At 45.3% G+C, this 1153433-nt stretch overlaps 6 protein-coding genes across 7 annotated transcripts; 4 read left to right on the top strand and 2 right to left on the bottom strand.

The window, feature by feature from the left end:
- Positions 1-74675: 74675 nt before the first annotated feature.
- GLA (galactosidase alpha) lies at positions 74676-153888 on the top strand. Its single transcript, XM_086964645.1, has 7 exons — positions 74676-76036; positions 84119-84293; positions 93838-94015; positions 95561-95652; positions 126143-126304; positions 128713-128910; positions 151349-153888. The coding sequence occupies exons 1-7, from the start codon at positions 75882-75884 to the stop codon at positions 151619-151621; spliced, it is 1233 nt and encodes a 410-aa protein (XP_086820771.1). The 5' UTR covers positions 74676-75881; the 3' UTR covers positions 151622-153888.
- A 75854-nt stretch (positions 153889-229742) lies between these two features.
- Positions 229743-240495, bottom strand: RPL36A (ribosomal protein L36a). The gene is made up of 5 exons (XM_086964644.1): positions 240392-240495; positions 239162-239267; positions 238996-239063; positions 231120-231242; positions 229743-229805 (listed from the first exon to the last, which is right to left on the bottom strand). Exons 1-5 carry the CDS (start codon positions 240392-240394, stop codon positions 229785-229787), a joined length of 321 nt encoding a protein of 106 aa, XP_086820770.1. The 5' UTR covers positions 240395-240495; the 3' UTR covers positions 229743-229784.
- Positions 240496-337981: 97486 nt separating this feature from the next.
- On the top strand, positions 337982-825181 carry BTK (Bruton tyrosine kinase). Of its 2 annotated transcripts, none has more exons than XM_086964641.1 (19): positions 337982-338241; positions 554272-554433; positions 557640-557738; positions 561900-561965; positions 568244-568325; positions 593038-593166; positions 660860-660927; positions 661055-661233; positions 671882-671944; positions 682747-682801; positions 686709-686788; positions 689203-689330; positions 711263-711337; positions 736297-736468; positions 741492-741708; positions 750995-751059; positions 770941-771059; positions 800726-800883; positions 824611-825181. In XM_086964641.1, exons 1-19 carry the CDS (start codon positions 338038-338040, stop codon positions 824674-824676), a joined length of 2187 nt encoding a protein of 728 aa, XP_086820767.1. In that variant the 5' UTR covers positions 337982-338037; the 3' UTR covers positions 824677-825181. The 2 variants fall into 2 exon arrangements, with proteins under 2 accessions (XP_086820767.1, XP_086820768.1); XM_086964642.1 differs by lacking the exon at positions 337982-338241 and adding an exon at positions 529839-530012.
- A 22916-nt stretch (positions 825182-848097) lies between these two features.
- TIMM8A (translocase of inner mitochondrial membrane 8A) lies at positions 848098-868436 on the top strand. Its single transcript, XM_086964640.1, has 2 exons — positions 848098-848326; positions 868008-868436. Exons 1-2 carry the CDS (start codon positions 848210-848212, stop codon positions 868167-868169), a joined length of 279 nt encoding a protein of 92 aa, XP_086820766.1. The 5' UTR covers positions 848098-848209; the 3' UTR covers positions 868170-868436.
- A 33176-nt stretch (positions 868437-901612) lies between these two features.
- Positions 901613-1021352, bottom strand: LOC147718869 (magnesium transporter NIPA2-like). The gene is made up of 7 exons (XM_086964639.1): positions 1021242-1021352; positions 974942-975024; positions 962811-962963; positions 950054-950110; positions 949187-949277; positions 939256-939416; positions 901613-905097 (listed from the first exon to the last, which is right to left on the bottom strand). The coding sequence occupies exons 3-7, from the start codon at positions 962947-962949 to the stop codon at positions 904454-904456; spliced, it is 1092 nt and encodes a 363-aa protein (XP_086820765.1). The 5' UTR covers positions 962950-962963; positions 974942-975024; positions 1021242-1021352; the 3' UTR covers positions 901613-904453.
- Positions 1021353-1021421: 69 nt separating this feature from the next.
- TAF7L (TATA-box binding protein associated factor 7 like) lies at positions 1021422-1148987 on the top strand. The gene is made up of 13 exons (XM_086964638.1): positions 1021422-1021660; positions 1080834-1080899; positions 1081764-1081834; positions 1091055-1091133; positions 1098529-1098662; positions 1112691-1112817; positions 1118156-1118215; positions 1127370-1127447; positions 1127818-1127931; positions 1128981-1129175; positions 1130665-1130777; positions 1131160-1131219; positions 1148077-1148987. Exons 2-13 carry the CDS (start codon positions 1080887-1080889, stop codon positions 1148119-1148121), a joined length of 1089 nt encoding a protein of 362 aa, XP_086820764.1. The 5' UTR covers positions 1021422-1021660; positions 1080834-1080886; the 3' UTR covers positions 1148122-1148987.
- Positions 1148988-1153433: the final 4446 nt, after the last annotated feature.

Here is a 1153433-nt window from a genome sequence, read left to right as displayed (position 1 = left end):
AAGAGAGGTGGTCCAAGAGAGGGACCGTCAGGAGAAGCACACTTAGGATGACACCAGGAGGACCGCAGGGAGTAGAGACATACCCTTTGAGGGAAGTCGCAAATGGGACCTATGTCCACGTCCCTTGGAGTAGGGGGGATTTAGCTGCTTTTACCACCTCTTTCCCCAAACTGCGGGAAAACCCAGTGGAGTGGTATAAGCAAGTTGAGAGATTCGTAAAAATCTCAAAGGTCCTATGGATAGATTTGAACACGCTGTTTGACATAGTAGTGCCAGGAGATTTGTGGACCGCATGCAAGGTTAGCGCTGAGTGGCCCACCATAGAGCCCGAGAGAGATGCTAAGACTAATGGGCCGTCCGAGAGTGTGATGGCAAAGTTCGAGAGAGTAATGACTTGGCTGAAAGATAAAGTGCCAATGCAGGACATAGATTGGGTAAAAATTGACCGAACAAGACAGGAACCCAAAGAGACAGTTCACGAATACTATGAGAGATTGCTGAAGGCGTTTAAACAGTATAGCGGTCTGGATGTAATGGATCCAAAGGACATAGGGCAATTTGTGTCCAAGTTCGTCTTGGGCCTGAGACCGGATATTAGTTTAATGATACAGCAACACTTGATTTGTTGGCAAAATAAACCCCTAGACGAAATACTGAGGTATGCCAGGTACTGCTGTGATGAGATAGACTCCAAGGCTAAGAAACTAAAGGAGAAACTGATGGTGGTACAGATGCAGGCAGCTGGGAAGGGGGGACAGCAGCAACAGCAACCAGGAACCGGTACTGGAGGAAAGAAACAGTACAGTCAGAACAAGGGCAATGAGGAGAACTCCACCTTTAGACCCAGGATAGATATAGCTGCCTTGTAGAAAACAACTAGGTGCCACCAGTGTAACGAGGTGGGGCATTGGAAACGCGAGTGTCCCTATAATGTTGAGATAGGAGACCAAGAGGTAGAAGAGGAAGTGACCCAGAGTGCGCCTGCAAGAGGGGTAACGCAATACCAGGGAAAGGTGCTCAAAGGGGGGGGCCCACCTCCCCGAGCTCAGTTCCCGCAGCCACCCAGAGTAGGGTCTATGGGTAAGACCTATAGACAGATGCCACTGTTTGTCGGGGGAGAGGAATGCTATTATGTGGACCCACTAACTGGACAGAGGGTAGAAAGGGATGACTGCACCCTCGGGGCAGCTCTGGAGGTAGATCAGAGGGGACCCTATGTTGAGGCCGAAGTGGCAGGGTTCCCCACGACATTTCTAGTGGACACAGGAGCCACCCGATCCACGATCAGGTCACTCTGACAGTAGATGAGCTCCCCTGGGATCTGAGAGAGACAGTTGCTCCAGAAGTGTGGGATTTCACGGGGGAAGAGATTGGGTTGGTGAAAGGGGTGGACCCAGTGAAAATTGTAGTGAAACCGCATGCTGAGTTTCCAAGAACACCTCAATATAAATTGACTCCAGAAACGATTGCAGGCATCAAACCCGTGATCGAATCCATGATTAAGCAGGGAATACTGAAGGAAATCGTGGGTAGTCCATGTAACTCCCCGATTATGGGTTTGCAGAAACCAAATGGGAAATTCCGGATAGTGCAGGACCTCAGAAAGATTAATAACATAGTCGTTTCGGGTTGTCCAGTGGTACCGAATCCATCAGTGATACTGTTTCAGATACCGTTCCAAGCAGAATGGTTCACTGTAATTGATCTTTGTCAGGCTTTCTTCTCGATCCCTCTGGACGAGGAAAGCCATTTTCTTTTCGTATTTAAGCTGGAAGGTCGCGTCCTAACATGGTGTCGTATTCCTCAGGGGTATACAGAGAGCCCATCGATCTTCAACCAGCTTCTAAAGAAAAATCTTGAAAGTCTAGTGCTGCCCCAGAGGTCAGTTCTGGTCCAGTACATAGACGACCTCCTTGTGGCGTCAGAAACAGAGGAAGCTTGCAGGGAAGACTCTATTGCTTTGTTAAATCACCTAGCTGAGAATGGGCATAAGGTGTCCCCGGGAAAATTGCAGTACTGCTTGACAGAGGTGCAGTACTTGGGACACAGAATTGAGAAAGGGAAACGAAAAGTGTCACCAGATAGGATAGAGGCCATCATGAAGATGAATGCGCCTAAAACACAGAGAGAAGTCAGGATGTTCCTAGGAATGGTGGGATATTGCCGACAGTGGATTGCAAACTTTTCACTGAAAGCAAAGCCCTTGCAAAAACTGACGCACAAGGAGGTGAGTGATCCGGTACCATGGGACAAAGACTGTTTGATGGCGTTCCTGCAGCTGAGAGAGGACTTGTGTCGTGCTCCGGCTCTGGGAATGCCAGATTACGATAAACCATTCTTGCTCTACTGTTGCGAGAGAGAGGGATGCGCGCTGTCTGTGTTAGTCCAAATTCATGGGAATGCCCGTAGACCAGTCGCTTATTTCTCGGCTACTTTAGACCCAGTAGCCGCAGCGTTGCCCGGATGTCTCAAATCCGTTGCCGCAACAGGTGTCAGCATTGAGAGGTGTGAAAATATAGTCATGGGGCACCCGTTAGAGGTGCATGTGCCCCACTCTGTTGAATTGTTGATGACCAGGACCAAAACACAGCATCTGACGAACAGCAGGCTCACGCGCTATGAGCAAGTCATTCTTGCTGCAGAGAACGTGACCCTCAGGAGATGCTCTGTTTTAAATCCTGCTACCTTGATGCCACTTCCAAACGATATTGAGGATGATGATGATTGTACAGACCATGACTGCCTCGATGTGACTGAACTATGCACCAAACCAAGACCCGACATCGTAGATGAGCCACTGACTGACCCAGATGAAATTTTCTTTGTCGATGGCTCATGTGTAAGAGACGAAGTTGGGCAGTTGAGAGCAGCTTACGCTGTTTGCACAATTACTGGAGTAGTGGAAGCTGGATGCCTGGAAGGAGTACACTCCGCTCAGGTAGCCGAGATTATTGCTCTGACACGTGCCTGCCTGGCAAGCAACCAAATCCGAGTCACCATATACACCGACAGTCAATATGGTTACGGGGTAGTTCATGATTACGGGCAGTTGTGGTCTCAAAGAGGTTTCATGACCTCTTCAGGCTCTCCCATTCGCAATGGAGAGTTTGTACGCCTGTTGTTAGAGGCGTTGCAATGTCCAGCAGGTATCGCAGTTGTGAAGTGCACCGCACATACCAGAAATATGGACTTCGTGTCACAAGGCAATAGATATGCCGACGAAGTCGCGCGGTATTGCGCAGAAACAGGGTACTCTTTCACAGAGGTGGAAGTGGGTGGAATAAATGTAAGGACTGAATTAGCCATGATATTAGAAACTGTCGATACATGGGACGAACTAAAGGAAATGCAAGAAAATGCTCCTGATTGTGAAAAAGAAACATGGCAAAAGGCAGGATGTGTGATGGGTGAGGCCCATTTCTGGGTCTCAGCAGATGGCAGAGCAGTGTTGCCCAATGAGATGGTGAGCCCAATGGCCAGACACATACATGGTCCCGTCCACTTAGGAAGAGATGCTATGCTGAGAGTGTTTAGACAGACCTGGTACAACCCTAAGTTCAGAGTAGCAGCCGAAGCAGTGTGCCAGCGTTGTGTGACGTGTCAGCAGTTGAATGTAGGGAAAAAGACACCAGTTGCACTGAGCCACATTGGGAGGTCAGGAGGTCCATTCAATCGAATGCAGATAGATTTCATTGAAATGCCAAGGTGCAGCCGCCTCCGTTATATCCTGGTGGTTGTTTGCGTTTTCTCCAGATGGGTTGAGGCATATCCTACACGTAGGTGCGACACCCTCACAGTAGCCAAGTTACTGCTTAGGGAGCTTATCCCGCGCTTCGGGGTGCCGGCCTCTTTGGAATCAGATAGGGGAACGCATTTCAACAGTTCGCTTGTGAAAATGATTTGTGCAGCTTTGAGCATAGATCAGAAACTACATTGCAGTTATCGACCAGAGGCTTCAGGAATTGTGGAGCAAATAAATGGCACCATCAAGGCCAGAATTGCAAAGGTGTGTTCATCAACATCCTTGAGTTGGCCTGATGCGTTGCCACTGGTCCTTATGAGCCTCCGTAGTACCCCGGATAGGAGAACTGGTTTGTCTCCTCATGAGGTATTGATGGGAAGAGCAATGAGGTTACCTTCTGTCCCAACTGCTGCATTGATTAGCATCACAGATGATATGATCCTGGACTATTGTAAGGGGCTGTCTGACGCCATTCATTCTGTGTCCCTTAAGGTGCAGGCTGCCGAGGTACCATCGTGCCAGGACCCGTGTCATGACTTGCTTCCTGGGGACTGGGTCCTGGTGAAAAAACACGTGAGAAGAAGCTGTTTGGATGTTCGTTGGCGTGGGCCCTTTCAGATCATCCTGATCACGAACACGGCAGTGAAAGTGGGAGGCCTGCCCAACTGGATCCACGCGTCGCACACGCGGAGAGTACCAGCACCTCTGGAAGACACAGCTCCTCTCTCAGATAGACGTCCAGCTGCGGACCGAGAAGCCATAGAGGGGGCTAGCCAAGCTGTAGAGGTGCCAGCGGAAGAAAGGAACGAGTCTGACCAAGCTGAGGACGGTCAGTACAGCAGCGAAACAGACGACGCTACTGAAGGAGAAAGTAGCTGGGAGTACGAGTCAGACACTGACAGGTCTGACAGAGAGCGCGAACAGACGAGAAGGAGAAGGAGTAGAAGGGCACGTGGAGAAGCGGATTGGCCGCAGAGAAGAAGCTCTAGTCTGAGGTCAATTCCAGAGAGAACCCTTCCTCCGATATCAGAGGATTCAGACCCGGAAGAAGGTGCTCAGGGCGCTGAAGCACCGGCCTTGAGGAGGTCAAGAAGAGTGCGGGTACCTAGCAGAAGATACTCCACCCCTGAGTGGACATATCTGGCGACAGATGGCTTCGAAACCAGTGACAGGGAGGATCCGAGCGGTGGTGGTGTCCAGTTCTGAGCCCATCATAACCGTAGAGATACGACTGTTAGTGCCCGGTGTCGAACAAGAAGGGTCACTGACATTTATGGTTCCCCGACCTCCCCGCCTCAGCAAGTTAAAGCACATGTTTCTCACAGAATTGCAATTCCCCGATTTTGGTACAAAGATATCAGCCCAAGAAGAGCACAATCTTCGTATGGAGATATTGAACTTTGCTGTCGAAGCTGCAGGCGATCGCCTGATAGTGGATGCTTAAAAGACTTTGTAAATAAGCGAGAAGAAAAGAAGATTACCTAGCGTCCAGGAAGCAGAGAATCTTAGGGACCTTCTCTTGAGTTACTGGAGAAGGGCTAGGGTTGTCTGTATTGGACTGTAAAGAACTTTTGCGAAGAAGGTTGTCAGCTTCCAGTTGTGTGGTTCTAAGGACAAAAGGAGTAAGAGAGACTGTAAAGGAACGAAAGGAAAAGAACTTTGTGCCAAGATAAGAAAGAGCCATACAGTCTGACGAAATGGAGGCCGGCACCCAGAACCGCAGAGCGAAATGTATAATAGGTACACTAATAGTAGGAGTGATAGTATTAATAGCTTTAGTAGTAACAGTCTCTTATGTAAAGGGACGTGAGGAAGAGGCAAAGGTAACTGATGTGAAATCTGTAGAGGCGCTTACACCCACCGTTGCTGGTGAGAAAGGGGAAAACACTCAAGAAAAAGCGTTATTAGCTGCAGAAGCCCGCAGGTTACACGTAGATGAGTCCCAAGGAGACTTTAGGTCTAATGCTTATGCTAAACTTCTGTATGAATACGTGGATGCCATGGAGGTTAAGGACTGTTACGTCTGCATGCAGTTGCCGGCGTCTGTAGATGAAGGCATTCGATATCATCACCTCCCGCTGACGTATGGCATTACATGTAGCTTATTGCTTAGTATATTTTATGGGAGAGATAGTTTTGAATACTATTTCTCCAATTACGATGCAGTGTTACCAGAAGTCCCTAATTATAAACAAATGAATAAATGGGACTACTGGAAGAGTGAAGACAGGTTGGCAAAGTTTTTCATTCCTTGGATTACCTTAGATACTTCACATGCCCGCAGAAATAACCTGACATGCAAGGTGTCAGAAGTCGAGAAAAAGTTCATAGGGCAGGTGGATGATCGAAATAGGAGACAAAAGATTTTGAAAAAATCAGGACAATGGAAAACAGATTGGACCGAGGAAGAAAAGGCACACAAGAGAAAAGGTAGTAGTGGTCCAATAGCTTTAGATAGAACGCAGAGAGGAAAGTTATGTCTTCATAGAGCCAAAACGTATTATGAAAATGTATACGTGGGAGAAGTTAGCTGTGAACATGCTTTCAATTTAGAGTACTATACTAAAGACTTCCTGAAGGGAATGCAAGCGATTCCAAATGTATATTTTGTATGTGGGAGAAATGCCTACGTAAGACTACCTGACAACTGGTATGGATCATGTTACTTGGCAATTATCTTCCCTAAAATATATCATGCCCAAGACTTAGAGATCATCGAGGGCAAGACATCATCGAGGGGAAGGAGAGATGTAGGAGGGGTAGAAATGGTTGGAGATGTCTTTGGAGCTGTGTTCCCTCTTTTGGGATTAATCCTTAATGATGTTAAAATTAGACGACTGGCAACAGTCGTAGACAGGTTGTCTGCCAGCACTGCTCAGTCCTTAATGCTGGTAGAAGGAGAGATGCAATCGATAAGGGCTATGGTTCTTCAGAACCGTCTTGCCTTAGACGTCCTATTAGCAAAAGAGGGCGGAGTCTGTAAGGCTTTGAAGGTCCAGGAATGTTGTACTTACATTCCAGACAATTCGAAGCCCCTTGAGAAAGTTATTAGGAACATAACTGATATTCACAAAGAGATCGAAGACCTGAGCAGAGAAAATGTCTGGGAAAAGGTGGGCCATGGAATAAGTGAAGCAGGAGGTTGGCTCACCACCTTAGGCAAAAGCTTTGTGTGGAAAATACTAAAACCTATCATCATAATATTGATCTGTGGGATCGTGTTGTGGGGATTGGTGAGGGTATTCAAATGGTACAGATCAAGAAGGTCAGAGAGGGCTCGGAGAAAACAGCTGCAGAGATTGGCTGCCATACAAGATAGTCAGTACCGGAGTCTGAGGGCTCTGGAAACACAGAAACGAGTTATGCTAGCAATCACTGCAGTTTAAAGGTTAATGATGACCCCGAGAGGTCATCAAAGGGGGGAACTGAGAGAGCGTAAACTGACCAAAATGTAGAAGTGCGTCACACTTACACGTAGTAAGCACAAGTCATGAAGAGAAATGCCATGAGTGCTGATAGTACCTACAGTTATATTCTGAAATGTGTAGTTAATGTAGAGATTTAAGTAGAAGTGTAACTAATACAGAAGTGTGTGAAACAAATGATTTAATTAAACGTGATTATTCCTGAATCCATGTTGTGTAGCTGCTAAAATATAAGATGGCATACGGAAACGCTGAACGTGGTAGGCCTCAGGGCCAGAGCTAGAAGGGAGGGGGAAGGTGGTTCAATTTCACAACATGGATTGCACTAATGTTTTAGTAATAACAAATAGACCATGATTTATAGATGTGTTTACTGAATAGCAGAATAAGAGTACTAACATGCCATAATTAAAGAAAAAGTCGAAAGTTATAATCATTATGAGAAATGTTGTAGGCCTGAAAAGTTTAACGTTGATTTACACATATTAGTCTGGGCCGGGGAATGTTGCAACGCGGTTGGAAAACTATGAGAATTGGGATTTGGCTGCAAATGTCTGTCTGTAAGAGAAAAGGGGGTATTCAATTATACGAAATATGAATAGAAGGTTGTTCAAGAGACGGACTAGACATGGAGGAGGGTTCCGGAATGTTTGAGGGGTATCAGCGGGCCGGAGACGAGTCTGAGAAGCAAGGTCGACTCTAACCACAAGGCCTCATCATGGAAAAAGCCAGAAGCTACACCACGTGAGGGGCGTCTCACGAGGGGCGTCCTAAATGTTGTTGTATTTTTGTATTAGGGACAGCACCCCTGGGTGGAGTTAGAGCAGAAGCCTGAGGACCCTTAAGAGAGCGGATGGGTAGGCAGAGAGGGGTCATGATTGGAGAACTATAGGTTTTCACCAAGAGACTGAGAGTGGGTGACTTCCCTTGGGGGTCATTCACTGCTGACACCTTTTTGTTAGGTAGGGACCTGGTTAAGTAGGGATACCATCTAGATCAGGGTAGGGACAGCCTAACCTGTAATTTTCCCTCCGGCTGTAAATGTCTGAGAGATCTCAGTATGTGTCTATGCTAATAGCCCTATTATTTTTAGAATTGGTGCTGGTAGTTTCCGTTGCTCGTCTGAGGGCTTTCAGAGAGCACATGTATGTAGTTGGGCCCGTGTATCTTGTGAACCTCATCTTGAGATGCTTGTACCTGCAACTTATCTTGACTTTATAATAAATCCTTGAAAGCTAGAAGTTGTTTGTGATCCTTTGAAGCGGAGTCCTTTATTGGGTGAACTAACTTGGTAAGAGATGCACTTTCTTCCCTCAATGACAGGCAATAAAGATTCAGTCGACCAGATCGGGGTTTTAGATCAATAGTGATAAGATATCGATCAAAATCTCGCCCTTCCAGCAGGACCCCATTGAAAGCAAGGCCTGTGTGGTGTACATGTTCATTCCCAGTTGCAGTGACCGAACGACTACCGTAGCTCCTGTTGCTGCAATCATTCAAGGGCAACAGCCCAGAACTAGGTGCAATAGTTTGAGCTGCAAATGCAAAATTTCCTAGCTGTTTAGGGAAAGAAATGCCTCGTGTTATTAAAGTCACTTGACTAAGGTGAATATTGTGCCTTCTTATGTCTTGTTTTAATGCCCGCTGCCACAAACTACAGTAACCACAACTCCCTGCTTCAAGTAGAGGGAGAAAGACACCAAATAGCAAGCACCACAGACCTTAAAAAACTGCCATCAAATCATACCTCTTTTCTTGATGCAATGTATGCTGAAGTCCATGCAAAAATCAAAAAACACGAAAAGAGCAGAAAAACTGGCAATTGAAATAGGGCTACTTCCATCAGGGAAACCTCTTGCATGGCTGACTGTTGATATTTTGCAGGCTTCCTGTCCCAATCCACTCGAGTCCGTTCCTGAAGAAACCACTCAAGGCAGTGTAACGGAGGGAAAAAACATCCCACCTAACCCAAAATCATGAGAGGTGACGCATCAATGACAGCGCAGAGCATATCAGACACAAAACAGTAGAGCAATAAAATAGGGGAGGCAGATAATTCGTCTCCGTGCCTTTAATAAACAGCTAGGGAAATCTGCATTCATCGAAAAACCTGAGGCTCTATTACGGAGATTTAATTCCCCTCAACATCTTAAAATGAAGCATAAGTCCCCAGTTTAAAACAAAACATATGGAGAATATCCTCACACCTTGCTCAAGCCCCAAAAAACCGTAGAGGCCATCCAACCCGTGACTAACTGTTATGAGTTCAGCGGTGCGAAAGCGGTACCGCCCACTTCCGCACTCCCAAATCCATGAGTTTTCTCCTGTCTGGAAGGCGGTTCTTTGGCGTTCTCACAGCGGTGCCTATGAAATAATCACCGCAATGGGAACATCAGAGGCAGAACCTGTACGGCATGAACTGCTGCAGTCCATGCCGTGCAGGTACTGGTGTGCATACACACAGGGGAGCACATGTTGTGCCGTCCTGTGTGCATCCACATGGCGGGAGGCACAAGGGGGTGTCTGTAGGGCACCTTTTGTTTCCTCACCAACACACTTTTCATGGCAGTTGCACTGCCATGAAAAGTGTAGCAGTTTGGAAACCCGTAATATGCTTGACGGGGCCACACCGGCCCACCAAGCAAATTGCGGCCTCAAGACTACTGAACACCACCAGGGATCTCAAATCCCTGGAAGTTGCAGTGTTACCAGGGCGGCCAGACCGCCCTGGTCGTAATGGGGCCATCAGAAGACCGCCACCACGGCCTCCCCGTGAGTTTGACCGTCCAGGGACCACCAACTCATAATAAAGCCCTAAGTGCACGCAAAGGGCCTTATTATGAGTTTGGTGATACAGGAGCAGGACCACTCAACTCCACTCCCGCACCACCAAACCCATGTACAAACGGCCCGCCAGATGATGAGTTTTCTTCTGACTGGAGGGCAGTGCTCTGGCGTTCCCATGGCGGTGTCTATGAAATAGGCACCACCATGGGAACGTCAAAGGCAATAGATGCACGGCATGGACTGCTGCAGTCCATGCCATGCAGGTAGTGGTGTGCAAGCACACAGCGGTACACATGTTGTGCCCCCTATGTGCATCCACATGGCAGAAGGCCGAATTGGGCCATGTAAGGCCCCCTGTGTTTCCTGCTAGGGGTCCCCAAAGATACTTTCCAACAGCCTTTTCATGTCGGAAAGACCGACATGAAATGTCTGTCGGAAAGTGACATATAATCTCAACTGCGGTGCCGATCCTGGCTACGCCATCATTAGGGGATAATGGTGGCTTCCAATGCTCCGACAGGCTTCTTAAGCCCTTCGGAATCGCATCGAAATCCCACCCCTGGTTTCATTCCAACCAATATCATCCTTATACAGTGGTCAAAATTAAACCAACGATGTCAGGCGGAAAGCCTCCGACCAGTCCGCCCAACATTGTAATTGGGCCCTAAATATGTTAACATTAAACCGTAATATAATGTAAATTAAATATATTTTAACTAATTGAAAAATATTTATAATTATTATACTTATTTAAATACAAAAAATCAAATATATATGAATAAGTGTACGTTTATTTGTTTATTTAAACATATATAATTTAAAACTATTATTAAAATAATTTTAACTCTATAATTTACAAATCTTTCGTAAAGTTTTGCCTCAACACTGCCGCCAGACTCCTAACTGGCTCAAGGAAATTCGACCACATCACCTCCCATCTCAAAGCTCTGCACTGGCTTCCCCTAGGGGCCAGAATCCAATTTAAACTGACCTGCATTACTCACAAAGCCATTTTCTCTAATTCCCCTCCATTTCTCGCACAAAAACTCGCAGTATCCAGAGGAGCCAGAAACTCTCAATCTGCCAAAGACCTGCTGCTGCAACCTGAACGGTTCCAGAAGAACAAAACCTACAATCGAGCCTTTTCTGGGGCCGCGCCAAGAATTTGGAACTCTTTCCCACCTGCCATTAGAAGACTTCCGTCCTTGGCACACTTTAAGAAGGAAACCAAAACCTTCTTAATGGGAAAATACCTCGCCTAACGAATACTTTACAGTAACCCCACTCTCCACTTCGGCAATATCCATGGCCTCCACGGATGATACCTATTCTGCACTCCTGGGCTTCACCCCAAGAGCTGAGACTGTGTGCCTTCTTGTATAATGAATCTACCTGTTTTAATTTTTATATCACATGTAGCCGGTCTTTAAACATCCAGCGTGCTTTTCCTGTATAATGTATCTCCTACCTTCCATAATTTGATTCTTCCCGTCCCTACGCCCATATACCTCCCCTTAATCATGTAAAGCGATCTGATACCCTCACGGGTCTGGTTCGCGCTCTATAAAACTATAAAATAAATAAATAAATAAAATAATAACAAATACATTTATATCTTTGTATGTATATATACATATATGTATATATATTTATATACATCACTCCGGAGCTTGTATTTCAGCAGTTTTAAACCACAACCCACCACCAACCCATTTCAGCCTCACTCGGCCTTGATCACAGTTAGTGAGTCCTTCCTTTAATGCACTACATATATACAAACTCTGCTTTATGTGGCATTGTTGGATTTGTAGTGCTGTCAATGAAACTTTATTTACAATTATTTACAAGGATAGTGAATCTATCAAAATATACACTACCTGAAGAAGAAGCATCCCTACTTAATAAGGAACTTTCATTTTGCCCTGAGAACCATTTAATCTATATTCAAGTCAGGATTGACTTTTATAAGTACATACGTAAACTCAAATTGGCAAAAATATATCCAAATAAAAACATTCTAAAAAAACAACATAGAAGAATTCAATCCAAACAGTCAAGTAACAATAGAAATACGTATTGACCAAATCCCTGATTTAAAAACAATGTTCAATCTCATGTTCAATCAAGGAGATCAAGAAATGACCAAGGATCAAATTTTGGAGGATCTATCCATTGAAACAGATAGACAACTGGCAAGTGAGCTAAAAAGAAAATCAAGATATTGTCCAACATTGTCCCATGGAAACAAAATTGATATTTTCGCAGAAGCTGTAATTGGGGAACTAGATACATTACAAAAAGTGAGGAATTCTAATCAAAGGGAGAATTTAAGTCAAAAGGAAAGAGATGCCATCAAAAAGTTAGTAGAAAATGAAACGATTGTAATAAAACCCGCTGATAAAGGGGGAAACATTGTGCTACAGGATAAGGAAGACTATTTAAATGAGGCTCTAAGACAGCTAAATGATACTAACAACTGTTGTAAAATCTGAGTTAATTCAATGAATAAAATGATACTGGATTGGATCAAACAAACTACAGGAATGGCACATGTTAAACTTCATCAGTGACGAAGAACATAAATATTTAATGAATGAATTTCCAGTCATTCCCACAATATACTTTTTACCGAAGATCCATTAAATGCTCTACCATCCACCAGGAAGACCAATCGTTTCCTCATGCAACTCTTTTTTTGAAAATATATCACATTATTTCGATCAGCTCCTTACACCAATTGCCCAAAGTCTCAGCTGCCGTTCAGTGCTCATGCTTTTATCCCCAAACACTGTTCCCGTCTGATCTAGGTCCCACCCCTGCCCCTGTCTAAAGGACCGGAAGTGCAGCAGTGAGAGCGGTCCCCGTAACCTGTGCCTAGCCAGGAGAGCGGTAAACAACGAGGGTAGGCTACACGCTACCTGAATGTGCAAAAAGGCAGATTTGTGCAAAAACGCAGATTTAGTAATCACTTTCTATTTTTAAACAATTTCAAATTTAGTAGGCATAAATCAAAACATTAAAATTAATTGGGTACTATATGAGAATGGATAAACTGTAATTGCTGCCATGACCCCTATTGAGATACACACTGCATATATATATGAAATACCTGAATGTTGACAGTGATAAAAATTCCTTTGTAAACAATTGTAAATAAAGTTTCATTGAAAGCACTACAAATCCCACAATGCCAAATAAAGGCGGAGTGGGTATATATAGTGCATTAAAGGAAGGACTCACTAACCGTGATCAAGGCTGAGTGAGGCTGAAACACGTTAGTAGTGTGTTGTTGGATAAAAACTGCTGAAATACAAACTCCGGAGTGCTGCATCCTTTGTACAGAAAATTGACAATAGGCCTTGAATCCGGCCCATACTCGAGGCACCCGCTGTTGTGGGCATCGAACGATCCAGGATTCGTTTGTTTACATATATATATATATTTATTTTTTCCACCAAAGTGCCCTAAGCATCTGAGAGACACACGACAGTCCTCCGCCCTCCGGGCTTCAAGTTTACATGCCGTGCCGCTCCACACACAATCGTTTGCCCGACGCGTTTCGGGGGACACGCCCCCTTCCTCGTGGGCTGCTGCTAGAAATCACTCGAGGTGCACCTTTACCAATTAATGACCTTTTTATTCAAAACAAGCCCCCAGGAGGGTGTATGCTCAGTGCATCGTCCAGCTGTGAATTGTGGGACTTGTGGTCCGTAAAGATGCAGGTAAGTGTTTGTATCCTTTCAGTAAGGTCGAGTGTTCTGGCAATTTTACCGCACTGTCATATATATATATATATATATATATATACATATATACAATACATTAAAAAACAGTAACAAATAAACAGGAAAAGATTCTAAAATATAAAAATTACATTTTACTAAACATTTATTACATATTACAAACATTACTAAATAAAAGTAATTAAATATTAAAAACACAGAAACATCATCCTAATACAACTTTAAACAATATTAACAAAACTATAAAATTGTAGACTTAATAATAATGAATGAATATAACAAGATTTCTAAAGCGCCTGGTTACCCGTGGGCATTCCCGCGCTATTGCCTGCGTACACATTGAACTATGAACCGTAGTTTAAGGGAAGAGTAAGTTTTTAATATGTTTCCGGAAAATAAGGTAGTTAGGTTGGGCACGGATCTGCAAGGGCAGACTCTTCCAGATTTTAGCCACATTATAAGTGAAGAGGCGGCCACCTCTGCGTGCTCTCTTTATTCTTGTTGTTAACAGTAGGTGATTGGTTTCCGGCCTCAGAACCCTATTTGGGCAGTACAATTGGACAAGAGACTGAATATCCAAGGATCCCTTACCTGAGAGAGCCGTGTGTGCTATGCATAATGCTTTAAACTGAATACGCTCCCGGGTAGTAAGCCGGTGTAGAGATGCTAAAGCTGGTTTCGCCAAGGAGTGCTTTGGGATGTTCATAAGCATGCGCGCCACATAGTTTTGAAACATTTGTAGCTTCCTTATTGAGGCGCAGGGGGTTCCAAGATATAGGACATTAGCCTAGTCAAGATGGGACAGGATGAGGGCCTGGACTAAAACTCTTCTTGCAGGGAAAGGAAGTTGTGGAAGCCCTTTACGGATCATTTGAAGGATCCCATAGCAGCTTGCTGCTACATTATGCCCTTGCTCTTTAAAATCAAGGTTCCGGTCAAGCCAAACACCAAGACTTTTGATTTGGTCTTAAGGAACATGTGTAGGACCAAGAAACCTAGGCTGGAATGGTCCAATATTAGCCATTTCTTTATTCCATAAGAGCATTAGCTCAGTTTTTGACCCATTAAGTTTCAAAAATGAGTCTTCCGTCCATCTTGATACTTTGTCCAAACAGAGGGTGAGACCAGTGCTGGTGGAGTTCCGTTGGGTAAAGGAAACAACCATCTGGGTGTCATCCGCATACGTGATGATCTGGATTCCAAAGGGTAATACCACCTCTGCCAAAGGCCTCAGATAAACGTTAAAAGTGTGGGGTTCAGGGAAGATCCCTGGGGAACCCCACAGTTAAGAGATATAGACTTAGAGGAAGTTCCATCTTCAAAAACTTCCAAGAATCGATCTTCTAAAAATGACTGCATCCAGTTAAGCATGGCCCCGGCAATTCCCACCTCGCTTAGCCTTTTTATCAGCAACTGGTAGTTGACTGTGTCAAAGGCCGCACTCAGGTCCAAAAGGATAATGGGCACGCAGCCTCCAGGGTCTAAAATTTTTCTAGCCTCTTCCACTACCACCAGGAGAGCCGTCTCAGTACCCTGTTGAGGTGGAGACAACTATTCTTCTCCAAGAAAGAGGACAGTACAGAGTTCACATGTTTCTCAGCAATCTTACTGATCACTGGCAGCAGGGAGATAGGGCGATAATTGCTCCACACCTCCGGTTCCAGGGCTGTTTTTTTCAAAAGGGCTTTAACCATAGCCCTTTTCCACAGTGGGGGAACGGTCCCTGAGGAGGAGGCATTAATCAAGCTGAGAATTACTGGTGATAGGGTTTCAGAGGCCAAATGTAAGATATTGGGAGGCGCAGAGTCAATGGGGGAACCATATTTCAGTTTGCTCAAGCCCCCGAGCAAAGCGGACGGGTTAAGTGGAGGAATTTCTTCCATAATGCCAACTCCCACTTTGTCCACGTTCGCCTGTTACCCAATATTTTATTGACTTATTATTTGAGGGAAAGAGGAATACATGGTTTTGATTTTACTGGAGAAGAATTCTGCCAGGGCATTACAGTGAGCTAAAGTGTTTTCAGAAACAATGGGGGGGTGAGGGGATGGTAAGCAATCCCTTGGCTATGCGGAAAATTTTGCGTGGGGAGTTGGCAGCTGCTAAAATGTTCTCTTCGTAGAATAGAGTTTGGGCCGCTTGTATTTCGGATTTGTATATTTTCATGGCCTTTCTATAGATTAGTTTATGATTAACAGAAAAATCCTTCCTCCATTTCCTTTCAGCTCTCTTACAGATCTTGAGTTCACGGAGTTTCGAAGAGTACCACAGGTTTCACTTGGTTCCTGCCTTATTGTATTTCATTTTATTGGGAAGGATGGTATCCAGTGATGATTCCACCCAGTTGTTAAATATGTTGAAGGCTTTGATAGGATCAGGGTCAGAGGTAGGTCTGGAATTTTCCAGAACTGTAACCCATGGCTCAATTAGTAATTTAGACCATGTGCATGAATATTCCCTATTTCCCATGATTGCTGTGGAGAAAGTCTGCAGAGCCCAGGTGAAAGGAATTAAAAAATGGTCGGACCAAGGCAGCCTAATGGGGACTTTAGCTGAGAGGTTCTCCAAGTTGGAGAAAATGGGGTCCAGTAAGTGGCCTTTGGTGTGGGTGGAGCCACCTACTTTTTGCAAGAGTTGGAACGCACCTAGACTGTCCATTAAATTACATACATCTGTTAGTAGGAGGTCCTCAAAATGGAGGTTAAGGTCCCCTAGCAGCGTGAAGTTAGCGCTGGCACTAGCCAGATTGGTTGCTGACTCAAGGAGTGTTTTATTAAATTGATTAAGGGGTCCTGGGGTTGATATATCAGAATCCCCGAAAAAGTGCAGACCGAAAAAAACGGATTGCTAAAACCAGGGTTTCACAATCCGTTAGCGGACTTGCTGAGGTGCAGCAAACAAATTCATTTTTATGAATAATCACTAGATCACCACCCCTTCCTGTGCCCCTGTCAAGCCTCTGAACAGCATAGCCAGATTGGAGGATGTGAACAATAGCCTTGTTGTTAAGCCAGGTCTCTGTTAGAAACAGCCCCTCCTGGCTTTCTTCCTCAAGAAGAAGGTGAATTTCTAGGGCATGCTTCAGCATAGACCGACAATTAATTAAAAACATTTTTAGTCATGTGTTGTGATTTATAACTGTGGGAGGCCTAATCCTCGGGCAGAATTTGAATGAGCAATGAGGACAGTGACTAACATTGCTATCAGGGAACATATGATGTAGGCACTTACTCTGGGGTGCGCCCATCCAATTTTTTAGCTGCTCTGAGGTGTAGTAGGGTGAATCTTTATCAGAACCAACAGAGTTGCTGGCCCTTGGCGCCGTTCGGGTGCGGACGGGCTTGCCTTTGGCGTGCCCTCTGCGTGGCCGTTCAGTGCCCATGCTTTTTTAATTTGCATGCCGATGTATTAGATGACCCGTTGGTCATAAAACTCAATGACACGCTTATGGGCCTCAATCTCCATCAGAAGGTTCTAGCAGCCACGCACATAGGTGGCCATATGCTAGATCTTGTTTTTTCTAACCATCAGACCTTAACCATTGACTCTAATCAGCAGGTAACTTGGTCCGACCATTTCTTGATTGCTTTTAGTATCGGTAGGGTTCCTAAGATAAAGGAAGGGCTACCCTCCACTAAAGAGACCAGGAATTGGAGAAATATCACCCTTGCCAACTTCGGTAGAGAGTGGGAAAAATCCCCTTTTGTGCCGACCGGAGACCCCTTACTGGAAGTTAATAAATTTGAAACATCTATAGTGGCCATCTCGGATAAGCTGGCCCGATTGAAAATAGGACCTCGGTTAGAAAAACCCCTTCTGCCCCTTGGTTCACGGAGGAGCTCCAAAAATTGAAGAGTGCCTGCAAAAAATTGGAGAGAGCCTGGCGACGGGGTTATACGCCTAAAGCCAAGCTCATCTATAGAAACTCTATCAGAATTTTTCGTCAGAGGAAATGTAACAGTATGAAAGAGTACTATTCTAATCAGATCAAGGCCTCTAACAACTCCATGAAATACATTTTTAGGATAGTGGAATGCTTCACAAATCCTCAGGTATCAAGGGGAATTGTTCCTCCCTCTAAAGCCTTGTATGATAGTCTGGCGACTTTCTTTCACGATAAAATCTCAGAAATCTATGCTTCATTTCCCCGACCAAAAGATGCGGAATCCTTCTCTCCCATGTTGGGTAACGTACAAAGAGGGTCCTTTTTTGAGCCATTTGATGTACAACGCTCATTAGTTGATCTAACTCAGGTTAAATCTGGGTCCCCTGAAGATTCCTTGCCGGCAAGGTTTTATAGGACCTTGGCCTCAGTACTGAACCCAGCTCTTAATTTAATCTGGAACCAGTCACTGGAGTCTGGCTTCTACCCCTTTGATTGGAAAAAAGCCGTGGTGAGACCCATATTAAAAAAACAAAATGCAGACCATTTGGTCTTGAAAAATTACCGACCCATCTTGCTACTCTCAGCCCCTGCAATAATCTTGGAGAAAGAAGTGCAGTTGCAGCTCTCTGACTTTCTAGAATTGAACAATCTGTTGCATGACTCGCAGTCTGGCTTCAGAAAGGATTTCAGCACTGAAACTGCACTGCTGAAAGTTACAGAAACACTGCGGGAATATGTGGATCAGGGACACTGTGCAATGCTTGTGTTGTTAGACCTTTCCGCAGCATTTGACACAGTGTCCCCCAGATCCTACTGCACAGGTTAGAAAGTCTAGGTGCCTCTGGCTCGGTCCTCTCCTGGTTTCAGACCTTTCTGAAGGGGCGTTCTCAGCAAGTGACTCTCCACCCTTTTACCTCAACAATGAAGGGGCTATCATGTGGAGTCCCGCAGGGCTCTGCTTTGGGCCCCACTCTTTTCAATGTTTATCTCACTCCACTAGTTCAATAATTAAAAGTTGGGGGATGAGAGTGGTCACCTATGCTGACGACACCCAACTGCTTTTTTCTTTTAAGGAAATAGACGGTGGGGACTTGAGTTGCTTTAAAGAGTATCTGTTAAACATCGTGGCATGGATGTCAGACAACTGCCTGAGGATTAATACCGAAAAGACTGGAGGAGCCTAGCATGGGACCAAGATGGCCGCGTGATTGTGTAGCTCCGTAAGACACGTTCCTCCGATTGTCTATCCTATCAACTATCCTGTGACCTGAGGACCACATTCAATGGGAGAATAGTATTGCTATGCCTTGGTGAAATTGCGGCTCGAAAGGTGCAATTCTACCCTCCCGGATCGTCGTCTGAAGTTTTGGGCCTTCCCGTCGCCTGAGCCGCGGATTGTGGTGACAGTCGTGGCCGGACACTAATGCGACAACAACGGCTGTGTCGACCGGAAGTGGTGCCCCCTCCTGGAACTGCTACCAGGAATCATCCCTAACGACCAGGCGTTTTAAGGGGGCCCTCTCTGTACTAACTGACTGCTTTTGGTTTTGATCTCGGAGAGAGGAGGAGGTGGGAAGTGTTGTCGGTGGTGTGAATTTGTGCGACATCGCCCAGTTGCTTGAGACCTCCCCGATCACCCTCCATGGCGGCGAGATCTGAGATTGAGAAACCTCCCTCTAAAGGTGGGAGAGCAGAGAGAGCGGTTCAGTCCACTAAACTGGACAGATATACGCTGCCCAAAGCATCTCCGAGTGACCAGAGGCAGCACCCCGCGACCGTCCTCCCTCCCCAAGTGGCGGCTCCGAGCCTTCTCTGAAAGACATAATGGATGTCGTCACTAGGATTGAGGCTTCACTGGGGACTAGGATGGGTGCGCTTGATACTAAATTGGACTCGGTTAAGATTGACATTAACCTTTTACGCACGGATCATGCCAAGACTAGTGAAAAAGTGAAGTCCCTAAACATCAAAACAACTAGCCTGGTAGACGACGTCGCTGAAGTACAGAGAGAGGTTCCGGCCTTGCAAGCGGCACGAGAGGAGAACCGACGGCTGCTCGATGACTATGAGGGCCGTAATCGGCGCAACAACGTTCGCATCCTAGGTGTTCCGGAAAAGGCGGAAGATCGTGCACCTGATCTATTTGTGGAAGACTTGATTCTTAACCACCTGAAGCCTAAGGGACTCAGCAAGTTTTTCATGGTGGAGAGGGCGCATAGGGTCCCGGGCGGGCCGCCGAAAATGGGGGCGCCAGCTAGACCCATGATTGCGAGGGTCCTAAATTATCGGGACCGGGATGTCATACGGTAGGAAAATACCACTGTGTCCTTCTTTCCGGACTTTACGCAAGCTGTACAGAGGATGCGTCAGAGTTTCCTCCAAGTCAAGCGGAGTATGAGAGACAAAGAAATGAAATACTCTATGCTATATCCAGCTATGCTGCTGGTTGAAGCGAATGGGAAGACCTGATTCTTTGATAATGCAGAGGTGGAATCGGACTGGTTGGACACTGTGATGGCAGATGGTGCTGCAGACCGTTGACAAGATGCAGGGGTGCAGGGTGGGGGGAGGGAGTTATGAGTGTGGGGGGGTAGTTGTGGTTTCAGTTTTGTTTTGAAATGCATTGGGTGTTAGCAGATGTGAATGTGCACGCATGGAGTGGAGGGAATGTCTTGCTCTAATCATGGATCGGGGATCCGGGTGTTGAGTTGGAACGTGAATGGTTTGGGAGACAAGATCAAGAGAGGTATGGTTAGTCTGCTTATCAGGCGTCATTCACCAGATGTGGTACTTCTCCAGGAGACGCATCTTGTGGGTAACCGTTGTATGGCCCTTCACAGAGGGGGATATAAACTGATCGCGCACGCGGGGTTCATGACAGGCTCTGGGGGAGTTGGAATCTTGGTGAAAAAGGCCTTTCCATTAGAAGTTCAGGCTACATGGTCCGATCAGCGGGGCAGATATGTGGGTGTCTCTGGGAGGATGGGGGGTAAAGTCGTCACCTTTCTCTCTATCTATGTTCCCCCGGGCCTCCAATCTGACACCTTTAATAATCTTGCCAAGGTTTTTCTCACGCTCCCATTTGGTCCCTTAGTTCTGGGTGGTGATTTTAACGCCGTTGTTGATGGTAGTTTAGATCGTGCCCCGCCGAAATCGCTTCCTCCATCGCGTCAGTGGCTCCCCGAATTCTTGGATTCTTTGGGTTTGGTCGATGTGTGGCGTCTTTTGAATCCTGTCTTACGGAGCTATACTCATCTTTCGGCAGCACAGGGCTCTATGTCGTGGCTCAACTATGTTCTGTTGCCTGCGGCGATGGCAGACACCATTAGGGAGGCGCGTAATTTGGGTAGGGGTGTCTACGATCACTCCCCGGTTTGGGTCCGAGTTGAGGTGGGGCAGCCCACGGTGGGTAGAGTTGTGCCTATTAACGCCTGGTACTTTCGAGACCCCGTCATTAGAAAGGAGATATGCATGGCTTCGGAACAGTATTTCCAGCATAATCAGGGCACTGTGGACTCCGCGCAGACGCTGTGGGAGGCTTATAAAGTTGTTCTACGTGGTGAGGCATTGTCTCTCATTGAGGGTAAGAAAAGGAGACGTTGGGCGGAGGTTAATACTGTTGAAGCGGAGGTTGTCGATTTGGAAGAGCAGGTTGCCAGTGGTGCTTCTGTTGAGAATCAGTTATTGAAAGTTGGTGACCCAATAAACCCTTGCGAGCTTGGGCTGAAATGTGTTATAGAAAAAGGTGCTTACAAGGGAATTTTTTTGTAAATTATTAATTTTCACTGTTTTTAAGAAACTGTACCCTAAAAATTGAAAATTTGATATAAAAAGATATTCTCATACAATCTACTTTCCCGTGTAGCTTTTTCTATTGCGAGTTGTTACCGCTTATATGAATAATGTGTTGAATCAGATGAATAACAGGCTTTAATTGATTTAAGTTGGTCCTAATTTCTTTTTCAGTTAAGATTGATCAACCTCCTGTTATATTAATAATTTACAAAAAAAATTCCCTTGTAAGCACATTTTTCTGTTGAGAATCAGCATCAGTTACACCTCAAGCAGACGAGTACCATAGGCTTTCTAGGGAATCGGCGGTGACGCAACACAATGATGTCCAGAGTAGGATTTATGAACATAGTGATAGGGCTGGCAAGCTCATAGCGCGACTGGAGCGTGGAGAGCGTGCCTCTCGGCTGGTGCCGGAGCTTGAGAGTGACGGTCCTGAGGCTCTCACGGACCCTCAGATGATCGCGGATTCCTTTGGTTGCCACTATAAGGGTGTTTATGCGTCCTCGGACGGATATACGGGCGCAGAACAGGCTGAGATGATCAGAGATATTATTATGCCTAGTTTGTCGGAGGAAGATCGGAAAATTATGGATTCCGATATTACTGATGACGAAATAGCGGGAGCCATTAAGAGCATTAACTCTGGGAAGGCGACGGGCCCCAATGGCATTCCGATTGAGCTTTATGAATTGAATGCTTATAAAATTGCGCCCTACATTAAAGCCATGTTTATTGAAAGTAAAGAGTCTGGTAGCCTCCCCTATGGTCAGCGGATTGTGAATATCGTCATTATCCACAAGCCAGGTAAGCCCCGAACCTCCCCCTCTTCCTATAGACCCATCTCTTTGCTCAACGCGGAACCTAAGATTTTGGCCAAAATACTGGTGATCAGGTTGGTCAAGGTGATCTCCACATTGATACACCTAGATCAGTCGGGCTTTATGCCGCGCTGCAACACTGCGTTGAATCTTTGGCCTTTACACGGAGTGCTGGGTAGGGCCCGTGATTTGTTGCAACCTGCTGTGTTGGTATCCTTAGACGCCACCATGGCCTTTGATCGGGTCGAATGGTCATACCTTTTTGCGGTGTTGGAGAAACTGGGTTTCGGGCCTGAGTTTATAGGATGGGTGCGCCTGCTATACTCTGCCCCATTGGCTCGCGTCGTTGTGAACAATAGTCAATCTGATGATTTTGCTTTGGAGAGAGGGACGCGGCAGGGATGTCCTCTGTCGCCCCTCCTGTTTGCGTTGGCGCTGGAGCCGTTGGCGGCTTGGGTCAGATGGGATAGGTCGGTACGTGGGCTGCGATGGTCCCCAGATTGGGAAGATAAGATCTCGCTTTATGCCGATGATGTGTTTCTCTATCTTACTTCACCTAGGTCCTCGTTGCTTGTCTTCCTCGACATTCTTAGAGTGTTTGGTGAATATTCGGGCTTTGCTATTAACTGGGCGAAGTCCGTTTTGTTAGTTTTGTCGGGAGACCCGCCGGTGATTCCACAGACCTGCCCTCTTCAGATTACTACTACTGGTTTTGTGTATTTGGGAATTTATGCTGTCTTGGACGCCAGGTCAAGGTACGAAGAGAACTTGTTGCCTCCGCTGGTTAGACTGCGTACTGATATTGAGCGTTGGAAAGCTTTGCCTCTGTCTCTCCTGGGCAGAGCGGTATTATTTAAAATGTTGGCGCTTCCTCGGTTTCTATATGCTCTCCAAAATGCTATAGACCCAGTGCCCGCTAAATACTTCAAGGAGATAGAGGCGCTTCAGAGGCGGCTTCTATGGGATGGTAGACCCTGCATCGCCTATACTAAACTAACCCTGGCCTGGTATGATGGAGGTATTGGGCTTCCCGATTTGAAGAAATATTACTGGGCCTCCCAGCTAGCGGCTATTAACCAGATAGTGTATGGCTTGCCTGGTGACCCTGGGTACGCCATGGATCGTAGTCAGTCGCCCGGGGGAGATTTCCTTCCGGCCTTGTATAATCGGCCGGGGCGATTCTCGCTTGCGGGTCCCACTTCGCATGCGGTGAAGATTTGGCATGCGGTTAACAGGAGTCTGGGATGGGAAGGGAGATTGACTCTCGCGACCCCTCTCTTTAGCTCCGCCAAATTGGGCAATTTGTGGACCACCAAAGGTTTTGACAAGTGGGAGTTGATCGGTATTGGTCAGATTAAGGATGTTTGGGGGAAAGGGGAACGACTGTCCTTTGAGGCGCTCCATCAGCGACATCACCGCCATAGTACTAAGCGGTTTTGCTACCTACAGGTCAGGCATGCCCTCCTCTCCCATGTGTTACCGGGAGACACCCTCCCCGAGGCCTCCCCCCTTGAAGATCGAGTAATGGATGGGCATATACCAGAGAAAACTATTTCCTTGATTTATCGAAAGTTGATCAATCACATGGAAGACCCCTAGGGGTCTCTTAGGGTGGCGTGGGTTGCTGATGGATTGGAGATGGATGATGAGTACTTGGTTGAGGCTATGTCCTCCCCTAGGGTGGTGGCGATACAGATGAGGTTTCGCCTGGTGCAATTAAAGATTCTACATAGATTGTATGTTACTGGTCCAGGCCTGGTGAAGATGGGATGGAGTACGAATGGTGAATGCAAGAGAGGCTGTGGAGAGATTGCGACGTTTATGCACATACTGTGGCACTGCGATAGTGTCCAGAGTTACTGGCGCGCCACTCATGATACGCTGAAGGAGGTCCTGGGCTGTGAAGTGCGACTGGAAGCGTGCAGATGTCTTTTGAATATCTGGGAACCCACAGATCTTAACCAATACTTAAAACAATGGGTTACACTGGCCTGTATAATCGCGAAGCGCAACATAGTACAGCTCTGGGCAGCGTACCAAATGGGCCCAAGATCTGGACTGGTGTATGTTCAGAGAGCATGCTGTCTATGTGGCAAGAGGCTGCCCTGAAAAGTGGATTAAGGTTTGGGGGCCGTGGAATGATTACCGTGGCGACATTTGTGCTCCCCCAGCCGGGCGGTCTGATTTGGACACTCAGGATTCCCCTTGATTCTAAATTCTATCTCATTCTGTGTACCATAGTCTGTTTGCAAGACTTCCTCTGCTCTGAGAACTGCAGAAATAATGTTGATGCCTTCCCAATGCATTTGTTATTGTTTGTTTCATTGTTTACTATATTTTAATAAAAAGAAATATTTAAAAAAAAAAATACCGAAAAGACTGAGGTCCTTTTCTTTAACAACACATTTCCTTTGCATTCCGCTCAGTGGTGGCCCACCTCCCTTAGCCCTCCCCCAATACCTGTTAAATCAGTACATAATCTAGGCTTCAAAATGGACAAAGAAATGTCAGGAAAAGACCATGTTGTGCAACTGTCGTCAAGCTGTTTTTGGAAACTTAAAACGTTACGTAGGTTTCTATACTATCTTCCTATGGACTGCCGTCAAGCGGTGGTACATGCCACCATTACTTCGCGTCTGGATTATGCAAACAGTCTCTTGATTGGTGCCCCTGAGTACCTGATCGCTAGACTCCAGCTTATCCGGAATGCGGCAACCAGAGTTATCAGAAACATTCCTGTAAGACACAGTTTGGCCCACCATTTGGTGAATATACACTGGTTGCCGGTGAAGGAAAGAGTGTTGTTTAAATCTATGGTATTGGTACACAGAGCCCTTCATGACACGGGCCCCAAGTATCTCAGAGTCAGGATCCAGAGATACCTTCAGACTAGAACCTTGAGATCGAATAGTCAAAACCTTCTGAAAATTCCTAGATTTTATGTTAAAAAATGTATACCGCGCAAGAATACCAGTGGTGTCTTGGGGCTATCAAAAGGAGAAGCAAACAGAAGCATTAGGCAAGGAATAGCCAAGTCTTGATGGCTTTTCTGAACAGAGTGAGGGACGGCAGATTTCTGATGTTGAACGGGAGGTAGTTCCAAAGCTTTGTGGCTCCCACCACAAATCTTCTACCATCCCAGCGTGCTTTGAGGAATCTCTGAGAGAGTATCACTTTTGCCTCTTGTAATCTCAAGCATCTATTTGGAGAGTACCAGTACAATGAGTGTTTCAGGAACTGAGGGAAAGTCCTGTGTAGTGTTTTGTAAGTAATACACAGAGTTTTAAAACTGATCTAACTTTTAATTGACAGCCAGTGTTGGTCCTGGAGGTGGGTTCCCACCGACTGGAATGTTGGAATTCCCAGGAGAAGTCTTGCGCCACGTTTTGGATCATCTGGAGCCTATGTATTTGCTTCATGGGCGTACCAAGGTATAATCCAGTACAGTAGTCCAGTTTAGAAAGGACTAGGGAAGTGACTACCATTTTCCTGCTTTCTGTTGGGATCAGAGGCAGGATTTTCCTAATTGCTTTAAGCTGAAAAAAACATGATGACAAAACTGCCTTAACTTCAGAATGACACTCCAGTATTCCACTCTGGGGATTACTAGAGCTTGAACTGCCAGTTTGAAGGTGAACATCTGAAAATGTGCTCCTTTTGTAGAGGTGCTGATGTGTTTCTGAATGTTTAGGTTTCTTTCCAGAGTCACTCCCAGCAATTTTGCTGAGTCGATAATGAGAGGTTGACCTTTGAGTGCTGTTAGGTGGTTCATCCAATCGAGGATGGTGGTTGATTGGTTGGGGGGAGCGATTAAGAGGAATTCAGTTATGAGGGTATTTAGTTTCAAATGGTTTTTGGCTAACTAGGTCTGCATTTTTTGAAGCGTTGAATTGAGAGATTTTATGTCCTCAAGTGAGTGGCTCTTTATGTAGAGTTGTGTGTCATCCGCTTACATGTGATACTGGACTTTCGATGAGCTGAGACGTTCGGTGAGTGGTTCCATCAACCGGCTGAAAAGTGTAGGTGAAAGGGATGATCAGGGCCGTGAGCGTTTTTAAGATAGATTCTTCACTGTAGGTGAAGAAGGAAGACCAGGATGCTTGTTTTTAGGTCGAACTTTGCAGGACATATGAGTGGGGCACCTAGCGGGGGTAATGAAGTGTCCATGTGGGAGTCGGTAAGGGATATTAAGTCGTTGAGTAGGTCCATCTTTATGTTTTCTATCTTTATAGTAAAGAAGGAGGCAAATTCCTCGCAATTGGGTAGTGTGTCTGGGTTAGCTTGGGGGCGGTGGGGTACATCCTTAGATTGAGATTTGATTCGTTCACATTGCTTTTTGGGATGGTTCTTGGCTTGGTCTAATTGCTTTCTAAAGAAGTCTGCTTTTGATTGTCTGATCTTTCTGTAGTAGGAGTTTCTTGTGCTCCTTAGTAGCTTGAGGTGGTCAGAGGATGGTGCTGCTCTCCATCGTCGTTCGATTAATTTTGGGGAACGTCTGTCTTCGTTTAACCTACCATCATACCAGAGTTTTGAGTCTTTTTTGGCTTATATTCAATCTCTTCAATATTTAAACATTTTATACAATTTTTTTTTAATGTGATTTGCCTTCTGTATATTTACAAATTTCATGGCAAAAGCTCAGTTATCGCACACTATTGTGGCTTTGATTCAATCTCTTCAAGGTGAATTTCGGCATATGGCGCCGTCTTTAGGAAAGCAACAAACACCAACTATTTATTTATCTAACATCACCAAGAACAATATGTCACTACCAACTACCAACGATATGTCACAACTCCCCTTCTGGAGAGGGGACCAGCAGAGGTACTTGCTGTGCAATTTTTCAAGTGCAGATGAAACTAATCTCCATATGTTTATTTACAGGAGCGATCAATCTCCAGAAAGTACAAAGAAGTCAAGAATACGTTCACTCAGATTGATCTACTTGGTAGAGAATTCAGCCAGCACCTGATAATGGAGCACGGGGAAAAGACCAGCAGAGGTGTGTGCTGCACAATGTTTCAAGTGCACATGAAACTAATCTTCAAAGGTTTCTCTACTGGGGAGTGAACAACCTCCAGAAAGTACAAAGGAGTCAAAAATATATTCACTCAGATTGCTTCCTTATCTTGCCGCAGCGCAATTTCTCTCTGGCCAAAGTAAACACCATCGTTCAGGACCCTCCCCTGCCCCAAGCTGCAAGTAGTCTGAGACTCTGCTGAGCCCTTCTGGCCAGTTTCAACTGGATGTGCCTTGGACCCTACTGTTGGCTACTGGGAGACTGTGTCCTAACCACCAAACAATGCCCAAAAGGTCCTTGGTCCTTATGTGGCGAAGATTGGACTCTCTCACCATCAATAACTGCAAGGCTGGACACTTAGAAACGTTTTCCAAACTTTTAACCCCAAAAAACCTGAGGCTACCACCAGACCACCACTGAGCCGCAGCCACCAAGTTGCATGGCGGTCAGATTCAACTTGCTGGTGTGCCCTGCAGTAAAGTTTCTAAGTTCAAACTTAGAAATATTTCAACAAAACCAACATCAAGGAGTAGCTGACCAGGGCCGGACTGGGAACACAAAGCAGCCCTGGCAATTTACTAGGACCAGCCCCTGGGTAATCACTGCCTGACCCCGGGAGGCTGGAAATGCTTGCTGGTTGCTTTTGTTCCTGGGCCAATTTTGGAGCACCGCTGCAAAACCGGCCTCAGTAACAAAACCGTCTCGAACCCTTCCAGCCTCCCGGGAAAACGCCTAATGCCCAGTCCAGCCAGTCCAACCCTGGTTCTCCTGGAGAAAAAAATAGAAATTAAGAAAATGTGCAGCTGGACAGGAGGTGCGTTTTCTCAGTGGAGAATTGTGCACTTTTTAAAATTCTGTCTTTAGATAAAGGGCACGCAGGTAAAAATTCCCAAGATATTCCCAGTAGTACGCCTAGAAACCAGCAACTGGTGCAACTTTCCAGACTTCCTACTGGGAATCTTTATGAATTCCCAACAGTAGAAAACTTGCACATCTTCCTTGGAGTACTACATCTGTTGCAGATTTACTACTTTAGTATGTGAATTGCACAGAATTTTGAGCCAATTGTATAATTCCTTTAAAACGGCAAGCCTGCCTAGGAAATAACATAGTACAGTACACAGGGCACAAGTCCCAAAAAAAGAAGTGGGGGGACGTTGACCTCACAACAGGAAGTGACGTCACGAAAGGTGGCTTGCACCCAGTTGTAGTTTATAGTTATCGAGCTCCCGGAAAAATAAGTGGGGGGACGCCGTCGACCCGCGTGGTACCCCGACTTGAGCCGTGACAGTACACAAGGGGGGTACAGGAAGATAGACAAGTGTGCTTGCCAGTGGCAGGCTGAGTAGAGGCTGCATACATAATAAAGATGGGTGAGTCACTGAAGGCTCCAGACAGGCTCAAGCTGAAGCCTAGCACTGACAAGGCTCAAGGTACTGTTGGAACCTCGAGCCCATAGCCAGCTGAGGTTTCGTGTGGCTTCTCACTGGTTAGAGGCGGCAGACCGAGAGCAGAGGACGGCCCGGGACCAGGGTTCGATTCCCGGCGCGGCAGGTTTCTGGACCAGGGTCAGCGGACTCGATAATTCTCTCGCCTCGGTGCCCACTCTGATCAGCGATCACACTCGGCAACTCTGGGCATTAGCTTGCCTCATCTTCACTAACGGCCCCACCAGACCGCCGGGGATGCCTGGTCTCACCCTGGAGATACCCATTAAGGGACCATCTCTCAGGGAAGCCAGGAAGGGTTTCGCAGCGGTCGAAGCGCCTTGGGACCCTCCGGGTAAGTAGTGCGCTATATAAATGCCTATACATACATACATACATACCCTCCTTATACTCAGGATATAGCTTTACGGCCAGAGGCTCAACAACATCCTGTGATTCTGGGAAAATCACTTATCTGCCCCTGTCTAAAAACATTGAATGTGACCTTGTGGAATGTATCTTGTGCTTACCTAAAACCCTTTTATACCTTAGAGCAGAGTTTGTGCAATATAAACACTGCAGAAAATGGACAAAGAAGTAAAAACAAATCCTTAAAATAAGGAATAAACATAGATACTCTTTTACTGGCTGATTTGTACAAAATGAAATCAGGAAACCTACATAAATGGTGGCTTCCCCACTTAAATTGTGTGATCTTCGGCAAACATTTTAGTTCACCAAAACTCCTTTTTCTTGACTATCATGTATGAAAACCCTCTCAAATATGTGAGTACAAAGTACCAGATGTACTAATAATTATTGTGTTGGATTTAATAGACTATAATGCTGCTCTATGATAATCTGGGCCATATAAACGGTTTACATGACAAATGTCTTGCCTCTTAGTTCACTAATGGCTCGTGTTTAAAAATGATTTACAAGCTCCTTGCGCCACTTTTGCGTCACTTTTCCCATGTTAAAAGTGACGCAAGGGGCTTGTAAATCTGCCCCTATCACTTTTAAAAAGTACCCCTGAGTGTAGCGCAATCATTTCACGTAGTAATGTTAATGCGTCCACGTGTTAAAGAACTACACTTTTTTTTATTTTGTAGAGATTTTATCGCATTTTACATGGTGTTTGTGGGATGAATTATGTAGCAAACGTTGTCAGGACTCAGCTCGTGCACCGCGGACTCTAAAAGCCGAATCTGGCCCTTGGCTCGCCCACCTCTGATACACAAGCGAGTTGGAGGGGGGGATAGACTTTATTGTTATGCTCAGGTGCTCCTTGAAGGGATGCGTTATCAGCTTTTTATTCTGGACAGCAGGAGTGACAGCGCAAGGGTGCTGTTTGAGGGTTATGATTCCATATCCTATGTGCATAGTTTGAGGCTTGTCTACTCTTTTTTTTCTTTTTGCAGATCTTGATTTGAAGTCTGAGAGTGACGCAGGTACTTGAAATCAGACTGACGTCCACGTCCGGATACACGACGAGTGACATCACAGGGGACTGGGTGTCAGAGTGGGAGTAACTGCATTAGCATGAGGTTAAGCAAAGTAACTTTAGATTTACCATCATGTATTTATTTCAGTTGGGTTGGAAATATGTTTTGAATTAAGAGCACATCACTTGTAAAATATTTGACTTCCAAATGATGAGCTAATGCTATATTTTAGTAAATAAAAAATTCTCTACGCTTTGCAGAAATTAAGCAGAACATACGTAAGGAAAACAAACCGGGGAAAGGCGCAATTTGAAAAGAAGCCCGATCTAGACTGCCATTTTAAGTGCAAAGTGTATTTTCGTGTATGGCTATTTAAGAACATGGCCAATGGTGTATGGATATTTAAGAATATGGCCAATACGTTGGGAATCCACCTTGAGGTCATAGGTCAGGTGTGAGATATCCGCAGACCTACTGCAGCGCGACCTCACCCGACCCAACCCACCTCCTGAAATGGACCTGAGACTGCTGCTGCATTATTTATCCATACAGAGGGGGGTTTACCCAGATAAGTCACAGGGACCTGGTTGCTCATGGGTACATAGAGAAGGGGTCCCTGTACATAACAAACAATATTACAAAGATAAAAATGCGTATATACAACTGAGTTGTCACACTGTTATTTAATCACAATGTGCTTTTCAATACAGTAAATTCATCACAGTCAAATAATTGCGATAGTGCCCCAAGGTTGGGAAGGGTGAGTGAGGGGAACGTGAATATAAGGGAGGGATGTGCAAAGTAGATCGTTAGTACAAAAAATAAGCAATTCATGTATCATAAGATATATATATATATAACAGGTCGATCAGGCTTAAAGGATTAGCCAGTAGTACAGTCAAAAACACTCAATGCTCAATGTAATGTCCAGAACGCCATGCCAGCGACATAGGTATTAGTCAATGTGTTGATGGAAGCGCAAGCTGGTTCGGGTAGGTATCGTCGACGTTTCGACCCTTAGTTTAGGGTTAGGTACACGTAAAACCTTAAGGGCGGGGTCTTCATCAGGACGTAGTGGGTGACGCGGGGTAAGTGATTCTGTTAAAAAGGAATTGGGTGAGTGAATAAGAAATACCAAAAGTTAAAACACGCACTCAGGGGTGCAGAAAAAGACATTAATCAAAAGCCATGGACATGGGGAGAATGGTAGGTGAAATAAATGCACCACAACGACTGATTTATCAACTTATCAGTAGGTGAAATCAGTGAAAACATTTCTTGCGTCTTGGGAAAATGAACGTAGGGTTTCAGACATTAATCTAGCTGAAACAATGATGCCATTGCAGTCATCATACTAATATAGGACTACTATATACACATGGAGGGTCAGAGATTGCATGCACTTAAAAAGAACGTACGTTTCATGGATCAAGTTGGTTGCATAATTTCAGAACAGGCCGAAGCAGCGATCCCTTTATTCAGTGAATACAATAATAGAGGATGTAGCGCTATTGGCGCTATCTATCTAGCCAACATAGTACACAGAACAAAGGTATCAAGTATCAAGTATCACGCCGTCATACCTTGAAGCAAACGGCGAATATGTTGTACCAGTGTTCTTGGGGTGTGGTATAGTCACAGCAATTCAAATTAAGGACGAATGGCAAACAGCCGCATCAGCGGTCTTTGACACCTACAACAGTGGACAGTGAATTCATAGGATTAACTTACGTGAAATTACAAGTATCCTTGGCTAAAAACTTATTCACCGTGAAAGCCGAATCTGCTTTCCTAGAGCCAGAAGCCTACCTTATGGGAGCGTCTCTAAAGAATAGCAATCTTGCTATATGTTAATGAAATCCCTTGAGCCACATCTGCTGTCTCCTAAAACTGAATAGAAAAAGCGGCTTTTAGGCTCACTGTACGGAATAATCATCAAACCGCATATACACGCGATCTCAAAGCGTTTAAGGGCTTAACTTGAAGACGGTACACCGTCGAAGGAAATAAATCTCTTCTGACAACAGTGGTGGAGCGCGCGCAGACAGGACGTATTTCATAACCGTCGGCGCTCCACCGCGTACTGACGCATGATGCGTGAGAAAATAGAAGGCAGACTATGCCGTGGGGGCCTGCGTTCGACAGAGAATATTAAAGCGTTGGGTGTTACATTATTAATGGCCACAAACCCAAAGTAATGCACGAAAGAGTTGCAAATTTGGAACACAGTCTATAGTTCCTCAACATTGTAAATTCTACTTCGGTGAATGACCATGATAACCAAAATAAGTGAGTTCATCGCGCACCTTTCAAAACAGGAAGGTGTAGGCGGGAATATATTAGTGATATATATAAAATACACATTTACAAATAAACAATGTAGAAGAGGCAGCTTAATGTTGTTTCATAACAAAGCGAATCATAATCAGATATGGCTGTGGTAGCGCACCTCTCAGACACGAGGGTGAAAGAGGCCACATACAGATCAGGTCCCATAAACACATACCCCTGATATTCCATAAATGAATGTTTAGATCACTACTTGGATTTTGCTACCGTCCTAGTGTGGCCATTTGTGCGTGGCTTCTATCAGATTCGTTCAGGCCATTATTAATGGAGTCAAAAATAGACATCCATTTAGATTCATGAGTGTTGAGAATTTGGGATATGTTGCCACCCCTTGGACCCAGTACCACTTTTTCTAGTACAATCCATTTCATGACATCTGGAGTATGTCTATGGTTTTTACAGTGTTCAACCAAAAGTGCTCCTGGTACCTCACAACGGATCCTGCTGCCATGCTGCAGGATCCTTCCTTTAACTTTTTGTTGTGTCTGTCCAATATACACCTGGTCACAAGGGCAACGTATTAAATAAATGACATTGTTAGTATTGCAATTCGTGTAAGATTTCAAATTGAAAGTGAGTTCTTTATAGATACAACTCCTTCGATTGAATTGTGGTGGCACAGACGGCACAAAACCCACATCTGTGGTGTCCTAAAATCGGAGGGATATTCCACATCGATAAAATTGTTGGAGGTTTCACGGAATTCAAAAAGGAATGCACCACCCTGTCTCTGATGTTCTTAGCTCTTCTGAATGAATGTAGTGGGAGTGAGTTCTGGTTAATTTCATCTGCTACAAGTGACCAATGTTTATTATTTATCTTCTTGATATCGTTGCTCCTCGTTGAGAAAGTGGTGACGCCAATCATGCGTTCATTTTGTTCCTTATTCCTTTCACCTGGTTGCAGCAGATTTTCCCGATGGTTGAACCAGGCTCTTTTGCAAGCGCGTTTGACCAATCTGCTGGGGTATCCACGTTGTAAAAGGCGATTTGATAAATCTTCTGATTCAGTCATATAGTCTTGTTTTTTGGAGCAATTCCAACGAATCCGGAGAAATTGCCCTATAGGTAGGTTGTCCCTCAGTCCCCTAGGGTGATGGCTCTCGTATTGTAAAAGGGAATTCCTCTCCACTGCTTTCCTATACAGGGTGGCCTGTAATATGTTGTTATCTGCATAAATCTTAATGTCCAGGAAAGCAATTTCTTTCTCACTTGACTGAAGAGTGAATTGTATATCTGGATTCCTTTGATTGAGCCATGCATGGAAAGCTATTAGTTCAGTGATGTTCCCGTTCCAAATGCTAAATACATCGTCGATGTATCAGACCCATAGATCCAAATTGCCACTAAAGGGATTGCATTCATTGAAGATGAAACTATTTTCAAAATCGTCCATGAAGATTATTGCCAAATCTGGGGCGAAGGTAGCCCCCATCGCTATACCCTTAGTTTGAAGGAAGAATTCATCCTGAAACATAAAGAAATTCTTCATCATTGCAATCCTTAAAAGATCTATAATGAAAGTAGTTGCCACACGTACTGGTGCCGTCCTTTTGTCCAGGGCCCTCTCAATGACTCTCAATGCATCCTCTTGAGGGATGCTCGTGTAGAGTGACACTATGTCACATGATACCAACAGTTGTCTTTCGCAATCAAAGGGTCTTTCATCAACCAGATTTATTGTTTGAGTTGTGTCCCTTAGGTATGCCTTGGTGTTCTCAGCAATTGGCTTCAGAAAAAAGTCTATATATTTACATAGAGGTTCGAGCATCGATCCACAACCTGATACGATCGGTCGTCCGGGTGGGTTATCTTTATGAACCTTCGGGAGAGTGTATATCGTCGGAAGGCGTGAATGGTTTTCGTTAAGGAATTTGAATTCTTGATCAGAAATGAATCCTTCTTCCAAACCATTCTGGGTGATTTGGAGGATTTCTTGGGCTAATGCTTTCGATGGGTCACTTCTGAGTTTCTGATAGCTCACCCCATCCATCAATTGTCTATAGATTTCTCCCTTGTAGTTCTGTAGATCCTGTACGACAATAGCACCGCCTTTGTCTGCGGACTTTATAACCACCTCCTTGTTGGTTTGGTAGGCAATCAGAGCCGTCTTCTCATCTCTATTAGCTTGAACCTGGTGTATTTAGGTTGGTTCACCATTCTTTCCACGTCACGTATCACCACATTTTCAAATGCTAAGACTTTATTGCTCATCGCATATGTAGGAGGGAAGAAGGTTGAGGGTTCCCTCAAACCCGTCACTGATGTTCGTTGTTGAATAGTAGAATTTCTGAAATAGTATCGTAGTCTTATTTTCCTAAAGAAACTGTATAGTTCTGTCTTCAAAGCAAACTTATCGGGTGGGGCTGTCGGGACATAGGATAGACCTTTGCTCAGGACCTTGACCGGATTGGTGGGGGACATTAAGGTTCCCGTGGTTGCTATCAAAGCATCCTCATTAGTTGAGAGTATGGTCATCCTGTTTTTCACCAGCGGTATACTTTCCATTAATTGCTTATTTTTTGTACTAACGATCTACTTTGCACATCCCTCCCTTATATTCACGTTCCCCGCATTATTTATCCAGCACTGAGATTTTTTCCCCACGCAGCGGGGAGACAGTGAGAAAGAGCAGATGCAGCCGTACAGCTCACTAGTGAGTAAGTGACTAGTGACTACTGTACTGAGTCCAGTTCAAAAAATCGCCCCCCCCCCTTGCCCCACCCAGCAACAAAACCGGTCCCCGGCCCAAAAACCGGCCCCCACCTCTGGCAGCCTACCGGGGCCCGGCAGTGCCAGTCCTGGCCTGTAGCTGACCACAGACGAGACCTCCCCTGGTAAGGACACTGGGACTTCGCCTGCTCTGAACTCTCCTTCCATCAACACTGAGAGTCTCGAACTTCCTATCAAAAGTTGAGGCTCCTGCTGAAGTTCCCACTGTGGTCCCACACTCTGGACAGCCGCTGACGACGTGCCTTTCTTCAGATCCAGCTGTCACTCCATCCTGTTGACAGCTTCGTTGATGAGGATTTTCTCCAAGAAAAAGACTAAGGGCCTGATTTAGATCTTGGCGGGTGGGTCCGTATGCCGAAATCTAAATCCCATAGGATATAATGGGTTATAGATTTTGGCAAATGGGATGTCCCTCACCGTTGTAAAAGAGTAACTCATGTGCTGAGATCTAAATCAGACCCTAAATCAGAAAGTAAACTTTCCACCGGTCCATGTATCTGATCTGCACTCCATTGAGGTTGATTTATCTTTTGACTTTGATCCAGTCTAGCCTAACCAGATACCGATGGTTGGTGCTTTGTGCTATTTGGTACTAGAAACATCTAAAAGGTTTGAAAAGCATATCTCCTCTTTTCCTACATCCAATTGTTGTTGTTTTGGTATCTAGTTGATAATTAGAATTTTCACTATTTTTATAAATTGGAGTGGAATTGTTGGGTGGTCTGTTTTCAATGTATGCACTGTTTGGTACTGATAAATGTTCTACCATTGTTTCTCCTAGGCTAGGCTTGTCTGCTCTGTACTACAGCTACCCAGGGTTGAGTTCAGGTTTAAATTACTGAAACCTAACTGGACTCAGTTAAAGATTGTGCCATGGTTAGTTGAAGAAGACTATAGTTTACTTGAACTAATAATCCACTTCCTCACAAAATATATTTTTTTTATATCCTTGAACTGTTTGTAGCACCCAACGGTATTTCGATGTTCTTGCCCAAATGTGAAAAAATGTGCAACCCCCCCCCCCCCCCCCACCCCAATAGCAAGGGGAAAGGGGAAAAAGTATCCCTCCTCACCTTACTGTGGACACCTTAATTTCTCCTTTGACTTCTGTTAAGGGGCAAATGACCTCCCCTACTCAGCTGAGGGAATAGCCAAGGAAGCTGGTATTCAGGAGTTAGTGCCCCATTGGACCCTGTTGTTAAAGGAGAATTTATTGGCACAAAGGCCCCTGAATATGCAAAAAGACATCCTCCATAGACTCGAGAGAGATAGGAGCTTGAGCCTTATTCAGCGGGGTGAAAACCTGGACATGATTACCCCTTTTGTTGATAAACTAGACTTCAAAAGTAGAACCTTTCCTTATGAAACCAAGTTTGAAAGTGGCCATTCTCCCAAATGTAGGTCAGTTTGTATCAACAGACCCTTCTGTCTTTCAGCTACTACAGCTGAATGTGAATTTCCCAAAAAATGAAAGGCCCCTTTTCACCCAGTTAGAAACGATATTAGGATCTACTAGCATCCTATACGCTTCCTCAGCAAAGCTCAAGATCCTCTCCAAGAACCAACCACATCTAACAACTTATCCTGACTTGCTGACCGTGATCTGTCTATTCTTTTTTCTAGGGTCGTGACCATTGCTAGCCAACTATGTAACTATCTATTGGTACAAAACAGAAGTAGATGCTAACTGGCCTGAAATAGTAGGTTTTGGACATTCAGCCTTCCTCTTAGATCTAAAGGGCTTGTCCAAAGGTTGTCTCAGATTAGTTCTAATACATTCGATCACATGGTCTAATGGTACTCATTCAGGAGAGTTAGGGTAGGTTGACCAACAGCATAAAAAAATACTGTCATTAATCCTCATTTTTTCCATTCTTAGCTTCAGGTTTTGGTTGCTTCCTTCTTGTAGGGCTATCAACCCGATCAAAATCATTGTCATCAACAACATAGCCCTCAGAATCATAGCAATAAATGTCCTGAAGATCATCACCCTCCATATCCAACAAGTCAGGGGTCCTCAAAACCATATTAAGAAGTTGTATAGATTGTATTCTACCTCTAATCCAGCGAGGCTCACTTTTGGATGCAAGTCCGATTTAGTAGGGGGTTAAGGACAAATCAAAATCACCAATCCTAGAGAATGTACAAAGGGCATTTATTTTGATTTGGAAGTGCACTTACCACCACCAACCTCAACATTAGAACCCTTGTCAACTAATACTGTTTCTCCCACAAACCTTAAATCATCAAATGCCATGCCTGGCCTACATCTACCAGTAGGCGGGGTCACATTCTCTTGAAAGGAGTGATACGCAGAATTATCTAGAGCATTATAAAAATTTCTCTTGACCAATTCCTCCTCCTCTCCCAAATCCACATTTTACTCATTATCCTTAAAATTAATATTCTCCATTCTGAATAAAGAAATGTGAGAGTTTATGAAATCCCAGACATGTGTGACACTACTTCATAAAATTAAACTGACATCTGCTCATTATTAGAGCCTTGCAAGCAGGTTTAAAAATTAAGCACAATGAGAAGCACAAGAACAACCTCCCAATTTGTTACAAACCCTCAGGGAAGGAACTAACAGAGTGCCCAATTAGCACACATTAAACAATGGTTTGATAAAGAAACAAGGTGCTTCAGAAAGTTAAACAGATACTCAGCTGAGTGTTCATCCTGCATGGAGTGCAAAGAAAAGCTTCAGGCACTTGAAAGAAGTAAAGTAGAATCTTGCCAATGCAAGCTTTCAACAAGATGCCTCTAGGCATAAGAAACAATCCCTCTGAAGTTCAGGGCAGACAAACAATGCTGAAGGAAAGCAAACCATCCTAAGGGCTTAGGCAAGAGCACAGAAAAATGTGAGTAGAATGCAGGCAGCATGACTCAAACAACCCACGAACCAGGTGTGAAATGAAACAATGGAGTGGTCTGATAGAATATTGAAGCTAAAAACATTATGTGGAAAGAATATTCTTGTTTTTAATTTGATTTCTGGTTGGCAGAGGTATGCACCTTGTCCAAGCAGACACCACAATCTTAGGCACGGTAAGTCAGATGCACACCCTAAACTAACCTGTGCTCACGCTCTGGCAGCTTGGCATAGAGCAGTCAGGCTTAGCTTAAGAGGCAATGTGTAAAGTATTTGTGCAACACTTCAAACTGTAAAACAGTGGAAACACCAAACAAAAAGATACCACACCTGGTTAGAAAAATAGAGCTTATTTTAATGAACAAAACAAGCCAAAACAACAAAAATCTGATAATTAGAACCAGAGTTATGAATATTTGAAGAATAAAATGAAATGTAGTGCCTAAAAGCATAAAGCGCTAACTGGGGAGCATTTGCCCCATGAAATGTGAAGCAAACTCTAAAATGCGATTTATTAAGCCACACAAGGCCACTTTGCGTGGCCCTGATTGGCTTGATAAATCAAAAAAACGCAACACAGCTGAAATCATTGCATTGCGTTACTCTGCCCCAGGGAGACGTTCCTGGGCGTTGTGTGGGTGTTCCCAAGCAACGCTCATGAATTTTGATGCATTCCCAGATTTACCATTACTGGTAGACCTGGGAAAGCCCCAAAATGCTGCGCCTTACCAGGGGAGATGTAAGAAGGAGAAATAGCTTTATTTCTCTGTATTACTTCCTTTTTTGTGTGTGCTGCATTTTGCACAACACATTGAAAGAGGAATAAGCTCAGGAGATTGTTTTTGTGCAGGAAGGTACCCCCTTCCTCCACAAACCCAATCCTGAATACAACAAAGGCACCCTTGTACTATGGTGCAAGGGTGCCTGCCTTGGCACTAAGTAGCCGTTGTGAACCAGCGCTGGAGAAAAGACAGGATTGAGCAGTATTGTGTTAAATGACTAGCTGCATTGTGCTGCATTACTTTTTAATAAATAGGACACAATTGGGCCAGATGTAGGTAATTTCCATTTACCGATTCTGAAATACCGACTCATACCGAATCAGTATTTCGGAATCAGAAAACGGTATGTAGCAAAAAAATTCGGTAAAACTTACCGATTCGGAATGACTCGGTATTTCATTTCGGAATATACCGAATCGGTCAATTCCGATTCGGTGAAACCCATGCATTCCTAAAAATACCCCTATACCCCATAACCCTTAAAATACCCCTGTACCCCAAAACCCAAACCTACCCCTGAACCCTAAAAATACCCCAGTACCCCAGAACCCAAACCTAGCACTGAACCCTAAAAATACCCTGTACCCCAAAACCCAAACCTACCCCTGAAACCTAGAATACCCCTGTACCCCAAATCCCAAACCTAGCCCTGAACCCTAAAAATACCCCTGTACCCCCAAACCTACCTCTGAACCCTTAAAATACCCCTGTACCCCAAAACTCAAACCTACCCCTGAACCCTAAAAATACTCATATACCCCAAAACCCAAACCTAGCCCTGAACCCTAAAAATACCCCTGTACCCCAAACCCCAAACCTATCCCTAAACCCTAAAACGACCCCTGTACCCCATAACCCAAAACTATATCTGAACCCTTAAAATACCCAAACACCCCAAAACATATACCTCAGTACCCCAAAACATATACCCTTATATCCATACTTACCTTATCCAAACATTAAAAAAACATGCTTTTACCATTCATGCATTTACAACGAATTTCGTTGTAAATATATGCATGGTAAAAGCATATAAAATGTAATGCCATGCGTTATAATGGCATTGCGGAGTCATGGTACTTTCGTAATGAAAGTATGCGGAGTGATGGTATGCGGAAAGAAAGTTGCGGAATTATGGGTGTTTACCCTCTCCAGCAACACACTCATATTTTTTCACCACCCATTTGAAAAATGCACCGGTCTCTCTCATTGATGGCCAGCACCGACATACACTTTTAGACACACCTCCCGCCACAAGTTCTAGAATTGCGAACTTTAGAGTTGGGGAACTACTTTCGAATCTCTGCATCAGCTCAACATCCTGTCATTCCAGGCAAATCGCTTTGTCTCCCTGTGCCTACCACAAATGAATGTGTTCTTCTGTAATGTGAATGGTGCTCATGCCATGTTGTCGAGTTCGCGCTATATAATATTGCAAGGAAAAATAAAGTAGGGAAACTCGAGTTCACACACTACTGAACGAGCACTCTTAAGTGCATCAGCAGTGCACTGTGAATCGGAGCGTTTCACAGGCCTGTCACAGATAAGAAATGCTATCAAAATGAAATCCTACAAAACAATATGCTACTGGCCGGCAGCAATTCATACCCAGACAACGTCGGGACGGGCTGCTAGTAGTAAATAAACTGGGGAAAAAGGCGGCCACACAGCCTTTTTTTAGGTTGAGCCTAGACAGCGCATGCGCTGTGCAAGACCTGTAGTAAACAAAATATGGAGCGTAATTTCTTTTGACGCTTGCCATTGGTTAACACTGGCATTGCTTTTCTTATCTGGGTTATTGTTGGCTGGCGATCCGATACGTCACTTCAGTTTTTTAGGAAACAGCACCGACCAACTACAGTTTAGTTACGCTGCTGGGCTGTTCTTTTTTTATTTAGGGACTACTTCCTTGTTATCATTAGGATAAACAAGCGGCTGCCTTTGCGCAGTTACGACTAGCACACTTATAGCTTTAATGTTCCTTTCTCTCAGCTCGGCTCCCATTTCACAGCCGCCGTGCTGGTCAGCAACTTTTTTCCCACCTTTCAGGCGTTCGTCTCACCAGCGCAGCACCCATCTAACCGCCGCCACGCTGGACAGTAATATTCATTTTCCAGATTTCAAGTGTTTATTTCTCTCAGCGCTGCTCCCATCTCACAGTCGCTGTGCTGTTCAGTAACTTTTCCCCCACATTTCATGCATGTATTTTTCTTTCAGCCTGGCACCCATCTCACGGCCGCCGCACTGTTCAGTAACTTTTCCCCCACATTTCATGCATGTATTTTTCTTTCTATGTGTAAGAACAGGAGAAAGACCCATAAACCTCGTTGGGATGGGTGTGTCGTGTAAGCAAAAACAATTCCCAACAGGTATCATGTAAAGGCAATTTCAATCATGTATGCAATATGCATTACAAAGAAGGAAGAAACAAGGAGTCATTAGAATTTTTTGAAAAAGGCAGTATTATTCACCAAGAAGCAAAGGGAATGGTCTTTCACATGACAATACAGTTAAAACAGCACTGTACAGAGCAGATCATGTGACAACCCAGTGGCACTTGGTGCAAGGTGCTATATACAATTGGTGATAGTGAAGGTGCAAGTGCTAAAGTGATTACAACTTGTTTCTTTGGAGCCATTATTTGATGTAAATACTTTAGTTCATGCGTCGATCACGCTGTTCACTTTAGCACTTGCCCCTTCACTATCACCAATTGTATATAGCACCTTGCACCAAGTGCAACTGGGTTGTCACATGATCTGCTCTGTACAGTGCTGTTTTAACTGTATTGTCATGTGAAAGACCATTCCCTTTGCTTCTTGGTGAATAATACTGCCTTTTTCAAAAAATTCTAATGACTCCTTGTTTCTTCCTTCTTTGTAATGCATATTGCATACATGATTGAACTTGCCTTTACATGATACCTGTTGGGAATTGTTTTTGCTTACATGTATTTTTCTTTCAGCGTGGCACCCATCTCACGGCCGCCGCGTGAGATGGTATAATGGTATAAGAGCACTTTACATGAGCACCAGTTGCGTTACAGACAGACACATTAATTTCGTTAGGCAGAGGGAAATTAAATAATTTGTACAGAATCACAGGATGTTGAGCATCCCTGCCAAGACTCGAAGGTGGCTCCCCAGCTTCAAAGTCGACCGCTCTAGTATATGCATTGCAATGTGTACTATTTGCGTGCAGACTTACAGGCACATGGATACAGGGGCATAGGAGACACTAAAATTCGGGGGGGGGGGGACGGGGACAACCTTGTGGACTTTCCATTGACCCTCTACAAATCACAGCCCATTAAACAAATACAGTCGCATAGTTTTGAAGTGAAATATTGAGAAAAGCGGGCATGTAGTCACAGTTTGCATGTATGCTTTATTGTTATTTACATTCACATAGTAATCAGACCAAATGTTAAAAAAAAACTTATATATGAATCTTGCATCTTCATGCACCAAGCAAAAAAGGTCGCTGACTTCAGGTGAGGGCGTCATGTTTGTAAGTGCATTATGGTTTGAAAAGTACCTGCTGCTGCATTCCTGGTCTCCAGCAATTTTCAGGCAACAGTAAAAATGTAAAGATAACTTTGGTGATTAATGATCTTTATTGAGAGAGATCAAAGGTCTGACTATTGGAAGTTTTGACTCATGGTTTTAGAAGCCACAATGTGTTAATATGCCTGCTGCAAAGAACGTGTACCAGGCAGATCACAAAATGCATATAATGTAAGTAGGTCAGTGAGTTACTGCTTTTGTCTGAGAGATTCTTTTGCTATTTGCAGTTTAATAAGTTAAAATCCTAACATTGAACAGTGAGCTATTAACCATAATCAAAGAGCTGCATGAAAACTGCAAGGTATAAATTAGAACGTTATGATTTTTACACAGTCTTTCATTATCCTAAGGTTGGAAAATGGGTTCATTAGGATGAAAATCAATTCTGATTAATAAAGAGAACCCCCAAATATGGTGTTATATTTTAAATTCTGAGTTTGTGCTTCTCCAGTGTTGCAAAGCCATCTGTGCCTTGGGCAGTCCCCAACTTTTTACTGACTTGTACTGGTGGTACCTCACTCTGACTGACCCTGGCCTCTGACTAACCAGGCCCAGGGCCAGTGCTATGTTGAAAGCGACACTTACAAATACAGTAAAAACACCTACATACAATAGGGTGCACTATGGGTTAGGGTACCTCCATGATTTACCTGACCTCTCCTATACGGCCCTAGTACATAATAGGGCATGGGGATTAAAACTACCTTTAAGTCCCTAGTATATATTAGGGCATGGTGGTTTAGAGGACAGCAGCCCTTGCTGCACTTGCATGTGTGCACTGCTGTAGCCTGAGGTCAGTTTAAAAGCAGGCCCATGTTGGAGGACTGCTTTTAAAAGCATTGATAAACTCCAATGCTGGGGCATATTAGGTATCCCCAGGGGTTCCCCTAGGTGTCCCAGGGGTTAGAGGTCAGGTATCTACAAGGAGGACCCTTATAAAATGAGTGTTATATGCCCTCGGTTTACTGAAATTTCACATTTCACTGCCTACATTGTAGTATAGTGCTTCCCAAAATCGGCTTTTGTGCTAGGAGCACTGTAAAGTGCGGATCTGCAATATTTTGATATAATCAGAACCCCTAAAGTGTTTCCTATGTATTCTGGGGTGGGGGGTCCTGTTGGTATAAGGAGGATCCTTATATACGCCCTGGTATTGCAGAAATTGGACAGTTAATTTTTCTATTGCAGATCCCCAGCCCATAGGTTAACATTGCAAGAGGTGATTAATTAATAACTCGAGAGAGGAAAGCCATACAACTAGGATTAAAGGACTCTGAAGAATGTTAATGATAAATGCAACAATGAGGTATTGTTGAATTTATTCTAAAATGTACAGATAAGAAGTTATAAGACTTTCTTGTCTGCAAGCCACAATTCAGCCCTCCAGTGCCCTGCCTTGATTTGTCAGAGGTAAGTAGATTGGACTGGCTGTTTGAAGAGGTTATAAATGAACCCTTTAGTTAGGAGGCCTGTCTGGGAGTAGAGGTTGCTGGGCATAGGAATGCCTGAGTCAGGGGGAGGGGTAGTAAACAATGCTCTTCAAGAGAAGGAGACAAGCTGGAAAAATCACTTTCATTTACACCTCTCCCACAGCCAGATGGGGGGATTAATGAGGAATTCCCAGATGTAAGGGAAGTGGACCTAGGTAGATGAAGCCATCCTGTAGGCTGGTTTAGTTAGTTCTGCTCCCTCTGCTGGAAAATCAGCCATGATGAATTTTGGAGAAATTGTGCTCTCTTTGGAAAAATAATGCCACACTTTAGAGGATGTAGTCATACCCTGGAGCATTGCCCTGCACCTCATTGGACAGGAGTGTCCTCTTTCTTGACCCAGAGAACTTGGAATAAGTATCTGAAATGGACAAAGCCTCTCAGATGATGCTGCTTCAAACTTGGGAGAGGAAAGGTCCCTGCTGAGGAATTTGATTTGAACCAACCAGGCCCTGGACTGAAGATTGTGCCTGTTGCACAGTCTGGAGCTACAGCCCTGTTGATTAACTTGCTTCAAAAGGACTAAAGAGTGGACTCCCTGCAAGCTGAAGGTTAACAGAGCCCTCCTGGACCACCAAACATCCCCAGCCTGGAGAACTACCAGTGCATTTGAAAGGGTTTTGTCCAAGTGGATTGTGGTAACTGAAGTCCATATCAAGCATTGAGGGACCCTGCAAGAAAAAGCTCTGCAAACATTTCCAATTCCGAACTTAGAAAAGCTGACCGAGGCCAACCATGTGAGCCAAGCCACCCACCATCAACTGTGTGCCAGCCTGCATCCCTAGCTCGTACCGCTGGAAAGCTCCAGAGGTTGGACTTCCATAAGTTTGATCAGGAGTTCATTGCAAGGTAAGCGGGTGAACCCTCTCCGAATCAGGGCTGGCTGAGAGCTTCGATGAACCCCGTGAAGAAAAGCTCCAGAAAAGTTTCTAAGTCAGTAGGTAAAAACTTTGAACGAGACCTACCGCAAGGAGTAGCCACACAGGACTTCATCGTGGTCGGTCTGAAACTTTGACTTTGAGCAGGTCCAGCGTGACCAGATGTACCAAAAGGGGCTATAAGTTTCTATGTGCTATAGCGTGCTAAATCTTTAAAAAGTCATAATCCCGGTTCCCTACATTGGATTTTTTTCATTTTAAAGAGAAAACTATTTTGTATTTTTATAAATTGGTGTTGGATTTTTATTGTGTGTTGTGTCTTAATTGGTTAATTGGTGTTTTTAAATGCTTTACATACCTGCTCACAGCCAAGCTACCAAGGGTTGAGCATTAGAATAATTTTCGAAGACCGGTACAGAGCTATATATTGAGGTAGTGTCCTTATTGCCGGAGACAGATATACATTTTCCCCTACTATTAACCCACTTTCCAACATCCAGACCAAGCACTCTTAAACAATACTGTCTACAAGTTTGGATGACATGTGACTCCTACACCCTGTAGTTTTATTTAACATTTCCTATACACAGATTTACACACCTATGATTGACTGCCTCTGTGTAGTGTGAATGATGTAAAGTGCTGACACCCTACACTGGTATGAGTGCCGCTATATAACTAATTAAATGCATCTGTGAGAGTGGTTATGGAGACTTGAGCAGTACTATTAAAGGGTGGTAGTGAGGGAATCAGTGGTGGAGCTGGGTTGTTGAATAGCAAGGCTGTCTATCTGATTTCATCTCCTGCCTCCTTTATCCACCAACATACTCTCCCTCCACATTATCTCACTCTTCCGGGTTCTTTCTTATCTTTGCTTTCTACTTTTTCTCTGTTTTCCATATTTCCTTTCCTCCTTCTGCCAACAACTCTTGAGGCTTTTTTCTTGTTCGGTTTTACAGTCTGATGGTTTAAATAATGTACCGGTCTCTAACAAAGAATACAGTTACGCCTCACCTGCAGACACCAACTTAAATTAAGCATCATTAGCTTGCAGCCCATAAAGGAAATGCCAGAGTGGCTATTCTGGCCCTTTCTGCATTGTATATCCTTCCTGAAGAGCAGATACACCCTTTTCTCTCCTTTCTGCAAGACACAAGGATTCCAGCCATCTCCCTTCTCTATGGAAGGGAGAAGTGTGTGTGGTGATTGGTCTCTCCGACTGCCAGGGAACTGCCCGCCATTGTAATATGGCGGGCAGTAATGCAGTCACCGATGGCAGTGGGACTGTCAACGACGCAGTGATGTGGCAGTCCCACCACCATTATAATCACCCCCTAAGTTTAATGTGCATGCAAATCCAACATTACCAACCCCTGGTAATTTGCACTACTAGTGCTGATAAAGTCCAATGGAGGTACCAATGGACGAGGTGGACTGGCCTCAAGGGTCTTGTGACCTCAGTGACAGAGTCACTTTCGCTCTAGTGTGTGCTTCTTCGTATGCCTGCTCGCAAGACTGGAGGTGAACTGCATGGATTGTGGTGGACAGGCCTTCAAGGTTAACTCACACTTGCCACCGTTAGGGTCCACCTGCTGGTGTTAAGACACCAGGGTTTCTAAGGTCTATTGGGCCTTCTAAGGTGTAGCATCGAATGAGCTCTGTCAGGAGTGGGGTCTGGTGGACTGGTCATGAAGACTGAAAATGGTGCTCCAGTTCCAAATTTGGCAGCTCTGGCCAGAGTGCCACATCCTCTCCCCTACTGAATACCATACTGCCCCGCTGGGAGAAACTGGTACTGCCTTCAGCTACAACCCAATTGTGCTGAGACTCAATTCAAATTATGCATTGGACAAAAGTAAAATGCTTCCTGAAAAAAAGTAACATCACCCTGTAAAAAGCAAATACTGAATGCAAGGATGAGCAAAGCATGTGAAATGTAAGCAGGAACAACATGGTTACCTTAACGGTTTTAATCTCATTATTCAGAAATCAGTAAGTGATGTTGCCTGAAAAGTTCAGGACATTACTACAGAACCAGGAAGGGACCCGTTTCAATGTCCATTGCTTATATCCTTACAAAATGGAAGCAGTTTGGTTTAAAAAAGACCAAATCCCTCAACACAGAGCTGCGGTACACATTTTATAGGCTAAAATAATTAAAACAGTTGAAAACGCTCATATTAAACGTTTTCCACTCCACCCCTCAACCAGGTATTGCAGTCTCTTTATGAATGGTGCACTTCCCCACCCTGGGAAAACAATGTTGTTCAAAGAAAGAAGATAAAAAGAAAGTAGCGCTTCACTGGAAAACTCTGTAAAGCAGCGCTAAGGTTCATGGGTGTAAATAATCTGGCCTGTCTGCTGACCACTCTGTTTTGCTTCATTTGGTTATTTAATTATTTTTCTTTTTTTGATACTTTTTTGTCTCCGTCCTGAGGTTGTACTTTGGAATAAAACCCTGTCAGAAAAGGAGGACATTTCCAGCCAAAGTGTTCTGCTCGTTTTTGGATCCATTTCACTGGGGAACAAATAAAGAAAAGGAGTGGCAAGAGAGAGTATGTAACCGCTGTGTTTTGAAATCAGCACTTAAGGATAAGCGAGACAGAGACAGAAAGAGATGGAGGAATAAAGAGAGAGAGAGGGGGAGGAGGGAAGCTACCAGAGCAGAGCAGGAGAAGCGGACACTGGCTTTGCCTTCTCGGGGCATGACAGAAAAGAGACGAGTTTTTATGTCAAGCCTTCGCAGCGCATGCGCGCTGCAAAGGAAAACAACCTTTTCTTAGGGCTTAGGCTTTTTAGCCAAGCACAAGCACGCATTCCATTGCCTTCAATGGCAACGCGTGCTCGTCAGGAGATTCACTCGTGGGAGCGCGCACTCCATCTTGTCACAATTATGCTCCCGTGAGTGAATACCTCCCCCCTGCTGCCGCGAGAGCGCTTTTCTTGTTTGATGTGTCAGTAAGCAAACAAGCTTCGGGTTGTGATGTATGGAGCATTAATAAGTTAAACGTGAGGGTGAATTCCTAACCTCTGGGACACCTGCCTGGGGAAAAGAATGTATGTATTTTAACGAGCGCTAAAATAGGCGGTGTCAGTAAGCGAACAAGCTTCGGGTTGTGATGTATGGCAGCATTAATAAGTTAACCGTGAGGGTAATTTCCTAACCGCTGGGACACCTGCTGGGGGAAAATAATGTATGTATTTTAAGAAGCACTAAAAATAGGCGCAGTTGCAGCCTCTTGTAAGTCCCCAGTGCCACGACGGCTCTGTATTTCTATAGAAATGTTTCACATATGTGCATGTGTGAGTAGGTCTAATGAGTGCTGTGTTCCCTGCACGTGTGCAGACATGGGACAATTAGCCCTCGTGTGTACAGCTCACGGCAGCTGGGAGGATAGCCACTATGTTCCCCTATCAAATGGGCTAGCCTCTTTGAGGCTCTCTGAGCGCTCGTAGACAGGCTAGACACTTTCTTGGCAGGGAAGGAACACTTTCAACTTTTGCTTTTACCTGATATTAAAAGTGGCTGGCCAAAATCTCTCCACCAGGGATGAACATTCAGGCTTCACTTCGAAATGCCTTGTTATAGTGCACGCGTTCGATCTCGGCGACGAGAGGATCAGATGCGTCGTGTGAATCACGACAGCTACATGTTTTTAGGAGGAAAAATTCCAGTGGATCAATACGTAATCATACTTGTGACATCTACTGTGCTACTTTTATTTATAGGTCATGCTTAGAAAAACTACCATTATTTATTTCATCTATTGTTTAATGCAGCGGTTCCCAAACTGTGCGCCGCGACGCCCCAGTGCGCCGTTAGAACTTGCCTGGGGCGCCACGCACATCTTGGGAACGTGGAAAAGGTAATGTGCAAAGTGTGTAAATTAACTGAACGTCTTCTATTAGGGCCGGGGTTTAACAGTGTCTTGTTTATTCCGCTATGTAAAGAGGTTGTGCTGCCGTGGATGAGTGTTTTTGAGGGGGCACGCATGGTCCTGTGAATGTCACTACTTAATTACTGTCTGTCTCTTGGCCCGCAGAAACCGGATGATTAACATTTCCCATTCGAGGAGAGATCACACTGCCTGGGACTCGCCAGAGTCAGCTAAGGGCAGAAAGACATTAGGCCCAGGCACGAAAATAAAAGTGCGTCACTAAGTGACATGCTTACAAATTGTACAAGGTTTCACGCAGACAAGTCGTACACATTTTGCAAGAAATAGAAAACGTAATGAATGAGCATTGCTATGTTTGTTTCAATGACAGGCAAATCAACAGAGAAAACCATGGCTCAGACACACTTCAATTCCTGCATGCTCTCCGACACACTTCAATTCCTTCATGCTTCTGCAGCCCGTGACCCTCCTTCCCAGCCTGGCCAAACAAAACATAGCTCAAGTGTTGAATAGCTGACCTGGCAAACTAAATTAGAAAAGCATCCTTTGCATTAATCTCATTACATTTTCGATTGGTCAATACAATCTCTACATTTTGTCCTTTCTAGCACAGGGTGGATAGCAACTTTTGTATTCTACTGTTCCAATGTTCCTTATGTGACTGCAAGCACTAAAATATGTACATTGCAAGTCTGGCGCAGGTAATAATTAGAGCCTTTAAAGGTCTGATACTGAGGAGTGTATGGTTGAGAGGAGCAAGGACCAAGGCCATTTTCACATCTTTATTGCTTGATTTTGCTGGGGAGAAAGTAAGTGTCACTCAGTCGTTGAATGTCACTCATAATTACTCAGAAATTAGGAAAATGTCACATGTAGGAAAGTGGATATCTGACTATGGTTGCCCCCAACTTTTTGCCTAATGTTTTGCTGGTTTTCGACATAGTTGGCCTGGGATCCTGCTATCCAGGACCCCAGGCTTCCTGATCTCTCTGTTAAAATGGACTCCATGTACCTTAGGTACATATCTAATTGGTATTGGGTGACTCTTGTAAGTCCTTGTACAGTGTACCATAGGTACCCAGGGCATGAGTGCACCCAAGGCCTACCAGGGGCTTCAGCATGTATTATGCCACCCCTGGCTGGCCATCCAAAACTGACACAACTGGCTGGCAACACAGCTGGGGCAAGGTGGTGTAATCACCCTTTGCTTTAGAGACGCCAAAGAGAAGCCAGTCTGCGCCAGTCCGCGTCCAGACGCTTCCAGCTTCCTGCTTCTTACTTGGCCTGACACCATGGTAGGAAACCGCCTCATTTATAGTTCTTCTTCCCTTCATTCGCTACGTCCCCTCACTAACTCTATGTGCCTTCACTCGATCCTCCCTTTCAATACAAGGTCCCACTGTAAATCATGTGACTGGAGTCTGTCTCCCGCATACACCGAGAAACCTCAATCCTCACACAAATGGAGAATGTTTCTCCTCAACTGTCGGTCTCTACCTAAACACCACACAGAACTATCCATGTTGATAGAAGAGCTCAAACCTGAGGTTCTCTTCTTGACAGAAACATGGCTTCAGCTAGAAAGTGATCCAACCACTGTGTGGGCGACCCCTCAAGGCTACACCCTGAAACGCCTCGACCGCCAGACAGGCAGAGGTGGCGGACTGGCCATCATTTATAGAGACATTTATAAATGACGCATCCCCTCTTCCACCACACCAGCCTGTGAGAGCCTTCATTTTACCCTAGAATTCTCTCCTACTACCACTTTCTCCGGCATGTTAGCCTATCGTCCTCCTGGCGCCCTTAGCAATTTTGTTTCTAATATGACAGATACTGTCGCTAGCGCCTTGCTCACCTCAGCAAATTTTACTTTGCTGGGTGATCTCAATCTGCACCTGGACGACCCGTGTGACACATCAGCCAACAACCTCCGATCTAACCTTCGGGCTATTGATCTTTGCCAAAAGGGCTTTCTCGCGACACACAACAAGGGACACCTCCTAGACCACATCTATAGCAACTTAGACAATCTAAAGGTTGAGACTCCCATTCCACTTCCTTGGACTGACCATTTTTTAATACCTTTCACTTGGTCCATAAGCCCCCCCCTATCTCTCATAATCTTAATAAGCACCGGGGAAGGAAATGGTCTTCACTTCCGCTACCTGACTGAGAACTGGCCCTCACTGAATATCCACCTCAGAGGTCCACTAACCCCAACACTGCCACGACCAACTTCGATAACTGGATCTCCAGCACCCTTGATCAAGTTCTCCTATGATCCCTTTAAAATCAATAACAAGATCCAAAGTTGCTCCGTGGTACACATCCGCCCTCAGAACAATGAAGCAAACATGCCGCAAACTTGAGAGAGCTTGGAGGCAAGACTAATCACAACAGAGGAAGGCCGAATACAGAGCCGCCATAAAGCTCTATAAAAAGGAAATACATGTTACACAATCCCGCTTTTATGATTTGAAAATCAATATGGCTGCTAATGCACCTAAGGAAATTTTTTAAATAGCCAAATCTTTAATTTCTCCCCCCCCCTGAGCGTCCATCATCAGACGGCGCACAAACCCGCTGCAACAATCTTACTACTTCTTTTTCCCAGAAAATCCAGGCTATCTACTCCTCATTCACCACTGGTGATGATAACACAGAACTCATCTCCCCTCCAGTCTCCGATCACCCCACCCCCTGTCTGCTCGACAAAATCCCACTTCTCGACCCCTCCGCATTAGATAGGCTGATCCCTAAGATCACCTCGGGATCCCCTAATGACCAAGCACCCCCTCAGACTCTCATTAAGGTCATCGACGTTATTCGTCCGGTCATCCTAGATGTCCTTAATGCCTCCATTGCTTCCAAAACCGTTCCGCCTCCATGGAAGTGTGCGATGGTTAAAGCTTTGTTGAAAAAGCCTACTTTGGACCAGAACAACTTGGCCAACTATCGCCCCATCTCCTTACTTCCATGGATGAACAAACTGCTTGAGAGGCACGTTAACAACATCTTAGTGTACTATTTTGAGTCCAATAGTCTGCTCCGTGCCTCTCAGACAGGGTTCCGCCCTCAGCACGGAACCGAAACCGCTCTTTTGGCGGTGACGGAAGAAGCTAGAGCTGTGCTAGATCAGGGAGGCAAGGCTGCCATCATACTACTTGACCTCAGTGCCGGGTTCAACACGGTCAACCACTACACATTATTACAACGACTGAGTGGTTTGGGCGTGTCGGGCGCGGCCCTAGAATGGCTAACCTCCTTCCTGGATGATAGATTCTTCCAGGTGTTTGAGGGCGAGTCTGTCTCCCCTAAGCATCCACTTAGTTGTGGGGTACCCCAGGGCTCCTCCCTGAGCCCCACTCTTTTTAATGCCTATATGGAACCCCTAGAGAGGATAGTCCATCCCTTTGGTGTGCGTATTGTTACCTACGCAGACGACACCCAACTGGTGGTCTCTCTTGACCACTCCGAGAGATCGTCTTCCACCTTAGGTCCCTGTCTAGAGGCTGTTGCCAGATGGATGCAATCCTCATATCTTAAGCTCAATGGGGTGAACACAGATATCATGCTGCTGGGCAACCCCTCTCCATCTGCCCTAGCATCCATCTGGCCTCCATCTTTTGGCCCGCCTCCTTCTCCCAAACCCCAGATTAAGAGCCTTGGAATCTGGCTGGATAAAGCGCTTGATTTTTCAGCCCAAGCCACCAAAACCGCTTCCACCTGCATCGGGATGATGAAAATACTTTGTAAGGTGCTTCCTCTGGTCCCATTCCAGGCCAGGAGGATCATGGTCCAGGCCCTGATCCTCTCCCGCCTGGATTATGGGAATGCCCTTTATATGGGAGCCCCGGCAGCAGTGACCCACAGGCTTCAAGTCACACAAAACTGTGCTGCCCGTCTACTGTATAACATCCCCCGCTGGCAGTCAGCTAAGAAAGCTCTGAAAGAACTTCATTGGCTCCCAGTAGCGGCCAGAGTACAGTTCAAGGCCATGTGCATTGTGCACAAATCATTTCACCGCACTGGCCCGGCAATTCTGCACCCTATAGCTACACCCTACGCACCGTCCAGAGCCTTGCGCTCTAGTTCTCTATAGCTTGTAACCACCACCAAAATTAACAAAGCTTGCTGGGGTGGTCGTTCCTTTTCTCATACCGCGGCCAAACTCTGGAACTCCCTCCGTGAGAACAATAACCGCATGTCCTTCAGAAAGGTTTTAAAAACGCACTTGTTTGCAAAAGCGTGTTGATCTACCCTGAGCCCGCCACTAGCAATCAGTCTAAAGCGCTGCGAGGCCTCCGGGTAGTTACGCGCTATATAAGTGCAATTTTTCATTTCATTTCATTTCATATAGTATACCTATATTTAACCCTAAAATGTACACATGTACTCCTATAAGTCACTCCTATGGCAGGCCTTAACAATCCTGAAGGCAGAGTGCTTGGAATTATGTGAGATGGTGCTCTAGCATGAGCTGAGCCTGTCTGCAGCTTTCGGAACCAAGTCCTTTAGCTGTTTCCATGAGAACGCTATACCATATACTCTTAAGTGCATTATAATCCTCGCGGTTATTGCTAACTTTGGCATAGCATTATCAAAACATGTCGAGTAAGGTGTCATACGAATTGGAATACTACCCCCTCGCCAGTTCTGGCAACGGGGGTAGCATTCCACCCTTTTAGAGGGACACGACATGTATGTAACTGTGAACCCCGGTTAAAGTTAACTCGAGCTTCAGCATCACAAAATGGATGCTACCACCACAGATACGAGTCTGACCTCCTGCTGCTGGGAGTCCTTCCAGCAAGGGAGGCCTGGACAAAGGGTTTCCTGCCTTGGGAGGTTCTAGCACCTCCCCAGACAGGATTTTGTGTATTGAGGTAGGACAGGCTGAAATGAATGAGACATGCCTGGGGCACACAAGGTGTCCCTGTGCATACCCCAGTTCTAACTCCAGCCCCAGCTCTGGCGCGAAACATGACAAAGGAAAGGGGGTGTAACCACCCCCCTTCCTGGTCCCACCCATAGGAGGGACCTAGTCACAGTACAGCCCCTTTAGGAGAATAAAGGTAGGAGCTGGTCCCATTCCAAATTAGATTAATCCTGATTTGAAACTACAAGAAGAAACTCTGGACTTCGACGTTCTGCTCCACAGAAGACTGAAGAAATCTCCCTTGTGGCAAGGAGTGACCACCCTGCACAAGCAGGCACCATAAAGCATTCTAGCGGTTCACTTTGTCATCCTTCCTGCCGGAACCAGACTTCAGAGCCCGACGAGATCCGGACTTCCAGACCTCTCCGACCTCTACCTACATCTGCAGCACAGCTGAGATCCGTGGGTGAGACGAGACATGTGGGACCGGCCATCTTGGAGAAACTGCACTTCGCTTCCAGCACGACTTCAGAGGCATCCTCGAGAAAGTGCATTGGGGACTGAGAAGCCCCAGCCCCGAGCAGCTCCTGCACAGAAGATCCGCCCTCCAGCATCCACGAGATCTGCGTGGGGCCCTTTTGCTTGATTGCTGCTCGACGCGTTGTCTGGTCACTTGCCGGCTGGCTAGTGGCCTCCTAGACAACTATCCATGAAATCTACACCTCTGGTCTGGTTGCTCCAGACTGGCCCTTGCTTTCCTGCAAAGGAGAAGCACCCCGGACCCTCCTAGTCCGCACCAGACGCCTTTTCCACTCACCGCGTGGGTTGCCTTTGCCAAGGCCTGTTGACTCGGAATCCGGATCCGAAACCGCCAACAGCGAGAGCCTGCTTGGGACAGCTCGTGCCTCCATCCTGGTCGTTGAAGACACCTCCTGGTCCACGTGGCTGCAGAGTCAAGCATCCACTCTTCACCTGATCGCGACGACAGCATCTGGTTCCTTCCTGGTTCCACTCCAGTCACTGGTTAGTGACTGTGAACATTGTCCCCTCTGCTTTCAGGTCTTCATCTTCCTCGATCCACCCTTGGATCGCTCCGGACATCTTCCTCCTGGTCGCCTGCAGCATCTTTTCTTCAAGGCTCCATTGACTTCAACGCAGAAACCCGACACACTTTCACACCTATGCACCCGCAGCCCGTGGGTGAGGTAACAAGAGCATTTCGGTGCTCAAGGGTAGATTGACTCTCCTAGTGTCCAGGTATCCTGTCGCTTTAGTCCTAATCAGTCGGAACTGTCTTTTCGTAGTTTATAGTGTCCATTGACTTTGTTATGCATTTCGCGTGTGAGTTCACACTCTGCACACGCGTCTCGTGGGCCTCCTGCCCCTTACCTAAGGTTAGGGTAGTGTAGTCCCAGCGATCCTACAGCCTCTGGACAGCTCCATTCCTTCTATCGATTTCCTTATACCATTTACTTAGTATATGGTTTGTCGTGCCCCTAGGGCAACAAATAACAAGAAAGGTGGGGGAAGGTCTAGGGGGCAATGTTTAGAGACCAGTTGTACTTCGTACCCCTAAATCAGAACCTTACCAACTCAAGGAAGAACAACGGTCTAGAGAAGTGTGACAGAAAGTGCCTATGTTTGAGCAAATACAGTTCACCAGTTATACATTGCTTGTCCCATCACAGGCTAGAGTGAGGTTTCCATCAGCCCACCCATTTGACGGAGCTTCGTCATTTGGAAAACCAAGAGAGAAGGGTCACATGTAGCCAAGATAGTACACGGACTACATGTACAAAGGTACTGGGCCTCTTGCTCTCTAGATGACTCAGCCTCTAAGTTTATCCAAGGTGTAAGGACTGGTGGAGTGCAGTGCAAGTGCAGGGTGCAAGTGTGATAAAAATGACTATAGGGACAAAAAATATGTTTATTGGGGATTGTCCAACTGCCATGTATTAAAAACCGCCTGATAGTTTTGAAATTTCTTTTACTATCATTTGGCTAAGAGTGAGGTCAACATGTTTCAGCCGAGAGGGTTACTAACCCGGCTTTCTTCAGGACCTAAAAATATGTTGTGTGCTACTGCAAATGGATCAATTTATATCAAAACAAACAATAGTAAATTAGTACGAAGAAAATGGATCAGTGGTTATTCACCACCCTATCAGACATATGTCTCATATGTGTGTGGTTTCCAGAGTTAATTCTTCATCCCTGTGAGAAAAGAAATATTTGTCAAGGTTAGTGTTACTCACTGTGAGGAAGTGAACTGTATACAGTGCTCAAAAAACAGGGAGGTTTAATCAGTCACATTATCGTGCAGTCATTGTACACGACCAGTCCCTTAAGCCATAACGTGCTAAAGATGGGAAAATAGCAAAAATAGAAAAATAGCATTAAAAGTACTCACCCAGCTTTGTGTGGGGGTAAGCCTCACCTCACCCGGCGATTGCTCGGTATGTGAGGCCCCGCTCTAGTGGAACAACAGAGATCATGGGGGAACAACAAGTGATTGTATATACTTGCTTGCATACCCCTGAAAAAACTCACTACAAAAACCTCTATCTTGCATGCCCACATGCCGCATTGCTACAGTGGCCGGCCCCGCTAGCCCCACTGGGGAAATTGACAAAACTCTGACCATAACTTATTATGCCAGACTCTATGGTTATAACCAGGGGTGAACTACAACAGGAGGGCCAGAGAATGGGTACACAGTAAGGAATTATGCAATTTAGCTAACTAAGACGGCACCTAATAGATATTGCTGGTGGTAGTTGTTTCAATAACAATGTTGTGAAGAGTGGGGGGACTATGGCCCCGATGTAGGTAAAAGTCATTTACCGAATTTAAAATACCGATTTTTACCGAATCGGTATTTTGAATTCGGAAAATGAGATGTAGTGAAAAAAAATCGGTAAAATATCGATTCGGAAACAATCGGTATCGTGTTTCGATACTTACCGAATCGGTATTCACCGAATCGGTATTTACCGAATCGGTAAATACAGAATCGGTAAATACCGAATCGGTAATGGCAATACAATACAAAAGGCCCATAGGAATACATTGTAAATACCGAATCGGTAATTACCGATTCGGTAAATACCGATTCGGCAAATACGGAATCGGCGAGCAAGTATAAGTGAAACTAATGACAACAGCCAATGAGGTGGAACCACCCTCCCCCACCCTAGCAGGGAGTGGCTACCCAGGCAGGTGCAACTCATTAGAACTTTCTGGAGAGGCAGCCAGAGCTGAGCTTTCAGAGTGAGCAGCAGAGAGAGTGGTAGCACAATCCTGATCACAGTGGAAATGGCAAGCAGCTCTGAGAGCCAGAAGGCTAAGCGCAAGGTCAAGTTCAGCAGCATGGAGCTGCAAGTATTGGTGGAGGAGGTGGTGAGGGTCCACAGGCAGCTGTTTGGGAGGCTGTCCCTCACAGTCCCTGAGTCCACCAAGAGGAAGCTGTGGAGTGGCATCGGTGAGAGGGTGAATGCAGTCGGTGTCACCCCCAGGAGCCTTGGCGACCTCAAGAAGAGGTTTTATGACATACGCAGCCTCACCAAGAGGAAATTGGCGGAGCTGCACAAGCTGGCAGGTCTGACTGGTGGAGGCAGGAACCCCGCGCCACCCCTCACTGAACTGGAGGAACTGGTGTCCACAACGATTGAGACCGAGAGTGTGGTGGGAGTTGGGGACCTGGACAGCTCAGCCAGAGCTACATCAAAAGGTAAGAAGCATGCACAGCATGACACACCCTACCAGACACCTCCCCTTTAGCCCCAATGCACAGCCAAACCCCAGCCCAGTACTGCTAGCAACATACATGAGCAATGCATCATGGTAAATGTAGTCAGCTAATGTAGTAACAAATGCCAGTGCACATTAAACTGCAATGCACTTAAAAATTGAATCAGAGAATTGAAAATGATATGTGCAATGCTTTTATTGTAGTGACTGTAAGACATTTGCACTCAGTTCACAAATGCTTCTTTATACCTAGGGGCACCATCAGGCACTGGAGCAGCAGCTCCACAAGCAACAGCTCCAGCATCAGCGGACAGTGCGGTGGCAGGGCCAAGCAGCATGGTTCCTTCACAGGAGGAGGAGGAGGACAGCAGTGCCATGGCCAATGAGGATGACCCAGGACATACCCTCTCATTTCCCCACTCCCCCCTACTGTCACTATCTCTCCCATTGCAGTTCTCACCAGAGAACTCACCCACACGGAGCCAGCCAGCACCTGCCACATCTCCTGCCAGGAGGATCATTGTGGCCCCATTGACCATCATGGAGGGAGCTGCGGGTCAGGCACCAGCACCCACACCTGCAACACCTGTGGCACAGCAGGCCACCCAGCAGGGCAGCACCAATCGGCGCCGGACACGCACTTCCAGCAGTGCTTTACCAGCACGGGAGGGCACCGTCTTCCAAGGGCTGGAGGGGAGCATGGTGCGGATCCAGCGGATGCAGGCCAAGTCCATCCTGGCTTGCCAGCGCCAATTGCGGGAACACAACCTGCAGATGGGGGAGATGTCAAAGGGATTTGTGAATTTCGTGGCAAGTAACAGGGAAATAGCAACAGGACTGGGGCGCATGACAACCGCCATAACACAGCTGTGTGCCAAGATGGAGGAGCATGAGCACACTAGGCGCAGGGATGCCCGCGTACAAAACCGGGCAAGCAACCGACTTGCCGCAGGAACGGCCCTGCTATGCCGCCGAGGGGCAAATATGGAAGACTGCCTCACTCAGAACACTGCAGAGGTGACCAGGGGCATGGCCCGCATCACCACTGCCATGGAGGTCCTCATCATCTCCAACACGGTGGTGAATCCTGCCCTGGACGTGGCCGAGGCTGGGGACAGCAGCAGCCGCAGCAGCCCGGCCAGTGCTGTGTCTGAGCCGCGCCGGAGCACCAGGCGCTCCGCTGAGGCAGCCGGACATGCAGAAGGGGGGGAGCCACATCCCAGTGGTTCAGCAAAGCGCAGCAGGAAGTGAGACTGCCAGGGTGGGTGAGGCAACCCGGCCCATTTCCATTCCCCACCTTTACTGTACTTATTTAATTTGTTGCACATCAGTGCTGTAACGTTGTGCCAACATTATTAAATTTCTTTTTGTTCACATCCATGACCTGTCTGTGCATCTGTACTCACTCAGAAATAGTTTTCTGTTATCTCCTCACGTCTGTATCTGCCATCACTTGGTGTAGACACCCCAGCAGGTTGTGTTTGTGGCACAGCAACGTCGTCGTCATGGTCCTCGTAGTCTGACAACTCCACCTCAGTGCCCTTCTTCACCGCAAGGTTGTGCAACATTGCACAGACAGCTATGATCTTGCAGCAGGTGATGGGGGTATACTGCCTTGCACCTCAACTCTTGTGCAAGCATCTGAACCTGCTTTTCCAGATGCCAAAGGTTCGTTCTACTACATTCCTTGTGCTTTTGTGGGCCCGGTTATACCTCCTTTGGCTGGGTGTAGAGGGGTTGAGGTAGGGGGTGAGTATGAATGAGCAGAGGGCATATGCACTGTCGCCTAGAAGGAAAAGGGGTAACATTACTCACATGCATACATGTACTTTACAGTGCTACATTTTGTTATGGGGGTCTGATGATGTGTCTCACCTAGGAGGTATTCTTCACCAAATTCCCCAGCCGTCAGCCGTGCATAGATGCCGCTGTTTTGGAACATGTACGAGTCGTGGGTACTCCCTGGGAATTTTGCTACCATGTCTGTGATGGTGCACTTAGCATTGCAGATCACCTGCACATTGATGGTGTGCGTAGACTTCCTATTGCGGTATATGTCTTCTGTGTCAGCAGGGGGGCAAATCGGAATGTGCGTGCCATAAATGCAGCCGATGATGTGGAGGGAATCGTGCCATCTGGTAAAAGTCTGCTTTTGTTTGTACCAGTTCCGCATGGGTTGCAGGGAAAGAAATGTATTGGTCCATCCTCTGTATCATGGCGTCAAGGAATTTGTTGAAAAACCTTGACAGGCTGCTCTGGGTCACCCCTCCTACCGCAGCAACTCCACTTTGATAGCTGCCAGACGCAAGCAGGTGTAGGCTGCATAGCACCTGCACGTGCGTTGGGATGGCGTGTGCCCTTGGGGTGGGGTGGTCCAACAGTGGTTTAAGGTCCCTGATGAGCTCCAGAATGGTGTCTGAGTCCAGCCTGTACCTCTGTAGGATCTCTGCCTCTGTGAGCATGAACAGGGTGATACTCTGTCTGTAGACCTGTTCCTCTCTTTGCCATTCCCTCTATCCTTCCTGCTGTAGCCGTAGCCGCCTTGCAATGACATAAAATGCTGCCATCCTGCAAGTTGCATTGCATTTTGGGTCTCATTTTATAGGTTGCAGTTGGTTATCACCTGATTCAAATACATGGTAAATACCGAATTTGAAATACCGATTTTGAGGCAAAATCGGTATTTCTGTGCTTCCCTACATCTCTATCAGACTTTTTGCCTGTCCGATTCGGTAATTTACCAATTCGGTATCTCTACCGAATCGGTAGATGGTCCGATTCGGACTATTTACCGAATCGGTATATCTACCGATTCGGTACATGGTCCGATTCGGTATATATACCGATTCGGTATGTTAGCGATTCGTTCTTTTACCGAATCTGTGTATTTCCGATTCGGTTTATTACCGATTCGGTATCTATACCGATTCGGTACCGAAATCGGACGGATTTCAGCCTCCTACATCCCGATGGTTGGATACCGCTCGGTAAGGGCCGAAAATCAGTATTTTCGGCCGTTACCGATCGGTATTGGGCCACCTACATCGGGCCCATAGTTCTCTAGTAGCCATAGTAATGCTATTATTAGACTTCTTCACCAACAGTTCCAAGTCAAGAGTGATAAAAATAGGTCAGCGCTAAGCTATACTGACTGAAGGAAAGTTACACAACAATAGCCCAGTTTGAAAATACCTTACGAATACTATAGCTCTGGACTTACCTATCCGTCGGTACCTCGGGGCAGTCTGCAAGCAATCTGGGAGGTACCGAGGAAGGTAAGGAGTCTGTTCTTATACTCGCGCTGATTGGGTAATGTGCACCAATTAATTTGTGCAACTTAACGTATTTTTCTTAAGAGTCTTGTCATGTGCTTAGCCCTCTGATCTCATAAAGAGTTCAGAGGTGTTTTGTTAGTAATAAATATCTTGTTTATTTTCATAACAACCTGTGTGGTGTCCTTTCATTTGGTATTCAAGGGGTTATATGTGGTAAAACAGCTGGCTTCACATGCCAAATGAGTTTAGCCTAAGACTGCTTTGTCCATGCTACCATTAGGATAGCTGGTCTATAAGGTTGACTTACAACCAATCACCATAAGGGTTGCTTGGACTGATACAAGGTGATCACTAGAACTAGTGAGCATCATATATCAGGCCAACTTCTCACATCACACATAAGCAATCAAACCTTGGCAGCTATGTAACTGTCTGCAGCCCGAGAACCAGTGCAACATATCTGCGGAACCCTGCTCCCTTCTCCCACTGGCTGAATACAATCACACTTAGGCGGGACCACTGGCGCTGCGGCGAGAACGGGCTTGAATTGGGACTTTAAAGCTGATCGACGGAGGTTCATCAGCCATATCTTTGCAGGACTTAGAATTGTTGCAGAGAACGGCTCATGCCCCTGAGTGCCTCTGTGTAGGCTGTGCGTGAAGGGCATGTGCAGGAGCAAAGAAGGCTGCAACGCAGGACCGAGCACAGAAGAGGCACTCCTTGAGGTGTGAACCCCCCTCGAGCCAGCGACCTACCGACTAGGTGAGTGCCCTCAGATGCCCTGAACACTTTACCCATTTCGAATAACTGCCAGGTGCACATAACTCACTTCTTTGTGCCAGTGTTTTATACTCCTGCTTGAAGCCAGCATCGTTGCTAACTGCTTCTAGGTACTGAGCCGAGGCTGGGCTTACATTCCCCCACCCGAATAAAAAAGTGACATAATGGGGAGCCGAGGCCAACAGCCAATGGGTCAAGGGAGCCGTGGGTCAAAAAAGTTTGGGAACCACTGGTTTAATGGTTGCGTCTAACTCATTTGAGGGCATTCTCAATGTAGATACATAGGGAAAAGGAGACAGAAGGACATAAAGTGATTTGCCCAGGATTACACAATGTGATAGAAATGGAGCCAGGATTATAACTAATTTCTTCCAGTTATACTACCTACAACTGCCAGAGGCTGACCCTTAGCAGCAGGACGATATACTCGGGAGAATCTAGGTTTATTTCAAACCTCTTGAGTGATACTCAGCTTGATCTTGAGCAAGTGCGTGTGTCTGCACTTTGTATTTGGTTATTGCTGAGCATCTCGAACAGAAATGCTGTGCTGTTACACTGGAAAGGCACACCGACTTTTCAAATGTTTGGTTGAAAAAAAGCAAAGATTTGTTTCTGTTCAACGCACAAGCTTAATATTAATAAATTATTTTTATGTAGTGCTTCATACTGCACTTCTAAGCACTATGTATCACGTGTGTGGGCGATCCAACAAATGAACATGGAGAACCGAATCAGAGCAGAGCCATGGGTCAACTCTGGCTCCGAGAGACCTTGCATGAGCCAAGCCCTGAAAATATTTGGCACGTACATTATGCCTGAAACATTATATTACAATAGGATAAGGTGACTTCAAAATTCAAAAAAGTACATTTATTGAACCCTTGGAATCGTTTCACCCTAGTACATCATAGTATAGATCTTTTAAATATGCACTTCAGCCCCGCCCTGATAACAATGCTATAAGTAAGCTAAGAGGCAGGTCAGTTGTCATGTGTGCCCTATATGTGCCATAGATTCCTATTATAGATAGAGCACACCATAGCATTTTAAGTCAATTACAAGAGAGGTTTCTGTACAGCGCACATCCTGAACTCACATATTTGAAGATGCTCTCAAATGTGATAATGAACAAAAAGGTGGCACAGTGAGCTAAAAAACTGACTAGGATCACACAATTCTTCAAGAAAGGAAGCAGAGAATGATTTTAAAATGTACAGCGTGCAATTCAGCCACTAGTCGGGTATCTCTTTCTAACATCAAAGGCTAATGCTATGTCTTTAATTCTTGGATGATGAGAATATGGTGCTGGTGACAGGAATAGTCTATGATATATTTTTGGCAGTTTGGCAGGCGCAAACTTTTCGCAAGGGCATGAGAGCGCTTCATAGACAAAGATTATATTGCACCTTTTTTTCAGTACAGGGACATTTGCCAGGATGCGGAGAATGCTGGGATTTGAAGCTGGTTCCCCATGTTGTGTGTTCAGCAGCTGTAGCCACGAGGCCACCTTCCCACCTGTGGAAGCTTGGCTCGTTTTGGGTTTTAGGTTGTAAGAGGACCTTGAGCTGAGGCAGAGCCAGGCTTCTGTCTCGAGCCCGACTCGAGCTTTCAGTGCCCTCCCACCTCTATGTGTGTGAGTATTACACAATTTAATGGAACTCAATTTATTGACATTGGAAGGGTGGAAGGATCAGCTAGCCTAGCCAGGATTTAATCTTGTGGCCTACCTATCGGTATTCAACTCACTGAGCTATTAATCTGATGCACACTGCTGATGCTCAGCTGCTCCTAATTTCGGAAGACAAGGAACTGTGGCATGAAGAGAAGAAGTGGTTTGCCTAGGATCACATACATTTGGTCCAAATGAAAGAGAGAGGAGTTGGTCTGCTTCTAGAGTCACAATGTAGGAGCTGTACCAGTCTTTCCAAACATATTCAGATATGTCAGAGAATAATTAGATAGCTGAATATATTCTCAGATGCCTTGTCACAGGTAACTATTCATTATGATCCAAAGTTAATGTCTGCTTTGCTTTAATGAGATTCTCGTATGGAAATAAGATGTGTAGTTTTATACCACATCTTTTGTGTCTAGGCGAGCTGAATGTTTAGCGTATCAGCACTGAGTAGCCTAGACAATGAGCGGTAGGTTAGACTCACATTCTTTTCCAAAGTTCATCATCTATCCATACGTTCCTCCTCCTAAATCCATAAGGTCAGCCATACTCCCTCCATCCATGCCTGCCATCCATATACCTACCCATCCATGCACCCATATATCTATTCTGCTTGTTTTACATCCATCCTGCCAGCCAATCAGCATGCCTCCTTAAACCAGTCCGTCCGACCGTCCGATCGTCCGTCCGTCCGTCCATCCATCCATCCATCCTTCATTTCAGCCAATCTGCCTGCCTCCTTGACCCAGCCCGTTCACTCATTCCCATGGGTCCGTCCATCCATCCATCCATCCATCCATCCATCCATCCGTCTGCTCCTTATATGGCCATTACCACCAGGCAAGCTCTGCCTTTATCCTCTTGAAGTTACATCATGTAATGTTAAACTTTTTAATATGGGATATTTCCACCCATGACTGGACTCTGGAGCCCTTTTCCTTCTGAGAAGTGCCAGGACTCTTTAAGTAAAACTATTGCACCTCTGCTGAGAAGAGCAGGTACCCCATACCAGCGCACCTGCATGCTTCTGAGTAGTGCCGGCACTGTCCAATTAAAAGTATTGCACCTCTGCTGAGAAGTGCAGGTACCCCATACCAGCACACCTGAATGCTTCTGAGAAGTAACGGCACGCTCCAAGGAAACTATTGCACCTCTGCTAAGAAGTACAGGTACCCTATCCCCGAGCACCTGCATGTTTCTGAGAAGTGCCGGCACTCTCCAAGTAAAACTATTGCACCTCTGATAAGCTGTGTAGGTACCCCATCCCAGAGCACCTGCATGCTTCTGAGAAGTGCCAGCACTCTCCAATTAAAACTATCGCACCTCTGCTAAGAAGTGCAGGAACCCTTTACCAGAGCACCTGCATGTTTCCGAGAAGTGCAGGCACTCTCCAATTAAAACTATTGCACCTCTGCTAAGAAGTGCAGGTACCCTATCCCAGAGCATCTGCATGCTTCTGTGCAGTGCAGGCACTCTCTAAGTAAAACTATCGCATCTCTGCTAAGAAGTGCGGGTACCCTATCCCAGAGCACCTGCATTCTTCTGAGAAGTGCCAACACTCTCCAAGTAAAACTATTGCACCTCTGCTAAGAAGTGCAGGTACCCTATCCCAGAGCACCTGCATGCTTCTGAGAAGTGCCGGGACTCTCCAATTAAAAGTATTGCACCTCTGCTGAGAAGGGAAGGTACTCTCCCTCTCAAAATAAAGAAGTGAGATTACTCAGTGCCTGACAGTCCCGACCCATTTAAAGCACTGGTTTTATCTCATGATGGTGGTTAGTAGGGCAGGGCCACATCTTGCAACCTCCAGCCTACCCCAAGTGAGTCAGATGTAGGTAGTGGTTTAATTCCGTGGGGGTGCTCTGCATTGGGTTTTAGGGTATCTTGCTCTCCACTTGACTGTTGTGAGCAATAGCAGTGCTGTGCAGGAGGCTCACAGATGGGAACTGTGACATAGAGAGATGGAAACAGTGCTTAATTTGTAAAATAATTACATAAAAAGAGGTATCAGTGTTCAATTTGTAAAATAATTAATTAGAGAGAGAGAAGCATTGCTTGATTAAACATTAGTTTACAGAGAGAGAGAGAGAGAGGGATGCAGTGCTTAATTTGTAAAATAATTACGTAGAAAGAGCAATGCAGTGCTTAATGTGTAAATTAATTACACAGAGAGGGGGATGCAGTGTGTAATTTGTAAAATAGTTACACAGAGCGAGAGATGCAGTGCTTAGTTTGTAAAAGAATTACACTGAGAGAGGGGTGCAGCGCTTAATTTGTAAAATAATTACAGAAAGAGAGAGATGCAGTACTCAATTTGTAAAAGAATAAGTTCCGCAGACCAAAGTTTTTCTCAGAAACCCACGTCCTGCACTATTGAAGATTGTGGTGATGAATACCAAGGCTGCACAATCTTGATTTCACCTCATGGCGCTTTAATCCACCACCAGACAGATCGTGACTCGTTAGCTCTCTGTCCTACACTTTTTTCCTCCCTGTTTCTCCTTTTGTCACTGTTTTTCTGTCTTTCTCTTCCTCCTTCTTACCCCATTTTTAGGTCTCGGCTGGGCAGCGCGCATGAGCTGTCTGTTCGCGAGATGCTGTAAACAGTATTGTGGGGAAAGCTTCGCCCACTTTCTGCCCATCATTGTCATTGGCTGCAATCATAAATGCAGCCTTCTGATTGGTTATTAGCTTCTTAGTTTCGCCTCCTGACCATTAATTTAAAAATCGTTTTGTTCCCTTAATCGTCCTCGTTTCCTCCAGCAATCCGTATTTTTTTTTATCACAACCACCCCCCTACCCCCTCCCATTCATCCTTTGTTTAATGACCGCACTTCTGTTTCAAATGCAATAGGGCTCGCGTAAATACGAGTCCTATTGCATTTTGAGTGCTTGTTTGGTTTCCGATTGGTGGCTGCATTTGCACTCTTTGTCTCGCATACATGCAATGCCTTACATCGTACGCATGCGGGACAAAACAGTGATGATCCACTGTGGGAGGCAGAGACAGCACAAGCAGCGAAGTGGCAGCCGGCCTGGTCAGTCACTGATCGAGGCTGCTTGTTTACTCTCCCTCCCGTTGCTCGTGCCTTCCGGCTTGTTTTGTATACTTTTTTTTTATTAGGTCACCACCGGACCCCACGTTGGAGCTTCCAGTTCGACTGCTCTCATGCTATACTTTATTGCTTTCACCCTCATGGTTCGCGCGAACGCAGCTTTTCTCTCCCCCCACCCTTTCCTTGTGCATCGAATCAGTGGCGTAACGAACCTTGAGGGGGTTCCTCTGCAAGGTAAGTGAAGGGCCCCCTCCGAACTCAATCTAGAGCTCCCCAGCAGAAGTGCGGTGCTGACGGGCCCCCTGGAGGGTGAGGGACCCCCGCACTGCGGGGGCTGCAGGGGCCTGTGTTACGCCCCTGCATCGAATGAGGCACCATGGGTGTCATTATGTGGAAGAGGGGGAACATTTAGGCTGTGTTCTGCAGGTCACTGGCCTGCTGTGGAAGAACACCACGGTATCCTGGAGGTAAGACTGGAAGCGAGAAGGAGGAAATATTAACGGCAGAGGAGTACACTGACTGAAACTTAGAGCCCATAGGGGCAAGAGCGGGAACTGCAACAGACAGTCACGGGACGAGGCACTATGGGGGCCTCAGGGGAGCGGAGCGTGAGCGGTCTCCCCCTGGGGTCATTCGTCCAGTGGACCAGCACGAGGGCAGCGTCAGGCGGGGAGAAAGGCGTGAGCTGTGGAATGTTCACAGTGCGCGCTGAGGGAGGCTACGAGGCGGCAGCTGGGCGGCGGGTTGGTCGTTTTTTGTAAGTGCTTTAGGGATTTTTCCTCGGGTTTATTTTCGGAGCCCTCTGCATATTTCGAGTGCCTTCTATTACCTTGTGCTGTGTACCGGGCGTATATTATTGAATTAGCATGTCATTGAAAGAGGAGCTGCTCGAGGCGCTCCGTATCATCCAAGAGGAGGGCAGGGACGATTTATTGTCGGCGGAGGCTTGCAGAGTGTCACAGCATTCCCCTAGAACAACAAGGCAGGGGCAACGGGGGTTCAACGTGCTGTGGAGGCATGTTTATCGCCAACAGCGGAGAGAGGGCGGGGAGCGCGCCGTGTGGCAAGAAAAAGGCCTGCCAGCGTTTGTGGAGCCAGGGGAACAGTGTGAACAGCGCTGAAGAGACAGGCTCACTCCCTGTCACCAGTTGGGGTTCACTTGGAAGGAATTTTGGCGATTACATAGCCGGTGGAATGGCTGCCAAAGGTTGAAGGTAGGGGCCAGTTGGCGGGAGTTGAAAGCAGTTTTAAGGTGCGCAAAGCTCCTTTTAAAGTTTATAGTAGGCGGGGAGGGATGCATGGTGAGGGTTACGCAGGCCAGTTGGTAGATACCCTGAGGGGATTAGCGCAGCAGCTTTTGACTGAGGATTCAGAAATGTCTGGCAATGTTGCCCTTGTTTTACTAAGTCTGCCACTCCATAGCAGACCCCCTCTTTGGTACTGTATTCTAGGATTCCGAGGATGAACAGGAGGGGTTGGAGCCTGCGATAAATACAGAGAATTTTACTTTGGCAATGGCACCTGGTGGTGTCCTGACGCAGGTCAATAGTAATTGTGTGACGATGGACCAGTTTACAGGGCATGCAGGCAAGCTGCTTTCTTATGTTGAACCTGAAACGGGGAATCCGACGGACGGAGATTCCCTAAGCCAGGTAGATGAGTGTGAAGTCGAGGTAGAGGAGGTGAGAGCACACAGGAAGTCAGTTCCACAGAGGCCTGAAAGTCAGGAGTATACTGGGTATGAGCAGCTGAGCCGTTATAACACTGAAGATATTTTTCCTCGTGCTAGCCCCCCCCCCCCAGAACAGAAGGGACATAGACCAGCTAAGGTCATGGGGGAAGAGGAAGGCCAGTGGGTGTGGGTGTCGCACGACAAGTCTCAGCTTGGCGACAAGGAGAATGTTTTGCATGGCTTATATCCAGGGACAGGCTCGTCCCTTTCTCCTCAATTTTTTTCAGGTATTAGGACCCAGAAAAATATTTTGGCAGCTGCCACGTATGACAAACGTATGGTGGAGAAGTCTCGGCCAGCGGCACAGTGTGCGGGTGTCAACAGTACTAGGGGGGCAACTTTTTGTGCTCACTCATTACAGAAGTCAAGAGCGGAAACGACGAATCCAGAGAAGACGACATGTCAGAAGCAGCTGAACGTCATGCAAGAGTTCCGAGACAGCAAAAAAAAAAAAAAAAAGCTAATTCCTAGAGGTAAGCAACAATGGTGGTCAGTTTGGGATGCAACTTGTCTCGCGTTAGACAGAGGGGTGGGGGGAGCAGTACGGGATCAGGACAAACAGGTAAGGTCAAGGGCTAGCAAGAAGCGTAATTTGTCCCTTAGCGCCGGGAAAGACCGTAGGAACTACTACAAGGTTAACTTTTCTTGGCATTGAGATTGACACGGTTGCAATGATAGCAAAACTGCCACACGACAAAATGCAGGAGATTAAGGATTGTATAACAAGTGCTTTGAGACAAACAAAACTGGAGCTTAGACAGATACAGCGTTTATTGGGCTACCTGAATTTTGCATGCAGAGTCATCAGAGCAGGCCGGACTTTTTGTAGAACACTGTTCATGGCTATGTCTGGCACCTGGCTTCCACATCCTAGGGTTTGCATGCCCCGAACAGTGAAAGAAGATTTGAAGGTTTGGTTGGCATTCTTGCAGGATTTTAACGGGGCCCATTGCATTTTGTAGATGAGCAGTTGGTATGGCAGGTGCAACTATATTCGGATGCAGCGGGCTCTAAAGGTCTCGGCATATTTTGGGAAGGTCGATGGTGCGCCGAGGAGTGGCCTGAGAATTGGAAGTCACAAGGGAGGAGTATAGCCTTTTTAGAACTATTCCCCCTCATAGCAGCACTGATGGTATGGGATGTTGAATTTCAAAACAGGTCGGTCCTTTTCCATGTAGACAACATGGCTGTAGTGTATCTTATCAATCATCAAAAAGCAAAGGATTTGAGGGTTTTGCGTCTACTCAGGGAGTTTATGTTGATCAGTTTGAGCTTTAACATTGTTTTTAAAGCACAGTACATCCCTGGGGTTGATACCTGCATTGCTTCCGCCTTGTCTCGTTTCAATTGGCAGCGTTTTTGTACTTTGGCGCCAGGGGCAGAGGCCAGCAAAACCCCCATCCCAGACAGGATTTGGGCCCTAGGGGTCTGAATATTACGCAACTGATAGAGGACTCCTTGGCTGACACTACTAAAAGGAATTACAGACAAGCATGGGTGGAGTTCATCAGTTATGTTACATTTTTGCAGATCAGTAGCAAGGCAATCATAACGGTCCCATTATGTTGGAATACATCCCTTTTCTGTCTACCAAAGGTTTTATTGCCTAACACAATCAGAGGGAAGTTAGCTGGGGTTTCCTTTTATAGCTGTTTACTTTGGGGCATCGACCCTGTAGATAGCTTTCTGGTCACAAGGATGTTGGAAGTTTTGAGTAAAAAGGCAACTATAGCCCCCAAGCCTTGAGCGCCCATATTTTGTCAATTGTTACAAAAGATTTTAGTTAAGCTACCCAGTTGCTGTTACAATTCACATGACATGGCTTCATTCAGACTTTGCATGATTTGGTTAATTTTTGGAGCCTTCCGAGTTTCAGATTTGTTGGGAGGGAGGGGGTAAAGAAGGCCTCAGGTCAGAGGATGTGGTATTGGAGGGCAATAGGATCAGGATATGGTTGAAATGCTCCAAAACGGACCAGTTGGGCAGGGGAGTTTGGGTTTTTCTCAGTAAGACTGTTTTTTTGAGTTGTTGCCCAGTTTTAGAGTGGGAGGAATTTCAGTTGCTCTGAGATTTTAAAAGGGGGGAGGTTTTTGTACATAAGTCTGGTGCACATATATCAAGCGCCCATTTGTTGGCGGTTTTAAGGAAGGTGTTGTGCTTCCTTGGAGAAAAGCCTGCAGCATACGGGACGCATTAATTCAGGATAGGAGTAGCCACAGAGGCAGCAAGGTTGGGCTTGGGATGGGAGGCTATAAAAAAAATAGGGAGATGGAAATCAGGTTGCTGTGCACGTTAAGTGAGAAAATAATGTTTGGGTTTGCTGTGTTTTTTATTGTTTGCTAATTGTTTTCTCTATATAGGTGATATTCGTGGGGTTACAGGAAAGAAACAAATCTGGATTGTCGGACATTCGTTCGTCAAATGGGCGGCCATCTTTGCTGAGCGGCACATTTATGGAAGGAGCCTTGGCATTCCCAGCGATGGACACGAATTACTGTGGCGCGAGAAAGGTGGTATGCCATGGGAGGAACTATTCCCTACTTTAGCCAAGGTGAGGTATGATAGAGGTTTGCCAGCAGTGTTAGCAATACATCTTGGCGAAAAGGACTTGGTGCCCCTATCTGGATTAACATTCATAAAACGTATGCAGCTTGATTCAGCAGTTTCAAAAGACAATTGGTTAGGCACTCGTATTGTGTGGACTGAATTCATCTACAGACGTCACTGGAGGAATGCTAGGGACCATTCTGCGATGGACAAGGCTCGAAGGAAACTGAACAGGGCTATGAAGGTTTTTGTGCAGGAATGGATATAAATTACATTTGCTATGAACACATTGGTAGCAGAGAAGGCCACCTGTTTAGGGAAGATAGGGTGCACTTGACGGATCTGGGTTTAGCGTATTATTTGCTTGAGCTGCGAGATTTGTTAGCAAAGGAACTGCAAGTCAATTTGTGGTGCACAGGAATGGCGTAAAAATGTTGAAACATGACAAGGGTGGGGTCCAGGAAAACTCTTCGGTTTTCCTAGGTGGCGGTGTTTTGGGGGGGGTAAGTCTGGAGCGGGTTTGCCCACCCCGGATTTAAAGAAAAAGAAAGGTGAAAAGAATAAAGGTAAACAACGAAGGGTAATGAAACACAAGGTTTTGAAAGATTGTGATAACATAATATTGGATGGTTTTGGTCTGAAAATGCTAATATTTTATACCCAAGGAAATAGTAATGGTTTTGGCATATTTTACTAAATTGTGGATCTTATTAAAGTATTTGCCTGAATTCTGGAGTTACCTGATCTAAAATAAAGGTGGCCTTTTCTGCTATTAAAGAAACATGTGTCCGAGTCTGGTCATTTTGGGCGATGGGGGCCTGAGGGGGAGCGGAGCGCGAGCGGTCTCCGCCTGGGGTCATTCGCCCAGTGGACCAGCACGAGGGCAGCGTCTGGCAGGGAAAAAGGCGCGCGCTGTGGAATGTTCACAGTGCGCGCTGAGGGAGGCTGCGAGGCGGCAGCTGGGCGGCAGGTTGGTCATTTTTTGTAAGTCCCACCCTCCCATCCCCCCCCCAAAAAAAAATACATGTATTTATATATAGTTTGCAATATAGAGTGTCACTTTTAGATAGGTAGGTCCCAGGCTGGAAAAAAATTATGGTGGTGTTTTGGGGGGGGGGTTAAGTCTGGAGCAGGCTTGCCCACTCCGGATTTAAAGAAAAAGAAAGGTGAAAAGAAAAAAAAGTTACACAACGAAGGGTAATGAAACACAAGGTTTTGAAAGATTGTGATAACATAATTTTGGATGGTTTTGGTCTGAAAATGCTAATATTTTATACCCAAGGAAATAGTAATGGTTTTGGCATATTTTACTAAATTGTGGATCTTATTAAAGTATTTGCCTGAATTCTGGAGTTACCTGATCTAAAATAAAGGTGGCCTTTTCTGCTATTAAAGAAACATGTGTCCTAGTCTGGTCATTTTGGGCGATTGGAATTAGTGTCCTGTGTGCCGCAACGCAGTCTACAACCCTCCTCATAAACCTCATTATTACTTTTACACCCTAGTGTTGTGTTATTTTCCCCTCTGTATCCCATTCCCCAAGCCTTATCTCATCATACACCCACCCAGTCGTTCCTTCGAGTTCTGCGCTCAGTGTGCCCTTCATGTGCACCCTAATTCCTCAATAGTTTCAGACCATTTGCTGTCTTTGTGAGGGGCAATTAACACAACACTGTGCCTTTCATAGTAAAGCGTGGTGGCACTCAACGTTAAAATCAAAGAGCCTTGTGTGCACTGAGCAGCTTTCACTGACCAGGCTATATCTCTGCAGTCAGTGACAGCGGCTCGATGCACGGATGCCACCGTGCATTGCTAGATGTAAAGCAGGGTTACTAGAGATGTAAGGCGGCTGAGTACATGTAGCTCATTGCAAGTAGCTCAGTGCAAGCATTACTAGATGTAAAGCGAAGTGGCAGCTGATTTTAAAATCAAAGGGCCTTGCCTGCACGGAGCCGCTGTCACTAACTACACTGCGCTTTTTATCTGCCTTCAAATAGTAGTCATTGAAAGTGGGCTCCGTGCATACAAGGCCCTTTGATTTTAACTTCAGCCTCCATCACGGTTTACTAAATGTAAAGCAGTGTTTACTACTCTCCCTTCCAATTTTAGGAATAGTGAGTGCACTAAAGCTGGGCCTGTCAAATCTGCTTCATTTGTGAGATTTAAACGAGCGGGAGAAACTCTTCTAAAAGTGCTGACTGACCAAGTGCAAGACACAGAAAAATGTGTTTTCTATTTTTTAAAGAATTCATTTATCTGTGGGGGTGGGTGGGAATGTACTTAGAAATACTTTTGATACTTTTACTAAAAGTGCCAGATGAATTTTAGCAGATTGTTTTCTTTCATCAAAAAGGTGTCTCAGTGCTTGTTTTTTAAAGGAGATGCTGACAATGCCTTTTATCATTGTTTTTGATTTTGAAACTTAAATAAAAGGCAATGCCATTTGCAATGCCAGTATCTTAAACTCGTTTGGAGTTTATCACTGCTATCCTCTTAGCTCTGCAGTCACTTCTGTGATTACTCTGTTGCTTCTCATACTACTAACACTAATGTTATGTTACTGCTCTTACTACTTTTTTACAAATTATATTGTTACTACTAATGTACAAATGCTGCTGTCACAAAGCTACTCACGCCTCTATTACTGCTCTCCTGCTGCTATTCTGTTCTTCTCCTTTATTACTGTTACTACTATCCTGTTGACTGCTAATACTGCTGTGAGTGCCTACTGCTGTGTTTGCTATTCCTGGCACTTCTGTTACTGCTGTCCTACTCAAACTTCAGTTACTGTTGTACTCCTCACAGTATTATCACTGCTGTTTTACTAACACTACTATTAATGCTCTCTTGCTAACTTTTATCACGGCTCTCCTGGTAACTTAACTGCTATCACTACTCTATTGCTCATGCTTACTGCTTCACTAGTAAAACTGCTGCATTACTATTCTTCTGCTTCTGAAGTCCTTGCTAACCTGCTAACTTATTCATCTGATACTAAACACAGTATATCAATATATTTATAATAGCAACTACACCACTAAGCTCATTAATGCCGAGACCAATTGGCATGGCCAATGCTTGTTGTTTTTCTGTCTCTTGCCCTGGATGAAAGACTGTTAGGAAAAATGAGTGCTGGTCCTCAAAGATGAGTACTGATGGGTGGGTCCCACCTGCAAACACCAGTTCAAATTGAGCAGGCAATGGATGTAGAGAGACGAATAGAAAGGTAATCAGATAGACAGGCATATGAATTTCCTGAAAAGACCAGCAGGAGATGGCCTAGCTCTGCTGGCATTAAACAACGGGCCAGATGAGTATTAGCTCTGCTGTCTGTAACAGGCGAGGAGCAGCTATGTTGTCTGTACTGATCAGAAGATTAGACAGCTGAGCAATGGAATGAAATAGAGATTTCATTGGGATTCAGTAGGCCCTTTAACTCCTTAAACTTGGTGCCACTGAACTTGCTGCACTATTGATATGTACGCCTCATAATTTTCTTTCAATAGCAAATTGAGGCAAATTAGTAAACAGTTCCGTCATGTAGCTGGGTAGATCAATGCACATACTGCATACCTGCAGGGCTGACTCCCACAGTAATACTTGGGAGCTCGTTGATGAAGGTGCGATTAAAAAGGATGGAAAGGAAAATGTGTAGCTTGTTATATATATCACTACAAGGTGGCATGAATGTGGCAGCAATCCCTGTATAATAAACTTAGAGTGTGAGCGAAAGTCAAGTCTTGGGATAACGTGATGATGTCTGACACCACCCTCCGCACTTTCAAAAGTCACTGCTTCTTCACCACCTTTCCTCCTTTGCTAATTTCTCTTACTGGACACACATTTTCCCATACTCAAGATGTCTTAATCTGCTGATCTCAATTCATTTTTGTCAATTCTGTGCTGATATGTTACATAACATTTTTTGTACTTGCATGCCAGGCTTGAAAGCCGAAAAATCTCACATTAACCAAACTCCATTATGTTGGTTGTTTACAAATATATTCAGAGCATTGATGCCTCATCTGTTATTTGTCCGCTCTATGACGTGGATTGTATCTGGGAATGTCTCTCCTGTTGCGTCATTGATATTCGTGTCGGCAGATGGCACAATCTGCCATTAGGATGACATTACACCAGTGCTTGAAATGGAAAAAAGTATTATGTCTCTCTTAATAAGTGCAGGTTCTCTCCCTCTCAAAATAAACAAGCATTGGCATAGCTAATAGGTCTAGCTTTTGGGACCTTATAAGTATTTAGTTATGCAGCCCAATATCCTTAGTGCAACAACATCAACTGTTGCATGGCTCAACACTTATAAGGTCCCAAAGGCGAGACCTATTGGCTATGCCAATGCTTGTTTTTCCTTCTCTGCCCTTCCCAGACTGGCCAAGCCTTACTGCAGAATAACAAAGGGCAGAGGGCGGGTGGCCTCTTTGACTGCAGGCAGGTGAGGTCACAGGTCAAGTACAGGGCCATTGGGTAGGCTTTCGCGCGCTAATGGCCCTGCGAATAACAGAAAGGAGAGGGGAAATTATTTTGTCCCCTCGTCCCCCCCATCCTTGTCCCCCGTGTCCCCCCACTCCAAAATCTGGGGGGGATATGTCCCAAGCGTCCCCTACACTTCCTACGCCCATGTCAGTGGTAGCTGTAGAGTGCCTCGCTTCAGTCCCGAAAGATATTTTAATATTGGTTCAGTCGCCAATAGGTCTAACTTTCACAAACTGGAGAGCGATTACATTGCAAATGCTTGTTTTATTCTACTTCCTGTTAATGGGGCAAATAGTACTCCATGGATTACCTTGTCCGCTTGTTTACCTACACAATTGTGCTTACAATCAATTCTAATACTCCGCCTCCGAGAAGGGCTCGGCTCTTGTTTTAACGTTGGCCATCCTGTGCCCTGCTGCTCTTGTGAAGGTTTCTACCGAACGTGAAGAGAGACAAAAGACCATGACGAAATCGTACGGTGTTTTGATCGAAAAAGGAAAGAGACATTGAACAAAAACTGAAGGAAAAAAAAGGGTGAACAGTTCTGAATGCTCCACAACGTTTACAGTAGGTAGTCGAATTACCGTAATTCCTGAATGTATAACATTGGAAATTACATTTCGGGATTATATCCGGTTTGGAGTCTACAGAGGTTCCCGTCGATGCTTACAACCTTATATACCGAACAAAGTCTAATATGGCGGCTTCGTTGCTGATATTTTAGGAGACGCTTGAACCAATTCAGTCCCCCCACAGCGGCTGCGTCACGGGTCACATTGTGTGATATGATCAGGTGTCTCATCACACTCAAATCATATGACTTCGCTTCCCCTGAAACCGGCACTTGAGCCCGCAGTGTCTTGAAAAACTTTGTCCAACCTTCAGCGCGGATCCGATTGGACAACGATTCTGAGCTTTCACGCCATTGGCTGTGGAGTTTGGGCTTGGGGGAGAAGCCGGAAGATAAAGCAAGACTTTTGGAAGCCGTGTTTTATATAGTCTTCTGCTGTTGCCGAAGGAAGAATTGCTTGATCATGTTTTCTGTGCCGTTAGCGCTGCTGTTGTTCTGCTTGGGCAGAAGTGGGGCGCTGGAAAACGGCCTGGCACGGACTCCCACCATGGGATGGCTTCACTGGCAGAGGTTCATGTGCAACATCGACTGCAGCTCTGACCCGCACAACTGCATCAGGTGACCTCTTGGCTGTTCCTGTTTCTCGCCGGTCCAAAACCCTTGTTTTGAAATAGAGTTTTGAAATAGATTGAGCTTATGCCTTCATTACTTTTTTTTTTCCACAAATTGTATTTATGACCAGTGTTTGTGCTCCACCCCCTCGAATTCTAATGAGTAGGGCTGAGGCACATATTACTGTGGCTGACATTCAGGTGTTACCCTCTAATCATTCCAAACAATGGTGAGGCTCACACGTGTGGATACATTAATAATGTACTCTTTTTGATGGTGCTGGTTGGTAAATCCTCCGTATGAGGTGTAAGTAAACTGACCAAATGAAATATCCTCAACACGTGAGGAACGTTCCCAATCTGCACTCAGATTAACGCTTTTTAAATAATTTAGAAGGTTATCTATGTAGTTCCAAGACATTTCTCTTATTTTCTCTCTGGTATCTTTTTTCATTTCAACTCAAAATGTCCATCTTCTACTATTTCATTTTAACAATTCTTGCCAACGTAAATTAGCCCAATGCATTTCGGGGTGTGCACTTCATCAGGGGCTAAGTCTTCACTGGTATGATTATATAGAATGCCATTTAAAACAATTACATCTGTATATTTGGGGCTTGTGAGCAGTTTCCGTAACTGATTCCAGCGTGTCTATTTCGGTGACAGTAAGAGAATCGAAGTGGTGCGGGTCGTGTGTTTGAGTTTTCCCATAGTTTGTGTTGTAGGCTATCGGATTTGGAGTCTGTCCTTCTGCGACTAACTGTTTTCGAGAACAATGGGAGAGGGAATTTCAAAAGAAAGCGGACCCCCCTATATAAACTCTGACCCTAAATCACATTTGGTGTCTGGAAATAAACTATGAGAAGGGGAGCAGGAGGCCCCCAAATTGTCAAGCAGCCAGCATCGCTGTGCAAGGAATAGAAGCTCTGCAAGACTACTGCTTCTGACTGGAACTGGGGACCAAGGCTTGTCAGCCTCCAAGTTGGGTGAGGGCATGTCACCCAGGGAATACTAGACCTACTTCCCCTTGAGCACTAGTGCCTGCTTGCTCATCAAGACCAGTGTGTCCTGTGAAGAATAGGAGCGTTGGAGGGAGTGCATTCCAGTCAGGGTTTGGATCCCTGTTGTGTGGTGCAAGAAGGCTGCTGCACCAATTGGGTTGTTGCCCATGTGTAGGTTAAAATCTGTGACTGCGATGCCATGTAGGGCAACCATGCTGAGTGAGGACAGTAACACTGTGTCTTTGAGGTCCACTGGGAAAAGGCAAGGAGCATGGTCTGGTCAAGGCTCATTGATAGGCGGGGGATGCCATTAGGGCCAAAGCCCTGATTGAGTATGAGCACGGGGAGTGTCATCCTGTCCCCTCATACCTGTGGGGAGGATACAGGATGCTAGCATCGAAGGAGCCCCAGCCTCTGCCTCCGCAGCACAGTGTGTGAGGGACTCCAGTACACCTCCCAGTACAGTGTGTGAAGGAGTCACCAGAGACAGCTGCTTTAACTTCAGCGCCCATAGGGGGAGAGTGCTTGGATAATCCAGTTGTGCAGGTCTGGTGAGGGTAAGACTGATGTACAGACCAGGCAGCCCAAGTTTATCTCACTTCTGTTGGAACACTTGACTTAAAGTGTCAGACTTCTAGTGGGGCTTAACCTGAATGTCGCTTATAATTAGGGCTCCCGGTTTTATGGGTTTTTTTTTTTTTTTTTGCCATTTCTGTCTGTATTTATCCATATTTATTTTTGAGACATTTTTTTCTGTATTTATCCACATTTATTTTTGCCACAAGCAAAATACGACGGTACAGCTAGTATTTTTCCACATTTATTTAAAGTGACACTGCACACATGCTCTCTGTTATTGGTCAACCCTATACATTCATCTGAAAACTTTGCCATCTGTTGCACCAGTTTGCCAGAGTCAGACCTATTGACTTTGCCAGTGCTTGTTTTCCTTCAACGTTATATGTTGCAGTAAATAGCTGGACTGCAAGTGAAGTGACAGAATCGTAGTCTGGCCAGGTGTGGATTTGAACTGTGGATGACCGGATGACCGATGCAGTCAGTAGGACCTAGCCAGGTGTGATCTTGTTCACTTTCTATCCTGCCCAGCCTGTTCTGGGGATTGAGAACGTTGTGGTGAAAAATGGCTGCATTCTTCAGCTGCCTTGCGGATATCTGCGGCCAAGGATAATACATTCTTCAAATACCCTCTGATTCCCTAACGTCCTTGCTGCTGAAGAAATCTATGTTCACACTGCTATTATGGGTTCTATCCTGGCTGGTCCACTCAGCCTTTCATCCGTGTGAAGTCGATACAAGCCATTGAGTTTAACAACAAAGCATCTATTACAGTGCAGATGCCTGTATGTTATGGTATCTGCTGCCCCAGCTGGAGGTTGGTCTTATTGCCTGTGGACCAGGTGCTGCTTAGTATGGCACATGCCATGTGTGATCTTGTTGTCTGACTGCCATGTGTACATAGCTGTCAAGGTTTCAAACTGCTATGTGTGACATTTTAATAATTTCAGTGCAAATATGGGTGGCATTTCAACGACTTAGAGTGACACTTTTTCGTGATCAAAATAAAGCAACGGAGACGAGGAAACATATAAATTATCAGAAATTACATCCATTGGGGCACTGAGAAAGTTTAAGAAGATTTTAAAACTGCTGCAAAGCACCAGAATTGGAAAGGCACTTAGATGGGCATGTGCAAAGCACTCTGCTTCTAAGCACCTCATGCCACTGACCCCCCCAGCCCTCCCCAAGTCCTGGGGCGCACCTTCCGCCCTATCATGCCACTCGCACTCCTAAGAGGACACCCAGGCTGCAGGCACAGAGAGCAGGTGCAGTTCGTGCTATTGGTGTAAATTTGCGAAGCGCTCTGCTTCTATGCACGTCATGGCACTGACCCATGGTATCTTCATCTTCAGCCCTTCCTGAGTTCTGAGGCGCTCCCTTTATCCTGTTATGAGTTTCACACTCTTAAGGGGACTCTGAGGCTGCAGACACTCAGAAAGATCTCGTGTAAGGTCTAGCTACATGTATGAAAGTGAGTGCCGCCCTGCGTCTTAAACATACCACTGCCAACCTGTATCTCTAGCCCTCCTTGGGTTCTGTGGCGCTCTCTCTGCCTTACTGTGCCTCTCGCACCCCTAAGTGGACATCCAGGCTGCAGGCACAGAGAGCATGTGACAGATGAGCGGCCTAGATTTAAAATTAAGAGTCTGGGAACACAGTGGACTAGTGGACACCGCCGCACACAGGCATCAGTATTTATTTGGCAAGAAGTAGCACTAAGCAACTGAGGCACACATGTCACTGACAGCCAACCGCATTATTTCAAAAATTACCCCTCCGCTCACTGACACCAAAAATATTTATATCACTGGTGTGGCCTCTAATTAAAATGAGTTCGTAAATGCTGTCTGACTTAACTTATGTCACGAGGATGCAGGCTCTCTCCACTCCGGGACTCCTGAATAGTACTGTGTACAGAGCAGCACATTCTGTGCTCAACGTGAAGCATGGCTGCCAGTGTTCACAGGGTGGGGGCAGAGATTAATGATCCCTCGGACTCTGAAGCTGCCTTCTCAAGGGAAAGCCGTGTGAGTACGTGAGATAGTTATGTATGGGCAGGGAGACAGCGTGACTGCCGTCGGGGACTGCAAGGGTGCCAAGCAGACTGCCAGTGGTCCCCCCTTTCCCCGCTGCAATTGCCTGCGCATTTTCTAATTCAGCCTACATTTCCAGGCACAAACAAGATAATGAGCTAAAGAAACAGAAAAGAATCGGTCCTATTTTTTTTTGTTCAGAACACAGCTCGCCTTAGTCCACGTGGCTGACTCAGGCTTTCCATGCGGCAACCATCAGGGTGTTCATGGTGCCCCAGGGTTTAACGCCCTCCCTCCAAGACACTCCCTGGAGCAAGCTGTGTTTGTTCAGTCTCGCAACAATGGTGTGAATAGAGGCGCCTAATTTGACTCTGGCAGGACCTCTTAGAAGGGGTGAAAGAACAACAAGGACTCCTCAACAAGTAAATGGTCTTTTATAGACCTGTGAAGTACTCTGGTGCGGCTGGCAGCTCTGTGTGACCGCAGCTGTCCCAGCCCGGGTTGACACCTCTTCCACTAGTATTTTCCCGTTTTTTTATATATAAATACAGATAAAGGAAAACTTGTTTTCCGTCTGTATTTATATGTAAAAACGGAAAACCAGGAGCCCTACTTATAATGAATGGAGATTAACCCCCTACTGCTAGCATAAGTGGGACTCTGAAACCTGCCTGTTAAAGCGCTAGAGCCCTGACCTCCAAGGTCTGTGTGGTATTTGTGTGCCATATTTTACTTGTGTCTGTATATAAATACTCCTTTTTAGGTCTCGCGCCTAGCGTTGCATTGCGCAGCAGAGCTCGCGCAGTGCTAGAGCTCTTGTAAGGGGTTTTGAAAGCTGACCACAAGCTTGTGCGTGTGATCAGGCTTTCGCAGGTAGGCATTGGCTTTCGCTTTTATTTTTTTTACAGAAAAAGGCACGCGATTGGGCAAAGGCCGGCAAATGTCACGTATTTGCCCTGCCAATTCCTGTCCGTGACTAGGACTTGCATCAGCGCGCGGCACAGGTGGCAGGCTCCCTCACCGCCCGTTCCTCTGTGGGGTGCGCGCACCACTGCTTTCGATTCCCGCGTTCGGCTCCTCTGTGGTGCGCGTGCACCAGTTTTTGTTTTTGTTTTTATTTTATTTTTATTTTATTTTTTTTCCTCCTTACATCCTGTAGCATTTAGTGTTTCCAGTGAACAGGCTTTTTTGTTTTTTGTTTTTTGTAACTCATTGAAAGCTGGTCAACAGCTGCCTTTACTTTTAATGTCCCGGATCACCACTTCAGTAAATATCTACACACGCTAACCAATCGGCACTTGGATGATGTCATGACATGGAACTCAACATGCTTATCGTGCAATTGGCATTCTTCGCTTGGTGAGCTGGGGACAGAGACAACGGAGCCATTGACAGCGAATTTGCAGATTAAACGCGCACTGTCAATTCTTTTTCGTTTGCAGTCCACACAGGTTAAAAAAAAAAACAGGACGTACTACATTAACCCTTTTGAAATACCTGGTGTGTGGTGTGCTTCGTACCCTTATGGAGGCAAATTTAGTCAGACTCCTTATCTGCCCCCTCCGGGGCATAAACACGGTTGCCATTTTGGGTCTTTAGAGGGGGTCCAGTGCCTACTGTAAAATCCCTGGTGTGTAATTTGATTTCTACTCCCTGGAGCCATATTGCAGGCGAACACCCTATCAGCGCAAACTTCATATTTCTGTTGCTCTTTCTGGAGTCAGCTGGGAAAAGTCAGGTGTCTAGTGACCTTTCACCCCTCCTATTTGGGGAACCCCTAATCTGGTTGTGGGAAGGGGGCATAAAGACTGTTGCTCCTTCAAAGTATATGGCCTAAAATCCCTGGTGTCAAGAGGGCTTGAGATAAACATCCTAATCTGCCTGAAAGGGTTGAGACGCTGTTGTCCTCTTTGGGGTTAGGGAATGGCTTTGACTGGGTGGGCTGCCCCCCACCTCCTTCGTTTCTAATCCCTTCTTTTCAGACTCACCCCTACAAGTGGTCAGATTGGGGGGCAGAGCCCGGATCTCTTTGCCCCTCCCCCCCCCCCCCCCCCCCCCCTCAAGCCAAACCCCAATGAGACCTAAACTTTTGGGGGGGGGGGTGGGGGGGTGTTGTTGACCCATGCCCAAGAGACGGCTCCCAGTCATCTGTCTTTTACAGTAATTGACCTCCACGGTCAATTAGTCGAAGCGAAAAAAAACTGCTGTGGAAGCCCCCCCCACCCAGCAGACGGAACTGAAAATAAAAAAGAAACATTGAATCCCTATGGTACTAGAAGCCTTGTCATTTTGACATGGCCTGCTCGTTTATGGCACCTGGCTTGGAGCAGTTTTAAGATGGAGGTCAATAGCCTCCAAAAGGTCACCCTGTATCTCAACACGTGCATGCTTTTAGTTATTTCTTTTAATTGAAGGAAGGCAAAGGGGTGACACGTTATATGTATGCATTTGCCTATGATACTTTATCATGTAAAGTATTTCTAATATGGCTGTAAAACCTCATTGATTGACATCACATTTGAAACTGTTAGAGCAGTCATGGACTGTTATGAGGGTAACGTGCAGGGGGTTTCTACAGCTCAGAGTGGTATGCCTTGTAGATGATTTAAAGGCAACGTTATGATTTCTAGGTGCTAGCAAATATGGAATTCAGCTACCTACTGCAAATGCTGCACTGAAGTCGATAAAATACCATAAGTCACACAATTCCATCAAACCGTTTCTTAATTGGAAATATAATTATTTTTATGTCACTGCAGTGAGATCAAATTATAAAGTTAACGCTTTTTTGAGGCATGGCACAGCAGTTCCTTTGAATCTCACAGAAAAACAAATGTATGCACTTTTATTTTTGTGAGACTTATTGGAGAAGGGGACGTGCCTTGTACAAAACTCAATTTGACAGGGAATGTGAGAATTTGTACTACAATCTCACTACTGTGTTCCAGCTTGCTTCTTTGTGCTGCCTGAGAGCATTAACTTAGGACACTGGTTTAACTAATAGCGGTCTCTGACTGGCACACTTATTGGGCTGTGGCTGAGCCAAATGTGTGTGCGTGCGTCTAAAAAAAAAAATAAGTAACCGATCTAGCATTACCTGCATACATTTCCTCACACATGAAGTCTTTCCACCCACCACTTATCCTCGATAACACATTTTCAGCCACTGGCAGGAACTCTGGAGAAATACCTAGGTAGGTAAAGCAGAGATTGTCCATCTGGTAACAGCAGCAGCAAGCCCAGTTTTCATGAGGCATCTACTGACTTGGTGTTCAGGCCTCACCTGTGCCCACATGACAGTCCTTAGCACAACTCTTCCACTCTGCAGAAGAATTTCATCCCAAAAGAGCTATGCATTGATCAGTGTCCAACATTCAGTAGCAAATAAAGTATGAACTTCAAAATGTTTATAAATATAGTTTAAAAGGGTTGCTAGCACACCACTTCAAAGGTGACATGTTCCTCAGCAGTTCTACATTCAACTATTTTTAATCTGTGCTTAGTACAGTTTGAGTAGCCACCACATATTTTATTACAAGCATGGGAGACGCGGCAGTACACTTTTGAGACCATAACATTTGTGTGGAGTACTGCTGGCTCTAACAGACTTGTAGTCATACTGACACGACATATAACAAACCAACATGGATGAAATTAAGTAAAAAAAAAAAAAATACATATATTACTCGACATGAGTTTCATTGGTAACACCTGCTTTGACGAAACACATGTTGGCTGCAGTATTTAATTTGTGCCGGTGCACCAACACTTATTTTCCCTCCTCACATAATGAGCAAAAAAAAAGAAAAACACCCAGACGGGAAAGGAGAAAGCGGGACAGGCTAACTATCACAATGGGAACCTTCAAGAGTGAGCAAGGGGCAAGCAGTGAGTCCTGAGGTGAATTGGAGGGCGGGCATCTTGGTAGAGCTTTGGGCACCAGCCCTCGTTTATTTACAAACTAAGCACTGGTTGGCAGGAACTGTACTGAAAGCACAGAATAAAAGGAATGAGGAACTATTGAGACTTGTTGTCTGGAGTGGTGTGCCAGCAACCCTTTTAAAATCACTTTTCAGACCCTAGTTTACTTCCTTGAGAGCATGGTAGTGGCTGCTCTCTGCCTGCTGAGCAACCAAGGGAAACCGTTTTGAAAATTGGCTCCTACTTGTATTGGATTATTAGACTTGTGCCAACAATTCTGTAGCCATCTTCCTGTTTTAGGATTGTAAATGTAGTTGTATGTCTTGTGGTGGCAAGTGTAGTGTAAAGTTATGTCCAGTAAAATATGAAGGTGAAGAAACGGACTAATCTAATTTCTGACTGGTGTGTTTGGCTTAAGTGCATTAATGAAAACCTTCTTGCTTGCCAACATTATCTTGCTGTTTATGGTATATTTGCTGATTGAATTCTCTAACTGTAACGTTTGTTATGCTCCACTTACCCTTCTCTCTTCTCCACTCCCCTTCTCTCCCCCAGTGAGCACCTGTTCATGCAGATGGCGGATGTGATGGCGGCAGAAGGCTGGAAGGAGGCTGGCTATGAGTTTGTCTGCATCGATGACTGCTGGCTAGATAGCTCTCGAGATTCCAAGGGCCGTCTCCAGCCACATCCAACCCGTTTCCCAAGCGGAATCCGTAAACTGGCTGATTATGTGAGTAGTGGGTAATCTCCTTTTCAAAGCCTTTAGGAAAAGAAAGTTGAAATAAAAGTTTTGAGAAATAAAGACTCAATGGGCCACTATCTCAGGACAACATTTTCTATTGGAGAATGTAAAAGCCAAGTTGCTAAACCGCATTAAGTCATGTAATCATCTAGTGTATAGATTCGGGTGAGGCCATCCGACTAATATTTTGAAATATGATCTGATGCCTTTTTTCCCCAGTTGGTACAGAAAATGTCTCTTCTCTCGTCTTTGGAAACTGATTGCTTAGGTAGCGGTAATTAGAAAGTAAGGTAACTAATGTGATTGCTGCAACTCTTGACAAAATACAATTCTAAATGAAGGGTCTATTTTGAATCCCAGTGGCTTAATTTCCAGGTTTATAAATTTGGTTGGTAATTGTAGGAAACTGGGTTTTTGTTACAGTAGTCGCCGCATTTCTTGCCTGGTATTTGACGCAACGTTGACTGAAATGCACTGTATTCCTGCTAACCTGGTCCCCAGTGCCAGTGTACTTCCCCAAAACAAGAAGACTGTTCAGTTTATCTCCCAATTGACCTCACCATTTGCACCTCTAAGTCCTTAGAAAGTGGTACCTCTGGTTCGATTACTGACTGTACAAGTGAACAGGGAAGCCATCAAGTTATGTACTGGTCAAAATGAGTTTCCCAACTATATAATTGCTTCATTTAAACCTATGGTGTTTTGTATCAACATCTCGTAATAATAAACCCACACTGATTCCAGTGATGAATGTGTTACTACATGCACCTTAGAGGTACCCTTTGAACCAAACTAGCCTTCTGGTGTGCTGGCTGACTGGCCAGTACAGCCTGCCCCCACAGACGAGTTTCTGACCCATCAGCCCCCCCGCCCCCTATGATATGAGAGCCCTACTCTCAGAGGACAAACCATACCTGTTCTGTAGAGGAGTTTTTACTTCCTCCAGGAAGGCTGGTAAATCAGCATATCCAGGCAGGAGGCTACCTTTTGATATGTGACCCAGGTTGCCCCAGACGGTAGGTTCATCCCCTGCCCCGGGACCATCTGGCACCAGTACAGGCAGGAAAAATAGCTATGCAGGTGTGTTGCACTGCCAGGGTGGACACTTCTAGGGTCAACAGCCTGAAGTATATACCAATTTTGGAATCCCATAATCTTGTGTGTGGTGTAACTATGAACTCTGGGACAGGGTGAGGCGCACTTCTAAAAGAAGTGTTCATTTAGTGGGTTTAGTAACCCCATGGATAAGTAGCCCATTGGCTACTACCCTTCACTCCCCTTAGTGCGCCAAAATTGAATATTAAGTGGACCCCTTAAAACTAAGACAGGAGATTTCAATGGCAACAAAAGGAGTGTATAAAGAATACTGCTGACACGATAACTGAGGACCATGACTGACTTGGCACCTGCTTGTCCTGACCCTTTTAGAGCAACTGACTCGTCCTACCACTGTGCAGATTCCAAGAAACCTAAAGGTCTACCATTGCTTTGCAATGTGCCAAAGAAACTTTCTTGGAGCAGAGGGGCTAGTCCCCTGCAGCAATAGGCACGAAGGAAGCAATGCCTGGTACACCAGCCTGCCACCTATGGGGACATCCGATGCTGAAGCCTTTCAGTAAGAGGGAGCCATGCTTCTGCAGGTCTGATCAGTCCTCCCTCCTGGTGTGGGGATGCCGGGACTGACCGAAGGTGCACACCTATACCTGGGGTACTGAACATCTTGCAGCTACCAAGGCTTGTTGTGTCCAGTCTCCAACGCTGAGGAAAACCAACCGGCACTTCAGGAACAGTCTGACCCACAGACAAGTGTGTCCCAGCTGTCCTGTTTGCCCCGTTCTGCAGAAACCAAAAACAAGAAATTAGTATTTGGCTGACTCCTCGAAGTACCTGTGCGCCCATGCTACACAGCCAGAGTCCAAGGGAGGTGACTGTGCCAACAGGACCTAGCTCACCCCTGCGTTTGCCCAGACTAGACTGCCAGTTGCTACCTGCAGCCTCTGTCTGCAGGCCCCTTCCAACTGCACCTGAGCTCCACAGCCTGAGGAAAAGTGGACCAACATTGTCCCTACGTGCCCAATCTCAAGGTTCGAGCCCCCCTGTGGGTTCCCCATACTGGTCCGCCAGTCCCAGCCTCTTTGCGACTAGACCTTTCTCCCATTGAAGTGAATGGGACATCAGGCGCTGTAACACATCTGCTCCCAGAGTCTCCTGAGGTGACCTGTTGGTGTGGCCTTGGACCTTGCCCCATACTCGCCTTAAGTCCAGAAGAAAAATCCTGTAAGTCCCCGAGTGCCCAAATGCAGTGCATGTTTTTCCCCTTAGGATGACGTTACTGCACCCTAGAATTTCAGTGTCCACTTCTGAAAACTGTATAAATTCAGAACTTAAATTCTGATCTTGGTATCTGAATTCACTTAAAAATGTGTTCTTTTTTTTTTTATAAATTGGTGTCGGATTTCTTTGAGTGTATGCAATAAATGCTTAGCACTAGCCTCCGATAGGCCTAACTTCTCACCCACACTGTGACAAAAAAGAATTTGGGGTGTCATTTGTGCCTCTAATTCCCTTGCGGTCTTCCTGGAATTTTTGTATTGTGTACCTCTTTCTGGTCCACTATATAAAGAGGCAGCTTCCTTCAGTAATAAGTCATTCTTTAGTGTGCTCCTGCTAGGCTGAATTGCAGTAGCACATGCTATATCAGCAGACCCGTTCGTGTTATATTCATAATGCCCTTCCTACTTAGCAAGTTTCTAGGGAGGAATTGACTGCATATGGTTTAATGAATAAATGGAAGTTACATTTATGGTAGCTGTGAAACAAACTGTAATGAAGCATAAATCACACAACATTTACTTAAATGTAAGTGATGTCAAGAGCTATTTATTAAAGCGACTCACCCATCGAATGTGGGGCAACTGCCGCCCAGCTCCTGAGGTAAGCATAACATTTGAAGTTCCAAATTCTGACCAGACATTCCATGGGCCATCTAAGATGCCTGAAACCAGATATTGCAAAAGCCAGAGCTATTGAGACCATCTTTTATCTAAATATCATGAATCAAGCAAGTGAATGCTCTGATTAGTAACCGAATGAGGCATTACCTGAAAAGAATATTGTAGTAAATCTGCTAGTAAAAATGTAACAGTCGTTTTGTAAATGGTCTCTAGTTTTAATACTAGACCACTCCGACTGTAGCCCCATCTGCTGACATGTTCAAAATAGACCCCTTCACCAAATAAAAAAGGTACCACACCAGTAGAGTACACAAGCCTCAAGTCTAGAGTCGGAGGCTTCTGGCATCCAGTAATAATGGTCTACAAGTACATAGATTATTTAAGGTTCCTACTAGTTGCAGTCATCCCTTTGAATGGTGTTAGATGCAGGAGACACGATCGTCATGAGCGTCAAATTTTCGCACCCCATTTTTCACATAGCACAATATTCTTGTGGCGACACAACAAAGAAATCTTGCTATGAATGGCTGAGAAATGGGTTCCTAAAATCCCTCATTTACCCATTGGAGCAGCAGTGCTCCAAAGCATCACCTATTCCAACAGGGAACTAGTGGTTAGGGTTAGGAATTTTAAACCATAGGATTTTTGGGACTGCAAGAGTTGATTCGTGTAGTTTAGATCCAACATTCCCCCAAAAGCTATACAAAACTGCATTCCTCAGTTGGGTACTCTGGCTCCAAATCCTAGTTGCCACATTTTTATAAAAGTTTCTAAACTTGGGCAACCAAAGCATAAAGAAGGGGAGGATGTGTTAAATGAAACCATCCATTGGATCCGTCTGGTATGGGGCTGTCATTCATTTGAGAGGAAACACCCGCAAAATGGCACTAGCTTTGATGGCATCGAGTTAACCCTCTCTAAAAGAGCTAGTTGACAATCTAGTGGCCTTTGTTTGAACTTCCTCCATGTTTAATCCAATTTCCAATTTAAATCGAGGCGGCTTGATAACAGACACCCCAACAACTTGTTTTTTTCATCTTCCCACTTCCCTGAAGATTCTCCAACTTGGGATGTAGACTGACAATCCTTGTCCTCTGATAATCAAATTCGGATTGGTTCTGTCACCCAGACAATCCCAAGGTGCACAGGGTCAGTGCCCCTTTTATTGTCTGGAGTGCCCCTCTGTGACCTTGCTGCAGGTGAATTCATAGGTCGATCGATAGCCCTATACTTTTGGGACCTTTATCCGCAGTCCCTCATTCTAATGGTAGCTACAATTGTGGTTCTTTGGGGTCCGGCAGTTTTTTTCAAAACTCGATTGCTCAGACCAAAGCGGTGATATCCATAATTTTTGCGGAATGTGACTGGCCTTAAATCAAAGGCTGTACTCTGATTGGAACATCATTGAATCGTATGGCATCTGCTTGTTCCAGAAAATCTGCTGTATCGAATCTGTTTTCAAACCTGTTTAAACTTTTCAATCCCTGCGATACGTGGCCCAGCTTGGCGACTGTCCGGAGGGCTAGTAACATGGATCCAACCACATTTAGATTGTAACTTCTGAGGACTCCACATTGATTGTCCTGACATTCTGGCTATTAGTTTAGTGGTAATAACTGGTCTGTAATATCTACGCGAGAGTGGTCAAGGTAGTCTTTAGGCCCAAAACTGTTTCACTCTTAGAGGAGCACTTGGAAAAATATCGTAGACATTCACTTTTGATAATAGCAGGGGACTTCAATACTATATTTGAGCTGCTAAATGACCATGTCAACTTTGCTATGGAGGAGGATGAGGCATGGGGCATCCTGTAATTTGATCTGCCTCCCATAAAAAGATCGACCGAAGCTGCCTTGCAGCTCAAGGCACTGTAGTTTGGGCTTAGAGCAATAAATGGTATGTCCAAATCTGACAGGAAGGAGGTTAGCATTTCTAACCATCTCCTCCATTCCAGTTGTATAAATTGTATCCTATGTGTAACACTTAAATCCACGAAGTGGATCATGAGACCCTAGCCAAGGAGAAAAATTATAGCACGACAGCCCAGATTTGGGCAGTGTTGTCTTGGAAAAGAAAATTCTTTCTTGAGTCCCCTCACTCACCCAAGGTTACCCTTAGGTGACATGCTTTATCATTGGGGCCATCCCAAGCATCTACTGCTTGGGGCGTGCTACGACTTGCGAGGGATACGTAGGAGCACTTATTTTGACGCTATGTGTAGTGCAGTGTGTTGTGCGTGGTGGTGAGTGATCATTAAATACCTAGCTAGTAAGCCAACATTTTATTCTTGCCTCTAGTTGGTATCATAAGGGGTTGGATAAAGGAAAAATAACTTGTGGTCACAGTCCCTAATATCCTGTCAACCTGTTTCAAGGTGTCCCCTACACCTTTTCTTCAGGACAACATGAGGGCCAGCCCCATGTATGCCACTCCTCTGATTCAGCCTAAATATTAAGGCAATATCTTATAGACACATCTAATGTGTGTATCAGATTAAAATACATACGGTTAGCGTTGTACCACTAGTATTTTTTAAAGAGCAATAATAGGCCCCATGGTCAGCCTTGGTGGAGGGAGCAATAATAGGCCCCATGGTCAGCCTGGGTGGAGGGGCCTGTTGACTGTCTTAGGCAGCTCTCCGGTAGTTGCACCAATAGTTACACCTGCTGGTTCCCTGGCTTGAGCGATGCGGTAAAGCCAGGGAACCAGCAGGTGTAACTACCGCCTGTGAGAACTGGGTTGCAGTGTAAAGTGGGGCAGTGCTTGTTGCATTGCTATAAGGTCACGATGCGGGCAGTGGCAGTGTCTGCGTCGTTGCTGAAGCGTCGTCTGCTGACTAACTGAAGTCTGTCGTCAGTAGGCCACGGCTGCGGTGGGGGACGGGTCGGTGCATCGTAACTTAAGAGCAGTGCTCCAAAACCACAGTCTAAGCAGTAGCGTCCATATCTGCGTGGAGCGTCGTCTGGGATACCAGGGCGGCGGTCTGAATTGCGGTGCTCATGTGTTACGGTGCAATCGCCAGCTCGGTCAGGTGTACCCATCAGTGAGACCAGGGTTGTAGTGCGAAGTGCAGCGGTTCCTTCAGCACAGAGCTGTCGGTGGCATCGTTGACTGCATCAGGTTACCTTTTCTCCTCTGTGGCAGCGGAAACGTGCAGTTCCAGAAGATGTTGAAGTCTTTGATTTCCTTCAGACTTCCAAAGGAGGCCAGCTCTACATAAAGCCTATGGAGATACTTAGGATGCTGAAAGCACAGTCCAGTCCTTTCCCAAGACAGAAGCAGCAACTGCGGGCCAACCCAGCAAAGCGCACAGCAAGGTGGTGGTGGTCTTTCCTTACAGCTCTTTCAGCTCTTCTTCCTGACTGGTCCCTTAGTCCATCAGCAATCTAATGTTCTGGGGTCAGGACCCAATATTTATACCACATTTCCCTTTGAAGTTGTTACTAAGTTCCACTAACACACATAAACCAGTTCAGCCTTGCTCAGGCCAGGTCCACCATAGGTGAAGACAGCTTTGAGAGGTAGCCAATCCATTCAGGTGCAAGCTGCAACTCCTTGCACTACTCTAAATGCGGCCAGGTCTATTCAGCCTGTTCATGAGCCACCCTGAAAAGGCATGACATACCTCAAACCCACTCTCCCCTTTTGTGTTTTTCTAGTGTGAATGCACATCACCAGCCCTGTCACTCCTAAGCCCAGGCAGCTAATACACAAAACAGGCACAGGCAGAGGCAGAGGCACTATATTCTGTTACTCAGGGGACCCTTTCCGTAATCTTGTGTGTCACTCGCAGACAACTGGAGAAAGGTGAGGTACATTTCATGCCTGGTTAATCTCCTGCCAAGTCTGGCTTTGTTCACATGAAACTTGGTGCCTCAATGTACTGTATTTCCCTTGCCCTCTTTCCCAGCGCCTGTGAGAATTGGTGGTAGAGGGTAAACAGCCGTTCAATAGTTTACAGTAGATTTGTTCCCATCCCATTTTCCTCTTCCAGCTCCCACAGAGGATGCTTAATTTGAAACACTGATATGCAGCCCACGAACCCACTGTAGCCAGTACAAATTGGTTTGGTGTATGATCTTTAGCTATAGAGTCCAGAAAAACTCAATAATAGAAATATGCTCTTCTCCTTAAAGATTAGAGGATTGTTTGGATATATAAATAAGGCAGACTTCCAATTAGCTCTAGAATCCCACCTTGGATACCAGAGCAAGATGAATGCTGGCCCCGGTGAGTTGGTATTTAGTCAAGTATCTGGACACCAGAGGAGGTGTCTGTCAGAGTGGCGAGAAATGCACAAAGACTAAATCAGCAATTCTGTTGCATTACTATTTGCTGTGCACGGGGCCTCGGTCTGGAAATCTTGTATGAAGCTTCGCTGCAGTGATCTCCTGCTATAAGGCTTGCTTCGCCAAAGCCCAGCTGACAGGACTGTGTGGAGGACATACAATTGGAGAGGAAGAGTTGTTGTCAACTCCACTGCCAAGGAGTGGAACACTTCTCTTTTCCATTAGGTCAATTCTAAACCTTTCTGATTGTAAAGAAACAAAAATCCTGGCTATTTACTTAGTAACCCATTTTACATGTGTCCTCTTTCCTCTACGTCTCAACTGTCAATGGCCCATATTCTTTCAGGGGTCATAAGTATTCCCCAGCCCTGCTGGTTATAAGGAAGAGCCCTGTCTTTAGAGAGCTGATGAGCTGGGACCATTCACCACACGTGCCTTCGCTACAGGGAGTCTGCTTCACCCCTTGCTCCCACCTGCCTCTCCAGCCTTAGTGTTTGAGGATGGACTACTACCTGCTCCTTCTGTCATTTGGGGTGGGAGGCAAGGTCTGGTTCATTTTGATTACAGATATTCTGATTCTGTAACCATTTGAAAAAAGAACCGTTGAGGGACAGAATGCAGAACAGTGTCATACATTCACCCCAGCACAGAGATCTGGGCCAAAATCCATCGGTTTTTGTTTTCTCACCATGCCATTCCAGTTTGAACCCAGCCACTGGATTCAAGCTAGCCTGGCTGATGAAGGGTAACCTACCCTGAAACCGGTCCCAGGATGCTGGTTTCCAGTCCAGGGAGGACCTGGCTTGGCAGTTCGGTCTGGACTGTTCCTATGAGGCACAGGGTCAAGACTGGTTTGCATATGGCTGGGCCCAAACTGGGGTGGCGTAGTGGGCAAAAGAATGATGGATTGAACCCAGATCTCTTGACTGGGGGAGAATGTTTGAATCATTCAGCATTCCGTCCATCATTTGTTGCAGTTACTCTGTAACCGTTTGAACCATCTCTGTAGTTGGCAATGTGCACTTTTGAAGTTGCTGTTTAACTTCTACTTGGGTCAAGTGACCTTTGGGAATGGGAGAAATCAATAATCTTTGAATAAAATTGTCCCCTTCCCTATGATTGATTTTTTTTCAATCACTAGCAGTGTGTTTTGAAATACGAGTGCGAGTATAAGTACTGTTTGAGAAACTATAGTGTGGGCTGGTGCACTATTGCATCTTCTCTGCTCTCTGCTGAAGACTGAAAGCTCTTGGATACCTGAGTGTTGTCATTGTAGGAGCTAGTTGAGGAAAATAGTTTGAAGGCGGTGATCATGGAAGCTAATTTCACCCAATGAAAAACTATTTCGCCCTCGAAATAGGCCCTTTTTTATGTGTGGCCTGTTTATTACAAAGGACTTGATAACTGGAGTTGCCGGGCCCATCTAGGTGTGGTCTGCCTAAATGAGTTTATAGCTGCTGCAAAACAGCCAGATACTTTGGCATTGTACCCCAACAGAGGGAGACTAGTGGATACTCGCTCTAGGGGAGAATGTGCATACTATCCTATTGGCAACTTTGCAGGCACGGCCCGTGCAGGGCGTAATACCGGGGCAGTGACGTCAGGCGGGGGAGGGTCAGGGTGGGGGGTTGTAAAATGCAGCATATGGACCATTACAGGTAAGTACCTGGGGGAAAAAAACGAATTTTGTTTCCCGCGCTGCATCACATTTGGTGATGCAGCGCAGGTAACGAAATTAGTTTTTTTTCTTTTTTCGGTACTCAAATGGTCCATATCCCACATTGTACAACCCCCCCCCCCCCCCACCCAGCCTGACGTCACCGCCCCGGTATAACACCCTGCACAGGCCGTAAGTTCTCTACCGATTTTCTAAACATCGCCCATTACTACTGTTGCCATTAGTACCAAAGGTAAGTGCCTTGTGTTTATGTATAGTATTTTTGCTGTATTTTCTTTTCATAAAGTAAAGTCTGCCGAATGATTTCATGCTTGAGTTCTGAGCCTCTAACCCCACATCCCCTCCTGGACAAAGGCTTGAACTCCTGAACTTGACCACCTTAAGGGTCAAGTACTAAAGGGTTATAGTTGGTGGGCTCTAAAGGAACACCAGTCTTAAAATGCAGATTGTTAGTCTGGGCCCAGAAACACCTGGCTGATTTGGACTACTTTGGGAACTATTTCTAAGGAGTGTCAAGAGTCAAAATCTGGTTTTATGAACTTCTAATTGCACTACTTATCTTATGACCCGTATAGCCTGCATATTCTTGTAATGGTATTTTGTCATTGCAGGTTCATTCCAAAGGACTGAAGCTGGGGATTTATCAGGATGTCGGAAATACAACGTGCGCTGGATTTCCTGGTAGCTTTGGTCACTATGAACAGGATGCTGAAACGTTTGCTGAGTGGGGAGTGGATCTGCTAAAATTTGATGGCTGTGGCTTTGGGACTTTGGAACTGTTGGCTGAAGGTACAACAAGAATACCTGGGACATGCAGGCATTGTAAGGCTAACAGGTCTCCTTTTCTGCAGATATGGCATTCCAGGGCAAAAGTATACTTCTGGCTAGTCGGGTAACTTGTGGAAATTAGGAGATAGTTCAAGCTCTGTATTGGTCTCTGAACAGACCATGAATTGCATCTTGTACTCTTACTCTTATGTGATAAAATTATGCATGCGATGTGCCTGCATTTCAGGACGTATCTCTGAATGTCACTCTGCAAGTGACAGTTACATGTCTCAACTGTAATCTAACTGGGTCTTTGAAAAATAACTTTCTCGGAGAAATCTGAAACTTCAAACGGTGGTTTCAGATTTGAAATGAGTAATGCGTTTAAAAAAAAAAAAATTGGGTGGGGGGGGGGGTTGGTGACCAACACAATGGCAGCAGTGATAAACTAGTTTCCCATCCTGTTGCAAGCGAGGCATTGGTAAAGAGAAACTGGAACCATGTCGTTAGATCTAAACTAATAAGCAATACTGCTGAACAAACACTCTACTACCTTGGATATTTTGATTCCCTAAAAATGAAGGGTCCAATCTAAGCCTGAGAGAGGTTGGAGCACACATCGAATCAGTACAAAAGTAATCAATACATCAAGTTCAATGTTTTCTTCATCGCAGGTGGTCCCACTGATGTTGTCATTGTGGAAGAACAGTTGATTACAAAAACGATCCAGGTAGCCGACACGTGTTTCATCCTGTCGGATTTTTTCAAGGCTAAGAATAAACGGTAGACTGAATACCAAGTTAAGTTAAATCACGTAGTACTGTTATAGCCACAATTTACATCATTTCATTAAATAGCTGGTCTGTATAGTATCCACATATATGGTTTGTGGTTCAGTAGCGCGCTATCTACTATGTTTCCACACAAGGCTGTTCACTCCTTAGCCGAAGGACACCATATGTTATGAACGCTTGTGGCCTGACACTGTACTTAGCTGCTATTTTCTGAACCTACGGGCTTTGAACTGAAGCCCTTTCACTCATACCCCAATCAAATTCTACCTTCCAAGCATACCATTCTGCTGAGTGGATACTTAATTTTTTTACCGTTCAATAAATAGACTATATGTAAAGGATGACTAGAACTGGGCTCTATAAGAACAAATAACCATTTGTTTGAACCCTACTTGGCATTAAGTCTACCGTTTGTTCTCCACCTTGATAAACTCTTCACAGAAAGAAATCTATTGGCTGCCCTGGTCGTTTTAGTTAACTGTTTTTCCACAACTACTACAATGTGACCACCCGCGATGAAGAGAACGTGAATTAAATCGATGTTCTGACCTACATGCCCATCATAGAATATATTGCAAAAGTAAGCATGAAGTCTAACCTTTTTCTAATCTATAACTAGCATTTATCACCCTGCCATGGGATTTGTTGAAACTGCCCTCCTCAGCCTCCAAAACCCACCCCCATCTCCCCCCGATTATGCCACCATGTTCTTGCATGCTTCTTTTATATTTGAACAGACTGATACAATAGTTCTTATATTTAACTCCTGCAGGATACAAGACCATGTCTATTGCATTGAACAAGACTGGCAGAAGCATTGTATATTCATGCGAGTGGCCTCTGTATGAAATCGAGTTTCAGAAGGTAGGTGATGCTAAAGGTTAACATACTTTCATGCCAGGACTACCAGCGTCTTGTCATCCACATGTGTCCTTACTTAGAATAAGAAAAGTACAAGCATTTTTTAATCAATGGAAATCTGTATTCAAAAGGCTCTAGCTAAAATACATTGGCATTGTTTGGAAAGCAAGACCGTGCTTTTATTCAACTTTCAGATCACATAAGTGTATGCTAATCCTAGAGCAATCTGAGATGCATTTTGGGAAAACTTGCCTGTCTTTTTCTGTAATTATCGAGCCCATTACTATGACCAGCAGGGATATTTTGTTAAATAAATGATCGGCAAATGGAGACCTAAGGCACAGAAAATATAGAGCTAGAAGATTAGGGCAATAAAAGAAACTAATTTGTTTGTTTACCTTTTAAATATGACTATGTAAAAAGAAACTCAATCTGAGATGGTTGAGAGACCGAGGAAACCGAAGCAAGAGATTTAAAAAAAATAATCTAATGGGCTAATAGACCAATCGTTGGAGAAGAGAAAACAGAAGTGGAAAAAACAATGGCCGCACTTCAGTCTCCAGCTACTAGAGGTTCCTTGTCGTTCTTTCTACAGAGGGGGCTCCAACTAATACCACAGATGCCACCTCATCTTCGTATAAAAGACTGTCTTCCCCCTCTAGAGGTGGATATAGAGGTAACCACCACTTCAAAGGAAGAGATAGAGGTACACCATCATGTACCATTAATAAACCGTGACTTAATATCCCTTCCCCCAAACATTCATCACCTGTCTTGGGAAGGTTACATCTGTTACTTCCCATTTGACTGACAATAACGGACAAATGAGTGTTGAACGTTATCCATCTTGGTTATTGCCTCAAACAAGAATTACAAGCTCTTCTAAAAAACTGAGCTATAGAACTCGTCCCATCACAGCACGGTTCAGGAGTATATTCACTATACTTTTTAATTCCCCAAAATGGATCGTTCCTTAAGACCAGTATTGGTTCTCGGAACTTTAAACCTCTACACATTATCAGAACACTTCTATATGATCACTTTACAACAAATACTTCCACTTTTGTAGCAGGGCGATTTTATGTAAACACTAGACCTAAAGCACACCTACTTTCACATACCCATTCACCCAGCACATCGCAAATACCTCAGATTTGTGATAGAAAAAAAATCATTATCAGTTCAAAGTACTTCCATTCAGAGTGACCACTGCACCCAGTGTTCACCAAATGCCTGGCAGTGGTAGGAGCACATGTACAAAGACCACAAATCCATGGGGGGGTGGGAGGACACACGCTCTACAACTGTCAGTCACGCCTCTCTCAGACCGTTTGGCATTGGGCAATTCATCACAAAATCCAACTCCTGGCAGAATACCTCATTCTGCTGATCTCCTCAGCAGAATGAAAACCAATACCAAAATGGCAACTTCATCCACAAGGTCTTCTTCTTTACTTTAAAAAAATAGGGGTTTCCACAAATAGACCTTTTTGCCACATCAGAACTCCATATACCCTGATTTCCCCTCCAGGTTCCCACACCTTCTATCCAAAGGCAATGCCATATGGATCAACTGGTCAGGGATATTTGCTTAAGCTTTTGACTCTTCCCCCCCCCCCCCCCCCCCCCTCCCATTTCTGGTTCGGAAACTCAGACAGCCATCTCTCACACTAATTCTGGTAGCTCCCAAATGGGCTTGACCGCCATGGTTCAACACAATTTTGCATCTATCATTTCCGTATCAGAAGCTTTACATAACATCAAACCTTCTCACAGAACCATGGAGAAATCAGATATCCAAATTACAAGGACCTCAACCTGGCGATTTGGCTCCTGAAGTCCTAGTTTGGTTATTTAAACCTACCACCAGATTGTATGACCATTCCTAAAGAAGCAACAAAACCTACCACTAGAGCATGCTATGTTGTAAAATAGAAAAGATTTGTCATATTTTGCCATAACTCTACTGATCCGCTAGATGCATCTGTGTGAAATATAATTTGTGATCCGTTGCAACTACAACAAGCAGGTTTAGCCTACACATCTATTAGACTACACCTTCCAGCAGTAGCTGCATATCTTCAAATTGGGCATAACGTATCTTTATTCAAAGTTTCAGTAATCAAAGCCTTTATGGAGGGCCTTAAAAGAATAATACCACCCAGAGTATCACCTGCACTTGTCTGGAACCTCAACATTGTTCTCACTAGGCTTATGGGTCCACCTTTTTGAACCATTACACAATTGTTCAGTACAATTTCTTTCATGGAAGGTTGCCTACTTAATTGCTATCACTTTGTTAAGACTGGTTGGTGAGTTACCCTTTCAACTTCATAAAGATGGGATAGTTTGTACAAATCCAAAAGTCTATGCTTTTCACATTAACTAGTCAGTTGCGTTACATGTGTTCTCCCTCAACCTGATTCTGTAGTGGAAAGAGCTCCCCACACACTTTGTCAAAAGAGCAATATTATACTATATTGATAGGACAAAAGATCTTCGCAAAATCATTTTTGTTACCTTTGCTCCACCTCATAAATGGAAACTTATCACTAAAACCGGTATTTCAAGGTGGCTTGTTAAATGTATTCAAACTAGTTATGTTAAAGCTAAGCGCTTTAACTGTACCTCCTAGAGGAGTATCTATGGCCTTGTTAGGTAACATTCCCATAGCGGGCATGTGTAAGACAGCTACACAGTCCACACCAGACATTCTCCAAACATTGTATGGATGTATTGGCACGCCAACTAGCTAATGTAGGACAAGCTGCGCTGAAAACATTTTCAAACTACCAACACCCACTGGTTAGCCATGCTTTGGGACAAGTACTCCTATGCAGTCTATCCAAAGCATGTGTATATACAGTACACATGCCTCAAACAGATTGTTAATTACCCTGTGAGCATCTGTTCCTGGCATGTAGAGCTGTAGATTAACATGCTCCCTCCCCACACCCCAGACACCTGTGGCAATATAGCGGGGTGACTGGACGGGATATGGACACTACTGTTATCCCGGAGTGGTGGATAACTGACATACCTGCAAACTCCTCTCTCCCACCGTTTCAGGACACTTGGGGGACTGGATACGAAGATTGGTGGACGCAACAACCTACGGAAAGAGAGGAGTGTTCCTTTTACGGTACCGGCATTACAGAAGAAGACACATCCACTGTGATGAGTTAATGTGTAGAAGGGATGGCTTCCAGGAAGGAGACACGCCCCCTGGTGACGCATGGATCCGGGGTGTGGACAAAAGACAGGAAGAGTCTGTGTGTTCCGACTCTACAGAGAGGAGAGCGAGAGGAGAGTGTGAGAGTCGGCGCGAGGAGGAGAACTGAGACCGTGGAGAAGGAGACTGGGGAAACTGTGCCTGGAGGCCAACAGTACTGCGCAGCGCCCAGCCACACTATGGGAGGAGTGTGGCTCAGCCAGAACCCTTCACTTGTATTGGACCATACCGATTGTAAATACACGTGCACCGGTGTCCTCACTCCCCCGATTTCCCCTGGGAGAACTGAGTCAGACCATCTGCTAAGACAGTTGTTCTTTTTTCCGCATGTGGCGCTTGGGACCGACTAGGGAGGAAGACTGGTTATCCCTAAAGACCGGACCAAGACTGAGCCCCCGGAGAGCACGTGCCCTACCCGCCACGTTGGACCCTGCCGCTGCATCAAGAGAGACTAACCCACAGAAAGAAAAAAACCTTTATAAAAATAAAACCCTATTTACCTCGCAGTCTCCGTGCCCCTTCTTCTGAACTGCCACAGGCTGTTTCAGTTCTGATCATTCAGATAACCTACGCATGGACCCCTCTAGACCACACTCATTTACTCCATTCTCAACCTCTTGCAGGAAATCAGTGGAGTCCGTGTGCAATCTCAGTCACCTTGCCTCATGACTGGAAAAGACTTATTCGAACAAACAACTTGCAAACATCCGGAGCCAACGCTAGATGGCAGGAGTATGCAAAGCATGTGAATCTTCAGCTCTACATGCTTACAGGGTTAGTAACCTAATCTCATATATATATATATATATATATATATATATATATATATATATATATATATATATATATATATATATATATATATATATTATACAGAAACTTTCTGTCCTTTCCCAAAGGCAACCCAAACAACTGTGGAATATAAGCAGGTCGATATAATTATCCCTCCTTTACCCAGCATGACGCGTTTCGGGTAACCAGTACCCTTGATCATATACATGCACATATATACATATATATATTTTAAACCAAGGTGCCCAAGCATTTCGAGGTTGCACTCTAACAGGAGAACACCACAATTGCTCAGCAGTGTTTTTTTTATTTGGAAACGCCGGCGCTGCATCCAGAGTATTGTGCAAAAAAGGCCCTACGCGTTTCAGAGTTGATTTCTCCTTGTTCACGGGCATATGCACATCATTAAGGCAGAGGTGGGAGACCGTCTCGAGTCGCTCTTTATTGCCCTCTGGTGGACCCCTTGTATCATCCAGCATTCTGGGACTCATAGTCAAACTCCTCATTAGTGAAAGCCATTAGTGGGTTCCACACTAATTAAGGCTCTTCCAGACACTTTGAGTTGTTAGGCACCAGTTAGCAAGAAAACCTGTTAACCCTTTGAGTTTAAACCTTTTTTTAGTCCTCCATATGGTCAGTTTGTTAATAAAATCCCAAGTGTTCTATTTCAGAAGATCTGATCTGGCAATTAACGTGCCTTTTGCGCTGCTTCCTCTCATGCTTTAAGGCTTCAAGATTGAAGTGAATCTGTTGGCATAACCCTATCCTTCATAGATTTTTGCTAATTTAATTCTTTGGAATCTCGTGGGTAGATATATACTTTTTTTTTTTTCGTGGTTAACATATTTAATATTTTGTCAACAAGATTGCAGAAGGGTCAAGTCTCTTGCAAGCCTCAGGCTACAAAATATTTTCTATGGTATCAAAGAACAAGGATACTCTGGAAAGTAAGGCAGCATTTTTCTTATGTGAATGCAAAGATATTTGAGCAGGCTCAGCATGCACTGTAAAAGCACACATATTACAGCGGTTAGACCTCCAGGTTCCTGCCATGGCTATTTTCCTTTGGTTGGCCAGTTATGCCACTAAAGTAACCTTAGATTGGTAGTTGTAATGTGCCTTGTTACATGACTTTAGGAGGGTACTCACTTTGTTACTTTCCACATACTTTAATCAAACGTACATATTCATTGATATTGGCAATTGATTGACCCCTTACCCCCGCCCCCTAAACATTTAAATCATCTGTTCGATGCACCTCTTTTTGAGATTGGACCCAAACTATCTGTCCGTTCTTTTCTTTGATCAAATTCAGTGGATTTTTATTAAAACATTAGAATGTCTTTTTTTTTTTTTTTTTTTCAAAAAATGTTCGATCCTAATGCAGCGCGCATGAGCTGCTCTATGGGAGGCTTCTTGTGAGCACCCTAAACTTCTCTGTGTGGGTCTGACTCCTCCCACACATTGGATTGACCTTTGCGTGTGTCTTTCAATAATAAAAGCACGCAAATGGCCAAAGGCGGGTGCATTTCCCACCTCCTTCCCAATGTGTCACTTCCACAGCCTTTTGCTCATGGAGCGAGCTGCGGCACACTGGGTGGCAGCTGCATTCCTGGTGGGTCAGGTTGCACGCAACACGCCATGCTTTTGCTTGGTTTGCTTGAAAGTAGCACCGCCTATTTACTGGTATCGTTGCACTTTGCGGCTTATGTGTTTGTTTTTGGGGGCAATTTTCCTTTTTTTCCTGCTTGTGTTTATGCAAGCTTTATTTTTTTAAAAGCTTCTACACAACCTTCTCCCTCCCGACAATGCTCGCTCCATCCATAAATCTTTCCCTCCCCATCACTGCTTTATACCCCCTGTCTCCTTTGTCTTGCTATTCGTTGCCATCAGTTTTTCAAACTTGCGGGTTCCTAGTCTCTGTGCAGACACATTCAGAGTAGGACCGGTTTGATGTTTTTCAGCCTTAAAATATATTGTGCTTTTCCTTTTTATATTGAAATATTTATTTATCCAGTATTAGGAGTATCTTTCATAGATTCACATGCCTGAATCATTCCCCGTCGTCTGGGTGGGAGTCCCCGGTACATAAAAAGAGTAATGTCCTAAAGACATATACATAGTAATAGGCCAGAGGCCTCTCATTAGTAACATATCCATGTCCTTTTGTAAAATGGACCAAACTTTGGCCAAGAGCCAATCAGATATCACCAACCTCTAGAAACTTCCTGGAAGGAGCCCTAGTCCCTCAGATTTTCTACGGCACGTCGTGCTAGGGAGTCTCCATTGAGCTCTGCTCAGCTTCTTTGAATTTATGGATTTTTTTTTCCACATTTTCTTTCTGTGAGGGATTTTCAGTTTACCCATGGCTGATACTCCAAAAAAGGGGCTCTTTAGATCTTGTGCCTCTTGTGGCAAGAGGCTTCATGTAGATGACGGGCATGAGGACTGCCTTTACTGTCTCTACCTGACCATTCAGAAAAAGATTGTAAAGTCTGCCGCACTTTCTCAGCCAAAACTCTCAAGGACAGAGCGGGCCGCCTGCTGATATGGCTTCAGAGACTCAAGGCCAAGGACCAGCCAGTCTCTTAAGGTGAGAGTGAGTGTTCCATTAGGATAGGAGTGTACACTCTTCTCCCTAAAGGCCTAGAACGTCATCCCCAGAACCATCTTTACAGCCACCTCAAAAGAAGACGCCCGAGTCTTCAGAGGTTCGTTCTAAGGCCGTGGCTGTGAAGGTTTCTTGACACGTCGACTAAGTCAAAATCGTCATCGTCTAAATCCTCGTCGACGGTTAAGGCTCCATCGATGACGGTTTCAGTGTCAATGAGATCATCGTCGTCGACACCAGCGTCGGTGAAGCCGTCGACGAAGCAATCGTCAACGACACTGCTGTCGACGACATCGTCATAGAAGACCCCGTCGACGACTGAATCTGGTCTGATTGTTGACGTTCCCCTGTCGACAACTACTCAGTCGACGGGCTCGACAACGGTAGTCGCCTCCCTTGAAGTGTACCTATACGCACTTCAAGATGACCACGCGTACTCACGCCGGAATTGACCTCTCCGAGCAGGGTCCAGCCATTCCCACCTGCTCATCTTCTAGATACTGAGGACTCTATGTTCCGAACAGCGACCAGCCCATCTCAACTACACGTAAAACTACATGAAAGTTCAGATTGTGAGGAACAAGAACAAGATTATGTGGAGTACCAGGAGGAATTCCAACCTCCTCCGTACTCTACAGCCTATGGTGTGCCTTCCAGCCTCCATAGTGACAGATCTGCAGTTTTTGATTGCGGACTACAAGCAAAGGTTTCTATCCACTCCTCCGCCAGTTGTGGCACCGCCACCTAGGCTTCGGCCTCCTCCTCTAGTCCTTCAACCAGATCCGGTGCCTTCGCGTCCTCCGCCATCCTCTGAGGAAGACTAAGAAGAGGAGCAACAGGAGGAAGCGGAGATTCAGGACACACAAGACGAATGGGATGACTACGTGATTCCAGGTCCAGCATCCCCTGTACAGACACAAGCGGATTCACCCCCGGAAGACATTGGGGGATTCCACAATATTCTAGAAAGGGCGGCGTTACGATTCACACTCGAGGTCACGTCGACACAACAGATTGCTTCCTTTATGATTTTAAGGAACCATTCCAAAAGACTGTACGGTCCATTCCCATCATTGATTACATCTGGGAACAAGGGAGAAAATAATGCAAAACCCTTCATCTCTGCCTCCAGTACTGCCCAGACTGGACAAAAAATATAAAGCTCCAGACACAGCTCCAGCTTGCCTTACTGGCCATCCGAAGCCGGACTCCATTATTACCCAGGCAGCGCAGCGCAAGTAGAAATCCATTGGCTGCGCCACCAGATAAGGAAGGTTGTAAACTAGACAACATAGGGAAGAGGTTTTCGTCGATGTCCGCTCTAACAGTGCGTGCAGCAAACTCTTTGGCACTGTTAGGCCGATACAACGTCAAATGTGGGCAGATACTGCTCCATATTTGAATTCGCTTCCAGAAGAGCAGAAAGAGGCGAAAAATTCTCCTTGAAGGCGAGCGTTCCGCTTCGGAGATGATGGATGATCGCATCCACGGGGTTCCGTCAGCTGGCAGGAGCTGCAGTCCTGAGGCGCCAAGGTTGGCTTAAAGCAACATCTTTCCGGCCTGAAGTTCAGACCAAGGTATTGGACATGCCGTATGACGGTCAACTTCTTTTTGGGCAACACATCGATGAGCTGCTCCAGGGGATCAAAAAAGATACGGATACCGCAAGGGCTCTAGGTACCCTCCAATACAAAAATCCTTCCTTTCGGGGCTCCAGAGGAAGAGGTCAGTCCTCGAGAGAAGACTATCAGGGGTACAAATCCACATACAGCTCAAATTGGCAGTACAAACCCCAGTACCAACAAAGACCGCAGCAAAACCAGTCGTCCTACAACAAGTCTTCCTTTCGCGGACGAAGAGGGAAGGACACAGCCAGAAGGCAATGACTTCTCTCTGCCACAGGTCTCCATTTCCTCTCCGCCTTGCAAAGTTGTCAGGAGAATTTCATCCTTCCTTCACAATTGGCAACAAATTACAACACATCGGTGGGTCCTCCAACTTGTTCAATTCGGACACTCTCTGGAGTTCGTGGAAACTCCCCCTCAAAAGCCGCCAATACCAATGTTGCACAAAAATCTGCATCTGCTGCAATTGGAACTCTCCCTCATGCTTAAAAAAGGAGCAATAAAAAGTGTCCCCCGGAATCAGAAAGGCAAGGAATTCTATTCCCGATTCTTCCTAATTCGAAAGAAGGAGAAAAAATGGAGACCTATATTGGACTTAAGAGCCCTCAACCAATACCTCAAAAAATATGGTGTCCATCCAGGAGGTGCTGCAACTCCTCAATGCGAACGACTTCATGGTGTCGTTAGACCTTCAAGACGCGTACTTTCATATACCAATCCACAGGAACCACAAGCAATTCCTCAGGTTCACGTTGGCGGGCAAGCACTACCAGTTTCGGGTATTGCCTTTTGACCTGAAGTCTGCACCAAGCATTTTTACCAAATGTCTATCTCCAGTAGGAGCGTACCTCCGTTAACATCACCAGGTCTTCCCGTACTTAATTGACTGGCTCGTCAAGGCACCTACTTTCGCAGGCGTGACCAAGTCCTCCAACGCCTTTCTTCAGCTTCTCAATGGTCTGGGACTTACTCTCAATGAAGGGAAATCCGTTATTTAGCTGTCCCAGTGTCTCACTTTTCTAGGAGCTGTCCTAGATACCACTCAGAGAAAGGCTTTTCCTTCACAGGAACGTCAATTGAAATTAAGGACTTGGGCCGCCCAGATTCAATCCAAAAAGTCCATCACGGTGCGCCTGTACAAATCCTTGTTAGGGATTATGTCCTCAAACATCCTGTTGGTTCCACACTACCGCCTTCGTATGCGTCCACTTCAGGAGGCACTATCCGCTCAGTGGACTCAGTTCAGGGGATCTTTCGACTACTTAATCCCGATAACTCCTACCATTGTCCGTGCTCTGAACTGGTGGCTTCACCCACAGAATCTGAAGCATGGTCTTTCGTTCATACTTCCAGTTTCGCCACATGTAATAACTACAGATGCGTCTTTGGAAGGATGGGGTGCGTTCCTTCAGGACCTTCAAATCAACGGGCAGTGGTCCCTTGCAGAGAAGCAACTGCACATAAACCTCCGAGTTGTGCAGTCTGCCTGGCATTAAGAGTGTTCCTGCCCAGGATCAAAGATTCCCCAGTGCTTGTGAGAATAGACAACACCACCACAATGCACTATCTAAACAAACAAGGGGGAACTCTCTCTCTGACGTTCTCAAGAATCTCAACGGATTTGGAAATTGTTACTTCAGCACAACATTTCCCTTCGGGCAGCGTACGTCCCAGGGACAGGCAATGTCCTGGCGGACTCTCTGAGCAGACAACGCTCGGTGTGTCACGAGTGGGAGATGGATCAGCAACTTCTCAACTCTGTATTCGCCCGATGGGGCAAGCCTCCTGGATCTGTTTGCTGCACAGCACAGCACAAAATGCCAACATTACGCAAGCTGGCATCCCCAGAAGGGATCGATAGTGAATGCATTTTCGATCGGATGGTGCAACGTCTTTGCATACCCATTTCTTCCATTTCCCCGAATTCCCAGGGTCCTCCGGAAACTGAAGGCAGAGCATTGCACCATGATCTTGATAGCCCCAGCGTGGCCGCACCAGCACTGGTTCACAGAGCTTCATCTCCTGTCGCTGCAGGTTCTATTCAAGCCTTGCCCGACTCTCCTCTCAATGAACCAGGGGCAAGTCCAGCATCCGGATCCAGCATCTCTCAGATTGTCGGCTCCTGAGTTCAGAGCGATTCAGAACCTATCAATTTACAATTTAGACATTCCTCAAGAATGCAGGGCAGTCTTAGCCCGGGCTCGGGCCGACAGTACCAACAAGACGTATTCTCTAAAGTGGAAAAGGTTCTGTGTATGTGTAAAGCAAACCAGATACACCCCTTTTCATCAACACCTAAGAAAATTCTACCTTACCTGCTCCAGTTGGCGCATTCAGGATTGGCCCATGCTTCTATTAAAGTCCACCTGGCGGCCATATCTCGCTTCAGGCGTTCGTCATCTGGTACTTCCATCTGGTCCAATAGACTGGTTAAGCAATTTCTAAAAGGCCTGTTCAGGACATTCCCTCCGGTGAGAGCTTTACCATCCACCTGGCAGCTAAACATTGTGCTTGCTCAACTGACGATAACCTCCCTTTGAACCAATATTCAGAGCTGACATCAAATACCTGTCTTGGAAAGCTGCTCTCTTACTAGCGCTCACATCGGCAAGGCGTGTAAGTGAGCTGCAAGCCTTCTCTGTCCTGTTTGAACTGCAGTAAAGGATCCTGAATAGAGTTATTCTACAGACTAACCCTAAATTCATCCCAAAGGTTCCGTCTAATTTTCACCTGAAAGAACCTATTGTCTTGCTGACTTTCTTGCCTAATCCACTTTCTGCAGCAGAGATGTCTCTCCACTCTTTAGACCTCAAACATTGTTTGAAATTCTACATCCACCGAACAGAACAGTTTCGGAAATCCAACCAGCTTTTTGTTGCCTTCAGCAGGCCCAGAAAGGGACTTCCATTGACTAAGCAGAGTATTTCTCGTTGGCTCTCGGCAGCCATTACTTTCTGCCATCAACAGGCAGGTCATCCTCTGCACTCTAAAGTTCGAGCTCATTCAACCAGAGCTGTCTCCACTTCAATGGCGCTCTTTGCAGGAGTGCCCATTATCGAACATATGCAGAGCGGCGACATGGAAGACACCACATACGTTCACCAGGCACTACTGCTTGGATTCTGAACTTATGAAAGATGCAGCAGTAGGACAAGCTGTGCTCCGTCATCTATTTCACTAGAGGTGAGCCTTCTCTTTCATCCCACCTTCCTACTGTCTACTCGCACATTTCTCTTTTATATGGTATTTTGGTACTTGATAAATTTCACAATTGTTGTTCTAATATCGAGTGATTTTACATGTTGTACCATACAAAATGTGCTGGTGATTGCTTGCTACTCTGATTCAGGCATGTGAATCTATGAAAGATACCCATAATACTGGATAAGAAATACGTTACTTACCTGTAACTGCAGTTATCCAGTATTGGTATCTTTCATAGATTCACATGCAACTCACCCACCTCCCCTGGAAGGGCTCACCTTGGTTCTCTCAGTAGGTACTACTTAGCACTGTGCTTACGAAAATCTGAGGGACTAGGGCTCCTTCCAGAAAGGTTCTAGAGGGTGGTGATATCTGATTGGCTCTTGGCCAAAGTTTGGTCCTTTTTACAAAAGGACATTGATATGTTACTAATGAGAGGCCTCTGGCCTATTACTATGTATGTCTTTATGACATTTCTCTTTTTATGTACCGGGGACTCTCACCCCGACGACTGGGAATGATTCAGGCATGTGAATCTATGAAAGATACCAATACTGGATAACTGCAGTTACAGGTAAGTAACGTATTTCTTATGTGTACGTGTTTAAAAGCTTTTCTGCCACCTCGTCCCTCCTATCTATGCATGCTCAGTCTACAAATGACCCCACCCTCCCAATCACTGCTTTAAATCCTCACTGGCCTCTGATGTCCTGCGATTCTTTATCATTGGTGTTCAGAACTACCCGGCCCCTGGGAATGTGCTCCACTCCAATCTCTGCACAGACACGTTCAAGGAGTGGGAGCGGTTTGTTTTTAATCCTCACTCTGGCTGCATTTCAAGACTCTGCTGTGGGCACCGGAAAAGGCTTCATGTCAAAGATCCTAACAGTGCATATTTCCAAGAGAGTGGGTTGCGCTACAAAGGCGTCCCAGATGCATGTTAACAGTGCTGGTACAACTGTTTTATAAAAACGTGCACCTCCTTCGGCAGATGGTTCCCTCTCGTGGAGAAGTGAATCCCAGTGGCATAGACCATACACAACTTGTAACTGCGTCAGATTCCTGGGGCATCCCCCGTGCCCATTAATTATACTGGGTGAGCGATGCCAGGGCACAGACAGACCCTGAATGCCTCTCCATTCTATTCCAGAGGTGCCAGATTGTGCCCTGGCACTTGGTGCCAAGGCGCGGACCTCCAGTTCTGGCATACGCTGCATACCAGACAGTGTTGCGTCAAAGCTGCTGCTTTTATTATTCAGGTTGTTCATTCACAGGAATGTGGCCCCCATGCCCCTCTGGATTGGGTGAGCCCCCTTTTGTCTGATTGGTTACATTCTAAGTTGAGTAGGGGCAGAGGCTTGGTACGTCTGCATCTCGTTTCCAAGCTCGAGGCTCTCACTTAGGGGCTCTAAATGACGCCTTTTTTTTATTTTATTTTTTTATTCCAAACCATTCATCATTTTAACAATTTAAGAATGTGCTAATATTTAATAGATGCATTTATTTGTGTGTCTTTTGCTTGTAGCTGGTTCCTCAGACTTCTGCTCACCAGCAACCTTTCCTGGAGTATGGAGTCCGCATTTGTAGACGCTTCTTTGCAGACACCATAAGCATGCCCTGCTGCCCCTTTGACGGTGTTTATGTTCCTTGAGAGGGTTGTGTTCACTTGTTGGCAAGAAACTGCTGGTGGCAGCGACTGGTCACACTTGGGTCACTGTAGAACATTCAAGCCCGGACTGATCCGATAAGCACATGTTTATTTTCTAAAGGGAGTGCAGCTGTAGGATAACTCGGTGGGTAAATGTATCTGTGGCCTTAATCGGCACGCAACCTACAAGACATTGCTTTAAATATGGCAGGTCCAGCAGTATTTTCACCCTTCTAGGTCAATACTATAAGGGTCGGGTTCACTTTTGACAGAAAGCATTGGCAAAGCCAAAAGGTCTCGCCTATGGGTGAGCCAGTGTCTTTGTCAGTGCCTTTTTTTTTTTTTTCTTCTTCAAAGATGCTGCCCAGTGTCTCCTGATGTTGTACAGTCCTGACAAAAGCAATTGCTAATGTCAAAGGGGACCAAAGGCTAGACCTATTGGCTTTGCCAATGCTTGGGTTTTTTTCTGTTTCAACCGATTTACAGAGGGAAAGCTCTAAATGTAAATGTGCTTCACGCATTTGCTTTGGCAGAGTGAGATTTTTACTGGACTAATATAACATTTATAACCTTGACTTTTAATGAAATTACAGAGTGTAGACGTCTGGCCCACCTGCATCTTTCTTCTATTTCCCTTTTCTTTTACTCTCAGCCCTTTAGTTATTGTACCATCTCAGTCAGACTGAAGTGGCATCCAGCCCTCTTGTAGTAGTCTCTGCATGTGTGGGTATTTAGTGCAAACTCTGGCTAGCTAAGAAAAGCTACTGGGTTCAAATTCTTCCCATGGAGCCATCTATATTCACAGCAAAGTAAATTTTCTGTCCCTCAAAATATAAATACGTTGGGTAATTTACCACATGCACACACTATACCTCAAAGATCTCGCTATGTACAAATCTCTGCACTTACCCCATGCCTCCCTGCGCATGTTACAAAGCATCCCTGTACAATCCCACATTCATGCCCTGTCGACTTCCTTCTTCCACCAACAAGAACTCCTCTGCACTGCCAACTTTTTTTTTCCCTTTTCTCTGCTGAAACCTGTCTCCTGTACTTCCACCCTTAAACTCATGCATCACTAGCATTTCACGCACAATCTTCCTTGTACTCTCCTCCCCTTCAAGGCAGTACCTCCGACTCTCTTCTCCACTTAACTGCGATGTCCCTACTTCCAGCAGGAACCCAGTGAGATGAAAAGGTTGTATTCCTTTTTGCTGTGCTTTATCCGAAATACTTAACCCATGTGCCATTCATTTATAGGTTTTGCATCAGCGATGACCTATTGTCTGAGTGGCTTTGGCAAATCCACCCATTGCTATTGGTGGTTTGCTGCAGCATTCTGAAGTGCTGGTTTCTTATTGGTGCATTCTGTAAAGTCTCTTCTTTGTGTGTTTAGCTCTCTACCCAGCGATTTCACTCGGAGCATTATGGTCGGCCATCACAAAGTACAGCGTGTGATGGTCTCTCTTCCCTCCTTCCACGGGAAGACGCACGCTTTATTTTATTTTCTATGCATCTGACTGTATTGAAGAGCCTGTCTTGGAGGACACAACTCCCCGGTACAGCTTTAAATCCGATGCCAGTCAGACACGCTTACAAGACTCTGTAATGGGCGTTGACAAATTATTGGGTGGGCGGCGAACTCTGACAGCCTGCTGAGCGATTTAATTCCGAGTGGGGCTCCGCAGAAGGCAAAATTGGTTGCTTGTTTTAAATGTTGGTGCACCCCTTTAAATTTTGATCCTCTCAGGACCCCATAGTCCCTTATCTGTTTCTTAATTCTTGTTTCTTCAGAGAAATTCATCTCCTCCCTACATGCTCAGCATTTCGCTAAGTGGGAGGTTCCCCTTTGTACATTTTCTTTTTCAGCACCCCTCACACAATGCAGCAGACCATCTGGTTTGTGATCTCCTGCAAGCTACTCCATTCAGTGCAATTGCCTGTTTTTTCTTCAATTGTTGCTGGCATAAAAGGTTAGTTAAATTTTTCAAATATAATTTTGTTGCAGATTAATATCCTTTTTTCTGTCACTGTCTTATTCTTGCAAAGCCTCTTTACCGTGTTTTGGTTCAAAGCCATCGCCGTCTTTTCTCTTTGCCTTTTCTTGGTTTGGTGGTAATATGCAGTTTTTATGTCTCTACCCCTCCGCTCTTCAGCTGTTTGAATAGTGTTTCCCTTTTAGAAATAATGTGGAAACTGCGTTCATTTACTAGTTTGAGGTTTTCTTAAGTGCGTAGAAGTCCAAGGTTGTCAGAGCGCTTTACATAAAAATTGTAGAAAACAGTACGCTAGAGAAGTAAAAAGCAATGTTTCGGACAAGAGGATTTGGGACAAAGGTGATCGAAGTATCCTTCCGTTCGAGGAGCCATTCTAGGGTCCGACCCCTGCTTGAGCACCGAGAGACTACATGGAACAAGTCCTTGTCAGATCTGTGAGATGTAGTTTTGCAAAGTTCATATCTGGGCATGCTATTCCAACCATGCTGAAAGAAACCTGGTTTAAGTAGTTTAAAAACAAATACCATTTGGATTTTAATAGAATAGCAATGGGCTTGCACACATGCCTTGCTAGAATATTTGGAATTAAGCCTGGGAATTTCAGGCCGTGACAGCGGTTTTACTAATTGTTGGCCTGGATACATCTGAGCAGCAGCGTTTACTAGCCAGGTTGCAGGCTCAGTCCAGTTGAGGTTCAAACTAAGTCTAGTGCACAGAATTCTATTGGTATAATATGATTGCATGTGTTTATCCACCCACAAAGTACATTGAAACGCTGACCTCAAATTAGCAAAAGTTCGTATAACAGGATTACCGTAGGAATCTGTTGGTAAGGAATAACTTTCTTACAAATCTCATTTATAAATCGTTGCTTTTCTGTTAATCCAGTTTAATTAACCTGAAGTGAGATTTCAACCCCACGAATGCATTCATTTGTTAATTTGAAGGTCAGGGCAGCAGACAAACTATCCCTGTGTGATGAGACTTCTGATAACTGGAAATTACTAGGACTTGAAGAAAGGGACGAGAGACCAAGGAGAAAAATGACCTGAAAATGGCAGGATTGGGCAAGTTTTATAATGTGAGATTGTGCGTTAACCTGAGCAACACAGGTGAATCGCTGCAGAAAGACATTGGCGAATAAATGGAATGCCAGGAGAGTAATCTAGAGTCACAGATAAATGGCTGGAGAAATTTGTGCAGAATTCAACGATGGAAATTCGGGATTTTACAGATTTTTATTATTGAAGTGTTAACACTATCTTACAGACAAATGTGTGCCATGGACAACTTTTTTTATTAATGTGTCATTCGCGTCAGACTGTAAGGACATGCCTCTGATAGGACCCTGATCCCTCAGCAGTTCCATATGTCTTCAATAAAATCAGGGACTAAAATGAGCCTTTAGCGACGCTTCAGGGAATAGGAAAATGCTTCAAGTACTTTTAACCCACCTGAACCAGCAATGCTCCACCCTATTTCTAGAATGAGTTCCATTTCAGTGCAGAGCCTTTTCCCAAAACCCAAGTGTATTTCTAAGCTAAATCATGGCTAATGGTGGCAAAAGTCAATTAGAAATCTAAGCGGCCCAACAGGCAAGCCACCCGAGCAAGTCACCCCTTATCCAACACGCTTTATTTATAGATTTATATAGCGCTGAATCGCCCCATGGGGTATTTCTGCACTTAGGACCGGGGGCCTCAGACGGTGGGCCTCAACCAGAACAAGATCAGAAGAGATGAGTTTTTAGAAGCTTCCTGAACTGAGAGAGGCTCTGACAATTGCGGAGCTGAAGGGGCAGCTCATTCCGGAAAGCCGGGGCAAGGTGAGAAAAAGCTCTGCCGCTGGAGCGTGCATTTTTTACTTCTAGTGGTGCAGAGGAGTAGCTTGGAGCCTGATCTTAGAGGTCGTGAGGGAGTATACTTGATACATTTAGCAGAATGGTAGAAAGGAACCTGTTCATTAAGTGCCTTGGAAACCGTGCAGCCTATCTTAAATTTTACCTACTTTCTCACAGGCAGCCAATGGAGTTTTTTGAGGAGGGGAATAGAAGCCGTTCTAGGTGGAGCATTTGCTACAAGGCGGGCAGCTGTGGTCTGCACAACTTGTAGCTTGTTTAAGGAGGTTTCGTTGGCCGATGCTGACAGAGCATCACAATAGTCTAGTCTACTTAGTACCAGAGCTTGCATCAATGTTTTTTGATGGAGGAAGGTAGCAGGGGGAAGATCCTTCTAAGTAGACTGAGAGTGTGGAAGCAGGCACCAGTAGTGGTATTGACATGAGCATCAAGAGTAAGGTTTTGATCGATCCTGATGCCTACGTTTTTGACCACCTCCTTAAGGAGACAGGGCATTTTCCAGCTCCTCGGGCCACCAACTGGGCGTCCAGCTTATAGCTGCTTCTCCAAACAGCATGATCTCTTATTTCTCTGCATTTAATTGGAGGAAGTTAGTCCTGCTCTAGGTGGCAATAGTCTTCATGCCTTCAAAGAAGAAGGGTTGTGTATCTGGTTTGTTTTTTTCAAAGGTGAGAAGGAGCTGGGTGTCCGCCTATGAAATGGGATTGAACCCTAGGTTCCTCATAGGTTTAGCCAAGGGGGTAAAACAGATGTTAAGAGTGGGGCTCAAACAAGAACCCTGCTGGACCTCCATACTACCTCCACTGCCTGGATAGCAGCTGGCGTGACACCTTAGTTTGAGCATAAGCATGACTGAAAGATGCTAAAACTTATTTTCCTAGAAATTTACCCCGCTTAATGTGAGTAGTGTTTTCAATGTCTGTCTGGTTTTGGGTGAGTTTGTTAAACAAAGGAAACACTTAACCATAATTGGAATATGAAGTAGAACATCAAGCCGACGGCTGAGAAGCTTGAGATTTGAAGCAGAGTAAAATCTGCTGCAGGTGTATATTGTGCCTGGTAGTAAGTGGGTTTCATGAATTGTTATGTAAAGTATTTTATTGCTTTATGTTCTTGCATAACATTGAGCTTTCCCCTACCGACTCCCCACCTGTACGCTCCAATCCAATGGAGACTCTTCCATTCACTTTTATACATACATTGACTGACTTGTGATTTTACCCTTTTTATATGCATGACCACCACATTTTTAGTTGCTCCTCGTTAGATTGTATTTGTTCCGGGTTTCTAATTGTCCATCTGTATCTGAATGCTGGTCCTCCTGTTCTGTTCTATAATCTTTATGTTCGAGGCATATGAGCTGCAGATCACACACTATGCATAGATGGCCACCTAGTGTTGACCCGGATGTTTGCAGTTTGTTTTGTTGTAGGAAAGTCTTTGGAAGTCACAGAATAGGTGACTCCTCCTTTGGATGATGCCGCACATGGGCATCGGCTCCATCCCCACGATTGTTTTTTCCCGCCACCAGGCTCTGATGTGTTTCCAGCGCTCCGTGTTGGAACCGTTTTCCTTCGGCACGCAATCCTCCCCAATTTACAGAAAATAAGTTTAGCACGCTTTTCCACTCTACGCTATTCTTAAACATCGAATATTTCGATTCAGTCGTCTAGCTAGACCTCCCTTCCAGCTCATGGAAAGGACGCCATTCAAGAGGTGTCCTCTGTCGGTCGAAGTTTCCCTTCGCCGACCTTCAAGAAGTGAACCTTTGCCTTTCCCCAGGGCACGAGGCCAGAGACTGTTCCGCTTGTGCCTCTTTCCGCTCCAAAGACTATCCCGGACGGAAGAGTGAGAAGAACAATGGCTCAATCATCAGCTTCCATTCCGGACGACCTCTTCAAGGAAGGAGTCAACGTCCCAGAACAACACTACGTCGACAACGGTCCAGAACAGGAAGAAGATTCGGAAATCGAGGACATCACTCCAGCGCAGCGGGTCATAAATAAGGCCGTCAACTCCTGACCCTTCCTCGACACACTCAAGAAGGCCCCGGTCACACCCTCTCCCTCTCCCTCGGGCGCGGGCGCACACTGACATTCTGCTTCTACAGCCCCACCTTCGGGCCCGGCTAAGAAGCCAATTAAGCCTTTAGGCGACTCTGGCTCGAGTCAGCTTTTCGCACGGTGCCGGCACACATTTACCAGCACTGAAAAAGACTACACCGGCTACGCTGACGTCCAAACAATCGGCGCCGAAACCCACCACTACTACTTCGGCACCGAAAGCAAGGTCTGAACCAAGCAAACCAGATTCGTATTAAAAAAAAAAACACCGGCACCGAAAAAACAATCGGTTCCCAAAAAACCATCGGATCCAAAAACCATACCGGAACCGAAAAGCTTCGGAGCCGAGAGACTCCTGCTTCCCCAGTAAAGGACATTGTCAAAAAACCAAAACAAGCCGCTTCAGTGCCGAAACCTTCCTCCGCACCAAAAGATCGGACCCCTGCTCAATAAACTCGATCCAAGGGCCCAATCACTAGACAGTTGATTTTGGCCTCAAAAGCGACCACTGGACACACCAGCTCCAGCTCCGCATTCAAAGAAGGACATGGCTACCTCTCCTTTAAGACTGCCTTCCCCTTCGCCACATCCTCCCATGCCACAGCATTCCCCAGCATCCTCTATTGCATCAGACGATGACAACAGGGATGATAGCTCTGATGACATAGGGGGGAGGGGGGGTGTAACCTACCTGATCCAGCCACCCCTACAGGATCACCTGACCCATGGGATGATTATACCACTCCAGATTTCCCAAATGTCCCTCAGGATGACTTGTACCTCTCAAGGCCTTCCCCACCAGAAGACACTGTAGGGTTTCACAAGTTAATACAAAGGGCTGCACAATATCATGGGGTAGACATACATACATACAGACCCTGCAGAGGAAGACTTCCTAATGGATACCTTTGATAATGCACAAAGGTCCTCATCCATCTTACCAATGCTTAAGGGAGTGATTGAGCACGCTCCTGAAGTCTTCAAGGTCAGAGGAAGACTTCCTAATGGATACCTTTGATAATGCACAAAGGTCCTCATCCATCTTACCAATGCTTAAGGGAGTGATTGAGCACGCTCCTGAAGTCTTCAAGGTCCCAGTCAGAACTCTGGTCATTAACCCTCATATAGAGAAATATATAGCTGCCCCCTCAGACCCAGCATATATTAAAGGTCCGGTACCACTAGACTCACTTGTAGTTTCCAACGCACTCAAGAGGGCAAACTCGCAAACATCAGGTGATGCTGCACCACCAGATAAACAGTCTAAGTTACTTGACGCATCAGGGAAAAGAACTGCGTCTCAAGCAGCAAACATGTGGTGTATCTGCAACACACTGGCATTATTAGCCAGATACGATAGGGTACATTGTGACGAGTTAGAGTCATTAATGAGACACCTCCCTGACAAGTACAAGGATAGAGCAAACTAGCTTATCCAAGAGGGTAAAAACATTACAAACCCCTCTATTCGATGTGCCCTCGATGCAGCAGATACTGCATCTAGGGCAGATAACACCAGCATTTTACTATACACACGCCTGGCTACGTATAGCAGGATTCAATCTTGAGGTACAAAGTGCCATTCTTAATCCACCCTTTGAGCAACACCTATTCGGACCCAACGTGGATGTATCTCTTGAGAAAATGAAAGGATACAGACCCCGCCAAATCTATGGGAGCCCTGCAGTCGCAGGCTCCCAGACGTTCATTTTGTTGCTCATCCTATAGAGGTGCCACCAGGGGATATTCCTCACACAGCTTCTACCTCTTACAAAGCCCCTACCTAGTCCATTTACAGCAAAGGCTACCAAAGGGGTGTTTACAGGGGTAACAATAACCAAGGCAGAGGTAAAAATAACAACTCCCGCTCTGCCTCTACCCCTGCCCAATGACTCCCTTCCCCTATCCCATTCTACTCCTGTCGGTGGAAGACTCCCAACAATACCTGCCAGCCTGGGAAAACATCACATCAGACAGGAGGGTGCTTCAAATAATTCAATCAGGGTATTGTCTGGAAGTAACATCTACCCCCTCCCCCCCCCACCCCCCAAACATACCACCCAAGCAGCGTCCAATGTCACAGGAACATTTAACATTGTTCAGACAGGAGGTAATATCCCTCCTGCAGAAAAATGCAATAGAAATAGAAAATCAATCAAGGCATTTATATAGCGCACTACTCACCCAGAGGGTCTCAAGGCGCTAGGGGAGGGGGGGGGTCCACTCCTGCTCGAACAGCCAGGTCTTGAGTTGTTTCCTGAAGGCGAGGTGGTCCTGGGTCTGGCGGAGGTGGGTCGGGAGGGAGTTCCATGTCTTGGCGGCGAGGTAGGAGAAGGACCGTCCCCCTGTGGTGGCTCTTCGGATGCGGGGAACGGTGGCGAGGGCGTAGCCGGTCGATCGAAGCTGGCGTGTGGGAGCGTAGAAGTTGAGGCGGCTGTTGAGGTATCCTGGGCCTTGGTTGTGTAGGGCTTTGTGTGCGTGGGTGAGGAGACGGAAGGTGATTCTCTTGTTGACCGGGAGCCAGTGCAGGTCTCTCAGGTGTTCGGAGATGTGGCTGCGACGGGGTATGTCCAGGATGTGTCTTGCTGAGGCGTTCTGGATCCGCTGGAGCCTCTTCTGGAGTTTGGCGGGGGTTCCGGCGTAGAGGGAGTTGGCCGTAGTCCAGCCGGCTGGTGACGAGGGCATGGGTGACCGTCTTCCTGGTCTCGGTGGGTATCCACCGGAAGATCTTGCGTAGCATGCGCAGGATGTTGAAGCACGATGAGGAGACGGCGTTGACTTGTCTGGTCATGGAGAGGGAAGAGTCCAGGATGAAGCCCAGGTTGCGTGCGTGGTCTGTTGGTTTGGGTGCGCTGCCTAGGGCGGGGGGCCACCAGGAGTCGTCCCAGGCGGAGGGTGAGGATCCCAGGATGAGGAATGGGAGCAGCGAGATGGCGGTAGTTCTTGAGGTCGGTGGGGTCGGCTGATGGCTTCTTTAGTAGAGCACTGAGTTTGGCGTGCTTCCAGCTCTCCGGGAAGGTCGCAGTGTCGAAGGAGGTGTTGATGTCCCGCAGGTGGGGTGCGATGACAGCGTCGGCCTTGTTGAAGACGTGGTGAGGGCAGGGGTCGGTCGGAGATCCGGAGTGGATGGAGTTCATCGTGCGGACGGTATCTTCGGTGCTGATCAGGGTCCAGGCGCGGAGGATGGTGGTGGGGGGCGATGGTTTGGTCGTGGCGTGCGTCGGTTGAGTGCTGAAGCTGTTGTGTATGTCCGCGATCTTGCTGTGGAAGTAGGAGGCGAGGGAGTTGCAGAGGTCTTGCGAAGGGGTGATGTCGTTGTTACCGGCGTTTGGGTTGGAGAGCTCTTTGACGATGTTGAAGAGTTCCTTGCTGTTGTGTGCGTTGTTGTCCAGTCGTTCCTTGAATGCAGTTTTCTTGGTTGCGTGGATGAGTTGGTGGTGTTTTCGGGTGGCGAGCTTGAGGGCGGTCATGTTGTCAGGTGTTGGGTCTCTGCGCCAGGTTCTCTCGCAGGCTCGGCAGTTCTCCTTGGAGCTCTTGAGTTCGTCGGTGAACCATGGGGCTTTCTTGCCGCCGGGTCTGCTAGGCGGGGTCCTCAGGGGGGGCGAGGTCGTCTGCGCAGTCGCTGATCTATTTTGTGAGGTTGGTGGCCGCTTGGCTGGGGTTCGTTGCGCTGGTGGGTGGGTTCTTGCTCAGGGAGGTCGCGAGCTGGTCGGCTGTGATCTTGTTCCAGCTTCTGCGTGCAACCTGTTGCTGGTGGTGGTGGATCGTGGTCCTTTTGAAGCTGAAGTGGACGCAGCTGTGGTCCGTCCAGTGGAGTCCGGTGGCGTGGCTGAAGGTGATGTCCTTGCTGGATGAGACGACTGGGTCGAGTGTGTGTCCGGCGTAGTGGGTGGGGGTGATCACCAGCTGTTTGAGTCCGAGGTTAGCGAGGTTGTCCAGCAGGGTGGTGGTGTTGCGGTCGTTGTTTGTCTCCAGGTGGAAGTTGAGGTCCCCGATGAGGATGTAGTCAGCGGAGGGAAGGGCGTGCGGGCTGATGAAGTCGGCGATGTCTTCGCTGAATTGTGTGCATGGTCCCGGGGGTCTGTAGACGAGGGTGCCTCTGAGGGTGGTCTTGGGGTTGATGTGGACCTGGAAGTGCAGGTGCTCGGCGGGTGCGAGGGTGTCGTCGGTGTTGGTCGTGATGCAGATGGTGTTCTTGTGGATGATTGCGATGCCTCCTCCAGTCTGGTTGATGCGGTCCCTTCGGATGATCTTATAGCCGTCTGGGATGGCGATGGCGATGTTGGGCGCTGAAGAGGCGTTCGTCCAGGTTTCAGTGAGGAAGGCGACGTCTGGTGAGGTTGTGTCGAGCAGGTTCCAGAGCTCGATGGCGTGTCTGTGGACGGAGCGGGTGTTGAGCAGGATGCACTTGAGGTGGCTGCTGCTGTTTCTCGTCTTGGTCTTGGTCGGTGCAGGAGTCGTGCAGGTCAGGATGCAGGTGAACTTGCAGGAGTGGCAGCAGAAGGGTCCGTGGGTGCGTCTCGGGGTGGCTCGGTAGCAACCCGGGGTTCGGCCGGCGTTGAGTGCGTAGAGTTCGGTGGCGTCGTAGGTCCGGCGGGAGGGCTGGGGTCTGCGGGGACCAGGGGTCCTGGCACTGGGCGCGGTCCAGGCGCGACTCCTGCACAGACCAAGACGAGCAACAGCACCATATGGTCACACTCCAGCAAGTCCTTCCACTGCTGGTACTAAACTACTTCCTTGTCACTAGATCTTGAGGACGCCTACTTTCATATTCCCATCCACACAGCGCACAGAAAATATCTCAGATTTGTGCTTGACAGGCAGCACTACCAGTTCAAGGTGCTCCCATTCGGAGTCAACTGCGCCAAGGGTGTTTACCAAATGCCTAGCAGTAGTAGCAGCACACTTAAGACAGCATATTCATGTCTTCCCGTATCTGGATGACTGGCTCATAAAAGCCAGCTCATACAGCCAGTATGTACAACACACTCAGGCTACTATTTAACTACTTCACGACTTAGGATTCACAGTAAATCATACCAAGTTGCAACTACAACCCTCGCACATACAACAGTAGCTCGGCGCTACATTAAACACCCAACTAACACTAGCTTATCCCTCTCCAGCCAGGATAACAAGCGTACAAACTCTCCTAACAAAATTCAAACCGCAACACTTGCTACCAGTTCGAGTGTTCATGCAGCTCATAGGAATGATGATTTCTTGCATATTTGTAGTACCTCATGCAAGATTACAAATGCGTCCACTTCAAGAGTGCCTAGCACGCCAATGGAACCAGGCTCAAGGTCAACTGACAGGCCTAGTTTTGGTAGACGGTCGGACTCCTCGTTCTCTGCAATGGTGGAACACCAAAAGCCTTTCCAAAGGGCGACCGTTTCTAGAGGCAGTTCCTCTAATAGTCATGACAGCGGACGCATCGCTCTCCGGCTGGGAAGCTCACCTACTACATCACACCATGCAAGGCAGGTGGACACCGCAACAAAAGCTACTCCACATCAAGTACTTAGAGTTGCTAGCTGTGTTTCTAACCCTAAAAGCTTTTCAAACTAAAGTATCAGGCAAAGCTGTCTTAGTCCGCACAGATAACATGACAGCTATGCACTACATAAACAAACAAGGAGGGACGCACTCTCTGCAGCTCTCTGTTAGCACAGCAAATATGGAGATGGGCTATACCACTAAAGATCTTCCTCTTAGCCCAACACGTCCCAGGAGTATAAAACACTATGGCAGATCTGCTAAGTCGACAAACACAGCAGATCCACGAGTGGGAACTTCATCTGCAAGTTCTTCATCCATTCTTCCAAATGTGGGGACAACCTCAAATAGACCTCTTTGCCACCCACAAAAGCCAAATGCCCAAACTTTGCCGCCAGATACCCAAACCCATTGTCCAAAGGCAATGCAATATGGATGAACTGGTCAAAACAATTTGCGTACGCTTTTCCTCCTCTCCCACTACGTCCGTTAGTGGTACGCAAACTACAGCAACACTCCCTAACGCTCATCCTAGTCGTTCCAACTTGGGCCAGACAACCGTTGTACACCACGCTGTTGCAAATGTCTGTAGTACCACACCAAAAACTAAACCTATCTCCACGCCTATTAAAGCAGAACCATGGAGAGATCAGACACCCGGTCCCAGCTCAGCTCAACCTAGCGATCTGGCTCCTGAGGTCATAGTTTGGTTACCTCAACCTTCCCCCAGAATGTATGAACGTCATCCAAGAAGCTAAACGCCCCACTACTAGAGCATGTTATGCTGCTAAGTGGAAACGGTTTGTCATATACTGCCAAAACAACCAAATCAATCCTTTAGACGTGACTATTCAACACATCATTGGATATTTATTACACCTTCAAAAGTGTAACTTAGCCTATACATCTATCAGGCTACACCTCGCAGCCATTGCAGCATACTTACAAAATAGACAACATCTATCTCTTTTTAGTACCAGCTATTGAAGCTTTCATGGTAGGACTCCAAAGAATTCCTCCCAGAACACCACCTGCACCAGTATGGAATGTAAATGTGGTCCTCACAAGGTTAATGGGACCTCCCTTTGAACCATTACACAAATGTGAATTGCAATTCCTAATCTGGAAAGTAGCTTTCCTAGTAGCAATTACTTCTCAGAAGGGTTAGTGAACTACAAGCACTTACCATTTAAGAACACGTTCTGCAAATACATCATAACAAGTGGTTTTTCATACTAATCTAAAATTCCTTCCTAAAGTCATTTCACCATTCCATCTAAATCAATCTGTTGAGCTGCCTGTATTTTTCTTGCAGCCTCAAACAGTCGCAGAAAGAGCTCTACACACCTTAGACGTCAAAAGAGCATTACTGTACTACATTGAAAGGACCCAAGTTTTTCGTAAAACTTTTTGTGTCGTTCTCACCCCCACATAAAAGCAATCCCATATCAAAATCAGGGATTGCTAGGTGGATTGTTAAATGCATACAAATGTTATCAAAAAGCCAAACCTACATTAACAATCCCTCCAAAAGCCCATTCTACAAGAAAGATAGAGGCTTCAATGGCATTCTTAGGGAACGTTCCCCTAGATAATATATGCAAAGCAGCTATGTGGTCTACACCGGACACATTCACAAAGCATTACTGTGTAGATGTGCAAGCTAAACAAGCCACTGTGGGCCAGGCTGTACTAAAAACTGTTTCAAACGACTTTAACAGATACTGCTGGTCGCCGCTAGGTGTGGGAACTGCTATATAATCTATGCATAGTGTGTGATCTGCAGCACATATGCCTCGAACGGAAAGTGCTACTTACCAGTATGCATATGTTCTTGGCATATAGAACTGCAGAGTCACACACGCCCACCAGCCTCCCCGGCTACCTTTTATCTGTTCCAGTGTTATATTAATTAGATACAAATCACATGGACATCACTACCTCTTGTACAGCTCCATCACTTCCTTAATGGCGAAAAACAATCTGGGGATGAAGCCGATGCCCATGCGCAGTATCATCCAAAGGAAGAGTCCACTATCCTGTGACTTCCAAAGACTTTTCTACAAGAAAACAAACTGCAAACATCCGGGCCCAACACTAGGTGGCCATCTATGCATAGTGTGACTCTGCAGGTCTATATGTCAAGAACAGATGCATACTGGTAAGTAGCATTTTCCTTTCTAGCTCCGTCAGTACGGTTTCCCACACTAGCACCCAGTTTGCATGCCCTTTTTGTATTGCAGGATCTTTTGTTCTCCACTTTCTACGTTTACCCACCTTATCGTATATCTGCTTCCAATATTTTAGAAGTTGGTGCTAGATGTACATTCCATTGAATCCCTATTCTACTATTGTGAATAGTAGCAATGAGAGAGAACTATTGGACCCCCATCCCCACCACCCCCTTTGTGGTAAAGGAACATATGCCCAACTTGGAATGACCCAGAAGATCTTAAACAAGCCTTCAAACTTTCATCCGAATGCTTTAATCTTCTCTATGCTTCTAAATGTCCACCAAGAGCTTTTGGTAGTACTAAATAGATGAATCCATCAGTATTGTATATAGCGTTGGCTGCTACATGCATAATGCATATACAAGACTGTATATTCTCACAAATGCGAAGCGGATGTGGCCTGACGGTCGACTTTGAAGCTGGGGAACTGGGATAGTCTCGGCAGGGACGCTCAACATCCTGTGATTCTGGGCAAATTTCTTAATCTCCCCCTGCCTAACAAAATGTTATGTATCTGAAAGACTATTAGTTATAGATTCCTTACCTTAGAGTTACCCCCAGGCGTCAGAATGGATACGTAGAATTTGTTTCGTAGCAGTACCCTTGCGTGTCGGGAGGTGGCGTTGGTCGACTCTGCTTCCGTGACCAGGATGACATTAAGGTATATACTTTGATGCCGCCCCTGCATGCTGAGTCAGTTCTTTCTTTTTCTGCGACAGTCTGTGCAGATGCGGAGAGAGCGGTACCTAAGTCACATTTTGACAACTGTTTTTTTTTCAAATTTTTGTCTACATTTAGAGTTGTTTGACGCCTGGTGCACGCAGGGATGTCGCACCGGTGGACTGGAAAACACACAAGATGATGGATGGAATGTTGCACAATGGCAAAACATTCACCCCCAGTAACATCTGGGTTTAATCCATCGTTATTTTGCTCACCAAGCCACCCCAGTTAAGACATGGCCATATGCAAATCAGTCTTGACCCTGTGCCTCATGGGAACAGTCCAGACCAAACTGCCAAGCCATCTCTTCCCTGGACCGGAATCAAGCTTCTAGGACCGGTTTCTGGCTATCAACCGTCTTCAGCCAGGATAGCTTGACTCCAGTGGCTTAGTGAGCACGGGACCCACGCCTGGGCATACCCTTCCCACATAGGGTGAACAGCAAAACACACAAGATGATGGACGGAATGTTGCACAATGGCAAAACATTCACCCCCAGTCACAGATCTGGGTTTAATCCATTGTTATTTACCGGCAGACTTGCTTCAAGCCTTGTGGCTCCTGCCACAAGCTGATGTTGGTGACTGACCCACATCTAGTGTGCCTCTGGTGCCTGGTGCACAACCCAAAGTCATGCTCAGACTGTCAGGCCATGGCCCTGAAGTCTTTGCGGGAGTGGTCCTGAAAGCTTCTGGAGGCCTGGCAGTTGGCTCTGCGCCACTCTAGGTCCCGGTTGAGAAGGAGGTCACTGGACCGGTCGGGAAACCACCACCACCACCACTGCTCCTCGTCAAAGTCTTCGGGTAAGTCCAAACACAAGAAGGCGAATAAGCACCGTCTCTCTGGGCCTTCTTCCCGTCCGTCTGCTTACTAGTTACAGAACCTGCTGGGTTGGCTCTGAGCTGCCCTCCCTTTTCGGGAGACAGAGCGTCCCTTACTCAACTTCCTACATTTTTCTGAAGATCTCCACTCCATCTTTGGGAAGCCAGACGCCTTTGGACCATGCGGACTCGACTGGGGGTTCTAGGCGTTTGCTGCCAGTGGCTCCAGCGCTGCAGGGCGACCAAGGGTCCAGGCCGGGTTCTGGATCTGCACTGGTCGACCTGACGACACCTCTGGCATTGAATCCATTGACTCATACGCCGGTTGCGTCCCCAGCCGGCATCTACCCCACTCCCTCATCGACTTCAATACGAGACCGGCACCGACCAGCAGTTTTCTATCCTAGCATTACCTTTTGCCCTTAGTGGCAGCCAGGTGAGGGTGAGGAGGGTTGGGAGCGGTCTCTGGAGTTTGGTGACGCCAGTGGTCTGGATACCTCCCCTTACCTTGGTATGCGCCTTCTACGCTGTGGTGTTGCGTAGGGTGGCTGAGGCCTTGAGCTTTCTACAGTGGCAGTCCGAACTTACCTCCTGACTCTATCTAATATATGTCCTTTACAGATATATCGTTACCGATCGGAAGTAACTTGTTAGTCCGTCTCTAACGCAACGCGTGCTCCTGTAAAGCAATCTGATACCTTCATGTCTCGTTCACACTATATAAAACAAAATAAATTTGCACCAAATTCTATCAAAGCATGATGTGTACAGCTAATAACCAGCTATTGATGGAAGTTGGAAGCATGATCTATTTATTATGACAAAGTATGACCAAGGCAGTATGCCTAACTTGTTTATTGTGAAAAGTATATGTTGAAGTCAATAAGCCTTTAAGTGTGGCTTTTTAATTCTGTGCTTATGATTGAAGGCATGTATTAGTTACAAAGGGTGTCGTGTATTGGCATAGTATGCTACGGTTTTGCTGTTGGTTACACCCTGTGACAAATCCTAAGTATAGAATATTTGCATTTTGCGAACCCATGTTATGTCATTTTAGGAAGGTTTAATGCTGTTTTGCCACCTTTGATTGTATGTATATTTGTAACTCTATACTGGAAGGCTGACTTATGTGAATACTTGTGCGGAATTCAGTAGGCCACCTCCACATCAGTGCACGATCAGCAGCGCAGCCCCACGTCCGCACCAACGCAGCCCCATCTCATCAGAAATTCAGCATCTCTGCACAGCACCTTCGAAACACCAGCACAGCATCACCTCCGCATCAGTACACCACCACCATCTCAGTCTGACTAGAAGACCTTTTTTTTATGTTCATTATTTATTTAATAGGGTCATTCAGTTCTACTTGCTGTCTTGGTTGCATACAAGGTAGCAACAATGCTTATAACACTTTGTTATTATAATTTATCAACATGCTGCACAGCAGCCACCGTGCTCTACAACATAGCTTAAAGATATTGGCAAAGTCAATAGCTCTGGCTAAACACTTATAAGGTCCTAAAGGCGAGACCTACTGGCTATACCCATGCTTATTCTTGGGTTGTATCCTATTGCATTTCCAAAGCTGTCATCTTAACCTCTGCATGGTTATTATCCTTTAGTATTTGCTTAGCGGCCCCTTGCTCTTTCGTTGCAATGTTGTACCCCAATGAGTGACTGCAGTAGCCAAAGCAGCCCAAATCTATAGCAGTGTTGACTTTATCCACCTATTAAGATAGCAGAATTCGTGAAAGAGGGGGAAAAAAATTCAAAACCTGTGAAACGCGAGCACTCCGTATATAATTCAAGTGGTATATTTGACCACTGTAAGATGGTAAAACCCAATTGTTAGGCTGGTTTACAAAATATGCCAGTTCAGCAGTAAGAAATAACTTTGATTTTTATGAAGCGTGTATTCTGGTCCGTGGCACAAAGCAGCTGCAGGGTCCTAATACAGTGTAGCAAACTAGCAATCATACTAGTCTATGCAGAGTAATTTTCTTTAGACCTAATTCATATCTCATGGGGATTACTTCACTTGCAGCATATTCAAATGAATTACACCACAGTTACATATATCAAAGCTATTGACTTGCTTTTTGAAGTGCATGTTCAGGATTGTTTTACTTGATCCCTTTTTGTGGACCAGCCATCACTTTGAAGTTTACTTTTGCATTTCATTACAGCCCAATTACACAGAGATCCGAAAGTATTGTAATCACTGGAGAAACTCAGGAGATATCGGTGACTCCTGGGACAGCGTCAAGAGCATTTTGGACTGGTCAGCAGGGCACCAGGATATGATTGTTGAGGCGGCGGGACCAGGAGGCTGGAATGATCCTGATATGGTATGAACATGCACTATTCTAAGAGGCTGAAATTAGTTTCTACATATTGGTCTGTTAAACTAGAAAATCGCTGAGTGTTGATGGTCTTTGTTAGAATAAATGTTACATCAGCAAGCATTTTGCTCTTTAACCCCATTTTCTTGTGGCTTTTCTTAGCATTAGAGGGAGGACTGTTGGTTGTCCGTTTTGGACGCAACCATCTGTAAATTGGTCTTAACCCTGCTCCCCATGGGACCAGCACGAACTGCCAGGCCCTCTCTGTACCGGAAAAATCCGCTGTGTTGCTATAGTTACCCTAAATGGGGAGTATGCCCAGCCGTGGGTTCCATGCACGCTATGCCACTGGATGCAAGGCCGCCTGGTTAATGCGGAGTGATACCCTGAAACCGGTCCCAGGATGCTTGTTTTCTGGTCCAGGGAGGGCCTGGCAGTTCAGGCTGGACTGTTCCCATGGGGAGCAGGGTCAAGACCGATTTGCATATGGCTGGGTGTAAACTGGGATGGATTGTGTGCAAATAAGCCATGGATTTAACCCAGATCTGTGACTGGAGGTGAATATTTGACCATATTTAGCATTCTGTCCATCATCTTTGTGTTGCTTTCATCTAGAGCTACCACATCTCCAAGCCTAGCACACATCTGAAACCCTTACCTGGAAAACTTTCAGCATGAAGATCAGACCCTGCAAGTTCTGTATATTCCTATATTGACCTGTGCACTGCTCCCTAGGATTACATTGACCCTGGAAATGAAAAATCTAGCACCTATTACTTGGATGTTGAAACTTCTTTGGTCTTTTCACCCCAAGAATTACTACCACATGGTTTCCCTTGTGTTCTGCTTGGAACTGTCTCATTTAGTTATAAACCTGCACAATGCAAATAATTCTGTAATGTAGCACTGAGTAGACACTGCAGCTATTAAGTGTTTAACTTGGATACAAAAATCACACAGTAACTAACACTTCTCTCTATTTAAGGATGCTTGTCGACACGTACTCTAGAGCAGTCTTGACATTGGGACCTGCTAACATTGGAGTCAAATACGCGACCGACTGAGTCCTTTGTTATTTGTAGTGCTATGGTTATGTAGCCCTGAAACTCATAGAAAGCCACAGTACTGTGGCTCGCACTACGGATCCCCATAGCTACAAAAGCTTTGTAACTGTGTACCCTAGTTCACATTATTTTCTCGATAGGTCTTCTACCCTGTTTCAGTCTCTGGTTGGTCGTTGTAAACTGGAACTAACCTGAAAATCTGTCTCCACTAAGGAAGCTAAGGTTGGCAGCCTTGGACCTGTTCAGGTCTGTCGGAGGGCGTTTCCGTCACAGCACTTCAAGTAATGTCAGTGCCGGGATCACTGATGCAAGAAGAGATGATCCTCCTTTTAGTGACCTGAATGGCTAACCACTAGCATTCCGAACTTTTATATCACTTTTGGGATTGATTGTTGAAACATAGCAGTTTGTATTTAAGGATTTGTTATGACTTAATCATTGAAGTGCTTTTCCAAAATTGTAGTTACAGCAATTTTTCTGAACGCTTCGACTGGCATGTGCCAGACCATATTGATTCTTTTACGGAAATCAAAAGAATAAGGTTGGCAACGCCTCCCCATTATATTTTCTTGTGGGGAAAAAAATCACGTAGAGGTGCTAACTGCATTTGGTATTATACTGCTGAAAAGCATGATTGTGCACTATGCTCACGCAGGTTTGGTCACTCGGACGGTAATGCCTGAACACTGCACTCACACATAGTTGATCCACGGTCCTGCATTTAGCCAAACTCAACCAGGCAATATGGGATTTCCCTCCTGAGCTTGTGCTAGCCCCTTTTTAATTGTAGTGGAACTTGTGGCAATGTTCGTTTTTGGGACTTATAAAATTGTCCCCCAATTAAACTGTGCCTATGCCCTTGAGTAACTTCTGCTAGTTTTATTTACCTATTGCTGCACTAGACATTACCATTTTTAACATGGTTTCCTTATTGGATTGTTGTCTAGAGGCTTTTGAAAACGAAACATTTTTATGAACATGTTTTTGACAGATCTGAGGAGTATTTTTAGTATTGGGTATAGCTTTCAACGGATATGATTAAATCAAGACTTCAATTTAACTTGAAAGTGTGTGTTTGTGTGTATTAGTGTGCACACATATACGGCCAGTTTTTACTGGTGTCCTTCAGTTTCTCTACATGCAGAGTAAAATCTGAAACCAAATCCAACTATTTCATTTTTAGATTGTCAAAACATTTCGTATCTGTGCATTGCTGCTTGATAAAGCAAATACTATTGACATTGATGGTTCGCTTATCTTAAAATAAAGATCATACTAAAGTAGCCTTTTAACTGTATGCCAGATTTTGAAGTCTTCTCTGCCTTTTTTCTTTTGATTTACTGGTCTTAGCTGGTGATTGGAAACTTTGGATTGAGCTGGGATCAGCAAATAACACATATGGCCCTTTGGGCCATCATGGCGGCACCACTTCTCATGTCGAATGACCTCCGAATGATAGAACCTAGGTCTAAGGCACTGCTGCAGAACAAAGATGTAATCGCCATCAATCAGGATCCAATGGGTGTTCAAGGACGGCAATTGCTTAAGGTAATCGGTTTTATCTGATTGAATTCTGTTCTGTTGAATTACCTACCAGTAAAGGAAGTTAAATTGCTGGATTGTTTTTTTTAAAAAAAATTTCAAACTACTACATTTACATCTGGTGTTTCCGTATGAATCTTGTAAATTGACATGCTAATTGTAAGCCTGCTACTTTTTGCTGAAGTGACTCCTTATGTTAATCACTACAGTTGGAGAAGTGTGGCTCAATGATTAGAGCGATTCAGAAAAGGGGGTGGTGATGAACAGTGTCTGAATTAAGCAGACCACTCTTACCCAGTCCAAAGATCAGGGCTTGATCCATCACCGTTATTTATCTCACTGCACCATCCCAGCTCAGAACCTGGCTATATGCAAATCAGTCTGTCCCTGGCCCAGTGCATCATGGGAACAGGGCAGACTAAACTACCAAGCCAATTCTTCACCAGAAAGGAGACAAGCTACCGGGGACCGGTTTCTGGCATTTCAGCCTTCTTCGGCCCGGCTTGCTTGAATCCTGATGGTGCAGTGAGAAAGGGACTCATGTCTGAGTATACCCTGCCACACCTATAGTGGCCAAAAACGATTCAGAAAAGGGGGTGGTGATGAACAGAGTGTCTGAAAATGCACTGGGACAGGAACAGACTAATTTGCATGTAGCCAGGTTCTGAGCTGGGATGGTGCAGTGAGCTAAAAAACGGTGATGGATCAAGCCCTGATCTTTGGACTGGGTAAGAGTGGTCTGCTTAATTCAGACACTCTGTTCATCACCACCCCCTTTCTGAATCATTTTGTCCACCATAAGCGTGGAAGGGTATACTCAGATGTGAGTCCCTTGCTCATTGCACCATCAGGATTCAAGCAAGCCGGGCCGACGACGGCTGAAATGCCAGAAACCGGTCCCCGGAAGCTTGTTTCCTTCCCAGTATAAGAATTGGCTTGGTAGTTTGGTTTGCCCTGTTCCCATCCTGCACTGGGACAGGAACAGACTAATTTGCATGTAGCCAGGTTCTGAGCTGGGATGGTGCAGTGAGCTAAAAACGGTGATGGATCAAGCCCTGATCTTTGGACTGGGTAAGAGTGGTCTGCTTAATTCAGACACTCTGTTCATCACCACCCCCTTTTCTGAATCAATGATTAGAGTGGCAGACCCTGATGCAGGGGTCTAGCCCGGGACCAGGGTTCAATTCTCTGCCTCGGCGGGTCTTGGGCTCAAAATTCCACGGACCTGATAATTCTCGCCTCTGTGCATATTCCAATCATGGAGTCCCACTCTACAACTCTGGGCAATAGCTTGCTTAATCTCCACAACGGCCCCCACAACGCTTAGGATGCCTGGCCTCCACCTTGGGGGTGCCCAGGAGTGAACGCCTCACAGGGAAAGCCAGGATGGGTTCCACAGCGGTATTCGTACGCGCGCCTTGAGACCCTTGCGGGTGAGTAGTGCGCTATACAAGTATCAATTTTACAGTTGTCTAAATTGCAAAATGGTTTATTATGGAGTTGGGAGCATGATGCCACCCTGTCTAAAACCTCCAATAAGTGGCATGCTCTTAAATAAGTAGCCACATTAAAGTGCTAGTGAACACTAACTTGAACAACCATCCTGTTATCTAAGGCCATTTATAACAGCGGGCTAATCAAATAGTCCTTTATTCGGCTTTCATCTGTTAGAAAAACCATAAAAGTACACTTAAAAATTTACACAGGTTGAATAGTTAAATTTTTTTTAAATGTGTTCATCTAGTAGAGTGCATGTAAAAGATTCATTTAAAACTATCACAATTTATAAAGTGCAAAGATAGAAACAGTTTAACAGTCTAAAACATCTTAAGCTATACCGCAAGTAGAGGAGAGTATAATCCTAGCATATAATCTTCACAGTTTAGTCTAAGTTTGGCCTGTGTCTGATGACAAACTTAAGAAATTTAGCTATGGCTTTAGCAGAACACTCTTCATCCAAAAATTGGAGAGAAAGAAATGCGGGGGGACACCTTCGAAAACCCATAGTTTTTAAAATCTGCATGAGCCAGAGTTTCCTTGGTAAAACTTACAGAATAGAATTGTGAGGATTGAAGATTGGGCAGAGGCACAATCACCGGGGCATGTTCTTTGCCCAATCGTTTGGGAAAGTGGAAAATATCCAGCCTGAACCGTGTTAATAAAATTATTTTGTATCTTGAGAAATTAAAAGTTAAATAAGGTTGAATGGTCAAAGTTGTTTGAATAATAACATATGTTGGACTGATGTTTTACTGGTCTCATTAGTCAGCCGCAGGTATTCTAGTTGCGTCAAGCAGAGTTTTTTGAACACTTTTCTATAGAGTTCTGAGATTAAGATGGGAGAATAATATTGTGCCATACCCAAATCATACAAGAATTTTTTAATGTAGGCTATCCATCCAATCTTGTGAGCATTCTCTAGAGAAATACAGTCCTGTATGAACCTTTGACAAAAAATAGTTTTATTTGATGACCAAATACGGTGCCATAGAAGGAGGGGTTGGATTTTAACTCTGTCTATCAGATAAGACAGACCCAAGTGGCACAAGTAGGTCGCAGTACCCTGTGGGACAGCGAGGAGAAACCTTAAACTATTTTCAACCTTTTGTAAGGCTTCAACCTTCCCATATTCCCACACGCCAGCCCTGTAAGTTGCGATGGCTACACATTTAGCCTTGTATATCTCAATGAGTTCGGTGGGGGGTCGCCTTCCCAATCTCCTTGAGAAATTAACTAACGCAACTGTTGCCCTCATAAAAAGCAATTTCCTCAACTCAATGGCCTGCCTCCAAGAACATTTGCAATCTATTACAATTCCCAGATACGGGTATGTGTTTGTGCTCAAGTTTTACATTGTCGATTTGAAAAAAAATAGCCTTAGTTTTCTTGGTTCTAGGACCTGAAGACATAACAAAGGTTTTTTTTAATAATTTTCAGGTCCAGATTGGCCAGGGTGGTGCTATCCAGCATTACGGAGTGATGTGAAAGAATGATCTGGTGTTTGGAACTGTGTGATCATGTAACAATGTATCAAAGGATTTCCTGGAGAGGAGGTGGGGATTAGGAGCTGCATGAGGAGTCTGTACCCGTGCTCTTTGTTTTATGTCCAAAACAAACATTAAGGCTACTGTTCCCAAAGAGCAAGCTGAGATATCGACCGGTTATGCAGGACTCTGGCACATGCACGATGGCAGTCAGCAGGACTGTTTCATGTTGCCTTCACACATACCAAAGGGATGTCCTGCTTCATCATAGGGCTGTTGCTCCTCGTTGGGCCAGCGCTGCAATGCCCAGCTGGTCCCCTAAAGGGTCACTTTGGCAGTGATCTCTTATTGGTATGCTGTATGATGAATGCAAGGTAGTCTAGGTGGGGTGGGGTCATTTGTGATGTCAGTTAAAACTGGCCAGGGAGGCCACCAACTACTTTTAGTAGCTGGACCCCCAGTCATATAAAGGTTTTTAATAGGTAAATGTTACCAATGGGGTCATAAAGTGCCCTGGTAGTCTGATATGAGTTCCCTCTTTAGGGTCCAACTGTAGTTAGTCAACCTGCTTCATGCCCCTAGTGGTTAGGAGGATCCAAGGTACTTCATGAGGACAGGCATAGTGAGTGAATCTTTCTACCCCACACATGTGTCAAAAGTGGTGCCGTTTGAGTGGTACCTACTTTTCTGATGTTGGCTTACCAACCTGTCTGGAGAGAAAAAAGAGCCCAAATTATCATGTTCTGGCATAAGAGCGTCGTATAGACCAGGATGCCCATTATTGTGGACCAAAATGTTTGTTGCTGGAGTGGCTTCCAGACATTAAAGACTATACCAGACACTAAGGACAGACATACTTCACCTGCACAAACACACACAGGCGCGCCAATTCTCAAATCCGCAAAGCTCTAATTCACCACAGCCTTAACCCACAATGCCTGCTGCTATTACATGTGGAGCTGCACTAAGATGCCCCAGACAACTCTGTAAAAGCATCTCTGATCTGTGCCACCCCCTGCTGTTCAGAGGCCGTAACACAGCTCTATCAATTCACATAACTGTTCACCCAGAGCACCAGGCTATTTCAGTAAGATTTTTACACCCAACTCAGTCATTGTACCTCAGTCCTGCACCCCTGAACGTTACAGTAGTAATGACCCCTCACCCCTACACGCTATGGCAGTATGCTCTAATTAGACTTTCAAGTTTTTCGTATACACCACGAAAACGTAATATGATGCAAGAGCGTACCGGCCTCCAACCAGAACAGACACGTCTCGCTCAAACAGGATTTGTTTTCTATGGGCTGGCTATGTAAGTCATCCATGAACTCAGTGGGCAAAACGCTCTGTTGGGAGGGGGGGACATCTATGCAAAGCATTGCAGACTTTCAACTTGGCAGCTGTGTTAAAGAAATGTCAGGCCAAGGACTCTCCTAAAAAAGTGGAGGGGAGACTAAACTTGCAGGGTGAAACTTGTATGGGAGGCATCCAACGCTGCACTCTACATGTGTGTCCAGTTTCCTCGTTTAAAAACAAGTGCTCCAGTATAGTTCCAACTTCCAGGTGAATCTTGAAGTGGGCCCGACACTCAGCACTGCTACAGTCCTTGTGCCCCCGCTTGCCCCCCACCCGCGATCACCATTCACCAATGCCTTTCTACTTGCAATGAGTCAACACTTCAGTGTCTGTGAGTTGTGTAGTGTCGCCGCGCCGCTGCCGGAAGAGGGGAGAAATGTAAGGTTTGAGCGGATGGTTTAGGTTGCCAGCTGTGTTGCTGAAAAGAAAAATGACTCCCGTTAAGCTTGCCCCCTCCAGTCTTTTCCTCTGCTCCCCACCCCCCAATCTCATTAGGAGAATTCCTGCTCTTTTCTGCGCCTACTACTGCACCAGACAATTGCCCTGCTGAGTAAAGTTTATGGTGTCACTGACTCGGCGAGTCCCCGCCGGTCGCTGGTCTGGCCCTGGCAGTGGCAACACGGGTAATATGCGGCGCTGCGCACAGAGCCTGCCACAAGATACTTCCTCTTCTGGTTTGACACTTGACAGGCCCTAATTGTATTTGTGTCCCTACTGACATATGTAACTACCGGGACCTCGGCAAAAGTCAACCCCATATATTTATTATCAATGACTGATCATCACATTCAGTATACAATACGAGGGCCGGTCAGAGGGTGTGCAGATGCCGGGTCACACAGAGGGGGTCCTCGCCCGTTTCTTACTTGTTTCCAACGGTCGATATGTGCACTCACGGCAGCAGATTTAGCCACTAGCAGTAGACTTCACTGTAGACACTACAGACCGTTATCCCCAACTTCCAAACAGGATTCAGGCAAGGCATGGGCACTCAATCGAACCTTGCAACCCTAGCTCTCTTGACGGAACAGGCGCAAAAAAGGAAAGTCCGCCTCCTAGCCTGTTTCGTGGATATCAAATCAGCATTTGACAGAGTGAGCAGGAATCATTTATGGAGCAAACTTAAAAGATGGGGCATACCAAATGCACTCCTCACCGCCATTGCAACCTTGCACACTGACACCTGGACAAGAGTCAAGCTGGGAAACAGGTCGAGCACCACTGGAAGTATCCCAACACAAAGTGGTCTGAAGCAAGGCTGCGTCTTGGCCCCATGTCTTTTTAATCTGTATTTATCGGACATTGCCCGACACTTTGAAAACCCAGACTGCCACCCCCCCCCCCCCCCGAAACTGGCCAACAAGCCAGTCTCAATCCTCCAATATGCAGACGATAGTCTTGTTAAGCCAAACCCCAGTGGGACTACAAAGATCAATAAACAACCTGTCATCCTACTTGGTTTCGAATCAGCTAGAGATAAACAAAGATAAAACAAAAATAGTTCGTCTGGTTGACAGTAGGAAATTAACGTTCAAATGGAGGGTTAAGGGGGTCCATGTGGAAGAAAAAAGTTCATACAAATATTTGGGCGTAATAATCTGGCAGGGCACAAGTCACAAGGAACACAAAATGTCCCTCAAAGCAAAGACCCAGTCCCTGATCTATGCCTACAGAGCCTTGCGCAGAAAATTGGGCTGCCCTAACCATTCGCATTTCTTAAGTTATGGCTGCTCAAATCCAACCAAGTTTGTCATATGGTCTTGTACCCTGGTGTGGCAAAGATTCGTATTTCAAGAACGAATTGCAGTCAAATCTATAAAGCAGTTTTTGATCTGCCAAAATGTGCCTCACCCGCCCAGGTTAGACTGGAATTCGGGCTTTAGGATATCAAATACAGGGCAATGAGCAACTTTATTAAATTCTGCCACACCCTCCGGTTATCCGAAATGGACACTCTAAATAGACTCTGCTTGAACGAAGTAAGGTCACAGAACGAGCAAGAAACCCCAAACTTGGAGCTACCTGAGTACATCTTTGGCCACTTTGGAACTCCAATCAGCATGGGACAACAAGATGGATCGAGCGTCCTTTAACAAAACTGAATGTCGCAAGTAAAAAATCTTTATTGGAAGATAAATTTGCGCTCACAAAGACTGCATGGATGGACAGTCATGAACTCCTATAAGTCTTCGAAGCCACAAGCCTACTTATCTGCCCATTTTAGTTCCTATTTGAAGATGTGCTTTCTAAAGTTCAGGATGGGGGTGCATGTCTCCAAGGATTTATCCCCTTCTTGGTTGACCGTTTTTAACTCTGAACGTTGCCGCTTATGCGGATTCCAAAAGGAAACCTTGGCCCATTTGCTCTGCGCATGTCCAGTCATGTTAACCCAAAGGAGACAATACCTAAAGGCGATTTTCATCAACCTGAACATTCGATCTAGCAGACAAGCAGTGATAAGTTGGCTGGAGGGTTCGTCCTGCATCTTGTCTTGCAGAGGAGTCAATTTTGAGATTAGTCAACAGCTGCTTATTGCAAGCGGATGATCTTTAATCATAATTGTATGTAACATATTCCCATACTTTTAATGTGGTTGGTACATAATTTTAACTTTTTGCTGCAACTTGATCTAAATATAGTTTTAGAATGATTTTATTATAAGACTTTTACACATTTGAAATGTATGGGAGCCAGAGCACAGATCTACGTTTGTATATATGACACTTCTAGCTGTTTAAGTAGATGAAACTTACTTATTTTATGTAGGGGGGGGTATTGTGGTGGTTTTAATTAATCAAGCAATAAACATTAAACTTGAAACTAAACTACAGACAGTTATACAAGGGCACGACTCACGAGGTCTGTGTGTGGCGCATTGACGTCACCCGGTCTGCTGCATGCGTGGCGAGGACACGAGCGTGAGAAATGGCCAATCACTACTGCCTGGCTTCACATAAGCCACAGTGATTGGCCATGTAAGGGCAGCAGTACCACCACCCACGCGCAGCACCCATACAGCAAAGCCTGCTCTCAGGCTGCGCGGTGTCTTAGCCAATCCTGGCGCTGCATTAGCAGCGCCACTGTGCCACAGCGCCAGGATTGGCTAAGAGCAGGGTTACTCCCTGCCCATTACAAGACCTGGGGCTGCGGTATGAAGCAGCACCCTCTGGTCCCTGGCAGGCTCGCACTTGACTCGCTGTCTGTAAAGGGGATTAGGGGGCAGTACTACTGTGTACATGTTCGGGCTGGCCATTAAATTGACCAGCCCGAAAACAGACATGCGCACTGCTGTGCACTAGTGTCTGCTGCGCTATAGTGCCGCCCGCGCTCACTTAATCAAGCTGCCGTAGCCCCGCCCCCCTGCACCGTCTGATAGATTGAGTCTGGCTTGTCCCGGTAGTGTGCAGCGAGAAGGCACTGCGTGAGAAGATTACTCTATATTGTAAATTTGTTTTACTTTACTAATACTGAATGTAATTTTAGACTGACAGTCGTCCATGTGGCTTAGTGGGGCAATGCCCCAACGCCCCCAATGTACGCACCGCCTCAGTCTACACCCTCTATACAACCACTTCCTGTGGACCCAGAGAACCTAGTTCTGCCAAATCTAAGCTGGTGGAATTCTAAAAGCTGTCTATATATCCGGTAGCCCACCTTAGGAGTGGTACTAGCCTGAGAGGGGAAACACTCCTCATCAGCTAATATTTCAACCTTTCCTGGTGCCAAATGGGGCAGGGAGTGGCATTTACTCTGCATGAGGTAGCCTTCGGATGCTTATCAAAGACAGCAGAGGCCTTTTGAAGCCCACTAGCTTAAAAAGCTGATCACTTAGCTGTCCTCCTTTTGAGGGGAATAACACTTCTGGCCAGAGCAGGAATTCTCCCCACCCGCCTCACCTGCAAGGGGGTAGTAACCTGTTTTGGGTGGCAGGCTGGTCTACACCAGTCGGCCAGCACACTAGTAATCGGTAGGCTTTCTGGGTGTATAGATTATTAAATCAATCACTGTAATCAATGTAGGTTTATTAATGCGAGCTGTTTGATACACCCCTCTATTTTCAGTGTACTGATCATGTAGCAAGGGAACTTGTAATCACCAGTGTACAATTCAGTTTTTCAAAATTGCTTCCTGGTTCTCTTGTTCTCTCTGATTTAACGGTTAAATTGAATGTCACTGGTGGAGTTTCAACTTTAGTTGCCCAAGGTTTCCAGGGTCTCTTTAACTAATGGCTTATCCTGCTTACAGCTTTCTGCCTGCCTGGTGAGATGTGTGAGACTCCCAGGAAAGGACAAAATCTGGGCCAGCATGGGAGAGAGGTGTTTCCTTCCTCCTGCAGAAATCCACACTGGTGTTAGCCCAAAAGCTAGGAGAAGCTGCCTTTAAAGGGAAAACGGGTAACTTAGGAAAAGTGCACCCTATTGTTTAGGCAGACAGGCCGGTGCTGGGGATAGGAGAGAAACCAGTTGCCAAACTGGTTTTTCCAGGGGGCATGTTGCCCCTTGGTAGCCACAATTCTGCGGGTGGGCCAAGGATCACGGAGTGAAAGAAACAGTCTTGCCATGTTGATAGTGGGACAAAATGGTGCATCAGTCATGCCACACTTCACAGGATGTGGACTTCAGGAGCAGGGAACCTAGTAGCCCATTTGCTATGAACTACATCCTACCCTGAGGGCATTTTCTGAAGATAAATAGAGCACCTTGGGAACCCAGAACTCTGATCTTGACCAACTATAAAAATATATTTTTATAAATTGGTGTTTCATTTTCTTGCTTTTTAAATGCTTAACACTTGTTTCTCTGTATAAAACTTGCTGCTCAGTGCCTTAGTTATCCAGGATGGAGCGGAGTGTTTTACAGACGAAACCAACTGGACCTAAAAGGGTTAGTATGTGTGTTACGCTGGGAGGTTGCACACCTACACCATATTATAAAACCCATTTCCTCACAATGCCCCTCTTAAATCCCCACACCCTGTCACAATCACATTTACTAGTGATTCAGGAGATGGAAACACATCTTTGGCCTTGTAAAAGGGCTCTTAACCCGTTACCTGCGCTGAACGTTCCGCGCTAGTGCAGAACGTTCTATTGCGCGGGCGGGCCGCGACGTCCAACGGACGTGCGCAGCACTACAGAGGTAGTGCACGCGACGTCCGTTGGACGTCACCAGCAGCAATGGGGTTTAAGAAAAACCCCTTTGTGAATGCTAACCCTGTGTTTTTGTGAATTGTAATTGCAAAAGGGCTTTTTACATCGGGTCCTAGATGGATTTATTTTTTTGTCTTCAATGCAACAACTAGGAGCCAGTGTTAGCAGAGCTAGATATACTTGTGTCAGTAATATTCTTGACGGTATGGTGCACAGTTGAACTGAGATTTCCTTCACAAGCTGGGGAAGACTTGTTATGTAAACTTGCATATTACTTTCGGAAGACATACCTGCTTTTCAAAGGCATGCACACTATTGATGTTGGTGCTTGTTTTTTAAAAGGCAAGTCTTGTTGGTTTTGCCAATGCCGATTTTCTTTAGTAATGATTATTTACACTAAATCAAAAAGATACATGGCATCACACACTAAAATCTCATATTTTATTTTTACTGTGCTACCCTTTCCATGCCACCAAATGTAAACTGCAACTTTTGGAAGTTTGTTTTGTGTGACAACGGACTAAGAAAAAGCATAAGAATTTTTCCTACAGATATAAACTTTAATTACCAATGCTACCACCATCATCCATGTAATGTCGCAGCCTGCATATCCTCAAGTAAGGTTTGATTGTTTGGACCCACTGCCAGGAGAATCGCATGACAAAGGGAGTAACTTGTATTGTAGGACCACAATACTATTGCATTAAACCTGTAAAGAACCTAGTAAATAGAACACGGTCCCAATAACTGTGTTGATACTGCTAACAAACACTAGAACTTCAACAAAACTTTGGCAGTAGGTCTGTCTACATTGCTATTATTATTGTCAATACTTGCTTGTAAAACACTTAAGATAAAAGGAAAAACAATCTAAATGGAAATGATATGAACACATATGGGTATCTCAAAACTGTACATGGAATTAAATATATATTGTTATAAAAGGCATGGTTTTATTTTTCAAATACTTTTCACTCAAACTCTGAACACAATTTACAAATCAAGAGTGTCCGAACTTAAAGGAAACCGCTTTCTGAGGCCCAGTTAATTATCCACATGAGCCAGAACTGAAGAAAATTCTCTAGCCATGTGGTTCTCTACAGTAGCCCAGGGTGCAGATTTATGGGCCTCCAGAAGAGACATTTCTTTTTCAGTCCTAAGTAAACCTTCATCCACAAACACCAACTGAGTTAGTGAAGCATCCCACCGCTACCCCAGTAACCTAATGTATGTGCCAATATCTGATTTCATGCAATATGTGTAATACAGGAGATGTAAAAGCAAACCTTAAAGTCTGCTGTCTAGTTATACCTGCAAAACTATACCGGTTCCTGTGCATTTACATACCGGTCAACTTGAAGCATAATCTGTGTGAGGAGGAGGGGGGCGGGCCTAGAAGGGATGGGGCATCACGCTGAGAAGTACCTAGGAGGTACGTTTGAACCCCACCCCGTCCCCAAGCCCCCTCCTCCCAAAAAAGCGTGTTTAGGCAGGTGCCATTTTCCTGGGGTCTTTTGTTACACCCCTTGATGGAAGTCGGCAGTTCAAAGTATCTCAAAGTAGCTAGAAAACAACTACTGTAAATCGTGTTCAGCTACTTTTCCCTGCCACAGTGTATGTGCTCCATACGGTCAATGGGAGCAAATCTAGTGTCACTGTTTCATGATGGGAGTTAACACAAGGAGATGATGGACTGTTGTGTTCGATTTTAGATTCCGATTGAATTTCCCCGATTCATGCCCTTATATAGGTACAATTGGCGTTGACCTTATTTAGGCATAGCCCATGCTGCCCAAATACAGGCATTGCTACTTCCATCCATTAATCTACATCACGATTTCTTGGAAAAACAGATTCTTAAGCCGTTGGGGGACTTCCCCTTGCTTGAATATTGATTTCTCCAAGAACTCAGTTATTATGCTTGAACATCTATTCCTTAGTGGTTTATTCATGACGGTCATATGCCAGACTTTTATTCAAAGCTGGCATTCCTAAACGCCTTCAAGGTATAAATATACCTTCACTTGGTATGGCAAAGCACGGTGTGGTTCGGTACTTGCACGACGCAGCTTGCTACAGCAAGTTCCGAAGGAAGCCAACTCTCCAGCTGACGCACTGATCAGAAGCTGTCCTCTGCCGAGAAATCCAGCTCCAGTGTTTCTGACTTCCCTTGCGGGGTGTTGGGAAATCGAGTCCGTGAAAAAGATACCAACCTCTCTCATTCTAAGGTATGGAGCTGATTAGAACCTAGAGAAACCTTTGGCAATTATTGGCAACACTAAACCTATGCTAAAGACAACACTTACTACTTCCCTCGTACAAGACCTAGGTTGGGTACATTGGGGTAGGCGTATTTTAGAAGCACCAGTAGAGTATTTTAGCCGGTGTTATTTATGTATGCGTTTTTGTCATTGCACCAGACAATGCTATTACAGTATTATTTTAGATTCCTGTTGACGCTGTTCTCATACTTTGCATTCTGTCTAACAATTGTAGCCGTTCATCTCTCTTGCATGAGAAAGAAGACTGTTCAATAAACCCCTTTTATTGAAACGCCAGTCTCTGTATTTTCTCTGAACCTCTGTAGAAACGAAGCATGCACGATTGACTAAGTGAAATAGTTATCTATTGTTTCCACGACTATGAAGATACGTTTTTATTGTTGAGGAAACAAAGAGGTCATGTTTATTCCGTTGTCAGAAACTAATCCCATGTGTATTTGAGGAAGCTTCTAGTGACCGCTGAGCTAGCTAGCACTCACAATTAAGTTTAGTATACTCGATCGAGACCTGAGTCCCATGTCAAATCTATATTGTATATTATTCCAATGCGCAGAGCCAATCTGGAATATAGGAACTACACTACAGGACAAAGTGCTAAAACTTTTAATACACTCCCCTAACCCCCCCCCCCCCCCCCCCCCCTCCATCACAGATCTGGGATGAATCCATCATCGTTTTTCCCTCACTTCGCCACCCTAGTTCAGACCTAGCTATATACAAATCAGTCTTGACCCTGTGCCTCATGGGAACAGACCCGCCCGAACTGCCAAGCCAGGTCTTCCCTGGACCAGAAACTAGCATCCTGGGCCCGGTTTCGGGGTAACAGCCCCCATCAGCCAGGCTAGCTTGAATCCAATGGCAAGCTGGGAGGGGTCTGGAGTAATACTGGCTGCACAGGGTGTATATTGGAGGGGGGATAGGCACACCTGGGAGAAAGTAAGAAAATGCACGCAAAGTAGGGATCTTGAGGGTCGAAATGACTCTGGGTCTGAGCCAATATCTGGGTCCTCTGGTTAAGTGATCTATCTGGTGGCTGTGGGGGTAGAAGTGTGACTTGGTGTAGCCAGGTGGTTATTTGGAGGGTTGAACCTCTTTATGATGGGATAAATCTAGAGCAAAATGCCCTCTTCAAAAAGGGGGGGGTGGTCTACTCTCGCGGAGGGTGCTAGGCTCTGGCTCCTGCTGTAGGGGTGTGAGCTAGAATCTTTCCTAAGCTTGGGTAGATGCAGAACTTGTGTGGTCTTACAACTGACACGTCTAGAAACTCAAAGACCATGGCTGTATTGTTCGACATCGGGAGTAGCGTAGCCTCATGGAGCTGGCTGCACACACTTTGAAGCCAATGCTGTAGGGTTGGTTCCTTACTGTCACAAAGGTCTCCATCCAACTCATGGTTGGGGGTGGAGGGGTATGGTAATCAAGCCTTCTCCTGAGTAGAGGTGGACTCTTGGCACAAGTGGGATTAAAGCCAATGCCAAAGGTAGATTGTCGGGCTGCCTTTTGGTCCCAATCTCAGTGCTCTGACAAGCTTCCACAGCAGAGTACTCCACCTCTGTGCAAGACTAGGTCAAACCCACGAGAATTGATCTCCATGTTGTGCAAGAAATGGGTGTCCTCTCTCACTTTTGCCCTGGATGCAGGGTGTTTTTGTTCGAGGGGTGGGGGATGGGGGAAGGGGTGGGTTAGTAGTGGCCCTGAAGTTCTTTTGTCCAAACCGAGGAGCCTCCTTAGGAGAATTGTCTAATTTCCCTGTCCTCTATTATGAAGATCAGCGTTGACTTTGTAGGTTCATATGTTGCATTTATAATTAAAGCTCCCATTTTTGCGTATAAAAAACATCTATTTTTCAGTTTGTATTTATGCATAATTAGCTATAAAACAGATTAATTTGTATTTGAGAGATTCTAAATGCATTTAGCCCTGATGGCCATTAGCTATACTAATTGACAGGCCAGGAAGAAACGTTTTTAATTTTATTTGTTTTAAATGAAGCATAATAGCTATAGATGTGCACTCGCACACATTGTTGAAACCTGTCGGGCATTCAAGTAGAGTGTACATTTATTAGTTAAATATACGCATACATCCTAGTTTCAGGGTCATTTTTTCCCCACAAAACCAAAATAAATATGAATAAACAGATAAAATCAGCAAAAAAGAAGTCCGTATAACTGACATTTAAAACAGAAAATAGAACTAGAAGCCCCATTCATAATTCATGTAGCACTTCTCTTCTGTAGCATGGGGGGGGGGGCACGAACGCCAGTGCTCTTGTAACCAGGGAACAAATTACAGCAGTGAGGCCTTTAGGTCACACATACAGACCGTGTTTAGAAGTCTGCTGTTGATAGACCTCTTGTGCAACTTACCAATAACTTACAGTAGGCTCTGTTGTAGCTCACTGCCTAATTTACAGTAGGCTCTGTTGTAGCTCACTGCCTACTGATGGTTGGCTTTCTTGTCACAAATTTGCTTACTACTTATTCAATGACATTCCTTCCCGATGCTATATGAAAAAAAATAATAATGGCACAGATACTGGAAATGCCATGAGCACACTGGAAATGCCATGAGCGCACTCGGGTGGCTCCTGCTAAGTCTGGGTTCCATGCGCGCACTCCAGGTGCTACCTGTTAAGTCTGGGTTTAAGCCTCCGCGAACGTGAGTGAATGCTGCAGCAAGAAAGCAGTATTCTGAGTACCGGTATTCTAGGTACCAGCAATAATAGTTCTTTCTGGAGGGACCGGCAAAGAAGTGCTACACTAGTAGTGGATTCTGGAGCAGCGATTGAAAGGAAAGCGGATCTGGAAACAGCACCTCCAAGCAATGCCTTACCAACAACCAAGACTCGCACCCGCATTCCTGCAATCACACTACCACTCTCAGGGTTGGAGCCAGAAGAATCTGGCGTTTCCCTACCCATGGGGAGCAAAACCTGTTCAAAGTACAGCCGGGGTACTGCTTGGAGTTTCACACCACCAAATACTTCACCTTGCCGTCCAACTAAGTCAGGAACATTAACAACTGGTGCAAGAGTGAGTCTAGCACTTCTCTGCAAAGGTGCGCTATTGACCTACTTAGTCTCCACCCCAAAAAAACGCATGTACTAATGGATGGGGCTAATGAGTTTACTTCAGTTCAATCTTGCAGCCTATCCTTATTTCTGAGCCATTAAAGTGCTACATTCTGTCTGCAGAAAATCATTCCACTGCTCTGTGGGAAGACTCATCTGACCCTAGGTCTCAAGGACGCCTACTTTCACCCCCCCCCCCCCCCCCCCTCCCCATCCCCATTCATCTGGCACATTACTACTTCAGACAACACTACCAGTTAAAAGTGTTACATTTTGGGGTTAAAATTGCTTCAATGGTCTGTACTAAAACGTTTGCGGTTGGTTGCGGCACATCTGTGCCACTGTTTAATTCATATCTTTCCATGTCCGGATAATTGGCTTGTGAAAAGCAACAGCCTTCAGCAATGCCTAGCACACAACCAGACCGTGTCACTACTCCACAAGCTAAAGTTTACTGTGACTCTAAAGTTTCACCTCTGCCCTCAGACGCAGGCCTTATTAGGGGCAGTCCTAACAGGCAAAGCCTATCCCAACCAAGAGTGATGGCTTTTCAGTTCCTGCTTCCTCTTTTTCAGACATTATGCCCTATAACTATGACAAAGTGTAGGAAAATACCCCTTTTTTTTGCATGGTTGCCTCACACTTTGTGCCTAGTGTTGGTGCTCCTGGTGTGCCCTGGGTTCCTGCCATTCAGGTGGACAGGGCCTATGTTTTTTCTAAAACTTAGAGTTGCCAATTGGGTTTGCAACAGTACAAAGATACCAAGGGCACTGTGACCAGGGAAGGCCTCTAAGGGCTGCAGCACTTGCTGTGCCACCCTTAAAGGCCCTGTACCCTGACACACACTGCCATTGCAGGCTGCATATTTTGGTTGAAAACAAAGTGAAGATTCGACATGGCACACAACCCTGTGTGCTATGCCTGCAACGCACTGCTATGGCATAGGTAAGCTATCCATCTAGCTGGGTGCACTTTACCACTGAGGGTACAGGTGCAAGAGCCCTGTTCCCCCTACAGTGTCCAAGTCCATTATTTAACACCAAGTATAGTAAAGCCATAAAGAGTATATGGTATGTGAGTTTGTCATTTAGAACGCCACAGCACCATAATGGCTTGACTGAACACTAGGATGTTTGATGGCAAACGTCTCGGCACGATAAACCCACACTAATGCGAGTATGGGATTTAATGAAAAATGCACTCTGAGGAAATCTTAGCGATGCCCCTTAAAAATGACCTGACTCGTGTCCTGGCTGAGTAGCTGTTCGCCATCTGCCACCGCCCATACATGTTTCTGACTCCTGGGTCCAGAGCGTGCTGTCTTCTGAAAAAAGCACATTTGGTCAAGGTGCCAAGCCTCCTCCCCCAAGATGGGCAGGGTCCACAAAGGGGAAGCGTCAAAGGCTTGCCGCCTTTGTAAGCTGACCCAGCCCTTTGCTCTTCCCAGCAACTTGCACCCACTGGATCTGACCCCAACTTTGGGTGGGAAAACAGATGGGTGGAGAGGGGTGCCCACCTTAGCCAACCCCACCACTCAGGTGGGGGAGGCAAGGTGAAGCACAACTGTCTCCCTGCCATCTTGAAGAGTGGTGTGGGGGGTGACCCAGCCAACCATAGTGAGACTCGTGCCCCCCCTTCTCATCACCCCCCCCCCCCCCCCCCCCGGGAGGGTGGTATAATGGGAGATGTATCCACCCCAAGGAAGGGGCCTGTTGGTCCCAACCTTTACATACCTGAAATGCCCCTAAAGTTAGAGCAGCCCTGAACCTTGCTGCATCAGACAAACCAGTAAGACCAAAAAGCTGTGCTGAAGAAAGAGGGCATCAACTGACTTGGTCCCTGCCCTAGTGGCCTTTCCTGACTTCGACCTGCTCCAGCGGAATCCAGGTGTCCTGCAGCCACCCAGAGCGTGGAGGTCTTACCCTGCCTTCCCAACCAGACTTAGTCACCTGTGAGCACCGGATTTGCTCACCCAACAGACTCTAGCTCCGGCCAAATCCACAAGTCTTCACCGATGACAACGGTCTGAGTTAGAGTGGCCCAAAACTGCAAGCTCCTGATCAGTTTAGGAGTCTTAAATTTACTACTACTAAACTGAAAAAAATCCCAATTTTAAGACTTTCGGTATTCAGAAGGCATTTAGGAGTCCTAAAGTAAGGACTCCTAACTTCTTCTGTGAATACCAAAATGAGTAAGCACCTTCTGTGAATACCAAAATGGTAGTAAATTTAGTATTTTGTCTTAAGTTAGTTCTGTGAATCGGGCCCATTGTCCCTGAGCCAGCAGTGTTTGTTGCAACTGGAGAATCCCCATTGAAAACGAGGCCAAATCCACAATCTGCTCCCGGCAGCTGCTTGGGTGAACCTTGGGTGCTAAATCTGCTTCCCCCCCCCTCCCCCTTGTCCTGAACCTAATTCCAGGCATTTTCCTCCCACAACCTTGTGGCCTGTTTGTGAGCAGCCACCTACCAAAGGCACCCTATTCCCCCATTGGAAAACATTGGGCCTCAACATTCTGCACGCTGCATTTGGCTGCAGTTTCTACTTGCATGCAGAACAGTCAACCAGTGCCTTTATTTGGTATCCTGGTCCTCCAGCACTGGCATCGACATGGGACTTCAGTGTATGGGGCCTACTTTTGAACCATTATAATGTCAGTCAAATGCAATACCGGGCCAGGAAGATAACGTTTTTTTCTGCTAATCACTTCTCTGTGCAGGGTTAGTGAACTGCAAACGTTAACAGTGGAGGAACCTTTCATCCAGGTTCACAAAGATCGGGTCGTCCTCAGGACGAATCCTTTCTACCTGCCAAAAGATTGACTCACCAATTGTCTTTAACTCTATGTTGCCTAAAGAGCTTCGCGCATTAAGATGCCTAATGTACTACATTGATGGAAGTAAATTCATTCACAAGAAGCAGTGTTTTCTTGTATTCACAATATGCCATTGTGGAAATTCATTTCAAAGTCTACTATTGCAATATAGATAGTCAAATGTATCCCAAGTATTTTTTTTTTTTTAATTTGCTTTACAGCAAAGTAAATTCTAGATTCCGTACCCAAGTATCTTCTACTAGAAAAGGGAGACATCATGGCATTCCTATGTAACATACCATTAGAAGTAAACCTTACTGAGTGGACTTGCATTTTGGGCCAGAAGCACAAGTCGGACAAAAAATACTTTATTTCAAACATCTGCTTCATGTGCTCCATAGCCACAGCAGAGGTGTGGCACAGCAGCTGGGGTGGTTTACTATGGAGCCGAGGGCTCACGGCTCGATCCCCGACACCACGGTAGATCAGTACCATTTGACTGAGCAATATCTCACTTAATCTTCCAGATTGCCCCCAGCGCCTTGACCCCCTAAGGGATATGTTCTTACTTTACAAATATGGATTTTTTTTCTTTTCTGTTGATTTGCAAAATTGTTTCTTGTTACAAGAGTCGAAGTAGGTCTAGAGGGTGGCTGTATTACTGTGTCTTTTGTATCAGGGTCAAATGTACTTCTTGAGCTCAGTCAGAGGTGGAAGAGTATCTGCACCTGTCTCCATTGCTGGCACGATATTTCTGTGTATTGTGCTGGGCAAATATCAACTGACATACTTGCACCGTTGCCGTGCAGTAGAAGGCCCTATGCAAAAGTTGACCAGCCAGCTTTCTGTTGCTTTTTACTATATTTGTATGTTAAAGTGATATACATTTGGTCAACCTTTTGGCCAGAAAGTGGTAACTTGTTAAATTACAATCATGAAGTAATATTACAATGTCAAATTACGTCAAGTAATTTGACTTTTCTTGCTGCATAATTCGGTCCTTCCATTCTGCATAACTTTAATGGCCCTGGTAAAAAAAAAAAATGTATTACTTGTTGAGGGGTTCACATTCAGTGCAAGAAAGTTACCTTTCCAGTGCATTTCCTTAGACTAAAATCGTCTGTCCCTACAGAACTCCTTAGTTTATTGCATATGCAGAGGATTACACACCTGCATATTTCAAACAGGGCTACTAAATTTAAGTCGGCCTATATGACATTTTGTTGTTTACAGCTGGTAATTTGACATTTTCAGGTCTCACACCTATGGCTATCAATGGCAAGTTTGAAATATCAGTTTTTTTCTTAGTTTTTCCTTATGTTTCTGATAATTTTATTCATTGTTTATGCATCCAATGAAGCGCCGTCGTCGTCAGCACAAATAGACACGCACTGTAAATATAACGGCACATCACAATTGTGTAGCTCACACCTGTCACTTGTACGCCACTACAGACGTAATCTATTCCCTCGCCCACCTTGGTATCCTTTCCAAACTGGATAAACCTGGTCACTTGGTCACTTGGTCACAGGTCCAAACCCCCCCCACCCCGCTAACTATTCTAAGATGGTGGACCTTTCCGCTGGAGAATAGATCCCAAAGAGTCCCAATCCAATATGGCGGCTGAAAAACCTTGTCCCTCCTTTCTTTCTATCATTACCGTGCACGGCACTTAAAGCGATCTGGTTCCTTGGGACAGGCGCATCTGCAATTTGGCAGCTCATGGATGGGACATCGCTCCCCCTGCTCACTCATCACAGATCGATGCCAAGTAGAGCAACTTCGCCTTTAAGGTAAGCGCTCACGAAGCTGCCCCTCATTCCCGCAGATAACTGTAGCAAATTAGCGCACGTGGAATTTTTAACCGCTAGTTAACCACTCTCCCCTTCCCAACAGCTACCGCCGCCCGGTGGAATTAAACCCGATCCCGCAGTTCCAACTGATACTGCCCGGACCCCAACCAGCCAATAGACGATACAATTTCGTCCCAACAGGTACAAACTCGTGAGTAGCGTAATATGAGACCCACAACCATTGAAAAGAACCCTTAACCCCTTCGACGCTGATGACGAGCTGGGCTCGTCATGGCGTAGCCTCCTCGCACGCTGATGACGAGCCCAGCTCATCACGTAAAGTGCGCTTTTAAAAAACCCAGCGTGCGAGCGGAATTCCGCTAGCGCGCATGCGGTTAACCAGTCTTGCATGCGTTGTCTTCCCTGCAGGCGAGTCACAGCAACTCAGCCACCTTTAACACCTGGGGTCTCAGCCCGTTCACTCGGGTAAGCTACATGCCCGATTATTATCCTAATCACGAGGGCACTCCTCCGCTCAGTTCCTAGTGAATCTAGCCAAAACACGCGTGATGAATGGACACGTATGCTTGTACAGTTGAAGGTGTTTGCGTTCTTGCTTAATGAGGTTTACATTACTGGAATTTCTTCTTGTTTACTGGGATTATATATATATATATATATATATAAACAAACCGGCCTAATCATGGAAATGAATCTAGCTTGTTACGATCCACCTTGAATTAACCCTTGCGGTCAAATACAATCGGATCAAACAGTTGAAATGATTCACCGCATGTTTATAGTGTTAAATTGTGATATCACCAGTCACACAGGCACCCAGTCATGAATGACCAGTCCTCTCACGATCAGTGCACAGTGAGTAGTGCACGCTATGTCGATTCCGAGTATGTTTGGTACACAAAGGATATGGACTATGTTGTTGCGCAGGACTATCAGGTTTTTAATTCAGCCACCGGCTGCTTTTCTTCTCTCCCCTTCTTCCACCCCATACAGGCGGTTGTATTTGATCATGCCAGGCAGGCAAATGTTGTTAATGTCAGTCCTGATGATGGTCCCATGTAATTAGAGCATAAGGGATCGAAACGTCTACTTCTCACAGTGCTTTCACAACCTAACTATTGTGTTTAATCCTGTTGTGTCTAGCACTTCTTTGGCGTTGTAAAAGTATGCGTGGTAAGGGAATATTCGTGGTAAAGGATATGCGAGGTAAGGGCATTCACGCTGTAACGCATGCGTGGTAAAGGCATGCGTTACACCGGAATGCGTTGTAATATCATAAATTCCTGTAGACAAGCGGGTTTCCTTCATTTCCTCTCGCAGGTCAACATGAAGGGAAAGGAAGAATGAATACATTGTCTCAGTAACACGTTTCAAAGGTTTTCAGCATAATTATGCAGTGCCCTATTCCAGTAGGATTACCAGACAGACTACATCATTTAGATGTGATGTTCTTTAAAACAAAATCCACTGTATACACAAAGGGGTACAGAGCAAATCACTCGTTTGAATGGGGCAGAGTCTTTAATTTCCCCGATTTTAAATAGGTTGTTAATGTCATGACACCCATGATATAGAACTATCCATAAAGGTATATAACTTTCCCAGACAAATTTACAAGACCTGTGTGGTGTGGTTTTTTTTTTATGTATGTACTGCGAAATATCTCCACCAAGTTTGCTTCCAAGAAAAGCTACGCTACAGTTTATAGACTCCTAGATCAGACCTCCTCGTGGCTCAGGCAGCTGTGACTTGTAGTATTTGGTCTTTTAGTTTGGATTATCTTCTAGTCTGAGTGATACTGGTCCCTGGGGGGGAGGGGGAGGGGGGTGAAGCGGGAAGAAGTGTATGCTTTTCCCTGTGTCCAATTTACAGCACATATTCAGATATAACCATGCAATCAACTCTAATACCAATTTGCCAGTCAATTCTGACAAAATCTGATTTCATCCTTCCAGCCAACACTTAGTAACAACGTTGTAAAAGTGTGAAATGTACATCCGGTCCACTTTGAGACCAGAGTGTACTGATCCTCTTGCAGATGTATTTTGTAGACGGATCATGAGGCTGTGTGCCCAACTCTTTGCTCAGAGTACTGCTTAAAATAGATACTATTTTAACTAACAAGTATCCCTACTTTGCTGATCCTGTTCAGGCAATGGTAACGCTCAGAGGCTGGCTTTAGCTCTAACAGTCATCCAGTTTCTTTAGGCAACCTTCTGCTGCGCTTTTCAGATTTCCCAGAGGTGTCCGACTTACTGAATCCTTCTTTCAAACTCTATGGGTAGTCCCATCACATGCTCATGTTACTACTTGCACCAGATCTGTACTGCTAGGATGCCCAGCATGTGACTACATAAAGCAATTGCATGATATTTTACATTGCAACATGTTGATTAATATGCGCTCTTCTACCATAGGCATAGGAACTGGTGCTTCCAACTAGTCGATACACACTTAATGATTCTGCAAGAACTTCTCTCATTTGTTTTTTTTTCCTGTTAAGCCGAAACCTCCAAGTTGGTTTCAATCTTCAGGCTGAAGGTCCACCGACTTGTTTCTTTTATAGGTGGTGTTCAAGTAACCTTCTAATCATTGGCTGAACTCTACTCTGTTGCCTTTTGGCAGTGGACAGAACAGAATTCCTAAACCTGCTAAGGTTCTGCCACTCCGTTTACACTGAGGAATTTATTTCTGTCATTCAAATAATGAATACATACTCTACTTTGCAGTCCTCAGACAGAGCTGCTCACTGTGGATAGCTGGAATATGTCATAAGAAAAAGTTTAAATGTTCCACTTCCATTTATTTAGTGTCTCAGCCCTCTGTCTTGCTAGGACCCAATTGTTTCCTTTTACAGGAAACCGTGACCTAATGAGTTATCTTGGTTGAGGTTTGTGACTGAATTGTAGTTTTTCGTGTATCTGACCTATTTCTCTTTTTTTTTTTTTATTTTTTATTTTTTTTTTGCAGGTGGACAACTTTGAACTGTGGGAGCGACCTTTAACAAATGCGTCATTTGCTGTTGCTATTTTCAACAGACTTGAAATTGGTGGGCCCAGAGCTTTCAAGCTTCCATTAGATCTCATTGGTAATGGGACCGCATTCCAAAAAGGTTGCATCGTTACCCAGATCCTGCCATGCAGATTAGACTTCGGATTGCAGAGATCCAACCATGCCTTAAAAATCAAAGTAAATCCAACAAGCACTGTGTTACTGAAAATAACAGTGCACAGGAAGCTTTAACTAAAGCTTACTTTTTGTGCATGAGCACAAGCACGGAAATGATATATTATGAGCACTAGACCAGATCTATATATATATATTTTTTTTTCTTTTGTGTGTTGCCAGGACCTAAAGCTGTGGATAAATGTGCAACTCTGAACTCATGTTTGGTAACATCTGCATTGATTAGAAAGTTCCCCAGCTGAAGCAATTCTGGTTGGAGTTATTCTCTAGAGCTAGTGTTCCTGCTACTCCCTTGTAATTTAATCAGACTGGGCGAAGCAAGACTACAACTTTCAAAAGTGCCTTATGTTTGTGGTAGTAACACTGCTGTTATAAAGGAATACAGTAAAGTGGTGTTGAGGCACCTAAGATCTATGATGCAGCTAGACCTAGCAGAGAAGCTACATTTAAAACAAACTTGTTACCTGCGAACAGATTGTGCAGTCCAGAAGTTATGGCGCATCCTCCAATGAAACATGTCTTACTCATAGACCAAGTAGTCCCTTGCTGAAATATCAAATCGTTATAAATGCTTTGTCTTCATGCACTGCTATTTAAATGGGGAATATGCTAGATGTGTACAATCAAATGGTTGTCTTTTGGTGGCTGCAATGAACGCAAAATAAGATGTTGAAAAACAACCATTGCTAATCTTTGTGTTAGGTGCTAATCTTTGTGTTAGGTGATTAAGATGTTATATTTCATGCTGTCTTATATTTATTTCATGTAATAGATGTCATAATACGTTTCGCATCGCTAATAATGAGTTTTGAAAATGCACTATCATTTAACTTGTTAAAAGTAGTGATTGATGTTAAAATTGAGTACGTTGTTTTGTAGCACCCCTTTCAGTTTATATAAAATTTTCAATGATTTTTATTTTTATTTTAAAAAGGGAAATAAGACCTGAAGTGCTGCTATAATGGGAATCATCTGCCCTCTTTTTCAGCCATCACTTTCATAGAAAGTATGCTTGGAATTTATCTGGCTACAAATGGCAACGTGTGTGTACTGGATGGCTCTTAAATTCGAATGGTTTCGATATAGTGAAATGTAACAGGCGAACTTATGCCTGTAATAGATTGTAATCTTGAGCTATGTCTGCTTAAAAACAAACTTATCCTGCACCTGCCTACCAAAACTCTGGTGATAGAATTATTTAGGTAGTGATTTGCTTGGTCTCTACACACTAAGAAGAGTAAGTTGGGAGCCGGTTAACAAAGGGAGGTTTACTTTTCTTTCTAAGCTTTTTAGCTCCGCAAGGAAATGCTTTTTCAAACACTGGTGCTTTGCTCTTCAGGAAGTTTCTTGCACCATTTTACACGTGAGAATGTTCTTTGAAGAAGGTGCATCCGATATAATGAACAAACATGTGAATCTTCCATCCAACGCAGCACAAAATTGACTAGTAAATATTTAGGGAATGCAATGGAAATACAGGAGTGCTGTAAGAACACAACATGTATGCACTTTCATCTGCTTTCTGATGTTTGAGCAGAATGAAATTGTTTTTACAATAACCTTGCTTCTCTAAACTTCCTCGCTCAATACAATCTATTTTGTTATACTAGTTTGCGTCTTCTCCATTCAGTAATTTCTCCATCGTAGAACCAGTTGTAACATATTGCCCCGATGGTACATTTAAGAACTAATTCTATTCTGTATGAATAACAGATTTAATAATCTCATTCTGCTTTTCTGTAAATTGCTGTTGGGTACTAGTGTTAAACTTCTTAGTAAGGCTGGTACAAATTATCCCTTTGAATATTTAGGTGAATGATTGACCTACAGTAGAAACCTAGTCATTCTAAATTGTTTAGAAAAAAGGGTTCTTGCCATTTTGCTTCCTCACCTTCACATTTATAACTAAACTAGAAAATCGCTCCATTGGATAGAACCTCCATTTAGATAATCACCAAAAGAACACTCCGGAAAAACATGTTCTGCTGCTGACCAGTCAATTTTCTAAACTGACCTAATCAATGTATTCCGCAAAGTCCCTTTAAAGGTTATAGGGGTCAACACAATATAAAACGAATTCTTGAACAGTTGGTGCTTTTAGCTTTTTCAAGCAATACATAGAAAGCGTTTGCAGAAAACATGGTTAAAAAAAAAAAAGAATTAACGCAAAGTGCACTTAAAACTTTAGGGCTGAAGGGAACACGACTTCTGACGCAATCTTAATCAAACTGAACACTTTTTGAAAAAAGATTGTTATTGACTGAAATTGATTTTGTGTATCAAGTTTTGAATTTTCATCGAAACTATTAAATGCTCACAAAGTTCATGCTTTAAAGTCGTTTTTTTTGTCCTCTTAATTTATTTTTGTAAAACAGTTTAATGTAAATTGGAGCTTCAGATGAAGGGTCAGTGGTTTTCCTGGATGTAAGAACTATGCAGCTTTTTGGTTTGACAGTTTTGCTTCATCCTTGAACTAGATTAAACAGCAAGCAGTTGGCCTATTAAGCCATTGCACATAGTTATATCACAATGATGAGTGAGAAGCTACAACATAAGGATACCCCCCCCCCCAGCCTTTCAAATGGTAGGAACTACAACAAATATTGCAGGCTTATCCTATCTTTTCTATACCCTGTATTCTAAAGGTGGTAGATATTGAGACCTAGAATTTATTTATTTTTGTGGATCCTCCCCCGACAGGTACTACCCATGGCATGCTTCATCATTGGATCCTCACCCACTACACCTAATGTGAGTGGGTAGGATTGACTTACTTTGTAAGTGCCGCACTTTCTAAACCAGGATTATGCTATTTCAAGACCAGAGTAACCTTCAGGCAATCTTAATGTGAGTACCTTTTTAGCAACGTTAAAAACAGAAGAAAAAAACTGGGGGTGTAGTGGGTAGTTCTCTATAGCAAGCTCCATCGCCTTCAAACCACTTGACTGAATGCCATGCACTAGCATTAATGAATCAGGGAAACCATCAAACTGCTGAATAGAACAGAATAGGTAAAAAGGGTAAGCTGGTACGGAGCAAACTCATCACATCCCAAATGGACAAACAAATAAAAGTAACATTCATTTCATGAATCCTCTGGCTCACTGACCTGAATCTTGGGGGGCCTAGTCTCATTTTGCTATTCTGCTCCTTCAGATCAGCACCCAGCTAGGACGTAAGGTTATTAATAGGATTGTTTCTGATGGAGGCTTCTAACCGCAGCTTTCTAGTCTTGTGAATTTCCCCTGGCTCCAGGCTGGATCCAGAAGATTTTCATAACTTTCGTGCTGGAGTTGTGAGAATGCTTGTGGCGTCCTTGCCCACTGAATTTGACGTTGGGGCCACTATATTGGCGACACCTCCATGTTCAGATGGCTTATCATTCCGCAGCTTCTGACTCTGATCCGAAGTTCACTCCTTGGCTCTGAGGAAAAAAAATGTTTTCCTTCAAATTGTACCTGTACTAGGAACAAATTGTACCTGTACTAGGTGCATGTTCCCACCTAAAATGACAGGGCTCAAGCCGTTTAAGGACTGCCTTCAGCAGATGTCGGTGACTGACCTTCACAAGGTTGGTCTCTGGTGTCTTGGCTCCAAGCACGAATCTGCACCTGGTGACTGAGGTGCAAAGATGAACCCACAAGTCACCAGTGACCGCAAAGCCAAGCTTTAGATCGTGTAAAATAAAAAGAAGTAAAAAAACATGACTTTTTGTTGAAGTCGTAGGTGTGGTCTGGATGCGCTTCTAAGACCAGTCTCGGTCAAAGTGGTGGCCTTCTGGTAACAGCCCATGCTTTTTCTGTGCCTACGTGTGGTGTGAATGCAGGCCCCCTAATTTGTTAGAGGGCCAGAACTTAGCCATGTTTTTACCAGAGTATATACAGGTCCTGGCAATTGAAACCTGCGTCCATCGCTATCCCCTGGACCTTAGTTTCCCAATGCCAATAAAAGGATGGGCGAAGTCCCTATCTCTCAGTAGGGATTGCACTTCTGTGCTTACTTTAACATACTAAGTTGTTGCCATCCTGAGCAAGTGTAAAACTACTGCTGTCCACAGTAGCCATATCACTGGCACAAAGCAGCACCCTTATCCCACTGATTTTTGGAGAGAGGTTTGTGGGTCCTTAATGAAGAAATTGTGCACATTTCACATGTTCATGCTTTTCAGGATCCATGTTGCATCGCAGGACGTGCTTTTGTAGCTACTTGTAGGTCTTTCAAGTCATGATGACCAGCCTGTCCAGTGGGATACAAGGTCCAGCACAGGCCTAGGTCCAGGGGCAGGGGAGGCGGAACGGGAATCATCTTCAAGGAGGAGCTAAATATCACCATATTGGACATAGATGAAGTCTCCTGTGCAGAGTTTTTAGGCTTTTCAATTAAGGATGAGTCTGGTCATGCCTTGTCGGGCATGATCTGTTATAGACCACCAGGGATAATTCATGTACACCAACAGGAATTGATTAATGCAATTAATAATATGGCACTTACACACCCTCGACTAATAGTTTTGGGGGATTTTAATCTATGGCAAAATGGAAGTATGGATACAGCGTTTCATAACCTAATTAAATCCTGTGCTAATCTGAGCCTGAAGCAATGGGTGACCGAACCAACACATATAGGGGGCCACATTCTAGATTTGATCTTCGCAGAGGAAGGCCTTGTCTATATGGGGGAAATCATGCCAGTGGGGTGGAAGGATCACCACCTAATCGTTTTTAGTATCCAAAGCCTGAATAGAATAAGGCCTGGGGATAGAAAGGCCAGGACGTTTTTCGGCCGAGACTGGAAAGGCCTTTTGAAAAAGGCAGAAGCTGATGGCCCCCGGTTTCATATAGAGGCTCTGTTTAACCCTGAGAAACAGGTTACAGAGAATTATACTACATTTAATGAACATTTAACCAAGAAACTGGATCAGCCTGCCCCACTTGAGGTTATCAATAAAAGAGGAAATCTGTCAGCACCTTGGTACACAGAGAGCTTGAGGAGCCTCAAGCTCTTGTGTAAAATGTCTGAAAGACAGTGGAGGGCGGAATATTTGGAAAAAGACAGAATAAGCTGGAGGTGCACAATAATATCTAAACAAGAAAGATCTACTGCCAAGGCAGAGTACTTTGCATCCACTATACTAAAAAGCTCCAATAAATCAAAGGATATATTTAGAATAGTGAAAGGTATGACGAACCCGGAGTGTACCAATAGTAAAATTAAACCCTCCCAGGAGTTGTACGATGGACTGGCACTTTTCTTTCAAGATAAAATAAATAAAATTGTGGAAAGAATAAAGGATTTAGCTCAATCCACTTCGCTAGCTCAAAGAAGGGGCAAGAGGCTTAAACGAAAAGGGCGCTGTCAAGCTGGCCGCATCTGGGGTCTCTCTGGATAATTTTCCGATTCCATTGGAGTTCACTAGAGTGGCCTTGGGAGTCTCCTCTGGCTCTCCACTGGATCCTCTGCCCCATAAGCTAATGAAGGAATTTGGGTCAGATCTTTCCCATCTTACGACAGCCATGTTGCCAGTCCCTCAATATAGGAATTGTGCCTATTAATTGGAAGCAGGTTGTTACTACGCCACTCTTGAAAAAACTTACCCTTGATCCATGTTACAAGAACTACCGAACAATTTCCCTCCTGCCCTACTCGATCAAGATTGTGGAACGTCTGGTCAGTAGGACCTTGTCCGACTTTTTGTAGACTAATAACATACAGGAAGAGGAGCAGTTTGGTTTTCGACCGGGTCATGGGACAGAATCAGCTCTGGTGGTGCTGGATGACCTTCGGATGCGGGTGGACAGGGGCCAGTCTGCAATTTTAATCCTGCTGGACCTGTCCTCCGCATTCGATACAGTGAACCATGACATTTTGCTTTCAAGGCTGGAGACTTTTGGGGTGAAAGTAGCGCTTGGGTGGCTGCGATCCTATCTGTCTGATAGATGGCAGGCGGTGGCACTTACCCCGTACCAATCTGAATTGGTGAAAGTCTTACATGGGGTTCCGCAGGGCTCGTCAATCAGGGGGGGGGGGGACTTCTGTCCTCTAACATCAGATGGCACATGACACCAGTGAACACGGTGTGTAATCTGAGGGTCACTTTTAATGAGAATCTCAATCTGGAGACCCACGTTAATAAACTGGTGGGAAGCTGTTTTTTCTTTATTTCGAGGTCTTAGGAAGGTGCTGCCACTCTTACCTGTACAGGTAAGAACAACGGTAGTTAAAAGTATCATCCTCAGCCGCCTGGACTACTGCAATGCCCTGCTTTTGGAATCTCCGGGATACCTGATTGCCAGATTACAGAGTATCCAGGCGGCAGCAGCCAATTTAGCACCCTCCTGACCCAGTCGGTCATCAAAAACACAAGCACTGGTGGATCTACATTGGCTCCCAGTAGTTCAAAGGATCCGGTTCAAATCATTGTGCATTGTGTTTAGAGCACTCCATGAACAGGGCCCTAAGCCACTCCAGGATATGTTTCAGTGGTACAAGCCTACCCGGAATCTTCGCTCCTCTACCGCCAATTGTGCCACAATCCCCAATATAAGGAGTGTGGCATATTTTACTTGCCAGTAAGCCTCTAGTATATGGTGTTGAAAAGTGCCACTTGTAATCAATTCATTGTTTTAGTTCAGTTCATTTGACTTCCACTGATAACTATATAAACAAAAAGGTGTAGTGGTGTCGACGTTTCAGTCTCCTATAAGGTCTATCAAATCCACGAGACCATCCTCGGGACGATAACGTTGCATCATGAATTGAAGCGCCGGATCCTTCTCAGCAACTTTACCCTTCAGTTAACTTCTCATGTAATAAATGAATTTGTGTCGCTCCGCAATTAGTTCTATTTTGGGGACTTGAATGAATCTGTCCAACACTCGACAGCAAGACCGGTCTTGCTGTCGAGTGTTGGACCTGCTGTCTGATCTGAGAGAAGCCCTGAAGGACTGGACCTGCTCCCCTTTCTTCCCAGGACATATAAAGTGGAGTACAAAGTTGACTTAAAACTCTAAGGTCCTAAATAAGAGTTGGTCGGTATATTCCAATCGGTGCATCAACTCTTGTTATGCTCTGAATTACGAGTTGGTAGATATTTTAACACATCCGATAATCAAATGCATTCAATACCTCAACCTTTGTTACATTTCGGCAGGCCAAACCTGTAGAAATTTTACTGCAGAAAAGCATACAGAATTTACCATATCATGCAGATTTTGGTGTCTTTCACCCTGAAATCTGCACGTTACTTCTCACCAACTTTTAATGGATGTTTATTGCACCCAATAAATAAAGTATCCCTAGGTATCGTTATTTATCATGTGAGATTACATAGCACCTATACTCTTGATCAGTGTCTTGGTCAGAAGGTCAAATCGGACCAGGACAAGCCTGGTTGGTGTATCTGACTTGCACTCCATCTTCAGCTGAAAATCGCGACTAGGTCCTGGTCTATGCAACCATATTTATTTAAAAAACTTTATATAGCGCTGCTGGACCCAGGAGTATCAGAGCTCTTTACATAGTGATGACACATGAACAGAGCAAGTACATATTAAGTAATATACACAATTAGAAATGAGCAGGAGAAATTAAAAGAAAAAAAAAAGAAAATGTACAAAGTGGTAGGTTAGAGAAAGGGGTCAGTAGAGCAGAGTAGAGGCGGTGCAGGGGGAGTTGCAGATAACGTTAAGGAAGAGGGTGAGGAGGGGGTGGGTGAGATGGAGGGGGGAGAATGTTGGGTGACCGAGAGAGAGTGATAGAAGGGTGATGAGGGAGTGCAAGATCAATAAAAAATTAAGAACCTCATTATTTATTGAGAAGAGTTTTGAGTCACTTTTTTGAAGAGAGGATAGGAGGGGTTGCAGCGAAGGTCTTTGGGTAGTGCATTCCAGACAGTGGGTGCATTACCAGAGAATGCACGAGATTGGATCTTTTTGCATTTAAGTTTGTGGGGATAAGGACAAGGGAGTTTGTACTTCTCAGTGATCAGCAGCTCCCTGCTTTTTGTAGTTTGCTTGATAGGTAAGAGGTGGTGTCTTGGTAAAGAACTTTATGGGTAATGCAAGCAATCTTGTAGGTGGAGCGACCTTCGATAGGGAGCCAGTTCAGGTTTTTGAGGACAGGGGAAATGTGGTCGAAATTAATTTACGACAGTCAGAAATAAGTCTGGCGGCTATGTTGAGGACCGATTTAATTGGTGCCAGGTGGACTTTGGGGGTGCCTGCCAGAGTGGCGTTCACATAGTCAATCCTGGATAGGACAAGGGATTGTACGACTATTTTGAAATAATCTGCTGGAATGAAAGGTTTAACTTTTTTGAGGTGGTGTAGGGTGGAGAGAGCGCTGCTTGCTGTATTTTTGATGTGGGGGATGAGAGTAAGGTTCTGATCAATGCTGATACCCAGGGATTTGACCGTATTGGAGGTGGAGAGGGCGCAATTAAGGGCTGTGATGTCTTTAGTCCAGAGTTGAATGGGTAGGGAGTTGAGTTTAGGGGTGAAAAGGATAATTTCGTTTTTTTAGGATTGAGTTTGTTGAAAGTCCAAGCCTGGTTCCACCTTAATCATCTCAGAGTGTCATTGAGGTGAAGGATGTCCTTGTGGGTTTTAATCTTGTTGTATAGTTGGGTATCATCGGCATATAGGTGGTAACTGATTTTGGCTTGTTTGAGAGTGAGGGGGTTCCATAAAGAGGTTGAAAAGGGTTGGAGAGAGGATAGACCCTTGGGGGACTCCGAGAGCGACCGGTTGAGGTTTAGAAAGGCAGTGACTGAGTTTAATTTGTTGGGATCTGTTCTGGAGGAAGGAGGTGAACCATTGTTGTACAATGTCTTTAAAACCAAATCAAATTTTTAGGGTGTTAAACAGGGTGGGATGGTGTACCGTATCAAATGCAGCCGAGAGATCCAGGAGGATTAGTAGGGAGGATTCGCCCTTGTCAAGAGAGCGATGAATGTCATCAGTAATATTGAACATGGCTGTTTCTGTGCTGCATCCCTTTCTAATCCCAGATTGGAAGATGTCAAGTAGTTTGAAGGAGGAGATATGGTTGTCTAGCTGTGACAGAACACATTTTTCAAGGGCTTTAGAGAGGAAGGGAAGGTTGGAGATAGGGCGTAGATTGTTCAGATCATTAGTGTCTGGAGTGGGTTTTTTTTGGAATAGGGGAGATTTGACCTAGCTGAAGCGAGGCAGGAACGCAGCCTGAAGAAAGAGGAGTTGATGATAGCGGTCCAGATTGGGGCAATGGTGTATTTGAGTTCTTGAAATACGTGGGCGGGTAGGGGGTCTTTAGAATGTGAGGACGGTTTGAGGGGGAAGAGAAGGATAGTTCAATGGAGTTGACTTTGTTCGAAAAGAAACTGGCAATTTCTTCGCATCTATCGACAGAGGCTGCAAGTTTAGGAGGGCCAGAGGAAGTTTATTTTTTAACAATGTTAAACAGTTCTCTGGGACGGTTTCTGGCTTGGTCAAGTTGGGACTCGAGGAAGCTGTTTTTTTCGTTAAAGATATGTTTTTTGTACTGTGCTCTATTGGATATCAGTAGGGCAAGGTTTTCAAGGGAGGGATGATTCCTCCAGGCGCGTTCTGATTGTCTAAGGGTCCGTCTTTCGTTATTGAGCTCAGTGTTGAACCAGGACTTTGGAGGGATGTTTTTTGTATTTATTGGGAGCAATTAAGTCAAGGGCGTCGAGAATGGAATTGTTATAATCAGTGAGATCGTTGGTGCTAAGAGAGGGTGGGGGGGAGGAGTAGGCTAGTTTTAATTGCTGATTCAAGTTCGTTAGGTGGGATGAGGTGAAGGTTACGAGTGGGTTTCAAGGGAAGAGTGCTGATGGGGGCGGGGGAATGGGGGGGGCAGTTCAGGGTGAAGAGGATGAGGTGGTGATCAGACCAATCAACAGGTGTTATATTCGAGAGAGAGGCCTTATCCTTTTTCGTCAGGATAGCATCTAGGGTGGTGCCTTTGATGTGAGTGGGGGCTAGGCAGAGTTGGGTCAGGTCAGTGATGTCAAGGGTTTCATTAAAAAGGGAGAACGCAGGGTCATCTTTTTTTGTTCCAGTGAATGCTGTAGTCACCCAGGAAGAGATTTTTGGGGTGAGAGATTGAAGCTTTAATAATATCAGTCATCTCTTCTGTGAATGGGAGGCAATTTCCTGGGGGGGGGGGGGGGGGGGGGGGGCGATAGATGGTGTGTAGCCGAGTGGTGGGAAAGCCAGGAAAAGAGGTTGGCGCAGAGGTATTCAAAAGACGTAGGGTCTTGGAGTAGGACAGGTGATATGTCAAGTTTCACCTTAAAGATAAGGGCAAGGCCTCCTCCTGGTTGTTTGATTCTGTCCTTCCTGATGATAGAAAAGCCTGGAGGGATAAGCAGGTCGAGGATAGGGGTGGAGTGGGCGGTGAGTCGGATTTCAGTAAGGAAGGCGATGTCCATGTTTTTACTGAGAATGGTTTCAGAAATTTCAGTTGCGTGGCAGGAGGCGGATCTACAGTTTTTATCAACATGCAGCAAAGGGGAGAGGGGACCGGAGGAGGGGAGGTTCGACAGCGGGGGATAGATCTAAGTAGTTGGGGGGGGTCTAGGAGACATCGGTTGAGGGGGGAGTCTGTTCATGTTTAAGAGAACAGGTATTGTGTATGAGCAGGGGATGATAGGCGAGGATGGTTAAGGGGAGTCATGGGAGTTAATAAGAGAGTTGGTTCCCAAGATTAAGTTGAAAGTATCCCAGTGAGGTGGAGAGGAAGTGTTACAGTTGCTGGGTGGGGTGCTTAAGGGGTAATCATTATGCTTAGAACGGGTTGTGAATTTGCAGGGGAGGAGAGGGGTGTCGGTAACGGTCGATACAATAGGAGGTATGTTAGTGGGTGGTTTGAGAAGTGTCATCTTGTGTCGGGACTGAGTAATTTGGCGTCATAGAGGTGTGGTTAGAAACAGACGGATGAGTTTTAAGGAGGAGAGAGATATCAGTTCTGAGTGAGGAGAGTTCTAAGACGAGGGATGAAAGTAAAAAAGTTCGACTTTAAGGAGTGACTGGGATGGAATTGAGGCGTAAAGTGTATCGGATAAATTAAAGAGATTGGTAGGATATGGGTTATCATGGTGGGGGGAAGCATGGGGCAGATGGGGTGGCGGGGGGTTGAATATAGTGAGGTGGTCGAACATTAATAGAGGTAGGGGATGTATAGAAAGTAGGCATAAGGGGGGGATTTCAATTTACTATGGTCGTTAATAGAGGTGGTGGGAATATTAGAGGTAGGCATAAGATGACCAGCTTTTAGATGACCGATAGGTGAGGGAGGTGGAAGGTCAGTAAGGGGTGGAGTGCATGGGGAAAATTGGGAAGAAGGAGGGGACAGAGGAGGGGGCATGGTGAGCGTCGATGGAGGAGGAGGTAGGGTGGTGAGGGAGGGCTTTGAGGTGGGGGATAGGAGATGAGGCGCATCAAAGGGTGAGGGAGAGTGGTGGTTGGAGGGAGGGCGTTAAGGGAGAGTGAAGTATTAGAAAAGGGGGATGAAAGAAGGTAGTTGGGTGAAACTGGGGGAGTAGATGCGGGGTTGGATAAGGTTGAGGATGTGGGGGGAATGGTTGAGAGGAGATAGTTAGGTGGAGCGTGAGTGGATAGGAAGTAAGGGATTAGGGAGAGAGCCTGAGTAGACGTGGTGGTATTAGTGGATATAAGTATGCTCGGGGGAGCAAGGGGTGAGTCGGGGTAGGGTAGAGGAGAGAGCATTGTTAGGGAAGGGGGGGTAAGAGGGGATCAGTAGGCGATGCTGGGGGTGTGGTTGAGGTGTTGGAGAGAGGAGGTAGTGGGTGTAATAATCGGGAGGAGATCGACAAGTGGTGAGTGAATGGCCACGAATTGGAAATTAGAGTTTAGGGAGGAGGCCTGAGAAGGTGTGGAGGAATCTGGAGGTAAAGGCCATTTAGGGGAAGTCAGGGGGGTGGAGGGGGGACAAGAGTTGAGGGTGGAGAAAGGGGGACAAGTACATTGGAGGGCTGGGAGAAATTCGAAGATAGGGAGAAAGTTAGGGGTTGGACGAAAACTGGGGATTGGGCGATGTTAGGGGATAGGGGGACAGGGTTGTCGTAGCAGTTAGGTGGTGGTTGATGGAAGTCAACATGCTTTGGGGCGGGCGAGAGTGTGCTGGGGGGAGGAGATTGAGGTGGGGGATCGTTATTTGAGAGATTGAAAGGGACGCGGGAGGTCGGGAGTTGTTGGGAGGGGTCGATGAGGTTGAGTGTAGGAGAGGGGGATGGCGTATCAAGGGTAGGAGAGAGGGGGGTGGGAGTGATGATGGGAGAGGACGGAGCTGTAAGTTGGGTGGGGAGGGGAGACAAGGGGGCTGGGGACAGATTGTGAGAGGGATTGTGATAGAGAGTTGAAGTGGAGCTCAAAGATGAGTAGGTGGTTTTCAGAGGCTTGGATAAGAATTTTTCCGGATTTAAAGATGGAGATATCGATATCACCCGGAAAGGAAGGTGAGGTAGACGTGGAGAGTTTCATACCGTAGGGGATATTTCGGGAATTGGTGATAGGGAGGTGACTGAGAAAAAGGCTTTTCCATTTAGAAGTGCGTTTAGTGTAGAAGATTTAGTTGGTGATTATGGAGGAGTTTATGGTATTATGATGGTCTGCAAATAGGGTTTCAGGGCGAAGACAGAGGTTTGTGTTTGAGTGTTTTCTTACCGTGTTTGGAGAGATGAGGGGGTAGAGGATAGACCAAGAGTGCAGGGCGGTTTCAGAAATGTGTGCGGTTGAGACGGCGGGGGGGGGGGGCGGGGGCACACGCGAGGAGGCATGATTAGGAGTATAGGTAGAGGTAGAGGAAGTAGGAGCAGATAAGTTTGACCAAATAAATAACAGTACAGGATACTGTTGTGTAAGAGTGGGGGGGGAGTGGGGTGGAGTTAGATCTAGGCAGATTCAGACAGTGGAGTGAGGTTAGTCCAGAGCAGGATAAACAGTAAGAGTAGTGGGTGCCTGCCGACAGCGGGACACAAGTGTGGTGGGTCACGGAAGACAGAAAAAAATACATGAAAACATAATCAAAATAAAAATGAGCCACCTAACGGGAGCTCGGCAATGCTTCGTCAGATTAGAGGTCAACCGTGAGAGAGGGGGGTGGTGAAGCAGGGCATCGTATGAGGGAGGTGTGTGCAAAACAGTCGGGCAGGGAAGACCGTAAGGAGTGGAGGGAGGGACTATGAGAAGGGGTGGTGAGGGAATTTTGATATAGCAAGGAAATTAATAGAAAGGGTATATGTAAAATTAAACATGAAGAAACAGAAAAGAATTCTTAAAGATACTAGAATCCATAGTGCAGAATAACATCTTGGCTAAAGTAAGGGATATATAAATGGTGTGAAGTGCAAAATAACAATTCTAGCAGCACTAATCAGATTAAAAAACTGAAATAAGGTGTAACATGAGGAAAAATTAGCTAATCAGATGGATATAAAAGACAGCATGTGCAAAATAATCAAAGGAGGAATACAATATGAATACAAAAGTCATATATAATGGATAGCGAAAGTTTCAAAAGGAGCAGTCTTTTTGCAAAATAACATCATGGCTGAAGTAAGGGATATGTAAATGGCATGAGGAGCAAATAACAGTTCTAGCAGCAATATTCTGATTAATAAAACAGAAATTAAGGTGTAACATGAGGAATAATGAGCTAATCAGATAGATATAAAAGACAAAGTGCAATATATTCAAAAGAGGAATAATATATGAATATAAAAGTCATAAACAATAGATAGCAAATTTCGAACGGAGCAATCATTTCGTAATGACTGGGGAAGCTCACTGGAGGTAGTCCTATCTCAATGTCAGTTTCTCAGCAAGGTCTGGGAAAGAGTCCTATCTCTATGACCATTTCACAGTGAGGCATGATGAAACAATCAAAACAATAAACCACAAAATGGAGGCTCTGAAGACAATCCCCTTGATTAACGAAGTGAGATGGGGTTATGTCCTCAGTGGGCGCCATCTTAGTCGGGCACCGGGGGGGTTTTATGGAAAAAGAAGTGATCCAGGCGAAGCAGCTCATTTCTCCCAAAACGTTGTTTCAGCCCACACATGAATGATAAATGAATAAACGAACAGTATCACCCTGGCAAGCTCAGCGCTGGGAAAGTGGGGTGGGGGGGGTCGGGGGGGCTGCGGCGACAGGCTCAGAAGTGTCACCACTTCGGGACTCCCAACAGCTCCCATTCCCCCAGGCACCCAATCTGCTCCGCTTGCAGCCGGATAAATAAACAAATACGTCAAGAGTAGTTTCACCCTGGCAATCCCAGCGCAGGGGAGGGAGGCTCCACGGCAACAGGCTCAGAAGTGCGACCTTGGGACTCCCAACAGTTCCCAATCCCGGATACTCACGCCGAGCACCGCGCCCCGGGCATCCCATCGGCTCCTCTCACGGCCGGATCTCCCAGGTTCTCAACATAACCCGGCAGATTCAAAAGGCTTTTTCTTTAATCATCGGTGTTAAGAACTCCTGATGATTCCCTCTTCACTGACCATTCTATTCAAACTATGGATCACTTTTTGGTGTGTCTGACCAAACCCAGATCTGTTATCCCAGCTTTATATACTAGGGACTAGGTTTGCTAAAAATTAATTTAGTCTTGCAATCAAATGGCACTCCAGTAATTAAATCTTCAAAGTAGACCAAATATGATATTTTGCAACTCCCCTAATGTGACTGTCATGGTTCTAGTGGATGTTCCTCCTCCAAATTGCATTCAAAGGGAGGATTTTGCACAACTAAACAGTGTACACTGGCTAAATGCTAACATGGGGTGGGGAGGATTTGTTCCATTGCAACGTCAACCTAGTGGTACGGTTGGGTGGGAAATCCGATCAACATCTATCTGGTGATTGTGTAGTTATTAATTTCAGAAAGCTGAAGTTGGATGTTATTTGACCAAATTAATGGTGGTTCCATTCGGTCTTTCACATTCAAGTTGTTCCCTTTAGGATATTTGTAGAGGTCTCGTTTGTCTAAATTGACTGACTGCCTCTTTGCCACCAACCATTGATGACCAACCATTCAATTTTGTCAACACAACCTTGAATTGCTCATCTGTCTAATGGATCTTTTTAAAACTCTTGAATCACTAGAGGACAGACTGACTACCAAAGTTTTTCCTTTACACTTTACAGTCAGTGTGCCTGAACATTTAATTTCTATGGAATCTGTAGTTAATAGAGATTCAGAACTTTATAGAATCAATTTTATTTCATGGAACATTGCTTGTCTGTAATCCAAATCAAATCTATAGATGGTATATTCATTACTGTCTGAGACTTTCGACTTTTTCCCCTTATCGTGCAGGTATTTCTTTTACAGGTTCCTGGTTCCCCATCCTCTTCAGCCAAATTTTAAGGGTCACAGTTAACTGTAAAGTATTGTAGTTGGATATTCAGGAGCTCCTAATATTTGATGATTGGAATGTAAGTTCAGCAAGGGTGGTGATTTTCAGCTAAATAACATTTAGAATGATCACTTTATTCCATCCAATGCAAATCCATGTATTTATTTTTTTAAGTATTGTGGACACTTGCATGTCTGATTCAAGCCATGATCTGATCACTCTCCTATAATCCTTTATTATGACATCTGATGGAGATTTCTAGCTGCAGAGTCCTTACCTTAGAATTATCCCCCGGTGTCAGACTGGATCCAGGATTGTTTTTGTGAGCAGTACCACTGAACGATGGTAGGCGGTGTCTATCTGCTCTGTGTGGTTTTGTCTACAATGGATTTGATGTCTGTGGTGCGTGTATAGGCCCCTCCCCAGCAAGCAGATGTCAGATCTTTTTCTTTCCACACCAGTCGGCACAGATCAGGAGAGCTACCTCTTTAGTCTCTGACTACTTTTTTGATGTTTTGTTTTTTAGTTCTCCTGCTGTGGCAGGTTTATCCACTAAGTAGACCAGCTTCAAACCTTGTGGTGCATGTCGCAGACCTATACTGCACCTTGTATGCCTCTGGTGCTTGGAACGTGATGACACTAAGACCTGCATCAATAGCAGTGCCATGCACCCCAAGGCCTTGAGGTGGCTACCTTTTGAGCTTCTTGCTGCCTGATGAGCGACACTGCAACACTCTAGATCCTACTCAAGAGGAAGGTCCCAGGATCGGTAGTGGAGTCCATGATCCAATTCTTACTCAGTCGTCTGTTCATTTGCGTAAGTCCCACTAGAAATAAAAAGAAAGAACTCTGAAGGGTCTTCTACTCAGCCGATGAGACGAGGGAAAGTCTACAATAGAGGCCTGACTATGTGGTTGAGCCAGCACCTGGTTTGGCTTCGCGCTTCTGGGAGACAGTGACCCTTGCGCAACTCCATGAATTTTGAGGCCATGAGCCATATTTTTTTGAGAGGCCTTCTCCCGCCGGCAGGTCCTTTGGGACTCGCAGGTTCGGGAAGGGGCCTCTACTAGTTCACACCAGTGAAACTGGACCGGCATCAGTCGGACCACCTGTACCTGGTGCCGACCCCTATTTTAATTGTACTCCTGCCCCAACCCCCCCCCCCCTCCTCCCACTCCCCTAGCAGTGCTGGTCCCATTCTGAGCCCAGACCCCAACACTGAGCCCAAGGGTTGTCTGACCCAGACTGGAGCCATGCTTCCAGGCCAAAACCTGATCCCTATTACTGTAGGCTAAGACTTGCATGGTTGGTAGGGGTCGCTCATCCCTGAGGATTACCAGTCCTTAGGTCCCCAGATGGATTGATGTGAGTAGGGAAGCTGAGGACCTTAGCCTGCTGTCAGTCAAGATGAATGTCTTAATCGAGGTGCTTCAGGCAAGGGTGTCTCTTCTCTCCCCCATTTCCCCCAGAGCTGCTTCTCCCTTTTAATGAAACCCTAACAGACCTCCTGCTTGAGACCTGGTCTAAGCCTAGCACAGGGACTCCTTTTAACAGGATGATTGCCCCATACCCCGCTCCAGGGGACCCAAACTTCCTCCTGCAACACCCTGTCCTGGAGACCTTGGTGGTCAAATACCCCACCTCTCATGGCACATTTCCCTACCACACACCCCAATTAGGGAATCCAAGAGGCTAGACACTATGGCGAAGATGTTTTCTTCCCCCAGCCTGGCACTGTGGTCTGTTCCTTGTAGGCTTCTATGTGCATGCTGCGTGGGATATGGTTGAGCAGGTGCTGCTGGCAGTCTCCGAGGAGACCTGGGCCATCCTCGCCCGGGTTGCTGCTGATGGGAGAGATGCAGCCCACTTTACTAGATACTGGAGACTGGATACAACTGACTCACTGTGCAGAGCAGGTGTAATTGGTGACCTTGTGGCACCACACCTGGATGAGGAAAAGTGGTTTTCTGGGGATGTCTGAGCATCCCTTAAGACGATAACCTTTGATGGCTCCCGTGTCTTTAGAGACCAGGCAGATTCAGTTCGGAAGCGCTTTAAGGACTGCAGTGTTGCGGCCATGTCCTTGGGCCTCTCCATGAGCCCTTTCTACCCCCAATCTGCCTTTTGGTGCCACAGAAGGAGCTTCCAGCCATGTCTATACCACCCAGCCATTGCAGTGTGCAAACTTGCCAGCCTTTGCGTAGCTGAAGATGCAGTACCCACACACCTCCTGGGTCGGGCAGCCAGAGTTCAGGCCAGTCTGACAGCCGCCCCCCCCGCCCCTGCAGCCACAGCCTCCTAACCCTTAGTCTACCACCTTACTGTCATGAGCAACCCAGGGGCATCAGGATCACCCAACATGTGCCCCACTGGTGGTCTATAACAGACCAATAGGTTCTGCAGATTGTGTGGAGGGGCTACTCCCTCTTCTTCAGGACTACCTCTGCACGGATGCCATCAGCCTGGCACGGGCTAACTGAGAACCATATCTTTTGTTTTTTGTCTGCCAGGAAGAGACTGCTCTTGGCTAAGTGAGCCGTAGAGGGGATGCAGACACCAGAAGTAAGTCATGGTTGCTATTCCCGCTTCTTTCTGGTGCCCAAGAAGGACGGGGCTACATCCTGTCTTTGACCTGCACCCTCAATTTTTTCCTGAAGTGCAAAATGCTCATGCAAGTCTGGTCTGTCCTGAACCTGGGAGAATGGATGGTAGCGCTGGACTTGCAGGACACATACTGCCACATTCCTGTCCTTCCCACCCATAGGAGTTAACAGTGGTGTTTGATATTGTAATGCTAGATTAGCTATTAGTATTCTATATAACCCCTGTTTGGGCAGAGCTAGTTATCAAAGGACTTCTCTGATAGCCACCTGGAACTTGTGCTTCACTAATTATTACTTCTTCCATGTTGGACCTTTTGCTTTCTTTTTATGTGAGCTGCTGTGGCAGCATTATTAATTAATCTGTACTTCTAAGCCAATTCAGCAATTCTAATGCTGTTAAAATTGTTTTTGAATTTCAGCATTCTGTTAAGCAAGCTAAGCTTATTGATCTATGTAATGACATTTTCATAGATTGGTAAAATGCTTTTATTCTGATTACTAGAGTCACTTGTAACACTTTTACAGCTTCCTTGCACAGTCATGCTTGTTCATTAATTTGTGAACGGTTTGACAGTTTATGCAGCACTGTCTTATGTTAATTAGTTTTCTAAAGTGCTCAATTACCCGAGGGTGTCTTGGCACTGGCTATATGCGCAAGAAAGAGGAACCCTAGAAATACTTGACTCTAAACAGCTAAGTCTTGAGGGGTTTTCTGAAAGCCAATAAATTGGGCATGGCTTTAATATGCAGGGGATCATGTTCCATGCTTTTTTTTTTTTGCTCACAACACAAAGCCTTGGCCTCCCCAAGCCGGTGTTTAAATCTAGGCACTAGTGCAAATTTGACTGATTCAGAAAGAGCCTCGTTAGTGATGGATTCCTTACCTTAGAATATCCCCAGGTGTCAGGCTGGATTCAGAAAGTTTTTTTCTGCTTAGCAGTAGCTCTGCAAGCCAGTAGGTGGTGTCCAGTGACTCAACGTCCGTCACTGGCGTTGTAGGCGCCGAGATGACATCACAGAGAGTACTTAGGCGCCACTCATGCGTCAGTTTTCTTTTTCCACGCCAAAAGCGCAGATCCGGATTGAGCACGTACCTCTGTCATTTTTTGACTACTTTTTGAGACTTTTCTCTCCTCTTGTCTCCTGGTGCACGTAGGAATGCCTGGCTTTAAGTCTTGTGGATCGTGCCGCCATAATAGGTCGGTGGCGGACCCCCATGATGTCTGCCTCTAATGCCTGAAGACCAACCATGACTCCCGGGACTGTCGTGCCATGGCCCAGAAGGCTTAGCGGGAGGAACGCCGGAAGTTGCTGGAGGCCCGGCACTCCTCTCACTGCCATTCTGGATCTAGAGGCCATTCGCGGGACTGGAACCATCGCTCCTCTGGCTCTAAGTCTTCTCCTTCAGATTCTGGTAAGCGACGCCATAGAAAGAAGTTGAAGCGTGTTTGCTCTCAGACATCCCCCCCCGTCGCTCCTCTGAGGTGGACAAGGGAGACAGGGGCTTTGCCCCTGCGTCTCCTCCGGAGCCTGTGAGTCCCGCGGCCTACCCACCATACCCGGGTCAATTGGCGACTCCAGAACAGATGCAAGAGTTTCTTGCTGCCATGGACTGCCTTTTTAGGCCTCGGGCTCCCACCTGCAGGCCCCGCGGTCTCATGTCCAGATCCTCTTGGCCAGGTGGTACTGCCTCTGGCGCCGGCCCAGGAGCCACTGGATTCAGCACCCTCAGCTCCGGCCCCGGCTCCATAAGGTGCAGCGCCGCAGGCTATGGCCCTCGTGCTGCGCTTGACTCCGGCCCAAATGCCACCACAGGCACAGCACTGTGTGCCGTTTATCCAGCCCCGGCTCCCGGGCAATTTTGTTCTGGCCTGGGAGCTGCATTGGGTTTCTGCTCCGGCTCGGCCTCGGCCAGCGCAACTCCCAGGGCCGCTTGCCCCTTCTCCGGCTCCTTCTATGCCGGATGAGGATGAGACGGTTCAGAAGACCCCCTTGCGGGACAGTGTGACTCCGAACAGGATTGGATGGATGACCTTCAAGATGCGGGCGAATTTGATGTGTCTTCTGACCCGGGGTTTGCCTCACCTCCGCCTACTATGGAGGAGGGCACTTCCTACACTATGGTGCTACGTCGGGCTGTGGAGGCTCCCCATCTCGACCTCCCTACGGTGACCCTTAAGACCAACCTCCTTACGGAGGTGCTCCAGACGGCGTCTACGTCGTCTGAACCGCTGCTCCCTTTCAATGAGGCCCTTACCGAAGTCCTCTTGGACACTTGGTTGCACCAGCGGATAAGAACGTCACTAGGCGTCATCGCCCGGCACCTGGTGATCCTGACTTCGTGACCACACACCCCACACCTGAGAGCCTGGTCATTCAGCCCTCGATGTGGCAGAGTGCCTTTGCCAAGGCTCCGCCTGATAAGGACCCTAAGCGGCTGGACCAATATGGCAAGAGGCTGTTCTCCTCTGCCAGCTTGGGATTGCAGTCGGTTAACACCGCCTGCCTTTTGGACTGTTACTCTCAAGCGGTATGGGATTTGGTAGCTGAGGTCTTGCCTCCGTGCTCTGAAGAGGTCCAAGCTGTCCTTTCCCGAGCGGCTGCGGAGGGTAAGGATGCGGCGAAGTTTTCCATCAGGAGTGGTCTGGATACCGCTGTTTCGTTGGGCAGGGCAATTTCCACAACTGAGGCGTTGCGGCGCCATGCCTGGTTGCGGTCTACTGGGTTTTTGCCCGATGTCCAGGGTTTACTCCTGGACATGCCCTTTGATGGCTCCTGCCTCTTTGGCGACAAGGCGGACAATGCCCTGGAACGCTTCAAAGACTTGCCGGCCACGCCCAATTTTTTGGTCTTTCCACAAAGACCCCTGCAACGTCTGGGTTCATTCCTTTCATGACCAGGCTAAAAGCACCCAAGCACGCTCCTCCACTGGGCCTGTGCAGAACCAGCCGCAGCGCGGCCGTTGCTTTTACAGGGGCGGGTCTGGTAACGAGCGAGTCAGTCCACCTCCACCCCCGCTACTTCCACCTCTAAGCCTTCCTAATCAGAGCTTCAAGGTGCACCCCACGCCTTTGGGTGGCAGGGTCGAACACCACCTCCATCCCTGGCGTGAAATTACCGTGGACAAGTGGGTGCTGCAGATAATCTGCCAAAATTACTTGCTCCCCTTTCTGTCCTCCCCTCCAGCCATGCCACCTCTGTACCACCTGCTGTCAGATCATTTGGCTCTTCTCCGTCAGAAAGTCACGGCCCTCCTGGCCAAGGAGGCCATCGAGTGCGTGCCTGGTCAGGAAGTAGGGAGTGGTTGTTATTCCCACTACTTTCTGGTCCCCAAGAAGGACAAGGGGGGGCATGCGCCCCATCTTGGTCTTCCGGGAATTCAATCGCTTCCTTCGGAAGGAGAAATTCATGATGCTAACTCTGGCTCAGGTCCTGGCTGCCCTGGACCCTGGAGACTGTATGGTGGTGTTGGACTGGCAGGACGCTTATTTTCACATTCCCGTCCTGCCGGCCCACCGGCGGTTCATGGTAGGCCAATAGCATTTTCAGTTTGCTGTGCTCCCCTTTGGCCTTACCAGTGCCCCTCGGGTGTTCACGAAGGTGACGGCGGTGGTCGCAGCTCATCTGCTCAGGTTGGGGGTGTCAGTCTTCCCCTACCTAAACAACTGGCTGTTGAAGGTGGGCTTGCTACAGGCAGTCATCACCCAACTCCAGTCTACGGCCGACCTGCAGTTGCTGGGGTTTCCTTCAACGTGCGAAGTCACACCTGAATCCCTCTCAGAAGCTCCCCTTCTTCGGAGCGGTTCTGGATTCAACGCTGTTTCTGGTTTATCCTCCCGAGCTGCGAGTCTGGGATATTCAGGCTATGATTCCGCTCTTTCAGCCTCTATCCCGGGTTTCAGTCAGGATGACCCTTCGGCTTCTGGGCCTGATGGCCTCCTGCATCCTGCTGGTGACACCTGCAAGGTGGCATATGTGGGCTCTGCAGTGGGACCTGAAGTTCCAGTGGGCACAGCATCAGGGCAACCTGTCCGATCACGTCCAGATCTCGGAGGGCGCTGCACGACAGTTGCAGTGGTGGCTCACGAATTGCGATTGGGTCAGTGGCAGATCCCTCTCCCTTCCCCAACCGGAGCACACAGTGGTGACTGATGCGTCCCTCCTGGGATGGGGAGGTCACATGGGAGAGGTGGAGATCAGAGGCCTCTGGTCTCCGGCAGAGTCCCGGCTCCATACCAACCTTCTGGAGCTGCGGGCGATCCGACTTGCACTGGAGCTGCGAAGGATCTGGCTTGCACTGAAGGCATTCCTTCCCTCTGTCCGGTGAAGTGTGGTGCAGGTGTTCACGGACAACACCACCGCCTTGTGGTATTGCAATAAACAGGGTGGGGTCCTGGACCCTTTCTCAGGATGCTCTGTGCCTCTAGACATGTCTGGGACATCAAGGCATTACCTTGGTGGTTCAACACCTGGCAGGTTCTCTGAACGCCAGGGCGGACTAACTCAGCCGCCGGTGCTTGATGGATCATGAATGGCATCTGAACTCTGACGTAGCGTGAGGTCTCTTTCAGCATTGGGGAGAGCCTTGGTTAGATCTGTTTGGCACCAAAGAGGACGCGCAATGTCATAAGTTCTGCGTGTTGGAATTTCCAAGGCGGCACTTGCTTGGAGACACTTTTCGTCGCGAGTGGAGCTGCGGTCTGTTGTACGCCTTTCCGCCTAGACCACTTCTGTCCAGAGTGCTGAAGATCAGGCGCTACTGGTCCCAAGTCATTCTTGTGGCTCCGGACTGGGCTCGAAGAGTATGGTTTCTCGAGCTACTCAATATGAGCATCGATCCCCTGATCCGTTTGCCTCTTCGGAAGGATCTTCTGTCGCTGCAGCAGGGGATGGTCCTCCACCCGAACCTGTCCAGCCTCCACCTCCATGCTTGGAGATTGAGCGGCGACAATTGACACCTTTCGATCTTCCTCCTAAAGTCTGTGATGTCATTCTGGCAGCCAGGCGTCCCTCCACCAAAACGGTATACGGCTGCAGGTGGAACAGATTTGTGGCATGGTGCACAGCAAAGGCTGTGGATCCCCTTTCTGCCCCTCTTTCCAAGGTTCTTTTGTTCCTTCTCTCTTTCGCCCAGCAGAGCTCTGCTCTGGGCACTATCAAAGGTTCTATTTCTATGGCTTCCATATCAGCCTTCTATTTTTAAGTCCCCAGTTGTTAACCGTTTCCTTAAAGGCATTACGCGCACGTTTCTACCAGTGCCCTTCATAATGCCTCAGTGGGACTTGAACCTTGTCTTGACTTTTCTGATGTGCGCTCCCTTCGAGCCCCTTCATAACTGTCCTTTACGTCTTCTCATCTTGAAAACGGCTTTCCTGGTATCTATCACCTCTGCCAGAAGAGTGAGTGAGCTCCATGCTCTTTCTGGAAACCCTCCCTCCCTCCCTTCCTTTCTATTCATACGGACAAGGTGGTTTTAAGGACCCGTCCTTTTGTGCCACGCCCTTCCACATTGGACAGACCATCACTTTGCCCACCTTCTTTCCACCTCCGCATCTTTCAAGGGAAGAGGAGAGGCTCCACCATCTGGACCCAAAACGTGCGCTTACGTTCTATCTGCAGCGTACACAGCAGTGCCGGGGGGATGATCAGCTTTTTGTTGGTTACGTGGGCGCCAAAAAAGGTTGGGCTGTGCACAAGTGGACCATCTCCCGGTGGGTCATTCCGTGCATCAAAGCATGTTACTCCTTGGCCAAGGAGCCTCCTGTAGGGCTGCATGCCCATTCAACCAGGGCAACTGCAGCCACTACTGCCTTGGGATGCTGCGTTTGTCAGGGAGCTACGTGGGCCTCGCTGCACACATTTACCAATCACTACTGCCTTGACAGTCCGGTCCGGAAAGACGGCTTCTTTGGCCGCTCTGTGACTTTCTGGTATAATCTTGTTCGCAGACCCACCTCTGGGGTTGGTATTGCTGGGGTATCTATTTTAAGGTAAGGAATCTAACTTGTGCATCTGAAAGAGACACGTTAGTGATACTTACTTGTGTAACGATATATCTGTAAGAGACATTCGTTAGTGATAGATTCCTTACCGCCCCGCCCATCCTCCCCATTCTGCGAACTGATTACTAGGGTTAAGGTCATCCCTTTATAGGGCCCTAGTTGTATGCACCATTTGTCAGTCTCTTGCATGGCTCTGCATTTCGGTGCGGAATAGTTGTGTACAGAACTGACGTCAGTGCGCATGGGTGGCGCCTAAGTCTCTCTGTGACATCATCTCGGCGCCTACAATGCCAGTGATGGACGTGGAGCCGCAGGACACCACCTACTGGCGCGCAGAGGTACTGCTAAGCAGAAAAAACTTTCCAGATCCAGCCTGACACCTGGGGATATTCTAAGGTAAGGAATCTGTCACTAACTAATGTCTCTTACAGATATATCGTTACACAAGTAACTTGTGCATCTGGCCTGGAGTGTACGAGTTGAAAATGTATTTTTTTAGGAAATCAGTACCAAACCCATGTAATGCTTTATAGCAATGTAAAGTTCTTTAAAGATAGCTGACTAAACAGTAGCCAGTGAAGTTTTCTAATAGGTTTGGACACTGAATGATGTTTAGGGATTTTCAGCAAAAGATGATCCTCCGCATTTCTTAAGGTGTTAAGTTTGAGTACATATTGGTGTGCACTGAGATGAAGACCATTACAGTAGACTAACTTAGACAGCACAGGGAATGTGACTGCCATTTTTCGGAGAGAAGTTGGAATAAAAGGTAGTGCCTTTATCATCCTAGTGATGTGGAAAGCTGCTGACGTGACTGCATTGACTTGTTCCTTATATGTCCATTTGTCACTGAATTGGGCTCCCAGATTTTGTGTTTTCCTAACTGGAATGGGGAGTGAACTCAAATCTTGTGGCCACCAAGCAGGGTTCCAGCAGGAGGATTGGTCTCCAAAGAGCAGGACTTCAGTCTTTTCTGGACTGAGTTTCAAACTATTCTCAAACATCCATACACTGACCACCTGCATACACTCTCAAAACCTGGTCCGATTAAGTGTCCTCACTGGCCAAGGAGACGACAATTTGTGTGTCTTCTGCGTAGGATACATGAGAAAACTGGAAATATTTTATTAACTGGGCTAAGGGAGTAACAGACATTAAAAAGCATGGGGCTGCCTATATAGAATTCTATAAAGTTCTTAAGACCAAAACTTAAGTTTAACTGAGACAAAATCCTAACTTTGCGCCTTTTGGTATTCACAAAGGGCATTTAGGAGTAGTAAAGTTAGGAATCCTAACTTTACTACTCTAAAATGCATTTTGTGAATACCAAAAGTCGAAAAGTTAGGATTTTGTCTCGGATTACTTTTGTGAATCTGGCCCAAAGCCATTGCTCATGTTTTGAGAAGAGCAGAATGCCCTATGGGCTTAGTGAATTCACAGGGTTTTATCCATTGTGTAAATTTGGACACGTTTGTACAATGGTGAATGAAATTGTGTCTTATAAGGCATTTGACTCTGGCACAAAGAATGAACATCCACTGTTAGCCCTTAGAATAAATGGCACCAGTTTGTTGTCTGGTGAATATTAAGACTCAAGGAGCCTACAATCAAGGACACACTGTTAACTAGGAAGCAGATATTTGCATCTCACTTGTGGTGGGAAGGAGGCTGTTAGAGAATGAAGACACCTTTGTCTTATTACAATGTTCTGGGGGACAAAAGGTTGACCTGAAGGAATATATGGCTTTGGTGCCCATACAAATCTTTTTCTACCCTATTTCTGAGGGCAAGATTTCTGGTATACTTAGCATGTTTTGTTGCTCAGGATTCTTGTGACATGCGCCTCTGGAGGTGTTCCACAGTGATTTTGTCCGTTGTGGAACATTTGAATCTGGTGAATATGAGGTTTCACATATGTGTCGTCTTTCAACATGGAAGCATGCCAACTGATTTCCAGGCCTTGGTACCACTGATGGTTACTGAAATTGATTATGGTTTTGGAGTACAAGTAGTATGTAACCCTGTTGAATAGGCTGCCTACTGTCCCTCCCAACTAAAATCCACCCATTCTTTTTGTGACGGAGACCCCTACTACTTCTTCAATTGAGAATTGTATGTTGTAGACATGTGTTTACTTAAAATGATGAGTAATCCTACATGTAGTTCCCTGTGAATAGGTGAAGCTCCACAATAGTGTGAGAGAGAAAGAAAAAGATTGTTTATTTGGCTATATTGCGGGAACTAAAAGAGATAGTATTTATCAGGCCACTAAAATATGAATGAGCATAAATATGACATAAGTGGAGATAACCTCTTTGGCTTGACAATGGCACCAGAAGAAATATTACATGACACAGGACAGATCAGAGAAACTATGGGGCATATTTAGAAGCCCCCATCACCAAGGGAATGACACTTTTTATGACGTTCCTGTGGCGATAGGTACATTGCTTTTTTACAAGACAGTGTTAAGCCACTTAAAGCTGCCTTGTAAATAAGGCCCCCTTTCATTCCATGCTTAGCGTGAAAGGGGTTGTTATAGTGTTGACGGTCTAGTAGTTGGGGTGGGAGGAGCTAGGTGGGCTGAGGGGAAGAGGTGGGGTCAGGAACAGGAAAGGGCAGTTAGAGTAGGGACGGGGACCGAGTAAGAGGTGTTAATAAAGAGCTCGTAATTAGAAGTCTGTGTCCACGTGTATGTGTGGGTTGGGACACGACAGCTGGCGACGAGGGTGGGATCGGAAGAAACCCCCACCCCACGAGTGCCCCGTCCTGCAGCGTGGAGTGAGCTCCGCTGCAACGTAGCCCCTGCGGCGCCGGTGACGAGCCCCCCAGGAGTGGCCTGATCTCCCCTCGCAGGTGGAAGAGGGTCGAGAAGAAACGCAGCAACCCAGCGAGCGAGCGCTGATGAGTCCTGAGCAAAGCGCTGAATCGGAGCGCAGAAAACGCGGCAAAAAGGGCGCCGAGTGAAGAGCGCCAAACGCCGACCGCGCTGGACGCGCTGAAGAGCCCACAGTGCGCCGAGACTGACAAGGGGCCGGAAACCCACTCCGACGCTGCCCAGGTGAGCCTGCATTGCTGCGAAGGCGAGAGGAGGCGAAAGGAGAGCCCCAGACACGCGCGGCCCCACACAGAAGCCAGCGCTAAATCGGCCAGAGACAGCAAACACTAGCCAAGCAGCAGGCGGTGCGCGAGGCCAGCGCCGGACAGATAACCCTTACCTGAACGCGCTGTGAGAGTGGAGGTCTGCCCAGCTCAACTGTGAGGTCCCCAATGCCGAATGTGTGTGCCCAGAGAGAGAGAGAGGAACCTCGTGTCGTGCCAAAGGGGGCGGCCATTGCAAGGTCAGGCAGCTTTAAGGACAAGCCCTATCAGAATTGAGGGCGGCCATCTTTGAGTCAGGCAGACTCTTCAAATAAGCCCTGGCAGCCCCAAAAGGATACAGCCAAGAGCCACCATTCAGTGAACAGTGCTCGTGGGGCACAGCAGCAAGCAGCAACAAACAAGCATTGGCAGACACAGCAGTAAGCAGCAACAAACAAGCATTGGCATCTACAAAGTCTACAGAAAACGCCAGAAGTAAAGGGAGCGGACGCCAGCACCTGCAACCAGAGTCAAACATCAGGATCGAAACCTCCTCCTCAGGATGTCCAACAATCGCGCGCCAGGCGCACAGGATGCTCCCGCCGAAAAGGAAATCAAGGGCACGCATCTGCGAGCGCCAGAACCCCTAACAGTCACGACAGGGAGCAGCATGGGCCTCAAGTGGCAGGAATGGCTGGAGGATTTTGAGGACTATGTCAAGGGTTCCAGAATCGAGACAGACGAGGACAAAATAATAACCCTTCGCAATCTAGGAGGGCGCGAGATCAGCAAGATAGTGCGAGAGATCCCAACCGCCGACAGCGACACCTATGTCAAGGTAAAGGACATATTGAACAACCGTTTCCTGCACAAACGAAACGTTGATTATGAGAGACACAAGTTTCACCAACAGCACCAGGACAAAGATGAGCCACTGACGTCCTTCATACACCGACTAAGGCGTCAGTCCCAGTACTGCGACTTCACAAACTTTTCCCCAGATGCGGCCATCAAGTCTCAAATTATCTCGGGATGCCATTCAGAGTCACTGAGACGAAGACTACAAAGGAAGCCACAAGAGTTGGCGGAAATTGAGGAGAACTCCCGAATATATGACCAAGCCGAAGAGAATGCAGCGGAGATCGAAGTTAAACCCAGCACTAGCCGAGAACATGCCAACCGCGTCTCCGACCGACGACATGGCCGACAGGCCTACCGAGGCAACCCACGTGACAGATCACGCCGATCCAGACTCTCACCCAGACGCCGAACAGATTACCGGCCAAGAGACTCAGAGAGGAGAGACCGACGACCCGAACGCACAAGACGGTGCTACAGGTGCGGGTATGATTACCCCCACATTGACTCGTGCCCCGCCATGGGCCAACGCTGCCGGAAATGCGGACGATCCAATCACTTCGAGGTCATGTGCAGCGAGTATCACCGAGAACAACGTAGCGGTGCTGACCAACGCACCAGCCAGCCAAGGTCTTCAAGGACAGAAACCAAGCGGCACCACGCCAGAGCCGTTCAGGATGAACCTGCTCACTCCCCAGCGTCGTCTCACTCCAGCCGTGAGTCCAGACGGTCCAGATGGGATCGCCGATCCCCCTCAAGAGAGTCCAGGTCCTCCTCATCCAGGCGATCGTTCTACACCACCGAGTATGTCAACATCGCTGACAACGATCAGCTCAAACGTTACCCCCGGCTCGATATCATGGTGGGCAATCATGCAGCGAAATTCGTCATGGACAGCGGTGCCTCTCTCAATTACATCTCTGTTGCTGAGCACGAGCGCATGGTTCCCAAGCCTCACCTGCGCTTTGCACCCGTTCGAGTATACACATGGATGGCGAGAAAACCACTCCCATGCCTGGGGAAGTTCGACACCACCTTCACACATGGCGATATCACCATTCCCGCCGTCATTCACGTCATCAAGGGACCTGATGCCGACTGCCTGCTAAGCCTTCCGACTGCGGAGCGCTTACGCCTCGTTCACATTCTTTTCAACATAAACGACAGCTCCAACTACGCTGTGAAGTACCCAGCTCTATTCAAGGGCCTAGGCAAACTAAAAGGCCGACAGGTACACCTGCACATCAACGAGCGAATCAAGCCCATTGCTCAACATCCACGGCGAGTGCCGTTTCACCTGCAATCCGCGGTGGCTCAAGAGCTGCAAGACCTTCTGGATGCCGACATCATCGAACGCACCGAAGGACCCACTCCCTGGGTGTCCCCGGTAGTCGTTGTGCCAAAAAAAGGGACTCCCGACAAGGTCCGTCTCTGTGTAGACATGCGCCTGCCGAACACGGCAATCGAAAGGGAGAGGCACCCCTGCCCACACCTGAGCGATATGATTACAGCCCTCAATGGAGCCACGGTCTTTTCCAAGCTAGACCTCAACAAGGGCTATCACCAGCTCGAGCTAGATGACAGCTCTCGCTCCATCACCACGTTCGCCACGCACCTCGGCCTCTTCCGATACAAACGCCTCAGTTTTGGTGTGTCCTCAGCAGCTGAAATTTTCCAAGAGACAATTCGACTTATCATCCACCACATTCCAAATTCTCTCAACTACAGCGATGACATTCTGGTGTATGGCGCTAACCTCCGAGAACACGACATCGCCCTTGACCGCATCTGCCGGGCTCTGCTAGATGCAAACCTGACTCTTAATAAGGACAAGTGCGAGTTTCATCAATCGACACTGAAATTCTTTGGACACATTTTCTCATCCAGCGGCATGAAACCAGATCCCGACAAGGTGGCTGTGCTCAACAATACCAAAAGCCCTGAGGACGTGAACGATCTACGCTCCTTCCTTGGGATGGCGAGCTACTGTGCTCGCTACATCCGCGACTACGCCACGATAAGTCATCCTCTGAGGCTCCTCACGAAATCCAACCAGCCCTTTGAGTGGACCTCAGACTGCGAGCGGGCCTTCAGAGACATCAAACGGGCGGTTGAGTCGTCTGACTGTTTGTCCTACTTCAACCCCAAACGGAAAACAGAGATCACCGTAGACGCCAGTCCCGTAGGTCTGGGTGCGATCCTGGCCCAATATGACGACGACTCGGACCAACGGAGGATCATCGCCTACGCCAGCCGCAGCCTCACTGACCCGGAAAGGAAATACTCTCAGCCTGAGAAGGAGAGCCTGGCGGTCGTATGGGCGTGTGAGCACTTCCACATCTTCATCTATGGGAAGCACTTCACGCTCATTACTGACCATCAGGCACTCGTGACGATATACGGCAACCCGAAGAGCAAGATGCCTCCCAGGATTGAGCGATGGGGCCTCCGGCTGCAGGAGTACACCTTTACAATCATTCACAAACCAGGGAAGGGTGACAACCCTGCTGACTACATGTCTCGCCACCCCCGAGACTCTCCAGTACCAACTTCATCCATAGCAGAGGAATACATCCACTTCGTGTCAAACCATGCTCGCCCTCCAGCCATACCAATGGACACCATCCGCGAAGCAACCAACAAAGACGCCATTCTGCAGATCGTGATGAAGCGAATACTGTCCAACAGGTGGAGGCATCATCCGCAAGATGACGAGGAAAACCCTGATGTCAGAAGTGAACTCCAAGCATTCCGACACGTCGCTGACGAACTTTCAATTACTGAAGATGGTCTTCTTCTAAGAGACCACCGGATAGTCATCCCGGCCACCCTCAGACAAGGCGTAGTTGATCTAGCTCATGAAGGTCATCGTGGGGTCGTCTCCACCAAGAGGGCGCTCCGAGAGCGTGTCTGGTTCCCTGCTCTAGACCAAATAGTCGAAGCCACTCTGAAGGACTGTCATCCCTGTCAGCTAACTGGCCCCAGCACGCCGCCGGCACCGCTCCAAATGACCCCGCTACCTGACGGCGTATGGCAAGAAGTTGCAATGGATTTCTACGGGCCCCTGCAGTCAGGGAAATATGTGATCGCCATTGTAGATGAATATTCCCGGTTCCCAGTGGCTCAATTCATCCCGTCCACCAATGCCACCTGTACCCTCAAAGTACTTGAGGAAGTCTTTGCAATCTGGGGTGTTCCCAGAATCATCAAAACGGACAATGGGCCCCCATTCAACGGGCACGAATTCAGTGACTTTGCGAAACAGATGGACTTTCAACACCGCAAGGTCACCCCGCTCTGGCCACAAGCCAATGGAACTGTTGAACGTTTCATGTCCACCATCAAGAAAACCTTCCAACAGGCCACTGCCGAGAAAAAGGACCTGCAAGCAGCACTGAATGAAGTCCTCTGTGCATACCGGACCACTCCTCACTCCACGACGGGTGTCTGCCCTGCCACTCTCATGCTCGGGAGGACACCAAGAACTCGGATCCCAACCTGGGAAGGCGCACTGAGGAAGCCCCTCTCAGACCATCAGATCAAAGACATGGCTGCAACAGATCGATATCACAAGGAGAAGATGAAGGAACATGCTGATCTCAAACGGAGGGCCCGATCCCCTTCCCTCAAGGAGGGTGACAGAGTCCTTGTTAGACAAGAACAGCGCCAAAAGACTGACTGTCGCTTCAAAAATGAACCTCTTACAGTTGTGCAGCAGAAAGGCACAATGGTGACCGCGGAGTCAGAGAACAGGCGGGTCACCCGGAACGCATCCCACTTTAAGAAGTGCCCTCCTGAGAGGCGTGACTGCACGCCCACTGCCTCCGTGCCGGAGAACTCTAACCACGCAGAAACAGGCACACCTGACCCTGCGCCCTGCATGGAACCAGAACCCGTGGTCGAGAACGCTGTGTCCACCCCGGTTCGCCCACGACGCCAGGTACAGCCTCCAAAGAGACTGATTGTTGAAATGGACTAATTTCACTTTGCTGTTTTGTTAAGAAAGGGGGAGATGTTATAGTGTTGACGGTCTAGTAGTTGGGGTGGGAGGAGCTAGGTGGGCTGAGGGGAAGAGGTGGGGTCAGGAACAGGAAAGGGCAGTTAGAGTAGGGACGGGGACCGAGTAAGAGGTGTTAATAAAGAGCTCGTAATTAGAAGTCTGTGTCCACGTGTATGTGTGGGTTGGGACACGACAGGGGTTGGCAATAGGTGTTGCTGTGGGCGTTCCACCGCAGCTCCCAGTGATTCTGATGCTGCCCCACTGTTTACAAGGGAGGTGTAAATAGGAGGCAGCAACAGAATTAAGACCAGTATCAACCTGGTTTTGACCCTGGCACAACGAGGAGAAATGTTTAATTTCTCCTAGTTTTTTCTGTTTATTTGTGCTGCATTTTGCAGCTCACATGAAAACCGCAAAAGGCCAATGATTGTTTATGTACAAGAAACTCCCCCCTCCCTGCACCTAAACAATATTTTTTTTTAAATAAAGTTTTGTAACTTCTGTGTGTGCTACATTAAGCAGCCCACCTAGAAGTTACAAAACCGCATTTAAAGATTGTTTATGGTGCAGGAAGGCCCTCCTTCCTGCACATAAACAATCTTCCCTTGAACGCACACACCCTTGCACTATGGTGCCTGCATTGGTTGCAGGCTACTAAGTTTAGCACCAGCACAGGGGGAAACGCAGGGCTGCGCCATATCCTTGTGAATATGGTGCAGCCCTGCGTTTCTGAAGTGGCGGGTGAGGTGTTAAGCCAGGAAGGCTAACACCTCACTCCACCACTTCCCTTGTACATACGCCCCTGAATTTGTAGGTTTTTATGCTGATAGGTCATCGAGTGATGAGTGTCATGTCAGTGCAGTGACTGACTTCAACTCAGTACCACTTCAGTCACCAGCGAACACGTGTTAACACTAATAAATTCTGGGAAACATGCATTTTAAGGAACTTCTGCTTAGAGGGGTACATTTGACCTTTGACCAGAGTTAAACCACAAGTGTTAGACCTGGCACCTTGGCATGGTCTCCCTTCCATTTTTTGCTGTTGCCTCACATGTTTTTTGCTGGTTATCCAGGTTTTGGGCACTGTGCCACTGCTGTCCAGTGCCACAGTGCAAGTGCTCCCTATGATAAATTGATGTATGGCTTAGTGATTCCATGATTGGTTGGTTTGATTTACTCGTCAGACCCTAGTACAGTGCACTGAGTGTGCCCAGGGCTTGTAAACCCAATACTGCTGGTGGGCTTGCAGCACTGGTTGTGCCAACCCACAGATGCAGCCTGTAAAAGTGTGTCTCAGGTCTGCCATACCAGAATCTGTGTGCAGTCTAGTACTGCCATGTTGACTGGGCAAGTGCACCCACTTGCCAGTCCCTAAACCTTCCCTTTTCTGCATATTAGTCACCCCTATGGTAGGCTCAAGGGCAGGGTGCATTGTTGGTAAAAGGTAGGTCATGCCCTGGTGTGTGTGGCATGAGCTAATAGTGAATTACAGCCATTTACATTTTTCACTATTGCAAGGTTACCTGTTCCCCATAGGCCAGAATGGGCAGTTTGATTATTACATCATATAATCCTAACTGACTCGGGGAACTAGGTAGAAATTCAAGTTTGGTATGCCTGAACTTAGAATGATAAAATAAATCTTTTAGTGAAGTTGGTTTTAACATTCTGTGTTTGAAAATGCCACTTTTAGAAAGGTAAAAGCCTCTCTGCCTTCAGAGAACAAAGAGAAAATGAGGATTAAAGGGGGGACCCCGATCCCAGAACTTTAGATCACTTTTGGGAAACAAGAAGAAACCTATGCTGAGGAGAAGACCCAGAGACACTGACGAGAAACTAACCCTAAGTGTGAGGGATTGGCCTGCAGTGGTTGCCTGACTGCCAAAGAGAGGAGAAAGGACTAAGAGATACTTCACAAGTTGAATGAAAGTAGCACAAAGGGCTTGAGATAGAGCTTGCCTCCTGCTGCAGTCTCAGGGACAACAGACTTCACCCACCAGCTCCCCAAGAGTTATTTGGAAGTGCTTGCAGTTGTGTTGGGCTTTCTGAGGGACTATGTGTCGCAAGGAGCTGGAAGCACGACTCCCGAAGAAGCGTGTCGCCACTGCTGTCTCTTCGCAACGCAGAAGAGCCTCGCATCGCCGGAGAAGAGGATCGACGTTGCACCAGACACCGCCGCATCATCGGAGAAGCGCGTCGCTGGGAAAGTGTGTCGCTGTCGCATAGTTGCCGAAGCGCCTCGCATCGCTGGAGAAGAGGATCGACTTCGCATCAGATGCCGCCGCATCACTGGGAAGCGTGTTGCAGGACCGGTCGCTGCTCAGAAGAATTGTTCAGTTGCCGCACGGCCGCCGGGCGTGTCGTATCAAGAAGAAGACTCCATTTTTGCTCATTGCACCAGATCTTCATCGCATCATGGTGCTGCTGGTCGCATCGCCACGGAAGCGCAGTAAGAAACCGCGCATCACCTTCTCATGCCGAGAAGAACCGACGCATCCCCTACGCATCAGTTGGAACCCGATGCATCACCGTTCTTGCGTGTAAGGAACCGATGCATCACCTTCCCTGCAAAACTTTTGTTTTGTATAACGGTACGCATCCAAAGGTACATTGAACTCAGTGTCGCATTTTACACCTTAAGAGAACCAAGCTAATTCTACCATTTTTGAAGTACAGTATTGTGGATTTTTTTCGTTTGTGGTCTTGTGTTAAGTCTATATAAAAATACTTCTTTTTATACTACAACTTGTGTGGTGTCCATCTGTAGTGTTGTCACTGGGTTCCTGTATGTGTTCACAAATGCTTTACTCACTGCCTCTGAGAAGCCTGTCTGCTCATGCCAAGCCAATTTTAGGAATGTACCCCCTTACCCTGACTAGACGCAAGGGTCCTTATTTGGTCAAAGGTACCTAACGCTGCCAACTAGAGACCCCCCCAAATATAACAGATTTCTCAGAAACAGTAGAATCACAACAATAAGTATTTGCAGTGTTGAGGCTGAAAGAGCAACAACTGCCTCATACATCTGTAATCCTGGCTTCAGCCTGGTGAATCGACATCCAAGATAGCCACTTTTTTAAAAAATAACGTCTTTGTTTTGGTTAAGAAGCAAAGCGGTTTTATATTTCTTTGTCTTCATTATTATGAATATGCAGAAGGGCCCTCTGTTCCCCCTAGGCTTCTCAGCAGTGAAAGTTCAGCAGTATAGAACGAGGAGAGATGGGTAGGTTTTTAATGGCGTGTCTGTCAGGACGAAAGCGGCATCCTGTTGTTTCTCTAGTTTTAAACTCGTCTTACTTTATTCCTGGTGTGATTTAGTGGAATTGGAGGCTAGAGTTCATACTCTACTGTCCAGTGGGCAGCAGGAGGTAAGGAGTGCGGTTGTATGCTCGCATTACAGCTTGAGATGGATGTACACATTCTAAAAGGAGGGCAGAGCAAGTTGAGGAGGAAGTTTGTGTCCGTGTCAACACTGATTCAGCTCATGAAAAATGAGATTCTGATTACAGCACTCCTAATAGTCACAGATATTTCAGTCTGGGCTTAAATATTGAGCCCACAGCAAAAAAACTCTGTCATAAAGAGTAGAATTAAGAACAGAACAAGTATTATAGTGGGGGTCTAAATAGTCCTCTTTAAATTTCTTCAATGTTTTCTTTATTTATATTCAAATTTCATAAAAAGATTCATAAAAAGATTCTCTCAGCACGTAAATCGCCAACACGTGTTTCGTCCCACACAGAGACTTCATCAAGGCATAAATATGGTAGAATGATATCTATTGGTTCGCCAGGGTATTGGAAGCAAACTGCAGTCTATATGAGGCGGAGCACCATTATACAATTGAATGGTGAGCATAGACCTGCATACAGAGCATCAAAGGTAGTTCAAGGTATATCAAAGGCCGCAACTTCTAACAAATACGAAGACGAGACTTAACAAGTGAAAAACGGGCTCGTTAGTCGGAATCCCATGTTACTAAGAGGTCCGAGTTGTAAAGAAACGACCACCTGCTACTTAGAGTGTGTTCACTTTCGCAACCATGATAAGTTTATTTCCGCAAAACGACGGTCGCGCTTCCTGAGCAATCAGTAGCCCACAACAGCTCATGACGAAACAGAAGTGCATGTGTCAGGTGGTGACATATGTACGTCTGTGTCACTTATCATGCACTCGGACTTAGCGTTTATTCATTGTATTTTAAGCATTTATAGAGCGCCACTTGATCGGGTGAAGCATACGGGTGCTTTGCACGTAACCAATCAATTTAAACAAGAGAACATCAAGACAGGGAAGAATTAACTTAAATCAAATAAATAACCTAGAAAATATACGGATCTCTCTTTGGTTCTATGCAGAGTCGAGGATAGGTGTAGTAATGCACGCGCATTGTAAACACTGTGCACCATTACGGAGTCTTCACTTTTAGGCGAGAATGTTGAACTAGAAAATAAACATTCCGATTGCAGGAAAAACGCACATACATGCCAGTCAGAAAACCAGTTCAAGCTGAAGGATTGTAATTGTCCATACTTAATCACAAACTGCCACTAGGTGGCCCTATTTGATCATTTAAGCTAGGCTATATATTTTTATTTTACTGAAAAAACAAACACGCATACCTACTTTACTTGCCACAATATATTATCGGATCACGTTTCTGGGAAACAAAGGGGCATATTACCAACAACTAGCGATAATTTTTGTCTCTAACTTGTGTAGAGACAAAAATTATCGCCGCACATCGCGAATTTTTATCGCAGATAAACCTTGCTATTAACAAGGTTTATCGCAAATGCGATAAAAAACGGCCGAAATGCATGAATATCGCTGAAAAGTCCGCGATATTCATGCATTATCGAGCAAATGCTCTTAGCCATGTTATCCACCTCCCATTGGATAACATGGCTAAGAACTGCTCAGGGCAGGTGTTAGCTTTTGGAGATATTCCCGCTTAGCGCGAATATCTCCAAAGGTTGGTAATAGGAGATAGCGATGTTAGCAACTGTTTTCAGTCTCTAACATCTTGGCACGCCCACTTTGCATGTCATTAGTGATAAATATCACTGACATGCAAAGTGGGGCCCAAGATGGTCGCTATCTCCTACTAGCTGTCGCTAACTGGTGTTAGCAGCAGCTAGGTAATAGGGAGATAATTTTATCTCCGCTTTCTTGGCTTTTAAAGCCAAAAAAGCGGAGATAAACCCCCTTGATAATATGCCCCAAAGTTTGTTTGATAACAGCTCCCAGAGCGCAAACCTGATGGAGAGGCATTGCCAAAGGGACACTGTGAATTCTGATGATGACAGAGTGGAAGGGCAGTGCTTGAAATGGAAAAATAGAAGAGCGGGTACTCTTAACAAAGTGCCTGCTTATTTCTGCGAAGTGCCGGTACTCTCCAATTAAAAGTGTTACGTTTTTCTTGAGAAGTGCAGGTACTCTCCTTCTCAAAATAAAAAAGGGCCGGTACTCTGTACCGGATAGTACCGACCATTTAAAGCTTTGTGGAAAGAAACATTCCACTCTTGTGCAGTTTGAGGTTAAGTGCGCGATCATTGTGAACCCAAGTGCCATGAGGGCTAACAAGCGGCCAGCCAATGCATTTTGGGAACTACTGAAGTGGGTGGGTGCCTGCTTGTGCTCCGGGTCACCAGTGGAGTACACACCATGACAAATGCACTCAAGAGGGTTCCTGCTTGTGCCCCGCGGGCACTAGGTAGTGTGAGCTTCGTCCACAGCGCAGGGGAAGGAATAAAAGGCACTTGGAGGATCGCCACCGAGTTAACAGCACACTGAGCCCACGGTTCTTGGGCAGCGCTGTAACTTTTAAAACAAGGGAGTAGCTCTTGTAGTGACAACAGGGGTGCTGATACGCTTGAAAGAAGTTCCAGAAAAGTTGCTTTAAACAGTACTTGGGCCATAGGAAACTGATAAGAGAAGCACACCAGAAAGTACAAGAATCATCCAACAGAATGCTGCATCCAATAGAAACTGTGGAAAAGTAAGTAGAAAGCACAAGAATCAATCAGAAGCAAGGCTGAGGATGTAGAGCGTATGAGACTGAATTTACTAGCAATAGTATAAAAGGTAGTCCCAGTCTATTTCTGAAAGCAAGGATGGCAGGTAATGTTATTAATTGTATTAGCAGATAGTTCCAACTGCTTGGTGTGGCACCTGTAAGCATTTACATCCGTGCTTCTGTTGACCATCATTTTGGTGTTACACCTAGCATGAGTTTATGCTCTCAAGCCACCAGATATCATCATTAGATCCGCTACCTAGGCCAATCTTCCTAGGTGTAGTGATTTAAAGTTTATCTGGGCTTCCACCAGTAGCCTAAGTTGCAGCGAAATGGTGAGTGTTTGATTTTATTGCTTTGGTTTTTCGTCTTTATTCAGTCATTAAGAACTTTGTAATAGTAAAACATATTAAAACACTATTAGAGCAGAGTAAACAAAAGTGGAGTTGATAGTAGTGTAACAGCCAAATGCCCTAAGATATGGGACTGTAGAAAGTAAGAAACAAATGACTTATTATACTTTATATTTTCCTGCCCACATACCCAATCATCCTTCCGGCCTTTTCTTGTCATGAGCCATTTCTTTTATTACTGAGTAATGACCTTGGAGGTTAGAATAGAGCATCTGATACTAGAGGTGAGAGGATAATGAAAGAAAAGAACAAACAAGTTAGGAAACAGGGGAGAACATGCTATTGAGAGATGGCCTTTGTCCATCGCTAATTGTTGTGGCAGCATTCAATGTCTTTTTCTGGGGCAGCAATTTGATTTAATTCAGCTGGTTGTGTGTTTTGAGCTCCTGCTAGGTTCTTCAAATGTGGTTCTTTAGCAGCCAGTTTAACACTTCTGGGGGCATATTACCAACAAGTAGCGATATTTATCGCTAAATAGGCTTAGCGACGATTTTTTTATCGCTGCCTATCGCTGGATATGTTAGCGGAGAAAACATGCTATTGGCAACGTTTTTCTCCATTGTGATAGAATATCCAGCGATAGCGGCGAAATGCGTGAATATCGCTGAAAATGCAGCGATATTCACGCATTAGCGGTGAAATGCTCTTAGCCATGTTATCCACCTCCCATTGGATAACATGGCTAAGAACTGGTCTGGGCAGGTGTTAGTATTTGGAGATATTCGCGCTTACCGTGAATATTTCCAACGCTACGCCTACCTTGCTAATAGGCGTTAGCGACTGCTTTCAGTCGCTAACTGGTTGGGTACCCCCACTTCGCATGTCATTAACAATAAACATCACTGAGATGCAAAGCGGGCCCCAAACCGCTCGCTGTCACTAACATCAGTTAGCGACAGCTTGCTAATAGGGCGATAGAATTATTGCCGCTTAGCGTCCAAAAACAGCCCCTAAATCGGCGATAACTGCCTATCGCCCCCTTGGTAATATGCCCCCTGGTCTTTTGCACTGATTTGGGGAAAGCTACAACTATTTACAGGGTTTCTGGGAAATAGTCTCTCAGGAGAAGAGAATATTTGGGTGAGGACTGCTGTCAGGAGTTGTTCATGGAAGATCTTTCAGCTCTTAAGATACACACAAAGAAAATGAGCTATGTTTTCAATAGACTTTTTCTTTTGCAATAACATTGAGCTGGAAGGTCTGGTTCCATCTAGGACTTAGTTCATGAGAGTCGAACAGGTTAGATATAGCCATGGCAAAGTTTCTGCAATTGTCTGTATCTTGTAGAGTTGAGAGGTATAGTTGCTGTTGAGGTTTCAAAACATCAAATACTTTTGACCAATTCCACACTGCTGTGTCATTCCTAGTAAGTTGTACCTTGTTATTTGCATTTTTTGGCTGAGAAATAGTGGGAGTTAATTTTAACACGCATAATTTGGAAACTAGAGTGTGCTTTTTTGAAATTAAGTGCAGTGCTACTTTGAAAACCAACACTTCGGATGTTTTTATATATAGATCGGATAAAAGTAACTAACACTTATCAGATTAAATTAAATAAATTTGCAATGGTGACCTCCCTTAATCCGCATTCTGTGCCCCAGCCCCTTTTCCTTATGCCCCAACTCCTTAACCATACTTCCTTACTCTATGCCCCATGCCCTCAACGCTTACACCATACTCTTAAACATATACCTTACCCATTTTAACGCTGTACCCAATCTGCTTAAACTTTAATGATATACTCCAACACCCTTAACACCTAATTTGTACCCCTTAACCTCATGCCTGGTACACCTAACCCCATTCCCCAAATTGTTAACCAATACATCCCTAACACTAAACCTTGTACCACAGACCTATCTCTTAATCGACTGCCTAACCCTGTACTGTTTTTTTTTAACAAATATCTTTGTTTAACTGCTTGACAACCTGGGACTCAAACAGCTCGTCACGGTCCCCACCCACACCGCCGGACACATGCTAGACCCTACCCTATCCACCAGCGCAAACATCCCCTTCAGCAACACCACCGAACTCCACTGGACCGACCACCACTGCGACCACTACACCTTCAAGAAACCCACCACACACCACCACCCGCAACGGATCCCCCACCGCAGCTGTAACAAAATCACCGAAGACGAGCTCATCACCACCCTCGCCCGTAACCCACCAACTGACACCGCCATAGCCGCCTGCAACCTCAGGCAATAGATCGACGACTGCGCCAACACTCTTGCCCGGTCAAGAAACCCTCAAACAGATGTACAGACAGAAAGACCAGCTGGTTCACCACCGACCTCCAGGAGTCCAAGTGGAATTGCCAAAGACTCACGAAGAAGTGGCACCACAAACAGGCACGGGACAACCACGCTGCCCTCGAGGACGCCAGTCGCAAGCACCACTGACCCATTCAAGCCACCAAAAGGACCTCCTTCCAGGAACGCATCGACAACAACGCACACATCAGCAAAGAGCTCTTCAACATCATGAAAGAACTCCCCAACCCCAGCTCCAGCACCAACGACATCCCATTGTCTCAAGACCTCTGCGACTCACTAGCCACCTTCTTTCACCGCAAGATCGCAGACATCCATGACAGCTTCCACACCCAGACCCTACCAACAGCCGCTAACACCGCAGATTCACCACCCCCCGGACTCACCAAACTTGTGGTCTCCTGGACCCATGTCAACAATGATGATACCATCCTACCCCTGGCCTCCCCACATCTTCAACAAATCTAACTGCATCATAGCACCCCCAACTCCGGAAGATCATCAACAGCTCCTTCGAGACCACCACCTTCCCGGAAAGCTGGAAGCACGCCGAGATCAACGCACTACTCAAGAAACCCACAGCAGACCCAAAGGACCTCAAGAATTTCCAGGCCATCTCCCTGCTCCCGATCCCGGCGAAAGTCATCGGAAAGATAGTCAACAGGACTGACCCACTTCCTCAAAGAGAACAACATCCTGGACCCGTCCAAATCAGGATTCCGCAGCAATCATAGAACCGAAACTGTCCTCATCGCTGCCACTGAGGACATCGAAACCGCAGCTCTCATCCTCCTGGACCTCTCGGCCGCCTTCAACACCGCCTGCAACCCCACCCTTTGTACACGCCTCCACGATGCAGGAATCAGCGACAAGGCCCTGGACTGGATTACATCCTTCCTCACCGACAGAACCCAGAAGGTCTGCCTCCCCCCATTCCGCTCTGAAGCCACCAAGATCATCTGCGGCGTGCCCAAATGATCATACCTCAGCCCTACCCTTTTCAACGTCTACATGGCTCCACTCGCCAACATCGTCCGCTCGCACAACCACAAAATAGTCTCCTACGCCAACGACACCCAGCTGATCCTCTCACTCACCAAGGACCCTGGCACCGCCAAAACGAACCTCCACGAAGGACTCAAGGCTGTCACCGAGTGGATGGAGAACAGTTGCCTGAAACTGAACTCAGACAAGACCGAGGTCCTCATCCTCGGCTCCTCCCCCTCCGCCTGGGACAACTCCTAGACTCGTCACTCTCAATGACACAACAAGTCAACGCCGTCTCCTCCTCCTGCTTCAACACGCTCCGCATGCTTCGCAAGATCTACAGATGGATCTCCACCGGAACCAGAAACACGGTCACCCACTCCCTAGTCAGTAGCAGGCTGGACTACGGCAACTCCCTCTTATGCTGAAACCACAGGCAAACTCCAGAAAAGACTTCAATGCATACAGAACGCCTCCGCACGCCTCGTCCTTGGCATCCCCCACCACACCCATATCACTGCCCACCTGAAAGACCTGCACTGGCTCCCAGTCAACAATAGGATCACCTTCAAACTCCTCACCTCGCTCACTAAGCACTCCACAATGCCGGACCAGCATACCTCAACAAGCATCACACCTTCTACGCCCCGAATCGCCAGCTTCGCTCCGATAACCTCGCCACCGCCCCACACTTACAGAGAACCACCACCGGCAGATCCGTTTCCTACCTCACTGCTAAGACTTGGAACACCCTCCCCACCCATCTGCATGCCTTCTTGCACAAAGACAATCCTGCCAACAATGCAGACACCCTTGTACCATGATGGAAGGGTGCCTGCGTTCGCACTAGGCACCAAATTGTGCGGCGGCAGAAAGGACAGGAATGCACCATATCTTGTACTTTTGAATTGGCATAGGGCAGCACAGCAAAAATACTTGTAGAGCTGCCCTACACCATTTCATTGGAAATGAGACCCATAGATTTTAGTAAAAACCAGACACTATGTAATGCAATGTTTTTTACATGACTGTCCCTTCAACACATTCTCAGGGATAGTAAGTGCTATGTAAATACAATAACTATTAAAAGCAAGCACTTCACAGCTCAGTAAACTCTGTGCACTACCACTCAAAAAGTGATTTGATCAATTAACTGTAGCAGAACTCTCCTGTCCAGAGAAATCAAAGCCAGGCAGACAGCAACAAATAATTCACACAAAAAGTAACCTGATGGTTTCTTAAGTTAAAAAGTGAACATGAGTGTGTGTTGAAAAGCTTAGATAGAGGGCATTTGCTTTTTAAAGATGAAAACCCTCAGTCATCCATAGGGTGACATGCTTCATCATTGGGTTCCCTCTTGCACACAGTGCCCGCAAGGTGCACAGTGTGAGCTACAACTCTCCCTCAGGAGAGGCGCGTGAGGTGTTTTTCACTCCAATGTAATACATGAGTGAGGGGCAGAGTGTAAATAATGTCAAAAAAGTGTAATAAAACCACCTCATATGAGGAATATAACTTTATTGAATATCCCCAATGGATGGAGTTAAAACCCAGTGTAACTATAGGGATAAGGGTGTTCCCTATCAGACTAGGTCAACATGTTTCTGCTAGGTGATAAATATTTGTGGCATTCTTCAGGACCAATGTCTTGTCACTCTGCTAAAATTTGTGAAAAACAAAAGACCATACTTAATTTTTATATGGGTGTCTTCTGGACCAACTTCAGTATGGTCTGTTTTCTGTAAACACACAACACTTTCTTGTATTATTCTCATAAACACACCTTTCTGCGAGTGCGCTGCTGGCCTGAAAGAAATGCAAATGTGCACAATTACCTTTATAGAGTTACTGGCTGTGCACATTTGCATTTCTTTCAGGCCAGCAACACACTGGTAGAAAGGCATTGTTAGCTGTCTGTCTGGCTTCGATTTCCCAGCACAGGAGAGTCCCTGAATAACACCCCAGAGAAAGCATGTTAACTACCAGAAGCAACCATCTGGGTAGTTTTCTTCAGCAAATGAAGAGCGAGGGCCCCTTCCCATGCCTCCAGGTCCCCCCTGGGGTTCGTGCCCCACAGATTGAATACCTCTGCCTTATTGGGATATTAAAAAAGTTTAGACCATTTCAATATTCAATTAATCATTATCGGCCTGAATAAAATCCTGTCTAAATGTTTTCAAAATCTTATCAAACTTTAGCAAAGAGGAGGGACCCCTTACTTTAACCAAAGCGAGCTCTTATTCATATATCTGATATATAAGGGAGCACCATTTTGAATCTTTAGACACATTCTCTGAGATCCATGCCCTAGCAATGCAAAGTCAGACAGATAACAGCATAATTGATTTCCGAGATCCCCCCTCGCGTTCATACTTCACACCCATAGTTTTCTCCTCAATTAATAATTGTAGGGGAATGCCCAGGGTTCGTAACATACAGTTCATCACCCCTCCCCAGAATTATTGTAAACGGGGGCAAAGTGCAAACATGTGCAGGACATCAGCAGCATAAAGATTACACTTAGAACATCTTGTTCTATCTGTAAGGACAGTTGCTCCCCATTTTAAGATTACATCTTGGGTATAGTATAAAAACACAGTGTGCGCCACTGTTGTAGTTTAAGATTAACAGAGTGTATGGAGTAGTCAAGAAGATCTAAAGCCATCTGAATTTCTCCATTCAATACCTCACACGAAAGGAGTCTGCTCCATTTTGATGCTAATAATGGAATGTCTTCTATAGCGAACTGCAGAAATGCTTGATACATGGTACTTATAGTAGGTTTAATCCCAGGCTTAAAATAGCATGAAGAAAGCTCTGATCTGTCGATGTCCGTTGCATGTTCACTGCTGGTCCGCATATAATCCCTCAATTGAAGGTATTTAAAGAAAGAATGACGGGGAAGTCCAAAGGCATCTTGTTAGTCCGAAAAGGACCTAAATCCATTAGGATCAAATAATGGACTCATTGTTATAATGCCACAATCTAACCAGACTCTACAGGTTGGATCTCGAGAAATAAGGGAAAACATAGAGTTGTCCCATATGAGGGTATCTTTGTTAATAAAATCAATAGACTATTTCTTACAAATCCCCTTCCAAATAAAAATAATATCCAAGTATTTTGAAACGCACCGTTTTGTAGTAGTTGGGAACATCTAGTCGATAACAGAAAAGCCCTGATTCTGCTCCAAGAGCCAGCTGGTAGCAGAATGATGTTGGATCTGTCTCCCCTAAATCAGAAGACCGCGCAAGTATCCAGTAAAAGCACCCCAAAAGTGCAGCTTAAAATCCGGTAGTGAGAGCCCTCCTTTCTTATAGGGAGATTTTAAAAATTGGGTAGCTGACCTTGCTCGCCTGTAACCCCAGATAAAACTACCAATAGTACCTTCCAGGCATCTAAAAAAAGAATTCAAGACCCTCAGCGGAATTGCCCTAAACAAACAGAGAAATTTGAGGAGTATTTTCATTTTAATATTATTTACTCGTCCAATAATGAGGAGTTCTAACTAAAAGATCGTAGAGCACAACCTAATACCTAAATAAACTGCTGCGGTAATGACCCCTAGAATTGGAGCATCAGGAGTGACATTGAGAAGAACCTGAGTTTCAGATATTTTCAGTTTCTAGCCTGAAAATTCACCAAAAAGACGTGCTTCGAGAGTAATCGGAGTGAATGCTGTTGCTGGGTTAGAAGAGAAAATTCCCACATCGTCGGCATATGCGTTTAATTTCGGTTGTTGATCACCAAGAGCCCATGGTTGAATATCTGTATTCCTAGGTAGGGACTGTAAATCTGGCTCTATTTAAAGAGCAAAAAGGAGGAGGGGGGGGGAGTGGACACCTCTGTCTGGTCCTGGGATAGATCTGAAAGAATCCAGAGTAGCTCCAAACATGTGCCAACTAAGGGCATTGGATCTTGTTAAATGCCTGAATCAGATTAATAAAAATCTACCCCTATACCAAAGGCAGACAGCGTGGCCCATAAGCAGTCCCAAACACAGCCGAATGCCTTCTCAGCATTCAGTAATATTGCATTTCTCAGCAATGTCAAATGCAGCAAATTCAGTATTGATAGGCGCGGTGGTATCTCTGCCTGGGACAAATCTGTGTTGCTGTGGGAATACGGAGGCTGAAATTACTGGAGCAAGACGGCAAGCCATAATGTTAGCAAACCAATTAGCATCTGTATTAATCAATGGAATGAGCCTATATGATCCCAAATCATAGACCGGTTTAGCAGTTTAAAAAAAAGACCACAATATTAGTTGTGTTCAAACTTTCTGGAACAGCCCATCCTGCCTGATTGAATTGGGTAACAAAAGTAAGTTCCATGCTCAATATCTCTCTGAATGTCTTATAAAACTTCGTAGGCAGCGAGTCTTTCCCTGCCGCCTTACCCGAGGGTAGGGCCAATAATGCAACCTCAATTTCCAGCCTTAAGCTATCTGTCTGAAGGTCTTCTGCCTGGTCCTCCGTAAGACACAGTAGGTGGCACTGTTGAATATATTCTACACATTTATATTGATCAAACTCTTGCGACTGGCTGTAAAGCTTTCTATAAAGTTTGAGAGAATTGATCCAAGATGTGTGGTATTAGTGTAAAGCTTGCCATCTACTCCCTCAATGGCCTGAATTTTACCCTGGTTTGGTTCTGTAATTCGATATGCTAATACTTCACCGACCCTTCCCCATATTTTTATTGAAGCCTCTATATTTTACAAACCAGGCAGCTATCTGCTCCTTCAATCTGCGTCCAGCACGGTATCGCATCTCTAAGAGTTGAGTAAATAATTTGCGTTCATCTGTAGCACTCTGAGTAATTGTAAGTGCATGAATTAGTTCAAGCTGACGAATCCATTATAAGGACTGACTGTACTATTGAGAGCCATAATGTTAAGATATCACAGAAGGACTGGCTAACTTGTGGTCTGTTGAATGCTAGATCCCTCCCTAAACATGCAGAAGAAATTAACCTACTGCTTGACACAGGGGGGTTTGATGTGCTGTTCATTACAGAAACGTGGACTACAGGGGACTCTGTCTCTGACCTTGATAGGGCGTGTCCGGATGGTTTCAAAGGGTTCCATAAACCCAGAGTTGGGAAAAAAAGGACGGGGGAGGGGGTTAGGCATTATCCATAAAGGTAGTTGGGTCTTCACTACCTTCCCCTTAGATGAAGTAGAAGGGATTGAATTGTTAGGATTCCAGCTAAAGGCTCAAAAGGAAAACTTGCCTACAGGGATTCTCTATTATAGGCCACCTACTACCGCAAGTTCCTCTCTTCCCTCCTTCTTAGACAAATTACCAACATAAGGCTTACGCATAATAACTTTTTTTTTTAGAAGATCATAATTTTTGGGAAGAAGGAGGCCTATCTGCAGCTTATAAGGTGCTGCTCAGTACCTGCAAAACTATGGCCTTCAACAATAGGTCCATGGCCTTACACACATGGCTGGCCATACTCTGGACCTCATTTTCTCCCCAGATTATCTCATTTCTGTAGGGGAAACTACCCCCCTCTGCTGGACCGACCCCTCACTGATTACTTTCTACCTGCAGGTGGGTAAGAACGGCTTCCCGGGTAAATCAGCTGTCTACTCAGTAGAAAGCAGAGCATGGCATAAACGTTCTAATATTAAATCCAAACCTTCTCGCCAGTAGACTCTATAGAAGTGAACTATCAGATTTGAAAGAGATCTTAAAAACCCCAGACGAAGCTATACCCCTGACCACCACAAAAACCCAAAAGAGGGTGTCAGCACCTTGGTACGATCTTATTCTAAAAAAAGCCAAACTAAAGTGTAGACAGCTGGAGAGGAAATGGAGGCGCCACAATTTTAAGGAAGAGAAGTTCAGTCTAAAAGCTGCACTAAATGAATATAAAAATAAGTTAAGAAAAGCAAAAACGAACTATTACTGAGAGTTGATCACCGCAGCCCCTAATAAAGCATATCTGTCGGCATATTTTGAAAACAAGATCAAAACTATTTTAGCTGGGATTGAAAATCTACGGCATTGAAACACGTCATCTCATACACTAATAGTTCTACTCCTTTTGAGCTGCCTCTCCCTTCAGATTCGACTTCCACAACATTGTCTAGGCTGGGTCCTATTTCTGTTGAGGTTTTTAAACTTTGTGTAGGTTCATGAAATCAGGGTCTTCATTAGACCCCTTTCCAACAAAACAATAGCGAAGATGAGCTGGCAGGTTGTCCTACAACTTTGTAACCACTCCATTGAAACTGAGAATGTGCCTGACTTCTGGAAAAAAGCCATAGTTAAGCTATTACGGAAAAAATCCTCTCTGATTCTTCAGATCTAACTAATTTTAGTCCTATTTCTCTTCTTCCCTTTCCAATAAAAATTTTAAAGCGCTAAGTTCAATACTCACAATATTTAAAGAACTATGCATGGCTTGAGGAAGAACAATTGGGATTCCGTCCTGGTCATGGAACTGAGACTGCTCTGATTTGCACTACCGATGAAATATGGAGGATAACAGACAATCGGTTGTACTGGTCCTCCTAGATTTGTCAGCTGCGTTTGACACAGTGAACCACCACACTCTCCTGTCCAGGCTAACGGCAGTGGGTGTGGGAGGCCCGATTTTAAACTGGCTAAAATCCTATCTGTTAGGCCGTTGTCAAGTAGACTTTCCCCCTCCTTTTTTATCAATATTAGAATGACAACAAACGGAGTCCCCCAGGGCTCTTCACGTAGCCCTATTTTATTTAATATTTATATCACACCTCTCATCTCTCTTATCAAGTACCATAGGATCAAGCTGATTACTTATGCAGATGTTACTCTGCTAACTCGGTCATTGAATAAAGATCAAGAGGACACTCAATGCAACTTTCAGGGATGTGTCCTCGACATCTTTGATTGGATGAATACAAACTCACTCAAGATGAATGAAAGCAAAATTGAGATCCTCTGTTGCTCGTCTAATAAAATCCCGGTATCTCTATCCCCTAATTTCTGGCCTCTGCCCACGGAATTGCCTCTGGGCAACCCAGTGGCAGTATGAAACAAAGGTGTGATTATAGATGGTCAGTCCATGAAAAACAAGTGAACACTTACCGGGATTTGTATCGCACTGATCTTGGCCATCAGGAAGCTATATCCTCTGCTAGACCTGCCAGCCAGATCACTGATCTCTAGAGGTGTAATACTAAGTAGGCTGGACCACTGCAATTCCCTTTTACTAGGAGCCACCAACTATTTATTAAAGAAGCTAGAGCGTATTTAGATACTTACAGCAAAGTTAACATTGAACAGACCTAGACACCGTTGTGCCACATAGGCTTTGAATGAGCTCTACTGGTTGTGCATTAGACAGGTAATTATTTTTTAAATCTGTATTGTTCATAAGGCACTATACAACAAAGGACCAAAACTCCTACAAGCTAAACTAATAAAATATACTCCCGGCAGATACCTACGATCAACCACAGGCAATTATGTCCAGGAACCCAGATTTCAAAAAGTTCGACAAGGAGGATGTGCTTTTATCGTGAATGCAGCTCAGATATGGGACTACCAGCTCCATTAAGATCTCACTCCGACTTATTAAAATTCAGAAGATCACTGAAAACCTGATTGTTCTCTCATTAATAACTTGTTTCAGCTTCAGATTTTCATCCTACACAGTGGTAATAACCAGGATACCACGTTGGTCACATTGCGCTTTATAAGTAATACATATCATACAATCGTTTGGTGTAGAGTAAGCTTCTTCGGCTGTGGCTTTAGTTTGCTTAACAAAATATTGTAGTGTTATACCACTGGCATATGTTTTAATTGTGTCCCATATTATTGTAGGCAAAGCCAATCCACTAATAGTAACAAATTCCCTAAGTAAACCTGAGATAAAATGTAAGTATTAACTATTACTTGATAGATGGGGAGGTAAACCTAGGACTATTGGGCCTGTCATAGTTCAAATCAAGTGAAAAATGAAAATAAATCTGATTAGGATCTGAAACTATCCTTGGGCATACAGACATTTCCATATTTTCTAACCACATACGTTTAATAAAACCAGGTCTATCCTAGAATATTGCTTATGAGGATGGGAATAATATGGATATCCAGGGTCTGTTGGGCATAAAGTCCACCAAGTATCGAAGATGTCATAACTTAATCAGGTCATTAGGAAGGTCCTAGTTCTAGGATTGCAAAGAGTAGCCCTGCGATTGGTAGAGTCAATACAGTAGTTCAATACATAGTTAAACTCACCCATTAGAATCAATTCTCCAAACCCAGCTCAATAACTCAAAGGAAAGCGTTTCAAATATTTCGGGGGCATCAGTGCTTTGTCCATAGAAAACCCAGAGTACAAATTCAAATGAATGTAAAACTAGCTGCACCAATACCCATCTCCCCCTAGAGTCCGCCGCACTCTTTAAAAACTGGCCCTGAAATGTTTTAGAAGACAGAACCGCCATCCCCTGAATTGCTTTAGTGTGGGACTTACGGGCAACTATGTTACAACCTAACTGATTAAGTAGGGCCCTATCTTTGTACACCAAATGAGTCTCCGTTACAGCCACCAAACGGGATTTTTACTATCCAATCTCCTCCGCTTAGACCATGCATTAATCCCTGAAACATTCCAACACATACAATGAATCGTAGCCATCTAAACAATATACACACATCTGGATTCCCCTATCTTGGTATTTCAATATAAACGTTGCATATCCGTTGAGAAACATTATACATCCAGTATGAACTCACTCAACTACGAACCTATTTCCCCTCACCCTCTGCACGTGAGCCAGATTGCCTGCATGAGGCCATCAGCAATGGCAATCTTAGTGTCGCCGCCCACAGCAGCCACCAAACCATAAACCCCCGTGCCCTAGGGAAGGAATCACCACACTCTGGAGCAGTTGATGGAAACAGCCCAAGAAAGAGCCTCCCAGCCCATCCACCCGGGAACCCCACCCACCATCCAGCCGCTAAGAAGAGAAAGCCCCAAAAATAATTTGAGAAAAATGGCACAGCCCAGAAGAAAGAAAGAACAGCAGAATGCAAACTATTCCCCTTACCGTCCTTTCCCCTTATAATCCATCAGAATCCGTGGTGCCAGAAAAGGGGGGCGGGAAAGAGGAAAAAAATTGCAGTCGTAAATATGCCTTTCACAGAGCTGTATCATCAGGAATGGGAAACACCACACTTTCGGCTCCCGTCAACTGCAGAGCAGCCGGGAAAATGAATGAGCGTTCAGCGTTCTAATGCTTAGCTTGCTGCAGAGAATCAGTGGCCGCGCAACAGCTTTGAGGCAACCCTGAACGGAGTGGAGCAGTGGAATCAACCCACCAGCTTCCTTACGATCGGTGTGTAATCGTCTTAATGAACTTTGAGGCCAAATGGCAGATTTGTACAGAGCACAGCTACTCCAAGGAGTGTTCCAGCACTGACAGGCAGGACCCAGGTACGCATCCACCATCGAATAGCTTACTGCTCCACAGAAAAGCGCAAAGTTTTACGGTTTGTTCAGACTGAGCTCAGAAGACAGCAGGTGCAGTTTGCAAGGGAGTTCATTCCAAGTTTTAGATGTATGGAAGGATAAAGATCTCCCGCCCCTTTGAACACGCTGGAAGCTCGGATTGCCAGAAGTGAAGAAGAGGAAGAAGGCAGTGCTCTGGAGGAAATATAATGGACACATCTTTGCCAAGTCCCCAGGGCTGGATAGATGGAATTCCCTGTGAACCAAAGCTAAAGCTTTTAAACAAGAAGTTTCCTGACGAGCAGGCAAAGCAGAGCGTTGAATGCAGCTGCTGTAAAAGAATATCTAGGATGACATGGAAGTAGCCTGGCTGCTGCATTTTGTACCACTTGCAGGCAATGCACCAGAGCTTCCTCTGCTCCAAAATACAAGGTATTCGCATAATCCAGATGTGTGGTGATCGAAGCATGGATCACCACTCTTCTCGCCTCCAAAGCCAGGAGGGGGGAGGAATTTCTTGATAGCGCAGAGCAACGCAAAGCATTGACCTACACCGCAGAGATCTGCAACCTCATACAGAGGGTGTTATCCAACTTCACCCTGAGGTTTCTAACCACCAGAGATGGAGGCAGCGCAACTGGCAACACAGAGGGCCAAATGTCTTCCCACCGGTTGGACACGTGACCCAAATGGAATAAATTATTTCCCTGCATTGCATGCAAGTTGGCTAATCATCCAATCGAAAACCGCACCCATACAGTCTGTAAAAGATGCTGCAATAGAGGCGCCTGATCCCTCGAAGGCAAAGAGCAACAAAGTGCTGGCATATGAAATTATTTTACACCCAATCGGCTTGAATACAGAAGCCATGGGGAACAAGAAAACATCCAAGAATCAGGCTAAGTGAAGAGCCCCACGGGACACCTTGGTTAAATGCCTTGACCTGCAAGGAAAAAGGAGCAAGCCAGACTGATTGGCCTCTGAAGGCCAAGAATGACTTGCCGTATCAAACAGGACCTCTTTCTAGAGAGAAAAGGGTGCGGGGGACAAGCAGTATGATCGGGAGATCCAAAAGCCCGTGCTCCTATATAAATTCAAAAATTTAACAAGGCGTTAAAGTTCCTGAAGGGAGAGAGGGAAGCACAAACTCTCAAAAGGTGGATAGTGCCTGTTAGACCTGGCATCATTGGCTTGAGTCTCTCCTCCATTTTTTCTGTTTGCCTCTACGGTGTTACGATGTTTTGCTGGTATATGCTTTGGGCGCCGTGTCACTGCTGATCAGTGCCATAGCGCAAGTGCTCCCTCTGTTAAAATGATGTATCTATTGTATCCATGTTTGGCTTATTTGGTTTACTGTCAGTCCCTAGTCTAGTGCACCAGGAGTGCCAGGGCTTGTAGATACAAATGCCGCTCGTGGGCTTGCAGCACGTGTTGTGCCACCCACAGGAGCGGCCTTGTAAACGAATGTCTACGGGTCGGTCATTGCGAGACCCACGTGCAGTCCTGCACTGTCACGTCGGCTGCGCAGGTATACCTACCTGCCAGCCCCTCCAACCTTCCCTTGGCTTCATGTTAGTCACCCCTATGGTAGGCCCATGGGCAGGGTGCATTGTAAGTGTAAGGTAGGACAAGCCTGACCAAGTTGGCATGTCCTGATAGTGAAGTGCCGCCATCCTAGGGCTTCACTATTGCGAGGTAGCCTGCTCTCCGTTGGATAGAATGGGCCGCCGGGATTATTAACGCTATAATCCTAGCTGGCCCGGGGAGCATGGTGCAATGTCGAGTTTGGTATCCCTGAACTCGGGGTTTAATTACGCATCCGTTGGTGTGGATGGTCTTTGGACTCTGGGTTCGAAAATAGCACTTTTAGAAAGTGTCTATTTTCTTGTCTAACCATATCTGGTCTCTGCTGGTCTTGCGTGTGTGTGACAGGAGCTGGGTGACTCCAAGAGGTCTGGATGAGTCAGTGTGGGATGAGTGGGACATTACGTTGAGAGTAGGGGGAGAGTAGTTGTTGATAGCCTGCCTTGCCTGATACAATGCTGGCTCCACCTCCTGCCGAGCGACTGATGGCTCTGTACCTGCCATGGACGATCCTAGCCCCACCTCCTGCCAGGAGGGCGATAGCTCTGCTCCTGCCAGTGTCAATGCTGGCTCCACCTCCTGCGGGGCGTCTGAGGACCCGGCCCGGCTCAATGAATAGGCCAGGTGCTACTGCCTAGCTCCACCCACCACAGACCCAGGATGTTGGGAAACCCCCGGCATAGACAAAGGGATCAAAGACGAAAAGGGGTATAAGAGGAGGACCCCTGAACTAGGAAATCAGATCACTTCTGACAAGGAACCCTGTAACCAAGGACAAGAAGCCTGTTGATCTAAAGGACTGCCTACCCCTTCTGCCAGTGTGCTGTTGTTGGGGGAATCCTGCAGTGCTTCTTTATTTTTGCCAAGGAACCAGGAGAGAGGAACTGTGTGTGTACTCTCACGCTTGCTTAGAAAATCTCCAAGGACTGGAAGAGTGCCAGTCTCCTGCCGAAGTCACAGGGCTAAAGGACTTCACCTGCTACAAAGTGCTATCCGCTGGAAGTGTGAATCCAGCATCTCCGAAAGAACCAGCAACCACGACGATCGGACGCTGGGCCCAACCGACGCCAGCAGCAACGCCAGTGAGTAGGAGTACGGCTCTAACTCCAGAGGACCTCGTGTCTGCCCCGCTGCTGATCGCATCAACCGTGTGCCCTTCGACGCCGTGAGCGCTGCTCACTCTGGGCAACTGCATCATCGACAACGCCTGCTGAGGCCTGATCGACACCGGAGACGCGACGCCGGATTGCTCGACGCCGCTGATCATCGTGTGCTTCATTTTCCTAAGGTACTGTGTTGTTGGGGGTCCGTGTGACTCCAGGCCCGACGCAGCGCTCCTCGCGGTCGACGCCGAACCTGTGGATTATCTCTGCCCAGCGTTGCGTAGCTCCCGAGTGAGTTACCCTGTTGCTAAAGAACTGTGTTTCCAAGAAGAAGATTTGCTTGATATAAAAGACTCTTGTGCTAAAGAAGAAACTACCTTTGAACTATCCTTTTTCCTTCCCGAACGTATTTATTCCGATTGTGTACAGTTTTGCCGTTATTTTGGTCTTGTGCTAAGCCTTATATAAAAATACTTATTTTTATAATACTACGGTGTCGTGTCCATTTGTAGTGTATTCACTGTATTACTGTATGTGGTCATAATTGCTTAACACACAGCCTCTGAGATAAGCCTGTTCTGCTCTGCCAAGCTACCAAGGGGGTGAGCAGGGGTTATCGAAGGGTGTGATCCCCTTGCCCTGACTAGAAAAGGAGTGTCCCTATTTGTCAGAAGTGCATACCTCTGCCAACTAGAGACAGCCAGTTCTAACATTGGATGCAGCGGTGAGGATTTGGACCTTGCATTTATGACCCATGTACAGTGATTAGTGTGCGCTACATAGTGAAAGCAGACCATAACGCAGTCACAATCTGATTCGGAAGGATCCTATTTTTGTTCTCCGCTTTCCTGAAACTTGATTTTCTGAACACTGCCAGTTTAACCATGAGTGACAACGGAGTCACTGCCCCTGCTATCGTTGTTGTGGAGGAGTTCGAGAGGAGTAAGCTAAAGAAATACAAGAAAGATGAGCTGAAACACTTTTGCAACCAGTTTGAAGTTCCTACCACCGGCCTCTCGAGAAAAGATGATTTTTATAAAGCATTGCAGGCCCGGTGGGAGTCCAGAAATCCCTCTGATGTGGTGGTGGTACCCACAGAGGAAGGGGATGAGGAGGTGCCAGTGAATGGACCTGTGGCCTCTCCCGGAAGCAGTGTTTCCTCCAAAGGTCTTTCCCCTGAAGAAAGAGAAGAAAGGGCGAAAGAGTGAGCTTACAACATGGAGATGGCAAGGCTAAAGATAAATGGGCAGTTGGAATTAGAAAATGGGAGAGGTAGAAGGGAAGCTGATTTAGAGATCAAAAAGTTGGAGTTTGAACGAGAGAAGTTAGCTTTGGAGCGTGAAGCCAGGTTGAGGGAACTGGATATCCAAGCTAAAAAGTTAGAATTGAATCCCTCTGGTGGCAGCATTCCATCCGAGCCTGCAGAAAGTAAGTTTTACTTCCCGAAAGATGTGATCAAAGATTACAATAAGAATGAAGATATTGGTCAATGGTTTAAAGCATATGAGTTAGCATTGTTGGCCCACCAAGTCCCTGAGAAGAATTGGGGAGCGGGGTTGTGGGGTCGCTTTGTGAATGAGGGAAGAGATACCTTGTTAGACATGCCTGTTGCAGATAGGATGTCGTATGCTCATATGAAAGATGCTTTAATGTTGCGATATGGCTTAACCCCCTAGCAGTACAGACAAGCTTTTAGAGAATGTAAGAAGTTGCCTGGTACGACGTGGGTTGAATATGTGTCTTATTTTTGCAGAGCCATGGATGGTTGGGTAAAGGGCAGCAAAGTGGAAAGTTATGAAGCTCTCTATGATTTGTTTGCGTGGGAGCACTTGTCTAATAACTGTTTTCCAGAGCTGCGCCAGCACCTGATTGATAGCAAGATATCTAACCCTAGAAAACTTGCTGAGGAGGCGGACCGCTGGGTCAGTACCAGGGTCCACAAGGGTCCAGGGGGAGACTCAGCCAAAGGTGGGCAGGGTCCCCAGCAGAAGAGTGGGGGGGACAAGGGTAAACAGAAGGAGTCTCAGAAAGGGCCCCAAAGTAATCCCCAAGGGAACCAAGGGAAGGGTTCCCAGCCTCCCCCTGAGAAGAAGTCAGGGGCCCCGACGGGTAAACCTGTTCATAGGGGCCCCCTAACCTGCTACGGTTGTGGGCAGGTGGGACACCGGTTTTATGACCCCCAGTGTCCCAAGAAGGATTCGAATGCACCGCCGCGTGCACCCCCTCGTCAGTTGGCAAGTGTAGCCTTGGGAGGGGAGGAGATGGTTGTCCATGGTGGGAGGGGTCCCGCAGAAATGCCCCTGGTCTCGCTAGGAGACATGCAAATGGTCCCTCCACCCCCTCTGCCTAGTAACACTAGTAAATATAGGCAGTGGGTGACCATTAATGGCCAGAGAGTGGAAGCTCTCAGAGACACCGGAGCGAGTGTGACAGCTGTCAAGTGTCACTTGGTGTCCAGAGAGCAGGTGGTTCCCCACGCATTCTACCCCGTGATAGCTGCCGATAACTCCCAGAAAGAGTGTGAGGTGGCTCAGGTTTCCTTTGAATGGGGGGGAGTTTCAGGTACTCTTCAAGTTGCTGTGAGGCCCGCCATGCCTGTCGACTGTCTCCTGGGCAATGATTTGGAAGACTCCCCTTGGGCTAAGGTGGAGAGAGCGGCGCACTTGAAAATGTTGGGTGTGCCAGAGTGGGTGTGTGCAACCACTCGATCCATGACAGCGAGTAAGGGTGTTGATGGGGTCCCGGAGCCTGAAAGTACGGCCCAGGACCCAGCTGTGAAGAGAAGAGGCAGGAGGCGCGGGAAACCGGCCCCCGTTGTTCCCGTGGTCCAGAAGGAGGTAAACCCTGAGGGGGATGCCCTGGAGCCCACCGGGGAACAAATTGCCGAACTGGGAGATCTGCCCGAGCTGACCCACTGGCAGCAGGATGGTGGTCCCTCCAGGGAGGAATTCTGTGCGGAACAGAAAGAGTGCCCTTCTCTTGTGGGCATGAGGCAGCAGGCCTCAGCCCAATCCTCAGGTGATCAGTCAGGGTCACATTTTGTGTACTGGGAGAACGACCTCCTGTATAGCGAGCCTAAGGCTGCTGAGCCTGGGTCAGCCCGTGTGCTGGTGGTACCCCAGCGCTTCAGAGCCTTCCTACTGGGTTTGGCTCATGACGTACCGTTAGCTGGACATCTGGGGCAGGACAAGACCTATGACAGGCTTGTCACCCATTTTTATTGGCCTCAGATGCGTAGGGATGTAGACATCCATTGCAAGACTTGTCGCACTTGCCAGGCAAGTGGGAAAAGCGGAAGGAAGCAGAAGGCTCCCCTCCAACCTTTTCCGGTGGTCAGCACCCCCTTTGACCGGGTGGGTATTGACATTGTTGGGCCCCTGGACCCCAAGACAGCCCTGGGCAACAGGTTCATCCTGGTCTTGGTGGACCATGCCACAAGGTACCCGGAAGCCATCCCTCTCAGGACAGTGACGGCCCCCGTGGTGGGACGGGCACTGATGGGTGTTTTCTCCCGGATGGGGTTCCCCAGAGAGGTGGTGTCCGACCGAGGCACCAACTTCATTTCGAACTATATGAAGTCTCTGTGGAAGGAGTGTGGGGTAACCTACAAGTTCACCACTCCTTACCACCCTCAAGGAAACGGGCTGGTTGAGAGATTCAACCGGACCCTGAAAGGCATGATTATGGGTCTTGAAGAACCAATGAGGCGGAAATGGGACGTCCTCTTGCCATGCCTGTTTGCTTACCGTGAGGTGCCGCAGAAGGCTCTAGGGTTCAGCCCCTTTGAGCTCTTATACGGTCACCCGGTAAGAGGACCTTTGAGTTTGGTCAAGGAAGGCTGGGAGCAATCTCCCAGGAAACCTCCCCAGGATGTATACAGCTACATGCTGGCCTTTCGGAACCAGACTCGGCGCTTCAGAGAACTTGCTCAGGCAAATCTGGAGGCCAGCCAGGAGGAGATGAAGCGATGGTACGACCGGAATGCCACTCTGGTAGAGCTTCAGCCTGGTCAGGAAGTGTGGGTCATGTCCCCTGTGGAACCTTGTGCGCTCAAGGACAGGTGGACTGGACCGTTTAAGGTTGTGGAGAAGAAGAGCGATGTCACCTACCTGGTGGACTTGAAATCTCCCAGGAACCCCTTGCGGGTCCTACATGTCAACCGTTTGAAGCCCCACTTAGAAAGGTCCGAAGTGGGCATGCTCCTAGCTACAGATGATGGAACGGAGGAGGAGAGTGAGCCTCTTCCTGACCTCCTGTATGCTAAAGAGCAAGACGGGTCAGTGGATGGTGTGGTCCTCTCTGACACACTGACCCTTGAGCAGAAACAGGATTGTCGCCACCTGTTGGGACAATTCCCGGATCTGTTTTCCTTGGTTCCGGGTGTCACGCATTGGTGTGTCCATGACGTTGACACCGGAGACAGCCCTCCTGTGAAGCACAAGGCTTACAGGGTGACTGACAAGGTCCGAGCGTACATTAAGGAGGAGGTCTCCAAAATGTTTGCATTGGGGGTGATTGAGTCCTCTAGCAGTCCTTGGGCCAGCCCAGTGGTCTTGGTCCCGAAGGCTGCAGCGCCTGGTGCTTCACCAGAACTCCAGTTCTGCGTGGACTACCGAGGGCTCAATTCAGTCACGAAGACTGACGCGCACCCCATCCCCAGAGCTGATGAGCTCATCGATCGGTTGGGGGCTGCCCGGTACCTTAGTACGTTTGACTTGACGTCTGGGTACTGGCAGATCGCCTTGACTGATGGGGCAAAAGAGAGGTCAGCATTCTCCACACCAGATGGGCTATACCAGTTCCGGGTGATGCCCTTTGGGATGAAGAATGCCCCGCCACCTTCCAGAGGTTGGTCAACCAGGTCTTGGCTGGACTGGAGGAATTCAGCGCCGCCTACCTGGACGACATCGCAGTGTTCAGCGCCAGCTGGGAGGAACACTTGCGCCACCTCCAGGAAGTGTTGTTGGCCCTGCGCGGAGCAGGCCTCACAATCAAGGCCAGTAAGTGCCAGATTGGGCAGGGTTCTGTGGTGTACTTGGGGCACCAAGTAGGGAGTGGTAAGGTGGCCCCCCTGCAACCCAAGATTGATACCATCCTGGCTTGGGCACCGCCCAAAACCCAAACACAGGTGAGAGCCTTCTTAGGACTCACGGGTTATTACAGGAGGTTTGTCAAGGATTACGGTAACATTGTGCACCCCTTGACTTCGCTGACTTTCAGGAAGCAGCCACGAAACGTGATCTGGACTGATGCCTGTCAAACGGCCTTTGACACCCTGAAAACTGCAATGTGCACAGCACCTATACTCCAAGCACCCGACTTTTCGAAAGAATTCATTGTTCAGACGGACGCTTCAGAGCATGGCGTGGGGGCTGTTCTAGCTCAGGTGAACGAAGAGGGCCGAGACTTGCCTGTAGCCTTCATCAGTAGGAGGTTACTTCCCAGGGAAACGAGGTGGAGTGCGATAGAGAGAGAAGCCTTTGCTGTGGTCTGGGCGCTGAAGAAGCTAAGACCCTACCTGTTTGGGACTCACTTCCGGGTTCAGACAGACCACAGGCCCCTCAGATGGTTAATGCAGATGAGGGGTGAGAATCCAAAACTGTTGAGGTGGTCCATTGCTCTACAGGGGATGGACTTTACGGTGGAACACCGCCCTGGTACAGATCACGCCAATGCTGATGGTCTGTCCAGATTTTTCCGCCTTAGTGATGAGGACTCCCTAGGTTAAGGGTAGTTCTCCCCACATTTCAGCTGGAGGGGACACGTGTTAGACCTGGCATCATTGGCTTGAGTCTCTCCTCCATTTTTTCTGTTTGCCTCTACGGTGTTACGATGTTTTGCTGGTATATGCTTTGGGCGCCGTGTCACTGCTGATCAGTGCCATAGCGCAAGTGCTCCCTCTGTTAAAATGATGTATCTATTGTATCCATGTTTGGCTTATTTGGTTTACTGTCAGTCCCTAGTCTAGTGCACCAGGAGTGCCAGGGCTTGTAGATACAAATGCCGCTCGTGGGCTTGCAGCACGTGTTGTGCCACCCACAGGAGCGGCCTTGTAAACGAATGTCTACGGGTCGGTCATTGCGAGACCCACGTGCAGTCCTGCACTGTCACGTCGGCTGCGCAGGTATACCTACCTGCCAGCCCCTCCAACCTTCCCTTGGCTTCATGTTAGTCACCCCTATGGTAGGCCCATGGGCAGGGTGCATTGTAAGTGTAAGGTAGGACAAGCCTGACCAAGTTGGCATGTCCTGATAGTGAAGTGCCGCCATCCTAGGGCTTCACTATTGCGAGGTAGCCTGCTCTCCGTTGGATAGAATGGGCCGCCGGGATTATTAACGCTATAATCCTAGCTGGCCCGGGGAGCATGGTGCAATGTCGAGTTTGGTATCCCTGAACTCGGGGTTTAATTACGCATCCGTTGGTGTGGATGGTCTTTGGACTCTGGGTTCGAAAATAGCACTTTTAGAAAGTGTCTATTTTCTTGTCTAACCATATCTGGTCTCTGCTGGTCTTGCGTGTGTGTGACAGGAGCTGGGTGGCTCCAAGAGGTCTGGATGAGTCAGTGTGGGATGAGTGGGACATTACGTTGAGAGTAGGGGGAGAGTAGTTGTTGATAGCCTGCCTTGCCTGATACAATGCTGGCTCCACCTCCTGCCGAGCGACTGATGGCTCTGTACCTGCCATGGACGATCCTAGCCCCACCTCCTGCCAGGAGGGCGATAGCTCTGCTCCTGCCAGTGTCAATGCTGGCTCCACCTCCTGCGGGGCGTCTGAGGACCCGGCCCGGCTCAATGAATAGGCCAGGTGCTACTGCCTAGCTCCACCCACCACAGACCCAGGATGTTGGGAAACCCCCGGCATAGACAAAGGGATCAAAGACGAAAAGGGGTATAAGAGGAGGACCCCTGAACTAGGAAATCAGATCACTTCTGACAAGGAACCCTGTAACCAAGGACAAGAAGCCTGTTGATCTAAAGGACTGCCTACCCCTTCTGCCAGTGTGCTGTTGTTGGGGGAATCCTGCAGTGCTTCTTTATTTTTGCCAAGGAACCAGGAGAGAGGAACTGTGTGTGTACTCTCACGCTTGCTAAGAAAATCTCCAAGGACTGGAAGAGTGCCAGTCTCCTGCCGAAGTCACAGGGCTAAAGGACTTCACCTGCTACAAAGTGCTATCCGCTGGAAGTGTGAATCCAGCATCTCCGAAAGAACCAGCAACCACGACGATCGGACGCTGGGCCCAACCGACGCCAGCAGCAACGCCAGTGAGTAGGAGTACGGCTCTAACTCCAGAGGACCTCGTGTCTGCCCCGCTGCTGATCGCATCAACCGTGTGCCCTTCGACGCCGTGAGCGCTGCTCACTCTGGGCAACTGCATCATCGACAACGCCTGCTGAGCCCTGATCGACACCGGAGACGCGACGCCGGATTGCTCGACGCCGCTGATCATCGTGTGCTTCATTTTCCTAAGGTACTGTGTTGTTGGGGGTCCGTGTGACTCCAGGCCCGACGCAGCGCTCCTCGCAGTCGACGCCGAACCTGTGGATTATCTCTGCCCAGCGTTGCGTAGCTCCCGAGTGAGTTACCCTGTTGCTAAAGAACTGTGTTTCCAAGAAGAAGATTTGCTTGATATAAAAGACTCTTGTGCTAAAGAAGAAACTACCTTTGAACTATCCTTTTTCCTTCCCGAACGTATTTATTCCGATTGTGTACAGTTTTGCCGTTATTTTGGTCTTGTGCTAAGCCTTATATAAAAATACTTATTTTTATAATACTACGGTGTCGTGTCCATTTGTAGTGTATTCACTGTATTACTGTATGTGGTCATAATTGCTTAACACACAGCCTCTGAGATAAGCCTGTTCTGCTCTGCCAAGCTACCAAGGGGGTGAGCAGGGGTTATCGAAGGGTGTGATCCCCTTGCCCTGACTAGAAAAGGAGTGTCCCTATTTGTCAGAAGTGCATACCTCTGCCAACTAGAGACAGCCGGTTCTAACAGTGCCTAGGTCAGAATACTGGATAGGGACAGTCAGCAGGACTGTTAATGTTGCCCTCAAACATCCCCTAGAGGATGCCAAGCTTCCTCTAGGGGATGCATAGGGCAATAGGGGGAAGCATAGGGAGATTCTCCTCGTTGGGCTGGCCCTGCAATACCCTACGGGTCCCCCGAAGGGTCCTTTGGCGGAGATATTTTTAGAGGCTGCCATATGATGGGTGATGTGAAGTGGTAGGGTGTGAAATAAAGTATTAAAACTGGTAAGGAAGATCCTGCACAGTACTTTGAGGGGATTGCCCTTCCAGAGAGAAAAACCTATGGCAGGTGAGTGCTACCTCAGGGATAGAAAGGGTTTTTAAACTAGATAGGGGAGTCTCCTACTGTCTGGACCAAACTATGGTAATTCCTTCACAAATGTGTTGCCATGTTTCGAGACTACTGGTCATAGGGATCTATGGCACTTCATCAGGACAAAAAAAACATAGTAGACAAACTACCCCACACTGAGTTGGTGCTACCTTTTGTGTGTGTCCCAGTTCCAATCTGTAGGAAGGAAAAAAAAGTGAAAAAGAAAAAATCATGGTAAACAGTGAACTACCAGTGATGTCCCCAAGTCCTGGACCCACCGAGTGGTACCCCAACAGTGTAGAATGAAATAAGGGTGTACAGAAAGCAGGTAAAATGCATACTTGGATCAACAAGCATTTGCAATGCAATAGGTCTCGCATTAGGAAAGTTTGAGCTATTGGTATTTTAAATGACAAATGTTTAATTTTTGTGTTGGTTTTGAAAATAGCTAAAATAGCTTTGTCATTTACAATGTCAATAGTTTTAATTTTCGCAAACGTGACACCTATAGCATTTTTAATGCAATGTGTTGTAATTACATGACTTAGATGTATTAATATTACAAATAACAATGGCTTTTATTTTTTTTAATGTTGAATACTTAAATAAAAGTTATTGTAATTTATAATGGCAATAAACGTTTGTAAATAACTTTTAAGAAGATAATGTTCAGTGCATTTTATTGTGATGAAAATCTAAGAACAGAAGTGAAATATTAACATCTTTTTGTGACATTTGTAATAAAGCTTGAAACATTGAGAGAACATATTAGAACCAGTTGTTGAATGGTTGCACAGGGTGATGCTGTGGCGTCTGGCGGCGCTGTGGCAGCGAGCAATGCTGTGGCGGCGAGTGGTGCTGTGGCGTCGAGTGATGCTGTGGCGTCGAGTGATGCTGTGGCGTCGAGTGATGCTGAGTGGTGCTGTGGCGTTCAGTGGTGTCACAGATTCGCAAACACATCACGCAGATGCAGAAGTAGTTTGACCAACAGGACACAAGAGTCACAAAAACACCACAATTAAAAGGAAAACAGACAAAGCACCCTACCAGTAGAAAAAAAAGCATTGGCAAAATCTGGTGTTGGCTGCCAGACTTCTGATTTTTTTCAATGCTTGTTTGTTTCTTTTGGTGGGGAATGCTACTGGGCCCTCATGAATTTAAAAGAAAGCATTTTTTCTAAAAATGGGGAGAAGAGGATAAGCACTAAAAGAAAAGGGTGAAAAGTAGCCGGCAGAGGAAAGGCAACGCTGGGAGGGGGTTGGGCAACCATGGCAGCATCCCGATTTACGAGCGATAGAGGGTACGCGGAGGCAATATCCTTGTTTTTTTTTACTAGTTGGGAAACTGCATCCATACTCTTGGATGAAAGTGTATTTAAAAATAAATTGTGCGCTATCTATCCCCGTTGAAAGGCATATCGGCTCGCCCTGCCTTCAATAAAATATGAAAAATTAATTCTACCCTATGAAGACGAATGATGTAAAAATCAGCTGCTGGCTGAAACTCCACTGCACAATCCTCATGCAGAAGAGCAAAACACAGCATTGTTATAATCTCCGGTAAAGAAGTTTGCTACAAAGGACGGACCAGATAGGTGTTCAGGTTGCCCCTGCACGTAGAGCAATAAACTTGAACTGTGGAAAATGAACGTTAATGATCAGCACGGCAGCCGTGAGATGGGTGCAGCGATGAGAGAAATGAATGCCTGTAATGGGGGGGGGGGGGGAGTTAGTTACTGACAAGCGCGACAACTGAGATGGGAGTCGCGCTGAGAAAAATAAATGCTTGCTTGAAATGTGGGAAAATTAATGTTACTGACTGCGCGGCGGCCGTGCACGGAGCGAAATAAATGCCTGTAATGTGAAACAAGCATTGGCAAGGTAAAAAAGTTAAGCAGGAACCTGCTGAAATATTAAGCATGGGGCCCGTGTTCATATTGAAAGCATAGCACGTGATGAGGAGCAGTACGGAAATGAGGAGCAAGCTGCAATGTTGGGTAACTTTTTTTAACCAGAAACACGAAACTGGCATTGTGCAGAGGTGGGCGGGGGAGAGCATTCCTTTGAAGTCTGAAGCTTTCGCTGCAGCGGGTCGGATGCGTGCGACAAATGGTGGTTTGTGAGGTGGGGGGGGGGTGCGGAAGGGATTCCTTGGGAGCAAAGGCTACGTGAGTGAGGCGAAGCGCCACGCTCCAATAGATCACATTCATTGGGAGGAATACGCTTGTTCAAGAGGTACGAGCTATTAATCCCTGCGGGATATAATAGTAGAGACCTAAACACATACAAGACACTGGTGAGTACCGTTGTGAGATGCCCCAAATGTGAGCTGTCAGTGATGTCTGTAGGAGACATCACTTACCTTGGCACCCACGGTCAACAAATAGTTCACTCCTTGGTATCGGGGATATGTATCTGAGGCAAGAACTAGTAAATGTAAATAGTCTTAAGGAATCAAGAGTATGTCATGACTAACGTCGGTGTTGGTCTTTCAGATTGCATGTATCACTTGGTGTGTGGCTCAAAGCAGGTTGATGTCACAGGAGATCATGCCCCATATGACAGATTTAAATGGTCACAAGAGAAATCATGGCTATGCCGGTACTAGCCTGGACGTTTAATAGGTTACATGGATACGCAGGAATACATGGCACACAAGCAGATCCAAGTCAATGATCATCATGCTCCATAAGAGCGCTATGTGGGGGAAATGACCATCTTCATCATGACTGGCGACTGACATCGTAGACAGACAATACAAACAAGTTTTTAAAAGTTTCAAGCCTCGTGTATCTGCAGGATTATCTAGCACACCAGCAGACAACTGCCATAGAACATCATGCCCCCATTAGAGCGCTGTATGGAGGAAATGACCATCTTTATCATGACTGGTGACTATCATAAACACATAAGATACAAAAACATATGTATAACATGTAAATGTGCCCCTAGGGTGCGTGGCTTGGGCGCCGATGGCGATGGTCGCCTGAGAGCTCGGCTCCGGGACTGAGCCCGGATTTATCCTGTAAATCGGAGGCTGCGGGGCACCCCAGACCCCGCATTCGGCTGAGCGGACCGACGGAGACCTGCCGGGGCCCTTGGTGCGGCTCGGACGAGGGTTGCTCCGGAGTGCAACCGAAGTTTGCGGAGTCGCGGAGTGCGACCCAACATGGCGCCCGGACTTCTTTGTCCCCCTGGTCGGTCCCACTGACTTGGAGGAGCGTCGCGAGCGGCGACTTGCGCCCGACTTCGCCATCCCCGACTGCTTTGTGCACTGGCTGTCTATTGGATCGGATTTCTCACGACGAGTTTACACTCGGTTGGGTGGCCGGGCGGATGCCCACGTTATAGGAGACCCCGGGAGCGGACGCCCTGTGATCCGGGCGGTGGCCCGTCTCGCGACTCCGCACCTAGCTACGTCTTCCCGGCCAGCCCACTTCCATGGGAGGCGCGACACCTTGGCGCTGCACATCGTCCAGTGGAGTTGGAGACCCTCACCCTGGATCTCTAGCGGGTGAGCAGGCCTGCCTGGCACGGCGACGGTTGTCTCCGCCCCCTCATCGGTGCCCTCGGACGCCGTGGCGATGGCGTGAGTCGAAGCGGAGAAGTCTCCACAGGCCCTGGAGACGGAGGTCTCCTGTACTCGATCTGAGGACCAGTAGCCGGGAGGGTCGTGGTCGACACCTGCGCCCGGAGACGCCTACTCCGGGACCTTCACGGAGTGCCCCCGGCGACATGGGGAAACCTAGAGGAGCCAAGGGGCCCACCCCGACCGTCTCGGACTCGGAAGCCCAGGACAAAGAGGAGCTTGGGGACCTAAAGAGTTCTGATGGCGCGTCGATGCAACGGCAGTTCGACCGCGTCCTAGAGGCGATAACGACCACGAGATCGGCCCTCCAACAAGACATTGCCCAGGTGGCGACGAGCCTAGGTCTCCTCAGAGCGGACCATGGCAAACTTTCGGACCGGGTCAAAGAAGTGGAGAGCTCGGTGAAAACCTTGGAGCCGGCGCAGCGAACCCTGGCTGCGACGATGAAGGATGCCCTGTCCCGAATTGCGTCCCTGGAGCAGAGGGCAGAGGATGCGGAAGGCCGCAACAGGCGGAACATTCGTGTCGTGGGCCTCCCGGAAAAAATCGAAGATGGCGACATGGTGACATACTTGGAGGCCTGGCTCCGTGACACGGTGGCCCCGGAGGGGCTATCCTCCTTCTACACTCTGGAGCGTGCCCACAGAGTCCCGGCGCGGCCGCCGCAACAGGGACGCCCCCCGAGGCCAGTGGTGGCGCGATTATTGCACTTTAGGGACAGGGATTTAATCCTCAATGCCGCCAGGCGTAATGGTCCATTCAAAGTAGCGAACAGTCAGGTGAACATCTTTCCGGATTACACCTACGAGACTCAACGCAAGCGTTTCTCCTTCCTGGCGGTCAAGCGCGAGCTCAGGAGCGAGGGCATCCAGTACTCGCTTCTCTACCCTGCAAGGCTCTGCATCATAGTCGACGACAAAACTCAGTTCTTCGACACCCCGGAGGATGTCTGTGCCTGGCTCGAGCTCTATAGGGCAGGGAAAGATGGTTTCGGCTCCTCGTCCCAACAGGCAGATGAGCCGGAACAGAGGCGGCGATCCAGGAGGATCAGGAATCGCCGCGGCCGCACGGGAGGGCCCTCCACTGCAGAGACGTCGTCGGAGCGGAGGGGAGTGCTGGAAGTGTTGTCGGAGTTGTCGGGTGCACGGGACGAAGCCATCGAGGAGGAGGAAAACCTGGGTGAAGAGGTGGCACCATCGGACTCTGAGGACTCAGTGACTGATAGTGCCCATACACCGGTGATCACACCGAAATCGGTGGAGGACCTTTTGGACGGACAAGGGTAACGGGGTGTGCTGCCTTATTTTGGGTGGCGGCCCGGCAGGGGGGAGGCGGTTGCCGTCCATAAGCTGCTGACAACGAGGGGGGGGAGGGGGTGCCCCTGTTTCTGCCCCGGGAGAGGTTGTCGACACTGTTTAGGGCTTGCAATGGTCCTGGTGGCCTAAGCGTCGAGGGCCCACTGCCTCCGCCCGGCCCGCACCTGGCCCTTAAGGCCTTCCCACGGTGGCGACCGTGGGATTAGTTGGGGTTCTTGGGTTGATGGAAGGCGAGGTTTGGATGGGATCTAGATGGTATAGTTTGGGTCCTGTTCTGGGGTGGGTGGGTGAGGGTTTGGTTCGTTCTTGGGTGGTTTGGTTTTGGTTGGGGGAAATGGCCGCCATCAGTGCTGGGAGGAATGATGTCTTTTTTTGTGGGGACCCGAATGGGGAGATTGTGCGAGAACGTTATGGGACAATGGCTGATGTTGCTAATTTGAAATGTGTCACTTGGAACGTAAGGGGGCTTCATACTATGTCCAGGCGCCACAAGGTCCACGCTTATTTAGTGCGTAGGGGAGTGCAAATGGCGCTGCTGCAGGAAACTCATCTGAACAAGGCGGAAGGGGCGGCGCTACAGCGTAGATGGCGGGGGCAGGTCTTTTCCATCTCGTACTCCGCTTATGCCAGAGGGGCGCTAATATGGATCAGGGCGGGGGTCCCCTTCCAGGTCACGAGAACAGTGGTAGATCCGGAGGGGCGATACGTGGCTATCTCGGAAACACTGGGAGGGAGGGACTTGAACGTTTGCTGTGTGTATGCTCCTAACATGGACCAGACTGCCTTCCTTTCCAGGTTATCGGGCTCGTTGGCCCACTTCTTCTCCGGGCCCCTTCTGCTTGGCGGAGACTTCAATTCCGTAGTGGACGTAGACATTGATCGCTCGCATCCACCGCTTCCCGATTCTCCGGTTCGTCGCACAGCTAAGGGTCGTCAGGATTGGCAGACTCGCTGGGGTTTGACGGACATCTGGAGAGCGCATCACCCCGCAGCTCGGGATTATTCATATTTCTCGAGCCTTCATGAGTTACATGTCAGACTAGATGGCTTTCTAGGGTCGCCCGAATTGGTCTCGGCGGCGGTCCGATCCGAGTACTTATCCAGGACCATATCGGACCATAACCCCCTCCTGCTGGACCTTCACTGGTTCCCCGGGAGGCCGGCGGTGCCCACCTGGAAGCTGCAACCCGAGACCCTTGAGGACAGTGTTTTCAGGGCGGACCTGGGGGACAAGGTGGTGGAATTTTTTGCGTCCAACGGCGGCACCGCGAGTACCAGAGCGTTAGAGTGGGATGCTTTTAAGGTAGTGGTGAGGGGTTACTGTATCTCTAAGAAGGTGGGCATGAGGCGTGTTATCCTAGCTGACTTAGATGCAGCGGATCGGAAACTCCGCGAGCTTGAACTTCGGCGCCCCGGGCACCCGGAATTGCAAGTACCAACGGCGGAGGCGAGGGAAAAGGTGGCGGCAGAGGTCGAACGGCTCCGCTGTTTTGACTATAAGGCCTACACGGTCCGATCCATCGCAGAGGGGGACAGATCGAGCGCGTTGTTAGCGTGGTTGGCGAACCCTACGCACCAATCCCAATCGACGACAAGTATGCGACAGGCGGACGGCACCGAGGTACACACCCAACCGGAGATTCTTAGCTGCTTCCGGCATTATTATGAATGTTTATACCGTAGTCGCTCCGCACGAGACCCTGACCGACTTGAGGATTATTTACGTCCACTGGAGCTCCGCACGGTGGAGCAGGAAGTGGCGAAAGCCCTGGGTTCCGACATTGAGCTGGGGGAGATCCGTGGGGCCATCAAACGGATGGCGAGAAACAAGACCCCGGGCCTAGATGGCCTGCCGGTGGAGTTTTATGCAGCTTACGCTGACCTCCTGGCCCCTCGACTATTGGTGGTCTACAGGGAGGCGAAGAGGCTGGGGCGACTCCCGAGCTCGATGTGTGAGGCGTTGGTGGTTCCTCTCCTTAAGCCAGGCCGCGACTCGTCCGACCCGGGGTCTTACCGTCCCCTATCGATGCTGACGGTGGACTATAAAATACTGAGCAGCATCTTGGCCTCGAGGCTGCTGGGACACATGAGTTCCCTGGTGCATGTGGACCAAGCTGGTTTCATCCCACGACGGAACACGACTATGAATATCCGCAGGTTGTTCCGTTTGCTAGGGGAACCATTCGTGGATGCCCCGTCCCCGGTCGTCCTGTCGGTGGACTTAGAGAAGGCTTTTGATAGCCTGGAGTGGGACTACCTCTGCACGGTACTGCGGAGATTCGGCCTCGGGGAGGGCTTTGTCAGGTGGACTACGGTTCTATATGCCTCCGTGTCGGCCAGGGTCCGGGCGGGACCGCTGATCTCCTCGCGGTATCCGGTAGAACGAGGCACGCGGCAGGGGTGTTCTGTCCCCACTTCTCTTTGCGCTGGCGGTGGAGCCACTCGCGCTGCACCTTCGATCGGGAGCCCATTATACGGGCTTGTGGACGCCGGCGGGCCCGCATTATGTTTCACTATATGCGGACGACCTGTTGCTCTTCCTGGAGGACCCGATCGACGCTTTACGTGGAGCGGCGGGGGCGCTTACAGAGTTCGGGGAGGTCTCGGGTCTCCGTGTGAATTGGCCCAAGACCTGTCTTTTTCCGGTACGCAGGGGCACTCCTGCCCCTGCCCTAAGTAGGGAGATTAGGTGGGAACCCGACTGCTTTAAGTACCTCGGGGTATTTGTTTATCACGACCAACCTGACCTAGATGGGAACATTGCCCGCAGCATTCGGGCACTCCGAGGCTGCATGGCCTTTTGGGCCACGCTGCCGCTTTCGGGATGGATCGCCCTGCTTAAAATGGTGGCGCTTCCCCGGCTATTGTACTATTTCCGGACACTACCGATCTGGGTCCCACCGGCCACGTTTCGACTGTTACGCTCCATGGTGGTCGGATTCCTCTGGGGATCGGGCCGCCGGCGGGTGGCCCTCAAGACCCTGATGAGACCGAAAGACGAGAGGGGGCTCGCGGTGCCGGACTTTGAAAAGTATTATCTGGCGGCGCAGCTCCAGACCTTCACCCAGGAGGTCGCCAGGGAATTCCGGGGCCCGGAAGACGGGAGGGGAACAGGCATGTTCTATCCTTTATAGCGCTGCGACAGCGATTGGCCCTTCGGGACTTGTCGGTGGAGGAGCGGACTATCCGCCTGTGTTGGAACCGGGCCCACGCCCGGGGCCAACTGAGGATCCCGTACGCGCCTGAAATACCGTTGGGGATGTTGACGGCCCTCCCCCACGGAGGGGATTGGTCACGCTTGGCGGCCTGGGAGGATGCCGGTTTACAGCTGGTTGGGGATCTGTACGAGGACGGAGCGCTCTTGTCCTTTCAAGATCTTATTGACCGCTTCGAGATCCCCCGTGGTGACTTTCTGCTACACTCGGCCATTATGAGAGCGATCCAGGCACACTGGAAAAACGGGCAGGAGGAACCCCCCTTATCTCAGGTGTGCCAGTACGTGATGATGTCGGCGGGCACGGTGAAGGCGGTCACTTGCCTCTACGGCAGGTTGATTAACGAAGGGTTAGCTCCTCTCACCACTCTCAGAAACCGTTGGGAGGAGGACATTGGTAGGGAGATCCCGGAGACGACTTGGTCCCAGCTGGTGAGACGAGCCTGGAAGGGCACACGCAACGCCCGTTTTCAGTTGGTACACTATTACGTTCTCCATAGAGCGTACCTGACCCCGGTGAAGATCAGGCGATATTTTGCCACGAATTCGGCGGCATGCCCTAGGTGTCCGGCTCCGGAAGCGGACCTCCTACATATGTATGGGCCTGTCCAGGTCTGTCATCTTACTGGAGGGACGTAGAGACGACCCTGGAGGAGGTGACGGGGAGAGCCTTATCATTCGATGCGGTGGGGCTCCTGCACTGGTTCCCCCATACCCCCAGAAATAAAATTTCTAGTAAATTTATCGACCTGGGGCTCCTCCTGGCTAAGCGAGAGGTGACCAGGAACTGGAAGGCACGGGTTGGTCCAACAGGCAGCAGATGGCACAGTGAGCTTTTGAAATGGGCGGCGGCGGAGAGCGCGCTGAGATATCAACTAGCTTGGAGGCAGCGTAATGAGAAGGCGCAGAAGGCCGCGTTGGAATGGGAAATGTTGGTTCAGGCCCTCAGGGATTATTGCACCCCCAGCGACTCTGAAAGTGAAGAAGCGACTCGCCCCGAGTCCCGGTAAACGTTTGTACTGATGGTCCTATTGCTTTCCCCGTGGGTCCCAAGGCAGATCCTATATAGGTGACTCCCTGGCGCTGGTGGTAGGGTGGGGTGGGGTTTCTTTGCTTAGTAGTTCTTTGTGGGTGGGGGTTTTCTTTTCTTTTGGGTTTATAGGCTTGTTTAGAAAAGCAGATGACGGACAGTGTATCATCCGGACCAGCTCAAGCATCCTACTGATCCCCCTCTGTATTTCGCCGCCCGACCCCAGGGTTGTGGGCCGGATGGCTGTGTTCGGGATTGAAGGTGGGGGGCCAATGGGTCTTATACTGTTGTTACTGCCTATGATACAAAGCTGGTCGATACTGTAACGAGTTACTAATTCCTGCAATAAAAATATATTTAAAAAAAAAAAAAAATGTAAATGTGCCCCTGAATACTCATGCCTCAAAGTGCTCATGGTAGCTGACAGACAGTTGATGAACAATTTCTTGTGGCAAAGATATAAGAAAGTCCCTTGGCACTGTGGCGTCATTCATTGTAGTGCTGCGATTATCAAAAAACGGGTCAAAGAGCTGGGTTGTGGCGCTTACCTAAGTTAAACAAAATGATGGCAGTCAAGTGGCACATTAGAGCATGCCATCTGTAAAACGTAGTAGGTATCACTGCTGGAAAGTTACATGGCAAAGCAGGAATAGAAAAGACTGCTCATCGGGAATGTGTAAGTACTTGCAGCTTGGGTGTGCGGACTGTGTCAGCATCTACCAGTCTCCACTACCCTGGAAGAATGATTCTGAAGGGGACCATAGCTTGTGATGACTGGTTCCAGTGTTGGGACACTAGAGCGCTAAAGTCATTGAGACGGTACCACGCATGACCAGCAGCCACCTTGGAGTGGCAGGGAATCAAAAAATAGATGCAAAGATACATTTTATGGGAACTGAGAGGCTCAGTTGTACATGTGGGGGATGTGCAATGAGTCACCGCCGAGCCCAAATACCCAGGTGAACCCCTTGCAAAACAAGGTTGTATTGTGATAGGTAATTTAGATGACTCCATACGTTTTGGGCCCTTGCAGTGAGGTACCACTTTTAATCTGGATACCGGGGGGGAAACGTTGGGTGGTAGGAAATGTGTGGATCCATGCAGATTCCTGTACTTTCCCACACAAATTTGAGAACTGACGGCCACATGCATCAACCTATTTAGGAAGTGCAAACGGTGCGAATCGGTAAATTCGGCTGTTTGCGATTCCTAAATAGGTTTTTGGGATGCATCAAACATTTTTGGAAAAATCGCTATTTTTAGCGAATTCCAAAAATGTGATTGCTTTTAAGGAATTGCAAATTTGAGATTCCTTAAAAGCAATGCATGATTACTTTTAAAATTGCGAATTAGCAATTAGGGGGTGCAAATTACCACGAGGGTGAACCTCGTGGTAATTTGTGAAGATGTATTAAAATGCTCAAAATTGCATTTTACAACACTGTCATGTTACAGACACATGTCCTTAGGACATGTGACACATGCACTTCAAAATACATTTCAGGGGTGCAGGGGGGGTCCTTTGGACCCTCCTGGACCCATGGAATGCATTAACATTTTGCGAATCGCTAATTGAAATTCGCAAAATGTCAATGCCTTCCCATTGATTCCTATGGGCCTTTTGGCACATAGGAATCAATGGGAATTGCGAAATCGCAAATTAGAATTCGCATAATATTTGCGATTCAGTAAAAATTACGATTTTTACTGAATCGCAATTACGCGATTTAAATCATGCATCCCATTTTGCAATTCCTTATTTGCGATTCCCTAAAAATCGCAAATAAGGAATCGCAAAACCGGACTTTGATGCATGTGGGCGGTAAATTTTTTCATCCATGTTTGGAGGAAATTCTGGGTAGGGAAAAATTGGGAGATCCACAAAAGCCATAATGCGCTGACTCCACCGATTTCAAGTTTTCAGAAAGGAGCGTTTTATCGTTTTTAAAGAGGACCGCCAAGCCTAGGGTCAAAAACCCAGGTGACCCCCCTAGCAAAACTAGGTTGTTTAGTGATAGGTAATTTTGAAGTCTCCACAAAACGTTTTGGGCCCTTGCTTGTCCCAGGTACTGGACCCATCCACAAGAAAAAATGCACCATTTTTATCAGGAGACTTAGGATAACAGATGTGTAGAGCAACAGTTATTACCTATTAACTTTTGATGCATTTCTGCCCTACAAAAGAGGGACTTTAAAAAATAAGTTACTTTGGAAAAGGTCATATAACTATAATGCTAGTATGGGTACTCAATTTTGGAAATATGCAAATAGCTAGTTTCTAAACTATTTTGTTCCAATTTCAGAAATACATAGGTGCCTCATCCTGATTTTCCCCAAATGGATTGCTATATACCCAGTACGTAATAAAAAGCCATTGCAAGACGCTGCTCAGTAATTGGCTCTGGGTTAGTCTGGTTTTTGGTGAACCTACAAGTCCTATATATCCCACAACCAGAAAGGTTAGCAGATGTAACCGTATATTGCTTTTAAACAGCTGTCACTTCGAATTTACAGGTGAAAACGTTGCCACAAATGACCACTCATTTTTAATTTCCTATTTTTAATTGTTTTCTATAGAAACATTTAAGGATCTACACAAATGACCCCTTGCTGAACTCAGAATCTGGTCTACTTTTCTAAAATGTATTATTGCTTCCATACCCATTTCTGCCATTACCTGGAAGGTTAAAAGCACAAGAAACACCAAAAATAGATTAAAAACTGTACAAAAAAAGTGTTGCTTTTCTGACAAAGGTCTGTCAGTCCCTGAAATCTGGGGAAATTGCCATTTCAGCCCAACAAACCCATCGTTGATACATAATGCAGGGGAAAAACTAGACTCATTAGCATCACATTTTCCCCAAAAATAAATTTGCTGTATTTTGGTTAATTCATGGGTCTTTTCCAGGGGAATCCACAAACTATGGATACCTTTCGAATCCCCATGATGACTGAAGTAAAGGACGCAAATTTGGCGTGGATACCACATGGTCAAAGTTACAGGAGCCTAATCGTGAACTTCCCTAAATAGCCATTAAAAGGCTCAGCGCAGGGGGGAAAAGGCCTAGTAGCAAAGGGGTTAAAGTCAATAAAGCCGGTTAACAAGAGTTGTTTAACCTTCAGTAGCTCACAATGATTTTCAAAGATCAGAAGTAGCTCACTACAGAAAAGGTTAGACCGATGATCTAGCTTTTGATATTGGGTGACTGAGTTTTCGCAAAATCAATAAACAGCAGTTACATTTTCTGTGACTGTTTGGGTCTCTGTAATACATTAAGGCTCTTAGAGTATGAAGAGTGCTATCTGGTAGTGTCTGGGTGAGGGGGAAAAAAGATTGGTACCTCATTTGTTCAAAAAAGGTTTAGGAAAGGCCACCTAGAAAGGAAATCCGGGCCCGTTCTATGAACAACCCTATACTCATTAATGCATATAAAAAGGCTCTTGCAAAATAAGGGCTTGTAGTTCATGTATGCGCTTTGGTAAAAAGATGGCAAGAAGGAATGCCACTCACCAAGAAACTGCAAAGGACAAGAATACAATAGCTCGATTGAGGGGGTGGGAGGAAGACCCATGAGTGTTCAGTACTACATTGAGTTTCCAGAGACGAATATGAGGGCACTAGGTGGAATTGCTCTATTATGGCGTTCATTGAAGGCTTTAATAACATAATCTAAAAAGAATGCAATGTTGCAAAATGTAGTCCTAAGGAAGTATAGGCTAGCCCTTTTTTCTGTGGGTGAAGAAAATCAATGTATGGACTGCTGGGTTAAGGATGGATTAGATTCTTATAGTTAAGTGACAAACCTTTTCCAGTTCGCCACATAGCAGGCCCTAATAGGTCTGCGCCCTTCCTTCAGGATGTCCATACATTCTTGGGGGGCATGGGTACCCAAATTCCAAGACTTCAGTTGCTAGAAAGATTTGCCTGGATGACGGATTTCGCCCTGTTCCTTAGAAGGTCCAGCTTGTTTGAGAGCCTCTTATGGGGGGTTACACATATCAAAGAGTGGTTCCAAATCCAACCACTATATGGCAGAATGCTAAGAAAATTAATTCAGAAAATATTCACGCTGCAAAACCAAAGTGGTCTGGCCCACGTGGCTATCCAGACGAAGGAGAGGAATGTTTGGGTAGCTTCCTTACCATGTATGGAAGGAGCAGAGGAGAAATAAAAGCGAATACCTGACAAGTTAACCCATAGTGCATTGCCCATGGACAGCGGGCACAAAGCTGGAGGGGGAAGTTTTGTAATTTTGCATTTTCCAATGTGGCATGCAAGTATTTGTGAAAAGGCCCATCTTTAGGAGTAGGACGTGTGGCTAGTCACTCGTGAACGTGTGGATCTATCCAGTCAAGCAGGTCCTCCAAATCACTGCAAGCTGCACCAGTAGGAGGCGTATCTAATGTTAAAAGGCCCAATGCAAAATCTCTACCAATGCAGACAGCTGCAGTGATAAAGTGCCATTATTCCAAAGTCTCACTGTTCAGACTAACAGGGGACAATTTGGCTGAAAAAAGGCAGCAGATATTGGGAAAGCTAGTATGTTCAGCCTGGGACAGCATTGATGACTGAACCTAGAAAGGGTTGAATCTATAGGGACTTGGTAGAGTTTAATTCTAGTCTAAAGTGGGACATAGGTAGGGAGTGCTGCTTGCACTTGTCCTTGATCAGCCAATTGTCTCAATGGGGATAGGGGAAGATGAGTGTGCCCTAAACATCACTCACGGACAGGTGTGTTGCATTTAAAAAGTTGGAGTACTTTTAAGCTGCACGTCCTGGCAGTGAAAAACAGTCCAGAATCTCACCCATAGAACAATGCATGCCAATGAACCAGAGCCATGGGCAGCATTGTTCTATGGGTGAGAAGCATCGACTACAGCACTCCTCCCCTACCGTGTTGATGCTCAAGGGGTCCAATTAGGAAACCTATAATATTGTCAAAATTAAGAATTTGGATATTTGCTCTATTAAAAATTACCAAGTAGGTATCAAACAAATGCCTTAAAGGTATTTCAATCCAAAAACACCCAATAGGCTAACAGCACTAGGCATTAGTCCGAGTGATAACAGATCATTGTATTTGGTCCTGAAGGAGCTTAGGGGTAAGGCTTCGAAACATATCGACCAGCGAGGAAGCTGGAGTTCCTCCTTTCCCAGTTTTTTTTTTTTTTTTTTTTTTTTTTAATCAGAACCAGCTACAGGGATCATTTAAGTTCAGTTTCTCCAAAAAGCCAGTTTTTTTTGTTAAACTCCCTCATTCCTGACCCTTCACACCACTACAGTTCACTTCTCTCCAAAGAGCTCGTGTATTCTACTGTAGGAAGCCCTGCCCCGCAGTGAGGCAGGTAGAACCAGATGAAGCATCCCACCAAGGGACCTTAGTGTTGAGGGTTATTCAAGAACTATTGCATTCCCATGCTAGTAAGCAAATGGTTCACTTGGGTTTAGTCACTTTTTGGAAGGTTAGCACTTTATTTTGTAACTGGAGTGGACTCTGGTTTTTCATAGATAGAAGATCCTCTGACCCCACTATGCAGATCGCTTCTGAACCTGTGGATTTATCAGGACTTCTGATGCAAGGACTGCCCAGCAGTTCTGCTTGCAAGGACAGCTGTGTTTCCAGAGGAAGGACTGGACTTGCACCTTGAACCACTAGTGGATTCAAGGGATCCAAAACCTTGGACACCAGCATCAGGATGCCTACTGCGAGTCCCAATGCCCCCGCCCTCCCCTCCATCACGGTCTACCAGATCTTGCGACTGTCCTGTCAGACCAGAAAACCAGTTGGCGCTGCGCTTTTAATGCCTTAATTTGACTTCAAACCTTTAAAATAAATCTCCAGTTTTACTAGTTTGATTTTTGATTTGGTGGTTCATTTATATTGCAAGCAGGGGTATTCACATCATAATCCTCCCACAGATACTCTGCAGATATATGGGGTGTCTTCTAATCCGAGGGGTAGTGACAGGAACTAACTACCTCAGTGAGATTCTGGAAACTCTGGTGGAGTGTATGAAGGGGGTGATGCTGGCATCACAACCGTGTAGGTAATGGAGAAGGTATCTGAGGAGGGATAGTTGCATCCTTGACAGTCTTGGCCTGTGATCGAGCAAGATAGTATGTTATTTAAAACTTGCTGTGTTAAAAGTTATGTTGGTAGCTCCCCGTGGTCTTAGGTCTTTAAACCTCAATTAGCCCTTAGTGAGACATGCACAAAATGTAATGCACTGTGGAGTTATGCAGAGGCTTCAGCAGCAGTTTGAGGGCAAACCAAATACTGAAAACAAGTTTAGAAGGAAAGATGTCAGGCCAACTCATTAAACAAATTGATAAATAGTCTTGTTTTTTTCTTAAGTGTACTATTATATACTAAGGTTATATGCAATCTTCGCTTGGCAGGCAAAAGGATTTGATAAAATGCTGTGTAAAAGTGTGTTAACATTCATTAGGATCTGCTGAATGTGAGGACACTAAGAAACTGATATTTTACAGCGCTCTGACACCACTATAATACATTTAGCTATTCGTGTCTAAATTTAAATATAGCTAGGTAATGGCAACGAATAGCTTGCATATTTCCTCATACAGCACATTTTGCCTCTTCCAGAAAACTTGGGCTAATGTGGCACACAATTCTAGTGAGAAGTTTAAAGCCTGAGAAGCCACATGGCTTTTAAAAAAAGCACCTAAACTTGGCTCTTCACCTTATAAAATACAGGTCCTTCGAGGTGACTGGAGGAGTGCGCTTATCTGTTTTAACAGTCTAGCGCCTCGGTGCCTTTGGGTATGTGTGTGCATCTAAGTTAACTTCATTTCAAAGGGAAATTAATTTCACTCTAACCCTTTAAGTATAACAGCTTGCATACATTTTTAGAACTGCACAGAATTCTCAAAATCGAATAAAAAACACAACACTAAATATTGTTAAGTTATTTTATTGCACAGAGAACAAAGACGGAACTTAGAACTGGATAACTTGGCCCTGAAATGAAAAAAGTGTTAAAGGTTAGTCTGTGACATTAATCCATTCTGCATTTGTACAACACATCTAACTCGCTACTTGCGCTATATAGGACATCACATTAGAAAGCAATAATGACGTTAGAAATTATTCCCATTTAACTGCAGGTATCTGCAATACTGTAAGGTGCTTCAATAGACCAACACTCAAGTTGCCAAGATTGTGAGTTCAAGCACCAGGCCACGTGGGACTAAGCACTGTTATGACCGCCTAAATCCGATCTTTTGGCTTGGCCATATTTGCGAGGAGTTTCCCCTCAAACCCCACAATCCGATCTTTTGGCTTGGCCATATTTGCGAGGAGTTTCCCCTCAAACCCAGATATCTGGTTTCCCAGAAGTTAGAGCACATAGGGAAATAAGGGGCCTTAAGCCATAGCCCCCCAGTTAAATCAGCCTACTTAAGACTGCTGGCGCTGGGATACTTACGGGTGACTACGCGCTCTATAAAATTAAATAATAATAATAACTGCTAACAACTGTGGGAGAAGCTCAAGCAGTCTTGCTTCCCATGACAGTCTCCCTCCTTGACGCCCAAGGTAGACTATCCATAGCATACAGTGCGGGAAACAAAATTATTTAAGTGCCCGAGGTGGGTTAATCTCTTGATTTAGAAACGCCCAGTCATGTTCCAATCTCTGCGTATCAGTCCTAGTCTCTGGTGTATTGCCCCAACACTACATCAGATTTAGGTTTGAATAAAGCACCACCCAAAAAGTTCAAACCACCACCATATCATTGAGAAGTTATTCGCCCTGTGACTGTCTATAAGGAGTTACTGGTTACCTTCACCCCTTTTTGACCAATCTGGACACTATTGTTTTAACATTACAAAGTGTTGAGGCAGTGATATTTACACAACGCTTTGTCTTGCACACCTAAAAGAAACTAGGCAAGATGCTCAACCATTGTGTACATTATCTATTTCTTAATCTCCATTTGTATATACACGTTGCACTGATTTTTCTGCTCAGCGTACATTATAGGTGCAATCATAACATTACTCAAAAACTGCAACACTATTTTAGACAAACTCATGATTCATAAACCAGAGTTGTCAGTCTGCCCAGTCCCAAACGTGTTCCATCACAGATTACTTTCTCTGGAACCATCAAAAGTCATCTTTAAAGAACCAAACAATACCCCACACTACATAATGGGATGTAGAAATAACACTAATAGTTAGTGCCCGTTACATTTATGGATCGTATGCACGTGGAACACTTCTAAAAACATGCCAACAAGAACTTCGCACTATGCAGACCCTTTACACATACCTTTCTCTTCTTGTCTCCGCCCAATTCAAAGTGTTTACACCTTTTGATGGCCAGCATCCTCTTGGACCTGCAGTTCGACTCAACGCACTCCAATCTCAATACAATCTTTTTCGTGGTCTTAGCCTAAAAAATATATAAAAGTGCTGCTTAGTCTAATGTTAATATATGATACATTCCGAAATAAGAAGTTGTGGGCGAGCGCTGCAAGGGAAGCTGCAAACAGGGAGGAGATCGCCCTGGGAGGTCCTGCCACACTAACCTGGTGCCGTGAGGGGAACGGCGGGAGTCACACTAGCGCCAACATCCTGACCGCCGCGAGGGCAAGGGACTACATCCCCAGGTGCCCCGGCAGTCAGGTGACGTCAGCGGAGCGCCCGGAGGCGCGGGCAAAAGCCAGGGGAACCTCTCGCACCGCGAGTCAAGGGCGGGACCATCTAAGGCCAGAAGAGGACGGGACGGGCCACCCCCCCTGGTCGTGCAGCCAAAAGAGGTAAAAGAACGTGTGTTGCGATATTCCTAGTCCCAGCAGGTCTACTGCTACTTATACCATGTCTTTTAAGGGGGCCCGAAAAATTCCTACTTTGACAAGGGACACGGCTAAGGGGACGATGGTCCAATATCTACTCAAGACAACACCACCTACTGTCCAACAACCCGTAAGAACAGAGCGAAAACGACTGTCCACTGACTGTTCCAATAGTGATTCCACCCCCCCACAGTCAGTCGCTGCGTTACAAAATCTATCACTCCTGGAGGAACTCAACAGCATATGCAAATCCACGTACGTTGCCGTTGAGTCTACATCAGAGCATATTAATGCATCCTACTGCTCTACAGTCTTCACAAGTCCCCAGTTCAGAACATTATCCAACACAGAAATCTCCTGGGTACTCCCCCCTGTCCACCTGCTATAGGTAATACGAACCCCAATATGCCCCTCCTGGACCTTTCTGGGAAACGAAAACAACCTGTGGAGATTCATACAGGCTGCCACGCAAAGCAGCAAAAACTGTCCTTATCCCCAACTTTAGCAACCCTGTTGGCCCAGCTACAAACTATGATTAACTCTGCGATACAACCTCTGATAGAAAAAATAAACAACTTTGGGGAAAGGATCGTGGCAATAGAGGAAATGACCAAGACAAACTCGTTACTCCTAAAAAGTATTGCAGGCCCAAATCATTTACAGCCCCTTTGCGACTCCGTAGTGCCTTTAACAACTCCCCAAAGTAACATTAATCAATCCCGACAGGCAATCCCAGGTATGTCAACTCCACCGACCCAGAAAGTGCAGGCCAAACTAATAACAGCAAATAGTTGCTCTTTCGAGACGAAGCCGATCAAAGTAACTATACCACCCAAAGGGTCATTTCCGAATACAGGGAACATGCCACGAAAATCAAATCACATCCATCTACCACCAGAGGCAGCCCTGTTTGTGTGTCCTTTCTGGTGTGCCTGAGCTTACCAATGGAAAATCTGAAAGTCAACAGGCGTTAAGTAACAAGGCACTGTTCTGGTTAACAAAGAATAGACCCCTGCTCCCCACATCGACGGCAGAATACAATGTGTTAGAAGGGTGGGATGGTTGGGTCCGCTTCGAAAACAGATCTGGCGATCTGGTGCTGATAAAGTTTAGAAATAGCAATGTTGTCCCATACCTACAGACTTGGAAACCACAGTTAGGAGATGGACCTATATACACCTGGGGACTACCTGACTTCTATCCCAGAGAATCACGCCACCCCTATACAAGAGCAAGGAAGAGAGTAACTGTTGGTTGGGCTGAACCAGCTCCGGGGTGAGGGGTATTAACATCCAGACTCTGACTTGACCTGATATATTATTTATTCTAGTACTTGACCTTTTTTAAAGATCTTATGCCATAATGTAATTATTGTGATATGAAACGAAATGTAATGGTGCATATATATTGTAATGTGCTTTTATGATTTTATATCTAAAATCGAATAAAGCTTAATAATAATAATAAGAAGTTGTGTTAGATATTACAAAGATCGACGCATTTCAGTGGGCATAGTCTTGCAACTAAAACCGTTACCAAGTCATTTCTTCCTGGCACATTGCCACTTTCAACAGGTAAACTAAAGTGGTTTTGTTATTATGAAGTACCAACTTGCTTTTAAATACTGCCTGCAGGCTGTAAAGACCCTGCCGAAAGACATTATTTAGTTAGAGCAGCGAGGTTAGACTACAAACAGGCACTTCAAAATAGGAAGAATGAGCTTAAAAACCTTGCGTGGGAGGCATTAAGGCCAGTGCCCTCCGGGACAATATTTCTTTCTGTAGAGAAGTTAGTGCCCCGTTCTTTGTAGAGAGAAAGACTGATTCTTTGGAGGTAGCCATAGCTGAGGACGTGTGGGTCAGTTATTTCACGGCATTGTATAAAAATGATGAACCATGGTTGTTAAATTCCCTTGAGATACTATCACACACCGCTACTTCCCCACAGTCCGAAGCATCATCACACACCATAGATACATTTCCTTTGAACATAGCCTTTTCCTCACCAGAAGTTGAGCAGGCCATTCGAGAGAGTGCCAATTCCAAAGCCCCAGGCCCAGATGGCATCCAAATCGATTTATTTAAAGAAAACACGTATCTCTGGGCCCCGCTTCTCATAAATGCCTTTAGTCAAACCGGCTTTCCTGCCACATGGCAAGAAGCCATTGTAATTCCCATTTTTAAACAAGCATTGGAAATGCAATAGGTCTCGCATTAGAAAAGTTGGAACTATTGGTCTTGTAAATGACAAATATTTTATTTATTTCTTGGTTTTGAAAATTGATAAATTGATAGCTTTGTCATTTACAATGCCAATAGTTATAACTTTCGCGAATGTGACACCTATAGCATTTGGAATGCAACATGTTTTGTATTTACGTGACTTAGATGGCAGCTCTGGTCGTTAGGCCACATCTCTAGAGAGCAGGGTAGGATTTTTTAAAAAGTGTCCATTTGCTGCAAACAGTGGCGATGAAGTGATACCTTTGCTCGGAGTGCGCACCCCCTTTCAGCAGGTGTTGGCAGATGCAACTTCAGCAAGGACAAGTTTTAAAGAGCAAAGGAGCCTGGCCATGCAGGTCTGCAGAGTGAGACGTGACGTCACAGGGGGCGGTGCAAACATGTGTGTGAGGGAGAGAGTCAGATGGGGAAAACCTGAGGTGCTGCGTGGCATGCACAGATGACGACAGTCAAAGTCTGCACCAACCGGGATATATGCTGCCACACAGGAGGAGCTCAACTACATTACTATCGTGTAATCCAAAGTTCTTCACATAAAACATATTTATTCAACATTTCTTATTCAGTGGAGAGCCCTGAACAAAGTACAAACATTGGAAAGATGAATGTTTAGGACGACATGCTAGGATTCTGCCTAGATCCCGGCAGGTCATACACAGATGAAACTGAGCGCTTGTTTATCTCTTGAAATGGTGAAGCTGAAAGACGTCACTCTGCGCACAGAGATAAAACAAATAATTATCCCCACTCTTTTCTGCACGAGCTTGTTTCAAAAGAAGCTGAACAGTTTCATCTGCAGGTTTATTGTGCTACTGAGCCAAGCTGCAATCTGAGAGCTTCTTTTGAAACCTGCTCATGGAATTTGGAGCGGCACCTCATTTACTTCCTCTGGTGTGATTAAATCTTGTGTCGAACTGCAGATAGTGCCAGTAAGTAGCCCCATGTGATATGTTTCACATATCATGCACAATACTTTTATGAGAGGGCAGGCTGTGTTTGAATACGTCCACACACTAAACTACTCCTTGTTGAAAACTGATTGAGGTGGGCGGCCAGGGCGACTAGCAGATGCGTTCTGACTTTTTAGCGATCTTAAAAACGCTGCGGCGCTGGGCTTTGTGCACCTTTGTTAACACGATGAAGGTCGGACGCACGGGGCGAGACGGGATTTGTCTCTAAACCAGGAAGGTGGTCGTTTCGCACCAGGCTGTTAACAGAGGTCAAGTGACAGGGGTGCGCGGGTGGGGAGTTTATCAGACGACCTCCGAGCAGAGGCTAAGAGAGGAGAGGAGCTCGTGACCGGGCTCGTGTTATAAGGTCCCGACACAGAGGCTGTGGTAGCGGCTACATGCGAGCCTCAGCTGGTGAAACTCTGCTTTGTGCCACCACTGACCTCTGCCCCGTCCGAAACCCTCCGAGGACATAAATGGATTCATTAGCAGGGTAACGGAGTAGGGAAACTCTCCAAGCATGTACCCTTTCTCTGTTCTGGGCCCTCACACGCACGCATGTAGAGTAATGCAGGATTCGACAAACAGGCTTTGCGCACCATCCTTCCCATTACAAATAAGGCGGTGTAAAATGAAATCATCAATAGGTCTTGAAAGTCCGCAAGTCTAAAAAGCAGCACAAAAGAATAAACACACAGCCCGAAAGAATGACATCCATACTCTGGTCGAAGTTTGGCTGGCGGGGTCATTACTTGTTCTGTTTGCAAAATCCCAAACAACTCTGAACTGGTTGGTGCATGTGTTTTAGAAAGTGCACTAGGTTGTCCTTCAGTAGCGCGATGCTGCACCAGTAACAGATTTACGTGAAATCTATAGTTTACCCATTAGGATTTTTTTAAAACACAGTGATCACCCGGCAGGATAGCCACCGCACTGAGGTAGCACAGCAGAGACTTGGCGCCCGGCTATTTTATATAAAACCAGGCCCTGCTTCTAGTTAATACATTGAAGTAAAAATAAAGTATTGCAACACGCTAATATATATTTTTTTAAACTGCACACTTTTTCTCTCAAATAACTCTTCTTTTGTGGTAGATGACGCTGATATTGTCTACATAGGCATGAAAAAAGGCATGAAAATTCATATTCTAAATTGTTTTCAATTACAATGTCACCTCACATGTCAATGAATGGTTGTGTAAACTGCGTTTGTGCTCGGAGGGTGGGAGGAGGGCTCCTATCGCAAGGAGGGAGGGAGAAAGCCAGAAATATAGAGGCAGCGATGGAAAGGAAAGATAAGGCGGCCGTAATATAAATGCCGTCCAAAACATGAAGTAAGGCGTCCGCTTCACAGACGCCGTGCTATTAGTCGAGCAAAGGGAAAGCAACAAAAATAATTAATAAATAAATGGACATTGGGAAAAGGCACGCTGAAGGGCGAGGGAGGCGAGGGAGGGAGGAGAAATGCGAGAAACGTGTGAAGCCTTTGAAGCTTCACTTCAAAGGCTTGTTGGCACAGCGCACGCTGGGGGATGACTGTGGGAGGGAGGTTGGTGTCTGTGCACGCGCTTTTAATGGCAATGCGCATTGAGCGAGCTTTCACGGGCACTTCATGGAATCGCCCGATCTAGGTAAGCTCTGTATAAGCCACTTTATATCGAGCTCCCGCTCTCAATGCCCATGGGCATTGAGATAGGTCGCTCGACCTAAAAAGGCGACAGGCAGGACCCTAAATGTTATAGGCCAATCTCCCTGCTCAACTCCTTGATGAAAGTAGCAGGGAGAGTTTTACTTACCAAATTACAATCCTGGCCCAAATCTGAAGGGGTTCTTTTCAAATTCCAATACGGGTTCATGAGTGGGCTGGGCACAGTCGAGCAGGGACTCAACCTGGCACTAATAACTAGCAAATATATGGTGGTCAAAAAAGGGAATTTATACATGACGTTTGTCGATTTAAGCTCTGCTTTTGATTGCTTGAATCACAAAGTGTTATGGACAACCCTAACTAAGATGGGGATAGACCCACCTGTGCTGAATTTTATTAAGGAACTTTACAGAGGTGCAGGAGCAACGGTCCGCTATGGCAAAAATGGAGAACGCACTAAGAAGTTCCCCATAGAAAAGGGCGTTCGACAGATGCATCCTCGCACTGTTTCTTTTTAATTTGTACATTAACGAAGTGGCAGACTTTTTGATTAATTTGAAAGTTGACCATCCTAAAATAAACGGCTTGTCGGTACCAATACTACTATACGCCGACGACGCTGTAATGTCACGAACCCAGGTGGGCCTTCAAAAGGCCTTAACCGGCTTCTCAACTTAAATGGGTTCTAGAGGTTTGAAGATAAACGTGGGAAAAACTTTCACCATGTGTTGCACCTAAAAAAAACCTCCAAAACAGACTGCAAAACCTTCGTTAATCAGGCAAAGATAGGCTTGACCAAAACATTTTCATACCTAGGTATCACTTAATAATAGAGGAACCTGGACCAGTCATTGCCACACGCAATCTGGCCTTCTCCCGCACCATTGGCGCAGTAAAACAATTTGCCAAAAGATTGGGCAGAAAACCTATAGACACCCTGCTTAAGATCTATGCAGCTAAATGTGTCTCCTGCGACCTATGGGGCATAGCAGATTGCACACAAATTCAATTAGCAGAAAACGCCTTATTTTAGGTATTTGTTAGCTGTCCCGAGATCAATCTCTACAACCATATGTCACAAAGAATTAGACCGAGTTCATATCACAGATCTTATTAAGAACTCCTGTCATGCTGTGGCACAAGATATGGTCCTCAGAGGATACAGCTTTTAGCATGGATGCGATCCAAGACTGCATGAATCAATCGGCGGCTAGGAAGTTTATTTGGCTCCACTATGTTAACATTTTTTTAATTCTATCGCCCACCCAGAACTTTATGCAACCCCCAGCTCATGTGAATTAATGCCGAAAAAAGCTTTAAAGGAAATGTGCCTTGAGCTGTTAGAAGACAGGCGGTGGTATCTGGATGGAAGTAAGTCTACGATCATCTCTCATCGTCGCATTCTACATGGCCCCGGCATACATCCATACCTGGCCCCGGAAATTGCTAGTTACCCGAGAATGCTACTAACAAGGATGAGAACGGATTGTTTTTATAGGCTGATAACATTTCCCATCCAAAATGACTGGTCTGCCACATGAACAAAATATCCATGCGATGACGTATCTACGCAGTCAAATATCCATAGCATCTTTTTTTGTAAATTCTATGAATGGGGCAGAAAGGAGGTATCTGTTACCCCTTTTAAAGATGTGGGGACTGAGACAATGCAAACCAGCTCTAATCAAATTATATAGGTTACAGGATGAACTTACTGTGGATGCAGCTGCTAAATTTCTAAAATACGTAGTAAGATGCAGAGGTACAATGGCATAATGTTTGTATGATTGTATTGGATTGTACCATACTTCACTCAATAGCACATATTAGCCAGGATTCCTCCAATGCCTTCTAACACGGTTTTTAATGTCTTAACTTTTTAACGTTTTTCTTGTAAAATAATGAATCAAATTGTACTACTGCTTTCGTGGATGAAATTTTCTTTTTAAATTAATTTTTATGTGCTTTTATGGTTTAACAAACACCGAATAAAGTTATCTTTGACTTGACTGCCGGTAGTATGCTTCTGATGCAGACATAACAGCTTGTTTTTCGGCTCAATGTCAAGACGGCAAGGTAAACTAGGGCTGGGCATCTGGCTATTATTGAGTGCTATGCCAATCAATGATTAAGAGGCCCAACAATGCAATGCTTAAAAAGGACTAACGCCATAAACAAACTACTACCGCGTGCAATAACTAACGATTTGATGGAGAGCTCACACTATGTCTTTAGATAAAGTTGCATGCCATTTATTACACTAAAAAAAACTGCCTCCGTGCTCTCTGATTTAATCAGGTGTGCAATATCAACCCAATTACTCAGCCACCCTTGATTAGGGCACTGGTAAGAACAACCCAGAAAATGTTTACACATCACGGCAACAGGCTTGCAACAAACCACGGCTAGAGCCAAACAATGCATTGATATAAGGACGTGGGCCACAGTGGATCCCTACTAGAGCATACAGGGTGACATTACTAGGCAAGCTACTTTTAGAAACCAGTCTCACCTTTTTACGGAAAATGGGCTTCGTTTGACCACCATAACCGCTCTGCTTACGATCGTATCGTCTCTTTCCTACAGAAAAAAGGCATGTTAATAAGCAACCAAACAAATCTTGAAGACCGTAGAGATCTACAAAGTTTACATCACTATGAAGATAAGTTAGGGCTTACCCTGGGCATAGAGTGAATCCTTTCCCTTCTTGTACTGAGTTACTTTGTGGGGCTGATGCTTCCCGCACTTCTTGCAGTAAGTCCTGCGAGTTTTCGGGACGTTCACCTACCAAGAACAAAATAAGTCAATTCGTACATATATACGCACATAAAGGAAACATGCATTAAAACAGAACTAGTAGAGGGAGCCTACAAGAACAGCATTTCATGGATTCTAATGTGAGAGTCTCGTCGGGAATTAAACTACGACAATGTTAAAGAGTGTAGGGGTAAATAGTCCATAACACTTGTTTACCACTAACAGGTTTCGCAAAACCCTTTTCAACCACAGGGTAGGTGATTTAATTCCAAGAGTCAAGACCAAAGGCATAACATTCCACTAATTCATGAACCATACAGCGAACTAGCAGTTGTCAAACCAGACTGACTGTCTACTCCAATCGATAAAACATGAATGAGATTTTACATTAATGTATATTGAAAGCTCCCAAAGGAAATGCCCAATATGAATGGCAACAGAACGCGACTTTATTATGTAGGAACATTTTAGGTGAAGTAATGAAAATTAACTCCGCAGAATCAGAATTGTCAATTAAAAGCACCAAAAGACCCCTCATAATGATGGACTTTATACAAATTGAGCATAACCAGGCAATTAGAGCCGCGAACAAAGCAGTTTTAAAAGTTGGCGGCATGCCCCTCAGCTCTGTTGTCAATTACCAAGTGCTCAAACCCGCAATATTCACACTCCAGCCTAGACGGCACAATTACAGTGCGACTTAACATAAAGGTGAATGACGAAATACTCTCGTGAAAAATTCCGGTCTGCAACACACTAAAACGGTAAACTCGAAACATGCAGGAGTAAAACAGTCAAAACTCTGTTTTACTCAATTTGTCGTGAGCTTCAAAAGACGATAATTCCGAAACTGCCGCCAGGGCCTTAGTTAATTTTTTCCGGTTGCCCATGAAGAGCACGCTAGGGGTTTCGGTTATAGTTCTGTTGATAACGGAGAAACAAGGATCCGCCACTTAAGTGCGGAGAAAGCATCTATTACTTCCAAGTCAAACGACAGATGAAGACGCACAGTCCCCACAATATCTACAGCAAAAAAGAGCAGGGGCTGTAAAGAACATGTTGTGGGGCTTTCGTGCGGAATGCACCCGCTACAGAGGAGGGATGGCCGCGGATATTTCACACTGGATTAGCGCGATCCCAAAAACCCTCACCATCTTGCCAGCATCAGCGGGCCGAAGAGGACGAGACTACCCCGGAAGTGGTTGTATATATCCGTTCGAAACGTGACCCGGAAGAAGAAACAAGTTAGAGAAAATCATCGCAAGAACAGGAAGTAAGAGTGAATGAATGACACCGCCATAAAGAACGCTAGACCACACGGTGTCACTGTGGACGGTACGATTTGCCCCCAATTCTCACAAACCGACTATTTTTTTGTTAACACTAATGGTACGCCTCCAACAATCAAATGCGACTTCGGGAGCTCGTTAGGAAAGGGAAATAAAATATGTATACAACAATTTATACATAGACACGTCTTACACGAAGTAAAGTGTAAATTCTATTTTATTGTGGTATTACACAATCTTAGCATAGCTATTAGTCAGAATGTTCCGCTGCAACATGGTCGCTCTTTTAGGAATGTTTCAGACAGCCTCCCCCCCACCCCCTTAAAAAAATGGCGACAATGGTTCCGCCTACAAACATCAACTTGGCGGCCATATTGAATGTAGTACTTGAAAATATTCCAGAAGTGTGCACATGCAGCTAGTTATGTTATTTAATGGCATATTGACAATGATTATGCACATTCAAGTATGTAAGGCTTTTTCATACCATGGAAACGTTACACTTGCAGTGTGGTACCATGCCGCACGCCATGTGAGTGATCCAGAGCTCCCAAGAGACCCAGTTGCGTGAGTGAGTAGCTCATCTGCACCCAATATAAAACAAGCACTGGCAAAGCCAAACGGTCTGGCGCTGGCCACCAGCTTTCTGGTTATTATAGTTTTATTTTGTAATGGTGTTTGCCAAAAATTATTGTTTTGGAATATGCTGTGCTCTCTTCAATCTAAAAGAAATTTTTGCTACAGGTAAAAACTGTGTTTATTGTCTCAAGGCCCCACTCCACCTCCCCACCTCTCAAAATACAGTAGTGCTCCCTGGCTGTGAGGGGAACTACTTTGTGTGTGAATATGTTCCATGTGAAAGGTGTAGTGCGCCACCTTTAGTAAGTGTATGCTACACCAACCGGCCACTATGTGGTAACCTCGAACCGGATGTGCAGCACTGAACTCAGGGCCCAGCGCAGCTGGCCCCAGCAGGCCACCATCACTGGGAGTGCCAGCTATTCCCAATGGGATCGCATATTGCGACAGCCTCATTAAAATTCATGAAGCATGCAATTTGCGACCCCATTGGGAATGGCAAACAGTGTCTGAGACTCTGTTGTACATTTATTTATCTATTTATTATATTATTTATGGAGTTTCATATAGCGCTGACCTGACCCGGGGGAATCGGAGCGTTTTACAACAGTGTTTCATAATAGTTACATAGTTTAGCAGCCTTAAAAGCATAACGTTTGGCAGTCCAAGAGGGCAGAGGCTTCTTGAGGCATAGGTTTCTTGAGGTAGTGGTTGAGTCCTGAGGTAGCCTCGTTGGATGCTTTATTGAGGTAGTCCGAGGTATTGAGGCAGCTTAATTGTTTGCACATTTGCCTTGAAGTGGGCTGAGGTGGATCTGAGTGATGTAGAGTCAGAGAGCATCAGCATCAATGATATCGTGCCGGCGGCAGCTATCCATTCGGGAGGGAACGGTTGAGGAGGAGGGCTTTTAGGTATTTTTTAAATTTTGTGAAGGACGGGATAGTTCTGATATCTGTTGGGGTGGAGTTCCAGATTTTTGGTGCGTTTCCAGCAAATGACCTTGTGGCGGTTTTGTGTTTGCGTGTTCTCAAGGGGATGAGAAGGAGGGTGTTCGAGCTCCTGAGGTTTCTTGTCTACCCGGCCTTCTTGAGTTTGGCGGCCAGGTAATCCGGTTTTCCAGTGTGAAGGGCTTTGTGCGTGAGGCAGGCCGTTCTGAAGTTAGCTCACTTTTCGACTGGAAGCCATTGTAGTTCTTTTAGTGCTGGAGAAATGTGGACGTATTTTCTGATTCCGGTGACCCTTCTGGCTGCTGCATTGAGGGTTGTTTTGAGGGGGGCCAGGTGGGGTTTTGTGGTGCTGGTTAAGGTTGCGTTGCCATAGTCGAGTCTGGATAGCACCAGTGATTGGGTGGCTTGTTTGAGGTCTTTAGTAGGGATACATAGTTTAATTTGTAGAGAAGCTTTAGGTTGAGGAAGGCAGTCTTTGCAGAGTTTTTGATGTGTTTGGTCTTGTCCAGTTTAGGGTGATTCCTAGGGATTTTACGGAGTTAGCCAGGGTGATATTGCCGTTTTGAGCATCCATAGCTTTAAGCCATTCTGCGATTTGTGGGTTCTCTTCTTTGTTGGAGATGAGGAGGATCTCCTTTTTGTCTTGGTTGAGTTTAAGGGGATTTAGGGTGAGCTAGTGTTGAAGTTCTTTTAGAGTGTTTAGTCTGAGGATGTCGTCTGGGGAGGAAGTTTCCAGATAGATCTGGGTGTCATTGCATTTAGGTGGAAGCGTATATTCGCCTTTTTTTGAGTATGGTGGTGAGGGGTTCCATGTATATGTTGAACAGTTGTGGTGAGAGCACTGAGCCTTTGGGCACACCTCTGCTGACGGGGTGGAGGTCAGAGGTGACTTTTTTTATTTTTATCCTTTGCGAGCGGTTCTGGAGGAAGGAGGTGAACCAGCGGAGGACCTTCTCATCGGCATCTACCCTTTCTTGTAGGGCCTTGATGAGAAGTTGGTGATCTACCGTGTCAAAAGCTGCTGATAGGTCGAGGAGAATGAGAAGGCAGCAGTGATCGGAGTCCAGTGACTTGTGGATGTCATCTATGATATTGAGGATCGCCGTCTCAGTGCTGTAACCTTTTTTGAATCCCGATTGGTCAGGGTCAAGAAGGTTGATGTTGTCCATATGTTGAGTCAGTTGTAAAAGGACACATTTCTCTAGGATTTTGGATAGGAGGGGGGAGATTGGAGACGGGTCTGAAATTGTTCAGGTCCATGTAATCAAGGCCTGTTTTTTTTAGTAGTTGCGTTACTTGTCCGACTTTAAGGCATTCAGGTATGATGTCGTATCTCAGGGAGCTGTTGATGATTCTGCACCAGAGCAAGGCTATGGAGAGTTTGAGTTTTTTGCTCAATCGAGTGGGTATAGGGTCCAGGATGTGAGAAGCGGGTTTGGAGGTGCAGATTAGCTTGATAATCTCGACTTCCATGATGGGATTGAAGGACTTCCATGTATTTGTGTGGTGTAGGCATGTGCTTTCTATTGGAGCTGGGGATAGGCTTTCGCAGGCATGGTTGGTGTTGGTGTCTAGCGAGTGTTCAATCTTGGAGATTTTTTCTTCGAAGAAGGTGGCGAAGTTTTCGCACAGTTCCTTGGAGGCCTCGATGGGGAGTACAGAGAGCAGGTGGTTTGCTGCTTAATGATTTTAAATAGTTCATTTGGCCTGTTTTTTGCATTGTTCAGGGCAGAGCAGAAGAAGTTGTTTCTTTCGATGCGGATGTGTTTTTTGTGTTTTCTCTGAGCTGCTTTGAGTTGTTCTAGGATGCTTGTGGAGGGGTTGTTTCTCCAGACTCTTTCTATCACTCTAAGTTGTCTCCTTTCGATGTTGATGTCTGTATTGAACCAGGATCTGGATGGGATGTTCCAGTTTTTTTTTAGTTTCAGCTGGGCTATCTGGTCTAGAATGGATCTCAGGGATGTGTTGTAGTAGTTAGTGAGTTCTGTCATGGATAGATCATCCGAGGAGGCATTGAGGAGGGAGTTGACTTTTTCCTCCAGGTGAGTCATGTTGATCTGAGTGAGATTTCTGGTCCATTTGGGCTGTTCTTGGGTGGGGGGTTGTATAGTGGCTGGCTGTGTGAGGTGGAAGAGGATTAAGTGGTGGTCGGACCAATCAACAGGGAGGGTGTAGTTTATCATCACCGCATCACGGTTGGCTATGATGGCATCTAGGTTGCACCTTTTTGTGAGTTGTTTCTGTGCAGTGTTGTGTGAGGTTGTTGTTGCATAGTAACTCACTCAGGTTTTGGATTACCGGGTTGTTATCTTCGTTCCAGTGTAAGTTTAGGTCACCCAGATTAAGGTTATTCGCGTCTCATAGTGAGCAGTGGGCAATCAGGTCAGACAGGTGTTCGGTGAAAATGGTGGAGTTGCCTGGGGGGTGGTAAATAAGGTGGCAGGTAAGTGGTTTTTTGTTGCAAGTGTTGATGTTGACAGTTAGGCACTCAAAGGTGCTGTAGTTGGAGGAGGTGGTTTCCGTCACAGAAATATTGTCCCTGTGGATGATTGCTAAGCCTCCTCCTCTTTGGTCTTTTCTGTCTTTGTTTGTTATTGTAAAGCCTGGGGGGACAAGAGTGTCAAGGAGTGGAAGGGAGGAATCATTAAGCCAGGTTTCGGTAATGAATGCTATGTCTATGTCGTGCGTGAGGATGGATTCTGCTAGTTAAGTGGCATGTTTGGTGTCTGATCTGCAGTTTATGTTCATGCAGTTAGTAGGGGTCGTCTCTGTTTTGGGTTTCTTCAATAGGGGGACCGTGGGGATGTTAGTGCGGGTGGTCGGTGGCCTAGGTGAGTTTGGCGGGGCTTGGTCTCTTCCTAGTCCGGTGATCACTTGAATTTTGGATTGGAGGGTTACAACAATAGGATTGTCGTACGAGGAGGTGAGATCCGTCGCATCACTCTCAGACATGGTGTCCCTGGTTCTTGTCGGTCTCCGTGTCAGATTGGGGAGGGGGTTAGCTATCCGTCTCTGGGGAGGGACAGTGGACAGCTAGGCTGTACCTGGGTGGTATAGAGGTGGGTGTGATGTGGTTGCTGGGGCGCTGCTAGGTTGTCTAGGATTTCACTAAGTCCCCGGATTATAGTTGTTATCTGGGTTTCCAGCATGGAGAGTCGCTGCCCAGTCTCTAATTCGTTGAGGTAACGGGACTGAACCTGTGTGGGTGTGTTGGGTCTAGGGGGGGAGAGTCCCAATGTGTTGGGCAGCTTAGTGGTGGCTGTATTGTCCGTTTTGGGTCTGGGGAGAGAGTATCTTAGGGGGGTAGGTAGCCTAGAATTGGTTGTGTTATCCGTGTGGGGTCTGGGCGTAGGCAAGAGTGCAGGGTGGCGGGGGTCTTGTTGGGGTGTGGGGATTATATTGTCTGTGGGTTCGGGGGGATGGGTGTTCAGGATGTTCGGAGTGAGTTGGAGTGAGTGGCGGTCGCGTGGAGGGTGGGGGTGAGAGCCGACAAGGGACCGCTGGGGATGAGAGCCAGTGGAGGGCATAAGGGGGGTCCTGTTCTCTATGGGGTGGTGAGGGGGATGTCATGTGGTGAGGGGTCTTGTTCGGGTGTCGTTGCTTTGTTACCTGTGGGTGTGGGGAGGTGGGTGCTCAAGTTGTTTGCATTGGGTTGCGGTGGGTGGGGGGGCAGGTAGTGGGTGGGGGTGAGAGCCGGCAAGTGACGGGTGGGAGTGAGAGCCGAGGGTGGGAAGTAGTGGGGTCCTATTATTCCTAGGGTGGTGAGAGAGATGTTGTTTGGCGGGGGAATGTGGGGTTGCTAGGTAATTTTTGAGCGGCGGGTGGCGGTGAGAGCTGATGGGGGGTAGAGGGTTCCTGTTCTCTCTGGGTGAGGCATGGTGGGTGTCGTGGTGAGGCATGCGGGGTAGCTAGGGAGTGCCGGAGATGTGGGTGTCAGGTGGGGGGAGGGCCGGATCGGGGTAGTGGAGGGAAAATGTTCTTTCTGGGGGTGGTGGGGGGGATGCAGCGTGGTGAGGGGTGTGTGCTGTTGTTAGTGAGTTCCGAAGCGGAAGCTGAGTTCAGACGGCTGGTCCGGTTCCTCGATGGGGGGGAGGGGAGGAATAGGGGCGGGAGGGGAAGGGGGGCATGATAGGGTGTATTCCGGAGAGTGGGGAAGAGGGTGTCAAAGGACTCTAGATTGTCGCTGTTGGCTTGTATCAGGACGGTGCAGTTGGAATAGATGGTCACTGTGGTATTACCAGTACACCTTGATCAGTCGCTTCGGGCGCTATACAAATATACTACATTTACATTTATCGGTACGGGAGTGCTATGGTTAGTTTGCACCTGTGTGAGGTGTTGGTGTACACCGGGGTCCCCGCGGCGCGTTTGGCACTCCACCTGCCGGGACTAGTTGACTCGGATCAGGCGGGGTTTATTCCCGGTAGGCAGACGATCGACAATACCAAACGGGTGGTCCATATACTGGAGAAGGCCTCCCGAAAGTTAAGTTTAGTAGAGATAGTGGACAACGTATCGGCTAATGGAACCCCTGATCTAAATACAGTAGAGGGGGCACCCTTGACCGATTCTGTGCCGGAGAAAATCGTAGAAACTTGTAAAATACTAAGTTGGAACGTAGCGGGTCTCAATTCGAAACGTAACGATAAAGAGTGGTCAAGTTTTGTTGTAAAACACAATATCATCGCCTTCCAGGAAACCTGGGATACAGCTACTAATCTGTGGTGGGATGGGTTCTCTAGCTTCACTAAGGCAGCTATTCCTAGCCGCACTGGCAGAGCCAAGGGGGGTCTGCTAATGTTATTCTCTCTAGAATTGAAGGGCTCCCTAAAAGAGATTAGCATAGACTCGAACAACATCCTCATAGTGGAGAGAGAGATCAACCCCACTAGGAGGATTTTATACATACATTTTTATAATTCAGGGAATAGGGACAATAATGGTAGCAATATTGCCACCTTAGACGTTACACTAAGGTTAGGCAGCCAGAACACACAGCTGGATACAGAGTATATTTTATTAGGAGATTTTAATATTCATCCCTGCATGTTAGCATGCAGTTCTAACTACAAGGAAAGTGGCGATGGCCTCGAGGGACCTCACTTCGAACACACCACAGAAGGAGAGGAGTTAGAAGATCTTCTGGCAAATTTTAATTTGTATGAACCAGAGGGTGGACTAAGAATAGCTACATTTACTGGCACCAACCCAGGAACCATAATAGATTACATCTTCACCACGCAAGGTATCCTAAATCAGGTGATCTCCTATTGTACGTCCCATCTCACCATAGCAATCACAACCCTGTCCTACTTGAAGTGGCTTGGGGAGATTATATGGGGCTAATCCCGGGAAAAGTGAGATTGGAGCATACTCTACGTACTACTGATCAGGGCAGGAGAGTAAAGTGGGCCAAGGTGGTCCCAGAAAACTTCTATGCGGAGGTTTTTCCCAAAATTAAGGAGCAGGTCGAGGTGTGCCAGAACCCTTGTGCCCCGGGCTGTGAAACCATAGGGGCCTTTGAGTCGATTTGTGGCCAGGTGGCGTCGGATCTCTTGGCGAAACCATTTAAAGGAGTACTGAATAAGAAGCGCTGGTTTGACACCATATGCTCCAACGCTCATAGGTCCCTGATGGTAGCCTTGAAAACAGTACCAAGGGTAAAGGGTGAGATTGCCAGACTAAGGAAAATTTACAAGTCAGCTATTAAAACAAGAAAAGATAGCATCAAACGGGAAGCGTGGGAAAATCTCCTCTCTACGGCAGTCCTGAAGGACAGTCGGAAATTTTGGGAGATTAATAAACAACCATTCTTTTCCGACCAAAGTAATGAGGCCATGGACTGTGTCATCTCAGACGACAAGTGGTTGTCCCACATTAAAAATGTATATGGGGATAATGATCAGGCAACCCAAGATACCTCGCTGACCATCTTAGACGCCACTCCAATACATTTCCTGAGCACAGAAGTGGAGAAAGCTATCTTGGCCACAACCAAGCATAAGGCCCCGGGCCCCGATGGGGTGCCAGACAACTTTTTCTTACATTCCCCAAAGCTGTGGGCAGAGGTATTGGCCAATGTTTTTACTGCCGTTAATAGCAACCCCACACCATCCTCATGGGATATCTCAACCATCGTCCCCATCTTTAAAAAGGTCCAGCGGGACGATCCTGGGTGTTATAGGCCCATATCCCTCTTGGACTCATCAGTGAAGATCTTAGGGAGAGTCCTTCTGTCCAGGTTAAGGGACAATGTGGAAAGTTGTGGTGGGTTGTCAGAGATCCAGTATGGGTTTAGAGAAAGGAAAGGCACAATTGAACAATGCTCTAACCTGCACCTGCTCATATCCAAGTATACGGTGGCCAAGGAGGGGTCCTTATTTCTAGCATTTATGGACCTCTCCTCGGCCTTCGACTTGGTGAACAGGGCCAAGTTATGGACGGCCTTGCTGAGGATGGGGATCGACGAGGCATTGGTAAGGTTCATGGCTTCCCTACACCAGGAGCTTTTTGCGGCTGTACGGGTCACAAACGAGGGTAGGTGCACGGCCCTTTTCAAATCCCTGAAGGGGGTAAGGCAGGGCTGTATCTTGGCCCCCTTGCTCTTTACCATTTACATTAACGGCTTGGGTGCATATTTGGAGAAGGAGGAAGTAGACGTTCCGCGTGCAGGAGCAGTTAAGATCCCAGCGCTCCTGTACGCGGACGATGCTGTGCTAATCGCGCGCACGGGCGTCGGCCTTCAACGCCTCTTGAATGCCTTCGGCACATTCCTGGAACAGCTTGACCTAAAAATAAATGCTAGCAAGTCACATTCCATGGTGGTGGGACGAGAAAGCCTCAAAAGGAGATCAAAAACCTTCACATGTAGAGGAGATATGGTGTCTAGAGTCCCCACGTTCCCCTACTTGGGAGTCCTCTTCGACCAGAGAGGAACCTGGGGTCCTCAAGTAAGGGCCAAGAGGTTGGCGGTTATTAGATCATCGCCTGCCCTTATGGGCTTTGCGGGCAGGTTGGGGGCTAGACCAATGGAAGCGCTGTTAAAAATCTACAAGAGCAAATCGGTCACCCTTGCCTCATATGGTTCTCCTCTCTGGGGCTATGTAAATGCGGAATCGATCCAGAGAGCGGAGAATAGATTTATACGAACACTTCTCTCTGTGCCGCAGTCAACACCAACCTATTCTATACACATGGAGGTGGGCCTAGATTTTCTAACTGATGGGCTGAATATGGCTCCCCTAATCTTTTGGTTAAAGACGTGGCTCAACGAAGACCTTCCGCTGAACCATCAGATCATGTCCGACGTCCTGTCCCTAGATCACTTCAAAAAGATTCCCTGGCTGGCCTATCTGTTGAAGGCATTTTCTGGGACGCTCAAGGGCAGCCATGCGCTCTATAAATCCAATTCCATTCCATTCTGATCTGGGGCGACCAGAGCTTTTTACCTCCCCCCAAGACATTAAGGCCCAAGATATTGATCAGGTTAAAAAGCACTTTATGGGGAGGGCACGAGCATCCCGTGAGGAAAGGGAGTTAGTGAAACCATCAGTTAGGGGCCATTATCTACTTGTCAATTCATTTTCGCTAGCTCCTTATCTTGGTTTTGTCACAATCCCATTTCATAGGTTTCTTTTAATTAAGTTTAGGTTTAATTTGTTACATTTTTATTTAGGCACTTTTAAAACATGGGAAAAACCGGACCTAGCTCCACCCTGCAGCTGTGATCATTTCTCACCCCAAGATACTATGCATTTTGTTATGTTTTGCGGGTTTTATTTAGAGCCAAGGAAAAAATATTTGGTACCAGTTTTGAAGGAGGCGGGCTTCACACAAGTGAGACCGGCCTTGCTCTTTTTACAATCATTGGCTAACCCACGCATTACCTTTTGTATAGCTAACTTTTTGGTAGCTGCAGCTAGGATGAAAAAACATACCCATTAGAACTATTGTTATTCCCTTTTCTTTTAACTATCGTATGCCTTCATTTGCTTTTGTAATCGATTTTACTGTTATATTTTAATATGTATGAAATGTAACTGTTTTTATCGTCATATTTTAATAAGTATGAAATGTTCCTAAAAATTCCCGCATGAAATGTTTTTTAATTTCTTTGTATGACTTTTAACTAAGTCGAATAAAGATAATTGGACTTGGCCTCCTGAATCCCCGGAGAACATATGCTGCTCTCCATTGACGCAGAGAAAGCATTTGACCGGGTGCACTGGCCATACCTGGAGAAGGTGCTGTGTAAGCTAGGTGTGGGGGAGAGGTTTCAACACCTGATATTCAACTGCTATAGATTCCCGTCCGCAGTGGTGAGAGTGAATGGTTGCAGCTCCCGAAAGTTCATGATAGAGAGAGGCACCAGACAAGGGTGCCCGCTATCACCGCTCCTCTTCGCCCTCTATAGGGAGCCATTTGCTCAGAGAATTCGTCAGAACCCTGAAGTGACAGGCATCCGAATGGGGGAGTTTGTTCACACCCTTAGTCTCTATGCGGACAATGTGATTTTAACACTTGATGATCCTAGAAAGTCGCTCCCTGCCTGCATCGCCGAGTTGGAAAGCTTCGCCACGGTGGCGGGCTTTAAAGTGAACTTGGAGAAGTCGGCGGCCCTTGATATCTCGTTATCTGCCACCACGAGAACCGAACTACAGAGGCTCTTCCCCATGAGCTGGTCCAGTGATCTAGAGCCCGATGTAGGTAGCCCTTTACTGATCGGAATCGGACGAAAATACCGATTTTCGGCCGTTTCCGATCGGTAAAGGGCTATCGAGATGTAGGGGCACATTTTCGGTAATTTTACCGAATCGTTATCATTACCGAATCGGTAAATTTACCGAATCGGTAATATTTACCGAATCGGTAATGATAACGATTCGGTAAAATTACCGAAAATGCAATGTAGGTAGCCAATGTTCTATCAGCACATGGCTTACAGAATCGGTATTTTACCATGGAATACAAATCCATGGTAAAATACCGATTCCTGTGTACATGCACATCTGTGCATGTACACATGTGCCATGTGACAGGCAGACGTGCCCTTAGGGCATGTCTGTGTGCCACATTGCACACATGCCCGTTTTGGGGGTGCTAGAGGGTGTCAAAGTGACACCCCCTGCACCCTTGCCAAATTCGGTATTTACCGATTAGGTAAATACCGATTCGGTATTTGACTTTAATCCTATGGGCTTCAAAGGCCCATAGGATTCAATAGCAAATACCGATTCGGTATTTACCGAATCGGTAAATACCGAATTTGTAAGGAATCGGTAACGATTCCAGATGTTGGGACCTACATCCCATTTACCGATTTTGAAATACCGAATCGGTAAAATTCGGTATTTCAAATTCGGTAAATGGGATTTACCTACATTGGGCCCTTAGAGCCCTATCTGGGCATCCTCCTGGCGCCCTCTATTCCTGCCATGGTGACGGCCAATTACACGGCCTTAGGCAAGAAAATCAAGGAAGAATTAACCCGCTGGGACAAAGGAATGCTATCGCTGCTGGGCAGAATAGCTGCGGTGAAAATGACCCTCCTACCGCAAGTCCTGTATCTCTTCCGGGCCCTCCCGCTTCAACCCCCTAAGGGGTGGATTAGACAGGCCCAGGCGGATATCGCATGCTTTGTATGGCAAGGCCACAAACCCAGGCTCAAAAGAACCTTGTCCACGCTGTCACCTGAGTCCGGTGGACTCGGCATACCGGACCTGAACAAATATTTTCAAGCGGCGCAACTAGGATATCTAGTGGAGTGGAGCAGGTGGGAATCTGACAAACATTGGTTATTTCAAGATCAAGCGGTGGCGGGTCGGACGCTGCAGGAGTTGCCCTTCTTGCGAAGACCCCACCGCCCCCCCCCCCCAACCTTTATGCGTCCTTCGTCACGCGGGTTCCACTGCAAGTGTGGGATGCTGTGAACAGCAAACATGAACTCACCACCTTTCCATCTCCGTTCACACCGATAGTAGAGAACCCAGACTTTGGCCCCGGCATGGAACCCGGAGCCTTTGCGCTCTGGCGAGCGGCTCGGTGCTCTGCACTGTTTCACATGTATGGCCCGGAGGGCGCCATACCCTTCCAGGACCTTCAACGAGAATTCGACCTGCCTGAGACGGAGCGCATGAGATATATGCAGGTGCGTCACTGGGCACTCCAACCGCGGTGCGCGACCTGGCAGACCGGAAACTCACGCCTTATGAGCGATGGCTGGTGACGCGTTCCTCAGACGCCAAGCTCATCTCAGATCTATATAAGCTCCTGCAGCCCCCTCCATCCCACATCCACAATCCCAGACGGGAGCGCTGGGAACGGGAACTTGGAAGACCGCTGAGCCACACTGACTGGGATCACATCTCCTACCGGGCACGACACTCCGCTTATCACACTGGGCTCACTGAAACGTTCACAAAACTCTCCACCTACTGGTATTATACTCCCGCAAGATTGCACGAAATGAATCATAACATTCCACAGACTTGTTGGCGAGACTGTGGACAGATTGGAACACTTACTCATGTCCTATGGGAATGCCCTTTATTGAGTCCCTATTGGGAGGAGGTGTTGGAGGAGATAGACCGATGCTTTGAAATTGAATTGCCACGCTTCCCTGCCTATGTTCTGCTAGGTCTGCCCAACGGCCTGATGTATCCCCTGAAATCTATGAAAGGCAGACAGATAGCGATCGCACTGGGCTCGGCAGTCCAGAACATACTCATTCACTGGCGTACTACCACGCTTCCCACTGCTGTTGGCTGGTTGCACAGGTTGTGGCATGTCCTGGGAATGGAAAAGATGTCCCTTATGGCGGCAGGAGAGGTGGACACGTTTGAGGAGTTGTGGTTGCCATTCCATACATTGTTACAATCAGAATTCAGGGAGATTACCTGTCCCAGATACCTCAGACTGCTACGACTAACATCCCCGGCAGCCCCGTCCACATGAAATATTCCGGAAGAAAGTAGGAGCGGAGGGAGTGGACATACCGCAAAGTTGGAGAAGTGAGGCGTCCTTAGCACAGTACGGAGGGTGGGAGGTGGCGTTTGGTAATGGGAGGGGAGGGGGGGAGTTGGGTAAGAGGGAGTTGGTTTTTGGAATTGTCTCACCTGCATGTGCGCCTGACATACAGACCTGAGAACTGCTGGTCCTATCGCACTGTATTTGCAGGCCGCACCCCTATAGCGAATTATTTGCACTATCCCAATCGAGACAATTGTAGTTGTTGGTTTGTATAGTTTCTCCTTTTTCAATGATGCAATAAAATACTTTAAACCTAAAAATGGCAATTCTCCCAAAATGTATGTACATTTTCAATACCATACTGTAGCGGGGGTGAAGGGGGAGAATGAGGGGCACGGAGACTGGAGCGTGGTATATAGGGCTTTATTTTTATAAAGGTTTTCTTTCTCCTCTGGGAAGTTCTTTCTCTCGCCAGAATCGCAGGGTTGACTCCTCTGCTTCCTGACTTGGGATGTGGGGTCCTGCTTTCTTGGTCTGTGTCCAGGTCGTCATCGGTTGCTCCACCGAAGTTCATGCGGGACCGTAAAGAAATGAAAAGGAGGACTAACGTTAGGACAAAGGAACTAATGCGTGTTTCCCATTAGGAAATACCCGGTGAGGTTCCGTGAAAATTGTAAGTGGTGTTTTCGACTCGTACGAATATGGTCGAGTCTAGTATCTATGAACCGCAAATGACGAGTTTAGTAGGTGTGCGCAGTTTCGCTGTGCTAACTTAAACCGTTCGTTTGTTATGTGGGTTTCTCATCTGTACCCACGGGTTCCATCTTAGATACGGCATCCATTTTGTCTCTTGCCCTCAAGTAGCCAGCGAACGGATGCTGTCCGCTTCGCGACCCTGGGACTCCCAAGATATTTGCGGAAGACACATGTTCTTTGAAAGTGTCTTTATGACAAGGGGGTTGCTGCTGTAAGGCAGATGACGCCGCTCGAGGCTCATCTTACAGTACGGGCTTATTGTCTCAGCCGTGCATCTCATTAGGCACGTCCCTTTGATGCCTGTAGCTCGTGCTTCTTGATACCTCCCCTTTTTACACCCTTTCCGATCTCCCTACTGTCTCCGTCTTCCTCTGCACCTGTCTTCGTTCCTATTTCGATCTACTTTACTGCTGATTGGAATTTGCTAATGGTGGGAAGATGGGTTTTTACAGTTGGGAACCGCCAAATGTTTCCGCACTTATGTTCCGGACCTTGTGTGTTTCAAAATGACCAAAGCGACCCCTCTGAGAGCGACTTGTGGGAACCAGGTTGTAAACTATTGTGTATCATGTTATCCTATGGGTAAAAACTGTATAAAAGGAGCGATCCACAAATACAATTTGAAGCAGTCTCCCCGAACTACATTCGATGTACTTCCTGTGACTTCTGTGTTCCCTGCAGTAAATAAACCTTGACTCTTTGACGCCGAAGGAAGTGTCCCGTGTCTCTGTGACTTGTACGCCGGAGCAGGTTACCCACGAAGGTTTCAGGTGTTGTGCCCTGGCACCGCTGGGTCCAAAGGAACCCAGTCCTTCAGTTGGCGCCCAAGGTGGGGCCTCATCAGTGGTACCGGTCCAAGCCCGACGATCGTGAGGAACTTCGTGTGAAATCTCCGAGGGAAGGTGCACCCCGCTTCATCGATCCTGTTGTCGAAATAAGTGGCCCGAAGACTTTTCCCGCGAAGCTTCCCGCCTCCTAACGGCTGCGACGGACTGCTGCCCTGACTGTAGACCTGTTTTGGCGCCTGGCGTAGACCTTGGTATAGCGAGACGATTGACGGGCCTTCCTGAGGACGCCATTGATCTTTGAGTTAAGTATTTGTGGGTCGCTCCCAGAGTTCTTTGTTGTAAACACTTTAGCGAGTGTTTTTGTTGTAGACACTTTAGCAGGTGTCTTTGTTGTACACGCTGTGTGAGTGTTTTTGTCGGTGACACTTTGCTAGCGTACTTTGTTGTTGTTGTATTTGTTTGACGACTGCAGCCGCCAAAAACCGAGGGTTTTGTTCTTTGCTGGGACTTGGTAAATCCCGAAATCCCGTAACCCTTGAAGTTTGTGAAACTCGGCTAGTGTGCAAGATGCCTGGTCGTAGTACTTTGTTCAGTTGCTTTAGACCTTGTGGTGCGGATTCCCTGCTGGAGGACTCGTGTCCGATACCTCCGGTTGGAACTCCTATTTATGATTTGTATAGCAAACATGGGCTAGGCCCGATTGCTTTTAACGATTATTGGATAAAATATACAAAGAAAGACGGCGATCTTCGTTGGCCACCTCACGGTAGCTTCGAAGCGTCGATCTTAGATAATTTGGAAATAAAGTTGTTCGAACGCAAATCTAGGCCGGCCATGTTTGATGCCTTTCGGTTGTGGCGCAAAGAAGCCCGACAGAAAGAAATCAGACAAAATAAACGCAGTGAGCGAGATAATGTTGCTACTATAGTGAAGAAAGCTGAGCAGTTTCAGCGTGATAAGGAGGATAAGGATAAGGAAGTGTTTGAGAGGCTACAGCGTATGTCCATAGACAAATGCTATCCTGCTTTGCCTACGGAGTCGGATAAGAAGGAAGAGGCAGTTGAGGATTCTTTAATGTCCTATCTTATGAAGTCGCCACCTCCGTACGTACAGGGTATCGCAGCTCCTGTGGTCCCTGCCGTACCTGTTCTTCCACCTGTTATTCCTCCACCTGTTCCTCAACCTGCACCCGCTCTTCCGACTGTTCCTGCTCCTTTGCCTGGTTCTATTCCTACTGCTCCTCCGCTTCCACATACTCCTGTTCCCGCTACTACTCCTGTGTTGTTAACCCCTGTTGTTGCTAATGTCTCTACTCCTTCTCTTGTTAGTCCTGTGTCTTATTCTTCTCCCTCTACTCGTAATCGTAATTCTCCCCTTGCGACAAACTTCTTCCAGTCGCTCGGACCTGTTTTTGGCTCTGCTGGTTCTGATGGTCCTCAGAGACGTAGCCAGCTTCCTGGTAATAGAGAACGTGTTGCGCTATACAATATGGCGATGGGTTGGATGATAAACCCTGTTAGAAATCCACCACGTGTTGTCCTCGAAACGTTTGATCAATTCAACATACCTACTCAGAGGTATGTGTTTGATGAAATGTGCAAGTTCTTACATGATCAGATAGTGGCCGTTGCGCCTGACGAGGTGCTGTCCGCCCTGTCCGAACTTCGGCTTCAGTTCGCAAGTGGACTGATAGTCGACACTAATGTCCGACGTGCTATTGAGCGGTTGCTATCTCTTCGTCCCGCTCCTATTCCTCATGCATTGTTCGTTGAGGACATTGAGAAAGGAGATGGGTCTGGCCAATATCCTATGCGTGAAGTTCCGCCAGTTTGGATACCCGCTGATAATACTAATGTTAATGCTCCAGTGGCGGCACATTTCCAGAGAGTGTGGATACACCTCCCTTGGAAACGATCGGAAGTGCTTCAGGTGAAACAAACTTTGCCTGATCCTCGCAAAAATCCTGCGGGGTATTACAAAGAATTATCGCAGCTTGTGGATGCTACGATAATGAATCTGGCCGATATCGACATGTTGTTTGGTAATATCGTACCGCAACCGGTATGGGCCAAGATTCGTCACCAAGATCATGCGAATGAATTAGGTGGTGATTGGGCTGCCATTACAGCGGCAGACGCGGGACAAGTGGCTGCTACTAAACCCGATCAGTTGATTGAACTTCTTCCCCAGCGAATCATTACATTAATGAAAACGCTTATGCCAGCTATGAGGGTAAATTGGGACAAGTTGTCAGCCTGTAAGCAAAAGAAAGATGAGAGTGTCTCGGACTTCTTTACGAGGTTCGAGGAAACATTCGTTGATCATAGTGGACAGGATATGGGTACTGAGGGTGGACAGAGGTTGTTTGTAGATAAATTCGTGTCGAACTTATTGCCCGACTTGAGCCATAAATTGAAAAATTCAGAAAGTGCGTGGGCTGTTTCTACCTCAGCTCAGATATTGGCTACGGCACAATATTACGAAAATAGAGAAAAAGAGGAAAATGACCGTGCTGATAAAAAAACGAAAGAACTAAAAACTAAAGTGTTGTTACAACAAGCATATCCGCCGCGTTCTAATCAGACTGCGCCTCAACAGAATAGATCACAGTCGCAATCGAATCGATCGCAGCCGCGTAATGATTCCTCTTTCCAAAGATCTTCGTTAGGGTACAATCAATGTGCTTATTGTAGACAGGAGGGACACATTAAATTTAATTGTCCTGCTTTGAATGACCGTACTAGTGGTACTTCGTCTAGAGGAGGTCGTGGTGGTTCACAGAACGCATCACGTGGTAGAGGTCGTGGTGCTCAGAACGACCGCTCTGACCATTCATCAAATTCTAATAACTGTTTCGATCAACGTGGATCATCGCAAGGACGATCTGCGCAGTATAATGTAGACGATTATTACGTCGATCAGGGAACTGACGATAGTAATTACTAGGACAGCCAAAGACAAGGAGAGGGAGTGGTATCAGTTCCGGTTGATCAGAGAGGGCCTTACGTCGCAGTTGCTACATCGGGCGTCGTTGAGCCTTTTCTGTTGGACACTGGTGCAGCGAAAAGTTCTATCATGCATTCGAAACTCCCTGGCGCACCTTTGTCTGGCTTAACAAATGTTTCCGTTGGATTCTCTGGCGCCCCCGTTAGCAATCCAGTTTCGTGCCCTTTGCCCCTTAAAATTGGGCCTTGTGAGCTCGAAGCTCCATTGATTTTGACCACTGGTTGTGGCGAAAATCTTTTGGGTCTGGATTTGCTTAAACGCTTGTATGCAACTTTGTATTGTTCTCCTGCGGGTGTAAAGCTTACGTTAGGAGAGAGAGTAGTCTCTCCCATGTACTTGTCTCTCGATAAGCTTCCACCGGAATTGGATTCTCTTCCTGCGTCTTTGTGGGCGACGGGTCCGAATGATGTGGGCCTACTTGATATCTCCCCTTATGTTGTTCAGTTGAAATCTAATGTGCGTTTGCCACGTATTCCCCAATACCGTATCTCCCTTGATGGTGAACGAGCTTTGTTAGCGATCATCTATGATTTGATCGAGAAAGATGTCATTGAAGAAACTCGGGGAAACGTGTGCAATAGTCCTGTACTGCCCATTCTTAAACGCACTGATCCTACCAAACCGCCTGTTTATCGTGTTGTTATCGATTTACGGGAGGTAAATAAAATTGTGGTTCCTCAATTCCCTGTTGTGCCTGACATCACGGCGCTATTGACTCTGATTCCAGCTACTGCTTCATGGTTTTCGGTGATTGATTTGAAAAATGCATTTTTCAGCATCCCGATTGCCGAAGAGAGTAGGGACCTTTTCGGTTTCTCTCTTGGTGGACGTAGCTTCCGGTTCAAACGCGCTCCTCAGGGCTACTGTGAAAGTCCATCGATTTACAGTCAGGCTTTGAAGGGTCAACTAGATGCGTTTAGGTTGCCGGTTGGTGCGGCTTTAATCCAATACGTCGATGACTTATTGGTGGCTGCTGATACTCAAGACATCTGCAAAATTACTACAGTGTCGTTGCTGCAACATCTCTGTGAGTTAAATCACAAGGTGTCACCTTCTAAACTCCAATATTGTTGTCAAGAAGTAACCTACCTAGGTCACTTATTGTCAAAGGAGGGAAGGAGATTGACCCCAGAGAGAATTGCAGCGATTGCGCGCATGGCTGTGCCACAAACCCAAAGAGATGTGCGTGCCTTTCTAGGTATCACGTCGTACTGCAGGCAGTGGATTCCTAATTTTTCATTGCTAGCGAAACCATTGGTGGCTCTTACGTGCAAGGATGTTTCGACTCCTTTACCATGGACGGAAGAATGCCAGAAAAGTTTTTCTGAATTACGTGATTCATTGTGTTCGGCTCCTGTGTTAGGTACCCCTGATTACAGTAAGCCGTTCACGTTATATGTTCACGAGAGGGAAGGTTGTGCGTTGAGTGTTTTAACGCAACCTTTTGGTGGTAAGCAGCGTCCATGTGCATATTTTTCCTCGACCTTAGACCCAGTAGCTAGAGCATTACCGAGCTGTTTGAGAGCAACTGCGGCAGCTGCGGTCTCCATCCGACAATCAGCAGGATTGGTCATGGATAATATGCTTACGGTGATGGTTCCGCATGCAGTCGATACTCTTTTGAATCGTACGAAAACTCAGCACTTGACGAGTGCGAGGTTATCTGGGTACGAATTGACGCTTTTGGCAAGCCACATTCAGATAAAACGTTGTAATGTCCTAAATCCGGCAACTTTGTTACCAATTAGTGCAGAGTCAGATGAAGTAGCAGAACATGACTGTTACTTGCGGACAGAAGAGGAAACAAAAGGTCGTGTGGACCTTAAAAACACCCCATTGGAAGACCCGGATGGCACCCTGTATGTGGATGGGTCATGTTTTAAGTTGCCAAATGGTGATGTGACTACTGCTTATGCTGTGGTGACATTGAATACTGTTGTTGAGACTGCGAGATTGAATCAGAATTCTGCCCAAGCTGCAGAGCTGATTGCTCTCACTAGAGCATGTGTATTAGCAAAAGGTAAACGTGTGAATGTGTACACCGATAGTCAGTATGCTTTCGGTGTAGCGCATAGTTTTGGACGGTTGTGGAGAGAGCGTGGTTTCTTGACGTCGCATGGCACGAAAATACAGCATGGCCAGCTTGTGAACGATCTTTTGGATGCATTGACTTTGCCTGCTCAAATTGCAATTGTTAAGTGTAGTGCGCATCGTAAAGTGACGGATGATGTTGGTCGTGGTAATGCGTTTGCAGATGAGATTGCTAAGGAGACTGCTCGGAACCTTAGCACTCGAATGTATGTGACGAGTTCGGTTAGGTGGCCTACAGAATCAAGTATGTGTGAAAATACTATAGAGAGTGTGAAAGCAATTCAGAATGAGGCCACCGACACTGAAAAGATGAAGTGGAAAGAAAGTACGGGAAGGTTGGATGTGAGTGGTTGCTGGATTGATTTGTCGGATCAGAAAAGATGGATGTTGCCTGATGCGTATGTACTGGCCGTTGTGCAAATGGCACATGGGTTAGCACATATTAGCGCGAAAGGTATTTGCAAGTTGCTGGCTGATGTGTGGAAGAATGATGGAATTACTAAGTGTGCAGAACGTTTGGTGAAGAATTGTATGGTGTGTATAATGTACAATCCTGGCAAAGGAACCCCAACTCCTCCTGGCAGTTTTGCTCCTCCCTCGTATCCCTTTGAGGTGATCCAATTGGACTTCATCCATATGGAGCGATGCAATAACCTGAAATACGTTTTGGTTGTGGTTTGCGCATTCTCCCGATGGATTGAGGCCTATCCCCTCAAAGACAATACTGCTTTGTCCACTGCGAAAATCCTACTGAAGGAATACTTTCCTCGGTATGGAATGCCTAGAGTCGTGTGGTCGGATAACGGAAGTGAGTTTGTTGGAAGTGTGATGAAGAGTGTGTGTAAGGGCCTTGGAATCAATCAGAAATTCCATAGCGCCAATCATCCCCAGTCAGCTGGATTGGTTGAAGGGTACAATGGCACCCTTAAACTAAAATTAGCAAAGATTCAAGCTACGACTGGACTTTCGTGGCCTGATGCTTTGCCTCTAGCATTACTGTCAACTAGGGCGACTGTACACTCCCGAATAGGACTTAGTCCCTATGAAATAGTGTTCGGCCGTCCTGCGAATGTGTGGGGGGTTCCTAGGCCAGGAATATTCTCTGATCTTGAGTTTCCGATGTTGATCGATTACTTACATGACTTGACTGCTAAACTGAGGTTAATTCATCAACAGGTGTACGACGCCTTGCCGACGCAGACCGAGGGTCCAGGCCACCAGCTCCAGCCCGGGAACTGGGTGGTTACTCGTAACTTCTCACGAAAAAACAATCTGGACCCCCGATTCACCGGACCTTACCAGGTGCTCCTGGCCACGAGGACTGCCGTTCGTCTTGAGGGGCGGAAAAATTGGGTACATGCTACCCACTGTAAGCGAGTCCCTATTCCTTTGCTGGCAGACCCGTGGATAAGGAAAGGCATTGCGTCAACAGAAACTGAAACATTGCCGGCGTTTGTACCTTTTAGCGACGCACAGCTTGTTGGAGAACCCTCAGCGCAGCAGAAAGCCACTGTTGAACATTTGTCAGAAAAAGACTCAAGACCAGATCAACGAACTGATCAGCAGGACGCTGTCTCTTCAACAGATCCTTTGTTCGACGAGCAGACACGTCCAGGGAAACATCGATATTCTTTGCGATCTCACACTAAGGACAAATAAAATTTTCTTGCTTTGCTGAAATTGATAACTGCAATATCCTCGTTTCCCATAATCAAATTTTGAACATTCAGACCATTGAAAATTGTTTTGTATATATATATATATATATATCAAGCTTCTTCTGTATATATTTTTTTCCTTCCACAGCTGAGAGATATTGTGCTAAATAAATACATATTGTGTATTGAGGGCCGTAGGGCCGCGCGCGTACTTCCTTCTGGACAGTAGGTCTTGACGCTAGGTTAACGACCGTCGGTTCCTAGGAACTCCTGGGGATTGACTATTGCTGCACAGAACGAAGTGCGTCAAGAAACGTTGCGGACGGTCGTAGGGAATGGCATTTTCGAAGCTGAATGATTTGGAAGGAGCTCAGGCGTATAGAGTCAAGCTGCAGAAACTTAGTCGTACGAAATGTTTTGTATCCCAATTGTTTGTTTTGTTTTTGACTGCTTCTGCATTTTTGGCGGGTGGGGTGTATCACACTATGTCTTACTTTTTCCTTGTTACTCCTACTCCTACTCCTTACCCTAACCTTACTTCTACTGCTTCTCCTCATTCCTTTCACATGTTACCAGAACACGAACAGGCTAGACGTGTAGAATTCCGCAATAATTCCTTTATCCAGCTCCTCCATCAGCATCAGTTAGTGGTTAACACTACTAATTGTTGGGTGTGTGGGTTGATGCCACATACTACGGGTAAGGGAATTCCATATCTGGTGTTACCGTATAGTTCCCAAGGGTCAGCTCGAGCATTCCAAACAATGTTTCGAAGCGCACTGGGTTTCCACCCCACGCAAGAACAACGTTCCCCCAACTTTGGTCCTACCTCGTATCAGAGGCTGCTATCGATGGCTATAGAGGATATGGAAGATGAGATCCATGATCCTTTTCTTATCCCTAAAGAAGAGGTACAAGCTTATAGGGTCCTAAGTAGAGGGGAATATAGTATGTTCACTAATGAAAAGCAGCTTAAAAGCTCGTCTCCAATATGGGTCGTACCCCACACTGGTAATCTCTGTCTTGTGGGTCGTGGCTCGCAAGCCTCACTTGGAGCAAGTGCTTGCACTGAAAGTTACGTCCTGCCAATGTCCCCGTCCCCTGTGTTTCTGGCTGCCAAGGGTACATACTTTATCTGTCATGATCGTGCATACACATGGTTGCCCGCAGACTTCATGGGCTCATGTTTCGTTGCAAATCTGTTGCCTCCGACGTTTACTGTAGATGCCGATTATCATAAGACTAGAGTTGTACGAGGCGTACTTAGCGAAGAGGATACTGCCGGTCAAGAGGCAGGAGACTTTTTCAAGGGTTTCCTCCCGTTTTGGGGACCTATGGTTAATAGTAGGAACCTGAGACATTTGACTCGAGTGGTAGAATCGACAGCTAATATTACTGCCAGTGCCCTTGGTAATATCACCACAGAACTTCAGGCGGAGAGACTTATGACATTACAAAACCGTATGGTTTTAGATGTTGTCTTAGCAGATCGCGGTGGGGTATGTAAAGTGATCCATTCGAGCTGTTGCATTTTCATTCCAGATAATGCTCCTACTGTCTATCAAGCCATCTCGAAGTTGCATAAGATCTCCGAATCCATACACGTGGATGTAGGGGATTGGACGCTACTTGGTTGGTTTTGGGGTCTGATGTCGACTTGGGGTTGGAAGATTCTGACGATCATCGGGGTTGTGGTAGTGTTCCTGTTCACGTGTTGCCTTTGCGTGCAGTGTGGTCCTGCCTTATGTGGCCTCTGTGCTACAACGTGTATGAGACAACCATCTGTTACCAAGGGGACTCGATCGGACAGAGCTATGCTACAACGACATCTTGATGGTCTGATGAGTATCGAATATGATTCCGACTAGTGCTTGCCTACATGAGGGCAAAAGGAGCGTCTGAGGTTCCGTGAAAATTGTAAGTGGTGTTTTCGACTCGTACGAATATGGTCGAGTCTAGTATCTATGAACCGCAAATGACGAGTTTAGTAGGTGTGCGCAGTTTCGCTGTGCTAACTTAAACCGTTCGTTTGTTATGTGGGTTTCTCATCTGTACCCACGGGTTCCATCTTAGATACGGCATCCATTTTGTCTCTTGCCCTCAAGTAGCCAGCGAACGGATGCTGTCCGCTTCGCGACCCTGGGACTCCCAAGATATTTGCGGAAGACACATGTTCTTTGAAAGTGTCTTTATGACAAGGGGGTTGCTGCTGTAAGGCAGATGACGCCGCTCGAGGCTCATCTTACAGTACGGGCTTATTGTCTCAGCCGTGCATCTCATTAGGCACGTCCCTTTGATGCCTGTAGCTCGTGCTTCTTGATACCTCCCCTTTTTACACCCTTTCCGATCTCCCTACTGTCTCCGTCTTCCTCTGCACCTGTCTTCGTTCCTATTTCGATCTACTTTACTGCTGATTGGAATTTGCTAATGGTGGGAAGATGGGTTTTTACAGTTGGGAACCGCCAAATGTTTCCGCACTTATGTTCCGGACCTTGTGTGTTTCAAAATGACCAAAGCGACCCCTCTGAGAGCGACTTGTGGGAACCAGGTTGTAAACTATTGTGTATCATGTTATCCTATGGGTAAAAACTGTATAAAAGGAGCGATCCACAAATACAATTTGAAGCAGTCTCCCCGAACTACATTCGATGTACTTCCTGTGACTTCTGTGTTCCCTGCAGTAAATAAACCTTGACTCTTTGACGCCGAAGGAAGTGTCCCGTGTCTCTGTGACTTGTACGCCGGAGCAGGTTACCCACGAAGGTTTCAGGTGTTGTGCCCTGGCACCGCTGGGTCCAAAGGAACCCAGTCCTTCACCGGGGGTGCAGGGATCACCGTGATGCATGCCACGTTCTTTCTAGTGTGCAGGGTGCCGGTATAATTATGCTAGCAAAACGTTCTGTATAGCGGTTCCGACTACACGTTGTCTGCCCGCCTCCCAAACCAGTCAGTAACGCGCTGCCATACCTGGTGTAGCCACACTCCCTGGTGAGTGTGGCTGGGCGGCTCGCGTTGACGTTGGCCTCCTGGCTTTCCTCCTGGTGCGATCTCGGGCTGGGTTCTCTCTACGTCGTCCTCCTCGGTGCCGAGTGCACCGCCTTCCGCGTTCGCGTCTTCCGAGTTCGTTCTCTCGTCCGTCCGCTTCCACCCAAGGTGTTCTTCTCTCTCCGACCGGCATTCGGTGACGTCACACGCCAACTTTTCTGCTTCCTCCCTTTTCACCAATCCTGCGGTGAATACGTCAGACTGGGGTGGGGCCTCCTCCATCACAGACTCCCAGTTAAAGTTGTGCTTCCGAATTGTCCTGGTGTGGGGAACAAGAGGGAGGGTCATCTAGGTCAGAGGCCCACCAGTCTAATATATGAGTTCCTTCCAGTGGAGGTACGCTCTCCCCGCTACACACCTCCCCCTCTGGTTTCTCCCGATCAGGGTGAACGCTAGCACGGGAAAGATAGTCAGTATTTCCGTGGTCACGTCCCTTTCTGTGTCTTACCTCAAAGTAGAAGGTTTGTAGGAACAGAAACCATCTAAGGACACGGGGGTTTACTGTTTTGTGCCTATGCATCCACTGTAGTGGATGCATAGAAGAAGGATGTAAGAAGGATAAATTGGCGGCCCTCTAGATAATATCTGAGTTTCTCTATTGCCCACCTTATGGCTAATCCTTCTCGTTCTACGGTAGGGTATTTCGTCTCTCGGGGGTGTAGTTTTCTGCTAATGAATAGTATTGGATGTTCCACCTCATCTGGCCCTATCTGGGACAACACTGCGCCAATCCCTGTGTTTGAGGCATCTGTGGCTAAATAGAAAGTTTTAGTGAAGTCGGATGCTATGAGAATTGGACTGGTGGTAATTGCTCTCTTTAAGTTTTCAAATGCTTGTTTTGCTGTATCAGTGGGTTTCTGTATTTGTTGGGGCCAAGTTTCCTTTTTTAGCAAGTCTGTCAGGGGAGATGCAGCTTCTGCAAAGCTTGGTATAAACCGGCGGTAATATCCTATCAGCCCTAGGAAAGCTCTTATGTCTTTCTTGTTAGTAGGGAAGGGAGTTTTCAATATGGCTTTCACTTTCTCCTCCTGGGGAGCTATTACCCCGTTTCCTAGCATAAACCCCAAGTACTTTACTGTGGAGTATGCGGGCCTCGATTTTTTTGCATTGATGTGTAACCCGGCTGACTCCAGAGCTTTGAGTACTGTTTGGAAGTGTTTCAAGTGCTCCGGCCAGGGTTTGCTGAATATCACAATATCATCCGAATACACAGAGCAAAACGCTTTATGGGGATGTAAAACATCATTCATCAAACGTTGGAACGTGGCCGGGGCTCCATGAAGCCCAAAAGTTAGCACATTAAATTCAAACAGGCCCTCATCTGTAACAAAAGCTGTTTTACATCTGTCTTCATCTCGTAACGGCACCTGCCAATAACCTTTGGTTAGGTCCTGAGTGGTTATGTAGCGGGCTTCCCCAATTCTCTCCACTAATTCATCCACTCGAGGAATAGGGTAGGCATGAAAGGAGGATATTGCATTTAGAGCTCGAAAGTCAATGCAAAACCGGATTGAGCCGTCTGGTTTTGGGATCATCACTATAGGAGAAGACCAACTGCTCCTAGATGGTCGTATAACTCCAAGACGTAGCATTTCTTGTACTTCTCTTTTTACATCCTGTCGCCTTGCCTCAGGTATTCTATAGGGTCTTATTCTAATCTGTTTTCCTAGTACAGTCTCTATTTTATGTTCAATCCTGTTGGTGAGCCCAGGAATGTCTGAAAAGCTGGTCTCAAAGGGTTTTAACATGGACATCAAATCATCTTTCATGTTTTGTGACAGTTCGTTATTTATCGGTAACTGCTCCAAAGTCGTGGGACAGGGAGCTGTGGGTATGCCAAATTGATCATTTTTAGGAATGGGGCCTAACCACTTTTTCAGGAGGATTATATGGAAACATTGTTTCCTGGTTGGAGACACTTGTACTCTGTAGGTGGTGTTGCCTATTACTTCAGTGACTGGATACGGACCCATCCATTCGCTTTGAAATTTATGGGTGGAAGAGGGCAAAAGTACTAAGGCCCAGTCTCCTACTGCGAACAGCCTCCACTTCTTGCCTTTATCATACTGCACTTTTTGTCTCTGTTGACTCCTTTCTAGATTGGAGTATGCTAGGTCCCTTAGTTTCCCTATCTTACTTTTCAATTGTTGCGTGTATTCCAAGAGGGATTTAGTGGCGTTCACCTCTTCTTTTTCCCAGGCCTCTCTCTTGATTTCCAGTAGCGACCTCGGCTGTCTCCCATATAATAGCTCAAAAACCGAGTATCCTGTGCTACTTTGGACCTGGGCTCTTAGAACATACAGAACCAAAGGCAAAAGGAGGTCCCATTCCTTGTGCTCAACTGATAACATCCTTCTTAAGGTGGCTTTCAGAGTACGGTTGTATCTGATGTACACCCAACATTTTACAGATTTTTTTTATATAAGTCTAGACACAAAAGGGGTCCCCTAGTCTTTTAATATCTCTTTGGGGAACCCGACTCTTGAGAAGAGTTCCAGAAACTTTTCCTCAAAGACTTTTCACGTAGGCGCCCGCAGGGCAAAGGCCTCTGGAAACCTAGTCGTATAATCGAATATCACTAAAGCGTATGTGTTCCCTTTTGCTGTTTTGGGCAAAGGTCCTATTAGATCCATACCCACCCTCTCGAATGGGTTACTGATTACTGGTAAAGGTTGTAGGGGAACAGCTGCGGTTTTGTACAGGTTCTTTTTTTGGCACACATCACATGTCCGGCAGTAGTCAGTGGCCTCTTTATATATACCTGGCCAGTAGAACCACTTGAGAATATTTTGTAAGGTCTTTTCTGAACCCATATGCCCAGCAGTCAGGTGAGAGTGGGCATAAAAAAGAACCTGTTCTCTAAATGACTGAGGTACCAATAACTGTTTTGGTTCTCCCGGTTTCCCTTCTCTGTATAATAAATCATGGTCAATAAGGAACCTAGGATACGGTGTATCTGACCTGTTGGCAGTGCTGTGGGCCATCTCCCAAGCGTTAAAGAGGGTGGAGTCATTGGCTTGGGCGAACTTAAAGTTTCTGTCCAGTACCCACGGCTCTGAAGTGGTTAGGGCTGCCTTGGGACTTCCGCTATCTTCCTTCCTAATTTCTGCCTCGAATAAAGCTAAGAAATCTGGGTTGTCTACCCCAATAATGAGGTCTTCTGGTAGTGACTCTATCACTCCTACTCTGACAGTGCAGGGAGATCTTCCTTCAGGATCGGACCCATCCATTCACTTTGAAATTTATGGGTGGAAGAGGGCAAAAGTACTAAGGCCCAGTCTCCTACTGCGAACTGCCTCCACTTCTTGCCTTTATCATACTGCACTTTTTGTCTCTGTTGACTCCTTTCTAGATTGGAGTATGCTAGGTCCCTTAGTTTCCCTATCTTACTTTTCAATTGTTGCGTGTATTCCAAGAGGGATTTAGTGGCGTTCACCTCTTCTTTTTCCCAGGCCTCTCTCTTGATTTCCAGTAGCGACCTCGGCTGTCTCCCATATAATAGCTCAAAAACCGAGTATCCTGTGCTACTTTGGACCTGGGCTCTTAGAACATACAGAACCAAAGGCAAAAGGAGGTCCCATTCCTTGTGCTCAACTGATAACATCCTTCTTAAGGTGGCTTTCAGAGTACGGTTGTATCTGATGTACACCCAACATTTTACAGACTTCTTTTATAAGTCTAGACACAAAAGGGGTCCCCTAGTCTTTTAATATCTCTTTGGGGAGCCCGACTCTTGAGAAGAGTTCCAGAAACTTTTCCGCAATGACTTTTCACGTAGGCGCCCGCAGGGCAAAGGCCTCTGGAAACCTAGTCGTATAATCGAATATCACTAAAGCGTATGTGTTCCCTTTTGCTGTTTTGGGCAAAGGTCCTATTAGATCCATACCCACCCTCTCGAATGGGTTACTGATTACTGGTAAAGGTTGTAGGGGAACAGCCGCGGTTTTGTACAGGTTCTTTTTTTGGCACACATCACATGTCCGGCAGGAGTCAGTGGCCTCTTTATATATACCTGGCCAGTAGAACCACTTGAGAATATTTTGTAAGGTCTTTTCTGAACCCATATGCCCAGCAGTCAGGTGAGAGTGGGCATAAAAAAGAACCTGTTCTCTAAATGACTGAGGTACCAATAACTGTTTTGGTTCTCCCGGTTTCCCTTCTCTGTATAATAAATCATTGTCAATAAGGAACCTAGGATACCGTGTATCCGACCTGTTGGCAGTGCTGTGGGCCATCTCCCAAGCGTTAAAGAGGGTGGAGTCATTGGCTTGGGCGAACTTAAAGTTTCTGTCCAGTACCCACGGCTCTGAAGTGGTTAGGGCTGCCTTGGGACTTCCGCTACCTTCCTTCCTAATTTCTGCCTCGAATAAAGCTAAGAAATCTGGGTTGTCTACCCCAATAATGAGGTCTTCTGGTAGTGACTCTATCACTCCTACTCTGACAGTGCAGGGAGATCTTCCTTCAGGATGTATGAGTATGTCTGCTATGGGGTAGGGTTTTACGTCCCTGTGAACACACCGTATGTTAAGTGCGGAGAAAGCATCTGTTACTTCCAAGTCAAACGACAGATGAAGACGCACAGTCCCCACAATATCTACAGCAAAAAAGAGCAGGGGCTGTAAAGAACATGTTGTGGGGCTTTCGTGCGGAATGCACCCGCTACCGAGGAGGGATGGACGCGGATATTTCACACTGGATTAGCGGGATCCCAAAAACCCTCACCATCTTGCCAGCATCAGCGGGCCGAAGAGGACGAGACTACCCCGGAAGTGGTTGTATATATCCGTTCGAAACGTGACCCGGAAGAAGAAACAAGTTAGAAGAAAATCATCGCAAGAACAGGAAGTGAGAGTGAATGAATGACAACTTCATAAAGAACGCTAGACCACACAGTGTCACTGTGGACGGTACGATTTACCCCCAATTCTCACAAACCGACTATTTTTTTGTTAACACTAATGGTACGCCTCCAACAATCAAATGCGACTTCGGGAGCTCGTTAGGAAAGGGAAATAAAATATGTATACAACAATTTATACATAGACACGTCTTACACGAAGTAAAGTGTAAATACTATTTTATTGTGGTATTACACAATCTTAGCATAGCTATTAGTCAGAATGTTCCGCTGCAACATGGTCGCTCTTTTAGGAATGTTTCAGACAGCCTCCCCCCTCCGCCCCCCCCCCCCCAAAAAAAATGGCGACAATGGTTCCGCCTACAAACATCAACTTGGCGGCCATATTGAATGTAGTACTTGAAAATATTCCAAAAGTGTGCACATGCAGCTAGTTATGTTATTTAATGGCATATTGACAATGATTATGCACATTCAAGTTTGTATGGCTTTTTCATACCATGGAAACGTTACACTTCCAGTGTGGTACCATGCCGCACGCCATGTGAGTGATCCAGAGCTCGCAAGAGACCCAGTTGCGTGAGTGAGTAGCTCATCTGCACCCAATATAAAACAAGCACTGGCAAAGCCAAACGGTCTGGCGCTGGCCACCAACCTTCTGGTTATTATAGTTTTATTTTGTAATGGTGTTTGCAAAAAATTATTGTTTTGGAATATGCTGTGCTCTCTTCAATCTAAAAGAAATTTTTGCTACAGGTAAAAACTGTGTTTTTTGTCTCAAGGCCCCCCTCCACCTCCCCACCTCTCAAAATACAGTAGTGCTCCCTGGCTGTGAGGGGAACTACTTTGTGTGTGAATATGTTCCATGTGAAAGGTGTAGTGCGCCACCTTTAGTAAGTGTATGCTACACCAACCGAACACTATGTGGTAACCTCGAACCGGATGTGCAGCACTGAACTCTCAGGGCCCGGCGCAGCTGGCCCCAGCAGGCCACCATCACTGGGAGTGCCAGCTATTCCCAATGGGATCGCATATTGCGACAGCCTCATTAATATTCATGAAGCATGCAATTTGCGACCCCATTGGGAATGGCAAACAGTGTCTGAGACTCTGTTGTACATTTATTTATCTATTTATTATGTTATTTATGGAGTTTCATATAGCGCTGACCCGACCCGGGGGAATCGGAGCGTTTTACAACAGTGTTTCATAATAGTTACATAGTTTAGCAGCCTTAAAAGCATAACGTTTGGCAGTCCAAGAGGGCAGAGGCTTCTTGAGGCATAGGTTTCTTGAGGTAGTGGTTGAGTCCTGAGGTAGCCTCGTTGGATGCTTTATTGAGGTAGTCCGAGGTATTGAGGCAGCTTAATTGTTTGCACATTTGCCTTGAAGCGGGCTGAGGTGGATCTGAGTGATGTAGAGTCAGAGAGCATCAGCATCAATGGTATCGTGCCGGCGGCAGCTATCCATTCGGGAGGGAACGGTTGAGGAGGAGGGCTTTTAGGTATTTTTTAAATTTTGTGAAGGACGGGATAGTTCTGATATCTGTTGGGGTGGAGTTCCAGATTTTTGGTGCGTTTCCAGCAAATGACCTTGTGGCGGTTTTGTGTTTGCGTGTTCTCAAGGGCATGAGAAGGAGGGTGTTCGAGCTCCTGAGGTTTCTTGTCTACCCGGCCTTCTTGAGTTTGGCGGCCAGGTAATCCGGTTTTCCAATGTGAAGGGCTTTGTGCGTGAGGCAGGCCGTTCTGAAGTTAGCTCACTTTTCGACTGGAAGCCATTGTAGTTCTTTTAGTGCTGGAGAAATGTGGACGTATTTTCTGATTCCGGTGACCCTTCTGGCTGCTGCATTGAGGGTTGTTTTGAGGGGGGCCAGGTGGGGTTTCGTGGTGCTGGTTAAGGTTGCGTTGCCATAGTCGAGTCTGGATAGCACCAGTGATTGGGTGGCTTGTTTGAGGTCTTTAGTAGGGATACATAGTTTAATTTGTAGAGAAGCTTTAGGTTGAGGAAGGCAGTCTTTGCAGAGTTTTTGATGTGTTTGGTCTTGTCCAGTTTAGGGTCTAGGGTGATTCCTAGGGATTTTACGGAGTTAGCCAGGGTGTTATTGCCGTTTTGAGCATCCATAGCTTTAAGCCATTCTGCGATTTGTGGGTTCTCTTCTTTGTTGGAGATGAGGAGGATCTCCTTTTTGTCTTGGTTGAGTTTAAGGGGATTTAGGGTGAGCTAGTGTTGAAGTTCTTTTAGAGTGTTTAGTCTGAGGATGTCGTCTGGGGAGGAAGTTTCCAGATAGATCTGGGTGTCATTGCATTTAGGTGGAAGCATATATTCGCCTTTTTGAGTATGGTGGTGAGGGGTTCCATGTATATGTTGAACAGTTGTGGTGAGAGAACTGAGCCTTTGGGCACACCTCTGCTGACGGGGTGGAGGTCAGAGGTGACTTTTTTTATTTTTATCCTTTGCGAGCGATTCTGGAGGAAGGAGGTGAACCAGCGGAGGACCTTCTCATCGGCACCTACCCTTTCTTGTAGGGCCTTGATAAGAAGTTGGTGATCTACCGTGTCAAAAGCTGCTGATAGGTCGAGGAGAATGAGAAGGCAGCAGTGATCGGAGTCCAGTGACTTATGGATGTCATCTGTGATATTGAGGATCGCCGTCTCAGTGCTGTAACCTTTTTTTAATCCCGATTGGTCGGGGTCAAGAAGGTTGATGTTGTCCATATGTTGAGTCAGTTGTAAAAGGACACATTTCTCTAGGATTTTGGATAGGAGGGGGGAGATTGGAGACGGGTCTGAAATTGTTCAGGTCCATGTAATCAAGGCCTGTTTTTTTTTGTAGTTGCGTTACTTGTCCGACTTTAAGGCATTCAGGTATGATGTCGGATCTCAGGGAGCTGTTGATGATTCTGCACCAGAGCAAGGCTATGGAGAGTTTGAGTTTTTTGCTCAATCGAGTGGGTATAGGGTCCAGGATGTGAGAAGCGGGTTTGGAGGTGCAGATTAGCTTGATAATCTCGGCTTCCATGATGGGATTGAAGGACTTCTATGTATTTGTGTGGTGTAGGCATGTGCTTTCTATTGGAGCTGGGGATAGGCTTTCGCAGGCATGGTTGGTGTTGGTGTCTAGCGAGTGTTCAATCTTGGGGATTTTTTCTTCGAAGAAGGTGGCGAAGTTTTCGCACAGTTCCTTGGAGGCCTGGATGGGGAGTACAGAGAGCAGGTGGTTTGCTGCTTAATGATTTTAAATAGTTCATTTGGCCTGTTTTTTGCATTGTTCAGGGCAGAGCAGAAGAAGTTGTTTTTTTCGATGCGGATGTGTTTTTTGTGTTTTCTCTGAGCTGCTTTGAGTTGTTCTAGGATGCTTGTGGAGGGGTTGTTTCTCCGGAGTCTTTCTATCACTCTAAGTTGTCTCCTTTCGATGTTGATGTCTGTATTGAACCAGGATCTGGATGGGATGTTCCAGTTTTTTTTTAGTTTCAGCTGGGCTATCTGGTCTAGAATGTATCTCAGGGATGTGTTGTAGTAGTTAGTGAGTTCTGTCATGGATAGATCATCCGAGGAGGCATTGAGGAGGGAGTTGACTTTTTCCTCCAGGTGAGTCATGTTGATCTGAGTGAGATTTCTGGTCCATTTGGGCTGTTCTTGGGTGGGGGGTTGTATAGTGGCTGGCTGTGTGAGGTGGAAGAGGATTAAGTGGTGGTCGGACCAATCAACAGGGAGGGTGTAGTTTATCATCACCGCATCACGGTTGGCTATGATGGCATCTAGGTTGCACCTTTTTGTGAGTTGTTTCTGTGCAGTGTTGTGTGAGGTTGTTGTTGCATAGTAACTCACTCAGGTTTTGGATTACCGGGTTGTTATCTTCGTTCCAGTGTAAGTTGAGGTCACCCAGAATAAGGTTATTCGCGTCTCATAGTGAGCAGTGGGCAATCAGGTCAGACAGGTGTTCGGTGAAAATGGTGGAGTTGCCTGGGGGGTGGTAAATAAGGTGGCAGGTAAGGGGGTTTTTGTTGCAAGTGTTGATGTTGACAGTTAGGCACTCAAAGGTGCTGTAGTTGGAGGAGGTGGTTTCCGTCACAGAAATATTGTCCCTGTGGATGATTGCTAAGCCTCCTCCTCTTTGGTCTTTTCTGTCTTTGTTTGTTATTGTAAAGCCTGGGGGGACAAGAGTGTCAAGGAGTGGAAGGGAGGAATCATTAAGCCAGGTTTCGGTAATGAATGCTATGTCTATGTCGTGCGTGAGGATGGATTCTGCTAGTTAAGTGGCATGTTTGGTGTCTGATCTGCAGTTTATGTTCATGCAGTTAGTAGGGGTCGTCTCTGTTTTGGGTTTCTTCAATAGGGGGACCGTGGGGATGTTAGTGCGGGTGGTCGGTGGCCTAGGTGAGTTTGGCGGGGCTTGGTCTCTTCCTAGTCCGGTGATCACTTGAATTTTGGATTGGAGGGTTACAACAAAAGGATTGTCGTACGAGGAGGTGAGATCCGTCGCATCACTCTCAGACATGGTGTCCCTGGTTCTTGTCGGTCTCCGTGTCAGATTGGGGAGGGGGTTAGCTATCCGTCTCTGGGGAGGGACAGTGGACGGCTAGGCTGTACCTGGGTGGTATAGAGGTGGGTGTGATGTGGTTGCTGGGGCGCTGCTAGGTTGTCTAGGATTTCACTAAGTCCCCGGATTATAGTTGTTATCTGGGTTTCCTGCATGGAGAGTCGCTGCCCAGTCTCTAATTCGTTGAGGTAACGGGACTGAACCTGTGTGGGTGTGTTGGGTCTAGGGGGGGAGAGTCCCAATGTGTTGGGCAGCTTAGTGGTGGCTGTATTGTCCGTTTCGGGTCTGGGGAGAGAGTATCTTAGGGGGGTAGGTAGCCTAGAATTGGTTGTGTTATCCGTGTGGGGTCTGGGCGTAGGCAAGAGTGCAGGGTGGCGGGGGTCTTGTTGGGGTGTGGGGATTATATTGTCTGTGGGTTCGGGGGGATGGGTGTTCAGGATGTTCGGAGTGAGTTGGAGTGAGTGGCGGTCGCGTGGAGGGTGGGGGTGAGAGCCGACAAGGGACCGCTGGGGATGAGAGCCAGTGGAGGGCATAAGGGGGGTCCTGTTCTCTATGGGGTGGTGAGGGGGATGTCATGTGGTGAGGGGTCTTGTTCGGGTGTCGTTGCTTTGTTACCTGTGGGTGTGGGGAGGTGGGTGCTCAAGTTGTTTGCATTGGGTTGCGGTGGGTGGGGGGCAGGTAGTGGGTGGGGGTGAGAGCCGGCAAGTGGCGGGTGGGAGTGAGAGCCGAGGGTGGGAAGTAGTGGGGTCCTATTATTCCTAGGGTTGTGAGAGAGATGTTGTTTGGCGGGGGAATGTGGGGTTGCTAGGTAATTTTTGAGCGGCGGGTGGCGGTGAGAGCTGATGGGGGGTAGAGGGTTCCTGTTCTCTCTGGGTGAGGCGTGGTGGGTGTTGTGGGGAGGCATGCGGGGTAGCTAGGGAGTGCCGGAGATGTGGGTGTCAGGTGGGGGGAGGGCCGGACCGGGGTAGTGGAGGGAAAATGTTCTTTCTGGGGGTGGTGGGGGGGATGCAGCGTGGTGAGGGGTGTGTGCTGTTGTTAGTGAGTTCCGAAGCGGAAGCTGAGTTCAGACGGCTGGTCCGGTTCCTCGATGGGGGGGAGGGGAGGAATAGGGGCGGGAGGGGAAGGGGGGCATGAGAGGGTGTATTCCGGAGAGTGGGGAAGAGGGTGTCAAAGGACTCTAGATTGTCGCTGTTGGCTTGTATCAGGATGGTGCAGTTGGAATAGATGGTCACTGTGGTATTACCAGTACGCCTTGATCGGTCGCTTTAGACGCTATACAAATATACTACATTTACATTTACATTTATCGGTAAGGGAGTGATATTGTTAGTTTGCACCTGTGTGAGGTGTTGGTGGTTTTTGTAATGCTGAGCTGCGATCTGAAAATGGATTTCCATTCGCCTCTCAGTGTGGAAGATAGTGTCTGTTTTTACCTTTCCTTTTGAGTGGCAGTGGTAGGTGTCTGCGAAAATTGACTCGGGTGCTGTTTGATCAGTTTCTGTTTAAAGTTCTTCTTTGCTTTGGATGAGAGGTCAGGTGGGAAGCTGATCACGAAGGAGTTCGGGCCATGCGGAATTACGTGGTTCGTAGAGGAGGGGGTGGTGTGGGCTGTTGTGTCGGAAGGCATTGTGTGTGGATGGGGCGGGCTCCGTACTGGAGGGCGGGAGATTGTGTCCGGCGGGTCTTCGGAAAGTAGTAGGAGAGAGAAGGAGAGATTCAAGTTTGGAGAGATTCAGGAGGTTACTAGGGCTAGTAGAAGAGGGTAAACTCAGGGGTGCCGTGGATTGGGATACTGACGGTGTGGATTGCGGGCTCGCCTCAGTCGAGAGTTAGTGGAGCGAAGACTGTCCAAAGCTATCAAACCTAATTTATTTACATCATCTTCTCATAGAGGTCACTTTGGCTGACATTAGAATCACAGTATAATAAAGCCAGGAACACTGGAATTATGTGGCATGAGAGAAATAGATTCTGCTGCAGGGTTGAGTAATAATTGTGCCAAGAAAAGGCACATTATGCTGCAAAACGCTGCATATTTTGTAATCGAATTACTTCTTTATTTTGACTTTTTTAAACTAGTTAACAATGTATGTGTATTCGCTACACCTCATCAGTAATTAACACCAAAATATACCAATAAGCAACACAAAGGTGATCTGTTTGGCTTTGCTAAGGGCCTTTTACTGTGCTGCAACACATGTCACTAAATTTTTTGTGAATAAACAATGATTTGGATGGCGGCACACTCCTAGTAAGAAGTTCAGCAAGGGTCAGCTTAAATCCAATTGTATTTTTCTTTGGGTGCCGAGGAAAGAGTCCCTCCTGGCCAAGGTGAGGACTCAAAGTTTCAACAAGAGAGCTGGGGGAGTGCAGGAACCACCTCCACTACTTCCGAAGGCACTCCGAATGGAGAAATTCTCCTAAAGCCAATAGTTTAAATGTAACCAAGGTAGTGAATGGAAATACAAAGTTCATCAGTAAGTCAATCTCTGATGTATTTATTTGGGAAGTCACGTATTATAATCATAGTAACTTCGTGAACAAGACGTATTCAATTTCAAGAAAAGAAATATCCAATCATGTTGATATAGTCCCTATGCATTTCGGGACAAAGGCCCTTCGTCAGGGGACGGTTCACAATCTGAAAGGGAAAGTGAGGAGGTTCAGGGAGAGGAAGCGTCTCCACATTGTAAGTACATTTAGACGAAAAACAAGCATAAACGCAGAGTTGAAAAAAGTTAAAATAGCGTCAATAAAAAAGACTACATGCTAGGAAAAACCAAGATCTGGGCGAATAAAATTTGAAAGAAGGGTAGAACAGAACCTCAAAATGCCCAAGGGTGTTGCGTGCATGCTAAACCAAGGGTGAGTACAAATAGACCGAGATATACACAAAACGGACTAAATGTGAAACAAAACTAAAAACGAGTCAAAGATTAGTTGGAAGTCGCATGGGTTATTGACGGTGTGGTTTTTATGACGCTGCATACAGATGGTTGCGTGGTAGGCTCTGGTGAAGGTAAATTACGAGCCGGGTGAAACATACCGTGAATCCCGGTGGTAAACATGGACGTGCACATATCGATCACCCAAAGCGCGTGTTACCCAAAAAAAACAACACGTTTGGTGCTTACCGAATACTTCAAGTGTACGAAATGCTTATCGACCCTGTACGGCAAGTGAAAAGAATCCGCGGGTGAATGCGGAAGTAAATAGTGATGACATGTGAAAGAACGGTGAAAACAGACAACAGACTCGGTGTGAAAGGACCGGCGAGTGAACCAACCGAAACCTAATTCATACACGTAAAAGTACAAAAAAGCATATGATGAATGAAGAAGAATACACTAGTAATAACAAACAACTAAATTTTTTGTAACATTTGAAACGTTTGAGCTAGAAACAAAAAGATTATGAGGCAAATGCAGAACTTTTATTGTCACGACAGCACAGTCACATAATTCCAGTGGCCCTGGATTAAACACACACAAAATACAGAGGACTGTAAATTAGAATTTAAGCTCGCAGGTTGGACTTCTGTCATGTAGAGGGATATGTTGAATGACAGGGCTAAACACTCGCACAAGGTGAATGGCTGCGAGCACAATAGAGGGTATGATTATCATCACAACACTATGAATTACATTTTTTTCCCTGCAATGAAGGCGGCAGCATTCTGCAGTTACAGCACAATGAATATAAATCAGGAATGACTCAGCATCATATACATTTTAATGGCAAACTATCGACTACTGGTTCTCATCAATACAGCTCAGCCAATCGTATATTTCGACTCTCCTAGCCTTCTGGAAAGGTGCCCCCTTTTCTAGATGAAACACATTGACCTCCTCTAAAAGAGTTACACAAATATGAATAAATAAAATCAATTTTTAGAGCAAACACCACAAACTGAATTCCTTTACAGATACTTTGTTGTCATTACCTAACTTATGTTACAAGTTATCCACCGCTGAAGGATGAAAGTCTGAATCAACTACCTGTTCCAATGTGCGATCTGCAGGTTACCACGCAGATCTTTGCAGCAGGCGCGTTAACCCGCCGACGTAACCTGCAGGCAAATTTGATTGACCACCTGAATTGCTATTGGTATTAGAACCTACGTAGTTTTACAATCAATCAATCAATCAATCAATCAATCAATCAATCAAAACACTTGTAAAGCACGCTACATACCCGTTCGGGTCTCAAGGCGCTGGGGGGAGAAGAGGGGAGTGGAGACTGCTACTGATCGAAAAGCCAGGTCTTGAGAAGTCTTCTGAAGGCCAGCAGGTCCTGGGTCTGTCGTAGGCCGGTAGGGAGAGTGTTCCAGGTCTTGGCGGCGAGGTGGGAGAAGGATCTGCCGCCGGCGGTGGTTTTCCGGATGCATGGAACTGTGGCGAGGGCGAGGTTGGCGGAGCGGAGCCTGCGGGTGGGGGTGTAGAAGCTGAGTCGGCCGTTGAGGTATGCTGGTCCTGTGCTGTGTAGGGCTTTGTGTGCGTGGATGAGGAGTTTGAAGGTGATCCTCTTGTTGACGGGGAGCCAATGCACGGATGAGGGTGGTCTCAGTGCTGTGGTTGCTGCGGAAGCCGGACTGGGATGGGTCCAGGATGTTGTTGTCTTCGAGTGAGCGGGTCAGCTGTCTCTTGACGATCTTCTCCGTGACTTATACCGGAAACGGGAGCAGGGAGATTGGCCGGAAGTTCTTGGGGTCCGCCTTGGGTTTCTTCAGTAGGGCATTGATCTCGGCGTGCTTCCAGCTCTCCGGGAAGGTTGCTGTCTCGAAGGAAATGTTGATTGTTTTCCGGAGATGGGATGCGATGGCTGTGCTGGCTTTGTTGAACACGTGGTGAGGGCATGGGTCAGATGGGGAACCGGAGTGGATGGAGTTCATGGTCTTGATGGTGTCTTCGTTGCTGACGTTGGACTAGGTGGTCAGGCGACTGGTGCGGGTGGTGGTCGCCGGGGTGGGGGTCTCGGCGGTGGACGTGGGGGTTGCAGTGTTGAAGCTGTCGTGGATGTCGGTGATCTTGCGGTGAAAGAAGGTGGCTAGTGAGTCGCACAGGTCTTTTGATGGTGGAATGTCGTTGGTGTTGGAGCTGGGGTTGGAGAGTACTTTCACGATGTTGAAGAGCTCTTTGCTGTTGTGTGCGTTGCTGTCTAGGTGATTCTTGAAGGAGGTCCTCTTGGCGGTCCTGATGAGTTGATGGTGTCTGCGGGTGGCGTTCTTCTGGGCTGTGTAGCTGTCTGGTGTTTGGTCGCGGAGCCAGCTCTACTCCAGCTTCCGACAGGTGCACTTGGAGGTCCGGAGGTCTTCGGTGAACCATGCGGCTTTCTTGTTGGTGTGATTGGTGGCGGAGGTCTTGAGTGGGGCGAGGGTATCGGCGCAGTCACAGTCATTGATCCACTGTTTGAGGTTGATGGTGGCGGTGTCGGGGTCGGTGGGGTCATAATTCTAGCAAAAAGGGGTGACCCTGTGTCCCTCAGAACCTGGGTATATGCGATTAACAAACAAAATGGTTCTGTTGGGTAGTGAAAACAATTCCTTTGGAGGAAGCTGAGGACAGCTCCTAGATGTATAACAAGCAAAACACTCTCTGATATGCAAAGTTTTTATATGTATTAAAAACATGAAAACAGAAACAGTATACAGGAATTACTTCATTCCACTACATTACTAGTAAACACTTTAAATTCGTGAATGGTGACAGTAGTGATTAGGGTGACAAGTGCAAGGTATATGGTGACACTTATATACACAACAAATTATTTACAATAAAACCACATGGGGAAAGGACCGGGAGAGGGAGGAAAACGAGGTATTTTCTGTCGTTTTTTGAGGCCAGTCTTTTTACAAGTAAATATTCCAAGGAAAACCAATTGGTTAATGTCCAGGTTCCTGGAGTTTAGCTTGGCCAAGGTAAGAGCGTCGACGTTTCGACCCTGGTTGCGCCCCAGTTGGTGGCCGCGGCGGGTCTTTATCAAGACAAAGGGGAAAGGAACGGTCAGGAGGTGAGTTATTCCAGAAGGTCGCCCGTTGCGGCTTTCTTGTTGGTGTGATTGGTGGCGGAGGTCTTGAGTGGGGCGAGGGTATCGGCGCAGTCACAGTCATTGATCCACTGTTTGAGGTTGATGGTGGCGGTGTCGGGGTCGGTGGGGTCGGCGAGTGGTTCCAGGGCGAGGGTGGTGGTCAGTTGGTCCTCGGTGATCTTGCTCCAGCAGCGGCGTGGCATCTGTTGGGTGCGGTGGTGCATGGTGGGTTTCCTGAAGGTGAAGTGGATGCATCTGTGGTCTGTCCAGTGGGGTGCGGTGGTGTGGTTGAAGTAGACGTGGGGACTTGCGGAGAAGATGGGGTCCAGTGTGTGTCCAGCAGCGTGGGTGGGTGTAGTCATGAGCTGTTTGAGTCCGAGGTTGGCAAGCTTGTTTGTCAGGGCGGTGGGGTTGGCGTTGTTGTTGTTCTCAAGATAAAAGTTCAAATCCCCGAGGAGGATGTAGTCCGTGGAGGCGAGGGCGTGGGTGCTGATGAGGTCGGCGATGGTGTCGCTGAACTGTGGTCGGGGTCCGGGTGGTCTGTAGACAAGTGTTCCTCTGAGGGTGGTGTTTGGGTCGGTGTGGATCTGAAGGTGCATGTGCTCGGCGGTGGTGAGGGTGTCGTCGGTGTTGGTCGAGACTCGGAGGGTGTTCTTGTGGACTATGGTGATTCCACCTCCCACTCCGTTGGTGCGGTCTCTGCGGGAGATCTTGTCGCCTTCTGGGATGGCTATGGCGATGTCTGGAGCCGAGGTTGTGTTCAGCCAGGTCTCCGTCAGGAAGGCGACGTCAGGCGTGGTTGAGTCTAGGAGGTTCCAGAGTTCGATGGCGTGCTTACGGGCGGAGTAGGTGTTGAGGGGGATGCATCGGAGGGGGTAGGGTTTTCTAGTTGATGGTTTGGCGGGCCAGATGCTGGTGAAGCTGCAGTTCCGGCAGGTGAAGGGCCCTTGGGTGCGATTCAGGGTGGCTCGGTAGCAGGAGTGATCTCGTCCGGGGTTGAGTGCGTGGAGGGTGCTGGAATCGTAGTGCAGTCTGGTGTTGTGGCGGCTTCGGGGTCCAGGGGTTATGGCGCTGGGCGCGGTCCAGGTGCGAAAGGGCACAGACGGGCTTGCCTTTGGCGTGCCTTCGGTGCGTCAGCCGCGCGCCCACTGCGCGTGGCCGCCATAAGAAGGGGTGGTGGGAGGGAGGAGCAGCTGGGAGGGGGGAGAGCCAATGGGGGCGGGGGGGTGGGGCCGCAGGGACACAGCGGCGGGAAGAGGGAACGAGCACAACAACAGGAAGGAAACAAACAAACCTAAGATAAGGCAAGGCAGCAACAGCAATAAAAACAGAGGCAGTACGGTCACAATGCAAGAGATCACAGAAAAAAACTGGGGCACAAATACAGCGGTCACAATACAGTAATGGGGGCACAGAATGTGACCAGCAGCTACATACCTAAGGCCCACTGGCCACCAGGGATGAGGCGCAGGTGGTAACCTGCGGGTGGAGGCGGGCCTCGAACACCCACAGACACGGAGTTAGCAGCGGGAGCGGGGGCACAGGGGCACGGGCGCAGTCAGGTGAAGCTGCGCGACGTGGGGAGCGACCTGCCGAAAGTCTGAATCACCTACCTCAGGGTTCCAACGTGCGATCTGCAGGGTACCACACAGATCTTTGCAGCAGGCGCATTAACCCGCAGATGCAAGCTGCAGGCAAATTTGATTGACCACCTGAATTGTTATTGGGTTTAGAACCTATGTAGTTTTACAGACATAGCTCCTTGTGAAAATGTGTGTTACAGCGGCAGAAGCCATCGCCAGGTAGCAACATCACTCAATAAATGTAAGATGTGCACTTGGAGGTTTATGCGCCTGCAAATAAGCACACTCTGAAAATAAACAAGCAGCAGGCGCTTAATATGCCAAACTATTTCTGTCTTATAGAAGCTATCTAGGACCTTAAAGGACCCTTGCAAGAAGTGAGAAATGTAAAGGCCCCATAATCAAATGCAAGCATTATAGACGAACAGGCACACAGAATTATCAAGCACTATTACGTAATGCGTTTGCACTGGTGATTAAGGTACTGTGGGTAAATCTTATCAATGTCTTTACAGCACCAAATGACATCCGACCTTGAAGAATTTCAAAATATAAAACTTAATGCTTGTTGCCACATGCAAGTCTCTGAAGAAGGTTTTTCTAGAAAATGTAAACTGCTGGCGAAGAAGAGGGCTGAAGAGTGCCCAGTTCACACATATACTTCCTGCTTGAAGTAGTGAGAAAGTCTCCCTTCAACCACCCCTAATCCCCCAGGCGTGTAAATTTACGCTGACGATTTAATGATTTTTATTAAATAGTCCAACTAAATTTCAACAAAGTACTATCAGAAATCAGGAAGCTGCTAGAGGTATGAGGGAGCTTCCCTCTGTTATTCATGGGACACTCCAATATCTTAAAAATGGCAATTCACTCTAAGGGAGGACTTCCAGACACTGAAGCAGGAGGTGGCCGGGGAGGTCCGAGAAATCCGGAGAGAGGTAGACTCCTTGGGGGAAAGAGTGAACACCGTAGAGGAAGCTGGTCACTTTTGAGATGAGGAGATCACACACCTGCAGCAGGAGGTCCTGAGACTCAGGGATCAGCAGATCGACCTCCAGGCCCATGCCGAAGACCTTGAAAACAGGTCTAGACGCAATAACATCCGGGTCCGTGGCGTTCCATCCAGAAAGGAAGGGGAGGATGTGGCCGCCTACCTGAGGGACCTATTTCGCGAAATACTGGGCGAAGCTGGAGAATTCCCTGTCCGCATTGACAGAGCGCATAGGGTGGGCCCACCGTGGCGGGCCTCGGTGCCACCCTTGGACATCCAGGCCTTTCTACCGGACTTTCCTCTGAAGGAGCGGATCATACGGGAAACCCGGCGACAGCACCCCCTACGTTTACGAGGCCATCAAGTGGCACTATATCAAGACTTGTCCACAATCACGCTACAGAAACGCAAAGCCTTCAAAATAGCTACGGACTTTTTAAGAGAACATGACACGCAGTACTCCTGGAGCCATCCCTTTCGGCTTATCTTTCGGTGGAATGGGACTCTGCACCAGCTCCGATCTCTCCAGGACGTGTGCGGGGTGCTGGGAATTACCGCAACAGATGAGGACACTCCAACGCCTCGTCGCAGGCGCAGCACAAGGGACGGATGGCAGTCGACCGGGGGACGGCGGTCCCCACCTCCACCCACGAGACCCGACTCACCCACTGTCCGAGCAGACATGGACAGCGCCATACAGGAGGCATCCAGAACCGCGTCGACTTGTGAAGTGGCCATGACGGCTTGAGCGTACTCCGGAGGGAGATTACAGTAGACTCATCTTCATTGCAGGTGCGAGGGTTCCGGGGATGGGGGCGGCGGGAGGGGAGAGGTTGTGGCTGGACGTCCACTAACATAACTTTCCACAGACTTGTCCGTTGAGGACCGGACTGGGACAATGGAGTTCTTTGAACGTTCGGGTGTGAAGGGGTTGGGTGTGGGAGTTGATTTTGGTTTGGGGTTCAGGGAGTTGCACAGCAGAGGGGGTGGTGGGAAGGAGTTGGGTTTGGGGGGGGAAGCTCTTAGAGCGGGGGGAGGGACAGGGGGACCGTACTGTGCTGTAGTATCATTTGCTTTCACCGCACGCCACTTTCACGTATTGTTGACCATGAGGCTTCCCCTACAAGGCTGAGCCCGCCTTGCTAAGCACTGCCTGTATCCTCCTCATTGATGGCCCTTAAGATTCTAACCTTGAATTTGAAGGGGCTGAATAACCCAGTTAAACGAAAGGCTGTATTGTCCCTACTTGATGATACCCAAGCAGACATTTGTCTCTTACAGGAGACCCACCTCCTAGCCAAAGATTGCCACAGACTGCGAACACCGAAATTCCCCACGCAGTTATTCTCCTCCAACACCTCCAAAACGGCGGGGGTTGCAGTTCTGGTGTCTAGGAAGTTTAAGGGGGAGATTCTACATAAGGTGGCCGAACAGGAAGGGAGGCTCCTAGCTTACAGGGTCAAAGTAGGAGGTCTTGTGTTCACTATAGGCCTGATATATAGCCCCAACGACAGTCAGGAACAGTTTTTGCTCAAGGCCCTGGAGGAGGTGGCGACCACTCCGGATAGACATATTATTCTGGGGGGAGACCTGAATATGGTCTTCGACGCACCCTTAGACAGATCGACACAGAGACGCTTACAGGCAGGGGAATTCTCGCAATTGATCAGGTCCCGCATGGAAGATCTTGATCTACATGATCTGTGGCGACGCCTCCACCCTACGACCCGGGCCTATTTATACTACTCACACGCCCATAAGTCCAACGGGAGGCTGGATCATCTCCTGGTGACGGGCCCAGTCTACGAGCTAGCTACGACCTCTGATGTAGGGGTACTTTCCATATCGGATCATGCCCCGGTGGTGGGCACTTTTCGACTGCCCCCTGTTTCTCCCTCGCGAGGGGTCTGGCATCTCAGGGACGCCCTACTACACAAGCAGTTAGTAGTAAAACGTATATGCGATTCAATAGCTGAATACCAACAACACAACGATAATGATGACACCACTCGCGCGACGCAATGGGCCGCCTTGAAGGCGGTATTCCGCGGCGAGTTCATCGCGGTCTCTTCAGCGGAGAATAAGGAACGTCAGCTAAAACGGGACGCACTTACAAGCAAAGTGAGGGAGTTGGAACAGGTGCACCAAAGAACAGGGGCCCCCAGAGTCTGGAGGCAACTTAAAGCCGCCCGGAAACTTCTGTCCGCGCTAGACATGGATAGAGCAGAATATGCGGTGCTACGCCTGAAACATAAGTACTACACTGGCGGTGATAGGTGTGGCCGGCTCCTTGCGAACAAGCTCCGCATACAACACCAGAAACACCGGGTGAAAGAGCTGTCGGTTCCCGACATGGGAACGGCCACAGAGGATGACCAGATTGTCGACTGCTTCCGTCAATACTGCGCCGATCTCTACGCGGGTGTGCCCCCCTCGGCGCAAGCTGAGGATGACTATCTGGAGTCGGTCGATCTCCCTTCCCTTACCTCGGAACAAGCCCAGCACTTGGAGCGGGAGATTAGGATCGAAGAGGTAATCACGGCTATTTCCCGACTCAAACTTGGGAAGGCCCCGGGACCCGATGGGTATACCCCTCTCTTCTATAAGACATTCTGCCAAGACTTGGCGCCACTGTTGACACGCCTCTTCAATTCGTTCTCGGAGCCCGGGGCTATCCCTCCGGACTTACTCCAAGCGACGGTATCGGTGATCCCCAAGCCGGGCAAAAACCGGACTGAGTGCAGCTCCTACCCACCGATCTCGCTCCTAAACGTGGACCTCAAGCTGTACACCGGGGTCCCCGCGGCGCGTTTGGCACTCCACCTGCCGGGACTAGTTGACTCGGATCAGGCGGGGTTTATTCCCGGTAGGCAGACGATCGACAATACCAAACGGGTGGTCAATATACTGGAGAAGGCCTCCCGAAAGTTAAGTTTAGTAGAGATAGTGGACAACGTATCGGCTAACGGAACCCCTGATCTAAATACAGTAGAGGGGGCACCCTTGACCGATTCTGTGCCGGAGAAAATCGTAGAAACTTGTAAAATACTAAGTTGGAACGTAGCGGGTCTCAATTCCAAACGTAACGATAAAGAGTGGTCAAGTTTTGTTGTAAAACACAATATCATTGCCTTCCAGGAAACCTGGGATACAGCTACTAATCTGTGGTGGGATGGGTTCTCTAGCTTCACTAAGGCAGCTATTCCTAGCCGCACTGGCAGAGCCAAGGGGGGTCTGCTAATGTTATTCTCTCTAGAATTGAAGGGCTCCCTAAAAGAGATTAGCATAGACTCGAACAACATCCTCATAGTGGAGAGAGAGATCAACCCCACTAGGAGGATTTTATACAAACATTTTTATAATTCAGGGAATAGGGACAATAATGGTAGCAATATTGCCACCTTAGACGTTACACTAAGGTTAGGCAGCCAGAACACACAGCTGGATACAGAGTATATTTTATTAGGAGATTTTAATATTCATCCCTGCATGTTAGCATGCAGTTCTAACTACAAGGAAAGTGGCGATGGCCTCGAGGGACCTCACTTCGAACACACCACAGAAGGAGAGGAGTTAGAAGATCTTCTGGCAAATTTTAATTTGTATGAACCAGAGGGTGGACTAAGAATAGCTACATTTACTGGCACCAACCCAGGAACCATAATAGATTAAATCTTCACCACGCAAGGTATCCTAAATCAGGTGATCTCCTATTGTACGTCCCATCTCACCATAGCGATCACAACCCTGTCCTACTTGAAGTGGCTTGGGGAGATTATATGGGGCTAATCCCGGGGAAAGTGAGATTGGAGCATACTCTACGTACTACTGATCAGGGCAGGAGAGTTAAGTGGGCCAAGGTGGTCCCAGAAAACTTCTATGCGGAGGTTTTTCCCAAAATTAAGGAGCAGGTCGAGGTGTGCCAGAACCCTTGTGCCCTGGGCTGTGAAACCATAGGGGCCTTTGAGTCGATTTGTGGCCAGGTGGCGTCGGATCTCTTGGAGAAACCATTTAAAGGAGTACCGAATAAGAAGCACTGGTTTGGCACCATATGCTCCAACGCTCATAGGTCCCTGATGGTAGCCTTGAAAAAAGTACCCTGGGTAAAGGGTGAGATTGCCAGACTGAGGAAAATTTACAAGTCAGCTATTAAAACAAGAAAAGATAGCATCAAACGGGAAGCGTGGGAAAATCTCCTCTCTACGGCAGTCCTGAAGGACAGGCGGAAATTTTGGGAGATTATTAAACAACCATTCTTTTCCGACCAAAGTAATGAGGCCATGGACTGTGTCATCTCAGACGACAAGTGGTTGTCCCACATTAAAAATGTATATGGGGATAATGATCAGGCAACCCAAGATACCTCGCTGACCATCTTAGACGCCACTCCAATACATTTCCTGAGCACAGAAGTGGAGAAAGCTATCTTGGCCACAACCAAGCATAAGGCCCCGGGCCCCGATGGGGTGCCAGACGACTTTTTCTTACATTCCCCAAAGCTGTGGGCAGAGGTATTGGCCAATGTTTTTACTGCCGTTAATAGCAACCCCACACCATCCTCATGGGATATCTCAACCATCGTCCCCATCTTTAAAAAGGGCCAGCGGGACGATCCTGGGTGTTATAGGCCCATATCTCTCTTGGACTCATCAGTGAAGATCTTAGGGAGAGTCCTTCTGTCCAGGTTAAGGGACAATGTGGAAAGTTGTGGTGGGTTGTCAGAGATCCAGTATGGGTTTAGAGAAAGGAAAGGCACAATTGAACAATGCTCTAACCTGCACCTGCTCATATCCAAGTATATGGTGGCCAAGGAGGGGTCCTTATTTCTAGCATTTATGGACCTCTCCTCGGCCTTCGACTTGGTGAACAGGGCCAAGTTATGGACGGCCTTGCTGAGGATGGGGATCGACGAGGCATTGGTAAGGTTCATGGCTTCCCTACACCAGGAGCTTTTTGCGGCTGTACGGGTCACAAACGAGGGTAGGTGCACAGCCCTTTTCAAATCCCTGAAGGGGGTAAGGCAGGGCTGTATCTTGGCCCCCTTGCTCTTTACCATTTACATTAACGGCTTGGTGCATATTTGGAGAAGGAGGAAGTAGACGTTCCGCGTGCAGGAGCAGTTAAGATCCCAGCGCTCCTGTACGTGGACGATGCCGTGCTAATCGCGCGCACCGGCGTCGGCCTTCAACGCCTCTTGAATGCATTCGGCACATTCCTGGAACAGCTTGACCTAAAAATAAATGCTAGCAAGTCACATACCATGGTGGTGGGATGAGAAAGCCTCAAAAGGAGATCAAAAACCTTCACATGTAGAGGAGATATGGTGTCTAGAGTCCCCACGTTCCCCTACTTGGGAGTCCTCTTCGACCAGAGAGGAACCTGGGGTCCTCAAGTAAGCGCGAAGAGGTTGGCGGTTATTAGATCATCGCCTGCCCTTATGGGCTTTGCGGGCAGGTTGGGGGCTAGACCAATGGAAGCGCTGTTAAAAATCTACAAGAGCAAATCGGTCACCCTTGCCTCATATGGTTCTCCTCTCTGGGGCTATGTAAATGCGGAATCGATCCAGAGAGCGGAGAATAGATTTATACGAACACTTCTCTCTGTGCCGCAGTCAACACCAACCTATTCTATACACATGGAGGTGGGCCTAGATTTTCTAACTGATGGGCTGAATATGGCTCCCCTAATCTTTTGGTTAAAGATGTGGCTCAACGAAGACCTTCCGCTGAACCATAAGATCATGTCCGACGTCCTGTCCCTAGATCACTTCAAAAAGGTTCCCTGGCTGGCCTATCTGTTGAAGGCATTTTCTGATCTGGGGCGACCAGAGCTTTTTACCTCCCCCCAAGACATTAAGGCCCAAGATATTGATCAGGTTAAAAAGCACTTTATGGGGAGGGCACGAGCATCCCGTGAGGAAAGGGAGTTAGTGAAACCATCAGTTAGGGGCCATTATCTACTTGTCAATTCATTTTCCCTAGCTCCTTATCTTGGTTTTGTCACAATCCCATTTCATAGGTTTCTTTTAATTAAGTTAAGGTTTAATTTGTCACATTTTTATTTAGGCACTTTTAAAACATGGGAAAAACCGGACCTAGCTCCACCCTGCAGCTGTGATCATTTCTCACCCCAAGATACTATGCATTTTGTTATGTTTTGCAGGTTTTATTTAGAGCCAAGGAAAAAATATTTGGTACCAGTTTTGAAGGAGGCGGGCTTCACACAAGTGAGACCGGCCTTGCTCTTTTTACAATCATTGGCTAACCCACGCATTACCTTTTGTATAGCTAACTTTTTGGAAGCTGCAGCTAGGATGAAAAAACATACCCATTAGAACTATTGTTATTCCCTTTTCTTTTAACTATCGTATGCCTTCATTTGCTTTTGTAATCGATTTTACTGTTATATTTTAATATGTATGAAATGTAACTGTTTTTATCGTCATATTTTAATAAGTATGAAATGTTCCTAAAAATTCCCGCATGAAATGTTTTTTAATTTCTTTGTATGACTTTTAACTAAGTCGAATAAAGATAATTGGACTTGGCCTCCCGAATCCCCGGCGAACGTATGCTGCTCTCCATTGACGCAGAGAAAGCGTTTGACCGGGTGCACTGGCCATACCTGGAGAAGGTGCTGTGTAAGCTAGGTGTGGGGGAGAGGTTTCGACACCTGATATTCAACTGCTATAGATTCCCGTCCACAGTGGTGAGAGTGAATGGTTGCAGCTCCCGAAAGTTCATGATAGAGAGAGGCACCAGACAAGGGTGCCCGCTATCACCGCTCCTCTTCGCCCTCTATATGGAGCCATTTGCTCAGAGAATTCGTCAGAACCCTGAAGTGACAGGCATCCGAATGGGGGAGTTTGTTCACACCCTTAGTCTCTATGCGGACAATGTGATTTTAACACTTGATGATCCTAGAAAGTCGCTCCCTGCCTGCATCGCCGAGTTGGAAAGCTTTGCCACGGTGGCGGGCTTTGAAGTGAACTTGGGGAAGTCGGCGGCCCTTGATATCTCGTTATCTGCCACCACGAGAACCGAACTACAGAGGCTCTTCCCCATGAGCTGGTCCAGGGATCTAGGGCCCGATGTAGGTAGCCCTTTACCGATCGGAATCGGCCGAAAATACTGATTTTCGGCCGTTTCCGATCGGTAAAGGGCTATCGAGATGTAGGGGCACATTTTCGGTAATTTTACCGAATCGTTATCATTACCGAATCGGTAAATTTACCGAATCGGTAATATTTACCGAATCGGTAATGATAACGATTCGGTAAAATTACCGAAAATGCAATGTAGGTAGCCAATGTTCCATCACATGGCTTACAGAATCGGTATTTTACCATGGAATACAAATCCATGGTTTATACCGATTCCTGTGTACAAGCACATCTGTGCATGTACACATGTGCCATGTGACAGGCAGACGTGCCCTTGGGGCATGTCTGTGTGCCACATTGCACACATGCCCGTTTTGGGGGTGCTAGAGGGTGTCAAAGTGACACCCCCTGCACCCTTGCCAAATTCGGTATTTACCGATTCGGTAAATACCGATTCGGTATTTGACTTTAATCCTATGGGCTTCAAAGGCCCATAGGATTCAATAGCAAATACCGATTCGGTATTTACCGAATCGGTAAATACCGAATTTGTAAGGAATCTGTAACGATTCCAGATGTTGGGACCTACATCCCATTTACCGATTTTGAAATACCGAATCGGTAAAATTCGGTATTTCAAATTCGGTAAATGGGATTTACCTACATCGGGCCCTTAGTGCCCTATCTTGCCATCCTCCTGGCGACCTCTATTCCTGCCATGGTGACGGCCAATTACACGGCCTTAGGCAAGAAAATCAAGGAAGAATTAACCCGCTGGGACAAAGGAATGCTATCGCTGCTGGGCAGAATAGCTGCGGTGAAAATTACCCTCCTACCGCAAGTCCTGTATCTCTTCCGGGCCCTCCCGCTTCAACCCCCTAAGGGGTGGATTAGACAGGCCCAGGTGGATATCGCATGCTTTGTATGGCAAGGCCACAAATCCAGGCTCAAAAGAACCTTGTCCACGCTGTCACCTGAGTCCGGTGGACTCGGCATACCGGACCTGAACAAATATTTTCAAGCGGCGCAACTATGATATCTAGTGGAGTGGAGCAGGTGGGAATCTGACAAACATTGATTATTTCAAGATCAAGCGGTGGCGGGTCGGACGCTGCAGGAGTTGCCCTTCTTGTGCAGACCCCACCGCCCCCCCCCCCCAACCTTTATGCGTCCTTCGTCACGCGGGTTCCACTGCAAGTGTGGGATGCTGTGAACAGCAAACATAAACTCACCACCTTTCCATCTCCGTTCACACCGATAGTAGAGAACCCAGACTTTGGCCCCGGCATGGAACCCGGAGCCTTTGCGCTCTGGCGAGTGGCTCGGTGCTCTGCACTGTTTCACATGTATGGCCCGGAGGGCGCCATACCCTTCCAGGACCTTCAACGAGAATTCGACCTGCCTGAGACGGAGCGCATGAGATATATGCAGGTGCGTCACTGGGCACTCCAACCGCAGGTGTGCGACCTGGCAGACCGGAAACTCACGCCTTATGAGCGATGGCTGGTGACGCGTTCCTCAGACGCCAAGCTCATCTCAGATCTATATAAGCTCCTGCAGCCCCCTCCATCCCACATCCACAATCCCGGACGGGAGCGCTGGGAACGGGAACTTGGAAGACCGCTGAGCCACACTGACTGGGATCACATCTCCTACCGGGCACGACACTCCGCTTATCACACTGGGCTCACTGAAACGTTCACAACACTCTCCACCTACTGGTATTATACTCCCGCAAGATTGCACGAAATGAATCATAACATTCCACAGACTTGTTGGCGAGACTGTGGACAGATTGGAACACTTACTCATGTCCTATGGGAATGCCCTTTATTGAGTTCCTATTGGGAGGAGGTGTTGGAGGAGATAGACCGATGCTTTGAAATTAAATTGCCACGCTTCCCTGCCTATGTTCTGCTAGGTCTGCCCAACGGCCTGATGTATCCCCTGAAATCTATGAAAGGCAGACAGATAGCGATCGCACTGGGCTCGGCAGTCCAGAACATACTCATTCACTGGCGTACTACCACGCTTCCCACTGCTGTTGGCTGGTTGCACAGGTTGTGGCATGTCCTGGGAATGGAAAAGATGTCCCTTATGGCGGCAGGAGAGGTGGACACGTTTGAGGAGTTGTGGTTGCCATTCCGTACATTGTTACAATCAGAATTCAGGGAGATTACCTGTCCCAGATACCTCAGACTGCTACGACTAACATCCCCGGCAGCCCCGTCCACATGAAATATTCCGGAAGAAAGTAGGAGCGGAGGGAGTGGACATACCGCAAAGTTGGAGAAGTGAGGCGTCCTTAGCACAGTACGGAGGGTGGGAGGTGGCGTTTGGTAATGGGAGGGGAGGGGGGGAGTTGGGTAAGAGGGAGTTGGTTTTTGGAATTGTCTCACCTGCATGTGCGCCTGACATACAGACCTGAGAACTGCTGGTCCTATCGCACTGTATTTGCAGGCCGCACCCCTATAGCGAATTATTTGCACTATCCCAATCGAGACAATTGTAGTTGTTGGTTTGTATTGTTTCTCCTTTTTCAATGATGCAATAAAATACTTTAAACCTAAAAATGGCAATTCTCCCAAAATGTATGTACATTTTCAATACCATACTGTAGCGGGGGTGAAGGGGGAGAATGAGGGGCACGGAGACTGGAGCGTGGTATATAGGGCTTTATTTTTATAAAGGTTTTCTTTCTCCTCTGGGAAGTTCTTTCTCTCGCCAGAATCGCAGGGTTGACTCCTCTGCTTCCTGACTTGGGATGTGGGGTCCTGCTTTCTTGGTCTGTGTCCTGGTCGTCATCGGTTGCTCCACCGAAGTTCATGCGGGACCATAAAGAAATGAAAAGGAGGACTAACGTTAGGACAAAGGAACTAATGCGTGTTTCCCATTAGGAAATACCCGGGGGTGCAGGGATCACCGTGATGCATGCCACGTTCTTTCTAGTGTGCAGGGTGCCGGTATAATTATGCTAGCAAAACGTTCTGTATAGCGGTTCCGACTACACGTTGTCTGCCCGCCTCCCAAACCAGCCAGTAACGCGCTGCCGTACCTGGTGTAGCCACACTCCCTGGTGAGGGTGGCTGGGCGGCTCGCGTTGAGGTTGGCCTCCTGGCTTTCCTCCTGGTGCGATCTCGGGCTGGGTCCTCTCTACGTCGTCCTCCTCGGTGCCGAGTGCACCGCCTTCCGCGTTCGCGTCTTCTGAGTTCGTTCTCTCGTCCGTCCGCTTCCACCCAAGGTGTTCTTCTCTCTCCGACCGGCATTCGGTGACGTCACACGCCAACTTTTCTGCTTCCTCCCTTTTCACCAATCCTGCGGTGAATACGTCAGACTGGGGTGGGGCCTCCTCCATCACAGACTCCCAGTTAAAGTTGTGCTCCGAATTGTCCTGGTGTGGGGAACAAGAGGGAGGGTCATCTAGGTCAGAGGCCCACCAGTCTAATATATGAGTTCCTTCCAGTGGAGGTACGCTCTCCCCGCTACACACCTCCCCCTCTGGTTTCTCCCGATCAGGGTGAACGCTAGCACGGGAAAGATAGTCAGTATTTCCGTGGTCGCGTCCCTCTCTGTGTCTTACCTCAAAGGAGAAGGTTTGTAGGAACAGAAACCATCTAAGGACACGGGGGTTTACTGTTTTGTGCCTATGCATCCACTGTAGTGGAGCATGATCTGTAAGAAGGATAAATTGGCGGCCCTCTAGATAATATCTGAGTTTCTCTATTGCCCACCTTATGGCTAATCCTTCTCGTTCTACGGTAGGGTATTTCGTCTCTCGGGGGTGTAGTTTTCTGCTAATGAATAGTATTGGATGTTCCACCTCATCTGGCCCTATCTGGGACAACACTGCGCCAATCCCTGTGTTTGAGGCATCTGTGGCTAAATAGAAAGTTTTAGTGAAGTCGGGTGCTATGAGAATTGGACTGGTGGTAATTGCTCTCTTTAAGTTTTCAAATGCTTGTTTTGCTGTATCAGTGGGTTTCTGTATTTGTTGGGGCCAAGTTTCCTTTTTTAGCAAGTCTGTCAGGGGAGATGCAGCTTCTGCAAAGCTTGGTATAAACCGGTGGTAATATCCTATCAGCCCTAGGAAAGCTCTTAGGTCTTTCTTGTTAGTAGGGAAGGGAGTTTTCAATATGGCTTTCACTTTCTCCTCCTGGGGAGCTATTACCCCGTTTCCTAGCATAAACCCCAAGTACTTTACTGTGGAGTATGCGGGCCTCGATTTTTTTGCATTGATGTGTAACCCGGCTGACTCCAGAGCTTGGAGTACTGTTTGGAAGTGTTTCAAGTGCTCCGGCCAGGTTTTGCTGAATATCACAATATCATCTGAATACACAGAGCAAAACGCTTTATGGGGATGTAAAACATCATTCATCAAACGTTGGAACGTGGCCGGGGCTCCATGAAGCCCAAAAGTTAGCACATTAAATTCAAACAGGCCCTCATCTGTAACAAAAACTGTTTTACATCTGTCTTCCTCTCGTAACGGCACCTGCCAATAACCTTTGGTTAGGTCCAGAGTGGTTATGTAGCGGGCTTCCCCAATTCTCTCCACTAATTCATCCACTCGAGGAATAGGGTAGGCATCAAAGGAGGATATTGCATTTAGAGCTCGAAAGTCAATGCAAAACCGGGTTGAGCCGTCTGGTTTTGGGATCATCACTATAGGAGAAGACCAACTGCTCCTAGATGGTCGTATAACTCCAAGACGTAGCATTTCTTGTACTTCTCTTTTTACATCCTGTCGCCTTGCCTCAGGTATTCTATAGGGTCTTATTCTAATCTGTTTTCCTAGTACAGTCTCTATTTTATGTTCAATCCTGTTGGTGAGCCCAGGAATGTCTGAAAAGCTGGTCTCAAAGGGTTTTAACATGGACATCAAATCATCTTTCATGTTTTGTGACAGTTCGTTATTTATCGGTAACTGCTCCAAAGTCGTGGGACAGGGAGCTGTGGGTATGCCAAATTGATCATTTTTAGGAATGGGGCCTAACCACTTTTTCAGGAGGATTATATGGAAACATTGTTTCCTGGTTGGAGACACTTGTACTCTGTAGGTGGTGTTGCCTATTACTTCAGTGACTGGATACGGACCCATCCATTCGCTTTGAAATTTATGGGTGGAAGAGGGCAAAAGTACTAAGGCCCAGTCTCCTACTGCGAACTGCCTCCACTTCTTGCCTTTATCATACTGCACTTTTTGTCTCTGTTGACTCCTTTCTAGATTGGAGTATGCTAGGTCCCTTAGTTTCCCTATCTTACTTTTCAATTGTTGCGTGTATTCCAAGAGGGATTTAGTGGCGTTCACCTCTTCTTTTTCCCAGGCCTCTCTCTTGATTTCCAGTAGCGACCTCGGCTGTCTCCCATATAATAGCTCAAAAACCGAATATCCTGTGCTACTTTGGACCTGGGCTCTTAGAACATACAGAACCAAAGGCAAAAGGAGGTCCCATTCCTTGTGCTCAACTGATAACATCCTTCTTAAGGTGGCTTTCAGAGTACGGTTGTATCTGATGTACACCCAACATTTTACAGACTTCTTTTATAAGTCTAGACACAAAAGGGGTCCCCTAGTCTTTTAATATCTCTTTGGGAACCCGACTCTTGAGAAGAGTTCCAGAAACTTTTCCGCAATGACTTTTCACGTAGGCGCCTGCAGGGCAAAGGCCTCTGGAAACCTAGTCGTATAATCGAATATCACTAAAGCGTATGTGTTCCCTTTTGCTGTTTTGGGCAAAGGTCCTATTAGATCCATACCCACCCTCTCGAATGGGTTACTGATTACTGGTAAAGGTTGTAGGGGAACAGCCGCGGTTTTGTACAGGTTCTTTTTTTGGCACACATCACATGTCCGGCAGTAGTCAGTGGCCTCTTTATATATACCTGGCCAGTAGAACCACTTGAGAATATTTTGTAAGGTCTTTTCTGAACCCATATGCCCAGCAGTCAGGTGAGAGTGGGCATAAAAAAGAACCTGTTCTCTAAATGACTGAGGTACCAATAACTGTTTTGGTTCTCCCGGTTTCCCTTCTCTGTATAATAAATCATTGTCAATAAGGAACCTAGGATACGGTGTATCTGACCTGTTGGCAGTGCTGTGGGCCATCTCCCAAGCGTTAAAGAGGGTGGAGTCATTGGCTTGGGCGAACTTAAAGTTTCTGTCCAATACCCACGGCTCTGAAGTGGTTAGGGCTGCCTTGGGACTTCCGCTACCTTCCTTCCTAATTTCTGCCTCGAATAAAGCTAAGAAATCTGGGTTGTCTACCCCAATAATGAGGTCTTCTGGTAGTGACTCTATCACTCCTACTCTGACAGTGCAGGGAGATCTTCCTTCAGGATGTATGAGTATGTCTGCTATGGGGTAGGTTTTTACGTCCCCGTGAACACACCGTATGTGTACTTTACTATTAGGTAGCAACTGTTCAGGGCTTAGCAGGGATCTTTGTATTACTGACTGACGATACCCTGAGTCTAGTAACGCTCTAATCATCTTGCTGTTAAGCAATACACATACATAGAAAGAGGGTCCCATCTCAGCGGTATACATCACAGTTCGGGGTATATACCCCACTTCCATCGGTTCTTCTGTCTGCTTTCTTTTGGGACATAGGCGAGCAATATGGCCCCACTCCCCACAGTCGAAACATTGTGGTCTTTTCATTATGGGAAACTTAATTTCTTTTTCTTGAGGTCGTAGTTTTATAGGCTCAGGACCCTGCTTAAACTTTTTCTCAGTCTTTTGTCCAGCTGCCTGTTTAGTTTTCTCAGTGTCCCAAGGAAACGTTCGGGGCTGAGCTCTGGAATAATTGGCGGCCATTTCTATGGGTTGTGCTGGTGTTAAACCGGAATGCTGTTTCAGCCACCTTTGCGTTCCATAAGGTAAGGCCTCCATGAACTGCTCTAAATAGATACACTCCATGATCTCTTGTTTGGTCTTGTTTTCTGGTTTTATCCATTTGTCTGCAGCAGCTTTTAAGTGAAAGTATAAAGTCTTAGGGTTTTCCCCAAGGGTTCCTCTCTCTTTCCTAAATCTGACTCTATATGCTTCCGCATCCATCCCTAGGTGATCCAGTATTATCATTTTGATGTTCTGATAGGGTGTTACACCGTTATCGTTGGCTACTTGGTAAGCTGATTGAGCTTCCCCCGTGAGTAAAGGAGCCAGGAAAAATGGGCACTTGTCTTCCGGCCCTGCCCTTGCTGCTCTTTCAAAGTTCGTTAAAAAAGCGTCCGGATCTTCTCCCGGGACATATTTCTGTAGTGCTATTCCCGAGGGATGGGGCACGTGAGGTCTTCTATCCTACACCGCTATGGCCCCTGGCTCTTTCATCGCTTTTTGTAATCCGTCTAACTGTGCTGCCATCGCATTTTTGAACACTTCACAGTCTTTATGGGCCGAAGTCATCTGGCGCTCTACCGCCCACTCCAACTTCTCCTGCCTTTTATTAGATAATGTATTACTTGCTCCATCTCGGTTGCTGAGATAAGGGGAGGTGATCCCACTTCTGACACCAGTTGTAGCGGGGGTGAAGGGGGAGAATGAGGGGCACGGAGACTGGAGCGTGGTATATAGGGCTTTATTTTTATAAAGGTTTTCTTTCTCCTCTGGGAGGTTCTTTCTCTCACCAGAATCGCAGGGTTGACTCATCTGCTTCCTGACTTGGGATGTGGGGTCCTGCTTTCTTGGTCTGTGTCCAGGTCGTCATCGGTTGCTCTACCGAAGTTCATGGGGGACCGTAAAGAAATGAAAAGGAGGACTAACGTTAGGACAAAGGAACTAATGCGTGTTTCCCATTAGGAAATACCCGGGGGTGCAGGGATCACCGTGATGCATGCCACGTACTTTTTTAGTGTGCAGGGTGCCGGTATAATTATGCTAGCAAAACGTTCTGTATAGCGGTTCCGACTACACGTTGTCTGCCCGCCTCCCAAACCAGCCAGTAACGCGCTGCCATACCTGGTGTAGCCACACTCCCTGGTGAGTGTGGCTGGGCGGCTCGCGTTGACGTTGGCCTCCTGGCTTTCCTCCTGGTGCGATCTCGGGCTGGGTCCTCTCTACGTCGTCCTCCTCGGTGCCGAGTGCACCGCCTTACGCGTTCGCGTCTTCTGAGTTCGTTCTCTCGTCCGTCCGCTTCCACCCAAGGTGTTTTTCTCTCTCCGACCGGCATTCGGTGACGTCACACGCCAACTTTTCTGCTTCCTCCCTTTTCACCAATCCTGCGGTGAATACGTCAGACTGGGGTGGGGCCTCCTCCATCACAGACTCCCAGTTAAAGGAGCCGTCTCCGGCGTTGTCATCTGGCCAGATATACCGCCAGTTGTGCTCCGAAATGTCCTGGTGTGGGGAACAAGAGGGAGGGTCATCTAGGTCAGAAGCCCACCAGTCTATTATATAAGTTCCTTCCAGTGGAGGTACGCTCTCCCCGCTACACATACCTCTGGAGTTCAAGAAAGAGTGGTTTAACAAATTGCAAGGGGAGCTGAGCAGTTTCATATGGGCTTCAAAGGGGGTCAGAATTGCTTGGAAAAAGCTTCAGAGGAAAAAGGAGCATGGGGGAATAGCCAGTCTGGATCTATTTGAATATTGTAGAGCATTCAAATTAAAAAAACATAAGAGCGCTTATGAAGACTTTGTCTTGCTTCCTTAAGTTTTGTTGATATTGTTGCAGAAATGAAACTCACATGGTATATATTACTGTAAAACTGCTAAGTACAAGACGCGTGTAATGATTTCAAATGTCAATAGACAGCTTCCACACTATGGTACCAAATCAGGAAAATGTTGAAAAAAACATATTATAGCAACTTTGCCCCAACCTGGGCCTCCCCAGGAACCCCAGGGTGTTAAAAGACAAGTTTGCAACCCTGTTGGAAGAAGAAGGTATAACAAAGTGGGGTCAACTTCTAGAAGGGAATGCTTTAATTGGATGGAATCAACTCTCAGCAATGACTAAGGGCACATTATCAACATTTTAATATTACCAATTAGCAAGCTGGGCTAAGTCCCCATAGGAAGATGGGTCAGGAAATAGCGATTTCAAAAGGAAGATACAAGGAAATGACGTGCTAAACAAGGAGATAGCAAGCTGGCACCAGTCATTTATATCAGCCAGGGAGGAAGACTTCATTCTACCTACAGTGACCTGGGGGAAGGGCCTGCTAACACTGGTTACTCAAGAATTATGGCAAGTATCAATGACTACATGTTGGTATACTATCAAATCCGCCTCTCTCAGAATTTTTCACAATGCTCAGATCCTAATGGAACCAAAAGAGACTGTCTAAAATGAATAAACAGAAGGTGAAAAGCTATCCTTAATGCATGGAAGAAATGGTGGATGACATACACATGTTCTGGCAGTGCCCCCAGCTTCAGTACATCCTTAATGAAGGCAGTTCAGCAGCTATCAATGACAGAAGCCAGGAAATGAGACCATATTCATAGCACAACTGGCTGAGTGGTCCCCAAGATGAGTTGACCTATGAGTAGGAATACCTATTTCAGGTATCATTGACAGATCACTTCAAAAAGCACAGAAGGCTGCAGCCCACATGCACAGTGGATGTAGCTGGCATGGCCATCAAACCACCAGACTAACTCAGAGAGCTCTGAGATTCTTTCTGGTATAAAATGTAAGCCTCCGTCGAAGTTTCTAGCAAAGCACGCCTACTTTTCCCATCAGATTCCGTGTCACCTCGTACCGAGACCACAACAGCAGCTGGCCAGGCGTTTGCTATTACTCCGGCATAGAGTGAGCACATTTATCCAATAAGAACCGGTCCTTTCTAGTTTAGGAAGAGCGAATAACAAGTAGGAATTAAAACATAACCTCTCACCTAAAGAGGCTCAGAAGATGGCGACAGTTTAGAACATGGAGTTACTCGAGCATAAGTCTCTATGCCCGCAAAAGAGCAAAATTAGTATACAAGAAGGCATAAGATCATGCCAAAGCCAGTAGGCAAGCCCTGCCATTAAGCAAGATAAAGTCAGAAACAGAAAGGACATCGACAAGCCCTACTTTATGATCACATATGCCTGAATAACAACAAAATATACTGAGATGGTGGTGGGCAACGGTCATAACCGACCCAATCATTCATGAAAATACATCGGTCACTACATTCAACCCATGACCATTGTCCAACACCATCGAACGCATATCAATTTCAAACTGAGCACAAATCAGCAGTAGAATAATAGGAAACATAATTAACAGACCTTGACATAGTATATGGACGAAACGTAATCAAAAGAGATGGTATACATTGAATACAACAGCAGATGGCGACCAGAAAACAAAGTACTAGAAGTACACCGCCTATGATGGGACGAAGTAAATGTAAATCAGGCAACCACCCAAGAAGCCAATCAAACCACCCTCGATCCAAATTTTGTCGGATTTCCAGAGACATATTATGCAACATGTTAATATGGGACTGGATAGACTTAGAATGGTCAGATAGATTAAAACAGCAAAGACCTTCAAAGTCTGAGCATCCATGATCATGCTTCAACAGTAAGTAATTAATGGGTGGTCTATTCTGCAAAATAGCTCCACATTTACCTTGTGCATCTAATAGAAATTCAGATAAAGCAGTTGAAGTGTGATTGATAGATTTAACTATAAAACAGGCTAATTTACTGATGGGTCTGGAATTGTAATCCGGGAATACCTACAATCGAAGCGGCTAAGCTAATGTATTCAGTCTTGGAGAGCAAATGCAAATTAGATTCACAGTGTTCAGTCAATGGGGGTGCTTGTGTATAGTCCGAGTATGTACGGAAGGGGACAAAGAAAACATCATCCAGATTAGTCTGGATAAAGCACACGGTCCACCGGAAATGTTCGCTGGAATAAAGGACCAAGAAGTATTGCCACATGAAAAGAGCCAGTTGGCAGCGACACATTATAATAGTGGCTAGCGGAAAGAACAATATATTTACAAATCATAGAATTACGAACAGAGGAGCACATGTTGGGTGTACGACTAAGTCTATATTTAACAACAGTGGTCCTATGCATGCATTGTTACGACGTAATGAATATAGACACAATGGAACTATATTTGTTGTAGCGATTTGTCCAGCCGGACAGTGATCACTTAAGAATTTTTACTGATTTTAAAATTTAAGAAAAAGTTATCTTACATTCACGAAGAGTGAGACACAACCTGTGCCTTCACGCTTACAAATTGGCAAAGTAGAGGGATAGAGAGAGGCAAAGAGAAAGGTAGGTTTAGGCAAAGAGTGAGCGATTTCTGAGCAATGAAAAAGTAGCAGAAATTCAGTTACACCATTACTTCCAACTCTTAATAAGTATACATTTGCATATATGGTGTAAGAAGTCGACGACGTTTCGATTCCATAACATTAATACAAGGAATCATCATCAGGACAAAAGTTTTGTGCCTAAAGAAGACAGATGTCATCTTATTGGGTAACCCCTCTCCCTCTGTCTTTGCATCCATCTGGCCACCATGTTTGGGCTCGCCTCCCGTTCCCAAGCCCCAAATAAAAAGCTTGGGGATTTGGTTCGACACAGCCCTGAACTTCTCAGCCCAAGCCACAAAGACCGCAGCCACCTGTTTTGGATTGATGAGGATGCTGCGGAAGGTGCTCCCTCTGCTTCCATTTCAGGCAAGGAGGATCCTGGTCCAGGCTCTTATACTATCTCGCCTGGACTACGGGAACGTCCTCTATATGGGAGCCCCCTCCATGGTCCTCCAGAAGCTCCAAGTCACCCAAAACAGTGCGGCTCGTTTACTCTACAACCTCCCTCGCTGGCAGTCAGCAAGGAATGCCCTAAGGGAACTTCACTGGCTCCCCATAGCGGCTAAAGTACAATTCAAGGCTATGTGTACTCTACACAAAGCCTTCCACCACCTTGGCCCTGCAATTCTACAGCCCTTGGTCACTCCCTATGTTCCGTCACGCTCCCTCCGATCCTGTACCCTCAAGCTGGCCTCCTCCATCAGAGTCAGGAAAGCCCGCTGGGGAGGCCGCTCCTTTTCACACACCGCGGCTAAGTTCTGGAACACTCTTCCTTTATCCCTCAGAGGAACTACCAATCATCTTTCCTTCAGAAAAGCCCTGAAAACTCACCTGTTTGCTAAATCCTGCTGATCTGCCCGAGCCCGCGCTAAGTAAGTTTCCAGTCATAAGCGCTACGAGGCCTCCGGGTAGATAGCGCTATACAAGTGCAGCTTCAATTCAATTCAATTCAATTCAAGTTTGCATAACACAATAGCCTAAAGAAGAGAAGAAAATGGGATATATCAATATAGGAAAGTATTACAACGTGTATTTGTGACACTTGTGAAGTGAGTGAATAAAGTTCCATAAGGGGACTTCCAATGGTAGCACACGTGATGGACCGTTTAAAAATTCCGGCGAGTGATTAGGAGAGTGAGATATCGTGTACGTGAGATGGTGTGCCAGTATGGGTCACTATGAGCTGCGGTTTGTGAATAGCACGTGGTCATGCGTGTGTTTACATGATACGATCGAAATTGGAGATAAAAATGCATCGGCGCGTGTGGTATAGCTTCGGGGGTGGGAGCAGACTCACCAGCAGAATTAGCTGGCGGACGAAAATAGTTAAGGAATAGCTCATCCGTTCTCAAGGTGCTTGCATGCTTGTAATTAGATGAAGCCTAATGGGCGAGAGGAGGGGATTAGGGTAGCAAGTGCTTGTGGCTAATGGAAGCACCGGTCTCTAGGATTATAACTTACCAATTGCCAGTTTACATGTACACCGGCATGTATGAAGCCCGCTTAGAATAACGGACTGTGAGGGTGGATCTAGCGTCAAGATTAAGGCGCAGAGTGATGAGTCTGTGGGGACGTAAACGAGGCGTTAGAGGTGTTCTATGGCGGAAGGGAGCGCAAGGGAATTAGCGAAGGTGTACACTTACCCTCGGGGTAGAGGTTCGGGTGGTCCTAAAGGATATGACCAATGCAGTTCGCTCGATCGCGGTAATGCAACGCCAATAATAGGGCGTGGAGGTTCGAGCCTGTGAAAATATATGCGGAGTGGGTCAGGAATCAATAAAAGGGTCGCATAGTGCAAGAGTGTCCAGCGGAGAGCCTGCACTCACCTACGGCTTCGTAACGATGGGGATACACGATGTGGCACCCAGCAAGCTTCCGATGTAAGCAGAACCCGGAAGATAAGGGACATTTGCGCTAGTTGCCGATTGGTCGGCAAGCGTGCCATAGAAATGAATGAGGGTCTAGTACCGGTGGCCATCATGAGAGGGCTGAATGGTACTGTGAAAATAGAAGAAGGGGGGTTGCGGAATGCGTGGCGGCCATATTGGGACGGTGAATTAAAACATGCACAAGTGCAGGATGTGCAAAAATAGAGGTTGACACATTTAAACAGACACCTGAAATGTCACTAGATTAATCATGCAGTAACAGTACAGCATAAACAAGCTTTTGAACTCAAGATTAGGAAACATTTATAGCAGGCTAGTCCAGTCCTCTTGTAAATCCAGGCCTGAATTAAGACTATCAGTTCTTAATATCCATTTTAGTTCTTCTTTGTTCAGCATTCTGGATAGATCGCCTCCTCTTGTTGGTACTGTGATTTGGCTGATTACAGTCCATTTCAATTCATTCTCCGAGTGTCCTTTTTCCAGAAAATGTTCGACCAAGGGGGCGTTGGCAGTCTTGCATCTGATTCTGCTTCGATGTTGTGATATCCTGAGCTTGATTTTTTGTTTAGTTTGTCCTACATAAATCATGTTAGATGGGCATAGAATTGCATATATCAAATTGCAACTATTGCAGTTGGTAAAGGTTTTCAATACATTTTTAGCATTCTTAAATACAAACTCTTTGCTCTCGATGCAATAGTCCCAAACCACACATGTCCCACATTTAGAGTGACCTCTCAGAGCGGGCAGACCCCAGAGATCGTTTAGAGTTGTGTTTGTCTTTGTAGGGGGCGGAAGTGCCGCTCGCACCAACTGGTCTTTCAAATTTTTGTTGCGTTTGAAAGCAAATATTGGTAATTCAAGAGAGAGGTTACCAGAGTTAATGATGTGCCAGTTCTTTTTAATAGACTTCTTTATTTTGTTGGAGGCTGAAGAGAACGTGGTCATACATACTAGTTTATTAGACTCTTTCTTGGCCTTTGGTTCAAGCAATGTGTCTCTGGGGCAATACCATGCTCTCTTCATGGCATTCCTTACCAATCTTTTAGGGTAGCCTCTGAATTTCAGTTTGTTCGATAGGATGTTGGCCTCCCTAAGGTAATCCTGTTTTTGGAAACAATTTCTCCGCAGCCTTAAAAACTGCGAGCAGGGGAGACTGTCCCTCAGAGCTCGGGGGTGACAGCTATCGTAGCGCAAGAGCGTGTTTCTCTCAATGGGCTTACGGAACAATGAGGTGAATAATAGACCATCATTGTGTTGGATATGACGATCCAGAAATGGAATGTGGGTTTTACTGTGATCTAGGGTAAACGTCAATCCGTTACAGTTATAGTTTAGCCAATGCACAAAAGTTGGGAGCATTTCAACAGAGCCCCCCCATATCATAAAGACGTCATCAATGTAACGTTTCCACATGAGGACGCCCTGATGGAAAGGATTAGTGGCGGGGAGGATGGTGGTGCATTCTAGATAGTCCATATACAGAATGGCCAGGGTGGGAGCAAAAATTGCCCCCATCGAGGTTCCTTTGTTTTGTTGATAGTACTGGTCTTCAAACATGAAATAGTTACGAGTTAGGCATATCTCCAGAAGCTGAAGTATGAAGAGAGTAGGGACTGGGTGCGGCCTTGGACGTTTGGTAAGTATTGCTTCCATCACAAGCAGAGAGTCTCTTTGGGAGATATTAGTGTAAAGTGACTCAACGTCAAGGGGACACAGGGTTTTTGAGTAAGGGTCAAAAGGCAGATTTTCAATAAGATTTATCATATTCATACTATCCCTGACATAGCAGGTAGTGTCTGGTACAAAGTCTTTCAAGAAGAAATTGACGTATTGACCAAGGGGTTCAAAAACCGAACCACACCCAGAAACAATGGGTCGTCCAGGAGGGTTCTCTTGGCGTTTATGAATTTTAGGCAGTGTATAAATCACCGGTGTACGTGGGTGGCTCACATTAAGATAGTTAAATTCATGTTTCGAGATAAATCAGATTTCCATGGCCTCAGATGTTACTTGTTTTATCAGAGTTTGTAGTTCTTTGGTAGGATTGGTGGGGAGTCTACTGTAATGATCCGTGTTCGAGACTTGGCGAAATAGTTCCGCCTTGTAGCTGTCAATGTTTTGCAGAACAATACCACCCCCCCCTGTCTGCTGGTTTGATGATTAATTCACTTTTATCACGTAATGTTCTTAAAAAATTGGCTGAGAATATCAAAGACCTTGAAAAACTGATTGCAGAAAACGACAATATCACTGATGCAAAGAAGTTATTAGAGAAACTTGAGAAAACTATCTCTGAATATCACCGAATTGAACAAAACAAAAAATCTGTGAAAGTCAAAAAGGATATTAAATCTTACACACCTGAAAGAACATACCCTTACCTTCAGAAAGACTTCTATACTAACCGAAACTTCAATCAGAATCCCTATAACCCAAGGCCCTGGGGTAGATATAACCAAAGAAATACAGTGGTAGGATTCACTGATTCTTCAGCTGACTCATCTGATAATTCAGAAGCAGGTGAAGGCCCTAGCACCGCTGCCCGCAATCCCAACCCTCATTTTTTAGGACGGGGAACAGGCAGGGGAGAGGCCCCCAAGAGGGGCAGAGTGAAACAACAGGCTCGTTGGCACAACCCACCTGGGGAACGCCAAACGAGACAGAAATTTTACAAATGGTAGATATCCCCGAAGGCCCTACGATGTCTATCCCTGTATTCAATCTGTCTAACCACGATCTCTCATCACAAGAGATCTCTGTATTAAGCAAAGGACTATCATTTGTCCCCACTTCATACCCTAATTTCCTTGAAATACAGTCTGAGCTTCTAGCCTTTTTTCGGAAAATTAGGCTGAGGGCCTTCTTTGAATCAAATCCTACTACACCTAAGATCACCATTACACCGTTTAGGCCTCCTTCAATTTTCCTACCCACGGCCAATATGATTCCTAAAGAAATTCTTACCTTTGAAAAGGTCATTCTCAAAGAGACCAATATTCTAGCACAAGATCACATGTTCATCCCCTACAACATTTCCTTAGATGAAAGAAAAGCCATTAGATCATTACGTGATAAAAGTGAATTAATCATCAAACCAGCAGACAAGGGGGGTAGTATTGTTCTGCAAAACATTGACAGCTACAAGGCGGAACTATTTCGCCAAGTCTCGAACACGGATCATTACAGTAGACTCCCCACCAATCTCATCAAAGAACTACAAACTCTGATAAAACAAGTAACATCTGAGGCCTTGGAAATCGGATTTATCTCGAAACATGAATTTAACTATCTTAATGTGAGCCACCCACGTACACCGGTGATTTATACACTGCCTAAAATTCATAAACGCCAAGAGAACCCTCCTGGACGACCCATTGTTTCTGGGTGTGGTTCGGTTTTAGAACCCCTTGGTCAATACGTCAATTTCTTCTTGAAAGACTTTGTACCAGACACTACATGCTATGTCAGGGATAGTATGAATATGATAAATCCTTTTGAAAATCTGCCCTTTGACTCTGACTCACAAACCCTGTGTACCCTTGACGTTGAGTCACTTTACACTACTATCCCCCAAAGAGACTCTCTGCTTGTGATGGAAGCAATACTTAACAAACGTCCAAGGCCGCACCCAGTCCCTACGCTCTTCATACTTCAGCTTCTGGAGATATGCCTAACTCGTAACTATTTCATGTTTGAAGACCAGTACTATCAACAAAACAAAGGAACTTCAATGGGGGCAATTTTTGCTCCCACCCTGGCCATTCTGTATATGGACTATCTAGAATGCACCACCATCCTCCCCGCCACTAATCCTTTCCATCAGGGCGTCCTCATGTGGAAACGTTACATTGATGACGTCTTTATGATATGGGGGAGCTCTGTTGAAATGCTCCCAACTTTTGTGCATTGGCTAAACTATAACTGTAACGGATTGACGTTTACCCTAGATCACAGTAAAACCCACATTCCATTTTTGGATCTTCATATCCAACACAATGATGGTCTATTATTCACCTCATTGTTCCGTAAGCCCACTGAGAGAAACACGCTCTTGCGCTACGATAGCTGTCACCCCCGAGCTCTGAGGGACAGTCTCCCCTACTCGCAGTTTTTAAGGCTGCGGAGAAATTGTTTCCAAAAACAGGATTACCTTAGGGAGGCCAACATCCTATCGAACAAACTGAAATTCAGAGGCTACCCTAAACGATTGGTAAGGAATGCCATGAAGAGAGCATGGTATTGCTCCAGAGACACATTGCTTGAACCAAAGGCCAAGAAAGAGTCTAATAAACTAGTATGTGTGACCACGTTCTCTTCAGCCTCCAACAAAATAAAGAAGTCTATTAAAAAGAACTGGCACATCATCAACTCTGGTAACCTCTCTCTTGAATTACCAATATTTGCTTTCAAACGCAACAAAAATTTGAAAGACCAGTTGGTGCTAGCGGCACTTCCGCCACCTACAAAGACAAACACAACTCTAAACGATCTCTGGGGTCTGCCCGCTCTGAGAGGTCACTCTAAATGTGGGACATGTGTGGTTTGTGACTATTGCATCGAGAGCAAAGAGTTTGTATTTAAGAATGCTAAAAATGTATTGAAAACCTTTACCAACTGCAATAGTTGCAATTTGATATATGCAATTCTATGCCCATGTAACATGATTTATGTAGGACAAACTAAACAAAAAATCAAGCTCAGGATATCACAACATCGAAGCAGAATCAGATGCAAGACTGCCAACGCCCCCTTGGTCGAACATTTCCTGGCAAAAAGGACACTCGGAGAATGAATTGAAATGGACTGTAATCAGCCAAATCACAGTACCAACAAGAGGAGGCGATCTATCCAGAATGCTGAACAAAGAAGAACTAAAATGGATATTAAGAACTGATAGTCTTAATTCAGGCCTGAATTTACAAGAGGACTGGACTAGACTGCTATAAATGTTTCCTAATCTTGAGTTCAAAAGCTTGTTTATGCTGTACTGTTACTGCATGATTAATCTAGTGACATTTCAGGTGTCTGTTTAAATGTGTCAACCTCTATTTTTGCACATCCTGCACTTGTGCATGTTTTAATTCACCGTCCCAATATGGCCGCCACGCATTCCGCAACCCCCCTTCTTCTATTTTCACAGTACCATTCAGCCCTCTCATGATGGCCACCGGTACTAGTCCCTCATTCATTTCTATGGCACGCTTGCCGACCAATCGGCAATTAGCGCAAATGTCCCTTATCTTCCGGGTTCTGCTTACATCGGAAGCTTGCTGGGTGCCACATCGTGTATCCCCATCGTTACGAAGCCGTAGGTGAGTGCAGGCTCTCCGCTGGACACTCTTGCACTATGCGACCCTTTTATTGATGCCTGACCCACTCCGCATATATTTTCACAGGCTCGAACCTCCACGCCCTATTATTGGCGTTGCATTACCGCGATCGAGCGAACTGCATTGGTCATATCCTTTAGGACCACCCAAACCTCTACCCCGAGGGTAAGTGTACACCTTCGCTAATTCCCTCGCGCTCCCTTCCGCCATAGAACACCCCTAACGCCTCGTTTACGTCCCCACAGACTCATCACTCTGCGCCTTAATCTTGACGCTGGATCCACCCTCACAGTCCGTTATTCTAAGCGGGCTTCATACATGCCGGTGTACATGTAAACTGGCAATTGGTAAGTTATGCTCCTAGAGACCGGGTGCTTCCATTAGCCACAAGCACTTGCTACCCTAATCCCCTCCTCTCGCCCATTAGGCTTCATCTAATTACAAGCCTGCAAGCACCTTGAGAACGGATGAGCTATTCCTTAACTATTTTCGTCCGCCAGCTAATTCTGCTGGTGAGTCTGCCCCCACCCCGAGGCTATACCACCCGCGCCGATGCATGTTTATCTCCAATTTCGATCGTATCATGTAAACACACGCATGACCACGTGCTATTCACAAACAGGAGCTCATAGTGACCCATACTGGCACACCATCTCACGTACACGATATCTCACTCTCCTAATCACTCGCCGGAATTTTTAAACGGTCCATCACGTGTGCCACCATTGGAAGTCCCCTTATGGAACTTTATTCACTCACTTCACAAGTGTCACGAATACACGTTGTAATACTTTCCTATATTGATATATCCCATTTTCTTCTCTTCTTTAGGCTATTGTGTTATGCAAACTTTAGGCACAAAACTTTTGTCCTGATGATGATTCCTTGTATTAATGTTATGGAATCGAAACGTCGTCGACTTCTTACACCATATATGCAAATGTATACTTATTAAGAGTTGGAAGTAATGGTGTAACTGAATTTCTGCTACTTTTTCATTGCTCAGAAATCGCTCACTCTTTGCCTAAACCTACCTTTCTCTTTGCCTCTCTCTATCCCTCTACTTTGCCAATTTGTAAGCGTGAAGGCACAGGTTGTGTCTCACTCTTCGTGAATGTAAGATAACTTTTTCTTAAATTTTAAAATCAGTAAAAATTCTTAAGTGATCACTGTCCGGCTGGACAAATCGCTACAACAAATATAGTTCCATTGTGTCTATATTCATTACGTCATAACAATGCATGCATAGGACCACTGTTGTTAAATATAGACTATGTTCCCCAAGGTCCTGTGCTGACTCATTGGGTGCCCTTGTTGCTTTTTCGCCAGGGTGTACGACTAAGACATAACATTTGCACATGTGGGGAAAGTGCAGAGGCGTTCTCCAATGTAGCCTGCACACATTTACCTATCAGGTGATGATCACATTTGAAATTATAGCAAATATCACCCTCTGTGACGTTATAGGTTGCAATGGTGAAAGTCAGAGGTGTGTTCAGCTCTGTTTAAACTGTGCAAGAAGCAAAATAATCATATACTGAAAAATCACTTTTCATAGATTCAAAATCGGTATCCGTGACGTTGAAGGAATGCATCAAGATAGCAGATGGGGTAGGAACTGAAACCAAACACGTTGACAGAATGTCAGACACACTCTTCATATTTGCCATGCAGAAGTGAGAGTAGTTAAGTATTTTGCGAGCAATGTTTTACCAAATATTGATATTGTCACTGAAGATCGAGTTCATTCTGCGCTCCCGGATGACCAATCCACTTCAGAATCTCCCCGGCCCCTATTGGCCCCAAACGCACCATGCCGAAAGGAGTCCAGCAACGACACATCCTGCAGCAGCAGTCCACACAATGACCTAAAGAAAAGGAGTCAAAAACAGGCATTATTCATTCTCGAAGGTAACATTTATCAGCTGGGACTGTGTCCCATTTTTTCCTGTCCAGGTTTCATGACCAATATAGTATTGTCATTGCCCGTTGCTATAATTTCGGCCTGTCCAGGGGGTTGATTAGGTGACTGGACCCACACTCTGGTTCCTGGATTTTTATCAGTTGAGCCAAAACCTCCTTCTCCCCGTACAGTTAGGAGTGTTGGGGCAGTCCCTTTCTTCACCACACCACTGAGAACAGGCATAATACCCAATTGGGCAATTCGATCTGCAAGCCGGATTGTCAAATCCGAGTCTCCACTGTTCAGTAAGATGACTTTTAGTTCACCTTGAAAATCAGAATCAATTACACCACCCAACACCTGGATGCCTTTCAGTGCCAGTCCAGAGCGTGGGGCAATCAGACCAAAGTGTCCCACTGGTATTTGGACACCAATTCCAATTTCAAAGAGGACAATGTTTCTTGGTTTTAGCACAAGCTGTTTCAAAGCATGTAAATCCAAACCAGTGGCTCCAGGAGTTGCTCTATGTGGAGCCAAGGCTCCAGGAGTAATTTCCCAGTACATAATGGTAACCATAGCTGTATGGGGTTGAACATTTACAGAAGGGGACAACATTCGCATTAAAGGCGTATCAGAATTAATCAGGGGTCGATTATTCAAAATCTGCAAAGCATCGGTTAGATGATCTCTCCAGTTACGCAATGAACCATCAGACAATTTTCTCAGTCGATCTTTTAAAAGGCCATTCATTCGCTCAATTAAACCTGCAGCCTGTGGGTAATCAGGAATATGAAAAATCCATTCGATATTATGTTGAGCACAGTATTACTGAATCAACCCACCCTTAAAATGTGAGGTATTGTCCGACTGAATTTGCAACGGATTGCCGTAATAAAGCATAAGTAAGTCTAGAGTCTTAAGCGTGTTCATCTGTGTAGCACATTTATAGGGTGAAGCAATCAAATATCCAGAAAAAAGTGTCGACTACAGTACATGCATATTGACAATTTTTACTAATTAGTAAGGGACCTATGTAATCTGTTCGCCAAATCTGCGCAGGTGACTTACCTCGATGTAACTGACATTTCACTATCGGTGGTGCCTCTCGTCGAGAATGCTGACAAATAGGGCAATGTAAGATATCAGTTTTTATCGAATCAATGGGAAGACATATTCCTCTATCTGCTGCCCACCTGCTAGTAATTTTCTCTCCGAAGTGACCCGCTTTTTGGTGTGTCCACCTCGCCAATCCAACCAAGTCAGAATTCTGCATGTCCACCACTGCCTCAGAAATCTTAGATTTTTCATCTGCAATGACGTTAAAGAACCTATCAATAGAGTCAATAGGGGAATGAGCATCAACATGAAAGACCGTGACAGTACTTTGAGGCAGTATATCCCATATTTCTTTCCACAGTTCTTTTCCCCATAATTCTTTTGAATTAATGTGCCAATTATGAGCATACCACCTAGGAAGCCATACTACCAATCCATTAGCAGTCAACCAGGTGTAAATGTGGCAAGTTCCTGGCAGCTCCAGTTTCAAAGCCTGGTAGACAGCATAAAGTTCTGCAAATTGACTACTCTTTCCTTCACCAGTAGTACTCAACAATTTATGTGTGACAGGGTTGTACGAAACTGTTTTCCATTGCCTCTTGGCTCCCATGTACCTCGCTGAACCATCCGTAAACCATACATGCTTTCTATCCTCCACGGAGAGATTGCTGAACGGCTTACCCCAACAGGAGATTACTGCACTATAGGTACAGGGCATTCTTTGTTTACCTCTTCTATTGGCGCCTGCGCCACCCACTCATGTAACATCGCAGTACCCTTAGGACCTACACGAGCCCTTCCATTTGATTACACTGGCTTCCTGTGCATGTCCAATTCTGTGAGTCTTAGGAGAGCTCATGACCCACTGCATGATAGGAATTTCAGGTCTCAAAACAACATCATGCCCTAATGTCAATTGTTCAGTCTCTACCAGAGCTCAATAGCAGGCAAGTAACTGTTTCTCAAAGGGTCAGGCAATTTTTTCGTCCAAAATCAAAAGGCACTTTCGTCTTACGTTGTTTTTCCCAAAAACTCAAATTTGCATATGGACCCTGTACAGTCACATTTAAATCAACATCACCATCTCGCACTGGCCACAGGTCCAAAGCATGTTGAATCGCCTCCTTCGCTCATTCAAACTCAGTCTGCTGCGACTCACCCCACTCAAACACATTCTTTTTGTGCATAACCTTGTACAAAGGAGCCAAAATCTGACTTAAATGGGGAATATGTTGTCTCCAAAATCCAAACAAACCAATGAATCTTTGAGCCTCTTTCCTATTCCGTGGTACTGCAAATTCTTTAATTTTCTGTCTCACCTGTGGAACCACTTCTCGATTCCCCTCATGCCATTGAATACCCAAGAATTTCACACTTCGTGCTGGACCTTGTAATTTGTCAGGATTATTCTCCTATCCTCTGTTTTGTAAGTGGGTTACAATTTGGTCTAACTGGGTTTGGAACTACTCTTGTGTTTCACCTTGAATCATTATGTCATCAATGTAATTACAAATCTGTACTCCTGAGCTTAATGGTATTTCATCCAAGTGCTCCGCCACCAGCTAGCGACAGATTGTCGGACTATGCAAATAGCCTTGTGGCAGACTCCGAAATTTCATTTGTCTGCGATTCCATGAAAAACTGAATTGTTCCTGACATCCAGGATCTATGGGAATGGAAAAGAAAGCATTGGCAATATCAATAGTCGCGTACCAAGTCCCTGGATGTTTCTAAATTCTTTCAATCAAAGTAACAGTATCAGGTACAGCAACAGTCTAAGACAGTGTATGTTTGTTCAATTCGCGGTAATCAACTGTCATGCGCCAAGAATTATCACTTTTGCGCACTGGCCACACGGGGTTATTCCAGGCAGAAGTGATTGGAATTACAACCCCTGCGTCCATCAAGTCTTGAACAGTAGCACTAATTTTATCATGCCCCCAGGAATCCTATACTGTTTCATTGAGATTACCTTAGTCGCTTGAGGCACTATTACAGGAGGGATTTTCAAACGACCTACTATCACAGTATTAGCTGAAATATAATGCTTTGTTCCAAATTGATAGTATCCATCATCCAAATGTAGCGTCATTCCTTTAAAAATGTCAATTCCAATAATGTATTCAGAAAGGGGCACCACTAACACGCTATATTCTCTTTTTGGTATCTTTCCTATTTTTAACTGAAGGTTCGTTTGCACTGCTGGGGTCTCTTTACTGCCTAGCCCTGTGATAGTAAAATACTGTCCTCTAAATTTCTTGGGATTTCCATATATCAAAGTGACCTCCGCTCCTGTATCTACTAGGGCTTGGGCCCGTTGTACATTACGATGCCTCCAAAAAATCTCTATATCTACATAGGGTCTATGAACTCTACAAGCCCAATTCTGTACTGGAGCTTGACCTATTTCCTATCCATTTTTGTTCTTGTCTTGCGCCCAGGACAAGTCAGGGTAAAGACTCTCATATCGTCTAGTGAACACATCTTCCTTGTACACTGTTTCCTCATAATATGAATTTCTCCTGTTTTTACTAGTTTGTGATCTCAGATCAGGGGATTTCTCTCGCTCGTTTCTTATTCTCAGCTCCGGGGATCTACCTCTTTCATTCCTGATTTTACGATCAACACACTCTTCTCCCTCTCTCATTATATGTTCTATATCTTGGAGATTCCTCCTTCTCATTCCAGGTTTTATATTTTGAAAACTATTCCCTTCTCTCTTGGTAAACCTTGTCATTGCTCCCGTCCGAATGTCTCCGCTCGTGATCTTGTTTACTAACTCTTCTGCTCCCTTCTTTCCTATCTAGACCCCTTTTTCGAAACAGGTTCCATGGCCTTAGAGTAGGTTCCCCATCTATTTTCTCTCTTTACTCACCCTATCTTTTATTGGGGCAAAAAACATGTCTTGTCTGGATAACCGATTATTGTCTGTACGGACCACAGGTCTAGATGGTCTCTCTGTCTTCATCCATTCCCCCAGTTCGCCCAATTCGCGAACCGCTTTAATCGCTTGAGACAGTGTTTTCCCTGTCTGATTTATTACCAATGTCATCATCACCTGCTTATAAGCAGGAGGAGCAGTACGAATGATCTTATTTCTCACAGAAGTATTAAGTAGTCCCTCCATTAATCTGTGTGCAGTATCTAGGAAAATAGAGGTTTTCATCACCTCTTCCTTTAATCTCTGTGTCGCGTCTCTCAGCGTATACCATGGTTTCTCATTTCTTGGCCAGTCTGATTCGGTCGGATATTTATGACTACAACCAGCCACAGCCAATTTCAACAGACTGATCTGATCATTATACCCATAGCTTCTAAAATGTTCCTGAATGGTCGGATCTGTACTTATCGTGCAAAATTTCACTGCATCTCCCTGATCTAAAATTACGCCTGCAGCACCCAGGTCATAGATACAAACCATCTATGTAAGTAAATTCTCTCACTAGACCTCTGCCGAAATCTGTCCAAAATATCATTAATTTCCTGTTGTGTAAAATCCTCTAAACTATCCAAAGCTATCCCTTGGGGATCACCCTGCAACTTTCTCCGATGTATCGGCTGCGCATGCACCTCTCTACGCTCTTATGATCTATTCCTATTCTCAGTCTTGATAGGCTCTGTTTTGCTATCCTCCTCCTCACTCGAACCTGAAAACTCCCAAGAATCCCAAATATTTCCATCCCACTTTTCGGGATCCCAGTCAAGCCCTGCCTTTGCAATGACTATGTGTACCTTTCTTTTATTAACTCTCCCTCGTCTGTTTCTGTATTTGTATTTTGCAATGCGCACTGCAGCCCTTTCCGCTACAGTCTGATAAGTCTCCAATTATCTGCCAATGATTTATTTTGACATCACAACAGCGTATTAGCATTCCTTACCTCCATACACTGCTCTTCAAACTCTTTACACTTGCGCTGTAACTTCACACATTTTTCATGCACTAATCTATAAGCATTTAGCAAAACCCATCCTCTTCGTTTTAATATAGGAAGCTCTTCTCCTTTTGTTACCGGCACTTTCTGCAAACATGACACCACCTGAGCCGGTTCAGCTTCGAGCAAACACGCATTCCAGTTTTCACTCAAACCAGCAGAATTGGCCCACTCATGAGCCAGTACTCCATAGGAGTCGATTCCCACCCTGGAATTTCCATCGGGAATTGGAATCCAACCTTTGTTTTCCTAGAAAACATAATATATTTTTCCTCTATAATTCACCTCCTCAATTCTATAAATGTCACGACGCCAAGAGGTAATTTGTTTCCCTTACGCAACTCCACCCTTCGATCCTGTGAGTTAGATGCCAAGATGTAATGACTTGGTTTTTCGTATATTTTGGTGCCTCTGTCAGTCACCAGGCCATTACTTACCACAGCCCTTCTCAGGACTCATAAAAACACCACACTTTAGAATACTTACCTGAGAAAGGAATAAACAGTAACAACAACAAACTAAATATATAAGACCATTGCAAAGGAGCTCGCAAATAACAAGTCACAACACCTCCCCATCCAAGAGGGTACGCAGCAAATCACAACACCTCCCCATCCGAGAGGGTACACAGCAAATCACAACACCTCCCCATCCAAGAGGGTACACAGCAAATCACAACACCTCTCCATCCGAGAGGATACACAGCAAATTACAACACCTCCCCATCCGAGAGGGTACACAGCACATTATAACACCTCGCCATCCGAGAGGGTACACAGCAAATCACAACACCTCCCCATCCGAGAGGGTACGCAGCAAATCACAACACCTCCCCATCCGAGAGGGTACAAAGCAAATCACAACACCTCCCCATCAGAGAGGGTACGCAGCGCATGGATAGAATAATTAGAATTTAGACTTCCCTACTGGGAGCCGATTTCCCTCCCGTATCAACAACTACCCGATGGAGGGGAATTACCCAGCCCTCCGTGAGCACTTGGTAAAAAAGGGGCCCGACCTTCCCTCACAAGGAACATAAACAAACAATATGCTCTGGGGTTTCATTATTACATAATGATAGGATGACAAAAGAAAGAAATAACTAAACATCACAGTAGACATTCTTCACAATAGCAATTACTGATAGATAACTCCTCATTGAAGATGAAGTACTGAGCAATGGCCTCCCTCATGTGGGTGTCATACTCTTCATCCTGTAGGTGCCACACTGAGAGGAGCCACCTAAATGGGTGTCGCCCTGGCCCATATATATATCTCCGAGGCCACTGGGAAGTGATCTGATAGGCCACGGGGTAGAATCTCAGCCAGCGCCACCCTACTAACCATTGCCCGGGGAATAAAAAGATAGCAGAGCCTGTCACCGTGAGAACACCGCCACACATCCAGCCAGTCAAGGCTAGTCACCAGTGAGTTCAATTTCGTGGGTTGTCCCCTCGCCGGGCCACCCTCACCCCCACTCCTATCTCTGGCCAGGTCCATGACATCGTTCCAGTCTCCGCCCACCACTGAGAGCACATCAGGTACATCCGCCCAAAAAGCCAACAACTTCTCCACCAGAGACCACTGCAAGACGGGGGGCATACACGCAGCCCAGAACCAATGGGACCTCCCTAATTTGACCCCGGATAAACAGATAGCATTCCTGTGCGTCGATCCATTGCTGCGCATGAATATATGGGACCCTGCGATGGACCAAAATCGCCCCCCCCCCCCTGGAGCCACTTGTGAACCCCACATGGAAGACCTGTTGGTAACATAGCGCTGTAAGCAGACTGGCTTCGTTCCCATGAGGTGTGTCTCTTGCAACAGAAGAACATCAGACCTAGCCCTCTTTGCCTGGTGTAGTATAGCCCCCCGTTTCATTTTGTCTAGGACCCCTCGCAAGTTCAAACTTATGATACGGAGGGTATCTGGCACCCCCCGATCTCTACCGAGCGCAGTATCCATAGGGGAAGGAACCTGTCAACATCATTGAGAAAGGACTGCGGCGGCGTGTGCATACTAGATTATGAATTCTAAGCGGAAGTGCAACTCGAAACTTTAAACAACTCCTCCCTAACAAAATCCCCACCCCATACCTCAAAAACACTGAAGCATCTGTTGCGGCGGAGCTAGTACCTGAACCCCAACGGGGGACCGAGCACCGCCCCATCCAATGGATCCCCAACTCACAACCCATGTTCCACGGGCTTCACCCCGACCAGTCCTAGGACGGCAGGGACCCAGCCCTCTCTAAGATCCCCCTGAAAAGTATGCATCAAAGTACATGTTTAGCTTAAGAAATCGCTTCTGCACCAACCCAACCCCAAAATCAATGTTCCAAAGTTTGGCGCCCAGGAGTAGGGCCCCCCTAGCGGAAGCCCCGCAGGGCATGAAGCATCTCTGGGAGCGCAACCACCTACCGCCCCTCTGTTGCTGCCCGTTGGGACCCTTCTGGGCCATCTCACTGGAGGAGGAGTCCGATTCCCTGCCGGGTGGCGTATGGGGTCTCACTCGCACTGCCTCATCCGTCCATTGATAGACTTCCCCTGGGGTGTCAAAAACGTGGGTGCGGGGTCAGTAGACCACTCACAGACGAGCAGGATACAAGAGGGCATATGGGAGTTTGAGCTCCCTCAGATGGGCCTTCGCGGCCATGAACGATTGGCATTGTTGCTGCACTAGTCTTGTATAGTCAGGAAAGATTAATATGCGCACATTATCGTAGAGCAAAGGTCTACCCCCCGGCCTGCTTCAGTATAGCATTGCTGTCTAAGTAATTCAGGAGCTTTTCTTTCACTGTCCGTGGTCGGGCCCCCGGCTGTGGGTTCTGCATGAGCGCCCGATGGGCCCGTACCACGACGAAGCATTTTGACATAGCTTCCGGCGGGAGCCAGCTTTCCAACCGCTGCGTGAGGAAGCTTGCCATGTTACCTGCCTCACAGCCCTCCGGAAATCCCACGAAGCGCAGGTTATTGCGCCTGGCGCGCCCTTCAGCGCCCTCCACCCGGAGCACCAGACCTGCCGGGCTCTGGTCGTCACGCCGGTGACTTCTTCCACGAGACCCCTGGACTGCAGGGCTTCAGGCGATCGGGTCCCCCACGCCAGCTCCCACAGGCTCTCAGTCCGCCAGTCCACCGGTGGCCCACAGCGTGCGGGGGCTTCTTGCAGCACACAACCCATAGCGTTGATCGGATATCGCAAAGCGACACCCCGGCTCCACCTTTGCTGTAAGGCCTCGTCCCCTCCGTTGTGCGGTCTCCGCACCCAAGGTGTGTGCGAGCGCCAAGAGCCCCATCAAATGTCCGCTGGGACACCTCAGCAGGTCTCTCAGGATTGTTTGTGTGTCAGGGGGACCAGGATAAATGAAGGATAATAGGCGGGCTGGACGGAGCTCGCACCTGATCACCAATCTGTAGGGAAGAACTCACTGCTCTCTGGTCACAGCTCGCCATCTTATTGTTGGCCTTTCTTTGCTCTTGTGCTGCTTGTTCTTCAAGAGCCAGGGGTCGCCTGTAAGGTACAGCAGGCAAAAAATCTCGCACTGGTCTTCTCATCAGTAGGTCGCTAGGAGCACATCATGTAGCACTTTGGGGTGTTTGTCGATAGGCACATAGGAATTGCTGTAGACTACACTCAGGATTTCCCCCCTGCTCTACTCCTATTCGCAAGGTCTTATTTAGAGTTCTCATGAAACGCTCCTCCTCTCCATTTGCCTGTGGCCAGACTGGAGTTAAGTGGTGATGCCTGATATAAAGCAGGTGAATTTAATCACAAAATTCATGACCTTGGAGAGGAGGACCATTGTCGGTCTTGATATCTTCTGGCAGCCCTAGTAATGTAAATATTTCTCTAGAGCGGGTTGAACACAATTGAATGCCATTGAGTTGACCACCTCTACGGGAGGAAATTTGGAGTAACTATCCATTATGACCAATGTCATCCTGTCATCGGGAAAACTGCCAAAGTCTATGTTGAATGATGTCCATGGCTGGGTACAAGCCTCCTTGGTGATGACGGGGGCGATGGGAGGCCCCCCCTGTTATGATGCATGAATGGCAACTCTGGACTCTATCTTGGACCAGCCGGTCCATGCTAGAGAACCATACCTTGTTTGTTAGCCTTGCTTTCGTTTTGGCAACACCCTAGTGTCCTTGATGCGCAGCTCAACGGCCCTGTCCCATAGCTTACGGGGAATGACAATTTGATGTCGCTGTAGCACAAGTCCTTCCTCGATCTCATTGAGCTCCTCTCAACAGTGCCACATTTGGGTTTGCACCTCTTGATCCTCGGGTATCAAGCCCCTTACTCCATCAAGAAAATTCCTCCACAGATGGCCCTTTAGCACACCTTCACCTTCTGTAAGCACCTATTGGCCTCAGTATGTTCGGCTATTTTGGACAATGAGAGTGCACAGGGACAAGCCTTCTACATTACCATCTTCACAAGTCTTTGCTATTACTGGATGTCTCGATAGGGAACCTGCCGGCTTCTTGACTACTGGACAGTAGGTCACCTCTAAGGAGTACTGCTGTCATTGTACCACCCATCTATCTCTTCTCGGAGGACTCTTGCGGGCTGTTCCTGCAAACAGCGGCACTAGTGGCTTGTGATCAGTCACTACTTGAAACTTTTGCCTACCGAGATGGAGGTGGAAATGTTTGCAGAACCATCGATTGGCTAAAGCCTCTCTTTCAATTTTTGCATAGCGAGTTTCCACATCTTTCAGCCTCCTGCTTGCGTTTGCTATTGGGACCCACCCACCTTCCTTTTTCATCTGTAGTAGTGTAGTGAAGACAGGGCTCTACTTGCATACTTTGTTATGTTAGCATCAGCTTATTAGAAGTTTAAACGCTATTTTGCCACTTTGCAGCTTTTGCACACAGCACTACATGTAACTGTTGTTGTAAGTTAAACTGCTTGATTTTCCCGCATGAGAACAGTCTGTTTTTCACATCGCGACCTTAGTCTGTACATTGCATGCAGAAGCCTTCAAGGTCACCATAACAATGTATGCTGTTATTCAGGTTGATCGACCCATGCTCTAGACACTGGCAGTTAGTCTAAGTCCAATTTAAAGATCCATTTTGCGCTGTTTAAATCAGCCAGGATTTCATTGATGGTCGGTGTTATGTGCTGTTCTTGGCAAATGGCCTTCTTGGGTAGTCTCATATCAATTCAAAGTATTATGGACCATGTCTGTTTGGGTTTTGGGGCAATAACCATTGGCAATACCCATGGTGTCACGTCTGTTACCTTCTCAATTACACCCTTTCTTTCTAGACGGTCCAATTCTTTCTACACTTGTGACCTCAGATGAAACAACACTCACCAGTGAAGCTAGGCAACTACCCTTATAGTGTCATTGATTTGAAGTTTCACTTGCACCCCCTCAGGCACCCGAGCCTTTGAAACAGTTGTGGGAATTCAGGGAGTATATTGTGCACATGAGATTGTCTGCATGAGATTGATGGACTTGCTTGGCAAGAAGCCCCAGTCACAAATCCTCGGCAGTGTGACACCCTAGCAGGGTTACAGTGCTGTCCTAAGTCACATGAAATTTGGTCCTCGTCCTCATGTTACCACTGGACTCCTCCACGTCAATCACCCCTCACAGCGGAATGGGATCTGTGCCTCTGTGCATATATATCCTTGCCTTTATCTGGAGAATCGCCGGTCGTGAGCTCAGCTTCTGGAATTGTTTGGAGTCAATAACATTAACGGAGGCTTCCGTATTAATAAGGGCTGATATCAGCACCCTGTTTATATTGACTTGGCACATAGTTGGAGGCCTTCTTCTCTGTTTGTTGTGCCCAGTGAACGATATGGTGAACAAATCTTCATCTTCATCATCCTCTATCTGGCCCTCTTCGACCCTTCAATGATGGTCTGGGTCCCACTTGCGGTCCTCTAGTGGCAGGTGCTTTATGTTCAGTGCCTTCCTCCCTCTGCCGCTTGCACCCGCTGGGGCATTGGATGCTCAACAGACTTTTTCAAAATAGTTGGACTCACTGAATTTCAGACACACCTTTCCCTGCACCAGGCATCCGCGTGGCAGACCGTCACGCAACTTCCATACAATCTTTCATTTGTTTTGGGTATGGAGTTTCCTCTTGTCTTTGCGGGGTGCCACCTTATGGTCTCTACTTGTTCTTTCTTGACCTTGGCTACTCCGGCTGTTGTGGATGTCTTTGAACTGTGAGACAATGCCAACTCCATTGCTCCAGCCCGGCTGTCCACCAGCTCATGAGATCTTTCTAGTATGAGTATATCTTCCAATGTGATGCCTGGTTGGTGCAATATCAGCTTACAAAGGTTGGAGGATTTACACCGTTGGATTAGTTGCACTCTAAACTCGTCATGTTTGTCAATTCCTAAGCATGAACTTGCTAGTTTGCGCAGTAGCGCAAATAATGTATTGAGTGATTTCTTCACCTTCTAGCTGATGCGCTTGTCGTAGTTTGAATCATTCATAGTCGGGATTCAATTGCAGGCCAAGATGTCTGTTTCGCGCATTTACTGCTGCGTCAAAGTCGTTGGCATCTCCTGTATTAGGTTAAGTTTTCAAATAGGTCATATAGTTCATCACCACCCATGTGGGGCATTAGCGAGCGATTCATGGCACATCCGTCTTTCACGTGGCCCTGAAGAAAAGGTTGAGTCCTCCAACCCAATGACACCACTTCGGGCAGCTGTTGATGGGCACTTTAGTTGGCTGAAGGGCTGGAGTGCCACTACAGGTGCCTGCACGCTCATGTTCTGTGCAGGCGATTCTGGTTCCTCCGCCGCGCACCTCAGTCCTGTGTAGAAATGACTGTTCAACTACTGTGCGGTTATGGTACTGCACTTGCTCCTGAGTTCCGAAGGTACCCGGGGTGTCTTTGGGTCAGCAGGTTTCTTTCACTCTGCTTCGCTGCATGCCTGGTGCAGGCTTGTGCCCACTGTGCTTGAAGTAGTATTAATGCCTCCTTTCTCATTTTAATGTATTTTTCTCTTATTGTTTTAGGTTCAGTTTCGGTTTCACAAGGAAACACACTTTTGTCACTTCAAGTTTTGGTTTTAGTTTCATTTTTCCAACCAATAGTCTCTGCATATGTGGGAAAACATGATACACGCCTCTGATGTCTCTCTCACCAGGGCTGGACTGGGAACACAAAACAGGTCTGGCAATGTATCTGGACTGGCCTCCGGGGGAAGGGTGCTAGTGTGAAGCACTGCTGGTGCTTTTGTTACAAAAAAAAAATGTAAATGCAGTGCTTATATAGCGCACAAATCACCCCCGAAGGGGTCTCAAGGCGCTGTACACATACCGCTGTGGAACCCTTCCTGGCCTTTCCCTGTGAAGTGCCCACTCCTGGGCACCCCCAAGGTGAAGCCAGGCATCCTAGCGCTGTTGGGGCGGCTGTGGAGATTAAGCAAGCTATTGCCCAGAGTTGCAGAGTGGGACCCATGATTAGAATAGGCACCGAGGCGAGAATGATCAGGTCCGGGGAAATTGAGCCCAAGACCCGCCGAGGCGGGAATTGAACCCTGGTCCGGGCCAGACCTCTGCATCAGGGTCTGCCGCTCAAACCATTGCGCCACACTTCTCCACCTTACTGGCCCCCTGTAATAAAAGCGGTCCCCATCTTCCCAGCCCACCAGGAAAACGCCCGCTGCCTGCTAAGGCCAGTCCAGCCATGCACCATTTGCACTGCTTACTGGTGCACAGTGTGAAGCACTGCTGGCACTTTTGTTACAGGGGGCCAATATTGCAGTACTGCTGATGGTGTTATTCTTCAGGTGTTCAAGTAATACTTGAACATGTAAGAGTGCCCTAATATGTTCCTTCTTAATTCTTTACAACTTCTCTAACTTTTATGACTTAGATGTCTTATTTGTGCTTCCACTCAGTAATTATGGGTTGTCTAAAAATGTTGATAGCTGCTCTTCTGTATAACTAGTTCTGATAGGTACGGACATACTTTAACAAATTAGACAACAAAGGTTTCTGAGACAATGCCGCTCACGATGAATACATTTACAGTTTTTCATACAACCACTGCCAATATTAAGGTGACCTATGTCTTGACAACAGAGAAGTCCACACACCTATCCTGGGGTAAATTGTCAATAGTTATAGCCGCAAAGTCACCCAGAATGCCCACACATGTGTCACTGTTGGATGACTGTTATGCTGGAATAGCCACAATGTTGCCAAGAACCCTCACAATATGTTGTGAAGTGCTACTATTATGTAGCAATTCTCACTAAGAATGTCCATAAAAATGCCATGGATGGATCACTGTTATGCAGTGATTACCAGCACTTAGAATTTCACGTATATATCAGACAATATGTCATGGATATACCACTGTTTTCCAGTGATTGCCAGCATGTCACCAGGAATGCTCATAAATATGTCACTGATAGCATGTCACCAATATTGTCCGCAGGATGCCAGTAAAGGGCCCCATGAGACAATGGTAAGATCCACTTCCCCCAACCATACCCTGCTGTTCGACCTGGCATCTTTTGGCGTGTTTCCCATGTTTCTTTGCTTTCTGACCTCCCGGTTTTGACTTTTTGCTGGTTTAGTGCCTCTGTGCACGTTCTCACTGCTGTAAAGTGCAAGTGCTCCTGATATGAAGAGTATTATGTATTGGTGTTCTCATGATTGGCATATTCTCTTTACTAGTATGTCCCTAGGGCAGTGCACTGAGAGAACCAGGACCTGTAAATCAAATGCTACTAGTGGGCCTGCAGCACTGATTGTGCCACCCACAGAAGTAACCCTGTAATAGTATCTCAGACCTGCCACTGCAGAGTCTGCGCGCAGTATGTAACTGTCATGTCGACCTGGCAAGTGCACCCACTCGCCAGGCCCTAATCTTCCCTTTTCCTACATATTGGTCACCCCTAACGAAGGCCCAAGGTACCCCTGTGGGAAGGGTGCTGTGTATGTTAAAGGTAAGATATGTACAGGTGTGTCTGACATGTCCTGATGGTGAATGACATTGCACTTCATTTTTCACTACGGAAAGGCTATCTGTCCCATAGGATAGAATGGGAGTTTTACTTATAACATCCTATAAGCATAACTTCCCATTGGGACAAGATGGGGAAATAGAGTTTAGTATGCTTGCACTCATAATGTAAAAATACATCTTTTAGTAAAGACGATTTTTATGTTCTGTGTTTGAAAATACCACTTTTAGAAAGTAGGTATTTTCTTGCTTAGCCATTTTATGTGCCTCTGCTGGGTTTGTAGCTTGACTGCCTGGCTATGGAGTGACAGGGTCTGGGGATGGGCATTCTCTTCAGACAGCCACTGTGGAGGTGAGGTGTGCCCTGCCTTTCCTGGATGAGTCCCGGCTGGGCTGAATACACCTGGGCTGCATTTAGAGTAGTGGGAGGAGATTTCCTTGCACCTGAATGGGCCTGGTCTGCTTTGGACAATGCTATCTCCACCTCCTGCTGGGATGCTGGGCCTGAGAGGACCAAACTGGTTTAGACTAAGCACAGACACTCTCTGCCTGAGAGAACAAATTAATTTTGAGTATAAATATTGCGATGCAGACCCTAGAACTTTAGAACTTGCTGGAATCAAGGAACCTGCCAAGAAGAAGAGCTGGAAGAATTGCCAGGAGGAGTACCTCCCCTTTACTGTGTTGTTGCTTTGTTGGGTTGGGCAGTGAAAGTACCGGACTAAACTTTCTTTACTTGTGTTGAGTATCTCCAGGGGCTTGAAGTAGAGATTGCCTTCTGTTCCAAAGTCTCAGGAATTGCAAAGACTTCACCAACCTCTGGATTCCACTCTGGAAGTGCTGTTTCAGTCACCACAGAGGTGGAAAAAGCAACCGACTCCATCACCGAGTCCATCACCGGCTCCGTTTCCTGAAGGCACCGCAATGGGCACCCTCCGCATCTCACCGACAACGGCCACCACACCACTTAGCCGCTGCTTGTACCGTGATCTGTGGGCCCGCACTGCCTCGCTTCACTTTGCCGCCCTTGTCTCACCGAGGCTGTTGCTGCATGCTGACCGTGACTTCCGTGACCGCATCGTGGTTTGGGGGCACCGCTCGTAAGTCACACAACGCACTGCCCTGTCCCACACTGCAGTCCAGACTGATCGATGTCATCTTCCTGCAGCTGGCTCTGTTGTCTGCACCATGACCTGTCGGAACTGCATCTCGCACCGCCTTCACTCCGCACCTCAACCCTGGGCTCACCAACGTGTCGGCCGTAACACCTGCACGCTTTCCGTGAGCTGGCTCACGTTGCGCGTTGTCTTATAAAGCTGCAGCTGCATGGCTGCCATGTGCCGTGCTTGCTTTTGGTGGACAGCTAGCATCTGGCGTTCTATACCCAGCCCTGGATCTTGGACATGTTCCCCCCTGCCAGCGCGTGTTGGCACGTTGCGCTGCTGCCTCATCAGTCCGCTGGGCTGATGAGGCAGCTAGTAAACTACTGTTTACCAGTCTGTCGACGCCCCCGACCAGCGCGGTCAGACGGAACTGTTAGATTCTGTTGTTTACAGCACCGTGGTAGATGCGGACGGAGCTACTGACTTCAAAGGACTGTATTTTTAGGGTATTCTTGCGAAGTGCATATTTTTAAAGTATGGTATGTTGGATTTTGTCGTTTTGGTCTTGTTTCGCACATATAAAAACTGTTTGTTTTTTTAAAAACTGGTGTGGTGTCCTTTTGTAGGGTTTTCACTGTATTTCTGTTGGTTATGTGCAAATGCTTTACACACTGCCTATAAGATAAGCCTGACTGCTAGTGCCAATCTACCAAGGGGATGAGCAGGGGTTATTTTAGGAGTGTAACTCCCTTACCCTGACTAGGAAGACGGGTCCCGACTTGGACATAGGCACCCACCTCTGCCAACGAGAGACCCCCATTTCTAACACCTGACTCCAAGAATCACAGATATATATATGTATTAACACTCATGTATGCACAAAACTCTGTTAACTTAATGTAACATGGCATAACGTAACATTATAATGTTATTAAATATTTATATGATAAATAGCATAATATTAATATAATAAATAACATATTGGCTGTCCTTCTCTGGCTCGGTGGGATCAGCTTAGCAGCATAGATAGACAGAGGCAGTCATTTGTCCCAACCAGGCCTCCTCCCCTCTGCCAATAAGCACAGGAGAGAGGAATTGGAGGAGGTCTTTGCCTGAGTGAAGGCTGGTGCTTGCACTACCACTCTCTCAGGCACGTCTGCATTTTGTTTTTACATACACACTGCCTGTTAACAGAGGGTTGGAAATCAGCTGCCCTCCTTTTACATGTAGTATGCATGTGCAAACAAGTCACTAGCAAATCTGATGGCCTTCAGCTTTACTCGTAACTCCCATGAGTGGCGACTGTTAAGTGATGATTGGGGAACACAAGAACAAAATGTTACACAGAATCGATGAGACAATTAAAAACACAAACACCCACAATTTAATTCAGAAACATAGAAACATACCCCCAGATGCATCAAGCCCAGATTCTGCGAATTCTAAATTGCGAAAAATACCTAATTGCAATTTAGAATTCGCAGAATGGGATGCATCAAGAAAAGCGATTAAAAAAAGCGAATCGCAGTCGGCCGCAATTGCCGATTGCGATTTTCGCTAAATCGTAAAAAATTCGCAGAAGCGCCTGTTTCCCATGCTGAAATTGCGATTTCGCAATTACCGAAATCGCAAATTGCGATCTCGCTAATTGCGAGATTGCAAAAACGGGAAGTCGCATTTTGAGCACAATGATGACATCACAACCAGGAAGTAGGCAGTTCCCTCACTCATTCTGAACACAGAGCCTGATAATGGAAGAAGCACAGCACAGAGCTCCACCAGACACACCCTGCAGCACCACAACAGGACACACTCACTAAACCAGAATGTCCCAAGAAGCAGCAGGAAGCAGTGCACCTGGCAGAAAACGCAAAATCAAATTTTCTGAGCAGGAGTTGGAGTTCCTCATCGAGGATGTAAGCAAGGACCATGACAGGCTGTTTGGCAAGGAATCCCGGAAGGTGCCTGAAGCAGACAAGAGGCACATTTGGCAGCGCATCCGGTCCAAGGTGAACTCTGTTGGAGTGACCCAGTGCTCCATTGATGAGCTGAAGAATAGGTGGTACGACCTCAGAGGTCGTGCCAAAGAGCGCATTGCAGAGAGGCTGGGGGAGCAACATGCCACGGGAGGAGACCCCACAGTTGCGCCCAACACTCCACCTGAAGACCTGGTGGAGGACACAATCAACCCTGCAGCCTGCGTGGGGGTCACCCGGCTGGACACCTCCCGACTCACCCAACAATCCCAACTGCGACCCCGTCCCCTAACAATGCCCATGCCTCCAGAGCTAGCTATTTGATAACCCCAGTAAGCAGGCCATGCACATCTGAAATGCCATATTGCATTGTGGGACCTGTAGTGTGACAATAGTTCCCTGATAGCCACACACAGCCAGAACTGTCAAGTGAAACATATCCCTAAAGCTAGTTAGGAAATGCAAGCCTGCATGCATGTTGCAACATCCCATGTGCAAGATACATATCATTAATCATGCACCCATTTACATCACAGGTGCTGCCGAACAACCCAGCACAGACAGCGAGGCACTCCAAATTGAGGAGAACCCTGAGGACACCGAGGGAGAGGGCCATCCTGCCCCACGACCTGACCCATCACAACCACCAGCACCAGTACCACCACCTCCCCATGCGGACAGGGCCACCCCTGCAGCCACCCCATGTGATACCCATGGAAGTAGTACAGGCCACACCACCACCCAGGAGGCAGACAAGGCACACAGCCACTGTGCGTTCGCAGTCCAGCGGGCTAATGAGGCAGCAGCGCAACGTGACAACACGCTCTGGCAGGGGAAACATGTCCAAGATCCAGGGCTGGGTATAGAACGCCGGATGCTAGCTGTCCACCAAAAGCAAGCACGGAACATGGCAGCCATGCAGCTGCAGCTTTATAAGACAGCGCGCAACGTGAGCCAGCTCACGGAAAGCATGCAGGTGCTGACGGCTGCAGTCAGGGAGAACAGCCAAATCATGGTGTCACAGCAGTACATCACCCGCTGCTGCCACCGCCAGCTGCTGACCCGGCTGTCAGCATATATGAGATCAAACCACCTGATTGGTAATGCGACCTCCCAACTTTCACGCCGGTCCCTGGCGATGCAAAATCAGATGGCGCAATGCTGCCAGGACATTGCTAGGGCGTTGGAACAGGTCACAACTGCTGTCCAGAATCAGCAGGCGTGTGGCCATGGCCATGCAAGGGGGGGCATGATGCCAGTGAGGGCACATCAAGTCTCAGCAGCCTGTCCGTGCCAGTGGTAACCGAACGCCGGCGCAGCACCAGGCCCAGTGCAGCATCATGGGACAATACTGGCGAGGAGGATGTGGAGAGGCGACTGGGTGCGTCCGGACGGAGGCGCCAGTGATTGCATGTACTCTAGCAGCAGTGCCATGCTGATATGACAAGCACCCCTGCTTCGCTAGCATGGGGCTGTATGAGGAAATACAGTTTTCACGTATTGTGAAAAAAATATAAAGAAATATTTTTGTGCAAAAAACAATAAGAATTTATTTCAAATGTAAATCCGACTCATGTCATTATTTCATTTGGCATGCATGAGTGCAGTGTGGTGTGAGGGGTATGGGTGCACTAGAAATAGTTCATTGTGATGTTGTTGCGGCGCCTGTGTCCTACTGCAGGATCCTCCCCGCGTGCATGATGCACATGTGCAGGTGGGCGGTTGTCCCCCTCCGACTCACTGCCAGAGATCTCCACAGGTATCCTACGCTTGGAAGCAATATTGTGGAGTATGGCACACACGGCCACAATGCGGCAGCAGACTTCAGGCTGGTATTTGAGGGCCCCACCAGCCTTATGAAGGATGCGGAATTGGCTCTTTAACAGCCCAAATGTCCATTCAATGCAATTTCTAGTGCGAATGTGTGCAGCATTGTAACGCTGTTTCTGTGGTGTGGCAGGGTTAAGGTATGGGGTAAGGAGGTACTCACGGAGGCCGTAGGCGCTGTCACCTGAATGAAAGGAGCAGAGTCAGTGCCTGTTATGTGCAGCTACATGGTCTCGACGTACTGTATGTGGGCATGTGTACTTACCTAGGAGGGGTCCTTCGCCATAGTCACCCCTGGCCAAGCGGGTGTGTATGCCACTGTGCCGGAAGATGAAGCAATCATGCGTGCTCCCCGGGTATTGGGCCACTATGTCAGTGATGATTGTCTTTGCATTGCAGACCATCTGGATGTTCAGTGAGTGGTAGGACTTGCAGTTCCGGTACATGTACTCGGTCTCAGCGGGTGGGCAGATGTGGATGTGGGTACAGTCAATGCATCCAATTACATGGGGAAATTGCGCAATGTTGTAGAAGGCAAGCTTTGTTTCATTTAAGTCCTGTTGGGTGGTTGGAAAGGTTATGTAGTTGTGTATCCCGGCCAGCATGGCGTCCATGAAACACCGTAGGCAGCGTGAATGTGTGCTCTGGGAGATCCCCCCTGCATATGCAACTATCCCCTGGAAGCTTCCGGAGGCCAGGAGGTGCAGGCAGCACAGGACCTGGACATGGGTGGGCACGGCATTGGTCCTCCTTGTTGGGTGGTGCATCAGGGGGTCAAGGTCTCTGATGAGCTTGTGAATCATTGCCCCATTTAGCCTGTATTTGGAGTATATCTCCTCTTCAGTCTGGCCCAGGAGTGTTATCCACAGTTGGAAGATCGCTCCTGAATCCTGTGTTGGTTCCGGGCTGCGCGCTGGAGCCTCAGCCGCCTTGCCACGATGTATAGACCTGGCATTGTGAATGTACTCATGCTACTACTGTGTCTCCTTAAGTGTGTTTGTTTTGCTCCGCCCATTGTTCCTATTTGAATTTCTTTCTTTTTTTTTCCCCAATTGAACTTCATGGTTACCACCTGGTTTGACTTCTCCTTAAATTGCGAATCGCATTTAGCGATTTTGTTTTTTTTCCGCAATTTGCAATGTTTGATGAGTTGCATTTGCGATTTATTTGCGAATTCGCAAATTAATTTGCAGAATTAGTGGAAAATCGCTATTACAGATTCGCTAAGGGGGGTCCACATTCATTCTGCGAATTTATGTTTGCGAATTCGCCAATTGATGGGTTTTTGCTTCATGAATTGCGGAAGATGAAATTGCGATTACAATTGCTGTTTCGCAGCTATTGCGATCGCAATTTCGGTTGATGAATCTATGCCATAGATAGGAAACAGGCATAGACTAACAGACATTGCAGTAGGACAGAGGATACCGTTGAGCTACATGCAAATACAGTACACAGGCATGAGAATAGATGTAGATGCTGGAACAGGTACAGTCCATAGAAGTATTCCCGAACCCAGAAAAAAGTAACAAAATAGAAATGTGGACCACTCACGTATATTCGATTTGGTTTTTCGAAGACTCTCTCCTACTGTATTAATGTAATGCTCCAAATGCCATACTGGTCCCTATAAACCAGGATAGGCTCAACCTTGCTGGAGGGAGCACTTTGAATATTTCTTTTTCATGCTGTGGTTTAAAGATTAAAGAATTTAAAGACAAGTACAAAGCTCAAGGTGAATTATTGTTGAAACAAAAGTTCATAGGTTGAGGTAGGTGCTCCCAGGTGTCGTCCTCTGCCCTATGGACGAGTAGCGTATAGAATATGAAGTGCTGTCAAGGAACTGATAGCATCCCTTAGGGCACACTGTTTGGCGATTCTTGCCTTCACCATTCAAAGAAACATGATTATGTTCGTAGTCAAAAAGTTTTTATTCCATGGTATTCAGTTAGAATAATGTTAATTCACATATTCATTGCAGTAATAATTTCTACTTTTTTTTGCATATTGCTCCAATGCATTTCGGACGGTAGTCCTTCATCGGGGAGCATCTAGAAAAAACGACATAAGAAACCTATGTGGTCTGTGCTAATAAAAATGTGTGACAACAAGTTAAATAAAAGAGCATGTTCAATGCTGTGACCATGTGCTCGGAGTGCTAACAAGTAAAGCGTTGTGAAAAGGTTTAACCAGGCAGTGACTAGGTGCCGATTTAAAAACGGGAACGGAGTGAACGTTTGGTGATATGCGAGTTAGCGTAAACAAAAGGGTCGAGTCATCTCCCCTGGAAGTGCTCAAGATTGGCGTACAGAACTACGATTGGTGCTACGGGTTATGTGCTGCAAGATATAAACATGCCAGTGCTCGCCGGACTTACCGAAGGTTACGGGTGGATACACGCCGGTTAGAAAACTCCGCCGTAGGTTACCGCGATAAACGCGGAAGAGTTTAATTAAAACAGCTGGGTCAGTCACGTGGTGAACATAGAGTGAGACGAAAGACTCATGAATCAAGGTGTACGGTTTAGGTGATGGAAAGTGTATAAGCAATGGAACGTGGCTGGGCTGGCAAATAAACTAGACACCCCTGATTGGAGAGACTTAGTAGAGAGCTATGACATCTGCCTCTTACAAGAAACCTGGGCCAGAGAACATCCTATCCCTCAGGGATTTGCGACCTTTAGTATTGAAGCAAAATGGGGGGGCAAAGGCCGCCCCTCAGGAGGCCTCTCAACCTGGGTGGGGTCCCACCTGGCATGCAGGGCCACATCTATGGAAACCAACTCTTGCGATTTCCAATGTGTCGCCCTGGACTGGCCATGTGGAGGGAAACTGGTAGTGATAAATTTTTATTCAAGGCCAGTTGGGGTTGCTGCAACATCAGGTACAGTGGAAGACCTAGCATACTTCCTCGATACACACAACTTTTCCTCTCCTCTAATTATAGGAGGTGACTTTAACAATCAATTCGAACCACTCCCCGCCTACGTGGAAGGCATATCTGCCGAGGAGGATGAACAGTGGGATATTCCCTCCCTGGCAGATGTAGCCACAAAGACATGTTCCCCTCTTGCCATCCAGATAATGTCCCTCACACTTAGTCACTCTCTTAGGGCATGCAATGGACGGATGGAGGGTGATGTCCCCCCTAAAAACACCTTTAACAGGCTGGGACACGAATCAAGGATTGATTATATAATGATACCTACAAGAGACTGGAAGAGGGTGAAAGACTTTAGAATCATCCCTAGACATGACAGTGATCATAATTTGCTCACACTAAAGTTCGAGACCCCCTACCGTCAGCAAGAGAATGTAGACCCTAATGCACCACCCCAGTCCGACCTAGTGCTAACTAGCAACAGACGTAAAATCAAATGGTCCAAACTGCTGGAGAATCCTTCCAACATTGAAAGACTCTATGCTCTAACCGTACCTGCCCTGGAAGAAGTAGAGTGCTGTCTGAACTCATTGGGGGGCGAATCAGAGTCTAATACCATGAGTAGCCTGGACCCTCAGGTTCACCTGGCTGCACTCGGGAACATCCATTCAGAGTTATGCACCACTCTTGCAGACATACTGAACCCAGTGGCCAGGCTTCGCAAACCCAAAAAGAGAAGAGCGACTTGGTATAACTCCTCCTGCAGACAAGCGAAAACTCTCCTTCTCGAATCACTGAAAGCTCGAGAATCTCCAGCCGAAATTAGGGAGAAACGCCTTTTTTACAAATCTGTCCTCCACACCGCAAAAATAGAATGGGACGAGGAGAATTGGACAAAGATCACTGCCGCCCTCGCCTACCAAGACTCGCGGACATTTTGGCAAATTGTTAGGCATGGCTCGCCCGAACCCCTTGCAGCTGTCGAGGCTTGTATTGCACCTTCGGTCTGGGAGGAACATTTCAAGAACCTATATATCCCACATAACAGCGACAAGGGAAGTAGCAACTATGGTGGAGAGTCCTCTGTCGCTACAAACTGGACAACTGGGATCGAGGGCTTCACTTTAGAAGAAATCACACTGGCAATTTCCTCCCTGTCTGCTGGTAAGGCGCCGGGCCTAGACAGGCTACCAGGAGATCTCTATAAACACGAACCCAGTGTTTGGGCCCCCTACCTAGGGGTACTATTCAATGCTATCCTGAAGGGCCTGCCAATTCCATCCACCTGGCCAGGGGCCGAAATCGTGCCAATTTTCAAAAAGGGTTCGCCCCTGCTCCCTGTAAACTATAGGCCCATAAGCCTAATTGATGTTTCTCAGAAACTCTTTTCGAAACTGTTGCTTAATCGCCTACACGAGTGGATCAAGGACTATAACATCTTGAGTCCCTTCCAGGCAGGTTTCAGGGAAAAGGTCTCCACAGTGGACCAGGTCTTCCGTCTGTCCATGATACACTGGAAAACAGTACTACTAGAGGGTGGCAGCCTCTACACGGTATTTGTGGACCTAAGGGCAGCGTTCGACCTGGTACCAAGGAACAAGTTGTGGGAGGTCCTTGACAATTTGGGGGTCCCTGATGGTCTCCTGAAAATGATAATACGCCTTCACTCTAAGAATTATGCCCAGGTTAGATGTGGCAGGATGGGAGAATTGTCTGCGAAGTTCCCCGTTGGCAGGGGGGTGAGGCAGGGTTGCGTCCTCGCACCAACCCTGTTCTGCCTCTACGTCAATGGGGTAATTGCCCATTTAGCAGGTGTAACCAACTCCGATGCACCGAAACTGGCCTCCGTGAGGGTGCCAGCCATCATGTTCGCAGACGATACACTGCTTCTTTCAAAGTCGGCAAAAGGTATTCAGTGTTCCCTTGATGGCTTTGTGGACTTCTGTGGAACTCATGGGCTAGAAATTAACGCAACAAAGACTAAATTTATGGTCTTCAACCCACCACAGAAATTTCATTTCCGTCCCAGCATCTTACATACCAAACTAGAAAGGGTAAAAACCTTTGAATACCTAGGAATCATTGTGAATGATAAATTTACCTGGAGCTCCCACCTGGAAAAAGCGGCACTGAAACTGACCCAGCATTCGGGAGGTGTAATGAAGCTCATGGCAAATAATAAATCCTCGGTCAGGCCGATCGGCCCCCCACTACAGATCTACAAATCCCAGGCTAAGGGGGCCGCCGTCTATGGATCTGAACTCTGGGGCCACGTAAATACATCCAAACTATCGATGGTGGAAAACAGATTCATTCGTAACCTTGTAGGGTTACCATTGAGCACCCCTCTTGTCCCGCTGAGGATGGACCTTGGCCTACGACCACTCAATGAGGAGCTAGCTCTACGCCCGTTGGCTTTTTGGCGTAGACTATGGTCAACCCCTGAGTTGGATAGCTACAGAGAAGGTTTACGAGAGATCCTAGCCACACCAGGCGCAGGAAAAATCAAATGGCTCGCCCACATTAAGCACGAACTGGTGGCTGCAGGTTTCTCAGGCATGTGGTTCGACCCCCAGATCGAGTGCCAAACCATCTCTAAAAAAGATCTAGCCAGGTCCTATCGAGAATTTAAAATCACACAGACTCTCAACCATCTAGATCCTGGGTCCTTGACAGAGTCCTTTTTTTCCCATAAAGCGAATTACACTATGGAATTGACTCTAGACAAAATTTATCCTAACATACTGAGGAAGTTATATCTTCAGTGGAGGCATGGCTCTCTCCCAATTAAATCTTTTACGGCCAAATGGAACCATGATTCCAGCAGTACATGTCCTGCTTGCAGAACTACCGATGAAAGCGAGCTCCACATTCTTTTCTTTTGTCCTGCCTACCAGGGGATTCGTAGGCACTGGATTCTCCCCATATGTAGGAACTTGGGATTCTACAAATGCTTGCAGGCTTACAGAGTCTTAAAAACTGATATGTCCCACCAAATTGTATTTGCAATGGCTAAATACCTGGGCGCCTTTTGGTTCACCAGAAGGAAATATCTTTAAAAATTGGGGGTTGAATATGGTTCTGTGGTACTACATGTAGTCTTTTTTCCTGCAATGTTTTTATGCTTTTTCTATGTGTTTTATATTCATTGTACAATTCATTTTAACATATGTGTAATGTGACTGTCTTTTATGGTAATATTTTTACCGAAATAAAGGTTTTTCAAGTCAAGACATAAGCAATGAGGCGGAACGGTGGGTGAAGTGTAAAATTGAAAATAAAAAGCTAACACTGACGGGGTGCTAAACAAAATATACAAATATCCGGTCACTTGACTAAATATAAAGTGGTGTAAAAAACGTGAGAAAAACTGTGCATACAAGAATAACAGTAAAATAAGACAATGGTAATCCTAATGTTCGCACAGACAAGTGAAGAACTGCTAGGATGAACAACAAGAAGAGTATACAGAACTAATGGTCCCCCTGCGGGGATGTCAAATGAACCATATTTAAAGATAACATGAGAATTCGATGCGATACGAAATGAAGCACACTATTTCCCTGCTGAAATACGCCGTTTTGGAAGTTGTTGATAAGGTTGAGGGAAGAGACAACAATAAACATTTACTTCAAAGGGAAAATTATTGGATATATAAATTACAGTCGATGAGACCTTTTGGTCTAAATGAACGCATCGAATTCTCATGTTATCTTTAAATATGGTTCATTTGACATCCCCGCAGGGGGACCATTAGTTCTGTATACTCTTCTTGTTGTTCATCCTAGCAGTTCTTTACTTGTCTGTGCAAACATTAGGATTACCATTGTCTTATTTTACTGTTATTCTTGTATGCACAGTTTTTCTCACGTTGTTTTTTACACCACTTTATATTTAGTCAAGTGACCGGATATTTGTATATTTTGTTAGCACCCCGTCAGTGTTAGCTTTTTATTTTCAATTTTACACTTCACTCACCGTTCCGCCTCATTGCTTATACACTTCCCATCACCTAACCCGTACACCTTGATTCGTGAGTCTTTCGTCTCACTCTATGTTCACCACGTGACTGACCCAGCTGTTTTAATTAAACACTTCCGCGTTTATCGCGGTAACCTACGGCGGAGTTTTCTAACCGGCGTGTATCCACCCGTAACCTTCGGTAAGTCCGGCGAGCACTGGCATGTTTATATCTTGCAGCATATAAACCCGTAGCACCAACCGTAGTTCTGTACGCCAATCCTGAGCACTTCCAGGGGAGATGACTCGACCCTTTTGTTTACGCTAACTCGCATATCACCAAACGTTCACTCCGTTCCCGTTTTTAAATCGGCACCTAGTCACTGCCTGGTTAAACCTTTTCACAACGCTTTACTCGTTAGTACTCCTAGCACATGGTCACAGCATTGAACATGCTCTTTTATTTAACTTGTTGTCACACATTTTTATTAGCACAGACCACATAGGTTTCTTATGTCGTTTTTTCTAGATGCGCCCCGATGAAGGACTACTGTCCGAAATGCATTGGAGCAATATGCAAAAAAAAGTAGAAATTATTACTGCAATGAATATGTGGTTTAAAGATTAACATACTTAATGGCAACGCCGGCTTCCAGTGATGTAGCATAGGTCCCCGCAGCCACCGCGGTGTGGGGGGGGGCAAGCTGCAGGGGGCCCCATCAGCACAGTACCCTGGCCTAAGAGCACCTGGCTGAGTCAGGAGAGGGGCCGGGCCCCGCCAAGTACCTTGCAGGGGAACCAGCTTCCCTTTATTTTGGGTGCCCTAGGTATGATTATAAGAATTCTGGATGCTTCATAACAGTGTTGTCCATGCATCCAATATTAGTCTAGAGGTAGGACAGGGCCAGACAACGCAGACAGAGACTGCAGGACGAGGTAAAGCAAAGTCAACAGATACATGGTTACTAGAAAATACTGAGGTAAAAAAGCAGACACCTACATAGGCAGAGAGACACTAACACACTGGTGAAAGGAACAAGAGAAGCACACACTTAGGTTTGTAAACCAGACTGTGAGATCAAAGCACAGGCACAGCATCTGGACGCAGACAGAGGAAGTATCCCTGGGTGGAAATGCAGCACTTCCACCCAGGGATACTTCCTCTGTCTGCCTTCAAGTGCTAGTCCTACCACGAGGGCTCTAATAAACTTCACCGACTTTGCTAGAGTGTCTGCTGTCAAAGGCGGTGCTGCAAATCCCTCGTACGTCTGCTCTGACATTGGACCGTATCCTGGGGCCTTTAATCATGTGAGGTAGGAACAGAGTTACCAGCCCCATCGGCTGGTAGGAGCTGAAAAGCAGCTGAATTCTGAAGCGGAAACCGCAGTGGCCAATGAGAAATCACTGGGGAAATAAGACCCATACTTACAGATTCCTGCAGTCATTCCTCATTTCTTAGATGAATCTCGGGATTGCACATGCAATCCCTTTTAATTACACACCTCTGGAGATAATGGGACCCACTGGTGTATGAAATTAACAAACCCCCATCACCCAAGCAAGTGTACTCCTAATAAAGCCCACCATATCCTGCTCTTAGGCCTTATTTACAAGTGCCCTTGCTAGGCACGCAGGGGCCAGGGAGACTGAGACACCCCTTATCGGTGATTCTAGGGGGGCTTGTGTTTAGCGTGGATTTTTCCAGACAGCTCCTCCTAAGGCCCCTAATATTCATGCCTTTTCAACAGTTGTCTATGACATCGCCGATTTTCTCTATTTAAGGATGTTATATTTCTCAGATTTTTATTATTATTTTGTATAAATATGTTACTCCATAAATACAATTCAGCCTTGTCTAAAAAAAGATATTGTTAAAAAACGAGCAAGTAACAGAAACGTACTGAAAAGTAGTAATGTAAGCTGTACTTAAAAAAATGCTCAACTTAGGGGAGAATCAACGTGACTCTTGATATAAAGTGAGAATAAAGTTCATTTTACATCAGCACTCCGATCCTTCCGTGTGGACCTCATTCCTCTGTCCAGCCACACCCATCTGTTGGCCTTTCCATGCACTGCTCCAGAGCAGGGTTTGAGGGCTCCGAGCAGACAGTTCAACCAGTCATTAATGTGAATAGCCCCACGACACTCGCCATGCTAAGCTCACAGATGGTGACATTAATGTGGCTTTTTAACCAGAAAACGAACGGCTGGGAAAAAAAGATTACACTCCGGAAACGAGAAAGAGGAACTTAGAAAAAGCAAGCCTAGTTCCTTCTGAGAGGGCGGGGGTGTTATCTTCGGGGCCTTCCTTCTTAATATCAGCTTCTAGGGCTGAAATTCTGACAGCCACAAAATAGCGTCTCTTTGTGATAGTAAATTTGGTGTCAAGTGTTGCGGGGTGGCTGATGCACCCAAGAGCGGCGCGGACAGTGCATTGAATCTTCAGGGACAGTGCATTGAAGGTTGAGGGTAAATGGTGAGGAGGTGTCTGTGCTCCACCCTCTCGATCCTCTCTGGTGTGGAGAAGACGTCTGTTGTGAGAGCCACTGCTGCAGAGCACCTGGACCTCCTGGTAGGAGATGGAGTGAAGACCCTGCCGGTTGGCAGTGCCAGACTCCGTCAGAGGAAGTGGCTTCTGCATCCTGTGTCTGGTGTATGGAGAAGTGAGAAGTCGCTGGTGAGTACACTCCTCTAAATCTACCTAGTGGCGCAATCACTTCTGAGATGGGACACAGGCAGGGCTAGCACATAGGACCTGGAGTTAGAGGTGGTCCTACTCTTGCATGCCATGAAGTGGTAAGCTAGATGATGCATGCCAGTTGATGGGTTGCTTCATTTGGGTCTTATTAAACAAGGTGGCAATTTCTGCCAAGGAAGGGGGCATTTCTCCTTCTTACCCACGTATTCTCCCCAAGCTGAAGCAAGCTGGCAGAGTGACAGCATCACCTGGGGTCTGAAGTCAACAGTAAGACAGCAGTGATGTTACAGCTGGTAAGAGCTCTGTGCTGGGCCACTGACCTGCCCAGGCATTGGCACTTAAGTGGATGAGCAGGACCTTAGCAGAGATACACTTTGAGAAAGCTGCTTAATGGCTCATTTTTGTCTGCAGGTCAATGAGTCATGGAACCTCTGTGAGATCACAACAAAGAGCAGAGGGTCAAGGCAGGAAGCGGATCACTTCCTTATCAGTGGCCACTCTCCTATCGAGATTCCATGATCTGTAGAGTCGGTAAACCATTTTGGCTAGTAGTTTCTCTGTTGTGTAACAGGAGACGAGGTACAGGCTTAGGTATTTTTTTCATATTTTCATCCGAATATAATTAATCTATCTTTATAGTGGTCCTATTAATATCTTTCATTATTTGAACACCTATAATTTTGGTTCATGTTCACTAGAAAGATTTCTGATGGTCCACATATTGTTCAAGAAAGTGTGCAGAGTTAATGTATCAGGGATGTTATTATTACTTGTGTGTTCTGGGGAGGTTATAGTGGCATGTGTGGTGCAGTCAGCGTCAAAGAGCACCAACAAAAGCCCCCAGGCCTGATCCCGAATGCAGTAAAGAAAACAAGATGACCCTTCTTAACCACCCTGTTGCAGTATTAGGTTCTACATGTTAAACTGTGTTAGCATTTAGCACTTTGCACGTTGTATACGAGTTATTCAGAGGAGGGACGGGTAAGGGCTTGCCTGGTTGCTATTGAAAAGAAATTCCTGCAAACATATGACGTTGTTTCACTATGTTTCTGTCAGCTTGCTTTAAATGATTCTTCACTAACCAGATGCACCATGTGGCATTGCCTTGACTCAAATCGCAGGCAGTAACACGAAGGTAACAGTCGTAGGAAGAGGTGCTGAGTCAAACCAGCAGAATGTAATACTGCAAACTACTTGTTAGCTCAGATCTCTGCAGCAGCTGCTGAAACACCCTGAACTGGTTTGCCAGTTTGGAGCATCTTAATGGGGAATGGATCCTTTGTGGGGTTTAGAAATGAGGGGCACTTGGGAGTGTAAGCATAGTTTGCAGTTCCTAATGTTGGGCAAGATATATCATTTGATAATTCTGAGTATTACATGGTATTAAGGATTCTAAACTGGCTCTTCGTGCCATATCAGATCTCAGGCTAGATACAGACCAGCCCAACTTCCACAGAGGTCTAGAAACTCACCACAGCCGCTGCATCTATGGCAAAGCCCTCTCCCGCACTCCCTTGCGCCACAACCTAACCATATCCAACTGGTCATTTGCCACTCTGACCTCAGCTATTGGCAGTCTACAGGTTTCAAACGCTCCTCAGCAGGTCCACTTCTCAAGTCTCAACCTCTTCTCAGCATTTGGTGGCCACTGTAATGATCATTGTCAGGCACACATCTGCTGCGACTTGAGATTTTTGTTCAGTCATAGTTTTTCAACCACTTTGCTCTCCTCCCATTAATGTTCTGAGGTGGGATGGCACCAGCTTTCAGTGCAGTACTAAAACCCTCAAATACATTCCTCAGAGAATACCAAAAGGATGGCATCTGATTGGCTGTCCAGCTGCCAAAGTCTGGCTGATACTTGAATGGTGAGAGAGGAGCTTGTCAAACGTTTTGTAGATGGTATTTTAGGGCTCGCCATCAAGCAGGCAAGTCTGCCGCTCACAGTGGGATTCCTTTGTAGGAGCCTGAGGAGAAACATCTGCTTGACCCAAGCAAAGTCTCTGCTGGTCTCCATTGCTAAGAGACGCTCCTCTGATTACAGTCGTCCAGTTGAAAATGACATATAGCAAAAGGAAATGTAGAGCCGGTGCACAGTCAGTGACGTGACAACCAACAGGCATACTATGTATGTAGATGACGTGAATAGGAGGGGACATGGAGGGGTCCTGGAGAAGGAAGTGGGGATCACTATCATCTCCACGGGTTGATGTGGGGCGCTTTAAGATAGTCATGGAATGGGGACAGAGTAGTATGCCCTCCTTATCCTTGGAACCCTCTGATCTCCTAGCCAGTCATTAAAGGTCTAGTAGAACATTCACGCCTCACTAATACAGCTTAGCATGACAACTTCAGACACCGTGTGGCATTGGGTGCTATAGTTTAGTCAGTGAGGAATGCTATATTTTGATCTGTGGGGAATGCTATGGTTTAGTCAGCGAGGAATGCTGAGACTGTGGTAAAACAACACTGAGGTTATCCTATTGACTTGCAACAATATCTGCTCCACAGTATTGACTACCTCTATGTTGTCAAGGTAAGTATATACTTACTATTCTTAGCTCCACATCTACGAACCATGACAATATATAAATTATCGTTAAGGTAAGCAGATGGGGAGTTAAGAAAATTATATCTATTAATACTTATCTACTCATTTAATAAAAGTCGTCTATATGGTAGAGGCGATATTGATAAGTATATATTTTTCACTTACGTGCTCTGACACAGAACTGTAGCTCATTGCAAGAGGATATACATTGTATCCCGCCATAATTGGTAGCATTTTTAATGGTGAGTGTGGTTTTGTTTTGCATGTTTACTCACATTGCCTCTTGCATCAGTCTATGCCTTTGGATAGTTAGTATGAGTCACATTTGGGGGCGTTTTGTTTTTATAAAGGCATAGTATATGGCGCTTTGTATATGCGCATTCTTATTAGTGTGCAGGGGCGTTCCAGGGAGGTCGAAAAAACGTAAATAAGGGAAACAGAACAAAAAATTATACCAATACACATTAAAAAGCCAATCCCATTTTTAAAAAATTAAAACAGTTGTTAAAATGTTTAAAGTACCTAAAACACGGTAACATTAATAGATAAGGGTTCTTACACACAATTCAAAGCTTGTTTATCATGAAGTGCATCATTCTATATAACTATACTTGTTAAAATCTATGGCGAAAGGAATATTAGGACAGACAATTAACACATGATTCAAGCTTGAATTCTGTCACGACAAAAAGTAAATTTACAATTACCGGCCTGATATCTGAAGGGTATTTATATGTACTTTATTTTTGTAGCATTTTGTACGTTTAGAGTGACCGGGGAATGGTCATGAATGTACATTACATGTCACTGAACACCATCTGCCATGAAGAAACAGTTAGACAATAATAAACATGGTTGAAACATTAATGCTCTTTGAAGTGTTTGGAGGTCATAACAAAGAATAAGCACATACAAAGAGGATGTCGTCTGCTTTTGGGATCAGTTAAAATGTTTTTATTGATGATAATGCATTGCTTTTATGATCAGTTGTGCTGCTTGTTAGATTTGGGGTCTCTAGTTGGCACAGGTAGGTACTTGTGACAAAAAGGGACCCTTGCTTCTAGTCAAGGTAAGGGGGTACACTCCTAAAATAACCCCTGCTCCTCCCCCCCCCCCCCCCCCCTTGGTAGCTTGGCACCAGCAGACAGGCTTATTTCAGAGGCAGTGTGTAAAGCATTTGTGAACACATACAGTAATCCAGTGACAACACTATAGATGGACACCACACAGTTTTATATTAAAACAGCCAACAACAGGTCAGAAAAAATAGAGGAGGAAGGCAAAAAGTTCAGGGATGACCCTGCAAAAAAGGGCCAACTCCAACACTGTTCAAAGCAATCTGTCAGAAATATGATTTAACTTCTGGGTTTCAATCCTGGATCGTAGAGAGAAAGTAGTTTTCTGTCATGATGTCTAATGTCAATGACACATAATGTTACGCAGAGGAATAAGGGTCTATTTTTTTGTAAATTCACAAATGACATCCTCATCGTGATAGAAGTTTGACATGTTGAGCCTTTTTGTTGGTTCCAGAATGTTCTATCTTACAGACATATTTTATATTTTTTCAAATGGCATAATTCTGGCAAATACTGGTATGTGACTTAAGTCTGGGATGAGGTGTGCCTCAGCTTCCGGCTATACTTTTTCTTAGCAGATGTTGACTGTCTATACGCTAATAAAACGGCCGCCTGCTGGTATTGCACACTTGTATGATTGACACAATATTTATTGCCAATTCAGTAGATATTTTGTATTTCTAATATGGACAAAGATCAGGCGGCTGTGATAAATTCCACATCAATGTGCAACCAGTTTCAAGATTTACACACTGATGTATAAACCCTAGGTCTATATGTGTATTACTACGTTTTGTAGGTGTGTCATTTTGCGTATTCATGCACACACAAGTTATTTTTAAAAATTGCTCTTTATTGAACGATTTGCATAAAAAGCAAGAAAGAAACTCAAATACATTTCTGGTCAGCGTGTACAGGAAGTCATCTTACTTGACAACAATAGACCGAGATATCAATGCTGGCATTTGTGTGGCCAGAGCAAGCTCATACCGGTGGGGTTTTGGGGCCCACATATCAGGGATGTGCATGTTTCCACGAGGGAGGAGCCCTCTTGTGCACCTGCAAGGCAGTCGAGGATTGTGGCAACGATGGGTGGAGTAGCGGGCGAGGAAGAGGTAGGAACTGGGGCACATGGACGGAGTGTGCCATGAGGAGTCTGCAAGCTCCGTGACAGAAGAGTGGATGTGGGGTATGAGAGTTACGGTGAAAGAGGAACAGACCCAGGCAATGGTGGCTGTAGAGCAGAGCCTGGTTCCAACACCAATAACATTATATCCCAACCTGTGATGTGTGTTGCCTTCCCAGCCTTGTGTTGTGGTTTCCTGACAACATTGCCCTCTGCCTGTGCCCAAAGTTTGAGTTCTAGTTTTCAGGTAAGGATGGGTGGAGCTGCAGCAACCCTTCTTTTTATCGCTAACACCTGCTGTGCAACAGCCACATAGATGAATTCAGACTTGGCATGTCTTTGGAGTATTGATGTGGTGTCTACCATTGACGTGCTTGAGGTAGTCACATATCTCGGGCCAGAAGTGCTTTAATACAGGGCAATGGCAGGTCATATGAAAAAATCTGCAAGTTCAGAGTTGCATCTGGAGCATCTATGAGAGACAGTAATGAATGTCTTGTGCACATGTGTTGGGTCAGATAGGTGCATTTTACATAGTTGTAGCAGCTTTAGAGGCGTGTTTCTCGACATCTTTGGACACACCCCAGGATATTGGACCAGTCATGGTCAGACAGGTTAGTCTGCAAGCCTTGGCTCCAGCAGAGCCAGAGAGCCAGCAATATCGGCCCAAGTCCCCCACATAGTGCCCTGTACACAGTAGTGATCATGTGTGTTTTGGGGCTTCAGGTTAAGAGCGTGTGCAGGACTGGGTTGGTGTCTAGCTCGGCATTGGAGACACACCAGATGTCACTTGTATTGTATGTTTGGGTTATACCCTAAGTCTACACGTTTAAAGTCCCTAACCCTATAACACAAGCACTTAGTTCAATGTTCTATATATGAGGAATGTGGATCTGGTGAACTGCAGACACACACTCTGACCCATGTCACAGGAAAGAGGTGCTTTATGGTCCCTCTGTTATCAGGGACACTGTGGTTATTGGTAACCCCACCTTTTGTGCTTAGAATGTGACCCTCAAGCATCTGTACTAATAATGATACAATGTAAGTTGAAAAACATATATTGCTGTAATCTGTTACTTAGTACATACATTGAGACTCACGGCATATTAAAACATATTGCTATTATCATGGTTACTAGAAATGTGACAATATCAAACACTTCTACCATGTTTCTCAGGAATATGTTTCTTAAATTCTACACCCTACTCGAATAACTGCTCTGTGAGTTTGAAGTAAACTAATTGTGCTTAATGGGAGAATATTTAGATTGTTACCCTGCATACCTGAACACAGCATGCCTCTGTATTTATCAGACTCTCAGCTGGAGCAGCAGTAGGGCAGTTTCCAAATTTGTGCAGGTGCTTTCAGGTGCTGAGCACTGGCACCTATTTCTCAGGGCCGGGTCTATTGAATTTGTCTCCCATGCACTGCCAGCACTGTAAATCCCCAGCCTTGAGCGAGGCTTGTGCAGCTGTACGTTCAGATTTGGTGCATGCTGCTACTGTGCTTGCTTTTGCGCACACCAGTGCCTGGTCTTCCGCGTGGGGTAAGGGCAGGTGTGTTGTGTCATGTGCAATATAAACTGCACGAACGATGAACTGGGAGTAGTCTGCGCTTTCCAGTGTAGCTAAATCTGCAAGTTTAGGTGAGTTGTGTGTGCATTATTTTAATAATGTCATAACTGTTATCCTACAGGTGACAGAATAGTGCTTGGCCGTGGGACACCATCGATAAATTCCTGCACAGTGGCACCCGCAGGAAACTGCCCAGTAGCTGCCTGCCTCAGGAGCCCAGACAAGGCCTTGCAGCGTAATAACAAAATACGGGAAGCAGCTGAGGGTGCTCCAAAAGTGAAAACATTTCTTACTGCCAGTCTGTGTATTAGTACCACGCTCCTACCTGTCCCAGTACCATCTTGTCTCTATCAGACCCGTCCTCTCCCTTCTGCAATGGGTATCGTTGCAGCCACAAGCACCTTGAAGAACACCTCCCATCCCTGCCACTGTGACTGTGCCCCACTGCTACCTCTGACAGTACCCCTCTCTCCACAGTGGCCTTCTCCCACTATCCCAGTGCCCGTCTCTCCACAGTGCCTTTCTCACCTCTATCTCATTGCCCCTCTGCTTACAGTCCCCTTCCCCTCTGTATCACAATGCCCCTCCCTGCAACAACACTCGCTCACTCCTGTTACAGTACCCCTTGACTCCCACCCTCACTCTCAGAGCACCCCTACCCACCATCGCTTTGTATTAAAACATAGACTGGGCCCTGAGGATCCATGTTTTGAGTTTGCATGTGAGACCGCAAAGCCCTTCTCAGTCTTGGCCTCTCAAACCAGGAGGCTTTCCCAATTACCCCCTTACCAGAGAGAGGATACACAGGGAATTTCTCAGCTTTGACCTGGAGAAAAGTAGCATTGATTCAAAATGTGCTATCAGAGGGGCTAGGCTGTGTTGGGTGCTCTGTACCTCCTCCCACCCCCCAAGCCTGATGAGATCTATCGCCCCACACCTTCTATTCATCTCCAAAGACCCACGTCCCGTAAACCCCAGCTGCATACTTACAGCCTTATGTCCCTGTTGAAGAGAGATCAGAGTTTTGTCTAGTTGAAGATTTGACTGCAGCACAGAGGGGTAATGTAGAACATGTACCATGCAGATGACAGAACTATATTATGTGGATAGCTCAGTGGGTTTCTGTTTTTTGTCACAGACGTCCTTTTGTTACACACTGATCATAAATTACAATCCTAATATAGCACAGGCGGCAGACTCAGTTGAATTTTGTGCTTTATTAGTTAAAAAGTATGTGTGGAAGCCTATCTGAATGGAGTTGAATATTTGACTTAATTTGAAAATAGGTTGCAGTGGGATTTTGCGACTTATAGTCTTATCATGTAATAGAACTATTTGTTTGAAGCATGAGAGTTTGGTTCTCCATCAAGGCGAAATCCCAATGATATAACTGACACTTTATTATGTTTTATCAGAAATACCCATTGTGACATAACAAAACATCTTTTTATGGCATAAAACTTAACACAGTTAAAGAATCACTATTGTGTGTCTTGGACAACACTACTGTGCATTGATGAGACAGGCCAAGAATTATACACTCTTGTCACTTCTCAACTTTACATAATTAATGACTATATATTTAATAAAGCAGTATCCGTATCTGCTTTTCTTCCTCCCCTTCACACCTCACACCTTCACTTCTCTCCAATCTTACTTCACTATATCTGCGTTTTCTCTTAATCGCACATTAAATGCTTTTCATTGTTCACCTTTCCATCTTTCCCTTCCACTCTACTCTCACACGCTCCCCACTGTTCGCTTTTCTTCCCTTGCCTTTCTCCTCTTTTCACTTTTCCTTCTCATCAAGTTCCACTCCAATCTTGCAATTCCAATCTCTGCTTTCCACATTTCTCTTCACATTGTCTACTACATCTAGCTTTGCCTTTAGACCTCTCCTCCTAACTCCCTCTCCCTTTTAATTGCACATATGTTTATATCTACCCCAGGAATCTGTGTTCTATCTCAGGGTCATAAATTGAAATCTTGGTGTGGCCACTCAGTCTTTCATCTTTAGATAAAATTAGTGCAATTGAGCTGGATAACAACATTTTTAATTTGGTGTCAAGGCCCCCTCTAGTGAATATGTGCTTCACAAACATACATGATGTGTTTCAGCCTCTATCCCTTCATTTCTTCCTTTCACATTCTTTTCTTATTTCCTCCTTCTTTTATCCATTAATTATTTATTTTCTTACCCCAGTGCTCCTCTTCCTTCCTGAATGTGTTACTGCCTTCTTTAATGTATTCCTTCCTTCATTCTTTTCTTTCTTTTAAACAGCACAGTGCAAGCACATTTTCTTTTGTTTGCAAAGCTGCCTCAAGTCCTCAAATGACCTTTCTTTAATTTGAGTTCACTTTTAAGTTTTTGTCAAAGGCTTCCAATATGTTATATTATGTTATATTGATTTGTATAGCGTACTAATCACCCAGGAGGGTATCCAGGGATTTGGGCAGGTGTGTAGGTGTGAGGTGCCTGAGTTGCTTTTGTGAAGAGCCAGCCCTTCATCTTCTTGCGAAACTCAATAAGGGAGGAGGTGACTCTGATGTGTTGAGACTTGTGGATGTGGGTGGAGCCAATAAAGGGAAGTGGGCGGAGCTCGGGAAGTGGGTGTGGCCTTGTTAAAGTCTGTGAGCACCTGCACTTCATATTTTACAAATTAAGCACTGCAGTAGGGTGGAACAGCTGTTCTCAATGAAAACATGTGTTCTGGCATCAGAGCTCGGCTGCACTTCCCTTCTGTTCCATGCGTTCAAAGTCAATCAACCAAGAGGGACAGCAACCAGCAGTGTGGGATCTGACCTCTTGTGGATACTCCTGTAGCAAAGGCATCATTTTCAAGTTTCTCAGTTTATATAACAAAATGGCCACTTATTAATCTTGCTGATTGTGAGTGAAAAACGAGGCAGAGATGCTGTGGAAAAATCCAGCCGTAACCAGTTTCATAATATGTGTCCCCTCTGTGCACATACCATCTCTATATTTTGTCTGAACCTGGCAACCCTAAGAAGTAGATATTCAGGGCATCTTGGCCAGACTCATGCCTTCAGTCTTCTGTTAGCCAAATGGTTAACAGCAGACTTGGTTGTGCAAACTGAATGTGCCTGTGTGTGTCTTGTGAAATGTGCAGGCGGCTAGATTGAGGCTGATAATGGAAAATAGCTCAGTCAGGCTGTTAGATCTGGGGGTCTCTAGTTGGCTGAGGTAGGCACCTTAGACCAAATAGGGACCCTTGCATCTAGTCAGGGCACAGGGACACACACTGTAGATAAACCCTGCTCCCTCTAGGTAGCTTGGCTCGAGCAGTCAGGCTTATCCCCAAGGCAATGTGTAAGTATTTGCATTCGGTTACAATGACCCCCCAATGTACACCACAAACTGAGACCACACAGGTGAGTTATACATAAATAACTTTTATCTAGTTTTGGCACTGTAAATAAAATCACATAAGCATTGCACGTATTTCTCTTATCCCTCTTCTTCTTGTTTCAGGTAGGCACTTGTTTTAGGAAAGTTTCAAAATAGTCTCTAGTCTCTCAAAAATAGATCGTGATAGAATGACTCAGGTGTAGGAATTCAGCACTCAAAAACGTGCTTCCTAAACTGTACTTGGCCCTAGCAGGAGCACCGCTCCTTCTACTCAGGTCCCCCCCTTCTCAATGGGGAGATCGGGCACTGGTCATTGGTCCCCGTGTCCCACGCTCAATGCGGGACCTTCGGGGGACGATGCGCACGCCCAAGAATACTTCCGAGGCGAACGTAGTCACTTGCAGAGCCCCAGCGCTTCCTCTGCAGCCGGTGTCAATACCGGGTGCTGGGGGCAGGCGATCTCTCTCTCTTTAGGGTTTCAGACTCACCCTCGCAGGTACGATCGTTGTTGCAGGCTTCAGGTGCTGAACGCAGCTTCTCCAATCCGGTCGCGGCGTTTGCAGGCTTCTCGCTGACGTCGAGGAGTTCTCCGGAGTCAGCCACTCACAGAGCGGCTCCAGGGACAGCTTCCGATGACGCGGCGGCACTTCCTCCAATCGATGCGCAGCTCACGAGAACAGCTTACAGCAGCGGCCAATCACAGCGCGTCTTCTCCGACGAGCCTCCAGGCAACAACCAATCAGGTCGCGGCCCCTTCGTGCATCAGCCAAGGTGCCGATCAGTTTGCAAGTTAGTTTCGCGGGCCCTAGGCCGCGGCGGTGAAGTCCGATGGCAAGAATTTACGGCTCCCGGGGTCACAGGTCATGCGACTCCGCACGGAGTGCGATTTAACCCCTTGGGAACATCGACAACAATTCTTCAGCCCCACACGTGCCGAAGAGCACGTCGAACAGTGGTGCAACTTGTAGGGAATCTTCAGCGCGGCGCTCCTAGACACTCAGAGCAGCCAGCGCGCCCCACACTCGATCTCTTCCGATTCTTCAGATCGAACCCACGCTTCCAGGAACACACAGCAAGGCAAGCAGTAGGGCACAGCAGATCTTAGCGAACAAGGCAGTTTCTTCTGGGGCAACCTTTGTAGTCCTGGGTTGCAGACAGGAGGCCAGCTCTTCTCAGGCCCTTGGAGATTCACAGCAAGACACAGCACACAGCAAAAGTCTTTGTAGGTTTCAAGCAGGGTCACAGCACACAGCAAAGTCCCTCTTCTCCTCAGCTCAGTTGGTTAGTAGAACAGGTCAGCCCTTAGAGCACACAGCAAGGCAATCTTCCTTCAGTTCTGCAGTCCTTCTTCCAGCAGAGGTTCCTTCTTGATTGTTGTAGAATCTGATTTTCTGGGGACAGGGGTCCTATACTTATACCCCACAAAGGCTTTGAAGTCCCTAGAAGTCCTTAGAAGTTCCTTGTGCATTGGACCCTGAATCCTTGTCTGATCCCAGATCTGGTTGGAGTGGAGCACTTCGTTATCTGATCTTCCTGGTTCCTTTCAAGGAGAGGGGCAGGGTCGTCAGCCACCCAGCAGGAGGTTGGAGCCAGTGTTGTGGCAGGCAGGCACATCTCTAGCTATTTCCAGGTGCTACCTCCCCCTTCACTTCCAGATGCTAATACCAGCACCCCATCAACGGGCTGACTGATCTAACCCCTTGGGGGCTTCCTGCTCCTGTCACTTCCAAACCAGACAGTCAATCCCCAACCATACCCAGGCACACAGGAGGGTCAGACAGGAGAATAGCGACTTCTCTAAAAGTACTATTCTCCCACTCAGGATTTAAAAACCACCCCTCACAAAAGATGGGTTATTAAATGCTGAGCGCAGGTATATGAAACACTCATGTCTTATCTTGTTCCTATGAGGAGTTAGGCTGACAGCCATTGGCCCCAGCCTCTCCCATGTTATCCTTTGGAGCAAGATAACCTTGCAGCAGTGAGCACATAAAATGGCTGTTGTTCACTACCAGGGCATGGTACCTGCACTAGTACATGCCCTACCTTTTACATACACCGCATCCTGCCCAGGGGGGTACCTTGGGCCTTCCATAGGGATGACTGATGTGCACAAAAAGGGAAGGGTTAGGCCCAGTCAGTGTGGACACTGACCAGGGTGACATGGCAGTCCTAGAGACTGCAGGCAGGCCTGCAAAGGCAGGCCTGAGACACCATTTTAAAGCTACACATGTGGGTGGCGCAATCAGCGCTGCAGAACCACTAGTAGCATCTGACATCACCAACCCTGACACACACAGTGCACATTACTAGGGACTTCCTGGTGATACAGATATGCCAATCAGGTATATCCAATCAAATATGATTATTTACCTTAGGAGGACTTACACTCTGACACTGATTAGCAGTGGCAGAGTGTCCAATACATCTAAACCAGCAAAACGAAATTCAGCATAGCATCACAAATCCAGGTAGCAGAGGCAAACTATAAGGGAAGAACTCACGCCAAAGATGTCAGGTCTAACACAGGCTAACACTAAATCATTTAAAGATGGAATCAGTCTCAGGAATCTATATCACACGATTGCACCCCTGAGCATAGGGTGCGTCAGGCAATGCACTGGTGAAAGTACATACACAAAATTGCCAACTCGCAAAGTCAAACAGCGTATTTGTGAGCACCGGAGCAACATTAGGTGTGAGGAAACAACTACGAAACTCAGCAGACATTTTCGATCTAACAATCATACGACCAATGATATGACTTGGACAGTTATAGAGACAATCACTGGTACAAACAACATTACAAGCAGGTTGTTCGAGAAGGAACAACGGTGGATTTATCGTTTGGGCACAAAGGTGGTCGGATTGAACAATGATATTCCCTGGAACACAGTGTTGAGATAAACTAAAACTCATGTTTCTCCTGGCTATTCTGTGAAAGAACTTCTCTTGTCATCTACCGTCATTTATCCAAATAAACTGGTGGATGACACAGTTAACACCAACTTCAGTCATCGCCTGACATACTGTGTGGTTCTGAGATTGGTTACAGCAAACTGCCTGCTGAGTATTGTTATACCCTTACAATTGTCTGCACAAATCATGCCAGATTCCTTTCGCATCATTGAGAAAATAATACTGATATTTGGTGATACATCACCTTCCCATAAAAAACAGCATGAGTACCCTTTGTACTCCCCTTCTCTCGTTGTGAAATCTGGCAACTTGCGCTGTAGCTTACTCACTTTTGGTATCTAATGCACTATGATCCAAATACGAATTAATGAGGTTTTCTAGATATATTCTGTAAACCATCGGAATTTGTTTGGTTCAGGCCTACTGCTGACAACCTTCACCTTATCCCTCTCCGTGTCGAAGAGATTAGAGTGTAATTTGTTATTTTACCATCCAGACGCGACCTCGCTTGTCGTGTTTACTTTCTGTCCAAGTGAGTTGAGTGGGTCGCCCTGACAACATCCGAATGGAGGCTCTGATTGGACCCCGTTTCCAAGCCTCGTTGCCAACAGGGTCTACGCCTACCAATGGCGTGACCTGTGCGTTCCAAGCCTCCTTCCTGGAACTAACCACGCCCACCCGGAAACGCATTCAGCAGCGTTTACTCGCTTTAAAAGATACCGACCGACCCGGCTCTTTATCGTCGGGGTCCGGTTTTGAGGAGAAGCTAGGTGCTGACACGGGTGGCGAGCGCTGAGGGCGTAAGTTCGCTTCGTCGACTCCACAACTTGTTACCGGAAACTCTGAGCTAAGTAACAATCAATACCAATGACTCCCAAATGTCTGCTTCCTCTTTTCACGCAGGATGTGCCAGGGACGCTCCTACCCCCCTCCCGAGACCCATGGTGCATTTAGCGCCATATTTTAAAGTGAGATGTGAATCTGAGATTATACACTGTTTTTGGGGAGGTCACTGACCTTTGGTCCATTTATCCCTCCTATGGAGAACCATCACAGTGTAATTTTTAACTCCCTCCCCCCACTGTTTTTGTTACTTATCACGTATTAGCACTTTTAGGCACTCCACTTCCCAGTGCTAATGGTATAATCCTCACAGGGTTATATGGATGGTGATAATGTTAGTGTATAGCTATTGACACTAGCTTGCCACAGCGTGGAGCACTTTGGACAGACTATCTGACTCACACTTACCATTGACTTTTGTCTAAATTATGTGTTTGTTTGTGTCTGTCTTTGTTATCTCCCTACAGGTGCAGATAACATCCTAATTAGGATTGTTGGGACTGGGCATTTTACCCTCCCCTTCATTTATCTTTTGCACTTTTTTTCACCAATTTTTCTTTTTTCACTTCCACGTCCTCTGGTCAGGGTGGACGATTAGAGAGTCCATACCGCCGGGGTTACACTAGTCCTGATGAATGCCTAGGTAAATTTAAACCACCTAACAGGCTGAAACATGTTGACTGACTAAAATATCCTGAATCAAACCAATTCATTAATTTTGGCTGTAAATTCAGACACATAGAATTAGTTTTAATTGTGTTATAGGGATCTACCAATATTTTTTTTTTTTTTGAGATACCCTTTAGACACTTTTAATTATATTTCTCACTGCACGCCTTATCACACAACCTGCTGCGCAGTCTTCTGGCGTCGTAGCACACCGAGGAGGCACTCGGCCTCCGAGGTGGGGCCCTATGATGAAGCATGACACTGACTAGGTCGGTGTGTGAGGGCCTTCCTATCCTCCCAAATTGGGTTGACAATTTTGTTATTTACATGGCTCTGTCACTGTGGCTTATGATACACATGTAACCTCTCTTCTGTTGTTATTTACCTAAAACCGGGGACCAAGAGAGTGTTCCTCAATTTCCCTGTCTCTCCCTTTGATTTCTTGTTGAAAGTACATACACCTCACAAAGCTCCAAGAACACAAGAGCCATCCTGGACAGGAATAACTGCACCAGGGTATCAATTGCTGCTTAATGCCAATGTGCCGGGTAGCCAGTGACCCGATCCTGGTTTTAATGAAGAGGCACCAGAGACGAAGGTCTGGCAAATATGCAGTTTACAATGCCTGCGACTAAGGTGCAGATTTTAGCAGTGCTGTATCACACGAAGCAAAGCGGAGACTGGGTGTTTTGTGGAGAAGTCCCCAGAGCATCTCTTAAAATCACTGTTCGATACACACAGGGCCAAAGATATTGTGCTTTAAACAGCTGTCCGAAACCATCCAGGTCATGAGCCACTAGTTGTGCTACTAAATAATATCTTCGTAATCCGGCTCCCCCAGTCTGCCAGCATCTAAGAGAACAAACAACTCATCCAGGGCCATCTGATATTTTCTCTCTGCCCAGATCAAGCCGACGAGTCTGGTATTGAGTTCACGAAATGTTGAGCTGTGTATTAGCAAGTGGACATTAGCGAACAGGTGAAGCAGATGCGGCAGAACCACCATTATAGACAAGGCTATGCTGCCCATTGGAGAGAGTGAAAGTTGCTGCCAAAAGGCAGAAGAGAGGTGCAGAGCCGCCACCAACCTGCCGAGGTTACCCAGGCTGAGGCCTTAGACGTGAACCTCCAAGTACTTAGTGTTGAGTGCGACAGTGCTCTAACTAAAATGTGAGAACTGTGGGTGCCAATTAAAAAATACAAGGTTGAAACCTATAAAAACTTTTAATAAAGGTCAACCCGAATTGAATAAAAACAGTGTAAACGGGCAAACTAGGTTCTATATTAGGAAACCTGTGTCCTTAGTGAAAATAAACGGTCAACATGTTTCTGCTGCTACATATGCAATTTCACTCAGCATTCGTCAGGACCTAGTATAATATGAAAGGCAGGCCTCCGGTGGTGTGCGCGCGCTAAGGCGCACCCTCCCGTGAGGCACTAGATGTGAAAAATAGGAATAACTCACGGTTGATGCCCGTGACAGCTCACTGAATTTCACAGTAGTGAAAAAACATTGCGAGAGGGAGATATTTTCTCCTTAGGTTCTGACGAGGAAACCTTCACGCGGTGTCAGTTGTGAACACAGGCGACTCCCCGCCCGGTACCTACACTCTCGGTTGTCGTCAGCCCGGAGCTGAAAATATGGTAGGTGGGACCTCTGACTCCTTGCCAGCCGGTCTCAATCCAGTTCGATGGCGGTCATTTGCTTGTCCGCCCAACATTCGGATGAAGCCCTATGTCACCAGAACTTGCATTGATTTTTTCCAAAATATGCTAGTAGTTTAGATGGCAAATTGTTTTGTCGATTAAACAATCTGACTGACAGATTCTTAGTTAAACAATATGGTTGCAGGTACAAGGACATCGAGTGATGGATGAGAATTTCGATGAGGGGAACAGAAAGAGAGACTGCAAGTGTGTCAATGACTCAGTGACTTTCCTAGTGCTCCATGATGGAGCGCGGGTCGGATACAGGGACCAGGTTAGGCACACTGAACAAAAATACCTTAAATCCTGGTTTGTGGAGCGTTGCGAGAACCTGTGTTGAGTATGCGTTGTGCAGTGCATTTCCAAGGAGCTGCTGGGCTGCAATGCGAAGTCCTGCTCTATTGATGAGGATGCCGTCGATGAGGTGATTGCAATGCGAGGCCTGCTTCAAGGATGCATCATGCAGCAGCATTTCCGAGGACTCTGTGGGCTGTGATGCGAGGTCTAGCATTGAGAATGCATTGCGCTGCAGCGTTTCCAATGTGGCTGCGATGGGATGTGTTATGCTGCACCGGTTCTGTTCGCAGGATCAAAGCTGGGCTGGTAGAGCACCTTCAGGCCCACTTCCAAGTGTCCAGGACTTGGGTGGCACCATTTGTGGGGTAGGACTATCAGCAGAAAGAGTCCAGGGGCCAGATTTACGACCCTTTTTTGCGTCAGCAAACGGGAGTACCTCCAGTTTGCGGCCGCAAAAAAGGGTAATAGCATGTACAAATGCTATTCTACAAGTTCCTGACTCGCAAAACAGCATTTGCAACTCTCGCTATTAGGAAGGGGAGTCCCTTCCGAATAGAGAGTCAACATGCTATGTACTAGTGTTTTACAACAGCATTTGCGGCCGCGAAACACTTGCAGTTTACCACCTACTTTAAGTAGGTGGTAAACCACTTGCAAAGGGAAAGGGGTCCCTAAAGGACCCCTTCCCCTTTGTGAGTATGTTGGATAGTATATTTTTTCAGAGCAGGCAGTGGAGCCAGAGACCACTGCCTGCCCTTAAAAAAATGAAACTGAAAAGTTAAATTTTTCTTTTTTAAATGCATTCCGTTTTCCATTAAGGAAAACGGGTTGCATTTAAAAAAAAAAAAAAGCTGCTTTATTAAAAAGCAGTCCCAGAAATGGTGGTCTGCTGTGGCCAGCAGGCCACCATCCCTGGGAGGGCTGGCAATCACAATGGGCTCGCAAATTGCAAGAGGCTCATTAATATTAATGAGCCCTGCAATTTACGTCAACCATGGGGAATCGCGAAACATGTAAACACACTGCTGTACATTTAATTAGCGCCTCGCAATGTGTCGCAAATTGAGAGGCGCTAAATGGAAGGATCGTACATTTGGCCCCAGGTGCTGTGTTGAAGGTGATTGGAGCCTTTTCTGTCCCTGAGGCTCTAATTAGGAGGCCAGACAACTTGCCTTGTAGTCATTTGGTGGTCCTGGAATCAAGGTGCAGGTGCAGTCCTTTACTCAGGCTGCAGGGCAGGAGGGAAAAAGAGCAGCAGTCCTTCTTGCAGAGCAGCACAGCAGTCCTCCTGGGTCTTCCAGAGGTCCAGGTTGTACTGAAGAGTTGGGTCTAAGGGTCCAATAGTTACACCTGGTGCCCGCTTTGAAGTAGAAGAAGTTCTGAAGGCACCCCCTCCCCTCCCAGAGGTGCTTGGAATTTCCTGCCTCCCTGCCCTAGCTCCACCTTCCGTGGTCACAAAAGGCAAGTGCCAAGCCCTGTGTGAGTGTGCTCAGGTAGAGGCTTTGTGATGTGCAAGGTAGTAGGTGACATCTTCTCCTCTTTGAGTTAGAGATGGCCCTTCCTGCAAACAGCTATGCTCCTTTGTCTCACTGTTTGGGAGCAATAGACAAAGAGGAACTGATAGCTACACCTAATCATGTCACCCAAGATACAAGCTCCAAGCACCAAATAATTAGGTCAAGAAAATGCAAACTTGCTGAAGGGGCCATTTTCCGAATTGTTACTTAAAATCAGACTTTACCATTAAAGAGGGTTGAAAATTACAAGCCTTTAAACTCTGCATTCTACTTGCTCTCAATTGAAAGTTAACAGTCATTAAACATAGTAGGCAACTCAGTCTTATCATATGGGAGAGGTAGGCCTTGCAGTAGTTAAAAACACATTTTCGAGGTTTCACTGTCAGGACATGTAAATGTTAAAAGTACTTGTCCAACTTTTTAAATATACTGCACCATGCCCTCTGGACTTTTTAGGCCTACTCGCTGTATTATATTATATTATTAGTATTATTGTCAATACATTAAAATAGGACAGTGTAGGCCTGGCAAAATATTTATGTTGTCAGTTTGAAATGGCAGTTTAAAACTGCACACACAGGCTGCAAAGCCACCCTCTTTTGTACCGCTTTGTTCGCCATAAGTTGGCAGGATATGCTTAGGCGTGAGTCCCTTGCTCACTTTGCCACTTGGTTCAAGCAAGCCTGGCTGAAGACGGCTGAAATGCCAGAAACCGGTCCTAGGAAGCTTGTTTCCGGTCCAGGGAAGGCATGGCTTGGCAGTTTGGGCTGGACTGTTCCCATGAGGCACAGGGTCAGACTGATTTGCATATGTCCATGTCTGAACTGGGGTGGCAGAGTGGGCTAAAGAATGGTGATGGATTAAACCCAGATCTGTTGACTGGGTGTGAGTGTTTGATTGGTTCAGATGCGCCGTCCATCACCACCCCCTTTTGTACCGCTTTGTTCGCCATTAGTTGGCTGGGTATGCTCAGACGTGGGTCCCTTGCTCACTTTGCCCCTGGATTCAAGCAAGCCTGGCTGAAGACGGCTGAAAGGCCAGAAACCGGTCCTAGGAAGCTTGTTTCCGGTCCAGGAAAGGCATGGCTTGGCAGTTTGGGCTGGACTGTTCCCATGAGGCACAGGGTCAGACTGATTTGCATATGGCCATGTCTGAACTGGGGTGGCAGAGTGGGCTAAAGAACGGTGATGGATTAAACCCAGATCTATTGACTGGGTGTGTGTGTTTGATTGGTTCCGATGCTTCGTCCATCACAACCCCTTTTTGTACCACACAGGCTGCAATAGCAGCCCTGAGATGTTTAAGAGGGCTACTTAAGTGGGTGGCACAATCAGTGCTGCAGTTGAACTAGTAGCATTTAGTTTACAGGCCATGGGTATATGTAATAGCACTTTACAAGGGACTTACAAGTAAATTATATGTGCTAAATGGGTGTAAGCCAGTTTTACCATATTTAAAGGAGAGAACACAAGCCCTTTAGCACTGGTTAGAAGTGCTAAAGCGCGCAGAATCCTAAAAGCCTTCAAAACGGGCTTAGAGAACAAGAGGATTAAAGATAAAAGCTTAGGGATGACACTGCAAAACGGGCCAAGTCCAACAGGAAGTGAGATAGAAATCATAGCAACATTGTCATATGTCCAGAAATAAGAAATCTGACATTGGAGAATCACGTAAAAAAGTGAGGAAGTTAAAGAGTAATGGAAACTCCATGTACTGAGAATAATTCTACCTTGAGTTCAGCAGCCAATGAACAAATATGAAAAATAGCTTTGAGCTTTAAAGCATATCCTTTGGCAGCAAAACAGACTACTTTGTGGGACATATTCCATGCAACTAAATCATTCCAATTTGAAAGTCTTTCAAAAGAAAAAAAAAACCAGACATGCCATGCCACATGTAATTTAAACAAATCTTAAATAGATAACATTAGTTTATAAAGTGCACATTCACCGCTTAGAACTGAATAACAGTTGTGTATCGATTTCCAATTCTATGATATTCATTGAATAGGCCGCACAAGGATGAAAGGCCGGTCAACCCTGCCACCATGAGTTCAAGCACAGTGGTGGATGCATTAGTCCCCTTAGCCATCAACCCTGCATTGAATAAAAGTCATATAAAACAACACCATGTAAAACTGTGTTGCCTTTGAATATAAGCAGGCCATTTCAAGTATTTGCTGCTTATCTACTAATGATAAATATTTGGACTAAAAACAAAACACTGTTTGTGTCATATTCCTTAGTTTTTGTCCCACCTATTCAAAAGTGCTTTTCCCTTCGGAGAAGAACAATAAAGAAGGTGCAGCCTTGCATTTAACCACCACTTCATGTGAATACTTTTTGTGTCAGGAATGAATGTTTATGAATATTACTGGTCACAATTATTCTAATTAAGGAAATGACTCAATTCATGAGTCTGCAGTTTCACCCATACTCTTCAGATTACACAGATTATCAAGATACAAAGGGGCCAGCATAGCTACTTTCACAATTTCTCTGCTGTTGGACAAGTCAACAAAGAGTTTTAATACAACTGCTTTCACTGATACACCTCTCCCCTGCCTTTGAGCCTCAATCTCCTAAAACGGCCATTAATAATCCAATATGTAATACAGTCGCACACTAAACCAGGTTTTTGAGCAATAGAGAGAAGAGAAACAGAAACAGCTGGGATGTTTAAACACCAAGATGTAACTAGCCATCCAGTGTGCCTCTGATAGGCTGTGTATTGACTGTCTGGCTTTGAAGTGACAGGGGCTGGGGATGTGCAGTGGCTCCAGAGAGTCTGGATGAGTCAGGGCTGGGCTGAATAGACCTGGGCTGCATTTAGAGTTGGAGGAGATTTCCTTTCACCTGAAAGGGCCTGGTCTGCCTTCCATAATGCTGTCTCCACCTCTTGCCAGGAAGCTACACCAGAGAGGACAGAACTGGTTTTGACTGAGCACAGGCCTTCTCTGCCACCAGCGAACAGAGGATTTGCTGTATAAATATTGGGGCCTAGACCCAGAATTTTAGATCATCCCTGGAAATCAAGAGGACCCTTTGCCAGAGAGAAGAACTCGAGAGACTGAGGAGAAGTACTGCCCTTTTGCTGTGTGCTGTGTGGTGTTGGCCTGCAGTTGTTGTTTCTGCCAAGGAAAGGACTTTGTTGTGTACTGTGGCCGCTGCTTGAAGCAGATCTCCAAGCGCCTGTGTATGCTAGCCTCCTGTTCTGAAGTTCCATGACACAAAAACTTCACCCCAACTCTCCTGAACTCTGCTGCTGTGAGTTCTGACCTGCCAAGAGGTGCCTGTGCCATTGTTGGACCTCTGGAGGTTATTGCTGCTGTTTAGGAGCTGGAAGAAAGAAGAAACTCAAAGAACTGCAAAAATTGACGCATCACTCTTCTTGCAGCTGTTTCTTAACGCATCTCCACGGCGTGAGAAGAATTTCCACACACCGCTATGCCACTGCGAAAACCGATGCAGCACCTATTGCCACTGCAAGAATCGATGCATTGAGGGATTGTGGCTGAAGTAAACCGACTCAGTGCTGCTTGACGCCACCACATCAATCACTGACGCATCCCGGATTTCCACTCGTCACCTGTGTTGCAAGTTTTCCCGACACATCACCTACGGACCGGAACCGTCACAAAGAATCGACGAATCACTCCCCATATAGACTGGATTCAACTCAACCCTTCCTCTGGGTGCAACGGGATTGTCGCATTGCCTCCCCAAGGTCTCAGGTTTTGACACATCTCTTTGTTTCCAACTCTGCGGCTGTTGGGCGTGTGAATTTTGACACAACTACAGGTACTTTGTGTAAAAGTCACGCATCCATGGTTTTCTTTGGTACAAGCTCTTGGAACCTTTTGAAAGGTATATTTTTAACTGTGTATATTGAATTTTTGTTGTTTTTGTTTTGCTGAGTTTAGATAAAGATATTTTATTTTTCTAAGCTGGTGTGTCCATTTGTGGTGTTTTCACTGGGTTACTGTAAGTGCTGGTACAAATACTTTACGCATAGCCTTTGGGATAAGCCTGTCTGCACAGGCCAAGCTACCAAAGGGATGAGCAAGGGTTATCTAAAGTGTGTATCCCCCTTACCCTGACTAGAAGCAAGGATCCCTAGTTGGACAAAGGTGCCCACCTCTGCCAACTAGAGACCCCCCATTTCTAACAGATATTCAATGCAAAATCTATTCTCACATGTGATCTTCCAGCTGCTGCGTTTAGCCCTACACATGTTTGAGGCAGTGCATACCACAAACTAGTCATGCTAGTGAATACTGAAAGTTGCTGGGTTACCAAAGCCACATTGTTTGCTAATCGTTTTTTATTGATCTCAAACACTTCCTCATCTGAATCTATAAATGTCTAGTTCTGTGTCTCTATTAGGTTGAGTCTATAATGTTCAAATAAAAGGTCAATTGAGTATGTAGGATATTTTACACTAGGCGTACAACTATCCTCTAAATACAGGGGACCAGTTTAAAAGTATGTGAGAATATTTAAACATTATTTAATGACCTTAAAACATTTCAGGTGCAGTTCTCCTGGAATTCATATTTCTCAATAATATGGTAACTCTGACTTGAAAATGGAACACTGCTAATGATTCTGCCAACAGGATTTATATGTCTGGGCTATTTATGTATCCACATAAAGTGGGCTAGCTTCAATGGCATGTAGAGTTATTTTACGAATACTTTGCTGACCTTAAAAAAACATAATTTCATAATATTCAAGTGCAGTTCTCCAGGAATAAATATTTGTTATGTATGTTGACCCTGAATTGGAAACAGGGTGAACCTAATGAGTCTGCCAACTGGATTTATACATGTGAGCTATTTATATATTGAAGAAAATTTCAATCACAATGAGGAATATTTCCAACAGGCCTGGCGTTATCCTTAGACTTTATTCTTCTTCTTTCATCCAAGGTAAGAAGGACCTATATATTAAATATTATTATTTCTAAATCCTTTAACTTTACTTCGTCTGCAGAGACCACCTGCATTTCAACTGTGAAATTCATTCTAATTCATTTCTTAGACCTGAATTCCATTTTTCCTTCACATCCATCTCGTTCTTCATTTCCTACATCCCCTAGTTCTACACATAGAATGCATTCCACATATAACGATACTCAAGGACAAGGCTCTCATATCTCCTACTTTAGCCCCAAGCCTCAAGTAAACCATACGGAACTGTTTCAGGCACTAGTTGTTCCATGACCCATTATGCTGCATTTCAATTTTGTAAAGTGATATTACTGCTTTTCTTCCAAACTAATGGCACTCTAGAAACAAGACCAAATTTAGGTCTTACTTATCTTTTTTCCAATATGAAATGGCCTGCTTTTTCAGCTACTTCATTTACATTTTTACCAGGGATGTAGTTTTTAATTTCATTCTTCTACTAAAAATGAATAACATATAAACTTTTGGTTACGCTAAATGTACTCCTTGCCTTCCCTTCTGCAGCCAATACTGATGATCTTTTATTTACCTGCTAAAAGTGGTAGAGGGGAGCAACAAAACAATTCAAGATTATACTTACAAATTAGTCATGCTATAAAGGACCACAGCCTCTGAATTTCAGTTTGTTGATTTATTATAAGGCCAAAAATAATTGAATATAAACACACCTCAATATCAGAGTATATTGGTACATGAAAATCAATACAGAGCCAAGTCTACGAATATAATTCATTCGGCATAAAAGGCATAATATGATAAACTCCAAAATCAAAATGCAACACAGAATAGAAGCTGAGTCCAATTCTCTTTCATTCAGAAGTAAACGAAAATATCTTTCCCTACACTGTTCTAAATGAGGGTTCTGCCTATCTCCTTTCCATCATATCCTAAGGGTGTCAGCACGTGTTGACTTCCTAAGAAGTACCCACGTCAAAAATGGGTCAGATAGCTTAAGGCTATGGAGCTCTTTCTAAGATGCTCCTTCTTCTCTGAAAAAGCAGAAGTCTCTTGAATCTATCCCTGCGCATCGACCCCCAATACGTCACATAATAAAACTTCTTATCGCAACATTTTAGTAACTTTCCACAGAAGCCTTAGTATGTTCAGCTCCTCTCCAGTGGCCTTGGCTCCAAGATAGGCCAGACATGAAAGGCGTCCTCCCTTTTCGCCTTCCAGCCTTCTTCAAAGACATTCCGGGTATCTCCTTAATCTAAGACTAACGAGGTCGAATTCCTGCACCTGCAGTAGGATGAGAACATACTATCTTTGAATACAAAAAGGATTCATTTAATAAATTCTTGAGCAACCAAGGAGAATAGAAACTAACAACAAACTGCAATTTGGGCCTACAATGCAGACAACTTGAACTACACACAGTTACATTATATGAGTATAATTTCATCCTGCACATTATACATACAGGAATACTAAACTTTCAAATACATACAAAATCCTACTTAAATGTGCATACTACATTACAAATGCTTATGTGACTTTGAATAAATGCATTTTAATAATCATGAAATACAACAAACAACAAAATATCTGTAAGTGCATTTGAACCATGAGTATAATGCACCCATACAATTGAGAGTGCTGTAAGCGCTCTATCGGTCCCCCTCTTATGACTAGTGCCATAACACCAACATCTACCCACTCACAATTTTCTCCTTGTAGAAAAGACTGACCTAATCAGAATCTGTAGCTTGCCGTCCCTGTCTAAATCTTTCTTACCCTCTAAGGTGCAGATAATGACTGTCCTGCGTCTTTCTAACTGCTGCTCTAGTTTCTTCAAAGAGTTTTCATTATGACATGTGTTTTGCCATTTGTAAGCCTTAATGGCTCCCAATAGTATAATTATACAAATGACAGCTATTATGATAGGTTTCAAGATGTATCCCATTATTCCTTGTCCCAGACTTCCAAACCAGCTCCCAATTTTCCAAAATCCCTTGCCAATTTGTTCCCAAATTCCATCTGCAGCCAAATCACATAAATCTTGATGTATCTCAAAGATGTTACTAATATTTTTTTGTATATCCCGACTATTGTCAGAACTATACGTGCAGCACTGTTGAACTTTCAATCATTTACAGATTTCTCTGGCTTTTTGCTAATAATACATCTAAAGCAAGACAATTTTGAAGGACCATAGCTCTTATCAAAACCATATTCCCATCAACGAGTAGTTAGATTTGTGCTGTATTCACAGAGAGCTTATTGTTGCCAACTTTCTAATTTTCACATCATTCAGAATCGCAGCCACACTAGGTAGGGAAATAACCTTAACAACGTGGTCAAAACATACTTTTACATTGTTGCTTTTACAACACAAGTCGTTACCACGACTTGCACTGGAGGGATCTCTAGACCAAGGAATAGTGTGATTTACTATTCCAACACCTTCCCTACTGTACGTAGGCTGGAGTTGGAATATTAAATCATACTGTTCCTAAATCCATTGCCCTACAGCGCAAGTCGTTGTAATGACTTGCGTAGTAAAAACAGCGATGTAATGTACCGTGATCTAAATGATCACGTTGTAACATCAGACATCCCACTAGGTATCATGGCTCCAAATACATCTTCAACAATTTCTCCAGCACTTGCACCACGTTTCCCTCTGTGAGATCCTTTTACTTCCAAAGGCCATAAATCATCAACATGAAAGATTTTTGGAAACAGTACAGCTAGATAATTGTAGGCAATTTCACATAATGAAATACACACAAAATACACATTTGGCATTATGGTTAATTTATCCAATAGCGCTTTCATTATTGACTCGTCAATTAAGAAATATGTTCACAATCACTCTTACCCACAAATATTTTGTCATAATATGTTGATGGATGTCTAACACACTATTTCCCTTTTTGCTGAAAGTCCAAAGCTATTGGACCAGAACTTCCCTTTGCCTTATGATCTTATTCTTCCTGTGTCCAGGGAATAACCTTGTGCTTTGGATCTGGTCTAAATAAAGTCTGCCTATGCTGATCTTCTATCTGGTCTACAAATTTCTTATCGATGTCAGAGAGCATGCAAGTCAAATTGTGTCTATGAGCATGTGATGTATTTAAAGTAATAGTAGGCACGAAATACGTAGACATCCTCTCTAACTCCTTATAATAATCATATTTGTTCATGTACTTAGGAACTAGAACTTCTGAGAGTACCACATCATAATTTGAGAAATAGTACTCACAATGTGCCTTACTATAAAACATGCTTAACAACAAACTACATGTGATGCCATATGTCAAAGGTAAGTGATGATATCGAATGCCCTCTTCTACTGATGCTGGCATTTGTATACACACGTAGCAATCTTTCGCTTCCATCTTATCAACATACTCATACAACAAACGAGCATATGCATTCAATATGAAATCACCTTTTGACATATTCACATGTAACATCGGACTAGTTTCCTTAATCATATTTCTATCTTTTGCAAAAGTACCCCCTTCTTCATGTGAAACAGGTGGGGTAAGTGTTGCCTGTTCTCCATTCTTTTCATCATTGTGAGACCCAACCAAAGATGTAACAATCACCACAGCTATGACAATAAGCACCACAACAATAAGGGTACCAATTATGCACTTCTGCTTGCGTCCTGATTCTCCAGACTCCATGTTGAACCACTTGTTAGATTTCTTGAAGCGCAAACTAAATCAAAGTCTCTTTTCTTCTTTTCTTTGCTTTATTCTGTTATTTACAATATCTTTTTATTTTCTGTCTTCCATTTGATTATTGCCATTTACAGTCCAACAATACTAAACCTATTGAAGAGATATAGTCAGCCCTAGTCCTTAGATCTTCTTCTATTGAAAGTTCTTACTTTAATTGTTCCTGCACTTGGGCCTAGGTTATCTTCTTTCTAAGGCTAATAAGTTCTTCTTTCACAGTTCAAGCTTCATAGTTTATGATATTAGATCCAAGCATAGTAAAAACAAGCTGGAGGATTTCAGCACGAATCCCTCCCATTTCCTTTGCGGTGTGCTGTTGACCAAAGGTAGGGAAAGCAACCTGGTTTAGGATCAGAAATCGCAAACCGCTCAGCCTTGGTGGATCGGAAACAGTCAGAGTCAAAATTTCGAAAGCATCAACTCCAGGAACTATCAACTGAATATCAATTGTCAGAGTGCTCTCTCTGTGACTCACTGTGCCGGTCCCCAACTTCCGGGATCTCTCCTGTCTCTGCATCTGCAGCCAGGTACGTCCACTTAGGAGATGTGTACTTTTGAGACAGTAACCTTTCTCTTCTGAATCGTCTTAGACCATCCGGTCTTTCTTCTGTTTCACTTTGATCTGATTCAGATGTTTCAGGAATGGGATCAAGATTCTTCTCATATGCAAGCTTTATATTCTTTCTTTCTTTATCGGTTGGCCACCTTGCTGCTGCAGCATCTGCTCTACTCTCTTCCTCTTGATCTGATCTTTCTGTACCAGGCTGTTCACTTTGCTCTGGTTCGAAGTTCACTTCTGCAAGTTCGTCTATTTCAGAATCTGAATTCAACTCTGAAACAGTTTGGTCTATTCTTTCTTGCTTGGTTGATTGTTCAGGCTCGTCAGTAGTTCTCACAATCCGGCCCATTCCCCTTGTTTCTGTGACAGTCTCAATTGCTCTTCTCGGAACAAGAGGAGTTGTTTCCTCAACAGTTTCAAGAACTCTACGAGTATGCGAAGCTTAAGTCCAATTTGGCAATCCTCCACACTTCCCAGCCATACTTGTGACCAAAATCACCTGGTATGGTCCTCGCTACCGAGCAAGCACCCACTCACCAGGGCTAAGATCATGCAGCAGGACTCTCGAGGTGGATGAGGTCGCAGCCTCACACTGGTGGGACACAGAATTAACGACATCAGCCAGTCCCCTACAATAATCCATAACCAAATCATCTGTGATGTTTATTAATGCTGTAGCTGGCACCATAGGCAATCGCATAACTCTTCCTATCAATATCTCGCGGGGAGAGAGCTCTGTCCTCCTGTCAGGAGTACTACGCAAACTCATCAATACCAACGCAGCGCGTTTGGCCATTTCAATGAAGTTGACGAACAAACCTTTGACACCCTCATCTTGATTGTGCCGTTTATCTCCTACACAAGACCAGAAGCCTCCGGCCTGTAGCTACAGTGTAATCTCTGATCAATTTTCAAAGCTGTACACAACAAATTCATGATTTCATTATGGAAATGGAAATCTGTATCCAATGAGGTCGGAAATCCAAAGCGCGGTATTGGTTCCCTTAAGAGCAGTTTCGCCACTGTGAGACTGTTACATCGTCTAGTTGGATACGCCTCAACCCAACGTGAAAAGATACACACCACCACCAAAACATATCTCAGTCTATTGAATTTTGGCATCTCAATAAAATCCAATTGTATCCAGTTGAAAGGATCGCATGATCTTCCAATGTGACTCATTGCAACCACAGTTCTCTTTCCAACGTTCATTTGTTGATACGTACACACCTGTGATACACTGCTTCAGCATGCACACGAAATCGTGGGTTAAGCCACATTTGCCTAAACACTCGCACCATGGCATCTCTTCCAAGATGAACTGCTCCTTGAATCTGTCTTGCCATTGGGCTTAGTAGACAGTTGGGTAGTACTGCTCTGTCATCTGTTGATATCCAAATGCCATCTTCTCTCTTTTCACAACCTGCTCTAACCCATGATGCAGCTTCCTCCTGGGACCTCATCCTGCAGCCGCTTCACCTCATCCCAGGTATCGGCTACAGCTAACATCATGCTGAGCTCGGTGTCTTCTGTGCTCTCACCCACATATTTGCCATTGAAAACACAAGAATGTATAGAACAAAACTAAGCTACTTCATCAGCATTGTTATTTCCCTTAGTAACAAAGTCTTCTCCCTTTCATGAGCTGCACATTTTACTACATCTATCTCTTTAGGTTTCTGCAAAGCCTCTAGCAATTGGTGCAAATATTCTCCATTACGGATAGGGAATCCTGAGGACGTTAAAAATCCCCTCTGTGACCATAACTGTCCAAAGTCATGAACCACTCCAAACCCATATTGGCTGTCCATGTAGATAGTCACTCGCGCTCCATTCGAGATGATACAAGCACGTATCAGAGCAATAATCTCAGCCACCTGAGCAGCATATACTCTTTTTAAATAGGCAACTTCCACCACCCCCCAGATGGTGCACACAGCAAACGCTGCTCTCAGACACCCTTCATTGTCTCTTAAGCGTGATCCATCAACAAAAAAGGATCTAATCAGATTCAGGCAAAGGTTCATCAACAATGTCAGGTCTGGGTTTGGTAGATAACTCAGTAACATCTAGACCGTCATGCTCTTCACAATGCTCTACTTCCTCTTGCAGAAGAGGCTACAACGTGGCAGGAATCAAAGTGGTACAACGTTTCAGAGTAACATTTTCGGAGGCCAATATAACCTGCTCATACCTTGTAAGTCTATTATTCATTAGAAACTGTGTCTTAGTTCTTGTCATTAACAGTTCTACTGTATGTGGCACATAAACAATCAGTGGGTGACCCTTCACTATGCTTTCACATCTCTCAATGCTGACACCAGTTGCAGCAACGGATCTGAGACATTCAACAACGCAAAAGCTATGGGATCTAACGTAGCGGAAAAATAAGCCACTGGTCTACGAGCACCTCCATGTGTCTGTACAAGGACCGCTAACGCACATCCTTCCTTCTCACAGCAGAAGAGCGAAAACTCTTTGTTGTAGTCTGGCATTCCCAGAGCTGGGTGGCGACATAGGCTCTCTCTCAGCTTGTGGAAGGCTCTCAAGCAATCGTAATCCCATGGTACCAGATCACTAATGTCCTTTCTAGTCAACTTCAATAGTGGTTTTGCTTGCAAGGAAAAATTTGGGATCCACTGTCGGCAATAGCCGACCATTCCCAAAAGCATGCAGACTTCTTTCTGTGTTTTCGGGGTTCCTATTTGCAGAATCGCCTCTGTGCGATCTGGTGATACTCTTTACTTTCCTTTCTCAATTCGGTGACTTAGATACTGAACTTTAGTCTGGCAATACTAAAGTTTGTTTGGGGACACTTTGTGTCCATTCTCTGCCAAATGACTCAGCAAAGCCACTGTGTCAATCCTGCAAGCATCTTCAGTCTCTGATGCGACCAAAAGGGCATCGATATATTGAACCGGGACTGAGCTCTGGGGCATCACCAGTCCTTCAAGATTCTTTTTCAAACATTGACTAAAGATAGAGGTGCTTTCTGTATACCCTTGAGGGATACGACACCACATTAACACACAGTCATCCATCCTAAATGCAAAAATAAATTGGCTATCCTCGTGGAGTGGTATGGAAAAAAATGCCTAAATGTAAACCATTCTGCCTCACATGGTATTTGAAACAGTATAACAGCTGGATTCGGTACCACAGGACAACATGGGATCACTTTTCCATTAACCCTGCACAAATCCTGCACTATTCTGTACTTGCCACTAGGCTTCTGTAGTCCCATTTTAGGTGAGTTACAGGGACTTCCTCTTATCTCCTTCAGAATGCCTTGTGCAATCACAGACTCGATTACAGGTCGTATTCCAGCCACAGTTTCTGGAGTCAATTTATACTGCAGCGTTCATGGGAATTCAGCATTTGGTTTGACCTATATCTTAACAGGTTCAACCCCTCCAATCAATCCTATCTCCTCACCTGTGAAATCTCACACTTTCGGAGAAACTGATTCTCTCAAATCATGGGGTAAATCATCTGCCGTGAGTATCACAAACATTTTTGCACACAAGCTCATATTGGCCATTTTAAAATCAGCATTGTCATCATAGGTTTGCAACTCCACCCCCCTCGCAGTGCCTGATAGAGTACAATTTAGCTTACACAAAAGATCTCGTCCCAATAGACAGACTGGGCTTGAATCATACACCACAAATTGGTGTTTGTCTTGGAACGGTCCTATTCTCTCAGGTAACTCATTTGTCAACGGGTTAGTCATTTTCAAATTGGTAACTCCCACCACTTGAATCGATTTTCCTGAAAGGGATACATTTAGTACCACTTCTGTCCTTACTGTGTAGCGCGCAGCTCCAGTGTCTAACAAAAAGGTAACAAGATGTCCATTTACCTCAGCATCTACAAATGGTCCACTGTCATCTACTTCCAGAGCAGCACCCAAAGTGCACTCTCCCTGCACCCCCTGACACTCATGAGGACCTTGAGTTTTATCAAATCTGTCTTGTATCTCAAAATAAGGCATCTGATGATATACCTGATTACTTATGGGCATTCTTGGAGGCTGAGTTATCTGCATTTGTGACTCACATACTTTCCCATACATTGATCTAGGTTTTGTCACAGTGTTTAAACCCTCAGACATCTGTCCCTCTCCCTCATATTGCATTTGATTTGCTGGATTTAACCGACACTCTCGCTTTCAATGCCCAATTATGTGACCCTAATGACAAGCAGTGACCTTCTTTTGATTCGCCACCCAATCTCCTCCCATACCTGCATCCATGCCCCTTCCTCTTCCCTGTCCAAATTGAGGTACCTTCTGTTAATTCATTCCCCTACCGCTTCCTCTTCCTATCGCTCCTCCAACCCCATGCATCCAATCAGACCTTTTGGCATTCCTCAACTGTACCAACATCAATTTATCTTTCATTTTTTTTTGCGATGCCTCTACCTGCTCACTGCAGTTTTTTGCATAACGCAGAATCTCACCCACTGACTTATTCTTCCAGCACATCAAATGATGCTGTACCATCAGGCTAAAATCTGATTTCAATCCTAACACAAACTTCAAGACAAACTGTCCCAAGTCTTTTTACTCAGTGGTGTCCAATCCACTATGTTGTTTAAAAGCCACTAAAAGTCTCTCATAATGGTCATGTACCGACTCCTTAGGATCTTGAGAAGTACGATCAATTTTAAGCCAATCGACAGTCTGAGGAGATACTTTAGATTGTAACCATGTAATCACTTGCTCATATTTCTTCATTACCTCAGGTGAAGGACCATGATTCACCTCAACTTTAGCTGATTCTGTAGTGGGCCAATCAATGGCAACCTTGCATGCCGCCCACAAATCACAGAGACCACTGCATCAAACAGAGTGTTTAAATCAATCCATAACACTTCTAAAATCTTAACAAATCTATCAATCTGTTAATACCAATCTGCAGGTTTTTCCCTCAGCCAAGGAAAATCATTAGTGAATGCCGCCAAATCACCCCTGCTCCATGGTACATGTACATACCCCCCATTTTGTACTTCTCTCAGAGGGTAATTTCCTGCTGCTCCCGTCCCTCCACCCGGAGGTGGAGTTTCTCCTATCACTTTCTTGGCGCTTTTCTTTTTAGACCACCTTTCTCCATGGTTGCATCACTATCACCAGGTGTCTAATTTGTGCCTTTAGTCTTGTTGTTCGCTTTTCTTCTAAGTCTTGATCAGTATAAGTCAATCTACTTCTTCCCTGCATCAACTTTGTCTTGGTTAAGTCCACCTCATACCTTCGTGCCAACTGTACCAATCCTTTGTGAGCTCACTTAGCCTTTTTAGTAACATCCTTAGCTACAAATAGCAACTCGCTTGGGTCATATGTTTCAATTCTTTCCAATGGCAGATTCCCTTCAATCACTTCATCTATTTCCGCTTTTAATCTTACTACATCTATCAATGGTGGCTTCATTGCAACTTGTATAATTCCCATACCTCTTTCACTTCATGATTCTTCCCTGCCACAGCTTTGTGCCCTCCTTGGACCTACACTCTACTCCATTCTCAACTCAGGTCGACTTTCTCTCTCACAACTTTGACTTCTCCAATGGTTACCCTTACATAAATGTTGTGGTTCGAACAGTACTTTAGGTGTTTCTCGTCTCATATCCAATTCCTCTCTCTGTATCATTGACTCCCTCACCGGTGGAACCCACATTCTAATGTCTGACCTAGAATTTGCCAAAGCTCCTGTTCGTCTTCGCTCTGACCCACTGTCCATTCTTGATGGATCAGCCGTAGCTGGCAGTGGAGTACTAGCTTCTACTGGCCTCTGAGCCATCCCTGTTCCACTCATTGTAAGACTCCCTCCAGATATAGTCTCTTCAACTTCTCCTGGTTGCGGTTGATTTCGACTTGCTCTCTCTCTAAGGATATATATTGAAACTACAAGTCCAATAGTAACTGGTACCATAAGAGCTTCTGGCAAGCACATGGTACATGCTGCGTCGTCTGGCTCAGGAGCTGCTTACCCTATTCCTCTGGATCCTCCCAGAATTTTTATTCCCACTGACATTCTCTCTCTTACTCCTGTTGTCTGTTCCTCTGAACCCGTTCATCCCACTCCTAAAGCTTCTTCCGTTTGCTGTGGTTTTCCGTTTCTAACCTGGAATCACAAGGTGGAGGACGTTCTGCTAGCAGTCTTTCTAAAAAGCTATCATCTGTATCACTGTCCTGCTCTGTCTTACTCTTTCCTTCAGACCCTCCTTTTAGCAACCTGAATTGATATTAGCGCTCTTCCTCTATGGTATTTACTCTCCATCTCTTCAATTGTGCATCCCACCTGGCATACTAATATGCCTTCATTGCCTTTTTCCTTCTTCCCTGTGACGCTTCTCTTTTCTTTGCCATTGCTGCCCTCATCCATGCATCTAATGCGTAAAATTATGTTGGTCTAGGCGGAGGTTTCAGAGAAGCCATCACTCCCCTCAGCTGGTACAGCACCTCCATTCATAATGACCCATAACGAGGGAAAGCCAGTTCTCCCTCCTTCTATGTAATTGTATTCCAATTTTGCAGCCACACTTTAGTATGGAGTCCCACATTCCTTACCATATAATGTGCTGGGGTATCCTCTGGTGGAGCTTCTTCTCCAACCTGTGTCGCCACTACACAAATCTGGCAACACCTTCAAACATCTCATCATGAAAATCAATACCTTACAGCCCAAATATAATTTTTTTTATTTCGAACGAACTTCCACCAATCCCAGCGTGGCATTACACAGACCGACCGACCAGCGCGACGCGCACTGACGTCGCTGCTACCTCTTTGCAGCGGCTCACCCTCCTTTACAATTTCACCTCGTACACTTGCTCACACATTCGTACTACAAGTAACTGTATATCCAAAAGCTATTAAACCCTGTAACTGCTTTCTACTACAGTCAACATAACTTACAGTTACATAAAACAAGTAATTGTCCGTCCGCTAAAAGATCGATAGAACACTCTTACAAGAACATTCATCCGCTGGGACCCCCGACCTGCGTTGGTCACTCAATCGCCGTAGTCCACCCCGGTACCTGAGGATTTCTACCGCAACTTACTCCTACTTTCACACAAAGTTCCATGTCACAAGTGAATCGTCGATAGCGCTTCACGACACCCACAGTATTGATCAGACAATTACAAATACATCTATTCCGGGATCTTGGACTTCTCTTGAGTCAGCTCATAAAACTCCCTGATCCACATGTGTCCGGACCAGTAAACTGATTAACCCACACTCACTCAACTTGCATTCTAACTTCGCAAGACATCACATAAATAATTCATCACTGCAATCTAACATGCCACACAGTTTCATACTCACGCTACCACCGTTTCCGCTGCACAATCAGCATCCGCCGACCTCCATCAATCCTCGCATTCGCCGTCGTCTACTCCGTGTCCAGAGCCCAATTTTCTTCAGTTTCTACTTTAATTCCTTCATCTCCCCTCTCTTTTAGAGGCAAACAATCCTCTGCTACCATTTGATTATGCTAAACTTACTCCTCTACTTTCCTTCTGAAACCAATACTGATGGTCTTTTATTTACCTGCTAAAAGTGGTAGAGGGGAGCAAAACATTTCAAGATTATACTTACAAATTAGTCATGCTTTAAAGTTCCACATACTCCGAATTTCAGTTTGTGGATTTATTATAAGGCCAAAAATAATTGAATATAAACGCACTTCAATATCAGACTATATAGGTACATGAAAATCAATACAGAGCCAGGTCTATGAATATAATTTATTCAGCATAGAAGGCATAATATGAATACTCCAAAATCAAAATACAACACAGAATAGAAGCTGAGTCCAATTCTCTTTTCATTGAGAAATGAGCGAAAATATCTTTGCCTACACTGTTCCAAATAAGGGTATCTCCTTTCCATCATATCCCGAAGGTGTCTGCATGTGTTGACTTCCTAAGAAGTACTCACGTCAAAAATGGGTCAGATAGCTTAAGGTTATGGAGCTCGTTCTAAGACGAAAAAGCAGAAGTCTCTTGAATCTGTCCCTGCGCATCATACAAAAAGACAATGTTCAGCCTCCAATACGTCAAATAATAAAACTTCTTATTGCAACATTTTAGTAACTTTCCACAGGAGCCTTAGTTTGTTCAGCTCCTCTCCAGTGGCATTGGCTCCCAGATAAGCCAGACACAAAAGTTGTCCTCCCTTTTCAGCTTCCAGCCTTCTTCAAAGACATTCCGGGTATCTCCTTAATCTAAGAATAACGAGGTCGAATTCCTGCACCTGCAGTAAGATGAGAACTACTATCTTCGAATACAACAAGGATTCATTTAATTCATACTTGAGCAACCAAGTAGAATAGAAAAAACAACAACCTGCAATTTGGGCCTACAATGCAGGCAACTTGAACTACATACAGTTACATTATATGAGTATAACTTCATCCTACACATTATACATACAGGAATACTAAACTTTCTAATACATACAAAATCCTACTTGAATGTGCATACTACATTACAAATGCTTATGTGACTTTGAAGAAATGCATTTTAATAATCATGAAAAACTGCAAACGACAAAATATATTTAAGTGCATTTGAACCATGAGTATAATGCACCCATACAATTTAGAGTGCTGTAAGAGCTCTATCACTGCCAACCTCATTTTTAGCATAGTCTTCACCTTAGGAGGAAGCCGTTAGTATCACCTTACAGCTACACAGATGTTGCACAAACATGCATTATTTCTGTACCACAGAAACACTCCTAATAGGTCACTAAAACATAAGAGAAGTTGATGAAACTGCATACAGTGTTTGTTGGGCAACCACATCTGATCTGTAAGTTATCTCTTCTAAATGTGTTACACGTGGTTGCAAATGGCTACTCCTCCCCCCTACATTGTTTAAAAATAAGCCAGTGATGTGTGATGTAAAGCTAAATATAAATCCATTTTAAGCTCAGCTTCACAGCACAATTACTCTAAATGCAGCAACATCCCTGATTATTATTCCTACAGATATTCATTTATAACCCATGCATGTTTTAGTGTGTAATAAGAAGTATGTTTACATTTAATCAGACCCACGTTCCAGGCACAGATTTAGAAGTGAATATCAAATGCGGATGTTATGACTATGAACCCCGGATGTATTGTTACACTAGGAACAGATAGAAGCAACCTCAATGCTTGTTCCAGAGAGGGCCAAGTTTCTTAGGGGCCGATTCACAAAGGGAGGTACAACTTGTAAAGTTACAAGTGTGGAGTCTCCCCACTTCTGGTGGTGTTTCCACACTCGTGGTGGTAATTCCGCACTCGTGGTGGTGTTTCCAAACTTGTTCGGAGTCTCCACACTGAGCACTGATGGTGAATCAGGTCCATAGCATCTGCAATCTTCAGACAGAATTCTCTTGTGATCCAGAGGTAAGTAAAATTGAGGTGTTATGTTAAGCACGATATGGTTATTTTTAGTTTCCTCATTTGTTCAAATTAGCCACTTCAGACTCCCCTTCTTTAGTCAATATTATCAGTTAACCAGCTTGCCTGAGTTTTGATGTAGTGTAGCTTTTTGATGCCAGCTACACTACATCAAAACTCAGGCTAGCTGGTTAACCAATAACATTCATGCACATTCTAGAGTGGTGCTAAAATAAAAAAACTAGGATAACAGATACTATTAGTTAGAGACTCAGGTCAGAGGAACACAACTGTACACTAAGCAGAGGTCATTCCATATAGTGTCTCCCTAAATTACACTCTGGATGAAGACAGCAACTTACCATTCTCTGTGCCCTAGGGTTCACTCCCAGGGTGCAACAGCTTTTCAACCTCGGGTGAGATCTGTAATGTGTTTCTTCTGAGTGCTTCCTGCTGATGATCGTAAGGAAATTGGATAGTTTCTAGTCTTTAACTGATGCACCCTAAATGTATATCACTTATCAGGGCAGTATTCCCAGAAGAACTCCCCTGATGAGGAAATTGTGAACTGGAAAATTTCCAGTATTCAGCCCACCATATTTTAAGAATGGTCCCCTGGTACCCTTCACTCTTCTGGGTCCTCAGCATGAGTAGGGAATCAAGGCCTTTGGGGTGGCAGCTCAGCACCATATCTCTCCCTCTCCTTTGATACATATGAAAATAGAAAGAGCTCCAGGTTCCATTGCTCTCAAACTTCTCTTCTTCCCAGGATGATAGCATGTAGTGACAGACATTCCTTGGTGAAGGAAGGATTTATAGAATAATGAGGTTGATTACCAACGCTGGAAAGTCCCCACCCCTTGCACTGGTGTTTTGGATTGATCAGGCGATGTGAGGGTAGCACCTGAACTCAGGTGTAAGGATGGGCAGGTGTCCTGTGTCCTTTTCATATACATTGTTTCTCTGCGGTGAGACCTATCCTGGATCTTGTTATCTGACATCAGACCCCTAGATATTTCCCTTACCAACTCCGGCGACTAACCTTGTTGGTGATTGGTTTCGTCTTGCACGAACTGCATCTCTCTCCTCTGGCCTGCTCCTGGTCCTTGCACATACAGACAAAATTTAGAAAGTGTCATCATCCACAGGTCGCAACTTGACAAGCCTAAGCTCAGGGGCAAACTGCATTGCAAACTCTAGCCAAAACCATGCCTACTCTGGGAGAAATGCAAGAAGATTGGTTTTGCAAAAGAGTCTCTCAGAAGTTAATAATCTCCATTGTGTGCCAGGGGCAGACCACTTTAAAAACCCTTCTTCTCCACTGGGCATGATGGGAAGCAGAGCAGTCCTACTGAGCATGCAAGATCTGAGACCTGTACAAACAGCGTGTCCTAACCTACAGTTAGCAAGTTGGCAATTTCAGAAAATGGACCAGCAGTTCTGCACAAAGGCATTTTTAATTCTACCACTCCAACACAAGAGATGACGTTCCCCATATCTTCTCCTACAAATTTCTTGAGTACAACACCCAAGATAAAACTCCAGAGATGCCAGATACTCTGTAAATTAACAAAATGTTGTCAGCGTGCTCCCCTTCTGATATCTACAGAAGCATGCGTTCTACACCCAAAGTACCATGCCTTGGAATTTGTAGGGCAAGATAAATATAGGGGGGATTTGGGAGCGAAGGACGTACAGTGTTGGCTTAGGATGCCAGCATCGCTGTGGTCAGTATCCTGATTACCCGCCTCAATCAAGGAGAGCAGCGTTGCCACTGATGCTGGTGTGATTGATATTTATAGATATGGGTTTTCTGTAGATTTTTCGTTTTTTGAGGAGGATTCCCGTAGTGGCCTCTCTTGACTTTCTTTGTGGACTGATGTTTGGACTCTAGTTTGCAAACATTGTCAGTTGCCCCAAATCAAAGAGGAGATTGTGGTGAATAACCTTGCTACTGGGCCCATCATCACCATGATGCTTGTGCACTGAGATGCTTTGAAGTTTGTGCAAGTAGGTGGTAAGCCACTTGCAAACGGGAAGGGGACCCCAGGGGAAACCTTTTCCTTTGTGACTAGTAGCGAAAATATTTTTTAAGAGCAGACAGCGGTCACATGGACCACTGCCTGCTCTTAAAAGATTAAACACAAACGTTTCATTTTTTAAAAAATGCATCCCATTTTCCTTTAAAGAAAACTGGCTGCATTAAAAAAAGAAACGCTTTACTTTAAAAGCAGTCACAGACATGGTGGTCTGCTGACCCCAACAGGCCACCATCCCTGTAAGTGTTGGCCATTCCCAGTGGGGTTGCAAATTGCGACCTGCCTCATAAATATTAATGAGGTAGGTTGTTTGCGACCCCATTGGGATTTGCACACAGTGTCTGAGACACTGTTGTACATTCCATTTTGCGAGTCGCGAAATGGAAGGGTCGGAAACAAGGCCCATGCTATTTTATGTGCTTGAGCCAATGCCGTGCAGTCCCTAAGTATTTCTTTGCTTACTTGAGACTCTGGTTTTGTGCAGACTGACTGCTATAATAGTAACGGTTTGGTTGGTGTGTCTGTGATATACTTAAGGCCCAACTCCATGTGTAGAATAACTCCGGGGGTAAAGTGTGGAACTGCTATTAACCTTTTCAGAAATGCATTCTCTGCAGGATTTGTGTTGCCCCCAGGTCCCCAGACAGCTGCTTCATAAATTGCGGCAGATACCGTCTTGGCCTTATAGAGGGTTAACATTTCTGATATCGGTTTTTTTCTTAGTTTCCGAATCAGAATATCCCCTCATTATTCCTAGACATATTCACCACACTAACCCTTTTGTGTGCGTCCCAACCCCCATTATTAGAGAACCTAATGCCTAAGTGGCAAAATTGCTTTGTGCTAGCAATCTTATTGCCGTTTAGGAAGAAAGGATATTTTTACCTTTTTTACTTTGACATGACATAGTGAATGTTTTCCCCTGAATAATCTTTAGATCAATGTGTTCCATAAAATCATTAAAAGAATTGATAGGCCGGGGAGCCCAGAGCAGGGAATGCCCATGTGAGGGGGGCAAGATCGCCGCGGTTGGGTTGTGGTGAGCAGTCGCACCAAACCCTCTCTCCCATCTGGACGCAACAACATGAAGTAGCTGGGCGCTATAATGATAGCGCTAGACCCCCCGGATGGCTATTGACTTTGCTCGCATGAAACTCGGATTTGAAACTGGGGAGTGCATTCTATTCATAACTGCACAGACAACTACTAGCCGGCTTAGAGACAGGGTGGCGGCTGAATTCAGCAGACTTACAAGGAAATTGAGAGCATTCACAGGTAGCCTGCTGAAGCAAGTGGAGAACATATCAGTATCAGGAATTAAGGATTGGAGCGACTCGCTGCGCACAAAAATGCCACCAAGATCTGCAAAGGCTGACAACATGAAAGTCAGAGACGGGATTGAGATGAGTAATTCAACCCCTACTGAATCGGAGACACCCGTCGCGCTGAAGACGCAGTTACCGGCGAAGAACCCAGGCGCTATTAAGAAAGTGACTGCGCCTCCTACCAAAAAGAAAATGGACCTAAAAGGGAAACCGCTGGGCGGAGAGGAGAGCGCCACGGCGAAAGGGCGCATCAAAGTAATAGAAAAGCCAGCGATTTTGAAAACAAAAAGTAAAGGAACCCCTCTTAGGCAGCCCACCTTACCGGAATCGTTTACCCGTCCAGCCAACTCAGAGACGGCGGTATTGCCAGTAGGAGTCCCCGGCGATGCAGAATCAGAACCTGGGGTCAGTCAACAGAGCGTCCTCGAGGACGTAGCGGCAGCAGCAACAACGGGAGCTGGGAACGTGATAGACGCCGAGTCAGATGTTACTAAGCAACCGATCTCTGCGAACCTCGAGCAGAACGCCAGCAGGAGCACAGAGGAGAAAGCAGATGGGAATGCGGGACAGAGGGCTGAGATGGGCGCCGAAAGGAAAGGAGAGAAGGAGACTCCACAGAGGATGGTGTGCGAAGAAGGGATTATTGTGGATAAGGAAAGCGGTAAGGGGGAGCCAAGGGGGCAAAGAAATGCAGATATGTTGCAGGCAATCATGCAGGTGGAAGCAGAATTAATGGCTAAATCCCCTAACCCCACATGGGGAAGTTCTGTAAGTTTGGTGACAGAAAAGATAGAAGCCGGTCATTCCAGGGAGAAGGAAGATGTATGCTCATTGGAGGGGGAGCATTTCTTCTCGGTAAATGAGGATTCCGACTCTGTACAACAGGAGGGAGAGATAACAGATGAAGAGGAGGAAGAGGAGGCGGAGAAGGAGGAGGATGAAGATGAAGAGGATTCATGGACAGCCTCTACCTCCTCTGGAACTGGCATAGGCAAAGACTCTACACAAAAAAGGAAACAGATAAGGCGTTGCAGGCACGAAAGATCGCCCACAAGGGGTGCTGAGAGGAAACTGGATTGGGACTATTCGGCAACATCGCAGACATACCAGGAAGAGCAAGAAACAGGCCCAAGACAACATGATGCATTAGGAATGGTGTTCAACATGTTGAAACAAATACAAACTGAAGCGAGGTCTACAAGTCGTAAAACAAGACAGGACTTTAAGAAGATCCAGACGACGCTCCGGAAAACAAACAAATTATATGAAGGCCTGGCGGGGAGAGTTGCTGAGGTGGAGGAAAGAACAGGCAAGATGGAGGATGACTTCCGCAGCTTTAGCGAATTTAAAACCCAACAGGAAAAGAAGGCGGACAATTTCCTCTGGAAGATGGAGGATTTCGAAAATCGCCAAAGACGCAATAATGTTCGCATTTTGGGGGTGGCAGAAGGGCTTGAAGGGCAGGACCCTAGGGGATTTGTGGTCAAACTACTAAAGGGTGCTTTTCCTGAGTCCCAGTGGCAGTGGGAGGCAGAGATACAGAGGGCGCACAGGTTCCCCTTTGTCCAGCGTAAGACATACGGAGCCGAAGGAGGCTCTAAAGCGCCACTCCCCAGAGCAATATTAGTGTATGTTGGAAACTTTCTGCTCCGAGAGGAAATCATTCAGAAAGCCAGACCTGACAGTAAAAGAACTGTGGAGGGTGTTACCTTCTTTACTAGACCAGACTTCTGTCATGTGACAGTTGAGAGGAGGTGGAGGCTCAGGAAAATGATCTCACAGTTTCAGGCCTTAGGATCAGAGGCATATTTGCTATTCCCAGCTAGGCTGAAAGTGGTCACAAAGGGCAGAGTCAGGATGTTTATGTCGGAAGTGAAAGCACAGGAGTTTATTCAGGAGTTGGGAAGTGAGAAAAAATAAGAGATTGATCTCCGTTTTGAAGGCTGAGGATTTTTTCAAATTAACATTTGGGGACACTGGAGAAGATGGGAGAGGGGTGCGACTAACACAACCAGGAAGTGGCCACACATAGGTCATTGCTGACCTATTTGCTTGTAGGGAGGGGGGTAGGGAGGGAAGGACAGGGGAGGGGGAGGAGAGGGGGGGGAGACCAAAAATCATTGGAATTGTATAGTTTGGTTATGTCTTTTAGCACACATTGATCACATATATAGTTTGTTGTCTATATTTTTGAGTAGAGAAGGGAGGAGAAAGATTGGAAAGGGGGAAGGATGTCTAAAGAAACAGCTGGGATACGAAGAAATGTTTTTTTCTACAATGCACAATGTCATGTAAGTTAGTCTCTATAAATGTGTGTGGTTTAAATGATCCAAGGAAAAGGGCGAATGTAGCAGCCTATATTAGAACTTTACAAGTGGATTTAGTATGCTTACAGGAAACGCATATAGAGGAAAAGCAGATATATTTAATGAATCAATTGGGCTTTGATGTACTCGCAGCTAGTAGACAAGGATCTAGGACAAGAGGAGTTGCAATCCTGGGGAGAAGAAGAGATGTGATAGTTAAAAGAAAGAAAGAGGACCAATGGGGGAGATGGGCCATGGCGGAATTAAGTTTTAAAGGTCTCAGGGTAACATTAGTAACCATATATGGTTCTACGGAGGATGATCCGGAGATATGGCAATTTATAGATACAGAATTAGCACAGTGGCCCGAACCAGTAATATGTTGTGGCGATTTTAATCTGCATGACCCTACAAGTTCATTTATGAATACAGGAGCGGTGTACAATGGTAGAAAGAGAAAGGTAAATAGGGCTATTGCCAACATGGTCAACAATAATCTTTTGGTAGATCCTTGGGTGATGCAACATCCACTGTTAGATAGCAGTACTTTTTTTTGGCACCACATCAGGTGTTGGTAAGATTAGACTATTTTTTAGTCTCAAGGTCTTTGGTTTCGGAGACACTGATTGAAAAGCAACCAAGGGTTATTTCCGATCACAGTCCACTAATATTGACAGTGAAGGTTCCGCAATTACAGAGTAAGAGATCAACATGGACTTTTGAGAGGAGTCTTCTTCAAGATGCCGAATATAGGAAGCACATGGAGAGGTGGATTAGGTCCTTCTGGGAGATTAATCATGGTACTGCTTCTATAGGACAAACTTGGGATTGCTTTAAAGCAGGTGTTAGAGGAGAAACATTGTGCTATGTATTGACAAGACGCAAGAAAGAGAGGTTAAAGATTGAAGCTATCCGGCAAAAGTTGAATATAGAAGAAGGAAAATTAGCTGCTGCAGTAGAATCTAAATCCAGCTTGGAACATGTATTACTAACATTGGTAGCATTGAAGGCAGAAGCAGTAGAAAGCTTCTCTAGAAAGCTTGCTGAAAAATACTTGGCTAAAAAAAGAAGAGACCTATGAGTGCAGTGAGAAAGTGGGTCATATCCTTGCGGTTAAAGTTAGACAGCAGAGGAGCAGCTGCAGAGATAAAAGAGATATTGGATCCACTGGGTGTTACTGTTACAGACCCGGATAGGATAAGAGATGTCTTTAGAGTATTCTACGAAAAATTGTATACACGGGAAGACACAGAGGGAATAGTGGAAGTTAGTAATTATCTTAAAGACATTCGCCCCTCATCTGTCTCAAGGGAAGAAGGAGAAATGTTAGAATCTACCCTAGGCCTGGAGGAATTCATCGATGCATTAAGGAGTTTACCATCAGGAAAGGCATCTGGACCTGACCAAATTCCGGTTGAGTTTTATAAAGTATTTCGTGATTGTTTGTTGATTTATATGTTTGAGGTTATATTATATGTACAACAAGGGGGGCAGTCACCGGATTCATGGCGAGGGGCAGATATAATTGTCATTGCTAAAAAAGAAAAGCCCTTAACTCTCCCTGGATCTTACAGACCAATCACACTGACGAATTCAGATGTTAAGGTATATTCAAAGATGTTGGCAAAGAGACTAGCAGGCTGTATTGAACATTTGGTGAGCCCATCACAGCATGGCTTTATACCCGGGAAGGGTACTACACAGCATATTAGGACAGCGATTACTATGATTGATGCGGCAGAGTCCACAGGCGAACCTATTTCAGCACTCTTTTTAGACGCCGAGAAGGCTTTTGATAGGGTCGCCTGGGAATATTTATGGGAAGTTATGAAGTGGTGTGGTATCGGGCCAGGATATATACGGGCCATACAAGCCCTATACAGAGACCCGGTTGCAAAAATTAGAGTAAATGGAGGGCATTCAGATCTAGTACATATACAAAGAGGGACTCGCCAGGGCTGCCCGTCTTCCCCACTGCTTTTCGCCCTATATATATAGCCATTACTTCGCAAACTAGAGGGAAACCCTGATATTCAGCCTATGTCATTAAATGGCTGCACTCTGAAAACTCTCGCCTACGCTGATGACGTGGCTATACTGACTCCGAATCCGGATATAGCCATGGTGGGAGTAGAAGCAGAGGCGCATGACTTTGGGCTGGTCTCAGGGTACAGCCTAAATAAAACAAAAACTCAGATAATCATGAATAGGTTTGCAACAAGTCTGGATAATAGGGTGGTCAATAGCGCAATATATTTAGGGATTGATATATCTGCAAATTTGGAGGAGATAGTCGAGCGTAATATGGAGCCACTGTTAGCGAAGGTAAAAAATGACCTGGAAAGGATAAATAACTTGCACCTTTCTTTGGTCGGATGCACGAATGTGTTGAAAATGATGGTCCTGCCTAAATTTTTGTATTTATTCAGGTCAATACCTTTAATTTTCGAGAACAAATGGTTCAATAGGTTGGAGAGTGTAGCTAACAGATTTATTTGGGCCCAAGGAAAAACTCGTAGGGCTTATAAATTCATCACTTTGCCAAGGGATAGAGGGGGTTGGGGTGCACCAGATTTTAGATCATATTACTTGGCTGCTGCTCTCCAGTATATGCAGGGACTAATAGGAGGAGGTGGGGGGTCATCGAAGACCATTAATATGTCAATCGAAGCTTACACAGTGGTATTAGGCCAAAATACAGAAAATTGTTTCCTGTACTTTACGGACTTGGGCTATCTTAGAAGGCAGACATATAAGACTCCTAGGGCGGCACTTAAAATCTGGAGCTCCTTTTTGAAAAAGACAGGCATGGGAAGATTCAATAGGTATACCAAAGTCTATAAAAATAAATCCTTCCCTGAAGAAATTTTTGCTGATTCAGTAATGGCGGACTGGGAAGACAAAGGGATACATCAAATTGGGGATTTAATAAATTCAGAGGCGATTGTACAATTTGAGGATCTGGTAAATGTATATAAAATAAATAGAAGGGACTTCTTTAAATACCTTCAGATTAGGAGTTTTTTTTAGAAATAAACAAGGGGGGCCGTTGGGTTTTCAACCAAATGAACTGATGGAAGGGATAACTACGGGGGAGGAACACTCCATTAGGACAATATATGCTGCATTGGCAAAAAATAGACCAGATGACCTGGATAAGCATAGGGTTAAATGGGGGGAGAGGATAGAGGCTACTCCTGAATCATTTAACGAATCCCTGGAATTAGGTCGGTCCATGCTCTGTTCTGCCCCCTTGCAATCCCAACATTACAAAACACTATTCTCATTGTATCACACTCCAGCCAGGATTGCGAAATTGGGGGGGTATCGAGGGTATTACCTGCCCCAGATGTAACTCTACTGAGGCAGATATTGTCCACATGTTTGCTACATGTCCTCAGTTATATACATTAATTAAGGATATTGAGCATTTTTTAGTCAACTCACTAAGGATAAAGATAACTCTTACAGTAAGTTTAATTATGTTGGGAGTCGACGCAGGAAACGTTCAAATGGATCCAGGTGATGCAATGTTTTTGTTTATGGTAGCTGCTGTCTTTAGATTAATGTTAGCCAGAGTATGGCTAGATAAGAATCCCCCATCCATGCAAACATGGTTATCAAATCTTATTGCTATGCATAATTTAGAGAAATATATATATGCAAGAAAGGGTAGGGTGGGGAGAGCTTGAGGTATAAAAATATGGGGACCCTTGGAGAAATGGAGAACAGGAATAGGCTGATGTGATTTGTTGATGATTCACGAATTTGTTTTTCAAAATGTTATAATATGATACTTGGATGCTTTGGCTTCCTTCTCGGGAGCTTATTTTGTTTTGATTTAAGATTCCCTTTTATATTGTGAGACGATCAAATGTAAGAGGAAAATTTGTATTCTTTTAAAATGTGTGCTTTTTGAAGTTTAAAATAAAAATATATTAAAAAAAAAAAAAAAAATTGATAGGGTCTGCAGACTTGCTTGGGTTAGGCCCAAGAGAAAAGCTTCATCTGTGTACAACAGATTCGGTACTGATCAGGGTACAACTATGGTGTGTCCTCTCCAATTATCCCAAGGTACAAACAATTCCATTAGTTTATTTTGAAAAAAGGAAAGAAGCTAACACACACCCCTGTCTTGTTTCTCTGCTTATCTTAAAAGATCTGGTTAATTCACCTTGCATTCCATACCATACTCTTGCTTTACATGTAGGCAAATAATGCAATAATTTCTTTAGGGCCCCGAAAGCTATCATGCACTTCCATAATATATTATGGCTTACCATATCAAAGGAACTGCTTTGGTCGATGAAACACATGTTCAAATGGCCTGCTCTTGCCTTTAAATACTTGCCCATTAATAGGTTTGGATTGAGGCACTGTTCCACGGTCCCTTGGCCCCTTCTAAATCCGTACTGTGCCTATGATGGGATGTTATTTTCCTCTGCCCAGTCTAGTTGGACACTCCCTAGAAGTCTAGCTGAATGAAGAGTTGAGTAGTGAAATAGGTCGGTAACATTTTGGATCTTGTTTGGAACCGTTTCTGAAAATGGGAATCATTTGGGATTCAGACCATGTAGGTAGTACTCTACACAACCCAGCTGTGTTGCACACAATAGTAGGCAGGGGGTACAGAGGCCTGGGAGATATTTATGCAAGTCAATGGGGACTCCATCTGCTTTGCCCAATGTAGATTTAGATAAAGCTCTTTGGATCTCTTCCAACATAAAGCTAAACTGGAATTCAGTTATAGCAATTTTGGCCCTTCATCTTGGACTGCGTCTATAGTCTATAGTCTATAGGGGGTGTTAAAATAGAAAGGACGTGATACACCTAGGCATCTGCCGGAGTTGATCTCACAAAACTAGGGGCAGAGTTATCTATTAAGAATGGGGTGTCGAAAGTCGTTCAAAAAAGTATGGTATCTCTCCTTTTGGCAGCCTGTACTAAATGTACCCAGGCTGTCTCTTGGAGATCATTCTTTCTGGCTATAATAGCCACCTTATATCGTATTGTACTATTTAGAATCGCTTCTCGATTTTTTGCATAGTGGGAGTGGCTAAAATGATCTGGATCTTTGTCAGCGGAATCACTTACACTGTGTACCTTATTCAATGCTACAATGCATTTAGGGACATTGAAGTCTCCTGCCCAAATTACAAACACGTCCTTTACCTTATCTGTGAGGAAATTCTCTGCAGCATTATGCAGGTCTTCTACTGCCTTAATCCTTTTACTGTCAAATATGTTATTATAGCTGATTGATTCTATTACCAGATATTATTTCAAATGGTAATTAGTAAAGTTAGGGCTACAGAATTTATGCTATTTATTTTACAATTACCCCTGACTAGGTGGGTTGGAGGTTTTTCCCTTTTCACATAAAATACCTGTTCAGAGTATAACCTGTCTGGCTACACATGATTGTCAATCTTTGAGGAAGGTTTATTCCTAGCAAATTACTTCGGAAACACTAGCAAAGCAATGACGGGAAGAATGAGATAAAGGGAAAACACAGGCACCCTATCAGGGCGTCAACACCCCACATCGACATGGTGTCTCTCCTGATGGTTGCGGTAGGGAAACACTCAGGTATGTAATACCCGGCCCGCAACATGGTCAGAATTACTGAAACATATTTGTCTTCTGTATGACCATTAAGTGTATGCGATCTTGGGAGGGTAGGATACATTGTGTGGTATGAGTGAGTATGTATGTGTTTGTGAGAGGCTAGTATGAATATGCGGTCTATCTATAGGGGTTATATAAAAGATTCTTCATATGAATGAAAATACTTACAAAGATTGCTTCTCTTCGTAAAATATTGAAATGTACAATATTCATGTAAAAAAAGGAAAATGAAAAAAAATATGAATATAATGTATGTCTTTTGACTTTGTTGATACAAACAAAGAAAACATTATTTTTTGAGAGAATAAATTAATGGTTTGATAAAATATCAAATTATTTGTGCATCACGTCTCCTACGTAGTTAGCCCAACCGAGCTGGTTCAGCCTTGAAAAAAGAAATATAGGTCAAGTGGGAGGTTTTGGGATTGATTTTGGTTGCTTGTTCCCCCCTTTTCTCCTGGACCTTCAATTTAAAATTCCGAGGGGGTTCCCTTATCAATGAACAAAACATTTCTCTCACCAAACTATGGTTCTGCTGAATGCTTTCTTATATTTATGTTCGAGAGCTGCTACGAGCCCAGTAGGCTGTAATGACCAGATGTTCTTGAAACACATGATTTTAGGTGCCTGTGACAGTTGCCCATGAAAGCAAAATTCATATGTGTGCTGCTTTCAGATTAAAATGTTTGACATCCTCTAGTGTTGGATCTTTCTGGAAAGTAAATGGATGCAACTCATGCGGTACCATTCAGCATCTGTTGTAGGAGAGTCCAGTAGAATCTTGTTCATCCCAGGTTCAATATCTTGTTAATGTAAGGCATGAATTTGCATGATGCAGAGGCTATGGCACCATCTCGTTGACCCTTTTTGACCTGGGCTGGGGGGCTTTTCAGCTGATTGCAGTGCAGACTCAGGGGCTGATTAGGATGGAGGATTTTCCGCATCCTCCGGGCCGGCGGAATCCACCGCCGGCCCGGAGGATGCGGAAAATCCTCTGCGGACCCACCAAAGACCCACCGCCACATTAGGATGGCTGGTGGGTCCTGGTTTCAGTCCGCCGCTTTTCCGCCGCGGTTGACTTACAACCGCGACGGAAAAGCTGTAACATGGCTGGCGGTGTCTATCAGACACCGCCAGCCATATTAGGATAGAGTAAAAGAGATGTTTTTCCACGGCAGCTTTTCCGCCGCGTAAAAGCATACGTAATTTGAATTCGGGGGCCCGTTGCGGGCCCCCTGGGTGAAAGGGGGGTGGGGGTTGCACATGGGGGGTACCCATGGTACCCCCCTGCATTTGTATGCAGAAATCTCAAGGGACCGCGCGGAGCCTGCCGCTTTCTGCATACAAATGCAATGTATGCATTTTTAACATTGAGGCGGGTGTAGCTTGAAGCTGCACCCGCCGCAATGTTAAAGATAGAGGATGTGACCGCCACCCTGGCGGTCACATCCTAATCTGCACGGAGGGAACGCCGCTGCCCATGCGGACGTTCCCTCCTACTCTGGGGTCGCGGACGGACTCAAGTCCGTCCGCGATCCTAATGAGCCCCTCAGTTTGTCCTTTAGCCTTCTCTTTGACCTTTAGCCTTCTCTTTGAATTCTCTGTGCTGCTCCTGTTAAGTGGTACCCAGGAGCAGCCCTTCCAACCATCTCCAACATGTCTTGTACCGTTCTGCTTCCCACAGTGGATTAGCAGTTGGGCACCAATACATGATGTGCTCATCTTTTGCACACTTGTTGCTGAAAAAGAGCACCTCTGCCTGCTTTGGCAAACTCTTTGTTCTGAAACCCGCCTCATTGCCCTTTGGCTACAGCTAGACTTCTCTGTTGTAGTTTACTGGGCCAGCACACAAAAACCAGAGTAGCAGATGCAAAACACGGATCACCCTCAGCCTACTGTGGAGTTGGCTGTTTGGTGCCCATCCCATAGATTCTGCAGGCTGAAGTTGCAGGTGTGTTGGGGCATCTTGTCCTGCATGAACCAGGGTATGCAAGAAGTAAGCCTCTATGCAGGAGCTCCGCAGTACCTGATTGGCAGGCTGCAGATTGTCCAGAATGCTGCGGCCAGGCTGATCGGTAACATCCCTTACCGTCAATCTATTTCTGCACATCGAAGGCAACTCCACTGGCTCCCTGTGGCCAGCCGCATCCAGTTTAAGGTCCTCACCCTTACCTATCGAGCCGTCAACAACTTTGGTCCTACTTACCTGAAAAATCGGGTCTCGATATCCTGCTCCACCAGATCCTTGAGATCCAATGACCTCCGCCTCCTCATCTCGCCCCGCTTCAGACTTTCCAGAACCGGTGGCAGAGGTTTCGGTGTCATTGCTGCCAGACTTTGGAACTCCCTTCCTCTTGAGCTGAGGTTCTGCCCCTCTGAAACCGTCTTCCGAGCCAAGCTCAAAACCTGGCTCTTCTCCGGACTCTAACTTCCGTGCACCTTCCTTCTCTTCCCGTCTCCACTCAGTAACCCCTGGATTTCAGCGCCGGGACACCCCTTCGGGGGTAGCTGCGCGCTTTACAAACTCCATAAAATAAATAAATAAATAAATAAGCGAAATGTCTCCAATAAAAAATCCTCATGCACCTGTTGGGAAATCGTGGTAGCGGTATATCTTGATTCTCCGCTCTTCATACACGTGTGTGCATAATCAAAGGGTTAATTTTCGGTATGCAGCCTCCACCAGGAGGAGCTTACCCATGGTTAAAAACAGTAGTGACCCAGTGATGTGGACAGTGTTCAGTTTAAAATACGCGTTCTTTGAAAATGTTAAGAATTCAGAACGCGCTAGCAATTAGTGAAATAAAAAATGGCCGACATGTTTCAGCCCCATCTGCCGATATTCAGATTTATGGGCTTTCTTCCGGGTTGCAATCGGCAGCCTCATCCTTTCCCATTGATTAGTTGCATTGAACATAGGAAATTGAAGGATCAGTATTTCCTCCTCCCTCCTTTGATTAGTAGGTTTTGGGGCATCTGTCATGCTCGGAATATTGATTTTTCTTTCCTTGAGCTAGACTCAAACGAGCGCTATTGGTCTCAGGGACATCCTTGGGCTATATGCAGTATGTGATTGAATCCAGCTTTAAAATAAATGGTTAACCCTGGCTTCCTGTGGGCTTATAGATCTTTATTGGAGGACTTATACTCTTGCAACCTCTGCACTTTTGAATACTTGCTGGTCATGTTGCAGATTAGGATCTCCTTTCCTGACTCAATGCTCATGTGAAAACTTACCAGGGTTTTGAGCAGTGACAATGCAATGCTACCTTTACCATGCATAGCTTTACTCCCTTTTTAATTTACTTCTAACCTGCCATTAGCATTATCCACCCTTTAACCCTTAAATTATCCAACCACCCTTTACAACTACCCACCGAGAACCCTAAATGTAACCTGCCTAGATGTGTGCCAGTTTTGTGATTGCTTGGTTGAAACAAAAGCAACATGAACATCAATATTGAGTTAGAAACAGCTACCGGCCCTGGAACTACCTTTCTTACCACTGGTTTCAAAGGTCATGAAGGCAACCAGAGAGAACAGCATGTAAACAAGGATCAAATAGCTATTTCATTTCTGTAGCGTTCACTCATTCCTTTTCCCTAGCCCTCAGATGCATATCAGTGGCTACTAAAAGATTAAAGGACTGATAAGGAGTCAACCATGCGAGACCATCAGGGGTGAAAAGGTGCGTTTTGTCACTTTTTCTAGCCCTGCTATTTTGGTAAATTTACATAAAAAAACAAGCACAGTGGAAGAGAAATATAGTGTATTTTTAAGGAGACGGGGTAAGGATGTAGGCTGATGTAATTTAAGGTACATGCAGGAGTTTAGTTACATAGTCAGAGGTTTGTGACAGGATACACACATACTGAAGTATACAAAAAAATGATGAATGGAATGCTTGATTTTATCCAAGCCATTGGTGATCATACATTGCTTTTTCGCATACCATACCAGCTCATTTTGGACCTAGCCTTATGTAAATCAGCCTTGTTCCTGCTACAGGAGGAACGGTCCAGCCCAAACTGCCAGATCAAGTCCTCCATGAACTGGAACGCAAACAACCCCAGACTGAGTTTTTCCCTGATTGGGGCTTGTCATTTAGATGCCCCTTGGTCTAGAACACAGGACCCACATCTGGGAATACATGTCACACTTAGTGCATCGCACTGAAGTATACAGAAAAGTAATGGATGGAAGGGTATCTGGAATCACAACAGGAAGTCATCAAGCTTGGAAGGAGGCAAGATGGCGTACGTGAGACCGTGAGGAGTAGGTTGTGCTCTACCTAGCTCCTGGCCCCTGTTTGTGGATCATTATGGACTACGAAAGCTCAATCCACTAGTAGCACAGCAATCAGAGCACGCAGAGCTAACAGAATGTACTCGCCGGAGCAGCTGTCACCCTGCCAAGCAGCACTGTGATTAGCGTGTACCCACCGGAGTCACTGGAGTCATCGGGGGTCGGAGTAGTCATCGGTGTTAGAGGTCGGCGGAGCCTGCAGAGGCAGCAGAGTCAGCTGCAGCAGCGGAGTCGGCGAAGTCAGCATTGTGCAGCATTGTGCAGACCGCCGATCAAATTCAAAGCTCCAAGACAAAAGGGACTTTTAGCGACATTGGTGAGCCGCGCAGGGGGGGGGGGGGGGGCGAGTGACGGGCACCAACTCCAGACATCGCATAGCTTCACCCAGCGAGACAGAGTTACCGACCCAGCTACCCAGCTACGGAAAGCGAGGAGGCCCAAGCCGGGTGCAGATGAACAGACGAACAGAGCCGACCGGAGCCGAGGCGAGGAGATTCAAGCTGCTGAGCAAGCTGAGCAAAGCAGTGACAATTGATCGCCGGACTAAGAGGAGGCCGAAGCGGGGGTTTGGAGAGTGCGGAGGTTCTGTCACCTTGGCTGCGAGCAGGCGAGTAAGGGGGCAGAAAAAAAACAAAACACTATAATACACCCTAATATCCAGTGAAAACCAGCTATAACCTCCAAAAACCCTAAGCCATGCCATGTTGTATATTGTGCCAAGTTGACTAAAGTCCTATCTGGGGGTCAGTTGTGTCAGAAACACCAGCTGCAGCTGTAGCATCAGAAGTGGTAGTGGTATTTGAACAGGACTGAAGCTGGACAGAGAGCGAGACGTCAGTGCTGCTATTGGGGGGGTGTGCAGGGTGAAGGAGGGAATAAGGAGGATAGAAGTCCATTGCACATCAAGTTTGCTACAGCCATTGACTCTGCATACCCGTAACACCCACCACCCACCACCCAACACCCTCACCTATCCGCAAAGGCACCAGACGCCAGGCATCCGATAACCAAACACCACCATCTCTGCTTCAGGGGGTTCTACATGCGACCTACGCCTAAAGCTTAAGCTATGCTAAAAGAGAACATTTGTGGAATCTGTGTTGTGACCACCGGGGGGGCTTACTAGAGATCAGCTGCTACATCGATACCTGATATCTGATACTGATACTTGCTGCAAGACACAGTCACGTGAGGGGGGAAAATAAATATATAATGAACTGTTAGAGACTGCTAAAGACTGCCAAAGGCCGCCAAAGGATTGAGCGAGGGTGTACACTGCCGAATTTAATAGCATGCAGCATGCAGCAAGTAGTTGAGTGCTCTGCGGTGTAGGGTGGCTAACAATAGCTCAATAGCTCAATTGATTAACTGCTCAATCTCTCAAGATCTGAATTCTATAACCTAACATTGTACGACAACGTGTCCAAAATCTAAAAGAAAGAGACGGATGCAGGCGGCACCTTTGTCATACACAGCTTGGGCAGCTTGGAAAATACCTCGAGGCTACACTGGAATACTGTCCGCAATTGGGGGTGCTTTGAGCAGGGCACGTAAATCCGCCATTATTCCCAGACTTAGGTGTTCTAAATATTCAGCGGCTGTTGTAACAATTGCTCTTGTTTTTCCGGTGCAACTTAAGCATAAGCACAATAAAAAAAAGGGGGCAGGGGCTCAACCAAGTGTTTAATATGGCAACCGCTGGCACGCTACATGGCGAAGGGTCTATCAGCGGATCTAGATCGAGTAAACAGAATCAACACCACGACCTGAATGCTAAGGATAAAGATTCAACTAGTTTACAGAGGGAAGTAAACATGCAGGAAATTCTGGAGGATGCTGAAATACAAGGCCAGGGAAATATGGTACGGCGGGTCGAGACCAGGGGGGCAAAAAGTAAAGAAGAAAAAGACAAAAACCGGGAAAAAGTAAAGGAAAAAGAGAAAGAGAAAGACCGACCGAAAGACAGGCCGAAAGATAAAGAAAAGGAAAAAGAAAAAGAAAAAGCCAGCGAAAGAGGCAAAGAAAAAGAAAAAGGGAAAAACAAAGACGACGATCAGGAAAATAGTTCGGAGATCCAACAGATGCAGGCCAAATTAGAACTACAGGCAAAAAAAGCAAAGCGATTACAGGCAATCAAAAATTTTAAATCGGCTTCTAAGTCGAGTGGGTTGCCACAGGATTCCCAGCCGCGGATTTCAACAATCTTCTGTCCAGTTTCTAAAGAACCCGTCATTCAGCAGAACCCGGTGGAAATAGATATCAATGAAAGCATTATACCTAAAACTCAGAGGAATCTAAACAATTTGAGCGAGCATCATGGCACTCCAGAGGCGGGTATCAAGAAAGGATCTTCGTGCAACCCAAATAATACTACGAGTGTCAGACTCCCAGATCCTAAAGATAAAACAGAAACCTTTGAAGAGGGTAAACAAGCTGAAGAAGGTGATTCATCAGCTGATCATTGCGCCCCAGATGCAATATTATCGATAAATGCGAGTAGTATAGAGACAAATAGCTTAGCACACACAGAAGATGCAAGAGACTCTAACCTAAATCCTAACCCAAACCCAAACATCTCTAATACAAATAAGCAGGGAACGGACCTTGAATCCGAGCCTGAATCAGTTTCAGAGTCTGAAATCTACGAGACAGGGATGTCAACTTCGAGTGAACCTCAAGGATTACGATACAAAGATATCAACACAGACTCCACTGATCTATCTGATTCCAATTCTAGTCCCAGAAAAAATAATAACTCTCCTAAAGATAATAGCGCTAAGAAAAAACAAGAAAAAAAGAAAAGAAGACAAAGGAGACAAAACAAATTGTTGGACGAAGATACTACTGACCAAGGAAGTAACGTAGACTTATTCTATCGGTCTGATCAAAAACACAGGAACACTACGACCAAGTTGCACTCAAAAGTTAAACCAAAATCAATAGGCGATGACATGGTGGTAAGTGAACCATCCCTGGTAGACGTATTTAATTCAATAAAGAAGTTTCAACTGGATGTTAAATCTGACAACAAGAAACTCCAAGGGGCAATCAGTAAAGTGGGCCAAACATGTTTGGAAATCTCAGATAGAATGGCCTTGGTCGAACAACGTACCGAGAATCTCGAAACCGACGTCCTGGCTCTGCAGAAACAAGGTCAATCACAAGAGGGTATTATTAGTGATCTAATGATGAAGGTAGAGGATCATGAAAACCGGGCTCGCCGCAACAACCTACGCATACTGGGGATCCCGAGGGAGTGGAGGGGAACGATCCAAGGAGTTATATGCTATCCCTGTTCAAAGACTCATTCCCCGAGCTTGCTTCATGGGATTGGGAGAAGGAGATCTAGCGAGCTCACCGCTTTCCCTTTACCATCAACAAACGGTCACAAGGATCAGAGCAATATCCCAGAGCAATACTTGTCAATTTCGGTAACTTTCTTTTACGGGAAGCAATCTTTGACTTGGCAAGACCGACCAGAAAAAGACAATACAAAGGATATGCTTTCTTTAGCAGACCTGATTTTGCCCATGCAACGGTCGAGAGAAGATGGCGACTACGGCAACTCTTTACCCCATTTGAAAAGATCGGTGCGACAGTCTTCTTACTCAATCCAGCAGGAAAAAAAGTCATATTTAACGGCACAACGAGAAGCTTCTCCAGCGAAATCCAAGCGCAATCCTATTTGGAAGAGATCACCGACCACAGCAAAGATAAAGAAAATCTATCCAAAGGGAAGAAACACAATAAATAGAGACCATATGTTAGAAGTCAATGAGCTGAGACATAGGCAGAGAGGGAGAGCTGAGAATCTCCTTTAGAAAGTGGGTTGACAGGTAGTACTATAGTGAAATAATTAAATGCTTATAACTGATAGTTGTTGAACAAAATCACCGACTAGGATCAATCAGCTCTTCAGAAGTTACAGGGGTCAGGGCTAAGAGCCAACTACTTCCGATGGATCTGTGAGATGCCCACAACCTGGGCCCACGGGCAACAGGTAGCCTCATTAGATGGAGGGGGGGAGGTGGGAGGGGGGTGGGTTTTAGCTGTTGTGGGGTAGACGGGGGAGGGGGAAGGGGGCAGCGGTACAGGCAAAATGAAAGGGTGGAATTTATGACTAGGCTTAGAAATAGGATAAGAAGAGCACACCATCTTATGACCAAAAAAGATTTAATTATAGATGTACACAAAATCTATAAAACAAATGGCTAAATTGAGAATACTAACTATGAATATATGTGGGCTCAATGATATTAAAAAGAGGCAAAGATTAGCAATAGGTTTACATTCATTAGGAGCAGAAATAATATGTCTTCAGGAAACACACATCGAGGGGTCACAAAGACATCTGTTTAAAGACCTGAGATATAGAGTTGTCGTCGCCACCACCCAACCAAATAAAACTTGTGGGGTAGCTATTTTAGCGCGAGGTGGGGGGTTGAGTTTTTTAAGATCAGCTTCAGATCCATCTGGTAGATGGGCTATTACAGAGTGTCAATGTACAAGTGGGAAAAAATTTACTGTCTCTTCAATCTATGGCAATGTCACAGACGATCCAACACTGTTACAGTTCCTATCCAACGAATTAGCACACTGGCCCGTTCCCATGATCATGTGCAGGGATATTAACATCAATCTCCCACCAATTTGGCTTTCGGAACAAACATTTAAATATCAAGGCCGGAAACCTAGAACATATAAGGCCTTGGTAGAACTCTGTCATGTTCATGGGCTGGTAGATTGTTGGGAGATGAAAACCCCGCAAAACCATGGGTATACTTTTTTTTCCCACCCCCATCGCAAACTGGCTAGATTGGATTATATGTTCATCTCCAATGTCATTCTCTCCAAATGCTCTATAAATAGGCTGCCTAGGGTTTTTTCTGACCATAATCCTCTACTTATGAGTTTTGATACTGACATTATTAAATCTGATCGCAGTAACTGGACCTTTGAAAGAGCCCTGCTAACCAACGATAAATATTGTACTCATATGGATCAATGGATCCCCGAATTTTTTAGTTTCAACATGGGTAGTGCCTCGCTAGAGGTGGTTTGGGACTCATTAAAGGCAGGGATAAGGGTGTGAACCCTAAGATTTTCTATCCAAAATAACAAAAAAGCCAAACAAAACTTAAAAGATCTAGAGGAGAATCTGGCCAGGAAAGAAGAAAATTTAATTAGACTACTTCAAGGGGGGAACAACATAGAAGAGGCCATTAGAGATGTAGCGATAGCAAAAAATTTAATATCTGAATTACTCACTCGTAAAGCAATCCTCAAAGCTACAGCGAATAGGGAAAAATCTACGAATGGAGCGAACAGGTAGGGCACCAATTAGCTATTAGTGTAAAAGAACAAAATTAAAAAAAATACGATCAAATCAATAAGAGACCCTGTTCTCGGCCTAACTCATGATACACATGAGGCGCTAGGGGGCGCACAGCGAGATGGCTGCCTGAGCAGCAGCTCCGCCGGGCGATCGTCAACTTTGGTGGATTTCGCCGCTTTCGCCCCGGCCACCCGCTGCCCGAGCACTTCAGCAGACGGGGGAAGTGATGTGGCATTAGATGTGGTGAAGAGGGCCCCCCGGCAGACATGAATTGCGAGTTTAATCGTCGGTAAAGGCTGTGGAGCGTCCGAGTGCCTGACAAGATGGCCGACGCTGGGGGACGTATGCACAGCGACGATGGAACAGGCGGACTTCAATCGTCCATCTACGCCAAAAACAGCGTTTCGAAGGTAGGGTCTTGATCCCTGGCCCTTCCGCTGCCGCTGCCCTATCCTTTTCACGTTACGGAGTACCGGGGACCCCCACAATAACACCGAGGCAAATGCCTGACAAGATGGCGGCTGCTCCTGAGAAAGCGTGGGCATAGCCGACCCCTCACCGGACTCGGTGCATATGCCACGACCTTGATGGTCCTCTGGAATAACAGCGGAGGTGATTGCTGTCTGTGACGCACCCAGCGTGGAATGCAGGACTGTTCGCTGGCAAAAGTGGAGGCGCATCCGCGTGCCTAACGGATAAGTAGCGCTGGATGACAGCAGCGTGAACTGAGTGAGGCGGGCAGTCTGCGCTCGTCCATCTGTGCCGACTACTACGCTACGTGGATACGGCCTTGCTCCAGGAACCTGCCGTTGGCGCATCCGCGTGCCTAACGGATAAGTAGCGCTGGATGACAGCAGCGTGAACTGAGTGAGGCGGGCAGTCTGCGCTCGTCCATCTGTGCCGACTACTACGCTACGTGGATACGGCCTTGCTCCAGGAACCTGCCGTTGTCGCTGTTCTGCCCCTTCAGCCTACGAGAGCACAGTGCACCTCCTCATTAGCGCCCAGTTCAGTGGCTGACGGAATAGCGAGGGCCGACTGGCGACCACATACGTATCTGACCCCTCTCGGGTCGGCGCACACGGACCCCGGCCTTGTTGGTCCACCAGAGCGGGAGCGGAGGTTTGCAACCTGTCACGAGTCTGTACCTGCAAGGAGGACATACATACTGCGATGGCTGACTAGCGACATTGCACGCAGCGTGAGAGTGAAGTGCCTACTGCGACCACACACCGCCTGGGGGGTCGGTGAGGCTCGGGAGCTCATCAACACGGTGCACTGCCACACCGTATCGCACATACTGCACTGCTGAGTGGCCACTGGCCGACCGCGTTGAGTGGGACTGCTGGGTGGCGGGGCAGCAGGCGATCGGCCAACTATCCTCACACCCAGGCAAGTGTCAACTTTACCCTTTACGAAGCGCAGTGGGACGATATCTTCAACGGCGGACGTCCCACTTGTGGGGATCACCACGGCGACAGCGACCAGAGTTACGAGGGCATCCGGGCCCACGAGCAGGAAGACAGTATCCCCGAACACCACCATGGGTAAGCCGGACAAGCAACAACAGAAACTGTCATTTGAGGCCAAAAAGACGCAGAAGTCCACTGATGAAGTGGTGGAGGATGGCGATTGGGCAGGGCCTGTGCCCAACAATAACATAGAAAGGATCCTACTGGCGATTCAGTCGAACCTGCAGGACATTAATGGCAAGCTGGATAACCTAACTTGCAGAATGGACGGCATGGCGGCACGACAGGAAAAGCATGGCGAGCGACTGGATGAGGCCGAAACACGCATATCAGCGGTCGAAGATGAGGCGCGAGCCTCCACCTCAAAGTGTGCGGATATGGAACGGCTCCTAGAGGTGATCAGAGCGAAGGAGGAAGATTTGGAGGCGCGCTCGAGACGCAACAACGTACGGATCGCGGGCCTGCCGGAGACCACCAACACAGGACGGATGGAAACCTACGTGGAAACGCTATGTAAGGACTTGTTCGGTGCTGAGGCCTTATCGCCCCTGTTCATCGTGGAGCGTGCACATAGATCACTGGCCCCGAAACCGCCGCCCGGCGCCACACCAAGACCGATTGTGGCGCGAATCCTCAACTACCGCGACAGGGACACGATCCTTCGACTAGCGAGAGAAAAAGGGAAGATCCAGCATCAAGGAAACTCCTTAGAGTTTTATCCTGACCACACGGTTGCGGTCCAGCAGGCCCGGAAAGAATACACCACAGTGAAGGCCAAATTGCGTGATTTGAACATTGTGTATTCAATGATGTATTTGGCGCGCCTAAGGGTGGTATGGAAAGAGAAAGCGATTATACTGACATCACCGAAGGCAGCACCAGAATTTGTCAAGAAGGTGCAACGCGAGATGAGGGACAACTCGCAAAATGACCAGCACCGTGACTCGAACTGAAGGCATGGGGTTGGTTCTTGATCTGCCAGTGGTGAGTTTCTTGTTCTGTCCGAATACATGCGTTTCAGCATGGCCACTGTTGTCCACACTTGGATGGCCCGCATGACACTGATCTCCTGTGTACACGATTGTGGTGTTGGTACAACATAGACTGCATGTTTGGATGGAGAGGGCCTATTGGGGCACAGGGACTACTGTTCGATATTGTGGGGTAATACTGACTTTGGCTTGTAAATGCCCCACGATCCATGCACCCTTATTTGTGCTATACTGGCCAACACTGACAAGCAACACTGGTGCCATTTGGCGGTTACTCTGTGAAGTTCGGTTCATGTATGGTAGGCCGCTGACCCTTGTGTGATGCACTCTGCTTACTATGCACTAGCTTTGCCACGCCGCAATTACAGACTACCTTTGCGGTTTCCGATACAATGTGTGTGGCGATCAGCACATGTGGGGGGCGGTGGGATCTGTTCTTTGCTGATTAAATAATGTAACTACGTTGAGGTCGCACTGTTCCAGGCATGTTGTTCGGCCAGTGACATTGTTGGGGTGTGTTCGGGGGGCGGTGGGGGGGGGGGCGGCGAGTGTTCACCTAAATTGCGTTTCATACAGCTTATTCAGTATCACCCACACCTGTACACCGGGTGGAGAGTTGTGCCCCTGGCGGACCTCTGTGAGGGTATAACCCAGTAAGAGTTTGGTTCTGGGCACTGTAGTTATGGTTGTGAAAGTTACGGATTGGTGCTCTGGATGGGAATGGCTTCGGCAGGTTGGGGTTGCTGGAGTGGGTGGGGTAAGGGGTGGCGGGTTGTTTGGATGTATATTTAGACCGACAGAGTATGAAGTATTTTTTCGTGCTGGTTCCCCGTTAATTCTGGCTACCGCTGTACCAATTAGGACTCCTACGGGTGAGGAGCTGGCAACTCCTATACAGTTGACTGGGGGGATGCTGTCACGCATTATGTCACTCAAATTTGATGGGGTCAAGGGAGTCGGGTAGACGCAGCTTAAACGTTCTCACATGGAACATTAGAGGATTCTCGCAGCCACGTAAAATAAGACAGATCTTCGCCAGCCTGACACGGTGGAACGTGGACATAGCATTCCTACAGGAATCTCACCTGGCACCTCACACACACGCTCAGCTGGGGGCAAGGTGGGCGGAGGAGGTTTACAGGGCCTCATACTCTTCTTACTCTAGAGGGGTGATCATTTTGGTAAAGCGTGGGGTGGGGTTTGAGACTCGCACTGTAGAGCAGGACCCATCTGGTAGATTTTTGCTGGTATCAGGTACATTGAGAGGCCAGAGAGTGACGTTGTTGAATGTGTATGGTCCTAACACGGACGCCCCGGACTTCTTCCGGGAGGTATGGGGGCACTTGCAAAAGCACAACAGCACGCACATATTATGTGGGGGTGATTGGAACATGACTCTACGTGACGGCTTGGACCGATCATCTAACTCCATAGAACAACACAAGCAGTCACGACTACTGGTGGGGCACATGATGACAGACCTGGGTTTGGAGGATCTTTGGAGGTTGAGAAACACTGACGCATCTGGGGCCACGAACATAACGGCTTCACATAACAGCTGGTCCAGGCTGGATTACTGGCTGGGCACCAAAGACCTGGCGCTATGGGTTCGTCACCTGCAGGTGCTCCCCCGCACGCTTTCGGACCACAATCCCGTCCTCTTGCAGTTAGAAATTCCACGATACACACCCCCTCCCTTCCAATGGCGCTTTAACTCGCGGGCACTAAATGACACGGTTTATGCAGACACGATTAAAAAGGCGATAAAGGATTATTTTGACCTTAATGCTCCGTCGACTGACGACCCTTGCGTCCTTTGGGAGGCATTCAAGGCCACGATAAGAGGGGTCTGTATTAGCACCACATCGGGGGTTCTTAAGGATATTAGGGCCCAGATACGCAGATGCGAGCAGCAGATGAGGGACCTGGAATCCCTATATGAGTCCACTCAGGATGTCCTCCACCTAGCTAAACTCCGGGAAGTACACACTGAGCACGCAGACTTTCTCGAATCCGAAATGAAATACCTGAACCGTACGCATGTGGCTAGAGCCTTTGGAGAAGGAGGTAGGCCGGGGGCTTTTTTAGCTCGGAAAATATGTACCGGTCGTGGTCCTACTGCGATACTTAGGGTGAAGACCAAGGAGGGAGAACCACAGACTCATGCTGCAGACATCTTGAAATGCTTTGTTAATTCTTTTGGGTCCCTCTACAAGTCTCAGCCCACTGCCCCCGCTGCTGACACCTATGACTACCTGCACGATATGGCGATCGGTTGGCTGTCGGATGCGCATAGGGAATACTTAGCAAGGCCTATCACGGCGGAGGAGGTAACTGAGATAATAGGCTCACTGCCGAACGGCAAGGCGCCTGGCCCGGATGGGTTTACCTCGGAATTTTACAAACAATACGCAGACGTCCTCGCACCACACTTAGTGGATATGTATGGCACCTCATTTGAAAAGGCGGTGCTCCCCCCCACGCTACGCGAAGCCATGATTATCGCTCTCCTCAAACCATCTAAAGATCCGGAGGAGTGTGACTCGTACCGACCGCTGTCACTAATAAACGTTGATTCAAAAATTCTTGCGAAACTTATAGCCAAGCGACTGTCACCTCTGATGACCAGTTTGGTCCTGCCGGACCAATCTGGCTTCGTGCCCTCCAGATCAACCACGCATAACACTAGAACTCTCTTTGCACTCTCGCACTACCTACAGCCCTCGGTCAAAGCGGTGGCGGTCATGCTCGACGCGGCAAAGGCGTTTGACTCCATTGAATGGAGATATATGATCACCGTCCTAAATAGAATGGGGTTTCCTAAGCGATTTGTGCAGTGGGTCTCCCTGCTTTACACGCAACCACGCGCCAGGGTCAGAATCAATGGATACGTTTCGGACCAATTTGCAATAGAGCGAGGGACGAGGCAAGGTTGCCCGCTCTCACCTCTATTATTCGCGTTAGCACTGGAACCTCTGGCATGTCTGATACGGCAGAACTACAGGGATTCGGCTCTACACTTCATAGCCAGGCCGCTACACATATCATTGTATGCGGACGACATGTTACTGTATGTCCGTGACCCTGAGACTCACTTGAACGCCCTACTCCGGGAATACATCAGATTCGGGGGGCACTCGGGTCTAGCCATAAATTGGTCCAAATCCTCTATAATACCCCTCACTGACACCACCTCCCCCTTTGTAGTGGATTTCCCGCTAGAGTGGCAACAGGACCCGATCAGATACCTAGGGGTCATGTACCATAGAGATCCAGAAGAGGTGCTAAGGGCGAACTACGGTGTGGTGCTCTCGAAACTGGAGGACAGTATCAAGCGCTGGATACATCTGCCCCTCTCACTAGCAGACAGGATAGCGGTCGTTAAAATGAACGTACTGCCCAAACTACTATACCTGTTTAACAACATTCCAATCACACCGCCGCAGGCTATATTCCGTCGAATAAACTCCCTGGTGAGGACCCTGATTTGGGCGGGCAAACAGGCCCGTGTGGATCTGCGGACTCTTACACTTCCACTTGCACGGGGCGGTTTCGGTGTGCCTGATTTCCTCCTATACTACCTATGCGCGCAGGCGCAATACGCGGCGTATTGGTACCATGCGGTTCCATACCTCGCTCATGCAGCTATAGAGGAGAGCGATGCGCATCCTGTTCCCCTCACAGCAATAATCTCACATACCCGCCCCCCGCTACATGCTAGGGATATTAACACGGTGGACACTACGGTTAAAGCTTGGCACAGACTGGGGCAACTGGCACATAAGACCCCACTGTATGCGCCGGCCATGATGCTACACCACCATCAGGAGCTGTCAGTAACTGGGGAGAGCGTCGGAATGTCCCTACTGAACAGAGCTGGTATTGATAGGATGGGGGACGTGTTTCAGGGAGGCGACTTCGTAGGCCTCGACAAACTGGGATATGTTCAGAACCAAACATCCATGTTTCGCTTTACATATTTCAGACTCACTAGGGCCTTGAGGGAACATTACCCAACGTTCCCTTCGGAACCAGAATGCCTTGCACCACTGCAATTATTGATCACAACTAACGATTTATCACACCTGGTGTCTAGACTTTATTCAGCTGCACAATCAGAACTAGCTGGGCACGAGTTGAGGGCAAAGGGGCGGTGGGATGCACTACTCGACACACCATTGTCAGATGAAGAATGGGCTAGCGCCTGTGCCCTGACACAGATACTTACACCCAACGGCAATCTGAGGATAATTCACTTTAAATTCCTTCACCAAATTTATTACACACCGGCGAAACTGCTTAGATTCGGGTTACAGGAGGATGACAGATGTAAACGGTGTAACAGGGAGGGAGCGGACTTTGCGCATTTGGCGTGGGACTGCGCCAAGGTAGAGAGTTACTGGGTGGAGGTTACTACCACATTGTCTGTTATTCTGGAGGAGGAGGTACACTGTACACGCAAAGTCTGCTTGCTGGGAATAGTACCACAATTCAGGGCTTTGAAGCGCAAGTTCTGTGCAGTAGCATTATTGTTGGCTAAGAGACAAGTGGCACAATGCTGGCACAGTCGCAAAGTGCCAAAGGTAAAAACATGGTTGCACGACATGTCCATCTGTCGGGACAAACTACAAACTTATGAAGAGTTATTACCAGCAAAGTCCAGACCAAAAAGCATTTGGGGTTATTTGGAGGAATATCTTGCTTCCCTACAGGATAATGAGGTACTTCGACCATTGGATTGAATGGATTGGACGAATGAATGGGTAACCACAGGGGCATGTGCAGGTGGGCGGCGGGAATTGGGGGGAACTATAACTGCCACTACAACTGACGTGTAGCGCGTGAGGGTTGCACTGTACGGTCTAAGTTGGGGAATGTTGTTCTATTGTTCTTGTTCTAAAATGAGAAAATGTAACACTCATCTCTGTTACCAGCTATTAGCCATACATACGATACACTACAGAGTTCTGCATCATACTGTCGAGGTGTTCATATGAAACAGTCATTTACAATGTTGGTTAATGGTATTAACGTAGCGAGCCGGCCCCAGGGTTGTAGGCTCATGCTGTGTCAACTGCTTTGTGATCAATAAAGGTCTTACGCAAAAAAAAAAAAAAAAAAAAAAAAACCTCATGATACACACGAAATCAGGGATGCCTTTAGGAGATATTATGCAGAGCTTTATTCTGAAATAGATATCAAGCAAGATAAAATCGATGAGTATCTAATTTCGGATATAAGGCCCTGCCTATCCAAAGCTGATGAGGGAATTCTCGCTGAAACTCCAGACTGGATAGAAATTTTACTATCCATACGCAGTCTTCCATCTGGCAAGGCATCAGGTCTAGACGGTATTCCAGTGGAATTTTATGTCAGATTCAGTAGCTCACTCAAAGACATCCTAACCCAGTTGTTTACTCAGGTCTTCATGAATGGACATCCTCCGGCTTCTTGGGCATGTGCAAAAATTATAGTATTCCCCCCTAAAAAATAAAGATCCGACAGAACTAGGCACATACCGTCCTATTACCCTAATTAACAACAACTCTAAAATATATTCCAAACTGTTAGCAAGCAGATTGGCACCTTTAATTCATAAAATTGTATCTGCTAGGCAACACGGGTTCGTCCCTGGAAGATCAACCACAGACCACGTCCAGAGGGTGATAACTCTCTTTGACATTGTCGAGGTAGCAGGAGACCCTATGGGTCTAATTTTGTTAGATGCGGGAAAAGCATTCGATAGGGTCTCCTGGCAATATCTATGGTCGGCCATGGCAAAGAGTGGGATCGGGGATCATTTTATTCAAGCAGTACAGAAAATGTATGTCGCTCCCGAAGCAGTCGTTATGATCAATGGGGTCACCTCGGACATCATCAAAGTGACTAGAGGTACAAGACAAGGGTGTCCTTGTTCTCCCCTACTCTTCGCCATTTACGATCCTTTTATCGCAAAGCTAGAAATGAATCCATCCATACTACCCATTAAGACATCGAATGATGAAACGAAAACTCTAGCCTTCGCAGATGATATTGCGATTGTTACATCAGATCCAATTACAACAGCTAGGCTAATGGAGAAAGAAGCAAAAAGGTTTGGGGAGATTTCGGGATACAAACTAAATCAAACTAAAACCCAGATTGTAATAAATAATAACATCAGCGTGGACGATGCAAGAGTCACTGATAATGCATTATATCTTGGCGTTAATATTACATCCGATCTGAATAATCTAGTGGCTCTGAACCTAGACCCCTTATTGAAACAGACAAATAAAACCTTATCGAGACTCCACAACCTCCATTTAACAATAATCGGAAGATGCAATCTCATTAAAATGGTTTTTCTGCCCACATTTTTGTACTTCTTCCGGACAATCTGTCTTAACTTTGACCCATCACTTTTTAATGAAATAGATAAAATTTTATCTTGCTTCGTTTGTGGCTATGGAAAAACACGAAGAGCCTATAAACATATCATACACTCAAGGGATAGAGGTGGCCTAGTCCTCCCTATTTCAAATTCTATTGGTGGGCTACAACCATCAAATACAGTTGTCTACTGTTAACCCCCAAACAAGACTCAACGCCCATTTGTCCGGTTCCAACTCCACAGGAACTAATCTTGGGTAATAACGCTAATAACCACCTTTGGAAGCTACCTTATGATTGCCATCTAAAAAAAGAACGATTTAAAACACTCAAGGGTATTTACACAGTTTGGAACATGGTTCGGAAACATCTGGCGATCGGCAGGTTTTCATATTATACTCCGATAGAAAACAATACCAATCTTCCTGAATTTTTTTGGGATTCCTGTATGCGGCGATGGGTTAGTTTAGGAATCTCGCAACTCGGCTCATTTTACGATTCCACGGGCTTTTGTTCATTTGAATCGCTAAAAAATAAATACGGGCTGAATTCGCACGATTTTTTAAAGTTTTTACAATCAAGAAATTTTATTCTCAAAAAGGGGGGACTCAATGGTTGCTTTAAGAAAATCCCCACAATTAACACTGTGGTCAGCTCGGCCAGGGTAAAAATTGGAGATATTTATAAAGACCGAATTGCTGTACTACCAGACGATGTGGATAAACATGCAAATAATTGGCAAAATAGGATCGATATTACAGAGGATCTAGCTCGCAAAGCACTTGAACTATCCAGCTCTATCCTAATGTCCACCAAGTTACAAGCTCAGTTCTACAAAATTTTTTCGACCTTTATTATACACCCGAAAACATTTCAAAATGGGGGGAGGGGAAGGGGACTCTCTGCCCCCGATGTAATAGGCCTAAAGCCGATCTGATACATATGCTGGCTACATGTCATACATTAGATAATATTAAACGAGAAATCTCCAACTTCCTATCTGAAATATCCGAAGTCAATATAGAGATCAGCACAGCAGAAATTATGTTAGCGGTGGATAGAGTTACCAGACCTATCGCCATGCAGGGACTCATTTATATTGCTATGGCAGTCTTAAGAATCTGTTTGACTTCCGCATGGCTGGATCAATATCCACCCACATTTCAACAGTGGCGGGCGCTCTTCTTAGCTACATATAATCTTGAAATTGCCATTTATAGCCGGAAAGGTATCAAGAAGAAAATAAAGGGATTAAAAATTTGGGACCCAGTTAGATTATGGCTAGGGAGCCCAGTATAGATCAATAATGTAACCAAGATGTATCAAGTTCGTAAGGAATGTAACAATGTTTTTTTTTTCTTTTTTTTTACTCTTCTTATTCTTCGAAGCCTGTATTTCTCTATTTTTCTTTTTAATTTTTTTAATTTTTAATTGCTATTTTTCAAATTGTTACCTGTACCGGGAGGAGGGGTCCCACGGGGGGGAAGGTGGGTCAACTGTGATGTAAAAAAAAAGATAAAAACCTCAATAAAGACTTGTTGAAAAAAAAAGAAAGGCTTGAATTAATCTAAGCCGCTGGTAATTACTCAAGGGATTATCACTGTCCATTATTTTATTGCACACCATGCCACCTCAGTTCGGTCCCAGCAACATGCGAATCAATCTTGACCCTGCTCTAATAGGAATAGTCTAGCCTGAACTGCCAGGCTAGGTCCTCCATGCAGGGGCGGCTCTAGGCTCATGGTGGCCCTGTGCAGGGAGCGTAGGTAGGGGTCCCTGGAAGAGGGGTCTGGGCGGGGCGGAGCACGGAGGCCAGTGAAGAGGGGGGAGGGGGTCAGGGTGTTTGGAAGTGAAACAGAGCCGGAGGCCGTCAAATCCCTGCCTGGGGCCACCACGCAAATATGTATCCATCTCAGAGGAATAATATATTAAGGATATATATTAGCGAGGTGGCCCCTGGGGTTTGGTGGCCCTGTGCAGGTGCACAGCTTGCACATGCCTAAGGCCGTCCCTGCTCCATGAATTGGCACGAAAGCAATCCAATGCCAGTTTTGCCCTAATTTGGACTCGTCATTCGGTGCCGCTCGATTCCAGGATGCAAAAATAACCAGTTTTGCTGTAGTGTGGGACACATGGAACACAATTGGTCGACAATTGGTCTAGGGATATTTGGGGGATGGGGTTGTTCAGGAAGCTGTCAATGTTTTCTTAAAGGTAAGCTGACAAATTAAGATGAACAACTTGGGTTATTTTAGGACAGACCGACAAGGGCAATCAACCAAGTGGTGCAAACCACCAGAAGTAAAAAGGGAAATGAGTCAAGAGACTCTGAGGAACATACAGTCAATGAGGCGGCACACTGTCAAACTGATAGAACAATTTGAAAGGGGAACTGAGGTTACAAATGCTAGTGACCCGAAGATGGTAGTCTGTAAGTAAGAAGGAGTAAAGTTTGGAGAAAAGAAGGTGAATTCATGTTCTGGCTGTTCAATGGGAAAAGTGCATGAAACAATTAGATAGGTAATGGAATTTTGTTTTGTAAACTTTAGCCTATGCAATTTGAAACAGCTTTTTGCCTTAGATTTGTTGTGATACCTAATCAAAAGTTAACACATGTCATAAAGCCACGAGACAAAAAAATCCAGAGATCAGCATGCCCCACTCTGGTTGCTGTGTCTCCCATCTCTTTCTCCCTTTCCTTCTCTTCTTTGTTTTGCTTTCTTTTAATAACTCTGTTTCTCTGCTCTTTAGTCTAGTTAGTTTCTCTGATCTCATGTGTATGGTGCCCCGAAGAACAATGTTTATCTGCAGTTCTCTTTTACAAATAAACACCAAACAGAATAGCTAAAAAGCAGAACAAATGAAAATGTGCTTTAAAACTGCTCACTTTTCAGTAAAAGTAAAGAGTAAAGTAGAAACACTAGCCATGGCAGCTAAGCGCAGGAGTAATAATGTTGGGACTACTCTGGGAAAAATTACTCCCCTCTAAAAGTTGGAGGTGGTGTCCAACAGCAGACATTTCTTCTACAATCATGCCCATGCTCATGAGACAGAGGGGAACTCAGACTGGAATTGAATGTGCATCAACATATAAACCATACTCATTAGTCATGTGCAAATTCCAAGCACAGCAGCCAAAAAAGCAATCTTTGCAAACCACATGATGTCTCGTTGCCAATGCTTGTTTGTTGCTGGACTTGGCTTTGCCAGTGCTTATAGTATTGCTGTGCTAGCAGTAGCAAAGCCAACGTAGGCGGCATCCAACTTAGAAATGTTATTTTGTATAGTTACAAAATACCATCACGTTATGGTTAGAAGCACCTTGATGGCCATCTTACAACAGTATAAAAGGAAGTAGACAAAATATCATTCCAATATGTGCACCACATTGCATCTAGACACAAAGTGGCAGCCATCTTGGAACCAAATCAGTATTATCTTGTATACTTATGTTATAAAGTTTCAAGATGGATGTCACATTGCATCTACACGCAAAGTGACGGCCAACTTTGAGGTATACCATATCAAATTCCAAGATGGCCCCCCGCCACTATTGGCCTTATCAAAGCCAATAGCAGCAGAAAAGGGCAGTGCGTAGTTGGTGGAAGGTTTGGAAAGACCAGTTTAGGAGGAGAGAGTGAGAGAGGCAGTGAGCCACAGCAGTGTTCAATATTGTTTGCAGAGGGACTGGGATAAAGATATATGGAGGCAGTGAGGGTACCAAAGGATGGCTTTGGAAACTGGGGGAGGAGGGGTGGGAGTGGAGGGGGGTTGAGAAAAGGTTACGTGAGAAAGAGTGAAAGCGAAAAACAGCAGAAAGAGTAACACATCATGCATTCCCGTTGATTGCTAAAACGCAGACAGCACAGAAAAATGCGAATAGAAAAATTGTTTTCAACGTCATCATTGGAATGAAACATACACTCAACCAGTCAAAAGTAGGATGACACCTAAACGCTTCGGAGAAGGTATAGACAAATAAATTATGAAGGCCATTGATTTAGGAGCAGGAAATTGAAATAGAGAAGGCAGCTATCCAGTAATAAGCAAGGGGGAGACTCAAAGCCTACTCAGTGTTGTCTGTGCAAAAGCTGTCTGTAGAGCGACCTCAATACAGACTCACCAAGAGTGTGAAAATTCTAGGTATCCCAGTGCTGCAATGTTTCCAGGTAAACCATCCTTGTAAAATGACAATGCATAAACAGCATGGAAATCCCATGCACACTAGACTTGTGACAATCACAAATTCAGTAGACTTGTGAGAACCCCAAGTACACTATCTGTTTGAAATGTTTGTGCACACTCCCTACCGACAATTTCACAAGCAGCATTCTTAACAAATACATAGAAACCAGCCCGGTGATAAGTCTATGCACACACTATTCTTGAGCAAAACAAATCCATCAAGATGGCAAAAACAAGGCTGAAGACGAGTCTGTGGGATATGTGCACAAGTAATAAAAGGCCGTGTCAATAAAACATACATTAAAACTCCCTATAAGACCCCGGAGTTGCAGTTGTGTAAACAGCTTAACAAAGCGGAGTTTACCAATCATACCCACACAGTTGACGGCGCCGCAATTAAAATTCATGAGGCATAAAATGAAATACCATCAGATGTGCTTGAGCGTCAGATATAAGAGGCTGTGTACCAAGGTGTCTAATATCAGAGGTGGAACAGTCATTCTGTCCTGTTTTGCCGGCATTATGGGGTTTACATTGCTAATTGCGAACGCAAACTATAAGTAGCAGAATGGAGAGATGCACACTAGAACCAGAGCAGTATTCACCCCTGACATGGGATATCAAGTAACCACCCTTTCGAATTACTCTCTTTCCTGTGCTGCCTTCAACATTCCTCAACTCTTAGCTGTTTACAGGTTTCTGAATACAACAACAGAATTTACTTTTTTATATAGCAGACACCGTTTGTTTCTTGGATGGTATGTGATGCTGTGGTGCAGCGCAGCTCCAAAAATTCTTCATAAACCATCACCTTAACCCACGGTGCTGTTCACTATTTTTTCACAACTGGGCCCATAACTTTTACCTTTCATTCACTCACACATTTATTCTGCTCCGAGGATTCAGTGAAGATCCAAAAGGAGAGCCGGGGTGCTATAGCGGAGTGCCTAAACTTAAAATGTATACATTATTTACAACTGCAGTTTTATTTTAATACTATGGTTTTTCTAAAAGAAAGATTTAAAACACCCCACTATTCATTTTCGATGGATCAGCTAGTAAAAGTTAACTAAAGGACAACAAGACCTGCTTAATTCTCCATTTATGTAATTTTTATTTAGAGATTAAATCTCCTAGCATGATCTCTGCGTTTTTTACTTAAAGGAAATAATTCAGTTATGCATTAATAATCCTGAAAGAAAGGTTAAATTCAAAACAAGTATTTATTAGCATGACAGTTTAGGGAAATAAGTTGAAGGTATATTACCCAAATGTAGAGACGCAAACATCAGCACAAAAACAAAATAGTTCCCAAAGAAACACCTCTCTATCTCTCTCGATGTTCCCTTCTCATAAGACTTTGCACCCATTCAAGAGTTAAAGTTCAGAAAAATGTCAAAGTCCCTCCACATAAGAAAAATTGCGCAGACCGACAGCATCTCGGGGTGCAAAGATCAGGTCTAAAAGCAAGCTCTTTTCAAAGTCCCAAATGTCCTCTTTCATACCCTTTTTCACTAACTTTTCTATCTAAATTCGTAACTCGTATGTCCTAAAATGTCTGTGATTGGTCAATTTAGAGTTGGATGAGCATCACCTCATCGCTTTACTGCTCCATTTATGCAAAGTCATCCTTATGACTAGAAAAATAGTGGTGCTATTGTTCACATTTTATCTTCCTTCGAAGTGTCCTTTAAATTGATATTCGGTGTCCCATTCCCACGAGTTAACTTGCTGACTTCAACAAACTTGGTATGTACTCCATGAGGCAGGCCACGCTGTCCTTGACCCATACTGCTCAGGCACAGGCAGCTCGCTCTTCCAGTTGGCGCATGCGTACTTAGACCACCACCTCGGAATTAGAGTCTGCTTCCATTTTGTTTTGCACACACAGGCCTCAATTTAGAAACTATTACAGAAACAAACACAAATTAACGCAAATTTACGAAATAAAACCTTTCTGTTTACCTCCCCCTTCTAATAATATCCCAGTTAGTATTTACCTAGCTTTAAGCAACACATATGTGTGTTTTTACTTACCAATCTTCATGATTTATGCCACAAATAAACAGACAAAAAGCACATTCATGCAATTTTCAATTAGATTACGACAAATGCATACTCTTTATGACACAATATACAACAAATTAGTAAATTATGCTTGGCAATTTCATGCATATGCCACGTGTATTTGTTTTTGTGCATTCTATTCTATGTTTGTTAATTTCTAAACCACACATTTAGTACATATTATTGTTACAAAAAGTTAATTTTACAAGGGGTGTACAAAAATGTTTGTTTCCACCTTGCTCCATCAGCTGTATGTTCATGATACAGGTGCGTAGGATGTTGCCTCCAAAGGCATGAATATTACCTGGGGAAATAAACAAGGTTAACCACATTTTCCAGGATATTGCGTTGTTCAGGATATAAGTGTCCCTTTGCAATAGGTGGTAGCAGGTGCGAACGGGTTGCGTTGTGATGCGGGCATTAGAGTGGCGCAGTCGTTTCATGTGCACTTGATGGATTCTGGCCTCCTGGAAGCCGTAGAGATAGATGGCAGTGCACTTCGTCTGCTCCTGTGTCATGCAGGCGATCACAGGTTTCAGGGACCAAATAAAACCCATAGGGGAATGCAGAAGGATCACAGTTGGTCGGTTGAGTTTGCAGTTTCACGCCACACACCATGCCGCATTGGATATACGCCCTCATCTTCACACCAATCATTATGTCTCAGAGACAGGGAACAAAACAGTCATGCATAATGTAACCCAGCCCACCCTCAACTGGGCACTTTAATAAGCACCCTGTGCTCTATAATAAGCATAGCATCCCCCCAGCACTTCTGTTCTGACTTTGCACATTAGACAAGACAACACGTTAGGTTTTGGGGCTACAGGTGAACTGAGTATTCCATGGTCCCTGTGATCATGAGGCCAGGTAACACTATCCCCATCGTAAGCCTTTTTTACACTTAAAACCAAGGCCGCATAAAACCGTGCACATTAATAAGGCCTGAGTCTTGGTTCTCCAACTAGTGGCAAATAGAGCAATATGTGCCATCCTCAAAGCAGGCCCCTCTTTAGAACCGGCCGTCAGTACTCAAGCACTTTAAATGTGTTGCACTTTTCCCAGGCATCAACCTGGGTCCCTATAACAGAGGCAACCAGACTATCTCTGACCCCAGGACCACATTTTATAGGTAGGTCCTCTAATTCAATACGCAGCTAAAAGATTGTATTTATTAACACTTTTTATTCACCGTGGGGTAAGCCTCAAAACTCACACTTGAGGTAAAGTTAACATTTTAGCCATTGAAAGCACTTACATTTAATGCGCTTTACCTTGGCCCTGGTATTACAATATACACAGGGGGTAAAGCCACCAATTCAGATACTGGACAGAGAGTTTTTTTTCTCTTTCTTTTAACTCTTGTTTTTGACTGCCGTTTTGATGTATGTTTTCTGTCATTTACTTGTCAGCAGCCAACTATACATTGTGCATACCAACACTCTTGGGGCTCTAATGTAATGATGTAATTAATTGTGCAATAAAGAATCTATCTCTCTTTCTATCTGCACCTTATGGCCCATAACATTCCTCCTGCAAGCATTGCCAGAGCTGGGTTACAAAGCGAATTGCAGCACCAGGTGCGTGCCCGCAGTTTTGTGGCATCTTTGGCTGGCACATGTGCAGTGTCGCCTTTCACCACACCTGGGCATACTTTCCTTTGAAGGACACATTTTTTGTCCTGGTTGGTGCCCTTTTTTGCATAAAAAGGTGAGAGCAATAGAGTGCGTTATTCTGGCTATTGCGTTTTTTGTGCTGACTTTTAAGGATCTTCCTGTAGAGCATGTTGTGTATTTTCAGGATTATGAGCAGGCAGTCTGTGAAATGAAGATATCTGTGTTCTTACTTTCACTTTTCTCCATCCTCCCCTCCAAATACATGCAGAAGGTGGTAGAGAGGAGGCAGAGGAGGAAAGAATCAAGAACATTACACTAGAGACTTTGTCTGCCGTTATGAAGCAGAAAAGCAATACTAAGGATTCTGTTAATCAAGGAGGTTTTTATTCAGATTAATCTGGATCAGAGAATAATGATGACCTCTCCCTCCATTGGCAGATCAGAAGGGCACTGTTGCCTGGTTTATTAGGTGATGTTAAGGATAATATGGGGTTTCCAGCTGAGAATGCACTTAGTACATTTCAAGGAACTCTATTGGGACACTCAAAGAAACGCCTAATGTTGAAGTTCAGATACATCTATGTGCCATGGCGCTTATTTTACATGAATGGAAGGATGCTGATAGAATTAATTAATATCCCAAGATGCATGGCAAGGTTGTATCCATTGAGGGGGATTGAAGTCATCTATCCAAGTTGATTCAATGGTGACATATTTGGCTGGGAGAGCATCCACAGCAGAAGAAAATATTTTGAAAGATTGGCAGAGAAAAAAGTAGTTGCTGCTTTGAAGGAGGTGTATTCTGGTTCTAACTTGGCCAGGAATGTTTTCCTCCAGAAGCAACTCTCCTCTTCCACGGTTTTCTTCCATGTATCCAGAACAGAGAGCATGGGGGTGGATCATCACAAGTTCAAATGGATAAAGAGGCAACGTTATGCAGTCCGTCTGGTTCTTTGATTCCGAGGTTACTGTTGAAAATGCAAGAGTGAAAAGCAAAGACGTAATGGTGGTACCCTTCTGGCCGTGTGGCTCATAGTCATACTTCTGAAGACAATGGCTGTTCAGCCTCCATGGGTACTTCCACTTTTCCATCTCTTCTAAAACCTGACATCTGCCTCTTCATTTCTAACTTTCCCTATTGGCGTGGAGGCTGGAAGGTTACATTTATTAAAGAAAGGTCTTGCTAGTCACTCGAGTGAAGCAATTCTGGGAACAAAGAGGCCTTCACTTTTCATATCATATTCCAGACAGTGGGCTACATTTGATTCTTGTTGTTCTTCACATTTGGTGTCCACTATTTCTTGTTCAGTCACATCTGTTCCCCAATTTCCACTAAAAATGATTCATAAGAATCTATCCATTTCTGCACTCAGATAACAATAGTTTGCATTCAAAAAAAATTCTGCTGTTGCCAAATCTCTTCAGGAAACACATGTTTTGATAGCAAGACTCTTTAAGAGATTTGTAATACAAGACCCCTTTCTCATCCTTCTGCTCCTCCTCAGGCTCTACCTCTAGTTTTAAAATCCCTGCAATCTTACTATCAGCTGATTTGAAGTTTTTGCTAATTAAGGTAATGTTTTTATGCTGATCACGTCAGCTTAAAGAATCGGGGAATAGTCTGCTCTTTTGTGTTGTTTTTTGATATTCTGGAATAATGCAGTTGTTCTCCAACCTAATCCTTCATTTCTGGCTAAAGTAAATTAGGTTTCTTTCCTCTCAAGAAATCATTCTACCATCTTTCTTTCCTTCACCTATCGCTGATGAAGAAAGGTTTTAGAAGTTCTTGGATATAAAGCACACATTGTTTATCACAACACAACCAGTGAATGCAGAGAAACTAATGGTTTGTTACCTTTAGTTTGGCTGATAAAGGAAAGAAGGCATATAAAATGACAACAAACTCTTGGATTAAAGAAACTATGTTGTTTGCATACTCAAATCAGGAAAAATGTGTCCCAGAAAATGTTCAAAAACAATCAACTAGAGGAATTTGAGATTCCTGAGCTATATTTTAGGTTGTGTCTTCACATGATGTCTGAGGGCTGGAATTTAGCCCCTGGGCACTTTTCCATTAGTCTTTGGGCCTGAATACGAGTTTGCTGGACAGGGTTACTCGGCCACAAATTTGACGGATATCCAGACCGCCAAATTACAATTCCATTATATCCTTTGGAACTTGTAATAGGGCAGACGATATATCCGTCACATTTGTGACAGAGTATCCCATCCACCAAGCTCGTAGTAGGCTGTATATAATTTACAGTACATTCTCACTGCGGATGCAAGTTTTGGTTCTGGAGTATTGAATTATTTTCTTCTTTAAAGGATTTGTTTGCCTTCTTGACTACTTTACATGATTTTCTGTTTATTGGGTTCACTGTTATGCAATTAAATAGAACTGAGTATTGAATCATATATATGAAACTATTTTTTATATCAGGGGCCTTGTTGGGTTGGTAAAGCTCATGAAGTATTGACTAGGACAAGGATGAGGAACATAGAGCTAATGACCTGATTACCCACTCGTATCTTCATTACTCTTCGTCCAACTTGTCTTCATCCCAGATATTATATGGTGGTTCCACACCTTTGATGACGCTTGGGATTACAGGAATTACTGGGGAATTGCTGTCTGTTTTTATAACACCCAGCTGATGGTGGGTGGGAATATTTTAAGTATTTCTCTTTTGTTTCCTGTTTCCGAGAGGTGGAGAGCAACCTCATGAAGTTATGGCTGGGTCGATGAAAGTTGGACTAAGAGTAATGATTGTCAATAATCATTCAGGCCATTGTTAAATAATGGGTCAAATTGGCATGGTAGGCCTGAGAAAAGGAACAGGCTTAATGAAAGTCAAATATCTGATGTTGATAGTTTATGGCTGGTCTGCACTGCTCATCACAATTAAGTATACTGAGAACTGATTTTAACATTTTAGGACCATGGTTTCAGTTGTACTTCCTCTCTATGCTTTCATATGCTGCTGCTGACTCCACCTGGCCTGTCTATTAGGGGAAACAGAGTGGAATCTCAAGAGCTCTGTGCAAGATTGATGATTTAGGCCCAGATGTGGAAATAGTTAAAATCTCCAAATAAAAAGTTCGAAAATAGCCCAAAATGTATTTCTGTCACTTGAGGGCGTAGGAAAGAATCACAGTTTTTGCCAAACAGTGATCAGGTGACACATTATGCAAAAGCCTCAGCAAGGGCCCACTATACAAAAGTACAGCACCCTTTGATAGGTTCTCATTGACACTGCCGGGCATTGGGAAAGACGTATTTACCCCAGGAAAGCCCCTGCATGCCTCAGCTACTTTGTGTTGAGGTAGTCCACATGCTACTCAAATTAACCCAAAGGACTGTGTTGCCTTACTATATAACCCACACCGCTCAATCCAATCACAATCTCCCAGAAGCACCACCCCTGGCATATAACAAGCCCAGGGCTTGCAATGTACAAATCTTGCAAGTGACAAACTCAGCCACCCCCTTCCTGCCATCAGACAACAAAAAGCACAACATTCTGTTCTAATAAATATGTTTAAAATCTAGAATCACAAACCATTTTTATCTGGTGTAACTACGTGTCCGGGGTAACTAACGGGGTGTTTGATGCAAACATATTTCCCTACAATATTATGAAAGAATATTAGTGGAGGTAGTAATGTGGGACAAGAATATGTGTTCCTATTTGTTTTGTTGCATCTTGTTGTGGTGGTTGTTGGGTTTTTTTTCTCTTGTGTTTTTGTGCTACATTATTTTGTTCTGCTGCGGTTGCTATGTTGTGTTCTCTTTTCCATGCTTTGGTGAGTAATGCCCTATTATGACTTTGTTGTGTTTTTATATTCCTTTGTTATATTATTGTGTGGCGTTCTGTAACTATTTTAGAGATCACAATGAATTATGCTACATTTCCAGACAGAAGTAGCACAATACTTTAAAGTTACTGTAACATGCAAACATTTACCGCTAAGATTGCAAATTGCCACTGCTCAAGCTCTTTAACTATTTAAGTTGCCAGTGATACCAGAACTGTGGGAGTGCAGGTCTTAAAATAACACTTTCAGAGCTCATTTTATGTGATATAGTGCCAGATCACAAAACGTTTTTGACTGGCGTTCACGTCCTTGGTGAGAAGTTAAGGCAGTACTTGTTCAAACACGCTTTATTACTGTATTATGAAACAGGATTCTGGAGGGTGTAATGTGTGACAAGTGCTTCTGGGCATATTTGTTGAGTGGTATTTTGTTGTGGTGGAGAGGTGTTCTGGTGCTTTTTGAGCTGCTTTTGTGCTGCATTATGATTTTGTTGTATTGTGCTGCAATAGTTGTGTTGTACTCCATATGGACTGTTTGTTGTGATGTGGCCTGCTATGTATTTGATGAGTTATTATTATGTTGCTTTGTTTTTATTATTATGTTACGTACGGTTGCTTACTTTAAATATGTCAGTAAATGGGGCTACATTTCCAGACAAAAGCAGCACATTACTTTAGAGTTCCAGTGGCAAGCACTGTCTAAGGTGGCAAAATAGCGCTGTATGGCTCTTCAGCTACTTATGAAACTCTCCAACCCAAAACTGTGGCAAAGACTCAGTTTAAACTTACCTCTCTCAGTGCTCACTTACAGCCTGATTCATGAAAGACCCGTTTTGCGAGTCTTTAATAGCGATTCATAAGGAATCGCTATTACAGGCTTGCAAAACGGGATTCATGTAGGAATCGCAAAAAAAATGCGATTCCTACATATTCCTTATTTGCGATTAGCAAATTGCTAATCGCAAATAAGGAATACTCCCCTTTCATTCCTATGGGCCAAAAGGCCCATAGGAATGAATGGGGAGTGTTCCTTATTCGCGATTAGCAATTAGCTAATCGCAAATAAGATAGCGATTTAAAGGGTGCCAGGGGTGTCCAAAGGACACCCTGTAGCACCCCTTAAATGAAAATGTGTACAGGTGTTGCGCACACACATGTCCAAAGGACATGTGTGTGTGCAACATGCAACTTAGAACAAGCATTGGAAATGCAATAGGTCTCGCATTAGGAAAGTTTGAGCTATTGGTATTGTAAATGACACTTTTTTTATTTATGTGTTGGTTTTGAAAGTAGCAAAATTAATAGCTTTGTCAGTTGCAATGTCAATAGTTTTAACTTTTGCAAATGTGACACCTATAGCATTTGTAATGCAATGTGTGTTGTATTTACGTGACTTAGATGTATTGATATTGCAAATAACAATGGCTTTTAATTTTGTAAATAATTAATACTTAAATAAAAGTTATTTTAATTTATAATGGCAATAGCTTAAACGTTTGTAAATAACTTTTGTGAAGATTATGTTCAGTGTATTTTATTGTGACGAAAATCCAAGAACATTGCATTTGCACCTACACACACACACAGCCACACACATATAGATGTGGTGGTGGTGGATCTGGGGTATGCACCTGTTACAACGCAATTTTTACTCCGCACTACCACTACAACGCAGGCATTACAACGCATACCGTTACAACGCATTGCGCTGGGGGGCGCTCTAGGATAAGAGGTGAGTTTAATTTACTATCCAACACCTTCCCTAGGGTCCACGGGGACTGGAGTTAGAATAGTAAATTATACTTACCACTATCCAGCACCCCAAAGCGCTATGCGTTGTAGCGGTATGCGTTGTAAATACCGCGTTGTAATGGTATGCGGAGTAAAAGTATGCGTTGTAACGACATACATCCGGATCTGGGGAATATGGTGGTGGTGGATGTGGTGGTGGTGGTGATGGTGGATGTGGTGGTGATGGTGGTGGATGTGGGGGTGGATGTGGTGGTGGATGTGGATGTGGTGGAGGTGGTGGATGTGGTGGTGATGTGGTGGATGTGGTGGTGGTGGATGTGGTGGATGTGGTGGTGGTGGATGTGGTGGTTGTGGATGTGGTGAAAGTGGTGGTGGATGTGGTGGTGGAAGTGATGGTGGTGGGTATGGTGGATGTGGTGGTGGTGGATGCGGTGGTGGATGAGGTGGTGGATGAGGTGGTGGATGAGGTGGTGGATGTGGTGGTGGATGTGGTGGTGGATGTGGTGGTGGTGGTGGTGGATGCGGTGGTGGTGGTGGATGTGGTGGTGGTGGATGCGGTGGATGTGGTGGTGGTGGATGCGGTGGAAGTGGTGGGTGCGGTGGAAGTGGTGGATACGGTGGATGTGGTGGATGCAGTGGATGTTGTGGTGGATGTGGTGGTGGATGCGGTGGATGTGGTGGATGTGGTAGTGGTGGATGCGGTGGTGGTGGATGTGGTGGTGGTGGATGTGGTGGTGGTGGATGCGGTGGTGGTGGAAGTGGTGGTGGTGGAAGTGGTGGTGGATGTGGTGGTGGTGGATGTGGCGGTGGTGGATGTGGCGGTGGTGGATGTGGCGGTGGTGGATGTGGTGGTGGTGGTGGTGGATGTGGTGGTGGATGTCATGGTGGATGTGGTGGTGGTGGTGGATGTGATGGTGGATGTGATGGTGGATGTGGTGGTGGATGCGGTGGTGGATGTGGTGGTGGATGCGGTGGTGGATGCGGTAGTGGTGGATGGGGTGGTAGTTGTAGTGGATGTGGTGGTGGATGTAGTGGTGGTGGGTGCGGTGGTGGTGGATTTCATGGTGGATGTGGAGTTGATGGTGGATGTGGTGGTGGTAGTGGTGGTGGAGGTGATGGTGGATGTGGTGGTGGTGGATGTGATGGTGGATGTGGTGGATGTAGTGGTGGATGCGGTGGTGGTGGATGCAGTGGATGTGGTGGTGGATGCGGTGGTGGTGGTGGATGCGGTGGTGGATGGGGTGGTGGATGTGGTGGTGGATGTAGTGGTGGTGGTGGTGGATGCAGTGGTGGTGGTGGATGCGGTGGTGGATGTGGTGGTGGTGGTGGATGTGGCGGTGGTAGATGTGATGGTGGTGGATGTGGTGGATGTGGTGGTGGAGGTGATGGTGGATGTGGTGGTGGTGGTGGATGGGGTGGTGGTTGTGGTGGATGTGGTGGTGGATGTAGTGGTGGTGGGTGTGGTGGTGGTGGTGGATGCGGTGGTGGTGGTGGATGCGGTGGTGGTGGATGTGGCGGTGGATGTCATGGTGGATGTGGAGGTGATGGTGGATGTGGTGGTGGATGCGGTGGTGGTGGATGCGGTGGTGGTGGATGCGGTGGTGGTGGTGGATGCGGTGGTGGATGGGGTGGTGGTTGTGGTGGATGTGGTGGTGGATGTAGTGGTGATGGTGGTGGATGTGGTGATGGAAGTGGTGGTGGATGTGGTGGAAGTGGTGGTGGATGTGGCTCCAGATAAATGATATAGGATTGTATATTGTAGACTGAGGAGAGGAACTCCTCACGGATCTGGAAAAACAGTTCTTCAAGGGAGGTATATGCTATCCACAAAATCACATTCTTCATCTTAATCCTCATTTAACATAAGCAAAAGATGCACTCTAGGGGGCAATTCGGTCAGAATAATCGAGAGGGCCTGCTGAGTAGTCTAAAAGATGCAACAATGCGATTTCATACACCGGTGGTGTGGTTCAGCGGCAACCAATGTAGCCAAGTGGACAAACACAGCATGCAGTTCTCGCAATTACCTTTATGTAATAGTCACCGGATCAGTAGGGATGGTTGGGGGGGGGGGTGAGAATGATCGGGTTGCTTTAACGTGTGGTAGGGTTGGCGGTATCAGTGTAATGCAGGGGGCGGAGCTCCCAAATACCAGAGATAGCACAGCGGGGATTCAAGTGCCCTCCAGGGGCGTTTGAAAGTGTGCAGGTTCAGGCCACACACATGCCACGACCCGAGAGCTTTGAGGTGCAGGTAGAAGGGACCAGTCCAGTGAAGTTTAAATGCGCACGGACAGCACGTGGGGCGTAGGCAGGTCCGGGTACAATTTTGGGGGAGAGGGGTGAATAATAGTAAAATAATGCATACGCGGGGCACATGAAGGCTGGGGTGCAGGGATACCGCTCATGAGGGGCAGTTTCTCGGATGGCCGGATGCTCAGTTTAGGAGTTACGAAGCAGCCAAGGTAATTGGGCTCAGGAGCACAATGTTACAGAAGAAAACAGTAGACAATAGCAGAGACTAAGGGGGAAGGTAGGTGGCCCTTATGCTTGGGCTGCCAATTTTGGATCGGGAGAATAAGGATCGAATCTCAGCGTGGCTCAACATGCTATGATCCTGGGCAAATTATTTAATCTCCCCGTGAGTACCACAAAAATGAATTTGTCCAGGTGTGATGCAACTGGTGCTCATGTATAGGCTCATATACGGTTGAGTCGGGCTACAGCAAAACAAAAAAAGGGTCACATTTCAGGACAGAGGGTCATTATTGCTGTGGGGAGGGGGAGGAGAAATGCGACGCGACATGGCAGGCAGGGGAGGGGGCGGAGCGGGGGTGTGGGAGGAGTGCGGGAACAGACGGCGAGGGAAGGAGAGTAGGAGGAGGAGAGTAGGGGAGCTGTGGGGAGGGGGGAGGAGAAATGCGACGCGACATGGCAGGCAGGGGAGGGAGCGGAGCGGGGGTGTGGGAGGAGTGCGGGAACAGACGGCGAGGGGAGGAGAGTAGGAGGAGGAGAGTAGAGGAGCTGTGGGGAGGGGGTAGGAGAAATGCGACGCAACATGGCAGGCAGGGGAGGGGGCGGAGCGGGGGTGTGGGAGGAGTGTGGGAACAGACGGCGAGGGGAGGAGAGTAGGAGGAGGAGAGTAGGGGAGGCACGGCCTAGCGGCCGTGCAATCAAGAAGTGAGGGGGCGGGAGAGTAGGCAAGGCAGGCGGCTGGGGGCATGTGCACGCGCTTTTAAGCTCAATGCGCATGCGCATTGAGCTTAAAAGTCACGGGCACTGCAAGGAATCGCCACGATTCCTTGCAATGTATTGCTTTTAAGCATCTAGAACCTGAATATGCAACTGTAATGGCCTAAAGTTATTTTTGTTTACTTGCTCATACTTTGGACAAATTACTCCAGTTGGACTAGATATGTTGTCATGCATGCACAGAGACCATGGTGGGGTTACTAAACATGGGTATGTTACAGAGATCAGTATGCTTGGAACCTGCTTATGTGATGAGACGAAAATCAATAAAAATAGGTTTGAAACAAAAGAAAAAAGTAGATGCCCACTGCCTAGTTGTCAATGACAAGTGAAATCAGATAATAGGGAACTGATGCTGGTGTAGGGGGTGCTGCCCAGGCCACTGATGGCTGAACTTTGCACCATTACTGATTTGAAGCCAAGTTACTGCCACACAGATCTGCAATGGAAGCATCACCTATCCGCAGATGTTTTAACAAAGCGATTCTGGGGGTCGCCTCTTTCATGCAGCTCCCAACAAATAAAAGTACAGAGATTCGTGGAAATAATATTTACCCAGGGTCAAACAATTTAGGGGAGTGGGGACTGGAATCCTATTTTCCGGGTTTTATAGACAACCAATTTATCACTAGACCACGTCTCCTACTGTTTATTAAAAAAAAATTTGTATCGGAATTTCTTTCTGAATTTTCTTTATTGGGCAAGTGTTATGCTACACTTAACGATACCCATTCTATTGATTACAGAAATGTAAATCGTGGGCCGGCAGTCGCAGTTCGGATTCAGCTCTGCAGTCAGCTGGTTACATGTCGGTCATTTCAGAAGACAGATACATCTGGGAAACTGCCAATTAGGAATTAAACTGTTTTACACGGACCTCTCAAGCAGGCGCGTTAACCTTCTGAACTATTTAATTAAGAATGGAATCTTACTTACAAGCATTTAATAAAAGATGGTTACACCCGGCACATTGACCAGTTTTGCTATCATACCTGTAAAAGTCCGGCAGCTCCCCAACCCGTTATCAGCCATTAGCTGCCCTTTCCTTTGCTTCACAAACCAAACATGGCCGGAGGCTGATAAAATGCTGAGCAAACATGACCGCAGGCCTGCACAGCAGATACCAAACTCACGTAGGACCTCTGCCGTCACCGCCCCCGCCAAGATCGATGAGTGGGGGGGGCTATTAGTTGAGCTACTTAATGCCCACGTATTCATCACTCGAGGGACAGGCCTAATTTTTTGGGCAACAGTTTACCTGTTCCATCAGCGGGCACCTTTAGCTTGATGATTGTCCTTTTATTATAGATTATAAATTGAATTACCTCATAGCCATTTAAATGAAATATTAGATCCTTATACTACCCAGTTGTGCAAATTTTATCGACCTAGGACAGATGAAAGGCTGAGTCATGGATTCAAACCTATACCCTGCAGATTGTACATAGGTTTATACTGGAGCCGCATAAGCCACCTCAGGGGAAGGCACTGGTGTATAAGTTATCACAGTTGTGGGGAGGGGGGAGGAGAAATGCGACGCGACATGGCAGGCAGGGGAGGGGGCGGAGCTGGGGTGTGGGAGGAGTGCGGTAACAGACGGCGAGGGGAGGAGAGTAGTAGGAGGAGAGTAGGGGAGCTGTGGGGAGGGGGGAGGAGAAATGCGACGCGACATGGCAGCTCCCCAACCCGTTATCAGCCATTAGCTGCCCTTTCCTTTGCTTCACAAACCAAACATGGCCGGAGGCTGATAAAATGCTGAGCAAACATGACCGCAGGCCTGGACAGCAGATACCAAACTCACGTAGGACCTCTGCCGTCACCGCCCCCGCCAAGATCGATGAGTGGGGGGGGCTATTAGTTGAGCTACTTAATGCCCACGTATTCATCACTCGAGGGACAGGCCTATTTTTTTGGGCGACAGTTTACCTGTTCCATCAGCGGGCACCTTTAGCTTGATGATTGTCCTTTTATTATAGATTATAAATTGAATTACCTCATAGCCAATTAAATGAGATATTAGATCCTTATACTACCCAGTTGTGCAAATTTTATCGACCTAGGACAGATGAAAGGCTGAGTCATGGATTCAAACCTATACCCTGCAGATTGTACATAGGTTTATACTGGAGCCGCATAAGCCACCTCAGGGGAAGGCACTGGTGTATAAGTTATCACAGTTGTGGGGAGGGGGGAGGAGAAATGCGACGCGACATGGCAGGCAGGGGAGGGGGCGGAGCGGGGGTGTGGGAGGAGTGCGGGAACAGACGGCGAGGGGAGGAAAGTAGGAGGAGGAGAGTAGGGGAGCTGTGGGGAGGGGGGAGGAGAAATGCGACGCGACATGGCAGGCAGGGGAGGGGGCGGAGCGGGGGTGTGGGAGGAGTGCGGGAACAGACGGCGAGGGGAGGAGAGTAGGAGGAGGAGAGTAGGGGAGGCACGGCCTAGCGGCCGTGCAATCAAGAAGTGAGGGGGCGGGAGAGTAGGCAAGGCAGGCGGCTGGGGGCATGTGCACGCACTTTTAAGCTCAATGCGCATGCGCATTGAGCTTAAAAGTCACGGGCACTGCAAGGAATCGCCACGATTCCTTGCAAGTTGGATAAAGAGTGGATAAGCCCCCATAGTCTCGCTTGCTCGATGCGCATGCGCATTGACAGGCGAGACCTAAAAATGCTGTTAAAAGCATTTTTCTAAGTTTTCGCTATTTACCACGAGGTTTGACCTCGCGGTAAATAGCGGGCCGAAATTGCGAATTCGCAATTTTAAAATGGATGATGAATTGCATTTAAGGAATCTCAAATAGAGATTCCTTAAATATAATTCCTCGCAAATTTGCTAAATCGCTATTAGCGATTTTTGCATTTGGGATGATGAATCCCAAATGCAAAAATCGCACTCGCAAAGGGCCAGATTCTCAGAATCTGGCCCTTTGCGAGCGCAAATATGAATGATGAATCAGGCTGTTAGTGTGATAAGGCACATAGGGCCAGATGTGTTAAGCTTTTTGAGGTCGCAAACTGACTGATTTGAAAAAGCTGACCTTTTTCGTCTGCAAAAAAGCATTTTGATATGCATCAAATCCAAAATATGATTCCGTAGCACGTTACTGAATCGCAGTTTTGATTTGCGATCACATACCAATTCATCATTTACAAGGGGCATCACTTCCAAATAGCGAATCGGATTGGTATGTTTTAATGGTTTCAAAACATTATTAATTTGCCAACTACAGAAGTGTAGTGGTAATGCATTTGCAAATTGGAATGGGTTGCCTGGGTACCCTTACCTCTTCATTAATGTAATAAACAGTTTGTTTAAGAAACCTTTCTTTTTAAATGTATCCCGTTTTCTTTTAAGGGAAAGGGTTGCATTTAAAAAAAAAAGAAAAAATACTGCTTTATTTATATAACTTAAATCCCTCTCCACTTAACAATTTTCTTCACCTCATCTCATCCTCAGTCTTATTTAACCCTCATCTTAACCTCCCCTCTTAACGTCAACATCATCTCACGCCTTCTCACCCCAGTCTCACATCAGGGTTATCTTCAGTTCACCTGGACCTCAATTTTCCGCAAACCTGCCCTACCTAAATCACATCTCACTATTACTTCAGCCTTTGCTTCACTTCACCTCAACCATAATGCACCTCAGTCCAGCTTCACCTCTTCTCAACTCAAGATGAACCTAGTCCCACCCTAATTTTATCTTCACCCCACCACAGGGCTTTAAATGGGCTGGGTCTCACCGGTGCTCAGCACCAGCAGTTTTTTAAAGGGGGTCTCGTAACGGGTCTCTATCAGGCTCTCTTTTGTGCCCTGGCACAGGCGCTCCGTTTTTTTCGGAACTGCAGTAGAGCAGGTACATCGATGTGCGCGTGCACACACTGCTCACTTCACAGTAGTGGAGAAGTTACTGCATGACGTCATGCCAGGTGAGCAATGTAGGGGGAAGGGAAATCATTTAAAGAGAGTCATTTTCTCTCTGTATTTCCCTTCTCGTTTTGAAACTCGGGAGCAGTAACTACATGGCGGTGTCACCAGGGCTTTAAGTGGAAGCTTTTCAATATTATATACAAACCAGAGTTGCTGCTTATTTATCTTATGCAACAAACAGCCATTGACAAACCCAGTAGTTCTGATTTGTTGTAGGTATGATGTTACTTGTTGCATCATATGTCTGGGCGCAATGACAGCAACAGCAAAATACAAGTCGGCGGCACACTATTCTAAACCCAGATTTTTACCTTATGTGTTTTTAAGCCATGGCCTTAATTTCAATGGTCACGCCCCTTTGAGAGACCCCCCAGTTTTTTAGTCCCACTTAAAGTCCTGCCCCACACCACTCGCACCTCAACCTCATCTGACGACAACTCAGTACCTTCCTCACTTCGTCTAAATCTTAACCTCATTTTACCATATTTGCAACCTTAACCCTCCTCTCTCAACCACACGCTCACCTCAACTTAACCACACCACATTTTCACCCCATCCTCCTCTGAAACAAATACCTAAACTCAACCTCACTTTAGGCTTGCCTCATCTCAACCTCAATTTCACTTTTTTTGTAATTTTCTCCGAAGGAGGTCCTTCTTTACATCAGTTTCATAAAACCATTATCCAAATAGTTTTGTATTTTTTGCAAAATCCTTTGGGGCAGATTTATGTTAACTGGCGCATCCCGAGGGATGCGCCAGTTAACATGCGCCACAGTGCGCCACAGCTACGCCACCCATGGTGCGCCGCATTTATAATGCGGCGCACCATGGTGCAAAAACAGCACAGATGCTTGACGCATCTGTGCCGGAAATGTGACGCATTGCTGGAGTTGCGTCGCAAGCGCGACGCAGCTCCAGCAAGGCTCGGGGGTGCCCCATTCAACTAATGCTGCATCAAGACCTACGCCTGTTTCAAGCAGGCGCAGGGTTTTGACGCAGCATTGGCCAGAAAGTGACTGAGTGAAATCTCATAGATTTCACTCAGCCACTTTCAGGAGGCGTTCCTGCGCAGGAACGCCCCCCCTGTGCAGGAACGCCTCCTTATGGCGCAGTGCTTTACAACGTGACGCAGCTCCTAGATGCGTCACGTTGTAAATAGGGCGCATTGTTTGCACCACAGTTGCGTCAAAAAAAGTGACGCAATTGCGGCGCAAAGAGGCGCAACGGCCTCATAAATCTGCCCCTTTATTTGTGTTCCAATCTGAAGTGAAAGTGTGCGCAGAAGGCTCTGTAATTTGGATTTGAACACAAATGAAGGATTTTGCAAAAATACAAAAACTACTTGGACAATGTATCTATATGTTCAAAGAGTTGTAAGAGAAAAATAGAAGGTTAGTGGTTTAATGGCTCTTATGTAAAGGAGCACCTCCTTTGGAGAACATTATCTATTGCTTTACAAGTGGAAACTGTTTTTGGAGGAACAGGCGCCAGCCTCCCTATCACCATAACCCCATTTTTTCACTGAAATACAAATTGTACTTACAAAGTTTGAAATGTTAGGTATATCGAACAAGTCCTATCGCTACATGAACTGAAAATCCTTTCATTTTAGTCAGAAGAGACAATGCGAAATGGAAATGCAAGCGATTTTAAGTCTAACAATATTGCGTTCATATTCCTTAAATCCTTTGTAAATTGTGGCCTGTGTATTCAACAAGCAGAGCCGCACTGGCTTATAGGACAATCAGGCAGTGCCTGGAGGGATGCTAGAACAGATCAGTATTTGGGTCGGTGTTTGGCTGTTGGCGGGCCCTTTTTACATTCTGCTGGGCCGGTTTTTACTGCTAATTTCCCTAATAGTAAAACAACATTGCCTGCAGCAAGCTCAAGTCTATGCAGTTTTCCATATCTCGCAAAGCACTTATACAGCGAGTCTTTGCAAGTACTATTTGCACACATGGGGCACTTTTTTTTAATCTGTATTATTCTTTAATTGGGGCCACTTTTATTTTGTTATATTTTCTGTCCCAGTCCGACTCTGTGGAGGTGGGTCAAAGCGAGTGTCATCAAGCAGCATTGCTAATGAGCAACACATTCATTGCAATTATTTGCAGTCTAATGATAGCACTATTATTTTACACAGTTTACATTTTTCACAGTTTGGAAATGTATGGATCTACTTGCCGTGCACTTATACTCACTTTGTCTAAGATTCCCCAAACTGTTTCCACAGGTGGCTTGGGAAAGGGCTGTGATTTTCCGTGGAGGAGATGAACTCCCTGAAATATGATTCCATATCTGGCGATTATTCAGATTTGCAGGGAACTGAGGTTTACCAAGGTCACATGCAGTAGAAGGCTGAGCAGGTAAAGGAGCCTTGCCATCACGCCTGCTGGGGCTCGTCTGATTACAGAATTTGCAGGATTGCAGTGAATGAAAGATTTTGGTCTCAGCATATGGTGGAGCAACCAGGATTTATGTCCAGAGGCAGGGATGGCTCGAGAACAGGTCCCAGCTCCTAGGCCACATGTTAACCATGCAGTTGGCACCCTTCATTTTTTATATATATCTATCTATATATCTATCTATCCATCTATCTATATGAATATATATATATATATATATATATATATATATATATATATATGTGTGTGTCAATCAATCAATCATGACACTTATAGAGCGCGCTACATACCCGTAGGGTCTCAAGGCGCTGGGGGAGGGGGGGTGCCGCTACTGCTCGAACAGCCAGGTCTTCAGCTTCTTCCTGAAGGAGAGGTGGTCTTGGGTCAGGCGCAGGTCGGTCGGGAGGGAGTTCCAGGTCTTGGCGGCCAGGTAGGAGAAGGACCTTCCTCCTGTAGTCGCTCTTCGGATGCGGTGGTTGGCTGATCGGAGGTGGCGTTTGGGAGCGTAGAAGTTGATCCGGCTGTTGAGGTAGCTCGGGCCTTGGTCGTGTAGGGCTTTGTGTGCGTGGGTGAGGAGGCGGAAGGTGATTCTCTTGTTGACGGGGAGCCAGTGAAGGTCTCTCAGATGTCCGGAGATGTGGCTGGTTCGTGGGATGTCGAGGATGAGTCTGGCTGAGGCGTTCTGGATCCGCTGGAGTCTCTTCTGGAGCTTGGCGGTGGTACCGGCGTAGAGGGCGTTGCCTTAGTCCAATCGGCTAGTGACGAGGGCCTGTGTGTGTGTCAAATCCACAGTGTGCTTCAAAGCAACACGCGCACTCGGTAGTAAAGATGCCTAGGTTTCTTTATTCTCAGACAACGTTACGCGTTTCGACACCAAAGTGTGTCTTGATCAAGACACACTTTGGTGTTGAAACGCGTAACGTTGTCTGAGAATAAAGAAACCTAAGCATCTTTACTACCGAGTGCGCGTGTTGCTTTGAAGCACACTGTGTATTTGACATTAATCTTTTTCGGCTGGGTTCGCCGAACAACGCGCCACCTGACTATGGGAGTGAGGATCCCGGAAGGACCCTTTTGCTTGCAAGTTTGATATATATATATATATATATATATATATATATATATATATATATATATATATATATATATATATATATATATATATATATATATATATATATATATATATATATATATATATATATAAAATGCCTCTAATTTGGCACCCATTTAACTTGGCATCATAGGTGATCTGGTTCGACCTAATACACAAACACAGTACAATGATATTTTGATCAATCGTCAACTCCTAAATGGAATCATAGAGATACTGGATTCCTGATGGCCGGTAACATAGATTGGCCATGTTGGTTTTGCATCAGATTCACAGGGGATCAAATGAACAAGCATAGTCAAATAATTGTGATTGGGCAGAAGGGTTTTACTTAGCACTTTGGCCCTGGATTGTGCATATCTAAGAGGCAGTTGAGGGCCCCAAAGGCTAATACTAAATTATTATAGAAATATCAAGGGTGTAGCAAATGAGCAGCTACCCTGCGTGCCATAGGCCCCACAACGTTGAAGACTTTTTTAAACACCCTACCCACATCCCTGATGGGAAGTTGGATTTCCTCTAAAGATAATAATGCATGACTCATTTCCAAGTATCCGATAACTGTATCTCTCCTTTCGTGCTAAGAACACGTTATTGTATCTTTCATGATATTCAACCACACATCCCTTGAAGAGTTGTGCGGCGAAGGAAAGAGGAATATGAATATATTATTGTTTAAATGAATGAGGCTCACCTTCTTTTGACTTCACGTTTCTTGCTCTTCCTGGTCCCTCCGAACAGCACAGCTGACAACCAGCGAATTACAATTTCTCTCACAAATGAAGAGAGTGATGATTAATTAGATGAACTCACCCGTGGTCATCGGGTGTAGAGATAGTTAGTTTTGCGGTTCCGCAGACAGAGCACTTTGTCTTTGAAGTCAGTTTTCCTCTGGATGGGTCTGCTGTCAATGGGAGATTAGGAGTTGTTTTTAGAAGGCAGGCAGTTTTCCCAGGGCTCTGGAGGTCGCCGTACTGCGGCACGAGAAACTTTTCTTTAGCAGGGTCTTTGAGGGATGCAGACAGGCTGGTGGGGCTGGGGCCAAGTCAGTTGATGTCTTCAGTCTTTACTGCAGCACGGCTCTTCTTTGTCCTCTTCTTCGTAGGTCATCGGTAATCTGAGAATTAAGGTTCAAGGGTGCCCTTAAATACTAGTTTTAGGGGCGTTATAGGGGTCAGAAGATAGTAGCCAAGGGGCTACTTACCTTTAGGGCACCTGCAACCCTTTGTATGTCCACTCCATATGGGGATGGGGCATATCACTAACCCTATTTGCTAAACAATATGGAGGATTCTCGAAGGAGTGAGTCACTACAGCTCAGGGTACCTTAGGGGTGGTCCTGGTGGTGAGGGGACACACCTCTCTTGCGTACTAATTTTCTTACTCTGATCAAAAGGGGAAGGATCACTTGTCCTGCATAACGTCGGGTATGCTGGAACGGTTCTGACTAGTCCCAATAAAAAACCCTCATGCACGTGTTGGTGAGTTTTGCGATGTTAAGCGGTATATCTTGGTTCTCCGCTGTCCCTCACATGTGTCTGCATAATCATAGGGTTTAGTTGTTTATGCAACCTCCATCCAGGAGGTGATACCCTCAGTTAAAAACAGTAGTGAACAGTGATAGTGACTGTGACGTGATAAAGTGAAAAATGGTAAAAATGTCTCTATCATCCAGAACAATTTCTTTTATTAGTTCTGATTTTCGGAGGCAAAGTTTTTATAAAATATTACCGGTGAATAAGAGTGATTATGACTCTTTCACACTACAGTTGTGGTATAGGTCGACATGTTTCAGCCCTAGAATCGCCAAAAGGTCGTGGGGGCTTTCATCAGGACCACAGTGCAAAGTGTGTAGAGACCTCTCACGTCTCTACATGTGAAAGGAAAATTTGATTCTAAAGGAACATGACGTTATGCTGCTCCTAATAAGGTCAATTTTGTACCTATAAAGAAAAAAGACATACTAGACAAGGGGAAGGGTATGGGAAAACATTTAAGACTAGTCTACTGGTTTAAATTATCAGGAACATATATAACGCACAATGGCGTCGCAACTAAAAAATGGCAATACTTCAAACTGACTACCCTCAGCCTAGAGTAGGGTCAACTCTCTCATTGTTAGCGTTTCAACATTATGAATCATCATTAAGTGTATTGGAACTTTGTGATAAGTCTAAGAATTTGAAATGTGCTCCAGATAAGTATCCACTTTGTTGTGCATGTTGCTAATCGATTTTCTCTCAAAAATGTGGAAAATCAATCTATTATGGGATGGCCGAATTGTGCGCTATTATTGTATCTCACACTTAATTTGTTTAGCTTAGCGAGTAATGGTCTCTAAGAAATTCAAGTGTATAGCTTTAACACATATCATTCTCATTCATCTGTGGCACTCGTCAAAGTGCCTTCGTTAATGACTATATAGTACCCCATAGGCATCTGGAAACGTAGCGTATTCAGATCTTAAGAACGATTCCCTTGCACACATCGTTCTCATTCAACTGTCTCATTCACAAACGTACCTTCGTTAATGGCTATATTGTGCCGCTTCACGATCCGGGTGGGTCAGGGAGGCACACTATAACAATGAATAAGGGTTCAGTAGGAGGTCAAAATTGTACAGATACATTACAGTTTTGCCGTGTTCTGCTCTTCGCGCTACCTCTGCCACTCCGTCAGTTGCTTATTCTGACACTGCCAGCACTGATCCCGGGAACAGATTGTTGTTCCGGGAATGCGTATTTGAAGTTGTGAACGGAAGAGAGATGGAAAACAGACTTCTGGGTGTCACGTTTTAGTCTGTTTTTTGATCCATTTTTGATCTATTTCAAAATCGTATGAAATTAATTGCCAATAAAGATAATTTTGAGAGTGTTGTTGATTCTACGCTCGGTATTACCGCATTGATCCTAATAGATTTGCAAAGTTAATGATAGTGGTCTAGGTTAACTTATGCACACAAAATAGATGGAAAACAGACTATTAGTGAAACATGACAATGTTACTGTGGCTGGTCTGATTAATCCAAATGTTCTTAGATGAAGTTAATTATTTACAAGTCAATTGCGCTCGTGTCACCAGTTTGACATTACTTGAATTCGTAGAGGACAGTTCACGTAGAGAACAGTAAGGTACGAACTTGTAGGGTCATAGTTGTTATGTGTATACTGCGGAGGGTCACTTAACAAATTACTGGATCAGTAGTTCATTTCTAGATTCAGCCGCATGGTATTGATTGTGAGCAATTGCAGAGTCATGGTGATTGACATAATTCTGTGGTGCCTTCACAGTTAATTTCAGATCTTATTCTCATGTATTTTGCTTCTTGCTGCTTGTAACCAAGTGTGTTACCATCATCTGTAGATGTTACCCCATGGTATGTTATCATTTAATCCATTCTGGTCGGTGCCAAGTCTGTGTACCTAGCGTTGCTCCTTTTCAAAGAGAATCCTTTCTGCATTATGGTATTTCTTTTGCAATGTTTCCAAAACTATCCACTTCAGATCATTGACAGTATGACCTGCTTCTAAATAGTGGTTGGACATCTTTGTTGTCATTTTTTTGCACTTAACTTTGCTTCGATGTTCACACAAACGTTGTTTGATCTTTCTGCATGTCATTCCTATGTAGCTTTTCTTACATGGGCATGTGATCATATAGATCACATGACTCGTATTGCAGTTCGTGTGGTTAAGAAGTCTCCATTTGAAATCAGGCAGTAATTGTATCTCTTTTGTAGCTTTTGTCAAAGGGCAAACTGAACATGACCCGCATGGGTAAAGGCCAGTTACAGGGCTCATGTCCCATGGTGAATTCGTGATTGCCAATGGTTTCTTGGGAGGGGGTCTTGTGTGAACCAAAATAGCTTTAAGGTTGCGGGTTCTCTTATTTGCAAACCTTGGTTTGGGCCATTGGATGTTGGCTGAAGTTAGGATCCTCCATTTTTTGTTTACAATCTTCTTCAGTTTGTTGCTAGCAGGGCCATATGCTGTTACACAGGTCGTCACATCAGGTTCTGGTTCCCTTAGTGTGGTTTCAAGGAGACCGTCCCTATGTTGATTGCGAGATCTTTTTTTGCATTTATCGATGATTCTTTTAGGGTAGTACATTTCTTCAAGTTTTCCACTCAGATCGTTGGCTTGTTGTTTGTATTCTGTAAGTTTGCTACAGTTTCTTCGTAGCCTCAGAAATTGGCTATAAGGGAGGTTCTCCCTTAATGGTCTGGGGTGAAAGCTCTGAAAAGAAAGTAGTCTGTTTTTTGACGTAGGTTTAGAGAACGTCTTCGTTTGTAAAGTCTGGCCTTCTGTGTAGATAGTGATGTCTAAAATCATTTGTTTGTTGTTGGCTGTATAGGTGAATTTCCCATAGCTCCCTGGTCAGTCTTGGACCTGGCTATCGAGATCACCATCGAATCACCCCTTATTTGGACGTGATCCCTGGACAAGCCTCCCTCCATATCTTTCTTGTTCCTTGCGACAAGTTCGCTCACCCGCATAGCCCCATGGAATGCCAATGCGAAAGCTGCCCGGAACAGAACTGCTTCGAAATGGGAGGAACACGTCTCATCCAGCTTTGCTAAAAGCAGAGACAGTCTGTCCAAGCCAATCGGGCGCCTCGTATCTTGCTTGCGACCCTCGAGGCGCTGCCAGCCGCGAAGGGCTTTCTTAACCAAAAAGGAACCCGTCGGGTCTTTTATGCCATGCACCTGAGCCATGAATGAAATGGCCGCTCTATGCCTACTGGCCGTTGCCGCTGATCGGCCCTCCCTGTGCAGCGCTACCAGGAACCCCAGGAAGGATTCCTCCTGACCCCAGTTCTGACTCCCTGTGGGACCCAAAAATGTGCAATAGGAACGAAACGCTCCTTCGTATGCCTTCCTTGTCCTAGGGGCTAAGCTCGCTGCCACGAGGTCTTGTAATCCGGGGCACCGATTAGCCATAGTGCTTCGGGGAATGGTGCCGCCTCTAGGTCCGCTGTATGTAGATAACCCCTGAATGCCTGCACATGTGAACGAGAGAGTGCATCAGCCGCATGATTCAGTACGCCTGGCACATGTTTCGCCCTGAACTGTACATTCAATCTCATGCAAAGCAGCATAATTTCTTTCAACAATCTCAAGATCCATTTGCAGCGTGCTGCCTGTTGGTTAATGCAGTCGACAACAGTCATATTATCAGACCAAAACACCACTGAGCGGTTCCTGAAGTCGTCAGGCCATGCCATCAGAGCGACCCAAATGGGGAATAACTCCAAGAACCCAATGTTACCTGTGAGACCGTTGGAGTGCCACCACGTCGGCCATGTTTGCGCCGACCATCGATTACCTAAGATGGCGCCAAATCCCACGCTCCCCGCTGAGTCAGTCCATAGACCTAGTTCATCTGAAGACGCTGGCGGGGAGTTCCACACGACTCGACCGTTGAAGTCCGCCAGAAATGCCAACCAAATGCGCATATCCTGGCGAACCTCTGCCGACAGTCTCGTACGGTGGTGACCCTCTTTGAGACCAACCATAGCTTGTGCGATAGAGCGCGAGAAGGGGCGGGCCATAGGCATCACCCTCAAAGCAAAATTAAGCTGACCCACTGTTTGTTGCAACTGGTGCAGGGTCACTTTCTCCCTGCACAGGCATTGCGTCACGGAAGCCCTAAACTTGGCCACCTTTGCCATCGGTAAACGGAAACATCCCTCCACAGAGTCGAGTTCAATTCCCAGAAAATCCAGTGAAGTAGATGGTCCCACCGTCTTACCTGGTGCCAATGGGACTCCAAACTCTCTCATGAGGATGCAGAAGTCGTGCAGCGCCTGCGCACAGTTCGTATCGCCGGCTGCCCCCAGAACAGGAAGTCATCAAGATAGTGCATAACATGCCTATGCCCTGTAGCCTCGGTGAATGCCCACTCTAAAAAACAGCTGAACATTTCAAAATAGGCACAAGAAATGGAGCAACCCATAGGCATGCATTTATCCATGTAATAAAACTCCCTTGAAATGCAAAACCTAGCAAGCGCAGATCCTGCGGGTGCACCGGAAGCAACCGGAACGCCGATTCGATATCTGATTTCGCCATCAGCGCCCCGGGGCCTAGGTGGTTTAACATGGCCACGGCGTCATCGAACGATGCATACCGTACCGAACAAACTTCTGGGTCAATGGCATCGTTCACCGAGGAACCCCTTGGAGCAGAAAGGTTATGTATAAGTCTAAACTCCCCCGGGTCTTTCTTCGGGACAACCCCCAACGGGGAACAGATGAACTCCGCCACCGGCGGGCGATGAAATGGCCCTGCCACTCGCCCTAAACTGACTTCTTTTGCTATTTTCTTCTCTGCCACGCCTGGGTTGTGCTGTACCGATAACTGGTTCTTACAAAAGGAGTCCCCCCGAAAATCCCCCGCCGGGATGTGGAAGCCATGTAAGAATCCCTTCCTCAACACCCCAGCGGATACATGATCAGGGTATTTGTTCAACCAAGGAGTCATAGCCATGAGATCAACGGGTGTAGGCAATCGGTCACAACGGTCTACCTCATTCCTGCTTAGACCCCCCTTTTCCTCCCGTCCCGCTATTTTTTGATCTACATGAACTCTCCGGGTGTGAGGAATTCCCACAGCCGGCACACACATGCTTAAACCGACATGTTCCCTGCGGTCTGTTACAGTTGCCTCGATTGAAGCCCCAACAGACCCCACGTTTGCCGCCATTCCCGCCGGTCTTAGGCTGGTAATCCCCACCGGTGCCCGCTCGAAAGGGCACCGCGGGCTTTTGGCGGACAATTCCTGACCCGCTCCCGCCTGGCGAGGACGTACCTGCCGCCCCTGGCAAGAGCTGCTTGTGCCATGACACCGAGTCCAGACAATCCCAAGTCAAAGTAGCATCATATTCTTTTGCTTTTCGGAATTTCATGTCATAACCTTTCCATTCCTCCCCCTCATACATTGAATAAAAATCCATAATGCGATTTTGGTAGCAAGTCAACTCAGTCATAACCTCAGGTTTACGTTCCCCCATAACTGCAGTGAATATAGAGAAGGCCTTAACCCAGTTCGTTACTGTCTCATCCACCCTAAATTCCGCCATCTTGGCGCGCCAGACGCTCGGGTGCCACAAATCCTTCTGTGTTTTCGCGTATTCCATCTCGCGATGGTCAGTTAACAATGAAAACATGTTGACATACTTGTCCCCCATATTAACTCTTTCGTGGCCATGGGAATGTGCTGTGCAACCTTTTCCCGCCTCGAGGGTATTGAGCCCTCCCCCGCCATTGGCAATGCGAGCTTACCCGGATCGGCCGTTGTTCCTGCCGTCTTCTCCTGACCAACTGCTGGTCCTACCGGTGCCACCTGTGGGGGAACAAGAGGAGCACTCGCCTTTGCGACATCTCTCGACTGCCGCAATTGCTTGATTAGTATTCTGGCCTCTTCGGCCGGGTCTCCAGGGGCCACTGTGCCCCCAGCCTTTTTCTTGAGCCATGCTGCCAACTGGATGGCCAATTCGGGAGGCATTTCCTCATCATCAGCAGGAGTGATCACAACCGGGATCGGCTGACCTATATCTGGGTTTTGTACCGGGTTGTCTGCTGGCATGAGGGGGGCGACTGGGGGTACCTCTGGAACCGGGACCTCCCCCGAAACCGCCCTCTGCTTAACCCGTTTCCCTCTACCCTCGGGGACGACTCCCGACAAGGCCGGGCCTATTACCTTTTTAGGGTGACCCGGGTCGCTTAGTGCGGCCAGTTGCTTCTTTACCTCTGCCAAACTTCGACCGATCGATTGGACTTGTCCGAGTTTTCGGTCCATGCAAGCCATCCGGTTCGACAATAGGCGTAACACCTTATCCGTCTCGGAACCCTTTTCTGCTTTCTTGCCGGCCATGGTTACGAGTATTCCGCCTTTAGTCGATCTACGAGGTCCTGAACCCTTCGAACTCCAGATAACTGAAAGAGAAAAAACAAGATTACAAGTTCTCAAAATTGCTGCTTGTTCCGTCGAGGGCTCACGAGCAACGAGTGGGTGCAGCCTTCCAAGCCGAGGAACAAGAGGACGCTTCTTCGGATTCCCGCTCTATTTATTCTTCTGTGGGAGGGCGTGTACCCTCCTCCTGTACGCCTTCGGGGCGTGGTCTTCTTTGGAGGTGTCTAGGACAACCCCTCTTGGGCGGGAGAAGGCGCGCCCCGGCTACGCCACTTCGGGCATACCAGCCGGGCCACGCCCCCCGCCCAAAATGGTTTCCCGGGGGGATCGAGGCACCCAACCATATGTTCGGGGGGACCGAGTGGTCACCCCTTTCCAATTGACTCCTTCGAGGGTAAATTTCCTCTGATGGCTCGAAACAGGAGGGGCCACCAGTGGAAGGGCATAACACAGCCCACACTATTTAGAGTGGATGATGCAATGCCTTTTTCCTGCCTGTCACCACCAGGAAAAACCTAATAGTGATGGACAAAAAATGAATGGTTCCCACACTCTGGGTGAAATTTCTAGCTGTGAAACCATTAGTTTTCTGCTTTTCTGAAATAAACTCCTGCTTTGGAAGTTTGTTTCTGAAAAACAAAAGAATTATAAAAGTTTGGTTAACGTTATTAAGGTAGCTATATCTTGCATCCGCGCCATGCACAGTGTTGTCATCAATGATGTTATTACAAATGTTGTCAGTGATGTTATCAATCATGTCATAAAACATGTTATGAGCAATGTAATATGTGGGAAAATTAGCAGTGTATGGTGAGGGCATGAGTTATAGTTATTAGCGATAATTATGAAAGGTGAATTTCAGTGGTTTGTTGAGTCTAAAACACCTGTGGAACCCTATTCTTGGGTCAACAAGCCCTCTCAGAGTCTGTAGAGTCTGTAGAGACCCCGAGAACCCCATACGCCTGGGCCAAAAACTTTGATATTTCCAAAACTACACTAAACCACAAAAAGCAGGCTTACTGGAACAAGATCGTTTCCTGCCAAATTTGGTGTAATTCCATTCTGTAGGTTGTGCAATATTGCTTTCCAAAAAAGTCTTTGGAAAATGCATGGAGATGTTCTGTTTTAGGACCCCTTTACCCTGTTTTCTCACCCTCTTTTGACAGATCACCCCAAACTTTTCGGGAAGGAGCTGAGGTGAATGCACTTTTTTGGGCAAAGCTTCATGAAGATCTGTCAAACAGCACCAAAGTTATCAGCAAACTAAAAAGTGCTGGTTTCAGGGATGTTATAGTTAGTTGGAGATTTCACTATAACAAAACCATAGAAATGCGGGCGTTATAGTTAGTAAACCTAACTATAAAATGTGCGCCTGCAATGCACTGCTGATGATGTCACATGTTACATCACTCATGACATGCTCAGTGACATCACTGATGACATCTCAAATGATATCACTGATTACATCACTGATGACATCATCCAGTGAATGTGTGTTTCTGTAAAGTATAAAAATATGTTTTTATATATATATATATGCCAAGTTGTATTGACGTATGAGTGGGTGTATGAGTGTCTGAATGGATGATTTAGAAGGTATGTGACTGGCAGTATAAGTGAGTGATTAAATGTGTCTTACTGAATTCATGGGTTAGAAACTAAACTGTGTGAGTGTCTTGATAAGTCTGTTAGTTGGAGTGTAAGCGGCTGCATGGCTTGGTGAGTAGCTGCATGATTGTCTATATGGGTCATTTATTGGTTATCTGAGTATCTGTATGGGTGCCTGAGTGTCTTTTTGGGTGAGTGGGAGTGTGTGTGACTCTGTGCATAGATATGTGAGTGATTGTTTCACTGGGTGTATAGGTTCGAGAGTGCATATGGAAACAGCTGTATGGGTGGGTCAGTGTGTGTATGGGTGTGCTGGTGAGTGAATGGATGTTTCAGTGGTGCATGTGGGAGTAACTACATGTTTTAAAGCAGTATATGTGAGTGTTGGAGTATATAAATGACTGTATGTGAGAGTGACTGGTTACAAGAGTATCTGTATGGATGAGTGTGTGTTTCTATCAGTGATTGTTTAAGAGAGTAAGTATGTGTTAATATCTGCATAAATACGTGTGGTGGTGTGTGTATGACTGTATAAGCAAGGAAATGGGTGTGTGATAGTTTCTTTGCATGACTGACCAGGTGTATGAGCAACTCTTTGGGTGAGTGGCAGTGTGTGAGTGTTTATACGGGTATATGAGTGGATAAATCAGTGGCTGTATAGAGGAATGACTGTGTGTATGAGTGACTGTATGGGTTAGTGGGTGGATGTGTGTATAGACGTATGAATCACTGAACAGGTATGTACTAACTGCTATTGGTCTGTCTATGGTTTCGATATTGGTGGTCTGTATTTTAGAGAGGGTGTATGAAAGGTTTTATTGGGGTATGAGGAGGTGCATCAGCTGATCGCGTGGATGATGTCATCAGTGATGTCATTTGAGATGTCATCAATGATGTCATCAGTGATGTCACTGAGCATGTCATGAGTGATGTAATATGTGACGTCATCAGCAGTGCAATGCGGGGGCATGAGTTATAGTTAGGTCTACTAACTATAACTGCCGAATTTCTATGGTTTTGTACAAGTGAAATCTCCAACTAACTATAACGTCCCTAAAACCTATGGTTTTTTCAGTGAATTTCTAAGGTTGTTTCAATGCTAATTTCTAATTATAACGTCCCTGAAACCTATGATTTTTTTCTATGAATTTCAAAGGTCTTTTAAATGAAAATTTCTAACTATAACATCCCTGAAACCTATGTTCTTTTCAGTGAATTTCTAAAGTTTTTTAAAAGCTAATTTCTAACTATGCCTACAAAGGTAGGAAATGGGAAGAAAGAGGAAGAAAAACGCAGAATGAAGCAAGACAAATGCAGTAAGAGGCAACAGGAGTCCAGAAAGACAAAGAAAAGTGCAGGAAAAAGAAGAGATGTGCAGAAATAACCAACAGAGGAGCAGAAAGTCCTCCTGTGCCCCCAACTTTTTGCTGATGGGTATTGGTGGTAATTGACTCTGACTACCCAGGCCTAGAGCCAGTGCTATGCTAAAAGACACTTAGAATACAGTGAAAACACCTACATACACTAGGGAACTCTATGCGTTGGGGTACCCCTGTGATTAGTAAGCATGGGCTGAAAATTCGCTCCTCTCGCGAAATTTGCGGATTTTGGGCAATTTCGCGTTCCGCGAATCGCGCGAAATTGCCAAACAATCCGCAATTCGCAAGTTTGCGATTTTTTTTGCTTGTTCGCGCTTCAAAAATACAATCTTGCGTGCGCTGCATTGACTTACCTTGATTCTGAGTTTGCCGAGTTGATTTCCTCCCGCGAACAAGATGGTCGCGCCCAAAAATGACTGCATGGGTAAGTTCGCGGTAGCCGCGCTGAAAAAAAACCCAGCGAACAAGCCAAAATATTACAATTCGCCCATACTTAGTGATTAGCATGACCTCCTCTGTATTTGCCATGAGTTAATGCCTGGGTCATTGGATGAGTGCATGAGTAGTGCCTGGTTGATTAGAGTGCTACAAGGAGAGTGCATGGTGATTTTATAAGTAATTGGGTTTTGGCGCAGTGATTGGATAATCAATGCCTGGGTGATTGGAGGACAGCATAGATAGTACCAGGGAGATTACTCGACTGCATAGGTAGTCCTCAAGGTATTGCAGCAGTGCAAGTGTTAGTGCCTGGGTCATTGCATGAGTATATGGGTATTGAGTGGATAATTAGAGTACTGCAAGGAGAGTGCGTGGTGAACTTATAAGTGCTTGGCTATTGGAGGAGTTTTTGAATTAGTACATGGTAGCAGCTGGGTGACTGGAGGAGTGCACAGGGAGTGACAGTGTGATTGTGGGACTGCATGGGTATTACCTGGGGAATTAAAGCAGCAAATGAGAAGTGTGTAAGTGGGTACAGGACTGTATGGGTAGGGCATATAGGATTGTAACAGTGATCAGTTAGTGCCTGGATCATTGCATGAGTACATAGCTACTAACTGAAAGATTAGAATACTGCAAGGAGAGTGCCTGAGTGAATTCATAAGTGCTTGGGTATTGGCGGAGTGTTTGGATTAGTACATGGTAGTGGCTGCGTGACTGGAGGACTGCACGGGGAGTGACAGGGTGATTGCTGGACTGCATGGGTACTACCAGGGGAATTGAAGGAGCAAATGAGAAGTGTGTAGGTGGTTAGATGACTGCATGGGTAGTACACAGGGATTGTAGCAGTGCATGTGTTAGTGCCAGGGTCATTGCATGACTACATGGGTATTGACTGGGTGATTAGAATACTGCGAGGAGAGTGCATGGTGAATTTATAAGTGCTTGGGTTTTGGCGTAATGATTGGATAAGGACATAGGACTGGCTGGGTGATTGGAGGACTGCATAGGTAGTACCAGGGTGATTACTGGACTGCATAGGTAGTCCTCAATGGATTACACCAGTGCATGTGTTAGTGACTGGATCATTGCATGAGTACATGGGTAGTGACTGGATGATTAGAGTGCTGCAAGCACAGTGCATGCTGATTTTATAACTGCTTGGGTTTTTGCGGAGTGATTTGATAAGTACATAGTGCTTGCTGGGTGATTGGAGGAGTGCATGGGTAGTGACAGAGGGATTTCTAGAGTACATGAGTACTACCTGGGTAATTGGAGGAGTGAATCAGTAGTGTGTAGGTGGTAGAGGTCTGCATGGGAAGTGCTTAGGGGATTTTAGCAGTGTGTGTGTTAGTGCCTGGGCCATTCCATGAGTACATTGGTACTGACTGGAAGATGAGAGTACTGCAAGGAGAGTGCATGGTGAATTTATAAGTGCTTGGGTTTTAGTGGAGTGATTGGATAAGTAAATGGTGCTGGCTAGGGGATTGAAGGAGTGCATGGGTACTGACAGGGCGATGGCTGGACTGCATGGGTAGTGCGTGGGGTATTGTAGCAGTGCATGTGTTAGTGTATGGGTCATTGCATGAGTGCATGAGTACTGACTGGATGATTAGAGTACTGCAAGGAGAGTGAATGGTGAATTTATAAGTGCTTATGTTTTCTCCCAACTTACAATGCAGCAGAGGGTCCGTTTGCACATTGGTGAGTTGAGGGGGTGAGCCTGATGTGACAAGTGTGCAAACGTGTCTGTGGCGTTTTTTAAGTTGGGGGATTAAGTCCCCTTGAATCTTGAGGGTCCCTGGGGCGCAACTAGCCCACCAGGATACCTACAGTTAGCACCACTGCAACGAAACTCTGTTGTGCTTACTGAAGGTACCTGGTGGGCTAGTTGGCCCCCAGGGACCCACAGGATTAAAGGGGATTTAATCAACCAATTTACAATGTGCCCGGGGGTGCATTTGCACACTTATTATGTCAGGCCCCGCCCACTCCCTGTACTACTGCTCAAACGAGCGTCCTGGCACGTTGTAAATTTGGGGATTAATTCCCCTTGAGTCCTGTGGGTCCAAATGGGCCAACTAGCCCACCAGGTACCTCCAGTAAGCGCCAAAGAGCTGCGTAGCAGAGAGGTGTAAAGGGGCATGGCCTCCGAACACCTCTCTGCAATGCAGCTCCCTGATGCATACTGGAGGTACCTGGTGGGCTAGTTGGCCCCCAGGGGCCCTCAGTATTCAAGGGAAATTAATTCCCCCACTTACAATGCGCCAGCGGGCGTGTATGCTGAGTGCTGCAGTTAGGGGGCGGGGCCTCCGTCGCGATGCGGCTTTTTTATTTTTTATTTTATTTTACATGGGGGGCTGTGTGGCCCCCTCCTTTTACATTAATTAGGGCCCTGGGAACCCCATCCTTGGGGCTCAGGGGTCCATAACAGACCCCCATTTTAGTGCCCCGGGGAGGAGGCTGTCCCAGGGGCATGTAGGGGGGCTTGAGCACCCCACACGTTTATTTTTATTTTTTTTAAGCCCCAGTGGGTGGCGGTCCCCAGGGCTGCAAGAGAGCCAAGTGTCCTCCCGCACATAATGTTAAGCAAGCCCCCGCGGGCCCCCACATACATTTGTTGCAAATGCCACAGGGACCTGGCCCACCCAGGGGAAATTAATTCCCCCACTTACAACGCACCAGGAGGAGCGTTTGCTGAGTGCTGCAGTTAGGGGGTGGGCCTGTTACAAAAAAATGGGAAGGGCGCTGCGCGGACCCCATCCTGAGGCCAATTTCGGCCCGGGGATCCCATCCCCCGGGGCATGGCCACATTTTGATTTTTATTGAAATTATTTTTAAAGGAGGGGGGCTGCGTGGGCCTCCTCCTTAGGCCTCAAGTGGCCACCATCCCACGGGGCTGTGCCTCATCATTTTTTTTTATAGATTGATGGAGGGGGCCGCTTATCCTCCCTCTTGGGCCACTTCTCGCCCCGGGGACCCCATCCCCAGGTCCGACTCTTCCCGCTGAGGACCGTGGGGGGAGCACCAATGCCCCCACGGTCCCACCGGCTCCCCGCCTCCTGGAGAATCCGGCATTGCTTTTCCACAAGGGGAGCTGCTAACATGCAGCTCCCCTAGTGGGAAAATAATCTGTTTTGGATTTTTTTAAGCAAGAGCAGGAAGCCTGCTATAGCAAACAGGAGTGTTCTGGGGATGGGTACCCCGGGACACTGCAGGAGCCGGCCCTGGGGGTGGCGGTCCCCAGGGCCATCAAGGGCTCCAGGTGGGGGCCGCATGGCCCCCCTACAAACTAGTGCACAGCCCCAGGAGGTGGTGGTCCATGGGGCTCGGGGGTCTGCAACGGACCCCCACATTTGCATTTGAGTGCCCCGGGCAGATGGCTGTCCCTCGGCCATGTAGGGGGCTCGAGCCCCACACACAGTTTTTTTAAAAGCCCGGGGGTAGCGGTCCCCGGGGCAGCGGGGGCCGTGTGCCCCCTGTGAATAATTAAGAAAAACCCTGGGGTTGGCGGTCCCAGGGGCTGTGGAAGGGCCGAGTGCCCTCCCGCACATAAGTTAAGCAAGCCCTGGGGGGTGGTTTTCCCCGGGGCTGCGGGGGCCCACGCCGGCCCCTGCAAATATTTGTTGCAAATGCCCCCGGGACCTGGCCCACCCAGGGGCCTCAATTGAAATGAAGCATGGGAGTCTGTGCTTCATTTTTTTAAAAAATTCAGAGGGATTCACGACCCCAGTGTGAATTTCGCCATATTTCTTTTTAAACAAATGCTTGTTTGGGTCCTGGGGGTCCTTGTAGCACCCCCTGAGCAGGCCTAGGGGGTCAGGGTGTTTCTACCCTGCCCCCTTTTCTTTTTTCTCACTTTTGTTTTTCTGTTTTCTTGTGACTCGGTTCCACCGAGTCACAAGGTGGCTGCCAACACTTCCTGGTTTGAAGTGTTGACAATTAGGAAAAAAGGGGTAACCGTGTGTCCCTCAGAACCTGGGTAAGTTATAGGATTCTTGATGTAATCAATAAGAAGCTGGATCTTCCTTGTTGATTAAGCAAGTTACTTTATAGTAGATAGTAGATAATAAGTTATAATGTTAACCCCATCAGGAGCAGCTGTCCTGCTGCTCAGCCCTCACTCAACTGACATTCACAAAGCACTAGCATCCACTCATCCAACATTCTACAAGACATGCATTCTAGCTGAGCAGCAGGGAGACTCAAGATACAACAATTCTATACTAGGAAAGATTGGAATCTCTGGATTGAAATCAACATCTGGCCTATTTCTACACCTGTATATATAAAAATGCTCACACTGTATATATTTTTCAGCATTTGAGCACCATGCACATTTGTCACCCATATGCACTTTATATTCATGTATTTTATTGATTCTGACAGTCTACCATTGTAATGTATATATCATTGAATGAAGTAATTCTGATATAAATAATATCATCAAAACCGTTCATCTCAGGTCTTATTCATTAAGTGCTAAGACATTTGATTATTCATTGCGTGTTCGAGAGCTTACCTTTCAGATTGCATTAAAAGCATCCTCAACTTACGTTTGTTCTACCCGACAGAACCACTTTTGTTTAACTTGAAGTATTGAAAGCCAATTAGAATAAAGCTCGTGATCGTTATGGTTCGCGAACCCTCCTCGGCCATAGATATCAAAACTTTTATTTTTGATTTTCTTTCTCAGCAACTACTGACCGGATTTACACAATTTAAAAAAAGGTCGCTTTCTGAACCGAGCACTACCTTCCTGCCAAATATGGAGTAATTCCATTCAGCAGTTCCGGCTGTAGCCTTGCCTAACGTTTTATAGTGGAGAAGTGTGGCTCACTGGTTAGAGCAGGCAGACCCTGAAGCAGAGGTCAGACCCGGGACCAGGGTTCAATTCCCGACGCGGCAGGGTGTTGAGCTCAAATGTCCACGGACTCGATAATTCTCGCTTCGGTGCCTGACCTAATCATGGGTTCACACTCTGCAACTCTGGGCATTAAGCTTGCTTAATCTCCACAACGGCCCCCCCGCGGCGGGATGCCTGGCTTTCACCTTGGGGATGCCCTGTAGGGGCTATCTCACAGGGAAAAACCAGGACGGGTTCCCAAGGCAAGCGCGGAGATACCCCTTCGGGGGTCGATTCTGGCGCTATATTAGAAATACAATAATAATAAAACAATAATAATATATGGGAAATTGATTTTTTAACTTCTATCTTTTTTATTTCTCAGCAACTACTGAACGGATGTACACCTTTTTTAAAAAAAGGTCACTTTCTGAACCAAGCACTACCTTTTTGCTAAATTTGGGGTAATACCATTCAGCATTTAGGCTGTAGCCTGTCTCAAAATTTCCTATAGAAAATAACATGGGGAAAACGTTTTTTGGGATGCCCCTTTTTTCTCAGCCCCCTCTTGACGAATCACCCTCAAACTTTCAGGATAGGCACTGATCTGGATAGACTTTTTTGGGAGAATTTCACGAAGATTTCTCAAACGACGCCAACGTTATTAGCAAATCAAAAATGCTTTTCCTATGGAAACTAGGTTCTAACTATAACTACATTCTGGTAGACAAGTGTTACCTTGCGAAGAAAACTATGCATATATATATATATATATATATATATATATATATATATATATATATATATATATATATATATATGCGAGAAACTCCACAAACGCCACCTCCAATCCCCAATCGGAGCAGCGAAGCAAGGCAGGAGACGAACCACCAAGTCAGTTCACTGGTATCTTTTTTTATTTTATATATATACATATATATATATATATATATATATATATATATATATACATACACCACTGCAGTGACCATTCAGCTAAATCGATCCAGCCGCACTCACTCCGCTGAACAGCCAAAAAAATAAGGTGTGTCCTTTATCTTTACTAAAAAAACAGAGGTTACGGGGCATTATAGTTAGGGTAAGATTTTACTCATACAAAACCAGGGAAATTCAGCCCATATAGTTAGCTGAGCTAACTATGACTCGCGCCCCTGGAATGCACTGCTTATGACCTCCCATATTTTATCACTGATGACATGGACAGTGACATCACTGATGACATCTCAAATGACATCAATGATGACATCATCCACAGCATTTCTGATGCATCCACTCACCCCCTATAAAATCTTAGATACACCCATTGCCACTCCCACACACCCATTCACAAACCCATTCTCAGAGTGATAACAGTACACACACTCCCACTAAACTGATTCATTGATCTGCACACACATCGACTCGCTCACCCATGCTGCCACTCATAGACCTACTCACTCACTAATACAGCCATTGACATAGGAACTCATACAGCCATACAGGTGCTCACACACTGATTGAGTCACCCATAGAACTACTCACACACATACACACTCACCCATACAGTCCATCACACAGCCACTTACTCACCCAAACAGTTACACACCCACCCACCTACTTACTCATAAAAATAGTAACATATACTCACTCAGCTATACAGCCACTGACAGAAGAATGTACTCATTCATATAGCCACTCTCACATTCACTCACTCACACAGTCACTCATATACCCTGTCACTCATGTATACTTCCTTTCACATACTCGGTTACTCACCCATACTGACGCATGTACTCAATCACTGACACAGTCATACAGGCACTCAGTCACCCATATAACTTCTCACACAAGCAACAGTACCCCATACAGCCACTGACTCACCTGCTCACTCATCCATACAGGCAGTCACACACCTTCTCACCCACAACAAACACAGACACCCAGACAACCATAGACATAGTCAGACAACCACTCAATCAGCCAAATAGCCATTCATGTACCCACTAGCACACTCATACACCCACTTAGACTTCATCTGACAAACATATACACACATTCACACAACCACTTACCCATACATTCACTGAGATACCAAATCACTCACTTATACACTGAGTCATCCATACAGTCACTAATACACCCACTGATTCACCAATACACCTTGGTATATAGATTTAACACTCAAACTAACTATAACGTCCCTGTAACCTTTAGTTTTTTTGTATGAATTTCTAAGGTTTTTTAAATTCTATTTGCTAAATTTAACGTCCCTGTAACCTTTGTTTTTTTAATGAATTTCTAAGGCTTTTTAACTAGCAGTCACATTTGCAGAGTGGTAGAGAAACGGAGCTGGGCCTCCGACCAGCTAACAGGAATTCCGTTGTTTAAGACTTACACGAGGTACCAGGAGGGCTTCTTGCTCCCAAGATCCCTCAGAAGTAAAGTGGACTTCATCCCATAGTGCCCCAGGAGGTGCGTTTGCAGACTGGTGGAGAAAGGGGGGCATGGCCTCTGAAGACCTCATAGCAATCCCAATGTGTGAGACTTAATGGAGGTAAAAGGAGGGGTAGTGGTCCCCAAGGACATCCACTGATTCACCAATACCCCTTGGTTTATATATTTAACACTCATAAACTTTTTTAAAACACTCACAGTCACTTCAGTGATGTCACTGACTATGTCATGAGTGATGTAATATATGAGGTCATAAGCAGTGCATTGCGGGGGCTTGAGTTATAGTTAGCTCAGGTAACAATAACTGATGAATTTCTCTGGTTTTGTATGAGTGAAATGTCAGCCTAACTCTAACGTTCCTGTAAACTTAGTTTTTTTCAGTTAATTTATATATCTTTAACATAACATAAGCGCCCTTTTGTAAGATGTAAACAAATATATAAATACATACACTGTAATTCATTTGTCAAATTTTTAACGTGTAACTGGATCTCAAATCTTTATCATAATCACGACTGTCAGAAATATTGTATTCGGTTTGAATTAAATATATATAAAAGAGCACAATAAAGCATAATAAATGGAATGCCATGTTCGCACTGAGAACCAACATTTTGAACCTTTGTAAAACGTGTGTGCCCTGAACCTTTGTGCTACCTGTCGTCCTGAGTCTTTGCGTTTCCCTTCAAAGATATTGAATACTAATTTGTAGCGTACCACTTTTTAAGTTGCTCAGTGTCACCACAGAGCTAAGCATCAATGACATCATGATTGACAAAGGTAACACTCTGAAAAAAATATTCTAGAAAACTACATTGTACCAAACTATCTAACCACCATCTAACCAATAAAAAACGTATACAGACTCTCTCCCTGGTATCACATTCTCTGTCATATAGGTTGCCATGCTCCCTATTGACTTCAATCCTCCTAGAAGTCCAGTCTCCAATCCTACCTTATTTGTTTCATTTTAAGAAGTGTCAACTCATTCTAATCCCAATCCATTGTGCTATTTCCTGGTGCATTCTGTGTACTGCTTGTATAACTTCATAGCCTTGTGTGATTTCTTTGTGTGATTTCATTGTGTGTTTCATTGTATGCTCCCACTTTTTACATTTGAAAACAGTGATATTGCAAAACGTATTTAACTACAACAAAGTTTCTTTGGTTCTATAAAATAAATATATACTAAAAGTAATATTTTTACAAATTATTGGTCTTGGATTTAGTCATGAGTGTGTGTAATAATTTCTTATCTGTGTGTGTACAACAAATGCTTATGACTGCCCTCTGATAAGCCTAACTGCTCGCCCATAGTACCACAAAAGAGAGCATTATTATTAGCTACATTAGTCTCTGTGAAGCCTCTGTGGATCCACTGGACTCTGTGCAAACTATACTTTACTTTGGTACAGTATATACAGAGCCAGCTTGATACACCACAATGGGCCAGGATAGAAGGAAGCAGCCAAATGTGTCTATTGACTCCAACATGGCGTGCAATAGAATCCCAAAAGAGAGGGGGTTCCTAATGCTAGTCTCTAATGGAGTCTACTTGGAGATGGTGCAGGAAATGCCCTATTTCCTCACCCAAGATCTCAATTCCCTCTCACCACTGTCCCTGGATTGCCTATCAGCAGTCCCATGTATTGCAATCCGTAAGATATCCATACTGTTTGCGGCTTTGGTGTTCACGCATTAAAATAGTTGAGTTAAGCTATCAGGCTGGCCACTCTAGGGAGATAGTGAAAGATCATGGGATCAGTGTTACCATAGTCATTCACATAATAGCAGTTATGTGCAGGATGTTGTATTTACCAATGTGCTCATTAAAGAGTGAGAGATAAAATAATCATTGGCAAAGCCAATAGGTTTAGCCTATGCGATATCTATTGGCTTAGTAAATTATTTTTAACACTTTGCACTATAGTTGAGCTACTGTGCAACATGGCTTAAACTAAACAAAGCAGTATGACACAGTCAGTGCTCGCTGCGTCAAAGTGCTTTTTTTTACTGTAAGCCATGTTGCACAGCAGCTCAGCTGCTTTGCAATATGTAAAAAAAAAATTACAAACCCAATAGATTTTGCAAAGACAAAACCTATTGTCTTTGCCAGTGTTTGTTGTTTACAAGCAACTCTCACTTCATCGGAGAGAATGTAGTGCAATGGCTTGAGCTGCTGACTATAATCCAGGTTTGAGTCTCGATGTCAGCTCAAAATCCTGTGATTCTGAGCAAATCACTTAATCTCTTTTCTCTTCCAGGATAAATGGAGAGAATAAAACTTTTTTTTCAGAAAAGTATGTTACTTTTTTTAACTAATACATAAATATGCTTCTTCACATCAGCATGCACTGCTATCCAACATAAAGAAGCTCTTCAATGCCCTGTCTGGGGCAGTAAGCACTTTATAAACATACTTTCAACTCAATAAACTTGTTTGCATCTTTATCAAACTCAGAGAAATGAGATGCTGATTGGGTGGTGTCTTCGTTTGAACATATATTATCATACATGGAAATGGCCCTGAATCCATTGAAAAACAGAGCTGGAGTTACCAACATGATGCAACTTTTCTGTTTGTAATAAAAAGTCACATAAGAAGCATGCACGTGTCATTCATGGGTGCACGGAAAACACAGACATGCAGAAAACTGGGCCTCTGTGAGCAATGCACAACAAACACTTGAAGCCTTGGCGCAGTCTTGGTTCCAGTCAAAGTCCAAACGTCCAGGCATTTGAAGAGTGACGCAATGTCAGGGTTGAGTCTGGTCCCACGACAAATCTGAGGACCCATCCATAAGGGAGCTCTTAAATACCCTAAGGAAAGGGTTGGAATGACTCTGGGGTCCCTCACAGAGGAATGACGTGACAGAGGGGATGATACTCTCCTGTCCTTTTTCCAGTTTCGCGCCAGAGTGGGAACCAAGGGTTTCTGAACTTGCTCAAAGTGTAGTATGCAAAGAGGGCATCATCTGTGCCCTTCAAAGCAGTCTGGTTGCACTGGCAAGCACCCCCAACCCAGACCAATACACTAAGCCCTGTCTGGGAGGTGGTCACACCTCCCTGCAACAGGAAACCTATTGTTCTACCTTTCTCTGCTCAAGCTTGGCTCAGCAGCAGGAAGGCAGAATTGGGTCTGTGGTCAGGAGCAGCACTAGCTTGCTTGCAGACCCTGAAAGGCTATTACCAGAAGTAAGGGGCCACCCAGTACATAAAATCACACTACCAATACTGGAATCAGTGTTAGGGTATGATTCCAACATTTTTGATACCAGGCATGACCTGGTTCGGTGCAGCAATTATATTGTTAGACATCTTGTAATGACTGATGTCCACTATATTTGTCTTAAAATAGCTGACCGCACTTACAAAGCCTGGAGAATCAACTCTTGGGTTTGTAGGAGTGTCCTCCTTATGCAGGGGCACTCTTACCCTTGTAACCAAGCACCCTGCCCTCAGGATTGAAGATCCTGCCATTGGGGCGACTTATAGATTTTAAGTGCAGTGACCTCAGATATAAGGTAACATATCTGTTGTGAGGGGTGCAAGTACTAACTCTCACAGGCTGCAATGGCAGACCTGTAGTCACAGTTTAAGTGGACTCCCATTGGTGTCACAATACATGCTGCTGCCCATGGAAGACCCCTGGTCTCCCATGGGCAGGATCCCAGCAGACTAGGTCAATAAACTTGTGTAGGTAACCATGAAAGTAGATCCTACTTTCATACAATGGGGAATAACCACTATCGCTGGAGCAAGGAGGGAGTGGGACAGGAAATTGCCAAGGAAACACTAAAACCAGACCTTTGGTGGGATTATATGATTGTTTGGGAATATAATATTTTTTTTAATTGTGTTGGTGAGCAGTAGAAATTAAAGCCCACATGCATCAAGGAAAAAAACATCTGCCCCTTTGCAAACAGTATTTTTGCATTTGGGATGCATCATCCCGAAATGCAAAAATCGCAAATTGCAATTGCAGTGAAGGAATCACAAATTGAAATGACTTCAATGCAATGCAAGATTGCATTTAAAATAGCGAGTTCGCTATTAGGGTCTGCTAATTACCAGAAAATTATACCTGATGGTAATTAACGAAAACTTTGAAAAATGCACTAAAGTGCATTTTTCTAAGTTACATGTTACACACACCCAACATGGGTTTGCAGTACAATTTTAGGAGTGCAACATGGTGTCCTTTTGGCACCCTTGCACCCTTGAAATTGCATGCGCAAATTGCGAGTAACTAATGGATATTGGCAAATTGCGCATGCAATTCCCATTCATTAATTGCGACTCGCAATTTGCAAATCGCAATTAAGGAATTTGTAGGAATTGCTATTATTTTAGCGATTCCTACATGCATAGGCTTTTGCGATACCTTATAAGAAATAGCAAATGCCATTTTTGATGCATGTGCCAGTAAATACTTTTCTTTTTGCTCAAAAGTGAGTGTTTGGATGGGCAACGAGTTATTGCATTTGCTGCATGCCTTTTGAGCTGTGAACCAGCGTTCATTATCCTTTATCCACCTCCTCCCACAAGAGCCTTGGACTGCTCAAACACATTCCTACAGAGAGTGTAAGTGTAGAAGGAGTACTTGGCACAGTTGCTCAGGATATACAGTAGGTTGGGCCCGGGACATCAGGAGTAAAAACCCTTAACCCCTACGGTTGCGCCCAGTAGCACCTGTGTACCCCATGACCCTCTGAAAGGGGTTCTGACATCACTGGTCTGTTGTCTGCATCTCCAACAGCAGGGATGAGGATGCAGGTTAATTCTGTACAATTGTTGTGGTTATCAGTGCCAATCGAGCAGCTTTTAAAGAAAACTGAACTTTAGACAAGATTCAGTGAGTCTCCTTCAGTGTTGACCATTCCGCCTCTGAATTGTCTTTTGAAAGCCTGTTTTGCCATCTGGCTCCAAGCAGATGTTCCTTGGGTTTCAAATACAGGTCTTCTATCAAAGTACTCTATAGCCCTGAGATCACACACTTGTGGATCCACTATTGCTCAAAACACACATATATCGGTGACATGGTCATGTCTGCGAGCATTCAACCTGGCATTCTACTAAGGCAGGTGATAATTGAATGGACCCTCATGTTTGGTTGGAACTCAGACCAATTTCTTTCTCCAAGGTCTGAAAGGGCCTGTTCCCAGCACACATTCTGCCTACGCAGAGAATACCTCTGGAGGACCAAGTCAGCCAAGTAAAAGGGTTATTTAGGAGTTTAGCATTATTTTACAATGATGTTTTGAGATGTAGGAAGTTGTTCATCTTTAGGGATTTATGTATGAAATTTTAGAAATGATCCATAGCTAATAATATTGCTTCTCTGTGTCCAGTATTTTCTGCCTGACATACAATATTTCATGGCCATTTGCTTCCTGATGAAGGTTGTGTGAAATAATCACCCGATCTGGGGTTCCATCTCTTCGAAATGGTGGTATGGAATTTAGCAAGGTGTTAAGAGTAATTTTGTAGGTGAGGAAGCGGTAGCCCTCCTGAAGTCATTGATGAATATAATTTGGGTTTCTTCAGTGTTGCTTTATCCCAGTTCCTGATGTATCTTTTTTTCTCATTCTAAATTCAGTAGAAGAGTGAGGGATACTGATCTGGAGCATTCCAAAAACCTTTTTAAACATGGGTGCCACCACCCTAGTCTGGATCCGGCCCTATTAGAATTGCTGTAAGTCTATTCCATTTCAGGAAGTCATTCCATTTTTGTACATTGTAATCAGCGAAAATGTCATTAATAATAATATTACAACTGGAGCTCAACAAAGGGCATATTTACAAGGAAATGTTGGAGTGCAGAGCTGCGCCAAATTTGGCTGAGGCGTGCTCTGACATTTCCAAAACGCAGAGATGCACCATATTTGCAACAAAACGGTGCACCCCTGTGTTTTCCCTAGCACATGCAGTAAAATTAGCTGCCTAGCACCAACGCAGGCATCTTTTTACTATATTGCAAGGGTGACGGCATTGCAGGGAATTATTGTTTATGTGCAGGAAGGGGTCCCTTCCTGCACAGAAACAATCAATAATGCCGATGTGTTACTTCTATGTGTGCTGCGTTCTGTAGCACACACAGAAATAGCAAATCGTCATTGTTTATTTGCAGGAGGGGATGCCTTCCTCCACATAAACAATCATTAATGGCATATTTGCTCTTTCTATGTGTGCAGCAGAAAGCAGCACACATAGAAAAAGCAAAAACAAGAAAAATAAAAGTATTTCTCCTCGATGAGACATATTAACACCTGCTTTTGCATCGCATTCGTTGTTAGTGCTGCCTCAGATTTACACATTCTTGTAAATCTGGGCCAGCATCAAAATTCAATGGATATTGCGGTGGAATGTCCACAACAACACCTATTGCATTCCCTTTTTACGCAAAGTGATGCTTGTACAGGGGCCATATTTACAAGGCGTTGTTAAGCTACTGAAAGCGGCTTAGTGCTGCTTTGTAAATATACATGGAAAAGGGCATAGCACCACCAGAAAGTCACAAAAAGTGACGTTCTGGAGGCGCTATCCCTTGTAAATATACCCCTAAGTGTCCTAGCGATTTCAGTCTATTGGATAGCGATCTGAATGGTGTGCCATTCACAGAGTGTTCTCTGGTGACTTTGGTAATGGTCAGTGACTGACAGTTTACCCAACTTATTTTGCATCCGAAGAATCCAGAGATTTCTAAGGCTAGAGCCCTTATCGGGCTCCGGTGTGAGTAAGATTTTATCAGCATAGTGCATCAGTATCAGCTCACCAGTTTACGTGTGGGTACCCTTAATTCTTGCTAACTTCTGGATGGGGAATACCAAAGGCTTAAATACCATTAACCCCTTCCATGCTCATGACGAGCTCAGCTCTTCATGCAGTACACTGTTTGTGTGCTCATCATGAACCATGGGATTCAAAGGCTCTCAGCACAGAGGGAGAATTGCTGTAGCATTGATGTGGTTAGGAAAAATAAAGGCACCAAGGGCAGCTGTGGCGAGTATCCCTGTGTATGAGAAACTGTTCAGACAGGAAATCCCCATCCCTCATTCAATTGATCTCTTCGTGCTTCCTTCAGCCAGACACCACCATCACCTCAGGCTGTTAAACCCCAACTTCCCTTCCCCTCTATCACAGTTTGGTGTCCTTTGCATGATCACTTCCCTAACTACATCTCTACATTGCCTCAACATCCTGCACTGCTAGTAATGTATAGTCTCAACTAGATACTAAACTTTGCATTTCAATTCCTTATTGGTTTTATTAAGTGCACTACATTCTCTTCAAAGATAGTGATATACACAAAAATTCAAAAAATCAGAAAACACATACAAATAGCAAACACTCATATAGTCAGAAAAACGCTACGATAGAGTCATATATTTTTATAACCTAATTACTCTTTATAAACCAATTTCCTTTTGCCAGCATATCTTGCATTAATCGTACTCAACTCTCTTATTCTAAATAATGTCCTCATCCAGGGCAGGACTGGCTGCCGGGTGTTTTGGAATGCTGCTGAGCTGGGGGCTGATTTCGTTGATGGGGACCTGCGTGTGCTGAATGAAATTCGTTTTACTTTGTTTATTTCAAAGCACCCGCAGGTCTCCATCAGCAAAATCTGCCCCCACCGCAGTGAAATCAGCCCCCAGCTCAGCAGCATTCCAAAACGTCCGATAGTCAGTCCGGCCCTGCTCTCATCATCCCTCATGGATGAAGTCTACAGAGAATGTATTCTTTTGAATGTTGATGCTCAATTCAGTTTTAGCATTTGTTTTCCGACTAACTGACTGCGTATCATTTTTTATAAATATCATTGTTACTGAGGGGCTGATTACAAGTTTGGCGGTCCATGGGACCATCAAACTCGCAATGGAGGTGCGGTGGTGGTTGGGGACCGCCGCACCGGCAGTCTGACCGCCATATTACGAGTTTGGTGGTTAGACATAGAGAACCACTGCAGCAGGCTAGCGAAGCAATGTTCTCGGCGATGACGCTGCTGTACCCTCATACATCCTGCTTTTTCCATCATATGAAACAGAAAGTTCCATTTTGCACCATCAAGTGTCTTTTTAGCAGCTAACAAAATCATCACTTGATTGTCCCTTTGTCATGTCTCACTCACCAGAATATGTGTAGTAAAGTTCTTCAGTGATTGGCTGATGAATTCTTTGGTACTAATCCGACATGTGTCGGGTGCAATAATATCGGATCAGTTTTTTAAATCTATTCAACAGCAATCTCTCCAGAATGTTCATTTCAGTGTGATTTAGATTCCTGAGCCTGATTCCATTTTAGTACAGTTAGCGTTAGCCTGACTGAGCTGGTTTTCATTGTCAGCCTCAAACAAGCTGTCTGCACATTTCACGACCCACATTCAGTTTGCATAACAACAGCTTCTCGTTTGATCATTAGCAGAATAGGAGACATGAGTCTGGCCAAAAATCCCTGAAAATCTGCTTCTCAGGGTCGCCTGGTACAGCCACCAAGATATAGTAATGATATGTTCACAGAGGTGACACATATTATGAATACTGATTCCAGGTTTACTTTACTTATTGGTCCCTAGTAAAGATGCATATCATATACTAGGGTCTGGTAAATGAAATGCTACAAATGGGCCAGCTTCACTTATTGTGCCACCCACTTAAGTAGTCCTTTAAAACATGCCTCAGGCCTGCCATTGCATCTTGAATGTGCAGTGATAAACTACCAATTTGACCTAGCAAAATAAACCTTTTGCCAAGCCTAAAACTCTCTTTTCAATACATATATGTCACCCCAAGTGTAGACCCCAAACAGCACATTGAACAAGTTGCATTGTATTTAAAAATGTGAGCAGGGTGCATTGTATTTATCAATTTGGACATATATTTTTCAGTTTTACATGTTCTGCTAGTGAAAAACTCACATATTTACTGTTTTTTTACTACTGTGAGGCCCACCTCTCCAATAGGATAACACTGGGTTACCTTAATGCATGTAATACCTGATAACTTTCAATTGGGAGAGAATTGGGAGTAGGTAATAATGTCAAGTTTGGTGTCTACGGAATTGCATTTTCCTCTTTAATGGTAAAGTCAGATTTTAAGTCACAATTGTGAAGAGGCCTCTTTTAGAAAGATGCCATGTTCTGGTCCTAACCATTTGATACCTGCAGCCTATTTCCCAGGTCATGTGTCTAGATGTCATTGGCAGTAGCTTTTGTGTATTCCTCTCGGACAGTCACACAATGGAGGAACCAAGTGTGGCAGGATGTGCCATGCTGATTTGATGTGAGGATTGGAGTGGTCACCATCCTTACTTGCACTTCAAAGACACTGCCTCAGCACCCACACAAAGAACTTCACACTAGGCCATTGTGAATTCAGACATCCTGAGACCAAGAGAGGGAGTCTGGAAATTAAAGACACTTCTATTGGGGGAAGAATCCAGAAGATTATTTTACTTCAAAGCTGGTACCAGGTGTAAAAATAGAACTCTCAGACCTACTCTTCAGTATGCAGATGACTGCCCTGCTGCTTGAGGCTCCCCTGCTGTCCTAGAAGGAATTTTGGACCACCTCCCTTTATACCAGGCTACCTGAGAGATAACATGGGCTAGTTTGCTGGCCTCGTGTTTTGAGTTACAGGGACAGAATGTGCTCCAGAGGACACTCTGCAACTGCCCAGCTGATTTGCAGCACTGGACCTGCCTGAATCTGCTTGAGCCCTGCTGGCCTCTGCTGAAGTAAGTATCTGATCTCAAAGAGGTGCCTCACAGGTGTTGGACCCTTGGTGTGTCATCTGTTGAGCTCCTCTTGGAAGAAAATGAGAAAACCTGAAGTATTGGGCTCTCTGCCACCATGCATGGCTCTGTTAGTGCCAAGATCTTGCCGCCTGTGCGACCACCAAAGTGAGGCTCTGGTGAACCCGACTCTTCTTGCTACATCGACGGCCAGCGATGACCGGCAAAACAAGATCTGTACTTCGCTCTACAGCATCGAAAGCCCACTGTGACTACCAATGGAAAGCTTCTGTAACACCTGTAGAATCTTTGATATAAACGATTACTTTGTGGTACAGCGTTGCCTGCCCACGATGCTTGGCTTGCTCTTTGGGCTATGGCGAAGACTATCCACAGCGTTCTCTCTGCTCCATGCTGCCATCTCCACTGCAAGCTGGACTCTCTGCGCTGGACTTCAAAAAGGTACATTTTTCAGTGGATTTACCTGGTCTCAGTATCCGGGTAGCACTTCAACAGGGTTGGCCTGAATTTATGACTTTCACCCGTCCTAGCACAACTAGATAACCGCGAGTGGTGCTTTGTGCTTTTTGGAGCTATACCTACCTTAGATCTTTGACATTGCATATCTATGGTTCTACTTATTGGAATTTTGTTGTTTTAGTGGAAAATAATTTATTAAAATGTACTCTATTTTCCTAAATTGGGGTAGAAGTTTTCTTGTTTTGTGTTTTCACTTTATTACTGTTTGTGTGCTGCATATATACTTTACAGATTGCCTCTAAATTTAGCCAGACTGCTTTTGTACCAAGCTACTTGAGGGTTAAGCATGGGTCAATTTAGTTACTTTTTATGGTTCACCATAACAAGGATTGTGGGGATTGCTTGAGAAGAGCTCACATCCCTCTCAACCAACAACCCAATTTCTTACAGTTACCGATTGATGTCCTTTGTGAAGTAATCCCGATTCCTTTGCTCTTGAGATCAGGATTACTCTTCCTCCTCTCTCGTCTCACCTAGTTAAATCTAAAAGTCTGATCCATTATCAGGTGTGGTGTGAACTCCAAGACTAATATTGAGTAAGGGGGGCCAAAATATATGGCTTAGTGTTAAATTATTCGGTTGTATCTTCTTCCTTTTAAAATAGTTTAAACTAAATGAGGTAAATCTACAATAAGTGTGCTACAAAGGAGTAATTATCATACAAATCTCAATGAAACAATTGTACATATAAATACACCTCTGGCACTGCATGCCCCAATCTCAACATCCTGCATGTTTTCTCCCTGCTTGGGCATACGTCTAGATAATATCTGCATACTTACACAGTTGTGACAGCATATCATTTCATCTGTACCTTTATCATCTGTCCTTTTATCCCTTCATTCATGTTCTCCAGGTTAGAGAATATGATTAGACTGGTAAAGAGTGGCCTACTTTCAAGCACAGACAATTCTATATATGATCATAACATATGTCTTACAACTTCTCAGATTTACATTTGTAAACATTTGTACACTTCTTTAAGTTCTCAGTTGAGTGATAGTCAAGAGTACATCAGTCCATAGCCTTTAAATGGTGATCATGGCTGGCTCCTTGCAGCAAATATCTGCCTATTCTGGATTTTTCTCCCTATGAGTATTTCCATCACACCCTTTGCAGTCTGGCTCTTATATGATGGTTGTCTCGTCCTGTTGCACTCTTTTTTTCCAGTTGCTTGTGTTTGATGGCTCTCCCAAGCACAACATTCCCCATCCCATTGTTACGAGTACATCTAAGAATTTCTCTACATTTTCAGGTACATCATATTCTCTCATGCTACAATCTATATTGAAAATCATTCATTCTTATGGTGTCGCACTTTCTCCTGTCCTACAGTCTATTACCTTTTTATTTATTCTCCATATTTTCAGGCCCCGTCCAAGTTGTTTGTTCATTCTTTTATCCCCCTTCCTTAGTCCTACTTCTGAGATGTCTGAACGTTGCTGAAATTATGTGATGTCTTTCCTCAATGTGGCAGTATTTGTCACTGTTGCATCCAATGACCCCAAAGACACCTTATTGTCTGCCAGATCTTTCAGTTCCAATGCTTAGTCAGATTTAGTTTGATATTCTGCCATTTCTTTTTTTGGTGGCTTAGAATTTGTTTTCTTAGCGCCAGCGTTTGATAACAAAAGCTGTTTTACGCGTTTTGGTTTTGACATGGGCAAATATCATCAGGGTACAGGTACTGTCGCCTTTAAGTTTAGTTGTGCACACCAGAGCTTATTACATTATCATCACGTCTATCACTTAAGCCAACTTCATATGTTGTGATCAATGGATGGTCAAATGTATTGTTCCTTGAAGCATTCCTATTTCATTATTTATTTTCATATATATTATTCTTTCTTTTGAATACAGTTCTCCCTTAGAGGTTGTCTTTTTGTTTCAATTTATATTTGCTGGAATTGCAGCAGGCCCCTGAGTTCTGCCTGAGTTTCTCTCTAAGTCATTTAAAGGAAGCTCAGGTTTTCTTTGTTGCTGCCCTTTCTTTGCACATAACTAAAATGTCCACAGCATCAAGGACCCCATAGTGTTTTTCCTGGCGCATCCCGGTTTTAATCGACCGGCAATAGTGTTGGTTACATCCTCCTAGCCCTCTGGTCAATATTAGCCCCTACTTCACTTCTCTTTGTCACCCAGTTGCCTGTCGCTCCTCCCCTCCTGAGTTCTGCTTGTTCACTCCTGCTACCACTGGGATACATTTCACTGGACAATCTCGGTTTCTGCTGTTCCCCTCTGGCCGTTGCTGCCACAGGTTTCATTCGCTTTTCTGTCCTCCCTGACCACACACTTCTGTGAGCACCAGATTTCTCGAGACATTGTCCTCTCTGCAGTGGTGCAGAAAAGAATATGCAAAACTTACATTTTCTGGCATCGTTGAAGCAGCGTTGCAAGAAACTACTTGCCTACGGTGAATATCACTAAAATGGCTACAAATATAAAACCTAATCCTAATAAAATAAATACTTATATTTCACAGTTGTATTAATTGGATATACATTACATTCATCAAACTGGGTGAAAAGGCCTAGGTCTCTCCAAAACTGATATGATCACTCCATTGCACAGTAATTGTTTTCAGATTAGAGCAAGATTAAAATTCCAAGTCCAATTTTTTCAGAGATAAAGCAGGACTTCAATTGACTCCCCAGCTCTCCCTTTATGCAGATGAAGTGCTAGATTCGGTGAGTGATCTGCAAAAGCTGCAGCAAACAACAGAAAGCACAGATTGCCAAAGATAAAAAGAGGGGATGGCACAAATGTCAGAAACAGGTGGGCTGGCAAATATATTGAATGGCAGAGGCACCAAAGGCTGGACCACATCTGCACATTGAGCACCTAAACACAGCAATGAATCTCAAACTTCATTTGTAAGAGATGCAAAGAGCTGAAATAACTTAAATATATACACAAGAGATGGCTAAAAAGGGAAAAGAGTGTGTGGCATGGAAGAAAGACTGTCACTAAAGAGATTCATTAAAGCAACAAAAAGCAACAGAAAAGGCTTACTTTAGTAGTCTCTTTACGGTTTACAGCTATATGGAAAGGAAATAGAGCAATGTGGAATATGTAGGTTGGGGGAGTTGCTGCTTGTCAAGTCACATATCCCTAATATCTGAGAAGACACTTGCCAAATTGCAAATGGACCAGAACCATGCTACTCAGCTCATATTTAGCCTAAGAAACCAAATTGCTCCTGCCCTCAGGAAAATCCATTAGATCTCGATTGAACAGAACATTGAATACAAGACCCTTACAAGATCATTTCTATCATCCATAAGTCACTCCAGTCACACGCCGGGTATCTTAGCGAACACTGTTGGTTTTCCAACCTCCAACGCAAGATCTGCCTCTCTGAGCCTACTGGCTTTCTACTCGCATAGGATCGGTGTTTGGCTGATCATTCCAAGTGCATTGATGTACTCTATGGAATGCCCCCTCGCTCCTCAGGGCCCCAAACTCAAACCCCATCTTTTCCTCCCCTCTCAGAGGAAGCCAGTTCTACATGTGCTCCTGGAAATCAGACATTTCCTCGGCCTCGCTGTCACTCCCTGATTTTTGGGTTTGTGTGCTGTGGGAGGAGGTGCTCATCACACGATACTTGCCCAGGCCGACCCATTGTCATTCTGCATATGACAACGAGCCGAATGGCATTGAAAAAACAGCCTGACTGACATACCAACCATAAGGCTGCATGGCCTTTTGGGTTGTGCGCCAGCAGCCAAGCGATGCCCTAGCAAAGAACCAGTTTATCTACAGTAATTGAAAATAAATGATCTCATTAACTGGCCCATCCATAGGCCAATTGTGGATTCCTTTCCTACTTGAGCCAAGCCCCTTCCATGGCCCTGCAGTACTTAAGTCTTGGAGGGTGACCTACTATCCGTAGACTTTTTTGGGTATTGAGGGACATTTAGTCACAGAACTAATGTTTTGGTGTTTCATACCACAACCACCTGTTATAAACCTGTCCCTTTTAAAAGACGTAGCATGGCTGGCTGGATAGGGTGCTGATTAATGTGACATACTACATTTGAGCTCCAATATCTTTACCACCTCCTGGGGTAAGCTTTAAATGCTCGCTGTTGCCACCTTTGGAGCAATAGGTTTCTAAAAAGAATAACTCTTAACCAAATGAAATAGTTCTGAAACAGCAATCATAAAAATGGTATCCTGCACAGATGCTGCCACCTAACCACCTATTGCCCCTGAACCGAAGAAAAGGTCTCACAATACACTTCTTTTTTCTATTTACATAAAGAAATATTGTGGGACATTTGAGGTGGTAAAGAGATGCCTGAAGATGCAGAGAAGTTTTAAGCCTGCTGAAGGGTTTTTTCGCACTAGAAAGACCACAGCCATATTCGTTTTTGACATTGATAGTAACTGATGATGAGGCAAGCAAAGGTTTTGCAAAGGGAGGTCAGTGCAGGAGCTATGATCTCTAGATTTCCAGTCAGAACATGTGCAGGAAAAGGCCCCACTGAGAGTCAGATTTAATATAAGGGCCAAGAGGAGTAATAGAGTACACAGAGAACAGGCTGAATTTCAGCAGACCCATTGAGGACAGTTCCAGATCTCAACCCTTTGTGAAGGATGACACATGCATCTCTAAACAAAGACAATTTTTTACATGGAAAATAAAGAGATAAGAAATGTAAAACTTCAGCAGAAGGCTCACAGGACTTAGCAGCACATTCTGGTCCAGAGGTATTTGAACCTTTTCTCCATCCTCTTACTTTTTTATGCTGATTCTGCCCACTTACATCCATCTCAGTCAATCTTGCTCTACTGTTTACCTCATCTCTTGCCCAACCTTTTGCCTACTCTTGCTGGTTAGACTCCACCCCTGCATTAACTCCTCTTCACTTCTCATCTCTACCCAAGCGTCTTACCTAATCTTTCTTATTCTGGAACCTCTAACATCCATCTTTCCCTGCAAAGTTCTACTCCTTTCCTCTCATTTTTCGAACCAGCCTCTCACCTTTTTTTGCTGGTTCTGGCTCCTTTACACCAACTTCTACCTTTTCCTCAGCCTCATCTTGTTGGACCTGCCCCTCTTTTATCCACATCTCCCCTTCATACTCTACTCCTTGCCACTTTTCCTTCTAGCCTCTTACCTTGTTGCAGCTGTTCTCTTCCTTTCCATCCACCTCTACCCTTCCACCCTCCCACTCTCTGAAAGGTTGTTGCATTGATTCTGCCCTTCCTAACATTACTCTCTTTTGAATCCTATAATAAGTGGGTGAGCCACTGAAAGTTCTAGCCAGAGGCCTGGCTCTGCTCAGCTCGAGGTCCTCTTGGAACCTCAAGCCCAAATGAGCCTAGCTTTCACAGGAGGTAATGTGGCTTCCTGGCTACAGCTGACAGAGCCAGGCTCAAAACCTGGCCTGGGCTCAGCATCCTGTGACTCCAGGCACATATCTGTTTCAGATAATAAAATTAGCTTGGTCTTTGTTGTGAAGTACTCTTATGTCCATGGCTACGATTTGTGCTATGTAAAACTGTCAAGTATACAACGTGTTTCCTGCCTGTTACCCATGCTCTAGTCTTATCCCCCATGAAGGAAAATCAAAGCATTAAACTTCAATATCATAAAGAGATACCCATGTAGTGGCTGAATTGCACAGAAAGAAATTGGAAAATCTAAGATTAATTCCAGCTTTCCTGTTTGACCAAATGGCATGATCCTAGGCAAATGCTTTATTTCACCAAGCTCCATTTTCTTCATTATCACACATCACAACACTTGCAAATATGTGCACTTAGGGTGTGTGTTGTACATATGTTTTGTTTGATGCAGTATTCTGCGAGGACTGAGACCAGTCCTCAAATTCTTCGACCCCCCTACTCGGCAACTGGTGGTCCAAGCCTCCATTCTTTCTCGGCTGGACTTTGGGAGTGCACTGCTGCTTGGAGTGAATCAGGCGGAGGCTACTAGGCTGCAAAGGGTGCAGAATGCCGCGGCGCGGGCCATTGTTGGCCTTCCGAGACGTTGTTCTGTCTCTGCAGTCTTGACCTCTCTTCACTGGCTGCCGGTCAGACAGAGAATTAAATTCAAGGCTCTCTGTCTAACATTTAAGATCCTGAAACTCTCCTCCCCTCCAGCCCTTGCGGGTCTTGTTTCCCCCTATGTTCCCACGCGGGCTCTCAGGTCGGAATCGCTTTATCTGGCGATTAAGACCAGGTTCAGATTGAGTAGGATGGGAGGTCGTTCCTTTCGAGTTCTGGCGGCAGGATTGTGGAACTCTCTTCCTGTCCATATTCGTGCCCTGAACAGCCTGACTCTGTTCAGACGCGCCATAAAAACTCATCTGTTCGTTACTGCTGACTGATCCCCTCTCTTTCCAGCATCGATTTGTTGTGTTGTGGCACTTGATCAGGCGCCAGGACGCCCCTTCGCTGGGGCAGCTGTGCGCCTCATAAAAGTTATTAACATAACATAACATAACAGTAGACTATAATGTTTCTCCCTGATTAATAAGAATCTAGCCCACATATTATAGGGTGCATGAATCCTGACGTGCCTCTCAGTCAGGGACCCTGGGATTTTGCGATTGATGCATTTTCTGCATATTTACAGACTGGATGCATTTGCCACCTAATCCATCTGCTACACGATCAGCAGTTTTAAACAAAAACATATTTTTGTTTCTAACTCAAATAGATCAAAGGTTACCAGTGGCGTAGCTAGCCCTTTGGCCACCCGTGGCGGTCGCTGAGTTTGCCGTCCCGCTGCAGCCGCATCAAGGGGAGGGGGTTTGCTGGCTTTTTCCCATTTGCCACCTCGCAACATCAGGTAAGAGAGGGGGCAGGCTGCCGCCCCCAAAAATTGTGCCGCCTGCTCCCCCCTTAATACGCCACTGAAGGTTACTCAATTAATCAATCAATCAATCATAACACTTGTATAGCGCGCTACTCGCCCGGAAGGGTCTCAAGGCGCTTGGGGGAAGGGGTCCGCTACTACTCGAACAGCCAGGTCTTGAGTTGTCTCCTGAAGGCGAGGTGGTCCTGGGTCAGCCGAAGGTGGATGGGGAGGGAGTTCCATGTCTTGGCCGCCAGGTAGGAGAAGGATCTGCCTCCGGTGGTGGCTCTTCGGATGCGTGGTACGGTGGCGAGGGCGAGGCTGGTAGACCGTAGCTGGCGGGTGGGCGTGTAGAAGGTCAGGCGGTCGTTAAGGTACTTGGGGCCCTGGTCGTGGAGAGACTTGCGTGCGTGGGTGAGGAGCCTGAACGTGATCCTCTTGTTGACGGGGAGCCAGTGCAGGTCCTTCAGGTGGCCGGAGATGTGGCTGCGTTGGGGGATGTCCAGGATGAGTCGGGCGGAGACGTTCTGGATGCGTTGGAGTCTTTTCTGTAGCTTGGCTGTGGTTCCGGCGTAGAGGATGTTTCCGTAGTCCAGTCGGCTGGTGACGAGGGCCTGGGTGACCGTCTTCCTGGTTTCGGTCGGGATCCATCGGAAGATCTTGTGAAGCATGCGAAGGGTGTGAAAGCATGATGAGGAGACGGCGTTGACTTGTCTGGTCATCGAGAGGGAGGAGTCCAGGATGAAGCCCAGGTTGCGTGCGTGGTCTGTTGGCTTGGGGGCGGTGCCCAGGGCTGGGGGCCACCAGGAGTCGTCCCAGGCAGAGGGTGATGGTCCCAGGATGAGGACTTCCGTCTTGTCTGAGTTCAGTTTCAGGCGGCTGTTCTTCATCCACTCGGTGACGTCTTTCATCCCTTCTTGGAGGCTGGTTCTGGCGGTGTCGGGGTCTCTGGTGAGGGAGAGGATCAGCTGGGTGTCGTCGGCGTAGGAGATGATGTTGAGGTTGTGTTGGCGTGCGAGGGCAGCGAGAGGTCTCATGTAGACGTTCAAGAGGGTGGGGCTGAGTGATGATCCTTGCGGGACGCCGCAGATGACTTCGGTGGCCTCGGATCGAAACAGGGGGAGGCGGACTTTCTGTGTTCTTCCGGCGAGGAACGAGATGATTCACTTCAGTGCCTTCTCTTGGATGCCGGTGTTGCTGAGGCGTTGGACTAGGGTGCAGTGGCAGACAGTGTCGAATGCTGCGGAGAGGTCCAGGAGGATGAGTGCCGCTGTTTCCCCGTTGTCGAGCAGGGCTCGGATGTCGTCGGTGGCTGCGATGAGGGCGGTCTCGGTGCTGTGCTTGGCTCTGAAACCGGACTGCGAGGGGTCGAGGGATCCGTTTGTCTCGAGGAAGGCGGCAAGCTGTCTGTTGGCGATCTTCTCGATGACTTTGGCAGGAAAAGGGAGGAGCGAGATGGGGCGGAAGTTTCTGAGGTCGGTGGGGTCCGCTGTTGGTTTCTTCAGTAGGGCGCTGAGCTCGGCATGCTTCCATCTCTCCGGGAAGGTGGCAGTGTTGAAGGAGGTGTTGATGACGTCCTGGAGTTGGGGTGCGATGGTGGAGTCGGCCTTGTTGAAGACGTGGTGGGGGCAGGGGTCGGTTGGAGAACCGGAGTGGATGGTGTTCATCATGCGGGCTGTGTCTTCGGTGGTCACCGTGGTCCAGGTGCGGAGGGTGGCGGTGGGGTGCGTTGGTTTGGTGGTTGGGTGCATGGATGGTGCGCCAAAACTGTTGTGAATGTCGGCAATCTTGCGGTGGAAGAACGAGGCGAGGGAGTCGCAGAGATCTTGTGAAGGGGTGATGTCGTGTTGCCGGTGCTGGGATTGGAGAACTCCTTGATGATGCTGAAGAGTTCCTTGCTGTCGTGGGCGTTGTTGTCCAGACGCTCCTTCAGTGATTTCTTCTTGGTGGTGCGGATGAGCTGGTGATGCTTGCGGGTGGCGTGTTTGAGGGCGGTCATGTTGTCAGTGGTCTGGTCGAGGAGCCAGGCTTTCTCGAGGGTGCGGCAGGTCTTCTTGGAGTCCTTGAGTTCGTCTGTGAACCAGGGGGCTTTCTTGCTTCTGGGTCTGCTGGGAGGGTTCTTCAGTGGTGCGAGGTCGTCGGCGCAGGCGGTCAGCCACTGCGTGAAGTTGCTTGCTGCTTTGTTGGGGTCCGATGTGCTGGCAGGTGGGTTCTGGCTGAGGGAGGTGGTGAGCTGGTCGGCGGTGATCTTGCTCCAGCTCCTGTGAGGAACCTGTTGCGGGTTCTGGTTTTTCTGAAGCTGAAGTGGACGCAGCTGTGGTCGGTCCAGTGGAGTCCGGTGGAGTGGCTGAAGCTGATGTGCTTGCTGGATGAGAAGACGGGGTCAAGCGTGTGGCCGGCGTAGTGGGTGGGGGTGTTGACCAGTTGCTTGAGTCCGAGGTTGGCGAGGTTGTCCAGCAGTGTGACGGTGTTGCGGTCCTTGTTGTTCTCCAGGTGGAAGTTGAGGTCCCCTAGGAGGATGTAGTCGTCGGAGGGGAAGGCGTGTGGGCTGATGAAGTCCTTGATGCCTTCACTGATTTGCGTGCGTGGTCCCGGGGGTCTGTAGATGAGGGTGCCTCTGAGGGTCGCCTTTGGGTCGGTGTGAATCTGGAAGTGGAGGTGTTCGGCGGTGGCGAGGGTGTCGTCGGCGTCGGTCGTGATGCGGATGGTGTTCTTGTGGACGATGGCGATGCCTCCTCCGGTCTGGTTGACGCGGTTCCTCCTGATGATCTTGTATCCATCCGGGAGGGCGATGGCGATGTCGGGGGCTGAGGAGGCGTTCATCCATGTTTCAGTGAGGAAGGCAATGTCTGGGGATGTTGTGTCGAGGAGGTTCCAGAGTTCCACGGCGTGTCTGTGGACGGAGCGGGTGTTGAGCAGGATGCACTTGAGGTCTCTGCTGGAGTTTGGCTTGGCGGGCGCTGTGCAGGTTCGGAGGCAGGTGAACTTGCAGGTTGTGCAGGTGAAGGGTCCGTGAATGCGTCTCGGGGCGGCCCGGCAGCAGGTGGAGTTCCGGCCGGCATTGAGTGCGTTGAGGGCCGCGGCGTCGTAGGTCTGTCGGGTCATCTGGGCGCGGTCCAAGCACGGACGGGCGCAGACGGGTGCAGACGGGCTTGCCTTTGGCGCGCCTTCGGCGCACAGTCGGCGCGCCTGCTGCGCGTGACCGCTTCGCGTGACCGCGGTCGCCATTTATGGCTAAGTGGGAGGGAGGAGCAGCTGGGAGCCGGGAGCGGGGAGTACACAAAACAAAAGGGGGCGTGGCCGCGTGAACGGTGGCGGGGAGCGGGGTGGGCAAGGCACAGGTGGACGACAATAAGATTTATACAATGGCAATATAAACGCACACAGGCACAGGGGGACAACAGCAAAGATAAAACAGAAGGCAATGAAAAAAACAGCAGAACCACAATATATTACGAAAACACGGCGGAGGGGCAGGGAGCAGCGAGGCAGACAGCTAGGGCGGCAAAACAGCACAACGAGGCACAACGAGGCTGCGAGCAGCAACGAGGGGCACTCACACAGCTGGTGGCCGTGCGGCACGGGGGTGTCCTGAGAACAGGTCACACTCACCTGCGCCGTGCGGTCGCTATTTATGGACAAGTGGGAGGGAGGAGCAGCTGGGAGGCGGGAGCGGGGAGGACACAAAACAAAAGGGGGCGTGGCCGCGTGAACGGCGGTGGGAAGCGGGGAGCGGGGTGGGCAAGGCACAGGGGGACGACAATAAGATTTATACAAAGGCAATATAAACGCACACAGGCACAGGGGGACAAGAGCAAAGATAAAACAGAAGGCAATGAAAAAAACAGCAGAACCACAATATATTACAAAAACACGGCGGAGGGGCAGGGAGCAGCGAGGCAGGCAGCTAGGGCGGTGAACCAGCACAACGAGGCACAACGAGGCTGCGAGCTAAAAACACAGCGATACGTTGCTTCCCAATGGAAATATCTTCACAAAGGTTGACTTGACAAAGATTGCTTATTGCTGTAATTGGGTGTTATATTGGTACTAACAAGATGGTGCCTTCCCTCAGATAGTAATAACATGAAAAATTGCAAAATAACGAGGTAATACTATCACAAAATGTACCACATTATGCCACATAATTTGCTTTTTCTTGCCACATACTTTATTAAACCCTGCCTCATAATTTGATCCTTCCCAGATGCATAATTCCACTAATCCAACTTTTAGTTCACAATTTCCATTATTGTCAGTGCAGGGGCAGAAATGTTTCTCAGTTAATATTTAAAAACTCTCACTTTTACTAAATACATCTCAATCCAGTGATATAATCTAAAGTACTAATGTTAATAAATTATGTTTTTTTTACATTTTGATGAGCTCTACAGGCTCTTCAGGATAATTTGTTGGTTCACCCACCTCCACCTGCTATCCATTGTTGTAAGCAGGCCAGGTTTTAGTAAAGGGGGCCGGGTGCGCCAGGACCCCCCAATGTAGATCCAGGGCCATCTAAGTCTAATTTAGGAACTGAAAGTTATCTTTTGTTCTTTTTCTTTAATGATTAATCTGAGACTGCATCCTTGCTTTCTAAGCCGAATGGTTTAACTTTCATGAAAAACATCAATACCTTGGCCTACTTGAAGTGCCTGGAGAGGGGTGCCAAGTGTGTGGGGATGGTGGCTGTTATCCTACACATGTACAAAACAGGGATACCTCTGGCACTTTGTATCAAAAAAAGGGCTCACAAACTCATATTAAAGATTATTTTAGAAATTATATCCTACCAGGCCACTGGAATTACGACATCACGCAGCCACACTGTTTTCTAAGTAACTATATTTTTGCTGCATTTACTAAATAATCCATCATCTGCTACAAAAACTGAAGAAAAATGTTTGTGCTTCAATCGGATCAAAAGTTACTAAAATGGAACCAACACAGGTTGCTGTTCAGTGGACGAACCTTTGCAAAGGTTTGACTGGTCCCCTTTCAGTTATCTATTGCTGTATTTGGGTGTTAAACTAGTACTAAGGTGAAACATTTGCCCAGACAATGTTAACGTATAAAACGTGACAAAATAATGAAGAAATATTATCACAAAATGTGCCACATTACGCTGCATATTTTGCCTTTCTTGCAGCATAATTTAGTGGCAACCGCTGCATAATTTGGTCCTACCCTACTGAATAATTCCAGTGTTCTTGCATGTTGCAGAAACAATCTGATAGGATCTTCCTATCCCAAGAAAAGTAATTGAAACTATACATAGAACCAATTTGTATCCTAGTAGCGGTTTGTTTTATCTTCTTCCTGCTGTGACACTATTTTTAATTTGTGGCACTATATGAAGAAAACTGTTAATACCACATCTTTTGAATTTTCTTTTTTGCAAAGTTTTAATAACACAATTCAGAAACAGCTTGAGCAGGAGCAGTGCAAGTTCCATAATACAAAGAACATGCTCAACCCACTGGTAGCTTGACAAGGAGCAGTCAAGCTTAACTTAGAATTTTAAAGTTTTAAATTGAATTAGCGACAAAGTGTGTAGAGCGCCAACTGTGGATATCTGGTGGTAGAGGACCAGGACACATTCACAAGTTCAAGCCTACCACGATGATGCATAAGCCAGCTACAGGGACCCAGTTAGGCCTGCTGAACAAAAGTACCTTCAATCCTGGTTTGCGGAGCCTTACTTGGATCCATGTCAAAGATGCATCACCCAGATGAGGCGATGCATCGTTTCTGAGATGCGGCAAGGCTGCAGTTTGAGGTACAGTTGTATCAAAATGGAGGATCCCATCAACAGGGTTTGCGTTTCGAAGTCTGTTCTGAAGAGCTGCGAGGCGGTGTTGTCATCGAGGTTTCAGTCAATGGAAGATGTGAGGTCCTGCACCAAGGGTGTGCAGCAGTGGTTCCAAAGTCGATGTGGGCTGCGGCCGTGATGCAAGTCTTTGCGGCGGGTCCAATCCACACAGCAGCGTCAATGTGTCGGTTCTGCTGAGGTTAGCACTGCACAGTGGAGGAGATGTATCAGTTCCCGTAAATCCACTGACTATCCGAGCACCTTAGGCCCACTTCCAAGGATCCAGGAATGGGGTGGCACAACTTGGTAGGGAAAGCTGTCAGATTGCAGAGTCCAGGTGCAGTTGCAAGGTTAAGGGAAGCCTGTTATCTCCCTTCAGCTTCAGATCAGCCAACTAGCCCTTGGAGTCACTCTGGGTTCTGGGGTTCAAGCAATGCAGGTTCAGACCTTCTCTTTCCCAGGCAAGAGGACAGCAGGAAGCAGGCAGCAGGTCAGTACAACAAAGCAACAGTGCAGCAGAGTGGCAGTCCTTCAGCAGCATAGGTCTCCTTCTTCCTGGCAGAGTATTTACAGTTCCAGAAGTGTACTGAAGTGGTGCTGTCTGAGGTCCATCTTTTACACCCTGGTGTCCTGGTTATTTAAAGGTAGACAGCATCTTTAAAGTGCATGGAATTTCCTGCCTCCTCAGCCCTGGTTACAGGATGGCTGAAGTGAAATTGCAAGGTGGTTAAACCCTTTGTGTGGTGACAGGACACAGCCTAATCGGATGTAAGTAAGGCTGTAAGCAGCTCCTTCTTCCCATACTGCCAGTGATGGCCCCTCTAGTAACACCTAAGCTCGCATTGTGTGTGGCTCTCAAGGAGGAATACATAAATCCTAACTGCCAACTACACCCAGTCATGTGACCTGATACCGGCGGCAGGCACCAAATGGCTAAAGCAAGAAAATGGCAACTTTAATCATAAGTTACGATTTTAAATTGGGATTGCAGAGACAAAAACTTGAACCAGTTATCTCTTCCCAACCGGAAATTACACTTATAAAATGTAGTAAGGCAACTCCAATGTTAACCTATGGGAGAGATAGGCCTGGCAGTAGTGAAAAACTACTACCAGGACATGTAAAACTTAAAAGTACATGTCCTAACTTTAAAATACATTGCACCCTGCACTCTGGGCTGTTCAGGGCCTACCCAAGGGGGTGTCTTATATGTATTAAAAAGGAAGGGTTGGGCCTGGTAAAAGGTTTACTTTTCCAGGTTGAAATGCCAGGTTAAAACTGCACACACAAGCTCTGAAACGGCAGACCTGAGACATGTTTAAAGAGCTACTTACGTGGGTGGCACAATCAGAGTTGCAGGCGCACTAGTAGCATTTTATTTTCAGGTCCTGGGCACATGTAGTTCCACTTTACTAGGAAACTATAAGTAAATTAAAATGCCAGTTGGGTAAGCCAATGTTACCATGGTCAGAAGAGCAAGCACAAGCAATTTAGCACTGGTTAGCAGTGGTAAAGTGCACAGAGTCCTAAGGTAACAATAACAAATTCAGCAAACAAAATAAGAGGAGGGTGGTAAAAGGTTTGGGGATGACCCTGCAGGAAGGGCCAAGTCCAACACAAAGGTTTTTGCTGCAGAGATGTTCCTACAATCTAATGCTTTTTAAGTTCAAATATTACTACTCAGCCTTTCTTTTTTGACTCTAGATTAGGACTGAAAGCAGTAGAAATCAAAGCTTATATGGCAGGCTATCAGTAGAAAAGTTCTGAACTGCTAGGTATACCTGATCTTGGTAAACATCACACGTGTTTGAGCTTCCATTAATTAAGATGTTTTGTCTCATTTTGAAAGGTAAAGTGGAAGCTTGTTTAGAACACTAAAGTTATTAGCTATCAATCAATCCACAGCTGTGGATTGGGTGGTGTACATTATCCACAAAGGACTGACAGAAGAATATTGGTTGAAAAACTAGCCACAAAATTACAAGTCCAGTTGCCAATCTCAGATGCTGTACTCTTGGAACAGAGGGCAGCTAAGTGTAGAAACAGGGTCACATTTGATGTTTAGCCGGTTGCCACCTTTGATTGCTTTTCCAATTGGTATTGCTCTTATCTGAAGTAAATGGACAGCAGTAGTCAATACCAATAACTACAAAATGTTACATAGCTCTTTGCTGTCTCTTTAAAATATGCATTGCCCCAAGTCTTGGTAGATTTTCTCTGTCTGATGGGCACACTCCATATAATCTAGGCCTCATGTGGCTGCTATTCAAAGTGCTGAGAGCTGCCAGTGGAGAACAGGTACAAGGCAACAGGATTGCATGGTCCAATTACGCACACTCACAAACCTACACAAGCACACACACACCAAACATTTCAAACGTCCTTTACATACACAAAATCGTTATCTCATATGCAGCATTGCTGGTAAGGCTGACAGAAGAGAGTGGGGTGTAGACAGTCAGGGCTGAGTGGAGAGAGAGGAGACTGAGGTAAAAAGGGTGCATATGTAGGAGTGCCAGGGAGAGGGAGAAAAGGGGGAGGCAAAGATAGGGGAGTTAGTGAGGAAGAGAGAGTGATGGTGAAGAGAAGAAAGAGGTGGGGATGAAGAGAGTGAGAGGAAGACATTGAAGAGAGTGAAGGTTGAGGTGAGAGAGAAGGATGAGGTGGAGACACAAGGATGAGATCAAGGTGGAGGCTCAGTGAGAGGATGGTAAAGATAATAGAGAGAGACAGAGGGAGGAAGCCACCGCAGGGAGAGGGGGGGGAGAAGGAGAAGAAGAAAGGGGAGGTCGTGGCTAAGATAGAGAAAGGATGGAATGAAAGGAACAGTGTGTGCAGTAGGAGGATGCAGAGGGTGAGAAGTGCAGGGTAAAGTGGAGACTGATAGAAGGGTAAGGCAGAGGGAGAGGAGGATTAGGCAATGGGAAAGGTGGGTGAAACAGGGAGAAAAGATGGTGGGGTGGAGAGAAAGTAGGATGAGTCAAAGAGAACAAAAGAAATTAACCACATCGGGAAAACCTCTTAGAAATAAGTTAAAGCTAATAGGCACACCCCTGCAGTATGTAGAGCATGCAGCTCATCCCCTAAAGACCATCCAGCATGGCCAGATCCAGCTCTCAGATAGCAGGAAAACGGTAAGCAACTCCATTAATCTTCCTGGCCCAACCAAGCATCTTCATGGGCCATCCAGATCCTGAATCCTGGAGCCGTAGCTGATTGTGAACCCTGCATGACACCCTGATTTTGTTCATGCAGGGCCAGGGCTCACTTCACACCTAAGGGCACATCAAGTACCCATTTAATCGCTGCTGTCATATAGTTACAGTGAACGCCCTCTCGTTGATGCTAATACTTTTAGCTGTGCCTTCCTTTCTCTCCTTTTGTCTCCTTGGTTGTGAGTGAAGTCAGTAGTCTTGCTCTTAGTTAAATGGCTTCTGAGATTTGTTCATATTTCTGGTTGGAGACAATGTAGCTTGGAGCCAGAAGGGAAAAGTCCTGTGAAGAGAAAACATACTGAACAGTGTTAGGAAGAGCAAGGCATTGTGCAATGGCTTGTGCTGTATCCTGGGACACAGCCAAAATATAGATATTTACAAGGCAATGAGTTAAAATACACATTGGAACTTACAGGAGAAAATCTGAGCTTTGCTTATCCACAGATGAAGAAATAACTTGAAGTTTCTTTACCAGATTTCACGCATGTGACTCTGCATCCATACCGGTACCTGTGGCAATTCAACTTTACTGGACAACGACTGGAATGATATTGAGAAGCACCCCTTCCCAAACTTTATAGCAAAGAAATAGAGCCTACTATGTTAGCAAATGGTTTTCCTTAGCCTTCTTTGGCATTTGATGATGCATCCCCTGCTGACAAAATGCAACAATTTAATTGACGCTTACAAGATCTTATTCTGCATAATATTTTGTGATTAGAGGTGGGTCCGATGCTACGTATACAGACCAGTTTCATTAAAAACACTGCAGGATCCACCTGAAGTCATACGTAAAGAGGAAGATACTGTCCCAATATTGGCACAAGTTTGATTTCTTTCAGATGTCACATTTGATAAGCTATGCTCACTGGTGGACTCCTTAGGGAAAGCAATTTCTTGCTGCAAGCATGTTTGATTGAGGTCCTGGTATCTTGAGGTCATTCTGCATAAATTCCTTCTTCAGTTGATTTTTTTAGTTCACTTTTAGTCGATTCTCAATTTCAAAACTGAATGAAGAAGTGTGAGAAAGATAAAAATACATTGATCCATTCAGAAATTCAAACACTAGGGGCTGTGGATTTTTCTTAATTATCACTTTTTGGGAAAGGGTCAGCAGCAATTCTAGTCAAATGGACCCTCATGAGGTTGAGCTCAATGTCAGGGGCCTTCTTCTATGATAAGTCCAGTCTGCAACTTCTAGTACCTCAAGCATCCAATCAACTCCTCTAAAAACATTACTATAAGGGAACTGCTTCAAGACTATCAGTATACGGCAGGTTATCCCATTTTTCTTTATTGATTTGGTGAAAGAAAGGATACAGATACTTGGGTGCTGGAGATCACAGCGACCTGTTACTTACTGGAATTCAAGAAGATTCCATCTTCAATGTTACTAATCAAGTTGTCGCGTCAGCTTCAAGTAAAGGGGAAGACACTTTGTAACGGGCTAAGCCTCTTGCTGGGGAATGGTGCAGTAAGGATGGTGCCACATGCACAAAATTATCAAGGTCATTACTCCATTCTATTCTTGGTAGCAAATCCAAATGGAGATTTCAGACAAACATTAATTTCAAGACATTGGACAAGTTTATGGCGCAGAAGCAATTCAAGATGATAACACTACAGTCTATAATCACTTTAGTAAGACCAGAGAATTTTATGATCTCCTTAGATCTAAAAGATGCTTATTTTCATACACGAATTTTTCAGAATCATCAGAAGTAACAGAAATTTGTGATTAATGATCATCATTATCATTTTCAGGTACTCTCTGTTAGTTTTTCTTCTGTTCCTCGACTCTTTACAAATAATCTATCTCCCCTGGTTGCTGGTTTGCATGCAAAGGAAATTAGAGTGTGCCCCCTATTTAGATGATAGGCTGATTGTTGCTTCTTCTTTTTCGAAAGTTATCGAGGATGAACATCTGGTGCAGAACTCCTCAAGAATTTTTTTTGTTGAACAAGGAGAAATCACATCATCACAGAATTTAATTTTCTTAGGGAACATTTTCAGACATTGTTAAAAACTGTTCTGCTACATCACGAGAAAGTGAAAAGGTAGCAGTTACTATTGAAGTCATAGGAAATTCTCTCTTTCGGCAGTCACCCCAGAATTTTTGCCTTTTGCTGGACTCTATGGGGCAGATTTATGTTGGACTTGCGCCACATTTGCGTCACACAACTGCGGGGTAAACGTGGCGCATCCCTGCAACCTATTTACAACGTGACGCATCCAGGCAGATGCGTCACGTTGTAAAGCCCTGCGACACATGTGGGCGTTCCGACGCAGGGTTGGCGTTCCGGGGCAGGTGCGCCTCGAAAAAGTGGCTGAGTGAAATCTACAAGATTTCACTCAGTCACTTTTAGGCCAATGCTGCGTCAAAACCCTGCACCTGCTTGAAGCAGGCGTAAGGCTTGATGCAGCATTGGACAGATAGGGCACCCCCGAGCCTTGCTGGAGCTGCGCCACGCTTGTGACGCAACTCCAGCAATGCGTCACCTTTACGGCATAGATGCGTCACGCATCTGTGCCGTTTTTGCCCCATGGCATATCTTGGTGAGTTTCAAGGGGTATTCATCCAGAGCATGGTGGTTCCATAAGTATTTTGGATTTTTTAATGGCTTTCTAAAAGGTTCACCAGTGTCTACATTGAGTGGACAAGTGGTAGCTATAAAAGCTTCCCATTCCTTTGTTTCTGATGTATTGCATTATTCCTTTAGCTGGTAGAGTATTCCAATTAGAAAACCTGTAACCCCCTCTGGAGTCCCACCTTGGGATTTGACTTGGTGCAAAGTGTGTTACAAAAGGCACTATATTGTTTTTAGTAGCAATAATTTCTAGATGGAGGTTTGGGGAGCTTGGTGTTTTATTAGATCCTGCACTGTATTTGCAATTGTTATGAGAATACAATGGTGCTGCATAGCTGTCATGTTTTTCACCAGAAAGTGCCATCATGTTTCATGATGAGTATGAATTGGTTCTTCTGGTTCTATTGCATAATCCAAATTCAAGGAAAGATGACAGTGTGCCTTGGCTGCATACTAAAGTGTAGCCTTTCGTGAAACGGATGCGCTATTCGTTAGTTCGGTGTTTCTAGTAGAAGCTATGTGCAGGTACATTTGTGAAACATGAATTAACAGCGTGAGGACTGCATCCTGCTAACTCTGCTCTTGGGTATGGAATGCAGTTGACAGTTAAATACTCAGTTTTGAATAAAGCACAACAGTAACAAGTATCATAATTTTCGACTCTGAGTTTTATATATTTTAGTTTGGGAAAATCTGAGAAATAAGAAATGGGGCGAGGAAGGCGGGGAGATGGCAGCGGTGTCTAACAAACCGGTTATGAAGATAACCGGTTTGTTATCTTCATAACATCAACTCTAGATTGTCCTTGGTTGAACCCTCCCCGTTTGCTTGGTTTTATCGGTCATTTCCGGTGTTAGAGGGGAAGTTAACTCTGTAGGCAGGCTTTCACTGGAATTGTGTTGTTACATGGGAGGCGGTGGAGGAGCGTTACATAGAGGCGCCAAAGCGCACATTTGTTTTCACTCTACCTGCTTCTGTTCCCTTTCTGAACTTTATAATGTTTTCTTCCATAGTGCTATATAGTGGCGACAAGGTGACACGATGGCACTCTATAGAATATAACTCCCTAATTATTGATAAATACATATAGGACATGAGTTATTTTCAGTGTGGTGACAAGTTGGCAGAAATACTGCTCCGACCTACGTGACTGCGGTCGGGTACTGGGGTAACAGGCCGCATATTCAGTTTCAACATAACCCAGCACTTTGTGGCAGATTTATGTTAACTGGCGCATCCCGAGGGATGCGCCAGTTAACATGCGCCACAGTGCGCCACAGCTACGCCACCCATGGTGCGCCGCATTTATGATGCGGCGCACCATGGGGCAAAAACGGCACAGATGCGTGACGCATCTGTGCCGGAAATGTGGCGCATTGCTGGAGTTGCGTCGCAAGCGCGGCGCAGCTCCAGCAATGCTCTGGGGGGTCCTTTTCTTTCAATGCTGCCTCAAGCCTTACGCCTGCTTCAAGCAGGCGCAGGGTTTTGACGCAGCATTGCCCTGAAAGTGACTGAGTGAAATCTCATAGATTTCACTCAGCCACTTTCAAGAGGCGTTCCTGCGCAGGAACACCCCCCCCCCTGCGCAGGAACGCCTCCTCATGGCGCAGTGCTGTACAACGTGACGCATCTCCTAGATGCGTCACGTTGTAAATAGGGCGCAGGGATGCGCCACGTTTCCGCGCCGTTGCGTCACGCAACGGCGGCGTAAACGTGGCGCAAGCCCTTCATAAATCTGCCCCTTTGTTTTTAAAGGGAAGAAGAAACAGGAAACATGGCTCTGCAGATAAGGTTGAGCTTGGTTTAATGTGAATGTAAGAGAACAAATATTCTAAGAATGTATGTGCTGTATAATCCCTTTCTGTTAAGTAGAAGATAATGGGGAACCGTTTAAGGAGCACGACAAGGACGTCACCACCTTGGTAATTTTTTTAAAGATTTTGTCAAATTAATAACATAGCATTTTTTTTTTAAAGCAGATGTTGAAGAAAGATTGCAAAACGTAAGGCTTTTAGGAGAAACCCCCAAAACATTACTTTTTATGGAAAAAATCAGCTTCCAGAAAAAAAAATGTCACCTTCGTAAAACCTTGCTAGTGGCATAATGTCATGCCGAGCGTACAGGCCTCCTAGTAGAAGGCAGTCATAACTCCCTTTCACACAGGACCGAATAGGAAAGAAAAGCTGTAAATCTAGCCCTGTACGCGTACTGCTTCACCACTCAAAATTCATGACATTAACCTGTCCAAAAACACGTACCAGTAATACACCCGGCGATCTGCCCCCGTCACAGCTTACGGAACATGCTCCTTGGAATGTAAAGTGCCTTTTATGTCTGGCTTGACAGCACAAAGTAATGTATATTTTAAGTCTGGCTTGATTGAACAGCTTTCAGCAGACCTTATGTGATCAACAGAAAGAGTTTTAAGAATCACTCTGAATGTGGGTTTGACTGAACCCACATGTTGATATCCTTGTGGGCAGCATTTGATTTGGCAGATGTTGTGTGCTTCCACTAAAAATAGTGCTTGTACTGCATGGTTTGTCGCGAGAGAAAGCTTATGCTCTATACATCAAGGCTCAGTTGTTAAAGTGACAAGTCACTGATCAAGGCTATAGGCCTGACCTATTTGACAAAGTCAGTAGGCCTATTTATTCTGGAAAACATTTGCATAAGGCAGTTGGCCATTAAGGTTGTATTATTTTTACAATGTGTTAAAGCATGTAGGGAGAACTTTTGTTACATGTAATCACATATATTACCTTAAAAATAACCCTCGGCGTAAGCCTACACTACGCTCACGTAGTTTTCGTAGTTTGCGCAACTACGCGCTACGCGAATTGCACGTAGCACAGTGCAAAAACGCGAAGCGTAGCAGGCCTTATTTGCTTGCTCACGGTCCTCAATGTCAAGTTGGCGACCACGAGCGAGCAAAATGACATCCCGGCGAGACTTTTTCCTTGTTCGCGATCAGCAACATCAAGTTGCCAATCCCGAGCGTGGAAAATAAAACTACCGGCGAGATTCTCAATGCGGGGAAGTCAGGTTTCTCATTGTGAGTGGTCGCGTATGCTCGCGACCGCTCACGATGAGAAACTACCAGTCCGCATTGAGAAAACTGCTGCGCGAGTACAAATCTACTCGAGTGGCAGAAAACGACTGCTTGCAGTGTGCAAGATGCCATTTGCAATGATTGCACAGTGCGGACAAGAATCCAGCACTGTGCAATCAGTGCGAACAGCATTTTCCCTACCGCACTAGGCAGTTTGCGTAGATTGCGTAGAGCGAAGTGCACTTCGCATAGCTACGCGTAGCGCGACTACGCGAACTACACCCAGAGTTACTTAATAAGCAAGTGTTTTGGTGCTAGTTACCCCTTTGTGATGAACCCTGTGGGTAGAGAATTTGCACTATGAGAGTTCTAGTTAGACATTGTTAAGAGCAGATTGGGATTACGCTCTTTTGAAGCCTGTTGGAAGGTATTTTGTTACACAAATTCGATTACCCTGATACATAAACGTTTTGGTATTGGTTACTCCCTTTACCAAAACCCCAGGGTAGATGATTTGCATTGTGTAACTTCTTGCTAGACCTTTTATGCCTGCTAAGTTTAGTTGTCTTGTAATAAATAAATTAGTTAAAAAAGTGGGCGTACATAATGATACATATAAGGGCTTTGGGTCAGCCATCTTCTTCCAGCGCCCCAAACTAGCGTCGCTTGACAGCTGAGGAGGGGGTAAGAGGCCGCCCTGGGCAACGTTGTTCTTGCACCAAGGTAGGGCCAACTGGATACATAAAATCTATCCGGTTAAAATATTTACAGTTTTTAAAAATCAGGTTATTAGAAATCAATAACCGCCAGTTAGCATATAGCAGAATCCAAATAGAGCAAGAGTGCTGAAGGGCCCCCGGCTTCCGCCTCAGGGGTGAAAGGAAGTATGACAAATACCTCGAGTACGCGAAAAAGGACTCCTTTTGTACCCTGGGAGGGCGGGATCGTCGATCATCTAGACCGCGATCCTACCCCTACCCAAGATGGCGCCCAAAGTGAGTTCAGCGCCCAGCGCCCGAAACTAGCGTCGCTTGACAGCTGAGGAGGGGGTAAGATGCCGCCCTGGGCAACGTTGTTCTTGCACCAAGGTAGGGCCAACTGGATACATAAAATCTATCCGGTTAAAATATTTACAGTTATTAAAAATCAGGTTATTAGAAATCAATAACCGCCAGTTAGCATATAGCAGAATCATGATTATCAGAATTATGAGTAGAACAATGCAGGACTGCTGGATTACTGCGGCCAAAAGTACTATTTCTGACTGTTACAGCCTGCCTTGCATCATACTTTTCTGAGTTTTTGCCCTGGAACAAGAACCGACATGTGGCACCAGAAATTACAAGTCCATTTACTTTATCTGGAGTCCCAAACTGAGGCCCCCTTAACCAACACATAATCAACACCTAGACTCTCTTCCTCACCACTGCCACCCCATAGATTAAAATCTGAGTTCCATTCTTTTTTGTGCATTGTTGTTGGTACCTGTCATTATTTTTGATACAACAATAGAACACCTGGAGTGGTACTAAGGGTGTAGCCAGAAATATATAATACCCCCCACTTTCAACCATAACACCAGTTGCACAGTTAGGAAAGTCAAAAGGCGTTGCCATTCCTAGTGATGAGTGAGGACATTTTTCCCCTGAATACATATTGAACAAAATGAGAGAAATAGTGCATTTTACATCACAGCGTTTAAAGACATTGGCTAAGAAGTTTCAAGGGCAGGTTACTGAAGCTAATCTTCAACAGAAATTTGATGAGACCATATTTGCCCTAGAAAATACTGCACAAAATTGGCCCAAATTGAGCATTTCAAAGCATCCATTTCTAATTAAGCAGGCAAAAATCCATAGTGGGTCAGCTAGAGTTTAGTCAGACAGGGTAACCCACGACACAACTGTCCTCCAAACATGCTTCAGGTCTGCCGGATTCGGGTGGTGAGGCAGGGGGTAGACGGGGGATAAGGGACAACGAAAAATAATTTTTCTTAAAAACACTTACCTGAAATGGTCGACCGCTGCCTCACCTCCGTTCTCCGCCCTCCTTCTTCCTTCTTCCTGCAGTCCCAGCCAGAAGCAGGAAGCACCCAGCTCCCAGGTTCCCCTGAGCCAATCACAAAGCTTCAATGCAGCATTGTGATTGGTCTGAGGGCTAATAGATGGGAGACTTTGCATGTTCCTCACCAGGCTGCGTGATGCAGCCTGGTGGGGAACATGCAAAGTGTGCATGACTGTTTAGCTGTCCCGAGAGGGCCGGTCAAGCAGTCATGCTCACTTAAGGAGTGCAAAGCACTCTTCTCCCCTGCTGTGCCCAACCCGCCCGAGAGCCACTGACTGCAAAGGAAAACTTAAATGATAATAACCATAGTTATTACCATTTTAGTTTTCCTTTTGTTTAGTGGGGCGAAGCTCTCTCCATAGCGGAGGAGCCACCACTGCTGCTCTGTCTTTCACTAATGGGCTGCCCCCAGGAAAGAAGAGGTCACAGATGCCCTGAGGGCAGTGCATAATCCCTGTTTGCACCTCAAGCACCTCTTAAAGTATAACCTATAGTACTCGCGGGGAGCATGAACTGGGGGCTTTTACATTAGAGAAATGTTTATAAAACCTGTTGTTGGGACCATGACACTGCTGCGGCAGGAAATACTGACCCAGGAGGAGGGACTGTGTGATATTGGTAAAAGGATAGTGCAGGACTATACTCTATCAAACTCCTTACTGGCAAGCAATGAGCAATGTGCTGTCCAATTGGAAAAAGTGTGGTGAATGTAGCCAGAGTATGTAGCTAGACTTCATAGCGAGGATGAGAGATATGGACACCTGCTAAAACAGATATTCAAAACAAATACCAATAGACAGGAGTGGACTGCACTACGAGATGCAGATGGTGAAGTTTCCAGTGCATAGTGAGATATCAAAGTGGACTACTACTTCTGTCTCAAATCGTAACCTCCAGCACAAAGAACTACAGATCTGTCATCCCCTTAAAAGGCGCATACCATCTTGTTATGACCACAGAATTGAGGGAGCTATTACATTCTCTCATTACCCAAATTGGCATCACAAAGCAATTAAACTCTTGCCCAGGAGCAAGACCAGGGGCATTGACAGCCTTCCTTGTGGCACTTTATGCGAAACCTGTATGCACCTATCCTGTTCAACATCTATAAATTTGCACTAGAAATGTGTCCTCTCCGCCCTACAAGAAGAGAAGCATTGGTGAAAGTGTTTCCGAAACCTGACCAGGGCCTAAGAAACATGGCTTCTTATTGAACCTTCTCCATGCTAAACCTGGACTACAAAGTTCTCTGAAAAATATTGACAACTAGAATTTTAGAGGTGCTGCTAGCATTGATACATACAGACAAAATTGACTAATCGCTGATCATCCCCCGCTTGACTAATCGCTGATTATCCCCCTTTTTGCTACAGTTATTCATATTATAGAAGGTTTACTGAATGGTCATTATCAGTAGTAATATTAGATATCAAAAATGACTTCGGAACCTGGCAACAGGATTTCTTGTATGATGTGCCTCATATAATGGGTAAAATCATGCTGTTGCAGCCCTAAGACGATGGTCTGTACACATAAAGTAATATCCCCTCATTTGAGAACTTAAAGGGGCACCTGTTGGAATGTCATAGGTTTTGTATTGTTTGTTCAGGTGGGGACCACCTTACAAATAATGCTGCCAACCATGGCATTATGTGGAGAAGTGTGGCTCACTGGTTAGAGCAGGCAGACCCTGAAGCAGAGGTCAGACCCGGGACCAGGGTTCAATTCCCGACGTGGCAGGGTCTTGAGCTCAAAAATGTCCATGGACTTGATAATTCTCGCTTCGGTGCCTGACCTAATCATGGGTTCACACTCTGCAACTCTGGGCATTAAGCTTGCTTAATCTCCACAACGGCCCCGCGGCGGGATGCCTGGCTTTCACTTTGGGGAGGCCCTGTAGGGGCTATCTCACAGGGAAAAGCCAGGATGGGTTCCCAAGGCAAGCGCGGAGATACCCCTTCGGGGGTCGATTCAGGCGCTATATAAGAAACATAATAATAATAATAATAATAATAATGGCACATGTTGTATCCAATTTACACTGAAGATTATTTTTCAGCATATATGCTCATTATTGTATGACAGTGTGCAGCACACATTCTGAGTTCTGATAGTGTGCTTTTAGTTATTATAGTGATATATTCATATAATAATAAGTGTTTTAATATTGAACTAGACAAAGAGTATCTTTTTTTTTGTTTTCAATATCTTTATTATTTTAAAAAGTAAAAGTTCATACAATTATAATAAAATGCAATACATCAGTTTAAAGTGAGCAATAAGTAATGAAAAACTTTTGAAAAATATAAACACTAATATAGAATCCATGTTAGAAAGATAACTAAATCACAAATAGTACTAAATCAAAGTATACAATTTAAAAAATAGTACATATTAGAATGATAACAAAAAATTTGCTGTATTGCATATTATCCCAAAAATTATTAGAAGGAGAAGAAAAAGAAAAAGAAGAGCGAAAGATAGGATAGAAAGAAGGATGAACAAGGAAAGCAGGAGGAAAGAGGATGAAAGAGAGAGGGCACGATATATAGATAAATAAAATGATAGGTAACTGGGTAGATAAATAATTAGATATTTTTATTTTTATTTATTTTTGATATTTATAAAGCGCATACAAAGGCCCGTGGGCGTCTCGGCGCTGAGTATCTGAATTGTTTACCCTGAAAGAAATGAGCAGTATTTATTGATTAAAAAGCCAGGTCTTAAGTTGTTTACGAAAAGACCACAAGGATGGACTGGCTTTAATCACTTGTGGCAGAGTGTTCCACAACTTAGGGGCCGATACCAGGAATCTTCTGTCACCCCATGAGACCGTTTTTGTACGGGGTACCACAAGATCGCCTGAGCAAGATGAACGTAGTGTTCTGAACGGACGATAAGGAATCAAGTTGCGGATGAGATGTGCTGGTCCTTGATTATGCAATGCTTTATACACAATGCACAGAGTCTTGAACTTTATCCTGTTTTTAATGGATAGCCAATGCAGCTCTTTGATGGTATTAGAGGCAGAGTGATGTTTGGGAATATTTCCCAAAAGCCTTGCAGCTGAGTTTTGTATTATTTGCAGTTTGTTCAAGACTCCTTCCTGTGCGTTGAGGAACAAAGCATTGCAATATTCCAAAGTGGACAGCACAAGGGAAGTGACAAAAGTTTTACCGGCTTTATCAGGTAGAAAAGGGAGAATTTTTTTGATAAGCTTCAGTTTGAAAAAGGCTGAGGAGGTAATCTAGTTAGCATGTGGGTGAAACGTGAGACGGTCATCAAAGATGACACCCAGATTCCTCACTTTGCTAACAGGCTCGGGGGGGGGGAGCCTAAGGAGGAAGGCCATCAATTGGATGACCACTCAGGTGTTAGTGGTCCGAAGATGACTACTTCCGTTTTATCAGAGTTTAGCTTTAAACAATTGGAGGCCATCCAACTCCCTATTGCTACCATGCCTGATTTAAGGTCATCCGCTACTTTATAGCCATTGTTCTTGATGGCTAGAACCAACTGGGTGTCATCTGCGTAGGAAGTAAGGCTCATCCCATAAGCCCGAATGACATTGGCTAAGTCCGACACATAGATGTTAAAAAGTGTCGGACTTAGGGATGAGCCTTGAGGTACTCCACATGGCAGAGACATGGTGGACGAATGAAATGGTTCCATTGTAACTACCTGGGTTCTATCAGCCAAAAAGGAGGCCAGAAGTTTGCTGGCAGTCCCTTGTACACCCAGGCCTTCGACACGGTCAATCAGAGTGGTATGATCGACCGTGTCGAAAGCTGCAGATAGATCAAGTAGTATCAAAACCGCTGTACCCCACTGTCACGGATGAGTCTAATGTCATCTGCTGCTTTGATCAAAGCCGTCTCTGTCCCATGACATTGGAGGAACCCAAACTGTGTTTCATCGAGTAAATGATGTTGTTCTAAAAAAGCAGAGAGCTGTTTGTTCATGGCTTTTTCAGCTATTTTGGCCAGGACTGGTAAATTGGCAATGGGCCGGTAGCTCTTAGGTTCTTCCATATCCAGATGTGGTTTCTTTAAAAGAGGTTTTATAATGTTTTTTTTTAAACTTTCGGGGTAGATACCTGTATTAAACATGGCATTGCATATGGAAGATATGGCCGGAATAGCCGCATCTATAACTGGCATTAGGACTTTGAAAGGGCATGGATCAAGTACTGAGCCTGATCTGATGGTAGATATTATATCCATGGCCTGTGAATCAGAAATTTCAGCAAATTGAGTGAGCATGGGTCCAGTATGTGTATCGGGTATTGTCTTGGAAGGACTTTTGGTTTTGATGGCAAAGGCGGAGATAATATCGTTAACTTTGCTGAAGAAGAAGCTAGCCAATGTGTCACAAAGAGATTGTGATGGGGGTGGGGTCAGGTTGAGAGAGTAGCCGGCTAACTGCTTAGCAGTCTCATACAAGGTTTTGTTTGAGTTTTTTGCTGTTTCTATTTTATGACTAAAAAATAGTTTCTTGGCTTCATCAATCATTTGTTTATATTTGGCTACTGTTTCTTTATATTTTGTTTTAGCCTCTTCGGCATAGTCTTTCCGCCAAAGCCTCTCTTTCCGCCTGCACTGTTGTTTCTGTTGTCTTAAGGCAGCTGAATACCAGGGGGCTGAGGGGGTAGATCTGTTACGGGATAGTTGCTTAACGGGAACCAGCGAAGATGCTGCTGCATCCACCCAGTCATAGAATTGAGAGGTGGCAGTATTTGGGTCTTGTGATAGAGAAGGCATGGAGGTGACTAATGAGGTTTTGAGGCTGGAGCTGTCTATATCGTTCCATGCCTTAAAAGTTTGATTTGTATTAATAGACTTTAAGGGGACAGCTAATTGATGAGGGGTTAGTGATGCCATAATAACATGATGGTCTGACCAAGTAACCGGAAAGGTTTGAGTTACATGGAGATCATTGGAGTTGGAAAAAATACCATCAAGAGTGTGGCCCCCATCATGCGTGGGGGATTTGACCATAAGAGATAAACCAAAAGTGGTCATATCCCCTAGGAACATAGCAGTGTCTTTATCCTCCAGTTTATTAAAATGGAAATTAAAATCTCCGAGGACAGTAAAGGAGCTGTCAAGAGCGGATGATTCCAAGATGGATCTAAGATCAGTGATAAATCCTGTTCTTGATCCCGGGGGACGATACAAAAGGATCCCTTTAAAATTATCAGATGGGGTCAGTTTGACAGAGAATTGCAGGGCTTCACATGATGGTAGAGGGATAGTGTTAGTTCTAACCGTGAAAGAGTCACGTACAATAAAAGCAATCCCACCACCTTTCCTGCGTGGTCTATCCAGTCTATGGATAGAAAATCCCTTAGAAACTGCAATTACAATATCTGGGTCAGATGAGTTGTCCATCCACGTTTCTGTCATGAACATCATATCTAAGTTGTTATCTTCCATTAGGTCGGATATGTCCTGGCGATGTTTCCCAAGCGAACGGACATTTATAAGAGCAAATAGAAAAGGTTTGGAAGGGTGGGTCTTGGTTTAGTCAGATGAGATTTGCGGTGAAGGGGTATCTGCAGTTGACAGCAGGGACAGATTAGAGAAGAGCCCACGTCAAAGAGTAACGGATCCAATACAATACATGACTGATGTGTTAAAGGTCGTAAACGCATAAGCATGTCAAGCGTATATGGTCCGGGGAGATCTAGGCCACACGGGTATAAATAAATAAGTGATAACTGATAGATGGAGGCACTGGCTGCAGTGGAAAAGATAAATTAAATTAAGAAGTAGAGACAAAAGGATATTAGGCTACCAAACCTTGCAAGGACAGTTTCATATACTTATCTAAAGACCTCCAAATCTTATTAGAGATGAATGGAGTAAAATGTTTCTCTTCAACAGAAGTATGGGCCCCACAAAGGAACGATACCCGGGCAATGGATATGAGGAGATCTAACAACTGCATGTCAGAATCGTCCAAGGGGAAAGGAGTGCATGCAGCCCACCAACTCAAAAAAATCGTAGGTAACGAGAGCTCCACTGGAGTTATTCTGAAACACCAAGGACCTGCAAAGGAAAATGGAATGTTCAGATCTATAAGCCTTTTACGCAGATTCAAGAAACCTTTACGGCGAATGACAGTATCTCTAGCAAAGTCCTGTGATATTAATATTCTGTGCCTTTGCCGTTGTAAAGTCTTAATCTTCCTCATTTGAGCTAGGATTTGTTCAGAATGTTGATGGTGCAAAGGTTTAAAAATCACTGGTCTCGGAAAAGATAACGTTTTAGGCTTAAAGGTGGGAACTCTATGAGCACGTTCTATTTCAAAGTCCTTTACAAATGAAATGCTCAGGACAGGAGGTAGCCAAGTAAGTAAAAAATCTAACATTGAAGGAGCAGATTTCTCACATTCCTCTGGAAGGCCAAAAATTCAAAGGTTACTTAGACGATTCCTATCTTCCTGTTCAGTTAGGTCTCTTCTCAATGAAGCCAAGGTACGTTCCTTATTCTGAGCATGTTTAGCATGCTTATTCGTGAAGTCTTCCACAGAGCCTATTCGTTTTTCTGCATTGGAAACACGTAATGAGAGATTTTTGAGGTCATTTCTGATGGCCCCACCTCAACATGGAGTAAGTCTGTGTTTGTTTAATTAGAATAGTATCTAATGTTGAAGCAGAATCCATTTTAGCCTTTGCTGAGATATCTGGCGTAGGGGAATTCTGTTTAGACCTCTTCAGATTCCCCTTAGAATCTCTATCCTTGGGGATGACACCCATGCCTTTCGCCATTGAAATAATGCACTGAAAATAATGAGCAACCACTTGTTTCAAACAATGATGTTGGATCGAATCTGCACAACCAACAACAGATCAATATGTTCTTCAGAGGCCTAAAATTGCATACGAACTGTTGGACATGGGATAAGTCACCCCTACTGATATAGAACCAACTGAGTATCAGGCCGCAAACAGACCTACACATTAGAGGCTTCCGTTCCAGGGAGCGTTGCACTTCAGAATTATTGACCACAACAGTAAGGAAAAGACGTACCTTACATGCATGCAAGCGGCAGCGTCTAAGAGGAAGACATACCTGTGGAACTGCCATGTAATAAAGTATTCAGACTATGCCATGTAATAGCTTGTCTTCAAAATTATATTTAACTGCAGAGTTTTGTCAGCAACTGGCGAAATGTAAAGAGCGAAGAGTCAGGACCATGTCACACCCACAGATGGAACAACAGATGAGAGAATACACCCCCACTGAAGAACAGACGATTATATAAGCATGACGTATGGTATGACATGCAGTAGATTCTGCACACCCGGTATTAATAAAAATAATCTGCCACTGTTGAAGCTGGAAATGAGGCACTTCACCGCCAGCTAGGCATATCCAAGCCATAATTAGACACAATAGCATCACATCAGTCAGTCAGTGGCCGCCATTTTGTATCATCACACTCGTATTAGTGACTCCTCAAGACTCGTACATATACTGAGTGGTATAACAATTCAGCCTCACAATACCTCATTGAAGCATGGAAATGTGCACAAAAACCAGAGAATTAGACCCCATAGATGCCTGAGCTCGGTCCGTGAATTGGCATAATCTCCATGTCAGCCGCCATTTTGTGACCGGAGTGAGGAGAGAGATGACCTGAGAAGAATATTCTCTTGAAGGAGCAGACCGAGAAACTTGAAAATCGTCCCTCAGACTCCTGCGTTGTTCCGCCGTCTTTTGCCGTGACGTGGTGAACACCAATCACTTGAACAGCATGCTGGAGCGAGCGTTCACATCGGAGAATCGAAGGAGCTTAGAAGAATGCGGCCATCTTGGTCACGCGCTAAGCCACGCCCGACAGAGAGTATCTTCAATATGATAGAATGTGAATTTGGTCTCATAATGACTATAAGAATCATTATGAAAACTGCATCCAGAGCTCTGTCAATCAGAAAAGAGAATTTCACCTTCTTGTCTCTTCACCAAAGTTGCTGACTGAGAACATCCTGACTTTTCTGTACTTGTCCTTGTGGCACTTGTCTGCCTGCCCTCTGCCTTCAGGTATAGAACAAATGTGATGCACACCTTATAACTGCGGAGTGAAATTCACACAAGATGATATGCTGCCTGATTTTATAATGTGCACTATCTGTTGCAACATTTTTGCGTATAGTCTGCACTACAGATGTTTGTAATAAAATCATGTAAAACTGTAGCTCCGATTTCTCGTGTGCGCTATCTTGCGATAGAGGGTGAAGGGAACCCACTTAAATGCCTGTGTCTCTGTCAGACAGTGTTAATTTCCTAATGTAAGCACCCTAAGAGAATTTAATTGGAGTTTCGTGGGATACAACCTGTATGTTTTCCCCACTCAGAATGGTAAGACCCATATCACCTCACTGATGATGTCCTTAACTGCCATCATCTGTTGTCCATTCAAATTGCTTATTTCGGAATAAAATCCATTAAACATATAACAATTAAAAACAGCATTTCCTATATACAAGTGTCAATTTAACATTTCTGTCATTGATTTTTTTTTAAAATCACATAAAAGGCAACTAGAGAAAAAATAAGGCGGGGGAAGGGTAATGAACCTTCAAATGTATATCCTCCTTCTACAGCACGAATGTTGTTGCAATTCACCCATCATCTTTTCTTTTTGCATTTGTTGCCCTAAGTGGGAAGGGTATGCTCAGACGCAGGTCCTGTGCTTGCTACACCACCAGATTCACGCTAGCCTGGTCGAAGAGGAGTGATACGTCGAAACAGGTCCCAGGATGCTTCTTTCTGGTCCAGGGAGGATCTGGCCTGGCAGTTTGGGCTGGACTGTTCCCATGGGGAGCAGGGTCGAGACTGAATTGCATATGGCTGGGTATAAACTGAAATGGCGTGGCATGCAAAAAAAGATATATTTAACCCATATCTGTGACTATGGGTGAATGTTTGCTTTCCTTCCACATTCTTTTCTGTTTTCATGTGTTGTCCTTTATTTGAAATCTCCATTACACATCCTCCCCTCAACAATGTGTCTAGTTAGTAACTTGTATGGACTTGAAGTATATTAGGTTAAGTCATGTGTATTTTTCCTTCATCCAGGCAATGAACATTTCATTTCCTGCTGCATGACACCCAGTGGCACTTGGCACCACTATGTTTAATATCTAGGTGCTAGAAATGGTCACTGCGGAAAAGATGTTAATAGAGACATCTGATGATATCAGTCTAATCACTGCAGGGTATTGTGTTCTTTTCGTATTACTTGCCATTGTTCCTGTCGGGCCAAGTGACATTAACTAGATTGGTTACATATATATCTATGTATTTTTGTATGTATATATTCATGTATATGTTATTTATATAGCACAAAATTTGCCAAAAAGCTGTACAAACTCAAAGGCAAGGTTAACGTCGGTGATTAATAGGAGAGGAAGCTGAGCTGTGGATGGGTAATGCATTGTGATTTAGTATTCTTTGAAAAGGTGAATCTTCAACCCTTTTCGAATTTGAAATAGTGTTAGGGTGGTCTTGATGGATCGAATACAGCAATGTTGCTCCAGATCCTGGGTGCATAGAGAAAAAAGCTTGTTGCCTTGTTTACTTTTTAGCACTTCTTATTCTGCAGTCTGATAGTTTCCTCCCTGCAGCTGTGCTGAGAACTATAGATATGGGGAGCATGTCTTCAAATTAAGTGAGGGTGCTGGTTGTTATGGCTTAGTAAATAGTGCAGCTGGTTTTGAAGCTGGTGCAGGCTGGCAAGAAGAGCAAATGGAGTTTTATAACGATGGGGGTGATATGTTCATATTTCTTCAGGCTCTGGGTTGCCAGTGTGGAGTCAGGAAGGCTATAGATTAGGGCATGTCCACGATCCAGATGTGCGAATAGAAGGCCTTGAACAGCAGTTCTGAAGTCACTTTCTGAAAGAAATGGTTTGACTTTCTTTAGAAAAGAGAACTGAGACTAGGCCTTCTTTGTGTTATTTAGATATGTGTTCGTTGAGGGAGAGGTTGGTGTCCAAGTGAATCCAAGTGATTTTGCATTCCATGAAAGTTGGGGTTCAAGCCCTCAAAGTTAATGTAACTGAGCCAAGCATGTACTGTACCTTATTGGTTGTTTTACCATTGTTATGTGACAGTGCCTCTTGTACTACTTTGCCAACATTTCACTAGCCTATTTGTGTCCATTCATGGAGTTTAGAAACCCAATGAGATTGAAATTGGTGTGGCGCAAAATGGTTGCTTTGGGGAGACTGGTGCCACCACTTTCTAAGGGTAGCCTGGTAGTTTCTGATTTTTGAAAGGTACTTCCTGGTGGCCCATCTGTAGTAGGCTGCCAGGTGGCGTGGCCAAGATATGCATAGCAAGACAGAATAGATGCAGAGAGACCTAACTCTGCTAACTGCAACAGAAGCAATCTAGAATGAACTACCTAGGCAGCATAATCTCCTTGAAGTTCATTGCACATAGTTGTGGGGAAATATGGTGTGTGATAAATGAATTCAAAGTGTCATTGGCATCAAATTTGCCTGTGTGGTGTCTCCCCAGATTTGGAGAATTATAAAGGTGATACCAACCTGAGAATTGAGGAATTAGATCAGAAATACACCTTCTTACTAGGACAGTTGTTAATAAATTATTCTATTGCAATGCTACAGCATACGTAAGGGAGTGACAATATCAAACCACATGAACATAACAATAACAAAATTGGATAACGACTTTCAGCTTCTTAACCCCAATAAGACTGAATTACTATTATTTCCTAACTCTGATAATTAGAAATGTAATACTTCAGTTCTCTTTTTCTTTTTTATATTTTTTTATTGAAATCCATGAGTTCACATAACGGCACATATTTTACAAAGAGAATAACATAAAATCATTCCAAAATAGGTCAAAGCAGAAGAAGAAAAGAAAACAGTGCTACATATCTAAAAATAACCCATCAGTCCAATATGTCCTTAGCTTATAGCGTGCAGTGCTAATAACATCTACACTTATTATTACTGATACTATCTATCACACAAAAATACTGAGGATAAAGCATAGAGGAAAACATAACTGAACCAAGAAGCGGCACCTTTATACCTCCATGTAAGTCATGACTGCCCCCCAGATCTGCCGACCTAATTTCATTTTCCATCTGCCTTTCACAGCCTAGAGGCTATATTCCATATTAAACATTGATAGGAATCTTGCCCTCCATACCTCAAAAGATGGGGGGTCCTTTTGTAACCATATTGATGCAATTCAGAACCTAGCAATGGCAGTGGTAAGAAAAATCAAGTATACAGAATGGATGGGTAGATTATCCACTGCCGATCCCTTCTCGACCCCCAACAGAACCTGAGTGGCAGACAATCATACAGGTGCACCCAGAATCTCAGCAAAAAAAAATTCCATATGTCCGAAAAGCGTACTTAAGTGCCTGCACGAGTAGAAAACATGCACATCACCAGCAGCTTCAGTCCCACACCGAAAACACTTTCCCTCATTAACACCCCCCACTTAGATATTTTTGCTGGTGTGTAATATAAATTAAAAATAGTCTTATAATGTTGGGCATAAAGATTTGCAGACATAAATAGTTGTCCTGCCAAATCTATGGAGGTCTCCAACTGTATACCCTGGCACCCCAGTCGATTATCCCATTTACGATTTTGGGCTTCCAAATCATTATCCAATGTACCCAGCATTAGAGTATAAAGTGTGCCAATCCGTGCATCTTTCCTAACTGTCTTAACATTTCCCATCGGCTTTTAACAAATAATTGCAAATTTGTAAATATTTTAAAAAATCAGCCCGAGGAAAATGAAAATTGATCCCTTAACTGATCAAAAGACTTCAAGCCATCTACTAAAAATAAATCGCCGACTGTACACACCCCTTTAGCCCACCATTTGACCACCACCCGGTCCCAAAATACTGGTGGGAAAAGAGTAGTTGCTGTTAACGGATTGTGCCAGGATACCCTTTCCATCCCATACTTTTTTTTTTACCGCTGTCCATACTTTGTAAGCAGCAATAAGAACCTTGAACCGAGTACGCTTGTAATAGCTCCAATCCACAGTATTAAACAATCGATTTTTGTCATCGCTGCCTAACAGCATTTGATAGATAGAAGGGGATTCAGCCATAGCAGTAGGTTCAGCGCCAGTCAACAGTATGTTCACATGCTGCATCATACATGCATAGTAATACAACGTGAAATCTGGAACGGCCCAGCCCCCTTATTCCCTAGGTAGCACCATATATTGCATCGCTCTTCCTGCTTTGCCCTGAACCTATACAAATCTGGCACATATTGATTGTAATAGAGCAAGATTGACTTGTGAGATCTCTAAAGGTTCTGCTCTAAAAAAATATAATATTTTCGGCAAGATCAATATTTTAAGAACGATGCATCTTCCTACCATAGACAGATGGAGACACTCACATCGATCCAGTTTTTTACGAGTCTCCGATACCAACCGCCCCCAATTAGACTCAACCATTGCCCTCAAACAAACCCGGATCCTTATCCCCAAATAAACCACCTCCAGCACAACCCTTTGATCAACAAATGCGTGTATGTTAGCGCATAGAATTTGAGTCTTTGTTGAATTCAATTTATAGCCGGATACCGCCCCATACTGTACCGCCAATTTCTCTATTTCGAACATAGCCATTGCTGGGTTAGTTGTCCCATGCTCTCCACACCACTGGAGTCAAGCTATCCTGGCTGAAGACGGCTGATAGCCAGAAACCGGTCCTAGGATGCTTGATTCCGGTCCAGGAAAGACATGGCTTGGCAGTTCGGGCTGGACTGTTCCCATGAGGCACAGGGTCAAGGCTGATTTGCATATGGCCATGTCTGAGCTGGGGTGGTGTGGAGTGCAAAAAAAAGATGGATTTAGGCCCAGATCTCTGTACTGGGGTGAATGTATGACATTGTTCTGCATTCCGTCCATCAACTGTTATTTTTGCAGTTGTTACTACGGCCACGCCGTCTGCATAAGCGAAGACACAAAATTGATCTTGTTGCAGCCTGATTGATTCTATCCTAGGGCTATCTTCTAACATTTTTAAAAATGGGTCGATGTATAAAGAAAACAGTAATGAGGAACAGGGGAAACCTTGCCTTGTACCACGTGTGATTAAAAACGGCTTAGACTCAAGACCCATTATACAAATCCTAGCGACTGGTTTGCGGTATAGTATTTGTAAAGCGGAGAGAAATTGCTGTTTAAACCCTCGTCGCCGCATCACCGCCCACAGAAATCCCCATGAAATGCGATCGAAAGCCTTCTCGGCGTCTAATAAAATAAGGCTGAACGCTTCCCATCTAGAATTAGCATTGTCCAAAAGTGTTATTACTCTATTGACATGGTTCGTCGTCCCCCGGTTACGAATAAAACTGTGTTGTCGGATCAATACCAATGGTGTTATTACTTCCGCAAGTCTAGTCGCTAGGATTTTTGAATATATTTTACTATCATCGTTCAAAAGAGAGATAGGGAGGTATGAGGTCGGAAACTCAGGAGGCTTATCTTTTTTCTAAATACAACAATGCTGGCCTCATCCCATGTTAAGGGAGATAAACCAGCCTGAGCCTGTCTAAATGTTGCCAACATATCCTCCTGCAGGACTCCAAAAAAAGTTTTATAAACCTCAAGCGCAAGTTTGTCTGGACCTGCAGCTTTTCCATGTGTTAACTCATTTATGGCTCTTTCTAATTCTCCCCTAGTTATAGGGGCCTCCAGCTTCTCCGCCTCTAAATCATCCAAAGTGTTCTCACAAAAACTCTGTATCAAAGGCTCTGCCTTTTGCTGGTCCTATTTTTCTCCTGTATACAATGCTTTATAAAAATCTTTAAACACCCCTAGTATCCTAGCCTCAGTTCCACACAATTCCCCCTTGAATCAAAGATTAAACTGATTCACTGAGCCGCTTCCTTTGCTCTCACCTTTTGTGCCAGACAGCGACCTCATGCCTCCCCATATTCATAATGCAATTGTTGCTTCATTAGATATTTTTTAGCTGCCTCTTGACTCCAATGGAGGTTTATTTTGGCTTTGTACCTTGCGACTTCTGTTGAGAGGCCTCCGATATTTATGCCACCATGTACAGCCAGCATAAGAGCATGATACAATTCCTGTAAAATGATCCTTAGTTGTTTTTGCCTGTACAAACCATAACTAAGAGCTTCCCCCATGAATGTAGCTTTAAAAGCATCCCATACATACCCTGTCCCTGTCCCTGTACTACCACGATTGATCGGAAAAAAGGCTGCAAACCAATCATTCATATGGGACACTTACTTTTCGTCTAACAATATTTTCCTGTCAAAAGAAAAGCCGCGTGACTTAATTGCAATTCGAGTGCAAACCAAAGTCAATACGAGAGGGCCACGGTCTGAAGTAACCCTTGGGTACACTTGAATTCGAGCATCCTTCAAAAGATGAACCAGAGCGAAAAAATAATCCAACCTCATGAGTTTTTGATGTGGACACGAATAAAAGGTGTTCCCCGGGTCATCCCCCTCAAAGTCGCTCAAGCATCAACCAAGCCATGCGCCTCAACAAAAGATTGAAGCGCCTTGTATACTTTTGGCTTTCTACCGGTATACCTATAATTCAAAACTCCTACAGAGTTAGATGCAAGATGAATATTAAAGTCTCCACAGACTATCAGTGGAGTTGGCCATAGCACCAGTTCGACATTGAGTGACTCTAGATCTAATGTCTCATCAAGGTTTGAGCCATAAATCTAATCAATCTACCATGATTCACATCCGAGACTGGATGAACCACAACCATTTAAAACTCAACCCAGACAAGACTGAGCTGGTGTTGACGGGTGGTTCATCCAGTCCCTGGTCTCCTCTGTTTTGGCACCCTTCCCTTGGCTCCCCACCTGTCCCCTCTTCCTCAGTAAAAACTCTAGGTATCAAGCTCAACCCCCAGCTCACTCTTCACTCCCAGGTCAGTTCTGTGGTGTCCTCTTCTTTTCTTTCACTGCGTACTATACGCAAGGTGTCCCGTTTTTTTTCTTTTCACGCTTTGAAATTGATCACCTTGGCAATGGTCATCTCCCGCCTGGATTACGGCAATGCCCTATATGCTAGCATACCGGCATATAGCCTTAGGCGGTTGCAACAGATTCAGAACCAGGCGGCGCGCCTGGTGTTCAAACTACCAAAATCCCATCATATCACCCCCCTTCTTAAATCTTTGCATTGGCTCCCAGTTCGTGAACGTGTCCAGTTCAAGCTGGCCTCCATCACTTTCCAAGCGAGACTGGGCACGGCACCGGCCTTTATCTCTTCTGAGATTATTCCTTATGTCCCTACCAGAGAACTTCGTTCTTCTACCCAATCCCTCCTCACTGTTCCGCGATTCCGGAGGAAGAAATGGGGAGGCTCGAAATTTGCGACCCTTGCTCCACTCCTCTGGAACTCTCTGCCTCCTGAGCTCAGAGCCATGACTTTATATCCCCAGTTCAGAAAACAACTTAAAACTTACTTGTTTACCAAAGCCTTCAATTAACTGTCCTCCTGTAGTTTGAATTTTTTTAAATTTACATTTTGCCCTCTGCCTTGTTTTCTGTAAGTTGTAGTGCCATGAAGCCGCTGGCGAACGAGCGCTTTATAAATAATTTTTAATTCAAATTCAAATGGAGCGTATTGTAAAATGTAACATCCCACTAACACATTCAACTATGGCCCATCTTCCATATTTATCAGTTTATGTTCTGCCTGTACTGAAAATCAATTTTTTCACCAAAATTGCAACACCCCTTGATTTAATAGATTGTTCGGTACATGTCAAAACCATATACCCCAACTCAGCTAACACTTTTCTCTTAGCCCATGCTATATGAGTCTCTTGGGGACAAATTAAATCACACTGAAACATCTGCAACTCACTCGCCACCCGCTGCCTTTTATTAAGGTGGTTCAAGCCTCTAACATTCAAAGAGCCTAGTCTAATACCTTTATCCGCCATCTACACTCCATACACTTTGCCCCATAGGACCTGTGCCGTAGACCCCTGTTTACACTTTGGTTCTCACAGCGCTTAAGCAAGAGGGCTTTTCTCATTTCCCTCTTCCTCCGTGAAATCACTCGGGTTCACACTGGTGAAGAAACTCTTCTTCATCCCACTCTTAAATCGAACCACCAAAGCATCCAACTTTCAGCTGCAGAACCGCAAAAAAATCAACACTTGATCTCACCAGATCACCTTAAAACAGCTATCCATGCTCTGGTGAACTCAGAACTAGACTTCCATCACTCCAATCACAGCTGTGCTGCATTGATTGCGGGTTTAAATAGCGCTAGGAATCGACTCCCGGAGGAGTATCTCTGTGCTTCGACCGCTGGGGAACCTGTCCTGGCTCACCCTGAGAGATGGTCCCTAATGGGTATCTCTAAGGTGCGACCAAGCATCCCCGGCGGTCTGGGGGGGGCCGTTGTGAAGATGAGGCAGGCTAATGCCCAGAGTTGCCGAGTGTGGTCCCTGACTGGAGTAGGCACCGAGGCGAGAATTATCGAGCCTGCTGACCCTGGTCCACGACCCTGCCGCGTCGGGAATCGAACCCTGGTCCCGGGCCGTCCTCGGCTTACAGGTCTGCCGCCTCTAACCAGTGAGCCACACCACTCCACTTCACACCACATTCAGTCACCACGCTGATAAACTCATCAAAGAAATATGACCACATTATCCCTATTCCTGGACCTCACTGGCTAACCAACCCAGCATGAAAAAAATACAGTCTGGTGCCTGGATCACAAAGTCATCCACAATGACAGCCCACTTCATAGCTCCAAATTACCGATCAGTTCTGGACGTTCAAGAGGACGAAGGAGCTGGAACTCACTGCTGTTGTACGTTCCCCATTTCTCATTCTCTGAAGCCACAAGCTCCATTTGGAACTGGTTATGACTTAAGATAAGAACACTTACGATTATCACTATCTTCAGGAGAAATTAAAAAAAGTCTATCTATTCAGTTAATCCCTGGTCAAATAATAATCTTCTAGGGTGTAAACGTTCTGCCTGAAGGACCCTAGCGTGCACCGGTCCAGGCTCACTATATAAAGATGTAAAATAAATAAACCTCCAGTTCTAATGAGCACTTCTGACACCTTGATTCGAGGAGTCCTGAAAATGCTGACATGTGGAATGCTGTGTCAAGATGAGCACTGTAATATAATCATCCATCTGACTGATCCAGATTCAATGTTTATTGCAATGACTTTTGTTTGTTTTGATAAATTGCTCTTTTTTTGTAATAGTTATGGTATGTTATGTTATAAAGGGATTTGTAAAGCGCATGGCTACTTCCAGGAGTGTCCCGGCGCTAGCATAACCCTATTAACAGAACAGTCAGGAGCTACTACGGGTGACTCCACTCTTATTGAAACAACCAGTTGTTTTAACTTTCTTCTAAAACTAAGGAGAACTAGTTCCTGTCTCACAAGAAGCGGTAGGTTATTCCACAACTTGGTAGTGGGCACCTTAAATGAGCGACCGCCCAACTGTAAACGTGTACATTTTAGCACGACCATCAACTTCTGAGTTGAGGATCGCAGGGTTCTAATAGGAGCATATGGCTGGATTATGTTCCTAATGTAGGGGGCTCCAACATTATGAAAGGTTTTGAAGACTTGTACCAGGGCTTTAAAGATCACCCTTTTCCGCACCAGGACCCAATGCAGGGACATCAAGAGAGGCGTCATATGAGTTCTGAGATCAACCAACAAGACGGCCCTTGCTGCTGCATTCTGTACCACCTGTTAACGACCAAGTAGGTAGTCAGTGATGCCGAGATACAGAACGTTGGCGTAGTCAAGCCTAGATGTTATCAAAGCTTGAACCAATGATTTCCTATGGGGAACAGAGAGGAGAGGGAGAAATGTCCTCGTCATCTTCAGTAGTCCAAAACAGGTGACTGCCACAGATTTAACTTGTACCTTCATGGACATGTCTGCATCCATTTTTACTCCAAGACTTTTACGGTGGTAACTGGGCAGGTGGGTGGACATGTCCTGAGGCGACCAATTGCGCCAATTAACACCGGTATTATGGCCGAAGCAGATAATTCCAGACTTATCGGAATTACACAAAAGTTGGTTTTGCCTGAAGCAGGAGAACACCTTAGACAGGCAATTGTTGATAGCATCTCCTCTCAACACCACATTTTTCTCATAGGTAAACAACAGCTGCGTGTCGTCGGTGTAAGATATGACTTTCGCCCCATGATGCTCTGCCAGGAGTGCCAAGGGGGCCATATATAGATTGAACAAAGTTGGGCTCAAGACCGAACCTTGTGGCACTCCAATCCTCATAGGAGGGATCAGGGCTGTGAAAGGGGTGGACCATATGGTTTGCTGGTGGCTTTCAAGCAAGGAGGCAAACCACTTGAGGACCGTGCCCCTGATACCACAGTCCTGGAGCCAGTGCAAAAGTCGATCATGGGGCACGGTATCAAAAGCCGCCTAAAGGTCCAGCAGTTTCAATACCACTTTCCCACCACTGTCTAGAGTGGTTTTAATAGTGTCAAAGACTCCCAGTAATGCTGTCTCCGTACTATAGTTAGATTTGAACCCAGATTGTCTGGGGTGCAGTGCATGGGTAGTCTCAATAAAATCATTGAACACAGTATTCACATACTTCTCCAAAGCCTTGGAGAAGTATGGTAGCAACGTTATTGTCCTTTAGTTGCTGACTATAGAGGGTCTGCTGAAGGTTTTTTGAGAAGTAGCAGGATTCATCCGTGTTTCCAACATTCAGGCATCAAGCTCTCAGATAGAGACAAATTCAAGACCAGGCTCACTCCTGGGTTGATCACATCCGCAATAGAGGCCAGCACTCTAGCCGGGCAAGGATCCAAAGGGCAACCAGATTTCTGTGCTCGCATTATTTTAAGGGACATGGTCATAGAAATAGGGGGGAACTCCAAGAGAGTCTTATCTAAATTGGAGTGGGAGGGAGAAGGTGTGGCTAAAATGTTATTGCCAACTTGGAGCCCAGTTCCGAAAGCATCCTGAATATTTTTTATTTTATTATAGAAATATTGTGGCATCTGACTTGTCCATTCATCTGTGGGGGTGAAAGAGGGCTTGATTATGTTTGGAGAGGAAAAGGCCTTAACAATTTTGATCAATTCCAGGCTGCTATTCCCAGCTTGTTCAATTTTTGAGGCCAACATTTTTTTCTCCTCTCACATGAAACATGATGAGCAGCTGTCTGTGCAGTGAGTGAAGATTTAATTGGTGCTTCTTTTATTCATGTGTTATGGAAGAACTGAAAAAAAAAACGTTTTAATTCCTTTGATGTACGACTCAGTAACACCATAATACATGACTTTCTCGAAACTTTGCAGGACACCTTTGAGGCAATATGTTCATCACAATAACTGAGTGCATTGAAATGCATTGTTTGCCTTCCAAACACCTGATCTAACTCCTGGTTTCACCTTTACACAACTGAGGGCCAATGTTAAGAGCAAGGATAGTAGTGAAGCCGTTTGGTACCTCTGTCTGCTAAATCCTTACATTAATTGACACATCTTCCTCTGTCTCTCCCATATTCTGGGAACGAATGCTGGCTTTTGTCAACAGCTTCAGTTTACATTCTGCACTTAACCTGTAATCCTAATAACCATGTCTCAGACCGGCAAAGGTTAGACCTGTTCTCCACAGTCACAAAAGACTATAGAGATAACTTAACACAGATTGGGAAAACCATTCCGAAGCTCCCTCCCAGCCATGTGCAATATTTCAGTCCTTAGCCAATTTCTCATAACACCCTCCCAAACCACATATGTCTGCATGTGTGAATTGGGACAACAGTCTCCAGGTTTTCGCCCTGCCATAACCATGACCCCAGCTTGGTTCCTTATCGAAGACTCCCTCCTCACAGGCTATTTCTGTTGTGTGCCCACCTTCACAGTTTGACCCTGACCATGTGGCAAGTTGCTCCTTCCCTCCCTTGCACCTTCCATATCCCCTGCATTGCCATCCCACACCTCCTACTACACAACCTCAGAGTTGATTCTAGAGGATCTAACTTTTTCATTGCCACATGTATTGGGTATAACCAAAGACAGTGGTCATCTGGGAATGAGAACACTATCATAAAGGAGGCAAAAAGAGGTCATCCAACACCCCCACCTCTTTGCAGTTTCTGATTTTGACAAAATGAGGCCGTCCTGAGCAGTACTTTCCATGACACTACCCAGGCTTCTGATATACCCGTCATACTGAGCTTGGGCAGGGATCATCTTTGAATGTTTGGAGGCTTGGGGGAAAAGGTGATTTAAACCAAAAATGCTGATTCCTATTTCAGTAGGTTATAATGGACATTTTTAGTAGCCAAAATCCAGAAATCCTGCATATTAAAACATTTCCCTTTTGTCCCACCTGTGAATCTTTTGCCTCCTTCATTGAACTCACCCTTGTGCCTCCTGGAACCCTTGTCGAATCTACCTGCTCCCATGATCTTCAATGTTTTGTGGCTTTCTGACTCACCACTGGAATTCTTTTGGTTCCCACTGTGCACCATAGGCCTTTGACATAAGTGTTGGAGAGATGAGTAGAAGGAAGGCTTAGAATGTTGAGTTATGACTTTTACACAGTGAAATAATGACATGTAAAATTACTCTCTTGTGATGCTGTGTTATTGGCAAGTTTCTGGGTTGTTAGGATGTTACAACTGGTGATGAGATAGGGAATATGAAGCCCGTACACTAAAAGCACTTTTCCAGACAGTCTGCTGTGCTCCAGCAAACTGTTCGTGCGTGCCATGCGTGCTGCAGCGAAGTGCAGAATCAACGCTGGCACCAGTGGAGTCTCAGCGCAATGCCAGCCTGGGCAAAATGCCTAAAGATAAAGAAAGAGACATTGAAAGTCTATGTTTTGGTGGTCAGCAACTGAATGCAATGGCCACGAATAAAATGTACTGGTCCTTTACTGAAACTATCGTCCTAAGCTATATGTGGTAAGAATACTGAAGGCAAAGGCAACCACTTGACGAAACCAGTGCACAGCAATAGTTCAGTACAGATTAAACTACAATTCTTGTACTCTGAAACTGAGATTAACCAGGTGTTTGTGAAGAAACATCTAAGCACAAAGCCGGCAAAATATCATAGCGCTTACTGCTTTTATGAACTAGTAGCAGCCTAGACTGCCATTGTTACACCTGGCATCCTTAGGGGCGGTCTTCCCCTGGACTTTTGCCACTTTGCCTCCACGTGATGACATTGGTGTACACCTTATTGGCATATTTGTTGTGCTGATAATTCCCTTGTAAAGTGGAATGCCAAATACCCAGGCCTGTACTTCAAATGCTACTTGTGGGATGCAATACTGCTTGTGCCACTCACAGAAATAGCCTTTCCAGCCTGTCTCAGGCCTGTCACTGCAGTGCCTGTGTGTGCAGTTTACTAAGTAAGTACCAAGAATTGTTTCTGTTACCACAACTTAAAAAGTCAAAAACTAAAGTATACAAATGGGCTACTTCAGCGCCCTTAAAGAGTCAAACTTGGTAGCCCTGATGAAACTTAAGACAATTGTGGGATAAGCACCTGTTCATGTACTTCAAGGAACAGCTTCAAGCACCTGTTTGCTGAGTTTCAACACAGCTGCTGATATGGAACTAATAACAGTGAACTACAATATGAATGCTCATCATGACATTGTAAGTCAATTTCCTTCATTATTTCATAGGTTTGGAAAACTCAAAAAAATGAAAGTAAAGTTCCATATAAATTAGGATCTTCATCCTAGTGATGGCCTTGCCTAGGGTCCGCAACTTAGGAGGGGGCAGAAAATGTCTCATGAAATTTCACCGAACTTTACCATCAATGTCATGGTTTCTGTAAACACTGGCTATGCCACTGCTAGCTCCAAGATCTCAGAACAGTAGCAGGCATGGGCACAGTGCCTCCATGCATTACTGTCTGAATGTGAAATGCGTGTAACATCTTTGTTGTAATCTGCTGCACCGCAGGAAGGGTGGCAGCTTCCCCTACATTGTCCTGTGTGTGTTTTCAAATATGCACAGCAGGTAAAAAAGTAGTACATCGTGTATGGTACCCTGCCCTGGGGCAGAGCGATTTATAAACGGATTTCTCCATTCATTCATATCCACTAACATTTCCCCATTACCTGCAACATGAGAAGTTCAAGCAACTTGTTTTAACGTGCGTCAGGGATGACACAGCAGATCTTGTTGTTTTAACTTGAAGGCTGGGGGTGCTGCTCATTTTAACGTGCAGGCTGCGAGTGGTCAGCTGCTTTCCACCTTAGATTAGGCATGAGCTTTCCACCTTAGATTAGGAGCTCATGCCGTCGAATGTGGTGTAGGATCTACGATTATCAGATCAGCCATCCACCAAAGCCTCAAGGAAACCATACAATTATCTGTCTGGTGCTGCACAAAGGAAAGCCAAGAATGCTACTGAGGCTGTAGCAGAATTGGGAAGAGGAGCAATTGAAAGATATGTGAAAAAAGCTCTACATATAGAAAAAAAGACATCAGACTCTGGCAATGTAATGAAACTGAAAGTCAGAAGGGAAATGGCACTTGCTCTATGAAAGATGATGTTCAGGAGCAGATTCGTTCCAATTCTGAGGCAGAGGATGAAAATGAGAATACAAGAACAATTTTGACTTCTGATAAATCTTTACAGCTGGATCCACAAACATGGCCTAAAACATTGAGTCAGCATAATATGGATAAGATGATTTAACTAGGCCTTTCACAGACACACAGAGACAAGAGAGCCTATCCCAAAACGTATGACTGATGCTTCATACCTGTGATTTACTATAAAACCCTTACAAACAATAAAAGGATTGAGAGACAGTGACTAGTCTACTCCAACACAGCTGATGCAGTATATTGTTTCTGCTGCAAATTCTTTGGTAAAGCGTCCGACAAACTCTCTGCTACAGGATTCAGTGACTGGGTACATGTTGGAGAACACCTGCATTCACATGAAAAGACTGCTGCTCTGGACTACAGTCAAGTAATACAAGAATTTGCAGGACAGAAAGCAAGGAAATTTCCCTTTTTGTGAAGAGGTAGCATTATACAGTAATCTATTACAGGTGCACTTGTTTAGTTACATTTTGCTTGTTAACAATCTACTAAAATAAAATGATTAGCAATGAAAAACAATTTGACTTGTGTCATGGGGTGCCCTTACACTATACTCTGCACAAGGCCAAAGAAATATCATAAGGCAGGCACTGTTCATCCATTTGCTCAAACACACAGACGAATTGTGTTTACTTGCAAGAAGCTGTTGAAAAGGAACTTTATTCATTGCTTGAACATGATATACTTGAACACTCTCTGGTCCAACACCATGGGTTTTTCCCATTGCAGTAGTGCCTAAAAGAGACAGTGAAGGAGCTGTACGCATATGAGTTGAAATGCATCTGTCCATCAAGGCAAATGAACTAGAGAGACATCCCTGTCTGCACGTTGCTGATATGATAAATGACTTGAATAGTGCGAAGTTCTTCTCTCGACTCAAGTTAAATAAAGGATATCACCAATTGGAACTCAAAGAAAAATCCAAGTACATTACAACCTTTTCTATGCATATTGGTCTGTTTCACTATAAGTGGTTGAGTTTCGGTGTATTCTCTGCTGCAGAACTTTTCCAAGACATAATTTGATGTATCATACAGCCTGTAGTAAATGCGTTTAATTATAGTGATGACATATGGGTTTTTGGAGCCACAAATAAAAAGCATCACAAAATACTCATGCAAGTATGTCATATGCTGAACGATTCAGGCTTAATTCTGAATGCTGGCTAATGTGAATTCCATAAGAACAGCTTGAGATTCTTTGGCCATGTCTTTTCTAATGGGGGCATGAAACCATATCCAGCTAAAGTGCAAGCGTTGTCGTCTGCAAATCCCCTACAAGACCTTTCTATGCTACGATCATTTCTTGTAATGGCCAGTTACTGTTCTAGACTTTGCAACAGTGAGTGCACTGTTATGAGAACTTACAAAAAATAATGTGTGTTTTCATTGGTCACATGAATGTGAGAAGAGCTTCCAAAAAATCAAGCGTGCTAATGAGTGCCACTGAAATGGCCTATTTTGAGCCCAAACTTCATACAAAGGTTGTAGTTGACACCAGCCATGTCGGGTTAGACACAGTCCTTGAACTGCACAATGGACAGGCAAATGCCTGAAGACATATTGTGGTATACTCCTGTAAAAGTCTGTCACAAACGGAACGTGCTTACTCGCAACCTGAGAAAAAGTTTGGCAGTGGTTTGAGCCTGTGAATATTTCTATGTATTCTTGTACGGAAAGCCTTTCACAGGGGAAACAGCCTTTACAACAAGGTTTTCAACACGCTGTACCTTTACCATGCATTTTTTACCACGCATGTTTTTAGAACACGTATGCTTTTACAACATATGCCTTTACCAAGCATTTAAGGTAAGTTCAAGGGTGTGGGAGGTCTCCCTCCACAAATCCATTATTTATATATATAAGTATATGTATAAACAATGCATGAAAGGCATACATTGTTAAAGCATTGGCATTCTAAAGAATGTGGGGTACAAATGCATGGTAAAGGCATGCAGATTATTTATGTTTATGTTTATTTGCTTGTATAGAGCTCGAATGCCATGGCGTCTTGGCGCTGTGTGTTTCAGACAAGAATGGTGCACTATGGTTGATGGAGGCCTATGCAGATGTAAACAGCAAGGTTTTCAAGCTCTTCCTGAAAAGCTGCAGGTTGGGTTGGAGCTTCATAAATAGTGGCAGTTTGTTCCAGAGCTTTGCCACACATTGTGATATTGCCCTGCCCCCCCATCTTGCCCTTCGGGTCATAGTGATCTTAATGAGACCCAGGCTGGCAGATCTAAGAGCGCCTGGAAGGATGTATGGTGGGAACAGTTTTTGAATGCCCTCAGCACCACCACCATATATTACCTTGTGCACAAGGCTGAGGGACTTTAATTCTACATGCTGTTTGATCGGAAGCCAGTGAAGTGATTTAATTCCAGCAGAGGTTGACTGTCCTCTGGGTATGCCCAGGAGTAGTCTTGCTGCAGCATTTTGTAGGAACTGCAGTTTTCTCAGTTGGAATTTGTCGATGCCCAAAAATAGGGCATTACAATAGTCAAGCTTGGATAGGAAAAGTGCTGCCATCACCGTCTTTTGCAACTCTTGAGAGATGTGTGGGAACATTTTTCTCAGAGTTTTTAATAGGAAAAAGCAGGATGATGTGAGGCTGTTTACCTGGGCGCCAAAGTTCAGTTTATCATCAAAGATGATCCCTAAGTTCCTGACCTTGTTCACCGGGCTGGGCATTCTCCGGCTTCAGTTGTCCACCAGGACCTGTTCCACAGGGGCTGACCGGGGCCAAATTCCATCACCTCTGTCTTGTCTGTATTTATTTTCAGGAAGCTATGGCTTATCCAGGTCATGATCTCAGTGAGTCAGACATGGAACCTAGCTTCTATGGTCTCAGGCTGATTGGTGACCGAGATGACAAGTTGTGAGTCATCAGCGTGTTAACAGATTTAAACAGTTCCTTTGTGGAATTGCCAGCCTCCTTTATTTTGGTTGTGAAAATAATTTTTTTTGCGGCAGTGATTGCCTCCTTGTATTGTAGAATAGCTCAACTGTATGTGGATTTTATTGGAGTGTTGTAGTCTTGTCTCCAGAGGCGCTCAGCTCTTCTGCAGTTGATTTTTAGGCGTTTGAGCTCTGGGGTATACCAGGGTGATAATGTCTTGACTCACTTTACTGTCACTAGTTTTTTGGGTGCAACCTGATCGGCTGCTGACAGTAACCAGCCATTGAACTGCAGGGCTGCAGCGTTATTGTCTGTTTCTGGCGTAGCAGGCAAATGGTCAGGGGCCAACTCAAAGTCACTACCCTTGACTTTGTTCCAGCGCCTGATGTGTACTTTAAATGATTTGGCCTGTGTACAGAGATGTGGCTGCGTAACTCTTATGTTAAAATAAATAGCCTTGTGGTTTGTCCATGGCAGGGCTAACAGGTTAGTCAGAATAATATCAGGATTATTTGTAAAAATCCTGTCTAATATATGTCCTGCCTGGTGGGTGGATTCAGTTATAAGCTGGTTTAGGCTAAAGGCCTCTAGATTATCCAGTAGTAAAATAGTGTCTGAGTTATTTTTGAATTCTAGATGGTAATTAAAATCCCCAAGGATTGTGAGGAAGTGGGGGCCAGTGTATGACTCCAGAAGCATCAGGAGGGCTTGGGAAAAGGCCGCTTTGGTACCAGGCGGATGGTAGATTATTATCCCCTGGAATGACAAGAGGCTATTTAGCTTTATGCAGAAATGCAATGCTTCTGCAGGCAGAGCAGAGATTGCCGCCACGCGTAAGTTTAAGTGTTCAGGGTAAATAATCACTATGCCCCTCCTTTGCCTTTCTCCCTGTCCTGTGGGAGGAAAGCATAGCCTATTTGGGGTGCTAGAGAGCCCGGCCGCAATATGGCCACCACTCTGTGAGGCTCTGCCGGCCGGTCGAACAATCCACTAAAATATGGCAGCTGCAGCCTACTTTTACAGCCTAAATTGACAGGAAAGTGCTCTATTGCCCACGGTGCACACACGTGCAGGCCTAGAGGTGAGCCGCAATGCAGGGGTGTGTAAGGCGGGGTGTGTGAGGGGGACGACAACTGGGCCACGGCCAAGATGGCGGCCTGGTGAAAACATGGATCAGGGACTGAGGCTCTCCGCTTGGCTTGTCCTGCCGCACTGATGCTGGTGGGGTGCGAGGATTCCTGAAGAGATAGCTGCTCCCCTGGAGTGACCGGAGGAAGAACCAGAAAGCGGCATGCCGGTTGGTGGAACCGACGGGTGGGAAGTGGTGTTGTGTGGATGACATTGCAGCACCAAGCTTGCCACGTTGGTGGAGCGGCTGCCCAGTGGCACGGAAAGGGGATCGCGGTGGCCCATGCAGGAAGAGACATCAGGACGAGATGTGGCTGCTATCCTGAGGCTGCGGGCGGGCAAGGAAGGCCAGCTGCCCTGAAGAGCGCACATAGGGGTCATCTTTTCCGGACTACAGAGGATCTGGCTGAACGTTGTGGACATCGCGGCCCCTTCGGCACACCAGGTGAAGAGAGAGTTGGGTGGGCAGACTGGAGGAGGCCTGGAGTATGGCTGCGAGAAGGAGAAGAACCCCCTCCGAGAGACATGCAGTGTTGTCAGAGCCAAGGGGGGGGTGCTGCTCCCACATGGACACCCGTGAAATGCCGGGAAGCTTGAAACTGGGAGGTGGGCCTCTGGACTGGAGGGTGCATGAATGGCATGTCGACGTGTCAAGGAACAATGTGGGTGACTGCCTAGCCAACTAGCAGTGACCTCTGGGGCCGGTGGGCGGGGCCGGATGGCAGAGGACTTCTCCCCCTGCCTGAGGGAGGTGGCACGGGGCGGGTGTCTCCGCAGGGCCAGGTAACATAGAACATTTGTTTGCCTACTGGGCCACTGAAATCAGAAGGTGTCTGATAAGTAGGATCCCTGGCCGTGCAGCAGATGGACCTGCATACTGGTGGCACATTGTAGGGCCCATCTCTCAGTGGTCTCTCCACTGATGCTCTAGGCACCTGGGAGGCACCTGAAGGAGGGCATCCCCCATTAGCTGGGAATCCTAGAACATAAATGCACTGAAGCTCTGCATTTCCCGGGGGCCGTGCTGGGAGGAACTGGGTGCGCCCAAAGAGTCTGTGCGCCAGGGGACCACTGTCAGCTGGAGGTGTGGAAAAGTGACCCTCCTGGGAGAGATTTGACTAGCAAACTGAAGCACGAATTAGTGGCTCCCGGCGAACATGGGGAAGCCGGATGCCCGCCAAGCCAAATTACCTCTGACCAGCACCGCCCCCCTCCCCCAAGAGCACTGGTCTACCGATGGACGAACCACTGGAACCCAATGGAAGCACGGTGACCACGCCAGAACCGGACATTCGTGACATGTTTCACAAACTCAAGCAATCTCTAACAACCATAGACCAGAAAATATATACCATGGCTGATTGGTTGGACAGATTAAGTCTCAAGCCGTGAGGAGCCCATTGGACAGGTGGAACAGCGCACGTCAGCATTTGAGGATAATAGAACTTTGATGGGTGAAAAACAAAGACCTTGAGGCCAGATCGAGGCAAAACAACTTGCGCATTAAAGGATTCCCTGAATCTACTGCAATGTCCCGCGTTGAGAACTACATCGAGGAGATGCTGAAAGCCGTCTCTGGATACTTTTACAGCCTAAATTGATAGGAAAGTGCTCTATTGCCCATGGAGCACACAAGTGCGGGCTTAGAAGGTGAGCCGCAATGCAGGGATGTGTAAGGCAGGGAGTGTAAGGGGGACGACAACCGGGCCGCGGCCAAGATGGCGGCCTAGTAAAAATGTGGATCCGGGACTGAGGCTCTCCTCTTGGCTTGTCCTGCCGCACCGATGCTAGCGGGGTGCAAGGATTCCTGAAGGGACAGCTGCTCCTGTTGAGTGACCCGGGGAAGAACCAGAAGGAGGCAGGCCAGCTGGTGGAACCGACTGGAGGGAAGAGGTGTTGTGTGAATAACATTGCAGCCCTGTAGTATCGGGTTCCCAAGGCCTACATGCTCCGTAGATAACCCACTTACACTGAAAGAACTGTTGGCACGGAAACTGAAAAGTACAAAGAACAAGTTTATTAAGACCCCATGGGGTGGTGGTACATTCCTACAGCACCCTTCGGCAATGCAAGAAGTATCACACCGAACGTTAGTGTGATCCGGTCTTTTATACGATTTACAGGTAATAAAAAGATAGGCGGTACAAAGTTACAGAGCTTTATGTACATATATGGTCATTTTTGGAACACAGCCAACTCATGGGAGGGGTTACAACCCCACTGGTCAGTTTGGCGGCACATTCCTGAGGGGTGACTGGTCAGTTGGAACTGCGCATGAGCGGGCTTGACCGTGGCTAAAAATAGCCTGTTGCTGGGCAGAGTCGAGTGGTCAGTTGCACGGACAACGGACTAAAGGGCATGCTGACCACGAGGCCGCTCATTCTCTAAAATGGCCGCCGCAATTCACAAAATGGTGTTTCCAGGTATAGTCAAGTTAAGGGGAAAAACGTGTAGCACAGCTAAGCGCTAACTCAGCCATCGTCAAATTACGACAGACGACCCTTTTAGCGTTTAGCTGAAGCTACCTCATAGTGGACATAATCAGGATGTTCATCTTCAATATCAATTAGCATTATTTGAGCTACTTCTTTATGAAGCATCATTTTGTTTTGAATAAGAGCCCGTCTTGATGGTATACAAGCCGATAAACACATGGAACATAAAGCTGGGCCACATTGTATACATAAACATACAAGAAACAGTATCCCTACAATGATACATAAAATCGTTAGCAGTTTCCAACCCCAAGTGGTAAGCATTGACCAGAACCACCCTGAAAGAGTCCAAGTTCCATTGTCCGGGTGTATTTCAGCTGCTATTTTGTGCAATTTAGAAATGGCATCATAAACGGATGGCGAATTATCAGGTACGTATACACAGCAGCTACTTCCGATGATTCTACATGCCCCCCCGATCAGCTAGAACCACATCTAGAACCATTCTGTTCTGAAGTGTAACAATCCTAGAAATCTGAAGTTCTTCAGTAATATTTCCTAATGCAATAGCAGTATCATTGGCTACAGCCTCAACAACACGGGTCAGTCGTCGTATTTTCCTACTATTCAAAGCAGCCCCTACAAAGGAGAACAGCCCCAAATTAAAGTCCACATATTGCTGCAGTGCGGTATCCGTCTGGTCGATATCGTCCAGAACAACAGTAAGTTTAACACGGTTTAACACGAAATCGTGGTAAAGTACATAGTCATTATGATACATTGGTGGGGCAATAAATACAGGAGGCAATACAAAGGATACATAGCAAGTGCCTAACCATCCCAACGGAAGCTGATGATAGCCCTTGGTTCCACAGATAAAATAAGTATTACGAGATGCCACAAACGATATGCCATTCGGGCTGTCAAACGTAAGTGTAGTATTGCATTCACTTTTTTCAACTGGGATTGTACCTTTATTACGTATACACAAATCAGCTTTAGTTGCAATAACATTAATAACATGCGAACTGGATACATTGATGTTCCTTTGGTTGCTGTAAATACGGGGTGCAGATGCATTGTCGGGGCGGTATTCCTCCCATTCAAATCGAGTACCCTCAGCTCGTGGGTACCCATCCCGGTCATGGTAGCAAATCTTATTCAAACGGAAAAGCACCCCCCCTTTCGTTGGCCATCGCAAAGTGAATAGAAGAGTGTACCAGGCATTGCAGGACCCATTATGTGAAAACGGGAGTGGAATGAGTGGAGTGCCCCCTTTCTTCTGATGACCAGGCAACATCCCACACACCCAACAATTGGAAGTATTTTTCATATTATGAGTATGATGCAGGATCTGAATAAAGCTATTGTTCAAATAGGTCTGCTGGTGCCGTTCTTCATGGTAGGGCAAGGTGAAGTGAAAATGTTCAGATGGACCCGGGGTAGTCGGCAACAAATGTTCACGTGCAGGCACCACGAGTTCAACTACCCAAGCTATCACTGCTATTACCACAATTGTCAAGACAAACAGGATGGCACCAAGTATTCGTTTGTCTCGTGATGCAGAAGACGCCATAGTTCAAAGAGTTCTCAATGTCTCAAATAGTTCAAAAAGTTCACAAAGTCTCAAATGTACATATATATATATATACCTAAAAAAGAAAAATACGGTGCTGAGCTCCGAGGTAGCCGCTGTTTTCTTCTCCGGGGTCAAGACGGGTGTCGCTACTCTTGGCAGAACTGCCCCCCCCCCCCTTGAGATTCCCAGTTTCCGTTTCACAAACCCCAGAGCGGTAACCAACCAGTCTCGAAAACCAAAAAAATCTTCTTATCGTGGCCGCAGATCGTAACGCTGTCGTCCAGAAACAGTGTGGTCCGGGAAGGCTCCCTCGACTTCGGCCGGTGTCACAGCTGGGCTCTTCTCTTTATCCAGAATCTCCTTGTAATCGGTCAGCACGGCAGGATTCACCAGATCAGGAGACACACGACGGCAGTGAGTTGAGTGCACCCACCGCTTTCTGTTGGTCACTCGTACTGCTGTTCGAGTAGCCAGGAGGACCTGCTCGGGGCCACGCCACCTCGGTTCCAAGCTGTTCGCCCTCTCAAACGACCTCACCATAACAAAGTCACCAGGTCGAAGATTGTGAGCCTCTCCAGTAGAGTTGTCAGGGAGCGCTTCTCGAACCTGTTGATGAATAGAAAGCAAATCATTTGTTAATCGTGCCAAATAATCGTTCATCATTATACAAGGCACATCATGTATCAATCGCGGCTTAGGCACTCCCCAAATATTCATAGGCCTTCCAAACACCACTTCATACGGTGTGAGGCCAGTTCGAGAGTGGGGCACTGACCTGAGAGAGAGCAATGCTAACGGTAAAGCATCCGGCCACTTCAATGACGTAGATGCTACAATCTTAGCCAGTTTTAGTTTCAACGTGGCATTGTACCGTTCAACAAGACCTGCTGACTGAGGGTGGAACACAGCATGAAACTTCTGCTGGATCCCCAACCCCTTCAGCACATACTCCACAATTTTCCCAACAAAATGAGGCCCATTATCGCTCCACAAAAATTTGCAAACTCCAAAGCGAGGAAAGTACTCCTTGAGCAACACCTTAGCTGTTGTTAAAGCTGTATTATCCTTCGTGGGGAAGGCCTCAACCCATTTGCTAAAAGCGCACACCACCACTAGGACATACTTAAGGTTATTGCAACGCTCAAGCTGGATGTAATCCATTTGGAGTACCTCAAATGGTGCAGATGGTGGAACAAACCCTCCTTTCGGAGCATGGGTCCCTTTCGCAGGATTGTGCTGTAAACATATTAGACAGGTCTGCACTACTCTCTTAGCTGTATTGGCGATCTCGGGATGCTCCCAAACTCGTGATAACAATCGAGTGATCGCAAGAGCTCCCACATGTGCTAATCCGTGTGTCATCTGAACCATCGCTTGCAAGTAAGCTGCAGGCAATTTCCATTTCTCCATGTCTTTGCTTCTCCAACAGCCCTCATCATCCAGCACCCCATCTACTGCCCATGCCGCAAGTTCTGCTTCAGTCGCTGATTTTTGGATATCTAGTATCTCCGCTCTAGCATCGTACCATCGCTCAGCTTGTGATTTTGTTACATACATGGGGGAGTCAGTTCGGGACATAGCTGTTTGTCTCGCTATGCTGTCTGCAAAAGCATTCTCTTGACCCACTTTATCAGTGATCTTTTTATGCGCACTACATTTAATAATCGCTATTTTCTTTGGACAAAGCAACGCGTTTAGGAGATCACGCACCAATTCTCCGTGCATAATGTGTACTCCATGAGAAGTTAAAAACCCACGTTCTCTCCAGAGTAGCCCGAAGTCATGTGCTACTCCGAAGGCGTACCGGCTGTCTGTGTATATGTTCACACATAGGCCAGCACTCAATTCGCAGGCTCTCGTCAAAGCTATCAGCTCTGCTGCCTGAGCCGATTTTTGTGGTATTCGTGCTGTTTCTACCACTGTCTTAAGGGTCGTGATCGCATATGCTGCGGAAGTCGTGCCATCTGGCAGCCTCAAACACGATCCATCAACCCACAGCTCCCCATCCACATCTGGAAGTGGCATATCCTGTAAGTCGACACGACCCTTTGTCTGTTCCTCGGTCAGGAAAACACAGTCATGATGTTTTTCTTCCTGACCCTCCTCAACCGGATAGGGCAATAAAGTGGCAGGGTTCAGGGTAGCGCATCTTTTCAGTGTGATATGTGGCGCCAGAAGTGTAAGCTCATATCCTGTCAAACGTGCACTCGTGAGATACTGGGTTTTCGTCTGATTCAACAGGGCATCAACTGCATGGGGAACTAACACCAACAATTTGTGCGATAAAACTATTCCCTCACTCTGTCGTATAGCTACCGCTGTTGCTGCAACTGCTCGAAAACACCCAGGTAGCCCTCATGCTACAGGGTCAAGAACCGCCGAAAAGTATGCGCATGGCCTTTGTTTGTCCCCGTGTGCTTGCACTAACACTGATAACGCGCACCCATCTTTCTCGTGTACGTACAATGTGAAAATCTTTGAATAGTCTGGTGTACCTAACACAGGTGCAGAGCAAAGGGCCTGTCTCAATTGTTCAAAATCATTTTGACATTCATCTGTCCATTCAAGGGGCATAGGTGTAGTTTTGGACAGCAACGCCAACAACGGTTTGATAATATGTGAAAACCCCATGATCCACTGTCTACAAAAGGACGTTAAGCCTATGAAGGCACGTACATCTCTCTGTGTGCGGGGGACTGGTGTATCTAAAATCGCCTGAATTCGATCTGATGTTAATGCACGCCACTCCTTAGACAAAAGATGACCGAGGTAGGTCACCTTGGGTCTACAATACTGGAGCTTTTTCTTCGAAACTTTATGATTGTTCTCAGCCAAAAAGGAAAGTAAAGCAAGCGTACTCTCCTCGCATTGAGCATAAGTGTCAGCAGCTAACAAAAGATCATCGACATACTGAATAAGGGCAACTCCAGATTGCCATTGAAAAGAATCAAGCTGTCTCTTTAGAGCCTGGCTGTAGATACTCGGACTCTCAGTGTAACCTTGAGGAACACGACAAAATCTATACGATTTATTATTTAACGTAAAACCAAATAAGTATCTGCTATCGGGATGGATGGGAATGGAAAAGAACGCATTTTTCAAGTCAATGAAACTAAAGGTCGTCGCTGTTGGGGGGACCAATGTAAGCAATGTCGTGATATCAGACACCACCGGATATTGGGGATGACAATTTTGTTAATTTCTCTCAAATCAATAATAAATCGATAGACCTTGTCGTCAGTATCTTTCTTAAGGATTGGTAGAATAGGGCTATTGCAAACATTATAGGGGACTTCCTCCACTACCCCTGCAATGATCAGATCTTGAACAATGTGTGTCAGAGCAATTTCACGTTCCCTGGAGATCTTATACTGTGGTACACGTGGCAAAAGCACTCCCTCCTTTACAGTAATGCGAATAGGTGGAATAAGCATCTGTCCCATATCCGTATCTGAGGTTGCCCATAACGTGTGATGGAGAGAAGCTAATGCTTCACATTCTTGTATAGTACAAAACCTGTCGGAATCGGGATAATTATCATTCAAAATGACTCGCACTCCCTCCGGAGCGCACCGTATCGTTGCTCGAAAATATTTGAGCAAATCAATGCCCAGAATATTATCCGGGGTATAAGGTGACAGTAAAAATTGACCAAAACTGAAAAATGTATCAAGACAAAGTGCAAGAGGCTTCGATAATGGGCTAGGAGTGGGTGTGCCATCAAACCCTATACATGTTATCATGTCGCCAGACAGGGGAGCCCTCGGAACCAAGTTTTTAGACAAAGCGCTACGAGTAGCTCCTGTGTCGACTAGAAACTGATCAGTAGAACCCAAAATGCCCGCTGATACATATGGACCACTCTGATCTACTGGCACTTCAACTGATTCCGTACCCCATCCTACGCAATCCTATGCATGAACATAATCCTGATGTTCCACATTCTCACCTTCTGATATCTGATACTGGTTCCGTCTATCAAAAGTATTACGCTCATCCTGGCCACGGCCCCTCTCTTCAACCCTACTACGATCACCTCCACTGCCTCTCGCCCCCGAATAACTTCCCCGCGACCGTCCACCTCCACGACCACGCTGGCTACGCTGCTCACGAAGTACCGGACAATCATCAGCCCAATGCCCAAACTCCTTACAATAGGCACATTGATCCTCCGCTATATCCGTACGCCCGTACGACGCATTACCCCCTCCTCGTCTGCCCCTATCATTCCCTCTAGATTGCGTTCCACGAACCTGTGCCAACATCACCTTCGTTTTCAACTCCTTCGCTTTCTTGTCTATACTTTCTTTAGCCTCCAATTCCTGCCGCTCATAATACTGAGCCATAGTTAACAAAGATGCAGGGGTCGCCGTGGCCCAGGAACTTTCACTCGATTTTGCAATCTCCGGTAGGAGATTAGCCACGTACTTATCTACAAACAAATGCCTACCCGTGTCGTCCGTTAACGATTGACCACTGTAGTCATGAAAAGCCTCTTCGAAGCGTGTAAAGAAATCTGAAACCGTTCCATCTGACTTTTGTTTGCACGAAGCTAACATGGTCCAATCTATCTTTTTAGAAGGAACAAGCGTTTTCAGTTTAATTAAGATAGCCGCTAGAAGGTCTAAAATCAAATCACATGGCTTACATGCAGGCTCCCTGTTTAAGTCTGCTTCATTTATTTATTTCCACGTTCCCCCAAGTATTGTTTCATCATTATTTTTACGAATTAATCTCCACATGTCAGGCGGAAGAATTAACCCAAAGTACAAATCTTTATCAACAAGAGTCATGACACAGGACGAAATAGCCCCTTCCACCCCTTCATAAAATGCCGCTGGATTTTTCCGAAGATCAGGCAAAGAATTCTTAAGTGCCATAACATCTGCTCTATTCCAAGGCGTATACACCCAATTGTATATAAAATACCCCTTCGCATCCTTCGACATCTTATCTTCGTCTGTACCCTCCCCCTTAGGGGGAACATACAGAGGTGCGGCTTCACGCATAGGCATAACATGCACATTAGAAATCTTATCTGAACCCCGGAGAGAACACTCCTTAGATTGTTCAGTGGACCCCGGCACAGACTCCTTATTCTTTTTCCGCTCGTCCCGCAATCTGGAAGTCTCATCCCGCAGCTGGATCAGTTGCTTGAAAAACGTATCAACATCTGCAAGAACAAATATACCTTTATCTAAATTCTCATGATGAACCGATACAGCCTTAGGTTCTAATGTGTCCGAATATTTACGGAATGCGGTAATAACTTCGTCAGCCAAAGTAGACAGAAAACACATCAATTCCTGTTCCGTCCAGTTACCCCTCTCAGCAATAACTTCAGCCACAGTTACAAAATTTGTATTCAATTTACGGGCCCAACTACGCAAATCCGCAGCTTTTTCTGCAGATAACCTGACACTCGACTTGCTCCCTTTTCCCGACTTATCCTGTCCGTCATCATCCGAATCCACAGTCGGAGCCGTAGGTGGAACGTACGGAGGCGGCGATGGATCTAGTAATGAAAAATCATCAATTTCATTAGTAAGGACAGGATAAAGCGGTTGACGAATAGGGAATTGACCAGTCGTTTGCAATTTACGTTCCCGTTCCTCCCTCTCTCTCTTTTCCTGAGCTTCCTTTTCCTCAAGCTGTAAAGCCTTATCTCGAGCAGCCTTGCGCTGCTCTTTGTCCACCAAGGCAACCTCACGTTTCATTCGTTCACGCACCGCTTTCTCCCACATTCGCACACAATCAAACATGTTCTGTCTAGACCTACGTTGAAACAAACACTGCTCCACAAATTGAACCTTTCGCAAATCGAACGACCCATGTAGTGGCCATTGCAATTCAGGATCAGTTTTTGTATATTTATGCCATAATTTGCTATACATTATAGGGGGAAGGCCAAATTTTATGTACATTTCACGATTCGGAGTTCCTTCTGGGGGAGCCGGCTGTGATTCCGCTAACCTAATTGTGGTACCATTTCCAAGACAGCACATCCCTCGGAGTGTGCTTAAAACAGGCATGTTCGAAAAGTATCACGAAAGCGTGATACCGGATAAACTGGCACTTACAATACTTCACACAAATGTGCCGCTCAGAGGAAAAAAACAAAATTAGAGAAACATCTCTACATGCCTGCCTATGTGAAGTGCACTACACATATAATTCAAAGGTCACAAAGTCACAAATGTTAGCTAACTCAAATCATAGACACAAATCATAGAACTTCGGCAAGCGTCCGAGGACTACCTTACCGATCACAAATCATAGAACCTCAGTAAGCGTCCGCAGACTACCTTACCGATCACAAATCTTACCCAAATCTCAAAGGTCCAGATTCCAACTGCCAAGGTCTTTAATCGAATCAGCCAAACGGCACTTATCCAGCAACGCAGACGATCAAGAACTCAGTCGGAGACCGGCGCCACCTGGAAGGTCAGATCGGAAGGAAGGGAAGAAACACCGTGGGTGCCAAGACTCGGGTCACTCAGTGGCAGCGTACGCGTCCATGGCGAGTTTCCAAACCTTCGTCACGACCTCTCCTTCGGGTCGCTAATTTGTAGTATCGGGTTCCCAAGGCCTACATGCTCCGTAGATAACCCACTTACACTGAAAGAACTGTTGGCACGGAAACTGAAAAGTACAAAGAACAAGTTTATTAAGACCCCATGGGGTGGTGGTACATTCCTACAGCACCCTTCGGCAATGCAAGAAGTATCACACCGAACGTTAGTGTGATCCGGTCTTTTATACGATTTACAGGTAATAAAAAGATAGGCGGTACAAAGTTACAGAGCTTTATGTACATATATGGTCATTTTTGGAACACAGCCAACTCATGGGAGGGGTTACAACCCCACTGGTCAGTTTGGCGGCACATTCCTGAGGCGTGACTGGTCAGTTGGAACTGCGCATGAGCGGGCTTGACCGTGGCTAAAAATAGCCTATTGCTGGGCAGAGTCGAGTGGTCAGTTGCACGGACAACGGACTAAAGGGCATGCTGACCACGAGGCCGCTCATTCTCTAAAATGGCCGCCGCAATTCACAAAATGGCGTTTCCAGGTATAGTCAAGTTAAGGGGAAAAACGTGTAGCACAGCTAAGCGCTAACTCAGCCATCGTCAAATTACGACAGCCCCAAGCTTGCGTGTTGGCGGAGCGGCTGACCTGTGGCACGGAGAGGGTCCTGCAGTGGGCCACGCAGGATGAGACATCAGGACGAGATGCGGGTAGCTATCCTGAGGCTGTGGGTGGGTGAGGAAGGCCTGCTGCCCTGAAGAGCGCACATGAGGGAGTCATCTTTGCCGGACTACAGAGGATCTGGCTGAACGTTGAGGACATCGCTGCCCCTTCGGCACACCAGCTGAAGAGCGAGTTGGGGGGCAGACTGGAGGAGGCCTGGAATATGGCTGCGAGAAGGAGTAGCCCCCCACCGAGTGACATGTGGCGGTGTCAGGGCCAAGGGGTGGTGCCGCTCCACCCTGGACACCTATGAAATGCCGGGAAGCTTGAAACTGGGAGGAGGCCTCTGGACTGGAGGGTGCATGAATGGCATGTTGACGTGTCGAGGAACAACGTGAGTGATGGCCTAGCCCACTGGCAGTGATCCCCTAGGGCTGGTAGGCTTGGCCGGATGGCAGAGGACTTCTCCCCCGCCTGGAAAATGCTGGGTCGCTGGCCCCCACCCCTTTAGGATCTGGGGGCAGAAGACATGGGGTAGTGAGGAGGGTCCACTACGTGGCTGAGACGAGTGAGGACCAGAGAGAGGGAGGTGCATTGGAGCAGGCATCTCCACAGGGCCAGGTAACATAGAACACTTGTTTGCCTGCATGGCCACTAAAATCAGAAGGTGGCTGATGATTAGGATCCGGTGCAGCAGATGGACCTGCATCCTGGTGGCACATCAGAGGGCCCATCTCTCAGTGATCTCTCCACTGACGCTCTAGGCACCTGGGAGGCGTCTAAAGGAGGGCATCCCCCATCAGCTGGGAATCCTGGAACATGAATGCACAGAAGCTCTGCATTTCCCGGGGGCCATGCTGGGAGGAACTGGATGAGCCCAAAGAGTCTGAGCGCCAGGGGACCGCTGTCAGCTGGAGGTGTGGAAAAGTGACCCTCCTGGGAGAGGCTTGACTAGAACACTGAAGCTCCAATCAGTGCCTCTCGTGGGAAATGGGGAAGCGGGATGCTCTCCATGCCAAATTGTCCTTTGACCAGCGCCATCCCCCTAAGGGAACTGGTCCACCGATGGACGAACCACTGGAACAGAATGGAAGCATGGTGACCACGCCATTACCGGACATTTGTGACATGTTTCGCAAACTCAAGCAATCTCTAACAACCACCCTAGGTGGTCACCTGATCAGATTGCTATCGGTCTATGGGCCCAATGTAGACAACACAGACTTTTTCGGGGAGATCTGGCAGATACATTGGGAGCAGGAACTATCCTTTGGGGCAGGGCGGGGACTTCAACATCATTTTAGACCCGGAAAAGGACAGATCGGACAGCACTCTGCAACCCCATCCCAGGGCAGAAGGACAACTGCAAGGTATTATGGAGGACTATGAGACAGTTGAAATGCGGCGCCATCAACATGCACAGAGCAGGGAGGGCACTTGTGTCTCCTCCGCTGGACCTACGTGGTCCAGAATAGACTTCTGGCCGAGCTCAAAAGATATCCTGGCAGGGGTCCCTGCAACTACCCACCTAGCAAGATCACTATCTAACCATTCTCCAGTATTACTTAGGTTAGCACTGCCGGGAACCCCTAGCAGGGCATTTAGCTGGCTACTCCCAGCAGGAGCTATGCATGACCAGGTGTTCCGTGAGGTAATCTGCACCGCGATCACAGAATACTTTGTGCAGAAAGAAGGTATAGAACAATCCCTCTCCACACTCTGGGAGGTATTCAAATCATTAATTAGTGGGGAGTGTATTGCGAAACAAGCGGGGATTCTGCAGTCGCTGCGGGGCAAACTCCGTCGCCTTGATGGGAGATATGCGAGTTAGAGGAGAAATTCTTTGCCGATACCAAAATTGAGATTTTAGGGACGATTAGGGACAGGGTTGTCGGGTTTGAGGAGGCGGCCGCAAGAGAGACTCATTATCTGGGTACGAAAACTCGAGCCAGGCAATATGGAGAGGGAGACTGGGCTTGTAAAACACTTGCTGACCTCTTTAAGAAGCCATGGGCCAGTAATTATATTAGTGAACAGCGCAAAATGGATGGCGAGATGGTAGTAGACCAGACCGCTGTATAGGCAGAAATGTTATCCTTCTACTCCTCCTTATATGCAGCTAGACAAAACACCAATCATCTCGACCTGCCTGCTTTTTTTGAGTCTATTCAGCTGCTCTGCCTGGACGGTAGTCACTGCAGCTAACTGGAAGAACCTTACTCGGCGGAGGAGGTGATTGGGGTAATCCAGGCTCTACCTGGGGACAAGGCCCCAGGACTGGACGGACTTACGGACACTTTTTATAAAGAATTTGCACCATTGCTAGCACCACATCTCATCAACATGTATGATGAATCACTTGAGTGAAGGTCCCTTCCTCCAACACTTAGGGAGGCTCTAACAAGGACCCATTGACATGCGACTCCTACAGACAGCTGTCAATGACTAACCTTGATAATAAAATTCTGGCTAAACTCATCGCCATGCGATTGCTCCCTCTCCAGCCCTTAGTGCTGCGAACCGACCAAAGCAGAATCGTCCATGGAAGAGCCGCGTCACACAACCTGCTTACCTTTTTCAGAACTATCCAGGATTCCAATTATCCAATTAGTATGTGTGATTCAGGCGCCACAATGCTTAATTGGAGAATTATAATTGCCTGTATACCTATGTATTGATTCATGTATTTATTCATATATTTATTTATTTATTCATTTTGAAAAACATGTAATTTTTTATTTAACAAAGTGGGAGATTTAGGGTTGTGTAAATAAAAGAACGCTCGAACTCTTTTGGTTCCCACTCTAAAGAAAGCCATTCAGCATGCTACCTTGGAGAAGTTCGACCTCAAAGTTGTTTTGAACACAACTCTTCAAGCTTACCATTAGACCCGTCACTCAATGACAGGGGAAAGCCGTGCAACTCTCGTGTTTGGAAGAACCATGACGACCAAGCTGTTCCAATGGACCAACCTCAGATCCAAGAATGAGGAACGCATTCATACTATGGATTTTAGTCATAAACAAATGAAAATATATGCTGACAGACAACGTCCTGTAAAAGATATCACCTTTACAAGAGGAGATCGAGTGCTTGTCAGAAAACACAGGAAAAGAAAGTCTGAGGCTCCTTTTGAGGCTAAGCCCTTTAGCATCACTAACACTAGGACACTAGGTGGCTGCCCAGCGTCCTGGACGGTCCCTTACTAGAGATTCCTATCATTTTCGACATCTGGCCCATCACTCACCACACATCGATGTCAATGTAGAGACTGGGTCCAGATAGACTGTTGATGACTGTGTCTGCTGATGATTCCACCTCACCTGTGCAGATCACTAACCCTTCGATCGCCAGATCCCGGTTTCCAATGATCCAATCAGGACGTGTGATTCAGGCGCCACAATGCTTAATTGGAGAATTATAATTCCCTGTATACCTATGTATAGATTCATGTATTTATTCATATATTTATTTATTTGTTCATTTTGAAAAACTTGTAACTTTTTTTTAACAAAGCGGAAGATGTAGTTTTGTGTAAATAAAAGAACGCTGAAACTCTTTTGGTTCCCAGTGAATACCGTAGGCCTGTGACATAAGCATTGGAGAGATGAGTTGAAGGCAGGCTTAGAATGTTGCGTTCTGACTTACATGCGGCAGAATAAAGACATGAAAAATTACTCCCCATGTGTAGCATGGTTATTGATGAATACTTGAGCTGGCAGGACGCTACACCCATGGGTACGCTTCCCCTTAGCTAACTGCTCCTCACGTGCCTCCCTTATTCTGTGTCCATCATATGCCAACTTGTGGTTCCTCTTACAAAGCTCAGTGACCTTGTACATCCCTGAACAAGCTCCCCTTAACCCAACTCTGCTGCCTCGCTATGCTCACCTTGCAGAACACTGTCTTACTAGTCATACAGGACCAGCGTCTGGTAACCCATTGTCTCCCTGTCTCCACCCACCCAGTGTGTCTCCCCATTCCCTGTCCGAAGAAAGGATTAAGACACTACAATGAAAGAATATTTTGGACCTGATACAAATTGCGCCCTGACTTATTTCGTCCTCTCTGATTTAGAGATGCGACCTATTTACTAATAGGTCGCATTGCAAAACTTCTAATCACAGGGGGTCTCAGAATGACCACCTCATTAATATCATTTAGGCTGGTCTTCAATATGGCTGCCTATTGTTGGTTGCAAATTCTGAGATGGCGGCCTGCAAGGAATAGTAAACCATCATCTATGTATTTACATTCCCAAAAGGGAAACTTCTTTCTTTTTAGAGTAGCCCGTGTTCCTCAAAGGAACTGGTGCTGTTTAAAAAAAGTTTCCAGTTTGGAGATGCATTTGGAGTAGGCAATGGTCCTTGAGCCATACCATGCTCTTCCCACGACTTCCCCCGAGGGGATTCACAAAGGGAAAGGTGTCCCAGGAGAATTGGTAACTGGGTTGTGAATGTAATTGCTGTTGCAAACCATTGATACATAGTATTCCGGCGTGAAATTGTGAGGGGACATCCGTTTTACGCCCCCTCCTAATTGCAATTCAGAATGGATAGCAAAACCCATGTTGTTAATCAGAAAGGCTTTTCCGACTTACACATTGAGTTCAGTTAATAGAAAAAAGAATTCTACGGTTTCAAAAACTGTCATTTCATGAATAGCAGGGTCAGAGAGTGAAAAATGAATTTCTATATAAGGCTATTCATATTATAACTGAGCTCAATGTTTATGAGAGAAAAAAAGCGCTTGCCTTATTTTATTTTTTACAAGATGGGAGGCTATCATAGTCTGTGCACTAGTAAAATAATTTATCAATTAACATTGCTATCATGCATGTACTTTAACTAAGGTATGTGAGCATGTATTATTAATTAATGTTTTGAATATTTTTAGCATGTGTGTTATCAACACTACAACTTAAGTGACATGTCTTTTGCAATTCCAAACCATACATAGTCGTGGTGATTTACAAGTTCTTTCAGATATTTATCTCATCATATTGTTGTTTCTGGGAAATACAATAAATATCAATTGAATGGAATATGGATATAAGATTAGAGAAATTAAGGAAATTAACTTTCACTGAGAACTGGGGAATCAAATGTCATGTAATTATCCTTAAAATACTGGCACTGAAATTGATGACAAAACATTGTAAGTAAAATATTTTCTTAAACTGGTAGATGGTGACTGAAATATAATAACTCCAAATACCCTACAATAAAACCCTTGGGTATTACATTGATGTTAATAATATTCATGAATTGTTCACCATTAGACCTTGAAATTAGCAATGATTATGGATGTATTTGTATTTTCACGTTCCAGCTGAGGATACGTGGAAACCCATAGTAATATAAGTAAACTAAAATGCAATTTATAATGAGCAAGCTATAATAGATTGATTTTAGATGTTATGGGTGAAATGGACTGGTGGGAGGACATATTTGAGGAGTATACTTGATTGTTGATGGGGAATTATATTTAATATTTTACAGAATTGTAAAAGGAAGGTTGCTCGCGAAATACGTGTCGGCTGAACTTCTTTTTTAATTGAATTAATAGGACTTAAATTTAAATAATGAATACATTTCCATACGTGAGCACGTGTTGTACTCTTTAAAATAATAAGGACCTCTAACCTCAGTTGTAAAATATCAGTCTCAGCATGGTGGGGTATAATGCTAAAGAGCGTGCTGTACAGCTTGCAGATGTCTCTGTGTAGCTCAAAATTGACATAATATGTAATCATTTGTTTAAGTTACTGGGGCGCACAATACAGATTGTGAAAACAATAAAAACAAAGATGGCTGTGCACACATTCACTCATCGTATAAGTGGGGATCCTGCAGGAGAACCCAAGACCATCCTGAACCGGATGCTTTACTTTTGCCATTAACCGGATCTCCTTCAGTTTACCCTGTCTGTATCTAGGTGGCTCCGAAATTTGAGTGCAGCCTGGGGACATCCCAAGCAGAGGGTACAGAGAGCTGGTGCAGCGCATCAGTTGCCCACATTGCTTAAACTCTGTCCTTTAAATCCACTCCCACATATTAGTGTTGTCATGTGTGAATCTGGGGTTTCGTGATTAACTAAAGCAGTAACTTAGTGGATGACTATGGCTGCCTGGAAGTGCTCGGACCTTATGAGCAGAAGCTCATTTAGGGGAACCTAGACTAGGTAGGTTTTTACCTTCCTGTTTCTGTAAAATGTATTTGGAAGTGGGCAGCTGGATGACCTAGTCTGGCTGCACACTTTCTAAAAAAAAAAACTTACAACATTTTTACGAAGAAATGTTATTGTTCCCCAAAAACCAGAGTGGTTGATTAAGCCAGTACAATATCCCCTTCACCTGCAGCTTTATTTAGTATTCGGCAAAGTCAGGCAAGTGAGCCTCAGCGGTAGCATTGCCAACTTCCTTCACATACACAAATCGCACACACCCGCTACCATGTGGTAATCAGGGGTGCAAGAACACTCAGTGTCCACAGAGAAGGTTTATCATTTATGATTTTGTACATTAAATGAGGAAATATATATGAAAATACAGGAAGTATCAATGGTTTTCGAACCACAGGATTTTGTGGCGATGGGTAAACATGCCTATGCATACTTCCTTGCAGGGCCCCTCTAGTTTTGTTGCACCACTGACCTAAGCCATTAATCAAGCGATCAATCGGGATTTATAAAGTGAGGCAAATCACCCAATAGGGTATCCAGGCACTTGCAGGTCCTGAAGGTTTATTCGAACAGCCAAGTCTTGAGGGCCATTTGGAATTCCAGAAGTGAGGCAGCAGTCTGGAGGTGCATGGGAAGGATGTTCCAAGTCTTTGCTGCAATGTAAGAGAAGGAACATCCTTCACATCTGTTTTGGTAGATACAGGGATTATGAGCAAGTGAAGGCGAGATGGAGCGTTGTCTTCTTGATGGTTGGTGGAGGTTCATGCAGTGATAAATGTAGGCGGGTCCTTGGTTGTGTGTGTGGATCAGCAGCTTGAATGGATGTACGTTGTTACAATGCATGCTTTTACCACGCATGCCTTTACAACGCAGGTTTTTCAACGTAAGCCGTTACAACGACTTGCGTTGGGGGGTGCTGGATAGTGAATAGTTTACTTTACTATTCCAACTCCAGTGCCCGTGGATAGTAGGGAAGGTGTTGGATAGTAAATTAAACTATTACCTATCCTAGAGCTCCCCAGCGTAATTCGTTGTAATGACTTGCGTTGAAAAACCTGCGTTGTAAAGGTACTGCGTGGTAAAAGTTGCGTCGTAAAGGATGTTCCCACTTGAATTGGCCTCTCTTCTGTACAGGGATCCTGTGGAGTTGCCTAAGGTGGGATGTGATGTTGGTTGGTCGGGGAAGGCCGAGTATGAGTCTGGCTGTGGCGTTCTGTATGGCCTGAAGTCTCTGTAGGAGATGTGCGGCGATTCCTACTCAGAGGACATTCCCATAGTTCAGTCAGCTGGGGATGAGGGCTTGTGTCACAGTGTGACTCACGTGTAAGGTTACCCACTTGAAGATTTTACATAGCATGTGCAGAGAGAGGAAGCAGGCGTAGGAGATGATGTTGACCTGTGAATTCATAGCGAGCTTGTTGTTGATGATGATTCTGAGGTTTCTGGAGTGGTTGTAGGGAGTGGGTGCAGGCCTGAGGTCTGATGGCCACCAGGAGTTGTTCCATGTGTGGTTGCTATTGCCAAAGATCAGTACTTCTGTTGTGTCTGTGTTCAGCTGCAGGCAGTTGTTCTTCATCCAGTCAGTAATGTTTGTCATACATCTTTGGAAGATGATTCTGGTGGTGGTGGGGTTGACCGCAAGTGAGAGGATCAGTTGGGTGTTGTCTGTGTAGGAAATGATGTTGAGATCTTGGGATCTGATGATGTTGGTCAGCAGGGTCATATATGCATTGAAAAGTGTAGGGCTAATGAATGATCCCTGGGGGACACTGCAGTTGATTTCCTTGGGTTCAGATGTGAAAGGCAGGAGGTGGATCCTCTGTGTTCCTCGAGTGAGGAAGGAATTGATCAATCTGAGTACGTCTACTCTGATGTTGATGTTGATGTAATGGAGTGTTCCGATCAGCATGTGGTGGGATACAGTGTTGAAGGCTGCAGAGAGGTTAAGGAGAATCAAAGTTGCTTCTTCTCCTTAGTCAAGGAGGGTTCGGATGTCATTGGTGACTGCCATTAGGGTGATTTTGGTGCTGTGATTTGTGCAGAAGCCGGTTTGGGAGATGTTGAGTAGCTGGTTCTGCTCCAGGTGTATCATTGGTTGATTATTGATGATCTTTTCCAGTACCTTTCTTGGGAATGGGAGCAGGGGGATTGGCCGGTAGTTTTTGAGATCGCTGGTGACGGCGGAGAGTTTTTTGAGTGGTGGTCTGACTTCAGGGTGTTCCTAGGCATGGAGAAATGCTGCTGTGGTGACAGAGGTTTTGGGATTGGATGGTGAGTTCCTGGGCAATCCTTTGCTTTCCGAGGTTGAAGATGTGGTGTGGGCATGGATCTGTGGGAGTGCTTGAGTGGATGGGTTTCATGGTAGAGGTGGTGTCCTGGGTGAAGAGGATGTTCCAGGTGGGCAGTGTATGGTTTGTGTCAGTTACAGTGGTGGAATATATGTAGAGGAAGTCTGTATGTGTGGGTTGGGGTTTGAAGTTTTTATATATGGTAGCGATCTTGTCAAGGAAAAAGTGGCACAGTTGCCGTACAGGTCCTGTGAGGGAGGGATGTTGTTTTTGCTGGCAGCTGGTTTGGAGAATTCCTTAATGATGTTGAAAAGTTCCTTGGTGTTGTTGGCGCTGGTTTGATGCGTGAGGAGGCAAGGGCTGTCTTCTTTGTTGCCCTCAGCAGTCAGTGGTAGAGGTTGAGGGAAGTCTTGAAGGTTGCCCTGCCAGAGGAGTCCTAGCTAGTGCACCCTCTTGTCTCCAACTGTCTGCTGCCTCATTTCACTGTTCTGAATTTTTGGGTGTACCAGATGGCTTTTTTGGAGGGTTTTCTCTTGCTATTGCTCTTGATGAGGACAATGCTGTCTGAGCAAATGGTGATCCAGGCGTTGAAGTCTTACACTCCATGTTTGTGATTGGTGGCAGTAACAGGGTTGGAGGTGTTGAGGGCTTTCTTCCAGCTGTTCTTTGAGATTTTGTTCCACCTCCGGTGGGGGACGTTGGTCATCTTGGGTGTGGTGGTGCGAGGCTGGAGATGCTGAAGTGGACGATGGAGTAATCGGTCAATGTGAGTTCTGTGGCATGGCTTTATTTGACGCAGTTGCTGGAGTGGAAAATTGGGTCCAGTGTGTGTCCTGCAGTGTGTGTAGGGCCGTGGTCAATCTGGGTCAATCTGAGGCTGCTCATACTGTCAAGAGGTGTGCAGAGCTTTTGTCATTGGGGTCGTAAATGTGGAAATATAGATCGCTGAAGAAGATGTAGTCCTTGAAGTCTACAGCTAGGAGCATAATGAAGTCTGCAAGAATATGCCACTTTATTCCGCATGCTTTTTCCCCACATGCAACTACAACGCTGTAGTTATAACGACCACGTTGTAACAACACATACCATTAACCCACAAATCGTCACAACGATTTGCTCAGGGGGCACTGGATGTTTGAATAGTATAATTTACTATTCCAACTCCAGTATGTGCAACAATAGGGAAGGTGTTGGATTCTAAATCCAACACCTTCTGCCCCCTTCTCAAGTTGTTGTTCCGACTTGTGAAGTAATGGTATCCGTTGTTAACAACTGTGTTGTAATTCCCTGCGGAGAAAAATAGGATTTGTGGTAAATGTTGTTTAACAGTCGGCAAAGGGGTTGCAGAAGCTGGAGCACGGACCTGACGGACTGTATGGAAGGGTGCCTCTGATGGTTGCCTTGTCCTCTGTTTGGAGGTTGAAGCTGAGATGTTCCATTGGGGTGGTGGTGGTACACGGTATGGTTTCTTTGTGGATGATGGCTGTTCCTCCTATGTTGGGGCGGTCTTGGTAAGTGATTTTATATCCATCGGGGATCGGTGTGGAAATGTCTGGGGCGGATGTGGGGCTGAACCAGGAGTCAGTGAGGATGACGATGTCGGGTGCGAGGGTGGTGATGAGGTCCCAAAATTGAGTGGAATTCTTACATAGTGAGCATGAGTGTGCATGCAATTTAGTGTTTTTGTTCAGGTGGTATCTGTGGTGTGTTCGAGGTAGGGCTGGTCAAAAGGCTGGTGTGTGCAGTGGCAGGTAAAACGGCTGTGGGTACAGGTGAAAGGCCCTTCCGTGGAGTGTGGGTTGGGTCGGTGGCAGTGCTTGTTGCGGCATCTGGGGTTGAGGGTGTAGAACATGGCAATGATGTATCTTATCGGGGTGCGAGGGACAGGAGTTGTGGCGTTGGGTGCGGTCCAGGCTGGGACCCTCCCAGGTGGGTTTGCCTTTAACATGCTTTCAGCATGCTGGCAGCGTGCCCGCTGGGCGTGTCCGCTGTGCAGTTGTGTTGCGGCCTCCATTGAGTAGGTCCTGGGGTGGGCGGGTCTTCTGTTGGCGGAAAGAACAGTGAGTTGAAAAACCCAGCTGAGAAAACCCCAGCGGGAAAATCCAGGCATAATCTGTGTCACTGGATCAGTCTAGAACAAGCAGGAACTGGAGGTCACAGGCAAGTGGCAAGCTAGGTGTCCAGGTGCCAGTATGACAGCCCTTCTATTGTCCTTGAAAGAGGCAGTGACGAAAGGCAAACAAGTGAAGAACAACTGAAATCATAATAAATAAAACCCAGGACCTGAAACAGAGCTAAGGTGTGATGAGGTGTGTGTGCTTTCACGTGTTTTATAGCGCTGCAGGCTCGGGATGCTCATTCAGAGTAAAAAAGAAGAGGCGTCACACGAAAGGTCCAATCCCTCCAGAAAGAGACCATTGCCTTAGAATGGGAGGCCAGGACAACCACTGCAGCCATGTTTCACTCAAGAAAGACAGGCTATTTTGTAAGAGGTAAAATGCAAGCGTGAGCTCGTATGCAAATGAAGGTACTTTCAGGATTCGACTGATGCATATTTTTAAGCAAACGGGAAGTTGTTTGCAAGTGGGAAAGGGAAGTGAAGTGCGCCGGCTGAGCACTTACCAGAGACTGATGACTGCGGCCACGATGGCTCAATGCATGCCCAGTTCTTCCCTGCAGTAGCCGACCCTGTGAAGGAGTTTAACTGAGCGTGTGGGCTGGGAGTCCCGCAGCCCTCGGAGCGCATCGTCCACAGCCAGAGACTCAAGCTTCACATGGCACTGATCAGGTGAGTGCGCCCCTTGGTCTCAAAATGGAAGGTCATCCGAGTAAGGACTTCAGGTGCGAATATTTAGTCCCCACTGTTAGATATGATGCTGAGAGAAAAGTGATTTTTTAAGGAGTAAAACAATTATTTTTCTTCCTGTCGAGAGTTTTTTCAAGTGTGGAAACATATTTTTAGACCATGTGTCTACATTTTTTGCAATTGATGCTTTCTCGGTGGCTCATAATTTACGTAACGTCAAAGAGGTATTTTTCAACTGAACTGGACAGTAAGCGACACTCCTGATGTGACTAATCTGGACCTGCCCTTCAGATCATATGTTGTTGCTGTAGGGTTATTTGATTGGCTGTAGGTATGGCAGTGGAAATATGGGCAGCAGAGAACAAGATCCTGCAGGAGGATCGACCAAATTATGCAACAAGGAAAGGGAAATTATGTACAAAGTATGCGATGAGAAACACATTGTGCACTACGTACTGAGGCATTATTTTCTATTTTGACTCTTACAAATCTTAACACTGATGCAAAGTGATTCCAGTGTTATAGAAATGCATAGATTTGCTAAAATAGAAATCTTTTAATCAGTAACTCCTGTTCAAAATGTTACTCTCTGATAATTATTCGTTTTAATTTGCCCAGTAATGGAACTTCGTTAACACTGCCCATTTACCTACTAGAGTAAAGTAGAGTGATTACTTTACAAGTAGCAGAAAAATATGAAGTCTCTCTGAGTGAAGGTGCAGTGCTGGAGAGCAATGCGGTGTCTTTGAAGTGGCATTCTGCATGGGGCCACCGATCTCTTCTTCACTGCAGCGTTAGAAGCCGGAATCGATGGGAAGTTGCAGCAACAGTGTACGCCCCACCCCCTCCTCGGGAGGATTTCGTACCATCCCTCACATGAGGCTGAAATCGCTTCTTCATCAAGCTAATTGCCTTCTCCTTAATGTGCAGACACAGAAGGTACTGCCGCGTGCTTTGGCTACAGTAGCATGGTCTATGTTCATGTGAAACCATAGCTGTTATGTGATTTGGCCTCTGAAACATTCCAGGATTTTTAGCCAACAGCACGTTCCATTCTGGGGGTTTTTGCCTTTTGAGGTTTAAAATGCCAAGGAATAGGTAATACACACATGCACAGAGCATGAAGGCTAAAACGTTCAGCAGTAGCTCATATGGTTGCACGTGACATTGAGGTCTACCACACCTGTGTGCACCTGCTTTATATTTTTATTCTCCATCAAATCCTGGGCACTGATCCATGGAGCTGAACTGGTAGGGACTGTAAAGACAAGAGCTCCTGCTTACCAACTTTGCTGCATTAGGGAAAGGATGGATTAAAATGACCTTTGCCCCTTTAGAAATGAATTCAACTTTGTTCAAGCAGTAATTATTCAAAGCTGCCATCTGTGTCACTTTGTGTTTTGATGAACCAGTGCACGCTCCCATGCTTTTAACACAGGTGAACTGTGGGTGGCGCAGCTCAACCAGAGGGGTCCAGGAAAAAAAAACATCTTTTGCATCTAGCATGGCTACCAAGTAAACCAATGCCCTATGCTATATATAACACCATTAGTTACCCCTAACTTTTTAGGCAATAAGGTTTTGAATGCTATGATTTCGTTTCCATACATAAAATGTTAAAAGGAAAACCATAAGTACCATAATGCTCTATGTTGTTTGCTAAACCGCCAAGTATGTCTGAAAGTTAAATGACATGGAACCTCTTGGCAGCGATTCAGTATGGACTGGCATAGTGTAGTGTCTGTTTCCTGTGCTGGGCCCTTAATGCGGTCTTTGAGGTGAGTGGAAGAAGCAGGCAGGTAGGAGACAAGCAGGGCCCCAGGCGGAAGGAGGGTGGGTACAGCCCTATCCGCCCAGGGAGAATTGGAGAAGGGAAGACACAGATGCAACCACACGTGGAGAAAGGAAGGCACAGATGCAATGACAGGTGGAGAAAGGAAAAGAAGGCAGAGATGCAATGACACAGTGGAGAAAGGAAAAGAAGGCAGAGATGCAATGACACAGTGGAGAAAGGAAGGCACAGATGTAATGACAGGTGGACAAAGGAAAAGAAGGCAGAGATGCTATGACACAGTGGAGAAAGGAAGGCACAGATGCAATGATAGGTGGAGAAAGGAAAGGAAGGCACAGATGCAATGACACAGTGGAGAAAGAAAGGCACAGATGCAATGACACAGTGGAGAAAGGAAGGCACAGATGCAATGATAGGTGGAGAAAGGAAAGGAAGGCACAGATGCAATGACACAGTGGAGAAAGAAAGGCACAGATGCAATGACACAGTGGAGAAAGGAAGGCACAGATGCAATGATAGGTGGAGAAAGGAAAGGAAGGCACAGATGCAATGACACAGTGGAGAAAGGAAGGCACAGATGCAATGATAGGTGGAGAAAGGAAAGGAAGGCACAGATGCAATGACACAGTGGAGAAAGAAAGGCACAGATGCAATGACACAGTGGAGAAAGGAAGGCACAGATGCAATGATAGGTGGAGAAAGGAAAGGAAGGCACAGATGCAATGACACAGTGGAGAAAGGAAGGCACAGATGCAATGATAGGTGGAGAAAGGAAAGGAAGGCACAGATGCAATGACACAGTGGAGAAAGAAAGGCACAGATGCAATGACACGGTGGAGAAAGAAAGGCACAGATGCAATGACAAGTGGAGAAAAGAAGGCACTGATGCAATGACACAGTGGAGAAAAGAAGGCACAGATGCAATGACACAGTGGAGAAAAGAAGGCACAGATGCAATGACAAGTGGAGAAAAGAAGGCACAGATGCAATGACAGATGGAGAAAGAAAGGCACAGGTGCAATGGCACAGTGGAGAAAAGAAGGCACAGATGCAATGACAAGTGGAGAAAAGAAGGCACAGATGCAATGACAGGTGGAGAAAAGAAGGCAGAGATGCTATGACACAGTGGAGAAAGGAAGGCACAGATGCAATGATAGGTGGAGAAAGGAAAGGAAGGCACAGATGCAATGACACAGTGGAGAAAGAAAGGCACAGATGCAATGACACAGTGGAGAAAGGAAGGCACAGATGCAATGATAGGTGGAGAAAGGAAAGGAAGGCACAGATGCAATGACACAGTGGAGAAAGAAAGGCACAGATGCAATGACACAGTGGAGAAAGGAAGGCACAGATGCAATGATAGGTGGAGAAAGGAAAGGAAGGCACAGATGCAATGACACAGTGGAGAAAGGAAGGCACAGATGCAATGATAGGTGGAGAAAGGAAAGGAAGGCACAGATGCAATGACACAGTGGAGAAAGAAAGGCACAGATGCAATGACACGGTGGAGAAAGAAAGGCACAGATGCAATGACAAGTGGAGAAAAGAAGGCACTGATGCAATGACACAGTGGAGAAAAGAAGGCACAGATGCAATGACACAGTGGAGAAAAGAAGGCACAGATGCAATGACAAGTGGAGAAAAGAAGGCACAGATGCAATGACAGATGGAGAAAGAAAGGCACAGGTGCAATGGCACAGTGGAGAAAAGAAGGCACAGATGCAATGACAAGTGGAGAAAAGAAGGCACAGATGCAATGACAGGTGGAGAAAATAAGGCACAGATGCAATGACACGGTGGAGAAAGTAAAGGAAGGCACAGGTGCAATGACACAGTGGGGAAAGGAAGGCACAGATGCAACGATACAGTGGAGAAAGGAAGGCACAGATGCAATGGCACGGTGGAGAAGGGAAGGCACAGATGCAATGACACGGTGGAGAAAGGAAGGCACAGGTGCAATGACACGGTGGAGGACGGAAGGCACAGATGCAATGACACTGTGGGGAAAGGAAGGCACAGATGCAACGATACAGTGGAGAAAGGAAGGCACAGATGCAATGACAGTGGAGAAAGGAAGGCACAGATGCAATGACACGGTGATGACAGGGTGGAGAAAGGAAGGCACAGGTGCAATGACACGGTGGAGAAAGGAAGGCACAGATGCAGTGACAGGTGGAGAAAAGAAGGCACAAATGCTCACTGCAACATCAGGATTCAAGCAAGCCGGGCCGAAGACGGCTGTAATGCCAGAAACCGGTCCCCGGAAGCTTGTTTCCTTTCCAGTAAAAGAATTGGCTTGGTAGTTTGGTCTGCCCTGTTCCCATGATGCACTGGGCCAGGGACAGACTAATTTGCATGTAGCCAGGTTCTGAGCTGGGATGGTGCAGTGAGCTAAAAAACGGTGATGGATCAAGCCCTGATCTGTTGACTGGGTAGGAGTGTTCTGCTTAATTCAGATACTCTGTCCATCACCACCCCCTTTTCTGAATCAGTGGAGAAAGGAAGGCACAGATGCAATGACACGGTGGAGAAAAGAAGGCACAGGTGCAATGACACGGTGGAGGACGGAGGGCGCAGATGCAATGACAGGTGGAGAAAGTAAAGGAAGGCACAGATGCAATGACACGGTGGAGAAAGTAAAGGAAGGCACAGATGCAATGACAGTGGAGAAAGGAAGGCACAGATGCAATGATATGGTGGAGAAAAGAAGGCACAGGTGCAATGGCACGGTGGAGGACGGAGGGCGCAGATGCAATGACAGGTGGAGAAAGTAAAGGAAGGCACAGATGCAATGACAGGTGGAGAAAGGAAGGCACAGATGCAATAACATGGTGGAGTAAGGAAGGCACAGATGCAATGATACAGTGGAGAAAGGAAGGCACAGATGCAATGACAGGTGGAGAAAGGAAAGGAAGGCACAGATGCAATGACATGGTGGAGAAAAGGAGGCACAGGTGCAATGACATGGTGGAGGACGGAGGGCGCAGATGCAATGACAGGTGGAGAAAGTAAAGGAAGGCACAGATGCAATGACACGGTGGAGAAAGGAATGCACAGATGCAATAACATGGTGGAGTAAGGAAGGCACAGATGCAACGATACAGTGGAGAAAGGAAGGCACAGATGCAATGACAGGTGGAGAAAGGAAAGGAAGGCACACATGCAATGACACAGTGAAGAAAGGAAGGCACAGATGCAATGACACGGTGGAGAAAGGAAGGCACAGATGCAATGACACAGTGGAGACAAGAAGGCACAGATGCAATGACAGGTGGAGAAAAGAAGGCACAGATGCAATGACACAGTGGAGACAAGAAGGCACAGATACAATGACACGGTGGAGAAAGGAAGGCACAGGTGCAATGGCACGGTGGAGGACAGAGGGCACAGATGCAATAACACGGTGGAGAAAGGAAGGCTCAGATGCAATGACAGGTGGAGAAAGGAAGGCGCAGATGCAATGACAGGTGGAGAAAGGAAGGCGCAGATGCAATGACACGGTGGAGAAAGGAAGGCACAGATGCAATGACAGTGGAGAAAGGAAGGCACAGGTGCAATGACAGGTGGAGAAAGAAGGCACAGATGCAATGACACAGTGGAGAAAGGAAGGCACAGATGCAATGACAGTGGAGGACAGATGCAATGACAGTGGAGAAAGGAAGGCACAGGTGCAATGACGCGGTGGAGAAAGGAAGGCACATGTGCAATGACAGGTGGAGAAAGGAAAGAAAGGCACAGATGCAATTACGGCGGAGAAAAGAAGACACAGGTGCAATGACAGGTGGAGAAAAGAAGACACAGGTGCAATGACAGGGTGGAGAAAGGAAGGCACATGTGCAATGACAGGTGGAGAAAAGAAGGCACAGATGCAATGACACAGTGGAGAAAGGAAGGCACAGATGCAATGACACGGTGGAGAAAGGAAGGCACAGGTGCAATGACACGGTGGAGAAAGTAAAGGAAGGCACAGATGCAATGACACGGTGGAGAAAGGAAGGCTCAGATGCAATGACGACAGGTGCAGAAAGGAAGGCGCAGATGCAATGACAGGTGGAGAAAGGAAGGCACAGATGCAATGACACGGTGGAGAAAGGAAGACAGGTGCAATGACACTGTGGAGAAAGGAAGGCACAGATGCAATGACAGGTGGAGAAAGGAAAGAAAGGCACACATGCAATGACACGGCGGAGAAAGGAAGGCACAGGTGCAATGACAGGTGGAGAAAGGAAAGGGAGGCACAGATGCAACGACATAGTGGAGAAAGGAAGGCTCAGATGCAATGACAGGTGGAGAAAGGAAGGCACAGTTGCTATGACAGGGTGGAGAAAGGAAGGCACAGGTGCAATGACAGGTGGAGAAAAGAAGGCACAGATGCAATGACACAGTGGAGAAAGGAAAGCACAGGTGCAATGACACAGTGGAGAAAGGAAGGCACAGGTGCAATGACAGGGTGGAGAAAGGAAGACACAGGTGCAATGACAGGGTGGAGAAAGGAAGGCACAGATGAAATGACACTGTGGAGAAAGGAAGGCACAGATGCAATAACAGGTGGAGAAAAGAAGGCACAGATGCAATGACACAGTGGAGAAAGGAAAGAAAGGCACACATGCAATGACACAGTGGAGAAAGGAAGGCACCCATGCAATCATAACGGAGAAAAGAAGACACAGGTGCAATGAAAGGGTGGAGAAAGGAAGGCACAGTTGCAATGACAGGGTGGAGAAAGGAAGGCACAGGAGCAATGACACGGTGGAGAAAGGAAGGCACAGGTGCAATGACAGGGTGGAGAAAGGAAGACACATGTGCAATGACAGGGTGGAGAAAGGAAGGCACAGTAGCAATGACAGGGTGGAAAAAGGAAGGCACGGGTGCAATGACACGGTGGAGAAAGGAAGGCACAGGTGCAATGACACTGTGGAGGAAGGAAGACACAGGTGCAATGACACAATGGAGAAAGAAACGCACAGATGCAATGACACGGCGGAGAATGGAAAGCACAGGTGCAATGACACCGCGGAGTAAGGAAGTCATAGATGCATTGACACGGGGGAGAAAGGAAGGCATAGATGCAATGACACGCGGCCGCACAGCTGCCCTCTCTGTGTCATTGCATATGTACGTGAGACAGAGCAGTTTCTCTGAAAATTGTGACAGTGAGCTGAGGGGCAGGGCTTTGAAGCAAGGTGGATCTGAAGAGGGAGGAGGTGTCACTGGGAATGAATGTTATGGTTTAAATCTTTTATTGAATTTTCACAAAAGACAAAACAACCAGACCTCACTGTGTCAAGCATGTGTAGCGCGGTAAGGTTCAATGCAATAATAATAAGTATATTCGCTGTTTGATGAAGCCAATCGGTGTTGTAGGTCACATAGAACTCCCCAAAACAAAACACCCGGACCATCCCCCCTCCCTGCCCCCTTTGTCCACAAAGCAAAAGGGTAACCCCGTTAAGAAAAGGAAGGTTAGTGAGCGAGAGCGGCATCAGCGCGTGGCTTCTGTTTGCGCTTGGGCGCCTTCTGATCTTGGACTGGTGTGTCCGCCAATCGGAGAAGACGTAGGTATCGGGGGCAACTCAGTTCACGGAATTCCCCTGTGAGGAGAGTCAGGAATGGCCTCCATAACTCCGGGAATTCGTCCCCCCGACCAGCCTGTACCAGGGATAGCTTCTCCATTCCAAGCACCATCCATAACCTGTGTAGCCAGCCTGTATGTGGGGGGGCCTGTGGCGTCCTCCAGTGTGCTAAAATGTTTTGCATAGCCGCCCCTAATGCAATAGCGATCAGGCAGCCCCTCTGTGACTTTAATGGATACATCAATGCATTAGGCAATCCCAACAGGATGTACGCAGGGAATCGGGGAAGCTGGGGGTCTAAGTGTGAGTCTATGTCATCCAATATTGTGTCTCAATACCCCTGTATGCGGTCGCAGCTCCAGAGCAGATGTTCCAGTGTACCCAACTCCCCGCACCCTCTCCAGCAGCGGTCACTGATGCGGGGATCAAACCTATGCAAGCGCTCAGGCGTGTGATACCAGTAGGTGGCCAATTTAGTCAGAGTCGCAGTCAGTCCATCGTGATATGCGGAATGCTGTGCTCTATGATAGACACTGCCCCATTCTTTATGTGTGAGGGCCCTCCCCAGTTCCCGCTCCCACCAGCATCTGCCAGCGTTGTATGTGTAAGTGCCCGTGAGGAGTAGATGTTGATACAGGTCTGAGATTAATTTCTTCTCTGAGGTGCGGGTGACCTGCCATTTCTCGTAGGGAGTTAGATGTTGTTGTGCTCCAGGGCGAACCTCAGGGTGGAGTGCCCAGTGACGTACCTGTATATATGATAGCTGGCTATCCTCCGGGATGCCATAGTCCTCCTTCATCTGTGGAAAGGAGAGGATGCCATTCAAATTAAAAAGATGTCCCAGGGCCCTGTACGGGGATTGCCGCCAGGCCGCAAAAGCCTTAGGGTCCAATCCTGGGGTGAAGTCGGGATTAGCAAATAGCGGTGTCAGAGGGGAGGGGAATGATGTCAACTCGTGTTTGGTGGCAACCCGATCCCACACCTCCATAACCGTGCCTGTGATCTGGGACGCGTAGAGATTGGGCGGCCAATGGCGCTTGGGGAGAAAGGGGATCCCCTGGAGGGGCATGCCCGCTACTGCTTGGTCCTGGAAGAACCAAGTCTTTCCATATTCCAGTTGATACCACTCCACTAAGCTGCGGAGTTGCGTTGCGTTAAAATAAAGTTGGAGATCTGGTACGCCTACGCCGCCATGGTCAGGTGGGAGAACCGCGACATCATGCTTAAAGCGTGGGCGACGTCCCTGCCAAATGAAGCGCGCCAGGTTGGACTGTGTTTGCTGGATCCAGCCCTTTGGTGGCCGTAGGAGAAGGGTCTGGAACAGATAAAGTATCTGTGGCAAAAGGGTAATTTTTGTGGCGGCTATCCTGCCCAGCCATGAGAGAGAGTGGCGTTTCCAGCGCCTGAGTTCTTCGTGGAGCTGTGTGCGAAGTCTAGTGCAGTTCGCCTCAATAGTAGCTGGAATGGTGGGGCCCAGAAGGACTCCTAGGTAGGGGACCGTGGGGCAGGACCATTGCACATCATGTTCCTCTTGAACCTCTGCCAGCGTCTCTGGTGCTAGGGGTACATAAAGGGCAATCGATATGTCTGTATTGACTTTGAACCCGGAAGCGAGTGCAAAGTCATGGAGTTCAATAAAAAGCACACGGAGTGATTGGACCGGTTCGGTAAGAGAAAGTAATACATCATCCGCGTATAGGCTGATTTTGTGAATGTCGCTTCCGAACGGAATGCCCTTGATAAGGGCGTGCTGCCGGACCCGCTGCGCCAGCGGTTCCATATAGAGGGCAAATAAGATAGGGGAGAGGGGGCATCCTTGTCGGGTCCCCCTGCCAATTGGGAAGGGAGAGGAGGTGTGTCCATTGATGTGTACAGAAGCAGTAGGCTGCCTGTAGCAGTTTAGGATACGAGTACAGAGGATACTCAGCACCATTTCCAGATAGGGCCAGTGCACCCTATCAAAAGCTTTTTGGCATCGATAGTGAGGAGCATGCAATCAGGCCTCGTACGTGAACCCGCTTCAATGAGGTATGAAGCCCGCCTGGTCCGGCTCCACCAGTTGTTGCATGTAGGGTGCAAGCCGGCTCGCCAGAATTTCGGTGTACAGTTTGAAATCAATGTTTAATAGCGAGATCGGCTGATAGGAACCACAGCAGGCTTTGTCCCTACCAGGTTTCGGTATGACCGAAATTGCAACTTCTAAAAGGTCTGTGGGGATCGCGCCTGGCTAGGAAAAGGAGTTAAAAAGATCTTGCAGGAGGGGTGCTACCTGGTGGCAGAACGTTTTGTAGAAGAACGCGGGATACCCATCGGGGCCGGGGGATTTCCCAAGCTTCAAGCGCGAGATCGCCGACACCATCTCCTCCAAGCTATGGGTCGGTCCAGAAACTCCGCCTGTGCCTGGTTCAGGGACGGGAGGCGCGCCCCATGTAGGCAAGATTGACCCGCCTGCAGGTCGAGAGTGTCACTGGCGTAGAGGGATTTATAGAACGACCCGAAGGCCTCCGCTATCGCTGCGTCGTCCGCGACTACATCGCCCCGCTCCGTCCGTATGGCCTGTACCCCCTGCCTCTGGTGTTGTTCACGCAACTTATTCGCCAGTAGTCGTCCGCACCGTCTCCCCCTGTGTAATAGGCGTGCCGGAGACGGAGGGCCGCGTATTCCGCCGCGTCCTGATCTAGCGCGGCCAACATCTTCCGCTCGGTGCATAATTGACGCCAAGCCCGCACTGCACCCGTGGGCTGGTGCATTTGCTACAGCTCGGTCCCCCGTTGTGCTATTTCGGCCCTCTTCTGCGCTCGCTCACGATTGTTGGCCTTGGCGATAGAGATAAATTCACCTCGCAGGACCGCTTGAGGGCAGCCCATTGTGTAGCCCGTGTCGTGTCGGTGTTGTTGTTGTGTGTCTGGAAGTTCGTAATGGCGGTTCTAATTCGGTCTACTGTCGATGGGGTGTGGAGAAGGTTCTCCCTAAGACACCAGTGTTGTTGTGGGGGTGGTGCGGCTGGGAAGAGGAACGTGGCTACCACCGGGGAGTGGTCCAACAGTGAGGCTGGCAATATTTCCACTTCCCACACTTGTGGCACCATCTCAGAGGCGCAGAGGAAGTAGTCGAGCCTGGCGTATGACTTATGAGCCCCGGAGTGGTATGTGTATGCGGTGCTACGTAGGTGGATGTTTACAACAAGGGGTGGTGAGGGACAGAGTCTCTGAATTAAACAGAATACTCTCACCCAGTCAAGAGATCAGGGCTAGATCCAACACCGTTTTTTAGCTCACTGCACCATCCCAGTTTCAGAACCTGGCTGTATGCAAATTAGTCTGTTCCTGTCCCAGTGCATGATGGGAACAGGGCAAACCAAACTACAAAAGCCAATTCTTACACTGGGAAGGAAACAAGCTACCGGGGACCGGTTTCTGGCATTTCAGCCTCTTCGGCCCGGCTTGCTTGAATCCTGATGGTGCAATGAGCAAGGGACTCACATCTGAGTATACCCTTCCACGCTTAGGGTGGACAAAAATATTTACAACAAGGGGTGGTGAGGGACAGAGTCTCTGAATTAAACAGAATACTCTCACCCAGTCAAGAGATCAGGGCTAGATCCAACACCGTTTTTTAGCTCACTGCACCATCCCAGTTTCAGAACCTGGCTGTATGCAAATTAGTCTGTTCCTGTCCCAGTGCATGATGGGAACAGGGCAAACCAAACTACAAAAGCCAATTCTTACACTGGGAAGGAAACAAGCTACCGGGGACCGGTTTCTGGCATTTCAGCCTCTTCGGCCCGGCTTGCTTGAATCCTGATGGTGCAATGAGCAAGGGACTCACATCTGAGTATACCCTTCCACGCTTAGGGTGGACAAAAATATTTACAACAAGGGGTGGTGAGGGACAGAGTCTCTGAATTAAACAGAATACTCTCACCCAGTCAAGAGATCAGGGCTAGATCCAACACCGTTTTTTAGCTCACTGCACCATCCCAGTTTCAGAACCTGGCTGTATGCAAATTAGTCTGTTCCTGTCCCAGTGCATGATGGGAACAGGGCAAACCAAACTACAGAAGCCAATTCTTACACTGGGAAGGAAACAAGCTACCGGGGACCGGTTTCTGGCATTTCACTATAGGTGTGGCAGGGTATACTCAGACATGAGTCCCTTTCTCACTGCTCCATCAGGATTCAAGCAAGCCGGGCCGAAGAAGGCTGAAATGCCAGAAACCGGTCCCCGGTAGCTTGTCTCCTTTCTGGTGAAGAATTGGCTTGGTAGTTTAGTCTGCCCTGTTCCCATGATGCACTGGGCCAGGGACAGACTGATTTGCATATAGCCAGGTTCTGAGCTGGGTTGGGGCAGTGAGATAAATAACGGTGATGGATCAAGCCCTGATCTTTTGACTGGGTAAGAGTGGTCTGTTTAACTCAGACACTCTGTTCATCACCACCCCCTTTTTGTAAATCGATTTTGGCCACTATAGGTGTGGCAGGGTATACTCAGACATGAGTCCCTTTCTCACTGCTCCATCAGGATTCAAGCAAGCCGGGCCGAAGAAGGCTGAAATGCCAGAAACCGGTCCCCGGTAGCTTGTCTCCTTTCTGGTGAAGAATTGGCTTGGTAGTTTAGTCTGCCCTGTTCCCATGATGCACTGGGCCAGGGACAGACTGATTTGCATATAGCCAGGTTCTGAGCTGGGTTGGGGCAGTGAGATAAATAACGGTGATGGATCAAGCCCTGATCTTTTGACTGGGTAAGAGTGGTCTGTTTAACTCAGACACTCTGTTCATCACCACCCCCTTTTTGTAAATCGATTTTGGCCACTATAGGTGTGGCAGGGTATACTCAGACATGAGTCCCTTTCTCACTGCTCCATCAGGATTCAAGCAAGCCGGGCCGAAGAAGGCTGAAATGCCAGAAACCGGTCCCCGGTAGCTTGTCTCCTTTCTGGTGAAGAATTGGCTTGGTAGTTTAGTCTGCCCTGTTCCCATGATGCACTGGGCCAGGGACAGACTGATTTGCATATAGCCAGGTTCTGAGCTGGGTTGGGGCAGTGAGATAAATAACGGTGATGGATCAAGCCCTGATCTTTTGACTGGGTAAGAGTGGTCTGTTTAACTCAGACACTCTGTTCATCACCACCCCCTTTTTGTAAATCGATTTTGGCCACTATAGGTGTGGCAGGGTATACTCAGACATGAGTCCCTTTCTCACTGCTCCATCAGGATTCAAGCAAGCCGGGCCGAAGAAGCTGAAATGCCAGAAACCGGTCCCCGGTAGCTTGTCTCCTTTCTGGTGAAGAATTGGCTTGGTAGTTTAGTCTGCCCTGTTCCCATGATGCACTGGGCCAGGGACAGACTGATTTGCATATAGCCAGGTTCTGAGCTGGGTTGGGGCAGTGAGATAAATAACGGTGATGGATCAAGCCCTGATCTTTTGACTGGGTAAGAGTGGTCTGTTTAACTCAGACACTCTGTTCATCACCACCCCCTTTTTGTAAATCGATTTTGGCCACTATAGGTGTGGCAGGGTATACTCAGACATGAGTCCCTTTCTCACTGCTCCATCAGGATTCAAGCAAGCCGGGCCGAAGAAGGCTGAAATGCCAGAAACCGGTCCCCGGTAGCTTGTCTCCTTTCTGGTGAAGAATTGGCTTGGTAGTTTAGTCTGCCCTGTTCCCATGATGCACTGGGCCAGGGACAGACTGATTTGCATATAGCCAGGTTCTGAGCTGGGTTGGGGCAGTGAGATAAATAACGGTGATGGATCAAGCCCTGATCTTTTGACTGGGTAAGAGTGGTCTGTTTAACTCAGACACTCTGTTCATCACCACCCCCTTTTTGTAAATCGACGTAGGTGGATGTGTCGCCACAGATCCGTGAGGCCCAGATCTCGAAGGTGTGTGCGTGTCCAGATTTGGATAGGGCCCTCACCTGGCCTGACCTTTGGCAGGAGCGGTCAGCTATGTTGTGGAAAACGAGGTTAAGGTCTCCCCAAGCAGCAGGTGTCGTTCAGAGTTGGCAGTGGCAGCCGCTAACATGGTCTGGAGAAAGGTTTCCTGCCCCTCGTTGGGAGCGTAAATCGAGCCAACTAGTAATGTCAGTCCCGCTATCAGGAAGCGATACACCAAAAGTCGCCCTTTTATCTCCGCCTCCCGTTGTAGGACTCTGCCTGTGAAAGATTTGGATACCAGTATTGCCACCCCAGCCACCTTTTAGGAAGAGGATGAGAAGAGTTGCGTGGGAAAGGCCCATGTTCGAAGTCGGTGCTGGTCTTTGGACAACAAATGAGTCTCCTGGAGGAGGCAAATGTCAGCCGAGGAGTGCTCCAGAAGGGAGAGGACTGCTCGATGCTTAATTGGGTTGTTGAGCCCTCTCACATTAGGGGAAAGGACTTTAAGGCTGTAGAGTGTCATAGTCCATCACATTGGATTCCGGGCCTCTGTGTAGCGTGTGGGAGACAAAACCAAAAAGGGGAAAAAAGTCGACAAAGGGAAGCCCCACCTTCCCCAAAACAACCCTCCCAACAGCCCCCTTCCCAGAAGATTCCCATCCCCCAACTCCAACTCCCCCTCCCACCACCACCCTGCCCCCACCACCACCTGTGTGAAACCCCGACTATTGAGCATAGTCCCAGTCCTGCCTCCCTGCAGTGCAGGTCTGTGGTGTATCACCTGTGTGGACGTCCAGCCCCATCGCTCCCCGTGGCGCCCCCCCCGGACCTGAAAAACGACTGATGCTGATGGTTTTTCCCCCCAGAGGCAAATCAGTCCACAAGAGCGGTGTCTTTTAACCACCTCTTGGATGGCGTAGTCCATTTCTGTCTTGATAGTGTGCGCATTGGGCCTTGAACTTGCTCCTGCCGACCAGCGCTGAACAATCTGCTGCCAACCATCCCTAGACAGCCGCCTAGATGGCTTCGATGATGCGCCCTCGTCAGTCTGGGTGATGCCCAACAGGGAGCATGTTTCTTGAAGGGAGCGGAGCTGATGTAGGGCGCAGTTCCACCGGAAGATCAGGTGGAAGGGATGTCCCCAGGCGTGTGGAATCTCTTTGCTTCTCAGAAAGTCGGTGGCCACCTTGAAGGCCTTACGTTTTTGGAGTGTGATTGCTGATAGGTCTTGGAAGAGGGCCACCGGATGGCCCTGGAACCGCAGGGGCTGCTGTCGCCGCGCCTCCCTGAGGATTCGCTCTTTGAGAGGGTAGTCCGGTCGGAATGCCAGGATGTCCGGGAGTGGCGCCGATGTCCGCCGTGGCAATCCCACTCTGTGAGCCCTGTCTATTCTGATTGCAAAGTCTGCAGGTTCGCCCAGGGTGTCTTGGAAAAGGGTCTGTAGGTACCCTGTGATGTCTGTGCATTCATCTTTTGGTCGAACGCCTAGGACCCGGATGTTGTTCCGCCGGGACCTATTTTCCAAAGCCTCGGCGTGGGCCTGGAGGTTGACTTGTTGTTCCTTCAGCCGCACTACCTCTTGCTGTAGCTGCTCCACTTCCTCGTCCCTTGCGTGTTCCGTTTCTTCTATGGTGGATACCCTTTCACCAAGGCTGTCGACTTCTCTCCTGATATCTCAGACTTCCCCTGCCACCTCTTGCTTCAAAGTGTGGAAGTCCTCACGAAGCGAATTGAAGAGAGTCTCCAGGAAGGATTTGGTGATGGGCACTTCCCCTTCATTGGCCTCTTGGTGGGGCTTGGATGCGCCCGGGGATGATGGTCCCTTATCCCCCTTCAACTGTGCTTTGCCCAGCATTTCGGGGAGGGTGCGTTCCCACTTTTTCCCCTGTTGGCCCGCCATCTTGTGTCTCGTAGTGGGGGTTATGGCACTGCGACCTTCTCCGCACGGCCCAGGCTCCTCCCCTTGGGCTCCCGGCTCGCTCGTCCGCCCCGGCCCGGGGGGGGGGGGGGAGGCAGGGATGGAACAACGCAGAACCCCTCTCCAGGCGGCTCACTCGGTCTGTGCGGCGTGGATGCAGCTCAGATGTCGACGGCCCCCGAGTGCACTGACCTCCTCCCTGCTCTGCTCGGGTGGGAACACGAGGGTCCGCTGCTTTATGAAGGCTCCCTACTGCCTCTCCTCCTCCGGTGTCTGCGGGGTAGGCTGCAAGGGCTCTCACGTGTGGTCGGCCGGCTGGTGATGTGCACCCCGCTCGTCTTTCAGGCTCCCGGTATCCTCTCTGGAACCTGCTGCCACCTACTCCGCAGGGCAGCCTCTCATAGTAGCAGAGGGGACAGGCGAGCGCGCGGGGGCCTCCCGATGTGATCGGGCCGAGCCCTAGGCTATTCTCCAGGCCCCCAGACTGGTAAATTTCCCCAGGCCCTCATCAATTCTTACGATGGGTGTGGGGCCGTTCTGCCTCTTCACTTGCTGCTGTAGTGGATCCTGTCGGGCGACTCGTGCTCCGAGGCCGCAGCGTTGGCCCATGCAGGCAGGCCCCGGCAGCTCTAGGTGTAGGCCGAAGCCCCGGCCTCAATTTCTCCGGGCTCCCGGAGTGCACTGGAGGAGCCTGGGGCGCTTCTCTGTGTGCCCCCACTCAGCACGCGGCCATCTGGCAGGGCTCCTCTAAGAGGCAAGGCTGGGTGGGAGGGCAGTGCTGCACCTCTTCACAGGCCGCGCCGCCGACCGGGCCGCGGCGCCGACACTCACCGGCTCTTCCTGAGCCACAGGGCCCGCTCCTCTCGGCCCCCTTCAGAGTGGCGTGTCAGGGCTGCCGCGGCTTCCCGGATGACAGCGGCGGCTGCCGCGGGCCCCAGCGGCGGACCGTGTCTTTCGGTGCTGATCCTGAGGCCTCCCAGCGGGTGCTCCGGATGGCGTCGCCGCCGCTGGCGTGCTCCCTCTCTGGAACCCCCCCCCGGCCCGGAGCGTGCGAAACCGGCCCTCGCAGCTGCGGGGGTAAGTCTCTGGCTTCTCCTGCCCCCTTTACAGCGTTGTGGGGGGGAGAGATGCGGTGGTAGGCGGCCCTGGGAAGTTGATAACGGAGGAGCTCACGGAGTATGCGACTCCTCACTCTGCCATCTTGGCCACCACCTGGGAATGAATGTTAGAAGGGTGCTAAAGACAAGACATGGAGTAACAAGAAAATTGGACAATGGAAACAAAAGATTGATTAAGGGAAGAAAAGGAAGACAAACTTAGGACGGGAGAGAGGGGAGGAAAGAAACAGGAAGGGCCGGAGGAAAGCCAGAGTGTCGAAGTAAGACACAGATGGAAAGTGTCAAGTTAAAGTTGTAGAGTAACATGTTATTTGGGGGAGTCAGAACTTGTTAGGGCCGGGGTATGGCCTAGTAGGTATCTGTTAGAGCATTGTGTGCGGCAGGAACCCAAAGGTTTTTATTTGGTGCGTCCAGCATCAACCTGAAAAGAGCGGGCTTTTGACAATATCACGGTGATATTCCTGTCAAATTAATAGTGTCCTGTTTTTATTATTATTATTATTATTATTATTAAAGGCTTTTATATCGCGCTCTATTACTAAAAAAATAGTATCCTGGCGCGTTGAAGGCAGAGCAGACTAGGTGGGCATAAATATCTAGGAATACAGGGAGTGGGGAGGTTTAGGCTATAATATTAAAAAGATGGGTTTTTAGACTTTTCTTAAAGGAGCAGAGAGTCGGTGCAGTTTTTAGATAAAAAGGTAAAGTATTCCAAGATTTCGCTGCTCTCACTGAAATCGATTGACCGCCAAGTCTGCAATATTTGAATTTGGGGACAGCCATTTGGCACGAATTGGCCGAGCGCAAAGGGCGATTGGGAATGTACAGGGAGAACCTATTTCTCAAATAGACAGGCCCAGTGTGATGAATGGCTCGATACGCCAGCACTAGGATTTTAAACAAAATCCTGTGGGCAACAGGGAGCCAGTGCAACGCGCGGAGAAGAGGTCGAGCACTGGAACGCCTTGGGACATTGAACAGGAGTCTGGCGGCGGCGTTCTGAATAACCTGAAGGCGGTGAATCAGGTAAGCCGGTAGGCCAGAGAACAGTCCATTAGCGTAGTCTAACCGAGAGAGTACCAATGCCCGAATAACAGTCTCTTTAGCTTCTTTCGGTAATAGAGGGAAAAACCTGCGCACCGTTTTTAAGGTGAAAAAGCAGACTCCAGTGACTTTGTTTATATGGTCTTCAAACTTAAGATTCTTACCGAACCAAACCCCCAAATTCTTCACTGGGCCCGAAGCAGCTTTTGGAGGGGGTAGGTCGGTAGGCCAAAGATGGTCACTAAAGTCCTCAGGGAAAAAGCCATATAGCAGGATCTCGGATTTGCTTTCGTTACATTTTAACTGGGCATTAGCTAACCATTGGAAGACAGAAGATAGGCAAAATTGGGCCGCCGACGTATCTAAATTGTCTTTGGGCCAGGTAAACAACAATTGCGTATCGTCGGCGTACGCCATAATTTTTGCCCCGAACTGTTCAGCCAGGTAGATCAGAGGGGTAAGATAAATATTGAAAAGCAAAGGGCTTAACATAGACCCCTGAGGAACACCAGTAGAAAGCAATTTAGGAGTGGAAGCAAAGGGGGGCAACCAAACTTGTTGCGTGCGGTTATTTAAAAAAGAGGTCAACCAGTCAAATACGGAGCCAGTAATACCTATATCGGCTAGTCTGGAGAGTAGAAGAGAGTGGGGCACCGTATCGAAGGCAGCAGAGAGGTCCAATAAAATCAGAGCCGCTCTGCCGCCCCCGTCAAGACACTCCCGAATAGCCTCCGATATTTCGACTAAAGCCGTCTCTGTACTGTAGGCTGCCCTGAAGCCAGACTGAGCTGGATGGAGGGCCTCCGTAGATTCCACGAATTTCTCTAGTTGACTAAAAACAATCTTTTCGCATACTTTTGCAAGCGCTGGCAGCAAAGATATTGGTCGAAAATTGGATGGGGTGGCCGGGTCAAGTCCATTTTTTTTTAATAGTGGGAGCAGTTTTGCTTGTTTCCAACAGTCCGGAACAGTAGCTGAGTGGAGCGAGAGGTTAATAATTTGGGTTACCTCATTTCCCACCGATTCCGCAACACCCGCAAGTACTCTGGCCGGGCATGGGTCAGAGGGAGATCCGGATTTTAAGGCAGCAACAATGGCAGTGATATCCGAATCTAGTTGAGGGGTAAAGTTGGCCAATTGGGCAGTGCGACTGGGCATTATAGGAAGCGAGGTTGTTAAAAGAGAAGAGGGGCCATTACAAACATTTTGCAAGTCCACCTGAATTTTGGCAATTTTTTCAACGAAGAACTCAGATAGTTCTTCGCACCATTTTTCTGATGCGGACAGCAAAGGTTTTGAGGCACAGGGGGATACAAAGCTATTGACAATCGCAAATATTTCCTTGCTATTGTTGTTAGCTTTGCTGATGCGCCCTGCGTAGTAGCTACTTTTGGCAGACCTGATGGCTGCATAATACTTTTTCTGTGCAGTCCGCAGATCCTTTTTCGCCTCAGGCAAGTAAGCTAGTCTCCATAACCTTTCCAGCTTTTTACAGCCTGATTTAAGGTCTCGGAGAGCGGGACAAAACCAAGGTTTAGAAGGGGTAGCACGGAGTCTACAGACCCGGCTGCTCTTAATTGTTGCAACAGTCGCACGCTCCACCCATAGGTTAAATGCGCTGGCTGCAGCGTCAATGTCAGGAGGGAGCGATGGGCGAGAAGCAGCAAGACCAGCTGAAAGAGTGTTTAAATTGATCTTCGGTGTGTGGGCAATTTGGGGCTGGGTCGCAGTAGAGAGCAACAGAGGCCAAGCGAATCTGATGAGCTCATGGTCAGACCAAGGTACTGGCTCAGGGTGGGCCATGTTGATGTCAAAGTTTGTGCATACCAGATCCAAAATATGGCCGCCCAAATGGGTTGGAGCGACCACCCATTGTTTTAGTTGGGCCATAGAGAGAACTTCTGAGAGGCGAGCTGCCTCTGGTAGGTCCGGGCAGTCGACATGAATGTTAAAATCCCCCAGAAGGAGGTACCTGGAATGGCGCAAAATCCTAGGAACTATAACTTCTTCCAGGACCTGTACGAAATTGCCGATATATCCAGGAGGACGATAAACCAGTGTGCCACCAATGGATGAGTGGGCATTGAATTTCAGAGAGAAGTGTAGCAGCTCCGCCTCAGCCAGTTGTTCCTGGGGGTCAGAGGAGAGAATCCACTGTTCTCTGAAAACAACCGCGGTGCCGCCGCCTCTACCCAGAGGGCGGTCCGACCTGGAGATTTTGAATCCACGTGGAATAGCAAGTTCCACAGAAGGGGCACATGTGTCATTGAGCCAAGTTTCCGTAATAAATAATAAGTCCAACTGATTGTCACTCAGCAGCTCAAAGATATCTGCTGCGTGTTTGACCAATGACCTCGCATTGATCAAGCCGGCCTTCACCAGTGAGGTATCAATGGGATGGAAAGGCGGGTGGGTAAGGATGGGCCGAAAACGGAATTGGCAAGCCTGGCAGATCCGGGACGCACTGTTAGCCACGTCCCATGCAACATCACACATACAGGAGGCGCCTTTCAGCGACATTAGATGCCCGGGTGCATACCGTATTAAGTTATTGGGGGGCCGTCGTGGAGTGTTTGCAGAATGGCTGGCCCTGGGCCCGTCCGAGGCACGGACGGGCACAGACGGGCCCTCCTTTGGCGCTCCTTCGGCGCGCAGACGGCGCGCCCGCAGCGCGTGACCGCTGCGCGTCTTAGAGTGCATTTTTATTTGTACCCACAGCCCCTCCCTCCGCTGGACCGCTAACTCGGGTCCAGCCGGGTCTGAGCCTGACTTAAGATGGCGCCCGTCCAGCCCTCCACATCAATCGGCACCTGGGAGCCGCGGTGGACCGGGGCACAGGGAGACCAAGTCTTAAGCACAGTAAAGGTAACAATATTAAAAAGATTTTTAAAAGCACAAAAGTTAATTACAAACAATTCATAAAGTCGAAGTGCAAGTAATCTCAAAGACTCGGTAATTCAGTGGGGACCGGCGGAGAGCAGAGGAGAGCCCTCGCAATCTGCTCGCCTTCACTAAGCGCTATTTCGAGGTGCTGCCACCGCCTCCAGCAAACGCTCGGCCCTACCTACTCCAAATCTATTTGTACCCACAGCCCCTCCCTCCGCTGGACCGCTAACTCGGGTCCAGCCGGGTCTGAGCCTGACTTAAGATGGCGCCCGTCCAGCCCTCCACATCAATCGGCACCTGGGAGCCGCGGTGGACCGGGGCACAGAGAGACCAAGTCTTAAGCACAGTAAAGGTAACAATATTAAAAAGATTTTTAAAAGCACAAAAGTTAATTACAAACAATTCATAAAGTCGAAGTGCAAGTAATCTCAAAGACTCGGTAATTCAGTGGGGACCGGCGGAGAGCAGAGGAGAGCCCTCGCAATCTGCTCGCCTTCACTAAGCGCTATTTCGAGGTGCTGCCACCGCCTCCAGCAAACGCTGCTTTATACGTATGCTATGATTACTGCTTGTATTGGATCAGGTGACGGAGAAGAGGTTGTGCTTCTCTGCCACTGTGTCCGAGCTTGAGAGTCTGGACTTATGAACAGTCAGAGGGAGGATGCATACCTTCAACTTACCGCAAGCTTTCGCAGTCCTTTGGGGGTGAGGATGCAATTTTTCCGTTTCTTAGCTAAAGTAGATTTTTCCATTATACTTGCGCTTTTCTTGTTAGCAGAGGAGACTTGTTATTGTGTCTGAATGGTAGTAGCTTGCATACATGTATGTAGCATGTTGTTATAAGGTGTGCTTGCTAGATGCAGATATTGATGATTTCCTATGGAGGTTTAGTTTCTTCACATGTTCTCTGATTGTACCTCTCTTTTATATGCAACTGTTTTTTTTCTCCTACTTGTACATTACTCCGCCCGCATGTAAAGTGCTCTGATACCCTCACGGGTCATGTTCGTGCTATATAAAACTTTATAAATAAATAAATGCTGCTGTTGCTGGCATGCTGTCAAAAACAAAGGCATCCACCCTTGTGGGAAAGTATAGAAATGTTGCTCCAGACTACGTTCGTCTCCTACAATAGTGGAAAGCACACAGCTTTGTTTTAAATACCCCTCACCCACGAAAAGGACCCTTGGTTGCATGCCTCATCATCGGGGTCTTCCCGTCCCACTGCGGGACGGTCATTCTACAACCTACGACTACGTGGGAGCACTGGTTATGAAAAACAATACTATGTGTGGTGTAGCAGTGTGAGTGGAAGGGTTAGAAGTGAGTGAATGGTGAAAAATTAAAAATACCTGGTTCATTGGAAAAAATAAATGTTAATGTTCCTTTGAGCTGATATCGTTTAAAGTGGGGAATGAGATAGAGATACCATGCTTTAATGAGCAGTGTCTCCTGTGTCAACATGTTTTGAAGCCCTCCCCTGGCTTCTCATCAGGACCTAGAATAGATCCCTTCTACACTCAAATCAAAACAACTGTGTATTTACATATAATCCTTACTAAGTGATGCACATAAATTTAACATGCACAGTATACTATACCCCAGTAGGTATATTGCTGAATGGGTTCTGGAAGAATAAAAACAAAGTTAAAAAAAAATAACACATCCAAACTGCACCATATATGGTGTTGACCTGTAAAGAAAAGTGATATATTTCTGTGTTATATTTTTCTTATCTTTATCCGTTATAATTGGTAATCAGTGCTGTGTTATGCCGGCGAGATGGAACAATACAAAAACATACACACAAAACATAAAACACACACTCTATATCTAGGGCCGCGTGATGTGCGTATCCATGTGATAAGTAATACTGAGAGTATCTGTTAAATATATCTCTCCTTTAAAAAACTGTTTAGTGACAGATAAAGAAGCTTCCAAAGTTTAGGCTGTTCGCATACTCTCATATCGCCCAGATAATGCCCCATGAGCCTTCAAAACGGGAGGGAAGGGGTGCCTATAGTCACACACTGTTAAAGGGATTGAAAAAGAAAAAGAAAAACTGTTGGTTTTCATATCCTTCCAACCAAAAAGAGGAGCATAGAGGTACTGATAGGATCACCCTCCTAACAGGACTTACATAACCAAAGAGATTCTATCAAGAAAAGTGAATAAAGTGATGATATTTATTTTAATTTTTAGCTTTATGAAGTGGTACTAGGCTCTCTCTTAGAAGTGGAAAGATGAGAGCACAATGTGCTTGTTAAAATACCCCTCACACACTAAAAAACCATTAGTGTCATGCTTCATCATAGGGGTCTTCCCGCCCCTATAACGGGACGGGGCGTGCTACGACCAAACGAAATACGCGGGAGCACTTAAGTTGTGACAGAGGCTATGTGTGGGTGTATGGGTATCAGTGAAAAGTGTAGGGACCTAACACAAGTGAGTGTGAAAAAAAGTGAAAAAGTTAAAAATTCCCTGGCTTAGTAGAAAAAAATTATTTTATTTGCTTCTCTAGCTGGGAACATTAAGAAGGGGTTGTGAGGTAGAGCATTAGCTGGCTACCTAGTCGACATGTTTCGTAAGCAGTCCCCTACTGCTTACTCATCAGGACCAAATAGCGATCCCTACTTGTGAATACTCGGTTCTATGAGGATATGCCTACTGTCCTACAAACAATTCAGCAAAAATCAGCTGAATGTTTGTCCTTCGTGCTGGACTGTTCCCATAAGGCACAGGGTCAGACTGATTTGCATATGGCAATGTCTGAACTGGGGTGGCGGAGTGACCTAAAGAATGATGACGGATTAAAACCAGATCAGTTGACTGGGGGTGAGTGCTTGCAATGTTCAACACTCCGACCATCATCCCCTTTGATTTCCCAGTAGCAGCATTAGTGTCCTCCACCAGCTGCCCCTGGTTTACTTCTGTGTGTTATTGTGATTTCAGACCCAATTGGAAATGTTTTTTCCCTGAGCTTTTGTGTCTTGCTTCTGACTTATGAATTACTCTAGGATTTCATAACTGGATTCACAAAGAATTTGTAAGTAAAGCTAACACTTTGAGGGCCACATTCACAAATTTTTTTTCTTTAAAGAAGCATGTTTTACTCCAAGGAATTTGGGAGAAAAAGGCACACCTATAGTTGGTGTAAGTCTAGAACTACTCACAGAAAAAGGTTTGGGGATTGGATTTATGAACATTGTTTAATCACTGTGCGGTGTAAAGGTCAGGGATGCGGATGAGCTGCCGTGAGAGAGTAGGTCAGGTCTGCAACACCAACAGCGTGGACTCCGTGTCTGAGCCTCAATGGGGGAGAATACATTATCCCTCTTAAAAAGAAATTTAGCAAAATTAACTCTTATTATTAGCAAGTGAAAACATATCTTTCTATCTGATTTCAAATGGTACTTATTGATAAGCGCCATACCGCGCCACACCCTACGAGAGACCACCAGGGTTCTCATCCCTGACAGAGGAGAGGTGCTAGGAAACTACAATGCAGTACAGCCACTTAGGATAACATCTTGATCTTATTGTAGTGCCTCTGCAAAAAGGAAATGTCTCGTGGTGAGAAATAGTATCCTGTGCTCTGGGGTGTAACCCTTGACCAAGATCACTTTCCTTTTATGCTTGCCACAACCTTTATTCAAAATGTTATTCAAAAAGATGTTTTAATTAAACGTGAAAAAAAGATAAATTAGTTTTTGATGAACATCTTCCCAGTTTTGCATGAATAAGCAATAGCAATCTTCTATGGGATGATGGAATCTGAATTCCAGCTTATCAAATTCAAAATTATGAATATCAATAACGTTATATTTTAATATCGTATTTTGAAGAAAACTTAATATTTCTGAGGATTACACTTGATGTTTTATCTTCGGCAGCTTGCACTGTTACGAAACGTCTAACTACTTCATGCCAAAAAGAAGACTGCAAACTTCTCCCCAGAAGGAATTACTGTGCGATAAGTCATTTTCATCAGTATTTAGGCACTGATATTCCTTTTGTTTCTCATAAATAGGAGAACTCTTGGGAGGAAGGCATGGCTGCAGTTATCCTGGAGAGCATCTTCCTGAAGCGGTCCCAACAGAAGAAGAAGACATCTCCACTCAACTTCAAGAAGAGGCTCTTTGTGCTGACGGAAACTAAGCTCACCTACTATGAATATGATTTTGATCGTGGGGTAAGACTACTGGCATCTGGATTGGTTAAGCTTATCACAGGCATGGTACATCAGTAGTGCAGCAAAACTTTTTTTAACAATACTAAATTTTTGAACTGTATAGGCTTACAAATGGAATCAAACCAGATTTAAGGTGTGTCCATTTATAATCTCAAATGTAGTCAAGTCGAGCTCCACTATCCTGAGACTTGAGAGGTTAATGGTTATATGTGATGGAATGGCACAAACATCCCATCCTTTATTAACTATCTGTCCCTCTTTCTCATATTAACAATATGACCACCTCCGTCCATTCAGGCTTCTGTGCTCTGTACTCCACCGAAGTAACACTCAGTTCTTGCTTTATCTGCAACTTAGGACACATTTGACTACACTAAAGTCCCTAGGCTTTGCAGACTTTGCTCTCAACTGGTTTTCCTCATAGGTTCTGAATGGTTCTCCTCTGTTGACTGGTAATCTGAAAGATCACATCCTACTCACATACTTGTTAGTGTCCCCATAGAACTATCCTGGGTCATGTTAGCATGTAGCGCAGTACAGCACACGTGTTTGCTTGTGCGTGATGTTATTTATGTTGCTTGTGAGTGGTCCAATTCATGGAGGGCTCTGAGATCCACAGTGGAAACCTAGGGCCTTGGAAAGCATGCGGAGGTGGAGAAATGCCCCAGACAGATTTGTGGATTGACACATTCCTGAGAGCTGGGTGGGACATGCACTGGAGAAAGGAAGAGCCAGGCTCTCCAGTGCACGTCAAAAGGGAAAGGTCCCTGGCCAGGGGAGCCCAGGCACATCTTAGGAAGGAGATGGAGCAGAAAAAAAGTAGGTCTGGGGCTTTTGTAACCTTTTGGTAGGCATATCTCAGTGAGGCTGACTTTCAGGTTTGGTTCACAAGTAACTCCCATGAATTTTGTTGTGGGGCTATGCGGACTGGAGTTGCTCCTGCTGTGACATACTGCTTCCTGGGTAATGGTCAGGACAGAGGAGTGGCCAACACGAACTTCAAAGCATGAGTCTACAAAACTCATCTGTTTATGAAAATGGATTATAAAAAGGAGAACTTGAGTCTCCCAAATTGTCAGTCATTGAACAGTCAGCCGTGGCTGTACTTTGATGTGGAGAAGCTCAGCAAGATGTCTGGCTTGTGTGACAAGGACTGGGGATTAAGGTCTCCAAGTTTCCCACCTGTGTGAGGGGACATAACCCAGGGAAATAAAGACAACCTTCACTAGAGCATCAGTGCCTGCCTTCCTATCGAGACCAGAAGTCTCTGTGAAGACGAGGAGAGTGCCTGGAGGGAATGAGGTCCAGTGGGGGATCCTGGCAAGTGAATACCCAGAGCCAGGTGTGAGATAATTCATGTAAGTGGCCCCGTATGCACAGGGGGTCCAATGAAGAGCAAGAGCCATTGCCCTGGTGCACAATATGCCACAAGGGAGGGCTGTTGCAGAGTACAGCCTGTGACAATGAAGAGCAGTGGGTGCTGACCTGTGTGCCCAGAGCCACAAATGAAGCATTGGAAGCTGAGTGACTGCCCCAACCTGCCAGCCATTTCAGAGTAACTTACTGCATCCTCCGAGGAGCATCACAGACAACCAGCCGCCTGGCCTGCAGTGGCAAGACTACAGCTCATCACAGCAGATGCTTCAATCCACCGCATTGCTGGAGTGCTGAATGCTCCCAAGGTCTGTTTTATCACAACACCAGTGAGAGTGGGTAAGACATATTGTGGTGCCAGAGAGTCAGGTGGGTCTTGCTCTACCTCACAGCGTTATAGCGCTGACACTCTGACTAGAAATCCAGTGTTGAGCTTGGACTTGTTAGCGAGGTATAACCAGAATGTTACCTATTATAAATTGGGAACAACCACTGCCAGTAGACAGGCCCGTAGGACACAGGACACTGACCTGACTATGCTAGATTTCTGGAGTTGGGAGGGCTGTGTATATAATTTGTATGTGTCATATTTCATTTTGCAATCGTATATAAATACTACTTTCGTCATCAAAGCGGGTATCTGGCTGGACATTCATTTAGTGTTTTTTTTCACCTTGTAACTACTCCCCCCTTCACACCTGCCGAGAAGTCTTTGACTGCTCGACCCATGCTACCACTGAAAGTCTAGTGCTGAAATTATAGTACCCGAGCAAGTTGCTCAGGACCCAAAGTATGACGGGCACCAGGACAACAAGAGTAAAAGGTTGGTCCCTGTAGTTCCTGCTTGCCCGTGGCCCTGTAAGCGGTAATCTGGCGCTGGTTTCATGCCATTCGTCATTGGATAATTAAGCGCTCTCTCAAGCTGAAGTCATCCAAGACAGATATCATTTTCTTTCCAATGTCCTCTATGACTTCCTCTCCTAATAACTCTCAACTTCCCTTCAGACACACTGACTTTTGCCAGATGTGCAAGAAACCTCAAGAATTTAGTATTCTTTTCAAGCCCTGGCAGGTGGGACCTTTCATCACCAGCACTTTCACTTGCAGCAAGATATCGAATCTGAAATATGCACAGAGCGCTGCCTATGCGAGACCTAAAAATTACACAGTCTAACTCGTTCCGCTTGTGATATTAGATTTTATTTATTTAAGGGCAGCATCACACTTTACAAATAACATACTTGCTGCTGACATAGACAATTCCACTAAAAATATAAAAAAATAACAACAACAAAATAGAAGCAATAGTGCTAGACAAAACGGTGGGTAGTTCTTGGTCAGTGAACTGTAGGATAATGGAGTGTGTTTTCAGTTGTTTACGAAATGTTAGAGGCTCTCAGTTAAGTCTAATGTGGTAAGATATGGAGCTCCCAGTCGTGGGGCAAGAGATGAGAAAGCTTGGTACGAAGTTTTGCTTTTCTCGGTTTAGGGTGTTTTGAAGGGGAGTTCGTCCTTCTTCCTGATATTCTATGTTCCACTCGTGAGTTGCAGAGTTGCCGTTTATCCTTCAAATATGTGGGTGGATATTTTTGGAGGTTATACCTGTAGTTTTGAATATGATAAGTTTAGTTTTACTGCAACAAGCCAGGAATCAGTACCTTCAATGCTCTTCCAGGCGCGATAGGAGATTCTAAAATGGATCCCTGTAATGTAGAACCAGTAAAGTCCTGGGTATCCTGGAATACTGTATTGCCAATAAACAGCAACAGATAATTTTCCAACGTTGATATTTATGTTCTGACATTTTTTTTGTTCTTCTTATTGTTTTATAGCGGCAAGGCAGCAAGAAGGGTACAGTTGACATTGATAAAATCACCTGTGTCGAAAAAGTCACTCCAGAACAAAACCCACCACCAGAGAGACAGATTCTGGTAAGAAAGACCTGCTTAGCTTTTCCGCACTTCTTAACACATAATGTGAGAGCCTGTTGTCGGACAAACAACTACATTTGTACCTTTAACAAAGCCATTTGTTTCCCCTCTCTCCTAGTGGTTTAATTAAATACGACTGGACCTCTCCTACGAGATCTCTTATGACTGTGTGCTTATTAGCTAGTTTTAGGGTCTGTCCCAAAGAATCACCTGGGCAGATGTTCCTGTCTACAACCTAGTATCTTGTCCCCAGTATTACTCACACTCCTTACTCTGAGGGAAGAGGTGTGGCGCAGTGCCCAGGGCAACTGACTCCGGAACCCGGGGGCTCACGGTTCGATCCCTGACACTGGTGGCAGATCAGCCCAGCACCATGTGACTCTGGGCAATAGCTCGCTTAATCTTCCCGATAGCCCCCAGCACCTTGACACCTTCGGGTAATTGTTTGCGCTTTACAAATACTGGACATTTACATTTACTCTTACACTGTTACTGGTATACAAGATGCTTTTATACGTTCCAGGACATCCTTTTGGAAACCTGTTCTATAGGAATTTTCTATATAAATCAGTTTCTCCAAATGTTTCCAAATTAATGCCATTTCCAAGTTGTTGAATCCAACCTGGAGAAGTCCTCTCATTTTCAAAATTTGGATGTAGTCCCTCTTTTAATCAAGATCACATAGATCCTTTAGTTGCTGTTTTCAGGGGCGAAACGTATGTCCTCTTTCTTCATATGCGCCTATTCCTATCTTCCTGGTGGAGGCCCTCTTAGTTCTCCTATCTTTTCTCTTGCTATAACCACTTCTGAGTACCATCCTTCCTCATCTCTCTTTTTCCCATTATGCCTCTCCACACCCCTACAGCTGCCTGAATCCCTCTTCATCTACTTCCTCGTCGAAAATCGTACCCCTGATTATCTTTACCTGTTATTCCCTTTCAAATCTTCTTCTTCGTTAATCTGTTGTCCATCCCTCCTTCGTAACATCACCCAGACCTTCTTTCTGTCTTCTTGTTGAAATTGATTTGATGATACTTTTATTTTCATATTACATCTGGGATCCAGTAGCGAATTAAGTGCATTTTGTAAGAAAACACATTTCCCCATATTTTGATAATTTACCAAAATGGATACATGGAGTCATCCGACTGTTTTGTTTTCTTCATACATAAGGTACACCCAACATTTGAAAAGGGTGCAGATTTATGCAGCAGTACCTGCATCGTAGAATATGCATAAGTCTTGTGGTGTGATGCAGCACAAAGGCAAGCACCGAGACACTCTGTTTATGCCTCTTTTGATTATGATGTGATAGTGGTTTGCTGTCGGAGTCATTCTCTACTCGTTTAAGGGCGTAGGAGGCAAACTATTGACTACTATGAATTTGGCATCTTGTGGAGAATATCACTTGTAACAACACTGGTTAGTTGCACTTTGATGAATACCTACCTAAGGCGCTGCCTAAGTTTGTCACTAAGATCGGGGTCAGGTTATAGGCAATTTGATGCAATCTTCAGCCAATCAATGTACTCCTTATTTATATACGTCTGTTGTGCTGTAGGCCTGGGCTCCAGAAAAGTATTAGAGACTTCACCAAAGTCCAAGATGGCCAACTGATACAATTTTTCAGTGATTCCCAGGCAAAGGATATTTAAGGCATTCCTAATATATTTTTGTCCCTGCTATCCATCACCATTCCCCAGTTGCTCCAAGTTATGTTGCCTCCGAAGACAGCCGTTGCCTCTGTTTGGTGCCTGCCCTGCACTGCCTGTTCTCTCTGTGGCTCTGCTTCAAAGCATTTTGCAGTAACATTGAATGAACTCTTGCTCTCCCATCAAAAGAATGCAATGGTGAGATACATTGTGACCGCTGCGTTCTTGTTGAGATAGGTGCTAAGTGCAGTATCTAGGGGTGAGCACAAGTTTTAGAGACCCACCTTTAGACCGGGAATACTGAGGATACAGGCATCTTCTTGGCAGGTGGAGTGGGTTGGCATGGCTTGGCAGGGTACATTGTAAGAGGTGGAAGAATTGCCCAACTTTCTCTATTACTTTCTGTTTTGAGTGTATTCGGGTGACGTTTGGTAGCAGTAGCTATTGGTGTTCTGGACCTGAGGGATTTCACTCCTCGTTACATTCTCTGTTATTCGTTTTCGCTGGTTCTTTTATTTCCGGCCTCTGATCCTAGATACGGAGAGCCAGTCATAAGAGCCAGAGGGACTTGGTGGGCTAGCATCTGTTCCCTGACACAGTGAAGGCCTTCTGGCATGATGCAAAAGAACCGGATGATGGATGTGGAGGTAAATGTTGGCAACAAATACCTCTGATGTCCAGCAGTCTACCTCAAGGACACAGACTGTGCCAGCTGTAGGGGAACTACCGCCTGATTTGTAAAACCAGACAGTGAATCTTGTTGATAGATAGATTGATGAGTAACACAAAGCCGTTCAAATTCGATGCAGTGGCTCACAGAGAACCAACACAGTGCACTAAGACTGAGGAAGAGGGGCATTGCCCAATTTGTAAAAGAATGAGCGCTGGAGCCCACGATTACATGTGGGGGCATCAAATGCCAAGACTGTGCAGTCTGGAATCTCCCTCATGCATCTTTAATCCACTACCAGACACTCTCTACCCCTTTATCTTATGCTTCTAGGCTCCTGTTTCTTCTGATTGAGAGGGATTGTCATAATTCATCCTTCACCTTGTTCCCCTGTGTGTGCTTTCTCTTATCTCTTGCTCTTGGCAAATGTCAGATGAGGAAAAATAAGTGTCAGTCTCCAAAAATGAGTGCTGTGTGCCCCACCGTCAACCATCAGTTCAAATTAAGCACTGGGGGAGCTAACCTTGGCTAACAGTGTCAGCCATTGGAAGACTGAGCTCTGGTTTATTTCCCTTGCCCACATAAATTCTGTTGCCTGAATCAGAGTTGGCGACAATTCAACTTTCATTTCTCTCACACAGAGCTCCTGCTGAAGGCTGGTTCGAGCCACATGAAGTACTGCAAGTGGCTAGGGACCTAATCCGTGAGGCAGGCATGATGTTTAAAGCCAGGATTCCTGACCAGTATGAATTATTCATTTTAACCTTTGCACTCTGGTCTTACGAAAGTACTGTTGGCCTGCATATTGGCACGACAAGGAAAGAGGGAATGGGTCTTTTCAAGGTCCAGCACACGGGCCCCTACAGCAATGAGAGCAAAGAGTGTACTGTTCCTAAGTTGGGGATCTAGGTCAAGAGGGTGGTTAACGGAAGGGAATGCTCCTTTTAGGAGCAAGGGCCCTCACACACCCTGGGGGGTGTCATGCTTCATCATTGGGCAGCTCCTCATTGGGCCAGTGCTGCAATGCTCAACGGGCCCCTCGAGGGCACCGGCAGGGCCCTGGGTAGGTCGGCAGCCCCTTCGCGCTCCATTAAGCATTGATGGTACGCTTATTAGCCCACCCCTTGTTCGGTCTGATTGGTGCGGTTCCTTCCCAATTTCCCGGGACTACCCCTAGGAGATGTTCTGAATGTTTATGTAAAGTATACTAGGTACATTCTGAATGTCTATGTTAAGCACACGGGGCATGGTGCATATACTCTCTGTTAACCCATCCCTGTGAGGAGTAGCATTAGGTCTTCTTGGTCCTGACGAAATACCAAGATCCACTAGGGACTGTAATAGGCATGAAACATGTTGACCTTTTGAATCACATTCATTGCAGCTAAATATACAATTATATCTGTTTTATGCTCTAACCACGCTTTTATCCCTGACCAAGTGACCCTAGAATTTAAACTTATTTCTTGTTTGGATCCCTTTAGCCATTTTTAGCACACTTTACCCTCACCCATTCTACTCACCATTTACCACCCACTCATGCCACACACATTGGCAAAAAAGAGAAGATCTCTGGCAAAGAGCCCCTTCGAGTGGCCCGTTGCTCATTGCAGCGCCGGCCTAACGACGAACTGCCCGATGTTGAAGCATGACACACCCCGGGGTGTGTGAGGGCCTTTTCTCCTCAAAAAAGAACTGCCCTCTGCTAACCACCCCTTTGAACTCGATCCCCACCTAGGAACAGTACACTCTTTGTTCTCACGGCTTGCATATTGGACCAGACAAATTGTGCTCAACAAAATATATTTTTGACAATGTCTTTGCTTTATTTTATTTCAGCGAAGGGCTGATGAAGATGAGACAGAGCAGCGTTCTAAGATTGAACGTTTTCCTTACCCATTTCAGGTGAGTTCTATGGATTATACACTCAAATTTTACATTTATCAAATCAACTAATCTTTGGTGAATACTGTTTAGTACCATATACTAAATTAAATGAATTTGCTATTAAGACAACTCTTAGGAGATTGCTTGGAACGAGGTGGATGGAGTGGCATGTGAGGGGGAGTTTTTTGGAAAGAGGAACACTTGTTTTATCTTCATTTTTATCTTTAGCTCTTGTCAAGGAGCTTTATGGAGCTGCATGGCTAGGCTGAAAGATGATCCCCTCACCTTCTGTCCCTCTCCCCTTTCCTTAACTCAGTCAAACACTCATAGAGAAAGCAGCTTTTCTCAAATTATTTTTTTCATATTTAATTCATCTGTTGTGTAATGAGGTGTCCCCAATTATAAGTAATCTGTTTATTGTATTATCTTCTGGTTGTTGACTTTGCATTTGCACAGTCCAGTTCCAGAGAAGGCTCTCTGTCATATGTACATTTTACTCCATTTTGAAAACTCAACTGGGCACCCTAAGTGCACTGTGGGCTCCTGTGTGATTGACTTGGTATATTTAACATTAAAAGTATATGTGTGAAGAATGTAGTCATTGTGAAGTGTTTTTTTGGCTGTGAGTTACCAGCAGGATATGCAAAATCGTAGATTAGATTAGATAAAATAAAAGCTCAGCTGGGCCCAATGAGCAAACAATTGTGCAATAAACGAGGAAGATGTGAGTGCTGGGAGACTGCATGTATTTATCGAGCTGCCATGAAGGGTGCAGGTTCCCGCCTCTTCACCACACCAACTGACTCGCAATCGTCAGTGCTCCAGATCAACATCCTAGAAAAGTAGTGAGCCTTGGCCACACATCGTGGCAGGCAGGAGAGATGTACATTACTAATCATACATACAGCATACTACTAATTGCTTTCTACAGACAAAGTTGTGCATTTTTTAGATCTCGCTTACAGGCAGGTTTAACTGTCTGGGGAGAGCTATTGCATTCACACAACACACACCACGCAACTCATAACACACAACATGCGCATGTACACAGATACCAAAAGGGGCTTTTGGACACCGCTTTTAAACCATTGGCTACTGAAGTTCAGCTGGCTTTCAGCACTGGCTAACAGGGCTGTCTGTCATAGTTGGCATCAGCCCCTGATATTTGACGTCAATGAAAACCTTAGAAAAGGAGTCCAAACATTGACTCAAAACTTAGTCGGACATCCTGATTTTCATTACTGTTTTGTGTTAGGGGACGTAGTTTTCGTAATTTGATCACACATAGTATGATTACCCACGTGCAGTAGTTGCCTTTACGTCTGTCCCTATCCATCTTCAGGCGCTATAATGTTTACAAGGCAGCTGCCTTTGTCCCTTACTTCACTGACTGGCACAGATACTGTATCTGTAGATGCTTTAAACCCATCATAAGATCACAAAACACTAACTTATGGTTGTTTTCTGCAATTCTAGGCACGTTACATCTCTAGTAAGATATGAGTGGGGGCCAACTGGGAAGCACCATATCCAATGTGAGTCCCAAAAAGGACTCAACTTTAAATTTACAGATAATTGAAGACCCCAGATTCCAGAGCACCATTTTGTTTATAAAGCATGCCAAGCAGCATTAGTGGTGTCTCATGTCGGTGATCCAAGCCATGTGAAATCAGTGTTTCTCTAGTCAGTGATACTCAAAGTACGGCCTGGCCTTCCTGGCTTTTACATGTGGCCCCCTGGTCAACAGCAGCACCTGGCTGCTTACTCCCTCTGCACTACCAGTAGAAAGATGCAAACTAAAGGTTAATTGATGTTAAATAAAGGAACTGTTCCCCCGACCCTTACTTCCCCCCTGTCTAACGTCATTTCCAATCCCGTGGTCTCTCTCCCCCCTCCTACCACTGAACTCTCCCCCTACCTCTGTTGTCGCACTCCCACATTGACAACCTGCCTCCACCGCCAACCTCGCTGACAATGCCCGGAACCCTGACGTCCATCCCAGGATTTCTCTCCCTCCTCACTTGGACACCAGTCCCACCTCTCCTACACTGAACTCCTCGAATAGGAACATTATGGAAGATTGGTAGTGCCAAGCGGCTTACGCTCCAGATTACTTAATTTGTTGCATGAAGGACATAGTGGAATGTCGGGGATGAAAAGAAGGGCAAGAATGACATTTTGGTGGCCGGGTTTGGACAGAGATGTAGAGGGATACGTGCGTGACTGCCTGGAATGCATGTGTCCCATCGTGTTGAGGAGTCTCCTATTGTCCCTACCAAATTTCCTGATAGACCGTAGGAAAGAGTAGCGATGAATATTTGTGGGCCATTTAGTTCAAAAGGGATAATGAATAAGTTTGCACTTGTGATGATAGATTATCACTCTAAGTGGCCTGAGGTGGCTTTTTCTGAGGAGATCAAGGCGTCAAATGTCATTGAATTCTGCAATCAAATTTTCCGCAGAGAAGGGTGTCCAAACACACTTGTCACTGATAATGGACCACAGTTCACAGCAGAACTGTTTGAAATGTATTTATCCAAGATGGGTATCATACACCACACCACAGCAGTCTACAATCCCAGGGAGAATGGTTTAGTCGAGAGGTTTAACCGAGTGTTGAAGGATTGTGTTCAGTTGTGTGTGAACAGTGGTGGTGATTGTAAGGAAGCCGTAAAGGAGATGTTATGGAGCTATAGGTCTACACCCCATTCTGTCACCAAGGAAACTCCTTTCATGCTTTTAAAGGGGAAGGCAAGCACGTACCAGAGTATCTCCAGCCTGGATGCTTAGAGGAAGTACAGATTGTCTAGACAAGAAGGGGTTGATGGACAGAGTTCATGAACATCAAGATAAATACACCAAGAGACATAATGATAAATTAAAAAAAGAAAGAAGAGAGTTCGCTGTTGGTGATTGGGTAAGATCTAAGGTTTTCAGTACCCATGGGTCTGAAATGTCAAAATGGTCAAAACCTAAATGCATAGTCAGGGTGAAGGGAAGTAATGTATGGTTATCGGATGGGAAGAAATGGAATATTCGCAGTGTCACATTATGCAATCTTGCGGAGAGACATAGTATGTTAGGAAAACCAGATGGCATAACGTCAAGTGAGGAAAATGAGAAAGTACCTATAATGAACAGAGCGCCACACATTAAGAAACGCCCAAAGTGGCAAGATGATTATGAGTGTTAGTAGCGTAGTCGGTATATATATATATATATATACAAAAGTTAATGTACAAAATGTTATGGTGTTTACTGTTTATAATTTATGTGCCTTAGGTTATAGTGTTATCTTTGTTATACCAGTGCAATTTTTATTTTTTGTGTTAAGTAATTCTTTTGTAAAGTGTAAGAAGGGAAGATGTGTTGTATCCCAGCTACCATGTTGTGGATGTAACCTAGTGATGGTTACCATGCCATCTCAGAATGTTCTGGGAAGCTGCTCAGTGGATGATGGCCATTGATGCAGATGCAGACATGCCTAGGGGTTGTACCATGTAACTAAATAAATACATTATTTACTCTAACCTTCAAGTGTACTTTGTAATAATTACAATACCAACTCCCCGCATACAATCTCCCCCTCTCCTATTCCCATGGACTCCATCCAACCCTGCACCCCTGCTCAACCTCCCTCCATAGACCCCAGTCATCCCCGAACCCTGCCTAAAACCTTACACTTCCTCAGCTCTATAGCACAGCAACTGAACAGAATGGAACAGAAAATTAACTCCCTTACTGCTGATTTCCTTCACCTAAAGAAGACCTTCTCAACAGGGCCAAGCCTCCCGTGCTCCCTCCCCCGAGGTGTGGTGCTCCTACTTCACTCAATACATCCCACGGATCACTGACATAATATAGAATGACAAAATATAGACTTACCAAAATATAGTCACCAAAATATAGAATGCCAAAATATCGAATTCCTATCTACAAACAGGTAAGTACAAAAATATCGAATCCAAAATATAATCTGTAAAAAATATAGTCAGTCAAAATATTGAATTTTTTTAAATGTCTTAAAAGTAATTTAAAATTAATGAAATAATAAATATAATTAACTTAAACATACTTAAAAATACTCAAATAACCTTAAAATTAAGATATAATTAATTTAAGTTATTAATAGAAAATGTACAATATTTTACCGTAGGATAGCAGGAGGGTAACATTTAATATTACCACTCCAGTGAGTGCAACAGTAGGGAAAGCGTTGGATAGCGTAGGGGTAAAAAATAATATTCCCACTCCAGTGAGTGCAACAGTAGGGAAGCGTTGGCTAGCATAGGGGTATAAATTACTATTCCCACTCCAGAGAGTGCAACTGTAGGGAAAGCGTTGGATAGCGTAGGGGTAAAAATTACTATTCCAACTCCAGAGTTTGCAACAGTAGGGAAAGCGATGAATAGCATAGGAGTTAAAATTACTATTCCCACTCCAGAGAATGCAACAGTAGGGAAAGCGTTGGATAGCGTGGGAGTAAAAATTACTATTCCCACTCCAGTGAGTGCAACAGTAGGGAAAATAAATACTTCATTGCGGCTTGTCTGTAAATGGCAAAACAAAATATGTTTCTTCAGAAGTGATGAAGATCTACAGTTAACAGAATTCAAACTGTTCGTAATTAACTCAAAGTAGTAAGAATTCGGTAAGCTAAATTAATGGCACAGATGAAATAATCAAGTACTAAAATTAAAAAACCATTCTCGTTAATGAACAAAACAGGACTTTTTGGCGATGCTAATCCAAGTGGGATATAGGAGGCATATTACATGGATGAGTTGCTACAACATAGACTGTTGAACAGGAACCCCATTGGTTAATCCACCCATAGAGTTTCTTAAACAGTCGATAATACTGCTTCACCCAACTAGAGGCTTCTGGAGTATCAGATCTCTGGCCAGTATGAATAAAAAGAACAGAGGAGGATGCACATGGAATTGACACCAAGCACTTAGATTTGAGGATTTAGCTACAGTCAGTTTCTGTCTGATGGATGTCGTATGTGACATGACTGACATTGCATGGCTATTCTTCCATGGAGGGGAATAGAAGTTACTTTGAAGATACCTGCTAATCACCACTCGCCGCATCTTCTGCCACATTTAAAGGCCTGGGATGCTGATTTTCCTAACAACAGAGATGCTGCTGGTGCTGAGGTTGGAAAAACACTCTCAGCAGGTCACTTGTCGATTTACATGGTTTTTGAATGGCCTCCCTATTTACCGCGGCCATTCCATCACCATGGCCACCACATTTGTCCTGCCCGGATCTTCAGTTAGAAACAGAAAAAAAAGTGCAAATGTCCCACCTTCCTTTTCTGGAGCCAGACCCCATTTGGGAGTCTGCCTTAGGTCTACACGGAAGTGCTGATCTTTTTACCATAGCACAGTGGCATGACAAATCTTCCTTCAGCCTCTTGGCTTACACAAAGCAGCTACTGCCAAAGTCCCAGGAGCTGGATGGTGGAAAAACGCCTCCCTGGCCAGCAGGAACATCTACAGAGGAAGGTCTGTTGCCTGATTGGAGCTGGGGCTTACTCTATTCCAGCTTTACAGTGGTCGGCCCAGCCTGGCCTAAATGACGCTCTTAATGCAGAGCTCCATTGCAATTTTGTTAACTTAAGAAAACCTCCACATTGTAGATAAAACTAAGCCTCCAGAGCTAACCAGACATCTTCTGGTAACAAAATGCTCACAAAAAGTGTCTGTTCTTACTAAAGGTCTTCCTTCATGCCAGGTTTGGGTGGAATTCCCTTCAGCATTTTTTCCTGTAGTACAGAGCAAACATAACCTTGTTTTTAGAATGGATAGGCACAGTTTTTCATCAAAATACCTGTGCCCCTGATCAGCATGAAATGTAAAAATGGCGAAACTAACTTGAAGGTGCCAGCAACTGGCAATGTTCATGTAGATTCAACGAATGACACCAAAGTTACTAGCAAAATAAAAAAAGCAATTTCCTACGAAAAGTGATAACTTCCCCATATGTAAATATATGCCAAGGGAAGTATAAGAGAAAAACACATAAAAAGAACGCTATTTCCAGTAAATATACTATAATCATATAGAATATTCTCGTATGTTATGTATACTTATCAAACCTGTAGATTTGGGCAGTAGGCTACTGATTTGTCAGCAAGCCTACCGCTTACAATTTAAGCCTGTTTGAGACCAGGGCAAGTAATGCGAGGGTACTTACAGGCAGGCGTAAAAGAATGACTCTAATATTCAGTGTTTCTTCCAAATGAATGGCCAGCATATGGGGCTCAGTCTTTATTTCTCTTTCATCAGGTGGTTTATGATGATGGGCCCCTCTACATTTTCTCCCCAACAGAGGAACTGCGCAGGCGGTGGATTCATCAGTTGAAGAATGGTGAGTACAACGCAGTATCACAATGAAAGGTGGGGACGAGAGGGAAAATGCAAATTGTTCTTGAATTTTATATAGATTGCAATATTTCGTAGGAAAAAAAACGAAAGGGAAAATTGAATTTGCATTACCAAATTTTTGAAATTTTTTTTGTGGGATTTGTTTTTACCACAACACCTGATATCCCCACCCCCATCTCTCCTCCTTCTACAAGTTGGGCAAAGTGCACACACTATGCATTTTCGTTATGCAAAGGATGCACACTTCACCTTATACCATATGCAAAATTGGATTTTACTATCCCTACATAACGTCAGCAGATTTATTGTATTTCCTGCTGTCTCCAAGGAGGTGTCCCACTGAACACACCCTAAGCAAAAGACAATAGATCTCTTTCATCCAGAGGACTATAATGAGGTGTTCATAAAATACAGACAAGTTCAAAGAGTGACTGACAGCAACAAAAAACATTTACAGATGCAAAACCCTCTATTTAAACCAGGGCATTCACAAAGCTTATCCATCCTCGGTTTCAGGTGAAGGGTTTGCTAAACCAGGCGTTCCTCGTCATCATTGGTGAAACGTTTAGTCTGTACTGCCTTTGCGGGAAAAAGTGAGTTGCACTCTGGGACTTGTAATTTTGGTCTTTTCAAGGGCTCTTTGCTAAAAAGCCAGATCTTTTTACAGGTGTGTCACAAAAATGCCAGGGACATGCACATCAGTGACAGACAGTACACAACACACCCACAAGGTGGTCTGAATACCCTAGAACCTATCAGTGCTCACCTGACATGTTCCCATAGCTCGGTGAGTCCAGGGTTCACTCCATCTGCTACACTACTGATAACTATACCCCGGTCTCTGGCTGTGACTATTTCCTGCTGCAGCAGCCCCATACAGTGACTATTTCCTGCTGCAGCAGTCTTGCTCAGTGACTAGTTCCTACCGCAAAAGACACACAGATGATGGACGTGGGGTGCAAAAAAACGATGGATTAAGGCCCAGATCTCTGAACTGGGGTGAATGTATGCCATTGTTCTGCATTCTGTCCATCAATTGTTCTTTTTGCATTTTTCACCCTGAGTGGGATATGCCCAGACATGCTCTCCATGCCACTGGAGTCAAGCTGGCCTGGCTGATGAGGGGTGAAACCCCCAAACTGGTCCTAGGATGCTTGTTTCCAGTCCTGGCCTGACAATCCGGGCCGGACTGTTCCCAGGGAGCAGGGTCAAGACTGATTTGCATATGGCTGGGTTTAAACTGGAATGGCATGGGGAGCAAACAAACAATGGATTTAGGCCCATATCTCTGTACTGGGGTGAATGTGTGCCATTGTTCTGCATTCTAGCTCAGGCAAGGTACCTTACAGAGGAGGGAGGAGATGAGCACTCATGTAGGGAAGATTAGAGGGGGGTTTCTTCAGGCAGGGGATGGTGCTGGGGCGTGGCTCTGATGAGGAGGTAGAGAAAAGTACAAGGTAGTGGTACTCTGCTTGCTCGTGGTCTTGTGCAGCAGCAGCAGGAATGATTTCCTGTCTTTTTGCAGTTTTATAAAGCGCAAACTTTACCCGAAGATATTGGAACGCCTTACATAAGCACTAGTTGCATTCCACAAGGTCACATTTGTTTTATTTATTTTTTTGGCACGGGGAGATTGAGTGATTTGCCCAGAATCACAGGATGTTGAGACTCAAATATGTTTCCCCTGGTACAAAACTCTGGCCGTGACGCCACACACTCCATGATGGTCACATCTCACGTCTCTGCTTCTGAGATAGTCTGCTACAGTTGTCCTTTTTTAAAACAAAAATCACAAGTTTTGTACTCGATGCAGCTGATGAAGTTTTAAAACAACTATTGTCTTTGCAATTTGTACAACCAGACAGTACACCATCATTTAATGTATTTTGATCCTTAGAGGCCTGGAGCATTGATATCTCAAACGTGACAACAATTCCAACTTTAAGGTTACTTGACTCCATTTTAAACAAATAAAAATACAAACTAGTATTGTACTTCCTCTCCCCTTTGTTCAACGACTTGCTTTGTGACAACTCGAAAAAGAGCAGAAGTCATCTCGAGTCTTTCCTTTCTTTTTAATTCTGAAGCAAAGTGCCACTCATCAAAGCTTGTTTCATGAGTTGTCCTTATCCCCCCTCCCCACCCTTGCACATGTGACACCCCAACTGCACATACATTTCTTCCAGGGCCCAGGCATCTCTGGGGGATTGAGGATCTGCGCAAAGGCATGAAAGACCTAAATCCGCAATGAAACTTCGCTGGATTGAATATCTGCTGTTGACATCTATGTCTAATCTTCAGGTCTAATTTTTTGACCCTCATAGTCCAATTTTTCACATATGTGAGGTTGACACAATGAGTTCCATGGATCTAGGTAATAAGAATTATTAGAACATTGGAATGTTGGGAGCTCAATTGAAGAAAATTTGAGTGCCTTCGGGCTTAGAATGGCTGGTATAAACCTCCGCCAAAATTTCAATGCTTGTCTTTCTGTTTCTCCCTTTTTCATTTAGAACATTCTAGCAGGGGCTCCTCCGCCATGGCGGAGGAATGTCGCTCTTCCCGCCCCCCCCCCCCCCCCCCCCCCCAAATGTCAGGAAAGGAAAAATAAAACGATAATAATCACTCGTTTTCTTGTCCTTTTTCTGCAAAGTCTTGGGGGCGGGGCATGGGGTGGTGACAGGCACGGAGGGGAGTAGTAGGTGCACTCCCTTCACTGTGCATGATGGTTTGGCCGGCCATCTCAGGCTGCCTTAACCATCATGCGCAGTGAAAGCTATCTCCAACTCAGAAACGCAGTTGGGTTGGACAGAGCAGACACAGACCCCCCGTCTCTCCTGGAGTGCAAATCGAGGGTGCTCAGGCCATTCCTGAAGCTGCTCTAATGCATGGGAGCAGCTTCAGGATTGGCTGCAGGGAATTCTGGGAGCCTGTGTCGCCTGGAGAAGAGGAGCAAAAGAGTGCTACATGGCTGGCTGCAGGTACTTTTTTTTTGTCACTTATTTTATTTCCCCCCAGCGACCCCTATGCCTCCATCTACTCCCCCTGCCCTGCTGCTCGTCCAGCACCACACACCAGCCGCTACTGAAACATTCTATACTCATTGGGTGGAAAGTTTTAATAGCCTTACAGCCCTTCTTCCTTTGTCTTAACAGGTTGTTAAAGGGTGTCTCCCTGCTTATATGTCCTCGAATATAACTCGGTTCAGGCCCTTCAACAATGAATATAGCCCTCGGCAGTGGGCTACAAGGCTATATTATAAAAAACGCAAGAAGCAAGTCTATTTCTGCTGTGTGCAACAAAATGTATAAATATCTGCAACACAGCACTGCATATTAGAGCCAGGCGCTATGTTTAAGACCTTATGCAAACTCTGAAACATTCGAATGCACAATACACCAAACAGAACTGTCTTTATACTGTCCCCAAAAAAGGCTCCTGGCTATTTTGGCTCTTGTAAGTGAAAAATGCCCAAGATAGTGTGAAAAGGCACCCTATAAAAGTCAGAAATGCAGTACAGGCATGCTCATAAAACATAACATTGTATACATTTACCTGGTTCACATATCAGTGTACATGCTGAAGGCCGTAGGTAATGGTACTGGGGGATCTTTAAAAGTAAATGAATAAAACAAACAAGATTGGCTTCCTGCAGGGGCGTCTGAAAGGGTTCTTCTGAAAATTATAATCTGTTCACATGAATATGGTACATATCCATGGGTTCCAATAGGGTGCAACTTAAAGATTCCAACACTCCATGGTGTGCTATTGGAGAAATGGGGTTTCATTCCTGAAAACTCCCATTATCATGCATGCTGACCTATGGTATTTGGGCGTCTGCATCGTGGTGAGCCTCCCTAAAAGAGCCTCACACACTGTAGGCCCTGTTTATGTGGGATTATGACCAGCAACCTGCAGTTCCTGCCTATTAACATAGGGCTAGCAGCCTTCAGGCATTGAAGGAAAGGTACTTTTGGTAGGTTGCAGAGGATATATGTATAGAGTGCATGTGCACTGTGCATGTTACATGTATGGATTAGGGTGAGAGTGGAGTGTCTGTTGTACTTACCTGTATGAAGACATGACTCAGTGGCGGCTCCTCCGCTATGGTGGAGGAACGTCGTCCACTGCTTTTAAGCGTATTACCATTTTATCCTTTGTGCTACTTTGTGGGCGGGTGAGCAGGGCTGTTCTGCTCTTGGAGCAGGGCAGGGGAGGAGTGGTTTTCAACTTCTAAGTGTGCAGAGACTGTTTGGTCGGCCCTCTCTGGCCGCCCTAAGCAGTCATGCTCACTTCCCCAGTTCTCCATGCAGGCTGCATTATAGCCTGCATGGAGAACATGCCCAGGCCCCCATTCCCTGGTTCAGCGTCGAACCAGGATGCTCAAAACCAATCACAACACTGCTTTGCAGCATTGTGATTGGTCATGGAAGCTTGGGTGCTTACCAATCAAAACACTGCATTGCAAAGTTGTGATTGGTCAGTGGGGGCTGCTGTGCTTCCTGTTCCTTAAGGATAGCAGGAGCAGAGACGCAGGACCCGGCAGCAAGGTACATTTAAAAAAATATCTCCCCCCCCCCCAAGCAACTCCCCCTGCGACTCCCCCTGTAACCGCCTCACCACCCAAGAGCCATGCCAGCCGCCACTGATGGGACCCCGTTTTAGATCTCCTCTTTGCCTCTCCTAAAAGAATGAAGGCCTCTCACTCTTTTGAGCTTTGTATCAGATTCACATGTTAGGAAGCACCCTGCTCCATGCCCTCTTCCTTCTGAACTTTGAGTGACAAGAACTTGAGCTAATAAACAAATGTCAGAAACTATTGTGGAAATATGAATTTCTCATGAATGTCTGAAACGCTAAGATAAATATTGGGTAGAAGCCCAGATCAGTCAGTGCGGAATTTGAGCCGGTGGTTGCCGGTGGGGGCAACTGGGACTCATATTTGGGGACTGCCAATTATTATTATTTATTTTTTTTTTTTTTAAATTTTAAAGCCTTTATTTTGTAAAAAGTGGTACAGTTACAGACCCACAACCACGGAGGCTGGTCAGTCAAACACAACAACATCAATATCAAAGTGCACAGCTCTTCAGCCGACAACCCGAGGGTCCGGCAGCGACCTTTCGTGATGATGTAGAGGCAGGTGGTATAACTAGGAGCAGTGAAAGGCTTCACATTTTATATTTTATATAAATAAAACCACAAACAAAACACAAAAAAGATCGAGGCATCACTATGTAAACACTGGCTGTCCCTTATGGCAGTGGGAGACGGGTAAAAGACGTATGGCAATATAAGATAGAAAAAAATATCAGGGAGGGTAGGGGGGGCAGCCGGGAGCAAAACAATACAGTGTAGTCAACAAAACTAAGTACAGGGAACGCTCGGTCAAGGGAGAAGAAGCGGATCCGGAAGGTCGGTAAATGGGGGGGTGCAAATCTCACCACGGTATGCGTTCCATTGACCCCAGATCCTACCCCATTTCTTGGGTCTTCCGCGGGAAACATAAACAGTTTTTTGCTATGTCTGGTTTTCTGAAAAATATTTTTAGAGTTAGGAAAAGTTCAAATGAATTAAATGGTTGTGATTATTGCTGGCCACTGTTAACATGCAAACTAATTGAATGCGCAATATGCACTTTGCACTAGATACTGAATAAAGAACATAACAAATGTTTTAAAATGTTTTTATGCTTGTTTATGCTTTTGTGATTTTAAATGTCTAAAATCGAATAAAGCTAAATTTGAATTTGAATTTGACATACCACCTGTTTTTATATCTGACACAAATATCTGTATTTTTTAAATCTTCCTCTCCATAAATCAGTTTGATGTCCAGTTAAAATATGAATGTAAATAATGATATATGTTTTTAATGCAATAATAATTTATTGACTTTGTAAGATGAGCATTTCCTATCGGTTTTAATGATTTTTTTTAATAAGATATAGGGGATTTCCTACTTAGTGACGGTCTTGTGGCATTGCAAATATAGACTTATTAGTACTGAAGATGATTGAGATGAATGGGTTGTGGTACAATTAAGATGAATGACTGCATATTGATAGTACCAAAGGGGATTTATATTCTTGTTTAATGGTGTTCAAGCCTGTAATTCCGATTGAACAAATAACAATGGATTTGGAAAGACAGCAGGGCTTTCTTTGCGATTCTGATTACCTTGACAAAGTATGTAGAGCTTTGTTGCTAGTAAACAGCACGTTGTTGAAATAGGTCTGGATACAATAATTGTTAGTTATATAAGTTAGGGCCTGCAGACACGTAAATTGGCACATAGTGTCACATACATGCCCATAGTTCAGTAAGAATTGTTACAATTATGCCGGGGACAGAATTAGAAAAAGGATGGGTATCATGCCATAATTGTACACAGTATGCCACAAATTACCGGTACACAGTCAAAATATCGAGTTGTAAATATCGACCTACCAAAATATTGTGTTTGAAATTTCGACGGTGTAGAATATCGATGTCAAGAATATCGTTGGACAGAATATCGACTCTAAGGTAAGTAATATCGAAATTCCTTATATCGATGTAAGTAATATCGAATTTAGTAATATCGATAGCATATATATCGATGACACTAATATCGATATTTCTATAATTTTTTTGTTTTTTATTATGTATGTGTTATATGTTTTACTTAAGTATTTAAAATAAATAATATTATATGTGTATTAATTTAATATATTAAAACATTTATTTATAAGCAAATTATATGTTTTAGTACCGGAGCGGGTTGTGGGTTTATAGGGGAATAGGGTGGGAAGCAATTTAATTATGTTTAATTAATTATTAATTAATTGGAATTATAAATTAATTTTAATTAATTGCTAATTAATTGGAAAATAATTTCAATTAATTGATAAAGATGTTCTGTAGCGGGTTGTGGGTTTATAGGGGAATAGGGTGGGAAGTAATTTAATTAAAAAACATAATAATTATTAATTCGTAGTTATTAATAAATAATTTTAAAACATTGCAAAATAAATTTAATTAATTGGTAATTAATTTTAATTAATTGATTAATTGATGTATATGTTCTGTAGCGGGTTGTGGGTTTATAGGGGAAAAGGGTGGGTAGTAATTTAATTATGTTTAATTAATTATTAATTAATTGGAATTATAAATTAATTTTAATTAATTGCTAATTAATTTTAATTATTTGGAAAATAATTTCAATTAGTTGATAAAGATGTTCTGTAGCGGGTTGTGGGTTTATAGGGGAATAGGGTGGGAAGTAATTTAATTATGAAAAAAATTAATTATTAATTAGTAGTTATTAATAAATAATTTTAAAACATTGTAAAATAAATGTAATTAATTGGTAATTAATTTTAATTATTGATTAATTGATATATATGTTCTGTAATGGGTTGTGGGTTTATAGGGGAATAGGGTGGGTAGTAATTTAATTATGTTTAATTAATTATTAATTAGTAGGAATTATAAATTATTTGTAATTTATTGCTAAATAATTTCAATTAATTGATAATTAATTTTAATTAATTGGTAATTAATTTTAATTAAGTGGTAAATAATTTTAATTCATTCATAAATAGATGAATGTGTTCTGTTGTGGGTAGTGGGTTTATAGGGGAATATGGTGGGAATTAATTTAAATGTAATTAAGTAATAATGTTTTTAAACAAATTGTTTTTTTAATTGATAATTAATTATTAATTGGTAATGACATATAAAATGGTATTTTTAAATATTTATTTTTGGTTAAAAATATTTTGATAATCATGTCTTTAATAATTATGTCTAGGTATTGTGTATGGTTTATATTTATTTAATAGTTTTTATTTTTATCACTAAAAAAAGCTTTCCTTTATAAACATGTTTTTTTAACCCCTACGCTATCCAACACTTTCCCTACTGTTGCAGTCTCTAGAGTTGGAATAGTAATTGTTACCCCTACGCTATCCAACACTTTCCCTACTGTTGCACTCTCTGGAGTGGGAATAGTAATTTTTACCCTTACGCTATCCAACGCTTTCCCTACTGTTGCACTCTGTGGAGTTGGAATAGTAATTTTTACCCCTACGCTATCCAATGCTTTCCCTACTGTTGCAGTCTCTGGAGTGGGAATAGTAATTTTTACCCCTACGCTATCCAACGCTTTCCCTACTGTTGCATTCTCTGAAGTGGGAATAGTAATTTTTACCCCTACGCTATCCAACGTTTTCCCTACTGTTGCACTCTCTGGAGTGGGAATAGTAACTTTTACCCCTACAATATCCAACGCTTTCCCTACTGTTGCACTCTCTGGGGTGGGAATAGTAATTTTTACTCCTACGCTATCCAATGCTTTCCCTACTGTTGCACTCTCTGGAGTGGGAATAGTAATTTTTACCCCTACACTATTCAACGTTTTCCTTACTGTTGCACTCTCTGGAGTGGGAATAGTAATTTTACCCCTACGCTATCCAAAGCTTTCCCTACTGTTGCACTCTCTGGAGTGGGAATAGTAATGTTTACCCCTACGCTATCCAACGCTTTCCCTACTGTTGCACTCTCGGGAGTGGGAATAGTAATTTTTACTCCTACGCTATCCAATGCTTTCCCTACTGTTGCACTCTCTGGAGTGGGAATAGTAATTTTTACCTCTACGCTATCCAACGCTTTCCCTACTGTTGCACTCTCTGGAGTGGGAATAGTAATTGTTACCTTTACGCTATCCAACGCTTTCCCTACTGTTGCATTCTCTGGAGTAGGAATAGTAATTTTTACTCCTACGCTATCCAAATCTTTCCCTACTGTTGCACTCTCTGGAGTGGGAATAGTAATTTTTACCCCTACGCTATCCAACGCTTTCTCTACTGTTGCACTCTCAGGAGTGGGAATAGTAATTTTTACTCCTACGCTATCCAAAGCTTTCCCTACTGTTGCACTCTCTGGAGTGGGAATAGTAATTTTTACCGCTACCTATCCAACGCTTTCCCTACTGTTGCACTCTCTGGAGTGGGAATATTAATTTCTACCCCTACGCTATCCAACGCTTTCCCTACTGTTGCACTCTCTGGAGTGGGAATAGTATTTTTTACCCTTACGCTATCCAAAGCTTTCCCTACTGTTGCACTCTGTGGAGTTGGAATAGTAATTTTTACCCCTACGCTATCCAACGCTTTCCCTACTGTTGCAGTCTCTGGAGTGGGAATAGTAGTTTTTACCCTTACGCTATCCAACGCTTTCCCTACTGTTGCACTCTCTGGAGTGGGAATAGTAATTTGTACTCCTACGCTATCCAACGCTTTCCCGAGTGTTGCACTCTCTGGAGTGGGATTAGTATTTTTAACCCCTACGCTATCCAACGCTTTCCCTACTGTTGCACTCTATGGAGTGGGAATAGTAATTTATACTCCTACGCTATCCAACGATTCCCCTACTGTTGCACTCTCTGAAGTGGGAATAGTAATTAATACCCTTACGCTATCCAACGTTTTAATTAATTAATGTTACAAATATTATAAGTATATTTGAATATTTATATTTTTAACATTTTATGTTATTGTTTTATGTTTGTAAATGTATTAGTAAATTAGAATATGTTTTATTAATTTATAAATTAGTAACATAATTATTACTACTTATTGTTCAGTACATATATATTATATATTTACTTATATATTTAATTAATGTATTATTATTATATATGTATTATTTATTATTTTTAAACATAATTAGATACTTTTAACTATGTACATTTCATTTATTAATGTTATTTACTTTATTTTACATTTATATTTTTTTTAAAAACGATATTTTTAACATCGATATTTTTAACATCTATATTATTTTTTCGATATTTTTGTACTTACCATGTTGTAGATAGGATGTCGATATTCTTGCCCTCAATATTTTTGACTCGATATTCCTGTAGGTCGATATTTTGGTGGTCGATATTTTGTCAGTGATCCCAAATTACCATCACTTTACTAGAGCAAGCAGTGTACCATAGGTGTACATCACCGTCCATACCCTTAATACTCACAATATGCCAATATTTATGAATGTTATCCCAGGCTAACTTTTTACTGTGTATTGGTTCAGATCACCATCAAGTCATGATGCCAACTATATGCAAATAATTTCTGTCATTATGACATCGCCAGCATTTTACCATGGGTGGGCTCTATCATGCCATACATATCCAGTTCAGGCTAGAAATTACCCCCATTTTGCCAGAGCCAATGTAACACCAAGGGCGATTGCCATCAAGCAATGAACGCCTTCAACATGCTTGGTGGCAGAAAAAAAACTGGTGATGAGAGCTACTGGTGTCACACTGAGTTAGACAAATTACATGTGAGCTGTGCAGCCCTCACAATTGTGTTTTTAGTTAAGTGACATGACATTAGTTAAGCTAGCTACATGTAAACAGTATGGTTAGTGCTCACAAGTTACAACTACAGTTATGATTTTTGCATCCACTGTCTGGTTGCTGATGAACCCTGCTTTGTCCTACTAGACATCTGTCTCTGGGATTTACATACAACACTGGGGGTGCACTTGAAAGGCAAGGAAACAGGATGACAAAACTATTCATGTGAATCCACAGTCTGATTGCTGGAAACCCTATTTTTGTTCTACCAGACTTCCTTCTTGGGTTTATTAGGGATACAGTGACAGCCTCAAACTGGCTTTCGGTGTTTGTAAACTTGAATTACTGTGGTGCACTCCCCCCCCACACACGCCCACTCCAAAGAGCCCACATGTAATGTAACCAAAACGTTTGCCATCTTGAAAATGCTCAAAGTGGGTAGGGTTGGCCCCTCATTGGTTAGGGTAAACACAGGAGTCATTCCCACCAACACGCTTGTCCCAGGCATAAATGTGGCACCTCTCACCCACTTCGGAACACTTTCGGGGCATGAGGAAGAACAAAAAATAACTAAACCTGTTGTCTGTGACCTGGTAGGAGTTCTGAAGGACTGGGCCTGCTCCCCTTGTGCTCAGGACAAAGAGGTGGACTCCGAGGGTCACAAGGTCTTTCTTGCAACTTCCCAGCTGATCAGTGGCAGCTTAACCTGGACTGTATCCTGCTGTTGGCCTGTTCCTGACATCCAGTGAGTCTCTTAAGTGCCTCCCCTGAGATCATGGGTGGCTGTAAGAGTGTACTCCTGGATTGAGACTTCCTGGACTAAAGTCAGAAGGTAAAATCTTCGACCAGGACAAACCTGGTTAGTTTATCCGAACCCCACTCCATCGCAGTCAGTGTTAAATTGCGCTAGGTCCCAAACTACTGCTATCATGGACTATCATTGGCACTTTATGCTTTTTGGCGCCAGTCCTACTTAGAAATAAAAACATCTCTGGTTCCCCTAATTGGATTTTTGACATTTTGGTGTCATTTTTGTGCATTAAAGTTATTCTATTTTTCTAATTTGGTTTGGGATTTTTATTATTTAGCATTTTGACCTCATTACATTTTTGGCACCTCTTAAATACATTACACATTGCCTAGGTTAAATATGTCTCCTCTATGCCATAGCTTCCAGGGGATTGAGCTCAGGTCAATTTAGTGATTTAGTGACTTTGATGGTCACACTGATAAGGGTTGTGATTATTCCTTGAAGTGGGTAGTCACCTGCCCCAAACAATAATTTAATTTCTTACACTGAGAGATAGTGACCTGGTTAGAGCGTGGTTATGTTGCTAGTAGTAAGAGACTGAGTTCAATTGAGAGAGTGTGCACATAAGGGACAAAGAGACAGAAAAAAAAGAGGCAGGGTGTGGGTGAGAGGAACATATATATGTGCATTGAGAGTTGTAGTGAGAGACAAAAGAAGACAGAAGTTGGTTGGAAGACATACCAAGTAGGTTGAGAAAGAGAGGATGAAGGAGAATGAAAAGGAAACAGAAGGGACAATCCTCCCTTGGCTTAATAAGCGAAGGGGTATTCTGGAGAGGAAATTGATACGTCTTATATGCTGCTTTATATGACCAACGTCATCTTGCCGTCAGTGTGAAGGTGAGACCCATAGGACATACAGTATGTTTTTCAAGGTCAGTTTCACCAAGCACAGGCATTCTGAGGTACACAGAACTGCGGGCACGTGTTTTGATCACTAAACCAAATGGACAAACAGGGTTACAGATGCTTTGTGGGTAAAGTTACCCCTATGGGCATTGTAGCAGCACAGAAAAGGACCATTCCATGGCCTAGCACTCCTGTTGCAGATGTTAACCAGCCACATAAATGTGATGGATATTCTCCGATATTTCCCCACACTTCCTGTTTTATAAAGTATAAGTGCACAGTGGCATATTGGATGATTTCATGAGTTCTCATTCAGAACCCTACCCAAAATAAAGCTTTTTACAACTTAAGTGGGCAAATATGCTTTGAAATATACCAGGTAATCACAAATTTACCAAGCAGTAATGTGTCCAGATCATCCCATAAAAGTGGAAGCTTGCTCGTAGTTGCACACAGCACAATACAAGGGTACACACAAGCATTCCCTTTCAGTACATAGACAAAAATGATTAGAGCGAGCATTGCTCCTAATCTAATTCTAATGCGAAAGCAACATATTACAAATCTTTCATCTTTGTGAAACTCTGTGTAAAACGTCTACTAGAAACAAAAATATCTAAACGCATACTACACTGAAACACTCAATGCACAGACATTGCTCACCAAGGCAAACATATTATGAATAAATATATAAAGAAACATTATCGTTAACTGAAATATCAGACAACGCATACCCTTTTAAATAACACCACTGAAATTCTCAAGCAACTTTAAATTACACCCTCTCCATGCACAGTGTTGTCATCAAATGTGTTATTTCAGATGTTCCAGTGATGCTATCAATGATGTCTTGTGTTATGCAATATTGGAGGTAATTAGCAGTGTATGCCAAGGGTGCTGCCAGGCCCTGTGACCAACTGAATGCTGTGCATGGCCTTTGTCCATGTGTTTTGAGTGGCTAGGGCATTCGAAGGGGAGAGGGCACCAGGTCTGGCCTTGAGGAGAAGTGTGGCTCTAAGGTTAAGAGCGGCAGACCCTAATGCAGAGGTCTGGCCGGGACCAGGGTTCAATTCCCGCCTCAGCGGGTCTTGGGATCAATTTCCTTGGACCTGATAATTCTCGCCTCGGTGCCTATTCTAATCATGGGTCCCACTCTGCAACTCTGGGCAATAGCTTGTTTAATCGCCACAACGGCCCCAACAGCGCTGGGATGCCTTTCTTCACCTTGGGGGGGCCCAGGAATGGACATTTAACAAGGAAAAGCCAGGAAGGGTTCCACAGCGGTATGAGTACAGCGCCAGGACGTCCCGTTGCTGGGGCAGCAGTGCGCTTTACAAGTACAAAGTACAAGTGCAAATTCATTTCATTCAAGGCAGGATCCTCCCCAAACACCCCAATCACCCACTGGTGCAAAACCCCTGTTGTGCAGGGCCTTTGGCCGTGTGTGTTGAGTGAGGTTGGGCTCAGGGCTGTGCCTGTGCCTTGGCCCTGGCCCACCCCTTGCAAGCACTCCCACCCCTTTAACCGTGCACAGTTTGCAGTTGAGTTCAGAACCTGACCCAACCCCTCACTGGCACCTAATCACCAAGGCACACAGCTTTTGCGCATTCATGGCATTAGGTTATGCACACAGACTGGCCTGCGACCAGACCAGGCGCCCAGCCCCCACAGGCTGACTTTTTGACCTTACAAAATAAAGAGTGTTCTTTTGGGAAAGGCAGACTTACTGATTTTTTCAAATTTCAGAACACCAAAGTATAACAAGTGGGCCTATTGGCTTTAGCAAGGTGTCCATGTATGAACAGATATATAAAGCAGATATGTTTATTGGTTCAGTCAGACAAATCACCAATAATTATAAAAATATGTATATTTAGTTAATTCACACATAGCAATGTTTAATAAATGTGATTCTCATAATAGTCTCAATAGAGTTGTGCAAAAATCCACTCAGGGTTTTTGAGTCTTTCTTTTAAAATGTTGCAGTCCACAAAATGTAGCCATAAAAACAGCCACAAGAGGGCCCTGCACTCCAGCTGAAGAGCATAGAGCTCCAGCTCTGAGTGATTTTGAAATATATGGTAAGCACTCTTGGGGTCATGGATTTAATGACCCAGGCGACTTACTGGTTTTTTGAAGTTGCTGGTGGTTTAAGGTCCCCAAGACCTGATAAAGGCCCAGGGAGGGGGGTCACGTGCTCCTTCCCCCTTTTTTTGGCATTTTCATTTTTACACAACTGTAGTATGTACATTGACATTGCATAACACATATTATACAGCTTGTTTAGATTAACTTATAAGTTGAACCCTGCCTTTTAGGCTCTATTGTCCATTCCCTTCACATTCGCTTGGTTGTGTCTTCTGTGCTGTATACTGTAAGTAGTTATGGCTATAAAGAAGGTAACCAGTGATTTTCTTTCAACAGATTTAAAAATGACTGTTAAGTTCTGTGTTTTATTATAGAACTATTTAACCACAAGAGGTTTAGGGTAAAGAATCTAAAAAACTAAGATAATAAAAAAAGGGAAAAGGAAGGAGAATTAAACTTGAAGTTTCACTCTGCAGGCAAAGGGGGTTGCAAGAAACTATCTCACAGAGTAATTAGGGGAGTTGTTTTCGAACTGTCTGAAGGTCTCATTCCCATCTATTGCTCTCAGCATTCATTGTCGCTTGGAGGGGGGGGGGGGAGGGAGCACCTTCTTATACCGCTCCCTGGGTTATGTCTGCCATCATTTCTTCAGCTTAGCAGGTATTAATTAATCCTGTGCTTCTACTTCCCCTTCCCCTCATCTTCACTATCTGTCCACACATATGACCTACATGACTGCTCACCGTCTCAACATTACATATGGAGGGGATACACGGAAATGCCTGAGATGTACCCATGGAGATGCAGATACATATGGTTTGGGCTTGCACTGCATTGCGCCCGTTCTGGGACAAAGTAACATTAAAAATAAACTCTACATTAGGTCAATAGCTGGACTCCTCCACGGAGGCATGCTCACTAGGACTCTTCCCTCGCCCGCCAAAGCGGCAAGTCAGGAACAGGTTTATAAATTTGGCTATGGTCTTAGCAAAAAAGGTGGAGTGTAACGTCTTGGAAATCCAATGCAGGACTACGGATAGATGTCTCGAAAACAGAGGTAACTAATTGGGCAGGAGCAGATTGCCGAGCCTTGCTGAGAGAAGAAGCAAAAGGACTAAGGCACAGTCTCGTAACGGACCAATGTAAGGAACTGCTAACATGCTGCGAAAGTCCAACACAGACAGAAAGTGAAGATGAGGGGAATGGGGAAGCGGAAGCGGAAGCACAGGACTAATTAATAGCTGCTAAGCTGAAGGAAGGAATGCAGGGTTAAACTATTGTAGACATAACCCATGGAGCGGTATAAGAAGGTGCTGCCTCCCCCACCCAAGTGACAACGCATGCTGAGAGCAACAGATGAGAATGACCCCCGAGGGTTAGAAAACAACCCCCCTAAGTGCCCCTTCCACTTTTATTGAAAATAATTAAATGCCTGCCTGGGGTGATTCAGATAAAGACTCAGGGATGGGGGTGGTCGCATGCCCCCTCTCCATTTAATAAAATGTAGCCTTGGAGGTTGGGATCCCCGGTTAGAGGAAAATGTTTGGGCAAGGGTCCCCCTGCCCCCTCTCCAAAATATTAAAACATTGGACACCCCCGGGCTCTGGCCTACTAGGTGAGTGTATGTTTTAATGAGCTAGCTTTAAACGTTTACCCCAGATCCACCGCAAATTTGTTATCAGCGTTTTTGTAAGTCCTCCCCTGGTACCCCCTCCCACCAAGTCTTGAGGGCAAGGTATCTCCAGCCTGCCCTCTTATATGTTTTTTAAAACTTTTTTTAAGGCCAGGGAACTGATTCCCCAAGTTTTAAAATGGCTGCTGCCCCGTCTCTATTGATGTGGTGGCAGCTAATCAGATCTTATCTTAAGAGTTGTCTGCTCCACAATTCCTCTGTGTCATGACATATCTGTGACTGCAAAGAAATAATCTGCTAATTCTAGATGTAATAGTCTTGTCAAACAGATTATACCATGGGAACATCTTTATTATACAAACCGGTCCTCTGATATGGTGTCTGGTCTCATTAATGTAAAAGTTAATTTAAATAAGATGGAAACGCATAATTCATGCAATATACTCTTAAAAGTTAAAACTAAATTTTATGATGGTGACAACTATTTTGGCAACATGTCTGATTACTATATGAAAGCTAGATACAATTTAGATTAGTTCAATTGTACATTGATGAGGAAAATTGGTGTGTGCTTCCGTCTAATAAATGTTTTTAAAACATTTAAATCTCTATATTCTGTGATGAGATGAAGGCACTCCGTAAGGAAGCTTTGATCGCATTCATATTCAGGCAGGGCAAGTGCCATCTATATTGTTAAAATTATAGACTAATATCAATATGCCACATATTGACAAATTCTTAAGAAGCAGATTAGACTGTTTAGTCTTTTATCTTCTGTAACTCGGTCAATCTGGCTTTGTTAATGGTAGAATCTCGCCTGACAATGCCAGATGTTTTCTAATACTATCCACAGCTGTTGTCTCTCTTGATGCTGGAAAGGCTTTTGACAGAATTGATAGTCAACTTCTGTTTAGGTCTTTTTGTCCTGATTTGGGTGCTAAATTTGTTAACATAATTAGATTGTCCATTATCCCCCATATGTTTTAAAATGCATTATAACCAATCATCTACTGAGGGTGTTATATTGAACAAATGACATTTTCAGGCTAGGCTAACAATCTGCAACTAAGCATGTCAAAACCTAAATACTCCAACCTCCCTTTATTATTGAAATACATTTATATTCCAGTACCAGATTATCAACTTAATTTAGGCTAAAGTTTTATCATTATTTTGAAAGAGTTATATGTTTGAAGGTACTAATTTCCAATGGAGCCCTCAAAAGATTAACTACTCGAGAAAATGATTCGCTAAGATGATAGAAATACCAAATAATATTACTCTTTCTACAATTCAAGATGAATCAAAATGTTTAATTCATTGGTCTCCTTAATGATGATTTATTTATAGAGTGCACTCCTAACCCACAAGATTTTTTTCTGGTTATCGTGGTCACTTTTTGTCACTTACCACTGCTAACTGTATAACTGTATAACACCAGTGAAGCCAAGAAACATTTTGACTCCAGTTTACACTATTTAGAATACTTACTTTTAGCATATAACAAATATGTATGTTATTCTATTTTTATTTTTTTTACTATTGAAATAGTTGTAGGCCAACATTTATGACTTTCTCTTCCTTCGTATTATCTATTTTTTCTACTAATATAGTTAGTCTCTATTATAGCCTTAGAGACTGACGTAGCGGACTCTACCGGCCATTAAAGGCCCGCTCCAGGGTTAAAGACCTGAGCCTAAGACGAGGGGCTTTAACAAGGGAGCCGGCCTTTAACCCCTTCGGCGCTCATGACGAGCTCAGCTCGTCATGAGGTACGCCTGTCGTACGCTCATGACGAGCTGAGCTCGTCATGTAACGCGGGTTTTTGAAAAACTCACCGCACAGCGGGAAAACCGCTAGCGCGCATGAGGTTAATGGCCGGTAGAGCTTGCTTTGTAGAGCTCTAAGGCTACTAGAACATAGAACATTCAACCCCTAGAGGGCAGAATGTTCTAATTTGTAGAACAAAGGCCTCACAGAGCCGAGGGGGTTGAAATCCCCTCAGGATCCGTGAGGCCTTTGTTCACAGCAACAGCTGTGAACAAACATTGGAATGTTGACAGTTTGGGCTTCTACCAGCCATTAGAAGGCCAGAATACTTTGTTGTCTTAAGTGGAGCGCTCAACATTCCAATGTTCTAATATGCAATACTATTTACCTTGAAGTTACTTATCTATTCTTAGTAATCTTATAATTTTACTACGTGTTACAGATTTACTGGTCCAGATTTCCAGATTTAGATGCTAAAGCTTTATTCATTATGCTAAATAACTGCTGTAATGTACACTCTTAATTATATCTTCATTGTATTTAACATTTGCTATTCCTTTCATTGTTGCTCTACTTCTGTGTGACATTTTGGTGAAATCCTAATACAAAACAAATAACTCAATTAGGAAAAATACCAGTTTGAAGTAATTGACTGTACTCAGGACACCAATCCAGTCCATGTCAATTTCTATGTACAGGGCACTTGAGAGAAAAATGTATGTCCCTGATTTCAGCTAGTGTAACTTTGTGGTCTATTCGTCTTGGGAGTGGGAAATCAGGTGTTTCATAAGCTGATCAGGCAAACATTCTGCACCATACTTCATAAAAATGAGAAACCCCGGGGAGTAAAAGAGTTTGGAGGGTGCATTGGAGAGGGATATAGGTGTCCTTCAAAGGTTTGAAAATGAAAGGATTTGTCTTGATTTAAAAGATATAGTGTACAATAGGACTCAGCTGCGGGTAGGCTGTATAGCAAGGCAAATTGGTCTTCCATCCACAGAGGTGTTATTGGAGAGCGGTGTCCTGACTGTCCCAGAACACCATTGGGTGGAAGATTGGGAATGCATACTGACAAGGTGGTGTAGAATAGCTAATACTCAGATGTGGGGCAACTGGCTAAAGATTCATGTGGGTAGGACATGTGGTAATTTGTCGTTTTTTTAGCCATGTGTTCTGTATTTGGCTTGGTGCAGGGAAGAAGGAAATAATCTGGTAGGAAGGTCTGAAATTGAAGATGGGCCTCATGGGAAGAGGGAGTGGCAGCCTGGGTGGTTGAGGTGGTATGTGTTGAAATGAGCTTTGAAGACTAAGCAAGAGGGGGGTGCAGGGAGATTTAGCATTAGCAGGCGTATCTCTTCCCAGAGAGGAAGGAAGAGGTTCAAGAGGGCCAGAATGCAGAAAGGGAGAATAGAGAGAATAGACATGGCAAGGAAGATGGGCAGAGTACGTCGTGGGTTGACAGCAGGTACTAGGGAGTAGTACAGGACTTGAAGACACTCATTACAAGCGGGTCAGAATAATTCCAGTTATTTCCCTCCCTCATCATTACTTTAACAGGGGCCCAAATAATTTTGGAAGGGTGGATATAAAGGTGATTACAAGTTTATGGGGAATAAAATGCTTGAATCAGACATACCATCCTGATACCTGCATATTTGTGCCTAGTATTTCACTTTGAGGCTTCACTTGCATACAGTTGGTGAAATCTCTCGGGAAAGCACCATATAGCTGCAATACTCACAAAAAGACCCATAATCCCGATGCATTGGTAACTTCTTTTACTGGCCCCATCAGGATTATTATGTCACTTATAATAAGAGCTAAGTGGACTTGAATGGGTTGGAGAAGCATATGTGTATGCACATAAACACAAGAGGCGTCAACGTGTTAATTGTCAAGCTAGCAAGCTAGCAGTGAACTCTAAAAAGATTACGTAGTAAAAATCTGGTCCTAGTCTTGACTGCCTGGGTCTCACCTAACATGAGTTGAAGTAGGATTATATGGTTTTGCTTCAGTGTCTATTGCTGCTTTTCAATGGGAAAGGGGAAAACAGCAGCTCTGAGAGCCTTCCTCTGCTACTCTTCTGCAAATGGATGAGGAAGGAGACAAGAGACATGCAGTGTACATGATGATGCATGTGCACCTAGCAAGCGCTTCTGTTGTCTTTCAGTAAAGGGGAAATATGTGTCATGGAGGATGACTTGGCCTAGTCTGTGACTCTAAAACACTGATGAGGAGGGAGAGGAAAGTTCCCTTTCCTCCCCTCTAGCCCCAAATTCTCCAATTCAGCATATGTTTGATTGATGTCCAATGCTTCGTGCCATCCTCCAGATATCTTCAGCCCGTATTACAGGGCCGATTTACCAACATTTTCCTCTAAGTTTGCATCACAAAAGTAATACAAATCAACAAAAAACGTTTATTTGGAATTTACTTTCCGGAGAAACGTGTTTTGCCTGAAAGCGCTTTGCGTTACTTAGTACCAGGGGAGAGTTCCACGGGTGGTACATGTGCATCACTATGTGATCATTGACGCAAAGCCCCACCTACTTACAATAGTAAACGAGGTTTTACCCCAAAAAGTAGAACCTCTTTTAGATTGGCGTTAACTTGGAGTAATGCTTTTATTTCTATAAAGTTTTCCTCCTTTTCATGTACGCTGCACTTTATAGCATACATCCAAAATAGGACAAGTTTAAAAGCTTGTCTAGGCACAGAATTTTGTGCTGAAATTCTACTCTTCCAATACAAAGCCTATGCTAGACATTACATGGACCCTTTTGCACTATGGTGCAAGGCTGTATGTGTGTTGCTAGTCAGCCTTACTGTTCCCCAGCGCTAGTGAGAGAGCTGGATAGTGCCAAATCTTCGTAGATAGGGCACTTTCCCGCTCTCTCACTCTCACTCAACTTTGGTCGCTGCGCTGCATGACATCCTTGTAATAATGTAAGTGCAAGCAGGCAATGAGCTTGCCCACAGTATATACAATTGTGTGTATCAATTCCTAGGCAACAAATGTTGCCTAGGAATTGATACACACAATTAGGATTCCTAACTTTACCACTACTAAACTGAGAAAAAACCCTAACTTTAAGAACTTTTGGTATTCACAAAACGCATTTAGTAGTAGTAAAGTTAGGATTCCTAACTTTACTACTACTAAACGGAGAAAAATCCTAACTTTACAACTTTCGGTATTCACAAAAGACATTCAGTAGTAGGAAAGTTAGGAATCCTAACTTTACTACTACTTAACTGAGAAAAAATCCTAACTTTAAAACATTCAGTAGTCACAAAAGCCATTTAGTAGTAGTAAAGTTAGGAGTCCTAACTTTCCTACTACTAAATACTTTTGTGAATACCGAAAGTTGTAAAGTTAGGAATTTGCCCAGATTACATTTGTGAATCGGGACCTAGATTTTCAGTATATTCCACTGCAGTAATTATTTTAAAATATTGGCATTTCCATTTCAAGCACCAATACCTCTTCAACTCAAACTGTTGTGTCAACTTGTTGTTGATATTTGAATGCCTTCTCTTTACTTCACAGATACAAGTTTCTGTTTCCTGTAGTTGTGAAAAAAATATTTGAATTAGTAATTAGAGACAGTCACTGACTAGTCATGTGTTAGCATTTGATTTCAAACTTTTAAGTCTGAAATAAGTAACATTGGCAAAATATTATTTTTTTCAGGATAACTGCACTGTGTCTTTTTAGAGCGCATGCAGCCAGTGTACATAGAGAGGAAAATAGGGCAGGTACAGTCCTCGCCTGGCGTGCGAAACAGGGCACGGACATGCCACCCATCACAGCATTATGGGACAAGTCGGGTACCATTAAACAATCACAAGCAGATGCATCTTTCACGACTATTACACAGGCATCTATTGCGCCCGCCACAGTTATCACACCTGAGATTAACCCAATTCCTCCACTCCACTCCCTTACCCGGCATTCCACCGACAGACGGAAAGGCACTAGACGCAGCGATACCCTCCCCGGACGTCACTCATGCGGTCAGGGCGTTGGGATGCCGTAAAGCACTGGGAATGGATGGCTTTCCCCTCGAGTACTATACTGCTTTTTTGGGGCAGTTGTCGCCACGCCTCGTGACCATGTACGACGATGCATTGAAGAGAGGCGAACTTCCCAGCTCACTCAGGGAATCTACCCTGGTAACATTCCTCAAACCGAACAGAGATCCCACACTTCCGTCCTCATACAGGCCCATTACGTTACTTACCGCAGATTGTAAAATTCTAGGGAAAATATTAGCAGACCGCTACATCTAGGTCCTCCCGCAATTGATCCACCCAAACCAAAATGGCTTTCTTCCCAGACGCAACGTATCACAGAACATACGCAGACTCTTCCATATACAGGATAGAATAAGGAACACTTCCCACAAGCCGCATGCCTCATTTTAGATCTCGAAAAAGGCCTTCGATACCCTCACGTGACCCTATTTATTCACAACCCTCCGAAAGATAGGCGTTGGCCTGACCCTAATGGCATACACGGAACTTCTCTATAAGGGCCTTATCAATAGGGTGAAGAGAGGAAACTACTTTTCAGGCCCACTTGCGGTGGAGCGGGGAACAAGGCGGGGTGCCCCTTGTCCCCCCTGCTTTTCGCCTTAGCGGTGGAGCCTTTGGCCATTCGCTTGGGACAGGAGCGTGATGCCTGGGGTATCCCAATTGCGGGCACGGTTCACTGCGTATCGTTATATGCCGATGACCTATTGATCTATGTGCGGGATATCACAAGTGATCTTACACCAATATGGACAATACTACACACCTTCGCAGAGACCTCCGTACTTCAAGTTAATTGGGGAAAATCGACGATCTTTTCTCTCAGGCCTCACCTTGCTCCCTTGGAGATCATGATAGGGCACCAGACACTCGGCTGGAGTGCCACGGCAGCCCGATACCTAGGAGTGAGACAGTATCGCTCGCCCGAGGACCTCTACAAGGGAAACCACCGCAAAATATTAGCAGGCCTTCGAGCAGCAGTGGCTTTCTGGAAGACTCTTCCCTTGGCTCCCATAGGGCGCGTAGCCTTAGCAAAGATGATAATGGTGCCCAGGCTGCTCTAAGCCCTCACCAATCTCCCGGTGATACCACCTTGCTCCTTTTTTCAAGAACAAGACACATTACTTACAACGTTGATAGGGGGGGTGGTAGACATAGAACAGCCATATGAACCCTCTACTTGCCTATAACACAGGGGGGTCTGGGGGCCCCCTCCTTTGAGGCCTATTTTTTGGCGGCTCAGATTCAGTGGCTCTTACATTGGACGGCAGAACGCCACTTAGAGGAGACATTTACTAACGACGGTCGGATATCTCTCCCGGCCATCCGGAGACTGCTGCTGTCGGGAACCAAGCCAACAAGTACACAATCCTTACAAGTGTCGATTGCCCGCAAATGCATGATGCATATACACCGAATGTCGGAGGGTAGACCCCTATACTCCCCGTCGCTCCCATTAGTGGGACTCCCACAGAAGGAGAACTATTACACGTCCGGATTAGATAGAGGATCTGTTTGAGGACAGGCAACTGAAAACTTATGCCTAAATGCGGGATAGCTATGATCTTCCCCCGCGGCAATTCCTGGTGCACAGACGGCTAGTGGACAGCGCACGGCAATGTTGGGTTCTTACTGAGGGGGAACCGCCGACGCACCCAGTGTTACATACAATCCTCCGTATGGGCAGAGGCAGACACTTAGTTACCTGGCACTATAAAGCAATAAGGGAACTGATCACAGCCCTTCTACAGGTCCTACTCCAGAAATGGGGAGACAAGATAAGTCGCATGCTCAATGACCAAGAATGGGAAAAAGCCTTAGAGTACCCAAAGAAAGTCTTGCGTAACACATGATTCAAAAACATACAATTCAATGTTCTACACGGCGCATACTTAACAACGCATAAGCTCCAGCGATTTTGCCCGGACACACATTTCACGTTCCCGAGATACCAAACACCTGAAGCAAACTTCAACACATGTTCTGGGACTGTTCCGTGCTTCAGCCCTATTGGGGCAGAATACATCGAGTTCTAGAGGCGACGGTCCACCTCACGCACATTACTTCATGGGAGGCATGTGCCTTAGGGGTCTTCCGCAGGCGGAAGACAGAAAAGGTGCAGTGCAAATTTGCGTCCTTAGCCATACTCCTGGCAAAACGAGGGATAGCCACGTACTGGAGGGCACCGGTGGGACCCCCAGAGGCAGCCTAGATCGAGGGGGGGGGGGTAAAAAAATGGGGAGCAGTGAAAAAGGCCATATTGAGAGACGAGGGGGTGAGGGGGGAGTCGTAAACATCCCATCTCTATGAATGGGCACAACTCCTGTTTCAGTTCACGCAAGAGACAACACAGGACGATTCGCCCAGGGACACACCAGCCCAGTTCCAAACCCCACCCCTGTCCCCGATAGCATCAGCACATACCAAGGCGCAATAGCTGCACCAAATGAAAGACAGGTTATGCATTGGGAAACCATTAGACCAACACCCTGACTACGGCTGGGAAATACAGCTCCCCTGAAGATCTCCCTATCCTCCTGACTCAGACGCCGTAGACACCTCGCGGACGTACTGATCCCTACAGCATAGCAAATACATATCATGCCATACCTTTTTCTGTAATCTCCCCAGATCCCTACTAACCGCCCCCCCCACCCTACCCACAGTTCACTGTTACATGTTCACCCTTTTGCACCGGAGAGTAGGTGCTCACGCATTGGGAGCACACATATGGGTATTAAGCAATAAGGGACACCAGGATATAGTGGGGAGCCTACACATCAACCCGCACCCTTGCAGATACTCACTCATTCAGGCACCCGGCGTCGGCCAGCCCACTACATCCCGAACTAGATTGTTAGAAGAGTAATACCTAGGTATAATGTGATGTTTTTTGCTTGTCATGTGTACTGTATAATGGGATGGATGTTACATAATGTATCAATATCATCTTACTGCCTGTGGGTGCCTGACGCAATGTCTAACCTTGCAAATACTTAATGCTGTACCATGGAAAATAAAACACTCAATAAAAAAAAATCTAAACAAAAAAACTGCACCGTGTCTTCATCCAATTCATTTCCACAGGATGTTTGGCTAAGGTCACTTAGGTAAATCAGAGTGATTTCTTTATCATCTATGTTACTGTATTTTACTGCAGTGATCCGACACACCAACAGCTCAGTGCAGAAGTACCACCCAAATTTTTGGATTGATGGACAATACCTCTGCTGTGGTCAGACATCGAAGAATGCCATCGGGTGCCAGCTCTTGTCGAGCAGCAATGGAAGTAGGTCCAATTCTACAGATTTACTTTTCATTTCAAATATTTGTCTCTTTTCCTTCCAGTTTGATATCTTCAAAAATGTTGCAACTTCTCTTTTAAGTTTCTTCCTGTTCTTCCTTACTTCTGCCTCACTGCCTTTCATCTTCTCTTACACACCTCTAATTTGCAATCATTTTCATGTACATCAGCCTTCTCTCTTCATTACCTTACTTGTTTATTATCCTCTGATTACATACTATGTGTTCATATGTAAACTATGCCACTGTAATTGTTGGTTCTATAATGTGACCAGGCACAATGCCTTCATTACTTCCTTACAATCCACAGCACAATGCTATTTCACCTGTATTCCAAACCATGTTTATTTGCTCTTTCATATACTTTTCATAAAGATCAACATTCCTTTGCAAATAGACTGAAGGCCAGTGATTGAAGAGCATAAATAAAAGTAGGGACAATGTTATTCTGAGTACAATGGGGGTGGGGTCAGTGATGTGAGGGCGGGTCAGAGACAGCTATAAGGAGCAAAACATTCTGTAACGATTTTGTTAGCCTTTCTAGAACAGGTAATTGCATATAAAATATAAAGCACACACCTTAAATAAAAAGTAAATGCAACTTAAATATATCTGTGAGAAATGTATTTTTGTGATTGGAAAGCCTGGCTGGTTAGTACAATCCCTTTAGCTGTCTATGAGTTTAACAGGGTGGTTTGATTTGAATCCTGGTGGGTTCACTGGGAACCAGTGACTTGTATTTATAGTGCTGAGAGATCCAAGCCTGTGACAGAAGGAAAGGTTTCATACAGTAGAGCCTGTCGTAAAGCGTGCAAAAACATTATGCTTAATTGTTTACAGTCCTTTCCAAAGTTATGTTTTTAGTTATATGCCTGCTGTGGCTAGTACAGGTTTCTGTTAAAATTAAAAATTCCAGGTTCTAGAATAAACAATTGCACACATTTACATTCCTTTCAGGTAGTAGGGACCCTGGAGAGAAGGTCTGCGGCACGGGGGGGGGGGGGGGGGGGGGGGAGCCTTTCAAGGGTCCCCGACCCGTCAGGGGGCACACATTTGGACTAAGACCAATGAATATCTGTGACATATGGGTGACTCAGGGGCCCATCTTCACGTTCTGCACGGGGAGTGAGCTTCATTTTGCTTTACTCCACTAATAATAACAGACTTTGTAAGATTTTTAGTCTTTATTTTTGTTCTGCGCTACATGAGGCCAAGAAATTCCCTATCATAAGTAACATTTGTTTTAGATAATTGTATCTGGTTTAGAGTCTACTATGCAAAATGAAGCAACAAGGTAGGATGGTTTTTGTAAAGACTAGAGGTAAATTGGGTTAAATCTGATTAATGTAGCATGAGATACGTCTTTGTGCATTCTGCTGAAAAAGTGACCTTCTCTAATGGTGCTAACGTGAAATTTTAAAAGGTAAGGTGGAAGATAGCTAACTTCATCAAAGAGGCACTAAAACTAAGAAAGCTAAAAAGAAGTCACTTTGAGACATCCTTAGGCCTTTGTGTTTTTTCTTTCTCTCTTCTTGCTTATTAATGCTCTTTTTTTAGTTCTCACCAAAAGACAGCTGCAGCTGTCTGCCTGAGACCTCATGTTACCAATACTGTACAACCTACATACATCCGTTATAGAGTTTTTTAAACCCTTTGGTGCAGATGTATAGACTCAAGCCCACTTACCACATAGAACCAGGAACGCGGGTGGAGTGTTACCCACGAACCACCTAAACATTAAACGAGGATGGTGCTTTCTAGGTAACGATCTGTCCTGTGAGACTTCGCTGGATTATTGATGTTAGTAAGTCTCAAACCTCTTCACCATGAATAGACACACTCAAGAATGCACAATAAGGATATATTTCAATATTTTATTAAAGTCATTGTCGTACCGTAGGGCATAAAAAGTGCATAGTTGTAACTATAAAAAAAATGAACAAACTGTAATGAAAACCATCAATAAATAGTATGTTAAAAGGAATTGCAACATTGTAACTGTGGTTCAAAATTCAGACTTTTCTTGCACGAAAAGAAGCGGTCTATCTCTATCCTTCAACCTATTCTTTCTTGGCTCTAACTAAGCCCTCTTAGCACCAAAGGGCCTGGGCAAGTTTCTACAGTGGTGTAAGAAATGTAATTATAATTTGGGCATTTTATGAAGCCTGCGCAAGTAAAAGGCCCATAATTGTCTCCTTACTGTGAGCCAAGTACTCCATTTTAGCACTTCATCTTCATCTTGATCCCAGGATATAGCAGCAGAGCAGTTTCAAGGCCTGCAAAGGGGAGGTGGTGTGGGCTTTTTCTTTGAAAATGAAAACGTATATTTATTACATGCACACCACTAAAAACTATGCATTAATTTACAAATATATTTAGCTTAAGTAGATGGAAAATACCCTGGGTGACATTCTGAGATCACGTTTAGTCCCTAGTGGGTCATGACCCCAAAATCACAATACACCCCCACCTATACCAGACAGAACATCACAATATAGAGCATTGTCATTTCAAATAAAACAGGTCTTTAGGCTTTGTCCAGGGGTAACCATATCAATATATAAGGCAAACCTATTGGATTTGCCAAGGAGTAACCTCATATACAAAGCAAGCCTATTGGCTTTGTCAAAGAGTAACCACACGTTAGGATTCAACATTAAAAGTAGTTGAAGCCAATTACATATTTGACATCCTCAAGAAGATGTGTTTTGGATGCAGTTTCCTGAAATGGATTGGCCTGCTCTACAGAGATAGGATTGCTAAAGTAAATTCAGGAGGGATACTGTCATGTAGTTAGAAAGTGGAGCAAGGAACTAAGCACGGAGGCCTCTGTCACCCTGCTCTTTGCAATAGCGATGGAACTTTTAGTGATCCAACCTCGCAACGCAATGCAACCTTGGGCAATGCAGGGGGGCAGGGTGGACCATGTGGTATCCCTATATGCAGATGATGCTCTGGTATAGTTGGTCCAACCTTGGGAATCAGTGCCTCATTTGCTGCGAGAGTTAGAGGAGTTTGCAACAATATCGGGCCTAGGTATAAATAGGCAAGAGTCTACTGTTACCTTTAGCTGGCCTTAGGGAAACTGCACAGCAGGATCTAACTGACCTGTGCTTTAAATGGGAGCAAACCAAGTTTCGCTGCTTGGCCATGTGGGTGTCACACACTGTGGAGCTGCAGTATGAATGCAAACTGGGCAGAGCATTAATGGGATTGGAGTCATCTGTGTGGTTCTGGAATGAACACCCTCACGCTGTCTGTCACGGGAAGAGTGCCACTGGAAAAAAGTGTATTGTGCCTCATTGCCTATACCCGCTACAAAATTCCATATACCCTGTGTACATTCCAGTATTCTTGGAGATCGATAAATTATTGATCGGGCTAATCTGAGCAGAAAAATGGAACAAAGTGCACATAGAAGTCCTGAAATTAGACAAAGAATGGGGAGCACTGGGTTTACCAGACTTGGAACTTTGCTATATGGCCCTGCAGCTGCAGCACGCCTAAGGGTGGTGCACGGAGGGCCTAAATTGAGACACTAGGTGCCTAGGAGAGGCTGTTCCAGGCAAAATGTTACCATTCTACTTAATGAGGACGAACATCAACTACCAGGCATGCCACGCGCAATAAAGCAAGCGGCTGCTGCATTGGACACATTAGTTTAAAGGGTATTTGTTAGACCTGGCTCATTGGCGTGAGTCTCCCTTCCATTTTGACCGATTGCCTCCTTTGTTTTGATATGTTTTTGCTGGATTTATGCTTTGGGCACTGTGCCACTGCTAATCAGTGACACAGTGCAAGTGCTCCCCATGTTAAATTAATGTACTGATTGGTCATTCCATGATTGGGTTATTTGATTTACCTATCAGCCCTTAGTATAGTGCACCATGTGTGCCCAGGGCTTGTAAATCAAATGCTGCTGGTGGGCTTGCAGCACTGGGTGTGCCACCCACAGAAGCAGCTTGTAAAGTGTGTCTCAGGCCTGCCATTGCAAGGCCTCTGTGTAGTCTAGCACTGCCATGTCGACTTGGCCAAGTGCACTCACTTGTCAGTACTGAAACCTTCCCTTTGCTTCATATTAGACACCCCTATGGTAGGCCCAAGGGCAGGGTGCATTGTAAGTATAAGGTAGGACATGCTCTGAGTGTAGCATGTTCTAATAGTGAATTACAGCCATTTTAGTTTTTCACTACTGAAGGCTACCTGTTCTCATAGGCCAGAATGAGCAGCTAGATTATTATATGCTTATAATCCTAACTGACTCAGGGAACATGGTAGAAATTCGAATTTAGTATGCCTGAACTCAGAATAATAAAATACATCTTTTAGTAAAGTTTATTTTAATATTCTGTGTTTGCAAATACCACTTTTAGAAAGCAGGTATTTGCTTGCCTAACCATTTGATCCTGCCTCTGCTGGGTTGTGTATTCCTTGTCTGGGTTTGTGAGTGACAGGCCTGGGGGATTCCGGGAGACAGGCTGGGGAAGCCCAGTGGTGAATAGAGAGATCTGCATCTAGATGGGAGGGAGGAGTTACACCTGGGACCTGAATATGGCTGGATCTTCGCTCTACAATGCTGGCTCCACCTCCTGTGACTTGTCTGATGTCTCTGCCCTGCACTGTGAAAGGAGAGGAGGAATCATGTCAACAGAGTGCTCCAGAGCTGTATCTTCCCTCCCCTGTGCTGGCTCCACCTCCTGTGAGGCAGCTGATGTCTCTGCCCTGCACAGTGAAAGGTAGAAGAGAGTCATGTAAACAAAGTGCTCAGGAACTGGTTTGGACTAGGCAGAGGCCTCTCTGCCTTCAGAGAACAAAGGATTTTGGGATATAAATATTGGGATCCTGATCCCAAGAAATTAGATTACTTCTGAAACAAGAAACCTTTCTGCCAAGGAGAAGAACCAAGGAAGCTGCAGGAGTTTGGACTGCCCCTCTGCCAGTGTCCTGTTTGCTGGGTTGGCCTGCAGTGGTTGCTTCATTGCCAAGGAAAAGGAGAAGGAACTTTATAAGGACTTTCCTCTACAGAATATTCTCCAAGGGCTTGAACTGTGCTTGCCTCCTGATGAAGTCTCAGGGCCAAAAGACTTCACCTCCAGCTCCCTCCTGAATTTCCTTGCTGGGAATTCGGACTCCAGTCACTTGCATGCCGCTTGGAGCGCGACGCATCCAGAAGAAGCGTGTCGCCACCGCAGCTGAAATCATCGCAACGCCGGAGAATTGAGCCTTCGCCGCATCTCCCTGGAAGCGTGTGTTCATCGAAGCTGAATGCTGTTGCATCGCCGGAGAAGCGTGACAACATCGAGAGAGTCGCCATCGCATCACCGGAGAAGCGCGTCGCAGGGCCTGTCGCGGCTCCAAAGTACAGAGTCGTTGCAAGGTTGCCAGGACGTCACTGCATCGTCAACGCATTGCCGCATCAAGGGCGCCATCTTCTCGCATCGCAACCGGATCATCGCATTGCATCAAGGCTCCATCTTGCGCACTGCAACGGGCCCGCAAGCCGAGAATCTTCGCATCACCTTTGCTCCGGTAAGGCTCACAACGAGTCCCCTACTCTGCGCAAGCATTGAGGAAGGACGCAACCGTTCCCCCGGATCACGGAACCGACGCATCTCCCCTTTTGCAAGCCTTTTGTTTACTTTGCGTTACGCATCCAAGTACTTTATTGAGAACTTTGTCGCATTTACCAACAACTTGAATTAAGAGACTCTAATCATCTTTTAAGTCATCTTAAGTGTAGTATTCTGGATTTTTGTCATTTGTGGTCTTGTGTTTAAGTCTATATAAAGAATACTTATTTTTATAAAACCTGTGTTGTGTCCATCTGTAGTGTTATCACTGTATTACTATGTATATTCACAAATGCTTAACACACTGCCCCTGAGATAAGCCTGTCTGCTAGTGCCAAGCTACCAAGGGGGTGAGCAGGGGTTATTAAGGAGCGTAATCCCCTTATCCTGACTGAGAAGTAAGGGTCCCTATTTGGACAAAGGTGATAACCATTGCCAACTAGAGGCCCCCAGATCTAACAGTATTGAAGAAGCCACCTTTATGCAGTTCCATACCAATTGAGTGGTTGTAACCGTTCTGCGGCATACGGGTACTCAATGTCTTTGCATAGGTGGATAGAGAGAGGGTGCCCCACAATGGGGGACTTTTGCCCGGCTGATAAATTTATAACATGTGACGAGATGCCATCGAACTTGGCGCTGGACAGTTCCTACAATTTGCCAATTTGGCACACACTATTGGGTAGATCTGGTCTGACTTCCCAAACACACTGGCAGTCTTCACAACCTAAGAGATACTGATGGAGGGAGATAGGGCAGGAAACAAGTATTGCAACTCTACAGAGCACTGAATCAGGACAGACCACTGTTTACAAATAAACTTGTATGCTGAGAGGCACAAGGAGCACTTTTAGATCCAACATACAAGCTCCCAAGAGGTATATGTAAACATGAGGCATATGCAGTTCCTTTTGGGGTAAGTGGGAAAGAAGAACACAGGTTATTAATAGGGAACTGAGCAAGCAGATATGAGGGATCCAATTGATCAGAAGCAAGAGCCCTCACATACCTTGAAGGGTGTCATTCTTCATCATCGGGCAGCTCCTCGGTAGGCCGGCGCTGCAATGCCCAACGGGCACCTTGAGGGTGCTCTTTGCCGGAGGGAGCTATGCAGCCGATGTGAAGTGGAGGTAGAGGTGTTCTATGTGTACATTGGCGTAAAGTGATCAAAAATACCTAAAAGCTATCTTGGAGAGTTTTAATGTGAAGGTCCTCTTGTTACAAATAAAATCAGTAAGTGGCTGAGTATGGGTGCAATAATCCAAAACAGCTCATAAGGTGGTGTGCATATTAGTCTACATGTTTCTTGCCAGAGTTGTTGCTATCGATCCAGGCAATCCATCAGGACCAAGGAATCTAATTTACGAGTGATTGAGAAAGTGAATGTGCTAATTATGCAAAAATACCCACTCACGTAAAAATCTATAAACTTCTATAAGTAGGGTATACATGCAGATGTCTAAAAACCAGCCAAGGGAAAGAAAAAGCAAAGGCGAGAATTAATTAACAACAAATGAGGGTATATTGACTGTCATAACCATGTCAAGAAATTATAATGCATTAGGCTCTCATGCTTCAATGCATGCCAAAGCCGAAATCATGCCTGTTGTTGAAAGTGCAACATGACAAGAAAAATAGACAGACGCACAAGTAGGTGCCCACTAGTGAAGTGACGCATTACATCTCTTACAAATTACGTTAAGGTAATCCAAACTTGGTCAAGTTAAAATGACCATGGTTGTCGCAATGGTGTTGGAGCTTACCCATAATCCGTAAGTTATTGGCAGAGTCCACTGTAGCTGCTGAATGAAAACTGACGGAAAGGCATGGATTAAGACCTCTTTTAACACAGCTGGCTGAGCAAGTGGGAAAACAATAAAACAAAGACCAGGGAAAAAATAACAAAGCAAGCCACAGTAATTACAGTGTCCAGCGAGTTTTTTAAGCGGCAGCCTACACCTCTCTGCCACCCTGGAGGTCAGTGAGGGACATGAGAGGACGGTATTTGTCCCAGACTGAGCAGCCTTCATTACTCACAGCAGGAGCCTGGTTGCATGAGCAAGTGTGGAAGGCTGACCTGTACTAGTGCTGAGGAGAGAATCTGTCGCCATATTGGGGTGGTCTGGTCCTGTTAATGTTACCTCAGAAATCAAGATAATAGTCGCTCAAGGTTGGGGAGGTTCAGCAGTGCCAACAGTGTGCAATGTGGAAGCTGAGGTCAAGGTCACCCGCGAGGCTCAGCCGTGGAACTAGAGTGAGGAAAGTGTCCTTCCCGGCCTGCTTTAAGGCAGGGAGTGGCTGCCATCTTGAGGGAAGTCTGGGCTTCCATACTATATGGGTACTAGTTGCACTGGTTAGAGGCGGCAGACCCGAGAGCAGAGGACGGCCCGGGACCAGGGTTCGATTCCCGGCGCGGCAGGTTTCTGGACCAGGGTCAGCGGACTCGATAATTCTCTCGCCTCGGTGCCCACTCTGATCAGCGATCACACTCGGCAACTCTGGGCATTAGCTTGCCTCATCTTCACTAACGGCCCCACCAGACCGCCGGGGATGCCTGGTCTCACCCTGGAGATACCCATTAAGGGACCATCTCTCAGGGAAGCCAGGAAGGGTTTCGCAGCGGTCGAAGCGCCTTGGGACCCTACGGGTAAGTAGTGCGCTATATAAATGCCAATACAAATGTGCCATAGTGTGTGCTTAAACTGCAAATTCACAGGAAAGCCAAGTGTAAATTAGACTTACAAAAATATGGAAAGTCCAAGGGGCATCTGTACAATGGCTATCACATCAAAGGACAATGATGCTGGTGAGACGACCAGGATTTTCGCGTCACACTATAATCTGCATTGGAGGAATACACATAATGCTCAGTATGCGTCTGAGGCAAGAAGGTAATAGAAAGCCCTAGTCGGGGTAGCTCGTATTGTCAAAAGCAGGAAAATCCCAGGAAATTATAACTGAGAGACTACAATGTGATCTCTTATGGAAAGAAGTAATGCAGTTACTTGCATTCGTGTGGTTTTTTAATAGCCACCTATGGGTATCATCAATAATTATTTATTTTGTAGATATAGTTAGATCACAGATTCCACATGAACCACAGGAATAATGCCCAGTGATGGGGGCATATGCCAAAGGGAAGGCTGTGTGGATCTTGGGGCCCTCAGTGGTCCAGTGGGTACATTCATGTCTTTGATGTTACTAGTGAAACATGGAGTCGGGAGTTCAAATGTGCCTATGTGCAAGATGGACCAATACTTACATATTATCTTTTGGATCCTGTTTGAATTGGTGTGAAAGTGGTGACACAGGTGATGGTGTTCTCCTGTGTGGGTGTGTGGGGCTCCAATAGCACTGCCATGTTGTTATTTCTGGCCCTCTTCTGTGCCAGGTTAATGGAGTGTGGTGGGTAATGTCATGCTTTCAGGTTGGAAATCAATTGTTCCACCGATGGAAATATTCTGCCGTTGTGCTGCAGTTGCGATGCAGTCGCAGGTGTTGCTGGAGTTTGAAATCCTTTAACAAATAGAAGATAAAAGGCGTTTTGTAAAACAGGAACCGTTTGTTTAATTAAACATTAAGGCCTGTAGACCAGTTTCTTTGGCAATTAACCAAAAAGTAAATCCAGTACTGGCGATTGTTGTGTTAGCTCTGTAGACCAGTTACAGGCACGAGGTGTGAGGACTATCTCAATTTTCAATCGGTATATGTCCTTCATTTATGCAAAACACAACAGGTTATAAAAGTTTCCAGCTTACCATATTTGGTGAGAAATGTTGGTTGCTGCCTTTTGAATCCTAAATTAAAGGTCTAATGGTTACTATAGGTAGGTCTAGAACTTGCTTGGATACAGTGTGGCAAGTGGATAACGTGTCTAGATGTCCAACATAGGAAGCATGTGATCATTAAGTGTGCTAGTTCCTGATTTGCCATGCGTTCCTAACTCATGTGGCATCTGACTTTTTGTGGTGTTTTTAGGAGCACACTTGCCTCTTCTGGCCATGTGTGTTTTATTGGGACAATCTACCCTGACAATTGTAACATCGCTGCACCTATCTGTGGATTGATCAAGGGTTTCCTGCCCGAGTGTTTGCCTGCCAGCTATGGACCCTCCCACTTGTGGCCTATCAATCAGTAATCCCGGGCCTAGGTCTCAGGGCATGCTTTACTGCATATTTGCGAGTCAAGGTTGATGTGGAGTTCAGAACGAGTGATTCTATTAATAAGGACAAGATTCCTTTTTATTGATGAACACATTGATTTCCATATTAACACAGGAACTCACCATGGGGAAGCTTGTCCATCAAAGATTGAGGGTGATGACTGTCATATAGTAACAGGCTGTTTCAGTCTGATTACTTCTTGTAAATAGTGAACCACAGTATCCTTTTGGTAATGGTGATGCAAAGGTCAAAGAAAGGGAGACCCTTAGCAGAGATATTTTGAGTAAATCTCAGTAAGGGGTTGAGAGTGTTAATCCAGTCACAAAAAATTACAAGTCTCCATATCTCCCTGCCAGAAGATCAGTATATCATCGATGTATGGGGGGGCGCTAGAGGGCGCACTGCGGAATGGCTGGCTAGCTTGTCAGCTCCGCCGGACGGTCGCGCGCCTAGCGGCCCTTAACCCCTTGAAACCCCACGAAAAAATGCGGCGATTGTAAATATGGGCATCGGAAGGTGAGGCCGACATCCCACGTTAATACTGAGAGGCATTTTGTGCGGGGAAAGGAAGATCCAGCCCGAAACTCGGACTCCAGGCTGCAGCATCGCCAAAATGGCCGCTCCGGACACCTGGCGGATCGGCGCTTACCAAGGCTCCTGATGCAGCGAGACAACGGAGCACACCCGGCGCCACTTGGTAAGTGGCCATTGACCACCAGCGCGACAATTGCGAGGCTCGAGTAAGCCCCCAAGACACAGCGCCGCAACAGATAGGCGTGCGTTCCACCGCGGACAAGATGGCGGCGCCCGTGAAACGCACCAGGCTGGAGGCGGCGGCGGACGTTCCCGCCGGTCGAATTCCCCCCATAATCTGCCTGTGAAGATCGCACATATAAACCGGCAGCAGAGGGAGGTTCCCGGCGCTTACCAGTGTGCGTGCCTCGCATCGGCCAACACTCAGGGCGCTGACAGCAGGACAACGCAGGGGGCCGACAGTGTGTCAGCCACGGAGGTTAGCAGACAGACCAGCTAACATACGAAGGCGCCTGTACTCTGAACGCAGAAACGCATAGGCATCGGCATAGCGCCGGCTCCACCACCAACACGGGGACTGCCCCCCCCCACAGCGGGATGTGTGACTGTGCAATACTGCCCTTGTAGTGCCTCAACGGCCCAGACAACGACACCGCCTACCGTGCATGACGGAGCTGACTTGGTTGGGCGCCAACTTGCATCCAGGCGCTAGGTAGCCAATAGATGACCACCCGAACGGCCAGGGGGGGTGCTGCAGTGACAGTGCCTCGTGCCATCTCCACAGCCAGCGCAACATCGGGCAGCAGCCCAAAATCAGCAGAGCTACACCCGTCCAAACAGCACCCTGAAATGGGGAAACCTGACCGGAATCAAACTAAGCTCCAGTTTGAAAAGCGGAACCAGGGTAAGAATAACGCAACTGACCCGGAGGTGGAAGGAGGCCGGGACTCAACAGAGGGTGCAGGCATGGAGTCAGTTCTAAGGGCGATACAGCAAAGTTTGCAGGAAATGCACGGAAAACTCGACAACGTGGTACAAAGGGTCGACAACATGGCGGCGAAAATCGAACAACACGACGGACGCCTCACGGAGGCAGAGCAGCGGATCTCGAGGCTGGAAGATGACCAGAAAACCACGACCAAGACCTGTGATGGCCTGGAAAAAACAGTGGAACACCTACGAGCGAGGGTTGAGGACCAGGAAGCCAGGTCCAGGCGAAACAACGTACGGATTTCGGGCCTGCCGGAATCCACAAACACAGGGAAGATGGAGACTTATGTAGAAACCCTGCTGAAAGAAATCTTTGGAGCCGACAAACTATCTTCAGTGTTCCTGGTAGAACGCGCGCATCGATCACTGGCGCCTGTGCCAAAACCCGGAGCTACCCCGTGCATGATCATTGCCCGCATGCTAAATTACAGGGACAGAGACACGGTCTTAAGGCTGGCACGGGAGATGGGGAACATAACGCACCAGGGGAACACGCTAGAGTTTTACCCAGACCACACTATGGCGGTGCAACAAGCTAGGAAGGAATTCGCTCCTGTCAAGAAGAAGCTCAGAGAACTTGGCCTGGAATACGCCATGCTATATCCGGCGAAACTCAAAGTCATCACCGGCGGGAAACCTGTCATACTACAAACGGTGCAGGCGGCACAGGAATATATCAAGCAACAAGGCAAGAGGAGAAAACAGCACGACAGAAATGAACCAACCAGTGACGTGGAATGAGCGAGAAAGAACACTAACCAGCAAGACGGAATTACGGAATTCGCCAATGAGTTGCGGCTAACGAAAAACATTTTGGCCTGCGGACAATCACATGGACCATATTGGCCGCAATGGTGGCGACGGCTGTACGGGACTGGCGCTTACGGACATAATGTAAGTAGGGCCCCTGTGGCTGAATTCCGTGGAAGTGTAACTTCAGTTGTGAGTATGCGAAACGATGTTATAATCATGGAGGGACGGGGTGGCCGGCTACTAGAATGTGGGGCGGCGGGCAGGTAGCCATGACCATGACCGGCCCGGTGGCACGACTGATCTATGAGCAGGGGACGTTACACATGTTACATGGCGTAGCCCACGTGTGCACTGGAACTAGAGACGTGGGGGAGTCTGGAGTAATTGAGATATATCACTGCAGAGATGCTAACTATGTTTAGTGGGTGACAAGGGGTTGGGGGATGTCACAATCAAGCTATACTCTAAAACACACACTTGCGACTGTCCACATCCACTATGTGGGTGGAGATGTGTGAACCTGGTGACACCCCCAGGCGGGTGTACCCCGTACTTTGTTGGACACAGAAGTTACTGTTAAAGTTAAAGTTGACTCAGGGATGGCTTTGGCAAAGTTTGGGCGCTAAAGTGGGTGGGGGGAGGGTGGGGGGATCAGAATCTAACCGACTGCAACCTCTGTATCTGAGAAGCATGGCGAACTCCTTGGGTCTGTGCTGGCATGTACATAATGTTTGCAATCAGCGAAAGACGTTGTCAATGATACAAGATGTACACTATGGCACCATACACGCAGGGTATAACAAGCAGATTGGCCATCTGCAGTGTACAAATCATCACCAAATACATGCTCATGTCACGTAGTAACACGCTGAAAATTCTAACGTGGAATGTAAGGGGCCTAGGAAACCCAAAGAAGATCCGGCGACTATTTGCATATTTTGATAGATTGCGAATTAACATTGTTTTCTTGCAGGAAACGCACTTAGACCGAGACAGCACCTCCACACTGGGGGATAGATGGGCTGAGACAGTGGTTCACTCTAGCTACTCCACATATTCGAGAGGTGTGAGCATATTAATCAGGAAGGGTACGGGCTTTGAAGTCACAGATGTGCACAGAGACACAGACGGGCGAAGCATAATGCTAGCAGGCAGACTTAGACGACAGCAGATTTTATTGGTGAACACATATGGCCCAAATATGGATGACCCGGGGTTTTTTAGCAAGGTCTGGCACAACATCGCAAACATGCAGGCACCTCATGTATTGTGGGGAGGGGATTTTAATGTAACATTGCAGGACACTCTAGACAGAGCAGCACACACTCTAGAACAACATGGTAATGCCAGGGCTATGGTGAAAGACGTGATGGAGGATCTACGTTTGGTAGATCTCTGGCGGGTTCGCAACCCAGGGGTGGCAACAGCGACGCACATAAACGCAGCAAACAACAGTTGGTCCAGGATAGACTACTGGCTGGGCACACAAGAAGTACTCACATGGGTTGTGGATACTGCACACTTACCACGTACACTGTCAGACCACAGTCCGGTACTTTTGGAAGTAGATATCCCACACTACGACCCACCACCCTTCACCTGGCGATTTAACGCAGCCTCATTGAAAGACCCACTGTACGCCTCCACTATACATAAGGCGATAGGGGACTACTTTGATCTTAACGGCCCAACCACGGAAGACCCAGGTCTGCTGTGGGAGGCCTTCAAGGCTACCATCCGGGGAGTCTGCCTCAGTACGGCCTCGGGCATCCTAAAGGATATCAGACACCAATTGCACACAAGGGAACAAGCCATTCAAGCGCTAGAACAATCCTATACACAGACGGGAGACACCAAACTCTTGGGGGATATCCAGTCACTATTGACGGAACATGCTAAATTTGCAACGGACGAGCTGAACTATGTCACTAAACGAGCCACTGAGAGGAGGTATGGAGAGGGAGGTAGACCTGGCAGGGAGCTGGCCGCAAAGATATGCGCAGGCAAAACACCGCATACTGTCACATCCATAACCACTAGCACCGGGGAGATGGTCACGGACACCAAGGGTATACTGCGAGCATTCATGGACACATATGGCACACTATACGAGGCGCACCCCTCGCCGTCACAACCTGACTTACTGAAATACATGGAAGATATTGAAATGGCGTGGTTAGCAGATAGACATAGGAAATACCTAGAACGCCCCATAACTATAGAGGAAGTCACGGACACCATCAGGCGCCTACCCAACAACAAAGCACCGGGTCCGGATGGCTTTGTAGCGGAATTTTATAAGGCATACGCGGACCTCCTTGCGCCGCACTTAGTACGGATGTACGGGATGGCACATGAGGCCCAGAAACTGCCAGCTTCACTAAGGGAAGCCCTGCTCATCACGCTACTAAAACCGGGCAAAGACGCTAATGAATGCGATTCCTACCGTCCTTTATCTTTGTTAAATGTGGATACCAAAATCATAGCTAGTCTGCTGGCGGACAGGCTAAAGCCACTTATGCCACTGTTAATTAGACCCGACCAGTCAGGATTCATTCCAGACAGGGCCACCACACACAACACCCGGACACTGTTCGCATTGGCACATTATCTGGCTCCGGAAACGAAGGCTGTGGCAGTGCTCCTAGATGCTGCTAAAGCATTCGACACAATAGGCTGGCCCTTCATACACGCGGTGCTGGTGCGCATGGGATTCCCCTGGATATTTCGAGGGTGGATAGCGATGCTCTACACAGACTTGAAAGCACGCATCAGAGTGAACCGATACATATCAGAACCCATACAAATCTGCAGAGGTACTAGACAGGGGTGCCCGCTCTCACCGATGCTTTTCGCTTTAGTGCTGGAGCCTCTAGCCTGCAAAATCCGACAACATTATCACCACTCAGCGATTCAAATGCCCTCCCGACCCATACACATCTCACTGTACGCAGATGACATGGTGTTGTATGTTAAACACCCGGAACAACACCTAAATCCCCTACTGAGGGAATATATAAAATTTGGTCGCCAAGCAGGCTTACAGATAAACTGGGATAAGTCTCTGGTGCTGGCACTAACTGACAGCACGCAACCAACCAAACTAGACTATCCATTGGAGTGGCAAGAAGAACCCACTAAATATTTGGGTATATGGTTCCACAGAGACCCTGAGGTGGTCATTAGGACGAACTACGGGAGGGCGATTGCAACCCTGGAGGATAAAATAAAGAAATGGAACAGACTGCCACTTTCGTTGGCGGACAGGGCAGCGATAATAAAAATGGTGCTCTTGCCAAAATTTCTATATTCCCAACATCCCAATAAAACCCCCCGCCGCTGTCTTCCGCAATATCAAAACGCTAGTACTTAGTTTACTATGGGCGGGCAAGCAGGCACGGATGGACCTGCGCACCATGACATTGCCATATGCCGGGGGGGGTTCAAGGTACCAGACTTCTACCTGTATTACTTGTGCGCGCAGGCGCAATACGCACACTTTTGGTATCATGAAGTGCCCTTCCTGACTCATGTGGCCGTGGAGGCGGGCGACACTGATCCGATTCCATTGGCCAATGTACTCACGCACAAACGTACCAGACTACATGATCGGGATATTAACACAGTCAACGCGACCGCTGAGGCGTGGTGGCTAATAGGCAAGGAAGCAAGTTGCCTGCCACTGTACGCACCCGCACTCCCACTAGCTCATCACCCAGCCCTCTCGGTGACACAGGAAAGGGTTGGCATGGATCTGCTCCGGCAGGCCGGAATAGACACATTGGGGGACCTATACAAAGATGGAGAATTCCAGACGCTAGATAAATTACATGACATCACAAATCCATCTCCGCTGTTTAATTTTAACTTCTACAAGCTACAGAGAGCAATACGAGAACACTACCCAACATATCCAGAGGAGCCACCAACGCTGGTACCTCTACAGCTGCTCTTGACTACACCCAAAGCATCACACATGGTGTCCAAGCTGTATGCGAGTACACAAGGGGCGGTGGGAAACAACACACACAAGGCCAGGGACAGATGGAGTGCTGGGCTAGCAGAATCCCTGACAGAAGTAGAATGGGACTCCGCATGCATGCTTACGGGTATACTGACACCCAACGGGAATTTGAAAATTATACATTACAAGTACTTACATCAGGTCTACCACACCCCCCAGAGGCTACACAAGCATGGCTTGCGGGAAGATTCAAACTGCTGCCGGTGTAAACAAGCAGATGCTGACTTCATGCATCTAGCGTGGCACTGCAGAAAGGTGGCGGGATATTGGGAACAAGTCATGCAGGTGTTGAACGAAATGTTGGGGGTTAACATGCCGTGCGAAGCAAAAATCTGTTTATTGGGTATAACCCCACACTTGAGAGCCTTGAAGCGTAAATTCTGTGCTGTTGCCCTCCTGTTAGCTAAAAGGAGGGTGTCCATCCATTGGAATAGTAAAAGGGCACCAGAGGTGAAACGCTGGATTGAAGACATGGTATATTGCCGAGACACGCTCAACACATACGAGGAGGAACTACCAATTGGCTCTAGGCCCAAAGACTACTGGGGGTACCTACGTGACTATTTACTTGAGCATGGTAAGTCAGATTCAGAATCGGAAGCGATGTAATTGGACTTCTGATGGGGACAACACAGGACGAACAAATGTAAAGTGCTGGCACCTAGGAGGGAGGATGCTGTGATGCAGAGGGGAGGATGCAGGGAGAGAACTACAAGTTGGGGAATGCACAGTTAAGTTAAATTTAAGTTAAAAGGAACAAAAAACTGTAAAAAAGTAAGATTATTGATGTATCAGGCAGCGGACGTAGCACTGACGTGCGACTGGACTCTATCTGACAATTCGCTGCCGGTCCTCTGGATGTCGGCTGATGGGCTGTGTACATCTAACAATGTTGCTAATAACAATAGTTGCTGGACGCCGGCCCATTGAGGTTGTAGGCGAGCACGCTATTAGTGATTATCGATTTGTCTTGAATGTAATGAACAAAAGTGCAATAAAATTCTTACACCAAAAAAAAAAAAAAAAAAAAAAAGTATATCATCGATGTAATGACGCCAGAGGAGTTTGTTGGTTGTAGAGGGGTTTTGTCATTGAAAAAGTTCTCCTTTCCATAGTTAGCCATGTATACGCATGCTCAGCTGGGTACAAAGGTACTACCCATGGAAATAGATTGGGTTTGGTGGTATAGTTGGTCATTAAACTGAAAAACTTTTTCCTTGAGTACCAAGGTGGTGCATTCAATGATGAAATTGACTAGGATATATAAGAACCAGTCCTCGAACATGAGAGTGCTCTCTATCACCTCCATGGTGGCATCTTGTGGGATGTCGGTGTAGAGACCCTCCACGTCAAGGGTCGCCAGGAAATCAATATTTGTCATGTTATTAGATTCTTCAGTAAGGTTCAACACATCCCTTGTGTCTTTCAGAAAAGAGGGTGTCTTTGTGACTAGGAAGGACACAGTCACAAAATTTTGACAAAAGTTGCAGCAAGATACAAATGCCCGACACAGGGTCTGCCTGAAGTGCGGGTTCACCCCCTTGTGTACTTTAGGAAGGATATAACATGAGGGGGTATTGGAGTGGGTGTTTACCAAGAACTCAGCCTCATTCTTACTTATCCAGCCCACTGTTTCTGCCATGGAAACTATGGAGCTTATGTGGGTGCTCAGCCGCATAGTGCTGTTCTCGTTGATTGGAATATATTTCCTATGATCAGCTTATTGGCCTAGGCATTCTTTGCTGTAATCTGCAGTGGAAATTATGACAACTGACAGCTTGTTTGATTGTAATGGCTGTGTTGTCGTCCAGTGATTTAACTGCCGCTAGTTCCTGATGTGACATATTCTGGAAGGAAGACCTAGTAATAGATTCCCCTATGTCCCTGAGGGGGGCCTGCTCAAGGTGAGAATTTCATGTGGAATCATCCCTGCAGAGGGAGGGAACTTGGACGGGTTGCATAATCAGGTGTCGGTCGCCGTTGGTGTTGGTCTGTCTTGAAAGAATGCTCAAAGTCTGATCTTTCTGAAAAAAGACACAATTGAGTCGGAATGTGTCTTCCCATAGTGTAGGCACGAAGCCCAAACATTTTGGAGGAAAACCTCTTCCTCAGGATTGAGGTTTCTGTTTTTTTTGGTCTGGCTCATCATTTTCAATTGAGGTTCTGTTTGCTGCCACTGGACTCTTTTCTGGCCCTCTCTTCTTCATGTGTCTCTACCCCAACTCTGTCTAAAAAAGGCTGGTTGTAGAGTTGCAGGAAGGGGTTGTGTGGGCCTTGCCAGAACAATGGGTAATGTGGCAGCCACATCGGTGTGGGTCCTTGGTATAGGGTCATATTGTAACCAAACAAAGTAGGGGGAGGTGGACCCCGTCTCCTGTCATTGCTACCACAGCTATTTGTACTGGAAGCACTACAGAATTAGGCATTCTTCCTGCGTTAGTGGCTAACATCATTTGAGGAGGAATCCCCTCCTGTTGTTACAAAGTCTTCTGTAATGTAGGTATATACCATTTGTCTTGTCAAATTTCTTTGCCATTTTGTAATTTTTTCCTTTTTTCTAGCATAATAAAGTCTTTATGCTCACTTATTTCCATATTAATCTCTGCCAGTTTAGATTTATAGGTTGTGATTGGAATTCCTGTTTTGAATGCATTTTCTGAAATGTTGATCCTGATTATTAAGGTCTCTGACAAGCATTTAGCAATATTAATAATCCAGATCAACCAGTCCCTGGTGCACTTGCTGGCACTTTGGGACCATTCCCGTCTGAAGTTTGCATCCTCCAAAAAGATGTGTGGCGCATTGGTAACTAGAAGGCCATTAGGTGAGATATTGGCCTAAGGTATTCGGTCATTATTTGCCCGGGGAGCGCTATTTTGTCCTGTTGTCTTTTGTAATGTTGCGCTCAAGTTGCTTTCCTTATTATGACTACCTGATGAGGTTGACCCATCAGCTTCAAGTAAGGAGGGCATTCTGAGGATTTCTGCTACAATGTCATCTCCATAGCTTAGACCTTGGCTGTCATCCATGTTCAGGGTGGAGTAGGATCCTGCTCATGGCGTCTGAAGGGGTCCCAAAGGAAAAGGGGGAGATCTGGGTTGAGGTGAGAGAAGGGCTAATTTGTTGTGCCAAAGAACAGGTAGAGGGTGTCCCACAGCTGAGCCTCAGTAGATGAAGTTAGCTCTCCATCTCACACCAAGAGATGTAATAATTTATGGCACAGTACTTACATCGTCCAGTGTTCTTGTTAAGTGGTGGCCTGCCCCTCTCTGCCACCGTTGAGAAGAGCCAGGGAGCACAGAGGGCGGTATTTGTACCAGACTGAGCAGCCTTCATTACTCACAAATGGGGAGCCTGGTTGCAGGAGCCAGTTTGAAAGACTGACCTGCACTAGTGTCTTGGTGAGAATCCATCGCCATGTTGTGTAGGTCCGGCCCTGTTAATGTTTTCTTGGAAATCTAGGTAATATTCTCTCAAGGTTGCCAAGGTTCGACGGCGCCGAAAGTCTGTAGTGACATTCAATGTGGAATCTTACTGCTGAGGGTGGGGTTACCCACGAGGCTCAGTGGTGGAACTAGAGCAAGGGAAGTCTCCCTCCTACCCTGGTTTAAGGTAGAGAGTGGCCGCCATCTTGTGGGCAGTCCGGGGGCCATACGATATGGCTGTTAGGTGCTATTGTACTTAAACAGCTAATTCACAGGAAATTCATGCTCTAAATTAGACTTACAAAAATATGGAAAAGCCAAGGGGCATCTGCACAATAGCTATCAGATCAATCAATCTTTATTTCAGCAAGCTGCCTTAAAAGAACAAATAGAAATGGTACAAGTACGATAAAAACAATATATAAATATATGAAAAAAGCAATCAACATAACATTCAGTTAAGCTTCATAAAAATCACACTAAAAAAGAGAGCGGCAATATGGAAACATTTCAAACTACATTACTTTCAATTCACCAATTTCGGGAATAATCTAAAGTCTAGGTTCCTGCTTTAGTTAAAATGCTGTGCAAATTCAAGCAAGGTGGCAAGTCATTCCCACAGTCATAAAGTGCACCTATGACAAAAAGAAAAAGCAAATAAGTAGCAACACAATACTAAACAGGTAGGGAGTTAACATTATATTGGCTCTACCTCAGTAACAATAATGTTAGATAAGGCAGACTGCGTTTTTGCCTAATGCGCCACATAAGTTATAAAAAAAAACTAAAAACAGCAAAAACTATTAGTTGACTTGTATCAGTTTTGCAAAATCCTGTAGGCTTTCATAGTATGGGTAGCTCCTAAACCACGACATAGCAGATTTAACCATTTAGCCCTACGGTTTGTATACACAGTACAGAAAAAAGAGTATGTACCACTATTTCAGGTGGAGTTCCTCAGGACAGGCAGGCCCGCTCAGTTGGTCTTGTGGGGTGGGCACAACTAGTAGTAAATGAGTGCAGAGGCAGAGACCTGAGTCTAAATTTTGGCTTTCAAACTCCTTACTATGAAGAGCTATTCACTTTCTGGCCTAAGGTGAAATCGGGATCACCTGGTGACCCAGTCTCTCCTATGGTGCTAGAGCGCGGGATGGAGGTCATCCTTCCCAGGCAATGCAGTATTCTCAAGTTTTGAAAAAAAAACACCCTGGATGTCAAGGATCCTCCTCGGTAGAGGAGGCTGTTCATCCACAGGAGCAAAGATGAAATGTCCCACACACTTCCAGACACTAACGACCCAAGCGAGAAGAGAAAACTCGCTCAAAGTCAGCTGCTACCAAAAAGTGTGGGGGGAATTTTCCCAGGGAGTATACCACTCTCCCCCAGCAAGGAATATGTAGCTGCAGTCTCGATGGCAGGAGATGGCTGGAAATAAAAGTACAACAATACTAACCTCACCAACACTTTACAGGACTGATACATAAGTGTTCAACATAGTATTCCACTTACCTCACCAGGTGAGCGTCAGGGCTTTAAATCTAGCAGTCAAGGCGAGTACCAGGAGGTACCAAGGGAACTTGAGTGACTACCAGCAAGGGTACCTTCGAGGCAGTAGATACACAAGGGGTACAATTCCAGTCCGGCTCATAAACTGAAGACAGAGCAAGACTGGGGCCACAAGAGCAGCTGATGACAAGCTTGTGCCACTTATAGAGCTAAAGACAAAGTGACACAGAAATTCCCACTTCCAGCTCTTAAACTTAAGACAGAGCGGAGTGAGAAACAAAGAACACACCACACAGACAATCCCCACTTCCAACTCCTAAACTTAAGACAGAGCGGAATGAGGAACGAATAACACACAACTAAGACAATCCCCACTTCCTGCTCTTAAACTTAATACAGAGCGGAATGAGGAACGAATAACACACAACTAAGACAATCCCCACTTCCTGATCTTAAACTTAATACAGAGCGGAGTGAGGAACGGATAATACACCATACAAACAATTCCCACAAAAATACACACCGCGTCCAACTCGGGGTTAATGGACGCAGCGGAGCGGGTGTATCAAGAATACTGAGCGGAGCGCGTAACACAAACAAACAAACAAACAAACCCCGTTGATCAATCTGCACAGACGACAGAAATGATCTACGAGCAATATCAAGTCTGAGGAAACAAGGAGCGAAGGAAAACCTGTGAAACAATGCGGAAGGGAGAGAAGGGAGAGAAGGCACCGGGGAAGGGCGTGCCGGGTGTTGTGTTGTTGGGGGTGATTGCAGCCCTGGGGGTTTAATACTCGGACTCTACACTCGGGGGCATCTGGGAATAGCTAGGCCTAACACGTGGCCCTAGAAATAACAGAGGCGGACACTGGGAATAACTTCTTGGCTCTCCGTCTACGCGCCCAACTGGCGTACGTGCGTGCGGGGCCTCTCTTTATTATAGGAAGTCACATGACTCAACGTTGCACGCTCGTGGCATCACAGGCGTGCCAGAACAGGGAACAACAACAATAGAAGGGGGCTCCCCGTAGGGTTTCTTAATGATATAGGCAGGCCAAGGGGGGAAGAACAACTGTATAGAGAAAAATAGAAGGTACCCTGCCAAATATTTATAGACGTCCTAGCTAGAGGATCCTAATGCGATAAAGTGAGGGGGTGGTTAGCCCAGAGGCTGGGGCTGCACAGGACAAAACTAAGTCAATCCAAACAAACTTAACAACATGTTTTGAAAAAATATATATTTTTTATTTTTCTCTTCTTAAATATATTCAAAAAACATACATGTATAGATTTAAATAGTCAGTGATATTTAGCAAAACACATAGCAAAGATTCTTTTCAAGATTAAGATCTGCCCACACTTCAAACAAACTACCACACTCATTCACACAGGGATTTCCTAGCTACAGTAGAAACATTCAACTTTCATTCATCCATTCTTATAGTCCTGGCGTAGACAACAATAGATCTTCAATAAGTTGCCTAAAACGGGGGGTTCATCCAGGAAGATGGTATTAATACGGGTCCTGATGTGTTTAGAACAGATTGCCGTATTCCTGGGAAAACGTGCCGACGCGCGTTTCGGTGGGAAGCCAATATGGCCACACCTTCGTCAGGGCCAAGGTAGTATGCTGGGCAGGGGTAAGGAGTAAAAATCTGGAAGTAAAAAGTCATGCCTTAGTTCTGCAATTTTGATATACAAACACAAACAGACATATTTCATCATTTCATTTTCCTTGAATTACTATCACTCTAAAGGATAATTATAAAACGAGTTGATTTGATACATGCCGGGATGACATTTTTGACACTGTGCAGTGACAGACCACCTGGAAACACTCCCCAAGCAGGAATTCCCTGTTTCGTGGAATCCAAAAAAGGCAAACAGATAGCCTTAGCCAAATGAATAGTAGAGTCTATTTTACAACATCATACAACATCATACACCTATTTTATATAATCACACACTCAATTTCATCCAACTAAGACCTCTTGTATCAACTAGACAGCTTTTCATTTCTATTTTTAATAAAAGAAGGTTGTCAATAGGAAAAGAAAAGGATCTTTACTAACAGAAGGGTAACCAGATCGTCATATCTAACCTAGAACAGTTTATAACTATTTAGAACATGAAGTTATAATAGATGGTTTGCTTTTATAAGCGTTACCTGTTTGTTTTATTGGGGACGCCTACGATGTAAGGGCCACCTTCCCCAGTTTAGGAGGGAGTAAATTCCAGTTATTACCTTAATGAAGAGGTACATAAGGTTACTATTTGCAATCCAAGATTAATTAACCTTTATAAAATACTCATTGGAAAAAGGTGTTCATTTACCAAGGTTTAAGGAATCAACTCGTGGTTCCTCCTGTAGGATTAGCAAGTCAGTTTACTCAACCAAATGGGTCCTATGGGTCGGACAGACAGAGATATCGAATCGTCGGTAACTTTTCGTCACATTTTCTAAATATAGAGGAGACGAGGAGATTATATTGCTATCCTTTTATCTCTAACGGAACAGTCATGCCCCACTATCGGATCTATGACAGAATATCGACTACAAAAATATCGACCTACAAGAATATCGAGTCAACAATATCGAGGGCAAAAATATCGACATCCTATCTACAACATGGTAAGTACAAAAATATCGAAAAAATAATATCGTTGTAAAAAATATCGATGTTAAAAATATCGATTTTTTTTTAATATATATAAATGTAAAAGTAAGTATATAACACTAATAAATAAAATATACATATTTAAAAGTATCTAATAATGTTTAAAATTAATAAATAAAAATATATACAGTAAAGATATAATATATATGTACTGAACAATAAGTATTAATAATTAATTTACTAAAAATACCCCATCACCCAAGAACTGAAAACTGACCCTGAACCCTAAAAATACCCCTTTACCCAAGAACTGAAAACTGACCCTGAACCCTAAAAATACCCCTTTACCCAAAAACTGAAAACTGACCCTGAACCCTAAAAATACCCCTTTACCCATGAACTGAAAACTGACCCTGAACCCTAAAAATACCCCTTTCCCCATGAACTGAAAACTGACCCTGAACCCTAAAAATACCCCTTTACCCATGAACTGAAAACTGACCCTGAACCCTAAAAATACCCCTTTCCCCATGAACTGAAAACTGACTCTGAACCCTAAAAAATACCCCTTTACCCATGAACTGAAAACTGACCCTGAACCCTAAAAATACCCCTTTACCCAAAAACTGAAAACTGACCCTGAACCCTAAAAATACCCCCTTACCCAAGAACTGAAAACTGACCCTGAACCCTAAAAATACCCCTTTACCCAAGAACTGAAAACTGACCCTGAACCCTAAAAATACCCCTTTACCCAAAAACTGAAAACTGACCCTGAACCCTAAAAATACCCCTTTACCCATGAACTGAAAACTGACCCTGAACCCTAAAAATACCCCTTTACCCATGAACTGAAAACTGACCCTGAACACTAAAAATACCCATTTACCCATGAACTGAAAACTGACCCTGAACCCTAAAAATACCCCTTTACCCAAAAACAGAAAACTGACCCTGAACCCTAAAAATACCCCTTTACCCATGAACTGAAAACTGACCCTGAACCCTAAAAATACCCCTTTACCCAAAAACAGAAAACTGACCCTGAACCCTAAAAATACCCCTTTACCCATGAACTGAAAACTGACCCTGAACACTAAAAATACCCCTTTACCCAAAAACAGAAAACTGACCCTGAACCCTAAAAATACCCCTTTACCCAAAAACCCAAAAATGACCCTGAACCCTAAAAATACTCCTTAACCCAAAGGTAAATAATATTATTTAATTAGCAATTAATAATTAATTAACAATAACAATAAAATAAATATATTAGCACATAAGCTGTAATTAATATAATTTAATAATTAATATCATTTTCCCCAATTAATTAATTAACAGTAACTAAAAATTATATATATAAATAAATTACTCTAATAATGTAATTAACTAACTAATATTATTTAATTACCAATTAATTACTAATTTAAAATATGTACGAAATTATATTAATTAATTAACTAATTAATATTAATTATTTGCCAATTAATTAGTTATAAATATTTAAAAACATATATTAATTAATTAATTATTATTAAATTACTCCCCACCCTATTCCCCTATAAACCCACATCCCGCTACAGAAAATATATATCAATTAATCAATTAATTATTTCCCAATTAATCAATATTAATTAGCAAATAATTATAATTAATTAATTAATCCTACTAAATATTAATCAACTTACCATAATTAAATTACTTCCCACCCTATTCCCCTATAAACCCACAACCCGCTCCGGTACTAAAACATCAAATTTCCTTATAAATTTCTATATTATTATAGAAAATGTATACACATATAATAGTAATTATTTTAAATACTTAAATTAAACATATAACACATACATAATAAAAAACTATAAAATAATACAAATATCGATATTAGTGTCATCGAAATTATTAACATCGATATATATGCTATCGATATTACTAACTTCGATATTACTTACATCGATATTAAGTATTTCGATATTACTTACCTTGGGTCGATATTCTGTCCTACGATATTCTTGCCTTCGATATTATGCTCCTTCGATATTACAGACTCGATATTATGGTAAGTCGATATTTCCAACTCGATATTTTGACTGTCTACCCCCACTATCAAAGCCAAATTAGCATGAAATTATACCTTCCGTTTTGTTGCTCTGTCAATTATTTTTTCGTTTCTTCAATAAAGACTGCTGATCATCAGGTGGGGGGTTGGTTGGTGGGTAATCCTATTAATAACATAGCACAATAAAACGTACTCATTACTTCCAAGGTATGCCTGTATTGCCGTGATTAGGGCAAAAGATTCATCTAAACTTAGTTACCTGCACTTTCTAACACTTTGCTTTCGACGCCACGAGTAGATTCAAACAATGAAGTCAAATATTTCTGTAACTGGTACAAACAGAGAAACAGATGGAGGAGAAGGAAATAAATAAGCGTCACTTTTCATGCTTGCGTGTTTTGCCATTTTATAACACCGGTGATCCCCTTCACTACCGGAGTCAACTTTAAAGGAATCGTTTTGTAACTTGCATAGTATGAGTTTCAACCGGGTGATTAATTAGTAGAGGGCAGATAGACAGACTGGAAAACGCCCATTGCATAGGGATTTTAAATATACCCTTTTGAAATGTCGAGCAGTAGTTCGAAGATGTATAAACAAGGGCTATATATCAGGGATAGCTATTAAGTTTACCGCGTTATTGACTCGAACACAGTATTTACCTTAAAATAGACCAAGCCGGGCTTTTAGATAGGGATTCCACCGACATTGTTCGGAACCATGACGGAATGCCGCTCCCGCGGGTCCCTGAGCAAGAACAGGGAACACAACATTCCTCCTAAAACATGAAGAAATGAAAACACACCAAATTCAACAGTTCACTTAAATATGCTGCCATTATTGAACTCAGCTCCATTAATATTCAGATTGCTAGACATGATGATTAACTTGACGAACAGTCTACTGTTTCAACGTTTGAATTTCTCATCAGAACAGTCTTACGTGAGGTAGTCCCGCAGGCGACAGGAGGGTGTCGGGTTTCTTCTCAGCCCATACTGCGATTCTCCCCGCTTCAGTGCATCCTCTTCCGCGACTGTGGCGGGTAACTGCGAGTCATTGATTGCAACATCGGGATCATCCATATTCGCACCAGCATCTGTGTCCTCGCTCAGCCCGCTGCTCGAGTCCACATGACCGTTGCTTCTCCGAGTGGTTTCTTGTCGTGTCACTGTTTCAGTATTGGTAGGATTGAGGGCAGCCTCAGTCTCTGAAGTGAGGTTTGTAGGACAGGGTGATCGTATTTCAGGATGAAATCGTTTGAAATGTGACACATTCCTGGTTACAGTTTCACGCAATGATTGAGTTTGAGTTTGAGTTTAAAAGTACTTTTAAAGCGCACGTATACCGGCGGTTTCTTGGCGCTGTAGCTAACGGGAACTGAGGTTTAGGAGCAGGGAGGGTAGAGGGAACGTTTATTCAAAGGACTTTGTGAATAAGTGGGTTTTAAGGCTTTTGCGGAATTGCGAATAGAGGGTGATAGAGCGAAGTTGAAGGGGAAGGGAATTCCAGAGGGTAGGGGCAAGAATAGCAAATTTGGAGCCTCCCCACTTCTTTCTCCGGAAACGTGGGATGGTGAGTAGGGACTGGGAAGACGAACGTAGGTCCCTGGTGGGGACATATGAGACAATCTCGGAGGAGATGAAGGCTGGTGCCAGACCCGATCGGGCCAGGAAAGTGATGGATGCGAGCTTGAATTGAATTCTAGCTCGCACGGGGAGCCAATGAAGAGATTTCAGAAGTGGGGTAGAGTGGTGAAATTTAGGGAGGTTGAAAGCCAGGCGGGCCGCCTGGTTTTGTATCTGTTGTAGGCGACGCAGACTGTATGCAGGGATACCGGCATACAGAGCGTTCCCATAGTCCAGGCGGGACACCACCATGGCCAGAATGATAAGTTTGAGGGCAGAGAAAGTGAAGAAACGGGACACCTTGCGTATAGTACGCAGTGAAAGGAAGGAAGAAGATACCACAGAGCTAACCTGGGAGTGAAGGGTGAGTTGAGAGTTAAGTTTTATGCCTAATGTTTTAACTGAGGAGGAGGGAACAGGAGAAGGGCCAAGAGAGGGGGGCCAGAAGAGAGGGGACCAGGGACTGGATGAACCACCCGTCAACACCAGCTCGGTTTTATCCGGGTTGAGTTTGAGGTGGTTGTGGCTCATCCAGTCCCTGATATGGAACATGACAGTTTGAAAGTTAAGAACAGCAGAAGGAGAGGAAAGATCAAAGACCAGCTGGATTCATCCGCATAATAAAATTCGGCGACCTCCATCTGTTTAAGAGAAAAGATAAGAGGGGCAATATACAGATTGAACAAAAGGGGGGAAAGAGAGGAACCTTGGGGGACCCCGCACTGAACTTTCCGGAAATCCGCTGTGAAGTCACCCAGGCGGACAGCCTGGGTGCGGTCGCTCAGGAAGGAGGATAACCAGACCAGGGCAGTCCCCCCGATCCCCGCCGCCCTGATACGGGAAAGTAAGATGTTGTAGTCCACCATATCAAAGGCGGCTGAGAGATCGAGGAGCACAAGGGCCTGGTGCTGATTGGTGTCCATACCCTCCCTGAGGGTGTCGAGAACCGACATGACAACGGACTCCGTAGAGTGTGCGGGGCGGAAACCAGCTTGGCGGGGGGCAAGGGCTCCATGTTTCTCCACAAAGGAGCTCAGAGCGCAGGTGACGTGGCGCTCGAGCACCTTGGCCAGAAATGGCAGGAGGGAGATGGGACGGAAATTGTCAGGGACAGAGGGATCTGCCCCAGGTTTTTTCAGGATGGGCACAATTACCGCAGACTTCAAGGAGCTAGGGACTATGCCTTGAGCAAGGGAGCTGTTGAGGAGGTGAAGGGGGGTCTGGACAAGAGACAAAGATGTGACGGAGGATGTGGGCAGGACAAGGGTCAAGAGGGGAGCCAGATTTGATGCGGGTGCCTTTTACACTGATCACACGCCAAGGACCTCGTTCATAGTTCAGTCTGAATTTCCCGCTGGTTACTCTGTTTCTGAGAAGCACCAAGTCTCCCCTGCTGAACTTGATTGCCACCGCTCTTCTTCTCTTGCTGATTTGAGCGTATGCGGCCTGCCGTTTCCTCGCAATTCTGTCTTCATCTGCCCCCTCGGGGGTCCACTGGGGGTGGTGGGGGATGGAGTCAGTCACCACCCGCCCCATGAGGACATGTGCCGGGGCTACCCCCGTGGTCGAATGAGGTGTTTGCCTGTAGCTCCGAAGGAATGTGAAAATGGCCATTTCTATTGACTGGTTCTTGTCATGGGCAATGCGAATCACCTTGTTCAGAGTTCTCATGAATCGCTCTGCTTCTCCATTAGCTTGAGGCCAGCGAGGGGTGATGCGGCGATGCTGAGTGCCGAGAGAAGCCAGGTAAGTAGCTAGTTCTTGTCCCTGGAAAGGGGGCCCATTGTCAGTTCGTAGCTCACGCATTACCCCATGGGCAGCAACGATCTTTTCTAGCTTTGGTATTACGTCTCCAGCACTTGTGCTGGTTATTATTTCCACCTCCGGGTATTTTGAGTGGTCATCAATTACTACTAAGGTGTGTCTCCCATCCGGTAGGCTGCCAAAGTCCATGCTGACTCTGTCCCATGGTTGTTGTGGCCGTGGTTCTACTATGACTGGAGCCTCACGCGGGGCATCACCTGTGACTTTGCAGGCCGTGCACGATCTTACCATTCTCTCAACCATGTCATCCATAAGAGGGAACCACACTTTTGTTCTCAGTCGGGCCTTGGTCTTAACCATTCCTTGGTGACCAACATGTGCAAGTTGTACCACTTGTTCAGCTAGTGCCGAGGGTATGACCAGTCGGTGCCCTCGCAGCAGGCATCCGGTGCTATCTTCATTCAGCTCCTCTTTTACGTGGTGCAGACTTTCCATGATCTTTTGGGCTTCTGGTGTGAGTAATTTCCAACTTTATTTGGCACTGTGCCAATTCCTCTTCCTGAGAGCTTCTCTAGCCCTTTGTATGCAGACGTCATGCTCCGTGGCCTTCGCTATGTCCTTCACAGAGAGGGGTCGTGGACACGACCGCGCCGTCACACACTTGACATAGGCCTCCGTTTCTTCAGCTTCTTCCATTTCTTCCGGAGTGGCTGGCCAGGGATGTCGTGAAAGGTAGTCTGTGGGGTTCTTTGCCCCTGGCTGGTATTCAATGTTGCAGTTGTACTCCTGTAGTTGTAGCATCCATTTTTCAATGCGAGGTGGTGGTTTTGTTGAGGTTCCCGAGAAAAGTGCTACTAGGGGTTTGTGATCGGTCACAACCGTGAAGGGTTTGCCATACACATAGAGGTGAAAGTGTTGGCATCCCCAGTGGATGGCGATGGCTTGTTCTCGATTTGAGAGTATCGCTGCTCGGTGTCTGTGAGCGAGCGGCTTGCAAAGGCGACAGGCACCCAGTCCAGTTCATCCCTTGTTTCTGCATCAGGACAGCCCCTAGCCCGGCTGGGCCAGCATCCACGGCTATCAGGGTGAGGTTTCTGGGGTCAAAGAATGCCAAGGTCGTGTTGTCTGAAAGGGAGGTTTTGATGTCCTCGAATGCCTTCTCCTGTTCCGGTCCCCAGATCCATGGCGTGGAGTCTTTCGTGAGTTCCCTCAGGAGAAGTGTGAGGTTGGCAAGGTCTCTTATGAACCTCCCACAGTAATTGACCATACCGAGGAAGCTCCGGACTTCTGTGATCGTGGTAGGAGGTTTTGCGTCTTTGATGTCTTTGACTTTTTCCAGATCGGGGTTGACCCCTTCTGCAGAGAAGACGTATCCGAAAAATCCTATCCTTCTTTTTAGAAACTCACATTTTTCTCTGTGGAGAGTTAGTCCAGCATCTCTTAGCCTGCGGAATACTTGTGCTAGTCGTTGGTTGTGCTCCGGGATGGTGCGGGCATGTATCATTATGTCATCGCTGACGTTTATCACACCCGGTATGCCTGTTATCAACTCTTGAATTACGTTCTGGAAGACCTCGGCTGCACTGGAAACACCAAAGCTGAGTCGGGTATACCGCCTGAGGCCTATGTGAGTCGAGAACGTCGTGATATTTCGCGACTCCGTGTCCAGTACCAACTGGTGGTATCCCGACCGTAGATCCAGCTTCGAGAACCAACAGGCGCCGGCCATCTCTCCAATTAGGTCGTCGATGGTGGGGGTGATGTGGCGTTCCCGTTTTATGGCTGCATTGGGAAGGCGCATGTCCATGCATATTCTGACCGCCCCTGGCTGTTTTAGCTTTCTGGTGACAACAATGGGCGACACCCAGGGTCTGGGGCCCGAGACTCTTTCAATGATGCCAGCTGCCTCCAGCTTCCGAAGTTCCTCTTCTACTAGTGGTCTAAGGTGAAATGCGATGCGTCGGTGTCTCAGGGCTACCGGTTGTACCGTTGGGTCGATGTGCAGGTGTATTTCTCGGGCCTTAAATCGTCCAATTCCTTCGAATATGGCAGAGAACTCCGTTATGAGCTGCTGCACCGATTCTTCGTGGACGCCAAAAGCAAAAGTCACAACACCTAGGTCTTCCGCAGCCCTGCGGCTTAGCAGCATGCCCTGTCCATCTTCAGACACGAATATGTTGGCGTTAATCACCTTGTCTCCATGGTGAATGGCAGCTCGGAATTTACCTCGGATTTTGAGAGGTGTGTCCTGCCCATATGCGAACACTGTGATGGGCGTGGAGCTCAGGGCAGGGGGGTCGTGCCATTGTCCTGTAGAGTGCTGCACTCATGAGGTTGATGGACGCTCACGTATCAACTACAGCCATGATGTCTTGTTCAGCCACTCTGATCGGACATTGTGGGAGTTTTCTGGTGCGCCTAGTGGCGGTGCCAATCATGTGCACCTTATGCACTGTCCTTTCTTCCTCTTCGTCATCGTCCATGTCACTGTGGCTCAGGTCACCTTCCGGCACTGCGTTTACCACCTGGCGGGACCTGCGGAACTTCTTCGAGCGGCACACCTTCTCAAAGTGGTTGAGCTTGCCGCATCCTGAGCAACGCTTCCCTCTGGCCGGACACTCTGGTGCTGGGTGATTCGGGCCTCAACAGTATCCACACGGGTGTCCCGATGCTGCTGCCGGTGGCCGAGCCGTCTTCTTGTGCCATTTGGACGGTGAATGGACTTGGAGTTTGTTGACCGGTTCCACTTTTGCTGTTGCCTGTAATGCCGCCTCCATGTGCGCCGCTCTCGCTTTGGACAGTTCTTTCGTGCGACAGAGGGTCAGGATGTTTGCTAACGGTTTGCCTGACTCTTCCAATATGCGTTCCCTCAGCTTTGCCGATGCACAGCCCTGGATTATTTGTCCCCGGATTTCCTCCGTGACATCCGCAAAACCACAGGATAGCGCTAGCTTCTTGAGCCTGGTGTGGTACGTGTCCAGAGATTCTTCCGGCAACTGTCGCGCTTGTCTGAATACGAACCGTTCATAATCTTGGTTGGCCATGGGTTCAAAGTGGGCATTCAGGGCGTTGATCAACGTGTGATGCGTTTTGGGAGTCGCTTCAGTGAGTGTTCTGGCAATTGAGTTTTTTTTTTTGTTCTTTGTGTACCTTCGTGGCCTCGAAGAACACGAGAAGCCTGTCCACCCACTCCTTCCATTTGGGGGCCAAAGATGACGGCGACCCCTCCACCACAAAGGGCTCAATGGGCGGAATCGTGGCCATCGTATGGGAGGCGTTGAGTCGAGGCCTTGATCGGAGAGGAGGCTGACACTGACTGGGTCCGTTGGGGCCTGGCGGAGGCCGCTGCTACCAGCGTGGCTGCTGGGCCTGTACCCTCGGTGCAACGGCACTCTCACTGGATGCGTGGCGAGGCGCGTGCGACCAGCGCACCCACCACGTGCGCGGGAGGCCTGCAGCGAGAGCGGCTGACACCGCTTCCACGAGATGCGTGGGGAGTAGTAGGGCGCAGCCCCTTTGGCCGTGCAACCCAGGCTGTAGCGCGCTTCACGCACGGGCAAGGACGAAGCCAGGTGCGGCGCTGGATATAGAAGCACCAGTTGGAGCCCACGCAGCCCCTCGTCGCCGGCAGGCGATCGCAGCGGTGCACTCCTCGTGATCGCCGTGCAGCGCGGCAGCGTGGCCGGGAGCGAGCGTCTCACCTGAACGCTCCCAGGGATCCGAGCGATCGTCGTGCGGCTGTGCAGCAGGTGCGTGTGCGAGCGTGAGGCACGAGCACCGCGAGCCGGGGGACACTCGCGGCCGCCGCACGGGACAGCAGGCACACTCTGCGAGGGTTCGGCACACACCCTCGTCGCCAGTTGTTGTGTTGTTAGGGGTGATTGCAGCCCTGGGGGTTTAATAGTCGGACCCTACACTCGGGGGCATCTGGGAGTAGCTAGGCCTAACACGTGGCCCTAGAAATAACAGAGGCGGACACTGGGAATAACTTCTTGGCTCTCCGTCTACGCTCCCAACTGGCGTATGTGCGTTCGGTGCCTCTCTTTATTATAGAAAGTCACATGACTCAACGTTGCACGCTCGTGGCGTCACAGGCGTGCCAGAACAGGGAACACAACACCGGGAAAGGAGCAGGTAGCGGGAAAGAGCGGGAGGAATTGACAACGGGCAGGAACCGGGCAGGGGAAGGAAATACTGTAACTCAAGGACGATACCACAGGAACAAGAAGGGAGCACAAACGGTGTCAATAAGGCATAACAGGATCTCGGAAAGCTACAGGAACCTCACGGAGCAGGACGCTGAGTAGATGGGGCGTGGTCACTAACAAAACAGTAAGCCAAGCATGGATTTGCGGGTGAAACTTCCTTTTCTGTCAGTTAGGGAGCGTCACCAAATACCATTGCAAAAGGGTTTGTCAGAGATTTAGGGAATGTCACAAAAGAAGCTCAAGGGCACAGAACAATTGTAAAAAGGAGAATTCTACGCAACCCTGAGGAATCTACGTTGAACACTCATGAATGGGGTCAAATCAGACCACCCCTAACACTGGACCCAAAAAAAAACTGAAAACATTAGGCCCATATCTCTTCTTGCTTTTTTGCCTAAACTAGCTGAAAAGCACATTAATTTCCAGCTGATGAACTTCATTGAACCTCAGAATCTATTGCACGAGACTCAATCAGGCTTCCACCTGAAGTACAGCACACAATCAGCGCTGTTACAGGCTTCTGAATCTGTCAGATTGATTCTGGACGGTAACAGTACTGCTGTACAAATTATGTTAGACTTAAGTGTGGCATTTAATACTGTGTCTCATGGTATTTTCCTAGAACAGTTGCAGACCTGTGGGGTAACTGGGCCAGCTCTATGTTGGCTGTCCGCCTTGCTCTAGTACCTCAGCTTTCAGGTGGTCTCAAAACCTTTCACTTTGGAGGTCTTTCCACTGCAGCAGGCAGTGGATGTGCGCGTTGCCACTGGATTTTGCGAAGGAAGACTGCTAAAAGAAATAATGACCTATGAGCAGTTTGAAAAAAGTATTGTGTAAACAAAAAAAGAAAAAAAGAAAAAGGAAGATTGACTCCAGAGAAATGCTATCAGAGAAAGTTAATACTACTAACTAGGAGGATACATTTGGAAGAGAGTGAACAACTAAAGAAAATTAAAAAAGAAAAGCAACCCGTGTCCACCCCTTGATCAAACTATGAGATGTCTGAAAAAGTTAAAAAGCACACCTTTGTGAAGAAACTATGAGCTATGGAAAAATTCTGTACAGATCTCCTGATCATGAGAATACAGAGGCTGAAAGCAAAATAATACTCCTGGATGTAGAGTTTTCTATGCAATACTCTGACGGGTCCTGAAGAAGGTGGTTTCAGTCATCGCTTACTCCACCGAAACGCGTTGACCAAGTCTATTATTTTCCTACTGAATGTAGTGAAACCAACTGTGATATTAGACAACCAACTGTAACGTCTTAACTCGTGCAGAGGAATGTGTTGTGTGCATAGTATGTGTATGTAGTGTGTATGTATGATGTTGGTTGCATGTTTTCTCTACCCAGGCGTGTAGAAAATTTTGTAAGAATGAATATTACATTGTAAAAATATTTTTTGTAATATTGTGTAAAAATTGTTTGATAACATTTTGTCTGTTTTAAAATCCTTTAAAAAAAGAGAAGTAAATGAAAAAAAGAAAGAAAAAATGATCAAAGTGATCATATAAAGACAATGAAATAAAGTGAAATAAGAAAGTAAATGAAACAAATGGTTCTTTGTGAGTGCCCTTAGTGGAATTCGAGATATGGATCCTTAAAATAAATGGGTCGTAAGGGAGAGTTCTTATAGTATTCACTGCAGCAGGCAGTGCCACAGGGCTCTACCTTGATCCCTACAATGTTCAACATTTACATGCACCCCCTAGCAGATGTCACAGCGCGTCATGGTTTTAATATTGTATCTTACTTGGTGGCACGCAGCTCATCATTATCCTCTTACAGGATGAGGAAGAAACCGCAGCTCAACTTAGATCTTGTCTGATGGAGCTGGCAGAGTGTATGAATAACAGCTCCCTAAAACGTGATGCTGAAAAAATAGAGGCGCGGGTCCTAGGCAAAATAACCTGTTATCTGGTCCACTGCTTGGTGGCCTGATGTCCTTGGACTAGTACTGTCCCCCAAGCCAAAAGCTATAATTCTCTGCTTTTGGTTTGATGCCAATCTCTCCTTCAATAGTCAGGTGTCTTGCCTGGCTGTAAAATGCTTCAGTCTCATTCCTACAGCACTAGGAAATCCATAGTCTAGGTACTGGTAATTGCCAGGCTGGACTACTGCAATGAACTCTACTTTGGTCTTTCTTAAGGTAGAGTGGCCAAACTCCAGATAGAACGGAATGCAACCTTCCCAGACACTCTTTCATCGGCTCTGCTCTTAGCAAACTCCACAGGCTCCCTGTTCGCAAAATAGCTGCCTACAAAGCTATTCATTTTTTCCATAAAATCTTACACAGGAAAGGCCCCCGTTGTCTGACTCCTTTTGTGAAACCCTACCATGCTGTAAGAAGTCTGAGATCTACAGGAGCCGCTCTTGCTGTGATCCCCCAGTCAAGAAGGCTCGAATGGGTAGATGCCCCTTTTGTTTCCTTGCCACAAGAATGTGGAATTCCTTGCCCCTGCCTCTAAGATTAGAGTGCTCAGAAATTCTCTTTCAGAAGAATCCTAAAACCTGACTCTTTAGACATATATAATTGCCTTAGAAGTGTGTACAGCCTAGACTCTTTTGCCAGAGCAGTAACCTTCAATGCAGGTTTACTCTGAATGGAGTAAGCATGCGCTCAACAAATACTATGAACTTACAACTAATGAATGTGTAGTGAATCAGGCTATGTTACAGGATGTACTAAAAATGGAAAATGTGGGTAGTTTTGATTGGCTAGATTATGTCAAACGTTTTATGATCGAAATTGGATGCCGACAATACTACGAGGACCCACCTTCAATGGGAAACATACCCAGAAAACCGTTGAAAAAACTGAGTTTGGAATACCTTGAAGACAAAAGAAGGCGAGTGAAAATGAGCAAAAAGACAGTAAACCTTGCACAACTTAATATTAACTGGTGTCAAAGTACAGCCTTACTTAACCCTGCTGATGTCTAATTATGATCGATTCCTCTTGACCCGTTTTAGATTAAATATTGTTTTTAGACTCTTGTCCTTCCCAGAAATTAATTCATGGTCGCGTAATTTACCTACTTGCCCGTGTGATGTTTCCTCACCCCAATCTGATGTCCATATTTTATTTTTTTGTAAATTTTATATCATGCCTCGCAGGAAATTTATAATCCCATTCCTCAAAGAAATGAATTTAAATAGATGTCGCCCAGCTTTTCTAGAATGTCAGAGAATGGACACAGTTTTAACCATTGTTGTACTTTTAAGTTTTTTTAAACATGTATTTAAATTACGGAAATCTATTGGTGCTAATGTAATATAATGAATTTGTTATTTTCAATTGACCTGTGTAAATTGTAAATTTCATGTTGATGCTTTTATGGTTATTGTTTTTTAACCGAATAAAGTACTTTTTGAACTTTGAACTTTACTATTATTTATATTATTATTAATATTAACAATAAGTTGGATAAATAGCTTCCTGGCCAATACAGGTTGGATCTCATCAAGGTACTGTTCTTCTATGAATTCGACCTTCCTCAGGAGAAAAATCATCTATCAGAGAGCCAAGAGAGGACCTAGACCAACAGTGAACTCTCATGCAAAAATCAAATTGACCAAGTATCTGTAGCCTGCTTTGGGAAACACTGCATGATCAGGAAAATCTTCCCCTTCCTCCCACAGGACTCTCGTAGGGCCGTGATTCATGCACTTATTACTCCCCATTTAGACTACGCTAATAGCTTGTACGGAGGGGCCCCTGCCTACCTGATTAGACGCTTACAGATAGTCCAGAATGCGGCAGCTAGGCTGATTTACAATATCCCTTACCGCCACTCGATTTCCCCTTTCCTGAAGAAGCTTCACTGGCTCCCTGTGGCAAAACGTATCCAATTCAAATCTTTGATCTTAGTCTTCAGAGCACTTCAGAATACGGGTCCGGCCTATCTGAAAGCTCGACTCAGACAGGCGCAATCTAATCGTACTCTCCGATCCAACCACCTTCGACTCCTCATCTCCCCCCACTTTCGCCGCACCAGAATGGGCGGGAGAGCCTTTGCGGTAGCTGCTGCTAAAGTCTGGAATAGCCTATCTTTGGGTCTACGACTGACTAACTCAGACCCATCTTCTGCCGAGACCTCAAGACGTGGCTTTTCTCCAGCTAGTATTTTTCACTGAGTCTACTCACCTCTTTGCCGTCCAAGCGCCGGGACACCCCCGTTGGGGGTAGCTGTGCTCTTTACAAGCTCCGAAATAATAATCATAATAATAATCATAAAAGGGAACTCAGTTTATACTGTCTGAAGTTTCTCTTGAGGACTGCTTTGGGAGTGAGAGAAGGAACCCCCCTGGTTCCTTCCACAATCTTTCACGCAGTATCTCTCTTACGTACTTTAACCAAGGAAGGTCTCTTGACCCCAAGAACCTTAGGATTTCCTCCAACCCTTGAAGGTAGGAGTGCAGCTCTGGAGTGGCTCAGAATCTTCTCCAATTTAGGATCAGTCAAATGCGAATCCCATCAGAGATAGGTCTGAGTCCCACATTGAACCTAAGGAGTAACAAAAGAGTACTAAGTGGAAGTCCCAGTAGCTGCTGCAAGAAGTGGTTTTCTGAAATCGCCAAAGTATTTTCATCCTTGTGCCCCCATAACTCAGCATTATCGAGAGTGGTGTCCAATGCTTGGAGATTGTAGATTTGAATCCCCGGGGAAATTAGTCTAGAGTATGAAACGTGATGTACTTTTTACAGCCCCCCTATGTGATGTTTCAGTTTAAGTCTGTGCCTTGAAATATGTGATGCCCACGCCAATTGCTCAGTGAGAGTGATACCAAGGTATTCAATAGTGTGCGCACGCTCAAGAGGGGTCCCCTTGAAGGTAGGGTTAGATCTAGTTGTCGGCCAGGAATTAAATGCCATGTATTTTGTTTTTCCCACATTCATTTCCAATCTCCTCAATCTGCAGAAACTGCTGAATTTATCTAAATTTTCTGTCGCCCCATTGGAGATTTATACAAAATGACTGTATTGTCTGCAAACATAAAGGTGTTAACATTAATTGGGGAGAGGATGAAGCCTTACAGCTAGAGCGGTCAACCTCAAAGCTGGGGAACCGGGTTCGAGTCTCTGCAACGACGCTCAACATCCTGTGATCTGGGGCGAATCACGTAATCTCCCTGTGCCTAACAAAAACAAATGTGTTCTTCTGTAACAAAACTGGTGCTCATGTAAAGCTCTCTGCTACCCGATGTCTCGGGTCTAGTTCGAAATATATAAAACTCTAAAAAAAAATTCAAATTGGGTAACCTAGGAGCTATGATAGAGACTTCCCTTGCTGTAGTTCCACCCCTGAGCCTCGCGGGTAATACCGCTATGAACAGTACGCTTCCACATTGAGTGGCGTTGCACAGTCTCTGCACCGCCAAATGTCCACAACCCAGAGAGACTAGTACCTCGATTTCCGAGGTAACATTAGCAGTACCGGACCACACAAACATAGCATCGGATTCTCACCAAGGCACTAGTGCGGGTCAGCCTTCCTGACTGGCTACAGCAACCAGGCTCTCCAATTTTGAGTCATGAAGGCTGCTCAGTCCGGTTCAAATATCACCCTCTCAGCTCCCTCACTCACCTCCATGGTGGCAGAGAGGGGTAGGTTGCCGCTTAACGAGTGCGCTGGACGCCGTAAGTGCTGTGCCAAGCTTGTGTTGTTTTCCTTTGCTTTGTTTTGTAGTTTTTTCCACTTGCCCAGCCAACTGTGCTAAAAGAGGTCTTATCCGGTGCCTCTCTCTCAGTTTTCATTCTGCAGCTAGCAAGGGCTCTGCAATCACCTATGAGGCCAGTAACTTGCTGATTTTTGAAAAGCTCCACCATCATTGCAACAACCGTGGTCATTTTAACATGAACCACTTTGGATTATCTTTATGTACTTTGTGAGAGATATAATGCATCACTTCACTAGTGTGTCACTTGCTTGCATGTGTTTCTTTTTTTCTTGTTATAATGCACTTATAGGGACAGGCATGATTTTGTCTTTGGCATGCATTGAATCATGAGATTGATTGATTGATTGATTGATTGATTGATTGATTGATTGATTTAAAAATGTATAAAGCGCGACGAATGCCCGGAGGCGTCTTGGCGCTGGAAACTAAAAGGACGAGTCAGAGTAGGGGAGGACACTTTAGATATCTGTTTGAAAAAGCCAGGGGCCATATTATCAAGGAAGCTGCGGTAGTTTATCGCCGTTTTACCGGCAGGAAACGGCCGATAAAGCGGCGATAACGGGCTTGATAATATGCGATTCGAATTTCAATCGAAGCCCAGGTTAAATGTTCACACATCTAACCTGGGCTTCGATTGAAATTCGAATCGCATATTATCAAGCCCGTTATCGCCGCTTTATCGGCCGTTTCCTGCCGGTAAAGCGGCGATAAACTACCGCAGCTTCCTTGACAATATGGCCCCAGGTCTTTAAAACTTTCCTGAAAGTGGTAAGATTCTCACTGGTTTTGATCGGAATAGGTAGACTATTCCAAAGTTTTGCAGCTCCCAACAGAAAGCTCCTGCTCCCCCAGCGTACCAGTTTGAATCTTGGTATTTGGAGCAGCTTCTGCTGCGCGGATCTCAAACTCCTCTTTGGGGCATAATACTTTATTCTGGAAGTCAAGTAGGACGGGCCGCTGCCATGAAGTGCTTTAAATGTAATACAAAGTGCTTTAAATGCAACTCTTTTCCGGATTGGCAGCCAGTAATTCATGCCTTGGTATATTTAGAATCAGTCTAGCCGCCGCATTCTGCAGGCGTTGGAGCTTATTCAGATGTTGATTTTGAATCCCGAGGTACAGTGCATTACCATAATCCAGTCTTGATATGGCAAGGGCAATTAAGACTGTTATCAGGGCTTCAATGTATTATCATTTCTTGACATGGGTATGGCAGTCAGTATACTATGATTTGTTCTTAATTAATTCTCTTCCCGCCTTTATTTTTCTCTTTCGTTGAGTCTAGTTCTGTTCTCTCCATGCCGTGGTGCACATTATGCTGCCTAGCACCAACGCAAGCACCTTTGCGCCTTAGTGTCAGTGTGTCTGTGTTGTGGTCAAGATAGTTTTTGTGGAGGGAGGCTTACCTTCCTGCACAAAAACTATCCTTTGAGGCTTTTTCCGCTTTGTATGTGTGCTACATATGTGGAAATAATGAGTAGAAATAAAGATATTTCTCCTTGTTATGCCAGCCTCAGGTAGGTGCACCATTTTGGTGCAAATCCATTTGTTTATTTATCGAGTTCTGTATAGCGTGAACTTGACCGGAAGGTATCAGGGCACTTTAAAAAGTTAGTATAGAAGGAATTACATGAGGGGCACGTGGCTACATGGATGAGTACAAAAAATGTATTGACAAAATTAACAGCAGAATACAATGGATAGTAGGATATGTGGGTAATAAAGTCTGTAGGTAGCTATGGTAGCCTAGCATCAATTACAAGCGGTACATATGGGGTAATTAAAGGAGATACAAATTACATGGTGATAATATACTTAGTGAAATACAAAATGCGAAGTGACAATATATAAATGGGGAATCCATTAGACTTAATGGTTATGTGGACAGTATAGTCCAGAGTTAGTTATGGTCATATTGCATCGATTACATGTGGTGCATATGGGGTAAGTAAAAACATAATGCATCGCGGCTGGATATATAAAGGAAGGTTACATTAGGCAGTAGATTATGTGGCTGAATTAGTTCACTTCCTTTGTTCTTCATCGGTCTGACAGCAGCAGAACTCACTTTTCATTGAAATGAAAATGAGGAGACCATGTTGCTAGACAGTGTTTCTGCGTAAAGTGTATCCAATTAACAGCCAGATTCATCATTGAAAAATCGGCTCGCAAAGGGCCAGATTCTGAGAATCTGGCCCTTTGCGAGCGCAATTTTTGCATTTGGGATTCATCATCCCAAATGCAAAAATCGCAAATGGCGAAATCGCTAAATTGCGAGGCATTGCATTTAAGGAATCTCTATTTGAGATTCCTTAAATGCAATCCATGAACCATTTTTGAATTGCGAAATCGCTATTTTTGGCCCCTATTTACCGCGAAGTCTGACTTTGTGATAAATAGCGAAAACTTAGTAAAATGCACTTTAGTGCATTTTTCTAAGTTGTATGTTACACACACACATGTCCTTTGGACATGTGTGTGCACAACATCAGTCTACATTTACATTTCAGGGGTGCTACAGGGTGTCCTTTGGACACCCCTGGCACCCTTGAAATCGCATCCTTATTTGCGATTAGCAAATTGCAAATCGCAAATAAGGAATGACTCCCCATTCATTCCTATGGGCCTCTAGGCCCATAGGAATGCATGGGGAGTCATTCCTTATTTGCGATTAGCAATTTGCTAATCGCAAATAAAGAAGCTGTAGGAATCGCAAATAATATTGCGATTTCTACATGAATCCCGTTTTGCGAATCATTAATAGCGATTCTTTAATAATCGCTATTAAGGACTCGCAAATCGGGACATTGATGAATCTGGCTGCAAGTGTTTACCTCAGACAGGTCATGTGTGAAGCAATGGTGAGAAGTTTGGATCAGTCCTTCTTTAACAATCAATCAATATGATTTTATTTTGGCTAAAAACCATAAAAAGCATATATACACAATTTCATAGAATAAAATGCAATGCAATTTCCTGTGTTAATCCCGCAGATTCAAAGCTTGTCATATTCTCAGTAAAACAGGTTTACATAAAACCAATAAAGGGATAAAACATGTCAAGTAAAATAAGCCACGTATAATCTACACATTAAAATTTCAGGACTCTGCCATTACGTGCCAAATTTACGGCAAAGAAATACCTGCTAAGAACAAAAAATATAAGCTGTGACGTGTCTTTAAAAAAAATTCTTAATGCTTCTAGACATTTCCTAGTCCCCATGTTGCAGCATTGGTTTAATCCAATTCCTTCTCATGGATGCATTAGCTGGGCAAGAAAATAGCACAAGTGAAAGGATTTCATCAGCATTTAAAGTGCCTAATGTACCATAAATCTCCCAATCGTCGTGTATGATTTTATCTGGAGAATTCCCAAGCAAAACGTCATATATAGTGACTTTGCGAGCTGGGGTTGGACAATATCCAGATACTGTTCAACACAAGGAAATGGTTTTACACTCAAAAATTGTACAGTGAGCCTACTCAAACTGGGGTTACAATGGACACTTTTTAGTACGTATTCCCTATAAGTTTGTTTCAAGACCTTCTTCAAGTTAGGTGTTAATAAATTGCGAGCATCCCAGAACCGGCTCGACCCTAGTTTATCAAACCAGGGTATTCTTTGGACATTCTTCTTGCTTGGAGCGGATGTTCTGAAGATATTGTGCTGGTGCGGGGCACCATCCTTTGCTCCTTTGCTCTACACAGGGCGGTTCCTCCCCCCCTCTCGCCCCTTACACTTTAAAAGAGGCTTATCCTAATTGGTGGTGAGTGAAGGATGCCCTTTCTATTGATGGTATAGTGTTATCACATTGGCAGACCTTTATACTTTGAGTGAAGCTCGGGAGGGTCCAGCCTGATTCTCTTTGACGGATTTCTTAACTTTCCCTGTATGACTCAGTGGCAGCCATCTGTTTAAGAGAGTTTGCTCAAGACCGAGACACCTACCAACCCCAGAGGTGCCCCTCATTATACAGGCTATTACAGAACTTTGCAGAGCAGTTGATTGCAGTCAGTGCTCTTTGCCTTGGCACTGAGAAATTGTGGTGTTCTGACCCTTGAGCCCTGCGCTGCGGGGTCTCTATTGCAATATCTGGCTGGACACGTGTTGGTGCAAATGGTACCTCTGGGGAGACTTGACCCTCCTATAGTTGGTGGTATCTATGTTCAACTGCCCAATATAGGCCGGCCAAAGCCCTAATCCCTGCTTGGTTGAGGGCTGTGAAAGATCTGGATTGGGGTGGCTCTGTTGTGGTGAATATCACAGTGGGAGCTTGCCGAGACGGTTGGTGGGATACTGGTGCAGAGCTTTGACCCGACTAGACATGGGTAAAGATAAGCTACAACGAGCACAGAGCTCCAAAACTACTATACAATATAATATGCAGGGAGAGGTCGCAACTCTTAAACGTGAAATGGCCCCCATGACAACAATGACAGCGGAGCTGGGTACACATGTGGAGGATGCCGAGGGTCGCTCACGGCGTAGCAACATTGGAGTCCTAGGGTTCCCCAAAAAGGCGTAGGGGTCCTCGGTGACTAGTTTTTGGGAAGACTGGGTGCACATTGTTCTGAAACCTTGAGGTCTGTCTGTTTTTTTGAGGTGGAAAGATCAAATAGAGCCTTGGGCACCCACTAAAGCTGGGACTCCCACCAGGGCCATCATTGATAAAATCCTCAATCATCAGGACAAATATTGTGTCCAACGAGCAGCCAGGAAACAGGAGCCAGATTGCTGTATATCCGGACTTCTACAAGCAAGTGCATGACGAGCACAAATCCTATACGGCTGTCAAACAAAAGCTGTGATCACTTCAGTTTTGGTACTTGCTTCTATATCCGGCATGATTGAAAGTCATTTTCAAGGATAAAGTCCACTTCTTCGACTGACCGGAAGAGGTCTGGAAATGGCTGAAACTCAGGGATGTCATTGTGGCGCCCCAGTTGGGGGACAGTCAACTAGAATCCTGGGGACGTTGATCATGTGGGGGACGTTCTCTCTCTGCACAGGCTGGTGATAATTAGAACTTGACTTGTTTGTGGAAGCACCGAGTTCTAATTAGTGAGGATGGTGCAATGCATCTGTCCACAATGGAGGACCAGCCATCAGAGGATGAAGTCATGTTCCAGATGTCCTCAGATGATGAGGGCAATGACTCACAGACTGGTGAACAAGCATCCTGGGACCACACATCATCTCCTTGTGTTTGGTTTTTTCACCCTAACTTGGCAGGGTATGCCCAGACGTGGGTCCCTTGCTCACTTTGCCACTGGATTCAAGCTTGCCTGGCTGATGAGTGGTTTTACCCTGAAACCGGTCCTAGGATGCTTGTTTCCGGTCCAGGGAAGACCTGGCTTGGCAGTTTGGGCTAGACTATTCCCATGAGGAACAGGGTTAAGACTGATTTGCATATGGCTGGGTCTGAACTGGGGTGGCGAAGTGAGCTAAAGAATGATGATGGATTCAATCTAGATCTGTGGCTGGGGGTGAGTGTCTGAAAAGTGTATAGAGCTCCGTCCACCATGTGTTTTCTAAGAGTAGGAGCTATTTCCTTCCTCCTACTCAGCATAGCTAGAGGCACATTGGTTTGGGTGGCTCCGAGTATCCCATTTGCTCACACATATTCTTAAATGGATATTGGGGGTAGATATGTCTAATTGCAGGGCAACTTAGATGGTAGGGATTTGTCCATACTAAATACATATGCCCCTAATACAGACAACCCAAGTTTTTTTCTATTCAATGCAGGATCTCCTCACGCAGGTCTATGATAAACCAATGCTGTGGCTGGGGTTTTTTATTTGCGTGCTGGATCCGGAGATATACAGAGACCCCCAAGAGCTGGAACAAAGCTTCATATGACGAGGGCCATGAAGGCGGTAATGCAGCGTATGGGCTTGCAGGATCCATGGAGATCAGCCTATTCCACAGACAGGGTCTTCACATGTTTCATCCGAAAAGCGGTGCACCTGTTCTGTACTGAACCGCATGTCAAAGTCATGGTGGACAAAAATCGATTTGAGGCTTAGGCAATCGTTAGAGGGGGACGCAAGAGGGTTGTCCACCATCCCCCTTCTATTTGCACTAGTGATAGAACACTTGGCAGTCTGGGAATGACAAGAGATGCAGAAATGGGGAATAGTGTTCGGGGTTGTCGGACTCAACATTTTACTATATGCTGACGATGCGTTGTTTTACCTGTCATCCCCACAGATTTTAGTCCTTACTCTGGCCTCTGGCTCAATTGCGCAAAATCATTACTGTTCCCTCTTATTTCCTTGGCTCAGAACCTGACAGGAGAATTACCTGATTTGATCGGTAAACAACAACCTAGGCAATCATAATTAAAATTTAATAATGAACACAAAGATATTAAAGGAAAGAGAGCTACCGGTGAAATCAGATTCTAGTATTTATTAACATATATATTAAAAAAGGACATACATTTCATATACATAAAAAAATCATCACAGATCAAATAATCAATATACATGAAAAAAGTTTTTAAGTCAATATAACACACAGTTATTAATTCATTACTAAATTAATACATAAAATAGGAAGTGGCATAATAATTCTCGACGCGCGTTTCGGCGACCAGCCCCTTCTTCTGGAGGAGCTACGTGTTTTCTATAGATAAAATTGTAAAAAACATACAAAGATAAAAACCATTACACACAGTTTTTAAAAAAAATATACAAAACATTAATATTGTCCAAAAGAGCACATTTATCAACAGGTAGCTTCATTTAGCCTTTTGTTTACAAAACTATTAACAACAATCCACATTTTATTTCAATTTCCTATATATCTCCAAGCAGAGACAAGAGATGAAAGAGTGAGAAGAGAAATTGCAGTAATGGATTAATAAGTATATACAGGCATTAAATAATTTTGTGGATGAAATCAACAGGACACTTCCTGTATAAACCCAGTTATACGGTATTCTTTCTGTTAGAACATTATCTCTATCTATGTTGGTCTAGTTCTAAACATTGGGGATAGACAATAGACAAGAGAGTACTGTGAGGGATCTCTCAGATACTATATAAGGTTTAGAACAAAGTAAATCTATCACCTATATACTTACACACAAAACCGATGTATTTAAAACAGGAGCCAAAAAAAGACTCAAATTACTTCTTTCTTCACACGTATCTTCTAATTAACAAGAAAAATCCAATGGATTGGCAACTTAACAGGTCTTAGAGCTGTGGAAAACAGGTAATAATTAGAAATTTCTGGTTTATGGTCGGTAGTTCCTATTTGTATTAACCGATTCACATATAAGACATTTCTTATTGGCCTCATTGGTCCCTCAAGATTTATTTCCGTTTACATTTTAAAGGAGCAAGGAATCAATCTTTATTTCTATAGCAATATGTTGTTTTGTATAAACTAATAGATAACTGGTAAGGGATAAAAAGAATCTAAATATGTAATTACCAAAACTTGGTATCCGATTTGCAAGTCCGTTTACATATGATCTGTGGTTTTTAATTAAAAGGAGCCGGATCTAAGAGAACCAAAAAAGAAAAAACAGAACGAATAACTGTATTACTATTCCCTTAGTTGATTAAATTTCTTTCATTTTGTACAGATTATACTCGTAACCTATACCTGGTATGACAGATGAAACGACTTAAACTTCTCGCTGTTAATATGACCAGGTGATTCCTCGTGATGTGGGGAAGTTCTTTCTTTTTAGTTTCCTAACAGAGATATCGAGAAAATAAGTAGCATTAGGTATTGCCAATTGTAGGGATCGACTCAGTACTAAATCCCAGTTACACGATATAGTCAGAAAAAGAAGTCTAAAGACGGAGTATTGCTCTTACCTCCTAACATTATTTAAAAGAATTCTATCGGTCCGACGGCGAGAAGCGTGGTTCTGGCGGCTGCAATAGTCAAACAGGATGTCGACAAACGTTAGAAAAAGTCGCGAAGTATTAGCCACCTGGTCATATTAACGGCGAGAAGTTTAAGTCGTTTCATCTGTTATACCAGTTATCTATTAGTTTATACATAAACAATATATTGCTATGGAAATAAAGATTGATTCCTTGCTCCTTTAAAATGTAAACGGAAATACATCTTGAGGGACCAATGAGGCCAATAAGAAATGTCTTATATGTGAATCGGTTAATACAAATAGGAACTACCGACCATAAACCAGAAATTTCTAATTTTTACCTGTTTTCCACAGCACTAAGACCTGTTAAGCTGCCAATCCATTGGATTTTTCTTGTTAATTAGAAGATACGTGTGAAGAAAGAAGTAATTTGAGTCTTTTTTTGGCTCCTGTTTTAAATTTGTATTTGTATTTGTATTTTGTTTTTGTATCGCGCATAGCTCACCCGTTAGGTCTCATAGCGCTGACAGATGGATAAAACAGAACCAGTAGGTATGGAAGGTGGTTGACTAAGGTTTGAAGAGCAGAGTTTTTAGGTTCTTACGGAAGATAGTCAGATTGGGTTCTGCTCTCAGATCTAGGGGAAGTGAATTCCAGATGGAAGGACCAATTTTTGAAAAGCATCTATCACCGTTCCTCACTGTGCGGACTCTAGGTGTCTTTAACAGTAGTTGGTTGGAGGAGCGAAGATTTCTCGTTGGGCTGTATCGATGCAGTTTATCTCTGATATATGCTGGTCCTTGTCCGTTTAAAGATTTGTGGACTAGGCAGCAGACCTTGAACTTTATGCGTCTGTTAACTGGTAACCAGTGTAGTTGATTCAAGCAGGGGGCAGACGGGGTTCTTGGTGGAAGGTCCAGTGCAAGCCTAGCCGCGCTGTTCTGAATGGTCTGTAGTTTGGCTATGTTAGAAGCATTTATATCAGCAAACAATGCATTGCCATAATCCAGCCGGCTAGTTATTAAGCCTTGGATTAGTGGTCTTCTGCTAGTTAAAGGAAGCCATTTGAATATTTTTCTGAGGCTTCTCATTAAGCCTATACAGGTGTGTACCACTTTATTAATGTGTGGTTGCATTGTGAGTTGGTCATCCATTGTGATTCCTAGGTTTCGGACTGTACCTTTAGGGGGGGGGGGGCATTGACCAAGTTCAATGGGCCACCAGTCCTGTTCCCATAATTGGTGTGCCTTTCCGAACAGCATTATTTCGGACTTTTCTGCATTAAGCATTAAAAAGTTCTCAGTCATCCATTTTTTTGATGGCCACCATGCAGGATCGAAATCTGATTTTGGTGTCGCCTGGGTCGGGGCCCATGGTGACCAGGATCTGTGTATCGTCAGCGTATGAGACTGTTTGGAAGCCATGATCCCTGATTATTTTGGCTAGGGGGGACATATAATTGTTGAATAACGTTGGGCTCAGGATTGAGCCCTGGGGGACGCCGATGTTGTTATCTGTAGTATCGGACAGGAACGGACCGGTTTTAACTCTAGATTTCTTGTCTGCCAGGTAGCTTTGTAGCCAGCCCAGCGCCTTGCCCCCGACACCAACCCCCACCAGTCGCTCTATTAGTACTGTGTGGGAGATGGTGTCGAAGGCTGCAGAGAGATCCAACAGAATTAGGATTGCTGATTTCTTCGAATCAATGGCAAGGCGGATATTATCTACTATTTCGAGCAGAGCTGTTTCCGTACTATGGTGGGCTCTAAAGCCTGATTGGGTGGCGTCCAGTATCTTATTGTCTTCTAGATGTTTCATTAGTTGGGAGTTTATAGTTGTCTCCATCATTTTGCCAAACAGGGGGAGGAGGGCTATTGGGCGATAATTTGAAGGAGCAGTGTGGTCAGCATTGATTTTTTTGATAATGGGCCTAATCGTTGCTTCCTTCCAGCTGCTTGGGAATGTACTTTGTGCGAGGGAAGTGTTAAAAATTGTGGTGAGTTCAGTTGCTATGGCTGGTCCAATTTTGGCTAGAATTTGTGATGATGCTGAGTCATTTGGGGATCCTGATTTAATCTTTCCTAGATTCCTTATTACCATATCTATAGTAAAAGGGTTGAATTCTAGTAGCTGCATGGTGGGTGTCAGGTTCTCCATATGTGAAGGATACAGGGGGTGTGGAGTATCTGTATTGGGGGTAAAAATATCGGTTTTGTGTGTAAGTATATAGGTGATAGATTTACTTTGTTCTAAACCTTATATAGTATTTGAGAGATCCCTCACAGTACTCTCTTGTCTATTGTCTATCCCCAATGTTTAGAACTAGACAAACATAGATAGAGGTAATGTTCTAACAGAAAGAATACCGTATAACTGGGTTTATACAGGAAGTGTCCTGTTGATTTCATCCACAAAATTATTTAATGCCTATATATACTTATTAATCCATTACTGCAATCTCTCTTCTCACTCTTTCATCTCTTGTCTCTGCTTGGAGATATATAGGAAATTGAAATAAAATGTGGATTGTTGTAAATAGTTTTGTAAACAAAAGGCTAAATGAAGCTACCTGTTGATAAATGTGCTCTTTTGGACAATGTTAATGTTTTGTATATTTTTTTTAAAAAACTGTGTGTAATGGTTTTTATCTTTGTATGTTTTTTACAATTTTATCTATAGAAAACACGTGGCTCCTCCAGAAGAAGGCGCTGGTCGCCGAAACGCGCGTCGAGAATTATTATGCCAATTCCTATTTTATGTATTAATTTAGTAATGAATTAATAACTGTGTGTTATATTGACTTAAAAACTTTTTTCATGTATATTGATTATTTGATCTGTGATGATTTTTTTATGTATATGAAATTGATGTCCTTTTTTAATATATATGTTAATAAATACTAGAATCTGATTTCACCGGTAGCTCTCTTTCCTTTAATATCTTTGTGTTCATTATTGAATTTTAATTATGATTGCCTAGGTTGTTGTTTACCGATCAGTTATTTTCCCTGACCTAGGAATCCCGAATTCTATATAATCAGGGGGTCCTTGATAATTATACATTAAGAATTACCTGATTTGGGCATCCAATGGGAGACATAACACTTCAGATAGCGGAGGGTTCAAGTGGCAAATACCGGGACCTTCAGCTCAGCCATAATATTGTCATTGTCATGGCCGGACTTTGGGCTTCAGTATTATTTTGGAATACTTTACCCCTCTCATTAATGGGTTGAATAGCTTTTACTAAGCTAGTGCTGTTGAATAGATGCTCATACGTATTACAGAATTCCCTTTGTCTTCTTGCAGCTTGCATATTTAGGCAGTTGGACACCATCTTAATCTCTCTATTGTGGGCCGGGAAACCTAGCAGAGTGGTGTTGTTGATTTTGACCATGCCGTATAGTGATGGGGTCTTTACGTCCAGTGTCTTGAATATTACTATTTTACAGTTCAGCTGCAATATGCAGCATGATGGTTGGCCCACTCTGATAATCATGAAAAAGGCTGTTGCAGGGCAGAGTGTAGTGGCGCACCTTCCAGAGGTGTTAAAGGAGGTTGCAAGAGTTCATTTGGACGCTCTACACATTGTCAGACACATGCCCATATTGTGGCATAGGTTAGTGCGATCGATATTGATGCAGGCCCATTTCATAGGGAAATCCCAGTTTGGATCATGAAGCCCATCCAATTATTACAGGATAACATGTCCTTCCTGGCATGGCATGAGGGTGGGTGTGAACCGCTCAGGGATCTATATCCAGATGAACACTTCATTTAATTTGAAGAGGCTCTAGATACTTTTCAGTTCGGCACTGGCCACTTTCTACAGTATGCTGGACTGGCCGACATAGCTAAAGTGACTTGGTCCACTTTTCCTGCGGCACCTAAATGTACTCGGCATTGTGCTGTCCTGCAGAGGGGGCCGACATATGGTTTACGCTCCTGTACAAAGCTATGCCTGAGGACTCTGCGGTGCCAATCCCTACGGTGCGTCTGGCCTGGGATGCAGGTTTAGACACACCTGTTGTGGTTGTAGACCGGGACAGAGTTAATGAACTCACTCATATGGTGTCCTATAATGCACGTTTTAAATTGACTCATTAAAATCTTTTGCACACGTCTCAGATAACACCACTGGGACTTCAGAAATGGGGTCCTACCCACTCAGCGGTTTGCCTCAGGTGAGGAATAGATGGGGCGGATTTAATGCATCTGGCCTGGCATTGTGGAGGAGTACAGGAGATTGGGCAGGGGTGGTTCCGGAAATACATCGGGCAGTACACATCAACTTCGGTTTCACCCCGGCATACTGTCTATTAGGCAAAAAGGGTAAAAAAAATGTCCTATACATAGTTACAGTTGGCTCTGGTGTTGGTAAGAAGACATGTGGCCATCACCTGGTTGGGACAAGGAGCCCCTGATTCTGATCGCAAGCGCAGGGATGTCATGGAATTGGGGTTGCAGCGGAGGCTCTTCTGAGTCTCAGCAGGTGGGATGAAAAGGCTGAGGAGGATATTGCTGTGTGGAGTGGTCTGTGTGCTTGGTTACTGGATCCAGAAGTGGACACTGAGGTTGAGGGTATAGATATTTTTAGTGATCCAGAAGATGAGTGATTGGATGGGTGGAAAGTATGGATAATGCATGATCCATGTTTCTTGCTAAGGGTGGATTGTACGGGGTGGCCAGTACATCTCACAAGAGACTGGAGAGAAATGTAATGTTTCAGTTGATGTTTCCCTTTATTATGATGAACCAGTTGGGAAAAAACATGCATACTTTTCTCTACCCCTCATAGAAGTGCTGTATTATTGAATGTTCTTGAAAACGTAAATACAAATTTTAAAAAAAGTTATGTAATGGTATGTTATGTAATTTCATCTGTAATGTGCATTAGCGCAGAGCTTCTTGGTGCTGAGCTGTAAACATAGCTCACATAAGACCTTAAGAGAGTTAAAAGAGGAAGTAATTATTTGTTAAAAGCCAAGGTGTGGTCACTTTCTCAACTGTGGCTCAGTTGGATTCTAAACGAAGGGCTCCTGTGTGTGAATTGTATAGTTAGGCTGAGTAATGGAGAAGGCCCGATGTTCATAAGTGACTGTACTTGCTTGTTTAAGAATGTAAGCGCTGGGGTGTGGCTCTTGGATCAATGAATAATGGTAAGTGCTTTGAAGGAGGTTGTGGGTGAAATGGTCAGCCAGTGAAGAGGACTTAGTGGTGGCCTAATCCTATCTAGCCTCAATACGTATCAGACAAGCAGCAGTGTTCTAGCTGAGTTAGAGACACTGAAAAAGCTTCTCTACGGCAGCCAGATACATGGCATTGATTAATCCAGTCTAGATTGTATCAAGGACTTTTTTCGCAGTTTTTGTTGTTACACAGAAGGATCTTTTTCAGAGCCCTGAGCTGGTCACCTATGAATCGAGAAGAAGGTTGACGTGTCTAGGCAAATCCACAATTACAAGATAGCTTCAGTTGGAGAAGGAACATAATTCATTGATTTTGATAACGTCCGTTAAGCTTTTGCTCGCATATGCAACAATCTTTCTTTGGGAGTCTCTTCCTGGCAGGTGCTGTGCTAGTATGGCTCCAAGCCCTACCAGGTTAGCGTCAGCAGTCAGTTCACTGCACAGTAGGGGTCAAAGTAAGCTGGATGCTCCACTGTCACCACTGCTCGTCATATTTCTTCAAATGCCTTGTTGCATTCCAGAGACCAGAGAAACTTCTGTCCTTGTTTTGTTAGTTATCTTAGTGGTGTGCTCACTGTGGTGAAATCCTGTATGGAGCGTGCACAGTAGCTGGCGAGCCCTAGAAAGGATCGTACTTCTGCAACATCCGTCTGCACCTTTGCGTTTTTCAATGTTTCAACTTTGCTGGTGTCTGGCCTCATACCTTGCTTGGAGAAAATATAACCAAAGAACACTAGTTCCCCTCTTCCCAGCTCACACTTTTCTTCATTTAGTGTTAGGCCTGCTCGCTCCAGTTGTGTGCACACTTGACGTAGAATTGCATCATGTTCTTTGTCTGTTTTTCCAAAAAACAGAATGTCATCACTGTAGTTCAGGCTGTTCCAGACTGGTCTTATCACTTGTCTTATTGTCTCCTGGAATATTTCTGCTGCAGAAGAGATTCCAAAACGCAAACGCTTGTATCTGAACAGGCCCAGATGCGTGGAAAACGTCATGATGTATCTCGATTGATTGTCCAGTTCTAGTTGATGATACCCTTTGCACAGGTCTAGCTTCGAGAACCGGCATGCCTTAGTGAAGCAGCTGATCATGTTGTTTAGATGTGGTCCCGGGTGTCGTGCCCTTGAGATTGCAGTGTTAGAAATCCTCATGTCCACACAGATGCGGATCTTTGAGGTGTTCTTCTTGGGGACGGCCACAATCGGAGACACCCAAAGTGTTAGTCCTTCAGCAGGTTCAATTATATCCTGTGCTAGCAAATTTGTTATTTCTTCCTCAACTTGTGAGTGTAGGTGAATTGGTACTCTTTTGTGATGCTGGGCCACCGGCTTGACCGCTTCATTTATGTTTAACGTTATCTGTTTTCCTTTGAGCTTCCCAAGACCCTTCAGTATTCTTGGGTACTCTTGCAGGATGCTTCCAATTTCCGACATGTGATATGCCATGGCCAGTAGTCCCATTAGCTGGGCTGTCACATTTCTGAGCAGGCATGGTGCTGGGATGTCACCTTTGAGCACATGTATTTCTTCTTGGTATGCTTTGCCTTTGTACGTTAGAGTTTCCTTGAACTTCCCCATGTTTTCTACCAGTCGTCGGGATCCCCACCTGAACACATCTACTGTCGACGGTGAAAGCTGTGTTTTCAGTCTCATCTTTTGGTATTCTGATACGCACATGATGTTACAAGTTGCTCCACTTTCAAGCACGAACTGTGCTTGGTGGTTTCCTACCCCAATGTCTACAGTGGCTGTTTTCTGTATTTGTCTCTTTTCCATGAGGTGAAAGTGCTCTGTGTCATGGTCTTCTCTTGGTGCGTCTGACATCAGATACAGCCTCTCCTCCCTCATAGGTGCTGCTGTCTCTTCTGACTCATCTGAGGGGCTGAGATTAATAGTTTCCATGTGTCGTGCATATCTGTTACTTGTCATCCGTGGTCTCATTGTTCTGCCTCTTTTGTTTCTGAATTGTCTGGTCATGCACGTGCTCGAGAAGTGATTGTCTCAGTTACACTTCCTATCTTTTGACCCATTGCGGGGCAAACACCGATGTGTGGGAATTCGAGGCCACATCAATAGCATGTTTGTCTGCCTTTCTTTTGCAGGACCGGCGCCTGGGATTCTTTCTTCTTGAAGTTCCCAGTGACATGATGTGCTACCGCCACTTTCTTCTCTTTACCCATCTCCATTTGTTACGCTTGTTTTGTGGCCCGTGCTTCTGTGCGAGCCATTGTCAATATCTTCTCCAGCGTCGTAGGTTCTTTCAGAATCCTTGCTCGGAACTGATTTGCATCCTTTAATGATGCGCAGTTTTATGGCTTGCTCATTGTCGAATTCGTCAAACTCGCAGTATGCGACCAGCTTCCTTAGTCTCGTGGCAAAATCGTCTAAGCTCTTTTCCCCTTGCTGGCATGCCGTGTTAAACGTGTACCTTTCAAAATCGACGTTGCATTGTGGATCAAGCTTTTGTGTGAGACACTGCATCACTCCCTTGTAATCCGCAATATGGTTGGCGGGGAATGTTAACAAGAGATCTTCTATTTCATTCCCTGCAAGATTTAGTAGTAGGTGCAGTTGTTTCTTGTCCGGTACATCTGTGGCGATCATGTAGCGTTCAAACTTCCTGACCCACTTTTCCCACCTGATGCCTGCTTGCGGCTCTGATAGGCTGAACGGTAATGGCCTGCGGAAGATGGCGCTCTGTTTCTCCTCGTTATCACTCATCTTCTCCCTAGCACTCTTCTATTCTTCTTCCACTTCTTATTTCAGTTAACCTCTCCTTTGTTTCTGTCTTTCCCCTTTTATCGCGCTTAATTTCACTTTATTTCCTTTATTTTCGGCTCCTTTTTTTTTTTTCTTTGGCACTCTTCTATTCTTCTTTCCTTTATTTTCATTTATTTCTCCTTTGTTTCTAACTTTCCTTTGTTTACTGTGCTTGGTTTCACTTTATTTCCTTTATTTTCATCTTCTTTTGCCTCGTTTCACACTTTTCCATCTCTTTCCTATGTTTATTACTGGCCGCCTGACTTTAAAATGGCTGCCGCTCATTTCTGTCCTCTTATTGGCTCAATTTGCCTGACTCTAAAATGGCCACCGTAGTCTTGCAAGGTTTCTTTATCTCCCTCGCCTGACCTCTTAAGATGGCCGCCGCCGTTCCGGCTTCTAATAGGCCCGGTCCGCCTGACTTTAAAATAGCTGCCTTTATCTTGCGATGCTTCGTTCTAGTTATTGCGCGCTTTCCTCTCCTCACTTTGTATTTCTGCAGTGCTCTCGGGTGCCGGTGCTTGCCCACTGTTCGCGTATTGGCAGATTGTCTCTCACTCTGTTGCTTGCAGCTCTCCTATGTCCTTATTATTTTCCGTGCTCTTTCCGATGATTATCATTCGGGGTGGGCTCCTGCATTGCACTGCACTACTCGGACCAGGGTGGGCTCCTGGCTCCGTCACGCTTCTTCTCGGGGACACAGTCAATTCACAGTGATTCACCCTTGTCCTATGGATCACACCTTCGTCGCCAGTTGTCGTGTTCTTCGGTCAGGTAGACACAGGACATGGGTGAGGATTGCAGTTGTTTATTGGATCATACAGGTTTTGATCTCGTACTTCCGCACGTCTGCCCACTGCCCTGTCCCTCATGTGAATGCCTCTCTTCCCACCCCTTGACCGGATGAGGTGTTCGGTTCCCCAGTGTCCACTTCGGGTCCTGCAGGGTTCTATTGTCCTGCCCTCAGGTCACTACAGGTGGTTATGTCTGCATGTGTTCCCAAAATTGAATTTCTGTGTTCACATGCATGCATTTATCTAATGCTCATCAGGTGACTTTGTCTACCTTGTTAAATAAACGGTCACGGCCTGCTTGTTTTGCTGGTATTTCACCGTAAGGTAGAGCTTTTACCAAAGCTGGGAATACCTGCCATAACAGGATTTAACCACTGTCAGTTGCATGAAGTGCAAGCTCTTTAAAATTTGTGTTTTTTTAGGTCTCGCCTGAGCCAGCGCATGCGCTGTTCTGCAAGACATTTAGTATTGGGGTTTTCAAAGTGCTACTAGACGCTTTTGCCGGCCTCAAGCTGACGGTTAGGCGCGCGTGCACGGGCACAGCCGGCATCTGTCTTTCCTCGTCATGACTCATTAGCGAGAGATCACTTTCACTTTCACGGCTTGTATCAGCACTCCACATGAGTGCTTTGTTTTCCCCGTCTGACCCATCCCTTCACTTTCACTTTCACAGCTTATTAGGACTTGTTTTTTTCTCGCAGTCTTGTGCTCCCTGTCTGGTGGGGCCACGTGTGGAGAGTTTGTGAATGCGCACGCGCGCTCCCTGCAGGGGGGGCATTTCAGTTCAGTTTTTAGACTTCTGCATCTTTTGCCAGTGACATACGGCTCAGGATTCGCCAATAATCCCGCGGTGGATTTCACGGTGCTCGGAGCTGGAGCGACAGATACTCTCCCATTCATCGACAATGGGCCAACTAAGTCACCCTGCCACAATGGCCGTAGGCAGTCCTGCTCTTTCATAAATAGACACTGTGTGCTCTACGCCCTGCTACTGCGGTATGTAACAGCAGTCAGACCTGCCGCCCATTTTCACTTCGTGCACTGAGGCTCCAGGCTTCCTCCGTGCGTTGAGCGGTGCAAGTCATTACAGCCATCACGGGTACACGTGTACTAAGGTTGCAATATTTCTGGAGGTTGTTACACTGCAAGACTCTGGGTAAGTTACCAGATGACGCAATGTCATAGGAGACCTTGTGTTTCAGTCTTAAGCATTCCTCCAAACCCAGTGCATTCCGGGAGCTGTAGTTTCGGTTCACTGTCATTGTCAAATTGGGTTCCTCTACTATACACATGTTCTAGAGAGGGTGTGCTTGCACCCTGGAGGTGGCTGCATGCACCGTCCGTCCAGTGCCAGGCAGAAAGGCACATCAGCCCGTTAGGTTCTTATTGGCTCCCCAAATTTTCCTCTAGTTAGGATGTTGGCAGTTGTCCCTGGAAAACATTTGGATGGCTCTAACCTGGACTTTGGGTAGCCCTCTTCCCTTATTGGTCTCTTAAACAGTCCCGGCTCAACTGTGACCCACCTCCGTTATTCCGGGGCAGCACTGTGTCGTCTTCCTGTTACATTTCAGATGCATTGATTTTGCCTCCAAATCCGCGTGAATATAACTAATCTATGAGACATAAATACCGGTCTTCGGGGGTTTCAGGCACATGCTTGTGTTGGGCTGGAGTCGAGTAAAGTCCCTGCTGCTACTAGGACTTACTATTTATTTGGCAGAGCTACCATCTGCCCATGTTAAGACACAGGTATTTGATTTTCTGATCTTATTTTAAGGTCTTGCATTAGCCAAAACCTTTTGATTTTTGCTAAAATGATTTTGAGTGATATACATAATTACCGGGGCTTTCAATCAGCCCACTTAATCCCACTACTGCAAAGAGCAAGGTCTACCCATGCCAAACCTGGTGGCTTTGCCAATGCTTGTTTTTCTTCCCCCCACCTAACTCTGCCTCACTTCAGTGCAACGTAACGAAAACTTCTACTGTGTCTGTATCTGCCATAGCCCTCCCTTGTTGGGTGTTGCATGCTGGCATTTATGAGTTAGTGACACAAAATCTGGATTTAACTTTCAGTGATAGGAAAGTGCGCCAAATGCCAGTGCCTTGCCCTGTAATCGTCCCTTTATTTCCAGTGTACTCTTGAAGTCAGTAAACATTGTGCTTGCCAGGATCTACACCTGATGGCATCATGTTCTGAATAACCAACTGTGCTAATGCTGGGCGTAAGCTTGCAATATTGGAATCTGATTATTTCTGCTTAGGTGCAAATTTGCGGAGGCATTAAAACTCCTTTTTAATTTTGGGCTTCGGTCTGCTTATAAATTTATAACTTTGGGCCACCAACGCAACAAGGATGCCCTCCTTGGTGCCCATGCTTTGACCAGAGTCGCAAACTTGATTGCAGACATTTCCAGTAGAAACTGTTGTAATGGCTCTATTTGGTAAGTAATACTACTGTCATGTAATTCTTTTTCAGCGCTCGAGATTTCTGATTCCCATAGTAGGTGGCTGTATAACTTTCTTTTTGTCCTCGGACATATCATGTGATTCAGTTTTAGATTGGCAGCAAACTTGTTTTTTCTGGTTTTATCAGGTCTCACAAGTCTGTAACCCTTGGTTGTGATTATTGCTGTTTAGTTTTTCGTGCATTTCTCAAATTCCTTTTGTTTGGTTGACAGATCTATTACAACGACGATTTCAATAACTTTGTTAGGCAATGCAATTATCTTTTCAAGTTTTTGCAATTTCTGTAACACTGTATTTGTCAGTATTATTATCCAGCAGTCTCGCATTTATTGTGGTTTCCAATCCATAACACTTTGGTGGGCACTCATTTCATGTTATTTTTGCACATTAATCGGTAGATTCGCTATCTTGTCAGTTTCTTGCACTCTAGGCAGGTGTTGGACTTGGCCCTTCTGGCAGGTTCACCCCTAATCTTTTTGCTTTTAATCTGTGATCTGTGTTGATGATTTTCGGTATCTGCGCACTTTTTCCCTGTGTCCCAGAGTAAAGTGCGTGCATGTAGTGAGGCTGGCCTGCTCTCCCATAGGAATGCATGGGGAATGTCTGTGTCCCTGGTAGTTCCTGATGCGTGGGGAGTGCAGACTCGAATTTGGTATGTGCGAACTCGTGAGAGTGAATGCTTCGCAATGATGTATGTGGCATGAGTGTGTCTTGTGCGGAAGTGCCACTTCTAGAAGCTGGCATATTAGTTTAAAATATGCCTGGCGTGTGATTGGCTGGAGCTGGCTGGTGAGCCTGGCTCCAGGAAGGCTGGATGGGTCTGCCCGGTGGTGAGTGTGAGATTAGCATGCTGATGGCTAGGGAGGAGTACACCTGTGTCCTGAATGAGGCTGGGTTTTCCCCACACAATGCTGGCTCCGCCCCCTGTGGTTCGACTGATGACCCTAGCCCTGCTAGTGAATGATAAGGGGTGGTTGAGCTATCAAGGGTGCTCCCCCACCCTGCACCTACAGACAAAGGATTTAGTGATATAAGAAGGGGCTGTGTCCCCTTACAATTTGTTCTGCTTTTGGATCCTAGCTGAGGGGGCTGCTGCTGTTGCTGGGGCCAGGAGGACCGCCACTTGGCTTGTCTCCCTGCCTGGAGACCCAGTGAGCTGACTCTGGGCCCAGCCTTCCCCCCGCTGCCTGCCTCCAGACCCTGCTGGAGCTTTACTTTGCCAGAGCGCCTGGAAGTGGTTTGATTTGACTTATAGCGCTAGGAGCGCTTTATTTTTGCCCCAGCGCTCAATAGCGCTTTGCTTTGTCTTCTGGCGCAGAAATTGACTTAGCGCTCAGAGCGCTGTTATTCTTTTTGCCAAGTGGCTGCCACGCCGCATTTGCCCCGGTTTATTTAATTATTTAAAGCCGGAGCCCACCCGGCATTGCCCCGTGTTGAAATCACCGCCGCAGCCCGGGGCTGAGGAGACGCAGAGGAAAAGCCAAAGGAACCACCGCTGACGTCGCCCGGGAGCCGCGCTGCCAATGGCTTAGGCTGCGGGAGGCTCGCCGGGCGACCTGCGCGGTGATTGGTTCCCCAAGAAAGCAGCCGAAGAAGGACGGAGGAAGGTGCAGGTGGGGCTCCGTTGGGAGAAGGAGAGCCCCACCGCCCACGAGAGAAGAGGCCAGCAGTGTTCCCCGCCCCCCCGCAGCACCAGTGAAGTCCCGGTGAGTGTGGGGGCAGGTTCTCTTGGTTCTTCGAGCGGCCCCAGTTGGCAGAGGGCCACTCCAACGTGTGCGGCATTTCTTTGTTGGAGCCAAGAGGCTCAGGGGGCATATCTTTGTGTCGAGCCCCGAGCAGGGCTCCTACGTTACTTTGGGCATTTGTATTCACGAGCCTGTGAAGCTCGAGGCGCCATCCTGTGTTGCCGAGTCCCCAGACGAAGGACTCCAACGCCGCCCCATTGTCGTTCAGAGCCCCGAGGCTCCTCCCAGCCCATATTTGTTTTGCGAGCCCTAGAGGCTCGAGGTGCCATTACTTCGCAGAGCCCAGCGAGGCTCTTGGGGGCACAGTTAATTGGTTAGAGCCCCGTGGCTCCCACAAAGTGTTTCTCCCCCCATTGTGTTCTTGAGCCCACGAGGCTCCAACGTTGGCCCATCAGTGATTTACAACTGTCCAACACTTAGTGGACAGTTGCTACGTTTAGGTTTGTGTTCTGTGCTGCCTGCGCAGCCTACCCTGACTTTTGGACTCAGGGCATTTCAGCCCTTGCGAGGCCAGTAGGCCTGGGGGACAATTCTAGTATTGTGCTACGTGCACCCTGCGGATTTAAGGTTTACTTGCTTATGAGATTCCTGCGCAAATGTTCTACCTGCACCTCTGAATATGTTTTAATGCCTCATGTGCAATGTGTTTATGTTTTATCCCCTTTGCTAAAAGTGACCTGCTTAGAGGATTGTTGATTTCTTATTACCTTTGCTAAATGTGACTTGCTTAGGTGATTATTTTATGTTTTATCCCCTTTGCTAAAAGTGACCTGCTTCGAGGATTGTTTATGTTTTATTACCTTTGCTAAAAGTGACCTGCTTAGGTGATTGTTTATGTCCCTTCCCCTTTGCTAAAAGTGTCCTGCTTAGAGGATTGTTTATGTATTACCTTTGCTAAAAGTGACCTGCTTAGGTGATTGTTTATGTTCCTATAAGTCCTGATAATAAGGTCCTAGTTCTCTGCGTGATTTTCCTACAGAGTTTAGGGTTGCATAGGAGGTATTTACCCTTACCAGTGATTACTGGTTGTGTGCTACATTTACTATTTTGGTGCTACAATCATTATATGTTTATGTGCTAAGTGTAATACCTACAAGTGTTAATTCTAAAAGTGCCTACCCCTGACAGTGGTCCATGTGACCCTGTCCTGTACATAATCCCCTGTAAATTCTGCCCGTGCCTGTTGGCACATTGTAAAGTGTGTGTGTTATCTAATGTGTTTTTGCAATAATACAAAGGCTATTTTTTATATAACCTTGTGTGGAGTTTCCTTTGTGGTGGGCCTTGGGTGCTGTTGCTGGGTGCGCGCGCTAACGCTTTACACATCGCCTCCGAGATGAGCCTTGCTGCTCGCGTCATGTTACCTAGAGGGTGAGCAGGGGTTATCTTGGTGTGTAACTCCCTTGCCCTGACCTTAGACATGGTGATCTCTGACTGACTTTGGCGCGAGACTTGGCCAGCCGGGCGTCCTGTGTCTAAAATTAGTGGCAGCGGTGGGATTGGACTTGCGTTTGCGCTGTACCACAGTGGCGACAGGCCGCACTACAAAGCTCTACATTTTTAGATAACCACATTTTGGGGATTATTGTTTTTTAGGGGAAGTCTCAGTATATACACCCAGCTCAATGAGTTTGTTGAAAACGTGGGATATCTTCATCCATCCCAATCAGGCTTTCGCGCTAATTATTCCACTGAATCCGCACTCCTTGGGGTGACTGAGCGACTCCGACACGGTATCGATAGCGGTGAGACCTTTGCGCTTATTCTTCTTGATTTAAGCGCTGCTTTCGATACCGTGTCCCATTCCATCTTATTGGAGTCTCTCTGCTCCCTTGGTGTTGTTGGACCAGCGCTTGCCTGGGTGGCCTCATTTCTCAATGAGCGCACCTTTCAGGTTTTCTCAAACAAAGCTGAATCTGCGATTCACTCCTCTGCTTACGGCGTCCCTCAAGGGTCTATATTGAGCCCTCTGTTGTTCAATATTTACATCAGACCACTTGCTTCTATCGTAGAGGACGCCGGTCTGTCTATATACTCATATGCAGACGACACGCAGATTGTGTTTTCTTTGTCTAGCAGCAGGGCTCAGGACACTTCTGCCCTTAAAACTGGCCTTTCTCGTGTTGCAGCTTGGATGAAAGCGCATCTGCTAAAGCTCAACGGTGACAAGACCGAGGTGATCATACTAGGCAAACATAAAGATCTGTGGGGCTCTAGACACTGGCCCAGTGATATGGGTCTGCTGCCTACCCCCGTGCCTGTTGCTCGTAACCTCGGTGTCCTGATCGACGATAAACTCTCGATGAAGCAGCAGGCAACTAAGGTCGCTGCAATCTGTTTTAATGCTCTACGCTCGCTGCAGAAGATCATATGGATGTTGCCTGAGTCCACTCGAAGAACTGTCGTACAAGCCCTTGTGATGTCCCGCATCGACTATGGCAATGTGCTCTATCTAGGAGCAGATAAAGGCACAATCAATAAACTCCAGGTTGTACAGAACTCAGCTGCTCGCCTGCTGCGCAATGTTCCACGTAGAACGTCCGCAATGCAAGCTCTGCGTGACCTTCACTGGTTAAAAATTTCTGATCGTGTGGTCTTCAAAACTTTGTGCTTCCTATTTAAGATTCGTCAGGGTTTTGCTCCCATCTACCTGCACAATCTTGCCCAGCCATATCAGCCTGGCCGCTCTCTTAGGTCATCCAACAATGGCAATCTTGTGATTCCTAGAATCCGACTGGCAAAAATGGGAGGCCGTTCATTCGCATATCTAGGACCTAAGATGTGGAATGCTCTCCCGTTGGCGCTAAAAACAGAAACTAGTCTTCTTGCTTTCCGCAAAAAATTGAAGACTCTTCTGTTCTAAGTCCTTCGGTTCTGTTTTTCTTTTCTTTCAGCAATTGCTTGTTTTCTTCTTCAGTCTGTCCCTGGCGCCGGGAAACCCATTGCGGGTAGCTGTACGCAATACAAGTTCAATAAATAAATAATAAATAAATATTGCTTCTCCTGAAAGGTGTCATTTTGTAATTTTGTCCAGTACCTTGTTCCCCGCCCTGCTCCCAGATTGGAACCTGTGTCGCTTATGGTCAGATTGAGAAATCAGGGGTGGTAGAAACTGCCTTACAGAGGGGGGGTGTGTGTGAATGAGTGGTGTGTTACACTGGACAGAGGAGTGAAAGTTATCCAAGATAGGGAGATTGCTGAATTTTTGTGAATTGTGTACTCCTGTTAAGCTCAGACCCCCAGGTTCCCTGTGTCAAACTTTTCTTGAGAACGTCCGCCAAAATAGAGCCTGCTTTTGATCTCTGTGGTCTTTTTAGATACAGTAGGTTAGAGCTGGTCAGATTCTGTGAAAAGGGAGGCATAGATGTGAGTGAGTCGGATACTCAGTCCCAGCTTAGGGACAACCTGATCCTATGGCAAAAGGATCAGTGGGATCGTGAGCACAGTGAGAGAGATAGGGCCCGGGCCGCACGCCATGAGGGTGGTGAGTCTGTGGGGAGCCCTGAAGAATTTGAAGTGGATGAGGATGACAGTGGATGGGCACCAGCAGATAGTGAGGACCCCATAGATAGGGAGTCCCTTGCTGGGTCCAGTGTCAGCGCCCCATCCCATTCCCTGTCCCCAGAAGAGTGGTTGGATAGGAGGGAAGAGCGGGAGCATCAGCTAGCTATGGAACAGCTCAGGTTAGAGCACACCAAGCTAGAGGCTGAAAGGGCCTTGTTCAGGGAGAAGATAGCCCTAGAGAATAGACTATCCCCTGCGCACAGTTTTAATTTTCTGGATTCCCCAGGGAGGGTTGAGTCCAGTGGGGGCAGCTATATAAATGTTAGTGTAGAAAGTCCCACTCCCAGTTCCCAGAGTCTGGTACCTGTTTCCCAAGAAGAGGAGCACCGGTTGAAGTTCAGGAGACTTAGGGAACTGTCTCACCAGTCTTGGGAAGACTTTGAGGATGAATGTTGTGGAGCACTGTCTGATTAGGTAGAAGGTCCCACAGAGTGTGATTGGGGCTTATTGTTCGAGATGATTGTCAAAGAGCACCTGCTCAGTGGTTGTTCGCTAGAATTGCGCCAACACCTGGTAGGGTGTGGATTGTCTGAACCATATGAGCTGGCAAAGGAAGCAGACCGATGGGAAAATGCGAAAGGTTCGTTAGAGTCACTAGTGAGTGATTCCAACAATAGTGGGTCAGGTGTCCTCCAGCCAAGCGTGGTGGAGGAGGGTGAGAGTAGACCAGCTAGGTCCCAGTATAGTGAGGAGGGTGTAGGGGCTTACTGCCTGTCTCAGTGGAGCAGGAGTGAGTGTGAGACCAAGAGTCCCCGGACGCCCGAAGCCCTGCCTCAGAGCCTGGATGGTTTCTTTAGGGCACACCAGGATGGGCGCCATCCTGTGTTGCCGAGTCCCCAGACGAAGGACTCCAACGCCGCCCCATTGTCGTTCAGAGCCCCGAGGCTCCTCCCAGCCCATATTTGTTTTGCGAGCCCTAGAGGCTCGAGGTGCCATTACTTCGCAGAGCCCAGCGAGGCTCTTGGGGGCACAGTTAGTTGGTTAGAGCCCCGTGGCTCCCACAAAGTGTTTCTCCCCCCATTGTGTTCTTGAGCCCGCGAGGCTCCAACGTTGGCCCATCAGTGATTTACAACTGTCCAGCACTTAGTGGACAGTTGCTACGTTTAGGTATGTGTTCTGTGCTGCCTGTGCAGCCTACCCTGACATTTGGACTCAGGGCATTTCAGCCCTTTCGAGGCCAGTTGGCCTGGGGGACAATTGTAGTATTGTGCTACGTGCACCCTGCGCATTTAAGGTTTACTTGCTTATGAGATTCCTGCGCAAATGTTCTACCTGCACCTCTGAATGTGTTTTAATGCCTCATGTGCAATGTGTTTATGTTTTATCCCCTTTGCTAAAAGTGACCTGCTTAGAGGATTGTTTATGTTTTATTACCTTTGCTAAAAGTGACCTGCTAGGTGATTGTTTATGTCCCTTCCCCTTTGCTAAAAGTGACCTGCTTAGAGGTATGTTTATGTATTACCTTTGCTAAATGTGACCTGCTTAGGTGATTATTTTATGTTTTATCCCCTTTGCTAAAAGTGACCTGCTTAGAGGATTGTTTATGTTTTATTACCTTTGCTAAAACTGACCTGCTTAGGTGATTGTTTCTGTCCCTTCCCCTTTGCTAAAAGTGACCTGCTTAGAGGATTGTTTATGTATTACCTTTGCTAAAAGTGACCTGCTTAGGGGATTGTTTATGTCCCATTACCTTTGCTAAAAGTGACCTGCTTAGGTGATTATTTTATGTTTTGTCCCCTTTGCTAAAAGTGACCTGCTTAGAGGATTTTTTATGTTTTATTACCTTTGCTAAAAGTGACCTGCTTAGGTGATTGTTTATGTCTCTTCCCCTTTGCTAAAAGTGACCTGCTTAGAGGATTGTTTATGTATTACCTTTGCTAAAAGTGACCTGCTTAGGTGATTGTTTATGTTCCTATAGGTCCTGATAATAAGGTCCTAGTTCCCTGCATGATTTTCCTACAGAGTTTAGGGTTGCGTAGGAGGTATTTACCCTTACCAGTGATTACTGGTTGTGTGACACATTTACTATTTTGGTGCTACAGTCATTATATGTTTATGTGCTAAGTGTTATACCTACAAGTGCTAATTCTAAAAGTGCCTACCCCTGACAGTGGTCCATGTGGCCCTGTCCTGTACATAATCCCCTGTAAATTCTGCCCGTGCCTGTTGGCACATTGTAAAGTGTGTGTGTTATCTAATGTGTTTTTGCTATAATACAAAGGCTATTTTTTATATAACCTTGTGTGGAGTTTCCTTTGTGGTGGGCCTTGGGTGTTGTTGCTGGGTGCGCGCGCAAACGCTTTACACATCGCCTCCGAGATTAGCCTTGCTGCTCGCGTCACGTTACCTAGAGGGTGAGCAGGGGTTATCTTGGTGTGTAACTCCCTTGCCCTGACCTTAGACATGGTGATCTCTGACTGACTTTGGCGCGAGCCTTGGCCAGCCAGGGGTCCCGTGTCTAACAGCAGGCAGCAATGATCTCATGTCCATGGCCCTGGTTGTTAGTAATGCTCTCAATGCATGATACAGTAGCTCTCTTCTGCGTGAGATGTAGTATAGATAACGTATGATACTCTGGAAGTTTAATTTTTTTCTGTATTTGATTGCTGCTTTGTTCTTGAATTCTCATTACTTTTACTTTCAGTAGCGCGTTGGTTATAAGTTTTGTTATCCTGCCATCTTCCAGATGATACGGTTTCTGTTGAACTTGGCTGGTGGTACTGCTATCCAGTGACGTTCTTGTGGCTCTTAATATCTGTATTTTGTGTATGGCAGCACTTTCTTGACTGTTGTTCAGCTGGAAGTGATTTCTGTATTTGGCAGTGCTGCTATCTTGTTGATTTCTCACGAGCCTTGTAATTTTTGCTGCATTGGGTTAAACGTTTTTCTATTCTGCTGTCTCATTGGTTTTCTGAATTCTGTAACACGTGGCTTGTAGTAATACTAGTCTCAATGTGTTTATGAAGGGAAATGTTTCAGTTCTACTGAGAAATGCATCTTAAAATGACTCCCTTACAATACAACAGATGGGGTCTAAAATAAAAAAAACAGCATTGTTGATCTTACCTTGCAGCATGATTCATAAGTATGTGCATATCGTGGCTGCATTGTCATGCTTGCATTGTTGGCATTCACTGGTGAATTAGCGCACGTCTATACCATAATGTCCAGCAAGGATACATTATGAATGATGTGCTGCAGTACAATTCTGTGCATGGTGGCAAATAGTGAAAGCAGTGGTACATGTAATCCTGGCTAACATGTGAGCCCCTTAAGCACCACGTTTACATACCTATGTACCTGTGCAGTCTACACAAGGAGAAAACACTTCTTTTAGCAGCCAGCTGACTCAAAAATTGAATAATACGCGAGTGTGTATGTCCTCCAAAACTTAGCCGAGGAGCTAAATCTGCAATATTTTTTGTTATGAGACTAATATGGCACTTCTTCAAAACTATTTTTTTTACTTGCTCCTTAACCTGCTAGGGTTTAGGTCCTGTGGTTGTGGCACCAAGAGCCTGTGTGCAGTGTTTTTGACCAGATTAGTCAGTACTAAAAACATTCAACAGATTCGAGTAACACCCTCCCTTACTATGCATAATCCCTTTGCTGGTTATTTCTAAGCAACCTTAGAGCTGGTAGGGCTGCATGACTAAATACTTATAAGGTCCCAAAAGCGAGACCTATTGGCTGTGCCAATGCTTGTTTAATCTACCAGTAGAGGGGTATAAAAGGGGATGCAGTAGAGCTCAGTCTAGATGAATGGCATGGCTTTCTCACTTGGATGATATTATTGGTAGCAAAGACAGAGTCTAGCAGATATTCGGCTTGGTGAGTCGGCTTAGTGCTTTGCAGTTGTGTTGGGAGTCAGTCCAAAACTCTGGGACATCCTTCTGAGTGAATCGAAGGAACAACATTTTCAGAGACAATGAATATTGCACCTTATGCTGAAATTCCACAGAACTAATCACTATACAATCCTGATACCATTTAGACTACCTCTTCATCCATTAGATGGGTTTTCTTGCCCAGTCATAAGCTTAAGCAAACGTTAAATAGATATAGATTCTTATCCCTCCTAGAGCCATGCCTGAATGGGTAACCCCTACTCACCTGAATAGCTGAGGGTAATCATACTCATCAGCAGGCAGGAGCAAGCCATACTATACTGGATCCTCCTACCACTGGCCCAGGATCTTTTCTGTTGTGTTTATTTCCTACTCTACTCTCCTTTTACTTTGCTTCTCTTGGAACCTGGCTAAAGTAAATAATAAGCACTTTGCAGACACTTAAACTAATGTGGTGCTTCATAAAAACTACTATTTATTCTTCCAATGGAGTACAATAAAAATCTGAACCTTCTTTTTCTCTTTGACAATCTAAAGGTATAAAACCAGCGAGGTCACATCGAAAGTCAAAAAAACCTCTTCCTCCGACTCCCACAGAAGACAAGGTATTTGTAGATTTGTTTGGAGAGCTTTTTGTTATTGTGACACAGGTAACCTAACAGATGAGAAGTGACCCATTAGAACTTGTCCCATCTTCAAAGTCTTTAACATTTCCCTGTTGTTACCTTTGAGGTGAAGGTGAACAGACGTCCGCCCCCAGAGCCTCCCCAAGCAGAAGAACTGAAGAAGGTGGTGGCGCTGTACGATTACACCCCCATGAATGCCAACGACCTCCCACTGCAGAAGGGTGAGGAGTATCTCATTCTTGAAGAGGGCAACCAATCGTGGTGGAGAGCGCGTGACAAAAATGGGTGAGAACCAGTAAATACACTCTATGTACTATTTACAAACATACTCATTTTCATATCGAGCTGTGAGTAATGATTCTTTAAAAGCATAGACTTCATGTAACCATGTACTAGGCAATTTTATACAAGACAATAAAACCTTCCAATAAAAAAACACATTTTCTGTTATGGTCTATATTGTGATAAAACTTGGAAAGGCTGGGTAAGGGTGGTCCTTTTTCCTACTGGGTTTTTAAAACGTTAATGCAGAGTACGGGGGAAGATTGCAGAAGGAACTAGATTACTGGGCAAGACACAGTCGAGACACCCGCGAGGAAGCAGAATGATGTATTTCAGGATAGGAAGGAGGATGAGGCCTGAGACGAATCATGAATGAGTGACTGTAATCATCTACTTGGTGTTTCTGCAGGGAGTAGCTAGAGTGAGTGTGTAAGTAGTGGAAGTTTCTGATCTGGTAAAATGAGTTATGTCTCACAGGAAACTCATCCAGGTGCTGGCGGGGAGCTGCCCGTGGATCCAGAAGCAGTGGAATCCGCCAGCTCTACTATCAGAGCCCCCAAAACATGGGTTGACTCTCTGATAGGATTTGGTGATCCACCCAGTTGAAAAGAGTACTTCCGACATTTTGAGGCCATTCAATCACAACTCAAATGAAAGAATATTTGTAGATTGCTAAAGATCCAGTGTGAGGGAATTTAAGCATTTAGCATAAACACTTAGAAAACCAAAGATGGCGAATGCCCATATCCACTAGCGCATGCAAGAAATGGACAGTTGTTAAACATAAAGAGATTTTTACTTTATTCTCAAAACTAGGCAGATGTTAGTCAAATCAATACAGTAAGTTGGTGCAAAGTCTTTGGCATTAACAAAAAACCTTTGCCTACAGTGGAATCTCACTTGCATTTCGTAACCACCAAAAGAGCCTTGTCCTGTGAGTAAAGGTATTACAGTTTTATGTAGCTGAAACTTCTTCAAAGAGAGACAGATGTTTCCATATAAAACCTCATGAATCAGAGACATAGCCTTCTAGGCGATTCTACACATGACTGGAAGATAGCAAATAGTAATACAAACTGGTGCCATGGGCATGTGATGAGTAGTTATGGTCACCATTTGAGACTCCTAATTCTGTAACACCTGTAGGTCATGTAGAATACGTACTGAGAAGTCAGCATAAGGCACCTTTCAGCAGTCAAGCTTGACTCCAATGACGTCTTATGCTACTACCATCATATTGCTGGGACAAGAACAGAATGCAAAGAAAAACAAGCATTTACAATCCAATAAGTCTCGCAATTGGGAGACTTTGAGCTATTGGCATTGTAAATGGCAATGCCTTTTATAAGATTTAAAGGCATTATCATTTACAATACTAATAGGTCAAACTTTGGCAAAAGTAAGACCTATTGCATTGTAGAGCATTTTGTCCCTAAATTGGTCGCCGCACTAAACAATAAAGTTAAGGGGAAAAAAAAATAACAGCACGGTGTCCCTGTAGAGGGCGCCGCGCTACACATTATAATTATAAAGAAAAAATTAACTGAGCACGGTGTCCTTAAAGCAAGCACCACGCTCAGCATGGAAATTTATAATAATACAAAAAAAGGCGATATAAGAAGCCATTGTGCCGTGAGTGCTGTAGGGGTAGGGGGCAGACACTTTTAAAGTTAGAGTGGCACATCGGTCTAGAGGAAAAGCGGCCACAATTCTCCTGTGGGGGCGCGCTGCAGATAAAAAACCATTGTCCCCATTAGTGAATAAAGAAAATAGTGCTCACCCATTAGATAAAGCATGCCACGGAACGAGCGAAGTAAAAGGTCCAGTCCTAATGGGCGGTAACAAATGGAGACAGGGCGGTACCAAGGCGGGACTAACACGCCTCATAATGAATCGGAAACCAGTGTTTACCAAGAACAATGACACCAGCCAATGAAAAATATCGGAGGAGAGTGGGTGAGGCTTCCACAGCATACTCTACTACAGCATGCCTTGCAGAGCGAGCAGTGCATGAGCGCTGCCGCTAGGCTTCGACCTAAAAAAGAAAAGAAAAAGGATTGAATACAAGCGTTCATCACAGCCTCCAAGGATATTGTAGGGCTGAAATACACTGCCATTTGTCTCAATTTTTAATACTGTAGACCTTCAAGCAGGGGGCGGCCAGGCAGTGTGGTGAATTTATTTTTATGTTTACAAGCATAGCACAAAGTATAAACTCAGTAACAGCATTGTTAAAAGCTAATACATTTGATTTCAACCATGCTCAAACTTAAGAATTCATGGAAGTCATATCAAAGAAAAAAATCACATGAGGTGCAAGGACCACCTAAGTTTCCATATTCCAGACAGTGACCCCAGTCCCTAGTTAAACTAGTGCTCACTGTGCCTAAGTATCAAATAGACGTAGATACACGAGGACGCCAATTATCGATTTCTTGTTTTCCTTCACCATTTCTAAAATTAAAGACTGTATTTAACCCCTTGCATGCTGATGACGGCCCCCGTCTGTCATGCAGCACGGTGGGCGTGTGCTGATGACGGCTGGGGGCCGTCATGAACCCGCCCACTCTTTAGAAGTGCCGCACAGGTGCTGAATCGCGGCCGCACGCAAGGGGTTAAAATAACCGTAAGAGAACTGTTTGTTGTGATTATTCACCACGATGAATGTCACGATGACTACTAGACTAATCCATCTCAATGCTATTTACATAAGTAAACCACATGTAGAGAGGAAGTGATTCCAGGTAAGAAATGAGAATACTTCGGTTACATAGCCTCCACACATTAGAGTCTCAGTCTACAGACACTAATATTTAACTAGGCTCACACTCCACTAAAGTTATATAATGGTATGTTATTTAATTGTATTTGTAATGTGCGCTAAAGCAAAGCTTCTTGGTACTGAGCTGTAAAAAAAAGCAGGCCTATGGCCTTAAGAGAGTTAAAAGAGGAATTAATTTGTTGTTAAAAGCCAAGGTGATCACATTACCATATATGGCTTATTTTGATTCTACACAAAGGGCTCCTGGGAAATAAACTCTCTGTCGTTTAGCGGGAACCTCTGTTATATCCAGGCGGCTGCCTAGTGATGTTGGCATTGCAGCAGAAACCTTGTTATCCATGGTGTGCCCATATCTCAGAGTTTTAGCTCTCTACTTCTTCGATGTTTTTTTCTGGGTTCCTAGTTCTATTCTGTGAGTTCGAGTAGAGGCTTTTATGTGCATTATAAGTGCATCTTCAGTGTGATTATTAACCATGGTGAAATATCATATGGTTTCCTGTAGTGGATAATCTGTTTTGCAGGGGAGAAAGCAAGGTCTACGTAAGGGTGTATATTGGATTCTCAAGACGGCGCATTTCAGAAACGGCTTCCTAATTACTTATCACCTGTTTATCTTGCTTTTTACGAAGCCTTCCATGCGCCCCAATGTATTGCCACCTGTTCACACCTTAGTTCACACCATAAACCTGTGCTGTGCATTTTGAATTACTAAGGAGGCTGAAGGCCAGAGAGCTACTTACCAGAACTACATCATATTGTATGACGTTTTGATTTGTCGGCAAATGTTTCTAAAGTCAGGAAGGCCATGCAGCTATGTGAATCTGCTAAATATATGCAATTGTTCACCAATAACATAAAAAAATCTTTTACATGACAGAAAATTATTATTATTTTATTCTGGTTCTCCTGTACTTGTTATTCACCTCACTTTTAAAGGTTAAAATATTCTTCTCCTTAAATCATTTCTTTCCTGGATAATCAGTTAATGAAAGGAAGTGAATTGAAATCGAATGAGGGCTTAGTGTAATGATGAGTCACACGCAGTGAAAGCTGAAACAGGTGAGTTTAATCAAAACCCAGCGCTGAACAACTGCACCTCAGTCAAGATAAACCGCAATTAATAATTTCAGACAATACATTCTAAACAGGATTGAAACGTCATCATTATCAGTAAAACTAAGATTGAGCCTAGTCACTCTCCTAATCCAAACTAAGTATTCACACGATAATACATATTTCCCCTACAAAGGTTTATAAACTCCTACTTAAGATAAATAATAAAAATGACAGCTTCTAAATGAACTAGGGACAACATTTATGTAGTAATAAAAACAGCTAATTGTGAAGACCTTACAAAAAAACACATCCAAATTTACTCTTATGTGTACCCACACTGCATATATTACCATGATCAACAGAAGACGAACTTGAATCCAACACACCACCATCCTCACTCATCTGAACACTGTCTTTTTCCATCAACCATGTAGCCTCCTGCGTTATGTTACTTCCCAATCTCAGTGCTGTCCTTTGTAGTGGATTAGGGCCACTCTTGCAAACCACCAATCTACTAAAATGCCGCATTCTACCATTACTTGATTTGGCAACATTGGTGAACACTACCATAACTTCTAAAGGATCTGAAAATATATCATCTCCCTTGCAAACCTCGACTGTTTTTTACCCTGACACAATCACCTTTCTTCTAAACACATTCACTGACACCCTTGTACTCATCATACGCCTTTTTCTACAATATTGTCTTTCACATCAGGAGACCATGCAACCATCTTACTTCTCATCATCTAACTCCGATTACCTTTAGTAAAAGGTGTCCTCCCCTGCATAGTGTAAAATGGGCTGTATCCTGTTAAAGTGGGAATGATGTGATACGCCCAAACCATATCCTCCACATCTCCTTTCCAATTAAATGCATTGTTTTTAGCCAATTGTAATGCTCATTTCTCAATTTCACCATTACCCTCAGGATGACATTCTGAAGTGTGCTAGTGCGACAAACAGTTCCGTTCCAAAAACCGTTTGATGTCAACAGAGGTAAACTGTGCACCATCATCGAAAATAATCTTCCTGGGTAGACCTTCTCTATAAAATAGTTCATCTAAAAAATTTACAACTGAACTGGTATAAGCAGACACCAAATAGAAAAATAATCCATAATTGTCATTAGAACAACTTTTCTTCCATCAGATTCAAGCAGTGGTCCTATAATATCAACACCTAATGTCTCCCAAACCATGTTGGGAAACTCAACCATTTGAAGAAGTGGTCTTAAAGTGACTTGTGACTTGTCCGCCTCCGCACATTCAATGCATGACCTTACCAGAGTTTCCATTTCTTGATCTAATCCTGGCCACCAGTAAAATTCCTTCGCTCTCCATTTACTTCTGACAATCCTCAAAAGTCCCTAATGGCACAAAATTATTTTCCTTAACTGGTTTGGAGGAACAACATTGGAACCTCTTAGTAGATTGCCATCTTCCAATGATAAATGATTATGAATTTCTCAAAAAGGTTTGATATTAAAATTCAAGTTGCACCTAGGAGGCCAACCTTGCACCACATATTCATGCAATACCTTTAACAGTTAATCTTCAATGGCTTTATTCCATTCTTCAATTGAAATACTCTTCTAAACTTCACTCATTCAACCATTATACACTAAAACCCTCTATATTCTCCTGAGACACCTCTTCCAACAGCAAAGGTAATCTACTCAAGCATTAAACACTCTGTTAATAACACCAGGAACAAACAGTACGCATAATCATAGTCCAACAACCTCACAGAAATTAAGCAATTCTAGGAGTGCTATTAAGCAACTTTTTTTTGTTAAAACCTTGATTGCATCTCACAACATGTGATTCCCAAACAAATTGCCTAAAATGCTCTAAAACCCAAACAACAGGTAGAGATTCCTTCTCTATAAGTGAACGCAGTGTCTCAGCTGGAGGCAATGTCCTTGAATCAAATGCAATTGTCAGTTCCTTGCCTCTGAACCCTTTGAATTAACACAACCCTAATAACTTGCATCAGTGGTTAGAACAGTTTGTAAGGTAGAATCAAAACGTTGGATATGGTTAGCAGTACACAATCCACTCTTTTACAACAATAGACAACAATACTTCTTTTTGGCAACTATCAGACAAATTTGACCCTATTCTTCAATAACTGTCTCATTGTATAAGTTTTTCAGAAGAATTCTTAATAAATGTGTAATCAAATTGAGGCAGCCCTATTAAAGATCATCCTTACTGGTAGGAGTTGGTGCATCAGTGATAGCTCGTAACAAGTCTGGTTTAGGTTTAATGCCTTAATGGCTCACTTCATGGCCAAGGTAATTCAATTTCTGTAGAGCAAATCTATAAACTCAGCAGTCAACCCACACTTTCTGAAGTTGCATCATACTTTTCTGAGATGTTTATCATGAGGGCTCTTGTGTTTTCCCATAATTAAAATGTTATATTGAAAACACATCACCCCTTCATGAGAATGGTACAATGTGTGCATTCACTTTTGCTTCTGATGATTCTAACCCAAACAGCATACATACATATTGGAGACCACCAGTAGCGTTCATGATTGCTGTGAAATGTTTACTCTGGGGTTGTAAGCGATTCTGATCATATGCCAATGACAGAAGATTACCTTTCCATTCCTTTCATGAATGAACCTTTCCACAACAACATTATTACCCCAAATCAACACACACACATATAATTCCATATGAATGTCTAGCCATCACCAAAAGTGCAATCCATTCGGAAGCTTCTACTGATTCTATGATACCATTTTAAAACATTTCTCAATTTCCTGCTTCGCTTCATTCCTCACTATCATGGGTAGGTTTCTTGCTTTATGTTTCTTGGGCGTAGCGTTCTCCTGAAGAACTATTTTATGGATAATCCCTTCAAGGCACCAATTTTACCAGAAAACCCACTGGGGTATTTACTCAATATGCATTGACCAACTGCATCACCTTCTCCCAAATCAATCACTTCTTCCAGTCTATTTGGGATTAAAATGATATCCAGAGCCCAATAGTCAATCCACACAAGGTCAGACAGACCTTTTTTCAGCCAAATATAATTTGCCAATAGATTTTCTATTTTTAAATTAAAAAGAAACACTGCGGTAACCTATCATAGGAAATGGGTCTTCGTTAAAACTCAATGGCTGAACATCAGAATGAAGCAATTCTTAACCTAAAACCATGATAAATAGATCTTCCCACGTGTTCTTATCGATGATAATGTATGGGGAGCCAAAATCTGCTATTATCGGCATCTCCACATTCCCCAATTTAATTTTACGCACCGTTTTTTTATGGGATTTGGTACTTAGTCGACATACTTTACTCTCAAGATGTTTATTAATTTCAACACTCAATATACAATCATTGTTTCCATCCAATTCTGTGCTATCTTTCTTGGAAACCGAAAATGTTTCATCTTCCTTCACCACTTTTACTTTATCTTGGTTCTTTTTACAGACTCTAGAAAGTGACCACTAATACCACAGAACGAACACTTCTGATTTACTGCAGGACATATTTTACAATAAGCTAAATGTTCCTTACTCTTACTCACACATCTGTGACATATCCTTTCATCACTCCCGTTACAAAAATCTTTCATTTTGCGAATACCAACTCTGATAGTAGATTCTTTTCCTTTCTTTGCAACCTATTTACATTCAGTTTTTGCATTTTGTACTTTGCCTACATAATCTGTGCTATCTTTGCTTTTATCACTGATGACTGCCTTGGCACACTTGCTAGAAACTTCAGCCTTCTGCGCCATATCTTGTACATCCTTCAGTTCTCAATCCACATGTACCCATAACCTTTTTTGAATAGCTCCATTGTTCACATGCACTATATATAATATGATCTCTAATAAATTCATTATGTAAAATACCAAATTTACAAGCAAGAGCAAGAGTTTTTAAGCAGACACCTAGGGCCTGGTTCACAAATGTAAATGTACCTGCTTGTGTAAGTTTATACTTTTTCAGTATTCACAAAACTGGGTTTTAATTGTACATTTATGAGTGTGGGGAGTCCGCAGTCAGAGCACATAAAAAGATTGGAGTATAGGTTAACCTTTACTTTATTTTTTATTTTTTTGGGAAAACCTTTATTTAAGCAGATCACATTATACAAAATTCCCGCCTACAACCCAGCGGCCCGGCCAAACAATCGAATCAGTGTTATTACCATTGCTGAACGACACAGCCCCTGTGCCGTCAACCCGGGGATACGGCGGCGTTTTAAAGTGCATGTGCATGTGATCATAAAGTATACGGCAGGATGATGAAGGTCTAATTTTATATTTTAGTGCATAGGATAAGGTCCACAGTTTTTCAATTTTTTAAAAAGAAACAAACAAAGAACAAATTCCCCTTCAACTTGGTCGTCAAGCTACATCACAATCGAGTACAGTGCAGTTCCGGTGTTTAAACGATATTGAATCGTATTTAAGTGTTTAGAGTCATTTAGGAATGAGATGCATTATATGTCCAACAAGCTATTCTGCGTGGTATGAGGAGGCTCACAGATGTTACCCCTGTAATCGTTCCACCTGGACCATATTTCCACCCACTTACGAGGACATCCTCTCGTTACATATACTGTCTTTTCCTGCAGCATACACCAGTCCATATCACATTGCCAGTCTCTCAGCTTCGGTGGATTAGGGTCACCCCACAGGTTTACCTTTACTAATCAGGCCCTGAGTCTTACATTCTTTCATCCTGCTCTTCAGTACCATAAAACAATTGGGATGGTGAATATCAATGCAAACACAAGTTGCAAAATACTCATTTAAATGCATTAATGATGGTGAAAATACACCCCCGTGTTCTTTTTGTTTTCTTCATACAATTGTAAGTACTCAAATATTCAGGACCTAAGAAATGTAAAAGAATTGACTTCTTCTTCTCAGGTGAAATGTCATTGTCATCGATTGTTTCAATATAGTTAATAAAGGATTCCTTCCGCTCAAGCCATTTTAAGGGTGGTTCACCTCTGACCACCATAAAAGAACGATGAGGAATTAAGGAGAATGTCTGTGTAGCAGACATTACTACTGAAAGCTGGAAATTATTGGTATACTTGAGAAAATAATATAGTGCTAAAGGTAGTAACACACTATCCAAGACACTCTGTGAGTCAAGAACAAAAGTCACAATAACAGTGAAATTGATTGTACTGTCACCACAATAATTAATAATTACTGCTAGTGGCAAATGACACTCTGCAGCAGAAGATCGATACCCAGTAAACATTTTCAATGACGTAGAGGTGCATGTATGTAGAATTAAAGAGTTAGCTGTTAAGACACTACCTCCGCTGAAGTTCACCAACCAAGTGTCAGTACTTCCTAAGGAATGCGCACATCTTCTGACCACAATGAGCAATGTAGTAATGCTGATGCAAGATGGTGACTTCAAAACGTGACCTCACGTCGGTCATATCTGACCTCAAAGGCAAAACGATGAGACACTGAGATTCAAAATGGGTGCTGGCAAGCATTACCACACGCTGCACATTTCCAATGTAATGCATCACTTCCTTGTTGATGACATCCACATGCAGGCTTCCCTAGTGCTGTGCTGGCTTACAACTTGCACTAGGAGAAAATCAAGAATCCACTAAAGGACAACAGTAAAAGCCAAACACGAGTTGCAATAGAGAAACAATTTCCCTCGTCGGAGAAGTGCATGAGCGGCGCACCTTTGTGAGAAGATTTCTGCGATCAAATTGCTCAATGTTGGATCCTGAATAGTACAGGCTCTTACAATGGGGTTCTCTTGTCAATCGGGGTTTGTCGCCAAATTTGTAATGATGAGCAATATGAAGAAAAAGTTGAAGAAGGTAAGTTTAATCATTCTAAATAGTAAAAAAATTTCATCATCAGGGCCGGACTGGGCCGCCAGGGTGGGGGCCAGTTTTGGGCCCTCTGGGGGACGTTTTTGGTACCGGGGGCCCGGCAAGTTCCGGCCCCGGTAACAAAATCGGTTGAAACCGGCCCTTGCAAACAGCTTGGCCGCACACCTTCAGCCCCCCTGGGGGAGCCTGCCGAGCAGTTTGCCAGGGCCGATTTCGGTTCCCAGTGCGGCCCTGGTCATCGGCAGACCTTGATGCAGAGTTCTGGCCAGGGACCAGGGTTCGATTCCCGCCTCGGCGGGTCTCTGGCTCATAAATTCCGCTGACTGGATATTCTCGCCTCAGTGCCTATTCTAATCATGGGTCCCACGCTGCAACTCTGGGCAATAGCTTGCTTAGCCTCCACAACGGCCCCCTACAGCGCTGGGGATGCCTGGTTGCACCCCGGGGATGCCCAGGAGTGGACATTTCACGGGGAAAAGCCAGGACGGGTTCCCTAGCGGTATGAGTACAGCGCCAGGACACACTGCTTGCCGGGGTATCAGTGCGCTTTACAAATACGTCTACATTTACATTTACATTTACATTCATCATTATCACAACAATGGTACTGAGTGTGAGCCTAGTTATGCTCCTAATCTAAGTACGTATTTACAACATAATACTTGAGAGAATGTATAAAGCTCTGAAGGGGACTTGTCGTAATATGTGCCAAGGGCTAGTTGATTTTCTTGTGGAATGAATGGAAGCGCCTAGTCTACCTGGCAGCAGGGTCACTAGCACAACAAGCACCATGCTTCTTGTGAACTTTACCTATACTTGTGTAAAAGGTCTGCTTTTTGGAGTTTTACTTTGTTGGTCTTCAGATTAGAATACCCCTGAATTAAATTACTCATGTCCACATTCTTTATTCCTTCCATTATTTCCTTCTTGAGCTAATCATGACCATGTTTTTCCTACAGGCTAGAAGGCTATATTCCAAATAACTACGTCACAGAGGCACGAGACCCCCTGGAAATATATGAGTAAGTACCTTAGAAACTCACTGCATTCTGTGCCAAAAAGAATGTGTCACTGTCAATTAAGGTTTTGATTGATCAAATATACCGTGATTACTTGCAAGTTAAACATTGCCCTTTAGCATATTGTAAAAGTGTAGTTTTAGTGCGTTCATGAATTATAATATTTATAATTGACAGTTAGTTGAAGGTACTGTGAGACTGAGTTTTTCAGGAGAGGCATACTTCCTCTCAGCCATAACTAGAAGGTGCAACCTCTGTTACGTAATGGTCACGCAAGGGGCAGTGCTTGATGGTTCTCTTGGTTTGGATGTTGGAAGCTCAGTCAACCGAGTGGTTTTAATTAAAACGGGGAACAGTGTTTACAACGCAACTTTTACCAAGCAGCACCTTTACCACGCAACTTTTACAAAGCAAGTCGTTACAACGACTTGCGCTGGGGGGCGCTGTAGGATAGGGAATAGTTTAATTTACTAACCAAAACCTTCCCTACTATCCACGGGGACTGGAGTTGGAATAGTAAATAAAACTATTCACTATCCAGCGCCCCCCAACGCAAGTCGTTGTAACGACTTGCGTTGTAAAACCTGCGTGGTAAAGTCATGCGTTGTAATAGCATGCGTAGTAATGACATACATCCAATTAAAACACATCACTTAGGTGAGAGGAGCCACTGACTAATGCTTCTTATTGTAGAAGCCAAACACTGGACTTTGTGGGCCAGAGTTACCAACCTGTCACTCAAAGCAACACAACAAGGCAACTTGCTGCACTTTGCTGTGTTAAACGGAGAGAGCAGAAATGCACCATATCTGCTAAGATATGGTGCACTTCTGTTATTTTATAGCTCTGGCGCACTTCATGCAGCCTAACACCAACACAGGCAACCTCGCACGATGATTCAAGGGGGCCTGCATTACAAGCAGGATTGTTTTTGTGCATGCCTTCCTGCACAAAAACAATTCGTGGAGATAATTTCCTCTTTCTATGTGTGGTGCAGAACGCAGCCCACATTGAAAGAGGAAGTACCAATGAGATATGATGATATTTCTCCTTGTTAGGCCAGCCTCAGGAAAGCACGCCATTTTGAGGCAAACTCAGATTTACTGCCTTTAGTAAATCTCGGTTTGTGTCAACATCAACGGTTGGTTGAATTGGAATCCCATGCTCCACCCAAAGAACGTCTCCCCGACGCAAAGTATTGCCAGGTGGTGGTATTCACTGACTTTCATTATGCAAAGCTTCACAAATCACTCTTTGTGTGGCTCAGTAAACCCGGAAATATATTTTGCGTTGTTGCTGCGTTAAAAAAGTGATGCAACCCTGATGCAAAATGTTAGTAAATCTAGGCCTTTGTAATTAAGGATTAATGTATTGGAAACCCATGAACATTAACTATCCACAACTCATTTAATCTCCTATTAATTGTTGATTTATGCTTTTCTTTGACCATGTACAGTGCTCTGCCTCCTTGTGGTTAGGTTACGTTGAAGAATCAACCTATACATACATACATGACCAGCATGTTTAACACTCCCCAGGTTTGAAGGTATTAGTTATTATGAGTCATGAGTACATCCTTAGTGGGAGAATACAATGATATAGTTATGAGACTTTGGAAAGCACACAGTATGACATGATTTGGGGAGTTCAATATCAGGTCTTCAGGAAACCAAATTTCAAACCTTTGGGATATTGCGATATATGATGACGTTTGCTTCAAAGGCTAATGCTGAAATATTTTGTCAAGCATTAATACTCACTGATGAATAATCTAGTTCAGGGCATCACTGCATGTTTATGGTGAATACATCCTTAAAGGCATGAAAGTAGCAGAGGCACTTGAATCACTGAGATAGGAATTGTAGAAGAAGTTGGGGTTTCATGTGAAATCTGATAGGGTTCTCTTAGACATGTTAATCCATAGCACACAATGGGTCATCTACAGTAGGGCAGTCAATGTTTGTGAATGACAATTCATCATTTCTATAGACTTCTGAGTTGTCCTTCTCAAACACCTATGCTATTTAATATACTACAAAATAGATTGAGAGGCCATCCTTACATGTCCTGTACCATAGTCTAAGGAGTGTCAATGCTTTAGTGTTCCTTCCCAAGCAATCTTCTTTCTGGAGTAGCTCTCTGAGTGCAAATGGAGCATGTCCCAAGTAGAGGATCTTCACCCTTCTCTTCCGTAATGAGTGCTCCCTAATATACAAGGCCGGAACAGCAGGTAATCCTAATTTGTCCAATTGTTTTCCTTCTCGATGTCTCACCTAGAAAGCCATGCATCACATCAACCCCCAAACTTTGCTGAGCTTCTCAATATTTCAGGAAACAAAAGCAATCTGAAGAGTAGCTCCTAGCTCCTACTTGAAACACATGCATTTGAAACTTGGCATTTGCTAAACAAATCCTTCTCCGGTACAGCATCATCTTTCTGGAACTCTCTTCTCGGGGATCCTTATACAGAATCAATCTTTTACTATTCAGGGAGAAGCTGAAACACACCTTTTCCAGCCTGATTCAAATGAACCAACTGAAAACAAATCAAAATCCCCAAACACAGTCTGAAGCGATAAGCTCGAATGCACAGTTACCACAAGCTACATCTATAATGGACCTGGCATCCAACACACCTCAATACTCTCAAATCAAACTTACTTTTGCTTGACTCATTTGCGGTCCATTGACCTTTTTGTAGCATGTTCCACTGTATATGATTGAGTTCTCAGTAAAGTGCTCCAGCGCCTCACAGTGTAGGAGCACTATGAAAAGCAAAGTAAAATAAATAAATACCCACCTAAAGCATTCTCTCTTTTTTTTAAAGAAACTTTTGACAGCTCCATGGACCCTGTTATTCTTCGGCTGTTTGGAATACACCCCATTCTAATCAGTGTTTTTCAGTTCAAAGCAATGTCCTATCAGGCTTCAAACTTTTAATTAGGTTATTGTTTTTCATTTAAAGTGCCATGCGGGCTAGAATAGAGTGCACTGCAAGCATCTAGCCCAAAAAGAAGTCTCACACCATCATATTTCTTCTAGTTAATTAGCTCTCACCTATGTATTCTGCGGCAGCAAAGCTGTTTGGCTGATCCACCTGATAGTGTCTTCTTTAAATTGTCATTGGCAGGACTTAAACACCACTCCCCCACCATATAAAACTCAATTTTGGGCTTTGGATGCCCAGTGAGGAAGTGCTCATCAAAAGACTCAACAAAAGACAACAGCCCATTCAAAACAAACCTGCTAGATTTGTCCTCAATCTCCCACAACAATCTCGCATCACACCTCATCTGAGGGAACCCCACTGGCTCTGATACGTAAATGCGCACAGTGAAAGCTCCTTACCCACACATTTAAAGCACTATGGAATACAGACCCACCCTAGCTGAACAGCTATATACATTTCCACCAATCTCGAGACACTTCTGCTCAACCAGACTCTCACGTTCCACACATACACAAAAGCAGGTATGCGGTCGAGCCTTCTCACACATCACTCCTAAAGCTTAAAATGACCTCCTACGCCACATCAGAGCCTCCTCCTGCTTTCTTTAATTCCTCAAGAAGCTAAAAACCTGACTCTTCGAGTAAGCCTCATCCCCACCCCCAAGGCTAGCCTCAGACACCTGCAAAGCTCCAGGATAACCTAATGGGTGCTAGGGAACTATAAAAATAAACACAACATAAAATCAACGATTAAAACATACACTGTGATCACAGAAAGTTAAATGTTAAATGTTGTATACTTGTAAAGCGCACAGCTGCCCCAGCAAAGGGGCGTCCCGGTGCTGTATACCGCTGGGGAACCCATCCTGGCTTTCCCTGTGAGATGGTCCCTCCTGGGCATCTCCAAGGTAAAGACAAGCAACCCCGGCGCTGATGGGGCCGTTAGTACAGATTAAGCAAGCTATTGCCCAGAGTTGCTGAGTGGGCCCCATGGTTGGAGTTGGCACCGAGGCAAGAATTATCGAGTCGGCTGACCATGGCCCAAAACCCTGCCGTGTCGGGAATCAAACCCTGGTCCCGGGTCGACCTCTGCTTCCGGGTCTGCCGCCTCTAACCAGTGAGCCAAACCACTCTACTGTTGGAATCTTGTGTGTGCTCTCCTCACATGGCCTGATGCTAATCAAGCCACAAATGATGCAGACCCATCTTATCCTAAGGATAGCCAGTGACATTGTTGAACTCCCCTGAGCCTTTTTGCTGTCTCCTAGTAGACATCCAAGCATTTCTGCCTCTGGCGAGTAAATGCACCTTCTTATGGATACTTTTACCTCAGATTCCTCACCTGTTGAATATCCTAGATGCCAGACTGGATCGGGAAACTACTGACATGGCTCTCTTGCACCAGTAAGGATTGTTTGTTCCATTACAAAACTGGAAGCGGTCGTGGTGACATCACAGGAGCTAAATAGAGCCCAACCCGGCAGCCTGACACCAGTTCCATTTATCTGCACCCTCTAATGCTGATCTGGAGCTCTCTCCTGAGAGGGTTTTTCTTCAAAGATTTTTCTCACTAGCCCAAACAAGAAAATTCTAGTACAGTTCTTTAGTGACATCCCCTTCTACAAAGTCAAAGATCAAGCCCTGTCACACCTGTGACAAGCAAATGCCTAATACAGACATGCATGATTGTCTGTGGTGCTAGGGTTCCAGGCATGAGTCCAGGTTGTGTGATCAGTCCCGCAGCATGCTTCGTAAAGGAACGGATGGCCTTGTTATTTATGGCCGTTCCCAGGATGATCATTAGGTTTGCATCTACCAGTAGATTCCTCATCAATCCCAACCTCCACCCTGTTCTGAAGGATGGTCAGAGGTCTCTTTATTAAAATGACAATTTAAATTATTGCACTAAACCTATGTGATTTTCGCGCTATAGTATGCTGGAGCACAGACAAAATTAACAGCTAACTAACCACAGGGTGCCAGGGTCGGCGCTAATTAGCTCCAGTGACATCACCGCCTTTTTTTGCTGGCATCCTGATGAAGCTACTGACACCTGCTGGGATAAGAGAGCTATATCAGAAGGTTCCAGATCCTGGGATATTCAACAGGTGATGAATCTGAATGTAGATAGAGTATCCTCTAAAAGATCTTTACCGAAGGTAAGTAACTATTCTCATCCCAGTCAGAACGCATCTACTGGAAGCCAGAAGCCTGATCCAAATGGCTGTCTCTTAGTGGATAGGTCTGAAGGACTGTATCTCTCATCAAAATATAATGCTCATTTAATCCCTCAATCCAACCTAATCAGTGGTGGAGCAAAGGTGTCTTACTGAGGCCCAGTGAAAAATTACAAGAACTTCCATTTTCATCTGTTGTCTATTGTACAAAAGGCTTGATATCAACGTTTTTGAGAAATAAGGGACAATTCAGTCGGTAGTGAGTGCCTTTTGCAATATTAACAGTATTTTTACTATTATTACAATATCATATACATTTACACTGTAAAGGCATGCACTAGATGCCTTAACTCCTTATAGACTCAAATTTTTCTATTGAACTTTCCAATGCTTACAGGTGTGCTATGCTTATGAGCACAGAGCACACCATTGGAAATGATAAAGGGTCATGGGATGACATAGAAAAGACCTTAACCATTCGTTTCTTAAATATAATGACATCCCAATGGCACAAATTCAGCAGTATTTTGATACATAATGGGAGACTCTGCAGTTGAGACATTAGTGTACAGGGTAGAACACATTAATTGTATTTCGGTTTGAGTGTAGGAACTTTGGCCACAAGGCCTTTAGTGTTTGGCATTGTTACAAGTTGCCCAAATTGCAGAAATGCGAATATAATTAGAAAGTGCAGGAAATAAATTATAAAAAGTAACTGCGAAACAATGTTATTGCAGTCTCGCTACAAGCAGCTTCAGTTGTCTGCTGCAGAAACCTTACATGCAATTCTTTATAGAGTGGACTTTGAGACAGTCCCTTGATCATAATTGGACGGCGTTCCAGTTGTCTGCTCTTTATTGCATTACTTGCTCCTCTCTAGTACTGTGTTTGTCCACCATAGAGAATTTCATATTTGCCTGAGTTTTGATTAGCTGAGTTGTATCCTTCCACTGCCGATATCACTGAACTCTTTTTCTTTTTTTATACCCGTCTTGTTCCTGCCTCTGCATTGGGTTAGAGCTAGCTTCTAGAAATTCCTCCCACAATCCTTTGGAGTTTTGCCTTCCCCACAGTCATCTATCTCAATAATGGGCTTGAGATAGCCTGCATCTTGTTCCGCAGAACTTTACCTGTGCATCCTACTGAGCCCCGAAATGCACTTGATTCCTCTATGGCTCACTATGTACCAGATGGCACACTGGGGGGTGCCCGTTCTGTAGCACATTCCTGTGCCATGCCTCTCGGCCTCCATGCTGGCATCTGTAATTAGATCGGCCAATGCCAAATGCTTTTAAAATGCATTGGCATGGGAGTGGAGGTGGAGTGGCCCTGCCGCAAATTATTCAGCCATAAAGCTCCATTCCGACCTTCACCCGAACAAGAATATTCTTTCTACCTGACATTTTATGCCTGCATGCATTGAAACCCCTTCTTGGCGGCCATGAAATGTGAAGAGCACCAATGAGGCCCTGCAGGAGAGCAAGAGAGGAGCACATCTGAGGTTGAAGTTTCCAGATGAGAAGGAGCCTTAAGGTGAAGGGTTTCGAAGGCCCAGGGGCTGAGGGTGAACCTGCGTCTGCACCCACAGTGCACCCACTGAGGTGGGTGGGGGGAAGGGACAGTGCTGGCAGCTGCAGCTGACGAGGGCCTGTGGTGAGTGCTGCACTTGGCTCTTTGAGTGGCTGACACCTGAGCCACACAGACAAAAATTGCACAGTAACCATTGAATGCTGGGCTGAAGACACTCTAGTCACCCTTCTTAATGTTCCTGTTCTCTGCTTGCTTAACTAACAGGTCCCCAGCCTGTTGGCTCGAACTGCAGGGTGCCCTAGACCTCAAAAGACCAAATTAATGTGGCTTTAACAGAGCCTGCAGACAAAGCTTGAAAGTAGAGAACCTGCAGTCACAGGGTCGAGTATCTTCTCGTCACAATCGAAACCAGGAATTTGAGTTAAAGTGAGGATAGGATTGAGAATATCTGCAGAGTTTACAAATACAACGGTGCTCCCATATCCTGCTGTGAGTAGGCACATAAACTGTGGTGAGTTGATGGGCAATGGTACATTTGAGTCAGATCAACATGCTGCTAATCTGGTGAGACACTAGGGGGCATATTATCAAGAACGGCGTTAAAAGTATCGCCGCTTTAACGGCAGGAAACTGCAGCTGAAGCGGTGATAATGGGCTTGATAATATGCCCTTGTGAATTCCCATAGCAGCCCAGGTTCTGGTGTGAACATGGGCTTCTCTGGGGATTCACAAGGGCATATTATCAAGCCCATTATCGCCGCTTTAACAGCAGTTTCCTGCCGCTAAAGCGGCGATAATTTTAACGCCCTTCTTGATAATATGTCCCCCGGATCTCATTCCAGAGGAAGCGAGAGTGCCACTAGCCATACTGAAGAAGTGCATACAGACCAAAAGAGAGTAGCCCGGAATAGGTAAACCTGTGACTACACCACACACAATGAATAGAAGTGACCACAGGCAAATTTAACTTCAGTTTGAGCAAAAGCGACCCTCCAGGCAGATGCTGCTAGAAACCTTGGCTGAATGAATCACCTGAGATAGAGGTCGAGGAGTTCAAAATTCTGAGGAAGAGTAGAGGGATCAGGTCCATGGGAATGGCATGAAGGGAATAGAGGAATAAAGTAGCAGGGAAACATCCATTTTGGGGCACCAACACTTCAACAATAGAACCCTAGCAGATTACCAACCCCTCAGCCGTCTCATCTTGTTGGTGTTATATCCCCATTCTATTGTCCCACAGTGGTCCCTTCCACAGACGGTCTCATTGCACTTGATTTCTTGGGAGAATTCTTGCCTTTCAGGGAGCCTCTTGATTGATCTAAACGGTTTGAAAGTGAGATTTGTATTTGTAGCCACAAGTGACATCCCATTGGATTTCAGATGCTGTTACCCGGGCCGTATCGGGCATCTGATCCCTTAGTTACTCCATATCTGTGAAGTACAAATTAAGACCCACCATAGAGGAGTCATTGGATTGATAGACAAGTATATAAAAGTATATTGTGACTAAGACAAAGCATGGTTGGATTTTTTTTTTAAAAGCAGTGTTATATTGAACAAAGTTTTGGAATGCTGTTTTTTTTACAAAAAAAACCACACTCACTTGTATGTGTCTCAGATCAGTGCTATCTTTGTGTGCTAGTTTTAACAACCATGCAAGCTAGGTAACTTCAAGGTATTAAAGGTGGAAGTTTTGAACTAGTGAATAATATATGGTTATAACCTGCAGGTATGACAGGCAGGGATACAGATGTAAGGAGAAAGAGGTGAAAAAGAGGATCCGGTGGGGTATTAAGTAGAACTCCCAGACACAGGCTCTCATGATCCCATGCAAACTCCTCTCATCCTTCAGACATTTAGCATCCAGTTCATCTGTACACAACCCCCTCAGTCATTGTTCCATATGTTTACTTGGTTCCTTTGCAAAATTACCTGTCACCGAGGCTGCAGAATACCCTGCAGAAAATATCAAGATCCCAATGTCTACCTTTATCTAGTTGTTACTGGCAGCTCCTGCTTTGATTACTACTAGTTTCTACAGTACAACTACTACAGCATTGTGTGGGCTGCGCAGAATCATATGTAGTAATATTTCCTACCACCACACCTCCCTGGCAGTGGATGCAAGAACTGCTGTACTGCAGATGATATCCACATGCCTTGTCATCGCCTGCTGCTACCCTTCCTTAACTATCATAGAGACAGCAAATGGGAGAGGTGGATAAAAAGCCCAACGTTTCAGGGAGAAAGCAGCATCAATAGGTGCTGTCCCACCAGCAATCTGGCTAGTAAGAATATCTGCGATTCAGAATGATACATTACTCTGTACTTCTGCACTGGAGCATGTACCGATCCTCATCTTTGCCTTTAGTTTATAAGCTCCATGAAATGGAAATGAGATCCAGGTGTCATAATCTTTTGTACAGTCGTTATATATACAACATTATGGTTTTATTCCTAGTTATGGCTATAGCTGTGGTTATGTGTAGGATATGTTAGATAGTCTTATATGTCATGAACATATGCATCACAAGGGCTGTCTCACGATGCAGAGAGAGAGCAGAAATTAGTTTACTTTGAATCTACCTAGAACAGGATTAGCTAGACAGTTTATCCAACAGCTCCATATTCAGGGGTTCTCTGTATGTAGAAAGTCACTGCATCCATTGCCAAGCCATAGGATGTTCCTTATATAGAACTTTCTTGAATCAGATAAGTTGGGTTAGTAGTATCTTACAAACAAGCCAATGATGTGAGAAATTGGGTTGTTGATTTAGTGGGACATTTTCCTTGCTCCAGCAACAGCCACAATACCTGTCAGGGTGAATCATAAAGGTTACTAATTTAACCTGTACTTAACTCTCTGACCGCTTGGCACAAAAACAGTGAAGCTTAACTTAGAGGCAATGAGCAGGCCTCTCAGTGGAACTGGGCGGGCAGATATCCAACACTCTGAGCCTGAGTTGCTAGGTACTGTCAAACATCTTCTATTCTGTCAATTAATTACTTCTTAGCAATACCAGGTAGTGGTGGCTCATGCGGGTAAGCACTGGGGCGGGCAGGGTGGTGGGGGGGATTTTAAATCACAATTTCTCAGACATAAAACATGAAATCCTTACCAGCTCCCAATCAAAAGTTAGTACTTATTATATGTAATAGGGCAACCCATGTTATCCTATGGGAGAGGGAGGTCTCACAGCAATGAAAAATTAATTTGTGAGTTTTGCACTACTAGGACATGTAAACCTTAAACGTGCATGTCCAAACTTTTAGTTGCAATGAACCCTGCCCTTTGAGAGACCCTACGGTGTACCTTAGGAATGACTTATGTAAAAAAAGGTGAGTTTAAGGTTGGCAAGGGGTTTATTTTGCCAAGTTGAATTGGTAGCTTAAAACTGCATTCAGGCTGCAATGGCAGACCTGGACATTTTGTAAGAGGCTTTCTAAGTTAGAGGGACAATAAGTGCTGCAGGCCCACTAGTAGCATTTAATTTACATGCCCTGGGTATATTGTATACAACTTTACTAGGGATTGATAAGTAAATTAAATATGTCAATCAGGGGAAAGCCAATTTTACCATGTTCACAAGCACTTTAGCACTGTTTACCAGCAGTAAACTGAACAGAGTCCTAAGGCCAACAAAAACGAATTCAGAAAAAATAGGAGGGTGAAGGCAAAATGTTTAGGGTGACCCTGCAGAGACGGCCAAGGCCAACAAATGGGCTAAGCAAGTCTTTTCTCCCAATCTGTGCAGATGTCAATTCTCATGGCTTTTAAGTAAAAAAAAAATTCAGTGACAGGGCAGTCAATAAAGAGTTTGGAATCACCATTGTGATACACTATCATGTTTTCATATTGAAGATAGATTTCACTGGTCACATTTACGTGCATAAAAGTCGTTCAGCCATGCTTGCTGACAGATCTACATGGAATTTGAATATCCCAATCTCTCAGGACAATTTCGCTGAGTACAGTCCTTCTGTGAGGGATTTCCAGGACAGGAATGACAACTGTGGCAAGGCACAGTTGAAATGTACATTGGCTTGCCTCCTCTTGACCTGATTGCTTGTCAATGGATTGTGGGATAAATAAATCTGCAAATGTATTATGTCTTTTGCCATTTGATAAATGTATATTTTGTTTTTTAGATGGTATTCAAAAAACATGACAAGAAGTCAAGCAGAGCAATTGCTTAGAAGTGCGGTGAGTGTCTTCGTTGAAGTAAATAACAGCAGCAGCAAAAAGAACAGTCAGTAGGTGAGAGTGTGTAGCAGATACGTTGGTGTGTCGCACAATCTGCTCAGTGATTGAAGTATGGAAGGGGCATTAAGATAGACTGTACTTCGGTAGGAATCCTAGACAATATGCAATTATTGCAGAATGCCTCAACATGCTAAAGTGTGCCCAAGAACTACAGAATAGGGCCCGAGTATTGTTTGCAGAATGCATAAAAGAACACTTTGTCTCCAGTTTTACAGTGTAGGCAATTTTCTGCAGAAATTGCAACATTTATTGAATCATGGAGGAAATGTCTTTCAAACAAGATAAAGCAATGTCTAGAGGCATAAGACACATTCTGCACCATGAAACCTCAGGGTCAATATGCGCCTGTCCCCTTTTGCCCTTTATACTTTTCTCCTAGTGGGAGTTCCTGATGCTGGATTTTCAATCTCCCATTATAAATAAAGCAGAGAACGTAAACAGTGGTGGTGGCTACTAAAGTTTAAAAATCTTGGAGTTTAATTACTCACCTTGAGCTGTACTAAATGAAGTGAGCAACCGGGAGCGTTGCGTCGCTATTCAGTAGAGAACATTTTGCAAATAAATAGAACTACGTGTTGCATTTTACAACCAAATTTTCAAGTCAGTTATGAAGAAGCACCAATAAGTATGCCAATACTTCATGATGTACCAGGGAATCCTTACCTTCTGCAAGAATGTTGGAAGATCACTCTTTCCAAGAATAGTGTAAAAACATGGTGGAAAATGGTTAGGTTTTCAGTACAAAGTCCCTAACAATTGGGCAAGACATATAGGTGTTATGACCAACTACAAAATCGAGGTTAAAATCTGGGTTTCACACAGCCTCACATTTTATAAAATGTATGTAGGACCTTTCATCACCACTACCTTGCACTTCCATTAATTTTTCATCCTTCGATTTCAAGTAGAGCCTAAGGGTCTGATTACGATCTTGGCCGATGCAATACTCTATCACAAATGTGAAGGATATTCAATCCGCCGTATTACAATTCCATTATGTCCCATGAGACTTGTAATATGGCTGACTGGATATCCTTCTCTTTGTGATGGAGTATCCCATCCGCCAAGATCGTCCTGAAACCCTAAATTACTTGTTATGACTGCAGATCTAATTAGGAAAAGCCAGATAGAATATTTAAAAGTTACACAACCCTTACAATTACAGACCTCGGACAGCACCTTAGATTTACGTTGCAAGTCTTTCCCCTGATCTTTGCAGTCACACAGGCAACCTGATAACATCAAAGGTGAGACTACAAGTGTTCCGCAATGCCCAGGTTACTGGCGACTTAGCCCGACACGGAAAGATGGCCTCTCTGGCCTCATTGACTCTCTGGGTACCTTGGTCAAGGGAAGTTATCACACTTGTAATAAACATGTCCAGTCAGATTTGTTAGTTTATATAACTTAACATCACTTTAGTAATACCTCAAAGCTAAATATACAGCAAAAATAGTAATCAACCAATCCAAATCACAGAAATTGAATCAGTAACAAGAGAACAAAACTTGCATTACTAATTGATTTAGAAAAATGTGCCTCCCCAGTGAAATCTTTAAACACTGTTTGAGGTCACAAACTGATCAGAACCACTAGAAATCACATGCAAACACTTACTGCAAATGGTGACAACTCTTAGAAGAAAAACAAGATTCTAACACAGTGAAATCAAGTGCCTAACTATTCACAGTCAAGAGTTGTGTAACAAGATGATATTCTTACCTCCCATTTCAGAATTATGGTGTGATTATCCTTAGAAAAGTGGGTAACTCGTGACTTGAAAATCCTAACAACTTCGGGTTAAGTGCTCCATAATCCCAGAAGGCAGACCTCGTTACTGATATGGGTGGGGCAGTTGGTTATCTAATTTACATGAGCAATTGGTGTGAGCCCACAGACATAAAGGCATGCACTTGGACCACAAACGCCTTATTATTACTATCTGGATCTTGGGTTTTTTCATCTGAAAACACTCAGGTCCATTGCTCCATTTATCAAACAAGACATAACGACACAGCGACATGGGTAGTCAATGCACTAATTCAATCCAGAATTGATTACAGTAATGCTGTTTTCCTTGCTGCTCCTAAACATCTCATCAGTAGGCTCCAACGAAATCATAATGCAGCAGCTCGGATAGTATACGGTTTACAGAAGTCAGATTCAATCTATTCAAAACTAAGACAACTCCACTGGTTGAAAATAAAGCAGCAAGCGAATCTTGCTCACAGGATTAATCGTTGTCTACGAGGCACTATATGCTTAGATGTCAGAATTCATGGGCTCTAAATTTGTGTGTTTACAACCAATTACCTAATCCTAATCCTACTGTAGAGCAAGCTACCCCGATAACTGATCTGCTAGGCAAGGGGACCTCTCAAGTGAGGTTCATGGGTCTTTCCTTCCTGCATTCAAGTGAATAAGGTGATGATGGGCTGTAGCTCACATGGTTGACAAAAACAATCAAAACAAATATTGATACAGTGATGGCATATGCTCAATAGGCAGAGTCAACACTCAGTTGTTCTGCAGTCCTTGAGGATGTTTTATTGGACAACCATTCTATGGTTTGTGGTGGGAGGCAGAGAGGGCTTCTCAAGATTTTGTGTAAATGTCTCTGGACATTTTGGGCTTTTTGGGCTAACCAGGGTCTTCCATTTTGGCATCATCAAGAGCAGGCCAGCAGATACTCAACAGAGCATCAGACTTCATATTAAAGATATAGAAAAGGGCGGAACAAAGATTCGTGTTCAGAAAGCACATCAGCAGGGCTCACAGGGGTCTGTACTGAGGAAGGCGTGAAAGAGAACAGTTTCAAAAGCCATTAAAGACAACCAAAACTGAACAAAAGAATGTCTGATTGGAGGATGAATAAAAGAGAATTTCACGGTCGGATTTGGATCTCGGCGGAAGGGTTACTCTGTTAGAACGGTGACGGATATACTGTTTGCCGAACCATAAATCTCATAGGATATAATGGGATTTCTATTTCAGCGGACGGGATATCGGTCCCCTCTGTGACAGAGTAACCCATCCTCTGAGATCTAAATCAGGCCCTCAGTCTTAGATGGATTGTTTGAGGAGAGAGCCCATCCAGTTCTTTTTGTGTCATAGAGAGAGACCCAAACGCTCAGTACCGTAGAGAAGAAATATTGAATCATAACTGAGCACCATGGATATACCTCGCTGGTTACATTTCTAAAGCCTTGTTTGTGGCTCACCTCATATATATTTACATTCACACTGATTTGTGGACAGTTTCATTTGCACTAGGTATTTATGCATTTCACATGCTTTACATAGGGCTCAATATTTTGCTTTCCTCAATTTCAATATCGAATCTATTTGATTTAGGTAATTAACTAATTTGAATCAATGTTGGTGGATACACATATTTTATTGCATATTTCATGCTAAAGCAGTATGACATAGCCTCTTGAAAATGATGTGTGTAATATGGCAGACGTATATAGAAAAGATGGGTTAAATTAATGTGGGCTCTCCTTTAAAACGCATTCTGATTAAAAGTGATATTGGAAATGTGAAATTTAAAATTGGTCATATGAACTTGTTTTCTAGGACATCTTTACAGAAGATGCATGTCGCACCAGCTTTACAGGCTACCACAGACTACCATAGTGCTGCAATAGGCTAAATTGTATATTCTTGCTCAGCCCTAAAGTGTCTCCAAATCAATATTAACCAATCTCATATAAAAGTACACCTTGCAGATCAACATCCATGCTTGAGTCTGGTGTTCCATATCTGAAGGCAGCCTTGTGTTTGACCAGTCTCCAGGGTTCAGTCACGGGGCATCTGATGAAGGCATTCCATTTCTGTTTTTCAGGATAAAGAAGGTGGGTTTATCGTCAGAGATTCCAGGATGCGCGGAAAATATACTGCCTCAGTGTTTGCCAAGTCAATGGCGTGAGTACCATCTTTATAGGGATCAAAGAGTTTGCAGAGGCATGAAGAAGGCTCAAACTGGTGTATGGAAGCACGGTCATGGCATCTTTAACATTAAGGGAACTTGATCATAATGAACGGTTAAGGATCCTTCAAGGCCAGTGCTTGACAACACATTGTCAAAGGTTATGTTTTTTTCTACTACATCCTACCCTTGGAGTAGCACCTTTTACATTTCTCTTTGTAGAGGAAATGATATGCAGCTAATTCCTGTCTTACACTGTCTGTTAGTGGCCCACACCCAAGAGGTATACACAATATTACAAAATACGCAGAAAAGATTATCTATTAATTTAAAAAAATCATAATTGTTGTTTTATTTATATTTATTGAACATATTACCTTTTCTAACAAGAATGTGCAACACTTCATCAGGGAGTTCCTTAAAAATGATTAGCAGTGGGGATAATTACAGAGATCACATTGATAGACAATGGTCCCAGTAGCAGTGAGACTCAGGCTCATGTTTGGCGTGCTGTTCTATGAAACCATGTATTAGCTAACTGGAAAGAGATAGCTGTTGAAAACAGAATAGAGTTGGATACTTAGACTGTAGAATATGTGGAAATGTGTGCTATATATTGTAAGAGTTATTTAGAAGTGAACACAATTTACCAACGTCAATGAGTGAGAATTAAAAAAAACTTGCCTTGCGCTCGTGCCTCTCCGCTGCCCCCAAATACGAGACGCCTGGGCGGACCGCCCCCACGCACCCCTACCTACGACACTGCATTTAAATTGCAACAGATATTAAACCACATCATGCTTAGGGCAGAGGTATGGTGTCAAAGAAGCAAGTTAGACAGCTGCTGCAAGAGGTCTGATTTCAAGGAGGTGAGACTTTTCTTAACATACCTAGAGAGGAGGGATCATGTAGCTGAAGATAGTGCTTTCCGCAGATAAGTGCCAATAATTCAGAGCATCTGAACGTAACAAGTGAGTGTATGCAGACTTGGGAGCTGTTAAGAGGTGTAGGTTGGCTTAGCGTTGGGAGTGGGATGGTATGCAGTGAGTGAGTTCATGGGTGTGGGAAGGATGAACAATTTAATGAAAACTCAGAAAATCTGAATTAGAAGTTTTTTTCCCTCTTTCCACTGGTTTATAACCAGCCTGTAAGCAGGCAGGGCTGGATGACAAGTTTGCCAAGTTAAATGGAATCCGATGCAATGCACATCCCCAATGAGGGCTGGGTGGGACAGCAGAAGTATATGGATGTACGTTGTTACAACGCATGCTTTTACCACGCATGCTGTAACAACGCAAGTTTTAAAACGCATTCCATTACAACGCATTACACTGGGGGCGCTGGATAGTGAATAGTTTAATTTACTATTCCAACACCAGTCCCCGTGGACACTACGGAAGGTGTTGGATAGTAAATTAAAACTATTCCCTATCCTAGAGCGCCCCCCCAGTGTAATGCGTTGTAATGGTTTTCGTTTTAAAGTCTGCGTTGTAATAGCACTGCGTGCTAAAAGTTGAATTATAAAGGTTGTTCCCCAAGTATATATATATACATATATATATATATATATATATATATATATTCACTGAAAAAACCATAGGTTATAGACCATATATAGTTAGGAATTCGCATTTACAAAACCTTATTTTACTCACACAAAACCATTGAAATTCCATACATAGTTAGTTGCACTAACTATATATCGCGCACCTGCAATCCACTGCTGATGATGTCACATATTACATCATTCATGACATGGTCAGTGACATCACTGATGCGCTGTGGAGTGGTCTGTACCTGTGGTATCCGTTGTGGCAGATTGGATCTTGGTCCTGGTTTGAGGCAGCGGAACAGGACTGTGAATTGCATATATATATATATATATATATATATATATATATATATATATATATATATATATATATATATATGTGTGTGTGTAATTGTTGTATAAACAAGGATCAATCGATACTAATTGGATACGTTAGCTTTAGTTATCGCAGAGTTAGGCTTTAAGGCTGGAATACTGCAACGTTTTGTACCTAGCTACACTTAAAACATATTCTTACCTATTTGGTTGAACTCAGGAGACTTAGTCATCCCTATTGGGACTCAAACCTAAGCTTCGTGGGACCACTGTATGCTGAGAGATGATTGCAGAAGAGCACCTGCTCCAGGGTACACTTGCCCTGTTACTGTGGTCTCACAATTCTCCCTAGACCTGTAAGAAGTTTGTGAAGTATCCCCTGCATATTTTCATGTCCCTTAATGTTTGCATTGATGACATGTTGCCAGGTGACATGAATGTAATGAAAAAACAGAACGAGAGTAGAAGTTTCTAATTAACATGACATTAAAAGTGGACAAAGAGGCGTTTTCCCTACAGTTGACGTCCTTTTATGATTTTCAGTGAACCCCAGGGTATAATACGCCATTATGTTGTGTGCGAGACATCACAGGGCCAGTATTACCTGGCAGAGAAGTACCTCTTCAGCACCATTCCAGAGATGATCACCTACCACCAGCACAACTCAGCAGGTAATGGGGCTATTGAAGAGAAGGATCTGGGAATAAGCTGTTGTGAGAAAGTATGCAGACTTTACATTGATGACTTTACTATATAATGGTGGGAGGTATGAGGCACTGCATTACATTGGCTTAACAGCATTGGCATAGCTCACTTGCACCTTTTAAATATAGCAAACATAAATAGTTCAACAAAACATTCTTTTTTTAATCGTCTGCAAACCTGCACTGTATATATACTCTTTTACAAAGGTTGGCTTTGGCCTGGAGGACTTCCCATAAGAAAATGATGTATCCTTCTAGTGAGGAATTTGAGGGCAGTGTGTCCCTTCCCTTTCTCCCTCCTTCTAACCCGAAACCGTTCCAATGCTCTCTGCATTTGATAGGGTCTCTCATGTTGAATTTTAGATATTTAATATACTAAGAACCTAGGCTTCCAACCAGCATTTTTATAGAGAACATTTTCATTGTAGCAACATCATCCTGTCTGCACATATTATAGATTTGGGAGCAGGAGAAAAATTACCTAACGCAGATTACGGAAACCAACAATGTGTTGGAGGAAGTCAGAGGGAACATGTAAACCAGACAGTATAGTTATTTGCCAGATCAACACAATGAGTCGTCAAAACTCTAAGGCAGGATGAAATCACTGGTTTCCAAGATAGACTGTAAGCAACTGAATGACTCATCAAAATATTTTCTTATCAGGGGCACCCTTTGCCATCAGGTACTAATACAAGTTCCTACTTTTTGGGTCCCAGCTACAGACAGTTTTCGCGTAGAGTGAGTTTTGGGTAGTTCCTTGGTCAGGTTTGGAAGGCATTGTTGATTCAATGCGTGTTTTCCCTACTCTTGTGTTTGTCCTGCTCAGGAGCACCTCAGCCTTACGGGGCTCTGAATGGTTGACTTGTGGTCCTTCACCAGAGGCGTAGGAGACACAAAATTTCTGGGGGGCAAAGGGACAAAGTTGCACGCGTGTGTGTACCTGTGTGTGTGCGCACGCATGTGTCTGTGAATGCAAGCGTGTGTGTGTTATGAGGATGCACGCTGCAAGAGTGGTGAAGCACCTAGGCAAATACTGTATTTTCCCAAATCTTCTTACTTTACTTCTTCAAATCTTACTGCTGCCTTCTGGCCTGGATCTTCAAGGCGGCAGGTATGGTAGGGCCGAGAAGGGGCAGTATGAGACAGCAATCAACAAAGGACGTCTCTCCCTTTGTTCTCAGAAGTTCACACTGCAGGCAGCTGTGGCTGAGATTATAACAATTCCTGGAGAGTTGCTGTGCAACAAAAGTGTAGGGAGCGTGTGGCCTCTGTGGCTATCAGATTGGTCACAGGTAACTGGAAGCAGGTCACAGGTCATGTGCAGTCAGGGCCTTCAGCTTGGGAGAGCTGGGCCCAGGCTCTGGGCACTAATTTCTGAGCGGGGCATGGAATTGTGTGCATTATGGTTATGCCAAAAGCAACTCCCTTCTCCTCTTGCTCCAGCCTTATCATTGTCTCTGCCTGTTCGTTTCTGTATGATTTGCTAATTTAAGTGGTTTTAGTACTTCATTATCACAGGGCAGGTGATATGTTTAACACCTCTTTAGCACTTTTCTTACCCTCCCTTCACCCTCTGACCCCTGCTGGCAAACATCATCAAACACATCATCTGCATTGGCAGCCAAGCTAAATGTCATATGGGTGAGCTGGGGGAGGTCCGAGATGTTTATGTTCAGGGGCCAGTCGCTGCTCATCCAGGTACATAACAGTGAACACAAAGGAACCCCCTGCTGCCTCATTCAATTCACTACCAGCAACGGCGCTATCTTAGCAAAGGATGGCTCTGCCTGCATGGCCATTAAAGGTAGCGCTTTTGCGCGCTAAAGGTCCTGTGAATCAAGGAAGGGAGGTGAGAAATTCTTTTGTCTTCTTGTTCCTCCCACTCTTGTCCCCTGCGCCCCCCTACTTTAAAATCTGGGGGGGGGGGGGGTGTATGTCCCCTGCGTCCCCCACACTTCCTACCCCCAGTCCTTCACTGCGGACGATGCTTGAATAAGAGCATTATTTTGTATCATTACCTTTCAGCACTGCAGGGGAGTTAATGTGTTTTCTTTCTCTCCCTCTTGTGTGCTGCTTCCCTCTTTACTTTTCTCCCAGTCCTACTTAAGGTATTGCTTCCGCCCCCTTACACAGCTCATCTGTGACTTCTTCGTCCGTCCTCATCACACTCACTTGTTTTAATACTCCAGACACCCCTTCTCCTCCTTTGTTGCGTCTCCACACATCTCACCTTGTTGCCCTTTAACTCACCCCTTCCTGCTTGATTTACATTTTTCTTAACTGTTTTGTACCTGCTGTACTATTGTCAGGTGGCTATCTTAATTTGGTGTTACCCATTTCAAGATGGCTGCCTACAAATCTGCATGAGCACACATGTGCAGATGGGGGATCTTAGAAATTGGTATTATTTCAGCAAGCCCTTTCGAATATGGCCTCTGCAGATGCACATAAATCCACCTCAGCTACCTACGAATGGCTTTGTAAACATGTTATAGATATATTCAAAGATGGTTGCCATGGATGTGCATGCAAACATTCATGCACTTGCCTCCCAGGTGGCTGTCTTTGAGTGGTGTTCTTAAAGTAATACACACCGATTAGATGCATTCAAATACGGCTGCTGTGCATTCCTACACTGTGGTCATCTTTACATGGGTTTACCAAAATATTAGAAATGCTTCCAAAGAGGGCCGCCTTGAATGTGTGCACATACTTTGCAGCCAACTTCGATTTATGTTTAAAATATTTTATTCATTCAGTGTGACACATCCAAACTCATGTATAGCAGTATAAGATCAGCAAATGAAAAGGAGCAAAAGTCCGGCATGTCACAACATTTTAGTACAAACATCCCCCACCACCCCAACGACCCGATGCCCCACCCAACTCCCCCCCCACCCACCCCCCCACTGTCCAGTGCGCTACTAACATGCGACCTATCTCCCGAGGCTATAGGTAATTGGAGAGGAGGGCCTCATCCCTCTCACTGATCTCGCGCTAGCGGGCTCGTAAGCCGCAGGAGGCGGAGGTACCTCGGACAGGTGAGCTCCCTGAACTCTGTGAGCAGCAAAGAGTGGAATGGTTGCCACAGTTCATTAAATTGCGTTACATCCCCAGCCATCACCAAAGACAACTTCTCCATACCCAGCACGTGCCAAAGTCTGTGGAGCCAGCCCGTTATCGTGGGTACCGTGTCTGTACGCCAGTGTATCAAGATATTCTGAACTGCAGAGCCGAGTGCAATGGCGATCTGCCTGCCTCTTCTGGACTTGAGGGGATACATTAGGTCATTTGGGAGTCCTAGCAGGGTGTATGCCGGGAAGCGCGGGAGCTCTATGCCGAAATGAGAATCAATTTCATCCAGCACTTCCTTCCAGTAGTCAGTTAAGAGAGGACAGTCCCAGAGAATGTGCGTGAGCGTACCCCGGTGTCCGCACCCCCGCCAGCATGTGTCTGTCTTACTATGGTCGAACTCATGGATCCGCTCAGGCGTATAATACCAGTAAGTGGACACTTTAGTAAAAGTATCTGTGAGGCCCATATGATAGGCTGAGTGGCGTGCCCTATAAGATATGTGGTCCCATTCCTTGGGGCTCAATGTCCTCCCAAGCTCCCGTTCCCATCTAACCCTCCCTGGATTGTGGAAGTGTGTTGAGGGTAGTTGCAAAAACTTATACAGGTCCGAGATTAGTTTCGAGTCCGATGTACGGGACAACAGCCATCTCTCACACGGTGAGAGCATCCTATCCGCCACCTCCCGCACCTGTGGCTGAAGGGCCCAATGCCGAACCTGCATATAACGGTGTCTCTCCGTTTCAGGGAGTGAAAAGTCCTGCCGAAATTGTGTGAACGGGATGACACCCTCGGGGCCATACAGGTGACATAATGCTCTGCATCCTGCCTGCCGCCAATGTGTGAAAGCTCCCTTCTCCATCCCAGGGGTGAAGGCAGGATTATCCACTAGCGGTGAAAGCGGCGAAGGAAATGTGGTGAGGTCATACCTAAGGTAGGTCGCATCCCAGACCCGCAAAGGTACCCTAGTGATGAAGGAGGCGTAGAGATTCTTAGGCCGATGAGTCCGGTGTAGGAACGGTATCTCCTGCAGAGGCCGCCCCGCCACCGCTTGGTCCTGGAAAAGCCAGTGCTTATCCGACTCCCACCTGCACCATTCGACCAAGTACCTCAATTGCGTCGCCTGAAAGTATTTACGGAAGTCGGGAATGCCCAGGCCTCCAGCGTCAGGAGACAAAAGGGAAAGGGTCCTGCGTAACCTAGGCTTTTTCCCCTGCCAAATGAAACGGGCTACGTCCGACTGCAGTTGCTGTATCAACCCCTTCGGCGGCAGCAACGGCAGGGCCCTGAATAAGTAGAGTACTTGTGGCAAAATCGTCATCTTAACGGCAGCAATCCTACCCAACCAGGAGAGGATGCCGCGATTCCAGCGGCCTAGCTCGGTCTTGATCTTGGCACCCAGGGCCAAGTAGTTGGCTGAGACCATGGCTGGCAACGTAGGGGCAATCTGAATCCCTAAATATGGTATCGCCTCTGAGGACCAAAGTAACAGGAACCTATTCTGCAAATATGCCTTGGTATCAGGCGCCAGGGAGATATCCAAAGCCACCGACTTCCCCATATTTACTTTAAAGCCCGAGACTGTGCCGAACACCGCCAGTTCTTCCATACAGGCCGGAAGTGATGTCCGGGGAGTAGCCAATGTGAAGATAACATCATCAGCGTAGAGACTAACCGCATGGGTAAAGCCATCCATCCGTATCCCCTCCACCGCCGGTCGCGTCCGCACCCTTTGAGCGAGCGGCTCCATGTAGAGAGCGAAGAGCAAGGGTGAAAGTGGACAGCCCTGCCTGGTGCCTCTCTCGATGGGGAAGGCTGCGGAGGTGTGGCCATTAACCCGGACCACCGCTGAGGGCTCCTTGTAGCAGTTGAGGATCATAGTGCGAAACCGTTCTCCAATACCCGCCTTCACCAGCACTTGTTCCAAGAAGGGCCAATGCACGCGATCAAACGCCTTTTCTGCGTCAACCGTAAGCATCATCCTCTCACCCGGAATCCGGGACGCCTTTTCCAGCAGGTGGACCACCCGTTTTGTATTATCCACCGTCTGCCGTCCCGGAACAAAACCTGCCTGATCCGGGTCGACAAGGCCAGGTAGATGGAGTGCCAGGCGGCTTGCCAGAATCCCAGTATAGAGTTTCAGGTCGACGTTTAGGAGCGATATCGGCCTATAAGATCCACAGTGTTTAGGATCTTTCCCCGGTTTGGGGATGACCGTAACGGAAGCCCTCAGGAGGTCCGGCGGGATGGCACCAGGTTCCGCGAAGGAGTTGAAAAGGCGGGCAAGGACTGGGGCTAACGACCCGCAGAACATCTTATAGAAGAGGGCCGAGTAGCCATCTGGGCCTGGTGCTTTGCCGTGCTTGAGTTTGGCAATGGCTGTCACTACTTCCTCTATGCTAATGTCCCTGTTTAGGTGGTACGCCTGTAGAGGGTCCAAGGCGGGCAGAGTGACCGAATCCAGGTAGGAGGTCATAGCCGGCACATCCGGCGGGTCACCCGCGTGAGGCTTCCATAGGACCCTCGGAACGCGGCCGAGATGCAGGCATCGTCTGTCACTGCACCGCCCGTGGGGTCAGTGAGTTCTTTCACCAACTGGCTCTGCCTAGTGGCTCGGAGTCTATTGGCCAAAAGCTTGCCACAACGATCCCCCCCAGTATAAAAAGCATGGCGTAGTCGAAGGGCCGCATATTCCGCCCGATCCACATCTAAGGCGGCAAGAAGTTTCCTTGCTTCTTTAAGCTGCCGCCAAATCCTCGGAGCCCCAGTTCTGCGGTGGATCAACTCCAGTTCCCGGACCCTGTCAGTAAGCTCATCCCTCTTTATCCTGCGCTCCCTATTTTCGGCCGCGGAGATTGACAAGAACTCTACCCGGACGACCGCCTTCAAAGCTGCTCACTGAGTGGCTCTGGTGGTATCTGTGTTGTCATTGTGCGCTAAATATTCACGAAGTACCTACTCAATACGGTCTGTTACCGTTTTCCTGTGGAGCAGAGTATCCCGGAGGCGCCATACTCTCGCCGGGGCGGCAGACGGTGGCAGGCAGAAGGATGCCTCCACAGGGGCATGATCCGACAAGGAAATAACCCCTATGTCTACGGCAGACGCTAGGGCCTGCACCGGTGAGGTGACCAGGAGGTGATCAAGCCTCGTGTTGGTCTTGTGCGCGTGGGAGTAGTACGAGTAATCCCTGTCCACGGGGTGCTTGTGACGCCAGAGGTCCTGAAGGTCCACCTCCTCAAGTCTCGCCCTGCAACCAGCTGAGAATTCCCTGACTTGCGGGGAGCGCTGCGCCGACCTGTCGACTACTGAATCAAAGACCATGTTAAGGTCGCCCTAGAGGATAACATGCCTATCCGGCGAGGCTGAAATCTCTTCCACCGCAGACTGCAAGAACCGCTCCTGTTTGTCATTGAGACTATAAAGGGAGCCTATCGTGAATGTAATGCCCCCAACCCGAAACCTATGTGCCAACATCCTCCCTTTAATTTCCGCGAATTTATGGATGTGCTCCCCCCTGAAGTGTCGAGCCACTAGGATCGCTACCCCGGCTGTCTTGGTAGTACCGGAAGAAAAGAACTGCGTCGGAAATTTACAAGAGCGTAGCCTATGTGTGTCTTGTGGTAACAGGTGGGTTTCCGGAAGAAGGCAAATGTCCGCTTGGGTGTTTTCTAACAGGGAAAGCACTGCTCGCCGCTTAACAGGATTATTCAGACCCCTGACATTCAAGGTCACAATTTTAAAGTTATGAGGAGGCATAGGAGGAAATGTATGTAAAGGCGCAAAAGTCCTGCGTGATGAACACAGTGGGTGAGCGTACTCCCCCCAACTCAAACAGCAATGCAGTCTCCCACCAACAGTATGTAACTCCTCTCCCCCCTGTGCAGCGCAGCCTAGTACCAACCACCAGCCCCAATGCGACCAAGTCACTCACCACACCCGCGCCCACCCCACAAACCAACTCCTCCCTATCGTCACAAAGCAAAACCAGCCAACTTCGATTTAATCTGTAATGTTTCAACAAACCCAGTCAAAAGATGGGCATCATGGAAGTACACACATCCACCACAACTATCTAACTCAAAAAAGCATTGTTAAAACAAGCCAAGAGGTTTCACTGCCAAGACATATTTACTTTGTCAATGATGGTTACCTTCAGAAGCAGATAGACACGCAGATTACCGTAGTCAGCTGATCGAAAAGGTAGGGTAGTGGTGAGCATGCACTACAAGGCTAATGCAAGTTACTTGGTTTTCACAATATGATGCATATTATTCAAACAATTGTACTCTTCTCCCATCAGAGGATTTAGCATTAGGGTAGGTAGGATAGCTGAAAAACTCTAGCAATTCTTTCAGCTTTTCAGCTTTTTTTTTACATCTATCATGAAGTCAAAGAGTATTTTGTAAAGGCTACATATCGATGTGTATGTTTCCTTGATCTTGTAGAATGTCCTAGCATCAGATCAGAGACAGCTTTATCAGCTGTTTATATTGAACTGTTATTCAATGTACACTTCACATATACATGGATTATTTTGCTAGAGGCCTCACCTCTGTCAACCATGTGCCAGCCTGCATGATGTATTTTGACACGCCTACTGGGTGCATGGGGCTTTTTTGATGACATTTTGTCTGCCAGCATGAGGGGGCACATTCTCTGAAAATATAATACGGGCAGGCTGTATTTTCATAGTGGATCTTTTGGTATTATTTCAGCTTTTTCAGTGTCGACCAACAAAGTAGGTGTTTGCTTCTTAACAAAAAAACCAAAAAAGAAATACTTGTGAGGTTCTCTTTCTCCTTGCTGATTGGGAACATTTATGGCAAATCTTTCTGTGAGAACCATGTCCTGCATGGTGGTCCTGGGTAGGAAAAAAATGTCTGAAGGCTCTTTCTCACAGAGGGGGGCCTTTGGACATTAGCCAGTGGCCATTTGGTTCTTTGGTGTCTGGCTAAAGACTTCCAGTAGCTGAGATACTTTAGGCTTTACTCTAAAAAAAAAGTGTTTCCTAAAATCTAAATGAAAAGGGACAATTGCAGTTTTGATGAAGCGAGAGAACCTCTGATTTACAATGATTCTCCTACACTACCAAACTGTAAATGATCCTTGCAAGTACCACCAGAGGTCCAACATTTATCCATACTTCCTTCAATCTCAGACACTCTCTCCCTTTTCTCTTTAAATCCTTTCACTACCCTTTGTCAACTCCAAACATTGTTGAAGCCAGGCTTCTCAAGCTTCTCAACCCTCTACTCAATACTCTGTCATACCCTCCACTTTTTCAACAACCTGCTCCACCAATAATCCTACCTCCTGACCTTACAACTAACCCTCCTGACTCCTGTGTATCGCCTCTCACACTCTCCAAAGACTCTTCTTTAAAACCCAACCCCACTCCCCCTCCTTGAGCATCCTCACCACCCCAATCGATCACATTCAAATCCTACATCTCAGGTCACTGCACCAATATCATACAATACTACCACACCACAACACACCTTAACACTGGGACCACCTTTTTCTGTAAAACATCACAAACCTTCACACTATCCCGAATCCCAGAGTACTGTCATACATCTACTATGCATTTCACACTGATACAAATACCTCACATTCTCACCCATCTCTACCTCACAGTCTCCAAACATCAAATACACCAACCAATCAGACCACAAATGCACAACAAGACTCACTCACCTGTCTATCATCATGTTTGAATTCAGAGCCATAAAGACAGACTCTAATGTGCCATCCCAGCACTCATACATACCCCTTCCACATACGCAAATGAAAGCCACTCCACACCACTCTTCATAACCTCACTTCCACACACCAATGCTGCTAATCAAAGGCCACTCCACAGCCCATCTCCACAGTTACAACCAGTCTTTCCACTACCCTCACACACAGAACCTACAAAATTGCCTTCTATGCCTGTTCGACAAGGATAATAACACCCAAAAGCAACTCAATTTCTGTCCTGCTAGAGCTATAACAATCATCAATAGCACACCCTCAACAACCTCCAAAGACAATACTTACGCTACCTCAACACAATATCCTACCACTTCCAAAGGAGATTATTTAAACTGCCTACTGCTAGATGCTTCTTCTATGACCAAAAACAAGTACTGCATCTTCTACCTGTGAACAGACACCAGAACCTGACTTGCTCTTCAAAACGCAATATTAGCTGGAGGAGACATGGCGCTCGCATTCCATGAAGCTGTTCCAAAATCCTTATCATGCTATTACAGAAGCTCTCATTGACAAAAGAGGAGGAAGTTTAGATGTAATACTTAAGGAAACAACAGCTCTCACCAAAATTGAGGACGTTTCCTTACAATGGTGTGAGAGCCTCTTTTCAGATGCAACTCTACCCTAAATTTTGCCTATAACTTTTTCCTTTCTTTACAAGCCACCACCTAATAATGGAACATTTCCATAAACCTTTCTAGATACAGTTTCAAACCTACCTACCAAATATTCACACCTATGCATTCTTGGTGAGCTAAACAAACCTAGTATGCCCAATCCCAGAATTATCCTCACAGGCCTAGACAAGCTCAATCTATAACAAGTTATTCCCAAGTCCACACATATTGCAGGACCCAACTTAGATATAGTTTTTGGCAATTCAAACCTAGTTGTATTCCAAAGGATTACTGTGGTCACATGGTCATACCACCACCTGGTTGTCTTCCAACACAGAACATCATAACCTACCCCAGCAAAACTCAGCTTTTCCACAACTACATATCAACCGTGGAGCAAGCTGAATTTAGAGGACCTTTGAAACCACCTTACTTACAACACAGATGTGGACACAATAAACTCAGTTAAAAATGTCATGGATTGCTACAGAAAGTTTTTGATATATTAATCCCACAGAAAACATCAAAACATACAAAAGGAAAAACTACAGATTTAAAAAAAGATGAAATAACAAGTCACAAAGCTTCGCTGGACTTGGCTTAAAGAAAACAACCATAAAACAAAATATACATACACTGACACTGTCAGCGTGTTAATACCTCTGGATTGATGTGATGCAAAAACAGGTCCACCTCTTGATCGTCTCAATTCTACTTACTAATAAAGCACTGAATTTTGATATGATCAAGTGAGGGAAGTCAAGGAAGGGAACAGCATGGAAGGAGACCTAATAACAAAACACAGGGAAATGATTATTCTCACATTCATAAGGGGTATAAATCTCAACTATATATGTGCTGATACAATGCTTTCTGTGAGTTGAAGTCTAGCGCACTCATCGCAAGCAACAACAGGTGTGCCGATTGCATCAGGGGGAGTAGATTACGGTGCGAGCACGCATTTAGAAGCAGGATTGGAGCAGTTGGGAGAAGGACTCGTTACAGAGCAGGGCGCTGAGGAAGGCAGTTTGCCTAAATGCATTCGCTGCCACTGGGACATTTTAATAAAGCGAGTTACCTGCCTTGAAATCCCTTCTGGCCTCTGATTTCTTCAACTGAAGGGATGCGGTGTGATATTTTCTGCGCTTGCCAGAGGCGCAGCACAGATGGCCCTGCTACATGAAGCGACCCCGATTTTTTGCTGGCACCACGCTGTTCACGGCGTCTACAGGATTCGAGGGATCGAGATATCCGATGTCCGCCAGTGTCTTCATGCCGGCATGGGTGGACTGAGGTATTTTACCTCCATTGGGCGCTATGTCTCTACATGACTGCCCCTGCCCAATCGCGGACTTGTTGGGATTGGCTGCAGCAGTACGAGGGGACTCAAGGCAGTGGCCTTGGAATTTGAAATGCTCTGGGGATTCCTTCACCACCCACCTGCAGGCAAGCACTTACCAACTGTTTTAACTCCCCCACGCCACCAACCCAGTTGTGCTGATACAATGCTTTCTGGGAGTTGAAGTCTAGCGCACTCATCGCAAGCAACAACAGGTGCGCCATTTGCATCAGGGGGAGGAGATTACGGTGCGAGCACGCATATAGAAGCAGAATTGGGGCAGTTGGGAGAAGGACTCGTACAGTGCAGGGCGCTGAGGAAGGCAGTTTGCCGAAATGCATTCGCCGCCACTGGGACATTTTAATAAAGCGAGTTACCTACCTTGAAATCCCCTCTGGCCTCTGATTTCTTCAACTGAAGGGATGCGGTGTGATATTTTCTGCGCTTGCCAGAGGGGCAGCACAGATGGCCCTGCTACATGAAGCGACACAGATTTTTTGCTGGCAACACGCTGTTCACGGCGTCTACAGGATTTGAGGGATCAAGTTATCCGGTGTCCGCCAGTGTCTTGTGACCGGCATGGGTGGACTGAGGTATTTCACCTCAATTCGGCGCTATGTCTCTACATAACTGCCCCTGCCCAATCGCGGACTTGTTGGGATTGGCTGCAGCAGTACGAGGGGACTCAAGGCAGGGTCCGTGGAATTTGAAATGCTCTCGGGATTCCTTCACCACCCACCTGCAGGCAAGCACTTACCGAATGTTTTTACTCCTCCTCGCCACCAACCCAGTTGTGCTGATACAATGCTTTCTGGGAGTTGAAGTCTAGCGCACTCATCGCAAGCAACAACAGGTGCGCCATTTGCATCAGGGGGAGGAGATTACGGTGCGAGCACGCATATAGAAGCAGAATTGGGGCAGTTGGGAGAAGGACTCGTTACAGTCCAGGGCGCTGAGGAAGGCAGTTCGCCGAAATGCATTTGCCGCCACTGGGACATTTTAATAAAGCGAGTTACCTACCTTGAAATCCCCTCTGGCCTCTGATTTCTTCAACTGAAGAGATGCGGTGTAATATATATATAAATATACACACACACACACTTACATAGAATCCACAATCACAATACTTTTGACATTAAATAGAAAGAACAATCCACCAAGGAGTCCTTTAAATGTACGGAACATTTGCATCTGTCCTAACTTTCTAGAAATGTTTGTACTGTAGACAATAAAGAGAAAATTGAACAAAGGTCAACCTCATTCAATACTTCCTTTTAAAGCCTTTTTTCCATAAATCTAATTCCTCGCTCTCTCTACTTGATCACCCCGGATAAATGGCAACATAAAAGAAACAAAACATTATTTTTTTTTTTTGTCCTCATATTCGCCCTTGGTGACCATTTAGTAACGAACAGTTAGAGGAGATGACTGGGACACTGACCCAGATTAACTGGGGGGGATTTTAATGGTTCCTACTGGAGTATCCCACAGTGCCAAGCATCCACACCTCAATCATCGTCAGGTGGTACCAACTGGACTAGCATACTGCTCAATACAACCCAAATCGTAACTGACGTCGCCCTTGTTGGGTATGTATAACAAAAGAGGATCGAGTAAAACGACCCAGCAAGCAGCAGAATCATAGGACATAGGGGTGGGGGGGGAAACCCTTGGTCTTCTGGTCTATGATTACCAGTTCAAAAGTAGCCAAAATCTACTCTTATGTTGGTTACCTACTCTAGCCATGTCCAGTTTGGACATCTGTAACATTGCCGCACGCCAATCAGTAAAGAGAGGAGGTGTCTTATCTTTCCACCGTTTGCATATTTCTCTTCTAGCCAACAAACAGCTATAGAAGACCGACTTTTTACATATGCCGTCAAGCTCTGGTATAATACCAAAGAAAACTAACATGGGGCTAGGGCTGACTTGCGAACCTATTGCTGACGAAAGGGAAGCACAAATTTCATTCCAAAATAATGATATAAACGGACACTCAAAAAACATATGAACATCTGATGCTGCTACCAAGCCACATCTAGGGCATGCCACCTGATCATTATTGGGGAACTTTGATAAAAGCAATGGAGAGTAATACACTCTGTGCAGTGTAAACAAGTGATTACGGCAGAGCCAAGAAGGTTTCACAGTCTCTCCCAGAATCTTAAATGATTTTAGCCACAGACCCTCCACATCGGTGTTGGTGATATATGTTTCCCAGAGCGAGAGGGGTAGCAGGAAATCGCCATCAGTCTCATCCAGGATAAGATTGTACCAAAATGTAATCTCTTTTTTGAAAGGTGGTTTATCCATCAGATGAGTTACTATATTACTATCGATGCCTATTTTAAACCTACCCCTGCCTTGACTATAAGCCTGTGACCAACTCTGAATTTGGAGGTATTTAAATCGTGAGAAACGAGTTCCTAATATTGAGCTAGGGGTCTCCCATGAGAGTAAAATTCCTTCAACAAACAATTCCCCCCATGATGTGAGTCCGGCCTCTCTGACTGGGAGAGCTAAGCTATCCAAAAGCCAAGACGGCGCTCCTGGAGAGTCCCATAGCGGGGCCCTACTAAGATGGTAATCCAATTTGAGTGTTCGTCTTAGATTAGCCCATGTTCTGGCAAGGTCCCTCAAAACCTTTAGTTTAACCTTCTTGAAATACTTAGGGTCGCCAAATTTTAACAAAAAGTTCGTTGCCCCGATTTTTTCCCCCTTAAGAAGTGCTGAAAATAATTTCCCGCACCCAGCATTGTTAGGGGCCTTTAAGAGCATCCTGATATGAGAAAGTTGAAAGGCCCATCCATAGAACTGCAGATCTGGTGCTGCAAGGCCCCCTTTTTCTCGACGACGTCTTATCTTCTTCCAAGATAATCTAGGCGTATGACTATTCCATATGAATCTATTTATTTCGGTTTGGAGTTTGGCAATCAAAGATGGGTAAAAGAAAAGAGGGATAGCATTAAACAAAAACATAATCTTGGGTAAAATAGTCATTTTAACCAAGTTAGACCTGCCTATCAGGGAAATAGGGAGAGCAGACCATAATCTCATCGATCTTCGAGCCTCCTTAGAAACAAAACATTATTATTGAACAAAGTTTTTGCTTCTGTGAATCCTTTTCAATTGTTCATCATCATCCTTATCATAGAATGTTGGTAAATTATGATTTTAGTGTCACGATAATCCAAATCTCCCAGCCTTCAGCTTTAGTCTTTCCAATTCTTTATGTACCACAAACGAAACTTAAATAGAAATGAGTTGAATAGTACCCTGTCTTGTATCCGCTCTAACAGGAAGGCCCATTCAGCAATTATGCAAAGTAACAATTAAATAGTCAACGCTTTGATACACAGAATTATGTATATACCTTCTCTTTTGTCAAGGACCAATGTTACTTGAGCAGGCAAAGTCCGAGAATTCTCTTTCTCTATATATCGAGTCTCCTCTGAGACTATGAACCGCTCCCAGTAGAATACCGGGAACTCACGAAAACGCAAATACGAGATCAGCCGATATTGAATCTTTATCCACGCAAGAGCTAGTTCACCAGAAGATAATCCAAATGGTGCCTTAGCACCCTTATCGCACTGGTGGCAGCTTTCCAATGACTACAGCAAACCTCTTGCTGAACCGAAACGAATAATCTGTAATTGACTGCAGTCAGAAGCTTGCAATATAACCTAGCCCATTCCCCATAACCAATGAAAAGGCTCCATAAAAACAGGAAGTCCTTGCGAGTGATCATGAGAAATGTAGTCTTTACTCATTAATGTGTTTTTCTTAACTCCAGCTAGCTCTCTTTCTTCCAACCACCATATCCAAAGGATTTGAGACACAATGCCATGTTTCTGCATTATCATATCCTTTTGTTCCATCCTTCTGGAAGATTCCATGGCAGCGTTCAATGCACTAATCGCATTCGATGTAAGAGAACTAACAGAATATAAAAGTCATTGATTACTAAAAGCTAAAAAAAAGCTTCTACTCAAGCAGAATCCACAATACAAAACTGTCCTGTGTCCTGTTTTCCTATCAGCCTTAGGGTGGTCTTCCCTCAAACTTTATGGGTCTGATTTACAAAGGGTCTCTGCATTTGTGGCGGAGGCTTTGCAGTCGTTGGGGAGTTTCAGCACTCTGGGCAGAATCTCCACAATGAGAATTCTCATGTTTTTTTCAGTGACTTTTTATGTTTTTTTAACATAAAGTAATAGCTTCTTAGCAAATGTCTGGGGCCAACCCATAATTGTGTATTGCCTTTCGCTGTACATGGCAGGAGGTTGGTTGCACGCTCTGGTTGCAAGCCATGCCCTGTGTCTAACCCCTGGCAGATGGCTAACCGCCATCCAAGCACAGCCTGTGGTCTGGCCCTGTTCCCAAATCCTGCGAGCGGCCAACCCCTTGCAGTTGGACCCACAGACCCTTTTTATTATTTCTTGTTTCCATGTCCTGTGGTACTCCACCAGGGGGCATGCTGGCTTCCAGAGGGGTTCCATGGGACCGCTATGGCCCAAGTAAAAATTGTGTTTTATTTTTGGCCTTGCAGGGACATCCCTCTGACACCTCCCTCCACAAGGGAGGCTAGGGGGTCAGGGTATCCATAAGATGCCTCCTCATGTCATTATTTTATTCATTTATCAGGACTCTGGGATTGAGTCCCCAAGTCCTGTAATGACAGCTCTAACATTCCTTTTCATGTTGCGCCCAGCCAATACTAGTACTCGGTCCAACTGGACTTATCTCAGTCCTGCGGGACCGAGTTGGGTTGAGATGTTCTGAGTAATGATCTAGCTTTCTGCCAAATGTTGTGTAATTCTGTTCTGCAGTTTGTTTACGCATGGTTTGCAGTAAAAATTTATTGGGGAAAAAAGTGTTTTAGAACACACTTTTTTTTCGCCACTTGGTTGGCGGATCACCCCAAAACTTTCCAATCAGGAGCTGAGGAATCCTAACTTATTTTTGGAAAGTTTTGTGAATATTAATCAAACAGTGCCAAAATAATCAGCAAAACAATTAACACTCTTCATATTGAAACTCTTACTTACATATAACTACACAGAGGTGTAGCTGTATTTATTTCTGCATAAATGTATATATTTATATATATGCTGCAACACATTCCAACTTAATGTAGTCGAAAGGACGGCAAGCACTCAGGTATCCGATTTGATAAAATATTTATTGCAAACCCCCCTCACCCCAGACAGACGCGTTTCGCTATACCAGTTTCGTCAGTGTCAGTTTGTGTTCAAAATCAATCTGCATTTAAAGCCCACCGGTCATTGCTCTGTTCATCGACATAGAAGATGGTAAAAATGATGAAAACGGTGGCCATCTTTAAATATATGTATCCACATACATTACAGTTGTTTAACCTGGTGAATAAGTGCTCAAGTGCTTAATAATAAAAACATTGCAACATTTATATATATATGCGTGTGCACGTCTATATACATGTATATATTATTACCTATGACCATAGCTGATAGTGAGGCAGGTGCATTTATAATTGGGGTCAGTCCGCACCTTACAGTGAAAGGACTCCTGGTCTATAGACCTCCTGGCCCACATGCACGCTTTATCTCCAGTCTGTTGGAAGGTATTCCGGAATCCACTCTACAGAAAGATAAATTCCTACTGGTGGGGGACCTTAATATTCACTTGGAGAATCCAATACCCTCGATAGGGGGGCTGTAGATTTATGTGAGGAACTACAGTCATTGCATTTAGGCCTGAATTCCAAGGCCCCTACCCATCAGCAAGGCCATTTATTGGATCCAGTATTTGCCAATTGGGGGGAAGTTGAAGTGAGTACTCCCATCCCTATCCCTGGTCCGACCACTTCTTTGTTCCCTTTGTGGTAAAGATCCCAGAACCTAGAGCCCCTGAGCAACCTGTGCTCAACCACCCGTGTCGCAAATGGGCTGGCTTCTCATAGCTGGAGTTTAACGAAGCTCTGACCATAGGTGGGCAGCCGGGGGGTACCGATGTCGAAACTGCTTGCTGTAATTTAGAAAGACGTATAAGAGAAGCCCTTGACAGCATAGCCCCGCTACGTCTGAATAAAACAGTGAATAGACCACAGAAATCTGTACCTTGGTATAATGACGATTTGTGCCTAGCTGGGGCAGAGTGCAAACGTCTAGAGAGGCAGTGAAGGATAGCCTTTCTTAGTCAGGCAAAGTTGGAATATCATAAAAAGCAGAGAAACTACCATGGGCTTATTAGACGGGCCAAAGCCACTTACTATGCTGAGAGAATTGGGGCTGCAGGAAATTCCACTAAGGAATTATTCAAGATTTATAAGGAGATTTCCTCACTTACATCGTCTACCATTCCCACATAAAGTTCTGGGGAATCCTGCGATCACATTGCGGGTTTCTTCTCAGAAAAAGTGGAAAAAATATACTCTTCCTTTCCGGGAGCCAAAAAAACGGGTGCAGAGTTTGTGGAACCTATCAGTGTTGGGGGAAATCAGAGGCTGGATAGTTTTATCACCCCTCTCCCTGAGTCGCTCTGCAGAATCTGCAGTTCTATAAAGTCCGGCTCACCCAGGGATCCTACCTCACCAAAACTGCTTGGGGAGAGTATTGCCACTCTTGAGCCTTATATCAGGCATCTTCTAGATGTATCATTTAGTATGCACACGGTGCCTGATAGCTGGAAGCAGGCTGTGGTACTGCCACTTCAGAAGAAGCCTAACATCAGCATTGAGAAATTTGATAACCTCCGACCTATCTCGCTGTTACCTTACTTGGCAAAAGTGGCCAAGAAGGCTGTAAACTTACAATTTATGGCCCATGTGGAAGAAGCCAACCTTCTTCATCCCACACAGTTTTCATTCCGGTCACTCCACTCTACGGAGTCAGCTCTACTTATGGTCACTGAGGCCATTAGGCAGGGAGCTGATGAGGGGCAGACAATGGCTCTCATCCTTTTGGACCTGAGCGCCGCCTTTGACACTGTAGCACATTACAACTTGCTGCAGTGTCTGAATAAGGGCGGTGTCTCAGGCGCGGCACTAAAATGGATACAATAATTTCTGACGGAACGCAGTTTCCAGGTCAGACAGGGCGCCCATTACTCTAGAGCTGTGAAACTGGATTAGGGTGTGCCGCAGGGCCCTGCCCTGAGCCCCTCCTTATTTAATCTATATGTATCCCCAGTGGCGAGTATTGTGGAGGGTTTTGGAATCCGGATTGTGTCATGTGAGTGAAGTAGTGTGGCTCACTGGTTAGAGGCGGCAGACCCGAGAGCAGGGGACGGCCCGGGACCAGGGTTCGATTCCCGGCGCGGCAGGTTTCTGGACCAGGGTCAGCGGACTCGATAATTCTCTCGCCTCGGTGCCCACTCTGATCAGCGATCACACTCGGCAACTCTGGGCATTAGCTTGCCTCATCTTCACTAACGGCCCCACCAGACCGCCGGGGATGCCTGGTCTCACCCTGGAGATACCCATTAAGGGACCATCTCTCAGGGAAGCCAGGAAGGGTTTCGCAGCGGTCGAAGCGCCTTGGGACCCTACGGGTAAGTAGTGCGCTATATAAATGCCTATACATTTACATTTACATGTGCCAATGACACGCAGCTGGTTATCTTGCTATCACGGGCACCAGATCTGGCTGCCTCCAACTTCACAGCATGCATGCAGGAACTTGCCTCCTGGATGGCCAACAACTGCCTGAAGTTGAACGGTAGCAAGACAGAGGTGCTCATGGTAGGGGGGGCGTCTGTGTGGTCATCGGCATGGTGGCCGTCCTGCTTAGGCCCAGCCCCGAGGCCGTGCGCCCAGGCTAAGAACCTGGGTGCATGGGTAGATTCGGATCTTACATTCGAACATCAGATCAGACATGTGGTGGGGACTTGTTTTGGTGTCCTTAAAGGTCTACGCAAAACTATGGACCTTCTTCCTATAGAAGCTAGGAGGATGCTGGTGCATGCTCTTGTCACCTCGTGATTAGATTATGGCAATATACTGTATCTAGGTGCAAAAACAACAGTTGATGGACAGAATGTAGAACAATGTCATACATTTACCCCAGTACAGAGATCTGGGCCTAAATCCATCATATACTGTATCTAGGTGCCATGGTCAAGAGTCTTGACCGGCTTCAGGTGTTGCAAAATGCGGCAGCTCGGTTGGTCCTTAGGCTTCCAAGAAGGGCGCTTTCAAAAGGGCCTTGGACGCTCTTCACTGGTTCCTGTCAGGAAGAGAATTGTGTTTAAGGCCCTCTGTACGTGCCAGCGCATCACTCAAGGCATTGGGCCTAGGTACCTGCAGAACCTCATCACTGTCTACAGGCCCGACCGGTCCCTTAGATCCACTGGGACTGTCCTGATGGTGATCCCAAAAGTCAAGAGAGCACGAATGGGTTGCAGATCATTCCGGCTCTTGGCGGCCAGGAGCTGGAATAAACTCCCTCTTGAGGTTCGGTTAGAACCTTCTGAGACCAGGTTCAGAAGAGAGCTTAAAACATACTTGTTCCTTCACTAATGGGCCTGGGCGTTTTGGTCTGGGTATGGGGTTCTGGGATCTCCCACTTACTACAGCGCAGGGACACGCCGGTGGGCATAACCAGGCGCTTTACAAGCTTCCCTCAATAATTATTTGTAATGTATATGTTTATATGTGTGTGTGTGTATATGCATGCACGTATGTATTTTTTTTAAAGAAATAAGTCCTTCCACTTCTTCCCCTCCTTCCACGTCTCATCCCAAACATTTCAGACTACAATTGACTCCCAAACAATATTTCCAAACTCTTTTCTTTGTATCCTACTCATCCAACTGAAAGGCACACATGTACACCACTCTCATTAGCATTTCACATCTTCCCTCTACTAATCCACATCAATGAATCTATCCCTATTCAATCAAAAGTAAATCCATGAGATGACCTGAATATCAACAAACTTAACACAACTAATCCTACATGGAAAAGAAAGCACATACTACTAATCTACAACCCACTTACCTCTAACCTTGGGTTCCAGAGAAGCGTACTAGTCGCCGCAAAGCAGTTCACTGCCTCTTCTGGGTCAGTAATGTCACGTGGCCCATGGTAACATTGTCGTCTTCCCTAAGTTGGCTTGAGCATGCTGCAGACTGTCTGCTGCTTTGCACATGTTACTATACAAGTTTATTATGCAAATGCCTCTTGATATTTTCACATGAGAACCTACTGCTATGTTCACGCTTGATGAAGCTGTTGTTTGGGAATATGTACTTTGGTCTTATTGGAATACACATATAGGTAGCACACACTTGGAGAGGGACCTATACAGGGAAAGAGCATGACAGCATCTATGATGTAGATCTACCATCTATAGACTGAGTAACGGGGTCTGAAGATAACTTGCAGAGATCTTCTATAATATAATCATCCTTCTTCTGTATAAGGGGAGCAAGGTTAGGCTACGCTGCCTCTCACTATGATAGCTCCTTTTATGATTTACGGACTACTTGCTATGTTGACCATATTTGTGTTATACATTTTTTGATTATTGTGGCACATATGATGCATATTAGAGCACTTTAGTTAAAATAACTATTTTAAACTTGTTCGTGTCTCTGTCAGATCTTATTGTGGACAAGTACAAGAGTGTGAGTGAAAGTGTGTGTCCTGCAACTGTGATTCCTGAGAGAGTCAGGAGTGTTGTGTTCTGGGGTGTCTAATCACGTGTTTGTCTGTGAGTGAATAGGAGAGCAAGGGAGACACTATGGCTAATTGGTCCCAGCCTCATGGGTACTAAGGTGGTAGGATCACTCAGTCCCTATACACTAAGGTTCAATAATCCTATGCATAGTTCTGTGTTTGTGCAGAATCCCTGCAACAGTAAGTGTTATATATGTAGCTACAATTTACAACTGCAATTACCTGAAAGCTTATCAAGTTACTCCAGTTCCTCATAGGTTGTGCAATTTGCATTTTACCAAGAGTATCTTGCAAATCACCACATTTCATGTCCAGACTTTATGAACCAAGGGCCAGATGTAGGAAGGCTATTACCGGTCGGTAACGGCCGAAATTAACGAATTTCGGCCGTTACCGACCGGTAATAGGCTTTTCTGATGTAGGTGGCCAATTTACAGATTCGGTAAATACCGAATCGGTATTTACCGATTCGGTATTTACCGAATCATCCTTTACCGATTCTGTATTTACCGAATCTGTAAATGACATGTAGGAAGCACTTTGAAGAGTGCTTCTGTGACTTAAGGATTCGTTATTTACTACCAACTATTCGTTGGTGGTAAATAAGGAATACCTCTGTAAATGCAAATCTGTGCACTTACACCAGTGCCATGTGACAGACACACATGCCCTTAGGGCATGTATGTGTGCCACATGTGCACACAAACACTATTCAGGGGTGCAACAGGGTGTCAAAGTGCCACCCTGCCACCCTTGACTCTTTCCCTATTTTATCGAATCGGTATTTACCGATTCGGTAATTGACATTCATTCCTATGGGCCTCCAGGCCCATAGGAATGAATGTCAATTACCGAATCGGTAAATACCGATTCGGTAAATACCGAATCCTAACGATTCGGTAATTTTTACCGAATTTTTATCTACATAGCATTTACCGATTCGAAAATACTGAATCGGTAAAATTCGGTATTTTCAAATTGGTAAATGCTATTTACCTACATCTGGCCCTAAGTCACAAGTTCAGTATGTCCAACTTTGTGTAATAAAAGTTTACAAATGTTTTCCTTGGAAACATGGAAAGGTTCTTTAAGGCTTGAAACAAGCCATGTGCACCATGGCCCTATATCCATCCTAATCATGGCCACAAAGTGATACAATTCTAGAAGGTGGTAAGGTGAGGGTCAGCTTATTTACAGCATCAACAATTTTCTCTCAAAAATGAACTTTCAAATGTTGCACCATAAGAGCAATATGCGTTACTTAAAGATATAGCGTCGGTTAAAACAAAACTACAAAATAGTGTATTCCCTACAGATCTTTTATATGATTTCATAGAGGAACAACCTAGAGCTTTGCTAGAAGACGAGAATGATAATTGTCTTATTTCGTTATGTTCACCCTTCTGATAACATTATGTGAATAGTGGGCAATGTTGTGTTTTTATTTCAGGCCTCATATCTAGACTGAAGTACCCGGTGTCCTCACAGAAGAAGAATGCGCCGTCGACGGCTGGTCTGGGCTATGGTAAAGATTATAACATTTGAATAATGGTTGTAGCATCTGTGCCAGTAAAACCTTTGACGCACCGGTTGCCTGGCACGCCGGTGTGCAGCGTGGCACATACGTTTGAACATTCACCAGTTAACGTGTGTTGCTCCTATAAACATGTCGTTTTTAAAGTTGATTGGTAAACTCTTGTGCCTAAACTAGTAGGCACTTTACAGAATAATGAAGCTGGTTACCTGTGTTACGACTAATATTTAATTTAATCATGTTAGAATATATTGTTTATTCATGTGCCTTATCCCTCAATCCTTACTTGTCGTGGATTGCAAACGCAATGATTGCTGGGGAGGCTAAGAGTGTCTATCTGCCTCCTACAGACATTCGAGAAATAGCAGTTTGCTACTTTCTTACACCTGACATTTTGCCTCATTTTGTTCCTTCATATTTTGCTAAGTAAACGAACATGTCCCTAAACACTAGTTTGATATGTTATGTCTATGCACACAATTAAGTCCCAACCGCTACCTTTAAATTTTGTATAAAAAACAAAATCCACCAAACAGATAGTTGTCATTGTCTGAAATAACCCATTTCGTTTCCAAATACCAGCTTTCTTGTTAGTAAACACAAGTTTAGTCCCCAAGCATCTGACTGTGTTTTTTCATCATGTTCTCATGTGTGTTGGTGCTAGTCATGAGCATACTTTCTCACATGCCCATGTATCTCCGTCACATGTCAGGAATGTAAACAATAAACCAAGGAAAGTCATCAAATGTCAACATTGACAACATTATGCCTTTGAAGATCATTAGAATCTAGGAAGGAGGCCATGAGTGGAATCTGTTAGGCCTTCACCATCATCAAGCGTAGGATAACCATCACTATGTCTAAGATGTTAACCATTGTACCAAGGATGCACACAATATGCTGAGAATTGGCTCCACAGGAAAGGGTCCAATTAAACGAGGGCTAATCATCCCTATGATGAGATTTTCAAAATGATGACAAGGAAGGCCATTTATATATAGAGCACAGTTTATGAAAACGTAGATCACACTTTTGCAAGCATTAAACCCAATGTCACAACTTAGGATTGCAACATTATGCCAAGTATGCCCATTATAATGCCAAGGATGGAAACAATATATCTAGGATGCCCACAATATAGGAGGGATGCCATTATGCCAGTGATGGCCACCCTTATGCAATGGAAAATCCACAACTATGCTTGGGATCGCTATCACTGTGTCAGATATTGTCACCATTATGTAATGGCACAATGTAAATAATATAGTCCCAGAGTGGCCACCTACTCCCTCCGCTAGTGTGGAATGGAGCGAGGATTGTTGAGCTAGGAAGCAGTTCCTCCCTTAGCCCTAATCCCTCACATACCCCCTTGAGGCCTCCAAGACACTATTGTATCTACACTTCTTCCCTGATTCTCACAAAATTGCCGTTCACTAAGGTGCAACAGGAGTAAAAGATTCAGCGAACACTCAGACTATCCTAGACTTCTATGATCTCTGTAATGCCTTGTGTGGGACAGATTCACCCATCGTTAACCTTAGTCCTCTCTCTCTCTTGAGACTACTGTAGCCATAAATATAAAGATATAAAGAGGAAGGCCAATGGCCCTATTCCTAGTCACTAGGCGCAAGCCAGGGAGGTTATAGCCACATTCACCTGAGATAGGAACATTCTGGCTATTTTGGTGTGGAGCAATCCCCAGCAGAGGACACCTTGTAAGGTTTTTTTTTCATTGATTTCCAAGCAAAGTTAAGAAGCATCGCTACCATGCAAGGCAGCTTATGTATAAAAATAACCAAAACAAAACCAACTTGTGTTTGATCAACACAGGGGGACAGAAGCAGTACATATACGGTCAAAGGTTGTACATCTGGACTGATAAAACGTTCATATGTAGAAATCTAATCTGCTCCAGTTTGAAGGTTAGCCATGGCTTGCTGGTGCAAGAATTGACGCAAGGGCTCCCAGATGTCTTTGGGCTTAGACGATGTAGGGAGTTCTTCTGCATATAGTTCCAATTTTCTTTGCAGTGTATCAGATCTTTAAGCCAATGGTCAATTTTTGATGCTTGTACTCCTCCCCACTTAATAGCGACGTGACGTTTGCCCATTAGTAGCGCAATTTGCATGAATTTTCCCAATGCCCCTTTCACATGAGGAACGTAACACAGTAGACATACCAGTGGTGTACATTGCAATTCTGACCCAGACATGTCTCGTATTCGTTGTACCACCTGCCTCTAAAATCGTGCCACCCTCTCACAGTTCCAGGCGAGATGCATAAAATAATATAATAATAATTATCCACATTTGTAAATCGCACAATCACCTGTAAGGGTCTCTAGGCGCTGGAGGCCGTCAGGAAGATTAAGCAAGCCATTGCCCAGAGTCACATGATGCTGGGCTAGTCTGCCGCTGGTGCTGGGGATCAAACCGTGATCTCAGGGGGCCCGCCTCTTGTGTTACTGATATAGCAATGTGATGCATCAAAGACATTCCTGGGGCATATATAGGTAATTTGTTAGTGAGCTGGCCTATTGATTGCCACTCTGCAATTGTAGTATCTAGCGTGTTTATTTTGGTTTTTGGAGTTCCTCATCGCCCGTGAGTAAAAAGACTACAAAAAGGGGTCCGGTAGGCGTCGACCTCCTCAACTGCTACATGTGGGGTGTAGGCATGAGGGTGCAACCAGAAATATGCATATTGCACCTGAGCACTTAGATAGTATATGTATGGGTCTGGCGCACTAAATCCTCCTCTATCATAGTCGTTAGGTTTATGGTAGAGAGAGCTGATTGTCAGTTTACAGGAAAATATGAGTTAGGGGAGGAGGGACAGTACCCTCCCTACCAGGCCAGGGCACAAGATCCAAAGAAAATAGAGCAACAGATGCCAAGGTGCATGCATTAGATCAATATAAAGACGGAAAGTATCTAAGGACCACTGTACCGCAACACCTGTAAGTCCCACAAAAATGTATGTTCACTTGCTGCTCACCTCTATAGGTTAGCTACCAAACAACCCAACATAAAGATATTTTTTTATAATTAAGAGAGGCTACACACAAAGTAAAGTATGCAAATAATCAGATTTGCTACGTTGGTCAAAAGATTTCTTATTTTTTTAATTCTATACTCATCTACATACATGAACAAGAGCACAGTCAATGTGTTTCACCCAAAATAGAGCTTCATCAGGGCTGCAACAAATAAAAACACACCAAACAATTTACAAAGTAAGTCTTGGACAGAATACCGCACCTATTGTTAACTATTTTTGTGTCATGCAAGGATCAAGAGAAACAATACCTCTTAGTTTCTCAAACGTGAGATAAAATTCACACAAATAATTAGCCTGGGGTTGATCAGCACACACTAGTTCATGAGGTCAAAATTGCAGACATTTGCGATGGAATTTTTTAAGAAATCCTTTATTCTTTATTCTTTTAATCTCCACAAGGTAGCCAACGCGTTTTGTCCTTTTATAGGACTTCTTCAGGGCTCAAGCAGGTGTCATTCATGTACACTGTTGTATAAACTTCATAATACTTTTGAGGCAAGAATTCTTTATTCTGCATCAGGGGTGCAATATTTCAATGGCTCCAATTGTTGGAATGCATGCAATTGTACTAATCCAGTTTATTTCATTTTTTTCTGGCCAATGTAGGCCACCGCATCTATTAGACGCGACCACGGCGACAAACCGCTCTCCTCCAAATTTTCTCTGTCTGGGATGTCAAAAACAAATAGAAGCACAACTTTTTTTTAAAATGTAAAATGCAATATCACACAGATTTTGTTATTTTCATTTATAACCAGCATTGTTACATGACCAACAGTAATACAATAAAGAATACAAAAAAAATTCATTATTGTATACTGAAACCCCACAATAAAAAAACAAAAAAAAACAAGCATGCACAAGATAACAAGTTAGCACTCACCAGTAATCTTGCAGAAAATGGGGTTTACTATGATCACATATATAATCAGAGCTCATAATAGCTCAACTAAATCATTGAAAGTATTATATGAGTTCGCCTAGCTCGGAATCACCATGGGGCTCCTGAACCCACTGGATTGATGCATAATGTTTACACTCATAATACTACCCCATATCTTTTCTTTAATCAGAAAGTGGTAGGGGAATTGCAATACATACTAGATCTGATTTTAGAGGTGAAGACTATTAAAAGGACAAGAAAGGTAGATGGGTGGTGGTGCGGTCACTTACTTACTGAGGGTCTCTCCTTATATTAGCATCAGTTTATGCACCACACCAGGGTCATGAATTTCTCCTTAGAGAAACAATGAATACTATACTATGGTTTGGGCATTGAGACAACTGATATTTTGGGGCAACCTTGAACTAGTTATGGATGGGACACAGGAGAAAATGCAAAATAGATGTAAGGGTATGTAGGAAAGTGCCAGTTTCTGAAATGGTCACCACTACTTTCTGCCTGGTATCTGATGTAATATTGACAGAAGTGCACTGGGTTCCTACTACCCAGGTCCCCAGTGCCCGGTCTCTTTCCCTAAACTGTACAATTGTTCCCTCAATTGGCAATACCTTTAGCATTCCCAGTAAGTACCTAGTAAGTGGTACCCCAGGTATCTAGGGCAGGGAGGCTAAAGAGGGTCCCCAAAGGCTATAGCATGTATCGTGCCATCCTAAGGGTCCCCTCAGCACCAACATGCAAACTGCCATTGCAGGCTGATTGTTTCAGGGCAGACAAAAGTAAAAACAAATGACATTGCATACATCTCTGTGTGCCATGCCTGCAGACACTAGATGTAGTATAGATAAGCCACCCTTACAGCAGGTCCTACAACCCTCAGGCAGGATGCACTATACTACATGTGTGGGCATATCTGCATGAGCAGATGTGCCCTTGTGATGTCTAAGTCAATTCGTAGATTTCACAAGTGAACAGGGAAGCCATTTTAAGTACACGTGCTGGACCTTGGCAAAATCGATTTCCCCAGCTACACAATGGCTTCACTGAAATCTTTGGTGTTTTGTATCAAGCACCTTCTGTTAATAAACCCACATTGATTCCAGTGGTGGATTTATTAATACATGCACCCAGAAAGCACCTTAGAGGTGCCCCCTGACAACCTACCAGCCTCTAGTGTGCTTGTTGACCAGCCTCCCACCCCAAACAGTTTTCTGACCCCACTTCAGGTGAGAACCGACTCACTCTGAGGGCAGAAACAATGCCTGATCTGGCCTGAGGTGTAGCCACCTCCTCCAAGCAGCATGGCTAAGTAATCAGCATACCAATGCAGGAGGCTTCAAAGGCCTCTGCCACCTTTGCTATGTGACCATGGCTTCCTCAGACAGGAGGATGACCTAAGAAGAAGATGAAGGACAAAGAAGAGCAGCAACTAACTTGGCACCAACCATACCGGCCTGCCTACTTTCCCCGACAATTGCACCAAAGATGACTCACCCCGCAACTGCTGTGCCTCCAACACCCTGGGAAGACTGCCAGCACTTCAAAAAGCAACCAGCATCTCCTCTGGAGTAGTGGAGCTACTTCCCTGCACCCTGGAGGCACCTAAGAAGAACGGGGAGGACTCAAGACCATGAAAACAAAAAGAAAACACTATCACCTTGGTCATTCAACTACAATAAAAAACAACTAAATCTGAATATAATGTATATCTGGAAAGAAAAAACAATAAAAAGATCATTCTCAATTAGACTTCCAAGATGATGTGTATGGGTATACAGATTCTCATCTTATTATAGGCATCTATTCGTACAAAACAGTGCTGTAAGATGAAGAAAGGAGGTTAGTAATATGTAAACATTCTCATAAATTCCCCCAATAGTATAAAGATCTTTGACTGTTGATATGTGATACATACCATAAATAATAATGATCCTTGCCTCTCAGGGGGTGAACCACTTTCTAGGACTCATAAGGCCCCTGTTAAAAAACGGCAAACAATAACAACAACAAGAAAATGAATAGGAAAAGAAAAATAATGTAGTTTGGATACAACCCATACACCTTTAATCTTCCAATTTGATTATCTCAACTTTCAACCCTTTCCAACTAAGTAGCAGAAATATCAGCTCCAAAGAAAAACTGCTGGAAATTATAGGCTCAATTCATATATCCAGAAATATTTACCTCCAAACTTAATTATTCCAGACAAAATGTAACTGGGGGTGCGTGGCCAAGATGTTGTCTTGGTAGGACGCATATTTGGAGCTCTCCGCTCCCACTGGGTCCTCTAAGCACTTTTAACGGGGCGAGAGTGTCAGTATCTGCGGAGAACCTACACGGTGCAGTGCCGCTCCACAGAGAAGCCGAAGCAGCGGCTCTTCCACGCCGGTGCCGACCGCACTGCCGCAGTGGGAACGCGCAGTGAAGCAGCTGGGTGTACGGAGGAGCTCTCATCGATCCCCAGAGGAAGGGCAGATTGCCGGCACCATGCATGCAGCGGCCCCTAAGAGTCTCCGGGGGCTGCTGCTGCATGAAACCAAGAGGTGTCCCTTACAGCCCGTTGCAACAGATCCTGCTTGGCATCGTAAGGGAGGTCCGGGCAGTGATGCTCACACGAGGTCCTGGCACAGACACTGGGCGAAAGCCTCAACTTTGCGGCCCTGTTGGGGGAGGAGTCCCTGCGCCTATGGCTCACGCGGGACCCAGTGACTGGCCCATCGTTGACTGTGCCTCCTTGTTTGAGGGCTGCTGGAAGAGCCGCTAGAAGTTGCCCAATGGCTCTCTGACCCAGAGTGGCACAACTCTAACTGGCAGAGGGAGGAGAGAGGACACATGTCGCCCCGACCGATATGAGAGGACCCTGAGCTCCAACCTCGACATTCGCAGGACCACAGGGGTGAGCTCACTGCGGGGTGTCGGGTCAGAGCCCCCTGCTCACCGATCAGTCCGGAACTTACAATGCTGATCACAGCCCCTCCCACCTTGATAGAGACTCTAGACTTGCCCTGTGGCCTAACTGGGTGACAACTGGCACCAGTTAGCCGGACCCTATCTCAGCACCCCAGTGGACCCAGCAGCCCTGCGGACAGGTTAGGCCATGTTGTCCTTTGAAGAAGCGGGTGACTCTGGCAGGTGGAGGTGACAGGGGCCTTTATTTGCGGACAGGTTGGGCCATGTTGTCCTTTGAAGAAGCGGGTGACTCTGGCAGGCGGAGGTGACAGGGGCCTTTATTTGCGAGCTGCACTGGTGATCCTTAATCCTTCAGCCTCTGCCGCCAATACCTCTCGACCGAGGTGGGGTTCTCCGGGATGGAGGGGTGCAGGCCCGGATACTCTGACTCAGAAGACAGCACAACCAAGTCGGCGCAGCGACGATTAGACCCCAAGCGTTGGCTCCTGCTTGCTTTTCTGCACTTGTGGCGTTGTTGACGGTGGGAGGACCATGTGGGCCTCAGTGTGAATACATGCAGCTGTGACCCTGCAGCCTGAAGTTGCCTTCCAGCGCCTCTCTGCGGTCCCCCTCTGCAACGAACTCCTGTGCACTTTACCATTACTCGTTCGGTGGGCCCAGAGCGCGCCCAAGCCATGGCAGCCCCTAAAGGCAGAAAGGACCGATCTGTAAAGGATTTACTGCTCAAGTCCACCCAACAGCTCGAAAGCAAGACAGGTCCGGGACGCGCGGATGACCCTAAAGAGAACAAAGGCCCAGGGGTCCCGGTCAACTGCTAATTCTTGGAGTCCCTCTTTTCCTCTCTCTGCGATGATCTAGCCACAATGAAATGCGAACTCCAAGCTGACTGAAAAAAAAACGTGTGTCGCGATGTGGACTCCTTGGGGGAGCGAGTCCATACCCTGGAAGACCATGAGGCGGGACAAGATTAAGAAATTGAGAACCTTCAAAAGAAGTCCTATGGCTGCTGGAGCAGAATCTGGACATGCCGGTCCACATCGAGGATTTAGAAAACAGGTCCTGTTGGAACAACATCCACATCTGTGGCATGGCACACAACAATGGCGATGACGATATGGAAGCCCTCATGGCGGGCCTTTTCCGTTCTATCTTGGGAGAACCCCCGGAGTTTCAGGTCAAACTGGACCGCACTCACCCGTGACGAGGGGCACCTGCACCTCCAGCTGACATCCTGACCTGCGTCCATGACTACCAATTGAAGGAGAGGATCCTCCACGAGTCTCGACGAAACCCAGGCTTCACATTTCAAGGGCAGATACCTATGCTTTTCCAGGACCTGGCCGCCTCTACGCTTCTCAAACGCAAGTCCTTCCGACCAATTACACTCCATCTCCGGGAAGCTGGTATAAAATATTCGTGGGGCCACCCGTTTAGACTGGCTTGCATCTATAAAGGAGAACTAAAGCAAATCTGTTCAACTTCTGTGACTTACAAACTCAGGGGCATTGCTGAACCCGCTGTTAGGATTTGCGCTATAAACATGGCTAATCCTCATACTGTATATTAAAATTGACCCCATATATGTAGCATGTTCAGTCTTTATTTTGGTTTGCTTTATGGAATTGCACAAGAGTGAACTTTCATGCTTTTATTTTTCTTGTATAAATTGGTATGGTTTGCTGTAATACTGTTATAAACATTAAGTAGTTCTTGGTATCTGAATCCATTTAGCTTGAAACAACTTGATTCAGCAGAACTAATGACAGTTAACATGTGCTTGCCTCACCCGCTTTACAGTTGGCAATTTGCATAGGAAACCATGGATCAGCAGGACTAATGACGGTTAACATATGCCTGACATACCCACTTTACAGTTGGCAATTAGCATTTCTGTTAAACCACCCCACCCACCTGATGCCAATAAAAGACTTGAAAGCAAAATGAGACGTGCTTGCGCTCGTCTTTACAACTCCCCACTTACCCGATTTCCTTCGAGTTCCTGCACCACAAGCAGCATTCTTCCTCATCGGTTCCAGTGAGCTCTTGGTGGTTTCCAGGACATCGCCGTGACTTTCTACTTAATTCCGTCTAGGAAATAACTCCGGCCTGCAACAAAGAAAGAAAAAGCAGCGCTCTGTCAAGTAAGGCACTTCTAATTAACAAAGCTTGCAGTGGAAGCACGTCAAAGATTAAACAGGTACTTTTCTGTTCCATTCCAAAGGCTGATAGTATACAGCTTTTGTGCTCACAGAGGAAATGCTCCAAGGTTCATTAAATAATAGTTTGTTCATATTTCAAGAGTGAGACAAATAAGACTTTTAATAGTAAAGAGAGACAGACTCATTTCCTACTCAGAAATAGGTGGACATTTTCTGTTGAAACTAAATTGTGTGTTGTCTTACTATTATTTTATGATATTCTTGAAGATATTCTTGTTATTAAGTATTTCATGGAACATTTGAATTTCAGTTATTGGTGTATTATGCTGAAAATGTGACAAGGTATTCTTTCATTTCAGTATTGAGAGCAGCATTGTATACATGTGTTTAAGAGCGTCACTTTAAGCACGTGATACATCTGATGATAAAAGGGAAACTTTATCCCAGCTAGATGTTGAGCAGCAAATTAAAGTGAAAGGTATCATCTTTAAGTGCAATGTAAACCAGGATACTAGTGATTGTATTCAACTAAGTAGGTTAATGAATGTTTATTGATCTTTATCGTTTGTACATAGATATTTTCCCAGAATTGCTGTGTTTTTACCGAGTGGTTATGGTATCGCGATCGGGGCCACAGTAGTGCCAATGTTTGAATACAGCAGAGAGTTTTCTTTCTGTTCTTTTTTATTTTGTCCCATTTTCTCCCTTCCCCTGAGGATCTCTTCTTGTTAAGCTGTGTTATACATACGGTTTGACAGGCGTAGATTTTTGGGGGTGAAGAGAACAAGCGTCTCAACTCTCAAATCGAACATCCAGGATTTCAGGTGAGTGAAGACTTGACACCCGCCCCGGACCAACCTAGTCAGAACTCACGCCCTTGCAGGCGCCGAAGCGGCCATGGTTGGACCACCATCAAGCCCCCATGCCCGGTTCGCGACCCGACCCAGACACTATAACCAAAGAACGGCAGGCAGTGCTGTCATCTCTCACTGGGGCATCTTCGGAATAAGAGAGGATCTCCACCAACTACCCTACACTTTGGTGCACTACCCGTATGACCTTGCCCCTAGAGGAGGATGCTGTGGAGACTCACTTGGGCCTTCTCTGGTGGGAGCGGGGAGATTTAGGCCACGAATGCCACTCTTTCCCTTTACCAAGAGCAGGACGCTCTGGACATTGACTTTGACTCACATATTGCTTCTTAGTTTAGTTTGTTATGGGGTTTTCTTTTTTTTTATTGTTGGCACCTCCTCCCCCTTGTACTGCTTCTCCAAACACACGCACAAGGCTGCAACCCATACATGTCCTTGGTACCGTACTCAGAATGCACCCCGAATAGGGCGTCTGGGACTGGATTAGCTCTCACACACTCCCAACACATAGCTTTTTCCCCTTTTTACTCACTACACACATGAAGTGTCAAGTTCCTCACGCTCAATGTAAAAGGGCTCAACAACCCAGTTAAGTGCCTGCCATCCTGTCTTAGAAAACTCTGGGGCCCATATTTGTTTGTTACAAGAGACACACTTGCTAGCCAGCGATACCCATTGGATGTGTTCTAAGGCCTTCCCACACCAGTACTTCTCCTCCCTCCCTACTAAGAAGGCAGGAGTTGCCATCCTGGTTGCGCCCACATTCCCCGGGAAACTAGGGGCTAGAGTATCGGAGATGAAAGGGAGACTTCTGGTGCACTCAGTGACCATAGGAGGACACACACTAACGCTGGCCACCATATACACCCCCAATGAAAGGCAGGAGACTTTCTTGCACAAGGCAATAGGAGCTTGACTTCTATATCCAATCGCAAAGGCTTTATAGGGGGTGACCTGAATATAGTACTCGATGGGCAGCTTAATCGCTCTGCACAAAATGCAGGGACAGACGGGGGCTCTCTCCGTCACACATCGCCAGTGGTTGCGGGATCTGGGGCTAGTAGACCTGTGGCACCTCCACCTTCGCTCCTCCAATTATACTTTTAACTCTCATGCCAAGAGGACTTACGCCTCGACAATCGCAACCCAGGTACTCCCGGACCATGCATCCCTCACAGCGACGCTGCAGTTTCCCCCCACTGTCAGACCATCGTATTCCTGGAAACTTAAGGCCTAACTCCTCCATCCCCCAATATTGTTGCATGCCTCACAAAAACACTGGAAGACTTCTTAGCTATAAACGATACACCAGACACCTCCATCGTCTGCCTCTGGGAAACCCTTAAGTTGGTAGCTAGGGGTGACCTCATAGCAACGTCAGCTGCTGATAATAAGGAACGTAAAGAGAAGAGGGATGAGTTCTCCACACAGGTACTCGAATTAGGAGGGATTCACAAAAACGGACGGGGGCACCCCGCATATGGAGGAAACTGAAAGCAGCCAGGGCAGTTAGCTAGCCTTCATCTTGATAGGGCAGAACACGCCGCACTCCACTTGAAGCACATATTTTATGTCGGGGGACAAATGTGGATGCCTATTAGCCCATAAAATGCCTGCACAAAGACAGGCTGCGACAGTCCCACTCATCTAGACTGACACGGGCATCAAGCACAAGCGCGGTGAGGCGGTAGAAAACACGTTTCAAGATTTGTATGCAACTGTGTACACTGCACAGTCCCTGCCTGAACAAATCCCTCCAAGTATTGCCAGGGCATAAGCCATTCTAAGCTAACTGCGGATCAGGAGGCGACCCTAGACAGTCCCATTAGAATAGAGGAAGTTATATTGACCATAACCCGACTTAAACTTCTTAAATCCCCCGGCCCAGACGGATTCACATCCTATTTCTATACCTGTGTGGAGAACTCATCCCTCTTCTCTTTACGTGCCCTATTATTACCAGCTGGCGTTGCTATGAGGTCACCCCTATCTACCAACTTGAGGGTTTCCCAGAGGGAGACTATGGAGGTGCCTGGTGTATCGTTTATAGCTAAGAAGTCTTCCAGTGTATTTCTATAAAACCTTCTGCTTCCTTATAGCTCTGATACTGACACGACTCTCTAATGCCATAGACGATACACGGAGCTACCGCCAACAATGTTTTTAGTGTCAGTGGCAGTACTACCTAAGCCCAGCAAAGACAACAGACTCTGTGCCTCCTATAGGCCAATATCTCTCTTGAATATGGATTTCAAGATTTTTATGGGTATCCTTGTGGGCCGGTCGGGACCTCTGATGCCGGGATTGATAGACCCAGATCAGGCTGGATTTGTGGTGAGTAGACAGTGCAGCGATAATACCAGGTAGTTGTTACACCTGTTGGATGAATCCCACTGGCAGCAGGAGGAGCGGGTCTTCCTGCCCATAGACGCTGAGAAAGTGTTTGATAGAGTCCACTGGCCCTTTATGGAGACTGTCCTGGAGAGGTTTGGGCTCGGGCGTTGCTTCTGACAATGGTTTTTAGTGGTGACGGCACCCCTCGGACACTGTCTGGGTAAAGGGGTTCACCTCCGACCCCTTTCCTATCGCCAGGGGTACACGCCAGGGTTGTCCGCTCTCCCCATTGTTATTTGCCCTTTACATGGAGCTGTTCGCCCAACTGGTTCGGGACAATCCACGGATCCAGCGGGTTCTTTTCGGGGGTGAGCGCCATACTATCAGCCTTTATGCCATGGGTACTCACAAACTTTCTCTCAGGGGCCAAATGTACAGTATGGTTTGTGGCCAAGGGCTGCACCGGTGGGGGCGGGGTCAGTAGGGGGAGGAGGGCAGGCTAGAGCACAAAAAAAAACTGTGACCATGAAGTTGAACACAGGCCCCTGCAGCAGACGCCTTCTTCCACTGAGCCACCAGACCCGGCATACACACATCTCTCTCTCTCTCTCTCTCTCTCTTTCTCTCTCTCTCTCTCTCTCTCTCTCTCTCTCTCTCTCTCTCTCTCTCTCTCTCTCTCCTCTCTCTCTCTCTCTCTCTCTCTCTCTCTCTCTCTCTCTCTCTCTCTCCCTCTCTCTCACTCTCACTCTGACTCTCTCTCTCTCCCTCTCTCTCTATCTCCCTCCCTCTCTCTCCCTCTGTCTCCCTCTGTCTGTCTCCGTCTGCCTCCCTCTGTCTGTCTACCTCCCTCTGTCTCCCTCTATATGTATCACTCCCTCTGTCTCCCTCCCTCTGTCTGTCTCCCTCTGTCTGTCTCCCTCTGTCTGTCTCCTTCTGTCTGTCTCTCTCCCTCTGTCTCCCTCTGTCTGTCACCCTTTGTCTCCCTCCCTCTGTCTCCCTCCCTCTGTCTCCATCCCTCTGTCTCCCGCTCTCTCTACCTCTATCTCCCTCTGTCTCCCTCCCTCTGTCTCCCTCCTTCTCTCGGTCTCCCTCTCTCTCTCTCTGTCTCCCTCTGTCCCTGGGTCTCCCTCCCCCTTTCTCCCTCCCTCTGTCTGTCTCCCTCTCCCTCCCTCTCCCTCCTCTGTCTCCATCCCTCTGTCTCCCTCTCTCTCTACCCCTATCTCCCTCTGTCTCCCTCCCTCTGTCTCCTTCCGTCTCTCGGTCTCCCTCTCTCTCTCTGTCTCCCTCTCTCCCTCTGTCTCCCTCTGTCCCTGGGTCTCCCTCCATCTGCCTCCCTCTCTCTGTCTCCCTCCTTCTTTCTTCCTCTCTATCTGTCTCCCTCTCTCTGTCTCCCTCTCCTTGTCTCCCTCTCTCTGTCTTCCTCCATCTCCCTCCCTCTGTCACCCTCTGTCTCCCTCCCTCTCTCTGTCTTCCTCCATCTCCCTCTGCCTCTCTATCTCCCTCTCTGCCTCTCGGTCTCTGTCTGTCTCTGCCTCTATCTGTCTGTCCCTGCCTCTATCTATCTGTCCCTGTCTCGGTCTGTCCCTGTCTGCCCCTGTCTTCCTCCCTCTGTCTCCCTCTCCTTCTCTGTCTCTCTCTGCCTCTGACTGCCCCTGTACCTGTCTCTCCCTCTGTCTGTCTCTGTCTATCTCTGTCTCTATCTCTGTCTGTCTCTGTCTCCCTCCCTCTCTCTCTCTCTGTCTCCCTCCTTCTCTTTCTCCCTCCCTCTCTCTATCTCTCTCTCCCTCTCTCTCCTTCTCTCTCTCTGTATCCCTCTCTCTCTCTCTGTCTCCCTCTCTGTGTCTCCCGCTGTCTGTCTCCATCTGTCTCCCTCCCACTGTCTCCTTCCCTCTGTCTCCCTTCCTCTGTCTACCTCCCTCTGTCTCCCTCTATCTGTCTCCCTCCCTCTGTCTCCCTCCTCCCTCTGTATGCCTCCCTCTCTCTGTCTCCCTCTGTCTCAGTCCCTCTGTCTCCCTCCCCCTGTCTCCCTCTATCTCCCTCTCTCTCTGTCTCCCTCTCCCTTCCACTGTCTCCCCTGGACTTCCTCCCTCTGTCTCCCTCTGTCTCCCACCCTCTGTCTCCCCCTCTCTCTGTCCCTCTCTCTGTCTCCCTCTCTCTCTGTCTCCCTCTCTCTCTGTCTCCCTCTCTCTGTCTCTCTCTGTTTTCCTCTCTCTCTGTCTCCCTCCTTCTCCTTCCCTCTGTCTCCTTCCCTCTGTCTCTCTCTATCTGCCTCCCTCCCTCTGTCGCCCGCTCCCTCTGTCGCTCCTCTCTCTGTCTGTCGCCCTCTGTCTCAGTCCCTCTGTCTCCTTCCCTCTGTCTCCTTCCCTCTCTCTCCCTCCCTCTGTCTCCCTCCCTCTATCTCCCTCCCTGTCTCCCAACCTCGGTTTCCCTCCCTCTATCTCACTCTGTCTGTCTCCCTCTGTCTGTCACCCTCTGTCTGTCACCCTCTGTCTGTCACCCTCAGTCTGTCACCCTCTGTCTGTAACCCTCTGTCACCTCACCCCATTTCCCGGGCACACACAACTACACCCATAGTACTTCACAGGTCTTTAAAAGACCATTTACTTGTCAATGAGGCTTTGTTGTGAATCGCCTGGCCCCCATAGAGCCGAGTGTCTCGCAGTCCCCGCTGCTGCGGCGGTGTTTGCTGACACTCTTTAAATTTGTTTTTAAAAAACACAGATACAATGTCTGCAAGGTCTGCGGGCCGCCAAGGAAGGCTTGGTGGGCCGCTGGCGGCCCGCGGGTCGTACTATGGGTTCCCGTGCTTTATGCCAATGATGTTTTCGCCACGCTGGAGACCCCACATACCTCAGTTCCGGTGTTCTTGACCTAACTGGAGGAGTTCTCAGCTGCCTCTGGATTCAGAGTTAATGTGACCAAGTCCTAGGCACTGGGCTTCTTCCTGTCACAGATCACCACCACAGCTCATATCCATGCATGCCCTATTCCATGGGATCAAACGACCATGCCATACTTGGGTATCACCCTGTCCTCTTCCATTGCCGAGACGACATCTCTGAACTACTCTCGGCTGCTAAACCATACCAGGCAGGACCTTAGGCGATGACGGTCGTTTAATCTGTCATGGCTGGGTAGAGTTGCAGCACTTAAAATGAACATACTCCCCAAAGTCCTATACCTTTTCCAGACTCTACCGATCGAGCCACCACGGGGGGGTTTTAAAAAAACAACAACAATCTGAGTTTATCAACTATGTCTGGGCGGATAAGAGACTGCGAATCACCAAGATTCTGAGCTTCCGACCCCACAGAGAGGGGGGATTGGGGATTCTCGATCTTGATCACTGCTATAATGCTACCCAGATACGCTCTCTTTTAAAATGGGCTCAGCCGGAATCTGAGAAGAGCTGTCTCTTTATTGAGCTTGCGCGAGCAAAAAAGGCTTTCTGGAAGATCCCTTTTCCCCTCAAGGTTTCCAGGTCCATCGGGTTGCGTGGTTCCCTGGTGGTTCGTGCCACGTTAAACACCTGAGACGCTACCACCACCCGCAACGGCCTGACAACTTTCCCCTCATCCCTCACCCCTATCACCAAAAACTCCCCAGGTCTTCATTGGAACGTTTTTAGCCACTGGGACCTATTCGGACGCAGGTCATTGGGGTGCTTCTTCGACACAGAGGGCCTTCGACCCTTTGAGGACTGTAAAACTAACTTAGACGTACCCAAAACTGAACTCTTCCACTACTTCCAAATACGACACTGGGCTATGCAACCCCAAACTCGCCCTGGCGCGGAGAGGCCCTTCACTCAGTATGAACGCTGGTTACTCTCTAAATGATCAACAAAGCGGCTCATCACAAAACTCTACCATATCCTGCGTCCCCGGAACCGGCAGTCAAGTCAACGGGCCAAAGATGGTGGGAGGCTGAGTTGGGCTGGACCTTGACCCCTAAAGAATGGTCAGACGTTTACTATAGAGCCCGACACACAGCACGTAACACATTTAGCATCGAAACAGTTACTAAGATCATGACATATTGGTATCTCACCCCTCCGGACTCCATAAATACGACCCAGATCGCTCCCCTACTTGCTGTAGGGGCTGTGACGCTGAACGCACACTACTGCATCTTCTGAGGGAATGCCCAATCCTTGCCTCCCACTGGACGCATGTGCTGGACGAGATAAATAATCACTTTGACACTATGCTCTTACGCTTCCCCGCCTATGTGTCTTAGGAGTGTCTGACAGACTTACCTTTCCCTCCTCAAATCCCGCTAAGGCAAACAAATTTGGCATGGCCTTAGGGGGCAGCACTACAGAACATTCTATCACATTGGGGCACAGATTGGATATCAACCTTGCAGGGATGGTTGCATCGTTTGTGGTTTGTTCTTGGCATGGAACGCATCTCTTCTACGCTCCAGTTGGACGGGCCTCCTTTGCTGAGATTTGGCAGCCATTTACTACCTTGTTGTGCACTGAATTTTGTGAACTGTCCTGCCCTAGATATTTACGACTTTTACGTCTTCCTGAACTACACCAAAGTACAAGTTAAGCAGTATGGTCATGTGCAATGGAACGTGGGGTTTGCTTCCCCCCCTCTCTTCTGTTTCTAGCTATTCTCTTGGGGGAGGAGATGGGAGGGGGTGGTGAGGGAGGAGGGAGGGGAGTTTGTTTTGGGGTTATCCTGATGCTCTGTGAAGCATCATGTTGGATGCCAGCCTGTGACATGGGCCTAATTTCTTGCTGCATCTTGCTTGTTCATGGTCCAATAAAAAGATTTCAAACTAAAAAATTTAACTGGAAGAAAAAAGTCTTGTATTCTATTCACTTAATGAGGAGAAAATTCGACCAAAAGTTCCTGCTTTGCAAATAACCACAGCAAGTGCATAAAAAATTAAAACCAAATAGACCTCAGGACCGAAAGGAATCTCAATCAAGTAGAACAAGCTCACTGGCCCTCCCGCCTGTGTTTTCTCCTTACCGGATATGACGCCTGGTCATCTCTAATTTCTCTGAAGCATTCACTAATGAAAACAAAAATGAGCCGTAGCAGAGTGGACACTAACATCAGGACATAGAAAGAAGTTGGTACAAGCACCCTTACTTCACCAATAGTGGAGGAATAATGTTTCTTCTTTGTCAGACTGAAACGAATGTAGAACAGGAATAATCTGCTCCAATGCTCCTAAGGAAACAGTATTTACGGTCTTCCAGAGCGACTTTCTAATTGTATCACGTGGACACCAAGATTCATAGGTAATGTCGTTTTTACTGTGATACACGCAGTTCACTGCATCGTCAATGGCTGCCCTCCAAACACCTCCCACCATTCACAGAGAGAGGGAAACAGCGTAACTATCGCCGTTAACCTTGGTGCAGGCACCAACCTGTTAAACACCTCAGAGTTTTTGCTCTTCATCAATAGCAGGTCCTGTGTTCACGATCTTGCTCTGCGCTCTGAGTATAACAGGGCCCTCTTGAGTATCTGACCCATAATTCACTGACCTATATCATCCATGAACCAATGGTTTAGTTGAAAGATTCAACAAAACCATGACAGCCATGATGGTGGAATGTCCTTTTGCCATGCCTGCTTTTAGCTTTCAGAGAAGTACCACAGAAGGGAGTAGGTTTTTCTCCCTTTGAGCAGCTGTCCGGTCCTCCTATGAGAGAACCATTGTGTCTAGTGAAGGAAGACTGGGGAAGACCTCTAGAAGAGCCTAAAAAAGACATTGTGGACCAGGTACTTGGCCAATGTTCAAGGCTTGCTGAGTACCTGGAGAAAGCATCCAAAAAACTTGAGACCAACCAAGAGCTCAAGAATCCCTAGTATGACCAAAACGCTGCACTGGTGGAGTTCCAACCAGGGCAGATGGTCCGGGTATTGGAGCCTGTGGCTTCCAGGGCACTCCAGGACAAGTGGAGTGGCCCTTACCGTATCCTTGAAAGGAAAGGAGAGGTCACCTACCTGGTTGATCTAGGCACTAACAGGAATCCTCACACAGTCATCCATGTGAACCACCTAAAACCTTTCCATGATAGGGCTGATGTGGATCTGGAAGAAGAGAGTGAACCTCTCCATGACCTCCTCTCCCAAAGTCCTAGAATTTGGTCAATTGATGGACTATTCTTTTCAGCTGCCTCTCTGTCCAGCAGCAAGCTGACTGCAGGCAAGTCCTGGAGCAGAATGCCGAGCTCTTTTCCCTAACCCCTGGTTACCTTTCAACGGTTGGTGAACAAAGTCTTTGCTATGGTTGCATTCTTTTGGTGCAGCATATCTTGAGGATATGGCTGTCTGTAGCTCCACTTGGCAGGGTCACCTGAGCCACCTTGGAAAGGTCCTTGAGGCCCTGCAGGATGCAGGGCCTCAAGGACCAGCCAGATAGGGCAGGGCTCTCTTGTATACTTCTGCCATCTTGTAGGTGGACGACAATTTCATCCCTTTCAATCCATGATCCAGACAATTATGGACTGGGTGGCTCCACCTGCCAGAATCAACTCAGGGTACTCCTTGGCTTCAATTAGTACTACAGGATGTTAGTGAAGGGGTATGGTACCATTGTGACACCCCTCACTGAACTGACCCCCGTGAAAATGCCAAAGAAGGTAAACTGGACAGTGAGCTGGCAAAAGGCATTTGCGGCTATGAAGGAAGCAATGTTCTCAGCACCCATTCTGAAGGCTCCAGATTATTCTAAGCAGGTCATACAGCAGACAGATGCCTCTGAACATGGGGTAGGAGCAGTCCTATCCCAGACCACTGATAATGGCCATCACCAGCCTCTTGCTTTCATTAGCGGGAGCTAACCCCCCCAGAGAGCAGCATTGGAGTGCCATTGAGATGGAAGTCTTTGCTGTGGTTTGGTCCCTGAAGAAGTGGAGACCATACTTCTTTGGTTCTCAATTCCTTGTTCAAACTGACTACAGGCCTCTCAGATCATTGATACAAATGAAAGGTGAAAACTTCAAACGGCTGAGGTGTCCATCTCCCTACAGGGTATGGACTTTACAGTGGATCTCAGATCTGGGACTGACTATGCCAATGCAGATGGCCTTTCCAGATTTTTCCACTTAGATGATGAAGCCTCTCAAGGGAAAGGTTAGACTCATTCTCTTTCATTTGTGGGGGAGGGGGTTTGTTAGGAAAATGCCCCTTTTTGATATGGTCATCCCTACTTTTTGTCTGGTATCTGATGGAATTTTGGCAGAAGTGCACTGGGTTCCTCCTATCCAGGTCCCCAGTGCCAGGTATTTTTCCCTAAACTGTACAATTGTTTGGCAATACTTTCAGTACCCCCTGTAAGTCCCTAGTAAGTGGTACCCCAGGCACCTATGACAGGGAGGCTAAAGAGGGTCCCCAAGGGCTGCAGCATGTATTGTGCCACCCTAAGGGACCCCTCAGCACAAACATGCAAACTGCCAATGCAGGATGCTTTTCCTGGGGCAGACAAAAGTAAAAACACAACATGGCACACATCCCTGTGTGCCATGCCTGCAAACACTGCATGCCACTCCTACAACAGGCCTTACAGCCCCTAGGCAGGGTGCAGTATACTACATGTGTGGACATATCTGCATGAGCAGATATGCCCCTGTGATGTCTAAATCAATTATTAGATATCACAAGTGAACAGGAAAACCACTTTAAGTACATGTGCTGTACACTGGTAAAATTGAGTTCCTCAGCTACATGATTGCTTCTCTGAAATCTATGGTATTCGGTATTCAACGTCTTGAATTAATCAACCCACACTGATTCCAGTGGTGGATTTATTAGTGCATGCATCCTTAAGGTGCCCTTTGAAAACCTAACCACTTGTAGTATTCTGGCTGACTGGTGTCGATCAGCCTGCCACCACAGACAGGTTTCTGGCCCCCTGCAGGTGAGAGCCCACTCTCTCTTATTGCATAAACAATGCCTGCTCTGGACTGAGGTGTTGTCACGTCCTCCAAGCAGGATGGCTAAGTAATCAGCATATCAAGGCAGGAGGCTTCAAAGGCCTCTGCCGCCCTTGATATGTGATTACGGCTTCCCCAGAGAGGGAAAATGCCAACCTCCTACATTGCCCATTTGGCACCAGGACAGGTGTGAAAGTAAATGTGTGGATATGCGTGGTGGACTACCAGGCCAGTCACACCCCTAAGGTGAGCTGCCTGATGTGCCCCCATTTAGGGAAATTCCACCATCTTGGTGATGGCAGAATTAGGACCTCTGGACAGAATTATGCCTACGTCCCACAGGAAGTGATCATATAGGGGTTGTAGTGGCCCCAAGGGTACGCGGCCCATTGGTCACTCTCCTTAATACCCCTGAAATAGTATTTAGGGGAGCCCCTGGCACCAGAATAGCAGATTATGATGACCTAAAAAGACAAAGGACAGCGAAGAGCTTTGAAGAGCAAGAACCCTGCCAGCCTGCCTGCTGTCCCCGACAATTGCACTAAAGATGACTCATCCTAAAGCTGCTCTGCCTCCAAAAGCCTGGGAGCTCTGCCAGCACTTCAAGAAGAAACCAGCATCTCTTGTGGGGTAGTGGAGCTACTTCCCTTTACCCTGCAGACACCTAAGAAGAACCGAGAACTTTGGACCACAAAATTCCAACACCGGATAGCACCACTACACCCATGCCCCCCAGCCCAAGTCAAATAGGGCCAATGGTGCCAACGAAGTCCTGAGCCCCACTAGAGTCTAACCCCTCCTAGGGTTTGCTAAGACTGAACTTCCAGTCACCGCCTGCAGCCTCTTTGTGCAGGCCCCCTCAACCGGGAGTGTGTCCTGCAGCGTGGACCCAATGCTTAACCCCTTCGAGGCTGATGACGAGCTGGGCTCGTCATGGTGTAGCCTCCTCAAACACTGATGACGAGCCCAGCTCGTCATGAACAATGGGTTTTTTAAAAAGTCAGCATATCAGCAGAATAAGAGCAGCGCGCATGTGGTTAAAGACACCACTGCATCCAAGCCCTACAGCCAGAGGAGAAGTGGACCGATGGTGTCCCTAAGTGCACAACCATCTTAAGGACTGAACCCACTGTGGGTTGACCTGAATTGGCACCACAGTCCCAGCTTGCAGCCTCATTTTCCTAGGACCTCCTACTATTGAAACTCAAGGGGCACCTGAAGCAAAAGAGCACCGCTGCACACAAACGCTCCAGAGCCTAACGAGGTGACCAGCGCTTTCCCTACTGAGTTGAGAATAGTAAATGTTACCCCTCCTGAGTACAACACTTTCCCTACTGTTGGACACACTGGAGTAGGAATAGTAAATGTTACCCCTCCTGAATCCAAAGCTTTCCCTGCTGTTACACACACTGGACTGAGAATTTTAAATTGAACCCCTCCTGAGTACAACACTTTCCCTACTGTTGCACACACTGGACTGAGAATAGTACAATTTACCCCTCTTGAGTACAACACTTTCCATACTGTTGCACACACTGGAGTGGAAATAGTAAATGTTACCCCTTCTGAGGTCAATGCTTTGCCTACTGCTGCACAGACTGGAGTGATAATAGTAAATTTTATCTCTACTGTGTTTTATGCTTTCTTTACTGTTGCACTGACTGGAGTGGGAATAGTGAATTTTACCCCTCCTTGAATACAACACTTTCCCTACTGTTGCACCAACTGGAGCAGGAATAGCAAATTTTAGCCCTCCGCAGTCCATCGCTTTCCCTACTGTAGAACACACTGGAGTGGGAATAGTACATTTTACTCCCGCTGAGTTCAATGCCTTATACCTTGGAGACCCGAGTTCCGTCCTCGCCAAACTTCAAACAGTATAGAACTGTGCAGCAAGGATCCTCATAGGGATTCAGAATCGACAGTCTGCAAAACCTGTTATGAAAGCTCTCCATTGGCTCCCCGTCCGGTAGAGAGTCCACTTCAAGGCCTTATGCATTACCCATAAACTGACAGGAGGGAAAAAACCAGAGATTATCTCCTCTATGGTCAAACCTTATCGAGCTAACAGGCGTCTACGCTCAGATGAGCAACACCTGGTAGTCGTCCCCAGAATTAAGAGAGTTAGAAGTGGTGGTCGGCTATTCTCATATAATGCTGCTAAACTTTGGAACTCCCTCCCTCTTCAGCTACGAAGGGAACCCAATCACCAGGCCTTCCGCAAGCTGCTGAAAACATGGCTCTTCCCTAAGTAATTCTCTGAGGCTTCAGTTATTCTCCAGCACTGGGATGCCTACGGGTAGCTATGCGCTCTATAAGTGCTGCTTCATTTATTCATCCATTCACACTGCGCACCAGATTATGAGTTCATTCGTGGTCTGGCGGGCAGTGCTTTGGCAGTCCCAAAGCATGCATGTTAGAATGTCAATGCAGTGGGAGCGACAAAGCACGTTTCTACACGGCATGGACTGTGAAGTCCATGTTGTGCATGTGCCTCCCTGTATGAATCCCCGGGCCCTGAGGAAACATGGAACCCTGTAGGGACCCCTTAGTTTCCTCAGCACCACACTTTTCATGGTGGGCTCACAGCCATTCCTCACTGCTACACTTTTCATGGCGAGCTTACAGCCTTGAAAACTGTGAAAGTGAGGAAAGTCGTAATATGCTTGGCAGTGCCACAGCTGCACCACCAGCATATTGAGGCCTCCAACTGCCATGTCACGGCGAGGGATCACAGATCCCTGGTGGTTGCTGTGGTCCAATGGTGGACCGACCGCAAAAGTCATAATGCGGCAGGTGCGCACTGCCAACGCTGCACAACCTTGAGTTTGGTGGTCCACGGACTGCCAAACTCGGAATTTGGCCCTAAGTGATTTGGATAGAATCCCAGAATATTGAGCTGATGCTGAGACTCGAACCTGGTTCCCCTGTTGCAAAGTCAGCAGCTCTCGTTGTTACGCCAAGCACTCTTATGCTGTGTAGAGTGCTCCCTGTGCTGTAGTGCACTTAGCACCTTACAAGAGGTATGTGGAGCTACACAAGTGCGATTACAGCTACGTGTCAAGGCTATCTCTATCCTGCTCTGTAATGCTCTACTGACAAAATCCACAAGACAGCAAACCTTTGAAAATAGACTCATACCAGGACCATAACAGTGGTAGAAAAATCATGAAGCTTTAAGGGCATGACGACCTCTGACTACCATCCATCATTCTGTAGACTGCCGGTAGTTCACAAGATTAAATGTGGTACACAATAAATCATTTTTTTCATTCATACTCATTTTGCATATACATTCATTGATAATAGGAAAACATATCATTGAAAGTTAGCGCATGTGATCAAAGGCAGCATCACTAGCTTTCTCTGTTATAGTGACTAGAACACTAATGAAGAACTAATGGAAAGTCACATACAGGTAAGTCCAAATAACTGCAGAGAGATGTCATGGCTCAGACATTTTTGTCACAGGAGTAAGCATTCTGGAAAAAAACTGAATTCAGGGCCCAATTACGAGGTCGGGAGGTTCACCCAACAGAAAGGCCATTTGTTCGACCGCCGCATTACAATGCAGGCAGTGGGACCACAGAGGTTGGGCGGAAAGCCTGCGCCTCCGACAGGATCTAAGATCCCGTCAGGGCGGCGTCAGAATTGTATACCTTGCATAGCGGCAGTGCCTGCGGAGGAACCGCTTTAGGGATTACGATGTCCCTTTGTGACAGCCATTTCATCACGGCCTTACCGCCATGATAAGGTTGTTGGAAATGGACTTTAGAGGCCCAAAGCAGGCCCCCGTGGGCCACTGCAAAGTGGCCCTGATGGCACATGCAGTGACCCCAAACACATCCAGGCACCACGTGGTGCATGGAATTGCAGAAAGCGCACTTTAGCACTGCTGCTTGTGCTGCGGCCCTTTTCCTGGGCCGCAGCGCAGGTCGCAGTGTTAAAGTGCACTTTCTGACCGCCTGCACGGCCAACCCATTGCAATTGGGTGGTTGGACTGCCGCCTGCTTGTCTGGCGGTCCTACTGCCCACTATCGTAATCAGGGCCAAATTGTCTGTCTATTACTACATTCATAGTATTAGATACTCTATTTGGCGACCATCACTAATAAAAGAATTAGACAGTTGCATCATAGTGAGAAAAAAGGTTATTCAACGAAGTTAATAAGAATCTCTCAGTTGGACCTGTAGTCTTTTTTTTAATCTTTTTATCACACTAGTCTCCTCTGGCTGTGCTTTCTGTCTCACCCTTCCTTCCTTGAGTTCCTTATCACGGCCTCTCTTTCCCCACTAATTCTCCCATTCATACTTTGAAGTCATGACATTTTACAATATCTGTACTCACTATATTGTCAAGGCACCCAAGAAATTTCCTCCCAATTCCAAGGCATAGATTAATATAAAATGCTAGCCTTGTGCACCCATTTTCTTTCGCCACATGTAGTTTCTACTGACCCGCTGTCTTTACATTCGCCTTTGAGTCTTGGGTCTAGTTGGCCAGGGTCTTTGAATGCTTTAAAAGCTCCAAACTGAATGCATCTGAACTAGGGTTCGACTAACCAAGCACCTCCTGGAGAGCAACAGACCTACTGTTTGCTCGCTTGGAAATACTCAAATGACAAATGCAAAGTGTATTGTTGAGGTGGCAGAAACCAATTTGGGGCCTAGAGTCAAGTGAAAGGTTCCATGGAGAACACATATGTGAACAAGAGCTTAGCACCTATTGAAGACTTGACACTAGAAGCTGGAGCACATAACCACATGTAAAGCACTAGTGTGTTCTAAAAATGTGCTTTTTTGCTACAGGATCATGGGAAATCGACCACAAGGACATCACCTTCCTGAAGGTGCTGGGAAATGGTCAGTTTGGAGTCGTGCAGTATGGGAAATGGAGAGGCAAATATGACGTGGCTATCAAGATGATAAGAGAGGGGTCGATGTCAGAGGATGAGTTCATCGATGAAGCAAAAGTCATGATGTAAGTAAAGGGCCACAGCATAGAGTACCACCGTTGTGTAGAGTTACATAGAATTGGATTAAATGGAGACAGAGGTTTTTCAATAAAAAAAAAAGGCACAGCACATTATCCTAACTATGCCTAAGTAGAACAAAAACCTGACTGTAGCTACCAGCGAGGGACAATGCCCTTCTAAAATGCTACACTGCAAACCCTACCACAGTTCAAAAATAAGCACTGGCAAAGCCAATGGGTCTGGCTTAAGCTGTTGACCTTTTGGCTTTGCGAATAAGTATTACATTTGTTTTATGTATGAAGTCATGCATTGTATGAAACCAATCATTTCATGGAAACCAAAATATATATCTAAATGTATTTCTTGTAAAAACACATATTGTACCAGCAAGCCCTGGCATCCAAAACGACTTATTATTGTGGGGATATACATATTGTGCAAGAGCAGACAACTTTCACTCGCAGTCAGTTCAGCCAATGCATGAAGTGAGCTGGCCCTGTTTCCTATGCTCTATGCTGTGGTGGGTGAAAGCAAAATGTGAATGAAAATATTAAGACCTATGGATGAGGAGGGCTGGCTAAAAGCCCAGTACTGAAGTGTTTATAAAACACATATTTTATCACAAACAAAAAAGTCTTGGCTGACGTCAGAGTTAATGGTACATCGACAGCCTTCCATTTTTCAGTATTTCACCTCATCGTCATTTGCCCCATCTGCATGTCAGACACAATACGTTTGACAGTGGACTGTTGTGCAGAAATTAACTATACCCACCCAGTAGGCCTTAAGCATTGACCTAAGTCAGCTGGCACCAATGTGACAGGATGATTTAACTCCCACACTCACTGAGAGATGCACAGAAACAAATGTGTAAATTTGAACACACACATACACCCTTAGGCACAACTGGGTTCACTAAATGGAACTATGTGTTATTAGAGAATATAGTAGTGATATTGAATCAGTAATACTGGTCGCCAGGCACTAGGATAACAAGGTGGCAGAGCCGAAAGGACCACTATTCTTTTATTTATGTATCCACCTATACGTGGGAACTACCCAGAGTTCTCTCCTTCTATTTTGCATAATTTACAGTGCACTATGCTTGAAAGGGTTTGTTTGATATACATATATATATCACAAAAAAGACTTGTCCCAATGATGAAGCCCACACGGGTGGATATCTCTGTATTTATTTAATGAAGACTGCAGCAAAACAGGTACACAGCCAGCGGCCAAAGTCTTTTCGCCGAAGCATTTTGGGCACCTGTCCTTCGTCTCAGGCTAACTTCAACAGCTATGGAAAACACCAGTCAATGAGCCCATCCTTGATTTAGTACCTGCCCCAGTAGGCGTGGCTGCTCCCGCAGGATCATGGTTACTCATAGTGTTGGCTCAATGTAACTCGTGAGAGTTAGTATTACTCCTGTGAGTACGGCAGCATTCCAGTGTGCATTTGGCAGCAGCAACCCACTGGGGTGATTTTATGAACTTTATGTACAGCGGGCACGCCAACTCACAGGAGTAATACTAACTCTCACGAGTTACTTTGAGCCAACACTACGAGTACCATGAGGTTGAGGGAGCAGCCACGCCCACTGGGGCAGGTACTAAATCAAGGATGGGCTCATTGACTGGTGGTTCCCCGGATATCTGCCCAGTCCACCTCTCCCTACCCACTTCCCAGCAACTGCAGCCTCCAAATCCCTTTATTATGTCCTCGCAACAACACAGTCACCCTGTTTGAAGCAGGATCAGGCATCACCTGCCCTAATGGAAAAAATCATTATTTTGGACAAGTGTGTGCTTCAATTTGTCAGGTTTGGTTACGCCCTTCAACCCCAAGAGAGCTTGTCACTCATGCTCCCATCCCCAGATCAGCTGACATAGGACCACTTCTCCAAAAGCCAAAGAAGCTATTGAGAGGGCACCAGCATCAGAAGTAGGTTGAGGTTGCTATTCCTGCTACTTTCTGATGCCAAAGAAGAACAAAGGCATCCACCCTATCTTAGATATGCACCCTCTCAATCCCTTCCTGAGGAAGGAGAAGTTAAAGAGGCTAACACTTGCTTAAATCCTGTCTGCGTTGAACCCTGGATTATTGATGGTAGTGTTGGACCTGCAAGACACCTATTTCAACATTCCCGTCCTGCAGGACCATCAGCTCTACCTACAGTTCACTGTGGGCCAGGAGCATTTTCATCTCCCTGTGCTCCTTTTTGGTCTCACCAGTGCCCCATGGAAGTTCACAAAGGTGATGGGGGTGGATGCTGCTCTTCTGCGGAGGTCGGGGGTCTCAATCTCCCCCTACCTTGATGAGTGACTTCTGAAAGCGGGCTTGTCCCACACAGGCTCAAAGTATCTTTCAGGACTGGGGAGAACCTTGGCTAGATGTATTCACCACTGCAAAGAATGCACAATGTCAGCACGTCTGCGCTCTGGAGTTTCCAACGTTGCTGTCACTCAGAGACTCCCAAATGCCTTCCAGCCAATCCCTCTCCTTCCCCGAGTTCTGAAAAAGATTCAGAACCAATCAGGCCCAAGTCATCCTGGTGGTTCCAGATTGGGCAAGAGGAGTTTGGTATCTAGATTTCCTGAGCATGAGCATCTGGCCTCTGACCAGGCTGTCCTTTCAGGATGATGTCCAGTTGCAGCAACAGGGAGGTTCCAGCACCTGTAATTGTGCATGCTCCACCTTCATGCAAGGAGATTCAGCTGTGACAGTTGAGAGTATTTTACCTCCCATCTGAGATGTGTGACGTCATCTTGGCAGTCAGGCGTACATCAACAAAAACTGTACACGCCTGCCTTTGGGACAAGTTTGTGGCACGGTGAGCTGAAAAACACTTTGACCCATTTTCCACCCGCTTGTTCGAATGCCTCCTTGTCCGAAGTGTTGAAGTTTTGTTTTGTCCATGACACAGCAAGGCCTTACTCTGGATGGGTTAGTGCAGACAACTTCAATCACTGGGTTACGTTTTATATCCAGACTTTGTGTGTCCCTTGACCATAAACTCTTAACATATAATATCTACAAGTATGAAGTATGTGTGATTCCTACACTTTATTGATCTCACTTTCTTTTATAACATTTCCTGTACATTGATTTACACACTTTTATGATTTAGAGAGAGAGAGAGTGTGTGTGCGTGCAAGTGTGCGTGCATGTGTGTGTGTAATGGAAATCACTCTGAAACTCTACACTGGCATAAGTAGCACTGTAAAAGAATTAAATTTAAAAAAGCTGCCATTTAAATCATTAATTATGTAATTACTCATTCACACGGATACATCTGTCATACTTACAGTTCATGCACATCTGCCTCCAGGCATAGTTTCTCTAATGTACTTGTGACGTAATAAGATGTTTGGGGTTTGCTACCTTCCATTGCATTAATGTGTAGGTGTTAGGTTCGAGATAGCACCCAGCCAGGATGATACTTAAACAAAAAAGGGCTGATGATCCTTTAAATCAGGCCTTTGTTTTGAGCCAAGCTGGAATCAAAAAGGAGAAAGCCCTCTTGCCACCTGCAGGTTGCTGCTCCAAACGAAAGTAAGCAGACAACGTGCGGATGCTTCTGAATTGTATCCTGGTGTCAAAAAAACGACAGCATGTCACGTGACCCAGAAACAGCCCACTGCGTGGTGAATAGAGTACATGCAGAATGGTAAAACGTTATTGATCATAGTATAACTATGAAGAGCGAATGCAAATAGTGGTGGCTTCGCTTTACAGTTTCAGTTATTTAGGGGCGAGAGAGCAGGTGTACGCTAAAATAATCCCCAAAGTCCTAGCCTGATCTGAAAACTGAGAGGGAATGACTTCAAAAACAGGTAGAAAGCAGCCTGCTGATAAGTTCTATTATAGGATGCTGCTAGGGTTCTAATTTGGTGATGTTCCAATGTAAGAATATTTTGTTCATCTGTACACGCAAATAAAGCAGGCTCAGAAAAATCATATAAGGATCAACTAAATGAGCAGATTTGGGAATTGTAACCATAAATAGACAACCTTAAATGAGCATCACCAGGAGGACATATAAGGACAGACTTAATGGTGAAAGTCAACAGTGCAATTTTTTATCCTAGAGTCACCTCTCAATTTAACAAGGTACGAGAGGCAGAACTATTACCACCCGAAGGAGTTACCTGTTTTGCAACAATCAATTTAAATACCTATACCGTATGCCAACAACCCGGTGACATTAATCAGTAGCGGATGCAGATGTTAAAAGCCACAGGGCTTGCCAAAGGTTTCAGCTCGGTCACATTATCATTTCTTGCCATGTACAGAATTTGGCATTTAATTATAAACCAGACTTGGATCAGCCCCTTCAACGGGGAGTGACCAGAGGTTCATTGCATCAGTCACAGGAGATCCATTAACTGTATTGTCAGGATGGCGGCTACCAAGTTCTAGTAATATTCCCCACACGAAGGCCGCCGCCACATGCACTACGCCAGTGACTCCTGCACTGTTTTCTGCCAACTTGTCTCCATGTTTACAGGTACACACTCCAGGGACTCATGCCTCGACCTGGAAACGGAGACAGTATTGTATGTGTCCAGAATCTATGGTGCTGTGCCCCTCATTTACTGATCACCTTCAACCCATATTTCTCTTTTATTATTAGAGTGCATCCGCTCTCTCGAGTCTTTTTGTATTTTAAAGTATTTATTTTGGAGGCCTCTTTGCTCCTACATTTTATGTTAGCTGTACGTAACTCGAACAACAATGCCTCAGCCTAAATGTTGACAGTAATCCTCCTTTAGAGTACAGCAGTGTATATGTTCATAAGTTAAGTCTTATGGTTCCAATGGATTTGTCTGTGGGCGAGACTAAGAGCTCTTAACACATAGCACATTGCCTTCGATGAATACAAAGTTCTAGAGCTGGTTATTTATGTCTAATAATAAAATCAAAATGTATGCGTTTTAAATTGAACCAAGAAGGGGTTGTTTATTTTGTGGACCATCTATCTACATTCTAACCATGTGTGGCAATTGACTTCCTCCTCTGGCTTTTAGGAATCTCTCCCATGAGAACCTAGTGCAGTTGTATGGCGTGTGCACCAAAGAGAGGCCGATCCTCATCATAACCGAGTACATGTCCAGAGGGTGCCTTCTGGACTACCTGCATGACAGCCGCCGGCGCCTCCCCGCCAGTGAGCTGCTGGAGATGTGCAAAGACATATGTGCAGCCATGGCTTACCTCGAGTCCAAGCAGTTCCTTCACCGAGACCTGGTAAGACGCCGAAGAAATACTTCAATAAAAGACAGACAACTCCATTCACCAAAAACAGAAAAGATGGCTGAAACAATAAACTAGAAAAAGATTGCTCCAGAGATAAATGTTGTTCTGTGCCCACGCCACTGATGGTTTTACACTCTTGGTTGGCATCAGAATCACCTTTGCATAGGAATGTAAATTTCTCACATGTGATAGAAAATGGTAGGTGCAAATACGACGCTGAGCGATTTTGCTGACTTCCCCATTTCAAAAAGGCCATACAAAATGCAAATACCTCCACCACGAATACCCCAGTGTTGTTTTCACGCCGGATAAAATCCAACACCGCTGTGGATCACTGACATAATATCAAATTACCAAAATATCGAAGAAAAAATATAGAATGCAAAAATATCGAATTCCTATCTACACACAGGTAAGTACGAAAATATCGAATCAAAAATATAGTTTTGACAAATATAGTTAGTCACAATATCGATTTTTTTAAAATGTCTTAAAAGTAATTTAAAATTAATGAAATAATAAATATAACATTTACTATTACCACTCCAGTGAGTGCAACAGTAGGGAAAGAGTTGGATAGCGTAGGGGTAAAAATTACTATTCCCACACCAGAGAGTGCAACAGTAGGGAAAGCGTTGGATAGCGTGGGGGTAAAAATTACTATTCGATATTAAATTACTTACCTTCAATTCGATATTTTTCACCACTATATTCTGTCCATTCGATATTTTGTCCATTCTATATTTTGACTTCGATATTTTGGTAATTCTATATTTTGAATTCGATATTTTGTCTTGTTACCGGTGCGGTATTTCATGCCTATTCTAAAGTTGGCCCTAAAAAATGGGGCAAAAATTTTGAAGTTGGTGCTTTCTGCAACAAAATGTGCACGCTCAAACATTACTATGCCTTTTGCATCCAATAAGTATCAACACATTAGACCTGCAGATACTTACCAGGAACAATGTAGTACTCCAAATTTCAATATGTGGTGTAACGAGCTGCCACATTCACTCCTAATTGACACCTAAGAAGTCTAAATTTTACCCATTGGCCCACTATTTAAGCACTCTGAATGTCAAAGCAATAACTCTATTGAAATTCTAACAAGCACAACAACATGAAAACTATGGTGCTCTTTGTTTTAGGCCTGGCATTAGCCAAGACTTTTTGATTTACTAAAATTATATGTATAATATTCTTACTTAAAGTGACTTTCAGCCACCTCTCAATCATGTACTCTAAACAATAACTCTAAATTTCCTTCTTCAGCATTGTCAAATTCTTGGACTGTCTGCCACAAAGTCAATTTATATAATGTACTGCTGAAGCATTGTCCATATTCAATAAAATATTGCAATACTTTAAAACGTTTCCAAAACTCTTCAATGCAAAGAGACCTGCCCTCATCGCCAAACCATTTATGTTTGCCGAACTCTCCTCTAAAGGTCATCTGCCACCTGTCTCCTGATGATTTAAACATGCTCCCCAACAATAAAGACAAGCATCTGTCTCTAGAACATAATCTGGGCATATACTGAAAGTAGCCTAGCCATTTTAGGCATCAGTTGTCCAGCCACCAACACAACTCCTCTTATACCTCTAAAGAAACATCAATCTGTTCTCCATAACACAAACCCCTTCTAAAACTGCCTGCCTTCAAACTCTTGTAAAGCTCAGTAATGAAATCGTCCAATAGAATAGAATAGATGATGAAAACAAACCAATAATCATTGGCAAATTCCTCAGTTAAATAAATCTTCTCCTCAAACGTGTCTCCCCTCTGTCTTTATTTTCACAACCTTCTTTTCTGGTAAACTCAAAGTTGCAAGCATGGTATTCCTCTGAATCAATGGAATTCAAAAACCTGATAAGAAATTAACACTGACTTCTCATGTTGACCCAATGGATCCTAACAGATTCCTCAACAACTGCAGCAGTATCCTCAATTCCTCTTGATGCTAAGACATCATCCAAAATTTCATACAACTATATTCTCATACTAATTTCCCTTTGTAGTACAAATGCAGCCACTGGCCTCAAAACCTTCGTAAAGCACTAGGAAGCTGAAGCTAGACTAAAGGGAAGACACGTAAATAGATAAAGGCCTCCCAACCACTTGAACTAGAGATACCTGCAACTGACCTCTGATATACAGATCGTAAAGTAAGCATCATTTGAAATGTCTGTACACAAGAAAATCAGATTTCTTAAATTGGTCACATGGCACCAACAATTGTCCTTCTTGTTCACCCAAAAAGTTTGCCCTCACAAAGGTTAACTCTTCCTCGGACACTCTTTCTTTTAACATATCTTGAAATTCCTATTCCACCAACCTCTGTTGCCTCTGTGCAAAACAATTTCCAAAGGTTCTGCAGCCTAAAAAGGAACCTCTCAGAACTCTATCACATATCCTTGTACCGCTTCCAAAAGCCATTGGTCCCTTGTCAAAAAAATCAAATTTGCCACAAAACCTTTCAAACGGCCCCCTACCTTTTCTTGGAAAGAACCAAAAGACACCTTTGTACTTACCTTGGTTCGATTGGAACTGCTGAGCTCTCCCTCTAGGTTGCCGTCCTCTACCAAATCTTCCCCTTTGAGGGAAGAAACCAGGGGCAGAATAGAATCTTCTGAAAGACCCACCTCCCTGGGCCTGATTTGCCGTAACCGTGACCAGAGAATCGTCGGCTTGCTCAGGACCTCTCAAAAACTTGTCCTACAAACACCCTGCTCAGGAAGACGGCCTTATCTAAATAGAGCAAATATTTCAAAACCACATTACATGACACTTTATCAGTTTATACACGAAAACCTGAATGCACACATTGTATAAAATATAAAAAGTAATACAATAATAGAGACAAGTGAAGTAACAGCCCCGTAAAAGTGTGCTTGAAAGTGTTATAAAAGAAGAAAATACATAAATAGTCGTAACGCCTTTTGATAGATTTTCATAGCAAGATTACTCATGAAATGATGTTTTATTATTAACGTACGGTTGAAAAGTGATTCATCTAAATATGAGGCCTAACAGTTCTATTTGCGTTAATTGCAATGCATTGTAATCAGATTGTGGAGCAACTGTGCGATAAAATAAGTTAGGAAGTTGAAACTTGCAGAGGTGATAGTAGAGACCTTAATAATTAAAAAAATATAGAAACAATTTTGGTAAAAAGGTTTCTAAGAATAATTTACATGTATGGATGTTGAAAAGTTTGTGGCAGTAGACCACAGTTCATGTTAATCAATTTTGTGTAGTAATATATTAGTGAAACATTAATTAATCTCTTATTACGAAATAACGATTTGATGCATTATATTTAATTCCAATTCAGTTTAATTAATTTAGAACTGATGCATACATGTTAAGCATTAAATGTACTCTTTCTTAAGCTGCAATTTTTCCTTAGCAAGCATCATAATTCCTTGACATGTTTGCAAATGTTGCTTTATTTGTTCTGTGCATGTTTCAGTATACATTCAAAGGACATTCTTTCGAAGTTCAAGGTGGAATGGCTCAGTGGGGAAATTAACTCTCACCCAATGCCATAGTCTGCTACATTGTATATTTTCTACAGTTGACTAACCTGTGAAGCCCGGAAAGCCAAGTCGTTCACATGAAAAGCTTGGGAAAGAATGCAGGAGTAACTAAATGTAATTTGTGACCACATACGTAAACTTATCATATTATGGTCTGACTAGTGGAGTGACACCACATCATTAAGGTGTCATTAGGACTATAAAAGAGGAAACTCCAAAGAAGGGGCAGTGCCATTATTTTACTATTCCTCTCAATGCAGGATGTTCATGTTGCAATATTTTCTATGGAACACCAATCATTGCGCTTTGGATTTTATCCTTTTATTGCAATGCCTAATTTTCTCTATCTTGAACTGACCGTTTGCATGTTGCTACATTCATGCAGTCGACTTGGAATTCTTATTTGCCAAACAGAATGATTTTTGCTTCTTTTTGCCAATGCTCATCAACTCGCCCTTAAAGGACTTCAAAATTGATTATTTTACCGCTTTGTTTTGAATTTTAGATAGGATTGAACTATTCTTTTGCCTCTATTGGTAGAATAAGCCAGTGATGTCTTATCAGATGTTTGTTAAACTATCCTCTTTGCATTTGAAATTCTGACTAAATGAGTGGTCTAAAACTACATGTTTTAGTAATTTTGACTGAGATGCTTAAGAAATTGCTTAATTGTATACATTTTGGAACATTAATACAGTAACTAACTATCTAAAATTGCCTGAGTCTGTTATTGTATCCTGATGTTCTTTAGTTGAACTGTGTTGAACTGTATTAAATTACTGTGTTAATCTAAATGCACTGTAGAGAGAATCAGCTAATCTTTTCAGAATATCAAGCTCTGCTTCTTTTATTTTGTGTCGCAGTTGCAGAGCTTCTAGTTTGTATCATATTGATTAGACTTCATTTCTTTTGAAGATTGGTTCTCCCCATTGCGATACTTTATTTTTATAGTAAGGTTCTGAGAGTAGTGTATTTGAACTTCACAACAACAACTTTACCTGCATCTTGCTACCAGCACCTGGGCTTCTCTGTTGTGAGCAGTGCTCTGCCAAGTGGTGCCAAATCTAGTCCTGGGCCCTTGAAAGTGAGTTTTTGTGCTGCAACAAAGAAACTGATGCATCAACTCCAAAGCGTAATTTCAGAACTTGCACATCCCTGAAAAATTGATGCATTACTGGTGCCTGCACCAAAGCTGTGGACTCCACTCACCGAGTGCGCGATGCAAAGACCTCTACTTTCACCGCAGCTCCTACTTTGCCCCAGCACCTCTGAAAAACAGCAGCTGCGTGAGTATCGGACACCGCAACAACGACATCAGTGGTGCACGATCCCGACTCTGACACACCCCTAGCCCTGCATGGTTTTCGACCAGCGCATCATCTTTAGCCCAGCAGCTATACTTTGATGCAGAGGAATCGCTATACTTTGATGCAGAGGAATCGAATCAAGGAAGCGACACATCACTGCTCCTGTGCCACCTTCAGGAACAAAGGCCTCACACCAGTACCCGACACATCCCCTCCATTGCACACCACATCTTCCTTGATCGTCAATGCCTCAATGAACTTGCACAACCTTCAGGAACTGACACATAACCTGCATCCACAACGGCTCACCTCCTCTGTGCATTGCATCATTGCATCATTGCGATTTCCAAAGCATCCAAGGTGCTGTCAGCGGCCTGTGGCTGTCAGTGGCCTGCGCTCCATCACAGTTGGACTTAACTTTTGGTTTTTATCCCAGTCAAGCACAACTAGAAAGCCCCAGTTGCAACTATTGACTTCTAAGCACTGCATTTTGATTTACTCTGGCAAAATTCATATCTTGACTTGTGTATGTTGGAGTTGTATCATGTTGGTCTTGGTTCAATCAGATAAATATTGGCTGTTTTTCTAAATAGGTGTGGATTATTTTTGTGTATTTCCACTGTGTTATTGTGTGTGAGTGTCCCCAAATAATTTACAAATTGACTCTTTAGTGCAACCTGACTGCTCTTTGCCAAGCTACCAGAGGGTAAGCACAGGTAAAGTTTTAGTGTGTACTTCACTTACCCTGACTGTGATTGTGGTTCCTGCTTGGGAAGGGTGCATACACCGCTAACCAGAAACCCAATATTTAACAGTTTCCCTTATAAAAAATATACAAGATATGATTAATAGTTGATAATGTTCACTAAAGTTAGGTGGCTAGATATGGGAGCAAGTGTCTCCATAATTGTGAGACCAATGTGACCTCTTGTCATGTGAATTGATGAGGCGGAAGAGGAGCCCCTAATTGTGAATTTTTTTGCAAAGATATATGGTGTACTTCAATTAGTTTGTAAGTGTTGGCCAACTCTGGTATTGTGATTAGGCCGTCAACAACCCAACATTAGGTTAGGCAGAATTATATTCCAGGAGTTGCATTGTAGTAATCAGGCTGTTAGGTTTTTTCAGATGTACAAGGCGAAGGAACCAAGGGTCAGTAATTAGAGTTAGGAGACCGCAGTAAATAATGGTTTATTGTCCAGACTTATACAAATCATATAATATACCCATGATGATATGGCACCAGTTTAGGGATATACAATGTCAGAAAATATTAGCAACCAACTAAATAACTAGAGTTGGGCAGCTGCGTAGTTATGAGAAGGCTGTCAGCTACCCATCAAAAATGAATATGATAACTCTGCCAGTTTGGGGGCTACTCTATCGTGGTTAAGCAGTATAGTGTCTCAGTGCTATGGAAATGAAAAGATAATTAATAGTTAGAGTAGTGGGGTCATATTAAAAGACTTGGATGGTCTCTCATAAATATTCAAACCAATGTGGTCAAGGAACACAGAGGTCACAATAAGTAGCAAGAATGGGGGCATGTCCCTGTTGGAGTTTGTGAACCAGAAGAAGAGTTTGTGGAGTCTGTGACACAAACACATTATAAACTTTGCCCCCCCCCCACATAGGCCTGAGAGTCAAAACATGCTCACCCTGCCCCATTTCTTGACTTTTTTTGGCTTTGCACTCTGTAATGGCAGCCAAAAGAGAACATTTCCTCTTGCAGCCAGCCAGGTAGAGCCTTAAGGTCCGTCAACCCTACTAGTGCCCTGATTATGAGTTTAGGTGGTACTTATCAATACCACAGTATACGTTATTTATTGAGTGTGATAAATACCACCTATTATGAGTTATTGGGGAATAACATGTGGATTTGGGTGTTTAACACACCAAAATCCGTTTGATACGGTATATACCTTGTGGTTTTCCCCCGTTACATTTTACCTGCTAAAATTTAACAAATGTTGAGTTATTTGGCGCACCCAATAATTACCGAAAACGTTAAATACAACTCATAATTGAGACAGTCTTTAACGAGCAACTCGTAATCAGGACCTTGGAGTTTGCAGGCCCGAAATGAACTATCGAAAAAGAAGTTTTGAGGTTAGTGCGCAGACTAATTGTTCAAATTCTAACTTTTAACCATTTCTAGCCCACTAATGCATTTTTGTAACTCTATATTCTCAAAAAAACCAAACTAAACTGACATACACCAAAAAAAGAAAATATTACAGCTTCCCACCATACGCTGCAGAGCTTTATCACTGTCAGGGCTATTAGGATTACGTGGCAGGGAGGACGAAATTATGTAGCGATGATATCTAAACACTGAGGCAAACATTGCATATTACTGCAAACTAAATTTTTGGTCAAATTATGCTAATGATGTGGCAAATAATCAAGCAAACGAGGTAAATCCATAATTATGAAGAAAACGCTGGAGTTAGTGAATCATATAAATACACATGGACCTCAATGTTGTCCATTGTTTTATCATCGATTTACTCATGCACCAAACTGGATAGATCATTGTTGAGATGATCTGGACGGCTGGTCGAGGGACAGCCTGGCAACTCTGAAGCAGCCCTGGTGGCAGGGTGGGTTGGAACTTCCCAATTTAGAACTATACTATCTTGTGGTGCAGCTCCAACATGCAATACAATTGGTGGACAAGGAGAGAAGCCTGGAGAAGAGTTTACTCCACAGCACTTGTGGCGAGATGCCCTACCCAAACTTCTGATGTTGGGGGCAGGAGCGCCTAACTCGGTCCCTCGGAGTGAGATGTCTGGGTCATATGGTACAGTTTCGAGCACTAGTGTGATGAATGATGGGAAGTAAAGTGACAACTGTATGATCAAGGATGGGCAAGACGTAGAGGTACGGAGAAGCGCACGAGTAAAGACCATTCCTGTGAAACTGAAAGATTTTGCTCAGTATTAGGGTAATCTTAGTTTGCAGATTAATTGATATTGTATTTGTAAATAGTTTTATATTAGAATTATTATTATTTTTTTTTTAAGGGGTAGGTGTGTAGTGTTCTAATCTTGTACAAAATGTTGGCGGGCGGCTGCGTCTTGGAATGCGGGTTGGCGAGGCTTCAAGGGAGAGACGGTTGGGGAGAGAGAAAAAGCCAGAAACATGTGGATGTTAAGCTGCCTTCCTTTCACACCATTAAACTCTACTTGACCCCGCATTGTGTAGTTTCCTTTACTACACCCATCTACCCTGAAACGTCCTTTTAGGGCTAACATCCTACTCAGTTAGTAGTTCATGTAGTCTGGCAATTATTGTTATTCAAAAGTACCATTTCAGAGGAGGTGTTTTATTAGGGGTAGAAGGTGATTTACCACTTCTCTAATGGCGGGGTTCGTTACCGAGTCATAGAAAGCGGGTTTAGATCCATTTCATGTTTAATACCTGTATATACATTTTCCATGGCACATGAAGTGTGTTGAGAAGGTACTCATGACAGCGGTATGCTCAGACATGGGCCCCCTGCTCACTCTGCCACTGGATCCAAGCAACACCCGGTTGAAGAGCTCAACGCGGTCTGGGGTTGTTGTGTTCCACTTGGGAAAGCGCTGGGCCTGGCATTTCAGTCTTGGATGTTCCTACTAGAGCAGGACGAAAAATGATTTGTATTGGGCTGGGTCTAATCTGAGGGGTCATGCGGGCAAAATAACGGGTTGGAGTGTTAAACAAGGCGGTTGGCAGTGGTTAGACATATTGCAGGCATTCCTCAGATCACCTTTGTGTGTTTGATGGGAAGGTACTCTGAGCACCATGTAATGTCAAATGATGTATTTAAGGTTCCTTACTGATTATACTTGTATTATGTCAATGGGTTGGCATATCATGTAACTCTGCTCAGGTAGGAGTTCGATTTGCTGTTTTCTTTTTGTTTGCAATGTAGTCTGGGCCTTCAACATTGAAGTATAGCCATGTAATGAGCCTCCACTTTATTCATTTTTACGTGCTACTTAATTGTGTTAGGCATTATAAGGGGCTATTGGGGAGTTCAAGCACCATGATTGCTGAAAAAGTACGTTCACCTCTGAATGTGTGTTTGTTTTGCTTCAGCATAGTATAACTTCGATCCAACTGTAAGGTTTATGTATTTACAAACAATAATAGCCATTTTAACTTTTATATTGCCAGCAATTATTTTAAATATCATTGGCACATAATGAACTATGAATATGTTCATTATCTTGATAGAAATACAAAGTCCAGCATGTCACATGGTTATAAGTTCGAAATGAGGGGGAATGCTCAAGAAAACTCTTAAGCAACACTGCATGAAACCGAACAGCAGAATTTATCCATGTCTGTTTGCAGGCTCCTGTTGAGCATGTGTGCTGTACCTTGATTCTAACCTGTTTTGTTCTTAAGCTTGATGTGCGTTTCTCATGGTCTATTCGCAGGCTGCCCGAAACTGCTTGGTAAATGAAAACGGAATAGTGAAAGTTGCAGATTTCGGGCTTTCCAGGTGAGATTGTTTTCATGTGTTGTATAAATTGACGCAGAAGTTCAGTAACACTAAGAGACACATTTTTTCTTCTCGTGAGTTGTGAAGTGCATTCTTCAGTGCTTCTGGGGCAAATGCAGACCTATACAGAAGCTGCATATAAACAATCCATATCATGAACCACCACTTAAAACTCACTATTGGCATGTGCAAGTAGCATGGCATGACAAAGGTATACCAATATCTGCTACAGTACTCTTGGGACCAGATGTACGACCGTATTTTGCGGTCGCAAATGGGAAATCTGCCCGTGTGCAACCGCAAAATAGGTCTGCCCCATGTACAATCCCTATATTGCGAGTCGGTAACCTATTTTCCAACTCGCAAAATAGGATTTGCTACTCGGTATTAGGAAGGGGCATGCCAAGGGCGTCCCCTCCTTATAGCGACTCACACTTCAATGTACAATTGTTTGTCAGACTGCAATGGCGGTCCCAAAACACACGCAGTTTACCACCTACCCCTTTGTGAATGGATGTGAAAATATTTTTTAAGAGCAGGCAGTGGCCCCTTTCCTTTTATGAATGGATGTGAACATATTTTTTAAGAGCAGGAAGTGGTCCCACAGACCCCTGCCTACTCTCAAAAATTGAAACAGTACTGTCCACCTCTGGGGTACAGCTATAATGTGTGTTGTCGTTGTCAAGACTAACTGTACTACACTGTATGGAATGATCTCTGCACTGTCTGCACTATTGTACCTTTTTATCCGTGAGTTGTATTACTGTTACAAGGTTTAAATAAAATGTATGATATGTACATAGAGCTGTCACATAAGTATGTTTCAATTAAACTTCATGAATAAAAAAAATTAAAAAAAATGAAACAGAAACGTTTCATTTTTCTTTTTTAAATGCATCTCGTTTTCCTTTAAGGAAAATGGCTGCATTAAAAAAAAACTGCTCTATTTAAAAAGTAATAAACAAAAAAAGAATTGCCAATACTGCTCAATACTTTGAATATTAATCCAATAAAAACATACGAATTAAACAATATGCTTTGTTATCACATTTATGTTAGATTAAATCTTTTATTATTTTCAAAACATTTTTACTTCATGAATTTGGTTCTTATTTCACCAATTTTCATATATCACAAGACCTTCTGTACACAATATATACATTTGTCATATAAATATTTCAACACATTATATACATTTTCAATCATCAATCATGCAGACATAACCTCTCATACAACCACAGACAACATACAATCATATATTTACACTGGAATTACAATATTCACAGAATGCCATATGTTAATCCTTTTTTTACACAGTTATTTGGAATAATTCAACGTGACTTCAAGGTGTTTTTGGAGTTCGCATCATTTGTCCTGATGAGAACTCCAAAAACACCTTGAGTTCGAAACGCGTAGACTGTTAGAGCCATAAAGATCAAAAGAAGTCACGTTGAATTATTCCAAATAACTGTGTAAAAAGAAAGGAATAACATATGGCATTCTGTGAATATTGTAATTCCAGTGTAAATATATGATTGTATGTTGTCTGTGGTTGTATGAGAGGTTATGTCTGCATGATTGACGATTGAAAATGTATATAATGTGTTGAAATATTTATATGACAAATGTATATGTTGTGTACAGAAGGTCTTGTGATATATGAACATTGGTGAAATAAGAACCAAATTCATGAAGTAAAAATGTTTTGCATAATAATAAAAGATTTAATCCAACATAAATGTGATAACAAAGCATATTGTTTATTTCGTATGTTTTGATTGGATTAATATTCAAAGTATAGAGCAGTATTGGCAATTCTTTTTTTGTTTATCATTAGCTAGTGGCTAAGCCTTGCTGTTGGGAGCCCAAAACCAGTGGTGGTTTTTCCTATTTAAAAGTAGTCACAGACATGGTAGTCTGCTGACCCCAGCAGGCCACCATCCCTGGGAGTGCTAACCATTCCCAATATCGATGAGGCATGCAATTTGTGGGTCCATAAGGTATTGCAAACAGTGTCTGAGACACTGTTCTAATTTGCATTATGCGAGTCGCAAATGGCAAGTTGCAAAACAACGCAATTTGCAACACGCAAATTGTAAGGGTCGTACATCTGGCCCTGAATACGATGCCTTTAAGTAAAGGGATGTTGCAGGGCAGCATAAATCATTTTTTCACCCATGGTTTCCTATCCTTTATTTTACTAAGAAAGACCAAGCTTTTTAATTGTCAGGAGAAAATTCACTCAAAGGCATAGCTGTTTTCTGTGTGGCATCTCTGACAGCTTGCCTAGCAGGGTCTCCTGCACAAGGTACACTATACAAGCAAAACATATCTAATAACACATTTTCTGACACATATTGTCAATCAAAAGGTGCCACCACACTGAACCATACAGCACTGATAAAATGAGAAGATATGCATTGATTTATTTAAAAGGGTTTTTTGTAAGGCCCGCTTACCATGTTTCTGCTGTATTATAGCATTGAAAATGTAGGGAAGCAAGCAGAAAAGCATTGGCAATGCTAATAGGTCCTGCTAAAGAATAAAAGTGCCTTTTGAGTTATTGATGAGTTTAGGCACTCAATAACTCCTCACACATTCACTCTGTCAATCATCTTTGCACTGATGCATCTATTCATCCATTCATCTGTTTACTCATTCTTGCATTAACCCTCTGACACAACTGCAATAAAACACACAAAAATTAAACAACATATGCAAGATAAATTAAAAGAACACAATAGAAAAAAGAAAACGCACTGCAGACTAAAAAAGGTGACACACTAAGGTATACAGAAAATTGATGGATGGAATGCTTGAATTAATCTCAGTCACTTGTAATTACTCAGGGACGTAACCTAGTCCCTCCTTATTTTGCTTATCATGCCCCCTTAGTTTAGACCAAGCCATATGCAAATCAGGTTTGACCCTGCTCCACTGGTAACAGTACAACCCGAACTGCCAGGCAAGGTCCACTCTAAACCAGAGGAACACAAGCAACCCATGGCCCTATTCTAGGCCGGGTATAGCTTGGTTCTTGGGGCACAGTGTGCACATGACCTCTCTCTAAGCATTCCTGTCCCACCTAACAAGTCACTGGAGTATACAAAAAAGAGATGGATAGAAAGCTTGAATTAATTTCAGCCACTGGTAATTACTCAAGTCGCTTTCCAGTACATCATTATTTTGCACACCATGCCACATCAGTTTCAATCCAGCCACTAGCAAATCAGTCTTGACTGTGCTGCAATGGGAACAGTCGGACTGAATGGCAAGGTCAGGTCCTGCAAGAACCAGAACACAAGCAAACCAGGACTGGTTTCATCCGTATTAGTGCTCATCAGCTGGGTATGTCTTAGTTCCAGTGGCACACTGAAGCATACAAAAAAGCGATGGATGCAATGCTTGAATCAATATCATCCACTGGTAATTACTTGGAGCCTCATCCTAGTTCATCAGTACTTTGCACACCATGCCACCTCAATTTGGACCCTGCCATATACAAATCAGTCTTGGCCTTGCTCCAGTGGGAAAAGACCAGCCTGAACTGCGAGGCCATGTCCTCCATGAACCAGAATAAGGGCAAAACTGGTCCTGGGTTGCTTGTGATATAGATCACGGACGACCTCGCTTGGCAGTTTGGGCTAGACTGTTCCCATTGGAGCTGGAGCAGAACTGATTTGGAGATGGCTTGGCCCAAACTGATCTGTGATGGTGGGCGAAAAACGATGGATTGGGATGTGGCCTGAGCGATTGCCAGTGGTTCAAAAATTGTAAGTATTCCATCCATCACCTTGTTTTTGAAGCCCAAAATACATCTGTGAGATGGAAATGTAAATGTTAGCTATGGGCTACAGCTCTACTATGCCATCCAGTAGTGTGACCAGGCAACCATGACTGCAGGCCCACCACTGTAGTCAGAGTGCTGCAGTATAAATCCTGCAGCACGACCTGTCAAAGATAACGCTTTTTGATTGGCGAAAATGTTCCTTTTAAATTTTAATATGTCACCCAAATGTAGGCCTTGTAGTCTACAAGGCAAAGTGCATGGTATTTAAAAGAAGGACATTGAAAAAATGTAAAGTTAACATGGCCTCACAGTGACCAGCACTCAAAACCAATTTTCACTATAGCAAGGCTGACTGGCCTATAGCGAAACATCAGGAAGTTGGATTAAATACTAATTCTGCTATCTCTGGATTGAGTCAGCTAGAAATATGATTAAAACACCCTTTGTAAAATGCATTAAAAGCCCCACTTAATGGTAAAGTCAGATGTGTAATAAATATTAAGGAAAAGTAACTCTTAGAAACACACAGTTTTCTTGCCTTAAGCTCCTGTAGGCTAATTTTTATGCACTCCAGATGTAGCCCAGTGAGTGCTTAGTCCTTTTGCGGTGTGAAAACTGCTCTCAAAGCAGGGACAATGATTTGGGTATTGGAGGTGTTTTCTCTTACCCCGACAGGAAGGTTGCACAGGAACTTAATTGGCTTCAAAGAAGCCTTCCCTGTCACAAGAAAATGTTAGGTAATACCTGGAGAGGCCCCAGCTTTTGTCGTTCCATTAAGGCAATCACCAGTCCCATGGGGAGGAAAACTGTCTCTATGGCTGGTTTGAAGTGACCAAGGAAAAGGGTATTGATCATTACCCTGGTCACACTTCTGCGTGTGCACACAGGGAAATGGCTTCTCCATCTTGGATTTTAGGATTTAGGGGCACTGTAGGATTGTTGGCAGTAGAGCAATCAGAAACTGCTGCAAAAGTGGGTAGAGTTACTCCTTGGAAAACTTAGCCCATTGGTTGTTGGGGTGGCAGGAATAAATATGGCATCCCAAGGTACCCACTTTAGAGCCTTTCTTTGAATCTGCAGAAGAGCAAAAATAGGACTGGACCTACTGTGTGTGGCCCAAGAGGAGCCATACAGTACTGGATCTGCTCACTCATGTACCCAGGGCAAGGAAAAAGCCTTTAGGGTAATTTGGCTGGCCTCTCGGTTGGCTACAGGGCTATCAAAACTTCAAGAGACCTTTCCTGAGGTTCTCAGCTGACCAGTATGAACTGCAGTACAAAAGGGGGTGGTGATGGACGGAGCATCTGAATCAATCAAACACTCACACCCAGTCAAAAGATCTGGGTTTAATCCATCACCGTTCTTTAGCCCACTCTGCCACCCCAGTTCAGAAATGGCCATATGCAAATCAGTCTGACCCTGTGCCTCATGGGAACAGTCCAGCCCGAACTGCCAAGCCATGTCTTCCCTGGACCGGAAACAAGCTTCCGAGGACCGGTTTCTGGCATTCCAGCTGTCTTCAGCCCGGCTTGCTTGAATCCAGTGGCAAAGTGAGCAAGGGACTCACGTCTGAGCATACCCAGCCACACTTATGGCGGCCAAAAGCAGTACAAAAGGGGGTGGTGATGGACGGAGCATCTCACACTCTGCCACACTTACGGCGGCCAAAAACAGTACAAAAGGGGGTGGTGATGGTCGGAGCATCTGAATCAATCAAACACTCACACCCAGTCAAAAGATCTGGGTTTAATCCATCACCGTTCTTTAGCCCACTCTGCCACCCCAGTTCAGACATGGCCATATGCAAATCAGTCTGACCCTGTGCCTCATGGGAACAGTCCAGCCCGAACTGCCAAGCCATGTCTTCCCTGGACCGGAAACAAGCTTCCGAGGACCGGTTTCTGGCATTCCAGCCGTCTTCAGCCCGGCTTGCTTGAATCCAGTCGCAAAGTGAGCAAGGGATTCACGTCTGAGCACACCCTGCCACACTTATGGCGGCCAAAAGCAGTACAAATTGGGGTGGTGATGGACGGAGCATCTGAATCAATCAAACACTCACACCCAGTCAAAAGATCTGGGTTTAATCCATCACCGTTCTTTAGCCCACTCTGCCACCCCAGTTCAGACATGGCCATATGCAAATCAGTCTGACCCTGTGCCTCATGGGAACAATCCAGCCCGAACTGCCAACCCATGTCTTCCTTGGACTGGAAACTAGCTTCCGAGAACCGGTTTCTGGCATTCTAGCCGTCTTCAGCCCGGCTTGCTTGAATCCAGTGGCAAAGTGAGCAAGGGACTCACGTCTGAGCATACCCTGCCACACTTATGGCGGCCAAAAGCAGTACAAAAGGGGGTGGTGATGGACGGAGCATCTGAATCAATCAAACACTCACACCTAGTCAAAAGATCTGGGTTTAATCCATCACCGTTCTTTAGCCCACTCTGCCACCCAAGTTCAGACATGGCCATATGCAAATCAGTCTGACCCTGTGCCTCATAGGAACAGTTCAGCCCGAACTGCCAAGCCATGTCTTCCCTGGACTGGAAACAAGCTTCCGAGGACCGGTTTCTGGCATTCCAGCCGTCTTCAGCCCGGCTTGCTTGAATCCAGTGGCAAAGTGAGCAAGGGACTCACGTCTGAGCACACCCTGCCACACTTATGGCGGCCAAAAGCAGTACAAAAGGGGGTGGTGATGGACGGAGCATCTGAATCAATCAAACACTCACACCCAGTCAAAAGATCTTGGTTTAATCCATCACCGTTCTTTAGCCCACTCTGCCACCCCAGTTCAGACATGGCCATATGCAAATCAGTCTGACCCTGTGCCTCATGGGAACAGTCCAGCCCAAACTGCCAACCCATGTCTTCCTTGGACCGGAAACAAGCTTCCAACTCCTGAGTGCTGTTTGTGAGGTCATAAGACCCTTGGCTGCATCTAATTGCACTTCTCCTACCACTTCTGATAACCGGGTACTTAGAAAATGTTTCGACTTCTAAACTTCCAGAGGACATGGAAATATCACCCCAGCTTATCTGACTCATTGTTGTAGTGGTACCTTGCCCAACCGCTATCTGACTTCGGGAAGACTTCCACGGATACCCCCTGCTGCCATGCACTGCTGAAGGATTTTGACTTCCAGAAAAAAGACCAGGTCCAAAGGTAAAACCTCTGACCAGGTGGAATCTAGCTGGTGTATCTAGTCCGTATTCCATCACAGTTGGCCGGAAAACACTACCATTGGACCTTTGTGCTTTTTGGTGCTATTTCCCCTTAAATCTTAAAAAAAATCATATGTCTTGTTCTCCTTATGGGATTTTTGTAGTTTGAGGTCATTTTGTTCATTACATGTTATTCTATATATATAAATTGGAGAGGGATTTTTAGTGTTTTGTGTTTTTGACTTTTTGTTTGTTTAGTTACTTCTAAATGCTTTACACATTTTCTCTAAGTTAAACCTATCTGCTCTGTGCCATAGCTACCAGGAGTTGAGCTCAGGTTTAATTTACAGAAACTTTTAACTGGACCTAACAGAATAGTGCAATTATTACTTGTGGTGGACCTCAATTCACCCTTAGTAAACCACTCTCTCACATCAGGCCTACTGCCTTTCTAATAACATTTCAAAATAAACAGGCCGAAGCTATGGTATCTTGCATAACATTTCCCTGCACACCAATCAAGTCTATTGCTGTTTTCATTGGCTTATCACCATAGCCAACAGAGGTCTACTTTACTGAGTGTAAGCTTCCTACAAGGCAACCATATGGCATACAGTTATAAAATTACAAATATATATGGAAGTACAGTTGGCAAAGCAAAATACTGAATAGAGACCTGCAGTGAAGCGTCAGCTTTGTGCTTTCCACCACCGACACAACAACACTAGCAAGCCTGGCTAAATTCATCCATCAAATCAGGATTGCCATAAAAGCTACTAACGAAAGCAACAAAACTCTGGCGAAGGGTACCACAAATCTAGTGGAAGCAAGCTCAGCAGCCCTAAACATCCCTCGCCCACCAGTTTAATGACAATGCTAACATCAGCGAGGGCCAAAAGCAATGAAAGAGGCAACAACCATCATTCCGTATTGCTGTTTACCCAGCGAGGCTCAAAGGAGACATCATGAAAGCGCCTAAGGCCACACGGCACATATTATAAATCCCGGGGAGGGACGATCATATTGGCACAGGAGCGGGGCGCCCAATTTTAAGAACATAAACAGATGTTTTTAGATCATGGTTTTAGCTTTATGTGCTGATAGTTTTTACTGTAATGATTTTAATTAGTTGAACAGTTAATAAAATACACTAATACTTTACTGAGTGTAAGCTTCCTACAAGGCAACAATCTGGCATAGAGTTATAAACTTTCAAATATATACAGAAGTACAGTTGGCAAAGCAAAATACTGTCTCTCCTAGCAGGGTTTAACAAGGATTCTCATAGTGCAAATCTTCAATCTCCATGGTTTGTCAGTGGGAGTACTCAACACTAAAATTCTTTCCAACTAAGGTCATTTGTGAGATTTCATGTAACAAGGAACCTGTAGGCTTTAATACTGAGCAATAACAATCCACCCCAAAATGTCTATAGACTTTATCATATCATTCTCACAATACTTTGGTGCATATCTTCTATGTTTATGGTTCTCCGGGTGAATCAGCAACACCAACAGCCTTGCCTATTATGGTAATCTGTGAAATTCCATGTAACAAAATACCTTCCTACAGGCTTTAGCACATTGAAACACCTATCCATTGTTAAAAGCCTATTGTCTTTAACACAGGCTATGAAATCTGGCATGACTTGTCTCAATGAACTAATGAAGCCTTTACCCTTTACCATTAGCTTTACACCTTACCTTACCCAGCACCGGCTTATTCAAATGTACATAAACTGGCAACCATTATGAATACAGTTATAAAATTACAAACATGTAGAAAAGTAAAGCTTGCAAAACAATATACAACCACTCGCACCAAGGCATAACAAGAATCATTAGGAGGAAACCCCCCACGGTTTGTCAAAGTGGGTAGCAAGTGTCCAAACCCGAGCCAATTTGGTAATCTGTGAAATGGCACGCAGCTAAATACTTGCACGTGGCCTGTAATAATGTGATAGAAACCTACAATGTAGGGCCTATTTGGTTTAACGAATGCTTTTTACAATTAATAACCTAGACCAACTGCCTTTGTCATAATGTTTCATACTAAGCAGACCAGATCTATAGCAACAGACATACCGTTTCCAGGTGCACCAATCAGGCCTATAGTTTATCACCATAACCAACTGAGGCCTACAGTTTTCAACGTAGCCTTTTACACATGGCAACCATCAGGCCCACAGTTGTAAAATTAGGTAGGTATACAAATTTACAGTTGGTTAAGCAAAATACTCTCTCTCCTAAGAGGGCCTAAGAAAGATTCTCACAGAGCAAACCTTCTATATTCACAGTTTGCCTTTATGGAAGCAAACAAATTCTGCACACTCAAATCCTGTACTCCGAGGAGCCAACAAGTGGGTGGACCCTAATCCTTTTTCGCAGTAGAACTCTGAAAGCTCCTTTTTGGTGATCACATAAGGTCAAGTGACAGTTTTGTCCTGGGCACCCCATAATGCTCTCAAAGACAAAACTGTGCTAAAGTTAATGATTTGGTATGGGGAGGGGTTCGGAACTGTTCATGGCTGCTCTCCTCCATCTGTGCTGCTGCTAGAGAAAAGCAAACACCACAGTTATCTAAGACACTTTAACTGCAACTGTACTGTCAAGACAGACCTAAAAAGGATCTACCACAAAATGGTGATCTGCGGGTCATGAGAATTTGATAACTTTTAGGGGATTTGGTGTGCAGAACAGGGTCACTGAATCGAAAAGGTGTTAAGATTAGTGTTGAGAGTAAGGATTGGAGACTCATCCTCACGTTTAAAATTTTTACAACTACGCTCATGGTATATTGCAGAAAAGAATAATATTGGCGGAAACTGGGAAATAGAGCCTAAACTCCAAAACCCCACCCCCTTGAAAAAGGAAGTCGAGATATGGTACAGGAGTCTACTAGATAGAGAAGACATCGAACTCCCCCCACCTTATCAGATTTGGAGAACATCAATTTTAGAAAATGGAGCTGTAGAGTATTATCTCCCGTCTACTACAAACCTCTACAAGTTTGTAAAATCAACTTCTTTGAAGAAAAAACACTTCTTTACTATCAATAGAATATATTATACCTCCTATAGAATTGCTAAGTTTGTCAGTAACCCAATCCCTAGGTGCCCTAAATGCGGTATGCTTAAGGCAGAGGATTTGCATATGTTTTATGAATGTTCTCAATTAAAAAGATACTGGCAGAATGTGGAATTGGCATTAACAGGTATATTTGATTGCACGATTAACTTAGATCCAGCATTGATTATTTTTGGTTTAAACTCCTCATTGGAAAACTGCCTATCTAGAGCACTCACTGGCCTCTTTTTAAATGTAATTCTTTTGGCCCGAAGGGAATTATGCATCCTATGGAAAGATCGAGCTGGTCCTGAATATGAGAAATGGCTCCGGGCTGCATTTGCAATGGCAAGGCTTGACTGTACAGTTGGCAACATCTGGGCGCCCTTGGTGTGCTGGGGGAAAGCACTAAGGTTGATATAAGATTGTCCAAGGAGTACACCAAGCCTCATACAAATAAGCAGGCCTGGCGGCCAGTAGCGAATGCAAGAACATGGACCGGGGTGCCCAGGATGGATATATGACGTTACCACGCGCGCGTTACAACGACCTACCATTACAACGCGGTTGTAACAACGCAAGTCATTACAACGACTTGCGTTGGGGGGGTGCAAATTTAAAACATTTAATTTACTATTCCAACACCAGTCCCCGTGGATAGTAGGGAAGGTGTTGGGATAGTAAATTAAATGATTTACTATCCTCGAGCGCCCCCCAGCGCAATTCGTTGTAACAACTTTCGTTGTTACAACCGCGTGGTAATGGTAGGTCGTGGTAACGCGCTAGGCGTGGGCGGAAAATCCGTTCCGCTCGCGGATTTTGCGGATTTTCGGGAAATCCGCAATCCGCGAGATTTGCGAATTTCCCGCAAAATCCGCAAATCCGCGAGCAGCGGATTTTGCTCGCACTGCTCGCACTGTTCGCGTGAGTTCGCGCCCCGCGAATAAGTGCAAAATTGCAGAAATACGATCTTAGCAAAACTGAAAGTAACTACTTACCAGGTTCAAAAGTTCAGGCTCATCATTAGTAGCCATTTCCTGGAGTGCTTCCTGAGGGGCCCCTCCAGAGTTCAGTTGCCAGTTGAAACTAGTATGTGACCCTGCTCTGAACCTCAGAATAGTTACACATATGCCACAAAGGTCCTGAATTACAGCTAAGGGAGACAAGCAGGAGCCAGGCTGGAAGTTAAAATCCATTAATCAGCCCCTAATTCATTATTGTCAGTTGGGGCAGGGCAGGTGTTGTAACTAATTTTGCAACAATGAAAGCACTTAGCAAGTGCAAAAGATCACTAATCAGGGCACACTAAGGAAGCAGGTGCCAGCTAAAAAAATATTCTGTGACACATGAATCAGCCCCAAATTAATTCAGGTCACTTGAGGCAGGGAAGGTGTGCTTTGCTTTGCCGAAAATAATGTACACTGGACAACCAGAGGGTGTGGTGATGAAACAGAGGGTGGCATGGGTGGGCCAGAGGGTGGCATGAGTAGTCAGAGAGTGGCAGTGGTGACAGAGAGTGGCAGTGATGAAGAAGAGTGTCCCAAACAGGCTGGACACGTAGAAACAACAAGTTCGCGAAACTTGCGACCCGACAGGTAAGTTCGCAATTTGCGAAAGTGTACAAAACCCTCGCGAACTGGCAGAAACACGGGCGAACACAAAAAAAAAAAAAATCCGCAAATTCGCGGGAATTCGCGGATTTTGCGGATTGCGAATCCGCAAATCCGCAAAATTCGCGAACGCGAGATCCGCAAAATTCGCTCATGCTTATAACGCGCGCGTTGTAAACGATGCATACCGCCCAGGATCAAAGCGGTCTAACATGTTACGATTGCAGACGCTTACGGTGGTATGAGGACAATAAAAATAAAAAAATAAAAGATTAATAAGCCAATCATGAGATCACTTAAGAGGTAGTGGTCAGTCTTCATGTTTGGCCTGCAATTAGGGTAGGCAAGAATGACGAGTATATAGTGGTTTATTTAGAATGAATTCTGAATCAATCAATTAATCAATCAAACAGGACTTGTAAAGTGTGGCTAATCACCTGTGAGGGTATCCAGACACGGAGGACCCTGCTGCTACGGAGGGATCAATTGAGCACCCAGGTCTTGAGTCCTTACCTAAATTCCAACAGAGAAAATGAGGTCCAGAGGTGAAGGAGGAGGTTTTTCCAGGCCTTCACAGTGAGGTAGTAGAAGGAGCGTCCTCCACTGCTAATTCAGCCGATGCCAGGAGTGTTAGTGAGGGAGGCAGAGTGCAGGTGTCTGGAGGGATTGGTGGATGTTCAGGCGGTGGTTGATGATGGTGGTCCTTGGTTGTGTAGGGCTTTGTAGGTATAGATCAACGTCTTGAATTGACATCTATTCTGAATAGGAACCCAATAGAGCATTCTGAGGTGGAGGGTGATGTGGGTTCGCTTTGGGAGGTCGAGGATGATTCTGGCTTGTGAATTTAGATGCTAAACATCCTGTTATTCTGGGCAAATCATTTAATCTCTGTGACTAACAAAATGAATGTGTCCATCTGTACCACAACTGGTGCTCATGCAAAGTGCTCTGATACCTTTGGGTCAATTTTGCACTATACAAAACTCCCCCCAAAAAACTAAAATTCTGTGTGGTCTACAATCATTTAATGAAGTACGAGAAGATGGGTTTGAGTGTGTGTTCTGCAATGTGTGTGGGGTCAGTGAAAACTGGGTGAGGCCGATGTTTATGCTTGTGAGGAGGCTGGTGGTGTTGTGATGTTTGTCGAAGTGAAAGTTGAGGTCTCCGAGGAAGATGTAGCGCTTGAAGTCAGTGGCGAGTGGGGCAATGAATTCAGGGATGGTGTCACAGAAGCTGAAGCAAGGGTGAATATGATGGTGGTTTTGCCGTCAGTTTGGAGTTGGAAGTTGAGGTGTTCCATGATCGGGGTGGTATCATCTGTGGTGGTAGTGCAGTGGATGGTTTCTTTATGACTAATGGCGATTCTACCTCCATGTTTGTTGATGCTGTCTTGAGCTATCTTATAGCAGTCGGGCATTGCTGAGACGATGTTGGGTGCGTATGCGGGGTTGAGCCAGGTCTCAGTGAGGAAGATGAGGTTGGGGTAAGGGAGGAGATGGTGTCCCAGATTTTTATTGCATGCTTGCAGAGTGACCATGCGTTGAGCAGGATGCAATGGAGATGTTCTGAAGCGGTTGTGTTCAGATGGAGGTCATCGTGTGTGTGGGTGCTCTGGTGTTGCAGGAGAAAAAGCAGGGCCAGTAAGAAAAAGGTCCACTGAAATTGGAGAGGTGTTGCAACAGTTGTTCTTGATGAGTTTGGGGTCCAGAGCTTGGCAGAGTTCCTGGTGCTGGGTGTGGTCAAGGCGCAGACGGGAACAGGCAGGATTGCCTTTTAGTGCACTGATGGCATGCCTTCTGCACGCATGTCCATTAAGTAGATCCTTGGTCGAGGGAGGTGTGCTAGGATGAAGTGGGGGGGCTGAATGAGTATAGGAGTCTTCTTGACTGCCAAGAATCTTCTTCCAGCTCGTCTGAGGGAACTTCTGTGTGCTTCACCAGGTACAATTTCAGCCTTGGGGAAATAAGTTAGGAAAAAGAGACCTTAATAATCAGTTCTTCTTTCACTAGGTAGAGATCTCGTCATCACACTGCGTGTCTTTCTCACATGGGGCTTGACCTGAGGTAATTTATTACTGACATCTGTCTTTGTAATTCTTAGGCTTGAGGCATGAAATATGCATAGGTTCAGGGTTTTGCAGTAAGGTAGGGTCTCAGCACATGTACCAGTGATCCCTTTCCTTTCCTGTGTTTGTGATAATTATACCAGGTGCTCCTACAAACCCACTTAATAGCCTGGTAAATAGCCCAAGAAACCACGCAGCAAAAACCCAGCTGCAGCACTTGCCTGAGGCTGTGACTCAGCCTTAGGTATCACAGTGATCTCGTCCTGCTCGCTTTCTATAGGGCTCTCCTGCCATTCTCCTCCTCTGCCAATTCTTCCCTCGTCTCCGGCGGCTGTTGACTAGTCTTCATAACAGCCTTCACCGTGTCTGGTGTCACCTGTTGTTCTATGGTCATCTCGCTCCTCGACTCTCCCAACTCCTCTTCCAGTTGTCTTGGTTTGGCGTCTGCACTGTTCGGTGCTCTTTCCTCCGCATTCTCCTTTCCTTGCACACCATATGCTCCTGATCTTGGCCTAATAATGGCCATGCATGGCTTCTGAGGAGTGGTGAGTATAACAACAAGAACACTGGCCTGTGGTCTATTCATGCCCCCGGTGTCCCCTTCGGAGCTGCTTGCTGTTCCTAACTTGGATTCCCGATCACAATGCATCCCAACCAGGCATGGCTGATCTGGCCATGCAGACACACGAGTCCTGGACAAGAAATCCGGGGTTTCCGGGGTAATAGAGCGCTTTACAAATACGTTTACATTTACAAATACGTTTACATTTATATGATGGAATTGGTGGTGAGAATAAACTTGTCGGCGTTTGCGGTAAGATCGGGTTCCCGAAGTGTCCTGAGGACTGCTTTAAGATGGGAAAAGTGGGAATCCCAAGATGGACTGTAGATGACAATCAAAATATGCTGCTGCATATCCGTGGTGAGGTCGCAAAATGATGTCCATTAATCTTTGGAGGGTGGCAGACGCCCCATGCAGTCCAAAAGGAAGAACCTTGAATTGGTATATCCCTGAGGGCGTGGAAAATGACGTATTTTTTCTAGAGGTTGGGGTCAATACCCTTTCATAAGGTCCAGTGTGGTAAGATAGGTGGAAGAACCCAGACTTTCCATGAGCTTGTCTAGCTCGTATACCCGGGCATAGCGTACAGATCAAATTTTAATACACTGTTTAATTGGTGGGAGTCTATGCAAAACCTTATGGTGCCATTGGGTTTTGGAACAAGCACTGCTGGGGAACACCAGGGGCTATTAGCTGGTTCAATGATTCCTCCACTGCCTGTTGCCTGGGTTCAGGGATCCTATAGAGACCTAACCGGACAACATGGTAACCCTATAGGATTTTGTCATGTCAAGACCTTCTTCCAGTTCGTCTGAGGGAACTTCTATGTGCTTCACCAGGTCCAATCTCACCCTCGGGGAAATAAGACAGGAAAAAAGACCTTAATAATCGGTTATTTTTTCACAATGTAGAGAACCCGTTACCACACAGTATGTCTTTCTCGAAGAGGGCTTGGCCTGAGGTCATTTATTACTGACATCAGTCTTTGTAATTCTTGGTACCAGGATTGAGGCATGCATTGTCGATGGGGTTGGGGTTGGGGTATTCCCATGGGGTAGGGTCTCAGCACAGTGCTCCCTTTCCCTCTCTGCCTGAAGCTGTGACTCAGCCTTAGAGTCACAGCGGTCTCTTCCTGCTCACCTTTCTTTGGGGCTCTCCTGCCGTCCTCCTCCTCTGCTAATTCTTCCCTAATCTCCGACAGCTGTTGAATGGCCTTCACCTCGCCCGTGGTTCTTCTTGTTCTACGGTCATCTCGCTCTTGGTTTGGCATCTGCGCTCACGCTGTTCTGTGCTCCTTCTTCTAAATCCTCCTCTCCTTGCACACCATAGGCTCCTGATCTTGGCCTATTAACGACCACGCATGGCTTCTGAAGCATGATGGTATAACAACTAGAATGCTGGCCTGTGCTATATTCATGCCCTGGAGTGCCCTACGGATCTGCTTCCTATTCCTACCTCGGATTCCTGATCAAAAAGAGAAATAAAGGCTGAAAGAAACTAAATAAGTTGGACAAAATAAAACAAAGATGAGTCAAACAAAGATGAGCACAGGCAAACAACTCAGCAACCAGAGAAACAACAGGGAAAAAAGAGCAGAAAGGTGAGTGGGTGGAAAAACCTCAGACATTACAACAGGAGAAACAAAGGCAGCACAAACTAAACAAGTTGGATAAAATAAACAAAGATGTGTCTAACAAAGAGGAGCACAGCCAAAGAACTCAGCAAACAGAGAGGCAGCGCAGCAGCAAGGGGGAGATGTCACAAAGGACTTACTCTTGAAGGATGAGAACCGGTGGTAAAGACAAGAGCTATACATTATTTAGGACACCTTGCAACTGAAAAATGGCACAGTTCTCAGCAGTAGTCCTAATTCTCAGAGAATGTTCTAAATCTGCATCCAATGATTTACCACAACTGATATATGGTGTACATATGTGACTTTCAGAAATTCACACAAGTTCAAAGAAGTATGCATAGAACCTTACCCCAGTTGCAGTTTTCCAGGTGTACCACTGAAAAACGTTTGCGACTACCATTTTCCCTAAGAAGGCACACGTGTCTATCTGATCATGCAAAAATGTTCAGAGCAAATGTTTATTTTTCTTTTCATTAAGTAACCCTTTCCTGAATTTGAAGAGGGGAGAAGTTAGAATTTTTATCTGCTTCCGACATTGGAAATTAAATTGGGCCTTCCACTTGTCACAAGTAAAGTTCTGAACTTTTCCAGGGTGGGAAACAGTCACAGAAAAATGTGTGGATACCCAAGGTTCTGACTATGCACAAACTCACAGGGCATTGCAGCCCTTGCATGCTCACTACCACACTGACTCCTCAACCTTGTCAGGTTTACTCACAAGAAGATCCTATCGTGCAAAACCAGCTTTTGTGAATACAATAGTAGCTTATGCATCTAAAATGGGCTATATATATATATATATATATATATATATATATATATATATATATATATATATATATATATATATATATATATATATATATATATATATATATATATATATATATGTGTGTATGACAAACTCATATATGCAAATAGCTTTGTGGGCTCAGTCCTTTTATGAAGAACTCAGAGAGCTGCTGGTGTATGTAAAGTGATTGTAAGCTTGACAGCCCTAAAAATGTATATTAATGAAACTACTTTAAGAAAACACCAAGAAGCCACTTTAAAAACCTCTCAGGTTCAGTATCTCATAATCAGTGAAGTTTGTGATCATGTAATCTTTACTAGACCATATAACCACACAAAACTTAAAGCTGGAAAAACCATTACTCAGCATCAGGTACAAACCACCTCTAACATAGGTATGTTGGTGTTCCATGTAAAGCTAGATCACGTAGCCCTGTCACAGCTTAGAGACACGACATGAGCAATGTCATTACACATATTGGCAGAACACGGGTGTGTATAAGAAGTAAAAGTCATCTTTCAGGCATAATAGAGAAACACCTTTTCGCTGGTGAAAAATGAGAACTGTCTTCACTGCAAGAAAATCTGTTAGATATCAAATTGAGAAGTATTCAGAACACTTGATAAAAGGTGACACTTCTCAACTCCCCTTACGTTCTCAGGCATTCTACTTGTTAAATAAAGAGAAAAACCTTTTGAAAACTTCAAGCTTGAAAGAACCTATTAAACATCAGTATAGGAGGTTATACTTCACAGCTGTCTCCGTAGTCAGATGCAAAGGAATTGTGGACAAGCACAAGCACTACTCAAGCACTCCGCAGATAAGAAGCAGACCAAACGTTGGCGGCGCCATGTTGCAGGGATGGTGCACATATACAGAACTATACGAAGGAAACCAGGACCTCTGTAGACAGTGGTGTACTAATCTATCACCTCAGTACCCAAAAATCCCAAAACCGACTAGCAATAGTGTCTCATTCGTTCTCTGACTAACAGCGAAGCTACCAATGATTAGACAACCCAGAACACAACACCACCGACTCTCTCAAGAATCGCGGGAGCAGGACAACTCTTTCGCTCACTCACTCACACTTGTCCAAAATGAGAGTATTCAGAGTCACTGCATAGTTTAAAATGATTATTTTAACTACCACGCTCTATGGTACAGTACAGTGCCATTACTAGCAGCAAAATGCATAAACAACAATATTGTCAGCATTGTCACAAGTCCATAGAATACAAACGGGGTATCATTTTTTAAAGACAGTGGGAAAGGGCTAATGTGCCCAACCACCATCCCCGTGTTAGGATATAGTTTATTATACAAAAGAAGACCTCTGGGCTTTGTCAGCAGACCCCCTACCACAAGGCCTACATGAAAGGTTTACATCTCAGGACAAGCACAACTCTTCTCTCTGGAAAGGTCTTCTCCATGTGTGTGAACAACATGCTTAGCTTGCAATATTAAAGCATATGATTTTCAGTTGTGCAGCTGTGTGTCATGTTATGACTAGGTGTGAGGGACTGACCAGAACAAAATAACAAGGGGCATTGTTGATTGACCTTGTACATCGTGTGCAGACTAAACCTCAGTTCACAGCATAGAACGCAAAAGGCAGACAGTTCTCATGTGAAAAGGGCACAAACAGAGTATTGCAAAATAAACGCATGTAGTGTTGTGTGCAAAAGCAGCCTCATGGCGGCGAAGCTCATGCTAACTTAGCAATGTCGACAATGAACCCACCATCCATACTACACCACAGCGTCTTGACCTAACTTCTATTGGAGTGAATAAATAAAACACTTAAATAAAACACTTATATAAATACACAATGTTGAGAATTTGTTTTGTCCTTAAACAGGATAAAACCATATATAAACATTTGATATCTAGGCCTCAATTGCAGAAGCCCACAAAATGTATTGTCAGATGTTGTTAGTCTTAAGAAACCCCTTCTAGGAAAACAATTAAATTTTCAAACTTTGCTGGATCTTTTAAGAGCGCCATAGAAAACCTGGAGAAGGGTAAAAGGAAACTTGATAGGAGGAGAGGGGCACTCTGTGTAGATTATTAGGTAGCCTGTTGAAATAAGGTGCATTTGTATACTACCTCTTGCATAGCACACCACTCTTCTCTTATTCATCTCTATTTTGGTGTAGTAATGGATTCCGTGCTATGACACCTCCCTTTTTTCTATGTGTACAAATCCAATTGCTTAAGTCATTACTTCCTCAACTGTTACTAAGCTAGTTCTCCATGCAGGTGGCATGTACAAAAAAAGGAACTAATGGGGAAACTGGACGATCATTGGAACAAGTAGCAACTCTTATCCCTGGAACCACAGCAAACAGATACTACTGTTATGTAAATGGATGCCAATAAATTCTCTTTTAGGCTTTAACCTTCATGTGGTAGTGAAGTATGGAGCACAGTCAAGGATTACCCTTGAAGGCTGAAGCGGAGCAGATTGCTCAAGTAGATTCAATAGTTGGACTGGTCTTTGGTAAGGCAAGATGTCCATCCATCACAAGGTTGACCTGCCCAATCATTTCTGAAACAGTGGAGTAAGCAGAGTCTATCCCTGTTCCAGTGAAAGTTTTGTAAATCAGAATAAAACATGCAACAACCTGGCTACAACAGCCTGAAAAGGATTAGGTTAGAAGGGTGAACAGCACAGGAGAATGCAGGGTACAGCGGGGAGAGGCATTGTTCTCAATACTTATGTTATATATCAGGGTAACCATCCTTCTTGGGTTTTTGATATTATGAGAGACATCCATAAATATGTGCCCCCCACCTTCTTATAGTTTGGTTTTCACTTTATTGTATTAAAATCATGTATTAATTTGTGTGTCCTTCCCTTATCTATCAACTTTGATATCTCTATATGACGTATGTTCACTTCTGCACTCAGATATTTCGTATGATCCCTAGCAAAATTTTTGATTTAATCTTTTGTCTTCAATGATTGCATGATTCTACCTACTTGAATTGGATTTCCGATTCTGTCCCTTCTTTGGACACTTTTTAAAAAAATTATTTTGAAAAAAAAAATCCTTTTTTCTTGTAGCTTTCTTTTTTTTCAACCCAGTAGAATTCTTGCCAATAGTGTTTTCCCATCTTCTATAGTTTCTCAAAAGATCTAATGTATCCACGGTATAATATATTTTTTCGTACATCTCCATTATTTCCTGTTTCAGGTATGTCCTGGACGATGAGTATACTAGCTCCTTGGGTACCAAGTTTCCAGTCCGTTGGTCCCCTCCTGAAGTCCTTATGTACAGTAAATTCAGCAGCAAATCAGATGTCTGGTCTTTTGGTGAGTTGAAACAATAAGGTACCACATATTGTACAGGCTCATCCCTGTCTTTTGCATTGTCTATCTGCACAGCACATTCATCAGCGAGTTATGCTTGAACCATCAGAAAGTAGCCAGTGTTTTTGCTCATAATTAGTTTGGAACCGTTTGATGAATTGCACGAAATGTTGCAAAGAAGCACCTAAGCATTAAGGATCGAGCATACATTTTTACGCAGCTAAAAAATATAGGAGGATTTCAAAATTGCCTTTTCCATTGAAGTGGTATATTTTTGTTGAGCCACAGCACAAAACAATTGGCTAATGAACTGCAAATTTGGAATGATGGCAGCAACCTTTGTTGGCTGTGTAATCTGTCAATTAATACAGTGGTCAATGTACGCATTATTAGAGAAACATCACCAAAAAATGAGATTTGGGATACCAAATTTGCATCTAAACTGCCCATCTGACTCCGTGATACTGGGTCGCAACAATGAGTGAAACAGTTACACGTACCTTACATCTCTGGTTAGAACCTTCTACTTTGCTCTGGCCAATCCCAGCGGGATGTGGGTGCAGGGTGTAGAAACAAGCCTGACTTTACACTGTCAGCAAATTGATGTGGGAACGGTGGTTTTGGTTGAAGCTTTTGTGACATCATTGGGGATATCACTGCTGATGTCTTAGGCAATGCCACCAGTAATCATTTCACCTGTGATATACTTTCTGTTGCCATCAAGGTAAGAAGGAAATAACGTGGGTGGGCGCATGCACAAATACACACACACGCACGCACACACACGCACACACGCGCACACACACACACATACAGATATATACAAGTCCTCAGACATTAACTGGTGTTGAAAACTCCGCAGACTGAAATAAACTTGCAATTCTTTTGATTATATAAAAACGGCTTTGATTAAAGAAACATTTAGTGGTACTGCCACTTTCCAGCTGTGGGTACTTTCAGCACTAGTGACATCACAGTATCTCTACTCGTTCGACATACATAGGAAATATATCAACTTAATGCACCCTTCCATTCGGTAGGATTAGATGTTTCAACCATAGTAGCATGATTCTTCTTCTGCGTTAGGTTCCTGTCACTTATTACTGGTTTCTGTTCTTGAGTGTGCCCTCAACCACACTTGCATAAGGTGCTGTAAGTCACTTCCTCCACAGAAGGCAGCAGGTAGCCATAGTTAAGCCAAAAGGAAGGCTCTTGCTAATAGGGCTTATGCTGCTAAAGGCTTTCCAAGCATCCTTGAGGAGCCAAAACAAAAGACAGAAGGGTTCATGTGTAGGATAAATGGATGATCTCACTCTCCAATGGGACTTAGGCAATAGCACATTTGAATTCACCATTAGGAACTTTAAAAGAATTCCATATATAATAATGTTCTGCTTATCGGAATAGCATGTTTTTTCTCCTCTGTAGTCATTTACCTCTTGAATTCTAAAATGACATAATACTGTCATATAGAACCTTAAATGTGTGCTAGGCCCACATGCTTACCTCCTTTGAAGTGCTTCTCTTATATTGGAATGTTTCATGGATAAAATATGTTTGCTACTTGTTAATATGTTTACTATGTTTTTTGTTTACTAATTATCAACAGTTAAATATAAAATGTATGAAAATCTGCTATCTTTTTGTTCTGCCATTTATTGATTTCCTTATGTGAAACAATTTTGATTATTGCACCATCATAAGAATGACATAATAACGACCTACAGACGTCTCTTCTTCCTTGTTTCATAAATCAGGAAGTGGATCAGTCTGGGCACTGACCTTTTCTCCTTAGACAACATCCTTTAACCTGACAACTCAATCAGGATATATTCATTCATAGGACGATCTCTCCTTGACACCGGTCAGATTTACAGTAGCAAGGGTTAGAGCCCAGACTTTCCTCTAGCTGTTTACTGACTCCCTAAAATCACTTACAGAAGGGGGTCAGAGCTGTATGTACAGCAAACAATAATTTCTTATCAGCCATCCTCATTCGGACTGACTGGCCCAGCGAGGGGTAGCTGAACTGACTTCGACTTGTGTAGAAAGTGGTGAAATAGTCTTTCGAGAAGTTTGTGCTGAGTTCCCCATGATGTTGCATGAACGGATGTAGGCATTGCTCCTCACATGAGGGGTCAGAGATACTGGGAAAGGGAAGCAGCTATAGTATGGTCAGACAAAGAAACTGATGTACACAATAACAGAAGCATAATAATGGGGAAAAAATGATTGCATGTCTTTTTATTGATTTCCAAAAAGCATTCAACAATATTGACAGAGGTTTTCTTTGTGCCAAACTAGTCAATGAGGTGTCTCTAATGCAATTATTCTTCTGCACTCAAAAAATTGTGTACAATTGAAACTGGACAGAGAAGGTATCCTGACAAAGAAAATTCATGTGAATAAAAGCCTTAAGCTAGGCTGTGTGCTTAGCCCACTTTTTTTAATTTATTTGTCATAGATATGGAGGGAGCAGTTGCAAACCCTGGGGCATGCCCTCTCAAAATCAACTGTCATCAGCTAAGGATCTTGCGATTTGAGCATGACACTCTTATCATGGATTATACCACCAGAGAGATTCAACATTTTCTAAACAACTTGTATAGCTATTGCTAGCCCAATAATCCAGAATATTGAGTCAAGCTTAAGCAGGCAACTATAGATACACTGATATACCATTTGTGCCAGGAGCTAGGAGAACCAAAGGGCTTCATCGGTCGAATGTATTTTGAGCATACTCCAGATGTCACTGCCTTGGGATTCCAATATATCTCACCAAGTGTAGCACCTTCTCCAGTCCTGAGGCACACAGATAGATTACACCACACATAGGAGTTGCAATCAATTATGTCTTTATTCTCCAACATTCAATAACACACTGCACATTACATATTATTTCCTAGAACCGGATGTATGACGTTACAACGCATGCTTTTACCACGCATGCTTATACAACGCGGTTTTTACATCGCATACCATTACAACGCATAGCGGTTTGGGGTGCTGGATAGTGAATAGTTTAATTTACTATTCCAACTCCAGTCCCCGTGGACACTAGGGAAGGTGTTGGATAAAAAATTAAATCTATTCCCTATCCTAGAGCGCCCCCATCGCAATGCGTTGTAATGGTTTGCGTTGTAAAAGTTGCGTCGTAAAGGCACTGCATGTAGCTCCTGTTTAAAATCCACACAGAACCATGAGGGTCCTAGTGCATATAATATCACTATGGCACATCTCCCCCTTTGTTAAATAAAAAGTAGCAAGCATCATTCAAAACCATGTCTCCTCGGTTAGTCTGTGAGGAGCTCACACCTGTCTGCTGGCTTGGGTGAGCCGAGGTGATCGAGGCAGGTCCCTATCAGGCATCAGAGGCACAGGCTCAGGCTTGTGAGCCGAACTTACAGACAGGGTCACCACGAAGTAGTTTCAGGAGCTGGCGAGTGTCGAGGTAGGTGTTAAATTATGATGTGTCCAGAGTGATAGATTTCCCAGGACGATGTGCTGTCACCATGTGTTCCTTCCACGCCACCACCTGTAAAGGATCAATGGCAAAAGGAGTGTCCATCTTTTACTTTTGTCACTGCTTTACCTGTGCCTTTGTCAAAGAGTGTTTCTTGGGCGTGGCTGTGATGACCAGCTTGCACTTTTTATTTTTTAAGTTCAGAACATTTTTATTGAAGGAATATGAAATGAGCTTACAAAAAAAGACAAAGAAAATAACAAGCAAAAGTATACATTCAGATAAGTAAAGGCATTAATACAAGCTATAAAAAGAAACACCAGAAATTGAGAGTAATATAAACAGAACCGGCAACTGGTATGATATAAGGCAATGAAAGACATACTAAATATACATTGTAGTTATAAAAAAGAAGCAAAAATAGTAATAATATGTTTAACAGAGTACAGGAATTCATGGAGGTTTAGGAACTTCTTGTAACGGGGATAAAGACAGAGAGCTTTGAGCACTTAAATCAAAAAATAATGTAACTGGACTCCACAGTTCTTTTCGCTTAGTAGCTAAAGTCGGGGTAGACAAAAGTTGTATCTAACCTGTGGTTATAGAAAACAGCATACCACCAAGCCTGATAAGATGTTTTGGTAAAATCCTTCCAATTTTTAGTTATTTGCTGAAAAGCAACTGCCAACAATAAGTCAACTATTCTAACTCTGAAGGTGCAATGATCCCAAATGGGAGAGACACTCCCTAAGAAAATGTAAGAGAAAGAGAAGGAGTGAGTGAAGGAAAATATCTTGTTAATTTGAGACCAAACTTGCATCCAAAATTTATGAACATGGGGACAACTAAACAGCATATGAAAAAGATCCGCACATGGTAATGAGCAGGACCAACACTTATTAGAGGCATCTGGGTATTGTTTACCAAGAACTAGTGGTGAAAATAATAAACGGTTATAAATAAAAAATAGTGTATGAGTGGTGTTAGCTTCTCTGGAAGATCTACGAATCTTCAACCATAATTTGTCCCACAACTCAACAGGCCAAGAGACTTTTAGGTCTTTTTCCCAGGTTTCTTCTGTTGTAGTTTTCGAGCGAGGTGAAGACTGAGTTTGAAGAAAAGCGTAGATTTTTGAAGGTTTAGATTGTTTAAGAAGTAAAGAACTCAGTGAGGTCATGTCGGAGCGTTCGTGACTTGATGAAGGGGATGCAACAAGGGAGGCCTCGTAAGCAAGTTGTAATGCGTGTGACAATATTGAATATTTAACTCAAAAAGCGGGCGGTAGAGTGAAAGAAGTAGCGGCTAATGCAAATGGGATGACCTGATTTTGATGAAACAATTGATGCACCCAAATAAGACCACGTGATCTCCAAGATTTCCAAAAAATCGGCTTATTGTTAATTAAAATAGACGTGTTGTGCCAAATAGGCTGGTCAAAAAAGGACGAGACGGGAAAGCAGGGAAGGATTTTGGAGGTATACTTAAGAATAGGAGTAGATAAAGACTGAGGTCTACGAGAAAACATAAGATATTCTTTGAATGAAAAAGGAGATATAAAAGACCTTTCTAATGTCAACCAGAGAGGAGAGGATGATGCGGAATCCGTGATCCAATTCGACACTTGATGCAATTAAAAGGATTGATGATATAAGGAAAAATTCCGAAAGTTCACCCCACCCTCACTTTTAGAATGCATTAATTTGGACAAGGACATACAAGACTTTTTATGCCCCCACAAGAAAGTAGATAAAATAGAGTTAATTTTCTTGAAGTATTTCAAGGGGATAGAAAATGGGATGTTAGATATTGTAAATAGGACAATGGGAGAGAGCATCATCTTGATTGTATCCAGTCTCCCCCACCACGATAGATACAAAGGATGCCATTTGCTAGTGAGAGTAGTCAATTTTTGTAAACAATCATCCATGCATCTAGTAACTGTGCCGGAAAGAGAAGAGGTAAAATTGAGACCTAAATATTTAATAGAGTTAGGGCTCCAAGTAAAACCTGAAACAGAAAAATCATCCCTGAAAGTGACTTTAGTAAGTGGCAAGATTTCGCATTTGTCTTTATTTAATTTGTAGCCAGATACTTGTGCAAATGAGTTAACTTCGTCTAGAAATGCAAGGAGGGATGTGTCTGGTTGGGAGAGAAATAATAGTACATCGTCAGCATATGCTGCCATCTTAAGATCAGATTTGTGGAATTTGATACCATGTATATTAGCATTCTGACGAATTCTCAAAAGGAAAGGTTCTAAAGCAAGATTGAACAAAAAAGGTGAAAGTGGGCATCCCTGTCTAACTCCTCTATTAAGGGAAAAGTAAGAAGATAAGGTACCGTTTGCCGAAATTGCTGCTCTAGGGTGAGAATATAGGAACTAAATCAGGGTGGAAATCTTTGGACTGAAGCCAAACCACTTCAGAGTATTAAACAGATATGGCCACTCAACTCGATCAAAAGCTTTCTCCGCATCTAGGGCTATAGCTGCGAAGGGATGAGAGCAATGCGAGGCTTTAGAGAGAATGTCAAAAAATAATCTAGTATTGTCCGACAACAGTCTACCTTTAACAAAACCGGATTGTTCTTTCCCTAAAAGCTCGGGTAAAAAGTATTCTAAACGTAATGCCAAAGCCTTTGTGAAAATCTTATAATCAATATTTACTAGAGAAATAGGGCGATAGTTTTTACAATGTTGTGGATCTTTGCCTGGCTTCGGAATAATACAAATAAGGGCATCAGAGAAAGAGACAGAAGCGGAACCCGTTTGAAGGAAAGTGGAGAGAAGAGTATGTAATTTGGGAATAAGTAACTTTGAGAAACAGGAAAAGAATTCAACAGTGAAACCATCAGGACCTGGGGCTTTCCCATGTTTGAGAGAGTTAAGAGCCTGAAGAAGATCCTTTTGTGTAAGGTCCGATTCTAAAGAGGAAAGGTCCGGAAGAGTATCAAAAGGAGAAGAGATCTTGGATAAAAATTGGGATATGGCTTGTTCAGAAGAAGATGATTCAGACGAATACAATGTTTCATAGAAACGCAAGAATTATTGCAGTACATCTTCACTTTTATTTTTTAGTGAACCATCACGACCATAAATAGATTCAATATTAACTTTGTTTTGTTTTACCTTTAGATAGTTAGCCAACAATTTCCCAGCCTTATTCTGTCCACCATAGAACTTGGCGCTAGATTTTAAAAGGAAATTGGAGGCGTTATACGTGGAATCTTTGTTAAATTGAATTTTGGTGGTAATAAGATCATTTAAACAATCTTTTGATTTGGAGGTGAAGTATAAGTGTTCTAATTGTTTGATTTTAGAAAGGAGGTCATTAGTGGCCTGTTGGGCCTTCTTTCGTTTGTGAGAGACATAGCTAATGATGAAGTCTCTAGCTGATGCTTTAAAAGCGTCCCAAACTACAGGGAATGGAATTTCATCCGTATGGTTGAACAAAAAATATTCATGAAAGAAGGATGTGAAGGAAGAAACAAACTGTGCATCGAGAAGGAGAGCATTATTAAAACGCCATTTTTTGATAGAAGTAGGCTTTTGTAATACGTCCAAAACAATGGAGACTGGGGCTATGGTCCGAAATTAAGATGGAGCCAATGTCAGAAGAAATAAGGGATTGGGTAAATTGATGAGAAATAAAAAAATAATCTAAGTGGAATTGAGTGTGATGAGGGGGTGAAAAGAAGGAGTATTCTCTCTATGTGGGATTGCAGAGTCTCCAAGCATCAGTAAGTTTGTATTGTGTAATGAGTTGTGTAAAAGATTTTTGTGACTTATGAGGAACATATGTACTAACTGAGCATCTATCCAAAAATGGGTCAAAAACTTCGTTGCAATCACCGACAAGGATGAAATTATCAACGTAGTGTTGAGTGATGAGCGGTGCAAGGGAGGTCCAAAAAGAGGCATCGCCACTCGTAGGGGCATACACATTTAAAATGGAAATGGGGACATTATCTAAAGTAAAATTCACTAGCACCCATCTACCTGAAGGGTTTGCACAAGGCGTAACTGCTTTGATTGGAAGAGATTGTCGGAACAAAATCAGGACTCCATTACGCTTACCATCACCTGGGGAAAAATAAACGTCACCTACCCAACCTCACTTCAATTTAGCAGATTCATCAGCCGACAAATGTGATTCCTGTAAGCAGGCTATGTCTGCGTTAAGTTTGGCCAGGTGGGATAATACTCTCTGTCTTTTAATTGGTGAATGTAAACCTCTAACATTCCAAGATAATATTTTCAAAGGCATAAAATAATTTTAAAAAGGCATATCAAAAAACCAGTTGAGAAACAATTGTGAAAAAGAAGAACATTCAAGGCATATAAGCATAAGAAGAAGAAACACCAGAAGTGAAAAAGAAGAAATGCATAGAAAGCAGCAGAGTAAAAGTCAGGTAAATAATGAATGAAAAAATTGAGAAGAAAAAATAAAAGGTGTAATAAAGAAGTAAGTGAAACAGAAGGAAAATGAAAAATCTGGATCAATAAAGAGATACAGAGAAGAGGATGAAAAGGAGAATAGCAAAAGGAGAGTTGAGATCCTGGGGAACATGAAGAAGAGAAAGAAAGAAATATGAGAACAAAGTAGCAGAGTGAGAAGAACAAAAAACTTACATATCGTTGAGAACAAACAAAGGGGAGGGAGGACGGAGGCCACATAGAACAATGACGGGTCTTAAGCTCCAAAGGGAAGGCAGGGAGGGAAGACGACCGCAACGGACTCCAAGGACAAGAGGATGGGTGATAACGTGGAGGAGGAGATCTGCATAGAAGGGGAAAAGGATAAAGCTTAACATTAAGAATATGAATTTAGTACAAACAAGCAACTAAAAAAACTATCTGAAGAGAACAATCATGAAAAACAAGAAAAACATACTATAAATGCAATAATACAGAATAGGCGTGTGAAAAACAATTATCGAAAACTAGATGAAGCAGCAGTATTCATTGTGCTGTCACTATGAGAGTTGTTAGAACTGGCTATTTCTGGTTGGCTAAGGCTGACGCCAAAGCTAGGCAGAAACCACCATTCTAGTCAGGGCAAGGGAGTCACACGCCAAGATAACCCCTGCTCACCCCCTTGGTAGCTTGGCACGAGCAGGCAGGCTTATCCCGGAGGCAATGTGTAAAGCATTTGCGCCAGCACACATCAGCAACAACATCCTAGGCACACCACAAAAGGAACTCCACACAAGGTTATATAAAAATAACTTCTGTATTGTCAAAACACATCAGATAGAAATCACACATGTACATTGTGCCAACTGGCACGGGCAATATTCACAAGGGAATATGTACAGGACAGGGCCACATGGGCCACTGTCAGAATCAACACTTTTAGAACTAGAAATACTGTTAGAAATAGCACTTTGCAGATCATAGAACAATCAGAAGTTTCACCCATGATGCATAGAACATTCAGAGGTGTAGGAAAGACACATGATGTATAAACATACATTCAGCGGTGTAAGGAACCAGGCACATGATGCATCAAAACACATTCAGAGGTACCGGAGAAAACACATGATGCCTAAAACATTCAGAGGTGTAAGGGAAGGAAAACACATGATGCATAAAAACATTCAGAGGTGTAGGTAAGACACATAATGCTATAAAACACATTCAGAGGTGTCACAGGAAAACACTTGATGCATAAAAACATTCAGAGGTGTAAGTAAGACACATAATGCATAAATCACATACAGAGGTGTCTCAGGCATAATGGCATAGCACATTACGCATAACTCACATTTGGGCCTAACCAGTAAAAACTACAGTAGGCAATCTCTCACTAGTCCAAACACATTAGACTCTCCCCCTAAGCATAACTCACATTTAGGGACGTAACTCACATAGTGAAATAAACTATCACTAGCATAAACCTCCATAGGTAAACTAACCTCATAGTCACATTGCGCAAACATCACCTTAGGCAATTACTATCAAAAACATAGAAATCACATTGCGCAGAAATCACATACCAGCCCCCTGGCCAACTGGCCATCTCAAGGAGACTCAATAGCCCTGTGTCCATAATGGCAGGGCGCGCTGCCAATGCAGCGCCAGTCAGGGGTGCACCACCGGCACAAAATCTAAACGTTGCAGGTGTCCACTACTTGCTGGGCACCTGGGAACAGTCACAAGGCCTAAACGTTGCAGCTGGCACTAAGTGCTGCGCAGCTGTAGAAGGCCTGGCACCACTGTGCCATCTCTGTCCCACACAGGGACTCTCTCACATTGCGCCTAAACGGTGCAGCTGCCCACTAATTGCTGGGCAGCTGGAGACAAACTGCGACAGGGGCTCTCACTAGCCCCTAGAACAAATCTGCGCACATTGGAGTCCTCAGGCTCCTAAACTGAAGGTACCCACAACAGGGGCAAGAACACAGGCCCCTCTGGCCCTCGGGACCCCCATGGGCCCTGCAACACATATGGCCCAGTCAGAGCCACACAGGCTCTCTAAACAGTTGAAGTACCCCCCTAGAGCCTCCGTGGCTCTCAAAACAACTGGGGGAGGACACAGGCCTCAGGGATCATTAACAGAACGTTGGGGCGGCCCGCTGCCATCTGGGGCCACCTGATTATACCCCTGCCGTGGCGGAGCTCACAGCTCCTAAAATCATCATGCCCCAACTGTTGGAGCGGCCCGCTGCTAAGTGGGGCCGCTCTTTACCATCACTGTGCCTGGAACAGGCACCTACAGTAGCCCACACGGAGCCCCCCAGCCCTTCTACTCACCGGGCTGTTCTTCTCCTGGCAGGGGCTCCTCCTGGCACGGCACTTTTCCTCGGGGCTTCCTGCCGTCACCGCGGGGCTCTCTCTCCTCCTGAGAGCCCCGCCTTTGCAAAAAGTGCCCGGCTTCACCCGGTCCTCGACTTGCGGCAGGGGCGGGCACCGGCAATGTGCTTCTCTCTCACCACACTTGCGGGGCTCTCCTACACCATGGGAGCCTCGCTGGATGCACACGCTGTGCAGATTCCTTCTCACTCTGCGGCCAAGGGGGCGGGACTTCCGGCAGCCTCCGGTCCTTGGTGCAAGGACTTCCGGGTCGCCACAGGCAGCGCGGCGGCCCGTGGTGCAGCTCCTACGGCGGGACTCTGGGGCAATGCCGGGTGGGCACCGGCTCCTTTGCAATTCATCATAAAGCGAGGTGGGCACTCGCTCGGGGCCACAAAAACCAGCAATAAAAACAGGCAAATGCCGGGTGGGCACTGGCTGTGGTCATAAAGCGCTTCCTCAGCGCTAGTGGGAAATAAAGCGCTCCAAAGCGCTAGAAGGGCAATAAATCAGCGCTCCCAAGCGCCAGAAGCATAAATAAACGCTCCCAAGCGCTGTGACATCAGGCAGACCCCCAAGAAGCGCTCCCAGCGCTAGGGCAACAAAGGTCCAGCAAAAAGTCCTTCAGGGTTCCAGGACAAGTCCATCAGGTATCAGGGGCTGGGCAGGGCCCAGGGATTCCCCTGGGCCCAAGCAGCAGCACACCCCTGGCAGGATTCGAGTGAGAAACAAGAACATTTTGGAAGGGGACACAGCCCCTTTTTATACAGAGAAATCATTTGTCTAGCAGGGTGCAGGCAGTGTGAGAACCAGCTAGAACTCGTTATAGGGAATTCCTTTCACTGCCCAGGCTAGGGACATCAGACGCACCCCAGGGGGTGGAGGCAGCATTGTGTAGGGAAAACCCAGCCTCACTCAGGACCCTCAGACCAGACAGTCAATCCACAAGCAGGCCCAGGCTCATTCCTCCCCTCACATCAGCATGCTAAACACTGCATTCACCACCGGGGCAGACCCTCCCAGACTCTTGGAGCCAGGCTCACCAGCCAGCCTCAGCCAATCACACACCAGACGCAAATTACACAAATATGCCAACTTCTAAAAGTGGCACTTCTACACTAGACACAATCATGCCGCATATATCATTGCGCATCATTCAATCTCACGAGTTCGCACATACCAAACTCGTACCTGCACTCCCCACACATCAGGAACTACCATGGGCATACATATTCCCCATTAATTCCTATGGGAGGGCAGGTCACTCACCACACATACACAGAGACCTCACGCACTTTACACTGTACCACAGTGAAAAAGTGCGCAGAGGCCTAAAATCACTAACACCAGGTCACAGAAACAGGCTAGGAAAAAGCAAAAAGTTTCGGGGTGAACCTGCCAAAAAGGGCCAGGTCCAACAGGATTACAGAAAACTCTTTAATTTTAGTGGATCATCGTATGTAGTAGTTTTATTATTAAAAGTCACTTTGAAAAGGCAGGGATGGAAAAGCCCATATCTCGCTCCCATAGAACGCAGCTGTGGTCTAAGTGAAAGAAATTCTTTACGCCGGTCAGCAGTGGACTTTGCATAGTCCTGTGAGAAGAAAAGGCGATTTCCAGACCAAGTAATCCGATGGATAGCTTTGGCTGCTGACAAAACTGTGAGTAAATCTGTATATTTGCGGAAGTAGATGATGACACCTCTCGGCCTTTTAGCAATAGAAGCAGATAACCCAGCAGCAGGAGGGGGGCCTAAGCGATGATCTCTCTGTATGTTGAAGTTGGTGCTATCCGGTAGCTGGAGAATTTTCGGCAAAAAAGATTTGAAAAAAGTAAGGGCATCAGACCCTTCTGAATTTTCCGCAAGGCCATAGATGCGGAGGTTGTTTCTCCTATTCCTGTTTTCTAAGTTCTCAATTTGTTTGTGGAGTGCAGAAACTTGTACGCACAGCGGATCAACTTTGGCAACAGAAGACGTGAGAGTATCAACGTTTTATTCCAGAAGGGTCACGCGCTCATCAATATTCAACCATTTGTCAGACAACACCTGAAGGGTAGTTTTGGATTCCTCAAGAGTATTTTTAGTTTCTTCAATAAAAGAGCGGAGGGCCCTTATTTCCTCTAAAAGAGTTTCCATTGTTACTGATGAGGGTTGTTTGGAAGGAGAGGGTGGGTCCTTTTTTAATCTTTTAATGGAACCTTTGGTGGTACCACTTGTTCGTGGAGCCGAAGGAGAGGAGGAACCTTTAGACGAGGCGTCGAGGGAGTCATCCATCTCGAGACACTGATACCTAGAACTTGTATGAAGGAGAAATTTGCGTGGAGTTGGAGAAGGCTTGCGAAGATCTTTAGATAATCTACCCATAGAGTACATAACACATGCAACAGGAATACATTAGAACAGGTTTCGCACGATTAAAACTGCCTACTGTGGATGAACATGCAAGTGTGAGTAAACATGACTACATACAGTAATATTGAGGAATAAGGGCGGAGGTGCCATCAAAACAGGGCTAGTGAATTCAAAAAGACAAGGAAAAAAGTGATTGCTCATACAAGTCAAAAGGAAGCAAAAACCCTCAAAATAAAGAATAAAGTCACATACATTGAAATACAATAAAACTGAATGCAGTGAACTAGAATTGATACTAAGTGAACCACATATATAGATCAGTTAAATAAATGCTATCTGACCTAAGCAGGGGAAACACTACATCAAAAATGCATATAGTGGATTAAGTTGTTGTGCGAGCTTGCTAAAACACTTTAGGGTAGAGACATTTGTGTATTTAACTTCAGAACCCAATATGCACTGTATTATAGCACCCAGCTGACCACTTTAACAAAGAAGTTACGTACAGGCATATAAATACTAGTAGTACCTGAAAAATAAATGCATAACAATATGAGCACTATGAAGAAAAAACAAACGTAAAGCAAGCGCTTAGTACATGAGGAGGTATAACCTCAGAGAAATTAGATGGGAAACTGCGCCAGTTTGAAGAGAAAATGTCTGTAAAAACTTGAAACAGTAGTATCCAGAAGCCTGAGGAAAGCGTTGGAGCCAATAGATTCACAATAATGGCGCAGTTGAGTATTTGAGGCAGGTTAATACTGAGAGTGAAGTAATAGGCGGCATTAAATAATATTAAAACTTCCTGGTACTGTAAAACTACTAGGAGCAAAAGCTCCGTCAGTAGATTCACAAAATGGCGGCCGCAGGTTCAAAAATGAGCATCACAGTTGTTCATGAAGGGAAAATAATCATCAGTCGCAAGAATAAATAAGCCAGGTAACAAAAAAATGCTTGTTTGTATAAAGGAATAACTGCATTAGAGCGAACTGTTAGGCTGCATCCGCGCTGTGCAGGGAGCAGCATCAGCTTGTGGAGAAAGATGTCCAAAACGGACGAAATAAGTGTTAAAATGAGCCTAGTCGCTCCATAGACGCTCCGTGATGGCAAGTGTGCAAAGCGGTTCAACTTGTAGTAGGATGGCCAAGGCAATAGTGAAACGAAGCCTTAGAATCCAAATTGAGCGAAGAGCCGCTAGGAGCGAGGCTCCGTCAGCGGTGTCGCAAAACGGTGGCCGCAGCGGGAGGAATCAGCGCAAAACACACTTGCCTGATAAAAGTCTCGAAAATAGATCAGCAGAGTGACCAAATTCGTCCTGCTAGATCTTCATCATTTCCGACGTCGAAATCCATGGGTCTCAAGTGCAGAGACGTCGAAGGGAGTTACATCGGGCGCTCCACTCTCCTCGCTGCCCTGGAGAGCTACAGAGAAGCCGCCATCGCCATCGGGCGCTAGCCACGCCCCTGACCAGCTTACACTTTAATTTTCTCCTACAAGTGACTTTGATAGTACGCAGTTTGTCAGCACTCTCTGATCGTTCTGATGCCCATTGAGGTAGTTTTCTTCTGATGGCTCTCCCAAACAGCAAGGTGGCTGGACTCTCACCTGTTGTAGAGTGAAGAGGTGATCGATAAGCCCAGACGGCCTGGCAGATGGCATGACTCAAGTCGACTCCTTCCATGAACGCTCGTTGAATTACCCTTTTGTGGGTGCCCATAAATCTTTCTTCAAAAACAACAGTTGATGGACAGAATGCAGAACAATGTCATACATTCACCCCAGTACAGAGATCTGGGCCTAAATCCATCGTTTTTTTGCACTCCACACCACCCCCAGTTCAGACATGTCCATAGTTAATGCAAAAGGGTGGGAAGGTGAGTGAGTGAAAGGATAATGGATGGATGGATGTGTGAGTGAAATAGTGAATGGGTCATTGAGTGAAGGGATGGATGGATAGCTGCATGGATGAATGAGTGAAAGGATGAATGTAAGGATGGATGAGTGAAAGTTAGGGAGGATGGATGAATATATGGATGAATGGATGGACAGATGTGTAACAGGTTGGATGGATGATGATGAGAGTAAGGCTGGATGGCTGAGCGAGTGAAAGGATGGATTATGAGTGAAAGGATTGATGATGAGTGAAGGGGTAAATGGATGGATGGATGGGTGGATGGGTGGATGGAAGGACAAACTGGTTAAAAGGATTGTTGGATGTGTTAAACTATGGATGTATGGATGGATGAATATGAGGGAAAGAATGGATGAATTAGTGAAAGAGAGGATAGCTGGATGACTGGATGAAAGGATGAATGGATACATGAGTTAGTGAAAGGATGGATGGAGGGTTTAAAATTAAATGGATGGATGAATGTGTGAGTGAAAGGCAGATGGATAAATGTATGGATGAATTAGTGAAAGGATGGGTGTAAGGATGGATGAGTGAAAGAGAGGAAGGATAGATGGATGGATGAGAGAAATTATGGATGGATGAGTGAGTGAAAGGATGGATGAGTGGATGGATGGTTGAGTGTAATAATTGATGGATGAGTGAAAGAATGGATGGATGAGTGAAAGAAAGGTAAGATGGATGGCTGGATGAAAGGGTTGATGGATGAATGAGTGAAGGATGGATAGAAGAGTGAGTGAGTGAAAGGATGGATGAGTGAAAATCTAAGTGAATGGATGGTAGAGTGGATGGGTCGAAGGGTGGGTGGATGAGTGAAAGGTTGGATTGATGAATGAGTGTAAGAATGGCTCTATTGATGTCTGAGTAAAAAGGTGGATGGATAAGCAAAATAATGGATGGATGATTGAAGGGATGGATGGATGAAAGCAGGGGAGGATAAGTGAAAGGACAGATGACTGAGGGAAAGGATTGATATGTTTGAAGACGGATAGGTTTGGATATGAATGGGCGGGTGGATACATGGAAATGTGACAGACTAAATGTTGGATGAACAACTAAATGGATGACAGAATGTAAAGGTGAAATTGTGATTTTCAGCAGGTGGATGGAAGGATGAAAAGATGAATGAATAGATGCTTGATTGGAAGAGACAAGCAAACTCTTCTGGGGAGGGTCATGATTACTTGCTTCGCTGGCTTGGTGTCTTAAGAGCTTTGGCTCAAAGTTAGGGTATTTTATTTTTCTGGTCACTCCTTTGGGGGGTAATGATTACGAGTTCCAATTCAACAACTGTCAGCTGTGACCGAAAGGAACTCTAAACCCATGGGACATTTAACTGCATGCTTTAACTATGAATTTCGGAACTACTAGAAATCTCCTCTTGTACTTAGCTGAGATCTCAATTATTTATTCAATGATTCTTCTACGTTTTCAAATGCATTAAAATAACAGGAAATGGAGCAATGATCAGCTATCAGCTGGGACTCACATGAGCTCTGCCCCCGTGGGGCATTTTTTGTTTGTTTTAACCATAAATGTAGGGATTGCTATTAATTTCCTCCTGTCCATAACTGCGATCTCCTTTTATTTTCTCTATATGGAATGGTTTTAAATATATCATAAGCATATTAGGCACATTACAATGGAGTGTAGCGAAATATTAGGGAAAGCATGTGTATTCCTTACCTGGAAAGAACTGGTTAGGCAACAAACAGATCAAAACCATGCCAATGGAGGTCCTAATTGCAAAAACCGCCTCAGTTTCAGAAAGAAGGGCATTCCTACCCTCAAAGGCTGTTGCCGTTGGGTCCTTGTGGTGAACACAAAGGTAGTATGTTTGTAGGGACATATGTACTCTGGCTGCAGTTAGATTTTAAAGATACCCTTTGGGCGTGAGGTAGTGACCCAAAGCGCTGGCACCATAGGTATACCAACCACTACACAGTGTCTCTGCTGTGAGACCATTTTCTGAATTGTTGATGATGGCAGCGAACTACAGCACAAGGTGCAACGGTTAGGAGTGAGAGTCAAGGTACAGTGGCAGTTTGTAATAATTTATTTGGTTTTCAACATCAAAATTTGCAAAATCATATCTTTTTAAAACACATAGTACCATTTTCGTTTAGAGTCCCAATCCTAAATAATTTTGTCAAAACCAGATCACAGATATATCCCCTGATATTTTTTGTCCTCGGAGGGTGTCCATTTGTAGCAATAGTTTAGTCCCTACATCTTGATTTAAAGCACTGTTCACATTAAGATGCTTCATGTATACAATATACTGTAGAGTGGTTAATAAAAGGATAAGTGTGAGAAACATGGTGTCTGTTGCAGTACCCCCCACTTTTTGTCCTATTTTTTGATGTAACTTTGACTGAGGTGTACTGGGTCCCTGACAACCAGGCTCCCAATACCAGTGTTTGTCCCTAAAAATGTACCACAATTGGCACCACTTCAGCAACCCCTATAAGCCCCTAATAAATGGTACCGGTGGTACCTTGGGCATCGGTCTTGAAGAGGGTCCACTAGTCATGAAGCACAAATTGTGCCACTCTAGGGACCCCTCCCCAAGATCATGCAAACTGCCATTGAAGGTTGCATGTTTTGGTGCAGAGAAAATTGAAGAGTTGCCATGGCACACAGCCCTGTGTGCCATGCCCCCATACACTGCATGATGTACAGGTAAGTCACCGATACAACAGGCCTTTCAGCCCTAAGGGTGGGTGCACTATATCTCATGTGTGGACATATCTGCATGAGCAGATATGGCCCTACAATATCAAGTCCATTCTTGGATATTGTAAGTGTACAGGGAGGCCATAGAGAGTACCTGGGCTGGATACTTGTCATTACGAGTTTCCTAGCTCCATAATGACTTCACTTTACCCTAATATGTTTGGTATCAAACATCTTGTCTTAATAAATCCTCACTGGTGTTGGATTTATTAATAAATGTCCCCAGGAGACCCTTTAGAGGGTCCCCTGGAAATTTACCAAGCACTGGTGTGGTCTCTGACTCGTCTCAACCAGCTTGCCACTAGCAGACATGTTTCTGCCCTCATGAGGTGAGGGCCAGCGCTGTCAGATGCCAGGAACAAAGCCTGCTCTAAACAGAGGTTCTTCACACCTCCAACAGGGCAGGATGGCCTTCTGAGGCCGGAAGTGAAAGGTGATGAAGCCTTTGAAATGCGACCCAGGCAGCTCCAGCTAGGGGAGAATGCCAACCCCTCTTTCCTGCTCCACATTTGGCAGGATGCCAGGAGGGAAAGGTAGGTAAATTAGGAGGTGAGTCCACATCGAGCCAACACCACCCGAAGGTGGGGCAGGTGAGTTAGAGCCCACTTTTCATTTACCTCTATCTTGGTTTGTGAGGGAATTAGCCAATTAGGATCAAGGCAGTGCCCCTTCCCACATGAGTGGTGACTTAGAGAGCATAGACACTCTAAAGATAGGCAGCCCATTGGCTACTACCTGTCTCCCCCTTTACTGCCCCTAATTTTAGTATTTAGTTGACATCCTTGGACCCAGAATTCAGATTCGATGGACACAAAGAAGAAAAGGACAAAGAAGAGCTGCTGCCTGAGGACTGAAGCCCTGCTGCAGAGTATTGGTGCCAAATCATGCCTGCTGCCTGAAGGACACGATAATCGTGGTGTGCTGTCTTGTCCTGCAACCGTGAGGACTCCAAAAACCACAGAGCACCTCCGGTTTTTGACAAATTGCCAAAGAACCTCCCTAGGAGTAGAGGCACTGCTCCCCGCAACAGCAGGCATCGAACTGCAGACTCCAGTTTCACCGACCTGCTGCTCCCAGGCGATTCTGACACAGCACCCAGACCAAAAGTGGTAAATCAGCTCTAAAAGAGCAGATCTGTTCACCTGCCAAGTTTGGGGACACCAGGACCTATCAGAGTCTTGCCTCACCAATACACAGGGTACCGGGATCTCTGCAGCATTCACCAAGACGAATAGTCCAATCTGAACTCCAAATGTCCAGGAAGCAAGCACCCATTGAGGGACATCGAAACCCCTGAGACCCACTTTGTGAGTGTCCCAGCTGTCTCGAAATCACCTCTCCAAGCTGCCTGGCCCTAACTGCGAGGACATCTTGACACGCGCCGCCCGGCTGACCTATCTGCTCTACACCAACCCGCCCAGCCTGGGTACCGACAAACCAGCTGGGCTCCTGTGGTCTTGACGCCCTTGTGACCTGCTCCCCCAAGTGAGACTCCTCGGACGTACTTTTAAGTTCCCTTGTGCTGTGTGTTTTCAGGTGGCCCCATTCTTTGTAGACATCAGCTACCAACGACCTCAGCATCCCACTCCCGGCGGATTCCGGTATGCTCCAGAGAATCTACTGGTGGGACATTGGACCTGGCCTTACAAACTACCGAAATCCAAGAAGTGACCCATGAAAGTTGACTGTACGATTTTGCATGCCTTTTTGTCTTTTTTCCCATTTACTTCAACGCACAGAATTGCGCACCAAAATGATTTATTTTACTAACTCTAAAAATTCATAACTTTAAAAGTACTTACTGTAGAACGAAGTTATTGGTCTGAAAAACTTGAATGTGTGTCCCATTTATTGCCTCTGTGAGTACAACAAATGCTCAGCACTACCCTCTGATAAGCCTAACTGCTTGTCCACACTACCACAAATGTAGAGTTAGTATTTATTACATGGTCTGGAGATCTTTTTCAAGAAAAAGGGGCACATTTACTATTAATTCATGCAACTCATTGCATGAAAGGGAACGAGCTGAAATGCTCCATATTTACAAAGGTATGGAGCATTTGTGATCTCTCTGTGCCCTGACGCACTGTGTCTGTGACCAAGCGCCAACACAAGCACCCTTGCACCATTATGAAAGGGTGTCTGTTTTATGGGCAGGATTATTTTTGTGCAGGAAGGGACCTTGTGCTTCTGAAAAACAATCCTTAAAGGCATATTTCCTGTTCCATACATGCACTAAAAGCAGCACAGATGGAAAGAGGAAGTAACAAGGAGAAATATGTTTTTTCTTGTTATGCCTCTGTCGGTTCCACAAACCATTTTGGTGCAAAACAAAGTTTACAAGTCTCTACAAATCTGGGTTTGCACCAAAATACATGGGTGGATGCATGGAAATGCCCATGCTCCTCCCATGTAAAGCCTCCCTGATACAAAGCAGCGCAAATAAGGAAATCACTTTGCCTCTGCACTCATGCCATATTATTGATGATGACACAGAGGCAAACATGTGTCCATTACTTACCAACAATGGCATTAATCCTAGTCCTACTCCCACGCCTTTCTTCTTAACCAACGAAGCTCCCTTGCCTCCAATAGGCCCCTTGCCTTTTCAAAATAAAAACGTCCCCTGCCCCCTCCATGTCCTGTATGTAAACAAGCCAACTCAGACACCCAATTGTTCCATACTGGGAAGGTGGAGGGATCTAGAAGGAAGGCGATGGAGTAGTACTACAAGTAATATCATTATCGGTAAGTAACGGACTCTTTACCTCCCGTCCTTCCCTCGCCTTTCTTCTTAACCAATGAGGACTTAGCAAGTAAAATAGAAACGGGCAACTGAGTTGTAAACATCCAACACTAATAGAGTGCCTAGAGCATACACAGAAATACTTCTACCCCCTCATATAGGACACAACTCCATGACCCAAAACATTATCCAGACGACTGAACTCAGGAATCTGATAGAGACGCCCAAAAGTGGATGGAGTGGACCAAATCACGGTCCTAGAATCTCCACCACCAAGGTCCCCTGCAAGACAACCACTGTTGTCACCATACTGCACGCAGAAGGCCCCTAACACCAAGGGTAGAACCACATCCATCACCACATATGCCACTAAGAACGTATCCACCTATGTAAAGTCGCTGTAAATGGTGTCCCTTCACCTTGCATGACCAAAATCCACACATAATGCATACCCGATTACGGGATAACAACACCCCATCCAGGTACCACAACAAAGACCGTATCACGTCCAAGCAATGCAACCTACACTCCACAACCAAGGGCAGCTGTGGACAGAATGTCGGCAGGATGGACCTTCAGCCCAAATGAGGGGATTGGAACCAAAACAATCCTGTCCTGAAACCCTAACAGAAAGGAAACTCACAGGATTATGCCCACATCACCCCCATGCACCTAGCAAAATCAAAGGCCACCAACAAATGTTAAAAGTATCAATTCAATTTGCTCGAGGGGCACAAATAGAGGACCAGCCAAAGCCTCCGCCCCCAACCAGGAAAATAATGCACTTCTCTGGGTAACAAGGCCAACAGCCCGAGGAAAATCCAAGGCCCCAGCCCTGTTAGAATTCACCAAGACTCACAAAATGCCTGAATCACAACTCACTGAACCCTCAAACTAGCACCATTCTTTAGAAACTGTACAGGCAGAAACAGACCAGCCACAGTAGGAACCACCTGTTCGTCAAATACCAATATAAGAAGGCATTTCAATGCCTGGCATAAGAATGCAGAATAGATTACCTCCCGGAGGCCTGCAAAGTCACCGCCAGCTGCTCAGGAGCTCGTAGACCACCGAAGCCCCTCCGTTCAACCTCCATGCCGACAAATGTTACTTCTTCAATGTACCTAAATGAAAAGCCAGCAAGAATAGTGGCGACAGAACCACAGGAAGATCAATCTCCTGACCATTCCCCATCCACGCCAGTGGATTGAACCAATTTTCTCAAGGCAACCATTGTTCTCCCAAATATTGCCATTGCCTTCCCTTTTGTGATCCTCACCAGAAAGGCCATGGTGGAAAAGCAGATACCACAACCAGAGGCCAAGGACAAGTCAATCCATCCACGGCCTAAGACAGAGGATACCTTGTCCTTGAACAAAAGCTCCACACTTCAGCAAACTCTGGCAAAGTCAACAGGGCCACCTTGGGAAGAACCCACCACAGAAAAATCACATTGAACAAGCACGGTTGCAGGGAGAAATCTCTGGAGGAGGGAATGACTCTGCTTAAAAGATCCCCCAGACATTCACCACACCTATTGTACATAGCACTCAGGGACATAACCCAACCCTACACCCATACAAAGAAGTCCTAAGTAAACAAGTGCAAGGCCCTGGTACTACCCTGCCTGTAGATAGAAGGCTCCACCACCAGAAAATCTGCCAGACTCAGCACCCTCCTCCCATGCAGGAACACTTGAAAACGCACCAGTGCCAGGGTAACCGCCCATTACTCCCACCAGTCTGAAGACCTTCAAGAGACCTGAAGAGAATGAAACCCATGGACCGGCCCAGACTCCAGCCAAGACTCCTCCCACCAGGAGAGGCTGATGTCCACCAACACCACCACAGGATCCAGAATAGATAGGGAGAAAATTCCTTCAAAAGAAGATCTTGCTCTAGCCATCACAACAGATCCCTGCGGGCCGATTATGACATCAGGAGACAGACCTGAAGATCGAGTGCTCCTGGCAACCAAAGAGAAAGAATCCAGATGACCAGCTTGAACAACAAAAATCGACTAAAAGAACCAGAATTCTAGGTGAAGCCAAGTGACTCTGCACCCGTAACCAAACCTTAGCTGTGGCAGTTCCTGAGCCACCAAAGACCAAAACTGAGCCGGCAAGCTGACCAACCTCCTTCTTGATTCAGAAAAGGGGGTGGTGATGAACAGAGTGTCTGAATTAAACAGACCACTCTTACCCAGTGATCCATCACCGTTATTTATCTCACTGCACCATCCCAGCTCAGAACCTGGCTATATGCAAATCAGTCTGTCCCTGGCCCAGTGCATCATGGGAACAGGGCAGACTAAACTACCAAGCCAATTCTTCACCAGAAAAGAGACAAGCTACCGGGGACCGGTTTCTGGCATTTCAGCCTTCTTCGGCCCGGCTTGCTTGAATCCTGATGGTGCAGTGAGAAAGGGACTCATGTCTGAGTATACCCTGCCACACCTATAGTGGCCAAAAACGATTCAGAAAAGGGGGTGGTGATGAACAGAGTGTCTGAATTAAACAGACCACTCTTACCCAGTCAAAAGATCAGGGCTTGATCATCCCAGTATAAGAATTGGCTTGGTAGTTTGGTCTGCCCTGTTCCCATGATGCACTGGGCCAGGGTCAGACTAATTTGCATATAGCCAAGTTCTGAGCTGGGATGGTGCAGTGAGCTAAAAAAACGGTGATGGATCAAGGCCTGATCTTTGGACTGGGTAAGAGTGGTCTGCTTAATTCCGACACTCTGTTCATCACCACCCCCTTTTCTGAATCAACCTCCTTCTTGACCAAGTCAATTAAACTCTGTTTAAGATGTACCTTACCCCACTTGCTTTAATTGTTGAGTCATTTGGTGCTAAGATTGTGTAATATGCAGATGACACACAGATTCTCCTCTCCTTTATGGAGGGAGACGTTCTGACCTTTGTCTCTATTAAATCTTGCCTTACAGCAGTTTGTGCCTGGCTACATCTGAATCAGCTGGTGTGCAACACTGACAAAACTGAAATTCTCTTTTTTGACACCTCTGCGCCCTCCAGCTGGCCAGCTTCTAGGCCAAATGGTTTAATTTCCCTTGTGTCCCATACAGACACAGCAAGGAATCTGGGAGTTAGGTTTGACAGGTGCCTATGTTTCCTACCCCAGATTAGTGCGGTGACTGGTATGTGCTTTGGCATATTAAGAGCACTGAAAAAAAAAAAATCAGATTCTTCTCTGCTTTACTGCCAGGAAAACAGTTATCCAGGCTTTCATAACATCTCGCCTCAATTATACTAATGCTTTATATCTCGTCCTGCCAGAATATTTCATCCATAGATTCCTATTGGTGCAAAAAGCAGCAGCGCACCTCTTACTGATTTTACCTAGGAGAGCGAGGATCTCGAGTCATCTTTCCTCTCTGCATCGGCTCCCAGTGAGGAAGAGAATTCTGTTTAAAGACTTGGTAATGATGTGGTTTTGTACTCTCCACAATATTGGTCCTGGATACCTGGCTTCCCTTATTCTTTTCTACAATCCAGCGAGGAGCCTACGGTTCTCTCATTTGGCTCTGGCCAGCGTGCCAAGAGTGAGACTCAAGGATCGGAGGCTGCTCATTTTCCTTGTTGGGGCCTTCTGCATGGAACTCCCTCCCGATACATCTGAGAAGAGAAACGTTAGAACCTACGTTTTGGAAGGGATTAAAAACTTGGTTATTCACCATGTAATCTGGCTTGCTCTTGGATTAGCATCAGGCCATCTGTGCGCTTTATAAAACTGTTTCATCATCATCACCATCAGACTCCTGCAAGTCAGAAACTGTGCTTCGAAGAATACCATGTCCTGGGATGGCATCAAAGAAAACTGCGCCCATATTTTTCCAAATAGCTGTGCCTCTGTGGGACTTGCAACACTAATGCCACATGAACCACCAATTGGGAGCACAGGAGACTGCACCTAAATAAGACAGTCATCATTTTAGGCAGGGGCATTGATAATTCAGTTCCTTTTCCAGACCATAACATTAGTCCTAGTTTATTATGAAAGTTGAAAATGGTGAATGTTGGCCCTGGCCCTTTTTGGCAGGTTCACCCCACAACTTTTTGCTTTTGCCGAGCCTGTTTCAGTAACCTGGTGTTGGTGATTTTAGGTCTCTGCGTACTTTTTCACTGTGGTCCAGTGTAAAGTGTGTGCGCTCTCTGTGTGTGTGGTGAGAGTGACCTGCCCTCCCATAGGAATATATGGGGAATATGTGTGACCATGGTAGTTCCTGATGTGTGGGGAGTGCAGGGGCGAGTTTGGTATGTGCGAAATCGTGAGATTGAATGCTGCGCAATGATGTATGCGGCATGATTGTGTCTAGTGTGGAAGTGCCACTTCTAGAAGTTGGCATGTTAGTGTAATTTGTGTCTGGGGTGTGATTAGCTGGAGCTGGCTGGTGAGCCTGGCTCCAGGAGTCAGGATGGGCCTACCCCAGTGGTGAATGGAGAGATTAGCATGCTGATGTGAGGGAGGGGTACACCTGGGACCTGAATAGGGCTGGGCTTTCCCCACACAATGCTGGCTCCACCCCCTGTGGTGTGTCTGATGTCCCTTGCCTGGTCAGTGAAAGGAGTTCCCCATAACCAGTTGTAGCTGGTTCTCACATTGCCTGCACCCTGCTAGACAAAGGATTTTGTGTATAAAAAGAGGCTGTGACCCCTTGTAAAATGTTCTTGTTTCTGACTGGAATCTACCAGTGGCGTGCTGCTGCTTGGGCCCAGGGGAAGGCTTGCCTCCCTGGGCCCTGCACAGCCCCTGGATGCCTTGAACTGCTGGAGGAATTCCTGTGGGCCCTCTGCTTTGCCTGGGGGACTGGAAGAATTTATTTTGCCACTAACGCCTGGGAGCGCTTTATTTGGCCGCTAGCGCTTGAGATCGCTTTATTTTTACACTAGCGCCTGGGAGCGCTTTATTTTGCCTAAGCGCTTGGTAGCGCTTCTTGTTACCCTCGCAGGAGCCCACCCTGCAGGGTTGGCTCATATTAGTATATTTTCGAGGGTGCCCACCCCTCGTCTGCCAGGGGAAAATCACAGCCGCGGCCGAGTTCCCCAAGAGAAGGCAGTCGCCGCTATCCACCGAAGTCCGCGCTGGGATTGGCCCAGCCGGCCAAGCCTCCCGCCGCGTCATCGGGGGAGGAGCCGGAGAACCAGGAAGCGGACGGGAGGCCACCCCGTGCTCCTGCCCGGAGAAGAAGGAAACGCTGTCCCCCTGTGAGGCTCCCCCGAGGAGGGAGCCCCACCACCACCAACCGGAGAAGCCCAGCAGAGAGGAGCCGACGCCGCAAGGAGCCGCCGCCTCCCCCGACAGCCGGTGAGTGCGGGCGTCCCCGGGGCCGCTCCTCCGCTCGGGCAGCAGAAGAGCCCACGAGGCTCTGGGGGCCAAAGTGTGATTGCGAGCCCTCCGAGAAGGGCTCCGAGGTCATTTCTTAGTTATGGAATATGCTACGAGCCCCGAGAGTCTCAACCCGTCTACTTTGATTTACGAGCCGGAGAGGCTAGTGGGGGCATATTTGTTGATGAGCCTTGAGAGGCTCCCAAGTGCCCCAGTTGTTCTCGAGTCCCCCGAGGGGGACTCCAAAGTAGAAGGGGGCATTGTTCTTTGTGTGTGAGCGGCTCCAGGAGGCAGCGGGCCACTCCGATTTGCCCCCCAGTTGTTTCTAGAGCCAGTACACTCCGGGCCAGATTGTTTTAATTATGGAGCCAGTGTGCTCCTGGGGCCCCATTGTTTCCCTGAGAGGTGCCAGAGAGGGCACCGCGCTTTGTCCCGAGCGGCCCCAGATGGCAGAGGGCCGCTCCCAATTTTTGGCGCAGATGTGACTTTGAGCACCTGTGTCCTGTCCCCAGTGTTTGAGGGGACCTGTTCATTCTCAGAGCCAGAGGGCTCCAACAGTGGTTGCAGTGGTTTCTAGGGTCAGTGAGGGCCCTGTCGCAGTTTTGCTGATTCCCAGCTGCCCAGCAATTAGTGGGCAGCTGCACCGTTTAGGCGCCAAGGGAGACAAAGTCCTTGGGAGGGACAGAGATGGCACAGAGGTGCCAGGCCTTCTACAGCTGTGCAGCACTTAGTGCCAGCTGCAACGTTTAGGCCCTGTTACTGTTCCCTGCTGCCCAGCAATTAGAGGGCAGCTGCAACGTTTAGGTTTGCGCCGGTGGCGCATCCCTGACTTGCGCTGCATGGCAGCGCGCCCTGACATTCTGGACACAGGGCATTTGAGCCCCTTCTTGAGATGGCCAGTTGGCCAGGGGGCTGTTAGGTGGATAGGGCGCAAGGCACTAATGTGATTTTTGCACAATGTGATTACCTAATATGTTTGTGATGATAATTGCCTAAAGGTGATTTATGCGCTAATCTGATTTAAATGTGATATGTGCTTTAAATGTGGTGCTAGGAAATGTAATTCATTTAGTATGTTTTACGCACCCTGTATTGATACCTCTAGAGATGGTTTTTCCTGTGGAGGTTTGTGTTAGTGAGATTGTGTTTCACTATGATTTACGGCCCTAAATGTGATTTATTCTTTGGAGGCAGAGTCTAATGTGTTTAGACTAGTGAGAGATTGCCTACTGTAGTTATACTGTTCAGGCCTAAATGTGATTGCTGCGTAATGTGCCTTGCCTTTATGCTTGTGTTATACTTCTAAAGGTGCTCATGCTTAGAAGTTTGCTTTGCCTAGTATTTATACTAGAGAGGTTATGTATCCATGCTTGATCTAGGCCTATGGTTATTAGTATTGCGTAGTGTGTACCTACCTGTTACCAGTGGTTACTGGTTGTGATCTATAATTGTTATTTGCTGTGACAGGTATTCTAAGTGTTAGTGCTACAAAGTGCTGATTCTGACAGTGGCCCACGTGGCCCTGTCCTGGTGTAAATAATCCCTTGTGAATATTGCCCATGCCAGTTGGCACGATGTATATTGTGTGATACTATCTGATGTGTTTTGACAATACAAAAGTTATTTTTATATAACCTTGTGTGGAGTTCCTTTTGTGGTTTGCCTAGGATGTTGTTGCTGTTGTGTGCGTGCGCAAATGCTTTACACATTGCCTCAGGGATAAGCCTGTCTGCTCATGCCAAGCTACCAAGGGGGTGAGCAGGGGTTATCTTGCCGTGTGACTCCCTTGCCCTGACTAGAATGGTGGTTTCTGCCTGGCTTTGGCGTAAGCCTTAGCCAACCAGAAATCCCAGTTCCTACAGTGAATACTTGATTCCAAACAGGGCAGTGACTGTGGTCTTTGTAGTGAATGGGAAGAGTAGGTTTTAATTACAAATTGAGTACCAAGTGTTTCTACTAGGTATTCATTGTTAAGCAAGTTGACAAACATGCAACGCCAGCGCTGACTTACATCTTCACACCTTGCCCAGGGCTTTGCTCCTGCCCTAAATGAATGCCCACCACGTTTAGATATTCATGGCAGCTTGGCAGAGACCTTTGTGCCATAGAAGTTGTTGCAGCATAAATTTTTGTTCTGCAGAACGAACCTCCCAAAGTTGGGGTTTCCCTTTGAATAATAAAAACAAATATCCCCGATGTGCAAGAAAAAATGCCTCAGCAACATTTTTCTCTTTTCCTGCCTGGTGCTTTGCTATGGTTGGGCAGGAATGTAGAAAATTAATTTAATTAAGAACAATATTAACTAACATAAATTTGGTTCAGTTAGCATAACCAGGGCACACTAGGCCACATTATTTAAAGCCTATTTTTAAATGTTGTGCAAGAACATTGTTTTATTACTGTGATAATATTAATGAGGTAGGTCGCAAATTACGAACCACTGTGATTCATTACTGAAATAAAGATGGTGGCCTGTTGGGCTCAGCAGACCACCATATCTGTGACTACAAAGCAATTATTTTTAGGTCAAGCCTTGGCAGCGCATGAGCTGTCTGGAAGACCTGCTGTAATCCGAATCGGAAGGGTAATCCTACCTACTGGTTGCCATGGTTAAATCCTCCATTGCTCTTAGTTCCTGGCTCCTAGTTGGTTCCTGCAGCACATACCTCAGTTCCATTTAGGGCAGAGGAGCACCGGCAAAGCACAGTTTCCCTCCCTACGTTTTCAGGGCTTGTACGTTATTTGGCAGAACTCTTGTTTTTTCTGCTGCTCTTTCGGATACTACAAGGCCAGCTCCTGTCTTCGGTGCCCCCTTGCCCTCCCACGGCACACTACGCTTTATATTTAACTGTTGCGGCCGTGCAGTGCCCCACCCAACCACGACCTCCAGTGCACACCACTCTTTATACATATTCACCCAGAATTTCAACCTGCTTCTTAAATAAGTCAGAGAATTAAAAGCTGGCTAACGCAACAACACAACTTCCAACCTCATGCATTATTTGACTTAAATGTAGGTTATCACTTTAGTGTTTCCATTAGAGCTCTGTCACGTTACCTGAAAGTATGGCGGCACTCTATGCTATAGTGGGGATGGGTCTTTGGCTTACTGGGCAAAGGAAGTACAGATGCTGTCTATTAACAAGCGTTTGCAAGGCAATAGGTCTTGCATTTGCGAGCGTTTGAGTTATTAGCCTTTTAAATACCAATGCTTTTTATTTACGTATTTTGAATACCTAGAAGCGGTGTGTAAACACACACTTTGTACTCACAGTCGTTGCTCATGAGAAGCAAGGCTGGCAGTAACTACGCCTCTTTTACTGCCAGCTTTGCTTTTCGTACGCAAGGACTATGAGTACAAAGTGTGTGTTTACGAGATGCTTGTCCCTTTTCAAAACACATAAATAACAGGTATTGTAATTTACAATGCCAATAGCTCAAACACTCGAAAATGAGATACCTATTGCATTGCAAATGCTTGTTTTTTAAGCAGCCTGTTTCACTTGAAGGAAAAGATGATTTTTTTTGTTGATTTTTTTTTTAAACAAACAATTTTACAAACTCCATTGGATCACTGCTTACTTCTTATAATATATATTTTATTTTAATATTCACAAATGGGAAAGGTTCCCTTAGGGATCACTGCCTGTTTTTGCGAATGATTTACCACCTCCTTTCAGGTGTTGGGAAAATATTAATATTTTAGGACTGGTTTTTGGTTGCAAAACATTTATACACACCATAAGGAATTGGTAGTTGGAAGGGAAGCCCTAAACATGCCCCTTACAAATACCAATTTGGTATGGTATTCTAAACCCATTTAACAATTCCATAAAGCTTTTCTGAATCATGAAATGCGTTTAGTACGTTTGAAAATGGATTTTAGTGTTCACAAACCCATATTTGGCGGGTTTATGAATGCTAATACCCTTTGTACATCTGGCCCTTAACTCGCTCATTCCTTGTGCCTGTGCGTTTTTTGTTTTTAAACAAAACTTGATCAGAGGTGGACTGATTAGGGTCAATTGGCTTGAATATGAGAATGAAGAAGAGTCAAGCTTTCATTTTACAGTTACTGAAAATGTAGGCGAGTTCTCTGATTTCCATAATATACTGAGTAAAGTATATGAGATTCTTATACTTAGGGTGAGTATATTTTTCAGCATACTCATATTTTCTTCAAAAAAACTGGAGGGAAGGATAATAAAAATTTGGTCTGTAAAACATGCTTGAATAAGAAACCACCTTGTTCCTTGACCTACACCCTACTATGCTTTTTCTTGTAGAAAAATCTAATTTGGCTATCAATATGTTTTTTGCAGGAGTCCTAATGTGGGAGATTTTCTCTTTGGGGAAGATGCCATATGAGCGATTTAATAACTGTGAGGTAACTGACCACATCACGAAAGGCCTACGCCTTTATCGGCCTCAGATGGCTACAGAGAGGATCTATGCCATTATGTACAGTTGTTGGCATGAAGTAAGTAACTGAATCCTCTCTGAACGGATTCTCATATCTGTTTATACTTGTGTCCAGCATGGTTATCCTTAGGAGAATTAGACATCCACATAAGCTTCTGTGCAGATAAACATTTTATACTGGATTGTCAGTGTTTCTTTTGTAGTTTCAGCCACAAATAGCCTCCCTCTCCTGCAAACTCATCAAGATGCTGTCACTGGGTTCATGTATTGCTATTACATCTACTTTCCCAGAAGCTGTTACTGATCTCATCACAGTAGGGTTTTCCCATCCCATTCACCATCCCATTGTTAGGCAGTGGATGGCTGCAATAGGGCCATGTCTGCTCCCGGATGAGGTTACTTAATTTCCTCTCCCCTTGCAAAACTATATTTGCTTTGGGATTCCTTCCAATCTGTACGTGGACCACACTCAGGACTCCGTATGACCACAAAATCATTATAGATAGTTCTGCCTCATTGCAGGCTTTTCTTCTTGATGCCTTCTACATTCCTAAATTCCTAGACTAGAAGAAGAAATAGCACACTCAAGTCTATGAGTAGCTGACGTCTTACCATTCTACCTAGAAACTTTGTTTTTTCTCTGCCTCTTTGAATATTCACTGTGGCACTCGGGTCATGAAATAACCAAAGGTGTCCAGCACCACTCAATGATACTCCTTTTCTACCCCATTCATACATGGCAGAGCTTTCCTGTGGCTTTGTTCGGGACCACCCACACCATCATGTGAAAGGTTTAAGCAAGCTTGTCAATCAAGTTTCCTGTATCTCAGTTGACACAGTCAGAGACTAATTGAGTGCCTTCTGAGTTGAAACAGATGGAGGTTCATGAGCCATGGAATCTGCTGCAGATGCATGTCACAGCGGTAGGGAGGACGGTGGCAGTGTCTCCCCGACCCGCTGACGCTTCAGGCTGTGAGCAATTGATTGATGTAGCACATGATTTTAAAATTGAAATTGGTGACTGAATTTTAATAGCGCTGGATTTTAATAACGCATGTAGCTAATTGCTGTGTCTAATAGCGCTACAATCTGTGGCTACGCGCTTCAGAGCAAACTTACTTACTGTAAACCCAGCCTGGGCTCAATCACCCGTCCTGCCCGCTCCGGTCCGACTCGGCAACCAGTGCTGTTGAGCGGAGGGCGGGTCAGGCAGAGCCAGGTCACTTCCGCCCACATCGAGCGGTCAGCGCTCTAGCTGCTGCACGCAGAGGGGTATTTAGCCCCCTCGTCACTGAAAGCGCGCAGCGGGCGCGCGCAGCGGGCGCGCGCAGCGAAGCGCCTGAGACGCGCCAGAGAGAAGCCCGTCTGCGCCCGTCCGCGACCGGACGGGACCAGGGGCCATGGCAGTAGCTTCTGAGGATTTGAAGGTATCTAGGCTGATCTACTCTCCACAGGCTTTAATGTGTTTACGCTCCAACTTGCTAACAAACAACTGTAAGCAACAACTCCACTGTTTTCCTGAAGGGCCATTTTCGTGTAGGTTCTGTCATATTCAATTCCAGACAAAAAAAGACACATCCCTCCAACAATGCACTGTCAATATCCCCACTGTTTTAGTTCAGGGAGGAAAGAACTTACTGTGCAATATTAGATCTTTAGCAAAACACTATATTGAGGTCTGGGACCTCATCTCTACACATAAAGCCGATTTGTGCTTTTTAACGGAGACATGGCTCAAACCCCACTCCACTCCAGCTATCACCCCTGGTATACCGGAGGGCTATAAGATTATTAGAATGGACAGACCCAAAAAAGTTGGTGGGGGAATAGCAATTGTATTCAAAGATAGCATTTCGGTTTCGGTTATTGATCAATGTTGTAACCCGGCCTTTGAAATGTTGATCTTTAGGATCGGTTCGTTTGCTAAACACAGTAGATAAGGAGCTTTGGTTTATCGCCCCCCAGGCCCCATAAAAAATACTTCCAAACAGTTAGTGGAAGCACTAGCACCTCATGTATGCCCAGATAAAGATTTTTTGCTGCTTGGGGATTTTAACATTCATAGCGAGGAAGAAAATAATAATGAGGTACAATCCTTCCTGACCGACATATCTTTAATAGGACTAAAACAATGTAACAGTGGACCCACACATCAAGCAGGGCACACCTTAGATATGATAATATCCAATTTCCCTGGTATCGAATGCTATGCTCCTAAACAATACCATTGGACAGACCACTTCGTGCTTGAGTTCTCTATGCCTGAGAAGGGCACATGTTCCATTCCCCCTGTTCAAATTCCTTCCAGACGAAGGCAATGGCATAAAATTACCAACGTTAATTTTGAACAGAAATATCTCCCCCCTCTCATTCTGCCTACAGATGACATAAATACCGCTCTTTCAAATTGGGAATTAGCCGTTAATACTGCGGTACAACAAATTGCCCCACTAAAAACCTTTAAGAGGAGCCTTGCAAGGAAACAAGAGGTCTGGTATTCGGAAGAACTGCGTAGCCTTAAACGCAGGGCTATAAAGACAGAAAAGGTTTGGAGAAAATCCTACTTGGAAGAAGACAAAACCAACTATCAAAAGGCCCTTAACATCTATCACAAAGCCATACGATCTGCACGTAAGAACCATGTTACCGCACAGTTAGAGGCAGGTGGCAACGATTCGAAAGTACTGTACCAGATTGTCAATACTTTTCTAAAACCTATAGCATGTGAAAGTGCAGACATGGCATCACAACACCTTTGTGATAGCATCTCGAGTTTTTTCACTGAAAAAATCGATGCCATTTATGAAAAGATAGAGACACTTATCCCTGCCACGAGCAGCCAGGATAATCATACTTTGGTGCAAACAGTACCCACTAATTCCTACTCCTTCAATGATTTCCCTGAAATATCTTTACCAGAGGTTCAGAAGCTGCTCACTGACATCAAAAGTGGGAGCCCGGCTGATTCACTTCCAGCCAGGCTCATGGGTCCTTTAGGGAGAACACTGGGTCCTGACATTCAGAGACTGGTGAATCTCTCACTTACAACAGGAAATGTCCCACAGCAATGGAAAAAAGCCCTAGTCAGACCTATTAGGAAGAATACTTCCTCCCCTTGGACCAACATGTCTAATCTCAGGCCAATTTCCCTGTTACCATTTCTAGGGAAAATCATCGAAAAGCACACCAATAAACATCTATCTAACTACCTTGAACAATCAGGCAGCCTTGATCCATCACAGTCAGGTTTTAGGCCAAAATATAGCACCGAAACGGCCCTGCTGTCGATAACGGACGATCTGCGGATGTAGCAGGACAATGTTTATTCCGTTGTCCTGGTACTGCTGGATTTATCGGCAGCGTTCGATACAATCTCACACAACATCCTGATCGAACGACTGTCTGTGAGTGGAATCGGCGGTAAGGCACTGGACTGGATTAAAAGCTTCCTCTCCAACCGCACCCAATGCGTCACCATGGGTGAGTTTAGGTCGGAAGAGGATAAAATCACCAAGGGGGTCCCGCAGGGATCCTGTTTGAGCCCGACCCTGTTCAATACCTATGTGGCTCCATTGGCAGAAATAACCAGAGCCTTTGGCCTTTGCCCAGTGTCTTACGCTGATGATACGCAGCTGCTCTTCCCCTTTAAACAACTAACACCGGAGATTATACAATCTTTCTCCGATGGGATGAAGGCAGTAGCGCGGTGGATGTCTTCCAACTTTCTTCAATGTAATGTTGGGAAGACCGAGGTGATGCTTTTCGGTGAAGCCAGGGTCCAATAGTCCCCCTATTGGTGGCCACTTGACTTAGTCCCAGTACCTGAACCTAAATCAATAATCAAGAACCTGGGGGTTCGATTGGAACCGGAGTTGACCATGAAACAACATGTCAACACCACTGTGGGATCTTGTTTCCACATGATAGGTCTCCTCCGTAGGATATTTCCTTTCCTCCCTGACTCCCATAGGAGAACTTTAGTCCAGGCTCTAGTTATCAGCCGTCTTGATTATTGTAATGGTCTCCTGGCAGGTGCAAATGAAGAGGTACTAGATTTTCTGCAGGTAGTGCAGAATACAGCAGCCAGGCTGGTGCTCAATGCACCTCCCAGATCTCCATTTTAACCTCTACTACACAAACTTCACTGGTTGCCTATACGTCAACGAGTGAAGTTCAAGACCTGCTGTATCATTCATAAAGGTCTTCATGAATTAGGACCAGAATACTTGGCTAGAAAATTTGTTCCATACGTTCCAACCCGCACCCTTAGGTCCAGCGAACAACTGTTATTGAGCGTACCTAAGATAAGCAAAACTCGGCTAGGCGGTAGGGCCTTGTCTGTGGTGGGTCCTAATTTCTGGAACGCGCTCCCACTCTCACTGAGACAATGTTCCAACCATCTCCGTTTCAGAAAGAACCTGAAAACTTTTCTATTTAGTTTATTCTAGCTAAGCATCTTATCTTGGGATTAAGATCAATTGTCTGAAGTAAGTTTTAACATCATTGCTACCCTCCATAGTTCCTCTGGCCGGTTGTCACAAGCGCGGAGATACTCCTACGGGAGTCTATTCCTAGCGCTATATAAACCTGCAAATAAATAAATAAAGGTGGAGGCTAACCCTACTAAGATGGCTGACGGTGGGGTGGGAATTTTGTGTGTTCTTATCTCACAGTACTTAAAATTTTGAGCATCTTTGATATTGAACACAGAAGGACTGTTGACCCTCCCATTCCCCAGTTGGTTTGAGCTGCACTAACGGAAATCTAGTATGGATGCTGGTTCGTGGACAAACTCCAGTGCTCTATTGTTTTGTGTTCCATGAAGGTCTCCTTCAATCCAGCATGAATCAAGGCGACAGAACCATTGCCTTCAGTTCTGGGTTCAGTATCTCAGTTACTACGTAGTATTGCAATACATTTATGGTTGCATGTGTGAATTTGTTGTGCTTCTCCTTTGTTCTATCCCCATGCGGCAATGTGAACATTTTGTCTTTCAATCTTGTGGAACTGGTTGATGACTCTGCGGGGAATGAGATTTTGATACCGTTTTTGATCACTTAGATATTAATCTCATTCATCAATTTGGATCGGTTGTTTTCTGTCATTGAGTAAAAGACAAACCCTGCATAGGTTAAATAAACCCCATAAACTGACGCAACTCTGAAGAACCACTTACGACTAATGAAGTTATAAGAATTTAATATAAAATCAGAATTAAGTGCATATACAATCCTCTCAGGATAAAAGTCAACAAGTATACAATCAATATCAATTTCAGAATTTACAGATTAAAGCATAGACATAATGTGGTTCCGTTGCGTCATCTACAAAAAGAGAATAAACAAGTTAATTCTGTCCCTACTCTGTACTAGGTGACATTCCTACTTCGCAAGTTCCTTACCTAAAAAAGGTGTCAGCAGTTTGACTTCCAAAGAAGTTCAAACTCTCTTAACCCCTAATGGTAACTTATGTCGAGAAACAGTACTCTCTCTGCCTACCCATCAGCTCTCTAAGGGTCCTCGGCCTACTGCTCTCTCGCTCTGCGCTCTGATCTTCTGTTATGCGCTCTGAGCTCTTCGCTTCAGGCCATCTGCGCATTGATCTTCTATTCTGCGCTCTGAGCTCTTCGCTTTGTCTTCAGGCCATCTGCCCTGAGCTAACTTCTCCCCGGGGTGCTGTCCCTAAATACACAATCACAGTATGGGTGGAATGCCCCTTTGACGCCCACCACGTACTTTCCCCATGATGTCATTCTTTGCTCTTTCCATGGCTTCATCTCTTCACGTCGTCCGTTAAGTTGACCCTTCTTCTTAGACGCCATCTTCGTCTTCTTGCTGGTGACTTCATTTGACATTCCAATTGACACTTTCGGAGCAAAGTCTATCACCTCAACAGACCTTTATTCTTTACGACTATATTCTTAACCTCATTTGGTCCTGTGAACAGTTATTTCTAAACAAGACCCAAATTCCAAACGTCTCTTATCTCACTTAGGCCATAAACTTCGTCCAACATTGTCACCTTAAATCTAGCAAGACCTTTGACTCTTGTCTCGCACATTCAGATCAAAGCTATCCACGACTCCTGTGAGCCCACTAAATTATATACAGCGGACTACACTCCTGCGAACTCTTGGTCAGTTAGGTTAAAATCACACATGACCTAAACTTTTCTTAACATTCCTACAAAAAGCCTTCTTCTACACAGTATAACCTTTAACATACATTTATATATAATCGAATTTAGCAAAGCCTTTGATTATACGTGAATACATTTTACATAGAATACAACATTTATATTCTCGTGCTTACATAGTTTTATATATGCTCTGCACATTTCTTCGCTTTACGTTTCGTCTTTCTCCTTTTAATGATTACACACAGATATTCAGTTTAGCATGTTCTAACGTTCTCAAGCATTTCTATACATTTCTATATTAGACCACTATGTATATACGGTCTTCTAATTCTAATACTCTTTATAGAGTAGATACAGATACATTTCCTATTACATTGGTTACATCGGCTAACTTTACGCTACAAGTGCTCCTTCATGTTACAACTTCTATGTTTATGCGATATGCTTGTGAATATGGTTCGGATATACTTTTTATTCAAATTGCGCTCTCTCAGTTCCCCCCTTTGATGACCTCTAGGAGTCATCACTAAATGCAATTTGAATAACACTTTACACAGAACTAGTTACAATATTCCCTCTTTTTATCGTTTCGAGAGCTCTTAAACTTTTGTACTGTTGATCTTGCAAAGCAGCTAATCTCCTTTCTTGCTCTCTCATGGACCTTTGTAACCGGTTCGACCTATACCATTTATACAGTTTCACTAAACCTAACAATGTGATTATGCAAATCAATAATATCAATACAGGTTTTAATATATACCACACAATGCTTTTACCAAGGTTGGCAAACCAACTTCCAACCTTTCCTACTCCATGACCTACTTTCTCCCAAACATTTACTTTTGTTAAATCTTCGATTTCTTTATGTATCTGTGTAATGTTCTGTATGACTTTCTCAAGTGGTTTTGAATTATCTGGAATGTAAGTACAACATTCTTGGACCTTCAAAGCCTTGCAAACTCCGCCCTCTTTTGCTAGCAGTACATCTAAAGCAAGTCGGTTCTGAAGAACCATTGCTCTAATCGACTGCATCTCTCCTTCTACTAGCATTAATGACCTTGCAATACTTGCAGATAATCTATCTACAACTGTAGCTAGTCTCCTGATCTTAACATCGTTAAGTATTAAACCTAACATAGGAAACATTGCTCCAAATATGTCTCCAACTACTTCAGCATCTCCTACTTCCCTTTTCGTTCTTGTCGAAGCCTTTCCTTCTATGATCGCTAAATCCTTTGCATGATATATTTTGGGGAAGACAATTGCCAAGTAACACGAACCATACCAATTGTCAGGTAGTTTTACATAGGCATTTCTTCCACATACAAAATATACATTAGGAATCGCTTGCATCCCTTTCATAAAATCCTTCGTATAGTACTCTAACCTAAAAGCATGTTCGCAATTTACTTCACCTACAAATACACTCTCATAATACGTCTTGCTTCGAGTTAAACATAACTTTCCTTTCTGCGTTCTATCCAAAGCTATTGGACCATTGCTACCTTTCTTCTTGTGTGCTTTTTCTTCTTCGGTCCAATCTGTTTTCCACTGTCCTGACATTTTCAGAATCTTCTGCCTTCTGTATCTGTCGTCTACTTGTCCTATGAACTTTTTCTCTACCTCTGACACTTTGCAAGTCAGATTATTTCTGCGTGCATATGAAGTATCTAATGTATCCCAAGGAAGAAAGAACTTTGTCAGTCTGTCTTCCTTTTTGTAATAGTCCCACTTATTCATTTGTTTATAATTCGGAACTTCAGGCAGTACCGAATCATAATTTGAAAAGTAGTACTCAAATCCTTCTCTACCATAAAATATACTGAGCAGTAAACTACATGTTATCCCATAAGTCAGTGGGAGATGGTGATATCTGATGCCTTCGTCTACGGAAGCCGGCAATTGCATACATACATAGCATTCCTTGGCCTCCATGGCATCGATATACTCGTATAACAGCTTGGCATATGCATTTGACCTAAAATTTCCCTGTGACTCGTCTACGTGTAACCTACGAGCTTCATCTGCCAGTAACGTCTTTTCACAGATAACATTGCTCTCCTCATTCTTCCCAACAAGAGTAGGTTTCAAAGTCGTTACAGGCTTTACATCTGTTGTCTCCTTTTCACTTGCATGTCCTACCATGTATGACGTGGTAACTACTGTAATAATAAGAAAGATTACTACCACTATTAGTGTACCTATTATGCATTTTGCTTTTCGGTTTGGGTTGCCGTTCTCCATGTCATCAAACAGCGTAGCTCCTTCTTTTGCGAAGAAAAAAGTTTTCCCTGCAAGTCTTTGGTTTGCTTTATTTGCTTTCTCAGTCTGTAAAAGTACTCTTTATCAACAAAGTCTCTTTTCCCAACAATGCCTTTTTATCTTCAGCAACAGACAACCCTAACCCTTCTCCGTCCTCTAAATGTAATCCCTAATTTTATTCTTCTTTCCACTCGGCGCTAGGTTATCTTCTTCTTTATAGCTTAAATACAAAAGTCTTTATGCATCTACAATTATTCTCGTACCTGCAGCTTTAACAACAAGTTCCAATAGTTCCAAACGAATGACTTTTTCTTCTTGTTCTGGTATTTGATGACCAAAAGTTGGAAACTGTAATCGATTTAGCACTAGATCTTTGATCCGACTTAGGTATGGGGGTATGGGAAGTGTGAAAGTCAGTAACCCCTCAGTCTCGAGTCCAGGCGTCAACATCCATATCTCCACTGCCACAAATGGATCGAGATCGATTACCTTCACTTCTTTCACTCTCCCAGATTTCTGTCCCCAAGACATCTGCTAGATAAGTCCACTCAGGGGTGGCGTACCTTCGGCAGGGCACACGTACCCTTCTTGATCTTCTTGGACTCTCAGATCCTGAATCTGTAGTGTCTTCTTCTTGATCCGACTCTTCAGAAATCGGGACAAGGGTTTTCTCTTGATTTGATTTCGAGCTTGGCCTTCTCCTTCTCTCCGGCCAACTAGCTTCGTCACTCCTTGTCCTCCCGCTCCTTGTTCTTGGACTTGTCTCTTGGTCTCTCACAGCTTGTTCGTTATCTGACTCGAACTCCCATGTACTCTCTTCTTCTGAGACGACTTCGGTCCCACTGGTATCCTGACCATCGTCAACCTGTTCCGATACAGGCTCAGCCTCTTCGATCACCTCTACAGCTTGGCTTTCCCCCTCTGTGGCTTCTCCACTTTCTGCTGGATTCACATCCGAGAGAGGAGCTGTTTCTTCCAGAGGTGTTGGCACTCTTCGGGTGTGTGAGGCGTGTATCCAGTTGGGCAAGCCTCCACACTTTACTGCAGTGTTCGTAACTAGTATGACTTGAAACGGTCCTCTCCAGCGCACATCTAGACAGTTCTTCCTGACGTGCTTCTTCACCAGGACCCAGTCCCCTGGACACAGGTCATGGCACAAGTCTTGTGCTGATGGAACCTCTGCAGCCTGGACCCGGAGGGACACAGAATGAATGGCATCAGATAGTCCCTTACAGTAGTCCAAGATCAAATCGTCTGTGATGTTCAACAACGCTGCAGTCGGAACCGATGGCAATCTCATAGCTCTTCCCATTAGCACCTCGTGTGGAGAGAGACCTGTTCTTCTATCTGGTGTGCTTCGTATGCTCATAAGAACCAATGGAAGTGCATCAGGCCAACTCAGGGATGTCGATGAACAAACTTTGGCAAGCCTGGATTTTATCGTACTGTTGATTTGCTCTACGATCCCTGAAGCTTCTGGTCGATAACTGCAATGGAGCTTCTGGTCGATGCTTAAAGCTGAACATAGCATCTTCACTACTTCGCTATTGAAATGAGTTCCTCTGTCCGATTCCAAAGAGGATGGCACCCCAAACCTCGGTATCAACTCTCTAAGCAACAATTTCGCTACTGTAAGTGTATCGCACCTACGAGTCGGGTAAGCTTCAACCCATCTAGAAAATATACAGACAATCACTAAAACGTATCTGAGTCTATTGCATTGAGGCATTTCGATGAAATCAAGCTGCATTCTATTGAAAGGCCCCCCAGACCTTCCAATGTGACTCAGTGTGACTGGTGTTCTCTTTCCTACGTTTAGTTGCTGACAGATCGCACAACGCTGACATACTGCTTCTGCCGCTACTCTAAACTTCGGATTAAACCACGTTTGTCTGAATACTCTCACCATAGCATCTCTACCTATGTGTGCTGATCCATGCAATTTCCTTGCCATTGGACTAACAAGTTCATTTGGTAAAACTGCTCTCCCATCTGCAGAGATCCAAAAGTTCATTTCACTTTTTGTACATCCAGCTGTCTCCCAGCCCTTTTTCTCATCATCTGGTGCATTTTCCTGTACACATTTCAACTCATCCCATGTATCTACAGTATCTAACAACATTGTCAATTCAGTTCTCTCCTGTATTCCTCCCACTTCTACATTGGTGTGAGAATAACCTTGTTCTGCACAGTAACGTGCTACCTCATCAGCATAACGGTTGCCTTGCGACACAAAGTCTACATTCTTCGTGTGCGCAGCACATTTGACAACTGCTATGGCTGACGGACCTTGCAATGCCTCTAACAATAATCTCACGAATTCTCCATTCCTAATAGGAGAACCCGAGGAGGTCATGTAACCTCTTTGAGACCATAACTGCCCATAGTCGTGAACTACCCCGAAACCATACTGGCTATCGGTGTATATGGTGACTCGAATTTTGTTACCTGCTAAACAGGCACGCGTCAAAGCAATAATTTCAGCTACCTGAGCGGAATGTACTCCTTCCAGGCAGGCGGCTTCCACAACTCTGGTAATTGTACAAACTGCATATGCTGCTCTCAGCTGACCAATATCGTCTCTTACGCATGAACCATCAACAAAGAATATTTCATCGGGGTCAGTCAATGGCTCATCTACGATATCTGGTCTCGGTTTGGTGCATAGTTCAGTCACATCTAGGCAGTCATGATCTATACAGATCTCATCATCAATCTCATTTGGAAGTGGCATCAAAGTTGCAGGATTCAAGACGGAGCATCTTTTTAGGGTCACATTCTCGGCAGCCAATATGACTTGCTCGTAGCGTGTGAGCCTACTATTCGTCAGATGCTGAGTCTTAGTCCTGGTCATTAACAATTCCACAGAATGCGGTACGTACACCACTAACTGATGTCCCATAACCACACTTTCACTCCTTTCAATGCTGACACCCGTTACAGCTACGGATTTGAGACATCCGGGCAACGCTGCGGCTACTGGGTCTAATGTAGCCGAAAAATAAGCAACTGGCCTACGCGCATCTCCGTGTATCTGGGCCAAAACTGCTAAAGCGCAACCCTCTCTTTCGCAGCAGTAAAGCAAAAATGGTTTTGTGTAATCAGGCATTCCTAAGGCCGGGGCACGACACAAGTCCTCCCTCAGCTGCAAAAATGCCATCAAACAATCTTTGTCCCATGGTACCGGATCACTTACTCCTTTGTGCGTCAGTTGTAGTAACGGTTTTGCCTTCAGTGAAAAGTTAGCTATCCACTGTCGACAGTAACCGACCATGCCTAAAAACATCCTGACTTCTCTTTGTGTTTTAGGCGCGTTCATTTTCATGATCGCCTCTATTCTGTCTGGAGACACCTTCCGTTTTCCCTTTTCAATCCTATGGCCCAAGTATTGCACTTCAGTGAGACAATACTGCAATTTACTTGGAGACACCTTGTGTCCATTCTCGGCCAAGTGATTTAACAAGGTGATGGTGTCTACCTTGCAAGCTTCCTCAGTTTCTGACGCAACTAGGAGGTCGTCTATGTACTGGACTAGAACCGAGTTCTTGGGCAGTACTAGACTTTCAAGATTTTTCTTCAGCAGCTGGTTAAAAATCGATGGGCTTTCTGTATACCCCTGAGGGATACGACACCATGTTAAAACGCGATCTTCCAGCTTAAAAGCGAACAAATACTGGCTCTCCTCATGTAAAGGAATCGAAAAGAAAGCCTGGCATAAATCTATCACGGTGAACCATTCAGCTTGGAACGGTATCTGAAACAATATCACTGATGGATTCGGTACCACTGGACAACATGAAACAACGATATTATTAATCTTTCGAAGATCTTGCACTATTCTGTATTTTCCACTAGGCTTCTGCAAACCCATAATCGGGGAGTTACATGGACTTCCCACGATCTCCTTCAGTATTCCCTGTTTAATCATGGATTCGATCACAGGCTTTATTCCTGCAATTGTCTCCGGTGTCAACTTATATTGTGGTATTCTTGGATACTCAGCATTGGGTCTTACCATGATCTTTACTGGTTCTACCCCTTTAATCAATCCTATTTCTTCTCCAGTAAAATCCCACACCTCAGCTGACACTTTCTCCCTCAAATCCTGTGGAAGCTCCTCCACTGTTAGGGTAGGATATAGTTCCACGCATTCCTGCGAGTTTACAACCTTAAAATCGGCATCCTCATCGTTGGTCTGCACTTCTACTCCTTCAGGTGTGCAATGTATCGTGCAATTTAGTTTACACAACAGATCTCTTCCTAACAGACACACAGGGCTAGAATCACAGATTACAAACTGATGTTCGTCACTGTAATTCCCTATCTTCACTGACACTGGTTCTGTTAGAGGATTCGTCATTCTCCTGTTTGCAACTCCTACCACCTGAATCGTTTCTCCCGACATTGGCAAACCTGGGACTACCGCCGCTCTCAAAGTGGATCGAGTGGCACCCGTGTCTACCAAAAAGGTCGTAGGACATCCAGCCACCTCAGCCTCTACGTATGGTCCTCTCTGGTCTACCTCCAGGGCTGCTCCTAGAGTACAGTCTTCTTCCCTATTCACTCGTTGCCCTGTAAGAGGATCAACGTAGTAGCATTCTTCTCCTCCTACGAACAGTGGCATTTGTCTATAGGTTTTTCCTCCATTTGTAATGCGAGGCGGTTGAGGGAACGGCGCTCGAGGAGTCTGATTCCCCCCTTTGATAAACTTTCCTTTCGGGACTGCTGTTCCCTTTACCATGCTGGTTTGAACCTCATCCTCCTCCTGTTCTAATTCCCCCGTCTCGACATTATAAGGACACTCGCGTCTCCAATGTCCCACCTCGTTACACTGATGGCACCTCGTTGTCTTTTTCAGTGTTGCGATATCTACCCTTGGTCTCGGTCTTTCTTCCTCATCTCTGCTCTGATTATTCTGTTTCTTTCCTGGAGTTCCTGTTCCCTGTTGCCGCTGTCCACCCTTTCCAGCTGATTGCATCTGCACCAACATCAGCTTTTCCTTAAGTTTCTTTGCCTTTGAATCTATTTCATCGCTACAGTACCTCGCATACCTCAGAATCTCATCTAAAGGTTTGTTTTGCCAACAGATCAAATGCTGTTGTATCATTAAGCTTATGTCTGGCCTCAATCCTAGGACAAACTTCGACACAAACTGTCCTATGTCTTTGGGGTCCATTACATCCAACCCACTGTACTGTTTGAATGCTTTCAGCAATCTCTCATAGAACTCGTGAACGGTCTCTTTAGGTTCCTGAGTTGTTCGATCTATCTTAACCCAGTCTATGTCTTGCACCGGTACTTTCTCTTTTAACCATGCAATTACCCTCTCGTACTTTTCCATTACTCTCTCTGATGGACCGTTTGTCTGGGCATCCCTCGGGGGTTCACAAGCGGGCCATTCAATACTAAGTTTGCATGCCGTCCATAAATCTCCGGGTACTACGATATCAAACAGAGTGTTCAAATCGATCCACAGCACCTTAGAGATCTTCACAAACCTCTCTACCTGCTTATACCACTCAACGGGGTTCTCTCTGAGTTTTGGAAAGGAATTGGTAAATGCCGCTAAATCCCCCCTACTCCAGGGTACATGCACATAGCTTCCGTTCGTGATTTCTCGCAAAGGGAAAGCTTCCATTCGCATTAGCTCTCCATCTTGGGACCTCGCAAGTGTACTCCTTCTGACGGATCCCCTCTTAGACCATCTTTCCTCTCATTTATCCAAATCCCTCCATACTCTGATACTCAGGATCAGTTCCTTTATGTGTACTTTCAGCCCAATCGTCCTGCGATCATCCAGATCTTGATCCGTGCAATTTAGCCTATGGTTACCCTGTAACGCTTTAGTTCGTGACATGTCTATCATATACCTGTCCGCCAACTCAGATAATTTTTCATGAACTGACCTCGCTTTTCGAGTAACATCCTTAGACATAAACAGTATTTCATCATGATCATACAGCTCTATCCTTTCCATTGGCAATGTGCCGTCTATTATTTCATCCAAGTCTGATTTTAAACTCATTACATCGAGCCGTTTTGCCTTTATCTCAGCTTTCAATACCTCTGTCCTAGGTGGTTCGCTTACATCCCCCTCACCCCCACTACGAGCCCTACGTCTCGGTGCAGGTGAGTTATGAGGCGTCCTTCTTGTTTCTCTTTGTTCCCACCTCTCTAGATCCCAAGCTCTCCCATCCTCCCTTGGGGTATGGTGGAACATTGATCTATTCCCCATTACTACATTCTGTCTTTTCGGCTCGGTCTCTCTAGATGCGAGATAGGATCTTCCGTTCTGTTCTACATCACTGCAACTTCCTTGCTGTCTGGTGTCACTTAATAAATGGAAAGGTCCTTCACGGTTCTCCATATTCCCGCGATCCCGTCCGTGATCACTGGATGTATGGCGAGACCTTTCGCGACTCTCTGTATTCTCGTGACTCCAATGTCGCACGTTTTCTCTCGGAGCATGGTGAGTGCACCTGAAGCTATCTCGGTACTCCTGCGTCTTTCGTTCTCCCTCACTAAGGATGACGCGAGGCACTCCCCCACACCCTGTACTCTTGTCTTCACACATTTGCCTACTGCTACTAGTGGTATGGTAAGTATCTCCCTTGCTTCCTTGACTCCCTCCCTCCCACTCAGGGCTGCTTTCGCCAGCTCCGCAGTGAGAGAGGATCCTGTTATCCTGATCACTCCATTCTGCTCCTGTTTCTAATCTTTTATTCTGAGTCTCTTCGGCAGCATCCCATTCTCTCAAATATTCCCTTAATTCCTTATAGGATTTCGGTTTCGGTCCCCTCAAATCCATCTGTCCTCTTTGACCCCCCTGTTCTATCCAGGGACCCGTTTCGGAATCTAGTGGGGTACTCCGACTCATTGGTCCTAGCAACTGCCTCTGGGAATTGATCGTATGATTCCTTCCCTCTATCTCTGCCCTTTCTCTGTCCCATCGTGCCTGTTCCTCCTGCTGGACCCCCTCTGGGTTGTAGATTGATACTATAGGGCCTATGGTAACAGGTACTTGTAAGGCGTCGGGCATTTGATACGACCTTGCATGCTGTGTTTCTGGCACCTTCTGGACCACGAATCTTCCCACTACCCTCTGTTCGGAACTAGATTGAGGTACTTCCTCACGTTTCTTGGGATCCCACTCTGCTACTGGGAGCGGTTGATATTCCCCCCATCTAGCTCCGTCCCCTTGCTGTAATGCAGGACTTTCGGCTTCTCTGTTGTACGGAGGTGGTCTATCTAATAATAGACTATCTATCAGATCTTCCTCCGACTCGCTATCCTCTTCTTCTTCTAGGGGTTTCTTTTCTCCCGTAACCTCAAGCATTGGGTACAATTTGTCTGCTTCTATCTTTTGCACCCTCCACTTTTTAGCTTCACCGTCCCATTTAGCATCCTGCACTGCTTTTACCGATCGCCTCACTCTTTCCTGGCGTCTCTTTAAGCTCTTAACCATGCACTAAGTGCTTCGAATTGTGTTGGCCTCGGTAGAGGTCTTGTCGCAAGCATTACCGCTTTCAGTTGGTTCAATACTTCTAACTTAAACGTTCCGTATCTCGGAAACGTTAATTCCTTATTCCCTTCCGTTAGCTTATTCCACTCGGAGATCCATAATATCGAGTGTAAGCCTACGTTCACTGCCATATGATAAGCTGGTGTGCCTTCTGGTGGAGCTTCTTCTCCGGCATACAAGTTTCTTCTATCTCTCTTAAAGATCGCCCTTAAACGTTTAAAACACTTCATTTTCGATAATCTACGATTTTCCTCTTACTCTTCCTTGTTTACGTCCCGATGACAAACCAACCAATCCCTGTGCGACTCTCGCTGATCCGCCTATCCCAGCGCGGTTCTACACTGACCGACCAATCTCAGCGCGGCTCTACGCTGACGTCACTCGTCCCCTCTGCAGCAGTTCCCCTTCTTTCTCAACTCGTCTCACGATCTCGCATGCGTTTTCATTCATACGCTGAAAAATGACTACTTCCGTCCAAGCGATCACTTTTCTCTGACTGTACGGCCACAGTCTAACTGTAATTGTCACCTCAACTGACGAAACGTCTTTCCTCTCACGGTCAGACGATCGCCTTAACTGATAGGTTACTTACACACAGTAAACGTACGACCAGCGTCCGTTACTCATACACTCACTCTTACGCTCCCCCTATCATCGGTCTGTCGGGCGATCAATGGTACCTCATGACCCCCTTTACAATGGTGAACAATTATTCTGGGTGTTCGATACACCCCAACCACTTAAGCTCTCCTTGAACTTAAGATTTTATCCGGTTGCGCGCGCTCACAACCTTCCCTCAATCACACTACAGGCATTCAACTCCGCTTGACATTACAACACAGGTACAACACAAAACACCGCAATCTGGCAACGCATGACCCTTATACTCACTCTCGACCGATTCTGCTGCTTTTCTCTCGCACCGTCAGCACCGTCTTCGACAGGGATTCTTCTTCTGGTCGTCGATGACTAGGGACCTTGGGGTAATCTAGACCTGACCTAGGTTGTCTTCCTCAAGAAGAAAACCATCTTTCTCTGCTACCAACTGCGGGGAATGAGATTTTGATACCGTTTTTGATCACTTAGATATTAATCTCATTCATCAATTTGGATCGGTTGTTTTCTGTCATTGAGTAAAAGACAAACCCCGCATAGGTTAAATAAACCCCATAAACTGACGCAACTCTGAAGAACCACTTACGACTAATGAAGTTATAAGAATTTAATATAAAATCAGAATTAAGTGCATATACAATCCTCTCAGGATAAAAGTCAACAAGTATACAATCAATATCAATTTCAGAATTTACAGATTAAAGCATAGACATAATGTGGTTCCGTTGCGTCATCTACAAAAAGAGAATAAACAAGTTAATTCTGTCCCTACTCTGTACTAGGTGACATTCCTACTTCGCAAGTTCCTTACCTAAAAAAGGTGTCAGCAGTTTGACTTCCAAAGAAGTTCAAACTCTCTTAACCCCTAATGGTAACTTATGTCGAGAAACAGTACTCTCTCTGCCTACCCATCAGCTCTCTAAGGGTCCTCGGCCTACTGCTCTCTCGCTCTGCGCTCTGATCTTCTGTTCTGCGCTCTGAGCTCTTCGCTTCAGGCCATCTGCGCATTGATCTTCTATTCTGCGCTCTGAGCTCTTCGCTTTGTCTTCAGGCCATCTGCCCTGAGCTAACTTCTCCCCGGGGTGCTGTCCCTAAATACACAATCACAGTATGGGTGGAACGCCCCTTTGACGCCCACCACGTACTTTCCCCATGATGTCATTCTTTGCTCTTTCCATGGCTTCATCTCTTCACGTCGTCCGTTAAGTTGACCCTTCTTCTTAGACGCCATCTTCGTCTTCTTGCTGGTGACTTCATTTGACATTCCAATTGACACTTTCGGAGCAAAGTCTATCACCTCAACAGACCTTTATTCTTTACAACTATATTCTTAACCTCATTTGGTCCTGTGAACAGTTATTTCTAAACAACACCCAAATTCCAAACGTCTCTTATCTCACTTAGGCCATAAACTTCGTCCAACATTGTCACCTTAAATCTAGCAAGACCTTTGACTCTTGTATCGCACATTCAGATCAAAGCTATCCACGACTCCTGTGAGCCCACTAAATTATATACAGCGGACTACACTCCTGCAAACTCTTGGTCAGTTAGGTTAAAATCACACATGACCTAAACTTTTCTTAACATTCCTACAAAAAGCCTTCTTCTACACAGTATAACCTTTAACATACATTTATATATAATCGAATTTAGCAAAGCCTTTGATTATACGTGAATACATTTTACATAGAATACAACATTTATATTCTCGTGCTTACATAGTTTTATATATGCTCTGCACATTTCTTCGCTTTACGTTTCGTCTTTCTCCTTTTAATGATTACACACAGATATTCAGTTTAGCATGTTCTAACGTTCTCAAGCATTTCTATACATTTCTATATTAGACCACTATGTATATATGGTCTTCTAATTCTAATACTCTTCATAGAGTAGATACAGATACATTTCCTATTACATTGGTTACATCGGCTAACTTTACGCTACAAGTGCTCCTTCATGTTACAACTTCTATGTTTATGCGATATGCTTGTGAATATGGTTCGGATATACTTTTTATTCAAATTGCGCTCTCTCAACTCTTACTACAAGGAATTTGGACTGGAGGGCATAATTTCACACAAGTGATAGTTACAATGTGGGATTCATAACAGCTGCTCTGGAAGTCCTTGCTTCAGTTTGTTTGCCTCTCCTAACTTCTGTTCTCACCAAATCTTCTGTCATGTCTGCTGGTTCAGTACCAGGCTACTGATGTTCCCTGACTACCATCTCCAATTACCTACTGGTCTCCTGAGTGTCTTCAGTGTGCTCACTTGAGAGGCCCTCTGTCTTTCTCACACTGTCTTCACTGTCATTTTCTTTCGTGGGACCAGAGGGCATGAATGATGGTGGAGATCCCACTAGTGCTTCACTGCTCTCCTTCATGAGGTTTTTAAGCCAGACCATGGAGGTCAGACAAGCTGGAACCACACTTCAGTGCCTATATAGAGCTACAGGTCCCTGCTGCACATAAGGGATTGATGTACTTCCACAGAGAAATACACAACTGATGTGTGGGTGCTTTCTGACAAACAACGAGTTTGTCTCAGTTAACTCCACATGTGTTTGATCATGAAGAGCCATGGCACGCAAAACACATAGTACAGCCCTGATTCCAATGATATCCACAGTAAAGAACCGAGTTAATAAATACACCCTTCAGATGATCTTTTTTAAATGTTGCATGCCTAATAAATGTGATGGAAAGACTTTCATTTTGTGGTCCAGTACTCACGATTCCATCTGTTTATCTTCATTTATGCCAACTGTTTGGGTACACTGAAACTAGCAGTGGCTTCATTTTGTATGACCTCTTGTTCCCTTTCTGCTATCTGGTGGTGATTGCTAATTGTACCAACTTATGCCGGTGATGAGATGCAGGTCACTCAAGTCTGGATGTTGCTTGGGGATCTCTGCCACACAGATGGCAAGGGTGTGCACAAGTACAGTTCCAAACCTCTAACACCATAACTCATGGAAGTGCAAGCCAGTAAGTAGGGCCTTTACATGCAATATATTTACCCAGGATTATCTCTAGTTTGGGGTATGAACTTCTGCTCCACCTTCGTACCTATCAAAATCACTTAGGCTTCAGAAAACCCTACAGACGTTTTATTGACCCTTGTTCAGATCGTTTTTGTAGTCTTTTTGTGACATATTTACAAACCCCTATCGCCACAGGAACGTCACTTTTAGTGATATTCCTGTGGCGATATGTGCTTCGACTTTATTTACAAGGCAGTGTTAAGCCATTTAATGCTGCCTTGTAAATAAGGCCCCCTATCATGCTATACTTTGTGTGAAAGGGGTGGGTAATAGGTGTTACAGTGGGCGTTCCACTGCAACACCCATTGATTTTGTCGCTGCCCCATATTTACAAGGGTGGTGTAAATATGGGGCAGAACCAAATTAAGACCATGGAAAACCTGGTCTTAAACAGGCACAACGAGAAGAAATTTTTAATTTCTCCTCGATTTTGCTGTTTCCATGTGTGCTGCGTGCAGCACACATAGAAACAGCAAAAGGCCTTTGATTTTTTATGTGCACTAAGGTGTCCATTCCTGCTCAATCAATAAAAAAAGACGTCTTCCAACTTCTGTGTGTGCCGCATCAAGCAGCTTACATAGAATTTTCAAAATGCCATTTAGAGATTGTTTATGTGCAGGAAGAACACCTTTCTGCACATACACAATTTTCGCCGCAGCCCAGACACTATGGTGCAAGGTGGCCTGCATTTGACGCTAGGCTGTTAAATTTAGCGCCAGCGCTTGGGGAGAAGCAAGGCTGCACCATATTGATGCAAATATGGTGCAGCCTACATTTCATAAGTGGCGGAGTGCGGCGTTAAGCCAAGGTGGTACAAAAGGGGTTGGTAATGGATGGAGTATCTGAACCAATCAAACACTCACACCCAGTCAAAAGATCTGGGTTTAATCCATCACCGTTCAGACATGGCTATATGCAAATCAGTCTGACCCTGTGCCTCATGGGAACAGTCCAGCCCGAACTGCCAAGCGATGCCTTCCCTGGACCGGAAACAAGCTTCCGAGAACCGGTTTCTGGCATTCCAGCCGTCTTCAGCCCGGCTTGCTTGAATCCAGTGGCAAAGTGAGCAAGGGACTCACGTCTGAGCATACCCTGCCACACTTATGGCGGCCAAAAGCGGTAGAATATGCAAATCAGTCTGACCCTATGTCTGAACTGGGGTGGCAGAGTGGGCTAAAGAATGGTGGTAGGGTCAGACTGATTGCATATAGCCATGTCTGATTCAAGCAAGCAAGCCGGGCTAAAGACGGCTGGAATACCAGAAACTGGTCCTCGGAAGCTTGTTTCCGGTCCAGGGAAGACATGGCTTGGCATATAGCCATGTCTGAACTGGGGTGGCAGAGTGGGCTAAAGAACGGCAAAGGATTAAACCCAGATCTTTTGACTGGGTGTGAGTGTTTGATTGATTCAGATGCTCCGTCCATCACCACCCCCTTTTGTACCGCTTTTGGCCGCCATAAGTGTGGCAGGGTATGCTCAGACGTGAGTCCCTTGCTCACTTTGCCACTGGATTCAAGCAGGCCGGGCTGAAGACGGCTGGAATGCCAGAAACCGGTCCTCGGAAGCTTGTTTCCGGTCCAGGGAAGACATGGCTTGGCAGTTCGGGCTGAACTGTTCCCATGAGGCACAGGGTCAGACTAATTTGCATATAGCCATGTCTGAACTGGGGTGGCAGAGTGGGCTAAAGAACGGTGATGGATTAAACCCAGATCATTTGACTGGGTGTGAGTGTTTGATTGATTCAGATGCTCCGTCCATCACCACCCCCTTTTGTACCGCTTTTGGCCGCCATAAGTGTGGCAGGGTATGCTCAGACGTGAGTCCCTTGCTCACTTTGCCACTGGATTCAAGCAGGCCGGGCTGAAGACGGCTGGAATGCCAGAAACCGGTCCTCGGAAGCTTGTTTCCGGTCCAGGGAAGACATGGCTTGGCAGTTCGGGCTGAACTGTTCCCATGAGGCACAGGGTCAGACTAATTTGCATATAGCCATGTCTGAACTGGGGTGGCAGAGTGGGCTAAAGAACGGTGATGGATTAAACCCAGATCATTTGACTGGGTGTGAGTGTTTGATTGATTCAGATGCTCCGTCCATCACCACCCCCTTTTGTACCGCTTTTTGCCGCCATAAGTGTGGCAGGGTATGCTCAGATGTGAGTCCCTTGCTCACTTTGCCACTGGATTCAAGCAGACCGGGCTGAAGACGGCTGGAATGCCAGAAACCGGTCCTCGGAAGCTTGTTTCCGGTCCAGGGAAGACATGGCTTGGCAGTTCGGGCTGGACTGTTCCCATGAGGCACAGGGTCAGACTGTTTTGCATATAGCCATGTCTGAACTGGGGTGGCAGAGTGGGCTAAAGAACAGTGATGGATTAAACCCAGATCTTTTGACTGGGTGTGAGTGTTTGATTGATTCAGATGCTCCGTCCATCACCACCCCCTTTTGTACCGCGTTAAGCCAAAATGGCTTTTCTAGTAAATATGCCCCTTTGTTTCCTGTTTTAGCCTTTCGTTAATTGGTAGTTTCCCTTTTTAATGCCAGGAGTCCCTTCTCGATGGATCGATCGATACAACTACAGCAACAATAATAATAATACCTTTCCCATGATACTTCTATATGTACTTGTAAGTATGGGGGCCCTCTACATGTTCCCAGTTACCACACCCCTTCCTGTTACACACTGATTTCTGCTATTTGGACCCAAAAAAAACAACACACACTCAAAATACCCTCCAGCAGCAATAACAATTCCTGCCATCGCTCCTGCGATGTTAGTTAGAGATGCTTCTACTGCAATCAGTTACTCTGTAAAGAATACCCATTCTTAAGGGATCTAGGATTGTGTTGCTTTAAATTCCTTTTATTAATTAAATGAAGAACAGACTTGTCAGACGCTTTGGTGAGACCCGGGCAAAATATTTACGGCGCCTTCTGGCTTATGACTCAGTCTCAAGAGCAAAATTCCCGTAGAATTATAGGTCAGGCCTGCTTTATTAGTATAGTAATACATTATGTAACACCACTGCGGGACAGACAAAAGCGATGATGAAAAAGGAAATTGGGAGAAAGGGAGTGAAAATCAGAAGAAAGCTGCTAAGCAGCTAATCAGGTGAGAAGGGAGAAAGAGGACGTAGAGAGAAAATTGGTACAGAATCACAGGTGTGTTTAGTTTACACTTATAATTCACCATATCAGGGTAAGTGGAATTTTGAATTTATTATCTGCATCACATCTTTAAGGTTGGGGCGGAAATGGGGATTTTCAGGGTGTGCAATACAAGAAGGATGCAACATCCACAAACTTGGAATTGTTTGATTATTCACGAAGATATTGCATGGCAGTTACCACCCTGCACTCACTTATAAATCTATGCCTAAAAAGCCTAGAAGCAGTTATGTTTCTAGAGTGGGATGGAAAGACCCCACATTTCGTATTTGCTACGTGGGTAACAAGGTAAAAGTGTAATCATGCTGATTTCTCATCTCTTGAAAACAAAATGTCATGAGTGCAGTTGGTATATCCCAACCAATCTACAAGGATTTTAGATTTCCAGGAGGGCTCCTAATATTGTTTGTGAAGCCACAAAAAGCTGGACATACACTAAAAAAACACAGTAGGTATCCTACAGGAATACATTTCAGATTCTTTTAAGGAGAGTTTGTGAATCGATCCCAAACGACCCAGAGGAAGTGAAAAAGAAATGAGAAGGGAGTGGAGAGAGAAAGAATGTAAGGGAAAAGGTTACAGAAAGCGTAGAATGCAGACAGGTTGGAGACAAGGGATAAGAAGGTTTTAGAAAGAACATCAAGAAGCAAATGAAAGAGCATTGAAGTAATGATGTGAAGGGGAGGGAGTGAAAATGAAATAGAGAGCAAACTGTAAAATGGAGGCAACAAAAAGAGAAATTGGAAAGAGTCAGAGGTAAAGGGAGAAGGTTGATCTGATCTATACTCACAGAGTGCATGAAGACTAGGTGGGCCGTTGACTTCCTCACAGCACACACACCACCTTTGTGATTTTGTGAATTGAGAACTTGAACAGTGGACAATGTGTGTGAATCTGCGTGGGATTTCGTTTGCTCGTGTACATTGTGAATCTGGATGGGGTTGTAACTCTCCTTAAGGGAAAACAATGGAATTCTCTTGTTGTTTTAAATTTCAAATGTAAAATACGATTCTTATTTTGCTTTTGTTTAATTTTACAGATACCAGATGAGCGTCCCAGTTTCATGATACTTCATAACCACATTGCAGAACAAATTGATGAATAGTTTTGAAAGCCTCATCCAACATCAATTTGTAATGTTTTGACAATTGCATTAATATATTTATAAGAGATATCCTAAGGGTCAGACTCCAAGAGCAAAGGAAATTAAAGGGACCATGATCCAGCAAACATTCTGTGTTCAGTCTACAATATTATTTCCCCATCAAGGTAATCATATTCACCAGATAAAAGTTGGACATGAACAGAGGAAGAAGGCAAGAGAAGATAGAAGAAATATACGTGCAACGAAACTTCAAATTCCACATGATGAAAATGCATTTTGAAATGTAATTTCAGTTTCAGACCTTTACAGTTTTAGTTGTAAAGTCACTATAATCTTATTGAAAGCAAATGGAAGACGGTGGAGGTTGCACGAGGAAGGGGGGAAAATGCTTGTCTGTTTGGCACTTACCATTGTGAGTTGGCTGTGGAAATTCTAGAACAGTATTTCCTGTGATGCATAAACAGGAAAAACGCATTTTTGCATTTTTCCAACTGTGTAGATGCACAAATCGAGAATAAGCTTGTGATCTTTTATATACGGGTGACAGAGCAGTAGGAAGGGTAGCTACAGGACGAGGGAGGATGAGCTGGGTCCAGTTGAAGCACATCAGTGTTATAACTGTTTAATTCAAGGCGACCTCTTCCTAGGCAATTTTTCAGAATGTCTATGATTTATATCATTGTAGTGAGGAGTAGTCGATGAGGGTGTTGCGGAGAAATACCTAGAGGATCATAGAAAAGTGCATGTGGACCTACACTGAAAGACTCTTATTCACTATAGCACAGATGGCTCCACAACATTGTTAAGATGATTTTTGTACAGCTGTGGGCTGAGACCCTTATTGAATGTTTGGAAGGGCGTGATGTATTTCTTTGAGCATGTATGTTTGAGAAAATATGACATTACAATGCAAACAATTACAACGCATACTTTACAACGTGGTTTTTACACCACAACTACCATTACATCGTATGATTATACAATGCATGCCATCACAACGCTTTTTAAAAAACTACTATTACAACACATACTATTACAACGCATACCATTACAACGCATTCCATTACAACGCATAATACTTTTAGGGTAACAGTGGGGTAAGTGTTGGATAGCATAGGGGTAAACATTACTATTCCCACTCCAGTGAGTGCAACAGTAGGGAATGTGTTGGATAATGTAGGGGTAAAAATTACTATTCCTGCTCCGGTGAGTGCAACAGTAGGGAAATTGTTGGATAGTGTAGGGGTGAAAATTACTATTCCCATGTACCCCAAAACCCATAGCCACCATAAAACTAAAAAATCTCCATTCCTTACCTTATAATGCGCTGTAATGGCATGCGTTATAATGGTATGCGTTGTAATGGCATGCGTTGTAGTGACATGCGTTGTAGTGACTGCTTTGTAGTGGCATGCTATGTAAAGGCAGTTGCCTTGTAATCGCTGAGTTGTAAAGGTAGTGCGTTGTAATGACTGCGTTGTAATGGTTGTTTCCCATATTGTGCCATAACGACTTTTTCCAAGATTTTGGACTTCCATTGAGATGGATACAGAAGAGCGTGGTGGAGCCCAGACCTGATTTCTTCAGAGTAAATCATATTTAAAGGCTTCAGGGAAATTCCAAATGCTAAGGATAATTGTACTATCAATCAATCAATCAATCAAATAATCTTTATTTCGGCCATAAAAAACATGCTTGACACAATACATAAAAACATATCAATGATCATTTATAATACATATGCAGATCCACAACAATGCATGTCATTAAAAGGTCCGTTAAAAGAGATGAAAATATTATTTACCCAAAAGGAGGATAAAATGGGAATAACATATTAAAATACACAACAAGGAGAGACCCCAATCCATCAAGTGGACACCTTCTGTCTTAACCTCCAGAGACAGCAAAGATGGTACACAGCCTAGAGACAGCAAAGATGGTACACAGCCTAGAGACAGCAACAATGGTACAGAGCCTAGAGACAGCAAAGATGGTACACAGCCTAGAGACAGCAAAGATGGTACACTGCCTCGTATCACTTCCAAGTATTCTAAACGCAATTGTATGGTTCCTAAAACCCAGGTTGTGACAGACTGGCAGAATCTACTTCTTCCTATTCCTAAGGTAAGTTGGACAAAAAAGTACAATCTGTTCAGCATTTCCTACCACTCAGATACAGAAGGGGCAGCTTCTAATGGAGTAATAATTTAAGCAATTCCCTGCAGCGGTAGAAGAGCGAATGGGTAAAATCCCTTAGCAAAATTAAATATACAAGTCTTCACAAGAGGAGGCTCGACCTCGTCCAAAAACGGTTCCAGACAATAGTCAATTTTCAACTTAAAAAAAAAAGCTGTGAGGGAACCCGTCCTGGAAGAGCTTGGGGTAAGTTGGTCTGTGTGATGCCAGAAAGCACGTTTTATTACCTGATTTGGGACTGATATAGCCTCTGCTGGTGTAGACCAGAGATTCTCAAGTCTGATCTGCCTCAGGCGATCCCTAACCACCTTAGGCCAAGGAATCTTACTGGCCACAGGCTGCCCCATTTCCTCATATAGAGCCTTACGAAAGGGTATGAGCTCAGGGGCTATCCACAATCTCTGCCAATACAACAAAGGTTTCAAGTCCACTTTGTCATTACTGCACCTTAACCTATATTCTAACCATAGTGGGCGCAGTGGAATACTTGCTAGGAGGTTGCTTAAGCTCCTCGTGAACAATTTTCTACTTGCTCAAGGGCCCTAGCAACAAATTAGCCCCACTGTTCTCCTCCATATAGGCAGGCCCCCAAAGCCTGGTACTTGTAAATCTCAAGGGCAAAATGCAGAAGTGCGCTGGGCCCTCAAAACCCCCCCACAATATTGCTTAAATCTGCGCTTTTGGACATGAGTTGGCCAGTCAAGATGTTCTGAGAATGACCCCCCGATAGTTAAACACCTGAACACGTTCCAGACTTTCACCATTAAGGGTTGAATTTGAGCGAGATGTTGGGCAGGGGTTAAATACCATATATTTTGTTTTACCGAGGTTGATCTCCAGTCCCCTTGCCTGCAGAAGGACCCAAAGAAGTCCAGGAGATTTTGTATACCCATAGGGGATTTGGATAACAAGAGGGTACCATCTGCAATAGTAGGGCTTGGATCTTGACCCCGGCAAGTCATGGAACATTACATCACCCTCACAATCTTCCAAATGAAATCTTAGATTATTAGGAGGATAAATAGGGTTGGGGGCAAACACACACCCAGCCACACTCCCAATTAATAGGAATTGGATCAGTCAAATCGCCCTTGGCCCTGCATCTAACCTGAGCATAGTTCTTGAAATGTAACCTAGTGATGACTTTTATGAGATAAGCAGATGCCCCAATCTCTGCCATCACCCTCCATAAGGATTCTCAGGGGACGAGGTCAAAGGCAGATCAAAGGTCCACAAAAATTGCATACAGTTGTCCTCTCCTCAGAGAAACGTTCTTCCAAAAGAGTAGCTGCAGATGAAATACCTGATCAATTGTGCATTTACCGTCCCTGAAGCCAGCTTGCAGAGGGGTCAGAACATCTGCATCAATCATCGACTTGCTCAGCCTCTTCAAGGTAATGGCACAATCGATAAGACTAATGTGCCTGTAGGTGGCAGGTACAAACCACCAGCCCTTCCTAAAGATTGGAATAATCCCCCCACCCCCCGGGCCAAGTGGGAGTTATAGATACATCAGTCAGTAGAGCATTAAAAATAGGACAAAGCCAGGACACCCTATGTCCTTAAACACCTTAAACAAACTGCCAGGAACTTTATCCAGCCCTGGTGCCTTGTAGGGTTTGATCGTATCAAGGGCTTTGGAGATCTCTAAACTCGATATATACGGTACCTCCTTGCTTTAATTCAGTGAGGGATTCAACAGGGCCGCATCAAGAAGCTTACCATAATTCCACCTAACTTTCTCACCAGCAGTTTTAGCTTGGGATCTCAGCTGAAGTCAGATTCTGTACATTATCTATCAGTTGTGAACTGGTCAGTTACCAGGCACCATCCCCAGCAAACAACTGGGAAGTGCTGACACCAAGAGTCTCTAGCAGCATTACTATCAAGTGCAGCATGGATTCCTGACTCACCCCCGGCAACTTTAAGCCAGAAGGTGCAATGGTGTCTGCCTTTAATGGCACTCAGCATGAAAGCCCATTAGGTGCACTCCCAAGCCCTTTTTGCTTTGGAGATGTTGGCGTTGTAAAGCAACCTGACGGCCCGAGTTGCATCTCTGGACCCTGCTCTTATGGACCCTGACAGGGATTGTCTGGCTTCTCTGCATGATTTAGTATACCACGTGGACTCAGTCATTCTTCTCACAGTGCCTTTGGACTCTTTCATGAGAAGGTTCCTGAGAGAAGCAAACATAAAATTATGAATTGCACATAAATTCACCAGGGAATCTATACGATCATTTAACACATTCTCAGCTACCACAATGTCCAACACTGTGGTCACAACCTCTAAAACTTTGTTGAGGGTTTCCTTTGACTTGACCACAAAACCCAACTTAAGCCAAATGTTGGTAGGGACCAACCTTTGGTCTAAAACCTAATTTGAGGCTTTGTGAAGAGAGTCTCCCAGGGCTGCCAGGGTTAAGACCAAAGCGTTATCTTCGTTATCCTGCCTTGGAATTAACACCATATTGACCAAGACTGGCCACAGCCTGATATCCAAAAGAATGTAGTCGATTAGGCTGGAACGTTATGGGTGGTGGTACATGCGTCTCCCCACTCTGTCTGATTTGGTTCTCCCGTTACATGCCCGAAGGCCATTATTAAGTGGAATGCATTCAACTGCAACACTGTAGTGGACCATCTCTTCACAGGGGAGAGTGTAGCTCCAGGAACACCCCAGGCATGGTCTTCATCACTACTAAAATCCTCATGGGAGGCAGACAAGGGTTCCAGGTTGCAATTAAAATCCCCTACGACTATTATAAAATAATTTGTGTGCAAATCTGCCAAATGACCACTAGGCAAGTCAATTCCCTGCAACTCTACATACTCAATGCAAAGATATCAAACAAGCCTATAAATGTACCCAGCTACAAACTAACCTGGTGGCATTAAGAGGACGGGAGCATCTAACTCAAGAGGACTTGTCGTTGCCGAAATAATTGAAAGATCATTACACTTGGGAAACGGTACACACAGACCAGAATATTAGTCTCAGTGCAGAGAGGGGTGGTTAAGGGGGATTCGCAACAATTGGAGGCAGACTGGGTCCCTCTGCTCTCTAACTGGCTCGATGGCTAGAAGAATGCTACCACTGCTAAAGATAATACTGCGTGTCAATCCAAGCCATGCAGATCATATAAGGGCAAGATTCTGTTGAAGGTCGGGACTGGGGGTCCGCTGTCAATGAATACCCTTTGCGGCGGAACCCCATGAGTTCTCCTGTGCTCCAGTTGAGGGCAATTGTAAAATAACCCCAAGGAGACAGATTTATATTGGCTCTCTTCATGCAAATCCCCATCAAGCTCTTGATCAACCGTTGAGTTAAACCAAGGCTCCTACAATTAATAGCAACACAATCTCCACTAATACTCTTGGTCATGGGACCAACCTAGCCCATCCTCACTGCTAACTAAATATCATAATATTCAGATATGCTAAAACGTGTGTTTCACACCAACCAATGACAGACCTTATTTTTTAGGTCAACAAAGGATTCTTCACTGGAGCTCTGAGGGTGTGGGGGTTACTCTTGTAAGAACAGCTACATAAGGGCAGCAGTCCAGGAGCACATTCAGTCGAGGTTGTAGCTGCAGATTGGAACCTTTAACAAGGGGTCTGGCCCTCTGTTGATAATGGCTGTGGCCCTGTTCGCGGCTCCATTGCTTGAAGCCCACCGTCCTGGATCCCCCACCCCAACCGTGTCTATCTGTGAGTGGAGCGGGCTACCTAGCACTTCAGGGGGCAAACATAGCCCATCGTCAGTCAAAGGCCTGGGTAAACCCATTACACAAGCAGTACTAGCATCCGAATTGATCGTCTTCACTTGTACAGGAGGCTGTTGGGGTGTGGCGATGTTTGCTGATGTAGCCAACTGCCTGATAATAAGCTCTAATGAATGGAGCCTTTCCAACAATGGGGACACACATATTCGAAAAAATGACTCAAAGCATGCCAAAATACCATGCCAATGAATAGGCTGTAACTCATCAGAATGCAGTAAAAGGAGATCTGCCGACTCCTTTGGTCTGCTACATCACATGCTCCTGCCATGGAATTTAACAAACGCCCCTTACTTTGTTATGTGCTTAGCACAAGTGCGTTATCACATTAGGAAGTGTAAATCGACTCAGCCACAGCCTGACCCACAAGGGGTGGTTAAAGGGTACTTTGGGGGAAGTACGCTAGTAGAATCTGCAGGTAAGCAAGCAGTAGAGACAAATGGACAACCAGAGGCAACACCAAAGACCTGAGATAGTGACCTCTCTGCTAGCTCAAGCTCCTTAGAAATAACACTTACTTCAAGGAATAAAAATGAATACTGTGTTGTACCATTTGTCTGGTTGGTGGGTGCAGCAACCTTCTTCCCTGGGGATTTCCACTTCCCCATCCTTTGAGATTTCTTTGGGGCAGGGCTAAGGGCCAAGAAATTAGGTCCAGCCCAGCCTTGTCCAGCTGCACTGTGCTACAGAAAAGTCGATGAGCAATATCATTGTGTTTCCATCAGGGCGGCGGCACGCCTTTCCAGGTCTGTCAGCACCTGGGCACAAGGGTATCTGTTTATGGGTTCCCTTCCAGGGGGCTAGGGGCACTTGTGGGGGTCCAATCCCCTGTTAAAGGCCCGCAGTAAGTCACTGCCTGTTACTCTAAGGATGCAAGCCAGTCTCAACCCCCCAGTGCTGCAAACAATGTGTGAGCCTTTGCTCTGAATTCACCAGGTCTAGATTATGCCAGAAGAAAGAGCCTCAATTTATATCTACAACCCAAAAATACTCTGGGGCAGGATGAACAAGTCCAAACCGCAACCAAAAAGCCTTTAAGACAAGCCAAGGGGGGTGGCCATCCCCTTTCTTATGAGCACAGGATGGGCCTGCCCTTGGCCCAAGCTTCGCCCGGGTGTGGGCCACGTGTGTCCCATGCAGTAGGGTAGATGTAGGCACTTTACTGCGCACATCACTAAGGCATCCTTCTACCACCTCCTCAGGTGTTGTGGGACTACCAGTCCATTCCGCAATCCCCAAACACAGGACTAGTGTGGAGTGTCCCTCGCCGCGCTGAAGATGTAGGCACTTTACAGCCCACACCAGCACGGCATTCTCCTACCACACAAGGCCCTCTTCCTCAGGGCTGGTGGTGTTGTGAGACTACAAGTCCCTGCTGCAATCCCCAAACACAAGCGGCCAGCGTAGAATGTCCTGCACCATGGGGTAAACTTAGGCGCTTTATAGCGCACTACACTAGGGTGTCCTCCTACCACAAAAGCCCCTCTCCTCATGGCTGGCAGTGTTGTGGGACTACGAGTCCCTGCGGCAATCCACAAACACAGGGAGCCGGCGTGGAGCGTCCTACGCTGAAGGGTAGATATAAACACTTTATAGCGGATGTCACCAGGGTGTCCTTCTACAACACGAGCCCCTTCTCCTCAGGGCTGGCGATGTTGTGGGACTATGAGTCCCTGCTGTATTCTCCAACCACAGGCAGCCGGCGTGCAGTGTAACTGCGTGTGTATGACCTTGCACTGAATGGAGCGATCACAGATGTTGGATTGGTTAGTAAGTTTCCTTCTTGTTTCTTGTTTGCTAGGTCTGAATGATTGCCAGCATGCTAGATGAAGATGCTACAGCTGACACTTGGAAGGGTTGAAGTCTTCAATTTAGGGACATAGCTTGGTTTCCAGGTATGAAGGGTGCTGAGGTTTTTGAGTAATAATATCCATTTGGGGCCTTTGAACCTTCACAATTAAGAGGTAGTTTAGGTTGCAGCATGGGGTCTTGAAAAGGAGTAAAGGCTTTGATGTAAGTGGGCACTGAAAAGCTCTAAATTGAGGTGAAGAGTTTCTTTGGCTTGGCAATGAAGATTTGGAATCTTTGTTATTAATTCCTTTTTCGTATATGGTTTGTTCTTGCTTGAGATGAAGCTTCTCCTGAATTTAGACCACCCCCAATGCGTATTTTAGTTATCAACTGGGTCATTTGTGTGCTGTCAGATTACCATCATACTAGACGAACATTGAAAGCCCACCTCCTTCTGTTTCTATTTTGAATGATTTTGCCAACTGTGCTATCATAGGATGGTGTTGATTTTTGTCTTGGTTAGGTTGGGTGAGGACTTAAGGTCTGTAAGTTTCATAGGCATTGGAAGTTTCGGGGAGAGTTTTTGTTGCTGACATTGAGGTTGAATCGGGTGATGCCTGGAATATGGCAGGGGGCTTCTGGTCGTGAATAGACAGCTATTAACTTTTTCTTCCACTTAATTTCTCATTTAAAGGCATCTCATCAGTAGTGCTGATTCCTTCTTGCTCTGTGTTGGTCATCCTGCCTAAACTATGATTCCATTGAAGATGATTCTTTATTCTGCTGTTTAGGATCTTTTCCAGTTTCCATTGCTTCAATTTCGACCTAACATGCCAGTTTTGCTTTAGTTTAATTGTGTTACAGGTGCTACATTTTATACCATCTAACTCTCTCATTATTATTCTCTTTCCTTTGTGCCCTGTACTCATGACAGTCCTTCCTCCTATCTGTACCTATTACATTCTTGCATTTTTAACAGGTTAAAACCAAAGCTTTGGAATGCCCTACCTGTATTGGTTTCACTTTCAACTGTATTAACTATCTTAAAGACATATCTAAATTGTATGTTTTGGTTATTGTTTCATAACAATGGTTCCATTTTAAATATTGCTTTTTTCTTTATTTACATTTTGGTTCTGTTGTGTAATATACTGTAAATGTTAGATGTAAACTTTTTCAGTGTCTTGGACCAAGTATGAAAATGACTAGGAAATACAAATATTGACATTAAAAATTTTGGGCATACCATGTTTTATATGATGATTTCCTGCACCCTTCCAGGCAAATGAACGAATAAACTGTGAAAGCAAAACATTAAGGAACCCGAAGAGGGATGAGCCCAGGACTGGCTTATAATTACATATGCAAATCATTTATATGGATATTATTTCCATGTTGATTATCTTTATAAACTGGCTTGGATCTAGCCCTCCTGTACTCTATTCTATAGGAAAGGAACACAACACACTGCTGCTTGCTCTCTTGTCAGTTTGTGTCTGCAATGCTAAACCACAGCACATTTATGCTCTACATTTATACACTTTGTCTTAATGCAAACAAATGAATGGAGGAACGTGGTAAAATGGAAACTACAGAGGCACTGATGAGCAGGTGCCAAGGTCTTGTGAATAAAGTGTGAGAGGACCTTGAAGATGCTGCAGTAAGCTAATGTAAAACAGATGACTTCATTTCTTTCTGCTGTTCCTGTTTTGCAGTACCAACTTCAGAATGAAGTTAGGATTAGTTAGGCTAAATGTTCAGTGTACAACATGGAATAACAAAATGGTAGTGCATTTAAAATATGTGTAAATGTGTAATACTGCTAAGGTGTTAGTGTTCTTGAAGCAGGTATAAAATCAAACTAGTAATTGTTAATACAAACAGACAGGTTTATAAAAAATGTTCTGTTTTCCGAGCTCCCTTTTTCACTGTGAGGTGAAAAACGTACAACATCTTAGTAGCAGGTGGCCTAATCACTTCATTTTAAAAAAAAATGATGATAAAAAAGCATTTTTTATCATCATCTTTTACTGTCTCAAGTGGATAAGCATGTACAATGCATTTATTAATACAAGAACATGATGCACAAACCCACCTAATTAATCAAAACATAAAGTGTTAACACTATTGGAATCACTGCTATAATTATTTCAATGTTCTTCATTTCCCAAATGTTCCAGCTATCGAAGACCAGAAAGCACTTCTTTTAAAGCCACTTTCCATTTCCTGTAATCTCTTTACATTACCCTTGATGTGATTTATCTGTTCATGAATATTGAGGGGGTGTTAGCGATGAGACTGAAACATGCTGAAGGTGCTACAAAGAAATCGCCCTCCTTTAGCAGTGAAGATATAGCTGAGGGCCACTCTGTTCTGTAAAAGCATTGTTTTTTCAGGGTCCAACTGGTCAACTATTAGGCCTAGGTCAATGGCAGGAGCGAGGCCTATTGCTTCCAGTATTTGAATAGTGTGTCTCATTTCCCTTGTTGTACATGAATCTAGGACCCTAGTGTAATTTTCCCGATTCATGCCCTTATATAGGTATAAATTACCCGATCCTTATATAGGCATAGAAATAATTACCATATTTAGACTGAGCTTATGCAGCCCAAATACGGCATGGCTACTTCCACTAAGTTCCAAGAATCAACAACGATTTCTTAGGGAAACCCACCTTCAGCAGCTAGGGACTTCCCCTTGCCTGAATACTAATTTATCTAGGAAATCATGGAGTTTTCGAAGAACTGAGTCTTTAATGATGTTATTAAGTCCAATCATACGTCAAACTCTGCACCTTCAAAGTATAAATATGCCTAGATTTGTCCAGACAAATACACAGTGGTTTGGAGCAGATCGACTAACTACTTGCCCGATGCCTTGCAGCAGCAAGTGCCGAAGGAAGCCGACCCTCCACCTGACGCACTGAGAGACGCTGTCTTTTCTCCTGCCGAGAAATCCAGCTCCAGTGTTTCCAGGCAACCCTTGCGGGTTGGTGGGAAATCGAGTCTTGAGAGAGAGATACAAGACCTCCTTCATTCTAAACTAAGGTACGGAGCTGTTTAGACCCTAAGAAAATTCTTGGAATAGATTCTTGGCAAAGAATACTAAACTTAAGCTACACCTCACTTGCTTCTTTCCTTGTACTAGACTTAGGTTAGGTACACCAGGGTAGGCGTATTTTAGAAGCACCAGTTGAGTACTTTTAGTCATTATTTTATCACTGTATGTTTTTGGGGTATTTTATGGCTTAGAAACCATATCATGCTATTACAGTACTACTTTATAATACTTATCGTATTATATACCTTGTACTTTATAACCAGTTTTAGGATTGTAGCAGTACATTTCTTATGCTTGAGAAAGAAGACTGTTCAATAATTACTTTTTATTGAAAACGCCTGTCTCTCTATTTTCTCAGCACCTCTGGTGAAACATAGCATGCACGATTGAGTAAAATAGCTATCTATTGTTTCCGCGACTCTAGAGATTGATTTCTTATTCTTGGGAAACAAAGTTGTCATGTTTATGCGGTTATCCGAAACTAATCCCTTCTTGTGAATTCGAGAAAGTTTCTAGTGACCTCTGAGCTAGCTGGCACTCACAATTAAGTTTAATATATACGATAGAGACATAGTCGACCTCAGTCCTACGTCTAAACTATAGAATATGTTATTCCGATGCGCAGAGCTTATTGGGAATATAGGAACTACACTACATGGCGCCCAACGTTTCGTAAGGCGATAATTTAAGGCTAGATACTAGAGTAGCTCAGTCGTGCTTTTCCCATAGACCCCTTTCTCCCGTAAATACTCCAATAGACGTCTGGAGTGGGTGAAAGGCTAATATCCGCCAAAGTTGAGTAGGACGAAAAATCCTATGTATTCGTTTTTGGTTTGTTCAACGTTGAAGGATACAGTGTTCCAAAATATTGTGCACCTAATCTTTGTTTCCTTGAAACCTGTTCTCCAAACTTTTCAGTCAGTAAAATAATGATTAGTGACGAATAATTAGCTGTGGCAGCAGCACAAGCAGTTTCAGATGACAGAAATAGGCTACAGAATGACCCAGATGTTATAATCATCCCGGTAAATGTAAGAAAACCATAACTTACAAACTCATAAATAATGAAGTATCATCGAGAGGTGGTAAAGTAATCTTTGTTATAGAGGCACATGAATATCGGCAAACAGAGGTATTCTATTCATGGATTCACTTTCTTCCAGCAGATGGAGGAACACACGAGTTCCACTACTACAAAGTAGAGGAACCTCCAGAGGAATACGTTCCTTACGAGGACATTGAAATTCCATTAACTTACCAAGAGCACCAGCTCTGGTTTAAAAGCGCCCTACAACATCAAAATCACATTACCAGGCTCGGTCCACTAGGTAGACCAGGAGCTACATGGCTGGTACTAGCCAGCTATACACCACATCCTGATATAGACAATATGACAGGTCGAGAAATGTTAGCTCAGCTGAAACAGTTATTTAAAATACATGGACAATTGGTTCAATATGTCATGCGGACCTTAACAGTCCAACCTACTGTAAGGATTCCACAGCACACCCCTCACCAGGGGAACACAAACAAAATCACACCACAGACTATACAATCAGTCATTGGTAAATTGCCTGCCAAAAGGGAACAAATTCCGTTTTGGTTAGCACAAAAATTACTCAAATTAAGGCAGTATTCCCTGATAGTACACCTCATGAGAAACACAGAATTCTGACAATCTGTATACCAATGGGGATAGCACCACATGTGGAGGACTGTGTCACTTGGGGCACAGTCTTTGATTCAATCTACACAAAAAAACACATGGTGTACCATCCATGGCGGTAATACCAGACGTTCTGAGACAGATTCAAAATGAATACGGTCCAGAACCGGCCTTAAATCTAGGTATGAAATTACTGAAAGATTTCAAACAGGTCTCAGCTATATTATTAGCTAACATTAAAGGTGAAGCAGCATCTGTGGCAATCCGCCAAAAGTTAAAAGAAACAGATATAACAGACCAACCATATGAGCTTGCAAGAATTATTGAAAAATCATATGAAGAAGTAGGTAGATCCTATAGTGATGTGATGGTGTCCTATAGTGATGTGGTGGTGTCCCAGAGTGGTGTGGTGGTGTCCCAGAGTGGTGTGGTGGTGTCCCAGAGTGATGCGGCGGTGTTCTATAGTGATGTGATGGTGTCCTATAGTTATGTGGGGGTGTCCTATAGTGATGTGGTGGTGTCCTAGAGTGATATGGTGGTGTCCCTGAGTGATGTGGTGGTGTTGTGTGGCGTTCAGCAGTGTGAAGAGGGCAGCAGTGTGAGGCGTGCAGCAGTGTGTGGCGTGTAGCAGTGTGTGGCGTGTAGCAGTGTGTGGTGTGCAGCATTGTGAGGTGTGCAGCAGTGTGAGGCGTGCAGCAGTGTGTGGCGTGCAGCAGTGTGTGGCGTGCAGCAGTGTGCGGCGTGCAGCAGTGTGAGCAATGCAGCAGTGTGAGGCGTGAAGCAGTGTGAGGCGTGCAGCAGTGTGAGGCGTGCAGCAGTGTGCAGCATGCAGTAGTATGAGTAATGCAGCAGTGTGCAGCATTCAGCAGTGTGTGGTGTGCAGCAGTGTGTGGCGTGCAGCAGTGTGAGGCGTCACGTTAGGGAGTGAGGGGGTGAGAGGGTGTGAGGGTGAGAGGGTGTGTGAGGGTGAGAGTGTGTATCAGGGTGAGAGTGTGTATCAGGGTTAGAGTGTGTGTGAGGGTGAGAGAGTGTGAGGGTGAGTGAGGGTATGTGAGGGTGATGGTGTGGTGGTGTGGTGAGGGTGAGGGGTGAGGGGGTAAGAGAGGGTGTGTGAGGGTGTGAGGGTGAGGGGGTGTGGGGGTCTCAGGGTGTGTGGGGGTGTGAGAGGGTGAGGGTGTGTGTGAGGGTGGGTGAGTGTGTGTGAGGGTGAGAGAAGGTGAAAGGGTGTGTGAAGGTGAGAGGGTGGGTGAGGGTGGGTGAGAGAGGGTGAGGGGGTGTGTGACGGTGAGTGTGAGGGGGTGTGTCAGGGTGAGGGGGTGTGAGGGAGTGTGAGGGTGAGGGTGTGGGGGTGTGAGTGGGTGAGGGTGAGTGAGGGTGAGAGGGTTGTGAGGGTGAGTGGGTGTGTGAGGGTGAAAGGGTGGGTGAGGGTGGGTGAGAGGGTGAGTGAGGGTGAGGGGGATGTGAGGGTGAGGGGGGTGTGTACAGGCAAGGCGGGACTAGCCCGAAATTACAAATTGGTCCCGAGCTTGGGGGGAACTGGAGAGTGCTGTTCTGTGGTGCAGTGAAGTGCACCGGAGTGAGCGGGCAGTCAGCTCACTTACTATGGTGGTCCCAGCATGGTGACCTATAGGTGTGAATGGGTTACCAAGATGGTACATGCGCTTGGAGTGGTAATTAAAAAATATAGATAAAACGTATGTGAAAGGGCACATACAGAAAAAATGGAGGCCTATGCATGATCTTTATTCTAAGTCTATGCTGCTATAACAACCAATGCTAGGTCATATTTCTGCACTGCAACGTATGTGCACGTTTAGCACTTCAGTCTCTAATGCCTGTTCATGTCCTTAACTCCATACACCTACATGTTTGTGTCATCTGAGGAGCGTGTGCATGTGTACACTGTACAGTTGCTTCTTCAGGGGTGAATGCAGTAATGTACAGAGTGCTTGCGCCCGATCGTTGAATTAAAATGTGCACAATTTGTCAAATAATACATGCAAGTCGATCGGGGGTCGGAAAGAGGTAAAATGTGCACAAATCGGGTGCAGTAACCACGATTCTGTACTATGTTCATGTTTTAGCTCCCTAACTCTCAAACTTGGTGGGGGAGGGGTGGCGGAGTCCAGGGGAAACGGACGATATGGCCCTAGTAAATAATGCGCTGTGCGGTTCAGTTAGCCTCAGGGTGGAATTACTCACAATTTAGAACGCTGGCCAAGCCAAGTTTTGACGTAACGCTATCAAAATAAAATACTGCTTTCACTCAAAATACGTATCACGATGCCTAGATAGCTTTAGCTTAATAAAAGATTTCAGCAAAGAAAAGCACACCATGGCACCTCCATAGTTAGCCTGAAACACGAAGCCAGGAGCCCACGCTGCAAACAAACGAAGGAGATTACAATAACTATTTTTTTTTAAAAGCATTCTCTACAAAACAGATTGTTTACTGATACAAATTAAAGTTACCAGCAGCATTTACCGTTTATTATTTTCCAAGGGGCTTTTTTCAATGTAACTGAGTGCAGTTTTATTAAACAGCACACCACACCTATAAGTCTACATTACGAAAACAAGGACATTTGAGAACAAGGGAATAATGAAATTAAAAGCGACTGGGAAGCAACAGCAGGGGTGAATTAGGGGGGAGGAGAAGTGAGGCAGAGCGCGCGCTGGGGAAGCTTCACGCTTGAATGCCTGAGGCCGAGCGCAAGCTGGGGGAAGCGTCAGATGCCTGTGGGAGGGAGGCTGATGGGTTTGATGTGGACGCGCGTTCCACACGCCCGATCGTGGAATTAAAATGTGCACATTTTGCCAGATAATACATGCAAGTCGATCGGGGGTCCGAAAGAGGTAAAATGTGCACAAATCGGGTGCAGTAACCCCGATTCTGTACTATGCTTATGTTTCAGCTCCCTACCTCTCAAACTTGGTGGGGGAGGGGTGGCGGAGTGCAGGGGAAACGGACGTGAGGGGGTGAGGGTGAGGGGGGTGTCTACAGGCAAGGCGGGACTAGCCCGAAATTACAACTTGGTCTCAAGCATGGGGGGAACTGGAGAGTGCTGTTCCGTGGTGCAGTGAAGTGCACCGGAGTGAGCGGGCAGTCAGCTCACTTACTATGGTGGTCCCAGCATGGTGACCTATAGGTGTGAATGGGTTACCAAGATGGTGTATGCGCTTGGAGTGGTAATTAAAAAATATAGATAAAGGGTATGTGAAAGGGCACATACAGAAAAAATGGAGGCCTATGCATGATCTTTATTCTACGTCTATGCTGCTATAAAAACCAATGCTAGGTCATATTTCTGCACTGCAACGTATGTGCACGTTTAGCACTTCAGTATCTAATGCCTGTTCATGTCCTTAACTCCATACACCTACAGGTTTGTTTCATCTGAGGAGCGTGTGCATGTGTACACTGTACAGTTGCTGCTTCAGGGGTGAATGCAGTAATGCACAGAGTGCTTGCGCTCGATCGTGGAATTAAAATGTGCACATTTTGCCAGATAATACATGCAAGTCGATCGGGGGTCGGAAAGAGATAAAATGTGCACAAATCGGGTGCAGTAACCCCGATTCTGTACTATGTTCATGTTTCAGCTCCCTACCTCTCAAACTTGGTGGGGGAGGGGTGGCATAGTGCAGGGGAAATGGACGATATGGCCCTAGTAAATAATGCGCTGTGCGGTTCAATTAGCCTCAGGGCGGAATTACTCACAATTTAGAACGCTGGCCTAGCCAAGTTTTGACGCAACACTATCAAAATAAAATACTGCTTTCACTCAAAATACGTATCACGATGCCTAGATAGCTTTAGCTTAATAAAAGATTTCAGCAAAGAAAAGCACACCATGGCACCTCCAAAGTTAGCCTGAAACACGAAGCCAGGAGCCCACGCTGCAAACAAACGAAGGAGATTACAATAACTATTTTTTTTTAAAGCATTCTCTACAAAACAGATTGTTTACTGATACAAATTAAAGTTACCAGCAACATTTACCGTTTCATATTTTCCAAGTGGCTTTTTTCAATGTAACTGAGTGCCCTTTTATTAAAAAGCACAACACACCTATAAGCCTACATTACGAAAGCAAGGACATTTGAGAACAAGGGAATAATTAAATTAAAAGCGGCCGGGAAGCAACAGCAGGGGTGAATTAGGGGGGAGGAGAAGTGAGGCAGAACGCGCGCTGGGGAAGCTTCACGCTTGAATGCCTGAGGCCGAGCGCCCGCTGGGCGAAGCTTCAGATGCCTGTGGGAGGGAGGCTGATGGATTTGATGTGGACGCGCGTTCCACACGAGTGCACCACATGAACTGGACGCAATCCGCAATGGTTTCAGAGCTTGGTTTGCCTACTATACTCTTGTCTATTGATCGCTTACGGGATAGAATAGTCGAGACCTAAAAACGAGACAGTCTACATATAGAAATAAGACTAAAGGCTTAAGTCCTACTTCTATGTCTGACCTGTCCTGGTTTTTGCTCCTCAAAATCTTGTCACCAACCAGACATGCCAACCCTCCCGATTCAGGCGTGAGACTACCGATTTGAAGGCTAGTCTCCCGCCTCCCGATTCCTACCAGCAAAAACCCGATTCCTCGGGGGTTTCAGCTGACAGGGCTTGGTATTGTGTAAAGTGCCAATTCTTCCAGCAAAGAGTGGAGATGCAGGGGCTCTCGAAGGGGTGAAAAACCAACAAAGCGGCATTAACAAGGGAATCGTCTTTTAAAGACCTGCGAAGTACTTGGGGGGGGGGGCTGTTTCAGCCCGGGCTGTCACAAGGGGGTGTGGTAGCGTTCTAGTGTTCCATCAGACGGAACAGGAAGGGGAGTAGCGGAAACGGAAGGCGGCCATTTTAGGTTATTGGCGCCGACCGTTAAAACTGAACAGCTGTGTTTCCCGGCGCTCCGTGAGAATAAAGAATCTAATAGAAATTCCAAGGTGTGGTCTCCATGATTTACCATCCTTACAATGGCGACGAGGCTTCAGGCATAAAGCCCAACCCACAGACGGCGTGCTGCACCGGGAGCGGTGACATTCAGCCCAACCGATCCACGGAGCGTGGCAGAGGACCACAACAGGCGCAGGACGGCGCGAAAACAAAGACTGCCGTGCACTGCAGGAGCACTACTAGAGGAGGTAGGCCTGCAGGCGTCCACCTGTCCTGGGCGTCAAGGGGTTAAGTCCACCCGTCCACCAGGTCCCCACCAGGCGCCACGCGGGGCGGAGGTGAAAGTGAGAGGCCCACGCGGTGAGGTGCCCAGACACGTGCCTGTGGAGGCATAGGGACCGCGGAGAGAGGCTACGTCTGTCAAACTGGCGGAACAGCGTGCAGGCGAAAGGGGGCCGAACATAACTCACCCTGAGGGAGAAGAGGGCCCACAGGCACTGCCAGCACCCGCGCACGCCCCGCTAGAGAAAGACAGTGACGGTGACCTTGAAGCAAGGGACGCAGCGGTGCAGCCCACGCCAGGTAGTCCCCCGGGAAGAGCAGTCCCCATCCAGCCCACCAGGCGGAGGACCAACAACATGGCGGTGCAGTCGTCGTCCCTCACGCAACTGGTTCCCTTCCTGACCAATTCGGGGGAACCGGAGAGGCTATGGGATGACTGGAAGAGGTACTTCCTCAATTACCTCGACGCGTTGGAAGAAGAGGCGGGTGCACCATACTCCAGCAAGAGAAGGAAAAAAATTCTGTTGCATAATCTGGGCCCAGAGGGGATAAGGATCTACGACACCATTGTCAAAATAGAGAGAGATGCCACAGACACTGACGTGTTTAGCCACGCAATTGCTGATCTAGACGCGCATTTCAGACCTGTTGTGTGTGTTGCGATTGACCGCTACAACTTCTTCCAGAGGAAACAGAAGAGTAATGAGACGGTGGATGAATATGTTGTAGCCCTGCAGAAACTGGCACTCACGTGCAAGTTCGGCGCGCTACATGATGACCTGATTAGAGACCAAATTATCATGCACACGTCAAGCACCCATGTCCAAGAGAAGCTATGGGTCAATGGAGATGCCCCCCTCAAGGAAATTTGGGCAATGGTCAAGAAGGTCGAACTGTCGAAACGGTGTGCCCAGGCGGCCAAGAAGGAAACGGGAGGGACGCAAACAATATGCAAGATATCAACGCAAGGAAAGGGAGAGCGTCCCAAGCAGAGAGAACCGCAGAGATATCAAGAAGGAAGACGTCCTGAACACCCCAATCCAGCAGACCAGAGAGCGAACAAAGGGGGACGTCAAAGCTGCTACAGATGCGGGAGTACGACGCACTTAGGGAATGACAAAATGTGCCCTGCGTTCCGGGCAAAATGCTCGTATTGTGGAGTGTTCGGGCATTACAAAAAGGTATGCCGCCGCAAAACCAAGGAAACATCAGTCAAGTATGTGGACCAAGAACAACAGGACAAAACAACCAGATCGGAGGAAACAGATGACTTGGAAGAAATCCTATACATAGACGTCCAGGTGTTAGAGTTGGATGGGTCGGGCACCGACAAACCCAGGTTGGACATGCACATCGGAGGTATACCGTTGGAGATGATAGCAGACAGCGGTGCCCCCATCTCCATCATACAAAGGAAAGTATGGGAAGAGAGATTCGTATCAAAGCATGGTGAGAATCTGCACCCCATGGACTTGCGACCCGTCACTTACACAGGACAGAAGATCCCGATGTTAGGGTATTGTCCCTTGTCGTTTGAGTTCAGAGGCCGACAGGCCATGTGCAAGTTATACATTGCGGAGAAAGGCCCCTCGGTTCTGAGTTGGAAAGACCAAGGTGCCTTAGGGATACAACTTAACCCTGGAGGCATCGAGAAGATCCTACTGATGGATATGGACAGGAGAGATGACGCCGAATCGTGGAAACGAGCATACCCCAAAGTCTTCAACGGCCAGATTGGGGAACTAGCGAGATACAAGCACCTGATAAAGCTGAGGGAGGGGGCAACCCCTGTGGTGCACAAAGTGAGGAACATCCCATTCCGGAGCAGGGAAGCGGTACAACAGGAACTGGACAGGCTAGAAAAGGAAGGCGTAATCAGAGCCATAGAAAGTGCTGAATGGCTTTCTCCCCTGGTGGTGGCCCAGAAACCGAATGGAAAAGTCCGGCTGTGCGTGGACCTTAGAGAACTAAACAAAAATATAATCATCGACAAGTTTCCCCTGCCTCGTATAAACGAGATGCTAGCGAAGACAAAAAACATCAAGTGGTTCTCCACCGTGGACCTATCGTCGGCCTACCACCAAGTGAGACTACACCCCTCGTGCAGCCACCTCACGTCGTTCATCACGCCATTCGGCTGTTATGAATTTGTACGGATGCCGTTTGGCCTTGCCTCGGCGGCTGCCGTTTTTCAGAAAATGATGCACAGACTACTCAGGGACGTACAAGATGTACAGTTCTTCCAGGATGATATCTTGGTGATGGGGAAGACCATGCACGACCACAATGAAAAACTGCACATCAGTCACGTACTTAGGTCATGAGGTGAGCGAAGAAGGAATAAAGCCAAAGACATCCAACATGAAAGCGATTCAGGATGCCCCCGCCCCGAGCAAGAAAGAAGATGTTCGGTCGTTCCTAGGAATGGCCGAATATTACAGTAAATTTGTTCCCCATTTTGCAACCAAAACGCATCACCTACGTCAGCTGCTCAAAGAAAAGAACAGGTTTCAATGGGGCCAGGAGGAACAGGCCGAGTTCGAATCACTGAAGAGGGAGATGAGTGCCGTGCCACCATTCCACTCCAAGGATTCGACCCCAGTGCAGAGTCAATCCTCACGACTGACGCAAGTGACAAAGGCCTAGGGGCAGTCTTAATGCAACGGTCAGAGAATGGCGAAACAGTGACAGTCAGCTTCGCATCCAGGTCCCTAGCGCCCAACGAGGAAAAATTTAGCGTGATTGAGAAGGAGATGCTGGCAGTTGTGTGGGCCATGGAGAAATTCCGCCAATACCTGTGGGGAGCAAAATTCTTGGTGAGAACGGACCACAAGCCCCTAGTCCGAGTGTTAACCTCGAGTGGCCATGCTCACGCTACGCCCAGGATCGCGAAAATGACTCTGCGACTGTTGGACTTTGCATATGATGTGGAACACATCCCGGGACCGCAAAATAAGGTGGCGGACTTCCTTAGCAGGGCGGCAGCCATGGAAGATGCAAGCTGCCAAGAGGAACCCAATTGGGAAGGCTATGTGGTCGCCACAATTCAGGACACAGAAAAAGTGATAAGTGTGCAAGAGTGGGCAGAGGCGTACAAAGAGGATAGTGACGTGGAAGCCATCAAGGGATACGTCATCCATGGATGGCCAGAAAAAAGACACCTCAAGGAGGAACTCCGGAGGTTTTGGGAAGTGAGGGATGAACTGTCACTGGCCGAGAATCCCACTTTCTTGTTGAGAGGGGACAAAGTAGTACCACCCCGAGGCATACTGGAACATTTAATGACTTTATTACACAAAGGGCACCAGGGCATCACCAAGACCAAAGCCCTTGCCAGGCAAGCATACTGGTGGCCGGCCATGGATGCGCAGGTCGAACGCCACGTGAGACTGTGTGAGTCGTGTGCCAAGGCGGACAAATCACAAAGCATGATCAGACCCCCTCTAGGGAAGTTCCCGATACCAGATGGACCCTGGGAGATGCTGTCAGTGGACATAATGGGGCCCGTCCTAAACAAGGAGGGGACACAGAAGTATGTAGTGGCTCTCATCGACAAATACTCTAAATGGCCAGAAATAGAGGTGAGAGAAAACATGGACACGGAAGCAGTGGTAAACTTCCTGCGAGCCACCTTCATCAGAGAGGGAATCCCGAAAGTCATCATCAGCGACAATGGGCCGCAGTTCACCTCGGCCAAATGGATTGCCTTCACCGAGAGAAATGGAATAGAAGTGAAACACACGCCTATCTATCATCCATCAGGAAATGGCCAAGTGGAGCGATTTAATCGCGTGATTATGGGTACCATCCAGGCAGCCATCAACGATGGGCTAGATTGGGAGAAGGAACTGGAAAGGATGATCTGGGCATTTCGGATCACGCCGGGGAGCACAGGATACAGCCCCTTCAAGGTCCTGAGAGGGAGAGAAGCATTTACCAAGGACAATGTGGCATGGAGGAAGTTAGTGATACAGAGCAAGTGGTCCCCAGCAGTGGTAAAAAGGAACTTGAAGAGAGCACAAGAGGTGTACACAACACATTTCAATAGAAATCACAACGTGAAAGAAGCAGAACTGGAAAAGGGTGACTGGGTGAGAGTCAAGCTGGCCGTCCTCAAGAAGAAGGGGGAAAGCAAGTTCTCACCACCCTTGCAAGTCCTACAGCCGTACGCCCGGTCAGCCTTGCTCAGCGATGGGAAGGTATGGTCGCAGGACAGGATGGCTAGATGCAGCAGAATCATCAAGTGGGAACGTGAAGTGGAAGATGGAGCAGAGAACGTCGTGGAAGATGGAGAAGAAGGAAGTAGTCGATGGCGAAGTGAGAATGTAGAAGAAGGAATGCCGCAAGTGGAGGATGGCGAAGGCGAAGCAGGTGTGAACGAAGGATTGAGGAGCTGGTGCAAGGAAGAAGGAAATGAGGAAGTTATGGACAACGAGTTTGGAAGCGTAGGGAAGCCCATGGGAGAGAAGGAACTGAACAGCAATGTCGGAGTGGCGAAGGTGAAGACTAGAGTCAGAAGGGAAGTAAAGGTGCCAGAGAAATATAAGGACTTTAACATGAACTGGAAGTAAGAACTTTGCTTTATTGTGATATATGCATAAAGGGGGGAGATATGTGGTAGCGTTCTAGTGTTCCGTCAAACGGAACAGGAAGGGGAGTAGCGGAAACGGAAGGCGGCCATTTTAGGTTATTGACGCCGACCGTTAAAACTGAACAGTTGTGTTTCCCGGCGCTCCGTGAGAATAAAGAATCTAATAGAAATTCCAAGGTGTGGTCTCCATGATTTACCATCCTTACAGGGGATGAGGGGTGCATGAACTGCCAACAACCTGCCAGGCCAGCAGCGACGGCTCGTGGAGGGAGTTACGGTGGGGCAGGAGGGTGGGGAGGGGGAGGGGCAGGGTGGAGGTTGCTAAAAACCGGCATATGGATAATTGCAGGTAAGTAAACAATTTAATTATTAAAACGAATTTCGTAGCTCGCACTGCATTGCATTTTGCGATGCAAGGCGCACTACGAAATTCGTTTTATTAATTAAATTGTTTACTTACCTGCAATTATCCATATGCCGGTTTTTAGCAACCTCCACCCTGCCCCTCCCCCTCCCCACCCTCCTGCCCCACCGTAACTCCCTCCACGAGCCGTCGCTGCAGGCCAGTGCCCAACCCTTGCATCACCCTCTCTCTGCCAGGCCAGTGCACAACACTTGCACATTATGCTCCATGCTTCTGAAAGCTTTGAAAAAAACGTGCATTTACGTTTCAAATGTCCGATCCTCCAGCAGCCACTTCCAAAGTCCATACATGCCGTTAACCCGATTCAAAGTTCCATTCTCCCGATTTTTTTTTTTAAATCTCCCTTTTTGCTCTCCTGAAATGTTGGAATGTATGCCATACAGAAGTCTCAGGTCTATTTATCTGTAACTTTGGTACGTGCTTACTGTGAACATTATCTTTGTGAACCACCTTCTATAAATTAAGATGTATTTTTTTATTTCGATAATGTAACTATCTGTCGTAATAATTTTAAAGTGTTTTTGGGGTACGAAAAGATAGGTTGTGTTGAGTTTCCAAAGTAGGGTAGCTGGTCCTTATACAAGAAACGATACATGTTCTTTGTCAAGATGGCCGCATGTTTGGGTTTCATTTCTTTGAATTACCGAATTTTGGTTTGTCCTTCCTCCATGTTCATGGTGCTCTCTAAAGCGAGATTGAACTCAATGCATGGAAGAGCCTCGTTCGGTCAATGAACCACGGGTGATAGAGGGAAAGTGGGGGGCTTGGTGCACTTTCCGGTTCCGGTAGGAGAGCGAAGGTCAGGCACAGGGCAGGAACGACCAGTGTGAGCTGGGCACGGAGGATGGATTCCACCCTGGGTGGCGCCACTGCGGACCCACAGCTACAGCGCTTTATCGAGGTGGAGACGCAAAAGCAGCGTTTTCAGCTTCTGGTGCATCAGATGACCGAGCTTTGCTGGGTAAATTAATGCTTATACTGGGAAAATGAATACTTATTTTCACGACTGCTCATGCTCTCCCATTTCCTGCTATTGTCTCACTACAATCAACATGCCAACATTTACGAACACTCGATGGATAATTAGAGGGAAGTACAATAACCTCTAAAATGCCAACGTTGTGTTAGATTTAAAAGTACGCAATCGGCATTCTAGCCAGGTTGATAGACATCACTAGCCCTTACCTCTCTGTCATTATCCCAAGCAAGGAGACCCTTACCACGAGTGCACATAACCACATTTTCGGTGGCTACCCATGGGGTGAGCCATCTTTCGAGCCTTAGTCAACATTTCCAGCGGGGTGTCCTGCCACTGTTGTGGGACACTGCTTGACACGGGAAGTCATTTTTCACAACAATATGCGCCCAGTTGTGCGTTTTAAAAAGACACCGAGACAATAATAATGCTTATCACATGGACTTAAATCTGAGGTAACTAGTGGTAGTTGCCGCCACAACTGCCTTGTAATTTGTTATTCCTGGTTACCCCTCGCCTCAAGGACACTTAAGGCACTGTCCGTATCAGAAACTAATGACAGTACTTTAGTTTACACTCTTTGACCTCTACCTAAGCATCAATGAATGAGAGGGAACAGCTGTAGAACGCTGTGGGTGGTGAATTGTCTGATGTTACTCCCTGATGTTACTCCCAGTATATCTGCGTAACATTTTGTTTATGACAGCACAGAACCGAAGCCCAAAATTGCACCACGTCTATGAAGACACCGGTAGTAACAGAATGTTTAATAGTAATGCAAATTGTGAAATTAATGCACATTTGGTTCTACGTGTGAAACCTTTAAGTTGGCAAGTACCTTCATGTTCAGCAGCTTCTGGTGTAAAACTGCTAGTCCCAATGCTTATGAGCATTATCTTAAGGTGCACTGTGCAACCATGCACCCAGTGTGCCCTGGAACTCGACATACACTGAAGCTCATCACAGATTCACCAATACTCTAAAGCACTATAAGAATAATGCAGTTGGACCAAACAGAAAGTGCTGCAGCCTTGCATGGTGTATGAAAGTTCAATATAAATATCAGTATTATACAATACCCCTTTCAGGAATGTAAACACTGTGCAGGTTACACACTTCACACCACACACACCTGTGTGTAGTTCGAATAGTAGCAGGGGAGGGGCATTTGTATTATGGATTATAGGTCTTGATGAAAGCCCCAAATTCTGTATGGTGCTTCTACCTAATGGCTGACAAGAGGATGAGAGAACAATTGTTATACTCAATCATCCTTTACCATTGCTTTAATTTTAATCTTTTTAAAAAAAAAAAATCTTTATTGTTCAGTTCATAGCATGTAATACTTGCACATCAATTATTTAAATCATTGATGCTGACATGATTTACACTTTGAAAATAGAAACTAAAAGCATAAGAAACATAGGAAGTTCTTACCATTCACAGCAATATCTCCATGTGTTGCAATATAGTCCCCCAAATTTGTGCCCCCCGTTTTTTTTCCTCAGTGATTTGATACGATACAAACTATATTCCAAATTAAATACATTCTAGAACTTCGCACACCTCATTTCAAACTATGGTGCTTCAGGCTGAGGCCACGTAGAGGCAACACACAATCAAGCAACTGCAACAGCCATAAATATGAGATACCTGAATCAATAGCAAACCTGAGCAGACTGAATGCCCTCATCCACTCCTGTTAGCATTATCTCTCTAGAGAGATACACACATTAACCCCTGTGATCTGAGTTAAAAATTCGGATATACCAACTCTAAACTGAATTAACACTGTGCAGTCAAAAAATATATGAAAAGTATCAGCTTTCTCCATCTGACACCTAAAGCATTTCCCGTCGTGGTGCCCCCCCCCCCCCCCAGCCCCCCCCCCCCCCCCCCATTACTTTATCATTTTGACAGGGGTGTGATATCAGTTGAACAAAGTTTTATAATGTTGGGTGCATAAGTTTGCTGTAAACATAACTTTGGCTGCCATGTCAATTGATTGTTGCACATTTATACCTGTGGTCCCAAATCTTTTGCTCCATATCACATCGTGTCTCTCTGTATCGTACCGTTGAGTCTCCAATATGCCATATAATGCCCCAATCTTCAGCTTTTTTTTCACTGCCTCTATTAAAGCATTAGGTACTATGGCTGTGTACCTACAGTGTTTACCTAGGTAGTCACGGATTTGTAAGAATTTAAAAAGGTCATTTTTAGGCAACTTATACTGTTCTACTAAGCCTGAAAAAGAGGCAATTATCCCACCACTATAAATATCCCCAAAATGTCGAATCCCCTTAACCCTCCAACTACCCATCCTTGCATCCCAGAAAACAGCGGGGAATAATTCTATAGAGTTTAAAGGTGTGTAGTAATTTATACAGTTTATTAATACTAATTTACGTATTATCTTCCAAGCTTTGTATGCTGTACTGAACACTTAAAATCGCGTTCTCTTAAAATAACTGGGTTAAAAAAACTTACACAAGGCCTCACTGGCCTGAGTCCCCATCAACATTTGGTATATATTGGGCGCTTCAAATAATTGCACTTCTGCTCCAGTCACCAGATTCTGCATGTTCTGTAAGAGGCAAACTAAATACTAAAATGTAAAATTCGGCACAGCCCACCCCCCACGCTCTAATTGTAGCGTCATATACTTTGAAGCCCGGCGAGCCTTCTTCTGATCCCAAATAAACTGATCAGCAAGGGATTGCAGCTGTAACAATTGGGAACGTGTTAACTCGAGCGGAACAGTCCTAAATTAATACATTGCCTTAGGAAGTATACACATTTTGAGCACATTGCACCTCCCTGACAGGTGGAGGCACTCAACCCTTTCCAAAAAGCAAGGGCGAACAAGGGCAACCCTGACGTGTTCCCCTGGTTATATATACAAGGGATGACTCTTTGCCCATTGTGAATATTTTAGCACACAGTCCTTTATACATAGTTTGTAAAGATGTTATATAACGTGGTCCAAACCCCATCTTCCGCATAATGGCCCAGAGAAACAACCAAGATACACGGTCGAACGCTTTTTCAGCATCTAGAATAAATTATTCCAATATGCTTTTGCTGTACATTAGCATAGTCTATCATTGCAATCACCCCGTGTAGATGATTAACCGTGCTCCTGCCGGGTAAAAAACTGTGTTGATACCTGGAGACCAATGGGGAAATAACTTGAGCCAACCTAGTTGCAAGAATTTTCAAATACAACTTACCATCTGCGTTTATTAATGATATAGGTCTATACGACTCCGGGAGCCTCGCAGGTTTATCTTTTTTTTTTTTTTAAAGACCACAATATTGGCATCATCCCTCTAAAAATGTAGCCAACATATCTTATATCTTCTTTTATGATATATCTCCAATGGGAGTTTATCTGGCCCTGCCGCTTTCCCCGCCGACTCTAACATGGTAATTGGGGCTTCCAGCTCATCGCGTTCTTCTTGTCTGAGCCCAGTTAGATCTAAACCTGGCAAAAACTGCTCTATATTGGCCTGCTCCACTAGGTCTTGTGTATATAGTTCTTTATAATAAGCGTGAAACACCTCCAATATTCCTTCCATAGTTTCAACTACGCCCCCTTTACCATCTTCCACAATTTCGATTCTCTGGGCTGCTTGCCTACCACGCAATCTTTGAGCTAAACATCGACCGGTCGCCTCACCATATTCATACCTTTGTTCTTTATACGTTTTAAATTGAGCCACTATTTCCTGACACCATATCCCATTAATCCTGGCCTTGCAACATGCAATCCTAGTTTGTGATTCTTTAGTATCGTCATTAATTCTGACCACTTGAATAAGTTCCCGCTCTGCTATCTTTAACTCCTCGAGTAAATCCAACATTAGCTCCTTCTGTTGTCTCTGCTTAACACAGCCATAGCTAAGTGTTTCTCCTCTTAGCCCAGCTTTCAATGCGTCCCAAACCATTGGTTGAGCAGCCGAGCCTTTATTGCTCTCAAGAAATGATTTAACCCAAGTTTGAATATGGCAGATGTAGTCCCCATCACCTAAAAGCTTCTTATTGAAGGTGAAAAACCTATGTTCCCTTGCAAGACTAAAACTAGTAAGATTTAATACCATGGAATCCATGATCCGACTTAATACGTGGCCATACCTGCATCTTTGCACCAACAGTAAATAGCTGAGACAAAAAAACATTATCTAGCCAAACAAATTTATTGTGTGGGCATGAGTAAAACGTATACCATGGATCCCCATGATTCACAACAGCCCATCCATCTACTAACCCATGATTCTGCAAAAGCTGTTGTAAGGCCCTGTATACTTTTGGTTTACGTCCAGTATACTTTACATGCTGAGAATCCCACATCTGCCCATCCCTATGTATGTTAAAGTCCCCACACAATATCAGCGGGGTTCCCCACAACGCCAACTCAACATAAAAAAATTCCAAAGTCTTGTCCACGTCCAAATTTGAGTCATATACTGTACAAAGAACTATCTTAGCGCCCCCTATAATACACTCCGTGATGGCCCACCTCCCTAAATTATCAACCTTCTCCCTGCCCGTGCCAGATATTCCACGTCGCGCTAAGATCGCCACCCCCTGTTCATAATAGACTGTCTAGAAGTTGTGAATAACGTAAACCCCAGCTCGGATAATATCTTTTGATTAGACCAGGGAACGTGTCTCTTGTAAACACAGAATATCAGGGTTTATTAGCCTCAGATCAGCAGCGACACCGTTCCTCTTAAGAGCATTATTTAGACCACGAACATTAAATAAACATATACGCAACCTCCTATTGCTACCCTTATCTGCCATTATTATGCTTATATCTCGCAGCCATCATATGTCTATATACATATCGCATCATACCTACAACACATTCTATGAACAGAATTTCCCCCCTTTACCTGACACCCACCCATACCCCCCAAGCAACCCCATACACCACCCCACCACCTACCCAAAAAAAAAACCCACCTCCCATGACCATCCCCCCCTTATTGAGGCCTTAGAACCAATCGCCCTTGTGATGCTCGGTGAAAAGCCCACCTAGTGCTCACCCATCCCGCATTATCCTTGTATATGCGGCTACACATTCACGCTTTGCAATATTCCATCCAATATTTAACACATCAATGATTTTAAGCTGGTATTTTCTAAACATCATTCCTGGTCATCATCATCGTAAAGATTGTAGATATTCTTTAGCTATAACCTCAGAGGTGAAAAAACATGTCTGACCCTTATTAACAACTTTTAAAGTAGCTGGCTGTAATAGGAACACTTGTGTGCCTTTTGCTTGAAATGGGTTTATCAGCTGGCACACCTGCCATCTTTTTTCCACTGTGAAGTGGCAGTAGTCGGGTCTAACAAAGAATTGTGTCCCCTTCCCAGATCTTTTCTTATTGGGTCGTGCTAAGTCATATATTGCCTGTCGGGCCAGAAAGTTGTTTAGAGAAATCAAAATCGCCCTTGGTTGCTGCGCCGGTTGTCCATTGTTAGCTATCCGTTGCCGAAAAGGAAATTTATGCGCTCATTTTATTTCCTGTGTCCATTTCCATTCTTTAAGTTCAGGGAGCGCTTCCTCAAACATTTCAATTACAAATTTCCGGACACCATGCCCCTCTAGTCTTTCCGGCACCCCTAAAATGCTCAGGTTGTTACGACTCAGTCGGTTTTCTATATCCACAATTTTGTTGTGTACATCATCTTTATTAGCCTTGATATCTGCTACAAAATCTTTGTGCCATCATCTGGTCTTCTAACGATGAAATATGGGTCTCTGCCTCAGCCTTTCTCTCAGTGAAATCATTGCACGCTTTAGCCAAACGTCTCGCAGTATTCTGCAGCTTCCTACAAGCGGTGTGCGTTTTAGAGTTCTCTGCCCGTGTTTCCATTCTGTGGTCAGAAATACATCTGTAAATCCCTTCCAGTGATATTTGACCTTGTATTTCCTCCACCAAACCCCCAGCAGCATGGTTAGAAAGATCGAATCCCTCAAGTGTCTGCTCTCCTGCAGAAAGCTCCAGTTCAGGCACCTCTACCGTTTCGGTCCCAGCCCCCCTTCCTTAATCTTCTTCCGTACAGTGAGAGTTTCTGTAGGTACAGTCCCCCAGGGAGTTTCTCAAAGACATTCTCACGGACATTACCCATACTTATAGGGGAGCTGCCTGAAGACCCGTTTCCTTGCAGCTGGAGATCATGATCATTATCCGACTCTTCTGAGTGCTCTGACGAAGAATAAAACTCACTTTCCTTGCTGCTGGTGGCTTCGTTCCTTTCGTCACTTATAGTGCCATCTCCTTCTATTGAAGAGGGTTCATTAATTTCGACAGCCTTAATATGAACTTGTTCAGTGTCTTCCAATACCGAAGGACTCTCTCCAGGGGTCCCGGCAACGAGCTCATCTCCACCACTAAGAACTTCAGAAATAGGGGTCGTCTTTGGAGGAACTGACAACGATACTAACAGTTTCTTACCAACGGCCACTTGGAAAATCTGTGAAATCTTGGGAGTCCCTTTGGTAAGGCCCTTGCCTTGTAGAGTAGCCTCCTGGTGCTCTTCTCCGAGCAGCCCTTTTGAGACTTTTCCTGCTAGCGCCGCTTGAGTTTCAACTGACGCTTCTCCACTGCCTCTTGTCTTACCCTCACGAGCCGCTTTTGGTGGCATTGCTGGTTGCTCCTTTCCCCACAGCTACAAATAATGGGCGTTATTACCCTGCATCGGGCTGCCAACGTACTATTGTGCTAGCATGCAAAGCCTGCTGATCGCAGAGTATTTAATTTTCAACTGCGAGAATGACCCCCTGCTCCAGCTCTTTCCAACTCTTGCAAAGTCTTAAGAACCCTGCCGTGAGAGGTGTAATCCCAACAGTTCCTGAGTTGCCTGCCCCTACCACACTCACCGGAGTCTTGATCAATAGTCCCGACTTCCCAGTTTGTATCGCTTAGTCCATCGCCGGTAAAACTGTTGAAAAAAAGGACAAGGAGCAGCCAGCGATCGACATCCGCATCTCCGCTGGCCACATGGAGCCCCCTCCTTTCGGTGTTTGTGTTCAAGCACTACAGCGAGCTCCGTAGTGTGAACGCCACCAGCAGCTAATCCAGCGCAGGTGAGACAACGTACAGATGCTGCTTACTGACACTTGCCTCCAGTATGTTCCGCGCTCTCAACAAAATTTACCGTAGTCCTCGGCGACGACAAACAGTCAATCAAGCCAGGTAGAAATCACCAACAACCCACTGCCGCACTATGCAGTCACTGCCGTTGAACCAGCGGGATAGGTGAGCTATCGGGGAGCTGCTCACACGCCTTTTAAACCCGCGGGCACCATCTTGCCTCCGACCGCTTTAATTTTAATCTTGCTTCTGGCAACCTTAATACGTTTATTCCAGTTAACTTACAAGTAATTCTAACATTTATTTTCAGAAGCTCCCTCTGGTAAAAGATCTCCAAAAAGCTTCTGTCAATTAAGCCCAGCTAGACAGTTTTTTGTTTCGGTGAGTGAGAGTCTTGAGTCCTATGAATAGGCATACCCTCTTGATTAAAGGCAGGCCAGTCTCTTCTATCAACTGCACCAAGTGCACAACATTTATTTCAGGTTTTTATGAGGGTTCAAATAAATACTGGAAAAAATTAGCGAAGCGATTTTTTAAACTTTGAAATAACAGTATTTTCTTTGAAAAGTATGAGCACTGATATTCGGAAGTTAGGAAAGCACAAAGACCATCAAAAGCTAGAAAGAAACCAACACTGAAAATTAGAAAGAAGTCATTTGGGCCACAGGCATTTTGCGTAAAAGGATATTAAAATAATGTGGCAGCCTTGATAAAATATGCCACAAATGTGACATTCTCTTGCAGTATTAGTTTGACACTAATTAATACCACCTGAGCAAGTTTTGCCTCATTGGTACCTATTAACTCCTGAACAATGCATTGTTGCCTTAGTTAAGACTTTGGCGTAACTCTACAAGGGGTGTTTTTCCCACCCACAGGTGACACAGGTGAACTTGGTTCAATGCACCATGATGAATGCGAAAAACAGGTTAATGTAGCCCCACAGATTCCTGTTCGCTGTGTAATTGACATAGAAGTATTGCTTTTGGGTTACTAACAATCCCGTAAAGGGATCCGGGGCACCGTAGTAACAGTCAGAAACCTTATTTAGTTATTCGTAGTTTACACACATTTAAAGTCTGTTGGCAGCATGTGAGACCATTTCAGGCAATAATCTGGCCGAAGGACTTCTCCCGACAAGTGGTCAATTGGCTGTCCTTTTATACTAAATCTTATCAGCGATTAAAATTCCTGACATAAGTTTAGGAATGTCTGACATAGATTATGTGCATCAAGGTATGCGTCCCAGCCTTTTCCTTATAACCATATTAGACAAAAGGACGTAAACTCAGACTACATTATTTTAGTTATGTCTGTATGTTTTCTTATTTAATGTTGACATGGTCCAGGGTAGACATTTGACCCAGACGAATGTCGCATTAGATGGTGTACCTATGTCGTTAATTAAAGAACATGACGCTATTACAATTCTTTGAAAGATTAAGTCCAGCAACATCTGCATCCAAAGGCAGACATGACAATGATTCTAAATAAATCAGGGAATATGGTGATGTTAGTTGTCTAAGTTAAGGAAGATAGCGACCTCCATGGACCAAGATGGAGTCGGACAAGACCATAAAAAAGTATAAATGGAATTAATAAAGAATAAAACAAAAATGGATCCACGATGCATCCAGTTTCTCCTCTATTCACCCTTATAGGTTTTGTATTATCCACTGACGTGTATAACGGCCTTTAATGGTTGTGTCTCCATGCATACACTTAGTCAGGTCCAGCAAGGAAAAAGTCACGCCCGCCTGTTCCATTAAAACCCACACTCTCTCCCGATCAATTATGTGAAAGGCACAGGAGAGGTCCATAAATGCCATGTGTAGGGCACCTCTCCTGGTCTGGACATACTTCCCTAAATACGTTTAAATTGAGAGCCTGCTCTTTCGTCCCTAAACTGGGGGGGAAAAGTTACTGAGAAGGTGAGACAAACATTTGCAATGCAATAGGTCTTGCAGTTGTGAGAGTTTGAGCTATTGGCATTGTAAATGGCAATGCTGTATATTTACGTGTTGGTTTTTAAAACATAAATGAAAGGCATTGTCATTTAGCTTAAACTCTCACAAATGCGAGACCTATTGCATTGCAAATGCTTGTTTTAATTTTGTTTGCACGTTGTGAGGGGGTGGGGTACAGTACGGGTTAAAAAGTAATTAGCAGGGCGCTTGGGGAAAGGTACTTAAATATTAATTCTCAATTTTAGCTTCTATAGGCAGTTGACAATGAGCTAAAGCAAAGTACTACAGGAAATAATGGCACTAAACTTGGTATGTGCAGAAACCAGCTACTTCAATGAGCTTTTCCAGATCTGCAGTGAACCTGTTCAGCAATTTTTCACTGAGTTTAAATGGAAAATATACCCTTACCAGAGAGGAAACTGAGGATTTCTCTTACGTGTGTTTAGAATTGAACAGACTTTCAGGGTTGAAGAGCTGGAGCCATCTCATTTCGTACAGTTCGCAGACAGGGCTGCAGACCCTATGGCAAAAACAATTGTAGTGGGAAGGTCGACCGTCCCCTTTCCAGAAGGGGGAAGAGGGGATGCCTCATTGGAAAACCATCTTCCCTCCCAACTAGCGTTTGAGTGTGGAATCCACAGATTTCTACGAGAAGTTATATATTTTACCATTAGGTCTCAAATTTAGAGTGACGCAAATATACTGTACCAAAAGCAAGGCGGTGAGGACAAAGAAAAGGGTGCACAATAGTCACTGTTCGTTACTTTTCTTGAAAAAATTTCCAAAGAAGACGCTCAACTCTCCGTAGCCCACAGCTACTGGCCACAATCCTCAATATAAAATCGCAAATGGAAAGGAATGTCTTGTAGTAATACCAGTATCCGCAATTTATTATTGTATTTCTTCAACAGTCAGCAGGCCAAGTTCCAAAAGAATATTCTAATTTTTATTCCAAAATTGTTGCAGATGAATCATATATTACATTTCATGAAGTCTTTTCAGCCAATGAAATGTATGATTCATCTGCAATAATTTTGGAATAAAAATTGGAATATTCTTTTGGAACTTGGCCTGCTCACTGTTTGTTGAAGAAATACAATAATAAATTGCTGATATTAGTATTACTACAAGACGTTCCTTTCCATTTTGTGATTTTATATTGACGCAAATATATATCTGAGTCAGTAGGCCGAATACTCAGGGTTAAGCGCTCAGCACCCATGAGCTGCATCAGGCTGCAGCTTTTTAGTCATGGGCTAGCCATAGTGTTTGGCTGTGCCCAGTGGAGCCTGGCCTGTCACTATGGGTGCAGGAAAGAGCAAAGCCCGCATGATGCACCCAGTGTGCAGTGGCTGAACCTGAGGGTGAAGCCACCAGACTCCAGGCCGAGCTAGATCAAAGGACCTTGAACTGCACCATGAACTCTTTGGTCAAGGCTTTAGCTCCAAGAGATCACTTATGCAAGGATCACCCATTGCCTAGACCCATGCTCCCACCTTTGCCTAGACCCAAGTGCCCGCATTTATCTCTCTCGCTGCTTCACTTTAAGACTACAGCCTCTTATTCGTCCACCAAAAAGGTTTGGCCCAGGAAGTAACCTGGATCTACCTCAGTCGCCAATAATCGTTTAATAATCTAGGATTCCCTCACAGGGTTGCGGCCACTAACGCCCTAGTCCTGCCACATCTACCAGGCTGTATCAGGGGGACCCCTCTGATACTGCACATACTCCAGAATGTAGCTGCCAGGTTTTTGGATTTATGAATTATTTACACCTGTTAACACAAAAAGATATGGGGACTCAGGTCATGACTGCTGCATTCGGTTTTCCATTCAAACACTGCTCCACATCGTATTCTGCCTTCCAAACTACAAGATCCATTACCCTCTGGCGTTCAAATTCCACTCCAGCCTTTGGAAGAAGCTGTCTCTTTAAATGGGCTCAGAAATTCACACATATGACAAACAAATGCGCGATGGGGGACGCAGTAAGGAGACGAACAGACGGAGACAACTGAGATCGCTATGTCCAAAACGCTTGCGCACCGCGGTATTCGTAGCGGTTGTGGCAGTGGTGGCGGCTGCTTTCAACTCTTGACGTAAAACAGTTAAAATATGATACACAGGGTTTCTCTCTCCCCGCAGCACTGGTCGCGAGTGAAGCACAAACAAGGCTGCGCAGGGGAGTGTCTCTGCAGCTTCCAGTCAACTCTTGGATTCACACAAAAGAACTTGAGGTAGGACAACTAGTCGGATCGCCGCACTTCCTTCAGATTTCCTTTGTAACAACAAAGCATTGAATCTTTTAAAACAAAAACAATGAAGTAATACCAACTCCGTTTTTTCATTAGATCTTAAATTTATTTTAGCGCATCGATCTGTTTACTTGATTTGGGAACACAGAATGACGTAACCTACAGTGTGAGGTAGGAACATATGTATCTTTGGTTCATTAGTGATACATTGAGCGATGCTTCCCCAGTAGTATGCGTATTGATCCCTCCCTATTATGTGTTCATTTATCCACAGAGTCCCCATGCCTTCTCATGAACACTTCATAGGTTCTTTGGAGCAACAAATACTCACAGGTACAACTAGGTGTTTAACGTGGAGATAGAATTGTTTTTTATTTTTCACAGTAAAGGCCACTTCCAGTCCACGTCCTGTGGAGAACCCTAAAATAACTTCGGGGTTCGAAACGCGTTGACCCTGGGCTGAAGCAAGAATAGTAGTGGGGCGCTTCAGGGAATGATTAATAGGATGTACTTCCCCTGGTGAATCGACCCCTTATATTGAGTAGTCTTCAGCCTGGCAAACAAGCAGGACTAGTTGGAACTATTTTTTGTCCGCTTGTTTATTCCTGTATATGTATTGCACAAGGACTGGTGCCCTCTAAAATGTTAGGAGGCATTTTACTTTTTATGGTGTTCATGTCTTGTATAGATGTCTACTGTTCATTGTTTGTATTGTTTTTTTGATTTCATGATTTGTATGTATTGATGTTGAAAAAAGTGTTACACCTGTGTCGCTTTCAGGACATGATGAAATACTATCATAAATAACATGTATATAAAAAATAAAAAAAATGATGTAAAGCAAACTGCACGCACTTATGATTTGTTGGCTAGGTGTTGTTTAAAGATTTGTAGAATTACCTATCTGGTCAATCTTGTGTTTTGTAAGTTAGAGTGGTCCAGGCCAGAGAGTGACAGGACCCAAGCCTTCGTTGTTTTGACTCATTAAGCCTTACAGCATGCTCCTCCAACCTTGCTCTCTGCCCTCACTACACCCTCCCACGCAGCCCTCCTCCTCTGTAGCAACCCCCTTCCCTGCCTAGTTTTCCTCACGACCAATGCATAAACAGACAACTACACACACACAACCACACACAACCACAACCACACACACACACACCCACAACCACCCACACACCCACAACCACCCACAACCACCCACAACCACCCACAACCACCCACAACCAACCACAACCAACCACACACACCCACAACCACACACACAGCCACACACACAGCCACACACACACACACACACACACCCACACACACACACCCACCATTTTCTCTGATCCACATAGATATCAGTGGTACAGACAAAGGTAACCAGGTTTCTTATCCTTCCTTCAAGCAATAACCAGAATGCTAAACTGCATTCGTGCCCCACTTAGTTTTAAACCGCAAACCGTTATTCTAATCTGTTTGTTTCACAGAGGTTGTGTCTTAGGAGAAGGGCAGTGGCACTCGCATGGCACTATACGCTAGTCTGTCCAAAAGAGTTGTTTAAAAAAAAAATGTTTTATGAAAAATTGACTTTTAAAAATTCTGATTACACTAGAATCAGAGTCCTCCACAACACCCTGTTTTTTTGTTTGTCAGATGTGAAAAGGAGACCAATATTGCCCCTATTTTTATTATTCTGTATCCTCTGTTCAATACTGGGGTGCTTTTTTAATTTGTCTCTTCATTGTGAATCTTACCGTTACTAATTCAAATTGTGTTAGCTTTGGCTTATTTGCAATGCAAACTTTATCTCACTAAGTTGCTGTAACAAGCTGCAAGTCCGCAACGGAAGCCCATTCATTTGCTAATTATTTTCCACATAAGGTTGCAAGACCATAAAGTGGGAGTTTTCAGGATTTTTAATAGTTTCTTGTTTGAAGATGTTACTCTCTCCTGCGCACCCCACTCCTGTACTAAGGTTACGAGTGACCTGGCACCCGCCTTTCGGAATTTCTTGCATCCACCCCTGGCACTGGTGCGTCCCAGCTTGGCACCCCCCGGGTGATCTCCGCACCTCTTTCTAGACCCCACCTCACTACTGTTTGCAGTCTGTCACTCACCCCTCACCTCCCTGGCACTCACCCTTCACACCTCGGGCCTGGCAGTCTCTCCTCGCACCTGGCACTCACCCTTCTCCCTCTCTGGGACTCAGCATTGACTCTCTGTGACACTCAACTTGTAGTGTTGTTCCTATATTTCTAAAAGGCTCTGCGCATTGGAATAATATATCCTATAGATTTGACGTAGGACTGAGGTCTACTGGGTCTCTATTGAATATACTAGACTTAATTGTGAGTGCCAGCTAGCTCAGAGGTCACTAGAAACGTTCTCGAATAAACAAGAAGGGATTCGTTTCTGACAACCGCATAAACATGACAACGCCGCAGAAACAATAGATAGTTATTTTACGCAGTCAATCATGCATGCAGAGAAAGAGAGACAGGCATTTTCAATAAAAGGATTTATTGAACAGTCTTCTGTCTCATGCAGGAGAAATTAACTGCTACAATCGTAATACTGGTTGCAAAGTACAATGCGTACAGTACAAAGAGTATTATAAAATAATACTGTAAAAGCATGATATGGTTTCTATGCCATAAAATACATAGAATACACACATTAATAAATAAAGACTAAAAAGTACTCAACTGGTGCTTCTAAAATACTCCTACCCAGGTGTACCTAACGTAGGTCTAGTACAAGGGAAGAAGTAAATTAGGTGTAGCTTAGTTACAGTATTCTTTTGCCAAGAATCTAATACAAGAATTCTCTAAGGGTCTAATCAGCTCCGTACCTTGGTTTAGAATGAAGGAGTCTGGTATCTCTCTCTCAGGATTCGATTTCCCAACAACCCACAATGGTAGCTTGGAAACACTGGAGCTGGATTTCTTGGCAGGAGAAAAGACAGCGCGGATGGTCGGCTTCCTTCGGCACTTGCTGTAGCAGGGCGTCAGGCGAGTAGATAGTCGAACTGCTCCAAACCACCGTGTGTTTGCTTGGGCAAGTGTGGGCATAGTTATACCTTGAAGGTGCCTGGTTTGACGTAAGGTTGGACATAACGTCATCAAAGACTCAGTTCTTTGAAAACTCCATGAGTTCTTGGATAAATCAATACTCAAGCAAGGGGGAAGTCCCTGAGTGCTGAAGGCGGGTTTTTCCAAGAAATCGTTGTGGATTTTCGGAACTAGTGGAAGTAGCACTCATATTTCCCCCCTCTCTGCACTCACCCTTCCCCTCCCTGGCACTCACCCTTGACCCTCCTGACTCTTACGCACTCACTCCTCACCTCTCTGGCACTCACCCTTTACCCCCATAGCGTGACAGTCACCCTTGTCCCTCTTGGCAATCACTCCTCATCTCCCTCCTGGCACTAGCCCGGTTTCCCCCATGAACAAAAAATAACAAGCATTGGCGTAGTCAATAGGTCTCGCCTTTGGGACCTTATAAGTGTTTAGCCACGCAACAGTTGATGTTGTTGCACCAAGGATATTGTGCTGCATAACTAAATACTTGGAAGGTCCCAAAAGCGAGACCTATTGGCTATGCCAATGCTTGTTTAAAAATTGGAATAATTATATCCTTACTCCTAGACGCAATTAAATTGCCCCTCAATGCTGCCCTAAGACATTTATTAAAGAGGGTCCCAAAAGTCAGTGTTGTGTTTAAAAAGATCTATTGGAACCCCATCAGGGTCTAGAGGCTTATCACTCGCTGCAGTCTGGATGGCTGCAGCAACAGAGGGAAGACTTAGAAGATCAGCTAACCATTCCTCCTTTATTAGTAGAGGATCAGGCCTCATAGCTTTATCATGAGCGATACTCTGTTGATCTAGATTAAAACGGTAGAAAAATTATTAAACCAGTCCTATTCAAGAATGTGACTCAATACCATTGGGGGATTATCCCCCAAAACGGGTCAGTTAACAACCTCCCAGAAAAAATCTGTTTCTCAAATTGGCTGCTTTTTTAAAGGTCTCCCAAGGATGGGTTCTAATCTCCTGCCTTCTAGGGTTAGCCTATAAGTTTACCTGGCTATCTGAATGTCCTCTAAATTTCGGGGAACTTTAGTAGTAGTTTGTTTTAATATTTTAAGAACTGCTGTACAATTGGGACTAACCCAAGAGGTAGCCAGGCACTCTCTCGGTGGCTTAGTTATATACAGTTCAGAGGACTCTAATTTACACATTTTTGTAAAATCCTCCAAAATCTTCATTGTGGCCATATCCAATGAGAGACAGTGATGTAATTAAAAGCCTTACTAGTCAGGTTGTTAAAAACAAATCTGGATTAAGATTCATCCAGTTAATTCAAACCCCTTCATTTACTGAATATTTGGCAGACATCTTGTTAATTGCTGGTATCCCTACAGAAAAACTGAACTCAGAACATAAAGAAACGGGTTTGTGATCGCTGAATGGAAGCGGGCACACCTCATACTGCAAAAGTTGATCTGCAAGATCAACTGTTAAAAGCACAACATCTATAGTGCTTCCCTTGCCTCTCTGCCTGTGAACTTGGGGTGGCTTAAATCTCCCTGAGGGCAGTAGTTCAAGGCGAAAATCATATTTTGAGTTAAGTGACTAATCTAGAGACTCGCCATAGACTGAATGTTTAAAATGATTAGCACCCCGCTGTAAGAATGAAAATCCACAGATGCAATTCCCACTAGAAGTGGCATTTAGTAACATTAAAATCCCCTGCCCATGCAATGGAACTATCACTGTTCCAGTGTCTTTCCACAGAGTCAGTAGCCTCCCCAATTCTTGTACAATCTCTACCGGTTGTGTAGTAAAATAATCAAATAAAAAATGTACTACAAGCACAATTGTTAGCATTGCGTTTTAACAGTTGTGCTTAACAACAGGGATTACATTATCAATAACCATAAAAACAGCTAGCCAAAAATATTTATCCATGAAAGTAACATTTTCAGATTTTTAGCACTTATGCAAGAGGAACCTGCATGCTAATTGAAATGTGTTATATAAAAACTTTGGAGTGTTTCACTTAATTGATTGTTCTTTGGTAGACATATTCATACACATTGCAATTACATGATTTCAGGCAGAAAAGGTTCCAAAAACAATAGAAGCATCTCTATTCTTTTCAGTATTTGCTGCAAAGAGGTATTTAACTTGTCTAAGGCAAACCGGTATGTATTACATGTTACCGGAAAGTGGAGTAGATCTTCACTGCTCTAATTCACTGTTATGATTTTAAATTTGTAAAGTGCGATGGATACCCTAAGGTGTCTTGGCGCTGAGGTCTGCACTTCCAGCTAATGCCAAAGACCAGAGCATATAAAGGAGTTGATTAGACCGGTAAGCCAAGTCTTTTCCTTCTTCCTTCAGATCATCAGCTTTGCCTACTATCTTAAGTGCAATGGCCTTTGGTTCCAGAAAGTGGCTGTAGCATATGCCCAAAGCTTCTGCCTCTCCAGTTGGCTTTACAGATCTTAGGAACAACCATGGGCTTAGCATAGGTGTTTTCGCTCAGATAGGCAGAACCAATTCCATGATGGGCTTTATGCGCCATACAATGTCCTTTAAAGACAACTCTGCTCTTGATCGGCAACCAGTTTAACTCCTTGAGCACCTTCGCAAATGATTTGTGTGTGTTCAGGTTTTTTAAGAGCCGAGCAGCAGCATTCTGCAGTCTCTGAATCTTTATCCTGTTGTATACCCAAATATATGGCATTGCAGTAGTCCAATCGTGAAAGCACAACTGAGACCACCACCATTTTCTGTAGCACAGTTTTTAGTATTTTCAAACGATAGAAGCAAGTTGAGGTCAGCTGAATAGTCTGCTCTTTAAAGGAAAGTTTTGAATCGGAAAATCACTCCTAACTTTTTTACTGTGGAAACTGGGGTGGGTAGCTGGCCTAGAGTTGCCGGACACTAAAAAGGATTCCAAAATGACTGATCTGCATCAAAAAGGAGTTCCTCTGTTTTCTCGGAGTTCAATGTTAGGAATTGACTGTCCATCAATGAATGATGGCTGACATACAATTTCTGAATCTCATGCCTGCCTCGACTATATTGGTGCGAATGGAGACAACAAGTTGTGTGTCATCCGCATGTGATAATGTATTGAATTCAAAGGATCTAATTCAGTCAGTTAGTAGAGCAACATAGATGTTAAACAGTGTGGGGATTAATAAGGACCCTAGCGGGACTCTACACTACAAAGTAAACGTATTGGAAGTTAAATCGCCAAATGAAACGGATTGCATTCTGTTGCTAAGAATTGAAAGCAGGAGATCAAGAGCAGTATTCTTAATTCCTATCTCCATGAGCCGTTGCTTCAGTACTCAATGACTAACATAAGGACCACCGCAGCTTTTCTCCCTCCATCCATTTTTCCACGAATTTCCTCTGCTACCACCCCCAGGGCCAATTCTGTACTGTGATTCTTCCTGAAACCGAATTGTGATCCATCAAGGATCTCATTCTGCTCCAGAAAGTTAGAGAGCCACATTAAGGTGTTTCTCGGAATTGATGCTGGAACTGCAAGTCTGGAAATAGTACAATAGTTTTTTTCACTACAATGGGGTCGAGTCTTTTTTTTTCTTCTTTTTTTTTTTTAGAAATGGAAGGGTCGATCCAATTTGAATAAAAAACACCAGAGTCCAAGATATTATTAAGTAAGGTTGTGAGTGAGGGGCTAAGGTATTGGCCATGTCATGAAAGATATTAACGGGACAAGGTTCAGTCTGGCCCCAGACTTGGTGACTTTGATCTTCTGAACAACCCCATTAGCTGTTAGAGGAGGGAAATTATTCAAAGTTGGGATGTTATCATTGGAGACCACAGTTATCGAACTTGGGGCATTTTTCTTTACTCCAGCATTAAAAACTCTATACATATCTTCCACCTGTCCTTAAAAATGTTGGCTACGTTGTCACAAAAGATTTGAGTAAGGATCAATGTGCATGCGTTCGGAGGGCAGGAAAGCAGTTTAAGTGTTCTGAAAAGTTCCTTTGGGTAATTGCTGGCAGTTTGAAGCTTATCTGTGAAAAATTACGCCTTTGCAGCTATTATTCCACCTTTATATTCAGATAAGAGCTTTTTATATTGTACTGTCTTCTCTTATAAGGATACTCATACGAGACCCAACATCTTCCATACTTGATCACAAAAGACTACCTTTATCCTCATTCTAGCTGCATATTTGATTGTGTTAGGTAAGGCTATAAAAATATTTTCCTCAAGCAGTGCCCATTTTTTACATGGCACAGTAAGATCTTCCAAGCAATGGCTCTTATTAGCCACCTTTTATTCATGGATTTTTTAAGGTCGATGCTGATTTATCTCCTTGTTTCCATGTATGTGTACCAACGGATCAAGCAAGTTCTTGGGGACAGGGGTGGGGGGGGGGGTTAACCCTATTAATACCAACTTAGAATACGTTTTCATAGAATAGTGAGATTTTACAGAAGATTAAAAGGAATTGAATGCACATGTCAACGGGAAGCTCGTGTAGCAGTGTCAGTGCTTTTGCTGTTAGTCAGATGCTTTCAAGTTGAATAGGAACCTTTTTGTTTTGTATGGTTTGTAGCTTATTGGTGGGGCTGACAGAAAAGACTGGATATAGAGGCAGTTTGCATAGTCAGTCCTCTCTCTTAATACGGATGGTTTTGGGATGAAAAGGCAGGAATGGCTTGAGATTTCAGAACAGGATGAGGCAATAATTGTGCGTGGTAATCAGCTGATTTATATGTATTTTGGTAGATGGGCTGTCATCAAACCAAACACATGAAGTTTGAGTAGAAGGAACATGAGGGGGCTAGAGGCCAAAGGAGTTGGGCTGAGTGTCAGATCGTCTGGTTGCGGTACTAAAGTAGAGGATATCATTTAGTTGGCCATTGATTGTGAGTTGTGCTCCACCGGCCTTGGACTGATGGATGCAATCAGTGATGGATGACCGTAAGAGATAAGTTTAGGTTGCTTTACCGCCATGCACACTGGCTAAATAAGGCAATTTCAATACCACCAACCATTAATATGTTTATACTGTTTATGGATAGCATCCTTCTTCTATCTCAGTAGGAAAATAGATTCTGAACAGTGCTTGAAGTTCCCAATATCTCGTAGGGCTTCAGTACAGACATATGGTGCCTCTGCTTTTGTGCTTCGACGCCTGGTCAGGGGTAGTATAAATGCAATACAAGAGATTATACAATATTATACAGTGCATTTGTTCCTACTAATCTGTATGCATTCAATGACTATGGATGAACCCTCAAGTCCTGAAATAAACTTCTGACTTTTTTTTTCTTTTCCTTTGAATAGGACAAGTGCATGGAAAAACCAGGACCAAAACTAGACAGCCGAGCGGAGGCATGCTTGGTGAACTGTGTGGAGCGATTCATCGACACCAGTCAGTTTATTTTAAACCGACTAGAGCAGACACAGAAATCTAAGATGGCATTCTCCGAGAGCTTAACAGACTGAAAATGGACACAAAGATGCCCTTCCTGAGACCCGTCTTCCACCTGCTTCTTTTGTGAAGGGAAACTGGACTGTGTATGACAGCAGTAGGACAACTATTGTACAAAAGCCAGAATCGTGCTGCCTGCTGCACTCTTCCCTCTTTACACTTGCAATGCGCATTGGTCTCTCTTCACGTTAAGCCTTTAAAGTGAATGTAGTTCCGTGATTTTAAATGCCAAACTTGAAATGATAATTAAAAAAAGTGTATAGGTAATTGAGACCTAAAAGGATGTCCGTCTTGTTTGAGTACTGCCACATGCTTTGCAATGATGCATGTTGTGGAAAAAGATTAAAATCCGACCTAAAGCCAACTCATCTAAGTAGAGCAGAGTTGGAGTTGGAACTGGGATAGAAGCCAAGTCTAAGCACACAACATATTCTGTATGAACAGATATTCAGTTATTAAAAATAGCGTGCGTAAATGCACTTCCGCTATCCTTATTGCTATATTCTTTAATTGTGTGCCGACATCCAATTACCTGGTAACAGGCTTGCATTATTAAATCACTGAAGGGCGTGTTAAATCTTATCACATCAGATTTATAAACTACTTTTTCCCTTTTCACCTGATAATTTCTTCCTCACAATATACATGTTTCTATTTTATTTGTAATGTTCTTCCTTTAGAACAATACACTTTAATAGTTACCTGTGTTGTAAAATGAAGTATTTCTGCTCTAAGAAGAAGCTGATTATTGTTCACCCTCGAGAACCAGAGTTCGGAATGTTTTTTTCCTTACAACAGCTACTTGACTACTTAGGACTTCTTTTGGAAGAAAACAAATCCTTACCCCCCACTCCCAGAAACTTCTTGCAAAGCTTCACCCTTAGAGTAAAGTAATAGGTATTGTTGCAGATTCTGTCCTGCAATAGTGATGTGCTTCAAATATCTGTACACGACTTTCAGGGTTAATCACCTTTTCCAGTAGAACTGCGGTATCATTTTAAATATTGTGCAAGGGCTGCAAGAAACTAACATTTCTAAATTTCTATAGTATGCACAAATACTAGTGATAGTACATCTAGTGCAGACTATACAGTATGGGATGCAATGCACTGTTCATTAACAGGCATTTTACAGAAGTAGGAAAGCCATAAGGAAAAGTCTAGATCAACATGTTTTGGAAACTATGGGTGTGTATTAACATCTAGGTCTTAAATATTCCACGTTACCACAGACACAGCTTTATAAAAGTGTAAGTTTAATGCTCTTTTGACCCATAAGTTAGCAACAACCAAGTCTGCCTCAGGTCTTCTTTCTCTATGGTCCTCAACTCCAGCTTGTTAGAGGCACTGCTAGTAGTCGTGGACGTGAGGCAAGGAGAAGCCAGGACTCTACAGGAATCGTACTCTCAATGGAGGAGAACCCAGTGGATGTGGACACCAGCTTAAAATATGAAACTTTGTAGCCTGAGGGAGCATTGTTGTGACGTTTCATAAAAACCTTCCCTTAGAAGGTTGAGTGTGAGCATGTGACTTGCCCTGAGTGACAAGAACTTTCCCTCATTTTGATAGATTGGTGAAGTTAGGTGACACAAATCTGAAAAATATCAAGCTGGGACCCTTGCTTGGGTCTCAGATCCTTATTTTTTCAAAAACTAAATTCTGTTCATTCGTTTTCCAAGCAAAATACAATTTAGAACTCCTCTCAACGTTGGTTGTAGAATTATAGCATGTCATAATTAAGATATACCGTGGCACCAGGTAGGTAGACAAAAATAAATTAAACTAACCCCTCTACCTCCAAACATAGGTATGAAATAGGGTTATTAACAATCTATACCACTGAAGAAAGAAAGCAGTTGATATCTGTCCATTGCTTTGATTAGTCTTGTGTCATCTTTTCCCTACTCATAAGGGTTATGTACCCTAGTGGTCTGCTCTAACCAGCCAAACGCTGTCATTTGGTCCCTTCAACCAACTCTGCTCTGAGTCAAATAACTGAAGTGCTCTCAGTCTTGTAGGAGAAAAGCATCGATATTCCAGTTTGTAAAAGTATTGTATCGGTAGAAGCCACTGCGTGGAGAGTTTGCATTCGGATTGATCAGTGCTGCTTGACATTTTCTCTATTGCCACAGCCTGGTGAACCAAACTCCTATGTGTGGCACCTCCCCTCTTTTCAGTATATGCCCATTTGTTGGTTCACAACTCCTAATGTGGGCGAGCAATGCTCACTTATGGCAAGTGATTCCCTATAAAATGTCCAGGATGGCAATTGTCCGGGTCTGCCTGCAACTAAAACGCCAGCACTCGTATGATATGAGAAAGAACTTTGTTCCATAATATCTGTATTGTCTTGCTTGACCAACATGTGTGAACTAAAGTTTCATGGTCTTTTGCACACCACCAATAAAGTTCTGGTGTCGTGGGGTAAGTTTGATTTGGCTGCATTGGGGTCATATTCCATTGGAACATTATCTTGTATGCGGTTTGCCTGTGTGTAATAGTTTTTAATGTTCTAGGAATAGCAAACTAGAGGAACCCCCACTCCTCTTCCCATATGTCTTTCTGCAGGTCTCCTTCCAACCTGGGTTTTAGGCCCACTGAAGTTATCCCCCTGCAATGTTTTATACATAGTGGAGAGAAGTCCCCTGGAACCCACGTATCTCTTCACTAGTTTCTTTGTAATGGGTGAGGTCCCAGGTGCCAGCTATTATATTGGTTGGGTGGAGCACCTAATGTTTAAGCTGGTAATATTGGAGCCTGCCCATTTCTTGGATGTCGTAGTTTGATTTACATTCATGGAATGACGACATTTCGCCTGGCAGAAAAGATTCACTAAGGTGCCACGTTGCCCCCCCCCCCCTCCCTCTTCACGGAAAGCATTGTCCTTCAAAGCAAATGATGAGTTGGATTGTGATGTAAGGAATCGCCAAGCCAACGCCCTTCCCTGGCTGCCTACTCTAACATAATGTGTAGGTGCTGGAGAAGATCAGTTGTATACAGAGTGGATGCCAATAAATTCTTCGACAGTACTCATTCCAGTTTCTCTGTCCTTAAAAATGCCATTAAGTGCCTCAGACATGCCTTTATATCTGTTGCTGGAATAGTTACTGGAAGGGATGTGATCTAAATACATATAGATCTTGGGCAATATATTCATTTAAAAAAAAAATTTGCACCCCAGTCAAGATATGAACAGTGGATGCCATTGCCTTAGGTCTTCGTATCGTTTTGCTTTCGAAGACTCGGCCAGTTGACTCCTCTCCAGTCCTCCAGTCTCCTAGTGAACCACATTCCTACAAAGCTGATGGAGTGAGTTTCCCACCTAAGGGGTGTATGCTGTTGTCTATTAGCAACCTATCCTTCTGGGACTGCTCCATTTAGTATGGCTGATTTCAAGCCCAATACCTTATCAGACCCATTGAGCTTTCCAGCACTGGAAGTAGTGAGCACTAAGGGTTGGCTACTGACAGTAACACATCTGTAAATAAGCACTGCTTGTGTTCCTCGCCTACAAACTGTATTTGTTTTTATTGTTGCTCATGTTCTAAGCTCACCTGATCAGAGGCCCTCTCTGCATTCGGGGATGCCGGGATTGCTGGGAGGTTGCTCTTTTGTACCTTCTTAAAGAAATGCACAAGTTGCCTCACATTTCACTGCTGTTTTTTTTCTCCATAAAATTCACTTGATTATGGTCTATCAGGCCAGTAAGTCTACTCCCTAAAATTGTGATGAAAATGTGCGCGCGCTTAATAGAAGTTTTGACCTATAGAAGTAATATAATCCCCAGGCTTCTCAGGCTTTGGTATGAGTGACACATCTCCTGCACATGAAGATGCTCAGGCTTCATATTTGGTAAAGGCATTGTAGAGCTCTGCAGCTCGCCTTCCCCCTCCCCTCCAAACTAGGATAGGAATATTTCATAGAAGGCTCAGAGAATACATCCAGCCCTGGAACCTTGTTCAGATGAATGGATATTAGAGCCCCTTTCATTTCTGCTACCTATGGACCACTCTAGCGAGTCTGATTTGCCTGTTGGTACACCACCAAAAAATGTTGGTCCCAAGCCTTATAGCGGTTTATATATACCCTGTTAGTTCTGTGCATCCATGTATGTTCCCTTACCATAGCCAGCTGCAATTTGTTCTTCCAGGTAGTTTTTTTTTTTTGTATGCTCCTAGGTTTTTTAGCCTATAATTTGTCTTCCAGAAGCTTCCTCTTCTAGCCATCTACTATCCATTCCTATGGCTATTCCGCTCACCATCGCCTTGAAGATGCCCGTTGACTTGGTGATGATGCTGAAGTTTTCATGGATTTCCTCTGTATATCTGATTATAGGACCTAGGGGTATATTTATGGGGATTTGGCGCAGCGCAGCAAGTCACAGTGCTATGCTACCCTGCTTTAAGGTGAAATTACAGAAATGCGCCGTATCTGTGGCATATGGCGCAACCCTGTCCTTTTCCCTTGCGCTGGCACCCTTGCACAATGGTGCACCTTCCTCCTAAAAACAATCCTGGGAGGCTTAGAATGCAGCACACATAGAAAGAGGGAAAAACCAAGGAGAAATAAAATTGAGGGATGTGAGCTGTAGATCACATGCTCTGTATAGCCTGCCATCTAGTGTACGGATGTTTGCACTTTGTTTTTCTTCAAAGAAGTCTTTTCCAGTCATGAGGTAGGTGACTCCTCCTTTCGGTGATAGTGCGCATGGGCATCAACTCCATTGTTGTATTTTTTTTTTCTGCCATACAGTTTGGATGTGAATTGCTGCGCTCTGGTTTGGCACCGTTTGTCGGGTTCCCTTTGATGCGTAATCCACTACCCTCGACGGCATTGTTGTTTGTGTTTCCCATTCTCCGTGTATCGTTTAGATTCAAAGACCTTCGATCGTAAAACTCATGGAGGGCCGTTGGGCCCACCCCCGCCGGGCTCACTAGCAGTCGATGGAACAGACTCCTTCAAGCTCTGTCCTGGGTGTCGCGCTAAGTTTCCTCGCACAGACTTGCACGATGTGTGCGACCTCTGCATATCCCTGGAACACGGCGAAAAAGACTGTGACACGCGCTGATCGTTTCGATCGAAGAAGCCGTTCCATGACCGCTGGGCCCGACGTCACGTAATGCAAAATTGGGGCGGCTCCGCACCAGACATCTTCGGCGAAGATTCCGACAGAGAAGAGCTACACTCTCAAGGAGCCGAAGAAGTGGAGCAAGTTACACCGGGTCAGTGTACTGTGAGTACAAAAACCCACTTGCCACAGAAAGACAAGACCAAAAAGGTCCCGGTCCTGGCTCTGCCTTTGGGCCAAAGTCGGCACTGAGAAAAAGTTTTGGGCGCCCTGCCCTCGGGCCGGGCACCTAAACACAAGGAAAAGCCTTCCGCTCAAGTTGGCTCCATGCCGGTGCTGAGCCAAAACCTTCGGCGTCGAAACAGAAGCATGACGTGGTAACAATTCCACCGCTATCAAAGAGTAAATCTTCGGAGCCAAAGGGTTCGGAGCCGAAAACTTTGACTCCGAAAACGGAGGCCAAAGACAAAAATACTCCACCAAAAGAGCCTCGGTCCTCCGTTCCACCTTCGGATCCGAAACAGAAAGAACTGGTAATAAATCCAGACACGACATATTCATGTCAAATTACCTGAGAAAAGGAAAATGGACCTGCAGGAGGATTACCACATTCCTCTAAAGATAAAAAATGTGGTTACTAACCCTTCTCCTCCTTACATTACCCCTCCTTGGCCCACTGATCCAAATTTACTCCTCAAATTCACCACTATCACCTGACCCACAGGATGGGGATGAGGATAGGGCTCAGGATACTGACTCACGGGAAGATTGACACTGACGCAAACATGGATAATGACCCTGATTTATATCTGTCCAGACCTTCCCCACCCGACGACAACATAGGATACATTGAGCTACTTAACAGGGCTGCTCATCATCATGGTGTGGAGCTGCATAAGGATGCTTTAGAAGAGGATTTCTTATTTGATACCCTAAGTTCCTCTCAAAAAGCTACTCCTACATTGCCAATGCTTAAAGGCACGCTTAAACATACAGATGTGATCTTTAAAGATCCTGTAAGGGCAAGAATCATTACACCCAGGGTGGAGAAAAAAATATGAACCTGCACCTATTGACCACGCCTACATCAAGGGTCAGCTGCCGTTAGAGACTTTTATGGTTTCCAACACTCGCAAGGTGAGGCCCCTTCTCCTGATAAGGAGTTGAAATTAATTGATGACTCTGGCAAAAGAGTAGCGTCGCAAGCAGCCAATCATTGGTGCATTGCTAATGCTCAAGCTTTGTTAGCATGCGATGACAGGGCTCATTATGATGTGATGAGTTACAGAAGCTGATGCAATTTCTGCCTGATGAGCATAAATCAAAGGCTAATGAACTTACTTAGGAGGGTAAATTAATCACGGATACCTCCATCGTGTGCGCCTTAGGCGCACCAGACACAGTAGCCCGCGCAGTAAAAACCAGCGCACTGCTACGCAGGCCTGCTTGGTTGAGAATTTCAGGATTCAAACCTGAGGTGTAATCCTCTATTCTCAACCAACTATTTGACTAGAAACACCTCTTTGGCCAAGCCGTTGACACTTCGCTGGAAAAAATGAAAAAAGATACTGAGGTCTTCAAGTCCATGGGGGCTTTGGTAATTGCTTCAAATAGGGGATCCTTTCGTTGCTCCTTTTACAGGGGTGACTCCAAGAATATATCCACAGAGAAATATTCCTCTTACAAGGGCAACAACCAATTTAGAGGTGAGTTTAGAGGAAAATATGGTAAGGGAAGAGGCAGAGGCTACTCAACACTTCCCCCGCAAACAACAAGAAGGGACTTCCTTCTGCTGCCCCCGATCATTCCACTCCTGTCGGGAGACGTCTCTACCAATTTCTACCTGTCTGGAATACAATCTCCTCAGACAAATGGGTTCTACAAATTATCCAATATGGTTACTGCCTGGAACTTACAGACATTCCCCCAAACGTTCTTCCAAGATCACACGCAATGTCACAAGAACAGCTCACCCTGCTCAAGCAAGAAGTTCGCTCTCTTTTAGAGAGAGAAGCTGCAGAACCAGTCCTGTTACAATATCAAGGGGCCAGTGTACACCCCCTATACTTCTTAATTCTCAAGAAGGATGCATCTCTCAAGCCTATACTAGACCTCTGAGAACTAAATCTATACATTAATTCGGACCACTTTAATATGGTGACACTCCAAGTGCTCCCGTCCTTCAGCAAGGCAACTTTTTGTCCACTCTGGACAGGCCAGCATTATAAATTCAAGGTGCTCCCATTCGGAGTATCTACCGCACCCAGGGTTTTCACCAAATGCCTGGCAGTAGTCACAGCTCATCTACGAAGACAACACAGTCACATCTTTCCATACTTAGACGATTGGCTCATAAAAGCCAGCTCGCAACAAAGCTGTCTAAGTCACACTCAGTTGCTCCATGATCTTGGATTCACAGTAAATCTGTCCAAGTCCCATCTCCAACCATCCAACACACAAGCGTATTTGGGAGCTACTATAGATACACAAAAGGCTCTGGCCTACCCCAATCCAGCCAGAGTCTACAGTATGCAGACTGTACTCTCCCACTTTCAGCCTTAACACTCATTGCCAGTTCGAGTGTTCATGCCATTACTAGGGATGATGGTGCCTTGCATCCTAATAGTCCCTTACGCAAGACTTCAAATGCGTCCCCTGCAGGAATGCTTAGCACGGTAGTGGAATAAAGCTCAAGACCTGTTATCAAATCAAGTGTTGGTGGACGCACCCATCCCTCTCTGCAGTGGTGGAATACACAAAACCTTTCAAACGGTTCCACAGATAGTGATAACAGTAGACAAATCTCTCACTGGTGGGGGGGCTCATCGCCAGACACACACAATGCAGGGCATGTGGAGCTTGCAGCAAAAGCAACTTGACATACATCATCTATTGCTGCTTTTTTTTTTTCTAGCGCTCAAAGCATTTCATGTTCATTTAGTAGGCAAAGCTGTCCTGATTCGTACAGACAACACAACAGCAATGTATTACATATCAAAACAGGGGGAGACACACACTCTCCAGCTGTCACAACTAGCACAGACCATCGGGAGATGGGCAATGCATATTTCACAAAACGTATCTCCTTGCAGAACATCTACCAGGAGTTAACAATCAGATTGTAGATCTGCTCAGTCGTCAAAGACAACAGCTCCACAAATGGGAACTCCACCCTTAAGTTCTTCTCCCATTCTTTCAGATGTTGGGCTTTCCAGACATAGATCTGTTAGCCACAAACCTAAACGCAAAATGCACAAGCTTCGCATCCAGGTATCCACACCCATTGTCCAGAGGCAATGCACTATGGATGAATTGGTCAGGGATATTTGCTTACACTTTTCCGCCACTCCCACTCATTCCATGAGTGGTTCGGAAACTCAGACATGTGGCCCTGACTCTTATCCTAGTAGCTCCCACAACAGCCTGTCAACCCTGGTTCACAACCCTGTTGGAGCTCTCAGTAGTTCATCACCAAAAACTACATCTCACGCCCAACCTCACACAGAGCCGTGGAGAGATAAGACCTCCAGATTCCAGTCATCTCAACCTTGCACTCTGGCACCTGAAATCTTAGGGTTTGGCTACCTCCTCTCCCACCAGACTGCATGCACATCATCAAAGAGGCTAGACATCCTACCACAAGAGCCTGCTATGCAGCAAAATGGAAGCAATTTGTGATATACAGTAATAACAAATCAACCTGCTTGATGCTTCAGTTCAAAACATGCTATTTATTACATCTGTAGCGTTCAAATTTAGTGTACCCATCCATACGCTTACATCTTGCTGCAATAGATGCATACCTCCAGAATAGACAACATCTGTCTCACTTCAGAGTGCCTGTCATTAAATCATTTATCGAGGGACTTGAAAGAATCATTCCCCAAGACTTTGGATAGTCAAGTGCATTCAAACATGCTATGCAAAAGCAAAACTAACATTGACAAGTTCCCCTAGAGTGAACTCCACACGCACACTAGGGGCTTCTATGGCATTCTTAGGTAATACACCAATAGATGACTTCTGCAAAGCTGCAACATGGTCTACACCTCACACATTCATAAATAACTATTGTGTAAATGTGTTAGCAAGACAGCAAGCTAGTTTTGGCCAAGCAGATTTACTTACACTATTTCAGACAACTGCTACAGGTTAGCCACCGCTTTGGGAGATAACTGCTATATATATAGTCTATGCAAAGCTTGTGATTGGCATGTAGAGCTATAGATTCACATGCACCCACCCACCTCCCTGGGTACCAATCCCTGTTGCAGGGACAAAGTAGCAGTGGTTCCCAAACTTTTTTGACCCGTGGCTCCCCTGACCTAATTGGCAGTTGGCCGTGGCTCCCCACCATTTTTTAACCGGCGCACTGGGGTGCCGCGGGGCACACTTTGGGAAGCACCGCAGTAGACCTTTGTACTCTCTACCATTCCTATGTGACTCTTAGAGCTTATCCATTTGTACCTCTTCCTTGAGTGACTTTACTACTTGTACATTTGCAATTTATTTATGTTTATATCTCTTCCCTGTGTGACTTCATAACTTGTACATTTGCAATTTATTTCTGCTTGTATCTTTTATGTAACACATGTAATCCTAAATCCTGATGTATTGCAACTGGTTCTTATGTAAAGCGCTTCGACACTTTCCGGTAATGTTTGCGATATATAAAATCGCATTAAATAAAACTAAAACCAAAGGGTATACGTTCTGATATGTATCTTAATGTAGTTATTTTTCTGCTTGGTTTTAATTGCAATTACGTTTCACTGCCTCATGAAGCACACTTAAACCCTAGGAACCATGTGATATATGCAAAGCGATACTCGTTTGCGTCTTGTCCCGTTTTGTAAAATTGCACACACAAAAACACAATGGTCATGTCTTACGAATTCATGTAACTTTTCATTTCAGAGACAAACACGTGTGCCCAAGGAAAACCTAACTGTTCGCACCGAGTCAGATGTGCAATCTTGAGAATGCACACGTTCAATTAATCGTGCTTCGGAAGTCGAGGAGACAAAGTCTGCACATTTTATGGGATACAGCATTTATCTATCTCTTCCTTTAGGCAGTTGCAGTTTTAGCCATTTCGCCCGCTGCTAGTTTTTTAAAATTTTATTTGAAAAGTTTTATATAACGCTGGCTAGACCCGGAGGTATCAGAGCGCTTTACATGAGGACGAACATTGTTTCAGAGCATAGTTACACGTTACATGAGTTTCTGGAGCGAAGTTACATGTGTTAAATGTTATTCCACCTCCAAATACCAACAAGGAGCCACAGGGGCAATGTCTGATGCTTTCTCATATGCATTGGTTTTATAAGTGAAGAATAAAAATCGTTACTAGGACAGAAATAAGAAAGATATAAAATGACTCCTAATTCCTGCAAAACTACGATATTAACGCACACAGAGAAGTGTAGTTTGGCTGCCTCAGTGATCCCAGGCAATGCGATATCCAAAACCATTTTATAGGTAACTGGTACACAAGAAGTCTCATACATAGGTGACAGCATTTTGTGGTAAACACTGATTATTTTAAATGTGCATTCATGTTTAAGAGCACAAGCACAATGCGCCACAACTGTTTTCAATACAAACTGCTTTTAGACTGCATTGTGTCTTAAATTTTATAAAATGTAAACAAAGTTACATTATAAAAACGCTAAATAAAGTTATTAAGGAACTGTTAAAAAAAAAAAGGATTACAACCACTTGCAACACGGGATAGATAAAGATTAACATTTATGCTCTCCTAACAAAAGAAATATACTCGGCAACGTGCACCCAATATCTAATTAAATCACTGTGTAAATGGAAAAGAGAGAGCTTTACCTGTATCCCTTTGGCTTTCGTTTCTGTACGATCTTCCCTTTTGGACGTTGCTCGCTTCCTGACCAAGGGTTGCCACTGGGGCCCGTTACCCGTATTGATTCAAGGCCTTTGGAAGATTTCTCGAAGGTAAATTCAATTGGTTCACCTTCTTTTAGGCTTCTAAACCCTTCCATGTAAAGCTTGCTTTATTACTCGGGTGCACTGTCAAGATGTCCACAGCACTCTCCGTAACCTCACCAAGCTCTTAATTGAGCCAATTAAATGCAGAGGTTGAGGGCTGGGATCATGTTCAGCAAAAAGGAGCCACATCCTGGGCGGCGCCCCTGGCTTCTCGCCAAGGCGCACACTTTGGGAACCCCGGTCGTACTTGGTTACATATATACATGGACATCTCTTTCTACTACTCTAACTTTGTTATCACCCTGATCCAGCGGAGCTTACCAGTTTGGTTTACTCAAACTACCATACTCACCTGGGCCCATAAACATTCACACATAAACCAGCAATTATCACTGGAATCAAATTTGTTACCTTTACGTGATGAAATTTTACCTTTACCAACCCTATCACCTTGGGTCTTAATTTCCTCTGGTCAATAGATCAGGTAGTTAGTAGTATAGGTAGAATGACATTAACTTTATTCTTCGGAATGACCACAGACTCGAGAGTTTTATCTAAATAAATTTGTGAGTCAAATACCAATACATGTCATACACACAGAGTCTTTAGAAATAGAATAATATGACTTGGTTAAATCTTCATGATGACAGTACCTGGAGAGGGTAGAAACAGAAAGCAGTACAAGGACATACTACACAAAATTATATTTACCTAGAATGGTGTGAAGACCGACCACTGGCCACAGAGTTGGATAGGGACTACTGGATCAGACAGGAGCCCAAGGATCAGAACAGGATAGGCACCCCCTCTCTGGCACTACTCGCTTCGATTTTTATTTTTCCCCCCTCACTTGGATGTGCCCCTCGATCTTCTTCCCCGTTCCCCTCTAGTGGATCAGATTCTTCGTTGGCAGTATCTCTGTCTCTTCTCTCTCAAATCTTCTATCGGAGTGTTCAGACAGTGTCTCTGGTCTCTTTGGCATCCGCCGTCATCTGATTCGGTGATGGGTCTGTGACATCTAACTTACTAAGCCTACCTTAGTTCTACTATTCTATGTGTATGTACCACCCCCAATGTTCCAATATTCGTGAAAACCCCTACTTCTGATTGGACAAAGAGATTGGGAGCGGTCAAAAACCATACTAATGTAATACTTTTCTCTTTAGTTCATTGTTCAATATTCCCTCCCCTTAATTTTGCTTTCCCAAGCTTTATTCCCACCCGCATTTAACATTAGGATCATTACAATGTAAGCAAATTTTGACTTCCCTCTTCGGGTCGAGAGGTGAGGTTCTCAAGCGCATCTTTTCTAGAGCAACCTTGGCTGAGTTTCAATTTGATTCATCATGTTCCCTACAGGGTTTGGGTGCGCTTGCGCAAAAAGTCAGATGGGGTAGGAATTTCAGTCACCCTCCAGGCCCAAATGTGCACTATCAATAAATCAAAGAATAACATGTTAAAATACAAAAATAAATTAATGCACTGTATACCACTTATCTCTACTTCAATCCCATTCATTTATTTTAACTTTTGCATTAGCAATTTAATAAAACGTATAAAGTTTTAATTCAGCATAGAATGTGCATTAACGGGAGTTTCAAGCGGCCATATTAATAGCTACTGTGCAGCTGCAAAGTTTTCCCACCAAAAGCAAGAGATGTCGTACTTCGTAGAAGCAGTAGACTCATGCATTTTCGACAGCCATTTTATGACACTCTGGTTAGTTATTAGTAATACACATAGACAAGCTTCGCCTAGTTTATGTATTGAGAAATGTAATGCGATATTAGTATTTACAAACATGTTGGTTACAATATTATACGTTAATGGAGAGTATTGCATCCGAGCAAGTTTCTTTAATTCGAAACCTTACTCCATCAATCCCCTCTCTGATGGCATTTTATGCCATCACTAATTTCAATCACTAAATCAGATGCCAACTTTAGCAAATTTCCATTTCAATCTCGTCATCCACTCTTTCAGTTTTTCCCTTTTCTTTATTACATTGTAACCCTTTCATTCTTTTGTAAATCTCTATTATTTCTTCGAGGTGAATTTCACCATATTTTCTTTTCTTTCCTTTTTCATTCACTTCCTTTTCCTGCAACATTTGCACCAAAACATTATTGCTAAAACTAATAACGGTATTCCCATTACTGGCAATATTATTTGACCTAGAATGCTTTTTCCTAGGTTAGAAAACCAATTACCTATGGTGGGAAGACTATTTGTTAGTTTCTTTCATACACTGTCAACTTCCAGTGGTTTTAAATCCTCTTCCAAACTTGTGATATTTTTAATATAGCCTCCAATTTCAACACTTTTGTCTGGAATGTATATGCAACAATGTTGCGCTTTCAACATTTAACAGACTCCGCCCTCTTTCGCAAATAATATATCAAGAGCAAGTCTATTTTTCAAAACCTTAGATCTGACCGCAACTAATTCGGTATTGATCGATAAAAATCCTCCAGCAGTGTCAGTTGATAACCGATCAACTACTGTAGACAATTGACAGATTTTTCGTGAGTTCAAAATACCTCCCACTGAAGGAATCCATGCACTAAATATATTGCCTACTATTTCTGAAAAACTGGCCCTTTTATTGCGTGTTACTCAGTTATTATCTTCATTGCTTCCAGTGATTCTTTTTACATGATATACTTTAGGGAATACTATCTCGAAATAGCAACTCCCGTACCCATGATCAGGCAGCCTAAAATAGCTTTGTCTCCACACACATAATAAATTCCAGGAAATACTGGACCTGTGCCTCCTTTCAGTCCCCATCCCCCAATTACTAAGAAATTGTGTTCACATTCACTAGAAACAATAAATATATGGTTATATTCTGTTTTTAATCAATGGAGACAGATGTTTCCTTTCTATCCAAGGACATAGCAGCATGAGTCTTGCCAGTTGCAATCAATTCTTCTTTCTCAGCCCATATAAGTATCTGAGGTTTCGGTTCAGAGGCCCTTCTATGGAAATCCTGTCTCCTTTTCTCAATTAAATTCAAAAAAATATTTTCCTCTTCATGTAACTTACATGTTAAATTGTACTTATGTGCTTCAGCTATATTCATTGTTTTCATTGTGAGAAAATATTCACCCATGAATTGTGAATCTCTACTACTAAGGACTTGGGTTCATGCTTTTTCGTAGAGAAACTCCAGAAAAAATCACATCTATGTTTGAATAGTAATATTGTAATTTTCCAGTTCGATAAAATAAACTAGCTAAGACACTACATGAAATACCATATGTCAACGGTAAATATGTTACACCTTCTGCTACTGATGTTGGCAATTTCATACACACATAACAATTGCTAAATTCCATGGGTCCTACATAGTGTACTAATAGGTTTGCAAAAACATTTAAATCTGATTCATTTTTATTCACAGTGTGATATAAATCTAACTAATCTGGTGCTTCTAAATCTATTCTGTCCTGTTTAATGTTAGCCACTCTTTCACATGTATTAGTCCTATTCTGTTTACCTGTAATCATTAAATAGGGGATGGCTACTGTTAATACTAACCATATTGTAAGTACTAAAAATGTACTACATTTACATGTTCTACAACAATTCTTTACACAGTTTCGTTTCGGTTATCCTGCAGCTCTTTTGTCAGCCATTTTATGTTAAGAAGATTTCTCCCCTCTTTAGAAATTTTGTACAAAATACAACTCGGTAGTCTTCTTTTCTTCAAGTGGGCTCACTTCTTCATCAATTCATTCAGCATTTAATTCTTCATCACTATCTCCACTTATTTCAAGATTCTCTAAATCTTCAAGAATTACATATGTCCATTCAGGACCCTTGAACTTATTATTCAGTCTTTATAATTGTGGACTTCTCGTTCTTGACTTTTCAGTGGACAGCCCTGATTGGCTGGATATTTCATTTACTTGGTCAGGTTCTTCATTAATAGTTTTAAGGCGGTACTTCAGTCTCTTAATTATACTAGGCAATTATCGCCTTTCCTAACCCTTTTAGCTTGCATTGTGCGTTCAGCTTCTTCAACAATTCTTTTATTTTCATTGATTTGTGGCACAACTTGATTATTTTCGTCTTCAGAATTCCTCTCAATCGGACCTTGTCCGGGGCTTATCACCGTAGCCGCCTGGATGTGTTCTTCTTCCCTAATCTGACCCTGTTCAGGATTCGTTTTGATTTGTTGTTGTTCTTCCTGAACTTGTTTTTCTTTTCCTAACTATTCCTGCTCAGGTCTTTCAGTTTCTTGATTTTCTTCTGCCTGGGCGTTTACTCTAAGACCTTCCTGTCCCTCCTCTGACTTGTGGATGGGGCTTATATTTTCTTCTGTCTAAGTTGATTGTTCTTTCCTTATCTGGCCCTGCTCAGGTTATTTTATAACTTTATTTTCTGTTATCTGAGCACGTTCTTATATTCCTAATTCACTCTTGTCCTGTCTTTCTAATCGTTTTTGACTTCGTTTTCTCACAATTATTTCAGGTATGTCCACAACTGGGATCCAGTCATCTTGACTAGTGCACGGTTGTTCTTGTTCAGCTACTTCAGGATTTGTTACGCGGGATCCTTCAGCTGTACAACCATCAGCCTCCTCAACTGCCCGAGTTAGTTGGGGATCTACTTCGTCAGGTGCTGCCACACGTTTTGTATGGCTTGCGTGAACCCAATTAGGCAAGTCTGCACATTTTACAGCTGTTGTGGTGACCAATATAACCTGATGTGGTTTTTCCCACCTTGGTGCGGGATTCAGATCATGTGCTTGATTCAGCTGCCTGGCAAAAGCGTCTTCCACAACCTGGTGAAAGATAGAACCCACATAGTCAGCCAACTCTTTGCAATACTCCAGTACCAGATCATCAGATATATTCAACAGCTTGTGCCCTGGTATACATGCCTGCCTCATTGCCCTTCCCATGTGTATTTCATGGGGACCCAAACCAGTATTTTTAACTGGGATACTTCGGAGTACCATCCGGACAAGAGGTAAAGCATCAGGCCATTCCAGTGGGGTGGATGCAAACATCTTTCCCAGTCTTGACTTGATTGTGCCATTCAATTGTTCTACCACTCCAGAAGCCTCTGGGCGGTATGCGCTATGCAGCTTTTGTTCAATTTTAAATGCTTCACAAATCAATCAAATTATTTCATTATTAAAATGAAACCCTCTGTCTGATTCAATAGTTACTGGTAAACCGAATCGAGGTAGGAGTTCCCTCAATGGGAGTTTGGCCAATGTCAAGCTGTCATTTCGCCTGGTCGGGTATGCTTCCACCGACTTTGAAAATAAACAAACTATGAAGTACATATTTCAGTTCTCAAAAACAGGTAACTGAATAAAATCAATTTGAAGTCTTATAAATGGTCCTACTGCCTTTCCAATTCTTCCCGTGCAGACTACTGTTTTCCTGCCTGGGTTAATTTGTTGACATGTTAAGCATCTCTGGCAAAGACTCTGCGACATTCCAGAAACTTTAATTGAACCAATCTTGTTTGAAAAGTCTAATCATAGCATCTCTACCTATGTGGGTGTCGCTATGATATATTCTAGCCATGGGTGCAAGCATACGATCTGGCATCACTGGTCTTCCATCCAGATAAACCCACACCCCATCTACAGCTTGTTTCTGACAACCCATTTTCAACCACTCCTCCTCCGTCTACTTCATCTTGTAGGTCCTTTACTTCTTCCCATGTTCCTATATCCCCAAGTAGCATAAGTTGGCAGCTGATTCCACATGCTTCAATTTTCTTGTTTACTGCTATTTTGGATTTAGCACAACGTTGGGCAACCTGGTCAGCATATCGATTACCGGCTGTCACCTGATCATCTCCTGATTGGTGAGCAGCACATTTGACCACTGCCACTTCTTTTGGCAATTGAATTGCTTCAATCAATTCTTTCACAAAATATCCATTTTTAATGGGGGACCCGAAGAAGTCATGAAATCCCTCTTCATCCAGAGCTGACAAAGTCATGCACAACCCCTTAACCATACTGACTGTCAGTGTAAATGGTTACTTTCCAATTTTTACCAATTTGACAAGCTTTAATTAAAGCTATACATTCGGCTACTTGTGCAGACTTGACTCCAGGTAGATAGGATGCCTTGACTATTCCAGCCAATGTACACACAGCATAAGCAGCACTCAGACTCCTTCCTCATGCCGCATACATGAACCATCTACAAAGAGTTCATGTTCAGCATTCTTCAAAAGTTCTTCCTGAATGTCTGGATGGGGTTTGGTACTGAGTTCAGTAACGTTGAGACATTCATGTTCGACTTCATCTTTCACCTCTTCGTGATATGGATCTGGCAACAAGGTAGCAGGGTTTAGGACAGTACACCTGACTATTGTTACATTCTCAGCCCCTAGTATAACTCGCTCATATTTTGTCAATCGACTAGAAGTAAGATACTGAGTTTGTGTTCTTGTCAACAGGATTACAACTGAATGTGGGACGTACACCTTTACAGGGTGTCCCATCACAATCGATTCACATTGTTCCAGACATGCATGTTGCAGCTACAGCTTTCAGACAACCTGGCAATGCAGATGACACGGGGTCCAAAGTAGCAGAAAAGTAAGCCACAGGACGTCTCATTAGGCCATGTCTCTGTGTTAGGACTGAGAGTGCACAATTATATCTCTCATAGCAGAATAATGCAAATTCTTTTGCATAATCTGGCATACCAAGAGCAGGTGCTTCACACAAACAATTCCGTAACTTTGTGAAAGCTGTCATGCTTTCATCATCCCACCCTACTGGATCCTTTGCTTGTTTTTTGGTCATTTGGATCAAATGTTTGGCAGTAATGAAAATCCCACAATCCACTGCCTACAATAACCCATGACTCCAAGAAACATCCTTATTTCTGTTTGAGTTTGTGGTAACTGCATTTGTCTTATTATTTTTAATTCTTTCCATTGTCACTTTCCTAACTCCTGTTTCTATTTGGTATCCCAAATATTTGACTGAATTCCTGCAAAACTGTAATTTCTCTGGTGATACTTTATGTCCACCTTTAGCCAGAAGATTTAACAAAGCAATTGAATCAGTAACACAGTCACTTCGAGTTTTCGATGCGACCAATAAGTCGTCAATGTATTGCACCAAAACTGATTGTCTGGGCAACACCAGAGATTCAAGACATCTTTTTAATATTTGGTTAAAAATTGAAGGACTTTCAGTGTACCCTTGGGGAACCCGATTCCAGATGTAAATATGCTTCTCAAATTTGAAAAAATATAAAAATTGGCTCTCAGGATGTAATGGAATGGAGAAAAAGGCATGACATAAATCAATTACAGTAAACCATCCTGCTGTCCATGGTATCTGGTATAAAATGACTGCTGGATTTGGCATTATTGGGCAACATGGTATGACAATCCTATTAATTGTCCTCAAATCTTGAACCACCCTATATTTCCCATTAGGTTTCTTAATACCAATTATGGCTGAATTACAAGGACAACTCATTATTTCTTTCAGAATGCCTTGCTCAACCAGTCGATCAATTTCTGCAGCAACACCAGCTTTAATTTCTGGACTCATTTTGTATTGTCGGGTATTTGGATAAACTGCACCTTCTATCACAGTCACTTTTACTGGATCTACATTTGTCCTTAATCCTACTTCCTTGCCCGTAAAATCCAACTCTTCAGGATTTACTGTAGTTTTGACCTCATCTGGTAACTCTTCTTCTGTCATCATGGAATACATTTCATCTACTACTGTTCCCTGCTTGGCTAACATAATTTTCTAAACTCTGTCTTAATGGGGGGTCTGAATTGCAAAACCATCTGGTGTGCAAAATATTTTTGAACAATACATTTCTTCGTAGTAGATTTACAGGACTTGAGTCACACACCACAAACTTGTGAATCTCTTTAAAATTGCCAATACGTACCTCCATAGGTTTGGTAATTGGGGTCCTAATTTGCTTATTAGAAATGCCCACTACTTGGATCGCTTCTCCCGAGAGGTGCAGGTTTGGGATGTCTGCTGTTCTCACAGTAGAACGGGTAGCACCAGTATCGAATAAGAAGGTGATGTCATTTCCTTCAACCTTACCATCTATATATTGACCTGACTGATCTACCGGCAAGGATGCGCCAAAGTACGCACTCCTCTTCTACCCCTCTCAGGCACCGTCATTGTATGTCATCATCAAAATAGGAATCCTGCAAGAGAAACTGTGGTGATACAACATTTTTATTACCACTTCCTTCCTGGAAACCGGTGTCCACACTGTACTTGGCTTGACTCACAAAATTGCACATAGGGGCAGGTGGCAATTGACTGTGGATTTACAACCTGCTGCGGTTGTCCCAACCCTATCCCAGACACAAACTGATATACAAAATGTCTTTGTCTCCAATATGTTCAAGCCCACTGTACTGCTTGAACACCTGTAAAAGACATTCATAATAGGCATGTACTGACTCTTTCTTTTCTTGGGTTGTTCTGTCTATTTTTATCCAATCAGTCTCTTTTGGGGGAATTTTCCCTTTCATGAAGGCGATTAGCTGGTGATACTTTTCCATTACTTCTTATGACGGGGATCCTGTTTTTCCATCTCTCGGGTACTCCTCATTGGGCCTATCTTTTGTAATTTTACATTTTGTCCACAAATGGGCAGGTACAACTATGTCAAATAGACCATCTAAGTCCTTTAACAAAACTATTGAAACCTTCACAAACCTTTCAACTTGCCTGTACCATTCTACTGGTTTTTCTCTCAACTCAGGGAAATCATTGGTAAAAGATAAAATATCTTGTTGAGTCCACGGGACATGTACATAACCTCCTCCTGGTACTTCTCTCATTGGGCATAATCTTTCAACCTTTTTTGTTTCTTTCATTAAATACTCAGATGTTGTTCGATTCGCCTGTGCTTCTTCCTTATTCTTTGTCCACCTAGCTTTCCATCTATCTAGATCTCCCTATTTTTGCAACAATATTACCAATTCCTTTATCTGCAATTTCCTTCCTGTTGGACCCAGCCCTTTAGGCAGGTTCACCCCTAGACTTTTTTCTTTTTCCTAGCCTGTTTATGGAACCTGGTGTTGGTGATTTTAGGCCTCTGCGCACTTTTTCACTGTGTTACAGTGTAAAGTGCTTGAGCTCTCTGTGAATGAGTGGTGAGTGACCTGCCCTCCCATAGGAATGAATGGGGGATATGTATGCCCATGGTAGTTCCTGATGTGTGGGGAGTGCAGGGTCGAGTTTGGTATGTACGAACTCGTGAGACTGAATGCTGCAAAATGGTGTATGCGGCATGATTGTGTCTAGTCTAGAAGCGCCACTTTTAGAAGTTGGCATATTTGTGTAAGTTGGTTCTGGCGTGCGATTGGCTGGTGAGCCTGGCCCAGGAGTGCCTGGGCCTGCTGGTGGATGGACTGTCTGGTTTGAGTAGGACAGGGTCTGCAAGGCCCCGGAGGAGGGGGTCTGAGTCAGCCGTAGATGAAAGGCCCCATCTGCTGTCAGGGATGGGAGGAAAGAGCGTCTGGTGGTGCCGGGCCGTGCCTGCCTGCCCACCATGCTGGCTCTCCCTCCTGACGGCCCACTGTCACCTCTGACCTGAGGCTGACAGGAGAGGGAAACCAGATACACCCAGTGCTCAGGGCCCCCTTGCACCAGACTTTTCTGTGTATAAGAAGGGGCTCTGTCTCCTTCCAACGTGTTCTTGCTCTTGTGGCTGACTTGAATCTACCAGGGGTGGGCGCTGCCCAGCCCCTGGATTCCTGGACTCCTGGGGGACCCTTCTTCCCTGCCTGGGCTGAAGGGGGGACTTGGCTTTGCCCCTGGGGAAGTTCTGGGACCCTTGGCAGCATGGAGAAGCTGCCTTTTCCTGTGGAGAGCGCTGGAGTTGATTTCTAGCGCCTGGTGGCGCTGTGCTTCCCCCTGAGCGCCTGGGAGCGCTCGGCCTGCTTTCTAGCGCTTTGGAGCGCTTCATTTTCCCCAAGCGCTTGAGGGCGCTTTCTCTGGACTTTCTAGCGCTTAGGAGCGCTTTGATGCTCGCTTATAGCGCTGGACGCGCTGAGGCTTCTGGCCCGTATTTATTTAATTATTTACGAGTGCCCACCTCGATCTGCCGCGGTGAAAACCACCACGAAGGGGCCGCGACCGGATTGGCCGAGACCCGTGAAGAGACGCGCTCTGATTGGCCGCTGCAGTGGGCCTGTCCCGGAGAGTCGCGCTCCGGTTGGCCGAGACGCCCGCAAAGGCTCTGGCGTCACTGGGGGCTCGCCGAAGGAGCCGCGATGGGATTGGCCCATCGCTCATGACCTGCTGGAGATGAGGCGGCGAGGAAGAGAGGTGGCGGCCGGTTAACAGGGCTCCCGTGTGCCGAGGGAGCCCTGCAGCGGGAGAAGAGACTGCCACCGGGAGCCTTGCTGGCTCCACTCTGAGTCCCGGTCCCGAGACGGGGGACCGGGCCAAGCGAGGAGAGTCTGCGAGGAGCAGGAGCTCCTCCGATGCCGCCGAGCCCCGCCCCCGCCGCACAGGAGACCCGGTGAGTCTGGGCTGAGGGCCGGGCAGAGGGGGGCAGAAGAGAGGAGGGGTGCCGGGACACGTTGTCGGTGTCCGCCCCCCCCCCCCCAGTGGCGCGAGAGCGCGCCTGTTGTCAGTGCGAAGCCACGAGGGCTTCAAGGGCGGCCCCAGTTGGCAGTGGGTCGCCCCAACGTGCGTGGGCCTAGAGAGGCTCAGAGGGGCCATATTATGTTTCCGAGCCTGTTTGGCCCCAGAGAGGGCCATATTCGATAGAGGGGGCTTCGGGGTACATTGTTGGTGCCCGTCCCCTCCTGCCTCCGAGTGTGAGGGTTAGAGTCCGGTGAGGCTCATGGGGGCACCATTGTTTTTAGAGCCTGAGAGCTCCAACGTCTGGGGCATGTGCGATATGCCCAGAGCCTGTGTGGCTCCAGCAGTGGCGCAGTTGGCGCCTAAGGGCCAGTGAGGGCCCTGGCGCAGTTTTGTTGTTCCCCAGCTGTCCAGCACTTTGTGGGCAGCTGCCACGTTTAGGCTTTTTGTACTTTGAGACTGGCGCTGCATGGCAGCGCACCCTGACATTGAGACTCAGGGCGTCTGAGCCCCAACAAGGCCAGATGGCCTAGGGACTGCCACAGGTAGTGGCTTATGTGAGTCTTTGCGCAATTATATGGTTATTGCACCTCTGAATGTGTTCTCTTGCATCATGTGTTATTCCTGCACCTCTGAATGTTTTTAGACATCATGTGATTCTTGTGCTATTGTACGGCTCTGGCAACTCTGAATGTTTTAGACCTCATGTGTCTTATTGCGCTGCACCCCTGAATGTATTTTATTGCATCATGTGCTTTACTCTTGACACCTTTGAATGTTTTATGCATTATGTGTCTTTCTTTTCCTGCGCTGCACCTCTGAATGTTTTAGTCATCATGTGTCTTCTTGCGCTGCACCTCTGAATGTTTTATGCATTATGTGTCTTTCTTTTCCTGCGCTGCACCTCTGAATGTTTCAGGCATCATGTGTCTTCTTGCGCTGCACCCCTGAATGTCTTTTACTGCATCAGGTGCTCTGTTCTTAAACACCGCTGAATGTGTAGGTTTATGCGTCAGGTGTTTCCCTTTACTACTCCTCTGAATGTATATTTATGCATCATGGGTAATGTGTTCTTTCTTGGACCCCTAAATGCTGTGTGATACTTAGGTGGTTGTCCTCTTTAGTACAGGTGGTCCTAGTGAGGTCCTGGTTCCCTGCGTGACATGCTCCTAAGGGGTTTAGGGTTGCGTAGTGTGTACTTACCTGTTCCCAGTAGTTACTGGATGTGATTCATAACTGTTACTTTGTGCTACAGTGATTGTATATTCTTTTATTCTAATTTCTGACCGTATTTCATTTCTACTAAGTGCTGATTATGACAGTGGCCCATGTGGCCCTGTCTTGTGAATAATCCCCTGTGAATATTGCCCGTGCCAGTTGGCACCATGTATATGTGTGATTTTATCTGATGTGTTTTTACAATACAAAAGGTATTTTTATAATAACCTTGTGTGGAGTCTCTTTTGTGGTGTGCCTAGTATGTTGTTGCTGTTGTGCGCTGACGCAAATGCTTTACACATTGCCTCTGAGTTTAGCCTTACTGCTTGTGCCAAGCTAACAAGGGGGTGAGCTGGGGTTATCTTGGCGTGTGACTTCCTTGCCCTGACTAGAATGGTGGTTTCTGCCTGGCTTTGGCGTCAGCCTTAGCCTACCAGAAATAGCCAGTTCTAACACTTCCTTACACATTCATGTTCTCTAAATCTTTATCAGAAAATGCTGCTCTATATGGTTTCTGTAGTACTTAGGGGAATCCAATGTCGATTCCCATTTCTGAGGCCGAATTCATTAATTTCTCATGAAATATTTTCGTTTTTCGGGAGATGCTTCTGCATAGGAATAGCAACTCTTCCTCACTAAAGGTTTTAATCTTTCTACTCCTACATTTCCAGCTATCATTCCTCCAATTTTACTCTTAATTTAAATATATCCAATATCTTTGGTTGGGGTTTTAGTCTTTCTATTTCTCTTGCCCATCTTTCTATCTCTTCTGGGGTTACTACAGTGGCACTTTTCGTCCCTGTGGATGTTTCAATTCATACTTCTTTTGAACAGCCTGGTGTGACTTTTCTAAATGAATCATTTATTGGCTCTCTTATTGGCAAATCCATTAAGGAAATTACTGACTCACACTCACTTGCCTGATCATCAATTATTATATTTTCTTTTCTGGGTTGTATGGTCGGAGTAGTCATGACTGGTGTTTTAGGACAATTCTACTTATCTCCATATAGGGGAACAAAGGGACCTATAGTTAAAGGTATTGTTAGTGCTTCAGGATTTGTGTTCAGCTGTTATTTTCTGAATTAATTCACTTCTATTTTTGTTTATCGCTTCCCTTTCCTTTAAGTACCTTTTCTATTGTAGTCTTGTGTACAACCTGCAGAATTAAAGGTGTTTTTAAAATAGGGGCAATAGGGGTAGTTCTGTTTGACTCTTCTTGGTATGGTGGTGGATTTTTCATTAAAATATCTTCAAAATAATCGTCTTCTGAATCTCCACTACCTGTCACTAAATGTTTAGTTTTTTTCTGTACATTTACTTCCTATCTGTTCTTCTGTTGTTAGTACAGGATATAATCCTTCCACCACCATGGCTTGCCTCCATTGTTTCATCTGACTATCTCGAGTTTCTTGTGGAAATTTACTCAGGTTCCTGTTACTTCGTGATCTATCACGCTTAAATGCCTCTGTTTCCCATTCTTCTAAAGGTTCATACTGGGTCAATCTAGGTCTTGGTTCTAATTCATTCATGCAGGTTCGTAAATTGTTTAAAATTCTCCCATTAAATATTCCGAATTCAGGAAATGCTAATACTCCATCATTGGTGGTATATTCTATCCAATATTCTAGCCATACACAGGTGTGATAGCTTCTCTTTATCATCATGTATGATGCAGGCGTTTTTGGGGGAGTGATAATAATTCCTTCTCTAGTTTTAATGGGTTTATCCTTTTTGAAATAATTTTTAATTTTCTGCATACATGAGATTTTTCTCTGTACATTTTGTTTGAATTAATATACTGTTCGTGGGCAAACCCTATAAATCTTCTATCTGGACGAGTCCCTATTATAGTCGGATCGTGTCTCCACATACAAATCCCACTGTCTATTATTATCGGGGCTTCTATTTTAGTAACTTAATCAGATGTTTGCTTTTACTGTAATGCTTCTCCAATACCAGCACGTCTTTTATTCTGGTGACCAATCAAATTCTGTTTTGCTTATTCGCTTTAACTAATGCTTGCGCGGCTTTTCAGTGACGTTAGTTTCGCTCCTTTCTACTGACTCCTCCTTTACAATTTCACATCAGCTACACGCCTGATGTCTCGACCAATCCCAGCGCGGCTCTCAATGATGTCAGTGCAGCACCCGCAACTGACCCCTCCTTTGCAAGGTAATGCAAAACTTAATTTCTTATAATTTTACATACACATTTCATTAATTACCAATGTAGAAACATTCGCTACTGTGCCCGATTTGCTAAATTCAAAGAAAAGTCAATTTCTTCTGCTGCGAGTAAAACCTTCCACATACCCTTCACACACTACGAGTAAAACCTCTTCCGCTTACTCCTCACTCAAGCATCAAAGAACCTGCTACTCCTTCAGTATTACCCTTTCCAAGTGATATAAGACCAAACTTTCACTAGCGAACTCATTTGCTACCAATCACACTCACTTTTATATAAAGAAAATAATCCCTAAATCCGTGCTTCAATTTTTGCATAACTTTTCACACTTTCTTCATCAAGGCAAGTAACCTCACTGCAGTATGGCTTCCATTTACCATCCGCTGTTCAATATTCATGGGAATTTACAGGCAACATAAAACAATACATATGGGTTTTGGTTAATACATAAATCAATATACAATTTTCTCTACCTAACTAAAACCTAACCATAGCTCTGCTACCAAGATCAACTGATCCAGCGGAGCTTACCAGTTTAGTTTACTCATAAACTACCATACTCATCTGGGCCCATAAACATTCACACATAAACCAGCAATTATCACTGGAATCAAATTTGTTACCTCTACGTGATGACATTTTACCTTTACCAATTCTTACCAACCCTATCACCTTGGGACTTAATTTCCTCTGGTCAATAGATCAGGTAGGTAGTAGTATAGGTATAATGACATTAACATTATTCTTCAGAATGACCACAGACTTGAGAGAGTTTTAAAAGTTTTATCTAAATAATTTTGTGAGTCAAATACCAATACATGTCATACACACAGATTCTCTAGAAATAGAATAATATGACTTGGTTAAATCTTCATTATGACAGTATCTGGAGAGGGTAGAAACAGAAAGCAGTACAAGGACATACTACACAGAATTATATTTACCTAGAATGGTGTGAGGACCAACCCCTGGCCACGGAGTTGGATAGGGACCCCTGGGTCAGACAGGAGCCCAAGGATCAGGACAGGAGATGTGACATCTTCTAGATGCAACACCAGGGTCGGACCCCCTCTCTGGCACTACTTTCTTCGATTCTTCCCCTTCCTTGGATGTGCCCCTCGATCTTCTTCAGCGGTCCCCTCATGTTGATCAGATTCTTCTCTGGCAGTATCTCCGTCTCTTCTCTCTCGAATCTTCTATCAGTGCTCAGACAGCGTCTCTGACCTCTGTGGCATCCGCCGTCATCTGCGTCAGTGATGGATCTGTGACATCTAACTTACTAAGCCGACCTTAGTTATACTATCTATGTGCATGTACCACCCCCCAATGTTTCAACATTTGTGCAAACCCCTACTTCTGATTGGACAAATAGATGGGGAGAGGTCATCACACCATACTAATGTAATACTTTTCTTTAGTTCATTGTTCAATATTCCCGCCCCTTAGTTTTACTTTCCCAAGCTTTATTCCCATCCTCATTTAACATTAGGATCATTAGAATGTATGCAAATTTTGACTTCTTTCCTTCCCTCTTCGAGTCGAGAGGTGAGGTTCCCAAGCGCATCTTTGCTAGAGCGACCTTGGCTGAGTTTCAGTTAGATTCATCATGTTCCGGACAGGGTTTGGGTGCGATTGCGCAAAAAGTCAGATGGGGTAGGAATTTCAGTCACCCTCCAAGCCCAAATGTGAACTATCAATAAATCAAAGAAAGACATGTTAAAATACAAAAATAAATGAATGCACTGTATATCACTTACCTCTACTCTAATCCCATTAATTAATTTTAACTTTTGCATTATTAATTTAATAAAACGTGCAACGTTTTAGTTCAGCATAGCATGTGCATTAACATGTGAGTTTCAAGGTGCCATATTAATAGCTACTGCGCAGCTGCAAAGTTTTCCCACCAAAAGCAAAAGACATCGTACTTCGTAAATGCAGTAGACACATGCGCAAAAGATTCCTGCGTTTTTGGCAGCCATTTTACGACACTCTGGTTATTTATTAGTAATACGCATAGACAAGCTTCCCCTAGTTTATGTATTGAGAAATGTAATGCAATATTAGTATTTACAAACATGTTGGTTACGATATACGTTAATGGAGAGCAATGCATCCGAGCAAGTTTCTTTCATATGAGGCCTTGCTCCATCAACCCTCTACGGGGAAAAAACCAATCTAACAATGGAGTCGATGCCCATGCGCACGGTCACCAAAAGGAGGAGTCACCTACCTCGTGACTGGAAAAGACTCCTTCGAAGAAAAACAAAGTGCAAACATCCGGACCCAACACTATATGGCAGGCTATGCAAAGCATGTGATCTACAGCCCAAATGCCAATAACAGATGCATACTGGTTAAGTAGCATTTCCCATCTCCTCCTTGCGCATCCCCTTGGGAGGTGTAAGCATTTGGCGCATCCCAAGTTTACAAGGTCTTGTAAATCTGGGGCTGCACCAAAATCAATGGGTGTTGTGGGGGAGACACCCATCACAACACCCGTGGTACGCCTCCATAATGCAGAGTAAGGCAGCACAGTGATTTGTGCTGTGTTGTCTTACTCCATATCTATGATGAGGCCCTTCAAAGCGGCTTCGCATGGTGCTGTATGATTTGGTAGTTTGCACCGCTGCTGCAACACAAAAATTGACGCTTTGGTGGCGCTAGCGGCTTGTAAATATGTTCCCTCGTTCCTAAATATACTGGGCCTCATCCTCCATTGTCCCTACCCACAGTAGTTCTCACCCACCTCCCAGGCCATTTCCACATGTGCATGGACAGAAAGTAGTATGTCAGACACCTATACTCCTGTTATTGAGTCCAGAAGAGATGGGGACATAGAAGTAATCTATATGTGAGTGTGTGGCGTGAACGTTTGACTTAAAGTAATAGTAGCTTACTTCTTGTCATAGCGCATCTTTCCAAACTCTTGTGTAGAGAGGACGGGACACTCAGCACCATGTCAGGCCCATCACTAGACCATGGCAAGCATAACATGGACGAAATTGGCACTCAGGTTTTGTTGCATGACAGATGTTCTATACTACTAAGATCAGGCTGTAACTGCCACTGTTCACCTAGATATCTAAAGGTTAAATCCTAGATCGTCAAGCATACAGGTTGTCATGTCCACAAGAAAGAAAACCTGGAGGACAGACATCAATTTATTCACCATACTCAGTGTTCACCACAGACTCCCATTTACCCTGGACACGATCTCCGAGAGGCACAATACATTTGCAAATACACATATATATGCCCTGCCCATCACCCACCCTCTCTGGGGCGGGGGTGAGTAAAGATTGCAGTTAGACAGAATCAGATCGATTTTGCATAAAACCAGTAGGGCACCCTTATGCAGAAAAAGGGCTGTAAAGATTGGTTACCGTGGTCTACATGCAGGGGCTGCCAACCATCAGCCTCCCGAAAGCCTTACGAAAGAGTAGGGTTATCTTCAATTAAGGGAAAGGGGGCTAGTTTTCTGTATACTCCTGAGCCAGCACAGCTGTGTGTTATGCTAGTTTAATCTCAATAAAAATCTGAAATATCCTCACTGAACTTATAAAAAACAAGCCTTAGTATAGCCAATAGGTCGTGCCATTGGACCTTATAAGTGTTTAGGCATGCACAACATTATCCTGGTTGCTACAGCATCTACTGTTACTTCATGTGGGTGTGGTGTAACCCACATAGTGAATGCAACATGAGCTGCCTAGGCTCCACCTAATAAATGACTTTGGGGATGCCTGGATGGAAAGGTACCTGTGTGGCTAACAATCTACTGCACACAGTGAAGGGACAGAAGAAGAGGTGATCGGGAGTATCCCTGACAGCAGCCCAAGGAAAGGTGGCTGAAGGTCGGCATCTTTATCAACACTCAATGTCCAATACATTAATTTGCACTCGCTGAAACAAATTGTAAAATGCAATTATATGGCAAGACCGGAGGCTCCTATTATGCTTTCTTATCTTGCATTTATTTTCATAGCAGCCAAGATAAGTGTAAAAACTACAGTTCCCAGGAGCCCAGGTAAACCACACTGGCCAATGGGAATGCAATAAAACTAAACCTAACAACCAATCATGACATAGTATCCTACAAAACGTCATATCTGACTGCGCAGCTTCCTCTTTTCTTGCTGTTCGCAGTCAGAAAAGTGTTTTATCTTTATGCTCCCTTTGTTTTGCTTATTCAGTTAATTGAATAATTACTTTTACTATATACTTATTTCCTTTATGCTTTACTTGCTTACTGCAAGTATTTTGTTGTCGCCTGCAAGCGGTTTTTACTGCGTTCGGGCTACCCGCTCCGCTCCCCCCCGCGGTTTTGCTGTCAGTGGTTCTCCACTGTGGTGCAGTTTCCCGCTCACGCTTTTCGAGCACTATGTTGACTGTGTCCTGGTTTCTGCCCTGTTTGCACTAGGCTTCCCTGTTTCAGCGCGTCGCTCGCGCTTTCACCTGAGTTTGGCAGCGCTTCTTCTCCGGTCCTCACGCTCGTTCCTCTGTGCGTTTCCTTGGCTTCGTTCCAGGGCACGCCCCTTCTGGGAGTGTTTTTCCCTCTGTAGTTCCCTCCCTCCTATGGGACTTTTAACCCCTTCCTACCAAGCTTGTTTCTGGCTTGTGCTCACGGAAATGGACAGCTCTCCAGAGCGCATTGAAATGAATGAAGAGGGTAAAGCCTTCAGACACGACTTGAGTAAATTTATCAACACTTCTGTTGAAAATGCTGTAGAGGTGTCAATGAAACGTATGTCGAAGGGCATGGAAAACTCCATGTTGAGTCTAATTTCTGGGATATTTCTGTTGTTCTCAAACTGTTCGTTGATTGGCCAGATAATTCTGCTCTTTCTTTAAAAATGTTGTCAGCCAAGCTTACCATGCTTTTATGTTTGGTTTCCATTAAACGTGTTTCGGATGTTAAAGCTTTGGATATTTCTTCATGTCCATATTCTCCTACAGGTGTTATGTTCCATGTTCACAGAAGAACTAAGACTAATCTAAATACTGTGTGTTATCCCTATTTTCCCTCTCATCCTAAGTTATGCATCGGTCAATGTCTAAAAGTGTATGAACAACGGACTTCTGATCTCAGATCGCCCTCACATTCACAACTTCTAATTTCTTTCCGTAAACCCCATCTTCCTGTCTCTTCTGCTACTCTGGCCCACTCGGTGCGTTGGATTATGTCTCTTGCAGGCATCGATGTCTCCGTTTTCAGACCTCACTCCACTAGGGGAGCCATGGCTTCTAAAGCCTTTTGGGCTGGCTCCCGTCTTGAGGACATTCTGAGATCAGCAGACTGGACTAATGACAGTGTTTTTCAAATGTTTTACTGCAAACCTGTTGATACTGTGGCTTCTTTGGTAGTCAATATGCTTTAAACAAGCCTCTGGTCTTGCCATAAAATGTAGATTTTCCTAGTTATTATGACGGAAAGTCTTAATTTTATTAAAGACACAGAGACGAGTATTATCCCACCGCTACACTGCTAACCTGTGTTTCTCCCTCCCTTCAGCGAATCCGGCACTGCCGTCTGCATCGTCGTAAGGATCCTGTTGCTCATCGGATTTGGTCTCCTCCTCGACAGTTCATCTCTCCGTCCGGATTGGAGGCCTCTGCGACGAATCCTGTTGCTTCCTTCTCCTGGATGAACGTGGCTCAAGATCTTTGCTCCTGGACTTTGGCTGCTTCTATCGTTTTGGCAATTGTTCCACTGTTTTTTTTACTTTATCTGAGCTGCTCATCAGCGAAAAGAGGAAGCTGCGCAGTCAGATATGACGTTTTGTAGGATACTATGTCATGATTTGTTGTTAGGTTTCGTTTTATTGCATTCCCATTGGCCAGTGTGGTTTAACTAGGCCCCTGAGAAATGTAGTTTTTACACTTATCGTGGCTACTATGATAATAAATTCAAGATAAGAAAGCATAATACTCGCCTCCGTGTCTTTAATAAAATGAAGACTTTCCGTCATAATAACTAGGAAAATCTACATTGTAAAGCAAACTTATTGATTGTCCCTCTTGGCAGCCCCAGTGTACCTCAGCTGTTCTGCTACTCACGCTCTCTTTAGTCAGGTAGTGATGCCTCTTAGCCAGTTGATGACGTCACTTCTGCTAAACGCTCCTCGATATGGTCATCTGCTACAGTAAATGTCAGGTTGCTAAAGCTAAGAAACAAAGCTTGACACTTGCAACCATTGACATAGAGGTAGGACTCTTGCATTAGAAATGTTGTCGCTTGGAAACCGATATCGACGTTTGTCAATGTCCGCACATCCTGTTCTTTCCAAGGAGAGTTGTCACTGACATTCTATACTTTTTAAAAACTATTGTGTACTTCTATATTTCTTTCCAATATATTTCTGAACGTTCCTAAAACTCTATAAGTAATTATGCTGCTCATAATACTAAGCTATAAAGCAACTACTATAATCCTATTAAAATCACTACAAGATGGCTGCCATGCGTTTTACTTTGTGCAGTCCGTCTGCCTTGTTTAGGGTGCAGCAGCAATGCCATCTTGGATAAACGCCTCCTCTTTGGAAAAGGAAAGGAGAAAAACAAGGAGAGGGGAGGCCAAAGTGTTGCAGGAGTTTATGAGGAGGAGCACGGGTGTGTTGGGTGCGTGAATTGTGCACTCAAGTCTACCATGCCATGAAGCACTTTGGCCGCGCTGATGATAACAACCGTGCAAAAAATAGAAAGGGGCACGGCCCTCACTGAAAAGTGCTGAAACATTAAGCACTGATCAAGATAAAGACACAAACACTTGTGTGAACTGCTGGTTCCAATAGTTCATTGACAGTAATTAAAATCCTAAAGTGGAAGGATACCAGTCCAAGGGTGTATGATCCATGTTAGGGAACAAACAACGAAAAAGAAGAACACATAGGAATAAATAAAGTGGAAGGATACTAGTCCAAGGGTGAATGCTCCATGTTAGGGAAAAAACAACGAAAAAGAGGAAACAGATAGGAATAAATACCCAATTGGAAACACAGACTTTTAAAGGGCACTGAAACATACAAATTAAAAGCAGTGGGCTTGCTGGCTGTACGTCCACAGAGAGAATACAGCTTGTCTCAAAGAGACTGCACATACGCTGCCTAGGCTCGACCTAAAAACACAGAGCGTGCCATGTATGTCCCCTAAAAATTGACTGGAGTCAGGCCTGTTTGTTGCATCAATATGGACCCTGGTGTAAGGCCATTTTACTACCTCTGGTCAAGCCCAAAGCCATTAGAGACCAAAGGACAGGGCCTAATGATAGCCCTCACAGTCAATACTAGTGGAGCGGGTGTATAAGTGAACAGCCCCCTAACAGCTTCCTTGATCACGGGAACAGGTTGTAAAAAACTGGTCTATAGACTGAAGGGGAAACAAAAGACCTATTTATCTTCTACTATCTCAGAACCGCTGTGTGTGCGCAGGTGGACGGACGATTGGTTGGTAAGTCTTGGAGACAAGGGTCAGCAGGGCCCAAAGATGCAAGAAAGCCCTTGTGAGGCTGATGCCATGCCAATAACAAGAAAAAATAGTAAAAAATCAAATCATGATGTATAAGTAGATGGGAACTCTTTGCAATGATGTTTGGGCAACACGAGCTGATGAAATACCTTGAGTGTGTGGAAGCAGATGGGCATACTCTGGGTGTATGTTTGCTTATGAAATAAATAGCAAGTTAAGATTGTTCCTATTGCCCACTATTCAGACTTTTTTTGTATTAATAAAACTACCCAATTGAGCTTCTTTCATTTCTGCTTGCAAGTACTGTTTTCATGTTCGCTAATTGTTCATGTGACATGTTTTATGTGGCACTGCGGCTACCATCAATTTAAGAGCGTCTATGAGACGTGGCACCTTCAAAGATGCTTTGAAGTCTCTTTTGTGGCACAATCTGTACTTGAGTAGCAACAGTACAGAATTTTTGCTCTAACCCAGAAAAGACAAGTCTCTCACCAGATTTACTGTTGGGTTTGACAATGAGATGCAGATATAATAGTGCAATGATGTATTGGCCTCCATGCGCTGCACTAGTAACAATTGAGTACTGTGAAACAGGCCGAACGCTGCTTTGACAAAAGTTAGGGAGGTGTTTGACCAGATGTCCCACACTTTGGGCTGGATGTGAAGTCCTAGATGTAAAATGTACCTATGGGGAAAAGCCTTACTGTGGAACACAGGAGATGGAAGAAGCACGGAGTTTATTTATAGGTTTTATATAGCGCTAGCTAGAACAGAAGGTATCAAAGCGCTTTACATAAAATGGGAGAGCCTTATATTCTAGTACATGCATAAATAGAGAAAAAGAATATTCAGTTGAAAATATTCCTTTCATGGCGCTACTTACACCCCTTTGGGCACATGCAGGCAGACTTTCAAATATCAAAAATACACTGCAATTCCATTGTGATGCGGAAATAACAAGATGCGAGAGCATGGCAGAGTTCAATAATATTTATTTAATAAAAATAGAGTTTTGTTATTTGTGCAAGTACTGCAACATTAAGGATCTGTGTTTGTGAACATTCATTAGTAACACAATGACTTATTTCATCCAACTATCTTGTAAAAAAAACACGTATCCACTCTCCTTGTCCTTCCAGTGTTCTTCCCATAGAATAGTACAACACTATAAGTTCCACAATAGGCAAGCTGCTCTCATCATACTTTTAACATTACTCACCTGGCGGTGTCTACTTTAACTCAGTAGAGCAGGTTAAAGTGGTAATGACAAACATGAAACAGATTGCACCCAAACCCCTAAAAGAATATCCTGAGAACAAAGCTCAGTTGACCATGGTAGAAGCGTGAATTTCAGACCCATGGACTTGTCATTTGACTACACATTCCACTTGGTGCAGCAAAATGAGGCAGTAATGCCACCAGACGAACTACCAATAGTAAGAGGTTTGCCTTACACCCAGGTACAGTATTACAATACTATTGTAAGTTTGTTAGATCAGAGTGGGTGACCGTCTGGCAATAGCACCATGTTTCTCTTTGTGCAGAGCTGTAAAATTGGGACTGTTGCAGTTCTCTCCAAAAAATGTGCCAACTTTTAAATGCTGTAATATCTGTGCAGCAGTTGCAATCCCAATTTGTGTGCAAACAATTGTTTTACTTTATCAGAATCATGATTACTCTGGACCATGGAATGAGACCTACAGTTACTGTACCCCATGTAATGAGACCCACAGTGTTTGTGTGCAGAATAATTTGTATTCCTTGCCCAATAAAATGAATCCCATTGAGGAGCTATGCATTTGTCCTTCCCCCAAAGATGACTCCTCGCATAAGAACCACCCTCGTGTAGAAGTTTTGAGCATGCTTTTAGACCTGTATTTTTACAAGAATAACCAATGCATGCATCAAGTCACTTCATCAATTCCAGGTTTGTAATGCAGCAAGTTTTGACACATCCCTCTTTACTCAAAAACACAAGAGAGTCTTTGTTGGCTAGTATGCTACTTCTCCTTTTGCAGAGAAGTAATTCATAAGACTGCTAGACCATTGATATAAATATTTTAAAAGATTCACTCACCTAGGTGTTTGAGGTTTTGTATGTGTCAGGACAAGGAGTCGTTTGCAAGGTACAACAGGTTCCTGCAAAATGAAACCTATTTACCAATCCTAAAGCATACACTGCATGACTAGATTCGTTTTCTGCACCTTGGAATTCTAAATAACAGATCGTGTCTAGGGCTGCAGATTAGCAATAAATGTATATGGATAAACTATTTAATATTACAGACACGTCCCAAGAAAATTAAAGGTTACTAAGGCATATATGGTGTTAACATTTCTTCTGTAAAGTGCTAATCGGGCCCAGAACACATAAAATAATCAACTTCAAATTCGAAACTTCCCCACCTAAAGGAAAATAGTACGTCCTAACATAACTGATCAACTTCAAAACTGTGTTGAAAAACATTTCAGTGATTAGTAATTAATGACATGTTCTCGATTTGCGGATTATTGCAAACATAAATAAGGGAATTTGTCCCCCCCCCCCCAAATGTTGATGAAAACATTTTTACAATCTACAAAAACATCTCACTTTCCGAACTTATTGCTCTTGTACAATACAAAAGTAGATTGCAGCACCTAATTTAATCTTACTCCGAGTAAACAGAGCATCCTTTGCATTTACAATTTTTTTAGGGTGGAGGGGACGGGTACAGAGTATTTACAAAGCACAACTGTTTATGAGAACAATGGAAGCACTACATAGAGAGGTTGAAAGGAATGTAAGTAAAGCTGGCAAAATTGTTTATAATGCTTGTGGGTGTCATAATGTGGTGAGCGCTGTCGCAAGATTTACAGTGGTGGTGGCATATTGATAACGCAGGAATTGTTGGAACAAATAAATATCGTAAGCAAATTATGAACAATTATTTTTTTATGGTGATAATGAGTACCTCCCTGTGTACTTTTACACATTCTAGTAAATCAAACTCATGCTTAGCCTATTATTGATGCCACATATTTTGTTCATGTGCCAGCCAAGTTGGTATGAAAAATTGCTCAGTGCTATGACGAACATAAACATTTCTAGTGCAACATTAAAAAACTAAAATCTAGAATGTGCGGACGAGTATAATATATGAGGTTTGTTTAAAAACATTTAACAAATTATATGCTGTTCAGTAAAACCAAGATGGGACTCTCACTCAAGGAAAAAAAAAAGAAAGACTCCAAATGTGTAGTCAGTAGGACTGCCTGTATCAGTGATTCGGAAGGCACTGGTTAAACTATCTCTGTAAGGATGATACTCTGTGTTTATAATAGCACAATACCCAATCAAAATATTCTGGAACACACTCAAAAGAGCCAATGGGTCCCAATGAATTGTCTTGGAAATGATGCAAGGAGCGGGGTCTCCTCCTTGGGCTTTATTTTTGGAAACACTGAAAATTGAGTATGGATAATTAGTTTAAAGACAAGTAAACTTGGAATGGGAAAATTCTGTATGAATGAACTGTGTTTCCTTCTACCCTGTGAACAGAATGGTAACTGAGCTGCGCCAACTGGTCTGCTGACTACAGAAAGAATCTGATAAATGTATCAAGAGGCCTGCTAAACTCAACAAGAAGTTCCCTAGTGTAACTTCCACCTGGTATGACCATGTTTCTGTAAAATAAGCGAACTGGATGAAACAATTGCTTTAAGATGTGCACATTAGTACTAAAGCATGAAAAAAAGTCTTATAAATGAAACAAAAGAATATTGAAAAAATAAAATAGCAATGCAGTTTCATTAGGAAAAGTAAGTAACTAAAATCTAAACTCTGCCTGTTCCTCCTTCGTCTTCTTCATCTGACATTGGAAAATCTTTGGTGACACCCTCTGAGCCTAAAAGAGGTTTCTCTATAGGTGACCGATAATGTCCATGTTGTCCTCTGACAGATGCTTTTGGGCTGTTAGCACCTGGCATTATAAAAAGAGGCAATAAGTCAGCAGTGAAGGGAATGTCCCGGTAGGCATGGAGAAGGAAAACGCCAAATACTATAGTTAGAAAGCCACTGACTGTGCCGATGATATTGTCAATTGTCATTCGCTGCCACTCTTTGAACAGGATAGCAGAGCAGGTCATGACTGCAGTGGTGAAGAGAACATAGTAAATAGGTGTGACGACAGATGTGTTGAAGATGTCCAGCGCTTTGTTAAGGTAGTTGATTTGGACGCTGATACAGACCACAAGACAAAGTAGGAGCACCCAGCCTAGAGGCTCCTTCAGCACTGGTTCCCCAGCAAACAGCTCCTTTATTCCAATACCTAGTCCCTTTACACAAGACACTGAGAGAGAGCCAATGGCAGAGCAAATCAGAACATACACCAGGACGTTGCTGTGGCCAATGCGCGGGCCAGCCACAAAAATGAGGAGAACGCTGCTAACCAAAATGCAGACAGCAAACACGATAAAACCTAGGAGGAAAAAAAATACACGTATTTAATATTATTGTTCATGGCATGGCAATCTCTATCTCTCTTTTCATACTGCGGGTCCTTTAGAAGTGGCAAAGCGAACAACTGCAACTTTTAAGTCTGGACTGGAGGCTAACATTAGGCATAGAGTATTTTGTATTGCCACTACAAGCAGCAAACTTTAAAAGCCCAGAATGAACATGTTAAAAAAAAGTCCACAACAGAACCAATCTAACAGATGTAATCTCTCAAATAAAGCAGTCCTCCTTCTTTTTGTTGCTGTTCCGTGACAGACATCTTTGAGAGAGAAAATGTGTCTTGGTTGAAGTGTGAATATATTTTAACCAGTTCTAATTTATGGAACTGTACTTGGTTAACAATGTTACTCTTAGACCTGACATTCTTGGTGTGATATACCCCCCAAACCTTTTGCCTTCACCCCTTGTTTTTTGCTGAATTCGTTTTTGTTGGCATTAGGACTCTGCACTTTACCACTGCTAACCAGAGGTATAATGCTTGTACTCTTTCCCTAAACCATGGTACAATTGGCCTACATCAGAGTGGCACACTTAATTTACTTATAAATCCCAAGTATATGGTACTACATGTACCCAGGGTCTGTAAATTAAATGCTGCTACTGGGATGCAGCCAGTAGCAGCCGCCACTAACAAAGGGGGGTAGGTGGAGGGAGGCAGGGGTGGGGGTTGGACGAGTTAATAATAATAATTTGAAAAAACTCACCGGACGCTGCTGGCTGCCTCCCGTCGCTCCTGCTAGCCTCTTCCTGGGTCCCAGCAGCCCCTGGGACAGACTCCCATCCAATTACTGTGCTGCAGAACAGCGCTGGGATTGGCCTGGGCGGGCAGGAAAGACGCTCTGCTCAGGGCATGGAGTCTGTGGGGTTTCTCTAGCCCGGCTGCTGAATGCAGACGGGCGGGAGAAACGTAAGTGTGCATGTGTGTTTTGAGACAGGCGGCCAAACACATATGTTACGTACTTAGGGAGTGCACAAGCACTCCTCCTCCCCCTCCCATGCCCGCTCCGCCATGCACAAGCTAGCTCAGAGCCGGCATACAAAAGATAAAATGATGCTAGAGCATCGTATTATTTTGTCTTTGCTGGCTCTGCACCAGGCATTGAAGCGACGCTTCTCCGCAATTGGAAGTTGCACTCATTATGCCACCCTTCAAAGTAGCCTTTTCAAACTTGTCTCAGGCCTGCCAATGTAACCTGTACGGCGGGTTTAAACTGCTATTCCGACCTGTCAAAATAAACCTTTTGGCAGACTTAAAACTTCTTTTTTTTAATACTTATTAGTCACCCCTAAGGTAAGCCCTAAATGCTCATTGGGCAGTGTGACTGTTATTTAACAAGCATTTGCAATACAATAGGTCTTGCATTTTTAGAGAGTTAAGTTGTTGACGTTGTAAATGGTAATTTTTTATACGTATGTATTTTGGTTTTTAGTGTAGTGTATGTGTGTGTTGGAATTAAGTGAGGTTTGTATTTGTTAGTTGTGTACTTGTGTATGGTGTGTATTGTGGTGTGTATTGTATTTGTGTAGTGAAATTATGTGGGAGGTTGTTTAGTGGAAAAGGATTATGGATTATTAGACAGTGTAGATAAAGAAAGTATAAGTGGCTAAAGTAAAGTGAAAGAGGACAGAAGGAATGTGTAGGTAGACTTAGAAAGAAAGGGAATTGAATGTGATTAATCAAGAAGAATGCATCCTTGTTTTAATGTGCAGAATGGATGGAGAGATGTGGTGATTTGGAAAGATGTGTAAAGTAGGTCAGCTAGGTGTGAAAAGTACCTTGTAATGTAGTTGCTTGTGAAAGTAGTTGGGAGTGTTTGATGTAGTTTGCTAAAAGATGGTAATGTAGACAGGCAACAAAAGAAATTTGCCGAGATAGTAACATTGATTAGTTAAGAAAATATTTTGTTGAAAATTAATGAAAAGTTATGTATGCTATTATGGTATATATGTGTTCTTTGTTTAAATATTTAAAAAAAATGCCTTTATGATTGTGGAAATGCAGTCAAATTTTTCAGATAGTTTTTGTCCGGGACAATCCATTTTGCCAAAGGCATAAATTATAAGTAACCAAATTACAGTAGGGTTTGAGATGTGCGTTTGTGTTGTGTTTCTAATACTATAATAAAATAGAAAGGGAGCGCTCCAATATAGAAATGTTTTGTAGCCCACATTGACAACTTCTTGTATATTTGTGTAATTTTTATTTTGTTTGATAGCTAAAACCTAGGGCATAAACTATGCAATGTAAAAGGATTGTAGACCACTGTGCCGATAAAAAACACAAAGTAACATTTGGTGCAACAGTAAAACATTAAAAACCAGGAACGCGCTGTAACTTATTTAAAGAATGTTATATGGCGTGCACCTTACACACTGTATAATGACATCCCGGCAGTAATTAAAATATACAGCAAATGGTAGTGGATGTCTGTAGTATGTAAATAAAATAACAATTCCATTATGGTTGGGGATATTCACTTGGTAAATTCCATAAGTGTTGTACCTGTAACACTAAATAGAAATTAGGATCTGTAGATAAGGTGTGGTAGACCACGGTCTCTTTAAAAACAGAAAGTTACATTTGGGCCGACAGTGACATTAAAGAGAGTACGCACTGTAACATAATTAAACAATGTTCTATGGTGTACGTGTATCACAGTGCGATTACATGCAGGGACTTATAAAAAGTCACCACAGAAAGTTGGGGAAGTTCATAGCTACACACTCAAATGCATAACATTCGGAGAAGCATAAAAGTATGTGCAGGGGCATTAAGACTCCTAGTGCCATAAAAACGAACCAGAAATAGTAAACAAAATATATTATAGTAGGTAAAGCACAAACAGATTGTGTTACAGTGAACTTAGAGCCTGGGGCGTGTTATAAATTCCCACAAAGATACAATGAGAGAGATGCGTAGCTGTGATGCCTGCAACACTAGCTACAAAAAATAATTGTGTAAATGCATTCAGGGAAGTCTGTAGCTGTACATACAAAAGTTAAAATAAATAAAGCAACAATGCCATTAAGGCTGGAGAAATGCAGCGAGGGAAGTCCGTAGCTGTTGTGCCTGCAACAGTAGCTACAAATTACGAGGAAGCACACAAATAATGTGGGCTTGAGTCTGGGATTTGTAAGGGAAGTGTTACAGCGTGTGGTGAAAAGCAGGCAATGTTTGGGTTGTGGACGCTGGTCCCAGATTAACAAAATATGGTGACCAAAGGCCTTCCGACCAGACTGCCAAACAGATTGCTTGAGGGGATGTTTCCCACAAGAAACAAATCTCCACCAAGCATAATTTCAAATCTCGTAACAGAATCTGTCAACTTGCAATACTAAAATATTTTGTCTGCTAGATATTGCCTATGGGATTAAAGCTTGTGATGATAAGTAAGACACAATCACTCTACATGTACAATATAATAAGTCACATTTTGGAACTACCGCTGATAATGCCACTCACTCTTGGAATCCAGATGAGTCACCAAGGGGCGCACGGGGCCGGAGGGGGAAGAAAAAAAAGTTTTACTTACATGATAGCCCTGCCTTTTCTGCATATTTGCCACGAATTGTCTGAAACTCAATTCAGAAAAAACGGAAGTGGTCATCTTCGGTCACCTCTCCCCGGGCTGGTCACCTGTCTGGTGGCCACCATCTTTCGGTCCCCCGCCGAGTCCAGCTAGCAAAGTGAGAAATCTAGGCGTCATCTTCGATGCTGGCCTCAATTTTATGGCACATGCGAATAAAACTGCGGCTTCAGCTCATATGAAATTGAGAATGATTAGGAAAATACTACCTTTCCTACCGAACACGGCCGGGAAAACACTGGTCAGCTCACTAGTCCTGTCCTCCTTGGACTATTGTAATGCTCTATTCTTAAATGCCCAAGTCCGAGTGACAAATAAGATGCAGTCAATCCAAAATGCAGCCGCACGAATGCTGGCTGGGATCCCCAAGTTCGCACCAGTTACAAACATCATTAGGGATCTCCATTGGCTCCCGATACGCAGCCGTATCAAATTCAAATCGCTGTGTATTGTTTACAAGTCACTCAATAATCAAGCTCCCCACTTTCTCAAACAGAATCTTCTCCATCATGTCCCAACCCGATCCCTTCGTTCCACTATTCAGAACTTCTTGGCTGTGCCTTGCACTAGAACAGTCACCTGGGGCGACAGGCGTTTCCTGGTTGCCGCCCCTAGACTCTGGAACACCCTTCCTGCACATATCCGAGCAAGTCCCTCCCTGTTCACATTCCGCAAACAGCTAAAGACGTGGTTATTTGACCAATAGCCTTGTATATCTTCTTTACCCAGTTGCTGATCCATCCCTTAACTAGCGCCGAGACGCCCACGAGTATTCGCCGCGCTCTACAAATGTCAATAAATAAATAAATAAATATTTGGAAGCGGTGAAACAAGGCTGACATGGAGACAAAAGGGCCTTGAGTATGGGAAAATGTTGCTCTCCTGAGCAGGATGTCCTTGGGCTGTACTCCTGAGCTTCAAATGGTAGCCCATGGGCTTACTTACTCTCTTCCTGACTTTTAAAGTCTTCCTCGTCTTCCACTTGCAAATGCAGCTCACACTTTGGCCGGCCTGCTCTTTGTTTCTCTAGATAGTTTGGAGCCAAACCCAAGAAATGGAGATTGCTAGACAAAGGGGGGACATGCATACCCACCCACAGGCTGTCACTGAGGGTAACAGTGTCACCTTCAGAACCTCCCACTAGAACACTCCTAGACCTGTGTAAGATGCAGGAGGACTACCCTGCTGCCTGAAGAAGGAAGATTAAACCCAAGCTCTCCAGACGTTACTCCAAGGGTCAGTTAGCTGACCTCCTGTTTGAGCTACATGGACGCAACAAACTTCCAGAGGCATCACTGTAACTGCCTAAGCGACAGGCATCAACTAAACATGTCTGAGCCCTGCTGCTGTAGTGGGTCCTGATACCCTAAAGGTGCCGCCCATGTCCTGGACCCTTGGCTGGTGTTAGTGTGTACTCTTCCTGAAGAAAAGGTGGCGATATAGAAGTTTTGGACTCCTGACTTCGAAATAACCTCTTTGCGCTGAAAATCTACTGGCTTCCAACTCGAAGCTCTAGTAAAACCTGTTTTTTTGCGCTGACAGTGACCATTTGCCATAATCAGCAATGTGAGACCAGCACTGCGTGCTGAAAACAGCCTGTGATGATTGCAAACACGAAGCTCCAGCGACGACAAGCTCTTTGCTCTATAGCAGTGACTGTTTGCGACACCCGACCAGCTCCTCGCAGCCAACACGAACTGCACTCTTAGTGTGAACTCAAAAAGGTTACTCATCATCAGGACGAACCTGGTCCCTCTATCTGACTGTGCTCCATCGCAGTCAGCCTGAACCTTCCCCACTCCAGGGTGACTAGACAACTACGAGTGGCATTTAAAATTAACTTTATTTTTCTAAAGTGGCTTGGGATGTTTCTGGTGTTGTTTTCACTTTATTACTGTTTGAGTGTTGCATAAATGCTTTACACATATCCTCTAAAGTTAAGCTTTTATTTCTAGTTATCAGAGGGTAAAGCACAGATTTATTTATTGACTTTTGTGCATCACCCTGACAAAGACTGTGTTTATTATTCAACTAATAACCCAATGTCTAACAGTATAAGTTTTGCAAAAGGCTACATTTGAAAGCATATTGGTTTTAAAGAGAAAATGTGTAAGTCTGTCCTTTTTGTGAAGCAACAGTTTTAATTTAAAGACAACATTTATGTGGATTGATTTGAGGACATATTTTCAGATGACCATGTTATTCAGGACACGTTTTGAAATAAAATTCCCTATTTAGGCACAAGACGGCTTCAATTGTAGGTCGCGTTATTAAAGTGAGCTCACACGTGCTTGTTTGTGAGTTTATCAATGCACATCTTTCTAAACTCTACGGTGAAACATGAGTACAGAAAGATGGCGAGATTTGGAGGCCAATTGAATTAACATAACGTATATTTGTGAAGTGCAAGCTCACCCGTGGGCATCTTGGTGCTGAAAAACAGATTGAAATTGAACTTAAGGACAAAACTATTTAGAATTCAACATTGGTAGGAGGAACAAGATTCCAAAACTTGCTTAGTTTTTGGGTACTATTGTCAGGTGAGACTTTACAGATAGTTAAGCATTAATATTAAATTGGTGTTTGATGCACACGTTACACGCTGGTGAAATGGCAGTTACCAACAGAGGTACGCTTAACTGGCATTGTGGAAGGAAGTAGAAGGCTTTTGATAACTTTATTGATTTATCAGCATCATTGATAACTTTATTTCGACCACTGTGGGCCATAAAAGTACATATTAAAACACAAGATAAAACTTTAAAATCCATCTTGAAGTTAAGAACACATTTCATATATATACACATAGTTTGCATCAAAGACATCAAAAAAACGCTCCTTGCTAAAAATAGAATTAAACCATCTAAGTAGTTATCAAAGTGATTCATGGCTATCTTGAAGGCCTTAAAACTAAAATCAAGTCATTATAAAAGTTCTGCGCTTAATCCACATGCCATGCAGAAAACGGGAAACTGCAAAAACAACCAGTGGGTGGGTGTCGTATCTAAGTACTCTAAGTGCATGCTCATATTCGCGGAAACCCAGATTCCTGAAGATAGGTTTAATCCACCTATTACGAGACAGCCCATAAGCTGGACAGAAGAAAAATACATGACTTACATTTTCTACTGGGTATTCACACGCCGGACACTCTGTACTTGTATTTACCTCCCATTTGTTCGTCAATGACCTTAGTGGTAAGCTACCCATTCTTAATTGTAAATACAGCTTCCTAGCTTGGGCAGGGTAAATCATGTCTAGGAATTCCTCCTTCTTATATTTTGTTTTTATGTCGAGGAATTCACTGGTCATTCTCCCTACTGCCGTACTAGCATGCAGGGGCAACAAATTATTAGACCTAAACCTTTTTACCAGGTCAGTTCTGGAATAAGTCAGAGAAGCTGACTCAGGAGATTCCCATAGCCCAGGGACATCAAGCCGTGCACACAGATCTTTGATATGCAATAACCAGGTAATTTTCCTTGACCTCAATGCCACCCATACCTCCTGGAACTGTGCACGATACGGTGCGAGCTCTGGGACAGACCAAAATCTTCTCCAAAAAGTTAAAGGCCTCAGGCAAGCCTCCTTTTCCACGAGGAATAACCCAAGGTCAAAACTTAGTGGGACCAATGGGGTACTGACGGGTAGGGCAAACATCTCTCTCATAAATGTATGTTCAACCCTTACCAAATTTTTTGTCCGACAATGTCCCCATAATTCTGCTCCGTATAGTGCGCCTGCTCTGGCTTGTACCCTTTATATTTCAATAACAGGGGCAGCTGGCTTAAATGGAGATGTTATGTACTTTTTGGATAGCCCACCCACAGTTTGCGTTTGTTTCAGTGATGACTTCGTTATTTGTGCATCCCACCCCAGATGTTCCTCAAGAGTAATTCCTAAATAATCAAATGTCTTGACTCTCTCAAGAGGTGTGCCGTTCAGGGCAGGGTTAGGTCGTGTTTGCCTTGGGGGATTAAAAATCATAAATTTTGTTTTGGCCAGGTGGATTTCTAATCCACTTAGGGCACAAAACTCTGCAAATCCATCAAGGATGCGTTGGATGCCAGTGGCTGTTCGAGACAGCAGTAGAGTGTCGTCCGCAAACATTAGTGCGGGCACTCTTCCTGTGGCTAGTCTTGGGGCATCTGTATCTTTTATGGCTAAAAGATGTTCAACAAGCCCATTTATGTACAGACAAAAGAGAGTAGGGGCCAGCACACACCCCTGGCGTACCCCCCTTTGCACTGGAAACGTGCAGACAATTGTCCCTCTTTTCCACATCTAACCTGGGTGAAATTTCCTGTATGGAGCCTGATCAATACTCCCAGGAGGTAATGCGGCATACCAAGGTCATGGAGAACTCTCCACAGCTTGTCCCTGGGGACCAAATCAAATGCGGCCCGCAGGTCCACAAAAATGAGGTAGAGGCTGCCACCCTCCACACTCACTGTTTTCCAGAAAAGGACCTGCAGGTGGAAGATCTGGTCAATGGTGGAAATACCAGATCTGAAGCCCGCTTGCAAATTACTTAAGATCTGGTTTTCCCCTTCCCATAGCTGGATCCTATCCAGGAGTATCCTCCCAAATACCTTCTGTGGGATATCTATCAGGCTAAAGGGCCTGTAGTTTGAGGGTTGCAGGGGACAGCCTTTTTTAAAAATGGGAACAATCTCAGCCCCCCTCCATGTCTCAGGTGGGTCTGTGCCCATTAGTATTGTGTTAAACAAGACACAAAAGGTAAGGGGCCCATATTTTAGGTTCCGACCGAAACAAGTCCCCGGGGATTTTATCAAGCCCCAGGGCTTTGTTGGGTAGTAGCTTAGTAATGTCAATCTCTACTTCCAGAGTCGATATCTCCAGAACCGCCCCCAGTCGATGCTCGTGAAGGAGGCTCAGGGACTCCAGATCGGAGTCACTATTGCTTGGCTCAGCGTAGAGACCACCAAAGTGTTCTTCCCATACTGTTGGGGCTATATTAGGGCTTATAGCGTTCCTCCCACCCTTGCCCTCATCACTAACAATTGCCCAGAAAGATTTGATGTCTATGCGTTGTAATGCCTCCCTCAAATCTTCCCACTGTTCCACCTCCCAAGACTTTCTTTCCCTTTCCCTAACTTGCTTATACAGCACCCTTAGGGACTTAATACATAATTTGTCTTTTACTTTTATCGCTTTGACCAGCTCTCCTTTCTGCTTACGGTATTCAGCAGTATACCAAGGGTGAGTCTTAGCCACATTTGCCATAAGATTCTGGAGTGGGAAAAAAACCTCTAACATTATGGAGGCTAACTGTTTGTGAATATCAATGGGCCTGTTGTCCATCCCAGCTACAACCCCCTTAGACCCCACCTCTGCCATATCACTAAGCAAGGGCAAGACTTGGAGGTAGATTTGGGAACGCCGGTCAGAAGAACCCATAATAGAGGGCCATTTTACTCTCCTCCTGTTGTTATGGAGAAGAGGCTGTGGAGGGGATTTCAGCTCTGGCGTATTGTTTCTCAATCCCCAACTACCTGGCTTCAGGGACATTACCAGGGCATTATGGTCGCTATCCAACCGATGATGGATCTTAAAGTCCTGGACCTTGTCCCATGATCTAGATTCGATCAGAATGTAATCGATGATCGAAGAAGGACCCACTCTATTAAAAGCCACATTACCAGGCCTATCTGATTTTAGTCAGCCATTACAAGGTCTTACTGATAAGGACAGTATAAGGGACATAATCCAACGGTGCCCACGCATTTACTATAGGAATTGATGGTTCCGGTATATTCCAATATTGGTTTTCTTCGTCAGGGTCCTCCATACTTAAATTACTGAGGGGTTCAAACTGACAGTTGAAATCCCCCCAATAATTATACCAACCTCGGGTCCAGGGTCCTGACAAATCCCCTCAGTTGATCAATAACCAAGGACTCTGACCACTCTGTGTTGGCCTGGAATCGATGTTAATTATGGCTAGGTGCTTATTCCCTGGAAGTATTAGTAAGACTCATAAGATGTCTGGGGAATTAACTGTCACCTGCTTCGCCATAACTCCCAGGTGAGTGGCTACTCACGTACTAAGCCCTCCTGACGGTCTCCCTCTTCCCCCTTTTGTTGCAGGAACATTAAATGTTGCAAACCCGCTCCGCTGGTAACCGTCCAGGGCCCAGGTCTCCTGCATAAGACAGATATCTTGTTTGTCCATGAACAGACCCCAGTCATCTGATGTTAGTTTATTTTTCAGACCTGCAACATTCCAGGAAAGTATGTTGACACTCCTGTTTTCTTCCCTGTGTATTGGGCTTCTACTTGCACCATAGTCGGGTGATCTGAAAAGACAGTCACCCGGCTCTGTCAATCCCTTCCTTTCACCAACACAGCTGTCTCCCCTTCTCCCTATTTCTCATGTCTTAATACATCCACTTTCCATATCACCTCCTATCCCACTCAGTGAATCACTTCTGGTTTGACTTTCTGTCCCCTGTTGTGCCTTCCTCTGCCACAGTTCCTGACACAAAAAAAGGCGCGTCATCTCAGTAAAATTAGCTTTTATTGCCTGCAAATTCTTACATTCAGCTGTGTAGCAGGGGGGCTTCCTTGGTTTCATTAGTCAGACTACAGATTACAGGTTACTAAATCTGTTGTGATGGTAAAACATGTCGAGTGACATTGGGCTATTTAGTGTGCCATTTCTGTCAATATTTCCTGGAATGTGATTATATCCCTGGTTATCAACGCCCGTCCAGTTACTCCCCTCCCACTTATGCTCAAGGCAGTCCTTGCTGTATGTACCGGGTAAAAATAAGTCAGTGGCAGGGTTTTAATAGACGTTTCTGGGCTACCTGACTCCAAATTACAAATATGCCTAACTGTCCAGCTATTCCTAAAATTGATCACAATACAGTCCCCTTCTATGCTCTTCTCTCTGGCTCCCACCCAATCTATTCATCTAGCGAATAGGATTTCACTGGTTCCCCCAAATCGGCAGGGGTCTATTACGATTCAGCCAGTAAATACATTTATTTTTAAGGACTCTGTAATCCTCGACCTAACCTGGGCTCAGTGAAGGGACCCCCACAAGGACCACCACATAGGGAACTGACTCCGGGGGCAAGGCTAGGCGGGGCAACTGGGGCCTACTAAGGCCCAGCGGTCTAGCCCCCATGCCCGGATTCAGTACCTGCTCTGGTCCTTGGCCATGGCTACTACCTCCCGTCACCCCACTACCCCCGTACTCCTTGTATTAACTGGGGGGCTTGGTGGTACTATCGCTGGCTGGGTAGATTGGTGTGTATCTGCTATGGCACTTTGGGCAGATGGTACCCTCTCTATGGTTGTATCCACTGAAGTTATACTCTGAGTGCCTATCTGACTTAGGCCTGATGTTCTTGTACCATTACTGGTCATTTCCATGGGCCCCCTAACCGTCCCTCCCACTTTCGGTATACACAGTGATTCAAGGCAAGACAGTCTTTTCTCGATGGAGTCCAGTCTTTTATGGATCGGGAGGCAAGACTCTATAAATATCTGTTCCATTTTGGCCCAGAAGTCCCCTCCTCTCTCTAATGGTGACATAGCTTCATCAACTTCAATGAGTGACTTGTCCGCTCCAAAATGCTGACCATCTAACTCAACTACAGAAGGTTCAGTGTCCTTGGTAAAACGTTTTTGCCTTTTAGTGTTCTTATTTATTAGTGCAGCTCCCCCACGCTTTCTTTTGGCTGCTTGGTCCGAGACTTTACTTGACACCCCTGGGTTGATATCCAAGGCCAATCGAGTAGACTGGCCGGATCTGGTGAAACGTGAACTTTGGAGGGATGCTTCTGGGATGGACTCTGCTGGGGACCTGTTCACTGGTGGACTATGCAACATCACTACTACTTCCTTCAAACTGTTAGCCTCCTCCACCGGTACAGTATCAGGTCCTGGTTGTGCAACTGGTAATGGCAGTGGGAATATAGAATCTGGTACCGGAGATAGTGCTGTAGCTATTTGTCCCAGTGAAGACCGCTTGTCAAGAATTTGGTCCATAGATAGTCTTCTCTCAGTGAGTTCAATTTCCCTTTGTAGGACAGACGAGGCCCTATTCAGGAACTGATCTATGGTCCCTACAACATTTCCTGTGAAGGACTTCCGCCCCTTCCTCACTCTATTAGCAGCCATACCCTCGTAGGGTCAAAGCATAAAGATAAGAACGCACTGACCTTATCACGGGAACCCGTAGCAAAAGTCACAGAGGAGGGCCCCGTCCCGTCCTCGTTCGGCCTTAGACGGCCCGCCCTTTGCCCGGGCTTAGCCTGGCTAGTCCCGCGCGCGTCCCGCGAGGCGGGAGGTATCACGGCTTCTTAAGCGCCTCCGGGCGCGGCATGGGCGTGCGGAGGGCTGAGGGCTCCTGGGGAATGTAGTGCTTTGTTTCCCCCTCTCCGCGGCTGCGCCGCCTGGTGTTCAATAGCGGTGGCGGCGGGGGGAAACGACAGCAAGACAGCAGCAAGCAAGTGTCCCGGTTGGTCCGATGCAGCAAGGTCCCGACTGGCAAGACAAGGTAAATGCTGGACTGAGCAACCCGCTCAGCCGGAGGTGTCACAGCTTCTTAAGCGCCTCCGGGCGTGATATGGGCGTGGGAGTGCCGAGGGCTCCTGGGAAATGTAGTGCTTTGTTTCCCCTCTCAGCGGCTGCGCCTGGTGTTCAATGGCGGCTGCGGCAGGGGGAAACGGCAGCAAGAATGCAGCGAGCAAGTGATTGATTTATAATGTCGAAAGTTGATGAAAGCTCCTCTGGTGTGGCAAACGAAAAGTGTCAAAAAGAGGTAATGAAATGGTTAATAGGTACACAGATAGAGCAGTCAGTTATAGGCTTTTAGATCTGTTATAAGCAAAAGGAGAGCAGAAACAGTTTCTAATGAGGAATACTGGTCCCTTTATGAAGGTGACAATAAGGAGTTCAGAGTATGTAAAAAAAAATAGATTAAGAAAGGAAATTGAGGGAAAAACCTATGAATAGGAGAAGTTTGGGCTTAACAGAATTGAAAGGTCTTAACGCTATGGTGTCTGTCCTCTATGGCACAAATGACAATCAAGTCAAACCTGTGGAAATCTTTCAAAATGTTCATTATAAAGAGAGGAAATAATTATTGGGATGAGGTAGATAAATATGTTTTGAACCTATTAGAGGGTGAAAGTTGGAATGACTGTTTGGAAGGGGATATTGTTGTGAAGGAAAGTACAATGTTTGATTCTGTTCAGATGGTATGCACCCCGGAGATCTATCTTGGTGAATATCTTAGCTCCTCTGATTTGATCAAGAAGAACAGGAATGAGTGAGAGCGGATATTTGTTTTTTATAGTCACCTTGTTTAAGACCCTATAATCCAAACAAGCCCTGAGACCCCCTTCTTGTTTGTCTATAAAAAACAGAGGAGATGACACTGGGGAGGTCGAGTGTCTTATGAAACCTTTCAGTAGCATGTCATCTAAATAGTTCTTGAAATATTCTGTCTCAGAAGGGGTAAGAGCATAGATGCGACTACAAGGAAGTTCCGCTCCGGGTATCAAGTCAATGCGGCAATCATAACTACAATGAGGTGGTAGTTTAGTGGCTTCTATTTCATTGAACACATCCTGAAATTCTGCATAAATTTCGGGAACGCAAGAAGCTGCAGCTGCTGTGTGCAAGGCACAGTATAAAGGATTAATTTCTTCACTAGCTTCTTGATAGCAATGAAGTAGATAGTAATGTGATTTCAAAGTTACTGTTCTACTAGCCATATCGATCTGAGGATTATGGACCTGTAGCCATGGAACCCCCAGTATTGCCCCGAAATTGGGAGCATCAATCAAATCAAAAGTAATGTGCTCCAAATGCCCATTACTAAATACAATATTCAGGGGGGAGTTGGATATGTTATTAAACCAGATGACAATTCAGATCCATCTACTGCTCGTATAGGCTCAGGACGTTCTTTAGGAATAAAAGGTATCCCTATTCTTTTTGCTAGTTGCAAATCAAAAAAATTACCGGTAGCTCCTGAATTCAACACAATGGACATGTTATGTCTACTCTGTGTTGAACAAATCAGAGTGATATTCAAAGTAAAATGTTTTATCACTCTTGGCACCACATGTTTATATTTGGAGATCTGCTTTTTGTCCACACTTGAAGAATCGATCTCTATGTTCTTCAAGCTTGTTAGTTTTCCGGGACCAAGGTACCACTAGCCACATTTTTAGGGGTCTTGGGACGTACTGGACATTCTTTGGCGTAATGTCCCCCTTTTCCACAGTATAAACAAAGATTGTTTTTTCTTCTTTTATCTTTTTCTTCCGCAGATAAAGGCCCTCTTAATCCTCCAATCTGCACAGGCTCAGAAGTGCCCTTGGGTTCTTTTTTCTCGGCACGTATCAGGACATATCTAGATACACCTACACGAGCCTTCTCTCCTTTTCTCTCATGTAACCGGTAATCAAGCTTCACAGTTAATTCTATGAAAGAGGGACAATCCTCTGGAGGATTCACGATTTGTGATAACAAATCTTTCAACTCGTCACATAATCCCCTCTAAAATAAGGAGGTTCTTTTATCCTCGGGCCAATGTGTTTCAGCTACCAATCTGTTGAAACTGGTAATATATGACAGGAGGTCTTTCGATCCTTGTTTTAGATTCAGGAGGACATTATTGCTGGGCTGCATAGAGGTATGTTTCGCGAATAAACTCTTCATCTTTTCTTGAAACAGAGGGAAATTATATAATAATGGTTCATTGTTTTCTACTAACGGAACGGCCCATTCCGCTGCGTTTCCTGACAAGTCTGATATGATGAAGGCGACCTTGGCTGCATCATCTGGGAATGCTGCAGCCTTACATAACAAGCATTTACAATGCAATGGTCTCGGCATCATTAAAGGTAGAGCTATTGGCATTGCTCATGACATTTCTTTTAATCATAAATAAATGGCATTGTCATTTACATTGCCAATACACAGCACTCTGCACTCAACAGCACTCACTACTCTGCACTCAACAGCACTCACTACTCTGCACCTGCACTCACAACTCTGCGCACTCACAACTCTGCGCACTCACAACTCTGCGCACTCACAACTCTGTGCACTCACAACTCTGCACTCACAACTTTACCGCCTGCTTTCAAAGAGGAAGCAGTTTCCATTCTAAGGAGCTCTGACAGTCTTATAGTGTTGAAGATGTCAGCAATGTGAAGCCACTTCTTGCCATAGAATACTAGCAGATATGTTGTCTAGGTGCCATGTTACTGGTTTCTGCCCCAACAAACTGCCCTTCGCCTGGTGTATTTTCTTTACCCACTTGGCGAATTGTGCGATCTTTCTTTAATCACTTAATCTCCCACTGCCTTTCTTCCTTTATCTACAAACATTACGAGTCCTGAAGAAGAAAGCACTAGACAATATAACAGGTATATGCTAACGCTGAATAGAAGCTTAAGGCCACTAAAGGGTAAAATTGGTTCTAGACTTGATCAGAAAGAAGGGTAGGAAAACAGATTACAGAAATGCATTGAAAGCAGCGGCAGATTTAAACTTTAAAGTTCATCGAGACTGCTCAATATCTTGCCTGCTGAATATTCTCAAACCGTCTTCAAGGAGCACTGTGACCCTGTAAAGAAAAGAGCTACAGGGCAACACCCAATCAGAGAGCCCAATGGAGTCAGCTCTTCCCAGCCAAGGGGGGGACGGGAGAGACTCGCGGGGGGGGGGGGGACGGGAGAGACTCGCGGGGGGGGGACGGGAGAGCCTCGGGGGACGGGAGAGCCTCGGGGGACGAGGCGCGGGGGACGGGAGAGCCTCGGGGGACGGGAGAGCCTCGGGGGACGGGAGAGCCTCGTTACTGGTGCCATGTTACTGGTTTCTGCCCCAACAAACTGCCCTTCGCCTGGTGTATTTTCTTTACCCACTTGGCGAATTGTGCGATCTTTCTTTAATCACTTCATCTCCCACTGCCTTTCTTCCTTTATCTACAAATATTACGAGTCCTGAAGAAGAAAGCACTAGACAATATAACAGGTATATGCTAACGCTGAATAGAAGCTTAAGTCCACTAAAGGGTAAAATTGGTTCTAGACTTGATCAGAAAGAAGGGTAGGAAAACAGATTACAGAAATGCATTGAAAGCAGCGGCAGATTTAAACTTTAAAGTTCATCGAGACTGCTCAATATCTTGCCTGCTGAATATTCTCAAACCGTCTTCAAGGAGCACTGTGACCCTGTAAAGAAAAGAGCTACAGGGCAACACCCAATCAGAGAGCCCAATGGAGTCAGCTCTTCCCAGCCAAGGGGGGGACGGGAGAGACTCGCGGGGGGGGGGGGGGGGAGAGACTCGCGGGGGGGGGGACGGGAGAGACTCGGGGGGGGGGGGGGACGGGAGAGACTCGCGGGGGGGGACAGGAGAGCCTCGGGGGACGAGGCGCGGGGGACGGGAGAGCCTCGGGGGACGGGAGAGCCTCGGGGGACGGGAGAGCCTCGGGGGACGGGAGAGCCTCGGGGGACGGGAGAGCCTCGGGGGACGGGAGAGCCTCGAGAGAGCCTCGGGGGACGGGAGAGCCTCGGGAGAGCCTCGGGGGACGGGAGAGCCTCGGGAGAGCCTCGGGGGACGGGAGAGCCTCGGGAGAGCCTCGGGGGACGGGAGAGCCTCGGGGGACGGGAGAGCCTCGGGCGGGGGGGGAAGAAAAATAAAACGGCAAAAACAAAACATGGAAAGAAAAATAAAACGGCATAGAAGACAAGACCGCTATAGATATTTTTTGCATAGTGCCCCAGAGATATTTCGGCGTACATTATCAGATGTGTGTGTGTATTTTTACTGAGATTTGTGAATGATTGTTTCAAGTGTGCAGATCCCTATAGATTCTAGGCGTACAGAGCTCTATAGTTGTTTCTTTGTTCAGGCGACCAGCGGATTGTAGTTACTTTGGTGTACAGAGCCCAATAGATGCGTTGGTGTAGACAGCCTTTTAGATATGTATGTACGTGTGTGTGTTTTGTACATGTTTTCCGGTGCTGCATGGTCGTGTACAGGGCCCTGCAGGTTTAGAAGCCCTATAAATATGCGTGTGTGTTTTAGACGCACAGAGCCCTGTAGATACATGGGTGCACGGATCCCTATAGACGCTCTGGTGTTCAGAGTTCAGTGGGGTCAGTACTCTTAGAGCTATTTCGTGTACGCTGACCTGGTGATTTTTTCGTGTACTGTGCTCCTTTAGAATGGTGCTTAGGTGTACAGATCTCTTTGGAAGGTCATGGGCACAGAAGGCAGAAATATTTTATAGTTCTCTGTGAGTCTGGAATTCTTAGTACTCAGACTGTGAGAATAACTATCGCCGAGGCAGCATCTATGATTCATTGGACAGTGTCTGGCATGACGCCCTACCACTGGCTGGGGAAGTCTTATCAGCTGACCGTGGGATCCGTGATAGAGATAGGGGGCAGGCAGCTGCGGAGGGAGGACGGGAGAGCCTCGGGGGACGAGAGCCTCGGGGGACGGGAGAGCCTCGTGGGACGGGAGAGCCTCGGGGGACGGGAGAGCCTCGGGAGAGCCTCGGGGGACGGGAGAGCCTCGGGAGAGCCTCGGGGGACGGGAGAGCCTCGGGAGAGCCTCGGGGGACTGGAGAGCCTCGGGAGAGCCTCGGGGGACGGGAGAGCCTCGGGGGACGGGAGAGCCTCGGGAGACGAGGCGCGGGGGACGGGAGAGCCTCGGGGGACGGGAGAGCCTCGGGGGACGGGAGCCTCGGGGGACGGGAGAGCCTCGGGAGAGCCTCGGGGGACTGGAGAGCCTCGGGAGAGCCTCGGGGGACGGGAGAGCCTCAGGGGACGGGAGAGCCTCGGGAGAGCCTCGGGAGAGCCTCGGGGGACGGGAGAGCCTCGGGAGAGCCTCGGGGGACGGGAGAGCCTCGGGAGAGCCTCGGGGGACGGGAGAGCCTCGGGGGACGGGAGAGCCTCGGGCGGGGGGGGGGGGGAAAGAGAAAAATAAAACGGCAAAAACAAAACGGCGGCCACAACGACTTTCGGATTTGGGGCGGGAACGAGGACAGCGGGAGCATGCGACCTACCTCATGTACAACAAACAGCTTAATGGCGGCCGGCGCTCCTGAAATTTTTCGGAATTGGGGGCGTGGTTTTGATGTTCTGAGTGACGGACAACGTCACTGTCTAAAGAACATCAAAAATGACGCCCCCAAATCCGAAAAGGACGGGGCTACATTGGAGTGACTGATCTCTCCTCCAATGGCTGGCCTCCGTTTAGGAAGCCAGCCAATGAAGGAGAGATGGGGCACGGAGGCGGGACCTTCGGCGCTACTCAGACTCATTAAATCTCCGGCCTAAGACTGCGCAAGCGCAGCCTTTTAGGCCTTCGACCTAAAAACTGCAGCTGACATTGATTTATAAAAATGCTGAATTTGGCGCTATCTCCTGAAAATCGTTCTGGCATTGCCAATGGAACAGGACTGGTGGTATGAACAGTAACCTGTACTGGAGGCATATCACCTTCTCCTCTAGTCCCGGCCCCCGTAGGGGAGGATGGCATGGAAAAACGGACTGGTTGAATATAATTTTTTCTAACCTTGGGAATAGTTCCTGTTTCTCTATATTCTAATGCCTCTGGGGATCTTAGTTGTAGAACTTCTGCTTGTAACCTCTGATTTTCAGTACGTAACCTCCCTACTTCTGCTTGGAGATCTACCAAAGCTGCAGCTGATTCCTCTACTGTAGGGGTTGGAAGTGTATTGTGAAAACCCTGTTCTAAGGGAATGCCAGCATTATCGGGATTCATCTTCGCTCAGGTGAAAAGTATTCGTGGGCTTGGCTCTCTGTCAGACTTTAAAAGGATACAAGCTGGATTCCACGGGAGCGAAGATAAATCCTCCTAACCTCCAAAAAACAGTACCAGGAATGCAATGGTAAACACACTCCTGATAGCTGTTCCTTAAAAGTATGGGGGTAAAAACCCAAGGAGTGTCCACCACTCTCCCCATACAAGGGGGAGGGGGGTAAAAATAGGGAGGATGCTGGTCTGTCTGGTCTTTCTGGTGTGGTCACGCAGTAAGAAAACAGGGCAGGTAGTAATACTACTGAACAGTATTTACACAAACAATTTGTTTACATTGACATGTGCTTATTTCATAGGTTCACTTACCCCAGTGAAGTCCATTGGCATCTTTAATGGATGTCCATGCCGAAAGATTTACCTGGGAAGTCTGATGCCAGGTTAGATAGGGCAGGACAATGAAAAGGACGCAATCTACACCATACACACAAACTACATAAATGGGGGAATGGAATTGAAGTGCGCTGGCCGGCTCTCCAGGGGTGAGGGGAAGAGTGGAGCAGCCACACACTCAAGAGGTGTGCCGCCAGCTTGGGAATTTATTACCAAGCGGAGCGAGCACACTCACATCAGGGCAAAAATAAATCAACACTATGTAGAAATGACCATACGGTCAAGCTAATGCCCACATGCGAGGAGAATGAACAGCCAGAGTTTCCAACGATCGGAGGGAGAGACCTAAACAGAGGTTTAGGAACCTCTGTGCAAGCTTTGGTCGGGGCACAAGCGCGTACGGAGATTAGAGCGTGTCTCCGCGCTAGAGGTTGACGGGACCCAAGTATGCTTTCCAACGAAGGGGAAATGTCAGAAAGCAAACTATGAACAAAATTACCCCAAAGGCACTGGGCAGGATTCCACCGGAGAACTGGACAAAGCGGGAGCAGGACGAAGCAGGAGCCGAGCAGAGACGCCAAGGAAAAGGCGCTGCTCGATAATCAGGAAGCAAGGAAAGGGGCGTGGTTCCAATCAGTAAGCCAAACAGTGGCCTGCGTTCAGACGCGTCCCTTTACGTGCATAAGGGAGCGTCTCCAAAGAACGGGCTTGTGTAAAAAATGTGTAGGGAGCATTAGGGAACGTGGGTAAAGGAAATGGGGAAACCTAGACTAAACACATATCAAGGTCTACGCGGCCCACGCTGCATAACCCTAACAATATAGGGGCCTCGTTCGACACATTTAAAGCAGTAATGGGGGCATGTTGGTGGCCCTGCAAGTAGACATGGACTCGATCAGGGCTCTCCACCCTAGACCTCGAGGCGAAGTGCCGGGAGCTGGCTGACTGTGTGCAGCCTCTGGAGGACAATTCTGCTGACCTGCATAATCAACTGAGGGCCAGGATACTTAAGTGTGAAGACCTAGAGAACCGCCCCCCGCGAGACAACATTCGGGTGAGAGGCCTGGAAGAAGGCTGCGAGGGCCCAGACTTGGAAGTATTTATGGTGGGGCTTTTCATGACTGTGTTGGGAGAGAAGTGCCCAGAGGTCCAGCTGGAGAGGGTCCATAGAGTGGGACCACAGCTAACAGACTCCAGAAGGCCTAGGTCAAAGAATTGATTCTTCAGAAAGCATGAGCCCTCGATAAAGTAACATTTCAGAATGCATATTACTCCTTGTTCTAAGATGTGGCCCAGGCCACCCCGCTCATCGCCGGCAGTTCAAGCCGATCACAGAAGTCCTGAGAGCTCGCAAAATAAAATACAGATGGAATTATCCCTTTGGCCTGGCCTTTTCAATGGATAATAAGAACCTTCACTGCACGGAGTTAGAGGAAGCAGCCAAAATCCTGGGCATCAAAGTCTCCTCGCCGAAGCAGACGACGGTGGCAGGGGATGCAAGAACAGACTCGCAGATGGAGAGACGCAGTGCGGGACCATGGCTGTAACAGAAAAGAGGCAGCAAGAAAACGTTGGGCTGATCAATAAGGAGACTCTTCTGTTTGGAAACGTTATGAACAGCTCAAGCAGGCTAGCAGGGAACAGTGACAATAAGAGTTAAAAGGAGTCTGGCCCCATTCATAGAAGACACTGATAAGATCAGGATTAATGAAAGTTCCCTGGGAGGGGGGTGGGGGGGGTGAGCGAAATGGGGGTGAAGCTATGATTAGTAGATAGGCAACGAACAATGGCTCATTCTAAAATCATGATAAGAAGCTGTTAATAGGGCCTTGGGAGCAGAATTGGAACCGCCGCAGGAGATGCTCAAGTTGAGATTCTCTTAAGTTGAGATAGAGAGCCTCGGAGCTCGAAGTTCTGGTTCATATTAGTTTCTGTTGAGTATGCTTCTGTATCACGGTGCTCATGCAATCTGATTATGAGGTTGTGGTCATGGTGGGGGGCGGGTTGGGAGTGGGTGGAATCGGAAGACCTCACGGGCGAATACAGGGAGGCATGCAGGAAGGTTCCAGACTGATTAATGGTGGTTAACTGCTTGTCTTGGAATTTGAGGGGCCTTAACTCCCCCAATAAGAGACACAGCATGTGAATATTTGTGTTGCATAATGTTAAAATAGCAGTCCTGCAGGAAACCCTTCTTCCAAAAAAGGATGAGCAGCGGCTGAAGCATAGGGCCTTCCCGCAAGTCTTTTGCTCTTCAGCATACACAAAGCACAATGGGGTGGCTATACTTTTCTATTCCTCCATCCCATTTCTCCTCTAGGCTTCCTAATCAGATAAAGCAGGGAGATTCCTGATGGTCAGGGGTGTAGGAGAGTAGGGTCTGCTATCCTATGGTCACCCCAAATTTTTGCTTTTTGCTTCACTGGTTTATGACTTAATGTGGCTGTGGGCCTGCTAATCAGACCCACAGCCTGCTGTGCTCTCTCTAAATTACTGCCAATGCACTCTAGGTGCATTACGAATTGGAACTGGTTCACCTTGTTGGCCCCTGTAACAGTGTACCCTAGGTACCCAGGGCATAGGTGCATCCAAGGCCTACCAGGGGCTGCAGCATGTATTGTGCCACCCCTGGCCTGGCCTCCATATTTGACACAGCTGGCTGATCACTCAGCTGGGGTAAGTTGGTGTAATCACCTCTTGCTTAGATATAGTATCCCTATATCTAACCCTAAACTGGACACATATGTTCCCATCAGCCACTCCTATGGAAGGCCTCATCAATCCTGGAGGCAGAGTGCTTGGAAATATGTGAGATGGTGCTCTAGCATGAGCTGAGCCTGTCTGCAGCTGTCGGGAACCACTCCCTAAGCTGTTCCGGGATATTGCCATACCATATACTCTTAAGTGCATTATTATCCTCGCGGTTATATGCTATCTTTGGTTTGGCTTTATCAAAACATGTCGAGTAAGGTGTCATACGAATTGGAATACTATCCCCTCGACAGTTCTGTCGACGGGGATAGCATTCCACCCTTCTAGAGGGACACGACATGTGTGTAGCCTTAACCCCGGTTAAAGTTAACCAGAGCCTCAGCATCACAAAATGGATGCTACCACCACAGACACGAGTCTGACCTCCTGCTGCTGGGAGTCCTTCCAGCGAGGGAGGCTTGGACAAAGGGTTTCCTGCCTTGGGAGGTGCGAGCACCTCCCCAGACAGGGTTTTGTGTATTGGGTAGGACAGGGCTGAATAGATTGAGACATGCTCGGGGCACACAAGGTGTCCCCGTGCATAAGCCAGTCCAAACCGGTCCTGGGACTTTCCAGACCCAGGCCTGGCGAGGAGCTGGACAAAGGAAAGGGGGTGTAACCGCCCCCCTTCCGGGTTCCTCCCAGAGGAGGGACCTAGTAGGTGATCCACCCCTCAGATTGGGAATAAGAGTGGGAGCAGTGCCATTGCACAGCAGATCATCCTGAAATCAACTTTAAACAAAGAAGAAGAAGACTGGACTTCGACATTCTGCTGCACAGAAGACTGAAGAGAATCTCCCTTGTGGCCTAGGAGTGGCCACCCTGTGAAAGCAGGTACCAACCAGCGAATCGACGTCTGCTTTGCCGCCACCTCCCGCCGGAGCCCGAGCCCAGAGCCTGACAAGACCCAGACTCCCAGACTTCTCAGAGCCCGATCCACAGTCCCTGCAAAGAAGGGACCCGTGGAGGCACCGAGAGACGTGGGACCGGACATCTTGTTAGACACCCGAAGAGCTTACAGCGCAGCACCAGAGGCATCCTCGACGTTGTGCGTTGGGGCCTGAGAACCCCCACCACCGAGCAGCCCTTGCACCGAAGATCAGCATCTCCACGATCTGCGTGGGGCCCTTTTGCATTGTGCCACTCGACGCGCCATCCCGGCCACTAGCCACGTGGTCAGCGGCCATCTTGGCGACGAAACCGACGAACTACACTGCGGGTCTGGTTGCTCCAGACTTGCCCTAGCTCCTGCAGAAAGGAGCCCCCGCTCTGACCTTGCTGGTCCGAGTGATAAGCATTTTTCGATTCCTGCGTGGCTTGCATTAGCCAAGGCCTGTTTGCTACAATCAAGTTGCCGACCCCGCCAACAGCGAGAAGCCTGCGTGGGATAGCTCGTGACCGACTCCTGGACGTCCTCGACCCCCGGTGTCCACGTGGCTGCAGAGAGAAGCTACACCTCATCGCCTGTTTGCACCCGACATCGCCTGGTTCCAATCTGGTTCCACGGTAGTCACTGGCTAGTGACTTTGAACATTGTCCCCTCTGCTTTCAGGTCTTCACATCTTCAGATCCACCCTTGGATCCACCGGAACTCTTCACATCGAGCCGCCTGCAGCATCTTCAGCTCCAAGCACCATCGACCAGCGTGACGAAACCCGACACTACTTCGACCCTGTGCACCCGCTTCCTGTGGGTGAGGTAACTCAGCTCCGCCAGTGTTCCTACACTGGTACACATCTCAAGGGCCTGTGTCTTAAGTTTCAGCGTTCTAGGTCACTCGGAAGGTTCCGAACTAACTAACTTTGTACTTTTTACGCACCATAGACTTTGCATTGGTGAGTGCGTGCACTTTAAACACTGCACCCGAGTCCCGCGGGCCTTTCCCGACTTAGTCACTGCTAGTCTCGAATAGCTCCAGCGATTCCCAAGGCCCTAGGCCTGTTCCCGTTCTGATTGGTATCTCTTATACCACTTCCTTAGTATATGGTTTAGGTGGCCCCTAGGGCTCATCCATATTGTGCAACTTTTGTGTATTTTAAACTGTCTTGTGATTTAACGCTTGTGCTTCTGTGCTCATAAAGAGTCCAGGGGATTTGGTAGTTAATAAATCGATATATATTTTCAATATATATCTGTGTGGTATCCTTTCATTTGGTATTCAAGGGGGTTGTGTATGGTAATACAGCTGGCTTCACATGCCTTTCAGAGTTTAGCCTAAGACTGCTTTGTCCACGTTACCACTAGGATAACTGGTCTATAAGGTTGACTTACAACCAATCATCATAAGGGTTGCTTGGCATGGTACAAAGTGATCACTAGAATTAGTGAGCATTATATACCAGGCCAACTTCTCACAAGGGGCGAGCTAAGAGGAAGGTCATGCACAATCGCTACGGTCTATGCACCCAATGTGGGGCAGCAAGATTTCCTGAGTACATTTCTATCCACACCAGAGGGGTTCTGCATGGGATATAAATTGCTACTGGGGGATTTTAATTAAATTTGGGACCTGACACTAGCATAGGGCAATAGGGGGGGGGGGGGTGTTCAGCATGATGCTTAAAGCTGCTTTACAGGGCTGGGTCTCCTAGACGTGTGGAGGGGTCTTCACCCCCCTTGACGCAAGACTATTCCTAATTCTCTCACTCTCATAGGACCTACTCCAGAATTAACCATGCCTTCATTAGCCAGTCGCTGTTTCATACACTCTAAAGAAGACCAATTCCACCCGAGTTACCTCTCGGATCATGCCCCTTTGGAGTTCGACCTGGACTGGCCAGCCCGTGCTCTAAACATGCTAGGTGGTATGTCCCAACTTTCTCAGTAGGGTCTTGATTTCTCAGGGACGAATTGAGAAAGGCCATCATGGAGTTTTTTTGACATTAATGATCCCGCACGGACTTCTCTTGCAAATAACTGGGACACCTTCAAGGCAGTCATAAGAGGGAAATGAATTGAATTCGCTACCACACTTAAAAACCAACATAAGGGGGAGAGACAGCTTTTAGAAGGGGAGCTACAAAAAGCCAAAAATGCACACCAGGCAAATCCCTCAGTTCAATCTGGAAAGTCACAAAGCTAAAGGGGAAGTTGCAAGCCATCTACACTAATGTGGCAGAAAAAACTGTCCTGTGACTGCAAGCACAAAGTTACGAGGGGGGAAATAAAGTTGTGCCCTACTGGCGCGACAACTCAGAGCTAGGCAGGAAAAATAATATATCGCACATACAGTGGCTAATGCCGATGTCTCTCAGTGAAGTGAAGAGGGTAAAGCCAGAGCCTTGTGGGAATTCTACCGCTCCCTATATACAGCTGACCCATTGGAAGCTGGGGATCAGGAGAGATACCTACAGACCCTTGATCAGCCGCAGATATCAACCTCCACGAACGAGGACATCAGCAGATCTATCTCTTGTGAGGAGGTCCAGAGGGCAATAGACAATCTCAAATTACAGAAGGCACATGGCCCAGATGGGCTGAATGCTCATTTCTATTGTACTTTTGCACCAAGGTGGTTCCCCGCCTAGTAACCTGGACTAATGATATAGCAACCATGCAAACGATGACTCCTTCCATGGGGAAAGCTCTGATCTCCACCATCCCCAAACTGGAGGAGACCCTAAAAGTTGTGCCTCCTACAGGCCTATTGCGCTCCTGAACCTAGCCACGCGCCTAGAGAAGGTAATGCCGTCTCTCATTAAGACGGCATTTCATTAAGCGGGTTTCATTAAGGGTAGGCAAACCATGGTAATCTGAGGAGATTGGTATACATTATCGAAAAAGTGCAGAAAAAAGACACCCCAGCGGCCTTTCTTTCGCTGGATGCAGAGAAGGCCTTTGATCAGGTTGATTGGACTGCCCCTCAATCCAGCCCTTTTGGAAAGAAATTATGTCCCAAATTACATTGATCTTGGGTTATCCAATTCCCGCCACAATGGATCGCACTCTCCTGAGGATTCGGGCTCCAAGTTTGAAATCGCAAACGCAAGAGGATTGCTCTGTAATGTGGCTGTGCTTGGGGTCCGCCAAGATGGCAATAGTTGCAGCATGGAAGAAGGCAGAGGCCCCCTGCCTTAGGTAATGGCATGCCAGGTTATGGCGAGCTCTGGCAAGGGAAAGAATGGCAGACATAGTGGAGGACTTGAGAAAAGGGTGTGACTACACCTGGGCCCCCTTGGTAGAATACATGTCAGAGGGCTTGTCCCTATTTGCTTGCGGTACCAGACAGAGCTCTCCACTTCTTTCATATTTAATAATCCAAAGGGCCACTAATCCTAGGGTCAGGAGGCTAGATGGAATCAGTTCAGGCCCGGCCCACGTCGGACGGTCTTCACATATGACCAATTTTGAACTTTTAATGCTGTGATACTTTTGTTTGTTTATATTTGTTCATCATTGAGTTTTTCTGAAAACAAGGGTATGGGTGAGAGACACGAGTGCAAAATATACAATTTGACCCACATTGGGATATAAAGGAAATGTGGTGCATGGCAACTCTAGAAGCAGCCAGCGGGGGACATGAGAGTTTGATGTCATTTCAGGTTGAGACCTGGTACACAAGATGAGTAATTTGAGATTCCTGTAACTCTTGATCTGTAAGCTATGCTGGAGGCTCCCACCATGGTTTGTCTTTTACTGTTATAAAATCAAAACCAATAAAACATTTTAAAATAAGGATTGAATTGGAGAGGAGATTTAGTGCCAGGAACTTTCTTTGTATAGGTTAGTTTTGGAATTTAAAGACAAGTTCAAGATTCTGGTGATGGAGCAGACTAAAAGAACAAGCATTTGCAATGCAATAGGTCTCGCATTAGCAAAGTTTGAAGTTGTTGGTATCGGAGATCGAAATTTAAAAGAGTTGGAGCTATTGGCATTGTAAATGATTTTGATCTTTATAACATAAATAAAAATACATTGTCATATACAATGGCAATAGCCAAAACTCGCGTAAATGCGAGACCTATTGCATTGCAAATGCTTTTTAGGGGGGGCCAGGGATTCACGATCAGACTTTGACCCAGAACAACAGCAAAAAAGGAAGAAACGAGGAAGGTAAAGATAGTGAGACCAAGACATGGGAAGTATTGGGTTGTTAAAGAAAGAGGGGGACCTTCCTCTGGGTAATCTCCTTCGATGCTAGAAACGGAATATAAAGGATTGTTTTGGGTCATTTTAGGACAATGAGGTGTTCCCTCCATACTCAGTCAGGTGCAGTGCAGTATTGTTTTTTAGTAATTATTTCATTTTTCGTTTCGTTTTTATTTTATTTGTATGTAGGTCCTGGGACGTTCTAGCACTGAATCGTCCATCTAGAAAAAAGAGAGGCTAGCCTTAGAGCTGAGAGTCAGTCTAATGCTGGAATAGCTGGGGATTCAATGGCTTGTTGGACGTAGAGGCACTGGGGCGGATGGCAAGGGGCGCACTGAGGCTCTCTCTGGCAGCACCCGTGTACCACTGACTGATGTCCAGGAAGTACCGGCTGCTGAGCTCCACACCAGGCTGCTGCAACTCACGGAAAGCCAATGGGTGACTGAGAGCACGCTATGGGTAGCGCTGCACCACTCGTATTCCACAGCACCGTGAGCCACGCATAGAAGGGGTACCGCCAATACCAAAACGTACTGAATATTTAGTTCAACACTGGGCCACCACAAGGCCTTTTAGTGAGCGAGCTCATGCCAGGGGTAGTGCTAACATCGAGAAGCGATCGGAGGGTTTCGCTCAAAAACAATAGGGGTGCCACTGGAGGCTGGAAGACATCGCGTTCACACTAGGGGGCCTCTAATGAGAAGCTTTTGAGTGTTGTAACCTGTTATCAGTGCACCAGCTAATCAGTCTGAAAAGCAAATTGTGCGCTCGTAGGCGGGACACCGGTCCACTGTGCTAGTTGCTGAGGGGTTAATCTCACACAAAGGCTAACCTGTATCTACCCCTGTCCTATTTGCGCCGGATGAACCACACACACAGACGGTTAACCTGCAGTCACTAACAGCAGGGACAATAATGAACAGCTCTCATCTGTGTGAGCACTCCCCATGGGACAGCTACTACCCCCCTCAGACATCCACAAGGAGATGCCGTTCGACAGCTCCTGTCTGTATTAAAGCTCCGTCCTGTACGGGGACTCTCCGTGCCCGGACATACTACTCCGACCCACTCCCGGGTGACAGCTCTCAGCCCTCAGTCGCTCCCACGGGTACCGTTCAACAGTTCCTACCTGTGTCAAAGCTAACTCCAGTACTGTCAGCACCGAGTCTCCAAACTCTCTGCCCTCACTTCCCAGCGGGTAGCCCGACATTTATGGTGACCTTTGATGACCTGACCTTTTACTTCGCCAGCATTCCTTTAGTGCATGGAACCCTGTTTTCAGCTCAGGATCTCTTAACCAACTGCACCAATTAAAACAAGGCTTCTGAGCGCTAGCAGAGAATTATTTTTTGTAATACAAAAATAAGCAGTATTTGAAATGAATGTATTTGGCAGGGGGAACGTGGGGCGGCGCAAGACCGTACTGACGAGTGAACAGGAGCCATTTTGTACCGAGTGATTCTGCCTGTGTGCATGTAGACAAACCAGGCAGCAGCATGAGCATGTGATTCGGTAAATAACGAGAGTTGAGCTAATGGCATTGTAAATTAACAAAAAAGAAAAAAAAACACTTTGCGTTGTTGTAGCTGCTGCTTGCTACATGTTGGAATGTGTGTTCCAGCGGAGTTTCTTCAAGTTCACGCTTCCCGCCGGGCTGCCGCGCTGCCTGCGACGACCCGGAAGCGGTTGGGCAGCCGGCCAATCGCAGCGCGGCCCCAACCGGAAGTCCCGCCCCCATCGCGGCGCGAGAGAGAAGCCACTGTCCGAGGAGCCCCGAGGGCTCCTGATCGAGTCCCGGTCCCGAGATGGGGGACTGGGTGAAGAGCGGCCGGGCGCATGAAGAAGGCGGGGCTCTCATGTGGTGAGAGTGCCCCGCAAAGCGCAACCGCCGCCCGAGAGGCACGCCGAGCACCGCCAGAACAGGTGAGTGTGTTGCGGAGGAGGAGGGGTGAGTGGGGGTGGGGTGTGCGCGTGTGTCTGTTGTAGTGTGTCTGTGCGTGCGTGTGTCTGTCTGCGCGTGTGTCTGTTAAAGGGGGGGCGCGTGTGTGTGTGTATGCAGTGTGTGCATGTGCGCATGCGTGCGCCTTTGTGTGAATGGGAATATCAGGCAGAGCGACGCAACGTGCGCGCTCACGAGCTGCAATCTCCAGGAGGACAGGCTCGTCACAGTCTGCAGTCCACATTCCCCGGAAAGCGACAACATTAGTTGTCTCCCTAGACAGCAAAGCTTCGCTTTGCTTTCGTCTAGGCGAGACCTAAAAAGGGTTGCTTTTGATGAGAGATTATTTGTGTCAGATTAGTTCTATTTTAGACTTTTTTCCCTATATATACATTCTGAGCTTTTAAAGTCTGCTGCAAGGAGTGGCAATAAAGAAACTTTGTGTATAATGCTTGAGTCTTGAATAAAATCCGCATTCTCTCATCGAGGTTCTAGGATAATCCATATGCTCCCAACACAATAAATCTGCTACAAACTACATTGAGCATTTGAACAAATCTCTGTGTAAAATTCCTGTTTAAAAAAAAAACTGTCTGATTGGCCTGATCCACTAAGCTTATCCATACGTAAGTGAGGTTATTCCTGGAAAATCAAGACTAGGACACAATTATTCTTGGAAGAGTCTTTGTTAACTGGCCCAAATCCAAGAATCTTGGCGTTATTATAGATGACAAATTGAGCCTGAAGCCCCAAGTATCTAAGGCGGTGTCTTCTGTGTATTTTATGATGAAAATCTTAAGAAACATACTCCCTTTCATCCCCCCAAAAAACAGAAAGACTGTTGTGACCTCTCTGGTTTTATCAAACCTTGATTATTGCAATGGCCTATACATCAATATCCAATCCACTCTTAGAAAACTGCAAAAGGCACAAAATGCTGCTGCAAGATTCATACTAGATATTACCAAATATCAGTCTGTTAGATAAGGTATTCAGGACCTGCACTGGCTGCCAGTCGGTCAGTGGGTAAAATTCAAGGCGCTCTGCATCGCTCACTAGGCACTCCACAGAGAAGGCACGGAATTTTTATGGGACCTTTTCAGATGGTATTCACCTAACAGACCTCTACGATCGGCCAACACTAATTTGATGCAGACTGCCAGGATTAAAAAAGTGAACTGGGGTGGGAGGAGTTTTAGCTACAATACCACTAAAGAATGGAACTCCCTTCCATTATATCTTAGGAAAATTCCCTCTCTCCTTGAATTCAGAAAGCAATTACAGACATAGCTCTTTTAGCAATAGTGGTCTGAAATACAGTATGGAGTACCGGAAGCGCCAAGACACCTAAGGGTATACTTTGCGCTACACAAATCATAATAACATAACATAACAAATCCTAAACTTAAATTAACATGGAGACAATTATATTTTGATAAAATACCACCCAGTCTTTAGGTACCTGAATAAAGAGTTTCTGACGTATAAGATCTGAAACTTACAAATGTGTCTGAGGAATGCGACTGTGATTAAGAAAGCAACCGTCCAAGGTAAGAACTGTACTTGACATGAGTGTAAGGATTTAAAAAAAAGAGCCATTAGTAATGTGAGAACTACATTGAGGTTCCTGGCAGGTTCTGCCAGCGAAGAAGTACTGCCCTCTTTAGACACCCCATGAAGGCTTTAATATCTGGTACTCACAACAGGGAAGAGTTCTGTGTTGACTGGGAGGTACACTGCAACTGCTGTGAAGTATTAACATATAGTAGCATTGGGAAGGCCAGCTTTGTATAAGTGTAGGAGATAGAAAACAATGTCCTACACAAAAAACTTAAGAAGGTCTGTTGTGCTGAGAGAGCCGAGCCCTGGACATTACCAACACTAGATCCTCACAAAGCTCTTTTGCTTGTGCCCACAGCCTTGAAAGGCATTCCTGTAGGAGGCACACAAGCAAACACTAAAATGTGTTGTCATGCATATTTAGCTTCTCTGCAGCACTGCCTGGGGCGCTTCTCTCCCTACAGGAGGTGCACTCAACTCTTTAGGATTAAATATTTAATAAAATGAAGCAGGTAACTCACATAGCAAAATGCCTACAATGCCGTCTGGCCCGGCTGAAGAGGTCCAATGCATAATATAAAACTTTACCTAAAGCATTAATTGAGAGGCTTCTGGGTCAAGAGAGATACACCTCATGTCGCCTACAACACAAATGGGCTGGCCGCGTAGGTTCAACTTCTCATTAACTGTGCCCGAGAGAGTGTGTGCGTTGGGCCAGGAAAGTTGCCATGGAAACCTGCTTTTGGGCCTGGCATGTTACAATATATCAAACAGTGTCTAAACACACAGCTGGGCGTCTGATTAGCATTCAGGACTCAAAGAGCAAACTTAATTTTTTTTTTAACTACCTGCCTTGTGGAAACTGGCAATAGCTTGTGTATCTCAAATTTATCCTGTTTGGTTTGTTATGTGGTGGAGAGATTTATGTCCCTTCGTCTAGAAAGGTGCTGCCCCTCCCTTTGCAGGAGCCCCAGTACCCAACAAGTCTCCTATTTGTGCCCATAGTTCGCGGCCTCCCAGAGAAGGCAGAACCCATCATACTTTACAGTATAATGCTCAGAAACTAAATCCCTGTGAACAGAAAAGTACTGGCATGTAAGGATGGCTTCTTCATAGTGACAAGAAAAGTGACAGGGGATGAGTTTTTGAAATTATTTAATAAACAGTCCCCTGCATCTGTGGCGAGAGTCCTGGTGCACTGCATGCATAAATGCAATGATACAAATGTGATGAAAGGCCTGCTGCACATTTAAGGAATTATTTGGTGCATATATGAGGCAGATGCTTAATATTCAGCTGAGGCACTGCAGAAATGAGGTGTTGCGTGGTATATATTTGGAAGGCAGTCTGGATATTTGGGGAAAGGTCTCACCAAAGTGTTCGGGGGAATTCTGAATGTCTCGGGGACATGCTTGGTGTCCCGTTTAGTGCATTTTGTGGAATAATCTGCAGTCAATTCGAAGTCAGATTTGTGCTGCATGAGGTGCATTTTATATGTAGTATTTTGACATGAATGGATCCTTCTGCATTAAACATGCGATTCACTTTTTTGACATGAACTTCTAAGAGATGTGCATATTTTCAGAAGTTAGACGTCTGCCATTCTTGGGCAGTTCTACCTTTTACACCAACATCACTTGCGCACAGGATCAGGGACACTCGTGTGGATCAGGAAACCAAAATAACATGTCCCAAAATGCAAAGAGTTCTTGGCAAAAAGAAAAAAAACAGGACTGTCTGGTGCTACGCACAATATAATATGCAGATACAGTTTTACAGCTGTTTCCATACATTTTGTAACTCAACAAGCATCAAATGTTCATGTCTCTATGATCACCTATACATCTAAGCCTCTGTTTAAGGCATGCACATTCTAATACTTGTACTTTGAGTGTGATTTGGAGTGGTGGTAATCTGTTCAAGTGATTTAATGGCATGTTATCCAGTTATGTAAATGGAAGCTCAATAGTTTGGCCACTGCTTACAAGAGTAGTCCACGTTATGGAGGTCACACATTATATTTTCCCAGTATTCATTCGTTTGGGTGTATTGTGTTCTAAGCTGGTGTTATTGGGAAAGGTGCATGTAAAGCACATGACATAACTGCTATGCAGTCCCATGTACTGGGTGATAACCTTCACTAGCCTTAACATTTTTTTTAACGGAGTTTCATTGTGGGCTAATTTGAGACCACTCAGAAATTACTACACTACACAAAAGTGGGTACATCCTAATATTGTTCCTATTAAATGAGCTTAAATACTCACAATAAAGTGTCACTCAAGGTGTCACACATAAAACATTAATATGTCACAAATAAGAACACCAAGAACATGGAAAAGCCACACACAGGCTAAGTGGAAACTTGGCAGCTATGAAGCGTCACTCATAGTCATTGAAATGACAATCATAATTACACTGAAATGATGAAAAGTCACACATACCAATCTGAAACATTGCCAGGTATTCAGTTGCTCTGTATGAAGCCATCATTCCTAACACTTTTGTGACAGTTCAAGTAGTAACAGAATAGCAGGTTTGCAAAAAACAGGAAGCTTCAGGTTGTTAGGGTAAGCTTTACCGGTCACTGCGTTGAGGACTGATCCGGGAAAGGCTGGATTTGCTGCGCTGGAGATGCGATTATTTTGCATTGATGGGAAAAGATAGGTTGTGTAGCAGAGCCTACTTTTTGACTGTGCACTAAGCATTGCTTTTTGCTGCTGCTCTTGTAAGTATGGAAAGACGTGATTGGCATTTCTGTGCAGGTGCGCTGCTACCACTGCTAAGCACTCTCAGAACACCCTAGTGGCCCCACCATGCTCAGTGTTGTCATCAATTATGTCATTGAACATATCATGAGTGATTCAATTTATGATGGGTTAAGTAGAAGATGGTGGGTGCACAAGTTCTAGTTAGCTAATTAAACAACAGCTGGTGAATCTCAGTTTTTTTTGCTTAAAATGTTATGTTTTAACTGACATTTTCACTGAACTATATCATCATTTTACATGTTGTTTTTTACAGTGAATTTCAGATTTTTTTTAAAGTAAAGTAAGATGCTATTACCATACCTAACTTTAACTATTGTTTTTTTCTGCGAATTTCTAGGGATTTTTTGCAACATAAAGTAAGATGTTATTACAATACCCAACACCCCATGGGCCGCCAGCAACTGACCAATGCCTTCAACCATGTGCAGCATGGGGTAGGCACGCCCAGCCCCCAGCGGTAGCCCATTACCCACCACACACCTGGTCCCTCTCCTGCGGTATTGAGGCATACATTTTTTTATTTGTATTTCTTTTACATTTTGGGCCTTGGGGGAGAGGGAGAGGAGTTGTCCCTCTGCCCCCTTACATGGTATTTTTAAACATTTTCAGGAAACCGAGACAGCTCGCACAACATTCTTCTGATGTTGTGGCCCCCCAATCAGAGAGAAAGAGCCAGTTTGGTTAATCATAACGCTTTAAAAATTAAAACACTGCTTCAGCTGAACTCCCAAGGGCCCAACTGTCAATAAGTCTCTCTTTTTTTTAAACCTTATTTTCTCCAAAATTACTGAACGGATTTACACCAAATAAAAAAATACACGTTAGTTTGATAAACATCTGTCTGCCAAATTTGGTGCAATTCTGTGCAGCTGTTTTCTTCAGTATCATTGTCTAATTTTCTCAATAGAAATTGCACATGGAAACTCTGTTTTGGTATCTTCCCCTCAATCACTCCAAGCCTTTCCAAGAATGAGCAAATGTGGCAAAAACTTTTTTTTCGAACGTTTTGTAAAGATTCGTAAAACAGCACCAAAGTTTTTAGCACTTGTATACATAGTTCACTTTTTTTTATCCACGCACTGTACCAATATTTGTCGTTTATAAGAATAATATGAGCATCCACAGTAAATGCATGCTATCTTTAGGTCTGTGGCTTCAAGTTAGTGCATCTTGATGTGTAGGGGAAACACCTGAATTAATTTCTTATAAGCAAAATGGAAAAGGAAAAACGGAATGTTTCAGGCACCTGGATCTTTAAGTTTCTCTGCCATCTCCTGCAGAGTGGACACCTCTTCCTCCTGCGGTGCGTGGATCACCATCACTGTGGAGCCCAAGATGCTCAGCACACAGCCGATCTTCCCATGAATGTTCAGGTGCTCATTCAGAAAGTAGGAGGATAAAACAGCACTACAAAAAAAAAAATCAGTTAATGGTAAACAAAAGCATGCATACTCCTGGAAAACAGATTCCATCTAATGGACCTTTATAATTTCCTTCAAGTAACTCTCATTAATCCATATGACCATAAAACAAAATGTACATCAAGGAGGGCTTAAATGTTGACTCACATAAGAATTGGATGACGATTTGGATGCAGTGTAGGAAAGAAGATTAGAGCTTAAGAAGCCAACTGTGCATTCAACTGAAAAAGCAGGTTTGCATGACTCTTAATTGGTGAGCTTAAAAGTGCGACAACATTCCAGTTAAAACAAACATTTATTTATTTTTAGAGGTCAAGGTAAAACACTAATGGCCTAATTCCCCCAAAATACCGGGACGAAGCCACCCATGGAAATACTAACCCCTTTATGATTTCAGAAGGTTGGAACGGTTGGCAATGTTGCAATATTGAATGGTTTGTCCCTTTCTGATCTGCAAAACTATTGCCTTGTGTGTATTATTAATCCCAGCACAAATTACTCACTATTACCTAGTGAAATGGGTACCCAGAAACCTTCTGATGAGTGTGAAATCTAAGCACAACTTGTGTTGCTGAACTACGTAGCCTAGGCTTAGATGTATCATCGTTCCTATTTGCGATTTCTTAATAGCGATTTTTACCGAATCGCTATTAAGAAATCGCAAAATGGGATGTATGTTTTAAATCGCTATTTTTTGGCGATTCCTTATTATTCCTAATTTGCGAATTCCAAGTTGCGAATTCGCAAATAAGGAATTATTTCCCATTCATTCCTATGGGCCAGGAGGCCCATAGGAATGATTGCGAAATAATTCTCAAATTGCGAATTCGCTAATCGCAATTTGAGAATTATTGCAAGGGTGCAGGTGTGTCTCATGGACACCCTGCTGCACCCCTGAAACTTACATGTGTGTGCATATGGCGCACATACATGCCCTATGGGCATGTATGTGTGTCACATGCCACCCTCAAAATTGCCAAATTTTGGTTTTTGAAAGGATTTCGCAAATTAACACGAACCTCAAGTTGGTGTTAATTTGCGATTCCTTAACCTGAATTTGCAAATTAAAAAAGCTTCATACATGGAATCGCAAAATTGCGATTCCTTAAATGCTTAAGCAAAATAAGGAATCGCAATTTTTTGCGATTCCTTATTTTGCTAATTTCACATACATCCCAAAAGATGCAAAATGTCCGTTTGCGATTCGTTAAGGCCGAAATTCTGTGAATTTCGGCCTTAACGAATCGCAAAATGCTTGATACATCTAGGCCCTAGTCATTTGCTACATCTGCTAAATTGATTAAGACAGGTTTATATTAAGAAAATATAATTTTAGAAGCCTGCTGTAGAAAAGGTTATCAGGTTCTTTCTGTCACAGCAGTGCATACACTGAGATTCCTAGTGTTCACAAGAGTCCAGTCCTGGAGTCTATGTGGACAGGACTACACTCCAAACTTTAATATAAGATACTCTCCATGTGCTTTTCATTGCAATAAACCTCCAGCAGGGAGATCCTCATCCGATTAATATGTTGTGAATATTTTCCCTGCCATCAGTAAGAACACCAAAACACTTTGCCCCTTTACATTTCTAGCACTCTGAAGCACCCATAAAGGCCCGTTCCAAGACAGCCATGTTAGTTCATTTTTTTTTGCTATGTAGAGCTGGTATGTTCTTCATATATTTAAGGATCATCAGTTTGTTCCTTGCTTTCATGTTCATAGTTGGCATGCATTCATTGCAATTGTAAGGTGACAAATTCAGATTCATGTTCTGTTTAGGTCCTGAACACAGCACTACTGGATAAAGGTAGTGCAGAAGACTAAAACCCAATGCTCACAGGGGACTGAGAATAAAGATACCAACATGTTCCCATCAGAAATATACCCGGTTCAGGTATATTTCAGTTCAGGTATACCTTCATACAGATGCCAAAATCCTTTGCTATGAATCAAGAGCCTCCACCCACTATTTGGCCAGGAAGGCAGACACACAATGAGTTTTCCGATTCCCACTTCTGCAGCACCTAACCTGTGGGTGGATCCCGTCTAATGCTTATGGGTCTAATGGTTGCAAAAGAGGGTTTCATGTCATTGCCAGTACTCGGGAACAGCTGGATATCACCAGAGATCCAACAGCAAAAGGACACTGGTGCCACTTTATACAGTGCAGCCTTGACATTGGCCATTGATGGCAAGAGATCTGACTCTGTGGTAACCTTCTCATTCCAAATCAATCACCATGCTTAGCAATTGTAGGAATTCATTATAGGACCTACACATGAGGACATGCCAAACCTTTACTTTTGACCTCCCCCCTCAGCCTGTTCTGGGTCTTCGTCCAGCTGCATTTTGCATCACAAGGTTTTAAAGCCAATAGCTTTGTGAGATTGAATTCATTAATAAAAAAAGATTTCTGTCAACCACTACATATCAGTGCTGGCTGTAGGTGAAATGTGAAGCTAAACAGCCTACTGCCATTGGAGAAGAACAATTGGACAATAGAATACATGTCTGCAATCTATTTCTCAATGTCTCAAACATGGAAGATTTTCTCATGTCCATTGCAAATTTATTCCACATAGATGCAATCATTCTCCTTCCATCCATCGATTTTAACTTGAAATGAGTGAATGCCATAAAATCTAGGTCCTGGCACCGCAGAGCTTTTCTTTTTTGGCTTATACGCTTTGACCCGATGGGTGTACAATATGAATGTACTTGAATATCAAACATAAGAACTTGAAAAAAATCAGACTTTAATAGTAGCCAGTAGAACCTTTGACTCACCGCAGATATCAGATTATATCATCATATTCCAATAATCTGGGTTAACTGAAAGCCATCCATTAGCTTCCTAGAGGCACCATGAACTAGGACGATGCCCTATTCCAGCCATGAGTGCACTATGGCTAGAACCAGCTGGGCTCTCAGTTTCTGAGTTTTTCAATTAATAACATTTCTCAACCTAGCAACTTTTTAAAAAAACCAAGTGTTCACACATGAGTTATAATCTCAATGGGGGAAGAGATCTACTATTCAACTTAATACATGCCTATAGGTCCTCATAGTCCCACCTGACGTCTTCCACTCATATATTCACCTGGATGCTACCTACATAGGAATAAAAGAGGCGATGTTGCCCTAAAATGTGTCAATCAAGGGACTTGCATAAACAATTAATAATCCTGGCGAAAGTGGAGAGTCTTGTGGCACCACACATGTTGTCCATGACTTGTTAAAGACAAAGGGGCCCAGTTTATTGCATTATATTGCATTTCCCATGAAAACCATTAAATGGATTTGCCATTGACCCCAGCTACGGTTCTCTTAGGGGGATTTTATAGCGTACGGTCCACTGTATCAGAGGGCACTGAAAGGTCCAGGAGAAGCACAATTACTACCACTCAATTGCAAAGTAGCTCATTTGTCACAGACAGCAAGAATGCTTCCTTGACTCTATGTGGCTTAAAACCAAATGTCTTCGGTCAAGAAAACTGTGCACAGTTGAAAAGGTCTGTATGAAGTCAGTGATTCGCCGGGTCACCTAGAGCTAAACGTTTTTTTAAAAGGAAGCAGAGTGATAATGTATTTCAGTGCTTTAGAGTTTTATATAGCGCGAACTAGACCCGAGACATCGGGTATCAGAGCGCTTTACATGAGTACCAGCTTCGTTACATGAGGACACACATTCATTTTTGTAAGGCACAGGGAGATTAAGTGATTTGCCCAGAATCACAGGATGTTGAGCATCGTTGCCGAGTCTCGAACCCGGTTCCCCACCTCCGAGGTTGACCACTCTAGCCGTAAGGCTACATCCTCTCCCCAATATGCTGGAGAGGCGAATGCAAACTCCCCTCAACATATGAGGCATTCGCTAATTTGATAATATATTAAGCAAAAGTCTTAGAGAGGAACATAGGTGCAAATACAAGCTGGAATCCTATCCTTGTTCCAATTCTTTAGGTTTTGAGAATTGCCTCTCAACCTCATCCTCCAATACCATTCTAAATATGAAGGTGTAAAAATGGTCAGTGGATTGTGGTGCGATCAGCAATGTATTTATAAAAGGTGTTTTAGGCATGTTTCGAGAGGCATGTGGCTTAGACATAACCTTCAAATTCTTCCTGTTAGTAATAATTTTGTCATGGGAGTTTTGTGCTATTTTGTCACATCTCATTGGAGGGAAAAGGAATGCATGATTGAACGGGTTTCAATGATACCAGAAAGTGTACTATACCAAATAAGGCCCTTGTATTTGGTTTCAACAATTTTTGTTGCAAGAATGCTTCTTTCTGTTTTCCGATTAACTTGTAATAAAGTCTATTATTATTTTTTTAAATGTTATCTATTCACAAAAAGTTTTCCCCTATTTCCTGTACGGATTCCTGCCTTATGTTTTAATGCTAGCATAGACCACCTAGAGTCAAGGTCATCCAAGGTAATCTGTAAAGTTAATTGCACATTCTTCCATCACATTCCAGAGTATGTATTCCTTAGAGCATCACCTAGCAGACCTCCTGATGTATTTAAATGCAGTACAAGTAGATGCTCTCATGTGATTTTGAGGCATAAACAAAGAATACTGATGATGTTAGGAGACAATTTTTATTAGAATAGAGTTGCCATTTTCCTTTTGAAGGGAGTCATAATATTACTGGAGTCATGTGAGGAGTATCTACAGAATAGTTAGGGCTCTAATGTCTTCAGCAAAACATGATGACAAATGGGCCTGTTCAAGGCAGTGTTAAAGATTCACTTGTAAGATTTCCCAACTAAAAAGTAAAAAAAAAATACATACATAAAAAAAAGAACTTAGAAAAATAGGCATCATACTTTGGTGGCCAATAGGCTTGCCTCATTTAACAGATGACGTTTCAGATACCTCCCAAGTTGAATACATCAACTCAGACTTAGCCCCTTCCTAACTCATAGAAGAGGTCACTTTTATGAACTAGTTCTCTGAGAAAATTGCTAACTCCCACCTCTTTTAATTGTAACATGTGCATAAGATTTACCCTGTCTCCTGGTGGTATCAGATTGTGCTAGGTAACCATCTTTCAGGAACAAAAAGTATCTGAATTTGTGTATCAAACACTGCATCATGAATTTCTTCAGTTCAACAAATGCTGATCTAGCATTTATCATCCTACATAACATCTGTATGTGTGAGTGGTGTTCTGGAGAACGAATGTCAAGTGGGAACAGTATGCATAGGATTCATTTATTGGTTCAATTATGTCAAGTTACAAAACATTGTTATACCTGCAACAAAATATTTGTGTGATGAAACAGTTATTGTACTGTTGCCAATTTTGTATGAATGCTGTACTTAAAGGTGTTTATTGTGATGCATATATGGAGACTGAATTAATGTTTTTTTTGTTTCCCCAAGACAGTGTCTTGAAGGAAAATCACACTAAAACACTGGGCTTTGTGTGATTTGATTTTTTTCAACTATTTGTATAAGCATAGCTGATAATGTTGCATTATTAGTGTCCAGGTTTCTACAAGAAAAAAATGTGGCCATATTAAAGATGCATTATAAAAGAATATACAGAAACTACAATGGTGGGAGGGAGGAGCAGTGTGAACATGTACCCAAGCATTACACTATGGTACATAATGAAAAAAATTCCAACATTAAAACATTTTACTGAACGGTTGGCTTCAGTTTGAGTGCAGACGTGAACAGAAGTGTGTAGAAACTTCCTGCTGAAGGTGATTTTTAGGTCTCACTGAGCCAACTCGCATGCGTTGCTCTGCGAGAGTTAAGTAAGGGATTTCAAAAATGCTCCCAAAGTCTGCAGGCGGATCGGGTACAGTGCATGTGCGCCGGGTGCGCACACCATTTGTCCGCCTGCAGCCTTTGGGGGCACTTTCGCTGCCGCTTTGTTGTTCTCAGTGAGCCGCGTGGCCACTGAAAACACCAAAGCGGCCGCAAAAGTGCTCACCATTTGCCACCCCCTCCCTTATCCCACTTCCTGCTTGTTTTATTTTCAGTGAATACCGTGCTCTTCCTCGTGTCTTTAATGCTTTATAGACAGATTAGATGGAGAAGCTTTTGCCTAAAAGTGATCCTAATCTTTTCATCGCCTTATTACTTGAGAGAGGCAGCGTGGCTGTGCTCACACACAGCTTCGGCGATCATTCAGAACGCACGATGACCTGCTTGCAGTTTTTCTCAACATTTTATGTATCTCATCTACTTTCTCAAGTTAGATTCATTATTACAGTAATATTGTTCTCCTGTGTGTCATGTTTCAACTGCTCTTTAAGTTGCACTTCTGTGAATGCATCAAAGAAGGGTGCACTTCCTTAGTAGGAAGCCACGAGATGTGGGGCTCTTACCGGAAGTGTTTGTAGCGAAGGTGAAGAAGGTGACGTTGCTCGGAGGCAAGGCAGGTTTATCACTTTTAATATTCAATTGTTTAACCCCAGTCTCTATTTGCTGCGTATGGCGTTGGTTTCATCCTGGTTCTGCATCTAGGTGCTATCTCTGACCTACTTACCAATATCCTCAGCTGCTCGTGAACCAGGATGTTAAGTGCTCTGGAACACAACACCGAACCCTCTCGAGCCAGTTAGTTTTTTACCTAAAATAGTGCTACCTGATATGGAACCCGATACAAATCTAATTATGAAATAACAATGGTGGTATTAGAAGTATCCTTACAAAATAATTATTTTAATTGTATAGAGGAAAATAGCATTTACCTTGACAGGCAAGACATCTACTTTTAAATATGGAAAACTCCTATAAAAGTCAGAGTGTGAGCAACAATGCATAGAATACATTTAGAATGATATGCATCGGGACAGCATACTTAGAAGGACTAAAAAAATATAAACAAATGCTTGCAAAACCAATTGGTCTGTGGTATTTTGAGTTATAAGGCAGACATGTAGGCTTTGGTCTAGGATGCAGTGCATAGCTGGCATTTCAGGGTCAAGAAGTGGAGGTGTCAATCAGGGTCTGTCACCGAGACAGTGGGGCCACGGAACGCTGGTAACTCGATATCCATTCACAGCTGCAGCAGATGGCGGCAGAAGTACGGAGGCAGGGAGGGTCCAAACCGCCCACAAGAAACTACGGCCCACAACCACGTGGCAAGGAGTTGGATTCAGCGAATACATTGCACAGGGACGGCGTCCATCACTCATGACGCAGGCACGTAGTGGAACAGGACAGCTCTGCCTCCACGTGCTAGCATTCACCCATATCTTCTGTCCCCCTCGTGGTCCTCCTACTACATTAATCTAACTTTTTTTCTATAGCCTGGCAGCTGCCATTTGCTCCCTTGCCCCCTGCCCACACTAATTTGCTTCACCCCACCCGCTGTACCGCTGCTCCTCCACCCCCTCATAGGCATTTTTTTTTTTATTTTTTTCATTTTATTGGAGATTCGGACAACAGCCTTTTACTGACGGGCGCTCTGCTAAACGAAAAGCTCTTCCACATACATTTTGTTTCCTTTCACTGCCCCCTCAGTATCTTCTGTCCCCCTCCTGGTCCTCCTACTACATTAATCTAACTTTTATTTTATAGCCTGGCAGCTTCCATTTGCTGCCTGGCTCTAACGAGTGCTTTAGTGTGACTCAAATGCTCCCTTGCCCCCTGCCCACACTAATTTGCTTCACCCCACCCCCTGTACGTCTGCTCCTCCACCCCCTCCTAGGCATTTTTTTTTCCTTTTCTTTGGAGATTCGGACAACAGCCATTTACTGACGGGCGCTCTGCTAAACGAAAAGCTCTTCCACATACATTTTGTTTCCTTTCACTGCCCCCCAGTATCTTCGGTCCTCCTCGTGGTCCTCCTTTTTAATAATAATTTTTTTTATGGTCCTCCTACTACATGAATCTAACTTTTTTTCTATAGCCACACACATAACCACAAGCACACACACACAAACCCACACACACAACCACAACCACACACACAACCACACCCACACACACACAACCACACACACACACACACACACACACCACACCCACACCCAAATACAACCGCACAAACACACAACCACACCCACACAACCACACACACACAACCACACATACACCCACACATAAACCCACAACCACATTCACAACCGCACCCACACACAAACCACACACACAACCACACAACCACACCCACACACAATCACACCCACACACAACCACACCCACGCACAACCACATACACACAACCACACACAACCACACACACAACCACACACACAAACTCACCCAACCACACACACACACACAAAACACAACCACACACACAACCACACACACAACGACACACACAGACAACCACACACACAACCACACACACAACCACACGCACAACCACACGCACAACCACACGCACAACCACACAAACAAGCACACACAGACAAACAACCACACACACAACCACAAGCACATACACAACCACACACACACACCCACACAACCGCACACAACCACAACACACACCACAACCACACACACACAGACAACCACACACACAAAACCACACACACACGACCACAAACACAACACAACTACACACACAACCACAACCACACACAACACAACCACACCAACAACCACACACACACACCGCACACACAACCACACACACAACCACACATACAACCACACCATCAGTGCACACTTTCACCAGACACAGACACCATCAGTCGTCAGTGAATGCTTTCACCAGGCACAAACACCACCAGCCGTCAGTGCACAATTCCACCAGGCACACACCACCAGACGTCAGTGCACGCTTTCACCAGGCACACACACACCACCAGCTGTCAGTGCACGCTTTCACCTGGCACACACACCACCAGCCGCCAGTGCACGCTTCCACCAGGCACACACACCCCCAGCTGGCAGTGCACACTTCCACCAGGCACACACACCACCAGCCATCAGTGCACAATTTCTACAGGCACACACACCACCAACCATCAGTGCACACATCAATTGTTAACACATCCACAATTAACTATTGTTGCAATCGCAGTATGGTGCACTTTACTTTTAAACATATTCATCTAAAGCGCAGCATGCCACCATTGCTACAAAAATACAATTTTTTTTGCCTACAATTTAAAGACTTTTGTTGCAATTGGTGTTGCAATATTTAGCAATGCCAATATCTCAAACCTAATTAATGTGAGACCTATTGCATTGCAAATGCTTGTTTGTTATGCATTCGGGATGCAATCCGCTCCAAATACAGTGGGGAGGCATTCTAGTGCACAGTGCCACAAGGGTAAAATATCTAACTTCAGGGCTGCTCAAGGAAGACTGAGGGTAGCATAAGGAACTTTCAGGGGATCGCCTGAGTGAGATGATATGGATTTCATCACCGAGGTGGGGAATCCTCTTATGACTCTCTTTTCTACAGACACAACAGACTGAGTAAAAAACGGAGGAGTACAGTATGGTATGAGACACATGGAACACACCAATAGAAAAGGCAGACATGAGATTGTTGTAATAGTCTAGTGTTATCAGGTCAAGAATGTACATTAGAGTGATTACAACAGAGTAGGACATTAATGTGGTCTAAGTGGGTAGAGGGTGAATGAGGCAATGAAAGAAGAGTTGCAAATGTTTCTAGTTGATGAAATAATGATGTCAAAAGGAAAGTATATGAGTGATGCTAGAGCTGTGTATACTATTTGGGAATGGAATGGCATAAAACCCTAAGAAAAGCTGGTAAAAAGACAAGACACAAAAATGACGAAAGTCACACCATAGACGTACCTGACTAAAACACTCAATGCGCCCAACGGAGTGACCAGTGTGGCGGGGGCAAAAATATATGCAGCAAAGTTTGCGGCCTCTCCAGCTGCCACTGAAAGGAGAGAACAGTCAATCCCAGGAGCTTCAAAGCACAGAGAAGAGTCTTGTTGGATACTGTGTAAACCTCTCATGTGTGTATGTGTATCAAAGTAAATCAAACTAACAGGATAATGGAAAATCATTTGCAGACTTTCTGATTCAACAAGGTGTGTATTACTGGTGCAGGTAGCTTTCCCTTATCAACACTGTCATCATTTATTTTGTATTTTATAGCTCAGCCCTAGCCCCTTGCCCCACCACCATCCTTTCTCAGAAAATTGCACTAACATACATGGATGACACTTGCAGCTAAGCACAGAAATTGCTAGCAATTTTAAGACATTTACCATAAAAGTCAAATGGGATAAAAGAAATTAAAAGCCCAGCATTTAATTGTAAGTAGAAATCATGATATATAACAAACAAAATGTGGCGATAGTCCGGTGAGAATTTAAATAGCAAAATAAACATGGCAACAATGCAAATGGCCATGATACAGCAGGTTGCAGAATATCTGGATTTCAAAGCAACATGGTGATGCAGTCAGGGATTGAGTTAAAGTGCATCTAAGTCACAGATCCTAAAGAGCACAACAGGGTTTTAGTGAGCACTTGCCAGTCCTTAAGATCACAATAGAGAAAGCTTCTACTCAACAGTTCTGCCAATGCTTCTAATTTAAAGACCAATGGTGTTAGTATAGAACAAAGTGAGGAAGGGAGCCTAGTAGCCAAGCAAATTAGGTTCAGTTGCTCATTTTTAGATAGTGCAGAGTCTTGAAGATATACTTACTGGACAGAAGCCCGGCCCACCATAACCACTCACGCAGGTATGCATGACCACCCTGACCTAAAAGTGAAGACAAGGAAAATGTAAGAATTAAGCATTACTTCAATAGTATTAGACTTTGGGCCACACCAGAGCACTATTTAATCTCCATGGCTCTATCATATACAAAAGGTTTTCAGCTTTGTATGTTGAGCTTTCACTTTTCTCTACTCAAACTCTGCATATATTTTCCCCATATAAAATGTAGTTCTTTCTGCAGCTTTCAGCAGGAGATAGTCAAATGGTCATGAGAGTTTATCTAGAGATATAACTGTGAAGTCTATTATGCAGCACTCAAAGTTAATAGTATGTTCCTTTAGGAGTTTTAGCCTTTTATCCTTTTCTGCAAATGTACTCCCAGTCATCAGGCTACACCTTTCCGGAAATCCAATATCTTCGTGTTTTTCTCACCCAACTCCCAATTTTGCTTCCAAAGTATATAATCAACTTTATGGTATTTGCATGTGCTTTTAAAGCTGATGCAAATCTACCGCATGGAAAATTATATTTTATTTTAACCAAAACACATGCAAGTGTGAACTGTACACCCTACCAGGAGCCTGAACTCCAATAGACCTTTCTGTGGGTTTGCACGTAAATAGATGAACATTTTCTTTGTGTCAATAAAAGCATAAGTGGCAGTTTATTTACAAACTTCTGAATGAGACTGTCACCCTCCCACCCTCAAATACACCAGACTCTGAATAACCTTATTTAGAGATACCATCAAGAGATTCAAACATCAAAAAAAAGTTATGCCTCAAGGAGTTATTCCCCAGCTGCTGTGCACTGCAGGTGGTTGTTGCAATCAATGCCTCTGGACTAAAGGGAAAAAAGGTGGCAGGTTGTTGCTTTTAATCTTAGGAGGATAGGTTGGCGAGGACCTCGTGGTGAGTTTATCCTCTGCAGAGTTTGTGGCCATACCTGCATTGTGGGAGGTGAACAGGGTGCTGATCAAGGACTCCGGGGATGGCTTTTCAGTTAATTTCTGCATCAGACCTCCCACCTACATGCTGCTCTGCAGGACATGTCTTTACCACATCAAGTTGTGATGCCCCACTGCCTATGTATGTATCACACGTCTATTTATGTAAAGCACCTTCTTGTGATCCTCTTTCCATGTAGAAGGCTCACACAATTAGCAGAGAGGGAATCGGCCCAAGCGAATATCAGTAACATCATTAAGTCATTGACGATGCCCTGGTTTCAGAGAGGGGTCAGCCAGATATCCCTTGACTAGCCAATGAGATTTTGTGCTACACCAGCCATTAAAGAAGCAAACAAAACACCTGTCCTCCGTGGAAAAGTGGCTAGAAGATCAACCCATTTCAGGCAGGCCAGGCAAAACAGGCTAAACAAAAAAAACTGTGAAAAGAAGGAAAATTAAAATAACTTGGTAAACCAAAATACATGGAACTTAAGCACCCTTAAATACAATAACACTACCTCAAAACTAAATGATAACGAGATGAGAAGAAGGAAGCTATATGACACTGGGTGGGAAACGTATTGCCTATTTAATACAAAAATATGAGAAGTAAGAAAGTATGGGGATGATCAAGGGTGGAACAGATGAGGATAAAGAAGTGGCGAGCTATTTGCAGGTTACTACAAGGGACTCTAGTGACTTGTTTTCATATGAATGAGCCAATGATGGAGAATATTCTGAAAAACCTTAGACTACCCTTATTTACTGATGGGGCGGCCTCAGGCATCAAGAGAGCATTACAGAAGTAGAGGCTTATATGGCTTTCTGTCAAATGCATGTCAGGTAGTTGTGAGGCTCAACAGCATCCAGGCATAACGATTTAAATAAAAAAACAGCGGAGCATAGGGTAAAACTTTTTTTAGCCGGAACGGAGATGTAGAGCAGGATTTTTCATACAAATGGGTCACATGATAACAAATTTGGCAGAAAACTGCACAGAGATCAGGTTATGGAGCTACATCAATAAAACAAGGTAGTCATGTTAAAAATGGAATTAGAAAGGTCTCAACACTTGATCAATAAAGAAAATGCAGGTTCTTCAGTGAAAGGTTTCCGGAACCACAAAATAAAGGATTCCAGATTAAACTCAAAAGGGCTGAATGGCAGTGGACATGGTCATCTTGTGCAGGGCCTGCACCATTACATATAAATGTAGCTTTAGTGAAGGTTCATTGGTAAATAAGTGATCATCACGCAGCCCATGGCTGATTACAAAAAACTACTCTCACTGTGTTTTTATCAAGTTATCAATGGAGGCAGAATCTTGATTGTTTGGCAAAGATCTCTTGCTTTCAAGTAAAACTCACTAGCCCCTGTCTAGGTACTGTTCTTAGTACTACATCTATTGCCCAGTAACAGTACTTAAGAATACGCCTAAAAAATGTAAAAGCCACAAAACGACCCAGTTCAGTACCAGGTAGGTCGCTCCCCCTCCGCACAGCACCGTCTGTGTCTCCCTGCCCCAGCTGCCGCTGCTGAGGAAGTTCGAGGCCCTCCTCCACCCGCAGGCTACCACCTGCGTGACATCCCTAGGCAGTAGGTAGGTTTGTTCATCCTCCGCTTTACTGCTTTTATTGTATTGCCTGTATTTTCATTGTTGTGTCTGTGACTGCTGTTGTTTGTCTTCTACCGCTGCCTGTACGTGGTCCGTGCCCCTTTTTTCCCCCTCTGTTCTCCTCCCTGTCCCCGTGCTCTCTCTGCCCGGTCTTTCCTTCTGTACCCCTCGCTGCCCCCGTGCCTCTCTGCCCGTTCTGCCTTCTGTTCTTAGCTGCCCCTGTATTTCTGTATTCTGTATTTTGCCTCTGTGCCACTCGTTTTTCCGGTATTTCTGTGCTCTTTTTGCCTTCTGTGCCACTTGTTTTTCCCTCGTTTTTTGTGCCCATCTGCCTTCTGTTCCACTCGTTTCTTGTGCCCTTCTGCCCTCTGTTTCACTCGTTTTTTTTTTGTGCCCTTCTGCCCTTTGTGCCACTCGTTTTTCCCTTGCTTTTTTGCCCCTTTTGCCTTCTGTTTCACCCCTTTTTTGTGCCCTCTGCTCCCCTCATTTTTTGTGCCCTTCTGCCCTCTGTGCCACTTGTTGTTTCCTCGTTTTTTGTGCCCTTCTGTTCCACTGTTTTTTTGTGCCCTTCTGCCCTCTGTTCCACTCGTTTTTTTGTGCCCTTCTGTCCTCTGTGCCACTCGTTTTTCCCTCGTTTTGTGTCCCTTTTGCCTTCTGTTCCACTCGTTATTTGTGCTCTTATGCCCTCAGTTACACTTGTGCTTTTGAACCCTTCTGCCCTCTTGGCCACTTGTTTATTCGGTCGTTTTTTTGTGCCCTTCTGCCTTCGGTTTCACTTGTTTCTTGTGCCCTTCTGCCCTCTGTTCCACTCGTTTTTTTTTGTGCCCTTCTGCCCTTTGTGCCACTCGTTTTTCCCTTGTTTTTTTGCCCCTTTTGCCTTCTGTTCCACTCCTTTTTTGTGCCCTCTGTTCCACTCGTTTTTTGGTGCCCTTCTGCCCTCTATGCCACTCGTTTTTCTTTTTTTGTGTGCCCTTCTGCCTTCTGTTCCACTCGTTTTTGTGCCCTCTGTGCCACTCGTTTTTCCCTAGTTTCTGTGCCCCTTTTTAGGTCTTGGACTAGCGTCGCACTGCGTAAGCAGTGGGCGGAGTCCGAGATTTTTTGTTTTGGCAGTATGGGGGCTTGAACCCGCCCCTCTTCTCCATTGGCTGGCTTCCTAAATGGAGTCCAGCCATTGGAGGAGAGGGGCATCACTCAGTTCAAGCCCCATCTTTTTGCGATTCGGGGGCGTGTTTTTTGCAGTTTTTAAGCCGTGACGTCATCCGTCACTCAACTGCTAAATACACGCCCCCGAATCGCAAAAATGGCGACGCTTTTGTTCTGCCATTTCCCCCCGACTGCCGCCGGAAGAAGTCGCCGAGTCCTCTGCCCCAGCTGAGTGCTTGTCTTACCGGCTGTGAGAGACAGGTCCGCATCCCTTTCCCTGTCCTGGGTCCCCCCCCCTTTGTTCCTCGCTTGCCGTGTGCTGCCTAGTGGGGATGGATTGCGGTCGCGGGGCCAGGGACCCGGGCGTGGGGTTGGCCGGGTGCCTCTACTGTGTTGCCTCATGTTGCGGGGAGGGGGGTGCGCTCCTCATGCTGGTGTCGCGCTGGCGGGGCGGGCCTTGGAGCGGGCCTTGGAGCGGGTGTGCAGCTTGGGCTCGGCGCGGCTGCCTTTCAGCCTGTGGGTCCCTGGGGGGGAGGTGTTTGAGTTTGCATGCGGATGTGGTCTTGCGTGGTTCTGGGAAGGGGGACGGTGTTGGTGATTTCATGCGCGGCCCCGCCTCCGGTCCGGTCTGTTCCTCAGCCTGCGGGTCTCTTGGGGTTGCGATCTCGTGCGCCTTCCTGTTCCCCAGGCCCCATGGTGCTGTGTCCACCTGCCCCTTTCCTTATTTACTTGTTTGTTTATGCGTTTTTATATAGCGCAGCTTTGTGCGAGGGCGTCGGAGCGCTTCGCAAGGGGGCAGATATTTACAAGTGATCAACTTACAGGGGAGACGTTATGTCACATGCGGTAATGGTGACAATTTTGAGCAATCGGATTGCATGCGGCAGCATTCAGTGCATTACAGGAGGAAAGGGTGACGGGTGTGCAGGTTACAAGAGATATCGGGGTATATTTGGGTAGAGTACTGCAATATTGCTGGACACTGAGGCATGGGAACAAACATTGCGTGCAAGGCGGGCAGATATTTACAAGTGATCAACTTACAGGGGAGACGTTATGTCACATGAGGTAATGGTGACAATTGTGAGCAATCGGATTGCATGCGGCAGCATTCAGTGCATTACAGGAGGAAAGGGTGACGGGTGTGCAGGTTACAAGAGATATCGGGGTACATTTGGGTAGAGTACTGCAATCTTGCTGGACATTCAGGCACGGGAACAAACGTTTCGTAGGCAATGGTGGAACTTGTGCAAGTGTCTATGGTGGACAACTTGCCTGGTTGCCCGGGGGGTGGGGCGCGCGCTGCTGCTCCTTGTTGTTGGCTGTGCACCTTGTGGCTGGTCTCTCTGTGCCCGATGGAAAGCGGAGGACCGGCGGAGTGGTTGCACAGTGTTAGTTCGTTTTGGCCTCGTTTTCGCTCTTCGTCCAGGACTGCTGTTCCCTCCCAGTCCACCAGTGTTCATGCTGTGGGGCTCAGAGGTTGGTGGCTTTAGATGTGAGTGGTGGCTGTGCTTTTCACTAAGACAGCTTGCTGAGAACCCCCTCCACTTCCAGCCAGAATCAAGCTTCAAGGATCAGGTGTGATGGTGCATTACGGGAGGCTGCTGTATCCCCTGTAGGATGTTGTAGCTCCCAGAGACGTAGACCATGTGGACAAGCGCTGCTGCGGTGCCGGTGTAGACACAACTGAGGCACAGACAGGAACATTTGTTAAGCCATCTTGCACGCTCTGTCCATCTCGAATAGTTCCGAATCCAGATTGTGTTTATCCTGAAGCTACGGGTTCTGGGCCCGGTAGATCCCGTATACCTTTGCTGTGCACGCATTCTGCTTTCTTGAGCGAGACTTGCATGGGAGTCCGCCGTGAGTGGCAGTGATCAGTGGTGGCTTTGGGTCTGCCTCTGAGAAAATGGAGCCGATGCGACGCGTGTCACTTGAGACGAACGTGCACAGAAATTAGGGGGTCGACGCTATTTTAAGCTTGGACAGCGTTGGAGCTCTGCGCATGCCCTGTACGTGCAAAATAGTCCAACCCCGGCACTATAGGTCAGACCTGGCAGATTGCAGAGCGGCGCAATTTGATTATTATACATTTAGGTGAGCATTCGGGGATGCAAGAGGTAGCTAGCGGTGCTTTACAGGGGGCTCTGTGCGTGGCTCTGTGTGTGTGTGTGTGTGCAAATGCAATAGGTCTCAAATTTGCGAGAGATTAACCTATTGGCATTGTAAATGACAATGCCATTTATTTATATGTTTTAAAAACAAAAATAATGTCATGAGCAATGCCAATAGCTCTAACTTTAACAAGGACGAGACCATTGCATTGTAAATGCTTGTTCCTTCTGTTACCTTCGTTATTCCTTACAGCCCTCACCGCTGCGCGTCCTGCGGCCCACCCACCTGAGTGCCCATTGCCCATTTGCTGCCCACGCCTCCCAGCTGCTCCTCCCTCCCACCTCCCCATATATGCCGGCCGCGCCGCTGGCGCGCCCAAGGCAGGCCCGTCTGCGCCCGTCAGCGACTGGACCCCTGGTCCCCGCACCAAACACAATGACCGCCGCCACTACGATGCGAGCACTTTGCACACTTTCAACTCCAGACGGAGCCACACCTGCTTCAAGGCCGCCCCAAAATGCACACACGGCCCCTTCACCTGCCGGAACCGCAGCTACACCAGCCTCAGAGCCGACGAACCACCTGCCAAGAAAGACCCCAACCACTTCCGATGCATACTACTAAACAACCACTCCACACGCAAGCATGCCGCTGAGCTCTGCGACCTGCTCGACACAACATACCTGGACGCTGCCTTCCTGACAGAGACCTGGTTTACCTACTCCTTTGCACCCGACATCGCCATAGCCATCCCAGACGGCTACAAGATCACCCGCAGAGACCGCACCAACGGAGTAGTGGAGGAATCGCCATCGTCCACAAGAACAGCATCAGGGTCTCGACTAGCACCGATGACGCGCTCAGCACCGCTGAACACATGCATTTCCAGATCCACACAGACCCTAACTCCACCCTCAGAGGCACCCTCGTCTACCGACCCCCCCGGACCATGCCTCCAGTTCAGCAACTCCATTGCCGACTTGATCAGCACGCACTCCCTGACCTCCACCAACTACATCCTCCTCGGACACCTGAACTTTCGCCTTGAAAAGAAACAACAACTCCACAACCCTGATCGATACCCTCGACAACTTCAGACTGAAGCAACTGGTCACAACGCCCACCCACTCTGCTGGCCACATGCTCGACCCAGTCTTCTCCTCAAGCCTGCACGTCTCCATCAACCACACCACCGAACTCCTCTGGACCGACTACCGCTGCATCCACTTCGCCTTCCAGAAACCCACCACACACCACCGCACCCAACAGATCCCCCGCCGCTGCTGGAGCAAAATCACCGAAAACCAACTACATGCAAACCTCGCTCTCAGCCCACCCACCGAACCCTCCAACACCGACGACGCTGCCCACAGCCTCAGACGCTAGATCGAGGATTGCGCCAACACCCTCGCCCCGCTGAAGAAACCGCCCCCCCACAGAGACACCAGCAAGAGGGCCAGCTGATTAACCCTAGAACTCCTCTCAGCACACAAGGATGCCATCCACAACCACCACCACCACCACCTCATAAGGGCGGCCAAGAGGACTTCCTTCCGGACAGCCACACAGCCCACAAGGACGCCATCCACAACCACCACCACCTCATCAGGGCGGCCAAGAGGACTTCCTTCAAAGACCGCCTCGACATTGTGAAGGAACTCTCCAACCCCAGCTCCAACACCAACAACATCCCGCCGTTGCAAGCCCTGTGCGACTCCCTCGCCACCTTCTTCCACCGCAAGATAGCACACATCCATGACAGCTTCAACACCTAGAAAGCCCCAACAGACAGCAACACAACAGACCCGCCGCACACCATCGACCACGACCCCCTGCTAGCCTGGGCCAGCGTGAGCATCGATGACACCATCAAGACCATGCGCACAATCCACTCCGGCTCTCCGTCAGACCCATTCCCGCACCACGTCATCAACAGAGCAAGCAGCTCCATCGCACCCCACCTACGCAACGTCATCCATCTCTCCCTCGAGACCGCAACCTTCCCAGAGATCTGGAAACACGCCGAGATCAACGCCCTACTCAAAAAACCTAAGGCAGACCAAAGAGACCTCAAGAACTTCCGGCCCATCTCTCTGCTCCCCTTCCCGGCCAAGGTCATGGAGAAAGCAGTCAACAGACAGCTAACCCGATACCTTGAAGAAAACAGAAACCTGGACCCTTCCCAGTCAGGGTTCGGCAGCAACCACAGCGCCGAGACTGCCCTTATCGCCGCCGCCACCGACGACATCAGGACCCTGCTGGACAACGGCGAGACCGCAGCACTCATCCTCCTAGACCTCTCTGCCGCCTTCGACACCGTCTGCCACCGCACACTACGTGCACGCCTCCACGCCGCAGGGATCTGAGACAAGGCTCTGAATTGGACCACCTCCTTCCTCTCCGGCAGAACCCAGAGTGTCCGCCTCCCCCCCATTCCGTTCCAAAGCCTCCGAGATCATCTGCAGCGAACCCCAAGGATCCTCCCTCAGCCCGACGCTGTTCAACATTTACATGGCCCTGCTCGCACACGTAGCCCGACAGCACAACATAATCTCCTACACCGACATTCAGCTGATACTCTCTCCCTCACCAAGGACCCCATCACCGCCACAGCCAACCTCCACGAAGGAATGAAGGCCGTTGCCGACTGGATGAAGACCAGCCATCTGAAGCTGAACTCGGACAAGACGGAGGTCCTCATCCTCGGCTCCAAACCTTCAGCCTGGGACGACTCCTGGTGGCCGACGGCACTGGGGGCAGCCCTGACACCCACCGACCACGCACGCAACCTGGGAATCATCCTCGACTCAACGCTCTCAATGACCAAGCAAGTCATCGCCATCTCCTCCTCTTGCTTCAACACCCTCTGCATGCTCCGCAAGATCTACAGATGGATCCCAACAGATACAAGAAAGACAGTCACCCAGGCCCTCGTCAGCAGCAGACTCAACTACGGAAACGCCCTCTAAGGGGGAGCCCCGACCAAGCTCATCAAACGACTACAATGCATCCAAAACGCCTCGGCATGACTGATCTTCGACGTACCACGCCACGGCTACATCACCCCCCACCTGAGAAACCTGCACTGGCTCCCCATCAACAAGAGGATATCCTTCAAGCTCCACACCCACGCACACAAGGCACTCCACAAGACCGGCCCAGCCTACCTCAACAGACGGCTCTCCTTCTACATCCCCAACCGCCAGCTATGCTCCGTCGACCTCTCACTCGCCACAGTCATGCGCATCCGAAGAACAACCACCGGTGGGAGATCCTTCTCCCACCTCGCCGCCAAGACATGGAACACCCTCCCACTGAGCCTACGACAGACCCAAGACCTGCTGACCTTCCGGAGGATACTCAAGACCTGGCTGTTCGATCAGTAGCGCCAACCCCCCCCCCTCCAGCGCCTTGAGACCCTGGCGGGTATGCAGTGCACTTTGCAAATGTTTGATTGATTGAAGACCTTGGGGTTAATAGGCTTAATCTGTGCCACCCCTGCCCCCAACATGTGTATTGGTGACTGAAAGCAGGATGAATATTAATCAATCTCTGATATTTCTGCTCAGGGACATTCACTCCGTTATACTTGCATTTACAAGGCACTGTCTCTTTACTGGTCAGCTGTTCACTGGCCACGTTTTAAACAATCCAGTGATTTAAATAGGCAATGAGGCAACATTGGGTTGCACTCTTCAAAATCAATAATTAAAAAAATGCATAATCCCTCTCTGTTATTTAATTTATGCATGTATATGATATTTCTATAGTGCAAACCTAGCCAAACGGCAGAGTACTGTACAGGGTCCAAGACAGTGTCTCAGAAATGAAAGTTGTTCATTAGGTATGGAGAAAAGTTCATAGCTCCACAGCAACTAATTACTATATTTGTTCACTCCCTGTAACAGACCACAAGCATTTCTGGACAAAAAATACAACCCCACGACCACACAGAAACATCTTTGGTAGAACTACAAAGTATGGTTTACATCCTTTCCCATCATTCAGAGTTGTTTAGATCAACCTTGGCAGCGTAGCTGTCTGCAAACGTATTGTTACCAATTCTTTAAAATACAGTAGGTAGGCTTTGGATCCAACTAGTGAACTATTACTGTCTCACAATATGCAATAAGCCATTTGATGTATCGTTCCACCTTCTAGGTAGTGCTTCCATTGGAATGCATGCACTATATTACAACTGAAGAGTCAACTTAATCATTATGCTGTTTGTCACATTCACATTTTTGTATGCTATAACCATTATATACAAAAGGCAATCGTTTTTGCAACATTTTTCACAGCAGTGGAAAGGCCAATAAGACAGGCCTTAATATGATAAACTGCATTTGTGCTTGTGTTTACGGTAAAACATTAAAAGACAGAATTGGATTTATCCATGTATGTTGAACAAGATGCTAATGTTTAAGGGTATCATAACGCAAGAGAAAAAAAAACTCAAGTTAACACTGCCCTCCCCACTCTAGCACAAAACAGGTAGGTTATCATTTAAGAAAGCTGGAAAAGAAAAATGGCTATTCAGGTGACTTCTTCAAGACAGCTAAAGGCCTTTAGTGGTCCATTTGAATCATGGAACATAATGGGGTCAATGTCCAACTTATAACGATTGGCAACACCTGCAGCTCTCACCTTTAGCACCTAATGGGTTTGACAATGCCTTTTGGCAAAGTTCTACAAATCATGCTTTTTTTCCAGACCCTGTGCAGCACCGTTGAAGAACAATAACTTTAAAAAGTACTTAAATAAAAAAAGAACAAGCATTGGCATAGCCAATAGGTCTCGCTTTTGGGACCTTATAAGTATTTAGTTATGCAGCACAATATCCTTGGTGCAACAACATAAAGTGTTGCATGGCTAAACACTTATAAGTTCCCAAAGGCGAGACCTATTGGCTATGCCAATGCTTGTTTTTAGTGCAGCTACATTGTCCTATCCCTGAACTTGCTGTTCTCTAACTGTGACAGCTGTGCCACCCAGACTTTCTTCTCTCTAATTCTGATTTACATAAGCAGTGTTTTGTATGGAAATATAGCAAACCGGCTTCAAAATCATGATAATGAGAGCAAACAGCCGTTTTAAGTTTTCTAGCACAGCATGGGATATCACTGAAAGGTGCTTGAGTAAATACTCGCATTTGGCAGCTAATAAAAGTGTTTGAAACCGCGACCGACTGGGCTGTTTGAGCCCTTAAAAGTTACTTTGCCTTTTCCACAATTTGAATGCCATATATGTTTTTTAAAGAATACACTGCTTTTATTGCTTTATGTGATTCGTTTTTAGGTGTATTTCTTTCTGTGTAAAATAAATAGTATTTTCCTAAATGTTGCAAAAGAACATTAACTTTCAGGGTTGCACTTTATTTATAATATGATCCGATCAGCGCCGCTGGCGGAAGGCTGCAGTGATAGAGGGTGTGTCCGGTTCTCTAAAGTGTTCTTAATCTGACCCCCTGCCTCACACGTGCCTCAAGGGTATTCGCCCGGGCAGGGTGGGGAGGGAGAACAAGGACAATATATCTACCCCGAGAAACAAAAGGGTAGATTTGAGGGAGAACAAGAGTAACAAGCAGCAGGAATTTAAAGAGAAAAAAAAAAGCCGGAGGGAGGAGGATAGGAGGATTTCTGTTGGAAGGCGAAACGTGGGTGGGAATCAGTGGAAGAGAAGTAACCTACCGCGGGCGACAGAGAGAGAATAACACACGCAAACTCTTTTGTTTTTTAAGTGAAGCGTGGCCTGTGAGAAGAAACATAAGCAACTGTAGGGTTCTGAGGGAAGCAATAAGGGGGTTGGGCGGGGTATTAATTTGGAGCCACACGGGGTAACATGGAAGCAGCGAGGGGCGCGGTGAGTGCTGAAGCAACACAGGGAAGGGTGAGGGGGTGGATGTGAGAGCAACATGGGGTTGGGTGAGGGGATGGATACGAACTGAACACGAAGAGGGCAGGAGGGACGTGAAAGCCACATGGGGAGCGCGGGAGGAGCCAAGGCAATGGGGAGAAGCATACGGTCGAGTGAAAAACGCAGGGGAGAGAAGTGCACGAGGAAGACAGCTAAACAACGCGATGCAGCCGCGCGGCCGTGAAAGCGATCACGATCGCGCGGATGCTCTCTGTGGTCGAGGAGGGGCGGCGCGAGGCACGCTGCATTGGAGAGGCAGAGCGAGGCGCATGCGGTTGTGCGCGTAATCGCAAGCTGGTGGCCGGCAAAAGCCTTTGGTGGCACTTTAAAAACCCACTTACAAAATGTCTCGCAGACAGCGCATGCGCTGGCTCAGGCGAGACCTAAAAACAAATAGTGAGAAGTGGAAGGACAGAAGCAATCCAATCAATCAGAGAGCTGGTTAAAAGGCTATACTTGAGGAGAAAGACAAGCACAAGACAGATAAGTTGGGACAATGAAAGTCATCAAATAAGAAATCAAATAAGTCACAATACAAGCAACAAATGATAAGCAAGTAGTTTGCTGTAAGCAACTCTAACTTCTTGGTAAGCCCACAATATGTCTTTTGTCTGGTAGGCTAGACCTAAAAAGGAGAAACTAAATAAAAACCGGTCTGTGGAGGAACCTAACGAATAGTGCATTAGGAAATTAAATCCTCAAACTATCCAGTTTTTCCAACTGTGGCAATTAGCACATACCCACAGAAACTCAAATATTTCAGTATAATGGTTTCAATATTAAACAGTTTAATAAATTGTTTAGGTCAGAGTAGAAGTTATAATTTTCAAATCATTCATAGATTTTGCCATTGAAAACGTCACCTTCTAGTCAAGAGTAAAATGGCATTCCAAATGATAGGCCCTTTCAAACTCAATACAGGCAAGGATTGCAAGACAAAAGCTGTTCATTTGTAAACTTCATCAACTAAAATGTGTAAAAAAATAGCAACAATAATTGCATACCTGCTCTGACAGAGCCACGCCCTGACAGCTTAAGAAGCCCCTTCTTCTTCAAGATAAAGCTTCCGCCTATGAATATGCTTGAACTTATAGCCAAGGCCAGCCCAATGTAGAAGTCATGGTTGGTGGCGACGGCCTCCATAACTGCCTGAACAACTAGGGGTTAGAAAAGACAAATTGTCAGAACACCAACAGGCAAAAAGAAATAGTTGTCACTAAATGTCAAAAGTTTCTTGCATACTTCACTTACAAAAGGTAATGAAATGCTAAGATGTTGCTATGTCTGTGCACAGGAGCTGATTATGACTTTGGAGGTGTGGGAGAGGGGTGGCAAGCCACTGCCCTGCACCGCCAAAATCGACTGCCAGGAGCCAACCAGATTAGGAGTTTTCTCCTGGTCTGGTGGGCTGTCCTTTGGCATTCCCATGGCGGTTCCTTTGAAAAAGGCACCGCCATGGGAAAACCACAGCAAGTTCCTGCACGCCATGGACTGTTAAGTCCATGTAATGCAGTGGCCGTGCATGCAGATGGGGGGCACATGGCATGAGGCACCAGTGGGCCCTGTAGGGCCCCCCTTAGTTTCCTCACCTCCAGCAGCTTCATGGTATGAACACCGCCATGAGACCACTGACAGTGAGGAATAGATTTTGTGGGGCTGTAGTGGCCCTGCCAAGCATATTGCAGCCTCACACTGCCGCGCCACCACCCTGATGGTTGTGGAGGTCCGACTACTGTAGTTGTAATACGACAGTCGGGCCACTAGTGTGCGGTCCCCGACTGCCACCGCACCTCCACCACGGGTTTGGAGGTCCGTGGACTGCCAAACTCATAATCAAGCCTGTATTGTCTCATATGAATACATTTCTTATTTTTTTTATGTTCATTTTATTTTCTGTAGTTTCAGACAATGATAAATACATCGTACAAGCGGCACATAGTGCAGCAACCAATCGGGGTACATTTCTTATTTTGATCTGTGGAAGAACTATTTCTTCTCACTCTCTGCTACACCTGCATACAACATTTGTGCTTACAATCCACATCCTTATCACCTTCCAATTAATTTGTGTGAACTTTGAAATTAAGCATTTGTATTTGGTATTTATTGAGCACGTTTGCCAAACCTTCATGATGTTCGAAGAAGGAAAAAGAGATCAAATGAAAACCTGTAGAAAATTGAGATCAGTGCTGTGAGGAGCGTTGTTTGTTAATGTGAGCAGACTGGAGGATTAAGGATAGTTTTGCGAGGGACAGGAATTTGAGTTGCAGGAGAAGGGAGCCCTGCCTGATTAAAGAGTGAGCGTGCATGGATTTACTGTCCTGATGGACCGACGTTATTGCCTCGTTGTGCGTGAATTGGTGAGTAGTCCTCTCCGTTAAGATATGTTGATACCCTTGTCCTGGTGAAGACGAAAGGAATCATTGGCTGAAACGCGACTGCGTCAACAGACTTTTGAGGAATCCCATTACTTTGATTCATGTATATAAGGAAAGCGGCTTTTGAATAATTGGATTAGAGGTAGAATTCATCTGGCGCATAGGGGATTTCCTTAATGAGTACCACTCGGAGTAAGGAGTGTACACTTCCATTGTTTTGCTCGTTAGGGTTTTTTTTGTTTTTATTTATGTATTCTTTGTATATGTCGTATCTGCTGTATATAATGTGTATATGTATTGTACCATATATATGAATGTGATTTATATGTTTATGTCCTGTACATATTATGTTTTCATATGAGGAAACTCTGATTTGATTTGTTTATGTTCAGCCCTGTCATTTGACACGTATATGACTTAGAACTATGGATAAATAGAACATCTTCTTAAATAAATGATACATCAAGGTAATTAATGGTACCTTGGATGAAAATAATCGTTGGATTGGTCCCTCTGTACCTTTTTCTTTCTTTATACATCTGTGATGTTCTATGCCCAGGTATAGGAGGGTGATTTGGATATAACCCCTTTTTTTCTTACTTGTATCGTGAAGATTCAAAAAGGCATGCAGAAGTCGATTGTAGCAGCTTGAACAGATGTTGTAACGCTTTGGGCAAGGAAAGCCTTCGAGACATTTCTAGAATATTGTTGGGGAGCTTGTGCCATTCTCTTGGTGCAGTTTTTGAAAAGGCTTTATTGCAGATGGTCTTGGTTCAGGTACCCAGGCTGGCAAGAGTCCAAGGGCCTCTGAATTTCAGAGTTCGGAGTGGCCTATAGAAGATGAATTTGGTTTTTAAAAAGTGTGGCACAACGAAATATTACCATGGCCTTGAAAAGGACTCATTTTCTTGGCTAGAAGCCAGTTTAACTGGCTAAAATTGATGACCTATGTTGACATCTTGGACTGGCTGTTAGCAAATGTGCCACCACATTCAGAATTGCTTGTAGACGTTTCAAAGACTTGTCCGCCATCCCAAGAAAGCATGTGTTACCACAGTCGAGATGTGATAAAACCAGTGAATGGACCAATTACCTTTACCTGCCAGAAGCAAATTCTAGCCTCAAACGCCACCTGCTGCTCCAGATATATCTCATTAACAGTTGAGTCTTGGCTGGGTTCTTCAGAACGTTGGTAGACATCCAGTGAGGTTCCTCTGCCAGGGTGTTGGTGAGGTTGATCAGTAGTAATGGGCTGTATGGACCATATGACTTCTGAAGGCGCTGATTAAATATAAACCGTACATCATCAGTGGAGATCTAAAACTGCACCTCTAATTTGCTGAGTAGCAAGCAGTCCTGCAGGTGTCATGTAGATGTAAAAAAAGAGAGGACATAGAATGAATCTATCGGGCATCCTGCAAGAAATAGCCCTGGACTCTGCTTCAAAAGGCAGCATTGCCAGTGGGAAAAGAATAGAACCACTGAACTGTCAGTTAGACAGTCTCTGAAACAGTATGAGATGGTCAACGGTGTTAAATATTGCAGTAGAACATCTCACCATGATCAATGATACACGACCAACAGCTTTAATTGTTTACATATTGTTTTGGAAAGGTTTATCCTTGAATCCAGACACACACTTTAGGTTTGGGTAGCCACACATACTGTAGAAAATTGTCTTATTAAGGCATTCAGTTGGAGGAAGAGCAGAGAAGCACGAGATACTTGGACTGTTCCATAACACTTTAAGGACCACAGAGAAAAGATACAAAAATAGTCGATGTGTATTAAGCAAATACCACAAATCTGATTGAAGATAAAAACAAGCGCAATCTAGACAAAACTTCAGATCATTAGTATCATTAACTTCACAAGATTCCTGGAGACGAAACACAGGCATGCCATTACACTTTTAAGCTGCTGAGGAAATGTCAACCTGAAATACGAACTCTGCATTGAAACTATGCACCCCAAATGGTTATTCTAAAAGGAAGAAGTGTATAATAGAAAAAATAAAAAGGAACTTAAGACACAAAATGCATTTAAAAGACAAATAAAAACATAATCAGGTTCACAGACATGTTTTAAACAATCTAGGTAAGAGTCCCAATGTTCTTCTTCAAGTTTTTTTACTCACGTTCCCACCATAACAAGTTATTATTCAATATCAGTATACAGATATGAACATTACAATGAGGACTTAGACCAAGCTCAAAATGTATAGTTATTTTTGGTGGAATATAAGCTACAAGCATGGACTTTTAATTGCTTAATATTGTTCAGTAAATAATCTTGTGGGAAGGAGTATTCTGCATAGCTTGGTGAAGCTGTAAAGCTCTACCCTTTTACATTTTCTGGACAGCCCTGTGTTTTCCCCATCCGAAGAGCGAGGTCTTGAGAGTCTTCCTGAAAGTGTTCAGCATGGGGGTGCACCGAATGTCTATCAGTAGCTCGTTCCAGGTCTTGGCTGCAATGTGGGAGAACGATCTTCTGCTTGCTCTGGCTCTATGGATGCGTAGGGTTTCAGCCAGTGTGAGGATGGAGGATCGGAGTTTTCTTTTGGGTATGTGGAACTTTATTCTGTCGTTTAGGTATTTGGGTCGGTTGTTGTGTAGGCATTTGTAAGCGTGAGTGTGGATTTTGAAGGTGATTCTCTTCTCCATGGGGAGTCAGTTGAGTTTTGCGGTGGAGGGGTCTCTGATGAGGGAGAGGATGAGCTGGGTGTCGTCGGCATAGGATATGATGTTGAGGCTCTGTTGTCGGACGATGGCTGTGAGGGGAGCCATGTAGATGCTGAAGAGGGTCGGACTCAGAGAAGACCCCTCTGGGACTCCGCAGGTGATGTCCGTGGTGGCAGAGAGGAAGGGCGGTAGTCTGATCCTTTGGCTTCTTCTGGTGAGGAATGATTGGATCCAGTCCAGGGCCATTACTTGTATGCCGGCATCATGTAGTCTGATGATTAGTGTGCTGTGAGAGACGGTGTCGAAAGATGCAGATAGATCGAGGAGAATGAGGGCTGAGGTGTGGCCTTGGTCCAGGAGGGTGCGGATATCGCCTGTGGCAGCATAGGGCAGTCTCTGTGCTGTGGTTGCTTCGGAATCCGGATTGGAACGGGTCGAGGACGCCGTTCTGTTCGATGAATATTGTCAGTGCCCAGTTGACTGCCTTCTCTGCCACTTTGGCCGTGAAGGGGAGGAGCGAGATGGGCCGGTAGTTCTTGAGGTCCGTGGGGTCAGCCGTGAGCTTCTTGAGCAGGGGCCTCACTTCTGCACGCTTCCCGTAGTCTCGGAAGGTGCCTGCTCAGACGGTTGTGTTGATGGTGTGTTGTAGTTCGCATGCAATGGTGTCAGTGGCACTGTGGTAGATGTGCAGGGGACAGGGGTCAGTGGGGGCCCCAGAGTGGATGCCTTTCGTGGTTGTGGCAGCATCCTTCGTTGTGATCGGTGTCCAGTTGGAGATGGTGGGCTTGTTGGTGTCTCTGGTGGGCGGCGGGTTTCAGCTGTAGCGTCTGGTGTGTGGTCGACGAAGTTGTCATAGAGTGTTCTGATCTTGAGGTGGAAGTAGGTTCCAAGTTTGTTGCAGAGGTCTTGGGACCGGGTGATGTCTGTGGCTTTGCTGCGTGGGTTGGTGAATTCCTGAATGACACTGAAGAGTTCCTTGGAGTTGGCGAGGATTTTTTTGTGAATGAAGTTCCTTTTGGTTGTTCTGATTTGATTGTGGTAGTCCGTCATGGCCTCCTTGTATGCGGAGTAGTTGTCAGTTGTCTTGGTGTTCCTCCAGTTCTTCTCCAGGCGTCTGCAGTTGCGCCGGGCTTCTTGGAGATTGGAGGTGAACCAGGCGACCTTCCTGGTGCGCTGTTTGCCGGGGTTGCGTAGCGGGGCAAGCTTGTCTGCGCAGTTGGAGATCCAAGTGTTGAGTCCTCTGGCTGCGGAGTTTGGTCGGATGCCCTGGTGTGGTTGCCTTGGGTGAGGGTGGCGTTCAGTTGTTGTTCGGTCACCTTGCTCCAACTCCTTCGTAGTGGGTTGATTTTGGTGCTTTGGGCTTGTCAACGGTGAAGTGGACGCAGTGGTGGTCGGTCCACGGTGGTTGCGTTGTGTGACTGAAGTGAATGTTGTTACCTGCAGCGAAGATGAGGTCGAGGGTGTGTCCTGCTCTGTGTGTCGGTGTGGTGATGAGTTGTTTGAGTCCAATGTCGGCAAGGTTGCCGCGGAGGTTGGTGGAGTTGGGGGTCATAAGTCATAAGTCAGATACTTTTTTATAGCGCACAAATCACCGCAAGGTCTCAGGGCGCTTTGCAGTAAAGAACACCAACCATGATATGAGCTAAGGGTAGAGGCGGCAATTATTTCGGAAAGAGCCAGGTTTTTAGGTTTTTCCAAAACAGCTGGTGATTGGTAATTGGCAGGAGATGAGGGGGGAGTTTGTTCCACAGAAATGGAGCCATAAAGGAAAAAGACTGGCATCCATTCCGCGCCATCCGGGCGCGTGGTTGTACTAGGAGAGATTTAGAGCTTGATCTAAGTGATCTAGTGGGTGGTAGATTAAGTCTCCGATGAGTATGTGGTTTGTTGATGCGATGGCATGGGGAGCGATGAAGGTGGTAGTGGTGGTGAAGGGTGTCCGGCGGCCGGGGTTCTGTAGATGAGGGTTCCTCAGAGTGTAGTGTTAGGGCTGGTCTGGATCTGGAAATGCAGGTGTTCGGCGGAGGGGAAGTTTTCGCTAGTGGTGGTGCAGTGGAAGGTGCTCTTGTGGCCGATGGCGAGGCCTCCTCCCGGATGGTTGAGGCGGTCCTTCCTCTGGATCTTCTATCCATCCGGGATGAAGGTGTTGATGTCTTGGGCGGGGGCGGCGTCGGTCCAGGTCTCCGTGAAGAAGGTGATGTCGGGCGAGAGAGAGTCGAGTAGGTCCCAGATTTCCATTGCTTGTTTGTGTTCGGAGCGCTCGCTGAGGAGGATGCATTTGAGGGTGTGGTCGGTGCTGGCATCAATTGTGTTGGGGCTCGGGGTGGTGGCGAAGGTCCGGCACAGTGGAGAGAGAAGAACTAGCCGTGGGTCATGTTCAGCGAGGACTGTTGGCAGTCTCTGAGAGTTCCGGGATTGAGAGCGACGAGGGTGGCGGAGTCGTAGTGGTGGATTGTCATAGATCCAGGGACCCTGGTGCTGGTCGTGGTCGTGGTCGGGTCGCGGACGGGCGCAGACGGGCTTGGCTTAGGCGCGCCAGCGGCACGACCGCATAGCGGCCGCCATTAAGTAGGGGAGGAGGGAGGAACCGCAGCTGGGAGACAGGGAACAGGCGTGGACGGGGGCCGGCCGCAGAATCAGCAGCACCGGTAGGGGAGCAGGGACAGACGCAGATAAAACTACAACGTTGAAAATGAGTCGATAACACAACTGAAGACAACATTAAAATTAAAATCAAAGCAGACAGTACCAACAATTACGGGCGCAGCGAGACAGCAGAGCACACAGGAGGAATATGCCGGCGCTGGCCTTAAACACCTCCCCGGAGGGGGCAGGAGAGCTGAGGGGCAAGTGTAGGTGGGGCGAGCGTAGGCCTGAGAGCTGGGTCTGTTGTCTTACCTCAAACCCTGCTTGCATTCATCGCTCTAGCCTCACTATAAAGCAATCACAATGTGCTTTGCTATCTTGTTGAGAGCATTTACTCATCGAAATTTGGAAGATTGCCTACATGCTTCACTCGAATTATCATCCTCCGGGTGATAATCTGGTCTTCATAGAGCAAATCATGAAGGTCATTAGCTTGTGTTCAGACCAACTCTGCCATATATTCCTCTGAGACTTTAACCTCCACTGGAATTACACTAATGATCCCTTAGTCTGCTACTTTAAGGCTTTCCTCTCCGATCTTAACTTCTCACAGTTCTGTAAGGGACCTACTCGCAACAAGGGCTCCACTCTCGACCTTATCATTGCCAGAGACAATAGAATACAACTGGGTGACATCCTACTCTGTGACTGGTCGGATCATCAAATTTATTTCCACATCTTGAAAAAGGTCACGAGCAGACAGGGCCAACCTTGTAAAGCTAAACAACTGTCTCGCAATTTGAGAGACATCAACAACAATGTTCTAAGATCCATCACCAAAGACAGGCCTCAGCCCCCTCCTAACATTAGCAACCTTGACAAGCTTTCTGATCATAAATTAACACTAAGGCTATCATTGTTGATACCATTGCACCGAAGCAACTCAAAAGGATTCCAGTAAAACAATCCAAACCTTGGTTTAATGGTGCCGTAAATGATGAGAGACGCAAGCTCAGACTCTGAGAGACTTTGGAGAAACACACCTACCACCACAAGCATCTTTCAGCCTAGGAAAGCGAGAAGTATTTCCAACAAACACATCCGCATCGCTAAAACAGAGCACTTCAGGGCTCAGCTGGGTGGCGCTATGAATAGACCTAGGAAGCTCTTTGAAATCATCAAGCAACAAGCTAACCACTCCTGCAACACTATCTTGACTCCCTTGTCCTGGCTTCCTAGTGGGGAGGACTTCTCAGAGCAGTTCTCAAGGAAAATCGAAATGGAGCAGATACCGGTCCCTCCCATTTTGCGGCCTCTTAACCACACCGCAACATCAGCCGAGTTGGTGGAACCTTCGCGTTGTCCTTACCATTTGGTTGTTCCCTCAAAAACGACACCTCTAGGAATTCCTTTCTCCTTCCAGATGTCACAGAGCTGCTCCACAACATGGCGTCCCGTAAACATTCCAACCATTTCAGCGACCCACTTCCTGCTAAGTTTTTCAAAAATCTCAATTCGGCCATTCTCCCCTGTGGTACCGCATCATCCATGAATCTGTCTTACAGGGTAGGATACCGGACTGCCTCCAGATGGGGCAAGTCACGCCCATGCCTAAGAAGGCCACCTCTGATTTAGCTGATCCTAACAACTTCTTTCCTATCACCAGCATCATGACTCTTGCTAAATTGCTCGAGAAATGGGTCCACTCACAATTATGTAACCACACAGAGAAATTTCAGCTCCTTGACCCATGCCAGTTGGGTTTCAGAGCAGGAAACAGCACTAACGCACATTGTTGATGATGCCTGGAGATCCCTTGATCAAAATGTCCCTTGCCTCCTGATCCTTCTGAACCTGTCCTCAGCATTTGATACCATCAAACATAAAAACTTGATTGCTCTTCTGCAACCTAGGATGGGTCTCACGGGCCCGGTCCTAAATTGGTTTGCCTCCTTCTTACATAACCGTATACTAAGAATCAAAGATAACCACTCCCTTGCAACCAATGCCCCTGTTACGATTGAAGTTCCGCAAGGTTCCGCACTCTCACCCACTCTTTTCAACCTCTGTATGGAACCACTTATTGTCATTCTGAACCACTCTAACATTCAGTACTACATGTATGTGGATTACAAGCAACTGTACTTGAGGATCTCCTCTCAAGAGGACATAAAAATGCTAAATGATGCTCTCTCACAAACTCAACAATGGTTAGCGCAGAACCATCTTTTGTTAAATACTCTCAAAACTGAATTCCTTCTGATTACTCCCCCCAACTACTCGGTGCCTACTCTGGACTGGCTTAAACAATTAACTGCTCTTAATTGCACCCCTCATGTGGTTGACTCTGTTCAATCGTTAAGCAGCAACATGGACAAATACCTAAACATGTAAGCACACATCAGTGCAACTACCAGGGGAGCCAACTTTCAACTTAACACCCTTAAGAAAATCAAGCCTTTCCTTCCCCCCGAAGAAGTCAGGCCTACTGTGCAATCCTTGGTTATATGGCTTGGTGACCCTTGCTGGGCTGCCCAAAGCTAGCTTGGCCCCACTCCTAACACATCGGCCAGGCTCATCACTGGCTCCAGAGAGCATGATCACATCTCCCTCGAGCTTTTGCAACTAAATTGGCTATCTATCGAAGATAGAATACGCTTCAAGATAGCTTGCTTGAAGCATTACACCATACAGTACAACACCCCGGCTTACTTGGCTAATAAGCTTGAACTATCTGGCTCATGTCGGAACTTAAGTAGTACGTCTGCCGTACTTTTGAAACCTCTCAAATTCAAAAAGAAAAAAATCTTACAATCGTGCCTTCACTGGACTTGCTCCAAGAATTTGGAATGCCCTGCCTTCCAAGATCAGATCCAATCCTTTGAATGCATCTTTCAAGAAACATGCCAAACGGATATTCTTGACTGAACACTAACAGCATCAACTTGTTCTCATGCCCTGTCTCCATGTTTTATTCTTATTCTACACCGTTGTTTCAATTTATTGTATTCTTGACTGATAATTGGTATCTTGCTCTAGGGCAATCGATTCTTATTTTACACTGTTATTTCGACTTACTCTATTCTTGTCCGTTAATTTGTATCTTGCTCTAGGGCAATTCTGATTAGGTACAGGTAGAACCAACTCCCCATCTCCTGACCTTGATCGTTCCCCCCCTTGTTTGACAGTGTGTGGATTTATCTACACCATTTGTTTAATTGTGTTTTGTTTGTGCCTTCGCAACATCTGTACAGCGCTTCGATGCCCATAAGAGTCTTGTTCGCGCTTTATAAAACGTTTTAAATAAATAAATAAATAAATAAACTTGACACAGAGGAGGAACCAGCATCAGGAGAGAAGAAACTGAGCCAAGAGTGGAATCTCAATATTGTGGCCGTTCTCCTTTTGAACAGGGCCCCAAGTCCGGCAAAACCCCTAGAGTTGCCTTGCTGCTTGTCCTACAGAGAGAAAAGGAAGCCCTTCCTCCCTGCACAAGAAGCTGAAATGCACCAGGTAGATATAACTTGAGTCAAGGGAAGAAAGCCAAGCCACAGTGCAACGTGGGCTGTGTAGGGAAAAGAAGGTATTCCATTTGGAATGGAATTGAACAAATGAGCATCTGCTGTCACTTGCAATACACCATCCCAGTGTTTGCAGCCAATACACAAATAGCGACCGGTCTAACAAATATTAATTAGGTAGGTCATTCTGCGACTCAATGTGATTTGCTCTTTTAAACTGACCTATTAGTATGTAGGTTGGTTTGCAAAATCCAATTAGATTCACATATAGTCAATGTGCAATTTTCAACCACTTTTTGTCAAAGGAATACAAGCACTTCAGGCCTGGGGTTCACAGAGTCGGAGAATCTGGGCCGAATTCATAAATCGCATTTCATAGAACATCAAGTAGTACCACTTACTTACTACAGAATGCAATTCACAAACCTATGAGTGGAAATTTCCACCTCCACTTCTCCCAGCTTTTTTATTAGGAGATCTCCAAACAGGTAAATATACTACTAAGAAGTACGCTGGGGGAGTGGTAGGAAAATGGAGAGTATCTACTCCAAAATGGGATTTAGGGAAAAGTAAGGTGGGGTGTATGGAGGGATGGGCTATTAGATACACCGTCCTACCAAAGACTAGGCACATTGCTATTCACAAATGACACTTCTTAAGTTACTACAGCACTAAGTTTGCAAAACAGTACTAAATGTGCTCCAGCCTTGCCTATGACTGAGTCAAAAACCACTCATGGTCACCACAGGTACCGCAACACACTCCTATCTATATGTATAAAAACAAATGTATGTCTGTCTGTTTGTCCTTTATGCATTACTACACCATTCATCCGATCGCCATGAAACTTTGGGAAGTTGTTGAGTGCACTCCCGCGAAGGTTTCTGGCAAAAAAAAAAAACATTTGTTAAAAGTTGTTGAGTACACTCCCGCGAAGGTTTCTGGCAAAAAATAAATGAAAAGAAAAATGTGCTAAATATCGGCCCCCCCAGGGCCCTCATAATCTTTACAATACTGAACGCTTACAGTTTCCTGTGCGACTCACTTTTCCAATGACCATCAACAAAGCACAAGGACAATCGCTGCAAGTGTGTGGACTAGATTTGGAGAATCCGTGCTTCTCACATGGACAACTGTATGTGGCTAGCTCACACGTCGGAAAACCTTCTGATTTATTCGTGTACACACCAGACGGAAAAACAAAAATGACAGTGTATCCACAAGCACTCTAATAAATAAACAGAATTAAAACAACACTTTAAAATGCTTTCCATATTAAAATGAATAAGTTTCAATAAAAATGACACAATGTAAATTGAATGTCATCATAACAAGTTTCCTTAAATTTCCTTTCTTCTGAGATGGCAGCAACGCGCGACGGGTAAGCTAGTAGGCAATAAAGGAGACAGGAACTTAAATACCACTCCATCGTAAATAACTACTAGAAATACTAATTAGGGTAGGCAGCATATCTAAAATAAATGTTGCAGTAGTTAATAGGTCACCCATCACCAGATAACTGCTCTTTTCAAATATAATGGCGAAAACTTTGAGCTCACTGATTTCATATTCCCAACTGATACATTGATGACATTTTTTTGATCACAGCAAGGTACAAAAATCCCACAAATTTAAATGCAAGAAAAACGGTACGAAAAAGATAGATTCCTTTATTGCCACAACGCGTTTTGTTTCATTATGCACACACATTAAATCCCTTTATTCATAAGTAGCAGTTATTTCAAAACGGCACGCAGAAAATAAGAAAGATCCCAAACATTAGTATCTTTTTTAATGGTCAGATGTATTAAATCTCAAAGTGGTTAATAGATGGACATAGGAAAACGGCTAAGGTACAAGAATGTTCGCGGGACAGATTCTTGTTGAAAAGAGGCCATAAGGTGTGAACAGAGAATTAAATTGAAGGCAAGTTTAAACAAAGCTGAACTGTGCAAAATAAAAATCTTACCTGTAATCAAAAGAGGAGTATAAATGTAGACTTTGTTTCTACTGCGTGAAACATTGCATAAGTTGTTCACAATTTTTTCCACTCTGAAAGATAGAAAGGTTTTGTTAAAATGCATTCCTATGCTTCCACCAAAATCATTAACCGTTGATGTATAACATGTTAACTCAGACCTGTGAACGTGTATCTTTTCATTCCTAAGAAATACAAGTATTTTCTCTTGCTTATGTAGCCATGCTCATTATACTAAGTAAATAGTAATACCACAGAACGTGCCATTTCTTGCCGCTAATAGTGTCTTTTCATACAGCATAATCTAGTAAATCCTGCTACACCATTTTGTCCTTCACGGCCATATAATTCAATAGCTATCAGCACACTGTCGGCTTAGAATGTGGAGGTAGATTCTGTAGAACAGTTTGTTATGTTTCCTAACTTAGGCCTAAGTAGCAAAGCGACCTTTTACCTACATTTGTCCTACCTTGCTCTGTAGAACGGTTCTTGCTATGACCTTTTACCCATTTATGTGCTGAATAAATGTGGATTGGTTTCCTTGAAACTAGCCTCATTTATTATACAGGAGGATTCTTAGCATCATAACTTAATCCCCTGCACATGAGGTACATAACAGGATTAAGATACTCTGTACAAAAGTCATCTCTATTCTCATCCAAGGGCGACAGGGCTACTTTGCATAATCATAACTATTGATTTAGGCTCATCTACATAATCGTACCCACAACATATCTATTGTGGTAGAACCCCCGAGGTTACCCTTTTGGTATAAAAGAACCTCACCTTTACTAGGTAACGAGAGGAGACGCATCTACACTGACACGGACACAGAGGCCCCTGAACGCTAAGGCTTCAACATGCAGCAGTCCGACATCCCTTGCAGGGTGTCCAACTCGTGACCAAGACGGGATCCTTCATTCTCTCCCATCAGGCAGTAGGGTTGGCTCTTTCCTAGGGGATTCTTGGCTTCACATTCACATACATGCTAGGTACATTAAGGTACACTTAGAAGGGGTACGCCTAGTGGAGTTCACTAAGATTATATGCCTGCAAATTATTTGTTGCTTAGCACCATTGTAGAAATGTATCTAATATTTACTCGGTTGGTACTTGTAATCTCTTACATTTTCTTCTGTCTACTGATTGTTGCAACAAACATGTTTTATACTAAAATGGTGCTGGTTCAATAAATGCTTATTGAAAAAGTCCCCAACATTTATTCTGTGTATCTCTCTGAGACTAAGTAAGTAAGATTGACTGAGCAAATAGTACTGTAGTGTAGCCACGATCCCTGAAGGGTCAAGGGTTATCATGCTCAATGGTTGCCAAAAATGATTCGCTCCTTGGTAGGGTTTGGGGGCTTATAGTGGCATTGTGAGCTAGCTGGTCTATAGGCTGACATATCCTGTGAGGGGTATCCGGAATCAGTCTAAAAACCAATCCTGCAGTTTATGTTGTCCAACAAACGCACACATCCTATGTATTTTTAGGAACTACAAGACAAGATAACACTTAATAAATGAGGTTTGCCTGAAGTTGTTTGCAAGTACAAATATTATATTTCTGAAGCTTTGTATACAAGCGGTTACTAGAGAGAGATGGATGCATTTATATTTTTAGGGTAAGAAACACTGAACAATATTTAGGATTGGTATAAAGCACAGACCTAGTCAGGGAACAGTGGGAGATTTATGGAGAATGAAGAGGCATACATAGAACACATTACCACATGCACTAATGCTGCACTAGACAGGGGAGGGAAGGGGTGGACAATAAAAGGAGAAATGTGATGCTCATTGACCGGAAAGAAAAAGGTTGAGTTATTGGGTTGTAGGCTTTTCTTTAAGTTTGAGTTTATTTAAAGTAGTTGACAGCAGTTGACAATGACAGAATAAATTGTGAGGGTTATAACAAAGTCTTGGAGATTAGACGTCGCATAGTGCAGAGTATGATTACATAAATCATCTGGATATGAATTAAATATACATCGGATTCTGGAAGTATAATGAATTAAATAATCACATTACGGAATCTAAAGAGAGGAGTGTGGAGAACTGTATGAACACGCAATCGAAAAATATACAACATAGAATACGCTGTGGACATTATGAAGAAAGAGAACATCAAATAAATATAACGTTAAGTCTACAGCTATAGACCGAGAAATATTGCACATACTCAATTAGGGTGGTTTCCGTACTCCAGCACAAACAATACCCTCCTTACTTGCTAATAAACTAGAATAAGTCAGAACATTTGTGTCTGAATTCCATAAAAGGTCTCTTTTTATAGCTAAGGGAATAGGAGAAACATAGTTAGAATCTAGTCTATGGTTAGAAAATAAACAGTATACCACCAGGATTGGAAAGTAACATTTGGTGCATGGTTACAATTAGATGGTATTCGGTGAAAGCAATAGCAAATAGTAAGTCCACTAATTTATGATCCTGGGCTAAATCAGACGAATTTGGAGCAGTAATGCCTAAGAAAATATTTGGAAGAAAAAAAAAGATGTTGACCTTAAAATTCTCGTTGATTTGTTGTCCTACCCATCCCCCAAAATAAAAAAATAAAAAACAGCAGAACATTCAAGTAACACATTTTAAGTTCATTTGTGACTAATAACAGGACCAACAAGATAAAGTCCTTAGAGAATATTTTCTAGTTCGAAGGAGTAAATAATAGGCGGTGATAGGCATAATTAAGAGTTTGTAAAGTATTTTTAGCTTTAGTGGATTTATGGATTTTAAACCAAATCTTGTTCCACAAAGTAATGGGCCTATATATCATCAAATCATTCTGCTACACAAATTCTGCTTTTGATTTAAGCCTGTCAGTAGCAGAGTATATTAATTTGTAAATGTACGAGGCCTTGGGAATATTAGTGCATAGTATTTGGAATGATTTGACAGATTTGGAGGAAGAATGAACTGCCTGTGGTAGCCTCAATATGGAGTTAGTTATAATGGTGCATTAGAGATCGTATTTTTTCTCAAAGGTGGAGGGTAATAAAAATGTATGTTGAATGAATGGAAAAGAAAATCCAATAATTATCAAACAATTCAGATACCCAGCGTATTGCTGTCGCTTCATGTTTTCCAATCTATAGGGAGATTATTGATTTGAATACGACAATTATGCAAAATAGGTGGTTGTTGGGAATTGGCAGTAGAAAGAGGAGTAGAGGGGAGCAAAGGTTTCAATGTACTATTAGAACGGTCAAAAATACGAATATGCAATTGGGACGTTTTTGTCATGAAAGATATTTCCAAATAATCGAAGGGGAACATTAGCGATGCTTATAATGACAATGGTAAAGGGTTATGAGGGAGTTGAGCTAGATTAAGCCACTAAGCTGATTGATGCATAGAAAAAGCATAGTGATATTGCCTAAAATTTGGTAAATAAGTCCACCTTCAGATTTAACTTTTTTAAGTTTGATAAAGCAACGCATGATGGCTTTCCCTTCCAAAGAAATTTAGAAAGAAAAGAACCCATTCTTGTAAAGTAATGGCTGGGTATTTAGACTGAAATCATAGAAATAATGTACCATACCATAGGTGTCAACATCATCCATTTACCCCACCAAAAGAGAAACAACTGATTACATCACAAAATTGTATAATTTAAGGTCTTGTTAATGTTTTCAAAGTTTAATTTGATTGTGTCAAATGTTTTTTGAGAACCACTTTTTCTTTTTACAGGTTGCCTTGTAAAAGCTATCCAAGTGAAAAGCTGTTTAGTGCATAAAACATTTAGGAAGTAGTATTTCAGACTTTTTAAAAAAAAAATTTATTAAACCTTTATTTGTTGCGGTCAACAGAGATACAGGACAGTCACAGCATCAACAATCAAATAGAGCATAATACTTGTGGTACATCATTTGAAAAGCGTACATTCCCGTGGGCTGGCCTATCACATCATGCCTTAACAGCAATACAACACCCAGCAGTGTGAAGACATCAGTATCAGGGCTCTGTGCACAATGCATTGAGGGTTGCAAGTAGTAGGAAAGTCCCAATACCCTCGCAGTTACAAGCAGTGCGTATTATAGAGGACGAGCGTCACATTGCCCGTGGAGTGCGGCTGACTCAATCCATACCAGGCTTCCATCAGGATCCCTATTAATACTAGTGTATCATGCGTGCGGTATCAAGGGTGGGCTCTCACCTCATCCGAGTGTGCATACAGAATGTGGGTACTCTGAGTGATGACTGTCATGAGGCAGTGCCCGGTGTCCAACCATTCATGGGCCATCCCTACATGTGCCTAGTCACGGAACCCAATGTGTATGTATAACCCCAACTTGACTACAGTTTTAGGATATCGGGGGGCCCGCATCGTGTGTCCAGTATATGGCAGTACCCGACTTGCAGGTGTCCTATAGCCCTTAACCCCGTTCCGGCGCTGAGCATCCCGCCCCTTCTCGAGCAGGGAGACTCTGTTCCCACCAGTTAGGCGTGTTGCAGTTGTATACGAGCACTAGGCAACATGCATTCGTTCAGGGTTCAGCCAGCTGACCCTCATCCCCAGAGGTATCACTGTGAGTCGCTTGGGACATCCAGTAGAGCTGCAACGGGGACCAGATATCTTTGGGTCTGCAACGAACGGGCATCAGGTCTGCATAGATGCCATGTTGGTCTTGGCAGTATGTGAGATCATTCAGCCATTCTTTAAACTTTGGTGCCCTGCCTCTCCCCCATCTGCAAGCTACTCTCCTTTTAGCGAGGAGCAACGCAATATCTACAAATCGTCGGTGCGATTTGGGTATGTCTTTGGTATACCCCAACAGCATCAACACCGGGTCAAGTGGAAGAGGGCCTGCAATCATGATTTGGATCGCAGCATGTACCTGCGTCCAATATTCCTGTATCTCTCTACACTCCCAGGCCAAATGAAGGAAGCCCGCACCTTCCGAGCGGCACAGTGCGCACCTGTCATCGCCTGAGAGGTGAAATCGCAGCTTCCTGACTGGCGTGTAATAATATCTCTGAATAAACTTGTAGTGAATGATTTTCAAACGACAGCTGGGCGATATGTTAGCCGTGACCGAGCAGCAATACGTCCATTGCTCGTCAGTGAATTCAGCATCTAGGTCAGAGCTCCAGTCGCCTCGCGCTTTGGACCCAACAGGTGGACGCTGCGCTCGGATGTTAGTATACAGTTTTGACACCATATGTCTCCCATCTGACACCAAGAGCACATGCAAGGGCAATACTGTCCCTGGTTCAGCTGGGAAGCTGGGGAGTATGTCACGCATACCCTGACAAAGTCTAATATAGTAAAACACCTCCATCAGTGTCGGGGGACCAGTCCGAAATATCTGATCTTTGGTACGAAATATCCCGTCCTGGAATAAATCACCCCATGTACTTATGTGGACGCGCTTACACATGGACCGGAATCCATTTTCTAGTAACAGTGACAGCCTCGGGTGGTACGTGAAGGGCATTGCAGGTGAATAAAGCATGGGAACGTCAAGCATTTTAGTCACTCTCCTCCAGGCGTCGATTGTACATTTAACTGTGGTGGCAGGCGTCTCAATATCACTAATCACTCCCATGAGCATGCCGTTGAGCGGAAGCGGATGCGCAATCCATTCTTCAGCTGCAATCTGTGGCATAAAGGGAGCGGGACTAACCCAGTGGTAGGCGTACTGCGCCTGGGCACTAAGATAGTACACTTCAAGATCCGGCACATCGAATCCGCCCTTGTCGTATGGTTGTGTCAGGACAGCCCAGCTAAGTCGCGGTTGTTTACCTCCCCAAAATAGGCGAAGAAGCTCAGTTCGCAGTCTCTTAAAGAAATAGGAGCCCGGGTAGTAGGGGATATTCTGAAAAAGGTACAGGAAACGCGGGAGAATGATCATCTTGATCAGGGAGGCTCTGCCTGCCATCGAAAGCGGCAGGGCCATTCAGCGAGTCATATTGTCTGTCAATTGTGAGATAGCCACTCCGTAATTCAGCCGGATAGTGTCCTCTTTATTGAGCGATATTTCAATGCCCAGGTATCTGAGTTCCGAACTGCACCATTCTAGGGGGTAGTCCAATGGGAATTGGTCAACCGAGGCCTTGAGGGGGAAGAATTGCGATTTCTTCCAATTAATGTGCACTCCGGAAATGCCGCCAAAAACAATAAATTCCCTCAGGAGTGGGTTAAGGTTTTGCTGTGGGTGCCGCACGTACAGCGTAACGTCATCCGCGTATAAGGAAATCCCTATCTGCCGTCGGTTGCAGTTAAAGGCGCTAGCCTTATGTAGTTGCCGGATCCTGCATGCCAATGGCTCAATTGCCAAGGCGAAAAGCAGGGGCGACAGGGGGCAGCCTTGCCTGGTCCCTCTTGTGATCGGCATTTGTGTAGAAAGCACGCCATTTATGATGACTCTGGCGACTGGGGCAGTATAGAGAAGTTTCACCCATGAGATGAAAATCCGAGGAAACCCCATTCTAATCAAAATAGCCATAAGGTAGCCCCATTCCACAGAATCGAACGCTTTGGTGGCGTCCAGAAACACAGCGGCAACAGGCAGCTCAGGCGCAATGGTGGGTATAAGGGAGAATAGCGTACGAAGGTTATGCGACGTAGCTCGCCCCGGCACAAAGCCAGACTGATCTGGCAGCACCAGGGTAGTCATGAGTAGGGACAGCCTAGTCGCCAACACTTTAGCAAGTATTTTCGCATCACAATTCAGCAGCGAAAGGGGTCTATAGGAGTCGGTATCTAATGGGTTTTTCCCTGGCTTCAGAAGTGAGGTAATCGCCACCTCCCTCATTGAGCCTGGTAGTATCCCTACCTCCAGCGACTCTCCAAAGACTTCCTTCAGCACCGGTGCCATGATGTCAATTTAGCACTTGTAAAATTCAGCTGGAAGGCCGTCCAGCCCTGCAGCTTTGCCGTTACTGAGGGACATGATAGCTTCCCTAATCTCATCTAGTTCGAAAGGACACCCAAGGAAGGCCCTGTCACTGTCGCCCAGCCAACTATGTCGTCGAGGAAGTTCCCGAACTCCACTTCGCCCTCCTGCTGCGTGGAATATAACTGTTTGTAGTGCTGCAGGAAGGTGTCCTGTATCCTTTTTGTGTCCTGATAGGTCCCACCTTCCCCATTAGTGATTTCCAATATATGGGTAGCATAGCGCTGGTGTCTCGTGAGCGCCGCGAGTACCTTTCCCGGTCGGTCCCCCTCGCAGTATCGCCTAGCCGTCCAGTACTTGCCTCGGAACTTCACCTCCCTGGCAGCTTCCTCCTCAAAGGACGAGAGCTTGGACCTGAATTCCTGCGCCAGGTCAGGGAGTGGGTTTCTGACCATCTCCGCCTCTAGGGCTTTAAGTTCCAATTCAAGTTTAGTCAGCGTGCGCACTATGTCCCTCAGTATACCGCAGCTCTTAGCAATCGTGATACCTCTAATAGTCACCTTAAAGGCTTCCCAAATCGTCTCCACACTATCGACTGACCCCTTATTTCTAGGGAAGAAAGCCTCTATCTCCTCACCAAGTTCATGCTTAAAGACAGGGTCAAGCAGGGTAGAGGGGAAGAGCCGCCACGGTGGACGCAACCTGGCAAGTCCAGGCATCTCAAGTACAGCCAAGACAGGGCAGTGGTCAGAGTAGGTCCGAGGCAGATGTTTTACCTTAACGACACCACCAGCCAGGCCCCGCGAGATAAAGCAGTAGTCAAGCCTCGCCCATGTGCGTGCGTGTGCCGTGAAATGCGTGCCTTCTCTAGTCACAGGGTGCGTGTACCTCCAGCTATCTATTAGCCCTGCCTCAGTCAGTATGCCCTGCAGGGTGTCTCGAGCTTTTGTGTTGTATTGTCCACTCCCATCAGACCTATCTGCCCCAGGAATCAGCGACAGGTTGAAGTCCCCCCCCCCCCAGATAACGTGTGTGGCTTCGATCTCCAATACATGACCCCACAATGCCAGGAAGAAACTAGGTGTGTCAATATTGGGCGCATAACAATTCACAATTACGATCACATCCGTGCCCAGCCTGCCCCACAGAATCACATACCTCCCCTCAGTGTCCACCCTCGCTCCCAACTTTTGGAACGGCAGTGCTTTGTTGATCAAGATGACCGTACCTCTCGAGTACGTGGCATAAGAGGAAAACTCTCTCACAAGTGCCCATCTACATGTAAATTTAGGGACGCTCCGCGGTTTCAAATGAGTTTCCTGAAGCAACGCTATCTTCACATGATGCATATCTAAATACGTAAGTACATTTCTACATTTCCTGGGGTCGTTAAGGCCTCGTACATTCCAGGACAATATTGAGATGTTATTCAATGCGTCATCACCCATGCCCACCACTGTACTCCTGATAAAAAATCATGGCCAATCCGCCAGCCCCCACTCGTATCGTACCAAGTTCAAATCTCTCCGCTGTCCGGGACATTTGCATCTCCCATTCTGTAACGCTTTCAGTCACACCAGCTCCAACGTCTGCATTCACGCCATGGATATCTCCCGCAAAACTGCCTCTAGGCACAACAACCCGTACCCCAACAGTCATACTCCCCCCTCCCCCCACATGCAGCAACCCAACTCCCTCGCTCCCATTCCTCCCCCCTCCCACTGAAGCAACCCAATCTTGCCAGTACCATATCCCCTCCCCCCTCCCCGAACCCCGTACTCAAGAACCATAGAAGAACTGTGTGGGGAATCCCCTTCTGGGGGCATCAGAGGTACGCACCAATACACCCCGATAATCTCCTCCCGCCCCGCATTTGCCATACGGGAACAGTCAGAGATGGGGGGGGGGGGGGGGGGGTGGTGCCTGGTATACATTACCCCTGCAGATTAGAACCTGTCTACCATACCAACATCTCTCACGGCTTCCTCCCCAGGTGGAGAAGATGCCAGTCAATTCAAGTGAGACCGTCCACTTATCAGCTGCAGCTCGCATCCCCTCCAAGGTTGCCACCAGCCTGTTCACTTCAATAACAATCCCATTCTCGGATCATAGTGTATGACCTGTCTGCCCAGCCACATCTTGTCCACGTAGCAATGAGTCTACAACCCGGTTCCATAACCAGGTTAGTACATCTGGGGCTTGGACAGGCCCAAGGATTCAAACCGAGCTTCAGATCAACAACATGAGGTCAACCAGTCTATAACAAAGAGGCAATGTCAGTCTTCAGCATGCTCCAAAGGTTCTCAGTCTGCATCGCCATTCTCCTCGTTTCGCCTGTCTCTTCTAGTAGCGCGGAGTTTTTTGATATAGTCCTCCACCTGCTGCGGAGTTGTGAAAAAATATTGTTTGCCCTGATGGGTCACTCTGAGTCGTGCCGGGTATAGGAGTGCATAGTCCACCTGCATGTCTCTAAGCTTTTTCTTTACTTCCAAAAACTTCTTCCGCTGCTCCTGCACCATAGGCGTGAAGTCCAGGTACACTGAGAAGTTCACACCATCACACGTCAGGTTTTGGTTCGTCCGCGCCGCCCATAGTGCCGTGTCGCAGTCGCGGTAGTTAAGCAACCGGGCGATAATAGGCCGCGGCGGTGCCCCAGGCTTGGGCTTTGGACCTAGGGAACGGTGCGCTCTTTCGACAATAAATTGACTGGAGAAGGCTTCTTTGCCCACTGCAGTGATGAGGATTTTTTCGACATAGTCTTCCATACGTCCAGTGTTGGTGGATTCCGGCACACCTATGACGCGGATGTTATTGCGCCTACTCCTCGCCTCCAACTCCTCATTCTTCGCCGCTATCACACGCAGAATGTTGTCCATTCTGGATAGGCGCGTATCGTGGGATGTCGATGTGTCCTCCGAAGCCGAGATGCGTCGCTCTGCTTCCGTCAGGCGTTCCTCATGGACCTCCAGCTTTTGTGCGACCCCATCCATCCTTGAGGACAGGCGGTCCACCTTGTCCACTATCGTGGCGAAGCCCTGCCTCATCTCCTCCATCATTACTTGCATCTCAGGGGTCATGGACGTGGAGGGGGGCTCATTACCCGATGGTCCGTGGGCACCGCCAGCGCCTGCCGTGTTTCGCAGCGGTTTCTTAGTGGCCGCGGGCTCAAAAGAGAGCTTAGGCTGTCTATTGTCATTCTTTCCCATTGTGCGCCGCTTGTAGGGGCTTGAGGTGCTCGGTGAGAGACGATTGGAGCGGTCCTCACTACCCGGTGACAATCCTTTTTGCATTCGTACTCCCCAGTGCAGTGTTTGCGCCAGTGGCAGCGCCTTCTGTGCGTGGAGCAGGCCAGCAGTGCGCAAGTGATCCCTGCACTTCGGTGTGTCTCCAGCCCCAGTGACCAAAGCTGGCAGCAACTGTTCACGTGGGGGTCAGAGGTCCCATTCGGCTTCGTTGTGCGTGTGGCGGGTAGTGGTGTGCTAAGGATGATCAGCCACGGTCCGTCCAGCAGTCCCCTCCGTCTAATAGGAAAACCACCAGTACGTGCAGGAGAGGCGCGGGGGGGGGGTGGAGACCCACCGCGCTGCCGGTGGGTAGCAACCCGTGAGGGGTCCGATCTCAGACAGTGACCCACAGGAGGCTCATGACGCTCCTCGACCCCCAGCCACCAGGAGCGGCGAGCCTGCGGAGGGCACACGAGCACCGTCGGTAATCAGCGGTCCGAGGCCGGGGCCCCGCTCCACCACCTCCCGGTTCAGGCGGCAGTCCCCGTCTTCGCCCGCGCTCCCAGCGGGACTCAGGTCCGCCGCTTAGCGCCCCTGCGCTTTGTAGTGGCCAGCAAGAGGGGGAGACTCACCGCCACTGTAATCCGCCGAGCCCCGGCAGGTTCCGCACATCCCAGGCAGGTCGCTCCGCTTCTGAGGCCTGCCTCCCTCGTGGCGAGCCCCGGCCTCGCGTGGTCCCGTGCCCAGGCTTCTGCGCCGCCCCTCCGCAGCAGTGTGTCCCGGTCAGCCTTCACACTCGACGAAGTCCAGCGTCGAACATCGGATCGCCCCCAAACTTGGACAGGATCGGCAGGACATATAGGCTCACACTCGCTGAAAGTTTCAGGTGGATACCTGCAGGATAAGAGGATAAAAGCAGGATATTTCTGGCCAGGCAGCCAGAGCCTCACTAAAGTGCGGCCATTAGCTCGTGCGCCCTCTAGCGCCCCCCAGTAGTATTTCAGACTTGTCAGTGTTCAACGAATAGCCAGATCATTGAAGAAAAAAAAAACAGAAACTTGTTCTAAGAATATTGAGAGTGATTTAGCAGGATGAGAACAGTATAATATAATGTCATCAGCGTAGACTGATATTTTTATTTGTTGATCTCCAATATGAGAACCCAAGATATTGGTTTCTCTTCTAAAATTAGTGAGGAAGGGTTCTGGTGCAATAAAAAATACATGAGTAGATAAGGGACATCCTTGACGTACACCTCTGAACAAATGGAAATGATCAGATAGGATACCATTAACAAATATAGCAGCTCTAGGACCTTGTTAGACCTGACATCATTGGCTTGAGTCTCTACTCCATTTTTTCTGTTTGCCTCTACTGTTTTACGATGTTTTGCTGGTATATGCTTTGGGCGCCGTGTCACTGCTGATCAGTGCCATAGCGCAAGTGCTCCCGATGTTAAAATGATGTGTCTATTGTATCCATGTTTGGCTTACTTGGTTTACTGTCAGTCCCTAGTCTAGTGCACCAGGAGTGCCAGGGCTTGTAAATACAAATGCTGCTCGTGGGCTTGCAGCACGTGTTGTGCCACCCACAGGAGCGGCCTTGTAAAAGAATGTCTACGGGTCGGTCATTGCGAGACCCACGTGCAGTCTTGTACTGTCACGCAGGCTGCGCAGGTATACCTACTTGCCAGCCCCAACCTTCCCTTACCGTCATGTTAGTCACCCCTATGGTAGGCCCGTGGGCAGGGTGCGTTGTAAGTGTAAGGTAGGACAAGCCTGACCAAGTTGGCATGTCCTGATAGTGAAGTGCCGCCATCTCAGGGCTTCACTATTGCAAGGTAGCCTGCTCTCCGTTGGATAGAATGGGCCGCCGGGATTATTAACGCTATAATCCTAGCTGGCCCGGGGAGCATGGTGCAATGTCGAGTTTGGTATCCCTGAACTCGGGGTTTAATTACGCATCCGTTGGTGTGGATGGTCTTTGGACTCTGGGTTCGAAAATAGCACTTTTAGAAAGTGTCTATTTTCTTGTCTAACCATATCTGGTCTCTGCTGGTCTTGCGTGTGTGTGACAGGAGCTGGGTGGCTCCAAGAGGTCTGGATGAGTCAGTGTGGGATGAGTGGGACATTACGTTGAGAGTAGTTGTTGATAGCCTGCCTTGCCTGATACAATGCTGGCTCCACCTCCTGCCGAGCGACTGATGGCTCTGTACCTGCCATGGACGATCCTAGCCCCACCTCCTGCCAGGAGGGCGATAGCTCTGCTCCTGCCAGTATCAATGCTGGCTCCACCTCCTGCGGGGCGTCTGAGGACCCGGCCCGGCTCAATGAATAGGCCAGGTGCTACTGCCTAGCTCCACCCACCACAGACCCAGGATGTTGGGAAACCCCCGGCATAGACAAAGGGATCAAAGACGAAAAGGGGTATAAGAGAAGGACCCCTGAACTAGGAAATCAGATCACTTCTGACAAGGAACCCTGTAACCAAGGACAAGAAGCCTGCTGATCTAAAGGACTGCCTACCCCTTCTGCCAGTGTGCTGTTGTTGGGGGAATCCTGCAGTGCTTCTTTATTTTTGCCAAGGAACCAGGAGAGAGGAACTGTGTGTGTACTCTCACGCTTGCTAAGAAAATCTCCAAGGACTGGAAGAGTGCCAGTCTCCTGCTGAAGTCACAGGGCTAAAGGACTTCATCTGCTAAAAGTGCTATCTTGCTGGAAGTGTGAATCCAGCACCTCTGAAAGGAACAGCAATCACGACGACCGGACGCTGGGCCCAACCGACGCCAGCAGCAACGCCAGTGAGTAGGAGTACGGCTCTAACTCCAGAGGACCTCGTGTCTGCCCCGCTGCTGATCGCATCAACCGTGTGCCCTTCGACGCCGTGAGCGCTGCTCACTCTGTGCAACTACATCATCGACAACGCCTGCTGAGGCCTGATCGACACCGAAGACGCGACGCCGGAGTGCTCGACGCCGCTGATCATCGTGTGCTTCATTTTCCTAAAGGTACTGTGTTGTTGGGGGTCCGTGTGACTCCAGGCCCGACGCAGCGCTCCTCGCGGTCGACGCCGAACCTGTGGATTATCTTTGCCTCGACGTTGTGTAGCTCCCGTGTGAGTTACCCTGTTGCTAAGAACTGTGTTTCCCAGAAGAAGATTTGCTTGATACTAAAGACTTTTGTGCTAAAGAAGAAACTACCTTTGAACTATCCTTTTTCCTTCCTAAACGTATTTATTCCGATTGTGTACAGTTTTGCCGTTATTTGGTCTTGTGCTAAGCCTTATATAAAAAATACTTATTTTTATAATACTACGGTGTCGTGTCCATTTGTAGTGTATTCACTGTGTTACTGTATGTGGTCATAATTGCTTAACGCACAGCCTCTGAGATAAGCCTGTACTGCTCTGCCAAGCTACCGAGGGGGTGAGCAGGGGTTATCGAAGGGTGTGATCCCCTTGCCCTGACTAGAAAAGGAGTGTCCCTATTTGTCAGAAGTGCATACCTCTGCCAACTAGAGACAGCCGGTTCTAACATTGGTGGGTCAGCGGTGAGGATTTGGACTTTGCATTTATGACCCATGTACAGTGATTGGTGAGCGCTACATAGTGAAAGCAGACCATAACGCAGTCACAATCTGATTTGGAAGGATTCTATTTTTTGTTCTCCGCTTTCCTGAAGCTTGATTTTTTGAACACTGCCAGTTTTAACCATGAGTGACAACGGAGTCACTGCCCCTGCTATCGTTGTTGTGGAGGAGTTCGAGAGGAGTAAGCTAAAGAAATACAAGAAAGATGAGCTGAAACACTTTTGCGACCAGTTTCAAGTTCCTACCACCGGCCTCTCGAGAAAAGATGATTTTTATAAAGCATTACAGGCCTGGTGGGAATCCAGAAATCCCTCTGATGTGGTGGTATTACCCACAGAGGAAGGGGATGAGGAGGTGCCAGTGAATGGACCTATGCCCTCTCCCGGAAGCAGTGTTTCCTCCAAAGGTCTTTCCCCTGAAGAAAGAGAAGAAAGGGCGAAAGAGCGAGCTTACAACATGGAGATGGCAAGGCTAAAGATAAATGGGCAGTTGGAGTTAGAGAATGCAAGAGGTAGAAGGGAAGCTGATTTAGAGATCAAAAAGTTGGAGTTTGAACGAGAGAAGTTAGCTTTGGAGCGTGAAGCCAGGTTGAGGGAACTGGATATCCAAGCTAAAAAGTTAGAGTTGAATCCCTCTGGTGGCAGCATTCCATCCGAGCCTGCGGAAAGTAAGTTTTACTTCCCGAAAGATGTGATCAAAGATTACAATAAGAATGAAGATATTGGTCAATGGTTTAAAGCATATGAGTTAGCATTGTTGGCCCACCAGGTCCCTGAGAAGAATTGGGGAGCGGGGTTGTGGGGTCGCTTTGTGAAGGAGGGAAGAGATACCCTGTTAGACATGCCTGTAGCGGATAGGATGTCGTATGCTCATATGAAAGATGCTTTAATGTTGCGATATGGCTTAACCCCCGAGCAGTACAGACAAGCTTTTAGAGAATGTAAGAAGTTGCCTGGTACGACGTGGGTTGAATATGTGTCTTATTTTTGCAGAGCCATGGATGGTTGGGTAAAGGGCAGCAACGTGGAAAGTTATGAAGCTCTTTATGATTTGTTTGCTTGGGAGCACTTGTCTAATAACTGTTTTCCAGGGCTGCGCCAGCACCTGATTGATAGCAAGATATCTAACCCTAGAAAACTTGCTGAGGAGGCGGACCGCTGGGTCAGTACCAGGGTCCACAAGGGTCCAGTGGGAGACTCAGCCAAAGGTGGGCAGGGTCCCCAGCAGAAGAGTGGGGGGGACAAGGGAAAACAGAAGGAGTCTCAGAAAGGGCCCCAGAGTAATCCCCAAGGGAACCAAGGGAAAAGTTCCCAGCCTCCCCCTGAGAAGAAGTCAGGGGCCCCGACGGGTAAACCTGTTCATAGGGGCCCCCTAACCTGCTACGGTTGTGGGCAGGTGGGACACCGGTTTTATGACCCCCAGTGTCCCAAAAAGGATTCGAATGCACCGCCGCGTGCACCCCCTCGTCAGTTGGCAAGTGTAGCCTTGGGAGGGGAAGAGATGGTTGTCCATGGTGGGAGGGGTCCCGCAGAAATGTCCCTGGTCTCGCTAGGAGACATGCAAATGGTCCCTCCACCCCCTCTGCCTAGTAACACTAGTAAATATAGGCAGTGGGTGACCATTAATGGCCATAGAGTGGAAGCCCTCAGAGACACCGGAGCGAGTGTGACAGCTGTCAAGTGTCACTTGGTGTCCCGAGAGCAGGTGGTTCCCCACGCATTCTACCCCGTGATAGCTGCCGACAACTCCCAGAAAGAGTGTGAGGTGGCTCAGGTTTTCTTTGAATGGGGGGGAGTTTCAGGTACTCTTCAGGTTGCTGTGAGGCCCGCCATGCCTGTCGATTGTCTCCTGGGCAATGATTTGGAAGACTCACCTTGGGCTAAGGTGGAGAGAGCAGCACACTTGAAGATGTTGGGTGTGCCAGAGTGGGTGTGTGCAACCACTCGTTCGATGACAGCGAGTAAGGGTGTTGATGGGGTCCCGGAGCCTGAAAGTACGGCCCAGGACCCAGCTGTGAAGAGAAGAGGCAGGAGGCGCGGGAAACCGGCCCCCGTAGTTCCCGTGGTCCAGGAGGAGGTAGACCCTGAGGGGGATGCCCTGGAGCCCACAGGGGAACAAATTGCCAAACTGGGAGATCTGCCCGAGCTGACCCATTGGCAGCAGGACGGTGGTCCCTCCAGGGAGGAATTCTGTGCGGAACAGAAAGTGTACCCTTCTCTTGTGGGCATGAGGCAGCAGGCCTCAGCCCAATCCTCAGGTGATCAGTCAGGATCACATTTTGTGTACTGGGAGAACGACCTCCTGTATAGCGAGCCTAAGGCTGCTGAGCCTGGGTCAGCCCGTGTGCTGGTGGTCCCCCAGCGCTTCAGAGCCTTCCTACTGGGTTTGGCTCATGACGTACCGTTAGCTGGACATCTGGGGCAGGACAAGACCTATGACAGGCTTGTCACCCATTTTTATTGGCCTCAGATGCGTAGGGATGTAGACATCCATTGTAAGACTTGTCGCACTTGCCAGGCAAGTGGGAAAAGCGGAAGGAAGCAGAAGGCTCCCCTCCAACCTTTTCCAGTGGTCAGCACCCCCTTTGACCGGGTGGGTATTGACATTGTTGGGCCCCTGGACCCCAAGACAGCCCTGGGCAAAAGGTTCATCCTGGTCTTGGTGGACCATGCCACAAGGTACCCGGAAGCCATCCCTCTCAGGACAGTGACGGCCCCCGTGGTGGGACGGGCACTGATGGGTGTTTTCTCCCGGATGGGGTTCCCCAGAGAGGTGGTGTCCGACCGAGGCACCAACTTCATTTCGAACTATATGAAGTCTCTATGGAAGGAGTGTGGGGTAACCTACAGGTTCACCACTCCTTACCACCCTCAAGGAAACGGGCTGGTTGAGAGATTCAACCGGACCCTGAAAGGCATGATTATGGGTCTTGAAGAACCAATGAGGCGGAAATGGGACGTCCTCTTGCCATGCCTGTTGTTTGCTTACCGTGAGGTGCCGCAGAAGTCTCTAGGGTTCAGCCCCTTTGAGCTCTTATACGGTCACCCGGTAAGAGGACCTCTGAGTCTGGTCAAGGAAGGCTGGGAGCAATCTCCCAGGAAACCTCCCCAGGATGTATACAGCTACATGCTGGCCTTTCGGAACCAGACTCGGCGCTTCAGAGAACTTGCTCAGGCAAATCTGGAGGCCAGCCAGGAGGAGATGAAGCGTTGGTACGACCGGAATGCCACTCTGGTAGAGCTTCAGCCTGGTCAGGAAGTGTGGGTCATGTCCCCTGTGGAACCTTGTGCGCTCAAGGACAGGTGGACTGGACCGTTTAAGGTTGTGGAGAAGAAGAGCGATGTCACCTACCTGGTGGACTTGAAATCTCCCAGGAACCCCTTGCGGGTCCTGCATGTCAACCGTTTGAAGCCCCACTTAGAAAGGTCCGAAGTGGGCATGCTCCTAGCTACAGATGATGGAACGGAGGAGGAGAGTGAGCCTCTTCCTGACCTCCTGTATGCTAAAGAGCAAGACGGGTCAGTGGATGGTGTGGTCCTCTCTGACACACTGACCCTTGAGCAGAAACAGGATTGTCGCCACCTGTTGGGACAATTCCCGGATCTGTTTTCCTTGGTTCCGGGTGTCACGCATTGGTGTGTCCATGACGTTGACACCGGAGACAGCCCTCCTGTGAAGCACAAGGCTTACAGGGTGACTGACAAGGTCCGAGCGTACATTAAGGAGGAGGTCTCCAAAATGTTCGCGTTGGGGGTGATTGAGTCCTCTAGCAGTCCTTGGGCCAGCCCAGTGGTCTTGGTCCCGAAGGCTGCAGCGCCTGGTGCTTCACCAGAACTCCGGTTCTGCGTGGATTACCGAGGACTCAATTCGGTCACAAAGACTGACGCGCACCCCATCCCCAGAGCTGATGAGCTCATCGATCGGTTGGGGGCTGCCCGGTACCTTAGTACGTTTGACTTAACATCTGGGTACTGGCAGATCGCCTTGACTGACGGGGCAAAAGAGAGGTCAGCATTCTCCACACCAGATAGGCTATACCAGTTCCGGGTGATGCCCTTTGGGATGAAGAATGCCCCCGCCACCTTCCAGAGGTTGGTCAACCAGGTCTTGGCTGGACTGGAGGACTTCAGTGCCGCCTACCTGGACGACATCGCAGTGTTCAGCGCCAGCTGGGAGGAACACTTGCGCCACCTCCAGGAAGTGTTGTTGGCCCTGCGCGGAGCAGGCCTCACAATCAAAGCCAGTAAGTGCCAGATTGGGCAGGGTTCTGTGGTGTACTTGGGGCACCAAGTAGGGAGCGGCAAGGTTGCCCCCCTGCAACCCAAGATTGATACCATCCTGGCTTGGGCACCGCCCAAAACCCAAACACAGGTGAGAGCCTTCTTAGGACTCACGGGTTATTACAGGAGGTTTGTCAAGGATTACGGTAACATTGTGCACCCCTTGACTTCGCTGACTTCCAGGAAGCAGCCACGAAACGTGATCTGGACTGATGCCTGTCAAACGGCCTTTGACACCCTGAAAGCTGCAATGTGCACAGCACCTATACTCCAGGCACCCGACTTTTCGAGAGAATTCATTGTTCAGACGGACACTTCAGAGCATGGCGTGGGGGCTGTTCTAGCTCAGGTGAATGAAGAGGGCCGAGACTTGCCTGTAGCCTTCATCAGTAGGAGGTTACTTCCCAGGGAAACAAGGTGGAGTGCGATAGAGAGAGAAGCATTTGCTGTGGTCTGGGCGCTGAAGAAGCTAAGACCCTACCTGTTTGGGACTCACTTCCGGGTTCAGACAGACCACAGGCCCCTCAGATGGTTGATGCACATGAGGGGTGAAAATCCGAAACTGTTGAGGTGGTCCATTTCTCTACAGGGGATGGACTTTACGGTGGAACACCGCCCTGGTACAGATCACGCCAATGCTGATGGTCTGTCCAGATTTTTCCGCCTTAGTGATGAGGACTCCCTAGGTTAAGGGTAGTTCTCCCCACATTTCAGCTGGAGGGGACACGTGTTAGACCTGACATCATTGGCTTGAGTCTCTCCTCCATTTTTTCTGTTTGCCTCTACTGTTTTACGATGTTTTGCTGGTATATGCTTTGGGCGCCGTGTCACTGCTGATCAGTGCCATAGCGCAAGTGCTCCCGATGTTAAAATGATGTGTCTATTGTATCCATGTTTGGCTTATTTGGTTTACTGTCAGTCCCTAGTCTAGTGCACCAGGAGTGCCAGGGCTTGTAAATACAAATGCCGCTCGTGGGCTTGCAGCACGTGTTGTGCCACCCACAGGAGCGGCCTTGTAAAAGAATGTCTACGGGTCGGTCATTGCGAGACCCACGTGCAGTCTTGTACTGTCACACAGGCTGCGCAGGTATACCTACTTGCCAGCCCCAACCTTCCCTTACCGTCATGTTAGCCACCCCTATGGTAGGCCCGTGGGCAGGGTGCGTTGTAAGTGTAAGGTAGGACAAGCCTGACCAAGTTGGCATGTCCTGATAGTGAAGTGCCGCCATCTCAGGGCTTCACTATTGCAAGGTAGCCTGCTCTCCGTTGGATAGAATGGGCCGCCGGGATTATTAACGCTATAATCCTAGCTGGCCCGGGGAGCATGGTGCAATGTCGAGTTTGGTATCCCTGAACTCGGGGTTTAATTACGCATCCGTTGGTGTGGATGGTCTTTTGACTCTGGGTTCGAAAATAGCACTTTTAGAAAGTGTCTATTTTCTTGTCTAACCATATCTGGTCTCTGCTGGTCTTGCGTGTGTGTGACAGGAGCTGGGTGGCTCCAAGAGGTCTGGATGAGTCAGTGTGGGATGAGTGGGACATTACGTTGAGAGTAGGGGGAGAGTAGTTGTTGATAGCCTGCCTTGCCTGATACAATGCTGGCTCCACCTCCTGCCGAGCGACTGATGGCTCTGTACCTGCCATGGACGATCCTAGCCCCACCTCCTGCCAGGAGGGCGATAGCTCTGCTCCTGCCAGTATCAATGCTGGCTCCACCTCCTGCGGGGCGTCTGAGGACCCGGCCCGGCTCAATGAATAGGCCAGGTGCTACTGCCTAGCTCCACCCACCACAGACCCAGGATGTTGGGAAACCCCCGGCATAGACAAAGGGATCAAAGACGAAAAGGGGTATAAGAGAAGGACCCCTGAACTAGGAAATCAGATCACTTCTGACAAGGAACCCTGTAACCAAGGACAAGAAGCCTGCTGATCTAAAGGACTGCCTACCCCTTCTGCCAGTGTGCTGTTGTTGGGGGAATCCTGCAGTGCTTCTTTATTTTTGCCAAGGAACCAGGAGAGAGGAACTGTGTGTGTACTCTCACGCTTGCTAAGAAAATCTCCAAGGACTGGAAGAGTGCCAGTCTCCTGCTGAAGTCACAGGGCTAAAGGACTTCATCTGCTAAAAGTGCTATCTTGCTGGAAGTGTGAATCCAGCACCTCTGAAAGGAACAGCAATCACGACGACCGGACGCTGGGCCCAACCGACGCCAGCAGCAACGCCAGTGAGTAGGAGTACGGCTCTAACTCCAGAGGACCTCGTGTCTGCCCCGCTGCTGATCGCATCAACCGTGTGCCCTTCGACGCCGTGAGCGCTGCTCACTCTGTGCAACTACATCATCGACAACGCCTGCTGAGGCCTGATCGACACCGAAGACGCGACGCCGGAGTGCTCGACGGCGCTGATCATCGTGTGCTTCATTTTCCTAAAGGTACTGTGTTGTTGGGGGTCCGTGTGACTCCAGGCCCGACGCAGCGCTCCTCGCGGTCGACGCCGAACCTGTGGATTATCTTTGCCTCGACGTTGTGTAGCTCCCGTGTGAGTTACCCTGTTGCTAAGAACTGTGTTTCCCAGAAGAAGATTTGCTTGATACTAAAGACTTTTGTGCTAAAGAAGAAACTACCTTTGAACTATCCTTTTTCCTTCCTAAACGTATTTATTCCGATTGTGTACAGTTTTGCCGTTATTTGGTCTTGTGCTAAGCCTTATATAAAAAATACTTATTTTTATAATACTACGGTGTCGTGTCCATTTGTAGTGTATTCACTGTGTTACTGTATGTGGTCATAATTGCTTAACGCACAGCCTCTGAGATAAGCCTGTACTGCTCTGCCAAGCTACCGAGGGGGTGAGCAGGGGTTATCGAAGGGTGTGATCCCCTTGCCCTGACTAGAAAAGGAGTGTCCCTATTTGTCAGAAGTGCATACCTCTGCCAACTAGAGACAGCCGGTTCTAACATTGGTGGGTCAGCGGTGAGGATTTGGACTTTGCATTTATGACCCATGTACAGTGATTGGTGAGCGCTACATAGTGAAAGCAGACCATAACGCAGTCACAATCTGATTTGGAAGGATTCTATTTTTTGTTCTCCGCTTTCCTGAAGCTTGATTTTTTGAACACTGCCAGTTTTAACCATGAGTGACAACGGAGTCACTGCCCCTGCTATCGTTGTTGTGGAGGAGTTCGAGAGGAGTAAGCTAAAGAAATACAAGAAAGATGAGCTGAAACACTTTTGCGACCAGTTTCAAGTTCCTACCACCGGCCTCTCGAGAAAAGATGATTTTTATAAAGCATTACAGGCCTGGTGGGAATCCAGAAATCCCTCTGATGTGGTGGTATTACCCACAGAGGAAGGGGATGAGGAGGTGCCAGTGAATGGACCTATGCCCTCTCCCGGAAGCAGTGTTTCCTCCAAAGGTCTTTCCCCTGAAGAAAGAGAAGAAAGGGCGAAAGAGCGAGCTTACAACATGGAGATGGCAAGGCTAAAGATAAATGGGCAGTTGGAGTTAGAGAATGCAAGAGGTAGAAGGGAAGCTGATTTAGAGATCAAAAAGTTGGAGTTTGAACGAGAGAAGTTAGCTTTGGAGCGTGAAGCCAGGTTGAGGGAACTGGATATCCAAGCTAAAAAGTTAGAGTTGAATCCCTCTGGTGGCAGCATTCCATCCGAGCCTGCGGAAAGTAAGTTTTACTTCCCGAAAGATGTGATCAAAGATTACAATAAGAATGAAGATATTGGTCAATGGTTTAAAGCATATGAGTTAGCATTGTTGGCCCACCAGGTCCCTGAGAAGAATTGGGGAGCGGGGTTGTGGGGTCGCTTTGTGAAGGAGGGAAGAGATACCCTGTTAGACATGCCTGTAGCGGATAGGATGTCGTATGCTCATATGAAAGATGCTTTAATGTTGCGATATGGCTTAACCCCCGAGCAGTACAGACAAGCTTTTAGAGAATGTAAGAAGTTGCCTGGTACGACGTGGGTTGAATATGTGTCTTATTTTTGCAGAGCCATGGATGGTTGGGTAAAGGGCAGCAACGTGGAAAGTTATGAAGCTCTTTATGATTTGTTTGCTTGGGAGCACTTGTCTAATAACTGTTTTCCAGGGCTGCGCCAGCACCTGATTGATAGCAAGATATCTAACCCTAGAAAACTTGCTGAGGAGGCGGACCGCTGGGTCAGTACCAGGGTCCACAAGGGTCCAGTGGGAGACTCAGCCAAAGGTGGGCAGGGTCCCCAGCAGAAGAGTGGGGGGGACAAGGGAAAACAGAAGGAGTCTCAGAAAGGGCCCCAGAGTAATCCCCAAGGGAACCAAGGGAAAAGTTCCCAGCCTCCCCCTGAGAAGAAGTCAGGGGCCCCGACGGGTAAACCTGTTCATAGGGGCCCCCTAACCTGCTACGGTTGTGGGCAGGTGGGACACCGGTTTTATGACCCCCAGTGTCCCAAAAAGGATTCGAATGCACCGCCGCGTGCACCCCCTCGTCAGTTGGCAAGTGTAGCCTTGGGAGGGGAAGAGATGGTTGTCCATGGTGGGAGGGGTCCCGCAGAAATGTCCCTGGTCTCGCTAGGAGACATGCAAATGGTCCCTCCACCCCCTCTGCCTAGTAACACTAGTAAATATAGGCAGTGGGTGACCATTAATGGCCATAGAGTGGAAGCCCTCAGAGACACCGGAGCGAGTGTGACAGCTGTCAAGTGTCACTTGGTGTCCCGAGAGCAGGTGGTTCCCCACGCATTCTACCCCGTGATAGCTGCCGACAACTCCCAGAAAGAGTGTGAGGTGGCTCAGGTTTTCTTTGAATGGGGGGGAGTTTCAGGTACTCTTCAGGTTGCTGTGAGGCCCGCCATGCCTGTCGATTGTCTCCTGGGCAATGATTTGGAAGACTCACCTTGGGCTAAGGTGGAGAGAGCAGCACACTTGAAGATGTTGGGTGTGCCAGAGTGGGTGTGTGCAACCACTCGTTCGATGACAGCGAGTAAGGGTGTTGATGGGGTCCCGGAGCCTGAAAGTACGGCCCAGGACCCAGCTGTGAAGAGAAGAGGCAGGAGGCGCGGGAAACCGGCCCCCGTAGTTCCCGTGGTCCAGGAGGAGGTAGACCCTGAGGGGGATGCCCTGGAGCCCACAGGGGAACAAATTGCCAAACTGGGAGATCTGCCCGAGCTGACCCATTGGCAGCAGGACGGTGGTCCCTCCAGGGAGGAATTCTGTGCGGAACAGAAAGTGTACCCTTCTCTTGTGGGCATGAGGCAGCAGGCCTCAGCCCAATCCTCAGGTGATCAGTCAGGATCACATTTTGTGTACTGGGAGAACGACCTCCTGTATAGCGAGCCTAAGGCTGCTGAGCCTGGGTCAGCCCGTGTGCTGGTGGTCCCCCAGCGCTTCAGAGCCTTCCTACTGGGTTTGGCTCATGACGTACCGTTAGCTGGACATCTGGGGCAGGACAAGACCTATGACAGGCTTGTCACCCATTTTTATTGGCCTCAGATGCGTAGGGATGTAGACATCCATTGTAAGACTTGTCGCACTTGCCAGGCAAGTGGGAAAAGCGGAAGGAAGCAGAAGGCTCCCCTCCAACCTTTTCCAGTGGTCAGCACCCCCTTTGACCGGGTGGGTATTGACATTGTTGGGCCCCTGGACCCCAAGACAGCCCTGGGCAAAAGGTTCATCCTGGTCTTGGTGGACCATGCCACAAGGTACCCGGAAGCCATCCCTCTCAGGACAGTGACGGCCCCCGTGGTGGGACGGGCACTGATGGGTGTTTTCTCCCGGATGGGGTTCCCCAGAGAGGTGGTGTCCGACCGAGGCACCAACTTCATTTCGAACTATATGAAGTCTCTATGGAAGGAGTGTGGGGTAACCTACAGGTTCACCACTCCTTACCACCCTCAAGGAAACGGGCTGGTTGAGAGATTCAACCGGACCCTGAAAGGCATGATTATGGGTCTTGAAGAACCAATGAGGCGGAAATGGGACGTCCTCTTGCCATGCCTGTTGTTTGCTTACCGTGAGGTGCCGCAGAAGTCTCTAGGGTTCAGCCCCTTTGAGCTCTTATACGGTCACCCGGTAAGAGGACCTCTGAGTCTGGTCAAGGAAGGCTGGGAGCAATCTCCCAGGAAACCTCCCCAGGATGTATACAGCTACATGCTGGCCTTTCGGAACCAGACTCGGCGCTTCAGAGAACTTGCTCAGGCAAATCTGGAGGCCAGCCAGGAGGAGATGAAGCGTTGGTACGACCGGAATGCCACTCTGGTAGAGCTTCAGCCTGGTCAGGAAGTGTGGGTCATGTCCCCTGTGGAACCTTGTGCGCTCAAGGACAGGTGGACTGGACCGTTTAAGGTTGTGGAGAAGAAGAGCGATGTCACCTACCTGGTGGACTTGAAATCTCCCAGGAACCCCTTGCGGGTCCTGCATGTCAACCGTTTGAAGCCCCACTTAGAAAGGTCCGAAGTGGGCATGCTCCTAGCTACAGATGATGGAACGGAGGAGGAGAGTGAGCCTCTTCCTGACCTCCTGTATGCTAAAGAGCAAGACGGGTCAGTGGATGGTGTGGTCCTCTCTGACACACTGACCCTTGAGCAGAAACAGGATTGTCGCCACCTGTTGGGACAATTCCCGGATCTGTTTTCCTTGGTTCCGGGTGTCACGCATTGGTGTGTCCATGACGTTGACACCGGAGACAGCCCTCCTGTGAAGCACAAGGCTTACAGGGTGACTGACAAGGTCCGAGCGTACATTAAGGAGGAGGTCTCCAAAATGTTCGCGTTGGGGGTGATTGAGTCCTCTAGCAGTCCTTGGGCCAGCCCAGTGGTCTTGGTCCCGAAGGCTGCAGCGCCTGGTGCTTCACCAGAACTCCGGTTCTGCGTGGATTACCGAGGACTCAATTCGGTCACAAAGACTGACGCGCACCCCATCCCCAGAGCTGATGAGCTCATCGATCGGTTGGGGGCTGCCCGGTACCTTAGTACGTTTGACTTAACATCTGGGTACTGGCAGATCGCCTTGACTGACGGGGCAAAAGAGAGGTCAGCATTCTCCACACCAGATAGGCTATACCAGTTCCGGGTGATGCCCTTTGGGATGAAGAATGCCCCCGCCACCTTCCAGAGGTTGGTCAACCAGGTCTTGGCTGGACTGGAGGACTTCAGTGCCGCCTACCTGGACGACATCGCAGTGTTCAGCGCCAGCTGGGAGGAACACTTGCGCCACCTCCAGGAAGTGTTGTTGGCCCTGCGCGGAGCAGGCCTCACAATCAAAGCCAGTAAGTGCCAGATTGGGCAGGGTTCTGTGGTGTACTTGGGGCACCAAGTAGGGAGCGGCAAGGTTGCCCCCCTGCAACCCAAGATTGATACCATCCTGGCTTGGGCACCGCCCAAAACCCAAACACAGGTGAGAGCCTTCTTAGGACTCACGGGTTATTACAGGAGGTTTGTCAAGGATTACGGTAACATTGTGCACCCCTTGACTTCGCTGACTTCCAGGAAGCAGCCACGAAACGTGATCTGGACTGATGCCTGTCAAACGGCCTTTGACACCCTGAAAGCTGCAATGTGCACAGCACCTATACTCCAGGCACCCGACTTTTCGAGAGAATTCATTGTTCAGACGGACACTTCAGAGCATGGCGTGGGGGCTGTTCTAGCTCAGGTGAATGAAGAGGGCCGAGACTTGCCTGTAGCCTTCATCAGTAGGAGGTTACTTCCCAGGGAAACAAGGTGGAGTGCGATAGAGAGAGAAGCATTTGCTGTGGTCTGGGCGCTGAAGAAGCTAAGACCCTACCTGTTTGGGACTCACTTCCGGGTTCAGACAGACCACAGGCCCCTCAGATGGTTGATGCACATGAGGGGTGAAAATCCGAAACTGTTGAGGTGGTCCATTTCTCTACAGGGGATGGACTTTACGGTGGAACACCGCCCTGGTACAGATCACGCCAATGCTGATGGTCTGTCCAGATTTTTCCGCCTTAGTGATGAGGACTCCCTAGGTTAAGGGTAGTTCTCCCCACATTTCAGCTGGAGGGGACACGTGTTAGACCTGACATCATTGGCTTGAGTCTCTCCTCCATTTTTTCTGTTTGCCTCTACTGTTTTACGATGTTTTGCTGGTATATGCTTTGGGCGCCGTGTCACTGCTGATCAGTGCCATAGCGCAAGTGCTCCCGATGTTAAAATGATGTGTCTATTGTATCCATGTTTGGCTTATTTGGTTTACTGTCAGTCCCTAGTCTAGTGCACCAGGAGTGCCAGGGCTTGTAAATACAAATGCCGCTCGTGGGCTTGCAGCACGTGTTGTGCCACCCACAGGAGCGGCCTTGTAAAAGAATGTCTACGGGTCGGTCATTGCGAGACCCACGTGCAGTCTTGTACTGTCACACAGGCTGCGCAGGTATACCTACTTGCCAGCCCCAACCTTCCCTTACCGTCATGTTAGTCACCCCTATGGTAGGCCCGTGGGCAGGGTGCGTTGTAAGTGTAAGGTAGGACAAGCCTGACCAAGTTGGCATGTCCTGATAGTGAAGTGCCGCCATCTCAGGGCTTCACTATTGCAAGGTAGCCTGCTCTCCGTTGGATAGAATGGGCCGCCGGGATTATTAACGCTATAATCCTAGCTGGCCCGGGGAGCATGGTGCAATGTCGAGTTTGGTATCCCTGAACTCGGGGTTTAATTACGCATCCGTTGGTGTGGATGGTCTTTTGACTCTGGGTTCGAAAATAGCACTTTTAGAAAGTGTCTATTTTCTTGTCTAACCATATCTGGTCTCTGCTGGTCTTGCGTGTGTGTGACAGGAGCTGGGTGGCTCCAAGAGGTCTGGATGAGTCAGTGTGGGATGAGTGGGACATTACGTTGAGAGTAGGGGGAGAGTAGTTGTTGATAGCCTGCCTTGCCTGATACAATGCTGGCTCCACCTCCTGCCGAGCGACTGATGGCTCTGTACCTGCCATGGACGATCCTAGCCCCACCTCCTGCCAGGAGGGCGATAGCTCTGCTCCTGCCAGTATCAATGCTGGCTCCACCTCCTGCGGGGCGTCTGAGGACCCGGCCCGGCTCAATGAATAGGCCAGGTGCTACTGCCTAGCTCCACCCACCACAGACCCAGGATGTTGGGAAACCCCCGGCATAGACAAAGGGATCAAAGACGAAAAGGGGTATAAGAGAAGGACCCCTGAACTAGGAAATCAGATCACTTCTGACAAGGAACCCTGTAACCAAGGACAAGAAGCCTGCTGATCTAAAGGACTGCCTACCCCTTCTGCCAGTGTGCTGTTGTTGGGGGAATCCTGCAGTGCTTCTTTATTTTTGCCAAGGAACCAGGAGAGAGGAACTGTGTGTGTACTCTCACGCTTGCTAAGAAAATCTCCAAGGACTGGAAGAGTGCCAGTCTCCTGCTGAAGTCACAGGGCTAAAGGACTTCATCTGCTAAAAGTGCTATCTTGCTGGAAGTGTGAATCCAGCACCTCTGAAAGGAACAGCAATCACGACGACCGGACGCTGGGCCCAACCGACGCCAGCAGCAACGCCAGTGAGTAGGAGTACGGCTCTAACTCCAGAGGACCTCGTGTCTGCCCCGCTGCTGATCGCATCAACCGTGTGCCCTTCGACGCCGTGAGCGCTGCTCACTCTGTGCAACTACATCATCGACAACGCCTGCTGAGGCCTGATCGACACCGAAGACGCGACGCCGGAGTGCTCGACGGCGCTGATCATCGTGTGCTTCATTTTCCTAAAGGTACTGTGTTGTTGGGGGTCCGTGTGACTCCAGGCCCGACGCAGCGCTCCTCGCGGTCGACGCCGAACCTGTGGATTATCTTTGCCTCGACGTTGTGTAGCTCCCGTGTGAGTTACCCTGTTGCTAAGAACTGTGTTTCCCAGAAGAAGATTTGCTTGATACTAAAGACTTTTGTGCTAAAGAAGAAACTACCTTTGAACTATCCTTTTTCCTTCCTAAACGTATTTATTCCGATTGTGTACAGTTTTGCCGTTATTTGGTCTTGTGCTAAGCCTTATATAAAAAATACTTATTTTTATAATACTACGGTGTTGTGTCCATTTGTAGTGTATTCACTGTGTTACTGTATGTGGTCATAATTGCTTAACGCACAGCCTCTGAGATAAGCCTGTACTGCTCTGCCAAGCTACCGAGGGGGTGAGCAGGGGTTATCGAAGGGTGTGATCCCCTTGCCCTGACTAGAAAAGGAGTGTCCCTATTTGTCAGAAGTGCATACCTCTGCCAACTAGAGACAGCCGGTTCTAACAGACCTGTATACAGTACGGAAATTAAATTCATGGATTTAAGTGAAAAACCAACCCAGTTAGTGCTTCGAACATAAAATCCCAACAAATTTGGTTGAAGGCTTTTTCAGCATCTAAAACAATAGCAGCCTGGAGTAAACTAACATAGAAGCTTTACTTAGAGATGTTGAAAAAGGTACGAGCATTGGCAGATGCCAGACTGACCTTGGATAAAGGCCAATTGTTCTGGGCCAATGAGATCTGGCAAAATAAGATCAATGCGTAGTGCTAATATTTTTGCAAACATTCTATGATCAGTATTAACTTAGGATATGGGGCAATAGTTTTTGCATTGTTTAAGATATTGATTTTCTTTGGGGATTAAGCAAATCATTGCTTTATGAAAGGTGCCCTAATCAGCTTTTTTCTCAACGAAAAAAGTTGAAATTAAAAGTAAAAGTTTATGGAATAAATGTTTTGCAAATTGAGAACGCATCAGTGGTAAAACCACTAGATCCAGGAGTTTTCCCTCTTTTTAGGATTTTAAGATAGAGACTGCTTTAGTGATTTCTGCTAATGAAATTGCTATTTTCAATGAGACAATGAAATTGTTAGGTGTTTGGGGATTCAATAGATTTTAAATAATTGAATATATCCGATTGAGAGGGGTAGGCCTCAAGGCTGTATAAACTTGTATAGAAGTTAACAAATTCAGTTAAAATCAGTAGCGGCTGGAAAAATTTTAAAATGGTGTGGCTAAGACAAAATCCTAAATTAGACTGTGTGAGCGAGTGTAGCACGCATGTGCAACTGTCACTATAGGATTTAATTGTGTGGGTGTCTCAAGGCATGTAGATTTAGAATTAAGGATAGTAAATTTATAATTACCTATATATACGTACCTGGAGTATATTTTGCCAGTTGATATTCTGACTATGATATTTCTGTAGCACAATATTTTTCTGGATGGTATTCTGAAATAAAATTCCTTCCTTTGTGCCATATATGCCCTTCTATTTACTTTCTTCCCTTCATGACTCTATTCCTCTATCTTTAACCTTCCATACCAAGTTGTCTAATTTCATTCCATCTCCTTGTGCTCCATATCCTTTACACTGTCCATAGCCTTCGTTTTCCTTCATTTTATTTTACTTTATTTAGAGAGTTGTATAAAGCAGACCCAAAGGTATAACAACGCGGTACGAAGAAATACCTTAGCTTTGTTTGCCCAATCTGTATTATTTCCCATCCAGACCCTCAGGTTTTCCATTTTTACGTCCTCCCTCGTCCCTCCCATCATCTTTCCTAAAATATTTACGTTATCCTGTGTCAGCTGTAACTCTTGTATTTTTCTGTACATTTCCTCTACCTAGTCCCATTTTGGTATTCTGTCACCCTTCCCTCTATGTATTCATTACTCCCTCTTTTTCTACATCTCTCTTTTTTCCTCCTTTACTCTCCTTGTCCTGCTTTATCTCCATCACTTTCCCGCTCTTATTATTGCTGCCTCTTCCTTAAATTTCCTTCCCTTTCTCTCCAACCTTCTTACTCTCCTTCCCAAAGTCTTCTGCTGGAGATACAAAATTGCTCTATGTGAGGAGCAAGTAGCTCATCCAGCCCGGTTTTCTTTGCATTCTAATATTTGAAAATTAAATGCAAAACTCTACGTACTAAAATGCAAAGGAAAACCAAAAAAAATACTTGAACCAGTGATTGGATAGGATTTTGCCTATCTGTTCCTCGGATGTCCTAAACTTCCTTTCAGTAATTTTTCTAGCTCCATTCTCACCCTTATTTCCACTGCTTTCTCTCCTTTCCCATCTTTTGCTGTCCACTTGTTTCACTGTCAGGGCATCTGCCTTCTGGCTCCATCAGTCTCCCTTTCTACATCGCCCACTCCTTACCTCTATCCGTATGCTTCTCTCACCATGATGCACAATGAGCTCTCAAATCTGGGCACCAGGGATGGAGTGCAGCTGGAAACATTACCTTGCAATGGCTACATAATTAAACAAGCATTGGCATAGCCAATTGGTCTCGCCTTGGGGACCTTATAAATATTTAGCCATGCAGCACATTATCCTGGTGCTACAACATCTACTGTTACTTCACGTGCCCCTGGTGAATGGCCACACACCAAATGTGGAGCCTATGTGCTGTTTAATGAACACTGGAAATGCAATGTATTCCCAGATAGGGCAAGTCTGCAACCTAAAGGAATTTAACGATGAATTAAAATAATGCTATTTAAATAATGCCTTCATTAACTGCACCAAAGCAAGGCAATGAATAAGAAGCCAACATATGAGTGACATTAAAGGTAACCAATATCAACCAATGAGCAGGATTTAAGCCCACTTTAATGGAGTTACCTAAACCCTTAACATACCAGGAAATTGATGTTAGGGGGATCAATTTTGTGGCGCACTAAAGTAGTGTGGCAAAGTATGTAAGCCAGACGGACAGATGGAGTGATGGTTCACTTTGAAGAGTAATTCATTCTCATTGATAGGTTGAAAATGTATGTACACACTGGCCCTGTATGTCATGAAGTCCAGGTTGCATTAATCTTTGGCAGATTTATGGCACTGAGAACAGAATGAGAAGTTGATGTGTACCCCATTTTTCTGAGCTACCGAGGATACCAGGAAATGGAAGGTTGATCACACAGTATGTGTGCATGGGGTGAGAGGAGGAAATCAGTGATGTGTTGTGGGGCAGTGCTGTATCCCCGAAGCAGAGGCTCTCTCTTGTTAGTCAGGGACAACTGGCTGAAACTGCTGTAATGGGATATCATAATTTTTTAAAGTAAGTTCGTATTGTTGGTTATGAAAAGGAGTTTTTTAGATCCAAATATGGATGGAATTTATAATCGTCGGCCCAATCATCAAGATGGCATATGGGACTTTGCAAGTCAGACAGAGTAGAACAGCAGTAGTGCCTTATAAGTTATTGGGGGTGATGTTATTAGGTGAGACTGAAAGGCTATAATGAGAGATGGGTTCTATTGGAGCTTGGATAAGCAGAAAGGCTTCTTTCATAATTTGGTGATAAAATGACCTGAAAGCTTGAAATTCCCAAAGACGCTATTGGTGATGGGTGGTAAAGGAGGCTGCAAAAATCTGCACAAAAGCATCTGTAAATGCTTTGAAGCTTGGGTAACTGAATACGAAGTTGGCAGTGAGGGCACAACTTATTAGGCAAACTCTGAGGGTTTTAAAGTTGGCTCGATGTCAGTATTGTGGTGATGGTCACACAGGACATATGGTTACTGGAACTATGATTAAGGCACCAACTGCATTATATATGCTGTGCTTAACGACGAGCAATGTGTTGACCTCTGTTGTTAACTCTGGGGAAAGTCATTGTTACGTACTGAACAAGGTATCAAGGTTGCTGTGGGTCATTAAGCACCCTAAACCCAAGCAGCTTAATGTAAAGCAGACGGTCTTTAGCACAATTGACATTGCAGTGTAACAAGTCAAGGGAAGGCGAGGCCAAGAATTTGTTGGAGAGTCAGATAAAGATCAGAGGATGCATGTATACATATCATCTATCTGCTTTGAAGAAGCATGATTGGAAAAGGGACTGTGGCGAGGTTTGCAAGACACATGAACGCATTTTAGGTCTTGCTCCTAGCGTTGCAATGCGCAGCATAGCTCGCGCAGCGAGAGACCTGTAGAAGGGGGTTTTAAACGAAGGTAAAAAAAATAGCACACGCACGAGCGTGTGCTTTTCCTTTCGGCCCACGTTATTGGACTTTGCGTGCGTCTTTTTAATAAAAACAGCACACAATTGGCCAAAGGCGGGCGCATTGCTCCGCCCATGGCCTATTGGTGTCTGTTACGAGCACCGCCGGCAATGTGGTTTCAATTATCGTGCCCAGACACGGGCGCAATAATTGAAACCACATGTTTCGCTGTGGCGCGCACGCGCGCACCACTCGCGGGCGTGTTTGTTTTTAGGTTTTTTTTTTTTTTTTTTTTTACACTTGTATTACTTTAGCATTACTTTGCAACCCACTCTAAGAACAACCCACAAACGCAATGTCTCCACCAAAGTGCTAAGAGAGATAAGTATTTGGCAGGCATGTGGGATATGAACATTTAGAAAAAAGTCATAGCATAACAAGGCATATGTGTCACTCCCCTTACAGCTGCATTCTGGCTAGTGCACTTCTCTAGCTTTCAAAATAAAATATGTTATGATGTTTCAAAGATGTCCGCGGTAAATAGCCCCTTTGCAGGAAAGCTGCTTGCGATACCATTTTCAGTGATTCTAAAGATGGCACTGTGAGTAAGGGGACGTTTCAATAGCGAGCCTTCTAAGTTAGAAGAAACTACAACATGGCTGTTGACGCCGCGTGGAGCCAACCTTAAGATGTCCCATACATATTCAAAAAAAATCTCAATATGTTTTTTCCGCTTATGTGACCTCACCAACACGGCCGTGCGCCTGAGCCTTCCTAGTTACGTAAGCGGGGAGGCCCTAGTCTGGAAGAGCCGTGTTTCTCAGAATGGATTTTAGCAAGCCCGAGTGCACCTGCGCTGTTGCCGGCGGTGGCCTGGAGTCAGCGAGTGGGGTTAAGGTGGTGTGAGGGGCCCACGTAGACTTACCACTTACTCTCTCTCAGAGGCATTGTCTGAGCACGGGCAGGCCATAAATTACACATGCAAAGCCCGCCCGCTTTCCCTTTTCTGAGTGAAGCATGACCGAGCCTCAGTCAGAGCTGCTGCTGCGGAGGCAGTTGGCAGGTAAGGCGCGAGAATGAAAATGAGCAGTTACAGTTATGGTGATGCCAAAGTGCCAGGTATAAAAGTGAGGTCTACGACCCGCCTCCTCCGGCACACTCTCTGTTTCACCTCCATGGAACACTTATAATACTTTAGCCTGTCATCCTGTTTCCTGACAAGTCGGGAAAGGGAGAAATAGGTTTGTCTTCTATCCAGACCGGTATGTTGATGAATATGCCCACCAGCGTCTCCTTCCCTTGCAGAACTGTTACATATGGTTCCTGGTGTCTTCTTTCCCCAGAGGGCTGTTGAATGCAGCACCTGGCGTCCTTCTATATGATACGACTGATAAATGATCTCAAACCTAAGAGGGGTGCTGTGTTTGACACAGTTTCCTGTGCCTTCAAGACAGTATTAAATGTACCCTCCTGTCACGGGGCAGGGCGCCACTGTATGGACATTGATGCTGATATGGACTGGTGGTCGGCTGTTCCCCCCCCCCTTACACCCCTTCTCTGTCTCCGAAACACAGCCTGCCACCTCCCGGCCGGAGGACTGGCCCCGGACGGACAATGACGCCCAGTGGGGAGATGCAGAACAGAAGGTACACGGGCCCTTTAATTCCCACGTCGAAGAGGACGAGGCTCCGCCCCCATGGTTCGTAACGGAGCCAAAAGGAGGCATGACCAGGAAGTCGTGGGACGGCGTTTCCCGAGGAGGAGAAGGCGCGAGAGACCGGATAGCTGAATCGGAGACGGAGTACTGCGGGGAAGAGATACTGACGAGCCCAGCTGTGGACTGCAAGCCAGGAGGCCAACGGACCGGCGATTCGCCCCGCCACGTTCCCGCGGGAGGAGCGTGGTTCACAAAGATACGGGACAAAGTGGCGGGCTGGGTTGCATGCAGTGGCCAACCGAACGTGTAGAAAGCCAGTGTAAATAGTGTACAGTCTCCACGACCCCTTCCCTCACGAGCACAGTAGGCACAGGATCGAGCGTGTGTGTGGAACTCACTACAGCACTTGGTGTCCCTCACTTCCCCGGCCCCTAAGAGCATTGCGAGGAACCTCAGACCGATTGCTTCTTTTCCTTTTCTTTCTGCTGCATCCTTGACCCGGGAGGATACCCTCGCCCGACAACCATCGCAGATTCAGAGGACTGGCGGGCCCACATACCCGGCGCGGCAGAAGCACCCTGGAACCCGCATTCCCCAGAGGCGTAAAGACGGAACCGGACGAGTTTGCCCGGTTAAGACACTAACAGACGACGAAGAGCCTACTTAAAAATAAAGCCATCCTTAAAATCACTATTCCAGGAGTCCGACTCACTCCCTGCTGCCTCCACTACACCTGATCCCGTACACCTCCATTACCTTGAACACCACTAGCCGGCTAAATGTGACATCTGGCATTTCTGTACTGGCAGAGGGTTAATTGTGATGCAATGTGATGGTTATATGTCCTAGCTAGGGTTGTAGGGCTGTGTATATTGTCACACGTTTCTCAAACATTGCGTATGCGCAGCTTCACGCAAGTGGCGACACAGGTTGAGCTTTCTTTTCCATGCACACATGAGGCAAAAACACCCCAAAAACCACAGCCGGCGCGCATAGGCTCTCTTTCTCACTAACTCTACCCATCAATAGTCCTGCTCAAATACATATCCCTACCCCAACTCCTCTTTGTTGCAGCTTCTCTCCTAGGTGCAGCAATAAACACAGTAAGTCCACAACTCTGGTCGTCAAGCAAGTCATTAAACACTAGCCACATAGATATGCGACAGCCAGTAAGTATCCTTTCCTCTGACATAGATGCTGCTTTAAACACGATACCCAGTATTGACTGTCCTGGCCAAGTTTCAAACGTGAAGTGTCCTTTGCAGTTACACGTTGTTAGATATGACACATATTCCACTGCCTTAATAATGGTCTCTGTAAACCTCATATCCTATAGCCAAACAGGTGTGTTTCTTGAATGTGATACCCAATGTCTTTTACCCGGCCACGGGTGTATTTTTACATCTGGGACTCTGCGACATCTGTCCTGAAAACTCGACAGTGTTTGTAAAACTGACTCAGTTTGATGTGAATACCACTATTATCCTCCCGTTGTGTTGCCTTTCGATATTGGTTTCCTACAAGAATCAGTGCAATTGTTTTTGTTCTCTTTATCTGATATCCTTGCTTGAATTGATTGGCTATGGAACATTGTTGTAGTTTTACACTAAAAGGATGTAAAGTCTTTTTAAGCTGAAGCTAAAGTCACTGAAGTAAAGACAAAATGTCCCCAACTGGAATAAAGGAATTGCCCAAAGGAAGGCAGCAAAGAAGCTCAAGCTCACTGGGACAAAACTGGTTACCCTGTCCGTGGGGAACAGCGTGTCTTGGCTTACAGAGAGGCTTGATCCATGTTCAAGCTTTTTTACATTTAGTCAAGAGTCTAGTAGTTTAAGTAGATCCACAAGTTTTTGATGCCACTTGAATCAATAATACAGCTGAAATTGGCTTAATTTTAAAATAGTTTCAAATGAGTTGTTTCCTTGTAGGAGAGTAGGGTCTGCTTCCTATGGTTACCCCACCTTTGTTGCTGTGATTCTCTGGTTTTCCGACTTTAGTGTGGCTGTGGACCTGCTAATCAGGCCCACAGCCCAGCTGTTCTCTCTCTAAATTGATACCATGTACTTTAGGTACATGCCAGATTGGTTACTGGGTCACCCCTGTGAGTCCCTGTATAGTGTACCATAGGTACACATGGCATAGGTGCACCGTAGGTGCACCAGGGGCTGCAGCATGTATTGTGCAACCCCTGGTTTGCATTCCAAACTGATACCACAGGTCTGTTCACACAGCCTGGGTAAGGTGGTGTAATCACCCCTTACTTAGATATAGTATCCCTATATCTATATATACATATAGACACATATACACCTATAAGTAACTCCTACGGCAGACCTCAACAATCCTGGAGGTAGAGTGCTTGGTTTTATGTGAGAGTGTGCCCTAGCATGAGCTGAGCCCCTCTGCAGCTTTCGGAACCATCTCCTTATAGCTGTTCTATGATATAGAATAATAGTTTGAGAGAGACCCTTAACACACCAGGGGATTAGAGTACTAATAAACAGTGAAAAAAGGAAGAGATCCCTTGGTGGCACTAATTGAACAAATCAGTCAGTATAGACTTTACACCAGTATTAGTCCATGTAAAAGAAATGATCGCTGGCATAAGATAATACACAATCAGTAAATTCTATAGATTTCTTTATTTTTTGATTTTTTTAAAAACACATTGTGAGTATTACAAATTCTAAAAACAGTACATTACAATTGCATTGAAAACATGTACATTATCATCACATTTGTATCTATATTTCATTAGACAATATTAAAAACAGGTTATAAAAATGGTTTCTAAAAAATATATAATCAAAGAAAAAGGAGAGAGACAAACAATAGACAATTCCTATTTGTCATATATGAACACATCAGGGAACCTAATTTTTAAGAAACTAATCCTAGACACACTCAAAATATCGTGTCTACAGAAAAGGCTCTATCCCTTGATTGTGTAAATCTGGGCGTCGACGCGTTTCGATGGTTTTAGTTTTAATAGACCATCTTTTTCAAGACAAATTTGATACGTCTCTCGTATGTCAGGCACTGGATGGTTGCCACTTTCAAAGGAATCCTGCAGGTAAACATATTTATATAAATATTGTATAAAGAAAGAACATATTAACCTATCTAGTACATTACCATTCTTTTTTTAATACTAGACCCTCATCATTTGTATACAAATTATACATAATTTATAAACAGTCTAATACAATTTGTATCAATCTTATTGTTATCACATTGCTATCCATTCATTCTATTATTGGAATCCCATTATCATTTCTCATATATGGGCTCTTGGTACTAACTTCCCTCTTACCATTAGGTCATGTTTTTTTGGTGCACATATCTACATGCGCCTTAGCCACCTACTCCCTCCCATTATAGGGATCATTTTGTTGGGATCAATCTTGCAGGTTTTGGTGATTTCATTTATTTACCTTAGATCATATTATTCATTTGCATTATACTTGTTCCACCTTTCATATCTTTCCTTTTCAGTCATAAGGATAATTTCTGTAAGGAAATATGCTGATATTAGATCGCCATTCTTTATTTAAAATCTGTTTCTCCTATGCTGTTATTTACTCAGGAGTTACTTTAAAATCTTAGTATTCTTTGATTGCTTTTCACATCTATTGATCGTCAATTCAAACAGGCCCCTTTCTTACTCCTTATCTATATAGTTTAATCTACAAAATGGGATATTCAAAGTTTTTACTTTACACTTGTGTCTCTAATTCCAGAAGAACACCGGATTAACGTTAAGAGCTCCTCTTAATTCTATGCCTTAGTAAGCATCTATTCGGATTTAGAATACGACCCTAGTTACGGTTGTGTCATAAATGTTTCAAATTGTATTAGACTGTTTATAAATTATGTATAAAAAAAGAATGGTAATGTACTAGATAGGTTAATATGTTCTTTCTTTACACAATATTTATATAAATATGTTTACCTGCAGGATTCCTTTGAAAGTGGCAACCATCCAGTGCCTGTCATACGAGAGACGTATCAAATTTGTCTTGAAAAAGATGGTCTATTAAAACTAAAACCATCGAAACGCGTTGACGCCCAGATTTACACAATCAAGGGATAGAGCCTTTTCTGTAGACACGATATTTTGAGTGTGTCTAGGATTAGTTTCTTAAAAATTAGGTTCCCTGATGTGTTCATATATGACAAATAGGAATTGTCTGTTGTTTGTCTCTCTCCTTTATCTTTGATTATATATTTTTTAGAAACAATTTTTATAACCTGTTTTTAATATTATCTAATGAAATATAGATACAAATGTGATGATAATGTACATGTTTTCAATGCAATTGTAATGTACTGTTTTTAGAATTTGTAATACTCAAAATGTGTTTTTAAAAAAATCAAAAAATAAAGAAATCTATAGAATTTACTGATTGTGTATTATCTTATGCCAGTGATCATTTCTTTTACATGGGCTATTGCTGGTGTAAAGTGTATACTGATTGATTTGTTCAAATAGTGCCACCAAATGATCTGTTCCGTTTTTCACTGTTATATGATATAGCCATACCATATACTCTTAAGTGCATTATAATCCTCGCGGTTAATGCTAACTTTGGTTTGGCTTTATCAAAACATGTTGTATAAGGTGTCAAACACTTTGGAATAATATTACACCCCCCCCCCCCCCGCCAGTCCTGGCAGCGGGGGTAGCATTCCACCCTTCTAGAGGGAGAAGACATGTAGTTACTGGTTTACCCGGTTAAAATTAAACAGAGCCTCAGCATCACAAAATGAATGCTGCTGTCACAGACACGAGTCTGACCTCCTGCTGCTGGATGAAACTCTGGCAAGGGAGGCCTGGACAATAGGTTTCCTGTCTAGGGAGGTACCAGCACCTCCCCAGATAGGCTTTTGTGTATTGGGGCAGGGAGGGCTGCATTCATTGAATGCTTTCCAGACACTGCCTGGGGCACACAAGGTGCTCCATGCATTTCCCAGTTCAAACTGGTTGCTGGGGCACTCTGCCCCAGCTCTGGCGCGAAACTGGACAAAGGGAAAGGGGTGTAACCACCCCTTCCCAGGTCCAACCATAGGAGGGACTTTAAGGGTAGTAATAATTTCTTTATTTAGATATATAAAAACATATCTTTAAAAGATTCTTCCAACACATTAAGTACAATTTTGCAGATTAAAAGTATTAATAAATGAAAAAAACAAAAAATAAAGATGTGGCCTTCTTATTAGTGCTTACTGCAATGTGTCAATTTAAAATTTAACACTCCCGGACAATGCAGATGAAGTTAAAGTACATATCATTCTACACAGTTGTCAGCAAAGCCTTAGCCGTTTCCAATTTTTCTAAAATACTGTAAACTTGCTGAACGAATTTGGCCAATTTTATATTTAAAACAGTGTTCTCTAAGGACAGAGCAGCAATAATGGCATGCCTACAAGTCCGAACTCCAGCCTGTTCCATTCTGGCCTGAGTAGGCGTCTAAGTTGAAGAATAAAGAAAGGGCATGTACAAAGCACGTGCAAAAAAGTTTCATTTGCTGCCCCACACCCTCTGCACATTAGATCGTCCCTTTTTCGACGCCATGCTGGGAGATTTTGAAAGAAACGCCAGTCTCCCAGTCTAAGGGCGATCAGGCATCGCTTTAGGTGATAAGAAAATGTTGTCGAAAGGTAATTGGCCGGGGATAATCGTTTATAAGAGTTGGCTACTGCCCAGGCATGACTGCGTTTCATAAGCAGAGCTTTGTCCATGTTCAGGGATTTCAATCTTATACCTTTTTTAATTGTGTTTTTGAAGACAGTCTGGCTTGGATTAAGAGCCCAGAGATCTGCAGCAGACATTTGTTGAATGTAGTCATTTAGGAGGCGGCCAAATGACCCCCCCGGGTTGTTCACACTGATTTCGTTTCAGACTAGGAATTCCATGGTACCTGCTTCTGCCTGTCTTAATTTGTGGATCAGGTTAAGATATGAGCCAGCATTGGAGGCTTCATAGTTAAGGGTAGTCCAGCCCCTAAACTTAGTATAAATAAAGGAGCCCAGTCACTAGGACTTTAGATTACCCTGGATGAAACTTTGAAACATAAATCCTGGATTGTCATTGTTGGACCAATGGATCCCCAAACAGCCTCTGGGCACAGATGTATTCTGGTGGTAGTGGATCATGCCACCAGATACCCAGAAGCTATTCCCCTTAGGACCACAACAGCTCCTGTTGTGGCAAGAACCCTCCTGGGAGTTCTCAAGAGTAGGTTTCCCTAAGGAGGTTGTCTCAGACAGAGGTCCAAACTTCATATCTGGATACCTGACTGCAATGTGGAAGGAGTGTGGAGTGAACTATAACTTCACCACACCCTATCACCCGCAATGCAATGGTCTAGTTGAAAGATTCAACAAGACCTTAAAGGGCATGATTAAGGGTCTCCCTGAAAAGCTCAGGCGGAGATGGGACATCCAGCTGCCCTGCCTTTTGTTTGCTTATAGAGAAGTCCCACAGAAGGGGGTTGGCTACAGCCCTTTTGAACTTTTGTTTGGACATCCTGTAAGAGGACACCTTTGTCTGGTGAAGGAAGGATGGGAGTTACCTTTCAAACTTCCCAAACAAGACATTGTGGACTATGTACTTGGTCTCCGCTCCCGGATGGCAGAGCACATGAAAAAGGCATCCAAAAACCTTGAGGCAAGTCAGGAATTGCAAAAGGCCTGGCATGACCAAAAGGCTGTGCTGACTGTCTACCAGCCAGGACAGAAAGTGTGGGTTGTTGGAGCCTGTGGCCCCAGCAACTCTCCGAGACAAGTGGAGTGGACCCCACACTATTGGTGAGCAAAAAGGAGAAGTCACCTATTTGGTTGACCTTGGAACTCCCAGGAGCCCCCACAGGGTGCTTCATGTCAACAGATTGAAACCATATGTTGACAGGGCAGAAATGGGCTTGCTCATGGCTACTGATGAAGGACAGGAGGAAGAGTGTGACCCTCTCCCAGACCTGCGCTCTCAGAACCCTGATGATGGTTCAGTTGATGGTGTAGCCTTGGCAGGCAGCCTCACTGACCAACAGCAGAAGGACTGCAGACAAATTCTGCAGGCCAACAGACATATGTTTTTTCTGACTCCAAGTCAGACTACCTGGTGCACTCATGAAGTGGACACTGGGGACAGTCTGCCTGTTAAAAGTAAGATTTACAGGCAACCGGATCATGTCATGGACTGTATCAGGACAGAGGTCCAAAGATGTTGGAATTGGGTGTCAATTAACCGTCAGAGAGCCCTTGGTCCAGTCTAGTAGTCATTGTGCCTAAACCTCACACCCAAGATGGTAAGAGAGAGATGAGGTTTTGCCTGGACTACAGCTTTCTCAATGCTGTCACTAAGACAGATGCCCATCCAATACCCAGGGCAGATGAGCTCATAGACAGATGGGCATCTGCCAAGTTTTTGGGCACATTTGACCTGACAGCTGGCTACTGGCAGATGGGACTAGCTGATGATGCAAAGACAGCATTTTCAACCCCTGGTGGACATTATCAATTTGTGGTAATGCCCTTTGGTCTGAAAAATGCACCTGCCACATTTCAAAGGTTGGTGAACCAAGTCCTCTCAGGCCTGGATGACTACTGTGCAGCTTATCTAGATGATATTGCTGTCTTTAGCTCCACTTGGGAAGATCACCTGATCCACCTGAAAAATGTTTTGGAGGCCCTGCAAAAGGCAGGCCTAACTATCAAGGCTACCAAGTGCCAGATAGGGCAGAGTCAGGTTGTATACCTGGGCCACCTTGTAGGTGGAGGCCAGGTTCAACCATTGCAGAGCAAGATCCAGACCATAATGGACTGGACTGCTCCAACCACCCAGACTCAGGTCAGAGCTTTCTTGGGCCTGACTGGGTATTACAGGATATTTGTCAAGGCGTATGGTTCCATAGTGACACCCCTTAATGACTTAACTTCCAAGAAAATGCCTAAGAAAGTTCAGTGGACAGTCAGCAGTCAAAAGGCATTTGATGACCTAAAGCAGGCCATGTGCACTGCACCAATTCTGCAAAGTCCAGACTACTCCAAAGAACTAATTATTCAAACAGATGCTTCTGAGTTGGGGGTAGGGGATGTGCTATCACAATTGAATAAAGATGGTTAAGACCAGCCAGTAGCTTTCATTAGCAGAAGGCGGACCCTGAGAGAGAAACGTTGGTCCGCTATTTAGAGGGAGGCCTGTGCTGTGGTTTGGGCACTGAAGAAGCTGAGGCCATACTTGTTGGTACTCAATTCAAAGTTCAGACAGACCATAAGCCCCTCTTGTGGCTAAAACAGATGAAGGGTGAAAATCCCAAATTGCTCAAGTGGTCCGTTTCCCTACAGGGCATGGACTTTATGGTGGAACACAGACCTGGGAGTAACCATGCCAATGCAGATGGACTCTCCAGATATTTCCACTTAGAACATGAAGACTCAACTGGTCAAGGTTAGTTTAATGTCCCTGGGTTTGGGGGTGGTTGTGTAGGAGAGTAGGGTCTGCTTCCTATGGTTACCTCCACTTTTTTGCTGTGATTCTCTGGTTTTTCGAATTTAGTGTGGCTGTGGGCCTGCTAATCAGGCCCACAGCCCAGCTGTTCTCTCTCTAAATTCATACTGGGTGATCCTTGTGAGCCCCTGAATAGTGTACCATAGGTACCCAGGGCATAGGTGCACCCTAGGCCTACCATGGGTTGCAGCTTGTATTGTGCCATCCCTGGTTTGTCTTCCAAAGTGACACCACAGGTCTGTTCACACAGCCTGGGTAAGGTGGTGTAATCACCCCTTACTTAGATATAGTATCCCTATATCTATTTATACATATAGACACATATACACCTATAAGTCATTCCTATGGCAGACCTCGACAATCCTGGAGGTAGAGTGCTTGGTTTTATGTGAGAGGGTGCCCTAGCATGAGCCCCTCTGCAGCTTTCGGAACCATCTCCTAATAGCTGTTCTATGATATAGCCATACCGTATACGCTTTAGTGCATTATAATCCTCACGGTTAATGCTAACTTTAGTTTGGCTTTATCAAAACATGTTGTGTAAGGTGTAAAACACTTTGGAATAATACCCCCCTGCCAGTCTTGGCGGCGGGGGTAGCATTTCACCAGTCTAGAGGGAGAAGACATGTAGTCACTGGTTTACCCATTTAAAGTTAAACAGAGCCTCAACATCACAAAATGGATGCTGCTGCCACAGACACGAGTATGACCTCCTGTTGCTGGACGAAACTCCGGCAGGGGAGGCCTGTACAATAGGTTTCCTGTCCAGGGAGGTGCCAGCACCTCCCCAGACAGGCTTTTGTGTATTGGGGCAGGGAGGGCTGCATTCAGTGAATGCTTTCCAGACACTGCCTGGGGCACACAAGGTGCCCCATGCATTTCCCAGTTCAAACGGGTTTCTGGGGCACCCTGCCCCAGCTCTGGCACGAAACTGGACAAAGGGAAAGGTGTGTAACCACCCCCTTCCCAGGTCCACCCATAGGAGGGACCTTAAGGGTAGTCCAGCCCCTAAACTTAGTATAAGTATAGGAGCCCAGTCACTTTAGATTACCCTGGACGAAACTTTGAATCATAAATCCTGGACCTTCGACATTTCATTTCGACTGGAAGACGGAAGACATCTCCCTTGTGGTCAAGGAGTGACCATCCTGTTCAAACAGGCACCAACAGCAATGTTGCCAGTCTGCATTTTCGAGGCTCCCGCCGGATCCCGAAGAATCTGCGACACAGGACACGGACTTCCAGACATCTCTGACCCGACCTTTGCTCACAGCGAAGCTGAGACCCGTGGCGGACACGAGAGACAGGGGACCGGAACTCCTGGACATCCTGCATTTTGCAAGCTGCACTCACTTCACGAAGTAACTCAAAGTTGTGCATTGGGGTGCTTGAAGCCCCAGACCAGAGTACCATTTGCACTGAAGCTCAGAGGCCCACGCTCCGCAAGTGACCCATGGGCCCCGCTTTTGCATTTCAGCTCGACGCGTCTTCACGGTTCCTAGTCCGTTGGCTAGTGAGCCCCCCGAAGACTTTCTTTTTAATCTAATTTGCTTTCCTGGTTGCTCCAGGCTTGCTCCAACTTCCCTACAAAGGAGAAGTTCCTCAGGCCTTGCTGGTCTGCTCCGAAGCCAATCTCGACATCCTGCGTGGGTTGTGTTTGCCAAGGCTTGTTGGGTCCAGTCTGGATACCGACACCGGAGTCAACTAGATCCTTCGTGGGACAGCTCAAATTCAGCTCCTGGTTGTCATCGACGCTTCGTGTTCCTCGTGGCTGAAGAGACAAACTTCACCTTTTCACCTGAAATCACCCGACATCTGGTGGCATCTGCCTATCGCCGCCCTGGTCACTGGCAAGTGGCCCAGACTCTGTCCCTTCTGCTGTCAGGTTCTACAGAGCTTTGATCCACCCGGACACTTTTTCTCTGGTCGCCTGCAGCACTTCTTTGCAGCTCTCCATTGAAAACGACGACGAAACCCGACACGAAAAGACACCTATGCACCCGGCTTCCCTGGGTGAGGTAACACGAGTACTCCGGTGCTCCAGTGGGTCTTGGCTCTCAAAGTCTCCTAGTTTAAAAGGGTTCCATCGCAGTCCATCCGGAAGTGTCCTTAAATTGTATATTTGTAACTTCTACGTTTCCCATAGAAAGTCAATGGTAACCCGCGGCTGTTTTTAGACACTGCACGCGTCTCCCGTGGGCCTCCTACTTCCTAACCTTTGGTTGCTTAGAGTAGCCTCAGTGAATCCACAGGCCCCAGGCCTGCTTTCTAATTCTCTCGTGGTTCTTATACCGCTATTTTAATATATGGTTTGTGAGGCCCTAGGGCATAACGTATACTGTGCAACTTATCGTATATTAAATGAGTAACTTGTATTGTACTTTTACCTCTGACCTCATAAAGAGTGCAGAGGGGTTGTGTTTAGAATAAATACATATATATTTGATATATACCTTGTGTGGTGTCCTTTCATTTGTTACTCAAGGGATTATAATTGGTAAAACAACTTGCTTAATACGCTCTCTGAAGTCTTAGCCTGATGACTGCTGGTCCATGCTACCACTAGGTTAGCTTTCTATAAGGTTGACTTTACAACCGCCATCAATAAGGGTCGATTAGACTGGTGCAAGGTGCCCACTAAAACTAGTGGACATCATAATCCAGGCTAACTTCTCACATTCCCTTCCATAAAGTTTTTGTATTTTGTGACCTCATGGTTAGATTAGGTAATGTTTACCTCGGTATTACAGACCACCTTCTGGATACAATGCAGAAAATACAATACACTGCTGCTCTTTCCATTTTTGACCTATGGCTTAGTGACCAGGTCTCCGCTGCCATTAAAGGAATCAACCCTACTTGTTTTCAACCTAAATTGAAGCTATAAACGCCACACCATCTTTTACAGCCTGTCTTTCTTGTGTTGCTGCAGAGCCATATGCTTTGTAAACAGAGATGCACAGATCACTCTTTCTTTGTCCTAGTGATTCAACTATGGGACCACCACCTCCTTGGAAAAAGGTTTCATAGGACTCCATGGATAATACCCATTCCCAGCTCTCACAAATGAGAGAGAGGCGGCATTCCATGACCCAACACTCATTGTGTTTGTTCCCCATAAGTAGTGTTTTATCACTCGGTTAACTAGTAACCACAAACCCTTTACACCTAGTGTTCAATGCCCCATGGACTCCCAGTATCTAATCCCTCCCCATGGCAGACCTAAATTGACTCCTCTCTGCCCTTGCATGTTACTGTCTTTCTTTGATTACGAGCAAAAGGTTTTAATTACATGAAAATTCATCTTCCAATACCATAACATTCTGTCTTGTTCTTAAGTTAGTTAAGGTTGTTGCTCTTAGAAGTTGTTATGGTTTGCAGCACTTTAATACTCTTATGGCTGCCAAACAAATTTCTTAGTGTTCTGAGCAGAGATGTCAGTAAAAAAGGAGCTCTAGACTTATAAAAACATAAGTCTGCAAGGTTTTGGCTTCCTTAGTGTCCTTGTTGTGATTGCGGACAGAAGGAGCACGGCAACAGGCATGCAGACCGCAACGCAGACCAGGAAAGTTAGGTGCTGCTATTAGACTGCTATTAGACTCATGCTGCCCCGCCACAGCCATCTAGATAGATGGCCAGAGAGCGGCACCACCAGCACGTAAACAAGCATTTGCAATGCAATAGGTCTCGCATTATTAAAGTTTGAGCTATTGGCATTGCTAAATAATGCCAAGCCAATAGCTCAAACTTTAATAATGCGAGACCTATTGCACTGCAAATGCTTGCTCACATACCGACGAACTCGTAGTGATAGGACTCGTCAATAGGTCTCGTCTATGCCGCGGGAGGTGTTACTTTTGTCAGTTTGTTTTAGTTATATTGTACATCAGGGCAGCATGGCTAAAAAAAAAAAAAAAACACTATGACACGGTCAGCGCAAACCGCGTCATTGCGTTTTTTTCACTTTACTTTCAACCATGCTGCGCTGCTGTACAATATAGCTAAACACATTGACAAAGGCAATAGCTCCCGTGGAGTACGCGAGACGTATTGGCTTTGCCAATGCTTGCTAGCACATGCAAGGAGCTCGAGTGAAAAAAATACAGAACACGGTAGTCGCTTAGCACTTCCAATTGGCCATTCGCGGGCACTTTCTTGGCTGCAGTCGTAAATAAAAGTAAAGCGGAAATAGAAACGTAACAGCTACTCTGTGTATGTTGTGATATATATTGGGCTAATCAAGAGATTATCCAGCATGGCACTTACCTCTCAACGTGATCGTAAACATCCGATCTGTCACTTCTGCTTCTTTTCAGACTTTCAGATAACTATAATTTGAGAAGGCGTGGGACGGTAACCAGGAAGTTGATTGGCAACTCAAGGGGCGGAATTAGGAAGCGCTCAGCTGATCGCCTTGCAATTGGGTTAACAAGCACGATGTCCCGCCCCAAAAAAGACAAGACATCCACCCACTTCTGTCCCGGAAGAGGTTTAATGCTCCGGAAGTCATAGCTCATCCGCTGGAGAACCGGCCTGAATTACTATGTTATGAATTGCCAATGTTGTCGCTGCTTGCCGTGGCTCATAGGATTGCGGATAGAGGCCGGTGGAGATCACGATTGCGCACGAAACTGCAGCTGTGGAAGAAAGACCTGAGCAGCGGGGTCTACAGCGTCTCTAACCCGGTCAGTGTTCAGGGGCACGCCACCGTGAGAGGCTGGGCGAAAAAATGTTGCATCAGTGGGCGACAATAAATCAAAACCGAGCGTGATAGCTGCTTAATGCTTTTAGCACTATCCCCGGGTCACGGGATTTCTAAGGCGCTAAGGCTAAGATGAGAGGGTCTCCCCCAGTTTTTCTATTTTAAATTATAACAAGTGGTGCATTCTCTAGCACTTTAGTTCACGCGGAAATGTCGTAAAAAGTGTGTGGGAATATGATCTTACGTTGTAAAGCCCAATAAGCAAGTTGCTTGGGTCATAACATAACATATAATACGTAACGACCAATTTATCGAGGTTAGAAAGTGATACACATTTTAAAGGTAATTTGACCTGCAGTGCAAGGAACTTTATCCAAAGAACTTCATTTAAAATGTTATGCATAGCAGCATTGACAATGGACAGAACTAGAATGTGATTTAAAGGTACCTTTACAGGGGTTGAAAGAATTGAGGGAAGTTCTTACTTAGAATCTTGAAGTATTTGGTGCATGTGTTTTTAAAAGCGTACTGGACAATGCGTAATCCGTCTTATATCCTTTTCCTTTAATGTCTCGAGACAGGCTGTTTTTGCTTACACAGTGGCTTGTGCGTAGAACTGGTAGGGCTATTTTAGGGTGCCTGCTCCCTCAAAACGGATCGCTTTTATGTAATTCTATGTCAGGACGGAGGCTCCGATTATGCTTTCTCAATTTCTTTACTGAAAAGACAGCAGCCAATCAGCACACAGTAAAGAAAAAACGAACTATATTACCCATGAACCCAGGGTAACCATAGAGTACATAACAGTATAAATAGTCATAGAGGTCACAACTTCCTCTTTTTTTGCTGCTTCGCAGCCAGTTAAGTGCATTTTCCATTATTTCACTTTAGTGTTTTGTGCTCTTTGTATTATCTTCCTTGCCGCTTTGTGCGCTATCTGTATTGCTATTGCTGCCGCTTGTGAGCTGCTTGCATTGTATTTGCCGCTTTGTGTGCTTATTGTACTTGCCTGCAGCCGCGTTAGGTGTTTCATTGCTTCCGTTTCGCGGCTCGTCTAAGTGATGTTTCGGCTCTTGCCGGTGTGTCTTTGGGAGCGTGTGGCACCTCCCGGTACAGGCACGTTGTCAGCGTCTGTTTTTCTTTAAGTGGAGCGGGAAATAGGAGCAAGGGAGACGCGCGCGTGTCTCCCATTTTGACAGGCGGATGTTCGCGCATGCGCGTCAGCTTTGACAGCGCAAGCTTTGCCAGACTCGCATTCTTTCTCTGACGGCTGCCTCAGGAAGATAAATTTGACTGCTTTTCTAGCAAGCAAGCCCCTTTTGCCTGTCAATTGTCTCCATTCACGCCCTCTAATATTATAATTGGAGGGTTGTAAAATTCGCATAGGCTCTGCCTAGGGTGGAATTTTGAGTTGTTTTTTTTTTTGTTATTGTGCAAGCCCTCCCTCCACTGCTAATTTCCATATTAACAGGTTTTTTCCCTGCATACTTGGCTTGCACTTGGGGTTCCACTCCCCCTGAATTGGCCTTGGCTGTATAATTTACTTCTCCTTCCTGTGGGCATTAATTGGCGTTTTTTTTGTCGCCATGGGAGATTATTATGAAGAGGAAGGATACTACTATGATGAAGAGGAGCCTTCGGGCTCTGTCGGTCATTTCATGGGTCAGGCATTGTTCCAGGCCATTGCTCCTTTAAAGAGACATCTTTCGGAGTACGCTGCGCAACAGGGATGGTTGCCTCCCTCTTCTGGTCGGAGCAAAAAATCTCCCAAGACTACCCATCATTCTGACTTTGTTAAATTAGCGAAGACTCTATCTTCTACACCTTCAGCATAAAAACGTGCTGCGTCTGGCCGCTCTTCTCCTCCTTCTGAATCTGATGATGGCTCTTCTTCTTCTACTTATTCTCGAAACCTGCTAAGCCTCCTCCATCTAAGAAGGCACGCAAGGAACATTTTGTGGATGCCTCGTCTACGCCCCAAGTGCTTACTTTTGACCCGTCGGACATTATTCACCCTAATTCTATGTCAGGACAGGAGGCTCCGATTATGCTTAGTCTCATTTCTTTACTGACACATAGCAGCCAATCACATTACAGTAAAGAAAAAAACAGAAATAGGGCAACCATAGAGTACACCCCTAGTATATAAACAGTCTCGGAGGTAACCACTTCCTCTTTCTTTGCTGCTCCGCAGCCAGTTAAGTGCTTTATCTTTACTTTTGACTTGCGCATCGTTATTATTATATGCTTTGTGCTGACCTTTGCGCTTTGTTGCCGCGCGTCTGGGGCTGTGTCTCCGTTTACTCTTCGCGCGTATTGTTTACTGCCGGCGTGCAGTTATTTCGTTCATTGTCGGAGCGTGTGTCTCACCTCCGTTTTTCCGTGCACGAGCGCTTCCTAGCTGCTCGCGCGCTGTTAGTGGAGCGGGAGCAGGGGTTCCGTTGGCTTAGGAGCGCGAGCGCTCTTGCGACGGTCTTTGTGGCCAGGCGACAGTCGCGCATGCGCGCTGTCCCATTTCCGGTTGTTGGTGTTTCCTCAGCTGGTTGAGCGACGGCGTTTGACGTTTTGCCCACGGCCTGTCACTGGAATTAACCCCGTCAGACGCCGAGGTCTTTTGAGGGCTTTGGTTGTTATTTTCTTCGCATAGGCTCTGCCTAGAGTGTGTTATTTGATACAGGCTTTGGCTCCCTCCACATTTTAATTGTTTCGAGTCAGGTTTGTTTCCTGCTTCTTCGAAGCCTGTTTTGGGGTCTCACCACTCCCCCTTGACTTGTGTTTATTGTCAACACTCCATATTATTTCAGTCGTCTTGTGGGCACTTACCTCTACTTGCTGTAGAATGGCTGAGTATTATGATGACGCTGAAGACGACTATTATTACTATGCTGATGAGGCGGAAGGCTCCTTGGAACAGGATTTGGTTGAACAGCTGGACAAAGGCGTTCAGCAATCCGTTAACAAGGCACTTGTACGTGCTATTAATCCTTTGAAGCGTCACCTCAATCTATATGCTCAACAGCAGGGCTGGTTGCCGGCTGCCAAGAAATCGGCGAAGTCGCCTGTTAACCCTCACAAATCAGATTTTCAGCGTCTGGCGAAAAGTTTAGCATCTGCGCCATCCACGACTGCAGGTCTTCAGGAGGCTGATTCGGACAATGTGTTATCCTCCGCTTCTTCAGACCATGTTTCTCCTCCACCTAAAAAACGGGTCTGTAAGGAGCATTTTGTGGACGCCCCTGAGCGTCCTCCGGTGCTTAATTTCGAGCCGGCAGACATTGTTCATCCCAACTCTTCATCATGGGGGCCTTCTCCGGCTGTAGCTGCCTACATTGAGGCACATATCCGTCAGCCTTTTGAGGCTTCGGTTCGTGCCAGGCTACGCTCGGAATGCCCGAGGCCTGATTTGTCTGCCCATTTAGCTGAGACCCCTGAGGTTGACCCCATGATGGTCACATATTTGAAAAAATATGCCAAGGACCCAAAGAAGGGCCTGGATAGATCTTGGCGGTCTTGTCAAGATAAGATGTTGGACGTCCTTGAGCCTCTCACAAAAATTTTGGACCTAGGTTACAGGGCCCAGGAAGCTTCTGCCCTTGTGAACCCTAAGGAAATGATAGAATGGGCGCAACGGGCAATTTGCCAGTTAGGTAATGCGAATTGTGCGATATCTGCGGAGCGTCGCAGGTCTATCTTATTAAAACTTGACCCTAGACTCTCTGAATTGGCCACTTCTGAGTCGGGCCCTGAGGCGGACGGCCTCCTGTTTGGCCAGCCGTTCCTTAAAGAACTCACACGCTTTGTATCAACCTTCAGTGGTATCGACAAGGCGCAGGCTTCCTTGCGGAGAGCCATGCGTCCGGTTTTTGGAAAGGCCGGACGAGGTAGGGGACGCTCGTTCGGCCGTGGTTCTGCCAGTCAGTCCCAGAGGGGCAATTCATCTCAGCACAGAGGCTCCTACGACGCAGGTTATTCCTCAAGAGCCAACTTTTATCCTTCCAGAAAGGGAAAAGGCCAGTACGGCAAAGGACGTTCCGGTGGTCATCAGGGACAATACCAGGATTCCCACTCTACAGGTGAGGCTGATTTCTGCATGCGATGTGATGTTGGGGGGTCGCATTCAGTTTTTCCTGCAGAATTGGCGCATGCTCTCCGGCGATGCTTGGGTGCTACAAACTGTTCAAGGGTTCAGAATAGAATTCTATCACCCGATGCATCAGTCTTGTCCCCCTCCTTGTCTGAGTTTTTCTCTTCAGGATCAGGTTTGTCTTTCCGAGGAGATAGACTCTCTTCTCAAGAAAGGGGCGGTGATTCCAACCACCCGTCATCCGAAGGGGTTTGCCAGCTCTGTCTTTCTGGTCGAGAAAAAAGGAGGCGGTGCTCGCCTTGTTCTCAACCTGAAAGAATTCAACGGGGGAGTCGTCTATCGACATTTCAAGATGGAGGGAATCCATCTCTTGAGGGATCTCCTTCGAGAAAAGGATTGGATGGTCAGGCTGGACCTCAAAGATTCATATCTCTCGGTTCCGATTTACAAACCTCATCGCCGTTTTCTTCAGTTTCGCTGGCAAGGAGTCTGGTACGAGTATCAGGTTCTCCCGTTCGGTCTTTCGTCGGCACCATCGTGCTTCACGAAGCTGTTACGACCAGTTGTGGAACATCTTCGGTCTCTGGGTGTCAGGTTGATTATTTATCTGGACGATATTCTCCTTATGGCGGATTGTCCACTCAAACTTATTCAACATCTGGAATTGTCCATCACTCTTTTGCAGTCTCTGGGGTTTCTGATCAATGTTCAGAAATCGGTGTTGGTCCCGTCCCAACGTATAGATTTCCTGGGTTTTCAGATCGACTCGGTAACTTGTCAGCTTCTCTTGCCCAACCAAAAGATGCGTTATATCAAGAGAGAGTTGACATCTGTTATTTCCAGACCGACTGTGTCGTTGAGGTCGTTGGCACGTGTAGTCGGTCTGCTGGCATCTTCCATCCAGGCGATTTTTCCGGGTCCCCTGCATTACAGGGCAATGCAGCGCCTGAAAATTCTTAATCTCCGGAAAGGCCTCGGATATTCCGATCAGATTCCTCTTACGGATGAGGTCCGGTGGGAGATGCAGTGGTGGTTGGACCACATGGAGGCCTGGAACGGCCGAGCCCTCTTCGGTGTGTCTCCGGATCTAGTGATAGAGTCCGATGCCAGTCGGTGGGGCTGGGGAGCCCGTTGCGGCTCGGTCTCGACAGGGGGTCGTTGGTCCCCTCAGGAATTGACACTTCATATCAACTGTCTGGAACTTCTAGCGGGTTCCTTTGCGATCAAATGTTTTTCCCCTCTGCAAACCAGTTGTTGTGTCCTTCTCCGGATGGACAATGTTTCAGCGGTCCGCTATGTCAACAAACTAGGCGGGACCAGGTCCAGAATCCTGGCGGAGATTGCCAAAGATTTTTGGCACTTCTGTCTGCAGAAGAAGATCACTGTTATTGCGGAGTACCTTCCGGGATGCCACAATCAGATAGCGGACTGGCACTCCAGACATCTCCGGGATTACAGCGATTGGAGGCTGCATCCTCTGGTCTTCCGTGCTCTCCATCGGCGTTGGGGTCCTTGCCAACTAGATCTCTTTGCCTCACGCCTCAATGCGCAACTTCCGCATTTTTACAGTTGGAGGCCGGACCCTCAAGCTCTGGCCACGGATGCCTTTCTCCAGCAGTGGCCATCGACCCTCTGTTATGCCTTCCCTCCTTTTCTGATGATTCCCAGGGTATTGGCCTACTCCAAACGATTTCAGACGGATCTGATTCTGATTGCCCCTCTCTGGAGGGCTCAAGCGTGGTTTCCGGTCCTTCTAGAAATGTGTTCGGCTCCGCCGTTTCTCCTTCCCCCTTTGTGGAATCTCCTGTTGGACCCTCTCGGAGATCCTCATCCCCTGATCCTCTCAGGCTCCCTTCCACTTCTCGCGTGGAGGATCTCGGGGATCGCTGGTCACTCCCAGGCCTTTCAAGCGACGCTTCCAAGCTCCTTAGTGAAGCATGGGCTCCCAATACTCACAAACGGTATAAGGGGTCTTGGAAGCGTTGGTGTGATTGGTGTTCACAACACCAAGTTGATCCCGTTTCAGCAGATATCAGCATGATTGTTAATTTCTTGGCCTCTTTAGCCACCTCTGGTTTGGCTTATTCAACTATCAACGGTTTTCGATCGGCTATTTCGGCGGGTCATGCCCACATAGATGGGAAACCCGCAGGTGAACATCCTTTTGTTTCCAGGTTACTTAAGGGAGTTCGTTTCGCGAAACCTCCCACTCCTAAGTATGTTACCTTGTGGGATGTGTCGGTTGTACTCAGATTTTTGGAGGCCTGGCCTCCCAATGCTTCCTTATCTCGCAAACAACTATCTGCAAAACTAACTATGTTGTTATGTTTGGTCTCCTGTAAGCGCGTGTCGGACGTACACGCTTTGGACCTGGCGGGTCGCAGCTTTACTCCTGAAGGAGTTTCCTTTCGTCTCTCCAGACGTACCAAATCTAATACGCCTTCTATTTCTTATCCTTCTTTTCCTTCTCACCCCAACCTCTGTGTGGTTCAATGCCTGAAGGATTATGAGGTGAGTACCGCTTCTTTGCGCTCTGACATGCAGGGCCCACTTTTTATTGCATTACAAAAGCCTTTCCGCCCTGTCTCTCCAGCTACCTTGGCGCGCTGGGTGCGGGGTCTTATGTCTGAAGCTGGTATTGATGTTTCTGTTTTTGGCGCACACTCTGCACGGGGAGCGATGGCGTCCAAAGCCTATTCAATGGGTGTTACTCTGTTTGATATAATGAAGGCTGCAGATTGGTCATCTGCTTCTGTGTTTAAGACTTTTTATTTTAAACCTATCGATAGTGTTGCTTCTGTAGTGGTGGATCAGCTTTAAACAAGCATAATCGGAGCCTCCTGTCCTGACATAGAATTAAAAATTTGCAAACATTCGTGACAAGAATTTTCAATTCTATTAAGGACTAGGAGGCGAGGATTATCCCACCCGTTGTCTCTGCATGTATCGATTATATTGTTACTATGCAATGCTTCAAAAAATCTTTCATGATGATATGTGATGAATGCTTTGATTTTTTCTCTACCCACCCTTATTTGCTCAAGATTACACAGGATGTGTATTACGGCTTTGTGTCTCTTTTCAGGCTCTGATCCCAAGTGAGGTTCCTCCGGCTCCGTCCTTGTGGAAGTTCTGCTGCGAGTTTCTACTCCTCGTTGGCCTGCTCCTGTTCCTATGGATTTTGGAAGTTCCTCCGCCTCCTCCTTCGGATTTTGGTCCTTTTGGATGATGTTCTCCTTGGTTTTTTCTGATGTTACTTGGTTCTTCATATTGGATTTTGGACAAAGAAAGAGGAAGTGGTTACCTCCGAGACTGTTTATATACTAGGGGTGTACTCTATGGTTGCCCTATTTCTGTTTTTTTCTTTACTGTAATGTGATTGGCTGCTATGTGTCAGTAAAGAAATGAGACTAAGCATAATCCTCGCCTCCTAGTCCTTAATAGAATTGAAAATTCTTGTCACGAATGTTTGCAAATTTTTAATTCCTCATCCTGGTTGCCCTCCCCTGAGGTGGCTGAGTATGTCCAGTCTCACATACGCCATCCTTTTGAGAAAGATGTGCGGGTGTGTTTGCTCTCGGAGTGACCTCGCCCGGACCTCGCTGACAAACTTGCCCATACCCCTGAAGTGGACCCTACCATGGTCACTTATATGAAAAAATATTCAAAGGATCCAAAAAAGTGATTAGATCGTTCCTGGCGGTCCTGCCAGGACAAATTATTGGATTTGCTTGGTCCACTGGCTAAAATTCTTGATTTGGGTTATCGAGCTAAGGAGTCTGGAGCACTTATTGATCCAGATGAATTGGTGGGGTGGTCCCAACGAGCTATTTGTATTTTGGGCAATGCCAACTGTGCCCTGTCTTCGGAGCAGCGTCCTTCTATCTTAATGAAATTAGATCCTAAGCTCAATGACTTGGCTACTTCCAAGTCGGGACCCCAAGCCCAGGGTTTACTGTTTGGTTCCCCTTTCCTTAAAGAGCTAACAAAATTTGTGTCCACCTTCAGCGGCCTAGATAAAGCCCAAACTAATTTACACCGGGCGTTTCGCACGGTTTTTGGCAGGGCCAGACAAAGGGGACGTTCGTCCGGCCGTGGATCGGATTCCAACTCTCATCGTGGAAACAAGTCCCAAAGAGGTGGTCAAGGTTATTCCTCCGGTAAATCCAATTTCTATCCTTCCAAGAAAGGCAGAGGACAGTATGGCAAAGGAGGTTACAACGGTAACCAAGGAGGACGTCAGGATTCATCCACCTCAGGTAAGCTTGATTTTTGCTTCCGATGTGGTTTTGGGGGGCAGAGTTCAGTGTTTTCTCCACAATTGGACATTGATCTCGAACGATGCCTGGGTGTTGGAGACGGTGCAGGGGTACAAGATAGAGTTTTACGCTCACCCTCACCAACATCATCGGCCTCAGCCTCTTGGTTTTTCCCAACACGATCGGGAAGTCATCTCCACGGAGATAGCTTCCCTTTTGGCGAAAGGGGCCATCGTTTCCACTTTCCTTCATCCCCAAGGATTCGTCAGCAATGTTTTTCTCGTCGAGGGGGAGGGTCTCGTTTGGTACTCAACTTGAATGAGTTCAACGGCGGTGTAGTGTACCGCCATTTCAAGATGGAGGGCATCCATCTTCTGCGGGACCTGCTTCAAGAGGGCGACTGGATGGTTCGCCTGGATCTGAAGGATGCGTATCTCTCGGTTCCGATTTATGCCCCTCATCGTCGATATCTACAATTTCAGTGGTTCGGAATCTGGTACGAGTACAAGGTCCTTCCATTCGGCCTCTCTTCAGCTCCGTGGTGCTTCACGAAGCTTCTTCGTCCAGTGATGGAGTCTTTGCGATCGCGCGGAGTTCGCTTGATTGTCTACCTAGATGATATTCTTCTCTTGGCACAGTGCCCTATTCTTCTTCAGTCTCATTTACAGTGGTCCATCGATCTATTGCAATCTCTGGGTTTCCTGGTGAATCCTCTGAAGTCCGACTGTGTTCCATCTCAATCGATGGATTTCCTGGGCTTTCGGATAGACTCGGTCTCCTGCCAGCTCTTCCTTCCGGGTCAGAAGATCAGGTCCATCAAGAGAGACTTGAGATTGATTCTGGCTCAACAGACGGTTTCCTTGAGATCGGTGGCTCGGATTGTGGGCCTACTGTCCTCGTCGATTCAAGCAATCTTTCCGGGTCCATTGCATTATCGCGCTCTGCAGCGTCTCAAGATCAGGCACCTGCAGAAGGGTCTTCGGTATTCGGATCATGTTCCTCTTTCGGAAGATGCCCGAGCAGAGATGTTGTGGTGGTTGGACCACATGGAATCTTGGAACGGCCGGGCATTACTCGGGAGGACCCCGGATGTGGTGATCGAATCCGATGCCAGCCTTTGGGGTTGGGGAGCCCGATGCCGTCCAGTTGCGACGGGAGGTCGTTGGTCCCAGGAGGAGTTATCTCTTCACATCAATTGCCTGGAGCTTCTGGCGGGCTCTTTCGCGATTCGGTGTCTGTCTCCTCTCAAGACGAATTGTTGCATTCTTCTCAGAATGGACAATATCTCTGCAGTACGTTATGTCAACAAGCTGGGAGGTACCAAGTCCAGACTTCTGGTGGAGATTGCGAAGGACTTCTGGCATCTTTGTTTGCAACGTCAGATCATAGTTACTGCAGAGTATTTGCCGGGCCGCAACAATCGGATTGCGGACTGGAACTGTCGTCATCTGAGGGATTACAGCGATTGGAGGCTTCATCCTCGCATCTTTCGCATGTTGTCCAGGATTTGGGGACTTTGTCACCTCGACCTGTTTGCTTCTCGCCTCAACGCTCAGGTTCCCCGGTTCTACAGTTGGCGTCGGATCCGGAGGCTTTGGCCACGGATGCGTTTCTCCAGTCTTGGCCTCCTCTCCTGTGCTATGCTTTTCCACAGTTTGTGATGATTCCACGGGTTCTGGCCCATGCGAGACAGTTCAAATCGGAGCTCATTCTCATCACTCCTCTTTGGAGGGCTCAAGCTTGGTTTCCAGTTCTTCTGGAGATGAGCTGCTAGACGCCGCTCTTTCTTCCTCCCAATTGAACCTGTTGCTGGACCCTCTTCTCGAACCGCATCCTCTGATCCTATTGGGTCAACTCCATCTGGTGGCATGGAGGATATTGGGGGATGCTACCCGATTCATCAGTGAAGCTTGGGCCCCCATAACACGCAAGCGTTATGCGTCAAGTTGGAAACGCTGGTGTGATTGGTGCGCACAACGGTTGGTGGATCCCGTTACAGCAGATCTTGCTTTGATTATCAATTTTCTGGCCTCCATGGCTTCTTCTGGGTTGGCTTACAGAACGGTTAACAACTTTCGTTCTGCGATTTCTGCGGGTCATGTTTCTATTGATGGCAAACCCGCTGGGGAACATCCTTTGATATCCAAATTACTTAGAGGCATCCGGATGGTAAAACCTCCTTGCCCTAAATATGTTGCCTTATGGGATGTATCTGTTGTTCTACGTTTCTTAGAGTCTTGGCCTTCTAATTCTTTATTGACCCGCTAGCAACTCTCAGCTAAGTTGACTATGTTGTTGTGTTTGCATTCCTGCAAGCAGGTTTCTGATGTTAGGGCTTTGGACCTGGCAGGTCGTGCTTTCACCCCGGAGGGCGTTACTTTTACTCTATCGAGACGGACTAAATGTAATACGTCTTCGGTTACATATCCTTCTTTTCCTCACAATCCTCAGCTGTGTGTGGTCCAATGTATCAAAGATTACGAGGTAAGCACTGCATCTTTTCGTTCTGATTTACAAGGTCAATTACTTATTGCTTTGCAGAAACCTTTTAGGCCTGTTACTCCTGCTACTTTAGCACGCTGGTTAAGATGGCTCATGCTGGAAGCAGGCATTGATGTTTCCCTCTTTGGTGCCCATTCGGCACGGGGTGCTATGGCTTCCAAGGCTTTTTCCATTGGTGTCAGTCTTCATGACATCATGAAGGCCGGGATTGATCTTCTGACTCTGTATTTAAAACGTTCTATTTTAAACCTATTGTAAGTGTTGCTTCAGCAGTGGTGGAGGAGCTTTGAACAAGCGTAATCGGAGCCTCCGTCCTGACATAGAGTTAAAAATTTGCTAACATTCGTGCCAAGAATTTTCAATTCTATTAAGGACAGGAGGCGAGGATTATCCCACCCGTATTTCATTCTTTATGATGGACTGTATTGTTTATGCATTTCTGCTATGCCATAATGTTGATATTATATGAAATGTTTCCCGCCCTGTCATGGATTTTGTGTTTATTCCTTTTTTGGGACGGATTTTATGGCTCTGTTTTACTTCTTCCAGGCTCCGACCTTAAATGAGGTTCCGTCCTCTCTCCAGCCTGATGATGACCTCTCCGCGGGACGTCCTTAATGGCTTGTTGGAGTTTACAGTTTTGAACTTTTCCTGGATGATTATGGACAAAGAAAGAGGAAGTTGTGACCTCTATGACTCTATTTATACTGTTATGTACTCTATGGTTACCCAGGGTTCATGGGTAATGTAGTTCGTTTTTCCTTTACTGTGTGCTGATTGGCTGCTGTCTTTTCAGTAAAGAAATTGAGAAAGCATAACCGGAGCCTCCGTCCTGACATAGAATTACATAAAAGCGATCCGTTTTGAGGGAGCAGGCACCCTAAAATAGCCCTACCAGTTCTACGCACAAGCCACTGTGTAAGCAAAAACAGCCTGTCTCGAGACATTAAAGGAAAAGGATATAAGACTGATTACGCATTGTCCAGTACGCTTTTAAAAACACATGCACCAAATACTTCAAGATTCTAAGTAAGAACTTCCCTCAATTCTTTCAACCCCTGTAAAGGTACCTTTAAATCACATTCTAGTTCTGTCCATTGTCAATGCTGCTATGCATAACATTTTAAATGAAGTTCTTTGGATAAAGTTCCTTGCACTGCAGGTCAAATTACCTTTAAAATGTGTATCACTTTCTAACCTCGATAATCCTCGCCTCCTGTCCTTAATAGAATTGAAAATTCTTGGCACGAATGTTAGCAAATTTTTAATTGTAACACTGGCGACGAGGATGCGATGTTCCAGAAAGATAAGGGGCACCACATGAGGCTAGAACGCTGACTCACCATGCCGCCTGTCTTGACTGGAAGAACATTTTGAAAACAATTACGGCATTGCGCTGCCCCTTGAAGCATAGCAGCAGAGGTAGTGCTGAGTAACACCAAGTTGATGGGCATCCCTTGTTTAAAAAGTTGTTAATGTCGTTTGAGCTCTTAAGAGGAGGTTGTACTGCTTGTAGCAGGCAATGTCAAATGGGATTCATGGAACTCCTGACAAATAGGAGGTCCTAATCTTAAAAACATAACATTTATGTTTGTGGAGGCTTGCCAGTGAATTCTGCAAGCCTTTTAGTGTGAACTCTTTAAGCTTTTGTATTTTAGGCGCATGCATGCGTGTATTTGTGCATTTAGTGTTTTTACCAAACTTGCTCAGCCAAGTTGACGTGAGGTTGAAAAGTGTCCGCTGCGGTTTTAAACAGAGGTAAAACAAAACACGTTTTATCATTTATAAAACGATCTAATGTTTTGGCAAACTGCTTTTACATAAACGTTGATTTGCCTTTTGATTATATTCTAAAACAGGCATTTTTGTGTGCTAGTTAAACAATTAGTATTCCACTGCCATTTCAGCCTGTATATCCTCTCTGCTGCATTCTATGATTGGCTTGTATATTGCTGAAATTATATTTTAGTTCACACAAACTCATTCATATCTGCAACACCATAAAAACAGTTAGACTAAGGAAACTTCTTCCTGCTGACTACGCAGTTTTTGTCAGTGCTCTGCGCCTTTTTATCACACAGACACTGTTCTCTACCCTACATACCCACTACCCCTCTCAGCTCTCACCCCCCCCCACTACCCAAACATCTCGCAATACCACTGTCCTCTCTAATTCTTCCCTCACACTACCTATCTACCCTCTATTCTGCCTACTCGCACATCATACCTTCCTCTACCTCCTCACGTTGCACACTAGTCCACCTCTTGCCCTCTCACTTTCAGGTGCCCCTTCCACTTGTCCCTCTATCTCTCTTACTCTTTCTCACCCTTCTCTCTCGCTCTTTCAATCACTATTCCCGCCTCTCTTGTATGGTTAACTTCAGGTCTTGAAACACAATTTCTATCCCGTAACTTTTCAAAGTTTCCATCCGTCAAGCACATGCCCTCCTCCTCTTCTTAGGGTGCCTTCTGCGTACACTAAAACCTCCTTCTTTATTCGTCAATGGCCTGCTCTTCCCTTCTATCTATCTTTATCACACACTATTTCTGCTCCTGTCTCAAGTTCAATAACCGCTTCCTACACAAACTACCTATCCCCCTTTCTTCCTGTCTGTTTATTCCCTGCACTCTTACCACTATCTATTCACCATGAACATATTTTCAGTACACAAATATACTACACAACACACAATTCCACTCCAAACCACATAGTTCTACTCCATACACATTCACTACACTCCTAAACACATAGGTTAAAAACAATATCAGTTACAACAGCAATAGCTCTAACTCACAAATGTGGGACCTATTGCATTGCAAATGCTTGTTATAATCCTTGACTGAGTGCACCAGAAGTCACAGAATATATAAGGGATAAAGCACCCTCTGCTGAACATGATCAGGCTATTGCAAGTTACAGTGGTGTTCCTAACCCTAAAGAGGAACGAGGCCGAAGGTAGAGTTCATTTATAAAGTTATGGAACTCCATGGTGACTTGCAATTTCCTTATGTACACCAGGAGGTACTTTATCCCATATAATATATGGTCACTCTATCATCTTTCCCACAAACCACTTAAAATCTTGTTAAGTATTTATTTCATGTGAAAGAGCGAGCATGTTTGCAAACTTGAAAAATGAAAACAACCTCTAGTGCAAAAAGTCACTCATCAAAAAGTTTAGTTATTTGTTGCAGATGGATATTAAAAACTGTTAAATACAAGTAAGTTTTGTTTTGTTTCAAAATCTTTATTAAGTTTGTACCCATTTAAAGAACATGGTACAGCATACAGGCCAAGAGTTACAGATCGCTTCTAGGCACACACATCATGTTAACAAGGACTCGGCCCCATAGGAGTGTATGCTATTATGTGTCCTCCTACAACTTTAATATCATGTATAGCGTCACTTAGCAAATTGCTGTGTTGTGGGACCCATGCTCGGGTGTACTAGTGCGTTCTATCCCAACTTTAATCCCTAAGCTGGGCCAGTAAAGAAGAGTTAAAAATTGAAGCCAAAAGGCTTCTAAACCGAAAAAGAAAAACGAAGTTTAAACTAAACAAGTGCATCATGGTGATTATGCTCCAATGTGGGGTGGTCCCATGGATGGGGGCAGGGGTTGGACCACTCTTGCCTTATGCCCCCCTGAAGCACTCCCCCTTCCATTATATGTGAAAAGGGTGAAGTGCTCGCAGTCTGGGGCTGCATGCGAATAAGGGCAAAACCTCTGACCGATATGTCAGTAACCGAGACCAGATGTACGCAAACCCCTTTCTTGAATACTCTGTGATGTCTTGCAACCGCTCCAGGGCTAACGCTCGCCATAGTCTAGCGTGCCACTGCGTAATGGACTTTCTCCAGGCCGCTGCGATAGCCATTATAGCATTGCCTAAACACAGCCACATGATGGAGCGATCTCCATACATTTGCTGCTTCAGTATCTGGTCTCGGAGCCGCAAGAGGGTGTGTTCTATGGTTTCCGAGATGGGGTACCCTAGTATCCGTTTAATCTGAGAGAGGATTTCCTTCCAGAATGGCTGAATAGGGGGGCAGTCCCACCGGGTATGCCGGAAGTCTCCCAAAAGTCTGCAGCCCCTCCAGCATCTATCCGTCATGTTAGGGAATATTTTATGTAGTTTCTGGGGGTGCAAGTACCAGTCATGCATCAGTTTATAGTGAGCTTTATAGTGAGCTTCTCGTAGGTGCATGGAGCTGTTGTCTTTGGCGATATCTTTGTATAAGCGGATCCATTGTTTCTCCTCCACTGGCCTAGATAGAGTAGAGTCCCAGAAAGCCCTGTGCCTAGGAGTCGATTGTGGGCTCAACACCCTTATAAGGGAGAAAAGAAAAGAGCTAGTTCCCTTAGTGGATGCCCCTGATTGTCAAATTTCTCAGCGGGAAGCAGGCGCCTGGTAGCGGCCAGCCGTACCTGTGGTTGCTGCACCCGGTGTTTGAGTTGTGCATAATGGAATGTAGCGATTGCGGTGCCCGGGGGACGAGGGATGGTTCTACTCTCTAGATCCCGGAGATGGTATGCGAGTGGGGATGTGTGTAAGAGACGACGAGTGAACTACATGGACCAGCATTCCAAGGGGCAAGCAGGAAGAGTCATGGGACCTAAGGCATATTAGCACCTCCCATCCTCACGGACGGTGCTTGTCAATTTGTTTCCAGAGAAGGTCGGAGTGGCGGAAGGTGTTCCCCGCCGGATTCCAGCGAGAAGCCAGAAGTTTCCAGGATTGAGAAGCTGATTATCTCCCCGTGTTGACAGGCCCGTCGCTTTCCGGATAAGTACTCAAGGCACGAAAGCGGGCTCGCTTTCGTTGTTTGCTTTATTGTTTCAATCGTCCCTAGCTAGTTAGCTTAGCATTTGTCCCGGGACGCATCGCCTGTTCTCTCCCTGATGCAAGGGAGACTCTGTAGAAGGAGCGTTCTGCTTCCAGACGCGCTGTGCTGAAATTCCTTGTATGTTCTCCCGAGAGGGTTTCTGGGAGACGTAGTGCCAGAATTGTTTTTCTTTTTGTTTCAACGGGAATCTCCTGTCATATGGAACAGAGACATTAGTCCATTGATTTTCCTTGTTGGTTATTTGACTTCCTTTCGTGGCTGAAACTTGAGAGTGGTTGTGCATTTTTAACAACCGTCATCCTTCGTATCCTTTTGTATAATGCCTGCTGCATTCCTGAACTCCTGAACAGAACGTATCATTGATCTTGCAGGATTGTTGCGGTACTTTTCTTCACTGCCTGGGTTTGGTATGATTCCTGTGAGTGAGGGGCTTAAGAGTGGAATAGTATATTGTCCGAAACACAGGACGTGTTGTGTTAATGGTGTTCATTACTCTTCCCTAATCAGATGGGCCCTCTCCTGCTATTCTACGCATTTTGGTGACCAGACTCCCGGGGATCCCAAGGAATCATCGCTACCCATTTATTATTTTATCCACTTCCCCTTTCCCGGCTAGGTACGTGGGCGCACAGTGAGTTTCACTTCCACTGTGGGTTCCGTGGCTGGCGGGGGGAGGAGAGCTTAGCATCCGAAGTCGTTTCTGCCGGACACCCGGAGCAAAGGTTAGTGGCGTGTGTGAGCTTGCGCTGCTGCCAGTCCATGACAGATTGACAAGCCCAAGTTGACGCACCGGCCCGAACGATGAATGTTGAAGCTGTCTTGGCTTCCCTGGTGGAAGGCATGGCCGCTTTGCAACAGGAAGTAGCTACTTCTAGAGCAGAAAATCAGACCCTGTATAAGCAGTGGGTACCTTAAGAAGGGAAGTCGCAGGAATAGTCCAGAAAGGAACCGGAGGGAGTCCTTATATTAAACCAGCTACATTACCTCCCCCTGTCTCTAAAAAACCCTTGGAGGCGGAAGGGGGTGGGTTCACTGTTCCCCCTCAAATAGCCACCTCTAGTGCCCCCTCGGCTGAAGCTGCTCATACCGTTCATGTGGTACAGACCATAGGCGTTCCTTTAGCTTCCCCTGAACGCTTTTATGGAGATCCCCGCAAATTCGAAACATTCTTGAATCAGTGCAGGTTACATTTTTTATGTAAACCCGGGGTTTTCCAAGATGATTCAGCGAAGACAGCATTTATGATGTCTTATATGGGGGGTAATGCTGCTAGCTGGAATATCCCATTGCTGGAGAAGAACGACCCAGTGCTGCACGATTTTTCTGCTTTTTGTGTTGAGTTGCGCAAGCTTTTTGATCGCAAATCCCATATGTTGACCCTGGATAGGGAACTGCTCACCATACGTCAAGGTTCTCAGGACTTATTGTCTTATATCACCTCATTCAACAGGTTGGTGGTAGAGACCGATTGGCCCCCTGCAAAACGCATCTCCTTGTTTTATCAAGGCCTTCGAGGAGAGTTAAAAGACGTCCTTGCTCAAGTGGTACAGTTACCCGATACCTGTGAAGAGTTTATTGATTTGACAGTCTAGTTGGACCACAGGCTCCTAGAGAGAAGAGGGGATAGATCAAGAGGAGACAATCGCCCTTTCTACCCTCGCTTTAGGGGACCTATCGAAGAACGTGCCAAATCCTCTGAAGGCCCTGAACCAATGCAAATCGGTGGTATCCGTGGACCTCTGACACAGGAAGAGAAGGAGAAAAGACGTCGTCTGAAGCAATGCCTCTATTGCGGGAAAGGAGGTCACTTCATTAAGGATTGTAGAGCCAGGAATACAGTCCCAGCCAGAAATCCCGTTCCAAGGGTGCAAGCCCTAGTACAGTCCGATCAACCGACGGAAAACTGAAGAACCCAAACCAGGAAGAGGTCTCTGTCTTGGGTTGTTTGCCGCAAATGATCTCCCCCTGTCTTACAAATACGTTACATCCTGCAGTGGCGCATATGAACCTTCAAATCATCCTATGGGTCACCCCTCAGAAATCATTGAATATAGACGCCTTAGTAGATTCAGGAGCCAACGGAAACTACATTGATCAGGAATTCGCCATGAAGATCGGGATTGCCTGTGAGAAAAAAGAAAAACCGGAGATGGTGAAAGCAGTGGATGGAACGGTTTTATCATCGGGTCCAGTGGCCTACCACACCTGTCCTATGCTCATGCAAACTGGCCACAATCATCAGGAATACATCCAGTTTGATCTCATTGATGCACCCCAATTCCGGCTCATCTTGGGAATGCCCTGGTTAACCCTCCATGATCCGAAGGTCTGTTGGGCAGCACGCACTATCACCTTGTCATCTGATTATTGTCAGGAACATTGTACTCCGGTTTCGTCTGTTACCTGCATTTCAGAAATCTCGTCTTCTCATTGTCTGGCGGCTGCATGTTCTCCTGAGCGGTACTGTTGTGCCACCATCCTCCCTTTGGAGTATCAGTCGTTCTCCCCTGTGTTTGACAAACAACAGGCTACCCATTTGCCACCACACAGGGTATACGACTGCAGAATCGACCTCATACCAGGAGCAGATATTCCATGTAGTAGGGTCTATGCCATGACCGAGAAGGAGACAGATTATCTGAAGACGTACATTGAAGAGAACTTAGCATCGGGATTCATCAGGCAGTCAACATCTCCTGCCTCATCCCCTATGTTTTTCATTCCTAAGAAGGACTGCGCAGAACTAAGGCCCTGTATCGACTATCGAGCCATTAACCGTGTGACCATCAAAAACCGGTACCCTCTCCCCTTGATACCCGTGCTCATGGACCAACTCAAAGGAGCCAAATACTTCACTAAACTCGATCTTCGTGGAGCATATCATCTGGTGCGTGTCAAAAAAGGGGATGAGTGGAAGACGGCGTTTCGAACAAAGCTGGGCCTGTTCGAATACAGGGTAATGCCCTTTGGGCTGTGCAATGCCCCCGCAGCATTTCAGTTTTTCATGGATGAGGTTCTGCGGGGATGCCTGGAAACCTACTGCATGTGTACATCGATGACATCCTGGTGTATTCCTCCACTCTTTCGGAACATGTCAGTCATGTGAGGTCCGTGCTAGACCGATTACAACAAAACTCGCTATACGCCAAGTTGGAGAAATGTTTATTCCACGTCCAGGAAGTGTCCTTCCTTGGGTACGTAATCCACGCAAAGGGCTTTCAAATGGACTCGAGTAAAGTGGAGGCAATACTCAATTGGACTACACCAAAGACCGTGAAAGCTGTACAAAGCTTTCTCGGTTTTGCAAACTACTACCGCAGGTTCATAAAGGATTTCTCCAAAATCATACATCCAATTTCTTGTTTGTTAAGAAAAAATATGCCTTTTGTTTGGAGTACGGAAGCTGATACATCCTTTCAGTACCTGAAGAAGCAGTTTACCCAAGCTCCCATTCTTCGTCACCCTGACCCGCAACTACCGTTTATACTGGAGACCGATGCTTCACAATATGCTGTGGGAGGAGTGCTTTCTCAAAGACACCCTAGTACAGGCCAAGTACATCCAGTTGCCTTCTTTTCCAAGAAGCTCACGCCCTGTGAGGTGAACTATGCCATTACAGACAAAGAACTTTTGGCCATAAAAAGGGCATGTGAGGAATGGCGTCATTATCTATTAGGGGCGGTACATACAGTTGAGATCTATACTGATCACCGGAATCTGTTATTCTTAAAGACAGCTAAGGCCCTCACTCCCAGACAGTTACGGTGGTCTCTGTTCTTCTCTGACTACGATTTCATCATTAAATACAAACCCGGACCCCAAAATGGGAAGGCAGATGCACTGTCGCGTTTGGAGGATGTAGAACAGAGAAAGACCGAAGAATTAGAAACACCTTTTGATTCTTCAAGAAGCAACTGCAAGCGTAGGATCTGTAGCTCTCCTGTCGTCAGACAACTTTCTGGAGGACGTGAAAATAGCCCTTGCAGATATGAACATACCTGAATGGATACAAGAGGATCCAGAGCATCGCACAGAAAAGGAGGATCTCGCCTACCATGATACTGCGTTGTTTATCCCCACGAAGCCCTACGGCAACGAGTATTGGTTTGGTCTCATGATTCGGTTTTGGGGGGACATATGGGAATGTACAAAACCATTGCTATAGTAGAACGTTCCTTCTGGTGGCCCCAACTAAGAGATGAGGTTCGGTCTTATGTGCGGAATTGTGCCATCTGTACGCAAGGAAAAGCTGTGCATGCTCGACCGGTGGGACTGCTGAGACCCTTGCCCATACCTCCTCAACCTTGGCACACTCTCTCCATGGATTTTATCGTTGAGATGCCACCGTGTAATGGGATGACAGTGATATTGGTTGTCGTTGATCACTTGACGAAGATGGGCCATTTCCTACCACTGGAGGAAGTACCCACGTCCATGGAACTCGCTAAAGTGTTTCTTCAACATATAGTTAGGGCCCATGGTCTTCCTTGTGTTTTGATCACAGACAGGGGTTCTCAGTTCACTTCTCGGTTCTGGAAAGCGTTATGTACCACACTGAACATCGATGCCCGTCTATCCTCCAGCTACCACCCTCAGACGGATGGCAAGACGGAACGCCTGAACCAAACCCTCGAGCAATATCTTCGTTGTTTCTCTCTGAAGAATGATATGCACTGGACTATGTTACTTTGGCTGGCCGAATTCGCATACAACAATGCTGTGCACTCAACGCTGGGTTGTTCACCTTTTTTTTGCCTCCATGGGTATCATCCACACATCCTTCCCTTTGAGTGGCCTGTCTATTCCCCTGTTCCTAGCATCCACGAACACCACGCCCATCTCAAGGCGGTGTTGTTGGACGCACGAAACAACCTGGCCGATGCCCAGTCCGCGCAGAAACGCTTCGCTGACAGGAAAAGGAGGGTTGAACCGGCATATGGGGTGGGTGACACGGTGTGGCTCTCCACCAAGAATCTCCACATTAAAGGGAATACCAAATTGACGCCCAAATACGTGGGGCCCTACAGTATAGTAGAAGTGATTAACCCTGTTGCTGTGAAACTTTTGCTCCCGGTGGGTTGGAAGATACATCCAGTGTTCCATGTCTCCCTCCTTGTCCCCTGCCCTCCCAGTATGAGACTCCCGGTAGCTCCACTTCCTATTGATGTGGATGGTCAGGAGGAATATGAAGTGCAGTCCATTCTAGATTCCCGTATGGTGAGGGGCAGGATCCAGTATTTGGTGGAGTGGAAAGGTTATGGCCCGGAAGACCGATCCTGAGAACCTCTGGGGAATCTGCACTGTCCTGAGCTGGTTGACCGTTTCCATACCCTGCATCCGGGTAAACCGGGTCGACCGCCGAGTCGGCAGTCCTCGAGAGGGGGTTCTGTAGCGATTGCGGTGCCCGGGGGACGAGGGATGGTTCTACTGTCTAGATCCCGGAGATGGTATGCGAGTGGGGATGTGTGTAAGAGAGGACGAGTGAACTACATGGACCAGCATTCCAAGGGGCAAGCAGGAAGAGTCATGGGACCTAAGGCATATTAGCACCTCCCATCCTCACGGACGGTGCTTGTCAATTTGTTTCCAGAGAAGGTCGGAGTGGCGGAAGGTGTTCCCCGCCGGATTCCAGCGAGAAGCCAGAAGTTTCCAGGATTGAGAAGCTGATTATCTCCCCGTGTTGACAGACCCGTCGCTTTCCGGATAAGTACTCAAGGCACGAAAGCGGGCTCGCTTTCGTTGTTTGCTTTATTGTTTCAATCGTCCCTAGCTAGTTAGCTTAGCATTTGTCCCGGGACGCATCGCCTGTTCTCTCCCTGATGCAAGGGAGACTCTGTAGAAGGAGCGTTCTGCTTCCAGACGCGCTGTGCTGAAATTCCTTGTATGTTCTCCCGAGAGGGTTTCTGGGAGACGAAGTGCCAGAATTGTTTTTCTTTTTGTTTCAACGGGAATCTCCTGTCATACGGAACAGAGACATTAGTCCATTGATTTTCCTTGTTGGTTATTTGACTTCCTTTCGTGGCTGAAACTTGAGAGTGGTTGTGCATTTTTAACAACCGTCATCCTTCGTATCCTTTTGTATAATGCCTGCCGCATTCCTGAACTCCTGAACAGAACGTATCATTGATCTTGCAGGATTGTTGCGGTACTTTTCTTCACTGCCTGGGTTTTGTATGATTCCGGTGAGTGAGGGGCTTAAGAGTGGAATAGTATATTGTCCGAAACACAGGACGTGTTGTGTTAATGGTGTTCATTACTCTTCCCTAATCAGGTGGGCCCTCTCCTGCTATTCTACGCATTTTGGTGACCAGACTCCCGGGGATCCCAAGGAATCATCGCTACCCATTTATTATTTTATCCACTTCCCCTTTCCCGGCTAGGTACGTGGGCGCACAGTGAGTTTCACTTCCACTGTGGGTTCCGTGGCTGGCGGGGGGAGGAGAGCTTAGCATCCGAAGTCGTTTCTGCCGGACACCCGGAGCAAAGGTTAGTGGCGTGTGTGAGCTTGCGCTGCTGCCAGTCCATGACAGAGAAGCCCTCTGCGGGCTGTATTCTGAAAGCTTTGGCTCACTCCACAAACTTCAGAAGTTCCCCTTTTTTGTATAGATGAGATATTGTATGGCAGCCCTCTAATCTCCATTGCTTCAATGGTCCTTCCTGCAGTGCTGGGGGGAACTGTGAATTCAAATGAATGGGGGTGTAGGTTGAGGGGAAGGTTGTCAGCGGTAGAGTTTTTGTGAGTAAGTCCCATACCCGCAGAGTAGTGGCCATGGGTGTAGTGAGGTAAGTGTTTGGGGGTCTGTGCTGCTTCTTTAACCACAAAAGGTCCCAAATGGTCCTGCCCATTATTTGAAGGTCCATATGGAGTCAATGTTTTTGGGATTCTCTGAGGGACCATTCTGTCATTATCCGGAGCTGAGCAGCTCTGTAATACCCCCAGTAGTCCCGGAGGGCTAAGCCACCCTCCACTTGCGATTTGGTTAAAACATGATATGATAGTCTGGTTCTTTGTCCATGCCAGATGAATTTAGTGATCACCAACGAATAGTCTGTTGGTATCGGAAGATAGAGAAGCCGAGGGAGGACATTCATCTTAATTGCGTTTATTCTCCCTATCCAGAGGTATAGGCAGCCCTCCACCTAATCAAGTCTGTCTTGATTTTGTTGTAACAAAGGCGGATAATTGGCCTTGTCGAGGCCGATGATTTTGGAGTGAGCTTGACCCTCAGATATGTGATGTCTTTGCCCGTGCAGCGAAAGGGGGAGGTCTCCTTTATTCATTTCAGCACCTTACCCAGCAGAGTTAGGTTGAGCAAGAATGTTTTTGAGCGATTCACCTTAAAGCCTGATACCAGTTCAAAGCGATCTAGCTCCTCTTGAATGGCTGGGACCGAGGTCAGCGGGTCAGTAATAGGAAGTAGAACATAATCTGCAAAGAGGGAGATCTTATGGCCATCAGTGCCAAATGTAACCCCTTTGATATCTGTGTTTGCCCTAATCCTCTCCGCTAGAGGTTCAATGCTAAGAGCAACAAGCATTTGCAATGCAATAGGTCTTGCATTACTGAAAGTATGAGCTTTTGGTGTTGCATTATTATCTGTACTGCTAAAAGCTCAAACTATCATTAATGCGAGACCTATTGCATTGCAAATGATTTTAATCGTTGCTCTTTTACAGAAATATTAAGAATCCCGCATGCAAGAGACATGAGAGGAAGCTGAGTCAGCCAACGCTTAAAACAGCATTTATCTCCGTCTATGACTGCCTTTTATGCACAGAGGAGGATGATGCCTGCGCCCCAGAACAGACAAACGAAGAACAGACTTCATTCGTAATACTGCAGACACCCGTCAGAAGGCAGCTAAACAGTATGAGAATGGACTGCGCCTCCCCACCCCTTCTGCGCTGGCCTCCATATTGAGGAGTGTGGCTCAATGGTTAGAGCGGCAGACCCTGATGCAGAGGTCTGGCCCGGGACCAGGGTTCAATTCCGACGCGGCAGGGTCTTGGGCTCATTTGTCTGCGGACTTGATAATTCTCGCCTCGGCGACTACTCTAATCATGGGGTCCCACGCTGCCACTCTGGGCAATAGCTTGCTTAATCTCCACAACGGCCCCTACAACACTGGGATGCCTGGCTTCACCTTGAGGGTGCCCAGGAGGGGCATCTCACAGAGAGAGCCAGAAGGGTTCCACAGCGTTATACAGTGCTGGGACGCCCCGGTGATGGGCAGCTGTGCGCTTTACAAGTATCCTACATTTACATTTACATATCCTTGCTGCCTTATGGCCAGAGCTTCTGGCTTTGGAGCTGGGGAACCAAGATTAATCCTTGGCGTCGTCTCGTCATCCTGTGGTTCTGGGCTAATCACTTAATCTCCCCATGCCTACCAAAAATTAAGGTGGCCTTGTGTAACATAATTGGTGCTTATGTAAAGCGTTCCAATACCTATGGGTCGCGTTTGCGCTGAATAATTTCTGCAAAAAAAACAAGCATTAGAAATGCAATAGGTCTCGCAGCATTAGAGTTAGTGCTTTTAGAATTGTTAATGGTTTTTTTTGTAAATCTTTAGCATGAGGTTGAGGGTGAGTGAGGGTGAGTGAGGGTGAGTGAGGGTGAGTGAGGGTGAGTGAGGGTGAGGGTGAGTGAGGGTGGGTGAGAGTGAGGGTGAGTGGGGGTGAGTGTGGGTGAGTGTGGGTGAGGGTGAGGGATTGAGGGTGAGGGGTTGAGGGTGAGTGAGGGTGAGGGGTTGAGGGTGAGTGAGGGGTTGAGGGTGAATGAGGGTGAGGGAGGGTGAGGGGTTGAGGGTGAGGGGTTGAGGGTGAGTGGGGGTGAGGGAGGGTGAGGGGTTGAGGGTGAGTGAGGGTGAAGGTGAGTGAGGGTGAGGGTGAGTGAGGGTGAGTGTGGGTGAGTGAGGGATTGAGGGTGAGGGGTTGAGGGTGGGTGAGGGGTTGAGGGTGGGTGAGGGGTTGAGGGTGAGGGGTTGAGGGTGGGTGAGGGGTTGAGGGTGAGTGAGGATGAGGGGTTGAGGGTGGGTGAGGGTGAGTGAGGGTGAGTGTGAGTGAGGGTGAGTGAAGGTGGGTGAGGGTGAGGCGTTGAGGGTGAGTGAGGGGTTGAGGGTGAGTGAAGGTGAGGGTGAGTGAGGGTGAGGGGTTGAGGGTGAGTGAGGGTGAGTGAGGATGAGTGAGGGGTTGAGGGTGAGGGGTTGAGGGTGAGTGAGGGTGAGGGGTTGAGGGTGGGTGAGGGTGAGTGTGAGTGAGGGTGAGTGAAGGTGGGTGAGGTTGAGGGTGAGGCGTTGAGGGTGAGTGAGGGTGAGGGGTTGAGGGTGAGTGAAGGTGAGGGTGAGGGTGAGTGAGGGTGAGTGAAGGTGAGGGTGAGTGAGGGTGAGGGGTTGAGGGTGAGGGGTTGAGGGTGAGTGAGGATGAGTGAGAGTGAGGGTGAGTGAGGGGTTGAGGGTGAGGGGTTGAGGGTGAGTGAGGGTGAGGGGTTGAGGGTGAGTGAGGGTGAGGTGTTGAGGGTGAGTGAGGGTGAGGTGTTGAGGGTGAGTGAGGGTGAGGGTGAGGGGTTGAGGGTGAGTGAGGGTGAGGGTAGGTGAGGGGTTGAGGGTGAGTGAGGGTGAGTGAGGGGTTGAGTGAGGGTGAGGGTGAGTGTGGGTGAGGGTGAGTGTGGGTGAGGGTGAGTGTGGGTGAGGGTGAGTGTGGGTGAGGGTGAGTGAGGGTGAGGGGTTGAGGGTGAGTGAGTGAGGGTGAGTGTGAGTGAGGGGTTGCTCGCTGGGTGCTTAAAACTAAAACCGGGGGACAAACATAATTCGCTCGCGGGCCTTACAGAGTCGCTTTGAACCCGACGATCACTTCTGCAGTTAATACCAGGGACTAACATATCAACAAGTTATGCGAACAAATGTGTTCACGACGTTACCGCTGCCGCACAATTATGCATGCGCCATTACCTCAAGTAGGGCCTGGGGGAAATTGCCCGTGCAGAAATTGAAATGAGGGTATTTGCGCACACCTTGTAGTGAGGAAACAAGCGCATAAACCGTTTGTTCTTCATTTTTTTCAAAATTACCTCTGAGCCCAACTGGAGAAGGCTATAAGAGTGCGCGCGTGATGCATGCACCGTTTATTACATTAGCAGGAACGCGCGGGTAAATGCTGTATTCTCGTCTACAATCGCCGTACAACGCATACTAACGAAAAGCTGCACTGCCAGACATAAAGATGCCATGGAGACCGAGAGCGAGAAACCAGAGCTTGAAAGAGGTGTACACACAGAGAGGGTCACGAGAGAGACCCGGATGGAGAGAGACGGGACAGGGGAACAGTAGAGGAAGGGAGTGGTGATGGAGGCGGCAGGGAAACAAGGCTAGCGGCAGGCAGGCAGGGGAGGAGAGGAGGAGGAGGGGGGAGGAGAGTGAGTGCGCGCGTGATGCATGCACCGTTTATTACATTAGCAGGAACGCGCGGGTAAATGCTGTATTCTCGTCTACAATCGCCGTACAACGCATACTAACGAAAAGCTGCACTGCCAGACATAAAGATGCCATGGAGACCGAGAGCGAGAAACCAGAGCTTGAAAGAGGTGTACACACAGAGAGGGTCACGAGAGAGACCCGGATGGAGAGAGACGGGACAGGGGAACAGTAGAGGAAGGGAGTGGTGATGGAGGCGGCAGGGAAATAAGGCTAGCGGCAGGCAGGCAGGGGAGGAGAGGAGGAGGGGGGAGGAGAGTGAGTGCGCGCGTGATGCATGCACCGTTTATTACATTAGCAGGAACGCGCGTGTAAATGCTGTATTCTCGTCTACAATCGCCGTACAACGCATACTAACGAAAAGCTGCACTGCCAGACATAAAGATGCCATGGAGACCGAGAGCGAGAAACCAGAGCTTGAAAGAGGTGTACACACAGAGAGGGTCACGAGAGAGACCCGGATGGAGAGAGACGGGACATGGGAACAGTAGAGGAAGGGAGTGGTGATGGAGGCAGCAGGGAAACAAGGCTAGCGGCAGGCAGGCAGGGGAGGAGAGGAGGAGGGGGGAGGAGAGTAGGGGAGGCACGGCCTAGCGGCCGTGCAATCAAGTAGTGAGGGGGCGGAGCTGGGGGAGGCTGTGGAAGAGAGTAGGCAAGGCGACACGGCGGGAGGGGGCGGAGCGGGTAAACAAAGACGGACATGCACGCGCCCGTGACTTTTAAGGTCAATGCGCATGCGCATAAGCTTAATGCGCATGCGCATTGACCTTAAAAGTCACGGGCACTGCAAGGAATCGCCACGATTCCTTGCAGTGTAGATAAAGAGTGGATAACTCGCAATACTCTCGCCTTGCTCGATGCGCATGCGCATCGACAGGCGAGACCTAAAAACTAGGAACGGCGGGTGCTGCCAGTGCCATACCTCTGGTGTTATTGCTGGCAACTTAGTGAGAGAAATTTATTTATGCATTTTTATATAGTGCAAACTTTACCCTGAGCGCTTTACAATAGAGGGAAGTATGTTTGCAACAAAAGATCCTATTTAAAAAATGGTTACCTACTGAATATAATTTCCAGGTTCAGAAACCCAGTCTCCGCAAGCTTTTTCCTCAGTCACGTTCTGAGCCCTTGCGACGTGGAGAACTTTAGCGTGGTTTGTGCATAGAAACGTAAAAAATAAACCCATCCCTCTGGAAGCTATACCTGTTGCCTGCAGGATGAGCACAGCTCTTCTCTGCTGCCCACAAGTCATGGCTAATCCCAGAACAAGAACGTCTACAGGCTATGAACCTAAAAGAACCTCTGCTGAAATGATAAACACCCAGAGAGAATGTGTGCTTGTAAAAGTAACAGGTGCTCGTGCAAAGCGCTCTAATAGTTCATGCTGTATAAAACTGTAACAAAAGTCACTTAATCTTCTTCCTGGGCCGACGCAAGCAACCACAACCAGGAAGAAACCATAGGGGAAGCTGTGATGTATTCCATGATAGTGTGGAGGCCGGGTTGTGCAATTCAGTTTAAGGCACCAAACGCTGTAACATTGCATAGGGGCCAGGTTCGAATCTGAGTGTGGTCACCACATCCAGTAATTCTGGGAAAATCACCTAATAGCCCCTTGTGCTTAAAAAAATAATAATATATGAATGAATGTACTGTTTAATGTGTTTCCCTGCCTAAATAATAAAAATTAAAAACCAGTGGTGCGCGCGCACCACAGAGGAGCGGGGCCGAGGGAGCCTGTTTTCTGTGCTGCTGCTGAACGTAACAGACACCAAGGGCAATGGGCGGAGCAAAGGCAGGACATGCGCCACCTTTGCCCAATTGCGTGCTGGGTTTTTAAAAAAAAAAACGCACGCAAAATCCAATTGCAGCCAACAACAAGCTCACCACACGTTGAACGTGTGGTCAACTTTCTGAAGTCCGTACATGAGGTCTCTCGCTGCGCGACAGTGCTGCACACTGCAACGCTAAGCGCAAGACCTACAAAGCATGGGGGATAGGGGGCATCCCTGCTTTGTCCCCCACAAGAGTGCAAAAGCATTGTATGCCATCCCATTTACAGGAATTCTCGACCTGGGAGAGTGGTGGTTAGCTCGCACCATACCAATAAATGTTTCACTAAAGCCAAATCTTCTCAGTGTTTGTAGGAGGAAGGGCCATTCAACCCGGTCGAAAATACTTCTCCATATCCAACGAGAGAAGGGCAGCGGGAATGCCCTTCTTCTGTACCTTCTCGATTATATGGGCTATTCTGCGTAATTTGTCATGGGTCTGCCTTCCCTGGATGAACCCCGACTGATCGTCGTAGTTCAATGCTGGGAGGAGATTTTCAAGGTGGGTGGCCAGTATTATGGGGTACAGTTTTGCGTCCAGGTTCAAAAGTGCAATGGGCCTGTGTGAGGCGCATGATTTAAGGTCCTGTCCCGGTTTGAGAATAACTGTGATTAATGCCTCTCCCATGGTATCCGTCACCTTTTGAGCTTTTGCTATATTGTTAAAAAGAGTTACTAAGTGGGGAGTTGGCTCAGGCGCGAAAATACAATAGAATTGGGCATTGAGCCCATCTGGGTCGGGTTGTTTTTTTCAGTTTCAGAGAGTCTATCGCTTTCTGGACCTCTTCCCCAGTGAAGGGTCGACTAAGTTCCTCATTAGTGTTGGGAGAGACCTGAGGGAGGTCTATGGGCGCTGGATACCTTTTCTGAGCTTGGGCCTCTAGCGGGTCAGCGGTATAAAGGTTGCGATAAAACTTCCCAAAGGTGTTTGCTTGTGTTGTAACGCATCTAGGGCTCTAGTGTAAAGTTCCCGATTCATGCCCTTATATAGATATAACTTATCATATACTTATATAGGCTTACGAATCATAACCATATTTAGACACAGCCAATGCAGTCCAAATACTGCATGGCTACTTCCACTAAGCTCCCAGAGTACAACGAGTTCTTAAAGACAACCAGCCTTCAGCAGCCAGGGAAATCCCCCTGCTTCAGTATTGATTTGTCCCAGAACTCCTGGAGTGTGTAAAGAACTTCGAGTTCTTAGTGACGTTATTATGTCCACCCTTACGTCAAACTCTGCACCTTCCAGGTATAAATATTCCCACATCTGCCCTAACAAACACCAGGCGGTTTTGGAGCAGATCGACTAATTACTTTCCCGACGCCCTGCTGTATGCAAGTGCCGAAGGAAGCCGACCCTCCCTGCTGACGCACTGAGAGAGACGCTGTCTTTTCTCCTGCCGAGAAATCCAGCTCCTGTGTTTCCCTGCTACTCTTGCGGGTTACTGGGATAGAATGAAGGAGATCTCCTTCATTCTATAACCAAGGTACGGAGCGGACTAGACCCTTAGAGAAATCTTTTTTTTTTTTGTTTTTGTCCTCATTTGCCACCTAGGTTTTTATGGTGCAAACAAAAAGTATACAAGTGTCATGCTGCCTCAGTTTTTAGCTACTGGCAGGGACAGAAATAGAGTATCCGACCTCATCCCTCAGCATTAACGCTTCAACCACATATGATCACCAATTAAAACCAAAAGGGAGGTGGAGGTTGCAGCCAAAATATCCCGATTAGACAATCGGGACACAGCATTGCCCAGGAATTGGGTCATAGTGGCGTAATCATTGGACCCGGGGGAAAGAAAAAAAAAACCCCGGTCGCTCAGTTAGCCCAATTTAACAGCTGCCAGAAAACTCTTTTGTTTGGGTTTCCAGACCTAACCAGGTCTAATCTAGAAATCTGCAGTGCCGAGGCTTACCACTCACCAATAGAGGGAGGTAGAGGATCTTCCATTTTTTGCATATCTCCCTTCTGGCAAGCCAGATGGAATAAAACACTAACTTCTTCGCCAGACTTTGAACCCCCTCTAGTATTCCAAAAATCACGAGAGGGAGGTCAAGAACTATGTTGGAGTCCAGAGATGACGAAAGGATCTTACTTAAGGCCTCCCAAAACGTGGAAAAATGGGGGCATTCAAAGAACATATGGAAATCAGGGGCGGCCACCAAACGACATTTAGGACAGGCTACTACGCTCCCCTGAGCGAATTTTGAGAGCCTTAAAGGGGAATAGTAGGCTCTATGGATTGTAAATAGGTGATTCCTACGTAGCCATGCCGGTTTGACAGCATCCCATAACATCTTACACTATGTACTCCAAAGGTCTTGTAAGTTACAGTCACTCATAAGTGGGGACCAAAGCTCGTCTGGTAGCAGGAATGCGCCATCCGTTTCATCCAAGATCAGGTTGTACCATATTGAAATTTCCTTTTTGGCGGGAAGTTTATCTACCAAGAGAGATATTAAGTAGCTGTGCTCTCCTAGAGGAAGTTTGCTTGCTCTGGTAGGCCGGGAGATATATGCACGGGACCAACTAGATATTTGCATATACTTAAGCCTTGCCAAATTTGGACCAATTTTGTTTCTCAGACACTCCCAAGGGAGCAGGTCCCCATCAAAAAATAAGTCGCCCCAAACTTCTACCCCAGCTTCTTTGATCGGGACTGCAAGACTATCCCCCAGCCAAGCCGGGCTCTCGGGAAGATCCCATCAAGGCGTCCTACTGCTGTAATACCCTATTTTTATAGATTTAGTTACTTGGGCCCAATTTTTTGCCATCTTCAATTTAATTTTTTTGAAAAACTTGGGATCCCCAAATTTAAATAAAAAACCTGACTGCCCATGCATAAGTCTGGAGGTCTGGGGCTGCAAGCCCCCCCTTTTCTCTACGCCTCCTGAGCTTCTTCCAGGAGATCCTTGGAAGATGCTTATTTCAAATAAATGTACTGATTTTGGCCTGTAATTTTTTTATTAAAGATAGATCGAAATATAAAGGAATAGTGTTAAATAAAAAAGAAAACTTAGGTAAAATAGACATTTTAATTAAGTTAACCCAACCAATAACGATGAGGGAAGTTGTGCCCAAGACTGCAGCAATTTACGACAATCCTTTGCAACAGCTGTGAAATTTATTGTAGCGATCTGGTTAATATCCTCAACAATGTTAAGGCCCAAATAGCGCATCTTAGAACCGGGACGAATAGTGGTGCTGAGTGAATTCTGATCCACGTTCCGCGACATCATCTCCGTCTTAGAGGCATTGATCTCATACCCGGACACTTTCCCGAATTCCGAGGCCATCTTAAGGATTGCAGGAAGGGCCGTACGAACCTCTGGCGTGAAGACGAGGATATCGTCCGCGTACAGGGCCACCTTTCTCTCCCATCCCCCTATACACAAACGGCTTGTTTTAATGTTGTCCCTTAAACATTGGGCAAACGGTTCAATGTATAAATCAAATAGCAACGGGGAGAGCGGGCAGCCCTGCCGTGTTCCCCTCGAGATGTTAAAAGGATCGGTTAGAGCGCCATAACCAAAATACAGGTTTTGGGGTTCTGATATAAAAGACTAATTGCCAGACGAAGTCCCCCACCAATATTGAACTTGGCCAAGGCCTCCAACAGGTACAACCAATTCACCCTGTCGAAGGCCTTGGTAGCGTCCAACGTAAGAACAGCCAAAGGAAGGGACTCCAGTGATGCTATATATATAGCCCCTATTAAATCAAAGGTTAATTCATATAACTGCCGACCCTTCACAACCCCCTTCTGATCAGAGTGTAAGATCTCCGGGGCTACTAGTGCCATCCTCTTAGCAAGGACTGTAGCGAAGATTTTATAATCAAATTTAGGATCGAGATAGGTCTATACGAACCACATGATGAAGGTGGCTTCCCTGGTTTTAAAATCAATGTTATAGAAGCACTATCCCAGGATGCTGGGGGACGCATACCATCCTGTAGGATTTGGTTGAATAACACTACCAGGAAGGAGACTAGTTCTTGCTCCAATACTCTATAAATTTCAGCAGGAAGGCCATCAGGCCCCGCCGCCTTACCCTTTTTAGCATTTTGGATGGCATTCCAAACTTCTTCCTCTGAGATTTCACTATCCAGGATCTCACTCTGTTCAGTAGATAGAGCCAGGAGAGTAATTCGACTTAGCCAATCCTTAATATATTCCGGATCGGAATTCCTATCCTCCTGATAGATGGATTGAAAAAACTCCCTAAAGGCCTGTCTAATATCATCATCTGAGGAGAGTGAAACGTTATTAACAGTAATTGAGTCCATGTTATTGCGGACCTGGTCCGTTTTGGCTTTCCATGCCGATAACTTCCCTGCACCCTCACCATATTCGAAAATGGGCAATCTTACTGGCCTCACATCTTTCTTGAATTTGCTGATTTAAGACTGAACCTAATGGGCCCTTTAAAGAGAGTAGCTTACTGTGGAGGGGCGTCAGGATAGCATCCAGAGAAGCCAAGTTAGCATCAATATCAAGCTGGGTCTTAGCTATGTCCGCCTCGACGGAAGCTACTGCCTCCCTGTACTCCCTCCTTCTATAGGAAACCTTGCCTGTAATGAGACCTCTTAAAAATGTTTTTAGAGAGTCCCATACAACTCCGCTGTGCGGCGATCCCACATTTACCCTTATAAAAATGCTGAACTTCGGTTTTAAGAAACAGGGTATCATCGGGATGAGAGAGTAAGGAGCGATCAAATGACCAGCTCCTAGCTTGTGCTTTGAGAGGCATTGCAAGCTCCATGGCTACAGCTGAATGGTCGGATAAGTGCAGAGGGAGGTATTTAATGCTCTTTAGGGATTCTACTAGTCTCTGGCTAATTAATACAAAGTCAATACGTGACTGATGATGATATTTGTAGTTCCTAAAAGAGACACCCTGCTGCCTGCCCGACCTTACCCTCCAGATGTCCACATACCCAAACTGTTTCATTGCATTAAGCAAGAAAGTCCTGGATTTTGAAGGGATTAAGGACCGGTTGTTTTGTGATTTGTCCAATACTGGATCCAACACAATGTTAAAATCCCCAGCAAATCTGATTTGCTCAGAGAAGGACAGAAGATGGGAGAAGATTGACTCCAGGGCCAAAGAATCGTTCAGATTAGGGCCATAATAGCCTACCACTGTGACTTGGACACCCAGAATGATAAGTGAGGCGATAACCCATCTGCCACCTGGGTCCACCTTATAAGATGTCAACCTGGCTTTTAGCTGTCTCTTAAAAATCAAAGACACCCCCCTATTATTCATAGATTGAGAAGTGGAGACTGCAAAGTCAATCCACTAATTTTTCTTTACCAGTTCATCAATTTCGGGCTGGGTCAAATGAGTCTCCTGGAGGATAATAACCTGCGCATCCGTATCACGAAGATATTGCAGCAACTTTCCAGCCCTAGGTTTGGTGCGAAGGCCATTAACATTCCAGGATGCCAATATCCTGTCCTAACCATGACAAGCACAGCAGCACATCATAGAGCACCAACTGATCATTACAACAGAAAAAAGCACAAAATTGGCAAATGAGGATTTTTTTTTGTAACCCCCCAATACTTCCCCCTACACCCTTCCCCCCCCCCCCCCACCCCTCCCATGGAGAACCCTTGGTGTATCTAACCGGATCAAGTCCAGTAGATGGTACCCCACCGCAAGCCCCCACTAATCCACCCAAAGCCTAAACCATAATTACTACCCACGTGACCTAACAATACTAGAAATCAATTGTGGTTTTTTTTTAGTTCTATTTATTTTTACTTCTTTCTTTATAGATTTTATTCCTCCTCTACTGAGTACCGCATTTCTTTTCTTTTTTTTCTTTTTCTTTCCTTCTTTCCTTTTTTCCCCCCGCTAAATCCTTTTAGTAGCTCTTGTCTCCTTCTCTGGTAAATTACCAAAAAAAAAAAAAAAGAAAGACACAACCTTCTCTACCTAAGGGATCCCACACTGCTCAACCTATTTAGCAGAGGCCTTATTGCCCAAATCCAACAGAAGTTCGTCAGCAGCTTGGACTGTCCTGATATTAAACATCTTGTTATTATGCATCACCTTTAACGCAGCCGGAAACGTCAGCTGAGCAGTCGCTCCCAACTTCCTAAAGACATCTAGCCGCCTATCGAACTCCCACTGCTTCTCCAAAGTGACCCTAGCAAGATCTGACTTGATGAGAAAAGAAAACCCCTTCCCAGGTAGTGACTTCTGTTTCAGAGCTAAGTTGAGAATCTGCTCTTCAAGAGCGTAAGTGTGGAAGTTAACAAGGATTTTGCGGGGTTTAGACCTTTGCGGATTTTGTCTAAATGGATCTCTGGGCACCCTCTGAATATCGGTGGCCTGCTCCTCCAATGATCGATTTAAGCATAACTAATCCTTCAATAGATGAGTAATAAACTGTTTAACATCCGAGCCTTCTGACCCTTCGGGCACATTGAGGATAAGGATGTTACTCCGTCTAGCATTTTTCTCCAACACTTCCATCCTGTCCAATAGGGCCTGATCTTCTTTCTTAACCTTGATGATATCCTCCTCGGCTTTATCCAAATGGATTGACAACACCGCCACAGATTCCTCCAATTTTCCAGTCCTAGATGTAAGTCCATCAATCTTGTTGTCAAGGGATTCGCCGTAGTTCCTAATCTCAACCTGATTAGCAGAGGACTCCTCAAACCCCTTTTTTTTTATGTCCGGAGATAAGGTGGAAAACATTGCCAACAGAGAGGTGGCTGAGATAGCAGGGAATGTGTCTCCTGACCTAGTACTAGGAGCGGTGACCAATGCTTCCTGCTGGACAGTATCCTGGAGCGGACACTCCTCCACTTCATCCCTCAACTCTGATTCCAGTACTGCCAAACCCCCCTCATAGCCACTTCCCAAAATCAAAAGATCGATTTTGGCTCTATCGGGTAACTCCCCACCCCCCTGTAACTTCACCAGCGGGGACTCTACCAACCCCGTTTGAGATAAAACGCACTCATCCTTTTTAGCAAGCTCTGAGACTACGATCGAACTATCTGCAGGGGGATGAGAACATCTAGGCACTGCTGACGGGGCTAGTTCAGGAGTTGAGGCTGAGGCCGAGGCCAAGGCAGGCACGGCGGTAGGGACGAGCGCGGAGGTAGGAGCAGGATCAGACGTGGGGGTCGGAGCAACAGCAGGAGCGTGAATGGAGACTGGGACAAGAGCTGTATTGTCCACGGTGACCACTGCCATGGGGGCGGACATGCCCTGTACTTATTGGAGGTGGAGAACCTGGGGTAGGGCTTTCAAGTAAGAGCGTAGGGATGGGGCAATTTTTGTTCCTACATCCAGTGCAGCATTGAGGTTTTTTTTAGCCTTTGCTTTACTTTTAGTGCTGTTAGATCGTGGGCGCTTCGCCTTCACCTCCTCGAGAGATAAGAAGAGGCTTTTTTATCTACTAGGGGTGCAATCTTATTTGGGGTGAGACTCACTGTAGGAGCAGACGCCTCTGACTGCGTTTTTGCCCTTTTCCGACCAGACTTTCCTTTACCTGTAATCTGGAAGGGCAGTTGGAATCCCTCAGTGTCCTATGTTACACCCCCCTCATTGCTCTCCTTACCGCTCTCGAAGCCTTCCGCTGCCTCTTCCCCCTCCACTGTCTCAAGGAAGGCAGCCTCGAGAAACCGAGCCTTTACAAGTCTACTACAGGAAGTGCGCACAAAGCTGTGTGCCTTCCTGCCTCTCCTTAACTCCAGGGCGGCCGAGGACCACAGCCGCAGGACCAGCGGGAATCCAACGGAGACTGTAGAAACGGAAACCGTCACTGCTCCACCGCAACCATAAGCGTCAAACGCTGCAGAGGAGTCCGGGCATGGAGATGAAAGAGAGACTCCCGACGGAGGTATACAGCGAGAAAACAAACTCACTGAAATTATAAGGTTTTTTCCAAAAAGCGATTGTTGTCAGGGCCCGCTCCGCAGGATACGATCGATGAACAAAGGGGTCCACCTCCCGATGTTACCAACACCCTGGATGTAAAACACAGGGGGTTCGAACCATCAGGCGAGGGATAAATAATGAAAAGAGACCGGGGAAGGGAAAGGGTCAGCAGGGACAAGGGATCTGAAATGACAAAACATAGGAATTATAGCACACGTCTATGTTGTAGTCTACTCTCATAAATTCTCTCTAGAACCTGAATACCTTATGAGGCTGTACACTTTCCTCCAACCATCATAAGACAGATATAGTCAAGCTTCCTGCAACAGAACACAGTTGTTATTACACCAATCACTAATCTCTACACCTCCATTCCATCTCTTTACCTCCAATACTCATACACACCATATCATGAGGAATAGGACTGTTCATATGACCCCAAAGACTTGTAGTTCTCTACTAATTCAATGCAGTAGAGATCTCTTCCCCAGTAGTTCGTAAAACATAAAGAGTTGAAGAGAGGAAGCTCTATAATCACTCAATAATGTTATTGTCATATAACTGAAAATGGGCAAGGAGGAATAATGAAACAACAGACGGAGAACTAAAAGAATAATGTTCACCCTTAACACGTCCACGTTGCTGAACGGTAACGTGTGGTTGCGACCACCACTACTTTCCGCTGCAAGCAACAATCACCTAGTATCCAAAAGCACTGGTGGTAGGTAGTTGTGACCACCACACTACCCCAGCGAAAACGTGACCAGAAAACACCCTCGGTGTTCTTAAACAGAACACTACCTTGTCCACTTCAGTATCGAGCCCAAATAAAAGGCAAGTTCCAAGAACCAAACGAGTGTCACAGCAACTGGCAGCGGCCGCCGCTCAGTTCCGCGGAAAACCGCAAATCAGTTTCCCCTTCGGCACCAGCACGCGTCAGCCGACGCGTATCCTCCGGCAACACAAACGGGGATAATTGCAACAACGGGATCACAGCGCGCGAGCAGAGCGGCTCCCAGCGGCTGTAACGCCCGCCCCAAATACCTCACAAAAGCGAGTGATGTCGAGTCCTTGGATCCAGCCGGATTCCACAGCTAAGCGCCGCAGCATGCAGGAACCTCTCCAATCCCGATAGAGTCAAAGCAAAGACTCAAAATTACGTGCAACTTCCTTCCTGTCCACATCGCCCATATACTTCCTGGAACCGATGCTCATGGGAAATGTAGTTCCTTATCAATTGGGCAGGCGCGACGAGGCAGGATCCTGACAGAATGCCCTCCCCCCTAGCGCCTCCTAGGACCTGGTTTAGCAGGGAACCTCCTATGGAATGCCCTGACCGCGACAGGAGCATGCACATTCTGACAGGGTTCCCAAGAGTCGTCTTCAGCAGTGTAGCCCTTCCAGGCCACCAAATACCACAATGCGCCTCTACGTCTTTTAGAGTCCTTTATGCATTGAACCACATATTCCAACCCCCCATCACACTGCACCGGCGGAGGAGCCTTTCTCCTAGCTGACATCGCCGGTTTCAGCAAGCTGCAGTGAAACACCGGGTGGATTCGTAGCGATGCTGGAAGCTTCAATTTATATGCCACAGGGTTAATCTGTTTCAGAATAACGTAGGGGCCATTGTATCTAGGATGGAACACCGAACGGAGTTTGAAACGGATATTCTTCGTGGACAACCATACTCTGTCCCCCACATGATACGTCGGACCCACACCACGGTGTTTATCGGCCCATTTCTTGTAGACCGCCTTAGCATGGACCAAGTGTGTGGATACTTTCCTCTGGACTGCATGCAAATGACGGACCAGACTCAAGACTGAAGGCTGATTTCCCACTTCTTCTGGGATGGCTATAGGCAAGGCTCGAGCATCATATCCATAATTGGCAAAAAAGGGAGACACCCCCAACGAACTGTGACGCGCATTATTGTAGGCAAACTCAGCTAGCCACAACAAGGATACCCAGGAGTCATGAGCTTCTGCAGCATAACAGCGTAGGTATTTTTTCAAGGTTTGATTAAGCCGCTCTGTTTGACCATCCGTCTGGGGATGGAAACTGGTCGATAAAGTGGCTTTGATGTGTAACGCTAAACACCATGATTTCCAGAAGCTGGCGATGAATTGGGGACCCCTGTCAGAGATTATAACTTCAGGTATTCCATGATATCGGATGACATTAGACAAGAGCAGCTGTGCGGTTTGCCCAGCTGTGGGGAGATTTCTGCATGGAAAGAAATGACCCATTTTTGTGAGGCTATCCACAACAACCAGAACTGCTGTATGTCCATGGTCTGTGGGCAATCCTGTAACGAAATCCACGCTAATGCTCTGCCATGGCTTCTTTGGTGTGGCAGCGGTAGTAATTTCCCCTTACTCTGGCACTGTAAGGTCTTTGCACGAGCACACACTTCGCACTGACCCACCCATAATTTTACATCTTTGGACAGCGAGTCCCAGCAGAACTGTCTCTGTGCTAGAAGTACTGTTTTCTTTATGCCTTGGTGACCTGACATTGGGGAAGAGTGACACCACTCCAAGGCCTTTTTCCGGCTTTCCATCGTGGGCAAAAACAACCTGTTTTGTACAAACGGCAGACCCTGTTTAAGAGAACGACCGGGTTCTTTGCCACTCCATTGAGTCCATGCAGCCACGGTCTTTTGCTGTTTAATTGTCTCCAGAAATGCCTCTGCGTTCAGCACACTTATCACCTTGGCGGGTTCGATGATGGCCTCCATCGGAGGGTCAGATTGTACCAACACCGTGTCACCCAAACGAGACAAAGTGTCTGCCTTTCTGTTTTCAGTGCCTGGACGGAAGGTGATGATGAAATTGTATTCAGCAAAGAATAACATCCACCTCATTTGCCTTTGAGACAAATGCCTTGCAGTTCTCATATATTGCAGGTTTCGGTGGTCTGAATACACTGTCACAGGATATGAGGCCCCCCCAAAGATACTGCCTCCATTCTTGGAATGCCTTTTTGATAGCCAGTAGTTCTTTTTCAGCTATTGTATAGTTCTTTTCCGCCTGGCTCAGTTTTTTAGACAGATAGGCCACCGGATGCAGTTGACATGTTTGTGGGTTCCTTTGAGACAAAATTGCCCCTACGGCCTCATCAGAAGCGTCTGCCTCCACGATGTATGGCAGATCAGGTTGCGGATGTGCAAGAATAGGAGCGGAAACAAAAGCCTTTTTCAGACACATAAAGGCAGCATCAGCTTCAGGAGACCAACAAAACCCCACCCCCTTTCTAAGAAGGCGAGAAAGGGGTGCAGCTATGCGTGAGAACCCATCGATGAATCTCCTGTAATAGTTAGCAAAACCCAGGAAGCATTGGACCTCTTTCATAGATTTTGGTGTAGGCCAAGAGTTGACTGCTTGCACCTTGCGTTCTGCCATCTGTAACCCTTCAGGACACAGCATAACTCCCAAGAATTCCACATTCTCCACTCCAAACTCACATTTACTGAGCTTACAAAACAATTTATCTCTCAGCCTCTGCAAAACCTGTTTGACATGAGCCAGATGAATAGTGACATTCTCAGAATAGATTAAAATGTCATCGATGTATACCACTACACTGATATCCACCAGGTCTCTTAGTACATCATTTAGGAAGTACTGGAACGCTGCCGGGGCGTTACATAACCCAAAGGGCATGACTGTATATTCATATAACCCGTAGCATGTTTTAAAAGCAGTCTTCCATTCATCCCCCTCTCTCATCCTCACAAGATGATATGCCCCTCTGAGATCCAGTTTGGTGTATATCCTGGCATTCCGTACCTGATCTAACAAAACAGGAATGAGGGAGAGTGGATATCTGTTACGGACTGTGTTTTAATTTAACATTCTGTAGTCCACACATGCCCTCAATTCACCACTGGATTTGGCAATGAAAAACAAAGGAGAAGCAGCAGGGGACTTGGAGGGTCGAATAAAACCTATAGACTGGTAGTGATCCAAATACTCTTTCAAATGTTTAGTTTCAGGCACTGACAATGCATATACACGACAGGTGGGCACCACTGCTCCTTCCACTAAATCGATACAACAATCGTATACACGATGAGGGGGTATCTCATTGGCCAGCTGTTCACTAAATACATCCTTGTAAGACCGTAACTCATTAGGTAACAGGACCTCCTTTTCTGCTGCAGTAGCCACCTGAAAGGGAGTAGATCACTCCACAGCCTGAGTAACTGAATACAACGACATGTGTGCCTGGCAGTCAGGTGAGGGGAACCGAAGCTTCTTTACCCTCCAATCAATTTCAGGGTTATGGTACGACAGCCAGGGCATTCCCAAAATGACTTCGTATTGAGGGGCCTCAATTATGTTCAAAATCAACCTATCTCGATGTTCCCCCTCTGGTATATTGACAGTTAACAATACCTCTTCCGTTTGTTCTGTTATCAACCCAGATTCCATCCACCGCCCACACTTCCTCTGGGTGTTGTCGTGGTATGCGTTTCAGTGCTAGTAGGGACACCAACCCGCTATCGATAAAATTGCCAGTAGCCCCTGAATCAATCATTACTAGCACCTGATGACAGGACAATGTGCGATACCGAATCACAAATAATCTCACAAACCAAAGAAGGCAGTTTCAAAGGGGCCTGAACTCCTCCTTGTGACCCAGCATTGCCTAGCTCAGTGTTTGATACGGCTAATCTCTTCTTAACCCATCCCCCCGTGGTTTTGGGCTTCGTTGGGCATTCCCTCACATAATGACCTTTCCTCCCGCAGTACATACACAACCCTTGTGTTCTACGGGTTTCTCTCTCTTCTCTAGTTAAGGGAGCCCTCACAGCTCCTATTTCCACCGGTTCATGACTGTCTGCATCTCCCACTGGCCCCTTCCTACTCTGATACTCTAGCTTAGGAGGACCCCTGTCCCACTTTTTCCTGTCTCCGGATCGCTCCGTCATCCTACCATCCAATCTTAATGAAAGGCTAATCATGCCTGCACAGGTAGTGGGCTGAGGATCTATTTGGGCTATGACGTCCTTCATCCCATCTCTCAAACCCTGATAGTATATAGACATCTGCTTTTCCTCTGGCCAGGATGACTCCGCCACCAACCGATTTAAAGGAGGTTAGATAAGTGACCAGTTCATTCCGTCCCTGTCTTAATTCCAACAGTTCTTTATCTGCACTAAAAGAAGTGGTTCGCCGATCGAACATTTTCTCGAATTCAGCTCTGAAAATCCCCCAGTCAGATAATATGGCATCGTCTTTTCTCACCAACGGAACAGCCCAATTTGCGGCATCGCCGATCATATACGAGATGGCGAACGCCACCCTTGAATGGTGATTGGGAAAAGACGCGGGTTTACATGAGAAATGCATCATGATTTGGGTCAGGAATATCTGGGTCTTCGAAGGATCCCCAGAATACCTTTCAGGGCTTGCCAACGGTATGGGTGGAGGCACCGTAACCTGAATCCGTGGATTAAGTGTGGCTGCATCAAAGGGATTGCCTGCCATCCTATCCACTCTTTCTCTTAAAGCAGTGGTTTCTGCTCTAGAGGCCGTCTGCTCCTGCTGCATAACAGCAAGAGCTTGTAAAACATCCTAAAGTGTAGCCATATTTGTTCACCAACGCATCGGGCGAAGCTTTTAACGTGGGCACGTAATTCTGTCAGGGCCCGCTCCGCAGGATACGATCGATGAACAAAGGGGTCCACCTCCCGATGTTACAAACACCCTGGATGTAAAACACAGGGGGTTCGAACCATCAGGCGAGGGATAAATAATGAAAAGAGACCGGGGAAGGGAAAGGGTCAGCAGGGACAAGGGATCTGAAATGACAAAACATAGGAATTATAGCACACGTCTATGTTGTAGTCTACTCTCATAAATTCTCTCTAGAACCCGAATACCTTATGAGGCTGTACACTTTCCTCCAACCATCATAAGACAGATATAGTCCAGCTTCCTGCAACAGAACACAGTTGTTATTACACCAATCACTAATCTCTACACCTCCATTCCATCTCTTTACCTCCAATACTCATACACACCATATCATGAGGAATAGGACTGTTCATATGACCCCAAAGACTTGTAGTTCTCTACTAATTCAATGCAGTAGAGATCTCTTCCCCAGTAGTTCGTAAAACATAAAGAGTTGAAGAGAGGAAGCTCTATAATCACTCAATAATGTTATTGTCATATAACTGAAAATGGGCAAGGAGGAATAATGAAACAACAGACGGAGAACCAAAAGAATAATGTTCACCCTTAACACGTCCACGTTGCTGAACGGTAACGTGTGGTTGCGACCACCACTACGTTCCGCTGCAAGCAACAATCACCTAGTATCCAAAATCACTGGCGGTAGGTAGTTGTGACCACCACACTACCCCAGCGAAAACGTGACCAGAAAACACCCTCGGTGTTCTTAAACAGAACACTACCTTGTCCACTTCAGTATCGAGGCCAAATAAAAGATAAGTTCCAAGAACCAAACGAGTGTCACGGCAACTGGCAGCGGCCGCCGCTCAGTTCCGCGGAAAACCGCAAATCAGTTTCCCCTTCGGCACCAGCACGCGTCAGCCGGCGCGTATCCTCCGGCATCACAAACGGGGATAATTGCAACAACGGGATCACAGCGCGCGAGCAGAGCGGCTCCCAGCGACTGTAACGCCCGCCCCAAATACCTCACAAAAGCGAGTGATGTTGAATCCTTGGATCCAGCCGGATTCCACAGCTAAGCGCCGCAGCATGCAGGAACCTCTCCAATCCCGATAGAGTCAAAGCAAAGACTCAAAATTACGTGCAACTTCCTTCCTGTCCACATCGCCCATATACTTCCTGGAACCGATGCTCATGGGAAATGTAGTTCCTTATCAATTGGGCAGGCGCGACGAGGCAGGATCCTGACAATTGTAGATAACTATCTGTATGTTAGATAGTGTGTTCGGTAGTCGCACGCGGTTTCTATTTGGTCACCTCAGGCATCAGGTGGAGTAAAGCGGGAGCTTGGTTCACGGAGCACCACGGCAGCTCAGCCGTCTGCCGCCATGTTCTCCCCCCACTTTTTCGGAAATGGCCCAACTTTCACCTACTGTGGTAGACGAATTCTTTGCCAGCCTATCTGAGTTAATGTTTTCTCCTACCAACGAGAATATATCTTGAGAAACGAGCACACAGCGGTCCTGAATTTTGATTTCGGCCTTCAGTTTTGATAAACAGAACTTCTTAAAATTTTGAATTTTTTTTTTACTACAACTAAATTATTTTATCTCAAATACCAAAATATTTCCCCCTTTTTTTTGGCACAGAGTAATCTGCTTAATGTAGAACTATTCTTAGAGAACAAGATTTCTATTTTTTGATACCTAGAGACAATATTTTGAAAATAGCCTCTAGCACATGTACAGTATTATATAAATCTGTGATGAAATGGTCTCAACCTTCTCTTCTGTATTAAGAGCCATTTCATAAATGTAAATTTCGTGAATCATTCAGCCAGCATTTCACATGTAAAATTATATGCATTATTTGAATGATAACACTGCTTTGAAAACGTACAGTACAATACTCATTTTTCAAGTACACACCATTTCGAATGCATTTATGTATTTTTGAGGTGGGATTGTAAACACATGCTTAGAAATGTTATAACTGCTTAGTATTTAGTAAAGATGGACATTCTACAAGGAGTGGGTGTTGTAACGTATCTAGGGCTCTAGTGTAAATTCCCCGATTCATGCCCTTATATAGATATAGCTTATCATATCCTTATGTAGGCGTTCGAATCATAACCATATTTAGACACAGCCAATGCAGTCCAAATACGGCATGGCTACTTCCACTAAGCACCCAGAGTACGAGTTCTTAAAGACAACCAGCCTTCAGCAGCCCGGGAAATCCCCCTGCTTCAGTATTGATTTGTCCCAGAACTCCTGTAGTGTGTAAAGAACTTCAAGTTCTTTGTGACGTTATTATGTCCACCCTTACGTCAAACTCGGCACCTTCCAGGTACAAATATTCTCACATCTGCCCTAACAAACACACAGTGGTTTTGGAGAAGATCGACTAACTACTTGCCCGACGCCCTGCTGTATGCGAGTGCCGAAGGAAGCCGACCCTCCCTGCTGACGCACTGAGAGAGACGCTGTCTTTTCTCCTGCCGAGAAATCCAGCTCCAGTGTTTCCCTGCTACCCTTGCGGGTTACTGGGAGATCGAGTCCTGAGAGAGAGATACAAGACCTCCTTCATTCTATAACCAAGGTACGGAGCTGACTAGACCCTTAGAGAATTTTTGGATAGATTCTTGGTAGAAACTATTTAACTCAAACTACACCTCACTTACTTCTTCCCTTGTACTAGGCTTAGGTTAGGTACACCGGGGTAGGCGTATTTTAGATGCACCAGTTGAGTACTTTTAGTCATTATTTATCATTGTATGTATTTGATCTATTTTAAGTATCATATGGCTTAGAAACCATATAAATAGTTTTACAGTATTATTTCATAATACTCTTTTTACTGTACGCACTTTACTTCATAGCAAGTATTACGATTGTAGCAATTCACTTCTCTTGCATGAGAAAGCAGACTGCTCAATAAATAACCTTTTTATTGAAAACGCCCGTCTCTCTATTTTTCTGCACTTCTGGTGAAACGAAGCATGCACGATTGACTGAGTGAAATAGCCATCTATTGTTTCCGGGACTCTGGAGATATATTCCTTATTTCAGGGGGAACAAAGTTGTCATGTTAAAATGTTGTCAGAAGCTAATCCCTTGTTTATTCAAGAGAGTTTCTAGTGACCTCTGAGCTAGCTGGCACATACACAATTAAGTCTAACATATTCAATAGAGACCTAGTCGACCTAAGTCCTACGTCTAAACTATCGTTTGTTATTCCAATGCGCAGAGCCTATTGGGAATATAGGAGCTACACTACATAGCACCCAACGTTTGGTAAGGCGATAATTTAACGCTAGATACTAGAGTAACTCAGTCGTGCTTTTCACACAGACCCCTTTTTCCGTAAAAACTCTAATAGACGTTTGGAGTTTGTAAAAGGTTAGTATCCGCCAGAACTAAGTAGGACGAGAATCCTATGTATAAGTTTTTTGGTTTATTCAACGTTGAAGGATGCAGTGTTTCAAAATATTGTGCACCGAATCTTTGTTTCCTTGAAACTTGCTCTGCAAACTTTGTCGGCAAAATGACGGAGAATGAATACGAAAGGGAGAGAGCTAGAATAGCAACTCAACTATTAGAAGAAGACACAAGTCTTCAACAAAACAACCCGGATGCGATAATCATCCCGGTAAATGTAAGAAAGAGTGTAACTTACAAACTAATGAATAGTGGTGTATCATCAAGAGGCGGTACAGTCATATTTGTGGTAGAGGCACATGAATATCGGCAGACAGAGGTATTCTATTCATGGATAACTTTTCCAGCAGCAAATGCTGTAACACGCGAGTTCCACTACTACAAAGCAGAGGAACCTCCAGCGGAATACGTCCCTTTCGAGGACGTTGAAATTCCACTTACTTACCAGGAGCATCAGCTCTGGTTTAATGGCGCCCTAAAACATCAAAATCACATTACCAGGCTCGGTCCACTAGGTAGACCAGGAGCCACATGGCCGGTTCTAGCCACCTATACACCACATCCTGACATTGAAGAAATGTCAGACAGAAAACTGTTAGTTCAACTAAAACAATTAATTAAAATACATGGACAATTAGTCCAATATGTCATGCGGACTTTAACAGTCCAACCAGCAATAAAAATTCCACAGCCCACCCCTCACCAGGGGAATACAAATAAAATTACACCACAGACTATACACTCAGTCATTGGTAAATTACCCGCAAAACGGGAACAAATTCTGTTCTGGTTAGCTCAAAAGATTACTCAAATTACTCCCTGATAGTACACCTCATGAAAAACACAGAATTCTGACAATCTGCTTACCAATGGGGATTGCACCACATGTGGAGGACTGTGACACTTTGGGAACAGTCTTTGCTTCAATCTACACAAAAACACATGGTGTTCCGTCTATGGCGGTTATACCAGACGTACTAAGACCGATTCAAAATTAATACGGTCCAGAGCCTGCTTTAAATCTAGGTATGAAATTACTGAAAGACTTTAAGCAAGTCTCGGCTATACTACTAGCCAACATAAAAGGAGAAGCAGCATCCGTGGCGATCCGCCAAAAATTAAAAGAAACAGAAATAGCAGACCAACCTTTTGAACTTGCCAGAATAATTGAAAAATCCTATGAAGAATTAGGTAGAGATAGGTTAGGTGGGAAACCACTAAAACCACAACTAACAGAAAATCCTGAAAAAACTCTCATTAAAAATAGTTTAACTACTCCAAAAAAGAAGTGGGAAGGTAATAAACAGACCTCTCCCAGAGAAAAACAGTTTCAGTCCGGAGGAAGGTCTCCCCAACGGAGAGATAGATCTCCAGACCGGGGAGGTATGTCTCCACAACAGGAGCCCTCTGAGAAAAGATATAACCTTAGAAATAGGGATAATTTGAAAAAACCTGATAGATATCAAGATATTGATACACGTCCCTCTCGATCTTTTCCGACTTCCTCACAGAAATCGGAAAGAAGAGGACGGTCAGAACATCAAGAAGAGCGCGTCAAGTCCAAAGAGAAGAAACCGGCTCACCAAAGTAAAAAATCTCAAATTCCAAAAAAGAAGGTAGCAAGCATGAAGATAAAACATGCCGAGAATCCTGAGGGCACAACTCAAGAACGGGGAGTGGGCCCAAACAGTGCTAGACAGCGCAGCAGAAGTGACCATAGCTCGCAAGATCCTGATGAATCTTCTGGAGACAGTGGTCACGAATGAGTACATTCAGGTGGAAACTGCAGACACCAGAGTTAGTGTACCCCATAAATTATATGAAATAACAATGCGTATAGAAGGGGACATAACTAGGAAAATAAGAACTCTCTTTTGGGAGAAGCTATGTAAAGGCTATGATATTCTTCTAGCTGAGAAAGACTGGCCACCAGAATTTGTTAGGGAGTGCCCACATGGCGAAGTAATGATTATGCCTGCCTTCTCAAATCATATTCCAATTCATAAAAAATATACATATGCAAGAAAATGGGCAGTGGCCCAAGCCCCTGCATTATATAAAAATCATGTAGAATGGGATGAGGAATCCCCTTACCATAAAATCCAGTTAAAAAATCAACCTACTGCACAAAGGCAGTATCCTGTTAAGCAAGAAGCTAAAAAACAAGTCAGGGAGATCTTAGATCAACTTGAGTACCAGGGGGTGATTGAAACATGCACCTCACAAATGAACAATCCTTTGTTTCCTGTCTCCAAACCAGACAATTCATATTGTCTAGTATTGGACTACAGACACTTAAACTCTTGTTGCAAAACATTTGCAGTACAAAATTCACACAGTGCAGCACTGATGAATAACATTGTGCGCAAAAAATATAAAAACGACCTTAGATATTTCAAATGGTTTCTTCTGTCAAAACATTTCACCAGAAAGCAGGTATTTGACCGCTTTCTCAAGTATAGGGGCCCAGAGGCAATTTTGCCGTCTCCCCCAGGGATTCAAGAATAGCCCAGGATTATTTTCAGCCAGAGTAACAGAGTTACTACAAATATATGATGATGAGGCATTATCTTATGTCGATGACATCTATCTAACAGATGATGATTTGGACAGGCACTTGAAAAGAGTGAACACCATTATACTTGGGTTTGCATCTGAAGGGCACAAATTCAACTTTAAAAAATCATGGATTGCCCACCTCACTGTCCTATTTCTAGGATATGAATTATCAAGTGAAGGGAAAAGCCTAGCAGCCAATCTCTTAGAGAAATGTGCGCTGCTCCAAGCACCAAAAACGCTGAAAAGTTTACAATCAATTCTAGGTTTCCTGAATTTTGGAGGAACTTGCGTTCTGAATTACGCAGAGATGGTTAAACCTCTCTACGAATTAATAAAACCTGATTTTATACAAAAAAATTGGACTCATAAACACACACAAATTTTACGTTCAATACAAACAGACCTGTTAGCTAAAACAAAACTGCAAACACGCGTAAACGAACGCAACCTTGTAATCAGAGTCATCCCTGGAAGATGCAGATTCACGTACCTGACCTATAACGAAGGTGAAACGGTACCAATACCTTACAAATCACACTTGTACACACAAGCTGAAATAAAATTCACTTCAACTGAGAAAATTCTCACAGCGGTTCAAACTGCTATAGCAAGAGCCCTGGCACAGGGAAAACGCTTATCAGTCGTTACACCTGTAACTGCCTTAGAGGCAGTGACAAGAGCAAGCATTCCAAATGCTAAAGCTTTACATCCACAATGGATACAATGGGTTAATTCTCTTGCTGCAACAGACGTTGAATACGTTTTTGACCCTAGCTTGAAAACACAAGAATTTCTCCAATAAGAGTACGAATGTCCTCTGCCGTCTGAAATTCTGCCTCTTGAACATTATAGCTGTATAATATATACAGACGGATCAACACAGCCCGCAATTGGGCGTAAACAAGCCTATAGTGCTGCGTGCGCGATTGTAAGAGGTCGCTGGCGCGAAGTTGAATTCCGACCTATTGTCACAAAAACTCAATCATTCGGAGACTGTACAGCTCAGCGAGCTGAACTACAGGCTTTCAAGATGGCGCTTGAGAATACCGATTGCGAATTCCCCACACTCATAGTGTGCGATTCGTATTACTGCGTCCAGTCTTACAATGAATACTTGCAGAACTGGGTTCAAAACGGTTTCAAAGATGCAAAAGGTGCCACAAAGCATAAAATGCTTTGGGAACAAGTAGTTATTTTACAGAAAGAACTACGAAAGACTCGCGTGATCCATACACTGAGTCATCAACGTGATGGCGTTCACGTTGCAGGGAATTCATTGGCTGACGAAGCCGAAAAGGCAGCCGTCCACACGGCTTCCGTAGCTACAATTAAGCGTTCTAAAAACAGAATAGATGGTGAAACGCTACTAGCAGTAAAATGCGTTGTTACCTCTAAACTATCCACTCGGAAACACATACATAATTGATGCAAACTCCGTTCCTTTTGCTCAAATCCCTGCAGTGGGGGACAGAGTAATTCCAAACAGGAAGCGGAGAGTTTTCTTGTTTCAAGAAGCACACATGGGAGTGGGTCTGAGGCACCAAGGGATTTTAACAGAAGTACTGGTGGCCGGAATGAGCGTGCAAATTTATAAATTTGCAATGGATTGTGAAAACTGCAACAGAGATCGCAGTCATGAACCGGACCAGGGGACTGACAATAGCACAGTCAGTCCAGCCCAGACACCTCTGTTAGATAGCATTAGACTGTCTACACTCAGACATCCCTATGGACGGATGCGGCCCCACAACTACTAGGACAAGATTCATTTGGATGTGGCCCCAGCGCTCGGCTGACGCCAGAACTGTTTTAAAAGATTTGCGAGTCTTTATACGCACATACGCAATTGGCACTCTACATTCTGACCAGGGTCATGCGTTTAGCTCTCGGGCTTACAAGGAGGCCATGGCCAGCTTGGGCGTTGCATTGCGGTACTCTAGTCCCTTCCATCCTGAGGGAAATGCGGTAGTGGAAAGCAATCTATAATTAGGTTCGGGTGATGGGTGGGTCAAACATCTAATAAGTGTCCAACATAGTCTAAATAATCTGCCAAAGAAATTCTCTGGGCGGAATCACTCTGAACTTTTGTTTGGTACTAGAATGATAATCGAATACCTCGATCGTCAAACTTCAGTGGTGGAACAAAAAACCTTTGATATCAAAGATCTTTTGGCTGTTTTACAGGACTTAAATGAAACAAGAAGAAGTCTGAGTAACATAAAGCAAAAGCCAACGGCCACTGAAGAAAAACCACCTGTCCCAGCAAGACCTGTCTGGATTCCAAAGATAGGGGATCTGGTCAGAGAAAAGATCGCGGTGAAGAAGGAATTTGGACCTTCTTACAGAAAAGCAGTACCTGTCTTGGCAATCAACGGAACAAGATCAGTAGTAATACCGCCCCTTGCTGGTAAAAAGGAGAACAGAGTTGTATCAATCGACCTGGTAAAACCACAACCATGTGGCCAACAATAAGTAGTAGGCCCAGTAGATTCCCAAGATGTAGCAGAAGACCAAACCTTGCTACAATTCAAGAAGTTCAAACTGAGAGACTAATCACATTTGATAAACCTGCAGTGAATAAAGAAGGACTATGCAACAAAGCCATGGAACTTGTGCCTCTTGAAACCCAAATTGCAACAGTTCTTCAAGAAACACCTGTCTACAATGATGTAGCCTCGGACTATACTAATATGAAAAAGGAAGAAGCAACTACAAAGATTAATTACAATCCTGATGCAATTCAAACAATTGATACAACTGCCTCTGGCTATTTCATCAATTTCGATGACTTTTCTGAAGATCCTAGTGAACATGAAGAAAAGCCAGCAAACAAGACACTCAAAGAAAAAATAACTGAACTCTTTCATCACCTTGGAGAAATATATCTGATTTCACCATGGATTGAATTGTGGATTGTGTTAGGTGTACTTTTCCTACTGCTCTGGCTTATTTTAATTTTAAGCTTGGGAAGAATGATTGATGGAAAATATAGTACAAGGGACACAGCAAGTCAGAACATCAACTTGGTCCTGAAGCCACACAAGTCATCACATGTTGAAAAAAAGAGACCTGTCATCAGTAAACATCACAGCCATTCCTATACCTGGTGGTGTAGCATGGGACGCTACGATTACGACATCTATGGCCCGGTTGAACTCTTGAAATATCCACATCAGTTCAAGGTTTCATTAAGTGACTTTGTCTCACCGAGCAGTTTCTCTGATGATTGGGACTTTGAGACTATTAATAATATGATGTCTGATTTAAAAATGTCAGCAACATTTACAAATCATGATTATTTAGAAGGTTCATCTGATTATGAAGAAATGTATTGCTTTAATCATTTTTGGCACCACTATTTACATAAATCTGCAAAACCTTGAAATGTTTTAACTTCTAATCAATGGGAACATTGTCCGACACCGCCAAAAGGCAGCTCAAAAACATTTTATGAGAAATTTTCATACTTCTCAGGGTTTAATGTCACAGATCCAGAAACGTTTTATTTTAAAAATGTGAATAAGACCGGAATGAAAAATATGTTGAGCAATACAAAACTGATTTATTCTGCTAAATTTGATGAACAATTGTCTACATTTGGTTTTGAATTCTGGAAAAATAACATTGAAACAAAAACACTCTGGGGTTCAAAAGATTGGCAAGTACAGGGATTAGAATCATTATTCAGAGCCTGCATGATCCCAGAACAAATAATGTTCCTGAATGACACCATTCAACAAACAACCTGTCTTGGCCTAGCTAAGATAAAAGATTTAAACAACCAGTCTATACCAAAGCCTATGCCTGATAGAAATAGCACTACAGATGAGGGGTTAGACGTGTCCCATATTTTACACCAAAACAGAACTAATCCTGATTGGAAGAAATGGTTGATCTGGCCCACAGACACTAATAACTGTCAAGATCGATTCATGGACAAAACACAGGGGTTCAAACAGAACAGGCCAGACCCAAGATATTCCCAGAGACGACATCCAGGGATAATAACAACATACAGTGTAGGAAAACTATGCCTCGAATGGTTACAGAAATCCACACTACCTGAAATTAAGCACCACTTAACTTTACTTAAAAAAGGTGCTGACTTGCGAGATTTCTTATTGGGACCACTCAAACAGCGTAAAAAATGTTTCATATACGCCGGTATATATGCTGCTTACAACGAAGCTTGGAAAGTAACGCAAAATGAAACTGCTGAAAAAATACGAGAAATTGATCGTATTAATTTGGGAAAATCACGGTCTGTAGTGGATAATGGGTTAACGACTCTGTCCTCCAGGATTTATTCTTTGGACAGCATTGTATCATCTACTATTGATATAATAGAACAGGATATGCTAATGTTACAACATGGCCATTCCCAATTACGTTCTATTGTACAGTTAGGCTGGACGTTACAAAATCTGCGTTCAGGCTACGTGCCTTGGCGTCTAATCAACACAACGTCATTATTTTCTATCTTTAACCTTACTGATAAACAAATCACTTTGGCACAAAAAGGAGCAGACTATACGGTGCTGAGCATTGGAAAAACTAGAACGATTACAATTAACAGTTTCCGAGAGGCCTGTCATTGAATGAATAATAATGTAAATTGATACTTGTATAGCGCACTACTCACCCGCAAGGGTCTCAAGGCGCTTGTACGAATATCGCTGTGGAACCTGTCCTGGCTTTCCCTGTGAGGCGTCCACTCCTGGGCACCCCCAGGGTGGAGGCCAGGCATCCTTAGCAGTGTGGGGGCCGTTGTGGAGATTAAGCAAGCTATTGCCCAGAGTTGCAGAGTGGGACTGTATGATTAGAATAGGCACGAGGCGAGAATTATCAGGTCTGTGGAATTTTGAGCCCAAGACCCGCGAGGCGGGGAATTGAACCCTGGTCCCTGGCTAGACCTCTGCCAGGGTCTGCCGCTCTAACCATTGAACCACACGTCTCCACGGTGCCACTTCCATGGTACCATAGCAATACCAATAACAAGATTCCAGTTTCAATACTGCCTACAGCATATGCCAGCGGGCCTGTATGAAAGGTTGGGTAAAGGATACATCAAGTCGACCTCGAATTTACCTTCTACACATATAGATGTTGGAGTGGGAGTAACAAAGAGGTATTTCTTAGTGCAAAAAATTGTGAAAAATCACTAAGTGGTGCACTTCTGTGTCAAGAAATTAATTAACATGGAGCCTGTGAGGGTTCATCTAATGATCTTTCTTGCCACTTGCACAGCACTCCAGCAACACAAATAGAACATGTTTTCAGGCAACTTTCCAATGATAGCTACGTTATATTAAGTGACCACAGCTGTTGTGGCATGTTGCCAGGAACGCCCTATCTCGTCAGTTTTACATCAAGGGTCACTTGTTGTATGCAAGTATTGTATCCAAACAGCAAGCCAGACAAGAGGCAACAATCTGGCCTTCTTTGTATATCTCTTGTATTAAAATTGATACATTAAGCAGAATGAAAGCCATTCTTTTACAAAAAACTATGCCTTTGACCTAGTCTACAAAAACGTATGATCTGCAAGTTGCAAGGACCTCGGCAGGGATGCATACATTATTAACAAATTGCCCCGTACATTTTGTAGAAATGTTAGGTCAAATTTTAGACCTGTCAGATACCATGTGGCATCGCACATGTATTTAAGACACTTTTTTCAGGACTGTTAGCACACTTTGAAGCAGTCTTGAGCATTTTTCCGAATTTCGTGCACTCTGTGTTCGGCGGCCTGCCTCTCATTTTGGGACTCGTAGCAGGAATTCTATTTTTGTTCCTTCTGCTCCGATATGGCAATTACAGTCACCAGCGATACCCAGGTTACCATGGAACAAGCAATCCAGGCACTGCGGTACAGAAATAGGATAACACAGGTTCTCGGTTTGGCTCGTCTAAGAGATCTGAATACCACATGGTTTCTATCATTCAGACCAATCTGGCAAGACTGCATCTTACCTGTTCTACGATGCCTGCTCTGCGGAGAAGAATGCGTTTTAGACATCTGTCTCTCACTTCCATCAGCAGTACCTATGGATGTCAATACTTTGCTTAGTTCAGTAACGGCTCAAGCAACGTGTTGTCCCCAGCGCCTACCAATTCTGATGACGGCATTCGTTGAGACCTCACCATCACGATTAGGTAGCGGTGAGGTACGAGATGAAAGCGCCACACAGGTACAACCTTCTGTGAACATTGCTGATCCAGATAACGCTGACGGTAATGCATCTCACATATGCACTATTTCCACTTTTTCGGAAATGGCCCAACTTTCACCTACTGTGGTAGACGAATTCTTTGCCAGCCTATCTGAGTTAATGTTTTCTCCTACCAACGAGAATAACTCTTGAGAAACAAGCACACAGCGTTCCCTGAACTTTGATTTCGGCCTCCAATTTTGATAAACAGAACTTCTTAAAATTTGGAACTATTTTTTACTACAACAAAATTATTTTTTCTCAAATACCAAAATATTTCCCCCTTTTTTTGGCACAGAGTAATCTGCTTAATGTAGAACTATTCTTAGAGAACAAGATTTCTATTTTTTGATACCTAGAGACAATATTTTGAAAATAACCTCTAGCACATGTACAGTATTATATTAATCTGTGATGAAATGGTCTCAACCTTCTCTTCTGTATTAAGAGCCATTTCATAAATGTAAATTTCGTGAATCATTCAGCCAGCATTTCACATGTAAAATTATATGCATTATTTGAATGATAACACTGCTTTGAAAACGTACAGTACAATACTCATTTTTCAAGTACAAACCATTTATGTATTTTTGAGGTGGGATTGTAAACACATGCTTAGAAATGTTATAACTGCTTAGTATTTAGTAAAGATGGACATTCTACAAGGAGTGGGTGTTGTAACGTATCTAGGGCTCTAGTGTAAATTCCCTGATTCATGCCCTTATATAGATATAACTTATCATATCCTTATATAGGCATACAAATCATAACTATGTTTAGACCCAGCCAATGCAGTCTAAATACGGCATGGCTACTTCCACTAAGCTCCCAGAGTACAACGAGTTCTTAAAGACAACCAGCCCTCAGCAGCCCGGGAAATCCCCCTGCTTCAGTATTGATTTGTCCCAGAACTCCTGTAGTGTGTAAAGAACTTAGAGTTCTTAGTGACGTTATTATGTCCACCCTTACCTCAAATGCTGCACCTTCCAGGTATAAATATTCCCACATTTGCCCTAACAAACACACGGTGGTTTTGGAGCAGATCGACTAACTTCTTGCCCGACGCCCTGCTGTATGCGAGTGCCGAAGGAAGCCGACCCTCCCTGCTGACGCACTGAGAGAGACGCTGTCTTTTCTCCTGCCGAGAAATCCAGCTCCAGTGTTTCCCTGCGGGTTACTGGGAGATCGAGTCCTGAGAGAGAGAGATACAACCTCCTTCATTTTATAACCAAGGTACGGAGCTGACTAGACCTTTAGAGAATTCTTGGATAGATTCTTGGCAGAAACTATTTAACTCCAGCTACACCTCACTTACTTCTTCCCTTGTACTAGGCTTAGGTTAGGTACACCGGGGTAGGCATATTTTAGATGCACCAGTTGAGTGCTTTTAGTCATTATTTATCATTGTATGTATTTTATCTATTTTAAGTATCATATGGCTTAGAAACCATATAAATGCTTTTACAGTATTTCATAATTCTCCTTTTACTGTACGCACTTTACTTCATAGCAAGTATTACGATTGTAGCAATTCACTTCTCTTGCATGAGAAAGCAGACTGCTCAATAAATAACCTTTTTATTGAAAACGCCCGTCTCTCTATTTCTCTGCACTTCTGGTGAAACGAAGCATGCACGATTGACTGAGTGAAATAGCCATCTATTGTTTCCGCGACTCTGGAGATATACTCCTTATTTCAGGGGGAACAAAGTTGTCATGTTATATGGTTGTCAGAAGCTAATCACTTCTTGTTTATTCGAGAGTTTCTAGTGACCTCTGAGCTAGCTGGCACATACACAATTAAGTCTAACATATTCAATAGAGACCTAGTCGACCTAAGTCCTTCATCTGAACTATCGTTAATGTTATTCCAATGCGCAGAGCCTATTGGGAATGTAGGAACTACATTACACTTGTCTCTCGTTAATACGGGAGACGCCTGCATCCTCCACTATTGGCTTGATGTATTCTTTTTCTTGTTTTGCCCTCAGCTGCCACGCCAATAGGATGCCTATCTTGATGCCACTTTCATAGCCTCGAGCCTGAAGCCTTACAATGGATGTCTCTGCAATATTGGTGTAAATGGCTTTAGTTTAACTTTGAGGGAAGAAACCTTGCGCTTGAGTTTGGATTGACGGCGACTCTTGGTGCTTTTTTTTCCTGCAGTTTGTAGTTCCCCTTCTAATAAGAGTCTCTCCCCCTTCTACTGATTTCTAAGCGTGGTGGCTAACTCTATGAATTTGCCCCTAATAAGCGCCTTAAAGGCATCCCACTTGGTTGCAAAAGATTCAAGGGCGAGGTCGTTGTTATTAAAGAACTCTGTGATTACTAGTGAACAACCGCAAAGGTGCACCACAAAGTTCTTCAAACAGCAGTATTATTAATATAATGAGTCGCGGAAAGGTGATGTTTTTCAAAGTTCTTTATTTTCAATTGTTAACACCATACAGCCGACGCGTTTCGTCCCAAAGGGACTTCTTCAGGGCTTGTCAAATGGAAGAAAATGCTTCCAAGTGAGTTCCCAAAGGAGAAATTCTGTGTGGCTCCTTTCCCAATTTCAGTGTCTTTTAAAAATGATGAAAACCTGGGCTAAGTCTTCTAATCCGACTTTTCTATGTCTGGAATTGATACAAGATGTGGGTGATACGGAGTTCATGGAGAGGAGTTTATAAACAATCAGAGTGATCTGTATCGGTTTCTAATGTCCTCCAGATATGCAATTCAGTAAACCTGGGCTGATCGGATTATGGGTTTCGGATGAGGCGAAGGCTCTGTGGATGATTACAGGACGATTTATCACGATCGGCCTACTGGCTATCAGTGCCTACATCCTCGCCCCAGTGGTTTACAGAATTGCATATCCGGAGGACATTAGAAGCCGATACAGATCACTTTGATGGTTTATAAACTCCTCTCCATTATGTGGCAGAGCTGACACACAACCACATGAACTCCGTATCACCCACATCTTGTATCAATTCCAGACATAGAAAAGTCGTATGGTGTTAACAATTGAAAATAAAGAACTTTGGAAAAACAAGAAAAACATCACCTTTCCGCGACTCATTATATTAATAATACTGCTGTTTGAAGAACTTTGTGGTGCACCTTTGTGGTTGTTCACTTGTATTTAGTTTCCTAGGGAATAGGCACAGTAACGGTGGGTGCCAGACAGTGTGCACACAAACCCCAATTGTAATTTAAGGGGAAGATACATTTGGAGAAAGGAGGTCAGGTGCTGTTAGTAGGAAGGGTCCATCGTTAGGCTTCAGTTTTCAACTCTGTGATTACTGTCCTTAGTTTGTCCCTAAGGAGTCTATCCCTGGTGAGAAAGTTGGGGAAGTACCACTTCCTGTGTTTCGAAAACGGGGATGGCCAATTTAATGTTATCTCCAGGGGGTCATGGTCAGAAAGGCAAATCGGGTAAAACCAAGCATCCGCGAAAGTGATTAGAAGAGATTGACTGAGAAAGATCTGGTCGATTCTAGAGTAGGTTCTGTGGGAGTGAGAAAAAAAGAATAGTTCTTTGCTGTGGGGTGGGCTTCCCTCCAAGCATCTAGTAGGCCCAAACACGGAAGAGAGGCTTTGAGGGCCCTACTAAATGTCCTCCCACTGCCCTGTGAGGATGGGTCGTGTCTAAAGCAGGATCCTATATGAGGATCCCCCCCCCCAATAGAATTTCCCCCATGGCAAACCCATCTAGTGTTAAAAAAAAAGCTTCCAGAAAGTCCAGTTGTCCTGTGTTAGGGCGTGGCAATGGAGCAGGATCTGTGGGGTGGGCTTCCCTCCAAGCGTCTAGTTGGCCCAAACGCGGAAGAGAGGCTTTGAGGGCCCTACTAAATGTCCTCCCACTGCCCTGTGAGGATGGGTCGTGTCTAACGCAGGATCGTATATGAGGACCCCCCAAATAGAATGTCCCCCCATGGCAAACGCATCTAGTGTTAAAAAAAGCTTCCAGTTGTCCTGTGTTAGGTGCATAGATCGTGGCAATGGATCAGGATCTACCTTTGATACCCCGCCCCTCACGAACCATCAGAAAAGGCCCTGCCACGTCTGACTTAGTGGTTTGGTGATTGAAGCGGATCGAGGAGTGGAAGCGGAGAGCCACTCCATTGTGCTTCGTGGGAGCCGAGGAGTGACCGATTTACTCGTTCTGCAGGTGTAGAAGAGGATCTTTAACCCCTTTGATGCTCATGACGAGCTCAGCTCGTCATGAGGTACAGTGGAGCTGTGCTCATGACGAGCTGAGCTAGTTATGACCACACCCTTTTACATTTAGTCCCAGCACAGCAGAGGAATATGTGCAGCATCCATGTGGTTAACTTGACAGGTTCACCGATAAATTCCTTATTTTGGAGACAGAATATAATACTTGCCAAACCCAAATAGGTTTTTCGTAGAGCAGTTCTATCAGAACCACAGTTAAACTGCTGTGACCAAACTGCAAGAGAAAGTTGGCTTGCTGCAGTCTGATTGAGTTTAACCTGGGTGAGCAGGAGAACCGTTTTTGAGATCCCGAAGCAAAGAGGTTCTCCTGACTAAGATACTTGATAAAGAGGGAGAATCTCATGACTACTGGTAGAAAAATAGTGTTTGAAAGTCAACTGTTGATATACAGCAAGTTGACCATGTAAGAGAATAGCAGACTGAAAGGGATGCGTCCACATTTGGGCGCAAGTAGAAAAGGTATTTTATTTAAATAATTTATAAATACAATATTTAAGGCATTGGATGTTAGTGGCTAAGTAATATTGTCCTACAGTATACAGTTGAAAATGTAATATTTTCAAATTTAAATTAATATTAATGCCTTGACCTCTGTGCCGCTGGAATATGTTGTGATCTTTAAACTTATGCACCTAGGCAGTTTAACCTTTGGTTTGGCTGCTTTGCTGAAAATTTTTAGCTTTTGTTCAGCTTGTGTTATTTTACTAATTTTAGTACTTACTCCTAAGCATCTAACCACACTGCCTACAGTAAAGACCCTGTTCTATCAAGATATTCTATTTTTTAATTCTCATGGAAATTAGGATTATTCATGCAGACGTAGCACATGGAAGGGCCTAAAGCTGAGTTCTAGCTTGTTTAGCTTTTGCACAGTTTTCAGTGATGTCCTTAGGGTACATCATTCTTATAATTTGTGAAAATGGGGTCTTAGACTTAAAATAAAGGTATTACTATTAACGCGGAGTAGATTATTCCTTCAACCCTCTAGGAGCTTCAGCTGCATTCGGGAGGAATGGCATTGATTTGTTTTGCAAAAAGAGCATTGTATGTTATTTTAGAGACTTTTTTTATACAGCAAAAGATTAGCTGAATACATTTGATTTATCATTGTATGAGATTTAATTTTGTAATTAACATGTTTCTTCTTTTTCTTTTACATTTAGTTTGTGAATCAAGCAAGTGCTTGTAAACCCTATAAGGAACAAGAAAACACAAGATGACTTCCACAAGTATGGAGTACAATTTAAACTTTGATTTGTCTCTTGGACTTTGTATCTTTCTAATGTATGTGCAAATGCTAGTTTTATGTTGGGAATTAGTTTTGTTTTTATTTTTTTTAATTCATCTCACCGTGATACTATTTAAAAGTTTGAAAACGTCAATATGGGGGAGACCTTACTTAGAAGCTTGCCACTTCTAACTATGCTGAATCTGATTAGCTACCTTTCCCAATTGTTTTTGTTTAAGTTAATGGACAACACTTAGTTGAATTTTTTTTATTGATTTATCAAAATGTGTATAGTACAAACAGAATTAAGAATGGTCTAGCACCTCAATCAAGAGTATGGATAAAAACAGACTCTACCTGCTACCAGGCATTCTACCTAGTCATGAGCTAAATGGCTAAATCCAGCTATGCATAATTTTAGAGAACATCCAATGTATGGAGCAATTTATGCAGTGTCTAAAACACTATTTGGAAAAAATGTTCCTCCTAGTAAAATGACAGGCTTTCAAAGTCAGCAACTTTGTTCATAAAGTTTCAGATGTTTATCATTTGTGGCCTTTGTAAGGACATAGTTAAATTATCTGGGTTTGAATGCTGAGCGGCACTTTATTAACATATGTGCTGTCTCTCTCATGGTTAACCTTATCAGTATTTTAAAACTCTTTTAATTTCATGGTGTCTCCCATTTATCAATCTTGACATTCATCATACTCCCCTTTTTTTTGTCTTTTTTTTTTTCCAAAGATTCACTCTTTCTAACATTATCTCAGATCAGTTATAACAATCTCATGTTTGGTTATTTCTCATAAGCATTCTGTTTCCCTCCCTTAGCCAATTTTGTTGTTCTTTATTTCTTGAACTGTAGAAAAGCCATCCAAAAACAAGGATGATGCCCCGCATGAGTTGGAGAGTCAGTTTATACTTCGCCTACCTCCGGTAAGAGATATTCCATACCCCGTGTTAACTGAAAGGCATATGGGGAGGGCAGAGATGATGTTGGTTTGTGCCATGGAGTTCGATTGTCTATTTACAATTTGAGATGGCAAATTTTCAGCATGCTGAATGTAAAGTTTTCTGGCGAGTGTAGTTGAAAACCAGCAGTATCTGGCAGAAAAGAAGAGCTTGCGGTCTCAACTTTGTTATATGTCCTAATAATCCCAATTTATAGTTTCTGTTTATTCATTTATAAAAATCAAACCCAGTAAATGCTTTGAAAGTCATGAAGGAGCCTTTCCTTTGAGTCCAGTAGCTTGCTTTCTTGACTGGTTGGTGATGAAAAGAGTTGACCAGTGACTCAACGACCATTTAAGTGTGTGGATTAATCAACCCAAAAGAAGCCCTAGTACCACACATATCCCAACATGTGAACCAGTATTTACATGGGTCAAATATAGCTGCATTTTCACATTAGATGCTGTGCTTTCATTGTCACTTTTATTGTCATCATTTGGATCCTCTGACACCCTCCTGTGAGCCTAAAGAACTAGTCTGCTTTCTGCCTGACTCCATCCCAACTACAGCATACTCTTTTTACCTTTAGGGTCATTAGATCATGTTTTCCTTTGCCTCTTTTAAGGGCTGTAAAAAAAGAGAGTATTGAAGCACAGATTTTATTGTCCTCTTGTAGCAGACTGAATAAGGTGAAGCATTTTGAGGGTGTTTCAGAAGAGAGGACATTATGTCTTTACTGGGCTCTCACTCTGTTGTGCCAACTCTGATGTGTCTGTGTAATCTTTGACAACCCTATCCTTTCTTTGCCTCTGTAGACTCTTACATCGCTAGTCACTCTATCCTGCTACTGCAGTTAATTAAACATTTGTTTCGCGTCTGCTCCTGCCCTTTCTTGACTAGGGGTGGCATTCTGTTTGACTTGGTGTTACATTTCAAACCACAGCTCATGCTATTGGAGCATGAATTAACTGCCTGAGAAAAGTGCTACTGCTTCTTTACTCCAACCATCAAACAGAACTTCAGAAATCTTTACTAATTTCAACGCTGACTTCGAAAATACTATATGTGTTTGCCTTTCATGATACAAAATCCGGCAACTATAATAACTTCAATGAAAGGCAGAAAGCATTTCTGAAACTCAAAGTATAAACCGTTAACTCGAACAATGAATGCTTTCCACTAGCTCATTTAGAATTATGGGAGAGGCACTCCGTAGATAGTAACTAAACCTTTCACCAGCGACCATGACTACATGTTATACATAAGGACGCAGGAGACTCCTGACGCAAATTAGGGTCCAGATTGAAAGTTAATGAAATTAAGAAACACTTTTAAGGATCATAATAATGTGCTTTCAAGAAGTCCCACTGTCTTTGAGATGAAATGCGTTGGTTGTGTTTGTCTTTCACATTTATATTACAAGACTTTAATAAAAAATATCACTCTGAGTATGAATTAACACCAGTTTGTTTTATTAATTGTCTTGGACTTCATATATGAAATATTTGGCTTCATCTTGAACAATTTGAGAGTTGAGTTACTATCAACAGAGTCCCTCTGCCGTATTTTTGAATGTTTTTGGGATATTTGAGTTTTTGGAACGGTCAACCCAGGGAGTGGGGAACCTGTGTTATGGACAACTTGGTTGGAGTGCAGTGAAATATACCATAACTGTTCTTTGGGAATTAGGCTCTCCACTAGCTCTACGTAAAAGAAAGAATAACATTGCACAAGGGCTTGTGATGCCATGGATGGCAGAACTCTCTCAAGAGCTTTGTGCTGTTGTCATGATAACTAGGACACACAACCACGACACATAGTACAGATTACAAAGTCTATGGTTTTAAAAGAAGAGGTATGATAAACCATAAAAATCTGTAGTTAGGCATAGGCTAATACTAAGGCAAACTAGAGCAATAAGGTCATGAAGACTACACCTACTCTTTTTCTTGAGGTGTTGAGCTCTTTTGCAAATGCTAAAGTGAACACTAATGGGGGCAGGGGGGTAATTGTTAAAAAAAAAAAAAAGAAAGAAAGGATGCTACCTTTTTATTAATTATAATTTGTGTTTTTGTGACTGTCCCTTAGTGGAACAAAGTAAAATACTGCTTGGAAGACACTCTACACTTATAATTCAAGGTATCTCTAGTTGACCTCATGACGGGTACAAACATTGCTTGCTGTGTGATGTTGGGAGGTGTACGAGAGTCTCCCTATGGAAGAGTGGGAAGGAGAGAGGAGCAAGGAAGTGGCCAGGGCAGCAGGGTGGCTGTTCCATCTGCACCAGTGCACAGATCCTTTTTGATCATTTTCTTTCCCTACTGAATACAATTCTATAAATTATTGAGCCAAAGCGACAGATGAAGTAAGAGGCACCTAAGTGTCTGATTGTAACCCTGATTCTCACCCCCTGATGTATAAGGGGTTATGGGAGAAGAAAACTAAGGTAATTTCAGGAGACCCCTCTCCAAATCTCACTTTGTCTGTAGTGGCGTGGCTGAAAGTACCAAACTGGTAAATCTGACCTTGTATGTTAGGAGGCTATTCTTTACCTGGAGACTTGGGTCCAAATTGTGTGGGTGTAGGCTGTGGCCTGGCCTAGGAACTGCAGACATGTCTTAGGTTCTTGTAGCAGCAACAGCCAGCTGCCAGATTTAGTAAATGCCACCATGGCATGGCCCCAGAAGTGCAAGTGTGGACAGCAGGGACTCAGATTTAGCAGACATGTGCCTTCTGAGTGGAAGACTGGTGGGGCAATAGTGAAAAAGCCCATCTTTTAGTAGACTTCTCTCTAAACGAGGAAATGTTCCTCACCCCCATATGCACATAGCCACAGAGCACTTTCTGGGATATCCTGCTTTCCATAATACCATACCACCAAAACTTCTCATCTTATCTCGTTTTAATTAAGCATTATCTTCAATGGCATTGAAGCAACAGTCTCCTACTCCATGAGACACCAAGGGAGATACTACAGAGACACAAACAATCAAAAAGAGACAGAGAAGAACAGGATATGGACGTTGGCTGCGCACGCTGGATGTACAGCTTTTTGTTCATAATTTGTTTTATTGATTTCCCAGTATATAACAATGATGTATAACTATATGGGAGATTTTTTTTAAAGATCCAACATATTATGGCAAACTATCCCAAACCTAATAGTAAAGAAGGAAGTGTCCATGATGACTAGCAACAATTTATACAGGAATAGAGTCCTTAGAAATTTTGAAAAAGGTCCAGATGGGGGACCGAGAGTGGAAGTTGTAGACGGCAAGGGAAGGATTCCAAGGCCTATCTCAAAATCCAATATACATCTCATTATATAGTCTCTCTAATTTGAAACGGCATGCTTCATCATCGGGTCTGCTTACAAAACATCCTAGCATAGCCATGCACAGGATGGTGCATAGGGAGGGGGGAAGACAAAACAACATGAACAAACAATGTCACTGACTCATGGGTGCCCTTTCTGAACCTTTTATTCATGAGGCACAAACAAACGGTCGAAACATGTTGACACTAGCAGTTTAAGGAGGGGTGTTTTTGGGAACTTAATATTCTCTATAAACACACCCATCCTGCACTATTTTTAATCCTGGCCGTGGGGCCCATGAATAAAGGGTTCGGAAAGGGCACCCATTAGTCGGTTTTAAGCACTTTCGACACTGCACTTTTTCTATCACTTTTTCTATCACAGCACCCAGTCACTAGGGGACATACACCCTGACATTATTGTTTGTTTTTTATGTTGTTTTGTCTTCCCACTCCCTATGCTCCATCCTGTCCGTGGCTACGCCAGGATGTTTTGTAAGTAGACCCGATGATGAAGCATGTCGCACACATTTGTGTGTGAGTGAGGGCAGTTTTCTAATACACAGTTTGTGCCATTACATGTCTGCCACTCTATCACATGTCTTTCTCTTCTCTCTACCCCTCTTGGTGTTCTCGTGTCTCGTGTTGACATGTTAGACAGCATGTTCACCACTGTAGGACGCCAAGTTAAAAAGTTAAAATTATATTTTGGCTAGTATTTAACAAGCATTTACAATGCAATAGGTTTCGCAGCATTAAAGTTTGAGTTATTGGCATTGTGTATGACAATGCGTTGCATAAAATTTTTAGCAAACTTTGAATTGGTGAGCAGTGAGTGTGTGCAAGAGTATGCGGTTTTTGAAAGCAATTTGGTAGAGAGTGCAGGAATTTGGGTGACCTGAGCAATGTGGATGATGCACCTCACGCACGGGGCTGACGCAGTTATTATTCACACAGCTCTGATGGTGCACCTTAGGCACGGGCTAACAGCTGTTATTATTCACACAGCTTTGATGATATACCTCACGCACGGGCTCACAGTTGTTATTCACACAGCTCTGATGATGCACCTCACACAAGGGGCTGACGCAGTTATTATTTACACAGCTCTGATGATGCACCTCAGGCACGGGCTTACAGCTGTTATTATTCACACAGCTCTGATGATGCACCTTAGGCACAGGCTCACAGCTGTTATTATTCACACAGCTTTGATGATGCACCTCATGCACGGTGCTGACTCAGTTATCATTCACACAGCTCTGATGATGCTCCTTAGGCACGGGCTCACAGCTGTTATTATTCACACAGCTCTGATGATGCACCTTACGCATGGGGCTGACGCAGTTATTATGTACACAGCTCTAATGCACCTTAGGCACAGGTGCGAGAGATGTAGCTAGGCAAAGGCTGCTGAGGAAGAGAGCAGTCATCGGCGCGCGGCGGAGACGCCGTCGCCGTGAGCGCGACCAAATCCGCGCGTGGCCAGCTCTTGTCGCTCCCTCTCCCATTCACAATGCTGGGCGCGTGGCCAGCTCTTGTCTGGTTTGTCGGCTGAAACGATTGCTATAGTTCTCTGGCGAGAACGCACTTCGCGCGTCTCTAAGCCGTGACCTAAAAATCAAATATCACAATCGACAACCCGAAAAAAAGGTGGCACAAAGAGCAGCTCACCACAAGAGATGAAGGCATGGACACGGTTGGCAGAGGGATGGTCTTAACTTGCAATAGCTGCACTAGTATATGGCATGCCTGTGCATGGAATCTGATCTCTGTGAGGCCCAGAGCTCCACTGAAGTAGTCCAAAAGAGTGAACTGTGAAAGCGCATGTTTTCCTGGAGGACAGTCATATGGATGTGCTCGCCTTCGACGTTCTACTTAGGAGAGACTTGGCAAATGAATTTTACACTCGCTTGGAAAGCAAAGAGCAGCTAGACTGGTTGTCTGACTGAACTCAACCTTTGCTTTCTTCCAGCATTTGAAGATCTGAAGAGTCTACAATCATCTCCTCAACACTGTCTTCAGTATAAAACCCATCTTCTCGCAGGAACACCTCACAAATAATACTACTGGAAAAACTGGCTTGTGACTGATACCAGCCAGATGTTCAGGATATCCAATTACAATGGATACATATGTCATTATTATGAATAGAAGCCATAAACAAAGTCACTGATTACCCTTAAAATCTTTACCAAAGGGGATGATGGACAGAGTGCAAATCAAACACTCACCCCCAGTCAACTGATCTGGGTTTAATCCGTCATCATTCTTTAGCTCACTCCGCCACCCCATTTCAGACATGGCCATATGCAAATCAGTCTGACCCTGTGCCTCATGGGAACAGTCCAGCCGAGCTGCCAAGCTCGCCCTCAGGGCCCTGAAACTGCTGACTTAAGGAGGTGTGACACCAGCACGAGGGTGTGACACTTGCCACCCACCCACACACCCGTGGCACGTGCACGTCGGTATCTCTGGAATCCAACGCACTCGGGACCCCGCCATGACCGACCCCCGGATCAGCTCCAGAGGCTGAGCAGCTGCGACGTCCGAAATAGATCAAGCGTGAGCATCCTGCCGCAGGTCAAAGGTCACGTGAGCCTCCATCGACTGGCATCTTACCACAGCCCCTTCGGTTCCGCCCCTGCGGCCAGTAATGCCAGGCCGGCCACTGGCCAGCTCTGGTACCCACCCCTGGTACCACAGTCGCCTGGCTCCTGTAGGAGCTGCTTCCGGTCCTTGCTTTCTCATCTCCAATGATGCTACTGCAGGACCAGAGACGGGCACTTCCGGTCCGTGCTCATTCACTTGAAATTAGAGCAGCTTATACCTGGATGCTACCGTATACTTGTTTCTCTCGGATGAACCTGCTTCTGAAACTGGATGTTAAAGTCTTCAAACTTCACCGCAAATGTATTAGAGTACAAAACATGGCGACAGCCTGATCTCACATGACATCTCCCGTTATAGAGATGGTGGTTTCCTGATCTCATCATGTTATGCTCCTGGTTACAGAGATGGTTGTTTCCTGGTCTCATGTTATGCTCCTGGTTACAGAGGTGGTTGCTTCCTAATCTCACATTATGCATCTTGTTATAGAGATGGTGGTTTCCTGATCTCATCATATTCTGCTCCTGGTTCAGAGATGGTTGTTTTTCTGGTCTCATATTATGCATCTTGTTATAGAGATGGTTGTTTTCTGATCTAGTTATGGAAAAGGTAATTTTCTGATTCCGAATTTTGCTTCTGAATGGAGATGGTTATTTTCTAATCTCACATTGTGCTTCTGGCTGTGGGGACTGTTGTTTACTAATCTCACATTGTGTCTCTGGCTGTAGCACTGGTTGTTTACTGATCTCATATAACGGTTCTGGTTACAGAGATGGTTATTTTCCGATCTTGTATTATGCATTTAGTTATAGACGTGGTTGTTTTCTTACTTTATGCGCCTGGTTACAAGAAGGTTGTTTTCTCATCTCACAGTGCGCATCTGTCTGTAGGAAAGGTTGTTTTCTGATCTCATATAATCGTTCTGCTTACAGCGTTAGTTGTTTTCTGAGCTGATATTATGCTTCCGATTAGTGAGCTATACATTTTCTGATCATACCTTAAAATGCAGCGGCTAAACACATGCCAAAATACACATGGGGTCTCCAAGACGGGACCCATGTTGGCAAAGAGGCATGAATCTGGCACACTTCTCTACGTGCTGGGGTAGTGTTCGAGACTGCGCTCTTATTGGACGCAACAGATTACATGTGTGACACCACTATCGACAGGCTCCCAATGCAGACAGGACTGGGTCTGCCCAATAGAGGGACATTTTCTCTGTTTTCCCAGAGTGAGCAGATGACACGAGCGCTATGTAGGCCACTTGTTCCTCGCCTGCCTCAAGCCAATGTGCCTTTAAAAATATAAAGAGGCCTCAGCCCGCTTGTTAAATAATCAAAGTAATATTAGCACGCCCTAGTATAAAAGATCATTTGGAGTCTCTTAGCTAAAATAAAACCGAATGAGAAATGAGAGCGAGTGAGTTCATTCGTCTCCAAAATAAAACACAACACTTTTTAAATAACATACATTGTTGCAACGCAAAACGTCTAAAATAAAACTAAAGACAATGTCTAAACTAGCCCTTTGCATCTCATAAACAACATGAAATTACTGTGCATTGCCCTCTCTAGTACAGAAGCAGAATGAACAGCTAATGCGAAATGAAGTAAAGGGATCTCTACTGAAATAAACAAGACGTGCGCGTGCACTGACCAAAATGAAACCTATTGTGGGGCGGGACTTCCGTCTTGTGAAGCCCGCGCCCACGGAGTGCCTGGCCAGAGGAGTAGCAGTGACGCGGGGCTCCCATGCCCGAGGGAGAGCCCCGCGGACGCTGCAAAAGTCCGGAGTGCTGGTGAGTGGGGCTTAGTTGCAGGACCATGGGGGGGGTTCTCTGTGTGTGCGTGCGTGTGTGTATGCGTGGCGGGGGAGGGTTTCTATGTGTGTGTGTGCGTGTGTGTATGCGCGGCGGGGGGGCTCTCTATGTGCGTGCGTGTGTGTATGCGCGGCGGCGGGGGGGGGGCTGTATGTGTGCGTGCTTCCAAGGAGCCATGGGAGACAGGAAGCGCGAGCGACCTGATCCCAGTTCGCAAGGTTGCGCGTGCATATCACTTGTCTCCTGTCTCCCTTGACTCCTTGAAAGCAGAAACGATTGCAATAGAGTTTCGCAGCGATGATCGCTTCGCGATCGGTTCGCAGTGCAAAACCTAAAAAACTAGTGCTCCACTTTCCAAACACACAGGGGTGTGTGCCATGTCGTGTTTTCGCCGTGGTTTGCACCAAGTCACGCAGCCTGCAATGGCAGTCTGCATGTAGTTTGTATGGGGGTCTGTTAGGTTGGCATAAGACATGCTGCAGCCACTGGCGTAACGAAAAGTGAGGGGGGCCTCCCTGCACGGTACTTAGGGGGCCCCCTCCGGGCTCAATCAGGAGCTGTCCCGCGGAGAGTTCAGTGCCGAGGGGGCCTCTTGGAGGTAGGGCCCCACCCGCACCGCGTGGGCTGCGGGGGCCTGTGTTACGCCCATGGTTGCAGCCTGTAGGGACCCTCTGTGGTACCCCTGCCCTTGGTACTTGGGGTATCATTTACTAGGACTTACAAGGGTGCTACAGTGTTTGCCTATTGTTTTATAAGTGTATCAGTTTACCTTGTTTAGGGAAAGAGGATTGGCCCTGGGGCCTAGTTAGCTAGCTTCCAGTCAAATTCACAGTATTGGTGAGCAAAAAAGTGGGTGTGACCATGAGCCCGATCTGCCCTCCAGTATAGGGCAACCATGGGGTGCAGTCTTGGCACTCTACTCTGTCGGTGCATCTACCCATGCCTTGAGTTAGTGAGCTGTTGCTTTGGAGAGCTTATTTCTCACTTATTCAGGAGTGTAGCAAAGATATTCAAACCAGTTGCGACCTTCATTGCGTTGGGAGTATTAACCAAAAACAAATGATTGGTAGCGGAGCGGTTTAGAAATTGTCCATCTACCTTGTGGTCAGGCTCCGCCTTCTCCTATTCACTGCTTTAGTGTTGCTTTGTCCTCCAATGGATTACAAGGGCAAGGTTTATAAGGCTGGAAAAAAAGTGACATTTGTGGGTTTGGGTCAATATATGAATACTGTGTATAAGTAAATGAGTTCTGTGCTCCTGGACTGAGTTTCAAGACCTCGAATAGGAATGTTGTTTTATACAGACATTAGCATACATGCACATTGCCTGGGATTATGTTGAACTGGATCTCATTTCACATTTGTCTTGAAACTGTATGGCTAAAACAATCTCTAGAGTTAAGTGAGTAGGTTTTCGGGACATGACCTCTTACTTTTTAACTTGTTTTTGTTTCTCCCTCAGGAGTATGCATCCACTGTGAGGAGAGCTGTGCAGTCTGGGAATGTGAATCTGAAAGATCGGCTCACCATTGAATTACACTGTGAGTGAGCAATAGAACTTCTGTGATGATTTCCATACGTTAAGGAGGTCTTATCCCATGAGGCATCTTCATATTTCTATGTGAATTTTGCAGTGAGGCCATTCCTAGATAAAATTGATTACATTTTAGCCTGCCCATTCTATTAGTGTCTGTTCTCTGTGGACATTTAACCACATTTAACCCACTGGTCACACATTGCTTTCTGGCTCGATATTTTCCAGCCCTGTCATGTTATTAAACCTGGATTGTATATCAAATAAATCACACTCACCTTTTGAGACACTTTAATCAATTCATCAAAAACATTATTACAATGGATTTATAAACATACAAACAATGGTTCTTGTCAACAAATTAAGAAGTGCTACTGGCTGTAGTGTACATTGTTAATGGGAAATTAAATCAATGTTAGGATTTAGTGCCCTAGATGATTATTTATTATTATTATTATTATTATTATTATTATTATTATTATTATTATTATTTTAAACATATTTTATTGAGTTTTTGCAAGATATGACATACATCTATTTGCAAACAATCCGCTTATGTATTCTATCTCGTAATATTACAGAGTACAATATGCACATCTCCAAGGAATAATATCAGTATTTCCAATCATGGGCTTTACATTTTGCTCTACGGCATTTCCCGGATTTGCCGTGTTTTCCAGTGATATACATATACACAATCTTAGTAGTCATAAAAATCTTCCCCAACTACCCTCCACCCCCGAAACTCAGTCTGTCTGTCTATTACATATATACATTAGCCATTCCCGTCAGCACATGAACATAAACAATGCATACAGAGGTACACAATTGCGCATGATATACAACGTGATTGTGGTATGGGCATCCTACCCTGCGAAGTGTACAACGTTTTAATCTTCTGGATCTGTGTTTTGTGACCTCATCTCTTCCAACATAACTTCCATTCATGTGAAATTGGCGTTTTACGTAGTCCTCTAATCTCTTCCCTGCGCAACGCAGCACCCTCTGAGCCACTCCATTGCAACATTTCTGTATACCAAGCATGCACATCAGGGGGTTTACGTGATTTCCATCTCATAGTGATGGTTCTGATAGCCAGTATTAATGCAAGGTCTATGACCCAGTATTGTACCTTGTGTTTGGATAAATGAACGTGGAGACCTAAAATGCATTCCTCTACTGTGTTATTTATGACATGGTGTGCGGCCGTCCTGGTTATTCTTCTAATCGCATCCCAGTATCCCCATATCTTCGAGCATTCCCATAACATATGCGGTAAATCTGCCCCATCTGACATACCCCTCGGGCATGAGTGTTGTGTCTGGGGAAACATCTTATCCAGCCTATTCGGCGTTAGGTATGCGCGATGTAGGACCATTGTATGGATACATTTAAACTTGGCGTTCCTTGAGACTTTCCTAGGGTGCTCAGTACTGCTGACCATTCTTTGTCTGTCAGGTCTCTGCCTATGTCTACCCCCCAAATAGCCTTCAGCGCGTCTAAGGGTGCTCTTGTGTGGGAGCTAATACAAGCATATAGCCATCTAATCAAGTGGCGCCCTCTGCCCATGTAATGTACCATTTTGACCAATTCGTTATCGGGAGGTGCCCTCCTCTGTGGGGCCCAATGTGTTTTTATTTACCGAATCAGTGCTGCATGTGTTAAATACAGTTGTGCCGAGGCACCCGTTTCATTTATAAAGTATCATGGTCAAGCACCGTCTTCTCTCCAAATAAGTCCGCCACTGTGCTAATACCCACCTCCAGCCAGGGTGTTAGTTTGCGTTTAGTGAGCCTGCCGCTTGCCAATGGGATACCTAATAGCGGTATGTTGCCTGCGTACGCAGAAGGTGTGTATGTACTGTAGCGCCGCTTTCCAGCATCTCAATGCTATCTGTAATAAGGGGGGAGGTCATTCAGGGTTCTATTACCCGGCAGCAGCAAGGCTTGCAACGCTCCATTGTCAATGTCTGTCTGTGTAGTGTATTTCCTGCAAATTACGTCCCGCCATCCAGTATGATAACCATTGTAATTGACAGGCGTAATAGTAGGTTCGGAAATTCGGCACGCCCAGACCCCCTGTCCGGGTGCCCACTTGTACTTTTTTCAGACTGATACGTCTCCTGCCCTTTCCCCAAATAAGGTCTGTGACCAGAGTGTTCAGTAATTTAAAAGTGGCCTGTGACACCAGCAACGGTAAATTTGTAAAATATTATAGTAGTCTTGGTAAGACAACCATTTTTGCAATCGCTGCCCTTCCCATGATAGATAGTGGCAGGGCAGTCCAAAAAGTGACACTAGACCGTAAAGCTCTGATTGCTCTATTTAAATTGCCTTCTAACATATCCTCATGTGTCCTGTATATTTGGATGCCCAAATACCTGAACGTGGACGGTGTGACTTGAACAGACCCTCCAGGATTTCGCGGTTTGCCACGAAATCGGCACTTTTGTAAAAATGCCACGATTTTTACAAAAGTGCCCGCGAAATCGGCACTTTTATAGAAATTGCAGAATTTTTAAAAAAGATAATGCATGCGCTATATCCTGGGGGGTCTGTGTAACGCAGGAGTCCCCGCGATTAAGTACGGCTGCACGGACTGCTCCTGGCTGCATAACTCAGACCCCGAATACCTCCCAACAACACCGGAGAGGGAACCTGCTGGGCGCTGGTGACGGCCCGGGTGGTGAGTGACAGATCTGATTTTGGGACCCAGGGTGGGGTTCCAGCCGCATATACATCCCAGGGCAAGGCGGATGCAGCACGACTGACTCCCCTGACTACCACGCTTCTTAGCTCCATTGCCGGTACCGGCCCGCCTCTCTCCATACCTTGTCTGATTGCCCCAAGAGACTTGCTTGCTGCCTGGGGGCCTGACGGTGTTCGGCACTACGTGCACACACTTTACTTCTCTCCCACAGCCGGACATTACACCGGGTCAGGGGGCGAGAAACCCGAAAGACCGCGCGTAACACATGAGAACTCGGCAGGCAGGAGTGAGTACGAACCCCCCCCCTGTCCTCGTCCTCTTCGAAAATCTAGAAATCGTCCTGACGGCGGGCCAAGATGTCAGGATGGGGCCCACGTGGGGGATCGGCTGGAAAGCTCAAGAAATTTGCATATTACGGTTTGCTTAAGATAACGATTACCTGGTATGATGGAAGAAGACTGACTTGGCGGGCTAGAGTATAAATTTGAATCATTGATAGAAACTAGTCTCAAGATACAATTTTTCCACTTCAGATTTTGTTTGAGTAGTCTCTGTTATTAAGAATAGTTTCAAGGTGCTAGGAAAATGAAACAAACCTGAAAATGAAAACAAAAAGTATTTTCTAATTTCATTCCGATTTCATTTTTGGGAAGGTGAAGCCCTTCTCAAATAGTTTGTTTTTATCACTGCGTTAGGCCTTGCATAGATTATAAAACGCTTTCTCTCCGTTACACTCTAAATTCCTCTTGTTTTGTCTCTCTTTTGTGCAATATGAGAGTATGACAACACAAGGCACGTCTGCTGACTATTCGTTCGTGGGCGTTGTGTGATAATTGAATCTTTCATCCCAGATGATCTATCCTCCAACACCTTGCAAATGGGCTACTTAGCCAGAGAACTGACATTGCAGGAGGCAATAAAAAACACAAAGCCTCCTGTAGCTATAAATGGGTTTTGGACGACCCGTGAAAAGCTTAGGGGGAAGCTGAGTTTGAGGTCCCAGCCCAGTCACACGGTAAAAAAGTGCGTGTACTGAAAGCTGAAGGCTATACTATCGCGCAACTTCCTATGATGTGTCTGGAAAATGTACATTTATTCACATTTTGTCCTGAATTTTGACCCTTTGTCCTAAATTTTTAACCTTACCGTCTTGAATTTGCACCCATGCCATGTTGGCAACCCTGTTCTGGAAAGGAGAGCTGTGCAGTGCAGAGTGGGCGTGGAGGTGCAATGCAGTGCAGGGATGTGCGCTGGAACCGAGACCCGTGAAGGCAGCAGGGAGCTGTGACAGATGCACATCTGGAAACGAGAGCTGTGCAGTGTAGAGTGGGCGTGGAGGTGCAATGCAGTGCCGGGATGTGTGGTGGATAGAGTTATCTATGACAGAGTTTGGGAATCCCACAGCTGACAGAACATGCAGTCCACAGCATGCTACAGCTCACCGAATGCAAACACCCACAGCACCTCACAGAAATCCAGGCAACCTGTAGTTTGCAGCTTCCTACAGCTCCGAGCACTACATCACATCAGCATCATTGATCTCACACCGCATGCAGTTCCTACCAACCCACAGCTCTCAACATCTTGCAGCTCACAAAATCCCCCGACTCACGGCTACTTACATCCCACAGGATCCTTCCTGTTGTGCCCTGTAGACTAGAGGAGCATGCTATCCACAACTCCAAGCATAGGCTTCGTACAGCTCAGTGCGTAATACAGCTCCAGTGGCTGTCAACAGGTCATCTTCTGCAAAGGCGGCGAGGCTGGCCGTCAGTCAGAGCACTGTCCCAGTGTGGAATGGAGTCGTCTGGCTTCCAGGAGTGGCTGGGACGGAGGCTAGACGCGCTGGAGATAGATAGCGCTGTGTACACGGCCTATATTCAGGGCCTGCTGCGGGAAGAGGAGAGCGACGAGGACAGGCTGGAACAACAAAGATCCAAACCTTTTTTTATGCAAGGTGTGCCAATTGAGCTGCTGCACTGGGGAGGCGCTGACACCGCGATATAAAGCACCGTCTTGCCGCACGTAACGCAGGATGCCTGTAATGCTGTTTTGCTGCCCTGGGCTGCTGACGGGCAGTCTTTTGCTTTTCGAGGGAAACAAAGTGTCTACATTGTAAATAAACCAAATATACATAGCTTCATGTTGTTAAATAACTAAAAAAACTAAGATATCTGTGTTTGTTGTAGGAAAAATGGCGAAATAAAATGCCGCAAAATTGCCGCTAAATTTCCATATTTGTGCCGCTAAATTTCCATTTTTGTGCCGCTAAATTTGCTAATCCATGCCGCTATATCCTGGGGGGTCTGCTTGAATTCTGGTACCCCCGACACCTACATCCGTAATGTCCACCTGGTCCGTGAAGAAAAATGCGTGCGTTTTGGTAGTGTTTAAAGCCAGACCCGATAAGAGTTCGAAGTGTTGGTATGTCTCAAACAATGGGGTTAGAGGCATGTGGAGATCGTATATGTACATAAGAATGTCGTCGGCATAGGCCGAGAATAAGTGGGCCATGTTCCCTATCCGTATCCCCCAGTCTAGAAAATCATATCTTAGTTTTATCGCGAACGGTTCCAGTGCCAGAGTAAAAATGAGGGGCGACAAGGGGCATCCCTGTCTGGTCCCTTTATGTATGGTGTATTACTCCGAAATATGTCCCCCCCTGTTCTAGTGCGTGCCGTTGGGGCGTTATATAACAATCGTAGCCATGTTATGTACCCTTCCGGTAGCCCAAATTTTGATAGCACCTGAAACATATATTCCCAATTAATGGAATCGAATGCTTGCCGGAGGTCTAGCGAGACGCAGCCCACTTGTGGGTAGTGTTTTGGAGCCTCTGTCATCAGGTAGTGTAGTTCCTAATGTTGACTGAGGTGCTGCGTGCTGGTAGAAACCCGGTTTGATCTATATGAAACAATTTCGATAAATGTGGAAGTAGTCTATTAGCCAACGCTTTGCTTAATATTTTATATTCAGTGGGTAACAACGATAGCGGGCGGTAATTAGCCATGTCAGTATGGTCTCTTCCCGACTTTGGCAGCGATATGACAAGAGCTTGTGCTGTTGTGGGTAGGGAGCCCTTCTCCCATACTGTTTTGAATAGCTCCACTAGTTGGGGCACTAGAGCATCGGCATACATGTCATAAAATTCATTGGGGAGTCAATCCATGCCAGGGGTTTTGTTATGCGGTAGCCCTTTTATAGCAACCCTAATCTCATGTGGTGTGATGTGTCCCGTAAGGTCTTTCCGAGCCAATGGCAGCATTTCTGGGAATGTTAAGGTGGACAGGAAAGCTTCAGTTTGTTCCCTAGTGGCAGAGTCAGATGCCCCGTATAATGTGGCATAGTAGCCACTAAATGCGGCATTAATATCTCCCTGGCTGGTCACTATGTCCCCGTTCCCTTTGACAATCTGGGGTATAACCACTGTTGGAGGGGGGGGGGGGGAGGCGGGGGTGGTGTGTCACGAATTATACGAGCAAGTAGTGCACCCGCCTTGTCTCAGTATGCGCGCGTTGTGTATATGCCGTGTAGTCTATAACCCTTACCAACTCTAACAACTCGGCGTGTCTGATTCGTGCCTTCTGCAATGGGCCCTTTTGTTCTACAATATTTACAACTTCTTGCTCCAACCTACCCATTCTCTCTTCCACATCCAGTAGAGACTTATGTAGTTCCTGTCGTGCTCCCACTGTCATACTAATGGCTTTCTCCCTGATTACTGCCTTAAAGGCGTCCCATTCCACCAATCTACTTGTGGCCATATTGTTGTTTTCTGTAAAGTAACAAATGATCGTGTCAGAGAGGGCATTACGAAATACTTGGTGCTCAAGTAGCTGTGGCCAGAGACGCCATGTTGGGACCGGGGTGGGCACTCTGCCCCATGTGATAACTATCTCTAGTGGATTGTGATCTGAGAGAGTTTTGGGCAGATATGTGGACTGGAGTACCTGCATGGCTATCCTATCAGAGCAGAATACTCTGTCTATCCTAGTGTGGAGATCTTGTACTGCAGACTAGCAAAAGTACTCCCTATGTGCTGGATGTCTTAATCGCCATACATCATCCATCCCCCATCCTTCAGCCCATCTTCCTAATGCTTCAGCCTGTTTGATTACTCCAGCGCCATGCAAGGGTGGGTGAGATCTGTCCAGGGAGACATCCATCACTGCGTTGCAGTCTCCCCCTAATATCCACGGATGTGCTTCCCAACCTGCCAGTGCCCCACTCACTACATCCCAATACTTATCCTGATGATAGTTAGGGGCGTATATTGTACCCAGTACCACCAATTGTCCATCTAATGTCCCTTTTACCAATACATATCTGCCTAGTTGATCAATTCTCTGTTCCTGCGCCACCAAAGGCACTCCATGTCGTATCCAGATTGTGGCCCCCCTCGCATAGTTAGAGTAAAGGGTGGAAAAGACTTGCCCCTCCTTTTCTTCCGGAGTTTTACAACTTCACTTTCAACCATGTGGGATTCCTGTAAATACACTATCTGTGCCTTACGGCATTGCAGGTGTCCTAGATTACTTTTAATTACACACAAAAATCTTTGCTCCATTCCTCTATTAGACAAAAAGCACATTAACTTCTAATCTGAAAGACTTTTGTAAATACATGTCTCCTCTTTTGCGTGCACGGTATATGATACTCTATTGTTGACCAGTTATTTCCTGTTTATCTCCAGCGGATGGGCGGCACGGCATTGTGCGTGTGGACCATGTCCCTTTAGCTGCAAAACTAGTTGACTTACCCTGTATCATGGAAAGTTTGAAAACCATTGACAAAAAGACGTTCTACAAAACAGCCGATGTTTGTCAGGTATGGCCAAGCTTTAGTTCTTTATGAATGTTTCTCTTCTTTAAAGTTAAAGAAAAGTAAATGGCATATGTTTTTATACAGCCCTGCTCTTTTAACTCTCTTTAATGCACAAAGGGTTTTTACTTCCTCCCATGGCTCTAACGAAGAATTTTTCAACTTTGTTGTTTATTTTTCACAGCGGTGAATAGTGATCTGTCTTGACTGGTGGTAGCTCTGCAGCAGTGTAGTTCCAGGAAGAGCTGCTTCCTCAATGTGCCCACACCTGGCTCAGTGTTAGTAATGTATTCTTTGTGTGCCAGCAGTGCCCATGTGGCACATACTCATTCCAAAGACTGACACTGTCTGAATCAGGTCTTGTTGCTTTGTGAGTGCCCCCATGACTGGCAAAATCCCCACTACATGCCATCACCACAGCTTTTCCCTCCCCTAACTGGTCAGCCTCATCTCCCTCTACCTGCAAGTCAGTTACACTGTAGGTCATAATTTCCCAAAGGTCATCCTCTTTCAACCCCACACCCAACCCCCAAAGTCCCCTCCCCACTGCTGCAAAGGTGATCCTCTCCCTTCTTCCCTCAGGCCAGTTTAACACCCTTCTCCCACTGCTCACTCTTTGCCAATCATCCACCCACAGGTCACGTCCCGCCTGCTGGCAGGTCTGCCTCCTTTCCCCAATAGGCAACCCTCTCCATACGGTAATAGGGCACTCTTCTCTCGGCCCCCATCACAGCAACCCTCTACTCCTGTTTTAAGACTGCAGTTGTTGTGACTGTGCATTATACTTCTGCCAATTGCCCATCTTTATGAATGTACCCCACCTTGGATTTATGTAGCTAGCTCAGTCTCTGTCGGCTCCAAAGCCTTAGTTCGGTGCAGGCCATGGCTGGAAGTCAGTGGCTGCCTGGAAGGCTGTGTACCCTAATGTGGGCTCGTAGCCCAGCCCCCAGATGAGCGGTGAGTGCCTTGATGATATTCACTGTGGGCATCTTCTGACATTAAGCTGTGGTCGGCTGCGGGTCTGGGCTTTTGGAGTCCCAGGGGTAATCAGACTCCGGATTGAAGGCTGTTGCTTTTCTGGCATCAAATGCCTTCCTCTGCTTTCTCCCCTTTGACCACTCCTCTGAAGTTGTCGGTGGGAATCCTCATTGCTCTGTTCCATGGATTGCCATGCATGCCGATGATCTCGAATGGACATCTGCGACCGAAACAAGCAGAGTAAGATGCTTCTTAGTCCGGGGACCGACAAAGATTGTAGATGACATGCTAGTCTGTCCACAAGTATTTTGAGTGTCACTGTGGACAGTATCAAAACGTTTTTTTTTCCTATCACGCTGTTAACATTCTCAAGTATCAGACTAGATGAAAGACCCATGTGGGTGTTTGGAACACCACAAACGTGAATCCAAAGCAGTAAACGATGGCTGTGAGAAGAAACGTAGGTGCACCAAAGGATAGTCCGAGAGCTACCACAAGCAGAGAACTTAAGAGGCCTGGACAAAGATCACCACCGACAAAGAGACCTGGCGAATCACTTCCGACCAGACTGTGGAAGAAAATCTAATTATGCAGTTGAAGCCCATTCTCATTGCCAAATAAGGGAGGAGTCATTATACCTTGTCACTCAAAAGACTTCTTTGAATGAAAATGTTGAAGTGAGATGACACAGGTAGGTGATCTATACTTAATTACAACTGACAGTGGATTGTTGGTGACAGCGAGGACAGTTCGTGACCGGTCTCGGGGCAGAACCAAAAGGGGAAAAGGGAGGAAAGGGCCGGTGGGGAAGGGCAAAGTATTGTAACACACCTTCCCCCTAAAACAAGAGAACAATGGAATGAAGAAATGAACATCTGTAAATAATAGAAGAAAAAAAGAGCCGTACATAATATAAATGCATAAACAATTACAGTAGTGCAGGAAATTAAGAATCCCAAATAATATGAATACATAGCCCACAGCCTAAAGAACAAGATCAGTGCAGAACATAATCCCTGTGCCACTCTGGAGCCCTGGGTGACCTTGTGCTTCTGCGACCATGGTAAGACCTAGGAACATTCTCAGAACTCCCCACCAGCTTGTCCTTGGCCACGAAAGGGTGGCATACAGATAACCTATCCAAACTCCATGTGTGTCTATCATTAAGCGTGACTACATCCTTCCGCACCATGATCACTTTCATGGGCTCCGAAAACTTGCTTCCCCCACACTGACGGGACACAGGTAGTTTGATCAGACCCATGTCTGCCACCTTCCACCTTCCTTCTACAACACCTTGCTTCTCTTTGTACCCTTGCTGGTGAAGCTGTGTAAGCCTGCTCATTTCGTCCCTATCCACCCATTTGGGATCTCCCCCAGCCAACCAATTAGGGGATAACTTAGTTCTGGGTAGCCTTCATTTTAACACTAGGAACGGTGAGACTTTGGTGACCAGATTGGGTGTGGTACGATAGGACCACAGCATACATTGGAGTGCCTGGCCTGAAGGGTTGCAGCACACTTGTGATAGTTGCAAGCATTCTTTTATCATTCAATCAATTTGCTCTAGGTCAATACAAAGCAGTCTTACAATGGCATATTGACAAACTTGTTAAGAAGGCTTACATTTCATCAGATGTAAACTGCACCCCATTGTCGGTGACTATAGTACTGGGAATCCCTTCCAACACAAACGCTTCCTTGAGAAAACTAATGAGAGCCCCGTGTTGATCTGAATCACCACCTTCGTCATTATCCAGTGCGAATAGTAGTCAACTAACGTGAGCATGAACCTCTTCTCAAAACGAGGGTACCTTGAGAGAGCCAGCAATTTCTAACCTGAGTTTATCCCCACAATTGCTACAGAAGACAAAGGCGCTTTCCAAATGGATCTTGATTTGTCACTAAGGGCACATGATACACAATTCTGGACAGTATCCTCAATAACCAAATCCATTCCAGGGAACCAGTATGTGGCTCTGACACTAGTCTTGGTGAAGGTTCTACCCAGATGACCCTCGTGAGCAATCGCTGCAATCCTAGACCACAGCTTCATAGGAGGAACCAACCTGCCCATAGGAGGAACCCATCTGTCCCCCTCCCCCCCCATGACTTCATTATTAGAGATACTCAATTCCTGATGCACAACCCTAATATCCTTTAGATCGTCGCTCAGAGTTCCGGTTTAGCAGGCCAACCCTGGACGATCTTACTCATAACTTGTTTAAGGGTCTCGTCACTTTCCATCTGCAATCCCCATTCTTCTTTAGAAATCCCTGGGATTTCCACTAAAGTGACAAACTCCTTGCTCTCTAACACGGCATCACTCACCAGCTTGTCCCCACAGCATGGCAACCACGAAAGACCGTCTCCAACCAAATTTCAGTTACCAGGTACGTATTCCATGCTGCAATTGAATCCTTGAAGACTTAAGAGCCATTTGGAAACTCTAGGAGTGGTGGCAACCCTCCCTTTGATTTTAAAACATAGACATTAACGGCTTGTGGTCCTTGCACACTAATGAAAGGGAGGCCCCAAAGGAAACATTTAAAATGATCAATAGCCTTGGAACATGCAAGAGCATCTCTCTCAACTGTTGAGTAATTGTGCTCAGCTACTCTTAAAGCTCTAGACATGAATGCTACTACGGATTATTTTCCTTCTACCACTTGCGACAATGCCGCACCCACTCCAACAACACTAGCATCCGTGGTTGTCTTAAGCCGAATATCAAAACAGCCCAAAGAAGGAGCATTTGCAATAGCTTCCTGATAGTCTCAAAGGAACTATGGCAATCCTCCTCCCAGAGAAAAGGGGTACATTTCTTTAATAGATTCCTTAACCCCTTCGCTGCTCATGACGAGCTCAGCTCGTCATGCAGCACACTGGTCGTGTGCTCATGACGAGCTGAGCTCATCATGAACAATGGGATTCTGCATTCCTTAGCACACAGCGGGAGAATGCACCGCATGCATGTGGTTAATGGTGCTGTGACATCCGCAAAATTCCTGGCAAACTTAATCATGTATTCTGTCAATCCTAAAAAGGACCTCAATTCATCTTTATGCTTTGGAGGAGGAGCATCCTTCATGGCGTTGACCAGATCCTACTTTGGCTTGATCCCCTCCATAGAGATGGTATGACCCAAGTAGTCCACAGACTCGACTCAAATTTAGCATTTATCCTTACTCAATGTAGAGCCTGCCTCTCTGAGAGCCTTAAGAACCATTTTCAGAGTAGCTTCATGTTGTTGCACAGACACACCATGAATTAAGATGTCGTCTTGAAAACAATGGACATTTGAAATCTTCCCTAAGATACTCTGCTTAACTTGTTGAAATACAGCTGCGGCAGATGCCAACCCAGATGGTATGCAGAGAAATTTGAACGATGTGAGCGACCTAGAATGTAGATGTAACTCAATTTAGTGGTAGTCGGACGATAGGTCGATCACACTGAATATTTCTGCTTTACTTGTACTGATCATTTCATTGATGCAAGAGAGTGGAAATCTGTCTACCCAAATGCATAAATTGAGGTTTCTAAGATCCACACCGAGACTCAAACCCCTCCCCTGCTGACTTTTGGGCAATCACAATCTGAGCAAGCCATAATGAACTTTCGATGGGTTCAGAAATGCCTAATGAATCTAACTTGTCCAACTCTTCCCACAGAGGAGCTTGCATAAGGTTGTGTATGTGACACGCTTTGTGAATAACAGTAAATGCATTGTCTTTTACTCTAATCTTATGTTGGAAGCCCTTTAAATGACCCAAATTATCACTGAACACCTCTGGAAATCAGTCACAAATAGTGTCCAATCACCACCCCCTTTTGTACCGCTTTTGGCCGCCATAAGTGTGCCAGGGTATGCTCAGACGTGAGTCCCTTGCTCACTTTGCCACTGGATTCAAGCAAGCCGCCCTGAAGACGGCTGGAATGCCAGAAACCGGTCCTCGGAAGCTTGTTTCCGGTCCAGGGAAGACCTGGCTTGGCAGTTCGGGCTGGACTGTTCCCATGAGGCACAGGGTCAGACTGATTTGCATATAGCCATGTCTGAACTGGGGTGGCAGAGTGGGCTAAAGAACGGTGATGGATTAAACCCAGATCTTTTGACTGGGTGTGAGTGTTTGATTGATTCAGATGCTCCGTCCATCACCACCCCCTTTTGTACCGCAATTCCTTTATCCCTTCACCTATGGCAAACACTGGTTTATTTCTGTTAGGGTCCAGCCTTACGCCAAGCTCTTTCTGGTGAGCCCACCCCAATAAACATGACCCATTTCTTGACAGGTAAACTTTACCCTGTGTCACACAATCCTTGAATTTAATTTGCATACAAATCATCCCTGCCAGGGGAATAGGATCCTTGTTATAACTACGTGGATCTATATCCGTTGAAATCAATGTGTAATTCCTGCCCAGAAACTTTTTTTAAACATTTCATAATCCATTAACATTATGGAGAGCACGAGTCAACAAACGCATTAAATTCGATATCAAGTGAAATAATGCATCTAGGGTAATCCACACCTTTACTCTGAGTGTTCTTTCCAACCTGAAAAATATACATACTGTGGATCCCCTCTGCACCCTTATCAATTGCTTGAACACTTTTCCTTTCGGAACCGAAGTTATTACAGAATCTGACAGTTTCCTCTCTTGTTACACTTCTTACAAACTATGGATCGATTTTGACAACAAAGACTGTTCGCTAAATGATTCTCATTGCCACAGTGGAAGCACCTTAATCTTCCACCCCTTCTATCTTCCAAAGATTTTCTTGTGACAAAAGGTTCGCAAAATTTCTTGCCTGAACAATTCTCCCTCTCCACACTCTCAGGATCAACTCTACTTTTCACCACTTGCATCATCTCGTTACCATTACTGTGCTGTATTTCTCTGATGCACTCAGCAGTTTGTTCGATACTTTAAGCTACTTCTACAGTAACCTTTGAATCAGGGTTCCTTGTCAACAACTTCTCCTGGATTTTAGGATCGTTAGTGTAGTGAACGAGCTGATCTCTAACTAGAGAATCATCCACAGTGCCAAAGTCACACATATTCAAGAGACCTCAACACAGCTATGTAGGAGGTAACTTTTTCTGTTTTCTCTTGTACCCTACAAAATAATTTGTGTCTCTAGGACTACATTCACTTTTTGTCCAAAGTGTCTTTCCAGCTTCCGCAACATAGCTGAGTAAACATGTGGGTCTCCCCCCCTCAGAACCGCTTTCAGAATCCGATAAATTCTCGTACACTTTCCTTCCTTGGATGCCAATATTGTGTAACAAGATGTATTGTTTCTTCAATGGAGAACATTTTTCACCCCCAATTGCGATGAGATTGGAGCAGAATAGTTTTTCCTAGTCTTTCTAAATAATAGTAGGTTTACACACTTCATCTAAGAAAGTTGGTGGTTGATTCATGTTGGACACAGCCACAGTGGACAAGACAAAAATTTGAAAGAAGGGTTTTCTTCCTAAAATACAATAGCAACGTACTACTCAAACTGTAATTTGCCGTATGTATAGATAAGCTCCCACTCTCTGCAATTACTCACAAAGAGTGGAAATTTGTAACAGTTGCTTCAAAATAACGTAGGCAAGGAAGCAACACCAGCTCACATACGCCTTCTAGACATTAGCAGTGCTCATCAGCGTGACTGGCTTGTAGAAAAATCCTCAGTATAACTTTGAGACCAATGTCCTAAACACGAGGCTCCTACAGTGACTCAAGGTGAGAGGTGACAAATGCTACTAGATGTTCTTAAGCTGTGCCTGTCAGCGTGACGGGCACAAAGAGTAGCTATCACTAAATGGCATTAAGAATATACTGCCAAAATAACATCATGCTTCAGTCAAGTGTGTCGTGTTAAGCTGTGCCTGTCCGCTTGACAGGCGAGAGAAAAACGTTTCCCTGGAATGACTCTGCTGTGCTTGTCAGCGTGGCGAGCAAAGAGTGATGTTGCAGTTCCCACTAGTGGTCTCTTTTGTGAGGTGACTCCTCACAACTCTGGATGCAATGCACAGTCCCGGAAGACGGACGATGAAAAACATTGACAACGATTTAGTCTCGAAGGGCAAGGGTAAACGATGACACAGGCACACCACTCAGCTGCTCATCCCAACGTTGTGCTGCCGAGGACACACTTAAGGACAGGGCACAAGTCCTGAAAAAAGAAGTGGGCGGAAGTGACATCACGACAGGAAGTGACATCACGAAAGGTGCCAAGCTTCTCGTCCCAGAGAGGCCAAAGAGTGAAGTCCAGCTTTTTGGCAGGGGGGATGGCGTCCCCTCGGTAAAATAAGTGGGGGGACGCCGTCCACCCGCATGGTACCCCGACTCGAGCCCTTCTTAAGGATGACGATAGCCCAGCAGCAGTTAAAACGCGGAACAGGGATGTGGTACAGACAAATAGGGCAAGCCACGGACGCTCACAATAAACTTGTACGCCCTCTGCTCCACACCTCAACGATGCGCTGCTGTCGACAGACCAATGACGGCAGCAGGCCCAAGAGGAATTCACCAGGACCTGTGAAGGATGGCACAGTCGGATATGATGGAGCAGGATTCAGGGAGGAGGCTGGCCGTGCTTTCCCCGACCAGCAGTAATCGTCACCAAGGTTGAGGTGAGACGACACAGGTAGGTGAGCTATACTTTATTACGTCTCTCAACCTCCAGCCACCACAGCTTACAGAAGAGAAACCATCACCAACTGACAATTGAATGTTGGTGACAGCGAGGACAGCTCATGACAGGTGTCCAGGCAGAACCAAAAGGAAACCAGCATTTGCAATGCAACAGTTCTCGCATCAGTTAGTTAGAGAATTTGGCATTGTTTATAGTTTGATGAATTCGTTTGTTTTTTCTGTACTAAATGTGTTTGCCAGCTATAGATTTATATGTATCTGGGGAGTAAGTATGTGTTTATATTCAGTGGTATGCGTGTTGACAAAATAAATGCGAAGATGTTTTCTATAGGTATGTACTAAATAGAAGAGTGTGATTGTGTTAATGGAAGCACTTTGTATATGTTAGAAGACGCACATTGTAGAAAACTGCTGTGGGTTGCGTGTTGTGGTTTGTTTATTACTTTATTTGAACTTTGCAGATATGCTAAGTGAGAAAATATTTTCGAGATAGCTTTTAGGCGACTAACGCCTTTTTGTGCAATACTTTTGTACACTTCGTAAGCAGTAATGTACTTTGTATTTTTTATTGCACTTGCTAGTTAACCGCCCTCTTATCTCTTTGTTTTTTAGTCTCCATCAATGCAAACTTTAAAACAGTTGCCACGACTCTACTATAAGTATCTCACTTGACATTAACACATTAATATTTATTTTGCTCTGATGTGAAAAAGTGTGTTTGTTTTTTGCGTATAATTATGAAGTAAAGTGAAACCATAAAATAGGTACGGATAAAAAATGAAAGTACCCACATTTTCTTAAGTAAAAGCACCATGAACACGGTTAAAGGCATTTACTAGACACTAAATAGGAAATCATGTAAGAAATAATAGGCAGATTTTGCATGTGGCTGTCCCTGCAACACTACACAAAGCGCATACAAACATATGACCGAACTCATAAGTTACACATAAGGGCATCTGTTTGTACACTACTGTTTGTAAAACATTGCAGAAGCTAGCAATAACAATTGATATCTGTTGCCTCTGTTTGTTCTTATGTGTGTAGTGGTATAATATTTATTAACAAATGGTATAAAAATACAGTTGCACGTTCACAGCGCTGCTTATAAACATGTGAAAACAAACACTAGTTAAATATGTCCTGTGAGTTGCCCTAAACAATAACCTAATGTTAGAACAGCAAAAGCAGCATGTAAATGTAGGTGAAGCATATTCAAAATGTATTGGTGCGATAGCCGAAGCAAAAGCGCCAAGAACATCAAAAAAGGTATCATTTTTATTAAATATAAAATACGCCAAGATGTGCTGAAGTGGGAGTGTCATGAAAATGGATCAGGCACTTAACACTTAATTTGCAAAACAACTGCGAAATAGCAGGCCGATGCAGGCAAGGCGTCTTTTAGTCTTGTATTTTGTTATTCACAATAGACTTAAAGCTATCACAGAGACGAAGAAAGTCACAGCATGTGGTTTACTATCCACAACACTTAGCTTGTAGCAGCTAATTAAGTGCGCACAGTGGATGGTGTTATAGATAAGATTAACAGATTCACCTCCCAGACAACAAACAAAGTGTTAGAGGGATGTTTGTGTCATGTAAGTAGTATGTAGGTAGGTATAAGTTTACCAGCTGCCACATGTAATATTGTGAAACATACTAAACATGCCTAAACAGGCTATTAAAGTTCCTGCATACACCAAAAAAATGCATACTGGTCCGATAAACAAAGTGCAGTTAGGAGATTGCATTATGAAAGTAAAGTACAGAAAACTTTGTGTAAAAAGTTGTAAGCATTGTTTTTAGAAAGGGAGAGAAGTTTGGTAAAGAGCCCGGCTCTAAAATAAAAGTCAGTTCGGTTTAGCCAAAAAGGCGAAGTAAAATTGATTGATGTAGATTCCAGTAGGAGTTGTAAGCAGATACAACAGCATAGACACTATCCAAAAGCTACATAGCGACCAAAAAAATAAATACGCCTTGCTGTCCCAAAATGTATAGGTTAGTGGCAGCTATATGAGGGCCGCATTTCTTGATTACAACAATGTTGCGAGTGACGTATTTTAAAACATCACGCCAGCTGTTCGGCCCTGGCCCGGTGGAGTTACCTGATAGCTAAAGAGGAGATGGGTTTTGGACTCCCCCCCCCCCCCCCCCCCCCCCCTTAGCCGTCGCCTACACAGCCGGACTCTGGGCAGACTTACTTTACTCTCCCTGTCCTTTATTCCCCTTCCTCACCTTCCCTATCCCCTTTCCCTTCTTGCCATCTATGAAATATTTTTCTAGCAACTGATGTTACTCGACTCTAAGGTACTGTTTAATTTTGTGGAACCTTATGCAATGCGCTCTGATACCTTTGGGTCTAGCCAGTGCTATATCGAGCATTTTGTCCGACGCCCGGTGGAGCTGCTCTGTTCAGCTAATTGAGGAGATCAGCCTTGGTTTTTCCCCTGACCGTCACCTGCCCAGCCGGACACTGGACACTGTTTCTCCCCCTTCTCCCTGTCTCGCCCTCCCCCCTGCGTATTTCTGCAGTTCTGACTTTCCATGTCTCCTTTCTTTCCTTTTTCTGACTGATGCCCGTTGGAGCTTCCAAGAGAGCTATAGAGGAGACTGGCCTTGGATTATCTCCCTGGCCGTCACCTACCCACTCGGTCTTTGGGCTGACTTTCCCTTATCTCTTTTCTGTCTCCCCCCTCGTCCTCTCCCTTCTCACTCCACCTCTCCCCACTCCCTCTCTATTTGGCTCTCAATCTGCTATGGCTCCTTCCTCCCCTCCTTTCCTATCAATTCTCTCAACCGCGTTGTTTGTTTACTGTACCTTACTACGCTATGGTAACTGATGTAATTTGTAACGCAATGTTCCTCTGCTATAGCGCTCTGATACCTACGGGTCTAGCCAGCTCTTTATAATCCTTTTTGATGAACCTTCTAATACAACGTTCCTCTGGTTATGCGAACTGATACCTCCGGGTCTAGATAGCGCTATATAACCTTCCCAAATTCAAATAAACGAAAAACTGTTTTTTCCTGAATGCTGAGACCTGAGCAACATGGACAATGACCGGTAGAGCTGCTTGACAGCTAATGAGGAGTCTGGCCCTGGTTTTCCCCCTTGACCATCACCTACCCAGCCGGTCATTGGGCATTGTTTCTTCCTCGTCTCCCCGCTTTTACTCCTTCCTCCGGTCCCTCCTACGAATTTTTGAAACTTTGTTTGTGTACTGTACCTTTCTATACTCTTATCTGATGTAACCTGTAACGCAGCAATCCTAAATGTAAAGCGCTCTGATACCCTCTTGGGTCAAGTTCGCGCTATATAAAACTTTATAAATAAAATGAATAAATAAATAAACCAATGGGAAATACTATTGCAAAAAACACGCTATTCGTGGTGTATTACTGTGGCGCTTTATTTCTGCTAATGTATGTGGCGCTTTATTATTTTTAGGTGGTACTGTGAGTAAAGTGTCCACTTTGTTGCATACGAATGAACGAGAGGTACAGTACCACCGGAGGGACACTTTTGGAGGCTGTATCACATGTTGCCAGGCAAATTTGGGGAGAGTTAATTGCCCTTTTTAAACGGGTCTCACTTTCCTCTTTCGCCGACTGAATCTCGGCCCAATTTGTCCTTCGGAAGATTAAAAAGCGAGGTTGGGGCGGAAAATGGCACTTCTAAGGGCCGGAAACATCCCCGGCCCCTTAACTTGGACATTGCCGGAGTGAGCTGTCCTATGTGGGTGATTTACACCTCAGTAATCTTTGAGCGCAGGTCTCTTAATAAATTTCACTGTGGAAGGCAGGCACTATGCCTAGGTAATTAGTGCATTTAAAGCAGGTTCTTCTTTCGAAGTGCCCGTCCTGCCTGGATGACCCGCAAAAACTGGGCTGTGTTTGCGAGATCAAAAGGTGACTTTAAAAGCAGCTTTTTTTTATTGATTCACTTTTTGAAATGTTGTTCTTTTTGCTACTATGGAACGGCAGTTCCTGCTCCGCTATCTTTGAAGGATTACTTTATAAACAACTTTAAATCTTAGGGCCCACCCTTCCCCCAATGCAGGATCTGCTTCTGAGATATTGTGTTTTTTTTTTTTTTACCAAGCTCTGGGTGTATTCCGTGCAGTTCGTTGTCCGGCGTCCAAAGCCCCTGACAGCTCAGTATGTGGAACTCCCCCACGCCTCTTTGAAATCTGAAAGCGGTGCAGCAGACACCGCTTGTAAACAGGAAAGGCCATGGCTTAATCTGAATTATGGCCCCAAATGCCTCCGATCTGATGTATTAAAAACATTCCGAGCCGTCTTGCTTTGGCCATAGATTTCTTCATGCCTGTTTCTTGTTTTCAGAAAACAAGCTCTTCACCCGGGATCTTCCCCATCGTGACGTCATTGTTGGACGCTGTCTGGTTCAGTTTACGTTTTTTTTTTTTTTTGTGTTCCCATTGCTTCGTGTCACCCACTAGAATTACATTAATTGGGGGAGGGGAGGTTTAGAGTGTGGTGGGGCTGGTGGTGTTTGGGGAGCGGATATCCGGTGTTGAAGAGGCCTTTGAGGTGGGATTGTACTGCTGTAGAGTGCGAGGATTTAGCCTTAGGAAAAGTGAAAGCGCGCCATGCGTGCAATGTGTTCACGCGGGGACAGGAGATGGTGCATGCGTACGGAGTGCACATCTTCAGTCCCCCTTCAGAGGAGACGGCAGAGAGGAGACTCCATGCGCATGCACAGCGCCTGTCCGTGCGCAAACATGGTTTGTCTCCCTTTGCGCACCAAAGCGACAACAATAGTCTCGCCACGGCGAAGCAGCGCATGCGATGTGTTCGCTAGGCAAGACCTAAAAAGGGAAAGGGGCGGTGGAGAAGGACAAAGCATTATAACAGAACACAAGATGTCCACATCAAAGTGCAACAGTAAATGGCAGGAGTATGCACAGCATGTTAATCTACAGCACTGCATGCCACAAATAGGTGATGGTTGCAGGGTAAGCTTCCTTCCTTTCCCCCTTCCTCTTTTCTCTCCCCCTTCCACTCCTCTCCACTCCTTTCCTTCCCACTCCTTTCCTTCCCACTCCTTTCCTTCCCACTCCTTTCCCTTCCTCTCCTCCCCCTTCCACTTCTTTCCCTTTCACTCCTCCTCCTTCCACTCCTCTCCTCCCCCTTCCACTCCTCTCCTCGCCCTTCCACTCCTCTCCTCTCCTCCCCCTTCCACTCCTCTCCTCTCTTCCCACTTCCACTCCTCTCCTCCCCCTTCCTCTTCTCTCCTCTCCTCCCCCTTCCTCTCCTCTCCTCTCCTCCCCACTCCTCTCCTCTCCTCCCCCTTCCACTCCTCACCTTCCACTCCTCTCCTCCCCCTTCCACTCCTCTCTTTACCACTCTCCACCACACACTCCTACACCACACTGTCCTCCACACACTGCTTCCATCCTTGCTTTTTTGTTGCATGGTGTTACAATTAATCCACATCAGCCATTGGCTTTTTTTTGCCCTGAGCACATGTGCACATTCACCTGAAAATGAGTGTGCTTCGTTGTCCGTGATATATAGCCAGTCATTTCGTTTTCAGTTTTCTCCTTTTGCAGTTCCCAATTTCACTTCTTTACTTCTCCTCTTTTTTTTTTTTTAAGAGGATACTATAACTCTCTAGACTGCGCAAACGGGTTTTTGACGTTCATGTTGTCTCCAATATGCTGCATCCCGCAACACCTCTTCCTCTAAATCAGTGGTCTATCCTGGAATGCTGTCCATGTTTTTCATTGTTGTAATGCTCCAAGATGGCCTACATGTTGGTTCTAAATGTGTCTGCCGTATAGGAACTTTAAAACAAAGATGAATTCTGTGCAATGCCTCTGCAAGAAGGGTGCCAGTCTCTATTTTCAGTTTAGTTATTGATAGCACATGACTGCTATGTTTAGGCTGAAGCATGTTTTCGTTTTTGTACTGTAATGCATCTTGGATATGTTGTTGAGTCTGAGTGTGTTTTGATTGTGGTTGTGTCAAAGGGGGACTGCAAGAACGAGTCGGTGGATGGATGAATGGATGCTTGAGTTCAAATAGGAGTGACAGAGCGCATGTATGATTGGTTTTTGATTCTCTAAACCCTTAATGATGCGTCAAAGGTGTGTATAGGTATTGAACACATTAATAAATCTTAATTCAGGAGTAACTGGTGATATTTGACAACTTGTTTCCAGGATGTTCCACACAAGTTTTTTAGTTCCGAACAAAGGCTCTGTCATTCATAAGCCAGACCTATTGGCATTGTCAGTGCTAGTTAAACTGTGTACCATTGTATGGATGTTTATAAAAGATTTATAGCAAGATAGAAAAGTTTCATATAATTTATATTTTGATTAGTTAATTCTTGACGTTTGGCCCATTTTTGAAAATATCGCTGATCTGGGGTTTCAGATGTTGGTGTGCACTTTGGATGGTGAGCTTTTCCCCCCTCTTGAAGAGCCAACGGGCGCCACAGACCCAAAAAGCAGCAAGAAAAAGGATAAAGATAGAGAAAAGAAATTCATCTGGAACCATGGCAGTGAGTTAATCTATATAATAATGTCTCCATATTTTCTCTCGTGTTTTTTCCAAATTATCCTAACGCTTTTGGAGCATATATGTGCTTACAATTGTTTTTTTTGGTTAGAGCACCTTCATTCATGAGGATCAACTCACATTGCTGTGGCACACATACTCCCTTCAGAGTCTAATCTATTGTAAGGCATTTACCCTTGACATTTGATTTAAGTTATGCTTGACATTGCTCTTGAAGAGATCCATTAAAAAGAAAAGAACCTTTTTTAGCTTATACCATGTGAGTGCTATACTCCCGCTTTATATGGCTGTCAGCTACCTGCCGCATTTGATTGCCCTTTTTCTTAAAATTTGGTTTGAAGCAAGCCATCTACCTGGGTTGTATACCACACTTCTTGTACACACCTCGCGCAATAACAACAATCCACTTACCGTTGTTGTCTTAGCAGAAAAGGTCACTTTTATTAAGACTGGTAAAATAATGTTTTCCTTATGCAAAAACTATAAACATTCATTGTCATATCGGAACCCCCTTTTTGCATTATGCTTCAACCAAACCCAAAAACATTTTATCATAATAAACCCAAATAGTTCCAACAAAACTTGAATAAACATCCAATGTAATGCAAACAATCCCATCATTTTCTTTCCCTTCCTTTGCTTTTTGACCTTTTTCTTCCCACGCCCCCACCCCTGAGGGATGGATAAGCCCACTCCAGACTATTTAAAGCCCCCCAAAAAACGCTACCCAGGAAAACCACAGAGTTTTCTTGGCTCCACCCAAAATGCTTGGTGAAAGAAATTTATCAAACACTTTTATTGCACCATAGATTTTTGTTCCAAAAAATTGCCATCAAACCCCTCCTCTGCAATAAATAATAGGCTTGACCCAGTTGTTACAAATGAACACCATCCTCTATGAAAAGATGATCTTCAGCACCTGGGATATCGTCGTGTGATCCATAGCCTGGCAAAAAAGCGTTCATTGCCCGGTTAAGCTTCCTTCTGGCCTTTTCAATTGCATTGTGATTACGTGCCCCCCTCCACTGTTGTCTGTAAATAAACTCCGTCCACACCAAACATGTGCCTGACCAATTGTTCTTTAATACTGCAAGGTCCAACTTCATCTGCTTAATAAGGGATAAACCCGACAAAGGCACCAAGTCATTTTCGCCTAAATGTATAATTAACATGTACGGAAAGCCTCATGCAAAAGAAATCTTCTTTAACTTGGGAAACAAACCCGCCCACCACATACCACCTTTCCCTAAAACTTTGTGCCCTTTGCTTGGAAGTCCAAGTGCTCTGCCATGTAGCTGCTGTTCAGCAAAGATGGCGGCCCATTTAATGAAAGAGTGTCCCACTATCCAGGTGCACATCTTTGTTGACAATGAACCTTTCATGCAACCTAGACTGGACAACAAAATTAGCAAAAAGCAATGTATAAGCAATGTACAAGCAACAAAGTTCATTTCCTGACATATTGAGTACAACGGGCAGATTCCCACCTCCCAATCCTCTTGATATCCTCCCAATCCCAACCCAGCCGCTTCAGTAGCCGCCCCAATACGAAAGGAGTGTGTCCCAAACACTAAAGGTTTTTTGCCAAGTTTAACCAAAGCCTTCCTTAACACAGCCAAAAGATGGGCACTAGAAATCTTAGACTCATTCAAATGAGAAAATATTACACCAGGCTGGAGAACAGCAGATTGAGAGAAAGACTCCCACTCCCTCAAAGGACAGCAATTCATTACCCCGCTGCCGTTTAAATGAACCCATATGCCTTTCCCCAATTGGTCAATTTTCAACCTCCTTAACCCGATCATCAGTTTGTCACAGTGTAACTGAACCTCACTACTCAGAATGCCTACCTGATCCCTTAAGCCCAATAATTCAGAAACCCCGAAAGCTCTAAAGAACAATCAGATCATGCATAATCTAAACCGAGAAACCTCCCAATCATCAGAACAGCAAATTGGTAATTGTGACAACAACTGTTGCAAAAAGCAAAAGTAACTGGCTCACGTAATGGCAAAGAAGAAGTATGTTCACTGCTAAAATATTTCACCATTCTTCTTAACAAAACATCTTCCACCAGGTCCTGACCCCACCATAATTGGCCATTAAAAGAAATTCCAGCCAATTTCCAAGAAATTATCTTGTGTGACAAGCCCTTGTCAATCAAAGGTAACACACACTGTAAAATGAAACTTTTGTTACCATCTGCTTTCCCAACAACATTTTGAGAGTTTGCATAACTTAAAAATTCGGTCCAGACCCTGCTGATAGGTTCGTCTGGTGGAAGGAGCTATAGATTTTTCAACTAAATCGACGATCCTCAGTCCCCCAGCACCTAGGTGCTCTGCAGAATTGGAGTTTTGAAGCTGTCTGGCCCTGGTGCCAAGCTGCAGAATTTCTGGCAATTAAAGTGCGACAAAGCAACTGCTATAGAATTGTTAATCCCTGAAATGTGCAGTGCTCTGAACACTAAATTCAATTTCAGGCTCCGTAACATGAAAACCCGTAACAGGCGTCACATACGTAGATCTTTTTCTCTTTGATTATTAAGATCTACCACAGACATATTGTCGGCGTGAAAAAGCACACATCTGTCCTGAAATTCCTCCACCCAAACCAGCAAAGCAACAATCAGAGGGAATAATTCCAGGAAGGCAATACTGTGACCTTGTTGAAGCCAATGAGGAGGCCACCTTTCTGCACACCAGCAACCTTCCCAATACCAACTGAATCTATGAGCCCCAGACGCATCTGAAAAGAGCTGGATCTGCCAAATGGTATTGTCCTCCATATAAAAGAGGAAAACTCCATTAAAATCTTCCAAAAACTTAAGCCAAATGAAAAGATCTTCCTTGATGGGCTTGGAAATTCTAATCCTGTTGTGAGGAAGGTACGCTCCTGACCTTGCCATCCCCAAACGTCTGCAAAAAGTCCTGCCTGCCCTAACCACCTGACAGGCAAAGTTTAGATAGCTCAGTAAACGCTGAACCTGTCTGAGCTCAATCTTGTCTTTGACGATTACACCCAGCAAAAAGGACCTGATTTCCTGTACCTTTTCATTTGGCAAACAAGCCATCATATCCTGTGTGTCTAATTATATACCCAAAAAGGTGAGTTTAGTGATCGGGCCCTCAGTCTTTTCTGGAGCCAGCGGGACACCCAACCCTTTAGCCAATTTCTGAAAAATGCATAAAGCCCTGCTACACTGATCTGAATGTGCGGCTCCAGTGAACATAAAGTCATCCAGGTAGTGGAAAACATATTGATGACCGCTTCTCTTGGTAAAGCACCATTGCAAAAAGGTACTAAACATCTCAAAAAGAGCACAGGATACTGAGCACCCCATAGGGAGAACTCAGTCTACGTAAAATGCTCCATCAAAAAACATGCCCAAATGTTCAAAATCCGATGGATGTATTGGTAGCAAGCGGAAAGCTAACTGAATATCGCTCTTCGCCAATTCAGCCCCAGTCTCAACCATCCTTACCAATGTTAATGCATCATCTACCGAGGCATAAGGCACATTGGAATCAGCAGGGGAAATGAAATCATTAATGGATTGACCCTCTCGCCACGAGAGATAGTGAATTAAACGAAACTCCCTAAATACTTTCTTGGATACTAATCCCAAAGGCAATACAATCAAGTTTACCAGGGGGCACTGCCAGAATGCTATCATGGCTGCTTTCAATTCCACATCCAATTTCTTTGGCACAATCTGTGGTGACTCCTTACCAGATTTCAGGTCATCAGCCCAACGATTATACCTTGATCCCTGTTAACCAATCTTGAAACCGTCCCTGAATCCCCAATAAAGTTTGGAAGCAGCCTCAGAATCTGGGTTACTCAGTCAACCACGATTCAAGAATCGACAGCCTAATTGGGGAATGAGCCCTTCGGAATAGGTTGGAAAACTGATCCCCCGTCCCCTTTGAAATCTCTCTTGTTCCCCAAACTTTGCTTGGAGAAATATTGTGATATTGCATGTTTTCCTCCACATTGGGAACATTCATGTTTAGATCTACAAAACTGTCTGGCGCAGATACCCTGGTTAAAATTCCAACCTGACCCGATTTCGGCCGGGCACGGCTGAAAGAGCCGGTATGCGATTGGTAAGCCACTTGCTGTGTGCGTCGTGGTGGCTGGTTGGGCGAAGGACATCCTCTGAAGCCAAAGCTCCGAATCGACATCACCCCACGGCATATCGTGGCATAAACTAACCCTGGCTCTAAATTCCTCGTCTTAGCTGAGCCACGCAAAACCACAAAAGTGCATTTGGGCCTTACTAATAATGTCCATGTATTTGAACATTGCAACTGCCCTTTCTTGATGTCTTTCGTGTAGATCAAGAACGCTGACATCCAATTCTCTATGTTCTAGAGGACCCTGGTACATTTAGCAAGCTTCCATTCCTCTTCTTTGGACCTTTCTTTAGCCTGACTGTCCCTATGAAGTGGTTTAAACACATCAACAAACTTGTGCTGCCAAATCCTGTTTTTTGTCTTCTCTGAAAGATGCGTCCCCAATGGCATAGCTATTCGTAGTAAGAGCGTCATTATTAACATAAAACTATCCCCGTCAGTCACACGTTTGTACTAATGTATATGTCAATAAAGCACTTTTTTCGCTGCATCACTTTTCGGTGCACCATTACCCAGTAGGAGCACCTGAATTTAAGTTATTTGATTATACTTGACCTTCAAAACCATCATTTGTTCTAAAGAAAATAAACATATGAAATTCATAAGTAACATTCACTTGTCAGAAGTGTACCTTAAAAAAACTATGAAACCATGGCTGTGTAAGTCGAGGTCTACACTTCCTTACCACCCCCCCCCCCCCCCCCCCCCTCCAGATGGATAATTTGTGGTTTTTATACACAATTGATAGCTACACAGCCGATCCCAGTGCCTCCTTGGGCACTTTCTCACTCTGTGACCATAACTCAAGGCCTGATATCTCCCTCCCCCTTCCCCAACACCATGTCCTGGAAGAGCACATAATTAGACAATACTCATTTAGGCGCCAGCAAAAAACGAAATATGGAGCTGACTGCTGATTAAGTGCTGCTGGTGCAGGGCACATTGAACCACTATAACTAGTGGGCCCAGATGCCACGCTGGCAGCATCACTGATCCAACCCTGTATTGCTTACTGGTCCTGTCCATGTTCCTTGAGCTGTACACATGTTAAATAACACTTGATCTTTTAAGTTGTTATAATCCCATAGCAAACTGGATTGCCTTGGCATGCTCACATTCAGCATAGGTTCCCTTCTTTAACTGCTTCTCTTTCTGCTTATCGTGGCATTTTGTCTGTTACAGTTACTCTACCATTGAAGAATGTTCGAAAGAGACGGTTCCGGAAAACTGCCAAAAAAAAGGTAATTGGTGCTCCTGCCCAAATGTGATAGTGCAACAAAATTGAAGGTTCTAGATCACATGATAAGCAAAGTTCACTTGAATGTTTAACATTAACTTTTTGTTGGCTTTCAAATAACAAACAAAATTAAATATAGTGTTGTAAAGCAAGGATTGTACTTCGGTCAAAAGGGTGCCTCAAGTATCGGTGTGTGTAAAAATCCTGGCCATCCATCATTTCCAGAGGACTCCTGATATAACAGTAGAAAATGTAGACATGAACAATCATGGTCTGTCCAACTACAGACAGTCAGGAGACATGGTATCTGGTGGATACAATAATTCTCACTCCATCATGTTTAGTATTTTTAAGCTGCTGTTCAGTTTCTCGAATGTAGCACATTAATTTCTTCGGCCACTCTCTTCTCGGTCGCATCTCAAAGCCACATGTGAAAATCAATCAATCGGGGGTTTATAAAGTGCACTACTCACCCGTGAGGGTCTCGAGGTGCTGGGGGAAGAGGGGGGGGGGGGGACGGAGAAGCAACTCTGGATCAGTCGATCAGCCAGGTCTTGAGGTACTTCCTGAACGTGTGCAGGGTGGTGGAGCGTCTGAGGTTCACCCGGAGCTCGTTCTAGGTTTTGGCTGCGATGTAGGAGAAGGCTCTCCACCTGAACTGTTTCTGCGGGTGCGGCAGACCTCTGCCAGGGCTAGGTTGGCAGAGGTTCCTCTTGGGTACATGGTAGGCTATTCTCTTGTTAAGGTATTTGGGTCCAATGTTGTTGAGGGATTTGTAGGCGTGGGTGAGGAGTTTGAAGGTGACCCTCTTCTCGATGGGGCGCCAGTGGAGGTCTCGTAGGTGATGAGCCATGTGTTCGTGACTGGGTGTCCCGAGGATGAGTCTGGCTGCGGCGTTTTGGATGGTTTGGAGTTTGTGTAGAAGGGTTCTGTTCATTCCAGCATATACAGTGTTGCTGTAGTCTAGTCTGCTGGTAATGAACGCGTGGGTGACGGTTCTTCTGCAGTTGGGGGGTGGATCCATTTGAAGGTCTTGCGTAGGGTTCGCAGGCAGTTGAAACTGTTGGAGGCGACAGCGAGGATCTGGCGGTTAATGGAGAGGGAGGAGTCGAGGATGATGCTGAGGTTTCATGCGTGGTTTTTAGGGGTGGGTGGCCACCAAGGCTTCGGTCTTCTCTGAGTTGAGCTTCAAACAGCTGTCTTTCATCTAGGCTGCCATGTTCTTCATTCCTTCCTGGAAACCTGTGCCCATTTGAGCTCAACCATTTTATCGCCGTTCTACACATAGGAAACAAAAGATAAAATGCTACACATTTAAATCATCTTTTCTTTCTTTGAGGAGTTGTGTTCAAGCCCAGTATTCTGTTCTGATCAACAGTAAATTCTGTTATTGGTTCAACCACCCCCTAATCCGTTAAGGCTCTACTGCCTTCTAGTATGCAGTGATCTTATGCCATGATCTTTTGACAGCTCAACACCATATGTAATAAAGAAGCTTGCTGTTCTCAACATCTAGGGCAGGAACAAGAGGAGTTATATTTCATGCAGCAAAGCAGGAGTGAGATATCTTGTGCAGCATTTTAAGTTTGGTTAGTCTGGCATTCCTGCTATTGAGGCCCTCCACCCCCTCCCCTGCCTGTGCTTTCCTTTCTTGATGCAAAGTTGTCTTGCCAATAAGTGTGCTTGCACAGCAGAAACTGCGGACTAATGCCTGGTTACTTTTGTATGTGCCTGCTTCTTTACCCTTTCTTGTTATGCTCATTTATACTTTCATCTTACCTTTATTGAATTTTGATGGCATGTATGCACACCAAGTCATAATGGCACTAAAGCACAGAAAGTAGTTCATTTCAGACCATGCAGTTAACCTACAAAGAGATGAGTAGGGGTGGCTTTTCCTAAAGGTAAATGAACAGAAAGAAATTAAATAGCAATTATTATTTGCTCTTTAAAACAGAGATCATTTATAAAAAAGCATGTACATCTTTCTGAAGTCTCACAATATTACATATAGGCTCCAGATTTATATTTCCTAAAGAGAATCAATCAGTTGCCCTCTTTGCAACACCCATGCCTTATTTTAGCCTTAACAGTAGAGTATCATGATTTGTTCAGTGAAAGGTAGGATGCTGCTTAGTCATTGTCTGGAGACCAAATTATTTTGATGATCACTCATCACATCAATAGACTCCATGATCGCTTGTTGATTTATGTGCTAAAGTGAGGACACCCAACCAGAAACTTAATCAGATTCTTGAATTTACTAAGATCTATGAAAATAACATATTTCCATTGGCTTGTAGTTTGATCTTTGTGCTTGTTTAGCTTGAAAATCTTCAGGACTGGTGTCTAATATGCCATCGTCTCTCTTTTCTTGCTTTGCACATGGACATACTGGTTTCACCATCTTTCATTTTGAAAATGAGGGGCACTGTGATATAATTTGCAGTGAGCCAAATAGGAACTGCTGAAAAAGTGGACAATGTTCTCTTGGGAACTTTTAGTATATTGGTTAGGGAGTGCTCAGGATTCACCACCACCCCTAGATAGTGCCAGGCATGAAGTGGGAACCCAGAAGAAACTCCTCAGAACACTTCTGGAGCTGTGGGAGAGAAGTCCCCTGGACCTGCTGTCTTACATGAGAGGATTCCCGAAGGCCTAGCCCTGCTCCCTCTTGTACCCAGGACAAAGAAGCCAGTTCCTAGGTTCAGTTGGCTGCCCACCTGTGCAGCAACAGGAACACAACCAGCTGCAAGAGACTAGTCTTTGCTTTTGGCTTCTGCCTGGCACCCTGAGAATCTTTAAGTGCCTCCTCATGGGCCTTGGAGGCCTGAGAAGTGTGCTCTTGTGAGGATTTGGGCACCAGAAAAAAGTTTGAAAGCATATCCTTCATAGCTTTAGGGATACCTGCCAGAAAAAGAATCCATCTGATAGTTCCATGGAGTCTGATTTCATTTCAGCTTTGGCCCAGTCAAGGCTCCTGGCACTTCATAAAAATTGATTAAGTTCTATTCTGTTTTGAAACTTTTAACATTTTTCAGTGAGAAATCTCCCAAACTTCCAGAGCTTCAACAAGACCTTCCTTCTTTCCAGTATTGAGCCATTGGTTCCACAGCAGTGGCAACAATTTCAGTATCTGGCAATTTGGAGAGGATTTTTCTTCTCAAAAGTGACAAAGTCCTTTTCTGAATTAGGACTTAGTAGAAATGTCAATGCTTTTCCTCAGAAAAGTCCTGTTCTGAAGTGGGACTATTTCAAACTTTTTGACTTACAGGCTTTTCACTTGGACAATTCACTTTGTGTATCCGACCACAGCTTAATCGCACTGCGCTTCAAATCACGTCCAGGGCCCAGTCTTCAGCTTCTATCATTATTGGGCCCTTTATGTTTTAGGAGCTATTTTCCCATAAGTCTTTAAAAATTCATGTGTGTTTCTCTGTTCTGGATTTTTGTATAATTTTGATTTCAAATTTTACTATATTTTTATTAATTAGAGAGGGATTTTTATTGTCTTCCTTTTTTGCCTTCGTAACTGTTTTGGTACTTCTAAGGCTTTCACATTTTCATATGAATGCTGTACACATATTTTCTTTCAGTTAGGCTGAGCTGTTGAGCGCAGGCTTAAGTTGTTCAAATCTTTGGCTGGACCTCAGAAGTTAGTGACTATTACTTATGGTGGACTACCATCCACCCCAGATTAATATTCAATTGCTTACAAACATGTTACCTGTTTGTTTTTAGGGCTTTTTGTAACTATTAAAATGTTTTGGTTTGTTTTAGTTAAGGGAAAGTGATGCGTTCTAGCTTGAAGAAGTGAGTGTGGGGTGCTAATTGGAAACTGTTGGTAGGGTCACAGAATGTAATCTAAGGATTCCTGGTCATTTGATTCTTGCTGGCCCTGAGAGCACCCTGTAGCTGCTGCTCCGCAATAAAGGTTTGCTTACTACACTAATGTGGTGTGGTGGTGCAACAGGGACCAATGACAAGGATCTGGTGCCATTAAGGCACAATCAGTAGTATTTCATCATTCCCATTTGCATTGTATTTGAGTGACCTCTACATACATGAAGTAGCATTAAGGTGTGAAGCAAATGGGCCCATGAAAACCTTAATCTGGAATAGATTTGTGATTCAAATATAGATAAACTTTGATAAATTGCTCAATTAAGACAATAAGAAAAATAATAATAAAAATGTATTTTTATTCCGATGAACATTTGAGTATAAAGTTAAATGAATGCTGATCAGTCACTGTCCTATTCTAAAATCCAATCTTTCATTATCGGTCTATAGAAAAAAACTTTTCCACACCCTCTAAATCATTTTCTTTACATTTGTTAGAGTTGCTGTTTTTAACCAATAGGATTCTTCAAATCTTTGACTATAGATGACTAGGTTGGAGACCTTGTTAATGCCTAGTATCGGATCTATTCATTGAAAGACTTCTATCCAAGTGTTGGTAAAAAAGTTAGTATTTTAATTATTAGTTTCTTATGGCTAGATGCAAATTTCGTTTGTATTTGAATTGCTCCTATTCAACGTCAACTAAGTAGAAAAGAACAGCTAAAATACATTCCAACTTAAGATCGCTTTCAAGCATTACATACTTGGGAGCTAGGGGTTTTTGTTATGTGCCTAATTTGTATATGTATTTCAGATGTTAATGTACCTGATACAATGTAGTGCAGGAGTAAAGAGATGCAGGTTATAGTTTGTGCTAAGGACATACACTATCTGTCAAGGGGGCACACTGTAACTTTCCTATCTTTGTTATTATTATTTTTTATTTCAAGTCCTTTTTATTGAGTAATTCAAACGGACAAATGACAAATAGAAAATACAATAAATCATACAATAAGACAAAACTTAAGTAAAAAATTATCATATTAATAATATTGGTAATAAAAATAACAGTAATAGCAATTATAATAGTTTGCGCAAGTGCCAAGCAGGACATTCGCAGCAAATCGCAGTAATATACAGGTGGTCACACAAAACATATTTTCCCCATGAGAGTAGACAAAAGATACTATGCAGTAGATAAGTATAAAAGGCTTTACAGATTGAGGTGTTATTTGGGTGATCACGGAGGATCATATGAGAAAGGTGTAGCGTCAAGGGACTTCCATAATTTCTTGTGCGATTTACGCCAGGGAGAGGTATGGAGTGACTAGAGAAGATAGCCATTCCTGCCACGTTCTAAAAGAGACCTCATTGGCATTTTTCCATTTACTCAGTATAACTTTACAGGCTAGAGTGAGCATGAGGTCTAGTAAGTAGCAATCCTGCATATCCTTGATCGTAGGATCCAAGAACCCTAGTATAATATGGGAAAATTCCTTTGGAGGTAAGATGTTAAAAGTATTATTTATGCATTTGAAGACCTTATCCCAGTATGATTGTAAGGTAGGGCAATAGAAGAGCATGTGGGCGAAGTTGCCAATGTGAGATTTACAATTCCAGCATGTAGGACTGTCACTGAGCTTAAGTTTAGAAAATTTCTCGCGTGTCCAGTATATCCTATTTATTAACATGAGTTTGGTTTGTGATCGGATGGTAGATATTTTATTTGAGAATGGGGTCAGATACATTTTCCCCCAGTCAAATGGGATGCTACTGGAGTTGAGTTCAGATTCCCTCATTGCTTTGCATTTCCTGTGCAATTGGAATTGAGGGAAAGAAGTTCATATATCTTTGAAACGGTGTGCCCAGACTTTACTCGCTATCGCCCTCTCTCTATCTATCGCCCTCTGTCTATCGCCCTCACTCTGTCTGTCTATCGCCCTCACTCTGTCTGTCTATCGCCCTCCCTCTATCTATCTTTCTATCGCACTCACTCTATCTATCTCATCACCACAGCATCACTCAGGGGCACCACAACATTATTCAGGGGCACCACAACATCACTATGCACTACAACAGCATCACTTGACGCCACAGCATCACTCGTCGCCACCACAGCATCAATCTGTGCAACCATTCAACAACAACTGGTTCAAATATGTTCTCTCAATGTTTCAAGCTTTATTACAAATGTCACAAAAAGATGTTAATATTTCACTTCTGTTCTTGGATTTTCGTCACAATAAAATACACTGAACATAATCTTCACAAGTTATTTACAAAAGTTAAATCGATTGCCATTTTAAATTACAATTACTTTTATTAAAATATTAATTATTAAGAAAAATTAAAAGCCATTGTTATTTGTAATATCAATACATCTAAGTCACGTAAATACAACAAATATTGCATTGCAAATGCCATAGGTGTCACATTTGCGAAAGTTAAAACTATTGGCATTGTAAATGACAAAGCTATTAATTTTTCTATTTTCAAAACCAACACCTAAATAAAAATGTCATTTACAATACCAATAGCTCAAACTTTCCTAATGCGAGACCAATTGCATTGCAAATGCTTGTTGTTTATGAAGATAGTCCAGTATCATCTTCCGTTTTATTGGGTGGTTTATGCCCTTACCATCAGTGAGACTATCTTGAGGCTATTATGTGCCAAAGCACCTGTATTAGTTAGCGGTGTCTTAAGTGTGTTATATTCATTATTTGTGTGCCGCTGGTCTTTTGGTGATCCTTGAGTGACTTACTATGTAATTGAATAGAGATTGTAGACCCAGGTTGTGTGTGCCACGAAGGTAAAGTATAATGGTGTATGATTGTAAGGTTATCACCGCTGAGTAGTGGTTTGATACACAGGGCATGATACTTGTGTCAAAAAACTCGTTATTTACATGGGGAATACTCAGCCTTATGGTCACACCATTGTATAACGTGATATGATGGGAGACAAGCATAGAGTGCAAGCAGAAAGATATAACACTTCTGATACCTATTTTGCATTTGCAACACAGCAAAGCGCACAGTTCACATATGACATTGCTACTGTAGGCATTCGTTTTAGGAAGGCAAACAAGGTACCTGTATAAAACATATACCTCAAAGTATACATTACATATATAGATCCTCTCATGCAGTTTTTTATCCTCGCACTGTGTATGAATGGCCTTGCGGGGCTCGCTGTAGGAAGATTCATTTAAAAAGGTAGGCCCGGCACTTGAGCAATGAAAACAATAATACGCAACATAAATAAGATAGCAAGACCTACCTCTACCCACCGTCACCCCAAACCCTCTCACCCCACCCTGAAGGTACGTAATATGGATGGTGACAGGGGAAGATAGCTCCCCTCCCATGGTAGCCGACAAGGATATACTGGACGCATGGGACCATTTGCGTGGCTTAAGAGTAATTAACTTTAACATTTAGTAACTAAAACTGAATGCTGGGTGAAGTTATATGATCGTTGTATGGAACGTTGTATTGCATAATGTGCCGCAATGTATGTATATTGCTAGTATGCAGTATAACAGTCACTTAGTAGTAATGCACCTTATGAGCAGTATAACACCTTATGAGGTAAGTTTTTGGAGTTACCCAGCATTTTTGAATATCTAGCGAAAGACATTTTTGGATATTTACTCGTTTGAACATTAACATAAAATTTTACCTGGATACCTGAGATCAGAAACAGAGCACAGTTACATTAGATTATTGTAGCAGATACATGAGCAGTATAACACTTTAAGAGGCAAGTTTTGGAAGTTACCCAACACTTTGTTATTATTTAAACCTCATTTTCGGTCAGGAAGAGGATCCGATCCAATACTGGAGTGCATCGCACATAGATAAATTAAACTGTAATCGCTAAACCTTCAATGCATCTATTCTTTCACTACTAATGACACCAGAGATATGAAAGTAAAAAATCCGACAAGAAAACTAGAAGTAAATGTTTGCCACAACACGATAGCCAAAGATAACTTGCTAGATGCCTGGAGGCAGGCTTTTGAATGCAATGTTAAATAACACCAATAAAGGTGAAGTTAATGCCTGTATATTTACAGTTTCGTTCAAAACTATGGTAATTGAAAAATTGGGTGATCATTTTTGCAGCTCGCGTTTTTTTGTTTTGGAGGGGGCACTAGTTTACATCACTCATCAAAATCTACCAATTGGACTCTCATGTATGTGCTGCGCCTGAGTCATAGTTGTTGTGACGGAAACCCTTCAATTTCTTGAGGACATCCTAAATCCAGAGAAGCCACTGTGGATTTAAAATGTGTTCCAGAAAACTGAACATTTCCTCCACCCAGCTCTATAAACCCCTCACTCCCTGTTTTCCGGTGAGGCGAAAGAATGTTAATTTCACCCAAGTGAACAGAAGCAGGAAATCGTTTGGGATCAGTGAGGTTTTTTTTTCTCCAATTTAAACATGGTTTAAACTAAGGGGTGTTTTTAAGGAACATGCAGATCTACAAATCCATGCTGCATAGACCAATACATTGTTATCTCGTGTCTTGTATTTACAAGAAGCTGGTGCTGACGTGAAGGCAATTTAACCTAGGCGGGATGAGCAGGCATGCATCAAAAGCTTGCCAACCAGACTTCCTGAAGTTTGAGATGTCCGAGTATAGATCATACTCTTGTGTCAAAAATGTATTCAAAGGTTCTGTAACTGAGATGGTTCAGTGAGGCTCTGACTTCGGTTAGATATTTAAATTAATCTGGGGTAGCGTTTTCGAGTTACATGAGGCTTATGGGTGCCTTTGCTCAAACTTACATTTAAAGTATTAATTTTCACACATACCCCCGGACAGAGTATTGTTAAAGCTAAAATGAGCTTTAAGTTAAGAATGTATTCTGTTTTTAACCCTTCCATGTAGGTGTATCTCGGATACACCTGCACAGGCCTTAATTGCAGATGTTGTTCGTTGCATGGCAATGCTGCTGTCGGTCTGATCAACCACGAGAGGGCATTAGCACCACTGTCTCTCCCGCCAGACCCATGGAACCTGGAAGTACTGCCGAAAGTAATGTTTGTTCATAAACAATGGACAGGCCACTCTGGTGCACTCAGGCAAGTACTTGTAAGTGTTTTAGGTGGCTGAATACTAGGGTCCTGTTCCCACACCAAAGTGTGCATAATGATTCAATGCCCTGTCCTGATTGGCCACCGCATGTCTGTGCACACTCTGGAGGTTACATGTGCTAGTGATTACAATGTTCATGTGTTTATTAGTGGCATTTCCATGAAGGACGCCTATTTGATGCCGAATTCTGCTTCTTTTCCGATTTTTGGCCCAGTATATTGAGTCTCCAGACGTGGAAAAGGAGGTGAAGCGGCTCCTGAGCACCGATGCTGAAGCGGTCAGCGTCCGTATCCTTACATTGTGTATTTGTTTATGGTGAAGGGATTGGAAGGAGTAGTGGTAAAGAAATGTGGTGGCGTTTGCCCATAATTTTTGACTGACACCATGAACTTGTGTGCTTATGTGTCCTAAGGTGTGTGTTGTCTGTTCTGTCTCCGTATTTCTGGGTTCAGTAGCAGGGGGCGGTTTAAAAACTGGGAGTGCATGAGCTTCACTGAGAGTCTAAAGTAGGTCTTGATATCTTGCATTGATATTCATAAATGAATGCAAGGCTTAGGTTGTAATAATTCAGAGCACATTTTGCTCCCTTCACCTGATAATGGTGTTTTCAGATCAATAGTGCTTTTGCTACCTTGACACACCTGCACTCGCGGTCAGGTTGGGAAGTGATTGCTGAAGATGAGACGAAAGAGGCGGAGAACCATGGCTCACTTACTGGTCTGGATGTATCCCCTGGAATGTCTGGGCACAAGCAAGGACGTAGCTCTTCAGGTACAAGACGCAGCATAACAGAAACGTATGCAGTTAGTTGTGTGCTAATGCTACCTCTGCCACATTTCCTCTTCTTCCTCTCCGTTTCTTTCCCTCATGCTTCAATTTTACTCTTTCTCCTTCACTGGTAACTTGAACATCCTTTTTTCCACCACCATTGTCTTTTTATTCCTCATTTTGGCTGCGCTCTACTCGCATGGAGACTTTGTCTATTACGTCACTCTCGTTCCTCTTCTGTTGTTATTCATTTGTCCCTAGTAAGTTAGTGTAGGTATTCGGAAGGGTTCAGATTAAAGAATAATTTGGGGAGCAAGGCTGTAAGTGGTGCATGTTAAAGTATCAAGGGTTAATGCATGGGTGAATGTAACCCCAATTGTACATTATTCAAGTCACCAACGAGTTCATTGACCATATGGAGACTGAGTGCCTTTATAATGGCATGGAATGTCGAATAAAGCAACATGCAAACAGCGGTTAGTGCTTGCACTGCTTTCCACTGCCTCAGTCTTTGAGCAAACTCTCCACACAGTCAGTTTTCCATTACTGCCCCTCCTCTCCATGCCTCCCACGGAGGCATGAGAGACTGGGGCAGACCGATGGACCTTCGAAGTTTTTTTAGCCTTTAGACCAAACATCAAAAGGAATAGCAACTGCTGTAAGCAGACCACTTCTTTATCATATTACAAGTGAGTTGTGATGTAATTTTCTTGTTATATGAAACTCCTAATGTCAAAAAACGCCTGAAAAAAATTCCTTTCTTCATTATTTAATGATCTTGCAGGTATCATAACAACCCTAAGCTATGTAAAGGCGTAGTTGTTCAGTGAGGAAACTGAGGTTACAAGCATGCCATCTTGGTGAAGCTGAACTATGTGTATGCACTAGACTGTAGTTTCAGTTGAGGGAGGCCTAGTCATGAGGATGCGCATAAGGGTTTTGTGTGACATGAAGCTTCCATCGGTGGATCCCAACCTAAGCTAGGCTGAAAAATCTTGGAAACAGTTATGTCCTTTTTCATTGTCTTGAATTCCCCCTATTTCCAATGACAGTAGATCACGATGAACTGCGAGAAATCTTCAATGACATCAGCAGCAGCAGTGAGAGTGATGAGGATGACCGAGACCGCCGTGATGATGAAGACTTAAATATCATGGACACAGAGGAAGATCTGGACAGGCGAATGCAGGACAAGCTGAATGACTCTGATGAAAAACGCCGGGAGAAAGAAGGAACAAACAAAATAGGTGAGGGAGTGAATGATGATGGGGGGATATATTGGCCTCTGTTGATGAGCATTTTGGTTTCCTGGGCCTGTTCACTGGCTGAAATCTTACAACGTGATGTCTGTTTGCTATGTCTTTAACCTTCCTTTCTATTCCCCTTTCGGTACTCTTTAAATCCTGAGAGAGACCAGTATACTGTCAGGTATGAACTTGAGGTTGTTGCTTATCTGATTCTACCTGGTACTACATGATAACCCTCTTAGAATGCAGAAGAGAATGTGTTAGCTGCCTTTATTTGCTTCCCTCAGTGTCGTCAACAGCACCATATAAGTAACTAGAAAAAAATGTATACAATGAAAACCTGAATGGTTGTGGCTACTGTCTTATTGTAATAGCCAAATGATCATTGCCCCAAGTAGGACATTTTACTGAATAAGTAAGATGTTATCAGAAATAAAGTTAATGCAGCACAAAAAATTAGACACATGAGGGTGTGGATGGGGGTCTGAGCTGTTTGAGGCTTAATTGTACCAAGTCATGTCTTGGCTAACTAACAAGGTCACCAGAATTAGTATTCATAGAAACCTAGAGGTTTATGTGCTGGCAGTAACTTGTAACTGGGCCTGTGGATTTTTTAATTGGCCAGTTTTTGAGTGACCGAAAAAGTCATTTTTCCCAGTATTCTTTCTGAGCAAACCTTTAAGCCCTCCACTTGCTTTTTTAAAGCAGTGGGATTTTGTTTCCCAAAATGGTGACTGTGGATTGAAGTCTGAGCAGTGCAGTATCCGCAGCAGTTCTAGTCTGTAGTAGTGGATCTTGTTCATGTAGAAAATATATGTTTCTCATACAAGTCATGCTTAGCTGAATTGTACAACCCATGCTGCTTGGTAGAGCAGGTAGGTAGCTGGAGAGTTATTGGAGGAGTTGAAGAGAAGACCTTCTAGAATGCAATTTCTCATGCTTCTACTACTTTTGGGTTTTAGAAAATATCACCAATGAGTAGTCCTCCGCCTGTGCTCCATTGCTAGACTTGTAGTTCATGTTGCCAGTGTGCAGGAAATTTAAAAAAGTGATAAACTGGACTTGCTCCTTATGGAGTCCATCAAAATTCCAAAACAACAAATGTTTTAAAGTGAGTAAATGGAATTGAGTGCTTCATAGTCATAGACGTTTACTAGAGCTTAATTTCCATTTGCTGCTACATGAATTTCTAAGTTTATGAACTTTGCGTAGATATTTCTGTAATAGACTTTTGACTGCTTTTGAAAGTATAGTGATCACTTTTCTTAAATTTAAGGTGGAAAGGGGGTGGGTCTGATTATATTGTGGTTCCAAATTTAAACGTGCCCACTATGCTTGGAGTTAATGTTAAATGCCCTTGATATTTGGAGCTCTGAGAACCTGATATCAGATAGTTAAAAATGGCAATTTATCTGTTGAGGAAACTGAGACCGGCTTAAGTGTCAGTCTAGAATGTTCCAGTTTAACTCAATTTCTTTTTCTATTTTAGTACAAGAGTTCCAGAAGCAGGTGGAGAAGTTGCAAAACAAACTGCAGGAAACTCAGGAGAGGCGTAAACGGCAGGAGGATCTCATCATGAAGGTTGAGAACCTAGCTTTGAAAGTGAGTGCGTCTGGTTAGCAGTCTTTCAGTGGCTGCTCTATTTGTTATTAAACCATTCTCTGACCTTTCAGTGGTATATCCAATCACTGTATGTGGTAATAAATGCATGCTAAGTGTGCCAGAGAGCATGACTAGTAGCATTCCGGAGTAACGTGCTACTTGCTGAAAAATCCCTCTAATGCCTTGTCAGGGTAGTAAGCGCTATATAAATTACAATTACAATTAGCTGCTGGTTCACTTACTTCACTGCTCATGTTAGCCACCGCACCTAATAAGCTTAGTATGTTCTGAATCATGATTGGGCTAACATCTCTGCTCATGCACGTTTCTTTATAGAAAGAAATGAGTAGTTGTTCAAGCTGTTCTGTTGCTTTTTTTCTAGACTCGTCTGCAAGCAGTTTTGGATGAATTCAAACAGCAAGAAGACAATGAGAGACAACAGGTGAGAGCATTAATCGTATAACCTGTTCAAATCATGTGCAGTTGCAGACACACGTGCTTTGCATACTGCTGCCATCTAGTGTAGGACTCAGACTTTTTCAGGTTTTCTTCAAAGAAGTCTTTTGAGCCATGGGAGGTTCTATAACCCCCTTCACCCCGTCCCAAACCAAGTTGTTTCATAGAGGACAATTTGTATGGAAACTGACTCCATGTTCGAGGTTGGACATATTCTGCGAGGATCCACGTTTGTTGCGTTTCATCATGTTTTGCAGGCCCATACAGTTGGATTTTGATGCAATGCATCAGGAAAATCAGCCTGCGCCTTAGCAGCTTTCCACCGTGCTTCGTATTTAGACATTTTCGGAAGACCGATGACCAATGTTTGGACGCTGGAAGCTTTCACATATCTGCATTTGGGCTTTAATTACAAAGATTTCGAACTGGACGTGGGCGATGGCCCTCTTTCAATATTTCCCCCAGTGCAACTCCAGATACCCGTGATCAGACCATCATGATGCCTGCAACCATGCCTCCTGTGAGTCCTGCCACGTCATCCTCTCGAAAAATACCCTAAGGTACCAAAGGGAAAGTCACTGGGCACATCACAAGACGCTCCAACAGAAACTCCGGACATCTTTATAAAGTAAGATCCTTTCAATGCTGAAGAAGGTGGGGAGCCGTCCCATCTGGTATCACAGCAGGCCAGGCATCACCTAGTCCAGGGGCAATTTCTTCTGGCATGTCAGAGCTCGAGGGAGAGGAGAATGTCAAGTCAGCATCAAATGAAGACCACTCCAAGAGTCATAAGCATGTCCCCCACCTTCAAGACCTATGCCACCAAGCCGGGATGAAACAGTCTCATGCCGAGCTACAGCACTTCTCTCAAGGGAATCTACATTGAGCCCCACGCGGACACAGAAAGGCGCTCCCTTCACAATCTGTTCACACCAAGAGAAGGCTTTGGATTTAAGCAAGGCTCTGCCTATGGATGTTGACCCAGACTGGTCACCGAGCCTTACATAATCCTGGTGCATCGAGAACCCACGCTCACATCTGAAGCCAGCGCCAAAGGCATCATCAGAGGAATTGTCGAACATTCAGTTGACACCAAAAGTCCAGTTTATGTTGAAAGGGGGTTAGGGGTACAAGTCTTATACCTTTTTGTTTCTCTTCCTACACTGCCACCAACTCTACCTCATCCACCACCATGCTCATGCACACCATGTCTTCTGGCTCCACCAGATTCACCTGAGGGGTCCCTCATACCTTTTCAGATCTAGGCAGTCTTTATGGCCCCTTTGACCCATATGACTAGCCCTTAGACCCAGGGCCCACTGATTACCGCAGGAAAAACTAGACCCAGGGCTGGCTGAATACCACGGCAAAGACTTTAATATATGGACTCCACCACACACTAGCCCCCACCCGAGGTGATTTCAACGTAGACCACTACCTATTGAGAGCATCCTTGTCCGATTTATACTACTGCCTCATGAGATCAGTCGGAGGGCTGCGGCGTATCACATGGTCCACATGCACTTCATTCATGAAGAAGAGGACTTCCTTGTGGAGTCTCACTCGAGGTCCAAATTCTCCAAGCAGTTTTTACCAATGCCTAAGTCTGCCCCTGAACAAATTCAACGAGTCTGTCAAATCTAGGGTAGTGACACCTAGGGTTGAGAAGAAATACAAACCCTCTGATCGCAAACATATTTACATCAAAGCTTGCGTTGCTCCTGACTTGCCTATAAAAGACCCTCTGCCCACGCCACAGCCGATGTTCTGCTGCCTGATAAAGCGAGTAGAAAATCAATGAACGATGCAAAGGATAGCTGTAGATTCAGCCATGCATTGGTGGGTAAGCAAATCTGTCATGCTCTTTTCTTGTTTCGAAAGCTCCCAGTGTGAATAGATGAAGGAGCTGGTAAGGCATCTTCCAGAGGAGCACAGGAAGAGGGTTGAGATGGTTTCTGAGGGCAAGACTATCTCAAACACCAACATTCCTTGGGCGCTCCATGCAACAGACACCGCCCCTATAGGCATCAACACTATTGTTCTCCTCTGATGCCATGCTTGGCTTTGCGTCTCCAGGCTCAAACTTAAAGTCCAGTAGCAGGTCTAGCATCAAAATCCTGTTTAACTGGAAGCATCTGCAAACTGGAAGAGGTTTGCCCAATACTGCATTTCCTATCCCCTGGATATCTTAAAGCCTGGTGTGCATTACCTTATGTGTTCCTTTTTACATCGCAGAAATCTGGCATCACCTACATATCGATACACCTGCCCTTAGCTACTGTTGCGGCCTACCTATAAGACTGGTAAAATTCATCCCTATTTCGTATTCCTGTAGTCAGGGATTTCATGGAGTGTATTAACAGAGTCATACCTCCCAGAATACCTCCTGCCCCTTTGTGGAACCTAAGCATAGTCCTCACCAGGCTTATGGGACCAACCTTTGAACCTTTAAACTCATGCCTTCTTCTGTTCCTTACATGAAAGGTCAGTTTCCTCAGACTCTTAAGTGAACTGCAAGCACTCCACTTACAAGAACCTTTCATTCAGGTACACAAAGATAGGGTTGTTCTCAGAATCCGTCTCAAATATCTCCTCACCTGGGTAAAGTGATATCCCCCTTCCATTTTACACAAACTATAGTGCTCCCAGTCTTCCTTTTGCTGCCAGCAATGGTAGTGGAAAGAGCTCTAAGCATGATAGAAAAATAAGCTTATTTCAAGATGTATTTTAAGACCACGATGTTCGCAAAAAGGTAAGTATGTTTTTCAGGGAAAAAACTGTACACTTTAAAAAGCGGACACTTGGTGAAATTTTCAAGTTTTGCAATGTTAACTTGTAGGAGGAAAACAAGAATGAAGTGTCACAGGTAAGTGCACAACTTACAAATCCAGTCTTTGGGGTTTACGGTCCGCACCTGGCAAGGTTCAAGTTTAGATAATAGGTGCACCACCAGCTGCACTGGGGCGGCCTGGTGCAGAGGTCAGTTGTGGTTGGATGCCCAATGTCAATCAATTAAGACTGGGGTGATTGAAGATGCGCTGCTCACAGGTGATTAAAGCTTTTTATCTAGGGTTGATCTCCTGGATTTAAGGTAAGCACAGGGGTGGCCACAAGGCAGAACTAAACTTTGCATCCGGCCGTCCCTACGCCGCTGTGGGTTTGAGTGCCAACACAGCCTCTGGCACCCAATGCTTTTCAGTGGAGGAGGTTGGTTTTGAACTGTCGCAGCGGGAGCTGGCATGAGGACTTTGTTTGAAAATTGGTTGAAGCCCTTTGAAGCTTCCCTCTTGAGCAGTGTGCCCATCCTGGGGGAGCGGTGAGACACCTTTACCAAGGATATGCTTTATTTCTGTCCTCCGAGAGCAGAGGCTCTTGACCCAGAAGTCAAGAAACATGTCTGTTGGTGGCAGGCTGCCTAAAGTTAGTCATAGACCACACCAAGGTTGGTAGGTTTTCAGAGGGCACCTCTGAGGTGCCCTCTGAGTAAGTTTTAATAAATCCAATACTTGCATCAGAGTGGGTTTATGGGAAGGGGTGGTTTGGTACCGAATACGCCTGGGTTCAGTGAAGCTATCATGGTGCTGGGGAAATCAAATTGTTGAGTTTCCAGCCCATATGCTCTTTATGGCTTCCTTACCACTTACAATATAAAAAAGAATAGACAAATATTGAGGGGGTATATTTTTTCATGCAGATCTGCACAGACCTTAGAAATAGTGCAGCCTCCATTAAGGCTGGTATGGCCTGCTAGAGGGGTGACTTACCTATACCTTGGGCAGTGTTGCTGGACATGGCCATGTTGACTGTCGTTTTTCACTGCACCAAGACATGCAAGCTACAGTGGCATGGCCTTGTTGAGGGATCCCTGGGGTACCTTCAGTCCACATGCCCTAGGTACCAAGCATACTATTTACTGGAGACTTACAGGGGAGCTAAACTTGCCAATCGTGGTACAGTTTTAGGGGGGCACAGGAGACCCGTTTGGCAGGGACCCTGTGCACTTACAATTGAAACTACATCATTTTACAGGCAACAAGTGGGGGACTAACCATGTAAAAAGATGTGCTTTCTCACAATTAAGAATTCTAAACATGCTATGCACTTTAAAAAAGGCTATATGTGATCTTACAGTAGGTAGATTTTCTTATTAATCTACCAAGAAGTACGAAGTATTTTAACGGCATTAGCTAAATAAAATGAAATTTTCAGTGTTACAGAGAGCATGTTTGCAGATACAACACAACTATAGAAAAAGCAATACAATTTTAGAAGCCAGTGCACTTTGTTACAGTTAGTCACAACTTCTGGAAAAGACAATGAAAGGAGTGGCTAATTAAGAGATTCAGATAACCCACATTAGCACTGATCTATTCATTTGAAATATGAGTTATGTCTGTAAAAACGTTCATGACCATATTGTAAAATTAAAGATGTAATAAGTCACAGAAATAATGGATACTCTGTAGAACCATGTGTAGAAAGGTGATGCTGGACGTTGGTTAAATATTTTTTTTAATATTTTTAGCCATTGAAATATATGTTAAAGACTTAAAGCATGGTGCAACTGGTCGCAATGACCATTAAAAATGTCGCACCAACGTTATTGGCCTGATCCGAAGGCATGCAAGCAGCCATACTATTCTCTCTAAGCTAGAATGTTTTTGATGTTTAAATAGTAAACTGGCTAACTACAGAAGGAACTTTAGGCACCAAGACATTGTCGCACAATGCTTAGATTTTAAACATATAAGATGTACCTCAAGCATGTTTAGGAGAGAAAACATGAGCTAAATGTCCAAAGCCCATTTGTCATACTTGTGGCTAAGAAAAGGTTAAAGGTCTCATTCGTGTGACTTTTTACTAATTAATAAAAGTTAAAAAAAATGTAAACATTTTCTAAGTGTCACAAGAATGTGTTATAGAAATGTTCCTATTTTATTGACTTTCCAAAATGGTCCTAAAAAAGTCTCGCCAGTGTAGGTGCTCTGTGGGGGCATTCCTTTGCAAATATTCATTAAGTTCCCTCTCATTGCCACTTATTGAGGAAGGAAGGGATGAGATGCGAAATAACCTCAGAATTGTAGCCCTCCCAGGAACAATAGACTTCTTTAGTCTATATCTTCCATCTCCCATCCTGTCATTGAAGCAAAAGCAGAGTTGCACTGGTCATACAACGGGGACCTAGCCACTGTCACACCTTGAACAGGAGGGGTAGTTACCATTTGTGAATTAGAAGGGGGGCTCCTGATTAAGCCTGGCTTAACAAAGACTGACACATGCCAATACTTGAATCTGCTAAAGTAGGAAGTGTGACACTTGGCAGAGGCAGTTTTCCACACAGGTTGTCATGCCAACGATTGCAACATGGGGTAGTGAAATGGGTAACAAAGACAGCGCATCCTCTTGAAGTAGGATCCTAGGTGACTTTCTGGCACCTCGCACCACAAACTGCATTCTAAAGGGTGACTGGTAGGAGAAGGCTTTGCTTTCTTCAACAGATTGCTGCCGTCTATCTTAGCTTGGGGGAGCCTGGATTTGAACCCCTGGAACCTTATGAAGAGGAGCCTGGATAACCATTCTACAGCTATCTCAAATTGAGAATCCAATTAAGTGCTTTGGATGAGAACCTTCCGTACATGATTTTATCATACACTGGATTCCCTTGAATTAGGATTTTAAATCTTCCTCATAGTATACTGTCATGAATTATTCCCAGGGCTTATGCCTGTATTTTTTATTCTGTTGCTTTTGTTTGCATTATTATACTTTCTATTTAATATTTATAAAAATATATTTGTTCGTACCAATGAAATACCTTAAACGTGCCGTTTCTATGAGTATCTGGACAGACATTTAAGGCCTGATTTAGTCGGCGGAGCACTAAATCAGGCCCTTAGTCTTGGACTAAGCACTCCGAATGGATTTGACAGTCATGTGACGTATCATATATGCCATATTAATATAACTTCAATCAAAACCTTCGCCTTGTCCCTAGAACTGTACTGTGCTTGTTATCATATGTGAAACCATAGAGACAACTTTAGTGGCTACCTGAAGGAGGTATCGAGGGATTACCTGAGCATACTTAAGTGCAGCAGTCCTCTCCAATCGCACCTTTTGTGCTGATGTCACAGCTGCCCATTTTGAGAAAGTGGCTTGACCAGCAAATCCCTGATGTCATTTTGGTCGTGTTAACAAAGCCCATTTTATTTATGTTCTTGATTGGCCTACAACTGGTGACTGCTATACCTGACTTTTAGTCGCAGCAATTTGATTTGCTTGTCAATGTGTCTGCAGTTATTGGGCGTGGAGTGTGCATGAGGATCTATACCGTGGTACAGGGCCGGTTCTAGGATTTGCGAGGCCCTGGGCCAAAACGGAATCTGCGAGGCCCCTCTAATTTAAATAAGTGACCCCTTGAAAGGAGGCCCTTCAGAGACCCTGCGGGAGGCCCATTGTCCAGCATATTAACGCCCCCACAGTTTTAACTTTCAACTAAAAAAAAATTCTCACACCCTCAGCCCGATAGGTGGGAATTGCTTTTGGGTTGAAAGTTCAAACTGTGGGGGTGGTCACATGCAGGACAATGAGCCTCCCGCAGTGTCTCTGAATGGGTCTCCTTGCAATTGGGACAAGAGGAAGCGTCTCCCTCCCCTAGGCCTCCAGACACTATCCCTGAGAGGCCATGGGGGTGGGTGGCTCCCCTGGACCCTAATTGCAAGGAGACACCTTTCTTCCAAATTGATTGCCTGGCATGCGGTTGGATTAGACTTTTCCAGCTATAGCGGCGTTGTTCACATCCTGTGTGCGAGCCTCAGCAGTCTGTAGCAAGTGCAGCGGAGTGCAACCCCAGGAGGAGTTTCATTGCTTTAGAGTTTGGTTACAGTGTGCTCATCCAGTCAGTGTCTAGGTGAGGGCAGCCGCGGCCCGTGGATGGAGTTCCGTGGGGCAGGCTGGGGGGGCGGGGGAGGGGCAGGGTGGGGGGTGGTAAACACCAGAATATGGATGATTGCAGGTAAGTAAACAATTAAATTTAAAAAACGAATTTAGTTTTGCGCCCTGCATTGCATTTTGCGATGCAGGGCGCGCAACGAAATTAGTTTTCTTAGTAGACTTAGGTCTTGGTTCTCCACTGACATTAACGAGGGAAGAAGCCTTAAACGCCCTGAATGTTCCTCTTGTGCCAACAGACTCTGTAAACTCCCTAGGGATTACTCTTGACCCTAAACTGGACACAAAAAAACACAAAAGTGCATTCCTTAACCTGAAACTTCTCTACAAACTAAAACCCTTCCTCCTCTCGAAAAATCTGAAACAGGCCACTCAGGCACTGGTGCTCTCCAGAATTGACTATGGCATCGCAGCTCTGACTGGAACAGCCAAATCGCACCTGGGACCTCTGACAACTACCCTCTACGCCGCAGCAAGAATGGTCACGGGAACAAAGAAACACGAGCACATCTCCCCGGCCCCCAAGGAGCTGAAGTGGCTCCCTATTGACCAACGAGCCAGCTTCCGTACAGCTTGCCTCACACACAAAGCCCTGCATACAGGCAAACCAGAATATCTGGCCACCAAACACAAAAGGGCCGGTCAGTCTAGGGACCTCAGAAGCTCCAACACGCTCCTATTCATCCCTCTGAAATCACAGAAACACAAAACCTCAAATAAACCCGTTGCGGGTAATGCTCCCAAGATATGGAACTCCATCCCCCCCCCCCATATCAGAATGACCGCCTCCTTCCCGAAATTCAAGATGCTACTCAAAGCCCTCTTCCTTGAGCGCTCTAGATTGTAGCGAGAACCCCACGTTTGACTGTGAAAGACCACTATCTCTATGATACCAGAGCCGGTTGATTCACTCCCGATCTCCACCCTGTAGTGCGCTCATGTTGTTACTTCCTGACTGTGCTCCCTGTTCTTGTTTACCGTCCACTCTGTCTTTTTGGTGCTTGTTTGTATCTGCTGTGAAGCGATCTGATACCCTCCGGTCCAGCTAGCGCTATACAAAACGTCAATAAATAAATAAACTTGATTTAGGGGTGTTTTAAGGGAGTGACAAGTAGGGCCAAAGGGCACATTCCCTTGGGTGACTACACCCTCAATTATGCCAACCTCCTGTGGGAGGGGGTGTAGTCCTAGCCCTGATTGGAGGAATCCCACCATCTTCAAGATGGCGGAAACTGAAAGATGTGCTTCACCCACCTCTTGCACCTTAGGGATGAAGTTGGCAGAGGTGGGAACACCTCCTCTCCTTCCTAGTTTTTCCTGCCGGTTTTCCTGCTCAAAGTTGAGGTCTAAACCAGGGGCTGCCATCTGCTGCTAGCAGCAGAGGCTAAGGATCGCATTACAAAGGCAGCTAGCCGTTGAAGCTTCCCTCTCAAGCACTCTGCCCATCCTAGAGGAGGAGGTGTCCTCTGTCCTGGATGTGCTTTGTTTCTGTTTCCCAGAGAGTGGGGGTTCTCGTCCCAGAGGTCCAGACACTTGCCTGGAGGTGGCAGGCTGCCTAAAGCCAGTCTGTAACCACACCAGGGCTGGTAGGTTTTCAAGGGGCACCTCTGAAGTGCCCTCAAATTATGTGTTTCCTTATATCCCACACTGGCATCAGTGTGGGTGTATTGAGAGGAGTAGTTTGGTACCAAATACTTCTGAGTTCAGAGGATCTTATCATGGTGTTGAGGAACCCAAAGTGTCGAGTTTCCAACCCAAGTACACCCTTTGCCTTCCAAGGCACTTACTTAGGGAATAGACCTAAATATTGTTGGGCCATATCTGCTCATCCAGGTATTCCCACACCTGTGATATAGTGCACCTTGCCTTAAGACTTTAAGGACTGCTAGTGGGATGACATACCTACACAATAGGCAGTGCTATTAGGCCTATGTGCCATGTCTACTTTGTCTGCACCAGGACATGCATGCTGCAGTGGCAGTCTGCATTTCCTAGATGCGGGGTCCCTAGGGGATCCTCTTCAGTCCTAATACCCTAAGTACCATTTGCTAGGGGCTCACAAGGGGCCTGAATAACCAATCGTGAAACAGTTTTAGGGAAGAAGCACTGGCGCAGGGGGCATGGTAGGCAAGGACCCTGTACACCACATCATTTTCCGGGCTCAAATTGGGGGCAACCATGTCAAAAGAGGCACTTTATGAGAATACCAAAAAGAGGTCATACTGTATCAGTTTGTATTCCATATTTATTGAAAAATTGTTTTGTGCGACTTCTTTGTCATGAGAAACAAGGCGTAATCTGTATAAAGAGAAGCCTTACTATGCTTGATGTGAATGCTTATGGGCATGTTAATATCTAATTGCAATGTGGATCTTTAAAAGGACGTCGAACCGTCATCCACATTGAGTGGCATGCTTTATCACAGTTTCTCCTCCTCACTGTGGTAGATTCCTGAATCCATACTGTGCTCTCTAGGAGTTAGTGATGGGTCATAATAAAGCACCATATCTTATTGTCTGACCCTTGCACAACTAGAATAACAACCTAACTGCTCTTGCCTAGTGTGTACAGAATTTACTCCCAAAGTTAAGGAGGCATCCTAGTACTAAAACAAAAATTGTGGAAGGTTCATAGACCGAACTACTTTCTTACCTTCTTATCATAGGAGTAAAAACAAGATTGGCGTAATGGGAATCCGAATGTTATTTGACATGTTTCAGCTTATCCAAGTAAGCTTGCCAAGAATCTGGGGCCTTCATCTGGATACTGCCCTGTTAGAATCACACAGCATGAATGGGAAATTCAGATCTCCGTTTACTTAAGTTTACTTCGTTTTGAGTACCTAGGTGACCTCAGTCACCCTCCAAGTTTGAGTATTATTACATTTGTTAGGGAGAGTATATTGCAGCCTTTTAAATTATTCCTCTTGCCACCTTTTACCTGGTTGACTCTGGTTGATTTTTGTCCCTGGAATACCTACTATAAGGCTTATCTTTGGGGCACCGTATAAGTTAGGGCTGTGACTATTATGACGAAATTTGAAAGAATATTTCATTGCTGTCCAACATCCCCCTTCGGTTCCTTGAGCACTGCAAGAAGCTTAGTTCATGAGTGCTGTTCTTGACAAATACATTTTACATGTTTATATTGTCAAAGCCATTCCAAGCATTTTTGGCAATCTATGATCTTTTACTACTGCTGATATCATCCTTGATCCTCTCTCCCATGTAATACATTCTCTTAAATAATGGAAAATCTGACAAAAGTGTTTGCATGAAGCAGGGGTGAGAGTTCACACACACTTTCCCTTAGAGGTTGGGGAACGCATCTGAACAATATTACAACTCTGGGTTTCTTGCTCTTCACAGTTACTTTACAACAACAATCCCCTGGAACTGATGGCTATCAAGTTACCACTTGAGCACTGAAACCAGTATCACTTTCAACAAATTAAAGCATTCATTGATTGTTATATCTAAAAGAAATGGGTAAACTAAATCGGTGGTCCTGTTCACAGGGGCTTAGCAACTGTGATTTTCGCCCACTCGTCACAATAAAACAATCAGTTCCGTATCTCCCAGAAGTTCACAGGGAACAAGCAGACACTTCTGAGAAAAACATAAATGGGAATTACATCCATGACTATAAATAAAGCAAAACCTACACCAAGGGCCGATAAAGCGACATCGGGTCCAGAATCCTCACAGCCGAATCTGACAGTTCTCATACAGCCCTCATTGCCCCAGCCACAAAAACAACAGATTAATATAAATGTTGAGGCTAACTTCTCCCCTTTACCTTCTAAACAAAACAAACCCCCAGCAAACGTCACTGCAAAACCTACACCAAGGGCCGATAAAGCGACATCGGGTCCAGAATCCTCACAGCCGAATCTGACAGTTCTCATACAGCCCTCATTGCCCCAGCCACAAAAACAACAGATTAATATAAATGTTGAGGCTAACTTGTGCCAACAAGTGGGTAAAGCACCAACACCTGCTAGTGCCATTAATAAACCACGCATACCCCCAAACACCAAGGGAGTAGGAAATGGGGTCAATGTTCACCAGCCGGTTGTCAAAACCCCAACAGCGCCTCTAGCTAATAGCCATCAGGTGCATAAACCTGCCCTTCAACCTGTTCCTCAAGCTCCCAAATCAATCCCAACGCCCTTGCCAAAGCCACCTTATAGAAAACCCCCAATTAACCTAACTCCAGACTCCTTCCCCTATGTGGCAGTTCTCATCAATGTACCACCATTACCCCCAGGGCAGAGAGAAAACTTCCAGATGCTCAAAAATAAGACCATGCACTGGTTAAAGGAAAATCGTCCTCTGCCGGGTGGTGTAGATGGGTTAATAATAGGGGCCAGGAGAATTGACTGGATGGGTTATACTCCAAAAACTTTGGGTGGGGAATGTATAGTGGTTAATTTCCAAGATCCTAGGGTGGTGGGATGGATAACAAGGCAGGGATGGGGAACAAACAAGGGCGGTATTGGTATTGTGGACCTCACCTTCTTCTACCCCAGACCAACAAGTATAGCTACAAGCCTACTAAATGAGCCCATAATCCCCCCCATTGTGCAATGGCCAGTTGCCTCATTACCATCTTCCCAAGCAACTTTTAATTATATTCCATACACGCACAATAACCCCCACGCAGGATGGCAGGATTTGGGTTGGGGATATTGACACACAGACACTGACAGCATGGGCGGTTCTTTAAAAGTAGTAGAGGCGTTGGGTGATGTATGTGGTAATATCATTGCTACAAAAACAATGGAGAATAATATTGAGGCTAGGTGTGTGGCCGAAGAAGGTGGCTTTAGACCAGGGACATCAAATTCAAATGTCTCATACCCCGTAATGGTCGACCCAGTCGAGGGCTCACTAGATGACTCGGCCGGTCTGGCTAGTCTAGTGGGAATTTCAATGTCAACCCACGCATCTCCGCTTGCTAAGACCTGGGAGGGAACGAACACAGATATTGGCACCCTTCTGTCTTGGAACGTCGCAGGCTTGGCCAGCAAGTTGGACTCCCAGCTTTGGGTAGATTTTATAAGTGGCTTTGACATTTGTTGCTTTCAAGAAACCTGGGCCTGTGAACCACTCTATTGCTTAGGTTACTTGAACTATTACATACCAGCCATCAAAGGGGTAAGAGGGCGCCCAAAGGGTGGCCTAACAGTGTGGGTCAGACTGGGTTTGTATTCTGACATAAAGATCCTTGACCTGGGAAATAGCGATTTACAAGCACTTAGAATCTCTGTCGCAAAAGGCCAACCGATAGATCTATATAATATTTATGTGAGAGGTGACAGATTAACAAACATATCCACCATTGAGTTGTTGTCTGATGCTATGGAGGCTAATTCCCAGGGAAATGCAAAAATTATACTAGGGGACCTAAACAGGACCTTCGAACCCTTGAGCTGTACAAACGACCCTAATGGGTGTGAGGAGGATAATCTCTGGGGAGTACCATCATTAAACTTACAGCCTGTGAAGCAATGGACAAAAGAGATTCTACTGTTAAATGGAATATGTTTGGAATACGGTATTAGAGCCCTCAATGGTAGGACACCTAGTGATAGGGAGGGCAGTTTTACTTTTGATAATGGTATTAACAGGAGTCGAATTGACTATGTATTGTGTAGCCTCCAGCTGTGGAATGGGGTGGTAGATATGGTAGTTAGACCCCGGGTAGAAAGTGACCACAACCCCCTATGTGTGTCACATAAGTGGTGGAATGTTAGTTTAGGAAACTCTACTGCGATATTCGATGACATTCCTCATCTAAGTAATGACGAGCGAAGGCTAAAATGGCCTAAGGTGCTAGCGAACGAAGCCACCATGGCATATATTATTAATAAGGTAGATGGTGCAATTTCCGAGATAGAAGCTGCTGCCCCAGTGGTTCCCGGGGACAATGTCATCACTGAAATCCACAACAAGTTATTCTCCTGTTTGAGACCATGTTTTTTTATAAAGAAAAGTAAAGGGAAGAAAACTAAAGAAGTGGGTAGGTGGTTTGATAATCACTGCAGAGCAGCACGTCTAGATCTGGGGGAGGCAATAAGGAATAGGGATCGTGCTGCAGTGATTAAGTATAGGAAATTGTACAAAGCAGCCATTTATCGTGCAAAAAAGAAATGGGATGAAGACCATTGGGCCCAACTAAAAGAAGCCTCCGATAATAAAGATTCGCTGTTATTTTGGAAGATCATCAAGTGGGGCAGTGGTGCGGGCCCAGTGAAACCTGATAATAATGTACCAGTGGGTTCCTGGGTCGATTATTTCGGGCCTCAGTACGCGGAAAGTAATATATCCGTGATAGCTGAAGACATAATCCCGGCCTATGCAATAGAAGATCTATTCTCGCTCAGTGAAGCAGAAATTGCCATCAGTTCTGCTAAATGTGGGAGGGCGCCCGGCCCGGATGGTATCCCCCCTGATATTTTTAAACATGATGTGGCGAGATGGGCGAGATACATCCTACTCTTAGCAAATGCCCTAGCAAAGGGGGCAGTGGTGCCTGATATTTGGAAAGGAGCAACTATTATCCCCATCCATAAGAAGGGCGATCGCTCACTGCCTGCAAACTACAGGCCCATAAGCTTAATAGCCACTGTACAGAAGATAGTCGGAAAAATGGTAACAAACCAGCTAATGGACTGGGTAGAAGACAACAACGCCCTCTCCCCTTATCAAGCGGGATTTAGGCGAGCCACTAGTACCATTGACCAGGTCTTTCGCTTCACAATATTGAGGTGGAAAACCGTTGTGCTGGGAAGGGGCAGCCTGTATGTCGCGTTCGTCGACCTGCGGGCTGCGTTCGATCTAGTTCCCAGGCACAAGTTATGGTCGGTGCTCCAAAAGCTGGGGATTCCTGCAGAACTTCTTACATTAATTATGCAACTGCACGAATCCAATTTTGCCAGAGTACAATGGGGAGGAAGTAGCGAGACAACAGTGGACTTTCCTGTGGAAAGGGGTGTTAGGCAGGGCTGTTCTATGGCCCCTCTACTTTTCTCGTTATTTATTAACGGGATAGTTGAGAGAATGCTGAGGGCTAGTGTCGATGCCCCGTCGTTGGCGGACACCAGGGTCCCGATCCTGATGTTCGCTGACGATACCCTTATTTTGTCCAAGACTCCTATGGGGCTGCAGCGTGCAATAGGCATTTTTGATGCCTTTTGCATAGAACACGGGCTTGAGGTAAATGTAGGGAAAACTAAACTAATGGCTTTCTCTGCTGGGACCAGATGCTATCCTAAGATAACCCTTAACAAAAGCAGGCTAGATATAGTTAATGAATTTACATACTTGGGTGTGCAGATTGCGGGGGGGATTGGTTGGACGCATCACGTGAGTAAAGTAGTCCTAAAGCACCAGCAGTTATCAGGTGCTCTAAGGGGAGAACATCGCAAATCAAAAACAAAACCTATAAAACCAGCGCTGACAGTGTATGACGCGAAGGTTTTGGGTGCAACCCTATATGGCGCTGAGCTTTGGGCTTGGAATAGTCTGATGGATCTTCAGACCTCCGAGAACAAGTTCATGCGCGGGATTACTGGACTTCCGCAGAGCACCCCTCTGATCCCATTGTTTATGGAGCTTGGTAGACGCACGATTACAGACAGAGCTCGATTGCGACCAGTTCTTTACTGGAGACGCCTCTGGACGACTCCAGAAATAAGACAGTATGCGGAGGGCTTTTTGTGGATAATTAAGGAAGATATCTTCCATAAGATAAAATGGTTAAAACATCTAAAGACCATGTTGGTAAATTTAGGGTTTTCCAATCTTTGGAATAACCCTGAGGGAGAAACCTTTCCAAGCAAAGAAGCCCTTAAAGAGCAATACTGGGGTTGGGTAGGAGGCAAGATGCTGAATGACATCAGAGCAGATTCAATGTCTGGTCGTTTTTTGGAGACAAAAATTTTACCTGTCCTAGAAAACTATTGGGATAACATCACGGTGCCATTGGATAGGAAACTCATTTTCCAGTTACGGTCAGGATCTATCCCCCTTAGGAAATTGACATCTGGTTGGCACAGACCCACTAATAGCCTATGTCCTTCATGTGAAAATGCCGAGGAGAGCATAGGACATTTTCTCTTTTCTTGTGAAGCCTATGCGATTCCAAGGAGGAAATGGCTCTCGCCGGTATGCAAAAATCTGGGGACACGCGATAGTTCCGTGGCCATAAGAATCCTATGTACAACCAATCAGGATTCGATTGTCATGGGTGTCGCCAAATACATGGGTTGGGCTTGGGCGATAAGACGACGGTCTTTAGGGGATCGCAGGTAATTTCGTTATTCCTTCTGATAACTTTTATTGGTATAAATTGTTTTATCTGTAATTGTATGAGCTGCACTGTGTTTAATGAATTTTTAGGGGATTGCAGGTAATTTCGTTATTCCTTTTGATAACTTTTATTGGTATAATTGTTTTATCTGTAATTGTATGAGCTGCCCTGTGTTTAATGAATTTTTATCCTGTAATATGTATTTTGTGTAATTGTTCTGATTTTATGTGCTTTTATGAGAACTGTCTCGAATAAAGCTTATACAACAACGTAATAACCACAATTGGTAATTGAAACCATCGGTTTTAACGCAATCGTTTTTAAATTTAATTTACTTCCTTTGTAACTCTTTATATTTTTTCTTCTTTATGGTAATTGGAACAGACCACAGTATTATAGTTTCAGTATTCTTCTTTTCAAGTAAAGTTATGTTTTTCTGTTTACAATGAAACCTCAATATTAATTCCTAGAGCATAACACAGAACGTCATTTGATCCATATCACAGTCATTATCGTAGTCAGTCACACCCATATCCCTATAAAATAACGCCGGTGGGAAGTTCTAGTTGGGATCGTGTTTCCATAGGAAATACATTTTTTGTGTTGCTAATAACTTTGGCGCCGTTCAACGAATTTTCACTAGACTTTCCCAAAAAAAGTGCTATTTTTTGCCTAGTTTGCGGACGAAAAATTTTAGGGTAATCAGTCAAGCGAGGACTGACGGGAAAAAGAGGTCTCAAAACGCGTTCTTCCCATTCATTTTCCAATAGGAACTTTAGACCTAGTTACAGCCTAAACCGCTGAACAGATTTACACCAAATTTGGCAGAAAGCTAGGTCCAGAAAGCGTGCTCATTGTGTTTTGGTGTAAATCTGTTCAGTAGTTTTTGAGCAATTGATGATACACTAATTATGCAAAGTTATTTTATCACTTGCTCCACTGGATGTTGACATGTTTTGACCTCTAACATTTTGAGGTCCCCCAGGACTTGAGCTGGTGTGGATTTCTTAGGCTTCTCGAATGAGGAGCTATTGATCACGATGCTTCAAGGAGATGGTAATTAAATTTTCTTTTGGTATTGGATGATTTCTTTCGAAGATGGGATTTCCTAATTCTGCTAACTGTTTCTAAACTTGCCACCCACAATATTAACCACTTCTCAGAGAACATGGACAAGTCAGCGGTGCACTGGCTCCTTGCTGCTACTTTTTCGAAATGTTGATATTATCAGTATTTTGTTGGCAACATTGGTCACTGGATGTTACCACAAAATTGCACATGGGAACTACACCCCAAAGCAAGAAACCTTTGTCTGTGGCAGTAAAAAAAATGCGACAAGAAATTGTAATTATTTTAGAATTGATTGCAGTTTTTTTTTGTGTTGTACAGCCTAATGTTTGTCAGTATGTTGGCACAAACTCTTTGAAATGTTGGAATGTGTGCAATTGAAGAGCCAAATTGTTTGATACTTTCTAAGAACACTGTTTCAATTACTGGCCTCCCTTTTTGCCTTTTAAAACAATATTATATAAAAAGATTGAATGTGAAATATCTTTCTTTTCTCTTTTGTTAACAGCTGTCTTCACTCCAAGAACAATTGGAATCGCTAATAGAGAAGTGAGTAGAACCTGCAGATCAGGAACACTGTTCACCGAGAGAACCGGCAATTGCAGGCAATCTTAGACAGAAACCCTAGTCTTGAAAAGAGCCTTTGGTTCCCATCATTCTCTGAATGTCCTGATTAGTACTACACATTCTCTGTGCCTAAGCATAACCAATCATAGCAAAGAAAATGAGATTTAAAATCTACATTATGAAAAAGGTATGCTAATCTGGATATTTTCTAAAAAGGAGTAAAACAGGGGGAGGTTATATTTGCTTTCATAGCAGTGAATGAAACAAACGTACAGCCGTTTTAATCTGTTCATCTCTTTTTTTTTATTTTGTATACTTGTATCGTAATTGGCGTGGGCAAAAGTACATCTGTGAATCAACAAGAAATACATCTTCTTGCATTCTCTGCTCTTCTGGTGTGCACTGTATGCAGTCCCATGTATTTGGTGGTTGTGGAATTGAAGAGATGGGTCTAGTTGGGGTCGTGTGGAACCTGGGAGAGATGTGGTGGTGGGCATGGTATTTCAATCATATAATTAGTATATGATTGAAATGCTGTGCTGTAAGAGAATCTACTTGAAAACAACAGGGACAGGTTGTTTTTATCTTCCTTTCTGATTAAATCTGGACATGGAGCTTTTACATTGCTTTCCATCCATTTTTATTTTTAAAACGTATGCCAACTTTTGTCTTATTCTGTCCAGTGTAATATTAGAAGTTGTTCATTCCACAGGAATGTCTTTTGGTTGTATTTAAAGTTTTTGTTTCATATTTGCATCTGAAAATGGCTTCATTATTGTCTGCTGTTAGGATGTCATTTTGGCAAAACACAGCAAAAAACATGTAACCTTGTTATTAAAAATATAACTGGTACTTCTGGAATTTCGTGTCTCATTTCATGACTTAAGTGCAACTTATCCTGGATGTCGTAAGGATAGAAAATCTTAAATAAATCCCTCGTTTCTGGTGCTGATACGTGGGCCTATAAACTGAATGGCATTCTTTTTTACATTTTTAATCTTTAAGTTTTGAGTGATACAACAAAGAGACCTTTATAGTATGCATCGTGTGCATTTCAATGAAACACCAGAGCCGTTTGACTCAGCTATTTGTGATATGGCATTGTGACCACAGCATCCTCCAAGCATTCCTTCATGCATCCCTTAATACAGTTCCGTTATTGTCATTCTCCCCACGCCTCCCAGATAGTCAGAGACATTTCGTTAGTTTCACACAGGCACTTGCATCACGCTCCTTGTCTTTTACCAGCGAGACAGGTTCTCAGCAGGCTCTAAACGCCCCTGAGGTGTGAGCTCCTGGGCAACAATGTGCAATACGTTTCTAAATTCTCTTTACATTGTTATATCTGCGAGACCGTTACCTACAGTAGGTGGCGGCCCCTACCCATGGCATAGCCATACTTTTTCCGGCAGCAGGCTCGGGATAACAGGGTTTCTGGAGTGCGTGGGTATCCCTTTAACGTGGCCCAGAAGTGCCAGCAGAGCAACTTGCTGGATTGTCAAGTCCACGATGTCGCTGCCTTAGCACTTGGAACAACTGGGACCAGTAATTTGCAATCGTCGCACACTTCCATGCTAAATGCATAACGTCTGCTGCTGTTTTGTTACATCTCACATGCATCGCTCTCCTGCATCATAGATCCATGTATTTTAACTGGGGTGTAATAGCTTTGATGGAGAAATTATAATGCAGCAGTTTGTCTGTTGTTCATAGAAACTTACCTAGTGTAGGGACAGCGGTACTTCCATTGTGTATGTGTTAGGTGGGTACCTATGTCCACTTCCCAGCGGTCTGAATGACGTGCTTGTACATCATACAGAGTATGCATTTCACAATTCTTAATTGAAAACTTACTTAGTAGCAAACACAATGTAACATTCTTCAATGTATACATTGTACATCTATAGGAATGGGTTAACTGGTTAAGTTTAAGCAGTTGCAATGTTCATTACGTCATCCTTTGGAGCGAGGTTACTACCTGGCTGCCTTCCCCCACCTCCTATCTCCTCCCTCACTGAGCATTTTTGTGTGGACAATCTTTATTCTAGATTATGTGGTTCATACCATCAACCCCTTATTTTTAAGTGTTTTGGGGACACCCCATGGTTTTATAGATTTTGTCAGCCGCCATGCACCAGTCCATGTTTCTACATCAGTCTCTAAAAGTGGTGGCAATGTCTCGTCTGGCGATCACCAATCCTGTGCCACAATACAACTTTTTATGTTTGCTCGCTCCCAGGCAGCGATCCAGTTGCACACATCTGAATGCCCTGATTGGAGAGACTGATGTAATATGTTCAGTGGAGTAGAATAAGCTGCGCCAAGTGAAAGCCTGCATCAATTGTCGCCTCTTTTGGGGACTATTTTGCCTCTTCCCATTGGCCAGATGACCCAACCCTTTCAATTTCCCATTTTCCTGTGCTAGTTCTTCCAGTGAGTGTTTTTTTGCCATTATCTCATACACCTGTAAATCACTTTCTTCTTCATGGGTTCCGTCAGTACTCTATTTTGCAAGGGAAATACTTCTTGTATATTGCACAACTGTTCTTTATACCTACCCGAACATGTCTCCTCTGAATGATTTATTTAAAGATTAGCTAATTATTTATTGTGTACTCCTCCCTAAGCTGTTCATTCGGAATCCCCCTAGTGCTCCCAGCTCTCTCAGGACGAGACAAACCCAGAGTGAGGTTTCTTTTGCCAGCCCATGGTATGCATAACAGCGCTTTTTGATGGTCTCACCAGGTCTCTGTCGTATATCTTGGCTGGATTACCCTGCAGTAAAATCTCAATGTCGGGCCCTCTACAGGGTAACTACTATTCAGAAACACCCTTTGCAGTTCACAATGCTTCTGTTTGGTCTGAGGTTAGGTTCTGTGGGAAAAGGGAAAATACTCATGACGACTGGAGATACAAATTGAGGTGACTAGTTGTAGAATACATATGTTCAACTGAACAAATTTAATTGTTAGGTAGCCTAAGAAAAGTAATATTTATTTATTATTAGATTTCATTTTGCAGCCACTTATCCAACCATTAAAAAACAGGGAACACTGCCAGAGACCACGAGGGAGGCCTTTATTTTTATGGTACCCAAACCTGATAGAGACCCGAAGGAGTCTGGGTCATACAGACCATTATCCATGCTGAATGTCGTTTTAAAGGTCCACTCCAAGATATTTGCCAGTTGAGTTGTGACCAGAATTGGTGCCCTCGTACACGAGTGACAATGCAGCTTCATTACTGGGCAGAGCACCCTCTTCAATATTAGATGCCTAATCCATGTTGTGGGCTCGTTAGAGGAGTCCGTGGAAGACTGCCCTGGTGGTGCTAGACTTTCAGAAGAAATTTGACTTCCTTAGCTGGGATTATATGTTAGAGTTCCTTTCCAAAATGGGATTTGACCCTAATTTTCTGAGTTGGGTAAGGCTCCTATAGAAAGGCCCAACTGCCAGAGTTATATCGGGTGATCAAATATCTCAGGGATGAAATATAGAGAGAGGAATCGGGTAGGGGTGCCCCATGTTCCCACTGTTAGTCACCTTAGCAATTTAACCATTGGTAATGCGGTTAAAACTGGAGCTGCAACCCTGGGGAATACAAGTGTGCGACACAATACATGTGGTGTCCATGTATGCTCATGACTCCATGGTGTACTTTACTCTGCCCTGAAAACAATGCCGAGGCTCGTGCAGGGATTACATAGCTTTGCTGAAGTCTCAGGGCTATTAATTAATAAACAATAAACAGTACCATACCCAATGGCGGGCCTGGGAGAAAAGAGCCAACTAGAAAGACCATATCTGGGCCTACAATGGTAAATGAGCTTTTCGCTACTTGGGACTATGGATGCTGCTGAACTACCTTATGAGTATAATCTTGGAAATTCTCTCCGACATCTTAGACCCTCCACTCGAGGGTGGTGTCAAAACTGGTGCTCTTACGCCAATGTTTGTATATGTTACGGAATGCCGTGAACAGAAATCTACCATTCAAGAAATAGACCGCCTTTTAGTCAAGCTGGTTTGGGAGAGTAGTAAAAATAGCGGCCGTCTGAAGATATTGAAATTTGCCTGAAAAAGAGGATGGCAGGGCCTCGCTGATTTGACGCTTTACTACATATCTGCACAGTTGCAGCTTGCGGCCAGGTGGCACGACAACGATTCAAATTGCGAAACTTAGCTCCCTTAGAAGTACATTTGCAGAAGGGACCCTGCTTATCTACCAGATGTACGGGGAGAGGTGGAGGGGGTAGTGAATCATCTGCCTGGTGCCCCGTGCATAGTCCATCAAATCTGCAACGTGGTACCAGCAAAAACAAGCATTTGCAATGCAGATTGGTCTCGCATTTGTGAGAGTTAAAGGTATTGGCGATGTAAATGACAATGTCTTTTATCGTTGGATGTTCTTGGATTGGAATGTTGTGTGTGGAGTGGAATAATGTTGGTTGGATTGAAATTGTTCGTTGTGGAATAGTGTGGTGTGTAGTGAAGTTGTGTGGCATGGTGTGCAGTGGAAATATGTGGATAGTAATTATGTGATGTTGCGTGTATTGGAATTATGTGCAGTGGCATTTTGTGTTGTGGGGTGGTATGTTGGGGGGTTTAATTATATGGTGTGCTGTTGAATTTTGTGACGTGGAATTCTGTGGTGTGGATTGGATGTACGTGGTGTTTAATTGTGTTGAGTTGAAATATGTGTTTTTTTGAATTATGTGGTTTGGAATGGAAATGTTTAGAGTTGAAGTGTGTGGTGTTGAGTGAAATCATGCTGATTGGAATTATGTGGCACAGTGTAGAGTGTATTTGTGTTGATTGTGTTACTAAGTTTAAAAATGATGAAACATAATTACAAAGAAAGACGGCCTTTCATTTCGTACAAATTTACGAAACCTTACAATAACATGTAAAGACTTGTCCGAATATCAAAATGAAAACATGTATAGTCAACCCCCAGTGACATATGTGTCAATGAATTGTACTGGGAGGCTTGAACAATGTGGGATGCTGCCTTGGTTGCTAATGGGTCCTAGAGCTCTTCACAGCTCTGTTTCTAAACGCATTTTGCATAGGGAATCCCACAAACCAGACTGGGTGTGCAGTACCTGCTGAGCTCCCTCCAGGCATTTGCAAAGCCAATAGGTCTCAGCAATGCGAGATCTATTGGCTTTGGAGGTGGGATATAGTGTGCATGCATCTAGAATGGAGGTGGATGATGGGTGGCGCTGCAGGGAGGAAGTGCAGGACTGTTATAGAGAAGAGTCTTGGTGCAAACTGCCGTAAAGAAGAAATGACACAG

Source organism: Lissotriton vulgaris, chromosome 4_1 (genome assembly GCF_964263255.1).
Source record: "Lissotriton vulgaris chromosome 4_1, aLisVul1.2, whole genome shotgun sequence".
Classification (NCBI taxonomy): domain Eukaryota; kingdom Metazoa; phylum Chordata; class Amphibia; order Caudata; family Salamandridae; genus Lissotriton; species Lissotriton vulgaris.
Note: the sequence above shows the minus strand (reverse complement) of the source record. Positions and strands in the feature narration are given on the sequence as shown.

Excerpts from the sequence above, each read along its gene's own strand:
- GLA (XM_086964645.1), top strand. The coding sequence starts at position 75,882 with ATGTTTTCTGTGCCGTTAGCGCTGCTGTTGTTCTGCTTGGGCAGAAGT. Across the intron at positions 84,294-93,837 it reads TCCGTAAACTGGCTGATTAT|GTTCATTCCAAAGGACTGAA; the intron begins GTGAGTAGTGGG and ends TTGTCATTGCAG. Across the intron at positions 126,305-128,712 it reads GCTGGAATGATCCTGATATG|CTGGTGATTGGAAACTTTGG; the intron begins GTATGAACATGC and ends TACTGGTCTTAG.
- RPL36A (XM_086964644.1), bottom strand. Across the intron at positions 239,064-239,161 it reads GGATTCACTCTATGCCCAGG|GAAAGAGACGATACGATCGT; the intron begins GTAAGCCCTAAC and ends TTTTTTCTGTAG. Across the intron at positions 231,243-238,995 it reads AGCCCATTTTCCGTAAAAAG|GCTAAGACCACGAAAAAGAT; the intron begins GTGAGACTGGTT and ends TATATTTTTTAG.
- BTK (XM_086964641.1), top strand. The coding sequence starts at position 338,038 with ATGGTGAGGAGGTGTCTGTGCTCCACCCTCTCGATCCTCTCTGGTGTG. Across the intron at positions 554,434-557,639 it reads AATATGATTTTGATCGTGGG|CGGCAAGGCAGCAAGAAGGG; the intron begins GTAAGACTACTG and ends ATTGTTTTATAG. Across the intron at positions 751,060-770,940 it reads GCAGATTTCGGGCTTTCCAG|GTATGTCCTGGACGATGAGT; the intron begins GTGAGATTGTTT and ends TTCCTGTTTCAG.
- TIMM8A (XM_086964640.1), top strand. The coding sequence starts at position 848,210 with ATGGATTCCACCCTGGGTGGCGCCACTGCGGACCCACAGCTACAGCGC. Across the intron at positions 848,327-868,007 it reads AGATGACCGAGCTTTGCTGG|GACAAGTGCATGGAAAAACC; the intron begins GTAAATTAATGC and ends TCCTTTGAATAG.
- LOC147718869 (XM_086964639.1), bottom strand. The coding sequence starts at position 962,949 with ATGGAGGCCGTCGCCACCAACCATGACTTCTACATTGGGCTGGCCTTG. Across the intron at positions 950,111-962,810 it reads GCGTGGCTCTGTCAGAGCAG|GTCAGGGTGGTCATGCATAC; the intron begins GTATGCAATTAT and ends CTTCACTTTTAG. Across the intron at positions 939,417-949,186 it reads GCATTGAGTGTTTTAGTCAG|TGCTGTTTTATCCTCCTACT; the intron begins GTACGTCTATGG and ends TTTTTTTTGTAG.
- TAF7L (XM_086964638.1), top strand. Across the intron at positions 1,098,663-1,112,690 it reads AAACAGCCGATGTTTGTCAG|ATGTTGGTGTGCACTTTGGA; the intron begins GTATGGCCAAGC and ends CTGGGGTTTCAG. Across the intron at positions 1,130,778-1,131,159 it reads TTGAGAACCTAGCTTTGAAA|ACTCGTCTGCAAGCAGTTTT; the intron begins GTGAGTGCGTCT and ends CTTTTTTTCTAG.